Raw genomic sequence first — 1153433 nt, 5'->3', positions numbered from 1 at the left:
TGTGATGTGCTCGGCCCCATACCCTGGTCAGCTGCAGACCACGCTCCCATAATGCTCAGCCTCTCTACGGCCACTCCTCACATCCTGCTGACTCTCTTGGGGCCACGTGGGCTCTCTTCCTCAAGACCACCACTTCAGAGCAGCTCACCATTTACTTCCTCACAATGCCCAGCCAGGTGGGAATGGGCATTCCCATTGCTCAGATGGGGAAACTAAGGCTCGGAGAGGTATTGAGCTTTCCAAGCTCATGGCGCTTGGGAAGAGGCTGATTCTGGCATCCGTGCCCTTGTCCCACCCTCTCTCTTTCCTCTGTTGGCTCGTTCTCTTTGGAAGGCTGAGCATGGGGTGCTGGTGGTCCATGGTGAGGAGTGAGTTACCCTCATTTTGGTGTGTGTCATCTCCCCAGCTTCAGCTGGGAGCTTGGAGGAGGGGTCTGCGTACATGAGCTTGAGGCAAGAAGGCTGCTTTCCCCAAAGAGAAAGGAGCCTGCCATCCAAAGCACCCTGGACATCTCCTGCCCTCCGTGTCCATACAGCCACTGCACCCAACCAGTTCTACCACCAGAACACTCCTGGAATCTGTTCCCTCTTCACCTAAAGCCACCACCCTGGCCCAGGCCACCATCAGCTCTCACCTGGACTCTGGAAGCCTCCCACCCAGCCCCCCCCCTCCCCGCTTCCTCCCTCATCTCCTCCAATCCACTGTAAGAGAGAAAGGGCAGATTCCAGACGTGTTTTGAAGGTGGGATTGACAGCATTTGTGACAAATGGGAACATGAATATATTTAGTTTCTGCCATCATCAATGTGCCTCCCTTTTCTACCTAGGCCTGATTTTATTTCTTTTTAGGTAACCAGTAAGGTGGAAATACCAGGCTCTCCACAAGGCCTGGAGGCTGGGCCAAGCCCCCACCATTCCCTGCCCACTCTACCCCCCCAGCCCAGCCCTCCACTTTCTGCTGAAGGCTGTTTAAGAGGCAGCAAATCAATGCTTAGGAGCAAGGATCTCACACTCTCTGCAGCGACTAAAAGGCAAGGAAGTAAAAGAGAGAATCGTTATAGCTTACAAGGGGTTTAAGAGAAATACCAGCCAAATGCAATGTACAGACTTTGTCTCTTGATTTGAACCATTAAACACATTTAGAAAACAAACGGGGTCGGGTGGGAAGATGGGATTTGAGAGGATATTACAGAACCATGAACTTCTTGTAGGTGTGATGTGAAAGTGGTGATTAAAAGAAAATGTAGTTATTTAAGAAAGTTCACATCACAGAGATACATTCTGAAGAACTTACGAATGAAATGCTTAGATGATATGATTTGTGATAGAAGAATCCAGCGGGGAAATGGGTGGGGGCAGAGCTGCAACCAGATGATTTAGAGGAAGGTGCACCTTTCTCAAAAGATATGGAGGCTCCTTAAAAAACTAAAACTAGAGCTACCATATGATCCTGCAATGCCACTCCTGGCCGAAAGTCATAATTTGAAAAGATACATGCACCCCTATGTTCACTGCAGCACTATTCACAATAGCCAAGACATGGAAGCAACCTAAACGTCCACTGACAGATGAATGGATAAAGAAGATGTGGTACATTTATAAGATGGAATACTACTCAGCCATGAAAAAGAATGAAATATGCCATTTGCAGCAACATGGATGGACCTAGAGATTATTATACTAAGTTAAGTAAGTCAGACAGAGAAAGACAAATATATGATATTGCTTATATGTGGAATCTAAATAAATTTGATACAAATGAACTTATATACAAAACAGGAATAAACCCACAGACAAAGAAAACAAACTTGTGGTTACCAAAGGGGAAAGGGGTCGGGGGGAGAGATAAATTAAAAGTTTGGGATTAACACATACACACTACTACATATAACATAAATAAACAAGGACCTACTGTGTAGCACAGGGAACTACATTCAGCATTTTGTAATAACCTATAAGGGAAAAGAATCTGAAAAAAACAGATATATATGTATGTATAACTGAATTACTTTGCTGTACACCTGGAACTAACACAACATTGTAAATCAAATATACTTCAATTAAAAAGTAATTAGATATATACAACACTATGTATAAAATAGATAACTAATGAGAACCTACTGTATAGCACAGGGAACTCTACTCAATGATCTGGGAAGGAAATCCAAAAAAGGGGATATGTATACATATAACTGATTCAATTTACTGTACAGCAGAAACTAACACAACACTGTAAAGCAACTACATTCCAATAAAAAAATTTTTAAAAAATCATTAGAAAAAGATATACTTCACATGATTCCAGTAAAAGCACAGTGTCTAGAACTAGAGCAGCCTGTGGTTTACCGATGCTGAACATGGGGGGAGCACTCTTGGGCTGGGGACACTTATTGATTAAACTCTTATCCTGTTTACTCTTGTCTAAATCAGGGACGGATGTGAGGATATTAGAGCTAGACTGTGGAGTTCAAACCTTGCTGACACTTCTTTGCGTGTGACCTTGGCCAGGCACAGTCCCACTGTGTGCCTCAGTTTCCCCATCTGTCAAGGGGGGCGTAATAATGTCTGCCTGACAGAATGGTGGTGAGAGTCACAGGAGTTAACCAGCATGTCACCAGCACTAAAGAAACGTTAGCTCTGATTATTGCTATCAGGTAATATTTGAGTGTTCCCATGATTTTTTTTTCACATTTCATTTGTCTGAGCCGATCTGGACCCCTTGGGGAAGACACAGAATACCTCGCTTTGTTGTTCTTGTTTTAAATAGATATATTCAGCTATATAATTCACATACCATGCAATTCCCCCACTTAAAGAGTAAAGTTCAGTGGGTTTTTCTTGTGTCATCCATCACCATAATCGGTTTTAGAACGTTGCCCCCAAAGAGGCCACTTCTTCAAGGAAGGGGTGGGGTAGTGACTCTGAGCCCCCTGTGACTTCTCTTCTGGCAGAAGGGGTGGGCTGTGGGGACCACCACCTCCCCACAGCTCCTCTGGGGTGGGAGCAGCCAGCCCGTCCTGCAGTGTTCTTTAGGGACACCAGGGACCAGCCAGCCGGCCTGGGCTCCAGACCCACTGCATTTACTGCAATCATGCGAAGTACCACTTTAGAGAAAGGTGACTGCAGACCTCCGTGCGGCTCTCTCTACGTCGATGATAGCCTGCCACAATTTAATTTCCTCCTTTTTTCTCAGGAGGGAGGGAGAGAGAACCACTAGCCAGATATGCTGGGTGTTAAAGGTGCAACAAGGCCCGTCAAGGGGCATTTAATGACCGGCCCCTGGGAAAGGGGGGCAGCCAAGGGATCAGAATGGCTCTGGGGCGTCTGGCCCAGCAATTGGGGAGCTGGTGGCGACATTTACCGAATGAAGGGAGGCAGGCAGGAAAGGGGGGGAAGAATCTGGATCTCCCACCATCACGAAACTCTCGCAGGGCTTGAATAGGATTTGACAAACCTTCCAGATGAGACTGAGCTGGGCTCAAATCTTGGCTCCTGCCTTCGGGGCCACATGGCCCGGGGCAAGTCACACTGCATCCAGTCTCCTGGTCTGTAAAATGGGCTGTAAAACCTGAAGGGTCCCGTGAGGGGCCAGGTCAGAGCACACCCAGCATGAGGCATGGCTCACGGTAGGAGGTCCATGCAGAGTGGCCTTGACAATGATGGGTGTTAGTTCCCCTCCCTGGCTGCACATCTTGGGGAAATTCCAGCCCAGGGAGTACCTGTAATGGGGGTGAAGGAAGCAGAGGGGCTAGAAAGAGCTAAAATAGGGAACTACGGGTAAGGGGGTTTCCAGGCTGAGCAAGAAGGGAGATTCTGGTATGTCAGGGGCATGGAGCCCATCACCCCTGCCTGAAACCCGCCAGGCCTCCCCAGTGCCATGCTCACAAATGCCGTCCAGGCCTGGTCCACCCCTCGGTCCCCTTCTCCCACCACTTCTTTTCCTCCCAGATGCCCTGGCCTCTTTGGTCCCCCCTCAAGCCTTTGCCTTGACTGTTCTCCCCACTCCCCCGCCAAACAATGCATTTCCATGACTGTCTTCTTTGCATCCTCAGATGAGGCATCACCCTGACCCCCTCTCTCACGTAGCCCCCACCCCAACCTCCCCGAGTCTCTATCACATCACTCATTACAGCATTTCTCTGTCTCTGAAGTTATATTGCATGATGTATTTATCAATGTGTTTTCGTGCTCCTGGCCTCCCCGTCTAGACTGCCAAGCCCCTACGGGCAGGGATCTTGTCTCCTTTTTCATGCTTTGTCCCCAGAACTTGGCATGTGCATCCTGAGTGGTCTAATGGACATTCCCAGGGGTGGGGCTGGGCTGAGCCTGGGTGGGGGCTTCCTGGGAGGAGGCCTCTAGGAGCCCTTGATCCCCAAGGAAGGGAATGAGCCTCTGGCTCTCAGCCAGCAAGGCAGGCAAGGCTCCAGCCCAGAGATGGTCACTCAGCAACTCCAGGGCAGGGCGGGGCTCAAAGGAGGTAGAAGACTCTTGCCTCCTGGAATGTGTCATCCACAGAGGCAGGGGCAGCACCCCTTGTGTCCCCAGGCCCATGGCTCTGGCCAGGGGGCTCTTGGCTTGTTGGTGGCCAGTGGGTAGCCAGGGCCCTGGAGGCTCGTCAGACCCTCCTCCTGAGAACAGGCTGCTCCCAGCTGGCCCGGCCCTGCTTAGGGCAGGACACCAGGCCTCACCCTGAATCCCCCCTTTGCTCTCTCTGCAGACTCCCCACGGCTGGGCCTGTCGGCTGGCTCTTTGCTAAAAATCCTCCACACCTGACCATCCCTGCCTCAGTCCAAGTTCTTCATGGGCTGCAGGGGCCTCCTCCCTGCTCTCCCGGGCCCTCTGATCTGTTCTCCACGAGGCAGACACAGCCAGCTCTTTAAAATTTAATTTGGGTCCCACCCATCTTCCCAGGGAGGATGAAGCCCTTTAACGTCCTTGCATTGCTTTGCGGATAAAGCTCAGCCACCCTCCCCGCTACCTGACCTTTCCACCCTGACCTCGACCTCCGCGGCCAGCAGCGTCTCACACATTACTCCCCTCTGGGTGTTTCTTGACCACTGGGCCTTTGCACATGTGGTTCCCTCTGCCTGGAAAGATCTTTCTGACTCTCTGCTCAGTTAGTTGTCCTCGCTCAGCTTTCAGATCAGGCCTCAAACCTCACATCTTCCAGGAAACCTCAGGTCCCTGTCAAGGTCACATTCCTCTACACACTCTCACCGCACTGTATTTGCCCTCGGGGATTCTTCTGGGTGACTGTATAATTACGTTTAATGTCTGCCTCCCCTTAGACTGAAATGTGCTGAGACTGGGAACCTTCTCTTACCTGCCTCTCTCAGCACTGCACCTGGTGCATCAAAGTCTGGACGCAGCAGAGACACGCGTGTTCCTTCGTGTATTTGCTCTCCATAAACATTTGCTGAGAATCCACTGTCTCTGGGCTACCAAGTTGGCATAGACCTGATCCTGACCCTCAGGGGGCTCAGCCTGCTGGGGATCACACACTACAGTGAGACCCGGGCTGGGCAGTGGCCACAGAGCAGGACCTCAGGGAGGGCTTCTCAAGACTTGAACAGTGAGTGGAAATCTGAGAAAAGAGGGGGAAGGGAACCCCAGTCGTGGGAACAGCTTGTGCAAAGGTCCTGAGACAGGAGGAGACAGGAGGCATCAGGGAACTGCAGTGGCTGAGCATGGCTGCAGTGCAGGGAGGGAGGAAGGGGTGGAGGATACAAGGGCTGATGGAGATGCTCAGGACCCAGAGCTACCTTCCTGCCTCACTCCCCTGTGGTCTCCCCCCAGGACAGGTCAGGACCTGCCAGAATCACGCTCACCAGCTCCAACTCCCTCCCTCTGGGGCCAAAGCAGCAGGGACAGGGTTTGGCAGGGGCAAGGTTTGGCAGGAGCCGGGTTTGGCAGGGGCCGAGGGCAGTGTGGGAGGATTTTCCTCCATGCATTGGGAACCAGGGAGCCCCAGGAGGCACCAGCTCTGCTCAGAAATGATTCTCATTTTCTTGCACAACCCTCGCTCTCAGCCAGTTCTCACCAAGCGCTCAGCTGCCTGTGTACCATGTCCATGCTACAGATAGAGAAACTGAGGCTCGGAGACTGGGGTCTTGGAGCTGAGATGAGTCAGAGCCGGGCTTGAACCCACAGGCTCTGTGACTCAGAGCCCAGAACGTGTTCCTTGCAGAGCCTGTTCCACGTGGGGCAGTCTGGTTCCAGCACAGCGCCCATCAGGCTCAGGACTATCAAAACAGCATCAGCTCCCTGTCTGAGGGGATTGCTGGCTCTGTTCTGAGGCAGGTCCTACGGCTGCACACCGCATCAGCCCGTTCCAGAGTTACAGGGGTTCTCTGTCAGGCAGGCACACTGCCTGGAATCCCAGTCTTTGCAGAGGCCCTGAGGATGCCCTGACAGAGCTGCTGGTGCAGGACCCCCATAAACAGGAGGGAGCACCTTGCCGGGTGCAGAGGGTTCTGGGGCTCAGAGGGTGGGCTGTGGCCTTTGCCCACCTCTCACCTCACATGGGGAGGCTGGCAGGCAGTTCCATATTACTTCCTGGTACCACTTTCCCTTCCGGAAGCTTCTCCTTGACTGGAGTGAGATCCAAGGGGGCAGAGTCCTGCCTGCACCCCTGGACCCCAGGGCCCCATCCACAACCTCATCCCCAAGCACAGCCCCAGGGCCAGCCCTGAGCCTGCGGGCTCCAGGCTCAGTTTGTGCGTGAGCAACCTCTCAGCTCTTCCTGGCTTTGTTGTTTTCCCAGTATTTTCTCTCAATTATTTCTTTTCCTCTAAATATTACTGTATAGATTTTGTTATAGATATAATATATTAAATATTTTCAATAAATTACATAGCTATTTTCATTATATATTAATATAATCGGTTAATATATTATGTTAAGATATTCCTATATATTATAATGATAACGCATATTAATGTAACAATAACACCACACAGTAGAATTTTATTACTCTGTTAACTTCAACAGGAAGATCTCTCAGACCCTATCATTTGTCAGTACCGCAATCTGGGACTTAAAATTTCTCTGAAGTCAGTAGTTGTTATTATCCACCTGTTTATAAAAGCTGCCCATGAACTGAAATTCTTTTCTGGAAACAGCACCCACCTTACGAGGTTGTGGGGAGGGTCAGATGAGGTGACTGGCGCTAAGGACAGTCAGCGCTCAACAAACACCAGCTTGTCATTCTGGCTCAGCAGAACTGTGTCTTCGTATGTTTCAAATTATCCTTTAAAATCAGTAAATCAAAAAGAATAAGGCACGTCTATGTGTGATGATAAGGAGTGAATTTCAAGATATATTTTCAAGTGAGAAAAGCAAAGAATAGAACACCATGTATAGAATATTACCATCTGTGCTTTTCAAATAGGGATATATCTTTATCCATCCATATAGTCATCCATTCATCCATCCATCCACCCATCCATCTCCTGCGTTCAAACAGGATAGCTCTGGAAGGACACACAGAGAAGATGGAGCAGGCACAACTGGACCCCCACCTCCTCCCCTTTTCCTCTGGTTTTCTCCAAACGTGTATGGTATATGATGCATGATACTTCTGTATTTATTGTCCATCCCCTCCAGTAGAATGGAAGCCCCATGAGGGCAGGGATGTCCGCCTGTTGTGTTTGCTGTTGTGACTCCCACACCCAGAACTTTGCTGTCCAACGGGTCAATCACCAGCCACGTGTTGCTTGAGCCCTTGACACTGGGCTGGTCGGAACTGAGATGTGATATGTGAATCAAATCCACATTGGGTTTTGAAGACTCAGTGTGTCATGGACTGAATTGTGTCCCCCCTTACAAATTTATACGTTGAAGACCTAACCCCCATTTCCTCAGAATACGACTGCGTTTGGAGACAGGGTATTTAAAGAGGTAATTAAGGTAAAATGAGACTATTAGGGTGGGCCCTAATCCAACCTGACTGGTGTCTTTACAAGAAGAGGAGATTAGGACACTGAGAGAAACCAGGGACCACACACACAGAGAAAAGACCATGTGAGGACACAGCAAGAAGGCAGCTGTCTGCAAGCCAAGGAGAGAGGCCTTCCTCAGAAGAAACCAACCCTGCCAGCACCTTGATCTTGGACTACCAGCCTCCAGAACTGTGAGAAAATAAATTTCTGTTATTTAAGCCTCCCCACCTGTGGTATTTTGTTATTGCAGCCTGAGCTAACTAATACACCATGAAAAGATCATTAAAATTTCATTAATAATTTTTGTATTGATTCCATATACTAGGTTTGGATATACTGGGTTAAAGAAATATTATTTCAAGAAAATTAATTTCACCTGTTTCTTTTTACTTTTTAAATGTGGCTCTTGGAAAATTTTAAATTTCATGTGCAGCTCTCATTGGTGGCTGACATCATACTTTCTGATACCATAGCCTGGCACAGTGCCTGGCACATAGTATGTGCTCAATAAGTATCTGTTGAATAGATCAATTAAAATAGTTGTCTTTGGGAAGTGACTGGAAGACGGGAGGAAGAGTGACTGGCTTTGCACTGTATTCCCTTTGAGTTTACCATGAGCAAGTATCTTCTTAAAAAAAGAGAGAGTGGGCTTCCCTGGTGGCGCAGTGGTTGAGAGTCCGCCTGACGATGCAGGGGACACGGGTTCGTGCCCCGGTCCGGGAAGATCCCACATGCCGCGGAGTGGCTGGGCCCGTGAGCCATGGCCACTGAGCCTGCGCATCCGGAGACTGTGCTCCGCAAAGGGAGAGGCCACAACAGTGAGAGTCCTGCGTACCGCAAAAAAAAAAAAAGAGAGAGAGAGAACGAGAGATCTAAAATAAAATACGATCAAACACTCCTTTTGTGATGACTTAATATATTAAGACAAAATAACAGTTGCCCTCATACAATTAAAAGTGCCTCTTGGACTTCCCTGGTGGCGCAGTGGTTAAGAATCCGCCTGCCAATGCAGGGGACACGGGGTTCGATCCCTGGTCCAGGAAGATCCCACATGTCGCAGAGTAACCAAGCCCGTGTGCCACAACTACTGAGCCTGTGCTCTAGAGCCCACGAGCCACAACTACTGAGCCTTTGTGCCACAACTACTGAAGCCCATGCGCCTAGAGCCCGTGCTCCACAAGAGAAGCCACCGCAATGAGAAGCCCGTGCACTGCAACGAAGAGTAGTCCCCGCTCACCGCAACTAGAGAAAGCCTGCGCGCAGCAACAAAGACCCAGCACAGCCAAAAATAAATACATAAATAAGTAAATAAAATAAAAGATGCCTCTCGCAGTTATGCACATAATAGTCAGCCACAAGGTGCCCTCAGATGGATAAGTGTGTCAGCCACGAACTGCCGGAAAGCTGAGTCTCGGATGATGGGGGAGATTCCTCTCCACACCCCAGGCTCAGGCAGGGAAGCAGGTCCCAGAGTCTCCTGCACAAGCCCCCTCCCCAGGATGAACAAAACACAGGGCTGGGCCCAGGGACAGCCCCCCAGTGTCAACAACCTAAGGTGCCCCCCGAGTCCCTCCAATCCTCCTGCCTGGGGTTTGCTTTGTCCCTCTATACAATGGGCATATTGGGCTCACTCCATTTTTCAAACTTTTTTTTCAGCCACACCGCAGGACATGCAAGATCTTAGTTCCCCAAACAGGGATCGAACCCACACCCCCTGCAGTGGAAGCACAGCGTCCTAACCACTGGACAGCCAGGGAATTCCCATTTTTCAAACTTTTTACCACGGAAAATTTCAAACATATACAAAAACACAGAGAATAGTAAAGGGAGCCTCCAAGCACTGTCCCCTCCCCTCCCCAACCATCCACTCATCATTTTCTTTCATATTTACCCCCTCCCCACCCTGACTATTTTAAAGCAATTCCCCAACAGAGGATCACTTCATCTGTAACTAGTTCAATATGTTTCTCCAAAAGACAAAGCCTCTTTTTCAAAACATAACCACAGAACCACTATCACACCAAATAAAAGTGAACAATAACAGCTTAATATCATCCAGGATCCCCTTGGTGGTCACATCCCCTAAATATCAACTTAAAACAAAACAGTTAATATGTTCAGTCAGGATCCAAACAAGGTCTGCACATTGAAATCAGTTTATGTTTCTTTTTTTTTTTTTTCAGTTTATGTTTCTTAAACCCCTTTTATTGTAGACTTTATTTTGTTGTGGTGGTGGTTCTCCTATTTTATTTTTTTATTTTAAAATTTTTACTGGGGTAGAGTTGATTTACGATGTTGTGTTAGTTGCAGGTGTACAGCAAAATGAATCTCCGTATACATTAAAGTAGACTTTAGATTACTCCAGCATATCCTTCTATTCCCTCCCACGGCCCATCTCTCCCCCGCCTGCCAATATCCACCATATTAGTTATCTATCTGCTGCATGATGAATTTCCACAGAACGTAGCACTTAACACAACAAACATTTATTATCCCATAGTTTTTGTTGGGCAGGAATCTGGGTGTGACTTCCTCCAGTGAGAACCCTTAAGAGTTTCTCCCTGCAATCTAAGTGTCGGTAGGGCTATGGTCTCACCTGCAGGCATGACTGGGCAAGGATCCAGCTTCCAAGCTCCCTCAGTGCACGTTGGCAGCATTCAGCACCTTTCCACGTGGGCCTCTCCAACGTGGCAGCTCACAACATGGCAACCTGTGTCATCAAAGTGAGCAAAGGAGAGGGAGCAGTGGGTCTCACACTTGTGTATGCACCAGACTCTCCCAGAGGACCTGTTAAAACACAACTCACTAGGCTCCATCCCCAGAGCTCCTGATCCAGCAGGCTTGGGTGGGGCCCAAGGATGTGCATTTTTTAAAAATTAACATTTATTTATTTATTTTATTTCAGCTGTGCCAGGTCTTAGTTGTGGCACGCAGGATCTTCGTTGGGGCAAGCACAATCTTTTAGGTGCAGTATGTGGGCTTCTCAGTTGCAGCATGCGGACTCTTAGTTGCGGCATTCAAACTCTTCAGTTGCGGCATGCATATGGGCTCTAGTTCCCTGACCGGGGGTCTAACCCGGGTCTCCTGCACTGGGAGTACAGAGTCTTACCCACTGGACTATCAGGAACGTCCCAGGATGTGCATTTCTAACAAGCTCCCAGGTGATGCTGGGGACCACACGTTGAGAGCTACAGAATTATAGGTACCCCCCTCTCTAATCTTTTATTTCTTCATTGCATTTTATCTGTTGAGGGGCCACTCTTAAGAAGTCCAAGGTGAAGACAATGGTTTCAATCCTGGATGCAAATGAGAATTACTTGGTGAAAAACTAAAAATACAGTTGCCATGTGATCCAGCAATCCCACTCCTGTGTATATATCTAAACAAAAGTATAATTCAAAAAGACAAATGTACCCCTACGTTCACAGCAGCACTATTCACAATGGCCTTTTGACCTAAATATCCATTGACAGACGAATGCATAAAGAAGATGTGGTATATATACACACATGCACACCTACATATAATGGAATACTACTCAGCCAGAAAAAAGAAACAATGCCGTTTACAGCAACATGGATGGACCTAGAGATCATCACACTAAGCAAAGGAAGTCAGAAAGAGAAAGACAGATACCATATGGTATCACTTAAATGTGGAATCTAAAATGCAACACAGGGCTTCCCTGGTGGCACAGTGGTTGAGAATCTGCCTGCCAATGCAGGGGACACGGGTTCGAGCCCTGGTCTGGGAAGATCCCACATGCTGCGGAGCAACTAGGCCCGTGAGCCACAACTACTGAGCCTGTGCGTCTGGAGCCTGTGCTTCACAACAAGAGAGGCCACGACAGTGAGAAGGCCCGTGCACCGCGATGAAGAGTGGCCCCCGCTCGCCACAACTAGAGAAAGCCCTCGCACAGAAACGAAGACCCAACAACACACCCAAAAATAAATAAATAAATAAATAAATAAATTTATTAATAAATAAATAAATAAAATGCAACACAAATGAACCTATCTACAAAACAGAAACAGACTCACAGACATAGAGAACAGACTTGTGATTGCCAAGGCAGAAGGGGGTGGGGGAGGGAAGGATTGGGAGTTGGGGATTACCAGATGCAAACTATTATATATAGGATGGATAAACAACAAGGTCCTACTGTATAGCACAGGGAACTATATTCAATATCCTGTGATAAACCATAACGGAAAAGAATATAAAAAAGAACATATACATAGTTGAATCACTTTGCTATAGAGCAGAAATTAACACAACATTGTAAATCAAGTATACACCAATAAAATTGAAAAAAAATTACTTGGTGAACTTTAAAGGGTCACACCATCTCCACATCCCCAGCAGGGCCTGGGAGACAATCACTGAAAAAGCAAATGTCACAATAGCAACTCTGATGCTCAAGCCCAGCTATGGGCCACTCATGCATCTAGTTGTAGATTATTTCTAAATCTTTTAGCAAAGTGGGGCCAGTTATTCCCATTTTACAGAAAAGGAAATTGAGGTCCCAAGAAGGTAACAGGAAAGTGGCAGAGCTGGGCTCAAACACAGCCCCAAGTACTTTGTCTGTCAGTGGGTCGCAGGCCTGTAACTCATGCTGGAGTCTCCGTCCCCTCTTGATGGAAAGTCCTCTGCCCTCAGATCTAGAGAAGAAAGTTGCTTGTGGTCAGGCTCAGCTGTGGATAAAAGCGCCTAAGAGCTGGGCCTTGGGAATAATTCCTGCCTGACCCCAAAGTCACCCCAGGCCCGGGATGGCAGCTGTGAATAATGGATGACACCAGGGAGAACACTGTGGCCTGTGATTCATCTCCACTGTGATGGACAACTACCTCTGGGGCTGGGGAAGACAGATGGACTTCCCCACCAGGAGGCCCCACCTCTCCCCTCCATCCCCAGCCTCTCTCCAGCCTCAGAGTCAAAGGTAGGGCCCACCGGGGAATCAGGGGTCAACCCCACTGCCTATTACTTCCTCATTTCAACCTCTAGACCCTTCCTCCTGTAGAAGCAGGGCCCAGAGACTAGATTCTGGAGGGTGAGGGAGGGAGGGAGGGAATGGCTTTGATGTGTGGTGGTGATAGATGAGGGCTCTGTAGCCAGACTGCCAGGGTTCAAGTCCTCTGACATATGCTAGCATTGTGCTCTTGGGGGACTCACTCATCCTAGCTGAGACTCAGTTTCCTCATCTGTAAAGTGTGGAAAATACCATCAACTTCATGGAGTTGTCAGGGGTTAAGTGAGTAAATAACACATGTAAAGTGCTTGGCATCACCTGGCACATGGTAAGTACTCAATAAATGCTAGTTAGTGTTCTTATGCTGTGTACCCGGCAATGTGGGAAGCTTCCTGTGTAATTTGTCTTATGCAATCCTTATGGCAACCAAGGGCAGTATCTGCTATAATTCTCATTTTACAGATGAGAAAACCGAGGATCATGGAGATGAAGTATAAGATCGCAAAGGCAGTCCATGGGAGGAGCAGAATTTGAACTCAACATCCAGTGAACAATTCCCAGTACACTCAAGAGTCCCAGTCAAACATCCTGCCCCACTGTCCCCAAAATACACTTGTCACCTTACAAAAGCTCCTAAGATTATACGACCCATCCCTCCTTACACAAAAATCAACTCCAGATTAAGGGCTTAAATGCCAAAAACAAACAAATAAATAAAAACCACTTTAAAATTTTTAGTAGGAATTAGAGGTAAATATCCTTTGGAACTTAATGATGGAAAGGTGACAGATTATGGACTTAAATGTCAAAACCAAAGCTTCAGAACCCTTAGTAGGAAATATAGGTGAATATATTTTAGACCTGTGTTGACAAAGATGTTCAGCATCATTAGTGATCAAGAAATGCAAATCGGGCTTCCCTGTGGCGCAGTGGTTGAGAGTCCACCTCCCGATGCAGGGGACACGGGTTCGTGCCCCGGTTCGGGAAGATCCCACGTGCCGTGGAGCGGCTGGGCCCATGAGCCATGGCCGCTGAGCCTGCGCGTCCGGAGCCTGTGCTCCGCAAAGGGAGAGGCCACAACAGTGAGAGGCCCGTGTACCGCAAAAAAAAAAAGAAAAAGAAAAAGAAATGCAAATCAAGATCTCAGATGGCAACAATTTCACACTCAACTGGAAAACATTTTTAAATCTAATAATACCAAGTGTCGGAGAGGATGTGGATCATACATGCTGCTGGTGGGAGCGTAATTAGTGCAACTGCTACATAAAGTACCTTGTTATCATCTCCTAAAGTGAAACATTCACGTATTCTGAGTCCCAGTGATTCCATTTCTGGGTAAACATCCCAGAGAAACTCTTGCACGCACACCAAGAGCCACTTATGAGAATGCCCAAACAGCACTGTAAATTAGCAGACACCTGGACACTACCCAAAAGGCCACCCACAGGACAGCAGATGGGTCAGCCATGGTACACAGACCTAGTGGATATATGACACAACAGTTAAAACAAGTGAACTTCAATATGGGCCAATCTTAGCTATACATAGACTATTAAAGAAATTAAGCCCCAAAACAGTCAGACAGCTTGATACTCTTTTTTAGGTTATCTGGATTCTCTTTGTTATGGGTTGAATTGTGACCCTGAAGAGAAACACTGAAGTCCTAATCCCTGGTACCTGGAAATGTGACCTTACTTGGAAATAGGGTCTTTGCAGACATGATTAGTTAAGTTTAGATGAGGTCCTATGGGTTACAATGGGCCCTAAATCCAATGAATGGTGTCCTTATAAGAAGAAGAGGAGGTCCTAGTCGTAACAATCAGGCAAACAAAAGAAATAAAAGGCATCCATATTGGAAAGGAAGAAGTAAAATTATCTGTTCGCAGATGATATGATCTTATGTATAGAAAACCCTAAAGACTCCATCCAAAAGCTATTAGAACTAATAAATGAATTCAGTAAAGTTGCAGGACACAAAATCAACATACAAAAATCATTTGTGTTTCTATATACTAACAATGAACTATCTGAAAGAGAAATTAAGAAAGCAATCCCATTTACAATAGCATCAAAAAACGATAAAATACTTAGGAATAAATTTAACCAAGGAGGTGAAAGACCTGTACACTAAAAACGATAACACAAAACAAACAAACAAACAAAACCCTGATGAAAGAAACTGAAGAAGACACCAATAAATGGAAAGCTCTCTCGTGTTCTCGGACTGGAAGAATTAATACTGTGAAAATGTGCAAACTATCTAATGTGATCTATAGATTCAATGCAATCCCTATCAAAATTCCCATGGCATTTTTCACAGAAATTTACAAAACTACCGTAAAATTTGTATGGAACCACAAAAGATCCCAAATAGTCAAAGGAATCTTAAGAAAGAAGAACAAAGCTGAAGGCATCACACTTCCTGATTTCAAGCTATGTCACAAAGCTATAATAAAACATACTGGCATAAAACTAGGTGCAGAGACCAGTAAAAATGAATAGAGAGCCTAGACATAAATCCACACATACTGTATGTCATACAGTTGACATACAGTCAACTGGTTTTTGACAAGGTGACAAGAACATACAATGTTTGAGAAAGGACAGTCTCTTCAATAAATGGTGCTGGGAAAACTGGATATCCACATGCCAAACAATGAAACTGGACCCCAGTCTTCCACCACTCACAAAAATTAACTCAAAATGGATCAAAGACTTAAATGTAAGACTTGAAACCATAAAACTCCTAGAAGAAAATATACGGAAAAAGCTCTTTGACATTGGTCTTGGCAATGATTTCCTGGATGACACCCAAAAGCACAGGCAATAAAAACTAAAATAAACAAGTGGGATTACATCAAACTAAAGAGCTTCTGCACAGCAAAGGAAACAATCAACAAAATGAAAGGCAACCTACAGAATGGGAGAAAATATTTGCAAACCATATATCTGACAAGGCATTGATATCCAAAATATACAAAGAATTCACACAACTCAATAGCAAAAAAAAAAAAAAAAAAAAAAAGTAAATAATACGATTTTTAAAATGGGCAAAGGACCCGAATAGACATTTTTCCAAAGAAGACATTCAAATGGTCAATAGGTACGTGAAAAGGTGCTCAACATCACTAATCATCAGGGAAAAGCAAATCAAAACCTCAATGACATATCACCTCACACCTGTTAGGATGGATATCATCAAAAAGACAAGAGATAACAAATGTTGGGGAGGGTGCGGAGAACAGGGAACCCTCTTGCGCTGTTTGTGGGGATGTAAATTGGTGCAGCCACTGTGGAAAACATTACGGAGGCTCCTCAAAAAACTAAAAATAGAACTACCATATGATCCAGCAATCTCACTCCTGGGTATATATCCAAAGGAAATGAAACCAGTATCTTGAAGAGATATCTGAACTCCCATGTTTACTGCAGTATTATTCATGATAGCCAAGATATGGAAACAACCTAAATGTCCGTCAGTGGATGAATGAATAAAGAAAATGTGGCATACATATACATACACACATATATATGCATATATACATATACATACACACATATATATGCATATATACATATACATACACACATATATATGCATATATACATATACATACACACATATATATGCATATATACATATATATACACACATATATATGCATATATACATATACATACACACATATATATATGCATATATACATATACATACACACATATATATGCATATATACATATACATACACACATATATATGCATATATACATATACATACACACATATATATATACACACATACATACACACTGTAATATTATTCCACCAGATGTTACGTGAAATAAGCCAGACAGAGAAAGACAAATACTGTATGGTTATCACTTATATGTGGAGAAGAAAGAGAGAAAGAGGGAAAGAGAGATAGAAAGAAAGAGAGAAAGCTGATTTCATAGAAACAGAAAACAGAATGGTGGTTGCCAGGGGCTGGGGGAGGGGGGAAATGAGGAGATGTAGGTCAAAGGGTACAAGAATAAGTTACAAGAATAAGTTCTGAGGATCTAAGGTACAGCGTGGTGACTATAGTTAATAATTCATTATTGTATACTTGAAAGTTGCTGAGAGTGGATCTTAAACATTCTCACCACGTGCACACAGGTGTGCGTGCACACTATGTGAAGTGACGAACAGGTTAATTATATTGATCTGGGTAGTCATTCTGCAATGTGTATTATATCAAAGTATCACACTGTACACTTTAAATCATATTTGGCAATTATTCCTCAATAATGTTGGGGGAAAAAAGAAGAGGTGATGACACATAGAGGAGAAGGCATGTGAAGACAGAGGCAGAGGCTGGAGTGATGCACCTACAAGCCAAGGATTGCCATGGATTGCTGGCAACCACCAGAAGCCAGGAGAGAAGCATGGAGCAGATCCTTCCCTAAAGCCTGCAGAGGGAACATGGCTCTGCCAGCACCTTGATTTTGAACTTTTAGCCTCCAGAACTGTGAGAGAATAAATTTCTATTGTTTTAAGCCATCCAGTTTGTGGGAATTGCTTCCAGCAGCCAGGGGAAGCTAATATTATAGCCTTTTAATAAAGTTAGTAAGAAGAAACTAACATAAAAAAATATACTTTGAGGGACTTCCTTGGTGGTGCAGTGGTTAAGAATCTGCCTGCCAACGCAGGGGACACGGGTTCGAGCCCTGGTCCGGGAAGATCCCACATGCCTCAGAGCAACTAAGCCCATGTGCCACAACTACTGAGTCCTTGCGCCACAACTACTGGAGACCGCGCGCCCAGAGCCTGGGCTCCGCGACAAGAGAAGCCACTGCAATAAGCCCGTGCACCGCAACGAAGAGTAGCCCCTGTTTGCCACTGCTAGAGAAAGCCTGCGCACAGAAGCAAAGACCCAACACAGCCAAAAATAAATAAATAAATGATTTTTTTAAAACCCTATATATATACATATACACACACACACACACTTTGAGGATAAAACCATACAAGAAGGAAAGCAGGGAGTAATGAAGACAGGACCCAAGGTGATGGGGACCACGGGGTGGGGGATGGGATGGGGAAACCTCAAGACTGGACTTGGGCCATTGTTAGGGTTCTGGCTTTTGATAAATGGGTTACTTGGTGTGTATCACGTGATTAAAATAACTGTGGAAATTTTTAAGCAAAGCAGGTCATGTAAGACCAAAGAGAATACGCCATGATCTGGATTATGATCAGTCCATCGTTCTCTGCACCTGAAGTTTCATTAGAAAATTACTTAAAATCAAAATAAAAGGGATCCCTGCACAGCTCGCTGTCTGCCTGCTTCCACGTCTGTGAGTTTCTCTGGTGCCAGGACGAGGCTGCATCCTCCCAGTTCGGGGCACACCTTCTCAGAGAGCCCCTGCCACCACACCTCTCACCTTGCTGTCTTTCCCTTTTTCCCTAGCGCATACACTGTCTGATAACCCCTATAGTGTACTCAGTTCTGTGTTTATCATCTGTCTTCCCCCAGGAGACTGTGAACCCCGTGAGAGCTGAGTTTCCCATCTGATTCATGCCTGTCTCCCCGGGAACTAGCACAGTGCTTGGCACAGAGGAGGTGCTCCATAAAGATTGGCTGAATGAATGAAAAAGTGAGTGAATAAATGAATGATTTAGTGAATGGGTGATTAAGGGGCGCCAGTGCCCAGGTGTACGTGTGTGTTTCGGGGGGTGGGTACCGCACGTGGGAATGCAGGGCAGGCTCAGGGCAGGGAGCACCTCAAGACAGCCCTGCCCTCCCCCCTCCCCAAGTCTGCCCCTCATCACACTGATAACACAGACTCCAGGAATGAAGACCGGAGCCAACCCCGGCCGCCCTCAACCCATGACAACCCAGCTGGACTCTTCCGGTCAACACAGGAGCCCATGGGATATCTCCGTCCCGGCCAGGGGCTCTGTCTGGCCCTGCAGTAAGAGGACTGGGCTGCAAGCGGCTGTGGGCTTCACCTCTGGCAGGTTCCCCACTTCAGCCATCCGTCTTCCACCGAACTCACTGCTTCCATACCCCTGTACCATCTCCAGTTACTTCTACTACATTTTGCTTTAAATTAATTCACTTATTTTTTTCCCCTGAATAGACTGAATTAAAAAGGAATAGGGGGGAACTCCCTGGCAGTCCAGTGGTTAGGACTTGGTGCTGTCACTGCTGTGGTTCTGGGTTCAATCCCTAGTAGGGGAACTAAGATCCCGCAAGCCATGCGGAGCGGCCAAAAAAAAATTTTTTTTTTAATAAATAAATAAAAAGAAATGGGTATGTCACTATCAAAAATGGAAAAGCAGTATCTGTGCCCAAAATAGAAAGTAACATAAACTGCAGAAAAACAACACGTTGTTAAATTCTAGATCAAGACTGTGGATTGCCCAAGACTGTCAGCCCAAGGTCTGCTCCCTCCTGGTTATAAGGGAGCCAAGCCAGTGCTAGAGAGATGTTAAAGCCACCCACCAGCAAGGGAGGATTTCTCTCCTTGATCAGGATTGCTGTGTGATTCAGAACAAGATGGTGCCCTCTCTGTGTCCCATCTAACCTCGCCCTGCAGAACTCACCAGCGGCTCACTTCTCTCCCTTTGGGGAACTTCCCTCTGGCCAAGCAGTTTTCATTTCATTTTTAGGCCTGGAACCCTAAGAGCTGTGGGCTTGGCAAGGAGGCCCCACTGGAGTCTCCCCGGAGGCTGGCTGAGGCCTCTCTACTCCCCAGCAAACCCCTCCCTTGTCCCAGTCCCTCCAGTGCCCCAAGGGAAGCAGGCACAGGGCCAGCCTGGCACAGGGCAGGCCCGGCTGGGCCCCAGCAAGCCCCAGGGAGCCAGGGTGATCTCAGCCCTTGCCCTTAATTATCTTCCTGGCTAATGAGCATCTGAAAACCTCCATGTCATCTATAGGAGGACCCCTGGGATGCTGGGGGCAGGGAGATTCTACGGGCCAGATGTCACCAGTGGAGGGAGGTGGTAGGGGCCCCAAGAGAGGAAATGGACTTGGGGAGGAGAACTACACTTCCTGCCTCTTTGTAGGGGAGAAAGCTAGGGCTGGGGCAGGCAGTTACGGTGGCGGTTAAGCGCAGGACTCGGCAGCCTACTATGCGGGCTCAGATCCAGGCTTGTTGCGCGCCACCTGTGACCTTTAGCAAATGCATTAGCCCCTTGCTGCTCAAAGTGTGGTCCCCAAACCATCAGTACCACCTGGGAGCTTGTGAGAAATGCAGAAGCTCGGGCCCCGACCTACTAAGTATCTACATTTTAACAAGACCCCCAGGTGATTTCTGTGCACATGTGTCACTCTGTGCCTCAGTTTCCCCATCTGTAAAATGGGGATTAAAATGAATTTATGCATACGTAGTGTTTAGAACAGGGTTTGCTGCTATTATTATTCATTCATTGTTATTATTATTGAAGCAACTCACTCTGGGCAAGAGGGATGGCTGGACCCAGGTGGGCTATTCCCAGTCCCCCACCTCTCAGGGGCCCAGAGATGGGTTGTCACTGTGAAGACCAGGAGGCTGAGGCTCACAGAAATGCAGTGATTTGCCCAAGAACCAAATGGGGGAGCCCAGGTTCAACCCCATTACTGTTCAACCCTATTACTAATGTTAAGAGTGAGTGAAATTGTTTCCTCTGCACAAGCACTTGTGGTGCTCACAACCACCCTGTGAGGTCAACTTACTGTCACCCCCATTTTTCAGATGATGAAACTGAGGGACAGAGAGATTAGGGTGCTTTTCTAAAACTACCCAGCAGGAAAGGCTGCACGGCAGCCGGGCAGTCTGACGCTCATCTTCTATGCTATGCTGCATTCCCCCTCTGGTTTTTTCCTCCCAGAACCTGTTCCCCCAAAGTGTCCCTGCTTCCCCTGTCATTTCTTTGACAACCCTGGCTCTGGGGCTCTGAGCCTGCTCCTCCCAAGTGCTCACCACTAATGAGGTCTTTGGCTACTTGAGGCTGGAACCGCAGAGGCCGCTGAAACTGTCTCTGTGGGAAGAACCTGCTTCCTTTCACCCTGGGCTCCCAGGTGTGGCTAATGAGGCAGGAGCCCTTGAGGGCCGCGCTGCCCAGACTCAGGAGCAGGAATTGTTCTGGGCTGTCTGACTCTGGTCTCTGCAGACCTGGCCTGGAGCTGGAAGCTCCTCTGCCTCTCTGTCCCCTCTTACTTTCCTCTCTTACAGCTCACATCCTGGGCCTGGCCTCTTGGCTAGGGCACAGCAGGGCCAGACCTGGAGGTCTGCAGTCTGCCCATTCATTCATTTACTTGACTGGCACGCATCATACTCTTGCAAACGTACAATTCTGCAATGCACAGGCGGGAAAATAACAAAGGGACCGCGCTAGGTGGAGATAAGGGAGGGCCCTCTGAAAGACAGGAGTGGAAGAATGTTTCGGTTGAAGGAAACAGCACAGGCAAAGGCCCAGAGGTGGGAAACAGCTTGGCACATTTGAAGCAGGAAGGAGAGACCAGCGACAGCGTGGCGACGATGGCCTTGAGAGCTGGGCCCTCCATCTTCTCCCAGAGTCCTCTGCTTGAGGCTGGCAAAGACATTTCCAGACAAGACTCCCAGCTGCCAGGATGAGGGGCTCCACCTCCCCCCTCCTGCCTTCCAGGCCAGAGGTGGTGATAAAGGGAACTTGGGCCACAGAGGCCTTGAAGTACCCACCCTTGCCCCTCTTATGGGCCCCGGCTGGCCACAAGGGGGAATGTCCTCCTGCTGGACAGCCTTCTTGGGCGGACAAGTGGACTAACCGGCAGTAACTCCCAGGCAGACAGGCGTGGCCTCCAATCCTGTCTTCATTATATGCGGGCTGTGGTACTTCAGCACTTTGGAGCGTCTGGAAAATGAGTAGCTCTTCCTTTCCCCGTTGTCTCCATGAAATGTGTTGAGAGCTGAGTACAAGGCATAGCTCTTGGTGAGGGCCTAATCGCGGGGTTATTAAATTAAATAACCATGATTATAAGAGGCCAAGAGGCTGCAAATTCCCCACAGCTTCAGCCCGCAGCAAAATGAGTGCTCTGTGAGGGCAGAGTCCTTATTTGTCTTGTTCGTGGCTGTACCCGCGACCACTGGTGTACCCGGCACATGGTCGGTGTTCCATAAATGTTGAATGAATGGACAGATGGATGATGAATTAATGAACTAATAAACGAGTGAACAACCAGCTCCCTCCCCACGGAAGGACATTTAACTTAGGGGTCCTGCCTATCTTTTGCTCCTGCCCGGGATGCTGTCGCTCCCTGCTTCCGGGCAGCGTGCCACACTCTTACCTGCTGTGCGCCTCAGTTTTCCCCTTCGTAAGCTGGCGGGAGTAAGGAGAGCCTCTGATGGGGGTTGAAGGCAGGGCCCCCAGTCCGGGCCTCGCACCCACCCGCGCCCAATCGGCGCGCTAGGAGGTCGAACCCGCACCCCGCCCCCAGTTCTGCCAGCTGCGCTCAGCCCCCGCCCCGCGCGCACGTGACCCCGCCCCAGCCCGCCCCGCCCAGCCGTCCCAGCGCGGACTCCCATTGGCTGTTCTAGGAGAGCCCTGCCCCCGTCCGGAGCGGAGCCGGAGATACCCCGCCCGCCGCAGAGAGGGGCTCCTGCGTCCGGACTGTTCGCTGCGGCCGGACCGGGCTGGCTGGCTGGCTGGCGGCTGGCTGGCGGGCGGGCGGGCGGGCGGAGCCGGGCCCGCGGGGCTGCGGGACGATCGGGGAGATCGGGCCGGGCTGCGGGCGGCGCCATGGTGAGAGGGGTCGGGCGGCCGGGCGCTCGGGCCCGGCGGGGGCCTGCAGGAGGGGAAGGGGCCGCCCCGGATGGGGTGGGGGCGCGCGGTGGGGGGGGGGGGTGTCTCTGCGGCGGGGGAGGGGCAGCCCGGGCGGGGCCGCGGCTTCGGGGGGAGGGTCTGTTCCGGGGGGCCGCGCCCGCGGGCGGGGGTTCTTTGTCCGCTGCGCTGCGGCGAGATCGGGACAAAGGAGGCGGCGGGGGGCGGCGGCGGCTTTGCAGGGAGCTGGTGTCCCCCCAACCCAGTGCATACCCCTCACCGCGGCCCGCAGTTCTGCGCCCCAGGCTGGCCGCGGGTCTCCTCCGGACACTTAGGGATTTTTAAAAATAACAGGAGGCGGGGATCCTGGCAACCTCCAGAGTGGTCAGGAGAGCTGCAGAGGTTAGGGGTGGGGGTTCTGGCGACGTCTGGCGCCCATTTCGCAGGTGGGGAAACTGAGGACAGGCTGCGGCGTTTGGTGCCCGGTTCCGTCGGTGGTGACTGCGCGGCGTGGGCATGACTGAGTCTCGTAGTCCCCCGTCACCTAAGCTTCCCCCGCGCCAAGTCAAGCCGACTGGAGTTGCCTCTCCAGCTGTCGTTTCCCCTCCAGCTGTCGCCCCCTGGGCCGAGCTCCCTCCTCCCTCCAGCCTCGCTTAGCTCTTTGGTAGAGTCGGGGAGACAACGGAGTCGCCTGGCAGGGTTAAATGAGAGGGTGCGTGGAGCGCGCCTGGCACTGAGCCTGCACGTCGCCCGCGCTTGGCACGCGGGAGCTGCCAGGGCGCTTATCATCCCTGTGTCCCCAGCATAGAGCCGTCCACCCCAGTCACCCAGACTCTTCAGGTGGGGGCTGACTGGGGTTCACTTGTCCCCCTTGTCCCCTCAGGCAAGGGAGCGGGGAGGCGGGGGTCAAATAATATGACATTTTAGTGTCAGAGTTGAAGTCCCGGATTCTGGATCCAGGCTGCCTGGATTTGAATCCCTGCGCAGTTACTTTCGGGCTGTGTGACCTTGGGCAATTGGTTTAACTTCTCTGAGCCACAGATTCTTTATCTGCAAAGCGGGCATAGTAATAACTCTAGGGTTGTTTTGATGCTGAAAGGAGATTATCTGTGTGAAGTGTTCAGCCCAGTGTCTGGCACATAGTAATTATTGCCAACTTTTGCCAGGCATCTACTGTTATTACTGAAGTTGTTTGGCAAGTGAGCTGAGCCTAGGGCAGCCTGTGAGAATAGCCAGTGGCTGATTCACAGGGTGGGGGCACAGGAGACTCGCACTGACCTTGGGGCAGTCCCTGGGGTTCTGCCTGTGCCAGCTTCCTCTTCTGCACAGGGGAACCTGGGGGGTGCTGGTGCGAGTTTCCTCTCCGGGAGGACCGTGGTGTAATGGGTGGGTGGTGGAGGGTGAGGTGACACTGGCTGCAGAGCTGGGCACAGCCCAGTGATTGTCAGTCTCCTATCCGCATCCCCACTGTTCTTGCCCTGGCTTTTGGAGGGCAGGGGCCTGTGTGATGCTTCCTTGGGTTCCAGTGCCTGCTCAGGCCTGGCACAGAGCAGATATGCCACCTGCCCCCTTGTCATGGCCCGTCCTCCCCACAGTCCTATGTTTCTAATCAGAAACTGGGCAGGAAATGTTTCCGGTTTGTGAACTGGGGTCCCCCGAAGAGACAGAGCCTGGTTTGCTGGCACACCTGATGGCTTTGTTGGGGGAAGGGGCATGGCTTCACCCCTGCGGAGGTGGTGCGTCCCCTGTAAGCAGGGCAGCCCCAGAAGGTGGAGGCTGCAGGGGGGGGAGGGGTGGCAAGCTGGCATCCAGCTGGGCTGGGTGACACTCATGATGTGCCCAGTTAAGCGAGAAGAAGGTAGCAGCGTGTCCCTGAGGAAGGCGCTATTTGTGGCACTGGGCCTGGACCAGGCCCTGTACCCTCCTGGGAGCAGGTCCTTTCGGGGGGAGTGAGGGGCGACCCTGTAACACCCAGGAAGGTGTGGTACCTGGTGACACACAAACCCGGTGGCCCCATAGCCCTTCTGTTTTCACATTTCTTATCACTTCTCAGCCTCCCCACAACCTGGCTGCTGAGGTCAAGGCCTCTTTCCCATTTTGCAGGCTGAGAAACTGAGGCCATTAGGAGCAGCTTGCTTGGCTGGGTCACAACAGCTAATTATAGTGAGTGGAGGGATGGTGTGGGGCAAAGGAGGGGACTCTAATCTGCCCTGCTGCTGGCTGGGCTCCACTGGGCCTTAAGTGTGTGAAGGGACCTGTGAGTGGGGTTAAGGCTTCATTTTGGGGTCCCCTGAAGAGGCAGGGGTAACTAGAACCCAACCCAACATTGGGGAAGACCTAAGCCGTGGGCCTACGAGGGCAGCAGGACAGTGGGGGACGCCTGCGCTCAGCTTGCTGGTGGCTGATGCAGGGTCTGTCCTTTGAACCCATCGGTGGTTGGGGGTGGGGCACGGGGAGAGGTCAGAGGGGTGGTGTCCGCAGACGCTGGGCTTTAGAAAGCTTGTTGAGATCCATCTGAGGGAGGTGGGAGCGGGAGGGTGGAGGGAGGGTGGAAGGAGGGTGGAGGGTTGGCACTGTGTGTTTGGGGGATCCAGATGGCCTTGGGCTTCCAGTGCCAGCTTTCGTCCTGAGGGAGCTGGCAAGGAGATGCTACAGAGGTTGGGGGAGCATGGCCCGTCGCCCACCCCTAGAGTGCCCGGAGACTACAGTCCTCGGCTGTGCTCTGGCTCCCAGGCTGGCCTGACCCTCTGCACTTAGAAGACCCCTCCCTTTATTCTGCTGGGCCCCACTTCTGGGTACCATCCTCCTTTATTCTGTCCAAGTTCACTCTTGGACGATCCATTCAAGCTCTCCACGCCTTAGTTTCCTCACCTGTGAAACTTGGATGGTAGCAGTGAGCAGCGCTAGCCACGGGCTTGTTGGGAGGAGTAGATGATGGTATGGAATAAGTGTTAACTGCTTTGGTGATTGTTCTAAGGGTGTCCAGGTTTCCTATGTGCCATCCTGGGCGTCTACCCAGCCCAAGCTGTGGTCCTCCGCGTCCTGCCCTGTGTGCTTTCCTGGATCAGGGTGAGGGGTCAGCTGACTTGCAGGAGACATCTTAGCTCGGAGTGGGTAGGAGGGAGGCCCTGAAGAGATGAAGCAAGGGGTGGGGTCCAGCCCAGGCCAAGAGGGTTCAGAGGGAACTGGCCGGCCGCCCTCATGCTTCAGGTTCCTCTGGGATCTGTATCTCAGTGGCATCTCCCCTCCCCTCCCCTCCCCACAGCTGGTGCAGGGACAGCTGCCCCTCCATGGGCTTGGGCCAGGCCTGCCTGGAACCCACTTGCACACGTGGCTCCTACCCCCATGCTCAGCCTGCAGTCTGTCCTTCCACGCAGGCCGCCAGCTCCCTTGAGGGGACCCATGGTGGCTTCAAGATTCGGGGGCATTTGGGGTGGGGGCTGCTGACCATGATCCCCATGCAAGCAAGGTCTCCTCTGATTACTGCCTCCCCGGGCTTGGAGTGGTCGGTCAGCAGACATTTATTGAGCACCTGCTGTGTGCTGGTAGTAGGGCTGGGGATCCAGCAGTGGGCAAGATGGACAGTGCCCTCCTACAGCCTCAGAGTCCACTGCGGGAAGGAGACGGCAGCCAGGGAAACACCTTCCCTCACCCAAGAGAATTTCAGGTGGCAGAGCGCCAGGAAATAAGAGGAAGTAGTACGAGACGATGGCCAGTGGGGGTGGGCTGTGTCTGGCTCCTGGGTGATCTGGGAAGGCAGCCCCCAAGAGGCACCTTCTGAGAAAGTCCCGTCTGATGGGAAGGAACCAGTCACGGGACACTCAGGGAAGAACACTCCAGGCAGAAGGAACAGAAAGTGCAGAGGCTTTGAGGTATGAGGCAGAAGGGTATGAAGAAGCTGGGGAAATAGGGAATTTGGATTCTCTGCTGGTACCAGGGAGGGTTCTGAGCAGGGGATGACATGATCAGATTTTTTAACAGATAGGTTCTCAGGAAATACTTGCTGAGTGAAGGAAGAAACACATTCAAGGGAGGGCCAGGGACCGCAGGCAAGGCATGACTGTGGCCTGGTCACCTGGCTCTACCCCCTCCTCCTGACCTGGGGCAGGGGCAGCAGACAGGGTTTTGAGGTCACCACTCCTCTCAGAGGCTCCTTGGAGCTGGGGCTACCTCTGCCTCAGTTTGCTGGTTGGTGGTTGGTCGTTGGTCCCGGGACCGCTTCTCCCCCTCCCCCAGGACTCAGAGGCACTTCCTGGGCTCCTCAGCTGGTTTGGCCCCTGGGGTCCCCCCTCCCCAGGTCTTGCTGCCATTGTCTGATTTCCTACTTCCTGTCTCTGAACCACCCCCCTGCTCCCCAAACACACACACTTCCCCTTCTGAATTGATACTGACTTGCCTTCCTGTCCAGGAACCCAGGGGGAGGGCAGGCACCCCAGCAGGCGCTGGACACAAGGGCCAGTGGAGAGGGTGAGGCGGGGCAGCTAGGTGTGCTCCCAAGCGGGACGAGGGCACAGGGGTTGGGGCAGGTTCACCCAGCTGCAGCCAGCAGGCTCTCTGGGGGTTGGGGCATCACCTGCTCCATGCGGAGGCCCAAGAGGACAGGCTGAGCAGAGTTGTGGGAGCTGATGGTAGCCCTGATGGTGGCAGGGGAGAGGCCAGGAGGACCTGTGCACTGGGTGGGCACAGAAGTGCGCAGGGCCACTCACGGAGCACACAGCCCAACAGGGGAGGCAGGTGCCAACCCGATGGCCCTGACACAGACGCCAGGGTTGCACGTTGAGGCTGGTGCCCTGGAGGGAGGGAAGGAGGGAGTGCAGCCATAGGACGAAGAGGACTTCCTGGACCGCGGGATCAGGAAGGCTCCCCGCCTGAGCTGGAGTTAACCAGGGCAGCCTCCACACGTTGATGTTTGTCTGGGATCTTTGGGGAGCTGTCCCATGCCATGTGAGAGGTTTACCAGCATCCCTGGTCTCCATCCACTTGATACCAGTAGCACCTACACACACACCAGCTGTTATAATCAAAAATGTCTCCAGACGTTGCCACGTGTCCCCTGGGGGGCACGGTTGCCCCCACTTGAGAACCACTGCACAAGGGTAAGGGGAGCAGAGCATTTGGGCAGAGGGACCTGGCTGGGCAAAGGTCTGCAGGTAGGAAGGAGCGTGGGGTCAGCAGGGGAGGAACAGGGGTGGAGATGCTTCATCAGGTCCCGTAGGTCACTGTAGGGACTTGGGATCTTTCCTCTGAGTGACAGGGGCACTGGCTACAATGGCCCCCACAGGTGGACCAGGGAGCCTGTTGAGAGTGATGGCAGCGGCTTGACCCTGGGGGCAGTAAGAAGGGGGAAGACTCCAGGGATGTCGCCCCCTCCCCCGACTAGGACCCCTCTGCACAGGTGGGTGTGGGAGCAGGGCAGTTCTGGGGGTCTGTAGGGTTTTCTCAGGGCCTGGTCCCCATACAGACTCAGGGGCGTTGACTTAGCTGCCTTTGACCTTCAGGCGAACCTGGCCTTGGGGTGGGGGTGGAGGGCTCCCTGGTGTGGATAAGAATCATTTCTAATTAAGGCTGTCATTGCTCAAGGAGGGCAGGTTCCATCCTGTCTGGAGGGAAAACCTTCCGCTTCCAATGATGTCTACCTGCACTGATGTCTGTCTTCTCCAGAAAAACCAGATTCAGACAGCTGAGCATCGACTCTGCCCACCCTGTGCCCAGGCGTTGCAGGCATCCTCGTAACCACCTGGGTGTTAGTTACTATTATTTGCTCTGTTTACGGTCAGGCAGGAGAAATTTTAAAAGTGCAAGGTCTTGGGACCCAGGGGTGCCACCACCTCCAACCTCAGTGGGTTGTTGCTGTCTGGGCCTTGGGGCATGTACACCCCTCCCTGCCGCCACCCAAACCAGCTGATCTCCAGCTGCAGCCACTCCTCGCACTTGCCAGCAGGCCCGCCTGCCTTCAGAGCCTTAGCAGACAGTGTTCCCCTGCCGGGAAGCTCTTCAGGGTCTGGCTTTCCCGCACATCTCGGCATCAGCATCACCTCCCTGAGTTTTGCCTGCCCCGCCCAGTTTAGCATCAAGGCATCTGGTCCCCTATGTTCCCAGCATTACATTCCTGCATTTGTAGAGACAGGTGTTTGGCATATTGAGCCGTTTGCAGTCTGGCTCCTGCACCAAGACGCCGGCAGAGGCTGGTCTGTCCCACTCTCCCCTGCCCTCCTCTAAGTTTTTCCAGAGCCAGGTCAGCTACAGCTTCTTTGTGGGCAAAGGCTGTTGTGGGCTGCACTCTCTCACAGGTGCTCCTGAAGACTCGTTGAGCTATGTATGTCCCGTTCACAAGAGGGGCTGATGTCATTTCCCTGCTTTTGAATCCCTCATCTCTGGCCGTCTTGAAGCACTTTATTATTATTATTTTAATTTATTTATTTTTGGCTGCATTGGGTCTTCGTTGCTGCGCACAGGCTTTCGCTAGTTGTGGCGAGCGGGGGCTACTCTTCGGTGCGGTACGCGGGCTTCTCATCGCGGTGGCTTCTCATGTTGTGGAGCACGGGCTCTAGGCGCACGGGCTTCAGTAGTTGTGGCTCACAGGCTCTAGAGCGCAGGCTCAGTAGTTGCGGCGTACAGGCTTAGTTGCTCCACGGCATGTGGGATCTTCCCGGACCAGGGCTCGAACCTGTGTCCCCGCATGGGCAGGCGGATTCTTAACCACTGCGCCACCAGGGAAGTCCTTGAAGCACTTTCAATCTGTGAGCAGTTACTGAACACCTAGTGGTGCTGGACTTCTAGAACATTCACCTTAAACAGACCCTCTTTCAGCCTCTGCTGCAGTGGTGATGGAGGTCTCGGGTGCCCCCTCTCCTGCCTGTCAGGTTCCTGGCTGAGCGAGGATGACTGCGTGTCTGGTAGCAGAGGCACTGAAGGTTATATTAAATGGAAGTGGCTGGGTTGAGTGAGGAGAACGCTGGTGGCATCATGAACAAAAACACCCAGCAAATGCCAACCAGTCTGTTTCTCACTAGGATGCGGGCAGGACAGTCAGGCTTAAGAACTGATTAAAAATAGACCCCATGGAAGAGCAAGCCCGAGCGTGTGAGCTGTCAGGGTCCCCAGTGGAGTCCCTAGTGGAGCCTCATCTTGCTCTTTCTTTCAGGGCTCTCGTGTCCAGCCTGGGTTCCAGCCTCACTGAGCCGTCCCCACCAAGACCTTCCTGCAGAGGGGCCCCCCCCGCTCAAGCGCTAACCATGTCCATCATGGACCACAGCCCCACCACCGGTGTGGTCACGGTTATCGTCATCCTCATCGCCATCGCTGCCCTGGGGGCCTTGATCCTGGGCTGCTGGTGCTACCTGCGGCTGCAGCGCATCAGCCAGTCAGAGGATGAGGAGAGCATCGTGGGGGATGGCGAGACCAAGGAGCCCTTCCTGCTGGTGCAGTACTCGGCCAAGGGACCGTGCGTGGAGAGGAAGGCCAAGCTGACCCCCAACGGCCCTGAAGTCCACGGCTGAGCCGGGATGCAGAGGCTCCTGGACCTGTCTGCCGCCAGCCAAGAGGCGCAGTAGGGGCGAAACCACAGACGTGCTGCCATCTGAGAGGAAGGGTTGATGCTTGCTGGCATGGCCTCACCGGACTTCGTCATCGCATGCACCGACTCCTGGGGTCCTGGCGGTCCTGAGCCAGGGCTCAGTGGCACTGGGCAACCCCTCAGCCTCCTGGTAGGACTGCCCATTGCAGGCAGTGGGCAGGCCTGACCTTGCTGGGGCTCACGGCCCCACAGCGCTTTTGTTACTTGAATGTTTAGCTGAGCCTGTTTTTGATGGAGCTACTACTGTAACGCGTGAACTCACAAGCCTGTGAACTGTAAATAGGCCCCAGAAGCACGTGCTTAAGCCTCTCTTGCTGATTTTTTTAAAAATATAGAGCACATGGGACTGTCCGTACTAACGCTGAGCTGAGTCAAGGCGGTGGGGGGGGGGGTCTTAGACTTGTAAGGCCCACGTTGCACTTGGCAGGGGCCTCAGATACACGTGTGTATGTAGAGGACGTGACACGTCGACTTTAAGTCTCGCAGCTAACCTGTTGGGGTGCTTTGGCGATTTCTGCTTCGTGAGCAATGAATGGGAGCAGCAGCACGTCCCGCCCCCTCCTGCTCTAGGTAGATGAGGTTGTTAAATGCCAGTTCCTGTTGCTAGTGGAGTGACTGCAAGGAAGCTACTGCAGCTGCTTGGGAGCCGGTGAAGGACGAGTCAGGGCCCAAGGCCCGAGTCCCAAGGCTGCCAGGCGTCCTAGTGGCCGAGCAGTTTCTGGCCCCCGTGGTCTTGAGCATGCTGAGCACCCTGCCCCCCACCCAGCTTTACTGAGCACAGGCTTCGCTAGAAACACCAGAGCCGCGGTGGCTACCTGCATCCCAAACCCAGTTGGCCCAGGAAGGAGAGAACATTGTGGTTTTTGTTTGTTGTTGTATTTAATATTTTCTGCACTGGACGGGGTGGTGGTGGGGTGCTTGGTTTCTTCCCCCTGTCCTTTTCACAAATTCGCTTCCTTTCCTCCCAGATTCCCACCCACCTGCTGGGTCCTGGATTTCATTTTCCTCAATGGGCCACCTAGGAGGGTCCCCTGACCTTACTCTGAGAGCGCCAAGTGTCACTTCTTGTGTGCCTGTGCACACAGGAGCCCCCAGCAGCCTGTGCTTAGTGGGCACCCAGGGGAGGGGGCTGGGGGAAGAGGGAGTTTCAGGTTCAGGATTTGGTTTTCGAAAAGGTGAGGAGTTTGGGGGCTCTTGGTCAGGCCAGTGATTCCCACCCTGCCCCTCCGAGATGTCCCTTGTGTATACTTCAGTGAACTTGCTTAGGTTTTTAATCCCACCACTGTAAGCACACCCTAAACTATCATGATTAAAATGTGATTTGTGTCTGCATCCTCGGGAATGAACTGGAGGCCAGCTCTGGGTGAGCTGGGGAGCGCTGGCCCTCAGCACTTGAGCTGCCTTGCCAGCAGCATGGGCAGGGAGCTCCCAGGTTGCCAGGGGCTGCCCCCTATTCCCAGCTCCCCCTCAAAGCTCTGGCCTCCTGGTCGGGCAGAAGGCGGCTCCTCTGGCCTCATCCAAATCTCCTCTAAAAAGCATGTTGAACTAATCAACTTTCTAGAACCCCTAGTAGGGAGCTTAAGGAACACTCCTTTTAGCGGCGTACCCCTAAATTAACGGTCAAACATTAAGGTGTATAGCTTGGGGGGAGGGGCGGAGTAGCTAGTTAGGCCATTTGAGCTGAAGGCAGGATTGAGACAGCACAGGTGGCCTACTAAGGAATCCTTAGAAGGCAGCTGGGCTTTAGTACAGGGGAGGAAATGCCTTTGGCCCCCACCTGGGGATGGCCAAGCATGAGTCAGGCTGGAGACCAGCAGAAGGCCCTGTAAGCAGCACCCAGGGTGTGGGCGGGAGGAGGGGTCAGAAGTTCTAAAGGGGTCAACTGGAAGGTCAGGGAGAAGGTGTGTTTCCTAATGAAGGACATAAGAAAAATGGGGCAGGTGTAGGGGTGTTCAATCCATTCCCCTCACATTTCAGAACTTCAGGCTTTCTACCTCTACTTTCTGCAGCCAGCAGCCTGCACCTAAGGCTGTCTGTCCTTTACCCAAGTAACCGAGGAGCTCCCGGGACTTGCATCTTCAGTCCCTGAGCCTGACCCTGAAAATGACCATTGCTTGACTGTCAAACTTGCCCTGAGCTTCTTACCATGGCCGGTGCAGTTTCGGTTTTGAAAAGATGAGGCATCACTTTCTCCTCAGTTTCAGTCCTGGAGGTTCCTTATCCCACGACATCTGTGCCATTTGCATCAGGCCCATCAGCACGGTGTCAGTGCCAGGTGAGGGTCACGGGCATGGTGGGGCACTAGTGGGGTCTCTGGAGGCAAGTGGAAGTGCCTGCAGAACTGGTGACCAACCACATAACAGCTCTCACTGTTCTTGGTCAACAGCTACTTTTTTTTAGCATAGACACCAGAGCCACACACTCAAATGGCTTAGTTAAGTTATGACCTCTCATTGAATTCTTTCTGAATAGCCCAACTGTTGTGTCCAAGTTTTCTGACTAGTCAGTCAGGACATTAGCCTTTCATTCTGCATGTCATCGCAGAAGCAACAGCAGGGGGATGGGGAGGGAACGCCGACACTGAGCCACTAAAATATGGACTAACTTTTCAGACAAATCTTCAAGTGGACTGTGCTACTGTTTTTGTCTCAAAGCTACCAAGTTTGTGCAATAAGTGGAGGGGATGTCATCCCTGTTCAATAAAAGCTGAATGACATTCAAGCTGATTTTCTAGACCACTGAGAAAATCTTTATTTACAATAAATTTCAATAAAATTTGCATAAATATATTCGCAATGTATAGTCTTCACCTCTGATTTCTTCATGTCATTTTCAAAGTTAGTCTGTCCTGTTCTCAGTGCTCCTTTCGGAGGCCAGCGTGGAGCTGACGTTGGAAGGCGGAGGGGTGCTGGCCGGTAGCCGGGGGGCGCCCGTGGGCTTGTGGTAGTCCAATCGCACCTCATCCAGGGGAGCACGGTCTTCGGCCCCGTCCCTGCCCTCCAGTTTCTGCTCCATGGTGGCCACCAGGATCTTGAGCCACGTGTTCTCGGTGAGGAGGTTCTCCGAGGCATCGGCCAGCTCCTGGAGCTTGCGGGCCACCTCCTCAAGCTCCCGGGTTTTCTGCTCGTACAGGGCCTGCAGCTGCTCGCTGTGCAGCTGGAGCAGGCTGTGCTGCCTCTCCAGCGTGTGCTGCTGCCGCCGCAGCTGCTGCTCATCCCTACGCGCGCTCGAGAGCCGGGCCTCCACCTGCCCCTGCGCCTGCTGCAGGGCGCTGATCTCCGCCCTCAGCTTCTGGATCTCTCTCTCCAGATGGGAAATGTGCCCCTGCTGCAGGACGGCCTCTCTCTGAAGACACTCTTTGGTAGGAGGGTTAACCAAGTTCTGGGGGGCAGAAGCAGGGTCTGAGTGATGCAAAATGAACCTCAGCAGATTTGGAAGGGTGATGGGAAGGTCTTCGGGGTATTTCACACTTAGGTCCTTTCTGGAGAGAAAGGGAAAGGAGTCAAAGATAAGAGAGTCACACCAACATTCTTAGTCCAAAACCAGACTGCCACCGAAGGTCAAGCTGCTTATTTCCTACCAAAAGGAAGTCAGCATGGAAAATGTTATCTGGCAAAAAAATTTCTACAAAGCTGAGGATGTCCCATATGCTGCTTCTGTAATTAAGGTGGTTTATCTCAAAGGTGTGTCTGTTCCTGAGGACAAAGAGCTCAGTTTCTGTTCACAACCTTCCAAGAAAGATAAGAACTCAGGGCAGAGGGGCCTCCGTGTGCTCTCAGACGCCCAGTGGCGCGTCAGGAAGGGTGTCCGGGGGCAGGACTGCCACCCATGTCACTACTGTGGCCATCGACAATGCTTGGCGAGATGGGAAAAACCTCCAACACTCAGCCTGGCTCTTCAGCAAGCATTTATTACACGTTATCCAAGGCAAGAGTTCTCAACTGGGGTAACTGTACCCTCCCTTCCCCAGGGGACACTGGGCAACATCTGGAGACACATTTTATTGTCACGATGGTGGAGGTGCTATTGGAGCCCCACCCTTGACAAACAGACCAAGGGGCTCTGAGGAATTAAGGTTGCCGGGCCCTGAGAGCAGAGAATAAGGAAGGAGGGTGACATATGAAGGGGATTTTCCCCAAAGCTTTGCTGCAAGTCCTGATGTACAAATTTCCTTTTTAGAACTTGTCATCCAATTGTCTGATGACCAAAATTTCTACCACAGATACATTTACCTGTGTATACACCACCTGGCTGCAATAAATCCAAACCAGCAGCTTTAGCATGAGGGGGGCAGACACCATCCAGTATTAAAGGAGTGGAGGTGAAGGGCACGACTCTGGGGCCCACCCGCCTCCGGGGCCTCACAGGACTCCTCTGTGGCCTGCACTGCCTTGTCTGTAAAGGGGGGAATATGAGTCTCATCTACCCCAAAGGACTGCTGTAAGGACTGCATGAGTTACCTGAAGGCTCAGGGAATGTTAGCTTGAAAAAAAAAAAGAAAAAAAAAAAACCCAACCACATTGTTCCTTAGAGAAACTGACTAGAAATCCCTCATTAAGAGCTTGCACACCCTCTCCACACACAAAGCCAGTGGCCAAACACCTAAGAAAAGACAAAAGGTGTTCTATTAAAGGGTAGCCCTTTTTCTATGAAATAAAAATCACAGGGAAATTAAAATCAGATATGTCCCATTTTATATGTTTATGGAAACTTTCAGGTAAATGGAACAATTTTTAAACTTTGGGGGTAAGTATATAACCACGTCTTCCTTTAAAGCATAGTTTTCTTAACATCTAAGCTTTCTCCAAGTGGGGCCTCCCAGTCATTCAACTGACAACTAAGAACATCCTGGCCCCTGTGAAGTGTGGGTGAGGATGGACAAGCAGAGGCTGGATCCACCCCTAAGTTCTGCAACACAACCTGGTCTTCTAGGACAGAGGAAATGTAAATCATCCCCAGCAAAAAGCTTAGTGTGTGTATCTGGAGACATTTACAGGACAGAAAACGATACTGGTAAACATGCTATTTTAGAGTTTCTGGAGCAATCTCCATGAACCTACCTGATGGGTGTGCTAAAATGCTTTCAAACTTCTTAGAAGTAGCAAGGATACAGAGCGTCAACAAACTGCTTCCAAAATGGTAATCATTTTGAAAGTGTAGTGGTAAAAGGTCCCACTGTTTATTTGACTCTGGTCTAAGTTCACCAGGAGTATGTGTACGCACCTCTAGTGTGTAAAAGGCTAAATACAAAATGACCAATGGGGTATAAGTTATCTGCTCCAAAGAGGGGCTATAATACTGAGGGAGGGTGGGCTGCTCCTCTAAAGAAGGTTCTTCCCCAGGGGGCACATCAGAATGAACCCCCCACCCACTTCTGATCTCCTGGCCCAGGGCCGGGCCAGAGCACCTGCATTTTGGAACGTCACACAGAGTGGGGGAAGAAGAGTGGTTCTAAGGTGCCCCTGCACAAGAAGGCGGCCCTGCTGGGAGCAAGAGGTAGTCCAGGCTGTGCACTGTGGCAGAGGACAAGCTCCTTCCTATGGTTTCTTTCATGATCATAAAATACAAACGACGTGCACACTGAGGACAATTTGCAAAGGATATAAAAAGCATACAAGAGGCACCCCTGTGACCACTGGTAACCTTCACTCCTCCAAAATTATCGTCAACATCTTGACACCTTCCCTTCTGCACACATTTTAACCCAGTGCATGTGTAAATTTATATTTTACCAAAACGCATATATACTCTTATAGTCTTTTCACTAAAAATAAGCATGTGCCCTGTGAAGAAGGTCTTACTGCTTGTTATCAGTTTTTTGTTTCCTCTTTTGTGAGCTGTCAGCTTCTTGCCCTTTACCTTCTGAGTGAACTGAACACTCACTGTAGACCAGTTAATGAAGAGCTTGCTTCACTTCTGATTACCATTTATTTTTAGGAAATAAGAAAAATTCCATTCCAAAGCAGTAAGGCTTTGGTTTACCAAGCTCACTGCATTAGAATGGAACTGGACAGTCTACTATTCAGTATTTACTTTCTTGACTTTTCAACACAAGGGAACTAGGAAGAGGCTGTAGCAGCGACCTTCCTGCAGGGCATGGAAAATGAGCTCATCTCTATGCTGACTCCATCAGGCAACCTCAGAATGAAAGGCACTCAACCCAAACGTGAAACAATTCCAGCTGCTGAGAACCTCTTTGTGCAAAGGCATGTGCTGGGTGTTACGACGTCAATGTTTTTTCCAACTATGATTGAAATTTGAAAATTATGGTGTGTTAAACTTCATGCCCCACCTCTGTCCCACACACAATGAAATTACTTGTGTTATTGTTCACGGTTCCTGGACCGTGTGGCACCTGCCTGAGACACTTCTTAAAAAGAAAAAGGCTCGTCACAATACAGTCAGCAGTAGAACTGGGTGAGTCACACTCTGTTTTTAGTGTGTGATTTGACAAGACCCTACTACCACAGGAAGTATTCCAGCAAAAATTCTTTGAGATAAGGGGGAAAAACCAAGGAAATGATTCAGTACACATGAAGGAAGCACTCTCCTAGAGAAGCATGAAGAACATGGCAGTGGCGGCAATAAACGGTAAAAGCGAGCGCCAGAGAATAAAAGACATGTGAGTTAGGGAACGTCACTAAAATCATCCTGCAAATGCTTTTCCCCATAAAGATATTGTCAAAGCCATGTAACTGGGTCCCTGAGGACCCATCCTTTTAAAAACAAACAGGAATCTGTACCAAGAGAACATCTGGTTTATCAGGCTTTAAAAGGCCAAGAGTTAATTTCCCTTCTACCAAAACATCTGGATCCACATTCGCTAACTGCCAGGTCACATCCCCTTGCTAACGGCCCATCCCTGCTCGCTGGGCTTTCAGGGAAGCTGCCCTGATCACTCACCTTGGAGGACCACTTAGACAAATGTGAAGAGATCAAGGTGACAGCCCCGTCAGGTGACATTCACAGAAGTCTGCACACCTGGGGAGAAGGCTTCTTGAGCCCCAGTATGCGGGTGCAGTGGGTAGAAGGGCCTCTGTTTCCTCTTTGTACCAGGGGGCCGAGGTGGCCGTCCGCAGGGCTCAATGACAAATGACTCATGTGGAAGCGGGCAGGCCGGGCCTGACTCCCTGTGAGGCCCAACAGTAAGCTGTTGTTTTGCCCCACGTGAACCTGGGGCTCTTTGCTGTCAATCTCAGCACTCACTGTGTGCTCATAAGGCCAAGAAGGTGAACAAGTTCCAGTGGCCACATTCATACTTGCGTAACACACACTCTGGGAGGGGGCAAACTTAAAAAAACTACCACACCTGACATCATGACACCAAAGCCCTTTTACCCTTGGTTCCCAGTGGCACATTTTGAACAATACATTTTATTCTAAATAGTAATAAGTAATGATGTACACTTCACTTCTGTGAAGTACCTTAAACCCATTTCATGTTCAGCAAAAGAATCCCATCTGCCCAAATATTGAAAAAATTCAGCTTTACCTGTTACAGGGAAAAAATAAGACAGTAGGAAGACGGTCAACCATAAATTCCCAAGGAAGATCATTCTGAGATACATCAATCCTGGCAAAGGGAAAGAACAGAAAAAGCAAAAGATCAGCCGAAGAAACTCCAACTTGAAAGGATCTTCTCAAATAATTGAAGAACCCAGGGCACTGTCTGCGCCCACACAAGACTGGCCCCTGGCAGTGAGTGCACAACTGGGTATAAGGCAGGCATAGCTTGTGGGAGAAGCAGCGAGATTTCCAGGACGTGCAACTGTCCACCTAACTCACTGAGGGAAATGTCATGTCTTGAAAGTAAATGTAGAATCCCCCCTCAAAAAAGCCTCGCTGACACCTCAGGAGTAGTCCACGCACCTGACCAAATCTGGGCAAGTACCTTAACCGTTGGATCAGCTCTGGAAAAAGGAAATCATTGAGCAAAACACATTGAGCCTCTGAAAACGTAAGAAAATAAGATAAGGAAGATTATATTCTATATTCTGTTAAGTCTAGACAGAGGCAAAGAAAGCTGCATTTTCTTAACAGATTTTAGTATATGTGCTGCCGAAGCGAGCACTTTAACAGATTTTAGATGAATTTTCTAATACAGGAAATGACATCTGTGCTAAATGAGCCAACCTGTGCTTAATTACCACCGAACTAGGTGGGGGCCCCTCCTGCAGTCCGCACTAAGCTGGGCCTGCAGGAATGTCTCCCCACCTGCCCCCAGGGACTGCTCAGTTGAAGCAAAAAGAACATCCCAGGAGGAAGTGAAGCAGCAGGGCTGCTAGGCCAGGTGTCAATATTCACAAATAGTGCATAAAAAAGGTGGAAATGTTTTGAATCATTAACTTGACAGGAGTTTTCAGAAAAGTATAACTGGGGGCAGAGTGGGGAGGGGGGGAAATCAGTGCCTCCAGTTTGTCCAAAAGGATGAAATACACTTTAAAAAAAAACTGACATAACCATGGCTTCCCTGGTGGCACAGTGGTTGAGAGTCCGCCTGCCGATGCAGGGGACACGGGTTCATGCCCCAGTCTGGGAGGATCCCACATGCCGCGGAGCGGCTAGGCCCATGAGCCATGGCCACTAAGCCTGTGTGTCCAGAGCCTGTGCTCCGCAACGGGAGAGACCACAACAGTAAGAGGCCCGCGTACCGCAAAAAAAAAAAAACAAAAAACTGACATAACCAAATCATAATGGTTTTAAATAGCTTCATTAACAGAACAGTACTCCTGCCTCTCTGTCTGTGAAAGCCTACCTAGAACATCAGAGTTTCTATTTTATTTTATTTTATTTTTTTTGCGATATGCGGGCCTCTCACTGTTGTGGCCTCTCCCGTTGCGGAGCACAGGCTCTGGACGCGCAGGCTCAGCGGCCATGGCTCACGGGCCCAGCTGCTCTGCAGCATGTGGGATCTTCCCGGACTGGGCCACGAACCCGTGTCCCCTGCATCGGCAGGCGGACTCTCAACCACTACGCCACCAGGGACGCCCAGAGTTTCTATTTTTTAAACAAATGGTGTTGAACAGTTTATTCTATAATCAAGTGTTTCTTTCTCCTGATTTTTACTTCAAAGAAAAACCAAACTGTAAAATTAAAAGAAAAACATTTGTAAACATCCACTCAGAATCCCATTGTGCTGATTGGGACCTTCTTTCTGGGATTCTCATTCAGGATTTGGTGTATATGCCTACATACTGATAAGAGCAGAAATCATATTTCATACTCTATTCTTTTCAGTTAATTGTATAAAAAGCGTTGTCCTAACGAAGGGGTAAAAATCCCATCAAATGCCCAACCATAATTTACTTAACCATTTTTCTACTGTTGGACATAAATAATGCTGCAATGACCAGCACATGCTTCTCTGCAAGTCCTACTTCCTTAATTCCCCAAAGTGAAATTAGCTGGATCAAAAATGTATAACCATTTTTGCTAAAATGTTGTTAAAATGCTTTCCAAAAAGTTTATGCCAATTTACTTATTCTGTTAGCTACATCTGACTGTGCCAATTTTATTTTATCAACACAAGATTCTACCACTTAAGAGTATTCCTTAATTTAATAAGTATAAATGACACTTTGTTATTTCAATTTACATTTACTAGATTATAATTTCCCCACTTGTTTATTTACTCTCTTCTCTTACATGAAAAGCTGTTCATGACCTTTCTTCACATGGCAGTCCTCAGCTGTTTCCCCCTCCATCCCCCATTTTTTAAAATTGTGGTGAAATATATACATAGCATTTACCATCTTAGCCGTTTCTAAGTGTACAGTGCAGTGGTGTTAAGTACATTCATAATGCTGTGCACCCATCACCACCAGCCATCTCCAGAGCTCTTTCATCTTGCAAAACTGAAACTGACCCCATTAAACAACTCCTCCCCCTTCTCCCCTCCCCCCATCTCTTGGCAACCACCATTCTGCTGTCTCTATGAATCTGACTACTCTTGGTGCCTCATATAAGGGAAACCATACAGTGCTTGTCATTTTGTGACTCATTTCACTCAGCATTAATATCCTCAAGGTTCACTCATGTTGCAGCATGTGTCAGAATTTCCTTCCTAATTTTTAGGGTGGAATAATATTCCATTATATGTACAAACCACATTTTGCTCTCAGCAGTTTTCTTAAACCATTTTAATTTCTCACGGTCTGGAGCATGAACACCTGATTCTGAATCCTGCTCCCTTATTTACAGGTTGTATAACTCTGGGCAAGCTGCCTAATCCTTTTGAGCCTCAGTTTCCTCCTCAGTAGAAAGAGAGTGGTAATCATACCTGCCCCACTGAATGCTCTAAGGATTAAGTCAGATAATACGTATATATAAAAATCTCACAGCATAGTAACTCCTCAAGTGTGGCTCTAATCATTACTTACAGCATACACAAAAGGTAAGACATATATGCTGTAAAATACAGCTATCGTCCTTTTGTCAGTTTTATTTTCATTGCACATTTTTCTAGTGAAATCTGTTCACCTTTCTTGCATTATTTTTTCAACTGCTTCATTTTGGCAAGTTTTCACCACTCAAAGGAACTAGCAAATCCAATATTCTAGCTTCTGTTATTTTTTTCTATGATTTGATCTTTTATATTTAAATTCTATCTGAAGTTTTTTTTTTTTTTTTTTGGGTGGTGGGGAGAAGATATAGCTTAAATCTAAATAATTTTCATCTCAGACTGCCTACTACCTGATCCAAAAACTCTTTGAGCCTTGTTTTTACAAAACAATGGTTTAACATTTTTTTGTTTGCTACACATACACATACAGTACCAAGGAATCACAAAACTAGAACATGCAGGTATCAGCCAATCTTGCCTCTTACTTTTAGGAATGAGGAGGGAAAGGAGACCTGGTGGGGAGATTTGCTCCAGGTCCCAGGGCTGGTTGGCAGCACACCAGGGACTGGCCCCCTTTTGCTGGGCCAAGGCCCCAGTGCCATGTATTCCAGAAAGCTGGCCACTTGGGGGGCTATCCGAGCAACCAGGTCAGCACTAATCCCTCAGAACTGCACTCACCCTCCTATGAATTCAATCAGGACTAAATACACTCAACATCATGGAAGAAACACTTAGCATTCATCAGGAAAACTTTGGCTCCAATGAGGTTTTGCTCACAGCATTAAGCTGACAATCAACCAAATCTTACCCAAGGTCAACAGAAAATGGGCAGACCCTTGCAGGCCATAATGGCTAAGCTGTAAGGAGGAGCGAAGGCAGGCACACAGCACTGCAGCACGGGCTTCCTTACCTTGCCACAGTGAACGTATCCGCGGGCAGGAGCCGAGCTAGCTGGATAAAGATGTGATTGAGGGCTGGACAGAAGCCGCACCACTGTGCATAATAAAGCAGCAACACATCCTATGGGAAGAGGAAGACGGCTGTTACTGGGCTGCTCGGGTCCTCACTGTGCTTAGAACCGGGCAGGCATTCAATAAATGTTGCTCATGCACAAATTACAGTGAGAATTTAATCTTCAGGTATTTTCAATTATGTGGTTTTTTAAAAAATAAATTTATTTATTTATATTTTTGGATGCATTGGGTCTTCGTTGCTGCACGCGGGCTTTCTCTAGTTTCGGCGAGCAGAGGCTACTCTTCGATGCAGTGCGCGAGCTTCTCATTGCGGTGGCTTCTCTTGTTGCGGAGCGCGGACTCTAGGCGCCTGGGTTTCAGTAGTTGTGGCGTGCGGGCTCAGCTGCTCCGTGGCATGTGGGATCTTCCCAGACAAGGGCTCAAACCTGTGTCCCCTGCATTGGCAGGCAGATTCTTAACCACTGCGCCACCAGGGAAGCCCTATGTGCTTTCTTAAGGACGTTTTACAATCACAGAAACACCATGTAATTCACATGTTCTGCAGTAAGACTGTCATGTGGTCAATCTTTTGTACATCAAAACAAACCACCCCCTGGTGGCGCAGTGGTTAAGAATCCGCCTGCCAATGCAGGGAACACGGGTTTAAGCCCTGGTCTGGGAAGACCCCACATACCGCGCAGCAGGTAAGCCCACAAGCCACAGCTACTGAATGAAGCCTGCGTGCCTAAAGCCTGTGTTCCACAACAAGAGAAGCCACTGCAATGAGAAGCCCGCGCACCGCAATGAAGAGTAGCCCCTGCTCGCCACAACTAAAGAAAGCCCATGCGCAGCAACGAAGACCCAACACAGCCAAAAATAAATTAATTAATTAATTTAAAAAACAAGCAAACAAAAAAAACCCAACTGCTCACCCCGATGACTGCAGCTTTGGAAATTATTATAATAGGGACAGATGGCTTGATTTTTGCCTCGCTCATGATTCTATACCTGTTTTTGAAGGACTACTTCCCAAAAGGTATCAGTTGTCACTTCAGTGATTAAACGCTGAGATGGGAACTGTGAAGAGTCACTTCCAATAAGATGCCTTTTCAAGGGACTGTAGAGAACGCTGAAGTTTTGAATGAAAGACTCTGAAAATAAGGAGAAAATGAGATCAGTTCTTCTCTCAGTACAAGGAGAGTAGCTGGCCTACTTTAAACTCCACATCTAAAAAATTGGGCTGGCTTCGCAGGCCCACATTTTTAACACTTCACCTACAGGCAAAACCCTGAACGAAGCCACCCGGGGGGACAGGGGGTAGCTTTGGCAGTAGTAACTCAGCAGACAGCACTTTAGCTAACAAAGCACCACTCGGTGTTCCGTGTTCTACTATGCAGGGACTAGGAATTCGATGCTCCTTTTAAAAACAACACTGGTCCACAAATGGACACCTGAGACTGTATAAGTCATCAACACGCCACCATGGAGATTTCAACTATACCAAGACCTTTAAGCATAACTACCGATGCAGTAATTGCACAAGCTACTGTAATGGGGAAGGTGTTTAAATACTCATTAATTTAAGGATAAGGAGCTATGGTTTTTGTTTCCTTTATTAAAGTCCTTCAAGTTTCTTTCTTAAAAGGTTAAGAAAAATAAACTCAATTATATTTAGTGGAAAAACACATAAATAAAATCCATAAATAATCCCAAACCCTAACCTGAACCAACAGTTTTACCCTCCCCACCAACTCTACTATCTTCAGATTCCTTTGTATCATCTGAAGCAGCACTAATCTGAGTTGCACTTCTTTTTTTCTTCTTTTTTCTCTCCATTGCGAGGCCCTAGTGAACAATGATATATTCCGTGGAGGGCGGAGGACAGAAGGAAGGTCTTGTGAAGAGAATCCGTCATCAACATCTGACTGATACTTAGTTGGCTATGTTTTTGAAACATAAAACCAAGAATTATTTACTAATCTGAATGAAGCCTAAATTCTGAAACTGACCCAGAGACAGCTGACTTAAGAGTCAACTCTCCAAAACAACAATGATGCACAGTGAATGTTTTTGGACGAGGACCCTGACAAATTTTGTCACCAACCACAGCACAAAGAACAACGGAGCTAGATGTTTCAGAGGAGATATGAGAAGATGAAAAGAAATCGGAAGAAGGCTTCTTTCAGATTACCATTAAATTCAGGACGCACACATCACGAGCTAGCTCACTGAACGCTTGAGTATTAGAACAGAATGCAGGAAAATCCAATAAACACTTAAAGATACAGGCTTATTTCATTTTCAGAAAACTCAGTACAGTAAAATGTAACTAGGAAACATGAATTAGGAGCAATTTGTAGTATCAAAAGAGTACACACTTCATAAAGTGACTGGTCACAGGGTTCCTCTAAGCACTCAGGAGGCTTCGTGTTTATAACATAAAGCCTTTTATTAACATAAGCCTTTTAACGTGTCTAATGTAAGAAACGAGCTTCACCTGGACTTAAAGGATGGCAGCTAAAATGACTATCATTTAGGGGCTTTGAGTTTACTCTTGCTTTCATACTCTCCAAAACTTGAAAATAAAAGGTTTCCCTCCCCACCAAATTCCTCCTGTCTCCATTTGGCAAATGCTAACTTTCCCCCATGTTTCCAACGAGGGTGAACTAACACGGCTTTTGAATTCTCACTTCCCTGTGTGCACATCAAGGATGGCAGCAAAGCCCTGGGAAAAGGACAGCATCGGTTAGTTCACTGCTGCTGCCAAGCCTAAGGGCAAGCTCTAGGATGTACTCCCATAATGGGGACTTACCCGCCCCCCCCCCCCAAAAAGTGGCTTTTGCTGGTTTGCAACCTGACACTTATTGCACTTGACACTTGTTTGTTACAATCTAGGCACCCAAGGTCAGAGCAGTGTTTCTCAACTTGTTATAAAAGAGCAGCAGAACTAGGTCTGGTGGCCTTGATGCCTAGACAGTTAAACCTGTGAGACAAAAAGGGGGGCCAGGTGGTTCTATCATTTCACTGCTTTCTGTTTAAGTACCTTTCGAATGAAGCCGCTGTTGGGGCTCACGTTCATCAGCCCCTGGGGAGTTAGCACCCGACCCGCTCTCCACCACCCTGTCTGTCACAGAGGCCAGGTTCTCCCCCGCCGCAGCTCATGCCACCATGGAAATGCGGCAGGCGCTGCCGATCAGGAACGCTGGACTCTTAGCCCCCAAGGGCTAAGTGAAAAACTTATCCAAAATTTGGAGTTAGGAAGTTTCTGTTCCATTTAATATACAAAATTAGCTTCTTTTAAAATTATGACCAGCTACAGTCTAAAGATTTCAAATGCGCTAAGAGCCAACCGTAATGAGATCCCTAAATAAAAGTTACCTATGTTAAGTTAAGCAAAGCATTAGGTTTGGGGAAGGAAACTGCCCACAGTACCTAGGGTGAACTTCATAAGAGCTTGTTTTGGATCCAAGACATAATGAGACTCTTCTTTCACGTCAACAATTGCAGCAAATCCTTTCACCCGAGCAGTGCTCGGAGCACCCAGCCTCTCTGCATACAACCAAAATAAATTGGAATCCAAAAGGTAGATGTTCAGGGTCTTGTTGGTTCTGCAGCTCAGGCCTATGAAGCTTGTGTTATCCACGTCCAGTTCAGGAAAGAGATACCTGTTCTCCTCAATGTGAGGAACGGAGCTTGGGGTATCAACCTCACATTTCTTCTCAAGGGAAGAAAATGCAATGGTCGGGGTTTCAAAGACATCTTGTTCAGAATCAATGAAGCCTGTCACGCCCCTGTTTATGGTCCTGCAACATGCAGTGTAGTAGCTGAAAGGGCTATAGAAACTTAGAAAATTCCTGCATTCTATGCTGTCTGATGCCACATGATAAAAGGTCTGCTCCTTGAGGTAGAAAGAATCCAGAGCTGCTGCCATCTCAAAAAAGCTGCACTGGGGCATGCCGACCGAGCTTGGCCTGAGGCCGCCGGCCGTCTGGTTGACACACAGTTCACACACGTTGTGGGTCCTGGAGATGGAGTGCCACTGGGGCAGCACCACGGTGTTGCAGCAGGGGGACTCCGTTATCAGTGGCGGGTCCGGCAGCTGGGCCGGGGGCTCAGGCGCCAGAGACTTGAACACCGGGGCGTCCACTCGCCGCAGGTGCTGAAGGAGCCGCTCCACCACCTGGTCCCCGTGACAGTTGTTGTACTCCAAGGCCACTTCGGTGATCTGAAACACAGGGCGGAGCTCATGAGAGGTGTGGGGGTGACTGAGGGACAGACCCCGTGGCTCTTAGACCTGGAAAGCATCTTGTCTGATTCACAAGAAGGAACCCTGGCTGGAAACACAGCATCAAACAGGAAGCTGTCACACCAAAAGCTATTAATAAAGAGGTTTGGGTTATTTTTCAGATCCTGTCACTCTGTTAACAAATACTGAACCACCTGTTCAGAGACGGAAGGGGTCTTAGAGGGAGATGTCAGTCTACCCCGTGATGGGGTGAAGTGGCTCACGCCACGACACACATCGAAGAACCAGGAACAGAATTTAAATCTCAACGCCCAGTTGAGTGCACTTTCCTTTACATCCTTAAAACTCCTCGAGACGATGTCTTCATCTTAAGTAACAGTCTAAAAATTTCCCAAATATTTGATCCACTTGTTGATCCACCTAACAAGTGGATCAAATATTTCACAGCACGTTTCCAAATAAATTCATGCCTCACAGGAGGCTACGAATTCAGCCTCTTCCAAACCATACTCAACCATCTCGCCTTCCTCCTCCTGTACCACCCTTTCTAGAAAATGGCATCAACAAACTGGAAAAATCAGCTAACCCTCAATTTCTCCTCTGCATCACCCAAGCCTCCAATCCAGCCAGCTCTGACTTCAGCATCACGAAGCGGCCGCCCTTTGCACCCTCACAGTCACTGCCTCAACTCAGGCCCTCACGTGTCACAGAGTGCCGCCGTTTTCTCTCCCCCGCCTTAACTGAGCCTCCACACTGCCAACACTTATTTTTAAAAGTACAGCCCTAAGCAGGAGACTCCTCTGCTAAATGACATTCGACGGCTCCCTATTACCTGGAGGGTAACCCTAACATAATCTGACCTGAGTCTGCCTTTCCGGTGTCACCCCACCACCTTTAGACCAGCCAGGCCCTTCCACAATGCCTTGCCTTCAGAGGCCTGGCCGGGGCCGCCTCCATCTGACAAACCTCAACACTCTCCCCAAGACCCTGCACCAGGATGGCTGCTCCAACAAAGCTAACACCCCCACCCTCCCCCATGAAGAGTCTACATCTTCAGGGTTAGTCCCAGAAGCCCTTCCCAGACAGTCTCCCAACTGTCTGTCAAGACATCCCTCTTCCCCACAGGCTTAAGGATCCTCACGGGCAGGGACCATGTTTGATTTATCCTGCTATCCCCGCAGCCTAGCTCAGAGCCCGAAACATAACAAATGGTCGATAAACAGCTGGTGAACGAAGGGCATCTCAGGATAAGTGCATGCTCCCGCTTCTTGGGGAGATGAACCGCTTTACACTCAGACCAGTGTTAGCCATTTAGATTCACATTTCACATTTCATTCCAAGGCTCTTCCATTTCCGAACTGAGTACCTTTCACCACCCAACAGCCACCCCAGGTCAATGAAAAAGATGAGCAAGTCATTATAATCCAAAGGCATTTATACTCCCTAAAATAGAACTGTGTGCTAACTTAAATCCCACCAAGGTTAGTTAAAAGGTGTCAAGTCACTCAGGATTTTGTTTCATTAAAGAGTGTGGGGGGGGGACTTCCCTGGTGGCGCAGTGGTTGGGAGTCCGCCTGCCGATGCAGGGGACACGGGTTCGTGCCCCGGTCCGGGAAGATCCCACATGCCGTGGAGCGGCTGGGCCCGTGAGCCATGGCCACTGAGCCTGCGCATCCGGAGCCTGTGCTCCGCAACAGGAGAGGCCACAACAGTGAGAGGCCCGTGTACCGCAAAAAAAAAAAAGTGTGTGTGTTTGTGTGTGAGAAAACCATTTAATAAGTGCTTTTCCAATTTAAAAGAAAACCCAAATTTTATAACACATGATACTTATAGACAGAGTTAATTTAAGACATATGCGTTTGTACAGAAAAACAGATTGTTTGAATGGTTCTTCGGCATAAAAATGGTTACTTCAGATGATAAACCAGTGTTTTGGTTTTTTCCCCCCCGCACAAAAACATCTCAGACCTTTTTAAAGGATAAGGCTCTGACAGCACATTACACTAAAAAGGTCAAGCCCGTGTGATTCATAAATAGCCCAGCTGCCCTCATGCCCCATCCTGGTACTACTTTATATTCAAAGACATAATAGATTACCACCCCCAGTCCCCCCCACCAAAACCCACAAAAATTCAAGTACAGTCAGCCCTCCATATCCTTAGGTTCTGTATCTACAATTCCAACAACCATGGATCGAAAATATTCAGGGGGAAAAATGCCAGAAAAGAAAGCTTGAATTTGCTGCACGTAGGCAACTATTTACATACCATTTATATTACATCAGGTATCATAAGTAATCTTAGAGATGATTTAAAATATACGGAAGATGTGCATAGGTTATATACAAATACTATGCTATTTTACACATGGAACTTGAGTATGTTGGATTTTGGTATCTGCAGGGGGCCTGGAACCAACCCCAATGTGGATACCAGGGGATGTCTGTATTTACCATGGATTTTTATGAAAAGTCCAAGTAGGAGTACACTGAGGAGAGCAAAACTTACGAGGTCTTCCTTCCTCATCTCTTTCATTCTTAATGTCTCTCACAAACAAAGCAGCCGTGTAAAGGATATTCTTAAGTGAAGAAAATATTTTATACACTAATGTCCCTGAAAAGTGAGGAGTTCTTAGTTTTCTCCTATAAACTGAACCAGTTTTTACTGTTATATTCCTTTTTCATAACAGGCAGTTTTGAAAAGGCACTCCAGTTACATCCCGTATATGAATCACTTGATGTCACATTTAATTTCATGTGAACTAATAAGGAAAATTTGGCAAAAAACTTTAAATGTCTGCACTATAAATGCTTCCTTCCATTTTTGTTAATCGGAGAAATCTGTAAGTCTGGACAAGGTGCCTTTGTCCCCCAGACTCGTACGCAGTGGACGCCTCAGAGCAGCGCTGTGAAAGCTAAGAACCCGGGACTTCCCTGGCGGCTCAGTGGTTAAGAATCCACCTGCCAATGCAGGGGACACGGGTTCGAGCCCTGGTCCAGGAAGATCCCACATGCCACAGAGCAGCTAAGCCTGTGCACCACAACTACTGAGCCTGCGTGCCGCAACTATTGAAGCCCGTGCGCCCAGAGCCTGTGCTCCGCAACAAGAGAAGCCACCGCAGTAAGAAGCCCACTCGCTGCAACTTGAGAAAGCCCCCGTGCAGTAAAGAAGACCCAATGCAGCCGAAAATAAAATTAATTAATTAATAATAAAAATAATTCAAAAAAACAAGCTAAGAACCCACACAGAGTCTCTTCTGGCTGCGCTAAGAATTTCTTTTGATAAGCACACTGAGATGTCTCATGAGCTCTCCGGGACTCTCTGGAGACGCTGGGGTCAGGGGCCTGATGCCGTGCGCGGTGCACGCCGTGCTCTCCTGGGGGAAGGGTGGGGCACATGTGTGGAAGAACAGCTGCCTGGTGCTGGCCTGGGCCTCACAGGGCAGTCCCCACATGGCCGTCCCTTACTGACTGACTCCCCTGCCCCGACTCTACAATGACCACTCTCTTCTCGACAAGGCAGGCCTCCTCCATCGCCTGCCCAAAGTTGGGCCTAAAAGCATAAATGGAAAAATAAGGCTTAAGGCTTAAATTCTTTTGGGGTCAAGGAGCCTTTGAGTTTAGAACTCACCCTCATGTAAGGGAGGTGTTCACCCCTCCCACCCCGCCCAACCCCAAGGATGACTTCCTTACTTCTAGTCACTGTGTCACTCTTTCCCATCCCACCCCACTTCCCATCCCCAACACCACTGTCCAAGTTCAGCATCTTCCTACTTCTCACTTTTCTGGAACACGGCTGCTAGGAAAACTTTAATAATGGTAACACAGCTCTGCTGACAGCGCTCCATTATCAGATTTTGACGGCTACGATTAATCCTGGAGTCCTCAAAGAAACACCCAAAAGCCTCTCCTCCAGCGTTTTTTTTCTGGGTCTTCTTCAATCAGTCCCTTATGGAGACCATACAACCTGTCCTATTTCCTAATATCTAAACCCGTCGCCCCCTGCCCACCCCCGTGCCTTTGCTCAGGCTATTCCTTCCCTTAAGTTGCTCTCAGCCCATCACAATTCTAGCCACCCCTGAAGGCCTGTCTCAAAACACTCATCCCTCCCACAGCCCCCTCCTGCCTCCCTCCTGTCCAGCCCCCAGCTTCCCGGGACAGCACCCACTCTCCTCCAGTTCCTCCCGGGGCTGAGCACACTCTGCCTTGAATTACAAGCAGGTTCTTGCTCCTCTACCAGACAGGCCTCTGAGACCATGAGACCAAGGCTCTGCTTTCTCCATTTTTCTCCACCGTGGCTCCCTGGCACAGTGCTCCATAAACGTTTGCTAAAGGGGCCTGAAATGAACAGGGAAATGTACTGCACTTGGCTGAGTAATCCATAACACTAAGATGCCACCTGGTTTAACCACAGGCTGTGATTAAGGGACTCTCTTCACCTCACAGGGACACTAAGAGCCCGGAGGAAAGGAGCTGTGGGCAAAACCTTGATAAACAAAGACAGAGGAGTACAGGGAGATGCGGGAGACACTCACCCAGAAGCAAAGAGTTGGAAAGCAAGTGTCTCCCACCAGGTGTCTAAATCCAAGCACAACCCCCCAGAGGAACTGGGCTCCAGTCACAAAATACCACACAACCCAGAACCCCGACATGCCCAAGCCAGACAAGACAGAATTCTCCAGGAGGAAACTTTAAAAGTTAAAGTAAAAATCCACAACCATGGCTAATACCTTGGTTGAAAACCCCACCTTTCCTACAAAGAGCTTTAAGGGCTCTTAATACTAGAGTGTCTTAGTTCATAAAATAACTGTGTAGTGAAGATTTTCTAAAGAAATTAAGTCTTATTACTTCAAGTCCTCCCTAATCAGAGAATAAACAAAGCTATTTCATCTTCTCTTCTTTCCTCCTCTAAGCCATGGTAGCAGCATTCACTCAGAAGGCCCCCGGCAGGGATAATAACTTCAACAAAGAGGCTCCAGAGCAGCCAAGTGAGGGGTCTGGCCTGGCCTCCCGGTTCCCTCAGGAAAGAAGAATCCTGCCTCCCGGCTCCCTTTCAGGAAAGCAGGCTCCCTTTCAGGAAAGCAGGCCATCAGGCTCATGTGGAGGGCTTGGGAGAGGCAGCATCTAGGCAGCCGGGCCAGTGATTCACTGGCTGCCTGAAATTGGTTTTGGCCAATTAAGGGATCCTTGAGGGAAGGAAAAAATAAAACTCCCAGTAAATCCAATTTAGCAATCCCAGGCGTTCTCGGCTGATTGTTATTGCTCTAAGTGCCTCGAACAATCCCATGTATAAAATAAACTCACACCCAGAGACAGCGAATGCACCAGATGAAGCAGAAAAGGCAGCAGGGAGGGGCTGACTCCTGATGGCGGTTGTCTCCGAAAACTGCTCTGTGAGACATGCAAGGTTTAGAAAAACATGGGATCCCAAGGTCACCACCACTGCTGCTGCCTGCTGGGCTGAGAGTGGCCAGGGCCAACAGTCTGATCAAACCCCCGCGACAACAGAATCCCAAAGGCCACACTAAACCCTACCATCCCCTCTGCCCCTCTCCCGGGCATCCGTCACCGCAGGAAGAGAGCCATCTATCTGGTCCTTTTCCAGAGAGGCACAGTTTGCCTTCCCTGTCCCCTCCGACTCAGCAGACCTGAGCAGCTGTCAGTAATGTGGCCAGAGAGGCTGTGGTGAGTCCTACCCAAGGCACGGGCTCTCCTGCTCACTTACAGCAGAAAGAAGTAACGCCACAGAAACGCAGCAGCTGCTCCTGGCGGCTGCTCGGCGGCTAGGGGAAACTACTCTGATCGCGGAATGAGAAAAGGCTAAGTTAATGAGTTTCTCCGACTCCTCATGAGACACCTTTTACCATTATGACTCTTACCTCATCTATTAAAGGATGACTTTCGGCTAAGGGATTAAAAGGTATAAATACAAAAAGTGCTGGTCCCTTCTTCAGTTCATTGTTCAGCAGGAGACTCTTGCCGCCGTGTGGCCGCAGCCATCGAAGGAGCAGCTCTCGGTTTTCTAAGGCCCACTTATAGATGTTCTCAGCTGTGTAGTTGATGACCTCCCTGGGAAAGACCTGGGAAGGACAAACGCACAGAGGATAAAAAGCAGGGCAGGATCAAAGCACATCCTCAGCCCCGTCCTCAACCCCACACTTCACAGGTGAGGAAAATGAGGCTCAGAGCAGTGACATGACCTGTCCCTGCCTGTGCAGCTAAACCCTGGCTCTACTTCTCCAGACAGAGCGCTTCCTCACAAGCAGCTCGGAAAAGCAAAAGCAGCTGTAAGAGGTGACTTGCATATCATGTGGTTCATCTTTTTCCCTTTAGACAGACTCGTCTATCAACAAATAAGCCTCCTTGCCTGCTGCTGGCAACAATGACCTCTACCACCCTGCGCAAGGGGAGCTCTAAGGGAACAGAAATGATGGAGTCAAGGGTAATTTTTACCTTGGTAAAATCATGTTTAACTTGGTCCCTGGGGACCCTCTGTTAGGGCCGAAGTTTGGATCTGCCTTGCTCACATGTACCCCCAGTGACCAGAACACCTGGCACAGAGCGGGAACTCAACAAATATTTGCATGAATCCATGAGTGACCTAGAACTTGTACAAGGCCACGGATCACATTTTATGTGTACAGAATGAAGGAGAGATACACCTAGATTTTTTGCTTTGTTTTCCTATAATAATCAAGAGTACGTCAACACAAAATTATTTTTGAAATTCCAGTGATATAAATCACTGGGTTTCTTTCAAACAAAACTCCCCACAGAATGCTTCGGAGAGTTCCACAAAATGAGGTATTTTACACTCCCCAAAATACAGGTTTAAATTGGCTTACAACAAAGATGTCCACTGCTTTTATTTTTAAAAAATACTGGTATCCCAGTATTATTTCATTTGCTAAAAGGAATTCTGCTGCTACACCAACCGACCAACCTTAAAAAGTATGGAACTGATGCAGTAAACCCAGTATCTTTTTCAGTATCATTCTCAGTCCTACCTTCTTTTCTCCGTCTATTTTAAATTTCTTCCTCAGTACCCTTTACTATACATAAACACGATATATGTTGGTTGTATAGCATGCTATAAAGGAAGGATGAAGGAAAAGGATAGCAAAGGCAGATGAAGTCAAAAGAAGCTTAGACAGAGAAACAAGGAGAGTGGGTGGGTGGTCGGAGAAACCATCACAGCGGTGATTCCCAAAGTGGGATGGTGGGAGTCTTAAAAAACATAATCAACATTTCTATCTGGAAAACACAGAAATACATTTGACTTTGGGAATATAAACTGCGAGAAGTAAAGCCATCTGGGATATAGAGATATGCAGAAGCCAGGGTGACTGGCACTGAGGGCGCCCCCCAGGAGGGTCTAACAGCATGAGGCCTGCACACTGAGCCGAGGGGAGCGTGGGATTAAAGGGCTGGGCACACTGGGTACGGGAGATCTGGTCTTCACTCGACCTGTAAGTCACTGACACCATCAATGAAGTCAGAGAGAGAAAATACTGAAGAAAAATAAACTCAGTGCTGAGACTGAGGAAGTAGCAATAAACAGAGCAGAAGCACAGCACTAAGCAGGATACAGGTCAAAAGCTCAGAAACAGCTGAGTTGGGGCTGGTCCACCAGAAAGCAAATAAAATCAGGGAACAAAGACAACAATGGAAAACGAGGCTCTCTGGGGCGGAAAGCCAACAACTTCTCACTGTGACTTGACAAGAACTTCAAAATCCATTTCATCAGCTAAAGGAGAAAAGCATGTCACATTACTACTCTTGATAAATGGAACAAATGAAGAAAGAACATTGCCCAAAGGAAGCTTAACCTCTGAGAACATGGGCCCAGAGTAACACTTCTCCAACAGAGTAACTCTGCAATTTCATCCAAGAAGGAAAACTAACAAGGCTGTATCAAAATCTAAGAATATAAACAGAATTTCTAGATGTTAAATCCAAGAGCCCTCTAATGCATGAGTTCTGAACCAGGGGCATGGGCTCCACAGAGGGGCTGTAGGGACTCTCAGTTTGCAATATAAAATCATGTGTGCTCCCCTAGAGAGAGTATCCATAGATTTTATCCAATTCTCAAAGAAGTCTGTGATCCAAACAAGGTTAAGAACCACTGCGCTAATATAAACGTGATTTCAAAATACTTACAAGTGATGTGTTGAAATGTCTATGTAAATACACACTTCCAGAGTGTACTAAGGATACCAGTTTCGCAAGATGTTTATTTGTGATAACCCCAAATCGTACTGTTCCTAGGTAATCTGAAACAGAAAATTTTCCTTTATTAAAAAGAAAAAGCCTATGCCTTAAAACAACCACAAAACCCAGTGATCAAATCCTGACGCACAAATTCCCCAGAGCAAAGCTCTTTTTGGGCACCTAGCCTAGACAGAAAAGGAGAAGCCGAAGAAACAACCTCCTGAAACAGACCTCACGTCTACTCCTGTGCACCTGTCTCTGACAAGCACTTGCACTGTGTCCGTCCGTGTCCCCCCGAATCACTAGCCCCACCCAGGCACATGCTGTGCTGTCTGGACACTTCCACGGCCAATTCCTTCTCATCATTCAGATCTCAGCTCTGACCCCACCTTCTCTGAGAAGCCCTCCCTGACCACCCGCCTCCGGGAAAACACTCAGAGGATGGTCTGGAAGGGGAAACTGGGGCTCCCTCCTGACTCAGGTCCTCTCTCTACCATTACTCTAATTTTTTTTGTTGTTGTTGTGGTACGCGGGCCTCTCACTGTTGTGGCCTCTCCCGCTGCAGAGCACAGGCTCTGGACGCACAGGCTCAGTGGCCATGGCTCACGGGCCCAGCCACTCCGCGGCATGTGGGATCTTCCCGGACCGGGGCACGAACCCGTGTCCCCTGCATCGGCAGGTGGACTCTCAACCACTGCGCCACCAGGGAAGCCCTACTCTAATTTTTTAATAGCACTTATTAACTGGTACATAATCCTACTGATTTATTTAGATATTCTTTGGTCCAACTTCCTCTTAAGTTCTGTGAAATCAGAAACCTTGTTTATTGCTGTTACCCCAGCACCTAAAGCAGTGTCTGGGCATCTGCATATTGACCTCCTGATTAATAAATATTAGTTAAATGAATCAATCTAGCATATATAGTAACTCATAAATTAGTAAGAAAAAGAAAGCAGTTAAAAATGGTCAAATCACAGAAAAGGAAATATAAAAGGCTAAAAATACACTCAACCTCACTATTTCAGAGGAAAGCAAATGAGAACAAAATGCCACTTTTCACCTTCAAAATGCCCAAAATTTGAGACACAGGAAATATCAAATATTGATGACCAGCAGAGAAACGAGTACTCTGATGCAAAGCTGGTGGAAAGGGTAAAATGGCAGCCGCTTGGGAGAGCATCTGCTGTAGTGACCACAGTGGGACAGGGACACAGCCTGCAGCCCCACAGCTCCACTTCTTAGTGTCTACACATGTGCACCAAGAGACAAGCAAGGACAGTCACCAAGAAGTACTCTGCAGCTGTTAAAAACAGTGGGGCAGGGCTATCTATACAACATGAATAGATTTTCTAAGACACATATGAGTAAAAAAGCAAGCTGAAGAAAGATAAAGTATACCTTTTATGTGGAAAAAAGCGTCACACATAAAATGTTTTCCCCTACAGGCACGTATGTTTAGAAATGTATACAGAATCTGAAAGGATAATAAAAATTGTTTCATGTTGGGGGATGGAGATCAAAGGGGACTTTATCCTTAGGTGTGAAGCTTTCTTTTTCCCCCCCAAGGAGTATATTTAATGTAATATTTGTGTGATTAAGAACTGACTAAACTATCTAGTATTAAAGGAGGTGGATAAGACGGTGTAGGAAAAGGTGCATTCTTTCCTATCCCCTTTCTGCTTTATTAGCAAACGTTAAATAAAATATCAGTTAAACTTTAAATGCTACCAACTGATATCTAAGTAGTTAAAATATGAAGGTGCTAAACACACGAAGTTTCTAGCTTAACCACACGGCCCATCTTCCAGCAGTGGCGGCATCTTCCTCTCAGAGGAGGAGTGGCTGTTGAGGATGAGGTGAGAGTGACCGTGTCCCTAACGGCAGCTGGACAATCTAGCACAAACCTGATGAGTTTAAAATGGCACAAAACCAAAGAAACACAAGAAGAGTAAATCAGAAATGGGGCTTCCCTGGTGGCACAGTGGCTAAGACTCCACGCTCCCAATGCAGGGGGCCCGGGTTCAATCCCTGATCGGGGAACTGGATCCCGCGTGCCGCAACAAAGATCCCGTGCGTCGCAATTCTAAGACCTGGCACAGCCAAATAAAAATAAGTAAATAAATAAATATTAAAGAAAAAGAAGAATAAACCAGAAATGACGGAAATGGCTTACTTACAGGGTGGGTGGCAAAGAGGGGGTGGGTAATGGGAACTGGAGAACAGGGGTGAGGCAGCCTGACCTTCCTCTGAGTATCAGAAGCACGGCAAAGCTCACAGCCTTCACACACGCAAAAACTAAAATCATGATACCAACTAGCATGTGTGGGGATCCAGTGGGGAACAACAAGCACTAACAAACCAACCTAGCTGTACTGCAAATGCATCACACCTCAGTGAAGGGGTGGTGAGTGGGGAGAAAGAATGAACCAGAAGAGAACAGCAAACGGTATCTTGACTGAATACTGTAAAACTAAAGACGATGAGAGCCAGGCTTCTCAGGGCAGGAGAAAAGTTACATACGAAGAGGGGAAAGCTAAAATGAACTTTGCGGTGTTAGATTGGAATCAGAAAAAATTAGTATAAACTTATGACCTTTTGTATAACCTTACAACTTATGACACAGAAAACAGATATAGAACTATGGAGGCACGCATGTGTGTGGGTATAAATACGTATATGTCCTAGCTCTTTCTGCTGAAAGGGCCTAGAAGTAATGACACCTAATACTGAAGAGCATATCTCGTACCCAGGTCTGGGTTTCTAAATGTCACTCTCCAATAAAAAGAAACCAGGGCTTCTTGGAGAAGAGGCTGATCCCAGAGCTGGGGCAAAGGAAGTACAAGATGAGCCTGAAACATCTTGTCAAGTCAGAACGAAAGATGTGCTCATAAAAGGAGGGAGATATGTTCAAAGGACACAGGCGCCAACCCAAGATGCTCCTAATGGCCAAAGCCAGAACAATTTGAGCAACAAAATAAACAACCAGTATTTTTCAAAAGTGTCAATATCATGAAAGACAAGGAAAGAGTGAGGAATTGTTATAGGAGGAGACTAATTAAATGTGATGTAGGATCCCAGATCAGATCCTGGAACAGAAAACAGTCATTAGTGAAAACACTGGCAAAATTCAATAATGTCTGCAGTTTAGTTAATAATCCTGTACCAATGTTAATTTCTTAGTTTTGGCAAAAGCACCCTAACAAATGGTTAAATAATATGTGAACCATGGGGGAAGCTAAGTGAAGGCAGGACGTTAGGAAACTCCCTGTTCTATTCTTCCAACTTTTCTGCAAGCATAAAATTAGTTCAAAATTTAAATTTAAAAAAATGGCATAGGGCTTCCCTGGTGGCACAGTGGTTGAGAGTCCACCTGCCGATGCAGGGGACACGGGTTCGTGCCCCGGTCCGGGAAGATCCCACATGCCGCGGAGTGGCCGGGCCCGTGAGCCATGGCCACTGAGCCTGTGCGTCCAGAGCCCGTGCTGTGCAGCGGGAGAGGCCACAACAGTGAGAGGCCTGCGTACTGCAAAAAAAAAAAAAAAAAAAAAAAAGAATGGACAGCTGCCTGCACAGAGCAGATTCTAACATGCCCAAACATGTTATAATTTCAAAATTTTATTTTTTACAGAGAAATTTACAAAAATCACACATTTTTAAAGTTCCTGCATATACTGGAAATCTTGCTGGACGAAGCAGCTTAAGTTTGCAGTCCCATGTGTACAAGGAGTACATGAATTAGCAGAGGAAGTTTACAGTGTCAAAATGACACAAGAAAGTAACACTTCTCATCTCCATATCCAGAACATTCTGTTAAGCAGGGCTCCAGGGCTTTCTACAATAGGGGCCTTTGTCATTTATAAAATGAGTAATTTTGTCCTAAAATGAAGCTTTAATACTTTAATTAAGGTCTTTGAATGTGTTAATAATTTAAAATAAATTCAGAATCATGCTCTCCCCTCCCCCAACAATGGTCCAACACAACGGCATGATCCTATTCAGTTAATAATAATATGGGCTTCCCTGGTGGCACAGTGGTTGAGAGTCTGCCTGGCGATGCAGGGGACATGGGTTCGTGCCCTGGTCTGGGAAGATCCCACATGCCGCAGAGCAGGCTAGGCTCGTGAGCCATGGCCGCTGAGCCTGCGCGTCCGGAGCCTGTTCTCCGCAACAGGAGAGGCCACAACAGTGAGAGGCCCGCGTACCACAAAAAAAAAAAAAAAAATCAATAAAATTTCCAAACTTGCACAAGTCTCTTAGATAGCCTCATCCACCAGAGTGCAGACAGCAGAAGAACTACAATCCTGCAGCCTGTGGAACAAAAACCACATTCACAGAAAGATAGACAAGATGAAAAGGCAGAAGGCTATGTACCAGATGAAGGAACAAGATAAAACCCCAGAAAAACAACTTAATGAAGTAGAGATAGGCAACCTTCCAGAAAAATAATTCAGAATAATGATAGTAAAGATGATCCAGGACCTCGGAAAAAGAATGGAGGCAAATATCGAGAAGATGCAAGAAATGTTTAACAAAGACCTAGAAGAGTTAAAAAACAAACAAACAGAGATAAACAATACAATAACTGAAATGAAAACTACGCTAGAAGAAATCAATAGCAGAATAACAGGCAGAAGAACCGATAAGTGACCTGGAAGACAGAATGGTGGAATTCACTGCTGAACAGAATAAAGAAAAAAGAATGAAAAGAAATGAAGACAGCCTAAGAGACCTCTGGGACAACATTAAACGCAAAAACATTCGCATTATAGGGGTCCCAGAAGGAGAAGAGAGAAAGGACCCAAGAAAATATTTGAAGAGATTATAGTCGAAAACTTCCCTAACATGGGAAAGGAAATCCAGGAAGTGTAGAGAGTCCCATACAGGATAAACCCAAGGAGAAACATGCCAAGACACGCAGTAATCAAATTGGCAAAAATTAAAGACAAAGAAACATTACTGAAAGCAGCAAGGGAAAAATGGCAAATAACATACAAGGGAACTCCCATAAGGTTAACAGCTGTTTTCTCAGCAGAAACTCTACAAGCCAGAAGGGAGTGGCATGATATACTTAAAGTGATGAAAGGGAAGAACCTACAACCAATATTACTCCACCCAGCAAGGATCTCATTCAGATTCGATGGAGAAATCAAAAGCTTTACAGACAAGTGAAAGCTAAGAGTTCAGCACCACCAAAACAGCTCTACAACAAATGCTAAAGGAACCTCTCTAAGTGGGAAAGAGAAGAAAAGGACCTACAAAAACAAACCCAAAACATTTAAGAAAATGGTAATAGGAACATACATACCGATAATTACCTTAAACGTGAATGGATTAAATGCTCCAACCAAAAGACACAGGCTTGCTGAACAGTTACGAAAACAAGACCCATATATATGCTGTCTACAAGAGACGCACTTCAGACCTAGGGGCACATACAGACTGAAAGTGAGGGGATGGAAAAAGATATTCCATGCAAATGGCAATCAAAAGAAAGCTGGAGTAGCAATAGTCATATCCGATAAAATACTTTAAAATAAAGAATGTTACAAGAGACAAGGGAGGACACTACATAATGATCAAGGGATCAATCCAAGAAGAAGATATAACAATTATAAATATATATTACCCCAACATAGGTGCACCTCAATACATAAGGCAACTGCTAACAGCTATAAAAGAGGAAATCGACAGTAACACAATACTAGTGGGGGACTTTAATAACACCTCAGTTACACCAATGGACAGATCATCCAAACAGAAAATTAACAAGGAAAGACAAGATTTAAATGACACAATAGACCCGATAGATTTAATTGATATTTATAGGACATTCCATCCAAAAACAGTAGATTACACTTTCTTCTCAAGTGCACACGGAACATTCTCCAGGACAGATCACATCTTGGGTCACAAATCAAGCCTCAGTAAATTTCAGAAAACTGAAATCATATCAAGCATCTTTTCTGACCACAATGCTATGAGACTAGAAGTGAATTACAGGGAAAAAAACGTAAAAAACAAGCACATGGAGGCTAAACAATACGTTACTAAATAACCAAAAGATCACTGAAGAAATCAAAAAATACCTAGAGACAAATGACAATGGAGACACGACGACCCAAAACCTATGGGATGCAGCAAAAGCAGTTCTAAGAGGGAAGTTTATAGCAATACAAGTCTACCTCAAGAAACAAAAAAATCTCAAATAAACAATCTAACCTTGCACCTAAAGGAACTAGAGAAAGAAGAACAAACAAAACCCAAAGTTAGCAAAAGGAAAGAAATCATAAAGATCGGAGCAGAAATAAATGAAATAGAAACAAAGAAAACAATAGCAAAGATCAATAAAACTAAAAGTTGGTTCTTTGAGAAGATAAACAAAATTGATAAACCATTAGCCAGACTCATCAAGAGGGAGAAGACTCAAGTCAATAAAATTAGAAATGAAAAAGGAGAAGTTACGACACCACAGAAATACAAAGCATCCTAAGAGACTACTACAAGCAACTCTATGCCAATAAAATGGACAACCTGGAAGAAATGGACAAATTCTTAGAAAGGTAGAACCTTTCAAGACTGAACCAGGAAAAAATAGAAAATATGAACAGACCAATCATAAGTAATGAAATTGAAACTGTGATAAAAAATCTTCCAACAAACAAAAGTCCAGGACCAGATGGCTTCACAGGTGAATTCTATCAAACATTTAGAGAAGAGCTAACACCCATCCTTCTCAAACTCTTCCAAGTAACTGCAGAGGAAGGAACACTCCCAAAATCATTCTATGAGGCCACCATCACCCTGATACCAAAACCAGACAAAGATACTACAAAAAAAGAAAATTACAGACCAATATCACTGATGAATATAGATGCAAAAATCCTCAACAAAATACTAGCAAACAGAATCCAACAACATACTAAAAGATCATACACCATGATCAAGTGGGATTTATCCCAGGGATGCAAGGACTCTTCAATATATGCAAATCAATGTGATAAACCATATTAACAAACTGAAGAACAAAAACCATATGATCATCTCAATAGATGCAGAAAAAGCTTTTGACAAAATTCAACACCCATTTATGATAAAAATTCTCCAGAAAGTGGGCAAAGAGGAAACCTACCTCAACATAATAAAGAAAAAAAAAATCTCAATAAACTGTTAGCCAGGTAACTGGCCAGTTATAGTCTCTATTAACCATCCAGTGCAAGGTGTCAGAAAGACACCTGCAAGATGTAACAACAGCTTGAAAGAACATCTGGGTGAAGGCAGTAGTTACTGAGCAGTTTCTGTAGCAGGTCACACAGACACTAAGTAGGTCAAGGTGACCACAGCATGAAGACTGCTGCCTGCTACAAAAGGTGCTGAGTCCTTGGCCCTGTGTCCCTCAGCTACAAGGCAACCCACTGCACACACAGCCACCACTAGGCTCCCCATGAGACGTGGGGTGAGCAGAATGAATACTGTCATGCTGATTCGCTGTCTGTGTGCTTTGAGTAACAAACAGCCTTTCTTTGATCCATTAAACATTGTCTACTTTTAGATGTACTGTAGGTTTACCCTTTGCTATCTTTTATGAGACTAGGGTTCTTTTCTGCCACTAACAGAATGCTCTACCCCTGCTTCCCACGCCCCCACAGGTGGAGCTTCCGCTGACCTTCTTGCACCTTCCACACACCACTGTCACCATTTACCTCATGGCAACCACCAAGGATGCATCGAGAATGGAAAGATCTGAAATTCCATCTGGTTTCTATTCAGATTCATCTGGCTCACTTGTGACCTTTCTGGTGTGCATTCAGGTTTTTTGTTTTTGGCCACTGCCTAATGTTTTAATATCAGACTACTTCATTTTGCTTAAAACCACTGCTTTAAATTCAATTTTTAATATTAAAACTTCAGTTCAGTATTAAGGTAAAGCAAACACATTCTGAGGCAAGACCTCAGTGAGGCAAAATATTAAAATTCTCAAACATTCCAGAAAGAACAAGAATTCGTTTCTTTTGTTAGCAAAAGAGAATAGTTTTTTCTTTTTATTGAAGTATAGTTGATTTACAATATTGTATAAGTTTCAAGTGTACGGCAAAGTGATTCAGATATGTACATATGTATATATATATATTTATTTCAGATTATTTTCTACTAATATATTTTTAACTGTGCTTTAAAGTTAATAATAAAGCGTCCTGCCAGAAGCAAAGCTACACAATTCGCACTCAGCAACTACCAGATTACCAAGACTACCAGGAGGACACTCTGAAGCATTAACTCAAGGATGTGCCTGCAGGAAGGAGACTCAGTATCTTAGGAAATAACTGTTTTCCCCGGGATACTTGGATAATGAGGCCCAGGCCCTGAGTGCACTGTCCTATGTTGTAGCCACTAACCATATGTGGCTAATGAGCACTTGAAATATGAGCAACCGAGGGACTAAATTTTAACTTTATTTGATTTTAATTAATTTAATTTAAAAGTGATACTCAATTCAGTTATCAGAAAATGTTTAAGTATGTTTAAGACAACATGGGTATGTAACCTGAAGCTAATATAATATTGTAAATCAACTATATTTCAATAAAATAAGTAAAATGAAACAATATAAATATTTGGTATATAAATCACTTTTTCAACTGTAAATTTTATGAACTCTAAATACAGATCAAGTATGTCCAATGAACATTTAGCAGCTGAATTGAGATGGGGCTGTTAAGTATAAAAGACTTGGTTCAAAAAAAAAAAGTTAAATATCTCAATAGTTTTTATGCTGATTACATGTTGAAATGCTAATAATTTGGGTACACTGGGTTAAATAAAATATAAATCATTAAATTAATTTTACCTATTTCTTCTTAAATTTTAACACAGCCACCAGGAAATTTTTAAATACCTCCGTGGTTCATCTTATAGTTCTACTGGACTGTGCCAAGGTGGCAATGATGAAAAAGCAAGATTCATGTAACTCAGGAAGAAGATTAGGCTAAGATAATAAGCCCACTAGCCAGTAAACCTTAATAATGGACAATTATCTGGGAAGGAAACGTAAGACAAAGATTTTTTCGTGAATGATTATTTTTAAGAATCCAAGAGCAGAGAATGATTATTTTAAAGAATGTGCCCCACTCTCTCCTTCGGAAAGGAAAAGGTGGGACTCTAAACCTTGTGACTCTGGGTATAAACTGCCGAGCTTCTGAAATTAATTCTCTCTGAGGGCTAGAGTAAACAGCACTTGGTGTCCTACAAAGTAAGGTACCCAAGGATACAATGAAATAATGAGCAGAAATGCTGGAACTGAACAACATGGAAATTTTTACATCAGGACTGGCCATCTGCTCTCCAGGAGGCTTTCATGTGAGCTAATCTCTGAGGGATCATAGGACAAAATGGAATATCAGGTCAAGAAAAATACTGATAAAGGAAACTGCTAACAAATGAAATACTTCAAAACTGAATACCACTGGGTTAAGTCACATGGCTTTTAATCTACATGGCTAAGTTATTTACTCCCTGGGGAAAATTCTCTCACTTCTTTTTTTTTTTTTTTTTTTTTTGCGGTACGCGGGCCTCTCACTGTTGTGGCATCTCCCGTAGTGGAGCACAGGCTCCGGACGCGCAGGCTCAGTGGCCATGGCTCACAGGCCCAGCCGCTCCGCGGCATGTGGGATCCTCCCGGGCCGGGGCATGAACCCGTGTCCCCTGCATCGGCATGCGGACTCTCAACCACTGCACCACCAGGGAAGCCCTCTCTCACTTCTTTACTCTGGGAAGTAGTGACACTCCCAAAGGCAAACCTGTATTGTGGTACCTTCCACCCTGGCAACGATTCTCATTTTACTCTATACTCTGCCATTTTTATTAACTTCTGCTTTCCAACTCTTCTTTACAAGGTTTTGGACAAGGAGGAAAAAGGAAAACGACAGGATTATATAAAAAGGAATAACAACAGCCCCTCCAAGATTACTCAGCATTTACATGGTGATTCATCATCATTCGCTAGATGATTTCACACACTTTAAATGCATTCATTAAAATGAAAAAATCTTCAAAGAAATGCAATAGTTTATAGAAATGTTTGTTTTCAATGTATGAACTATAGCTATTGCTTGCATTTTTTTCCACAGAAATCTGACTCTGAGATTTGTATACTGTCAAAATTCTCTTTTCTTTTTTCTATTTTTGGCTGCGCCACATGCCTTGTAGGATCTCAGTTCCCCAACCAGGGATTGAACCTGGGCCACAGCAGTGAAAGCACTGAATCCTGACCACTAGACCACCAGGGAACTCCCTCAAAATTCTTAATATAAAGCACAAAGCAATTATCTAGAAAAAAACTCTGGCAATATGGGCACCAGAGATACAATATGCACATTCTGGTACATGCCAAAATACTGCTGAACTCTAAGTAAACATGTAACTCCTTAGCTGTGATTTTTCTCTTTCTTGTGAGTTAGAGAGGAGGGCAAGAAAAATATAGTTCCAAATACATCATTTTAGGGGAACATAAACTATAGAAATATGCACTGTTCTATATACTAACATGATAGTAAACTTAACACCCTCACACCACTGTTCTCATTTAACCAGAGCATAATATTAAAATGATCAATTCAAATATGTCCCTTGTGTGTATTTCAATTAAATTCCTTTAAAAAAAAAAAACCCTCAGGGAGGCAAAGACTTCACAAAAGAAACACATCTGCTTAGAAATCCCTCCTCCATCCCCTCTTACGCTGCTCTTAGGGTCTAGGATAGGTGTCACATATTCTTCTTTTTTAAATAACTCTTTACAAATATAAAAACAATTCTTAGCTCCCAGGTCTAAAAAAAAACAGGCCAAGGGCCAATGCATTTTCAAGCTGAAGTTTCCTTTAGAGGCAACTAGGGCAAAGTTCCCTTATCCTGCTGATGGGGAACCTGAAGACCAGTGAGAAGGGGTGACTGGTGAGCTGTGGTCACACAGGACAGCTGCCACTAACATGACTGATCAGGACAGTCAGTTTCCGACTACTTGTTAGGAAGATACTACTAAAGTCTAAGGGAAAATCAGAAAACAACGTTGGTTGCTAAGTGGGAGACACAGCCAACGAGTGCAACAGGAGTTCCAAGAAGGGAGCCAGTGGATGGAAATCTCCACTTGATGTCCACAGTGTGCCAGACATCATGCTGGCTGGGCAATATTTACAAATCCCAGAGGACTTCAGTTAGGCCTTGAAAAATTAGGAAGGCAGATAACAACTAGGGCAAGGCATTGCATTTTAAGTAGTATCATGGGCAAAGACCAGGAGGTAGGAATCACCATATTGTGCCACCTGTCCCACCTCCAGAGATTACAGAGGCAGATGGAGTGATGTGGTCCTGGATTCCTATCTCACTCCTCATTTACTGGTACATGACTATATCAAGTTGCTATTTCTGCTGTAACAAATTACCACTAACTTAGTAGTTTAAAAAAACATAAATTTATCTTACAGTTCTGGAGGTCGAAGTCCAAAATGGGCCTCATTGGGCTAAAATCAAGGTACAGCAGGTAATGTTCCTTCTGGAGGCTCTAGGGGAGAATGCATCTCCTTGCCTTTCCTACCATTTAGAGGCTACCTGCATTCCTTGGCTTGAGGCTACCTGTATTGGCTTGTGGCCCTTTCCGTTTCAAAACCAGTAATGGCCGGACAAGTCCTTCTCATACTGCATCACTCTGACAATATTCTTTGCCTCTCGATGCCACTTTTAAGAATCGTTCTGATTACACTGGGCCTACTCAGATAATCCAGGATAATCTCCCTTTCTCAATGTCAGCTGATTAGCAACCCAAATCCATAGGCAACCTCCATTTCCTCTTGCCATGTAATGTAACATATTCACAGGTCCTGGGGATTAGAATGTGGACATCTCTGGGGAGCCAATGTTCTGCCTCACAGTGTCCTGGATTCTGTTAACAACCTCCTCCAAGCCTCAGCTTCCTCACCTGAGACAGTAACACCGAGATAATAACAGTTTCTACTTCAAAGAGTGGCACTGAAGACTGGATCATCCAGGTAAAGCCCTCCGTCCAGTATCAGCTTATCACGCTCAATGTTACATAACAAGTGGTCAAGTGGAGACCAGAATGGGGTTTGTCTGCACTGAGTCAAGTCGTTTCACTATAAGTTTGTGACTTTATTTTAGAAGGTGATCCCTGAGAGGTTTCTAAGATTTTAGTTTTTGGTTCTTTGTCTAGGAGTCTTATTTCAGCTTAAACAAAACAAAAAAACCAAAACCCCCCAACAACCTTGAAGAAATAGGATCAAAAATCAAAACACACACATACACACTACTAAAACAGGACACCTTTAAAAAGGTAGAAAATACCACAAGACAATTAGAAAGTAAAGATGGTGTAATTTTTCAAATACACGGGTTCAAGGAATCAAAATATCTACAAATGGGCACTAAATTTAGTTCTGAGCTCTCCGCACACCTTTTGCTCTTCTCAACGCCGCCTATCTTCCACTCTCCCGTTCCTTACACACTTACCTGAAGGCTGACCCCTCATTCTCCTGGGAAATCCTCCCCACCTCCAGTCTTCCCTGAACTGATCCGGACGCCCTACCTCCGTGCTCCGACGAAGCCTGTCACAGATGTGTCACTGCACTCACATTGTGGGTAAGCCCACCTGTTGGCCACACTAGCTGGTGGCACCCCGATGGTGAGGAACAAGTTTTACTCCTCTTTACGGCTGTAGCACAAAGTGGATCCTCAAATGTTTGTTGAATTAATAAATCATGCTTCTGAAGCTAATTCAAAGTGCGGGGATGTCTGTTTTTGGCCTTAGTGCTTATCTAGCAGCACTTACAAGGCTTAAGAGATGTCATAATAGGAATAAAAGCATTTCCTATGAAATATGATTACATCCTTGCTAAAATAATAGCAACATAATTAAAAAGTCAATTTTAGGTATGGGAACAAAAGGTATGGAATTTCTAATGTGTATTAATCAGTACCCAGAGGGCCTCAGAACACAGGCAGTTAGTTAGAAAAAGATTTCCCTCTTTAAGCGAGTATAGTGACAACAAATGACATTATGTGGGAAAACCAGTGACCTAGAACCTGTTTCATTCACGGGGAATCGTTAAACCCAACGCTTGGTCCAAACTCCCAAGAGTGAGACCCAGGAACCTGAGAAAATAAAGCAATTTCAGAGTCAACCTTGCCTAAGAAGTCAATCCCTTGTCTTTCCAATGACTTTAAGAATGTCACTTTCAGGATAAGAAAATCCTACTTTTCATACCTCTTGATGTTGTACAAAGTTTCACAATCTAACAGAAAAGTGCTCCAAAAAAAGCTTTATTTGTTAATAAGGATATGGAGGAGGGAGCTTCTTGTGCCCTGACTCAATTCTACCAGCAAATCACAGCACCATCAGACGCCACCTAGTGGAGTAGAGGGACCCTACACTGGAATTACTTCTTCCTCTAAAAAATTCATTACAACTATTTTCCAAAGGTGTTCCTTAGAAAACTAATGCCTCAAGGTTCCCTGTCAACTATGTTTAGGAATTCCTAAAGGTGAATGAAGGGAGTGGAAACGACGTCTTTAGTTAACAGTTTAGTGTATTTTGAAGATCACATTTAAGTATCATGTGAATTTCAATTCAATTCATGAGAACTCTAGTGTCAGGGGATGGCGAGAAGCCAAGAAAAAAGAGTAAGGAGAATGAGCCAGGCAGGGACTCCATCCAGTCCAGTGGGAGTGAGTCCTGCACACTGGTCTATGGAACCTGAAAGGCCAGGCATGAGGAGAAGTGGTGGCGGGAGGGGATCCAAAATGACTCAACATCCCTCTGCCAAAATCACTCCAACCTGAGCAATTTCAAGGTAAAGTATCATTTAACTAGTCATTCATTCAAACTTTTAGTTAATTGTTAAGAGTTGTAGGAGAAAGACAACAAAACCTTGGCCTCAAGGCGCTCAATAAATACTGTCTGAACAAACCAGCTCAAATTTTGGTGGGACAGACGTGCAGTCAGTTCCACAGCGAGAACACCATGCAGTACTGTCATCCCTTGGTGTCCACAGGGAATTGGTTCCAGCCCCCCATTCCCCTTGGATACCAAAATCCATGGATGTTCAAGTCCCTTATATAAAATGGCATAGTGGGCTTCCCTGGTGGCACAGTGTTTGAGAGTCCACCTGCTGATGCAGGGGACACGGATTCGTGCACCGGTCCGGGAAGATCCCACATGCCGCGGAGCAGCTGGGCCCGTGAGCCATGGCTGCTGAGCTTGTGCGTCCAGAGCCTGTGCTCCGCAACGGGAGAGGCCACAACAGTGAGAGGCCCGCGTACAGCAAAAAAAAAAAGGCATAGTATTTGCATGTAACCTATACACGTCCTCTGGTATACTTTAAATCACCTCTAGATTACTTATAACAACTAATAGACTGTAAATGCTAAGTAAACAGTTCTAATTACAACATAATGCTATGGAAGTAGTTGCCGGGTACATGATACATTCAATTTTTGCTTTTTGGAGCTTTCTGGAATTTTCTTTTCCCTAATATTTTCGATCCAGGATTGGCTGGATCCAAAAGTAAAGAACCTGTGGATACGGAGGGCCAACTACACAAAAAACAGCAGGTATGGAGTGCTCCAGGAAAAGGGAAGAGGAAGACCTGTGTCTGCTAGTCGGTCAAGGTACATACTATCTGGTGTAGATGCTTTTAAGAAAACAGACACAGCACTTACTTCAGGCGCTTTCAGCCAATGGCTTTCTCATTAAACTGCTACAGATTTTCAGACTATTACTTTATTCACACACAACGTACTTCACACATGATGTGGCCTTGTAAAACAAGCATTTACCCTTACCTCCACCCTCTCCAATTTTACAGACAGAGAAACTGAAACACAGAAAAGTTAAATGTTTTGTTCAAGTTTATAACCCTGACAGGGGTAGACAAAGGCTAAGGACCAGATACTGCCAGATCCCAGGCCACTGCTTGTCCCCCAGGTGGCACTGCATTCCTTTTGAACAAAATTTGTTGCAAATTTTCTCTTTTAAAAAGGTCACTGGGGCTTCCCTGGTGGCACAGTGGTTGAGAGTCCACCTGCCGATGCAGGGGACATGGGTTCGTGCCCTGGCCCGGGAGGATCCCACATGCCGCGGAGCGGCTGGGCCCACGAGCCATGGCCGCTGAGCCTGTGCATCCAGAGCCTGTGCTCCGCAACGGGAGAGGCCACAACAGTGAGAGGCCCGCGTACCGCAAAAAAAAAAAAAAAAAGTCACTGAATCATAACAGAATATAACAACATTTTACCAGAAGAGATTTTTACAGTAAATAATGAAATAATCATAAGATGGAAGAAAATCAAGTAAGCAACTTAAAAATATCAGCCCCTCTACCAAATTTTCTTTAGGCCTGTCTGCCAAGATCAAAGGTGGAAAGGCTCCAAGAACAGGCTCTGCAGTCTGGGAAGAGTGAAGAAGTACAAGAGATGGGCTTCCCCAGGATCCTGAAACACACAGACTGCCAGCCCACAGTTAATCATTCAGCACTTTAAAAGGATTAACCATTAATGAGGGATGTGTAAGACCTTTTACAAAAAACTGAAAGGAAGATTTGAATAAATTAATATCATGCTGTGATCCTAGAAAGGGAAGCTAAGTTTTATGAACATGTCAATTACCTCTAAGTCAACCTAAACATTTAATAAAATTCCAACCCAAATTCAGCCAAATGCATAGATGGATATAAAAGAATATTCCATAAAACACCAGAACTAGAGGACACAGAGTCCAGAGTTCACCAGGTAATTCCTTACAACGTAAAAAATGAAATTATATTTACTCGTATAAAAAGAGGGATCTAGACCAAGAGAAAACACAGAAATAGACCCAATTACATATTAGAAAATATTTTGTGATAGAACAGGCATCATCAAGATGAAGGATAAAGAAAGCATTATTTTGTGAATGGTGCTAATTGATTAGCCAATAAGAAGGGAGGAAAATCAATTATGTTCTGTATTTTAAGCCAAAGTAAATCCAGGCAGCATAAAGTGCCAAATAACTTTAAAATTCAAAAAGAAGTGAACTAATTAGTGACCAGATTTTTCTAAAAAAAAAATCAAGAAAAAGAACCACAGATTTAACTACATGAAAATATAGAACTGCTAAATAAAAAATGATAAAGGTAAAATGGTTAGGAAAATAATGGACAGAAATATAACAAAAGGGTTACTGCCCACACCACCTAAGAGGAGGGCCGACATCAACTGACAAATCAGGACCAAGTTGGAGAGCAATAGGTAAAGGACACAGGTAACTGAGATGTCCCCTCTCAGCAGCCCCACAGCACCCAGGCAGGATGCTTCATATATGGTACATTCTCAAAATACCTGTAGACTGATGGCCAGCTAGCTTCAAGAAACGAATGTTAGACAGTGTCCTGGCTATTTCTAAGACAATTAAAAAAAAAAACATTTAGGCAATGGAAAGATGTGTATTTTATATATGCTTGTGGCTTGGTGAACCAGGAGATCTGCTTTCTACCACAACAGACTAAACAATTCGTCAGTTAAGCTCTCTATAACCAAATGTTAAGTGTGTCAAATGTTCCTCAGGCCTCAATTTGTGTAAACAATAGAAACACAACAATGACCTAGAATTTACATTCCAAACTGTCCCATTAAAAAAAAAATCTGCACATGTTTCTCTTACTTAACACTGGCTATTAATAATAAGTAAAATACCATTTGACTCCAGGGTAGGAGAAAGAAAAGGGGGAAAAAACCCAGATGCTCAAGGCAAGATTTATTTTAGGTAATCCTTCCAAATTTGTCTTTTTCTTCTAAAAATGGTTCATTAAGCTTAAGTGGGAGTTTACCCAAAAAAATGGGGTATAAATTATTCATTAGAATGAACTCAGTTCTTGCAAAGTTCATATGCAGCAGGATTTTATAAGACCCAACCAGAATCACAAGAGAGGGAAGAAATGTAGTACAGGTAAATTGAGCTAGATTTATTCTGAGAAGAAGTTTCATGTAATCATTTGTCAAAATTAGTGATTTGACCAAAAGGTTCATTTTGTACCTTCAAGTCGTTTTCATCCATTTATTACCTTCCTTGCTTAAAAAAAAAGAAAAAAACAAGGGTAAGTCAACTTTAAAAAAAAAAAAAGGGAGGAAAAGTATAATTTCTTATACTTAGAAAGGTTTTTCCAAAAAGAAGCAAAATTTTGGAAACCTCTGAATGAAAAAGATGAATCATAAACACACAATATAAGCCAACTGGATAACAAAACATCCTTCCAAATCTTGAAATAGCTTCTCCAACTCAAGTACTTGAATGCTGTCATCATTTTAGTGACTGACTGTAGGCTACCCTTTTATACAAAATCTTCAAAGGACTTTATTTAGTTTTCTAAGAAGATTTTTTTTTTCTAAGAAGATTTTTGAACATCTATCTGCTTAAGCTTATTTAAGTTGATAGTATTTTGTTTTCAAAATTCAAACTCTGACTCACTGAGCCTTCTTAGTCACCTGAAGCGGTGCAGCTCAAAGTCTTTCAAGTGGACAGAAGACACACCTAATGTGACAGCTTCAGTTCCTCTCCCAGAGTCCCCTGCATGAAAAGCATGAATACAGTAGATTCTCTATGTATAAAACCTTAAGACAACGGACATATTAAAATAGCCAGTACTATAATTATTTGACGTATTAATAGTATACTATTATAATACCCCCCCAAAATATTGAAGCAATGTAATATCCAGTAATAGGAGGATGACTACATATTTTTGGCTGACCTACTGAGGGCAAGATGACATGGCCATCAATCTGATCACTCATTTGGCAAATAGTGATTGAGCCCCTGCTATGTGCCAGATGCTGGAGAAAGAACACTAAACTGAAGACAGACAATCCCCACCCTCAGAAATCTCCCAGCCCAGGGAAGAAGACAGACAGTAAACAAATCATCTCATAACTATACATATATTGGGTGGGCCAAAAAGTTCATTCAGGTTTTTCCGTAAGATGTTATGGAAAAACCCGAACGAACATTTTGGCCAACACAATAAATACAAACTATGTTGAGTGCTATGAAAGAAAACAACAAATCTCTCTCCAGGGGGGTAGACTGTGGATGTGATATTTGAGCTGGAATCTGAAGGATGAATAGGGGTTTGACAGGTGGACAGCTGGGCCCTGGGGAGTGGGGAGGGAGAGGGCACATTTCAGGAAGAAGGACTAGCACAAAGGCCCTAGTGTGAGGAAGGAGGGGTGAGACTGGATACCAGTTAAGTGCCCACTGGCCTAGGGTAGAGGTGGGAAAGGGGCTTGGACCAGAGTGGGAACAAGGAGATGAGGAGCAGATCAAAGTATCTAGAAGAGAACTAACATAAGGTCATGGCTGATACAGAGAAACAACATGGAGCAACACGAAAAAATGGGCAACATGAAAAACGTTTAATTTAAAAAGTAGGACACTCAAATAATACATGATTTAGCTAAGTAAAAAAATATATATGGATTTGAGAATAGTGAACCTGGCAGTAGGCTTATCCTGTAACGTGACATGACTTTCATCCTTATAGAAATACTTCTTGAAGAAAATGTATTCCTAAATTATGATACATCCAACTGACAATACAACCACTGAAAACTTTGACCAAAATTTGTAACGCCACACAAAAAAAGAGATTATGATATAATAAAATTTGAAGTGCAAAATATATCATTGCAGACGCTGTGTGATCAAGCTACATTTTAAAAAATAATAGTCTCTAAACATTTAAGAGGCTATACTTGAAATAGCACAAAATTTTGTTTGCCAGTGCACCATAAAATAATGCAATTATTTAACACAAATACAGAGAAAAAGAATCAAGAAAACTAAAATATATAATCAGAAAGATAACATATGCAACAGAAAATATCAATATACAAACATTTCTATTCAAGTACTAATGTCTTAATATGAATCATGTTTACCTTTCTTTAATGAATGTAATGCTGAAGTGAAGAAGGTCAAATAACCAGGAGGCTGGGGTGAGCCACTGAACTCAAAGTACCCGAGTACTCCAGGCTGCAGAACAAGAGCAGAATTAGGTGCCTGGGGTATCACTGGTCACTGCGTAAAGGGAAATATTTCAAAACAAGAAAGACATGCCATTATAATTTAACAAATTCAATTTGTTGCATTTCATTTTTAAATAAGCCTTTGAAAAAAGTTGCCGGTTAGGGCTGACCTTTCCCTTCATTTAGACAACAAACAGGGCAGGGGATGGAGTGGCAGCAGCTTTTACAGAGGCAATTCAGAGCTGAAACTTCCTAAGCAGGTCTTTCCACCCTCTGTAGACAGTTCTCCTACATCCCTGGTTTGAAACCTCACTGTCAAGTTCAAGCACTCACTTGCTTTTGTTTAGCAACTCCAGGCAAACTAGGTCAATGATCTATAACCTTTCTTACATTTCTTCCTCAACCTCTTCCCCGCCTCACTCCAAACACACCTTCACACTTACTGGAAATCAGGCTACCTCTGACTGGCTCCACTGGTGCTCAAGGTCATCCTTTGAGGGGCTCCTTCTTCCCCACCACACGCGGAACCCAGCATTCCACAATGGCACCCCTCCTCTCTTGCCAGGTCAGTCTGCTGAGAGCCCTCTCGCTCCTCCACCCCAATCTCCACCTGCTCATTCCATTTCTCTAAGCTTAGCACAGAATACCCCACCATTCTGCCAAACCAATTAACTGTCCTCACCAGACACATTCTGCCTTCTTGTGCAGAATAATTTCTTCCTTCTTAGAAGGCCTTGTGGGCACTCGTTCTGTCTGGTTTTGTTCTATATGTTTTAAAAGCCCAACTGTGAGATTCTTGAGGAAAGAGTGCTGGGCTTGGAGTCAGAAGACCTAAGCTCAAGTCTGACAGTTAAATGATCTGGAGTGAATGAATGCTTCAATGTGAAGCTCAGTTTCCTCATCTGGCAAATGGGGACCATTCATCATGGGGTTACTGAGAAGAATGAGCTTGATGAACTATAAAGCACTTGGCAAATGTAAAGGGTTCTTTCTAGCCCTAAAACACACAGCACTATGTTTTTAATAAATAATTTTGGAGCTGATTTGATCATTGGGACAAAGTCAGATCCAAAAAGTACAACAGAAATTTAACCTGTTGGTAAAGTTTTAAATCGGTATGTTGTATAAAAGGGGAAATTTCTGATTGTAGTGGAACATACTATCTTTCAAATCTAAATCACCTGTTAATTCTAGTAAGATTCCATTTTAAATAGATTAACTGGTTTTCACTCTGGTAGAAACTGAGATGGTCAGAATGTTTGATCTTAACTTCTAAAAAAATCTAGCAAATAACTAATTTCTCAAACAACTGAGGAAATCAGAAAGTAGTCATTGAAACAGGATTTTCTTTTTTTTCTTTTTTTTTTTTGCAGTACGCAGGCCTCTCACTGTTGTGGCCTCTCCCGTTGTGGAGCACAGGCTCCGGATGAGCAGGCTCAGCGGCCATGGCTCATGGGCCCAGCCGCTCCGCGGCATGTGGGATCTTCCCGGACCGGGGCACGAACCCGTGTCCCCAGCATCAGCAGGTGGACTCTCAACCACTGCGCCACCAGGGAAGCCCCGAAACAGGATTTTCTTTTGCTAAACTCCTTAAAATGTTTTCAACAAGCTGATCCAGAATTGGCTCAATGTAGAATTATACAGTGTTTGGGTTCTTAAGGTTTCAAACCCAGGCTATGATGGTGTATAAGCCTTTCTACCATGAACAAAGGAAGACAAGATCTTCAGAAATTTTAGTCACTTAGTTAATACTGGATACAAGATAGAAATGAAAAGTAACAGAAAGAAAATAGACTCATTAGTTTCTTTCAATTCTGACCAATCTCCTAAACCAAAACCAAATGGAATAAATTGGTTCTAAATATTAAGAAATGTTTCATGGCTAATAATTAAATGAGGTGAGTTTCAACCTCTTCTCCCATCTTGTTATCTCAGGTGGCTTCACAGGAGGAGACATATGGCCCATAAACATGTATCTCTCTACATGCATGTATGCAACTACATATGTGTTTATGTAAATACACATTAATGGAAGTAAAAATGATGTGAATTCCGAGTCTTCATGAGAAACCCAGATTAAACCTTTAAAAATGAATAAAGGTTAGACCATTTGCAGGGGTCCTTTATGGACCTTTCTACAGTATAAGGGTTTATTCTTGTTGATGGTACCACTGCTACAGTTTTCCAAGGGGCTACATAGCTTCTATGAAAGAGCCTGTATCCTCAGAAGACCTGGTACTAAAATTTCCAAGTAGTGTGACCAAAGAAATTCCACAAACAATACAAACAACCCCATAAGTAAAATTATTATTACTTTTCATTGCCAAAGAAATGAAATGAAGATCATAAGATTAAACAACTAAATGAGAGGATTAAAAGTTGTATAAATTATAAAATACTAGCTCTTTGAAAAACAAGACGGGCTTCCCGGGTGGCGCAGTGGTTAAGAATCCGTCTGCCAATGCAGGGGACACGGGTTTGAATCCTGACCCGGGAAGATCCCACATGCCGCGGAGCAACTAAGCCCACGTGCCACAACTACTGAGCCCGTGCTCTACAGCCTGGGAGCCACAGCTACTGAAGCCTGCACGCCTAGAGCTCGTGCTCTTCAACAAGATAAACCACTGCAATGAGAAAGCCGCACACCACAACGAAGAGTAGCCCTTACTCTCCGCAACTAGAGAAAGCCCAAGCCCACGTGCAACAACGAACACCCAATGCAGCCAAAAATAAATAAATTAATTAAAAAAAAATATATATATATATAAAATAAAACACAAGAAACAGGCAAAGTATATTTTAGGTACTATTTTTCAAATATTCACAATACTGTGAGTCTATTAAATTTTGAAAAGTGGCATGTTTAAGGATATAACTTAAAATTAATATTTCAAAATAATAAAAAGAGGAAATAACGTGAAGTGATAGTTATCTGTTTATTTCTATTGCAAATTATCATTTAAAAGTTATTAAACTGGCTCTGGTTACACGTTAGGTAAAATAAATTTTGCAATCATTTCCCCAAAGTTTCAGTGTCTCTCCAGGCAAAGCTGTATTTGAGAAATGATTACACATTTCAGAGTTTCCTCCATAGTTCCTTCTTAAATCTGGAAAAAGGGAAGTTTGGGGAACAAAACATGCATATTCACACAGGTCTACACCCCTTGTTTGCTGGGTTGCAAATAAACCCAGGGGCTGGTTCAAAGCAGACACCTTGGCCCCTGCCTCTTACTTTTGAGGTTCTCTTTCAGGTGAGCGGGCCAAGCACGTGAGCCAGCCTGACCCTGGGCTGAGGTTGGAGTGGAAGGCTGCTGGCACGCAGGCTGTCCCTCTTCACTCTGATGCTCACCAACATGTAACGACGGTCCAACCGCAGGTTCCAGCTGCAGTGTTTCCATTAGTCCCTCCCAAATGCCTGGATGGCTGCCAGGTGAATAGAACAGCCACAGGAACCTAACTGCCAGCATTCCTCTTTCCTTCATTTGCCCAACTAATCAAAGGTGTAATCAGGACACACCACAGTCACAAGACACCTCCGTGCCCTCATCTCCTACCGCTCTCCTCTCTGCTCTGCCCCCCCCATCCTGTTCCTCCCTCAGGACCTTGGCACTTACTGCTCCTGCTTCCTGGAGCGCTTTCCCCAAATTTCCTCAGGGATGGATCATAGCACACAGGCTTCACTCTAAATATCTGTTCAAATGTCATTTCCTCAGAGAGGTCTTCTCTGTCTTCTAAAATAGTTATGCCCACCCTCCCTGCCCTCATATCTATCTTATGACCCATCTTTATTTCTCTTTGTAGCACTTATTACCTAATATTACCTTGTATGTTGTTTCCTAGGGCTGCCATAACAAATTATCACAAACTTGGTGGCTTAAAACAACAGAAATTTATTCTCACAGTTCTGGAGGCTAGCAGCCCCAAATCAAGGTGGCAGCAGGACTGTGCTCTCTCTGGAGGCTCTAGGGAAGAATCCTTCCTTGCCTCTTTCCTAGCTTTTGGTGGCTCCAGGCATTCCTTGGCTTAAGGCTGCATCACTCTGGTCCCTGATTTCATGTTCACAGGGCCTTCTTCCCTGTGGATTTAGGACCCATTCTAAATCCAGGATGATTTCATCTTGAGATCCTTAACTAATGACATCTGTACAGACACTATTTCCAAATAAGGCCACATTCTGAGCTTCTGGGTGGACACAAATTTTGGGGGGATACTACTCATCCCCCTACATCTTGTTTATTTATTTTCCTGTTTGTTGTCTATCTCCACATTTTTTTTTTCTTTTTTTTGGCACACTGCACAGCACGTGGGATCTTAGTTCCCCTACTGGGATCAAGCCTGCGCCCCCTGCATTGAAAGTGCGGAGTCTTAACCACTGGATTGCCAGGAAAGTCCCCTATCTCCATATTTTAATTCCATGAAACACAAGCTCTCACTTGTTCGTCACTACATTTGCAGCTCAGACAGTGCCTGGCACAAAGCAGGCACAAAATAAACATTTGTTAAAGACTGAATGGGGTAAAAAGATAAATAAGACAAAGCTCCTCCTCACCAAGTTTACAATTTAGTGAAGAACAAAACATGAGTACCAGATTATAACTTGATCCAGTCTGTGTGTTTCAACTCCATTTAATGATGTACAGTATATTCAGTACCTCCTATAATGAGGAGGCTGGAAATAGGCTATTTATAGGAGGCCAGCACATCCTCACCAGCATAAAATATTTATTTTCCTAAGTGAGCACCATTTGCAGTATGGCATAAATTTCCACAGATGGTGTACATGCCCTCTAGTGGCCAAGAGAATAGTTTACCTCAGTGTGTTTTTTTCCTCAGTGGTAACTGAAATATTTCTGCATTAATGTTAACTCACACTTAGAAAATTTAAAGCTACTTAATTCACAGTCGTATAGAACTATGAGTTAACAGAAACAGTATCAAGTTATGTGTGCAACATTCAGGGTACAAACAACCCTCTTACTAACAAACAACAGGATAACAGCAGGTACCAGGCAGTCTACTATGTTTTTCTCCGAAGGGCTCAGGTTTCTGTCACCTGGTAATTTACCCAATGCCCTGCTTCTCCCTCCAAACAATCCCCAAGCCTTCTCCTATCTCACTTAAAACAACTTGGTTTACCAAAACTGCTAAGAACAAATGAATGGATGTGTACTAAATCACTGCTCTTAAATTATAGAAATTCATGAAAAGATTTCAAAAATATTTTGGCTACAGATATAAGAGTTCTAAATAATACTGTTGGCATTTGGTGGGTAGATTATAAGGTACATATCAGATAATTCTGTCACATTCTTTAAACTATAAAAAAGAAAGCATTATTGATGTAGAAGCTACCGACATTTAAGACAAGTATGTCTAAAAAATACTGACAAATGAGCACTAAAACTGTGACCGTGAAAGTGACATTACCATATTTGGTTCTATTCCCTTTCCAATCAACTTAATGTCTATCTAAAATAAAAATGACACTGGGTTATGTTTGCCTATGTTGTCCACAAGTAATAAATTAAATTGTCCTGTCTGTATCTTAAATATGCAGGAAGAACTTTCAAGGAAGAGGAATTCTACAACTGGAGTAAATGAAGGAAGCAGAATTTCTTAACATGGTTTGCAACAAGATGACTTAAAGTTCCTGATCTCCCTCTGCAGTGTCCACCAGAAAGTCCACTTAGTTTTTAGCTACATTCATTATTTATAAGGCAGGTATGATTTTACTGCATATCTGGGAAGAAAATTCTGGACTCTACCCAGCTTCAATACTGTGATTATCATACACAGAACACTCCCAGTTCTGCAGAATAAATGCTAATGACCCAATTAATAACAGGAAATGGTAAAACTCTACTGCTTTAACAGTAAGTCAATAGCCACGGCCCATCCTTTATCACTAATTATTCTTAGAACCATTCCTAAAGATGAAGGAAAAAAGTTAGTCAAATTAAGAAGCTGACTTTCAAAATTTTTCTTTTATGAAAAAGGAAGATTCAAAAAGGACATTAAATAATTAAATATTCAAAGTTTTAACCTCTAGATACATAGTGAAGTTTCAAGTCAGAGACCTTAAACATTCCTTTGTGTACACGGAAGAATTTTGGGAGCCAGAAGACCTAGGTTACAGTCCAGTCTCCACTTAGGGTACATCACACCCAGTCTGTACCTTATCTTCTTGATCTGTTGAAAGGATCTACAATTTCCATCTGTCTCACATGGCTGTTGGGAAGATTAGAAGTAAAAGCACTTGAAAACTGAAGAGCACTTACCAATGAATAGTCTACTCATTTTTTGTTTGCTAACAATGTCTAAAGTATTTTGGAATCTACAGAATAAAGTATTTGAACCGTCACTTTTTTTTTTTTTTTTTTTTGCGGTACGCGGGCCTCTCACTGTTGTGGCCTCTCCCCTTGCGGAGCACAGGCTCCGGACGCGCAGGCCCAGCAGCCATAGCTCACGGACCCAGCCGCTCTGCAGCATGTGGGATCCTCCCGTACCAGGGCACAAACCCGTGTCCCCTGCATCGGCAAGCGGACTCTCAACCACTGCGCCACCAGGGAAGCCCATAACCATCACTCTTTTAATGTCTTTCTACAATGTTCAGTAAATTAAAGGCAAAATTGTTTTCCTAAAAATTACATCTGGGGGAACTAAGATCCCACCTGCTGTGGGGCAACTAAACCTGTGTGCCACAACTAGAGAGCCTGTGCACCAGAACTACTGAGCCCGCTCACTCTAGAGCCCCCGCGCCACAACTAGAGAGAAACCCATGCACCACAACAAAGAGCCCGTGTGCCACAATGAAAGATCCCGCATGCTGCAAGGAAGATCCCACGTGCCGCAACTAAGACCCGATGCAGCCAAATTAAAAAAAAAAAAATTGCATCTGGTTTCAGTGTCATATTTTATAAACATAAAAGTATGGAGAATGATGCACAATCTGATTTGGGTAGGTTTGAGATATCTAAGTCAAATAAAATATTTTCCATTGGTTAAAAACTTCTACTCTTCTAGGTAATTCATTATCAAATCATCTGAAACAGGCTTTTAAAAGGATTCATCTGTAGGACTTACAAAAATTCAAACCAAGCTAGAATTAGAGCATTCCTCTTTATAATAGCAATAGAAGCGTATGTGAATAGAGTTCAGTATACGTATAATAAAAGTTTATGTCAATATAAGAAGTTGTTAATTTCAGGGTATCATCACTTCCCAAGTAATAAACCCTAACTACACAATCTTATGATGATCCAAACTGTTCACAAATATCTGGATTAGAGATAAACTTATGAGTAATCAATGTGTGCTTTTAAAATGAGGGGAAAATTATCAAATGCACTCCTATAAGACGTCACAAACACATCTAGAGATAGAAGCAAAAAACAAAGCCATCCTAACAAACCTTAGAAGTGCCACAGAAACATTAAATAATTATTTCAGCCCAATTTTGGTATACCTAAATTTAAACACATTTGATATTGAAATCTATATAAAAAATATAAATTAGGAGACAAGGCTCTTGATCAAAACAAGTATCTTTCATACTAAGACTTTTTAAAATCATCAATACCCTTAACATATTTAGGATGCATACTTTTTAGGGGGGTGATTGTGGTACAGACAAACAATTTGAGTAGAAAGTTGAATATCACGGACATCTATTGATGACAACATAACTCACTCCTGGCTCTAGCTCCCCACAGGTAACACTCCAGAATTTTCTAGTTAAGGCACTGCTTAATTTTCATCTTCTTTCTACTGATACTGCTATAAGCAGATAAACTTGCAACAACTAGATTGTGGCATTCTGTGTGCTACATGAAAAAACGTGTTTATACTAGGACCTGTGGGGCATCCTTAAGGCCTTATTTGGGGAAACAATAATGGAGAGCAGTGGCTCTCAACTGAGGTGATTTTGCCCCCCTAAGGGGCATTTGACAATGCCTGGATATTTTTGGTTGTCACAAGTAAGAGGGGGGTGCTACTGGTAACTAGTAGGTGGAGGCCAAGGATGCTGCTAAACATCCTGCAAAGCACAGGACAGTACCCCAACAACACAGAATTATCTGATTCCAAATGTCAATAACGCCGAGGTTGAGAAACCTTAATTTAGAGGAATGTCTGAAAGTATATTATGCTCCAGAGTGGGGCCTCCCAAAATTCCTTTATCTTTCCTATTTATTTAACTATCAAAAACCATGACAGTGGTTTCATTTCTGGATCTGGAATTTTGTCTTTACATTATCTTACAGAGAGTAAATGAAATTGATATCATTTCTTCCTAGGCAGTATTTGGTATGTTTCACAAGATAAATGGCTTCACATCTGAAACCACGCTGGGCATGACTCCCTAGTTCTTTCACAATTAATCAAATACTGCCTCTTGCCAACCCAACAATTTCATCTCCGTGAAAAGAAGCCCAGCAAAGATGATTCTAACGTGATAAAAGCCATGTACAGCTTTCGGGAGGCACTTGAAAGGCTGACAGAAGCTATACAGCGTCCCAGCTTGGCAGCACTCTCTTGGGTCTCATCTTAAAGGCAGTCTCATCATTGCTGTACATCTTCTAATTAAGTGGGCTGCCAAAAAACAACCTTGAGTAATGTGTGGACTCAATGTCAGACTTGGAGCATAATCTCTGAAAGTGCTGCTGGAAAGCAGGTACAAAGAATGCAGAGGCTCAAGGTCAGGAATCATCCTGGCTGCTCAGTCATAACCATGCACTTGTCTCCCCTGCAGATCCAACTACAAAGACACTACAAACATCTTAGAGGCAATAAATAAAAAAGGAGTAGAAAGATCTCTGACACAGATGCTCAAAGGCATTGTGTCAAAAATACTTTCCCAACCACAAATGATGAACCTTCTTCTGTCTGCCTCTTTCCAGCCTCTAAACTTCACCAAAGCCAGCAGTCAGGAGGGATTATCTGAGCCAACTCCCTTATTTCAGAGATGAGAAATCTGCATAAAATGCAGAAATCACAGATTTCTGTCAGGGCTAAAACCCAAGCGTCCAGAGTGCTAGCTGAGTCCGTCTTATCACATGACCTCTGCTAAGAACTGTCTCAGGACTCTCTGGATACAAATCTCTGATAGAGCTGGATATAATAATAAAGCCACCTCTCTGTGCTCTTTTAAGGCTAAACAATCTCAATTTTTTCCACACTCTTTTGGTGTGGGGTAAGTACATGCTGTATGCTATTTGATGTTCCACAGCTCTTCTCCCATTTCTTTATTTTTTAGAAGATACTGACTGAAAATTTAAAGAAAAATACAGAGGGTACCAATCTGGGCATGATGTTCTATGAAAGTCCCAACAGAAGCTAAGCTGAAGGAAGAACTCTTGGCCCTTAAAGGTCATTTTTTATCACCTTAATTACAAAACAAACAAAAGGTGTTTATATCAATGTAAGTTGGGAATTCCGGCAGGTGCTGTGCACATTTCGAACTCTCTCAGTAGTGCTAAATATCCAGGATTTTTCCACAATGTCATTTTCACTGATAAAATTTCATTTATTAGGACTACATCCTAGCAGGCATTTCCTTTTTTTTTGTTTAATCTCATCCCTGTTTTACAGATGAGGAAATGGAGGCATAAAGAGGTTAAGTATAATACCAGCCGGAGGCCATACAGCTAATAAGGTGGAGATGAGTTTGGATTCAAGTCTGTCCAAGTCCTGATTCTTCACCATTTTGCTGGACCACCTCCAGTGACTGCTTGTCATCTGGTGCAAATCTATGTGAAAACCCACATCATGCAATCATTGCACCTAAAAGTTAAAAGGAATCTCAAGAAAACCCTGTTCCCGGGCCCTGACGCCTGACAGATGAGTGACCTGCCCCAAGTCACAGACCCAGTTAGCGCTGCCAAAGGGACTAGGCCCAGGCGCCCTGCCTCCTACTATAGCTCCTGCCCAAGTGCCTCCCAGGCAAAACGGGAGCAAGCCCATGAGGGGCACAGAAACCCACCCTTTATCCACATAAGAGTCAGGAAGCATTCACCCTAATGCACATCTGACAACTACAAGCAGAATAACTAGATAGTAACACTGCTGCTTAGGGAATCTGCTAATAGTTAACATAAAGTGTCCCTAACATAATTGAAAAAAGCTGTAAATGATGTTCTAGGGAAAGAAATTCACATCCTACCTACATAAAATATACATAGTGTAAAAGGTAAACTTCAACTGAGTGACAATTGTTAAATTCTGAATTACTGAGGTGTGGATTCATATGGTTTTTATCTCTGTCAGGTACTTATGGTCTTGATTTTGTTGTAGCTAAGCATCATTTTTACTTGTGCCCCAGTATGATTTTATACTTGATCCAATGAATTTTTTTGTGGAACTATTTTTATAATTTACTGAGATTGTTTTAAGCTTTATACTGGCCTCTCAATAAGCTGTCCTGAACACACACTGAGGATCCTACCAAAATAATCCATCAGGGGTTGACTGGCAATGGGAAAGCAGTAGAGAAGCCATGTTAGGAAACTTCCTGTTAATGAACCTTGAAATTGTTATGCACTTAATAAAACAGAAAGGAACATATTCCTAGTTTTGTTTTGCTTTTTTAAAGCTAAACTACAACTGACAAGAAAAACCAGGGATCTGAGTAAAATGCTGTAAGCAACAAATAAAATTTTTAGAAATCTGTAGCTGCATAAAAATTATAAGTTAATTTTTACATACTCTGACTTAATTGTGAGACAAACTGAAAGTTTGTTAAAAATTCCTGAATAAAAATTAGACAAGGTTTTGCAAGTATTTTACTCTCTAAAAACTCACTTGGCCAAACTATCCCTATAATCAAGTATCTCAAAAAGCATTTAATTGGGGCTTATCTCTAATGTGATCTTTTAATTGCTACAAATCAGGAGGTATAAAGACTCTTCTAATATAAACAATCCAATGCAACCCAGTGAAGCCTGGGGGAATGGGAGAAGATAGGAAAGATAGGTACCTCATAGTTTGAGAGAAAATCTAGTAATTCTGATTGAGATGGGATGTAGAGAAGTGGTTTCATCACACGGCGGACAAACTTCTCAATGTAAACAGCACTCATGGGGCCTTTGTATTCGATTGGTCCAAAACTAGTACCAAAAAAATAAAAATTAAAAATAATACACCACGCATTAAACCTGTAATATATACCTGAAATCATCAACATCACAAAATGAAAAAGCCTTGCTTTAGGATCCCAACTGTTTCATATGTAAGTAGCCTTCCTTGTCTCAGGAGGTAACTGGAGGGCCAATTAAGAACAAGCATTTTATGTAAGGGGGGGTACAAGGGGCCGTTACTTTTTTATATGAGCGTAATTCTGAAAACTGAATTTCAGATCAAAGAACATTCATTCTAGTCTCTGAAAAAAATTAATTCTCACAATATTTCTTTAAAAAACAAAACAAAACAAAACAAAACAAAACAGACGACCCTGGAAACTGACCAAATGCCAAAGGATTCCAGGATCTTAACTACACAATTCAATTGGGGGTGGGGGGATGTAGGGGCAGACTTTCCAAGTCACTCTAAAATAAGGAACAAGTTGAATAGTTGGTCCTTGGCCTACTAAAAAGTAGTTATTAAATATTCTTAGATGCACTTACGCGAAGGATCACTAAATGAAACTTAAACCTATTTAAAGCTTTATTACAACAACAAAAAATTATATGAAGGTATGAAATCAGAGACCTATACAAATGATCTTCCTTATTTTCCCCTCCCGTTGTGCTTGGGAATGCACAGGAATTTGATTTAGTATTGCTAAGCAATGCTTCCAACATTCAGTTATCCTAAGCTAATCAGAATCCTCACATGGCTTTCTTCAATCTTGCACAAAAGAGACATTGCTCAAATATAATTGGATGGTATGTGGTGGGGGTGAGGGAGTATGGTGAAATTCACCAATTCCATAACCATTCTTCTCTCTAAATAGAAATTGACATTAAGCTTACCTTTAATAGCAACAATAGAGCACAGTAAAGAAATGTATAAATGGTGATCACGTAACTATAATATATGGTTACAGAAATTAACACACACATATAATGTGATGAGATAAACACAATTCTTCGGTGTGCACTGCAGAATATGATACCAGACAGAGGAATATTAGCATGAAAAAAGTAAAAATAGCATTCTACATGCACAGCTGAGAGACTGGGTGAACAATTCTGTCAATCAAGACTTACTACAACTCATTTGTTAACTAATTCAAGTTTTAAAATTACTACCACCACCAACCCCATCAACCACCACCAATTTTTAATTTAAAGGAAGAAATCAAAAAAATCATCTGATAACCTATTTTGTTGAGCAAAAAGGAGGCAAGTGATCTGGAAACCTCGTTACTCAAGCAAACAGGCTCTGCTGAGGTTCCCTGGTACCGTGTTACAAGGGTCCCAGTGACTCGTAATGAGACGATCCCAGGATGCAGGATGTAGGACACGTTTTGCCAACACACTATAGCCATTGCCTTAGAACAAGCTGATCTAGGGCAGCTGAACTCTGCACAGAGTGTTTTGAGAAAACTACTCCCTGCTTCAGAGCCTTTTATAAACTGCCTTTGTAACTGGCATCAATACAAGCCAAAAAATGGAATCTACTTTCACAAAACAGAAAAGCCTGCTAATTTCTGTAAGCAGGTACTACTAGTTAAGCCATTACACAAACAGTAGCAGCAAGAACACACACAAACAGCAGTGGTCTGTCCAGTGATGAGACTCAAGGGCCATATTTGCAACCACCATTAGCCAAAAGAACCTCAAGACTACCAAATGCTCACAAGAGAGTTTAGTTGAAGGAACACATTCATTCATATGTATATGTATAAAACAGAGGACTTGAAGATTCTTAAATAGAATATGAAAAGGCTACCTTTTGGGTATCTCTGTGCCTTAGCACTTTCTTCTATTTTTGGGACATCGGGAATGGTAGATGTTGAAACAGGTATTAATGGGTCTGAACTGACTTAAACAAGTAAAAGTTTAACAGGCAAAGATGAGGGGCAAGCACTTCAAGGCAAGTACCAGCCTCAAATTCCTCATGTGTAAAATGAGACGGCTGGACTAAGTATTTCTAAAGTTCCTTTCGTGTCCTTCCAATCTTTCTATAAAACTAAGAAAACAAATAGTGCAAGACAATGTTACACACCCACATATCCCAAAATGACATTTGTATTCAATTCAAGGGAACTCTTGTTATTTTAATGTCACATCAAGTTAAGTCTACCTCTGGGCAGCTGGCTTGGTTACATAGAGTTGCACGACCTACACTCCCTGCTAGCCATCTGTGCCCTATTTCCTATTTCGAAAAAAAGAAGCGCAGGGATCTCTCCAGGGGAAGCTTATCGCCCATTACACAGCACTGACTTTGAGATCCTTCAAGTATAACACCTTATACTTACCTTCTGGAAAACAAAAAAAAGTAACCATCAGAAAGTTACGCTGAGAAACTGTTCTTATACCCAGAGGAAAATCTGAGGGTGGAGATAGGGTAGGAAAGCGTGTTTTTGCCCAAATACTATTTAATAGCTCCTGAGAAACAATACTCTGTTCCACACAAAGTTTATGTTAGAGACATGGGAGTGAGCTGCAAGATGACAGATAATCCACAAATGATAGTCTGTTGATGTTTGTAATAAATCCCCATTGATTAAGGCCCAGGAATTTTAGAGGGAGGAAATAAAGCCTAAAAAAGTAAAGCTCTTACTGGTGAACTCTTCTTAAACCATTTTACAGTAACAAACTTCAAGCCAATTACAAGCAGTAACAAACTTCATGCCAATTATACTACACAGAGTCCAGAATCCCATCTCCTGTCTCCAAAATCCTTCAAGTCAGATTTTAGACATAACTTAACACCCACAGCAAGGTCTAGGCAGTTCTCCAAAATGAAACACCAGTATTTCTGCAGCAAAATGAGTACAGTGGCACCTGATGTGGTATAAAGACGATAGGTGGCCTCTTGCTACTTCAGGCCAGATGAACGCATTTGGGGACAAGTTCACGGAAGTCTTTCAGGTTTTAAAATCTCTCTGGATTTCAGGATGATAGATTATAGGATTGCGGACTTGTAGTCTTTTTCTTCCCAATTTGAAAAGATGTTAGATACTCTCTTGACTATGCTATGCTGCCAGGTAATGGGATAAGGACTTCTGTACATTTTTATACCATAAAACACTTTTCAAACATTTGAAATGTTCAGCCACACAATGGAGTAACTGGTATAATAAAAACAATACTATCGAATATGTAATGACATGAAAAAGTATTCACAAAATAAAGAAAAAGCAGTTGAAGAGATAGTATTACTACATGATCCCATTTTTTAATTAAAAAGGGGGGGGTGGATATGTATATTCACAGGAGGATATAAATCAAAACACACAGTGATTATGTGTTTATGAATGGCTAATAAAATCACAGACCCTTTTATTTATTTTTGCTTATCTGTATTTTCTCAATTTTCTACAATGAATATAACAAAAATCACTTTGAAACTGATAAACTTAATTGGAATTAGAATCGCTACTTGAAAGTTCTTACCTCCGATGATACAGATATATTACAGGAAAATAAAAGAAGTGTTTCTGTTTTCTGCATTTCCCCTGATTCCACCAACAGTTAACTGCGACAAACAACACCTGCAAGCCAAAGAAGGTTTCAAATAACTATAAACAGCAACTGAAAAATTGCCAAGATTTAAAAGATAAAATTATAGAAATGGAACAATTCCTCTCTGAAACAGAAAGTATTAAAAAAATTGTTTTTTGAGTGTTCAAAGAAGGTCATCATTTACCACGACAAGGACAAACAAAGACACCTGTCCATAGTGTCCAGCTAGGACTCTGAATATTTTGGAGTCTGGCCCAAGAGGAGAATGATTTGCTTCAAATTCTGAAGTGAATGACACCAGCAAACTTTTTCTAAGCATGGTTACACTAAAACTCAGTAGTAGGATGTGTCTTTTCTTAGTCAAACTGAGCATCTGAGAAGGAAAAAAATCTTACCTACAGATGAAATATCACAAATTTCAAAGGACCATTTTAAAATTTTTAATAACTATATTAAAAATGAATAAAGATAATAGATGACTAGAGCTATGCTCTAAAATGTACCATTAGATAGCAAAATATGGATTAAGTATGTGTTTATAGGTAAATGCTAAAGTATTTAAGGAGGAGTGTCCCAATGTCCACAATTTACTTTGAAATGTACCCAAAATAAGATGGATTAACAGTTAGATTGTAGCAGAGTGTCTCACATTTGCTACTACTGACATTTTGGGCTTGAATTGTTACAGGGTTTTTTGTTGATGCTATGTTTGTTTTTGTTGGGGGTGGGGTGAGGGGAGGCTCTTCCACACACTGGATGCAGCATGGTGTAGGATCCCTGGCTTTTACTCCTTAGATGCCAGTAGCATCCCCCTCAAGTAGTGACAACCAAAGACCTCTCCACAGTCCCAAAGGTCCCCTGAGAGACAAAACTTTCTCTAGTTGAGAACCACTGATTAGAGGGATGGTAAGATGAACAAACACATGATAAAACAAGTGTAATAAAATAGTGATAGAATTTAAGTGGCAGGTATATATTTGCTATATATTTTAAATTTTTTATAATAAAATATTGAAAACATATGAAGACTACAAATGAAAAGTCACTTTCAGATGCCTTATATTTAGATAGCAATATTGCTCAAAACTTAGTGGAAACTCTCAAGAGCTCCTTTTATAGTCTATCTATTAGAAAGAAGAGCAACAATATCTTTACTAAGGTTGACATCTCAAAAATAGGGCACAATCTACCGTGTATGCTAATTTTATTAAGTAATGTGGTGCAAAAAATTTTTGCCTGTTTCCAAAAATAAACCCAGTCCTTTTCCCTACTGAGAACATAGAACAATAAGCTCTCAATTTAGAAGAAGCTGAAAAACTTTTTTGAAAAAAGCAGAGCCCATCAGCTGTGGACGGCACTGTAACCTCTACCATTTGTTCCGTGACTTTTAACAAACCACTCTGCCCTCTAAACCTGAGGTCCTGCTTCAGAGGAACCAGGCTACCAGCATCAGCTTGCAGGGCTGTCCTGAGGAACAGCACGGGCCTGCACACCAGTACACCATCCCTATAGTCACTCTGAAGGACATATTCCCTAAGCTGACAGTAAGATAACAAGTAATTGACACTTACCCTAAAATGAAAGATTCTCCCCTTTTCCCCCACAAGTTCTCTAAATTTAGAAAACTTGGGGAATGACTTACAAAGTGGTGATTTACTTTAAGCTTACCTCCCAGTGCTCCCTTAGAGTCCTTTCCTCCCTGCAAGTGCTGGCTTGGTTACTATCAGCCATTTTTAAGGGGGGTGAGAGAGAGGGGTAAAGGGAAGACAAGGAATAGATCAATTCCATGGGTCCAAAGCTGGAACACAAAATCACAGCCCCCTCAGAATCAATGTTATAGGGAACGAAGAGTTCTATTTAAATACTACTTGGTACTACACATTCAGGGATATAAAACAGTTAAAAAGGCTTTGGCAGGCTGGGCAGGAAGCCTAGCCACCATTTATAACATTGTTTCTAAGAAAAACCAACTGAGAATTCCAAATGAACTTCTGGAACTCAGCTGCACCACAAGTTACCCCAGATCAGTGGGTGTCAGTAGCAGCCTCTTAGAAATCTATGGGATGCTTTTCTGCTGGTCGCAATGACTGGAGGAGCTATCGGGCATGTAGTGGGCAGAGGCTGTGGTACATACCCTGCAATGTTCAAAACTGTTCTGCACAGGGGATAGTCATCCGCATCACCCAGAGCAGTTTTAAATGTCCTGCCAAATACTAATGTTGGGGGAAACCTGTTTGTTATTATTCAAGCTCAGAACCTAATTCCATTTTATATGTGAATCCAAAGCATGGCTTTTGTGTTCACTGAATTTCTTGGAAGACAACTTCTGCTTAATTGAAGGCAGAAAGTACTTTGTTTGGTTCAGAACTTTACCAAGAGCTGTTCACCATTTAGAAAAATCAAATCACTGAGAGCAATGCCCTCATGGCACCTAAGCTGTCAACACATCCTACTTTTATGGGCCTGCATTTGTAACTGTCCCATTCACAGTGGTTCTACATAAAGGTACAGCACTTACATACTGAAACAACATGTGATTTAATTATACACTTTTCTTTTTCCCCCATCTTTGTGTTACAATTAGCACATCAGATTGGCTATTTTGAAATTATATGTATAGGGAAGTTTATCATCTATGAATTCCTTTTGAGGACAGAAAAAGGGACATCATAAAATACATACATAAGGACAATGGGGATCCACTGGATTAAAAAACACTGCCAGACCGAAGGCATATATATCAATTGCCTATATATCCCTCTTATCTAACACAAAGGTGGCATTCATTAAATATCTGTTGAACATAGTTCTGGTCCCGGGATTTGAAAGGTCTGCCTAGTTACACTGTACTCATGATACATAAATTTCTCTTACATAAAATAACTAATCAGCAAATATCAAATGTATATTCAATGAGGATTTTCAGTCTTCCCACCGAAGCCAAACAGCATGGCACCCTGAGATAAACACTGGCCTGCATCACAAGGAATTGCAGAATCTCCTCCCTCTCCTGCCTCTGACCAACTATGACCATCACAGTCAGAAATTCTATTTCTTTATAGAAGGCTTTACAATTTACGAAGAAAGGCTCCTGGCCTTCACCCTGGCAAAATCAGCCATCTGGGTAAGGTGTCTCTATGGGGATAACCAGCCCTGCATAGGAACTGACGGTCATTTGATTCTCAGGCTGAATGTCAGCATTACCTGGTCTGAAAGCTGACTCGCTACTTGTTCAATTTCTGCCCTGGCGGCGATGGACTGTCCACACCACGGAGCGTAGAAGAACAGGAGCACCACCTCCGAATCCTGGCGAATGTGCTCTGCGTAGTCCAGCTGCCCCTGGAAGAGGTCAAGAACCGGAGACCTCGAGGAGAAAAAGCTGACAGGTGGCTTTGCTGGAATTATCACATCTTTTGCTCGACTAAAAAAAGAGCAAACACAAACAAGATTGTTTATCTTCTTCTAACAACAGCTCTGTGTGGAAGAAGAATGAAGCTTAAAAGAAAAGTCTTCTTTTGAAAAAGAAAATGGAGTTCCCAAACCACTGACCTGGAGTACAAAAGTAATATTTTGTGCTAAGTTAAGGCAACATTTGGCTGAGAGAATGCAAGATATGAATAACACGCTAAAACGATTCTTGGACTTCCCCAGTGGCACAGTGGTTAAGAATCCACCTGCCAATGCAGGGGACACGCATTTGATCCCTGGACCGGGAAGACACCATGCCTCGGAGCGACTAAGCCCGTGCACCACAACTACTGAGCCTGCACTCTAGAGCCTGCAAGCCACAACTACTGAGCCTGCGTGCCTAAAGTCTGTGCTCCGCAACAAGAAAAGCCACAGCAATGAGAAGCCTGCGCACCACAACGAAGAGTAGCCCCCACTTGCCACCACCAGAGAAAGCCCACACACAGCAACGGAAACCCAATGCAGCCAAAAATTAAGAAACAAATAAATAAATAACAAAAACGATTTTTAAAAAAATTATTTTATTTATTTTTGGCTGTGTTGGGTCTTCGTTGCTGTGCACGGGTTTTCTCTAGTGGTGGTGAGCGGAGCTACTCTTCTTTGTGATGCACAGGCTTCTCACTGTGGTGGCTTCTCTTGTTGCGGAGCACGGGCTCTAGGCTCGCAGGTTTCAGTAGCTGTGGCACACGGGCTCAGTAGTTGTGGCACATGGGCTTAGTTGCTCCGCGGCATGTGGGATCTTCCTGGATCAGGGCTTGAACCTGTGTCCCCTGCATTGGCAGGTGGATTCTTAACCACTGCATCACCAGGGAAGTCCACAAAAACGATTCTTAACAATGTCTGCCCAGGTATGGGGTGGGAGGGCAGTGGAGAGCAGAAGAGTAGGGTGTCTTTGAGAGAGCGCCAAATCCTAACCACTAGACCACTAGGAAGAGTTGAGAAGGGTGTCTCTGAATAATCTAGATCCTTTCCTCCCCCACCCAAAAGACTCCATCCTCATCTCTCTGCAGCCTTGCTCTCCACAAAAGCCACTGATCTCCAGGGTTTCAGAGCCACCAGGGAGTCACTCAGAATTAAGGGGAGGGAGCACACGTGGCACCACTAATAGGCATTGGAAATGCTTACAATCAACTCACGTTAAGTTTATTGGCTGGAGCTGGCCTGTAGTTACCCAGGGCACTCAGGCAAAAGTAATAATTAAATAATAATGTAGATTTCTCCAGATATATGTTATGATCCGAAGGTTAATAAAGATGAATAACAAAGCAACAGCCCATTTTACTGGAAAACAGGTTTCCTAAGTACGTATTTGAGATTCCCAGAAGGTCAGGAGGAGAAAGAAAATAAAACTAAACAAGTAGTCAGAAGTCACAGAGCTGCCACTATTTCCCCATCAAGACAAAAAGGTCTCGGCTCAAGCTGCATCCCACCAAGTTAAACAGTCCTAGTAAATGCCTTGAGCTGTCCACATATCTGCATTAAAATAGTATAAAACCATTATAGCAGCTTAGCTAAGAAACCCATAGAGGAAATAAAAATGGAACCCTAAAAAATATTCAATTAACCCAAAAGAGTTAATTCCCTGGCAGTCCAGTGGTTGGGACTCCGTGCTTTCACTGCAAAGGGCCTGGGTTCAGTCCCTGGTTGGGGGACTAAGATCCCGCAGGCCCCAAGATGCAGGGGGGGGAAAATGCAGAAAAGGACCAAGAAAGGAACAAAAACCAGAAGGTACGAATGGAAAACAAATAGCCAGAAGGTAGACATAAACCCAACCATATCAATAATTACATTAAATATGAAAGGACTAAACCACCCAATTAAGAGGAAGAGATTGCCAGGTTGGATAATGAAGCAAAACCCAACCATATGCCATCTAAAAGCAGTTTGAACATAAAGACATAAGGATGGGAAAAGATAAACCACATGAATAGTAAGCATAAAAAAGCTGTAGTAACTCACTAGGTGAAAGGATAAATAAACTGGGGTGTATTCTTACAATTAAACGTTACTCAGCAATATAAAAAAAGAACTGATACACACTATAACTGGATGAGTTTCAAAATAACTATACTGAATGAAAGAAGTCAGACACTAAAGAATACATATGAGTGCATTTATATGAAATTCCAAAACAGGCAAAACCAATCTATAATGAAATAAATCACATCAGTGGTTGTCTAGAGCTGGGAGTGGGGCAGGAAGGCTAACTGCAGAGGGGTACTGAGGAAATTTTCTGGGGACAAGGAAATGTTCTATATCTTGACTAAGAGAATGGAGGTGGTTACATTTGCCAAAAGTCATGGACCTATACATGTAAAATGTGTGAATTTTACTGAATGTAAATTATACTACAATGAAGTTGATTAGCAAAAAGCTTTGCTGGTGTGTCACCTCCTTGGTGAGGATTGCTCTGATGAGTCTACCAGAAGCAGGCGGCTCTCAAATTTTTTTATCTCAGCTTCCCGTTGAGAAGTTGCTTTCATAGCCCTCACCATAATCTGTAACTTACTTATTTTATCTGTTTATTAACTCCATGAGGGCAGGGATCCTGGCTCCCTTTTTCACTGTTACATCCTCACTGTTTGGCAGTTCCCAATACTCTGAAGTTCAGTAATTTGTGAAATGAACAAACCTACCCTACACCTTACTTGAACCTTTGTGAAAGCAAATTAAACATAAATCCATACAGACGTATATTATATTATTAAGGACAATCTGAAAGAATCAAAATGTCAGGGACTTCCCTGGTGGTGCAGTGGTTAAGAATCTGCCTGCCAATGCAAGGGACATGGGTTTGAGCCCTGGTCCGGGAAGATCCCACATGCCACGGAGCAACTAAGCCTATGAGTCACAACTACTGAGCCTGCGCTCTGGAGCCCGCCAGCCACAACTAATGAGCCCACATGCCACAGCTACTGAAGCCCACGCACCTAGAGCCCGTGCTCCACAAGAGAAGCCACCGCACCGCAAAGAGTAGCCCCCGCTCGCCACAACTAGAGAAAGCCCACACGTAGCAACACAGACCCAACACAGCCAAAAATAAGTAAATAAATAAATACAAATGTCAGAAGGTCCATTTGCCTTACTAGGGGTGATTCTAAGGAACACCTAATTGTGTTCTAATTTTACACACGTGCAAATGAACTTGATAATCTGGTTTCTCAGAATATAGCAAAGTAGAAAGGAGGAGGAACAGGAAGGAATGTGCTGCTAGCTCTGAGATACGCAGCAACCAGCCAGATATTTAGAATCAAAAGAGAAATCACACAAATACCCAAGACCTAAGCTACTCTAAGAGCCTTGAGTCCACCCCCTTCTCTACATCTAGAAGGTGTCAGCTTCCTGAGTTAAGCCGGTTTTAAATATATTGCTTCCCCATTTTAACCAAAAATTATTAACATCATAAAGTAATGCTGTTAAAGGTTGCTATTAAATGCAACTCTCCTATTTATGCACTCACACTAACATTTTAACTCTGCAATCAGGGAGGTCTATGTAAAATATCTTCATAACCTGAAAACCAGTCACTTACACAATAATTCAAAAAAAAAAGTTCAGTAAGCAAATGCTACTGTGCTTCAGGCACTGCTCTACAGGAACCAAGGCTATAGGAGGGAGCACATGTTCTCAAGGGGCTTCCTTTCTCAGGGAGGGAGACAGGCAAACAACCAAACGTGTAAACAAACATAAAACCACACAAAATGATCATGTTCTGTGGAGAATTTAACACAGTGATGAGACAGGAAACCTAGAAGCTCCTCAATGGGGTGGTGGGCAGGGTGGTATCTTTTTTTATAAATTTATTTATTTGGCTGTGTTGGGTCTTCATTTCTGCGCAAATAAATTTCTCTAGTTGCGGCGAGCAGGGGCCAGTCTTCATCGCGGTGCGCGGGCCTCTCACTGTCGTGGCCTCTCTTGTTGTGGAGCACAGGCTCCAGACGCGCAGGCTCAGTAGCTGTGGCTCACGGGCCCAGTTGCTCTGCGGCATGTCGGATCTTGCCGGACCAGGGCTCGAACACGTGTCCCCTGCACTGGCAGGCAGATTCTCAACCACTGTGCCACCAGGGAAGCCCAGGGTGGTATCTTTTAAGCTAAGACCTGAGTGACAAGACAGTCATGCAGAAGGGAGGGAGGTCTTGCAGTGAATAAGTGACACATTTCTCAGCAAGTCCAAAATGCTCCTGTTTGGAGGTTACTATTTTTGTACTATTCAAATTTCGTCTTAAAAGTCAGATACGCAATCTGAGGGAAAATGTAGGTCTGTGACAATCAAACAGAGGATAATCATCAACTTAGTACTGTTGCTCTGCATGTTCAGAGCAGCTCCTCAAGTAAATGAGCCAGATAAACCCATGGCCCGTCAAAAAGCAAACATTAACCAGGGCAGAGAAAACATATGCCTCTGCCCCAACAGAAACATTCAAGAGTTTCCATTTAACTCCTAAATTTGCTCTCGTTTTTGAGAAACTATACCTAGATCAAAGATTTCCTGCAGCTTTGAAGTGTAAATCTCAGGCACCAAAAACTCAAGAGATGGTTGCAAACAAGGAAGGACTGTTGCAACTCCCAATTTTTGTATGAGACTCATACTCTACACTTCCTCCCAAAGGATCTGAAGCGGCTTTGAGCTTACAAAACGAAATAAAGCAAAATGAATATATAAAGCAAAATACATATAGAGATAATAGAGACAAACACTCACAATTTTTTCCCCCACAAAAAAACACACACAAATCAGGGTAAAAGGAAAGTGAGGACGAAGTCATGGAGATTCAATGCGCAGAAAAGCAGGTAGCACAGAGATTTAAGTTCCCAGAAATGCACAATTATTCATAGTGTTTCAACCCCAAATCAACCTTTTCTTAATGTTATCTGATTTGAACTCAGCTAAGCAGCAAGACAGTGAAGAGGGCTGTCACCTATTTCAGGCCTGGAGCTATTAATAGAAATTAATTTTTTAAATTCTACTCTCCTTTAAGCCTCTGTCCTCATTAACACAAAGATCTTAAAAGTAAAATAGGAAAAGAGTGGCAGAAATGTTAGAGTCAGTTGTAGAGCGATAAAGTAGTATCATGACAGCATTCCATCAAAGAAGACTCTAAAAAAATCAATCTGAGTCTATTAAAAGACTGAAATTTGCCAGTGGCACACAAAGAAGCTGGACAGGCAAGCAGCCTGTTCACTGGTTCACTCTCCTTGCCTGAAGTAGGTGGGGACCCTGCTCAGTCTGCTCTAGTAATTGGGTTTACACTCTTCCATCTTCCTGAAATCTCAAAGCACTTTCATATCTGTTAAGCCCTGTTCTCTCAGAGCGAACACCGCACGTTATTAACTATAGATGGACAAAGTGATGCAAGTAAGCCCCCCAACCCTTGCAGGAGAGAAAACCTCTCCTCCTAATTTGAATCCAAATACTACCTTGCAATATTCTACCTTGTAAAATACTTTAATTTCCTTGTGCAGGACGTGATAAAGAACAAGGTAAAGAGACTAATTCCTGACAATAAAGGATTCAAATTCCAGTTCAGCCACTTATTAGGTGGATGTGATTTGGGGCAAGTTTTGCATCACGACCAAAGCTCCACTCCTTCGTGTGTAAATTGGAAGGGTAAGAGTATGTATATCCAGACTTCACTGGATTGAGACTTAAGTGATCCATATTAGGCTCTCAGATCATGTGTTAAGTGAATAAATGCATTCATGTAATCTGTAGTTCTCAAACAGGCGATTCTGTTCCCCAGAGGGCATTTGGTACTGTCTGGAGACACTTCTGGTTGTCACAGTGGGGTGGAGGAGTAGGAGCAGGTAGTAGGTACTGGCATGTAGTAGGCAGAGGCCAGGGATGCCGCTAAACATCCCATAATGTACAGGACAGCCCGCCACAACAAGGATTATCTGACCCAAGATATCAACAGTACCAAGGCTGAGAAACCCCGCTGGTAGTATAGCACCCGGCACATAGCAAATGCTCAATGATAGTTATAATTTTCTTTCCACTACAATCCCCAATCCTTTGACATCTCTTTGACAACAGGGGCCACATATCGTCTTTAACAGACTCAATAAAAATGTTCCAAGTTGAAATCTTCCTCGTGGCCAATATGCCAGTCAGTGTCACCACAGATTTATAAATTGGGAGTCCCAGGAGATACACTGTGGATTTGGGAGCCCAAAAGTACTCTTGAAATTTAAAGTAAATTTTCTATTTGTGTACTTTCCCAAAGAGAGACATTAACTTTCACTCTTCCTGCTCACTACACTCCAGCCTACTCAGGCCTTCCTTCCAGTTCCAGGAAAACACCAGCCTTGTCCAGCCTCAGGTCAAAGGACCTTTGCACTTGCTCTTTCCCCTCCCCTGGACGCTTCCCCCAGATCTCCCCAAGGCTGGCCCCTTCCCCTTCGTGGGTGCGTTTCCTACCTAGCTCCCTTAGGAAGGCCTTTCTGCCCCACGCTCTTCGCTTCTATTCCCTGCACAGCACTTACTGAAGCTCTTTAAAATTATATTAAGTTTTCTTATTTACTGTCTGTACCACCCCCTGGAATGGAGAACAGGGACTTTTTATCTTCATCGCTCACCCGGATGAGCGCTCCGCACACAAGAGGTGCGGATAAATAATCGCTATATCGATGAGCGCATGAATTGTCAACATGTGGGACGCTAAAGGTTGTCTACGCCTAGCCTAGGCATAAGGGAAACAAAATGGGTGATAAATGAGGGTCCTGCAGCCTGCGCAGAAGTGACAGGGGCACCCCCAAGAAACCCCAACAGCTGACAAGCAGCTCGGAACCTGGCCCGCCTTCCTCGGTATTAAAATGGGAGGAAGGGGCGCCGGACAGCACCCCAAAACCTCGCCTTAGGGCTCGCTGGCCGGAGAGAAGAAACGCGGCGGGCATGGCCGCATGCTGGAGGAGGGTCAAGTCCACCGCTCCAGGCAAAGTCAGGCCCGACTTCCCCGGAGGCCGCTACGACCCTCGACCCCGAGGCCCAAGACGGCTACGCGCCGCCCGCCGGGCCGAGGGGGCGCCGGGCCCGGGGGTGCGGGCCGCCTCACCTGCAAGTGAATTTGAGTGCGAGAAGCAGCGCGCAGCCGAGCGCCACGGCCCCGCAGAGCAGCTCGGGCCGCCGGCGCGCCATGAGAGAGGCGCCGCGCAGCCCGCGGCGGAGCCGGCCCTCTGAGGAAGCAGCCGGGGCCGGGCTGAGGGAGCCGGAGCCCGCGGGGCCGCCGCCACCGCCACCCTCGTCTTCGGCGTCGTCGCTGCTGCTGCCGCCGCCGCCGCGGCCTCCGCATTCCGACATTACATGCTCCCCGTCGCCGGCTTTATACCGCCGCCGCCGCCAAAGGCCCGAAGGCCCGGCCCGGCCCGTCGCTCCCCAATCCCGCAACTCGCCGAGCCAGCTAACCCGTACGGTCCACGTCAGCCTAGCCGCAGCCGCAGCGCCAGCCCCCGCGCAGGCGGCTCCGCCCCCACCCGAAAGGCTGCGTGGACACCGCCCATCAGCCCCGCCCCCATAGAGCCACGCCCCCTCGCTTACGGAGTCTGCGCAGATCCATTCCCCGCTGGCGGCGGGGCAGCCGTGGTGTAGTCCAACAGGCCCCGCCCCCGTCCCTGACGTATGCGCCGAAGCCGCCGTAGCCACTTGCTCGCTCCGGTACCCAGTCCACAGAGTCTGCGCAGGCGCCGGCGCCAAGCGTCCGGCCACTCCTATCCCTGCATACAGCCAGCGCAGACCTCGGCAGACCCGGGCTACGGGGAGTTCCCGCTTGGCTCCTTGAGTTTAAAGAGCCGTGATGGTGACAGCAGTCGTGTCTGCAAATATCACTACAGGCTCCAGAGGATGTAGGTGCCATTTACTGTCCCCGCTTAATGAAAGGAAAACACGTACAGAGGCGAGAAGGGCCCGCGGATCCAGGAGTGAGGCGGGAGAGGTTATGGCCTCCGTTTACACATCTGTAAAATGGGGGTGATATCAGTACCACCCTCACAGAGCTGCTTTGAGGATTTTTTTAAATACATATTTATTTTATTTATTTGTGGCTGTGTTGGGTCTTCGTTACTGTGCACAGGCTTTCTCTAGTTGCGGCAAGCGGAGGCTACTCTTTGTTGCAGTGCGTGGGCTTCTCATTGCAGTGGCTTCTCGTTGCGGAGTACGGGCTCTATCTAGGTGAGCGGGCTTCAGTACTTGTGGCACACGGGCTCAGTAGTTGTGGCTCGTGGGCTCTAGAGTGCAGACTCAGTAGTTGTGGTACATGGGCTCAGTTGCTCCACAGCATGAGGGAACTTCCCGCACCAGGGCTCAAACCCGTGTCCCCTGAATTGGCAGGCGAATTCATAACCACTGCGCCACCAGGGAAGCCTTGCTTTGTGAATTAAATGAGGTCATTGATGGAAACTGCCGGGCCCATAGTGAGTACTCAAATTTTAGTGACTGTCGTCTCCCAGTGTCCGTTTCCTGCACCAGTGAAGTGCTGTGCGCCTGAGCACCACGTCCCTACATCACACTCCTGGGAGGAGGGTCTGTACAGCCTGTACTCACTTCACAGATGCGAAAACCGAGGTTTGTTTTTTTTTTTTTTTTTTTGCGGTACGCGGGCCTCCCACTGTTTTGGCCTTTCCTGTCGCGGAGTACAGGCTCCGGACGCGCAGGCTCAGCGGCTGTGGCTCACGGGCCCAGCCACACCGCGGCATGCGGGATCTTCCCGGACCGGGGCACGAACCCGTGTCCCCTGCATCGGCAGGCGGACTCCCAACCACTGTGCCACCAGGGAAGCCCCAAAACCGAGGTTTGGAAAAGCCATGTGACTGCGGCCACAAAGCTAGTAGGTGAGGAATTCAGGCTCAAAGGCAAGGTTAACAAGCCCCTCCAGCGACCCACTGTCGACTCTAAATCCTCTGTGACTCTAAATGTTAGGTCCTTTCTAAGTAAGTGGTTTTTTTTTTTTTAATTTATTTTTGGCCGCGTTGAGTCTTTGTTGCTGCGCAGGCTTTCTCTAGTTCTGGCAAGTGGGGGCTACTCTTCGTTGTCGTGCGCGAGCTTCTCATTGTGGTGGTTTCTCTTGTTGCAGAGCATGGGCTTTGGGCATGCGGCTTCAGTAGTTGTGGCACATGGGCTCAGTAGTTGTGGCGCACAGGCTTAGTTGCTCTGTGGCATGTGGGATCTTCCTGGATCAGGACTTGAACCCATGTCCCCTGCAGTGGCAGGCAAAGTCTTAACCACTGCGCCACCAGGGAAGTCCCTCTAAATAAGTTTTTGTGATTAAAAACAAGTCGGAGAAGGATGAAATATGAGTTGAGAGTGACAGGAAGGGATTGTTTCCCTGGGACAAGTGTACCTGGAGCTAAGACAATGTCCATAATTACCAAATTGCTGGGGCCACAGATCTAGACTCGACTTCCGTTGTCAATAACTACAAACCAGGCAGATAAAACTCGGAGGGAACTAAGGCAGTATGATGCCACGCAAAAAAACAAAAAAAACAGGAGATGAGACCCCACCTGTGCCGCAAGCCAGCTGCATGACCCCGGTGCAGATTTTCCAAGGATGTAAAATGTGCTATGAATGGTCACCTTCGGAGGCGACCCAGAGCATTAAGTGTGTTAACCGCGGAGGTCCAACATGGTAGCTCATATTCACCTGCCATTTTGCTCTTTGGTTTCTACATCTCTTTGTTCTTTACTTCCTTCTTTTGTATTAAGTGGATCTTTTCTAAAACATTATTAATTCCTTTAATGATATAAAACTTTTTTTTTAGTTACTTCAGATTTATACTAACTTAATTTCAGTAAGATAGGGAAACTGCTCCAGTACAGCTCCGTTTCCTCCTCCCTTTTTTATGCTATTATTACTCTTTTTTTAATCTACTACAAACTGAATAATATAGTGTTACATTATTGTTTTATATAATCTTATTGGAAGAAGCTAGAAGAGAAAAAATGTATTTCTAGTTTTTAAAATAATATTAACCTTATTTACCGTTTCTAGTTCTCTTGATTTCTTTGTGTAGATTTGAGTTACATAGTATATTACTAACAAAAACAAATATGGTCCGAAGTCACCAGTACCCATTCACTGTAGGTTGCTAGAACAGAATCCACACTACTCTTCCATAAGACACCTGTCGTTTGCACAGGCCTTTATAAGGTTCAAAGTACTTTTGCTGCCTGTGGGTTATCTCATGAGACCCACAATATCTTATGGCAATGCAGGGCGGCGTCTTACAGGCCAGGAAACCACCCTGGATCAATAAAAGGATGTCTCCTTTACTATTCTCTTTCTAGACATCTTGCTGCTGCTCTGGCCTTAGGTGTTCTCCTGAAACAACGATAAATTCATTTCGGATTACACCAGGCCATCTGGGTCAGGCTGCACTGCTCTTCAAGGCTATGTCAGCCCTAACAAGTCCACATCAACCAATATCTGAGCTTTCATGGCCACCACTTTTTATACCATGATCAAGGTGGTGGCATTTGAGTAGGGGGCAGGGGGAAGATTACATATATTTCTCCCAGGTATTAATCCTTTTCTTAGAATCGGAGAGAAATAATGCTTGTTAACTTTTTTTTTCTTAATCAGAGTTCTTTTTTTTCCTTTCGTGTGCTAATAATCATTTTTCCCCTGCCCCAAATTTTGTAATTCTGTCTTTTTAACTGTCTCATTACTATTGTGTCTAAGCCAAATTTGGTTATTTTTAAAAGTGAGTTACTATGGTAACTCAGTATCACTTGCTTCAAATATTTTATTCTACTTTGTCCTTTCAGCAGTTTCCTTTTTTTAGATATATAAATTTATTTATTTATTTATTTTGGCTGCGTTGGATCTTTGTTGCCGTGTGTGGGCTTTCTCTAGTTGCGGCGAGCGGGGACTACCCTTCATTGTGGTGTGCGGGTTTCTCATTGCGGTGGCTTCTCTTCTTGTGGAGCACGGGCTCTAGAGCGCAGGCTCAGTAGTTGTGGTACACGGGCTTAGTTGCTCTGTGGCATGTGGGATCTTTGCGGACCAGGGCTCGAACCCATGTCCTCTGCATTGGCAGGTGGATTCTTAACCACTGCGCCACCAGGGAAGTCACTCACCAGTTTCCTTAAATCTGAGACTCTGGTTTGGTATTCTGTCAGTATTTCTTACACAAGAAAACCCGTATTTTACATTCTGTAGTTTCAACTAAATTTTTTAGAAGTTGAAGTACAGTTGATTTACAGTATTGTGTTAGTTTCAGGTGTACAGCATAGTGTTTTTTTGCGGATTATGTTCCATTATAGGTTATTACAAGATATTGGGTAATTCCCTGTGCTATATACAAGGTATAGTAAATCCTTGTTGCTTATCTATTTTATGTATAGTAGTTTGTATCTGTTGATCCCATTGTTCCCTCCCTCCCTCTCTCCTTTGGTAACCGTAAGTTTGTTTTCTGTGTCTGTTTCTGTTTTGTATATAGATTCATTTGTATTATATTTTTAGGTTCCACATAGAATGGATATTATATAGTATCTATCTTTCTCTGACTTAGTTCTCTAAGCATAATATCCTGTGGCCCATCCATGTTGCTGCAAATGGCAATATTTCATTTTTTTATGGCTAATATTCCATTGTACGTATATATACATATATATAGCATATATATGTATAAAACATCTAATGCTTTTTTTTTTTTTTTTTTAGTTTTATTTTTTGGTTGCGTTGGGTCTTTGTTGCTGCGTGTGGGCTTTCTCTAGTTGTGGCGAGCAGGGGCTACTCTTCCTTGTGGTGCGCGGGCTTCTTATTGCGGTGGCTTCTCTTGTGGAGCAGTGCTCTAGGCGCACGGGCTTCAGTAGTTGTGGCACGTGGGCTCATTAGTTGTGGCTCAATGCAGTTGAGCAGTTGCCTACAGCTTGAAAAGCAAGGGGAGTGGGTAGACTAGGGTGTGGGTTTGGTTTGGTTTGGTTTCAGGTAATGAAATACTCTAAAATTCATTGTGGTGATTATAGCACATTTGGAATCTACTAAAACCATGGATTTGTACTTTAAAATGGTAAAACTTTTGTTATAAAAATTGTATCTCAATTTGTTAAATGTTGAGAAAAGTCCACCCTGGAGGAGATATGGAGATAAACATGTCCAAGTAGACATGCCAGTTACTAGTTTTGTCTGCTGTTAATATTCGGGTTTTGCTCTTTCATACTTTTTTTTCTTGCCCTTCCCCCCCCCCCCACCTCGTTCTCCTCTTCGCTTCTAGGGTGGAGGTGTGACTTCACCGTGGAATAATTAGCATTGACTTCCTGATGCTGAGACCAAGGCTGTGGCCAGGGGGGTTCTTAGCCGAAATGAGGCAAAAAACTGGATGATTTAGGCAGAAATGAAATTTACTGAAAGGATAGTTCAGAGCACAGAGAACTACAAGAAAGCCCAGGCACAGAGAATCTGAGGTGGGGATGTGGGTGTGGAAAACAAACAATTCTCGTCTTGACCGGTCAAACTTTAAGTTTCTAGCCTAGATTCCAAAGGTTAAGACAACCAACTTGTTAAACTGCAAGCTAAAACAGAGCACCAGAGACAGCTTTTTAACATCTATTCTCCCTGGAAAAAAAGGATAAAAGGAGTTTGGAAGGATGGAGAAGAAAAACATCATAAAGGCTATCAGACTAGGGAGACCCAGCAGAATGATAACACTGCCAGTCTGCTCTACAGAAACAGATTACTTATTTGGCAAATAAGATACACTGCTAACGCACCTGCCAAATAAAACTGGTTCTAACTGGCTTCCATTCATGGAAGGAACCCAGTCTCCTGTGGTCTTCAAGGAGTCCCCTGGGCTTGCCTTTCACTCTGCAGCCTCTGGTTCTGCTGAAGGCACTGCTTCTCTCTCATCTCTCTACTTGCAGCCATGCTCCCCCGACCCCGGCTGGACTCGCACTGAACAAAGACCCTTTTCTGTTTGCCCCAAACCCCACTGACTCAAGGTTGTCATGAAGAAGTGACTTTCGAGTCCATCAGCCCTTCCTTCTGACTCCCACCCCCAACAGGGACTCTGCACTGGCAGTGTCCTCATGAGGTGGCGGCCCCCAAACCCTGACAGTGACTCTTCTCCCTAGCTCGCCAGGTCAGGAGTAGATCTGGGTCTCAGGACAGCTCAGCCCTTTCCTTGTCTCTGCCAGCCCGTCCTGACCACACCTTCAGTGGTCTTTCAACAACCAAAATGGCCCTATAGAAGGCGCTGTGCTAAACAGTCGTGTCTGTGGAATACCACAGCCCACGTCTTAGCTGACCGTGTGTCCCCCTGCTGGGCATTCATCTGAATGACACACAGAAGAGCCCCCAGAGGGGTTAGCATGTCAGTCAGTAAGAGAAGCCTCTTAGCAACCTGAATCGGAGGAGAGCGGGACAGAGTGAAAGTTGCGGCCATGTCTCTCTAATTTGCCTTATGTCATTAATTGCTTAAATGAAAGTGTTTTTTTAAAAAATCTAGGGAATTCCCTGGCAGTCCAGTGCGTAGGAGTCCACGCTTTCACTGCTGAGGGCCCAGGTTCGATCCCTGGTCGTCGGGGAACTGGCATCCCGCAAGCCGAGCGGTGCGGCCAAAACAAACAAACAAACAAAAAACTAACCTTGTGATTTTAGCACCCAGTTTTAACAAGTCTTTAAGGAACTGGCAAGGACCACACCAAAAAAATGAAAGACATCTATATATAAAATCTTTATTACGGGCAGTATTGGTCCATACACTACACAATACCAACAGTACAAGTTTAATCTTTCAAAATCATCATTTAAACAGCAAAAGACCAAGAAATAAAATTTGAGTCAACGGATTATTTTTCAAAATATTCTCAATGCACATTATCCTCAATTCCCTTATTATAGTGAAACATACAAATACAGAAAAATACCCCATTTAACATATACTAGTGTTAAATGGTTATTTGGCTTAAAATCTGAGTTAAGAAAATCCTTTTTAGCAACCTACATACAGATAAGTAGCAAACTTTTATATTAGACAAATTTATTCCTCTTAAAACATGTGAAGAACTTCATCCATCATGTGTTCTGATCCTAGTACAGTGTTTCTCACCATCGTGATTCTTATCTGAAGGACCAACTCAAGAAGTCATCCTCAACATAACCTTATCCTCTTCCCCAACACAATTCATCCAGAAGTCTGTTCAACAGATGGCAACCAGTAGCGGTCACTTTGCCATTTGATGCCGTGAGAGCCTGGCCAGACCTGTCAAACAGCCCGTTTTCCTACCTACTGTGGGTTGCTGCTCAGGAGGGACGAGAGACGCCAATACAAGCAGAAAATCTGCAGCTCCTCTGCTACGTGCCTTACAACACTTTCAATTTTTCTGGTCAATGCTCTGATTAGGTAACATACATAAAAGCCAACATATTAGTTTAAATCTTTAAACAAAAAACTATATTTTCCAAAGTCATTATCATTGGGGGCAATTAAGTGATCTTTTCGTGCTTTGTTGAGCTTCATCTTTAGGGCATCTCTTCTCTCTTCCCATTCATGAAGTTCAGCATTGCCATGTGCAAATTTACAGCTGCTTCCTTCCGTGCAGGTACCATTCATATACCTGTTAGGACAAGTCAGCTTGGTAAGCGTCCACCAGCTTGGTAAGCATCCACCAGTTGTTTATAAAAATCTTTAAAATGTGCTCTTCACTACCTTTATGGTTTGCATTAAACTTTTAGCTCGAAATCTTAATCCTAGAAAAATGAATATTTTATTGCCTTGACATCTACAATAATTAGTACTTTAAACTATTTAAATGTACTATTTAATGAAAAATACAGATTGCTGGGGAAAAAAGACTATGCTCCTTGATGCAGTGGAAAGAAATCAGAAGGGGCAGGAAGTAAAAAATATCTTCAATAATTCTCTGTATCACATGGATCTAAGTTTGGAAGTCAAATAGAAACAGCGACAACAAAATGAGGAGCAATTCAAAATGATCTAGCTTTTCACTGAAAAATTTTCTAAGTAAACTTAAAATACTAATATTTTCCTTTGACTTGAGAAAGTTCCAGATTTATACTTGGAATATAATTCAAAGGCAGTTTCAAAACTGATGAACATCTACTACGAGAAAGATTATTGTGAAGGGTCAGAGAATCTCCACTGCCATCTCAGAGATCGTTTGGGCAAGCCTGAATGAACTTATTTCCCTATTTGGTTATCTTTAAGACTTTCACACCAGTACCGGCAGACTAGTGAATCTTTTCATGTAATGCAGAAGAGTGAAGAAATGTTCAAGGAGCAACTAAACTTTGAGCTCAAATCCAAGCATCCAGGATTAGAAGATTTTATCACCCAGATACTCTGTCTACTCACAAGGTCAGCAGTTTTCATGTGGGAAACTGAAGAGACCCACGTACCTATCGCAAATACTAAAATATCCTGTTGGAAAGCGGTGCTGCCAGCAGTACTGGTCATCTTCAGTGTGGAAAACCTTCTCCTTGTGCTTCTCTGAGGAGATGTGGCCCTGCCACTGCTTCTCACTGTTACAGTTCTTCCCACACATCCAGCAGTGGAAGTCCACCTAGAGTGCACGGAAGACACGCATCCCGTCAGTGGCTGCTGTCTGTGTGGCCCCGACGGGTCACATGTGTTCAGGCACCAGAACAACTAGAAACGACCCCACCTAAGACCCAGACTCTACTCTTGGGGAGCCCGTCCAGTGGGGGAAGCTGGGTGAGAACATAAAACTCAAAGTCAAAAGCAGGACCAAGGAGACGGCCAGCACACAGGAAGCAGAGAGCTGGGGGCGATGGACTGGGCCAGGGGTCCAGGCAGTCTCTGGCAAGGAGCTGGTGTGCAAACAAGGGAGTCTGTCGGCAGGACAAGGGGCCAGGTTCAAACAAGGATTCCGGGGAGGATTAATACCATGAGGGAAAGCAGAGAGGATGTGAAAACCCAGGACTCGCCCACTGCAGAAGGATGAGCAACTCGATCCTTGCACGTGAACTGAGCCCCTACTATGGGCCAGGACTTGTGCCAGGGGCCAGGGAAGTACACGTGCTGGGAAGACACCACCCTGGGGGCAGAGACCCACACATTAGGAACCCTGTGCTTCCACATAAGCAAACATGCAGTGTTTGAGTAGTACTGACTATTTCCCAAATGCCCTGTAACGCTGGGTAAGGACAGGTTCGCAGAGACGGGTCAACCTCATGACCCAGCAAGTTGGGGTGACCCTGGCTCTGGAAACCCTGGTAGTACTTAAGAAAAGGTGGTGAGGGGATCAGTGCTGAGCCTTGGCAGAGAAAGCAGAGTTCACAGGGCGTATCATGCACAAAGACGTGTCCATGAGCCGCATCTGAATGACTCAGTACGGAGAGGGGACAAAAAACAAAACAAGAAACAAGGAGCCGAGTAACGCATACGCCTGTTAGTTTAAAAACAACATGGCAGGCAGAGCAATAGGTTAGGAATAAACAGTCCAAGATGTGTAAACATGGCCTGGAAAATATACACTGGATCTGGTCCCTCTGGGAAAGGGGGACAACCGGGGTTCCAACTTTATCTGTGACATTTTATTTACTTTACAGAAGCAAACACAACAAACTAACGTCGGTTCACCTGGGATGGTGGGCTCAAGACAGTCATTATACTACCCCCTTCACTGTTTTGAAACATTTAAAAGACAGACAAAACAGTAAAAGACCACAGGTGACTAAATGTCTCTGTAGAACCCAAAGGCAGAGGCCAGACTGCAGGACGGTGATAAGAGAACAAGAGGACTTGGGGGAGGGGGGATCCCACATTTCCTGAGCACTTTCCGTGGCCCAGCACTGGGATAAACCCGCAGGCTCATCACACTTCGTGGCTCCAACACAAGCAGCCCCCTCAGAGACGTTCAGTAACCTGCCCAGTGTCACAGGCTAGTAAGGAGAGGGAAGCAGGACTCAGACTCACAATTTCCTGGCTCCAGAGTTGGAAAGAAGATCCAGGAAAGCCATTTTTAGGATGAAGAGACTTAAAAACAGTGGAGAGCCAGCACGGAGAGAAGATGGAGATAAGGGGGAGGGCAGAGCGGGGGCGAGGGAGCCAGATTTTGGAGAAGGTGGGAAAGAAAAGAAAGGCCTGGAAGCAAAGGTGAGGGGCACCAACCTTGGGTACTTACAGTGACTTCCGCGTAATCGGTCGGCATGTGAATTTGTTTTCCATTTTCTTTGTTTGACTGACTGGCTACATCATCGCTTTTCTCGTTTTTTTGGCTCTTTAGCCAGAGTTCATAAAACTGCTCCATATCTTGTACTAAAGAAAAATGAACTCCTTTCAGCAGCAAATATTTAAATACGCCATTTAAATACACACAAGAACACACACTCTTTTGGTATCAGTCGGTGCAATTTTCAAAAGAAATTTGAGAGGTCTCAATGGAAACTGATCGTATTTAGACACGGAGAGACAGTCCATTTCCAGACTCTCAGGGGTAAGAACCAAGTTCAGGACTGTAAGACCACAAAAGTAGTTTTCTTTTATTTTGTTAATAGTTAGTTTTCAAGATTAACTCCCCCTTGCATTTGCAAGACACTATGGGGGTGTTTAAAATTCAGAAACCATTTCAAGGGCATTGCTGAAAAGGAAAGCCTCGGCACGGCTTCACGATGCCCCACGTTAAACACTTGCTACTGCTGCTGTAACCACACAGGCTACTTACACAGCTCCTCACTGTCTACTGAGAAACCTACTGTTAAGGACCGAGATTCTGACCCTGATGGGAGCCTGTCAGTTGAGCCACAGTCCCAGAAGACCGACATGCTGGGGTGCAACTTACAACAACACAGCCATGACCAGGTGCTGGGCAGTGGCTGCAAGCTACTGGAACAAGTGTAGCTGGCATTACCGTCAAGCGATAAAACCTCGGTTTCTCAACCTCAGCACCGCCAACGTTCTGATCCAGAAAACTCTTCGCTGTCGGTGGCAACCTTGTGCATGTAGGATGTTTAACAACACCCTTAGCCTCTACCCACTAGCTGCCAGTAGCACAGCCCTACAAGTCATGACAATGTCCAGACGTTGCCAAGTGTCCCCAAGGGGAGAGAGGTGTGTGTGTGGCAAAATCCATCCCCAGTTGAGAGCCACTGAGTTTAAAAAAAAATCTGGTAATGAGGATCTGGTCAAAACTCGGCTTTACTGCCTGCCTAAGTGTTTCTAAGATTAGAGGTAAACTAGGAAATTCTTCTTCCTTCAGACCAGTGGTAGCAGGAATCACTGCAAGAGCCCTGATTTGCAAGGACACCTTCAGTAAGGCCCAAGTCTATGTCCCCACTCCAAGCAAGAAGGAGTCCTGTCCACACAAGTCACTGCATTTTTACATGGTTGAAATACGATAGGTGACATGCTTAAATCAGATGGCTTCTTGTAATCCAGAGATCACAGATCTTAAGCAGTCGGTAAATTTCCATCAGTTTACTTAAGACTGAAGAACAATAATCCTGGTAGCAAAACCTTTTCTGGCTGGAAGTTAAAGTTTGTCTGAGGCTCCTCTCAAAGGCTCTCACAATAAACCTGACGTTTGACTAAGACAAACATTCTCTCCTCGGGCCTTTGAATCTGGGCCTGTTCTACCAGTAAGGGCTCCTTGAAGAGACCTCCAATTATAACCTGATTAATTCAGGGGTGACAGTTCACAAAAGGAGCTCACGGAAGGACTGAACTTCCCCAGACCATGAGTCACGCCTATGACATCAGAGGATGCTGACCTATGTATTTGTATCTGAATCTGACCTAAGCAAACATGATCGGAGGTCAGACTCTGCTTCACTGATAAAATGGTATAATGGTTTAGAACGCAGACTGCTTTCTGTGTGCACAGTAAGTTGGCATATTTACAGAGAGGAAAGAGACTTTCAGGCAAGCTAGATTTCACGGGTGTCGAGGCCACGGTTAATCATCAACTTACTCCCGTTCTCTTTCATGTAGGTCCACACTTCTCGTTCCTCAGGACTGTGAGCAAAGGAACAGTTTCCAACATACTGACATTTTTTCCCAGAAGCAATATGATTGCACAGCTGTATTAGAAAAACAGGAACATGCTTTAAGACAGAGTACACTTAGTAAAACTGCCTACTTTTTACATTTAAGCAAAATAAATATTATTATCCATGCTGATGCCGAGAACATAATTTTAAAAGGAGATTAATTTGCTTCTATTCAAATTGACTATAAGCCCCCAATACATGAGATGATATTAAGCTTTCTGTCTCAAAACTTTTCAAAAGAAAATTTCCAAAAGAAAGTTAAGTATGAAACTGGAATATGGAACATTTTCTTACAAGGAAGTGTCAACAAACTCACTGATTCAGAGCATCTGCTTTTAACACAGCAGAACATTTTATCTCTGCAGTGCAAGTCTCTGGCCCCCTCAGTCTGAAGGATCCTACTCTCCCCTACCTGACACCCAGGATGCCTCCCTGTCAGCGCTTGGGAAGCGATAAAGAAACTGCAGACTCCTCCAAAGGTACTAAACAGTGTCAGAAAAAATCTCTCGGACATCTACTTATCACCAATACTGGCAGCTAATCCTGGCCATCGTTCACTAGCTATGCGTTGTTCAAAGACAATTATTCCACTAACCAGGCCATCCAGTTATACAGCGTTCAAATAATACCTCTTCTGGTTATTTGCATTTTTACTTTACAGAGTAAATACAGTGTACTGGTAGGAAAATAAAGTGAGAGCAATCAGCAGAACACAGACTCCTAAGACCCGTGACTATTAAGAACTAGGAAAACCGCCGTCACCAAGAGCTCAGTCTTAGGTATCATCAATGTACTTGTCTTTATAGAGCATAAATCCTAGTACAATTAATTGTTAGCCTATTTTAATTTATCCGTGTTTCAACAGGAGTTGGCCCTATCTATTAGTTTACGTAATAGTAGATGCTTAGCATTGACTTTTACTAAAAATCAAGAAGCAGTCAACACTTAACACTGCTCCTTTCCTCCCTCGGACCAACGTCAGGGACCCCCACCCCTGCAACCCTTACAATTTTCTGCATGAAGTCAATAGTCAACAAAACATTCTTGTGATAGACTGTATTATATTCTTTTCCCAGTCAATCCCCAATAAGTACTTAGGTATTACTAGGTAGACATTTACCATCGTCTTTCAAAACTCAACGATAAGGAGCAGGGAGAAGAGAAAATAAAGGAGAAGGCCGCTCTGTGCTGGGTTTTTACACAACACCATCTCCTGTATCTTCCCTAGGATGCAATTATTCTCATTTACAGATGAGCAAACTGAGGCTGAGTAACTTGCCCTTCGGGCAGACTCTGAAGCACATGCTCTCTCCACCTCACCACACTGTCTACGCACATACAAACACAGAGTACTATTTCTTCTTTTAGAAAAAGGATCCCTTAGCAATACCTAGTATGGTAGGAAAAAGAGGAAATAAGCTCCTGTAACATTGCAAGGTAGAACACCATGTACAAGATAAGAGAATAATCAGTGGTCCTAGGCAGCTGCCTCATGAGCTAGAATTGTTCCCAGTGGTCTTAGCAAAGTTTTGAGGAATACGCCCATAATCTCCACTATCTTTTGAAGCACAAAGATATCAATGGTTCCAATAAACCTTCCTCCCCTCCCACATAACCCACGGATTAAATCACCCAAATCTGGGGCTGAAACCACTGTGGATAAACACAAACACACCACCTCCTTCAAAGACTGTCCTTATAACTTGTATAAGTTTTACAAAAAGCAAGGTACCCTGGGTGATGGGAAATTAACCCTCCTCTTCCTCAACTCTCTGGCAATTGGGAGAGGGAGCCTCATTACATGGGGATTCTGCAATCCACCTGCACCGCTTCTCTGGGCAAAAGGCTCTCTCCATACTTCCTCCGCTGCGGCAGAAAATTTCCGCCCTGTCAGCTCCAAGTGTCCCTTGCACAGTGAAATCCCTCCAGACCCTCTCTCTTGTGAAGAGGCAAGTTGGGCCAGCTCCAGGGCTCTGCCCAGACAATCATCTTTAAGACCACGTAAGGCACCAGGGGGACCAAGTTGAAACGTGCTACCTAGTGAGTGAAATGCTACCCACACATTAAGTTGGTCTGGTGTTTTCATTCTAAGGGCTTTTGAGGAACATATTGCTCTAACATGGAGCGTTTTTCCTTTGGGTTACTTCAAGAAAATCCTATAATGTTGGGCATCCTTTAGTGAGCATCCATTGCTTCAGTGAAAGAAACAGGCGTGATAAAAATAACTCATCAACAGCATCCATAATAATACGGAAGGCCCTGGGTTTGACAGCAAAGTTGAGGAATCAAATTTAAATGAAATTGTCTCCCATTTGCTCCCAAAGTAATTCATCTGGAAAATAAGCTGAGCCATGACCATCACTTTTCTCTAGTTCATTGTCTACTTACTTTTCCTCAGTAACTCATACGATTCCAATCAATCTAAAGACTGTCCCAGAACCACATAGTCAAAAGGGGAAGGAAAACGAAAGGACCACTTCGATTTCATTAACATGATGAGCATTATTTAAAGGGTACCAGTTTCCATCTGAATTACTACTACTTTCTAATGATTTGAAATGCCTAATAAAAAAAAAAGTGGCTTAAAAATTACGTATGTACATCAAACTGTAAAGGCATTTGTTTCTTTGTGGGGAGAGGACGGATGTTCATCCACTTCTTACGTTCAATAGACATCACTCTCATCGCACGACGATCTTTGGTCCACCTAAGAAAAATGGAGTTCAGAAAAAACAAAAACACACTGGCAAAGGCATAATATAAAGGGGCAGGTACAAAGTTTGTACCTAAAGGACCAGAGATTTTTTTCCTCAACCCTTCTAAAAGGAATGCCTTATGATTCTGTCATTTCATTTCCTGTCGATAATTATTAACAAACATTCCCTACGAATCCTAAACACGGAAATGATGAAATACAGGCAAAACACTTGAACTGTGTGCAGAATTCTTAGCTACTAAATTCTAAAAATCTCTTCCCTTTTGCTTTGCAATTATTCCTAAATTGTCTACTTTCCTTTGCTCTCTTCAAAGTCTTAATCTTTTTTCTTATATGCATGATTTTACACCCATGAAACAGATCATTAGGATCAGGCACTATTTCCACACACACACTACTTACGAATGCCTTGCTTTTGCACTACAATATTTTCTGTTTTTGTCTGGTTCAATGACTTGACCATTTCTCAGACACTGAGCACATACAAATTTTATCTTCATGTTAAGGGATCCAGGCATTATTTGATTGCCAAGTACCTTAAATAATTAAAAGATCAGTTTTAATTTAACAGAAAACCAGTTTTCTAAGAACACAATCACCATGCATTTTTTTTCATAATAGCATACAATTTCCGTTTTTGTCTGGTTTGATGATTTGACCACTATATATATATGATCTGATACCTAAAATCTCCAGTTCTCCACCCAAATGCAAGAGAATATGATAAAAGCAGATTACAGATGCCAAACCTCAATTTATGAAAGTCAGCTTTGGAGTTAATGACTAGGATTTTTGGCAGGGAGGGGAAGGAGGGTAGTTGGGTAAAGCAGTTTGGCTGGGCGATAAGCAAAACTACAAACACAATCCACCTTCCTTATTCCAAGGATCCCCACAGCGAGAGACCCCAACTGTTTCGCCAATTAAGCTGAATAAGAAAACTGTATCCTACGGTCTTTTATTGGCCATGCCACTCGGCCTGCAGGATCTTAGTTCCCCAACCAGGGATCGAAACCGTGCCCCCTGCAGTGGAAGCACAGAGTCCTAACCACTGGACCTCCGGGGAATTCCCTATCCTACATGCTTGGTGGGTATTATGGGATGCCTTTTTTTCTTTTATATGATCAACTAAAATTCAGAATTTTTTTTTCACATTAAGAATTACTCAACTGGGGCTTCCCTGATGGCACAGTGGTTAAGAATCCGACTGCCAATGCAGGGGACACAGGTTCGAGCCCTGGTCCAGGAAGATCCCACATGCCACGGAGCAACTAAGCCCATGCACCACAACTACTGAGCCTGTGCTCTAGAGCCCGCGAGTCACAACTACTGAGCCCACATGCCACAACTACTGAGCCCGTGCGCCTACAGCCCATGCTCTGCAACAAGAGAAGCCACTGCGATGAGAAGCCCGTGTACTGCAACGAAGAGTAGCCCCCCGCTCGCCGCAACTTGAGAAAGCCCGCGCGCAGCAACGAAGACCCAATGCAGCCAAAGATAAATAAATAAATAACTAAATTTTAAAAAAATTAATCAACTCAATAAACTTTAAGAAAGTAACTGGACTGTATGTAAGTTTTAACTGCATCTGCCGACAACTAACATCAATTAGGCCGTTCCAGAAAGGATCCCAAATGCAGAAAGTACACAGGAAAAAATACCTGAGCTCCAGGTACGTTTGCTTCCAAATTTTGCCAATATCGTTTAGATTCCTGGGCAATAGCATCATGCGAGATACCTGGGAAACGCAGAAGCCTTTTTTTAGGTCCTCTACACAATAACGGGCCACCAATCTAGGCACAGTCAGACTCGATTCTTTAACTAACCCCACCTGGCATAATCTGTTGCCAAGAATGAACATCACATTATTCCTTCAAAATGGAATATTTACAAATATAGCTCTTGGTGTCTTCCGAGGAATCTTTCTTCCTCACAATTCCGTACTTCATACATGAACTTGTATCAGCAATTACTTATACAAGACCACACTCAAAACAGGCCACTCTAAAGATGAAGTGACTACATGGTTTAAAGCTCAGGATAAAATCAACAGTGTTGCCACACCAAGTTGTTGGAGAAGGGTCTCCAATACCACTTCATAAACCCTGACGCTCTTGGGGAGACATTTCTCAATCACACACAAACCTACTTGTTTCATTTTGCAATATCCAGACTTTCAATTCTACAAGACTGTGTGCATAAAAGCACTCGTCTTCCCTTAAACAGCCATATCGAACCTCATGTCGGCATAAATCAAGCTGACATTGACCATGAAAAGAACGTATTTTGGAGTATTTTACTGTTGTCTCTCGCAAAATGTGGACAAGGCACCTAAGAGGAAAAGGGAGTGACACTTTACTATTGTTCTGCCATAGCTTTAAAAGAAATGTACATACACATATAAAATGTAAAGTTCTAGACTGAAAATACATGTTAAATCTTTATCAGAAAAAATAAATCACTGTATGCAATTGTTTTACTGGGGAGGGGAGGGGATAATTATATGTTAGGCTATAAAATACCTAAATCCATGTCATGAGAAGCTATAAATCAGTATTGCTTTTCTGTATTAAATTCCAATTAAATAATTCATTTAAAAATTCTCAGCAAAACCTATCAGCCATTTAAAAATAGTCACCATCTTTCAAAACAACAACAAAAGGAGAGGGGGAATGCCTGAGCGGATACTACTCCGGTTTTATTTAGATCTAAAAAGAGACTCTGTGTTGTCACTATAAAAATTAGAAACTACCAACATACTTATTGTCTTCAAACTCATGCTTTGTAACCGGATGAGAACAAGAAGTAGAATTATCTTTGTTTCTTTTACTTATCATTCTAGGCTTATGATCAAAACATTTCTGAAACAGAGAAGAAGAATTATCATGAAAACATAATATGAGATAGAACTTCCGTGCCATGCTTATGATGTACATACCTATACATTACAATGCTTACACCAAATAACACTCAGTAAGTACGAAGTCTTAACAGTATTCTTTTGGATAATAGCAGTGGCTACCATTGCTGAGCAGATGCTTTATCATATGGCAGGACCAGAGCTAAGTACTTGATACTTCTGGGCTTGCGGGTAGGAAGCTACCACCAATTTCACGGCAGAAAGTAAGGTATGGATAAAGTACCTCACAAAGGAATATAAATTCTCCAAGATGCTCTTGGAGCAGTTTGAACACGCTAAGGTTGATCTTTCCGTTGCCACCAAAGAAAGCCTCCCTGCTGAATGCTCCCTTTCGCTCTAGCGTCCAGACATCTATCTCTTCCTGGCAATAAGCGAATGTGCAGTGGCCCAAATATCTACATTCCTCCTCGGCAGCAACATCTAGAAAGACAGGGAATTAAAAGACATTTAAAATGCAGACCGTTGTTTTTTCAAAGCCAATGAATATTAAACACGCTTAGGGAGACTTCCCTGGTAGAGCAGTGGTTAAGAATCCGCCTGCCAGGGCTTCCCTGGTGGCGCAGTGGTTGAGAGTCCGCCTGCCGATGCAGGGGACGCGGGATCGTGCCCCGGTCCGGGAAGATCCCACATGCCACGGAGTGGCTGGGCCCGTGAGCCATGGCCGTTGAGCCTGTGCGTCCGGAGCCTGTGCTCCCCAATGGGAGAGGCCACAACAGTGAGAGGCCCGCGTACCACAAAAAAACCCCAAAAAACAAAAAGCAAGAATCCGCCTGCCAACGCAGGGGACACAGTTTCCATCCCTGGTCCGGGAAGATCCCACATGCCGCAGAGCAACTAAGCCCGTGTGCCACAACTACTAAGCCTGCGCTCTAGAGCCCACGAGCCACAACTACTGAAGCCCACGTGCCACAACTACTGAAGCCCGCGCACCTAGAGCCCGTGTTCTGCAACAAGAGGAGTTATCGCAATGAGAGAAGCCCGCGCACCTCAACAAAGAGTAGCCCCCGCTCGCCGCAACTAGAGAAGGCCCACACGCAGCAACAAAGACCCAATGCAGCCAAAAATAAATAAATAAATGAATGAATTTATAACAACAACAACAAAATATCAGAAAAGTTTTTTTTTTTTTTTTTAAAAACAACACGCTTAGGGCATCACTTGAATTTTTATAACAATTCATGGATAGCTTCAAACCATGATACGCATATTACAATGTAGGGATGGTATTAACTCTTAAAAAAGAAACCAAAAAACCAGCAACACAATTCTAAATTATTTTTATTTCAGACAGGGAAAAAAAAAAGCCTTGATACCCGGATGTACGCCACCTAAGTTTCAAAAGTCATTTAGGTACATTCAAAGCTCGTTCAGGTGAAGTGGTCTGATAAAAATGAAAATACTAAGTTCTCTCAAAAACAACTTAAAAGAGCAACATTTTCAAAGCCTTAGTTCAGTGTTCTGAACTAAGACCATGTCAGACAACCCAAAGTTTGAGACAGTTTTCTGTTTAAAACCTGGGGAAATCCCCATTTCCATAAATAACTATAAAACACCCACAAGACAGCAAGTTAAAAACAAAGGTGAAAATGATATAAAAAATACTAATGTCTCAATCCAAGGAACTTTCTGTTAACTATCTAAAACATTTTTAATTACAGTAATACTGGAACCATTATAACAAATGTAGCAAATCATTTCCCGCTTAGGCGATGTACGCCAATTAAGTAATTATAGCATATACCTTTACATATGTAATAAGGTCCTTCGTAATTTGTTTTTGTTGGTCTTGGACGTATTTTTTTCCATGATTTATCTTCAACATTCTTTATCCTACCAATTAAAATATCTTTCTTACATTTATGATCTATATTAGCATGGTAAGTGAAATCCATTAACTTAGGGCCTGAAAAAGATGTAAAAAGGATTGCTCATATGCACAAAAAGTATCATTTCATTTTACAGGCACATTTATAAGCAGATGTGAGCAGATGGATTATGATTATTAAATGCCCATTTAAAAATCCCATCTTCATAACCCCCAAATGTAAACAAGCTATGGAAGTAACTTTTGCCTTTCGTGCTGTTTGTCAGACAAAACAAAGATCAGGACAAAACACCAGTCTTCCCAAAACATAACCCTTATTTAACTATTAGCATAGGAGTTTTGATGGCTTTTAAAGGTAAAGAACCATTTAAAAAAGCAACTAAGAAAGAAAATTAACTTGGGTCGGGTTTAGAATAAATTGTGTTCGTATCACGTGACTTAGGGGTAAAGATATGAAATAATCCAACAGAAAGTACTTTAATTTTCACAAACATTATGGTCAGGTAAATATTCTACTCCATATGATTCTATACATAAAATTTTATCAAAGGAGAGCAGCGGCCTATCCTATTAGACTCCAAAGGTCCCTAATCAATAACTGCTGCTTCTTTAGAAAGAACTCAGAGATTGAAGAATCATAAGGGCTGGTGTTTCCACAGGTATCTACAAATTCCTAAGAACTCTCAGGTTACTGACTGCTTTAATCCTGTCTGCTCCTTTGTTTGGTCCTGACCTGATTTTACGAAACAGATCTGGCAAGCTTGTCTCAGTTCATGGGTTCCTTCAAGGGGATGTCTTGGGGTCACTGAAGAAGGTGGTTTAGTTACTGCACTTCCAAAAAAGTTTCCGAAGTCATTCCTAGGGTGACTTGACATTCCCAGGAAACTCTCAGAAGCAAACAAACTGCCTGGTCCATTCATCTGCAAGAAGAATTAAGAAAACAAAAAACAAAAAACAAAAAAAACAAAAAACAGCCAACAAATATTGCACTATCACTAAAGAAGGAAACAGATGCATCTGAAAAATAAGACATTCTGCACAGACTGAAGTTGGGACTATTCTGTCCTTACTGCGTTTCTATTTAAAAACCATTTCCTTCTACATTTTCCTCTCTTTTGGGTCTCTAGGCCCCTCCCCCACTTTTTTGGATGCTCCATGAGTTGTTATAAGTGACGGGTAGTTGTTCTGCTTCATCAGCCAACACGTTTTTCACGCCCTGATTTTGTATTTCCTTGTCGTTCAAGCTGTGCTAAAGCCTCTTACACTGCCTACGATTGTGATTAATTTGCTATGACAGATCCAGCCTTAAACACAAAGCATTTATTACTGGATGTTCCAGAAGAGTCTTATTTTAGCACTCTTTCCCACAGCACACACAGAACTTCAGGGAGATTGGTCACGTTCATTCAAATAACTCAGTTACTTAAGTAAAAGACCTATTTGCAATTTAAGCGACGTATTTACAAAAGAGGAAGTGGCACTTACAAGTAAAAGGGAAGAATTACTGTTGTTAAGCGGTGTTCCCTCTCTAGAAGTTGAGGTGGACAGATCTAAAATAATAAAAAAACTTCAACAGACCTTTTCATTCTAATCATGTAATAAGAACATCAGGGCTTAGTAGCTAACTGTGGCTTCCCACGTTATTTTCCCATCCCAATTCCAAGAAGGTTTCTTGCTCATGACTGACACCAAAGAGGGCTATGGAGTCTTTCCTCTCCTCTAGAAACCAAGGGCATAAATAACCCTTAGACAAACAAATTTAGATAAAAAGTGATTTTCAGAGACATAAGCTAAGGCAGGGCCTACCAAGTGGGACTGTTAAAAAGACTAAGAAAATAATTCGTATTCAAAATGGGAAAGGAGCCTCTCCTTTTGAAAATATGAAGCAGGAATTCATCATAACATTAAGAAAATCAATAAAGTTCAATTACTTTCTTTTTCTTAGTCTACCACTCAGTTACCTTCTCTCTGCCCTTCTGTGTCCCACAAATTTTAGTTTCTTCAGTTGTCAATCTTTAAATCAATTATTTTGATTTTTATCCCTTTAACCATAACAAAGCCTCACAAAAATATGAAGATTTTTTATTGTTATTGTTTAAAGTATATATTAAGCCTAGGATTACAGAAACAGGAGTCAGGCCAAAACCTCAGCAATCCCTTGCAAAACTAAGGCACCAGGCATACTTTGCTGAGCTCAATGGATGAAGCCTAAAATAAAATAGATGGACCTATTATCATTTTAAACACTGATTTTAAATTAGTCTTAACTAAGTATTGGCCTAGTTCAGAATTTAAAAGGATAACCTGTCTTCAAGACCCTTTAGATGGGGTATCCCTTTTTTAGAGAACACATTAAAAGTCATTTCCCCCCCCAAAACAATAGACACCCAGCTTAACAAACTATCCTATAAAAAAACCAGTGCCACATACATTCCTACTCTCAGGGCTTTGATTCTTGATCTCCACAATGGCACAGTTAAGTCCAGGTGAATTTAAAACAGGAGGGTTTAGATTTTAGAACTACAATGTATTTTCAGCTACAATAAAAATAATTCAAGTACCAACTATCTGGAGTTAGTTAACAGTCAAACCAAATTGTCTTTTTTAAAAAATGAACTGTAACTGTTTATATAAGTGGCTGGAGTCTTACCTCGTTTGGATTCGCTCATTGAAAATGAATTTAGAGAAGAACAGAAATCTTCTAAGGATGAAGTCAAAGGCGGATACAGCTCCGAGAAGGAGGGTGCAGGCGCGTACCTCGCACCGATGGGCAAGGCGCCCAAAAGAGACGCTGAGAAGGGGATGCTCGGAGCGACGCTGGCTGTTGGGAGGGGGCCTCTGACTAAGGCTGATGGCTGGAGAGGAAACAAGACCGGATTAAAGTCCATGAAACTCAGTTCCAAGCGGGCCAAACTGCTTTTAATATCAGCATATAAAAACAAATTACTTCACTGGGTGATTTTGTTACATAACAAAGTTGAAATCAATATCAAGACTCAGTGGCAGAATCCAAGCTACAGAGCTGATTTCTTCTCAAGCCTACTTTTTAAAAAGGATGGATATGTGATGTCTAATATTGCTGTAATCCAAATAAGACGTTCATGGTTCATTTTCAAAACTTCCATAGGATTCCCTACGTGAGAGCTGGCTTCATCAAAGAGGAACTGTGAGGATGTGTGTGGGGCTGGAGTGGAAGGAAGGGTGCTGAAGAGAAGGGAGCTGGAGCAGCCTGGAAAAGTGGGGACCATCTTTCTGGAGATGTGAATGTACACCTCACAAGAACAAATGGAACACTACCTTGCCCCTCCCCCACAGAGCGAGGATTTTTGGAGAGCTTCCATGTGCCTTATACTATGATAAATCATATACCATCTATTTAATCCTCCTAACCCTCTGAGATGTATCCTACTAGGGCTGCCACGGTACAGATGAGAAAACAGAGGGACTGAAAGGTGAAATAACCTGCCCAAGATCAAAGTGGTAGGAACCAACCCCTCATCTGTCTGCCTTTTACATCTCCTCTCTGTCAGCTCCACAGGGACATCGCTGGTTTCACCCACCCTGGAAACCAGCTCTGAGTTTCACCCCCCCATCATCATCCTACTGCTGCCACTATTTTAATATACTTCATGGCAGGAGTCAGTGAACTTTTCTATAAAGGGCTGGATATTAATATTGTAGGCTTTGTGGACTACATAGTCTCTGTTACAACTAGTCAACTCTGTTACTACAGTGTCATGAAATATTTTCAAGGGTCTTCAGATATTATTATTTTTTCTTTCAACCATGTAAAAATCTAAAAGCCATTCTTATTCCGTGGGCCATATAAAACAGGCAGCGGGCCAGATCAGGCCTGTGGACCAAAGTCTGCTGACACTTGCTTTATGATACATGGTTACAGGAGAATTATCCTTAAGGAATGAGAAGTCCTTAATCCATGAATTCATTTTGCCTTACATGTCAAATGCCTATTCTTTGTCAGAAAGTTAAATTTACCGTTTCCATAATATGTGATTCCTAGCATGCTTCCCTTTTTTATTTAAAGAAATGACCAAATTAGCCAGTTACCACTGGAAAACAACAAAAGTAATTTCCAAGAAACCCAAAGCTTACTCTATAGTCAATACTAAAAATATCTAGCAGGTTATACTACTAAGATTAAAAAAAAAAAAAAAAAGCCTGCCTTCAGAAGAAAGTAATCACACTGAAATTTACCATAACAGTTTCATTAGTTTCAGGTGCAGAATCAAGGAGGTCATCTATTTCATCTCCAAGGACCATATCTCCATCATCTAAAAACGCTTCCGGCATACTGAAGGGGATTTTTCCTCCATTTGCCAACACTGTCGATGGCAGAGAACTCTCTTCCACTTGCAGTGGCAAAACAGAAGTTAAGGGCATAATGGGAACTGAGGCCAGCTCATTTCCAACTTGGTGAGAAAAACTGGATGCAGGTATAGAAACAACAGGAACAGCTTCTTGCCTCGGAGCTAATAAATCTGTAACGTGGATGGACATGTACTCACTTATTTTCAGTGTATCTATGTAATACTAGTGTTAATAGACAACAACAGAAAAAATGAAGAGCTAGGTGAAAATACGAAAGCAATTATAAAAATAAATAGATACAACAGTGAAAGCAATTCAAATAAAAGAGTACAAGTAATCCTAAAAATAATTTGTTTTGCACAGGAATAGATATATTGACTTGTGAAAACTTCTCCTTCTTTCTCAAAACTCCTAGGCCCCTTTTGGATGGAGCTACTAGAGGGTGGTGAAGCCACAGCGGGTATCGAACGACTGCTCACTGACATCCAGTACTGTCACTCACTCACTGGCACATCCAGAGGCACAGAGGGGGTTTCTGAAGTTACTCTTGTTTTAATACTAATAACCACACAGCAATCTTATTTGACAACACTATAATGTACATAACGTCTGAGGCTGGCACTTTTCAGATGAAGAGGATGTGTGTGAAAACGTACCTGGCTCAATATCTTCCACAGAACAGTTCAAAGCCTAGAAATTAAACCAAATAATAGATCATAGTATTTTCAGGACTCTAAACCATAAAGCAAGCTATAAAACTCACTCTAGGAGAGCAATGCAGGTTCTCACATTTGACCTCCTTCCAATTAAGACAGAAATAAACAAAACATGTAAACCTTTGTAATACATGGCGTTAAGCGGTGCTGGCCTACTGGCACTTGCTTCTTGCGGCCCAGTATTTCTCAAAGGATGGTCAGGAGCCTTCTAGTTCCAGAGGGACTAGTCTAGCCACCACTCTCTCCCCAACTCACAGTGGCATCGTCACAGCTCTAAGAAGACTTACCTTTAAAGAACAACTTGTTAATTATGTTTAACCCAATGACTCCTAAAATTAGTATGTGGCCCTGACCCACTTTTTCTAATAAAACCTAACCTCTATTAAAATCCTGTAAAATGCTCCATTGGCCTTCAGGAAATGCTGATGGAGAGTAACAGATATTACTTGAGTTGTTTGTTTTCTTTTTCTAGGGCAGGAAGCTCTGGCCACTTCTGTGTTTGAGGAATAAAAAGGTCTCAAAATAGACACAAACCAAAAATATTAGAAAGAAAACTACTAATGCTTCTATCTTTTCTTCTTTTTTTTTTTTAATTACGATTCTTACAAGAGTAATAACCTTACCTTTGTAGCCCCATCCCCAGGAACTGTTTTTAGTGAGAGCTGAAAGAAAATTAAGAAGCTAATTTAAAACCAGAACTGACTCCAAGCTACAAAACAAAACAAATACCTTATGGAGAGAACTCCACCTTACCTCAGTTCTCACATATGCTTTTCTTATTTTAAATCCCAATTTCTGAGCTAGTTCTTGAGTTAGTTTTATTACATGTTCATCCTGAAAAAAGTGAGAATATACGATTAGTGGAGGGCTATATTTACTAACTGTAAAGACAAAGAGGCAAAACAGTTCTAACTTATACTCTGTCAAGACACTTGTTTTACGGGCAATTATTCCCAACTGCAGCAGGTGGGTGGCTGGCTGGAAGATGTAACTTTTTAAGGCCATTTCTCTACATAGAATCAATAAAATGGTTATGATGTAAATGAATGAACTAAAACATAAATTCCATACCTGAGGCACTGCCAAGGAGCACTTTGCCACAGCGTCATAAGCCTCTTTGTACCTTCCTAAATCACTTAGAGCCTTAGATTTCCGATAGAGAGCTTTGCAGTTACTGGCATTTAAACTGAGGACTGTATCACAGTCTTCTAATACTTTATCATGGAAACCCTGGTGAGGAAGACCAAATAAAGTTAGCAATCAAACAGTTCACGTCTTGTGATGATGTCTCCTTGCAAATGGAAACAAATTCAGACTTTTCCTTTAAATTGAAACTTAGTGGTATTATTTGTCTTTTGAAAAATTATTTTCATTACGAAATTTCAAATACACAAAAGTAGAAAGAATATCGTGGCTACCCATGTACCCACCACCCAGACATCTGGCCATAAAATACCCCAGATCTTCGAGAAATAAAACTTTCCAAGTATGGCTGAGGCCCCCACGTGTCACTCGCCTGTCCTATTTTCCTCCCAGTTGTAGCTACCGTTTTTGGAGCTCATTAAAATGTTAAATGGAAATGTAACTCCCAAGCAGCTAGTTGAGGAGGAATATACTATAGAAAACAAATCATCAATGAATGCTCGTTAGCAAAGAACTAGGTGACAACATGGATACTTTTCTTAAATTCATGGTTAAATTTTACTGAATGTCTATAGTGAAAATTATAAGCACATCAAAATATTGCTTTCTAAGTTCAGACATGTGAAGAGCTTCAGACATGTGTTAATTCTTTTGAAGGCTAACTACTGTTTTGTGTTATAAAAAAAAAGCTCCTAAGAGAATCTTGACTAAGAAGCAAACTGTCAGCAGAGATACCTGATGGGTACCCTGTACCCATCTGTAACACCTGTATCTTCCTAGGCTGATGTTTTTATGAGCAGACACCCCCCCACCAAAAGCCATACTCAAAAGGGAATCTCCAAGGACCAGTATCTAAGAAACAAATTATTTTTAAATCCCTAAGCATTTGGCCAAAGCTGATTTTTCAAAGCTTAAGGCCACTCTAAAAGCACTTAATACATCTTTCTTATAAACTGAAATTAGGAAACTGACTTTCGCTAGTATACTATGTTATTGAAAACCTTTTTTCTCTCTAGAAACATTGCTTTAAAAATCACAACTCGGGCTTCCCTGGTGGCACAGTGGTTGAGAGTCCACCTGCCGATGCAGGGGACACGGGTTCGTGCCCTAGTCCGGGAAGATCCCACAGGCCACGGAGTGGCTGGGCCCGTGAGCCATGGCCGCTGAGACTGCGCGTCCGGAGCCTGTGCTCCGCAACGGGAGAGGCCACAACAGTGAGACGCCCGCGTACCGCAAAAAAAAACCCCAAAAAAACAAAAACAACTCACCATATTAGAATAGCAAGCAATACGATTTATATATAGTTTTTCAATGATTTCTTTAGGGATTAAAATTTCTTCAGACTTTGCATAATCAGCTATACTCAAAGCTTCTGAATATTGGCTCATAGAGTTGTTCCAATCACGTTCCCGATAAACATCATTTCCTTCGTTAAAAAGATTTCTCACAAGAGCACGTAAATATACCTAAAAAAAAGAAAGTTACCGCTTGAAACCCTTAAAGGAACAAGTCAGGGTGTAAGAAAATTTTAATTTTTGTATCTAAAACTTCAGAGGAAATAATTTGACAGAACAAGAAGCACTGTTGTAAGAAATGATCAAATCCAGGCCAAGTCACTGCTATTTCAGCTAGTGTTTCGTCTTGCTTGCTTTTTCCAAGAAAAAAATTCAATGTCTCATTATTAAGAGAAGTGCTGCAAAAGCACCTTGTCAATATTTGCTGACATTGCCAACTCTGTGCCTGGGTTAAATTCCTACAAGTGGAATGAGGATTTTAAGGCTTCTGACTAGTATTTCTAAATTGTCTTCCAAAAAGGCAACAACAATGAATACTTACAGAGGCTTGCTTCAGAGCACCTCCACCAACACGTGTGCACACGTGCGTGAGCGTGCACACGTGCGTGAGCATGCACACATAAAATCTACACATTTCTAGGTGGAAAACGGTAACCTTTTTTACTTGCGTATCTGATTACCAGCGAGGTTGAACTTCTCCACAGTTTTATGGACCATTTGTGTTTCTTCTTTTGTAAATGTTCCGGTCATTTACTGATTTATGCGGAGGGGATGGCAAACCTTTTTCTTACTGTGTAAGTATACACACTCTTCTGGTAGGGGCAGATGTTCTTAAGTCTCCTTCAGGACTTCTATCATTGCTTTAAGATTTTAAAAGTCCTTTCCTATCAAAGTCCTATTCAGCTCTTTGTCTCATTTTACGAATTCACGTCTAAGCTGATAAAAGTAATAAAGAAAACTGTCCAGATCAACCTTTAACAGCTGAGGTGACTTGAGAGACAGGCCGTTTCACCTCCCTGGACCCCAACTGCACGTTTGTAAAATGAAAGGATTGCTCCATGTGATTGCTAGTCCTCATACTTTACAGTTCTACGTCTGTTTGGAGAAAAGGAAGGAAGGAAGGGAGAGACTGAAATGAACGGAGGGAGGGAGGGAGGCAGAGAGAAAGAAGTGACATTCAGTAGCACCAAAACCCACAGAGATGCAAAGCCACAGGGGAACTAACAGTCTGCAGAACTGAGGGCCTTTGGTCCAAGACCCAGTCAGCTGGGCTTTCTCTCCAACTAACTAGATTCCTCTCTAGCTCTTTCCCCTAATTATCCAGTCACCTCTTTACTTCTGTTACAACTTCTCTTCTAAGGAAGAACAGAAGATACTCTGCACTCTCCCTCTCAGCATATTCTGTCCCCCTCATTTTCGATGAAATGAAAGGCTAAATGTAATTGTCAAGGGGCTCAAAAGAAATTAATTCAAAACTACACTAATAGAGAAAAGAAAAAATAGGACAACTGTCCAAGTACGCCGGAAAAAAACAACGTTGTCTTATATACACACGGGTCAGCAAACTTTTTCTGTAAATGCCCAGATAGGGATTTGAGGCTTTGTGAGCCATAAGGTCTCTGTCTCAACCACCATGTCGTGAAAGCAGCCACAGATAACACATTGACAAATGGGCGTGGCTGTGTTCCAATAAAACTTTATTTATGAAACAGACAGGGGGCCACATGTGGGTTTGCCAACCCAGGCTACATGTGGCAGTTCACAGGCTACTTGTGGAGTTCTCAAGCAGACCTTCCCTGAGTCCTTACCGCATACTGTTCCTGTGTTCCTGGATACGACAGCGGTGACCTAAGAAGAAGAAACAAATCAATTCTGATGATCAGGTTCTTATCAGGATTTGTTCACCCAGGAGTCATCTTAAAACTGAGGTTCTCAGGCTTCCCTGGTGGCGCAGTGGTTGAGAGTCCGCCTGCCGATGCAGGGGACACGGGTTCGTGCCCCGGTCCGGGAAGATCCCACATGCCGTGGAGCGGCTGGGCCCGTGAGCCGTGGCTGCTGAGCCTGCGCGTCCAGAGACTGTGCTCCGCAACGGGAGAGGCCACAACAGTGAGAGGCCCGCGTACCACAAAACAAACAAACAAACAAACAAAAAAACTGAGGTTCTCATGAGCTCACCACTGGTTCAAAGCACATTTTAAAGACCTACTTCTCCTTTATGACCATTATTCACATATAACTGTAGTCATGAAAAAAAAAAATCTAAAACTATTCCTTTGTATTTTCTTGAGTAAGTATAACATTTTCCCTGCAAATCTACTCCTAATTAAAGACAGCCTAATTCTTCAAATGCCGAAAAAGTTTTAAAATAGCATAGAACCACTAGTACTATTTGTTTCAATTTACTATAGAACAGAGGGTAAGAATGTCCCCTTCCCAGGAGGGACAAAGAGGCCTTTCTGCCTGGACATGGCCACCCGGGCTGTGGTCCTGTCACTGACGTGCTTCATGAAGGCCAGTTAGAGACCGAGCTTCTTAACAGAAAGAGTGTGATCACAAAAGCCCTGTGTGCTGACAGATGTTGATTTTCACTCATCAGAACTGTTCTTATGAGATTAGGTTCAAATTCCTCAGTCTAACATTTTAGAGGATACTTAAGGATTTCAGCCCGAAAAATCAGCGACAGCAAGATCCAGTTCCGAACACAAAGAAATCAATGTCCAAGAGCAGAAAATACTGCTGGAACAAAAATATCTAATTTCTAACCCAAAAGAACAGGACTTCTGAAACATAACTAAAGGTTTCCTAATCCCTGCTACGTGCAGAGCCACACCAAAAGGAGTTACTCCATGACGAGAACATGAGGCACGCAATGAGCCCTTACTGTATAAACTGCAGTCCTTCCTTAATGTCCTGCTGTCTTTTTCTTCTCTCCTCGGACACACTGGACATGTTATCCCACACATCCACTTTCTAAAGGAGATATCTGGAAAGAAACAGGCAAGAAATTACACAAGGCACGGGGCTCCTGGACCCCAGTTAAAACACCCATAATCTAGGTCTTGTCACACGATTAGCTGTGGACACGTCCATCTCCACCGCCTTGACTAGGGTCCTGGACGCCGAGGACACCACCTGAGTTGTGTCTGTGGTCCCCACCATCTCATGCGCCGCGAGCAGAGGGCTTCCACACTCTGCTCTCTCCACTTAACAGCCGCGCAGACGCTGTAGGCCCCTCCTGAACAATCCCCACGCTAAAGTCATCTCTCTCTCCCCATTTCACCTTCCTTCCTTCGACGACAGGTTTTGTTCCCAGTCTGTCTCTACGTACACGGAAGCAGCCACGAGAACAGTCCTGGCCTTGTTTTGCTTCTGGAAGCTTTCCAGAAGCAAAATGGTTTCACGTCCGCTTGCCTCTGAGGGGTTTTGACTTCCTTGTGAGCACAGTCTAAACCTTATCTGTGTTTTTTGAAACAATCCTTCTTCGTACAACTGATAGAATAAGGATCTAAGTTAAGTTACTTTAATTGGAATTTTCTGGAAGGTAAGGGTTTACCTTCGATGTAACACTGGCAAATGTCAACACTGTGAGTATTTAACCTGACTAGTCGACGTTCATTAAGCAGTTCTCAGAAAGCAATGGGAGAACCACAGAGAAGAGATTTCAGATAAAACATCATCTCCCAATGTCCTAAACTAGGGTTTCTCAACCTCAGCCATTCAGGCCAAATAGTTCTCCAGTACGGAGGGCTGTCCCGTGCACTGCAGGATGCTGACAGCATCCTGGTCTCTACCCACTGGATGCCAATAGAGGAGGTAGAGCACCTCCTCCCCTCAGTTGTGACAAACTAGTGTCTCCAGACATTGTTAAATGCCCCTTGGCGGGGGTGGGGAGGGGCTGGGGGGTCCACACAGTCACCCCTGGATGAGGACTGCTGAGAGGACATCGTGTCACATAAACCATGTATTTGGACCCACGTGACAGGGAAATGGCACCCATGTTTCAAGTACGGAGCTGAAATGTTTTCGTTTCATTATTGCTTACCATTTGTAAGCAAGTTTTATTTTTAAGTCTACCTTTTTTCAAAGTGTAGAGTGGGGAGGGAGGCTGGAACACCCTGGAGGCTCATAACTGGTGCTAATACTTTTTGTCTTTTATTTTTTCTCCTTCCAGTTTTATTGAGATTATCATTGAAATATAGCACTGTATAAGCTTAAGGTGTAAAACATAATGATTTGACTTACATACATCATGAAATGATGACCATAATAGGTTTAGTGAACATCCATCATCTCATATAAATACAAAATTAAAGAAATAGAAAAAAGAATTTTTTCCCTTGTGATGAGAACTCATCTACTCTCTCAACAACTTTCATATATATCATACAGCAGTGTTAATCATATTTATCACATTGTACATGATATCCCTAGCACTTGTTTATCTGATAACTAGAAGTTTGTAGCTTTTGCTTTTTGTCTTTTAAATATTTGTCAGTTCTAAATATTTTGATCTTGTATCTAAAAGTTGGTTACTTTACTGAAGTATTACTATTTACATGTGTACCTGGTATTTGCCTTAAAATAGTATGTTTGAAATTATCCAGAATTAAAAGTTTAAAAAGCCCATTATACTGAAGTAAAACAGCATTGTTTCTGGAATTTGTTTTTAAGATAGTCTAGCTTAAAGGGGGGTAAATGGGTGAGCATGAAACAAGAGTAGCAAAAACATGGGACACTGCTCCAGCTGGATGAGGGGAGGGTATGTGGGGGTTCATTCTTCTACTTGAACATGTCTGGCCATTTCCATAATAAAAAATTGTTTAATTCATATGTATGAATATTTACAAGGTTCTTTAAAGAGGCACTATTTCTAAGAGAAAAAAGATGGGAAATTAACTCAATGCCTGTCAAAAAGGAAATGGTTGAATAAATTGTGCTGGATGGAAAAAAAGGCAAAGTGCCAAGTGTCCACAGTAAGACCCTGTTCTGTTATTTTAGAAGAGGGAAGGGGTATATGTTCATATTTGTTTGTGTATACACAAAATAGCTCCAGATGGGATCACAGAAAGCTACAGCAGTGAGAGAAACCCAGGGGTTCAGGGAAGGGGGTGGGACAGTGTCTTTTCACTGCAAACCTTTAAAACTTTTTTTTTTTAACCTTGTAAACAAATGATCTCTGGGAAAAGAAATAAAGTATTAAAAGAAGTCTACAGGGCCTCCCTGGTGGTGCAGTGATTGAGAATCTGCCTGCTAATGCAGGGGACACGGGTTCGAGCCCTGGTCTGGGAAGATCCCACATGCCGCGGAGCAACTGGGCCCATGAGCCACAACTACTGAGCCTGCACGTCTGGAGCCTGTGCTCCGCCACAACAGAGGACGCAATAGTGAGAGGCCCGCACACCGCGATGAAGAGTGGCCCCCGCTTGCCACAACTAGAGAAAGCCCTCGCACAGAAACGAAGACCCAACGCAGCCAAAAATAAATAAATAAACAAATGTGGGGTGTAAAAAAAAAAAAGAATATTAAAAAAAAAAAAAGAAGAAGTCTACATAGCTTCTGAGCCCTTCCTTAGAAAGATAACTTACCAGGTCACCCAGCCTTTTTCTTCCATTTTACTTAAAACAGAGTCAGAACCTTAGAACTCCAAGGCACCCAGAGCTGCACTTGGGGGTCCAGGGCGGTCAGGCCAGAGGGACTGGGAGAAAAGAAGTGAAGCCAAAGACAAGAAGCATTCCCTCTCCTTCCGTGAGGGACACATGTCTCCCAACCCCTGTCTGGTGGGGTGGGGAATTAGTTTGAGGTTCACTCAAAAAGTAAATCTGTTGGCTCAGAAGGAACTCCGGGGTAATAATAATCCACCAAGTTAAGAGCCTTAGAGCTATTTCCCCAGAAAGTGCACGAAAAACCTTGAACCTTGCCCTCTTAAGGACAAAGGGCAGGTGGAAGAGAGATGACAACTCAAGCAAGTGATTAAGAGAAAATAAGACGCAGATTCTTAACAGCATGAAATACCATGCCTCCTTTAAATGTTTAAAGATTTGAGGACATAACATCAGGTGATGTCTAAATATAATATGGCAGGGCATTTCATGTTCTGTAGATTTTCCCCCTAAATTTTATTATGAAGAATTTTACACACAATTTTTTTTTTTACAATGAACAACATATATCTCTATACTACCTATATCCTACAATTAATATTTTGCTATATTTATTACATCTGCCTACACTTCTGTCCATCTACCACCCCAATTTTGGTAAACTGCAAGCTGAGTAGCAGACATCAATTATAATTTACCACTAAACACTTCAGCATACATATCATTACCTGGGGCTCCACATTTATTTACAGTTTTTTAAGGTAAAATGCACACAATTTAAGGCAACTTTTAACAAACGATACACTCATGTAACCCAGACCCCGGTGGTGAGACACACCATCACTGTCACTCCAGAAAGTTCCCTCAGGCCCCTTCTCTAGCCAATCCTTGCCCTACCCCCAGCCCAGGAATCACTGTTCTGATTTTTTTTCCACCATAAATTAGTTTTACCTGTGAAATAAAGCCTCCCCACCCCCCCATCTCATTTTAAAAGAAAACGATAAAGGCTTTAGATACCATCTTATTTTCAGATCCAGTCAACAAAATCTGGCCTCAATTTTCAAGTGAGAAAGTATTTGATAAAGTTAATCCAACAATCACTTTCCTTCTTCAAACTCAGCAGCACATGACAGGTGTCCACTATCTCCTCAAAACAGGGGCTTCATCTCCAGCTGACCTCTAAACGTGAGGGCCCTGGGGCATCATCAGACCCCCTTCCCCCAGGCACCCTCTCCCCTCAGGGACCTCCTGCTCTGCCCAGATGTTAAATACACTCATCTAGGGTCCGACAACTCCCCACGTCTGTCCCCTGGCAGAGCTTGCTAGATACCCTCTACCTGGTAGTTCTACTTGGGCGTCCAGACATCACACACTGTTCGGAGAGCAGGAGTTTAAATATTATGACAGTGAAAAGGAATGTCGCCTTCCCAACCCTGTCATTCAACCACCCATTTGTCCTGTGAAGGCAATCAATCAATACCATTGTTACTGATCTGTTATGTGTCCTGACAAAGACACTGTGTGAACCAAGCTGTATCTTGATTGTAATGGTAGTTACATGAATCTATACATAGGATAAAACTGCATAGATACACACACACACACACACACACACACAGGCGCGCGCGCGCACATACACACACGAGTGAATGTAAAACTGAGTTAGGTCTGTAGTCTGGTTAACGGTATCATGTGAATGTCAGTTTCCTGACATTGCTATTGCACTACAGTTAGGTAAGATGGCGCCATTGGGGGAAGCAGATGAAGGGTTCATGGGATTCTATATACGACTTTTGCAATTTCCTGTGAGTCTATAATTATTTCAAAATAAAAAGTTAAAAATATCCTGTGCATACGTTATTTTTTATACAAACTGGGGCTCCTAACGCGTTCTGCACCTTGCTTTTCTCGACTGGTATCTCATATCTTAAAGGTCAGTCCATATCAGCACGTATCAAGCTGCATTACCTTTAACAGCCGTGCAATGTGCTCCGTGATATGGCTGCACCATAACATCCCCAGCCCCCTAGTCATGGACATTCTGGTTGTTTCCAATCTTTAAAAGTTCACCAGGTACACAGAACATTTCATATATGCATATCTTCAAAGAATTTCCGTAGGATGAAGGGTATGTACATTTCTTTATTTTGCCAGCTACTGCCAAGTTTTACCAAATGACCCTACCCACCACCAGTGCACGAGGGTTCCTATTTACCCCTTCACCAAGAAATTATCAAATGTTTCCATCACTGTCAGGGAGACGAGAAACAGTGTGACAACTGTGGTTGGGGTCCTGCTTGTTCTAGTCTATCATTAGTGAGGCCAAACACCTCTTCAGATTTAAGAGCTGTTTGCACTTCCTTTTCCATGAACTGTTTCATTTCCTTCACCCGTTTTTCTTCCAGGTTGGGCTTTTCTGACTTATGGAAGTTCTTTATGTGTTGAAGAAAGCAGTCCTTTGTGATGTTATTATTTTCTCCAATGTGATGTCAATCTTTTGACATTGGTTATGGTAATATCACTGCGGTGGCTTCTCTTGCTGCGGAGCATGGGCTCAAGGTGCGCGGGCTTCAGTAGTTGTGGCTCACGGGCTCTAGAGCGCAGGCTCAGCAGTTGTGGTGCACGGGCTTAGCTGCTCCGCAGCATGTGGGATCTTCCCCGATCAGGGATGGAACCCGTATCCCCTGCATTGGCAGGAGGATTCTTAACCACTGCGCCACCAGAGAAGTCCCAGTTTTGGTACTTTTTGATAGCAAAAGTTTTATTTTTAAGTAGCTGAGTTTATCAATCCTTATTTTTATGGCTTCTGGATTTTGACATACTCAGAAATGCCTGCACCACTCTGAGATCATAAAATAATTCTCCACGTTTTCTTCTACTATTCTCACTGTTCCATTAAAAAATTTTTTTCATAAACTGGATATGTGTGTGTGTGTGTGTGTGTGTGTGTATTTCCCTCCCAGATAGCTACCAGTTGCCCAAACACCATTTACAAAAAGGCCTTCTATCCTACACTGATATGCATAAGGCACATACAAAACTCTGGGTCAGTTTGTGACCTTTACTCAGCGTTTTTAACTAGAATGCCCCCTAATCCTACACCCTCCTCCTAAGACTAACCTTTTGCCCAAACTTACCTTCTTAGTACTAAAACCGCCTTCTGGCCAATTGCTCAAACCGGAAACCATTCTCTCACCACATCCAGTCAATCCACCAACAAAGGCTCCATCAGTGATACCGTCAAAATACATGCGGGACACCCCAAATCTGTCAGTTCTCAAACCTCCTCTGCCACCTCCGCCTGAGCCACAGGTGGATGTCGAAATACCCTCCTCTCCCACCTCTGCTCTCAGCTCCCTATCCTCGCCACTGTCCCCTCCCCCATGCAGTTCCCACACAAAACTGAAAGGAATGCTCTCTAAAAGCACAAATTGGTTATTGCAGCCCTGCTTAAAATCCTCTGCCTGCGTCCCCCGGGCCCCCAGAATCAAATCTAGACTCCTGCCTGCGCCGCCGCCCTCACCCAGCCCGTCGCACTGGCCTTCTTCCTGCGGGTTCCTGGGACGAGTCAAGGGCTCTGTGCTTCTGGGACCTCGTGCCTGCTGTTCCCTCTGGCCACGACACTCTCCCCAGATCTGCACGGGCCTTTCACCCCAGAGTCTTGGCTTCAGTGTCAGCTTTAAAGGCCGTCCCTCCCCCCAACTCTGTCGCCACACCCCACTCTCACCCCATCATTCCCTTCCAGGGGCCCCCTATCTTTCTTAATCCTGATCACCTTACACTCTCTGGGTCCAAGTCAATGAAAACTTGAATGAAGAATGAATGAAGTGGCCAAGCGTAAAGACAACGCTCCGTATAAAGTACCTGGTACAGCTGTTCACTCAAGGCAAGCGTGACAAACCAAAGGACGGGGCCAAGAGGATGTGACCAGAGGCCAGCAGGGCCGGCTGAGGTGGACCCGACCTCCTTAGGGAGCAAAGCAGGGAGTAAATCAATAGGGTGGGAATCAACCAGAGACAGTGACAGAGAAAAACCTGAAACCATAAGCAGCTCAAGGAGTGCAGTGAAGAGTTTCATTCATTGCCAACAGGGGAAAAGCAAGTCAGCCACACCTTCTTCTCCTTAAACAAAAAGGAAAAGAGATAGGGGTGGGAGCTTTGAACAGTAAAAATAACTAAATAAAATAAGCCAGAAACTCAGATAGGAATTTCATTCAATTAACTAAACTCCTGCAAGCTGGAACATACATCACCTTTCTGGAACCAGCTGATTTTAAGTTCCTTACTCACTCTGAAGCTTTACAGGAGCAAAGGTCCCCTGGTTCTCCAGTATAATTCCTTACATATTTATTCCGTACTTGTTAGGTGGAACCCATTATAGTGAAGTCCAGTACAAAGCTATCACTAAACCATGAAATGCTAAACCGTGAAATTTTGGCCTTACATGGTAACTTCATAAACTAGCTCCCCCTATCAGAAAACACCAAGGAAACGAAATGTGACTACAATATCCGGTAGAGATGGAAATAATAGCTAACACTGAAGCCTCTTAGTGGACACCGGGTATTGTTCGAAGTTCTTTACACATATTAAATCATCTAATCCTCCTAAGAACCCTGAGAGGTAGGTACTTAAGAGGAAACGGAAGCACAGAGAAGTGGCGCAAACAGTCCAGGATCACACAGCCTGGAAGTGGCCGAGCCGGCCAGGCTGGCTCCGAGCCTGAATTCCTATCCACAGAGCAATTCCGCACCGCGCGTGCCAGGAGGTTGAGCACGGCTACGCTGGCCCTGGGCTGGGCTCTGAAAAACACATGCAGCTGTGACAGACAGGTGGGCACTTCAAAGCCACTCGAGAGGAACAGGACAAACACACGTCTCTGCACACGCAGGCACACACGATGACGTGTGCAAGGGACATGATTTACAGCAACTCAGACAAGCAGAGGGTGTCCACGGTGTGGACACAGAGAGTTAGGATAGCACTCCGGGGCCAGAGCTTTGAATGGAAATATGCTCCGCCCACAACATCACGTGTTTAGATGCAAGGAATAAATATTAAACAGCCTTACTTCCGAGATACCTTCACACAGAACCAGAGAAGGTGACCCAGGGAATGTGGCACAGTGCCTGTATTTTTGCCTAAAAAGGTATTCCTAAGTTTCAAGTGAAAAATTATAATTTCCAGTCTGTATTCAATGCTACCCTCAGACTGAAGCCTGTCATGGTAATGGCATAAACAAACACGCACACAAAGTAGTTAAAGTTCCTGTCACCCCAGCTTGCAGCAGTGTTCGTGCACTCTGGTAATACTTACAAAAGCGCATGGATATATTACATCCCTCAGTGACCGCAAACCCAGGGAGGGAAACATTATTACAGATGTTCTATCACTCTTGGAACACTCAAACTCCTACTGGATACTTTATGAGACAGTTTTCCCCTTTCACTGAAAACAAAACCCCCATGATGAAGGCTGTGCTAAACAACATCAAGAAGGAAATTTCGTATTTTTGCCACACTCCCACCACCCCTGCCCCCGAGCTATCCATTTTGAACTTCCTGTCAGATATAGTAACATGTGCCAGGTGCCCATTATAGGTCCCAGCCCTCCTAAGGCCCAGGGAACATCTCACCTCATACAGGAGCCCTGTATGGGAGGAATGAACAAGAAAGATGTGAAATCTTCCAAACAGCTTGCCCAGGGGCGCCCAGACCCTGGGTCACTGACATGTCCAGGACTGCAGAGGAGGTATTCTGAAGTGCCAGATTACTCTCCTGCTCCAGACTCAGGTATTCTAATAAAATACAAAGGTTCCACTTCCTTATTTGTGAAACAGAAAAATTTCTGCCTCTCTTACTGCATCCATTACCTGGTTCCCAAAGCTTTGAAAGATATGTGAAATTAATAGTAATCAATTAACTAAAAACACATCGTTAAACTCATAATAAAATTAAAAAGCAAATTTCTTGTTGGGGCAAAACCTGGTGAGGACAAGTGGCCTTGTTTCTTTGTATCAAAGAAAATTTTCACCTCCACTTAATATGCTTCATGTGTGTATGAATTAAAACAAACGTATTGGGACTTCCCTGGTGGCACAGTCGTTAAGAATCCACCTGCCAATGCAGGGGACATGGGTTCAAGCCCTGGTCCGGGAAGATCCCACATGCCGCGGAGCAACTAAGCTTGTGCGCCACAACTACTGAGCCTGCACTCCAGAGCCCGCGAGCCACAACTACTGAGACCGCATGCCTAGAGCCCCGTGCTCTGCAACGGGAGAAGCCATCGCAAGGAGAAGCCTGCACACTGCAAGGAAGAGTAGCCCCCACTCCATGCAACTAGAGGAAGCCCGTGTGCAGCAACGAAGACCCAATACAGCCAAAAATAAATTAAAAAAATAAAATTTAAAATAATAATAAAACAGATGTATTGTCACAAGCATAAACTTTTAAATTTCTGGATTAATGTTTTACTATTTCTTCCCCCTAAAAATACTATCTAAAGTTTTCCTCTTGATTTGTAAACACATCACACTTTGGAGAAAACAAATTTCACTTCCAACCCTAAGATTTTGGAGAAAAAGTATTTTCATTTAAAAACAAAAAACAAACCAAAAAAAACACCTCAAGATATTATCTGGAAGTCGTCTCCACACATCATACTTTCTCTCGAAAGCCCTTCTAGAGTAACCAAGGCAACAGAATACAGACATATTCTGTTTCTACCTTGTCCTTTATTGGAATGCTCACAACTTTCCAAAAGTCACTCTCACCATTCCTAAAGTTGAGGATTTATAGTAATTGATTCTCTCCCACTTAACATTGATTTAACCCTCCCAAACTGGCAAGTTTTACAGTTAATCAAAATTAAGAATTAGGGGACAATATGGTTGACAACCACCGTATTTACTGGCAAAAACTGACAGCATCTGAGGGCTGGGAAGGGAAAAGAGTGTAGGTCAGGGTATGACAAGCGCCCAAGAAAAAGCCACAGTAACTTGGAGGAAGGCATTTAGGTGGCAGAGGCCCTGAAAATTAACATGCTCTTTGCATCACACACACAAATATTGAAAATATTCAGCTTTGATAGCTCATGATCTGATTGAGATGAATCTTACACAACTATTTCCAGACTACAATACACAGCATACAGACATTTTTTTCAACAAAGAATGTTCTGTCCACTAATTTAAATTATTCTGCAAATTAGAACAAGATCCTCATTAAGCAATCAGCTCGACAGTTCAGTTGAGGGTGAGAAGGAAGAAGCAGGGGGCTCCTCGAGAGGCTAAGAGAGAGGAGGCCACGTGCCATCAGAAAAGCAGTTAAAAATAAGCAGATGCCATAGGCTCCCAGCTACCCCTGCCCCCATTCCGACGCTCTGGCTGAACACTGTCCAATAGAAATATAATGCGAGTCATATCTAATTTTAAATTTTCAAGTAGCCATGTTAAAAAAAAAAGAGTAAAATAAAACCAGTGACATTAATTTTAATAATATATTTGCATTAACGCAATATGTTCAAAACATTATCACATCAACCTGTACGATTTAAGTAGAAAAAAATTACGAATGAGGTATTTTACTTTTTTTTCCATACTGTTTAAAATCAGGTGTGTCTTTTTCACTGGGAGCGCATCTCCATTGGGTCTAGCCACATTCCAAGCGCTCAAGAGTCCCTTGCTATCAGTGGCCACTTTCCTGGGCAGCTCACATCGCCTTTAGGCAGACCCTTGGTTCTTAAATACCTAACTACATATGTGGGGACGGGGAAAATACCCGACTCCAGAAAAATTCACCCAATCAGGGTGCAGGCACAACCTCTCGGGACCAGCCGGAGCTTTCCAGCTGGACCACACCCCTGCAATGACCGTCCCCAATAGGAAATTTCACGGTAATAGGATCTGACAGGTCTTCATTCTTTAAGGGTGGGGAAAAGAAACCTAAAGCCCGGACGTCTCCGTATCCACAATATAAGACAGGAAACCATTCGCCGCGCGTCCTAGACGTGCGCCCCGCGCAAAAAAAAAAAGGGGGGTGGTGGTGGGGAGTAACCCGAAATAAACGAGCCAAGAGCCCCGCGAGCATCCTTCCCGCCCCCAAACCCAAGGTACTGAATTAGGGGTCCTAGATCACCGAATCAGATACAAAAAATAGGAAAAAAAGAATCTTTTTTTTTTTTTTTTAGTTAACCAGAGAGGAGGTATTTTGCCAACGGAAACATGCTGGGACGGAGGGAGCGGCAGCTCTCTGCGCCCCACTTGGCGGAGACGCGCCCCCAGGGTGAGCCCCGCACCGCCCCCAGGGAGGGAGGGGACCGGGACCCGCCCGCCTCCGTCGACTCGCCCGCCGGGCCCCGGCGGCGGCGCGCGCTCGGACCGCCCCTCCGCCGGGGCTGCGCGCCCTTTGTGGCCGAGCCCTCCGCCCCTAGGGTCGCCGCTTCGCCGTGGGGGGCCAAGCGCGCCGCCCCTCCCCCGCCCGGCGTCCGTTACCGACCGCGCGCGAGCACGAGGCGGCGGCGGGCACGCGCCGGGCAGGGGCGCCGAGCGGGGAATCAGGGCGGCGCGCGGGCCAGGCGGGCGGCGGGGCCCAGTGGCGCCCACCTACCTGCGGGGACGGCCGCGCCGACGGGCAGGCAGTGGCGCTCGGTGAGCAGGCAACGGCGGCGGCGGCGGCCTGGGCGCTTGCTTGCAGCTTCCCTTTGCGACCGGTGGTGGCGGTGGCTCCGCTGCCCCTGCGCGGCGCCCTCTGGCGGCCGGAGGCCGCGCCCGCCGCTCGGGAGAGGTCGCCATTGGCTGCGCCCGCGAGCGTCGGCACCGGGGGCGGTGGCGGCGCCACGTCTGGCCGGGCGGCGGCGACCCTCGGCTCTGGGCTCCGGGGCCGCCCCTGAAGCAGGCGCGTGGTCCCCGCCGGGCTGGGGCCGCGGGGTGGAGCCAATAAAGGGCCAAGCGGTTCCGGGACGCACCCGTCCTGAGAACTGATTGGGGCGGACATGCAATTCAAATTGATGGGTGTTTTTTCTGGGCAGCGGCCCCGGGGCAGAAGAGCAGGGAGTTAGAACAGTGTCTAACATGGAACTGACCTAGTTTCGGGTGTCGGGAGCCCTCCCCTGAGATACTGTTTATTTAGCAAATCCTTATCCGGTACTTCCTACTTTCCTAGTTGTAACTCTGTGGAGCCTCTGGGCAACCATTGTTGTCCCCTTTCCCGCAGATGAGGAAGGGGAGCACGAAGCTCCGCGGCAGCTCTGTGATGGACCCTAGAGGGCCTGGCCCCCTGTCCTTCAGACCCGCCGCCCCCCAAATGCCACCTCATACACCTGTATTTTCAACAGCCGACTGTGTTCGGGGCTCAACAGCGGGCAAGGCAGAGTCCCTGCCCCATAAGGGGATGGGGGGTGGCAGTGGGAACCCACAAGGATGCAAAAAAAAAAAAAAAAGTTTCGGGCAGTGAAAACCAAGAAGACTAGATCAGGGTAATGAGACCATGATGGGAGGGCTCCACTTAAGGTGGGATGAGTGAGGGCGGGGTGGAGATCTGAGAAGATGACAGCCGTGCAGAGACGGGGAATGTGCTCCAGGAAGAGGGAAGGTCAAGTGCAAAGACCCTGAGGCTGGAGCTTGGTGCCTGGGGAACAGGAGGGGCCTCTTTGGTGGGTGTTTTTGAGGGGAGAAAGGTCTGAGTAACAGAGGGGCCACAATTTGGAGTTTCTTCTGTGTGGTGCTAATGAGTCTGAATTGGGAGTGACACAATGTGATCTACATTTCAGGAAGTTCTCTCTGACTACTGTGCAGAGACTGGGCGGTAGGAGGGACAAGAGGTGAAGCCGAGGCCGGGAGACTAGCTGGGTGGCTCTGACAGTCGTCTGGCTGACGTAGGTTTATAAACCAGATGTACTAGCTCAGGCCGCTATAACAAAATACCACAGACCTGGAGGCTTAAACGAGAATTCATTTTCACACCGTTCTGGAGGCTGGAAGTCCAAGATCAGGGTGTTGTGTTGGCAGGGTTGGTTTCTGATAAGAACTCTTTCCTTGGTCTGCAGGTGGCCACCTTCTCACTGTGTCCTCACATGGCCTTTCCTCTGTGCATAAGCATTTCTCTTCCTATAAGGACACCTGTCATTTTGGATTGGGGCTGCACTCTTATGACTCCATGTAACCTTAGTTACTTCCACAAAGGCCCCATCTCCAGATACAGTCACTTTAGTGCTTCGGGTTTCAACATATGAATTTGGAGAGGACACAGTTCAGTCCATAAGACCAGGTAAGCACTGTGACAGAAACATTCAAGGAGAGCTGATAGGAAGTGGCTTTAGGGGAGGCCCTCTGAGGAAGGAGTTCTGCTCATCACTCAGGTCTCAGCTCAGACATCTTCTCTTGGAGAGGCCTTCCCTGACAGCCACCTAAAATTGCCGGTTAACTCAGCACCCTGTTTGGTCATCACTCTCTGGAATGACCTTGTTTAATCATTTGGGTGCTTATTTGTGGTCTTCCTCCGCCCCTCCTAGGACAGCAGAGACCCTTCCTGCTTTGTTCTCTATTCCCAGCCCCTAGAATAGTGCCTAGAACTCTGTAAACATTTCTCAAATGGATGTCCCTGTGAAACTTGGAGCTAAGATCTGCAGGATGAACAAGAGGTAATGAGCTGCAGGGGTACGTGGAGAGAGAGGAAACATTTTAAGTCAGAAGATGCTGAAAGGCCAGATTGGCTGGATCACAGAGAGCTGGGTAGGGTCCCAGGGAGGTGAGACAGGAGATGAGCAAGGGCCAGGCCCTGAAGGCTACTGTAAAGCTACGTGAAGCTGGACATCATTCTGCCAGTACAAGGAAAAACTCTATGGGACTGTATAAGTTTCCTATGGCTGCTGTAACAAATCACTACATACTTAGTGGCTTAAGACAACACATATTTATTATCTTACCTTTCTGGAGGTCTGACATCTGAAATGGTTCTCACTGGGCTAAAGTCAAGGTATGGGCAGGGCTGGTTCCTTCTGGAAGCTCTAGGAAAGACTCTATTCTCTTGTCTTTCCCAGCTTCTAGGGGCTGCCTGCCTTCCTTGGCTCATGGTCCTTCCGTCATCTTCAAAGCCAGAAACGACTGGTCAAGCCTGTCTCAGGCTGCATCTCTCCAACTCAGCTTCTGATGTCACATCTCCTCTGACGCTCCCTCTTTCTTCTTTCCGTTATAAGTACCCTTGTGATTATACTGAGCCCATCCAAATAATCCAGGATGATCTCCATATGTATATATGGAAGAGTTCTTATGAACAGAACATATGTATTCTAAAGAAGAGAAGGCAAACAAGGCCTGTTCTTTTTAGATAGGTTTTGTTTTTGCTAAGGTACGTTGAATTAGTTTGTGATCCCATTCTTCTGACTCACCTTGGATTCTCTACTCCTCTGTAGGTTGTTCTGTCAATTCTCAACTGTTTAAGGAGTCAACATATAAGTCTGTCTTTTGTTGCCTTGGTTTTCCTTTCAGCTGGGCACCAAATTAGGAATCTTAGTTTAAGAACCTCATCTCCTAGCACTCATCTGGAAATATGGGAGTGAGTCCTTGGGCCATGGACATCTCTGGACAGCAGCTCTTGTTACTATCCAGGCAGTAACAGCAGTGGTAGTTCTGTGTCATGTATAAAGTTCCCCAAGATTCTCAGCTGAAGCTGGCATGCACACTTGACAAAAGTGGTTTTTGTTTTATACATTCACATCCTAAGTCCCCACCAAAGGAAAAACAAAGTGTTTATATCATTATAAACACCATTCTCTCTCATCCAAGCTCCTCCAAATAAACATAAAGTGAATGTTCTAGAATGAATGTTTGTGTCCCCTCTCCCAAATCCATATATTAGAAATCCTAACCCCCAATGTGATGATATTAGGAGATGGGCCTTTGGGAGGTGATTAGGTCTTGAGGGTGGAGCCCTTATAAATGAGATTAGTGCCCTTATAAAAGAGGCACAAAGGAGATGATTTCTCTCCCCATCATGTGAGGACACAAAGAGAAGACAGCCTCCTGCAAGCCAGGAAGAGGGTCTCACCAGACATCAGATCAGCTGGCACCTTGATCTTAGACTTCCCAGCTGTCATATCTGTGAGAAATAAATGTCTCTTGTTTAAGCCACCCAGTCTATGGTATTTTGTGAGAGCAGCACGTACGAACTAAGACAGTGAACATCTAAGATACAAGCATCTGGTCAGTATGGGGTAGCACAGTGGTGGAAGGAGAGGGACTTTGGAGTTTGGGAAACAAGGGCTAAATCCCAACTTGCTCCTTACCCATCTGGACGGCCCTGGGCCAGTTTCTTACATCTCTGTCTTGAGCTCATCATCTTTCTTTTCTTTTCTTTCTTTTTTTTTTGGCTGTGTTAGGTCTTTGTTGCTGCGCGCGGACTTTCTCTACTTGCGGCGAGCGGGGGCTACTCTTCCTTGTGGTGCGCGGGCTTCTCATTGCCGTGGCTTCTCTCGTTGTGGAGCACGGGCTCTAGGGCGTGTGGGCTTCAGTAGTTGTGGCACACAGGCTTAGTTGCTCCGCAGCATGTGGGATCTTCCCAGACCAGGGATTGAGCCCGTGTCCCATCCCCTGCATTGGCAGGCATATTCTTAACCACTGCTCCACCAGGGAAGTCCCTACATCATCTGGGCAGGGTGCACTTGCACCCCACCCCACGCCCAGACACTGTGAGGTATGCTCCGCAGTACCCCTGGGAACTACTGCATTTGGAGAAACTATTCTTGAGGGGCGTGACAGAAGGGTGAGAGATCTCTTAGGTATCCTGAGGTGGCAAAATGCTTGAGAGTCACTGGCTTAAAAATGGAACCTCAGAGATATACCCACAACTTGAGGCCACTATCATGGTATTATCTACGGAAATGGATTGACCACAGGGCCAACCTCAAATAAGAATGAAAATAAAAACGATCCATTTTCAAATATTACACACCTGTACCAGAAAAGGAAAACCTTCCATTTTATAGCAACTCAGAACACGAAAGGCATGTGTTAAAATATTTGCCAAATGACCCCATGATACTGTGACAAGCCACATGTACTGAATTTTTATATTATTACATCCCTTCTTGAATAAGCAAGTCAATTGATTAATCACTGCGAATCACCTGGGCTATATTTCTTCCACATTCTGCTTTGATGAAATGCTGAAGTATAAGAAAGATACAAAAAGTATTGACTGGATTCTTTTATTTGGCTTTTTAGGGGGTATATGGATTAGGCATTTGCTTCCTCTCCACTTTCTCTTGGTATTTACCTTGTGTTCTTCAGCCTTGAAGATGGCTTGCTAAAACCCCTGCCCACGGGCTGGTTGCATGGACATCAACTTACATGTGTAACTAACTGCAAGCGGGCTCCTAAACACTGTATAAGGCAGGAGAGCCCTAATTATCCAAGGGGAAAAAAAAAGGAGCATATACATAAATAATCGGGGGAATAATGAGATAGACTTTGTGTTTTACTTGTCAGCACTTTTTCCAGGAATTCTTTGGAGCTCCCCTCCCCCCCATACTAAGTTTAGTGCCACAATGTATAGCACAGTTGCTTGCTTTTATTTGAGGAGACACATTTGACATTCAGAAAAAGAGTTGATCCAACTCCTAGGAGCTTCTGGGGACAGAGGATCATGAGAAATCAGGAGTGCTGCCTTCCCAGTAGGAATTCTTTCCAATTCTTTCGCCAACTTCTTTCTGCCCCAAGTTGGGAATACAGGAGTCCCTTTTCCATGCATTCTGTCTTCCACTCCTTACCTGTTCCCAGCTGGCTTTTCCTTCCCCATCCTCTGATTAATCTTGCCCATGATTTCTACTGCCTCCAACCTCTGGGACTCAAGCCACCTGGAACTGGTCCTTCTGGAATGGTGGATGGGATCCAGGGAGCTCCGTTCATCTGTTCAACAAATATAAGTGCCAGCTACATTCAGGGCACTTTGCTGAATTCCAAAACCTACAAGTCACGCTTCCTACACTCAAGATACTGAAAATTAAATTTGCTGTTTGATCCCCCAAGTGGTGGGCTTGGGAAATAGAAAATTAGAACAGGAAAGCACAGGGACCCCTATGATGAACCAGAAACACAGGCTAAGGGAACCTGATCTGTAGGATGTAGGGTCCAAGATCTTTGTCCTTTAACATGTGAGATTCTCAGGACATGTGTAAATGAGGAGAATTAACATGAAATCAGAAGAAAACTTACCACCGACGCTGCAGTTTAAAAGGTACTTTCTGCCTCAATTAAAGGAAACTGCTGTCAGGCTCCTTTAATCCAACTAATCTACAATAGAGTGTTTTTTAAAAAACACGTTGAAGGATCAAATTTTACTCAGTCTTTTATAGCCTTTGGCAGGGTGCCAAGACTTATTAGGAAATTGCAGAAAACATAAATATAAAAAATGTACAAGTTCTCCCTTGAATAACCACACGAATGTTTCCAAAAACATGTCCAAAGCCATTTTTCCCTTCTGTGAAGTTGTTATAAAATGTACTTAGCACAGACCTACATCTGCTGCTCTAGACTGATTTATAGCAAAAATTTAAATGAATGTATTTTAAATACATTTGCAAAAAGGAATAAATGTGAATAAATTCTAAATCTGAATCATGGTCATCTGGTTGTGCTGTAAATTTTAAATATCAAAACAAAACAAGGGCTTCCCTGGTGGCGCAGTGGTTGAGAGTCTGCCTGCCGATGCAGGGGACACGGGTTCGTGCCCCGGTCTGGGAAGATCCCACATGCCGTGGAGCGGCTGGGCCCGTGAGCCATGGCCGCTGAGCCTGCGTGTCCGGAGCCTGTGCTCCGCGACGGGAGAGGCCACAACAATGAGAGGCCCGCGTACCGCCAAAAAAAAAAAAACCTGAGCCAGCTCTTCTCCCTAACATTCAGCATCCATCCTTCAGGCATGATATTTAAGGCATGTGTCTTCATTAGGAGAGATGTTTCTAGGAGCATGCGTGTGTGTGTATGTTGCAACCAAAATAATTCATATAGGGACTTCCCTGGCGGTCCAGTGGCTAAGGCTCCACGCTCCCAATGCAGGGGGCACGAGTTTGATCCCTGGTCGGGAAACTAAGATCCTGCATTGCTGCACCATGTGGCCAAATAAATAAATTAATTAATTATATTCCTATGGAAATACAAAAAAAATCTTTCATGTATTTCACACAAATTTATTATAGGATAGACTTAAATCTCTTGTTTCTTTTCTAGAATAAACATATCTAATGAGGTTGGTTTTTTTTTTTTTTTTTTGGCTGCATTGGGTCTTCGTTGCTGCACACAGGCTTCTTATTGCGGTGGCTTCTCTTGTTGTGGAGCATGGGCTCTAGGTGCACAGGCTTCAGTAGTTGTGGCACACAGGCTTAGCTGCTCCACGGCATGAGGGATCTTCCCAGACCAGGGCTTGAACCCGTAGCTTCCTAAGTTGGCAGGCGGATTCTTAACCACTGCGCCACCAGGGAAGTGCAACATATCTAACTAGGTTTTAAACATTATTGGGTTCAACGTAACTTTGTAAGAGCTTTCTTTGATTCTCAATTCAAATGTTAATTTTCTTCACCTCATCTACAGTATGCACAAAGTCTGTCTTGCTTTTCTTCAGCTTTGATCAGGGGAATTGGTTTCAAGTCTGCTAGTTTATCCCTAGTGAACATTAGAGTAGTGTGGCACCTTTCTTTTTGGGAGGACATCAAATTCTAGCAAAGAAGTCCCTCTAATCAAGGGGACCCAAAATCTTAGTGATTCAGTTACCTTTTGGGTGGCGAGTTCCTTCTCCAGCACAATATTTTACTGGTATTTTCATTCTTTCTTCCTTTCTTTCTTTCTTCCTTCCTTCCTTTCTTTCTTGCCGAGCCATGCGGCTTGCGGGATGTTAGTTCCCAGACCAGGGATTGAACCCGGGCCCCCGGCAGTGGAAGCTTGGAGTTCTAACCACTGGACCGCCGGGAAATTCCTTACTGGTGTTTTCTTTAAAGAAGTTCATGAATGGGTATGTCAAGAATTTTTTAGTAGTAATGATCTTTAACTAGTGAATCCTGCTTACCCTAGATTAAGGCAGAAAACAAATTTATAAGCACATGTAATTTAATCATCCAGGTAAAGCCAGCTTCGATGTCAAGAAAACCCAGTCTTTCTCCATCTGTCAACTCTGCTTTTCATTCTCAGGCAGGTCCTCCGCTTGTGGGGGCGTTCCAGGCTTATGGGGCATCTTCTCAGCAACCGCCACAAGTCCCGCAAATATCCAAGGCCTGACTCTCATTGGCCAGAACTGGGTCATATGACCATCTGGAATCAATCACTGAGACCAGGGGGATGTTACACAATTGTGTTGTTATACACTTACATTGTATACAATTGTGTTAGACAGTGATGACTTGGGCTTCAACTATATACTCACCCCTGGAACTGGGGATGGTGTCAACCCCACCAAGAAACGGAGAAGGATAGTTCCTCCAAGGAAGAGTGCTGATACCTAAAGAAGGTTATGAGTGGATAGTACCTATGTCCAAAACAGGGACTCTATTTCTAGTAAGATAATAAACTGATATAGGTCTTCTTCTGTTCCAATTCTCTACTCTCCTAGGCAATCTCATTCACAGCTCTGGCTTCCACTGTCATTTATGCGCTGATGGCTTTTCCATCTACATCTCTAGCCCAGATCAGTCCTCTGAACCCATACCCAAAATATAGTCCAACTGCCTACTTAGTATCTCTTCTTGGATATCTCAGAAGCATTTCCAACACAGCATCTCAGAAGCTGAACTCGTGGCCTCCTTCTCCCCATGTGACACTTTCTCAGGGACACCTTCCCTAACTTTCCCAGATAGATCAAATCTGCTGAGCAGAGGCATTCAGCGTATCATGTACCTCCCTCCGCTTGTAACTAGATACAAGTGCAAGGTTACATTTGTTTGTATATTGTCTGATTCATGTCTGTCTCCCTCACTAGACTGTAAGCCGCATAAGGGTAGGGACTGTATCTTTCTTCCTCAACATCATATCCCATAGAGACTGGAACACAGATATTCAGTAAATATTTAATTGACTACGTTAGTATTTATTGATGTATAGCTATTTACTGAGAAACATGTCCCACTGCTACATAAATACTCTCTAAAAAAGACAGTTTGCTAGTAAGAAATTAATCCAAAGTACAGCAGATCAGATGGGTGGTGGTAGATAGAAAGACATTGGTTATGAATACATGCTCCTAGACACCCACTGCTCTGAAACACAGAGATCCTAAGGGGAATTTAAAAGGCCACCTTGAGGGACTTTCCTGGTGGTCTGGTGGTTAAGACGCTGCAGTTCCACTGCAGGAGGTGCAGGTTCGATCCCTGGTCAGGGAAATAAGATCCCTCATGCCACGCGGCCAAAAAAGAATAAAAATTAATGTAAAAGGTCACCTTGAAACATTTCCATGAGCATGAAGGCTCTTGGAAGACATGCAAGTCAAAAAGGATACAGGCAACATTTTATATATATTTTTAAAAATTTCATATGTATACACTTATATATTCTAATATTTTCTATTTCTATTCAATATTAAAGTATATTTATTCAGTTCTACATTTGGGTTCCTTTATAGTTTTTATTTTCTTTTGCAGTACCCGGGCCTCTCACTGTTGTGGCCTCTTCCGTTGCAGAGCACAGGCTCTGGACGCGGAAGCTCAGCGGCCATGGCTCACGGGCCCAGCCGCTCCGCGGCATGTGGGATCTTCCCCGATCGGGGAACGAACCTGTGTCCCCTGCATCTCAACCACTGCGCCACCAGGGAAGCCCTACATTTGGGTTCCTTTAAAGTGTATATGGCATTAATATTTTTCTCTAAGGTTTTATATAGAGTTTTTGTTACAATTAAAAGGCTATAACTTTTCATTAAGTTTTCTAAGCTATTAAAAAAATTTTATTGAATGATTCTTTAAATTCTATAATGCTTTATAATTTTCAAAAGTTTCACACACATGATTTCATATAATCCCATAATAACCCTTTATCTCCCCACTCCTATATTGCCCCTCCCCACTTCCCTCTCCCCACTCGTTTTTTTTTTTTTTTTCGGTACACGGGCCTCTCACCGTTGTGGCCTCTCCCATTGCGGAGCACAGGCTCCGGACACGCAGGCTCAGCGGCCATGGCTCACGGGCCCAGCCGCTCCACGGCATGTGGGATCTTCCCAGACCGGGGGACGAACCCGTGTCCCCTTCATCGGCAGGCAGACTCTCAACCACTGCGCCACCAGGGAAACCCTCCCTGCTTGTCTGTTCTCTGTTTCTGTGAGTCTACTTCTTTTTTGTTTTATTCACTAGTTAGTTGTATTTTTTAGATTCCACATATAAGTGATATCATAAAGTATTTGTCTTTCTCTGTCTGACTTATTTCACTTAGTATAATGTCCTCCAAGTTCATCCATGCGGCTGCAAATGGCAAAATTACATTCTTTTGTACAGCTAAGTAGTATTCCATTGTATATGTATATACCACATCTTCTTTATCCATTCATCTGTTGATGGCCACTTATGTTGCTTCCATACCTTGACAATTGTAAATAACCCTACTATGAGTTAGGGTGCATATATCTTTTTGAATTAGTATTTTGTAACATTTTATACTTAGTTATGAAAATCAAGCAATTATTAAATAACATTCTATCCATCGTGACTGAGATGTCCCTGTGATAGAAGTCATCCTGCCAGGAGGAAATAAAGCACAGACTGATAAGATCAGAGAAAAGGTCAGGCAACAAAATGCAAAGACAAGGAAGGAAAAGTCAACAATAAGAAGTGATCAGCCAGGGAGCAAACTGGGAGCAAACTGTCCTTCGAAGAAGCCAATTCTGTGACAAAGTTCAACATGTTTAAGAAACAAAAGTAGCAGTTCTGGTGGAAATTTTTGTGTTATGTGCTTTTTACCAAAAAAAATTTTTTTTAAAGTAGAAGCTCTGGAAATTATTTACTTCATAAAAGCAATTAAGTAAATTCCTAAAAGGCTGTGAAGTAAAATAGCTTTTTAAAAGTGAGGAACTGGGCTTCCCTGGTGGCGCAGTGGTTGAGAGTCCGCTTGCCGATGCAGGGGACACGGGTTCGTGCCCCGGTCCGGGAGGATCCCACATGCCGCGGAGCGGCTGGGCCTGTGAGCCATGGCCGCTGAGCCTGCGTGTCCGGAGCCTGTGCTCCGCAACGGGAGGGGCCGCGGCAGTGAGAGGCCCGCGTACCGCAAAAAAAAAAAAAAAAAGTGAGGAACTGTTAATTGTATAGATAAAAGCCATTCATATACTAAAAATCCATTTTGGAAGGCAAAAGACCCCAGAGGAATACTAGAATATTATAGGTCAAATGCAAAAGTTAAGAGAAAGGATATGGGAAAAGTGAACAGCATTCACGAACTGCAGGAAGAAAATAAGGTGGATCTAAACAACCACAATATCAAGAGATTAAAAAGTAAAAGTGCTAGGGGAAAAAAAGTAAAATGTTTCCCCATTAAACCCTGAAAGCTTTACTACAGAATATTCTAAGAACATCCTGGTAACATTTGAAACTACCTGCTTTTAGGCATTTCAGCAACTCCAATCTAAAGAGAGAAGGTGACACCAGTAATCTTCTTGGAATTCAGTAATTATTAAATGATCATAGAGAGGACTTCCCTGGCGGTCCAGTGGTTAAGACTTCGCCTTCCAATGCAGGGGGTGCGGATTTGATCCCTGGTTGGGGAACTAAGATCCCACATGCCTCACAGCCAAAAAGCCAAAACATAAAACAGAAGCAATAGTGTAACAAATTCAATAAAGACTTTAAAAATGGTCCACATCAAAAAAAATCTTTAAATGATCATAGAATATATCATTTTATTTAAAAAATCAACAGGTTAGTTTAAACCATTATTGATGTTTCGGTCTAAGTTTCTAAAACGAGCTATCACTAAACTTTTTTTTGCAAGATCAGAGCAAAATTTGACATATAATAAACATGGAATATAATTTACATATTTTATGTGTATACACATATATGTGCAAACATATTTTGTGGGTATAATTAAGCATTGTGCATGAACCATCAACTTGTAATATTTAATCGAATCCAGGTTAACATTATAATTCTGATTTAGTGAGCTCCAAATTAGGACTTTTTTTGGCTGAGTTGGGTCTCCGTTGCTGCTCATGGGCTTTCTCTAGTTGCGGCAAGCAGGGGCTACTCTTCGTTGTGGTGCACAGGCTTCTCATGGCAGTGGCTTCTCTTGTTGCAGAGCATGGGCTCTAGGCACACAGGCTTCAGTAGTTGTGGCACACGAGCTCAGTAGTTGTGGCTCATGGGCCCTAGGGTGCAGGCTCAGTAGTTGTGGTGCACGGGCTTAGTTGCTCCGCGGCATGTGGAGTCTTCCTGGACCAGGGCTCAAACCCGTGTCCCCTGCATTGGCAGGCAGACTCTTAACCACTGCGCCACCAGGGAAATCCCAGGACGGTTTTATTGTATTGGCAGCAGGTGGTATTTTCCAGGCCTCCATTTATTTTCTTTGGTCCCTTCTAGATTTTTACTACCCAAAGTGTAGTCGGTGGACCAGCAACATTGACACTTTGAGCTTGTTAGGAATCTAATTCAGTACACCTGGGGTAGGGCCTGAGGTTTTTGGACATCTTACAAATTCTTAGGCCATGCCAGCACTACTGGTCCATGGACCGCACTTTTGAGAAGTGAAATTCCTCTAGAGACTGCCCCATTTGCTTTCTTTAAACTCTATTCCTTTTCTTAGGGGTTGCTGTGTTTTCACCTAAAAAAAAGAGTGGGATATTGGGATTTCCCAGTGCTCCCAGTCAGAAAAAACTATGTTTGAATATGGCAGTTTTATATTCTTTATTCTTTAAGTGGCCAGTTGGATGAAGGTGGTCAAAAGGTACAAATGTCAAGTCATTGTATAATAAGTACCAGAGACTTAATGTACAACATGATAAATATAATTAACACTGCTGTATGTTATATTGGAAAGAAAGTAAATCCTAAGATTTCTCACCACTGAGGAAAAACTTTTTTCTATGTCTTTAATTTTGTATGTATATGAGGTGATGGATGCTCACTCAACTTATTATGATAAGTGTTTAATGAGGTATGTAAGCCAAATCATTACACTGTAACATTAAAGTTATACAGTACTGTATGCCAATTATATCTCAATAAAAGGAAAAACAAAAAAAAGAAATTGTAAACTCCCCCCCCCCACACACACAAAATAAAAGCAAGTCTTTTTCTTCCTGAATAACATCTTGGATAGAGAGAGCGGGGGCGGAATTTCAGAGGGCTATGGCAGACCACTAGTGACACCCTGTGGCCAATTCTTATAATTACAGTAGCATTTCGGGAGTTTCTTTCCAATGTAAAATTAGACAACCTGAACTTGGGTTTTTAAATGTCAATAGTCTGTGTTTTAATATCACTTAATTTTTTAACTTATTACTTTGAAATAATTATAGATTCAAAGGAGGTTGCTAAGAAATGTATAGGGAAGTCCCGTGTGCTCTTCCCCAGCCTCTCCCAGGGTTAGTGTGTTATACTATCAAAACCGAGACAGACACTGACCGGATTTCACCAGTTATACATGAACTCATTTGTGACAATAGCAATTGACATGTCAAGGAAACCACAACAGGCCTATAAGATTATTTTATTTTGGTGCTTAAATAATATTAAATGCAATGACCAACTGGAAATCCTACTTTAGCATTGTAACAACATAAAAAGAATTTTGTATTCTAAAACTCACAATTTTATTGAGTCAAATATTGCAAAAAATGCGATATAGTGAAATAAGCACTGGGCTGAGAACCAGAAAGCTCAGGTTTGACTTTTTGACTGAAGAGAGCAGAAAAACCTTGGGCAGAGTGTGTAATCTCCCTGCATCTCCTATCTCAATACAAAGCTTTTACTTTGTTGGTTTCAGGACTTGTTTCTGTGAGGTTTCTTGAGAAAGAGTATATGTCAAGCCAATGTTTCTGACCTTGCATGTCTGAAAACATCTCTCGTCTAACCTCACATTTGATTGATAATTTTGCTGGGTATAGCTTTTTGAGGTAGGAATTTATTTTCTGTTGGAAATTGGAAGGCATCCCGCATTGTTTTTGTTCTTTCCTAGTTCCATTTTTTTCTTCTTGTTTGGGTGGCTCGGTCGTAGTAGGGCTTTCTTCAGATGTCTGTAATTCTTTGCTTCCTGTATTAAGAATAAAGCATCGAAGAGCCAATCAGGAGCTCTGCGAACAGCCTTGTCAACTGGTGAACTTTACAGAAGAAGCATAAAGAGGCCAACCAACTTTTCACTGAGTGAGCCTAGGTCTCTTCTTTTTAAGGTGGTAAGTTTCCTGAGAAAGGAATCTCCCAATCTCCCATGAGAAGTTAGGGGGTGGTAAGAAGGATGGACAAGAAGCCTGATGCCCAGTTGACATGGGTGACCTTGATTTTAGATCAATACGAGTCAGTTAAAGCATAATGTTTAGCTGCCTCACTACAGACACCTAAGAAATAAATTCTTATATTGACCAAGTTTCATATATTTTAGGAAACAAGTGGAGCGGGAGAGATAAGCAGAGTTGGAGGGTATTTGAAAGGGAGCGATGATGGTGGGATATGGGGTCTCAGTTAGATGAGGGGGGACATGAAGACACTAGAAGATTCATGGAAAGTGAGAAAATTGGGAGTTTTTGAGTTGGAGGTCTCATGAGAAAAGAATTTCAACAGTGGGAACAATAGTACAAAGGACCTAAGATATTGGAATGACTAAAAGTGAGAATTCAGGGCACTGTGTTATGGGTGATAAGGTCTGGACAAGCCAAAAGGTCATTGGATAGAGAGAGAGCCAAAAACCAAGCCATGGGACTTCCATGGTGGCTCAGTGGTTAAGAATCCGCCTGCCAATGCAGGGGACACGGGTTCGAGCCCTGGTCCGGGGAGATCCCACATGCCGCGGAGCAGCTGAGCCCATGGGCTACAACTACTGAAGCCTGCGCACCTAGAGCCCCAAGATTGGCAACAAGAGAAGCCACCGTAGTGAGAAACCCGCGCACCGTGAGGAAGAGTAGCCCCCGCTCACTGCAACTAGAGAAAGCCCACGTGCAGCAACGAAGGCCCAACACAGCCAATAAATAAATAAATATTTTTTAAAAAAGCAAAAAAAACAAAAGAAAAAGGTATACATATTCTTTGGAGGTGCAGTCCTTAAAAGTTTTCTCTGCATGTTTAATAACAAATTTATAATATGTTTTTCTCAGTCCATTGGAGCTGCTATAACAAAATACCACAGAAAAGGCTTATAAACAGCAGAAATATAGTGATCACAGTCTAGGGGCTGCAACACTGAGATCAGGGTGCTAACATACACTGGTGAGAACCTTCTCCTGGGTTACAGATTTTTCCTTTTATCACCACTTTGGGGAAGGGGTGAGGGAGGCCTGTGGGATTTTTTTTTTAATAAATAAATTTATTTATTTATTTATTTGTGGCTGCGTTGGGTCTTCGTTGCTGTGCACAGGCTTTCTCTAGTTGCGGTGAGCGGGGGCTACACTTCATTGCGGTGCGCAGGCTTCTCATTGCAGTGGCTCCTCTTGTTGCGGAGCACGGGCTCTAGGTGTGCGGGCTTCAGTAGTTGTGGCATGCAGCCTCAGTAGTTGTGATGCACGGGTTTAGCTGCTTTGCTGCATATGGGATCTTCCCAGACCAGGGCTGGAACCCGTGTCCCCTGCATTGGCAGGCAGATTCTTAACCACTGCGCCACCAGGGAAGTCCCTGTGGGATCTTTTCTAAGAGCATTAATCCCACTCATTAGATCTCAGTTGTTATGACCTAATCACCTACCAAAAGCCCCACCTCCTAATACTATCACCTTGGGGGGCGAGTAGGATTTCAACATATGAATTTGGGGGAGACACATTCAGACCATAGCAATGTTGTTTTGATCACATGTATACTAATCGTAATTGTAAACTAGTTCAGAAAAAGTTTTACTGTTAGAACGTCATGGTCGGGACTTCCCTGGTGGCACAGTGGTTGGGAATCCGTCTGCCAATGCAGGGGACACGGGTTCGAGCCCTGGTCCAGGAGGATCCCACATGCTGCGGAGCAACTAGGCCCGTGCGCCACAACTACTGAGCCTGCGCTCTAGAGCCCGTGAGCCACAACTACTGGGCCCACGTGCCACGGTTGCTGGGGCCCGTGTGCCTAGAGCCCGTACTCCGCAACAAAAGAGGCCACTGCAGGGAGAAGCCCACGCACCACAATGAAGAGTAGCCCCCCGCTCGCCGCAACTAGAGAAAGCCCGCATGCAGCAACAAAGACCCAACGCAGCCAAAAATAAATAAAAATTTCATAAAATACTATAAAAAATTAAAAAAAAAAAAAGAACGTCATGGTCAGAAGAATTTGCCTTAAATCCAAGTTTATCTATACGGATATACCTTTGTTGTAGGGAACAATGATATGGGTGATCAAAAAGGACTTGAAAGAATAACATTAAGATACATTTCAGGAGAGATTGAATGGCATGGAAGAACAGATTAAAGAAAAGGAAATGAAGAAAAACTTCAGACTGTTAAAGAAGAATTTGTTTATGTGTATTTCAAATGCATGATGGTGGTGAAGATTCAAATTTATATATACATTTAAAAGTAGTATTAAGGGGACTTCTCTGGTGGTCCAGTGGTTTAGAATCTGCCTTCCAATGCAGGGGACGTGGGTTTGATCCCTGGTCGGGGAACTAAGATCCCACATGCTGCACCCACGCCACAACTAGAGAGCCTGTGTGCTGCAACTACGGAGCCCATAGTTGCAGCTAGAGAGAAGCTCAAGCACCGCAACGAAAGATCCCACATGCCGTGATGAAGATCCCACGTGCTGCAACTAAGACCTGATGCAGCCAAATAAATAAGTATTTTTAAAAGGGTTAAAGTGGTAAATAAAATAAATAAATAAATAAAAAGAGTATTGAAATGGAGCAGGACCCTGTGGTCCTTCCCTCCCATATCCTCAGCCTGCCTTTTGTCTGTGGAAAACTTTAGACAAAGAATAAGTTTAATCAGAGAGGTGAGAAAATGCAGAAACAAAGGAAAATAGTCCAACAAGACTAAATAATAATAGTTTAGTCATTAAGCATAGTCAAGGAACTTTAGTTCCTCTTCGAGGGCTATAGATAATATTCTGAGCCTTATCCTGCGAGCTGTCTTATAGATACTGAAACCTCCACCAGATGGAAGAAGTTAATTACATGATGACCAGACTGTAGCCATGACATAAGCTGCCACAGTTCCAAGAACTGGCCTCAAGAAATGGGAACAAACCGACCCGGGGAACTGAAGGTTAACTGTATCTAAAACCATCAATATGGTGCTGGTCAGACCACCAATGACCAATTTCAAGATGACTGTCAGAGCTGACTGTGCTCTTTCTGCATGTAGCCCTCTCCCTCTGCCTATAAAAGCTCTTGCCCCATGACTGTTGGGGGGAGGGGGGAGCTGGCCTTTGGACAGGTTGCCCACATCCAAAATAAAGCAAGCTTTCCTTTCCACCAACCTTGCCTCTTTATTGGCTTTTAAGCAGCGAGCAGCCGGACCCGACTTTCAGTTACAGTATAACAGTTATTTTGAAGGGTCAGCATTTACAAAATTCCAGAGAGTGCATTCTTTGTGACTACTTAACGTGATGGAAACCTTTAGAAGTGCAACTTAATGTACAAGTAACTATGGAGTTGTCTCCCAAAATATTATGATGCATGAGATCAAAGAAATTGAAGGGCTCCAACACGAGGAGAATATAAGTGAAAACTGCCTTGCTTCGTAGCTTACCTTTAGAGCAAATGCTTTGGTTGCTTCACCATTTCTTACATTCTTTGCTGTTAGCAGATTCTCTGTTTTAGAATCAGCATCTCCATTCTTCTTTGAGAATTTGTCATAAGAAATTGCTAGGGAATTTTGTCAAACGCATTTTCAGCACTTGTTGGTAAATGTAACTCTCTGCTTTCCTTTATTAATATGATGAAGTTTATCAATTTTCCTCATTTAGACCTATCCTTGTGTTCTTGAAATAAATACACATGGCCGTCTTTGTTAAATGGTACAAGTAATTTTATTAATCAAGGTGGTCTTCAGTTTTTGTAGGAGAATGCCCTTCTTCACAGGAGAGGCAGGTTCAAGCATTTAGGCATGCAATTCGTAAAGTCTGCCACTGATTCTCAAGTGATTCGGCAAACCATAATAATAGCAATAATAATAATAATAATAGCAACAAATGATGTGAACATGTACCAAAGTTACAACAAAATGTTAATTTGTTGATATTAAGGAGGGTAGATGGGTGTTCATTGTGTTTTAACATTTTACACACTTGGAAATTGAGATTAAATATTTTTAAAAGGTAAGATTTTATTTGCTCACTATATTAGGAACTTTACAATGTAGGTTTTTGAGTTAGACTATGCCCCAGTTTCATCATGAAGATTTTTATGGGTGCTGGGGCTGAGGTAACATTACGTTTGGAAAAAGGTGCCTTTGGAAAACTTCTAGAGGGCAAAGCAATAGGCGCTTGGGCTCTTTAGGTGGAGGTGTGAATACATTTCTCATATCTTCTAGCGTGATTTATATGTCTGCTGCAACTTTCTGTTGCTTCTTGAATCCAACAGAATTAAACTTTTCAAGGAAACCATCCCTTTAACCTAAATTATCAGGTATTTTGATATGAAGTTGTACATTACCTTTTTTTATAATTCTTTTTACCTGACTATATTTCTTGTATTGTTCACCAAATACTTTTTTTTTTATTGTTTTGACAGAGTTGATCTATTTGTCACCATTTACAAGAGCAAGCTTTTAGTTTTACCCATCAGGCGTGGTATTGTACTTGATTTTGAATTTAATCTAGGCTTTTAAATTTCCTCCTTTATTTCCATTGATTTTATTTATTCTAGTTTCTTAGGCTGAATGCATATTTTCAGTCTTGCTAAGTAAGGAAAGCACTTATGCTTTACTCAAAAACTGAAATAGAGATGCCTTAAAAGAAAAAAAAAATCTCTTGGTGGGCATGACATCACAAAGTTATGGTAAGTGACCAATTAGGAGAACATATTTTACACACATAGAGGATAGAGTTAATATCCTTCATAGACAAAGAACATCAACAAATTAAGGAAAAAGAAAAACAGACAAAGGACATAACAGGGAACTCACATCTGAGGAACTGCAATGATCAATGAATCTAAAAACACATCCCTGACCTCATCTAGTAATGATAAAAAGAGCATCCTACAATGATTTCCAAGCACACCACACAGTTATACGCAAAAAATTGTAGGTTCCTTTACCTGGTATGAAACGCAGCTCTTGAACCACCAAAAAAGTCAAACTCCTTTCAAGATGAAACACCAAGCACAGCTCTTTGTGTTTCTTTTATAGGTGACAGCATCTTGATTGGATAATTGTAATAACACGGATTCTATGGAGAGAATCTATTCTTTTTCACCCATCTGCTTAGCTTTCTCCCAATTCATCCAATGAGGTAAGATGCTGGGGGGGCTGAGTAACTTATCTGGTAACTCAGATAAGGAGAGCCTGGTAACAAACCCTTGTTATATAGTGGTTAAGGATCATGTACTTGTGTGAAACACTAGGAAATCATAGGTTTGTTTTTCCCTGTCTGTTGATGGTGGCAGTTTCATTCGGCTTCACCTGATAATGGTTTGGTCAAGATGAGGGAAATCTCCTTCTCTTCTACCACCCACTTTATACCAGGGTTTCCCAATTGCCCTGAGCTTGAGAATCCCGGGACCCTTGTTGAAAGCACAACTCATCTGGTGCTCCATGGAGGACTCAGCAGCAGAACCAGGTGTGTGGACTTTCCACGGAACCAGGGGCTTCTTAATATCAGCAAAGGTTGGGGAAACACTGCTTAAAATCATTCACTCTATGCTTCTTTATTCACAGCTTCATGAATGTACAAATGAGGTACAAAAAGCAGCACATATTTAAAGTGTACAATTCATTGAATTTTGGCATGTATGAACCCATGAGAGCATCAGCTTAATTAAGATAAAATAAACATACCCATCACCCCGAGTTGGCTTGTGCTTCTTTGCAATTTGTACCTCCCTCCTTCCCACTCGCAGACAACCACCAATCTGCTTTCTGTCATTAGAAATGATTTTTCATTTTATATAAATATAAAATATAAACATCATCCAGCATGTACTCTTCTCTGTCTGGTTTGCTCCCTCAGAATAATTATTTTGAGGTTCATTCATGTTGTCTTGGGTATCAACAGATTGTTTTCATGTTGAGTAGTAGTCCACTATATGGATAAATCATAGTTTGTTTATCCATTCCCTCTGTAGATGGGTATTTAGGTTGTTTCCAGTTGAGACTATTAAAAGTAATTCTAGATAATTAAAGAGGTACAATGAAAGAGAAATGACTTTTCCCTTTTTCTGAAAAATTTCGCTAGGAAAAAGTTGAATATGACAGATGGTAATAAAGAAGAGAAAAGAAACACCCTATGCACGTGGAGAAAAAGACTGTCAGAAAATGCACCATCCTTATGTTTGGGAGGTGGGGACTTGAATATTAGTTTCTCACAGATTTTCAATCTCAAAAGTGTAAGACACTTCAGGGCTTCCCTGGTGGCGCAGTGGTTGAGAATCCGCCTGACAATGCAGGGGACACGGGTTCGTGCCCCGGTCCGGGAGGATCCCGCGTGCCGCGGAGCGGCTGGGCCCGTGAGCCATGGCCGCTGGGCCTGCGCGTCTGGAGCCTGTGCTCCGCTACGGGAGAGGCCACAACAGTGAGAGGCCCGCGTACCCCCAAAAAAAAAAAAAAAAAGTGTAAGACACTTCAAAAACATCTAGATAATGTATCGGTAGTTCAGTGGTGAAAAATTCAAGGAAAAAATTTATAGCTGTTTAAAAAAAAATGTAGCAAATATGAGAGATTGTCACAACAGCATCCATTACAGCCGGCTCTCCCTCCCTGCTGCTGGACAGCACAGGAATTCTCCCTTTTGGAAATGTACTTTCATGTCCTGTATCCTTTAACCAGGTCACCTGGATATTGATATATATATAATAGAAATTTTATTTTTTAACATTTTGTTTTGATTGCAGAGTCCTGGGAAATTTGGGGAAATAAAATATCCAAGTACAAAGAGGGTCATTAGTTATTCCATCTCCCAGAAACAATCACCATTAATGATGGTTCCTTTTTTGTTTCTATCTTTTTCACGTCAGTTAGGGATGGTAAGATATTTCATTGTCTAGTTCTGTTGTATCAAGATTTTGAACAATTCTCCATTGTTGGACATTGTTTTCAGTTTTCCCCCATTGTAAATGGTTGTCCTTGAATATATCTCTTTACATTTTTTTTTTTTTTTTTTTGCGGTATGCGGGCCTCTCACCGTTGTGGCCTCTCCTGTTGCGGAGCACAGGCTCCAGACGCGCAGGCTCAGCGGCCATGGCTCACGGGCCCAGCTGCTCTACGGCATGTGGGATCTTCCCGGACCAGGGCACGAACCCATGTCCCCTGCATCGGCAGGCGGACTCTCAACCACTGCACCACCAGGGAAGCCCTATCTCTTTACATTTATCATACACAACTTTTTTAGATTTTTAAGTTCTGCTCTCATTTTTTAAAGATCTTTTTTGATGTGGACCATTTTTAAAGTCTTTATTGAATTTATTACAATATTGCTTCTGTTTTTTTATGTTTTGGTTTTTTGGCCACGAGGCATGTGGGATCTTAACTCCCTGACCAGGGATCAAACCCGCACCCCCTCCATTGGAAGGCGAAGTCTTAACCACTGGACTGCCAGGGAAGTCCCTGCTCTCATTTTTAATTCAAGAGCTCCTGCTTTTTTCTTACGGATCCTTTATAGCACCCTATCGTTGTTTCTATTATGCAGTATGTTCTAAGCGTCTGAAAATGTCAATTACATAGTTGAAAGATATTTCTGTTTACTGCTCCTTGCACTCTCTGTGCCCTCTAAAGTCTTTTGAGCTTGCAAGTCATCGCAGAGGCATTCCCAAAGGGTCCTAGTTTCTGGGCTTTCCCTTCTCATTTCAGAGTGAGGACTTCAGGGCTGTTGAGTGGTGCTTGTTGAATGGCAGGATTTCCATGGTGAGTAGGTTGAGCCGCTGTTTTCATTACGGGATCCCTACATGTTAGGGGAGAAGGAACAGTTTTTCTTTGGCCAGTTAACTTAGGAAAGATTCTTCCGATCTCCCGCCTGAACTGTAGGACTGGGGACACATAAGAAAAGCAGGACAGCAGCGGTGATTCCCCTTTGGTGAATGATCATGATTGAAAGGAAGCAGTCACCTTTACTGAGTGATTACCTCCTTGGATTCATGTACATAGGGGGATAGCTTGGTTCAATTAAGTTCACATGTCACCAGGCATGTATAGTTATAAGGGGAGGAAAAGGTAATTCCAAGAGGAAGCCCAACAGAGACAAGAAGTCGAGGCACTGTGGGAGAGTAAGGAGACCTCAGTGTCAGAAGGGTGGACGACACCATCACATTGGGGAATGGTCAGGTGAGGGGTGCTAGGGAAATTGACCAAGGATGATAGGGGCTGTGTGGTGCAAGAAAGGGATGTCTGAAGGGATGTTCTGGGGACTCACAGGTAACAGTGATGAAAAGTTACAGGGCAGGACCATGGACAAGATCGGGGCATTGCAAGTGAGGAGGGCCATGAGCTGGGCACCTGTAGTCTTGGGTGGGTCAACTGTGCACATGAAAATCTGCAGGAGTTTCGTGAAAAGCCAGAGCGAGAGGCAGCAGCTGGATCTTCAGTGAGCGTTGGAAGCGAGCTGCAGAAACAGGGAAGAGAAAATTGATTCATTTATCTGGTGCAACCTTGAAAGAACAGGAGCTTCTGCAAGAAGATTTCAAAGAGACAATAGGGAACAGAAACATTCCAAAATCAAATAAGCTTTTTAAAAGCCAGAGTTTATTTTTATTTAAATCTTTAAATTGTCCCAAGTCCCAAGGATTTCCAGGTTTAAGATAATATTACAATCAGGTGATAACTGTTGGTTCCTCCATTTCTAAAGCCTCACAAGGATCCCGAGCACTTCTACTCCTTGAAAATTTTTCTTGTATGAAAGCTGATATCTTATTAGCTTCATGCAAGTACATCAGTCCAGTGAGGAAGAAAAACACAATGCCTGTAACAATCATTGTCTTTACAAGGGAGAAAGGGGTATGGCCAGAGAACAAAGTGATCAAAACACCACCGAGTAACGATATTATTGTTGCAGCATAGAACAAATAGAAGCATATCCAGAATCTATGTGAAAACTCTTCTTGCGTTATTCTCTGAAACCAGGTCCACTGACGATTAGCTTGAAAAGATGGGATCATGATGAGTTTTAGCTGCAGGGATGAGAGGAAGAAAAAAGTTAAGTTCAGATAAATCAAAAGGTTGACCGTGTGGCTTTGCTTTTATTTTAGATGGAGTTTCAAATTCCATTCATCCTAAGTTAAAGTGTCCTGGTGATATAATACAAAGGGCTAGTGATTAAGACAACCTGGGAGTTGGCTTCCAAGGAACGTTGCTAGAAAATCAGGGATGATTGGTATTTAATCCTTATTTATTTTAAATATTTCTTCCAATATCTTCACGAAGCTATTTATCACAAAATTCTGGATCCTTTTCAGAGAGACCACTAGTGAACTGGGTATATCATGTAGTCCTGAGGTTTGCTAGCAGGTATGTAAAGACTCAGAACACACATTGCATTTTATGGGAATAGCAACATTATTTGGCGGTATACCTAAGATTGTTAATCAGATACAGTTGAAATGGAGCACAAAGCAAGAGCCCCATTATTCAATTTAGACACAGATGGAATAGAATGGAATGGAATACGTGCTAAAAGCAACCTGCACTCCAGACAAAACATAACAAGGGAACTTTGACCTGCAGCACAGGGACCTGTGTTTTCCTCTCTCCTCTGCCAGTAGGAGGACCTGAGTGCAATGTTCAACCTGCAAGACTGAAGGAAGCTTCAGGTGTTTCCCACTGATGCTCTTGTCCTTGCCTGAGTGAATTGAAGAGGAGTCTTGAGTCCACCAGACTTCCAAAGGGCCACTTGGGAGGGGCAGAGTTAAGGAAAGAGTCAGTAGGTAACTCTTGTCTTGATTGGCATTTTAACAGACAGATGGGCCACTTGCTGTCTCTGGACCATGCAGGACCCACCTGATGATGGACATGATTTCTAACTAATGTGGTTAAGAGCCACAATCTCAAATGAATCAAGGGATTTACTTCTCCCCATCATTATATTATTATTACTAATCATTTTTAAAAGATTTTTTTGATGGCCATTTTTAAAGTCTTTAATGAATTTGTTACAATATTGCTTCTGTTTTATGTTTTGGTTTTTTGGCCACGAGGCATGTGGGATCTTAGCTCCCCGACCAGGGATCGAACCCCACCCCCCCTGCATTGGAAGGCAAAGTCTTAACCGCTGGACCACCTGGGAAGTCCCTTATTATTAATCTTTAGTTTCTGAGGTATATAGTCCACTTGATCAACAAATCCTGGTACTGGCACATTTTGTTACATTTCAAGAAACACTTAAGAGGCCTACCCCACCTCAAGATTATAAAGTGTTACATTTTAATAACTATGGTATTCGTTTTAATCCATGGACAATTTTTGTACTTTTGCATGTAAAGGAACTCTCTATTCCCCCCTAAATGAATAGCCAAGTAGTCCTCTACCATTTATGGAATATTTCACCCTTGCACATAATCTTGAAATCCTGCTACCCCTATCATACTAAATAACTCTATACTACAAGATGTGTTTTGACACCCTATCTTCCTTTTACATCTAGTCTTTTGCCAGTCCCAAATTGTACTGATTTAGATCCCATTTTGTGATCTCGTTGAAAGTATTCCTCAACAACCTGTCTGTTAGACTTCTCCTGGCACAGGAAGAAAAGTCAGGGCTTATAACTGAAATTGTGACAGAAACAATTTCTTAGAAAGATATTATATTGTATAAGAAGTCTTCCTTTTCAGGAAGGGCTCACTACTGAGTTCATCTTTCTAGTCCTCATTACTGTTTTATGCTCATTTCTTATTTAATATTTATGCTTCTGTGTATAACACAACTACATAATTATATCAAATGACATGATTAACTCTATATAATGATTGAGAATTTTATCCGTTCTATTTCTAACTGGCAGTTACAGCCATAAAAGAAAACTACTAAAGTTGTATACCATTGCTTATCACCAGCCATTGAAATGTGTTGCACTAATTCTAAAACTCTTCACTTGAATCCTGGATTCTCTAGGTATACAGTCATAGGAATAATTTTTCCAATCATTTTACTATTTTGTTTTCCTATTTTATTACATTGTCTAGAACAGTGGTCTTCAAATGAACCCACATGTACCCTCAAGGGACACAAAGACCATCCATTCATGTTTGGAAAGCTCCATCAAGCTCCACATTCTCAGTCCCCTGTTGTCCTTCCTACAGCTGCTCTGCCTGCAATCAGGGCATCCCTTTGGCAGGTGCCCTTCTCCCTCTTCAGAGGAGAATCATCTCTCCCATATTTATCTTGCTGTGGTGCATTGCATCAGGGTAGGTATTTAAAAAATATCCAGGGCACCAAATGTAGGCACAATTCAAAATGTGGACATCTATCTTAATAAATGACTAATAACTGGGTAACAAATAGTTTTACAAGAAGAAGTCACTTTTTTTTTTTTTTTTGCTGTTAAAAACTGGAGGAATCAATGAAGTTTTCAGCTCAGGAAAAATAACTCGATAAAAGATCATTTTGTGATTTCTGCATGTAACCTTGAAGGAGTCCAAAATATCAAGTGACATCACTATACCTTCCCATCTCTCTATATGTGTGAAGAAGTTTCTTTCGTTTGTCTGTGAAAAATAAAAGGAAGAAGTGTAATGATGCTGAAATTGGTCTCATCCTAGCAGTGAGAATTCTCTCACTGCTGTAAGAGTAAACATGAATTTTAAAAAGGGAAAAGAAAAAAAGAAAGAACATGTTAAAGAAAGAACATATTAAGGACTTCCCTGGTGGTCCAGTAGTTAAGAATCCGCCTTCCAATGCAGGGGACGCAGGTTTGATCCCTGGTCAGGGAACTAAGATCCCACATGCCACGGGGCAACTAAGCCCACACGCCACATACCGAGCACGCGGGCCACAACTAGAGAGAAGCCTGTGTGCTGCAACAGAGAATCCCACGTGCCGCAACAAAGATCTGACGCAGCCAAAAATAAACAAATAAATATTAAAAAAAAAGAAAGAACATATTATTACATCATTGAAAATGAAGCCCTTACCAAGTGTCCTTTTCATATTAATAACACGATTTGTAGTACATTGTTTTGATCACATGTATACTAATTGTATTTGTAACTTAGAAGAAACTTAACACCTAGAGTCTTACAGTCAAAAAAATTTCAAATTTAGGTTTACATACACACTCTTACTGCAGAGAACTATGATATGTTGATCAAAAAAGATTTAAGGCATAATGTATTACATTAGGATACAGCTCTAGGTGGGAGTGCATGGAATAAAAAACAAGTTGAAGAAAAAGGAATGATGTGAAGTTTCAGATTGTTGATGAAGAGCTCAGTTCATGTATATTTCAAACAGTTGCTGGAGTTAAAGATTCAAATTCAATGCATTCATTTGAAAGTGGTGTAGCAGTTACGTTGAAACATCAACATTTATAATATGTCAAAGCATCCATTGTGAATAATTTAATTTATGATGAACTTTAGAAGTCAACTTAATATATAATGAAAGACAGAATTGTCCTCCAAAAATGTTATGGTTCTTGGGATCAAAGAAATTGAAGATCTCAAACACAGTGGCGAATAAGAACACTGGAAACCATAGAACTGTGTATATTACATTTCTCGGAAACCCTCTGTTCATTTCTCATGCTCTTTGACAAATGCTGATTCTCTTTCGCACATTTAGAGAACATTTCTATTCTTCCTTGACAAACTGTGATGAAAATTTCTAGGGAATTTTTTCAAATACATTCTCAGCATTTGCTGATAAACGGGACTTTCTGCTTTTTTTTTATTAGTACAATGACATTTGATGACTTTCCCAACTTGGATTCACCTCTGTTCCTGAAATAAACCCTCATAGGCATCCTGATTATATTAAAACTATTCAATAATTGTCCTGCACGTAAGTGAGTTATTGTAGGAGAATGCTCTTATATGTAGACGATGTAAGTTCAAGTGTTTAAGGGTGAAATGTTATGAAGTCTACAACTTTCAAATCATTCAAATAATAATAATGATAATTATGTACACATGTACCACAGTTATGACCAAATGATTTGTTGCATCTAAATAAAGTGTGGGTAAGCAATCTTTTGATTATTTAAACTTTTGTGAATGAAAACTATTATGACTAAGTTTTTTTTTTTAAAGGTAGGAATTTATTTACTTGTGTTGTTAGGAATTTTTACATGTATGTTTTAAACTTAAACAAGGCCCCAGTTTTGTCGTGGGGATTTTTATGGGTGCTGAGACTAGGGTAAATCTACCTTTGTAAAATAATTGAAAAGCTTTCCAGCACCTCAAAGGAATCAGCTCCTTAGGCCATCCCTAGGTGAATGTGTGACCAACTTTTAAAATTCTTTGAAGAAAATGGGCTGTTTGGAGTTTCTGTCCTTTCTAAATTTAATTTTGGTAACGTCTGTTTTCCAGAAAATTATTCATGTAACCTAACATGTCAAGTCTATAAGTATGAAGTTGTTCATTATCTTTTTAATAATTTTTGCATACAATATTTCTTGTCTTATTCATAATAACTAAGTTTTTTATTGACTCGATAGTGTTCACCTATTTCCAAGTAGAATAATTTCCTTTTCCAAAAACCAGCTTTTAGTTGTATCCATTAACCATAGTGTTTGTTTTCCAATTGGTTAATTTTAGATTTTTCCATATTAAATTCCTCCTCCATTTCCAATGTTTAAAAAGCTTTTTTTCAATTCCTAGGTTGAATGCATGTTTTGTGTAATTTCAATCTTGCTAAATAAAGAAAAACGTTCAAGTTTTTACTGAAAAAAATTAGCACAGCTGCCATAAAGAAAAAAAAAACAAAAAACACTAGAGATGAAGTTAAAGTGACAGGATGGGATGAATCTATTTTCAACGTGGAGAAGACAAAGAGTTAAAATCCATTACATACAAAGAATACCACAAATTAAGAAAAAACTAGAAAAATTGAGAAAGGGCGTGACAGAAAACCTACATCTGAGGAATTGCAATGCTCTGTGAATCTCAAAAGATATCCCTGACCTTACCTAGTCAGAAGAAAAAGAGCATTCTTAATGACTTCCAATCACATCACTACTTCTATATAAATATTTAAAAAATTGTAGCGTGCTTTACCTGGTATTAAATGCAGCTCTTTCACAACAGAAACCAGCAAACACCCTTCAAGGTGAAATGCTAAGCACAGCTCTTTGTGTTTCTTTTCTAGGAGACAGGATCTTGATTGGATAATTGCAATAACATGGATTCTATGGAGAGCCATTTTCACCTATCAGCTTAGCTTTCTCCCAATTCATCCAATGATAGAAGATGCTGGGGGACTGAGAAACTTCTTAAAGGAGAGACTGGTGACAAACACCTGTTATACGGTGGCTAAGGATAATGTGTCATGAATAAAGCCTAGGAAACGGTCATTTGTTTTGTCCCCTGAGCTGTTAATGGTGGTGGTTTCATTTGGCTTTACCTGATGATAGTTTGGTCAAGATGAGGGAAGCCTCCTTCTCAGCTGCCATCCAGTTTGTACCAGGGTTTCCCAGCTGCCCTGAGCCTGAGAATTCCCGGGACCCTTGTTGAAAGCACAATTCACCTGGTGCTTCATGGAGGTTCCGGCAGTGGGACCAGGAGCATGGACTTTCCACGGCACCAGGGGCTTCTTCATACCAGCAAAGGTTGGGGAAACACAGCTAAAATCATTTACTCTGGGCTTCCCTGGTGGCGCAGTGGTTGGGAGTCCGCCTGCCGATGCAGGGGACACGGGTTCGTGCCCCGGTCTGGGAGGATCCTGCATGCCGCGGGGCGGCTGGGCCCATGAGCCATGGCCGCTGGGCCTACGTGTCCGGAGCCTGTGCTCTGCAATGGGCCCACAACAGTGAGAGGCCCGCGTACGGCTAAAAATAAAAAATAAAAACTGATTTACTCTGTGCTTATTTGTTCGCAGCTTCATGGAAGTATAAATGAGGTATAAAAAACAGCACAAATTTAAAGTGTAAAGTTCAATGAGTTTTGACATATGTGTATATCTATGAAAGCACCAGCACAAGTAAGATAGACATATCCATTGCCCCCCAAAGTTTCCTTATGTCCCCTTGTAATCCATGCCTCCCTCCCTCCTATATTCAAGCAACAGCTAGATCTGCTTTCTGTTTCTAAAAATCACTTTGCATTTTATGTAAACAGTATCAAGTATGTAATCTTTTCTGTTTTGTTTTTTTCACTTAGGATGATTATTTTGAGATTCATCCGTATTTTTTGAGTTTCTGTAGCTTGTTCCTTTTTGAGAAATATTGCAAGGTATGGATATATCCCTGTTGGTTTATCCATTTTCTTACTTATATCAGGTTGTTTCCGGTTTGGGGCCACTACAAATCATTTAGGAAATTAAAGAGATAGGATAAATGCCACTTTACTATGTTTTACTGAAAAGGAAATTTTATTGACAAAAACTTGAATACACATAGACTGAAAATATAGATTAAAAAATTTAAATCCTATATATTTGAGAAAAAGATGATCAGAAAACCAATCATCCTTATGTTCGGGAGTTGCCGGGCTTTGAATATATTTTCTTACAGAACTTCCATTTCAGAAGTGCAAGATATTTCAAAAATATCATGGGGATGTTTCCCCATTTCAGTGGTGGAAAAGCCAAGACAAAAAGTTTATGGTTGTGTTTAAAACAATACCAAGGAATGGTCTGTATGCGATGTCAGCAGAAAAGCTGGGTACCATCTTCTAGCTCCTTACCGCTTTTGGAGGGAGTATATTTTCATTTCCTGTAATGTTTCACTGAGCAGCTGAGATAGATAGATCAATCTATTTATATATGTATATGTATGTATGTATATATATGTACATACATATATGCAATTTTATTTTTTAAACCATTTAGGTTTTTTTTACTACCATGTAATAAAAAAGCCTTAGTGAAACTTTGGGAAAATCCAAAAAAATTCAACTAGAAACAAAGTTCATTACTTACCCCACCACTCAGAAACAATCACCTTAACGTCAGTTTCCTATTATGTTTACTTCTTTTTGACATCAGTTCAGGGATGGTAAAATGTTTCTTTATCTTATTCTATTGCATCTTTAAAAAAATTATTGGACTTGTTTCCAGTATTTTTCATTGTAAGTGATTCTTCTTCACTTTATCCCCTCACCTGTATGATACAAAAGTATTGGATTTTGAATTTTTGCCCTAATTTTTGATTTCCAAGAGCTTTTTTTAGTGATGCTTTATAATACTCTATACTTACTCCATTTATACACTGTGTTTCCTACATGTCCAAAATGTTAAATGCAAGTTGAAAGATATTTTTTCTGTGTGCTGCTCTCTGCACTGTTTCTACATCCTCCAAAATCCTTCAAGTTTGCCGATCATGCCAGAAATATTCCTCAATGGTCCTAGTTTCTGGGATCTCCCTTCGTATTCCAGAGTGAGGCACTCAGAGTTGTCAGGTAGGGCTGGTGCACTGGGGGGATTTGTAGGGTGATTGAGTAGGTGGCATAAGTCATCATTTCATTGTGGGAACCCCACACATCTGTTGAGGGAGAAAAAACTTCTCTTTGGTCAGTTATATTAACAAGATTTCACTCTCCATTAGGGCTGAAGGAGTGGGAGACACCTCAAAAAGCTGGAACAGAAGTGGGCAGTGCCCTCTGACGCAGTGATCGTGATTTTAAAAGAAGCCAGTCAACGTTTTGGCATGACTTGCTCTACGCTATAGAGTCATGTACACAGTGGGTAGCTTAAGTGGAATTCTGATGTCCCCAGGCCTGGAGGGTTAGAAGCGACAAAAAATTAGGGGTATTCCTAATGACAAAGTGTCTCTCCTTGACCAAAGGCTCCTCTGAGTCCTCTTCCCAGCCAGGACTCGAATTCTGCATTTGTGTTGGTCTTTGCATCACCCAATTTGAGTAGGAATCTTGCTAAGTCAGTTTAGTGAGAAACCGTCACCCTTGACGGCTGATCAAATTCCTCATCTCCCTACCTCCCACCCCCAGGTGATGTCTAATCACCTTGGCCTGCCTTCTGCAAGAACCCTGTTAGGTCGGTTTAGCCAGAATCACCCCCCCACCCCAAACACACACACACCTAGTGTTTCCTTAGTAAATTTCTATCCAGTGACCACCACCCCCCCACCCTTCTCCTGGGCTATAAATCCCCACTTGACCATGTCGTATTCAGAATTGAGCCCAGCTCTATGCTGAGGTCTCTTTTCTCTCCCCTGTTGCAATAGATCCTGAGTAAACACTGATCTTACTGCTTTAACTAATTCCTGGCTCTGGTTTTCTTGGACATCAAGAAGCAGCCCAGGACTTTCCTGGCGGTCCAGTGGTTAAGACTCTGGGCGTCCACCACAGGGGGACGGGTTCCATCCCTGGTCGGGGAAGATGATCCTGCATGCCGCATGGCACAGCCAAAAGAAAAAAAAAAAAAGAAGCCCAAATGGGACAAGAAGAAGGTGAAGGCACTGTGAGAGAGTGAGGAGACCTAAGCAAAGGGTTGGAGAGCTCCATCACGGTCAAGAATTGTCATGTGAGAGGAAGGAGAGAAATCAGGAATGTGTGGTGAGGTATGTGTGGTGAGGAGGGATGTGTGGTGAGGGAATGAGGTGCCTGCAGTGATGTTCTAGGGGTCTCACAAGTAGCACTTATGACAAGTTACCCACCTCCATGGTCATGTTTTGTATCTGGTGGGGGAAGAACAGGACATGGCATGTGAGGAGGGCTGTGAGCTGGGCACCTGTGGTCTTGGAGGGGTCAACTCTATTCTTGTTAAAATCTGGAGTTGACAGTGAAGACCCAGATGAGAGGCAGCGGCTGGACCTTCAGTGATAGTAGGAAGAGAACCAGAAGGTTGGGAGCTGCAGAAACAAGCAGGACAAAACTAATTCCAACAAGAATGAGAGAGAGAAGAGACTTCTGCAGGAAGAAAGACTCCATACAGGCAAGAAAGAACAAGCACGTTCCAAACTCCGATAACAAAACCTTTTAGAAGCCAGAGTTTATTTCTGCTTTAACAATACTCAAGGAACTTTCAGAAGGTTAAAAGACCCAATGATATCTGGGTTTAATACAATATCATAGCCAGGTGCTGATTGTTGCTGCCTCTGTTTCAAAATCCTCAGGATGACCCTGGGCAGTTCGATGCCTCACTGATTCTTCTGGTCGAAGAGGGGCGTATTCTGAGTTTCGGCATAATCCATACAAAACCATCCCTCCAGAAATGAGGATAAAAACAATGCCGGAAGCAATAATTGTCATTGAGAGGGAGAAAGGTAAATGATCAGCAAAAAAGGCCACCACAGCAATTTCAAGGAGCAAAATTATTAATCCAGTATAGAACAAATAGATGCGCTTATGGAATTCTTGCGTTATTCTTTGAAACCAAGTCCACTGACTACGAGCTTGAGTTGCTAGGATCATGATGGGTCTTATCTGCAGGATGAGGGGTGGGAAAAAGTTAGGGTTAGATCATTCGAAAGGTTGACAGGAACCTGTCTCCCCATTTGGCATGACAGTTCTTTCGGATCAAATTTTCAATTATATTCACTGAGTGGCCAAGTATCCTGATGGTATAAAACAAAGGGCTACCTCCCGGACAACCTGGGAATTGACTTCCAAAGAAGACTGACAGAAAATCCAGGAGGATGAGTACATATTCTTAATTTTCTTTAACTATTTCTTTCAGTAATCTTCATGAAGCCATCTATCACAAACTTCTAGATTATATCCAGAGAACACTATGGAATTGGGGCATGACCCATAGACCTGAGGTTTGCTAGAAGACTCGGGTTGCATTTTATTGAACTATCAGCCTAAGATGATAGTCATATTCGAGGATTATTATATAAATTAGATATAAATTAAATGGAACACAAAGAAAGTTTAGACACAGATGTAATGTAATACATGTTAAAAGCAACGTGCACTCCAGACAAAACTTAACAAGGGAATTTTGACCTGCAGCACAGGGACCAGTGTTTTCCTCTCCTCTGCCAGTAGGAGGAGCCGGGTGCAACGTTTGACCTGCAAGAGAGCAGAAAACTTCCAGATGTTCCCCACAGATGCTCTTGTCCTTGCCTGAGTGAACTGAAGGGAAGTCTTGAGTTCTCCAGGCTTCCAAGGGCCGCTTGGGAGGGGCAGAGTTAAGGAAAGAGTCAGTAGGTAACTCTTGTCTTGATTGGCATTTTAACAGACAGATGGGCTGCCTGCTGTCTCTGGACCATGCAGGACCCACCTGATGATGGACATGGTTTCTAACTAATGTGCTTAAGAGCCATTATCTCAACTAAGTCAAGGGAGTTTCCTCTCCCTTTTATTTATTATTATTATTTACCTTGGTTTCTTAAGCATAATACCCTTTGACAATTGAATCCTGGTGCTGGGCATGTTTTGTTACATTTTAAGAAACATTTAACTATATTCAATATCTTATAATAACCTATGATGAAAAGAACAGGAAAAAATATATATGTGTAAGTGAATCACTTTGCTATACACCAGAAACATTGTAAATCAACTATCCTTCAACTAAAAAAAAAAGAAAAACATTTAAGAGGTAATGCTCGACTTCAAGATTATGAAGTCTTATATATGTTCCTTATTCATTTTCATCCATTGGTAATTTTTGTACATTGCTTGAATGAGAATCTATATTTTCCCTCAAAGGAAGAGAAAAGTATATGTAAACCATTTGTGGAATATTTCATCCTCCCCTATTACTTAGAAATGCCACCTTAATCATATGGACTAACTATATATCCTTGGACATGGTTTGCCACATGCTGAGATTTTCTAGTCCTTTGCTACTTCCAAATTGTAGTGATTTAGATCCTGTTTTATGATCTGGTTGGAGTGTTTCCCCATCAACCAGCAGACTGACTGGGGTTTTGATTGCATTATAGCAAAATGATTTCTTAGGAAAAAGTTACATTTCCATCGTCTTCCTCCTTAAAGGGCTCTACTGATTGAATTCATCCTTATAGCCTTCATTATAATGTTATGCTTATTTCCTGCTTAACATTTTACTTCTGCTCAACTCATTTCTGTATGTATGCATGTACGTGTATAAACACACTTTTTTTTTTTTTTTTGGTACGCGGGCCACTCACTGCTGTGGCGTCTCTCGTTGCGGAGCACAGGCTCCGGACGCGCAGGCTCAGCGGCCATGGCTCACGGGCCCAGCCGCTCCGCGGTATGTGGGATCCTCCCAGACCGGGGCACGACCCCGCGTCCCCTGCATCGGCAGGCGGACTCTCAACCACTGTGCCACCAGGGAAGCCCAACACACATATTTTTTAAGTGGGATTTTTATCAATTCTCTAACTACTAATTATACCCATAAAGGAAAACTGCTGAATTTTTGTACCATTACTTTTAGCTAGCCATTTAAATTTGTGGCAAGTATTTTAAAACTCTGCATTTTAAACCTGGATGTGGGGACTTCCCTGGTGGTCCAGTGGTTAAGACTCCTCACTCCCAAGACAGGGGGCCCAGGTTCGATGTCTGGTCAGGGAACTAGATCCCACATGCCTCAGCCAAATAAATAACAAAATATTATTAAAATAAATAAATAAACCTGGATGTGCTTGCTATATGGTCATCTCCATAAAGAATCATTTTCCCGGGACTTCTCTGGTGGCACAGTGAGTTAAGACTCCGAGCTCCCAATGTAGGGGGTCCAGATTCAATCCCTGGTCAGGGAACTAGGTCCCACATGTATGCCACAACTAAGGAGCTGGCAAGCTGCAGCTAAGGAGCCCGTGAGCAGCAGCCAAGACCCAGTGCAACCAAATAAATAAATAAAATAAATATTAAAAAAAGGAATTATTTTCCCGACATATGCCATTTAATTTTCCTATTTTATTATGTTACCTAGAACACTGGTCTACAAAGTGATATACTACACATGTACCCTCAAGGGACACAAAGACCATCAACGTGGCTCATTGTCAGGGAGCTTCCTCAGACTCCACAACCTCAGCTTCCTGTGATCCTTCCTACAACTGCCCTGCCTGCAGTCAGGGCATGCCTTTGGCAAGTGCCCTTCTCCCTCTTCACAGAAGCAAAGCATCTCATTCATATTTATCTGCTACAGTGCAATGCACAGGGTATTAAAAATATCTGGGGCACCAAATATAGGCACAATGCCAAATGTAGGTGTTTATGTTAAGAAAGTGAATGCCTAATGATTGGGTAACTAACACTTTTGCAAGTAGATGTCTCTTATTTTTACCTGTTACCAAAAAAATGGAAGAATTAATGAAGTTGCCAGCTCAGTAAGAAAAGCTGGTTGGATGATTATGTGGTTTTTTTGCACGTAACCTTGACAAAATTCAAAGAATTCAGTGACACAGCTATAATCAGACTCTTTCCATTCCTATCGTTTTATGCATGCGAACAAGATTGCTTTTGCTTCTGTTTATGAAAAATAAAAGTAACAAGAGAATGGATTCCGAACCTGGTCTCATCCTAGCAGTAAGTTACATGCAAACAGATACTAAAAAATGACAAGAGAGCAAAGAAAAGAAAAAGTGTATATATTGTGTGACTAGAGATGCTGCTCTTAAGCAAATTTCCCTTTTTACATTTAATACCATAGTTTGTAATAGGTTGTTTTGATCACATATATATTATTATAGTTGTAACCCAGTTCAGGAGAAATTTTACATTAAGAACCTTATGGTCAGAAAAAATTTTAAATTAAATCTATATACATAATTTTGTCCCAGAGAACTAACTATATATTGTGATGTTTTTTAAAAGACTTTAAAGCATAACATTACATTAGGACACAATTCTGGAGGCAGTGAATGAAACGGAAGACAAGTTAAAGAAAGAAAAGAAATGAAGCAAAGTTTCAGAGTGTTAGTGAAGAGCCTGTGTATGTGTATTTCACATGGATGCTGAAGGTGAAGGTTTAGATTCAATGCATACTTTTAAAAGTGGTGTAGCGATCAGAAGTATCAGCACTTCAAAAATGCCAGATATTACATCCATCGTGACTAATTTATGCTGAATACCGGAAGAAGTCAATATATGGGAAATAAGAGTTGTTCCCCCAAAATATTATGGTCCTTGGGATCAAAGAGGTTGAAGATCTCAAACACAGTGGAGAACGCAGAAACCACGGAGTTTTGTACGTTGCCTTTAACGGAAACGTTTTAACTATTTCTTATGCTGCTTGTCATTTGCTGTTCTCTTTTGAATATTTTATTTCTATTCTTCATTAAGAAATTTTAATCAGGAATTGCTAGGGAATTTTTTCCAATACCTCTTCAGCATTTGCTGATAAATAGGGCTTTCTGCTTTCTTTTGTTACTATGATGAAGTTCATTGATTTTCCTAATACAGAACCATCCTTGTGTTCCTGAAATAAACCGTCATCAGCATTCCCTATTATAGTAAACCATACAGGTAATCTCCTTGTGCAAAGGTGGTATTGAGATTTGTAGGGGAATGCCCCTAGCTGTAGGAGATGCATGTTCAAGAACTCAGGAGTGCAGTGTCATGGTGTCTGCAACTTATTCTCAGATGATTCAGCAAATAATAAATTATATACAACTGTACCAGTTACGTCAAAATATTAAAAATGTGTTGCACCTAAGTGGAGAGTAGGGAGTGTTCATTGTGCCTTTTTAAAACTTTTCTAAGTGTTTGAAAATTATTATAATTAAAGGTTTTTAAAAGACATGATTTGCTTGCATTGCTAAGAATTTTTACATTATATTTTTAGTTTTGTCGGGAGGATTTCTATGGGTGCTGAGGTTAGGGTAACGCTGCTTTTGTAAGATGACTGGGAAGCTTTTAGAATTAAAAGCCCTTGTCCTTTCAGGCCAACTTAGGTGGATGTGTGACCACCTTCCTCATTTCTTCTAAAAAGGTTGGTTTGTTCTGATGTTTCCATCTCTCCTTGATTCAATGTTGGTAACTTTTGGTAACACTCTTTGGTAACTTTTTAAGAAAACCATACATTTTAGGGTATTAGGCTAAGTGAAATAAGTCAGACAAAGACAAACACTGCATGGTCTCACTTAAATGTGGAATCTAAAAAAATAAAACAAACAAAATGAAAACAGACTCATGGATACAGAGAACAAAGGGATTGTTGCCAGAAGGGAGGGAGGTGGGAAGTGGGTGGGTGAAACAGGTGAAGGGGATTAAAGGCACAAACCTCCAGTTATAAAATAAGCCACAGGGATGTAATATGCAGCATGAGAAATATGGTCCATAATACTCTAATAACTTTGTATTGGGACAGATGGTTCCTAGACTTATTGTGGTGTTCGTTTCATAATGTATGCAAATATCAATAGTACACCTGAAACTAACATAATAATATTGCATGTCAATTATATTTCAATTTTAAAAACGCTAAAATATGGCCAGACACAGATTTAATGTATTAGCATTTGTTTAAATAAAGGCTGAGATAAAAAATAGAAAGAAAACCATACGTTTTGCCTAAAATGCCAAGTATTACAATGATCTTTTTATCTGACTATATTTCTTGCCTCATTCATAAAATGCTAAATATCTTGGCTTGCCAGGTTTAGCAACTTGTCACCTTCCTCAAGAACTAACTTTGAAACTAACACAACATTGTAAAGCAATTATACTCCAATAAAGATGTATAAAAAAACAAAACATTTTGCTAAGTGAAAAAAGCCAGACACACACAAAGAACAAATTTTGAGTTTTATCTATCAAGCATGGTTTCAGTTTTCCAATTTATTTTGTTTCCTTGTTAAATCCCTCCTCCATTTCTATTGGTTTTACTACTTTTTTTCCCCAGAGCCTTAGGTTGAAGACATGTTTTATTTTGAGTCTCGCTAAATAAATAAACTTTCAAGCTTTTCTTGGAAAAAGTGAAAGAGATGCTTTAAAGGAAAAAAAATTCCTTGAATAGCAAGAGACATTACAGACAAGTTATGGTAAATGACCAACTGGAGGAATACATTTTACACACATAGAAAATAAAGAGTTAAGATCCTATATACAAAGAACATCAACAAATAAGGAAAAACAGACAAAAGGCAAAACAGGAAACACATCTGAGGAATTGCAATAGTCAGTGAACTTTTTTAAACGTACCTGAGTTCACCGAGTAATAAGAAAAAAGACATCTTTAGTGACTTTCAAACATTCCACAACATATATTTTTAAAAACGTAGTTTCCTTTACCTGATTAAATGAATCTCCTTAACAACACAGAGGCAAACACCCTTCAAGATGAAACGTCGATCAGAGCTACCTCACTGTGTTTCTTTTATAGGAGACAGGATCTTGATTGGATAATTGCAATAACATGGATTCTATGGAGAGCATTTTTCACCCATCAGCTTTCATCCCAATTAATCCAATGACAGAAGATGCTGAGGGGCTGAGAAACTTCTTACAGGGGAGATGGGTAGGACACGTATTATATGTAATTAAGGATCAGGCACTTATGTGAAATATTAGGAAATCATACGTTTGTTTCCCCTTGGCTGTTGATGGTGGTGGTTTCATTTGTCTTAACCCGATGATGGTTTGGTCAAGATGAGGGAAACCTCCTTCTCAGCTACCACCCAATTTGTACCAGGGTTTCCCAATTGCCCTGAGCTTGAGAATCCCGGGACCCTTGTTGAAAGCACAGTTCATCTGGTGCTCCATGGAGGACTCAGCAGCAGAACCAGGTGTGTGGACTTTCCACGGCACCAGGAGATTCTTAATACCGGCAAAGGTTGTAGAAACACTGCTTAAAATTATTCACCCTATGCTTCTCTATTCACAGCTTCATGGAGGTATAAATGAGGTATAAAAAACAGCACAAATTTAAAGAGTGCAATTCAATGAGTTTTGACATATGTTATATACAATGAAAGCATCAGCACAGATAAGATCATAAACACATCCATTGCCCCCCAAAGTTTCTTTGTGCCCTTTTGTAATTCACATCTCCTTCTCTCCCATCCCCAGGCAACCACTGATCTGCTTTTTGTTACTATAGATTACTTATCATTTTATATATATGACATCATTCAGTATGTATTCTGTCTTGTTTCTTTCACTTAGGATAATTATTTTGATATTCATCCTTTTGCTTTGTGTATCAATAGCTTCTCCCTTTTTATGTAGTATTCCACTATTGGGTATAGTATATCCCAATGAATTCACTCCCCCACTAATGGATATTGAGGTTGTTTTCATTCTGGGACCATTACAAATAATTGTAGATAATGAAAGAAGTACAGTTAAGAAGAGATAACTTTCTTTTCATTAGAAGAGAAATTTTATTAACAAAACTTGAAAAATATGAATGGTAAAAAAGAAGGAAGTGAAAAACTATGCATATGAAACAGAGACAGAAAATACACCATCATGCTTGGGAAGTGGGGCTTTGGATATTACTTTTCTTACAAATCTTCAGTCATTTCAAAAACATGTATTCCTATTTCAGGGATGGAGAGGCCAAAGCAAGGAGTTTATAGTTAATATTAAAATAATACCGAGGAATTGCCTGTATGACAGATAGGCAGAACTGCCGGGCACCCACATATTATCTCCTAGCTCCTTGCAGCTGGACGGCACAGAACCATTCTCTACTTTTGGGAATGTATTTTTATTTCCTATAACCTTTCCCAGGTCAGTGGGATACTGACATAGATAAAGGCAATTTCGTTTTGTAAAAAAAAAAATTTCTTTTTTTTTAACAAATACTTATACATTGGGGAAATTTTGAAAAATATAAAATGATTCAAGTAGAAATAAAGATTATTACTTACCCCACTACCCAGAAATGACCACTGTTAATGATTTCCTGTTGCATTTCCTTTTTTTAAATTTTATTTATTTATTTTTTGGGCTGCGTTGGGTCTTCATTGCTGCGTGCCGGCTTTCTCTAGTTGAGGCGAGCGGGGGCTACTCTTGTGATGCGCAGGCTTCTCATTGCGGTGGCTTCTCTTGCTGTGGAGCACAGGCTCTAGGCACGTGGGCTTCAGCAGTTGTGGCACACAGGCTCAGTTGCTCCGCGGCATGTGGGATCTTCCCAGACCAGGGCTCGAACCCATGTCCCCTGCATTGGCAGGCAGATTCTTAACCACTGTGCCACCAGGGAAGCCTGTGTTTACTTCTTTTTGACATCAGTTTTAGGGAGAGTAAGAGGTTTTGCCTTGTTCATATATGCATGTATTTCAGATTCTCTGTTGTTGGACATTGTTTTCAGTTTTTCCTTATTATAAATGCTTCTCATTAATATATTCCCTCATTATCATGCAAAAATTTTTGGAATTTTAATTTCTGCTCTCATGTATAATTTCTAAGAGTTCTTGCTCTCCCTGACTGATCCCTTATCACACCCTACTCTTATTTTACTTACATAATTTCTCTGCATATTGAAAGCATCAATTACAAGTTGAAAGGTTTTTTTTTTTCTGTTTCCTGCTTTTTGTCTTTGGATTCTCTGAAATCCTTTGAGCTTGTCGAACATGACAGAGGCATTGCTGAAAGTTGCTAGTTTCTGGGCTCTCCCTGCATATTTAAGAGTGAAGCACTCAGAGGCTGTGGGGTAGGGTGTGTGGAATGGGGGGTTCTGTAGAGTGAGTAGGTGACATGGCAAATCACTTTCATTGTGGGGCCCACAAATGTCAGCTGAGGGAGAAGAAGGACTCTTCTGCTAGGTATCATGACAAGGAGTCTGGCAATCCCTAGCCTGAGCTGAAGGAGTTGGGGACACATCAGAAACGTGGGACATTAAAAAAAAAAATGGTTCTGAATAACCTGGGGCAGGACAGGAATAAAGACACAGACGTAGAGAATGGACTTAAGGACACGGGGAGGGGGAAGGGTAAGCTGGGACGAAGTAAGAGAGTGGCATGGACTTATATACATTACCAAATGTAAAACAGATAGTGGGAAGCAGCCGTATAGCACAGGGAGATCAGCTCGGTGCTTTGTGACCACCTAGAGGGGTGGGATAGGGAGGGTGGGAGGGAGATGCAAGAGGGAGGAGATATGGGGATATGTGTGTATGTATGGCTGATTCACTTTGTTATAAAGCAGAAACTAACACACCATTGTAGAGCAATTATACTCCAATAAAGATGTTAAAAAAATTAACATACAAGTAAAAAAAAAAAGGAAGTTGGGACAGCAGTAGAGTGTGCTCTTGGAAGTTGGTGATCATGATTTTAAAGGAGGCCAGTCAACCTTTTTTTTTTTTTTTTTTTGCGGTACGCAGGCCTCTCACTGTTGTGGCCTCTCCCGTTGCGGAGCTCAGGCTCCAGACACGCAGGCTCAGCGGCCATGGATCATGGGCCCAGCCACTCCTCGGCATGTGGGATCTTCCCGGACTGGGGCACGAACCCGCATCCCGTGCATCGGCAGACGGACTCTCAACCACTGTGCCACCAGGAAGCCCCAGTCAACCTTTTTGAGTGAGTTGCTCCAAGATGTGTGCCTCTGTGGAAAGTTCAGTTATCCCAGGCTAGTGTGTTTACCAGGCATGTAGAGTCAGAAGGAAGCAGAAGTTGGGGGTGTTCCAGCTTTGTTCCAAAAGGGACAAGAAGAAAGTCAAGGCACTCTGAGTAGTAAGGAGACTGTGGCACCGAAGAGTTGAAGAGGGCTTCCCTCGTGGTGCAGTGGTTGAGAATCTGCCTGCTAATGCAGGGGACACGGGTTCGAGCCCTGGTCTGGGAGGATCCCACATGCCGCGGAGCAACTGGGCCCGTGAGCCACAACTACTGAGCCTGCATGTCTGGAGCCTGTGCTCCGCAACAAGACAGGCCGCGATAGTGAGAGGCCCGCGCACCGCAATGAAGAGTGGCCCCCGCTTGCCACAACTAGAGAAAGCCCTCGCAGAGAAATGAAGACGCAACACAGCAAAAATAAATAAATTAATTAATAAACTCCTACCCCCAACATCTTCTTAAAAAAAAAAAAGACAGTTGAAGAACTTCAACACATTGGAGAATTATCAAGTGAGAAGTACAAGAGAAAGTTAATGAGGACAAGAGGTAATGTGTGATGGGAGAGTGGGGTCCCTGAAATGATCTTTGAGGTATCATAGTAACAGTGATGACAAGGTACAGGAAACAACCATGAAAGTGGATAACTGATATCAGAGATAAGATGAGGAGACTGCAGACTGTGATCTGGGCACCTGGGTTCTTGGATAGGTCATTTCTGTGCACACTGAAATCTGCAGGAGCTGATGTGAAAAGCCAGAGGGAGAAGCAGCAGCTGGATCTTCAGTGATGGTTGCAAGACAGCTAAAGGTTGGTAGGTGCAGCCACCAGGAGCGAAGTGGTTGGCCAGATGACATGAACATGACACAAGGACTTCTGCAGGGGGAATTCATCTATGCTATTGGGAACAAAAACATTGCAAAAAGCAGGAAATGATTTTAAGAAGCTAGGTTTTATTTGCATATAAAAATCAATGCCCAAGAGACTTAAAATCGAAGTTTCAATGGCCTGAAGATATCAGAGTTTAGGATACAGTTTATAGCTGCCAGGTGTGGCTATGGGTCTCTCAGTCACTAGAGGCTCTGCATGGCTTCAGGTCCTTCTGCCCCTCCTTCCTGCTTCCTGTCTTGGCTTGTGGTTCTCTGCGCCTTCTGGCTCCCTGCACACAGGGCTAGCCCTCCAGTTAAGACAACAATAAAAATGTTCGTGGCGACCATCATTAATCCACCAGAGAAAGCCACGTGGTCAGAGGAGTCGCACACATTGACAACCCTTCCCAGAGTCAGGAACCCTATGCAAGCAATGATCATGTATTCAGAGCTAGACATGCACCCGAGCTTTTCCTGCCCTCTTCTTAGTAACCTGGTCCTCAGGTTATAAACTCTCACCGGCTGCAACGTCATGATTTTTTTTTTTCTGCAGTGGTTAAGGAAAGAAAAAAATATTACAGGTCAGAAATATCAAAAGGTTGAGGAGAAATGTCTTTACTGAAGACACTGTAGTGAATTGCCTCTCCCTGAATTATCCATCAGAACTATGTTGACCTTCTCAAGTGTCCTGAAGCCTTAATTCAAAAGGGCTGGTTTCTAGGAAGAGGGAACGTTCCCCTCCAAGTAGATTCTCAGAAGGTCAGCTTAGATTATAGGAAGTTCTTAATGGCTTAAAGTACATCTTTCTGTATATTTCATGAAGCTGTCTCATGACATCCAGGCAGACTACTTCCAAAAATGAGCTTCTCCAGGGGTACTTGAAAAAGCGGAATTGACGTGATATCTTCCTGAAGCATCATTATTACTCAATGCTACTTTTAGATTTTTATGCTTTAGATACAAGTGATGAAATTCTAGGTGAAAAGTTAATTTAAGAGGGAGTATGGGAAGGAAACTTTGGACAGTTGGAGAGAGAAATGTGTTTCCTCCCTTTTACCAGTAGGGGGACCCAGTGCCAAGTTTAATAAGCAAGAACCTTGGGGTGGAACCATTCGTTCCAGCCCTTGCCTTTCCTACACTACTTCTCCTGAGTTTACTAGTAGAAAGCATCACTTGTGAATTGCAGAATTAAATAGCAGTCACTAAAATAACTCAAGGCTTGACCGGTATTTTAACAGAGAAATGGGCTGCTTGGGTTCACCAGAACCCATGTGAAAAGACTTCTAATTAATGGGCTTATTCGCCAACTCACAAATCAATCATTTTTCTTAACATGTAGAGACAAAAGCCATTTACTGAGTGAAAATCTGAGCACGCCTTGCTGTGAAATCACCACTCTTCATCACTTCAGGAAAGTTAAAAAAGACCTTGTCCAACACAAAATGATCAAATCCTAGGTTTTCCAGAATTTGTACGATGCCTGAAATATGGTTCTATATTTTTCCCCAAATAAATAACCAAGAATTCCTACATTATAGTGCCGGTTTCATTTGTTCCCTTTAATTTAAAAATTACTGTTGTGATAGTAAATTCCCCAAGACACTAGGCCTATTTTGACTTACCATTCCGTTCTACTTATTTACACGTGTGTGTGTATGTGTTTCTTCCTGTACCATATAGTAGAGCTTTGTGGCATGTTTTCAGACCTGGGGGGAAACATTTCCCCTTCAACAGCCTCGTAGAGATTTCCTAGCTATTTTCACATACCTCCTTTTCCGGCAGAGGAATTGACTTCAACTTACCCACACCACCCCAACGCACCTATTCAAGCTGGGTTTTCACTGGATTTGAAGTAGAACTACTACAGGGCAAAGTCAAATCTTCTTAACGAGTCAATAGGGACCTTGGAGAGAGGAGGTTCTCTGCACTCACCGAGGTTGACTATGTCCTTCCTTAGAGCATGATACTTTCTACATAAGAGTTATTTGTCTTGCTTTATTTATTTATATGTGTTTTATAGACCTTATTGCTAGTGTAAATGGGATTTTTGTCAGTTCTAATTGTAATTGGTCTTTACTCTCATAAAGGAAATCTACTGTGTGCTTATAACCTGATCTTATTTGCTGCATCAATTCTTGTTCTGGTATATTACCTAGAACGATGATCTTCAAACTGGGGTACACAGTCCCTTTAGAGCATACAGGGACTTCCCAAGAATTACACAGGCATAAGAGTTTTAAGGAAATTGTTCTCAGGTTCTCAACTTCTGCATGTTTTCTGTTAAAGTAGCAATGCCCAAGAACCTACAGTTAAAGCGTTCCCATTTCACAACTGCCCTTCTCCATTCAAGAGAGGAAAAGCAGTATACAGGGTTTTGGTTTTTGGTTGTTTTTTAAACCTCCAGAAAATCTAGCATAAGTTCAAAATATAGACACCTGTGCTGAGAAAGTGAATGACTAGTGACTGGTAACATTGTTAAATTGGCCAGGTGTTTGCAGATTTTGGCTTTCAACGCTTCCTTGCTCTCAAATGGCAGAACTAATAGAATTTCCGTCTCAGTAAAAATAATCCAGGAATACATCACTGTAATGTGGGCATGCATTAGCAACTCTGAACAAAATCAAAGAATTGAGCCACAATTCTTACTGCTAGTATAAATGGGATTTTTGTCAGTTCTAATTGTAATTGGTCTTTACTGCTGTAAGCCCCCGCCCATCTCTATCTACCAATGTGAGCTTTCTCTGTACTTACATCTGTGAAAAAGGAGGCAAATGGAGACTGAACCATCTCATTCTAACAGGAAGGAATAGTCATTCGTGGAAACGAACCAGGGAAAGAAATCTAGCTCACTGAGAGAGGCATCTCTAATAACTGTGAACCATGAAAAATCTTAAAAGAGATAACATACACAATTTGATCAATTGTATACTGGTGATTATAATTTTGCCTTAGACAAGAGTTGATACTTAGAGACTTATAGTCATAGGAAATTAAATTTTAAATTGATATTTTTTTTTGTGGCAGAGTGATGGGATAAAATGATCAATAAAAGAGTTAAGCATAAAAAATGCTACACTAATATAAAATCCCTGGGGGAAGCAGAAAGGAAACATCTAAGGAGAAAAAGCGTTAAGAGCTGGTCTGTGTGTTTTGGGTTTTTTTTTTTTTTTTTTTTTGCGGTACGCGGGCCACTCACTGCTGTGGCATCTCTCGTTGCGGAGCACAGGCTCCGGACGCGCAGGCTCAGCGGCCATGGCTCACGGGGCCAGCCGCTCCACGGTATGTGGCATCTTCCCGGACCGGGACACGAACCCGTGTCCCCTGCATCGGCAGGCGGACTCTCAACCACTGCGCCACCAGGGAAGCCCCCGTGTGTTCTTTGAAGTGGGAGATGGTGGTCATCAAATCCCTTAGGTATATAGAATCTGAGATATACTTGAGAGTGAAATAATGGTTTTATTTTTAAAGATCACTATTTATACAACTTCCAGTAATTGTATCTTTGTAACTGTATACACTGAAAATTTTAGGTGTTAGATGACATGCTAGGTGATACAGAGTTCTTGACAACATTTTAGGGCATATAGGAACAAAAGACTGAAGATGAAAACTGCAGCAAATATTAATGGTTTTGGCTTTACAGACTCCTTCCTGCCTGTAATGGCAACATTTTATTAACTCAGCATTTCATATGATGTTTGTGGCTTTAGAAGTTTCCTTTGCTGGTTATTCCTTTAAAATTTTTAATCACAAATTGCTGGTCAGTTTGGTAGCTGCGTTTTTAACATTTGTTGCTATGGTTTTCTTCCTTTAATTTATCGACATGGAATTTAATAATTCCTTGATGTATTTTTTGTTTGTTTGTTTTGCTTTTTAAAGAGTAAGTTTTTGTTTTGTTTTAATATTTATTTATTCGGCTGCGCCTGGTCTTAGTTGTGGCACATGAGATCTTCGTTGTGGCATGCGGAGTCTTAGTTGCAGCATGTGGAATCTAGTTCCCTGACCAGGGATCAAACCCCGGCCCCTTGCATTGCAAGCACAGAGTTTTAGCCACTGGACCACCAGGGAAGTCCCAATGATTCCCTAATGTTTAACCATCCTTGTATTCCTCAGATAAGCTCTCCTAGACTATTTATTATCCTTATAAAGGAGTACATGGTGATTTACACTTATCTTAAGCCAGACCAGGTTATAGGGTTTTTTGAGGAAGGAGGCGGAGAAAATTATTAGGTCTGAGTACTAAGAACGCTACTTTAGTATAAACAAACTGGGAAGCTTTGATTTACAATGCACGATATGATGTTGATGGTGATGATGACGATGATAGATCTCACGACCTTTATTCTCCAACTTTTTAGGTTTTTGTCTCTACATTCAGTTTTGATAATTAATATGTTCCCAAAATATTCATTCCATCTAGATTTTCAAGTGTGTTGGTAGGAAGTCAACCATAATTCCCTTTGACTTTTTTTCCAGCCTATTTTTCCTGTCTTGGTTATTAAATAGTGAATGTTTATTTTGTTTGGCTGTACAGGGGTTTATTGATCTGTCACATTTTTCTAGAAAGAGCTTTCAGTTTTACCTGTTAATTTGTTATTTTTAGCTTTCTTCTTTTAAAGCCTTTCCTGCATTTTATTAGTTTCCTCCCAATTCCTTAAGTTGAATGCATACATGATTTTCAGTTTTTGTTCAAAAAATAATGGCAAGTTTACTTAGAAAAGTGAAACCCAGAACCATAAAGGGAAAAAGTATTTTAGTATGCAAGATTTCATTAATTAAAATAGGGTAACTGTTATATTTGGATCATTAACACACACACATATGTATATAACACATGTAGACAAGAGACATATAAAACATATGTAGACCCCTAAAATACAAAGAACTGCAAATCAAGGACAAAAATCCAATAGCCTAATAGAAAAGTAGTCAAGGCATAAGAATAGGAGACCCACCTCTGAAGAAATGCAAATGTAAGTTAATACACATAAAAAGATATACAGCTCAACCAACAATAATATTATAAGAGGCACCTTTAAGTGACTTTCAACACACTAAGCAAAAATCAAGCTACTAATTTTATAGAAGAAATGATCGTTTCTCACACCTGGTCCAATAGGCAACTGGTTACATTTTTTTTTGAATATAAGAGATAATTTCCCCCAAACAGCCAGTTACCTTTCAAGCGAAATGTCTTTAGATGAAAAGAGAGTCAACATGGTTCTGTGTTTCTTTTTTATGATTTAGGCTCTTGACTGGATAATTGAAATAACATGGGTTCTCATGGGGAGCAATTTTCACACATCAGATTATTTTTTTTTCTGGATTAATCCGATGACGTAAATACCTTGATTCTATAGATTTGAAGGAAATTCCCAGCAGTGAGAGACTAGGGCCAAATGCATATAGTTCATTCAAATGTCCAATGTAAAAAAATAATAATAATAAGAGAAAGTAAAAAATCGTTTACTCGGGCTTCCCTGGTGGCGCAGTGGTTGAGAGTCTGCCTGCCGATGCAGGGGACACGGGTTCGTGCCCCGGTCTGGGAAGATCCCACATGCCATGGAGCGGCTGGGCCCGTGAGCCATGGCCACTGAGCCTGAGCGTCTGGAGCCTGTGCTCCGCAACGGGAGAGGCCACAACAGTGAGAGGCCTGTGTACCTCAAAAAAAAAAAAAAAATCGTTGACTCTGTCTTTTACTTGGCTGTTTCATTTGATTTCACCTGCTGAGGATTTGGTAAAGATGTAGTGGAAGCAACTTTTAACTACCAGGTTCATTATACCAGTGTTTCCCTACCTCGCTAAGCATAGGACTCATCTGGCCTCTTGTTAAAAACACAGATTCCTGAAACTTCCCTGGTGGTCCAGTGGTTAAGACTCTGCGATTCCACAGCAGGGAGCATGGGTTTGATCCCTGATCAGGGAACTAAGATCCCGCATGCCACTCAGCACAGCCAAAACCCAAAAAAATACACAGATTCCTATGTCCCACCGTGTGTAATTCCAGCGATTAAGTAGGCCTGCAATGGAACCAGGAGTGTGCGTTTTTCAAAAGTGCCACCCCTCACCCCCAAGAATTTCCTATTTCCTCTGTGCTCTCAATGATAGACATTTAAGGGAGTAAAGTGCAGGAGTACTGGCGTTTGTCCACTGCAAAATAATTTCACTAAAGAAATGTTAGAAAATATAGTTTAGAAGAAAAATACTTATGCATAGGAAAAATATTGTAAGAAAATATATCAAAATATTAAAACATGAACTGTGCTTATGTTTGAGAGGTGAAATTATGGGTATTATTTACAGATTTTCAGACTAAAGACTGCAGAGCGCACTAAAAATAGTTCATGGCAGTATTCCCATTTCAGAGATGGAAAAACCAAGCACAAATATTTATGGTTGTTTCAAAACAGGATATACCTCAAGAGAATGAGAAGACAAGCCACAGACTGGGAGAAAATATTTGCAAAAGTCACATCTGATAAAGGACTGCTATCCTCCAATATACAAAGAATCCTTACAACTCAACAATAAGGAAATGACCTGATTTTAAAAATGAGCCAAAGCTCTTAACAGACACCTCACCAAAGAAGAAGTACAGATGGCAGATAAGGACATGAAAAGATGCTCTACATCATATGTCATCAGGGAAATGTAAATTAAAACAATGAGATACCACTACGCACCCATTACAATGGCCAAAATCCAGAACACTGACAACACCAAATGCTGATGAGGATCTCTCATTTACTGCTGATGGGAATACAAAATGGTGCAACTAATTTGGAAGAGTTTGGCAGCTCCTTACAAAACTAAACATACTCTAATGATATGATAGAGCAATCACACTCCTTGGTATTTACCTAGAGGAGTTGAAAACTTACGTCCTCAAAAATAGCTGCACTTGAATGTTGATAGCAGCGTTATTCACAATTGCCAAAAATTTGGCATACAATAATGCTAATATTCCGGGCAATGGAATATTATTCAGCACTAAAAAGAAATGTGCTATCATCAAACCATGAGAAGACACGGAGGAATCTTAAGCACCTACTACTAAGCGAAAGAAGCCAGTCTGAAAAGTCTACCGACTGTATGATTCCAACTCTATGACATTTTGGAAAAGGCAAAACTATGGAGACAATAAAAAGATCAATGGTTGCCAGGGGTTCTGGTGCAGAGAGGGGAGAAGGACGACTAGGCGGAGCACAGGTGATTTTTAGGGCAGGGAAAATACTGTGTGTGATACCATAATGGTGGATACATATTATCAACATTTATCCAAACCCATAGAATATACAACCTCAACAGTGAACCCTAAGATAAACTACGGACTTTGGGTGATAAGGACGTGTCCGTGTAGGTTCATCTGTTGTAACAAATGCACCACTCTGGTGGGGATGTTGGTGATGAGGGGAGGCTATGCATGGTGGGCATGGGGGTGGAGGTGTATGAGAAATCTCTGTACATTCTGCTCAATGTTGCTGTGAACCTAAAACTGCTCTAAAAAAATTGTCTTAAAAACAACCACCACCAACACAGAAGACTTACATGCATACACGTAAGAACTGCTGATATGTAAGATTCGTGAGGAATGACCAGGTGGTACTCTGAGATGGAAAAACTAGATGTCTTTGCTCTACTCTCTAGCTCTTTGTCATGAGGGTTGAGGGGTGTCTTTTGACAAGTTTCACTTCTTGTAGCTTTTCAGTAAGTCATGAGAATAAGGAGAGAAACTCAGTAATTTTCCTTTTATTTTTTAAACACTTTTTTCTGATTATAAAACTAATTCCTGTGCCTTTTGGAAAATTTAGAAATTATAGAAACACAGAATAAAAACAACCTATAATTCACCACCCAGAGATTACCGTTATTAGCATTTTGTGGAAATTAGCTTTTCCAAGTCTTTTGGTGCACATATTAACTTTAAGACAGAACTGGAAAGAGATTGTATATCATGTAACTTTCTCTGTGCCATTAATAATAAATAGTAAACATCCCACGTTTATTAATTTAAACATCGAATTTAAATATTTCTTAGCATACTTTTCTATAACATTTGTAATGATTGCATAGGTTTTCAATGAATTGCTCTGTGTCCAAACCATAAGGATTTAACCAAATCCTTATTGTAATACTATATTAAATTTGTTTTCTGTTATTTTTCCCATATTAAAAATCAGTACACATTACATATAGACCATGGCATGCAACTTTGATTGTTCCACTAAAATAATTATCTATTCCTAACAGTTTAATTGCTGTGTCAATGAGTATGAACACTTGAAAGCTAAAGCCATTCTAGAATGCAGGCTTAAGGCTTCATTGCAGGCTCCAAAGGGGAACGTCAGTTATACTTGTCATCAAAATAGATATGACTTATCAAGCACCTACTACATGCCACTTTTTTTCCAACTTTACTTACCTTTATTTATTTATTTACTTAATAGATATTTATTGGAATATAATTGCTTCACAATACCGTGTTAGTTTCTGTTGCACAACAAAGTGAATCAGCCATATGCATACACATGTCCCCATATCCCCTCCCTTTGAGCCTCCATCCCAGCCTCCCCATCCCACCCCCCTAGGTCATCGAAAAGCACGAAGCCGATCTCCCTGTGCTATGCTGCTGCTTCCCACCAGCCAACTATTTTACATTCGGTAGTGTATATATGTCGATGCTACTCTCACTTCGCCCGAGCTTCGCCCTCCCACCCCATGTCATCAACTCCACTCTCTATGTTTACCTCTTTATTCCTGCCCTGCAACCAAGTTCATCAGTACCTTTTTTTTTTTAAGATTCCATATATATGCATTAGCATACGGTATTTGTTTTTCTCTTTCTGACTTACTTCACTCTGTATGACAGACTCTAGGTCCATCCACCTCACTACAAATAACTCAATTTCATTTCTTTTTATGGCTGCGTAATACTCCATTGTATATATGTGCCACAATCTTCTTTATCCATTCATCTGTCGATGGACACTTAGGTTGCTTCCATGTCTTGGCTATTGTAAATAGTGCTGTAGTGAACATTGTGGTGCATGTCTCTTTTTGAATTATGGTTTTCTCAGGGTATATGCCCAGTAGTGGGATTGCTTGGTCATATGGTAGTTCTATTTTTATTTTATTTTATTTTATTTTTTTTGCTGAACACGGGCCTCTCACTGTTGTAGCCTCTCTCGTTGCAGAGCACAGGCTCCGGATGCGCAGACTCAGCGGCCATGGCTCACGGGTCCAGCCGCTCCGCGGCATGTGGGATCCTCCTGGACCAGGGCATGAACCCATGTCCCCTGCATCGGCAGGCGGACTCCCAACCACTGTGCCACCAGGGAAGCCCTGGTAGTTCTATTTTTAGTTTTTTAAGGAACCTCCATACTGTTTTCCATAGTGGTTGTATCAATTTACATTCCCACCAACAGTGTAGGAGGGTTTCCTTTTCACCACACCCTTTCCAGCATTTATTGTTTCTAGCTTTTTTGATAAGGGCCATTCCAACCGGTGGGTGATATCTCATTGTAGTTTTGATTTGCATTTCTCTAATAATTAGTGATGTTGAGCAGCTTTTCATGTTCCTTTTGGCCATCTGTATGTCTTCCTTGGTGAAGTGTCTATTTAGGTCTTCTGCCCATTTTTTTAACTGGATTGTTTGTTTTTTTGATATTGAGCTCCATGAGCTTTTTCTATATTTTGGAGATTAATCCTTTGTCTGTTGTTTCATTTGCAAATGTTTTCTCCCATTCTGAGGGTTGTCTCTTTTTTTTTGGCCACGTTGGGTCTTCGTTGCTGCACACAGGCTTTTCTCTAGTTACAGCGAGCAGGGGCTACACTTTGTTGTGGTGCACGGGCTTTTCGTCGCAGTGGTTTTCTCTTTTTGCCAAGCATGGGCTCTAGGCACATGGGCTTCAGTAGTTGTGGCACGCAGGCTCAGTAGTTGTGGCTCATGGGCTCTAGAGCACAGGCTCGGTAGTTGTGGTGCATGGGCTCAGTTGCTCCACAGCATGTAGGATCTTCCCAGACCAGGGCTTGAACCTGTGTCCCCTGCATTGGCAGACGGATTCCTGACCACTGTGCCACCAGGGAAGCCACTGTCTTTTTGTCTTGTTTATGGTTTCCTTTGCTGTGCAAAAGCTTTTAAGTTTAATTAAGTCCCATTTGTTTATTTTTATTTTTATTTCTGTTACTCTAGGAGGTGGGTCAAAAAAGATCTTGCTGTGGTTTATGTCAAAGAGTGTTTTTCCTATGTTTTCCTCTAAAAGTTTTATAGTGTCTGGTCTTGCATTTAAGCCTTTAATCCATTTTGAGTTTATTTTTGTATATGGTGTTAGGTGGTGTTCTAATTTCATTCTTTTACATGTAGCTGTCCAGTTTTCCCAGCACCACTTATTGACGAGGCTGTCCTTTCTCTGTTGTATGTTCTTGCCTCCTTTGTCATAAATTAGGTGCCCATATGTGCGTGGGTTTATCCCTGGGCATTCTATCCTGTACCATTGATCTATATTTCTGTTTTTGTGCCAGTACCATACTGTCTTAATTACTGTAGCTTTGTGGTATAGTTTGAAGTCAGGGAGCCTGATTCCTCCAACTCCATTTTTCTTTCTCAAAATTGCTTTGGCTATTCAAGGTCTTTTGTGTTTCCATACGAATTGTAAGATTTTTTTGTTCTAATTCTGTGAAGAATGCCATTGGTAGTTTGATAGGGATTGCACTTATTCTGTAGATTGCTTTGGGTAGTATAGTCATTTTCACAATATTGATTCTTCCAATCCAAGAACATGGTATATTTCTCCATCTGTTTATGTCATCTTTGATTTCTTTCATCAGTGTTTTATAGTTTTCTGAGTACAAGTCTTCACCTCCTTAGGCAGGTTTATTCCTAGGTATTTTTGTTGTTGTTGTTGTTGCAATGGTAAATGGGAGTGTTTCCTTAATTTCTCTTTCTGATTTTTCATTGTTGGTGTATGGAATATCTTTTTCCATCCCTTCACCTTCAGTATGTATGTGTCCCTAGGTCAGAAGTGGGTCTCTTGTAGACAATATATATATGGGTCTTGTTTTTGTATCCATTGAGCCAGTCTGTGTCTTTGGTTGGGGCATTTAACCCATTTACATTCAAGGTTATTATTGATATGTATGTTCCTACCATTTTCTTAATTGTTTTGGGTTTGTTTTTGTGGGTCTTTTTCTTCTCTGTGTTTCCTGCTTAGAGAAGTTTCTTTAGAATTTGTTGTAAAGGTAGGTTATTGGTGCTGAATTCTCTTAGCTTCTGTTTGTCTGAAAAGCTTTTAAGTTCTCCATCAAATCTGAATGAGATCCTTGCTGGGCAGAGTAATCTTGGTTGTGGGTTTTTCTCTTTCATCACTTTAAGTATATCCTGCCACTCCCTTCTGGCCTACAGAGTTTCCACTGAAAAATCAGCTGATAAACTTATGGGGATTCCTTTGTATGTTATTTTTTGTTTTTCCCTTGCTGCTTTTAATATTTTTTCTTTGAATTTAATTTTTGTTAGTTTGATTAATATGTGTCTTGGTGTGTTTTTCCTAGGGTTTATCCTGTATGGGAGTCTCTTTGCTTCCTGGACTTGGGTGACTATTTCCTTTCCCATGTTAGGGAAGTTTTTGAATATAATCTCTTCAGATATTTTCTCAGACCCTTTCTTTTTCTCTTCTTCTTCTGGGACTCCTATAATTCGAATGTTGGTGAGTTTAGTGTTGTCCCAGAGGTCTATGAGATTGTCTTCAATTCTTTTCATTCTTTTTTCTTTATTCTGCTCCTTGGCAGTTATTTCCACCATTTTGTCTTCCAGCTCACTCATTCGTTCTTCTGCCTCCATTATTCTGTTATTGATTCCTTCCAGTGTATTTTTCATTTCAGTTGTTGTGTTGTTCACCTCTGTTTGTTTGTTCTTTAGTTCTTCTAGATTTCTGTCAAACATTTCTTGTATTTTCTCAATCCATGCGTCCATTCTATTTCTGAGATTCTGGATCATCTTTACTATCATCACTCTGAATTCTCTTTCAGGTGGATTGACTATTTCCTCTTCCTTTATTTGGTCTTGTAGGTTTTTACCTTGCTCCTTCATTTGTGACATATTTTTGCTGCCTCTCTCTCTCTATTTTTTTTTTTAATGAGTGAGATTGTGTTCCTGTTTTACTGGTCTTTTGGCCTGAGGCTTCTAACACTGGAGTTTGTAGGCTATTGGGTGGAGCTGGGTCTTGGTGCTGAGATGAGGAACTCTGTGAGACCTCACTCCAGTGAATATTCCCTGGGGTCTGAGCTTCTCTATTAGTCCAATGGTTTGGAGCTCCCACTGCAGAAGCCTCCGCCTTACCCCGGGCTCGTGAATCAAGATCCCCCAATCTGCGTGGGGTGGCAAAAAAAAAAAAAAAAAAGAGAGAACAATAACAAAGTAAAAAATAAAATTAGACTAGGAAACTAACAGATATGTTAGAAAGAATATAAAAATAAAATATAGATGAATCAACCATCAGAAGGTACATCAGTTCCACAATAGTAAAAAAGAGGAGGGAAAAGAGAAAACAAAACAAATAAACAAAAAAAATGGGGAAAAGGCCTTGGCTGTGGGGGGCGGGGCTTAAGCAAGGCGAGGTTTGGGTGGTGGGCGGGGCCTATGCGCAGGACCCACAGGGCTGGAAAAGGCCCTGGGGGGGTGGGGGTGGGGCTTAGGCTGCAGGAACAGAAGGGGGCCAGGTGAGCCCCCCACCCCTGGTCTCAGAGGGTGGGGGACCTCACCTGGGAGCCCAGCAGGCTTCCTGGGCTCGAGTGGGTGGGGCAAACACCCTCTGCTCCTCTCCCTTTCCTCCCGGAAGGCCCCTCCCGCCTGCCACTCTTGATTTCCCTGGCCTCAGGGGTGCCGATCTTGTCTGGCCTCCACTTTTCCTCCCCCCTCAGTCCCCCTACATCCTACCGGTTCACTCTGGGGTTCCTCCTGTCTCCTTGGGGGTCAAAGTCCCCCAGCAGCGGCTGGCAGGTGTCCTAGTTGTGGGGAGACGCTAACTCCGCATCTTCCCACACCACCATCTTGACTCCTCCCCTCTACATGCCACTTTTATAACTCTAAATCTTGTGAGTACCCTCTACAGTAAGTACATTAATTCCCATTTTATAAATTAGAAATCTGAGGCTCAGAGAGGTTAGGGTTGAGTGGTGGTGCAGAAACAACAGAATTAGGATTGAAACTCAACTCCATCTGGCTCTAGAATTATTCCCTTTCTGCTAACCCAGTAGATACATAGTTTCCTCACGTTAGGGCATACTTGGAACATGTCAATATCTGTGTGGTACACAGAGAGAAACTGGAAGGGATTTAGAGGCATCCATATGAGATTTGTGGGGAAAATGCAAAACATTCTTTACATTCTAGAATTATATTAAAATAAAATATACCCTATTAGGTGATATTAAATATTGAATAAAACTCCCAAATGTGTATTTATATTTGTAAATGAGAAGTTTGAACTTGCTTCTGTGAACATAAATTTTTCTTATCAAAGCTGTATTGAGATATAATTCATGTAACATAAAATTTACCCTTTGCAAGTGTACAATTCAGTGGTTTTTAGTATTTTCACAGAACTTTACAACCATCACCTCTAATTCCAGGACATTTTCATCATCCCAGAGAGAAACGCTGTACCCATTAGTGGTCACTTACCATCCCCTCCCTGCCCCTGACCTTGGCAACCAATAATCTACTTTCTGTCTCTATGGCCTTGCCTATTCTAGACATATTATATAAATGAAATCTTATAATATATGGTTTTTGTGTCTGGTTTCTTTTACTTACCATAGTGTTTTCAAGGTCCATCCATGTTGCAGCATGTATCAGTAAGTCATTCCTTTTTGTGACTGAATAATATTCCATTGAATGGCTATGTTACATTTTCTTTATCCATTCATCAGCTGGTGGACATTGGGTTGTTTTCACTTCCTGTCTACTAAGAATAGTGCAGCTATAAACATTCAGGTGCAAGTCTTTTTGTGGACCTATGTTCTTAATGCTCTTGTGTGTATACAAAGGAATGGATACAGTAACTCTACGTATTAAACCCTTTCAGGAAATGACAGACTTTCCCAAAGCGGCCACACCATTTCATATTCCCACCTACAATGCAATAAGGATTGCAATTTCTCCACATCTATCTTGTTATTGCCTTTTGGATTACAGCCATCCTAGTGGTGTGAAGTGGTACCTCATAGTGGTTTTGATTGGTATTTTCCTGATGACTAACAATGATCATCTTTTCACGTGCTTGTTGGCCATTTGTATACCTTCTTTGGGCAAATGTCCATTCTGATCCTTTCCTCATTTTAAAAATTGGATCTTTTTATTACTGAATTATAAATTTATGTATTCTAAATACACATTCCTTCTCAAGTATGTATTTCCTTTCATTCTGTAGGTTGCCTTTTCACTTTTTTAAAAAAAATTTTTATTTATTTATTTTTGGCTGTGTTGGGTCTTCACCACTTTGCGCGGGCGTTCTCTAGTTGTGGCGAGCAGGGGCCACTCTTCATTGCGGTGCGCGGGCCTCTCATTGCGGTGGCTTCCTATTGCAGAGCACGGGCTCTAGGCACGCGGGCTCAGTAGTTGTGGCTCACGGGCTCTAGAGCACAGGCTCAGCAGTTGTGGCACACGGGCCTAGCTGCTCCACGGCATGTGGGATCCTCCCAGACCAGGGATCGAACCCATGTCCCCTGCACTGGCAGGCTGATTCTCAACCACTGCGCCACCAGGGAAGCCCCACCTTTTCACTTTTTTGATGGTGTTTTTTAAGGCACAGAAATTTTAAATTTGGATGCAGTCCAATTTTTCAACTTTTCTTTTAGCACTTGTGTCTTAGGTAGCATAGCTAAGAAACTACTGCCTTACCTAAGGTCACGAGGATCTACTCCTGTGTTTTCTTTTAAGCGTTTACATTTAGGTGTAGGATCCCATTTTATTTTCCATTAGTTGAAGACTGTCTTTTCCCACTGAATTGTCTTGGCACCCTTGTCAAAAATCAGCTGAGCTTAAACGCAAGAGATTATTTCCGGATTCTCTATTCCATTCCATTGTTCTATATGTCTGGTTCTTTTTCTAGTCCCTTCCTACGATCTCCACTAGCACTTCCTTCTAAAAGCATATTCTACATTTAAAACATTTGACAGACATCAAGAGAAGTTCCCTAGCCCCTGGGCCCACCTCCTTGCAGCCAAACTGTGCCCCTGTATCAAAATTCTGAGGATGCCACTCCACTAACCAGACTAGGGCATCTCTTGAAGGGCAAAGCTGTGTTTTGTGTATTAGTTTTTCAAATCTAGTACCTTGGCAGTTTGTAGAAACTTAATGGTTAAAGGGTATGTGGGTAAGTGGCTGGCTGAGTGAATGAAATAAAAACTTGGTAGCTCAACAGTTTTTGAGACTGTAAGGTTGAGTACACTGGAGGAATAGATTTTGAGGGAAATCTGTAATGAAAAGTTGATTGTTTGATTCACATAAGCTAACATCTTTTAGATAGCTAAGAGACATCTTTTTAGGTGAGTCAAAATCATACACATGCCCTATTTCCTGTAGCTTCTAGTATAGAAAATGCCCCGAGTTATACAAACAAGGATTAATCCTTTTAAGATAGTGTTAACTAAGATGTAGAATCTGGGATTAAATATATCCACCTAAATAATTTGCCATTTTCTCTCCATGACCATTATACAGAAATCACTATAACCAAAATTTTATTTGTGGTCTTTTATCACATGCATTCATTCCTTTAAGATCCAAGCACTGATGAGGGCTTCTCGCATTTCTTAAAATCCTAATTGGGAATCTTGGCACTGCGACTACTAACACACTAATTGCAGGCAAGGAAAACATAGCAAATTTAAGAGATAAAAATGCAGGTATGCAGAACCTTCAAATATTTAATTAAATGACAACAGACTTCTTTGCTAATTAAACCCTAAAGATCCATGAACTGAATGAAGTACATAAAGTGTTTCTGGTCTGGTGACAAGACAAAATGACTTAGCAATTTCTTTGCATTCAAATATTTCTCAAGACTATGAAATAAAATGTAACCTTTATTAAACACTTGGACAGTCTTAAATACATTCAAGGCATTTAAAATATTAAAATTTCCATGCTTATTACAGTTCCTAAAAAACAAATTAACTAAGATTCAATTATTTCTTCAGAACAAAAACGTGGCAAATTTCTCCCACCAGATCTGGTTTTGTCCATTAAATCTCTACGGCATGGAGGATGAATCCAGAAAACCCAGGGTTGACTTCCACTGAAACATAAGCCACATACTCTATCTCTTATCCCACAAAACAATGTAATTTACTGCACAGATTTCCAGTACTCCTCTTGGCCCCTGGATAGGCCATTATTGGCTCCCAGCCCTCACAGCCATGAGGTAAGGTGCCTCCCAAACTTAAGCCTTGGGAATCTAGCACCATGATGTGAACATTTTCATTACAATTCAGAATTATCTCTAACTCAACTGTGGCCTTCAATTGTCAAAAAACTATCATCCTGCTCAAGAAACTTAAGTAAATCTGCTCTTTTCAACATAGAGAGCTATGAGAATTTCCACAGAGGGAAACTAGACGCACAGTGGAACAGGAAGGTAAACATCTGCTTCGTATTCAACAGGGACTAAGCTACAGGCCAAAGAACCACTGGGTGTTGCAAAATCTTTAGCTGGCTAGAGGATGGGATTAAAAAAACATACAGCTAACCCCAAAAAACTGTCATGGAGAGCACAGACTATATGATTAGGTAGGGAAGTTTGCCCTAAGCAAAGCAGTAGACTTAAATCTTCATCTTTGAATAAGTTAAGTTTCTATGGTAAACAAATCAATTACACGAAAACCCTACATTAAATGTAGTATACTCACTTTTACAAGCCTAAAAGGACAGGGGAATGAAAAACAAATTATTTTGTATTTCAGAGGTTTTCATGATTTAAAAAGCTGTCTCAACTCCTTGACTTGCTGGAGAACCATCTGAAGCTTTGATTCCTTTAGTCGTTATGTTCATGAACCCTAATTACCTTTGAAAGCATGCCTCACTTTGGCCCTTCCTTTACTACACTGACTATGTCACTTACTATTAGAGATGTGTACCCCAATTCAAATGCAGGGAAAGGCCGAGTACCTGAAAAGTCACTTACTGTCTCAGGATATATTTGACAATGACCCAAAGTTTAAGAGTCTACTCTCCCAAGCTTCCTACCCTAGAGCTGTCACATAAAAATAAGTCTGTTTAGGGTGAGGAGGAATCTGGAGCAAGATGGAAAGGCTTATGGAAGACAAATATTTTCTTGCCTGCAGCGTTCAGGATTCGATCCAGTGCCTCTGTGAATGACTCCACGTTAATCTCCCCCAACAAATGTATGCGAACTCAGTGATCTGCAACCTTGGCTGATCACCATCTGGGTCCTGGAATCGATGATTTTAATTTCGATTCCAAGGCCTTTTCTAAGACCCATCTCAGCATGAGGGCCACGGCTGACGTGCATGCAGTGAGCCCATCAGTGGCCTGCAAACAAGCTTTGGATGTGTTTGCACAGATTACTGTGATGGAGCTGTCATGTGAACAAATGGCTTAAAGCAGATGAGGAAAGGGTCACATCATAGGCATTCAAGTGAAACCAACAAGACATGGGATGCCAATTTTACACTGAGAAACAAATGTTTACTTTAATAATAAAAGAGCACAACCACAGAGCAGCACTGTATTTTCCCTCTACTGCATTAGCAAATACAAAGAGCAATGAAATAAATGGATTTACCTCAAACTACTGGTTCTTACACCCATGAGCATGTGTAAGAATTACTTGTGGAGGTTTTAAAAACTATTTAAGTCTAGGCCTCACTCAGCGGTTCCAACAGGGGTCAGGACCCAGGTATTTTTTACAAGCTCTTCAGATAGCTCTGATGAGCAGCCTGCTGGTTGAGTCTCTGATTTTAGGTTGACTGGGGTACTTTGGGATTTTGGGGCCACTGTTTGGGGGTACGGGGAGCTTTTTTCGCAGATTTCCTAGCAGTAGTGAAGAACTTGGCCTCTGGCTTTTTAGGAGTCTGTCTTGGGTCTTTTTTCCCCAGCGAAGAGGTTCTTTCTTTCTCCAACTCTTCTTTGATTCTTGCCTTCTTCCCTGGGCCTTTACCTGGGGTCTTGGGCTCCGGAGCTGTTGGGGTCTCCAAAGCTGGGGAGGCCTTTCTCTTCTTCCCATGAGGTGTGTTGGGACCAGGACTCTTCTTTGGAGACTTCTTTCCTGCAGCATCTTTTTGTGTCTAAGAAAAAGAAAAAAGTGGGTGTGGTGTGGGACAGGGACAGACAACTGATGATGTAACTCTAAGAGTCACTGTTTTTAAAATTTAGGGAACCCCTAAGAGGGAAACTGCAGCACGATGAATGAGGAATGGCTTTTTCCTCCTGCCTCAAAATCATTTTGAAAGGCAGCTGTACTCCACTATTAATGACTGTAAAAAGGAGCCTGGCACCTCCCTGGTCTAACCATCTTTCCTTATGGCTGGGGCTAAGGACTCCTAAAAGCACTGGGAGCACAGTGGGAAGACCTGTGACCTAAATCCTGACTCTTCTTCACCTCCAGTTGTAAATTCCTCGCATGTGGGTTACGGCAGGCGGTTCCGTAACAGTGTGTGTGAAAACCAACTGGGGTGCCTGTTAGCAAAAGGGGGGACCGTGTTCCAGACTGGAAATCCTGGATTTTCCAAGCACCCCAGATGATGTGGCTGATGATCCAAGGACAACATTCCAGCAATGGACTCTGTCCCACACAGAAAGAGGTTATATAGACAAAACAACCAACAAAACTTTGTTTTTGAGTTAACATAAAGCAGATGGAAAATTTGAAAAACATTGAAAATATAAAAAACAAAACTGATAACTTTACCACACAATATTAATATTATTCACTACCTTTTCCCCGTGAGTATGTATTTAAAAGCCAAGTATTATGCTCTTTCCTCAACTATCTCATTAGTTATTTCCTAAGCACTATAAACTCGTACTAAACGTTATCTTGAAAAACTTTATAAAAACTACTGCAAGGGTACATAGCATTTTCTCACTTTTGCTTCTACAGTGAACAATGCTGAAACTTTCATACCTTTCCCCTCATCAAATTCCCTAGATGGGTTCCAAGGGCGTACACACTTCTACACTCTTTTTTAGGCCTTGCCTCGTCGCTTGTGGTATCTTAGTTCCCTGACCAGGGATCGAACCCCGGCCCCTGGCAGTGAAAGCGCTGAGTCCTAACCACTGGACTGCCAGGGAACACCCAACACTTCTACACTCTTGATGCGTATCACCCACCCAGGAAGCTATGCTTTCCACTCTTTAATTTCCAACACATGACCTGCCAGTCCCATTGTAACAAATACAGCTTACTTTTTCTAGAAACAATTATAGTGCCTACAGTTAATACACTGATCAACATTAATTTCAAGTATCTTAAAAAGAAAACCTCACTAGCAGCTTGGGGACACTGTAAAAGGAATATTTCACTAGCAGAGGAAAATTATAACTCCGTTGAAGATGTTAAGGATTACTGTGAGGAAAAAATACATAATCGGTAAAGTGCAGTAACAGCCCTGGGTTGACTCTCATGGGCTGTGCCGAGGGGCCATGAGTCTCATGCACACACGGTGAGGGCAGCCCTCTACTCTCTTAGGGACCCATTTCTCTCCTTATTTTCAAGAGGTCTCCCCCCAATATTTGGATAGATACTATGAGTATGAGCAAAAACATTATCAAAATGGGAATTCCCTGGCTGTCCAGTGGTTAGGACTCAGCGCTTCCACTGCCATGGGAACGCTGTCGATCCCTGGTTGGGGAACTAAGATCCCGCAAGCCTCGTGGTGCGGCCAAACAAACAAAACAAAAACAAAAAACATTATCAAAGCACCCCCAAACAAAAAAACTCAGTTCCTTTAAATCACCTCCTCTGAAACCCATGAAGTCAGATTTCTGTAAGAACCAGGCAGGGTGGGGTGTTTGAAAGGTTTCAGAGGCAGAATCCAGCACCCAAGTTTCCCTTGGTAAATTTTCTGAAACTAATTATGTGGTGACTGAGGACTCACCTTCAGAAACTGAACCTGCTTTTCAAAACCACAGGCAATGTTTTTTAGAATTATTAATATGGCCAGGTCTCCCTTGATTCCAAGGTACACAAAAGGCTGTGCTGACTACACATCGCTTCACTATTTAGGAGGGGGATAGAGTCAGTCAGGGGTTCTTGGGATTTACCCTAGTATTTTTCATCCATGACTTCACAATCTCTGGCAGAACAGATTTTTATAAACGATGCCTCCCAGCTGCATAGCACTTCCCGTCCCTCACCAAGTGCCTGCCTGGCACACGGAGCCCTGGAATCCGTCCATGATGGATATTAAATATTAATGAAAATACCTCTACGCTTCTTGCAGCTGGAGTTTCCTTCACTGGTACCAGCAGTGGGATTTCATCTTCAGACTCGTCTTGAGCTTTAGGGAGGGTGCTCACCCCACTGGTCTCCTTCTGGGGTCCAGGGTCCTGGGCTGGAGCACCACCAGTTTTGGGGGCTGGTGCATCTGTAGTCGGGGCTGGTGCAGCCTTTCCAGCCTGTTTCATAAGCTTCTTGTTTCCTTTCTTTTCCTGCTGTCTTTTAAGACGTTCTTTCTTCTTTTGGCTTTTCTTTGATACCTACCAAAAAAAAAAAACAAGCATAATTTTAATGGGGGACCCTTTTGTTGGTAAATATATGGCACAGACTTAGCACGTGCAGTCAGGTCATCCACAGGATCCCTGAAAGGGCCTTGACCTGTACAAGATCCAAGCACATGAGTCCCATCGCCAGCACTTGAACCCCAACTCTGCTTTGCCGCAGAGTCCCAGCCAAAGATGCATTTTATGTGGTAAATTATATTCAGAATCTGGGTATCTGAAGTGTGCAATCACCAGCTCTGTGGAAGTCAACCTCATTTACAGGCGAGTTACGAATAATCCAGAATTGTATAGTATGTGATGTGTTGAACTTCCATATATGCAGGTTCCACATCTGCAGATTCAACCAAATGTGAATCAAAAGTATTCAAGGGGGCTTCCCTGGTGGCGCAGTGGTTGAGAGTCCGCCTGCCGATGCAGGGGACACGGGTTTGTGCCCCGGTCTGGGAAGATCCCACACACTGCGGAGCGGCTAGGCCCGTGAGCCATGGCCGCTGAGCCTGCGCATCCGGAGCCTGTGCTCCGCAACGGGAGAGGCCACGACAGTGAGAGGCCCGCGTACCACAAAAAAAAAAAAAAAAAATTCAAGGGAAAAAAAAAAATTCCAAAAAGTTCCAAAAAGCGAAACTTAAATTTGCTGCACTCTGACAACTATTTACATAGCACTCACACCGTGTTAGTCATAAGTAATCTAAAGATGATTTAAAGGGCGTCCAGTGATTAAGACTCTGTGCTCCTGGGAGTGCTGGGGGCCCGGGTTCGATCCCTGGTTGGGGAACTAGATCCCAGATGCTGCAACTAAAGATCCCGCATGAGGCAGCGGAGATCCTGCGTGCTGCAATTAAGACCCGGCACAGCTAGATAGCTAGCTGGCTAAATACATAGATAGATAAATAAATATTAAGAAAAAAAATATTATTTAAAGGATGCCAGAGAATGTGGTACAGTTTATGTGCAAATACTATGCTGCCTAAGGGGCTTTAGCACCCACAAATTTTGGCATCCGTGGGGGGGATCCTGGAACTAATCCCCCCATGTATGAGACGGGTAACTGTACATCTCCGTGAAGCTGCTACAAAAACAAAAAACCCTGATATTTTTTTCCTGCCTGAGTTTGTGGTTGAGAGTTAACACAGTAGCAAGTTTACATAGCTAGAGGTCCATTATCCTTACCACAGAGTACTGTTAGATAACATCTATAACTGTGACAAAATTCCATTTTAACCAGCAATTCCAACATTGTCACCAAGCCCTCAACTGAATCTGACAAACAGCAAAAAATTCAGACTTCTTGTTTCCAGTAACAGCAGTTTATGTTATTTTGGATTATGAAAACAAGTAAAAAGTAGGGTAAAATATTAACAACTTTTTTCATAAAAGTACTGATGAGCTGATTACACTGTAAGAAATGTTTGCCCTGAGAGTATTTGCTGATCCCTAACTTTTAACAGCTGTTATGACTGGGCACAGGAGGGCAGGGGTGTGAAGTGGAGAAATCAAATCCTAATGTCCATACCAGGCAGGGATTCTAAGTAAAAACCTCATTACAATAAGCTGGGACCCCAATGAGTCGAACCCTCAGGACAGAGATGAACAGGGGGCAGAGCCGTGAGGATTTGTCACCGTGGGTGGATTTGAATCATTCAGGGAACCTCAAGCCTTGAGTGTGCTTCTAGGTGGTTCTGGGTTGAGAGTGCCCCAAGGTGCCTGGCTGCCATAAGTCTAAATCCTCTCAGGAAAGATCTTCATCCCACCCCTCAAGTTACTTCTACAAATAATTTTCCAAATGGACTATCCACGATACAGTCCACAATAACTAAGTACACAGGAACCAGCAGGTAGAGACAACCCGCTACATCACCAAGACGGCTAATGGTTTGAATTATCAGACAATAAAACAACTATGCTTAATGGGTTCTAAGAATTAAGACAAACTGGAAGACTATTTAGATAACAGGAAACCAAAAAAAGGTAACGATAATTTGAAAAAGAACAAAATACAGAACTTCTAGAAGACAAAAAATTAAAAGACTGAGTCTAAAAACTCATTGGACACATTGATGAACATGGCTGGAGAAAGACCAAATAAACTAGGAGATTGGTCCAGCCAATAGCAAAAAGTTCCATTTTCTCTCATGCGGCTTTCTGCAATATTACCAGCAGCACTGAAAACCTACAAACCAAAACCAAGAGGTATGCCAGCCTCATACGATCTTGAATTTCACCCATAAATAACCATGTATGAATACTGAATAGACTCGATTTCGGTTTTCCTCTTCCTCTCAGCTCCTCCTGACACTGCACAGGCCCCTTCTGAGCCTTTGTTCTCTCTTCCTGGGCTGCGCTTACAGCCTTGATTACGCCTGCCTGGGATGTGAACTTCTACTAACCTTCTTCTTCTGATTTTGTGTGCGTAGTCCCCTGGCTTCACCACGACTGCTGACAAATGAAGAAAAGACAGGCAGGGAAACCGATCTCTCAGTCTTCACGTACAAGAGCTTCACGCTCTCCCACTTCTGAAACAGAGAGAAGAGTAACATCGTTTGTAGGTGTTTTGTTCCTTTAAACGAACGGCCAATAGAAGAATCTGCGAGACCGTACCTCCGGCAGTTTCTGTGAAAGCCTTTCTGTGACGGCAACAACGTTTTCCACGATGTGCTGAACTTGCATCCCAGTGTGACCAATGCGGATGGTACTGAAATTTAATAAAGCATTAGACACAGAGAGCTGAAAAAATAACTTGGTTTTCAAAATACAGCATAAGCAGGTATGTGAGAAATACACAATCCTAAAAAAAATTTTTTTAATGTAAAATCACTGAAATCTTTAGGTTCTCAATTTATTTTAGAGGAAGATGATCATCCTTCATGTTCTAGAAGTGCCCTCCTCCTGAAATATGCCCTACCATCAATAGGTGATTGAGGAGCTGGCACCTGGAACCATGTGAGGCTGGGAGGGGCAGTGGGGAGGGCCAAAGGGAATCCACCTTCATTCTGGAAAACACAGGTCACTGAGTCAGCCCTCAAGCTTTCCTGAGGGCAATTACCCCCAGCAGCGGCTGTTCTGAAAAGGACCACCCCCAGGAGGACTGCTTGCTACCTTTATAGCTCCACTGCCCTGACACAGCTGCCACCTCTAAAATGAACAGTTGCTCGTGTAATAGCGTCTTCTGGCCAAGAGCAAAACCATCCCCTCAGCTGAAGCAGACGGCAGCCGCAAGCCAACGGGGAAGCCCAGAAATGCCCACTGCTCAGCCACTGGGTCCGCTGGTCCTGGCAGCCCCCACTCTCCCCACCATGGGAGCTGAAAGGCAGGCTGGCTGTCGGCAGGATGAGTGCAGAATGAGGATGAGACGCGCTGATGCTCCTACCTCCCTCCAGACAAAGACGGGGTCCTGCCCATTCTGTGTGCCCACTGTCACTGACCTGCAAGTACACCCTGAACCAGGCTTATTCTCCTGTTTTCCTAAACATCTAAAGGTGCCCTGTACAGGGACTTCCCTGGTGGTCCAGTGGTTAAGACTCCATGCTCACAATGCAGGGGGTACAGGTTCAATCCCTGGTTGGGGACCTAAGATCCCACACGCTGCATGGCACATCCAAAAAATTAAAAAAAAAAAAAAAAAAAAGGGTGCCCATCCAGTACAGTAAAAATCAGCAGACGTGCCTTTTAAAATTTAAGTTAGTTAAAATCAGGTAAAGTTAGAAGTTCAGATCCTCAGCTGTGGAAGCCATGTTTCAAGTGCTCAGCAGCTATCTGTGGCTCATTCTTCTGCATGAGACTACACAGCTATAGACCATCTCCACCACTTTGGAAAGTTCTAGGGGGCAGCACTGTTCTAGAGAACTGAATACTTCTAAAGAATGAATTTTAGTTTTAACAGAAGAGTCTGGTTTCATTAATACTATCTTATTTTAAAAAGTTTATAAAATCATTATTAAATATAAAATGAAACAGAGGCATACCTTAACGCCTTTTACCTACCTGCAAGAACCACTTTTAGAGATGTTTAAGACAGTTCCCCCTACACAGTCACTGATCTCTCTGGATAAATTCTTGGCCTGAAGGTTTACAGGTACTGGAACTCTAAAACAATACAAAGGCATTTACAGCAGCACATACACACCCGTAAATTTCACGCTACTAAAGTCCGGTCATTGCTGAGAAACTTACTTCTTTCTGTTGTAGAAATGTCTCCCGAGGTGTGAGGGTAAGAGGCGCCTGATTCTGGCGTCCGTAATGAAGAAGTCGAAACTACCCAAGAGGCGGAGCTTAGCTTCATAGGCTTTATATTCCTTTTTTAAAGTTCGGAGGGGGATAATCTAGAAAATGTAAAAACATGAATCTATATACAAAACAGAAACAGACTCACAGACACAGAAAACAAACTTATGGTTACCAAAGGGAGGGGAGGGACAAATTAGGAGTTTGGGATCAATAGATACAAACTGCTATACATAAAATAGATAAGCAACATGGATTTACTGTATAGCACAGGAAACTATACCCAATATCTTATAATAACCTATAAGAGAATATAATCTGCAAAATAAACAAAAAACCCTGAATCACTATGCTGTACACCTGAAGCTAACAATATTGTACACCAACTATACTTCGATAAAAAAGAGAGAGAGAGGAAAAAAAAGGTATAAAAACAAAAAATTAAGAACCTGAACAACAACAAGAAGAAATACTGGGGCAATTTGTATTTGGATTTTAAAATGCCCTGGGGTCACAGTTTAGCGAACATGTGAGTATCTAAAACAGCACAGGCACAGGGGCAAATGAGTCGGGACCCTCAGCTAAAGAAACCGAACCAATGACTACAAAAAGGGGGAGGGGTGCCAAGTCAGAGGCAAACCCAGGATGCTCTGGAAGGAGAGAGAAGTGACACAACGGAGCAGCGTTCTATAAAATCTTCAAGATATAATCATTACTGATGCATGTGTTGAGCTTTTAGGTCAACATACCTCAACAGCCCATCTGTCACAGGGAAGAGGGAATATGCCCTACCTAAAGCCAATGAGAATTAAATTAAAAAGAGAAAATTAAGTTAAAAATTAAATTCCTAGGAGAGAAACATGTACCAGGAATGTCACTTTAATTGAATCCAATCTTTTAGTTGTCTTGAAAATATTAACCTGCTCCCTACCTGAGAAATGTTTTTTTCCCCATAACATATTTTGTTGAACACAACAGATCTAAAATACCATATTTAACTGTAATTTATAGAAATTATTTTATATTCTTTTTCCATATTAAATCCTTAAGATCCAGTATTTGTGTTACATCTTAATTCTGACTAGCCACGTATCAAGTGCTTAATGCCATGTGTGGCTAGCTGCCAGCATGATGGACAGCTTAGCATTGGTCAGTTACAGCTATTCATTACCTGAGAAATGATTTTAACTCCATGCTTGTTCAAAAGCTTCTTATAAAAACGTTCTGTCTGTTCGGGAGTTAAATTAGGTTCATCTTTGGTAAATAAACAGATATCTGCTAAATCTGATCGAATACCATGAGGCAAGGACCTGCAAAATACATGAGAACGAACCAACGAATAAAGCATTATAACTGATAACATGTATGTTTATATCCCACAGAATACACAATAAATTCACTGTCATTTCAATAAACTTCATTCATGCTTTTAAAGCAAATACACTACTGAGAACATTTAAAAATATATCTAGGGCTTCCCTGGTGGTGCAGTGGTTGAGAGCCCACCTGCCGATGCAGGGGACATGGGTTCGTGCCCCGGTCCGGGAAGATCCCACATGCCGCGGAGCGGCTGGGCCCGTGAGCCATGGCCGCTGAGCCTGCACATCTGGAGCCTGTGCTCCGCAACGGGAGAGGCCACAACAGTGAGAGGCCTGCGTACCGCAAAATAAATAAATAAATAAATAAATAAATAATCTAGTTTTCAGTGGTACAGAGGAGAGATTTTTAACATTCAAATACTAAATCACCACAAATATCTGCAGGCCAAAACATCAACTAATATTTGGGATACAATTAAGACTTAAAATATAATCAAAGATACTCAAAATAGTGCACACGTAATTATTATTATTTTACGTGTTGCTATATAGGCATACGTACTACCATGTGCTAGAATAATCTAGTTTCATCAGGACAGTTCTGATTCAGAACTCTACCTTGCAGAAACCCCTGGGCTCCACAAACATAACTCTCAAGACCAGAAACAGAAAACGGAGCAAACCTACAGGGACCAGCAAACATGAATTATGTTGAGTCTCAAAAAGGTTTAGCTCACTTTCTAGGCCTACACGTTCTGAGGAAACATTTCCTCAGTTTAAAAAGAGAGCAATCCGCAGAAGCAGGACTTGGCAAACGAGATGGCAAGTGGCAGAAATCACCAAGAGGTGAGCAGTTGGAAAAACACCGCGGAGAAAGTGAGGGCTTTCCAGAAGCAAAAACTCGCCTGGGCAGAGGTATGGAATAAAGAATACACCCAGATACATAAAGCAATAACTAAGGCAATCTGGCTGGTGCAGTTTGTGAGGATAAGTTAAGAGAGAGTCTGAGGGTCAAAAGGGTCTTTCCAATTTGTAGTCATTCTTAACCCCTATCACCCACCTTTATGGGGAAAAGAAAAAGAAGCTATCCCACACACTGCTTTCTATAGCACAGCTGGCTTTTTAACACCCAAGAAATGAGAGACTCCACAGAGAGGCAGGGTTACCAGACAGAATATAGGACATCCAGTTAAATCTGAACCATTTTTTAAGTATAATTATGTCCCCAACATTACATGGGACCTACTTATCTAAAAAATCGCTTGTATTTTATTTGCTAAATCTGGCAACTCTGCAGAGAGGGCATCTCTCACCTACGAGTCCTAGCAATAAGAATGTGCTATCACCATGGGTTTTTTTCTCTTAGGAAATCACTGCCAAATTTTTAATTGTCTGTATAAAGGAGTGAGTTCAGGACCTCAGGAATTTTAGCTTGCAACTAGCTTGACGTGGAAAGATAACAGATCCTATGAAAATATGAAAGCTGTTTCATTTATTCTAACCTCTGTCCTCTCAAAAACCAGGTTTTCAGATTCAATAGAACAGCTTAGGTCAAACTGTCCACCAAACATCCAGAAAACTGGTGACATTTCTAGAAAACTTAAGCACATCTGAAATCTTAAAAAACTTAAGAATGTCTGAAGACCTATGGTTTTTGGGGGGCACAATTATTTCAACTCAAGTTATCCCGAGTTTGCAAAGTTTCCACCAGAAACTAAGCTGCCATTTGTTAAAGTTGCACGGAATGGCCAAGCAGATAAAAAGAGCAAAGGTAGAAAATCAGAACTTACAATCTGACCCTCAGTTCTTTACTTGGAATTTTCCATAATACCACCATTAAAAAGAAATTTTCATTCTCATTCAAAAGCAATCCATTTGCGTTTTTCCTGGATCTGGAATGTGCCAACAGAGCTTCTACTGCCTTTTTAATCTGCAAGGTGGAGATACACAAATAAATTACATCTCAATCGAATTTAAAACTTGCCCCCGCCCCAGAATTTGTCCCTGATAAATTTCTATTTTAGCAGGTAACCTCCACAACCGTATCCATTAGGATCCTGCAATTTGTAATCAGAGGAATGTAGCCACCTAAGCTAATAGCATCGTCTACAGAAACGAGCCTCTTCTAAATATAACATTGAGACAGAGAGAACGTGCTTCCCCTGCCCTGGATGATGAAGGCAGTAATACCAATAAAAGCGCAATACCCCTGCATCTAGTATTTCCTGAGCGCTTATTATGTGCCAGGCTCCCTGGCTACCGCGCTTTAGGTGCATCACCTCCTCTCAGAGCCCATTTTGCTAAGTTACTGAGGCTGGTAAAAATCAAGCGACTTGGCCAAAGTCAAAGGCAGGGAAGCACAGCCAGGTGGACCTCACCCCAGGATCCCAAGTTATACCTGCAATCCAACTCAAGATAAGAGACTTCCCTGGTGGTCCAGTGGTTAGGACTCCGCGCTTCCACCGCAGGGAACACAAGTTCGATCCCTGGTCGGGGAACTAGAATCCCGCAGGCCGCACGGAGCAGCCAAAACAAAAAAATCCAACTAAGAGAGCCAGGCCGCAGGGCTAGAGGAGGCGGGCGTCTACCCGCGAGTACAAAGCAGCGGGCGAGCCGAGGGCACCACGAACGAGCGACCCTCCCTAAAGCTCCGGAGGCGCCCACACCGGCCCGAAGCCTGCATTCCGCAACCGCGCCGCCCAAGGCCACGGCCATCCGGCTTCCGAACGCTCCTCCCCAGAGGCCACTCACCTGCTCTTCGTCCAGCTGCTCCAGGCCGGCCGGGGTCGCTGGAGTCGAAGCTGAAGTTGCGGTTGAGGTTGACGGTGGGGTAGAAGCCGAGGCCTCCATTTCGCGTTCACCTCGTGGAGACGCGCATCCGGATCCCAGGAGCTGGTTCCTGAGGCGCACGCGCGAAACCAGGCCCGTAGCCGGAAGTCGGGGGGCGGGGACTAGGCCATCGAATCACTTCCGGGAGCGCGGGGTCGAGTCTCTGGGCGTTGCGCCGACAGAGTTTGGCGGGCGAAAGAAGACTGAGGTAGGTATTCGCCCCGCCTGCGGTCTGTCACTTCCCAGAGGGATTACTTCTCTTTCTCTTCTGTTCCTGGTGTCTGTGAGGCGCGGGGAGCAGCCTGGTGACATCTCGCTCTCACTCTTCCACCGAAGAAATCGAGCGCCCGGAGGCGGGAGATGAGGCCTGTCCGGCCACCCCGTGGGGCCATTTGCTGTCAGTGGACCCCCCGCCCTCGACTTTAGGCTGGCTGCGTGGGACGTGGGGAGCGCGGGGAGTGCGACCTCATCACCCACCTGCCGGGTGACTTTGGGCGAACCTAGCCACAGTCCCCGCCATGGCCAGGGTGGCGGGCCCCTCCCCGCTGACTGGTGAAGATTCCGTGGCCTCGTGCGCGGGAAACACCAGGCGCGTCGTTAAGCGGTGTGGAGCCCGAGCGGTGAGCCGGAGCCGGTCTCCTGAGCTTCGGGGCTCACAGAGGGGGGAGGTAACAGCATGTACACGTAAAGGTGCAGGCTGGAGAACGGGAGGAAGCCTCCCTTCCTCCCCGTGGCCCCAGAGGTGACCACTGTTACCTGTTTCTCTTGGAACCTTCCAGGGATGTTCAAGGCATGTTTAGGAAATACTTAAACTTTTTTCTCTTTAGCGATGGCTGGGTTTCACTTCTCTTTTCTTTTCTTTTTTAAACACAAGTAGTAGCCTGTACGCCCGTTGTTCTGTACGTTGCCGTTTCCTCTTAATATATCTTGGAGGTTGTCCAAGTCAGTACCTAAGGCTGTGCCTCTTTTTTAACAGCCGTATGGCCTTTCACCATGTAGATAAACAAGAGGTAATTTAGGAGCTTTTTGATGGATATTCAGGATGGTTCTTTTTGCAATTAGCTACAGAAGATTTTGAGAGATCAAAGAATGGGAGTAGGATGCTTTCCGTGTCAGTTGCTTCCAAAGAAATGCTCCTTCCATATTGCCAAAGCTGGAAGAAGGGGTGTTTTGCTGCTGATCTCTAATACTGGCTTTGTCTTTTTTTTTTTTTAATTTTAATTGGGGTATAGCTGATTACCAGGGTTATGTCTGGCTTTGTCTTTTTATTTTAATTAATTAATTAATTTTTGGCTGCATTGTGTCTTCCTTGCAGTGCGCGGGCTTCTCATTGTGGTGGCTTCTCTTGCTGCAGAGCACGGGCTCTAGGCGCACGGGCTCAATAGCTGTGGCCCATGGGCTTAGTTGCTCTGCAGCATGTGGGATCTTCCCGGACCAGGGCTTGAACCCATGTCCCCTGCAATGAATGGCAGGTGGATTCTTAACCACTGTGCCACCTGGGAAGTCCTGTCTGGCTTTGTCTTTAACCAGAAACTTGTAGGAGAAGTGTTCTAAACCTTTGGCACCTACTCCCACTTGTCTGTTTTAGAACCTAGTATAAGATGGAATTCGTTTTAGCATGATATTATGAATTGTCACGTTAGGCTTCATGTATCTGTGTTTCCTAGTATTCTGAAGAGAGCATCGGGGCTGTCACATGTCGTGTCACCTGAATTCAAGTTTGAGAACCAGACTTTCGGGCCAGGGGAACAGCATGAATTCAGGTGAAAGAGGATGGTGGTGTTTGGAAGTAGTAAGTGGCTGCAGTAGGGATGGCAGAGGGAAGAAATGGGAGATGAGGCTAGAGTGGGGAGGTTAAGGAATTTATTATCAAGCTGAAGGTTTATATTTTGGAGAAATCATACAGATACAAGGTTTTTGAACTGGTATTAGGGAAGAAGAGGAGGTGATGAATTATGCTTTAGGAAAGCTAATATTGCTGTGGTATTGTAGTGGTTAAAAAAATGTCATATGCCCACAAATTCTTTGAAACTTAAGTGATGGAGTTTCGTTCCCCTCCCCTTGAGTATGGGCTGGACTGAGTAGACTTGATTCTAGCAAATAGAATAGAGCAGAAGTGATGGGATGTCACTTTGGAGATTAGATTATAAAAAGACTATAGTTTCGACCTTAAGTGTTCTTTTCCCCTCCATCTTCCCCCCCCACCTCTCCCTCCGTCTTTCCTTTGTTCAAAATTACTTTCTCTGGGTGAAGCCAGCTACCAAGTCCTGAGACTACTCAGGCAACCTGCCAGCAAGTGAGCTTGGAAGTGGATCCTCCTCCAATCGATCCTGCAAAGTTTTTTTGTTTTTTTTAAAATTTTTTATTTAATTTATTTATTTTTGGCTGCGCTGCGTTTTCATTGCTGCATGCGGGCTTTCTCTAGTTGCAGCGAGTGGGGGCTACTCTTCATTGCAGTGCATGGGCTTCTCATTGCGGTGGCTTCTCTTGTCGCAGAGCATGGGCTCTAGGCGCACGGGCTTCAGTAGTTGTGGTTTGCAGGCTCTAGAGCGCAGGCTCAGTAGTTATGGCGCACAGGCTTTGTTGCTCTGCGGCATGTGGGATCTTCCCAGACCAGAGCTCGAACCCGTGTTCCCTGCATTGGCAGGCGGATTCTTAACCACTGCGCCACCAGGGAAGCTGATCCTGCGAAGTTTTGAGAGATCCTGAGCCAGAACCATCTAAAAGCTATGCTGCTTCCAGATTCCTGACCCACACACATAAACTATGAGATAATAAATGTTTGTTATTTTAAGCCACTAAATTTGGGCTTGGTAATTTGTTATCCAAAAATAGATAACTAGTGGAAATGTGTAGCCCTCCCATCTTCAGACCCATCACCTGTGTTGATGTAAAAGTCCTGTTAGCACCTCACACCCAAAACAAGTTCCACCATGAACTCATTATCTTCCTCTCAAACCTGCTCTTCGTATGTTTTCTGTCTCAGTTCATGGCACCACAAACTCACTGCCTAGTTGCCCAAGCCAGAATATGGGAATCCTCCTTAATTCTTTTCTCCTCATCCTCCATATATGTTGTTTATTTCTTCTAAATATTTCTTGCATTCATCCAATCCTTTTTATCCCTTCCAGCTTGTGATGCAAACTATCATTACTTTTTTTCCTAGACTACTGTACCAGCCTCCTAAGTTGTCCTCCTACCTCCAGTTTTGCATATTATAGTCCATTCTTTGCCCTTCGGTGGGAGTGATCTTTGTAAAGGGCAGATGTGGTCCTATCAAACCTGATTATGCTTAACCAACTTCCTTGCAATATCATTGTCATTAGGACGAAATACAGATTCCTTAATTTGCCTTCTACATATCCAAGTGTGCATTTGTTTTCTTGTGTCCCATCTGGTTTAGAATTTGTCCTGGAAAAAAGGGTCCCAGTTTGAAAAATAAATTTTATGGTCAACCTCAACATATTAGGCACTCTTCATCTGCTGCCTCCCTTATTACCTCCCTGACTTCATACCCTGCCTCTCACCCCTTCAGTCTTTAGATCCTGGTTTCAACTCTGCAGTTCCCACTTGTCTTCATACCTTCTAACATGCTGTAACTTCTTCCTGGAGCACTACCACCTGCAAAGTCGTCCTACCATAATTGGCTGTCCCCTGCTTGAGAATAAGCTCTGAGAGGGCAGGGGAGAGCCAATTAATGGTAGGAAAACTATAAATGATATCTTCACCATTGTATCCTTAGCACCTAGCCCATATATAACATAATGAATATTCACTTGAAGAATGAGTAATGCATTGTAATGGCCTGAGACAGGGCTTAGGTTGACAAGAATAGGAAACTATTGTGGTTTTCTAGGTATTGATCTAATAGCGTGATAGCAGTGAGGACAAAGTATAAGACTTGAACAAAAATTGGATAAACAAGGGAAATTCAGATTATTCCCAAATTCTGAATAACTGGGCAAATCGGTGGTTTTGTTAATAGAGCTGGGGAAGGCAGGAGGAGTGGTAGATTTGGAAAGAAAAATATGATATTCTTTTTCAATATTGAGTTTGAAGTTCCAGGGGTACATCTATGTGGATCTGGAACGTGGAGGAGAAGGTTCCTGAACTTAAATAGGAAATGTGAAAGTCATGGAAATGATGGTTAAAATTGTGGAGAGACTTCCCTGGCGGTCCAGTGGTTAAGACTCCACACTTCCACTGCAGGGAGCACTGGTTCGATTTCTGGTCGGGGAACTAAGATCCCGCATGCCATGTGGTGCAGCAGAAAAAAAAAAAAAACAAAACTTTGGAAATAGATGAGATAGCAAAGAGAAGAAGCACAGAGTCAGAATAGGGCTATGGAGAAACCCTCAGTAGGGGACAGGAGGAAAAAGAGCCTGTAAAAGAACTAGTTGATGTAAAAGAGGGTACTTAGGAATGGGAAGGGAGGATGTGTTAATACCGTCAAATACTGAAGAACTTCTAAAAGGCCAATTTGTTGGGCAGTTAGGTCATGGCGACCTTACAGAAAGCAATTTCAGTAAAGGATTATGAGGAATGTGAGTGAGAGAGGAAAACTGGAACATTGGTATATTTTAAACTTTTACCATTAAGGCAAATGAAGTGAAAATATTTTTGTGTCCCAGGGAATTCTTTATATTGACAATTCTCTTTACTATCAACGATGACGTATATAATAGCACTTGCCCATCTCTCTATATGGCATTTATTTTTAAAAATTTATTTATTTATTTATGGCTGCGTTGGGGCTTCGTTGCTGCGCACGGGCTTTCTCTAGTTGCGGCGAGCAGGGGCTACTCTTCGTTGTGGTGCGCGGGCTTCTCATTGCGGTGGTTTCTCTTGTTGTGGGGCACGGGCTCTAGGCATGCGAGCTTCAGTAGTTGTGGCACGTGGGCTCAGTAGTTGTGGCACACGAGCTTAGTTGCTCCACGCCATGTGGGATCTTCCCGGACCAGGGCTCGAACCTGTGTCTCCTGCATTGGCAGGCGGATTCCTAACCACTGCACCACCAGGGAAGTCCCTATATGGCATTTATTGAGTTGTTAGCATTTTTAATTTCTCCAAAGTTTGAACGTCTGTGGCCTTATCCTATTCACTTTCAATCCATAGGGCCCAACTCATGTGTAGGTGCTTACCACCAGTGAGCTTACAACTTAACAGGGCAAAATAAGGCATATGAGGCAGGAAGTGATAAATGCTGTAAGTGTTATAAGATGCCACATGAACTCAGATTACTTAAAAACTGAAAGAATAGTAGTAGTAAGAAGAGTTCTTATAATTAGTGTTTCACCCTGCTTTGATAATAACTGTTGCTTAGTTTGTTTTCTCTATGTACTAGATTGAATCTTTGAGGACCAGAACTAGAGTTTAGTTATTTTGGTACACACAGGGTATACCTGGCCTGAGGTGAGCAGACACTGCGTCTGTGAATCCCTTTCTGCTGCCTTAAGGCTTTACTCTTAATTTTCCTCTTCCTGTTCCGTTTTCTTCATTTTCCCCTTCTCCAGTAGCTGTCTTTGTTTCATGTGTGTTATTAAGAGGTAGTGTCATGCTACTTCTCCTTTTTTCCCCCTACTTTTTTTTGTCCTTTTGTAGTCAAGTGGTTTCTCCTGACTCCTTGGTTTCAATCACACTATTCCTATTCCCTTTAAAGTCACCAGTGACATTTTAAGTCAAATAATTTTTAAAAATCCTTGTTCTTCTTGACCTGTTGTATTTGAAACCATTCTAATGTACACTGAAATTTCTCAAGGAATTTTATCCCTTCCTAAATATCCGTGCCTGCTGTTTATTAAGACCTGGGTTAGCCACTAGTGAGCACTAGTTTTAAATCTGAAATGTACTCAATTTTTTCTGTGTAAGTATAGTTACCGTAATATGTTATTTAACTTTGGGATTTATGTTGGAAAATATTTTACTCCACCAGTTCGTCTTTTATTTTTATTTATTTATTTTTGGCCACACCATGCGGCATGCGGGATCTTATTTCTCCCACCAGGGATTGAACCCAGGCCCTCTGCAGTGGAAGCGTGGATTCTTAACCACTGGACCACCAGGGAAATCTCCCAAATGGTCCTTTAAAACAAGCTAATCTGAAAAACTAATCCATATTATTTTATCAAATTTCACTCAATAGCCTGAGGGTAGATATTTCATTAATAAATTAAATAACTTAAAATTTTCTTAAACTGCTGTCAGTTCTACCTTTTCTTTTTAAGGCTTTTCAAACTCAAGATACTGCTGAGCACACACAAGATTAATACTATGTAAACTGTCTCTATCCAGACTCCACATATTAAATTACATTATTTATGCCTGTCTATCCTTTACCCCCTAAAAATAATGAATTTTTAAAAGAATTAAATATGGTAATTGCCAGCCAAAATGAACATAGTATTGTACTTGTAAAGGAATACTATAGGTAGTCCTAATAATGGAGATTGAGTTAAAGGAAAACTAAATGTAATTAAGTATCCTGAACCATGTATGTGAATTACTTTTTAAAAATTAATACATACATTAACATCTGAGAAGAAATGAAAGTAATTAGCATGTACATTTCTAATGGAACAATTACTAAGTTTTGTGGTATGATTTCTTTTTATAGTAAACATACATTAAGGAAGAGACATTCAATATTTTGAGTACCCAGGTCTCACTGAATACTATTAAGTTGTTTCTCTGAAGGTACTGAAAGAGGTTTCTCTTTAAACTTCTTGAAATTTTTTTTTAGTAGTTGCAAAATCTGCCTGCTTAACAAAATGGCATTAACTGTATGCAAAGTAGTATATAATCTTATAAAGGGTTTAATAAATCATAATGCAACTATCTGCAAAGAATGTATGAAGATGTTGCTAGACGGTAAACAAAGTTTAAGAAACAGCAAACTTAATAATGGATCTCAAATTCCAGTTATTTGAAAATAAATATTTGCTAGAATCAACTAGTAAATCTAAACAACCCTGCAAAATTAGAATAATTACAAATGACAGAACAACAACAAACAAGCCATATAATTATCCATGTCTGTGTTATCTAAAAGCAATTTAAAAAATCTTAGTGTCCTCAAGATACTCATCCTGGTATTGAAATCTGCTAAGAGATATTAACCTAGACGTAGTAGAATTAAGAGGTGAAACAATATTGCTCAAATACAGAATGTGACATTTTAAGGAAGGTAGGAAGAGCATGGTCTTTTTGGTCAGAAAGATCTGGGTCTGAATCCCAACTCAGCGATATACTAGTTATTTAGCTTTGGACAAGTTAGCTAATCTCCCAAGCCTCAGTTTCTTTATCTGTAAAATGAAGCTAGTTCTCCATTGGAATTGTAAGAGATTAAATGAGATATCATATATATCAACATAGTACCTGGCACATACATAATAGCACAGGGCCCTTTGCTGAAAATAGTCATTAAATGGATTAGAAAGTGAAATGTGCATCTTAGGGCCTGAAAGAGGGGAGGCCTGTACCTAAACTCAAGCAGGGAAGAAGAGGCTGGTAAGTCAAGAAATTTTTATTAGATTCTAATTAAAAAAAAAAAAATGGGGAGGGCCCTAGGGAAGGAGAAGCAAGAGAACAATGAGATCACCAGAAAGGAGAGAAGAAAATGAAAAGGTTTTCAGTAGAGAAACTTTATCAACCTGTTTGCTGTTCCTCTTTAGCTCTCTTCTTGTACCTATATAGCTGTGTGGGTACCTTGAGCACCTCTTGTTGTTCAGTCTCATGATGTACACCAACCCTTCCTTGTACACCATTTAGGTAGACAACTTTTTAATCCAGTCAGTCTCAATTTAGAGGAATTATATTCCTTGAGAAATGTTATTAAGGCTATTTTTAAAAAAAAATCTTATTTATCTGGCTGTGCCGGGTCTTAGTTGTGAGATGCGGGATCTTTAGTTGCGGCATGTGGTATCTAGTTCCCTGACCAGGTATTGACCCGGGCCCACTGCATTAGGAGCGTGGAGTCTTAGCCACTGGATCACCGGGAAGTCCCATTAAGGCTATTTTAAAAAATGACCTCTAGGCTTTAAAAAGAAAAAGCGTTTTCAGTACCACTGATCATCTTTTATCTTTGAAGATAAGCAGCTGACAACTTCTTGGAGGACTGTGTTCTTTTAACCATACCAGTATATAACTGGTGAATGTTACTGACAGTTCAAAGTGCATCTTTACTCAAATTAGGAAGGTTTTCAATAGCCACTGTAAGTATTATGCTAGGTCATCAATAAGGGATCAATAAAAGAACTTCTAAAAGTTATTCATACATGTAATTTAATAAAATAAATCTACCAAAAAAGAGAACAAGGACTTAGCCCTGAGGTTTAAAAGAGTTAATCAGTAGAGGTACAAGTCAGGTGAATTTGCCTCTAGCAACATGAAAGTGTGATAGGGACAATCCAGTTTTATAATTGACAGGGCACATCAAAGGGAACAGAATGAAGCAAGCACTCAAGACTGATAGGGAGATCAGAAGGGAGCTCACGTTTTTTCACCTTTGGGGAGGCTAAATAGTCTGTTTCTGTTTGGTAACAGCTTTACAAAAGCAGATAAAGGGAGAAGAAGTAAAGCTTTTCTCTCTGGTTTATTTACTCATTTGCATTTCTAATGATAAATTCAAACGAGGCCGTTTGTATTTGCAACCAACAGGAGAAAATAATCCTAATTGGAAAACAAAATTTTCAAGGACGGACAAAAATTTATGGGATATTCATCAAATAAAATTATTACCCAGCAAATATAAAGAGAATAAACTACTGTTAAGACATGTGGGTCAATCTCTAAAACATGCTTTAAAAAAAAGACAATTGGGTGCATAATATGATTCCATTTATGTGGAGTTCAAAAATGGGCAAAACTGGGACTTCCCCAGTGGTCCAGTGGTTAAAACTCTGCTCTTCCACTGCAGGGGGTGCTGGTTCCATCCCTGGTCTGGGAAGAACTAAGATCCCACATGCCACAAGGTGAGGCCAAAAAAAAAAAAACCAGGCAAAACTAATCTCTGGCAGAACCGTGATTGCCTTGGCAGGAGGGAAGGGATGGATTGGAAACAGGCAGAAAGAAACTTTCTGTAGTGATGAAAATGTTCTATATGTTGATGGGGGTGTTTACATAATTGTATACACTTGACAGACTTGTTGTAAACTTGAGATCTGTGCATTTCACTGTATGCAAGCTTTATCTTAATAAAAAAACACTCTTTGTGTACACCTTCTGTTTGCTGGACCTTCTTTAAAATAGTTATTACTCCTACGAACCTAATCCTTTCAAAATTGCTTTCTCACCCTAAAACTTAGTGTATTTGCCAGGGAAATAGCAAAGATGGTGGAGATTGCTTTTGTTCTAAGTAACTTGTGTAGTTTGTAAGCAAACAAAGTCCTTTAGGAGGATTGTACTACCTCAATTCAGAGGGGTGAAATCTCAACCTAAATATAATCACAAATAAGGGTGCAAAGCAAGTTCAGTATATGTGTTCTTCCATTATGCCCTCTCTAGCTAATCTATTTTGCCAGTAGACATATTATCAGTAGCCTCACTCTTCTCTAAACTCAAAGAATACAACTTATTTCATTGTAATTTGGCCATCATTTATTCTAGACTGGGAGATACAGTTCTTCACTACAAAGCTACAACATCCAGGGTACTGATGCTATTTTTCTGCTTTAAGATGCATTGATAGAGAGAACTTGTGTATCTGAAACTGGTTCCACAGACCATGAAGTATAAAATCTTGTACACACTGCAGTACTGTGCCTATGTGTGGTCTGATGCCCAAACACGACATTGAGGACTGTAGAGAAAACAGGTTCACTCAGAGTATGATACAATACCGGTGATATAAAGAGACAAATCCTTCAAAAGGGAAGATGATAATTTTTATTGTTATTACAAAAGCAAATTTTTTTTAACTTCAGTCATTTGAATAATTGCAAGAGCAGACTAAGGGCTTAATCCTCACACAGGCACCAAGTCAGGCACAGTAGGTAGCTACAAATCATAAGAAAAAGGTTTCTTTACCTTGGATTCCTGTAATTCCTACCTAGAGCACTCTGCCATGCTTTGGAATTAGTTAAAAACCCAGCAAACCTAATCAGTTCCCTTTAATTCTGCTTTTTAAAAAATGAGAGCTAGGTATTAACCTGCTGTCTAGTGAAAACTAGTCACTAAATCCTGGCCTGAGAGAGAGCCACATTTGTTTTAGAGCAAAGAGAAGAAAGTAGTTAACTAAGAGGTGTGTCAATTTCTGAGAGCCCCATGTGAGTCCTTAAGATATAGACCTTCTGGACTCAGACCTCAGTTTCACCTAATGCATGTGGATGGTCACCTGAGGAGTGCAGGAGCTCCAGCTCCAGCACAGACACTCTTTCCGGGGAAGCAGGAAAGGAGGTAGCAGGGACTTGGGCTGACATCTGAAGCACTAAGGTAATGTGCCTGGCAGAGGGTAGCCTCAGGAAGCACAAAATGTAATTCTACCTTTGCTGTCCACAAACCTGAGGTTTAAAGGGCACAGTGGCATGTGTGGCAAGGCAGAAAAGACAATTACCATTCTGAGAATTGATGAAATCCTGCCTAATTTTCTGCCTAATCAGACATGGTGCCTATCTGCTTCTCCCTTATTTTGGAGAACACTCCCAACACTCCCACACCTCCAGGCCCTTAAAACATTTCTTAGTAAACAACTCAGCTAGCATATTACTGTTTCAAGGAAGCATAGGATTAGAGGTATGTGAAGTTTATTTACTGAAAGGAAGACTCAATATGTTCTAGCATATTGAAAATTAAGAATATCCTAGAGCCAAAACCATCACAAGTTGAACCAAATTTACCCTACCTGAAATTTGGCAGTAAACTGGTTCAAATGGAATCCACTGAACTACAGGAAAATAACACTTCCTATTCCATTTACTATGAAATCTAATATAACCAACTGACTGCTAAAGTTAAACGTACTAGATTTTTGAACTCAAAGTTGTGCATGTGTAATTACATTTATATAACAAGTTGCTGCCATGGCAAGATTTCTAGAGAAAGAAACAAGATCATAAATGTATTAGATGGCATCTGCTATAATCACTGAAAAATTAGCTGGAGGAAATATAAGCCATATTATTTGGAGACAGAAAATCGTCCCCTAAATTCTGTTGATTGCTATCTACCTTACGTGTATATGTCTGTGAGAGGATTAATGGCACAGTTTATTCTGATAAGATAGGCCAACGCTGAAAATTTAGTCATCCTATAGTCAGAGCTATAGTGCTGTTACCAGAATTTTCACAAAGGGTTTTTAAAAGCTGAAAGTTGCGTGATGTTAAGAGCTACAATAAAAACTGTCCCTTGGCTACCTTAAATTCCTACCCAAAGCAGTGAAGCTGTCATCCACGAAGCAGCGGTCCACAAGGAAGTCCATGCCAATGAGGAAAGGTGCTAGAGTGCTGTCATGTGGAACAGCCATCAAAGACCACGGAGTAATTACAGTCACAACTAGTGTTTTCTGAAGATTGCCAGGGAGTTTAGTTGATTTTTTTCAAAAATTCATCATGGAAGCAGTTTTCGACCATAAGTTCACCTTTTTCTTGGGTTGCAAAACTGCGGCTGGTTGAAAGTATGACCCAGAATATCTGCAGTACTTCAGCTGAGGATGCCTGTAACTGTTCAGTTGCATCACGTTCAAAGTCCATCCCATATTGTAGAAGCAGTTCTTGTAGTTTATGTAACTAGCAGACAAGTATGAATTACCTCTTGTTAACAGTGAACAACCTGTATCCTTTTATAATTTACAAAATTTTTACATTCAATTATCACATATTTCAATTCAAAACAAATATACATGGGCTTATTTACCCAAGACCACTTTACTATTTGTCACTTAGTTTCATGGCATTATATACTCAGTCCATCTCTTTTGGTTTGATTTTACATAATTTTCATTGGATAAGTTCTGTTTGCAAATTAAAAACAAGAAGCAAATGCTGTATTTCCCCTTCTCCCACAGTAAGAAATAGGATTTAAAATGGCTATTACTTAGATGTTTATTTCAGTATCTTTCTTAAATTCATTTCATTAATTTAAAAAACTATAATTAAATAATATATCATGAAAGCTGTATAAAGAACATCATTAATGCAAAGAAAATTGTGATTCTAACATATCTATGCTAAAGAGGAAAAAAATGTTTAGGTCTGTAATATCCTAAGTCTACAGCCAATTACCCTATTTTTGCCTTGTCAACAATGTAAAACACGTTTGTACTTACAGAAGACAAAATGACAGTGTAGGAATCTGTATTGCTTTTTAAAGGTCCAGTATCTCCACACACTGCCAGTTCACTTCAGACATTATATTTGCCCATCCAAGTAACCAGGCAGTGTAATGAGTTTAAAATGCATCAAGTTTAAGTGAGCATTCTTCCCAAAGAACTTAAAAGCCCACAAAAATGTATGGTGTTGGTTCAATTAACAATGAGGTTTCTTCTAAATAATCTTATTTGCATAAATGTACAAGAATCCGTTGAAATTTTTTTTTTTTTTTAGAGGTAGGCCCTTCACAGTTGATATCCATGTCATTTTACTTGAGTCTTGGCAACATACACATAATATCCTAAAAGTGTAAATGTTTTAATAGCAAACATAACTGTTTTTTAAAAAATGTGTTCAGTTTAAAAATGGAAATCTATCTCTGGAATTAATTTCAGTGACTCTTGAGCTTTTAAAGATTCATTAAAATCCAAGCAATTGCTAGTATTTTGTTCTTAATAACTTGGAAGTAGAAAAAGAGTTACTATGCACTGATTAAAGCTCCCACATATCCCAGAAAAATAAAAGCCCAGAGATTTGCAGACATAATAAATTTTATTTAAATTTCATGCAGTTTTAATAGCCATGAGTATAGTTATAGGAAGCTGAAGGACAGTAACTATGCTCTGTCCATAAGATGTGGCCTCATTCATGAAATGAATGGGAATTTTACAGTTAAGAAAACAGGATTAGATTAATTTTTATGTTCTGTGACTGGAAATACAGTCTGACTAGGCTTTTCTTTTCTGAGGCAGATGATTACATGGAAGGGACATGTCATTAAATACACAATTACAAAGTATCTTATTTAGAGATAAACCAATCTAAAAGAGACCAAGTCTTTGATAAAGGGGGCATCCAATAAACCCAGAAAGTGTCCCCTCCATTTCCCATTTATTCTCATTAAAAAATTTCAAAGTTGTGACACAGTTTTAACAGAAAGTCAGCCTTTGATCTAAAATCCACAATGCTGCATTGTGGTTCATCCAAATCATAATTTAGCAAATTTAAAGAAAACAGTCAATTTTGAAAAATTGAGAAAAACTTACACTGTGCTTGATTCTATTTATCACTGTTAACTTTAGTCTGTGCAGATTCTGATGGTTCTAAAAATATGTTCATTTAGTTGCTGGATGAGATTTAGCTTTAATCAGCAAGAATCATCCAGCCTTTAAAATTACTAATACAAACAATAAACTGAGTAATTTGTAGAACTGGCACTTGCAGTTGATACAGTTTTCATATTAGATGCATGCAGCTCTTACAAATACTAAAGGAGGCATTTCTGCCACATCTCAACATGCTGTCTTTATTGTAAATTCCATTAATTTAACAAGTTAATGGAATTTTTTGTAGGGGTACAATTTTATTATGCTTTATACTTATAAAAACTACAGTATGCTGTTCTTGTATTTTAAAACCACTTACTGTGTTTAAGAAATCATGTTAAAATATAAATTGGCAGAAACTGGTAGACCTAATAAAGCAGTGTCACAGTTGCATAAAGATATTGTATGTATGCATTAACCATCAAAAGAATGGGGTCAAACTAATTCTTTCTTTTAATACAAACTTGAACATTGTTTGTAAATGCCTCATTTAAAGTAGTGGATAAGGAAAGTTTAGAAAAGTCCAAGTAATAAAATGTACTCAATTACTTGGTAAAGTTAAAAAGCTAATGCAACAATGTTACATCCAGATAAAAAACATTATTCAAAAGCAATTCAAATACCGAAAAGGGTTTCAAATTGAATATTTTATTAACATGGTAGTTGTCTTTGTAACATGTGCACACACACTCGCACACTCAGAATGATCTGCCTGGGGGAAAAAAAGACTAAGTATGCCTAAGGGAAATGAAAAATTAAAAAATTCCTGGTAGGTTTTCATTATTGTAGGCAATTATGTCCACATCACTTACAAAGCTATTGCCAAATCTGTCCAAGGAAGCAGAGTTTGAGAGGGGAAGAAAAGAATCTTGGGAAAAATTCAACAGTGGCATAGCAGAGCTCTCAATATGAGAAAGCTGACATAATGTGGACTTTTGCTGTGAATTTTTGTCTTTGCAAAACATGGGGAGAGGTTTGTCAATGGGCAGAAAATAAGAGTAGGCGGTGTGAAGTAGGCTTTTGCAGTCAGTTTTCCTCACAGTATTGTGCAGGGTCATCAAGAAAATGCTTAGTCTTTCTCTGGAACCAGTTTCAGAACTTTTCCAATTGCAATGGTCTTACCTAGAAATGAAATTTTTAAAAAACCTTTTCAGTAGTTAACAGCAAGGCTATGTAAGATATTAAAATTTATTATTTTAAATCATATTTTAAATCATTATTTTACAATGTAAATGACTAATTAACTGGCTTTACCATCAAAGACATGATTTCTGATTAATGGAGGGGAACTGAAGATACGATTTTCTTTCAAAAATCTATGCTTGGAGAAGTAAAATGTGGATATCTGTACAATGGAATACTATTTGGCAATAAAAAGGAATGAATTACATACATTACAAGCCACAACATGACTGAAGCTCAAAAACATGCCGAGTAAAATAAAGTAGACACTGAAGGCCACAAACCATATGATTCTATTTTCTATGTCGTGTCCCAAAAAAGGCAAACAGAGAGAAAAAGTAGATTTATGGTTGCCTAAGGCTAGGGGTGGGAATAGGTGGTGACTTTGTAAACAGGTATTAGGGTTCCTTTTTAGATGTTCTAGATGTTATAAAATTAGAATGCGGTGATGACTGTACAACTCTGTAAACATATAATTCACTGAATTGTATATTTAAAACAGGTCAATTTCATGGTATGTAAATTATCTCATTAAAAGCTGTTAAACAGGGCTCTCAGTCCTATTATAAGAGATACAAAACCCATGTAGATCTTGTGAAAAACCTAAAAGCCAACTACTCTTTAGAAAGGAAAAAAATTCTGGGGTTAAAGATTCTTGCTACATTAATTTCTTCTGCCTGATTTTATCAGGTAACTAAAATTCTCATTTTGTTATATTAATGGGACAAACCCAGTAACCAGTTTCACCAAGAAGAGTTTTAAGATAATGACTTCAAATGGATACCACCTTTATACAGATTTCTCCAAAATAAGGCTCAGGGACCATATTCATCATATTCCCAGTGCTTGGCATGGCTCCTGCCATGCAGTAGATATACAGTAAAGTTACTGCTGAATGAAACTGGAACTAATATGTGAACTATTCTATATTTCAAGTGAACCATGAAGTTTTATGTAAAGTTTTCCATAGTCTTAAAAGTTATCTAAGTTAATATAATAATCTATAGAGAAATGTCATTTTGTTTCCATAATACCAGAGTTTCATGGCTGTGAGATAAGAAAATTACAGCTGTTCCAATCCACTCAGGTAGGCAGAAATGGACACACACACAAAAGAACATGAATATTAAACTTCTGAAATATTAGGTGTTAAGACTATCAATCTATGTACCCCTTTTATCTCCCCCCATTTCGATGTGGTTAATGTTTATCATATTTGATTTTAAAATGATTTCTTCTGAGCATAAAAAAAGATGTCTACCTCAGAGGCTTGCTTAGCAAAAATTTGCTCTACAGGATAGAGTCCTTCAAGATGAGGTTTGTTTTTTTTTTTTTTTGCGGTATGCAGGCCTCTCACTGTTGTGGCCTCTCCCGTTGCGGAGCACAGGCTCCGGACGCGCAGGCTCAGCAGCCATGGCTCACGGGCCCAGCCACTCCGCGGCATGTGGGATCCTCCCGGATCAGGGCACGAACCCGTGTCCCCTGCATCGGCAGGCGGACTCTCAACCACTGCGCCACCAGGGAAGCCCCAAGATGAGTTTTAATCACACATATTACAGAGGATTTCATCATAGAAATGTCTTATTTAGTAATAAATAAAATGACTCTCAAAATCCACTGCTTGCAAAATATTAAAATTAAGATTATTCATCTAGAGCATCACTACTAAGATGTGTTGTCAAGTCTGTCTGCTGTTCAACTCATAAAACATTTATTATATGAATATATTATAAAACAAGTATCCACGTTTTCTATGAACTTGCAATGTGTGCTGCACTCAGATGAAGATTACCAAAGCTAAGCATCTTAGATATAACACTAGACATCAATTTAAAGGCTTACCCTCATCTCTTAAAGTAAAACGACCCATCTGAGGGAAGTCTTTAAAGGTCTCAAGGCAGATGGTTCCTGCTGTTCTCAAGCGGGCAATGCATACTTGATCTTGTTTCACAAAGCGGGGTCGAGTCTTACTTTTTTCTCCTGATTTTTTGTCTACCAAGCAGATTAAGGCCTATCCAAGAAAAAAGGATGAGATTGGAATAATGTCAAATAAAAGAATCTTTAAACTAATACTTGAAGTGCAAATAAGAATACATCACTGTTGCTGATCAAAAATTATCAAGATGAAATGGTCTTAAAACAAAAACCTCAGTTATCTTAAAACTCACTGTTATTTCGACTTCTTCAATACAGGTATGGATATGCAGCACCGCATTATAACCTGGGCAGATGATGGATTTGTGCTCTATAATCACTATCTGTCAAACAAAAAAAATTCACATCTTTATCCCTAGGTAAAAAAGAATTGAATGTGTAACTCACAATCTCAATAGGGGACCAACTTATTTTTGTGTTAGATCAGGCTGCCTTACCTCCAAGCATGAACTTTGATATCCTTACCTCACTGATCTTCTTGGCAAGCACACAAACTTTAAAGACACAGGCAGACTTTCTTCTCTGGGAAGGCTTTCCTCTATACTCCCCACCAAGGAATTAATCATTGCTGCTCACATGCTAGGTTTTTTCCTCCTAGATGTGAACTTGTAGTTTTATCCATTTCCCAGTATCCAAGGTCCAAAGTTAACAACCTTGTATCTGACATCAAAATCTAACTTGATTCGTCATCGTATCTTAGAACTCAAAAATTCTGCGAGCTGTACCAATCACTTACTCTCATTGTCCTGGGGAGGTCAGGTTGCTAATAACATCGAGAAATTATGTGTGTTTTTCTGTCTGGAAAGTTATTTGCTCTGAATGAACAGACAAACCATGACTTCCACGGCAACTACTCTCTACTTAAAGTGAAAAACACTTTGAGCAAAATGTAAGTATCAATATATATTATCAACAGGAAATAAATAAGGAACTTACAAAGAATACTACCTACCCAGTACTTGTACCATCTTAAAGACTTTATGTGTATGAGATATACATCACAGTTGTGATCTCTATATATGGTTTATTCTATTTTAGTTCCCCTTCTGCACACAATGGCATGTCACCAATAATCAGGACAAAGGAGATTTAAATTCTAGTTTCATTTAGACAGTGAATATCATCATCATAATTACAACAACTGGTTTACCTGGGCATCAAATGTGCGACCAGAATGACAAAGATTATTAGGATCACAAAGTATGAACCCTGGAAGAATCTCCTCCTCTTCAATTCCTTTCAGTCTGATTTTGAGGTTTTCACCTGGGGCTACAGAATCAGTTTCTACATCATCAGAAAGGATTCCAAGAACTTCCACGTTGTGCTTAAAAAGAAACCAAGATTGGGGATTTTTTGACACATTCACTGCATTATAGAACGGAAAATTATCTGTTTGCTGAAGACTTGCAAGTCACATTTTTCTGTGGTTGTTGATTAGCCAAAATAATTCTTTGAGTGTGAAACTTTATAACATTTGTATGACACGAACTTAATGAAAAAAATCATATCCTATAAGTACAAACTGCCAATTAGAAGATTTATCTGTCACATCCTAATAATTTCCAAATAGAACAAGTATAAAGTAACATTTGTCTTTTTTTACTTTTTCAAAATTACAACATTAAATCTAAAATTTGGATTTTAATTTTATGGATGTAATTTTTATTATTGTTAAATTCCAGGAGTTAACAGACATAGCTTCCATTACCTATCAATCCCCCAAACATCCAAAGAATGTACTTTTCCAAGGTTATTTGAACAGCTAAGCTTTAAAGCACATTGACTGTTTAATAGGTAGTTTCCTTTTGGGGTGATGAAAATGTTCTGGAACTAGACAGTGGTGACGGCTGCACAAAACTGTGAATGTACCTAAATGTCATTAAATGGTAAAATTTATATGTCTTTTACCACAATAATTTTTTTTAAAGAGCATATAGATGGGGAAAAAAATGTTAAAAGCAATACTCACTAGTATTCCCTCATTTTATTCCACTTCTGCCCTTAGAGGTAATTCATATTTTTAAAACACATGGCAGAAAACAAACAAAATAAAGCCTTCAAGACAAAAATGAACTTTCTCATGATGGTGGACATATAGTAGAGAATCCAGAATCACTATATTCCATACGAGAATTCTACAAACTGTCACTTGCTAAACTCTAGTAGTTTCCCCATACACACACATACACAAATAATGGCTTTCTTTCCCAAAAGGCAGCTTATACCTTACTGATACCTGTCTGTTGAAATTCATTCCAAGAACTGGTAATATAGCCATATTTGCTAGCAAATTCTTTACAGTAATGGGATAAAGGGGTAGAAACTAGCAGTTCCACCATACACAACTAAACAAGTATTGTTTAATACTTTTTGCCCAAATAATCCAGCATAATTAATTCCTCTCCCCAAATAAGGACTTTTATAGCTGAATAAAATAGAGCAAGTCTAATCTCTAATCCATACTTATGAAAAGTTAAGATTAAGACCAACAAAATTCTTAGTTTGTGAAAGGTATTAAGGATTTTACCTACTCTAAGTACCTCACATAAGTGGAGTCATACATGATTTATCTTTTTGTATCTGGTATATTTCACTTAGTAATGCCCTCCAGGTTCATCCATGTTGTAGCCTATGTTAGAATTTCCTTCCTTTTTAAGCTGAGGTAGTATTCTGTTGTACGTATACACCACATTTTGTTTGCTTATTCATCCATCAATGGACACTACAGGTTGCTTCCATGTTTTGGCTATTATGAATAATGCTGCTATGAACATCAGTTCTTTTAAAATTTATTTTTGGTTGCGTTGGATCTTTGTTGCTGTGCGCTGGCTTTCTCTAGTTGTGGCGAGTTGGGGCTACTCTTCATTGCAGTGCGCGAGCTTCTTGTTGTGGAACACGGGCTCTAGAGCGCAGGCTCAGTAGTTGTGGTGCACGGACTTAGTTGCTCCGCAGCATGTGGGATTTTCCTGGACCAGGGCTCGAACCCGTGTCCCTTGCATTGGCAGGCGGATTATTAACCACTGCGCCACCAGGGAAGTCCCTGAACATCAGTTATTCAAGGTCTGCTTCCAGTTCTTTAGGATATATACCCAGATGTGGAACTGCTGGATCATGATTATTCTATTTTTAATTTTTTTGAAGAAATGCCATTATGTTTTTCCGCAGCAGCTGCACAATTTTACATTCCTGCCAACAGTGCACAAAGGTTCCAATTTCTCCACATCCTCACCGGCATTTGTTATTTTCTGGGGTTTTTGATAGTAGCCATCCAGATGGGTGTGAGGTCTCACTGTGGCTTTGATTTGCATTTTCCTAATGATTAGTGACGTTAAGCATCTTTTCATGTGCTTTTTGGCCACTGTACATCTTTGTAGAAATGTCTATTTAAGTTCTTCGCTCATTTTTTAGTCAGCTTGTTTTTTGTTTTGCGGTACATGGGCCTCTCACTGTTGTGGCCTCTCCCTTTGCGGAGCACAGGCTCCGGACGCGCAGGCCCAGTGGCCATGGCTCACGGGCCTAGCCACTCCATGGCATGTGGGATCTTCCCGGACCGGGGCACGAACCCGTGTCCCCGGCATCGGCAGGCAGACTCTCAACCACTGCGCCACCAGGGAAGCCCAGCTTGTTTTCTTTTTGTTGTTGAGTTGTAGGAGTTCTTGATAATATTATGGATAGTAACCCCATATCAGATTTATGATACACAATTTTTTACCCACATTCTGTAGGGTGCCTACCTATTAATTTTTAAATGTAAAATAGCCTGGCATCTACATCTTTTAAAACATTTCATTCTATTCCACTGAGACTCAGGGGACTAGTGAACTCAGTGAACCGAGTTTTTAAGGCTTGATTAACAACTGTAAGATATGCTATATTGACCTGCTTAGTCATTAGTATAAAGTGACAGCTTCTACAAGAACTAGTACATTAAGGCCCTTTACCTTTAGCTATAGCCCAGCTCCAGGTTCACTTGCCCATAATAAGTACTTTTCTTTATTGTGATAAAATACTCATAAAATTTACCTTTTTAAACCATTTTACATTGTACAATTCAGTGGCATCTACGTTCACAATGGTGTACAACCATCACCAGTATCTGGCTCCAAAACACCTTCATCACCCCAAAAGAAAACTCTACACACATTAAGCAATCACTCCCCATTCTTCCTCCCCAAGCCCCTTGCTTCCATCTCCACAAGCAAACTCAACTTCTGTGACTGCTGAACAGACAAAATAGAGCAAGGATTCAAACTGACCATTATTTCCATTCATTTATCATTGACCTTCAAGTTGCAGAGAAACTTAGAAAAAAGATTCTATGATAGGATACTCTGATCTCCAAGGCATCAAGAAACCCCAAAGTAGGGCTTCCCTGGTGGCGCAGTGGTTGGGAGTCCACCTGCCGATGCGGGGGACACGGGTTCGTGCCCCGGTCTGGGAAGACCCCACATGCCATGGAGTGGCTGGGCCCGTGAGCCGTGGCCGCTGAGCCTGTGCGTCCGGAGCCTGTGCTCCGCAGTGGGAGAGGCCACAGCAGTGAGAGGCCCGCATACAGCAAAAAAAAAAAAGAAAAAAAGAAACCCCAATTATACCTAAACAGTACACTGACAATTACCTTTTGTAATTCACTGTGCCTGGAATAAGCATGGTAAAGAAATTCTCAGGGGACCTCCCTGGTGGCACAGTGGTTAAGAATCCACCTGCCAATGCAGGTTCAAGCGCTGGTCCAGGAAGATCCCACATGCCGCAGAGCAACTAAGCCCATATGCCACAACTATTCAGCCTGCGCTCTAGAGCCCACGAGCCACAAATACTGAAGCCCATGTGCCTGGAGTCCATGCTCCACAACAAAAGAAGCCACCATATGAGAAGCCTGCACACCGCAACAAAGAGTAGCCCCCGCTCGCCACAACTAGAGAAAGCCTGTGCGCAGCAGCAAAGACCCAACACAGCCAAAAATAAATAAATTTATGGAAAAAAAAAAGAAAGAAAGAAATTCTCAGTTAAATCTTAACAAAGTCTCTATTTAGAGGTTCTGATGATTCAGGCCTGTTTTCCTACATAACTAATACCTCTAGATTGTTAGAGAAGTTCTCTGGAAAACAGGTAACAGTTTCTTAGTAACACGTCATGTGCAATTATCAGCAACTGAGCAGTCAGAAATAACACAAAGGAATAGCTTGAGATTTTTGCATGTTACTTAATGAAACCCTCTCCAATAATGAAGAAATTACAATAAGGTAGAAAGAAAGAGTTAGGAAAAGACCCATTTATGATAAAGGCAAATCCTCTTCTCCCAAAATAAATTAGGAACATAGGTTAGACACATTATTTTATAGTACCCAACATAACGATGTACAAAAAATAAAAGGAAGCTAATTATATCATGATTAAAGCTGAGTTTTCATCCCTGGCTCACTTACTAATCCAGTGTGTTAACAGAAGCAAGTCAATCACTTCAGATTTCTATTTACTTCCTGTAAAATAATGGAGTTGGGCTTCCCTGGTGGCACAGTGGTTAAGAATCCACCTGCCAATGCAGGGGACACGGGTTCAAGCCCTGGTCAAGGAAGATCCCACATGCCGCGGAGCAACTAAGCCTGTGTGCCACAACTACTGAGCATGTGCTCTAGAGCCTGCGCGCCACAACTACTGAGCCCACGTGCTACAACTACTGAAGCCCGTGTGCCTAGAGCCCGTGCTCCACAACAAGAGAAGCCACTGCAATGAGAAGCCTGCTCACTGCAACTAAGAGTAGCCCCTGCGCGCAGCAACGAAGACCCAATGCATTCAAGAATAAATAAATAAAAAAACAAAAACGGAGTTGAAGCTTTCATGATGATGAACCTTTTTTTTTTTCCTTTGCGGTACGCGGGCGTCTCACTGCTGTGGCCTCTCCCGTTGCAGAGCACAGGCTCCGGACGCACAGGCTTAGCGGCCATGGCTCACGGGCCCAGCCGCTCCGCGGCATGTGGGATCTTCCCAGACTGGGGCACGAACCTGTGTCCCCTGCATCAGCAGGCGGACTCTCAACCACTGCGCCACCAGGGAAGCCAGATGGTGCACCTTTTAACTCTAACATGGAGCTAATACTGTCCCTTCTCCATTTGTCAATAAATAACATCACATATTCTTGATTAAATTTTGTACTTGACATTAATAAAACATAATCCTGGATTTAAAAAGTTGTTTCTTTTAATGAAATCCCTAAGACTGAAAAGTTCTGGCTCCTTGCTAATATTTTCAAGAGAAAATTTAAATGAGCAAGAGCATTACTAAGTCTTACCTTGTTTGGCATCATAACAAGCTGCTGACCTTTACAAATAGATCCTGATTCTAGCTTTCCCAGGACCACAGTGCCCATATCCTGTTTAAATTTAAAATGAAAAACCAAATGTCAGACTTCTATTACTACTCTACAGCAGTTCAACAACCCAAAGTGAAATCTTGCAGGGCTTACTCATAAAAGAAAATCTTTAGCTCAAGTGGTAGAATGCTTAGGATTAATCTCAAACACAGGTAAATACTCTATATCTGTGTCATAAGCATATGTATAATTATAATACTAAAAAAAGGAGGCTTAGGATTTAAAAAGAAAGCACACTGCAGGAGACAGGGCAGAATTATGTCTGAAGATCTGAATTATTTGTTCAAATTCAGGTTCTCTCAAAAATATCTGAGACTTTTCTCTCTTTTATAAAATTGGAAAAATACTTGTTCAAGAAATTTAACATGAAGCTAATCAAAGAATGAAGTGTTTGAGAAGGGCAAAATATTACATATTGATAGTGCAATACTTAAAAACCTAGTTAAAAATAGTGAAGCTTATTTCTTTAAAGATTAACATCCAGTTGGTTGGTGAGGCTATGGGAAAACTAGCACTCATATACTGCTTGCTGGTGGTCATGTAAGTTAGCATTGTATTCTGGAAGGCTGTTTGTCAGTATCCATCAACGTTAATACACAAACCCTTCCAGCAGTTTTACTTATAGGAGTCTCTCTCTAAAACTGATCATTGGCTCACTGGAAAATAGCTGAAATAAACTAAGTTTGTTGATTAAATTATGGTCTATCACTGAATAATATATAACCATTAAAAAAGAGACATCTATGTTATGTTGTTAATTATTAAAGTTATTTCATAATTTAAAACAAAACAATTTATCACTTCCCATAAAACCCAAGTTCTTGAACATTTTGGGTACCTTGTACTTATCCACAATTGGCAGCCTGATTGGTCCATCAACTGATCTACTGAAGTTTGGCAAATTATCCAGATATGGAATAAATGGTAATCCACTGAGAACATAACAATATCCATTAAAGAGAGTCAACATAAATGTTAAAGTTTTAAGAAATTACATGACTCTAACTTTACACCAAAAAAAGTGGTTATAACAATATTTCCATTCTACCCATGTAGTCTTCTCATTCAACCTTTTTATTATCCAGTTCATTCCACTTATTCCTCAGAAAAATTAAAAACAAAATAGCTCAATATAATGAAAAAGCTTCCCCATAAACTTATTTTATTAAAATTGAGAAAAGTATTTTATGGCAAATAGCCCACATGTAATAAAATGACTCCACTCTATTACTTAATTTTTATGGAGTTTTCCAGCTCTGAAATCAGGATTCTATAAAATATTAATAGTTTCCCCTTTAAAACTACAGTATATGGATTGGGAGGCTTAATATTGCCAAGATCGCAATACTCCCCGCAAACCGATCTACAAATTCAATGAAATCCTTAGTAAAATCCCAGCTGCCTTTTGGCAGAAATTGATGAGCTGATCCTAATATTCATATGGAAATTCAAGGGACCCAGAACAGCCAAAATAATTTTGGGGAAAAAAATAACAAAATTCAAAGACTCACACTTCCCAAGTTAAACACTCATATAAAGCTAAAGTAATCAAGACTTTACCTTACAAAAAATTAATCCAAAATGAAACACTCCCCTAAGAGCTTCAATAGGCTTAAATGAAAATAACAGGGCTAGGGCTAACTCTTTATGACCGGATTAGGCAACACTTCCCTAGGCATGACACCAAAAGCACAATTAAGAAAAAAAATAAACTAGACTTCATCAAAATTAAAACCTTTTGAGCTTCAAAGGACACCATCAAGAAAGTAAAAAGACAGCCCACAGAATGGGAGAAAATACTTGTAAATCGCGTATCTGATAAGGGACTTGTATCAGGTGAGTAAAGTACCCTTAACAACTCAATAACAAAAAGACAACCCAATTAAAAGACAAAGGTCATGGTATTTTTAATGCCAAGGTTACAGTCAATATTTTCTTAAATTACTTACTAAGACACAAACTTTTAAAAAGGTTACTTACATGTACCAAGGACAGAAATCTGATTGCTCTTTAAGATTTGCTCCAGTCAGTCCTGAGCAGGGCATGAAGTGAATGTCCTTTTTGGGATTGAAGCCAACTTTTTTCAAAAACGGCACTAGTTTCTCTTTACATTCTTCATATCTATTAATATTTTTAAATAACTCAATTATAATGTAAAGCAACTGAACTCTAGTTTCAACACTACACAAATTAAGGTTTAGAAAAACCCCAGGGGAAAAAAAGCATACAGTAACAAAACCATCCTTTATTCCACTAACATGTCTATTAAAAAAAAAAAACAGTAAGACATCCAAACTTACCTCTCATTGCTCCAATTTACTGTTGGATCATCCATCTTATTAATAAGCACAATTAAGTGTTTTACACCTGCTGTCTTTGCCAACATTGCATGTTCTCTCGTCTGTCCTCCTTTTTCAAATCCAGTTTCGAACTCTCCTTTCCTGGCAGAGATTACCTATTCCAAGAAATTAAACAGTTTATTCTTACACATTCAGGTACACTCTTCTAGCAATAAAACATCTTTCCTTTCAGTTTTATTAGAAGCTTCTTCCAAGAAAATATAAGTAAATTAGTTATAACATACATACTTTTGAACATCACAATGTCTAAATGCTTTAAGATTTTGGTAAATGTTTCTTGATTCCCAATTTTCCAAAATCTGGTATGCCTTTATATTTTAAAATTCTATGTATGTGATTTAGTGCTAGTACACTGACCACCCCCCGCCAAAAAAAAAAATTGCAAAATGAATGAAGACCTTAAAACGGATAATTTCTTATTCATTTTTGTACCCACAGTACATTTATTGACTACAAAATGGATTAGGCTTGGCAGTCAGTGGACACTAATTTCTGGCACAGTAAGAGGTAATAAAGGGCAGAGAAAAACTGGAACATTTTCATGAGTAAATCAAATTATGAAGATTTATTGGGCAGATTAGAGAGACAAAAGTGAAAATTGTGACTATGTATATATTATAGTTCACTGTAACCTAAATTCTAGCTTTTAGAAGGTAAATTCAAATGTTTACATTTTAGGATTTCCCTGGTGGCGCAGTGGTTAAGAATCTGCCTGCCAATGCAGGGGACACAGGTTCAAGCCCTGGTCCGGGAAGATCCCACATGCCATGGAGCAACTAAGCCTGTGTGCCACAACTACTGAGCCTGCTCTCTAGAGCCCGCGAGCCACAACTACTGAGCCCATGTACCTAGAGCCCGTGCTCCTCAACAAGAGAAGCCACCGCAGTGAGAAGCCCACGCACCGCAACTAGAGAAAGCCTGCGTGCAGCAACGAAAGCCCAACGCAGCCAAAAAAAAAAAAAAGTTTACATCTGAAGTTGGGCTGTTAACAAATACACAGATGAATTGGAAATGTCTTCCCTTACCAGTACAGCCAAATCTGCTTGAGAAGCACCACCAATCATATTTGGGACAAAACTCTTGTGGCCAGGGGCATCTAGAATTGTAAAATGCTTCTTTTCCGTTTCAAAATAGGCACGACCCACTTCTACTGTTTTACCCTTGTCTCGTTCTTCCTGATTTGTGTCTAAGGCCCAAGATAAGTACCTGAAATAATTTTAAAATAAGAATAATACTGGTAAGTACATGAAAGTTTTAAAAACATTCTTCTACCAACATTTAAATCATGAAGAAGACTGGGTAGAAATAAAAATTAAATGACTAAAACTTGTATTCTTGTGACTCAAACACTCAGTGCTTTTATATATATATCCAGTGTCAATTATATATTCTATAAGCAAACATTATATATGAGAACAAGCTGACAACAAAGAAAGATTATTTAGTACCAATGCCAATATCACCATGAGTTAAGTAATAAGTTCCTTTATATTTCATTTTAAAAATCATCTAGCACAAAGTATAATACAAATAAGGCTGTCTAAGGGTATCTTTCAAAAGTAAAGGCCACTAATCCACCATTTGGGAGCAATGGTTACTTGCTAAAAATTATTTTGATATTTCTTTGCTATATAAGAATTACTTATATAAATTTAAACCATCTCTAACAGTAGGTGTTAATTTAGATGACATCATCTGTATTTCCTAGTAAGTAATCCATTTTTTAGTGTTATACTGATTAGGATTTTTTCCCTTAACACAGAAATACGATAAAAAAAAAAGACCATCAATGTCCTATTTAGATAAAGCTCGTTAACTTAAATAAGGTTAGAAAGAAGAAAAAAAAGCTGACCCTTTCTCTCACCATGCAAAGGCAACCACTGTCAATAATTCCGTCTATTCTTTTTTCATTATTCACATAATGATCATACCCTAAAGTACTATTATGTTACCTGCTTTCTCCCCAAATTCCACTGTAACATCAGTTCTATTACTGGTTCCTATAAATTCTATAAATGAAATTTTAGTGGCCAGGTAATGACTTAATTAAATAGATATTTTATAATTTATCCCACAAGCCTCCTATTATTATCCTGGATGTTTAGATATTTCCAGATTTTCTCTGGGTAAAATTATGAAGTCATCAGGAACTGATCTACTAGGTAGTATGAGGGGAAGGGAAACTTTTCCTTTGTTATGACACCATTTTAGACCTCATGAACTTACATCTTAGACTACAAAAGCATTAAGTAGGCAGAGTTTCCTTAAAAGTAATTTATAGTGTCATAAAAGTTTACCAAGTTTCTCTGTTTTTTTCTTTAGCTTCTCTTTCATATTTCTCAAGTGTCCTCTTGTCAACCATTCCAGTCAAATACCTGAAAATGTTGAAAGAAAAGAGAAACAACATTTAGTTACTCGCAAATTATTCAGTTGTGAAGTGAGGAAGCCTTTAAACCTCTTTTGAGGGGAATTTGAACTCCACAAAAAGCTACTTTAAAGTACAAGTACCACTGGGGTAGATGCTGAATTAACGTTTCAGTGGAAAAGATATTTACAGTCTCAAATTACTTCCCCCAAGATAATGGGGAAAAAAATAACTTTCCAGTGGAGAATTCTGGCAGACAACACCTTAACTAAGTAGTCATGGCTATTATCACCAGTAATAAATAAAACATACTGAATACTGCTATTTTGTGCGCCCTGATAGGATGCTCTGTTAAGAGCACAACATACCTTCTGTGACATTCTTATCCAGAATGCATACCCTCAATCTAATTGTTAACATCAGTCAAACCCAAATTGAGGAACATCTCATAAAATAACCAAATAACACTCTTCAAATTATGAAGGTCATGAAAGACAAGACTGAGAAAATGTCACAAGTTGGAGGAGATTAAGGAGACGTAACAATTAAATGCAATGTGGAACTCCAGAACAGAAAAAAACGACACTGGTGGAAAAACTGGTAAAATTCAAGTAAGATCTGTAGTTTAGTAAACAGTATTGTGCCAGTGTTAACTCCCTAGTTGTGATGATTGTACTATGGTTATTTGATATGGTAAAATTAGTTGTATAGCAACTCTGTACTGTTTTTGCAACCTTTCTGTTAAGTCTAAAATTATTTCAGAATAAAAGTTTAAAAAAGCAAATGTAAATACTGTATATAAGAAAATAATTCCAACTGTTGTCCAAGCAATTATATCTTACTAATACATTTCAATATTTAATATTTTAAAAATATTAGTCAAAATGAGATTATAAATTTTTAAATAATTCTTTAGTAATACCTAACTGCTTCCCTTGACTCAATCCAAATCAAATCCTGTTCTTAGCTTTAGCCTCTATATGTTGTTCTCTGCAGAGTCATCTACAGTGCATACTTCTAACCATTTTGGTATAGAATCTTGGGTGAAATGCCAATGAAAATTCCAGCCCATAAGCAAAAAATATACACTCTCCTAAAACACAACATCAACTGGGCCTGTCACTTCCTTCCACAGAGCCTTAGGTAATAAGGATTCCTGTGTAAAGGCCTGCTTTAGGGTCTGTTGTGGAAATTTTCAAAAGTAATTGGCAAGATTACTGATTAAGATTACTTAACAAGGCAAGACAATGAAGATATGCCCTCTGGATCCACTGATGACACAGTTTAAAGAAATGAGTCTAATTTAGGAGAGATTAAAAAGACATTTTAATTATTTTTCAATTCTAGAACACATCACTAAAAGTCAACCATGGCATTTTCATACCTAGATACCTTCTATATGTGTGATAAAAAAAAAACTATTCAGCATGTTAGCCAGACTGTCTGATTAAATCCACATATATTCAAGGAGTTGATGAATGAGGAAACACCAGTTCCCCAGATTCATTATTCCCAAGAAAATCATATTTAAAGCAGACTAAGATTTCTTATAATCTAGGGTTCTATATTTTTATACACAAATCTAAAAGACAGCTATTAGAAATACATTTAATGTTCCATGAGAGTCTTAAGATATTTAACAAAAAATATACTTACATTATTTGTCCTCCAATGGTTGACTTGCCAGCATCTAAAAAGTAACATCATCAACAATAGGCAAACCACAGGTGTAATAAAAACAAAACAAAACACCATCACTATATAGGAGTACAACTAAAGTGGTTTAACATCATAATTACAGCTTGCAAAAGCAACTGCGATGATAGGAATTTGGGTCATAAGCTCTGGTTAGTCACCTTCTCCCTTTGAATCTAAGACCCCCTGCAGCTCTGCAGTGACTTAGCGCTACTTTACTGATAAAGAAAGAAAGACTTTAACAGATTGCTCCTTGACCTTCTGCAGCAGCAACAGAATATGAATTACCCAAGAGGAGCCTCGAAGGAGAACAAAAGTAGCCAAAGACCCATGAACTACATTTAGGTAGTCTGCTTTTTCACTTTTAGCCAGTATAGATGTTCCTTTACAAATTTCAAAGGAGTTCTTGCTACTAAAAAAAAGTAGAACGGTGGTGTATCGTCAGGGCAAGGCAGAGATAAGATAAAGGGAAGAAAAAGGGGCACATAATTCCCTTATTTTCTTCTCACTTCTCTCTGACAAGTGAGATTGGCAGAGAATATCTGAATAAATGAAATAGGGTTTTGTTTTGTGTGTTAAACCAGCAAGCTGACAACATCCAGAAGTTACTCCAAATTATTCATTTTTTGCACATACAAAATTAAACTACCTAGTAAAGTTAATACCGCAAAATCAACTGAAGTTTACACAAAAAATATAGGTACATTTTCTATATTAATTAACAGATGTCGTAATATGTTGAGCCATCATCAGTGGTCTATAGACCAGTTACTCATTACATACAAATATACTGAAGCTTATTTTCTTCCAGCTTCGATGCCATCACAACCTTCAAAAATAAAGCACTGGCAATGTCTTGCCAGCTAAAAAAAAAATCTATTGAGGGCTTCCCTGGTGGCGCAGTGGTTGAGAGTCCGCCTGCCGATGCAGGGTACACAGGTTCGTGCCCCGGTATGGGAGGATCCCACATGCCGCGGAACGGCTGGGCCCGTGAGCCATGGCCACTTAGCCTGCGCGTCTGGAGCCTGTGCTCCGTAACGGGAGAGGCCACAGCAGCGAGAGGCCCGTGTACTGCAAAAAAAATAAAATAAAAATCTATTGAGTTAAAAATCAAGACATTTTAGGGCTTCCCTTGGTGGCGTAGTGGTTGAGAGTCTACCTCCCGATGCAGGGGACTCGGGTTCATGCCCCGGTCCGGGAAGATCCCACATGCCGCGAAGCGGCTGGGCCCGTGAGCCATGGCCGCTGAGCCTCTGCATCTGGAGCCTGTGCTCCACAACGGGAGAGGCCGCGACAGTGAGAGGCCCGTGTAACACCAAAAAAAAAAAAAAAAAAAATCAGGACATTTTAGATTAATTTAGTTCAGTTTCACGAAACACTTCCAAGTAGCTAAATAAGATGTTCTATGTTTGATGTACCCAATAACTTTGGTCATTTCTTATCACTGCTATGAGTACAACTTACCTACATGCCCAATGAATACTACATTTACGTGTTCTTTCTTAGGAGCACCTGGTGGTGCAACCACAGATTTAGGTTTTGGTATTTCCTCTTCCTCCTCCATCATTTCCTGGGCACTTTCCTCTGTGGGCCTTCCATCTCCCAAAGAACCACCCCCTGGCTCTGCTTCACTTATTTCTTCTTTGTGCTCCCATGATTCTTCTGGGGACATTTCTGTCTCCCCGTTTTCTACTGAAATAAGACATTTTAGCTTAGTATTCCAAAAAACGTTTATCATCTGTACTTTAAAACACAGATGCTTTCAAATAACAAATAGAACTTAACATATTCAGTTCCATTTCCTAACCTCTAGTGACACACAAGCAAGAAAATCTCTTTCACAACAGAAACGGACAAGCTAGCCTCCTCACTGCTGACATCAGAGCTCTGACTCAGAGACTAGAAGAGACTATTTTAACGTAGCTTCATCTTCATAAGGACAAACAAGACATGAACAGCAGATCCAACATTCCTAACAGCCCGGTTTTTCCATCGTCAAGATGTCCTGACAGTAGAAGAAAGGGGAAGTTCCAAATCAGAATACAAAAAAGTGTGAAAAGATTTAGATCTTTTCTTTTTCCTCTTCAAGTAACAGAACTTTGATATCGACGTTATTAATCACCTTGGGAATATGAAACCCTTAAGGGTAAGAACATTACAAAAAAGAAGAAAATTTTCACAAAGTAAATGGATCAAGTACAACTATTCAAACTGACTTCTGCATTTCCTCCATTCGATTCTTTTATATTTGCCATCAATAAATTTATCATGGGGCTTCCCTGGTGGCGCAGTGGTTGAGAGTCCGCCTGCCAATGCAGGGGACACGGGTTCGTGTCCCGGTCCGGGAAGATCCCATATGCCCCAGTAGCGGCTGGGCCCATGAGCCATGGCCGCTGAGCCTGCGCATCCGGAGCCTGTGCTCCGCAATGGGAGAGGCCGCAACAGTGACAGGCCCGCGTACCGCAAAAAATAAATAAATAAATTAATTAATTAATTAATTTATCATGGCAGTATTAATGCCCAATTAGTTCTGTTTTCTAAATCCTAACAGCAAAGATTCAGTTTTAAATGTAGGCATTATAATAAGCATAACACTTACATTTGTACCTTAAATCTTAAGAGTGAAAGAGTTTCATATTACTGTATTAATATGGTCAGAAATTTTCTTACCAACAGCTTCTGAAAGTTCCATGCTAACAGCTGAATTTGAACCTAGACAAGAAATTGAGATATAATATATATTTACAAAATAGTATCTAGCTTTACACACCACAGACAACTTAACGTTTTCTGAGTTAGATGTTCAAAGAGTCACATCATAGAAAATTACCTTCACACAACAATGACTGTTCCTCTTGAGAAGGTTCCACAGGTGCTGTTTAATAGAAATAACTTCTATTAAAAATTGAGACCTATACATCCATTTTACTTAACCTTTTAAAATACAGGAAAAATAGAAGTTCAATAACAAAACAAAACCCTCAATAATTCAGAACAATGGCAACTAATTTAGGCTTTCAAATTAGAAGCCTCTGTTTAACTTACTAAAAAATCTACCCATCACAGCCAATTTTAAAACATTTTCAGTAACTAAAATGTATTCACAAAACCATGTTTATTCTCTGAATTTGCTTCATAAACTTTTCCTTTACAGATATTATAAAAGTAATCTGCAGCCCAGCACAGATCAAATAAGTAAGATTCTGCTCAACAAATACACATTACTTCTCTAGATTCTCCCTTGGTAGCTCTAGCCCAAGAAGGCAATGATCAGTCCTTTTTAAGATTCTATAATCATATGTATTATCAAGATCCTTGAATAAATTCTATTCAATACCAATAAAATTAAAAGGACATTCATATAGTCTCTGAAATGCATATAGGCCCTTACATCATCTCATAAAAAGTGACTACAATTATGCCAGTTTTGTCATATATTAGAATTCTAAGGTCAAGCAACAATCCAGTTTCCACAAGTGTCATACTGCAAATCTTATGACATCACTGGAAGAGATGTATGTGAAATATACTCTAATACCCCAATACATAAGTTTATTTTTTATATCTGATAAACCTAAATGATACTCCAATATCTAAGTACTCTTGCTTTAAAGAATACACAAGGGCTTCTCTGGTGGCGCAGTGGTTGAGAGTCCACCTGCCGATGCGGGGGACGCGGGTTCATGCCCCGGTCCGGGAAGATCCCACATGCCGCGGAGCGGCTGGGCCCGTGAACCATGGCCGCTGAGCCTGCGCGTCCGGAGCCTGTGCTCCGCAAAGGGAGAGGCCACAACAGTGAGAGGCCTGCGTACCGCAAAAAAAAAAAATACACAAGATGCACAAAGACATCAAAGAATTTGAAGTCACATGAATCCTGCACACCAATAAAGAATAACCTGCAAAACTCACATTTAAAATCATTGCTCAGAGGACACAGGGAGGGGGAAGGGTAACCTGGGACGAAGTGAGAGAGTGGCATGGACATATATACTCTACCAAATGTAAAACTGATAGCTAGTGGGAAGCAGCCGCATAGCACAGGGAGATCAGCTCGGTGCTTTGTGACCACCTAGAGGGGTGGGATAGGGAGGGTGGGAGGGAGATGCAAGAGGGAGGAGATATGGGGATATATGTATATGTACAGCTGATTCACTTTGTTATAAAGCAGAAACTAACAAAAAAAATTAAAAATTCTTAAAAATAAAATCAACACTAATATTATTGTATTATGGAATAGAATCTGGAATTCTACAGCTGCAATTTTATTAGATCTAAAATAACTGAAATACATTGTTGATTTGTGTGAAAAAAATAAAATCATTGCCCAGAAAGTATTAACACCCATAAATCAACAAAATTTTGGGCCCAATCTTCAATAACATGAAGTGCTGAAGAAAGTAACTCCTGGGAGTTCCCTGGTGGTCTAGTAGTTAGGATTCCAGGTTTTCACTGCCATGGCCCTGGGTTCAATCCCTGGTCAGGGAACTGGGATTTTGCAAGCCAGCACGGCATGGCCAAAAAAGAAGAAAAAAAAAAAAATGTAATTCCTATCCCTGAAAGGTAAAGGGCAACCAATTTTTTGAGGAAAGAAGTGACATACCAGCCAAGTGTTACTTAGGAGGATCATTCTATGGTAGTGCATAGATGAACCAGAGAGGTAAAGACTACAAGGCAGAAAGACCAAAAACACTACTTATAAAAAGTATGCCATCAGGACAAATAAGCAGTACAATTAGAGAAGGTATTAAGTGCAAAGATAATGGGAGCAATGCCTGACAGGAGTAGGAAGAAAGGAAGTATGAAAAGTCTAAGATGACCCCAACTTATGTGGTTAAGCAGGGTATTTTAACAGAAACTGGGGGGAAAAATCCTTTGAACTCAGTTTGGAAGGTAACAGGAATTGTACTTCAGATGTAATATACTTATTTTGTTTTCCTATTTAAAAAGTTTATAGGTAAGATAAGGAAAAACTACTCAATTTTCAGAGAAAGCCAGGCAGTGCTATAAATGAATCAAGTTCACATACCACCCTAGGGATGGAGGAGGTGGCACAGGGTAGTAGCAAGAGGGCAGAACTGAGCTGACTCCTGGCTTTAAATCCTGGCTTGTCATTTATAAATTATGAGATACAATTATTTCACTGGAATCATGGAAATGGCATGCCATCTGCCAGACAAGATTAAATGAGAGAATACATTTGTACAGTATCAATTAAATAACTTGTGGCACCTAGTAGATATTCAACAAATATGAGTCTCCACCTCCAAACATGACTATCAATTCAATTCTATCAGCTAACATGTACTGAGTGTCTATTATGGGCTAGACAAGGATAAGAAGCACTCACCAATCCATACAGTGCTGGAGATGGGGGTGAAGTTGGTGGCAAATTACCCTAACTCCAGTTAATTTTTATTGAGCCCTTATGTGCTAACTGCTATCTCATTTAATTCCCCTGAAGACCCTATGAAATAGATAACTACTATCTAACGTATCAGACTCAACTGGGCTTTTCCAAGTTATGTAAGTGCCATCTTGCCCTTCCTCAGACAGCCCCTGTTGAAAATCACTCAGAAAAAGTAAACCGAGGGCTTCCCTGGTGGTGCAGTGGTTGAGAGTCCGCCTGCTGACGCAGGGGACACGGGTTCGGGACATGGGTTCGTGCCCCGGTCCGGGAAGATCCCACATGCCACAGAGCGGCTGGGCCCGTGAGCCACGGCCCCTGAGCCAGCGCGTCCGGAGCCTGTGCTCCGCAACAGGAGAGGCCACAACAGTGAGAGGCCCGCGTACCGCAAAAAAAAAAAAAAAAGAAAAAGTAAACAGAGTAAGTGATGATGTACAAATATTTTAAGGCAGGAAAAGATTGAGATAATTGGTATGGTGGACTCTCCTGTCGCTTATTAAGATGACCCAAACTGCAAGTGAGCAATGAAGTAGTACATACACCTGATCACCTAGTTCTAGAACCAACTCTTAAATTTACAGGTATACAATACGTGCATTAGGCTGTAAGGAACTTCTCATGACAGTGACATCAGTCATGAAATCACCCCCATGGATGCATAATGCAAAATCTGTTCATGGTTTTTCAAAATATCTTAACTTTTATAGTATGTTTAAGTTTATAAAGCTTACAGAGTCAAGTACCAAAAGCAATTAAATGCTTAATATACACCTCATGATATTATTAAAGGGGCCCCAAATAAGAAGTTGACCATAGTTTTCCCATAGTGGAAAAAAGCTTTCCATGCATTCAGACCACGGATAACATTATAAACTTAATGGCAATGCTAGAGACATCTGCCAAGTGATGGATGTTTTTGGAATAATGAACCAGAAAAATCACAGATATAATAATAAGATGTTCCCTAAACTTAAGCTTCTCAGTATAGTTGTACCCAGTCTACACACACACACACACACACACACACACACACACACACACAACCCCTTCTTGTTCATTCTACTCTGGTCTTACTCAAAATGCATATCACATCCAGATTTACTGGCTACTATTGATCCTGGACTTAGAATTCTACTAGGCCCAAAGTCATTTGTTTATGGTTAGCAAACAGGTGACTATTAGTGCTTGATTTCTCAAGTCCTGCATGGTTCATATCTGTTAGTGAAAGAGAAGTAAACCTCCCAAGGAATGAAATTATGGTTTCATATTTTCCAATGGTATCTCCATGTTCAGAAACATAACCTTATCAAGTGTTCAAAGGAATAATTCTAATTAAGTAGGAAAGTTATCAGAGTGTATGAGTGAATAAAACTGCCACACCCTAAGTTAAAAAGAGAAGTAACTGGGCTTCCCTGGAGGCGCAGTGGTTGAGAGTCTGCCTGCCGATGCAGGGGACACGGGTTCGTGCCCCGGTTCGGGAAGATCCCACATGCCGCGGAGCAACTAGGCCCGTGAGCCACGGCCGCTGACCCTGCGCGTCCGGAGCCTGTGCTCCGCAATGGGAGAGGCCACAACAGGGAGAGGCCCGCATACCGCAAAAAAAAAAAAAAAAAAAAAAAGAGAAGTAACTGTGGTAAAATTATTACCAGTTTTTAAAACAAGAAAAGATTTTACCAAAAAACAGTCGGGCAACAGTACTGACTGTGGTTTAACACAGATGATAATCTGGGTCTTAAAATTGCTAGTTAAATTTGATCATGGTGAAATAAGCCAGTCACAAAAGGTCACATGTTATACCATTCCACTTACAAGAAATATTCAGAATAGGTAAATCCAGAGAGGCAGAAAGCAGATTGGTGGTTGCCAGAAGCTGGAAGGAAAGGGGAATGGGAAGTAACTTCTTAATGGGTACAGGTTTCCTTTTGGGGTGATGAAAATATTTTTAAACTAGACAGAGGTGGGGACTTCCGTGGTGGCGCAGTGGTTAAGAATCCGCCTGCCAACGCAGGGGACACAGGTTCGAGCCCTGGTCCAGGAAGATCCCACATGCCGCGGAGCAACTAAGCCCGTGCGCCAAAATTATGGAGCCTGCGCTCTAGAGCCCGTGAGCCACAACTACTGAGCCCATGTGCCACAACTACTGAAGCCCATGGGCCTAGAGCCCATGCTCCACAGCAAGAGAAGCCACCGCAATGAGAAGCCCACACACTGCAACAAAGAGTAGCCCCCGCTCGCCGCAACTAGAGAAAGCCTGCGCGAAGCAACAAAGACCCAACGCAGCCAAAAATAAATAAAATAAATATATATATTAGAGAAAAAACTAGACAGAGGTGATGGTTTTTACAACACTGAATGTACTGAATTGTTCACTTTAAAATGGTTAATTTTATGTTATACGGATTTCAGCTTGATTTTTTTTAAAGAATATAAAAAAGTTTTTAAAGATTTGATCATGGATCAAAGGACTTCAACATGGAGACTCCTATTTTGCCAGTTCACAGTACAGCACAGGTTAGTCAAGAACATACACGTGTCAGGTAATGAAAACCATGTTTTAATTCCGGCTACATGTTTTAAACACAAACCACAAACGTATGGCCAATTCTCTCTTTTTTTTTTTTTTGCAGTACGTGGGCCTCTCACTGTTGTGGCCTCTCCCATTGCGGAGATCAGGCTCCGGACGCGCAGGCTCAGCGGCCATGGCTCACGGGCCCAGCCGCTCAGCAGCATGTGGGATCTTCCCGGACCGGGGCACGAACCTGTGTCCCCTGCATCGGCAGGCAGACTCTCAACCACTGCGCCACCAGGGAAGCCCCAAACGTATGGCCAATTCTTGAAAAGTGCTTAATCCATATATTTCATAAATAAGCAATTTAAATCTGCACTGCTTTAGATATAAAACCAATCTCTAATCCTCTTTACACACTGAATACAGATATTTAAAATAGCCATTCTAACTAAAATATCTTATGCCTGTTAGCTAAATGGTGTGTTCATTAAAGAAAAAAAATAAAAACTTCAGCGTTGTCACAGAAGTCACAAGTGTCCTACACTGCATGGAAGTGAGAAACAGTGTGACAATTCTGTCCGAGTTTCTACAATGGTGGAAATGTGCTATATCTGTGCTGTGATGATAGTCACTAGCCACATGTGGCTATTAAAGCACTTGCAAGGTAGCTACTGTGACCGAGAAACTGAATTTTAGATTTTATTTAATTTTAAAATTAAATAGCCACATGTATACAGTTCTAGTTCCTCTGAAGGAGTAGTCTCCTCAATTGCGGTAGGAACTTGCCTTATCTGGTTTTCCACTTCTATCCCATTCCCGGTCCACCCCACCACCCCGAAGGGCTAATGAGCTCTCTTCTGAACTCCTCTAGGATATGACCCTTCTTTCAATTATAGATCCACCTACACACATAGCTTAGTTCTTGTTCCCTAGGAGATTATGGACTGCCAGAATGACTGGTTTTCTGGAATATGGAGGCTTTTTTGTCTCTACTCTTGTAATCTCCACAGGTTGGCACAGTGTACTGTATAGAATAAATATACAGTTAATTTTTACTGAATTAATTCAAGCAGTTTCCGTTAGGGTTCAGTAGAGTAAAAACAATTTTATATGTGCCAATTTTCTAAGAAAGGAGCTAGAGAAACAATATCCAAGAGATGTTAAAGTACAGCTTGAATAAAAAACTAAAATTCTCTAGCACACAGGTGACCATATAGTCTTACCAAAACTGCACGTTGAGGCATTTTTCTCCCACAGACAACACTGTTAAATAGTAAAGGCAGACATCAGAAAGAAAAGCCCACAGAACACATACAAGTGTCCCTGGTTTTGCCTTAACTACCTAACACTCTAAAAATAAAAACACACAATGTTACAGACAGTGGTGAACAGAGCTGTTTAAAGTATTCTACATGATTTCCTAAAATGTATGAAGAAGTAATTTCAAACTATTACTTTAAATTAGAGCATTGCCTACTTATGACAATGTCACCCAGCTACTACTGAGAAAGAACATAGAGACGGTGCCATAGTGCACAAACTCATAGGCCCAGTTTCTGAAAAAGTGTCTCAGCCAAAAAGGTCTTTTAATATCCAATCACAAGGAAACTAGTGGAGTTACTATTACTAGGAATAAGCTTTGAAATCAGACCTAGATTCTAATCCTAACTCCTCCATTTATTCATGGATGTCACCTCACCTGTTTATTTAGCTTCTCTGAACCTTAATTTTCTAATCTGTAAACATGGGTCAACAGTACCTATACCTCAAGAGGTTGTTGTGAAGATAAGGGCATATTAACCACATGGTAACTGCTCAATAAGTTTATTATTACGAGGGCTTCCCTGGTGGCGCAGTGGTTGAGAGTCCGCCTGCCGATGCAGAGGACACGGGTTCGTGCCCCGGTCCAGGAAGATCCCACATGCCGCAGAGCGGCTGGGCCCGTGAACCATGGCCGCTGAGCCTGCGCGTCCGGAGCCTGTGCTCCACAAGGGGAGAGGCCACAACAGTGAGAGGCCGGCGTACCGCAAAAAAAAAATAAATAAAATATTATTACAAGCATTTCAAAGCCCCATAATAATTACAAAAACTTTTAAGAATGAAATAAAGAAAAGCAAATTCCAGGGCCACTCTCTCAGAATATCCATGCAGGCTGTAGTAATTAGCTCTAGGCATGCCCTTTTTCCCCATTATTAAACAGCATGGTGTGGCAGTGAGAGCACTAAATTAGCGCTGGCAAATTTGGATTCTAGACTCAACTGTGTCCTTAAATCTGTGAGTGACCTTAGGCATTCACTCAGCTTCTGTAGGGTTCAGTTTCTTCATCTGAAAATGAGGCTGTATTACTGCCAGGTCATTTCTAGCCCTAACATTCTAAGAACCTATTTTCTAAGAACCTATTTACTCAGTCACTAAGGCAATGCCACATATCAACCTGATTAGGCTTTTCTGTAGAGTAACTAAAATTCCCCTCTTTTAAAACAAACCTAAAAGATAGTCTTATTTATGATTTATATCCTATCTACTGCAAAAACAATGAGATATTTAATTTCAGATACCACAAAAAAGTACAAAGAAAACAGAAAAACACCCATGTACAACCAAACTCTGCAAAGAAGATGGACACAGACTACTCAGCAGTACAGTAACCCACTGGAGTTCTATAGAACTAGTCAACTGGAAATTTCCCCAGTGACATCCTAAGGTACGCACTTTTTTTTAAATTGAGGTACAGTTGATACACAATATTACATAAGTTTCAGGTGTACAACACAGTGATTCACAATTTTTAAAGGTTATACTCCATTTATAGTTGTTATAAAATACTGGCTATATTCCCTTGTGCTGTACAATATATCCTTGTAGTTTATTTATTTTATACATAGTAGTTTGCTAAGGTATGCTTTTTTTGTTTCAAGTGAAGTGACATACAATTACTTTTTCAGAATGTGGTCTGGAATTTGGTGTGACCACTCTCAAGCTAGGCTAGTGAAAGATGCTCAAAAAATCCTTGCTAAGTGTTTCTCTCACCTAGGAAGTAGAGTATAATGGGCACTGGTTTAACTTAGAGTACTGTAACGACTAGGTTTCCTTAGAACAAAGTCATTTATGGAAAAAACCAACTACACATCTGTAGTCCAGCCACGCTTTGTTAAAATCTACTGAAAACAAGGACACACCTTTTAAGAAGCTTTGGTATGAATCAGCAACTGACAGCTAAAAAAGGAGTCTGAGGACGGCAGAAAGATCAAGGACCTTCAACTAGTAGCCAAATTCTTGCTTCCCCAACATTTCTAAGAACTGTGAATAGAGTGATGAAATTCTAAATTAACATGCCCAATAGACAGCCAGAATCACAGTAACTCACTGCTGTTTGATATGAAATAAACAAGCCTCTACTTACAAGTAGTGTAAAGATGACTGATGCTCTACTTTAGCAAATTTCTAACAAACTTAAAGGATGAATTTTATATGTTAATTATAGCTCAAAAAACCCACCCCCAATCTTATGGTATTCACAAAGAACACTTAGTAGAAAACAGATCTTTGGTTTTAAGATTTCACGACTGAATTTATACAAGGGTACCTGTGAACAATTCTTCTCAGCTTTGAAAGCCCTCTACACCCTGTACCTGGCCCTCTTACCAAGAAGTGTCTTCCATTAGAGTAAACTGGGTATCTGATCCCTTTTTAGACTCCTTGAGAAACAGTTCTCCATTTTGGTGGTACCATTTCAAGCGCCTAGCACAGCATCCTGCCTTCTGTAGGCAGGCAAATGTCTGTTCACTAATTGCTATACATATATCTGAGCAAAACCAGAGATTCATATCTCAAAAAATTTCATTCTGGGCTTCCCTGGTGGCACAGTGGCTGAGAATCTGCCTGCCAATGCAGGAGACACGGGTTCGAGCCCTGGTCTGGGAAGATCCCACATGCCGCGGAGCAACTAGGCCCATGAGCCACAACTACTGAGCCTGTGCGTCTGGAGCCTGTGCTCCGCAACAAGAGAGGCTGCGATAGTGAGAGGCCCGCGCACCGCGATGAAGAGTGGCCCCTGCTCGCCACAGCTAGAGAAAGCCCTCGCACAGAAACGAAGACCCAACACACCCAAAAATAAATAAATAAAGATTAAAAACAAAAAAATCAGCAAAAATATTAAAAAAAAAAAAAAAAAAATTTCATTCTAATACTGCTAACTCACCCCAAAAGTTTATCAAGTCTCTTCTTCCTTCCTTTCTCTCCAATCAGAAAGACAACGCTATTTTAACTTTCCTCCCCAGCAAAAAAACCAAGGCTAAAATCTGTTCTCTACAATATTTCCCTAACTCGCTGTGATATGTTTTAATTGTTATCTTTTCATGCAGTACAATTCCAGAAAAGGTGAAAAATAAACAAAGGACACACACACACACACAGAAGCAAAAAGCACTGAATAAAACCTGCTCTAAAGAAGGTTTATTCACATGGGATTTCCCTGGCGGTCCAGTGGTTATGACTCTGCTCTTCCACTGCAGGGGGCACGGGTTCCATCCCTGGTCAGGGAACTAAGATCCCACATGCAGTGACATGGCCAAAAAAATAAATAAATAAAAAATAAAGAAGGTTTATTCCCAATCAAAATTTCTAACAGTTTAAACAGCTGCTCAACATGGCATAGCACTAGCGGATGCCCTCACTTGTTCCCTATATCCTCACACCTGAGCCGTTCCAACATGTAAAATCATGAAACAAGCCAAAACCGAATGATCTCTAATAATCAGTAAGTCAAGGTAGGAAAAGAAATAATACTCCAGGAACAATACTTTCTCTAATCTCCTCAACCCACTTATCCCATTCACTGTCCCATCTGAAAAGTCCTTTCTATTAGAATTGTTATTGCAGGCATTTCGGTCACATAGGGAAAGAAAAACAAGTGTCAAGTGGAGAACCATATCTATCATCTATGTAAACTTAACTATCAGTCAGCTGGTGTTCTTTAACATAAAGTGTAAGAGCCCTTCAGGACAAAACAACCATTACTTTGACTCTGGATCTTCTCTACTCAGTGGCCCTGAGGAAGTCACCTTTGGGAAAATCCAGTGATTAACAAGCATCCACCAAGTGGGGACGGTAGCACAACTTTGTGAATATACTAAAAAACCACTGAACTTTTAAAAGGTGAATTTTATGGTATGTGAATCATAACAATCATCAAAAAAAAGTCCCTTCTCCACAAGGCATTCAGCCAAACCAAACACTACAAAACAGAACATTGCTCTTTAAAATTCCATATAATTCGTTACATTTGGGAGATAAGCCCCCTCTAAGGGCTCACTGGGGACTGCTACTTTTATTCTATACCCATTTGACAACCGCAGAGTTTTGAGAGGCATTGAGGGTGGGATGACAGAAACAACTCTACGAACTCTACACCATTACTTTAGAAGCTCTGGCAGTGTCTAAAAGTCCAGATTCTATGGCCTGAATGTTTTGCGTTCCTCCCAAAATTCGTATGTTGAAATCCTAATGCCCAAAGTGATGGTATTAGGTGGGGCCTTTGGGAGGCCTTAGGTCATGAGGGCAGAGCCCTCATGAATGGGATTAGTGCCTTTCTAAAAGAAGCCCCAGAGAGCTCCTTTGCCTCTTCAGCCCTGTGAGGACACAGAAAGAAGTCAGTATGCATTGTTATCCAGAAGAGGAAAGAGGGCCCTCACCCATCCAGGCTGGCACCCTGATCTCAGACTTCCAGGCTTCAGAACTGTGAGCAATAGATTTCTGTTGCTGACAAGCTACCAAGTCTACAGTATTTTGTTATAGCAGCCCAATCAGACCAAGCCACCAAGTAACCCTGATTAACATTGCTGAACCTGTTTCTCATTTCACACTAAAAAAGACAGAGCAAGACTGAACTTGGTGCAAATTGAAACTGAAATTAAGTACATTCGATCACAGAAAATGTTTGTTCTAGCACACACAACCCTTGTCTACATTTTCATTCATTTCAGGGACTCTAAACGACCATCACTTAGCCATTTTACTTGCATCTGTAGAGAACTGCTCTTAAGTGAATTATACTTAATTACACGTACATGAGTTCTACTTAATCATTAATCTGGAAACCTATATTAAAAATTTTCAAAGGGATCCAAGGTCAACACTGAATCCCAAGTTCTGACTCAAGATAGCTGGATATAAGCATTAACCAGCAGCCTGCCAGTGAAAGTGAATGACGCTTTGTGCCAAAGCATCTTCCTCTACCTGCTGCTCAAAGCACCACTGAAATTATTTCAAAAAAAAAAAAGAAAGAAAGAAGAAAAAAGAAAAGAAGAGAAAAAGAGAAAACTAGCCCTCTTTCCAGAGAATGACAGATATTCATACTAGACACATACATTTTAAAAGTCGTTCATTCATTTTAAAAGTCATTCATTCTAGTGCTCTACCTCTAGACTTCTTCAAGAGCTCCCCTGGTATCTAGTTTAAAAACACACCCACCACCAATTTCAGCTATGGGTTAACAACAGAAGAAAACATGCTAGCCCTACAGTCCTTTCCTCAGTATAAAAAACCTGCAAACTTTATGGTTTCCCCTTTGTAAATTTCAACCTAAGTGCTATTTCCAATTTTTTCCCTGCTTCTTCCATAGTTCTCTGCTCTGATGCTGGTAATTTATGGACCTGAATGAGCTGGAACATGCAATCCAACGGTGCCACATTAACTCTGGACCTCAATTTAGAAAATCCATTCTTTTCCAAACAGACATCCTACAGAGGATGGGTTGTTGTTGTTGCTGTTGTTTTAACATTAACTGGCATTTTGCAGAAGCAGCTGATAGAGTCAGTAACACCAAGATAAGTTTCTGATTAAAAAAAGAAAAAACCGACCACAATGTAGGGACCATAAGGTAGGGACAACCACTTTCCTATACATTCTTACATCTCCAATTTCTAGCAGTGTCACAGAGCAAAGGATTAAAACTGCAAATTGGCAAATACCGGGAAAAGAAAAGACAGTCCTTCTACATAAGAGGTAATGCCTACTTACTCAAGAATGACCACCATTCCAGACCACTGCTCTAAGGACGATGGTCCCTTGATGACTGGCAACTCCAGAGTTAGGAGGGAGGGCCAAAAACTAAAATGGCTGGATAAAAGCAAACTTCATGATAAGGTTTGGGGAAAGAGGCACTTTTAGGAGTTAGTAAGCGAACTAGTTTATGTGGCCCAAAGGACTTGGTCTAAGCAAAGCTAAGCTTCCTTATTCAAAGGGCAAACTTCAACGGCTTCACACAGTAAAAGAAATACCAGTCAATAAAACAAGCAAATCCGAACTGTGTGCTCACAGACATACTTCCCAAAAACATTTCCCCAAACACGCTTTTTGCCTCTAGAGAGAAAACTGTAGCCAAAGTCTCTGAAGAAACTAAACTCCTAGAGCACTTTTACAATGTCTACTTATCCAAGAAATGCTACAATATAGAACTTCAAAGAGAAATCAAGTTCACTCATTTGACATTCCTACAAAATCAGTACCTGAAAGCATGCCATCACTTAAGCAGCCCCTAAATACTCAAAGAGTTTTGAAGACAACTTAACTCGAAACCACAGAAAGCCTGTCTACTCGCTATGGTCAAAATGACGCGTGACACCTAATAAGTTTGAACAGACTAATTCCTGACACAGGAGCACAGAGAGAGAGTTACACCAAGCAACCTTAATAAGGCAAACGATTTTAACGCAATAAAAATTCTAAACGTGTCACCAACTAAGGAAAAGAGTCCAAATCCCACTTATAAAAAGGGCACACAAACCAGCGTAGTCTCCTACACACTTTAATGTTAAGTGAGGAACTCTAACTTTGGGACACTGTGAACTTCACAAGCTTACAAAATGCTAAAGGTGAAAAAGATCTATAGATAGCCAACAGTTTCTGCCCCATCGCAAGACTGCAATGCATCCTGGGATTCCTTCAGGACGGTTCGGTGCCGTAGATCTGTTAAATGTAATTACAGTTTCAGTAATAGAAATTGCAGCGAGAGACGCTCTCTCGCCTAGGCCCAAAGTGAAGGGGAAAACTCGACCAGTCGTCCTCCCCAACTCCTCATCTCTCTCAACGCCCATCCGGCCGACTCCTCCTGGCTCCATCTGTCGTCGCTTCTAGGCCTCGTGGCACTGACCCACGGCCGTCCCCGTCTCCGTCCCATACTGTTCCCACTTCCAGCGGGGAACTGCGGCCCCGGGGGGGAGGAGCGGACACCAGGCCCCTCCGGTGTGCCCGGCACCCTGCTCCCGCCCCGACCGGCCCTCCGCCGCGGTCAGCCTACGCAGTCCGCCTCCCCGGACCGGGGCCGCCCCACCCAGTACAGCGGGCGCCGCTGTCAGCGCCCCACGTGCCGCCCGGCCCCACGGCCACGCGTCCCCGGCCCGGCTAGGCGCGCCCTCGACCCCATCCCGGGCCCCATCCCAGGTGAGCTCCGGCCCCCAGGCCGGCTGCTCCCGCCCTCGCAGCCCGGCTGCTCCCGCCCTCGCAGCCCGGCTACCTCCCGCGTCCCGGGGCTGCCGCGCGTCCCGGCCCCTTACCCGAAGGGCCTCCCGCGCCGCTGCCGGCTCCGTGGTTGTTGGCGGCGACGCCAGGTGAGGGTGCCGGCGACTGGGCCGGGCCCCGCAGGAAGGACGGCACGAACTCGGCGGCGTGGACGTTGGGCACGAAGGGCTTGGCGTTGACGTTGAGTTGCCGGCTGAAGGCCGCGCTGAGGTGCTCACGCTGGGCCTCGGCCGCCGCCGCCAAGGGACCGCCGGCGCCGCCGCACGAGCCTGGCCCGGGGGCTTCCATGTCTGCCTGGTCCCAGCAGTCCGGTGCTGAGTCGCTGCTGCTGCTGCTCCCACCGCCGCCGCCGCCACCGCCACCACCGCCGCCACCACTGCCAGGATCCATGATCGGGGGGGCCGTGTGTGTGGTAAAGTGAGGGCGGGAAATGGAGGCGGGGGCTATGGGCCGGGGAGGAGCAGGCAGCGCTGACCCAGGGAAGCGGCGAGGCAGAAAGCCCGGGGGCTAGCGGCACAATTCCCGGCGTCGTCGCGGCAGCAGCTCCAGTCCCGACTCCGCACTCGCGACGACAACGGCAGCAGCGGCTCAACCCTCCTCGTGTGTGCGAGCGGATCTCCTCCCACCCAACCCCAACCACCTCCGACCGTCTCAGCGCCAACCCCACGCCCGGAGCAGATTGACCCCTCGCCGCTACCCGTACCTTCGCCTCGGTAGTTCTCGGCCCCGGTCAACCCCGTTTCCACCTATGAAGCGCGGCAGAAGGCGGAACTACGAGTTCCGACAGGACCCGCGCGACGCCTCTGCGGTTTTCCCGGGGGCCGACGGGAGTCGGAGTTCGGGGCCGGGAGCAACCGGAAGCGGCGCCGGCTCCCGGCATGCAGCGCGAGGAGGCGGAGGTCTGGTCGAAGCTCGGCGGCCCCACCTGTCACCGGGTGGGGGCAGGGGTGAGAGCGAGCCCTGGTGCGATTCGGCGCAGGGCGGCGGACCGTGAGTCTCTCAGCTCGCGGGGGTGGCCCGCTCCGTCCTGTTCTACACAGGACGCGGGAAAACGAACAGCAGTTCTAAGGTGGAGAAAAAAGCTTTCAACTCCTGAAAATTCCTTCTTTCTCTTTTCACCAGCCCTCTGCGTTTCCTGCCTTATAGTCTCCGTACAGTGTTCTCTTTCTTTCCACCTTCCTCCTCCCCGCCCCCAGCCAGAGTTTGCCCTACATTTCAAAGGCGACGCAGGGCGTCCTTCATTTTCTGTATTCATTTGGTGGAAGAGACAATAAAGCCGTGACCCATTACCACTAAAACTGCAAAGTGGCTTATAAAGCGCTCCAGCCCAGGTTCTACCCCGGCAGAGGGGATTATTAACTGGAAACTTACAATGACTCACTGTCTGTATAACTAGTCATTTAAAGCCTTCACTCAAACTTTTCCGTCCCTTCCTCCTCCCGGCCAAGGGCTTTGCAAACTAAACAGAAGTTTGCCATATTCCATGATGTAGCCAGCTGGACCCAACTGACAGGGTTATTTTTGTGCGTCCAGCGTCGTTATACACCTTCAGGTGAAGTGGTTTTCTTTTGAATGGTCGGATTTGCTCAGGTTTTCCCGAAATACTTGATTGACTGCATCTCACCCTGCCAGGTTGCGGTTCCGTAAACATGGGAAAAGAAAAAAAGCGAAAGATAAATACGTAGACCCAACTGCTCGAAGTAGGAAAGTACCTGTTAAGTTTTCTTTTAATTCACCCTTGTGGATCCCAAGACAGAGAAAAACATATTGTTGATATTTTTCTGCAAGAAGTCTAGACAGAGTGCAACTAACCTGTTAGCTAGAAATAACAGAGTACAGGGGGGAACACAGAAAGAATGTTTCTTAACAACCTTATGTTAAGGTCCAAAATCTAGATCTAGGTATTAATTTTAAACATCTATTTTAAAGGTAAAAGAGGACTCAGCCTAATGAGACAAATCAAAAACAAAGCTGTCAGTTACCTTTGAAAACCAGTCCTAAGTGGTTTGAAATTGTGTTTAATATTGAATTAGCAAATTTGATGGATGCTTTGTTTCTTTAACACATAACACTTGGGAAATTGAGCCCTGTAAATGTAAAGAAACCAGTGACCTCAATTATCACAAGGCTGGCTTTAAGTTTCTCGACAGGTCTGTGGTTCATGCTCCCTGAAATCTTCTGGACATTGATATTTTTTTCCTCCCCACAACAGAGGATTTATTCCTTTGATTAATACAAAAATCTGCTTACAGCCTATTAATATAGTTCTCTGAAGACCCCACTGGATCTTTCTTATTTGACCTGCTTTAAAGTTGGTATTAAGTGATTGCCCTCAGGTTTACAGAGAATTTACCAATGATTGATATAAAAATCAGACCTTCTTTCATATATAGGAGACCTGCCTTGCTATTGACTCAGAGTCACAAGAAGAAGAAAACACAATGTGTCAGAAATAAAGTGCCTAAAGTGACTTCTGACTCAAGATTTGCTCTCCCCAACCTGCTCCTAAGAAAGTGTCAACACAAGCAACTGACTCAGATGGTGAACCACACTGTCCTTCTTCAACTCTTGTCATCAGATACCATACTTCAAGAGGAATCACCCGGAGGGCACTGGGTGATCACTCTGATAGGTTAGTTCTTCACATCTAATTAAATTAGCAGAGTTTCTTTTGGTGCTTTTTGTAGGGACAAAGAAACTGCTAAGACTGCAGCTTAGAAAAGTTGATGTCATTAACTGTCCCTGAATAGGATAATTATTCAGGAAAGAATCCACTCTGTTTGTTTTCAAAAGCTTTGACCTGCCTGAGTAGAGACACTGTTCCAAGCAGAAAAGGGAGAAGCTCTTTTTTTTTTTTAAATTGAAGTATAGTTGATTTACAATGTCTTGATAATTACTGTTGTGTTAAGACTGGGCAACTTGAGGTCAGAATCTTTTATTCATCTTCTTTATATTTGTAATGCCCAGTATAATGCCTGGCATAAAAAACATTCTTAATAAATTTTGAATGCAGGAATCAGTAGGGAGTCTGGGATGATACTGCCCTTTTACACTCATCTGGGGCTGTTGAGACACAGGATTGTCAACTTTAAGAGAGAGTTTTCCAAGGACGTCCTGCTATTCCCTGTGATACACACACAAGGTTAGCTTGACAACAGCTTAACTTTGCAAAGCTATGCTTGTTCAAGTCTGAGCCATTTTACCCTAGATATTCCCATCTTCCAATGCAAATCCCCCCTGCTGGCATTCCTAGTCTCAGTCTCTCTCTCTCTCTCTCTCTCTCTCATTCTCTGTGGTCATCCAAGCCCCCCGCTTAGTTATTCTGCCTTTAAATCAGGGTCACAGCATTAGCACCTTTAATCAAATACACAGTAGTTTGTTTTGTTTTTTTAACCTAAGAGTTTATCTTTTATACCTCTGAACATGAGACTGATATGAAAAGTCAAAGCTGTCCCGGGCTTTTAGTGGGTGAAAATGTGCACACACAAATGGACACTGATATAGCAGTCCCACTCCTCGAGATGTTTTCTACAGAAATATGAACACAAGTGTGAAAAGCTGTTCTTTCCAGCATTTTTTGCAGTAGCTCCAAACTGGAAACAACCTGAATGTCCATCAACAGGGAAATGGTTAAGTGATGGTGTATCAATATTATGGAATAACATGCAGCTATTAAAAAGAGTGAGAGGCCAACATGGAAATACATGTATAATATATGGCAAAGTAGGGGAAAAGCAAGATATCTAATATGTGTACATTGTACCTAGTGGATCAATGTACCTAGTGCACTCCTGTTTCTGTAAAGATATCTAGCTTTTTTTCCTCTCCCTTGAATGCTCTTTCCCTAGATCTTCACTTCTCTAGCTTGTTGTCATTCAACTCACATGTTGTGTCCTCAGCTCAGAGACCTCTCCTAGCCACCCTGGCCCTCCGCCAACCCACATCACTCTCTACCATCTTATCTACTTTTAGTTTTTCACATTTTTTCACAATCTGAAATTCATATTCATTCCCATGCTTACTGCCCACCTCTTACTAGAAAATTAATTCCATCAGTCTGTCTTCTTCACCATGGAGTTTCCCATCAGGTACAACATTGCCTGCCTGACATGGATAAAGTGCTCAGTAAACATTCAGGAGAGAAGGAAACATATGTATCTCTCTGTATGTTACAAAGCTTTTTAAAACATGGGCTGTTACCTATTAAGCAGTTAAGGGAAGGTGTATTTGTGCGGTGGGATTGGATGTGGAGAGGCGAGCAACTGGGAGAAGAAAAAATTGTCAATTTTTGCTTATACTTTTATGTTTGGACTTCCCTACAACAAGCAAATTGCTTTTAAAATGTTTTTATTGAGATGAAATTCAAATAACATAAAACTGACCATTTCAAAGTGAACAATCCAGTGATATTTAGTGCATTTACAGTGTTGGGCAACTACCACCTCTATATAGTTCCAAAACATTTTCATCATGGCATAAGGAAACCCATAACTGTTGTGGTAACGGTTCCCATTCCCATGGGAACATGCTCCCCATCTCCTCTCCCCAATGCCGCTGAAAACCACCAATCTCCTTTCTATCTCTAGGATTTACCTAATCTGGTCATTTCATATAAGTGGAATCATACAATATATAACCTTTAGTATCTGGTTTCTTTCACTTAGCAAAATGTTTTCAAAATGTTGTAGTATGTAGTATACTTCATTCCTTTTTATGGTGGAGAAATATTCCCTTGTATGGATGTACCACTTCTTGTTTATCCATTAATTCATTGATGAGCAAATTGTTTTCATAACTTAAAGACATTAAAGGGAGTTCCCTGGTGGTCTAATGGTTAGGATTCCGCGCTTTCAGCTTTTACTGCTGTGGCCCAGGTTCAACCCTGGTTGGGGAATTGAGATCCTGCAGGCTGTGCAGTGCAACCAAACAGGTGAAGTCCCAGTAAGGTATAGAATCTACTTAATTGTATTGTGGCAATGTCGATTTCCTTGTTTTGATAGTGTACTACAGTTATGTAAGATGTTACCATGGGGAAAGCTGGGTAGTGGGGACATAGGACCTTTTGTAATATTTTTGCAAATTCTTATGAGCCTCTAATTACCTCAAAATAAAAAGTTAAAAGGTTAAAAACTCTCATACTAACAAAAAGCCATGTTTTCTGAACTCTTAGAGCCCACTTGTAATTATACAGACGTTAGCCTCAGTTCCCAAGTCTTTACCAAAAGAATGTTTTTTTTCTGCCTTTCTTAATTAAATTTGTTTGGGCCAGGGGTAGCATTGGGGGAGGGAGATTTTTTTTCACGTTTGAGGATTTTATAAATATAGAATGTGCAAAGAATCACAAATACTCACATAGCTACATACAATCGCAGGATTGTCAATTTTTTTTTCACTTTTTATTTTGTGTTGGAGTATAGTTGATTAACAATGTTCTGTTAGTTTCAGGTGTACAGCAGAATAATTCAGTTATACATATACATGTATCCTTTTTCAAATTCTTTTCCCATTTAGGTTGTTACATAATACTGAGCAGAGTTCCCAGTGCTAAAAGTAGGTCGATGTTAGTTATCCATTTTAAATATAGCAGCGTGTGCATGTCAGGATTGTCAATTTTTTTTAAATCCTTCTTCCTTCCTTCCTTCCCTCCTCCCTCCCACCCCCCTCCCTCCCTCTGTCCCTCCCTTCCTGTGTTGGGTCTTTGTTGCAGCGCACAGGCTTTTCTCTAATTGCGTTGAGCAGGGGCTACTCTTCATTGTGGTGTGCAGGCTTCTCATTGTGGTGGCTTCTCTTGTTGTGGAGCACGGGCTCAAGGCGTGCGGGCTTCAGTAGTTGTGGCATGCGGATTCCAGTAGTTGTGGCTCGCAGACTCTAGAGCACTGGTTCAGTAGTTGTGGCACATGGGCTTTGTCGCTCCGCGGCATGTGGGATCTTCCTGGACCAGGGCTCGAAACCGTGTCCCTTGCATTGGCAGGCGGATTCTTAACTGCTGCACCACCAGGGAAGTCCAGGATTGTCAATTTTTAACATTATCTTGATTCATGTTTTAAGATCAGAAATAGAACAATTCCAGTGCACAGGCCACCTCTTTACACCCAACCCTGTCCTATTCTACCCCCTCAAAAAAGGCAACCACTCATATATTTAATGTGATCCACTGAATCCATTTAAAGACATATTTATATACATATAACATACAAATCAGTGAAAGATACACTATGTTGTTTTAAGATTTACATATAGTATACAAAATCTCTTTCATGTGTTTATCTTTTAACTGCTATACAATAACTCCATCTATTTATACTTTTTTTTTTTACCCATTTCCCTATTGATAGACTTTTAGGTTATTGCCAGTTTTTTGTTACACTGACAGTACTTGTACACGTGTCAGGATCCTTGCAGAAGCAAGTTACAGAAATTTCAATTCAAACTAGATTTAACCATGAGCAATGTATTATCTTACATAACTATAAACCCTAAGATAGGACTGACTTCTTAGTCCATTTGTTTGGGAGCTTAATGACATCACCAATGACCTACATCTTTCCATCTGTCTGCTGCTCTGGGTGTTGGCTTCATCCTCAGGCTGGTCCCAAGATGGCTGCAGGACTCCAGATAAGAGTTCCAGATGCCACGTCCAGAGAAGCAAGAGAGAGCATATCATCCTGCAGCCCTCTTCTAGGAATGAGGAAACTTTTCCCAGAAGGCCTCTATGAGGTATCTCCTCTCATGTCATTGGCCAGAATTCGATCACCTTCCCATTCTTTTTTTAAAAAATAAATTTATTTATTTATTTATTTTTAGCTCCATTGGGCCTTCGTTGCTGCGCGTGGGCTTTCTCTAGTTGCGGCGAGCGGGGGCTACTCTTCGTTGCGGTGCGCAGGCTTCTCAATGCGGTGGCTTCTCTTGTTGCGGAGCACGGGCTGTAGGCGCACAGGCTCAGTAGTTGTGGTGTGTGGGCTCAGGAGTTGTGGTGCACGGGCTTAGTTGCTCCGCAGCATGTGGGATCTTCCTGGACCAGGGCTCGAACCCGTGTCCCCTGCATTGGCAGGCAGATTCTTAACCACTGTGCCACCAGGGAAGTCCCCACTTTACCATTCTTGAAAAGAATATATATATATTCTTTTTCAGTTTCTTTTCCATTATGGGTTATTACAAAATATTGAGTATAGTTCCCAGTGCTATACAGTAGGTCCTTATTGGTTATCTATTTTACATATAGTAGTGTGTATATGTTAACGCTAAACTCCTAATTTATCCCTCCCTGCCCTGCCAGAGTTTTTGTTCTTGCTAAATGTAGCCAACTCTGAATTATTCATAGAAATTTGGAACCAGAGGGGCATGCCAGCCCAGATAGCAATAATGAATAGAAAATACACTGCTTGCTGCTTGATTTCCTCACCCAGCAAACATTTTGTTGAAATTGGCAACAAATACTGTGGTAAATTGACTGGTTCTGCATTTTGGCTAGACTTTCTCATTTTGTGTGGTTTGTTTGTTTGTAACAGCTTATTGAGATTTAATTTGCATGCCATACAATTTGCCTATTTAAAGGGTACAACTCAGGACTTCTCTGGTTGCACAGTGGTTAAGACTCCATGCTCCCAGTGCAGGGGGCCTGGATTCGATCCCTAGTGAGGGAACGAGATCCCACATGCATGCTGCAACTAAGAGTTTGCATGCCACAACTAAGGAGCCAGCAAGCTGCAACTAAGGAGACCGCGAGCTGCAACTAAGATCCAGCGCAACCAAATAAATAAATTAAATAAATATTTAAAAATCAACAATAAAGCGTACAACTCATTGGTTTTTAGTATATTCACAGGTGTGACACCATCACCAAACTTCGTGGTATTTGTTTGGTTTTTATTTATTTATTTTTAAATATTTATTTATTTGGCTGTGTCGGGTCTTCGTTGTGGCGTGGAGGCTTCTCTCTAGTTGTGGCGTGTGGGTTTTCTCTCTGTAGTTGTGGCGCGGGCTGCAGAGCACGTAGGGTCTGTAGTTTGCGGCACATGGGCTCTCTAGTTGAGGCACACGAGTTCAATAGTTGTGGCACACAGGCTTAATTGCCGCATGGCACATGGGGTCCTAGTTCCCTGACAAGGGATCGAACCCACGTTGGCAGGCGGATTCTTTACCACTAGACCACCAGGGAAGTCCCTGTTTGTTTTTTAAGTCTAGATTAATGGAAATGCAGTTTGAAATGAAATGACCTAAGAGGTGACATCAAAAGGGGTCTCAATGAGTCACAAATACATAAACAATTCTTCACAAAGAAGATTGCATTGTAAAAGATTTAAAAGGAAAGGGAAAAGGGCTTTCCTGGTGGCACAGTGGTTAAGAATCTGCCTGCCAATAGAGGGGACACGGGTTCGAGCCCTGGTCCGGGAAGATCCCACATGGTGTAGAGCAGCTAAGCCTGTGTGCCACAACTACTGAGCCTGCGCTCTAGAGCCGCAAGCCACAACTACTGAGCCTGCATGCTGCAACTACTGAAACCCACGCTCCTAGAGCCGGTGCTCCGCAACAAGCCACTGCAATGAGAAGCCCGTGCACCACAAGGAAGAGTAGCCCCTGCTCGCTGCAACTAGAGAAAAGCCCGCGTGCAGCAGCAAAGACCCAACACAGCCAAAAATAAAATAAATAAAATAAATAAAATTTTTTAAAAAGAGGTAAGGGAAGACTGAATTGATAGCAGATGACGATGATGATGATGACAGTGATATTGTTACCTGAAAAACTCGATTCACCTCTGGGTGGGTGTCCAGCCAAAAGACACAACCAAGCCAAAGAGCAGGGAAAGGAAGGATTTATCATCTGCAGCAAGTATAGAAAACACCGGGGATCTTTCCCAAAGCAGTGTCTCCCTGAACAGCAAAATTGGGGAGGTTTTAAGCTAAGGGTACATGCATATTCATGAAGGAGCTTGCGAAGAGGAGAAGTCAGCATAGAATTGGGGCCAAGGTCAACAGACTCCAATCTTCAGTTGATTGAAGTCACGAGGGTCAACATCATTCTGTCCTCCACCTGAGTTCCTGCAGAACTCAAAGACTGTATTAGATTGTGATGTGTATCCCTTGAGAAGGAACTAGGACTCTGTTTTATCGCTGAACTATTGTTTCTTGACTGTTTTTCCTTTGTTCCTGCATTCCCTCACTTCCCTTAAGATCACTAATTACTGAGACCTGTTCAAGGGCAAGCTTTGCGGCCAGGCTTAGATCACAAAATGGCTTAGACCCAAAATGCCTTCTTTTATGTCAAGAAAGCCATGCCTGTTTCTGTTTCTCTGGGGACCCTACCCTATCTGCTTACAATGTTGTTAAAACTTGGTGATGCCAACAAGATCACAATGACTTTGAGCTTGAGAACTCCGTCTTGGTTAATCAACTGGTTCTTGTCCTGAAATTGGCCTCCTCACCGGCTCCTGTGTGTTAACCACCTTCCCAATGAACTGCTAGGAAAACTCGTTGTTCTGGTTTCCCCAGGAATCAGAGATGCTTCTGTGAGTAAATCTTTTATGTCACTTTGCCCATTCATCTGAAGGAAATGCTCGTATTCAGAGATCTTAGTCAAGGTAATCCCAGTGCCCTCCGTGGCCAAAATCCAAGAAGTTTAATGATCGCGGACCTCCTGGGGTTCCCTGTAAATGGGTTTGGCCCCCTGAAGCAGAATGAAACTACCAGGACCACCCTAAGAGCTGTCTGTTTCCTCAGCCAGCATGGCCCAACTCTCTCCCTGGGTTAGCAGAGGTTGGCCATTAAAAGGTGTCTAGGGCTTCCCTGGTGGCGCAGTGGTTGAGAGTCCGCCTGCCGATGCAGGGGTCACGGGTTCGTGCCCCGGTTCGGGAAGATCCCATATGCCACGGAGCGGCTGGGCCCGTGAGCCATGGCCACTGAGCCTGCGTGTCTGGAGCCTGTGCTCCGCAACGGGAGAGACCACAGCAGTGAGAGGCCCGCGTACCGCAAAAAAAAAAAAAAAAAAAAAGGTGTCTAAATAGCAGCAGTCCCCAGGTTCCACGGGCTTATTGATTTACATTTGAGATAGCTGTCTGAGGGCTAATGATTATCTCATTACATTCCCTTTGTGAATGTAAAAGACCCATAACAGAGAGCACAGAAAGTCTGATAGTAATCAGCTGACTCAGATGAAAAGTTGATTCATTCTGCAGAAATCAGCGTTCATTATTCCTGAGGTATTACCATAGTGCTTGTGATGTTTTACACCTAAGAGCCTGCACCTTTCTTTCCAGGGTCCCCGCACGTTTCTACAGACCCCTTGCTGAGAAAGGTCTGGTACAGGTAAGACGAGGAAAACTCCGACTAGGTTCAGTAGTCTTAAGGTGCACAGCTAGCCTACTAAATCATGTATATATTATACAAATATGTAATGACAGCAATTATAATTTATTAACAAAAATAACTATCTTTATTATCTTTAATTTTTTATTAAGAATTGGGGTAAAATATATCTAACAAAAATTTACCGTTTTAATCACTTTTAGTTCAGTGGCATTAAGTACATCCATACCGTTCTGCAACCCTCACCACCATCCATCTCCAGAACTTTTTCATCATCCCTAACAGAAACTTTGTAAACCATAACTCCCTTCCCCCAGCCCCCGATAACCTCTATTTTATTTTCTGTCTCTATTAATTTGCCTATGCTAGGCACCTCATATGTAGAATCATACAGTATTTGTCCCTTTGTGTCTGGTGAATTTCACTTAGCATGTTTTCAAGGTTCAACCATGTTGTATCAGAATCCGATTCCTTTGTGAGGCTGAATAATATTCCATTGTAGGTTTATACCACATTTTGTTTATCCATTTGTTGCAGGAAGGGGGACCCCTTCCAGGGCCCCAGAGTGGGTTCTTGTCTAACACTTGGAAATGAATTGTCCGAGGAGACACACGTGCTGATAAAGCAAGAGACTTTATTGGGAAGGGGCGCCCGGGAGGAGAGCAGCAGGGTAAGGGAACCCAGGAGAACTGCTCTGCCACGTGACTTGCAGTCTCAGGTTTTATGGTGATGGGGTTAGTTTCCAGGTTGTCTCTGGCCAATCATTCTGACTCAGGGTCCTTCCTGGTGGCGCACACATCGCTCAGCCAAGACGGATTCCAGTGAGAAGGATTCTGGGAGGTTGGTAGGACATATGGACTAGAGTCTCTCCTTTTGACCTTTCCCGAATTCTTGGTGGTAGCTTGTTAGTTCCGCTTTCCTTACCAGGACCTGCTGTTGTAAGATAACTCATGCAAGTGGCTACTATCTTGCCTGGCCAGGGTTTCAGTTAGTGTTTCCCCTAACACTTTCACCTGTTGATGGACACTTGGTGGTTTCCACCTTTTGGCTATTGTGAATAATGCTGCTGTGAACATTGGTATACAAGTATCTTTGAGTCCTGGCTCTCGATTCTTTTGGGTATATACCCAGAAGTGGAATTGCTGGCTCTTACGGTTATTATCTTTACTGTAACTTCAAAATTTATTTATCTTTAGTGTCACAACAGCCCTGAAGGGTCATATCTCCGTTGTCAAAGGGAGAAAATTCAACTTCAGAGAAATTGAATGACTTGAACCCGGATCTGTCAGACTGCAAAGCTGGGGCTCATCCTCCACACATCTTCACACATAATGCTAACATCACTCGTGTGTCTTGCATAGGGACTCAATCAGAAACTGCACAAACTAGCTCCTGTAAAGAATCTTTTAAAGCTTTGCTTTAACAAATAAGCTGTTTTCTGATCAGTTGGATTAAAAACAAATCTGTGGTTTTAAAACCTTCACTGATTCCAACAGGATGGCCGCACATTCTAAAAATGTCACTGATGCGAAACCCTATCAATTTCCAAAGAAGTTTGGAAGCATTTTACAATAAAACAGTAGGGACAATAATGCCAAAAAGCATGAAACAAGAGAAAAGTCAGAAACCAAGATATAAAAAGGGGAGAAGGGAGAAAGGATATCAAGATTTGTTGATTGAGGAAGGCTGCATGGACTTCTCACAATATTTAGGTCCAATTACTCAGCACAGAGAAATGATCCTCCATATAAACTCTGCATAATATGCATAATTCATAGAGACCTTGGGGAAGTGTATGGTCCAATAATTCTATAGCAGAATAAGTTTTATTTATTGAAAATGACCTAATTATTGAAGGGTAGCAGAATGTCCACCCAACGTGGACACAGCGTGACAAATGCCAGGGCATGGCTACTGCCTGACAAATGCCACGTCATTTGTCCCCTCAGCCAAACTAGCGGAATGTGATCCTTCCTGGTTTGTCATTCATTTAACAAATGTTATTTCACATCTACTATTTTCAGGATTTAAATAATGTTAATATGCCGTTGGTTATACACTGAACCGACTCTTGCTGATTACAAACTTTGCAAATAAGAATAAGCCGTAGAGACTGACTCTGTTTATTTATTTATATTGGAATATGGTTGATTTACAATGTTGTGTTAGTTTCAGGTGTACAGCAAAGTGATTTAGTTATACATATATATATATATATATTTTATATTCTCTTATAGGTTATTACAAGATATTGAGTATAGTTCCCTGTGCTATACAGTAGGTCCTTGTTGGTTATCTATTTTTTGTATAGTAGTGTGTATAGAGACTGACTCTTGATTCAACCTGTACAGGGCAAGGTCTGGGGAACAAGAAAAGCCACCTAGTTGTTTATATATAGATAAATCAGGTTATTGTGACCATCCATAAAGAGAAGTGTTGAGAGTCTGTACGTTTGAGAAGAGCCAGGGGAGGGAAGTAGAACATAACAGAAAGAGTTCAGCTTGGAGTTAGATATAACTGGGTCTGAATCTTCCTGCAGCATTTAGCTGTGTGACTTTTGACAAGTTACTTAACCTCTCTGAGCCTTTTCCCTTAAAGCTCTTAGCATATTGCTTGTGCTCAGAAAGTGCTAATTGTAATATGTTAAGGAATTGTAATATATTAAGGATGGTGATGGTAACTCTCCTATAGTGTTACTTAAGACAACAGAAAATGGATTTGAATTGTTGCAACACTGATTTAGGTTATACATAAGAAAGAACTTCCTACTTGTTAGCATGCCCAAGGTAGAGAGAGAGCAGGGTCTGGGCTGCCAGGGGGAGCCAGCCAGGGCTACTTGGGAGGGTCCATCAGAGGTAGGAGCTGAGGGTAGGACCATGGGGATGGCCAGAAAGGAGCCCCTTGTCTAGAGGAAGATCTGAGTTTTATATAGGTGATGGGCCAGGATCTATGTGGGCTTGAGGACCAACCCACCCCAACCTCACTTCTGCAACTTCATCTCCTGCCTCTCTCCCCATCACGGGCTACTCTCTACACTTCAGCTGCTCCTTTCTGATTCCCCGACTCGCCAAGCTTGTTTCTTTCTCCCATCCTGTACTCTTGCTGCTCCTTCTGCCTGGCACACTGTGTCCCCTGAACCTCACATGACTGGCTTCATCTCATCATTCAAGTTTCAGCTGAGATGTTACCTCTTCCTCAGAGAGATTCCCCATTGAAAATTGAAACCTCCTCCCCCTCACTCTCTATCACATCACACTCATTTACAGTCAGTCCTCATTATTTGCAGATTTGATATTGTGAATACGTCTGCTCACTAGAATTTATTTGTAACCCCCAAATCAATACTCGAAACACTTTCTTGGTCATTCTTGGACACGTGTAGAGTGACAAAAAATTTCTGTCATCTGACATGCACATTCCCCGCTGAGCTGGGGAAAAGCTGTCTTCTGCCTTCTTGTTTCTGCTCTCACATTGTAAGCAAGTGTCCTTTTCAGGAGGAGATCAGGGCACAAACTATCTGAAAGTGCTCCATGTCTGTGTCTTCTTGTTGATTACTGCTCATCTGCATTCATCCACAGTGGAGGTGCTCTGAGAGCTGCGGCTCGGCTTCCACGGTCAGTGCTGTCTCCCCTGTGCCTGACAGGCGCTTAATAAGTACGTGTCCCATTAATGAAGAAATGAATGAAAAGATCGGGCTGTCTGCACTCAGGAGGGAAGGTCAGGAGCTGGGAGAGTCCACTGATGGATGACCACGGAAGAGATGAAGGCAGAGAGCATCCAGGTGTGCCAGTGTGGGGCTCATCCAGAAGCAGCCTTTTCTGTGTTGCTTATGTGGCCAGGGATGGATCCTTGTGGGGGCAGACTCCTCAGTCTGGAAAGCAAACACAGCTTGTGGTCCAGAGTTAGGCGGGGCAATAGTCATACCAAAAGTATCCATTGAATGGGCTGCTTTTATGAGTCACATACCTTGCTCGGTGATGCGCTTACATATTTAATCCATGCAGCTACTCCATAGGGAATGGATTATCCCCTCAAACAAGTGAAATAACTGGCCCAGGATCCCAGAGCTACCAAGTGGCACAGCCAAAATTCAAACCTAGGCCATTCTTTTTTGTTTTTTTTTTTTTTACATCTTTATTGGAGTATAATTGCTTTACAATGGTGTGTTAGTTTCTGCTGTATAACAAAGTAAATCAGCTATACGTATACATATATCCCCATATCCCCTCCCTCTTGCATCTCCCTCCCACCCTCCCTATCCCATCCCTCTAGGGGGACACAAAGCACTGAGTTGATCTCCCTGTGCTATTGCATCTGACCCCAAACCAGGACCCCAGCTTCAGTCTTCACATTTTTGCCATCTGTGCTTACCATCTGTACTATTATTTACTTAATGCTTTTTTCTTTAAATAGACACCCTTTCTTCACCAAGTTTATTTTAAAAGGAAACTTTATTTACTATAGTAAATAGAAAACAAGCCTCCCGTACCATGAAAAAAAGATAATTTAAAAACTACATACAGGGCTTCCCTGGTGGCGCAGTGGTTGAGAGTCCGCCTGCCGATGCAGGGGACACGGGTTCGAGCCCTGGTCTGGGAGGATCCCACATGCCGCGGAGCGGCTAGGCCCGTGAGCCACAGCTGCTGAGCCTGCGCGTCTGGAGCCTGTGCTCCGCAACAAGAGAGGCCGCGATAGTGAGAGGCCCGCGCACCGCGATGAAGAGTGGCCCCCGCTCGCCGCAACTGGAGAAAGCCCTCGCGCAGAAACGAAGACCCAACGTAGCCAAAGATAAATAAATAAATAAAATTTAAAAAAAAAAAAAAAAAAAAACTACATACAAATGAAACAAAATATTATTACATTTTGGCCAGATACTGTTACCTGCTTGAGATCCACTTTATCTGTGTTCAAGGTGGAGGTTAGCAGGCCTTGGAGATGCATTAAAAACAGGGTAGAATTCACCAGGGACTGTCTTCTAGAACTAATCAAAGGGTAATTGAGTGGAGAATAATTGTCGCACTGTGTGACTTAATGTTATTTAATAGCATGCCTCTTTATCATACACAGTCTTCTCATATTCCTCCTAAATCATTTCATGTACCATGCCAGGCTTCTGGAAATAGCAACTGACCTTTGTGGCCTGAGACCCTGATGATCTTTCACTCCTGAACAGTGTGAGTAGGCAAAGTTTATGTTATGGAAAGTTGTAGAGGGAATTTAAGGAGGTAGAAATGCAACTCCTTGAGCTGACATCTGATTCAGCCCCAGAGAACAGTCCAAGGGATCAGTAGCCCCAGACAACGAGTACTCTGCTGTGTTTGCTTTCTAGGGATGCATCCAGGTCATGATGTATGGTTTGAGAATGTTGATAAGGGTCATCAGAGGACATCAAAATTCATACTAAGGGCGCAGCAGGGGACTGGTAATTGTGGAGTGGCACACAGTCAGTCTGTAATAGGTGGAGAGTCAGTTTAGAAGATCTACAAAATATCTCTGTTTCCCACTCTGAGTCTTCCTCTGCATACCTGGAAAACAAGTCAGTTATTTGATGTGCAAAGAGGAAGTGGAGTCACACCCAAATGAACAAAAGCAGAGAGGAGGGGGCGTCATGTGAAGCTGGAAAGGCTACAGGATTCCTCATGGAGTCTTTTTTTTTTTTTTTAATAATTTATTTTTGGCTACATTGGGTCTTTGTTGCTGTGCCTGGGCTTCCTCTAGTTGCAGCGAGCAGGGGCTACTCTTCGTTGAGGTGCGTGGTTTCTCATTGCGGTGGCTTCTCCTGTTGCAGAGCACGGGCTCTAGGCGCATGGGCTTCAGTAGTTGTAGCATGTGGGCTCAGTAGTTGTGGCTTGCGGGCTCTAGAGCACAGGCTCAGTAGTTGTGGCGCATGGGCTTAGTTGCTCCGTGGCATGTGGGATCTTCCTGGACCAGGGATCGAATCTGTGTCCCCTGCATTGGCAGGTGGATTCTTATCCATTGTGCCACCAGGGAAGTACCCCCTAGTGGAGTCTTAAGTTACAGAGCCTGATGTGAGATGTGTTATCAGAGAATAAGATGCTTTTGTGGTAATTCATATGAGACTGGGGTTTAAGTCAAGGGTGATCTTGCAACATCTCAGTACTGGGAGATAGCTTGGATGGTTGAGGGGAGAGGTTGCTAGAAAGGCTTTGCAGAGAGAAGAAGGGGTGTGTTTGTCTTCTACTCCTCTCTCTCATATTCCTCACCCTTAGTCATTTTATAATGACCGCGCCATCAGTTAAAATGTGAGATATGGAGATCCGAGGCATCTCTATCTGTGTTCCATTATAATTTAATTATTCAGCACATAATATCATTCAGAGGTTATTAGACTCAAAGACTGACTCATAATTACGAAAATCTTAAGAACCTGATATAGAAAGAAAAATGTCAGTTCATTACTGTACCTAGAAAAATGTCACTGCTGAGGCGATTGGAATCCTGTGCTGGTTTGATCAGTAGATCTCTGCTCTACAGAAAAGGGTATATGGGAGTCATAAAGTATTTACCTTTTTTGTGTTTGGCTTATTTCACTTAGCAGAATGTCCTCTAGGTTCATGCATGTTGTAGCGAGTCCGTGCTTTCAATTCTTTTGCGTATATACCCAGAAGTGGAAATGCGGAATCATATAGTACTTCTAAGTTAAAATTTTGGAGGAATCACCGTACCGTTTCCCACAGTGGCTGCACCCTGTTATATACCCACCAATAGCGCATAAGTGTTCCGACTTCTCCACATCCTCATCAACACTTGTTTTCTGTTTTGGTTTTCCTTTTTTTTTTAATAGTAGCCATCCTAGTGGGTGTGAAATGGTGTCTCATTGCAGTTTTGATTGGCATTTCTGTAATGATTAGTGATGTTAAACATTTTTAAAGTGTTTGTTGCCATTTGCAGATCTTCTTTGAAAAAAAGTCTCTTCTTTATGCGTCAGGGTGTCTAGTTCTGTAGCATCTTTTTTTCACAGCTACATAGTACTCCATTGTATAGATGCTCTATACAGTTGATTAAACCAATTTCTCACAGTTTTAAACAACATGATGATGAACATTCTTGTAACCAAATCTTTGACGGCTTCCTTAATTCTATAAAATAAATTCCTGGATGTGAACTTCTGGGTCAAAGAATATATATATTTTCAGACCCTTTCAACCCACATTCCCTAATGCCTCGTGGAGCAGTTGCACTGCTTACACTGCTGCCCACAGTGTAAATTATAATTATGTCCTGTTTCTTTGGGGTTTCAATTGCCTTTGTCAGATTAGCCCAGCTGGCGGGTGCTAATCCTCGAGGCTCTTACTAAACACTATTAATGTCACCAAGCTAATAACAGCAGTAGGGACTTACCTGGTGGCACAGTGGATAAGAATCCACCTTCCAGTGCAGGGGACACGGGTTGAATTCCTGGTCCGAGAAGATCCCACATGCCGTGGAGCAGCTAAGCCCGTGCGCCACAACTACTGAGCCCGTGTGCCACCACTACTGAAGCCTGTGCACCTAGAGCCCATGCTCCGCAACAAGAGAAACCACCACAATGAGAAGCCCGCGCACCACAACAAAGAGTGGCCCCCACTCGCCGCAACTAGAGAAAGCCCGCATGCAGCAACAAAGACCCAACACAGCCAAAATAAGTAAATAAATACATAAAATTAAAAATCTTAAAAAGAAAAGAATAGCAGCAGCAGCATTCGACTCAGCAAGCTTGCACCTCACTTCCCGACAGGCGATTAGAGTCTGCGTATAATTACTTGGTGGAAAGACTGGCTGATTTCCAGTTAGCAAACCAAACTTCATTTGAAAGGAAACTGAGTGTTTCCAGTTTCTAATTAAACATAAAATCAGAGAATGATAATTTGCCTGATATTTTCTGATACTTCCTGGATAAATATTTGTACCCTTGTTATTGAATATTTTTTTCTGAAGATGCATTTGGTTTTTGTCTCCACTTGCCCATAGTTTTTCGGCCTTGAAGTGTTAGATGTAGCAGGGATACAGAAGACTTGTGCAGATCTGGGCAGTGATATTCAAATGAAAATGGCTTTGTCTTTGTGACAGTGAACCGGCTTCCCACTTTTCTTGTATCTACGTGACATTTATTTTATTCTCTTGCATCAGCTGTCATGAATGGATGGTCCAGTTTTAGGAAGATAGCATAAAAAATAGGGGTCTACAGTCAATTAAGATTCTGGTTGAATTCTGAGGTTGAACCCAAACTTCAGTGTGTGCCTAATATTTAGTTGTTTATTTTGTAACATGTCCTATGGCACTAATATATTATGTACATTATAAAACATACACAAAAATTTTAAATTAGGGACTTCCCTGGCAGTCCAGTGGTTAAGACTCCATGCTTCCAACTCAGGGGGCATGGGTTCGATCCCTGGTTGGAGAACTAAGATCCTGCATGCCAGCAAGGCGTGGCCTAAATAAATAAATGAATAAATAAATGAAAGGATTTAAAAAAAAAAAAAGCTCCAATCTGATCCTGTCACTCCCCTACTAAAAAAAATTTTTTTAAACTAAAGCATAAGATAGAGGAAAAAAAAATAATGGTCTAAAGCCCTAGACTAAGAGAGATTTTGTTTCACCATGTACCAGCCTGAATAAGTAATCAGATCTCTGTGTGCATCAGGTTCATCTATAAAGAGACACGATAATAATCATAGCCTCCCTTTAATGAGAAAACGAATGTAAAAATGCCTAGTGGGCATCAGGAATATAAGACTAATCCCTCTGTAAATATTAGCTATTATTATTGTTGCCATTATTATCATCATTGTTGTCAGTGCCTTCGGGATCTTCCTGCAGAAATTTGCAGAAGAACATTTGAGAAGGAAGTAGTATAACAAGAACTGTATTCATGGTGATAAAGTTTGCTTCAGGTCTGTTAATGCTTTCTTGGGTGCTAGCGTCCCTGGGCCAGAGACATTTGAACTTGTTTTGAACACAATCAAGGCTCTCAGTTCCTGTGAGGGATGTACCTTATCAACTCATAGTCTTTATGTGGGTTAAGTAGAATAGCTGAACCATTGGCACTGAGTTTAAACTCTGGTGCATTCACAGAGTAGGTGCTCAATAAAAACCTGTTGAATGTTGTCCAGGGATTTAGTCATTGGCGCTTTGGGGCACACCATCATCATTATCTCTCTCTTCCTCCCTGTTTTGGGTGACTCTCTTCTTCTTTAATGTTTTGACCGTGCCCCACGGCATGGCATGCGGGAACTTAGTTCTCCGACCAGGGATCAAACCCACGCCCCCTGCAGTGGAAGTGCAAAGTCTTAACCACTGGACCACCAGGGAAGTCCCGACTTCCTCCTCCTTTGGAAGTACCCACAATATGCTTTCAAAAGAGGTGACCCTAGATGGTTGTGTTTGTACTAGTTATTCCACCTACTTACCACGGATGGTTGGACTAAGGATGGTTGGACTTGGCTCAGAAGCTGCCATTCTTCTAAGGAAGAATCCTTCCTTGCCTCTGCTAGCTTCTGGGGATAGCTGGCAACTCTTGGCCTTCCTTGGCTTGTAGAAGCATTTCTCCAATCTCTGCCTCTGTTTCCACAGGGCCTGCTCTCTGTGTGACTATGTCCAAATTTCCCTCTTCTTATAAGGACACCAGTATTGGATTAGGGGCCCCCTAATGACCTTATGTTAACCTGATTATATCAGCAAAGACCCCACTTCCAAATAAGGTCACATCACAGGTACTGGGAATTAGGGCTTCAATGTATCTTATTCTAGGGGGACACAATTCAACACATAACGAGGGGGGTGCATACTGCTCTTTTGGGTTGGGTGCTCTGTGGGGGGACAATTGACAGAGACCAGGGAAGGAGGGCTCCAAGAACAGATTGTGTATAGGACAGGGCCTCTGTCCTTTGTTGGAAAGGAGCGGGGTATGTCTGAGCAAAAGTCTAAAGGACAATGTGGCTGGAACAGAGTTCAAGAAGGAACTGAGTTCAAACAGGTTGAGGGGTGAGGGACCCAGAGGGTGGGGCTCAGGCCTCCGCTAATGGTGCAGACCCTTCCCCCTGCCATGGGGCAGTCCTGGCCCAGGACTACCAAAGTGCGTACATTTTTAAGAGAGGCTAGAAATCTAGATATTTAAAGTGTGCAACCTCTCAATTTTTGGGTTAATAACAAAATTCGTTGGAGGCTGTCAGTTTGCAGGATGGAATTGGAGGAGGGGAGGGAGTCAGGAAAGGCATCTCAGAGAAGGTTTGGGATGGTGAATAGGAATGAAAAATAAAGGACAAGTCAAAATGTGGAATGGGTTGGCTCTCTCCTCCATCCCCTCCCCGACCAGTGGCCTTTTCCCTTTTCCTTTCTCCTTTGAAAGTCTGGCGTCATCTTTTCAAGTATCCCCACTTGCCAGCTCTGTGATCATGGTTAAGTCATCTAACCTTCCTGTACCTCAGTTTCCTCATCTGTGAAATGGGGCAAGTCCTTTAACTTCTTTGGGCTTCAGTTTCTGCTCCAAGAAATGAACTAGAGTGAGAGGAGGAGTGGAGGGCAGGGCAGCAGTTGTGAGGATTTAGTAAGATTCGGGTGGTTAATAAAAGCCAGTTCTTGTGGTCTTCCGCCCCTTCCTCTTTACACCACCCCTCACCGGCCCAGCTGTGGAAGGTTCATCAGCCTCCCAGGCCCCTGAATGGAGGGCAGCTGTCTTCCAGCTCTGCCCTCCCCCAGAGGCATTTAGGTACAACCATGGAGACCTGGCAGAGGCTGGTGGAGAGATTTCTTGTCTGTTTCCAGCCATTTGCCGTGTTTTCCTAGAGAACTGGCAGTGGTCCCAGCATCTCTGCCTAGTGAGCAAATGCATAACCAACCAACCGTTCCTGGTTGGGGAGGAAGGTGGGATTGAAGATTGGATGCCCAGGTACTCCTGTTGCTCTGCCTGGATGACTCTCCGGCCATCAGGTACTCTTGGCTCTAATGCTTTTGAAAGCTTTATCTCCGTGATGGTTAATTTTATGTATCAACTCAAGTGGGCACAGGGTGCCCAGATATTTGGTTCAAGCTTATTCTGAATGTGTCTGTGAGAGTATTTCTTTTTCTTTTTTAAAAATTTTATTTACTTATTTATTTATTTATTTTTGGCTGCGTTGGGTCTTCGTTGCTGTGTGCAGGCTTTCTCTAGTTTCCATGAGCGGGGGCTACCCTTCATTGCAGTGCGCAGGCTTCTCATTGTGGTGGCTTCTCTTGTTGCGGAGCATGGGCTCTAGGTGTGCGGGCTTCAGTAGTTGTGGCACGCAGGCTCAGTAGTTGTGGTGCACAAGCTTAGTTGCTCCATGGCATGTGGGATCTTCCCGGACCGGGGCTTGAACCCGTGTCCCCTGCATTGGCAGGCAGATTCTTAACCACTGTGCCACCAGGGAAGCCCTGTGAGAGTATTTCTGAATGAGATTCACATTTGAATCCATAGACTGAGTAAATTGGATTGCCCTTCCCAGTGTGAGGGGCCTCATTCAATTCTTTGGAGAACTACTCAGTTCTCCAGACTGAGAACTGGATAAGTAAGGGAGAATTCATGCTCTCTGCCTGGCTGTTTTCAAGCCAGGACATCTGTCTCTTCCTGCCTTGGGACTCAGGACTCATGCTGGAACTTACAACTATTGGCTGTCCTGGGTTTCCAACCCACCAGACATTGGGACTTCTCAACCTCCGAGATCATGTGAGCCAATTCCTTAAAATAAACCTATGTGTGTGGGGGGGGCATTTTTATTATTATTTCAGGCATACCTTGTTTTATTGCATTTCACAGATACTGCGTTTGGTGGGAGCGGGTTGTTTTTTGATAAGCCTTTTTTTTTTTTTTAAATATATGTCTCCTATTGGTTCTCTTTTTCTGGAGAACCCTGACTAATGCAACCACTTTCACTTACTTCACAACCACTTACTTGAGGCTTTTTTCCTTTCTCCCTGTCATGATCCATAGAGAAATCTTCCAAATGAAATGAGTCTGTGGCTGGTTTGGTTTGGGGACTGGAGCTCATTCTTTCATCCATTTATTTGACAGATCTGTATTGATTGAGTGCCTGCTGCTAGAGTTCCCTGTGTTGTGCACTTCTTGGGGGATGGGGTGCAATTCACAGAGGATACAAAGTACATGGTGCCCCTGGGTTGTACAGCTTGGCAGCCTCATGCCGTGTGCTGGGTTCTGAGGACATAGCAGTGAGCAAAACCGCTTCCTGCCCTCCCAAGCTCACCTTGACCTGTGGAAAATTGCTGGAAACCAGGCCAGTTCACCGGCCCCAGATGCTTCTGGCCTAAACATAAGGAAAATTACTAGTTTTGATCACAAGCAGAAGGCTTGCAATTTCAGGAGCCTGTAGGTAAACATTTTCTGACCCTCTTTATTCCCCCAGTCTGAGTTGGATGCCCCCTCTCTTTGCTCCCATCTCAGTCTCTGCTTCCCTGATCACAGCACTTACCTTCCTGTTTGAATTTGCAGACAGAGAGACCAGTTAACAGAACCCAGAAAAAAGAGCTATAGATGTACAACAGGGCTGCCTGGCAAGAGCTGTGGCTTTTGGTAGAGGAATGCAGCCAACATGCTGTGTCTTGGCAGGGAAGGAGCTAAGGATATTAATACCCCAGCCTCTTTCCTCCTGTGGGCTATTCTCCTGCCAATGTCTTCAACTGGCTGAACCCAACTCTGAGCAAGAGAGCAAGGATTAACTACTGTTGATGTGGTCCACACTTCTCAGCATCCTGGGGCAGAAAGCAGGGTAAAGGAGGTAGAGGGTGAATCTGGATGGGTAAGTGGAAACCATTCAGCACAGGAAGCAGCTCCAAATGTCCTCAGCAACAAGGTAGAACTTTCCAATGGTCCAAAAGATGGAACAGGCCACCTGATGGAAGAGAATGGTGTTATAGACAACCTAGTAGGATCAAACATCAGCTGGGAGATTGGGCTACATGACAAAGTCCTTATCAAGGACTTCATGAGATTAAATGATTCTGTGAAAGCTATTGCCACCAGCTGCCCTCCCGCTTTATCCTTAGATGGGACAACAGTAATAGTAATAACAACAACAACAACAACTGCTAGCATGTAATTAACATGTAATGGATGCATAGTATGTGAGACACTGTGCTAAGCCATTTGCCTGCATCACCATATTTATTCCTCATGACAACCCTATTAGGTAGCTGTAAACTGAAGCTTAGGAAGAAGATCAGTAACTTGCTGGAGGTCACACAGCTAGTAACTGTCAGAGCTGGGATTTGAACCCAGGTTTCCACGATGGATAGAGATAGCCTGAAAGCCAGCAAACAGTAGTGGTCTTGCAGCGAGAGTGGGGAAGATGTATGGAGTTCCTCTGAATAGAATGAACCCCACAGGCATAGGCATCTCTAAGAGTGGGACCCAGAGTTTGCTGTGGTCTCTCTCCAGCGTATGGATGCAGGGGCTTCACTGGCTTCATCTAGTCCAGATATGTGTGTGTCACTCAGACACCAGCTGGGGACCTTCCTGCCACAGTAGAGCTAGATGAAATAAGAAATTGTCTTAGAAACACCTTCCATCCTACACCCAGGGCATGTGGAAACCCAAAGTCCTCCTCTTGATCTCTGCTTCTTCCCAGGAGGTTTACATTTTCCTTGTGTCCGCTGCCTCTTGGGGTTCTGGTTTGTTTATGTGCTGTCTCTTTCCCGCACCATGTCAAACCCAATGTGAATTCAACTTCTTCAGTTTCCACAACATCCAATCAAGCAGAGATTTTAGGGGAAATTGTAGAGAGTGGCCCCATCATATAGTGCATAGCTTCCTACCATCTTACTGGCTTTGTATATCCTCTCCTCTTCCTGTCTCTGCCCCCCATCCTCTCCCTCTAGGAATCCCCTGGGGAGTCCAGCTTCTTCTCTTTCTCTTCTTTTGGGTAGTTTCTACTTCCTCTGAAGCCTTGGTACCTAAGGCCTGAGAAAAAAGAGGAGACTCACTTTCTAACCCAAGCACTTTTCTAGTCATCTTTACCAACCAAGACAGTTCCCTCCCTAGAAGGGATTCTTAATTTGCTGTTAAAGTCATATAATTTTCTCCATCTTATTTTATCTATGCAACTATTGGGTATTAATTATCCAACATCTAACCAATATTGGGGCTTTTGGGACTTTATTAAGATGAGAAAAGGATAAATAGAGAATGACCGAACCCATACTATGGAATGAAAACTGTATAACTTAAATAGAAAGGCATGCAGTGGATTATGTGTTCTATACAATGGGATTCATTCTGATATTTCTTGTATTTTCTCACGAAGGACCTTTACACGTTTCTTAGCTTGGGCTAAAATAATATTCTGGTTGTGGTTCAGTTTAGTGCTCTTTTCTTCAGCTTCCCACCTTTAGCTCATTCTCTTCTCTTACCTTCCTTTATTCTTATTCCTTGATCTCTCTGCTAGAGGCAGTTGCTTCCCTATATCAAGTCCTTTGTGCTATTTGCATTGAATCCTTTGTCCTCACCTCAGCACACATGCAAAGTTCACTCCAAATGCTTGGTCTTTGCTTCAGAATTGATAAGGAAATGTGCCTTTCTCTACTCTACTCAATAAAATGCAAGTTGAAGAAAATCCATCTCAAGCTGGCTCAAACAATACGAAGGATTTCTTGGCTCCTGTGACTGAAGGAGTCTGGAGGTTGGATGGACTTTGAGTACTGTTTCATCAGTGCTCTGAAACTGTTCCTCTGAGTCACTTGGTCCTAGAATAATGGGAAGGTCACGGACCTCACATCTGTTTAGAAGAAACAAGACTGCTCTTTCTTCATGCCTTGCTCTTAAGAGTGAGGATGTGCTTTATGAAAAGATTGCTAAACAACATTCAGCCTTACAGAAATGCAAATTAAAACCACGAGATACCACCACATATCTACCAGGATGGCTATAATCAAAAAGACGGAATTAACAGATGGTGAGGGTGTGGAGAAACAGGAACGCTCATACGTTTCTGGTAGGAATGTAGAATGGTGCAGCCCCTTTAGAACACAGTTTGGCAGTCTATTAAAAACGTCAACATAAATGTACCGTATGATCAATCAATTTCCTAGGTATTTATAATTGAGAGAAATAAAAACATATGTCCCCATAAAGACTTGTACAGAATGTTCACAGCAGCATTACTCATAATAGCCAGAAAATCAAAACAACCCATCAACTGATGAATGGATAAACAAAATGTGGTACATCCTTATGATGAAATATTATTTGGTCATCAAAAGGAGTGAAGTACTGATACCTGCTACAATGTGGAGAAACTTCAAAAATATGCTAAGTAAAAGAAGTCAGTCACAAAAGACCGTGCGCTGTATGATTCTTTGTATGAAATGTTCAGGAGAGGCAAATCCGTAGAGACAGAACACAGATTAGTGGTTGCCTGGGGCTTGGAGTGGGACTAGAGTTGACTATAAATGAGCATGAGGGGTCTTATTGGGGTGATGAAAATGTTCTAAAACTGTATTGTGGTGTTTGTTGCACAGCTAAGTAAATTTACTAAATATCATTCAATTGTGTGCTTGAAATGGTTCATAGTATGTCAGGAAAAAAAAGAGAGAGAATGTTTTCCCAATGCCCCTAGCAAACCACTTCTTGGGATTCACTGGCCCAAGCTGTGGCTTGGGGAATGGCATGTACTTACTGGTCTGGGCCTTGGTTCTGGAAAGGGAAAGCCCATCCCTGGAGCCGGGGCTGTGGTCAGCTCTTCTGAAGCACTGGGGATGTGAGTAGAGATCACTACCTAGACAAAAATCAGGGTATCGCAAGGAAGGTAGAAATGAAAGCTGAGTGGGCAGCCACTAAGGTGTCAACCACACCCAAGACTGGCTGCTTAACACAGTGGCCCTACCCCTGCATTCTCTGTCCTGTTACCCACATTTGGTCTCTGAGTTCTCTGCCCAGTATGGCAAAGGGAAGGAGGGGTCATGGGAAGAATCACTTCTTGAGAACATGGAACCTCAGCTAGGGTGATCAACTGACCTGGTTTCCTTGGAACAGAGTGGTTTCCTGGGATGCAGGACTCAAGGTAATAACACTGGGAAAGTCCCAGGCAAACCAGGAGAAGCTGGTCACCCGATGACCTCACCAAATAGAAATATAGAAGCAGTCCTAATGAATTGGTGGATCTTGGCATCAGTGGCTTCTAACACCACAGAAAGACAGTCATTGTGTGCCTGTGATGAACACACACTCAGCACCATTTTTGAAATAATTTTTTGGCAAAAAACTTGAACCTAAATATAAAGAAGGCTGTAGATCTAACTCTCAGTTAATAGGAAATACAGAGGACCATGGGGGATATGAAATGACTCCACGTTGGCACACTATAGGACAAATGACAGATGACCTAATTCTTCAACAAGTAAATTGGAAGGGGCAAAAAAAAAAGAGACAGAGGGAGGACCTGTAGATTAAAAGACACTTAAGAAGCATATCAACCAGTGGCAATGTGCGGATCTTATTTGGATCCTGATTTGAAGAGACTAAGAGAAAGAGAGAGGGAATGTGTGTGTCAGGAATGTCTAATAAGATATTTGATGATATTAAGAAATTATTGGTATATATAATAGATAAACAACAAGGATTTACTGTATAGCACAGTGAACTATATTCAACATCTTGTAATAACCTATAATGGAAAAGAATTGTGAAAAAATTTATATGTATAACTGAATCAGTTTGTACACCTGAAACTAACACAATATTGTAAATCAAATATACTTCAATTTTAAAATTTATTGGTATAATACTATATTTTGGCTAGGTTTTCTCAAAAAGAGTCCTTACCTTTTAGACATACATTCTGAAATATTTACAGTCGAAATGATATGATATCTGGGCACTGCTTCAAAATAATCCAGGAGGAAGTAGGTGGGGGTAAAAATAAAGCCAGCTTGGCCCGTAGTTGATAATTTTTGAAGCCAGGTGATGGTTTATGAGGGTTTGTTACACTGTCCTCTTTACTTTTTGAAGGGTAGACGTGCTCCTTCCTCAGGACAATTAAAGCAGCAGCGCGGTGCTCTTATCCTGCCTGTGTAACCCTCCCTCCTTGGGGGCTGCTCGTAGTCACAAGTAGGTCAGGGTCTCCCCAGAATTTAGAATTTCACAGATCCGTGAATTTTCCAAAAACTTGGGTAAAGGACAAAGTCAACTTTTCCTTTTGCCAAATTAAAACAAAAGAAAACCAAACAAAATTTTAAAACTCCCATCTACTCCGTCATCATTTCATATAAAGGAAGATCATATAAACATCAATAACATCTTTTCAGAAAAGTCCAGCCTTTCGACTGGGCACAATTAGCCTTATGGAAAAACTTGTTCCATGTCCCGCTTTTGTCAGTTCACCCTGAATCTGGCTACACAAACACCCTGGGGAGAGGAAGGAAGACTTGAGGGCTGGCTGCTCTCACTTCCCTTCCTGCTAATGAGGGAAGGACTTGTATGCTGCTGTCATTACAATGTGCAGGGCTCTCAAACCATCAGCCTCTCAAAGAGTGCAGGTGAAGATCCCCCTAAACCAGGAACTCATGGATGCACTTCCCTTTCATCTAATCCTAGTGATGTGTCCCCAGTGGGGGAAGGGAGCTGCAGACTCAGGGAGGGCTTTCCTGCTGGATGAAATGCTTTGTACTTGAATGGAAAATAACAGCTGGGCCCAAGGCAGCAAGGGCCCTCTGTCTGTGCTCAGCTGGTGGTGAGGGCCCCTTTGAGACCTCAGGAGAGCAGAGCCAGCCTTGCGGGTGGCATCAGTTGGCTGCATGGCTGTGCTCCTGAGACTCAAGCTACCACCTGATACACTGTGACTTGCTCCTCTTTCCTTCGCTTCCTCCTCTCTCTTGCACCCCACCTACCAAGGGGTTCTGGTTTATTTCTTAAGGCAATAAATTTCAGGATCAGATATGAGCGTCCTTTTCCTTGAAAATCAGGCACATGGAAGACAGATTTTTGGGGGTGAAGAAATGTTCTGGAGGTAGATAGTGGTGATAGTTGCACGCACAATGTTATAAATGTACGAAATGCCACTAATGGTAAATTATATGTTATGTGTATTTTACCACAATTTAAAAAATAAACAGACCGTCCCCCGGGTTCTCTTTGGGGCAGAGTCTTAAGGAAGGTCAAATATTAGAATAGCAGAGATGGAAGAGATCTTAGAGGACATCTGGTCTACCCCATCATTTCATAGATTAAGGGTCCTGAGGTCCATCATGGGGAAGTGATGTGCTCAAGACCACACAGCAATTTAGACAGAAGAAATTTGCCGTCTACCATCAGTTCTTGCTTCTGATGGGGGGGAGGCACTGGTCTTGTGTCTTTTCTTAGTAGTAGGCTCTTGGACCTGGCCGTCCTCAGATTATATGCAACCAGCAGACATGTTTTGTTTGGCTGCTTTGTGTTTAATATTCTAAAATTAATTGCCAGCATTTAAAATCAGGCAAATTCACATAAAACCTCAGATTTCCAGCATATTTTAACAGAAAGCTCTGACAGCGTTGGGTTCATATTCCCTCATGGCAGTGATGGGAGCGGATAGGGACCGTGTTCTCTCCAGTTCTCCACAGTCCCCACTGCTCCCCACTGTCTCCCACTTATCCTCAGGCCTGTGTTGGTTTTCTAATGCTCAGTCTGCTTTTGTCATTTCTACTGCTTGTCTGCCCTGGGGAGACAGGAGGATTGGCAGCCCTGCCTTAGCCTGGGATGCAGGACTGTGGGTATTTGAACATTTTTCCTAGGTGCGTTTTGGCTGCTGGGTGGAGTACAGTTGACCCTTTGTATACACAGTTTCCGAATCTGTGGATTCAATCAAACATGGATCAAAACTACTTGGGGAAAAAAAAAAATCCGGATAATTCCAAAAAGCAAAACTTGAATTTGCCACGTGCTCTGGCAACTGTTTACATAGCATTCACATTGTATTAGGTATTATAAGTAATCAAGAGATGATTTAAAGTATATGGGAGGGTGCGTGTAGGTTACATGCAAATACTACACCATTTTACATAAGGATTTGAGCATCCACAGGTTTTGGTATCTGAGGGGATCCTGGAACCAATCCCCCATGGATACTGAGGGGTGACTGTACAGATGGTGGAGTACACACACCTGGAGCTCTGTGTATCTCATCCATTTCTGCTCCATCTACAGTGTGGCCCCAAGATATTGTGGACTAGCTTTGGCTGAAGAATTTCCTTCTCTGTGGTGCCTTGCCTTTAAGAAATGTTCCCAGTTTACAGATGGTGAAACTATAAGAGAAACAAACATAGAGATGTGTCCAAAGAAGAAACTCACTCGAAGTCCTAGCACTATATTTGGATGGATGCAGGCTTAGAGTGGCATCTCCATATGATGGAATATTATTCAGCCATAAAAATGAATAAAGTTCTGATACATGCCACAACACGGATGCACCTTGAAAACACTATGCTAACAAAAGGACACATTTCGTATGACTTGACTTATATGAGGTACTTAGAAGAGGCAAATTCATAGACAGAAAGAATAGAGGTTACCAGGGGCTGGGGGAGGCAGGGAATGAGGAGGTATTGTTTAATGAGTGTAGAGTTTCTGTTGGAGGTGATGAAAAATTTTGGAAAGAGATAGTGATGATGATGGTTGTATGACATGCTGAATGTAATTAATGCCACTGCATGGTTCACTTTAAAATCGTTAAAATGGCACATTTCATGTTACATATGTTTTATCACAATAACCACAATAAAGAAATAATAGAAAAAAATGTTATCATCAGCAGGAAGTTCCATGTGGTATTGCTGCATCTCTCTCTTCCAGCAGTGGTACTAAATATGGAGAAAGAGAACCAAAAATTTTAAAATGTTCTGTTATCATCTAGGACACCACTGAGGAGTAGGTGTCTGTTCCCTTCCAACTCTTAATACTTAGTAACTCCTACTCATTCCCCACACATCAGCTCACCGGTTGCTCCCCTGTCCTTTGCACTCCTCGAATTTTGCATTAACAGCATTTAGTACAGTTGCAGTGTATTGTCTTTCAGGGTGATGATCTGATTAATGTGTTTCCTCACTTGGCTGTAAGCATCACAGCAGCATGAGAGTAGGAATCGTGCCAGGTTTTTGGTTCAACATTATATCCCCGGTGCTTAGCCTAGGGCCTGGCACATAGTAAGATCTCAACAAATACTTCATGAATGAAAGGCAAGAAGTTCATAAAGAAGGTGTAGCGGAGGGCAAAGTGTCACTAGGGAAGACACATGTTCAGCGGCTGCCATGTTGCCCAGATCGTACTTCCTCCATGTTTCATACTACTTGGGGTCATTCTCCCTTTCTGCTAGCCAGAGTCTCTTTCTGCTGTTTGCAACCAAAAAAACAAAAACAAAAGCAAAACCTTCCATTATGTAATCTCCCTGAGCCTCAGTTTCTTCACCTGTAAGATAGGGGTAATAATAGTACCTTCCATTTATTCATTTTAACAAAGATTACATCAGTAAACTCAATCAGTGTTCACCAAGATAATGATGAACAAGAGGAGGAAGATGGTACCATGTGTATTTCCTGTTGCTGCTGTAACAAATCACCATAAACGTAATGGCTTAAAACAACCAAATTTATTCTCTTATAGCTCTGGAGATCAGAAGTCCAAGTTGGGTCAGCAGGGCTGCCTTCCTTCTGGAAGCTCTAGAGGAGAATCCATTTCCTCACCTTCTCTAGCTTCTAAAGGCTGCCCGCATTCCTTGTCTCGTGGTCCTCCATCACTCCAACCTCTGCTCCAGCTGTCACCTCTCCTTCTCTGACTCTGACCCTCATGGCTTTCTCTTATAAGGACCCTTGTGACGGCATTGAGCCCATAGTCCATGATAACCTCCCTATCACAAGATCTGTAACTCAATCTGCAAACTCATTTGCCAAGTGCCTTTTACCATGTAAGGTAACACTCACAGGTTCTGGGGTTAGGATGTGGATTTCTTTGGGGGGCTGTTATTCAGCCTACCACTCCATGTGTCCAAAGTTTTGATTTATAACTATTTATGTGGTTATGTGGAAGATTCCAAGGAAAATAAGTTATCTTCCCTGCCTTCAATGCTTAGAATACTGTTGGGGAAACAAAATATTTACCAAGTCCACAGAGCCCCAGGCAGTGTGGTCGATGCTACTTTGGGAGGTGAAGTGATGTCTTGAGGATATGAAGATGAGTGCAGGGATCCTTTGTTTCCGCTCTGAGGAAAGGTATCTCCTCTCTTTAGAGCTGTGTAGGCTGTGCCTGCTCAAATCGGGGCGCCACTTTTCCAGGAACAATGATCTGAATGTTGTCTCCTGGAGGTGTGTGACATAGCATTCCTGCCTTCTCCTCACAGGAAGTGGGAGCCTTTGGACAGGCAAGGCGGAATCTCTTCACTAGATCAGCAGACATCTTTGCTTTCTACTTTTATAGATTCCTATGGTCTGAGTGTTTGTGTTTCTCCCAAATTCATATGTTGAAATCCTAACCCTAAATAAGATGGTATCAGGAGGTGGGGTGTTTGGGAGGTGCTTAAGTCATGAGGGCCAAGCCCTTGTGAATGGGATTAGTGCCCTTTTAAAAGAGGCTCCAGGGAGCTCCTTTGTGCCCTTTTGTCTTGTGGGGACACAGGGAGAACTCTGTACCACCTTACCTGATCATGCTGGTCCCATGATCTCGGACTTCCAGCCTCCAGAACTGTGAGCAATACATTTCTGTTGTTTATAAAGCAGCCAGTCTATGGTATTTTGTTATAGCAGCCCAAACAGACTAAGACACTGATGATTTGCTAAATTTCATTTAGAACCTAGGGAGGGTTAATTTTAATGTTAGCCTTAATTTTGGCTTAGGGTCTGACAGGTAAGTTGATGGTGAAAAGGGATGAGGGGCAAGGGAGAAGGCATGTCCCCCTCCTCCAGCTTTCCAGAGTCCTGGAGAAATTGTATTGGTTAGAAACAGGACGGGATGGTCCAAAGAATAAGAAATCAGCTGCTAGATCATCTGCCGTGATACAGTTGCTGGAAAGCATGAACCGTGCCCATCTTCCATCAACAGAGTAAAGCACCACTGAACAGCAATAAAGACAGTCTGTAAGCAATTTAATTGAGGTGTCCAGAAGGGAGATGCACCACTACGTGTCCAAATAGGCTTTGCCCAGCCCCCAGCCCTCAGGTAACTGACTCTGGGTCTGCCATGTGACTAGAATGAGTTGGGTCATTCGCTGGTGAGTTCTTAGTTTTTCAACTGGTGTCTGTCCTGGGACCTGGCCCATGAACTCTGCTTTCCCAGAGTAAAAATTGTGACGTGTCTCAGTAAGGATTACTTGATGTGTGTGAGGTATGTGACAAATACAAAGGTCTTAAAATTTACTTATACATTGAAACTTTTTTTGAAAAGAGATTTATTCATGTCATACAATTCGCACATTTAAAGTGAACAATTATTTTGTGTATTCAGAGTTGGGCAACCATCACTACAACCAATTTGAGAACATTTTCTTCATCTTCTTAATAATTAGCAGTCACTCTCCATTTCCGCCCAACATCTACTCCTCAGTCCCTGGCAACTGCTAATCTACTTTGTCTCTATGAGTTTGCCTGTTCTGGACATTTTGTATAAATGGAATCATAAAATGTGTGGTCCTTTGTGACTGACTTCTTTCACTGAACATAATGTTTTCATAGTCCATCCATGTTATAGTATGTATCAGTATTTCATTCCTTTTTATGGCTGAATAATATTCCATTGTGTTGATATACATATATACTATATACATGTATACATATATACATATACTATTTTGTTTATCCATTCATCAATGGATGGATATTTGGATTATTTCACTTTTGGGCTATGAACAGAGAGTAAGGGCAGTATATTCATGTACAAGTCTTTGTGTGGACATATGTTTTCAATTCTCTTGAGTATATACCTGGTATACTGGGTCATATGTAACTCTATGTCAATTCTCTTGAGTATACACCTGGAAGTGCTGGGTCATAGAGTAACTCTGTGTTTAACCTTTTGAGTAACTACCAGCTTGTCTTGCAAGCTGGCTGTACCATTTGACATTCCCATCAGCAAGGTATGGGGGTTCAAATTTTTCCAAATCCTCACCAACACTTGTTATTTTCCATGTTTGTTGTTGTCCGTGTTGTCTGTTTGTTTTTATGGTCATCTTAGTGGATCTGAAGTGGTATATCATTGTTTTGATTTGCAGTTCCCCAATGGCTAATGATGTTGGGCGGTTGGCCGTCCTTTCATGTGCTTACTGACTATTTTATCTTCCTTGGAGAAATGTCTATTCAGATCCTTTGCCTCTTTTTTTTGGCCTGCACAGCATGAGGGATCTTAGTTCCCGACCAGGGATGGAACCAGTGGAAGTGTGGAGTCTTAACCACTGGGCCACTAGGGAAGTCCCTGGGTACATTTAATCTTGAATGGCCTCCTAAACAATTTCATACAGGAGCCACTATAGGATAGTGATTCACTATGGGAGCTCTCAGGTTGATAGCCTGGATTTGAATCCTAACTTGGCTGTATATTAGTACAAAACCATGACCATTCCCTACAGACCTCAGTTCTCCCCAGCTACACAATGAGGATAGAAATATTAGCGACTTCATAGGGTTGTTGTGAGGATTTTAAAAGGCAGCACATGTCAAAGGCTTAGTAAAGACTCAGTAAGTGTTACCCATAATAGTAACAACATCAACACTTACCAAGCCTTTTCTATTTTATGTGCACATAGGAATCTCATTTAATCTACACAGCAATCTTGCAAAATAGGTATCATCATCTCCATTTTACAAGTGAGAAAAGTGAAGCTCAGGGAGATGAAGGAATGTGTCCCGGGCTACCCAGATGTTAAGAGACAGAGTAGAGATTCCTACCTGCATCTGGATGACTGCAGGGCCCTCCGCAAATGTGTCTCAGGAGAGTTTTTAGGCTTCTGCTGTTCAAATGCAACTGTAATTAAGCAAATGCTATAAGAAAGGAATCAGAGAAGAACCCAGTAATGAAATCGTCACCCGCTTATTCAGGCAGAGAGAAGCCATAGCACCCCCGCCCCCTCCACCAAGGATGTGTTCATTTCGCTTTGAGTGGGTTTTTGAGTCGGAGGGTCTTTTCACACAGCCCTGGCAAGCTCTCCCTGTTTAGCACGGCCTCCCTGAGAACCTCATGGAGTTAACTGAAAAACGAAGAAAGGCAAGCATCCAGTAAGGCTCCCTCTTCTGGAACCATCGTTTAGGATTTCTTTGTAGTTCCCCATAGCGACATTGGGTGTCACCTTCGAGTTGACTGAAGCCAGTCTCCCAGAAATTGTCAAAATGCGTCGTTTTGTTCCAAGAGTTTCTGCCTCTCTAAGATCCAGTTTGGAGGCATTCATTAGCAGCACTCCTGGCCCCAAGCCAGGCTGGATAATCTGGTTCTCATTGACAGAGCCAAGCGGTGTTCTTAAAGAGAGGGCGCCCAGCAGCTGGATAAGCTCTGAGTTTGAAAATGAGCTCCATGGCCATGACTTTTGCAACTGACTTCTCTTCTGTTGAAAGGGAGGTGATGACACAAGGATGAGAGACAGTTTATGCAAAGATCTACTAGCTCGGAGTCCTTTTCTCCCAGAGTTCTTTGCGCTGCCCTGTCTCATCTGCTCACACCTGTATCTACACTATGCTGTGAGCAACTGTGGGTGATGAGTGGGCTGGGACTCTCCCTCCCTCTCTCCCTCCCTCCTTTCCTTTCCTTCCTTCCTTCCTTCTTTCCTTCCTTCCTTCCTTCCTCCCTCCCTCCCTCCCTCCCTCCCTTCCTTCCTTCCTTCCTCCCTCCCTTCCTTTCTTCCTTTCTTCCTTCCTTCCATGCCACACATATTAATTGAGTATATATTATGTGCCAGACACTGGAGCTAAAATAGAAACAAGACAGCAAATTCCTCTTCCTTCATGGAATTGACATTCTAATTCCTTATTTATCTGTATGTTCTCGGCACCTAGCACATAGTAGGCACTTAATAACTGCTTTAATGGATTGGTGTATACTCTTCTCTTCCAATTTTTTCCTATGCATATACTAACACAATACATGATATTTAAATTTTAGATAGAAATGAGAGCACGAATTAATACTATTCTGTAACCTTTCCCCCAACTTAATAGTGTCTCACGGCCGTCTTTCCATGTTAGAACATAAAAGTCGACTTCAGGGTTTACATGTCCCCAAGTGTTATCTGGAATCACTCTGCCCCTTGGAGTCTAGAAAAGACTGGCTTGAGCCCAAATCCATTCCCTGTGAATTCTCAGGGTCAGGTTAGGATTGTGAATGGACCAGGGTGCTCACGTTCTCATGGTCACTTCTGGTCACTGTTTATGCTTCTGCTGAATTAATTTCATCCCAGTTTATTTAACCAGTCTCCTATTGTTGGACATTTAGGTTGTTTCCAGTTTTCCTATCACAAACAGTGCTGTAGTGAAAAAGCTTGTTCATCCTCTGTTTTATGCAAATTGAATAAATTGCTAGAAGTGGTATTGCTGGGTAAATTTAGCAATAAGTATTGCTATAGACACAGATATTGCAATATCTGTGGATACTGCTAAATTTTCTCCACAGAGTTTGTACTAATTCTCATTCCCAATAAGATGTGTTACCAAATTGTGATCTTTGCTTATCTGTACAAATACACATAACACACACATTTCCTTTTCATAGTCTTTGCCTTTTTTTTTTTTTTTTTTTTTTTTTTTTTGCGGGCCCAGCCGCTCCGCGGCATGTGGGATCCTCCCAGACTGGGGCACAAACCCGTGTCCCCTGCATCGGCAGGCGGACTCCCAACCACTGCCCCACCAGGGAATCCCTGCCTTTTTTTTTTGGTGAATTGTTGATCTGCAGGAGCTTTTTCATATGTTAGGGAAATTATCCCTTTGTAACTTAAAATACAAATATGTTTTCTTAATTTTTATTTGTTTCTCATCATCTTTTTCTTTAAACAGCTGCCTAGTATTCCATAAGTATTCTTTAAACAGTTTCTTGTTGCTAGACATCTTGGTTGTTTTCAGTTTTTTGCTGTTATAAACTACACAGCTCTTTCCACTAATCTGCACTGCATCTCTTTATGCTAAATTCCTAAAAGTGGAATTTCTTGTTTAAAGGATATTGACTTTAAAAAGCCTTTTCATACATGTTGGGTATTGAATATTATATTTAAAAAGCCTTTTTTTATTTAAAAAGAAACATTTAGTAATTTAAAGAAATGCCCCCCACATCCAATCGTGCATCCACTCAGACTGACTAGTCTAATCTATCCTTCCACCCCCTTCCACTTGCTCTGTATTACTTTGAAGCAAATAATCTCATCTATAAAGATTTAAGGATGTAGAGAGATGCTGTCTTTGGATGGGAGATTCACCATCTCTCCCCCTCGTTCTTCTAGGTAGCGGCAATGGAAAGTTACCCAACGATGCTGTTTAGCAGCCTTCCTCTTGGAGGCTGCTGGGGGGCAAACGTTTAATCACATTCGTGTGCCCCTTCTCTGGAGCTCTGCTCTTGTTTTGCAGACAGGACAAAACGTTCACCCACGTGGATGACTCAGCCAGCCCCAGGCCTCTTTGGTCCACGGCAGAATCTCCACAGACCGAAAAGCTTTGCTTCAACCGTAAGTTTTCACTTATTTTCTATTCATCCCAAGAGGCAGGCAGGAAATTGCCCTTGGTCCATGAATCACACAGGAATCTTTCCTCTGCCCTTTCCCATTTGGATGTTGCTTCCTTGAACAATACCCAGGTGGATGGGCACTTTCTCCATGCGAACTTATCTTGATGCGCACTGACATCTGGCTGGTGGGGGGCTCTGTCTTTCACGCTGAGCCCCTGCGACTCAAGAGTGTTGCCTATGGCCTACCCAGGACTCTCCCAGGATCCTCCAGGCCGTATTCTGAGAACTCCCCTTGCTCCTGACAGGCTCCCAGTTTCCACCCTTAGTTGGCTTCACCCTGGGGGTATTGGGCACTGAGGGGGTCAGGGTGGGCACTGCCAGCCAGGCCCTGCTTCCTCATTTATGCAGTACCAGTTATTGCCAAAATGCCCTTGGGATTTGGGAAGCAGAGAACCCATAGGGGTGCAGCAATATCTAGAGTGGCTGCTGGCAGCCTGGCTCTCTCCACACAAATGACTTGACCCTGTGCTGGCCTCCATGGTGCTGGGGCCTTACCCGCCTAGCTCACTGAACCCTCCAGCGCCCTGCAGATGGGGATTTCATTATTCTTATTTTACCCAAGAGGAATAGGAGGCTCTCAGAGAGACTAAGGGACTCAAGGAAAGTTACATAACTTGAGCAAGTCCCAGTACTGAGATTTTGAATCCAGGTCCTCGAGGTGGAGTTTTGACCCTAAGGCCATCGTTCTTACCTTTTGATACATTTTTAAGAACAAATATATCAGGTAGAGGTCATAGCAGAAAGGCTGCCCAATCAAATGCCCTTCTGAGGCCCATGTTGGGAAATCCAAGGGAAGTAAGATCACATTGCGGTTGGCATGAATACTGCCTAATCACACTTTTCCAGGTATAAAGAAGATTCCAGGTGATGGAGGCTTCTACAGGGAAAGTCTGCTTGTCAGTAACAGCTTCTGGCCTCTTTGGGCTGCTATCTATGTTACCGAGTCCAAGCTCGTACTGTTTGCCACACGACAGGCCAATAAAATAGAGGATGAATTGTTGGGGCAAGGAATAGCAACTTTATTCAGAAAACCAGCAAACTGAGAAGATGGTGGACTAGTGTCCCAAAGAACCATCTTCCCTGAGTTAGAATTCAGGTTTCTTTCATACTAAAAGGGGAGAGGGTAAAGTCCTGGTTCCAGTCAGACTCCAGAGGGGATGTGCTAATTTCATTCCTGCAGCCATTCACAGGTGGGCCTGGTCAGGAGGTTTCCTATGAGCTAAATAAAGGTACTTTAGCTTAACGCTCTTTATGTGGGAGGCAGGTTTCCCAGAGATGGGCCATTATGTATGATTTAAGCTTATAGGCATCATCCCTTTCGAGATCAACTTGTAGCAAAAGCAATAGAATACAAAGGTTAAAGTAAAAGAAATAGATCCAATATGGAGTCAGATTTGTTCTTCCCTATTGGATCTAGAAATGAGAAGGGGATTTCCTAGTTCAGTGATGGGCAGCACTGGTGGCTTTGGAATGTTCTCCCATCCCACCGAATGCACAACCCTGTACATCCACGCAGAGTCGAGTACTTTGCCCAAGTGGGGGCGCTGGGGCTGTGGTCTTCTCTGCCACCAGGACTCTGTGCCACCAGGGGAACTATGGAATGTCAATGTGGTAGAAAGAAATTTGCCCTCCTGAGTATTAAATGCTGGATAATGACCAGAGACTGGATTTCATTGTTCCTGCTCAGACACATTAAATAGAGGCACCTGATGGACAGATTTCCAAATGGAAGCTTCCACGTGTGTCAGGGCTCAGTCATCATTCTGCATTGAAGCCCTCCTTCCCCAACCCCAGGCCCTTTGGTGAATTTGATTTCACCCTTCATCCGGGCTCTCAAATGACAAACTCACACCGCTAACCTTCACCACCTCCCCTGTACCAAGCACTCACCACTGACCTCTCCATTCTCTCTCTACATTGTTTCAAAACTTTCAGGAAATCCTATTGGTGTTTCCTCGAAAACACACCTTACATCTTTTGACTCTTCTGCATGTCTACCTTACACCACCCTGGAGGCTCTTGCTCAGGGTCAGGGGCAACAGTCCCTGCGTAACTGTAGGCAGCTTCCCCCTTTTTCCCCACTGCAGTCTGTTCTCACAACACAGGCAGAATGAGCTCTTCTCAGTCTTCTGCTTAAAATTCTTCAATGGCTGTCTTCCCACTGCATGTAAGAAAAATCCAAACTCCTTCCCTTGGCCTCTAAGACCTTGCCTGGAACTGGTCCCTGCCTGCCCACCAGGACTTTGTTGCAGACATGCTGGCTTTCTTTTAATTCCCACCTGTTAGCACAGTTTATCCAGCCCCAGGACATTTGCACTTGCAGCTTCCTCTGCCTGGTCTGCTATGAGTTTGGCCCTTCCTATTTATTTATTTACTATTTAAAACTTTAATTGAAGTATAGCTGATTTATGATGTTATATTAGTTTCAGGTATACCATATAGTGATTCAATATTTTTATAGATTGTACTCCATTTAAAGTTATTACAAAACAACGGCTATATTTCCCTGTGCTGTACAATATATCCTTGTTGTTTATCTATTTTATACATGCAGTTTGTACCTCTTAATCCCCTACCCCTAACCTGCCCCTCCCACTTCCCTCTCCCCGTTGGTAACCACTAGCTTGTTGTTTATATCTGTGTCTGTTTCTGTTTAGTTATATACATTTATTTTATTTTTTAGATTCTGCATATAAGTGATAACAGAGTACTTGTCTTTGACTCATTTCACTAAGCATAATACTCTCTAGGTCCACACATATTGTTGCAAATGGCAGAATTTTATTCTTTTTGCTGAGTAATATTCCATTATATATTATATACACCACATCTTCTTCATCCATTTATCTGGACACTTAGGTTGCTTCCATATTTTGGAAAATTTATATGGAACCGCAAAAGACCCTGAAATGCCAAAGCAATCTTGAGAAAAAAGAACAAAGCTGGAGTTATCATGCTCCTCGACTTCAGGCTATTCTACAAAGCTACAGTACAGTAAGTCCTCTACATATGAACCTTCAAGTTGCAAACTTACAAAGATGTGAACGTGTGTTCGCATGTCCAGTCACGTAAGTTAGTTCATATGTCTGGTGTACGTTGTTATGTGTGTGCTTTGTGTCACATGGTTGTGCTTTTGTGTACTTTACTCTACAGTACTGTATAGAGTACAATAGTACAGTATCTTTATAGATAGAATTGAATCCAGCAGGGAGCCAGAACCTGTGCCATCAGCACCAGGCGTGAGTGAAACTGCAGCTTGCCCTCCGCCTCCTATTGCTGACCATCCTTCAGCTCTACCATCTCCCACCTCCTCTCCCTCCTGCAGTCAGTAACTCTTCTTGCCTGTTCACTCGATGATGCCAACCCCCGTGTGCCAGCCGTACTACTGTACTTTTCAAGGTGCTGTACTGGAAGATTAAAAATGCTTTCTTCATTTTTTTGTGTGTGTTTATTTTTTTATGTATTATTTATGTAAAAGTAGTATAAACCTATTACAGTACAGTACTATATAGCCGATTGTGTTAGTTGGGTACCTAGGCTAACTTTGTTGGACTGACAAACAAATTGGACTTACAAACGTGCTCTTGGAATGGAATTTGTTTGTATGTAGGGGGCTTACTATAATCAAAACGTATGGTACTGGCACAAAAACAGACACATAGATAAATGGAACAGAATAGAGAGCCCAGAAATAAACCCACACACCTGTGGTCAATTAATCTATGAGGGAGGGGGCAAGAATATGTTGGGTTGGCCAAAAAGTTCGTTCGGGTTTTTCTGTAAGATGTTATGGAAAAATCTGAATGAACTTCTTAGCCAACCCAATATAATAGCAAAAAGACAGTCTCTTCAATAAGTAGCCCTTCTTATCTTTTGGTTCTGCATAAGTGTTAGTCCCTCAGAGAAGCCTTCCCTGATTATCTAAGCAGGTCTCCCTCCTTTTAAAGTAATAGCATCCCTTTCATTTCCTCCCCATAATTTATCACTGGGTTAAATTATGTGCTCTAAAAAGATATGTCCACGTCCTAACCCCCAGTACCTGTGAATGTGGCCTTATTTGGATATAGGCTCTTTGCAGATGTAATCAAGTTAAGATGAGGTCATACTGGAACAGGGTGGGCACTAATCCAATGACCAGGGGCCTTATAAGAAGAGGGAAATTTGCACATGGAAGAATACCTCTGAAAACAGAGGCAGAGATTGGACCCAAGGAATGCCAAGGGTTGCTGGCAGCCCCCAGAAGGTGGAAGGAGTGAGGAAGGATTCTCTCCAGAGTCTCCAGAAGAGCCAACCCTGCCAACACCTTGTTTTCAGACTTCTGGCTTCCAGAACTGTGAGAAAAGAAATTTCTGTTGATTAAGCCACCCAGCTGTGGAAGTTGTTACCTAGGAAACAAATACAGTTGGTTAATTACTTTGTTTGCTTATTTTTGTTTATTTTTTATTTTTGTTTATTATTTGTTTATTTTTTTGATTTTTCTTCCACTTGACAAGACTTTTATTTCTTTATTCTCTCTTGTATCCCTAGTGCCCAGCTGTGGGTCTAACACAGAAAGAACTCACCAAATATTTCTGGATGAATCAATTCCCCCACATAATCAGCCATAACATCAACTGTAGCTTGTCTTGTGTTCATTGCTCTGTATCATGTCCATCGCTCCCACTTTTGGTCGTCATCTCCCTCTGAATTTTTGCAAGAGCCTCTTCCATCTGCTCTATGCGCTGCTTAACTTTTCCTCCCCTTTTTAACAGAAATCCGATCTTCTCACTTTTCCACTTTAAACCCTTTATTCTTTCCCCATTGTCCTATACTAGCTATTGGACCTTGGGCATTTGCCATAAACTCTCAGCCTCAGCCTCAGTCTCCTCATCTGTGGAATGGGAGTAATAGTTGCACCTACCTCACCAGGTTGATGTGAAGATGAGCTGAGAATCAATGCAAAGCACAAAGCACAATGCCTAGTGCATCACAGGAGCCCTGTGAATGCTGGTTTTCACTATTATAGTTAGCATTTCTGTTGGATTGAGGCTAGAGACCCGAGGCTTTATAAAATGAATCCTTTGTTAAGATGGAGAAAAGCATTTTTTCCATCTTGTTTAGTGATTGGATCCTTAAACTAGCAGCATGCATAACTTAGAATTTTTTCTAAGTTATCTAAAAATCACGCATTCAAAGTTGGCTTGCCCAACAAAGTGATTAAAAAGCAGAGTTTGCCTAGCCTTTTGGCCTGTTGAAGTCTGGAAAAGACATCTATTTTGAAAGTGTGAGTTTGCATATCATTAAACACACAATGAAAATACACTAAGTGAAAAACTTAATGTAGGCTCACATTTATATTAAAATTATATCATTTGTACCATAGACATAATCTTAAATGTAGAAATAAAGGAATTCATTTTAATCATGGCTCAGAACTGATGACCTCCATTTCTGAAAACCTCTTAATCAGGAAATTTCCAAAAGAAAAAAATTGTTTAAAATACATGGTAACACATTTCAGAGCAATTCCAAAATTTAATGTGTGCAAATTATTCATATATTCATAATTTCATTATAACACATCAGATTTGGGGAGTCAAGCACAGGGTGAAGGGAATATCCATTAACTGCTAAAAAAGGCCCATAAGTGAAATGAATTTAAATATTACAGCTACCTTCTTATCGACCCAGAGATCTCACTAAAGCACCAGCTGTTTAATAAGATAGGAAGGTCTCGTTGATTTGAAAGGCTAAATTGATGAGAACCTATCTTTTTAAAAAAGCTTTCTTTCAAAAAGTCAGGCTTTCTGTAGAAATGAACAGTACTGTGATGTTGTCCACTGCTCTTCTGAAGCTGCTTTCGTTTGATATGGCAAGGTTTAAAAATAGTGCCAGCAGGGAAGGTAGTAAATGATTGAAAATGGAAATATGAACATGGCTTGATAGTATTATTATTTACTATTTATTTATTTATTTTTGTTTTTTATTTTTTTGCTGTACGCAGGCCTCTCACTGCTGTGGCCTCTCCCGCTGCGGAGCACAGGCTTCGGATGCACAGGCTCAGCGGCCATGGCCCACGGGCCCAGCCGCTCCGTGGCATGTGGGATCCTCCCGGACCGGGGCACGAACCCGTGTCCCCTGCATTGGCAGGCGGACTCTCAACCACTGTGCCACCAGGGAAGCCCTACTATTTATTAAAATTAGAAATTCTCTTAAAAGTTAATAGGAGAGACAGAGAGGCTTTTGGCCAAAGGACAGCAGCCTGGGAGGGCACCCTCGTGTGTGTGTGTGTGTGTGTGTGTGTGTGTGTGTGTGTGTGTGTGTGTGTGTGTAATGACCTTTCTGCCTTGTGATGTATCTATTTCTGGACCCATCCCAGCAGTCATTGTGGGTCCTTGGGTTCCTAGAATCACTGAGAGGAGGTAGAGACTGTTTGACAGGAAGACTAGAGATTTTACTAACACTTGGGAACGTACCAGGCCACGCCAATGAGAATTGAACCATGACCTGGGCCACGCCCAGTAGGAAAGGAGAACTCTCTCCACTGTCTTACTTTATTAAAAAGTAAAATCTTCTAAAATGGTCTTTGGTTGCACAAATATACCTTCACTTTGTATACGATGAAAATAATACGGATAAAATGAGTGTTCCTTGACCCTCTTACTCTCCCCTCGCCCTCTCAACTTGGGACCCTAGTTCCTCTCATTCCAAGTTCAACAGGCTTCAGTGTTACCACTTCCATGCATCTCCTCCCAGATATTTTCTATACATTTGTAAACATACATATGCATAGAGAAACAGACGGTTTGTGCACTATTTCTAATTTACATTAAAAAAAAATTCTAAGCTATGCATGCTGCTAGTTTAAGGATCCAATCACTAAACAAATTCTGCAGGAAGAACAGCAGGCCCCGCCCCATTCCTAGCTCCCTGTTCACACTGCCCTAAGGTAAACACTTTCAACTTGTTCCTGAACCCTCTCTAATTCTCAATAACGTGCTTAGACTTCTACTTCAGATTTTTTCATCTTCAGGCATTGTCTTTTGACTTCCCAGGATGGAAGACCAGGCTTTAGACTTCAGTTTTATGCCACCGCCAGCATCCCCTCTACTTTTGTCCTCCTGTCATCATGGTACCAAAATCTTGGTTAGGTCAATATTTGCATTGTTATAAATATGGATGTGCCTTTCACAGCTGAGCCATGTTGAATACCATGGAGTTTTGGGGCCCATTTTTAAATTTACTTTCTTGACATTAGTAATTGTTAAGTTTTCCCATGTGTGTCATGTTCTGTATTCTTACCACTAATTAAGCTGTAAGCTCCCTCTCCCAGCTGTCCCCACCGCCTCTCCCCACCTCCATGTGCATTAGGTTTTCCATAGCCTCATCTTGGAGTGACTCTCCAGGAGCCTTTTGACCTGCTCCACTTGGGACTGTCTTCTCTCTAAGCCCAGTGCACAGACGTTATCGTGGGAACTTTCTTCTCATCACCCCGAGATTCCTTCCTCTTTCTCTTGAGTTCGGTTTCCTGTTGCCTGGATCCCATATCTTCCTCTTTTTTGGTTTGTTTATTTATTACCCCCTCCAGTAGATTTCTGAGGAAGGATACACGGGTAGGGTGTGTGCTTTTTCTGTAAGTGGGATCTTATTAGACAATTGTTCTGTATTCTTCCTTTTTTCCCTTAACCTCGTGTTTTGACAATCTTTCCCCATTGGTGTGAAAAATTTCCCTCTTATTTTAATGGTTGAGTAGATCATAGAAACCCTGTTAACTGAAACAATTGGCAGTCTCCATTGAATACTTAATTGAAAGTTAGGATCGTAAGAAAGACACACTATGGCAAAGAGTAGCTCAAAGCTCACCAATTCCATCTCCTCACAAGAAGACTGTGGGTCCCAGGCTCCCTTGCAATCAGGTTAGGGGCCAGGTACCAGGGAGTGACCAAAGATATGTGAAATATGTAGATGCGTGTATTAGGGTTCTAATAGGATATATATAGAGAGATTTATTGTAAGGAATTGATCATGCGATTATGGAGGCTGAGAAGTCCCAAGATCTGTTGTCAGCCAGCTGGACACCCAGGAAAGCCAATGGTTTAGTTCTAGTCCAGGTATGAAGACTGATATCCCAGCTCCAAGACAGTCAGGCACAGGGCGGGTGGGATGAATTGGGAGATGGCGATTGACATATATACATTATTGATACTATGTATAAAATAGATAACTAATAAGAACCTACTGTATAGCACAGGGAACTCTACTCAGTGTTCTGTGGTGACCTAAATGGGAAGGAAATACAAAAAAGAGGGGATGTATGTATACGTATAGCTGATTCACTTTGCTCTACAGTAGAAATTAACACAACACTGTAAAGTAACTATACTCCAATAAAAATTAAAAAAAAAAAGACAGGCACAGAGAGAAAATTCTCCCTTCCAGGTTTTCAGTGGATTGGATGAGGCCAACCCACATTGGGGAGGGCAATCTGCTTTACTCGGTCTACCAACTCAAATGCTCATCCCATTCAGAAACACCCTCACAGACACATTCAGAAAAATGTTTGGCCAATATCTGGGCACCCGGTGGCCCAGTCAAGCTGACACATAAAATTTATCATCACAATGTGACAGGTCACTTGCAGACCTAGCCCTAATGTCCCCTGTGTACTCTTCTGTGTAGTCTTTCTTTCCTCTCTGTGGTGCCTTTGGAGGCCACATGTTAGAGGTGGTGGAGTCAGATGGAAGGTGCCTGGAGCCTTGGTTCACCATTTGTCCATAATGATATTAACAAATAAATGAATGAATAACTGGGTAAGCAGGGAAAGCTCTTCCTTACAGAACAATGCCAACTTATACATGTGCAAGGAACGATGGAATTAGAAAGTCACCATCTGGCAGCCACCACAGTGATGAGTGTTTCAGGCAAAAATCTTCAGTGGGTGCTAAAATTAGTAGGTGAAAGATTGACGAGAAACTGGATATTTGCATAGTTTCAAAGTAAATCCGAGCAAGATATTTATAAATCGGGAAGGTTAAAAAGTAGTAACTTTAGAGTGGAGAAACCTGGCTGAGACCATCTTAACCAATAATCCAAATTAACATCACCAGCAATGTGCCAAATATACATTCTGTGCCTTTGATATAATGCACTGAGAAGCACCAATATCAGATGTGTGGTATTCTGACCATATGTGCTTAACCTGAATCTAATCAAGGGAAAAAACATTGGACGAACTCCAAGCAAGGGACATTCTAAAAAATAATGGGCCTGGGCTCCTTGATTATTTATTTATTTATTTATTTATTTATTTATAGGCCATGCAGTTTGTGGGATCTTAGTTCCCCATCAGGGATTGAACCCGGGCCCTCAGCAGTGAGAGCATGGAGTCCTAACCACTGGACCACCAGAGAATTCCCAGGAAGAAATTTTACGTTATTGTTTTTAAATAGATCTTTATTGGAGTATAATTGCTTCACAGTACTGTGTTAGTTTCTGTTGTACACCAAAGTGAATCAGCCATATGCATATACATGTCCCCATATCCCCTCCCTCTTGAGACTCCCTCCTATCCTCCCTATTCCACCCCTCTAGGTGGTCACAAAGCACCGAGCTGGTCTTCCTGTACTATGCTGCTGCTTCCACTGGCTAATTATTTTACATTTGGTAGTGTAATCATGTCGATGTTACTCTCACTTCACCCCAGCTTCCCCCTCCCACCCCATGTCCTCACGTCCATTCTCTATGTCTACATCTTTATTCCTGCCCTGCAACTAGGTTCATCAGGTACCATTTTTGGGTTTTTTTTTTAGATTCCATATATATGTGTTAGAATACGGTATTTTATTTTCTCTTTCTGACTTACTTCACTCTGTATGACAGACTCTAGGTCCATCCACTTCACTGCATATAACTCAATTTCGTTTCTTTTTTTTTTTTTTAACATCTTTCTTGGAGTATAATTGCTTTACATTGTTGTGTTAGTTTCTGCTGTATAACAAAGTGAATCAGCTATACGTATACATATATCCCCATATCCCCTCCCTCTTGCGTCTCCCTCCCACCCTCCCTACCCACCCCTCTAGGTAGTTACAGAGCACCAAGCTGATCTCCCTGTGCTATGCGGCTGCATCCCACTAGCTATCTGTTTTACATTTGATAGGGTATATATGTCAGTGTTACTCTCTCAGTTTGTCCCAGCTTACCCTTCCCCCTCCCCGTGTTCTCAAGTCCATTCTCTACATCTGCATCTTTATTCCTGTCCAGCCCCTAGGTTCTTCAGGACCTTTTTTTTTTTCTTAGATTCCACATATATGTGTTAGCATACGGTACTTATTATTCTCTTTCTGACTTACTTCACTCTGTATGACAGACTCTAGGCCCATCCACCTCACTACAAATAACTCAATTTCATTTCTTTTTATGGCTAATATTCCATTGTATATATGTGCCACATCTTCTTTATCCATTCATCTGTCGATGGACATTTAGGTGGGTTCCATGTCCTGGCTATTGTGAATAGTGCTGCAATGAACATTGTGGTACATGTCTCTATTTGAATTATGGTTTTCTCAGGGTATATGCCCAGTAGGGGGATTGCTGGGTCATATGGTAGTCCTATGTTTAGTTTTTTTTTTTTTTTTTTTTTTTTTTTTTTGCGGTACGTGGGCCTCTCACTGCTGTGGCCTCTCCCATTGCAGAGCACAGGCTCCGGACACGCAGGCTCAGCGGCCATGGCTCACGGGCCCAGCCGCTCTGCAGCATGTGGGATCTTCCTGGACCGGGGCGCGAACCTGCATCCCCTGCATCGGCAGGCGGACTCTCAACCACTGCGCCACCAGGGAAGCCCTATGTTTAGTTTCTTTAAGGAACCTCCATATTGTTTTCCATAGTGGTTGTATCAATTTACATTCCCACCAACAGTGCAGGAGGGTTCCCTTTTCACCACACCCTTTCCAGCATTTATTGTTTCTAGATTTTTTTGATAATAGCCATTCTGACCTGTGTGAGGTGATACCTCATGGTAGTTTTGATTTGCATTTCTCTAATGATTAGTGATATTGAGCATCTTTTCATGTGCCTCTTGGCCATCTGTATGTCTTCCTTGGTAAAATGTCTATTTAGGTCTTCTGCCCATTTTTTAATTGGATTGTTTGTTTTTTTGATGTTGAGCTCCATGAGCTGTTTGTATATTTTGGAGATTAATCCTTTGTCTGTTGTTGCATTTGCAAATATTTTCTCCCATTCTGAGGGTTGCCTTTTTGTCTTGTTTATGGTTTCCTTGCTGTGCAAAAGCTTTTGTTTAATTAAGTCCCATTTGTTTGTTTTTATTTCACTAGGAGAAACTCTAGGAGGTGGGCCAAAAAAGATCTTGCTGTGGTTTATGTCAAAGAGTGTTTTTTCTATGTTTTCCTCTGAGAGTTTTATAGTGTCTGATCTTACATTTAGGTCTTTAATCCATTTTGAGTTTATTTTTGTATATGGTGTTAGGTGGTGTTCTAATTTCATTCTTTTACATGTAGCTGTCCAGTTTTCCCAGCACCACTTATTGAAGAGGCTGTCCTTTCTCCGTTGTATGTTCTTGCCTCCTTTGTCATAAATTAGGTGCCCATATGTGCGTGGGTTTATCCCTGGGCATTCTATCCTGTACCATTGATCTATATTTCTGTTTTTGTGCCAGTACCATACTGTCTTGATTACTGTAGCTTTGTGGTATAGTTTGACATCGGGAGCCTGATTCCTCCAATGCTGTTTTTCTTTCCCAAGATTGCTTTGGCTATTTGGGGTCTTTTATGTTTCTATATGGGTTGTAAAATTTTTTGTTCTAATTCTGTGAAGAATGCCATTGGTAGTTTGATAGGGATTGCATTGAATCTGTAGACTGCTTTGGGTAATATAGTCACTTTCACAATACTGATTCTTCCAATCCAAGAACATGGTATACTTCTCCATCTGGTTATGTCATCTTTGATTTCTTTCATCAGTGTTTTATAGTTTTCTGAGTCAAGTCTTTCACATCCTTAGGCAGGTTTATTCCTAGGTTTTTTATTCTTTTTGTTGTGATGGTAAATGAGATTGTTTCTTTAATTTCTCTTTCTGATTTTCCATTGTTGGTGTATAGGAATGCCAGAGATTTCTGTGCATTAATTTTGTATCCTGCAACCTTACCAAATTCATTGATTAGTTCTAGTAGTTTTCTGGTGGCATATTTAGGATTTTCTATGTATAGTATCATGTCATCTGCAAACAGTGACAGTTTTACTTCTTCTTTTCCAATTTGTATTTCTTTTATTTCTTTTTCTTCTCTGATTGCCATGGCTAGGACTTCCAAAACTATGTTGAATAAGAGTGGTGAGATTGGATATCCTTGTCTTGTTCCTGATCTTAGTGGAAATGCTTTCAGTTTTTCACCATTGAGTATGATACTTACTGTGGGTTTGTCATATATGGCCTTTATTATGTTGAGGTAGGTTCCCTCCATGCCCATTTTCTGGAGAGTTTTTATCATAAATGGGTGTTGAATTTTGTCAAAAGCTTTTTCTGCATCTATTGAGATGATCATATGGTTTTTACTCCTTAATTTGTTAATTTGGTGTATCACATTGATTGATTTGCGTGTATTGAAGAACCATTGCATACCTGGGATAAATTCCACTTGATCATGGTGTATGATCCTTTTAATGTGTTGTTGGATTCTGTTTGCTAGTATTTTGTTCAGGATTTTTGCATCTATGTTCATCAGTTATATTGGTCTATAATTTTCTTTTTTTGTGTGATATCTTTTTCTGGTTTGGTATCAGTGTGGTGGTGGCTTTGTAGAATGAATTTGGGAGTGTTTCTCCCTCTACAATTTTTTGGAAGAGTTTGAGAAGAACTGGTGTTAGCTCTTCTCTAAATGTTTGATAGAATTCACCTGTGAAGCCATCTGGTCCTGGACTTTTGTTTGTTGGAAGGTTTTTAATTATGATTTCAATTTCATTAGTTGTGATAGGTCTGTTTATTTTTTCTAATTCTTCCTGGTTCAGTCTTGGAAAATTGTACCTTTCCAAGAATTTGTCCATTTCTTTGTGGTTGTCTATTTTATTGGCATATAGTTGTTCGTAGTAGTCTCTTATAATCCTTTGCATTTCTGCGGTGTCAGTTGTGATTTCTCTTTTTTCATTTCTAATTTATTGACTTGCGTCCTCTCCCTTTTTTTCTTGATGAGTCTTGCTAAGGGTTTATCAGTTTTGTTTATCTTCTCAAAGAACCAGCTTTTAGTTTTATTGATCTTTGCTTTTGTTTTCTTCATTTCTATTTCATTTATTTCTGCTCTGATTTTTATGATTTCTTTCCTTCCACTGACTTTGGGTTTTCTTTGTTCTTCTTTCTGTAGTTGTTTTAAGTGTAGGGTTAGGTTTATTTGAGATTTTTCTTGTTTCTTGAGGTGAGATTGAATTGCTATAAACTTCCCTCTCAGAACTGCTTTTGCTGCGTCCCATAGGCTTTGGGTCATTGTGTATTTGCTGTCATTTGTTTCTATGTATTTTTTAATTTCTTCTTTGATTTGTTCAGTGATCTCTTGGTTATTTAGTAGTGGACTGTTTAGCCTCCGTGCATTTGTGTTTTTTATAGTTTTTTTTCCTGTAATTGATTTCCAATCTCATAGCGTTGTGGTCAGAAAAAATGCTTGATACGATTTCAATTTTCTTAAATTTTCCAAGGCTTGCTTTGTGACCCAAGATGTGATCTATCCTGGAGAATGTTCCATGTGCACTTGAGAAGGAACTGTGTTCTGCCACTTTTGGGTGGAATGTTCTATAAATATCAATTAAATCTATCTAGTCTATTGTGTCATTTAAAACTTGTGTTTCCTTATTTATTTTCTGTTTGGATGATCTGTCCATTGGTGTAAGTGGCGTGTTAATTCCCCTACTATTATTGTGTTACTGTCGATTTCTCCTTTCATGGTTGTTAGCATTTGCCTTTTGTATTGAGGTGCTCCTATGCTGGGTGCGTAAATGTTTATAATTGTTATATCTTCTTCTTGGATTGATCCTTTGATCATTATGTAGTGTCTCTTGTAATAGTCTTTATTTTAACGTCTATTTTATCGGATATGAGTATTGCTACTCCAGCTTTCTTTTGATTTCCATCTGCATGGAATATCTTTTTCCATCCCTTCACCTTCAGTATGTATGTGTCCCTAGGTCTGAAGTGGGTCTCTTGTAGACAGCATGTATATGGGTCTTGGTTTTGTAACCATTGAGCCAGTCTGTGTCTTTTGGTTGGGGCATTTAACCCATTTACATTCAAGGTTATTATTGATATATATGTTCCTATTACCATTTTCTTAATTGTTTTGAGTTTGTTTTTGTGGGTCTTTTTCTTCTCTTGTGTTTCCTGCCTAGAGAAGTTTCTTTAGCATTTGTTGTAAAGCTGGTTTGGTGGTGCTGAATTCTCTTAGCTTTTGCTTGTCTGAAAAGCTTTTGATTTCTCCATCGAATCTCAATGAGATCCTTGCTGGGTAGAGTAATCTTGGTTGTAGGTTTTTCTCTTTCATCCCTTTAAGTATATCCTGCCACTCCCTTCTGGCCTGCAAAGTGTCCACTGAAAAATCAGCTGATAACCTTATGGGGATTCCTCTATATGTTATTTTTTCTTTTTCCCTTGCTGCTTTTAATATTTTTTCTTTGAATTTAATTTTGTTAGTTTGATTAATATGTGTCTTGATGTGTTTTTCCTAGGGTTTATCCTGTATGGGAGTCTCTTTGCTTCCTGGACTTGGGTGACTATTTCCTTTCCCATGTTAGGGAAGTTTTTGAGTATAATCTCTTCAGATATTTTCTCAGAGCCTTTCTTTTTCTCTTCTTCTTCTGGGACCCCTATAATTTGAATGTTGGTGAGTTTAGTGTTGTCCCAGAGGTCTATGAGATTGTCTTCAATTCTTTTCACTCTTTTTTCTTATTCTGCTCCTTGGCAGTTATTTCCACCATTTTGTCTTCCAGCTCACTTATTCATTCTGCCTCAGTTATTCTGTTAATGATTCCTTATAGTGTATTTTTCATTTCAGTTATTGTGTTGTTCATCTCTGTTTGTTTGTTCTCTAGTTCTTCTAGATTTTTGTTAAACATTTCTTGTGTTTTCTCAACCCATGCCTCCATTCTATTTCTGAGATTCTGGATCATCTTTGCTATCATTACTCTGAATTCTTTTTTGGGTAGATTGCCTATTTCCTCTTCATTTATTTGGTCTTATATGTTTTTACCTTCCTCCTTTATCTGTGACATATTTTTTTGCCATCTCATTTTTTTTTTTTTTTTAATGAGTGGGATTGTGTTCCTGTCTTACTTGTTTGGCCTGAGGCTTCCAACACTGGAGTTTGTAGGCTGTTGGGCAGAGATAGGTCTTGGTGCTGAGATGAGGACCTCTGTGATACTTCACCGCAGTGAATATTTCCTGGGGTCTGAGGCTCTCTGTTAGTTCAGTGGTTCTGACATGCAGCTCCCACTGCAGGAGCTTCGGCCTGATCCCCGACTCCTGAACCAAGATCCCACAAGCCATGTGGGGTAGCAAAAAAAAAGAACAATAACAAAGTAAAAAATAAAATTAGACTAGGAAACTAAGAGATATATTAGAAAGAATATAAAAATAAAAATATAGATGAATCAACGACTAGAAGGTACAACAGTACCACAATAGTAAAAAAGAGGAGGAGGGAAAAGAGAAAACAAAACAAACAAACAGAAAAAAACGGGGAAAAGGCCTTGGCTGTGGAGGACGGGGCTAAGCAAGGGCGAGTGGTGGGCGGGGCCTATGCTCAGGACCCACAGGGCTGGAAAAGGCCCTAGGGGTGTGGGGTGTGGGGCTTAGGCTCCAGGAACAGAAGGGGCCCAGGCGAGCCCCCAACCCCTGGTCTCAGAGGGCGGGGGACCTCATCTGGGAGCCCAGCAGGCTTCCTGGGCTCGAGTGGGTGGAGCAAACACCCTCCTCTCCTCTCTTCCTCCTCTGGTCTGGGGTCTGGGAGGGCCCCTCCCACCTGCCTATCCTGTTCTCCCCTCTGCCTTCTTCTTATGCTCCCAGGACAAATGTGGCCAGGGGGCGTGCTGACCTTGGAGGGCAGGGAACCGGCCTGGGTGTTCAGCAGGCTCCCCGGGCCTGAGTGGGCAGAGCAATCACCCTCCGCTCCTCTCTTGCTCCTCCCAGAGGACCCCTCCCACCTGCCTCTCCCTGATCTCCCTCCTATGACCCCCAAGGACCTACAAGGCCTGGAGGGGGCTTTGGAGGGCAGGGGACCCGCCTGAGAGCTCAGCAGGCTCCACGGCTCAAGTGGGCCAGGCGATCGCCCTCTGCTCCTTTCCCTCACCTCCTGGAGGGACTTTCCTGCCTGCCTCTCCTGATCTCCCCTTGGCCTCCTTCCTATGCCCCCAGGACAAATGTGGCGGGCAGAGGCAGGGGGGCCTTGGAGGGCAGGGGATCGTCCTGGGGGCTCAGCAGGCTCCCTGGGCCGAGTGCACCGAGTGGGCTGGTCGATCACCCTCCACTCCTCTCCCCTCCTCCTGGAGGGCCCCTCCTGCCTACGTCTCCTGATCTCCCCCGTCTCAGGGGCACTGATCCTGTCTGGCCTCCACTTCTCCTTCTCCCTCTGTCCCCCCACGTCCTACCGGTTCACTTGGGGGTTCCTCCTTTCTCCTTGGGCATCAGGGTCCCCCACCAGCGGCCGGCAGGTGCCCTAGTTGTGGGGAGATGCTAACTTGGTGTCTTCCCACACTGCCATCTTGACTCCACCCCTATGTTATTTAAAAAACTTTTTTTTTCCTGTTTTTTGGCCTCACAGCACGGCATACTGGATCTTAGTTCCCCAGCCAGGGATGGAACCCGTGCCCCTGCAGTGGAAGTGCGGTGTCTTAAACACTGGACTGCCAGGGAAGTCCCAAGGGCCTGGGCTCTTTGAGAAATGCCCAGATTGTGAAAGACAAAGACAGAGGCAGAGTTCCAGATTCAAGGAGACCAGTTCCAGGATAGGATTCTGGACCAGGAAAAATTCTTTTTCCTTTTGCTGTAGACATTAGTGGGAAATTAGTAAAATCTGAATAAGGTCTTAGATGATAGTATCAGTATTAATTATTATCAATATTAATTTCTTGATTTTGACAACCATACTGTACCTATGTGATAGAACACCTGTTTGTAGGGAAGACACACTGAAGTATTTAAGGGTGAAGGAGTATCATGTCTGAAAGTTGCTTCCTAAATCGTTGACTAAAATGACAATAATTATGCATATAAATAGGGCATGCTCTAGCGAGAGGAAGATTACAGAGCAAGTGTAAAATGTTAACATTTCTATAAGTATGAAATTTTGTCAAAACATAAAGTTAAGGGAATGCCCTGGTAGTCCAGTAGTTAGGACTCAGCGCTTTCACTGCCAAGGGCCTGGTTTCAATCCCTGTTCGGGGAAACTAAGATCCCACAAGCTGTGTGGCGCGGCCAAAAAAAAAAAACCCCAAAACAAAAAACAAAACAAAAACATAACAAGAAAAACGCACATAAAGTTAAAAACAAAACAGCATAGATAGGGAAAAGTCTGCCATCATAAATTCAACGTTGATTTCACTACAGTGAGTTTTCTGAAAAGTATTTTTCAGGTAAGATGTACTTTTTATCACATAATGACAATTATCATTGTATTTGCTTTATTCTGTGAAGGGATGCATTAGTTAAACATTTCTGCTTACGTTAACTGTGTCAAAGAAAATATATAGCAAGTTGCTTTTTTCAAATGCCTAATGCATTTAGGCATTTTTGTGCATATTTTGGATGGTACACTTGTTTCCACTCAGCCTGAGAGGTTTGGGTTTATGGGGCTTACAAAATATCCCACGATACTGATAGAAACAAGAAATTGATGAAACTAGGAAAACTCAAGAATTGGTTTCTACCAAGAGAGAATATTTAACTAAATAAAAATTGATGTGCTTTTATCAAGTCTTTCCAAAGCAATCAATTTAGTTTTCATATACACACTAACTCTTTTTATTTTTCACATTTTCACTGGTTTATGTGATATTTACACAAACAATTATAAGAACAAGTACAAATGTAAATAGGTTTGGAAACACAGACAGTTAACTTTTGGGATAAGCATAGAGCTCAACTAATAGGAACAAACGTTCACCTACATGTGATAGCTCAGTATCTCCTCCCATTCTTGCTGTGGGCATCACACTGACTGGTGAGAGCTGATTAATCCAGCTAGTCAGGTAATTGTAGATCATTAAAGAAAATTCATGTTTTATTAAATAGTATGCATTTACTGTACTTTGATTAATCATTCTCCTACTGATGGGCATTTCACCAATATATTCTAGGCCCTGATAGCACAGTGTGTTGTAGTTATGACCCATCTCTATGGCAAAACAGCTAACAAGAGGGGAAAGGGAAGTGGTCCCTGATGCTATCTCATTCAGGGGTTTTCAATGTTCCAAGGTTGGCAAATTCAGCACGATTATTTAAAGAGCCTGTTGGTAACATTTTCAGTTGATGGGATTGATTGTCTATCAGAGAAAGCCAGAAATAGCTCAATTGTATTGGTAGGACTCTTCAAGGTGCAAGAGACAGAAAAGAAACTCACATGTATTTAAAGGGGAAGGAATTTATTGGCATATATATCTGAAAAATCTGTGACTTTAGGCACTGCCACCTTCAGGAGTTCAAATTGGTAAACATTTCCATTAAATGTATCTCTTCCCCCCAAATACTGAGATTCATTAAAGGGAGTGAATGATTTACTGGCTGGAGAAATAACACTGATGAGTCACAAATGCCTGTACATTTTAGCCTATGGTGTGTACATCTCTAACAGCATTCCCCAAAATGGGTTCCTTAGGACATCAGTTCTGTTAAGGGATGTTCTGTGAAAATGGGTCCATGATCACATATGTTTGGGAAACACTGAGCTCCACAGTATTCTCTATGCAGAATATTCACAGAATATTTAATATATTGTCGATGAAAAATTAATCATCCAATATAAGAAAGAAGTGAAAAATCTTATTTGAGCCAAATTTGAGGATTATAACCCAGGAAAAACATCTCAGAAAACTCTGAGAACTGTTCCACCTGTTAGAAGTGAAAGCACAGTTATGTAAGTTTTTTGAGACAGGGGGCTGTACATCAAATCACATATTATTGACAGTTTACATAATCCAGATCTAAGCATCATTGTGATGGGTCATGTGACCCCTCACAAGCTTAAGAGGAATGTCATCTTTTAAGTTGCCTTGGTGATGCTGGGAGCATGTTGCTCTTTATGGTTGAGCAGGTATTGCTGCTGATGGGGAGGTTTGGTCAATGCATAATGCAGAGACACAGTGCACAGTAGAAGGGAGAGAGGTGGCCAAAGGGCAGACAAGAATTTTTTATGTTTAAATTTTTCTTGTCTTGGCATAAAATATGAATTTTATTTCACAATGTAAATTTGCATTATAAGTCTACAATATGTGGCATACGTCGTTTTCTTACACTTTTTTGAATGTGAGATCTATTTCTCATGGAACATCTTTTGGGACTTAGTGTTCCTTAAAAGCCATTTCAGCAAACACTGGTCTCTGGCTATGGATAAGATACCCTTGGAGGTGAGGTAGTTGTGGAAACAAGGAATTGTTGACTAAGATGAAAACCGTGGTGAATAATTAAATAAAAGGATGGCAGTTCAAAAAGTTAAGCATAGGGACTTCCCTGGCAGTCCAGCGTTAAGACTCTGCACTTCCAATGCAAGGGGTGCGGGTTTGATACCTGGTTGGAGAACTAAGATCCCACATGCCAAAAAAAAAAAAAAGTTGTATGTAGAGTTACCATTTAGCCCAGAATTCTACTCCTATGTATACACCCATGAGAACTGAAAATATATGTCCACATAAAGACTGGCACATGAATGCTCATAAGCATTATTCATAATAGCTAAGAAGTGGAAACAACCCAAATGTCCATGAACTGATGAATGGAGAAAGAAAATTGGTCTTGGGTGGATCAACAGAGCATTATTCAGCCATCAAGAGGGAAGACATACTAACACCTGCTACAACACACATGAACCTTGAAAGCATTATGCTAAGTGAAAGAAGCCAGACGCAAAAGGCCATATGTTGTATGATTCCATTTGTATGAAATGTCCAGAATAAGCAAGTCCATAGAGACAGAAAGCAAATTAGTGGTTGCCAGAGAATGGAGAGTGACTGCTAATGGGTAGGAGGTTTTTTAGAGGGTGATGCAAATGTTCTGGAATAAGATAATGGTGATTGATGTATAACTCTGTGAATATACTAAAAACCACCAAACAGCACACTTTAAGAGAATGGACTTTATGGTCTGTGAACTCTATCTCCATAGAACTGTTATTAAAATAAAGTAAGGTAAAACAATGACATGAACTGAAATTAAATTGAAATTTGTTTTCTTTTTTGGCCGTGCCACATGTCTTGAGGGATCTTAGTTCCACGACCAGGGATTGAACCTGGGCCCCGGCAGTGAAAGTGCCAAGTCCTAACCACTGGACTGCCAGGGAATTCCCTAAATTGAACTTCTAAATGACTGCCATCTATTGAGTCCATACTGAGTGCCAGGTACTGAGTTTCAGTGGTGTCCCAAGACAATTCTAAACAATATCAGTGATTGAATACTTTCCCTCTGGGTGGACCATTCCCACATCACAGTCGCATCCCTGGTGTCCTAAGTATTTTCTCATTTAATCTTCACGACGACTCATGTGTCAGGTGATTTCATTATTGTTTCTCTTTTACAGAATGTGAAACAAAATTCATATTTTATGGCAAGACAAGAAAAATTTAAACTTTTTTGGGGACCCATGTGTGCCTCCTCCCTCTCCGTTAGTGTATATTGTAAATCTGCATTAACCAGACCTCCTTAGGAGACAACCTTCCTTCTTAATCTTGTAAGGGGCCCTGATGACCCATGACCTACCACTCAGTGCTTCATATGTGAGGTCTGGATTGTGTAAACTGTCAATAAGACGTTATTTGACTCTAACCCTTTGTCTCAACAACTTATATAATTGTGCTTTGACCTCTAACAGGCAGAAGAGTCCTCAGAGCTTTCTGAAAGACTGTCTCTCTGATTATAATTCTTAGGTTGGCTCAAATAAAATTTTCTATTTCTTTCTTATTTGGACTATTGATTAATTTTTTTCGTTGACACAGAGTGAGTAGCCAAATCTCCAAAGCTCCAACAAGTTAAAGAAATTTGACAAAGCCACGTGACGAGTAACAGATGCTTTGCCAGGATCCTAAATCAGGATGTCTGACTCCATGATGTGGTAATTCTATGCAGGAACGTTCCCTGTGGTTTGAAGTCGCTCTTGCATCTAAATGAGAGCAAAGGTCAGGAAAAGAAAGTACTATGTATTAAAAAGGTGAATCAAAAGAAGATGCATGACAGGCACCTTTGCAGTCTGTGTCCTAGAGAGAGGGACAGTCACCTTGAGTCATGGTCATGGCAGGGATTCACTCTTCTCCCTCCCTCCCTCCCTCCCTCCCTCCCTTCCTTCCTTCCTCTATTTATACATACTTTTTGCCGGCCAGGGATTGAACCCACGGCCCCTGCGGTGGAAGCGTGGAGTTTTAACCGCTGGATCACCAGGGAAGTCCCCACTCTACATTTAATCAGAGACATCTGTTCTGGGGCTTTCTACACCCCTGAGAGGAAACATTACGGAAGATGATTGTGATAAAATGGCAGTGCATATGTATCACAGAACACAACCACTGCTTGGGGCTTGGGATTCCTTCTCAAAGTCAATTTCCTCAGTGCATTTTTTTGGTTTTTTTTTTGGCTGTGTTGGGTCTTTGTTGCGGTCCGCGGGCTTATCGTCGTGGCTTCTCTTGTTGCAGAGCGTGGGCTCTAGGCGCCCAGGCTTCAGCAGTTGTGGCACATGGGCTCAGCAATTGGGGCCCGAGGGCTCTAGAGCGGGCTCTAGAGCACAGGCTCAGTAGTTGTGGCGCACAGGCTTAGTTGCTCCACAGCATGTGGGATCTTCCCGAACCAGGGCTTGAACCCATGTCCCCTGCATCAGCAGGCGGATTCTTAACCACTGCGCCACCAGGGAAGCCCCCTCAGTGCGTTTTGTACCCAAATCTCCTTCATGAAGAAACTGAAGTGGAGCAGTTGTGAAACACACACTTTTGCTTTAGATGTTTGAATGACTTCACAACAGGAATGGAGGAAAGCCCAGTCTCACTCTGCTAATTAATTCATCGAATCACAAATGTGTAGGTTTTAAAATTATTTATAGCTTAAGAAAGAGTATTTTCCCAAAAGTACAGGAGAGAACGTAAAAGTTCTTGAACTTGACGGGAGAGAGAAACAACCATAAAATAATTATGCCATCTCTTTTTCTAAGCCATAGGATATTTATAAATAATTTTCTTGGCATGTTAACTGATACTCTTAATCTTTTTGAGGTACAATATGTCTAGGTTATTAGACTCCATGTAATACCATTAAATATTTGTAGGTGATCATTGATTGGTGACGAGGTACAAATTGTATTAACAATGATCCTGATATTCACCCAGATGATGTGGAAGTTGTAGATTATGGAACTACTCAAACTTCAAAAATATTTATCAAACAACATGTATGACAAGCCACTTAGAGATTATTTCTATGTTCTAGGCCCTGTAATAATTGTATTATATAGATTGCTTTGCAATAGTCTTACAACAGCCTTATGGGGTAGATGTTGGCCCCTTTGCAGAGGCGAAGAAATTTGCTCAGGTCAGACATCTAAAAGGTGACAACAGCTGGAATGTAACCAGGCCTGCCCGATTCTAAATACTATGATCTTCACCTGTATACCACACTGACTTTATTTTATATGTCATTGGTTAAGATTTTAAATAAGGGACTTCCCTGGTGGTGCAGTGGATAAGACTCCGTGCTCCCAATGCAGGGGGCTGGGGTTCAATCCCTGGTGAGGGAACCAGATCCCACATGCATGCCACAACCAAGAGTTCGCATGCCACAACTGGGGAGCCTGAGAGCCGCAACTAAGGAGCCCGCCTGCTGCAACTAAGACCTGCTGCAACCAAATAAATAAATATTTAAAAAGATATTAAATAATTTTTATTTGAAATAACATGGTGCATAGATGGATTTTGTTGGATTTAAACCTAAGGTATCTCAAATTGTGTGCTACTAATAAATACTATTACTGTTCCAAGTACTTTACACTTAAAAAAAATCACTTGAAAATGCCTATATAAAATTTTATAATTAAAATAACTTTTTTATTATTGTAAAAGTAATATATATTTATTGGGAAAAATTAATTAATACAGACAAAAATAAGAATCACCCATAAAAGGATACTCAGAGATATGCTTTCTTAATACCTTGGAATAAAGTCTTTCATATACTTTTTTTTTTTTTTAAATACATGGACTCCCGTATTTTTGTTTTTAATTTATTTTTATTTATTTATTTTTGTTTGTGTTGGGTCTTCATTTCTGTGCGAGGGCTTTCTCTAGTTGCGGCAAGCAGGGGCACTCTTCATCGCGGCATATACTTTTTTTTTTTTTGCGGTACACGGGCCTCTCACTGTTGTGGCCTCTCCCGTTGCGGAGCACAGGCTCCGGACGCGCAGGCTCAGCGGCCATGGCGCACGGGCCCAGCCGCTCCGCGGCATGTGGGATCCTCCCGAACCGGGGCACGAACCCGTGTCCCCTGCATCGGCAGGCGGACTCTCAACCACTGCGCCACCAGGGAAACCCCGGCATATACTTTTAAACTAAAATTTTAAATTTCATAGTATAAAACTTTCATAACATATGCAAAATAGAAAAGATATTATAATGAACCCTAGATACCCATTATCCAATTCAAAAAGCAGTTTCCCCTCATAAGAAAGGCCCTTGGAAATCATGCAGGGCTGCTCCCCAAACAATCCTGTAGGCTGATGGCCGTGTCGGTGACCCCTGGGAGATGCTGCAGGGAGCCCGCCTGCCTGACTATTCCAGCTGCTACTGCTCACCACTGCTTTCCCACTGAGACTTGGCTTCCCCGGGCTGCCCCAAGCCAGGCCCGAGCACGGCCAGGGGACTAGTGCATTGGGCCCATTCCTGTGAGACCCAGGACTCCTCCACGAGCAACTTTGGCTCAAGAACTGCCCCCCCACCCCGCCCCAAATCAGCGTGACCTTGCCCTGCAGCCTGAGACACTTGCTACCCAAGTCCCTTCCTTGCCCTTCTCCTTCAGTGGTGTTAGACCTGCATTATGGTCTGAAGGTTCTTCCCCCTTCTCTGGCTCCCTCCCTGTGTTCTTCACAAGTGTTTTCCCCCCTCAAAACCTGTTGCAATCTAATTCCATCTTGGTGACTGCTTCTCAGAGGGCCCCCGACTAACAGAGGAGTTTCTTTCCCCTGTACCCTCCACCCTCACTCACCTCCTTTCAGGCTCTCTCAGCGCCGTGCTTTTTCCTTAATAGCACTTTCACAATTGTAGGTACTTTATTTATTAGTTTCTTTTTTTTTTTCTGTGTCCCCCATCAGACTGTAAACCCTGTTAGGGCAGGAACCACATCTAAAATGAACTCACTGGTGTACCTCGGTGCCTGGCATAGTGCCTAGTACGTAGTGGGCACACAATCAATATTTATGGAATGGGAGGATTTGTTTCTGCTTCTCAAGTCATCTAACGATGCAGGCAGCACTGTCAGCAAGCTGCGTCCTGTGGTTTTTGGTATTTACAGTGGAGACAAAAAGTGTCACGAGGAGAAGTCAGTGGTTGAAAAACAAGAAATCAAACTTCCCTGATATGATGAGTCTTAGAATTGCAAACAGTCAGGACGCCCTGGAAATCAGTGAACCCACTTTGAAAAGTTCTAAAGAGCTGTCATTTCTGATAGGGCTGAGGGATGGCAGGAGTTCAGAGGAGCAGGTCTTCAAAGGGAATCTTCTTGGAAAACTAACAGACGGCCTTGAGACTTGGCCCCATATCAAATTAGCCTTTTCATGTCCATGAGCAGACAGGCTTCTGAGGGATGTGCAGAGATCTGAGTATGAGGGAGAGATGGGAGGAGAAGGTCTTTGCATTGGAATCTGCCATCGCAGGATTCGCCCAGCAGGAATGCTTCCTTAGAACCTGGCTCTGAGCTGTTTCATCTCCTCCACCTCCCCTTAGCACAAGCCCAGACTCCCCCAGGCTCTGTTTCAAGTTGAATAAGAAACCAAATCATTGGCAGTTTATGAGTACACCAGAGGGCCAATGTTTCTTGCCTTAATGTTTGCTGTTACTTTGTGTCCTTGTTAGTTTTGTGTTCTTTTGAGGTTTCTTTCATTTTGGACTGCAGTACACTAGCAGAAGTTTGTTTGGAAATATTTAGTGCTCATAAAGAAGTTTTCAGTGGTAGTGAAGAGGCAATGCTGCACAATGGTTAGTACCATGGCTCTGGACTCTGTTTCAGTCAGGATAGATGAGATTGTGTTGCAGTAACAAACATCACCCAGATCTCATTCATGCAACGTGTCTCAGGAGGCATGGGTTGCTATCACAAAATATCATAGGCTGGGTGGATTAAACAACAGAAATTTATTTCTCACCGTTCTGGAGTCTGGAAAGTCCAAGATCAGGGTGTCAGCAGATTTGGTGTCTGATGAGAGCTCCCTTCCTGGGTTGCAGTTGGCTGCCTTCTCCCTGTGTCCACCTATGACACTCAAGTGCTCGAGAAAGTTCTCTGGTGTCTATAAGGCATTGATTTCATCATAAGGGCCTCCTCTCTCATGACCTCATCTAAACTTAATCATCTCCTAAAGGCCTCACCTCCAAATACCATCATTCTGGGAGTTAGGGCTTCACCAAATGAATTTGGGGGCACAAACATTCAGCCCATAACTGGGTCAGCTGGGGCTGTGCTTCTATCATCCTCCCATTGGAACCCAGGCCCACGGAGCTGTCACCAGCTGGGCATTGCTCTTCAACATGGCAGAGAGAAAGAGAATGTGGTTGAATTAAGCACTGGCCTCTGTCTTCAAGTGACACATGTCCCTTCTGCTCACATTCAAAAACAAGTTACTCATCTATGTGTAACTTCAAAGAGGGGCATGGAAAGTACAATCCTGCCTTGTGCTCAGGAGAGAACTGTATTCTTAGGAACAGCTCCCATTATCACCAGAGTTACACAGTCTAGGTGTTGTTGTGAAGATATTTTCTAGACATGACTCACATTCAAACCAGTGGACTTTGAATAAAGCAGATTACCCTCCATAAAGTGGGTGGGCCTCATCCAATCAGTTGAAGGCCTTAAGAGCAAAGACTGAAGTTTACTCTCCCTCCAAAAAGTTTTGGCCTCAAGCCTGCAACATAGAAACCCTAGAATTTCCAGCTTGCTGCCTGGATTTTGGACTCAATACTGTAACATCAACGCTTCCCTGCATTTTTAGCCTTCTGGGCTCTGCCCTGTGATTTTTGGACTTGCCAGTTCCCACAACTGCATGAGCCAATTCCTTGAAATTTCTCTCTCTCTCTCTCCCTCTCATCTCTTTATCTATCTTCCTTTCTGTCTCCTATGGGTTCTGCTTCTCTGGAAAACCTTGACTAATACATAGTTATACCCCAATTATAGAGTTAACCCCACAACCTGTCAACATCCAGTCCAGAGCTAAGCCTGTTTTGTTGCACCGGCTCCCAAATCACCTAATCCAAATCCAAATCCTGTAATAAGAACTGTCTAACCTTCTCTAATTAAAGAAAGCACTAAATAATGATTCTCAAAATAATGTGTCATAATAAATAGCATGTACATCCACCAGAGTAAATGACATTAAAACATCTAGATGTTGATGCAGTATTGCAATGATATTTGAATTTCTGGAAGCTGTTTTTCTACTTTGGGAAAAGGTAAGGGTTTTGGACTGAACTTGTAGATTTCCTATAGGCCACTATGCCTGCTCTGTGCTACACATCAGACATCCTATAAAAAGAGAATGCTCACTTTTGCCTGCTACTCATTACCTTAGTACTAACCCCTTGCCTTAACCCATCTCTCAAACTTAAACATTCTGCCTTCCACCCTTGCAGTGCCCCTTTGCTTCATCATCCCTTGAAATTCTAGCATTTTATTAATTTATTTGAAATTCCAGCAATTAATGCATAATATTGGTTTCCTGACTTTGGTTTGGGGATGATCCCATTTATGTGGGGTCTCCCCCCCGGTTATACTGCTCTAACCAAACTTGGGCAAACAACCTTCCCAGAGGTTGAATGGCTCTGAGCTTCCTGTTAATGATAACAAAATCACTAAAGTTTGCTGAGTACTTCCTCTGGTCCAGGAACTGTGCTCATAAATTATTTGCACATAAGTTTATTATTTTTTAAAATAAATAAATTTATTTATTTATTTTTGGCTGTGTTGGATCTTCGTTGCTGCACGCAGGCTTTCTCTAGTTACAGCAAGTGGGGGCTATGCTTTGTTGGGGTGTGCGGACTTCTCATGGTGGTGGCTTCTCTTGTTGCAGAGCACAGGCTCTAGGCGCATGGGCTTCAGTAGTTGTGGCACATGGGCTCAGTAGTTGTGGCTTGCAGGCTCTAGAGCACAGGCTCAGTAGTTGTGGTGCACGGGCTTAGTTGCTCCGCAGCATGTGGGATCTTCCCAGACCATGGCTTGAACCCATGTCCCCTGCATCAGCAGGCGGATTCTTAACCACTGCACCACCAGGGAAGTCCTGCACATAAATTTATGAGTTCTAGAGATTATCTTAATCCTGGCAACAATCCCAGGAAGTTGATATATTGTCAAGGACATTGTTACAGATAAGGAAACTGAGGCTCAGAGAGGTTAGACCACTTGCCCAAGGCCACACAGGATCCACTGTGCTGAAGCTGGGCTTCAGATTTTTCTGGCTCCAAAACCTGTGCCTTAATCATAATGCTGTGCCACTCTGCGGGCAGGATCTGGACAGTTCTTAGTGAATCATTTCAACTGTAGGTTCAAAACAACAAGATTAAAGAGGTGTATCAGACAAGGATGGTCAGGGGAGCTAAGCCACCATGAGTGGTGCAGCGTAAGGACATATTGTAGGAATCAGACCTTCCACAATTGTGAGAGTTGCTGGGGAGGTGAGGACCCGAGGAATCACCGACCAGTTGATCTGAGAAGTCAGGAACATCCAGTTGCTAACAGAGGGCCGTGAGGGAGAGCTTGTACAGTTGTGTGTGGCCTCTATGAATCAGCAGGTAAGCTGATGGCAAGATGGTGGGGCTGGGGCTGCTGTTGTTCAGCAGGGCCAGCAGGTGGGAAGAAGAGCTGGATGTAGAGCAAAGGAGAATGAGGATGTACCTGAACCCATTAGGCATCTTTGTGACCATCCGTCACTGCATGTGACTGTGATGTCCTTTGGAGAACAGTGGCTGCTGCTTCCCATCAGCTTTCCCAGTCTCATTCATGTTCCTCTGTTGGCCAGCTCTATCCTGGAGCCGTGCAAGGATGGGGATTCTGGGAGACACAGCTCCCACAGTAACCAGGTAGCACAGCGTAACACAGAGGTTATTCAAGGAGGTCAACAGAAGGCAAGGATTGGATGTGTAGTCAAGGGCCTTGTGATGGTTAATTTTATGTGTCAGTTTGACGGGGCCCAGATATTTGGGCAAAGATTATTCTGGGTGTGTCTGTGTGGGTGTTTTTGGATGTGATTAGCATTTGAATGAGTACACTGAGTAAAAGTAGACTGCCCTCATCCAGGGAGTTGAAGATCTGCCTGACTATTGAGCTGGGACACCAGCCTTTTCCTGTCTTCAGACATTGAAACATCAGCTCTTTTTGTGTCTCGAGTTTGCTGGCTCTTGGACTGGAACTCACACCATTGGCTCTTGAGCTGGAACTTCAGACTTGGACTGAAACTACACCATCGCTGTTGACTTTCCTGGGTCTCCAGCTTGCCAACTGCACATTTTAGGACTTCTCAGCCTCCATAATTGTGTGAACCAGTTTCTTAGAGGAAATCTCTTTCTCTATATATGTACATTCTGTTGGTTCTGTTTCTCTGGAGAACCCGGACTAATGCAGGTCTAGATTTCCCTCTCCACGTGAAAAAACTACTAAAGTCCTGGGAAGAACTTGTGTACTGTTGGTTTAGAGTTAAGAGCTGAAAAGTCCAAGTGTTCTGGTGTGAAAGCTTGCTGGTAGTTTAGTAATTTGGATAAAGGATCTTTTAAATGGATGGAATTTTCCTTGCAGAACACGCTAATGGCTTTGGAAGTTTGAGGCAGCGTCTCTTCGCTTCTTTAGAGCGTTGAGTGACCGCTGAAGCTTGATGCTGACTTGGGGATTGGTTTTCCTCCCTGTTCTTTCTGTGTAGAGCGAGGTCAGACCCAGCACTCTTTTGGTGATGTTATCACATCAACAAACTTTATCACGAAACTTAAAAAAAAAAATCCTTGCTTTAAAACCATGCTACTTCTGTTTTACTGTCACTCTGCTAAATCCCCAAATCACAGCCTTTGAGAACTGGAGGAAATTGTGGAGATAATCTGGCCTGATTTTTCCCAAATTATGTTCCATAAAACATATATTCCTAGATGTTCATAGGTGGCCCTTGAAAAAAGGAATTCAATGACCAATTAGGTTTGAAAAGACTGCATACATTCTTTCCCTTTTGGAGAATCCAAATGCACTTTAATAAAATTTGAGATGCCTCTTAGACTTGAAATGGATGTACCAAGTAGGCAGTTGGTAGATAGGTTTGGATTTCAGGGCCAGGGTTGGAGTTGGATATATAGATTTGGAAGGTAACATGTTTCAAACCATGGGAGCAGGGAATTCCCTGGTGGCCCAGCTCTGCGCTTCCACTGCAGGGGGCATGGGTTTAATCCCTGGTTGGGGAACTAAGATCCTGCAAGCCACATGGCATGGCCAAAAGAACAAAAACGAAAACAAAGCAAAAATCAAGCAAACAATAAAACATGGGAGCAGATGAGATGATGAGGGAGAGTTTAGAAGGAATTAGTGGGTGAGGGCTGCAAGTGCCGCAGCTCTCTTGTGACCATGAGGAAAATACCTGGGAATGGAGCCGAGACCCAGAAGATGGCATTGCTGAGGCAAGTGACAGAGAGAAACTTGGTCAAAAGTCGAGGTACTAAAGCTGATTTTACTGTTGGACTTTTCAGCAATAATACCAGTAAATTCTTTTTGAACTTCAGTGTTTATGTCAGTTCTTATGGAAAGAGTCCTGACTAGTATGACATCTCCCAAATCCTTTTGCACACTTATCTCTATCTGTCTGTGTTTCCCCACCTCCTTCCCTGTCATGGAGGAGAAGCAGCTGACCCTAAGATGCCAGAATTCACCAGTCACCCCTAACGTGAGGAGCAAAGGGGAAGGCCCTCAATCAGTGTCTGTTGTCGACACTTCAGGCAAGAGTGGAGGACTTAGTTAAGAATGGGATAAAACAGTTAAGGATTTTATTTTTATTTTTGGATTGTTAGCAACCAACCCAAACTGACTCTGGCTAACTTAAGCCAAAATGGGATTTTATTGGAAGGATCACAGGTTTTCCTCACAGAATCAAAGAGAGAGCTGAACAAGCTGAACAGCAAACCTGGGGAAGGGGAGGGACCAGAGCTACCCTGGGGAGTCTCAGCAGGATGGCATCACCATCCTCTCTGGGCCGCCCATCTATTGATGTGGTACAGCTCCAAGGCCTGCGCTCTCTGGTTCAAGCTTGAAACAACTTGGGGAGAGGAGATGCTTGTGGGGAGAGAGCCTGAGGCAAGATGAAGCCTCCCGGCCTGATCCCTGGAAGCCCACTCAGCACATCTGAGAGGCGTGGCAACATGCCAGGAGATGTCTCAGGTGACCTCTCTGAGGATGGAGCCATTCCTGGGCTTCTCCAAGATGCCCGAGGCCTACAAGGGATTAAGAGCAACCTCGGCAGGCCTTCACTGCAGGCCTTCACTGCTCGTAAGGCTCAGTGAGGGTGCTGGGGAAGGGCTTCCTTGGTGCTTTGGCTTTCAGGCCTCACACTGTCTCAGACTTTGCCCATCACTGGTTTCTCTGACTTCTTTAATCTTTACTCTTCCCCCCTTAGCCTATGCTCTTCATCTTTGGGAAACTTTTCTTTCACTCTGCTCTTTTCCCTCCTCCAAGCTCCCCAGTTGCTGTAGACTGAATGTTTGTGCCCCCCCACCCCAAATTCTTACGTTGAAACCTAATCCCCAGTGTGATGGCATTTGGAGGTCTTTGGGAGATTATTAGGTTATGAGGGTGGAGCCCTCATGAATGGGATTAGTGTCCTTATAAAAGAGACTCCAGGGAGATCTCCTGCCCCCTCCACCATGAGAGTTTATAGTGAAAAGACAGCTAGCTCTCTGTGGGCTCTCACCAGACATCAAATCTGCTGACACCTTGATCTTGGATTTCCCAGCCTCCAGAACTGTGAGAAATATATTTTTATTCTTTGTAAGCCACCCAGTCTATGGTATTTTGTATAGCAGCCTGAATGGACTAAGACACCACCCTTTAAAAAAAATGATTCTTATTAAAAAATAATCATTATTATTAAAAAAGTTATTCAAGCAGTACCAAAGATTTTTCAGTGAAAAGTAAGTTTTTAAAATTTTCTTCCACCCTGGACTTTATGTCTCTTGCCAGAGGCAGTGATTATTATCAGTCTCCTGAGTATCTTTCCAGATGTAGCATATGTTTATATCTCTATATATAGACCCTACATATTTTATTTTGTAAACACAGGAGAGAAGATTATAAACACACTGTTCAGTACCTTGAATCTTCCACTTGGTGATGTATTGTTCATATCAGAGCACATTGGTCTCATTCTTTTTGATGGCTGTGTCATATTCTACAGTGGATTCCCCACTGATGGACAGGATCTTGTGAATACAAATGATGTTGCAGTGAAGGTCCTTCTACATGGGACTTCAGGCACCTGAGCCAGTACATCTGTCAGAAACAGTAGTGCTTTCTTTTCCAAGAGATATCGAAGCTCAGTTCTGGTTTCCACCAGACTTCCCAGGCGTGGCCCGTGGCCCACCTTGGCTACCGCCTCTTTCTCTCCACTCCTTAAATACCTACAATATGCCCACTGACATACTCAAAGGCCACCAATGACCCCCTTCCTTAGTGCACCACCTCTGACTTTTCTGCAGAATTTGACCCTACTTCCTATCCTTTCCTGAAGCTCTCCTTGCTTAGTGGATAGGAGGGGTAATCTTTGTCCTCGCCTATCTCTCATCATGCTTTTCCTGTGTCCTTTCCTGTCTCCCAAAGGTCACCATTTGGCAGGAGCGTGAGGGCGTGGGACCTGCTGGGCCAGCCCTTTCAGCTCCTGGTTGTCCCACCCAGGGTGTCACACCCACCCGTTGACCTCACTGCCTGGACCCTAGAGGAATGTAAGATTTTGATTTATTTCTCAGTATGGTTAGAAACAAACGCATGTGATTCCATTTATGTAAAAAGGAAAATGCACCTCCCTATATATCTATCTACTTATCTGTCTATCTATCCCTCCATCCACCTACAGAAATCCTCCCAGGAGTTGGCCAAATAGAACACATTGGCAATAGCACAGAGAACGCTATCAATACTCTGTAATAACCTTTATGGGAAGAGAATCTGAAAAAGAATAGATACAAGTATATGTATAACTAAATCACTTTGCTGTACACCTGAAACCAACACAACATTGTAAATCAACTATACTGTAATATAAAATAAAATAAAAATTAAAAAAAATAACACATTGGCAGGCCTGTTTGCAAACTCTGTGTGATATACCAAAATACTAACAGCGATTATTTCTGGATGCTATGATTGTGGATAATTTTTCTACATGCTCAACTGTTTTTTTTTCTAAAATTTCAACAATGGAACATAGATATTAATAATATATTAATATTCATATATTATTATTGTGTCCCAAACCTATCTTCCCCCCAACCCTCTTGCCAATTTAACTTTTACCCTAGAAATTCCTATTTGTCGGAATTCTGGGACTCTTCCTAGGTTTAAAACCTGGTAGGCATGCTTCGTATTCCTTCCCTCTCATATTCTATCTTCCTACTACACTTTGTGGTTATTTGAGTGAATTTCTATCTCCTCTGTTAGATTTTTAGTTCTTAAGGGACACAGACCTTGTCTTATCTCTCTCCCTGGGGCCCATCACACAGCACAGCTCACAAACAGATGCTCCCAAAATGGTTACTGAACCTTCTGCTTGATGCCTCAGGCTTGTCGACATCCTGCAACTGTCACCTGCCTGAGAAATTTCCTCTATAAATAAGCAGTTTCTGTTTCAGGTCTAAACCATAGCCCTTGCTACATATGCCCCATCTCTTACCCCACCCAGGCCTCAAACTTAGAAACTGGAATTAGTGTTGGTATTCAAATCCTTAGCCATGGTACAAAGAGTCAGCCCCCATAAGAACCAAGTCATTGATGTGAAGTTCTTTTTTTCCCTCGACATTCTAGCAGCTGTCATTACATTTGCTGGGGAATTCTCGACGAGATTTTACTTGTCCTCCCATGCTGTTCTTTCTGTGGTTTCCTTGTTTCTTTTTGCGATCCGGTTCCAGATGGCTCAACAGTGCTTCCAAAATGAATATTTTGACAGATTGCTGAATGCTTGCAAACCGTGTCACCTTCGATGCCCTAATACCCCTCCTCTAATATGTCAGCGTTATTGTAATACAAGTAAGTAATACTGCTCAAACAATTCCTCATTGGTGTGAAGTCTTCTCTCTGTATTGACTTTATTCAAAGAAGAAATATTACGGGGAAGGTGGTGATATTTCCTGGATCAAAAATAGGAAGAAAATTAGGCAATCATTTAAATGCCAACAGGAACGAACAATTATTCAGAACTGAACTCAATTTTATTCTGCAATGTTAACAACAGAGATTTTTTATCAGCTCTCCTAATTAAGTATGGTTTAGAATTTAAAAGTCAATGCTGAGGAATGAGGGGAATTGGACGGCAAATAATCTTTACTTGATGTGGTTATGATGTTATCAGTTCATTATTTCTCTGACATTCTTTTAATTCAGTGAAAGGAACAAATGCAATTCTCTGGACCTGTTTGGGCCTCAGCTTGATCGTTTCTTTGACAGTTTTCGTGTTGATGTTCTTGCTCAGGAAGATGAGCTCCGAGCCATTAAAGGACGAATTTAAAAACACAGGTTGGTTTGATGGTTGATCTTTGAAATCTGTTTCCAAGAGGTGGCTATGGTGAATTTCAGTTCCTTTTCTTTTTTCATGTTGAGTATCTCATCCGGTAAGGGCCCTTTTGAGTATGTTAGGTGACAGGTTAAATGAACTCTTGGAAGAAGCGAGCTTTCTTTTAGATTTTTACACCTTCTTTGCTGATGTCCTACAATGTCAGCCTTCCCCAACATTTTTTCTAATTACTCTTTTGAAGTACTGAGGCTTCCTTGGGAAACATCCATCTCTTTGACAAAGTTAGCACATTGATTAAACGTCATGCTATCAGAAACAGCTAGCCAGGTTTGGTATTATTGGGAAAAGTATATTTGGCAAGATCTGTGGCCATATTTTCATACAAATATAAGTATTGTTTGCTTGAGTGAACATTTTACTGCGAAAAATGCTAGAAATGAATCCCAGTTGCTCCTGGATTATTTAAACAATCATCTCAAAGATTTTTATCTTTATTAAGCAGTAGAGAACCAGTCCCAGAGAAGTGGATGTTCTACTTAAAGGCTTTGTAAGATAAAAATATTTCAGCACCTTTGCCCATGATCTAATTCCCGAACACTTTGCAGCCATTGCCCTATTTCTTTATGCATGTATTTTCCATGCATAATCTGTAAAGCATCCACCTCATTTGCTTTCTAGTGCAGTAAAGGGAGGGAGATGGCTGTTCCATATGATTGACTCATTTCTCGTTTTCTGCCTGGGGTCTGAGAGACAGGTGGGGAGTGACTTTAGTGTGACGTTTTGGAAGATGGAGTTACACTGCAGAAGGTTGAGGAAGTAGTAAACGTGCCTTCATAGACATATATGGGGATGTAGTGGAGACTCCTTCCTTCTGTGATCATGACAGATTCATTTTAAAAAAAAAGTAATCTGCCACAAAATGCTCTGTAAGAGAAGCATCTTTACTGTGAATTCTAAAGTGTCACCCAAGACTGATTTTGGTGTGCTGTAACATATGGTAATTTGTCATTTCACATGTGTAAAAAGGCTCAGTACCTTAATGCATCCAAGGGCCAAGTGCGTGAGAAATGAACGTAGTGGGCTGCTTGAGGCTTCGGCGATAGGGGAGCCCATGCCCTGCTTGAAGGAGACAGGTGCTATCGACTCCCAATTGTTTCCATGTAGGAATGTTGGCTCCTAGTGGCCACATTTTGTTTTCTTAAAAAAAAAAAAAAAAAAGAGGCCAGTTGTCTAGATTTGTATGTAAAGTCTCTTGCTTTTCAAATGTGGGCCAATGTAAAACAGACAAGCAAACACTTAAAAACACTGTACGCCCTAAACCAAGCATGTCTTTGAACCCAATGTGGCCCATGGTCTGTCAGTTCATGACTTCTAGTGTAGGACCCACTTATTTGTTCTGTGGGAAGAGACACATCTCACGTTGCTTTGATCCTGGATGTGTGCTGTTAAGTCTGGCACAACCATGCGCCCTGAAAAGTTTAGGTTAACAGTTCTGTTTCTGCATAATCAGGACCGGCTCTCCAGAAGGATGCGAATGCAGACCTGTATGAGAGCGACGATGGCGGGACTGGTGCGGAAACTCTTCTTTCGAGAGGCCTCGGGTACACAGTGGAAGAATGTACGTGTGAAGACTGTGTCAGGAGCAAACCAAAGGTCGATTCTGACCATTTCTTTCCACTCCCAGCCATGGAGGAAGGTGCAACCATTCTTGTCACCACGAAAACAAACGACTACTGCAACAGCCTGCTAGCTGCCTCGAGTGTCACGGGGATGGAGAAATCAGTTTTCCCAGCTAATTAACCATTTCGATGGTATAGAGCTACTTGGAAAATCTTTTGTCAGAAGAAAAGGATGATGTATCGGATCTTTTTAGGATGATTGTACTTATCAGTGGATGATATGGCTTTTTGTTCTCTAATTCTGGAAAATCTTTGTTAGATATATTTTTCTACTTTACTGTTGGGAGCTTAGCTGTGGAAACTTCCTTGGTTTCATGATTAAATTGACTCACTGAAAAGAAAAAGCACTGCAATGTGTAGATTCCATAGTCACACATTTCTGTGGCTAGACCACTTCTCTCCTATACATGTACACATACATTTCATGACAGACTGGATTTCTTTTTATCGTTAAAGGAAAGCAAGGTTATCCTATGTACTTTCTAACTACAGGAGAAGCCTAGAGCCAGCCACACTAATTCAGTGTGCAGTGCATGGCCAGTTCCTGACCTTGTGAGCTTTCAGCTTCATGGAGGCATCAGGCATTATTACAATCATATAAATAAACGTGTAGTTGCAAACTGTGATAAATGGGTACTAGGTATCGTTTTTGCATCTACACGCAGGTAATAATAATGATAGCTAGCACTTATTTACCCTTATTAATGTGCTAGGGGTTGTTCCAAGTGTTTTACCTGTACTAACTCATTTAATATATACAACAAACCACAAGGTAGGTGGATCATTATTATCTGCATGTTACAGATGATGACAGAAACTGAATCAGAGCAAGATCACATAGCCGGTAAATGGCAGGGCCAGATTTAAACCCAGACATTCTGATCTATTCCCTTTTTTCTCTTCACATCAATTTAATTCCATTTCTGAGTTTCCTCATCTCTTTGGGCTACAATCTTAGCCATTATTGGGAGAGGGCTGCCTTCCTTGGGTTGTGCAAAGGTCCTGAGCTGCTATGGAAAGGGCTGTGCAATAGGCAGTGCCCTCTGGTAATCTGTTGACTTTGATCATTGTTAAGATGCCCACTGGCACCACAGCAGAGACCCTCAAGGTCTTGGGGCTTTGTGGCTTTTGTGTCAGGTTTGGGGTATGGAGAAACTTGGTGGGAACTTTTTACCCACTCAGGGCCCATTATGGCTCCATTCCAGGCCTTTGAGGGCCATAGAAGACAACGCAGTATAGTGGTGAAGGCACTGGCTCTTGGAGTTTGACTCCAGACTCTATTACTAGGAAGTTATAGACATTGGGTAACTGTGAGAGTTACTTAACCACTCTATGCCTCAGTTTCCCCATCTGTAAAATGGGGATAATTATAGTATCTATTTATAACGTTGTTTTAAGGATTAAATGAAAATATACACACACATACATTTATTATTTATTTATTCCCATGAAAATTTCTGGTTCATGTTAAGTGCTTTGTGTTAGTTACGTTGCCATCATGGTTTTTATTAGTGCTTTGAGGTCTAGTCTCTTTGAGGGCAGGCACACACTCCTTTTCTGTTATATGGCCTGGGAATATTCCTCCTAGTTTCTCACAAGCCTTCTTCCTTCTCCCCTCACCCCCCTCAATGAGTTTAGATTTTTTCAAAAGCCCAGAAGAGCTGCTGACCTTAGGGTTTTGATTCTTGGTCCTCCAGTACCAGGCTAAATCTCGGGAGGAAGGAATTACAATACTTAAAGGAGGGTGGCTGGTGGTGGAAAATGTAAAGCACCCTCTACAAGTTCAATAACCTATCCCATCTCAAGTGCCATGAAGAAAGGGTACAGGGCGCTAGGAGAAGGTATAACACGTATCCTCATGACAATTCCATGAAGCAAGTATGTGATGTCTCACCAAAAGTTACAGAGGCAGACAGACCTAAACTAGGCTTTCTGCGGGGGAGAGGAGGGATTCAGACACACTGACTCTTTAACTAGAATAACAAATTAGCAAAAACTACAAAGTACAATTTTGAAAATGGGGAAAACAACCCCCCAACCAAACACACAAGTATTTTCATTTTTACATTCTATCATAGTCCCTGCACATGGCTGTATTTTGACTTTGACAAAATTGTAATCATGGTGTACAGACCATTTTGCATGGGGCTTTGTTTTTTTTTGTTTTTGCCAAACCGTGTGGCATGTGAGATCTTACCAGTTCCCTGACCAGGGATCAAACCCATGCTCTCTGCAGTGGAAGCATGTAGGCTTAACCACTGGACACAGGGAAGTTCCCTGCATGGGGCTTTTTTAAACTTATTCTGTTATCACTGGCCTTTCCTTGCATTTCCATAACCTTTATAATTAGCACTTTAAACTACGAGATTCTTTGTGAGGTGGGCCATGATTTGCTTATTCTTCTGTAACCTGGCTTTGGTGCTTTTCATTTTTTCTCTATTATAAATAATGCTGCAGAGTATCCTTCTCCAAAGATCTCTTGATTTCTGCTGAATCCAAAAGGTAAATTTCCAGGGGCCAGAGAGTATGTGTTGAGAGGCAATGTAGTAGGAAGACCATGGGGATGTGGGTCATGCAGAACTCGGCTGGAATTCTGGCTCCATTTCCCCGTGGGGGCCTCAATTCAGTGTTTTGTGGATCAAGACTTAGGAGTGGATCAATCGTCTCAGTCAGCATTGAAAAAAAGAAAAGGCGAAGAGAATACATTACCTACAGAATTGTTTTGTTAAACAGCTTCTTAAATGTATGTATTTGTGTACTGGGTTGTGGTGTAAAATGCATTTTCTTTTACTCTGGGTTGTGGGCAAAACAAGTTGGGAAAACACTCCTTTAACCTTTCTGAGTCCCCTTTCCCTTATCTGTAAAACGGGGCAGTAACTTGACCTTCTTTCAAACACGACCCATCTACGTTCACACCACTGCCACCACCCTAGCCCCAGGCACTAGTATCTCTCGCCAGACAATTGCAGTGGCCGCCTAACCAGCTGACCCTTCTCCACCCTGCCCCACTACAATTCATTCTCAACCCAGGAAGAGGAATCACCTTAAAATTCACATTGCATCACTCCCCTACTTAAATTCTGTAAAGATTTCGCATTCCCTTATCTCCTTAGAGTTAGGCAGGAAGTCCAACCCATTCACCGTGGCCTGCAGGGCCCTCCACCCACCTCTTCAATCTCCTCTCTCACACCATTTTCTCGCTCACCCTTTCACTCCAGTCAACCCCTCCTTCTGGAACACCCTTCCCGTCGATCTTCCCGGGCCGTCTCCCTTTTACCATCCAGGTCTCTGGTCTCTAAAGTCGTCTCCAGAGAGTGGCTCCCCGGGACTGCCCACTTCCCCTGTCCCCACGCTTTGGCTCATTCCTCTCTTAAAATTTCCCCGTTCCGCTTCTAGCGCTCTCTGGAACCGCGTTGTTGTCTCATTTCTCGTGGCCACCGTCCCGTCTGGCTCCCCGACAGAGGTGTGAGCCCAGGATGGCAGGGAGGCGTCCCGTCCGGTCCCCGCCTTGCGGATCGCGAGGCGTCGCTGCGGGGGTCTCCGGTCTGCCTCGGGCGCCCAGCAGCCTCGGCTTGTGTAGCATCGCCCCAACTCTGCCGCCCGGCACGGGTGTTTACGTTCCGGGTCGGGGGGCGGGGCCGCGCCGGCTGGGCTGTACTTCCGGGGCGGGGCGGCAGGCAGGGCGGGGCGCGCCGTCTCCTGGCCTGTCTGGAGGGCGGCAGCGGCAGTGGCGGCAGTGGCGGCGGCACGGCAGGCACCGGCCCGGGGAGCGGCACCATGAGCGGTGAGTGGAGGCCTGGCCGCTGTCACCCGCCCAAGCCGCCCCGGCTCCCGCCGCACCAGCTGCACACTCCGGCCCCCGAGTCCCCGCGTCCTGCTCGCTCGCGGACCCCGTCCCATCGCTCCCAGTTTCCTGACCCCCATGTACGCCCAGTTCCTGGCTTCTGGTCACCTGCACTTTTCTGGCGTCCCCGGTCCAGGCACTCCTAGTCCCTTGACTCCTGTCCATCACTTACAACCAGCTCCTGGACACCTGTCCCCCAGATCCCCCAGTCCCTCCCAATCCTCCGACCCCCCAGTCCAGTTACCGACCCCCAGTTCTCAGACCTCCTGTGTCTCAGTCCCTCCTAACTCCTAGACTCCCTGAGTCCCAGTTCCAGTTACTGATCCCCCTGCTCCCCAGTCATTCCCACTACCCAGGCCCCTGGTCCCAGTCACGCCGATCTACACACAGGCAAAGAGTGTCTCATTCTTAGTTTGCTGCCCCCTGAGCCTTGTGTCCCCCGCTAGCTCTCGGTTTCAGAGGACGCTTGGTTCTCCTCATTTTCCCTCTCTGGTTCTGCTTCTTGTATTTTGGTTATTTTTTCATACTCCAGCTCCTTCCATTTCTTTTCCTAGCTCATTTGAGGTCTCCCTAGTCCTGCCCGGCAGCCCTTCCCCTCTTGTCCAATGCTGAGCTCATTTGGGGACCTCTGCCCTTCCCAGTCCGACCCTGTCCCTCCCACTGTGGAGTGGGGTGGTTTTGGTGGGAGGCTTGAGTTATGTGTGGACAGCTTGCCTTCAGTGTTTCTGAAGTTTAGTCCCTAGACTTGGACGCGTGTTCTCAGCCCTTTCCACTCATGAGGTCCGTTGGTGTTTTGGTGCTAAGTCATTCCTGGCTGTAGTATGTAGAGATGGGAGTGACTCAGGGAAGCCTCGCAGCTGCCCTGACTAGGATCTGGATTTACTTAGGAAGACCCGCCTACCCTCCTTCTGCCTGTTTTCCCCTCACTGTGGAATAGCCTCTACAGAATCCTTGCAACCAGCCCAGCTGGCCCTGGCCTTGGACTCAGGCATTTCTGGAGGTTGAGGCAGGGTAAGGTGAAGGCCATGTGTCTCTCTTCATCTTTAACTTCTAAGTTAACTCTGTGGATCATTTTCCATAACTTAGGTGCCTTTTGTTTTGCTATTCATGAGCAAGATTTGTGAAATTGATGGTCCTGATGCGGGAGCTGGGGAGGGGGGTTTTCCTGGGAGATAGTCCAGCTTCTGTTGTCAGATGATTTTTGGCCTCGCTAGAGTTTCTGGTCCTTGAACATTAGTGATACCACGACAAAGATGCAATGAACTCGTTTCCACCCAGGAGGTAATACAGCCTGGAATAAGTGCAGACCTTGGGGGCAGACAGTTTGGGTTCAAATACTTGCTCTTCCACATAAACCTGTGTGATCTAGAGCAAGTTGTCTGCCGTTGTGAAGTCTCAGCAAAATGAGGATAAATAATAGTACCTGTATCCTAGGCTTGTTGCAATGACTAACGTTACTCACGTAAAGCGATTGGTACTGTGCCCCTTACGTGGTATGTAGTCAGGAACTTGAGAGCTGCTATTGTTGTTTCTGTAAGGACCCCTGTGGGGCTCAGGTGGGGTTGTTTTCTGGCCCAGCTCTGGGAGAAGGGCTGGGGTAAGAACGCCCTGAGAAACTCTTCTTTTTAATGTGGCTATGGAGTCTGCCTTGAGCTCACAGTTCTGGACCATTCTCTCTACTGTCTTCATTGGGAGCAAGTGAAATTGACAAGCCAAGGGAAACCGACCAATGTATACTTTAAGGAGCAACTTAATATCAAAACTAAGGAAGTTTTAAAATTCAGTTAAAAAACCCATTAGGTTTAAGGTTAAACAAATTACAGAAGGAAACCAACACATGGCTCTTTTAGGAAAAACCATGAAGGATGAAAGACTTCTTTTGGAAAGATTGTAATTGAGGCAGAAAAAGTGGTTGCTGAGGATTGGAAGGGGAAGTCCAAGGTATTTTCCATCTATGGGATTAATAATTGGCACATAAAATAATGTGGCATGGAAATATTTACTCTCTTTTGCTTTTTTTTTTAAAGAGAATTTCAAGCAAAAAAGAAAAGTGGAGAGAATAGTTTAATGAACAATTACCAACTCATGACACTTCACCCATATACCTGTCTACTTCCTACCTCTCTCCCCAGTTTATTTTGAAGCAAATCCTAGACACCCAGCAAATCCTATCATTTCTTCTTCTTCTTTGTTTTTCGCTGCGTTGGGTCTTCGTTGCTGTGCGCGGGCTTTAGTTGCGGTGAGTGGGGGCTACTTTTCGTTGCGGTGCGCGGGCTTCTCGTTGCGGTGGCTTCTCTTGTGGAGCACAGGCTCTAGGCCTGCAGGCTTCAGTAGTTGCAGCACATGGGCTCAGTAGTTGCAGCACACAGACTTCAGTAGTTGTGGTGCGTGGGGTCAGTAGTTGTGGTGAACAGGTTCTAGGGCACATGGGCTTCAGTAGTTGTGGCGCACGGGCTCAGTAGTTGTGGCTTGCGGGTCCTAGAGCTCAGGCTCAGTACTTGTGGTGCACGGGCTTAGTTGCTCTGCAGCATGTGGGATCTCCCCAGACCAGGGATTGAACCCATGTCCCCTGCATTGGCAGGTGGATTCTTAACCACTGCGCCACCAGGGAAGCCCTGTAAAGTTTTTAAAAAATATTTCTCTCTAAGATATAGGGACTCCTTTTTAAAAAAGCATAACTCAATTCCATTATCATACCTATAGGAAATGAGCAGTAATTCATTAATATCAGATATTCAATGTTAAATTTCCATGATTGCCTTATAATTTTATTTTATAGTGTATTTTTTTTTTGGCCACGGTGCGTAGCTTGCAGGATCTTAGTTCCCTGACCAAGGATTGGACCCAGGCCCTGGCAGTGAAAGTGCTGAGTCCTAACAACTGGACTGCCAGGGAATTCCCTATAGTGTATTTTTAAAAGTCAGGGTCTAAATATGGTTTAAACAATGCAAATTGGTTTGTCTTTTAATCTTTTTAGGTCTCTTTCTCTCTTTTTAAGTTTTTTTTTAATGTTTAACATATTTACAGAATTGTACAAATATCACCATAATAAATTTTAGAACATTTTCATTACTCCAAAAAAAGAAACTTCATACCCATTAATAGCTGTTCTTCATTTTCTGTTCCTTCAGCCCCAGGCAACGACTAATCTACTTTCTCTCTCTATGGATTTGCCTATTCCGGATATTTCATATAAATCAAATCATACAATATGTGACCTTTTGTGTCTCTTTTCACTAAGTATCATGTTTTTAAGATTCATCATGTTGTAACATATATCTGTACTTCATTCCTTTTTGTGACTGAATAATATTCTGTTGTATGGACATTCCACATTTTGTTTATCCATTCATCATTTGACAGACATTGACTTGCTTCCACTTTTTGGCTATCATGAATAATGCTGCTGTGAACATTCATGTACAAGTTTTTGTGTGGATAATATGTTTTCATCTCTCTTGGATAGATATCTAAGAGCAGAATTGCTGAGTGTGTTTGAAGAACTGTCAGACTGTTTTCCAAAGCAGCTGCATCATTTTCCATTCCTGCATCATTTACAGTACTGTAAAAAGGTTCTGGTTTCTTCCCGTCCTCACCAATAGTCTTTTTGATAATAACCATTCTAGTGAGTGTAGAGTGGTATCTCTTTGTGGCTTTGCTTTGCATTTCCCTAATGAGTAATAATATTGAGCATTTTTTCATGTGCTTGTTGGCCATCTGTATATTTTATCTGGAGAAATGTCTGTTCAGTTTCTTTGTCCATTTTTTTTTTATTGGGTTTTTATTGTTGAGCTGTAAGAATGCTATATAATTTCTGGCTACAAGTCCCTTATCAGATATCTTTACAAAAAATATTCTCCTGTTCTGTGGGTTGTTTTTCACTTTCTTGATGGTATCCTTTGAAGCACAAAGTCTTTTTTTAAACTATGGGTTCCCCTTTCATCTCCCTCGTTTTTTTAACCCCCTTGCCATTTTTTTTGAAGGAAACAGTTTATCCTGTTAGGTTTCTTTGTGGGATTTTGCTGATGGAATCCTTTTGGTGTAGTTTGACATGTTTCTCAGTTTCTCACGTAGCCTATAATTGGCAATTAGAGTCTGTTGTGTCTTGCAGCTGAAAATATTGGAGTGGAGGCAGAGGTCAGATGGGTGCAAGGCCAAATACATTAAGTGCAAATAACCAGGAAGTGGAATGGTTAGGTAATGCATGCACAAGATAAATGGGCATCATGGGGCCAGGAACAACTAAGATGACTGTTAATAGGGGAGTGGACAAATATATGTGGTATGGTCACATGATGGAAAACCTCAAAGATGTTAAAAGGAATAAATTAGATTTATACACATCACTATGGCTATATCTCAACATTAATGTTCTCTAAAAATAAGCAAGGTACAGAATTATATTTAAAATACATACCTTGATGCACATCAAAACATGCACATAAAACAATGTTTATGGATTCATGTATGTGTGTAGAAGTAAACAAATTGCTAGGAGGATGGATACCTGCCGGATGCGGGTGGTTGTTTCAGTGTGATAGTGTGATGGTTTACTTGTTTCTCTTTAAAGAATCCAGTAGGTGGGAATACTTGATTATCAGCCTCTACTAGCTAAGGAATTCTGATTTTCAGATAATGCTTTTGCTCTTACTGGGGAAAATAGGACTTGTAGAGTCAGAAAGTCATTATGATTCTCAGGCACTGTCTTTGGTAAGACTTTATAGTTGAAGCTACTTGATGCTCATTTCCATCAATAATTACTCTGTCACGAATCCTTCTTAAGTTAGAAAGATCCTGAAACCCCCATTTCAAGGCCTGGGGAAAGCCAGACCCAGAGAGGTCAAATAATGAGTGAAGCAGACAAGCTCTAAGGGCCTGAAACACCAGAGTTGGGGGCTTAGTGGGTAATTTACTGCTGTGTCTTGTCTGATGTTTAGGTTCATTTTGGCAGCTTTTTTCTTATTCTTGTGGAATGTTGAAGGTCATGATTTTCTCTATGGCATTGACTGCGTCATCTCCAGCAGTGGCTTGTATTTGGAGTAAAGGATCAGCTGATGGTGGAGGGGGAGATAAATTAGGAGTTTGGGAATAACATATACACTACTATATATAAAACAGGTAAACAACAAGGACCTACTGCATAGCACAGAGAAATATATTCAATATCTTATAATAACCTATAATGGAAAAGTATCTGAAAAAGAATATATATATATATATATATATGCCAAATCACTTTGCTGTACACCTGAAACACAACGCCGTAAATTAACTATACTTCAATTTAGAAAATGGTTAAAAAAAGAATCAGCTGAAATGAGTGAATGGAAAAAAGAATAGCTGTGGTCATTCAAAGCAGAAAAAGTGATGATATCACCATTTTTCCCCCCAATGAAGGCACTGGGCTGATCTGTTATGGCAGATTGTAAGAAGAAACTGTTCCACTGTCAGCAAACATTTGACTGCCCGCCTCTCTTGTGAGCCAGTGGCAGCGGACTCAGTCCCACTGATCTCCACTCTCCCACTTCCCGGTTGCATGGCTCTGCCTGGGTGACCAACAGGAAGTCAAATGCTCAGAGGTCTTAAATTTTGGAACTAAATTCTCTAAATTCTGGCAATGTGGACATAATCCCAAATAAAGCACCTCCCGTCCTGCTACCGTCTTGCCTGCACACAGGCCATGCATTCTCAACGGGGTGATATCACCCCTGTGGGGGAGAAACATCTATTCTTGTGTCTGAAGCACAGATATGCATGATGTACGATATATCTGTGGTATTAAAATTTCATGGCGGGGGTGATTAAGGAAAAAATGTCTAAAAAGCATCCTGACGGAGAATGAGAAAAAGCTTGAGAAATGTTGACATAGGCTGAAGTAATTTCATCACTATCATGTAAATTCACATTTTGCTTTTACCCTTAACATTTCTGGATAAAACTTTATCATATTGCTACATGGTCTTCACATTGATCACTTTTATGGACTTCATAATTCATCAGTAATCCATCATTACACATATGGCATAACTTTTAAATTACTGACTTGACTTGTGGAAATTCATCCCCCCCTTTTTTCCTTTTTGTTCCTATTATACATAATGATGCAGTGAACATTTTTGTTCAAGGTAGCCTTTCTTCCTTTTGATGATGTCTTTAGGATGATTTCCCTGAAGTAGTGCTGACATGAAAGTGTTGATGGCTCTTGATTGCTCTTTCCGCCAAAGCAATTGCACCTGTTTAAAACGCTACCAGTGAGGGGCTTCCCTGGTGGCACAGTCGTTAAGAACCCACCTGCCAATACAGGGGACACGGGTTCGATCCCTGGTCCGGGAAGATCCCACATGCCGCGGAGCAACTAAGCCCGTGCACCGCAGGTACTGAGCCTGCATGCCACAGCTACTGAAGCCCGCGTGCCTAGAGCCCGTGCTCCGCAACAAGAGAAGCCACTGCATTGAGAAGCCTGCGCGCTGCAGTGAAGAGTAGCCCCCGCTTGCCGCAACTAGAGAAAGCCCTCACGCGTGAAGCAACGGAGACCCAACACAAAAAATGCTGCCAGTGAGAGTGAGGCACTGGTAGCAGCAGAGCCCGGCCAGAAATTCAGGGTTCAACCTTCAGCAGTCATTTATTGGATGACAGTTGGGTGCATCTTCTTAGCAGAGGGCTGTACTGTCAGTGTTTGTTGAAGGGAATTGAACGAATGTACCCAAAATGTTAGAGTAATGGGTACGTTAACCAGGACTCTTCCTCCCACACACCCGGCTGTGCCACGCAGCTTGTGGGACCTTAGTTTCCCGACCAGGGATCAAACCCGGGCCCCAGCAGTGAAAGCACCGAGTCCTAACGACTGGATTGCCAGGGAATTCCCCAGGACTCTTTTTTCAATTGCATGTGGCGGAAGCTGATTCCAGCACACTAGGAGTTTAAAGCATCTTGTGCTGGAAAGGTCTAGGGATAGCCTGGCTTCAGCCCCAGCTGGTGCTTAGAGTGTCATCAGGACCACCTTTCTGTCCGGCTTGCAACTCTCAATACTTTCTGTTGGCTTCACCCTCAGGCAGCCTCCCCTCCATGGAGGCAAGACGGCCACTAGCAGCTCTTGGGTCACATCCTACAATGTAGCAACACCCAAGCGGGCAGGCCTTTTCCAGTTGCTCCGGCAGAAGTCCTGGGGCTGACTCATAGTGGTCTGGCTGGCCTCACGGCCATCCTGGAACCAACCCATCACCGTGGCTCTGGCTGCCCATGCCTGGATCATATGCCCAGTCCAGAGCCCAAGGGTGGCATCTGTCCCACTTGTTGTCTGGATGGAGGATGAACTGAAGGGGGAGGGTGGCGTCTGTCTCACTTGTTGTCTGGGTGGAGGATGAACTGAAGCGGGAGGGTGGCGTCTGTCTCACTTGTTGTCTGGATGGAGGATGAACTGAAGGGGGGAGGGAGGGCTCTTGTCATTTGGTGGGGGCGTGGTCAAGGAAGACCTTGCAGGGAAGGTGATGTCTCAGCAGAGACCCGAGGGAGGCGAGGGTGACTCCTGAGCAGCTGGACAGGTGAGGATACCTTTTGCTGAGATGCGAAAGGCTGTGGGAGGAGCAGCCTGAGGCCTCCAGGGGGAGTGAGGACCCTTTCCCAGCCTTGACTTATGCTCACCCATCCAGAAGCCCTCAGAGGCCTGTGCTCCCCGGCTTCCCACGAGGGGGGAAACTTGCCCACTGGCACCCCGTTTCTCCTTGCCTGTGACTGCATAGTTTGGAATCTGCTCTTTCCTCCTTCACCTTAAAAAAAAAAAAAGCAAAACCCCCAAATGACATTAAAGACTATTGTGAAAACAATATACCTATAAATATACCTTTCTAACATATTAAATATTTAGATTTTTAGGTATTCCACTTCTGTCTATGTTCAAAGCATACGCATTTTACCTAATTGCATTGAGTCTACATTTGAATTAGTGTTTTCACTTATTATAGCATTTACCCATGTTCCTTCTCTTCACGATTATTTAAAAATGCTGCGTAACGTTCCACTAAATTGACATGCTGCAGTTATTTAACCTTTCTCCCGTTGTAGGAAAAGAAAGTAAATTCCGTTTATGATGTTCTAGGATGGAGTTGGCAAGCGTTTTCTGTAAAGGGCCAGATAGTAAATATTTTCTGCTTTGTGGGCCACGTAGCCTCCATCCCAACTACTCATCCCTGTTGTATAAAAGCAGCACGGGCAATACGCAAGTGAAAGCGTGTGGCTGTGTTCCAATAAAACTTTATTTAGAATACCTGCAGTTTGGGGGCTGTAGTTTGCTGACCCCTGTTCTAGAACACTGTGGGAAAAATCTGCACCCCTGAAACCGTGTTTAGGCAGGCACCATGTTGCAGTGGAAAAACACTTTGCCCTCAGGCAGTCCTGGATTTAACTCCCATTTGAAGAACCTGAGCGAGTTGTTGAACTTCTCCGACTCTTAATTCCCTCATCAGAAAATGGAAGTGGAAGTGAGTGATGATGGTACAATGCCTTACTCAGCACCTGGAAGACAGAGAGACTGGTAAAGAAGATACTTATTACTTTTCTCATAATCCCCACCCCCGCACCCCGGCGCATTCCTCCTTAGCTTAGTTTTCTAGGAGCCAGGAAGGTGCTTTGATGTTCTTGTAGTTTTTGGTATTCCCTGCTCATTGGTTTCCAGGACTCTGCACTGGTACTCATTATCCCTGGAGCTTTACGAGCAATGGGGAATTTCATTTTTTTAAAAAATTGAGGTATAGTTGATTTACAATGTTATGTTAGTTTCAGATGTACAGCAAAATTATTCTGTTATACATATATATGTATTCTTTTTAAGATTCTTTTTCATCATAGGTTATTATAAGATATTGAATATAGTTCCCTGTGCTATACAGTGGGTCCTTGTTATCTACTTTATATGTAGTAGTGTATATCTGTTAATTCCAAGCTTCTAATTTATCCCTCCCCCTCTTTCCCCTTTGGTAACCATAAGTTTGTTTCCTATGTCTGTGAGTCTGGTTCTGTTTTGTAAATAAGTTCATTTGTATAATTTTGTTTTTAGATTCCACATATAAGTGCTAACATGATATTTGTCTTTCTCTGTCTGATTTATTTCACTTAGTATGATAATCTCTAAATGTATCCATGTTGCTGCAAATGCCAATATTTCGTTCTTCTTTATGGCTGAGTTGTATTCCATTGTGTACATGTACCACATCTTCTTTATCCATTCCTCAGTCGATAGACATTTAGGCTGCTTGCATGTCTTGGCTATTGTAAATACTGCTACTGTGAACATAGGGGTGCATGTATCTTTTCGGATTAGAGTTTTCTCCAAATATGTGCCTAGGAGTGGGCTTGCTGGATCATATGGCAACTCCATTTTTAGTTTTTTAGGGACCCTCCATACTGTTCTCCATAGTGGCTGTATCAATTTACATTCCCACTGACAGTGCAAGAGGGTTCCTTTTTCTTCACACCCTCTCCAGCATTTGTTATTTGTAGACTTTTTGATGATGGCCGTTCTGACCGTTGTGTTTCCCCGGAGCTTTGCCAGCAATGAGGAATTTCAGTTTAAATGTTTCTTGGTGAACTTAGTAGTTATACAGTGGTAACATGTGGTGGTTGATTTGGTAAGCTTATAATTTGCATTTCTCCAACCATGAGGGAAGATACACTTTCTCTTCAAAGTCTTTGCACACTGCAGTTTTTCTTTTTATTTTCTGCAGCAAGGATTGGCAAACTGGGCTGGCCACCTGTTTTGTAAATAAAGCTTTATTGGAACCCAGCCACACCCATTCTTGCTGTTGTCTCTGGCTGCTTTTGCACTCTGATTGAGTAGCTGTGACAGGGACCATCTGGCTTGAAAAGCCAAAAATATTTACCATTTTGCTCTTTACAGAAAATATTTGCTGACCTCTGCTCTAGAGGGAATTCTTTGCCCATTTATGAGTCCACCGTTGACCCAGTCTTTGTTTTTAGGCATCACAAGTCCACTTGGATGGTCCGAGCCCATCTGCCTCCAAGCAGAGTCTGCCTCTTTCCATTATGTGGTGAAGGAAAGTCTGTCCTTTTGTCCTCCTCCAGCTGTGCCACTTTACCCCCCAATGCTGGGACCCAGTGCCCTGACTTTGGGGGTGAATGATTGTCCATTTTATCTGTTCATGTGCTAATGCAGACAAAACTAGTGCTTCACTCATGCAATATGCATTGCATGCACGAGGGCATTCTGGTCCTCTCCATTTGAAGCAGCCGCTTGAGGGACTACAGAACCGAACCCCGGAGTCTTGATCCAACAGTTGTTGAGTTCCTTCTGTGAGGAGGGGAACCAGAAACACAAATCATCTGAGACAATGCTCCACGTGCTTACAGGGCTCCATAAAAATGCCACGTTAATTGCAGTTTTGCAGGGTGCATTGAACAAATCATATAATATCATTGAATGTATCATGTGTTTGTTATATAATGTCAGTAAGTCATTTGTTGTGTTCCAGATGTTTTGGCCCCTGTGTAGATAATTCGGTGCAGGAGGAGATGGGAACAAAAGGGCCTTTGGCCAGAGCTGGGAACAGCCATTGTGGAAGGGGTGGCCCTCACAGAGGGCCTGGCCGCTCTCATGAAGGAAGAGCTGTGCTGGACAGGGCAGCAGAGAAATGAACTGGAGGCTGGAGCGGCACGTGGGAGCAAGGCATGGCTTTTATTAAACTGGGGGGAGGTATTACGACATCCCAGTATGCTGTAGGGATTGCATAGATGATAAGAAAGAATTGACGATGTGGGAAAAAGAGGGACCATTGCTGGAGTATGTCCTTGAGCAGGTGAGAGGAGATGGGGTTCAGAGCACAAGTAGAGGTTTAAGTTTTTTAACTTCTCGGAACCTCAGTTTCATCATCTGTGAAATGGGACAATCAAACTTAAGTTAGGGCAGAATTTCCCAATTGTGGCACTATTGACATTCGGGCTGGATGATTGTCATGGGGGGCTGTCCTGTACACTGTAGTAGATGCCGGGAACAGCCCCCTAGTTGTGCCAAAAATGTCTCTAGACATTGCCAAATGCCCTTTTTTTGCGGGGGGGGGGCATGAAATCCTGGTTGAGAATAGCTTCTCGCCACCACTTCTCTGTAGGGCCCCTTTTAAGTAAACCTCCTTGAAGTCTCCTTATTTGAGAGTGCCTGCTGTTTCCTGTTAGGAGCCTGACTGATGCAGAAGTTAAGGACTTACTAGCCTCAAACAGACACTCCCCTCAGTGTAATCAGAAACATGAGAGAGAAGTGAGCTTGGCTTTTCTTCCCTGTGTTTCAGTGAGGATCTGGGCACTATCTGAAGTCTTGTCCCACCCCTAGGGGACTCTGCTGTGGTGGCTTCTTTGGCTTAGAATGTGCTCTAATCTACCTGTTGCAGTCCTTTCCATAAAGTATTTTCTTATGGAGGTGAATTTCAGATAATGTGAAACCATGTATGCTTTTAATACAATTAGAACAATTAACAACTGTTAAGTTAGAAATTTAACAGTTATAAAAACAATTAACCATTTAAAAGTGAACAGTTCAGTGGCAATTTAGTACATTTGTAATGTGCCACCACCATGTCTATCTGGTTACAAAGCACTCTCATCAGCCCCAGAGGACACCCTGTACCTATTAAGTAGTAGCGTTCTATCTTTATGGCTTTACCTGTTCTGTATTCTAGTTCTTCCTGTTTTTTTAAGCGCAGTTCAAGTTCCCGCTTTTTCAGTCAGGCTTCCCCGGCCCCCAGCAGGCCAGCAGTGTGCTGTGGAAGAGGTCAGGCAGATCAGGGTCTCAGCACTGCTTTGCTGCCTGACCTCGGGCAGAATTCCTGGCCTGCAGTGGGCACCCAAAGAACCGTACCATCTTCTTCTTTTCTCCATTATGCCAGCTGAGTGCACTGCAAGGATTGGCCTTCGAGCAGAGAAATGACTTTCCCTCTGCCACTGCATAGAGAGGCAGGGAAATACCGTTGTGTGTGTGTGTGTGCAGCCTTGCCCAAGTGACCTAACTCCCTCTGTGGATGGGCACCATGATTACCTTGACCTCCTGGGTTGTGACAGGGATTGGAGAAGGGAGTGCCTTGGGGGCATCTTGCTGGTTTTCCCCTCCCCACGTGGCAGAGAAGCTTTTTCACCTTTATACTCCCCCAGGGCAGTGAACACAGAGGCCAGGATTGGACTGCTTTGCCTGTGCTCTGGAGAGAAGGAAGCCTGATGAAAGGACTTGTTAGAGCCAGAGGTATAGGATTGCCCACAGCAACAGCAATAATAGTTAATATGTATAAAGTGTTTGGTGTATACCAGGCACTGTTCTAGGTGCATGGTATCCATTCACTCATTAATAGCTGTAGGAGGGGACTTCCCTGGTGGTGCAGTGGTTAAGAATCCATCTGCCAATGCAGGGGACATGGGTTTGAAGCCACATTGTGTGCCACAACTACTGAGCCTGCACTCTAGGGCCCACGAGCCACAACTACTGAATCCTATGTGCCGGGAGCCCATGCTCCGCAACAAGAGAAGCTGCTGCAATGAGAAGCCTGCGCGCCGCAACTAGAGAAAGCCCACGCACAGCAACAAATACCCAATGCAGCAAAAAAAAAAAAAAAAAAAAAAAAAAAAAGCTGTAGGAGGTGCAGAGGGGTTAAGTAACTTGTCCTTGGTCACATAGCTGATGATGTAGGATTCAAACCTGCCCTGTCCTACTCTGAATCCCAGCTCTCTCTCCCCAGGAGGTCACTGAAGGCTGGAGATTTGTGGGAAAAAATAGTGTAGGATCTTAAGGATTCTAAACGTGAAAGACAACAGCGATGCACCTGAACCAGGTGACTGACTTTCAAACGCAGGTGATTTCTAAGTTAGAGCCTCAGGAGATCACTGCATTTCTCTGACAGGTTTGTGGACCCTGGGTGTATTCCCTGGGGTGCCTTTCTGTTTTCATTTTGATGGTGCTCTATTTTCATTTTGATGGAGCCTGTTCTGTGAATCACTTTGCTGTATACCTGAAACTAACACAATATTGTAAATCAACTATACTTCAATTAAAAAAAAAAAAAGAAGCCTATTCTGGCTCATCTGGTTGATAGTGTTGACTCAGCGCTATCCTTACAGAAGGAAGGAAGCAGAAAGGCTGGGATTTCATAGAGAAATCATTCCTGAACTGGCAGTGGGGCTGTCACTGCAGGTTTGTTACACGGGTTGAGGGTGAGCAGGATTTCACAGATGGCCGAGCCAGTGGACTCGAAATTGAATCCTTCCTTAAGCACTTCCATGGGTGAAGGTCTTTTCCTCTCAGCCCCAGTGCTCTGTTGAGTGGAGCCACCTTTCCTTCTTTGTCAAGGATTAGATGCCAGTCAGTTAATGGCTTAGCCCACAGTTGAGGCTCAGTAGGTGGGCACTGGCTCCCTACTCCTCTTGAGTGGTTGCAGCCATTGAGGCTGGAAGATTCTTCTTGCCCTGGGAGGGGTCCTGTATTCTCCTCTTGGTCCCTGGGAGAAGGTAGGAAAGAGCCCGCTAGCATCGATTGCTCTGCCTGCCTGTCTCCACAGACACCCCACACTCGCAGACTGCAGAGCTAGGAGGGTGTGATCTCATGCAGAAACCAGTGCCCCGAGAAGGGAAGTGACTGTCCGTGTCACGTGTCCAGCAAGCAGCCTGGCCGGGATGAGAACTCCTGATGCCTTGTGACTTCCCACTGTTCCTCAGGGCCATGGGCCTCCTGGGCACCTCCTGCCGTCGGTGAATGCTCTCAAGGCCACCTGTACTCCCTCTGCCCTACAAGAGCCCCTTCTCTTCATCCTCATTCAGGCCTGGGATGGCCACAGGTGCCTTTTCAGGGGTCAGGACTGTCTTTTTCAAGTGCACTTCTTTTTTTTTTTTTTAACAGTTTCCCCAAAGGAATGTGTCTTGCTTATTACTGACATTTTGTATGTTTCATTCATTGGAATATTTCTTTTTTTTTTTAATTTTATTTATTTATTTTTGGCTGTGTTGGGTCTTCGTTGCTGCATGCGGGCTTTCTCTAGTTGTGTCGACGGGCTTCTCATTGCGGTGGCTTCTCTTGTTGTGGAGCATGGGCTCTAGGCGTGCAGGCTTAAGTAGTTGTGGTGCATGGGCTCAGTAGCTGTGGCTTGCGGGCCCTAGAGAGCAGGCTCAGTAGTTGTAGCGCCCGGGCCTAGCTGCTCTGCAGCGTGTGGGATCTTCCCGGACCAGGGCTGGAACCCGTGTCCCCTGCATTGGCAGACGGATTCTTAACCGCTGCGCCACCAGGGAAGCCCCAAGTGCACTTCTTGTCTGGGGAGAGATCGCGTCAGCGAGGGTGGGTGTGTGGTGGGCTGAGACCTGTACAACCTCAGGCTGTTTCTCTCTAGAAAACAGGCTTTCTTCCCACGGTGGAGAGGCTTTGCAGGGTGAGGCAGAGGAGGCTGCTGACCTTTCTAGAAAAAGCAGTGGAACAATTCTATCACAGAGATCTGGGTTCATCATGCATATCACTAGGGGTAGATGCTGTATCCTTGCTCTTCACGGTGGGTCAGGCACCAGCAGCATCAGCATCATCTGGGACCTTGTGAGAGATACAGAATCCCAGGCCCCACCCAGCCCTTCTGAATTAGAACCTGCTTGGAGATTCGTGTGCATGTGAAAGCTTGAGAATCACTGCGCTAACAATTATCAGTAGTGAGATGATGGAGATTTTTATTTTCTTTATTTCCCCCTGACTTGTTATTATTGTATTTTTTCACATGAATTACTCTTTTTTTTTAAATTGTGGTAAAATACACATAACATAAAGTTTGCCATCTTAACCATTTTTAAGTGTACAGTTTGGTGGTATTAAATACCTTCACACTGCTGTGCGGCATCCCCACCATCCATCCCCATGACTCTTTTCATCTTGTTAAACTGCTAACCCCCATTCTCTCCCCTCCCCTCCCCCTGACAGCCACCATTACACTTTCTTTCTCTATGATTTTGATTGCTCTTAGTACCTCATATAAGTGGAATCATGTGGTATTTATCTCTTTGTGTCTGGTGTGTTTCACTTAGCATAAGGTCCTTAAGGCTCATCTGTGTTGTAGCATATTGCAGAGTTTCCTTCCTTCTTAAGGCTGAATCATATCTATTGTATGTATATGCATACATATTTTGCTTATCCATTCATCTGTCGGTGTACACTTGGGTTGCTTCCATATTTTAGCTACTGAGAATAATGCTGCTGTGAACATAAGCATACAAATATCTCTTCAAGACCCTGTTTTCAATTCTTCTGTGTATATACCCAGAAATGCTGGGTTATATGATAGTTCTATCACATGAATTACTTTTATGATCAGAAAGAATAGCAAAAGCACTTCAGGGGGGAAAACCTTTTCGAGTTTCCAGCTGGCGTTGCCCAAGGGCAAGTAGAGTTGTTGGGTGCAGTACTTGGAAAAAGGAAGAAAGCAAGCCTGACTTCCCAATTCCGGTGGTAGAGAAGAGCTGAAACTAGACCTTCTGCTAAACGAAGAGCAGGGTGTTTTGATAGACACAGGTGTCAAGAGCAATGTTTGAGGGCCTAGGGTCGGTGGGGTCTCTAGCCATCCTGAATGACGCTTCAAGATGGCCTCTGGTCTGGTGGGAAGGATGCGTGAGCTATCCTTTCTCAAGACCTCTTCCAGAAAAAATAGCAGTGGCAGAGTTTGGGAAGTCAGCTGTATTACTGTGTGTCCTTGGAGAGTCTACTGCCTGGTTTGATCTCCAGGCCTGGGGTGAGGCAGGAGCCCGTGTGGTAGTCCTAACAACCCTTGAGGGGCACGACCTCCAGTCGGGGTCACCATTCCACCTATTTTTTTTTATGTGTTTTTAAAAAAAATTAATTAATTAACTAATTAATTTTTGGCTGCATTGGGTCTTCATTGCTGTGCTCAGGCTTTCTCTAGTTGCGGTGAGCGGGGGCTACTCTTCATTGCGGTGCATTGGCTTCTCATTGCGGTGGCTTCTCTTGTTGCAGAGCATGGGCTCTAGGCTCGCAGGCTTCAGTAGTTGCAGCACGTGGGCTCAATAGTTGTGGCTTGCAGATCTAGAGCGCAGGCTCAGTAGTTGTGACACACGGGCTTAGTTGCTCCGCAGTGTGGGATCTTCCCGGACCAGGGCTTGAACCCGTGTCCCCTGCATGGGCAGGTGGATTCTTAACCACTGTACCACCAGGGATGTCCAACGGTTCCAACTATTAGTATTCAAATACAGAACAAAACCTAAACCCATTATCATGGTCCACAAGACCTTTGTTACTGGCCCCTGCCTGTCTGTCTTTGCTTCCCCTTTTCTTTTCTTTTTCCCCTTTTCTGCTTTTTACTCAAGTCATAAGAGGCTTCCTTTGGGTCCTGGAAGACCAGAAGCCAAGCTGTTCTTTCCTCTCTTCCCTGGCCGTTTGCTCTGCCTGGAATGCTGGTCTTCCATATCTTTCCATAGCTGCTCCTTCTTGTTATAAAGGGCTCAGCTCAGATACTATGTGTGCAGAGAGGCCTTCCCTGACTGCCCTGGCTGACGTGGCCCTCTTGCTTCCTCCCTCTCTCATCACCCCATTTTGTTTTTCTTTCTAGTATGACTCTCTAACATCATCTTTATTAGTTTACTTAGGAGCTATTTGTTTCTTCCTAAGAGAATTTTCGCTCCATGAGAAGATCGTTCTTTTATACCATTTAACTCCTGTGTCCCCAGCACATAGAACATTGCCTGGCACACAGTAGAAGTTAAATAATTACCGAGTGGGTCAATGCATGTAATTGCTTGTCTTCTCTGAGCTTCAGTTTCCCCATCTGCGACTCAGGGATCCTACTACCTGGCTGGTAGGGTGGTCGTGAACATTACAGGGCACAATGCATTCAGAGGACTCAGTTTTGTGCGTGGCATGCAGGAAGTGCTCACCACACGGTTACAGTTGTTAGCAACCGGGTGGCCCTGGCATGACTTACATGAGTCACTGACCATCTCTAAGGTGATGCCCTGCTGGTACTCCCTGGTGAAGCCCAGGCTGAGTTGCCCAAGAGAGAAGCAGCTCAGTGGCAATTCAAGGCCTGCAGTGTGGAGCATCTGCCCTTGTACAAACTCTAAATTTGGGTCTCCCTTGAAACAGTTGTGTTCTGTGTCTGCTGCATCACAATATGTAGCTGTGTCTGTTGATGGGAGTCACTGGGTCTCTTGTGGAGCATCATATGTGGTTCTGACAGTGGTCTGCCTGGGGCTTTGAAGTGTCCTTGCCCCACACCCTCTTAAATGGGAGTTTGGTGTATGCCATGTGTATCAGTTGAGAATGCTTTTGGCTGTAAGTAACAGCCTGATCAATGTACAATGCTTGAACAAATGGAACTGTTTGTTGTGTGAGAGGTATGAGATTTCTAGTACTGGTTTAGCAGCAGAATGACATCGGGGCTGGTGTCTCTGTGATTCTCTTGGCCTTTGCTGCGGGCTTGTTGCCTCAGGGTAGCAAGATGCTGCTCTGGCTGCACCCGCTGTGTTTATGATTAAGGCATGAAGGATGGAAGAAGGGATGAAGCCCTTAACCTCTGTTCTTTTATAAGGATGGCATAATTTCCCCAGATCCCTCCCAGTGCTCTCTGCTTACGTGTCATTAGCTAGAACTTCTTACGGGCAGCCTTACAAGAGAGGCTGAGAACAGGAGTAATTAGGTTTTTCATGGAAAAATAATGTTGGAGATGATGGTGAGGTCAGCCAACAAGCAGTGCCTGCAGTACTAGGAAACTTACATTTTAAGTTAGACTATTGGTTCTCAACTGAGGGCAATTGTGTTCCCCAGAGGACATTTGGCAGTATCTGGAGACATTTTTGTTGCCACAGCTAGGGGGTGTGTGTGTGTCTGTGTCTGTGTCTGTGTCTGTGTCTGTGTGTGCACACGTTAATGGTGTCTAGTGGGTAGAGGCCAGGGATGCTGACAGACATCTTAACAATTCACAGGGCGGCCACAGAGAATTATCTGGTCCAAATGTCAGTGACACCAAGGTCGAGAAACCCTGAGTTAGACAATTCCAGTAACATCATCCAAATTTGGGGAACACAGTTTAGCTGCTTTCCTGGGTTGCAGTAACAGGAAAGTGGTCCAACTTCATTGTAATGATTGATACCTGGTCTTGTTATTGATTTTACTAAAGAGAAGGCTGATGCTACTTGGGCACAGCCATATACTACGTGTCAGAGAGTCTTAACAGAAAGCGAATGTCAAACAAAACTAATTAAGCCTCATTGCATTTTAGGATCACAGAACAATGACATGAAAAGACAATTTCTGCTGGAGCGACTGCTGGATGCAGTGAAACAGGTAAGAAGAAAGCTCATGTTTGACTTTGTGGTCAGGTCATAGTGTCAGATGATCAATGAGGAAGTCATTTCTGCCCTTCTATCTACACAGACTTCCTCTGGCTTTGTATCTGGGAACGGTGAGGCTAATCATTTTCCCCAGCAAATGATAGTGATCAGTGGTAGGGACAAAGGAGCTCCTGTGTCCTGACTTCCTGGAGACCCCTGGAGCACCCGGCCGCATCCTTCACATCCTCCTTGAGAAGGGCATTGAGTGGGTTTCAAAGCCTCATTTCCAAGCAGTTGTGTTTTAGGGCAACTCCTAAGGGTGCTGCAGCCGTGGTTGGAGTTAGGACCCCGTGAGCACAGGAACAGAAGTGAGGCCGTGCTCAGGACTGTGTGAATCCCGCGGGTGGGCTCTGCTTGGATCGGCTGACGCTGTTTTCGATGCCTGGCTCTTGGCTGGGCGTGGAAGCGAGCTTTGACATGAGGCTGGCGTCACTTTGCTTGCTTGCAGCTACCAGACAGGCATCATTTCTTGCACATTCATCGCATGCGTGATTCTCTGCTAAGTGCTTTACATCTAATCCTTCCAGCCACCCCGTGAGATAGTTCTTGCAAATATTGCCATTTTACAGATGAAGAAACTGAAAAACTGAAGCTCAGGTCTGATAACGTGCTGCTGACGTCATAGTTAATAAGCAGCAGAGCTAGGATCTAGCCCTAGGAATTCACATTTTGGAAGGGGCGACTGGCGATTATCTGTGTGTAATCACGATATAGGGAGATAAATATGTACTTTAATGGAAGTGTCTGTTAAGTGTGAGTCCAGAGAATTTAGCATCTGCCCAAGCCTCGAGGCATCCAGGTATGGTGGGAAGGACACAGATTCAGGTGTAGCTGAGGTTGAAGGCCAGCTTAATCTCTTCACAGCTGTGTGTGCTGGGGCAACTCATCCAGCCTCTCTGAGCATCCTTCTCTTTAATTGGGTTACCGATCTCTATAGGGCTGTTGATGGAATTGCATTTGTTAAAGTGGGTAAAGGGCCATGGCCAGCGCCTGTTCCACAATAAATGCACAACCCACATTATTAGTTTCTTCTTTCTTTGCTCCAGAAATGGAAAGTAAAATAAGAAGATGAAGAGTTAAGTCAAGCCACGTCAAATGTAGCAGTTAAACAGAAATAGGGCTTCCCTGGTGGCGCAGTGGTTGAGAGTCCGCCTGCCGATGCAGGGGACACGGGTTCGTGCCCCGGTCCGGGAGGATCCCACGTGCCGCGGAGCGGCTGGGCCCGTGAGCCATGGCCGCTGAGCCTGCGCGTCCGGAGCCTGTGCCCCGCAACGGGAGAGGCCACAACAGTGAGAGGCCCGCGTACCGCCAAAAAAAAAAAAAAAAAAAAAAAAAAAAAAAAAAAAACAGAAATAACTTGGATCTTCTGCCTAGAGCTGCTATTATTATTTTGGGGGTGAAAGTGTTGTATATATGCCTTTTAAAAATCAACTTTATTGTGGTGTAATTTGCATACAATAAAATATACCAATTTTAAGTGTGCAGTTCCATGAGTTTTGACAAAAGTATCATTTAACTGTCTATACACACACACACACACACACACACTATAATAAGGAATCTTGCAAACGTGCTACCCACAGTGGAGATTCTACACTTTTGAAAGGGTAGTGGAGAGGGGTGATGCTTGCACAATATTGAGAAGTGAATTGAATTGCATAACTAAAAATTGTTAAAACGGTAAATTTTATGTTGTCTATATTTCAGCACAGTTAAAAAAAGAAAAAAGAACAGTTTGCTTTTGTTTCCACCCTCCCTGGGTGAATTGTGGTTCAGCACAACCAGATGACTTGTTTGAAGCTTGAGTTATGCCGTCATAACTTTATAGCCAGCCATAACAACTTTGGGCCCTGTCAGAAGGGACCCATCATCACAGATTTGTGGAAGTTTTGATTACTGCCTGTTAAGGGTTCTGTGTTATTGACAGTCAGCTGCTGACAGATAGAAGAAGCTTCCTAGATAAGCTGCAGGAAGCCGTGTGCTTCTGTTTTCCTCTCAGCGTTGTCTTTGCACAAGGCTCACTTCTCTACAAGTTGGAGATAAGGGCTTCCTTCAAGTGGTGGCTGGAAGGCTGGGGTGCCCGCTGTCTTAGGTCTTGGGCTGACACCCAGGGTGTGGGGACACCCTGACTTGGCACCCAGAGTTCCTGACCTTGTGTCCCGCCGTGACCCTGAAGGCCTGTGGGGGAGGTTTTGTGTGTCCCATCCCAACAGCTGATCTCAGCAGCTTCTTTTTCCGTGCAGTGCCAGATCCGCTTTGGAGGGAGAAAGGAGATCGCCTCAGATTCCGACAGCAGGTAAATATGTAGCTTCTGAAACCCTTTACCATCAAAGACCAAAAAGGTGGCCAGAGATTGACCAGCTTCTATATTCTGCCGCTGCAGCCAGGTGGGGCAGTGATTGCATTTGGGGGATCTGTAGATCATCTCTGCAGTGACTACTTGTCTAAAGTATTTCCAGCTTCCTGTCATCCTCCTTCTAGGAACCTACTCTGAGTGAATTCCTTGAAATGACTTTCCACATGAAGTTATTTTCACGGTAATTTAATGATGAAAACTCAGAAATCTGAATGCTCAACAATTGGGAAATGGTGAATAAACTACAGTGCATCGGTAGAATGGAGTGTTATATAGCCATTACGTTGATGTCCATACAGAATTTGTTTTAAGCAGAAAAATGCAAATGTAGTGATTTAAAAATAATGTATTTAGTAAAAATAAAAAGAGCAGGATACAGAGTAATATGGATTCAGAGTGATCCTTGCTATGTTAAACAACAACTCTGGCAAAAAACATACCAAAATGTGAGTAGAGGTCATGTTGAGGTGAAGACTTGGGAATCTTTATACTTTCTGATATTTTTTCATATTTTATACTGTGATCGTGTGTCCCTTCTATAATTAAAAAAAAAAAAGTCCTAAAAATGGCCACTGACCTTCATGACCTGACATGACTGCATAAGCTTATAACACCGCCTAGGAGGAGAAGCAAATGTTTTGGCAAAGGTAAGAGACACAGGCATTTGCTGGAAATGCCCAGTGAAGTCCTTCAGGGCTAATTCATGCTCTGCAGCCTTGGAGGGGCAGGAGGAACATTCCCGCAAAGGAAGGGGAGGGAAGGGAACTCACTTGCTCAGCATTCATCTCATCCTGGAGACTGCAGGTGTTCCCCACTCTGTGACCCTGACCCACCCAGCCCAGCCAGTTCCCTTCTCTGTCCTTCCAGAACCTTTCTCTTTGTGACACTTTACCAGCCACGAGCAGTGTGTGTAGTGCTACATTTTAATCGAGCTATGGGGACTATTTGAAACTGGTGCAGATTTACAGTTCTACTCCCCACCCTTACACTCTCTGCTTCTTCTTTCTCAGTTTTTCTCCATAACACCAACTAACAACTGTCCATTATGCTTTTTAATTTTGTTTCTTTTTGTCGCCCATACCATAACAGCGGGATGTTTGGCTGTCTTGTTCGCGGGTGTATCCCCAGTGCCTAGAAGCATCTAGAAGGTGCTCAGGGAGATTCGTTGTCTGGTTGAGTGTGTGCGTGGCTTTGTACCACACATGGTCAAGTGTTTTTTAATTTTTAAATATTTATTTATTTATTTATTTGGCTGCCTCGGGTCTTAGTTGCAGCATGTGGGATCTTCGTTGCGGCATGTGGGATCTTCGTTGCAGTATGTGGGAGCTTTCATGATGGTGCGTGAGCTCTTTGTTGTGGTGTGTGGGCTCCAGGGTGCATGGGTTCAGTAGTTGTGGCACACAGGCTACCTAGTTGTGGCGCACAGGCTCTAGGGTGCGCGGGCTCAGTAATTGCAGCACGTGGGCTTAGTTGCCCCGTGGCATGTGGGATCTTATTTACCCGACCAGGGATTGAACCTGAGTCCCCTGCATTGGAAGGCAGATTCTTAACCACTGCACCACCAGGGAAGCCCCGTGGCATGTAGGATCTTATTTCCCCGACCAGGGATCGAACCCGAGTCCCCTGCATTGGAAGGCAGATTCGTAACTACTGCACCACCAGGGAAGTCCCTGGTCAAGTGTTTAAAGAGGTTGTGAGCTTGGAAGGCAGAGGGTCAGCTTCTCTATTTTTTTCTTTCTCAGTGTTTTGCACAGACATTCTGTGCCCATCACACATTAGGTTCTCTGTATGTTTGTGGCATTAGATCATTAAACTGAATTTTTGCTTCAGTTCTTCCTGAGAGCCTACTATGGGGCCTGGCCTCCGTCAGCACAGGGGTTCTCATTTTGGAACCCAAGGTCCACCTGCATGAGAATGAGAGGCTTATTAATTAATCATGCAATTCTGTAGCTCATCCTAGATCTCCTGAACCAGGAGGTGTGTATGTGCGAGTGTGTGCATGCGTGTGTGTGTATGGGTGTGTGCGTGTGTGGGTGTATGTAGTCAGGAGTTCTTTATCGCTTTTCTTCATAATTATTCTTTTCATTTCCTGAGAGAGAGAACCCATTTCTGAATGTTAGGTTAACATGTTGTTATATAATAGAGCTTACTATTACAACTTTTATTATGTAAACTGTTGTGTTTTATAGTAGAATTAACAAAGTTAATTCCTTCCATGGTAACTGGTTTCCGGCTAAAAGGAATATCCTGCTTAATAATGATAATGATAGTTACTGTCTCTTACTGTTCCAGCTGCCCTTTGTTCGTGTCGACTCTTAGTCTCAGTGCAGCCTCAGGAGAAGCAGCGGTGTAATTCTTTAAAGATAAGAAAACAGAGGCTCAGAGAGGGCAAGTCAGACAGCCTAGGTGAGTCATCTCGGGAATGTTAGAGTTGGAGGTTGGACCCTAGTTTCTTGGGCTCCAAAGTCTATTCTTCCAATGTTATATCACCTTTAGCGATTATATCGGTTTTGAAGCTGGGTTTCAAATTTTTTTTTGTTTTCTCCCGCCTAGAGGGTTCCTTCTCAATATCAGAGTCTTGGTCTCATCTTGCAACGTGTTTGGCTAAAGGCGGCACCACCTTCACATAGGAAAGGCCACATCATCCTTATTCTGTGAGAAAGTTTAACCTCAAGAGGGAAAGTCACTGAATATTTTAAAACAACTGTTGTGAAGTCTGAAAAGAAAGATAAGTCACCTCTCTCCTCACCCCTGACAAACGGCCTGGCACCAGAATGGATCTCAAATCCATTCGCTTCTCTCCAGCTCTCCAGCCATTGCCCTGTCCCAGTCACCACATGGCTCACAGGACAGTTGCCGTAGACCCACCACCGTCTTCCTTCTTGTCCTGCCTCCTGTGCATTGAGAGGGTTCTGCAGAACGCAGATACCCACCTGTCACTCCCCCATGGTAAACCTTCCACTGGCTTCTCTTTGCTTTGGGAAAAAGACCCACATCCTTAGCAGCCTGGAGGGCCCCATACCTCTCCCCTGGCGCTTTGCTCCTGCCACCCTGCCCTGGCCTTTCTGTTTTTTTTGGTTTTTGTTCTTAAAGCCTTTCAGTAATTTTTCAGGGAAACCTTCCAGACCCCTGATACGAATCCTCCATATTCCTCTCCAGCCCTGGCCATCTGGACCTGTTTTCCTTGCTCTGTACCACGGACTGGCAAACTCTTTCTGTTAAGGCCTGGATTTGGCCTCAGGCTGTATTTTGCTGACCCCTGCTCTGTACTGTTAGATTCTATAAACCTCTGTTTCTCATTACTACACGTCTGTGTGATGAATCAACTGGATGACCAGCTGGAGAGAAGCCTGTTTTGCTCACACTACGTCCACAGCGCCTGACACATAGTAAGTGCTTAGTAAGTACTTATTGGATTACTCATTTGTTTAACAGTTAGTCACTGAACGCCTACTTGGTGTCACAGACACTGGGGCTTTCCAAATATTTCAGACAGATATCTACCCCTCAGGTGGCTTCATGTCCACCTGGGAAGATAGTCCAGTGAGGCAGTGATCACAGCATGCGATGCCGAGGGCCATATCCAGGGGGCTGTCAGATGCCCTGGGCAGGCTGGTGTGAAGATTCATGGGCTCTCAAGGCCTGAATCTGGCGCTTCCCCTTTCCAGCTGCATCACTAACTTTTCTAAGCCCAAGAATTAGGTCTACTGTGATACTGTGACTTATAATAAGAAATACACATGATTGTTCTTTGCTCCATTCCTGGTACGGACCTCCTAAAACCCCTGGAATTTCCGAAGTGGTATCACCTTTCTGGTGATAGCCAGAAAGGTGTCTTTTGTTATGTTAATGTAGTGATTTCTGGAAATCACCCGAAGTTGGAGGCTGGTTGCCAGGAGAACCAACCACGTGATTAGAGGGTTGGAACTTTCAGTCCCATCTCACCACCACTAGGGAGGGGAGAGGGGCTGGAGATGGAGTTCAGTTGCTGATGGTCAATGATTTAATCAAGCCTATATAATGAAGCCTCCATAAAAACCCAGGAGGATGGGGTTCAGAGAGCATCTGGGTTGGTGAATACTTGGAAGTGGGAGGAGAGTGGTGTGCTGGGAGAGGGCCTGGAAGCTCTGTGCTCTTTTCCCATACCTTTCTTCCATCTGGCTGCTCCTGAGTTATATCCTTTTTCTTTCTTTTTTTTTTTAACATCTTTATTGCAGTATAATTCCTTTACAATGGTGTGTTAGTTTCTGCTTTATAACAAAGTGAATCAGCTATATATATACATATCCCATATCTCCTCCCTCTTGCGTCTCCGTCCCACCCTCCCTATCCCACAACTCTAGGTGATCACAAAGAACGGAGCTGATCTCCCTGTGCTATGCAGCTGCTTCCCACTAGGTATTTGTTTTACATTTGGTAGTGTATATAAGTCCATGCCACTCTCTCACTTCATCCCAGCTTAACCTTCCCCCTCCCCGTGTCCTCAAGTCCATTCTCTACATCTGTGTCTTTATTCCTGTCCAGCCTCTAGGTTCTTCAGAACCTTTTTTTTTTTTTAGATTCCATATATATGTGTTAGCATACGGTATTTGTTTTTCTCTTTCTGATTTACTTCATGCTGTGTGACAGCCTCTAGGTCCATCCGCCTCACTACAAATAACTCAATTTCATTTCTTTTTGTGGCTGAGTAATATTCCATTGCATATATGTGCCACATCTTCTTTATCCATTCATCTGTCGATGGACACTTAGGTTGCTTCCATGTCCTGGCTGTTGGAAATAGAGCTGCAATGAACATGGTGGTACATGACTCTTTTTGAATTATGGTTTTCTCAGGGTATATGCCCAGTAGTGGGATTGCTGGGTCGTATGGTAGTTTTATGTTTAGTTTTTTAAGGAGCCTCCATACTGTTCTCCATAGTGGCTGTATCAATTTACATTCCCACCAACAGTGCAAGAGGGTTCCCTTTTCTCCACACCCTCTCCAGCATTTATTGTTTCTAGATTTTTTCATGATGCCCATTCTAACTGGTGTGAGGTGATACCTCATTGTAGTTTTGACTTGCATTTCTCTAATGATTAGTGATGTTGAGCATCCTTTCATGTGTTTGTTGGCAATCTGTATATCTTCTTTGGAGAAATGTCTATTTAGGTCTTCCGCCCATTTTTGGATTGGGTTGTTTGTTTTTTTGTTATTGAGCTGCATGAGCTGCTTGTATATTTTGGAGATTAATCCTTTGTCAGTTGCTTCATTTGCAAATCTTTTCTCCCATTCTGAGGGTTGTCTTTTGGTCTTGTTTATGGTTTCCTTTGCTGTGCAAAAGCTTTTAAGTTTCATTAGTTCTCATTTGTTTATTTTTATTTCCATTTCTGTAGGAGTTGGGTCAAAAAGGATCTTGCTGTGATTTATGTCATAAAGTGTTCTGCCTATGTTTTCCTCTAAGAGTTTTATAGTGTCTGGCTTAGCGGCCATGGCTCACGGGCCCAGCTGCTCCGCGGCATGTGGGATCTTCCTGGACTGGGGCACGAACCTGTGTCTCCTGCATCGGCAGGCGGACTCTCAACCACTGCGCCACCAGGGAAGCCCATTTTGAGTTTATTTTTGTGTATGGTGTTAGGGAATGTTCTAATTTCATTCTTTTACATGTAGCTGTCCAGTTTTCCCAGCACCACTTATTGAAGAGGCTGTCTTTTCTCCAATGTATATTCTTGCCTCCTTTATCAAAAATAAGGTGACCGTATGTGCGTGGGTTTATCCCTGGGTTTTCTATCCTGTTCCATTGATCTATATTTCTGTTTTTGTGCCAGTACCATACTGTCTTTTTTTTTTTTTTTAAACATCTTTATTGGGGTATAATTGCTTTACAATGGTGTGTTAGTTTCTGCTTTATAACAAAGTGAATCAGCTATACATATACATATGTTCCCATATATCTTCCCTCTTGCGTCTCCCTCCCTCCCACTCTCCCCATCCCACCCCTCCAGGCTGTCACAAAGCACCGAGCTAATATCCCTGTGCCTTTCGGCTGCTTCCCCCTAGCTATCTACCTTACTACGTTTGTTAGTGTGTATATGTCCATGACTCTCTCTCGCCCTGTCAAAACTCACCCTTCCCCCTCCCCATATCATACTGTCTTGATTACTGTAGCTTTGTAGTATAGTCTGAAGTCAGGGAGCCTGATTCCTCTAGCTCCATTTTTGTTTCTCAAGGTTGCTTTGGCTATTCGGGGTCTTTTGTGTTTCCATACAAATTGTGAAGTTTTTTGTTCTAGTTCTGTGAAAAATGCCATTTGTAGTTTGATAGGGATTGCATTGAATCTGTAGATTGCTTTGTCTAGTATAGTCATTTTCACAATGTTGATTCTTCCAATCCAAGAACATGGTATGTCTCTCCATCTGTTTGTATCATCTCTAATTTCTTTCATCAGTGTCTCATAGTTTTCTGCATACAGGTCTTTTGTCTCCTTAGGTAGGTTTATTTCTAGGTATTTTATTCTTTTTGTTGCAGTGGTAAATGGGAGTGTTTCCTTAATTTTTCTTTCAGATTTTTCATCATTAGTGTATAGGAATGCAAGAGATTTGTGTGCATTAATTTTGTATCCTGCTACTTTACCAAATTCATTGATTAGCTCTAGTAGTTTTCTGGTAGCATCTTTAGGATTCTCTGTGTATAGTATCATGTCATCTGCAAACAATGACAGCTTTACTTCTTTTCTGATTTGGATTCCTTTTATTTCTTTTTCTTCTCTGATTGCTGTGGCTAAAACTTCCAAAACTATGTTGAATAGTAGTGGTGAGAGTGGACAACCTTGTCTTGTTCCTGATCTTAGAGGAAATGGTTTCAGTTTTTCACCATTGAGAACAATGTTGGCTGGGGGTCTGTCATATATGGTCTTTATTATGTTGAGGTAAGTTCCCTCTCTGCTTACTTTCTATGCCTACCCATCATAAATGGGTGTTGAATTTTGTCAAAAGCCTTTTCTGCATCTATTGAGATGATCATATGGTTTTTCTCCTTCAATTTGTTAATATGGTATATCACATTGGTTGATTTGCATATGTTGAAGAATCGTGCATTCCTAGGATAAACCCCACTTGATCATGGTGTATGATCCTTTTAATGTGCTGTTGGATTCTGTTTGCTAGTATTTTGTTGAAGATTTTTTTTTTTTGCGGTACGCGGGCCTCTCACCGTTGTGGCCTCTCCCGTTGTGGAGCACAGGCTCCAGACGCGCAGGCTCAGCAGCCATGGCTCACGGGCCCAGCCGCTCCGCAGCATGTGGGATCTTCCCAGACCGGGGCATGAACCTGTGTCCCCTGCATCGGCAGGTGGACTCCCAACCACTGTGCCACCAGGGAAGCCCTGTTGAAGATTTTTGCATCTATGTTCATCAGTGATATTGGCCTGTAGTTTTCTTTCTTTGTGATATCCTTGTGTGGTTTTGGTATCAGGGTGATGGTGGCCTCATAGAATGAGTTTGGGAGTGTTCTTCCCTCTGCTGTATTTGAGAAGGATAGATGTTAGCTCTTCTCTAAATGTTTGATAGAATTCGCTGGTGAAGCCATCTGGTCCCGGGCTTTTGTTTGTTGGAAGATTTTTAATCACAGTCTCAATTTCAGTGCTTGTGATGGGTCTGTTTATATTTTCTATTTCTTCCTGGTTTGGTCTCGGAAGGTTGTGCTTTTCTAAGAATTTGTCCATTTCTTCCAGGTTGTCCATTTTATTGGCATAGAGTGGCCTGTAGTAATTTCTCATGATCCTTTGTATTTCTGCAGTATCAGTTGTTACTTCTCCTTTTTCATTTCTAATCTGGATGCCATTTTAAATTTACCATCTTAGGAAAAGTTCTAGGCAGGACTGTGAGGGGTTGGCTTCTGGTTGCAGCTGGTGAGTCTAGCTGGTTGGATGAGTATCAGTAGGAGCCTTGGAAAGGACGGTGCGCTGGTGTATCTGCCAGGGCTCTTTGGTAAGAGGCCACAGAAACTTACTCCAGTTGAGGATATTGTGAGCTCATGGAATTGATGACAGGTTGGGTTTGGAAACAGGAAGGAGTCAAAGCAGCTTTGGAAGTCTCCTAACCTGGAAGCAGGGTCCACTAAATGGTCTCCTAGCAGGAATGGTCCAGTTAAGGCCCTGCTGCAGGAGTGGACACCAGCTGTTTTCTGACTCGCTCTAATTCTGCCCAAGGTTGGCATTCCAGGGAGGAGGCACCTGAGTGACCAGTCTCAGGCCTCCTGGCCACCAGCAGAAGGATTGGCTGATGGAGCTTCCTGGGACCCTGTTGACTTACATAGTGCGAAGTTGTCTACTTGGGTTCATCATCATCCCCCCGAGACAGTATCCAGTAAGGAAGAAATAACCCTCCAAAATGAAATCTGGGTGCTGTTATGAAGGTGGAGTGAATATAGGGTGGCAAAATGCACAGCAGTTGTCCCTGTCACTGCCATATTATAATCTTTCCCATGACAGTTCTGTGTGGTTTGAAAATACCTTTAGGCAGTGGAATGGGGCTGGAGCACAGACTGCATATTTTCCCAACTTGGTTCTCCCTCTCTACCACATCCCTTCTTGTTTTCCCAGCACAGAGTTTCCCCAAATGAGAGATTTGTGTCATTGCAGGCACTTAACATTATTTTAAGTGTTAAATATCACAGCATTGCATTCCTTTCAATTGCCCAGTGGCTCAGTTATTCTCCTTTCAGTTCCTTTTAAATTGCAGTGATAGTGGAGGAAAGACTTGGTTTGGTATTAATATTAAGCTGAATTAAATTAAATTGCCAATATTTGATCATTTTTTGACATACCAGAATAGTAGTATCATACAGTTGAAAACAGTATCTCAAACACCCCCTGCCTCTCTGTAAACAGAGCTTACAGGTTTCAAGCACAGTCCTCCCCTGACAGCAGCAGAGACAGGATTTTATACTTTATTTGGATGGTATTTACTTTTAGGGCTACTCTGTTGAGGGCCCACAATGTTGGCTTTACATTTGCAACTGCGATAGAGTTTTTCTTTTTAAAACAGGTTTATACAAGTCGAAAAAGTGAGTCGGACTCAAGACAAGTAAATAATAGAAATATCCTCACAAGTGACAAAAGTGGCCGAGGTGTCTGTGGACAGCAGACGCTGAGCAAAGAAAAAGCGGGCTGGACCACAGCTGTTGGGTATGGGGGCCTACGTGGTATACAGTATTATTCTGTGAAAACCCCAAATGTGAGTATGCTCGTGTGTGAGCATGCCTGCCCGAGTGTGTGAGTGCTTGCGTGCCTGAGAGATTTGTTTGGTCTTGCGAGATTACCTGGCAAGATGCAACAGTCCCCATGTGAAGTATAAAACAACATTGAACAACAACAACAAAAAAACAACAAAAAAACAACATTGACGGGAAGGGAAGTGACAGACAGCACTTGTTTTTTCCCATCAGATTTTGTCCTCAGAAACTGGCGGAAGTGGTGGCAGTCATAACGCACGGGCTCCTTGTCCCATTCTTTTGGCCTTGTTCTCCTGCTTTGTTTTCCCCTAAGGACGACCCGTTCTTGTGCTTCGTTAAAATTATTCCTCGTTCTATCAGTTAGACTGGCCTGTGGGGAGGCTGTCGTGTATCTTTTGAATAGTTTGCCTTCTAGAAAGAATGGCCAAAGAGCTCAGCCGGCACTGGAAGTTACCTCTAGATATGCTGGTGCTCCACGGATGCTGCTTCTTCCCATGTGGAATTACAGAACATGCTGAGTTTTCCCATTGAATTAGAAAGAGCAACCCAAACTGTGGGGCAGCAGAGTGAGCGTGGGATTTGGAGCTCAGAGTTTGAATCCTGGTGTTGCCAGTTCTCGGTCGTGTTGGACTGCGGGCAAGTTTCTGACTTGCTTGTGCCTCAGTGTCCTTGTATGTAAATGGGGAGAGTAGTGATAATATTCACTTCATAGAGTTGTGAGTTCATGTGCAGCCCTTAGAACAGTGCCTGGCAGCTAGTAAGTTTCTAGAAATTGTTAGCTGTTGTTACTGCCATTATAATTTTGTGTGAAGTGTCTTGACATTTGTGTTACTGCCATTATAATTTTGTGTGAAGTGTCTTGACACTCTGCCATTATGGGTGGCAGTGAGTTGGCTTTGGGTATTTGCCTCATTTAGAAATTGTAAATTTTTGTTACTCGTTCAGGTGACTATGTCAGAAGACATCAGAGAGGAGAATTTCTTCTCCTTCCAAAACATGCCAGGGAAGAGAGCTTTGTTTTGGTGATTTTTCTTTACCTGTTAAGGAATTCAAAACAGTTTTGAACTTTTTAGGAAGCTAAACAACAAACAGCTGCTCTTTGCTGTTCCCTAATGTTGTTTCTTAGCACAGTTGAAGACTGTCCTGTGTATTCCTCTGGACGCTTATGAAACTGAATGGCTTTTTCAGACACTCCTTTTCCTCTTTTAAATGTCTCTGGATTTCATCATGTGATTTTTTAATCTTCAGTTTGTCACAGGTTTCTCACCAGCCTCTTAGTGGTTTGAGCTGTTGACTGGATGTTCTAATTCTTCTCATCCTGGCAAAAAACCCTGGGGTTCATTAATTGGATTTCTTATCTCCCCAGCCCTGTGCACTTGATTTCCACTTTGAGGCTCTGTGGTAGATAATTCCACATTGCATATTCTTTCATTTTACTTTATTGATCAAATGAATTGATTTCTTTTTGAAAAAGATAATTTCTAGCAAATGGGGAGCCCTAGGGCATTTAGCAAATCTGAGCACATTTCCATGTGAATTTTAATATTTATATTGTTTATATTGATAGCTGCCAAGAGCAGTGCTTGGCCCATAGGAAATCATATGTAAGCACGGTCATCATCAGCATCACCCCTATCCTGGTGTGGAGAGAGGCCTTGAGCATGAAGTATGAGCTTTGGAGTCAGGCGTACTTATCTTCATGCCCACTCGGTCCACAAATCACCAGTTACCAGCTGTGTAATTTAGGACTTGCTCAGCTTCTCTAGGCCTCTCTTGCACGATCTGTAAAATTAGATGATGATCGTGGTACCCACTTCCTAGGGTTGAAGTGAGGATTAGATGTAATATTATTTGCTTGATACACCCAATGAGAACTTAGTAAGCGCAATACATTTTCTTCCTATGACTAGACATACCAGTGTTTTGGCTAATTTGGAAACTAAAGGCTGGAATGATTGCTCATTAATTCCTTCATTTAGCAGATACTTGTTTATAGGTCACTGGGTTGGCACTGGGGCTGCAAACTGGATGAGATGATTGCTGTTCTCAAGGAACTCAGAATTGAGCCTGGGCAATGGACATGTGAATTGCAGACAGTCATGGTGGCCTGTGGTAATAATTACATAGTATAGACGTGAGAGGCGAGTACAGGGTCTTTAGTGGTCAAATGGGCAGGATGGGACTTCCAGGCAGCAGGAGTAGCAAATGTGAAGATGCAGGGATGTGTGAGAAAGTAGTGGAATCATGGATGATGTGTTGTATGTGTTGGGAGATGGGCTGGAAGGTCAGTAGATTCTTGGCTTGCTGTCATGGGGAAGTGTTTGAACTTTATCCACTAGGGTATTATTTCTTAAACTATGGCTATTTGTATACTCTTTTCACAATTTTTGCCATTTCCATATACCATCTGAGCCAGAGATTGGCTTGAGGTGGAATTCAAGGCCTTGTCTACTCTGGTCTTGTCATAAGCCGTCAGTGAAATCAAAGATTGATGGCTACTTCTATTTTTTTCTTTTTTTTTGGTACACGGGCCTCTCGCTGTTGTGGCCTCTCCTGTTGCGGAGCACAGGCTCCGGACGCGCAGGCTCAGCGGCCGTGGCTCACGGGCCCAGCCGCTCCGCGGCATGTGGGATCTTCCCAGACTGGGGCACGAACTCGTGTCCCCTGCATCGGCAGGCGGACTCTCAACCACTGCGCCACCAGGGAGGCCCTCTATTTTTTTCTTGACATAGTAAAATGATTAACCTAAAAATGTGCATTTATGGTCCCCCTAAAATTATGTCATGTACCATATACCCATAGTAGACTGTGGTAAGAAAGATAATGACGTTGTCAGATTTGCATTTCAGGAGGGTAGCTGCTGATCAGCATGCCAGGGGGATGGGCAGGTGAGATGGGACCTGGGGTTGGAGCCAGAGGCCGTGACTCTGTGCAGTAGGCAAGGAAGCTGAGTGGAGGTGGTGGTATTGGGAGAAGGGGTGGAAGGCTTAGGACTGAGGCTTGGTAAGATTGCCTGACATGGGGGATGAGACATAAATGCTCTGGCTCTAAGAGATGACCAGAAATCAGAACAAATGTATATTGTTTTAAATTTTGTTTGTTTTATTTATTTTTATATTTTTGGCTCTAGTAACAGGCTGTAAATTTTATTACGAGTGGCCTTTGCTTTTTCAAAGGTCCATCTGTGCTTCAGAGTTGCCTGCATCTTATTTGTTTTTGTTTTTTTTAACTGGAGTGTGGATGATTTACAATGTTGTGTTAGTCTTTGCTGTGCTGCAAAGTGAATCAGTTACGCATATGGATACATCCACTGTTTTTACATTCTTTTCCCATATACGTCATTACAGAGTATGCTATACAGTAGGTCCTTATTAGTTATCTGTTTTACATATGGTAGTGTGTATGTCAATCCCAATCTCCCAATTTATCCCTCCCCACCACCCGTAACCATACGTTTGTTTTCTACATCTGTGACTCTATTGTTTGTTTAAAGGAAGCTTTTGGTGTGGAGTTTTCTTTCTCCTGGGCTATGGACTCTGACCAAACTTGAAGATCCCTTGGCCACTGACTTTGGTTTTTTTTTTTTTTTTTTTTTCACCACACTGCACAGCATGCGGGATCTTAGTTCCCCAACCAGGGATCGAACCTGTGCCCCTGCAGTGGAAGCGCAGAGTCTTAACCACTGGACCACCTTGGCCACTGACTTGATACACATTAACCGTTTCCTCACCGCTTCTGCATTGAGGGGCTCTTACTTTTCTCCATCTCTTTTTCCCTTTTGATTTACCAGCTTCTTCAGCTGATTCCTTCTCAGCTGCCATCTCCTGTTCCTGACTTTGAAGCTCCTCATCTGCCAAAAGAATCCCAAGCGGTGTTTGTGTCTAGACCAGAGCTGGAGGGTCTGTCCACCCCAGAGAAGACAGTTACTGTGTTTATATTAGTAACTTTAAAAAATGGTCAGAAATGATGATTTAACCCGTTTAAAAGTTGGTTATTTTTCTAATTTCTGGTTCCTCTGGTAGAACATTCATTTGACTTCATTTTACATGCCTGCCTGCCATCCTCAGGCCTTCACACGAACAGTATCTTTTTTTTTTAATCAATTTTTATTGGAGTATAGTTGCTTTACACACACTGATAGTATCTTGAAAACTACTGCCTTGTGAGTTTTCACTGTTACCAAGCTTGCATTTTTTCTGGTTCTTTGTCAACTGTTTTTTCCCCCTCTTTTTTCTCTACCATATCCTCTTCTCCCTCCCTCTGGGTAACTTATGTTAATGATCAAGAATCGTTTGTTCTGTGTATTTCTCCACATTCATTTAATCTTTTACAATTAAAATACACGTGTATACATACACACACACGCAGGTTTTATTGCCATTGTCTTACAAAAATTGAATTATATATAATGTTCTGCATCTGTATTTTCTCTCTTGGCACTACCCTAACAAAACCTTTCCAAGCTAGAGTTCTAAAAATTCTTTTTAAAAGCCTGCATTATGTTGCATGATGCAGATATACCAATAATTGCCTATGAAGTAATACTGACTTTGTTTCCAATTTTTACTACTATGGACAGTGAAACAACAGACATCCTTGAGCATGTTTTCTTATGTACTAAGGATTTTGTTTGGCAGAGATTTCCGGGTTGGGTTGTTGGGCCAAAGAGAATGTGTTTATTTTTAATAGTTGTGGTCAGGTATCTTTCTAAAAATTTCTACTGGCAGTGCATGAAACTACCCTTTTCTTCCTTCCTAATAATAGTTTTGAGTGTTGTTTTGAAGTTTTGTCAGTCTGATTGTTGAAAAGTGGTGGCTCCCTGTCATTTTAATTTGCATGTTGATTGCTAGTGAATTTCAGTTGTTTTTTTTCCTAATATTTGTGAGCTATTTGGCTTTGCTCTCTTGTGCAAAGCTGCTTCATATTGTTTGTCCAATTTCTTTTTGGATTATTTGTCCCCTTGTCAATTTGTGAGAGCTCTTTGTATATTACAGTAATTAATTAACCTTTCATCTGTTCTCTGCGTTGCAAATATTTTTTTTCAAATCTGTCCATTATCTTTGTAGGCACAGGTAATAGTATCGATTGCAATATTACATTTAAAAAGTTTTACATGGTTAAATGTCTTTTTACTGATTCCATATACCAACCTACCAGTTTCTGTGTTTTCAGTGTTTTAAGATCTTCCTCAATGTTAGAGTATGCATGTGGTCTTTTACATTTACTTACAAGATTTTTAATATGTACAGTTAAGCCTTTGATCCATCTGGAATTTATCTTTGTAGGGTTCCTGAGATAAAACTAAAACCAATTTTGGTTTCTTCTAGGTGGATGCCACCTTTCCCAGAGATCTTTTTGGCTCATTATCTCTGGGCTGCAATTTACTTTCGTTCCATTTACTTAGCACAGAGAGAGGGTGCTCTAGGCCAAAGCACGGAGGACTGATTGAGAGCCCTGCGCTGATCTGATGCACTGGTCCCAGCACCCCTGGCACAGCAAGGAGCGGGAGAGAGCCTTGTACTCTGGTGCCGTCACACTGAGGAGGAGGAGCCCAGCCTTAACCCCAGCCCTCATTATCCTTGCTTTAGATGAGTTTGCCTGAATTTTCAAGGATGCTTAAGTCTACCCACCTGATGGTAGATGATGCAAATAATTGAGAGGACAGGCTTATGGAAGCCCAGTCCTCTTCCTCTTTCTCTCCCTCCTCCTTCAAATGGGAATCATACCATTTATATTACACTGTAACTTGCTTTTTTTTTTTTTATAAAATAACTTGGCCATGTATTATGGACATTGTTTCAGGTCCCTAGGTAACATAATGGTGCAGCCTACCATCCATGGCTTCTTTATGTGTAATTAAGAAAGAAAAACTAGTGCCAGTTTTAATTGGTTAATTTCATCAATTATGAGGCACACTTGGATTTCCGAGACCTTAAAATGTGGGGAAGGAAGGTGCTTCTAGGTTGTTTAGGTTTGGCATCTCATTCTTTTAAAATTTCTACATAATATTTTGTAGTGTGGAGGTGCTGTAACTTATTTACTGTTTTCCTGTTAATGGACGTTCAGGTTGTGTCTAGTTTTGTTTCTGCTTTTACTATTATAACAATGCCGCAATAAAAATATTTGTGTATATGTATGTCTTTGCCTACTAATGCTTTTATATCTAATTGTTTATTTCAACTTTTTAAAAAAATAAATTTATTTTATTTATTTTTGGCTGCATTGGGTCTTTGTTGCAGTGTGTGGGCTTCTCATTGTGGTGGCTTCTCTTGCTGTGGAGCATGGGCTCTAGGTGCGCAGGCTTCAGTAGTTGTAACACGTGGGTGGGCTCAGTAGTTGTGGCTCGCAGGCTGTAGAGCGCAGGCTCAGTAGTTGTGGCACACGGGCTTAGTTGCTCTGTGGCATGTGGGATCTTCCTGGCCCAGGGCTCGAACCCATGTCCCCTGCATTAGCAGGTGGATTCTTAACCACTGTGCCACCAGGGAAGCCCTATTTCAACTTTTAATTTTGAGATAATTATAGATTCACATGCAGTTGTAAGAAATAATGTAGAAAGATCCCATTTACCCTTTACCCAGTTTTCCCCAGTGGTCACATCTTGTAAAATTCTAGGCCAGCATTTCAAATTTCGCTAGTTTTACTTATACTTATTTGTGTGTGTGTGTGTTCAGTTCTGTGCAGTTTTATCACTCTGTAGGTTCATGTGTCCCCCACCACAGTCAAGATACAGAATGGTTTCGTCACCACAGGGTTCCTCCTGTTGCTTTTTTATAACTATGCCCACCTCCCTCCTGTTCCCTCCCTCCCCATCCCTAACTCCTGGCAACTACCAGTCTGTTCTCCATTTCTATAATTTCGTCATTCCAAGAATGTTATGTAAATGGAATCATACAGTGTGTAAGTTTTGGCTTTTTTTTTTTTCACTCAGGGTAATTTCCTTGAGAGTCATCCAGATTGTTGTATGTATCCGTAGCGTGTTTCTTTTTGTTGCTGAGTAGTATTCCGTGGTCTGGATGTACCACAATCTGTTTATTCATTGAAGGACATCTGTGTTGTTTTCAGTTTTGGGCTACTGGAAATAATGCTGCTATAAACATTTATGTACAGGTTGTTTGTGTGAACATAAGTTTTCATTTCTCTGAGATAAATACTCAAGAGTACAATTGCTGGGTTGTATGATATTTGCATATTTAGTTTTGTAAGAAACTGCCAACTGTTTTCCAGACTGGCTGTACCATTTACATTCCCACCAGCAATGTGTGAGTGATCCAGTTTTCTCTGCATTCTTGTCAGCATTTAGTACTCTCATGATTTTCTATTTTGGCCATCCCTATAGGTGTGTAGACATATCTCACTGTAGTGTTAATGTGCATTTCCCCAATGGCTAATGATGTTGAATGTATTTTCCTGTTCTTATACGTGTGTATCCTCTGGTGAAATATCTGTTCATGGTTTTTGCTCATTTTCTAATTAGTAGTGCTTTTATTTTTATAGGATAAATTCCTAGACGTAGGATTGCTGGGTCAAAGGGTACAGGCGTTTAAAAAAATTGTACTGCCTGGTCTCTTTGCAGAAGGATGTAGGAATTCACGTTTATATTCCAATCAGCAGTACCCATTTACGTGCACTCTTGCTAGGTCTGTGACTGGTTTGAAATTGATAGTCCTAAGTTGATATCTTAGTATCTGTGACACTTTCCTGGTCACTAGTGAGACTGAATATCTTTTCCTATGTTTATTGGCCAACTGTATTTCCTCCCCTCATGGTTTGTTGGTTCACCTTCTTTAATAATAGTCTTTTAATTTTTTGAGTTGCATGGCTTTTTTTTGGTCCATTTGTGGAAGCTCTTCATGTACTATGGCCCTTAATTTTTTTAGTTGTGTGCTGTAAATATTTTCTCCAGTCTATCATTTATTGTTTTACCATATTTATATCTTTTGCCGTGTTGAAATTTAAACATTTTATGTGGTTAATTCTATGAATCTTTAAAATTTTGCTTTGAGAGTATACTGTCCTGAGGTTCTTCTGTATTTTTCTCTATCATTTTTTTCTCCACTTATATATATTTTTGATCTTAACCCATCTGGAATTTAGCTCTGTGATGGTTTGAGACAGAAGTTTATTTTTATTTTCTTTCAGCCCTATAACCACTTGGGTCAGTGCCACTGGTTAAATAGCCCATTCTTGCCCATCTGAGTTGAAGTGCTACCATTATTATATATAAAATATTTCCATATTCATTTGGACTTTTGGAGGGCGATTCTCTATACTGCTTCATCAATTTGTTTATCTCTGTACCCAAAACCACACTAGGCCAAGTCCTTCCTGTGATTAGTATTGGAATTGTATTAAATATATACATTAATTTGGGAAGAATTAGCATTTTTATTTTAATAAATCTTCCCATTTAGGAAAACAATATTTCTATTTATTTTGAGCTTTACACCTTTTAAGAATATTATGTTTTTCTTCATATAGGACGTGTCTTTCTTATTAAAAATATGATTTATTTTACTGTTGTTGCTGTTGTGAATGTAGTTTGCCTCCACCATTTTGTTGACTTAAAAAAAATCAACTTTTGATGTTACAGTTTCTTTTATTGCAATATTTTAAATTTGTGGGTTAGAAACTTTTTTATATCTTTTTGTAGATAACTTTTTTTTCACTTAACATTATAATCCAAGCTTTTAAAAAAAAAGCCATTTCAAGTTTCCAGTAAGCATTTTAATAGTTGCATGTTATTTTTCCCTCACCATAACTTTTTCTTTCCCTTTTTTTTTTTTTTTTTTTTGTGGTACGCAGGCCTCTCACTCTTGTGGCCTCTGCCGCTGTGGAGCACAGGCTCCAGACGCGCAGGCTCAGTGGCCATGGCTCATGGGCCCAGCCGCTCCGTGGCATGTGGGATCTTCCTGGACCAGGGCACGAACCCGTGTCCCCTGCATTGGCAGGCGGACTCTCAACCACTGCACCACCAGGGAAGCCCTCTCCCCATAACTTTGATGCCATATTTTTTCATTCTTTTTAGCTCAAGGTAGCAATATATCTGGTTCTTGAGACATGAATACTTTTTAAATGCTTGTTTTAGAAAAAAAAGCTAAGTAAGAAAAGCATAGAGGCAAGAAAGACATCAACAGTAATTATTTTACCAAGTTGCTCTTAATTTTTCACATAATCTCCTTCAGATTTTTTTGTGTTTTTTTTAGCATAGTTGAAAACATACTTAATATAGTTTTGTACCCTGCTTATTTTTCATTTTATGTAATAAACCTGTTGGCTTATCATTATAAGCTCTTGGTAAATAAGGGCTAAATGGCATTCGATTTTGTGTTGTATTATCATTTAACCAATTCCCCAAGTGTCAAATCTTTGTGTTTTTAACTTTCCACAGTTGTAAATAATGTTTTGAATATTTTCATTCTTAAATCTTTATCTGACTTGTAGATTACAACTGAGGATTGATTTCTGCCAGTAGAATTCAGTGGTTAAAGGATGTGAACCTTTCTGAAATTTATAACACATAAATGTAGGGCATGGCCCATTTCAAATGACTGTCATGTGATGGCCTTGCTGTAGTTGATGATTGTACTGTCTGCCTTAAATCTGAGGTATGGCTAATGCTGTTAATGGCCCGTTTTTATGGGTACAGTCGACTCCGTTCTAGGTGACATTGAAGCTTTCCACACGAGGATGATCCAATCCATTTTCATGATTGTACTTTTCACCATCAGGTTCTAGTAAAGCTGTAATGTTGTGAAAGGATCAATTTGAAATTATGCTGTTAGGAGGTTAATTTGATGCAGCTCTTAAAATGCAGCTTTCATTGCTGATCCTTTCTGTCTAACATTTGCCATAAAAAAGTACAGGATTCTTAGGATTCTTGTTATAGATTAATGTGGCAGGTTAAGCGGTCTTGAAATTTAGGACGCAGCTGAGATAAACCAGTGCTTGCAGAATTTTAGCAGCAAACCAGTTAAGCTCAGGCAATATCCAGCTGTGCCGGCCGCAGTGAGACAGTTTTAAAGTCAGCAGGAGGAGGTTATTTCATTTTCCACTCGTTAACTCCTTCAGCAAGCTTTTACCGGGCACCTTGAGGGCAGGTTTTTTTAAAACAGCTTAACTGAAGACTAATTTACTTACCATAAAAATCTACTCCTTGTACGTGTACAATGCAGTGATTTTTTTAAAAGTAAATTTATATAGTTATGTAACCATCACCACAGTTCAGGTTCAGAACATTTTCATTGCCCCAAAGAGTTCCCCTGTGCCAATTTACAGTTAAGTCCTGATTTCAGCCTTAGGCGACACTAATCTACTTGTAGTTTCTATGTATTTACCTTTTCTCAACATTTCATGGAATCATACAACATATGGCTTTTGGGTGTGACGTCTTTCCCTTAGCATGATATTTTCAAGGCTCATCCTTGTGTCAGTACTTTATTCCTTTTTATTGCTGAATAGTAGTCCATTGTATCGATATACCACATTTTATTTATCCATTCATCTGGTAAACAGCTATATGCATAAAAACTTGAAGTGATTTTCTTGGCTGGTGCTTTTGAAAAAAATGAAAACATTCACTGTTAAGTGCCCTGCTTAAATTAAGAACATGGCCAATTCATTAACTGATAGTAGAAGTTAGATGTGAGAAAATGCCGTGGAGGCAGCCAATCCTCCCACTGCCTCCCCTCCCCTGCTGCGTGTCAGAGAGCACTCAGCAGAGAGCATTCTGGGAAACAGGAGAGACTGAGCTGAGAAAATAATGAGCTCCATGAAAGCAGGTGCCCCTTTCATTTCTGCAGAAAGTATCATATGCCTGAGTCAAGGTGAGAAGAAATGGAAAATCTTCAGGTGACGTGATTATAAATCAGTGCCCAGAGCATGCCCACTGCAAGCTGAAGGGCTTAGATTCATGTAGTTGGACCAGTGTGTTCTCCTTGGTTCCCTAGTCTTTTTAAAAAAAAATTTATTTATTATTAATTAATTAATTAATTTTGGCAGCACCAGGTCTTAGTTGCAGCATGCAGGATCTTTTAGTTGCAGCATGTGGACTTCTTAGTTGCAGCATGTGGACTCCTAGTTGTGGCATGCATGTGGGATCTAGTTCCCTGACCAGGGATTGAACCTGGGCCCCCTGCATTGGGAGCACAGAGTCCTACCCACTGGACCACCAGGGAAGTCCCTTGGTTCCCTAGTCTTAACTGACCTGGATTTGGATTCCAGATTATACAAGATCTCCTGAGATGCATCTCTCACCTAAGTATACATAAAGTCCATGTTCTGAGTTCTTCGAGGGGAGGGACCATATTGGTCACGTATACCACAGATGGCAGGCATTGTGCTAGGTGCTGTCGCCACTAAGATGAATGAGGCGTGATCCTTGCTCTCTGGAAACTCAAGTTAGCAAGAGGAGACAGCTGTGGAAAGCAGATTATTAACAGAGGTTGACCAAGTGCTGCAGCAGAAGGAAGCTCAGCATGAGGAAGCACTCAGGAAGGCTTCCTGGAGGAGGGGACCCTTGAGCTAAGTCTTGAATGACCTGTAAATATAAGCTCAGGTCAAATGGGGAGGTGAAAAGGGGACGTGGAGAGGGTGTTAAGTAGAATGGCCTTCAGCAAGGCAGGCATCATAATAAACTAATTATAGGACTAACGCCCACCTGGGTTTTCTGCTGTGTTGGGTTGATTGTGATATGTGTGCATCTGGAAGGTAATGCTGCTGATGTAAGCAAACCTTGGGGACTGGGTTTGTGTTGTTCACCCATTCCCCTTAGGGGCCAGATGTTATTATAGAGTTGGTGGGGCAGTTACTGACTTGTGCACTGGAGCCAAACAAACCGACGGGGATTGTTGGGTTAATCATTGTATTTGCAGATGATTCGTTTAAAGATGTGGTTTATTATGGAGAACTCTAAACACAGACCAAGGTTTTTGCCCTCCTCCCCACCCCACCCTGAAACAGGGCCCTGGTCAGGCTCGGTTTTGCTATGCCTTGCTTTTGGTTCCTGTGGGATTTAGATAGTTTTGGCGGGTGTCCCAGCTTTCAGGGAGCCCTCAGGTGTGTGCCTGTGTGGATATGCAGAGAGACTAGCATATGCATATCTAATATTTAAGAGTGACATCTGCCACAGCAAAAAGGGTTGTATCAATGTGAGGGAGTATTCTGGGACCCAGGGTTCAAGGTTAATCACCTTTTTACCTATCCACTGAAAAAGTATTTACGGAGCACACACTGTGTTCCAGGCACTGAGTGAGCTAGGTGCAGGGGAGCCAGGAGGACAAGGTAGGAGTTGGAAACCAAATAGTGTAGTTGAGGACAAGTTCAGTTTGGGATGCCAGGTAGGGCTCCTTCCTGTGGAGGACGAACTTTTTTTAAAAAAGTTTTTATTTTATATTGGGGTATAACCGATTAACAATGTGATAGTTTCAGGTGCACAGCAAAGTGACTCAGCCATACATATACATGTATCCATTCTCCCCCAAACTCCTGGAGGGCTAACTTTGATCATTGGCAGTAGTAGCCTAGAATTCTGGGATGGATTAGTGATGTCTGTGATGGGCACAGACTAGAGGATAAATATTCGTGTGCTGTGTATTTGCTGATGCTGGGTTAGCGTTTTCTGGTGTAGACAGAAGACTTGAGTAAAGGTGGCATATGGGAGGGAGTTGACTTTTGTCTTAGAATAAAGCATGTTTGTCTTGGTGGCATGGGGTGTGGTGGAAACTACCTTGGATCAGCATGGGGGTGGGTAGGGCTGGAGTACCCATGTTGCTGCTAATTATGTACTTACTAGGTACTGTCTCTTAAATGTCTCTAAGCCTCAGTTTCTTGACGTGTAAAATGGAGATAATAATACCTGCCTCAACCATATCATAATGTTGATGGGAGGAGCTAGTGAGATCATGGATGTGAAGATGTTTTACCACCCACAGAATGATAGACACTTGTAGTATTATAACTACAGGTGTGGGGCTGGGTGGAGCAGGAAATGCCTGCAGTTACGCAAGGATGAGCCAGATGGTGGTGGCCGCAGGGTCTTTGCACTGGGTCTGTCTGCCCAGCCTGCTGCCTCTTGTCATATCCAGGTCATAAGGTTACCTCCATTCGGGCCACAGAATCTAAGCCTGTTCTTGCCCTGGCTCCACCTACCACCTCATCCTGTTTTATTTTCTTCAAAGGTCTCATCAGCTGATAATGGTCTGGTTAGCTTATTTGTTTGTGTATCTTCCCCTGCTAGAACCACGGAAATGTGGTGAGGCAGAGACCTTTTCTGTCTCACTCCCACCTTCATATCCTCAGAGCCTAGAACAATGCCTGGCACATAGGAGAAGTTCAGGATTTCTTAACATTTGTTGCATGAATGATTGGAAGGGTCTCTGAAGTCCACAGACCCAGTTGGGCTGGGGGCCCAGGATCCCTGTGAGGATTGTTAAGAATTGAGTGTAGTTGCTGTGACCTCATCTCTCTGTGAACATGTTCCTGAATCTCCCATTTCTTTGGTTACTGATAAATCAATTCAGTTAAATGCACAGTAATTGTAACTTAATTGACAATTCCATCAACTCTGGATCTGACTTCACAATGTAATCTCTTACAACAAAATAAAGGACAGGAATCAGAATTCATATTATTTTTTAGGGTATGTAACAGGCCATGAAATTACACAGTGTTTCCAATTTGGCAGGCTGGTGAATTCAATCTCTTAAGAGATAATCTTGTTTCATAAAGGACATGATATGAATGAGAGTTGAAACTTGTGAATTGGATACAATTAACACCCAACCCCTCCCCACACAGAACTGATTTGTTTTTAAATTGGCTTTTTTTTTTTTCTTTTCCCCTGCTGGCTGGCACCAGTTCCATTTCCCCTTGCTTCTTGTGAATTGTTACTGTGCTTTCACCAGTCTGATGAACTTGGCTAGACTGTGCGGGGCTTCCCTAAGTTATGTGAAATGAACATGAATGGAGATTGGTGTGGAGTCAGTTACACGTCAGTTACCTGTCTGTAAATCCAGGTGTCTAGTGTGTACCCTCACTAGCTCCCTGGAGATGCCAGGGCCGCCCTGTTGTTTCTCTGCCTTCACAGGGTGGATTGATGAATCATTGGTTCTCTCGCAGGGTAACCTGTCTGTGTGCCCAGTTTGAGGCCGTCCTGCAGCATGGCTTGAAGAGGAGTCGAGGATTAGCGCTAACAGCAGCCGCGATCAAGCAGGCAGCAGGCTTCTCCAGCAAAACAGAAACAGGTACTGCTCGGCCTGACGCATCCCGGAGGATGTTCCTTTCTCTTGTTCTTTTAATTTTTGTTTATCTTTTAATAGCGGGCAAGGCGATCATCGTGCGGGACTGGTGGGGGCCAGTGGCACGTGGTGGTGCAGAAATCCGTGGTAAGGATGTCTTACTTGCAGTCAGTTAGGGTGTTGTCTGGTTTCTTAATTTAAATGAAGGCAGCCTTTGTGCAGAATTCTCAGAGCCATGTGTTGTGGTCTCCGAGGGCTTGGGGGACCTGCAGCTAAGGTGCTTATCTCACCGACATGGTGTGGCGATTGCTGTGAAACTAATAATCTGTCCTAACTTTGTGCACAAGGATAGCACGGCATTTCATACTTAAGTCTGTCTTCAATAACAGCAGCAGAAACCAGGCAGGTCTCCGAGCTTATCGTTCTGCTGCCATCCATTTTAAAATCGTCACAGCATTTCCCTCGTCCTGTGCTGCTGTGTCTCTGATGACAGGGCTAATGGTACTACTACTAATTCAACACTCATGGGTACTTAGTGCTAGCCTAGCACTTCGTTAGTCTTTTATATAAATTAACTCGCTCAGTTCGCACAGTAGCCCTGTGAGTGGTGGGGACCTTCATCTCTCTTCTCTATGGTACAGATGTGATTTGTTGGAAGCGGTTTGATTTGGATCTGAACTTTGAAGTGTGTCATGTCATATAAACAACATCCTGTGTTCCACCCCACTCGCACAGACCCTGCTGTGGCTGCCGCCCTGAATTCCCAAATCCTTCTTGTTACCGTGATATCAGTGTCACTGCTGAGTAAAACGTGTCACCTTTTGCTAGTTCACCTCCTTTCACAGCAGAAAATCAGTGCTCACCGTGTTTGGTAGAGGTGTTTGTGGAAATTCTCTGCCCACTGAAGCGAACCCTTTGCCTTTCCCTCTCATGTTGGCGTGTCTCCTTTCCCTTTTCTCTCACCCCTTCAGCAGATCTTTCATCCCTGTTCATCTCACTGGTTGCTCATTTTCAGAAATGAATGTGGGTCCTGTTGGGGTCAGGGGATGGCTGCAAGAGGGATTCCTGTCATCGTTGATTTCTCTTCTGTGTTCCCGAGTCCCTTCCTTAAAACTCAGGGACATAGGGGGCCAGTTCAGAGAAGAGCCGGTGTCAAGGGCCTCACTCCTCGTAGAAACCACAGCCAGCTGCCTTGGCCACCTCGGATGTCAGCCTCAGTCGTCTCGGTGGCATTTTATGTACAGGATGCTTCCCTGAGCCTCTGTGTGGGGATGCCGTAGGGCTGGTTGATGGCTGTTTGAGGACATGGCTTTTCCGAGAGTCCTCCTTGGCTTGCTGGGCCCTTGTGTTTCTTCTCATTTCCTTCTTACCTGTCTGTGGGGCAGCTACCTCAGAGGAACTGGTGTGGAATAGACCACCAGGCTCTGGGCAGCTCCTGGGCATGGCAGAGGCAACCCTGGCTTTGGAGTCAGACTCTGAGGGTAAGTCTGGCATGACCCTGGGAAAACGCCCCTCTGTGCCTTCATTGTTTGCACCTGTAAAGGCAGAGCATCTGGTCTCCCTGCCAGGCTGTCAGGAGGCTTCAGTGAGACTCTCATGTGAAGCACACGTGCTTCAGTTCATAGACCCGCCCCCCCAATAAATGTTTAACCAGCTACCCTCTTCTCCCAAACACCCTTTAAACTTTTAATCTCTTTCTCCACCTCACCCCCTCTTGAGGCTCTGACCTTTTTTTTTTTTTTTGCAGTACGTGGGCCTCTCACTGTTGTGGCCTCTTCCGTTGCGGAGCACAGGCTCCGGACGCACAGGCCCAGCAGCCATGGCTCACGGGCCCAGCTGCTCCATGGCATGTGGGATCTTTCCGGACCGGGGCACGAACCCGTGTCCCCTGTATCGGCAGGCGGACTCTCAACCACTGCGCCACCAGGGAAGCCCCAGGCTCTGACCTTTTAACCATGAAGAATGGCTCTACCTATTCCCACCCGACTAGAATTCTTATCTTTTTGTTACTTGGCCCTGATAATCACAGAAGCACCTACACGTTCGCAAGACATCGCCAGCCTTCACCTTCTTGCTGTCTCCCTGCATCTTAGCATGATTTCTACACTTGCATCCTGAAGAGACTGATGAGCAGTCTCTGGCTTTGTTTTTGTCGAGGAGGGTGTGCTGGGAAGCCTCCTGGCCAATTAGAAGCAAAGGAAAGACCAAACTAGCTTAGCTCTGGAGTAGTTGCCAAGGGCTTGTGTCATCATTGTTGGCAGCGTTAATTAACCATTCACGGGTGTAGGATGGTCCTTGGCTGATTAAAACCTCTTTCCTGCCCTTGAATGTTTGATTAAAAACCTCACGAGAGAGGGGGCAGGTGTTTCTTCAGCTGCTCAGAGTTGGAAAAGATAAGATCAATGACTTCTTACGGTTGTTCTTAAAGCCATTGGAATGACCTTGCCATGCAGAATGGATAAAATGAAGTCTGAAGAGAAGGATCCGACGGGAACGAGCATTGCTCTGCTCCCTTGTCTCTGCTGGCTGCTGGGCTGGGCCCTCGATGTAGCTTAGTGATCGGACGGCAGGGTTGAAATCCCCGCTCAGCGACTTGTCACACATGAGCTCTCTGGGACACCTCCTCTCTGAGCTTCTGTTTCCTCGTGTGTAAACTAAGGGTGATAACGGGATCCGCCTCGCAGGGTTGTGGTGGGGGCTTGAGGCCTTGGTACTGGGCTGCCCGAGCTGGTGCGTGATGTTAACATGCCAATAACATTCCAGCATAGGTGATGGTGTCTTTACTTTTCAGATGACGACACTGAGCCTCAAGTAAGTTAATACGTGGCCCAAGTTCCCATGGCTGGTAAATGGGCAGAGCTGAGGATTCCAACCTAGGTCAGACTGATGTCAAGAAGTTCCTGGCCCTTCCCCGCTCCCCACCTCCCCTGGCAGCAGGCCTGATGCCCATTATTGCCCCTCTGTAGACCACTCTAACTCAGTGAACTGAATTGAAAGTGACAGGAGAGAATGAATAACGGTGAATTAATCCACAAGCCTGTTTCATTAGCTCTGTTTCTAGATGAAGAGAGAAAAGCTGAACTTCAGAGTAATGACTGAAAAAAATGACATTGTTGAAAATCACAATACAGTAGATAATACTGAGAGTCTGCCAGGGGCGTGACTGCATTTGGTTGTCTGCGGTTAGGGAGCCTGTAGGACTGAGTTTGGAAACTGGTGCCCTTGCACAGCGTATTAAAAAAACTTTTTTTTAAAGTTACCAACATTTAAAAATTATGAGATTTTATGTTGAAATATAGATTTCTAGATTTTCTTAAACTTGAGGATCTGTGACTCTGGGCCTACATTTACTGTTGACTTTGTTTGGAGCCCAGCACCCCTGCCCTTTGTAGATGGGGCAAAAGTACTCCAGGTCACCACAGTCTCCACCCCTCCCTATCGCCCCTGACACTTGAGACAGAATGTCGGTTGCCATTTATTGTTGTACTGTCATTATTGTTCCCACTGTTCTAATGGGAAATTCAGCAGTTTTCAAGGGTAAACACCTCTCAAGTTGTAAGCCTTTGAAGCCAGTTTCTAGAGTGCTAAAACCGTTGTTTTTGTCAATTTTGTTCAGTTTTATAGTTGCTTTTTGGGGAGAGGATTTGTTAACCTTCTCACTGGCCTGTAGCCAAAAGTCCCTTATTTCTTGTTTTTGTCTTGATTTTGAATACATTCTTGTCTTCGCATGTATCTGGTATTTTCGACTGAATGCCAGATGTTGTGTATGAAGAATCGTAGAGCTAATTTGAAGTTTGGAATGATGGTATCTTTTTTCAGAGAGGATTTACTGTTGCTTCCAGACAGTTAGGGTAGAGGGAGATCAGTTTAATCCAGTCAAGGGATCAAGCCAGTTCACACCTGGCCTTTAGCATTTGTGATGCCTGATGTATTTCTAGGATGTAGTTCTTCGGGGTTTCCAGCTTATATCAGTTTCCTGGAGTTGCCATAGCAAATTTGCACACCCCGGGTGGCTTAAAACAACAGAGAGAAATTTACTTTTTCACAGTCTGGAGGCCAGGAGTCCAAAATCTAGGTGTCGGCAGAGTTGGTTCCTTCTGGAAGGCTCTGAGGGGAGGGTGTGTTCCTAGCGTCTGGTGCTTGTTAGCAGTCCCTTCCATTCCTTGGCTTGTAGCTTTATCCCTCTAGTCTTGGCCCCTCTCTTCACATGGCCTTCTTTCCTCTGTGTCCATGTCTCTCTGTGTCCCCTCCTCTCCTTAGAAGGACACCAGTCGTGTTAGATTAGGTCCAGTATGACCTCATCTCAATAAATTACACCTGCAAAGAGGCTTTCCCCAAATAAAGTCCCATTCTGGGGTTCCAGGTGGACACGAATTTTGGGGGGCACTATTCAGTCCAGTACACAGCTGAATCCCTGAGGTGTTTTCCAGGGCCCTTCTTCATCTGCAGGTCCCGAACTCTAATTTTTTTTTTTTAAAGACCCTGTGGGAATTCTGAAAGCTCCACTTAACTTCTCATCAGAGAAGCTCTGTAGTTGGGAAAAGCCTTAGGGCAAAATAAGGCCCTATAGACAGGAGTCATGTCTGTCGACTTCCCTTCTCTTTGGGATCTGAGTTCCTCCTGTCTTTCTTGCCTTTGCAGAGCTCCTAGTCCTTCAGTTTTGCTTTAATTAAAAAAAAAAAAAAAAGGCTGGCATTTTCAGTTGCTGTTCTTTTCGTGGGGGAGTTGGTCTGGTTCAAGCTAATCTTTCACAGCCGACAGTGGACCCTTGGAGTGATGCTTTCAGCTTGTGCCTTTTCCGGTGGCCCGATGTGCCCCCTCTGTGTGTGACCATCTTCTGTTACTTTTCTATAAATCAGGTACCAGCTTTTCCTTCTGAGGTCAACTGTAGCCTGGGAAGGGAGTTTGCAGGCAGTTTTCCTTCAGTTTTGTGATGATTTTAATCAGTACCCACATACATCCCCCATTCCCTAGTTTGCTGTCTATTAGGTGGTTTTGTATTGTTTGTTTTTGATTTTAGCTTGGTATTCAGGTTTCTTTTTTTGTGTGTGTGTTACGCGGCCTCTCACTGTTGTGGCCTCTTCCGTTGCGGAGCACAGGCTCCGGACGCACAGGCTCAGCGGCCATGGCTCACGGGCCCAGCTGCTCCATGGCATGTGGGATCTTCCCGGACCAGGGCACGAACCCGTGTCCCCTGCATCGGCAGGCGGACTCTCAACCACTGTGCCACCAGGGAAGCCCCTCTTTTTGTTTTTGACTTGGGAGGTTTTTACCCAAACATCCCTGGCCTGTGAAATATTGGTAAGGTAGAACATCATTCTAAGCAGTTATGCTGCCAGCTCAGCAGTTATGCCGTCTTGGCGGGCATGGGAAGCAGTGTCCATCCCAAACTGCAATCCCTTTGAATAGATCGTCCAGTTAGTTGAGTTACGCAGGACCCAGAGAAGTTTAGAAAAAGGTCACCTGGTGTGTCTTCTTTAGAATTCAGACCCCAGAAGTGGGAGCCTACTGTGCCCGGTAGAGCCATTTCCTCTGACTTTTGACAAGTGACTGGATTTATCTGCACAGACAGTTGATTTGCCGGTGGTGAGGTGGGAGCCTGCATTTTCCGAGCCTGTCCTGCAGTTTGTTTAACCTTTCTATTCCAGTTATGCAAGGTAGCGTGAATCATTACAGCCGACACTGGTTATTCCCCACCCAGCAGTTCTGTCCCTTCTTTCTTGCTAATAGAACTCTGGTTTTGTTCTGATGCTGGGTGGCCATGAGCTTCAGGCCTGAGGCTAGCCACAGGAGGAGTAAATCTGGATCAGATCAGGCCAGCCATAATAATTTCCAGCCTGCCAGTAGTTGGTTTAGGAATAGACATGTGATGCAATTCTGACCAAAAGGAAAGGTCTGCTGAGGGGCTTCTGAGAAAGCTTCTTGCTGTTTAAACAGAGACACAAGAAGGCTTATATTATGGCCTTCGGTTGTTTTGTGAGACTGTGATATTTGGAGCTATGGCAGTGATGTTGTGACCATGAGGAGGGACCAAGTCTGAAGATGAAAGCCGGTACATTCAGGATGGCAGCTCAGAAAGATGGAAAGTACTTGGACCCTGATAATGTCACTGAGATACTGAATTAACCAACTCTGGAACTGCCCTACCTCTGGACTTAATGTTATGTGAGATAATTAGTTCCCTAATATTTTAAGGCATTTTGAGTTGGATTTCTTTTTACTTGCATCCAAAATCATCCTAACTTAAACAATAGAGAAAAGCAAGACAACTTAAAAAAAAAAGAGAGACCTACGCTCCAGAAACGGGAGGAACAATGTGATTAGTACATTCATCTTGGAAATGGCACTTGGGTGTTTTCTGCTCTTTTCAGTGAACCACAGGTTTGGCTTTCTTAGTGTTTGCTAGTGACTCATATTGAGCAGCTCTTGTGACCCAGGGGATTCGTTAGACCATTCACGCCCGTTGTTCCACTTTACTGCTAAAGTGATTATGCATAGTCAGTAACAGTGTTCCCATTTTACAGGTGAAGAAAATGAGGCTCAAAGAAACGAAATAATTTCCTTAATGTTCCAGAGTTAAAAAGTGGCAGAGCTGGGATTTCTACTCAGGCAGGCCTACATGATTGTGATTCTGAAGCTCCTACTTTTATTTATAATGGCGTATTGTTTCCAGAAAGAGGGCTCTCTGAAAGATCGTGACCCCCTTCCTCCATTTGAACTCATGAGTGAATTAAGCAGCATTTTATTATTTATTTATTTTGGCTGTGCCAGGTCTTAGTTGCTTCATGTGGACTCTTAGTTGTGGCATACGGACTTCTTAGTTGTGGCATGTGGGATCTTTAGTCGTGGCATGAAGACTCTTAGTTGAGACATGCATGCGGGATCTAGTTCCCCAACCAAGGATCGAACCCGGGCCCCCTGCATTGGGAGCACGGAGTCTTACCCACTGGACCACCAGGGAAGTCCAAGCCGCAAGTATTGAGTAAGTTAGGAGCACTCAGAGCAGAGCTCAGCAAACTATGTCCTACCACCTGTTTTGTAAATAAAGTTTTATTGGAACACAGCCTCAAACATTCATCTACTTAGTGTCTAGGGCTGCTTTTAGGCAGAGTTGTGACTGAGACTGTCTGGCCTCCTGACTTTCTAGCTCCTAGCATAGTGTCTAGAAGTATATGGGTTCTTCAGTAAAAATACGTTCAATAAATACCTTTTGGTTGGAAGGAAGGGCATCATCCAATGTGCATAGTACTATATTTCATGATTCCCGAGGTACCTGAAACCAGGATCACTCCAGAGTACTTCCTTTTCCTGGTTCATAGCCTGTGCCTTCTTGCTGTGTCTTCACATGGTGGAAGGAGCCTCTTTTATCAGGGTGCTAATCCCGTTCATGAGGGCTCCACCCTCATCACCTAAGGGTCCACCCAAAGGCCCCATCTACTAATGCTATCATCTTTGTGGGTTAGAATTTCAAGAGATGAATTTTGAGGGGACACATTCCGATTATAGAAGTGGCATTTCAATGGCATAACCTTGGAGTTTGATGTTCTTGTTAATCACTGAAATATCATCATCAGGTTATGTGTCGGCAGTCTATTACAAGGTGATAGGCATGATTCAGAACATACCAGAGGCACATTTATTATTGAGGTGCCTGTCTTGTAAAATTTAACTGTAACTTTCCTTATCTGTTCAGCAGCCTTTTGGCACCTCTGACCTTGACACTTTGTCTCCCCCTCTCTTCTGTAATGCCACAACCTCTGGGCATACTTTCTACTTCTTTGCAGATCCTTCCTGGCATATCCCTTCTACACCCTCAAACATTAAATATTATTTTTCCTCAGATTCTGTTGTTGACTCCTGTTTCTACACATACTGTCTGAATTCCTCGGTGAAAATTGCTATCTGTGAGTCGATTACTCTTAGTTACACCTCCCGCAGATCACTCCTGGTCTTCCTCTTGAGTGTTGCTGTTTGGATGCACCACGGGCTTGTCAAGGTCTGCATGACTGAATTCTCATCCCTGTCGCACCCCCATGTTTGCTCCTGTGTTCCTTGCTTAGTGAATGGCTCTGCCCTTCACCCAGGTCCCCTGACCAGCCTAGGGCTTCCTCTCAGCCTCCTCCTCCTCCTTCCCCCACAACTGCTCAAACTTCTATTTTTTTCTCCCTCTCTTTTAAAAATTGTCATAAAGTATACATAACATAAAAAGGACCATTTTAAAATGTACAGTTTAAAGGCATAAAAGTACATTCACATTGTACAACCATCACACCATCCATCTCCAGAACCTTTTCATCTTCCCAAATAGAAACCCTGCCCCCATTAAATAATAACGCCCCATTTTCTCCTCCCACTAGCCCCTGACAACCACCACTCTGCTTTATGTCTCTATGAATTTGATTACTTTAGGTACTTCATATAAGTAGAATCATACAATATTTGTCCTCTTGTATTTGGCTTATTTCATTTAGCATAATTTCTTCCAAGTTTCATGCATCCTTTTTAAGGTTGGATACTATTCCATTGTATGGATAGACCACCTTTGTTTATCCACTCATCTGTCGATGGACACCTGGGTTGCTTCCACTTATTGGCTATCGTGAAAAGTGTGGCTACGAACATGGGTGTACAAATAACTGTTCGAGTTCCTGCTTTCAATTCTTCTGGTTACATACTCAGAAGTGGAATTTTTGGATCATACAGTAATTCTATGTTTAATTCTTTGAAGAGCCACCGTATAGTTTTCTGTACTGGGTGCTCCATTTTATTTTATTTTTAATTTTTTAAAAATTTATTTATTTATTTTCGGCTGTGTTGGGTCTTTGTTGCTGTGCGCAGGCTTCCTCTGGTTGTGGTGAGTGGGGGCTACTCGTCGTTGCTGTGCTCAGGCTTCTCATTGCGGTGGCTTCTCTTGTTGCCGAGCATAGGCTCTAGGCACGCGGGGTTCAGTAGTCGTGGCTTGCAGGCTCTAGAGCGCAGGCTCAGCAGTTGTGGCGCCCGGACTTAGTTGCTCCGCGACATGTGGGATCTTCCCGGACCGGGGCTCGAACCCGCGTCCCCTGCATCGGCAGGCGGACTCTCAACCACTGCGCCACCAGGGAAGCCCTCATCCTGGTTTTGATCTGTTGTCTCTTGAAGTTTCAGATTCCTCTCTAAAGTCATTTCATGAGCTCCCTACCAGTTCAGCTGGATGGTGCCCCTCCGATCGGTGATGACCCTACCCCACCCTGCAATGGTCCTGAGTCCTCTTCTCACCAGACCTCTGTGTGGCACCACCGTTTTCTTGTCTCCCTCTCTCGGTGGTCAGGGACTGGGTCCATCCTTGCTCACATTTGTAGCTCCAGTGTATTGCAAGGAGCCTGCAACTACATTCAGAATAATGACTCGAGGACCCAGATGTCAGTCATGCTGCTCGTTCTCCTGGGATGCCAAACCCCGCCCCCTTCCGTCTGTACATCCTCACAGTTGAAAGCAGGTGGTATTAGTATTAATATAGCCCCAACTGTAAAACTAGAGAAACCTACTTCCTCGATCCTCAGGGGGGATTTTTGAAAGTGGTTGATTGCATTTAACTGAAATTGGAATTTATATTTTGCTTCACCGGGGTACCTTGGGTAACAGTTTCATTTCTGTAGGAAATTGATTGCAGAGGAAGCTGCATGTGCCAGGAGAACCCCAGGCCCATCCTTTTGATCGTGAGGGGAAGTCCGCTCCCTCACCCTCCCATCCCTATCATGTTTTCAGTTCCCTCTTCGTGTTTCTCTGTTGAATTCGCTAACTTGAAAATCAGCTAGTTCTGGTGAAAGAGAGTTGGGAGGATGCCTGCCAAAGGGGCGGAGAAGATGTCCAGGGTGGCGATAAAAATGTTCAGCAGCTGGTGGGGAAGTGCTGGTCTTAGGGAGGGAGCCAGGGCCAGAGCACTGTCCCCCACGGGCGAGGTGTTAACCCGTGAGTCACTGGATTTGGGCAATGTCCATAGGGTGCTGGGAGGTTCTTGACTGCTTGAGTGGCTGAGGGCTTGGGCCAGTGGCCATTTATTAAGGGGGATGAAACTGTCCCAGCATATTAGGATTTGTTGTAGCCAGACTGATGCCTCTTGGCCGAAGGGGACCTCTGGCTGTTTCAGAGGTATTTAATCTTTTACTTTTTTTAAAATGAATGAATGAATTTATTTTTGGCTGCGTTGGTTTTTTTGTTGTTGTTGCTGTGTATGGGCTTTCTCTAGCTGCGGTGAGCGGGAGCTACTCTTTGTTCGGTGCAAGTGTTTCTCATTGCGGTGGCTTGTCTTTGTTGCAGAGCAGAGGCTCTAGGTGCGCGGGCTTCAGTAGTAGTTGTGGCGCACAGACTCTAGAGCGCAGGCTCAGTAGTTGTGACACACGGGCTTAGTTGCTCCACGGCATGTGGGATCTTCCCGGACCAGGGCTTGGCTTGAACCCATGTCCCCTGCATTGGCAGACGGATTCTTAACCACTGCGCCACCAGGAAAGTCCCGGGTATTTAATCTTGACGTCCTGTAAATTAAGACTCAGACCTGGCTTCGGAGTTGTCAGTGTTGCGTTATTATCCAGCCTGTTGGTGTCATGGATACTTTGCTTCGCTTCTGTCAGCATGAAAATGGCTCTTGCGCAGAGGATGGAGTACACCCCTAGAAGGAAACGGCACACGTTTTAGAAGTGTTGGAGAAAGTTTCCACTTGTTCATAAAGGGGGTACCATAGGCCCCTGTGTCACGTGGGTGAAGGCCAGGTGTGCTCTGTTGAGGTGTTAGAGCTGGGAACTCAGCCTTCAGATGATCACAGGGGCCAGACAGCTGACAGAGATGAGTGAATCGTGCTGGTGAAGGATGCCAGGGAGTAGTGGCACCTGAGAGTCACCTGGCCCCTGCAGAGCAGGCTGGGATGTGTAGTCCGTCTGCAGATTCAGGTGGAAGAGAGGATAGATTTGGATGAGCAGCTAGCAGTCTACCACGGTGGAGCTTTTCCTCTTCTCTGTAGAGTGGTCAGAGACACCTCTTCATGGGGACATTTGAATAGAGACCTAAGGAAGCGAAGGAATTAGCCATCCTGTTATTGGGGGAAGGAATCCCAGGCGGTTCAGCAGGTTCAAAAGCGTGTAGCAGTCAGTCTCTTGTTTGCTCTCAAGTTGACTCCCTGCCCTTGCCCTGCAAACTCTATTTCCCGGGTCCCCTTGCCCATCATTTCAGTGGGAGGTGGTGATACGGTCAGCAGGTGAGAGGAAGAAGGGAGCTGGAATATTTCTTCCTCTCAGCCCTGCTTCAGGGGGCATCTCTAGCCATGGCTGTGCTTCCTTCATGGTCCTTGGAGGTCCCCCGTGGCTGCCGGTCAGGCCTTCCTTGTTCCCCCACTTTCCTCCTAGGTGCCTCTGCCACAGTCCAGCTGTTGCCCGCAACCCTGGTTACACTGCCTGGGAAGACCTTTTGTTCCTCTGGCTTTAGGGATGGATTAGCTTTCTGACGTCAGTTATCTCTGGGTGCCCTCATTATCTCCTGTTTGGCTTTCTGGCTCTTCCAAAAGCTCTGTAACAGATGTCCTGTTTGAAATTCCTTCAGTGGCCTAGCTGGTGTGGTTTCTGTTCTCATGGCTGGGTGGGCCCTCCAACCAGTAGACTTGGCTGGTTGGAGGAGCGGCCAGGAGACCAGTGAGGCTGTTGCAGGGTGAGTGGCAGGGAGAGTGGGACGAGGTGAAATGGAGAGGTAGTGGGGAGCCCAGTCACGTCCGGGCAGTAAGTGGTAATATATCCTCCTTTTCTTGCTTTATTTTTGTGATCTCCTTTCACCTCTACCCAGATAATTGGCACTTGTTCTGTAGAGTCAGTAGGGGTGTTTAAGTTTAAATCTACTGAAGTCTTCCAAAGCAATCCAGCATCTCAGATCATGGTACATTTATTCATTCTTTTTTTAAAAAATTTTTATTGGGGTATAGTTGATTTACAATGCTGCTTTAGTTTCAGGTGTACAGCAAAATGGATCTATATTCATTCTTTAAAAATGTATCACGTTCCGGGACTTCCCTGGTGGTCCAGTGGCTAAGACTCCACGCTCCCAATGCAGGGGGCACAGGTTCGATCCCTAGTTGGGGAACTACATCCCACATGCCACAACTAAAAGATCCTGCATGCTGCAACTAAACATCCTGCAAGCGGCAACGAAGATCCTGTGTGCCACAACTAAGACCCAATGCAGCTAAATAAATAAATATTTAAAAAAATGTATCAAGTTCTGAATTGTACACTTTAAAATGGTGAATTTTATATTAAGTGAATTTTACTACAATTAAAAAAAAACTGGAAGTGGCTAAGTTACCTTTAACTGGCAAGTTTTAGTTTTTTTCTGAGAGAAGGGAGTTTAAAAACTAACTGGAAGGAAATTTAATAGCAGAATTAATTTCAGTTGCAGAGAAATAAAGGCAATTCCATCTTTACTAAAAAAAAAAGTAAAATGATACAGCTGCTGTGGAAAATAATTTGATGTTTTTTCAAAAAGTTAAACATGGAATTACCAAATGATCTAGCAATTCCACTCCTAGATGCATACCTAAAAAAATTGAAAGCAGGGACTCAGATACTTGCACACAAATATTCATAGCAGCATTATTCACAAGAACCAGAAGGTAGAAACAACTCAAATGTCTATCAGCAGATGAATGGATAACAAAGTGTGGTATATACTATATATCATGGAATATTATTCAGCCATAAAGAGAAATGAAGTACTTTTACCTACTATAACATGGATGAACCTTAAAAACATGCTAAGTGAAATTAGCCAGTCACAAAAGGTCATGTGTTGTGTGATTCCTCTTATACGTAGAATCTAGAAGAGTCAAATTTGTAGAGGCAGAACATATGTGGAACAGAGGTTACCAGGGGGTGTGGGAGGGGAGGATGGGGGAGATTAGTGTTTAATGGGTATGAACTTTCTGTTTGGGATGATGAAAAATTTCTGGAAATGGATAGTGGTGATAGTTGCACGACCTTGTGAATGTACTTCATGTCGCTGAATTAGACACTGAAAAATGGTTAAAGTGGTAAATTTTATTATGTATGTTTTACTGCAATTGAAGAAAGCGAAAAAAAAAAAAGTCCTAAGTTTACATACTTCGTACAAGTCTTAATTATGTGTTCTTCACGGTTAAAGCACAGCCCCTGTGTTCTAGTTCCAGGAGGCGTCTTGTAGTTGGTTGGGAGATGGCCACGTGACAGAGCCACAGCCCCCTCATTGGAAACTCTGCTTTGCCACTGCGTTTGTTTCTTGTAGTCGGGCTCATGCAGATTGGGGTGTGACTGGGATTTGGGGACACCTCTGCTCGCCCAGGTCTCAGGCTGGAATATGGAAGCACTTGGTTTTGCCTTTTGTTCCTGGAATGGTTGATACGACGTATGGCTGATTCTGTTAGCTTCCTGCCTAGAATCCTTTCCCCTTTTCTTCTTTGGTTTAAGAGAACCCTGATTTTGCTTGCGGCTGTGGGATGTCCTTCTCTAGGTCATGGCTCATGAGTGATTTAGCCAGTCTTGACATGTTCTCCACTCCCTTGTGCTTTTCTGGGGTAACTTATCCTTACCTGAAAAAAGGGAGTGATAGAGCTGGCTTTATTTTTTTTTTTTAATTATTTATTTATTTTTGACTGCACTGTAGCATGCGGGATCTTAGTTCCCCGACCAGGGATCGAACCTGTGTACCCTGCAGTGGAAGTGCACAGTCCTAACCGCTGGACAACCATGGAATTCCCAAGAACTGACTTGTATCTTAACCTCTTTCTTCTGCTCCAATTGTGAATGTGAGACCCAGAGTGTTGACAGTCCTCAGAGACAGCGAGGGTAGAGGGTAGAGATTCTGCCCATGATAGAGCCTTTGAACCAGCTATCTACCTCCAGACTAAGTAATTAAGAAAAATAAGCCTTTCTTTGTTTACAAGGAGCCTAGCTCCTTGTAGTTGGGTTTTCTGTTTATTGTTGAGCAGTGCTTTTGTATGTGTGTTTATTTTTGAGAGATGCCATCACCCGTTGAATGTGTGCATGCATTGCTCAGGGCCTGCCATGTTCTTGGCCCCCAAAATGATTGTCAGTTGGTTGAAGAACCTGCCCTAGCTCCCTGCATTAGGCTTCTTCTGGTTGCAGGTGACAGCCAAAGGGCACTTACTGACTGAAGTACCCAAGAAAACTAGGGGTTGAGCTGGGTCCAATGGAGTAGCATCCCCTACATCTGTCCCTTGGTCTTTCCCAGTTCTGCTTCTCTGTGGGTTGGCATCTTTCCCAGGTGGCCACTCTACCTGATAGGGGAAATGGACCCAGGAAGTGCCAGATTTACACGACAGTTATAGTTCCTACTTCTAGAACGGCAGTTGGCAAACTTCCTTAAGGGATCAGATAGTAAGTATTTTAGGCTTTGTGGGCCATAAGTTTCTGTAGCAACATCCCAGCTCTGCCTTTGTAGCAGGAAAGCAGCCACAGGTGACTTGTAAACAAATGGACGTGACTGTGTTCCAGTAAAACTTTATTTACAGGGCTTCCCTGGTGGCACAGTGGTTAAGAATCTGCCTGGCAATGCAGGGGACACGGGTTCTAGCCCTGGTCCGGGAAGATCCCACATGCCATGGAGCAACTAAGCCCGTGCGCCACAACGACTGAGCCTGCGCTCTAGAGCCTGCGAGCCACAACTGCTGAGCCTGCGTGCCACACAGCTGAAGCCCGCGTGCCTAGAGCCCGTGCTCCACAACAAGAGAAGCCACCGCCATGAGAAGCCCCCACTCGCCCCAACTAGAGAAAGGCCGTGCAGCAACGAAGACCCAACACAGCCAAAAATAAATTTAAAAAAACACAAAAACTTTATTTACAAAAAGAGGGGTGGGGTTGCTGAATTTGGCCCTTGGGCCTTTGTTTGCTGACTTCAGTTCTGGAGGGAGACAAGGCTTCTCTTCTAGCATTTCAGGCAGAAGTTGTGGGGAGGGCCTCATGGTCCAGGGTGAGGCCAGTGAAGCACTCACTTCAGCCACAGAATTTAAGGGAACACCAAAAGCTCAGCGATCAAGATAAATAATATTTTCATGCAATATTTAAAAAAAATCAAAGTTAATACAGAAAAAAATCCATCACGCAAAGGTCACGCAAAAGTCCCACAAAATATCAAACAGGACCAGGATGAGGGGGTGCTGAGTGAGGCAAGTTGAGGCGCCCGCCCTGCTGTGGCCACGTGGTTGACCAGCTTGGGTTACCTGCCCACCCCTGTGGGAGGGAGAGTTTGGTAGTGCTAAAAGCAACTTCACAGGGAACCAAATGGAACACGGTTCCCCTAGGAAAGAGGGGTGCAGCTGCCAGAAAAAGGGAAAGGGATGCCGTTTGCCTGCCTTGGTTCTAAGCACTTCATATCATGCTTTATTGTCTCATTTTTTTTCCCTCTTAGCAAACCTCAAAGGCAGGTAGTTCTCCGCATTTTACAGATGAGGAAAATGAAGGACAAACTATGTTGCCGAAGGTCACGCAATGCTTGAAGTAGAATTCGTGCCAGGGATTTTGCCCTCAAAGTATGCATTCTTGAATTCTTGGCATCGATTAAAGTTGAGGCCTGTTAGAAGCTTTGCCAAAGGCCCCGTGCTTTCATCATCCTCTGTCAGCAGGTGCCCCTAGGTAGCTCACCTCAGTGCCCCTTTCTTAGCTCTTGTTCTTGTCGGCAGATGGCTTTAAGGAGTTGGGGGAACCAGAAGCCCTCACCCACTTTTGGAATCAGCCTCCGGTTTAAAGCAACAAGAGATAAGTGTATATTCCCAAATTAAATTATGGACACTGCAAGTTTTAAGTGGCAGGTGAGCTGTGCTTTAAGTAGACCACATTAATTCTGGCAGTGGAAGCGGAGCCCTGCTGGGGTAATAATGATTGTCAGCAGCATCACCCAGGCAGGCTCTAGAAGGATTCTGTATCGGTAAGCAATTTGCGAAATTGAAAGGTGAAAACACACTTTGAGGTGTTTCATGCGTACTCAGGGTCAGAGGGAGGTGACTGCAGTTTTCAGGAAAGACAATGCAGGTGAGAGTCACTTGATTGGAATCGTGATGGATGTACTGATGGTTGTCTGGTGGGTTACAAAACAAGTTTTTGGCTGGTCAGCTGGCTGGCCCAGAGTGGTACTCTTACCAAATTCTAAGAGAGGCTTCCAGTAGAAAGAAGCCTGTTTGCACTTGTGCGGTTTGGGCTGATCTAATGGGTTTCGGAAGGGGATTAGTTTGGCTTTTAGGGATTGAGACAGAAGGTATTCTGAGTAAACTGCCCTGCTGGTGGTTTTACCAGTCGTTCCTGAGATGTTTATTCTAAATGATCTCAGAGGTTGACTTGATACGCAGATGCATGCACACACTCATAAGTACACACACATTTGGATGCTGTTAGCAGAAAAAGGAAAAGAGGAAGCAACATGAATGCTCTTGGGTAAAAAGATAATTTAGCAAACAGTGGTTGGTCATCATGGGCTGGACGTCATGCTCAGTGTTCTACCCCCCTTTTCTCCAGTTACCCCAGTAACCCTAGGTGATTGTGCACTTTGGGGCTTACTTTAAGGGAGAGGAGTCTGAAGCTTAGCATGGTTGAGGGGACCTGCCCAGGGTCCTTCCGCTGAAGACCTCCTCACCTGTTGTCCTGCCTGCTAGACTGGAAGCTTGTTAAGAACGAGTCCTTCTTGTCTACCTGGCGGCCCATAGCCTCGCCCAGCTTGTGGCTACTGGGAAGAATACAGTCTGTGCTACTTGAGCCGAACTGCAATCTTAGAGTGAGCTTATTAACTTGCTGTCCAGTTTATGGAGATGTGTGTATTCACATCCTTCTGGAAGGAAGCTTCAAAGCTCTTGTCACCTTCTCAGAGGGGTCTGAGCCTATTTAGCTCCTGGATTAGAATCCCCGTCTAGCAGCAGAGACTCAGCAGTTTCCCCCTCGGAATATCGAGCAGTTGTGAACGTGATCCTTTTCAAGGAGGCAGAGCACCCCTCACTTTGCAAGGCAGTGTGATGAAGTGGTTTGCAGGGAGACAGCTCTGAGGTCCCTTTCTGCTGTACCACTTATAACTGTGTGTCACTGGGCCAGTTACTTCACTTGTCTGGGCCTCAGCCTTGTCTTTGACATGGAGATGGCCTTGGTGGATGTGAGGACTGAGGTCGGATGGAAAGTGTTGGGTGCAATGGCTGGCACGTAGTTAATGCTCAATAAGTAGTAGCGGCCATCGCTATTGTTGCCGTTATTATTGGCAGCATTGAAAAGTGTTGATGACTGTCCTTAAGTAAAGAAGGTTGGTTACAAAATTAGGTATACACTAGAATTACACCTATGAAAAACATCTGTGTGCACGTAGACAAGAAAAGCAGGATGTGAGGTGACACGATGACTATTTTATGGATAAAAGCAAACTTCTTAGCTTTCCGTAAAGCCTTAAATCTGCTCAGACCTATGGAAATCTCCCCTAAGGAACTAGAAACAAGAACAGTGAGTTATGTACAGGGATGTTCAAAGCATTATACAGGGAAAATTGGCATTATATTATGTTCCCAATAGTCCTGAAATAAATTGTATTTAACTGGGGAGCTATCAAAAATCACATTCTCAGAGATCTTTACATGTTACAGGAAAATATTCATGATCTAGACAAGAAAAGAAACAAGTCAGGATACAAAGCTACGTGTGTGTGTATTTATATATACACACATACATACATATACATATACAACACACAATGTGATGGTGTATTAATTTCTTATGGCTGCTCTAACAAATTACCACAAAGTTTGTGGCTTAAAACAGCACAAACTAATTTTCTTATAGTTATAGAGGGTAGAAGTCCAAAGTCAGTTTCACTGGGCTAAAGTCAAGGTGATGGCAGGGCTGGTTCCTTCTGGAGGCTCCAGGGCAGGGTCCGTTCCTTCCCTCTTCCGGCTTCTGGTGGCTTCTGGCATTCCTTGGCTGTGGCCGCATCACTCAGGCTGTGCTTCCCTGGTCATGGCACTGCCTTCTCTTCTGCATCAGCTCTCCTTCCCCCTTACTCTTTTAAAGCCACTTGTGATTACGTCAGGCCCCCAGAGACTACCCAGGATAATCTCCCCATTTCAAGATCCTTACAGGGGTCATTCTGCTGTAAGGACACACCTGCACACCTGTAATGACGTGACCTGTCACACCTGCAAAGTCTCTTTTGGCGTAAAAGGTAACATGCACAGGTTCCAGGGACTAGGATATGGCTATCTTTGGGGGTCATAATTCAGCTCTCACAGATGTCAATTTTGTATAAAAAAGCAAAGTGCAGGCAAAAAGACTGACTCGAAAATGTTAATGTTGGTTGTCACTTCTGGATGGTGGATGGGGGGTTCATTTTTATTTTCAATATACTCTCGGGTATCTTCCTTTTTGGTGCTAAGAAGTAACTCTTTTACAACCCTCAAAACTGCCCATGGACATATATGCAATTCTTTCTTTCTTAATATTCTTCTCCATTATGGTAAATCAACTATACTCCAATAAAAAAAACAAAACCAAAAACTGCCCAAGGGTGTTCCTCTTCAAACGATGCACGTCCCACAGCGCGGTCCCACTGTCTCCACAGAGCCCGTGTTCTGGTTCTATGTGAAGGAGGTCCTCAGCAAGCATGAGCTGCAGCGCTTCTACGCCTTGCGCCACATCGCGTCGGACGTGGGCCGCGGCCGCGCCTGGCTACGCTGTGCCCTCAACGAACACTCCCTGGAGCGCTACCTACACATGCTCCTGGCCGACCACAGCAGGCTCAGGTACCTCAGAGGGGCTCGGGGAGGGAGTGCGCCAGGGGGTGACCATCATACTATCTGCCCGCCTGCATCTGGGGCAGCTGGGTTCCCCTCTTCCAGCCCCAGCTTGTCCAGCTGTGCTGTGGGGACAGTCGACCAGAGACTAAATGAGGATGCCTGTAAAGGGCTCCCTCCGCATGACAGCTGCATGCAGCAAGCACTCAATAGATGCTTGTTATTATTAAGGCCTGGGGTGTGGAGAGAGCTGTTGTCTTAGGACACAGCCTGCGCCCCACTTGCTGGAATTTTAATCTGGGTTTCTTTCGGATGCAGAATTTCTTTCTCTTTAGTTGTTGGGTGTTCAGTGCCCAGTTTCATGTTGTGTCTCACCTTGCGTGCTGTGTACTGTACAGCTCCTTTTGGTTTTTTTGAGGTTAATAAACCCCAAACTGATGGAAAGAAATAGGGAAGTTTTAAGTTGGGGAGAGAAGTCATTTGTTATTATTAAACAACGTCTCATTTTATTTTGTTTTCTTTTTTTCTTGATCATAAAGTTCACTCTGTCAGTTAGTATAGGCCAGGTTATGCTATCATAACAGGCATCGTATAAAACTCATTAGCTTGAGACAGCCGAGTTCATTTCTTCCCCCTGCTGCATGTCTGTCATGGGTGGGAGGTCTCATCTCAGGGACCCAGGCTGACAGAGGCTCCGTCTCTACATACACTTTCTTGATTGCCAAGGCAGGACAAGGGGCTGTGGCTGAGCGAAGCTCTGGCTCTTAAAGCCTCTGCCCGCTGTGATGCTCACTCCCACTCATATTTCATTGGCCAGCAAGTTACATGGCCACAGGCAAGCTCAGCAGGGTGGGTGAGGTGTGGTTATCCCACAGCCATGGGGAGATGGCACTGAATGTGCATCAGCGATAGTGCAGTCAGCCGTATTCCCTTCAGGAACATTTGGCGATGCTGTAGAACCCTCTGGGCAAAACTTAAATCACTCATAAATTGCACAGACATAACTCTGCTAACGTGTTGGTATTTCTTCTGTCATTTTCTTGTATGCTGGTGTTTGTGACCTTTTTCTCCTCTCCCTGTCTTCCTCTCCCTGTCCCTTTCTCTCTCGCTGTTATTTTCCCTCTGAGAAGGGTGGACTAGACATGTTGTTTTGTGTCACCTGATGATGCAAAGGGACAGTGGTCAATTCTGCCCTGGACCCTTGAATAACTTCCACATCAGCCCAGATCCTCAACATTAGCATGTCAGTTAATTCATTAAGCTGGCGTTTCCTTAGTGCCGTGATGCATTTCTGTGATTTCATATTGCTGTGCATTCCCTGGCTCAAGTCTCCTCTTCTGTTTCTTCTGTTGCTTGTGGTCACCTCTCTACCAGTAGTTTGTTAGGTGTTCTGGGATTGTGCACTAAGGCTGTTAAAGATACCCTTGAAGTTCTCCTATTGATGTTGCTTGTGGTACCTTGTCCGGTGTGTTCAGACCCTGTGGATGTGAAATGGTAGGGATGGGGGCCAGAACAACTGGCATCAGCTGTACCTGTGCGCTGCTTAGGGTCTTGAGTTGGGAGGCTGCGAATGTCTGTGTGTACATCTGAGCATTAACCAGCTTTCATTAAGGAAAACATACTCATGTTTCTTATAATAGTTTGTGTGTGTGTGTGTGTGTGTGTGTGTGTGTGTGTGAAGCTCTTTCCAGCAGATCATTTACAAGTGCAGTCTGCCCTCTCTATCCCCAGGTTCTGCATCTGTGGTCTCAGCCAACCATAGATTGAGTACCGTGTTTAAGATCTGTGGTTGGTGGAATCCGTGGATGCAGAATCTGCAGATTTGGAGAGCCAATTGTACTACACTATTTTATATAAGCATCTGCAAATCTTGGTATCCGAAGTGGGTCCTGGAACCAATCCCCCATGGATACCAAGGGACAGCTGTAGTTCAGAGTTGTGCTCTCATTGTCAAGGTTGAATGTAATAGTGAGCAGTTGAAATGAATCAGCTGTTAAGAATCAAAGTTGAACTTACCTGAATCACTAGCCACTCTAACTTGATGTGGGAAAACCAAATTCATTTACATGCATGAAAACTGGCTCCAATTTGTAAAGAATCACAAATTTGGGAATCAGAGGTCTAGTTGCAGTGCCACCTTGAACATGTAGTCTGTGCTTCCATTGACATTTTTGCCAGGTTGAGTATGTTGAAAATGATGTGTTTCTTTTCTCTTTCTGTTAGTTGTATCCAGTCTCTTGCTGAACTCCAGGTCACCCGTCACTGACTGTGCTTCAGTGAAACTGGGTTTTGACTCCGTTAGTTTAGGGTTCTCTGACCTGGCGGGGAAGTCTGAGGGGTGAGGGTATTTGCTTGTTACTGCTTAACGGGCGATCAGATAAAGAGCTGGGGAATGAGGCTGGGAGACCTGCTTTGGAGCCCTGTCTGTACCATTTATTGCTGAATGACCTCGAACAATGGACTGACCTGTAGGCCTTTCTGTCCCCCTCCTCCCCCACTGCTGTTTAGATCTGTGGGCCTTTTTAGCTTCCCAGCCCTTTCCAGGGGTAACTTGGGCTTTTGGGCTGCAGCCCAAGCTGGTGTTATATACAAATGCCCTGGTTGATGGAGCCATGGAACTATAATTTCTTACTGAAATTGTCTCTTCTTGTATTAACCCAATCAGGGGGGCCCTGTGGGCCGGCTTGGATTTCCTCTCTGTCTCTTAGAGACATAGCTTGAGTGGAAGTCACCCCTGTTTGTCCCCTTCTCCTTTTCTGCTTCAGAAATACCACGTGTACATCTCATGCCTATCTCAGTACTTTCAAGCTCAGGGGACTCTAAAGATCTCAGGGGACCAGTGAGGAAGTTGTAGGATATATGCGCTCAATCCTTTGTTTATAACCAGAAGCCGCAGCCCAGCAGAGACCTCGTATATCCACTCTGGGATAACCAGGCATGGATTTTCCAGGGAACCATATGTGGGAATTGTTTGGCTGACAGATGCTGAGAACCACTGTTCAGAGTTTTTTCCCTCTGTTTTCCAATTTGCAGCACTTTTTATGAAGACTGGGCTTTTGTGATGGATGAAGAAAGGTCTAGCATGCTTCCTACCATGGCAGCTGGTAAGCCTGGCCAGGGCCAAGGGCGGGGGCTCCTGTGAAGGTTGGTGAGCAGAAGAGGCTGCCTGGGAGTGAATTTATAACTCCAAGGGATGCTCTGGTTTTCCCTCTCCTCACCGAATTAATAATGAGTCACTTGCCGCTGTCCTTCCTTTAGTGGTGATGAGCAATTGAGTCCATTTATCTAGAATTTGATGCCCTGGCTGGGAAAGCATGGGGTTGAGGGTTTTTGGCCATGGCTTTGCAAGTGTAATATAAAGATCCAGGGAACTGGAGGAGGAGACCTGCCTTTGAAGCCTAGCTCTGCCCCTGTCTGGCAGGTGGCCTGGGGCAGATCCTATGAGCTTTTTTACCTTTACTTTTCTCTTCTGTGACGTGGGAATCCTGATAGCACGGCAGTCACCTGTATAGGGCTGTGAGAGAATGAGATGTGAGAAAGAGTCAAGTACATGATTTGTTACTATGAAAGCCCTGCATTGATGCTAGTTGATGAATCGTTAAATTGTTTAACATTTGACTGTCACTCAAAGGGTAAAGTGGGTAACTTGCTTCTTTCTTCCACATCCTTTGTTGCCTCCTTTTTCTCTCTTCCCTCAAAGTTTGCACTGAGTCCCACCTACTGAGAGTTATGTTAGGCTTGTCCATTGATGAGGAAAAGTCAGGTGACCATGATGTCCTGTGTGGGCCGTAGGAGACCAGGGCAAGTTTTTGCCTAAAGTGATAATGGTAATGATATTGGTACACATGTTTTGATTGCTTACTGAGCTGTTTTCGATGGGTGATGGTCTTTAATACTCTGTAAGGGATGCTGCTGTCCCCCTATTATAGATAAGGAAACTGAAGCTCAGAGGTCATGAATGGCTTGACCCAAGGTCTCAGAGCATGTAAGTGGCAGTGCTAGGATTCAACCCAGGCAGTCCGACCTCAGAACTTATTCCTTAACCTCCCCACGGTTGACTTCTTATTTGCATTTGTCTTCCTGACGGATAGGGAGAGAATTTGGAAAGACTCAACTCCAGTGATAGCGGGTATCTCCTGACCCGTTTTGTGGGTGGTTTTTATCACCATTTGAGACGAGTGTGTACCCTCTTGTGTACTATAACGTCTGCAGCTTGTTTATTGTGTTGGAGTGTGACTATTGAACAGCAGACACACCAGGCTTTTCCCTTTTTGGGGGCAGGTCTGAACTCCATACTCTTCGCGATTAACATCGACAACAAGGATTTAAACGGGCAGAGTAAGTTTGCTCCCACCGTCTCGGACCTCTTGAAGGAATCCACGCAGAATGTGACCTCCTTGCTGAAGGAATCCACGCAAGGAGTGAGCAGCCTTTTCAGGGAGATCACGGCATCCTCGGCCGTCTCCATCCTCATCAGGCCTGAGCAGGAGACCGACCACCTGCCCGTCGTGTCCAAGCACATCAGTGCCGGTGAGCGAGAACGAGGCGGGGACAGAGGGTCGGGTGAGGATGACAGATTGTGTCATCTGAAAGCGCTAAGGGGAGTGAAATCTGATGCACTCCTATTTTCAGTTCATGTTTGTGTTTATCGTTTTAATTTTTTTTTGGCTGCACTGTGTGGCATGCAGGGTCTTAGTTCCCTAACCAGGGATTGAACCTGTGCCCCCTGCAGTGAAAGCACGGAGTCGTAACCACTGGACTGCCAGGGAAGTCCCCATGTGTTTATCTTTCTTACCCTTATTCACTTGGAAAGGGATCTGAGAGCCTTCCTGAGATGTGAAGATGATAGGGTAACCAAGCCAACAGCTCAGTCAGAGCAAACTGAAAGGGAGGGTGTGATGGTCACGTGAAGCCAGGGGAAGTTGATCTTCATTCCTTTATCCATTCATTTCTTTAATTATCCTTCTGATAAGTGGGGTGAAAGCCCAGCTCAGGGTGCTATGGAGAATGTATACCGTTGCGGGGATGACATTTAAGTGGAGGCCGGGGGAAGGGAGGAGTTGGTCAGCTTTGACTCTAGGCTGTGAGGAGGCAAAGGAAAGTTGATTCAGTTCTGATCAATTTTGTGAGAAGTTTACAATACCCTTTGAACTTTCTGGGACATCCAGAATATTGCAACAGCAAAATTGGAAATTTTGGGTATAAGAGCTTAATCCTGGTATTCTCAAATCCCTTAAACAAAGCAGTAATCATGGTCATCCCTTTGGAATTATTAATGATGGTGAAGACTCAGAATTCCATGGAGTCTTAGGTGCACACTGGCTTTATCTGTCTTGCCCTCTCTTTCTCGAGCAGACCCCACGCAAATGACATAGAAACAGGACTGTTGATAACTTTGTGTACCAGAGATGCTGGAATTTGCATACCCAAAGGAGTATCTTGGGACTTCCCTGGCAGTCCAGTAGTTAAGACTCCATGCTTCCACTGCAGGGGGTGCGGGTTTGATCCCTGGTCGGGGAACTAGGATCCAGCATGCCATGCAGCATGGACAAAACAAACAAACAAACAAACAAACAAACAAAAACTGGCCAAAGGAGTGTCTTTTCTGTCCATTTTGGGAACCTGCTTTTGACACTGTCTCAGAGTTGGGACACACTGGTGAAGCATCACCACGTCACACCTTGGTTTAGATGGATTTTACTTTTTGGAATCAGCTCCAAAGTGCCTCACACCCAAGGTTGATGATTAAGATGGGTGAACAAACCGGCTCGTCTAAGTGCTGGTCACCAAGGCAGTCTTGACTTCTGTTTCAGTTAGCCTTTGCTGTGTAACAAACGCTCCAAAATGTAGTGGCTTAAAACAAACAACCACAACTTATTATTTTTTTTATGATTCTGTGGGTTGGCAGGATGGTTCTTCTGGTGGTTTCACCTGGGCTCCCTCATGGGGGTTCATTCAGCTGGTGACTGAGCTGGAAGACTCAAGATGGCCCCACTCATGCACCTGGAGTTGGTGCTGACTCTTGGCTGGGGCATCTCAGTTTCCCCCAACATGGTCTCCCATCCTCCAGTAAGCTAGACTGGCTTCTTTCATGGTCATTTCAGGGCAGCATTCCATGAGGGTAATGCCTAGGCTCTAGAACTCACACACTGTTATTTCTGCCACATTCTGTTCTTAAAAGCAGAGCACTAAGTCAGCCTGGATTCCAGAGAGTGGAGAAATAGACAGCACCCTTGATGGGGGCCAGCAGAGCCCCACTGCAAAGGGGCATTGTGCTGGGCTGGGAGGAATTGTGGCTGTTAGACAGTCGACTACAATCCCTAAACTGATTTTCTTGGTCTTCATGGCTTGGTCCCAGCCATGAGAATATCTTCCAAAGATACTTCCATTTGATACAATACGATTCATTTCAATAATGATTCACCCTTTGAATCAAAGTGCTTGGAAGGATTGCTTAGAAGGAATGATTGTAATATATACTCTGGGGCGTATATGTTCACATCAGAGGTAGAGGCGCACATCCATTTTGCTTGGTCTCCCGTAGACAAACTTTTTTTCCAAGGGTTAAAAGAAATCTGAGTTTATCTCAGATTTAGTTTTTAGTAGAATAGTAGAGATTTTCCACAGTCTAGAAGCAGGATGGCTCCATCATCGCTTTATCTTGCCTGCTTTTTCTTATCTCATATCTTTTGCCAGATGCCAAGTGTAAAAGGGAGAGGAAGAAGAAAAAGAAGGTGACTAACATCATCTCGTTTGATGACGAGGAAGACGAGCAGAGCTCCGGGGATATTTTTAAGAAGATCCCTGGGGCAGGGGAAAGCTCAGAGGAGAACTCCGACCGCTCCTCGGTCAATATCATGACGGCCTTTGAAAGCCCCTTTGGGCCAAATTCCAACGGAAGTCAGAGCAGCAACTCATGGAAAATCGATTCTCTGTCTTTGAACGGGGAGTTTGGGTACCAGAAGCTCGATGTGAAAAGCATCGATGATGAAGATGTGGATGAGAATGAGGACGACGTTTATGGGAGCACACCTGGAAAGAAGTGCCCGGGCCACTCGGAGTCGCCGGAGAAGTAAGTTCTGCTTGAGCTTCTGAGGAAGGGTGGCTGGCTCTTTCTATAGTATTGGGTGAAATTAGACTGCAAGTTTTCTGTTTGTTTGGGGCATCATTCCTTTTTCAGATCTCGATTTCAGAAGAAGGAGCATGAGTTTGCTCCACTCCTGAGAACTAAGGAGAAGGGAGCATATATACTATAAGGTACTTACTGCAAAGTTGGTGTCAAGATGTAGGCCTTGAAATTCTTGCTTTATGTCTGTGTCTTTCATTTTTGTTGCTTGGATTTTGCTTGCATCCCTTACTTGCCACTAGCCCAGGACGCTCAGGAGAGAGGCAGGGTATTCTAGACAATAGTCTCCAGCTGGTAATTTCTGTGTTTATTTGCAGGGGTGTGAACGGCAGTAACTGGCCTGCACTCGCCACCTTAACACTGGAGCTGCGGTGCATTTATACCCTCAGGAGGGGCTTGGTGCAAGTGAAGGCGTAAAACAGAAAAGCATAGTTAGGAGCTTGGATCTTAGAATCAAGACAACCTGGGTTCTCATTTACTAGCTGCGTGGCTTAGGTTAGACTAGGTTGGACGAGTTTCTTCACCTCCCAGAGCTTCAGGCCTCGCGTGAGACCTAGAGAAAAACAGCATCTGCTTTGTAGCGTTGTTGTCCAGTTAATGGGACCCTGCGTGTTGGGCCTTGGCCATGGGCGCTGGCACTTCAAGAAAGAATGCAGGCAGCTGTGGCCGCTGTCATACTGTAACTCGTAATAATTCCTGTGCTTGGTCTTACTCTTAATGCCGAATAAACTAGGGGCCTCTTCACCTGAGCTCTGTAGTGTGCAGTGCAACCCTAGTCACGGCTGGCTTCAAAACCAGCCTGTGAAAGTATAAAATGAAGACCCCGAGCCCCCCTGGTGCAGTGGAGGGGCACGGTGTGCCTCTCGCCCGAAGCTTTGCATGTCCATTTGTTGAACTGGCGTTTTTTTTCTTTCTCATGAGACTTTCCCTGTTTTTGTCTTTGATTTTTACTCTCATCCTCATTCACATGCATATCCATGTTAGTAGCATTACCTTGTCGATCATCTGGGACAGGTCAGATGAGGCAAACTGCAGATTCACGGTATCCTAATACTTAGAGCTGCCCTGGGGGGTTTGTGGGTGTCAACCCCACCTGATGGATGAAAGGCCAGTTTCTTTAGTTAAGATTTGTCAAACCAGTGGGAAGAACTGGAATTAAGGTTAGGTTGTGCTGTGTTCCAACGCTTATAATACTGTCAGATGTTTTCCATGTTTCTACACAGCCATGAATCTCGATTGGTTGATATTCGGTCAGATCAATGTCATGATTTGCTAACGGTTCCCCTGTTGTTGAGTATTTAGGTTGTTGGCATTGTTTTTGTTTTTTGTTATCAGCCATTCTGAAATGAACATTTTCGTGCACAAGGCTTTTTTCTCCTACTAAAGTATGTTAGGGTAGCGTCCCTCCAGCATTGTTCTTGCGTACTGTGTACAAATGATTTTGTACCTGCATCCAGCCTTGTGACCTGCTATATTAGGGTTCTCCAGAAAAACAGAACCAATAGTGTGTGTGTGTGTGTGTGTGTGTGTGTGTTTCTCGTATGTATGTATGTATGTATTTATCTAGAGAGATTTATCTTAAGGAATTGGCTCATGTGATTGTGGAACTTGACAAGTCCAAAATCTGCAAGGTAGGCTGGCAGGCTGGAGACCCAGGGAAGAATTGCAATTTGAGTCTGAAGACAGTGTGCTGGCAGAATTTCTTCTTCCTTGGGGGAACCTCAGTCTTTTTCTGTCAAGGCCTTCAACTGATTGGATGAGGCCCATCCAAATTATGGAGGGTGATCTGCTTTATTCGAAGTCTCCTGTCTTAAATTTTAATCTCATCAAGACAAATACCTGCACAGAAACATCAAGAATAGTGTTTGATCAAATATCTGGGTACCACGGCCTAGCCAAGTTGACACATAAAGTTAACCATCACACTTGCCTACAGTTCTTCCTCTGGGCCTTTTAGGAAATGCCATTTGCATTCTCTGTCTCTGTAGGTGAGTGCACCTCTGAGTTGATTCACTCCACGAATCAGTTTTTTGGCCTCAAACACAGTCATTTCTCTTCCTACTGGACTGGTGACATTGAGGGGAGGCTGGAGCTGGGAGGCCAGCTTGCGAGCCAGGATAGCTGCCAGCATTGTGATGTGTGAAACACAAAACAGTGCAGGGTGACCTTTACAGGGCCTCGGCCCTTTGAGGCCATTGGGCCCCCTATGGATTATGGACAGCCACTCCCTGGCATAAAGAGGGGATCTTGAGTGAGTATTCTGCAGAGCGTCTTGGGGAAAGAGAGAGAAATGATGAGATGGCCTACTGAGTAACACTTTCATTTTGCTTCTAAGCTAATATTCACGTGAAAGGTCTAGGATCCTGGAGGGGCCAGAACTTTAAAAGTTTAATAGCACAGCCAGGTTTGTGGGAGGAAAGGGGCCAGGCTGGGAGAAGCACATGGTGGGTTGCAGTGGCCTTTGGCAAAGTCGAATGCTCTGATGGTTTTAGATGCTCTGTTGGCCAAAGGTTTACACCTCTACTTGCTGGCAGTTAAACCCCTTCTTTGATGACTGAGGAAAAATGTCTGATGACTGAGGAAAAACCTTGTCCCTCCTACCTCAGTATTTTATTTTATTTTATTTAACATTGCTTTACAATGGTGTGTTAGTTTCTGCTTTATAACAAAGTGAATCAGCTATACATATACATATATCCCCATATCTCCTCCCTCTTGCGTCTCCCTCCCACCCTCCCTACCCACCCCTCTAGGTGGTCACAAAGCACCAAGTTGATCTCCCTGCGCTATGTGGCTGCTTCCCACTAGCTATCTCTTTTACATTTGGTAGTGTATACATGTCCATGCCACTCTCTCACTTCGTCCCAGGTTACCCTTCGCCCTCCCCGTGTCCTCAAGTCCATTCTCTACGTCTGTGTGTTTATTCCTGTCCAGCCCCTAGGTTCTTCAGAACCATTTTTTTTGACTCCATATATATGTATTAGCATACAGTATTTATTTTTCCCTTTCTGACTGACTTCACTCTGTATGACAGACTCTAGGTCCATCCACCTCAGTATAAATAGCTCAAGTCCGTTTCTTTTTATGGCTGAGTAATATTCCATTGTATATATGTGCCACATCTTCTTTATGCATTCATCTGTTGATGGACACTTAGGTTGCTTCCATGTCCTGGCTGTTGTAAATAGAGCTGCAGTGAACATTGTGGTACATGACTCTTGTTGAATTATGGTTTTCTCAGGGTATATGCCCAGTAGTGGGATTGCTGGGTCGTATGGTAGTTCTGTTTTTAGTTTTTTAACTACCTCAGTATTTATAAGTGTTGACCTTGCTTTTGTTTTTTTCTTAAAGTATTTATTTATTTATTTATTGGCCACATCAGGTGGCATGCGGGTTCTTAGTTCCCCAACCAGGGATCGAACCCGCGCCCCCTGCAGTGGAAGCACAGAGTCTTAACCACCGGACCGCCAGGGAAGTCCCTGTTTTTTCTTAAAAGAGGATATAATATCTTTATTATAGAAAGGGGATTTCCTGTCACTTTATGTATGCTCCATGACATCAACAGGGAAGTGGGGTGAAAATATAATTCACCAAGAATTACAAACATGAAAAACTTTGCACTTCACCAGCAATTAAGCAAACACAAAGTGAAACCAAACACTGTGTTTTGCCCATCATCTTCGTCAAGATTTAAAAAGAGAACTGGGTGGGCTTCCCTGGTGGCGCAGTGGTTGAGAGTCCGCCCGCCGATGCAGGGGACACAGGTTCGTGCCCCGGTCCGGGAAGATCCCACATGCCGCGGAGCGGCTAGGCCCGTGACCCGTGGCCACTGAGCCTGCGTGTCCGGAGCCTGTGCTCCGCAACGGGAGAGGCCACAACAGTGAGAGGCCTGCATACAGCAAAAAAAAAAAAAAGAACTGGGTGAAAGGCAGCTTTGGGTGAGCACCCTGCCTGGAAGGCTTGCTCTCAATGTGTCCTCAATGGTTGGAATATTCCAGACACATAGCAGACGTTAACTGTGGAATAATGATGAGGTATGGCTGGTGCTAGGGTCATCCTGATAGAGCGCTGGTCATGTCCCCAGCCCTTGGGGAAGACAGTTTGACACCATGTCAGGAGCCTTAAAAATGTTTATCCCCCTTGATTTAGTAATTCCACTGCTGGGAAGCTACCCTGAGGACCAGCCTCAGGAAAAAGCTTGCTGCATCTAGATAGCAACACGCTAATTTAGGAAAGCTAAGCAATGACCCTGACGAAAATGTGCAACCACAGAGGAGCAGTTAACCGTGGAATATCTTGTAGTCTAAATCTTAATGTTCCGGGTCTTAAACATCTTAAATGACATCTAAGAGTATCTAAGTAGTATGAAGATGAAATTATGAATTAATATCGAATGAAAAAAGCAAAATATAAAAACCTACATCTAGCTTCATTACAACCTCGTAAAGGAAAGCATGTGAGGAAAGAAAGAAAAAAAAGACACTGTGGAAAGCGTGTCTACCTCAGTTGTTTTGGGTAATGGGGCTTTGGGTGTATTTTTCCCCCTCCTCTTTATGGCATTTTGTAGGTTTTAAAGTAAGTGTCTTACTTTTCTAATGAAAAGCAACACCAGTTCTGTTTCTAAGCCCAACTCTGACCCCGTATTCTGAATTGGTCTCTGCTTTAGGAATCACTTCAGTGTAACTCCTTTTCTAGGTGGAGGCCTTTGGCCACTTTTACTCGGGTCCGAACCTTAGTTGGTGGGACCTGACTTCACTTTGTGCTCTGCATGTGTTGCTGGAAAGTGGCAAGAGGTCTCCTTAGAAACAACAGAAAATCCCACCTGCCTGGAGCTGGTGCAGCGGCCGGGAAAGGCCTGTGGTTTTGCTGCCGTGTCCTGAGGGGTGCCCCTGGCCACCTCTGGGTGTCTGGGAGTCCCCTTGGTTGCCAGCTGCTGGATCAGAGCCCCGGGCGGGCGGTTCTTTACAGATTGTAGAGGCAGAGCCAAGTTCACCCCAGAACATGGCTCTGCGGCTGGGCACACAGGTCGGGGGCGCTTCCTCTTCTGTGCTGCGTCCTGTGTGTTACCTGCAAGACTAAATGACACAGCTGGCAAAAGTCTGTTAGGATTATTACTTGATGTGTGTCCTGCTCCGTGTCAAACATGTGACCAAAAGCTCGAGAGTCCTCAAAGAAGAATGTCTACAGACAGGCCTTAAAAGAGGAGTTGACAGGGCTCCCCTGGTGGTGCAGTGGTTGAGAGTCCGCCTGCCGATGCAGGGGATGCGGGTTCGTGCCCCAGTCTGGGAAGGTCCCACATGCCATGGAGCGGCTGGGCCCGTGAGCCATGGCCGCTGAGCCTGTGCGTCCGGAGCCTGTGCTCCGCAACGGGAGAGGGCACAACAGTGAGAGGCCCGCGTACCGCAAAAGCCCCCAGACGAGAATGGCTGTTACATTTTTTAAAGCGTTGTAAAAAGCAAAAACCAACCAAACAAAAAACCAACAAGGAAGTATACTTATGGCCACAAAGCCTAAAACTGACTATCTGGTCCTTTCCAGAAAAATTTTGTTAATCCCTGCTCTAAACGAAAGAAGAATTATATACATCATGTCAGTGATGGGGCAGTGGCCAGGAGACCTCATTGTAATTGGATCTGGAAGACCTGGGCTGAAGCCTTGGTTCTGGCCAAGTGATGAACTTGGACAAGTCGCATGATCTCTTTGAGTTGTTTTCCTACCCCCTCCCTCCCCTCCCTCCCCTTCCCCCTCTCCCTCTCCCTCCTCTTCCTCTTCATCCCTCCCTCCCTCCCTCCCTCCATTAAGTAGGTATGATTATGATCTGCTTTGGTCTTCTTTACAACTGATTTACGACGTGATTTTATAAACTTTCGAGTACTGCACAGATGCTTCCCGGTATTTGTCAGTGGTGCCTGATTGCCCAGAGGCAGATGCTGCAGTGGGCAAATACTTTCTCAGATTTAACTGGCCCAGCCTGGCGTCACAAAGATGGCTCAGGTTAGTTTGGTACTTGGCGGATAAGGTGGCAGTATAACAGATCATATGAGCCTGGCTAATATTTGAGCTGACCCCCTTTCTTGGAAGGGACCCAGACACCCTCCGGTCTGGTTCTGTCCTTTTACTTGTGAGGGTTTGAGAACCAGCGAGGCGTAGGGACCTTAGCCCAAGGTCATTTCAGAGCCTGGAGCCCACGGGGCCTCCTCCTGCTTCAGCACCAGCACACGCTGCCCCCACCTCCCGCCCCCGTGACACTGGTTCTTCCCTCCGTCCTCACCTCAAACCTCCCTTCTTCAAGGAAGCCTTCCACCACCTTCCCGACCAGCTCCACAGACCTGAGCTGCTATTTCACACCTTCCGGTGGGATTACATGCCTCATGTCTGCTTCCCCCAGTAGACTGTAAGCTCCATGAGGGCAGGATGGACACTGTTGGCTGGTCCTTTGCCAGCACAGAGTGTGTGCGCACTGCCGGGCAGGTAGGAGGTGCTCAGTAAACATGGGCTGAAAGAGTGAGCACCAGAGGGCTGGCTCCCGACTCCCACCCAGGCCTGCTTCTGTTCTCATCCCCCTCATGGCTTGGTTGGTTCCCAAGAGGGGGCTTGTGGAGGCCCATCAGGTGCTGTACTACTCGGGGCCCTTGGGGCTTTCGGCCCTGATGTGCAGCTGTGTTCTCCCCCCGCAGGCCGCTAGACGGGGCTGCCTGCCTCTCCCAGATGCACAGCTGGGCTCCACTGCACGTGCTGCATGGCGACGCCGATGTGCTCTTCCCGGTCAGTGGCGTGGGCTCCTACGGCCCTGCAGGTAGGTGTCTCCCGATTCCTCCTTTCCTCCTGTCACAGCTCTGGCTCGAGAAGCAGCAGGAGTGGCTGGGTTACGTCTGCAGGTGGCAGGGGTGGGAGAGCGGGAGAGAGAGCACGGAGGCCAGGGCTCAGGGCAGTCGGGGCCTGTTGAGCTCGGGAGCGACAGAGGCTGCTCTCCTTGCTGAGCCTGGGTATTTTGAGGTGCTCTCACCTGAGTGAGTGTTGACAAATCACCAGGGAGCCCCTGGGGCCTGTTTTTCTTCTTGGCAGTGATTTGTTGAACTTGGTCACATGCAAGCTGATCACAAATGGTGACCATTATTTTTGCCTCTTAGGAGAAGGGGGAAGGTCACAGAACCCGTAGCTCTAAAGGTCCTCGTGCTCTTTGTAGCCAAGTGCTTGGGGGTCAGGGAGTAGCTTGCTTAAAAGTGGCTAAGCATTTCTGACCTGTTCCTTATGGTCGAGCAGGCTTGCCTATGGTTTGTGATTGTTTTCTTTAGCTAGAGCAGGTCATGGTGGGGGTATTGGGGGGGTGGGCGGTGAGGCTGGGAGCATGGATGAGCCCGGCTCTCCTGGTGGGGTAGGTGTTTGCAGCGCCTGGCGCAGTGAAATGCTTGGTCACTGTCACTGCCTCACAGCACCAGCGTGTCACGGAGGCCTCGGCTCCCTTGTGTAGGTGCCCTTCTCACCCTCCTAGGCCCAGGTTTAGGGAACCGTGGGCCGGGGCCCACCGACTGCCCAGGAAGCTGTTGACATTCTGAACCGGATGATAGACTGTTGTTGTGTCACTGTGTCAGGAACAGAAACCCACTCAAACTAGCTGTGGCACGAGGCAGGGCGGGCACGCTGACTGGCGCAGTCTTGGGGTGGGTGGTCAGCTCAGGCCCAGCTCTAGAAGTCGCTGAGGGAGGCACGTGCCCGCCCCGTGAGGCAGTGTTCCCGGTGTAAGTTGAGGCTAAGGAGAGTGCAGCTAAGGGACTTACGTCCGCCAGGCTCTTCTCTTCTGGAAAGTATGGATGGCGGAGATGACAGTCCTTGAAGTGAGTCCAGGACTGTAAGGTGATTGATCCGGGTTAGCTCATCCACTCTTGACCACAGCCCGCGAGGGAAGGGCTGGTTATTGTTATACCTCCTCCTTCTGAGACTTGTGGCAAAGGTTCCCTGAGTTAATCTGGAACAAGGTGCCGGGCACATGTGAAGTCCTCAGGCAGGCTTCCTGCAGGCATTGCACTAGTGAGGTCGCCTTGCGGGCGCCCGTGGGCTGGAAGCTGGGACTTTGGGATGGAGGGATTCTGGGCCCAGCGAGGTCCTGCTGTCATTCTGGTTCTGTGCCCCACGCTTCCTTGTGGGGATCTGCCCCCACCTCCTCTCCCTCCGGGTCTGTCTCTGCTCCCTCATCATTCTCCACCCTCTTGTTTGGCCTCTATTTGGCTGAGGTGCCAACACTACTGCCTCGGCTGTGTGTCCTTCCATACCAACTAGAGCTTCTGTCCAGGTGTTGATTGAAACCCCAGAGAGGGACGGTCCGGTGGGCCTAGCTGGTGTCTGCAGGCCAGGCTGGCCCCTGCAGCTCCTTCCGTTCGGGTGACCAGCCTTGGTCTGAGCCACTGCGGGTTGGAGGTCTGGTCACCTCGCCCTTGCCCATTCAGCAGCAGTGCAGACACGAGCAGAATGTCTGAGAAGGCGGGGGGTGGGGTGGTGGCTGTCAGAGAGTAGGTGGTCCTCACGTTTGTCTGTGGGACCGCTGGAGGATTTCCAGTGCTTGTTCAGGCATCTGAGTCGGGGTCCAGTTCCCCATTCCCCTTGCCCTGCTCCCCACGGGCGGGCCTTTTGTTTGGGTCATGAACTGTCGCTGGGTTGCCATGTCAGGCTGCTTCTGGGGCTTGGCTGTGTGCCATTCGCATCGGGGGTTTAGTCACGGAATGCGGCACTCTGGCCGGCCTCCAGGATCCTCTCCAGGAGTCACCCCTCCCCCCGCAGATTTCCCACCGTCCGTCCTCGGGCTGTCAGCCTCGCAGACCCAGAGGCTCCACCTAGCCACTGTTGATGGGACCCCAGCTCCAGCTGGTCTCGGCTGTCCTCACCAGAGGTGCTGCATGTGAGCTGGTCTGCCAGCCTTTAAACTTACTGTTAACAAAGCTGCCAGGAGTCATGGAAGCTTGTGACCGCTTGTGATGAGGGGCAAACTCATCATGGTGAGAACACTGCATGGGAAGGCGCGTTATGCTAGGGTTGCCCGAAGATACTGGAAGCAGCTGGGGGAAGCCGTGTCCTGGCTGGAGTGCCGACGCGCGTCAAGTCCCTCCTGGCCTGACGCCCCCTGTCCGTGGAGGTGTGCGGGCTGGTGGTGCTGAGGCCGGCCTGGCTGCCGGCCCGGCCCCTCCATGGGCAACCCTGGGTGTGCACGGCCAGATTTCTCCCCAAGATTCCTTCTCTTTCACTCCACTTGACTAGTGTCCCTTCTGGTTGACACTTGCCTACTTTAGTGACGTTCAGATCTCCTTTCTCTTTCTGGCCTGGGAGTCATTTCATGTCTTTAACTTGGGGGTTATTTAGAGAAAGAGGGAGGGGATACAAAAAAGGGAGAGAGGCCTGTGGCGGGGCAGTTTGGATGTTTTAGTAGCTAAGTCTGGGGAGGGAGGAGGCGGCAGAGAAGGGGACCCTGAACACAGGATTATTATCCTTCTGAACCTTGGGAGAGGCACCTCTGTGGTTTGGGGGGCCATGCCTTGGGCTGCATTTTTGGGGTTAGGGAGGGGCTCAGAGAAGGGAGACACCAGCCCAGGGTCACCCGAGACCCTGACAAGCAGATGGAGGATTAGATCCAATCATTCCTCCGGGCATGTCATTACCTAGAGCAGAGCAGAGCACATTTACCAACATCTGTTTGAAGCTGCCAGGGAGAAAAAGTCCCCAAAGTTTCTTTCAACTGAGAATCATAAATCGAGGGGGACAGAACACCCATTCCTGCTGACTATGTACCTGGAAGTGTTACTGCTCCTCGCTGAAGGCCTGTTGTTGGAGTTGGGTTTTGGCAAATGCGGAGCTGGTTCACTGGACAGCTTGGGTCCTCGGCCCCTTCCTCTCCCCATCAGGTCCAACGTTCCCCGACTTCTCCCAGTCCTGCCATTGGGTCTGGGGTTGGGTCGCTGCCAGGCTTTGGGGGATCTAAAGGCGAGTCCCCTGGGAGTGCCACAGGCAGGGAGGGGACAGCGACATCATTTTAATCCTCCGACGTAGAGGAGGAGGAACGAATGGTCGAAGTGTCCTCTGAATGCTTCCACCACCCTCTTCTAACTCATCCTTCTCTCGCTGGGCTCGTACAGAATAGCCTCTCAACAGCTCTCTATCCCTGTCTGCCATCCATCCACCCTTCTTTCAGCAGCCAGAGTGATTTTTTAGAATGTACATCAGATTGCCTCGTTCTCCTGCTTCAAATCCGGAACCCTCACTGTGCCCACCCGGCCCCCACTCACCCCGCAGCCTCACCTCCTCCCGTTTCCCCTCTGCCTGCTGCCCTGGCCAGACCAGCCAGCTTTCATTCCTCCTCCCCTCGAGCTCCTCCTGCCTTTAGGCTGTGGCCCAAGGGCTGCTGCGTTAGAGAACACCGTGGCCCTGCCGCCCACTACACCGCACGCGGCGCGGGCCTTGGTTTCACTCTATTGTAAACCTAGGTGTCTCCACTTCTCCGACCTCGGTGTACCACCTGAAATCGTGTATTTGTGTAATTACCTGATAACGCCTGTCCCCGAACCCCTACCCGCACTAGCCTTTGAGGTACGTGAGGGCAGGACCATGTCTGTTTTGGTTCCAGTGTGACCCTGACCCTAGTCAGAGCCAGGCCCACAGCTGGGGTTCAGGGGAGCACATCAGTGCTGGGGTGGGGTGTGGGCATGCTGAAGGGAGTGGACGTCTGGCAGTTGGAAAAATGACGTCTGGCTGGGGGCAGAGGAAGAGGGGCCTTGACAGTGTCTGCGATCGCTCTGTGGCCCCAGTGCATCAGGCCCGCTACAGCTGGCACGGGATCAGGGTCGTGTATTATGACGGGAAATCCACTTGGGCCGGGTAGGCGTGGTGTCCGGAATCCTGGTGGGTGATGCTGGTCTTTACTCCACCCGTGGATTTGCGTTGTGTAGTTGGAATCCTGTCTTTGCTTCAGGGAGTGGAATCTGACGGCTGTGTGTGAGCTAGATTGGAGGCTGAAGCAGAGCTGAGGGGACCTGCTGCAGAAGACCCCAGGGAGGGCCTGGAGCCCTCGAACTGGGGGGCGGGGGAAGTGGCTGGAGAGCAAGGAGTGGGAGGTGACTGGGTGGGATTGACTGGTCTTGGACACCAACCAGCTCTGGGATGGGAGGGAGGCTGGTGCCACCATCTTCTGAGGTGGGAACGGTTTTGAAGGTCATGATCAGTTGGGAGGCCAGTACGGTATCCCAGTAGAGCTTTCTGGTGGGCGGTTATAAACGTGGGTTTAGTTATTGAAGATTGAGGGCCTAGCCAGAGGTGAGGGCTCGAGAGCTGTCACCTTCAGGGAGCCGAGAGCTGGAGCCAGGACCTTTGCTGGGTTTGCCAAGGGCGTCAGAGGCCACGGAGCCGTGATCCAGCGACACCTTCACGCAGGAATCAGAGAAAGAGACAGTGAGGGGAGGAGGACCACTGTGTTCTGAAGGCTGAGAGCAGAGAGCTCCTAGGAGGACGAGGAGAGGGGCCTTGGTTTCAGGGCGAGCTGACACCAGCCCCCGCTCACTGCACACTCTCACCGAAATGTATGTGTAATAAAATGTGAAATGAAATTATGTGGCGGGCGTTATTAAAATGTTGTACGAAACGGGGGCATATATGTCTACGTAGAGCTGACTCACTTTGCTGTGCAGTATAAGCTAACACAACACTGTAAAGCAGCTGTGCTCCAGTAAAAAAAATGTGTGGTTGGCACTGGTGTCAGCCCATTTCAGAGAGGAGGCAGCCGAGTCACAAAGAGGCTGGGTAACGTGCTGGATTGAAGTTGGGGAGCAGGGACTTGAACCCAGGCCAGTGGGCGGAGCCTGTACCCTGACCTCACCACCATGCTGGGGAGCGAGAAATAGGAGGCAGAGCGGTGGACACTTTCTCTTCCCTCTGTGAACTTCTTAAAAGAGGTAGCAGTGAGTGGAATAGTTTGGTGGGGACAGCAGGGTAGAAGGAAAGGTGAGAAAACCCCTTAAGGTTCCCTTAGGTCAACCTCTTAAGAGCTGGGGAATCTTGAGCAGGACCAGACCGGGTGTAAGAAGAGGAGGAGGTCACACGACAGATGACTTAGGGCAACGAGACGTGCGTCCTTCCGTGACTTGAACAGCAGCTAATGCACCTATGAAAGTCTTTAGTGCCTCTTGCCTGTTGTTTCTAGAGATGACTTACGGCCTCACTTCTTCCAAGTGCCTTTCCCACTTGATGCAGGGCAAGTGGCGCTGTAGAAAGCAGCAGTCACTGGGCTGTGCTGCCCTCGTGTGTCCATCTTCAGACACTGCAGGTGGGGGCGGATCTAACTGCTGATTTATTATTCCCTGGTTCTGAGGTTGGCTCTGGATGTGGACTTCATGCATAATTCCAGGTGGCTCCAGATCAAAGAGGTTAATAAATAAGTCATGGGATGTAACGTACAGCATAGGGAATATAGTCCATGATATTGTAATAACTTTGTCGGTGACAGATAATACTACATTTATCCTGGTGATTAATTTGTAGTGTATATAAATGTTGAATCACTATGCTATATACACCTGAAACTGATATTATTGTATGTCAGCTATACTCAGTGAAAAAAAAAAAAGGTTAAGTGGGAAAATAGGGCCTCCGGTCAGTGACTGATACCAAGTCTGAGATTACGGCCCAAAGAGATGAAACAGGGAGCGGATGAAAATCCAGTGTGCCAGATGGGTAAACCTGATTTAGCAGGTGAGCCAGTGTCTGCACTGTGTCCTTGTCTCATGGGGAAAATGAAACGAGAACAGAACCCTGACTTTCTCTCTGTGGTTGCTGTGTGTGCGCAGATACCCCCCTCGGGAGCCTGGAGAACGGGACAGGACCCGATGACCACGTCCTTCCAGAGCCTGGACCTCGGTACAGGTGAGTATTCAGACCCCAAGCTGCCTCTGGGGTTGAACTGTCCTCTTTACAACTCTGCCTTTTATTCTTTTTTAAAGATGGGTGGGCGCCTGCTGGGACTGAAGGGCAAGGCCTCACTTCCCGTTAATTTAGTTCAGGTTTAGTCTAACATCCCAGAGTACGAAGTGCCCAGGGGTCTCAGGCCCGAGACTTGGTATGTGTCAAGTTTCACTTGCATACCACGTTTACTTTTTGCACTTTGGGAACCATATCTGGGTACCTCCACCATCACAATTTGCTTGATTTTACTATTTGATAATGATAACAATATTACAATTTATAATTGTAATATTACATAATATTTAAACCACTTTGATATTATATATCTGTGAAGTGCTTAGTCTGCCATTCAGTAGCAAGCACCACATTGGTTTTCTTTTTTTCCACATGAAAGTATCTCAAGGGAAAGCTGAGTTGTCCAGAGTCACTGGACATTTGGTGGCAGAGCTGAGATGGACACTGAGGGCTCCCTGACGCCACCGCGATCCTTGTTGCTCTTACAGCTTTTTCCTTCTTCTCTCCATGGATTTAAATTGGTGTCCCCAGGGCATCGCATCTGCATTTTCAACCTTGGCTCCAGAGTGGGGTCATTGTTTACCTCCACCCGAGCTTGCTGTTCCGGTCTTGCCCTGCGCTCTGAGAATGGCACTCCCTGTAGGAGGCTCGTGCGGATTAGTACGATACCAGGAAGGGTTGGTGTCGCCAGATCCATCCAGGACGCTGAGTCCTTTCTGCTGTTTATTTTAGAAAATTTGGGAAATGCAGCAGTACAGGAAACTACATCACTCTTAACCCCAACTCCATTTCATCGATGATGTTTTTGGTCCTTTTCCTCCTGGTGCGTGGGTGTGGCTGTGGTAACCGGATTATGGTCTTGCCATTTTCATGACAGATGTGAAGTGCTGTTTTTCCACGTTGCAAATTCTTTGTAACTACACAGTCAACTCTCGTTATTTGTGGTGGTTGTGTTCTGTCAAGGTGGAACCATTGCTCCTAGGTTCCTGGGAGTGTCTGGTCACAACATTTTTGTCAACAGATCAACAGATCTGTCACCAGATCAGTACGTAACCTATGTTTTATGCCAGTTCCTGTTTAAAGACACCTTATTTAACATATGTTGTTGATGCACTTAACGGTGAACTCGAGGCCAACAGCCCCTATCATTAGGCCTGAACAAGGGCCACCTCACACGTGTATTTTCTCCGTCAGGCACTTCACAGTCTTGCCTTCAGGAACACCAGACAGCACTTCAGCACTAGCTTGGGGCCATTTTAGATGCAAAATCAGCAACAAAAAGCACAAGAATGTGAACAATGTGGTGCTGAAGAGCTCGCCAGAAGGACAGAATGATAGTTGAAAGAAGGCAGAGCTTGCCTTGTTTGGCATGAGGTGGGAGCATGCATGTCCATGACTCAGCCTTTTGACCGCTCTGTGCGTGTTCACGGGTGACCATGTTATACCTGAGAGCTGGGAGTTTTGGGGTTACAAATAAACTGCAGGGAGTAGGCGAATTTGCAGCTATGGAACCCACAAATGAGGACCGACTATAATTTCAAAGGGCATCCTTCCCTTCCTTCTAGTTCGTAAACCTGAACAAGCGTAATGCCTGCTGGTTTTTGAATGGTGAGGAGGTGTGTTTTAAGTGGCCAACTATAACTTCCCTCTGCCTGCCTTTCCCAGTGTGGAAGCCAGTCCTCCAGGCCAAGGAAGTCCTCTGAGCAGCCTGTTACCTTCTGCCTCGGTGCCAGAGTCCATGACAATTAGTAAGTACTTTCTGAGCAGCTTCTGCCGATGCCAGGATGACTCTTAGGCCTGCACATCGAGGCAGTGCCTTTGTGCTTGCTCCTGTGTGACCGTGGACTTTACAGAGTGTGGGATGAAGTCAGGTGTGTGTGTGCCTGGTCGTGGACTTGGAGTGTGGTGCGTGGTCGCAAGCTCCCTGAGCTGTAAAACTTGATACTTGGGTGTGTGAATGCTCTAAAGGACGTGCTTCAGAGGTGGAGCAGGATTGAGGCAGAGGGAAACTTCTGTCGTTCACGGTTTCCGGGTTTGTCTCCTGCAAGGCCGTCAGCTACAGAGGAACTTTCTAGTTGGGTTTCCTTTGTAGCTCTGGAGGAATCACTTTTGTAGGTAAGGGAGAGAGTGTCTCTCAAATATGAATGAAGGTTGCTAATGATCAGGTTCAAACTGTTTGCAACCTCACCACTCAGTAAAAGTATTAGCGATACAGCAATTACGGTTAGGTTTGAGTGGCTTTATGTAATAAAGAATAAACCAGCAAACTGTGGCTTAATGTGATAGGAATTCATCGCTCTGTCCAGAGGTAGGAAGGCTGGACCGGTATGTAGCTCCATGGTCATTGGAGACCAGGGCTCCTTCTATCTTGCCTCACAGTCCAAAATGGCTGTTTTAGCTCCAGCCATCCCATTCTCATCCCAGGTACCAGGAAGGAGGAGGGGGCAAAGGAGAGACTTCTTCCATTTCCACAGGTAGGATTCAGGGGTCTGAACTTGCACAGGGGAAGAAATGATGACTTTTTTCTCTAACCTCTGACTGAAATTTAGTATTTATTTTTTATTGTTTTACTTGATTTTTCAATTGAAGTGTAGTTGTTTACAATATTATTAGTTTCAGGTGTACAACATAGTGATTCAAAATTTTCATAGATTATACTTCATATAAGTTATTGTAATACATTGGCGATAGTCTCTGTGCTGTACAATATGTCCTTGTAGTTTATTTTATCCATAGAAGTTTGTACCGCTTACCCCTCCCCCATCTTGCCCCTCCCCCTTTCCTCTCCCCACTGGTAACCACTAGTTTGTTCTCTGTATTTATGTCTCTTTCTGTTTTGTTATATTAATTTGTTTGTTTTATTTTTAAGATTCCACATATAAGTGATATCATACAGTATTTGTCTTTTTCTGTCTGATTTATTTCACTAAGCATAGTACCCTCCAGGTCCACCTGTGTTGCTGTGATGGCACAATTTCATTCTTTTTTATGGCTGAGTAATATTCCATTGTGTGTGTGTGTGTGTGTGTGTGTGTGTGTGTGTGTGTACCACATCTTCTTTATCCACTTATCTGTCCATGAACAGTTAGGTTGCATTTTCTTTAATTATGAAAGTAGCAGCAAACCATAGGAACCTTAGTAGCCTTAGCAAAATGGGTGACTTGGTCACTGATAGAAGTCACAGGCACCTGTAACAACAGCGATATGGAAAAATCTCACAATGTCATTTCTGCTTGAAAATGCAGTAGTTTTTTAATGTGATAAAAAATCCCGTATATTAGTGTGTCACTTTTCCTTTTTACATTTTAATAATTCTGTTTCAATTTAATCAGTTTCCTTTGTAATCTTGGGTGTTTTATTTTATGTATTTTAAAACATTTTTCTGAGAAGAGGCCCATGGGCTTCATCACCAGACTGCGGAATGGGTCTGTGACACAAAAAAGGTAAACTTCTCCCCTCCCCCAAGCTGTAAGGACCCTTCCTAGAAGGTGCACACAGGTTCCCACTTGTGTGGCCAACAGCCATCCCGAGGCCTCCCCTGGCTGCTAAGGAGGCAGTGTGTCCTATCCGTCCACCTGCCCACCCCCCGCCAAAAAAAAAAACCACCCATGGCTAAGGAAGGAAGAGGGGTTCGGGGGCAACCAGCATTCTGATTCAAGGATGAGGAAGGAAATGAGTAGGCGCTGTGAGGTTGGGGTGTGGGGATTGGGTGGTCTCACTGCGTAACCAAGGCATGTGGTTTACGCTGGCACCTCTCAGCCTCGGGTTCAGCTGAGCAGATATTTCTATATCTGCCAGTGTGTGGGACACATGGGCCAGAAGAGCACTAAGGTCACTGGTTTTCAAATTTCAGTTATTTATTTACCTCTGTACTATTACCTACCCTGCCATTTTTTAAGAATGGGTGCCCCTAAAAAACCTGAATGCCTTTATTTAAAAATGGACTTTTATATGCTTACTGTGAACGGAGAGCCACTCTTAGTTGACTTAAATAGCAGGTAACTGTGAAAGTAAAGACAAGAAAAGGAGCCAGTGTTAGTAAGTCGGCCTGGATGTTGTTGCCTGTCTAAGCATGAGAAGATATCTCAGTGCTAATCCACTCAGGTATTTTTCCTGACATCATCGGAAGGAGTGGAAAAGGGAAGAGGAATTCTCTCTGTGGCTCACGGTTATTTGATGCCTTGTCTTTCTAGCGCCTGCAGTGCTCCCTCTTCACGTGGGTCACACCTTGACCTAGAGGGGTGAGACTTTACCCTGGCCCTGAATTGCATCTACTCTAAAGACCCTGAAATTGAGGATGTGGAGGCCAGGCTTCGTAGGCGCCTCATCCTAGGCACCATTTGTAGGGATACAGGCATCTCCACACCGCCACTTCCCCCCACCCTGTGGTACCTAGCACTGTGCTTCCGCATAGGTCTCCTGCACCCTGGCATGAGGTCCCGCCATCTCAGACACAATTCTCTTTGTCAGCTGCTCTTGGGGTCGACAGAGATCGTGGTCTGTAGGTCTCCCTCAGCCATCTTCTGACCTTGAGGAGGGTGCTGGCCCTGCTTGTGTGTTTTCACTAAGGACATGCCTCTGAGCGCACTGGAGTGATGTTGATGGCAGGGATTTAGACTGTTTTTCTTGTTTTTAGTCGTACACTTTTCTAAAAATGTAAATCCGGTGTTCTTATTTGGTATCTTTGGCAAATAGAGGCATACCCAGACTTTACAACCTGCATCTCTGAAGAAAAACGTCACTACATCCATATTTTGACCCTCGACACCCTGTAGTGGTGTGGTTTGTGGGTGATAAGTGGGTATGGCGGGAGGGGGTTCTGTTTTCTGCAGTGGCTGTAAATTTCAGGGAACCTTCAGGGGACAGCACTGTTGTCTGTCCTGTGGGTGTTCCAGACGAGAGATCAGAATCCTGAGAAATTTTGAGCGGTGGGTGGTTTTGACTTGTACCCTCCCCATCCTGCCCCTGCCTCCTGTTTCATCGCAAAAAAATAAGAAGAGCGAGTCTGTCTGGGTATCCAGGGTGTGCTCCTTTGCTAGGGTTGTTGTAACAAAATACCAGAGACTGGTGGCTTAGACAACAGGAATTTATTTCTCATAGTTCCGGAGGCTGGAAGTCCCCCAAGGTCAAGGCGCCGGCAGTCTTGGTTTCTGGCGAGGCCTCTCTCCCTGGCTTGATGACCTTCTCTCTGTGAGCAAGCATCCCTGGTGTCTCTTCCTCTTATAAGGATGCTTTAATTATCTCTTTAAAGGTCCTACCTCCAAATACAGTCAAAACATATGAATTTGGGAGGGATGCAATTCAGTCCATAACAGCAGGTGTCCCAGGAGTGGTGTCTCAAGAGATCTCCAAGTTCAGGATGAGAATTGCATCCCAGCATGTGAAGCATGTAGGATTGCACTCCAGAGGAGATGCCCGACTCTCACAAACCCCAGAAGAGCTTGTTAGAGGAACCCCAACTCTGTTCCCTGGAGCGGAGAGTGTTTCCCTCATGTCCCACCAAGTGGCTCCCGGCCTGCACTGAATAATCGGGCCAGGTGGCTGTCTCGGCCCTGTCATCGAGCTGGAGCTTGTGTGCTTAACCCTTGGTGCTGCGGGTAATTGACAAGTCCTCTGCCAAGCAGCCTCCCCCCTTGCATGTCTCTGAAACGGCAAAGGGGTTTTGTCCCAGGCTTTTGGGGCATATATTATTGTTACTTAGTGCCCAAGAGAAGATGTGTGATCCCACCCCCATTACTGCTCTCTCTTCAGGCTCTTTGGTACTTAAGAAAACACAAAAGCCTGTTATGAAAAACTAGTTATTGAGGGGAGTAGTAAAGACCATTACGAGTAAACCCAGACACCCGTAATTCTGCCTCAGGGGTCCTTTCCATTCCTGCAGGTGAATTTGCGATCCTGGATTTGGGGCGTGCAGAGTTGTAGCTGGTTGGAATACAGCGTGCCTGTTGCTTTAGGAGGACATGCTCTGAAACCAGGCTGCCCAGGTTCAAGTTCTTAAACCTCCCAGGCTCTTGTTTCCTTGTCTAGACATAAGGATTCGATGAATACTTGTCTCGTGTGGTCTGGTCGTTGTGAAGATTAACCGTGCTGTGCTTAGAGAAGTACTTAGATCACAGAGTTAAGAGCCATGAATGTTAGCTGTTGTGGATGTCCTTATTTTGTATTCAGCTCTTAACATATATCACAGTTGCCCTTTTTTCCCTCATCTCCCCATTGTCCTGTTGAATGTGTTGACTGAAGAAAAACGCACAACCTAAAAGTTGTGAGTTGTTTTATTCGGATATCTTACTGAGGACTCTAGCCCAGGACACAGCCTCTCAGGTCGCTCTGAGAAACTGCTCAGAAGGGGTAAGGGAGGAGTTAGGACATATAGGAGTTTTTTGCTGGAAAAAAAAGCATGTAGTTGAACATCAGGAGACTACTGTTAATCGCAAGAACCAAACATCTCAAGTTAATGATTCTAGTGCTTTTCTATGCATGGGAAGATGCAAGCGTCTGGGCTGCTCGAAATGATCCCTTAGATATGCATCTTATCTAGGGCCAGTATCCAAAGCACAGAATTCTTCCTGTTTTTCTCCATCCTGGATTGTCCTCAGGGTAGCATCCCACTGCAGGGTCGGCTGCAGTTGCCAATGGCTTGATCCTTGTAGAACTAGAGTGGCGGGCAACGTTCTCTGTTCACAGATGGCTGCATAATATTCCATCACTTGATTTATTACAATTTGCTAGGTTATTTTTTGGGAGGATCACCAGCCAGGGTTTTTTCTCCCCAGTGAGTTTCTTCATTCATTGTAAGGAAGAATTGAAGAGTGCTATTAGTAAGTGCACTCTAAGAATATTGGCTATTATGTTTTTCTGGTTAAGCATTCCTTTGTGGTAAATTTGTGGGATAGGAGGGCAAGGTTGGGCCATATTTATGGGCTAGTTCTCAATAGCCACTTGTGTTCTGAGTTAGTGTGTTGCCAGGAGTATGACAGCTGCATTTCTTTACCCTCTGCCAACACCAGGTGCTAACGTGGTAATGCATTTTTTCTACTTGGAAAATTATCCTTTGTGGTTGGGTGGCTTTGCATTCCCTCCAGGGCAGCCTCTCTTCCCGCTTTTGTTTAACATTTGTATCCCCGGTGTGAGTTGTTGGCTTGGGGCGTGGTCCCCCATTGGGTGTTCTGCCTGACTTGGGAGGGCGAAGGAGAAAAGGGCGGATGTGACTCCAACAGTCGATCCTGGCTGCTCTTGGAGCTGGTGGCTCGGGGAGGAGGTCGAAAGGAGGGGCCAACAGTCATATTGTGTAAGAATGTGACCTAGTTAAATAATAACATGCTTTAGTAGATGTTACGGTGTGCCAAGCATTGTGCCTAAGCGTTTAAAATGCTGTTTTCTCATTTAATCCCCCAGCAGCCTCCTGCAGAGGCTGAGTGAGGTTAAATAACTTGTCCGAGGCCTTACAGCTAGGATATCATTCAATTTATTGAGCATCTACTGTGTGCAGGGTGTGGTTGCTAGGACGAGTAAGTGGTGAAGCTGGCGATGGACCCAGGCTTCCTGACTCGCAAGTCCAGATGACCTAAAAAGTGTCCTACCATCGCCCAGCCAGGGCATGCAGTGCTGCCAGTAATGGGGTGGGCATCTAGGTCTGAGAGCCTTAAATTATTTTCATCATTATTTTTTTAATAGAGCAAGAGATTCCTGGGTGAAGACACTAGGTTTTTAGGATGAGCATACCAAACTTGTTTATTTTCAGGGGCACTTTTTGCTCTGAGTGCTAGAGTCTGAATGTGTCCCCTCCCCAAGTTTATATTTTGAAATCCTAATGTCCAATGTGATGATATTAAGAGATGGGGGCCTTTGAGCTGTGATTAGGTCCCGAGGGCAGAACCCCCACAAAAGAAGTGCCAGAGAGCTCCCTTGTCCCCTTCTGCCGTGTGAGGACACAGCAAGGAGTCTGCAGCCCTCACCTGACCACGCTGGTGCTCTGACCTCGGTCTTCCGGCCTCCAGAAACTGTGAGCAACACATTTCTGTTGTTTATAAGCCACCCGGTCTGCTGTGTTTTCTTACTGCAGCCCGAGTGGACTGAGACACTGAGGGTTAGTGGGGCCGTGACGCTGGGACTGCTGACCTCTCATCCATTACCAGCCACTCTTTGGAAGTTGCTGCTTCTCCGCCTTTCAGTTCACCCCTTTCCACTAACACCCCAGATGACGACCAAGTTGTCCAGGTTATTGTGCCACCTAGTGGATGGTCCAGGAACTAGCCCTGTAGTTTCTCTTCCCCATCACCACCTTTTCCTCCTCAGAACACTTGACCTGTGCAACTCTTGGTGTGCTTCTCGTTGTAGATGGTTTAGGGAATTTCACCAGAGGTTATCATTTTCACATCTACCTGAAATAATGAATGGTGATGATTGTTATTCAAACCCTTTTAACTCTCTTTCCCTTTCTTTTTTCTCCACCTTTATCTCAAAAATCTTTGTCTCTCTTTTATGGGATCAAAAATATGACCTTATTATTATTATTTTAAAGAAGATGTTGGGGGTAGGAGTTAATTATTAATTAATTTATTTTTTATTATTTTATTTTGGCTGTGTTGGGTCTTTGTTTCTGTGCGAGGGCTTTGTCTAGTTGCGGCGAGCAGGTGCCACTCTTCATCGCGGTGTGCGGGCCTCTCACTATCACGGCCTCTCTTGTTGCGGAGCACAGGCTCCAGACGCGCAGGCTCAGTAGCTGTGGCTCACGGGCCTAGTTGCTCCGTGGCATGTGGGATCCTCCCAGACCAGGGTTTGAACCCGTGTCCCCTGCATTAGCAGGCAGATTCTCAACCACTGCGTCACCAGGGAAGCCCAATATGACCTTATTTTTAATGGGTACATAGAAAAGCAGTTTGCCTAATATACTGAAATGGAAGCAAAAGAAAGTCGTGTACTTTTAAAGTGAAATTAGACACAAGAAATCCGTGTTGTCAACCTCTAATGCCTTTAAAAATACCCAGCAGGCCTTCTCATACCATCTTGGAATTGGCACAGAATAGCTTTCCACCTTGTCATCATTTGCTGTTTAAGATGACTTACTCCAGACACCAAATTTTGTCATGAATAAAATTCCATTTTCTATTTTGCAGTTCCATTTAACTTTTGGCATTCTTTTAAACTCAATTTGTGGCAACAATGTTTCAACAGAGTTTTGGATTAAATAGTCTTAGGGTCCTAATCTGGGGTCCAAGCGAGTGCAGATGGGGGTCGTGGGCAAGAGAGAAGCTTGGTGAGCTGTCGTGATGGAGACTGACCCAGACCCAGAGCCGTGAGTCTTTTGGAATAACAGGTGTCTCTGATTTTGGCCGGGAGTGCTTTAGTCTGTGTGATAACAAGCAGAATAGCTAATACTGAGGACTCATAGGCAAATGTGGTTCATGGGGATGGCATAGCAGGGGCTCTTGGTGGTCAGTAATAATTATGATAATGATTAATACTCATTACATGATATCACCACAATCTATGCCATAAACATATTCATCACCTCCCAAAGATTCCTCCCACTCTGTTGATCAATTGATTGAATGATTAAGAACACTTAACACCTGATCTGCCCTGTTAGCAAATTTTTGGGGAGTGCTTGTCCTGACGAAGAAAAAGGTGCGCTTTCTTTCTTTTTATCCTTTTTTTCTCTTTCTTTCTTTCCCTTTCTTTCCTTCCTTCTCTCTCTCTTTCTTTCTCTGTTAGATTTTTTTTGCGGTACGCGGGCCTCTCACTGCTGTGGCCTCTCCCGTTGCGGAGCACAGGCTCCGGACGCGCAGGCTCAGCGGCCATGGCTCACGGGCCCAGCCGCGCTGCGGCATGTGGGATCCTCCCGGACCGGGGCACGAACCCGCGTCCCCTGCATCGGCAGGCGGGCTCTCAACCACCGCGCCACCAGGGAAGCCCTGTTAGATGTTTTCTCATCCATCCCTAAACTCTTTGTGCCCGTGCTGACCAGATGACAGACACTGTGCCGCTCCTGGCCTGTGAACTGCTGAGCAAGGGGCCAGAGTCCTGCCCTGGGGACTCGCCACACCAGTGGGGGGACAGACACATGTTGGGGGCTGTTTTAAGGTGGGTTACCAGGGAAGCTCTCTCTTGGGAGACAGTGGGACTGAGGCTGTGGGCTGAGGGGACTGGGCCAGGTTTGGGGGCTTCTGGGCAGAGGTGAGGGGGGAGAGCCGAGCAGGAGGATGCTGGATTTTATTCCAGGTGCAGCAGGCAGCCGGCAGAGGGCCTGAAGCAGGCGTGACGTGACTCTCCCCACCTGGTCTTGCAAAGGGCAGGCTGTTCACTTGTGTGCCTTCCTTCCCCCTTTCTGATGGCCCTTCCTCGCCTGAGTGGTTGTTGCAGGGCCTCCCTTGTGCCTCACAGGGTGGGGACTCCTGGGTTGACTTGGGTGTCCTAACTCTCTCAAGCTGCTGACAGTCCCTAGTGGGTGCCCCAAGTATGGTGTGCTGACACCCATAATTCAGAGAGACGTGCTAAGGGCTGCAGGGGAGCAGAGTGGGGGAGGTTTGGGGGGTGTGACCTGGAGCCACCACACTGGGGTCAAGCCCCAGCTGCAGTACTTACCAGCTAGGTTGCTCTTTCTTTATTCCCAGATGCTCTGGGCCCTGTTTCCTCATTTGTAAAATGAAGACACTTAACTCTGGCTTTTCAGGGCCGTTTGGAGGGTTAAATGCACTAATGCTGGAAGGCACAAAACCTGAGCCCCCAACCAGGTGTTGTACGGTAGGTCTTGTATCGAGAAGCTTCCACAGGTGGTGAGCATTGCCATTCTAGTTATTCAGAGTCAGGTCATTGCCTGGGGAGGCCAAGGACCCAGGTCAGCGCCGTGTCCAGCGTCATCTCGCCATGTGTGGGTGTCAGCCGGTGGCATCCCTCCAGGGAGGCCAGCTCTTCCTGAAAGCTTTTTTGGAGACCAGTTCTGAACCTGTTCAGTAGCCCCAAGGGTCCACGCTGTAAACCCTAGTCAGAGCCAAACCCCCAGGATTCTGGAGTCTTCACGTTTCCATGCTGGTTCTTTCCAGATGACATCTGGCAGGCTTCAGATATCAGATCCAGCTGCAAGTTCATACCTATTTCTGGGGCAATTCCAGATCTTCTTTCAGGGAGTGCCTGGAAAATATTAATAATATGGATAGCTCCTCATTTATTTTCCTACTGTGAATCAGACTATACCTCTACTATCACTCAGTTTTCACAGCATCCCTGCAAAGTGGGAGTGTTGGCTTCATTTTATAATTGGAGAAGCAGAAGCCGAGAGAGGCTGCAGTGAAGGTCCCACTGTGAGCATGTAGGGGAGCTGGGGTTCACCCCCCACCCCCCCTGCTGTTCCTGGACACCCTCAGCTTCTGGAATTCTCTGCCCTCGGAGGGAAGCATTCAGGTCTGTTGGAATGACCCTGTTGGAGAGGCTTCCCTTCCCTGACTGCCCATCTGCTTCCATCACCCACGCCTTATCACCCACTTTGCCAGGCTTCCGAAGCCCCTGTGGCCTGAGTGTACTGTTTGTTTCTTTTCCCACCCCTGGAAGGTAAGCTCCTCCAGGGCAGGTGCCTGGCCAGCTTGTTCACTGTGAGGCCCCGGTGCCTGAAACCCTGCCTGCCATGGACTTGCTGCTCAAGATACTTTAGTTGAAGGCGCGAGGAAGGAAGGAATGAATGTTTATTCTAGTTCTAACACACAGGAAAAATTTACAAAGGCTTCCGTAGGAATGAATTGAAAGTGAGTTCCCCGAGGGTGCGCCCACGTCTGTCTTCATCACCTTTGCATCTCTAGCTTGGTCCGCGGTAAAAACCTAGATCTGTGAGCTGCCCGCGGAGTGAAGGAGTGAGTGAATGTTCCGCCTGTCCCCCTGGGCAGCTGGGGTGGAAGGAGCACCAGCCTGGGTTTCGGGAGCACGTGGCTCTGATTCTGGCCCTTATAGTAGTGGGTCCCTGCACCTCCCTGGGCCTCAGTTTCCCCAACTGTAAAGTGGAGGAGGCCGCCCTCCAGGATTCCTTGTGCTTCTAGCCATCTGTTCTGAGAAAAGAGTGATGATACTCACATCCTCCTTCTGCAGCCATTCCAGGACCAGGTTGTGGAAGTCTGGATATTTCTAGGGTCATGCCTGGTCTTGTTGGCTGTCCCAGTAGCAAGGCAGGCGTCTTCATTTCCCCCTTGCTGACTGTCTCCTTTGCAAATGTGTTGACTGTTGCCTTGACTTTGAGTGACCTTCGGCAGTGGGAGCGGGTATCCATAAACATACTGGCTCTGACATTTGGCCTGTAACTTCTACTCTGGGTCAGGTGTTGTTCGATGTAGGAAGCATGACGGGTTGGAGAGACAGGATGGTATCTGTGTGAGGGTCCAGGCTCCTGGGGACTGCTTTGAAACGACATTGTCTTCCAGAACGTGTAAAGGAGAATAGTCTTTGCGAAAGGCAAATGTCACCTTCAGGTTTTCATTCTGCGAGGCCAGCAGCCCTTATATCGTCACTGCCAAATTTCTGTCATCAGTGCTGCTAGATCAGACGTGTAAATCCTTTCTGTCCTTTGCGCATCCTTCATTTTTGTAGTGCCCTGGTGTGGGGTCGTGGACGAATTGAGTTGTGAAGGCAGCCTTTTGGGGAGGAAGGAATGCTGGAGTCAGGCAGACCACAGTGCTGCTGTTCCAGAGCTGTGTGACCTTGGGCAAAGGCCTTAACTTCTCTGAGCTCAGTTTCCCAATCCATGAAATGGAGGTCATATTACCTGCTTGCAGGATTCTTCTGAAGTCTATGTTGTGTCTAGCACAGAGCCTAGAATATATTGTCTGGGTGCTTCCCGGGAGGCCCATAGATAGTTTGGGAGACTTCAGAAGCCTCTTGCAGTTGTGTGCAAAATTATGTTTGTGTGTTTGTGCTCATATGTGGATTTTCCTGGGGAGAAGGTCCTTTGCTTTCATCACTCTCCTTCAAAGGATTGCAGACTTTAGAAAAAAAAAAAAAGAAACACTTTGTGATAATTGCACCTAGTGTCTGCCGCAGCCCTGATAATTGCGATATCATTATTCTCGCTGTTGCCATTCTGCTCTCTGACGATCCTTCCAGCTAGACTGGCTGTGTTTTTAGCCACCTCCATCCACAGATTAGCAGTGGGAAGTTATTTAACCTGTCCATGCCTCAGTGTTCTCCTCTATGTAAAATGAATCTGCTACTAGTACACATCTGACAGGGTTGTGAGGATTAAATGAATGAATGCATGAAGAATGCTGAAGATAGTTTATATAAATTATGCCTCGATAGGAAAAATGGAAAAGAACATGAAGTGTGCCTGGCATAGTAAATGCTCACTGACTGGTAGGTGCTATTTCATTGTTAACGTCCTCAAAGGGTACATTGCTGGCTAGTCATCCCGAAAACAGTATCTGGGCCTTCTTGTTGAACTGCAGGTGGATAGATCCGATTTCCTGTTTTAGTGACACCATCCCTCCTGCAGAGGCCCCTCAAGGTGCCTTCCCGTGGCATCTCCTCCTTAACTTCCCTCTCCTCTAGAGGAGATGAAGCTGTACACTCTTTCTGTGAGGCCGGTGGTCTCAAGAATGGACGTGTGATCAGATAGGACAGTGATTCTCAGCCAGGGGCAATTTCAACCCCCAGGGGGCATTTGGCAGTGTCTGGGGACATTTTTGGTTGTCACAACTGGGGTAGGGATGCTACGGCATCTAATGGGCGATCCCAGGGATGCTGCCATACATCCTACAGCACACGGGACAGGCCCCACACTGGAAAATTATCCAGCCCCAAATGTCAGTGCCAAGGATGAGAAACCCTGAATAGGCAATGGGGCTATTTTCCAGGAATCATAGTTTATTTTATACATTTTTTTTTTAACCACTTGCCTCCTGCATGGTTCAGGGAATGAAACAGGATAAAAACGAACCTGAATGAAATGACAGATCCCAGTGTGTTCAGTGTGTACTTGGGAGCTGTTTAGTTCCATCACCCCTGCATTGAAGGTGATTTTGGGGGGCTGAAGGGCACATAGGATAAACACCTGTAGAAGCTACTGGAATAAATGATCCCAGCCTGATAGCTGTAGTCACACTCAGCGTGTACAGCTCATTGGTGCTATTTTATTGGAACTGATTGAAAATGCCTTCAGTTGATATTTATTGGCGTTCCTGTCAGCCTTACATTCCTTCACTTCCTCTTTAGAAAATGAGTTTCTACTCTCAAATTAATTTCTTTGAATATATCAATATGATGACCTGGGAGCTGGAAGTTGCAAGAAAGTGGCTCAGTGTGCATCTCTGCCTGTTGCAGGAAGAGCAGCACTGGAGCCACCAGGGGGCGCCCTGACCCTTTCTCTGCCTCCCCCTCCCTGCTTTCCTTCTGGGGGTTGTTGCTGGCTCAATTTTTGATGTCCAGCGCTGGTGCCCTGTTTTAACGGTGAGGGGGTGGGGGTGGGGGGGACGATGGTCTTTTCTAGATGAAAACATCACCCACACACTGACCATCCTACTCGCCATTAGCATAGCTATCGGCATACATTGCCAGTGGCTTTCTGAAGGGGAGGTTTAGGTGTCTGGTCCTGTTTGGAAATGGAATATACAGTTAATTAGAAGATAGTTCTCCTTTGTAATTGCTTTTCATGAGATATAATTGATTATCCAGGGATATTTATTCAGCACTTGAATCCTAACCATTGCCTTCTTTTTCCGATTGGGGGGGCGTGCAGTGATAGGTAGTGGAGATAGTTAAGCCCAGATAATCAGTCTGATTTTGTTTTTTTTTTGGTTTGTTTTTTATTTATTTTATTTTTGGCTGCGTTGGGTCTTCATTGCTGCGCGTGGGCTTTTCTCTAGTTGTGGCGAGCGGGGGCTACTCTTCCTTGCGATGCGCGGGCTTCTTATTGCGGTGGCTTCTCTTGTTGTGGAGCACGGGCTCTAGGTGCGCGGGCTTTAGTAGTTGTGGCACATGGGCTCAGTAGTTGTGGCTCGTGGGCTGTAGAGCGCAGGCTCAGTAGTTGTGGTGCACGGGTTCAGTTGCTCCGTGGCATGTGGGATCTTCCCGGAACAGGCGCTGAGCCCGTGTCCCCTGCATTGGCAGGCAGATTCTTAACCGCTGCGCCACCAGGGAAGCTCGTGATTGTTCCCTTTTGATTTCTCCCCACTTTTGATCTTGAGCCAGGGCAGAGGGGGCAAGAAAAACATCCTCAGTTGTCAGTAGGCCTTGTTCTTCTCCCGGCTGTTGTTGGAAGGGATTCTCAATACTAGTAAGGAGGTCCGGCTTGTCGCCTGGCAACGCAGTTCCAAACACTCGGCAGCTTGGAGAGTGCTGTAGTAAGTGTTCCCAGGGAGATGGCAAGGTCCCCAGCTGCCGCCTGCCTGGCTGAGGGTTTCATGATGCAGGTTAGGAGGAGGTGGTGGGGCAGCAGCCGTCACATTGGTTGTGCTTGAGCCCTCTGGCCCTGAACCACAAGGAGGGAAGCTAGTTGGTGCAACCAACCCGAAGCCTCGTGTTGGGCAAGTTTCTTGAAAGGGGAAACGTCCCACTGAATTTTACCTACTAGATCTTCAGCGACTGATTTGGTAATTGGAACGTTCCAGCTGGAATTTAGACATGTCTCAATTCTTTATTGATCTATTATTCAGCCCACAAACATTTACTGAGTCTCTGTCACATGCCACACCCTGGGGAGTCAAGGTGAAGGTGATCCAGCTCTGCACTCACAAGCTCTGTGCCTGAGTTTCACCATCATTCAGATGCAGATTGTAAGAGAGTCAGCATCAGAGTTCTGAGGACCAGATGAGTTAATACAGATAAAGCGCTTATGTCAGTGCGCTCGCTACCTAGTTGATAGGAGCTCTTACTGCGCAGACCCTGCCCACAAGGAGTTTAAAATCTAGGGGAAATAACAGTGGTCATAAAATACAGAAACCAAGAGCCATTGGATGGGGGAAAAGGAAGGCAGTTGGGGCCCTCGGGGGTGATGGATTGTTACCTGTGGGCACTGCGTGACCTCCCCGGTGACCTTCCCCCACCCTCACCCTGAATGAGTCCCCCAGAAGTGGGAAATCCTAATCTGAGTTTCAGATCAGTAGTGCAGCTTCGGCCCCTTACCTGGAACCCCAGAGGCCTCGAACCTACTGCCGGGGCCGATTGTAAGCAACACAGGCTTTGTTTCCTCGCTCCCCAAGCAGCAAGGGGGAAACCGGCGACAGTCAAGAGGGTGAGGGTACTAAGGATGTGGGCTGGCTGAGGAGAGGGTGATGGAGGAGGAAAGGGCTCGGGTGGCTGCCGGGCAGTGAAGGAAGCTTGACAAGGAGGGGAGGGTGCTCCCCAGGGAGGGGCAGACTGTTCAGACGCCCCACGACAGAGTAACTCTGCAGGACGCCCAGCCGGTCTGGAGGGGCTTTTCCCGTCTCCAGAAGAGATGGGGATGCTGCTGCTTGGTCCCTTGCCATGTTCACTTGCCCTCCACAGTGATCCCAGGGGAGGGGCTGCTGGTACCCATGTTACAGAGGGGTGAAGGGGCTTGTCCGGGAAGGCCGTGTAGCCTTGCCTGGAGCCCCTGCCCAGCCTGCTTCCTTGGGCGTTTCCATGAGCTTCTCTTGCAGGACGACTACCTGCTTTAGTGGGTGTCACTGCCCTTGCGAAACTCTCCCCCGACTGCAGTTAAGCAGGCTGTGAGCTCCCCTCATCTCAGCATCGTGTCTGTGCTCGTGGTTCTTTTTTGAGCCAAACATGATTTTTTATTTTTTCCTTTTGAATTTCATCCTTCCAGTCGGGGTCTCTTGCATTCCTGCTGACCCCCTTAGCAACTCAGACTCCTAATTTGTTTGCACACGTTGCAGTGAGGGCGCTCGTGACCCCTAAGCCAGGATGACTTTGGACTTGAGCCCTCCCATTCTCTGTCTCTCTCAGCTGGGCTGGTAGCAGCTTATGTAATGGCTTGATGCAGTTCAGAGCGGATCCAAAACAGGCTTCTTGCTCAGCGGATGAGTTATTAGTCACACTTGTTTGAAGTGTCAGCTTTGTTTGAGACATGCCACCAGAAGAACCAGGGCAGCTCGCTTTGTAGAGTTGCAAGAGGAGGGCAGTTACGAGGCTTGACTTTGGGGTGGGAGTCTCCTGGCTGGGTATCGGTGGAACTGGTGACACCGGCCTGTGTTATGAAAGTGGGGGGCAGTGAGAACGCCCCAGCTCCCACAGCCCTGGCCCTGCTGTCTGCTGTGCTCATTCCTTACCCTCCCTGGACCCCCTTTTCCTTATTTCTAAAAGGAGGTAGTAACACCCACCCGTGAAGAGCGGCAGCTCGGCTCAGGGGGCCTGATCTCAGCAATGGAAGGGGGCGCTTGTGTGTCACTCCGGCCCAATTCTTCCCCCTCCCCCTCCTTCAGCCCCCCTTCCTCCGCCTCCCCCTCCTCCCCTGGATCTTAAATATTAACTTTAAAAATTACTATTAACATTTTTGTAGGGTATATTAATACATTTACGTGGGGAAAAAGCCTCAACAGATACTGCTGGGCACAGTGAAGTTTCCCTTTCTGCCTCGTCTCAACCCCAGCTCCCCCTGCAGGGCTCTGACCTTTGCGGTTCAACATCTGGAAGAGCACAGCTGCCAGACCGAATAGGTGGCCAGACGGACAGAGCTGGCACTTGCCTCGGGCCATCCCCATGCGCTTTGCTGGGAAGCCACGATGTCTCAGCAGGTCTAAGCTGCTCCAGGTCTCTGCAGCTATCAGACTCATGTGCTCCCGACTCTGTCCGTGCTAGTCTGTATGCCCGGGGCACGCTTCCCACTCTCCCTTTTGTGTCGTGCTTCTTCATCCTTTAAGACTCAGCTTAGATGTCACCTCTTCTAGACAGACAGAAAGATGCAGATCAAAATGGTATTAATTAAGCAGACTGGGAAACAGAGCTTTAAGCCTGTGGGCAGGCAGACATGCAGAAACGCCATCCCTGAGTTCACTGGTCAGGTGGGAACCCCCCAGGGGCAGCTCCTGAGCACACACCATGGTGGGTGGACAGCGGCTGGGCCCTGAGAGAGAGAGAACCCACAGGGGGCTGAGCTGAGCCCGCCCAGTTCCTCCTCCCAGGCTCCTGATTGGGACCAGTGAGTGAGGGGCAGAGAGATGGGGTGGGGAAGGGCGGGGGGCACTTGTTCCATGTGGAAATGGAAAGTCAGGGACTTGGCATTTCCCCTCCAAGCTCCTTGCTTGGGAAGACACATTGAGATTTCAAGGCTGTTTTTTTTTTTTGCGGTGGCCTGTCCCGCTGCGGGCCTGTCCCACCTCTCACCGCGGTGGCCTGTCCCGCTGCGGAGCACAGGCTCCAGACGCACAGGCTCAGGGGCCGTGGCTCACGGGCCCGGCCGCCCCGCGGCATGTGGGATCTTCCTGGACCGGGGCACGAACCCGTGTCCCCTGCATCGGCAGGCGGACTCAACCACTGCGCCACCAGGGAAGCCCTCAAGGCTGTTTTTTAGGTAGGTGATCGAGGGTCAGTGACTTTCCTGAGGCTCTGTTTTCTATTCTGCAAAATGGAATCGCTAACCCATCCCTCCCAGATTTGCTGGGAACGTTTGGTAAAATAAAGCACGTAAAGCATGGTGCCTGAATCTGCGAGGTGGGCGGCCGCGCGTTCAGTCCTTGTCGTCGAGAGCTTGGCTCCATGTTCTCATGCCACCCTTCTCCGTGACCTTTCTTGAAACCCAAGTCTCGTCCTCTCCCTGGAAGCGCAGCTGCTGCCCGGGGTGCGTATCTAGTAGGGAGCAGGGTTCAGTTGAGGAAGGGCCAGCGAGCTGGTGCCGCGTGCCCGGGGCACTAGGTGGCAGCCTGTGGCTCAGCGTGTGGCGGCCCTGACGTGGTCCTCCTGGGTGCGGGTGTTTGGGGAGGCCACGGCCAGGGCAGGTTTTGACCTCTTCCCATCCCCACACGTCCACACTCCCCAGCTGAGTTTCCTGACTTTATTTAGCCAAGAATTCAGAACTTAGTGGGAACAAGGAGGCCGCAGGGAACGGGAACAGGTGCAACCTGTCCGAGGGCGGCTTTCCCTGGCCCCGGGGTTCCCTCCACAGCGCTCTGCTGGCCTTGATTCCCAGTGCGGGGACATCCTGCCAGCTTGAGAAGGCAGCCGGTCTGGCCTGAGCCATGGCCCTCTTGTCCAGACTTCCATTGGATTTCGGAAGAAGCTGCACCAGCCTTCTGGGCACTTTTGATTCAGGGGAGGCTCCTCAGTGGGGCTTTCCTGGGGGAGAAAGCCGAGTGCCCAGGTGTGCCTGTGTCCCCAGGAAGCTGGCCTGCCCGCCCCCTGCCGGCCACCCCCTCTCTGTGATTTAGTACCCTGGCACCTGGCTGATTCAGATGCAGGCTTTGATCTGAGGCCCCCCGACACACACCCATTCCTCCGGGCGGCATTACGAACAGTAAATGCCAGGTGTAAGGGACTCGTAATAAGTGATAGTAGGTACTTGATGTGCACTGTGGGCCAGGTACCATTCTGAGGCCGTTATGTTCATTCCCTTATCTAACCTCACACCAGCTCCATGAGGTGGCTCTGTTGTCATCCCCGTCTTATTGATGAGTAGAAGCTGAGGCTCGGTGATGAAGGGGCTTGCCCAGCATCACATGGGGAGTCCTTGACGGGAGCATGTGGGACCTCATCGCCCAGGCTCCCAAACCTGGTGCCCTGCTGCTCCGGCTCGTCAGTGTTCACGCAGGCATCCGAGCAGCAAATATTTACTGAGGACCTCCCGTGTGCCAGGCACCGAGTGGGTCTCTAGGGCAGGAATCTCAGCCTTGGCACTGTTGCCTTTGGGTTGGGTTATTCTCTGTCATGGGGCTGTCGTGCACTGTAGGATGTTTACCAGCATCCCTGGTCTCTTCCCACTTGATGCCAGTACCCTCCTACCCCCAAGCGGTGACACCTGAAACTGTCTCCAGCATTGCCAAATGTTCCTTGGGGGGCAAATCGCCACTCAGGTGAAAACCATCATTCTAGCAGGTAACATGGAGCTTATGTTCCAGTGGGGGAGCATGGAGACCACAAACATGTATCAAGTGAGGGTCTGTCTGAAGCAAAATGAAGCTGAACAAGAGCATAGATGGAGAGTGGCCAGAGGGGCTGCTGGGTCCTGCTGTCTGTGAAGGCCCATCTGAGAAGGTGACTTCCAAGTAGAGGCCCAGAGGAGTGAGGAAGGGTGTTCCCAGCAGAGGGGACAGCCAGTGCAAAGGCCCGGGGGTAGGAGGGTGCTGGGCGTGGCTTAAGCAGAATAAGCCTCGGACAGTAGGAGGTAAGGGTAGGGCAGGTGGGGTGGCTTCAGGTTTTACTCTGAATGAGATGGGAACCTATTGGGGACTTCAGAGCAGAGGAGGGACTCCATCTGACCTGTGTCCACTGAGTGGAGAGTTGACTGGGGGGAGTGGCTGGAGGGCCAGGGAGATGGCAGGGGGAACAGCTGGTCCAAGCAGCAGACGCTGGCCACTTGGAGGCGGGTCTAGGACTCTCTGTGTAAGAGGATGACCTATGGGGCTTTTTCCAAATTCAGATAATCAGTGCAGTACAAGACCATGGTTGAAGGACCTGGCCCACTTCTTCTCTATCCTAGCCCTGTTCCTCCCAGGATTAAGAGAACCTCTTCATCTTTTAGTTGTTACTTCTGCAGGTCAACAGTCTTCTTGAACCACCATTTCTTGAGCGAGCACTTTTTAGCTTTATATCACTTAACTTCCCACTAGGATGGAGAGGGGTCGTGCTTCCTGATTTGAGCCCTTTCTGGGCTGAAGGAGGCAGCCTCTTTTGTTCTCCTTGCTCAAGGCTCTGCTGTTTTTTCCTCATCTAAATTGAGGCATCCTAAGGTAGCTTTTCGCCCGACTTTGCCTTTCAGAACCTTTAGTTTCTCTCTCATTGTATTCCTCCCTCTAATGAACAGTTGACCCCTAATTAATTTTAATCATTTTACATTGGCAACTTTAGTTAGTCACAGCTGTCCCTTGATGTCTTTTTAATGCATCCTTGTTTCCATTTGTCATCTCTCCACGATGTTCTTGTAATCATTAATTTATTCATTCATTCCTAGAGACCTAACTGTGTAATTACGGCCCTTCTAACGTTTACTGGTAAAAAGATGAAATATACTTGAAAAAAATGACTTCTCCTCACTTCAGCTTCCTGGAATTGGAAACCCGTGCCTGGAGACTAAGGCTCTCACTCCAGAGGAGGCAACCCCAGATCAGAATGTTTCCTTGAAACTGTGGCTACTCCTTGATCCCAGACCATCTGACAGTTAGGAGCCTCGTTTGAAAATCAAGGTGTCCTTTGATGCTTGTGGGCACTTAGGTGCCAGGAGAATCTTCTCAACGGACACCGGACACAAACATCACCCTTGCCGGAGGTCTCTGAGGCCAGCGCTTTTGGAAAAGTTCTTGCCATCTGAGTTGCCTGGCCGCGTGGCTTCATCCAGGATTACTCCGGGGTTAGCTTTGGGTTTGGGCATCATTTTCATGCACTGTATTTGGGAACGTTCTTTGTAGCAGACGGAATAGGTGACACACCGATCACCGTGAAAATCGGTTACCTTTTCTGTGAAAATCATTGATAAAAATAGTTGGTGACCCTTAGCTTTATTGCTGTATATCATAGAACCTTCTTTGCCTTGCAGAGGTAGGTCCCAAAGACAGATTATAACGAGGAGAGGGACTTGGAAAGGATGCTAAAGGCTTGCGCCACATCCAGTGTCTGCTGGGAACGTGGGGTTGGTCTGACTCCTGCAGGCATGTCTGGTTGGCTCCAAACTCGGACCTGCTTGCATTTTATCAACGTTTCTTTTTGCCTGTTCCTGGCCATTCAACCCAGGGAGAAGATGGAGGCTTACACTGAGTTTCTGGGAAGTCAGCCTCCATCCTCAGAATGTGAGAAACACAGCAAACAATTGTCTTCACAATTAGAGCCACAGTTAACCCAAGTATGAAGCCAGACTGTACTAAGAATCCAATTTTAAAAGAGTATTTTGGAAAAAAATCCACCAACAAATTTTTGATGAAGTTTGACCCTTGAGTGTAAGTTAGATTTTTCTTTCCTCTTCTGAGTAGCACTGATCACTTAACACAGCAGGTGTCTTTTTTCAGGTAATAAGTTAGCAATAGAAAACTCAAAAAATGGCGACAAGTGCCGTCTGTGTTTCCAGGGATTCCTGTTCCCCTCCCTTCCCCAGATTCATCATCTGGTCCTGTCTCGTTCCTTGAAGTGGAGCGATCAGTCTGCAGAGGCGAGTTGGCAGAGTCCTCTTTGTGTGGATAGTTTTTGTTCGTTCGTTTGTTTATAAATTTATTTATTTATTTATGTTTTGGCTGAGTTGGGTCTTCGTTGCTGTGCGCGGGCTTTCTCTAGTTGCGGCAAGTGGGGGCTACTCTTTGTTGCGGTGCGTGGGCTTCTCATTGCGGTGGCTTCTCTTTGTTGCGGAGCACGGGCTCTAGGCACGCAGGCTGCAGTAGTGGCTCGCAGGCTCTAGAGCATAGGCTCAGTAGTTGTGGCGCACGGGCTTAGTTGCTCCGCAGCATGTGGGATCTTCCTGGGCCAGGGCTCGAACCCGTGTCCCCTGCATCGGCAGGCGGATTCTTAACCACTGCGCCACCAGGAAAGTCCTCTCTTTGTGTGGATATTAAGTTGAGGCGACTGAGCTGAGAAGTTGGGACCGAGGGACCCCGACCGTACGTATTTAATGCTTTTTGGTCTGTGTGGGAGGAGACAGAGTGACTGCTTTCCGGAGGGGAGCCTCCATCATCCACCTTCACTGAGACGGCCCCTCCACGGGGACAGAGCGCGCATCTCCATCTAAATCACACGGGGCAGGCGGCAGAGGCACTGAGACGAGATCACAGCTTAATACAAGATGCTTCCACCCGGGACCCGAGAGGCTTGGCCTCTGTAAATTTCCCCTGCTCTTCCTGGCTCGCGTGGACTGAGGGATGGGACTGGACAGTCACTCTGCTAACACATCGGTCACTTCTTCAGGAGATGCATATGTTAGCATATCGGTCAGGAGGTCGCTCTGTGACAAGGACCTGGCGTAACACTGGTTTAAACGGGACAGAATTTTATTTCTTCTCACAGAGCCGCTTGGGACCCGGTGTCCTTTCATGTGGTTGCTCTGTCGTTTATCTCATGTTGCCCTTGTCCTTGTTGACATTTCCGCCGGAGAGGAGGCCTGGCCCCTTCTCCTGAGGGCACAACACCAGGCTTCCAGCATCGCTGCCACCCACCTCACTTCACCTGGTGGTAGTTAGAGGGTCACATCCAGCTGCAAGAGAAGGTGGGAGATGTTTTTATTCCAAATGGTCGTGCGGCCACCGGTGCAAGAGAAGCATGGCCCCTGCTCCAGATGGAGGACAACACGGTCAATCTGACCAGCACACTTTTTTTGGGTATATGTATATATGTATGTGTGTATACATACACGTAAATGTACGTACACCTGTATATATCCGCCCAAATTGTGTGTATACATACACACACACACATATATATAAAACTTTCTGTTTTGAAAGACTTTAAGCCTCACAAGAATTTATAAATTGTAGTAGAGAATGTCCATGTGCCATTTCCCAGGTTACCCCCGATAACATCTTACAGAACCATAGCACATTGGTAAAACCAGGGAACTGACACTGCTACAGACCTTATCTGGATTCTGCCAGTTCTTATGTGAGCTGTTGCACATGTGTGCACACATGTGTAGCAGTGAGAGATGTTATCACTGATGTAGATCCACGTGGCCAGCACCATAGGTGGCACTTTTGAAAATCCCTTCAGAGGCAGCCCATCCTCGGGGATCGAGCCTGGGACCTTCCGTGAGCAGCCCCTGCCTCGTCTTCCACCATTCCGTGTTCTTGGCCCTCATGTAAACAGCCGACCGTTCTCTGGCGCTTACTGTGTGGTCCCCTCACTTTCCGCATTCCCTTATGCCCACAGGGGCCAAACTGGTGGTCTGCAGAGGGGTTTCGTCTGGGCTGCATGGTGTTGAAAACGTTTTTAGAAATTTAGTTGCCAACACTGAATCATTGGGAGATTTTCATGTTAAAAACAACATCAATAAACCAGTACATCTGACCTCAGTGGAAAAATCAGAACCTCTGTGGTCCCCGGGCATGTTTGCATAGCACCGTCGCGGTCGCCGGAGAGTGGCTGCCCCCTGTAGCAGGCCGTTGCCGGTTCCTCGCAGCCCCACCCGCTGGCCCCAGGGAGTTGAGTGTGCACTTCCTGACAGAAGCAGTTTTCTCTGTTATGGGGGTCTTACCCAATTTGGGGGTAACTGCTGCTCACCCTCCAGGCCTTTGTGCGGCATCTTTCCTCTGAGGAAGGATTTCTTGGCCCTCCCCAGCGCACAGAATTTTGGTGGCCTCTGCCGTCATCCATCACTCCACTCCACGCTTACTGTTTGCCTGGCAGCCGCCTCGGCAAGTCTGCAAGCTCTTTAAGGGCGGGGGGCGGGGCTCAGAGGTTGAGTCTCATCTCTCTTCTCTCATCCACTGTGGGTGGGCAACGTTGTGCCTGGTGCCCCTCGCGAGTGATGCATCATTGTTGGTCTAGTGAACAGAACAGAATCAAGGTGATTAATAGGCAATCAGTAGGTGTCAGTGTGTTGACTGCCCACCTGTGGCCAGACTCTGCCTTCGCATCCTTGCTTATCCTCCCCATGATCCTGTGGGAAGGTGTTCTATTGTCCATCTTGTGTGTGAAAAAGTGCAGCCTGGAGAGATTACAGAGCTTGTTTTCAGTGGTAGAATGAGGTACTGGTGAAGCTATGACATGACTTTGGCCATGGGCTTTTCTTTTTTTAAAGGCCAAGGATTGACTGACAGCCCTGGAATGAGACATAGAAATAGAAATGTATTAGGAATTGCTAGAAAAGCATAGGAAATAGGGAAAGGTCAGTGTTAAGCCACAGAGATTTCCTGTTGATGCATCAAGTGCTGTTTGCAGTCCCAGAGAGGATAATGATGTCACTCCAGCTGAGATGGCAGACAGGCTTGGCATGGAAGGTCAGGCTCTTTCTGGACAATCCTCAGGGCACGAGAAGCCCTCCTGGTGGCACAGGAAGTTGACTTTTCCTGACCTTCCCTGACACTCTTTGAGAAGCACTGATGGAAATGAGGAAGGGGCTGGGGTGAGGCTGGGGAGAACGCCACCTGGCTGTTATGGCTAGCGTGCTGGTCCAGGTGCCTGTTTAGGGTAAGTGCCAGGCCAGGCCCTGGGAAGACTCGGTCGGTGACTTCTGTAAAGCAGGATGACCTGACCACGGAGACCACGGCAGCAGGTGCGCTGGGAGCACCTGGATGCTGGTTCTGGCTCCGCCCCTTAACCCTTTGGGTCTTGGAGGTGTTGTGTCCTCTCATCTTTAAGGAGGGGGTTAGAGGTGTCCAGGCTTGTGGGGCACCTGCTGTGGGGCAGAAGCTTTTGTAGCCTGTAACTTAACTCAATCCCCTCGGCAACCCCGTGAGTTGGGTGATCGTATCCCTGTGCCCAGATGACACCACTGGGGACCAGGGAGGTCGGTTCGCTACTCAGAGTTACACAGCTGGTACTTGCTGGAGCAAGGATTGAACCCAGGCTCAACCCTGAAGCCTCCGCTCCGTTCACCACCTGCTTCATGGTCCTAACCGCGTACACGGGGCCTTGTGCACACGCTGTGGAGCTGCACTGCCTGGAACACGGAGAGGACATGGAGGCAGGAAGCTGTCCAGCTGAGAAGTCCGGCCCTGGCTCCAGGAAGTTCTCACGAGAAAGACGTTGGACATCCTTACAGACCCCAGGGTTAGCCTCTTTAGCTTCCAATTTCCTCACCTTTAAAATGGAGTGATCTCATCTGCCTGCTCTCCGCACAGGGCAGAGTGAGTGCGGGGTTTGCAGGTGTGCTGGAAACCTGGAAGGGGCTGTGGGCCATGAGCCGGAGCTGGTGGGGACTTCTCAGCCACGGCTTGTTGGTCTCAAGCTAAAGACGGTCTCAGGTGACTCTCTTCCCATGTCCCTGCTCGGGGACATGCCCCCCACACAAGGTTCCCAAGGCAGGATAGAGGTGGAAATATTATTTGTTTACTTCTGCTCAGCCAGTCCCGGCCCTAATGGGGTCCACCCTCCCCAGTTTAATATCTCTTGCCGCCCATCACGGTGCCTGTGTATTCGTCTGATTAAAGACTAATTTTCTAGCTTTCAAGGTAGAACTTGGCCCAGATTTTCTTCTCTCCAGATGAGTGGGTTTTACACAGATGCCTCAGACCATAGGCTGTGAGGAAGCCAGAAGCAAGCCTCCAGGGCCCCCTCCTGGCCCGTTGAGCCCCACCACGGGGACCATGGGGACCACGAGGACCCCGAGGACGGGAGGGCGTCGCCCTGAGGGGGGCAGATGTGAGGGGTTGGCTGCTTAACCCCCTGGTCTCCAGAAGGCTTTTGAAGACACACAGTCCACCGTCACTTCCCACCAGGCCTGTGCCTAAAGCCAACTCTGGGGTCTGTAGGCCCCGGGCCCCTGAAAGACGGGCTGGCGGCCTGGGGGAGCAAACCTGATTATTAACGGAAAAGGGGATTTTTCCCTCAGGTACCAGGGTTTTAATAAATGGAACGTGTACAAGGACACTTGGAAAGAGGCACTGGAGACTTGTCTGTTGCACGCCTGTCCTCGGCGGGAGGGCGGTTTACCAGGGCAGATGGGACGTGGGCACATGAACTCCCGCCACCCCCCACCCCGCCCTTCCCTGCTCTGATCCCTGCAGTGGCCTTTTTCTGCACGTGGGGCAAAATCTCAATTCCTGCCACGGACTTTAAAACCTGTCTGCCCTTTCTCATCCCTGTTCCCGTGCTTGTCACTCACTGTCCTACCACACTGGCCTCTGGGCGGTTCTCAGACTCGCCAGGCCCTTCCCTCTGCTTGGATGCTCTCCTCCCCCCACCCCCTCTGCCCACCTGAGGACTCTTACTTCATCACCTCCAATTTTCACTTTCATTTTCCTCAGCCTGGCCCGGCTACGCCCCTCACGTGGTTCTCGCCCCCTCACGTGGTTCACGCCCCCTCACGTGGTTCTCGCTCCCTAGGCTTTCCCTTCCCGGCAGCAGTTTGTGACAGTTTCTTTCTGTGTTTAAAGCCTGGTTCCCCTGCTGGTCTGAAGCTCAGAGAGGGCCTGGTTTCTGCTCCTGCCTCTCCTCTCCTCTCCCCTCCCGTGGTTTTAGGAGCAGCCTGGGCAGATGGACTGTGGCCGGAGTGAGGAGGGTGCCTGCTCTGGGCTCAGGCCTAGCACACTTCTCTTTGTGGCCTTGGGGGACCCCTACCTTGAGGGGTGCCGTGCAGGTGGGATCAGGGGGTGCCCGCCTCCTGCCTGCGGCTCCTTCCAGCGCCTGGGCCCTTCCTTGTGTGTTCTCATTGGGAGGCCTGCCAGCTGGCAGTCTGTGGCCTCCACATTGCACCCTCCTCCCTCCTTCGGGTTTCATTGGGGGTTTGGCGTCTCACTGTGAGGAATCGATGCAGCCCAGGAACACGAAGAGCACCCAAAGAACACCATCATTCCTCATGCCGCCTCCAGGCTGGCCTCCAGGTATGAGTCCCAGGCCTGCTGCACCATCCGAAAGCAGGATGGCCTGTCTCTGTGGCCTTTTTTTTTCTTTTTGCGGTACGTGGGCCTCTCACTGTTGTGGCCTCTCCCGTTGCGGAGCACAGGCTCCGGGCGCGCAGGCTCAGCGGCCATGGCTCACAGGCCCAGCCGCTCTGCGGCATGTGGGATCTTCCCGGACCGGGGCACGAACCCGTGTACCCTGCATCTGCAGGCGGACTCTCAACCACTGCACCACCAGGGAAGCCCTCTGCGGCCTTTTAAGTCTTGGGGACAGGGACTCAGCATGAAAGAAGGGAGCTCATTCTCTAGGGCTGCTTTCTGTTAGGTGCAAATCCCCAGCTGAGTCGAGGGTGACCATTTCCGCCAGGAGGAGGTTTTCAGCCTGTTCACCTAGGGCAATGCTTTTCCTTCCTGACCTTGTCCAATGTTGGGGAAAGGGAGCTGGAAGGAACTTAGGGGCACAAACTTGGCTGCTCTGAGGCGAGGATTTGCTGTTGTTACTGAACCAAACTTGGGTCCGCTTGTGCACATGCAGTAAAGCTAATCTACTGACACTGGGTTGTGCTGAAGGAAAGTGCAGGGTTTATTGTAGGCACCAAGCAGGGAGTCCAAGCAGCTAGTGCTCGAAAGGCCTGAACTCTGGATGGCTTTCAGGGTGGGAGGGGAGGTTGTGGGGTACGTGATCAGCTCCTGGACATTCTTCTGACTGGTAGGTGGTGGGGTTCAATTAGGTTCAACATCATCAACTTCTGGTTGCAACCTGGCAGGAGTCTAGGAGCTGACGGTCAGCATGCAGTTAACTTCTTCCACCTGGTGAGAGTTTCAGTCTGCAAAACAGCTCAAAGGATTTGGCTCAGAATATTATCTGTAGCCCTTGAGGAGGAACTAAAGGTCTTTGACTTTGTTTAATGGCTAAACCATTATTATTTTGTCCTGCTTGGCTGTTTTCCATTTTTTCATTTCTCTGATTAAGTTTATTCTTTGGAACCTGGGGAAGGCCTAGGAGGCTAAAGTTTTTCTGCAAGCAAGAGACAGGCAGAGGACATGGTGGTGGTGGAGGTCTGTCTGGGAAGGCCCCACAGGGTCCTGCTTGGTTATACTGTGAGGTGATTCTGCCCTGGAGTGGGGGGGTGTGAATAGGATGGAGGGAGGGGATGGGCCTTCCGGCTCCTACTGGTGCCAGATGCCTTCTACTTATTCTCCTCTAATTCCCACAGTAGCCAAAGGAGGTGAATTTGATCTCCCCATTTTACAGGTAAGGAAATGGCTTCAGAGAGGTTAATTCATCTGCCTGAGGTAGAACAGCAGGTACTGACAGAGCCAGGTGCTTCAAACCTAAGCCCATCTGAGCACCAAGCTGGAGTGTGTTTTGGCTGTGCTGTCTCCCAGGGAAGTCAGGGAATATTGAGGCCCTGCTGTGTGGATTGTCACACCCCATCAAGTATTTTATCTCGTTTACTCCCCAGGGCCAATCCGTGGCATAGGGAGTGTGACCCCATTGTAACAGGGGACACTGAGGCTCAGGGAGGACAGGTAGCTCAGCTCCCAGTGGGATCTGGGCTCCGTGTGCGGCTGGTCCCAGAGAGGCCTTCAGAGGCAAAGAGGTAGACCCAAGAGGGGTGCTGTGTGGAGGCTGTTAGGTCAGTGAGGAATGCTTTCAGCTGCAAGTAGTTGAAAATCCACTAATGGTGGCTGAAGCAGGCATTTATCTTCCTCCTAGAATGGGAAGTGTGGGCGCCGGAGGTTGCTGGCCTGCTTCAGCAGCTCAGTGCTGCCAGGGAAGCAGGTTCTTTCTGCCCGAACCCCTCTGGTTGTTAGTTTTCATCCTAATGTTGGTCGCCTCACGTTTGCAAGATGGTTGCTGCTCTTCTGGCAGCCATACCCATTTTTGAGCAGGAAGCAAGGGAGAAGGGGTAGCCCTGGTTATTTCTTCCCTTTATCAGCAAAATAGAAGCCTTCCCACAAGCCCACTTGGCAGACTTCTCTTTACGTCTCTGCAAGCAGAACCGAGCCACACGGCCCCTCCACTTTTGAGAACTGTCAGGCAAAGCAGCAGGCCGGGCGTGGAGGGAGTCAGAGGTGACAGGCTTACTCCTCCTCCCACAGAATTTGCGATGTAGCAGGGGAGGTGGTGAAAGGTCAAGCTGAGGCCCTGGGCCGCCCCAGCAGCTGAGTTGGGTTTTCAAGGTGCAATAGGCGTGAAGTGTTACATCCGTGAATGTGAAAGGCCACTGTTGGGTCGGTTTCCAGTGATGCTCTTCCTCCAGCGGGGTGGCTCTGAACACCCTCCTGATCTGAGCTCGGGAGTCTCTGTTACCTGTGCTGAGGGCAGCTTGACCTGTGACTCCCGTACCCTGCCCGGTGTTAGAGGTCGCCTCTGCTCCTGAGTCACTGGGACGCTCGGGGGAGTGTGCGTGGCGTTGGGCAGTGGCGAAGGAAAACAGGACGCCCAGGGACAGCGTGGTGGACTCGGCCTCGGGAGAGCCCAGCTGTTTGCATGGTTTTTCGGCCACTTGTGTCCTGGGTGTGTCTCGGGTGTCACGCCACCTTTCTGGGCCTCACTTGCCTCAACTGTAAGGCGCGGGAGCATCGTTCTGCCTCGCTTCCCTGTGTTCATGGCTTGAGGGGTGACAGCTCGGCCAGACATCAGCTCACCTTTGGCTGACTGAGCTCCGCGTGCCTCCTCTCCCTCTGTAACCTTGGAGGAGGATGAGGTGCCATCATGCCCACTTCAGAGGAGGGGAAGCAGGTTCAGAGAGGGCAGGTGACACACCCATGGCTGCACAGGACGTAAGTGGCAGAGCTGAGCCGAGCCTGGTACCCGGTCCATCTTGGCGACAGGGAGCTTGTGTTCTGTGTAGCAGACATCAAAGCGTCCAAGTGTGGAGCAGGACGGTGTAGCGTTGGTGTGACTCCGCCTAGCGTGAGGTCTGCCTGTGCCCTCTCAGTAGTCATGTGCTTCTAATTAATTGCAGATTACGTGTGTGAGTCTGTTTGACAGTTGCCTACACATATGATACCACAGCCTGAGGGTGGAGGGAAGCTGTGCAGCTGATGTCCTGATTATTTATGGGTATTTCACATGCAATTAGTCTTCCTTGCTGTCAGTTAACCCCACCACCCTGCTGTGCGTGAGGCCAGTCTCAGCAGGTGCTGGTGTTGCTGCCCCCTGGGCAGACCCGGGGCTTTAGCCAGGTCTGCTGGTTGCACTTGACAGTCCAGCCAAGTGCAGGCAGCCAGCGGGTAGAGCAGATGAGGGGGTTGCCAGGTGCTTCCCGTTTGCTTATTGGAGCCAGAAGCTAGGGAGGCTCGTCTGCTACCCATGATGATCACAGCCTCCCAGAGCCAGGAGGGTTCCAGAGGGTCAGCTTGTCTAATCTCCTCATCTTATAGATTGAACATCTCAGACCCAAAGTGGGTGTGACATACTTAAAGCACAGCTGGACCAACTGTGGACCTGGCATCCTCACCTGTTCTCGTGGTCACATTGCACATCTTTTCCTGTCCTCTATGTCTCTCAGCTTGCTGGCCACACTGACTCCAGTGCCACCTCATGTAGGTTCCAAGGTGCAGCATGTGAGGGATGATTCATTTGGTCACAGGTGCCAGAAACCAGCTTGAACCAGCTTAAATAAAGTAAGGGAATGTGATTGCCCTCAGACCTCCAGCATCCAGGGGGCGTCTTGCGTTTAGGCAGCACTGGATCCCCAGGCTCAGTTGGTCTCCAGGGCTCCTCCTGAGGGCTGTTAATGGAGTGATGAGGAGAAGCTGGGGCAAGCACGTCCATGACCTCTGGCCAAGCTGAGTCTGCCCAGAATCTGCCGAGGCTTGGTTCTTCTCAAGATGAAAATCTTGAGAATGTTGATTTTGGGGGTAGAATACAGGGCTGGCATGGAGCCCTGGCCTCCTGCTTCTGAGATCCCCCGGTGGGGTTGGGAGGAGAGTATCACATGGTAGTTATGGTTGTGGGTCCCAGTGTGTCTGTTTCCTTATGTATTTATTTTAATAAATTTATTTATTATTTGTTTTTGGCTGCGTTGGGTCTTCGTTGCTGCGCGCAGGCTTTCTCTAGTTGCGGCGAGCGGCGGCTACCCTTCGTTGCAGTGCGTGGGCTCCTCCTTGTGGTGGCTTCTCTTGTTGCGGAGCGCGGGCTCTAGGCGCGTGGGCTTCAGTAGTTGTGGCACATGGGCTCAGTAGTTGTGGTGCACGGGCTTTGTTGCTCCACGGCACGTGGGATCTTCTGGACCAGGGCTCGAACCCGTGTCCCCTGCATTGGCAGGCAGATTCTTAACCACTGTGCCACCAGGGAAGTCCCTGTTTCCTTATTTATAAAATGGATTTGATTTGAGCACCTACTTTGTGGGGCTGTTTGGAGGGTTTAATGAGACAATTTACGCACAGAGTTTCACCCAGTGTCTGGCACGTGGCATGTGCCCTGCTAGCAGCTGCTATTAGGAAAGTCATTTAATGTCTTGGTTTTTCCACCTGTAAAACAGGGGCTTGGACACCACCCGTTTCTATAAAATAAGGAACTTGGCTCCTTTAATACAGCCAAGCCCAGACCTATGCTTCAAGGTTGGTAGTGGATGAAAAATTGCCATGTGCAAAGGGGCAGCTAGACCCTGAGGCCCTGTCTCTCCTCTCCATCGACTTTTCCCTTTTGGGTGCTCCTGTCACGCTGAAACCCCATGCCTTCTCTTGGGGGGCACTCTGTCCCCTTTAACACTCCCGCGGTGTCTTGGACGGAGGCCAGGCTGGAATAGTTAATAGGGCTTGTCTGAATGTTGGGGTATAGGTATCAGCCCCCTTTCTGCAAACAGTTCCCCGGAGAAACCACTGTGATTGCTCAGGACCAAGGACAGAGGCCTCTGTAGCTGGCTCTGCAGCCTAGTGGTGAGGAACAGGCGCTAGGCCTAGCAGGTGCCCTAGCTTCCCAGCTGTGTGTCCCTGAGAAGATTGTTTGAGCTCTCTGAACCTTGGTTTGCGCATCTGAAAAACAGGAACTGAGACAGCATGTGCTTGTTCGGAGTACTGATTGAAGTAATGTCTGTAAAGTTCTCTGGATGTCGCCTGGCCCACAGTAGGCAATTTTGAACGTTACCTGCTGCCACTGCTGCCATGCTGAGTCATCTTCAGCTTGGGGTCTCCTGCAGCCCTGCTTCCCAGCCGTGGCTGCACACTGGAGTCAGTGAGGAGCTTTGCACAAAAGCACTGCTGCCTGGGTCCCACCCCAATTCTGGATTAGCTGGTCTGTGGTACAATCTGAGGTTTGGTTTTTGGTGGTTGTTGTTGTTTATTAGCTTCCTAAGTGGTTCTAACATGCAGCCCAGCGTGGCTGGAGAACCATTCCACTAATGTCTGCCATCTGCTCCGTCCCGACGTGGCCAAGGCCACCTCTCCCCCCTCCCCCACCGCCCCACGTGGGTGCTCCGTTACCCGCTCTAGGCTCTGCCAGGTCCAGACCCTGGAGAGAGAGATCTGGGGGAGAGAGAGGCTTTCCTTTTCCCAGAGCCTGAAGGCTGGAAAGTCACCTCTTTCAATGGAGACTTCATTCTCTGTACCTGTAATCCAGCACCCTGGACAAAGCTTCTGCACCCATGAAGGAGCTGCACTAGGCAGAATGGGGTGGGTTGCCCTCTTGTCTCGTGATTAAGGTGGTCCATGGACGTCAGGGATGCTGACAGGATCTCGTCAGCCTTGAGAGACAGTTCTCTGGGGAGGAACTACTTCTGATTGACTAATACATACCTGAAGTGGTGGGGCCAGAGGATTCTGCCGGTGGACTCTTTGAACTAGTGGGGAAGGGCAGTGCTACCAGCATTGTTTTCCTCTTGGTTGGGAATCCTGTCCTATGATAGGGATTGGCGTCTCCTCCACACCCCAAAGGAAGAAGGCGGCTCCCCGGTTTACCCAGGGGTTATAGATCTGCCTGGCTTCAGGAGCGGGTGGAGGAGACCGGCACGGGTGGGACCCAGCTGGATAGGACATGCTCTGTCCAAAGAGATGAGTTTTTGCTGGCCCCTACTGCACGGCACAGGTCGTGTGTGTGTGTGTGTGTGTGTGTGTGTGTGTGTGTGTGTGTGTGTGTGTGGGCGGGGGATGTTACTGAGTGGAATCGTGCTGTTACAGCAATAGGATGGCCTGAGTTCTTCAGTAGTGCCCACTTGAACACCTGTGTAGGATGTACCGTCTCTCTCTGGGTGCCTGCTGATTGAGCCCCTTTGCAGTACAGAGCAGGTAAGCTTTTCATGGCTTCATATTTATCTAATACTATCTAGTTAACACCGGTATTCCACTTGTCACCTTAACCCAGACACTTCACTGGTTCTGCTGCGTGTTTCTCACTGGGTCTTTCTCATAAAATACTTCTGCACATAACTAGCATCTCCTTGCATGCTGGTGAAGGAGAAGAGGACGGCCTTGGTGTATGACGGCTGAGTGCGCACCCTGCCGCCCCTGCAGTAGCACCCCCGCCGGGTGAGCAGCTGGCTTCTACCCCTTTCCTCCCAACCCCTCCATAATTTATTTTTCAACTATATCTGTAATGTCTTGTTAAAAAATATTTGAAGAGAATATGGCAAAATAATAAGAACTGGCCATGCTGGGTGGTGAGGACGAAGACATTCACCATACAGATTTCTGAACTGTTCCGTGAGACGTAGTGATTTTAAGCCACGATGCCTGCTCACTGTGGAAAAGTCTGGCAGTTCTTCAGAAAGTGAGATAGAGTCACCACTTGTCCCCAGAATTTCACCCGCAAGCAGAGACCCAAAAGAATTGAAAATGGGGACTCCAGTACGTGTACACAGATGTTCACGGGAGCGCTATTCACAACAGCCCAAAGGTAGGAACAGCCCAGATGTCCATCAGTGGTTGAGTGGACGGACAAAATGTGGTCTCGCCATACGACGGAATATTATTCAGCCATTGAAAGGAATAAAGTGCTGACACCTGCTACGTGGATGAACCTTGAAAACGATGCTCAGTGAAAGGAGCCAGACACAAGATGTTACGTGTTGTAGGATGCAGTTTATGTGAAGTAGCTGGGATAGGAAATTCCACAGAGCCGGGAAGTAGATTAGTGGCTGTCCAGGTTTGGGGAGGGGGGCACATGTGGGAGAAGCCGCTTCGTGGGGGAGGGGTTTTACTTTGGGGTGCTGGAGGTGTGTCAGGACTAGACAGAAGTGGCGATTGCACAAAACTCTGAGTGTACTAAAATGCCACCGAATTGTTCACTTTCAAATGGTTAATTTTATGTTATGTGACTTTTACCTCAGTACGTTATTTAAAAAAACCGCAATTATCCCCCCACCTCCACCCCACCCGCTACTTACTGCCCACAAAACTCACTCGGTTCCATTTCTTCTCCTTGAAGCAACTTCACCTTAACTATTGTTTCTGATTTTAGTTCTTCTGGTGGATACCTCTTTAAAGCTGAATGATGTACTGATCCTTTTTTTTTCTTGTTAATTTTTAGAGAATGAATGTAGGCTCTTGACTCCTTGATATGCGGAAGAGCATGAAATTAAGACCCCCCCCATTTACCCCTTCTAACCTTTTGATGATTTCGTGTGTTCTCAGGTGCTTTCTTTTCTAGGCCTTTCTGAGTGGGCCAGGGCAGGGGTGCTCAGACCCTTTTTGGTCCCTGAGTTAATCGCTTTGGGGTTCTTGGGCGGCGGCCCTGGAGGGTCCAGCCCCTGTCCGTTCTCTGCATCTCCTGGGGGTCTCTGCCTCCATTAGAGTCGCATTCAGGCCCCTTCCAGCTCTACACTTTTGACATTCTCTGACGTGGAACAGAAAGCTGATTTTTCAGAAATGGCTCTGTGTTGTTGTGTGCCACTTACCTTGACGTTTTCAAAATAATTGGCCATCAGGAACTCAAACTTCAGGGCAGAGGATCTCAGATGGGGGCCTGGAGCCGTGATGTGTTGGGCCAGCCTGGTAAAAACCTTTGTTAACAGCCTTTAAAATCAGATTTGTGTAGAAACGTGGGTGTTGGCTTCTCAGAGCAGGGCTGCGTCCCTGTGTGGGACAGTGGACTGGAGGCAGGAGTGCTGCCTTTGCTGGGCGCATCTGCCCCTCTTCCCACTGTCCCCACGTCCCTTGGAGCACATTACTGCATTCACTAGCATTACTTTTTGGTCCTGTCTGCATTTGCTTTGGGGACACCTGCCTTAACATTTGTATTACAAGTCATTATAAACAAACACTATACATGTGTGCACGTGCACCTATGTGTGTGAGAGAGTGCACACACACCAATGAGCAAGAAAACCCACAATTACACACATGGAAAAGTTCACAAAGATTTAGAACTTTATCAAGATATTGAAAGAGATGTTTCTTATCCCTTGTGATTTTCTCGTTTCTCATTCTGTTTCCATGGGTTCCTCAAACCTTTCCTCTCCTTTCCAGATTATGTAGAAACAATTGTTTTACAATGGGGGTGGGGTTGGGTGTCGGAGGGGCAGAATTTAATCAGATTCCTGATTTTCCTGGAGGGCAGAGAAAGGTTGGGAAAGTTGTTGGAGGCCATGCACCAAGAGCTGGTTGAGTCTCTAGGGCATGTGCTGCATTCCAGGGGACTGCTAGGCATGGTGCCACAGCTCGGGGACAGGCTTCCGAGGGAACCTGAGCAGGCTGGGTCCTTGCCCTGCCACCTCCTGGTTGTGTGGCACGGGGCAAGTCCCTTCCCTTCTCTGAGCCTCTTTCCTGATTCATATAATGGGTGTAGTAAACTTTGCTTCTTGGGGATGTTGTGAGAATCCAGTGAGATTGTGTATTTCAAGTGCTTTTCGCCTTGCTGGGCTTACAGAAAACAATGCATAACAGCCACTGGCCATCTGAACACTGGGAATGTGTCCTGGGGTATTTTAATTTTTTCATTATAACAAATTGCAAGACAGAAACTCTGGGTGGGCAGGGGAAAAGGGGAGGCAGGAAAGAGAAACAGGACAAAAAGCTAGACTGGGCCCCAGAGCGATTTAAAAAGTTATGTTTTGGGCTCAATATGGTTCATCCTTTCTTTTAGAGATAAAAGGAAAGGGAGTGGGTAGGCAGAAAAAGATATAAAAAGCAGTATAAGTTTGGAAAACAGTGGTGTAGGTTAAGTATATATCCACAGAAGAACGCTGTTTATTTCTGTGCATGTGCCCTCGTGAGCCCTCTCTTTAAATATAACTGAGTACGGGCCCCAAGGGAGTGTTTGTAAAGGCTCTCTGAGGTCTTTGCAAAAAGATGCTATATAAAGCCAAAGAATTATTACACAGATCTATGTATATGGGAGAGAGCGTGTGCGTATGCTCGCACATGCCCAGATATCTAGTTACAGTTGTGGAGTTTTCTCCCTTTAATCTTGAAAAGGGAGTTGAAGATCAATTGATCTCAAGATAATTTCCCTCCTGGAGGGCCTTTGATGGCTGGAGATGGGAAGGCTCCTACCTCCACCCTCGATGTCACTGTTTCAGTACTTTATGTAGCAACCTCTGACGCCCATTCTCATTGTGAGAATAGAGCATTCTCTGTAGTGTGTGTCTTTGTTTCCATTTGGGTCCTTGGCCAGTGGAGGTTGGCTGCTGCTTCTCTGCTGATCTTGGGACTCATGTGGTTGGATTCATGTGCCAAGGGGGAGGGAATGGTTTTGCAGGCTTGCCCCGTTTTAGGTCATGGTCGTGAAATATAAGAATTCGTCCCTTCCCTCCCATGTGTATCCATTCATGAGACACATATTGGAAAAAGCTCAATCTGAGCCTGAATCCCTGTCACTGGGGCAGGAACTTACAGCTGTGAACTGGTAGTTAGCTCCTCTGGCGATGCCTTGAATTTATTATTAAACGCACTAGACATTTCTGCCCGGCCCATCCCATGCTCAGTTCCTGGAAGTGAGGGGCAGATTTTAGCAGCGGGTGTCAGTCATTCACTCGTTTATTAATCCATTTATTCATCCGCCCCTTGACTCATTCTGCTGGTCTTGTGGGTACTGTGCCCAGGGACTGTGCCGGTCCCCGGGGTCCCCGCTGTCAGGGGCTCACAGGCTTGGGGGTGGGGCTTTGGTAGCCACAACTGCAGAAGAACAAGTCCACCCCAAGGGACAGAGCTTTCATGGGGCTCAGGGAAGGAGGGGTCCATTGAGCTCTCCTTGGCTTGATGGGCTGGAACTCAGAATCTTCTCAGGTTAGCACAGCAGGGTGGAGGATGTGAGGGCTCACAGGGGCCTGGGTTCTGGGTCTTGGCGTGCCTGCCTCATTCCTAGGGCCGCTCTGTCTCTGCTCTCAGAGAGCTGTCTTGGCGATACTAGTACAGCAAGAGACCAAGCCAGCCAGTGGCGAGTTTACTGAATCAACAGGGATCCTTTTCAGAGTCTGGGATCCCCTGTGGCTTTGCCCCATTATCAGGCCGAGGGCTCTGTGGCTCATGCCTGACATTTCAGATGCCAGCCACTTAGCTAAACTCAGCCTTCTCTCTGCATTGAGTGGACTTGTCTTCCCGGAGGGGCTTTATTGGCTTTTCTCTTGGGTGGGCTTCCTCCTGGTGCCTGCATCTCATGTTTCCCTGGCCAGGCCTCTGCACCTGGCAACAGAAGCTCAGCAAACCGTCCTTGGCTAAGCTCTCAGCAGGTGGATCTTGGTGGAGCGACTTAGAACTGCTTGCTCTTGGGCCAGACGCCTCTGCTCCCATCCTCCTTTGTCGGACACTGTGGCCCATCCCAAACTTCTGGAAGTCTCTATCAGGGTCAGCCAACCACCCTCAGTCTCAGCACCACCTCACCCTACAGACGCCTGAAGCTCCAGCCCCTGTGCAGTGCAGGCCCTCGGCTGGCTCGCCTCTGGGGAACCAGTGAGGGTAGAAGAAAATGATCTAGGGCGGGAGGCTGAGCAGGGACAGCTGGAGGGACAGAGGCAAAACTGAGGGGACCTCTGAAGAGGCAGGAGGGATCTACAGTGTCTGAGGCAGCAGCTGCTCCAGTGCTGTGTCGCCTTTATTAAAGCTGGGCCTGCAGCCCCTGCTTGGGTTGCAGCCATGGGGCCCTACCGTCGGCACCGGTGTCTGGCAGGCCGCACACCTAACCGCAGAGGGCCCGCAGTGGAGAAGGCTGGCATGGGGAGCGGGGGCAAGAGCTTCTGCATGTTCCCCTAACTTTTGCTTAAAGGGCCAGCTGGTAAATGTTTTGGGCCGTGCGGCCCCTCGGTCTCTGTCACAGTAGCTCAGATCTGCCTCAGTACCATGATAGCAGCGTAGACAATATGTAAACAGACAGTGGGGCTGTGTTCCAGTAAAACTGGCGCCGAGCCCTGCCCTGTCCGGGGAGGTCAGTGATATTAGCACCATTTTTCCAGCTGAGGGGACGAGAGGCGAGGAAGGACCCAGAGCTGAGACCTGTGGGATCTGGGATTTGATTAGAAGACCTGTGTTCTTTCCACTCTGCCTGTTCGCTGCCCCGAAGAGCTTAGGAGCTTGGTTTCCACAGTGGACCAGTGTTTTGTTAGATTGGCCCTCAGTGTGCAAAAGTTTTTTTTTAAAAAAGCAACACTATCATTTCCTTAATGGACTTGTTCTTTGCTTGCATGTTAAGATGGGCTTGTGCTGCTACATATGGCATAAATGTTTGTTCCCATATTTATATTGTTTTTATTGCTGCATTTCACATATTTAAATTTTTCTGTCTGAACTTTATTTCCATATGTAGTAGCTGCAGAGATTTAAGTCTTGTTTCTTGCTCCCCAAATGGTACCCTGCCTTGGCAACATTTATGGACAAATCCACCCTTTCTGCAGTGATTCAAAATGTTCTGTATCCCAGACTGATTTCCTCCGGTTAACATTCTCCTGTGTTCTTGACTGGATTTGCTGTTCAGTTCTCTGAAGCCAGGCAACGAACTGATTTCGAGATGGATCATTCTTTGCCTTTCAGCCTTAGGAGAAGGAGACCCCGATTCAGCCGGGCTCTGCAGAGGCTGCAGTACAGAAAGGCTGCCCTGTTTCCCTCGAACTGTGTGCTGAGGCAGGTAATAAAGAGGAAAGAAATCACAATGATAGAGACTAACAAATAATGGGGTGTGCGGTGCTGGGGAGAGAAGAGAAAATTACAAGTTAGGGAGCGCCTCTGCCAGTGTGTGTCACTGGAGCTTGGAGGAGTAGAATGTTTATGTGATGTATGGAAATCAATCCCAGCATTACCTATGCAAGGAAAGTCAGCAAAGTGACTGCATAGAAAGTTAAAGCCTGTCAAAAGGGTGATTTTTTTTTTTTTTACGGCGATGCGTGGATACCAGCTCTCGGGCCGTTGCCTTTTTCACCATTAACCATGAATATTCTGTGATGGTAACTTGGGGAAGGCGGAGAGGACAGTCTGACAGCGATGGATTTTTTTTTTTTTTTTTTTTAAGATTTGAGGTATCAGAGTACTGCTTTACCTGTATTTGTGTCCTCAGTCATTTTGATGTTGATGGAGATACAGGGCATTGTCCAAGAGGCTGGAGATGCACAGCGTGTGGGACGGGGGAAGGAAGGGTTATGACAGGATGATGGTGTGCATCGGTCAGCGATGGCCATCCCCCTGCTTCTGTGGCTTCTGTGCAGTGTGATCGTGGCCCCTTCAAGGTGAACTTGTGGCCAAGACGTCTCATTGCAGCTACTCGTGGCTGTTCTTTGCCCAAAGAGCATTCATACCTTTTCTGGGTCCTCCTGGGAAACACTTCCTCCTCCAAGTTTTCTTTCCCCTATGGACTGTACTCTTTTCAGCTGCAAAAGCCTGGGTGGTGATGTTTGGGATCCCTGCGTGCTGTGCTTAAAAGTCCAGAACCTGACCTGACACTTTTGCAGTCTCCTCCAGTTGGCACCTCACTCTTTGGGTCTGATTTCCCACATTGCCCATGCGGAGCTGGTTTGATGGTTCATAAAATTCGATTGTCTAGTCTGCTGCTCTAGGGCATAGACCACTTAAAAACATTCCTTTCTATTTCCCAAGGTTGAGGCACACAGGAGCGCAGTAAATTCTGTAACTCCTGAAAATGTGACCAGTGGAACCCACTTGTGCTTGGATGGTCACTGCTGCCTTGGCGGGCCCCTACCATTGAAGGGAAAGGCACTAATTATGGTGATCAGTAACATTTGTTGAATGCTTTCTATGTGCTGGGTGTTGAATCCTTAACAGTGTTTCCCTGAAAAACAAAAATGCTTCTGTGAGATAGAGACTGTAAAGATCCCATTTATAGATAAGGGAGTCAGGTGCTCAGAGAGGATGGGTAACTTGCCCAAGGTTACCCAGCTGCAGAGGCAGGATTCGAACCCGAGTCCTGACTCTAGCGATCATGCTCTGAAATACAGGACCCTGAAACCTGCATTCGCTGCAGTGTGAATACCGCCGGGAACTTCAGTTTACTCTTTCAGCATCCCACAGGAAATGTGGCTTTGTCCCCTTTTGTATTTTGCTGAGGCAGAAACCTGCGCGAGGTTACCAGGCAGTAGGTGGCTGAGCTGGGGCTTGAACACAGATCTCCCCAGCCCTGGAACCTGTTGGTAGCAACCTTCCATGGGTCCTGCTCCTGTCTTTGGAATGGAAGCTACTGGAACCCACACCTGACCTTCTTCTTGCCCCTGGCAGGTCCCCGCTGAAGCACTTTATTTTTCTCCAGCTCTTGGACCTGCTCAGGGCAATTTCCACAATTTTTGGCCTTAGAGAGGGTTTGGAAGGCGACTTGGGGCCCCGCGGGCAGCTTGGCTTGTCCCAGTGTGGGTTCCTGCGCTTTGTTTTTGAGTGTCCTCATTAGGTGGTTGTGAGAATTGAAACGAGGCTTTGGTGCTGACATGTTACTAGACACGGAAGCACCCACCACGTGACAGCTGGTACCTTTGCCCTCCATTTTAGTTGTGTTGTACTCAGATAGGAATCGTCTCTCTGCATCACTTATTTTCCGTAGACCTTGACCAAGCTCCTGGCGTGTGGGAGCTCTGGGGACCCAGATGCATGGCATGCTGTGCGCCTTAAGGAGTTGTGAGGTGATTGCAGGAGACAGAGGCAGTTAGCTACTGCATACTCTGTAGCTTGCTGAGGGGTAGGAGAATCATGGAGGGCTTCCCAGAAGAGGTGCCTTTTCATCTGGGCCTGAGTAGATGGGTTTTATCCTATTGGGTTGGAGGGGATTGGTGAACACAAGGAAATCCATGAAACAACAGTGTGTTGGAATATCATTCAGCCTTAAAAAGGAAGGAATTTCTGCCATAGGTGACAACATGGATGAACCCGGAGGACATTATGTTAAGTAAAATAAGCTGGACCCAGAAGGACAAACACCGCCTAATTCCACTTATATGAGGAACCTAAAATAGTCGAACTCTGAGTTGCAGAGAGTGGAAGGGGGGTTGCCAGGGGCTGGGGCAGGAGGGAATGGGAGATGCTGTTCACCAGGTGTAAAGCTTCAGGCAAGCAAGACGGGTCAGCTCTAGAGACCTGCTGTATAGCATCGTGCCCGGGCATAGCCATTAACATATATGAAGAGGAGAGAGCTCGTGTGAAATGTTTGCACCATAATGAAAAACTCTGTTGGGTTTATTCAGGGAGAGGCGCTCACATTTGTGGGGAGGGACCAAATAGTACAGTCACATCACTCAGGGAAAGTCCCTCGAGAAGGCTCTGTCACAGGCTCCTGGCCCAGGTGGATTGCTGTCTGCAGTAGAGGCCAGGTAAAGGGGTTGGTGACGTCTGGTGACGCCAGGAGAGGGCATGACACCAACATCTCAGCATAAGGATCGTGTTCGTGGGCAGTGAGCTGCTCCCTCCAGGACAGGCTCGGCACAGCCACGGGACTGAGGGCCCTGGAGCACGACCCTCCTGTCCTGTCGGGTCCAGGGTACCCGGTGCCAAGCGCCCTGGTGGTGGCTGTGCATGTGCTGGGCACATGTGCTCTGCCGAGCTCTCATCCCACTTACATCCAGTGCACGTGGCTCATTAGTGTAAATCAGGCACGCGTGTGCCATGCGCTGCAGAACAGAAGGCTGGCATGATTCCTTTGATTAAGAGGAGATTTCACCAGGGGTTAATGGTGAGGGAGGACGAGCAGGCAGAGCACAGAGGATTTTTAGGGCAGCGAAACTATTCTGTATGATACTGTCATGGGGGATACATGTTGTCACATAGTTTTCCAAACTCGTGGAGTATGCAACACCAAGAGCGAAGCCTCATGTAACTGTGGGTGATTATGATGGGTCAGCATGGGTTCATCAGTTGCAGCAAATGTCCCACTCTGGTGGGGGGTTATTGATAATGAGGGAGGCTATGCGTGCGTAGGGGCTGCTGGTAGACGAAAAAAACCTCTGTACCTTCCTCCTGATTTTGCTGGGAACCTAAAACCGCTTTACAAAGTAGTCTATGTAAAAAAAAAAAAAAATCACTTCTTCTAGCCTCGTGTTGCAGTGATGACTATCCAGTCCTTTGCTCCCATAAGAAGTTTGGGCCAGTTGAGAACTCCAGAAGAAGTCCTCGTTAGAAGATTCAGATTTCAAACAGGCCTTGGAGTAAAGGAGCAGTTTCCTGAGGCTGCATCTCCAGTACCTGGCTGCAGCCTTGCCACCTGCTCTGGGTTTCTTGGAGATAAGAACCAAAGAGACACTACCTGGCCTGTCTTCAATGATACATTGTCTTGAATTTTTGTTTTTTTCCCCCATGGCTGTGGTGTCATGGGATTAAATTACTGGCTGTTTTCTGTTTTCACGGATTTATCAGTGTTTTTAGTTAGAAATGTGAAATCTAGCCTTACGTTGAGTTCTTCTAGATTATCAGTGCTCCCCACTGCCGTCCACGACAGGCAGTGCCCTGACTTACTTAGTACTGTCCTGTCTGGTCTCTCCTCTGAACCTTACAGCATCCCAGGGAGGTGGGAAGGTGGGTGCTGTTCACCCCTTGTGCCGGACAGGAAGGCTCAGAGAGAGGCTGAGAGCCAGGGCCCTCATTACCTGGTCACGTTCAGAATGCAAAGTCAGACTCTGTCTCTTCGTAGGCACACGTGAATGTGTGTGGTTTTCCTCCATTAAGAAATCCTCTGTTAAGGACTCCTTCCTTAGGTAAGTCGGGAGCCTGGCTCTCCCCTTGGGAAGGTGCCTTGTAGCCAGTAGTTAGGTGCTCAGTAGATGTTTACTAATGAATGAATGTGTGAGCTGGGGGGGCCGTTGTAAACCCCAGGCAGCCCGTGGCCGGGCAGGTAGCACATGGGGACTTTATCTGTGTCTCTGTCAGCTCCCTTCCCCCCTGGACTGAAGGGCAGCGGCTCGGCCTCTTTCCTATCTCTTTAGGCTGATTAACTCTGCTGAGGATAAAATAGATGACTAGTAAGGGCCTACTGTAGAGAACAGGGAACTCTTCTCAGTACTCTGTAATGACCTATATGGGAAAAGAACCTAAAAAAGAGTAGATATACGTATATGTATAACTGATTCACTTTGCTCTACATCTGAAACTAACACAACGTTGTAAATCAACTCTACTCCAATAAAAATAAAAAACAAAACAAAACAAAAATCTCTGCTGAGGGCCTAACCCTCCTTCCCTCTGTTCTTTCCAGTCTCGCCCTCTCTCTGCTCTTTCTAACCTTTAGTAGTATCTTGTCCGGAAATGCTTTTTCTGCCCATTGTTTCCCTTTTGCAAATTTTCAGACCTTGCGAAAAGTGCAGAGGATCCTTTGTGGCTCTGGTCCTACAACCTGTGCCAGGAACTGAGCCCCAGGGGTCCTGGTTGCAGCCTTGTTACCTGGACTCGTGCCACTCAGCGGCCTCGGTTCTGGACACAGCACACACGTCCCACGGGCCAGGGTCTTCTCCCCAGCCAGTTGGAGGCCTCGGTTTCCCTCCTGGCTCTGACATGTAAAGGTGTGTGGTTGTGTAGCTTATTTAATTACCTCTCAGGTGCGTTCTTCTGACTTAATGTCACTGTGCGCTGTCGATGAATTAGTAGCTCTTACATCCCTGCATGTGAGTGGTGGTAATTATCGCTGTTTCCTGGGGTCGAGTGCAGAGGTTGGAATTGGACAGATTTGGACTCAGATTCCAGTTGTGTCTTTACACTTCCTCCCCCTGAGCCTGTTAGTAGACCTGTAAAAGGGACTCAGAGATAGCTTCCACAGAGTTGCCCTGCGGCACCAAGGAGACAGTGTACCTGGAGCTTAGCTGGTGGGCGTTAGAATTATCATCGAGTCCTCGAGCTTCCAAGCTCCCTGAGGGCAGGGCCACGTGGGCCTCCCACCTTCCTCGGGTCACCCTGCCACCCTCATGTGACCAAGCTCACTCCTGTCCATGCGCCTTTGCACGTGCCTTGTGGAGTGTTTCCCTCCACAGAGCAGCACGCTGGCTCCCTCCCTTCCTCCCTTCCTCGGGCCTCTGCTGTCATGTCTTCCCCCAGAGAGGCCTTCCCGGAGCACCCCAGGAAGCGGCACCCTCCCACCACCCATCTGTGTACCACACCGGGCTTTCCTCCTGGCATGTCTTGTCGCCACGACTGCTCCATGCTGCTTTGTTTGTCCCCCTTCAGGGCAGGAGGCCTGCCTGCTGCAGGTAGAGACTTTGGTCTCCTCTGTTCACCCTCTGCCCACAGTGCCGAGAGCAGGGCTTGGACTTTGTAGGTGCTCAGTAAGTTCGCATCGACCCAATGAATTTTGAATCTTCCTTGGTAACACCAGGAGAGGGACACCTCAGACACGCCCTCTCATCAGCACCTTAGGAGGCCCAGTTTCTCACTGTGTGACCTGCAGGTTTCATGCTGTCACAGGTGCGATGGGGAAGCCAGGGCCTGGACCTCCTAGTCGTGTCCTTGTGATGCCCACGTGGCTGCTCTGGGTCAGAAAAGACAGGGAGGGTCTATTTTTTGTCCCATCTCTTCTGAACAGTGGCTTCTGGTGTCTGACCCAGAAGCTGAGGAGGAGCCCCCATGATTCCCCTCCTTCTCTTTCTTCCCCTGGGACCTGGGCTGTGGGCTTTTATCTCCTCTGTAGCAGCCTGAGGGCAGCATGGGTCCTGGGACCGATTTCTTGCCTCAGGGTCTTTGGTGGACCTCTTTGTGCCTGCGCCTCCTGAGTGTAAGGGGACCGAGGGACCTGCCTATTTATCTGTGTCCTCTTCCTCCCCCATTTCCCCCTTCTTTCCAATTTATTTGTACCCCAACAGTGTGGGGTAGTGTTTCTTAGGTGTGTGTAAAGGACTAAACAAGATAGCGCCAGTATGGGCTTTGAACAGAGCTTGGCAAGTAGAAGCGTTCAAATTTCAGCTAAAAAAAAAGAAACCAAAAACCATACTTCTTCCCAAAAGAGGACTTGAAGCAGCATATTAAAACAGATTGAAAAAAATAGAGTGAGATGGGTTATATGTAAATTGGCACCAGGTGGAAATACAGGTTGGCATCAGAGGGAGGGTTGGGACATGTTGTGGTGGCCACAGGGCCACGTGCACTCCCTGGACTTGTAACTTTGGCTGTGAGCTTCCTCACAGCCAGTCCCAAGAGGGACATAAAGTTCACCAGGGTTCGTTAGGGAAAAAATGAAACAAAACTGGCTCTCCAGGAGAAATTCACAAGTTCCTGGTCTTGAGATCTGAGTGTTATGGTAAAGAGTCCACCGTGGCTGGACAGTGACAAGTTTTTGATGTAGATGGGAAACGTGGGCACTTACTGATTTTAAAGGGGTGATTTTCTATCAGTGAATGCTTTCCAACGTTGAAGATGTCAGGAGAGTCACTCCTGTAGGTAATTATGGACTGTGCATTGGAGAGGCCCCCACCCCCCTTCAGAGTCTATGGGAGCGCAGGAAAACCAGATCTCTTAGTGAACTTGAGAATTTCTGCGTCGGTCTGGAGTCAGTTGTCATGTGATCTGCTGTCTGATCTGCGGTTGATAAACAGCTGTAACTGGGAACATACTCGTGTCCTAAAACAGTTGCTGTCCGGTAGTAGAGACTTGGAAAAGCGCTTAGAAATTACCAGCCTGTTTCTTCTGTGGCGGCTGATTATATTCACTAAGGAAACGCCTCCACAGTTATTCTCATCCTGCTTTGCCTTTGGGTTTTGTGTGGCTAATGAGAGTGATTGACTGAGCTCACTGGATCTCTTAGACTGTATAGGAATTATTTTTGAAAGGGAAAAGGGAACTTGTCTAGACAAGTGGCCCTAAATAGCACATAATGCAGACCGGTGTGGGGCGGTGTAGCAGGCGGGATCTGCCGGTTAATTTGGACTTGGCTTTCTTCCTTAGGTGAACTGCGACAGGCCATCGTGGCCATGATGACCAGGAAGGATGAGCTGGAAGAAGAGAACAGGTATCGAGAGCTCTGTGCTTGAGGGGCAGTCTACCGTGGACATTCTACATCTGGGGCAGAGAGAATATCACCGTGAAGGAAGTTTTGCTTTATTGGCAGAGTTGTGACCAGTGATTTCTTATTTTTTGGTCAGATGTACCACTTTAGCATATATATTGTGGCTTGAGTGTTAGCAAGGAATGAAAACCGTATGATCCTCGCACTATCTTAGAACAAACTGAGAATTTGTAAAGCCATCTTTTTTATTTTTTAATTCTTTTTTTAAAAAACAGCCTTTGAGATAGAATTCACATATCATTCACCTATTTAAAGTACTCAATTCAATGGGTTTTAGTATATTCACAGATATGTGCGACCATCACCAGAATTTTAGAACGTTTTCACTACCTCAAAAAGAAGCCCCATCCCCATAGCTGTCACCGTGCGCCCCTCCTTAAGTAGTGGGTAACCTTTAATTCAGGGTCTACCCGTCATGTTCCAAGCACTAGAATGCTTAAAATTTTCTCAAGTCAGGGACACATAGGGCAAAATGGCATTTGGAGTCTTTTGACTTCCCCAAAAGCCTAGTTGCAGGCACCGAGAGGCCAAAGGGTCTTATTCATTTTGATTCCCTGTTGAAACCAGGGCTAGATACCAGCCAGGTATTAGCCATGCTGCTACTGCTTGGCTGCCCAGACGTGAGCTGCTCCACTGCCAGAACCTTGTCTTGGCTACAGGGTGCTCAGTAGAGGGGTTTGCATGCAGTTATCTGCCGAGGCTCTGCGAGCATGACGGGCTGCCTCCCTGCGGGCCAGGGGACGGGTGTGTGTGTGAGTGTGTGTGTGTACGCTCATGTCACCCTCTTATTCTTGTACTCAGAGCAGGAATTGTGTCCCTAGTGACATGCAGTCGTGATTTCTCCTTTTGAAGCCTCGATTTGGGCCCTGCTTGACAAGCTTCTCCCTCATCCTTTATGGAAACATATGAAAGCAAATGAGCGTGATTTGGAAAACAAAAGAGTTTTTTAAAAAAGGAATCTTCAGACAGTGCTATTTTGCAACGAAAATAAATTCCAGTGACAGGCTGTAGACAAGGTAGGATGCTTTTTCCTTGATCCACCTGGGGCCATTATCTTGGAAAAAGCCATAGGTTTTGTCTTACCTTGTAAAGAACAGTCATCACTGGTAATTTCTTCTCCTTCCCAGCGAGAGAAAAAAATCACACTGTGTTTGTGTTGGGGGGTTTCCAGGCCCCAAGAGGGGAATTTTCTCAAAACTTTCCAGGAACACACGTCTTGGGGTGGGGGTGGGGTTCAGTGAGCAGTGAGGGTGGGCAGGTTCAGACACTTTTGCTTATGTTCTGATGTCACGTGGCAACTGTCCTCTAGATTTAGGATGTAGCTGCACCAAAGTTAGTAAATGTTCTATAGAAATAGCCATTTGAGGTCCAGCGACGTAGATGGTCAGAAGAACCCTGCTTGGCTCATTTCTAGGTGGTAACTTGTGATTATTTCTGGAAGAGCTTCTGTCTTCTCTGCCGTTTAAGACCAAGGATGACAGATACGCAAGTGAATGTGTTCTGGAGGTTAACACACTCCAAATATAACATAAAACACGTTCTATGCAATGTCAGATTGTATAGCTCCATGAGATACTCTATATGCTTGTTTAACCTGGAGGTGGCGATGGAGCAGGGGTAAGGTGCGCTTTGTGGCAGGAGAAATGAGACTCCCGTTGTCTGTCAGGTAACCGGAGCCTGTCTTCTGCTGTGGTTTAGGTGGTTCTTTTGGTCTGTCCTGGCACCCTTTCCTTTGTTGAATCTCCGGTGCAGTGTGGCTGTGACAGGATGTCTCGGTTGAATGTGCTGTACCTCTGCGTGGGATGTCTTGAAGGGGGCTTGCCTGGGATTGGCTCAGCTCATTGTTTTCCCTTGATTTAAGCTGCCCACAGGCTCTCAGGGCCACAGAGCCAGGCCACAGATGGTTCCCGGGGACTCATCCTAATTGTGCTTCAGAGGCTCTTGAGCAGAGTTTGGTATCTCCTCAAATCAGTTTATATGAGATGGACTTGAACTGCAGTTTATGCAGAGCCTTGTGGAAGATGAATGAACTAAGATTTGACTCCATGGACTCTGGGTTGACAGCAGGTGGGCCTCCTCTCCCCAGGTCACTGCGGAACCTGCTTGACGGTGAGATGGAGCACTCGGCCGTGCTCCGCCAAGAGGTCGACACCTTGAAACGGAAGGTGGCCGAACAGGAGGAGCGGCACGTCACAAAGATCCAGGCGTTGGCAAGGTAGGGGAGGGCAGAGGGACTGGGGGGGGAGGCTTTGTTCAAACCCCAAGCACACCTTTCATCAATACTTTTTAACTAAAAAAAAAAAGTGACCAATGGAAATAAAATTTATGCATCTGAAATTTAACTTACTACATTAAATGTTGAATAGTATGTATGCACATGGTTCAATATCCAAAAGGTACAAATGGTTAAACTCCGCCACCCCCAGCCACCTGGTTCACCCCTGGAGGTGGGCAGTGTTGCCGTCCCAGAGATGCTCTGTGCATTCCGTGAGCAGATGCGTACATTCGGACGCACAAACTTTTTCTTCCTTTCACTTCCCTCCCCTCCTTCCTTTCTGCCTTGGTACAAGTGGTCACGTATCCTACACCCCACTCCCTCCACAGCTTAGAGATTGTTCTGCGCTGGGTACACGGAGCTGCCATCTTTCTAACAGCCCCCGATACCTCATTGCCCGCCTGCACCAGGATTCATTTGGCTGGCACGCCAACAGCCAGGCACCCCGGTTGTTTCTAGCCGTTCGCCTCTTCTAATAATAATAACCTTCGCATTTGTTATTTTGTCCCAATATGACTCTGCTTGCCAGAGAAATTCCTGGAAGTAGAATTGCTGGGTCAAAGCGCAGTGCCTTTCTGAGTTGGATAGAGGTCGTCAAGCTGCCCTCCAGGGAGGCTGGGCCTCACCCAGCACAGCCCTGCCCCCCGGGGCGGATCCGACTTTGGGGTCTTTGATAAAATCACAGGTGAAAGCAGCGCTGGCAGAATATTTTTCACTTGCATTCCCCTAATTCAGAGTACGGTTGAACCTCTTTTTATTTGAGCCATCTTATTGTATTTCCTTTTCTGTGACTTTGTTTATATCTTATTAATAATGAGAACTGTAAAGCAGCCGCCCCCTGCCAAGCTCCAACTCCCATAATAACATGCATTTGTACTGAATTTGTTCACACGCAAACGTATTTTTCTGTACTGTACTTAAAATCTGCAGCCTGTCACTTCTTAGGCCACCTCCCTCCACCACTGAAGCTTCATGGTCACCATTTCTATATGCCTGGATGTGGCATTTCATTGAGTTAATGCACCATTTTAAAGTCAGCATTTCTGATTGCTGGACACTTGAGTTCCAGTTTTTTCCCCATTTTAGGTAAAATAAGCAGTTTATCAGGTCATTCTTTAAAACTACTTTAAAATTAGACCAGGAGATAAACCTGACTTGTGGATGTGCAGGGGAGCCCAGGGTTAAGTAAACCGACAGAAGCAGCATTTACCATCCTCGTGCTGTCAGCAGATGTGAGTGGCAGTAATGTAATTGCTATATACATGTAACTGAAAGTTGGCACCGTGATCCCATATTTAATTTTAATTTGAACTTTTCTTCTTTGTTCACATTTGAAAATGACATCTCAAGAGCATCACAGACCGTTAAATGACTATGATAAATACAGTCCCAGGTGCCTAACTTCGCATTTTCTCAACCGGACCCGCATTTTACTTGGCCATGCTAGGGTTCTGTGGTGTAATTGCGTTTTATGTTGTCATAAAGACTGAAGTCTGTGGAGTCTTGGGTTCTGAATCATCGAAGAAAGACAGACTTCTGTCGCCTGTCATTTTTATTGTGTTAGGAGCCAGCTCAGCCTTGAGTCCCTGCTCCATTGCTTGCAAATTGTGCGTTCTGGGTGAACTGCTTCACTGCCACAAGCATGTGCTTCCTCGTTTATGAAACGGAGAGGATGATCTTATCCCCCTGCGCGGGCCCAATGAGGAGGAGTGTGTGTGAAAGTACATAAGGCGCTGGGCAGCGATGTGCTATTGGAGTGTGTTTTACAGTAAATGTATTTTGAGTATATGATAATTTTTGGGTAAATTTTATTTAGCCCATGAATGGAATAGAAAAAAATAACTTCTTAACTGAGCAGGTTTGTAATCTGAAGCCTCCCCATTTAAGCAGTGGGTAGCTGAGCTTTTAAGGTGCCTGAAAGTTTGCAGTTTGCAGGTAGAAGGAACATGTATAAAGCAGGCAGACACTTCAGAAGGAGAAAACAGGAAGAAAGCAAATGGAGCAGTGGGATGTGTAAGTTTTGAAAAACTCAACTGCTGACGTGTTGCAGACAGACTTGACCTCTGCCAACTGTCAGAACTTTCTCCGGGCTTCTGGCTGCGGGAGGAGCAGCTGTCAGTGTTGTCAGGTGGTGGACCCACTTGGTCAGTTGTGGCTTGGGGGCTGGGGAGTGCTGTCACCGAAGGGACACAGGCAGGATGTGCAGGGTCACAGGCTGGAGGCGAGGCCCACATGCGTGCACCAGGGCTGCTCTGTTCTAGGTCCCCATGTGTCCAAGTGGCAGGTTTCATAATGCGGGTGGTTTAGCCTAGTGGTTGGTGGCATGGGTTCTGACGTTGGATCCTGCGGGTCCGATCATGGCTCTGCTGCTTAGTAGCTGTGGGACCTCGAGCAGGTTACTTAACTTCTCTGTCTCTGTTTCCTTGGCTATGAAATGAGGATAAGAGAAGTCTCCACCTCGTAGAGTGGTTAAATGATAAAAGGACGGACCATATGTCGGCTCCATGAATGTGCTTCATAAATGCTCAAAAATGTTAACTATCATTTTTCTCTAGTATAATAATTATATTACTAAGAAACCTTGCCTAATCAATAGTTGTATTTTAACGTCAGTGGTGCAGAAAGAGTTAAGAATTAGGCTATTTCCGACTCAAGAAAGTGAAATTATTTCTGCCGTGAGTATGCTAATGCTGAGAAGCGTGTTTGGGTGTATGTGGGGCTTACTGGCTCTGAGTGTAGAATTGTAAAAATGGGAACATCCCTGAGCAAACCTAGCGTTTTAGTACACGTTCATTTTGCTCAAAATTAATGGCTTTCCTTTTGTGCTATCATGGCTCAACAAAGAGCAAGGTCATATAACCAGCCCAGTGCCTTTGTGGCGCCAAGCAGCTGCTCCTTGCTGGGCGGAGGCATTGTAATCAGTTGCTGTTCAGGGTCGGTAAGTCTCATTCCCTGAATAATTGATTGCTTTATTTCCTGTGGAATTAAGAATACTCAAGCTAAACAGCAAGGTCCTATGGTATAAGCACAGGGAACTATATTCAATATCCTGTGATAAACAGGCTATGAAATGGAAAAGAATATGAAAAAGAATATATATATATATGTATGTATAACTGAATCACTTTGCGGTTTAGCAGAAACTAACACAACATTGTAAGTCAACTATATATACTTCAATTAAAAAAAAAAAAAAAAAAGCTCAAGCTATGAGACAGGTGTTAGCAGAAAGAAAACACACATTTACCTGACCAGAAGTACCTTTGAGGGAAGCAAGTGGACAGGGTTGTGGGCTTATTGCAGGGACATTTTCTGCTTCTGCTCTTTGTATTATTTACCCCTGGCTGTGTAACAAATTATCTCCAAACTTGACATCTTAAAACAGTGAACATTGAGGATCCTCTACAGTTTCTGTGAGTGAAGAATGTGTGAATAGTGCAGAGTTTCTCATAAGGTTGCAGTCAAGCTGTTGGCCAGAGCTGCGGTCATCTGAAGGCTTGAGTGGGGCTGGAGGGTCCACTTTCCGGCTCCCTCACATGGCTGTTGGCAGGAGGCCTCAGTTTCCTGCCGTGTGGGCCGCTCTACAGGGCTGCTCACAGCCTAGCGGCTGGCTTTCCAGAGTGAGTAACCCAAGAGCAAGGGAACACACCCAACATGGAAGCCACCACAGTGGCTTTTGTATCCAATCTCAGAAATGACACATGATCACATCTGCTATATTCTGTTGCCACACAGCTCAACCTGGTTCAATGTGGGAGGGGACTACACATGGATGGAATACCAAGAAGCAGGGGTCATTGGGGGCCACCTTGGAGACTGCCTATCACACCCACCCTGGGACAAACACTACCCCAGTCTTCCTTGGCTGGCTTATCCTTCTCCCCATTCTGTCCCTGTGGTTTGGCAGGAATGACCCCACCACTGCCCGACCTGAGCTCCAGAGCAGGATGGATGATGCCGGCCTGGTCAGTCAGCTTGTTCCATCCCTTGGCCACCATGATTGCGTCACAGGATGGCGTGTGGCCAAGCTGATCTGGTAAGAGCCAATTCTAGCATTCTTGGGAGGATATGATGGAAGCCAGGGGTTGCTGGCAGCTGTCCTTGCTGCCGTGCGGGAAGATCCTGACCCCACATGGTGACAACACACTGGTGGAGGGAGGGAGGAACCAACAGGTCCTAATGATACTGTTTGAGCTCCTGGATCCCGTCCTCCCTGAGTCTGCTTTTCCTCTGGACTTGTCAGTTATGTGAGCCAATAAATTCCTTTTGTTACTTGAGCCAGGTTGTGACTGGTCTTCTCTCTGTTGCAGTCCTGAGTCCCGACTACCCAGGCTGCCTTGTGTGGTTATTAGGGGATCAGAGCGAGTTGTTCTCTCTGTGCATGAGTAAAGCCGCTCCCTCAGTTACCAACTCGCCAGGGCCGCGATGCAGCCTCCTCGTTGTGATTACCGAGGAGGTGAGGAAGGTGTCTCGAGGAGAACCCGCTGGATCATTCCACAGAGCACTGCTCAGGGCCTCTCCTGCCTGTGTCTCATGTCGGAACCAGCCTTCCGAGCGCCCTTTTGTCACGGCTTTTCTCCTCCTGAGGCGTTCTACTAGGTGTCTGACTGGGGTCATTCCCTCCCCCTTCTGAGACTCTGGTTCTTACTCTTTAAAAGTTTGAGGGGGTAGTGGGTGTGGGGCCCTGTCCACACCTCGTGTGCAGAGACGTTAAGCAAGATGCTGTGCGTGTGTCTTGGTCACTGCTGGTGTGGAAGGGCCATGTCTCATCCCCAGCAGGGGGAGCAGCACAGACTCCTGGCTCTGCCACTCACTAATTTCTCAAATCTCCGGTTACAACCGGGGCATAATAATCTTAACTAATATTCATGCTTTTGATGGCAGAAACCCAAACCAAATTAGCTCGGGTCCGCAGGGGAATTTTGTGTTGCTGGAACTGGTCCCTGGACCTGGGTGCTCCCGTGAGGTCCGTGCTCTTCCCCCCTGCTCTTGGCTCCGTGTTAATGTCGGTCTTAGTGCCTCTGCACTCAGCAGCAAAGATGACCTGTGTGACACCAAGCCCCCTGCAGGATCCAGAGAGAAGAGACTCTTTCTCCAATGTCCATATGTAACATTTCAGGAAGACTCTTCCTTGGGCGTGTCGTGGCCAGGAGTGAGCAGAGGCCATGACTGACAGCCTTGCCAGGTCCCCAGGGCAGGTGGCGGGCAGATGAATCCTGTCTGTTATGCTTCCTCATAGGATCGTGGGGAAGATGACACGAGCTCATGCTCCTAAAGCACTCAGCACAGCTCGAAAATTATCATAAGTGCTCAGTGGGCGTTCCCTGATTTCTTCTTCCTAGCTGCTGCCTTGGCCAGGCATGGCGAGGGATGCTGAGGCTTGGCCAGAATCTCGTGGGTCCTTCACTTGACCCATTTCCCCCTGCAACGAGCATCTTGGAGCCTTTGACTACTGGACTTCATTTACCTTCAGGCCCTCCTGGTGTTATTTTTCCAGCCCTGCCGGCCCAGCATGTGTCCCTTTGTTTATTTGTCCCTGTTGGGCTGCCGAGCAGTGATCTGATGTGACAGCGTTCTGCATGTGAGACAGAACTGGTCTGCACGATCTGTAAGTGAGGCTGGACCAAGGACCTTGGGAGCCCTGCTCATACCACTCCATCCAGCCCCCTGGGAGGCCTTTATTGGCTTTCTATGAAGGTTTTAAATCTCTGTTTCTGCCCTAAGGCTCAGTCTCTTGTCTTTTTTTTTTTTAATTATTGGAGAAAGATGAAGACTGCTTTTTGTGAAAAAGAACAATAAACATCTTGTGTCCATCTAAAGACATTGATTATGTTTTTAATCACAAGAGGCAAATGATCAAAGTTGAGAAAGTCAAACATGGAGGATACTGGCTTGAATTCTGAGCCTGTCATGGGTTAGGGATGGCATTTGGAAGCAAGAGTTGGTTCTTTTCATCGCCAACTCCCAGTTGGAATACATTCTGTGACAGGGAAAGCCAATAGTAGGTTTCATCCTGTTGCCAACTCTGGGAGTGGCTGACTGGGGTTTTGGGTTGAGAAGGATTCTGGGGTCTCATCTGGGCTCAACAGGAGGGAGTGCTGAATTGGTGACGTCTGTCATGGACAAGAATTTGCCATCCCTACACTAGTGCTGGTGGAGCAGTGGCAACTGCTGGGATAAAGTCCCAAAGCCAAGAGGGCAGAGTCATACATGAGACTGAAAAAGGAAGAATTTGTCATTCTTTTATGATGTCCCATTGTTCAATTCTGTCTCATGAAAGAAACATGCTCTGGAGGACTGTTTCAAACCCATTACGTAAAACAAAGCAAAACTGCAGCCAGGGTGAGTAGAGATCAGAAATAAGGTCCAATTTTTGTCTATATGTATTTCAAAAAATTAGCACTTGGTTTGTTGTCTGATTCTAAAAGCCCATGGTTGAGAACTGAGAGTTGGGAAGGCGACTGAGAGTGGGGTTCTTTCACGAGAAGAAGGGTTGCTATAGTGGACATTGTATTGTTTCCTGAAAAGCCCTCCCCTACATTTTTCCCACACTGGGGAATCATCCATGGCTTGGTTTTTCAATTTTTTTCCTCTTGGTTGGTGGTAGGGGTTGAACTCTCCCAAACACCAAGGGTCAGCCCTGATTTGTCTAATCTGGTCAAGATAATTCCATCTCCTTTCTGAAATGATTGGTTCAGGTAACCATGGCTTGACCCAGCTAGGTGTGGTGATTGGACTTGGTTCAGGAAATGGGCACGTTATCTAATTCTGGAGATGTGGTTGAGGTTTGCTAGGGCTTTGGAAGAAGGTGGTCCCTTGGTTGTTGGATGGCTGGAGTGGCTCCCTTTAGAACATGTGCTGTGAGGGTGTAGAGGCTGGAACTGCTGTAGCCATTTTACCAACACGAGGGAGACAGCCTGAGGGTGAAGCTTATGCTACAGCTTGGAATGGAGAGGAGGGGTGAGAGAACTGGTTCTTCCTTATAGTACCAAAGGGCTGTTAGATCAACCTCCCCTGGAAGCCAGATTTTCCCCTTGTGTTGGCCAGTAAATCCCCTTTGCTAGTTAAGCCATTTTGATTCAGGTTTTCTGCTTCTTGCTTCATCAGGAACACTCACCGACACAGAAGGCTTTGTCCACCATCTCCTGCCCCACCACTGGCTAGGTCACATCCCTCTGTGGCTGTCCTTCCATGGGAACCAGTGTCCTGCTATAGTTGTATTAGTGTCAGTTGTGTGTCTGTATTGTGTTTGCTTTTAGGCTGTAAGCTCCACGAGGTCAAGGACCATATGCCTCTGTGCTTTACCTTGTTTGTCTTCCTTGTCTCTGGCATCACACCTGGCACACAGTAGGTGCTCTGTAATAGTGGTTAAATGAGGGAGGGCAGGGACCATGGGACCAGTGACAGCGCCACTTGGTCCGAGTCTCACTGAGGAACGTCAGCTCTTTGGTCACCTGACGACTCTCCTCCTGTTAGTGCCTTCCCTCAGCACAGAACTGTCACACTGAGCTTAGCTTCAGATCTGTCGATGGTTGTCATTTGCCCCACGGTGATGTTCTGGTCAAGCTTGGTGACTTGTGGCTTTCTGGAAACCCCTCAGCCGTCTACTTAAATTTTTTCGATTAAGATAGGTAGGTAGTGTGAGATCTCTCAGTATGAAGTGATGGAAACCCGCTGAAAACTGGTGCTGTTGATCGGCTTGTATAACTGAAAATTTCGGAGAAGAGCTAGCTCTCCGCCCAGCTGGACCCAGGGGCTTGGGGGGGCGGTGCCTGCGGGACCTGCTTCCTTCCGTGTCTCCCCTTTCTTTCCTTCGCTCACAGCTTCATTCTCAGGCCTGCTCTTCTCTCGTGGTGACAAGAGGGCCCCCCGGCAGCACTAGGCATAAATCCCGTCGGCTTGGCACCCAGTGGAAGGAGAGCATGTCTTCCCGAAAGCTGGGGAGAAAGTCCCGGGATTCACTCTCAGTTCCCCAGCGGGATGTGTTGCTTTTGCTGCCGGGCCTGGGTCACGTGCCCACTGGAGCCAGGAGGCGGCTCGCTTTTCCTCACCTAGCCACGCGGAGCAAGAACAAGAGACAGAGGCGTTTCCTCAAGAGGACAGTCGGGGAGCGTGTCCCATCAGGTGGGGGTGGGTGGTGGGGAGGCAGAGCGTGGGCAACCCCTGCGGTGGGCGCAGCTCCTCGTCACATTTGCAGACTGTAGGTTTCCTGAAGTAGAGGTATTGTCGTTCTTGAGCCAGCCCTCCCGTGAGTGATGGTGAAATCTGGGCTTCAGGTCATCCCAGCGTCTCTGCGTGTCTTTCCTTGGTGGGATGTTTACGTCTGATATAATTTGGCCTCGTTAGCAAGCGCCTAGTCCAGCCACTTTGGCATGGTTAGACATATAGTTCTCAATTTTAGCCCAGTATCCCTTAAAAAAAAAACCAACCCCTTTACTATCCTGAAATGAAGTTCATAGCTAACATACCCTACCTGCGCAAATAATGTAAAAAATCAGTATAACACGCTAACTCTAATATGAAGGAGAAATAATAGGAAAGTAATTTATAATATTAATACAAAGTAGATTACAATATATATTGGCTGGGCATGAGCTTTGCTAGAAAATCATGATGCAGTTAAGTGCTCATACCTACTTAAAATGCATAAGTTTGGATTTAAAGGCAGCAAGATCAGAAGTCACTCTTTATTTTTATTTTTTTTTGTATTTTTATTTTTTTATTTTTATTTTTTTTAAACATCTTTATTGGGGTATAATTGCTTTACAATGGTGTGTTAGTTTCTGCTTTATAACAAAGTGAATCAGCTATACATATACATATGTTCCCATATGTCTTCCCTCTTGCGTCTCCCTCCCTCCCACTCTCCCCATCCCACCCCTCCAGGCTGTCACAAAGCACCGAGCTAATATCCCTGTGCCTTGCGGCTGCTTCCCCCCAGCTATCTACCTTACTACGTTTGTTAGTGTGTATATGTCCATGACTCTCTCTCGCCCTGTCAAAACTCACCCTTCCCCCTCCCCATATCCTCAAGTTCGTTCTCCAGTAGGTCTGCGTCTTTATTCCTGTCTTACCCCTAGGTTAGAAGTCACTCTTTAGAAGAAGTACAGAAAATGAAAGAGCAGAGCATGGTGGACCCCAGGGTAAAAACTGGTTTATTCAGTGCATAGTTAATGAATTCAAGGACAGGCACAGATTACAAACAAGCTTTTCACCCACGTAATGGGCCATCAGGACCATTGAAAGCATGGCAGGATGTAGTTTGCTCTTGGTTGTGTGCAACTGTCTTGTCTTTCAGGACAGTTCGTAGCCTTAGTTCTCCCAGTGCTGGTAGCACCTTATCATTGTGGTGACCGAAAGCATCTCGACACTCTGGCCTCGCTTAGGCTTCGCTATGCTTTATAGTCAGCCGGGGAGCTTTACAACTGTGTCCACTCCCAGTGAGAATCACCGCTTTAGCCCTTGCTGCAGCGTTCTCATCTTCAAGTTTGTAAACGTACCTTCAGAATTGTGTGTTCAAGAGCCTTGTGGTCCATGTTCACGTGGCCACTCTTTTAGAATCCTTGTCCGGGGACCGAACCGTGACCACACGGAATTATCCGTTGAGCTCCTGGTGTCCTGGCCCTCCCTGCCCCTCCTGGCCTTCACTTTTCCTTGGGTACGAAGCGGCCTTCCCCAAGCTTGCTGGCGCTCTCGCTCCGCTGAGTCTCACTAGCTGAGTGAGTTGTGCTCTCCGTCATTCTCCCGCACGTCCTTGTCAGCAGCTGACAGGTCCTTGGTGACTCACACCAGAGCAGCCAAGGAGAGCGGAGTGCGTGGGGGCGGGACTGGCGTGTGGGGACAGGGGTGAGGGCAAGACGCGCCTGTTAGGGCAGGAGACACCATGGCACAGGAGGAGGAGCTGGTTTCCTGAGGTTTAATGCTGCCCGGATCCAGGGAAAGATGGTTGGTTAGTTGATACTCATTTGTTCATTGGTTGATTCACTCATCAAACACCTATTCTGTGTGAAGCTGGATCAGTCAGAGAAACCAGAGACAGCTGACTAACCTCTAGGTGCTGAAAATCAGGGGAGGACTATATAAACACAGACTTTAACCTTTTGGCCAGTAATTCCCTGTGCTCCAGTTGAGGTGGCCATTCTTGGAAGGAAGTACGGGGCAAGCCTGGACTTGAGTCCAGCTTCTGAAGGCCGGGACTAGAGTAAGGTGGGTGAGGCCCCTAGGGTGCAAAAAAAGGGAGGCGCTCGCTCTGAGGGCCCTGCGAGTGCTCCTTCCACTTCCAAATGTGTGATCTCAGCTGGTCATTTCACCCCTGATGCTTCTCATCTAGAAAACTGCGACATAGTAGTCTCTCCCTTCCAGGTACTATCAATACACAAAAGATAACGCACGAGAAGAGCTACGCACAGCGAGCACCCTTCATAAGTACTTAGTAAAAGGCAGCTGTGACTGTTATTACCGGTTTTGCACAAGTAAATTATCCCTCCATTCAAGGCTGCAAAGAGCCACTTTCGGGAGTTAATCTAGCCCGCCGTTGCTCGGATGTAACTAACTAATAAAGAATTCTCTGAGGAGCTAAATGCCTTATTTAGACTTGGCTGTAGATACATTGCAGTCACCAGGGGAGCTTTTTTTTTTTTTTTTTTGCGTTACGCGGGCCTCTCACTGCTGTGGCCTCTCCCGTTGCGGAGCACAGGCTCCCGACGCGCAGGCTCAGCGGCCATGGCTCACGGGCCCAGCCGCTCTGCAGCATGTGGGATCTTCCCGGACTGGGGCACGAACCCGTGTCCCCTGCATCGGCAGGCGGACTCTCAATCACTGCACCACCAGGGAAGCCCACCAGGGGAGCTTTTTAAAAAATTTTTTTTATTATTTATTTTTGGCTGTGTTGGGTCTTTGTTGCTGCGCAGGGGCTTTCTCTAGTTGTGGCGAGTGGGGGCTCCTCTTTGTTGCGGTGCGCGGGCTTCTCATTGCAGTGGCTTCTCTTGTTGCGGAGCACGGGCTCTAGGCACGTGGGATTCAGTAGTTGTGGCACGTGGACTCAGTAGTTGTGGCTTGCGGGCTCTAGAGTGCAGGCTCAGTAGTTGTGGCGCACGGGCTTAGTTGCTCCGCGGCATGTGAGATCCTCCCAGACCAGGGCTCGAAGCATGTCCCCTGCATTGGCAGGCAGATTCTTAATCAGTGCGCCACCAGGGAAGTCCCAGGGGAGCTTTTAAAACTGCTATGACCAGGCCGCTGTCCAGACCAATTACATCAGAATCTCTGGAGGCAAGACCCAGACTGCTCAGGTGCAGCCAAAGTTGACAGCCCGTGGCTCAGAGCAGTGCGTCTCAAACCATAACGCGTCCACCAGGCACCTGTGGGTCATGGTGGACCTCGGACTCCTATTCCGCAGGCCTGGGCGGGGCCTGAGAGCGAGTATTTGTAACAAGCTCCCGGGTGGTGCTGATGCTGCCCGAGGCCTCACGCCGCTATGAGTGTCCAGGGCTCACACAGATGCTGGTGATGATCTGAAAGGGGAATTTCAGTGGTTCGAAACCCCTGGGCTCTTAGAACGATGTGAAGGCACTTGTGATTTTTTAAAAATCTCAGAACCAAGTTTGGAGTTAGTTTTTGTTTGTTGGCTTGTTTGAAGAAGGCAAAGCATGCTATGGTCCACTATAAGAATTAGCACTATTAACATTTGTCATTTTTGCTTTTCATTTTATTTTTAACTGAACTATAAACAGCATGCAGGCTTGCTTTTTGTGGGTTTTGGAGGATCTGCATGTGGGCTTTTAACACGAGCCCATCATTCTGCAGCTTGCCTTGCTTGCCCACCATCAGGTTGAATGCTTTTTGGTTAAGATGCCCACAAGGGGGATTCTGGGATGGAATTCAGTCATGACTGGCCAGTGTGAGATTTCTTGAGAACGCTCTTGTTTCTGTGCTTAGAAAAATTACTTTTGGGACTTCCCTGGTGGTGCAGTGGTTAAGAACCCACCTGCCAATGCAGGGGACACGGGTTTGATCCCTGGTCCGGGAAGATCCCACCTGCTGTGGAGCAACTAAGCCCGTGCGCCACAACTACTGAGCCTGCGCTCTAGAGCCCGCGAGCCACAGCTACTGAAGCCCACGTGCCTAGAGCCCGTGGTCGGAAACAAGAGAAGCCACCGCAATGAGAAGCCCGTGCATGGCAACAGAGACCCAACGCAGCCAAAAATAAATACATTAATTAATTTAAAAAATGTTGGAAAAGATAACTTTAAAAAAAGTTACTTTTAAGTTGTAAAAGCAACATAACAACTTGAAATGAAAAAAGAGAGTCCCAAATCTCACGACCCTAGCATGACAGTTCTTAGTTCATTTAAGTACAATTTTTACATAGTTATACCACCATTAGTGTGTCCATGCAATTTTTTTTTTATGGAAGTATAGTTGATTTACAGTGTTGTGTTAGTTTCTGGTGTACAGTAAAGTGATAAATTTTATGTATGCACATATATATATATACACACACACGTATATATATATTCTTTTTCAGATTCTTTTCCATTATACCTTATAACAAGATATTGAATGTAGTAGGACCTTGTTATTTATCTATTTTATATGTAGTGGTGTGTATCTGTTAATCCCAAGCTCCTAGTTTATCACCCCCCCCCACAGCTTCCACTTTCCCCTTTGGTAGCCATAAGTTTGTTTTCTATGTCTGTGAGTCTGTTTCTGTTTCATAAATAAGTTCATTCACGCCTTATTTAATTTAATTAATTTATTTTTGGGCACATCGTGCAGCATGCGGGATCTTAGTTCTCCGACCAGGGATTGAACCTGTGCCCCCTGCAGTGGAAGCGTGGAGTCTTAACCACTGGACCGCCAGGGAAGTCCCTCTGTCATATTTCAGATTCCACATAGAAGTGATATCATATGATATTTGTCTTTCTCTGTCTGACTCACTTCACTTAGTATGATAATCTCTAGGTCCATCCATGTTGCTGCAAATGGCATTATTTCCTTCTTTTCTTATGACTGAGTAATATTCCACTGTGTATATACCACATCGTTATCCATTCATCTGTCGATGGACACTTAGGTTGCTTCCATGTCTTGACTGTTGTAAATAGTGCTGCAGTGAACATTAGGATGCATGTATCTTTTCAAATTAGAGTTTTCTTCAGATATATGCCCAGGAGTGGGATTACTGGATCATATGCTATCTCTATTTTTAGTTTTTTAAGGAACCTCCATACTGTTTTCCATAGTGGCTACACCAGTTTACATCCACACCAACAGTGTAGGAGGGTTTATACAGGCAATTTTTATTTTGTTTATAATATTTTCTTGTGTTTCCCTGTAGACTTCAAACTATGTTTAAGTAGAGATTTTTACCCCTAGAATATAAAAGAAATGCACAAATTACGATCCTTAAGTCTGGGAAGAACAGAAGAGTTTAAAGAAGAAAACCACTTGGACACAATTACTGTTAATGTGTTTTATTCCAGTTTATTTTATGTGTACATTCACTTTACATAATTCAGATCATTCTGAATCCATAAGTTGATGGTCTACTTTGAAAACCAGTAAAATATAAGTAAATGTAAGTAGAATATCCTCATGCTGTTCGCTTATGTGGACGTTACTGTTGATGGCCGTGTAGAATTACATGTTGGGTTATGTCCTTGTTTCTCACACCATTTCCTTTTCTAACCATTTCCCCCCTTCCCCTCTTTTTAGAGTTAGTATTTTCATGAACATAATTTTTTTGTCCAGTCCTTCTTTTATTTAAAAAAAAAATCTTGAGCTGGATTTCTAGAAGTGGAATTCTCATTTTAGAAAGTATGAGTATCTGTAAAGACTCTTATTTTTTTTTTATAGTAATCTTTTATTTATTTATTTATTTTTATATTTTTATCTTTGGCTGTGTTGGGTCTTCGTTTCTGTGCGAGGGCTTTCTCTAGTTGCTGCAAGCGCGGGCCATTCTTCATCGCGGTGTGCGGGCCTCTTCACTATCGCGGCCTCTCTCGTTGCGGAGCACAGGCTCCAGATGCGCAGACTCAGCAGTCGTGGCTCACGGGCCCAGTTGCTCTGCGGCACGTGGGATCTTCCCAGACCAGGGCTGCATTAGCAGGCAGATTCTCAACCACTGCGCCACCAGGGAAGCCCTGTAAAGACTCTTGATTCCTATTGCCAAAATCCTTTCCAAGAAGAGGCGACTTGATCCCCCCTCCCCCATCAGCCTGTGGAGGGCCTGCTTCCTTGGCATTTTTAATGGCTGTGTAGCACACCACAGTTTACTTCACAGTGTTCACGTGGGTTAGTGTTTAGGCTGCTTCTAGTTTTCTGAGATTGTAGATAAAGGCTAGGATGATATCCCTTTGTCTGTAGCTCATTCTGCCTCTGTCAGTTTCTTTCCTCAGGCTGTATTCCAGGACTGAGGTCATGGGGCAAAGGATAGGAAGGCTTTAATGGCACAAGTCATGTGGTTCTGGCTCCAGGGTGAGGCAGGAGGACCCACCCACTAGAGCTTTAGCTGGTTCCATCATCATTCATCACCACTTGGCTTCTGCTTTTGTGGCTGTGGAAGGTGCAGGTATCCTTGGCATGAGTGATTTCCCAGCTGATTTTTCTTTTGGGAGCAGAGCTGCGGGAATCCCTCACAGGCCAGAGAATGGAAATGCCAAATGCATTCATGTCTGAACTTAGAACCATGAACGCTGGAGAGCCGTATACATTCCTTCGTGACCCTTTCAAAAGTTTGTGACCTGTGTCAGTTTCCTAGATACTTTTTCCAAATGAAAATGATGGGCAGGAACAGACAGAGGAATAGGAGCCCTGTACCATCTCTTAAAGCAATCGCGCACAAGGGAGAAAGCCACGTGCTTGTTTATTTTCTCTAATGCTTCTTGAATCCAATCAAAGACTCAGGTTTTGTTGACGAACTAAAATTTTTAGGGAGTAAGCAGCAAGGTATATTTGCACGCACATCTGCATTTTGAAGCACGTGCCACCGTGGAATGGTTCAGCGTCAGAGCCGTTAGTAGTCGGTGCCAGATGTTCCCCACAAAATGTGCACCAGACACGGAATTGGGTGGTTCATCAAGATGCGAAAAACAGGCAGCTGTTAAGGGAAAAGGGAGGTGGTTGTGTCTGAAATGTTTCTTTAGCCCATCACTTTTCCCCATCAAAGCACAGAAGCAGGAGGAGATAAAAAATTACCCAAACCAATCAATGTGATAGAACTCTCATTAAAAGGTTATGATAATTGTCTGCTGGGGAGGGAAACGTGTTTGCCATTCATCAATGCTCCATTTGCTGTCTTTTTTTTTTTTTTCAATATGTGGGCCTCTCATTGCTGTGGCCTCTCCCGTTGCGGAGCACAGGCTCCGGACGCGCAGGCTCAGCGGCCATGGCTCACGGGCCTAGCCGCTCCGCGGCACGTGGGATCCTCCCGGACCGGGGCACAAACCTGCGTCCCATGCATTGGCAGGTGGACTCTCAACCACTGTGCCACCAGGGAAGCCCCTATTTGCTGTCTTTTCTAATGAGAGGTAGGTAGAAAAGTCTAGAGGAGTAAACACAAATAACAGAATGGCTTTGAGGGATAACAGAAGAGCCCAGGAAAGGAGACCAATGGCGGGAGAGATGATACTAACAAGCAGACGTCGGTGTTCGTGTTACTTGAGAGAAATAGTTGAAATTAAACAGCTGGACCTCACTCATCCCAGGAGCTGGGGCCCTTTGCTCAGTTTAACGCCCTGGCTTCTTCCTCTTTGCCTTGGAAGAGGCAGAGTTGGTAAGCTGGTTCTCCGTAGAAAATAATTTTTCAAACCTTGCCTTTCCGGTACGATTCACAAGGTGGCAATTTCCGTGTCACTGAACATGAAGTCTGGGTCTTAAATATAGCCAGCATGTGAATGCCCTGCAGGCGGTGACAGTGGCAATGACATCACTGCTAAGCAACTTCTTGTTATTTTGGAGCCGGGGAGGGGAGCAGCGGGAGGCTCAGTGGAGGGGAGATATTCTTGGCAGCAGCAGTAATGCACTTTAAAGAGAGACAACTGTCAAGTCTAGTGGCTTTGGAAGTTTGCAAAGTTTATTTGTTCCGCGAGCAAACAAAAGTTCACCGAGTTCGTCCCGGGTGCCAGACGCAGACAAGGCACAGACACAGACATGTGAGATGCTCACCTACCATCACGCGGCTCACGCCAAACAGCCATCACAAAGATGTTTTATTTTAAGCAGAACTGTTTCTTCAAATGCAGTCTTTCTTGGGAGCTCCAAATGTAACCTTGCTGAGAGCTGAGCTGCAGGGTTGGAGCGGAGGGCGGGGGTCCTGGAACACCACCTGCTGAACTACTAAACCCCCATGTGAGCCACACCGAAAAGGCAATTTACAAACGATCAGCTAGTGTGGAACAGGTTTTCCTTTGAGTTCATTTCTCTCGTTTCTGGTAACGTGGAATAAGGGCTGAACTAAACCCGCAGATGGTCCCTGCAGCTCTTCTCCATCTTGTGAGGCTGTTTCGTTTCTCAAGGTGGTTTCGCTAGGAGTGGAGTTAACTGTGTCTTATGAAATACTCTTGTTTTCCTCCTCATTCAGTCATTGGTCTGTCAAATCTCATAGTGCAATCTCTCCCCTTCCCCTCATTCTTTTTTCTTTCTTTTGTTTTTTTTTTTGTAGCATTTATCATCTTCTGATACGTTACTTATTACAGTCAGGTGTTACTGCATTTTTCTCTTACTCTGTAGGCCTTGTGGGGGCAGGGAGCTTTGTCCCATCTGTTCACAGATTCACAGATGGATCTATCTTGGGGGCCTGTGCAATGCCTGGCACATAATACAGCTCAGAAATTTGTCAGATGAACAAATGAGTATTTGTCAATTACTTCTCTGTTGTTGCTCTGCTATGTTTCTGGCTTAAGTTTCCACGGTTCTTTATGGTCTAAGATGGCTGCTAGAGCACTAGCCATTACATCTACATTCTCAGCAGCAGGAAGGGTGAAGCAGGGGAAGGGTGAAAAGAGTGTGTGCCAACTGCTTTTAAGGAGGTTACACGCAAGTCACTCAATATAGTTTCTCCTACATTTCAGTGGCCTGTACTTATTCTGTTAGGGATGCTGAGAAACGTGTTTTTGTTTTTGAATAGGATACATTGTCACCCTAAACAAAACAGAAGAAGGGAAGAACAGGTATTTTGGAAGGTGCATAGCGGTCTGTGTTCAGTGCCTTGCACACTATAAGCTCTCACAGAACTAAACTAAACATAGAAAACCCCACTTCTGTTGTTACATAGAGTGACGAGGTAGCTTAAGTTCTGTTCTGTGGTCATCAGTATATCAGATTGACCCCGTGGTGATTAACAAAACAGCTTTTGAGTCAGAAGGACCTTGGCTCAAATCCCTGTATGAGGTGTGTGACCTTTGACAAGTTACTTTAGCTCTCTGAGCCTCAATTTAAAAAAACCTATAAGATGGGGATAATATAGAACTTCCTCAAGGGTGACAGAGAGGATTAAGTGATATAATGCAGGTAAAGAAACGTGGCCTAGTGTCTGAAGCCTGGAAAGTTAATAAATGGAGGTTGTTATATGTCAATCCCAAGACTTTTATCACTGTCCTCAGTCAAGTGTGTTTTCTAGATGTCATCCACAGATGACAAAGACATGATCTCTGTGTTCCAGAAGCTCACAGAAGGGCATTCCAGGAAGAGAGAACCGTTTGTGCAAAGGGAGAGAAGCAGGAAGCAGGAGGACATACTGAGAAAGCTTCAGGTAGCTGCAGCGCAGCATCCTGGAGTCTGGGGTACATGTGGGGAATGACTAAGGAAGCGTCTTGAAAGGCAACCTGGGGACAGAGTCCAAAGGTCCCAGTGAAGCGTTTGGTCAGTGGGGAACTAAGGAAGGCCTTTAAGGAGGAGGGTAATGCATCAGATCTGTTCTGTGGACAGTTCCCCCTCCTGGGCTCCACAGAGAAGTGGATGGAAGAAGGCCAGCCTTGGAGGGGAGAGTCTGGGCTCCAGGTGCTTTGAGCCATTCAAGCAAGAGACGATGCTGGTCACATCTAAGCAGGGCCAGCAATTCCAGAGAGAAGATGTGGCGGGTGAGACAGAGGGTAGAATCAGCACTGGCTAGTGTGATGCTAGTTGTCCCTTTCTTGGGTTAGAGTCTGTTTTCCCAGTCGACTTTGTTACGTGGAGGTGAAGGGAGGATAAACAGGATGTAAATGAAGTACTTCACATGCCCAGCGTAGCTTCTCGAGGTAGAAGACTAGATCCAAGCCAGGTCCTTGCTGGCACCAATATTTTTACTGCAGACATTTACTTCATTCCTGAACCTGTACATCTTTGTTAACCTGAAGCCATTAAGTGGCAAGTCTTTTGAAGAGTGAGTCAGCATTGCAACTTTAAAAACCTGCATCCGGTGCCCAGGAACGACCGCTAATGTGCTAATTATTGCCCATCAATCACGTCTTGAGATCGTGTGTGCAAACCTGCATCCCTTTGTGATTACCACGGTCACAGGGTCAGCTGGCCCCAAGCTTTCGAGAAGGAGGTTGTCCCTGGGCCACCAGTTGGGGTCAGACTGTGATTTTGGTTCATTTGTGCAGATTGGGGCTAATTTGTTTTGGCTGCTTTATCTGAAATAGAAATTGCTCAGCAGAGACAAGAGATGTGGTCATTTAACAAACAGATGTGCTGGGATGGGGAGCATGAGGTGGGATGTGACCTGGGTTTTCCTCCAGGTTCATTGCTGAGGGGAATATGACCTTGGCTTTGAGAGGACCTTAACCAGGCCAAGATGCCTTTTACCCCTCTGCCACATGGCCATAGAGTGAAACTTTTAATAACGGATTGCTTATGTTGCTTATTTAACATTTTTTAAGGCATCTTTCACATACATACTAAAGTAGACGGAAGAGTATAACAAACCCCCATGCACCCATCACCCAGCCTTTGCACTTATCCACATTTTGTCACTTTTGTTTCCACCCCATCCCACTGTCTGCTTTGTTTTTTGCTAGAGTACTTCAAAGCAAATCCTAGATATTATGTCACCAGTAAATGATTCATTACATAGGAGTCTCTAACAGATACGGATTTAAAAGCATAACCACATAGAACGCTATTATCACACTTACTAAAATGAGCACCAATCCCTTGGTATCATCTAGTTTGTAAGTTCAGAGGTCCTCGGGTTGTCTCAAAGTTTTACAGCAGCTTCGTCTGAATTAATTCTGAATTCACTTTCTAAAGTGTAAATCAGCTCCTGTCATTCCCATGCTTAAGACCCTCTGTTGCACACAGAAGAAAAAATCCACACTCCTTCCCGTGGCTGAAGCCCTGCGCCGTCTGACCTGCACCTCCTGCTTCCTGCCGAGGAGCTCCACTGTTCCTCCTGGAGCACCATCCCCCCCAGGTCTTTGTGTGGCTGCCCCTGCCCCTCATCTCTGAAGAGAGGGCCTCCCCCTTCCTCCCCCAGGCATCTTCTCTTACCCTGTTCCTCACACTAACTGTTGTTGTCCGTTTCTCTGTGTTTTTGTTGGGTACAGACCTTCTGCTCATGGGTGCCGGTTCTCCGAGGGCCAGGGCCAGCCCTGCCTGGCCACCGCTGTTCCCCCAGTGCCTGGCACCCAGGAGCTGCCCAGCCAGGGTTAGTGAAGTGAGTGGACGATGTACAGCACAGCCCCCTCTGCAGTGTGTGACCTGGAAGCCTGCATCACTCACCTCTTGGGGAAAAGTATTAAAAAGGGAGTTTCTCCTCCTTTCCTGTTCCTCTTCTTTTCTTTCTGTTCTGTAATGGCAGTGTTGGCAAGGGCGGTTCAGGCTCTCAGAAGCTGTGCCCGTGGTGGTGGTGGTTCACACGAATAAGACACTCTAGACACCGCGTCATAGAATCCTTGGTTTCAAGAACTCTTTCCTTTTAAGAGGAGGTCCCAAACCCGCCTTTGAATCCTCACTTCCCACATCCTGGACAGGAAAGTTCTTTACAGATTGGGAAGCCAGCGTACCTCCAGGTGGTCATTTCAAGGTTCTGCCTCAGGTGGCTTCTGGAGAGGAGTCACTTGCCTTCCCTGAGCCTCCTGTTGCTTGTGCACAAGTGGGGCGAGCCATCACCCCCAAGCCAGCAGGCGGCCAGGCCTTCCTCGGGCTCCTTCCGTGCATCCTGCACAGAGAGACCGGTGTGTTTTAATTGGTGACCGTGTCAGGCCAAGAGATGAAAGCAGCACATGCCCCACAGGTCCCTGGAACAGATGCTACCCATTAATTATGGGCAAAATGTATTTAAAAATTTTTTATACAGTTTTTTAAAGATAACTTTCCATTTACAGTTGTTATGAAATATTGGCTTTATTCCCCACGTTGTACAATATGTCCTTGAGCCTGTCTTACACCCAAGAATTTGTACCTCCCACTCCCCCACCCCTATACCGCCCCTCCCCACTATCCCCACTGGTAACCACTAGTTCTCTATATCCACGCGTCTGCTGCTTTTATGGCAAAACATATTGTGATAGCTAGCTTTTCAGTGTTTTCTGTGCATCAGGGATTGTTCTGTCTCATATACATCTGCTCAGTTAATCCGCACAGCAGTCAAAGCTGAGTACTGGGGTTTTCTCAGGACCGATGGAGCAGCTTGCCTGAGGTCACACGCACCGTGGCAGGGCTGGGGCTTGAACCTCTGTCTGCCTCCAGACCCTGTTGTCAGGCCCCCTTGACATCCACTCTTCCTGGTCATCAGATGGTTTTTGTCCTGTGCAACTGTCACTTGTGACAAGTGTCTCTTGTCATGTCTCTTTCTGTAGGGTTTCTTGGTCCCAGCCTTGGCTGTTTTTAGTCAGTGAGAATGATGGTTTAAAAGAGGCCACGTCCTTCATTTTCAGCTGCAGGGAGGGACATTTTATCTTCCAAAATTGTCTGATTCTGAACCTTCTATCTTGTTCCCCTTTCTAAACTTCTCAGCCAGACTCATGCCAGCTTACAACGTGGGCCAAAAACTTGCCCACATTTTGCCTTTCCCTGAATCTTTATGGCGAATGCATGTTCTTCAGAAAGTTTTATGTAGCGAGACATTGTGATAGGAAGACCAATTGTTGAGCTTTAAATCGAAGAAAAACAGAAGGCAATTTGTCCGATGTGTTCCAGTTCTGTTCTTCTGCCTTCTTCGAGTTTGAATGATGATTTCCTTTCACTTTGAAGGTTAAGCTGCTGGGAGGTGGTTTCTCGGGGGAATGTTCTATTAAAGCATTAAGAACAATTACATGTAAAGTCCTTTTTTAATTTCTACGCATTTTGACATGTAAATAATTGGAAGTGTGGTTCTCTTTTGCTCTTCCTTAAAAGACTTCTAAAAGCACTGGAATGAAATGTGTTTTAGGGGGCACTGGGCGCAGGCTTACCGTAGTTGCCCAGAGAGAGAAAAAACATACTTATTTTTCGAGGTTGAAGCTGATGGCCTAGGCCCGAGTGGTCTTGATATAGGAACTTTCTCTGGTTTATCCTGCTCGAGTGGCCACACCAGCCACCAGGCACGATGCGATATGTGCTTCACAGTCAGGCTGACCGGGGTGGAGTCCTGACCCCTCACTTCCAGCTGTGTGACCCTGGGCACCTTTGAGCCTGGTCCTTCGTGTATAAAATGGGGGTGTGAGGATGAAACGAAATGGAGCCCGTAGCCCTGTGCTCAGACCTGGTTATTGGCCCTGAAATGTAGACCCTGCCCCACTTTCCCCAGTTTGTGCTTAGTGAATTGTTAACTTCATCCCAACTCAAAGCGAACTCTTTTTGTTCTGTGGGGTTAAGTTGTTTCCCTCATCATGGTAGGTGGATTCAGAATGGGATGTGTTCAGTCCTCCTGTCAGGAAAACTCTGGAATTTATATGGCGTGGGTGTTGGTAGAGAGCACATCTTGTTCATTATCTTAGCAATTAGCCCAAACAGAGGTTCCAGGTGACCCCTGATGAGGACACCAGTCCAACAAAGGGCTTTTTTGGTTCCAGCAATGGCTGGCTTCTCTACAAGGGCGTGATGATTCCCTGCCAAGTTAATCCGCAGCTCTGCCTAATCCCCAGTTGCAGGCAGAGGCTGCAGAGTATTATGGGAGTTGGCTGCGTTCCCCACCCCTCCATTCTTTCAGAGCTGGTGACTCAGAGCGCTGTGTGTTTGGCTGCTTCTCTGAACAGAGGCAAGGCCTGAGCTCTAGTAATCAGAGAGGCCAGCACTGAGCAGATGCAGGAGGATCTGGAGAATTCTCACCATTTCACTTGCTAGGCTTTGGCTTCAGATGCCTTGGACTAAACTTTTCCCTCCGAAGATGGAGAAATTTCACCAAATGTGTTGATGAACACATCATCACGTTTGTGATGTAGGCCCCCTGGATCACATCTCCTTGGAGACACGGTGGTGTATTAATTAAAGGAGTTTATCTCACCAGTAGGAGAATAGAAATCTCCACTGACTGGGAGAACTCACGCCTTGTGGGTATGGGACTCCTTGCCCCTGGTGAACACCTGGAGGAGGGATGGAAATACAAGGTCATTTGCTGCTACTGCTGCATCCCATGCCCGTGGCAGACACTGTTAATCAATCTCTGCTCTCTGCCATAGCCCCAGAATCCAGTATCCCTAGTATCTAGTATCCCCAGAATCTAGTATCCCTGGCATCTAAGTGCTCCAGTAACTAGGTAGTCACTTCTGATCAGAGTTGGTTCTTCAGTGAAAATCTATTCTTTGTCTTTCCTATCTCTGTGAACCCTTAGAAGGGCCCTCTCTGGAAAGGGCAGAATAGACAAACATCTCAAACAAATGGTTCTGAGACCGTGTGGGGATGACGAGGCTCACCACAGCTAGGGGCGCCGAGATCGTGATGATGGGCGGGTGTGGTCATGATGCCAGTGAGACTGCGTGTCCCCAGTTGGTTCTGTTCCCAGTTCTGCGGGCCCCCAAGAACTGCCTCCATGCCACTTCCTCTCCGTATTTGCACTGCAGGTGGCCATCACAGGAATAAGTGTCAAGTTTACAGTGAAGAATCTCTTGTCTGGGTGGAGAATGCTGGGCCTCCATTTGGTTTGGGTCCATCCTCTCAGTCCTCTAAGCCGGCCTCCTGGGTTACATAGTGTATGTGCTCTGCTGACCAGCCCACCAGCTTTGAAAGGTCACAGCCAGAAAGATGGTCGGAATGAAGCAGTTAAGAATCACGTGATGGCCAGAACAGGCAGATTTACTGGGATGGAAGGATGACTGGTTGTCAGGCGCTGGGAGTGGGGTGGGGCAGCTGGGAATGACTGCTGACAGATACGAGTTTCTTCAGGGGTGATGAAAATGCTCTGGAATTAGCGGTGATGGTTGTAGAGCCTTGGGAATATACTAAAGACGACTGAATTGTGCTTTTTAAGAGTGAATTGTATATATCTCCATAAAAGTAGAAAAAAGTCCATGGGGATTTTAAGCTAAACAAACTCAAATGTTCATAACAGCTACCATTAGTCAAACTCTTAAAAAATAACTTTGCAGAAGGGTTAGTGCCATTCCCTGTTTCTTGATGACATTAGAACATCAACATGGGCATGGTGGCTTTCTCTTTTGGGTCCGAAGCAGTAGAGATTGCTTTCATCTCTGGCCCTGAGCTGGGAACAGTTAATGCGTGTGTGATTTTAAGATACGCAGTCATCCTTTTCTTGCTTTCCTAATTCCACTCGGGAATGCTGGCGTGTTATAAGTGATCAAAGCACACGCCAATTATATTTTTGACAGAGATGCAGTAATAACAATGTCATCTTTCATTTACTTAATACTTCTCCTCCGAAGAGTGTGTCTGTCTGGTACATCACAGCAATCTTGGGGTTGATATGATTAACCCCGCTGACGGCCCTTGAAGTGACGCCGACCTTTTTTCTGACCTTCTGATGTACAAAGGGTGCCATACAGACAGTGTTTTCCCCTCTCAATTTACTGTCCACTCTTTACCTTGTTCTGAGCCCCAGGAAGTACACCTTGATGGGCTGGGTCCCTGGACTCCCTTGCCCCCAGCTTCCGGTGGCGCTCGGGTGCTTTCGGTCCAGTGGGAGGCGCTGGCAGGAGGAAGGCAAGGTTGGGGCATTTGTGCTTCCTCCTGCCCCTTCAGGCCTGGCAGAGTATGGGGGAGGGGTTTCCACCATCGCCGGCCCCTGAGTCCCTCCCCATCCCCTGCTGGTTTCCCTTCCCCTTGCTTCTTGGTAAAGAGTCTCTTCATTAAGTCCCATGACCTCCCCCTTTGTGCCATCCGTTTTCTGCTGGGCTGTGACTGAAACGCCAGGCCTGGTCTAACTTCATGACTTTGCACTTGGTTGTTCCCCTCCAGGAACACTCTTTTCCCAGATCTTGGCATGGTTGGGTCCTTCTCAGGGTCCCCAGGCTCAGTGCAGCTGTCACCGCCTCAGAGGGGCCTTGTCTGTCTGCCCTCCCAGTCCCTCTGTCCTAGTCCCAAGACTTACTTTCTTTACAGTACTTTGACCTTGAAATCATCTTTGACTTGTTGGGCTGGCTGGCCTCATCCAGGGCGTCCTCCTAAGTTGACCAGGGGTCAGCAGACATTTTCTGTAAAAGGCCAGAGAATAAATATTTTCAGCTTTGCGGGAACACCGTCTCTCTTGCAGTCACTGAAGTCTGCCTTAATAGTAAGAAAGTGGCCGCAGACAAGATATGAGCGAATGGGTGTATCTGTGTTCCAGTAAAACTATATTTACAAAAACAGGCAGAGCAGAAATTTGTGGTAGGTAAATTTCATCTCAGTAAGGCTATTAGAGAACAGCAACAAAATCAGCAGTGCATTTGGCCTGTGGGTCATAGTCTGAGAAGCCTGAACTAGACTGAGAACTCTGTGAGCATTGAGACCTTATTGTTTTACTCACTTTGGGCCCCGGACTATGAATGGGGCCTGTCCCATGGCAGGTGTGTAATAAATGGTCCCTGAATGCACACACTTACGGAATGCCTCTGTGTAGGTCATTGTGCTGGGCCGTGGCAGCAATGGAAAAATCAGACCAAACCCCTTGACCTTGCAGCCCTGGAAGACACCCAAGTGTGTGTTTATCGCACAGCACAGCTGTTGGTTCTGATGACAGAAGTGCCGTGTGGGAGCTCACAGCTGGATTGACTCATCTGCTGGGAAATCAGGGACCGGTCTTCAAAGGGAGGATCCTTGAGCTGCATCTTGAAGGATGATCGGGGGTTTGGCAGGTGGACGGCGGGGGAGGGCGGGAGGAAGGCTTTTCGAGAAGGGTGGGAGGGTGTGGTATGTTCAAGGAACTGGACTCTGCAACCCAGCGTGACCAAGAGGAACACACCGGACAGAGGCCAGGTTGTGAAGAGTCCTGTGTACGGTGCTTCGGGGTTCGGTGGTCGTTGTCCTGTGGGCAGTGGAGGGCACTGAAGGAGGCTGGGCTGAAGTACCATGAAGTTCCCTGCCTTGAACTTAGTGTGGGAGAGGATGGACCGGAGGCTGATGCAGATTCCATTTCTGCCTTGAGGGATGGCAGTACTCTTGGTGCAGAAGGGTGAGCAGGTGTGGGTGAGGAGTGTTCAGGTCTGGACTTTCTAGTGGGGTGGGGAGGGGAGGAGAGACAGTCACAAGTACTGTTGACCCTTGAACAATGCGTGTTTGAACCGCATGGGTCCACTTACACGCAGATCGTTTTCAGTAGTAAATACTACAGTACTACATGGTCCATGGTTGGTTGACTCCACAGATGCAGAGGGACTGTGGATACAGAGGACCGACTATAAATTGTATGCAGATTAACCCGTGCGTTGGTCAAGGGTCAGCTGTACCTGAAAAATTGCAGAGTGCAATTGTGAGTACTGAGAAGACAGTAAGAGATGGTTGATGGGAAACTGATGGGGTCGTATGGGAGCAGCTGCTTTCTAGTTAGGGAAAGGCTTTTTGCGGGGTGGCGGGGTTCAGGCACAGGGGAGCTGGGACTGGGAAGGTGAGAAGGAGCCAGCTCTCCCAAGATTGGGGGCAGACTGGTCCAGGTGGAGGGAAGGGCACACGCAAAGGCCCTCAGGTAAGAGTGAGCGTGAGGTGTGTAAGGAATGTAAAGAAGGCCAGTGTGACCAGAGCAGAACCCTTGAAGGGGAGTGAGGTACAGAATTAGGCTGGTGACGCTCCAGGAGCCCCATCCTGGAGGCCGCCATAAGAAGTCTGGGAGAGAGAATTTCCAGTTACTTGCGATTTCTAGTGAATAGGATGCTTGTTACGCCAGTTTAAGAAAACCGGTACAATAGAGAATTGTTGCATAATGGGGATTTATAAGATGTACTTGGAAATCCTTGATTGTGTAGGTTGGAGGCTTTCAGAATCGAGCCGCGGGACTTCCCTGGTGGTGCAGTGGTTACGAATCCGCCTGCCAATGCAGGGGGCACAGCTTCGAGCCCTGGTCTGGGAAGATCCCACGTGCCGTGGAGCAAATAAGCCTGTGCACCGCAACTACTGAGCCTGTGCTGTAGAGCCCACGAACCACAAGTACTGAAGCCCACGCGCCTAGAGCCTGTGCTCCGCAACGAGAGAAGCCACCGCAACGAGAAGCCTGAGCACCACAACGAAGAGTAGCCCCCTCTCGCCGCAACTAGAGAAAGCTCATGGGCAGCAACGAAGACCCAGTGCAGCCAAAAATAAATGAAGGAAGGAAGAAAGGAAGGACGGAAGAAAGAAAAGAAAGGGAGGGAAGGGAAGGGAGGAGAGGAAGGAAAGGAAGGAAAGAAAGAAGACGTTGAGCTACTGCGTTTTTCCTTCTGGCCTAGCGTTACAACTTAGAGAAGATCTAGTACTGTTTACAAGTGTGTTCCTTTTTGGTTGTTAATATTTTTTTAAACTTCTCACTTTGAAATGGGCTGGCAGTCGAAAGCTCTGTGAGCAGTCTGAGCATTTGGCTTGTTTTTAATCCTGGAATTTTCTTATTTTGGGCAGTGAAATTCACATGGAGTGTGTTTATTCATGCTTTCTTGACTCACTTCTCCCACGGCTGTTCTTGAATTTGCATTGCCACCATATGAATGAATCAAGAATCCATCAGGTTCAGTCTTTTGAGGATCAGATAAGGAGCATTTGTCAGAACTTTTGGAGAGGCATTGACTTATTAAGTGGAAAATACATGGCTTCACACGGGAGTGAGTGTAAATAGAGTAGGCCTGTGTTTCTGCTTTGGAGTCATCATCACTCAGTCTGCCTTGCAAAACATGCTTTTTCTGGGTAATTGTCCTAAAGCATAGAGTAGCTTGAGTGACACCCCATCTGCAAACACCTTTTTCCTATCGCACTGCACTTTCTAGTTATGAGGTGGCACATATATGGCTTGTCAAGCCGTTCATCCTTTTAATGGCACGAAAAGGTAACTTGCTGGCATTTTTTGTCTCAGGTCAACTCACTTATGCCTAAGGAAAGGGGAAGAATGATCTATGAGTCAAAATTGTCTGTCCGTTAGTTCCTGAATGCTTATTCAGCTAAACATTTTTTTGTAGGCCTATTTTTATCATTCAAATATTAAAAGTAAACGTTGATTCCCTGAGCACTTCTGGAGGGCCTGTGTGTCATTTAGGGCTCATGACGGTGTCAAAAAATCCAATGCAAATCGACAGAAGCAGAAAGGGGATTCATGGGCTCCCATGACCCAGTTAGATTTGGCTTCAGGCACAGATGGATCCAGGGTCCACCTCTCTTCTCTGTCTGGGCCTCGTTTCTAGAGAGAGTTTCCACTCTCCATGTCTTCCAGGCATGAGATGGCCGCAGGAGCTCCAGACCTCCCTTTTTCTCAGTGTTACGTCCAATGGGCAAGACAGAGCTTCTGGACTCACTCTGAGCATCATCAAAAGTCTCAGGCTTGACTCCCATTGGCTCATATTAGGGCCAAATGTAGGCCCATCCCTGAGTTGGTCCCTATTGCTGGGGAGAGTAGAGGCCTGATGAGCCAGCTCCGAATTCTACACCCACCCCTGGAGGTGAGGCGGGTGGAGGGGTCAGCTCCCAGGTGAGCATCCTGGGGGAAAACCGGGCATAGAGGTAATGTTCCTGATGAGAGCAGAACAGGAGCTGCCCCCTAAGATGTATCCTGTTCACGTGTGTATCCCTCCTTGCGCCCCACAAGTGCCCAGTGCAGTGCCTCACCTGTACTGGTTAGATTCAGTAAATGTCCTCAGAATCTGATTACACGCCCCATGAGAAGCTGCAAGTGAGGCTGTGCTGGCCAGAGGGGGCGCTGCGGTGCTGGGCTGTGTTCCTGAGTTTGCAAACTAGGATGGTTTCTCTTGCTATACGGATGAATATTTAAGTTTTAGAAAATAGAATATAACCCGTCAAATCTGTGACTTTTCAGATTCCATTGCTTAGGGCAAGGTGATGTCAAAAAGTGGGTCAATTGGAAAAATATTAAGGAAATGTTAGTGTGGTTTCCATAGGATATGGTAAAAAGCTTGAGAGTGACTGATGTGTATTCAAGCCAGGCTCACTGGCAGGTAAGGGGTGGGTCTTGAGCCAGACTGCCCAGAGTCCCCCAGCTCTGCGCACACGGGCTGTGTGACCTTGGACTCCTTGCCTCACCTCTCTGGGCCGTTCCGCCTGTGAAGTGGGGCTTCCATGGAGGGTGGTTGGGAGAATTGTATGACGTGCTTACGATGGTTCTGATCACATGGTACATGTTTAGTTAGTATCGGGTATCAGTAATAGTGGTAGTACTCGTAGTACTAGTACTAGTAGTAGTAGTATAGATGTGGCTCAAGGTTAAAAATGCGGTTTGGAGGGTCAGTGAAGTACATACGTTAGTTCATGAATGAAACAAGTGTTCACCAAGCCTCTGCCATGTGCCAGGCACTGAGCAAGGCACTGGGGATGTGGAGGTGAGCGGGCAGGGCTCCTGTTCCTGGAGGGCAGCCGTCCAGTGGGAGAGACAATGCAGAGGCCATGATAGGAGTGCAGGGCGGCGAGTCTTGGAGGGTGTTGAGAGGGAGCTGTGGGAGCAAGAGGAAGAAGCCTCCCGAGATGAGCCTCGACGCCGGAGGAGCCGGCGGGTGCAAAGGCACGGGGCACCCACCGCTAAGTCTCCTGGGTGCGGGCGGGATTCAAGCGCCTGGAGCCGAGGAGTGGGGCACTCATTTTGGTTTGAGATGATTATGTCATTTGGGTCATTTCATCGTCACATCCTTTCCCCACCTACTTCCCAGGTGACTGCTCTGTGCCGTGAGGGAGCAAGGATGGGGGGCGAATTGCAAATCCACAACTCATGGAAAGTGTGAAAACCCTGGGTGTCTTTCCTCCCTCTGAGGCTCTCTTTTTGTTTGAGAACTGCCACCAATAGCTTCAAACATCTGTGTGTGTGTGTGTGTGTGTGTGTGTGTGTGTGTGTGTTTAAAATCAGGAGGACATGTTATACTTTTATTAAATGATTCCAGAGACTCTCTGGTCTAACTTAATGCTGTGAATTTCGTAACTGTAACTCATTATTGGTCTGTTTGGACCTTTTATTTATGTTTATTTTGAAAAACGAAATTAACTTTGGACTGCTGCATGGACCTCCCCTTTGGAGGGGTCTGCCAGTGGTCAGTGATGGCGGTCAACCGGGGACATTCTGTTATGACTCCCCACGTGGTTCATTAGCTTGATGCCTGTCTCTTTTGCATCCAAAGGAATGTTTGACTTTACGGGGAACCCTGTAATGAAGTCTTAGCTTTGCTGGCTGAACCAGGAAGACTGACTTCCTGGCTAACTCTCAGCAGGTGAGGCCCTTGTCCTCATTTGGAAATTGAAGTGCCATGTCATTTCTCCTGGTCTCCCTGCCTCTTGAGAAATCCGATTTCAGTGACCTATGACTGTACCAGCTGGTTGGGTGGCCCAGAGCTGGAGTCACCCGATGGTCCTTGTCTGAGCTTTGCCAGGGAAGCAGGTGGGTCAGCTGAGAGAGGTGACTGGAGGGCCACCTGTCTGGCCATGTATCAGATGTCATAGAGCCTCTGTGCGCCCCAGAAGAGTTCTTGAAATCTCTCATTCCTCCCCTGGGCTCGCCTGCTTGCCTCCTCTTTGTCAGGGTTGGCTTCATCCTCCTCTGCTTCATCAGTGTGGTCACTGTTACGGCAGCCACCACTGACTAAGTGCCTGGGGCTGGGAGGTACAGTCATTGATTCTCTTATCCCACCATCATTAATTAAGACTTTAATGATTGTGGCAGCTCACATTTATTGAGTGCTTACTGTGTTCCAGCCATTGTTTACTCCTCCCAAAGCCCAGTCTGATTTGACAGATGAGACTGAGGCACAAAGACCTTAAGCCACTTGTCCAAGGTATTGATACCATTGCTGGGCTGCAGCTTAGCCAGGACTCGAACTCACATACCGTGACTCTAGAGCAGGAGGTGTCACGCTGTGGCCTGTGGGGCCACCATCTGTTTTTATAAATAAAGTGTTACTGTAACTCAGCCATGCCCACCCGTTTACGAATTGTCTCTGGTGGCTTTTGCTTTACAGCAGCAGAATTGAGTGGTTGTAAGAGAGACCTCTGGCTCTTTTCTGAAAATGTTTGCCAACCCCTGCTCGGAGCCCAAGCTCTCGGCCACCATGCTATGCTGACTCTCAATGAAAAATAAAAGCACAGAGTTCCTACAGCGTGCCCAGCACTGTGCCAGGCCCTGGGAGCCAGTGATGAACTGGTGACTACGTGTCACATTCTGGTGGGGGGGCAGATGGTAGTCAGGTACTCACCCTAGTAAATATATGTTTATAAACAGAAGTGCTCTGAAAGGAGAGTGCAGGCTGTATGAAAGCAGAAAAGAGACTCTTAATGCTGGAACATACATGGTGGAGGGTGGGAGTCAAGGAAGGTTCTCTCGTGGAAGTGACATTTGAGCAGATAAAGTTTGAGGGAGGAACCCTCAGGGAGAAGCAACAGGATGTGCAAAGGCCTGGGGGTGAGCAACAGGGAATAGGAGAGGGCAGCTCTCCTTCCAGAGGAGGAAAGTGAGGCTCAGAAGCTGAAGAAACCCTCGTCCCAGGTCACATGGCAAAGGTCATGCAGAGAACTGAACCCAGGTTTGATTCTCGACCCCATATTTTTCCTCCTGTTCTGTTCCTCCACTCATAGTGTCCACCTCCTTACATACAGTGTCCCAGCTGGAACCATCTCCTCATAATGGGCAGGCCCATGTCCTTGGGACACAGCCTGGACCCTGGGTGGGCAGTAGCACAGGTGAACCAGGGCCTTGAGAGCCAGGTGTGCCTTTTGGAACCGGACCCACTTTGTGTTCCTTGTTTCTTCCTTGAGAGCGACTTCTTTTCATCCCTCATCACAAGGAGGCAATTCAAACTCAGGAAGTCATTCCTGAGTTCACCTTTGCTGCTAGAATTTTTTAATGATAACATCTTGAGTTATCATTAGATGGTTACATAAATTCCTGTTCATGCACTTTGGTAGCTTGCCCTCTGAAGTGATCCCTTAGAGGGTAAAAGAAATTCATAGGAGAGTGATGTGAGAGAGTTAAAGTTGCTTGTGTGTTGGTTTCCTCTTGCGCGGAAGCATCTCGAGAAAGGGCTGAGCAGTTGGCACCTGGGGGTCGGGTGGGGAGGGGGCTGCCCTACTTCTGAACAGTACCCACTGGGGAGAACAGGCACAGGAAAGGGTTTCCCCTCCTGAAGATCGTGGCTGTAACTGAGGGATGACTTTGGAGGTGACCTCAAAACTTCAGCTCACTGCTAAGGGCTACGGGTTTTAGAGGGATGAAATGTTCTAAAATGGATCGTGGTGCTGTTTGCATTAGGACTGACATAAATACACTACCATGTGTAAAATAGGTAGCTAGTGGGAACCTGCAGTATAGCACAGGGAGCTCAACTCGGTGCTCTGTGATGACCTAGATGGGTGGGATGGCAGGTGGGTGGGAGGGAGGTCCAAGAGGGAGGGGATATATGTATACATACAGCTGATTCACTTCATTGTACAACGGAAACTGACACACATTGTAAAGCAATTATACACCAAGAAAAAAAATCATTAAATTATACACTTGAAATGGGTGCACTGTATGGTATGTGAATTATATCTTCATAAAACTGTTACTTTAACAAGAGACTAGAGGGGAGGGAGAACCACTTCAGCTCATTCAGGCTTGATAAACTAGAGGGTGTATGAGGGGCAGGCTGGGGATTTGTTAGTTTAACAGGTTTCCAGGACGCTAGTTGTGTAGGTAGTGGGAATCAGGCCCTAGTTTTAGAGAGGGCACCTCTGATGCTCTCTGGAAGCAGGGCAGCACCCCGCAGGCTCAAAGCACAAGCAAGGCCAGCTGTGCACGGGCCTCCAGAGCCATGCTCTGACATCGAATAAGCCAGAATGCGCCTATGGTGTGCGGAGCTGTCGCGGGATTTCTTCCCAGAAACAATCCCATGAGGTTCTGTAGGGCTTGTCGATGGAGCAGGCTGGGGGGGGTCTGGGCCTGGCTGGGGTCTGCCTCTGTGGCCCTCACCTGAGGGACCTTGGTGAAGTGGCTTCACCTTTGGGTGGGACACATGTGGACGTGCTTTGTGAAGGGGAGAGCTTGGTGGGCATTTAGAGGAATTTGTTCATTTAAAAAATATGCGAACGCCCACTGCACAGGGGCGCTGGAAGAAACGAGAGAGGAGATAAATGGGACCTCTCCCCCGGGGCTCACGGTCTAGAGCAGGGTTTCCCAGCCACAGCCCTCCTGACTTCTGGGGTTGTGATTCTGTGTCATAGGCTGTCCTGTGCACTGTAGGAGTTGGGCAGCATCTCTGGCCTCCACCCGCTGGATGCCAGTAGCACCCCCAACCCCATTCATGACAGTCAGATGTCTTCAGACATGGCCCAGCGTCCTTTGGGCTTGAAATTGTCCCCGATTGAGCCACAGCGCTCTCGATGGCAGAGCAGCGACATCACGTGGCGGAGGAGCCCTGGTGAGCACGTGGGTGTGAGAGGGGCCGTGAGGGTGACGGCAGGTGGGCGCAGAGGACCCGGGCAGGTGTGTGGCAGTGGAGAGCTGCGGCATGAAATCACGGGCAGAGCCTGGTCCGCTTGTCCTCGTGACCCTGGGTGGGGGTCACTTCCCTCTGTGGAACCCCTCACGAGAATGTGGGCTTAGAAAGTGCCACCGAGCTCTGTGAGGTGAAAGGCCAGGTACCGAGGGTGACACTCAGTGGCCTCTGCCCCACACCTATCACTTCCACCACGTCCACGCCGAGACTGTTGCGTGGGGTGTGGGGCAGCACGTACTGTGCCCAGGGCTTGGGGAGGTCTCAGGAGGATGTGACGTCTGTTTGGTTGGAGCACCAGGGGGTGACGGGAGTCATGGGGAGAAGGTGGCTGGTGGGAGGGCGTGGTGGGCACTTGTGTGCCCGTGTGTGGGCCTGTGCCCCTGGGCCTTGGGTAGTCGTGTGTGGGTATGTACTGGTGTGTGAGTATGCCCTTGCGTGCAGGTGTGTGCGTGTACACACGCCTGCTCGGTAGCAGCGAGGGACATCTTCTCAGGCACTCCGGTTGTATGAGGAGTGCCTGGAGACCAGAGAGCTGGTGGCACGTTCCAGCAGCTGCTTACGGTTCAGTCCAGCGTGTACGAGGGGGGCCTTTGTCCGTGGAGACGACAGCAGTGCTGTGTGGGAGAACGGCCGCGGTGGCCCCGGGGTGGGGCGGGGAGGCTAGTGAGGAGAGGTGGCCGTGATCCAGGAGGTCAGGTGGGCTGTCCCTGAGGGGTGCTGGGGGGTGGAGAAGGGCACCCAGAGGGGAGCTTGGGAGACAGGCTCCGTGATGTGGACTGGTTACGAAGAGGGAGCTGTGGAGGGTGATGGCTGGGCTTCTCTGGAAGGTGAGTATGCACGCGGGTGTGTGTGTGCATGTGTGTTTTGATGGTGACACCAGCTGAGGACTCGACTGTTTGTGGTGCCCCTGAGACGTCCAGGAGCACTGATGTCCAGGTAGACAATAGTAGGATTTATTTATGGCTCTGGAGCCCAGGATAAAAATCATGGCTGGTGCTGTTTGGGTCTTGGGGAAGTGATGTGATTTTATATCTTAGGTTACTCTGGCAGCTTGGAGGAGAGCTGGGGAGACCTTTCACGAGGGCCGTGGGTGTCTGCTGGTGGCCTGAAGTTCCTTCTCCAGCCCCTGATGGACCCCAGAGGAGGGCTCTGACCCTCCTCCCGGTTGGCAGAGGCTCTTGGACGAGCTGAGGGGGTTCCTGCAGAATTGCATCACTCCTGCGGTTAATGGGGGGTTTCACACAGCTGCCCGCGTCATCTGCACGTGAAAACTGAGGGCACCAGCTTGAACCCGGCTCTGGGACCTGCTGTTGCATAAGCCTTTCCAAAAGGCTGACGTTTATAAAAAGCGGGGGCAGTCACTCCCAGTCATTTCCATCCTGTGATGAGCCCGAGTCAGGTAGCAGTCACGGTCTGGTCTGGGTGCGTCTTTCTCAGAGCGTGGGTTTGATAGGTGGAATCGGTGGCCTTTCTCATCTTGAGTCTGTGCCGTTGCAGAGAGACTGCGAGAGAGGGTGGGAGCCCCCGGCTCTGGCTGTAGCGTGTTCCAGAGTCCATGTGGTGGTGGTTCTTTGCTGAGGAGGCTGTAGTTCAGGGCTGTAGCCCTCCTCTGTTGTCTGTGGGTGTTCATTCTCTCGAGGAACGGTGACTGTAGGGGAAACAACACGTGTGAGGATTCCGGGTTTTAAATCAAATTAGTTTATATAAAACACACAGAACCAAAAACCAAGGAACGTGCCAGGTTAATATAACTGGGAACATCCAAAGGGATGGTGTAGGCGTCCCAGAGATCTGGATCCAGAGCAGTGCTGACATCACCGGCCTCTGAGTCTTTCCCCTCCGCTTGTTTTCTGGGTTGACGTCATGCTCAGGTGGGCTTTCTCCAGAGGTGGCAAATGTAGCCTTTGGCAGAGCCAGGCTTCCATTCTTCTTGTTAGGTCAGGGTCTCAGCAAGGCGAGCACATGTGTCCCTCCCCAGAAGGACTCCGGCTACCTCTGTATGGGTCATAGGGCCCTCCCCAGCTTGGCTCAGTCTTCAATTCCAGAGGGGTGGGCCAGCCAGGGTCAGATGGTAGGGAAGGTGGGGCTGTGTGATTGACAGGCCCACTAGAGTCTCATGAGGGGCAGTTTCCAGAAGGAAGAGGAATGGGATGACCCCAAAGTAGAAGAGTTCCCTCCACCTTGGCAAGTGCCAACAGCCACAGGATCCCAGATTGCAGGTTTATGAAGTAAACAATAGAGGAATATCGTCTGGCTAAAATGGTAGGGAGCCTTGTTTTTAGGCATAATGCAGTGTTTGGATCAAATTCATATTTCTCCAATGGTTGTTATAAGTACACTTTCGAGATGTCTCCTGTGTTCACAACTCAGGGCATGGTGGGTGGCCCAGCTGTTAAATTTGGTCGAGGACTTAATTTTATTTAATTTAATTTATTTTTAATTAATTTTTGGCTGTGTTGGGCCTTTGTTGCTGCGCACGGGCTCTCTCTAGTTGCGGCGAACGGGGGCTACTCTTTGTTGCGGTGTGTGGGCTTCTCTTGTTGCAGAGGAAGGGCTCTAGGTGCGCGGGCTTTAGTAGTTGTGGCTCACGGGCTCTAGAGCGCAGGTTCAGTAGTTGTGGTGCACGGGCTTAGTTGCTTCGTGGCATCTGGGATCTTCCCGGACGAGGGCTTGAACCTGTGTCCCCTGCGTTGACAAAAGGATTCTTAACTGCTGTGCCACCAGGGAAGTCACCGAGGACTTACTTTTAATCCTCAGCTCTGCTCCTTGCTGGCTCTGTGCCTTCAGGCAAGTCTCTTGACCTCTCTGGGCCTTGTTTCCAATGAACACCAAGCCTGCCAACCTCTCACAGTGCTTTTGTGAGGATCACATGAGAATCCTGACTTTGTAAACTGTGCAGTTTGTAGCAGACATCCCTGCTGCTACTTACTGGTGTAATCATTCTGGGACACGTGTGCTTTTTCTTTTTTTGAAATTGCATCAGAAACTTTGAATCTTTATTCCGGAAGTGTTCCTCGCTCTGATTTTAAAATGTTTTGTTTTTTGTTTTTTACCTACTTCACAGTGTGAAGTGTTGCATACGGATGAAATGCAGATCAGCACCTGAGGCTTTGCTCACCAGCTGAGGACACAAGATGGCAAACTCTTCCTGGCAACTTAAATGGGGAGGCAGTAGAAGGAAGGAGAGGGACAGGGCTGGAGGGAAAGCGTGGAGGCAGGCCAGGGGGTACCATGTGGGGCTAAGATCTGTCACTTCAGTGCTCTGGTGGTCAACAGCTCCAGCTCCCGAGTCCCCAGGACCTGAAGGAGCAGGGGGTGGTGGATTGGTTAGGAGCTGGGATTGAACCCCAGCTCCACTGTTGACTAGAGGTGTCATCTCTGTGTCCTCATCTATAAAATGGATTCATAATATTACCTTCCTCAAAGTGTTATAAGGATTAAATAAAATAATCCAGGCAAAGGGCTCAGAATCTTGTCTGGCAGATATCATGGGCTCAAAGACTTGTCATCATCATTAGTGTGATGTTTTAATGAATGAATTTGATTTTTATAACCCTTTGAGATACACAGGACGGATGGTTATGCACTTCTTATTTTAAGGATGATGGACACAGATTCAAAGATATAAAATAACTTATGTGAGGTGTCACGTGGCACATGGGTCCACAGACTTTGTCTGTAAAGGGCCAGATAGTAAATATTTTCAGGTTTGTGGGCCATCTGGTCTCTGTTGCAGTGACTCAACTCTGCCGTTGTAGCAGCAGCCACAGATGACATATCAACTAATGGTCGTGACTCTGTACCAATAAAACTTTATTTACAAGAACAGGTGGTAGCTGGATTTGGTCTGTGGGCCGCAGTTTGCCGACCCCTGATGGAGCTGGTAAGTGGACAGGTGCTGAGTTAGGTCTCGAGTCTGGGTTTTCTGGCTTGGAATTCTAGCCCTGTCCCCTGTGACGTACAGCTTCCTCCACATGTGGGTCAGGAGAGGTTTGTCCTCCAACTAGGAGCCAAACTCCTGCTTCTGGAGCCAGTTAGATAGAGCCTTTGGGAGAAGGGAAGCCTTCATCTTCCAGCCTGTGAGATGCCTGCAGAGACATTTCCTGTCTTATGACTTAATGTGTTGTGAGTTCCTCGGTGCTCGGGTGCGTGTTGCTGCACTTCTGCTGCTTGTTGACGGTTCAACAAAAGTGAACCCTAGGAGCTCGAAATCTTAACCTGGGCCAGCAGGCCCATCTCAGACTGCAGGCCAGGTCAGCGGCCTCCCTGCCCACTGCTACTGTGCAGCCACCAGTGATGGCATCTCCTGGGAGGCAGCTGGGCATCTCTGTGCTCCTGAGCTGCTGGGTTAACCGCATGGGAGGGGTGGTGGAGTGAAACGCATCAAAGAGAGCAAGCGACCCACAGCTATCCTGTGGCCACTCTGACTGATGAAAGTAAGGGCAAGGAGAAGAAGTCCCATCTTGGCAAGAGGAGTCATTGGAGACTTTCAGCCTTGACCTCTGTTCAAAGGAAAGGGCGGACCCACTCGGTTGTTGCTGCGGGCAGATAGGAGGCAGAGAGGTTTGTCGTTGGATTTTAGCCAACCCCGCAGCAGCCTTAGCGCCGGTTGACCTCGGCTGGGAGAGGACTTAACGGTGACAGACCAGCTTGCGTGGCAGTCACCAACTTTCAAGGTGGCATTTGAACCAGCACAAAAGAATTCGCAAAGCTCATTTAAAAACTGGAGGAACTCTGTTGGTGCTTTATACATAACAATAAAAAGATTAGGAGGCTGTAGAATAATATGAAAATGGAATCTGTGCTGGGTGGCTTGTTTGAAAGTTGCTGTGTTCTCCCTCCTCTTAGTAGTAAACAGTATGTTTAAGGAGATTTTGTGTTTGGTGGTTTTGCTGTTTGGATTTTGTGGGGGAGGAAAATGGTTCTGTAAATTGAAAGTATTGCTAATATTTCAAAAATCTCAATCCTTTTGTCCCTGAGGTGGGAGGGTTAGTACATGGCTTAGTGTCCTCTCTTGAGAAGCCTAATAAAAAGCGTTAATTATATTTCATTTACTGCTTAGGTAGTTTCTAAAGGGAGATTGGCTTGGGAATAGTTATTTGGGGATTATTCTGTTTTTAAGGTTGTTGTGGAAGGGTTACCTAAATTGTTCCTAATCTATTTCTAGACTGCGTTTTACTCACTGCCTCAGTTATACATTTGCAGCAGGCTTTGGCCCTCTATTGGAAGTGGGTCACTATTTGCTATGGACTGCATTATATGCTCCCAGAATTCATATGGTCAAGCTCTAACCCCCAATGTGACTGTATTTGGAGATAGGGTGTTTAAGGAGGTGATTAAAGTAAAATGAGGTCATGAGGGTGGCACCCTACTCCAACATGACGGGTGTTTTTATTAGAGGAAGAGCTGCCAGGAATGTGCACACACAGGAACGACTGCGTGAAGACACTGAGAGGAGGCGGCCGTCTGCAAGCCTGGGGGAGAGACCTCAGGAGAATCCAAACCTCCCATACCGTGGTCTTGGACTTCGGGTGTGCAGAGCTGTGAGAAATAAATATCTATTGTTGAGCCACTCAGTCTGTGGCGTTTCGTTATGGCAACCCTAGGAGATGAACACACTCTTTTTAACTGCTGTGGCCTCTCCGTTGTGGAGCACAGGCTCAGGACACGCAGGCTCAGCGGCCATGGCTCACGGGCCCAGCCGCTCCGCGGCATGTGGGATCTTCCCGGACCGGGGCACGAACCCGTGTCCCCTGCATCGGCAGGCGGACTCTCAACCACTGCGCCACCAGGGAAGCCCACTAGCATTCTTGTATACGATATAAACTCAGATTTTATGACCCCATTTTAATAACCCAGACATGACTAGGCCCTTCATAACTGTCCTTGTGGTTTTTCTTCCCTCATGTAGGTATTAGTCTGTATAGGGTCTTAAGTGAAAGCCATATCGATCTTCTCAAGAGGCAGACCTTGTTGGTTATATTCTCTCACATCCCTGTGCTTGTCTCAGTGTCTGGTATATAGCAGATGCTCAATTACATTTTTGTTTTTAAACAGCTTTATTGAGATACAGTTTGTACATTATACAATTTATCCACCTAAAGAATGCAGTTCAGTGATTTTTTAGTATACATACAGTGCTCAATTATTTTCTTTTCTCAGTTGTTTTTTAAAATGAATGAATGCTTCATCTATTGCTTCATATGTAGTGTTCATTCTTTCATTCATTCATTCAGTGTTTGCTGGGTGCCTGCTGAATGTAAGGTAAGGTGCTAGTTGCAACACCGGGGATGCAGCAGTCTCCCAATCAGATGCAATTCCTTGCCTTCATGGGGCTCACGTGCTTGTCAGGAGGACACTGTGAGCCAAGAGTTGGTAGCATTGACTTTGCTTCTCTCACTAGAGTAGCTTCTCTCTAGCTATTGAGCAGACCTGCCTAGCAGTAACCCACAGTCTCTACACTGTCTTAGACTTCCTTGTCCCTGCCGTTCCCCAGCTTGCCAGTATAGGCTCTATGTCATTGTATTAATAGTTTTCATCTGATCGGTATTCACTGGAGATGGGGAGGGGCCCAAGGGCAGCAATATGCGGCTGGAGGTTACATGATTCTCTGAGCTCCAGAGGGTGAGACGTGCCGGGACCTCTCAGGAGGAGCATCTTTTGGTGATAGGGCGTGGCTGCGCTGGGGGGGTCAACTCCTCTAGTCTTTTCTGAACCTGTCCCCTTCCCTTTGCCGTGATCTGTGGATGGTTCTTGTGCTGGAAGGGGGCTGGTGTAAGCTGTTACTACTGTGGGCAGAGGTGGGAGGTCGAGTTGTGCTCATTAGAGACAGGCATTGCTTTGGTCCCATGGAGCACGGCCCTCAATCCGGACGTCAACCAGATCTCAGGGTTCCACAAACCAGCCTGGCTTTCATCCTCTTTTAAGTCAACCTGGGATCACAAAGGGCCAGACCTACTTCAGAAAAAGGCATTGTGGTCCTGGAAACAATATGGAACCTGGAATAATCAGGAAGCTCGTTTAATAGGCCTTTTTGTCTTTATTTTGGAGAGGAGAATGGTAGGTGATTGGATTCACCAAAGATGAAACAAAACATAATTTTCCAGTGTATACCATGGGGTCCTCTCCTTTTTACCTTCTCCTTTGCTTTGCAACAGTGACCATCTGTCTTTGTGGACCCTGAGATAATGTCCAAGTCATCACCATTTGTACAGTTCAGACTAACTTGGATGGTGTTTGGTTTTCTTTGTACAATTGTGTAATTGCATAGACATGTGTAACTTGGATGTAGCGTATTTGGCTAAATGGACACATAGACTTCTTGAGTCTCTACGCTGGTAAGTATTGTTATTCTGAGACTGTTGTGTATCTATAGTGGTATAAAGCATACAAGTTATGACGGTATATCCTAATTCTATTACCCTGTGCATCCTTGGTGTACATACTTTGTATGAAGAGAAAAAGATATACAATTGTAATATAAAAGAGGTTAAGTAAAAAACTCATCAAATTAGAATTGGAAATAGTATGAATAATGAGGTATTTTATCTTAAAATAAATAGGTTTGTGTATCTATGTATATATTCCTATGTATAGCTCATCTGTAAAGTCTCAGAATATAACACAATATAATTGCTGAGAACAGATAAAAAATTTTGCATATGCTTTCTCCATTCTCCTCCATTCTTAAAAAATATTCATTCTATATCTACATTATCTGAGTGCATAGCCAACACATACTTTACTCTTTCCCTTTCATCCTTGTTTAGTCTTAGTTCTGTAAGTTTTCCCACCAGTTCTGTTGCTACCCTGCTAATGGTTTTGTCTATCTTAAGCTCATCCTCTGATAGATTCTGAGGGGAGGGCTTACCGGACCAGTATTCCCAGAGTTCTTACATGTTGTTACTTGTTTGTACTTGAAAATCAATTTGGTGGCTCTAAAATCCTCAGGGTGCATCTTCTTGAGACTCTTAAATATGTTACTACATTTGGGGAAGCATTGTTGTCGAAGTTGGATGATAATCTAATTTTTCTTTCCCTTAGAAGTCAGTTGCCCAAAGGAGTTCTTCCCTTTGTTTAAAGTTCAGTAGTTTTACTAGGATGCCTCTTTGTATTAGTCACTCGGAATTAGCACTCTCAGGTACCTGGTGGGCTCTTCCCATATATGATTTCAAATCTGTTTATTTCAACAAAGTTGGCTTGAATCATAGTTTACTCTCTGTTCCTTCCCTTTGCTTTTCCTCCCTTTTGGTTTTCTGTATGTTGGATCCTGTCTTTAATGTTTGTCACTTTCTCTCCAGTCTTTATTCTTTTCTTCACTTCCTTTTAGTTTTTTCTTTTCACCTTCTAGGTGTTCCTTCTAGGTTGGTCTTCATTTCTGAAAAATTTCCTTTAACTTCCTGAGTTTTGTCACCTCATGATTGAGTTTTTCTAATTCTGGTTCGTGTTGTTCTTTCATGTCTTACTGTTTCCGCGTTGTCTTTTAGCTTGGATTGAAATAGAAGGCTGCAGTTACGTGGATATTTCTGGCATGCCTTCATTGTCTGTAGAATTGTTCTACTTCTTCCTCTCTTTTTTCTTACAGCTTCTGAATGGGATTTTCTCTGGCCACTTCTTTGTTGCTCTTCTTTTTTTGTAGTCAAGAAACTAAACGTTTAGAGGGGAGTGAGGTTGAGGGCAGCTTTTCCTACCTTCCCTTGTGTTCATGGAGGAGCCGGGTGTGTCACAGCTCTGAGACCTCCTGGTTCTTTTCTCCCTGACTTTTATCTAGATCTTGTCTTCCCTTTGCCTCCAGCATCTCTGTATTGCCCAATTATGATTCCACTCGAGTAGTTTTTCTCTTTTTCCCCCTCATTGTGTGGCCCTGTCCTGGAACCGAATCCATGGGGGCCGGTTTGGAGAACGAGTAGAGGCCTGCCTGAGGTATCCCCTTGGACTTCACCTTATGTCCCTTGCACTCACCTGCTATTGGGAGAAGGGAAATCTCTTCCAGTTTTATTGTAGTTCTCAACTTGATCCAGCATGCTTTCCTTTCCAGAAATACAAGTTGGTAATTTTGGGGTTCTTTTCTCAGGGTGTCTCCTCAGATGCCCTGTTGCTGCTTCCCTCTGCATCCTCCTACACAGATGCTGACGCCCTGCAGGCTTTGTGGCTGTGGGTTTGTCCTTATCTGCTTATATTTTGGGGTTTCAGGGCTTCCTTGTCACCTAGCTCTTTTTGTATTACCCATAGGCTTTTGATTTTGCTATATATATTTAGAGAGATTAAAAATTAGGCTGCCATCATGCCTGTCTTCCCAGAATCCCATTCTAAATAGACTTTTAAAATAATACAAATAAACACTCCCTTGATATTGATCCCACCAGACAGGGCATGAAAAAAGGAAGCTGCCCTGAGGGTGGAATTGAAGGTGAACAGTCAGCTGGTAATGGGCTGATTGATTACAGGGTATCAGAACTGATTTTGCTTCACAAAAGTGGTTACCCTTCTGGCTCCTAACAACCTTGGTTCATTCAGAGCAGAGCTTCCCAGCCAGGGTGCTGCAAAGGCTGATGGGGCCGAGATCACCATGCCTTCGGCCCCCAGTACTGTCAGAGGGACCCAGGCAGCAGGACCCCTGCCAGTTCCTCCAGCCTGAGTGGCTTCATCTGTTCATCCTCAGTGGGATACAGAAATATCATTCCGAGCCTTGCTTATGGATATATTTATTCATCACATATTTCTTATTTTTTTTTAATTCCCTTAATGTTTAATTTTGAAAAATTTCAAACCTACAGAAAAGGTGCAAGACTGGCGCAATGAACTTGGGTACAGACACCCTTTACCTAGATTTACCAGTTGTTAATATTTTGCACATTCATCTTTATTTTCACTTTTTCTTAATAAACAAATGAATAAATGTGTGTATACCTATATATTTATACATATGTATTTTTTCTGTACTGTTGAAAATAAAAGTTGTTTCAGACATTGTGATTCTTTACTCCTCAATCCTTCTACATTTCTCTCCCAAGAACAAGGATGGTCTACTATATTATCATAATATCATTATCCTACCCAAGGAAATTGACAATAACTCCATAATATCTAGTATGCTGTCCATATTCACAATTCCCTAATTGTTCCTAAAGTGTATTTTCTAGCTATGTCCCCCCTAGATTCAGGATCCAAAAAGGTTTATGCATCACCTTTGGTTGTCACGTCGTCAGACCGCAGCCCGAATCCTGTGCCATGTTCTATGCCGGATGTTGGGGATACAGGGGTTAGGTAGACTGCAGTGCCTGCTTTTAAGGAGCTCGTGGTCTGGAAGCAGCCAGGTTAAAGTAAGAGCAGGACAGATTTGGACTTCCTAGGATCTTTGTGCTGGTAGCTATAATCCTAAGAGTTTCAATTCACCTTTGTCACCAATGGCATCCGGTTCCCACCTGGTCTTCAAGCCCGCTGTGCCTGGTCAGCTTCCTGGAATCCTTGGGAATGCATTCATGTTTGACACTGACATGTATAAAGCCAGCTTAAGAGCCTTTCGGTCACATTGTCTTGACCCTCTTGAATATTCTGCCGGGAGCCTGGAGGCCAGAGAACAGACCCTCCTTACTTACATTTAGTAGTGTCTTCTATAACTTTTCAATAATTTATCACCAAGGTGTGCAGTGGAATTGAACACACTGAAATGTTTTAATCAAGTGAAGGCAAGCAGCAGTGACAGGTTGAAGGAGCCGCATTTTCTTTTTTGCTTTGTCAACTTGCAGTCACTAGCTGTTGACAGGGAAATGATTGTGTTTTCTCAGAAACACGCTTTAGTTGGCTAGATCTTTTGGGACTTGTTTTGCATCAAGGCAGAAGTGCCCGTTTGAGCAGACCAAAGGCACTTTCGCCGTAGTCGCCGAACCATAAGCTACCACACTGGGAAGGCTATTTGTGTGAACCTGGACTTAGAACATGGTGGTGGCCTAACTTATCTATCATGTTCATGTTTTGACCCTGCAATCCCCATCCCACAGCTGCCTCTGGAATTTGTCGAAGTGCAGTGTTCATGTGCACTGCGGGGCGGGAGCGGGGGCGTGTCTCAAACAGGAATTCCTACAAAGGGCCAGGTGGGTAATGGCAGTGGATAGGAATGGAAGCAGGCCACATGTGAAATGATGAGGCATGGAGCCCTGGAAAGCACTTGTCCTGTCTGAAGAAGCAGCAGTGCCAGCCACAAGTGGCCTCAAGGGCATGTGGGTTTATGTGGTCAGACACTTGGATTTTTCAAGATAAGGTGGAAACATAGATCTTTTTTTTTTTTAGAAGATATTGGGGGTAGGAGTTTATTAATTAATTAATTTATTTTTGCTGTGTTGGGTCTTCGTTTCTGTGCGAGGGCTTTCTCTAGTTGTGGCAAGCAGGGGCCACTCTTGCGGTGCGTGGGCCTCTCACTATCGCGGCCTCTCACGCTGCGGAGCACAGGCTCCAGATGCGCAGGCTCAGTAGTTGTGGCTCACGGGCCCAGCCGCTCCGCGGCATGCAGGATCCTCCCAGACCAGGGCCCGAACCCGTGTCCCCTGCAGTAGCAGGCAGACTCTTAACCACTGTGCCACCAGGAAAGCCCGGAAACATAGATCTTTAAGGGAAATATCTTGATTTTTAATTATTTACACCTAATTAAAAAACCACATCAGATGCATACACACACACACACTCGCATATGCTCTGAGGGGCAACAGAGCATGTCTACAAGGCAGATGGTCCTTGGGGCTGGGATGAGCAGTAATACCCACCCTCCTTAGGTAACCTGGGTCTTTCTCTCTTGCTCTGCTGCTCGGCCTCCATTGCTTTTTATTTTTGCTTCATTCACAGTCCCTGTTTGCTGCCTGTGGTCTCGAGAGGCTGGGATTTGATGAGACTATTGTGACTTGTTCAAGAGCCAGTTGAGTTTTTCACTTGGTAGTCCGATGCCGGACGTCTGTCTGTCCAAATGCTGTGTCAGTAACAACAGCTCCTCTGTGGCTGATCAGAATCTCCAGACCCCATGCTGCCTCGTGGAAAGAAAGAGCCCCGTTCTTGGCCTTTACCCCCCTTTCCTGATATGCGGGTTGTGAGATAATAATGGTGATTGAACACCCCTATTCCCGAACGCGGCACAAAGTGTCTTCTAGGTTCTAAGTGGTCCTGCCAGCATTGCCACAAAGGAGGTGGGTGGATTTCGTGAGCTGCCCCCGTCTGAGCCACAATATTTATCAAAGTAATAATAGTGGCTGGGCCTTGTTATTCCCACATGCTCTTTAATATGCTGTATTTATATTTACCAAGCAAATTTTCTTGGCTTTTCAGTGCCAGTTACAAGCTATTCACTTAACCCTTGCAACCCTACTGCGTGGGCTGTTAGGATAAGCCCACGTTTTATTGGTCGGGAGTCTTTCTTTTTCAAGAGTTTCTTTTTAAAAAACGTATTATTTTCAAATAATCTTAAATTTGCTGAAGAATTGCAAGAATTGTAGAAGAATTCCCATGTATCCTTTACCTAAATTAACTAGTTAATATGTTGCCATACCTGAGATAGATTTATCTATCATCTGTATCTGCATTTACCCCTGTAAGCTTTTTTCCTGACCCATTTAAGCGTTAGTTGTGAACATGATGACCTTTTACCTTTAAGTACTTGTATTTCCTAAGAACAAGGGCAGTTTCTTACATCACTAGAGTGTGATGACAAAAATTCAGGAAATTTAACATTGATGCAGTATTATTATGTAAAGTACAAGCCATATTTGTTTTTCTCCAGTTGGGCCAGTTAAGCCTTTTTATGGCCATTTTCTTTGCCTGATCCAGGCACTGGTCCAGAACCAGCCATTGCTTTGAATTGTCCCTTCTCTTTAATCTCCTTTAATCTGGAACACTTCCACAGCTTCTTCGTTTTTCATGGCCTTGACATTTTTTCATTCCTCTTCTGGCCAGTTGCTTTGTAGGACATCCCTCAATTTGGGTTTGTCAGCTGTTTCCTCATGTTTAGATTTGGGTTATGCACTTTTGATAGGATCTCAAGAGTTTTAAATCCATTTCCTCTTGGCCTAAGAAAGGGACACAAGCTAGGAGTAGACTTCTGGTCTTAGAGTTGGCAAAGCTTGATACCAGGAGGTGAAAGTCAAGGGCAGAGGTAGCACGTGGTGGCCCCAGGTGGAATTTAGCTCACAGATGTGCTTTCCTTGGCATATGAGATTTTTTTAAAAATGTGAATTAGTGTTTTAAGACTACTAAACTTCACAGAGAAATCCAGATTTCCAGCTATTCTTGAAGAGTTTGACGACCTGGCAACATTGGGGGCCACCCTCCCATGTGCCTGGTGTTGAGCTGTGGATGTGCCCTTCATACAGGCATGTGCTCTTTACTGTGACCTTCACCCCTTACACGATGCCTGCCATGCATTGCTCTCAGCCTGATTCACTCCTTTATGTTACTTGCCTGCCTCCTGTAGGTCCATAACTCGGAAACTTTTGAGATAGTTGTGTGCTCTCTGTATTCTGCTCTTATATGCCATATACATTCTTCTTGGGGCCCATTAGCCAAACAATTTGCCGTTTCATATCTACTCCTCTTACCTGTTCTTCCCTCTTTTGGGGAGATTGGTTTTTTTGAGGATCCATTCTTATGCAGTGACACTGTTTGCATTCACTCTTCCCCAAGGGAGATTGTCACATGGAGGACCTTTGGGTACTCCAAACTGGCTCCCATAGAAGCCTAATGCAGTGAGAGGCTCCTTTAGCTCCCAGTTAATGTGGGAAATGTCACATCCCTAGAGGAACCTACACCAGTCTGGGAAATCAGACAAGTATTTTTGAGGAAGTGAGGTTGAATTGGTAATGCATTGAGTCAGCCGGGCGGCAGGCTGGGGGAAGAGGACTCAGTATTGATGCCTGACCTGGAAATCCTTCCAGGGACAACTTGAACATCACTCTAGGTCTTCCCTAGCCCTTAGCTTCCATGGGGAAAACAGACCTCTTTGGATTAGAATATAGTGATAGTGGAGCACTAGTTTACAATTTATGACTAATGATAATAATAACAGTAATAATAAAAATAACAGCTGACATTTATTTAGTACTTATTATGTGCCAGATACTTCTGTTAACTTTAATAAAGCCAGTTATTTTACCATCAGAAGGAAGTTTATTTGGGAGTAGCCAGAGGAATTGGAATTTGGGATATGTAAACTATGGTGGACCATAGGCAGATCTGAAGAGCTTGCTTATGTGGGGAAAAGGGGGGAGTTGGGAGGGCCTCTAATAATCAAAGAGCCCATTGAAGGAATTTAGGAGTCCAAAGTATGGAGGCTTCTCATTGGTTGGGCTACTGCAGTCTCTGATTGGCTGGACTGTCATTGGGTGGAAAGAAGTTTTCTTCCTGCTGGATAGTAAAATAGGCAACACCTTTCTGTTTGGAGTAATTGATGATGCATGGTGGATGTGAGAGCTTCTCCTACAGGCCTGTCCTGACTCTAATTTTAGCTGAGGTTTCTTTAATTCCACATTTCCCCCTTTTGATCAAGATCTTTTTTCAAAAGCATTGCTGATGAAGAGTCAGGGTCTCCACATGTAGTGGTTTGTCCCTCGGTGCCAGGAGGGGCCTTCTCTGGTTGTCATGTCCCATATTGGAGGGAAAGTACAGAAACCAGAACCCTCGTGAGGCCCCATTTGAGTAACAAGGAAAGGTGGTAGGGAGAACTTTCATATTTGGAGTCTGCTTCATCGGTGCTGTAAGCACTAGAAATTATCTTGAAATGCTGAGCTAGCATTACCTCATTAGGCATGTCATTTTTACAAAAGTTCAACAAACAATATGTGCAGAACTTAACAATAAGTATACGTAGCAAAATTAAAAACAACATTCCAGGGACTTCCTGGTGGTGCAATGGTTAAGAATCCGCCTGCCAATGCAGGGGGCACAGGTTTGGACCCTGGTTCAGGAAGATCCCACATGCTGTGGAGCACCTAAGCCCATGCGCCACAGCTACTGAGCCTGTGCTCCAGAGCCTGTGAGCCACAACTACTGAGCCCACATGCTACAGCTACTGAAGCCTGCATGCCTAGAGCCCTGCTCTGCAACAAGAGAAGCCACTGCAATGAGAAGCCTGTGCACCGCAATGAAGAGTAGCCCCTGGTCGCCACAACTAGAGAAAGCCCACGCGCAGCGATGAAGACCCAACGCAGCCAAAAATAAATAAATAAGTTTATTAAAAAACAAAACAAACCCATTCCAAACCTAGTTAGCAAGATGGTTCCAAACCAGGAGCCCAGATCTTAAGGAAGCCAGCTGAATAAATCAAAAGATGGTGGATTGTCAGGTGAAATTTGCTGCAACCAATGTGCTTATTCTTTAATTTTATGTAACTGTGTCTCTACTTGCCAAAAGGCATTTTTCTACATCCAAGAAGTGTTTGCTATTACACAGACACTTCCTTGCTCAGCAAGTAGATAATCAAGGGGTTTGCCATTATCCAATGAGTTGAGTGGCCATTGCTGAGCTGAAACTGTGTTGGCTATGGAGACAGTTAACTCTCCTAATGTCAGAGAGAGATTTCTGCTTATTTGTTGGTGCTCACTTCTATTTGTGGGAAGAAAGCTCTCCCTGCAGAGGCAAAGCCAGTATCACATATGCCTCCTGAAAGCTCTCACTTAAGGTAGTTATAGAGGTTTAATGGGATGAACCAATCTGAGGCTTCTGTTTGGTTGTGTAGGGAGAACAGGACAGTGAATACAGCAAGGGCACACTGTCCTTGTATTCTCCAGCTGTCAAGGCAATGAGTGGCTTAAGCATAAAGGCCATTCCCCAAACTTCTACACATGAAGTTGTGACCAGGGGGTGCACATAAAGCCCTTGCATAAAGTGGTAGTATCTGATGGACTCATTCATTGGCGTAGAGGCGTTAGCATTATTTAACCAAGCCTCAGACATTATGTTGTTATACCCTGAGCAGTTATCTAGATATGTAGATATGTCAGCCAGTTTATGAATGACCTCACTTGCACTGCCAACTCCACAGAAATTTTCATACCAGTATTCACCCAGGGCTGGGTAAAACTGAAGTAAAGAATAATTTCAGGCAGGCTCAGCACCCTGACACTATAAAGTGGGCCTGTGGAACAATTTGGAGAGAAAAGAATATCTTGAACCTCAGTGAAATTACCTGTAGGATGAACCAAAGGGTCACTGCTGTCTTGCACAGACTGAGCTTTCTGATGGCAAATCCAGTGATCAGAGAGATTTCCCCCTTTTGTAAGGGATTGGGAAATATGGATGAGGGCCTTTCTCATGGAAAAGTGGCAGAAAGCAAGGTAAGAGACAGTATTGCAAGAAAGGTATACAGGCCTGGTCCGGACATCTTGGGAAAGCTGTCAGCTTAAGGTTACTGGGTGGTGTGCAGGTCCAGTAGGGTTCGGTGCTTTCTTTAGGTGTGTGACATATGGATCTAGGAGTCTACTCCCTGGAGTTTGGCAGCACAAGGGTTAGTCAACAGGACCTGATAGGGGCCCTTCTAGTAAGGCTGGAGAGAGAGTCCTTTTGGAGGTGCTTTTTCAGTATACAAAATCTCTAGGTTGTAGGGTATGACATCTGGGATCTTTGTCTCCCAGGAACACGCTGCAAAAAGAGTGCTCTACCAGAGCATGGTTATGTTTAATAGAAGCAGTTAGGCCTTTACAATGTAGAATACATGCTTTCCTTTGTTAGTTGTGGATCAAAAGAATCAGGAGCTAAATACATTGGGCATCCTGTGATTATTTCAAAGGGTGAGAGTTTACGATTCCTGAAGCGGGCTAGGCCTAAGAGTCAGAATGACTAGTGGCAGTGCTTTTGGCCAGGGTATCTGGAGAGTCTCTGCAGACTTTACCAGTTTATTCTTTTTTTTTTTATTTTATTTTTTAATATTTTATTTATTTATTTTTGGCCGTGTTGAGTCTTCATTGCTGCATGCAGGCTTCAGTAGTTGTGGCACACAGCTCCGTAGTTGTGGCTCACGGGCTCTAGAGCACAGGCTCCAGTAGTTGTGGCGCATGGACTTAGTTGCTCCACGGCATGTGGGATCTTCCCGGACCAGGGCTCGAACCCATGTCCCCTGCATTGGCAGGCAGATTCTTAACCTCTGTGCCACCAGGGAAGTCCCTTCACCGGTTTATTCTTAATGATGCCATTAGTATGTGTGACTAGCCCAGAGGATTGAGGATGATAAGCACAGTGAAAGTGGTGCAGAACTGGCCAAACAGCACAGACCTGCTATAGTATTTGGCCGGTGTACTGAGTTCCCTGATTACTGAAGTTCAGAAGGGGTTCCCCCGGTGAGAATGAGCTTTTCCAGCAGGACTTTAGCTGCAGCAAAGACAGTAGCTTGTCTGCAAGGGAAGGCTTCAGTCCAGTGAGTAAACATACATCCCATGGCCAGAACGTATTTATATCCATAAGATGGGGGAAGCTGGATAAAAGCCAGTTACCAAAACTTGAATGGTCCGTTGGGTAATTTAAAATGTCCAGGAACAGGAATGACAGGTTTCCCCGAATTGTGTATTGGACAGGTAGGGCAAGCAAAATAAATGCTTTCTACAGCTTTCTTGATATTTCCCCACCATCACTGATGCATAAGAGTTAGACTTTATTGGTGGACCAGTGATTTCAGGGCATGTACAGTGGGCAGAAATGGGAACTTGAAAGTCTCTGGTAGGACCGAGTGGTTATTTGCTCTGAACCAGAGCTGCTTTTTTGGTCAAACTGGCAGTTTTTGAATTTTTTATCTTGTTTTTCTTTTTCTGAAGCAAATTGTTGGGTTTACATAGTCAGTTTTTCTAAGCTTTCATTCAGAAAAACTTCCCTTTGGACCATGACAGAGGTTTGGCTGCAGTTGGCTCCTTTTTTGCTGAACTGTCAATAGGTGGTTTCCCTTAGTCTCCAGGGAGTCAAGTTTAGAATGTTCTGGAATCTGAATAATAGCCAAAGTAGCAGGTAAGATTATGACGTCCAGTAGCTCCTGAACGTAAGAACTGTTCTTGACTTTATCTCCACTGGAAGTGAGGAAACCGCTTTGCTTCCAGAGCATCCCAGAGTCACGGGCTTCTCTGAAAGCATACCTGCTGTTGATATAAATGTTGGCAGCCTCACCCCCTGGCTAGTGTACAGGCTTGAGTAAGCGCATATAATTGGCCTCTTGGGCCTAAGTAGCCAAGGGCAAGGGTGTCACTTCAGTTATATCAAAAAGTGTTACTGCATATCCAGCACAATATTTGCCATTGTCACATTTTAAATAAGAACCAACAGAACACCATGAGATGCCGGCATTACTCAGGAGTTTCTTGTAGGTCCTGGTAGGGGATGGTGGTAGTGTTCAGAAGGTGATTCATCCAGGTTAAGCAGTTGTGAGTGATTTCGTTGGTGATGGGAGAAGAGTAGCAGGGTTAAGGTTATTACAGTGGGAGTTATATGAGGAGTGGTTAATAAGAGAATCTCAGAAGAGGTGAGATGGCTAGCAGAAAGATGCTGTGTGCGGTGAGAATTTAGAAGGGTTTCTATTACATGCGTACAAAAATGGTCAAAGGAGATCCTACAACTATTTCCTCAGTGGCCTTAACCAGAAGGGCAGTGCGGGGATGGCTCTAAGGCAGGGAGGGTATCCTTGTGCTACAGGGTGTAGTTGTTGGCTGTAGTACCTTCTGGGCCAGTGGTGTTCTCTGTGCTTTTGAGTGGGTATCCCAAGAGCATCCCCTTCTTTCTCACACATGAAAACGAAAGGTGGAAGCTGATATTTGGGATGCCCAAATATCAGGAGTGCTCATTAAACTTTCTTTTAAGGCTATAAAGGCTGTGTCGTCCCGTTCTCCCCATAGAATCGAGTTGGGATGGTCATTTTTTTAGTAAAAGAGTACAGGGATTTTGCTGTAAGAGAAAAATTTGGAATCCAATTCGGACAACAGCCAGCCAGCCCAAGAAAACCTCTTAACGGGCATTTAGTTTTGGGTTTTGAGAAGCTCAGGACGCTATGAACCTGGTCTGGATCTAGGTGTAGCCTTTGTTCTGGTATCAGGTGACTCAAACACCAAACCTGGGTTTGGACAAACTGCAATTTCTTTTGGTGACCTTGTGTCCTTTTAGGACTAAAAGTCTTGGTAAATGGATGCTGTCTTCCTGTGAGGGGGCCTGGGAGGGAGAACAAAGAAGTAAGTTGTCTAAATATTGCGACAGAGTAGAGCCTCTAGGAAACCTTACATCATCCAGGTCAGTCTTCAGGACTTGTGAAAAGTAAGAAGGACTTTCAGTAAAGCCCTGAGGCTTTGCTGTCCAGGTGAATTGTTTTCCCTCCCAAGTGAAAACCAAAAGGTACTACTGGAAGCCTTCATCAACCAGAATACAAAAGAAGGCACTGCGTAAATGAAATATTGTGAAGAATTTGCTTCCAGCTGGATGGATCCCAGTAATGTACAAGGGTTAGGAACAACTAGGATGGTCATGATATTTATCACTTGGAGGTCCTGGACAAATCTCCATCTTCGGCCATTGGATTTCTTTACGGGTAAAATAGGGATGTTGTAGGGACTAGTGCAGGGTACAGTAAGGCCTTGGGCTTTCCAGTTCTCCGTTGTCAGCTTAATGCTCTAGAGGGCCTCTTCATTTATAGGGTACTGGTTAATTTTGGGGAGAGGCTTTCCGGGATCTCTTTGGATTTTGATAGGAGGTGCGCTGTGGAGTCTGCCAGTATCTGTTGCAGACTTTGCCTACGAGGAGGGCGGCAAATGATCTAACAGGGATGAATGACTAGTGTTCGAGTTACTTTTGCTAACAGAACAGATAAAAGATGTTTTAGGATCATTTAATTTACCCAAGTGACTATTTTGGTTGTTGCTGTCACTGCTGTTATCAGACTCCGGGATTATTTCCCCCTTTTGGGAGAAAGTAGTACCAGCATGGTATTTTTCTAGGAAATCTCAGCCCAACGAGTGAACAGGAGCAGAGGGACTAAGAAGAAAAGGGTGGGTATCTCTCAAAGGGCCCAAACAAAAAGGAATGGGTGTAGAAACAAGGATTGTTGAGGTTTGTTTGAGACTCACCTGTCTGAACTGTTTAGTGCTCCAAGGCAGGGCTGTTGAGTGGCAGTGGGGTTGAGCACCGGTACCTCCATGGACAGGTAAAAAGGTTCAAAGATTAATTCTCAGTCTGGAGAGTGGTTTCCCTGAGCTGATTAAGGGGAAGGATTGGGACAAGCTTTGGTTCCTGGGAGCCTCGTCATTGGGGGTTAGGTTGGTTAGAGGGCTGAAGGCATAGTCCTTAAGCTTGTAACAGTGCTTTTTTCCAGTGTGCTGGCATCTTGTAATAATGGCAGAGACCAGGAAGGTTTTGTTTTTGTTTAGGGGTCTCCATTTGGTGTAGTCGAAAATTTGTGTATATTGCCATTTGCATATGCACTTATTTTCATTCTTTCTAGTTTCTTTTTTAATTAGTTTTTATCAGGGTACAGTTAATTTACAATGTTGTGTTAGTTTCTGCTGTACAGCAAAGTGAATCAGTTATACATATACATATATCCACTCTTTGTTAGATTCTTTTCCCGTATAGTTCATTACAGAGTACTGAATGGAGTTCCCTGTGCTATACAGTAGGTTCTTATTAGTTATCTGTTCTATATAGAGTAGTGTGTGTATGTCAATCCCATTTCCCAATTTATCCCTCCCCCTTGGTAACCGTAAGTTTGTTTTCTACATCTGTGACTCTCTTTTTGTTTTGTATATAAGTTCATTTGTACCATTTTTTTAGATTCCACATACAAGCAATATCATATGGTATGTGTCTTTCTGTGTCTGTCTGACTTCATTCAGTATGATAATCTCTAGGTCCATCCATGTTGCTGCAAATGGCATTATTTCATTCTTTTTTATGGGCTAGTTTCTGAAGTAGGTACTTTCTTTTTTTTTTTTTTTTTTTTTTTTTTTGCGGTACGTGGGCCTCTCACTGTTGTGGCCTCTCCCGTTGCGGAGCACAGGCTCCGGACGCGCAGGCTCAGCAGCCATGGCTCACAGGCCCAGCTGCTCCGCGGCATGTGGGATCTTCCCAGACCGGGGCACGAACTCGTGTCCCCTGCATCGGCAGGCGGACTCTCAACCACTGCGCCACCAGGGAAGCCCTGAAGTAGGTACTTTCTGATCACCCCATTTTGTAGTTGCTAAAACCAGGATGAGAGAGGTCAGATGACTTACCCAAGGTCACACAGAGGCAGAGCCAGCATTCACATTTAGGCCTGTCTGACCTCAAAGCAAACACTTTTTTTTGCATTATGTGGGCCTCTCACTGTTGTGGCCTCTCCCATGGCAGAGCACGGGCTCTGGACGCGCAGGCTAAGCAGCCATGGCTCACGGGCCCAGCTGCTCTGCGGCATGTGGGATCCTCCCAGACTGGGGCACGAACACCCATGTCCCCTGCATCGGCAGGCGGACTCTCAACCACTGCGCCATCAGGGAAGCCCAAAGCAAACACTTTTAATGGCACAGAGGACTGAAGTGAGCAGTGAGCTGCCTGCTTGATATATAAATGCACCAAGAAGTAACTTTGGAAACAGTTTTGAGTGAAATGACAGTCAAGTATGATTCCGGCTGTTAAGTTTGGAACCCTGTGATTTTCCCGTTGTACTCAGGATATTTTGGGTGTGTGTCATCTGCAATTAGTTACCTTCATGAGTTGCTGGAGTTGTTTGGACTCTTTCCCTGGCTCTGGATATGAAATGTGGGGGCCATTGTGCCATTCTGAGGGGAATTTACCAGGTGGCTAATGAGATGGGGCTTATCAAAGAAATAGTGAAATGATGGGAACAGGGGAGCGAGCACTAAAAAACAAGCAAGCTTTTTACGGCTCCCCAACTCTCTCCAGCTGGCAGATGAGATGCCGCACAGCCCAAGTGAGAGAACAGTCAAGGAGAAATGCAGACTTCCTGGAATTCGAGTTCCCTGGCAGCCCTGGCCCTTGTCCTTTTACTGAATACAGTTGTAAAGAAAGGAGAAGTAGCCAGATATCTTGTGAGTGAGAGGAGACCACTGTTTTCTGCAGACTGTTAGAGGCAGGATCATTGTTCTTGTCTGGGTTCTTATTCTGATCAGGATGCGGCAGGAGAGCACAGGGCAGCATGTGGTTCTTGGGCTCAAGCGTGGCCCAGAAGTGTCCTGGAGGCTGGTTAAAATGCAGATTCCAGGCCCACCCCAGAGCATGTGACTGCTGACAGCAGAACCTGGAAGTCTGCTTTCTACTTTTCACTTTTTTTAAACCACAGAATATTAGGGTGCGTTTCCTACAAACAAAATGTTCTCCTTCATAATTGCACACACCAATCAAAACCAGGAAATCCACAGCGATATGTTTTTACCATTGATTCCTCCCCTCCCATTCAGCTCTCACCAGTTGTCCCAATAACGCCTGTTCTGGCAAAATGATTGAGTCCAGACTGACCTGTGGCCTGTAATTGTCAGGTTTCTTCTGTCTGGAACAGTTTTTCTCCTTCCCTGCCTTTCGTGACCTTGACATCTTTGACGATTACAGGCCAGTTTATTTTGCAGACTGTTCCTCAGTTTGCTTTGTTCGTTGTTTCCTCAGGATGAGATCTGGTTTCTGCATCTGTGGTATTAATATCACAGAGGTGATGCGTGTTCTTCATAGAGCATCCTGGCGGGTGGTGCATGGCTTCAGTTTGTTCCTACGATCATGCTAACTTTGATCCCCTGATTAAGGTCGTGTCTGCCCCCTTTCTCCACTGTGAAGTTACTCTTTTCCCCTTTGCAATATTAGTATTTTGTGCGGCGGTAGTTGGAGCCTGTGTAAACATCTCATTATACATTAAATGCTGCATTTATTCATTTTTGGATTCCTGGATTCCTGTTTCATTCAGTAGGTCATAATCTATTACCATCACTGTTTGGCTGTTCAAATTGCCCCAGATTTGTCCAGTGGGAACACTTCTGAACTGGCTTCCAGGTGCTTCTGAAATGATTCCATGAGTTTACTCCAACACCTTGAATTCCAATCCAGCACCACGGTGTTGACTTCTGGTTTTCTCCCTGTACGTGTTTGTTACTCCCTCCTCTGACAGCATTGTCTGCAGTGTATTGAGGTGTTTGCCCACTCTTCTCATATCTGCAGCAGCCTTCACTGAACAGTTCAGGAAGGGACCAGCAGGCCTTGCAGAGACCTGCTTTCTGAATAAGCTTCTCTAGCTGATTCCACTGTAGGAGAACCTCCTTCCTCTGACCCCACTGCAAGAACCCTGGCTGAGTGCTTGAGGGTGTGGACTTTGAAGTTGCCCAGATGCCAGTTCCAGCTCCTCTCCTGAGTGACCTTAGCCTGTCACCAACCCCCCTGAGCCTCTGTTTCCTGTTTGGTCAAGTGTGGACAATGGTGATACCTACTCCATGGTTTCAGAGGCTAAAACGAGTAGATAAGGTCCAGCTTCTCTCCTCCAGGTCTCACAGCCTAGCTGAGGGAGATGAGCACAGGCCAGGGCTATTAAAGTCTTAGACTTGAGCGTGGAGCTTGTCTGGGGTGAGGTGGGGGCAGAAGAGGGAGTGGTCGCAACCCCGGATGGTGGACCTAGAGTTAGCTGGAAGGGCTTCGGAGAGAAGACGGCCTCCGAAAAGACTCTTGCAAAAGTCGTAGGTGTTCACCAGGGAGCTGGGGCAGATAGGAGAGTTGTGTCAGCCTTGGCGAGAGCCCAGCTGGTGTGGGCGCTGGTGAGGAGCTGATGGCCACGTCCCAGGGTCGGGGTAGCTTCTGTGTTAGCCCATTACCTGACCTGCCGAGCTACTTCCGGAGCCCTGGGAGCTACGAGAGGAGGGGTCCAGCCTGAAGAGCACTGTGTGATGGGGTGGGGAGCAGTAGCCTGTGGGAAAGCCTGGGCCAGGCTCCCCACTGCGGCCTGGGCGTGGCGCTCTGAGGGGCATCCTTTGCTTCCTACCCTGACCCTCACTGCCTGGATGCTGGCTGGCGGCCTGGGTTTTATTGCTCCAGACCTCTTGTGATGGGTACCTGTTTCACAAAGGCAGTCGAGAGGAGTGGTCAGCTTCTGACTCTGGAGTCACACTGCCCGGCTTAGAATCCTAGCTCTGCCTCTTGCCTGCTTGTCACTGCCCAGAGGATTACCGAGTCTCCCTGGAGGTGTCTGTGTCTGTAGGTGGCTGAGAGCCTGCCTGACCCGCTTCCGCCTCTCCTCCGCAGTCAGTGCTGGACAAGTGTTAGCTTCCAGTCACTTGTGGGGAAGACAGGGTGTGAATGCAGAAGTGTCCTGTGAAAGACGTTGCAGAAATACATGTGCTTATTTTAGCAACAGGTGTGAGAGGTTATATGCTCCACAAAAGGAGGTGGGGCTGGAGTTGGGGGTCTGAAGACACTAATGGGAACGCACACAGTTTTGGGAAAATGGCTTTTCCACTTTGACTGTGTTGTTTTGCAGTGAACTTGGTGGTGACTGTAAACACCTCAGAGCCAGGGGATTTATGCCTCCCTTTCTGTCTTTTGTTGGTGGCAGCTTGGGACAGTCATTTTTTTGGATCACTTGCTCACCTAGCCACATTCTTCTAGTAATCAGGTGTGGTTATGGTTAGTGCCTACTTGGTACCCACCAGACCGTTGATTTGAGTGAGGTACCCTCGTGCCAGTGTCTGGCGGGGGAAGGCAGAATACCTGTAGGTGTGTTTCACTGCAATGTTTTGATGCCTGCAAATTACCAAAGGCACTTCACAGGTTCCTCGGTTCTGTTTTGAGTAATTATCCTTTGAGCAGTGCTGTCTGGGGTTGCCGGTTGTTTGTTCTGACAGTGGGGCAGGCATAACTGCTTTGACTTACAAACATTAATTATTGCAGTCACTGGAAGCGGTTTGAGAGGTACTTGCCACCTCCCAATGATTTGCTTCCTTTCCTGATGCTTTTAAAGAAAACTGCAGGGTGGCCAACAGGCGTATTTGAGGCTGGGGGTGGGAGCTGGCAAGGCTTTCTGGAATCCTCGAGTCGAGATCTGAATAGCCTCTCTGTCTCCACTGCCACGACCCCAGTCCTCCCGGTCCTGGCCGTCATCATTTCTTGCCTGGCTGGACGGTCACAGTAGCTTCCTTCTGGTCTGACACTTGTCCTGTTTCCAGCCCACTCTTTGTTTTCCCACACAGCCTGCCATTCCCCTGCTTAACACCTTTTATTGGCTGCCCTTTAAGCTTAGACTAAAGTTCACACTTTGGGGTCCCACATGATTCCTCCCTGTTCCAGCCTCCTTGGCCTCCCTGAGTTCCAGGAACAGGCCTGGCACTGTTGGGGCTTTTCCCTGACTTGTTCCTTATGGTCCAGGGTCCGGTGATATTGGCATCCCCAGAGGGCCTGGTAGAAATGCAGTCTCAGGCTCCACCCAGACAAGCTGAGTCAGAATCCGCATTTTTGCAAGGTCTCCGGTTGCCCCCTTCCCCACTGTCACACAGTCCGCTTCCTTTAGGTCTTGCCTCTTTGTCATCTTTCAGAAAGACCTTCTCAGATGACCCTACCTAAAATACTCTTTACTCTGCATCTTTTTCTCTTGCTTCATTTATTTATTTATTTTTAAAATAAATTTATTTATTTTTGACCGTGTTAGGTCTTCGTTGCTGAGCGCGGGCTTTTCTCTACTTGTGGTGAGCAGGGGCTACTCTTCGTTGTGGTGCACGGGCTTCTCATTGCAGTGGCTTCTCTCGTTGCGGAGCACGGGCTCTAGGCGTGTGGGCTTTAGTCGTTGCGGCACGCGGGCTTCAGTAGTTGTGGCTCGTGGGCTCTAGAGCCAGGCTCAGTAGTTGTGGTGCACGGGCTTAGTTGCTCCGCGGCATGTGGGATCTTCCCGGAACAGGGCTCGACCCCATACCCCCTGCATTGGCAGGCAGATTCTTAACCACTGTGCCACCAGGGAAGTCCCCATTTATTTATTTTGAAATTAATAGACTTTTGGGGGAGCAGCTTTAAACGTGAACAGAAAGTCCAGAGTTGCCATGTACATCACTCCCATCCTCCCCAGTTTCCCCTGTATTAACATCTTGCGTTGGTGTGCTACATTTGCTGCAATTGATGAACAACGTGGATCCATTATTATTAACCAAAGTCCATGTTTACATTAGGGTTCACTCTTGGTGGTGGACATTCTGTGGGTTTGGACAGATGGGTGACATGTGTCTACCATTACAGTATCATACAGACTAATTTCCTTGCCCTGACAGTCCTCTGTGCTCCACCTATTCACCCCTGTCTCCTAACCCCTGGCAACCCCTGATCTTTTTACCGTCTCCATAGTTTTGCCTTTCCCAGAATGCATATAGTTGGAATCATAAAGTCAGTAACCTTTCAGATGGGCTTCTTTCACTTAGTATGCATTTCCTCCATGTCTTTTCATAACTTGGTAGCTCACTTCTTTGCATCGCTGAATAATATTCCATTGTCCGGATGGACCACAGTTGGTTTATCCATTCACCTATCAGAGGACATCTTGATTGCCTCCAAGTTTTGGCAATTAGAACAAAACTGCTGAATACTGTGTGCAGGGTTTTGTGGGGTTATGTGTTCTCAGCTCCTGTGGTAAGCACCACGTGATACGGGTATTTTAGTTTTGTAAGAAGCTGCCAGACTGTCTTCCAAAGCGGCGGCCCCATTTCGCATTCCCACCAGCAGTGAATGAGGGTTCCTTTTGCTGCATGGCTTCGCCAGCATTTGGAGTTCAGTGTTCTGGGATTTAGCTGTTCTTACATGTGTGGCTTTGGCTTTTATCGTCCTCACTGTTAACTGAAGCCTGTTCCTTGACTGGTTTGACCACCTCCCCCTTGTGAGTGTCACTTCGTGAGTGTAGAGACTTAGTCTTTCTTGTTCCCCCCCTCCATTTCTGTGTTCTAAACAATACCTGGTACATGGTGGGTTTAGGAAGGCCTTTGTTGAATAAATTACATACTTTCTGCAACAATCCTGTGAGGCCTCAGTGTTCTTCCATTGTTTGGGGGAGTAGCCGGAGCTGCAGAGAAGGACATCCACCTTGTGCACGGTTGGCTAGATGTGAAATCACTCAGACTGCAGGACTTTGACAGATGAGGGAGTCGAGGGTCAGGAATGAGTTGCCTTCGGCATGTTATTTGTCCTCTTTGTCATTCTTACCTCTCTGTTCCTTGGCCCCAAATTGAGGATCAAAGTACCTCACAGAATAGTTGTAAGGATTAAATGAATTAAGGTATGTAGAAGTATATTAGTTATCAACTGTGTAACAAATTACCCCCAAATTCAGCAGATTAAAAGAACATATTTATTATCTCAGAGTTTCTGTATGTCAAGAATCTGGACACGGCTTAGCTTGTGCCTCTGGCTCAGGGTCTCTCATGAGGTTGTAGTCAGGACATTGGGTGGAGCTGTGGTCATTTCGGGGCTCTGCTGGGCTTGGAGAATTTGCTTCTAAGTTCACTCAAGTGGCTGCTGGCAGACCTCATCCCTCACTGTGTGGGCCTCTTTCAGCCTGCCCAGGTGTCCTCAAGACAGGGCAGCTGGTGACCAGAGAAAGGAGGGAGAGGGATGAGCCTGAGAGCATCCCAAGTAGATGTCATAGTCTTTTTATAACTGATCTCAAAAGTGACAGCTCATCCCTGCTGTTAGAAACAAATAGTGAGACCAGTCTGAACTCAAGTCAAGGGGCGGGCATTTGAGTTGTTTCCAGTTTTTGGTGATTATGAATAATGCTGCTGTAAACATTCATGTAGAGATTTTTGTGTGAACAATAAAATTCATTTCTCCAGGAAAAATAGAAGTGAGTTTCTGGGTCATATGACAGGTGTCTGTTTAAGTTTATAAAAAGCTGCTCTGCTGTTTTCCAGGGTCACCGAACTGCTGTGCATTCCTGCCAGCAGCGTTAAGAGGGTTAAACTTGCTCCAGATTCCCCCGGCACTTGATATTGTCATTAAAAGTTTTTAAAGCTATTTTACTAGGTTTGTAGTGCTGTTTCACCGATTTTGATTTGTATTTACCTAATGACTAATGATGATTATTAGCATCTTTTCATGTGCTTATTTACTGTCTATCTTCTTTGGTGAATTGTCTGTTCAAATCTTTTGCTCTTCCCCCCCTTTTATTGGGTAGTTATGTTTTGTTTGTTTGTTTTGAGAGTTATTTCAGATACAAGTCCTTTATTGTTTGTCCGATTTGTTAGTATCTCCTCCCCATCTGTAGCTTGTCTGCTGCTCTTAACAGTGTCTTTCACAGAGCAAATCCAGTTTAACTTTTTTTTCTATTCTGGCTCATGCTTTTGGTGTTAAATCTAAGAACGCTTTGCCTAACCCCAGGTTAGGCATGAAGACTTCCTCAGGTTTTATAGTTTTATATGTCTTCCAGTTTGAGTTAATATTTGTATAAGATGTGAAGTATTACTTGAAGTTTACTTTTTGGCGTATGCGTGTCCAGCTGTTCCCAAACTGTCTGTTGAAAAGACCATCCTTTTTCCTGAATCGCCTTTGTACCTTGGTTAAAAATTATTTGGCCATATTTGTATGAGTTTGTTTCTGGACTCTTCTTTCTGTTGGTTCTACAGCTATCATTTGCCTCTACTACATTCCTTGATTGCTGTAGCTTTATAGAAAGTCTTATAATTGGGTAGTGTGCACGATGACTTTAGCTACTGTACTTTTTTTTTTGGCCTTTCCATATGAATTTTAGAATCAGGTAGTGTATATGTATAAAATACCCTGCTGGGATTTTTACTGGACTTGCATTCAACCTATAGATCAGTGTGCTGACATCTTACCTATTTTGAGTCTTACAGTCTGTGAACCTGGCATTTACATCGACGTACTTCTGTTTTGATTTCTTGCATCAGTGTTTTACAGTTTTCAGCGTACAGATCCTGCACGTGTTTTGTTGGATTTACACCTGTGTATTTCATCTTTTGGAACTATGATGAATGATTCTTTTTATAATATTGCTTTCTAATTGTCCATTGTTAATATATAGAAATACAATTAATTTCCAGATTTGACCTGGAAAAAGTCACTTATTCTAGGATTTTTGTTTTGTAGATTCTTGGAATTTTCTCTGAAGAAATCAGGTCATCTGCCAGTGGGGACAGTTTTAGTTTTCCCTTCATTCTGCATGCCCTTTGAGAAGAAACCTCATTTCACTGGTTAGAACCTCCAGTAGTGTGCTGAATAGGAGAGAGAGGCAAGAGAGACTTCCTAGCTTGCTCTCAGTCCCATGGGGAAACATTCGGTCTTTCACCACTAAGTATATGTTAAGCTGTAGGGTTGCTTTTGTTCTCTGTAAGTCTGACCTTACTCTTCATACCTTGTTTTTTCTAGTGTGCTAGTAAAGTGTGTTGACGGCATATTAAATATTTTTCTCCTAATTTCATCGTTCAGAAATAAGCCCTGTTAACATTGTGGTATATATACATTTCTAACGCAAACATATACCAATAAATATACGTGAGGGATTACAGTAAATATACTTTCTTTGTACTCTGCCGCATTCATGTAATGGTGTATTGTAAATGTTCACCTGTGTTAATTAACATGCATATTCATCACAACTTCAGCAGCTTCATAGTGTCCTGTTACTGGTGGATACACCATAATTTATCTCTTCACTCCCCCCGTGTCAGACATTTAATTTGTAACCAGTTTCTTTCTGATAACATTCACAACATCCTCATGTGTATTTTTTTTTTTTTTTTTTTTTTTTTTTTTTTTTGCCGTACGCGGGCCTCTCACTGCTGTGGCCTCTCCCGTTGCGGAGCACAGGCTCCGGACGTGCAGGCTCAGCGGCCATGGCTCATGGGCCCAGCCGCTCCGCGGCATGTGGGATCTTCCCGGACCGGGGCACGAACCCGTGTCCTCTTCATCGGCAGGCAGACTCTCAACCACTGCGCCACCAGGGAAGCCCTCATGTTTATGTTTTGAGCCTTTTGCTCCTTCTTATTTCCTGGGCATAGTTTTCTCGAAGTGGAGTTGTTGGGTCAAAAGGTATACAGTTCTTGAGGCTGTTGATTCATATTTGGAAAAAGCTCACCTCGGACCAACTGCTTACATTTGTGAGATGTCTGCTGATGGGCAGCAGAGGCTGTGTAACCCTAGGACAGTTCCTTAACCTCTGAACAAAGCTTGCTGATCAGGAGAATCCCGCTCACATTTGCACAGCAGTCTGACCAGCCGAGAGATTCTGCAGACCCGTGCTTATCCGCCCTCATTTCCCAATGGACTCTTTCAAGGCTTTAAGTTTTCAACTTTATCCAGTTCATTTAATTCCCTAAATTTATATGAACCCAGCAGAGCCTTTGGAGTTACAGGACATGGGTTGGAATCCCAGGTGTGTGTGTATGTTGTTTCACTCTGTGGGCCTCAGCTTTCCTATCTGCAAAATGAGCCCAGTTAAAACCAACCTTGTGAGGCGCTGTTGATGATCCACTGAGACCAAGTATGTGGCAGGGAGGAGGAAGGAGGGCGTGGACTTGGAGATGCTTCAGCGCAAATTGTGGCCGTGCCTTGTACAGCTGCGTGAATTTTTTGGTCGACTGCTGAGCCTCTCTGAGCATCAGTTCCTTCCTCTGTATAATGAGAGTAATAACTCTCGCAGAGTTGCCATGCAGGTTGAACGAGAGCACGTTGTGTCTGCAACATCTTGAACATTCAGAGCCCCACTCGGAGGCAGATACTCTCGTGTTGTGGGTAGAAAAGCGTATTTCCTATTACACATGTAGGGAGGTTTTGAATGAGGCCCCAGTTTTACCCGTAGGAGGTCTTGGCAGTGAACTGCTTCTCACTTCTTAACTCACACAGAGGGATTTCAAGGAGGTATAAACATCTCAAATGCCCACCTCTGCCACAGTCCACGTGGGCAGTGTTTTTCTAACATAGACGTGGTTCTTTTCCACCGAGATTTCTCTCCCGCTCATAGAGGGCTTTGCCCAAGGTGAAAATGCAGCATTTCACAAACTGTGAGGTTTGAGGAGTTAGTAGGTGGTCAGTGTACATAAATATATTAAAGGCTTGAGGAGACCTGGGGAGGAGGGGGAGGGAGAGGGAACTTTCCTAATGTTGATTAGCGCCATCGTTTCCTAAACATACTTAACTCTACTCTCCTGTCCCTGCCTGAGAACCGTTTGTCATCCCCGGGAATACAGTGTGGGAAGTACACTGTAAGAAAATATCTTCTCCTTATAACCTTATTTTATGTAAAGCAAAGATTCTCTTCCTCAGGTCTGTCGCTGTGCAATGCCTTCACGTGTACCGTCTTCGTGTGTACCGCCCATGTTACTCATTCCTTAATATTTGTCTTTCAGTCCACTCACTTTTGAAAGCCTTCACATTTCTTTCCAAAGGATTCTTTTTTTTGGGGGGGGCGCGGTACACGGGCCTTTCACTGTTGTGGCCTCTCCCGTTGCGGAGCACAGGCTCCGGACGCGCAGGCTCAGTGGCCATGGCTCACGGGCCCAGCCGCTCCGCGGCATGTGGGATCTTCCTGGACCGGGGCACGAACCCATGTCCCCTGCATCGGCGGGCGGACTCTCAACCACTGCGCCACCAGGGAAGCCCCTCCAAAGGTTTCTTTATATCACTGCCATTAATGGAAAATAGGTTTTTAAAAAACATACCGGAAGAAATGCTTAAGTGTTAAAATAGAAAAAGTTTTGTGAACCCCTTAAATGATCTCGGGCATGTACCACGTTTGGGAGATTCTGTTTTAGTTCATTCTCTTGGCGTTTTTTCTCCTTTCATTGAACTGCGAGGAAGTTGGATCCCACTGCCCTTCAGAGTTGAAAGAACTGGATGATTACTAAAGAGGCGGCGGGGAGGGGTGTTTCTGCAGGGTTATCTTCCCTAGTGGGGTTGGATTTCCACGCAGTTGCCTGGGCCACGAAATAAAGACTGGACCTCATCCCCATCCCCCCTCGCCCCATGGCTTTCTCATCTTCAGCCTTGTAAAGCAGTCGCTGAGGGCATCCCCCATCCACGTCCTCCTTTGAGGCAGATGTGGAAATTGCAGCTGAAAGGCTAAATCCTTGGGGAGAGCCCAGCTGTTCTGAGCACTGACAGTTCCTTTTCAACAAAGCACCCCTTCCCCCAGCTTTTCTAGATGGTTTTTCAGATGGAGTGTTAGGATTTGATTAAAAGACTCCATTGGTTGCAGAAAGAGCCAGGTGTCATGGGTGATCACCTGGGCTGTGTACTCCCGAGAGCCGGGGAGGAGGACACCGCGTGAAGTGGAGAAGAGAGAGTTGCCCTAAGATCTGGCTCACGGGGCTGCAGCCATCTGTGCTGCCTCCCGCAGAGGTCTCATCCTCCCAGGCTCGTGGAGGTGGGCGGTGCCTCCCCCCAGAGGGGAGCAGGCGGAGGGGGGCCCTGCCCCATAGCAACCTCATCGTCCCTCTTAGCATTTTCTTTAAGTGTACAATTTTAAGAGACTAGGCAATGAAAGTGTTCTTTTGTTTTCAAACATTATTTTGTTATGGACAATTAGAGGACATAGCTGAACAACAGCAAGCAAAAAAGTTAAAAGTCAGAGCCCTGTGACTGCACTCAGAGATGAGTCTGGTCAGTCCCACCTGCGTGCGTAGCCCGGGATGGACACACACACACACACACACACACAGACACACACACGATAGGCACCCAGGACACACACACACACACACACACGATAGGCACCCAGGACACACACACACACAGACACACACACACACACACACACGATAGGCACCCAGGACACACACACACACACACACACACACACACACACGATAGGCACCCAGGACACACACACACACACACACACACACACGATAGGCACCCAGGGCACACACACACACACACACACACACACGTTAGGCACCCAGGACACACACACACACACACACACACACACGATAGGCACCCAGGACACACACACACACACACACACACACACACACACACACACACGATAGGCACCCAGGGCACACACACACACACACACACACACGTTAGGCACCCAGGACACACACACACACACACACACACACGATAGGCACCCAGGCTCTGAAGCCGGACTGCCTGGGCCTGTGGTGGGTGCTGATGCCTCGGGACCCTGGGCAGGGTTTGATCCGCTCTGCTCACCTTGCCTCTCGCCTGTTCAGACCAACGGGCACCCGTGATGTGACTTGTGCTGGGTTGAAGACCCCTGTTGGGATGAGCCTCAGCCACAATCCTGATCTCGTTCACACACTCGGAGGGTTTCTGAGGCCTTTCACAGTTAGGATGCTCTTAACTATTGACCCATCCTGTTGAATCATGAGGTGGCAAATAAAATGGCATTCTTACTTGATCACCAGGAATGGTACATTCTATATGGTCCTCCGTCTACAAATTAAAGTCCTGTTGCTGGTTGCAAATTAGTCGTTCAGAGCCTGGGAATTATTTTCTTGGGCCATTAACATGTTACGTTTTTAAAAAATACCTTTTGGTGGGACCACAACTCTCTGGTTGGCCACAGCTCCCACCCCTTAGACCCTCTTGTCTTATGGCTGGTTTGCGTTACTCATGGTCCTCATCTGTCTGCCTGCTCTGGTCATCTGAGTCTGTATCCCATCGCAGATTGTTATGACCATCAGTTAAAATACCAGGCTGGATAGAACTACACACACGATGTGACCGTGTCAGAGTCCTGGATTTGCCATCGGACCCTAGTTACGGAAGATGTAACCATTGGGGGAGGCTGGGCCGAGGGTATACAGGATCTCTCAGTAATATCTTTACAACTTTCTGAATCTATAATTACTTCAAAATAAAAATTAAAACGTAAAAGGCCTCATCTTGCCTGGGGTCAGGAGGTAGTTGCCTCTTTGGGGTGGTCAGTGTACCCTCCAGGTGTTTGAGGCAGGAGTAGTTCTACTGACCTGAAAGTTCATTTCCCATAAAAGGCAAACAAGTTCATTGGCACAAAGTTGGCTGGGATGAATTTATGTTCCTAAAGATGTCCGTCCATGGTATATTCTCCATGACATCTCATCATTTTGTTGGAAGTTGGATTTGTATTAAAGTTTTTGGCCTTTATCTGTTAGGTCTGATATTTAGATAGTCGTAAGATGCTATTAAAAGATGGCTCCAAACCAGAAGAAAAGCAGCCACTTGAATACCTTAGTGCTGGCTACAGAGTTGAAGGTGAACTAGGCAGCTGAGGGTGGGCCTGGATGGTGTGAGCAAACGAGCTGCGACCTGGCAGCCAGACACGGACACGACCCACCTGTCAGTCTGCCTGAATGATCCTGCCTCTTCTGCCTCTCGGACAACATTCTGCATGAACCGTTGTTAAATTAGGCCATACAGAAATGCACATGAGTTGCTTTCTCTCCCTTGTTTTAAGGTACTATGTGCCTGGAACTCACATGTGGGGATTAGCAGCAGGTTGGGATGAATGACAAGATCTGGCTTAGGGGATCCAAGAAAACCAGCTGTACCAGCATGTCCGTCAGGGAGTGTTTTCCCTCCCACAAACCTTCTCAAGACTTGTTAGTTGTTTAGCTTCAGACGTTCACTCTTCGTATCACAGAGAAAGTGCGGCCATGGATAGAAACACCTGTGACAGGCTATCTAGGAGGAGGGCGATAATTAAGGGACTCCATGTTTTACTTTCTCTCAAGCTTCTGAGATGAATGCACAGATCTCAGGCGACACCTAAGTATATGGTAGTGTCTGCAGTTGGTACCTATGTTCTTTCTGACAAAGACAGGGCAGAAAAGCAAAACACAAAGTGCTGTCTCTGTGGGCTGAGGGATAGTCAGGTGCATCGAAGACAGACAGAACCTGTGATGGGCAGTCTGCAGTTTTTCCACTGAGCAAATGTGTGGCATATTTGTACCAAGGAATGGCATCTCCATCCATAAATAGACGGAGTCAGAAGCTTACCGTGGTGAATTGTTAAATGAGATAAGCCAGTAGCAGAAAAATTTATAATAGGGTCTGGTTTCATAAAGTAAACTCTGTTTAAGTGTACCAGGTTTGTAGTGACTATGTGAGCATGGAGGAGGCGTGAAATGTGTGTACCAGGTTTTTAACCTTGGTTACCATGGGGAAGGATGAGTGTGACAGTAAACAAAGGAAAAAAGACTTCAAACAAAAAAGTTTAGAAGAGTGTGAAAGGTGTTTCATCTGTGAATAATTATATACAGTGTGTGTGTGTATGTGTGTGCATGCCTAGAGAGGGAGCTGATAGGACAGATAGAAAAATGATAGTGGGGTTTATTTCAAGGTGTTGAATTTTTAGTGGATTTTTTACATTTCTTCTTAAATGTGTTCTGATGGTCTGAGTATTTTGCAATGAGCATTTTATTTTTTATAATCATAAAAGACATCCAATCTTAAAGCTCTTTTCTTTGTGAGGAAATATTCCAGCATGTGTAAGAGCACACAGGCTCAAGACCTTGTTGAGGGAGGAGCAGGAAGAAAAGATGTGGAAGAGGCACCTGTCTCTGGAGTAGCCAGTGAGAAACCAGTTCTGAATCCCAAAAGAGACAAGAGAAGGCAGAGAGACCTGGGCTTGTGTCCGGGCCGTGTGCCTTACGTATGACCTTGGCATTAGCCATGTGACCTTTTCCATGCCCCAGTTCTTCTGCAAAATGAGGAGAATTCTACAGGGTCATTGTGCCTAACATATCGTTAGGTACTTAACATTATTCAGTGTTACCATCGAATGAAGAATGGGTGAATGAATACACGTGTGCTTGATTCAGTGAGGTCACATGTGTAAAGTCTGAGCTATGTGGGTAAATACTCAACAAATGGTAGTTTTCTCTCTGACCCTCATGTCTTGTTCCACAGCTGGGGTACCTGGGGAGTGAATTTAGTAGAGTGGGGTCTTGTCATCACCTGAGTTCCACGTTTCATTCTGCAGTCTTACATGGGGTGCCGCTGGAGTTGGTCAGCCACTTCTCCTCATTATACCTCACTTTCCTCATCTGTAAAGTGGGTGTTGTGATAATATATATCTTGGAAGGATTAAATGAGATACTTAAAGATGTCACGTGATGCCTGGCAAATAGGAAGTTTTCAATACATGTAGTAGTTAATAAAAATACTGAGTGTTCCCCAAGTAAACAGTACCTATTATGTGCTTCTGTAAATGGAGAGGATACTACAGAGTGCCTGGCACAGAATAGGCATCTAACAGATTGATTCAAATAGCCTGAGGGCAACACATGTCAGCATCCTGAATCTGTGGGCACCGCAACCAATTAATGCTTATTTCCATCACGAATGAACAGTTCTCGAAGGCATTCTGCAAACGTGCCTTTGCTAACATAGTCTTTTCCAGCGATGATCTCTAAAACAGAGAATATATTAATATTTATAAGATGCACGTTGTGTATTTTTCTTTACACAGATTCTCCTCCTTCCTTGGGTCTAAGTTGCCAATTTTTAAATATATTTTTCTAACATTCTTGTACCTGCAGAGAAAACGAGGTGCTCAAAGTCCAACTGAAGAAATACGTGGGAGCTGTCCAGATGCTGAAAAGAGAAGGTCAAACAGCTGAAGGTGAGGGGCAGAGGGAGCCTGGGTGGGGAGGGGGCTACACCTTTTCATCTTCATCGCCCCTGTGCCTGGCATAGCAGACACTCAGCATGGGATGAGTGCACGTGCAGATGAATTAGAAGAACGGGGCTGCCTAGGGTTCCAGAAGATCAATTAAATGGAAAACCCTGCTCTGTATTCTTGCTAAATGCATAATATTATAAGACTTACTTGCCAGATTATTAGCAATACTGTATCAGTTTGTGTACTTAGGGAGTTTTATGTCTAGAGTCTTGAAACATTTGCAAGGTAGTGAACCTTCAGCTCGATTGAGTCACATCAGGCCAGGGGTGAAAGCAACAGAACGTCAGAGTGGCAGAGAATCAGAGCTATGGAGTTAGGCTGATCAGGGGCCAACCCCAGCTCTGGTTAAATTTCTTAATCTCTGTGTACCTCAGTTTTCTCATCTGTAGAATGAGGTTAGTTGACAGTGCCTACCTCATGAGGCAGTCCATGTAGACATCTTAGCATAATGCCTACATAGAGTGAGTACTGAGTAGATTTTAGCTATTATTATTAATACTCTTAATCAGAAATACAGGTAGGTAGAAAAATGATCGCTTGACCAAGATCTCACTAAATAAAGTAGTGCTATATGCTTCCTCCCTGTGCAGTTTGCCTGCACTTTAACTGTCATTCCTCTACTAAAATGTTTCTCAGGTCAGCCTGAAGAAGGGATAGTTAATTAACTTTGGCTCAAGGGTCTTGCAAACTTCAACCAACTGACCATTACAAGACTTTCTTAAAAATGAGCTCTCAGAGTGTGGACATTTTAACAGAGAGGTGGATGCTCCACGCTCACAGGTCTTGGGAGTCAACCAGACCTGGATTTGACTTCAGGTGCACCCTCCATGACTTGACCTCTTGGAGTTACTTTGCCATCTGGAAGAGGAAACGCCACACCAGTGTAAGAGGAAATCACACCAATGTCACGAGGGCTGTTGTGGGGATTTTCCAAAACAACGACTGCAAAGCTTCTAGTATGGCACCCGGTGTATAGTTGGTGCTCAGTCAATGGTAGTTATTTTCCTGTGTCAGAGAGAGAGAGATAAGATTGGAGTCTGGATTTGGCTTGCTTAGCAATATCATAAAGACTTGAATTTTCTTTGGAGCTTTTGTACTCGATCAGGTTCAACATGTTGATTTTTTTTTTTTGGATAACATGCCTTGCCTCATTCCTGCTAGGTCTGTAACAGTTACCAGTCTGGGGGTTACCATTGCAGAGTTAATCGTGTCTTGATGTGAGGGCTCATCACCCTTTTCATACAGATATTACTCGTGTCTCCCGGAACCCATCTCATTACGTGGAGTTATGTCTGCCCTGGCCTTCTGCCTTTTCACTTCTTCTCAGCTTTGTTCCCCCAGCACCTGGCTTTTACAGTCATTCATTCCATTCACTATATGTTTCAAATGAATAGTATATGTTTAGCCCTTTACCCTTTCCAAGCAAGTTCAAGTATATTCACATTTGATTCAGTAACGCTGTGATGAGTAGGTATTTTCCCTCTATTTAAAAAAATTCATTATTGGAGGCTCAGGAGAGCTTAAGGGGGCTTGTCCATGGATCTGGGGTGGAAATGAATTTGGGTTATTTTCTTCCAAATCCCTCTTCTTTGCCTTATGAAGTTCTTAAACTAGTGTGCAGAGGCTTTTCCTGGGGCGCCTATTAAATACGCTTCTCAGGAGATCTGGGTTGAGGCTCTAGATTCGCACGTCTAGATACGTGACTCTCCTGCAGCTGATCCGTGGACCACGCCATCACCTTTTGAGAAATCTACACTCTACCCACACAGAGCTTTGATTTGATGCAGTAAGAAAATTAAACCAGAGGGTGTGGGAAGCACCACTGGGCTTGCATTTGGTTTAAAAACCACAATACTATAAAGTACATTTCTGAGTAGGAGCATTTTTGGAGTGAGTCCCCCCAAAACGGGTACACGGAACCTACAGCATACAGAATGGTTTCTCACGGCAGCCAGAGTCCCTTTTCCTAAGACCCAGCCTGAATGCTCTGAGCCAAAGCTAGGTATGAGATAGCCCTTAAATGGAACAGAGCAGAGATAATGAAGCACATTTTGCTATTTGCTGTCCCTTACCCCTCCGTTTCTTACTGGGTCGTTTAAGACCATTTACCTTATCTGTGAGTCATCCTTAGTGGGAGGTCTTTATGAAAGCCCTCAGATGCAGGCACATACTGACCGATGCCCTGCGTTTGCTTGTTTAAGTCTTGCAGTTTATTCCTTCTTCCGCTTAAGTAATATTCGTGAACACCAGCTGTATGCCAGACACTAGGAAGCAGCCTCATTAAAAGGCATGCTTTCAAAAATTGCACTCTGGCCTTTCCAGAGCTTTCACCTAATTTTTAAGTGTGTCATCTACTACTCAAAGGAATTGGGACTCATTCCTCAACCCCAGCCAGATGCTGACTCAGTTTGTTGAAAACTATTGAGTATGTGCCCTGGCCAGGTTGGGGTGCCTTGGGGTGCCCTTGTCAGGCTTTGGTAGCTTGGGGTGTCCTGGCCAGGCTAGGGGGGGCTTGGGGTTTCTGGGGAGTTGGAGGAGCAGGGGCAGGGAGAGGTTGGAGAGGGAGAGGCCTTTCTTTCTGATCCAGGATTTCCTTGGCTCCTGACGTTAGGTGGACATAGAGATGTGTACTAGCTTCCCAAATTCAGGTGGGAATTCAGAATGCATTTTCCACGAAAGAAACCTTTTAGTTTGAGGATAAAGATTTTTCTGTCTTTTGGATGACAGATGGTTTACGAAACTGAGCTCATCAGGGGAAAGAGTGAAAAGTCATTTAAGCCCCAAATGCCTTCAGGGCTGAATAGATGGCTGAGGGCTATATTGGGATCATTATATTCATAGTTGTGGGAAGTGCCTTCAGGATTAAGAAAAAAAAATCAACTTAAAATGAACCTTTAGAATAGACTGTTGACAAACTTTAAGAGGTTAGTAGGTAACTTTGTTTCAGTTCTGAGGTTATGATTAATCATGGCTATTCTTTCCCCCCAAATTCTCTATGAAACACCGATCTAGGAATCAGACAAAAAGTGATCAAAATAACATTTTTAAAAAAAAAATTGTATTTATTTATTTTTGGCTGTGTTGGGTCTTCATTTCTGTCCGAGGGCTTTCTCTAGTTGCAGTGAGCGGGGGCCACTCTTCATCGCGGTGTGCGGGCCTCTCACTATCGCGGCCTCTCTTGTTGTGGAGCACAAGCTCCAGACGCGCAGGCTCAGTAGTTGTGGCTCACGGGCCTAGTTGCTCCGCGGCATGTGGGATCTTCCCAGACCAGGGCTTGAACCCACGTCCCCCGCATCGGCAGGCAGACGCTCAACCCCTGCGCCACCGGGGAAGCCCCCAAAATAACATTTTTATTACTGTCAGTTGATTGGAAACTCCAGCTTGACCTGAAGCCAGAATCACAATCCCCAATACATTGCCTCCCAGGTGTAGACCCAGGGACCCGCACTGTGAGGCATTGTTGGATCTGCATAATTACACTCACCCAGTGGGGACCAAGAGGGAAGACAGTCCGTGGAGCTGTTTCCCTTTTTAATACATCATCTCCATTTGATGCAGGATCTCACCAGTCGGGTAGGAGGTGGGGAGTGAGGCCCAGAGCATAGTATGATGGAGTCTCCCCATGGAAACATGGCCCAAGGTGGGGGCCCTTCGCTAAGAGCTGTGATGACCGCAGCTGCTGGTGCCTCCTGAGGGAGAGGCCAGGGCAGTGGGGCTGGGGCAGGAGTGTGGGTCAGTGAGTGGACACCTCCTTCATTACACCTGTCCATCTGGAGAAAGGCTCTGTCAATGGAAGGAAGGCTTATTTCACCTGTAGCTGCGACCGTTCTCCAAGGGGGTCACTTCATCCTAGTCCCTGTACGTGTCCCCATGAAAAAGGTAGTCACGGCCAAAACGTTTGGGAAACACTGTGCATTCTACACTCTTCTTGCACGTCATGATGGATGTGAGTGAATGAATGACCTCTGTGCCAAAGACACTGAGCACTGCCCGGGGCTACTGACTTAGAGGCCATGTAACTTTCTGTGCCCCAGTTTCTTCCTCTGTAAAAGGGGAATTGTAATAGTACCTTCCTTATAGGGTTTCGGGGGAAGATGAGATAGATGAGTACATGGAAAGCCTTTAGAATAATGTCTGATATGTAGTAGCCACTCAATAAATGTTATAATTATTACTATTACTATTTTTACTATCTCACTTTACCTCTCCTGGCCCCTTTGAACAATTGTAAAATTAGGATTTATTAAAATAGTATATACTTTATAGGTTGTTGTTGTGGGGATTAGCTGTTAAGAGGTGTAATTCAGATAACATGCTGGGATCTAGAAAATGCTGTGGTGGACAGAATGTTGGTCTTCCAAAGTTGTCCATGTCATGATCCCCAGAATCTGTGAATATACCCCCTTACATGGCAAAAGGGACTTTTCGGATGTGATTAAGAATCTTGACATGGAGAGATTATCCTGGTTTATCCACATGGCCCCAGTGTAATCACAAGGGACCTTCTAAGAGAAAGGCAGGAGGGTTGGAGAGGGAGAAGGAGTGACAACAGGAGCAGAGGTAGGAGTGATGCACTTTGAAGATAAAGGAGGGGCCACAAGCCAGGGAATGCGGGCATCCTCCAGGAACTGGAAAACACAAGGAAACAGGTTCTCCCCTAGAGCCTCTAGAAGGAATACAGTCCTGCTGACACCTTGAGTCTAGCTTATAGGACCCATTTGAGCCTTCTGACTCCCTGAACTTCAAGATAGTAAATCTGTGTTATTTTAAGCCACTAAGTTTATGGTAACTTGTTACAGCAGCCATAGGGAGCTCATATAAACATTCAGTTAAGTTGAGGTATTGCCTGGATGGACGTGGGGATCATCTAATCATCTTATGGAGCTTGTGGTGGGAGGTTGATGTCTTAAAGGTTGGTTTTCTTGGTCAGAGGTCACCTGGTGGACAAACTTGGGACCTCAAGGGAGAGCTGTGGTCTCTGATTTGCAGCCACATCTGGGACAGGAAAGCACACCACCCCTCTGCCACACCCCTTTGTGCAAGATGTGTTTGGCCAAGACAGGGAAGTCCTTGTCCCAGGTCACACTCACCCCACCCCGGGGGTCACTTGTGTCAGCCCTGGTGGATGATTCCTGTCACCAGCCAGCTCTGGACATTGGAGACGAAGCCTCCAGAGCTGTATGGTTGTGGCCTTACTGTCCGGTGGACCCTTGGCGTTACTGTCTGGGTGTGGTCATTGTTGCGTGTGCAGCTGGGGAGTCTGGGTTCTCTGAGTGTCCCGCGGCGGAGGTGGGGCTATTCTCACGAGTGCTTTGCTGCATGTTGGGCTTCTCCCAGGCTCTCCCAAGGAGCATTTGCCTGTGAGTTGGAGCTTGCTCTCTGTATTAAGGAAGAGGTTCTCCTACCAGGGGCAGCCAAACGTGGGATTCCGGAAATGCATGAGTCTGCCCTTGTCACACGGCTCCGGTTGCCTCTCCCGTCTGCCTGTGCACGGTGGACATCTGCGGCCTCGCGGTGTCAGGTCCCACGTGCTCCAGTTTTCATCAGACCAGCGTCCTCGCTCAGGGTCAGCCCAGTGAGGTAGGTGAGACTCCACCCTCCGTTCTGCACTTGACCTCAGCTGACTGGCTCCAGCCGGGTCTCGGGACTCTACTAGGCTGTCAAGAGTTCTTTCTTTCCTGTTGGGCCTGGAAGGCTGGGGCCAGTGTGGTTACCTTGTCTCCAGGTGGAGCCTGGGCATGAGGCCGTCACCCAGAGAGAGAAGCTGGGCCGAGAGGCAGAGAGGAATCAGGGGCTGATCCTGTCCTTCGAGCCCCTGAATCCAGCAGTGCCTGGCGCGACTGTTCAGCCCTGAACGTACTATTAACAGGAGCAGTAATTCACCAACCTCCCCTGCCCCTGTTTTTGAGCTTCAGTTGGGTTAACAAAGCTCGTATGCTCCACGGCAAAAAATTAGCTCTTTACTGGGTGCAGAGTCCATTCTGTCTTGGTGAAGCACTGTTATTTCTCTGGAGTCTTTCCCAATCCACAGTGTCTGTGTCTGTGGTGTGAGGCCCTTCCTCCCGGCCGCCCTCCGTCTCATTAGGTCCACTCCACTAGCATCACCTGTCCCGGCCACCGCAGTCCTGTTCTGTGGTGATGGATTTTAACACTGCAAGTGCTTGTCGGCATCGCCATTTAATTCATCTGCCCTAGGCTTAGGGGCAGAGGGAGAAGAAATGGCCCGTTGCTGGTGGCAATCAGAGTAATTGGCAGTGAGGGTAGGAGATGCAGTGGGAGGAACTTGACAGATGAGGGAGGCTTGGGAACAGTTTTAAAAATTTACTCTAAGAAAAAAAAGAAACAAAAAAAGGAAGTCATCAACCTGTCTCCCGTGTCATGTCTCTGCCTGCGTGTGGCATGCCCACAGATGCCCACTCCACTGCTGCCTGTGCTTCATGCCCTCCCCGGGGTCTCAGTTTCCCTGGGCTCCCAGAAAGTGGGGAGGGACAGTTGAGAAGCCTAATTCTGTGGAGATGGACGGTCATGGGCGAGAGGATTCCTGGAGCTGGCATGTTTCAAGGGCGCGTGCGGTGCTGTGTACCCTTTGATCCTTCAGTCTCAGTCACCGCAGGTGTTGGCGCCTCCCCTTGGGTGGCCGCATGTTCTTGCCCCCTGTGTGCACAGAGGTAGAGATGTCTTTGTTTGAGGCAGGCTGCTTTGGTTGCAAGGAAAGCAAGGTCATGAGTCTTGTGTGTATGTGTCTGTGTCTGGTTCTACTGGGATAAGCGTGGGACCTCGTGGAAACACTGATGAGATCTCATCACTCTCCTGTTTAAAACTCAGTCCAGACTTTCTGACCATGGCTTGCGGTACTTGGTGTGATCTGGCTCTTCCCTACTTTCCAGCCCCACCTCCCCTCACCCTCTTGTTCCCTCTCTCGGCCCCGGCCACACCGGGCTTGACTAAGTAATACATCAGGGCCTTTGCACTTGCTGTCCTTCTGCTGGAAAGCTTCTCCCTCAATCTCTGAATGACTGATTCTGCCTTGTGAGGCAGTTTCCGTTCAGATGTCAACTCCTCTGACCTCCCTGCCTCCTTCTTTCTTTGTTCCATTACTTCCTTTATGTTCATCACAGCACCTTTATCAGTACCCCTCAGTATCTGGTTGTTTATTCCCTTCCTTGTTCACTGTTTGTGTTCCACCCTGCAGTGTACAGTCCACAGGAGCAGGGACCTTGCCTGTTGTTCTTCCCAGCTGTGTTCACAGTGCCTTGCACAGTGCTTGACCCAAGGGATGTGCTCCATAAACATTTATAACATGAATGAACAGAAATCCGAGAGGAGCTATTGTAGGACCTGGCCTCTTGGCATTTAGGTGATTGAAAACCCACGGCAGCCAGGGAGAGCTCAGCAGTGGGCGAGGTCACGGGTCTTCATTCTAGGGCTGCAGATAACGTGCTATACCCTGTGTAACCACTTCTTTCAGTTGTGCCTCCAACCAGATTCTTCTGATCACATACAGTTTTGGCTCCTTGTGACTACAGTTAGCATATGACTTTGACTCTTCAGGGTTTCATCATTCAGAGATCTTTTGATTACAAGAGTCATAAAGTCCAATTCAATCTGTTTTAAATGAAAACAGTGGAAGTCCAGGAGTGTCTGTCTTCAGGAATGGCTTGATCCAGGGGCTCAAACAATATCATTAGGAGGTTTTTTTGTTTTTGATTTTTTTCATTTCTCAACTCTGTCTCCCTTCCCCCTCGCCCACAAATATTGGCAGTGTGGTGCTGGTGAATGTTTAACAGTTAGCTCTCTAAGGGAGGAAGGCTCTGATTTAAAGTGCTTGCTGATGTCCATGGTGGCGGTGCTGTCAACACGATGTCACTGAATGCAGAGTTGGGAAGAGGTACGTGCACTGGGCTTCTGTGAGCTGGTGTGCCCCAGCTTTACAACCACCCCCATGTGTTGGCTCCATTTTCAGGCAGGTGTTCTTATGCTGGCAGAAAGCTGCCAGCAGCTTTTGGTTTAATCTTCCCAGCAACCCAACTGAAGAGAGAGCTCTTCCCCACTAGTTTCCTTATAAACCACTCTCCCATCTTCCCCCACAAGGAGCAGTGCTTCTCAATCTTGGCTCCATATTCAGTCACCTGGGGAGTTCTAAAAAAATCCCAGTGCTGGGCCACTTGGAACCACTGCCTTCAAATTGATGAAGTGATGTGTGCTAATGTGCTTCAAACGTGTCGGTACTCCTTGATTCTTGGCCTGTGGTAGATACCTTGAATCTCATTGACGCAAGAAAGTAATCGTTACAGTCATCCACCTCTAAAGTGGCTGAGCCAAAATTCCTACCCAGATGTAAGCCAAGTCCATGCTTCCCCCAGTGCCCTAAGTTGATTCTCCCGGAACTGTTCTAGGTGATAAGATACGCTGCATCACTCTGGGCCTCAGAGGTGGTGTATGACAGGTGGCCGAGAGGTGCTTTGTAGGGGCAGCCTCTGCCTAGGATGCCTGGCTTGATTGGTTAGCCTCTACCCTTTAACTTTATCCTGTGAAAAACCCACTCTATGCCCCTGTCTTTGGTGGGTGACCGAAACCCAGTCATGGACCACATGGGGAGCCGGGTCAGAGCATGAGGTGCTTGGAACTGGACATCAGCTGGGGACAAACAGAAGCGCTGGCTCACCGCTTCTCGGTAGCAGTGGTGTGTGTGGACCAGGCGTGCTGTAGACATTTTCTTCTTCCTCAATGAAGGCTCCTCCTTCCACGGTAAAGAGAAGCCTTTGCCTTGAGAAGGAGCATGGAGAAGGCGATAGCAGGGCTTGGAGGCAAAAGGCAGGCACACGTTTTCCAGTCGGGGGGAATCTGGGTTGAACCTCAGCCCTATCATCTACCAGCTCCGAAGTCTTGGAATGAGTTTTAATCTCAGAGCTTCAGTGGTTTTATTTGAACAGAGAGATAATAATATTGACTTCCTAGGATTTTATGAAGTATAAAAGAGATGACATGTGAAATACCAGGCAATTGTTGACATTATTTTGAGTTGGAGATGCAGTTTGAAGGGCATCCAGGCTGTGGAAGGTCAGGGACCATTAGCAGAACACCTGTACATTAATTTCTGAAAGTGGGTGAATAATTATGGTGATAATTGTAGAGTAAACCTCTTTGAAAGCTTTGTAGTCCGTTATGCTGGTAGAACAATATTTGTGTGATTAGCCAGTTTCCTGACCTTTAAATAAAAATCCGAACAGGTAGCCCCAGTACCTGGCCCTTGCTAAGCACTCGGTACTGCCAGCACCAGGAAGATGCTCCAGGGACAGGGGCCAAAGCTTTGATATTTTAAAATCAGGACTTGCTGGAGAGGTCCAGGAAGTAATGTACCCATCACCCAATGTACTCACCACCCAGGTATAACAGATAAATTTCCATATTGATTGCATATTAATGAAAAGACTTAAAAGTCGCAAATGCATTTGAGGGTGTCCTTACTGACTGCACGCACAGATGTTTCCAGATTAATTCTGATGGCCCAGCTTGGGTGGCAGGCCTCACTTAAACGAATTCTGGGGACTTGGGTGGCATGGGCGGGGGGTAGTTAGAACTCTGATAGGCCTAGCCATGGTCACATGCCCTTTCCTGGAAGGGAGGGCATAAGGTGGGAGCAGCCCCATCCAAACATTCTGAATTGAGAATGCAGAGGGGCAGGCCCCCAGAAATAAGAGATGAATTCTGACAAGAGGGGATTTGGGGAGCAAAAACAGATGATCTTGCATCTGGAGTGATGTGGGAAATGGAGGTAACACCAAAATTTTTATGTAGGAGGGGTTTGGTGGTTTTGTTGGAAAGGGGGTTTGGAGGCATTGTCTTGCTCTGTTTTTATGGAATTTGTAGGTTTCCTTGGGATGGTGTCTCAGGTAGAACTAGATTTGGCTGCATAAAGAAGAGAAACCTAGACAAGACTGACTTCCATAAAGTTTTTCTCTTATCCCACACAAGTCTAGAAGTAAGTAGTCTAGTCCAAGGCTAGTGTGATGACTCCATAGCAGTTGGGAACTCAGGCTGCTGTTTTCTTTTTGCTCTGCCGTCCTCAGTACATGGCTTTTTGTCTTCATGATTGCCTCATGGTATCTATCAATGTATCGCGGCTAGTGCTCCAGCCATCACATCTGTATTTCAGGCAGATAGATGCGGAAGGGGGAAGGGAAGAGAGTGCAATTCACAGCTGAATTCTTTAAGGATTTAAAACTTTAAGGATCATAAGTTTTCTTTAAGCAGCTTTCGCCCCAAATGACTTCTGCTTAATGCTGTTGGGCCTCCCCTAATTGTGGGGAAAGCTGGGAAACATGGTTGCTTAACTGGCACATAGGGAAGGAGGGACAGCGGATATCGGGTAGGCAGCCCGCAGTCCTTGCCCCAGGTGGCTTTGAGGAAGGTGAGGCTGATGACAATTTTGCCGGGGTGGGTGGAGGAGGATGTTTCTACAGTCCCCCCAAGCCACCCCTTAGTGCCATCACTACTGGGAAAAGCTTCATCAACGATACAGGGTCATAGCTGCAAGAGAATCCATTCCCTGGTTCTAAAAGTGGCCCATGTCTCTCTGGAGACCTCCATACGAGATAATGTTTTATTTGCTCCACCTGATTTTATCCCCTGCAGGATGCTCTCCTCTCATAAGTCATTGCAAAGACAATTGCCTGAAAACGCCAAGTATCGATTCATGATTTTTGTTCATTTCCTTTTTATTGTTCGGTAGGAAACAAAGGCCCAGAAATAGAACAGGAGGACTTGGAGTGCTTCAGCTCCCTCCTTAGAGGACTAGGCCAGACATAACACTTATCCTTGTCATTGTCACTTTTTAGGGCTGTCTCGGCGTTGTGATTCTCGTCCTGCAGTTTTTCAATCAGTGTCTCCGTTGGTGTTCAGCTCCTCCCCTTCCTGGAAGCTGACAGGTGGCTTGTTTTGTTAAATGCCACTTTGGTTCTGAAAACTGCTCTGTTTTAAGTTTCTAATTACAGTTTTCATCAGGCAACTGGTCATTTTGCTTTGCTTGAGTGGGTAATGATGCTTCTACCTCGGGCGGAGAGTGACTTGTCTAAATGTTTTCTTTTTTCTTGGACTGAATAGAAAAATAGACATCCTAGAAAGAGATAAAGCCCACCTCTTGGTCTGGGGTTATTTCACTGGTTTATGGCCTCAATTTCATTCTTTGCATTTCAGGAGAAATACACTCCTTCCTCACCCCTCTCTGCGGAATGGCTTCTCACCCTTGTACCTTCTGTTCATTCAGTATAGAATCTTCCTTCTGCCCAGTATACCTCCTAGTCACAGATATCATTGCTCCAGGAAGCCTAAATGATGTCCCCACCATCATTTCCCCTAGTTGGTCACTCCCAGATCTATAGTATTGCTGTGTAATTTGTGCTTTAAAATTTTAATTTCTTCCTTTCTTTAGTGACATATTCCATAAACATTTACCAGGATATAAGCTCTGTGACAGTGGGGACTGACTTGGTTTTGATACTATTGTACACTTAGCTCCTGAAACAGATTCCGTACACCTGGCAAGTGATCAGTAGCTGTTTGATGAGTGATGGACTGACTGACTTACTGAGTTTAAATACTAATAATAGCTAACGTGGGTTAAGCACCACATGCCAGGTCCTGTGCTAACTGCTTCAGAGGCCACCTTCCTGTGAGGTGGGTTCTCTTTATCATCCGCACTTTACAGGTGGGGAAACTGAGGTCAAGAAAGGTCAGAGAGAGAGTATAGGGGAGTCAAACTGTCTACATTAAAGTCCTTTCCATGTACTGTGTTAGATTGTTGTTATTACCACCGTCATGGTCAAGTGCTCTGCCCAAGGCACACAGCTGGTGGGTGGGGGGCGGGATGGTTGAGGCCCCGAAACAGAAGTGAATGACACACAGTGTCTGCCCCTCTGGAGGTCACAGATGGGGGTGAGTGGGTGGGTCCAGTAACCTGGGCTCCAGGAGAGGGGGGTGCCTGGTCTTTCCAGTCCCAGTTTTCTCCCAGGCAGCCAAGCCGGTGGGCAGAGCAGGCGACGATGTGGTTGCTGAGCCGTGTGATGTGCTGCGTGGATGCCCTTGACCCGAGTTCCTGGGAGGCATTCTGGGTCAGTGCTGCACTCCCCATTACCTTTCCATTTCTGACTTAGAGTCTGTTTCTGAGGCCCAGTCCCTCCAAAACAAAACAAACCGCCCTTCTCTACCAGGTGGAGCCAATTAGGCCAAGCTCAGCTCTTCCTTTAATTACTTTTGCCCTCATTTGCATCTGGTTTGTCTCATTATAATGCCATTAGCAGGGTGGCAACCAGCAATGGTGCGCACACAGTTTTGAGGCCTTGCTTCTGTGGTCTTGGCTTCCTTCTGAGTAAAATGAAGGATTTGGAATAGACACAAGCACACATATACCCCTGGGCCAGAATCAGCCTGCGGAACTCACCTGGCTTGCCTGAAAATTGTCTTTAGCAACTTGATTGTGGAATAACAATTTGTGTTTTCTTTCCTTGTTAAAAAATGAAGCCATATTCATTGTAGAGAATTTAAAAAGAGAGACAAGCAAAGAAGGAGAAAATAAAAATCACAAACCCTCAAGCGTTGTTAATATTTTGGAGTATATCCTTCCAGACGAGTATAGCACTATGCTGTGAACACTCTTGGGATAAACACATCTTGCCTGAAAAGTTTGGGCATCTCTCACTCCCCTAATTGACACATGGACTTCATGGGCTAAGAAGAAAACTGATGACATTAAAAAAAAAACACCAATAACAAATAATTGATAGGGATTTTAACAGTAAAATCAGGCAGTGATATAAAATGACTGTAAATTATGCCAAGGTCCTGTCAGTAACCAGTCACATGTGTGCCAAGATGACAAGAAGTGGGGTTTGATGGGCATGCAAGCTGGTTACTGCTGTCTTGCCTCCTTCCTTACCCCTTTTCCAGAGGAAAGCAGGACAGCATTCATGAAGGCTGCCCATCCTGTGTTAGAGCATGAAGGTGTAGTCCATGGGTTTGGCCTGGAAGGTTCTAGCTCTGCCCCTTGCCAGCGGTGTTACCTTGGGCAGATAACCTGGCCTTTATTGTGTGTTTTATCTTTTTCCTTTCTGTATGTTTTTTGTTTTTTGTTTTTTGTGGTACGCGGGCCTCTCACTGTTGTGGCCTCTCCCGTTGCAGAGCACAGGCTCCTGCGTGCAGGCTCAGCGGCCATGGCTCACGGGCCCAGCTGCTCCGTGGCATGTGGGATCTTCCCAGACCGGGGCACGAACCTGTGTCCCCTGCATCAGCAGGCGGACTCTCAACCACTTGTGCCACCAGGGAAGCCCCTGTATGTTTATTTTTTGGATAGTTTCTGTTGCTAAGCCTTGAAGTACACTAATCTTTCTTCTGCATTTAGCTCATGACACTTTACGGTGGCCGTACCTGGCTGCAAGGGATGCTGGGAAACATAGTCTCTTAGTTTTGTGCCCAGATGTCCAAGTGCCCAGCAAAAATTGGTGTTTTTCTTACTACATAAGAAACACTGGCTATTAGGGGATACTTGCCATTTTTGCCACACATGTGAATTAATTGCTACTCTGCTTTTGATGAGCAAGTGGGCACAAAGTGCTAGCTTTCTGGGCAATGGCAGTAATGGGGTCAGTTTCAGTGGAGAAATGGGGAGAGGTAAAATGTGAAAGATGGTCTCCGCTCAGCACTTGGAAACTCTCCCCCTGTTTGGGTGAAACAGGAGTCATCCTCCTCTTCATGTTTAAGAAGTAAGGTAGCCAGTTGCTTTGTGTCCCATGCCTGTTTCCCCTGTGAATCTCGGGTGCCCTTGTGGCATGAAGGATTAGATTTACCATGGTCCTACTGATCAGCTGGGTCAGTGCCAAGAGAATTTGATTAAACTAGAATTGAGACCCAGGTCCAAATCTTGGCTTAATGCTCTTAATGCTCATGTTATTTTCAGATGGCATAAACTCACTTGTGCCGTCTGTAAGGCACGGATAGTAACTACCTGGCTCAGTTAACAGTGGATCCCAGGTTTACGAGATCAAGTTTTAAACTGCTCTTTCTATATCGTTTAGTCTCCCATAGGGAGAGGAAAATAAACTTTACAGTATTTTCTTGGTTTCCCATGACTTGTTATCATACTTTCTACCTTCCTTGGGTAATTTCTATCTGGAGAGTATGACAGTTGGCATTCAGTTAAATATGAATTACAGAAGGTCTCTTCTGTTATTTGCAGTGATAAAAAATATTGGTTTAATATATTAGAGTTGATGTCAGTGAAAGCAATCACTTCATAGCTTGTTTTTCATAATTGAGTATTTTATTGGAATTTAAAAAATGAGTTATATGTATTTTTTTATAACAATCCCAATAATACAGAGACGTTTAAAGGAGTTAATCTCCCTTAATGCTCCCCACGTGAGAAAACCAGGGTAAATTGATGTATGTGAACTTAGGCAAATCTATACTCTGCAAACGTAAGTATACCTGTTCTACCTATTCCAGTTTTTTCCCCTCAAAAATGGGATTACAGTCTCTATCAGGGGTTGGCAAACTATGGCCCATGGGCATGCCATCTGTTTTTGTAAATAAAGTTTTATTGGAACACAGTCACATCCATTTGTTATGTATTGTCTGTGTGCTTTGTCTATACAATGGAGGAGTTGAGTGGTTCCAACAGAGACACATGGCCTGAAAAACTGAAAACCACCTAGCCCTTTACAGAAAGTTTCCTGACCCCCGATCTGACCTACTTTGGCTTTCTCAGGTAACAGCATATCACTGAACAGTCATGAATCTTCCTCCAGATCAATAGATACAGATCTAAGTCATTCTTTTTAATATCTGCATATCAGAGTTGATCATGTGACTGTCCTGTGATTGTTAAAATCATTCCCCCATAGATGGTATTTAGCTTGATTCCAGGTTTTTGCCATCACAAACAGTGCTTCATAAACCCCTGTATACATGTATTTTTTATTTTATTTTATTTTATTATTTATTTATTTTTGGCTGTGTTGGGTCTTCGTTTCTGTCCGAGGGCTTTCTCTAGTTGCAGCGAGCGGGGGCCACTCTTCATCGCGGTGCACGGGCCTCTCACTGTCGCGGCCTCTCTTGTTGCGGAGCACAGGCTCCAGAGGCTCAGGCTCAGTAGTTGTGGTTCACGGGCCTAGTTGCTCTGCGGCATGTTGGACCTTCCCAGACCAGGGCTCGAATCCGTGTCCCCTGCATTGGCAGGCAGATTCTCAACCACTGTGCCACCAGGGAAGCCCTACATGTATTCTTATATCCTGGGCTGCTTCTTTTATGTGGGAGAGATTTACAGAAGTACGGTCGCTGAGGGAAAGCATGGGTTCTGTGCCCATCAGTTGCCTTTTGGTTTGAAACCAACATGTCATGTCATCAAATGTTCTCCCTGATCTGACACCATTTTTTTTGGATCTGACATCTTTTTTTGGGATCTGACATTTTTTTAAAAAGTGATTTTCAATCTCTTTTGACTCTGGCTCACAGTAAGAAATAGGCTTTTGAAGTACACACTTTCAAGTATGTATATAATTGAGACACAACCTTCCTGGAATAATACTTAACCTTCACTACGGGCAAAACATTCTCATGTTTTGTATCCTGTTCTATTCCATGTTGACAAACATCAATTGTGACTCACTGAATTATTTTCACCACCCTACGAAAGGGACACAACCTGTGGTTTGAGAAACACCATTTTCTAGAAAGGGGTAATATTCTGGAATCTTGTAATCTAGTTAAGTTTGATATTTTATCTGTTGGTCAAGGCCATTCCTCCTCCTTCCCTTATTTAAGGTAAAAACATTATTCTTCTTAATGAAAATTCATATATATTTTAATGCATAATGTCTTTATAGTGCAAGGTGGGATACAGACCAGTTTCCTTTGGAAATGGGAGTTGTGCTTTGGTTTTCGTGTGTTTCCCGGGAGAGACTGAATACTGGGGCTTTGCCACCATGCAGTGTGGACATACCTGTTAGCCAAGCCACCTCACAGGTGATTTGTCCTCTCTCGGGTCTAGCCCAGTTGCTCATACGTTGATCCTGACCACCCCCTGACCCCAGTGTTCACACACGTCACCACCCCCCACTCAGCCTTAACTCCCACTCTGTCCTCTGCTGAGTGCTCTGCAGACTTCGGCCTTGACCAGCCATGAAAACTGTGATTCTGCTATTCCCTCTGGGTCTGTTGAGGCCTGCAGCCTTATTTTAGTAATAGAACTTTTCCCCCCTTTGGCAAACAATGAAGCCAACTGAAGCCAACAAGAAAGGGTATTATCTCAGAGAACTTCTTCGGGTGCAGGTCTGGCTGGATCCAGGTGCACAGGCAGTTTACCAGGAAGATTTATGTCTCTTCCCCTTTGTCCTGCTTCAGGTTCTGGTAGGTTTGTTTCATTTTCAGACAGCTTATCTTTCCTGGAGAGAGGAAGAGGTAAGATAGAAGCTGGAGAGACAGGGAAGGGTCAGAGCAAGGATCATTCCATGTGACCTGCAGAGAGGCTTGGGTTTTATCCGCAGGCTTGGGAAGCTGGTGAAAAATTTAAAGTTGGAAGTGACATGAGTCAATTTGCATGTTTCCTCCCCTCACACGAAGATCTGCCCCATGTGTCGTATTGTTCTGTGAACGTCAGAAGCTGGATTCTGCCTTTAGAGGGATGGTTACTTTCAGACGCCTAAAATATTTTTTTCCTTTTTTTCTCCTTTTTTTGAAATTTCTGACATTGTTTGAATTTAATGATTCATATTACAAATTATTCATGAAAATGATCTTTTAAGCTTCTTATAATAGCTGAAATTATCCTTCATTAGATACTGACAGTTCCTGTGATGGGTGTAATTATAAAAAAAAATATTCTTAGGCTAGTTATATTCTGCAGTGTTAAAATTACGCAAATGAGCAAGGGATAAGAATAGAAGCTGAGTAGGATGGTCAGATTTTATGGGGGGGTGGCAGCATTGCAGATTTTCTCAAAATGAATAAATATGTGCTGTACACATTAAATACGTTTTTATTACAGTCTGCCTTGATGTTCACCCTTTCCTCATTGGCAGGGGAGCGCATTAATTTTAGCGCCCTGAATTGTTTGTAGCTCTTGCCCATGTATGAATCGCATAAAGGAGAAATTTTCTTTTTTTTTTCTTTCCTCCTTCGTTCCACTCAGCATTTTCTGCAAGGCAGGCTGTAGTAATCTCTGATAGCTCTGCAGAATTTCAGGCTTGTTGCTAATACAGAGAAAGCTGAGCAGGGAGTGGGGAGGCTCGAGGGTGGGGGCAGTGAGCCGGGGTGGGTCTCTGGGTAATTAGCCTGAGAAATCAGGACCGCATCTTGTTCACGTCCCAAGGATGGCCAAGTGGGATGTTCATGGCTAATAGGGGCCAACCTACTTCTTGGGATTAACCTTGGCAACTTTGTGGGGAAGCACTGGGACGAGAAGAATTGAGGAGCCTTACAAACCACAGTGGGCAGGGCCCCACGTGACCTGCCCCTGCCTGCCTCTCCAGGGTCTGTTAATAATGCCCCTTTCTGCCTCTTCCTCACGTGGTCCCATCCCTTCTTGGGGGCTCTACAGAACCCCCAAGAGAGCAGTTGGTGAATAGAGCACCATCACTGGCTCTACAATCTAAGATCAACTCACAAGTAGAGCAGATGGAGTGAATTCTCCCATCTCCCTGTCTTTGAACTGGACCAGTTAGCAAAATGTAAGGTAGAGGGTGATTTAAAAAAGGAAGAAAAAGGCTAACATTTAAGTAGTGTTTTGCATTTGAAGAACTGTCCATGTACTCATTTAATCCTCATATCAATCTGATATGCTAGATGCTTTATGATCTTCAGTCTGCAAGTGAGAAAGCATAAACAGAGAGCTTAAGTCACTCGCTCAAGATCACACAGCAAATTAGGAAGGTGAAACAATGCTGGTAAATTTCCAGTGATTGGTGACAGCACGAGGTGGGGGTCCGATCTGCCCACCCAAGAGGTTTTCAAACAAGCTTGGGTTTATTCAAGCAGACATGTCTTCCAGAACTCTCCTTTCACTTTTACCTCTTGGGACCTCTACCCATTTCCCGTCAGGTTCTGGGCGCCCCCCGAGCTGCCTGCTTCTGTGCCCAATTTGGCATGTACTGCCACCCCTCGTGTAGTATTATATGTCACTGCACGGTGGGGATGGTTCGGTGTCTTCCTCTCTTGCATCTGGGCAGCCCTCTGCCTTGGTGTTTGGTTTTCTTCCAAAATGTGCACAAACCTCATTATGCCTTCAGATGACAAGAAGTAGATACTTACTTTCCATTATATCTTAGAGACCAGAGGTTGGCAAATATTTATTTTTTGGTAAAGGCCCAGAAGTAAGTATTTTAGGCATTGTAGTTGGTCTGTCTCCTCGTCCTCTTCTTCTCCTCTTCCTCTCCCTTTTTTCATCCCCTCCCCTCCCCCCTCCCCCTCCCCCCTCCCCTAAAATGTACAGTTTTTACAGTAAAATAGACCACAGGCTGGATTTCACCCAGGGGATATAGTTTGCCAACCCCTCTTGCAGTCATTTGTTGGTATTAAACTGCCTCTCAAAAAATTGAACTGTCCTTGTTCTTGTGGGTCTGATTTTTGGTTCAGGTGGTTCTTCTTGCACTTGTTATGTCTGCTTGTTTCTGAAGTGCCCTGGACCCACTTGTATACTTTCTTCCATTCCCTGTTAATCTCTTGCCACTCTTGCCTGCTCTGGTTTTGCTCCAGCCACCCTGGTGCCCTGGAACTTTCTCAGAGATGCAGAGCTAGTGGAGGTAAGGGTGATGGTTATTTGCTTCTTCAGACTTTTCTTTCCACAGTTTCCACGGAAAAATGCTCACTTGATAAAAGGTAACCACCAGCCTGTGTGTTTGCACCTGAGTGTTCCTTTGGAGCGGCTTCCCCCTGAGCGTCTGATGTTGCAGGAGGGGGCATGGGGAGGAAGCTTTGTGGTTTGCAGACGCCATCCTCTTAGCCATCCTTTGCCAGCCTTCTGAGGTCACTAGTGTAGATCCTTCTTCTCACTTTTTAAGTGAGAAAACTGAGGCTCAGTGTGGGGTTCTGCACGCAGCATGTGGCAGAGCTGGAGAGTCAGTTTAGGTCTGTAAAGTCCAAATTTGGGACTCTCGCTGGTACCTCCTTTGGACGTGAGTAATTCTGGAATGCTTCTCCTCCGTGTGCTCGTGGTTCAGAGCGGGGTTTCTGGAGCCAGACCATGTGGGGGTGAGCCCCGTTCTACCCTTCAGCAGCTGTGTGACCTTGGGCAAGTTACCTACCCTCTCTGGACCCCAGCTTTCTTACGTGTAAAACTGAGATAGGGGTATCGCCCTCATGGGTTGTAATGACTGTAGAATGAAACCAATGACATCATGCTCGGGAAACATTAACTATCATTGCTTTTTCTTTTTTAATCAACTTTATTTTTAATCGTAGTAAAATACACATAGCAAAATTTATCGCCTTAACCGTTTGTAAGTGTGCGCTTCGATGCTGTGAGGTACATTCACATGGTTATGTAGCTGATCCCTGGAACTCTTGTCGTCTGGAGATCTGAAGCTCTGTCCCCAGCTCCTTGCTTTGCTTTTTAAACAATCAGGCGAGAGCAGCAGGCACTTGACTGAATTGAAAACAGCACCCGCAGTCTGCCGACAGCTGTTGTGCTCTGCCCTGTGGGTGGCCCGGCTCCTGGGCCACGGTGAGGCATTTAGACTTGGGGTCTGTCTCCCTCCCCAGCCATGACACCTACCGTTTATTGCCTGCTTTCTCCTCATGGGCTCTTGGCTGAGCACTTCACAGTCAGCATCTCTCGGAATGCCTGCCACAGTACTTTCCGGCATGTTCTCGTGGTTCCCCTATTTTACGTAAGAAGAAACTGAGTCTCAGAGAGGCTTAGCAGCTTATGTCCGCCCACGTGGCTCAGAGAGGGCAGAGCCAGGCTCTTACCCTCATCCAGGGGCTGGCTCTGCATCTGCTAGCCTTGCCTCCCTACCCAGTCTCTTGCTATTGGACGGCTGTGGTGACATTTTTTTTCTCAATGTTTTCCTCAGCACGTGAAATACTAATCCTTTTGAGTAGTAGGTTATCTGAGCACCTGCTTCTGACTTCAAGAATGGAATAGATGTGGCAAATTATACATCTCCTCCCCTACTGCCCCTTTCTCCTTTCTTTTCCTTTCTTTTCCTTTCTTTCCCTTCCTTTTCTTTCCTGCCTCCCTCCCTCCCTCCCTCCCTCCCTCCCTCCCTCCCTCCCTCCTTTCCTTCCTTCCTTCCTTCCTCCCTCCCTCCCTCCCTCCCTCCCTCTCTCCCTCCCTCCCTCTCCTGGCTTCACTGCTTTCTCTGACACATCTTTATAGAGGGCCTGCCATGGACCAGGCCCAGTACCTGATGCCCAGAATGCAGACACGAGACAAAGTCACTGCCCTCAGAGCTCGTGGATGAGAAGGACAGAGAGATGAGTAGGAAGAAGTTACAAGCCAGCGTGATAGGCTCCCTAACATGGCACTGAGGGGAGTCTGGGTGCGACAAGAGTATGGCAGAGAGCCTGGCCTGCCCTGGGTCTGGGGAGAGCATCAGGTTCTTAGAGAAAGTGCCATCTGATTTGAGGGTTGAAAGTTGAGTGGGAATTCTCCGGGTCAAAAAAGGGAGGATGAGATGGTCAAAGCTTTCTGAAGAATTCTAAAGAAACCATCTGTGCAAAAGAGGGTAGGTCATTGAATTTGATCTTTGTCTAGTCAAAAAAATTTTTTTTAATAGCAAGCAAGCACAAAACCAGGTGACCCACTGAGACAAGCTTGCTGGGGTCCCAGCTCTGTGTCCTTTTGGATGCTTCCATAGCATCTCATGGAAGAGCCCAAGGCAGATGTGACAGTATCCCAGGGCAGGATTGGTTAAGGTTAACTGGGATTCCGATTGGTGGCTGCACGCAAGACCAGGTTAGAATCCAGCCTGGGCACCTCCCAAGGGGGGAAGGCTGTTGGGCATCCTGGATGTTATACTTTATCCAAGCAAGGACAGAGCTTGGATAGACATTTCTAGGTAATCTGTAAATCTCGACCTCCCTTTACTTCACTGAAAAATCATTTCTAACACCCATTATTCTACTGAACAAAGCCTTTGGTGGTGATCAGAGACAAAGATGGCTGAAGTCTTAATATAACCTATTGTATCTTTAAAAGGCATCTTACATACTTGGGCCTGGGTATGTTGTAAAGTTTGCAGTAGGCATCTGGGTCAGCCGAGGTCCAGGGTGCAGGGTTAGAAGCAGCACGGAAAGTTTAAGGTCCTTTCCTGAATTGTTTGAAGAGTCGAGGAGCTGAGGGGGAGGGGGTCTGACCAGATCTCAGCAAAGCCTAAACAGCCATAGCTGTGAACTCAGCAAGCCTTCCTCTCTTTGTTAAAAAATTCATTGACTTTCCAGCCTGCAGCCCCATGTTTACTTTGCCATCCTCATTGTAGTTAACTCTACGGTAATACACTGGAGTTAATGAAGAGGCCTGCTTGCCTTTACACTAACCCCAGTTAGGCAGATGAAGCAATTGAACTGTTTTACCAGGCAGCGTTCAGCCCTCATCTGCCGGCATTCCAGCAAGAAGCGAATTCATCCGAGGTATGAAATCCCTCACGTACAAATGACTTCTTTGCTGTCCCACTCCTTCCTCACAATTAATCCTGGTGATGATTAATCTTTTTGCTCTTACTTTATCTAAAGAACAGTCTTGTTCAACATTCTGGAGACCTGAAAAGCGCTGTGTGTGTTCAATATTAATATGCAACCACTCAGAAAGGTGCAGAATGAATTGGATTAATATAGTCTGGGAGTTTGGGATGCTGTAACCAGCAGAGGCCTGAAATTGAGGTGTATGCTAGTAGAAAGCATGAATCGAGAGAGGGGGAAGATGGCGGAAGAGTAAGAGGCGGAGATCACCTTCCTCCCCACAGATATATCAGAAATACATCTACACGTGGAACATCTCCTACAGAACACCTTCTGAACGCTGTCAGAAGACCTCAGACCTCCCAAAAGGCAGGAAACTCCCCACGTACCTGGGTAGGGCAAAAGAGAAAAGAATAAACAGAGACAAAAGGATAGGGACGGCACCTGCACGAGTGGGAGGGAGCTGTGAAGGAGGAAAGGTTTCCACACACTAGGAAGCCCCTTCGTGGGCGGAGACTGCGGGTGGCGGAGGGGGAAGCTTCAGAGCCGCAGAGGAGAGCGCAGCCACAGGGGTGTGGAGGGCAAAGAGGAGAGATTCCCGCACAAAGGATCGGTGCCGACCGGCACTCACCAGCCCGAGAGGCTTGTTTCCTCACCCGCTGGGGCGGGCAGGAGTGGGAGCTGAGGCTCAGGCTTCGGTCGGAGCGCAGGGAGAGGACTGGCAGCGTGGACACAGCCAGAAGGGGTTAGTGCACCACGACTAGGCGGGAGGGAGTCCGGGGAAAAGTCTGGACCTGCCGAAGAGGCAAGAGGCTTTTTCTTCCCTCTTTGTTTCCTGGTGCGCGAGGGGAGGGGATTAAGAGCGCTGCTTAAAGGAGCTCCAGACACGGGCGCGAGCCGCGGCTAACAGCGCGGACCCCAGAGACGGGCATGAGACGCTAAGGCAGCTGCTGCCGCCACCAAGAAGCCTGTGTGCGAGCACAGGTCACTCTCCACACCTCCCCTCCGGGGAGCCTGTGTGACCCGCCACTGCCAAGGTCCCGGCATCCAGGGACAACTTCCCCAGGAGAACGCACGGTGCGCCTCAGGCTGGTGCAACGTCACGCCGGCCTTTGCCGCCGCAGGCCCGCCCTGCACTGTGTGCCCCTCCCTCCCCGCAGCCTGAGTGAGCCAGAGCCCCCGAATCAGCGGTTCCTTTAACTCAGTCCTGTTTGAGTGAAGAACAGACGCCCTCCGGCGACCTACACACAGAGGCAGGGCCAAATCCAAAGCTGAGCCCCAGGAGCTGTGCGAACAAAGAAGAGAAAGGGAAATCTCTCCCAGCAGCCTCAGAAGCAGCGGATTAAAGCTCCACAATCAACTTGATGTACCCTGCATGTGTGGAATACCTGAATAGACAACGAATCATCCCAAATTGAGGAGGTGGACTTTGAGAGCAAGATTTATGATTTTTTCCCCTTTTTCTCTTTTTGTGAGTGTGTATGTGTATGCTTCTGTGTGAGGTTTTTGTCTGTATAGCTTTGCTTTCACCATTTGTCCTAGGGTACTATGCGTCCGTTTTTGGTTTTTTTTTTACTTAAAAAAATTTTGTTTTGTAATAATTATTTTTTTATTTTAATAACTTTATTTTATTTTACCTTTATTTTATCCTCTTTCTTTCTTTCCATCCTTCCCTTCCTTCCTTCCTTCCTTTCTTCCTTTCTTTCTTCCTTTCTTCCTTTCTTCCTTTCTTCCTTTCTTCCTTTCTTTCTTTTCTTTCTTTTCTTTCTTTCTTTCTTTCCCTTTTATTCTGAGCTGTGTGGATGAAGGGCTCTTGGTGCTGCAGCCAGGAGTCTGTGCCTCTGAGGTGGGAGAGCCAACTTCAGGACACTGGTCCACAAGAGACCTCCCAGCTCCACATAATATCAAATGGCAAGAATCTCCCAGAGATCTCCATGTCAACACCAGCATCCAGCTTCACTCAACGACCAGTAAGCTACAGTGCTGGACACCCTATGCCAAACAACTAGCAAGCCAGGAACACAACACCACCCATTAGCAGAGAGGCTGCCTAAAATCATAATAAGGCCACAGACACCCCAAAACACACCACCAGACGTGGACCTGCCCACCAGAAAGACAAGATCCAGCCTCATCCACCAGAACACAGGCGCTAGTCCCCTCCACCAGGAAGCCTACACAACCCACTGAACCAACTTTAGCCACTGGGGACAGACACCAAAAACAACGGGAACTACGAACCTGCAGGCTGCAAAAAGGAGACCCCAAACACAGTAAGATAAGCAAAATGAGAAGACAGGAAAACACACAGCAGATGAAGGAGCAAAATAAAAACCCACCAGACCTAACAAATGAAGAGGAAATAGGCAGTCTACCTGAAAAAGAATTCAGAATAATGATCGTAAAGATGATCCAAAATCTTGGAAACAGAATAGACAAAATGCAAGAAACATTTAACAAGGACCTAGAAGAACTAAAGATGAAACAAGCAACGATGAACAACACAATAAATGAAATTAAAAATACTCTGGCTCCCCTGGTGGCGCAGTGGTTGAGAGTCAGCCTGCCGATGCAGGGGATATGGGGTCGTGCCCCGGTCCGGAAAGATCCCACATGCCGCGGAGTGGCTGGGCCTGTGAGCCATGGCTACTGAGCCTGTGCGTCCGGAGCCTGTGCTCCGCAACGGGAGAGGCCACAACAGTGAGAGGCCTACACACTGCAAAAAAAAAAAAAAAAAAATTAGAAGGGATCAATAGCAGAATAACTGAGGCAGAAGAACGGATAAGTGACCTGGAAGATAAAATAGTGGAAATAACTACTGCAGAGCAGAATAAGAATGAAAAGAACTGAGGACAGTCTCAGAGACCTCTGGGACAACATTAAACGCACCAACATTCGAATTATAGGGGTTCCAGAAGAAGAAGAGAAAAACAAAGGGACTGAGAAAATATTTGAAGAGATTATAGTTGAAAACTTCCCTAATATGGGAAAGGAAATAGTTAATCAAGTCCAGGAAGCACAGAGAGTCCCATACAGGAAAAATGCAAGGAGAAACACGCCAAGACACATATTAATCAAACTGTCAAAAATTAAATACAAAGAAAGCATATTAAAAGCAGCAGGGGAAAAATAACACACAAGGGAATCCCCATAAGGTTAACAGCTGATCTTTCAGCAGAAACTCTGCAAGCCAGAAGGGAGTGGCAGGACATACTGAAAGTGATGAAGGAGAAAAACCTGCAACCAAGATTACTCTACCCAGCAAGGATCTCATTCAGATTTGATGGAGAAATTAAAACCTTTACAGACAAGCAAAAGCTGAGAAAGTTCAGCACCACCAAACCAGCTTTACAACAAATGTTAAAGGAACTTCTCTAGGCAAGAAACATGAGAGAAGGAAAAGACCTATAATAACAAACCCAAAACAATTAAGAAAATGGGAATGGGAACATACATATCGATAATTACCTTAAATGAAAATGGATTAAATGCTCCCACCAAAGGACACAGACTGGCTGAATGTATATATATGCTGTCTACAGGAGACCCACTTCAGACCTAGAGACACATACAGACAGAAAGTGAGGGGATGGAAAAAGATATTCCATGCAAATGGAAACCAAAAGAAAGCTGGAGTAGCAATTCTCATATCAGACAAAATAGACTTTAAAATAAAGACTATTAGAAGAGACAAAGAAGGACACTACATAATGATCAAGGGATTGATCCAAGAAGAAGATATAACAAGTGTAAATATTTATGCACCTAACATAGGAGTACCTCAATACATAAGGCAAATACTAACAGCCATAAAAGGGGAAATCGACAGTAACACATTCATAGTAGGGGACTTTAACACCCCACTTTCACCAATGGACAGATCATCCAAAATGAAAATAAATAAGGAAACACAAGCTTTAAATGATACATTAAACAAGATGGACTTAATTGATATTTATAGGACATTCCATCCAAAAACAACAGAATACACATTTTTCTCAAGTGCTCATGGAACATTCTCCAGGGTAGATCATATCTTGGGTCACAAATCAAGCCTTGGTAAATTTTTTTTTTTTTTTTTTTTTGCAGTAGGTGGGCCTCTCACTGTTGTGGCTTCTCCCGTTGCAGAGCTCAGGCTCTGGATGCGCAGGCTCAGTGGCCATGGCTCACGGGCCCAGCCGCTCTGCGGCATGTGGGATCTTCCCGGACCAGGGCACGAACCCATGTCCCCTGCATTGGCAGGCGAACTCTCAACCACTGTGCCACCAGGGAAGCCCAAGCCTTGGTAAATTTAAGAAAATTGTATCAAGTATCTTTTCCGACCACAATGCTATGAGACTAGATATCAATTACAGGAAAAGATCTGCAAAAAATACAAACACATGGAGGCTAAACAATACACTACTTAATAACGAAGTGATCACTGAAGAAATAAAAAAATACCTAGAAACAAATGACAATGGAGACACGATGACCCAAAACCTATGGGATGCAGCAAAAGCAGTTCCAAGAGGGAAGTTTATAGCAGTACAATCCTACCTTAAGAAACAGGAAACATCTCGAACAAACAACCTAACCTTGCACCTAAAGCAATTAGAGAAAGAAGAATAAAAAACCCCAAAGTTAGCAGAAGGAAAGAAATCATAAAGATTAGATCAGAAATAAATGAAAAAGAAATGAAGGAAATGATAGCAAAGATCAATAAAACTAAAAGCTGTTTCTTTGAGAAGGTAAACAAAATTGATAAACCATTAGCCAGACTCATCAAGAAAAAAAGGGAGAAGACTCAATAGAATTAGAAATGAAAAAGGAGAAGTAACAACTGACACTGCAGAAATACAAAAGATCATGAGAGATTACTGCAAGCAACTCTATGCCAATAATATGGACAACCTGGAAGAAATGGACTAATTCTTAGAAATGCACAACCTGCCAAGACTGATCAGGAAGAAATAGAAAATATGAACAAACCAATCACAATCACTGAAATTGAAATTGTGATTAAAAATCTTCCAACAAACAAAAGCCCAGGACTAGATGGCTTCACAGGTGAATTCTATCAAACATTTAGAGAAGAGCTAACACCTATCCTTCTCAAACTCTTTCAAAATATAGCAGAGGGAGGAACACTCCCCAACTCATTCTACGAGGCCACCATCACCCTGATACCAAAACCAGACAAGGATGTCACAAAGAAAGAAAACTACAGGCCAATATCACTGATGAACATAGACGCAAAAATCCTCAACAAAATACTAGCAAACAGAATCCAACAGCACATTAAAAGGATCATACACCATGATCAAGTGGGGTTTATTCCAGGAATGCAAGGATTCTTCAGTATGTGCAAATCAATCAATGTGATACACCATAATAACAAATTGAAGGAGAAAAACCATATGGTCATCTCAGTAGATGCAGAGAAAGCTTTCGACAAAATTCAACACCCACTTATGATAAAAACCCTCCAGAAAGTAGGCATAGAGGGAACTTTCCTCAATATAATAAAGGCCATATATGACAAACCCACAACCAACATCATCCTCAATGGTGAAAAAGTGAAAGCATTTCCACTAAGATCAGGAACAAGACAAGGTTGCCCACTCTCACCACTGTTATTCAACATAGTTTTGGAAGTGTTAGACACAGCAATCAGAGAAGAAAAGGAAATAAAAGGAATCCAAATCGGAGAAGAAGTGAAGCTGTCACTGTTTGCAGATGACATGATACTATACATAGAGAATCCTAAAGATGCTACCAGAAAACTACTAGAGCTAATCAATGCATTTGGTAAAGTAGCAGGATACAAAATTAATGCACAGAAATCTCTTGCATTCCTATACACTAATGATGAAAAATCTGAAAGTGAAATCAAGAAAACTCTCCCATTTACCATTGCAACAAAAAGAATAAAATATCTAGGAATAAACCTACCTAAGGAGACAAAAGACCTGTATGCAGAAAATTATAAGACACTGGTGAAATAAATTAAGGTTGATACAAATAGACGGAGAGATATACCATGTTCTTGGATTGGAAGAATCAACATTGTGAAAATGACTCTACTGCCCAAAGCAATCTACAGATTCAATGCAATCCCTATCAAACTACCACTGGCATTTTTCACAGAACTAGAACAAAAAATTTCACAATTTGTATGGAAACACAAAAGACCCCAAATAGCCAAAGCAATCTTGAGAACAAAAAACGGAGCTGGAGGAATCAGGCCCCCCGACTTCAGACTATACTACAAAGCTACAGTAATCAAGACAGTATGGTATTGGCACAAAAACAGAAATATAGATCAATGGAACAGGATAGAAAGCCCAGAGATAAACCCACGCACATATGGTCACCTTATCTTTGATAAAGGAGGCAGGAATGTACAGTGGAGAAAGGACAGCCTCTTCAATAAGTGGTGCTGGGAAAACTGGACAGGTACATGTAAAAGTATGAGATTAGATCACTCCCTAACACCATACACAAAAATAAGCTCAAAATGTATTAAAGACCTAAATGTAAGGCCAGAAACTATCAAACTCTTAGAGGAAAACATAGGCAGAACACTCTATGGTATGAATCACAGCAAGATCCTTTTTGACCCACCTCCTAGAGAAATGGAAATAAAAACAAAAATAAACAAATGGGACCTAATGAAACTGCAAAGCTTTTGCACAGCAAAGGGAACCATAAACAAGACCAAAAGACAACCCTCAGAATGGGAGAAAATATTTGCAAATGAAGCAACTGACAAAGGATTAATCTGCAAAATTTACAAGCAGCTCATGCAGCTCAATAACAAAAAAACAAACAACCCAATCCAAAAAATGGGAAGAAGACCTAAATAGACATTTCTCCAAAGAAGATATACAGACTGCCAATAAACACAGGAAAGAATGCTCAACATCACTAATCATTAGAGAAATGCAAATCAAAACTACAATGAGATATTATCTCACACCAGTCAGAATGGCCATCATCAAAAAATCTAGAAACAATAAATGCTGGAGAGGGTGTGGAGAAAAGGGAACACTCTTGCACTGCTGGTGGGAATGTGAATTGGTACAGCCACTGTGGAGAACAGTATGGAGGTTCCTTAAAAAAGTACAAATAGAACTACCATATGACCCAGCAATCCCACTACTGGGCATATACCCTGAGAAAATCATAATTCAAAAAGAGTCATGTACCACCATGTTCATTGCAGCTCTATTTACAATAGCCTGGAGATGGAAACAACCTAAGTGTCCATCATCGGATGAATGGATAAAGAAGATGTGGCACATATATACAATGGAATATTACTCAGCCATAAAAAGAAATGAAATTGAGCTATTTGTCATGAGGTGGATGGACCTAGAGTCTGTCATACAGAGTGAAGTAAGTCAGAAAGAGAAAGACAAATACCGTATGCTAACACATATATATGGAATTTAAGAAAAAAAATGTCATGAAGAACCTAGGGGTAAGAAGGGAATAAAGACACAGACCTAGTAGAGAATGGACTTGAGGATATGGGGAGAGGGAAGGGTAACCTGTGACAAAGTGAGAGAGTGGCTTGGGCATATATACACTACCAAAAGTAAAATAGAGAGCTAGTGGGAAGCAGCCGCATAGCACAGGGAGATCAGCTCGGTGCTTTGTGACCACCTAGACGGGTGGGATAGGGAGGGTGGGAGGGAGATGCAAGAGGGAAGAGATATGGGAACATATGGATATGTATAACTGATTCACTTTGTTATAAAGCAGAAACTAACACACCATTGTAAAGCAATTATACTCCAATAAAGATGTAAAAAAAAAAAGAAGCATGAATCACCTCCTTGCAACAGGAGAATGTTCTCATGATTTTTTAATGGCCCCCTGAAAATGAATGTGTGCTATTAAGGTAAACTCTTTAAAAATTAAGGCTTTTGTAATTCTGTGAGTTTAAAAGAGAGAGAGAGAGACAAGAATATATAGACTGTGTAATTCAATGGAGGCAGCTCCTGGGACTGACTGGGCTGCCTGGAGCTGTTGGGCCTCTGTTCATTGTAAAAACGAGACTTTGGTTTCCAGGGCAGCTGAATGCCTTGAAGTGAACCTTCAGGTTTGGGGAACATTTATTTAATACCCAGTCCACTGGCCAGCTGATCCCATCTGCAGACAGCAGGGTCTGGCTACAATCCTTGATTTAGAGCTGATTTGCATCTGACTTTGGGAGGGAAATTTGGACTTGGCCAATTCTCATATTATCAATAGTTGTAGTTGGGATTATGGACCAGGAGTGTGGTGGAGTCCAGACACAGGATGCAAACTCCCTTTTGGGGCTTTTTGTTAAGAGCCAGCCTTGTTGTCATCATGCAGCGCCGCTGGGGGTCCAGCAGGGGGCACGGTGCTGCTCTTCTGGGGACCCAGCTGCAGCTCTTTCTTTCCTTACCGTATTTCCCAATCATTCCACAGAGCTTAGAGTTCAAATAATAACCCCGTGGTTAGAATCAGCCCTGTTAAGCAGATTTCTAGCTTTTGCATTTTCATCTCTTCTTACCCTTACCCTCACCCAAATGATCTTCAGCTCAATAAGGATGAGGTACAGGTCCACAAGCGATGTGTAATACATATGCGTGATGTTATTGGTGATATTCTAGGGTGATGCTTTTTATGGCTAACTACCTGGAATTTTTCAGTTCTTTTTATTTCAGTTGAGGGCTGGAAGTCACACACGTGCAAAACAAAACAAAACAAAACCCCCAAAACCAAAACAAAACAAAACAAAAAGACCGCCAACTTGGCCCAGTCAGCATTTGTTGAGAGTCCTTTTGTGATGAGCCCTGGGAGCTGGTGTTCATCCTGTGCAAATCTGTGGGGGGAAGAAAAGAGTATAAGCTCCACACCTGTGCTATGCAAACTGACCTCTCTGGGCCAGCAGTATTGGCATCATCACCCTGAAATATGATTGAAATGCAGAATCTCAGGCCCCACCCTGGCCCCACTGTTTCAGAATCTGTAGTTTAAAGATCTGCAGGTGAGTTGTCACACATTATAGTGTGAGTAGCACTGCTTGAAGTTTCTGTAGACGGAGGATATATATTGATATCTGTTGCTGTTATTCCCTCTCCTGCACCTGTGGCAGTCATCACTAGCCAGATACTTTTTTCCCACTGAACCCTGTCTAAGCTTCATAATCCTTCTCAACGCAGTGGTCCCGGTAGCCACTTTCAGTTGTTCAGAGCAGGTGCTCAAGATCAAGTTCAGTCGCTGTACCCCACCTCCGTCGAGTCCATGATTATCTCTTACCTGGAAAACAGTGACATTCTGCCTCACCTTCCTTTCTTACCCCACTGTTTTCCTGTTCTCTATAACACAGTCATCTTTTAAAAGTGAAAAACTTCCCTGCTTCAAACCCTTTAGTGACTTTCCATCGCAATTTAAATAAATCCGAATTCCTTACCATGACTTGGGAGTCCCTGCCTGACTGGTCCCTACTCACCCTCCCGCCCTGTCATGTGCCTCCCTCCCCCTTTACCTGCTGTTCTCTGCCCCTCTGGCCTTGTACCAGGTCCTGGAGCATGCCATGCCCTTCCCGCTTCAAGAGTGGGACACACCTAAGTCACCATCTCCCCGTTGTCCCTGTGCAGAAGCGGAGGAGCATGGAAGTTTGGTCTGTCTGAAGCCTTATGAACAGTCAGAACTGGAGCAAGTTCATTTCAGAGCCCAAGATGCTGGTGTAGCTTACCTCCCCCTCCCCCACCCAGCGCTCTGTCTCTGGAGAAGACAGTAACCTCCATGGTGACAGGATTCCTTTCTGAGTTACTGGCCCCACACCCAAAGCACCAACAGTGTGCCTGGCACATAGAAATAGGTGTTCGGTAAATACAGTCTGAACATATGCACGAATGAGTGATGAAAGTGCAGGACAGTCTTCAATTTTTCGGCCGGATTTGGACCCAAGAGCACATCTAACCAGCCTGTACTTTGTACATAGGGTGACATGGAGAAACAGAGAGGTTTGACCTGCCCGAGGCCAAGCAGCCAATCAGATCCATAGGGATTTTGTTTAACTGCACGGATGCTTTTTAAAGTTACTGCATCAGATAGCCCCAAATATTCTTTATACCATTTTTATCTTTTCTTATTCCCTTTGAAGAATGGTGTTTTTTAAGACTATCAAGTGACCTTTTCCTCAGTCAAGTAAGATCCTTTCTGCGTTCTGCAGAGATCTTCCATCAACAGGATTTACCTAGAATTTGAATTGGGGACTTGCTTTTCTTGGGTGAATAGTCTCCACGGGATAGTGTCCGTGAGCTGAATCAGAAGGGATGAACTGTGCTGGCTTGGAGTCCCATCTGTGGTCCTGTGTCTTGTGCCAAGATCTCTACAAGTAGCTCAGTTCCCGCCGTCTCATGCATGTCTGCTTGGACCCATGAGGTGACTTGAATTGCCTTCATTTTTTCCAGGACAGAGGTCAGCAAACTTTTTCTCTAAAGGGCCAGATAGTAAATATTTCTGGCTTTGTTGGCCAGAGGAGTCTTTGTCACAGCTACTCAACTCTGCTGTTGTAGTACAGAAGCAGCCCTAGACGTTATGTAAATGTGTAGGCATTGTTGAGTACCAATAAAACTTTATTTACAAAAACTGATGTTAGCCCAGATTTGGCCTGAGGGCCATAGCTTGAGGCCTTTGTTCTAAGATGTCCAAATTAAAAACCAAAACCAAAACACTTTAAATGTTAGATAGCTTTCATTTCTTGTCAAATTTGTTTGCAAAGTGCCTTGGAAGACAGATTTGAAGCTGTTCTTTGGACTCAGAAACTGGTTCTTAAACTTGAGAAGCATCATTGTTTTTGGCTTCCCATTTGGGCAGAGTCAAGCAGCGATTTCTCAGTTGCAAAAAATACTTTTCACTTTCCAAATAAACAATCATATTCTCTTCATTAGTCACCCTTCTTTCTGCGGTACTGAGGAAAGATTCCTTTGTAAACAGCAGGATCTGATTGTCCAAACTAACCCTGTTTCTTTAGTGATAGATCTTTTGTGGAAACTGGGCTCTTCTGCCCGTGGGTGCATCATCCTTGCCCAGATGCTGGGAGGGCCCATTCAGCATTAGTGGAAATGCCAATATACTTCCAGATCAATCAAACAAAACTGCACGTGGACAAGTTTCAGCATTTGTTTTTTGACCAACAGTTGATGGACCTTGAATGTCCCAAACGTTTATCTTTGAGTTAGGTTGGAAAATGCAAAACCAAATCCGAAGTGAGAATTAATGCTACTCTACCACCTAGAAATGATTTGGGCTGCAAGTAACAGTTGTGGCTTTCAAGAATAAGAGTTTGTTTTCCTTTGTAACGAGTCACTTAAAGGTAGGCTAATGAAGAAATTGAGTCTCTGGTTGGTTAAGTAGGGTGCACAGTTCACTCTCCTGGGCTCTGAAGCTTGGTCTCTTTCCACCACACTGAGCCCCTTCACTAGAGAAAATTAGGAAAACAGGACTTCCTTCAAAAGACTTTTCTTCTCTTCAGACACCTTTGAAAAATATTACTGAACTCACGCCGTACATCCAATTTTGTATCTTGCTTCTTCCCCTGAATTGTCTGTCTCAAGGGTTTTTCTGTCGATATATAGACTGCATAACTCCAGTCTGTAACAACTGTTTAATGGTCCATTTAGAGGATGGCCAGAGTTTATTTAGTCCCTTTCCTATACTTGGGGTTTTTTTCTTTTAAACTGTTATTTTACTGAACATTGTTGCAGGGAATGTCTTTTGTATACAAAAATTGCCCATGTTTCCAGTTAATTTGGGGGATGTGGTACCATAAACCAAATGGATGGATGAAATGCTGTGTTTTTTTCTGAATTTTGTTATGGATTTCCGTGTTGCTCCCCAGAAGGACTGTGTCCATTTGAATGCGTCACCTGACCACAGGGCCTTGTGGCCACTCTCTCCAGCATTAATGGATGGTTACCATTTGAATTCTAGTAGGCAAAAATATAGCTGGTTGTATTTGTACTTCCTGAGTTGCTATGGAGATGGAATACTTTTTTTCTGTATTTATAAATTGAATTTCCTTTTGGTGAATTATCAGCTCATTTCCTTGGTGTTTATGTCTTAAGGATTTTTTCTGTGGGTTATATGAGGGCTTGGCCTCCATAAAGATGCTGGCTCTTTGCTCTAATGGGTTCACAGTTCTAAGGTCTAGAAATAGTCAGAAATCGTCCTCTCCTTTTAGTGTCCCCCAGTTTAGGTTTTCAGCAGATGGCTTGGTTAAGGCACCTCAACAGGCTGTATTTCGAGAATGAAACCTTCAAGCCTTTGTTTGAAGGTATTTATAGGGGCTTATGGTCATCAAGGGGGAGAAAGCATCAGGCAGATGCATTGAAATCCCCCGCCATCTTTCCCATGGTATAATTACTTCGGTAGTGGATGTGTCTAAAAGCTTGAATCCTGGGCTTACTTTTCCTTTGGGAAACAAAAGAACAGCTCTGGTTTATAATCTCCCTCGGAGCCTCACGGTGGGGTAGCTGAAACTTGAGGAAATCTGGCTACTCACAAGAGTGTAATTTCCCCCAAAGCTTCAAGGACTTAGATACCAAGTACTGCGTGCAGCCCGTTGCTGTCAGAACCAGGCAGGGCTTTGGAGACAGCTGGTGTAGAAGGAGTGCTGATGGCTGGCCGTGTTTGAGCCCTTGCTCTGTGCTGAGCCCTGGAGGCGTGGCAGAGAGAGGCTGGCTGCAGGGTGGGTCCTGGCCAGACCCTTTTTTGAGCTGCATGCCTTGACAGGCTGCTTCTCTGAGCTTTATATTCCTTATCTGCAAAATGGATGTGGTAACAGTTTCCTGGCTACTGTCCTGAGATGGAGCCAGTCCAAGCCCGGTCCAAGCCTCTGGTGCAGGAAGGACTCTGATGAACAGTTTTCTTCCATCTCACATTGGTGTGCCAGGAGTTAATAACGTGCTTTCATATCTGTTACCTCTATTTTTATCTTGAAAATAACTTCATGGGTTCTGGTCTTTGAAACATGCGAATTGAATTAGACCATCGTGTCACTGCTAAAGAGCCTTCCTTGGTCCCTCGTTGCTCTTGGAGGTCAGCTCTCGTCAGCATTTCCTGGCCTGAGGTCTCCCTACGTCATCCCCTCGTCCCCAGCCCCCCACCCCATGCATGTACCTCTTTCCCCTTAGCTCTCTGCGCTAGCGACACAGGTCTCTATATTCCTCTAGTTTCCAGGAGGTGTGTTCTTTTTCCTCTTAAGACCTTTGCACTGACCATTTTCTTCTTTGCTTGAATCCCCTCCAGGAAAAAAAAATAGCCACTCCTTCCCCTTTCTGACAGGCCAACGCCTGCATCCATTAGGCCTTGGCCAAAGGTGTGAGGCCTACGGAGTTCAGGGGCTGGGCAGTCGGGAGGTGCAGGGACGGGCAGCTCCAGCACTGGGGTTGCCTGCTGGTTCCCCTTAGTCCAGCGGCACTTATGTCATCATCTGTGTACTTCCGCGCTCCAGTTCTGGCTGCCCCACTGGAAGCAGCTGCTCCCGACCCTCCTCCCTCCAGTCCCTGGCAACCACTCATCTACTCTCTGTCTCTAGAGATTTCCCTATTCTGGACATTTTAGATAGACAGAATGATGTAATATGTGACCTTGTGTGTCTAGCTTCTTTCATTCAGCACAGTGCTTTCAAGATTCGTCGACATGGTAGCAAGTATCAGTACTTCATGCCTTTTTATGACTGAATTATGTTCCATTATAAACTCCACATCTTAGTTTGCCCATTCATCAGTTCATGGACATTTGGGCTCTTCCCACTTTATGGCTCTTGTGAATAACATTGCTATGGATGTTCACGTACAGGCTGTCGTAGGGATGTGTTCTTTCATTTGTCTTGGGTACATACTTAGGAGTGGCCTTGCTGGTCAGATGGTGACTGTGTTTAACTTTCGGAGGAACTGCCACACTGTTTTCCAAAGTGACTGTACCTCTCACCAGCAGTGAATGAGGGTTCCAGTGATTCCACATCCTTGCCAACATTGGTTACCATCTGTCTTTTTATTACTGGCATCCTAGTAGGTGTGAAATGGTATCTCATTGTGGTTTTGATTTGCATTTCCCTGATGGCGAGGGATGCTGAGCATCTTCTCCTGTGCTTACTGGCCATCTGCGTATCTTCTTTAGGGAGATGTCTCTTCAGATCCTTTACCCATTGTTCGATTCAGCTGTCTTTTTACTGTTGAGTTGTGAAAGTTATTTGTATATTCTGGACACAAGACCCTTATCAGATATATTATGTGCAAATGTTTTCTCCCATTTTGTGGGTTGTCTTTTCATTTTCTTGATGGTGTCCTTGAAGCATACATGTTTTTAATTTTGATGAAGTTCATCTGTTTTTTTCTTGTTATTGGTATTTTTGGTGTCATACCAAATTTAGTTTGTTTTTAAATCATTGTTTCTGTCAATTGATTTTATGTCTCAAGATGATTTGATATTTAGAGAGTTAAGTACCCTTTAACTCTGGCCCAGTGGTTTTGGGGTATCTTGAATGGAGAGTTGTCCGTTCCCTCTTTGGACTCACCATCATGCTGCATTTACACACCTCTGTTACCGTCACCAAGCACCCAGGACTGGAGTTATTGAGAGTATAGCTGTTTTCCTGCTGAGCATTGTGGTAGGTGCTCAGAAAATATCTGCTGAGTGGATGGTGGAACAACGGACTTCCCATTCGGGCAGGTATCACCCATGCTTTCTTTGTTTCTCTGATGCTGTTTTTCTTCTCCATTATCCCTCTGTGTCTTCGAGTGTGTGTGTGTGCGTATGTGTATGTGTGTGTGTGTATGCATGTATGTGTGTGTGTATGCATGTATGTGTGTATGCATGTATGTGTGTGTGCGCGTGTATGTGTGTGTGTGTGTGTGTATGTCCCTCTCTGTCAGCACTCCCTGTCCTCCTCCTCCCACCCCCTCCTTTTGGTTCTCTCTCTTCTCTTTCTCTCACTCTTTCTGTCTCTCGCTCTCTCCGTCTCTCTTTAGGTCCCTCTGGCTTGGTCTTTGTTTCCTCAGAATCTCTCTGTCTCCTGCTCTCTGTCTTTTTTCATTCTTCTTTCACTTTTTCTTCTAGGCAGTTTACCCCGTCAGATGATCTTTGCAAGTGATTGGAAGCAGACCTGCTCTTCCTCCCCCCATTTCTTTCCTTTCCTGTCTCTTTGATTATCTTTGGTGTTTAATGAGTTTAGAGATGTTGTACACAAACTGTTGATCCCTCTTCGCTCATCGACCCAGGTTGGCAGAAGTCACTCGGGAACCAGCGGTCCCTGGGCTGCAGCGCTCAGGTTTCCAGCCTGCTGTCTGCGAGTCTGTCCCCCCAGGCCTGCAGTACTTAATTTGAAATTTGGTTTGAAAGCCGCAATGATACATTTTCACATTCTGAGGCACATTTTTGGTCTGTCGGATGGGAGCAGTGCAGGCATATTTTTCCCTGTGTGTTACTGCTGGTGTTTGTCAGGAGCTCTATTATGGAAATCAACATTTCTGCCTTTCCATTTTCCCGGGTTACTCTCCTATACTGATATATTTTCACCTGTGCAATGTTGGGCTGTACTTCAGGGTTCTTGCTTTCTGATTCAGTGGCAAGATCCAAAATAACACAGAGGAAAGAAATGGAAAAACCTTTGGGTAAAAAAGATTTGCACGCCATACTTCTTTTATTGAAAGGAAAATTAATCAGTGTTTTGAACAGAAAACATAAATGCAATAAAAGGTGGATGAAAACATAGGTTGTAAATTTGATCTGTGTGTCCTTGTGTGTTTGGAGCACAGATTCTGATTTATAATCACAGTTCTTTTTGGCAGTATACAGAAACCTGAGGGAACTGAATAGTAACAGGTAAGGATTCAGGAATAAATAACAATTTAGGGGTTATTGGGAAAGTACAATATTCTGTTCCCATAGGACTAGTTTCTGCCTGGGGTGGGGGTGGGGAATATGTGTGACTTAAAATTTGATCTCTCTCTTTTTAATATATGCTGCCTCTGCTTGCACAGATAACCCAGAACTGATTTACATATTTATTTCCCAATACTATAGGTTTGGATTTTGTATCTCTGGTTTCTTCATATCTATCTGACACAAATCTCATTAAATAAGTGTTCATCAGCTCTGTTGCAACAGTTAATACATCGTGTTGGTTGACCCAAAAGACGGGATTGGAGAAAGGAAGGCGGTCACTTTCAGGTTTTGAGTATTTGGTTTTAAAACTCTTCACTTGAACGCATGTCTGCGGGAGAAAGCAGAAGACAGAAAGGGCTCACGGCTGCCGTCCGTCCATCGGTGAAGGAGCTTCCTCGGGAGTCCTATCTGACAACTTCCGTTTCTGTCTTACTGGCCAGACCTAGTGGCACCACCTGGATATAAGGGAGGTGTGAAGTGTGGTCTCTCGGCTTAGTGCATGGCCTTCTTGAATAACACTGGGCTTCTGCCAGGAAGGAAGAAGGAGGGGAGGGATGCCAGGCAGGCTACCCTGCCCTGCTTGTAGAGGTAGTGCCGTCAGCAGCCAATGTTCATTGAGCGATTACTGTGTGCCAAGAAGTACACTAAACACGGTACATGTATTAGAGATGGCGTGAGGGTAAGCAGATGGTGCCTACACCTGCCCTAGCATCTAGCATTTGGTTGTCCAGGAGATTTTAAAATTGTCAACACCATTTCCTCGGTTGTATCTAGCTCACTGGACTGCAGACCCCTTGAGAACAGGGAGTACTTGCTTTTGTCCCTCAAAGTACCTATCTCAGTGCTCTGTACCTAGGAAATGTCCACCACATCATGACTTACTAAACCAAGGCTATTTCTACTGAAGTGTGTGTATACTTGTGTGTTTTCTGATTACAAAGAGCTGTACATTTATTAGAGAAAAATTTTAAAACAGGGACGAGGACTAAGAAAGGAAAAAGGAATCACTTTTAATCCCATCGCCCAGAAGTAGCCATGGTTAAGATCTTTCAAGTACCTATTTTTGATCTTTTTTCTTTGTTTTTATATGTGTCCGTGTAACACAAACTTGGGTCATTCTACATATATCATTTTGTGTCCTCACATTTCACTTGGGATTATATCATGAGCATTTTTACCGGTGATTAATTTTTTTTTTTTTAACAGTCTTAATGGTCGCATAGTGTCTCATACTCCCTTTGGCTGGGTGTTGTTTTTATTGTTCTTACTGCTCTTGTGACTATTCTTAAGCACACATTTTAGTTTATGGTTCCTCTAGGGTCAGCTCCTATGAAGAGAATCATTAGGTCATTTAAGGCTCTTGACAAGGATTGCCAACATGCTTTCCAGAAAGAGGATCTGATGCCAGCTATGTGTGTGTGTGTGTGTGTGTGTGTGTGTGCGTGCGTGTGCACGCGCCTGGTTGCTTCTCACTGGTATTCTTAGTATTTTAACTCTTTCCTAATTTGATGGTGAATTTTGTTTTATCTTATATTTCTCCAGTGGTTGGGTTTTTCCAAGTGGGTTGACCATTAGTTGTTTGTTTTTTTGCTATGAAGAGTCAATTTACTGTCAGTCTTTCTTTTTTCCGCATCTGATTTTTAGGTTCTCTGTTTTTGATTTGGGCGTCCTTCTTGTTTATATGAATAAACGTTGGCCTTTTGTGGCAAATGCTTGTTTTCTGTGCAATGTTTTTTGACATATAACGGTTTTTAATATTTACCAAATCAAATCTGTTGACTTTTCTTTGTGATTTCTTTAATTGATTTAGAAACTTCTTACAGGTACTAAGAATTAGTGTTTTCCTTATTTGACTTACTTTAAACTTTTAAATCTCTTTACTACATGTGGAATTTATTTTAGTGAAAGGTGTAGGGAGAGGGTCTGACTTGTTCCTGCCCTCACCCCCTAATTAAACAGTTATTTTGTTCTGCATCATTTAGTAATGATACTTCTCCTTCAGTAATTTGTGATACTGCCTTTCTGTCTTTGTTATAACACTAAAAAAAAAAAAAAAGAACATTCTAGGGCCTGTGTCTGGTTATCTTTTCCGTTGCAGTGAATCTATTGGTGGATACCTGTACTTTATTATGTTAATTATTATTACTTTGTAGGATGTGTAAGTGTTGGGCAAATCTCAATTTACTGTTCTGGAAAAAGTAACTGTTTACTTGATTATTTTCTAGATGAGCTTTAAAATTTAGTAGATTAAAAAAATTAATTAGGATTCCAATATTAATCTCATAAAAGTGCCTAGGTGGCTTTTAAGAGGATTAATGATTATTGGGTAAAACTCTTCCTGTCTAGCTTGGCCTGGTGGTCCCTTAGAAGTCATTGCTGTAAACACAGGAAGATAGTTGACTTAGTATTGAGGCAAGGAAACCCTGAAAATGACTAATCCTGTTTTATATTAAAAGGGAGTTTATTGATTTACATAACAAAAGTTTTCTGGCTTCAGGCAATGCTTGTTCGAGGACTTGGTGTTACCAGGACCTAGTCTGTCTCTAGGTCTGTCTGTCTCTGCTTGTGTGCTTGTGCTTGTCTGTTAGTATCTCTCTTTGTCTCTGTTTCCTTCCTTGTCTGTCTTTCTCTTGCTCTCTCTCTCTCTCAGTTTTGCTCTAGCCCAGGTTGGCTCCGTCATCAGACAGGTCAGTCTCCCCGCCTGACTGTAAGATGATTAAAGCAGCTCCAGGACTTGGATCCTTTGGTCGATAATAATTTCTTGTGAGTGGCAGATTATTCACAAGAAATGCACCTTGGGAGAGCGAGGGGCAGGAAGGGGACTGTTGGAGGAAGCTACCCAGTGCCCTGACTTTTTCAGGAGGGGGAGTTACATTCAGTCCTGATCTCGAATCCTGCGAGTGTTGATGTTTCTAGCCCTCTTCCTTTTTGTCTTTTCTTTTTTAAATTTTTTAAAAAATTTATTTATTGATTGATTTTTGGCTGTGTTGGGTCTTCGTTGCTGTGTGCGGGCTTTCTCTAGTTGCGGCAGTCAGGGGCTACTCTTCGTTCCAGTGCGCGGGTTTCTCATTACGGTGGCTTCTCTTGTTGCGGAGCACGGGCTCTGGGCGTACAGGCTTCAGTAGCTGCAGCACGCAGGCTCCGTAGTTGTGGCTCGCGGACTCTAGATCGCAGGCTCAGTAGTTGTGGCACACAGGCTTAGTTGCTCCGTGGCATGTGGGATCTTCCCAGACCAGGGATTGAACCGGTGTCCCCTGCATTGGCAGGCGGATTCTTAACCACTGCGCCACCGGTCCCTTTTTTATCTTGAAAGCAGCCAACTTTCAAGGAGTGCTAGGCTACTAAATTTCAGGGGCAAGGGTGCCAATCCCAGGAGTTCAGTTTTGTCTGCTGTGGCTGGCTTTCATTACTACCAGAGAATCTAAATCATACGTCATCCACCAGAAAACGAAGACACTCTTGCCAGTTTTTTACCTCTTACAGCTGACTTCTTGTAGGATGAAGCAGAGCAGACAGTAATGGTGTGAACGTTGCTGCGAAGCAAGTTGGTGGTAGTGGTCCACCATGAAGTCACGCTGGGGCTCTGTGGGTTAGGGATGGATGCAAGGGGAGGAAGATGGGTGCTTTGAAGAAGGCAGTACGTACAGGTTAAAGCAACAGGTTTAAGGAAAGTATGTTCCACTGTCAAAAAGCACAATTAATCTCCAAGTTTTTTCTCGTCATTTGTGTTTCTCCAACACATTGTTGTGTGGCCTTGGGTGGCATTTCAGTGTTCCTGTGAGAGGTGTGCCAAGCTTCAAAGTAAGTGGCCTTTTGATTGAGTCATTAGTGGCCTCCAGAGACGCCTCTAGTCTATCCAGGAAGGCTGATAGCTTATTTAGGCCTTCATCCTGGCCCAGAAACTTGTGGGGCATTTAATTGGGTTGAACAGTTGTTTGGTTGGGTTTCAGATCCATCCACTTAGAAGACTCCGAAGGCTTCGACTGCAGGCCTGGTTCTGACCTCATGGGATCTTGGTGACTGTCAGCATCCCTGAGTACCACGTTGTTAACAGGAGGCTCACTGGTTAATGTTCAAATGCAGGTGTGCATCGCCCCCAGAGTCACGTTTCTCACCATTTGTTACTGTTACTTAATTTGAAATGACAGTTTTGTGTTCTCAAAAGAACAGTCACGTTTCTCCTTCCAGATTTGCTGTGGCAACTTATTAGTGGATCTGATTATAATGTTTGTTCCCTGAGGCCTCAGGTAGGCCCCATCTAAGTGGTTATAGCACTGCTTTAAAAACAAGTCCGAAAGGGCATGTTTTCCTTATAATGATAGAGAACATTGATTTTATTTTTCTTCCCCCTACAAAAATTACTAAGCGGTAAACTTAAACTGAGAAATGATGTCTCCCTTTTTTGTTGGATTCCGTATGTGGTGGTTGAGAGCTTGGGCTCTGGAATTGGTCAGTCTCCTGGCAGAATCCTGGCATGGCTCCTTATTAGCTGCATGACTATGGCCGAGTTGTGTGATGTGGCCCAGCCTCAGTTTCACCTTTGACAAATGGGGTCATGACAGTATGCCCTCATGAGGTTGATGGGATACATACAGGTCTATGATGTGCTGTGACAGTGCGTGTCAAGCACTTAGTGGGATGACTCCCTCTCTAGAAACAGCCCAATACACGTGACTGCTGTTATGATTACTTTTAATTGTTATCATCTGCTCGGGTTTTGATTTATAGTGACAGCTTCTTAAGTTTCCTCTAGCATGGGAGATGCTGACTCTTCCTATTTACGTTTGAGGGGAAAGTTCTCTTAAACGTGTTCAAACGTATAGTGCTTAAAGACATTTAATTTTGTTCCTTTTCTCCCCTGTGGTTGCCACTTATTGTATCACTGCCCACCCCTGACCCCCAGCTTACGGCAGTGCTCACAGGCCTCGGTCAGTGAGTTCTGAGACAGGAGTGGTTTGCTACTGAAGCATCATCTGTTTCTTCGGCTGGAAACACACTTGTGTTGGCTGCTCTGGGCTTAGGCTGGTTTTGTGGTTGATAGTGTGTTGCGGAGAGGTGAGTTGGGTGGGGGAAGTCTTGAAGTGCAAGGGTTACATGTTTGGACTTACCAGCCCTTTGACCTTGGGTTAATACAGTAGGTCCCCTATATACGAAACTTGCGGTTGCGAACTTTCAAAGATGCGAACGAGTGTTCACGTGTCCAGTCACATAAGTGAGATCACGTGTCTGGTGTACGTTGTCACGTGCGTGCATCCCCTACAAGTGGTTGTGCTTTTGTGTATTGTACTGTATACAGTACAGTAGCACAGTGTCTTTATCTCTCAAGCCCAGGATGTGCAGAAGCAAGCTTTTGTAAAAGCAGCGGTGGTGTAGCGGGTACTACTGTACTTTTCAAGGTACTGTACCGTAAGATTAAAAGTGTTTTCTTTATTTTTTTGTGTGTGTTTTTTATGTATTATTTGTGTGAAAAGTATTGTAAACCTATTACACTGCAGTACCATATAGCTGATTGTGTTAGTTGGGTACCTAGGCTAACTTTGTTGGACTTGTGAACAAACTGTACTTAATGAACATGCTCTCGAAATGGAAGTCATTCATATGTAGGGGACTTACTGTAATTTCCTTAAGCCTTATTTTTCTCACCTGTGGAATAGGGGTATTAACAATGGTTACTTTGTAGAGTTTTTGTATAGATTAGAAGAGTCCATGAAAGGTAACTAACACAGTGCCTGGCATGTAGTAAGCACACCATAAATGTTAGCTGTTGGGTTTTTATTTTGTTATTACTTTCCTCGTAAAGCACTAATGATGACCCAGAGGGTGTCTACATACGTGGACCCTCTCCTTGGAGTCTGTAATTTGGACTGATATATATTAATACTGAAATAAGTTCAGTTATTGGTGAGATAAGGTGATACCCTTATTTCAGAGATGGGCATATCTCTTGATGGCTCTAAGAACATGTAGCTTGCAGAAGTTTTGACATAGAACTTTGGATGGTCTGAGGAAGGGAGAGGAAGCTGGCGGGGAGGCAGAAGTAATAGTAATTAGTTACAGCTAATAATCCCTCCTTTTTGGGTGGGTCACAGCTGGGGTAAGTCTTTGGATCAAAAACAGCGCTAAGCTTGATCCTTAAGAATTGTGTCCTAGAGTCAAAGAGTAGCCTTTATGTATGACCAGCACAGAAGGGGCAATTTGTGGTGTGCTGAGAACAATGACCCCAGGCCCAGCGGTCACTGTCCAAAGCAGCAGCTTCAGGGGATCTGCTCAGGTCTGGGGGTTGGGGGTTTGTATGGGTCAGAGACAGCTTCTTGGAGGAAGAGATGGGGGAGCTCAGATCTGAAAGGAGAGGGTGTTCGCCTTTCCTCACCAGGTTTAAGGCCTGAAGAAGGAGGGGAGCAAGGTGTCAGAGGAGCTGAGGAGAGGCTGGTATGTTGGAGCTCGGAGCTCAAGGGGAATGGTGTGGGGCCCAGAGCACCACAGACCCCATAGGTCCCAGGAAAGGGTTTGATGTTTATTCTAAGGAAAATGAAAAGCCTTTGAAGAGTCATGAATAGAAGACTGACAGGGTCAGATCTGCATGTTAAATTATCACATTCCCCGCACTGTGGAGAGAGAATTGAAGAAGTGGAGGCCAGTGGGTGGGGTGACCAGTGGGCCGCTCAGCAGTCATCCAGCCAGATGTGGTGGTTGACACTTGGGGTGGAGATGATGGGAATTAAAAGAAGATCAAAGGATCCAGGAGAGATGTGGGAAATAAAATGTATAGGACCAGGAGTCCGTGTCTTGTGTTTTTTGATAGAACTCTTTCTTATCAGACTATATACTTTCGTTAGTCTTTCTTCCTGTACTTAATTTTCCTATGGCCTGCACAGTCTGTTTCCTTTTGCTTTTCCCTGAAAATGATTCTATGGTTAAAAATAAATATCTTCCAACTTAGAGCAGCTCCTCTTCCACATGAAGCAAATAAATGAGTGCCTGAAATGAACAGTGATTTGTAATGAGAAAGGAGCCAGTGGTCTGTGATTGACACAGGTGCAGTGTTTCCTCCCAGAGAGCCGTTGGGTCCACGTTCCATTTACAAAACGCACAGCAGGGCCTGCATTTGGTAGTGGTGTTATCCAGCAGGGCATTATAATATTGTGTAGTTTATTTTCAGCCTCAGTTAAGGTTGAAAAGTCCCATTTCCAAGCAGTCTTCAGACTAGGGTTGCTTTTTCTTCTGGTTGATTTCTTTACATGGCATGCTCAGGAGGTGCTGTTGGAGCGAGTCTTAAAAAAAGAAAACCAGCTGTGTGGCGGCCACATGTGTTTCCTGTTCCAACCCTGAAGTTGTATAAGAATGGCAATCAAGCGCATTTTTATCCCAGAGAAGGGCAGGTCAGCCCCTGGGTGTTGCTGACCAGCGTGGGGTTACCATGGGAACAAGGATAAGGGGAGCATCTCTCAGCCCTCCCACCTCCTAGCCCAGGTCATCATCATAGGCCTCCTTGCTGGTCTCTCTGCTTCCTCTGCGGCCAGGCCTGCCCCTTCTCCGCTGCCAGGGTGATGATTTGAGAGGAGACATCAAGTCTGTCACTCCCTAGCCTCTGTCTCTCAGGCTTCCCTTCATCCTGAGGACGCAGTCAGGCCCTGAGCACAGCCCTCCGAGCCCCACGCAGCCTGGCCCTGCCCTCCTTTTCCTCTTTGCCTCCTACCACCATCCTGCCCTAGACGCCTCCCCCTCCTTCCTCTCCGGCGTGGCTCAGTCTCAGGGCCCTTGCTCTTGCTGTCCCTGTGGCCTGGAATGTTTTCCTGCCAGATCTTTGTATGGCCTGCCCTCTTCCTTCAGGTCTCCACTTAAGTATCACATGATCAAGAGGCCGTCCTATCTAGAATAGCACCCCTGACATGGCTCCGTTTTTCTCTGGAGCTCTTGGCACACTGCTTGGCATAAAAATGAATTTATCTGTGGGCTCGTCTGACTCCTTACGAGAATGGAGGCTCTTCGAGGGCAGGGGCTTTGTCTCTTCTGTTCTCTGCTGAATCCTGGGCCCAGGCGGTGACGAGTGCACGGTGCGCTCTGTGAATGTTTGTTGAATGAGTGAGTATGTGCTTGAGAAGCTCCCTACTGGGTCAGCCTGATCCTGCCTGTGAAAGTTATCACAGAAAGCACTGCTATTTTTTGCTTCACAAAAAATATTGCTTCACAAATCAGCTCAAAACTCAGTTACTTAAAACCACGACCGTAGCATTTGCTCACTTTTCTGTGAGGCAGGAACCCATCCAGGCTGCCCCCCGGCTCAGCTAAGGCCTCTGTGTCAGGGCCTCCGTTCTGGCTGTTGGCGGAGGCCGCCCAGTTCTCCTTCCCGTGTTCTCCACGAGCCTGGTCCACACCCCAGTGGTCTCAGAGTTCTGGGGGCGCGTTTCCAAAGGACAAGGCCACGTGCAAGGCTTGTCAAGCCTCTGCTTGTCCCACACTTGCTAATGTCCCATTGGCTGGAGCACGTCTCCAGGCCGTGTTAGGGCCGGTGTGGGAAGTGACTGCACAGAGGCGGGGATACTAGGAGGGGTGGTTCATTTGGGGCCACTGGTATAACTGGCTGCCATTGGCAGGATAATATGTAGTTGAAGGGATGGATTTTAGAACCAGCCTGCTGGGTTTGAATCTTTACTCAACCACCCTCCAGTGGTATGACTTTAGGTGAGTTTTCTGATTTTCCTGTGCGTCTATTTTTTCTCATCTGAAGAATGGGGCAGAGGCTACATCATAGGGTTCTTACTGAGTTTGGTGAGAAATACATGTAACAGTTCTTAGACTGCTTGCTGGTGCACAGTGATCACTGTATAAACTGCAGGGTGACCATTAACTACCTGTGTTCTGGGCTGTCCTGTCACCCATTTCCCCATTCATTTCTTTGCTCACTGTTCATTCATTTCATTTCTCAAATATTTATTTGTTTATTATAAATTTATTTATTTATTTTTGGCTGCGTTGGGTCTTTGTTGCTGCACATGGGCTTTCTCTAGCTGCGGCGAGCGGGGGCTACTCTTCCTTGTGGTGCGCAGGCTTCTCATTGCGGTGGCTTCTCTTGTTGCGGAGCACGGGCTCTGGGCACGTGGGCTTCAGTAGTTGTGGCTCGCGGGCTCTAGAGCTCAGGCTCAGTAGTTGTGGTGCACGGGCTTAGTTGCACCGCGGCACGTGGGATCTTCCTGGACCAGGGCTCAAACCCGTGTCCCCTGCATTGGCAGGTGGATTCTTAACCGCTGAGCCACCAGGGAAGTCTCTCAAATACTTATTAACCACCTGCTGGGCACGTGCCCTGTGCTGGGCTCTGGGATACAGGAGGGTCCCCCCATGGAGCTGGCGGGGGTTGGGGAAGGCAGACCAAGCAGTCAGGATGCAGTCTCAATGGAGTGTGAGGTGAACGGGCTTGGGGAGCCCCAGTGGGAGCCCTCTCTTGGGGCTGTGGCAGGAGTGGGCCAGAAAGTCTTCCTGCAGGGAAATACAGCCCTGGAAGAACACGATGGACTCAAGGGGGCAGAAGGTTCCAGGTAAGTGGAAGAGCGTGTGCAAAGGCCCAGAAACGAGAGAAAGCCTGGTTGATGGAGGACCCGAAAGAGTTAATGGGGGGACGGCCCATGCCCTGCTCCCGCGGAGAGACGGACTAGTGGTTTGCTTACTTCTCAGTCTGGCGAGGCGAGGTGCCTGAGGAAGAGCCCCAGGACGGAGGGCCACAGGTGGGAGCTGGGCAGGTGGCCAGTTGGTCGTCAAGCGGAAGAGCCTGGCAGAGAGAAGAGGGTTTCCAGAAGGAATGAAAGTAGACGTCAGTTGGCCAAGAGCCGGCCTGAAGTGCACATGGGTCGGATTGGGTGGGTGGGGTGCCTGTCCTGCAGGCTAGGTCCCCCGGGAGTGCTGTGTATGCACTCTCTGCTCACCTGCTTCCCTGGGTGCAGGCTGTTGAAGGAAAAACGCAGGGCCTGACACACGTCCTTGGGTAGTGTTTTGGGAAGATTATTATTTCTGTCCATTCTTTACGCACTCACTTTTGTGCCAGAGATGGAAAGCAGACGGCTCTGTGCACAGATGGGTGAAGCACTGGGAGGTAATTGACCCAGTTGCAGCACGTGTGAGATGGGGAGGGCATACAGAGCTGGGCTGTAAGGGTGGCCCAGGGCAGGCTTCTGGGAGGAGGTGACATCTGAGCTCAGTGCAGAAAGACAAACAGGGATTTTCTGAAAGAGCCCTGTGGGCATCCAGGGATACTGCCAGTGGTTTGGTTCTCTTCCAAGAGGAGTCAGGGTCGCTCACAGCCAGCGTGGGGCTGGAGTGCAGACCACTGACCCAGGAGACTGCCGTTACTTACGGAGACTGTGGGGTGCTGGGAAAATGGCACAGTGAAGGGCTGCCCGCTGCTCCTTCTCAGAGCTCCCTGAGAGTCCCTTTCTGGCCTCCAGGGCCCTGCCTTTCGGGCCACAGGCTATCGTTATGGTTATGCGTGGCCAGGAGCACAGTCAGAAGTCAGACTGCCTGGGGTGGAGTCTTGGCTTTGCCACTACTAGCTTCCTGACCTCAAGTAAACTACCTTTGCCTCAGTTTGCCCATCTGTGAAGTGGGGGCAATATTAGTTCCCGTTTCATAGAGCTTTTCTCAGGTTTAAATGAGATGATGTCTCCTCAACATCGCTAATTAATAGAGAAATGCAAATCAAAACTACAATGAGGTACTACCTCACACCAGTCAGAATGGCCATCATCAAAGAGTCTACAAATAATAAATGCTGGAGAGGGCGTGGTGAAAGGGAACCCTTCTGCATTGTTGGTGAGAATGTAAATTGGTGCAGCCACTCTGGAGAACAGTATGGAGGTTCCTTAAAAAACTAAAAATAGAACTACTGTATGACCCAGCAATCCCACTCCTGAGCATATATCCTGAAAAGACGAAAACTGTAATTCGAAAAGATACATGAACCCCAATGTTCATAGCAACGCTGTTTACAATAGCCAAGACATGGAAGCAACCTAAGTGTCCACCACAGGTGAATGGATAAAGATGTAGTACGTATATACAATGGAATATTACTCAGCCATAAAAAAGAAAAATAATACCATTTGCAGCAACATGGATGGACCTAAAGATTATCATACTAAGTGAAGTAAGTCAGACAGAGAAAGACAAATATCATGTGATATCACTTATATGTGGAATCTAAAAAAAAATACTAATGAACTTATTTACAAAACAGACTCACAGACATAGAAAACAAACTTATGGTAACCAAAGGGGAAAGGGGGGAGCGATGAATTGGGAATTTGGGATTAACAGATACACACTACTATATACAAAATAGATAAACAACAAGGTCCTCCTGTATAGCACAGGGAACTATATTTAATGTCTTGTAATAACCTATAATGGAAAAGAATCTGGAAAAGAATATACATATACATCATATATTTGTATGTGTGTATATATAACTGAATCAGTTTGCTGTAACCCGAGACACTGTAAATCAACTATACTTCAGTAAAAAAATAAATAAATGAGATAATGTGTGGCAGACACTTAGAACTGAGGTAAGAACTCAATAAATATAGTTATTTTGGCTCTTACTATTATCGATCCTCAATGGATGCTATTTAGGGTTTTTAATGACCTAAACTTTATGATGCAGAAGCCATTAATCTGAAAGAAAATTGCAGCCCAGGCCCTACTCATTGTGACAAATAATCTCTCCTCCTGCCCTTACCAGGTTTCCCCCAGTCCATACAGATTTTGGGAAGCAAAGTAAATGACAAGACTGTTCACAAACCCACATCTTCAAACCTCAAAGTGACAGATTGAAAGGAAACCTTACTCCTCTCCCCGGTACAAAAGCATGTGAACTCCCTCCCCAGCTTATGGCTGGAAAACCCGAAGCTGCCAGGCTCCCCACCTGGCTACCAACTGGCTTCTTGACCTCGTGGGAATTCAGTTCTTGTAGCTCCAAAATGGGGGAATACATGTGCTTCACAGCACTGATGAGATAATTCAGTGAGGTTGTGCGCAGGGCTCAGATCATGGTACGTGCTCACTCAGTGCTGGCTGAAACAACAGTAATCTGACCATCAGCCCATTATTTCTGACCATTAACTCTCTGTGGACAGGTGCTCATTTCTTGGTCCCCTGGGTGCCTTTGTGTCTCACTCCTTCTGTGAAGGGTGCCCTCCCCACACCTGCCTCCTGCTGTTGCTGGCAGCTCGCCTCAGCCCTGAGGCATCACAGGGAAGCTCTCTTCCTCGGGTCATACCCCTAAGAGGCAGCAGCCCCTCGAGGGGCTCTGGGCGCCCAGCCACGCGGAGCCTCAGTGGGCCGCCAGCTGCCTCTCCAAGTGGCGCGGCGCCCACGGTGAGGGAGCAGCTGTCTCTTCCAGCTGTCTAATTGCTCAGCAGATCCACTTGAGCACCAGTTTAACAAATCTTACTCCTCACCCCAAGACATCTTTTCCGTGATCTGCCTGCCAGCTCAGGATCGGAGTCGGGGAGGAGTGTTCCGTTGGGTGGGAGGAGTGTTCAGGCCCAGATGGAGAAGCTGGTGGTGTTTGGGTCTCTGGGTCATCTCTGGGGGCCCGGCGATCCCAAAGGACTGGTTACTTTTGCTCACTCAGCAGAAGTCCTCTAACCCCCTACTACGTGCCAGGCAGATCTCGAGATGAGAGAGAAAAAGATGGAGAGACACAGTCATCTGGGCCATAACCCCCTGGTAACTGGGCACTCGCCAGCATGTAGTCATTCATTCGTCGTCCATTCATTCATTCGTTATTTTAATAAATATTAAGTGCCTGTCGTGGGCTGGACACACTTCTGGGCATCTGGGCAAACAGAGCAGATAAAGATTCCTGCCCTTGTGGAGTTATGTTCCAGCTAGGGGAAGGTGGATGACAGTCACCAAGTGTGATATGTAATGTGTGGCCGGTTGGAAGGTGACGGTAGCTGTGGAAGAAGGGTAAGAACAGAGCAGGCTGAGAGGCTCAGGAGCGTGGGAGGTGATGACTTCCCACGCGTGAGGGTGGGCTTCACTGAGAAGGTGATGTGTGAGCACAGACTTGAAGGAGGGGAGGAGTGGCCATCAGGCAGGAGAATGTTCCAGGCAGAGGGGATGGCCCTGTGACAGCCTGGGGAGGGAGTGTGCCCGGCGTGTCTCAGGACCATCAAGCAGGCGGTGAGGGGGAGAGTAGGAGCAGGTGAAGTCACAGAAGCTTCCAGCAGGTCAGATCCTGAAGGGCCCTGTGGACTGCTGTGAGGAGGTTATGTTTTCTCTGTGTGAAATGAGAAGCCCCTGCAGGATTTTGAGAGAGACTGACTTAACGTTTTCAAGCACTGCTTTGGCTGCTGTCTGGAAACTATAGTGTAGGGGGCAGGGGTGGAAGCTGTGGGCTAGGTTGAGTTTGGCTTTGGGCAGAGCAGGCTTTTTCGGGGCGGGGGTGGGGGGGGCGGTGATCAGGATTTCCGGTGTGGATGTGCTGGGCCTGAAATATGTGGACATCTGGAGGGAGACAGGCAGAGTTTAGAGGAGGTGCCGGGGCTACTACAGACTTGGAAGGTGTGGACATATCAAGGTATTTAAAGCCCTAAGACAGGAAGAGCTCCCCGAGAGGGCACGTGTAGATGGACCAGGACTGAGCCCCAGAACCTCCCACAGGAGGAGGAGGCACCAGCAAAGGAGATGGAGAGGGAGTGCCTGGGGAGGAAGCGGGGCAGCCAAGGGAGCGTGGGGGCCCGGAAGCCAGACGGAGAGCCTGCTTGAAGGAGAGGTGAGCAGCTGCACCAGGTGCTGCTGGTGGCCAAACAACACGGGGGCAGGTGACCTTTGGGACCATCTAGTGGTGAGCATTTAGGGTGACAGTTACAAGAGCAGGTTGGTAGACTGGTGGGGTGATTGGAGAGCGCTGAAGACAGAGTAGGAGAAGAGGAGTTGGGAACAGCAGGTTGTAGACAGCTCTTTCCAGGAGGCTGGCTGCAAATGAGAGCGAGGAAACGTGGAAGTGAATGGCAGGGATGTACAGGGAGACTCTTTTTTTAAAGAGAGGACCATCAACATTCATTCAACAGTTGTTTATGAAGCACCTGCTGTGTGCCGGGTACTGTGCTCCTGTCTGACTTACCTAGGTCCCGAGTACGTGGGACTTAAAGTCTGCCAGGGATCATGGTGGGAGAGGCAGGTGTGACCGCTGACCTCCCCACTTAGCTCCAGATGTGCATCTTTTTGGTGACAGGCCCCCATCCAGGAGCCCTCCCCACAAGCATCGCCTCCTTAGAACAGAAGACACTTCTCTCACCCGGGAAATTCCAGGGGATTTAGGAGCTTTGTGTCAGGAAGCAGGTCAAAGACCTATATATATTTCTTATTATTTAACAAGTTTTGTCTCTACCTTATTAGCTTAGAGGAAGAAATACTTTACACCTGCACGTGTCTCGCGGGACTAGTAAAGGTGTGGGAGTTGGTTCCCGAATTTGATGTCTCCTCAGTCAGAGGTGCCAAGTGTGGAAAGAGTGGTTATTTTTTATCTAATATACAATCAGACACCCTCAAGGACTTCTAGCCTCCCTTGGGAAATTTCCTGGAATCTCAGTAGGAGGAGGACCTCTGTCTTGTGTCATTAGCTGACTGTAATAGTCAAGTGCAAAGAGACATTCTACCAGCAGACAAAAGACATCCCATCAGCACAGAGGCAGAGAGGTGGATTCAGCCCTCCGGCTTGGAATGTTCCAGTTCCTTCCCCAGGTTCCTCCTCCCCTCTCTCTTCTGTCCTCTGCTTCCTCCAGACTCTTTCTTGCTTTGGGTTCTTAGACATAATTAAGGTTTTCTGGGAAGTTGTCAGAGCTGCAGAACATCTCTGTGAGCTTTTCGAAATGGCCTCTGGTTTGTTGTTGATTACCATGTTGTTCCATATGCGTCAAGGTCTCTTTCTCACGTGGGAAAGACACACACTCAGCTTCCAGGTGTCAGATCGCAGAGTGCTCAGTGGACCAGGCCGCTGTGTCCTTCTGCCCCATCTTTGGCAGGAGGCAGCGTGGTCTCGCTGGCTGGTGTGGGACCCTCCCTCTTTCTGCCCACCCCCGCAGCTCTGTCAAGCCCTAATTATGCTGGGTATGGGGAGTGCTGAGGGTGTGTCTGCCTTCCCTCCCCCCCGCAGGGGAGCATTGAGGAGTGGGATTGGGGCCAGCCCTGGAAGAGAAGAAACCTTGGATGTGATTGTTCTCCCATCTCCTAGTCTCTGTCTGTAAGACATTTTCTCATTGCCTTAATGCTCTGGTTCTCACACTTAGTGTGTGCCTTGAAATCACCCTGGAATTTATTAAAAATGCAGATTCCTGGCCCTTCCCTCAGACCCATTGAATTAATTTCTGGGAGTGAGGGCCCAGGAACCTGCCTTTGAACAACTTCCTACTCGCATCCCATCCCTCTCCAAGCGATTCTGATGAGGGTGGCCTACAGTTCACCCTTAGAGCCACGCCAGCCTAGTGGACCCCTCTGCCGGGGTCCCCAGCACGCCCGCGAGCCCCCTGCCCTGAGTCCCCACATCAGCAGCCTCCTCCCCCGGCCCCGCGCATGAGGCCCTCCGACCTTTGCTCCTCTCCACGAGTCTCCGCTTCTCGTCGTCTTCTCTTCGGTCCCCTTAGGAGGCAGCTGCCATGTCGGGACTTCTCCTGTGCTTCTCTGTGACCCCCTTTTTCCTTTGCATTGTGACCTGAATTCATGAGGTGTGAGCTTTCAGCATGATTTCTTTCTAAACCAATCTCTTTTCACCCCTCGAAACATCAGACTTCCCTGTGACCTTGAGTGTCAGGTATGATGATTTTTCTTTTCCTGCCTGTGTTCTGGGCGTCCCTTGACACTGTTCTCTTGCGGGTCCCTGGAGCAGGAACAGTTTTAGAATTTTCAGCATTAATTGTGTGAGCTTCTTTTTTTCTTAACCCCTCCTCCTGATGAAATCCTCTTCCTTGCCTTCTGCAGTGAGGCTTTCCTTGGCTGGCTTTGTCAGTCGGGCTTCCGATGGGTGAGCGTCCTCAAGGTACTTGCTGGTGTTCCCTATGGGCAGAGTAAACTGCCCCACGGAGCCCCAGGCCTGTGGCCCCCACGGTGCGGGCTGTCCATGCCCTGCAGCCTGCCAGGCCCCGGGGGACCTGAGATCCTACCCTGGTGCATTTCAGCCTCATGCTGTCTGTCTGCACACTTTCTCCAACCCCACGTGATTTTGTCACGCTGCCCCTGGGTCTTAAGGTTTAAGCAATGACTATTCGAACCAAAATTGACCAGAAAGTCTTCTGCTTGATTCCATCAGTGAGGGTGTTGAGGCCCGTGGAAGTGAGGTCATTGTGCAGGGTCACAGGACACTCTGTGGGAATCTGGGGGTTGGGGAGAATTCGTCAGCTCTCAAAATGTAAAGTGCACACCCCTCGACCCAGCAGCTCCATTTTGAGGAATTCATTGCGAAGAAAGCTTTACACGCGTGAGCAAGAAGATGGGTATGAGACTGCGGATGTGGCATTATTTGAATCGGGATCAATAAAAGATGGGTGAAATATAGATCATGGCTCCTTCAGACATGCAGCGGCGGTAAAGAATGAGGCTGGTCTGTCTGTGCCATGGGGTGCAGTTGTCAGCGCTGGTTGTGGAGGGAAAGGTAGCTATGCCACGTGTGCCACTTATGGTTTACGAAGATCAAAACCTGCACGAGTACACCAGTATGTGTATCTGTATATATAAATACACAGGAAACTATACAGCCTGGAAGAATAATCGTGTGACAATAATGGGAGCAGTGGGATTTTGGGGGAAGGAGGGTGAGCCTTGGTAAAGGATGCCCTGGACCTTCTATGCTCTGTACTTAGGTATTTCAGTTTTTTGTTGAGATATTATTTGTGTATCATACGATTCGCCTGTTTTAAGTGCACAGTTCAGTGTTTTTTAAAGTGCGTTCACCAAGCTGTGCAGCCATCACGGCTTTATCGCTCCGTTTTCATCGCACTGAAAAGAAACCCTGTACCTGTTAGCAGTCAGTCCCCAGCCCCTTTTCCCCAGCCTACGGCAACTAAGAAATTACTTTCTGTTTCTATTGATTTCCCGCTTCCGGCATTTCATATAAATGGGTAACGTTTTCTTAGCTTGGCTATCACGTGTCCCCTGATTTTAAATAATACTACATGTGGCCTTTTGCATCTGGGTTCTTTTACTTAGTATAACGTTTTCAAGATTCATCCATGTGTGGCATTTGTCAGCACTTCGTTCTTTAAAAAAGATTAAAACATTTTTTAATTGTGGTAAAACATATAATTGACCATCTGTTTTGAAATGTACAGTTTGGTGGTATTAAGCACATTCATACTGCTGTGTAACCATCACCACCATCCATCTCCAGAGCTCTTTCCGTCTTACAAAACTGAAACTCTTCCGTTAAACAGTAACTCCCCATTCCTCCCTCCCCTCAGCCCCTGGCAACCACCATTCTCCTTCTGTCTCTATGAATTTGACTAATCTAGGTACTTCATATAAGTGGATTCATACGGTGTTTTGCCCTTTTGTGATGGGCTTACTTCACATAGCATAATGTCCTCAAGGCTCCTCCATGTTGTAGCATGGGTCAGAATTTCCTGGCCTTTGAAGGCCAAATGACTATTCTCTGTATGTACAGACCACATTGCGTTTATTCATTCAGCCCTGGACACTAGGGCTGCTTCCTTCCACCTTTTGAACATTTGGAGACAAGTTTTTTTGTATGTTTTCAGTTCTCTTGGGTTGAATTTTTTTAAACTACAAACTTGTGCTCATGTATTGCTTTTGAATTTTAATGAAATGGGGAAGAGAAAATAAGTAGTCACATCCACGATATCAAGGTTTCCTGCGTTTTTTTTTTTTTCTGGGACGTGGCACCACATGGGGGAAAAAAACCCAACATCCTGGAGAAGAACAAACCCAAGTTGTCTGAGGCTGGCTCAGGCTCTGCCTCTGGAATCCTCACTCCTGTGTGTCTGTGCCAGGCCAGAGCTCCCACGCTGGAGCTCCTGGGCAGAGGTTGTAGCATCGTGGCTCAGATAGCAGCCTCAGAATGCGAAGGCGGATGCCACGTGCCAGTGCACGTGAGGTGCTTACTGTAGTGCCAGTGCCTGGGAAGCATCCAGTAAGTATTAACTGTCATTATTATTGTCTTTTCCTTTTGGCCAGTTGCCCAATTCCTGAAGAGTTACACAGGCCAAGTGAGAGAGTGAGTGGGTACACACCTTGGCGAGAGTGCAAACTGTCTAGAAACATAATGGATTATCTATGACTTGTCGGCTGGGTTGGATTTATACCCTGTTAATGGCCCAGTGGTATGGTGTATGTACAACAGGGGCATGAAAATATTAAAATGGATTACTTTTCCTGCAGTGAACATGTGTTACTTTTATAATTTGAGAAAATAAACTTGTGAGAGGAACAAAGAGAAAACATAACCACAAGTTCCGAGAACCATGCTAAACGAGCCTCGTCAGCTGGACGGCACCTCCAATAAGAGTGGCAGATCTCTGCTGACTGATTTTCTTGGTACGTTGATACATTCAGACTCAAAGAGGTGTCTGTCCGCCTGGAATTATCGAGAATCTGATTTATGCCTCATTGGATTCTGGATGTTTTGTGGGTTCAGAGAAACAGGATGGAGCCTTTGCCTTTTAGGAGCTTCTAGTCTGGGTAGACGGTCAAGGTCACCATCTCACATTCTGTTAATTACCTCACAGCTCCCACCACCATCGCCATGTATGCAGCATGTTTTCTGCACCAGGCCTCCGCTAGCCGCTTCATCTCTTTTCTCTGGGAATCCTCCATTGTTGCCCTGCAGGATGGGTGTGATTATCCCCTCTACCAAGCAGGAGACTGGGCTCAGGGCAGCTGAGGACCTTGCAGAAAGGGGCCCAGCTGGCATTCGAACCCAGGTCAAGCTCTATGCCTTTTGCACTGTTGTGTCCTCCTCATTCTGTTGACACATTTCCTTTTTTTTAAAACTGCACCACATTTGCCTGTGGGAGGGTGCAGAGTCCTAGGGACTGAGGCAGTTCAGAGAAATCTTCCATGTGGGCTTTTGAAATTCCAAGAGCCTCTTCTTAAGGGCAGGTTGTACAGTGATTTCCTAAGGAAGGTTTGATGCCCGTAAACCCAGGGCTTACAGATGAACAACTCCTGCCTCTGATTGATAAATGTGGCATTGCTGCTGTAAGAATGAATTGCAGAAGTCACACGTGCTTGTTGTTCCGAATAAAATGATTCAGAGCTTTAGAATGAAAACACTGATTGTTATCTACTGCTCTCCACACCCAGGTGACCGGGGTTAATAGTTCGGGTTGGCCCTGTGTCCTTGCTCAGACGACCAGGTAGACGTCTAGCTCGTGCCTTTCCTCCTACCTCCCTCCCCTCTCCCTCCCGCCCAAATGGAACCACGTTACACACATTTCTGCTACTAGTGGAATTCTTGAACCTAGATATATCTGTTTTGGAATGAACAGTTTTGTAAACAACATTTGAAGCCCTCTGTGTCATCTTGTCCCATTGCTGACAAGCTGACCCTCGTGGGTCTGTAGAGTGTGGTCAGGTCCAGAGTTCTGTTCAGCAAACACTTTTGCACCACTTAGATCACGGCAAGAAATCGCTCCGTCTGGCATGCCCAGCTGCTTGTTTTATTCCAGCAACAGAGTGGTTTTCACTCTCAAACTGCTTTTCACTTAGGGGGAGAAAGACATCTCTCAAGTTTCCATCAGAGCCTCTGCTAGGCTGCATCACATGAGCAGGTGAAAATGTGGTTGGCGAAGGGTGTGATGACAGTTCTGGTTTTATGCACCAGCCATTCCCAGCTGTCCCTGTGCATGTGTTATATATTTAGATGATCCTTTGGAAGAGAGATGTGGCATCTACACAGGCGAGCAGATTTCTCTGGAAAGGCCTAGAGGAGAAACTTCTAATGAAAAGACTTTCTGATTTGAAAAAGAAGGCAGGCTCTCACTTTATATTTGCCTTAAAAAAATTGTCATATCTTTAGTGCTTGGAGCGAGAATATAAAGTAGCTTGTATTCTTTTGTTTAATCCTCACGAGAGGTATTATTATCCCCTTTTACAGATGAGGAAACTGAGGCTCAGAGACTTGAAGTCATGTGCCTACGATCTCACTCTGCTCAGTGACAGAGCTAAGATTTGAATCCAGGGATGCACTTGTGTCTCTGTCCATACTTCTGTACTTCTGATCATGTATGTAATTCTTTGTCTGTTAGAAAAACAGTATCCCTCTCGATCCCATGGTTCCTGGTCCTGTTCTTGAGGGATACAGACGAGCGTGCACCCCTTGGATAGATGTTGTTGGTGTGGATGTCACGTGTTAAGACATTGTTGGGTAACGTTTTCTTAGCTTGGCTATCACGTGTCCCCTGATTTTAACCAGAGAATCATCTATCTGTGAGGTGACTGGGTGTATATCAAGTTTTTGGAGAATCAGGTTTCAGCTTTCTGGAGCGTTTGAAGTTTATAGTTACCTGTGAGCAGGCAACCAAAAATGTGAGCATGTGTATGTGTGTGTGTGTGTGTGTGTGTGTGTGTGTGTGTGTGTTTGATGCATGTGGGGAAGTAGGTTTCCTCTGAGGTTTCAGCATGTGGCCTGGGAAGTCTGTCACAGGTGGAAATTGGTGACACAGTGGCCAGTAGGCTCAAGAGGTAGGGAGGCAGTGTGGTGAGTTGGGGAGAGCACGGGGCTTTGAAATCAGGTGGACTGGGGTTTGTAGTACAGTGTTGTAAAAGAACCCACACCTCCGTTTCCTCATCATTGCAGTGGAGATACCACACAGTGGTATTTCGAGCCGGATATGAAATGATATAAATCATCGACTCATCGGGCCCCGTAAACAGTAGCTTTTCCCCTTTATTGCTGCCTGTAGATGTTCTGTCTGTGCTGCAGCCTGAGACCATGGCAGGGAGGTGGAAACTTTTCCGGCTCCAGCTGGGAGTGGCCATTCCTTTTCCGTGCCACGATCTCTTGTCTGTTTCACCACCTTCTTCCCCAAGCACTATCGCCTGGCTTCTCATGGGAAACTCTAGGTTGAATCAAGATTTCTCAGTTTGGGGGGACTCCCTTCCCCAAGGTCGAAATTAGCTGACTAGCAGCCAAAGTTCATTGGTTGCCCCATCCCTAAAAAGCCTGAACATGTTCAGCGATAACTCAGAAAGCCCTGCCAGAAGCTCTTCTGAGAGATGCCGGAAACTTGCTGCCCTGGTGACACCTGGTCTGTGACGCTGGAGCCGTGCGGGGGCTGGTGGCATTGTTGGGTTCCCTCTGTCTGCTATGTAACCTTGGGGCGGGGAGAGAAACCCCTCAACCTCTCCTTAGCTTTTGGGCCTCATGAATGCCTGCTGGACGAAGGTCTGAACCAGAGAGTGAACGAGTCTCCCTTAGTTACTCAGCTGCTGACGGGGCTGGGGCGGGAGCGTGCTGTGGGGGAAGGAACACGGGCTTGGGTTTCGTCCTGAACCTCCCCTTTGGTACCTATCTGACCTTGGGCTAGCCCCTTAACACCTTGGACACTCATTTTCCTGGGTTAATAACATCTACCGTGCAGGTTTATTGTGAGAACAATACGTAATACAACAATGTGCCCAGCAGCGTGCCTGGCGAGGCAGAAGCCCGGTAGAAGGATGACCCCAGCAGTAACAACATCTGTACTCCTGGCTGCACACGGTGCTGAGTGCTTCGCCTGCATTGTGGTGTTTCATCCTGTGGTTCTTTGCGGTTGGGGCTGTTACTGTGACTATTTTGCAACAGGAGGAAACTCAGCTTTCAAAGGTGGGGTGGTCTCACCTAATTCTACGGTTCTTATCCGGATGCTCTTGTCTCCTAATTTTGTGTCTCCAACCCTGACCTCTCCCCTAAACTCTAGACTCACGTGCTACTGCATTTTTGATATTACCTCTTAGACATGGTTGTATCAAACCTAGCTTGTCTGAAAACCAAACTCCTGGCGGTCACCCGCCCTGCTCTTTCCCCAGTCTCCCCGGCTCTGTCAGATGATGGTTCCATTCTGCAGGTTCCAGAGGCCAGAAATCTTGGTGTTACATTGACTCCTGTCTTCACCCAACCCCACATCAAATCTGACTTTTCTTTCTCGACCTCTTCTACTCCTTGTCACACCCGTCGCTGTCACCGTGGTCCAGGCCAGCATCATCGCCCCCTGCCTGGACCACTGCCGTAGCACCCTAACCAGCTCTGTGCCGTGGATTCTCTCGGAAGAAGATGCTGCTACAAAGTTAGGAGCACAGGAGGTGCCCTGGGGGATAATGCCTATGAAATATAAAGGGGACAGGCAGCATCGGGCCGGGACAGCCTCAGATTTGGATGCAGATTTAACAAAGTTTTGCCCACCCACCTTGTTGGGGAGCTCTGTGCACAGATTGCTCATTAGAGGGGTCCCACATTGCCCCGAGGTACCTCTCTGTGCTCAGCCACTAGCTAGGGCTGCCCTGAAGGAGTAGCGCATCTGGAAGGGGCTGCAGCTGGTGGTTGTCAGCTAACTTCACTCCTTGCTACTGGTAGAGCAGTGAGTTCTCCCTTGAAGGGAGACCTGAGCTGGGTACATCCCCAGCCACTACACCTCCTCTCCCAGCTACCACAGTTGCCCCTTCATAGAGCCAGTAGAATGATCTTAAAAAAAAATAAGTCTGATCATACCACCTTTTGTTCAGTCTTCCAGGGGCTTCCTGTTTTGCTCAGAATGAAATACCATAGCCTGCAAACCCCTGCCATCTCCTCTGTGGTCTCATTTCCTGTCGATCTCTTCCTCATGCATTATCCTTAAGCCACACTGGCCTTCCTACTGTTCCTGGAACACATTAGGCCTGTGCCTACCTCAGGGCCTTTGCACTTGCCATTCTCAGGAATGCTCTCCCCCCCAGGGCTTTGCATGGCTCACTCTCCCACTTTATTCTGGTCTGTGCTCAGATGGTACCTCCATGGTGAGGCCTTTCCTTATACTTTATATAATTAGTATTTCTTCACCACCATGCTTTAACCCTCCCAAAGCACGTCTTACAGCCTGACATATTAAAGAGTTATTTTCTGACTCCTCCCACTAGAGTGTAAGCTTCATACTGGCAATCCCCACTGCCCCCCTCCCCGCCCCCATACATCCCTGTATTAAGTATCTAGTGTCTAGTGCCTGGCGTGTAATGAATCTTAAGTAGCCAGTTGTTGAGTGAAAGGATGAAACACTTGCCCAAGGTCACTCACTGGTGAGTGGTGGGGCCAGACTTTGCACCTGGTGTCTGTCTGATTGCAGAGCTCAGGCTGCCTCATTCGCTGTGCTCTCCCCCTGCCTCAGTGAGTGCTTGGAGGACGGTAGATGCTGTTATTATGAAGACTGTTTCCTTTGCTGGAACAAGTGTGGGTACCTGCTGTTTTGTAAGGATCACTGTCACCTTACACAAGAGGAACTGTTCTCCTTTGGAACCTGCACGTGTCCCAGATTCCCATCACACCACACCCAGCCCCCTGTTATAGGACCCGGCACACCTCCTTCTGTGCATTAGAATGTTCAAGGGAACCATCTCTGAGTTTTAAATTGTTCTTTATCCTCTTTCACCACCAGCATCGCATACTGTTTGCATCCGGGTCAGGCTAAGCTTGTTCAAATTGAAAGCAGAACAGTAACCTTATCATACTGTTTGCCATGCTGCTTTCCATGGTATCTGAAGTTTTGCTTAAAATAATTTAGGCAAAACCCTCCATGTGTTCTCTGGTGCTTTGACTGCCAGTGAGACCAGCATAGCGTCTGCTTATTTCAGGTGACTTAATCACAGACACCTCGGCAGGCAGCAAGGAGGTGAAAAACTGTGTCATGTTCCGTAAGTTTAAATGACCTGCTAGTGGTGCTAACAAACCCACAGCTTTTCTGGAACATGAAAAATAGTTCTGATTTAAAGTCAGTGTCTTTGTGCTTCTATCAAACACAGTTTCAGTGTCTATTTGGATTTAAAGAGAGAAGGCTTATGATTTTTGCCAAATTTTTTCCATTTGGAGTCTAACTCCGATAATTATGCCATCAAGGAAATAGCAGAGAAAACTGCTGACTACTCAGAGTATGTGCAAGTGAATAAAGGGTAGATGTTCCTGTGAATAATGTGGATATTCACAAGGTTGCTTGGGTTATGGGGCACTCTGTGCTAGACAGATTATGTAGATAGCTTCACCTTTGGCACAAACCTCAGCTGGCCAGACTGAGTTCTATATGGAGGCTCCAAAGTGCTGTGTAAGATGAAGCAATATCATTGTTTTATTTATATGAGAACCCATTGTGTATGGATGTAGCTTTCAAATTTCGTTTAGCAAATTAAATACAGCCCTTACCCTGTTTTGCTTTTGGACCTGTGTTTATGTTTTGGTCTTTTCAACACAGTCCCCTCCCCGCCCATCCTCCCGGGATAGGTTCCAAGAGCCCAGGGGATGCCTGAAACTGCCCATAGTACCACATCCCATATATGCTGTTTTTTTCCTGTACTAATGGGCAGGTCATATATACAGCATTGGATACTCTGTCCAAAGAGGTGAGTCACGTCCTGGACAGGACAGAGCAGGGTAGTGCAAGGTCTCACCATGCTACTGAGAATGGTGCATGATTTGAAACTTACAAATTATTTATTTCTGGAATTTTCCATTTAATATTTTTTGGACCACGGTTGACCACAGGTAACTGAAACCGGGGGGAAGTAAAATTGTAGATAAGGTGGGGGGTGACTACTATACAGCTTAAGTTTCTTATCCACAGTTGAAATACCTAACCATGTGGGTGAAAGTTTCTTTCTGTCCTGTTGGGGGCCAGCAGCTGCCCTCTTCGTGCAGTGCTTGAGCAGGGCAGAAGGTCAAGTTCTGAACACTGTCAAAGTAACTCAAAACATGGACCGAGATTGTTAATGAAAAAATTTTAGGTTTACGATGGCATAGTCTTGTACTCTGGAATTCAGAGTGAGCTATTTTGGAAACGAATAGAGTTTCCTCCTGGGCTGTTAAATTGTCTGGCTCTCTGTTCCAAGACTAATAGATCACTCTCAGGAAATAGGTGTCTTAAAAGAACAACAACAGACTTGAAGTGTGATCAGTCACAAATGTTTGTATCAGTTGTTCAGATTTGACTTGCAGAATTCAATCACAGTTGATCCTCTCCAAGTTGATTGGTTTACTGGAGGATGTGCAGAGTGTGTGAAATGGTGCTGTAAGCTGCCATTTTTGGCTCTCATGACTTGGCGTTACTCACACTTTTATTATGCTGTCTTCCTTGAACGCCTGAATGTTCTCTTGCTCCCGAAGCAGATGAAATCTTCTTGACTTGAAAATACTCATATCAGATGGTGGTGCTTGTACAAACTTCAGCTAAAGGGACAACTAACTTCTGGTGCCTCGCCACAGCTCACCTTGCCAGTAGAGAGGCGGGGAGTGTCTAACCGATGAGATGGCTCCCGTCACTTTCCTAATATTAATCTATAAGCTATAGAGATACATCTTTATCCATTCATCTGTTGATGGACACTTAGGTTGCTTCCATATCTTGGCAGTTGTAAATAATGCTCCTATGAACACTGGGGTGTTTGTATCTTTTCAAATCAGTGTTTTCATTTTCTTCAGATATATACCCAGTAATGGAATTGCTGGATCATATGGTAGTTCTATTTTTAGTTTTCTTGAGGAACCTCCATACTGTTTTTCACAGAGGCTGCAGCAATATATATTCTTGCCGACACTTGTTATTTGTGGTCTCCTGATGATAGCCATTTTGATAGGTGTGAGGTGATGCTGCATTGTGGTTTTGATTTGCATTTCAGTGATGATTAGGAACGTTGAACATCTTTTTGTGTGCCTGTTTGCCATCTGTATATCTCTTTTTGAAAAATGTCTATTCAGGTCTTCTGACCATTTTAAAGTTGGGTTGTTGTTGTTGTTTGGTATTGAGTTGTATGAGCTGTTTATATATTTTGGATATTAGCCCCCTGTTGGTTATATTATTTGCAAATATTTTCTCCTATTCAGTAGGTTGTCTTTTTTGCTGTTGTTTATGGTTTCCTTTGCTGTGCAAAAGCTTTTAAGTTTAATTAGGTCCCATTTGCTTAGTTTTGCTTTTGTTTCCTTTGCCTTAGGAGACGGATCCAAAAAAAATACCACTACAATTTATGTCAAACAGTGTTCTGCCTATGTTTTCTTTTAGGAGTTTTATAGTTTCTGGTCTTACATTTAGTTCTTTAACTCATTTTGAATTTATTTTTGTATATTGTGTGAGAAATGTTCTGATTTCATTCTTTTACGTGTATCTGTCCAGTTTTCCCAGTACCAGTAATTGAAAAGACTTTTTCCCCATTATATATTCTTGCCTCCTTTGTTGTAGATTAATTGACCAAAAGTGCGTGGGTTTATTTCTGGGCTCTCTCTTCTCCTCCATTGATCTATGTGCCTGTTTTTATGCCAGTACTATACTGTTTTGATTGCTGTAGCTTTGTAGTCTTGTCCGAAATCAAGGAGTGTGATGCCTCCAGCTCTGTTCTTTCTCCAGATTGTTTTGGTTAAATGGGGTCTTTTGTATTTCCATACAAATTTTAGAAGTACTCAAGTTCTGTGAAAAATGCCATTGGTATTTTGATAGGGATTGCATTGAATCTGTAGATTGCCTTGGGTATTATGGTCATTTTAACAATACTAATTTTTTCAATCCATGAACACAGTGTATCTTTCTGTCTGTCTGTGTTGTCTTCAGTTTCTTTCATCAGTGTCTTAAAGTTTTCTGAGTACAGGTCTTTTACCTCCTTGGTTAGATTTATTCCTAGGCATTTTATTCTTTTTGATGTGATGGTAAATGGGATTGTTTTTTAAATTTGTCTTTCTTTATAGTTCATTATTAATGTAGAGAAATGCAACAGATTTCTGAATATTATTTTTATATCCTGTAACTTTACTGAGTTCATTAATACGCTCTACTCGTGTTTTTGGTGGTATCTTCAGGATTTTCTATGTATAGTATCATGTCATCAGCAAACAGTGCCGGTTTTACTTCTTCCTTTCCAATTTAGACTCCTTTTATTTCTTGTCTGATTGCCGTGGCTAGGACTTCCAACACTGTGCTGAATAAAAGTGGCGAGAGTGGGCATCTTTATCTTATTCCTGATCTTAGAGGAAATGCTTTCAGCCTTTCAGCTTTTTATTTAAAAATTTTAAAAAATTTATTTGACCAAATGAAATTGAGTTTAGTTTTTTAAAAAATTGAGCTTTTGTACATAGCCTTGTGGTAAAAGACCTGATACTTCTAGCCACCGTCTTTCCCCATTTCCCACTCCTCACAAGCAGCGGCTTCAGACTTTTTAACTGATTGTTTTAGTAGTTACCTTCATATCTCTGAATAATGTGTGTCTATTGCCATTTGTTGATTTTTTAGTTGTAGGTGTTGTTTATTGATTTCTCATTGTGGAAGATGAAGGGTAGCAGTCTCTGATCCTCCACACCCTTGAACTGTGTACACACACAGACAGACATATACACGCACACACCCTCTGGCTGTCATATAATCTAGCACAGTCATGTACTCATTTTGGTTAGATCCATGATCCACGATTACATTACTATGACTCTGAAAATGCTCTCCACAGTTGAGCCATGAGATATATGATTAGTATTTTTGGACAACTTGTAAATTTCTTTGAAATTAATACTTACCTGTTTTTGTTTTTTAAATTTTGTTGGTATTCTGCATACTTATCACTAATTCAACTTCAAAATTTCCCTCAGTTATTTAAATCTCAGTGTTTTCAAACACTTGAGTCATCAGTGTCATCCTGAGGCAGTCTCTCCTGGGGTCCTCTGACCTGTACCTGGAAGAAGCCTGACTACTCTGTGGGCCTGTACTCTCCAATTCACTCCTCCTTTATTGAGATATAATTCATATACTGTACAGTTCACCCCTTTAAAGTGCACAGTTCAGTGGTTTTGGTATATTCACAAGGTTGTGCAACCATCATTTTCTGTTTCCAGAACATTTTTTATCACCCCAGAAAGAAACCTGATACTCATTAGCAATCACTCCCCATCACTCCTTCCTCTCAGCCCTTGGAAATCAATACCACTCTGGACATTTCATGGAATCATGCAGTATGAGGCCTTTCACTTAACATCACATGTGGCTTTTTTCACTTAACATCATGTTTTCAAGGTTCATCCATGTTGTGGCATGTGTCAGTACTTCATTCCTTTTTAAAGCTGAATACTAACCCGTTGTATGGGCATACCACACTTTGTTTATCCGTTTATCCATGATGGCCTGCAGGTTCTTCCCACTTTGGTTATCATTAAGAATTTTCTCAAACACTTTTGTGTTGGATCTCCTATATCTTGGCATCTCTGTCTTCCTCTTCCTGGATTTCTTCTCTTCTTTGGGTGGGAGGTAAAATTTTTGAGAGGTTGCATGTCTGTAAATGCCTTTACCCGCTTCTCACATGGTTTGGCTTTGTAGATCATTCCAGGTTGGAAATAATTCCACTCAGGACATTGAAGATTCATTGTTTTCTAGCTTACAGTGATGCTGTTCAGAAACCCTATGCCATTTCTGATTTTTTTTTATCCTTTGTAAAACTTCTGCTTCCACTCCAGGAGTTTGTACGCTCTCCTCTTTGTCTCCCGTGTTGTGGAATTTCACTGTGAGCACGTGAGCATCGCTTATCATCAAGCTTGTCCTCAGTAGAGCTCTTCAGCTTCAACACTCATGTCTGGTGGTTCTGGGACATTTCTTGAATTGTATCTTTGACTTCCTCCTCTCTGTGTTATTTTTTCTTTCTTGAGCTCTTCTCATTTGGTAATTCTTGATTTCCTTTTTTGTTCTCCATTTTGTCATCCTCTGGCTCTATTCTCTAGAAATTTCTTTACCGTCTATCCCTTATACATGGTATTCCATTTTTGTTGTCATAGTTTTGCTTTCCAAAGGGCTTTTATACATTCTGTGTGTTCTTTTCAAGTGTCTCCCTCTTCCCATTTCTCAGCTGTACCTTCTCCTCTCTCTCTGGGAGTATTACCAGTAGATTGCTTTTGAAACGTTCTTCTCACTTAATAATTTTTCTTTCCTACATGTTGATTTCTCTATTTGTTTACTCTGGTCCCTGTCTTTCATCTTAGGTGCTTGCCTCAAATATAAGGTGATTTCTGGCTGTCTTCTCAGATGTAGGAGTGGGGTACTAAAACACTGTTTGAGGGGCTGTGCCATTTTCCCGGAAAACCTCCCACATTGAGCCCTTTCCTCTTTGGCTGGTAGATTCCTAGGAAATTACTTTTTGTTCCCTTGCTTAGAGGTATATGCCTGATGCCTGCTGCTCTGGGAGTGGGGAGGGAAGAAGAATGGCAAAACTTCAAAAGTTCAGTGTGTATTATTTTGACCTCTGTTTTTAGTAAGATACCCCTACCTTCAACTCAGGTGCAGCTACTGGGTTTTTTTGGGGTTTTTTTTTAACCTTTTCTGGAGAATAAACCCCTAGTCTTCTGCTAGTTGCTTCTTAAGGCAGACTTTTATCCCTTCTTTGGACCTTTAGCTGGTGTTCACTTCCGCTTCTAGAAGTGTCTCGTGTTAGCAGTCTATGCAGGTTGTTCACTTTAATCAGATTGTGTTTTGCAGTTGCCCACTTGTAGCTGAGAATGAAATTTTCTCAGGTCTGTCAGGTTCCTCACCAGTTACCTACCTTCTTCTCAGCTTCTAAAATTTTGTTGTGTTGTTTTCTCTCTCATTCTCTTTTTCTTTAAGGGTGGTGCCTTTAGAAGGAATTATTTTTAATTGGTATTTTAATGAGATTTTGAGAGGTTGTGAATGTAAATTAACATGTTCAATCTGTCAACTTAAACAGGTTGTTACTGGGTCACTCCTTGCAGTAGTGGCTGCAGCTATAGTCACTGCTGGGATGGAAACCACTTAGGGTTTTATTCCAGTACGTTCTGTGTCATCACTCAGGGGCCTTGCTACCTCCGGGGCCATGATCAGCTGTGGCCTGATGGAGGCTCCGTGAAGGGCTGAAGGTGGAGCCACTGGTCAGTTCAGGCCCAGCAGTGAGTCCCATTTTTGCTCAGCTTTTCCCTGTGTTGACTTCTCCCTCAGTGCCTGACCAGAGCCCGTGTCTCTCGAATCCCAGTCGCTGGGGGGCTCACCTTAGCTTCCTGTTCTGCCTCATTGCCGTCTCATCACACTTGATGGGGCGTCCAGGAATCTCATCTCAGGACACACAGGATCTACATCTGCATCCCTGATGCTTGTTTTCAGACATGGGGCGAATCCATAGTCACACTGCTGGGTCTTCTTAGCTGCTCGTGCAGGAGTTCTCCACTGCTCTCCTTCTGCTTATCTCGGAATTATCTGGCTCTTTCCCAGTTTTTATCTTTTTACTCTTCTCTACAAAGTGAGCACATGTGGGTATATACCTGATAGTAGAAACAATGCCATGGGCATCTACTGTGCTCTTTTTTTTTTTTGAAGTATAGTTGACTTACAATGTTGTGTTAGCTTCAAGTGTACAGCAAAGTGATTCAGTTATACATATATATATATATATTTTTTCAGATTCTTTTCTATGGAATAGGTTATTACAGTTCCTTGTGCTATCCAGTAGGTCCTTGTTGTTTACCTATTTTATATAAAGTAGTGTGTGTCTGTTAAACCCAAATTCCCAATTTATCCTTCCCCTCCTTTCCCCCTTGGTAACCATAAATTGGTTTTCTTTGTCTGTGAGTCTATTTCTATTTTGTAAATAAGTTCATTTGTATCACTTTTTAAGATTCCATACGTAAGTGATATCATATGGTATTTGTCTTTCTCTGTCTGATTTACTTTACTTAGTATGATAATGTCTAGGTCCATCCATGTTGCTGCAAATGGCATTATTTCATTCTTTTTTATGGCTGAGTAGTATTCCATTATGTATATGTACCACATCTTCTTTACCCATTCATCTGTCAATGCACATTTAGGTTGCTTCCATGTTTTGGCTATTGTAAATCATGCTGCTATGAACATGGGGGTGCATGTATCTCTTCAAATTAAAGTTTTCTCCGGATATATGTAACACTGTTTTTAGCTCATACAGCTTAATATAAAAAAACCAAACCAAACAACCCAATCAAAAAATGGGCAGAAGACCTAAATAGACATTTCTCTGAAGAAGACATATAGATGGTCAACAGGCATGTGAAAAGATGCTCAATATCACTAATTATTAGAGAAATGCAAATCAAAACTACAATGAGGTATCATCTCACACCAGTCAAAATGGCCATCATTAAAAAGTCTACAAACAGTAAATGCTAGAGAGGGTGTGGAGAAAAGGGAACCCTCCTCCACTGTTGGTGGGAATGTAAATTGGTGCAGCCACTATGGAAAAGGGTATGGAGGTTCCTTAAAATACTGTGCTAATTCTTGCGCTGACCTGAGAGTCAGTATCTCATGAAGATGTCTTTGCATTGTCATTGTGCATTGGTTTTAGAGTTTTTCCAGAAGATTCCTTGGTTCTAAATGTAATCTGAGCCCCGTTATCATTTCACTTCAGGCTCTAGGCAGGTGCTATCTCCTGGAAAACTTTTTTGTTGGAGAAAAAGAAATTTGACCAGTATAAAAGATGTAAGTGTAGGCTCTTATATTTGCCAAAACATTGTCTGTTTTCCCCTGAAATGGAAAGTAGCTATAGGATCGTTCCCCAGACTCCTGTGCATCTGTCTCTAGGACAGTTATTGCTGTTCTTAAATACAGCTTATCGTTTGATTTATTGTACTTCTGTGAAAATGATGCAGTGCGGAAGTAATTAGTAATTGTGATCTTCTTTTTCTCCTTTAACAAGAGCTTTCTCTCTGGAGAAGCCATTTGGAAAAGAAGAATTTTTTTTTTTTTTTTCAACTGGGAGAATTATTTTTGATTACTGTTAAAATACTTATGGAATGTCTTTCTTTTCCTAAAGTTGTACCAAATCTTTGGAATGTTGATGGAGAAGTTACAGTTACTGACCAGAAGCCGGGAGAAGTTGCCGAGGAACTAGCAAGCTCCTATGAAAGAAAGCTCATTGAGGTAAGGGTGGCAGAGTCTGCGTTTATTCCCGACATTGGCTGCTTTGGAGGTTTTTCAGACAGAGGCCCAGCCTGTTAAACAGATGTCAGCAAAACAAGCAGTCACACACTCCGCCTCCCACAAACAAAACACAAAATGATAAAACCATTGTAATTGATAGAGAAAAGTAAGAAAGACGTGGTTCTTTGAAAAATATCATTTAATTAGAAACCTGTGGCAAGGAGATAAGAGAGAAAACGTGAAAAATAAGAAAACAGTTGTACCCTTGGATTTGGAGAATGTTCAAAACAGAAGAGAATATCACATACAACTTTGTGCTGAGAAATGGGGAAATAGGGATGAGATGGACTGTTTTCTAGGATCGCATTCAGTATCAAAATTCATTGGAGATGAGGCAGGCTACCTGAAGGGACCAAAAAAATCTGTGGAAGAAAGTTATAAAAGTTAAGAAAGAACTGTATCCCAAGAAGGTAGCAAGCCTGGATGGTTTTATGGTGATTTTCAGGGCACCCTTCAAGGTGTATACAAAAAGTCCTTCACTATTTATATTTTCTTAGAGCATTTTTTATCTATATCTGTACCTTGGTTCAAGTGTGTATCACTCCAGTATAAAAAATCTGACAAAGATAGCAGAAACAAGAAAAGTATAGACTGGTAGCATTTGTGCATGGATACATAACAATTCAAGAAAGGTATCGCTCTGTCAAATTCAGTCATATATTAAAGGAACAACATATATAAAAAGTTAAAATGTATTTAGGATTTCTAGGATGGTTTAACATTAGGAAATTCATCCATTAAGTCCACCCATTAATAAATCAAAGGAGAAAAACCAGATATTTATCTTGATAGGTACCAAAATGTCCATTTGGTAACACTCATCATCGATATCTGATAAAATATTCTCGGTAAATGAAGAATAAAGGTCCTTTTTTGGTATGATCAAATGTTTTTGTCAGAAACCATTAATTATCACCATACTCAATGGTAAAGCTGGAGAGTAAGTTTTTGATTAGGTAACTAATATATATACAGGTGTGTGTATGTGTCCTGGTGATCCAGTGGTGGTAGTATTTATTACAAGTCATGTATGTTTGTGTACATACACACATTAAAGTATACACCTATACTTAGTACTTTCTAAATCTTCGGTGAGTAAGTTTTATTTTTGGAATCAGAAAAACACCCACAGTTGCCGTGGAGACATGCCTGACCTGGGGTGGGCTTCAGGGGTAGGGCCTTTGAGGAGCAGCCCCTGAGCTCATTCTGGTTCAGACTGCCATCCTTGTGGTCTGTTTCCTCTGTCTCTAAATGACCTCGAACGAAGGGAGCTGACTTTAGAAGCAACTTGAGTTCTAACTCAGGTGAGCTCAAGGGAGAGCAAGCCAAGGTCTCAGCCAAACAGGCAACTGGGTGAAGAGTTAAAAACCGGGATGGGTGGGCCTGGGCACGGGGGAGGTGGTCCCTGCAGCGTCTCTGCCCACCACTCTGCCCATCCGTGGACCTTCATTCAGAGGGATCATGAGACCAGAGTTGGCTGTGGCAGAAAGCCTGGGTGGAGAGGGGAGCGGGCCCCTTACCCTCAGAACTGTGACAATCCTAGTGGACTCTGGGTCTCTAGGTGGCAGAGACTCTTTGATCACTGTATTCTCAGTGACTGTTGACAGGCGGTGAATTTAGCTAAATAGCCCTTGAGTGAAAGTATTTGAAATTCTCCTGGGACAGGGATGGCTCTGGTTTGCTGAATGAAGGAAGGGCTGCTGAGCTAGGAAGGGTGAAGGCTTCTTACCAGAGTGAAAGGGGGTTGGGAGCCTCTGTCCCTTCAGGGGAACCAGGGCGAGGTGTCCACTTGTAAGGATGTGGTCAGACCCGCACAGCTTAGAGACCAGTGCTCGTGTCCCTGGATTCCTTTGGGTGCTGGGCCTGGGGCAGCTATCTGGGGGATTGACATGCTCATCAGAAACTCGGAGGGGCTTGGGAGGAAGGGACTGGCTGCTTGACCCGCTGAGGAAACACTGTAGTTCATTCTTGGGCCGGCTGCTTGGTTGGTTGGTTGGTTGATTCAGTGTTGGTTGGGTGCCCTGTCACCACCCACTTTTTTTTGTTTTTTTTGTGGTACACGGGCCTCTCACTGTTGTGGCCTCTCCCATTGTGGAGCACAGGCTCCAGACGCGCAGGCTCAGCGGCCATGGCTCACGGGCCCAGCCGCTCTGTGGCATGTGGGATCTTCCCGGACCAGGGCACGAACCCGTGTCCCCTGCATCGGCAGGCGGACTCTCAACCACTGCGCCACCAGGGAAGCCCCCACCACCCACTTTGACCATGAGAAAGCCTCACCACCTCACTGCACTCCAGCTGTGATGTGTGGGGAAGATCCAGGTGTGATGTGAAGTTACTGTCGGATCCCCTTGCATCGTTGCTCTTGTTGCCTGCAAGAGAGGTAGGTGTTGAACTCCCACATCAGGGTAAAAGACTTCTCTTGCCAGCCTTAAGCCTTCTTTCACGTCCTTCTGTGATCCTCTTACCCTGGGAGCAGTGGAGTCGATGGCTGTAGTCAGCAAGCTGGGAGAGAGGTGAGGTTGAAGCAGAGATGGTCCTCCAGTGGCATTTACTACGCCGCACTGATTTTTCCTTCTGTTTTTGTTTGCAAAGTGAGATCCTGTCAGTGATCTCTCATCTCTGAATAACATTAGTGTTTCATTTCACCACGACTTTTGCCGAACCCTCTTTGTTGGCATTAATCAAACCCATTCTTCGTGATGCTCGGCTGTCATTTTATTAATGGGTTGGTTTTTACCAAGAAAGAGTTGTAAACGTGTGTTGGAGTGGAGTAGTAAAAGGATGAGGGGGAAGAGTTGAGGCATTGCTCTTCCCATTTCGAAAGGGCAAAGGAAGAAAAAATATATCATTTAAAATAATATGACTATTTAAAATACCCCAACAATTGAATGACTCTTCTGTGATTCATCCCAATGAAAAGGGAGTTCCTGAACCTTCTTTCTCCAGGTGTCTTTCAAAGCATTAAAACCATTCCACCTCCCTGCACACATCCACGGCACTCTGCATGAACAGCCCAGAACCCAAAGCGACACCGTGTGTAGTAGCTGGTGAGAATCGGGCCCAGGACAGGAGAGATTGTGCAAAGATTGTTCCTGACACCCTGTGGTGGTCCACTTTCGAAAACAAGAGGGAAAAGAGAATTCTGGCAGGTGTAGGTTAATCTGGCAGGGAAAGAACACTGCTATGAAAACACTCGTTATGTAAGAGCCGCTGTAATACTAGCAGCTAGCCGTCGGCGCATACTTTCAATTCTGGTTACTGTGCTAAGTCTTTACGTCGATGAACTCTTGCAGTCCTCAGCAGGGTTCCTTGAGGGAAGGTACTGTTCACAGATGGGGTTTTGAGAAGTGAAGTAGCTTGTCTAAGATTTCTCAACTGGTAAGAAGCAGAGCTGGGTCCGAATCCCTCAGGCCATCTAGCACCAGAGCCCAAACCCATCGTCCTGCTGTGTTCTGGAAGGCCAGACTCAGTGAGAAAAAGAGACACCTAAGAGAAGGGCCAGTCACTCGTCCTATTTGAGAGAATACGTGGAGGGAGGTGAGGGTTGCCAGCAGTAGCTGATAGAAACATGGCACATCGGCCGTTTGGCATGGTGCTGGCGGGGCCTCGTCCCACACCCTCAGTTACTGCAGGAGGGACCGCCTCCCATCCATGCTCGGACCGACTCGATTCTGAAGCCACTTGCAGTAGAATGCCAGGCTAGGACGTTATCTTTTTTTTTTACTGTATGTTCATTGCCTCATTCGGCTCCAGCATATAGTAGGAGCTCTGTAAGTATCGAATGGGATGACAGTCCGTCAAGTGGATTCGGCTGTTTGGGGTCATGTTTAAAGAGTGATGGATGGACTTCTCTCCGCTCTCAGGTCGCAAGTGGGTTGTACAAGGCACCCCTGTAACTCAGAGCATCCTGGCAGAAAGGATTCCATATCTAATAAGAGGAAGCATGGCTCTTTGGAGGAGGCACACGTTTTCCTGGCGGTCAGTTTTAGAGGGAATTTGAGCTTGGAGAGTCTGGAGGGGATCTTGAGAGAAAGATGGGCGCTACCAGCTCATGTAGCACATATTTACTGACTACCTCCTAAGGGTCCAGCCTTCAACTTCCTTTCTCTACCCTCAGTGGCCTCCCCTACCCTGGGAGCAGTAAAGTTGATGATTCTAGGAGATGAGCCACGAGAGATGTGAGTCTGAAGCTGAGACGTTCCTGAAGTGGCGTTTTCTTCCCTAGACTGAGTTTGTCTTCTTTTTTTGATTGTAAAGTTATTGATGCTTCATCCGTGGGTAGCATCTGTGTAACCAAGGCTTGTCGTAGGTTACAAAGATGAACAAGACACGTAACCTGCCTCTGGGGAAGCTCCTGGCCTGGGGGGTGAGGCAGACACGTCCGTTATGATAATTAGGAAACAGGGTTGACATGCCAGAAGTGCAGACATAGAGTGATGCCTGCCTCATGGGCTCCTAGAGCTGTGTCTTTAACAGCAGTCTTGCAGAGCTTGGGCACCTAACTGGAGCTTCTAGAACATTCCTCCCCTTTTCTTTGGGGTTGTTAGTTATGACACTTGGAAATTTCTTTTGTCCACTTCCCATCCCTCCTGAAGAGCTACACATTAGAGGAAATGGATTTGTTCTCACCAAGGTTTTTGAGGATAAAAGATACTGGACACGTCCAAGATAGATCTGCTCTAAGATTCCTCTTTACCTCCTGCAAGTGCAATCCTTTTGGTTTGGATTCGTCTCCAGAGATTTTTCCATTCCTTTCTAGCAGTTGCCATCAGAAAAATGTAGAATTGTTGGTGGCATTTGGACTTCGGTCCTACGTCGCCTCCTGCAGCCTGGTGGCTTGGAGAGCACAGGTGTCCCATGTCAGACTCAGTTCAGATTGGTCCCTCACCGCCATGCATTCCTTCCTGGGCAGGCCACCTGACCTCTCTAAGCCTCAGTTTCTCTGTCAGTAAAGTTGAGCTGGTAATACCTACTGGTAGGGTTACTTTGAGGATTAAATATAAAGAATCAGGTTCAGTACCCGTAGTGGACAGGAGTGCTTTCTTTTCTTCCTTCTGTCCTGATTTCCTTTGGAGGAATGATGGCCCCACCATGTCTTGCCGTCTTGGTAGGAGAGTAGATCTTAGGTACTTTGCCCTACTTTGGCCCCAGGGCAGGCATGTGACCTGAGCCAGGGCAGTTGGGGCTTTAACTCCTAAATTAAACAAGAATGGTGAGAATGCTTGAGAGGCCACTTATTCAATAACTGGGTCCTGATGACTCTCCATTTGTTGCTGTGTGAACTGGCCAGAGCTGTGCTGGTTTCAGGTCCTTCTCTGGGCCAGCTTCTCCTAATTTCCTGACTGTTTACAGTAATTCCTTTGTAGCTCAGGTTAGAATCTGTCTCTGTTACTTACCTCCAAAATACCTTAGTTCATATGAAGTTTTGTAAATGTCTACAATCCATAGATGCTGTTTCCTCTTCCTCTCCTTTGGGGCTCCTTTGTTCTGCCTTTTTCATACTGTACTAAGTCTTGATCACAGTCCTGCTTCCCCATTGTTTGCTCGCCTCTGTGCTGTGTACAATACTGCCAGTCCATCCTCAGCAAATGGATCTTTACTTCCTCCTGTGTGGAGGGACTCAGCTAGCTGTTGACTGATTTTTCAAATTATAGGATACTTGTCATTTACTGTGTGACTGTAGTTAGCCCCTGAATTTTTGTTCACGGGTGAAATAAATGTGTATTAGCGGCATTTGTTCTCATTATAATGGCGGAGTTACTATTAATGGAAAAGTTAGCTTAAGCATCAAGCTGGTGAAAAATACATTCATAATCACACGCTGTGGACAACTCTGAATATGACCATCATTTGAATAAAATGGAAAAGTTCCTGAAGCAGCCAGGACCTTGGGGGCAGTTATACCACCAGCACTGGCTTCATAAATTGGCACCAATGGGTTCCAACACTCTTGATATATCTGGGAGTCATTTTTATGCAAAAGAAAACAGGCTTTTAAATAAAAGACTGGATTCTGTGTAAGTACTCAGGATACAGAACTCTGAGCTGACGTCTCCATTAAACTGCTGCTCAAAATGAAGAGTTTGATGTGAATTTGTTTTTGTTTTTTAATATCTCATGATACTGAGCAGATTGAGACCGGGCTCTCACCTCGTCAGGGGAAAAAAGTTTGCTCACCATGCAAAACTGGGTGTTGAAGCAAAATTGTTATGTATGAATGAAAATTGGTAAGGAGTTCTCCCTTCTGGAGGGATGGGGTAATTCCCACTAAAGTGTGAATGACTAACAAGGCCAAATCTCCAAGGAATTCTTAAAATCTTTTTATTATGGAAAAGATACAAAAATGGAAAATTTAGAGGTTTAATCATGCTTCAACCATTAATAACTCCTAGTCAATTTTGCATCATCTCTGTCCCATCCTACTCCCAGTCTCTTGTGGTATTTTGAAGCAAACCTGAGTTTTCATATCATTCCACTCCTGTTTGAAGGCTGTATCTGTAAAATATAAGAGCTGTTTACAAAACAAAACAAAACCACAATACCATTAAAAAATCTTCTAAAGGAGGCCCATGCCAGTCCTAGCAAATCTCAGATTGGAATATCAGAGAGAAAGAGAGAGAGAGACTGGCTGACTTCTTTTAACAGAGCACCTTTTAGGGGGCCTGAAAAATGGTTCCTCACCCAATTCCAGCGTGTGTGTGTGTGTGTGTGTGTGTGTGTGTGTGTGTGTGTGTGTATGTAGGCTTTCCCACACCAGTGGAGTGTCTGAGAATTCAACTGAATTCTGACACTATCTACCCAGAGATAGCATCAGATTCTACAGGTAAGAGGCCAGTCCCACAAGATCACCCTCCACTTCAGATACCAGTTAGTTGTGAGCCCAGATTGTTACCTGTGCTTCTGACCGACTGGCTATAAATCAGAGGTTCCCAAGACGATGAATTTGCTAGAGTGTCTCACAGAACTCAAAATTTTACTCACTAGATTACTGGTATATTGTAGAAGGATATAAGTCAGGAAGAGCCAGATGGAAGAGATACATAGGACCAGGTATGGGGAAAGGGCACCGGGCGTCCATGCCCTCTCTAGCCACGCCACTCTCCCCAGATCCCCATGTGTTCACCACCCTGGAAGCTTTTGGAACCCTGTCCTATCCATAAAAATAGAAGCTTCATTACAGAGGCAGGAATGATGAAATCACTGACCATTGGTGATTTTTTTAAAAACATCTTTATTGGAGTATAATTGCTTTACAAAGGTGTGTTAGTTTCTGCTATATAACAAACTGAATCAGCTATACATATAAATATATCCCCATATCTCCTCCCTCTTGTGTCTCCCTCTCACCCTCCCTATCCCACCCCTCTAGGTGGACACAAAGCACCGAGCTGATCTCCCTGCGCTATGCGGCTGCTTCCCACTAGGTATCTATTTTACATTTGGTAGTGTATATATATCCATGCCACTCTCTCACTTTGTCACAGCTTACCCTTCCCCCTCCCCACATCCTCAAGTCCATTCTCTAGTAGGTCTGTGTCTTTATTCCTGTCTTAGCCCTAGGTTCTTCATGACATTTTTTTTTTCTTACATTCCATATATATGTGTTAGCATACGGTATTTGTCTTTCTCTTTCTGACTTACTTCACTCTGTATGACAGACTTTAGGTCCATCCATCTCACTACAAATAACTCAATTTCATTTCTTTTTATGGCTGAGTAATATTCCATTGTATATATGTGCCACATCTTCTTTATCCATTCATCTGATGATGGACACTTAGGTTGCTTCCATCTCCTGGCTATTGTAAATAGAGCTGCAATGAACATGGTGGTACATGACTCTTCTTGAATTATGGTTTTCTCAGGGTATATGCCCAGGAGTGGGATTGCTGGGTCTTAGACCATTGGTGATTGGCTCAATCTCCAGCGCCTCTCCCCTCCCTGGAGGCCAGGGGGTAGGACCAAAAGTTCTAACCTTCTAATCAGAGGATTGGTTCTCCTGGTACCCAGCCCCCATCCTTAGGTGCTTCTAAAAGTCATCTTATTAACATAACAAAGGACACCTTCATCATTCTCAACACTTAGGAAATTCCAAGGGTTTGGGGAGCTGTGAGCTGAGAACTGCGGCCCACAGTAAATCACAGTATCGCAGGACCCCTTGCTTCCTGTTCCTCCCCCTCAGTTTGCTGAGGAAGGAATCTTAGCACCTAATTCCTGTGAGATGGCCAAGCCGAGGTCTTCCTCCCCTTTGCTTGGCTTTCTGTGTTAATTCCGGTTAATATCAGCCATAGCCCTGTCACCAGCATGGCTGCCCTGACTCTTGGAAATGGAACGGGTTGAAGACAAGGAGGTGTTGATTTTGGATACAGGCATCAGTAAGCGGCAGCGAGCAGTAGCTGGAGGCAAGATCTTAGTGTCCGGACTGGGAGCCGTAACCACTGGACCACAGGGGCCGGCAGCTAGGGCCTGGGTCCCTAGTTCTCGCCTGTCTTGTCAAGAATGAATTCAGGTGAGGAGGCAGAAGGTGAAGAGAAAAGGAAAAAGTTTATTGGAAAGACAAAGCACATGCAGAAAGATGCAGGGGTGAACTCAGAGAGAGAGTTGCGCCTCTGGGGAGTTTAAACCCTTTATAAGGGCACAGTTTTCTGGGTCTTTGTCTTACTTCCAGCCAGTCATCTTGTTTTGTCCCCCCTGGCTAATTTGTCTCAGGACCCTCCCCTTAGGGGTGCAGGCACCTCTCAGCCAAGATGGGTCACGACATGAAGGCATCTGGGAGAAGCAGGAGTCACCATGGCCTGGAGTTGTCCCCTGACTTTTGACCCCCAAGAAGCCTTTCTGCGCATGTGTGGTGTCTCCCTTGCCCCAAGGAGCGGGGAAGCGGAGATCCCTTGATCCGTTACTCAAACAAGGTTTTGCCCCTGTTCCTGCCATGACTGTTATCTTAGGACATCCACTAGAGACAAAGCTTGGCTATTTACCGTGTCTCTGTCATTGCTTCCATTTTGGAGAACAAACAGGAGGCTGATTTTAAATGTCTAACCTCAAGCCCACCTATCTCCTGTCTCAGGAAATGCAAACAGGAGGCTAGTTGAAAGTGTCCAGCCTGAAACCCACTTTTTCCTGCCCTATGAAGTGTAAACAGGACGCTAGTTGTAAATGTCTAACTTGGGGCCCGTCTATCTCCTGCTTCAGTGTCACCACGGCTTGCAGGTTTCCCAGTGCTTGGGTTTCCGAATGCTGGGGCACACAGGCCTCTGCTGTGCCCTTGTGCATGAATGAACTAGTTCCCTAATGAAGATCACAGGCAGTCCAGTACTTTATTCAAAATAGTTTTTGTGTGTTTTCTTATTTTTAATATTCTATTTTTAAAATTAGAAGTATAGTTGATTTACAATATTGTGTTAGTTTGAGGTGTACAACATAGCGATTCAGTTATACATGTGTGTATGTGTATGTATATATATACACATATGTTCTTCACATTCTCTTCCCTTATTCAAAATATATTTTTATTATGGAAAGTTTGAATGTAAGAATAGCCCGAAGAATACAACGAGCTTTCGCATACCCATCACCCAACGGCAGTGGTGGCCAAGTCATGGTCAATCTCGCTCTGTCCATACATCTTCCTACTTCCCCAGCTTCTCATAGATACGCTGAAGCAAGTGCAAAGCACAGCGTTGTTTCCTCCTAAAGCATTTTGAAATATATCTCTAATACAGCATAAGGGTCCTCCTATTTTTTAAAAGAAAAAAAATCCTGTAATATCACACCTAAATAAAAATTAGCAGTCATTTAACATCATCAAATATCTGGTGAGTGTTCAAATTTTCATTTCAAACAAATGTTTGAATAAGTTTCCAAATGGGGTCCATCCACACATTGTAATCGGTTAATAGACCTCTTAAATCTCTCTGAATCTGTAGGTTTCCCATCTGTATCTTCTCTCCCTTTCTTCTTTACTTGAAATTTATTAGTTAAAGAAATTAGATTGTTGATCCTAGAGGATGTCTCCCACCAGTGTTTTTTGAGAGTCTGTCATGTGCTTGGCACTCTGTGATCTCTTAGGCTTTTGGTGACATTTACTTAGAGAAAAGCAACCCCCAAACATCGATGACAACCATGGTAGTAGCAGTTAGCATAAGTTGAGGGCTTATTCTACTTTTAGTCCCTTTGCTAATAGCATCACATTGGATTGTCTAATGTTTGCTACATCCTTACAGATGAGGAATCTAAGGCTTGGAGATGACAAGTCACCGGCCCAAGGTCACAGGGCTTCACGTGTAGACCTAGGATGGAACCCTGGCTGGCTGACTCCAGAGTTAGTCCTCTTCCCCTCACGCTTAGCTAGAAACACGAACTGTTGCCAAATCTTGGCTCCCTGTGCACCCATGCCGAATAAAAGTACCGAGACAGAGATTTGGAAGGTAAGAAATACAGAGACTTTTTATTTTCTTTGCCAGGCAAAGGGGAGGCACGGTAGGCTAGCGCCTCAAGAACTGTGCGCCCACTCTGCTGAATTACAGGGATTCTTACAGGGGAGTTCACAGTCCAAAGTCAGTGATAAAGATCAAAACAGTGAATGTCTTGCATTCTTCTTCTTCTTGCATTGTTTCAAAATAGTCACTGCTGGCAGTCAGGAAACCCAGTAATGGGGTCCATTAGTCTCTGGGTTATCAGTGTGGGAGCTCCCTTCTGGAAAGCAGACAGCTACAAGGGGTGATTTGCTACAGGAGATCACAGAGGGAGCAAATACCAGGTGCAGAATGTAAATTACACAGGACTGGGGTGACAGGTTAGCTTTGTGAAGGACAAATCTAACAACAGACACTATAGATTAGCAACAGTTAAAATGAAACTAGGATTGATTAACTCTTTCAGGCCAGGTTATGTTTCTTCTCTAGCCTGGCACCATTCCCTTTATTTTCCTTGTTCTCAGGAGAGGGAAAACATTTCTATTTCTGCTGCAACAGAACCAGGCCTTGCTGGCTGGCTGGCTCTAACTTTTAACTCTAAGGGGAGCCACGGTGAGCCACGGTGATGAAAGCAGTGGCATCTGCTAGCTCTGAGCTTATCACACCCAAGGGAATTATTGAAGGATGAGGAGGGATGATGGGAAGAAATTCTGGCTGACAGACACAATCCCTGCTGTAAGCTGTATTCACACACACAAGCCCAAGCACTTGCTCAGATGGCAGGGCTCTTCTGACGCCTCTTTTATGTAAATTTATTGGACTATAGTTGATTTACAGCGTTGTGTTAGTTTCTGCTGCCGATGCCTCTTGTGCCCATCACGTGTCCCCAGTCTGTTCCTGTGTGCTCAGGTGACCTGCCCAGTGTAGCAAAGGGAAAGGTTCCACTTTGGGCAGTGTGCCCTTCTCGCTGGACGGGCCTTCTTTCTTTCCTGCGCGTCCCCAGGCCTTTCATCACTCTTTGCACTTGGCAGGGTGTGTGGAGTGGCAGGTGACAGCCCGGCTCCTGTGGCAGACACGCCCACACTCCAGACTCGTTAGTGCTCGCTCGTCCCTGCCCATCTCCTGGTTTCTCTCATAGACCTTTGGGCGTCTCTTCTCCCATCTCATGGTGGGGTCACCACCCTCCATCGACGATGATACCACAGGCCTGCCGTTTGCTCGGTGTCTCCACCCTGGGTGTTCTCTTCGGCTGCCATTCCTGTTACAGCCTCATTTCTGTTTGCGTTTCTGGAGTCTGGAGCACGTGAGATTGAACAGATGAACTTCCTTAGAGAGACACTTGGAAAATGATCCGCTACTCCTTTTTGGGTGATGGATAAAAATACTTGTAATTGTGGTGGCTGGTTTTCAGCTTTTCAGACCCACACTATTTTGGGCCTGTTTTATATTTGCTTTCCTTCTTGAGGCGGGAAGTGGCTCCTTGAAGCTGCTTCTTGGGTTCCCAGAGGAGTTGTGTGGTCTCAGTTGGGGAGGGGGGGGGATAGGTGGCACTGTCCCATCGAGGTCAGTGTTGAGGATGCGCCAGGTGAAGGGATATGGCTGTCACGTGTGGTGAGCCCAGCCCACCGGGAACATCTAGGGATTGTCCCCAACAATGTCGAACCATAGCAGTTGGAGGTGTGGGGGGCAGATGCAGAGACAGGGAGGAAGGAGGTGGTGAGTTTAATGCACGTGGACGGAATAATGAAAAACTACCCCAGGACCAGTTGGCTTGGGCCGTTTTCCTGCTTAAGACTCCAGCGGCTCCTCTTTGCCCATGGAGTCATTAAAATGTAACCCCTTTTTTATGTGTTACCGTAAGACCCTGTGTGCCGTGGCTCTCATCTTCCCCTGCGGCCATGTTGCTCACCTCACCGTGAGCTTGTGTCACCTTTGTACCCATTGGTTTCTTACCTGGAACCCTATCCCTTCTCTGTGTCCCCTTACCTCCCCATTTTCCTGGGCTGACTTCTGAGCTTTCAGATCTTGCCCTAGAGCCCTTCCCCTACCAGCCCTCTGCACTCCCGAAAGCTAAATTCCGTTACCCCAGGTGTCTTGTTGCTACCCACCTCTCCCACATCCCCACTCCTCGTCCTGACGGTGCCATATGTGTGTTTGCCTGTCTTGTGGGTTCTTGTTTCCCTCATTCTTTGCCCTACCTCTCACTGTGCTGTGGGTTCCATGATGACAGTTCTCATGTCCTGTTCACTGTTGTGGTCCCGGCATATATCATTTTGGAGTCTTTTGGTTGCAGGTGATAGAAAGTGTGGCTGATTCTGTTGTGGCAGAGACTGTGCTGTGTGTTCATCAGGCCTGTCTCACTTGTCTCTCCCTGGACAAGCAGGACTGGTGCATTTACCAGTCTCCCTTAGGTTAGACTGGGACCATGTGACTCATTCTGGCCAGTGGGCTATAAGTAGAAGTGGTGAGCGTCCTCCAGGGCTGAAGCGTGGAAGAGCTGGTGTGAATTTTCTTTGATCTCGTTGTGCTTGCCGTGATGACCCTGGGAGCCATGTGTTCCGTGTGGCATAGCTACAGGGTGATGCTAGCCTGGATCCCTGAGTCACCGCCTGGAAGGATTGGCCCTGTTGTGCTGCTGGGCCCACTGCAGACTTTGTGAGAGCAGGAATAGACCATATCTGTTCAGCCAGTGAGATATTAGGGTTTGCTTGTTATTACAGCCAGAGCATAGCTTACCCTGATTATGCCTAGAAAGAGAATTTGTTGATTGAAGGGAGAATTGGGCTTTAGGTGTGGCTGAATCTTGGGGTATGAGCTCTCTTACCAGGCTCCTGTCTCTCTCTCTCTCTCTCTCTCTCTCTCTCTCTCTCTCTCTCTGGCCCTTACTTCTGCCATGTCTGGGTTGACATCATTTTGGTGGGTTTAATCCCTCCTGATCACAGCTGGCTGTGATAACCCCTGGGCAGATAGTTTTTCTTCCAGGTTCACATTCAGGGGAAGAAGCAAGAGTCTCTTTCTTGATTCCTGGGAAGAGCCTTGAGTTCCCTCTGATAGAGCCAGCTTAGGTCCCTTCTCCCTCTTCACCCAATCGCAGGATCCCTCTCATGTGCCGAGGCCGAGGGAAGAACCCCATTCAGACGTGGAGAATGAGGGCTGGGGAGAGGGGTGGATCCCCCAATGAACACGGAGACTGTTGCTGGACAGGAAACGGGTGCCATAGGGACAGGTGACCAAGGTCCACTTCAGTGCTCAGTGAATGTTTGAGTGAATGTATGCATGAACGGATGGATGAATGAATGAGTGCCAGATTAGTGGATACATTGGTGAATCAACCTCTCTCTTGCCCCAGGAGGCTCGCAACCTGGTAGGGGAGTTGGCGTCATAAAGCAGTAGCCAGTAGCAGCAAGTAATCAGTAAACCAAAAGAAGTAACACAGGGAAGAGGGGAATTGGCCAGATCTGGTAGTGGAGGGGCATGGTTTGGGGTGTCTCAGAGAAGATATTGCAGAACTGTTCATTTCTAAGTTGGGTTTTGAGGGTAGAATAGGAATTTGCCAGAGAGACGGGGAAGGGCAGGGTAATCCAGGTTGCAGAATCAGCATGAGCAAAGGCTCGACCAAGTTCCCAGGAGGCGACTGACTGATACATAATAGGGTGAGACAGAGGCAGCCGCCTTCAGATTTTCTTTTTATTAGCACTATCTGTTTATCATTCCTATTAGAGTTTTCTGTTTCAGGTCCTACAATTAATGGTTATTTTTTGGCACACGGTAGAATTGGAAAGTTTTCTCTTTCCTTTGCCTTTTCCTGTCTGTCTGATTCACCCTGACACAGGCACACACGAACTGCCACACCTGCCACCCCCTCTCCGCTCTCGGCCTTTGGAAAGAAATACCCTTCCAAAGCCCAAGTAGCCATTTCTGACCTTTTCAAGAAGGTGTAGTTTTGTGGGTCAAGCCGGTGGTGCTGAGAGACTTCTGTTTCTTAAAAGGCTCTGCAGTTTGGTCCTCAGGGAGGGAACCTGAAGGCTTCCAGCTTGAAGATTTGTAGCAGTTTTGCTTGGGTATGGTTGGGGCACATCTTGTGAAAAGTGTTGCCTGAGGGTGCCTGTCATTTTAGAAGTGGCCCTTCATTAGACTTGGAACTTTGCCTCCAATAGCTTGATGCTCTTGTTTGTTATATTTAAAGGATCTAAAACTTTCCGTCACCTGCCTGTTCTCTTGCACCAAGAGGCTGACACACAGCACGGTGGCTCTGGTAATAGGTTTGCAAAAGCCAAGGTTCCTCTAACTCTGTCCAAGCTCGTATGTAAACATTGCTGCTACCATCTATTATGTGGAATAAGTCGAAATTTTCCCCAAAGTGACTCACTCACCTGGAAATGAATGAATAATTGTTAAGTACAAATTAATACAATTGATATCATTTAATAAGTGCCTACTATGTGTCAAAAACTAAACAGGGGCATCACCTGCATCCTCTCATTTAATTTTTACACCAAGAGGTCAGGAAACAGGTTCAGAAAGGGTGAGTATAATATCCTGAGTCACACAGCAAAGAAGTGGTAGAGCCGTGTTTTTTTTGTTTTGTTTTGATTTTTGTTTTTTTAGATTGAAGTATAGTTAATTTACAGTGTTGTGTTAATTTCTGGTATACAGCAAAGTGATTGTTTTTTATATATGTGTTTAAAAAAGTGCTGTTGTTGTTTGTAGTAATGTGTATATATTGACCCCAAGCTCCTAGTTTATCTCTCCCTGCCACCCCCTGCGGAACAGATTTTTTTTTTTGAACCAGTTCTGGTGGCTGCAGGGGCTGAGATCCTGCCACCTTGCTGTTTAGACTGTGCCTTTGTTTACAGAGGTGTCACTGTGAGATGGGATGGCCCTCCTTGGAGGTTAAGCGCACCATTTCTATTTCCTGACACATTTTATGACTGTCTTCTAGCAGAATACTCTTCCAGGTCTCGAAATGGACTCAAAGTTGGACTTGCAGTGACTTTGGGGTTTTGCCGCTTCTGCTGGCTCACTGCGTACAAATTAATCAAATGAATTATGTAGCTCAGGTAATAACTTGCCTTGATGCAGTAGCTCTGTAGGAAAGAATGAGTTGAACGTTTTTTATTTAATCCACTTTGGGGGCATGTTTGAGTGGATTAAAAAAATAAAAAGCACGAAGAATCCTTTTTACCAATTAATTGTGAGCCATTCTGTTCTTTTGGGGGCAGGTGTCTTTCTCAGAAATGGTCCAGATCCTTGTCAGGCTGCCTGCCTTACATCTGTTCCGTGCTTATTGCGTGCCAGGCATTTTTCTGAGCACTTTATCTCACTTTATCCTTAGAATCACTCGATGTGATGAGGCGTGGTGAGATGACTGATGTTTCAGGTCACACAGATGGCAGAGCTGGGAGTGAAATTCCAGGCCCGAAGCTCATAACTACTCCTTGTTGAAAAGAACCTTAAATCTGAACTACAGGAGCTTGTAGAGGTGGTTTGTCCCCGTGTTGGCCAGAGTGTGAGAGTCCCAGTGATGGCCTTGGGTGTGTTCCCTGGCCCTGTTACCCAGCCTCTGTGAGCCTCAGTTGTCCTCAACTGTAGCCTGGAAGTATTGATTTCTGATGTGCACTGCTGACAGATCAGTCAGGGAATCGCCCGCATTGCTTCCTGGCACCCCTCTTCTCCTTGGGTGGCTTGTGTGCTGTGGGGAAGGACTCTCTTGTCTTATTTACCTGCTGTGGGACAGACAGTGACACTCCTGAGTTGAATGACCCCTGAGCTCCACCAGTCACAGAGCAGCCCCATGTCTCGTCGTAGCTTGGGCCTCCCTCCCCTGGTGGGCCGAGAATGGCCTGGCGAGGGCACTCAGGGAGATGCCTCCTCAGGGAGAGTGAGTCAGTCCCAGTTTCCGAGGACACGCCCCTTCGACCCAAGGTCAGGCAAGTCCATGGTCGTCACCCCTCTGCCGTCTACATAGGAACTTAGGCAGCTTCGGGCTGCTGCTGCCACTGCTACAGCAGAAGGCGTTGTCGGTGCTGCATGGTAGCTGGGCCTGTCTGCCTGCACGACCCTCTTCTTGGGCATGAGCACACGCTTCCTCTCTGGGGTACGTTCAGGCCCTTCCACAGCCTGGCTCCCCAGGCTGGCTCCCCACCTCTCCCTGGCTTGCTGTCACATGGCTGAGGATGGCTTGTTTCACCACTGGAGCTGCTCTGGACCACTATGGGGCTGAACCACTCTGGGTCTGGACCACTGCTCCCAGTGTAGTTGGAGCCCCAGGGAGAGGATGTCTCTCTATCCCCCGTCCTTGGTTCTCCACTCTGCCTGTCCAGGGATTGACTTGACCAGGATGAGGAACAGTGGCTTCATCGGTTCTCTTTAGGGAACCCCACACCCCACTACAGGGCAGTGAGGCCTGCCTCCCGCCTTCCTCGGAACCCGCTGTTACACTTTCTGAGTGTCATCACCAGTCTTGTTTGGAAAGGCTGCTGGGATCCCTGGCCCTTCCTCCCGCTCCTGCCAGCCACAGAGCTTTCACTTGCCAACCTGCCCACAGCTCTCTTAGTTTTGTTTTTCAGAAAACAACTCTGTCTCACAACATCCTTCGTGGCTGATTTCTCCCCATCAGCATCCTGCTTTCCTGCCGCTTCTGTTAATGTGGGTGAATTTTACCTCTGTACCTGGTGAAGCACAGACCTGAATACACTGTTTCCTCAGGCCTCCTCGATGTGACTCACAGGCTCCATTTCAGTACCGAAAACTCAGCTTCGCCAGGGCAAGCTGTTAGCCTCTTTTATACAGTGACAAGTACTTCTTAAAAATTTCTTTCCCCTTCACAGAACCTTTAAAATGCCCCAGTTCATTTACTTCTCTGGGTCATGCAGGCAACTCTGTGGCCTGCTTTGGGCAAAGAATGATACTTCTTTTTTAGCAAAGGAGATTGAAATTGGGTTCTCTTGATTTTTTTTTTTCTTCCACGCCCTCCAGGTGGTTTTTAAAAAAGATCCATTTTTAACAGTGTAGAGATAGAGAAGGGAGACCAGTCTTACAAAAACTTGGAAATTTTTCTCCTACAAAGACCAGCTTCTGTGCCCCAGCTCTTTCATTTCCAGGTACCTGAGATTAATGCTTCTGAAAATGAGTCTTTTAAATTCCGTTCCTCCCCTCTAAATGAAATGTGTTCTGGGGTTAACGACCCAATTCCTACTACGCAGAAATTATTTTCCTCTTGTGAAGAAAACTGGATTTAAATGCAAAAATATTGCCTTTCTGTCTTCCTGAAAAATCTTTTCTGCTTTGTAGTTAAAAGCTTTTAAAATTAATGGAAAAATTCCTCCATCCCTTCGCTGTAGCTCAGGAGGAGAGCAAGATGGTCGGTTTCTCTGTAAATAACATAACAACTGCCTTCCTGACGTTTGAGCTTGATGGCGTATATTTTAAAGCAAAGTGGTGGTCAATTTGGATGTAAAGTGATAAAATTGAGTGGATTAAATTGGCCGTCAGCAGTTAAAATACCATTTTGCATCCAAAACTTTGTGCCAACAGCTTTTACGTATGTGGGAAAAGAAAAGTAAGTTTCCTACAATTCTTTTTTGACACATCAAAATTATAACTTTCTTTTGGTAGAGCACTTTGCGGTTTTTAGATCATGCGTCAGCAAACTTTTTTTCTATCAAGTGGTAAGTATTTTAGACATTGCAGGCCACCTAGTATCTGTTGCAGCTACTTACCCCTGCCACCGTAGCGCGAAAGCAGCCTCAGATGATGTGTAAACAAATGGACGTGGTTGTGTTCCAATAAAACTTTACTTATCAAATCAGACAGCGGGCGGGATTTGGCCAGCAGGTGGTAGTGTGGCAGCTCCTGATCTAGAGGATTCTCCTACTTGATGATGGTGATGGGGTGGTAGTGATGGGAGATCATCACGCGCTCAGAGTCAGTGCCTGTCACGGGCCAGGCAGGATACATATTTAGTGCTCATAACACTTGAGTGAAGGGTAAGTATGATTATTGCCACTTCACAGAGGAATTGAGGCTCAGTTTTGTGCTCCTAAAACTTTATTTATGAAAACTTAATTTCCAAAAAATAAAAGCAACTTACACAGTTAAAAGGAGACCTACTTCTCTCTCTCTCTCTCTATATATATATATATATTTTTGCACTGATACTATAATTTTCTGTTTATCGTTGTTGATTGTATTATCTGCTCTTCTGTCATTTTGAAAGATTTCTGCTAAGTAGTACCTTTTACAAAGCACAGTGGACTATCTTGGGGCCACATTTTAGGGTGAATACCTTTTGAAAGAAATCTCACTATTTTCTCAAAGATTTTCTGATTCATGAGGGTCCACGCTGGGCTCTTTAGGAGCACGGCCATTGCAAATCAAGGTAATTTGATTAGTCACATTCCCGTGTCACTAGGAATAAAAGTAGCATAGGATCATTGAAAAAATTACAGATAAGTAAAACTTAAAAAAAAATTCACTTGCAAGTCATCTCAGAGATGATCACGCTCGACACTTTGGGGTCTGTTATGACATTTTTTTCCCCATAATTACCATATAAATATAGGTGTTATCTGTCACATACTGTATACTTAGTTTTGACTGGAATGTATTGAATTTTTCAAACTTGACATCATACTCTCTGCAGAGTTTTGTAACTTGTATCATTGAAGTCAAATTCCCACTCTGGACGCATTGTCAGTAGTGGGTGGTTTAGTAGTGCCATTTCTAGTGCACAGTGTGACCTACTAACAGGTGGTCAGATTTCCAACCCAACAGCCCTTGGAAGGGTAGGGATCGGCCCTTGGTCAGTAGCATGTATGTCTTCCCTCTGGGTTTGTGTGAGTATAAGGTCACACTTTGTTCCTTCCAAAAGCCTCCAAAAGCTTATTTTTAAGAAATGATATTCACAAACACTTGCCTGAAGGTCAGATGGTCTGTCCATGTAAGGCCCTTTTGACCTTGAATGAAGCTAGTTAGTGGCAGGAGCACATGTAGCATGAGTTGTCTTCCTCCTTAGAGAATTATTCTTTTGCAATTTACCATGAAGCTGTCAGCCTGTGTTGAAGGCTGCAGACCAGCAGCTGACAGACAGCATCTAGCCCACGGGTGCGTTTTCCTTGCACGTGTACAGTCGATCCAAATGTTCTTTTTAGTTGAAGTTAGTTTGGCCAATATTAAAGTCTAGATTTGAGCCCCACCCTAGAGAAATACTTGCCCACGGGCACCAGGAGAGACACAGACAGCCTTGTCCATAGCATTGCTCATAATGACAGAACATTCAGTGCAACTCTAACATCCATCAGCGAGAGAGGAGATTTTAAAAAATAGTGGCGTGGCATAGTGATCAGTATAGCAGTGACACTGGACGAACCTCAGCTGTGCACATCTACGTGGGTGGGTCTCAGGAATATGATGTGGCAAATTACAGAACACATTTACATAAAGATGAGAAGAATGTAGAATGGAACTGGAGGTAGGTGAGGAAGTCACCCATGTGGTAAACCATCTAGAAAACCAAAGGGATTACAAATATAAAAATCAGGGTAGTGCTAACAGGGGAGAGGTTCTCAAAAGTTCTGGAAGGTTCTGTATCATAAGTGATACAAGCAGTGAGTGGGTACACAGCTATTTATTACTGTTGTTATTTATTTCCTCCGTGTATGTATGATATTTCTTCTTTCGTATGGTAGAAATATTTCACAATTTACAAAATTGGATTGTCTGGAAGCATTGGACCCATATTCCTGCATAGCAGCAGTTGGGTGGAGCTGAGTTCCAGTTGCCTCCTTCAGATGCTTTGCAAACTTTCCAGCTTATTACAGTCCTTAACTACCTATTGTTCCCTAGTGTTCCCCCAGCCCAGCCTATCTTGCGTGTTTTCAGTGGCATTTGAGTTTTTGTCCTCCATCCTTGGGGTGTTCGGAGATACGGCCTGCAGAAAATCATTGTTGTATTTTCTGCAAGCATGTAGGTAAGGATGTTGGTGATTACTCATGTTGTGTGTAACGTGAGTAATTTCTATGTTAGAGAAACTTCTCATAGTTATAAGGCCCAGGAATGATTCTCTTGAGTAAGTAGGCAAGTCTTTTGGATGCTGTGAATGTTGTCACTGATCGTGTTTTCTTCTTCGCCTTGCCTACTCAGAAGCTCAGAGGCAAGTGTGGGCTCGTCATTAGCTAAAGTGAAGACATTGTAGCCTGTGTGTTCTATTCTAACCTTGCTGTTGGCTTCATCTGTTCTCCTGCCTCTCCTCCCTCCTTTATTTCCTCATTTAATTTTAAAATACTATTCCATGATATGCCTGTTTATAAGTGGCCATATTATTTTTGGAAAAAGAGGATGTAAATTATCAATTCTCATTTACCTAGAATGATGGCAGAATATGGGTTTGTGAGAACGTTCTGGAAATCTTTATCCAGAATGTTTTATTCACAAAGCTGCCTTGGTCATGTATTTCAGCCATGTGGGTTACTAATTTCCCAAGAATGAGAATATAATTAAAATACACTTAACGCTAAAATGCAACTGAACGTAATTTGATCTTCGATAATTTAGAAGGCAGTTAAGGAGCTTGCCTTTCCTCAAGGCCATAATTACGAACATCAGTTATCATAGTGTGACACTATAAAAAATCTGGTTATTTCAGCTTTCTGATTATTTGAAATCTGTAGGAACTAGAATTTAGAGTCAATGCGTGCAGTGTATATAATGGTCTTTCAACCCACCCCCCTCCCCATACGAATAGTTCATACATGATTTCACAGCTGATGAGTGTCAGAAAAGGACAGGCATGTAGTAGGAAGAGTTCAGTTCTCCAAACGTTTGCCAGATAGTTCCTGCCACGTGCTGAGTGCTGGAAAAGTCTTTGCTTTTTGGTTCGATGCAGAATTCAGGAATGTAAGTAGATATATATTTTTTTAAGTGTTGAATGCCGTGGCAACACAGATTGGTCTCTTACCTGGACATGAAGTGGGTAGTGAAGGAGTCACTGTGCCAGGAAGTAGCACATCCATTGGGAAGCAGAGGGTAAGTGGATTGGGGCGTGGAAAGATCCAAGAAGGCCCAGAACAGCCTGGTTTGTTTAAGGGGCTTATCTCTTTTTTCATCCTTACCCTCATTGTGATAGGGGAGGTGATGGAGAAGGTGGTATTGTTGGAGGAGGAGGTGGTGGTGGTGGAGGAGAAGGAGAAGGTGTTATTGATAGAGGTGGTCTTGGTGGAGAAGGTGGTGTCAGGATGTGATGGTGGTGGGGGTGTTATCGATGGAGGTAGAGGTGGTGGTGATGGACATATTATTGATGGAGGAGGAGGTGGTGATGGAGGTGTTATTGATGGAGAAGGTGGTGGGAAGGGTGATGTTATTGATGGAAGATGGTGATGGTGATGGGGGTAGAGGTGGTGGTGGAGACGTTACTGATGGAGGAGGTGGTGGAAAGGGTGATCTTATTGATGGAAGATGTTGATGGTGATGGAGGTAGAGGTGGTGGTGGAGGCATTATTGATGGAGGAGGTGGCGGTGGAGGCGTTACTGACAGAGGAGGTGGTGGTGATGGAGGCGTTATTGATGGAGGAGGTGGTGGTGATGGAGGCGTTATTGATGGAGGTAGAGAGGGTGGTGGATGTGATGGTGTCGGAGATGGGGATGCTGGTTTCAGCACTTATTGAGCATTTCCGTGCCAGGCACTGTGCTATACACCCTTTACACACACTATTTCATTCATCCTCATAGCAACCCTCTGAGCGTAGGTATTTTTTGCATTTTCCATTTTCTAGTTGAGGAAGCTGAGGCACGAGGAAGTTAAGTACATTCCTCAAGAGATGGGAGTGAGAAGGGGTGCTGCAGACCTGGATATGGGCTCACCCCCTCACCTCCATCAGGTCTTTACTCAGATACCCACTTCTTAGAGGCCCCTCCCTGACCACCCTGTTTTCCCCCAGCTTAACTGAGAGATTACTGACACAAAATCTATGTAAGTTTAAGAGGCGTACAATGTGGTAATTCAATACACATCTATATTGTGAAACGATTACCACAGTAAGGTTAGTTAACATCTCCATCCCCTCACAAAATTTCCTTGTTGTGTGTGTGTGGTTCAGAACATCTAGGATCTACTCTCTTAACAGCTTTCAAGAATACAATACAGTGGTTTTTTTTTTTTAAGATTTATTATTTATTTAATTTATTTTTGGCTGTGTCGGGTCTTAGTTGTGGCACGCAATACCTTTGTTGCGGCCTGTGGGCTTCTCTCTAGTTGTGGCGTGCGGGTTTTTCTCTTCTCTAGTTGTGGCGCGCAGGCTTCAGGGCGCATGGGCTCTGTAGTTTGCGCCACGCAGGCTCTCTAGTTGAGGCGCGCGAGCTCAGTAGTTGTGGTGTGTGGGCTTAGTTGCCCCGCAGCATGTGGGATCTTAGTTCCCTGACCAGGGATCAAACCTGCGTCTCCTGCATTGGAAGGCGGATTCTTTACCACTAGACCACCAGGGAAGTCCCCAATACAGTGTTATTAACTGCAGTCACCATGCGGTACATTAGACCCTCAGAACTTACTCATCTTGTAACTGCAAGGTTGTGCCCTTTGAACAGCATCTCCCCATTTCCCCCAGCCCTCGGCAACCATCGCTCTACTCTCTGCTCTGATGAGTTCAGCTCTTTTCGATTCCACGTATAAGTGAGACCATGTGGTATTTGTTTTTCTTTGACTCCTTTCACTTAGCACAATGCCCCCTGAGGTCCATCCGTGTTGTCACAAATGGCAGATTTCCTTCTTTTTCTGACCACCCTGTTTAAAACTGCTCCCCTCTCCCCTACAGGTAACTATTTGGATCTCCTCTACCAGCTTTTGCTTTTTTTTCATCTTAATTATCTTTTGATTTACTTTATTTCACCTATTCTGTCCATCATGTGTCCCATCGGAATGTAAACTCCATGAGAGCAGGTATTTTGGTCACTTTTGTCCACTGCTGTGTCCCCAGTACCTTGAACATCGCCCAGCACATGGTGGGGCTGGTGCTGGCTGGAGAGCTTGTGCTTTCTCCAGCCCCTCATGGGAAAGTGGGCCCAGTGTTGCCAAAACATTTCTCTGTTAAGAGAAGTCACACATCTCCTTTTTTTCTAAAATCTTAATTTCAAAATGCTCGCAACTGATTTTAACCATAAACACCCGGGGAGTCCAGTGAAATACATTGCGTGCTGAATTCAACTTGCTGGTTGCCACCAGCCTCCCCTCTCTGGATGTGGGAGGAGCACCTGACCACAACCAGAGAGCTGTGCCCACCCACGTTAGATGTACACTTGGTTAAGATCACCTGGCAGCAGTGACATCCAGACTGGAGTGCGGGGGGGGGTGGTGGCGGGGAGGACGGTGCAGTGACCCCACCCAAGGTGGCAGGGATCTCGAGAGCACAGAGCAGAGGGGGCCTCGAGACCTGGACGTTTTAGTTCCCAGTGACATTGTGACAATGGCAAGTCATTTTGCTTTTGTGGGCATGTTTAATCATCTTCAGAAAGAGCAGCAGTGCGGAGCCCGGTCACATCACAGCCTGAGGCTAGAGGAGAAATCAGTACTACTCATCCCGTCTTTATGGGAAGTTTTGCTGTTTTGTTCATTATAGGTTTTTTACATTATTTTGATTTTTCAAAATATTGCACAAAAACGTGATGCCTGATTTTTTTGGTACCCTCTTAAATTTTGCACATGGCCCCTAGTCACCCCAGTCCCACCCTGAAAAGCAGATTGCTGTTGACATTGGGGCCCATCCGGGCTCTGAAAACCTCAGACACAGCAATTACAGTTTCCTAATTATGCTTCTCTGGGCTTTGAATCGGAAAAGACAGTGTTCCCATTTAGAATTTGGTCAAATTATTTGCCAGTTTTACATGGCAAGGTGGAGTACCAACAAGCTATAACCTGTCCAGATTTACAACAGGCCTTTAAATACATCTTGTGATTTCTTGAATCTTCCAGCAGAATCTTTGGCTGGAGAATTCAAATATTACAGAGCTTTTGAAGTCTCCGTCCTGTTCTGGCCAAGGCTAGCGTGTAAATGTCTTTGAACGCATGTTTCGCCCTCTCTACAACCACACTCCCCTTAGTCGAAATTGAAGGGAACTTGTGTTTAGTGGTGATGGCTCGAATGAGTGCACCGCTGATGGCAGAGCTGCCGCTGCAGTGGCCTGGCCTTCGGGGATAATGGCAAGATGTTTGATCCCGCTTCCCCAGCACTTTGGAGTAACTCTTCAAGAGTTATTAGGGGTCTGACAGCAAAGGCCAGACTTGTCCGCTGAGCTGTCCCATTGAGCTCACTGGGAGCACCCGCGTCCAGAGGAGGCCGAGTGTTGGTCTTGGTGGGGGTGGGGAGAATTGCTGCTCTTCAAAACTTTGTCTTAAGACGCAGAGCACTGGGATCGTGGGAGCGTGGCCCCCTGAGTGCCTGCGCCCCTCTGCACCTCAGTTTCCTTGTCTTTAAATAGCCGATGAAGCGTGGATATCAGAAGAGAGCTCCAGAAACCGTGATGGCTTTGATAACAGGAAGATACAGGTTCAGATTCGGGGTGCTCAGAGCTGTCGCAAGTCTAAATTTTCTCCTCCGTCAAATGGGGTCGTGATGCCAACTGCATGTTGTCATGAGGATGAATGATTATACATGTCAGGTGCCTGGCAGACCGAGGGTGTGGGATTAGTGGGGTGCAGTGGCAGTAAGGGGACGGAGAGAACTGTCTGCTCTCGCTGCAGTGAGAATGCTGTGATGTCATGAACGCAAGGAGTGGTGTCAGTGCACGTGGAAATGTCACCACACACGTGCCTCATGAACAGGGGAGCCAGATGCGTGAGGTCCCTGACTCACGAGGGCTGGTTGGGGTCCCTTTTCCTCACCATTTTATCCCATGTGTCTGGCACAGCATCGGACAGCCTAGCATCTGTAGGCATTTGCTGGATGCACGTCTAGGCCAGGAAGCGGCAGGAAGCCATCAACGTAGCATCTGTGGGGGCCACTCGGGCTCCTGAGCGGTCTGGCATGTGTCACAGCCCAAGTGGCTCTGGGAATGCGGGAGGCCTGTCCGCCCAGAGGGCAGTGCCTGGCCGCCTTCTGTCAGGGCTTGGATTTAGCACCAAGGCGGCCGGGCTGGTCATTAAAATGGTCAAATACGTCCCCACCTCTCGCCAAAGTGCTACCACTGACTCCCCGTGTCGTCCTTCACCTCCGTGGTGACCCTGACCCTCCAGACTCAGACCACCAGCCACCACTGCTCTGAGTGTGTTTTACAACCAGCAGCAGAGGTGATACCTTGCTGGACCGTGGCAGGCAAATACCTGCGGTTCGTTTTCCCCCACCAGCTGGCGCTCCACCTGGTCCCCTCTCCTGGTGGCTTCTGGGACCTGCAACCTCTGCTCCGTCTATACTGACTGTTCGGTACTGTGACCATTTACCCGCAGGGCCTGGGGTGGTCCCGGACTTGATTTGGGCCTCAGGTTCACTCGGTGAGTGCTGGGCCACGGCACCACATGGGCCCGACAGGTACTGTTCTCGAGCCTCAGCACGCCTGCTCGGTGGTACTGTCATCATCTCTCCCTTATGTGTGTTGACTTATTCTCCAGATATGTACTGAGTACCTACTACGTGCCAGTCACTGTTCTGGGTGCCAGGAGTAAACCGTGAACAAAACAAAAAAGTCCGTGACTTCCCCTCTGGGGGATGTACAGAGGTGCAGTAGGTACAGAGCCGATGGCTGCAATGCATGTGTGATATTCACTATTGCTAGTTACACATAAATGATCCTAGACGGGTACAAATTAAAGACAGTTCATCAGTTAGTTTCTCAGCTGGAGAGTCTTGACAACACGTTAGGATTTATTTATCTAGCGAGCCAAAGGGACATGGTACGGCGATTATAAGTGTGATTATGTAAGCTGTCAGTTATGTCCACACCCATTAGAAGACCATTAACCTGCTGTGTGTAGAAAAGAGAAGAGTGAGTCGGGGAAATGCAGGTCACGGCTGGCTGGGGATAAGGGGACAAACACGAGTGGTTACGGCAGAGACCGTGTGAAAGGCAGCCTCGCTAGGATGGAAAGGTTGTCTCTCTTTGGGGCATTAGTGTCAACAGAAACTGCTCCAAGGTAAGGTTTCCTACCAGGTGTGCTTGGGAATGATTTTGGTTTTCACGGCCCCGCTCTGGTTTCTGTGTACCCTGAGAAAGGGGAGGGGAGTGGTGGGTTCCCCTGAGAGTTCTGGATCCGCTGGAGTTGTGCTCAGCTCATAAGACCTTTGGTATAGACAGTGCTTGTTAGCCACTGAGCAGATATCCTCGTCCTGTCCCCGAGGTGGTCGAGTGGAGAGATGTACAGGTACGCCTCCAACGAGCCGTCCCCACACCCCTGCCTGTGCCTGTAGCTGATAATATAACAATAGCCGACAGCCTGCTAGCGTTCACTGCCCTGAAGGTTACATGGTCTCTGCTCAGAGATCTGCCCCTCAGGAAGTCCTTCCTTTCTGATCCTCGGCTCCAAAGTACCCTGCCTCCTCCCACGGTGCTCTGTGCTTCCCCCCACCCCCCGGCTTTATTTTCTTCCCAGCACCTGCACATAGGCTGATGTCTGTCCCATCTGACTTGGTAAGCTTGCTCATCCGCTGCATGAGAGCAGAGACTGCTTTGTGCACTGTGGTATCCCAGAGCCTCCATGGTTCCTGGCATGTAGCAGGTCCTTTGTAGGACGTGTGTTGAATGAAGGACCACTCACGAGGACTTGGGAGGAGGGCACCATCGTCCTCACTCTGCAGCTTCCGCCCTGGGAACGACGATGAGGCCGGGCACACTCACAGCTTTAAATCACCCGTGTCAGTGACTCCCAGGCTGGAGGTGTGGTGTGGTTTGGAGAAACTGGAAGAGTTTCCTTTAGAAAAGGCAGTGGAGTTGAAGGCTCCAACGTGGGTGTCACGTTGCCTTTGATCATCCCTCGCCCTTGGCCTGAAATCCACGTGCATCCCTTTCAACTGCACAGCTTACGTCCCAGCTCAATGCTGGGTCATATTTTGTCTTCATATCTCTAAAGTATGCAGCAGTTCGAGTTCCATAAAGGAAGCAGAACCACCAAGAGATCTGTACACACGTGTGTTAAAGAATTTGGTCTGCGAACTTGGCCTTACACAAGTGCAGGAGCAGGTTGAGCCTCTGTAGGGCTGTTGTTTTCACGTCTGATGCTGGAGCCTGAAGTCCTCAGGGCGGCCACCAGGAAGTGGGGGACAGATGTGAAGAGCAGGCTGGCCCCACGCTCAAGCCAAAGCCACATGCGTTCTTGCTCCTTCACTGGGGTGCTGTGGGTGCCCCGAAGCAGCTGGGCCCTTCATCGCGGAGATAAGCCCACAGCCCCGCCCAGGAGAGGGTGACCCTGAGGAGGACCGGGGAGGATGGAGGAGTTTCAGGCCCAGCTGTTGCTTCACCGAGAGACACGAATCAGCGGGTGAGCAAGAAGGTGCGTGAGCTACGAAAGGGCTGCTTGCTTCATTTCTGTCCCCCAAGATCTCTCACGGGAATCTCTTCATGGACCACCCTAACCGGAAGCTTGCAGGAAAGGAAATTCTGGAAAATGTAGTTCAGGCTAGCCAAGTCGACAAGTGACAAAGCACCGCAAAATGCCCGCTATTAAAATACATTGAAGCACTCTGAGGCAGGTTAGCATACTGGTTAAGAATGTGGACTCAGGAGCCGCACTGCCTGGGTTAGGATCCCGCCTCCACGTGGACCTGCTGGGTTGGTCCTCCGGGGCAGGTTACCTCTGCAGCCTCGCCCTTGGTTGTCTTGTCTGCAAAGTGGGGATGAAAATAACCCTCGCTTCATAAGGCTTTGGGAGGATTCATTTAGTTACTAACTGGAAAGTGTTTATCACAGCCTGGGATGTATATTAAGTGCTCAAAATGTTAATAGTAATAATACAATAACAGTGTTTACCTCGACACCACTTCTAGTTCTCTCATATCAGAGATCATCCATGCATCTGGAGAGACTCATCTCAACACTGATCCCAATATTTGAACCTGAAAAGAGAGAAACACCAAACAGAGAATACTCCACCTTCAGAGGCAAGGTTGTCATTCCACTCCTAGGCTTTTAGCAGGAGAAGGAAATGCCCGTCCACACAAAGATCTCTGCGTGAATGTTCGGAGCAGCTTTATTTATAATAGCCCTAAACTGGAAAAACCCAAATGGCTACCAACAGTGAAGAGATATACAAATTGTAGAATGTCCATCCATTAAACAGGAATGAACCACTGGTACACGCAACAGCATGGATGAATCTCACAGTAATTATGCTGAGTCAATGAAGTCAGACCAAAAATGAATATTATGCCGTATAATTCCATTTACAGAAACTTCTAGAAAGTACAAACTCCCCTACAGAGACAGAAAGCAGATCAGTGGTCTCTTGGGGATGGGGGGTGGGGAGGGCAAGAAGGAGGGGAGTTACCAGAGGGCCTGAGGAGACTTTGGAGGTGATGGAGGTGTTCAGTGTTGATTGTGGTGATGGTTTCACACAGGTAAACGTACATCAGAACTTTTGCCAAATTACATACCTTAAGTATGTGCAGTTTATTGTGTGTCAATTAAACCTCAGTAAAGTTGCTAAAAAAAAAAGAGCACGACCAGAACTGCCTAGGACATCTGGTACGCTCAGGAGCAGCGCCCCACCACAGGAGAGACTCACTCAAAATCTACCGGTTCGGAGAAGGATAATTGTGAGCAAGCAGCGCCATCCCCCAGAGGGAGGTTTGTTGTTTCTTCAGTAACCACCATGGAAGGAGGGAAGGAGGCATATAGTGAGATGAGGCTTCCCTGAGAGGACCATCACCTAGTTATAAATTGTGGTGAAAATAGAGTAAGTAAGGCTTCCTTTAAGAGGAAAGTTATAAGTTAGGGCTGGTCACCTGTAATCAGCTCCACAGAGCAAGGGTGCATCACTAGAAAATCAAGCTCTTCGTTTGAAACTCTGCCAGGGGCTCAGAGGAGTCGCTTTCTGGTTTTCTGAAATCCCCCTGAGCTAGCAACTTCTCTTTCCAACCCTTCAGTGCTTCCCCTTCCAGAGGTTGCTGGACATGTGTCCAGGGGTCTTCCAGCAGGTTCCATCACAAAGGGGACAGACGGGAACTGAAGGCTCGAGGGGCAGCCTCCTGAGCTCCTTCTGTTGTACGGTTCCCTCTGGTGGAAGCACACCCTGCCTACGTGGATATCATTTGAGTCCTGCCCAGATCGTGTTTCCTCCAGGCAGAGCTCCTGGACTTCCCTCGCTAGGTTAGGTGCCTTCCTCCGTCCTCGTTTCTGGTTTCATTCTCCTCTCTCCTCACTGGACAGCCCCGCACTGGCCTCCTTTCATGTCTCCCCAAAGCCTACGGGCTGCTGTACTTGCAGTTCCCTCTGCCTGGAATATTCTCCCCAAGGCCAGCGGCTCTTCAGCATTCAGGTCTGAGCTCTCACTTCCTAGAGAGGGTGTTTCTGAACGTGCATGCTCGTATAGATTAATCTCAGACCCTTCATCTTCCATCCTTCGGAGCAACACAGTGTATTGTTTCTTGTCTGCCTGCAGTTAGGATGTGAGCCCTGTAGAGCAGAGACTTGGGCTGTCACTGCTGTGTCTCTGGCACCTAGAACAGGTGGGCAGCATAGGTGGGGCTTGTTATAATGAGCTTAACACAGATTATCATTGCATTAAACAAAATGAAGAATTACTTCTCCCTTACATGAAAGTCTGAGCTGGTAGGTGGCTGTGCAGGTAGGCAGCTCTTCTCCAGGAGATGATTTAGGGATGCAGGACGTAGGTTCCTTCTATCTCATTGCTTTCCTGGCCCTCGGGAAGGAGAACAGGGAAGGGAGAGCCAGCACCTTGGCTGTGGGACCCAGAAGTTGCCCACATCACTTCTTCACATTCCACTGGGCAGAACTTAGTCCCGTGGCCACGCTGAGCTGCAAGGGATGCCGGGAAATGTAGTCCTTCTCTGGCAGCCATGTGTCCAGCAGAATTTCCTGGCTTTTATTACCATAAAGCAAAAAGGATATTGAGGGATAGTTAGCAGTCTCTCTTACAGTGCTTGATCAGTGTTTGTTGAATAAATGAATGAAGGGATGAGTGAATGAGTGAATGCTCCCCCCATCCCAGCCCTTTGAGCTTCCTTCTAGCCCAGCACTTACCGCACTGTAATTTACTTATGCCTTATCCATCTCAATCCCCAGAGTTTGGCCAGGGTCTGGTGCAGAATAGATGCCTAGCACAAGTTGAATGGAAAGCCAGCACCTGGGTTGTAAAGGTTTTTCCTTAGCTCTGTGCCATTTGGTGGGAGTTAGGGTCTGTGTATGAGAAAGCTCTGTCTATGAGCCCGAAGAGCTTTTCTTGTAAACGCAGCTGAAAATGAAGTGCCCCACTGAGGCAGGTTTTGCCAGAAAAAAAGCTCTAGGAGCCAGAGGCAGGGGTGAGGTGTGCAGGGCAGGGGAGCCCAGGGTCTCATGTTTCTTCAGAGCCTAGGATCTGGTGCCTCATCTGCTCCCCTTCCTCAGGAACCCCTTTGCTGCTTGGCTTGAGCACCGGGGGGTGGGGGATGCTTTCATATGGTTCTATTGTTTAAAAAATTTATAGACCAAATAACTTCCACGTTACGGGTGAAAACGTTTTTCTAAATATTATCCACTCTTAGAAGATGGAGACAGAAGAGCTTTTATAGTTTCCTCTGAGACATTCTTATGGGTATCCAAAGAAAAAGAAAACCGGTTATGCCTGATACGTGTATTGGCTTTGAAAGCCTTTCACAGACAGAAGGATATATTGCCCATTAGGGACAGGATGGCCTTCGAAATCAGGAAGATCTGGCTTTTGGGATTCCGGCTTTGTAATGTAGGAGCTTTGGGACCCTGAGTCTTAATCTTTCAGAAGCTCGGTTGATGCCTCTGTGAAATAAGGGTAATTACACCTCCCTCATGGTCTCTGCCAGGGTAAATGGTGGTGCCCAACCACAGGCTGAGCTCAGGACCTTTGCACATGCCCTTCTCTCTTCTGGGGAAAGCCCCTGCCACCATGACCTGGTAAATTCCCACCAGATGAGAAGGGCCCTTCCGTGACCCACCAGCATAAACTAGGACAGTTCCCATCATACTTCTTGTGGTATCCTGTTTTTTTCCCTTGCCACGTTGTCTCTGGTCTTAATCTGTGGTTATTTGTGTGAGCATTTGTTTTATGTCTGTTTCACCACTTGACTGCAAGGCCCTTGAAGGCAGGGTGGTGTCGGTTTTGATCACCATTGTATCCCTTGCAACTCACCCAGTGCTGGGTATGGACTAACTGCCTCATTGATACTGGTTCAGAGAATGACTCCATAAGTAATAGATTCTCAGTAAATTGAATCCTGCAACTATGGCTTCCTATAATGTAGACAGTGTTTATGATCTTAGCTCTTTGGTATCTCAGCTAATCATTCGTTCTTTCAGACTTCACTGCTATATATATTCCTAGAACTATATGGAATATTATAGCATTTGTGGATGACTGGACCACAGACGTGACCTATCCACATTGCTCACACCTGAAAGGGAAGAGATACGGAGTGATGGTTGGGGGCAGACTGGAGCGGGACAGCATGGGTTGCAGTCTTGGCCCTGTGGCTTCCTGGCCGCGTGACCTTGGTTGAGCTGCTTAGTTTTTCTGAGTCTCTGTTTCCTCATCCGTACAGTGAGGACCATAACACTCCCCCAACACACACCCCATCAGTTTGTCATAAGGACTAAATCAGTTAAATGAGATGAAAAAGTTAGAGCAGTGTCTGGGACATGGGAAGCAGTAGTTAAGATTTGTTGCAAAACAACTAAAATTGGGTCCTCAGCATCTTCTTCCCTGTGAGCTTTTGAAACTGAGGTTCTTTGACTGTAATTGAAATTGTGGTTGAACAGAAAGGAGGAACAGAAGAAGCCAGGCATGTCTGGGGCCCTTGATAGCTCTTGGTGGATAAAAAGTGACACCTCTGGCATCACTCTCATCGCAGAAGGCCTGAACACCAAATTCCTCTCTCCTCTGAACAGTCCTTGAGTGGTTTCTGAATTATGAGGGAGGTGCTGTTAGCAAACTGTGTATCCTACAGATTGCTGTGGGGCTGGCATTTGACAGGTAATTCTCTTCCCTCATTTCCTGGATGTATCTTAATTATGGCTTTTGGGCTTGGGCTTTTAATCTCTGGTTTAATACTCTGCAATCACGGGTGCCTCAGGAGCTGACCCAGGGGAGTGACAAAACTACTGGTAATTGTGAAGCAAAAGAAAATGTCCCGGTGCTTTGCGCTGGGCTTCTCTGGGGTCTTCTAATGGTAAACGCAGCGGGAGCCTTGCTCTAGACCAGGAGTCAGCAAACTTCTGTGAAGGGCTAGATAGGAAATGTTTCCGGCTGTGCAGAGCTGCTGGTCTGGGTCACAACTACTCAGCTCTGCCGCTGGAGCATGGAAGCAGCCAGAGGCCACATGTCAACCATGGGTGTGGCTGTGTTCTGTTATGTACTGAATTGTGTCCCTGTGCCCACCCCAAATTCCTGTGTTGAAGCCCTAACGCCCCGGTGCAACTGTAGTAGACATGGGGCCTGTAAGGAGGTAATTAAGGTTAAATGAGGTCATAAGAGTGGGGCCCCAAGCTGCCAATAGGACTGATGTCCTCATAAGAAGAGGAAATTTGGACACATAAAGAGACACCAGGGCTGTGCACTCACAGAGGAAAGGCCATATGAGGTCACAGCGAGAAGGTGCTCATCTGCAGGCCAACGAAGAGGCCTCAGACGAAACAAACCCGCTGACACCTTGATCTTGGACTTCCAGCCTCCAGAGCTGTGAGCAGTAAATTTCTGTTCCTTAAGCCACCCAGTCTGTAGTATGCTGTTATGGCAGCCCTACGAAATGGATACGGTGCCAATAAAACTTCATTGACAAAAGCAGACAGTGAAGGGCCATCCATGCGAAAGAAATCAGTAGAAGTTTTTGATCACGTACTCTGGACCAGGCGCCGGGGATCTAAGGGGCACGTGAGACACAAGTTCTCTGCTGGAATGGAGGTGACATTCTTGTGGGGGAGACAGTCAACAAAGGCACGAATACAGAGCCACGCTGATTTCAGGTAGAGCCACCTATTCCGCAGAGAATGGGGTGATGCGATTGGGGGACTGCTGGGTGGCGGCTGGGGAGAATGGTCAGGGGGTCCTCTGAGGAGGTGATGCTTGAGGTACAAGGTGTAGGAGTGCAGTGTCCTGGGCAGACAGAGTCAAAGGCCAGAGGCAGGGGAAAGCTTGGTAGGGTGGAGGGCCTGGCGGTAGCCTCAGGGGTGGAAGAATTCGGGGCACATGCCCCAGGGATGCGGCTGACTTGTATCTCGACTAGTGTCACCTGTGAAAGTCCCCTTGAGTGGAATCAGGGTCTTATTCTCTGTTGCCTCAGGGACCAGTGCTGAGGTACTCCCTCCATTCCCACTGCTGTCCCCACCTCGCCCCCACGGGCTCAGAGCAGGCGCATCCCCTTCTCTAACTTCTGCTCCTTCCTTCTCCCGGTTTCTCTGCAATGCTTCTCCTCCTTGGCATTTCCTGCAGCCTCCGTGTGGATAGAATGATAAGGACGGGGCTGCTGCCTGGTGAGCTCGGAAGACGGCAGGAAGCGAGAGCTTCCAAGGCCACTTGGAAAGTCATTGGAGGGTTCTGAGCAGAAGCAGGGTTTAAAAGGCTCCTTCTGGCTGTTGGGTTGAAAATAGACCATGGAGTGGTGGCTAGGGCAGAAGCCCCATGTCCCCAGGGCTTAGACACATCACATTTGATTGTTTTATTAAATGAGATTTGACTTGTATTCTTCTTGCCCAGCTTGCTTCCTGCCTGCTCTGCTTGGAGGAGATCTAATCACAGCCGTATTTTGTTTTTCTTTTTCCCCAGTCGTTTCTCTTTCCACCTTGACGTTCTGTAGGAGCCCAGGGTTTCTCCAGGGAAACAACTGGTGGGCGCTCTTCTGGTCACAGGGCACAGAGACGGCCGCTCCCAGGGCTCCACTCACAGGCCGTAGGCAGGCAGGGGCCACACTTGGCCACAGGCCCAGACACGTGACGCTCCCCGCTTCCTCATCTCGGGTCCTGCCCCCTGAGCGGGTGGTTCCCTTTCTCCATCACCTCCTCATCCCTTCCCCTGCTTTCTGTCGTGGCTGTTTCCCACAGTCCTCACAAACAACCTGTCCTTTCTTTTCCCGTCCCTTTCTTTTATGATGGGGCTTAGTGCCTCATCTAGAGGTGCTGGGGAGTTTGGGCAGCTGGGGCCCAGACCGTTGAACCACTCGAGAACCTGCTGGCCTTTCCTAGGTTCTGTCTGGAGACCCACAGTAACAGCCACCCTTCCACCCCCCAGAGATGGGAGGCACTGCTTGTAAAGCCACAGAGAACAGCTCACATGGTTTAACTTTCCATGTCCCGCGCTTTGACAGTCTCACTTCCTTTCGTTGTGAGCAAGTCAGTGTACATTTGTTTAATACCTGACACCGTCTGTGAAGGCAGGGACTAAGTGTATTATGCACCATTGTATACATGGTGGCTTGCATACAGTGGACACTTAATAAATGAGGAATGAATGTGAAATGAATCAAACAAGCATTGTTATGGATGACCCTGAACGTGTTTCTTAAACTCTCTAAGCCTCAGCTGCTTCATCTGCAAAATGGTGATGATTATCCATCGCTCTGTGTTCTGGGAAGTCGAAGTGAGCTAACGCACGTGAAGCGTGCAGCGTCATTCAGGACCTGCCAGCATTTATCATTTCCTAGTATTTATAGCTGCTTGGGGATGGGGGGCGGGGACCTGGCTTGGGTCAGGTGATAGCAGTGGCCGGGTCAGCAGTGGAAATCACAGTGCCATCATCCTGTGTATGGAGGAGTTCCGACCTGCATTGGGCTCTGTGCTGGCCGTTTGCACTCCTGGCTTGCAGTGATTCTGTGATTGGGGCATTGCTGGCCCATTTTATGGATGAGTCCGTGGGGCTCGGAGAGGGTGTGCACTAAGTGTGGCCGGAAGCCAGTCCCATGTGGCAGAGCTGGGATTGAAATTCACGTCTCTCTCAGAGCACGCACATACTTGGGAACCTTCGCGTTCTGCCCAGAATCAGCAGTTAGGAGGTGCTTATTGGACCATGAGCAGCAGCCTTGGACCCGGCTGTGTTTTCTGCCCTGAGGTTCCTTGGACGTTGTTACCCTTGGCTTTCTCTGGATGACAGGAGGCCCCGTGAGCACCGTATTTTGTGTCATCTGCTCGGGATGGATGGGAACAGCAGGTAGAGAGTGAGGCTTTCTGCCTCAGGTGGGAGGTGCACGTGTGTCTTGGATACAGACTCTGCCTGGAGGGAGGAGATGTGCAGAGAGAGGATTGAGTTGGGAGGGCAGAACCATGCAGCTTTCAGCTTTGTTCATGTTATTTCTTAGGGAGAGGAGAGTGTGGGACCCAGCAGTTAGAACCTCATTTCTAAGGATGTGTAGTCTCTCCTAGGGCAGCAGTCATGGAAGTTTAAAAATTTCAAGCTCCCATCCCACCGCTTCAGAGAGATCCTCATAAAAGTCAAGACAACATTTCCAGCTGCCAGTTGATGAGGGCTGTTGTCTTGAGAGCATGAGCGACAGATTATCTGTGATGCTGCGTTCACTCATCCCAGGAACTGAGCAAGGTAGTGATCATTAGTACCCATTTTACAGATGAGAAGACTGATACCCCGGGAGGAGAGGAAATAGTATTGGCAGCAACCACAGGAAGTATCTGCTGTGCACTCGACATGTGTTGGCTCACCTTAACCGCCCTGGGAGGGAGGGTTCCTGCTTGCTTTGTGACTGTGGAGGCATTTAATCAGGAAGAAGGAAGGAATAAACATTCTTTCTCTTAGAAATTTCCTGGATGGCAAGGACTGCTTGGGCTCAGCCATAATGAGTTTGTTGGTGGCAGGTTTCTTTAACCTCCCACAGGAGGAAATCAGGGTATAGTGTTGAAATGCCCCTCCTGCCAGCTCCAGGCTTCCCTCTTCACTATCTTCTCCTGCTCTCCAGGAGCAGCTGCCTTTCCGTAGCTGAGTCCAATGCACTAGACATGGCCACGTCCAACAGTTAGGAAAACCAGTGGCTCCAGGCTGACCTATTGGTGGTAAAACCATTCCTTTATTCAATGAAATATTGAGAGATTGATTAGTGAGTAAGCAGATGGGGCAGACACAGAGGACAAGTGTTTGTCCCAGTGTTCCCAGCAGAGGACCTGAGGAGGAGCCCGTAGGCCCTGACTACGCTGATGGTGGCAGTGGGGAGGGTTCCCCAACCGGCTAACATATGTTCCACCCTGGAGCCAGGAGAGGAGCCTCTTGTCCAGAATTACATGGGGTCCCCAGTGGAAATCAGAGGCCAGCACAGGAAGGGCAGGGAATGGATGCTGGGGGCCTGGGGGTGCGCCTAGTGATCACTGCGGCTCTTGTGGGATTCTGCCCCATGGGAAAGTGCAAGGAGTCTAGTCCTGGGTAGACAAGCTTCTTTGATCGAATATGCCAGTCGATAAAAAGAATCTGCAGTGTACATCTTTGTTTGCAATATACATAGTTAGATTATTTGTAACATACAAAGCAAAAACCTGAGACCTTTAAAGATGACAGGTAAAAATGGATCTAAATCGGAGCAGTTCTTTTGTTGTCCCAGTGGATTGACTCGATCGCCCTGCTCTGACGGCCCCCGTTGTGATGCAGTTACCTGAGGCTGAGTCATCCCCGTCGCCTTGTCCTAATGCCATTACCTTGAGTTGAGTCCTTCCTATTCTACTGTCATGATTTTTGCCATATCTGCCCACCAGTACTGATTTAATATTTTCTTTAAATTGGCTCTCATTTTTTGCTAAAGTAAATTTATTTATAAAGAAAACCAGGGTCCTTTGCCATCAGGAGAAAATAACTGCGAAAGTACCATGATGAATACGAAACAACTGTTAGTTTCTGGCCAGAAACTGTGGCCTGCCCAGAGGTAAAAAGGGAGATGAGCACCAAACTGAATCTTCAGACAGACTGAGAATGTGTTAAGGGAAGAACTTTGTCTTTGGGGTGTCAGCGTTGCTCTCTCTGGTGTCCAGGCACTGCAGAAAACGATCCTGGGTTCCGAGTTCCCTGCCTGGGGAAACACCAGTGGGGTGGTTAAGAGTTTGGCCTCTCACGAGGGATGGACGTGAGTTTGAGTACTGACTTTATCACTTCACTCCTGTGCCTCAGTTTCTCCATCTGTAATATGAGCCTACCTCACAGGGTTTCTGGGATTAGATGGAATCATATTTTCAAGTCTCTTCACATAACATGCAGTTGCTAGATGCAAGCTTTTATTATTAGTGGTTGGTTATTTGAGCTGTCCCATGTTTTTTCATGACCCAGTCCCCTTTCTCAGCATTCCCTGGGCTCTTAGGGGACCCTTTAGTTTTGAGGATCATATCCCTGGAGCCTCAGAAATCAGAGCAGCTCATCACCAACTGGTCCCTGGGTGCTGTGAAGGCAGGCCTCACCAGCAGAGACGCCAGCGAGGTCCAGGCTGGGGGCATTGGTGAGGGATGGAGGCCACGGGAGGACTGTGAAGAACACAGGAGTGTCCAAAGAGGATGGCCTTCGGTCAGTGCCAGCTGATTCTTGCCCCAGGGGAATGCTTTTGGCATTTAAATGTTGGCACCTGGCTAATGTTTTCCTTCTGTAGGTTATACAGGGTGAGCAAAACCTATTTGTAATCCCTGGCCCGAGTGCATCTGTTTAACTAATTCCATCCACTGCTTTTGCCCCCACATAGTTGACCTTGAAGTTTAATAAGTCTAGGTTCTTTGGTCATCTCATAGCCCCTTTGATGGTAACCAGTGCCGTGAACAAAACTCAGAGCTGACAAACGGTCCTCCTGACCCAGCAATCCATTTCTCTGGGAAATTCCTGAAACCTCCCAAGCTGCCTAGGCATCCTTTTTGTTTTGTTTTGTTTTTTAACATCTTTATTGGAGTATAACTGCTTTACAATGGTGTGTTAGTTTCTGCTTAGACATCCGTTTTTAAAGCCCCAATAACTCCATCAGGTAATGAGAGATATCGAGGGAAATTAGAGCAGCAGAGAAAATTACAGCAAACTTTCACCCAGGACACAAGCTCTGAGGGACTTCACCCAGAAGGCTGTTCCTCTCCCTCTGGCCCTTTATATAATCCTCTGTAACGGTAGGTATGTTACAGCAGTATTGCAAAGCGACTGCCTTGTGAAAGGCACAGAAAACACATGACGATGCCCAACTTTTAACTGATTTTCCTTTGCAAACTTTTGCCCTCACCAGCACTTTATCCTGTTTCTGCAGTTCTGAGGCCCCTTCCTAATGGGAAAAGCGAATCAGAATCTAAAAATGCCTACATTTTGACTGTTGCCCTTCCAGTCGGCCCCTATGAAAGGCATTTGTAAGAACGGCAGCATTGTTAGAATGTCACAGGCATTTATTTGCATGGTATCGGAGCAGATTTTAATTTGCCAAGGAGGAATCTGCCGAAAGAGGAAGGAATGGAAAGCCAGCACGAGGTGACTTGGAAAAGGTTTGCTTTGTAAAAATTAGTTAAATGCATCCCGGTAGCTCTTCTTTTAAGGTTAATTGTGATACTGACTGTTAGGAAAAACCTAATTAATAATAACAGAAAAAAAAAACTACATTTAAGTAATATTAAGGTTGTGACAAGCACTTTATAAAACCAAGAATTCAGCATTAAGGTTTAGACTTGATCTTCCAACCTGTGGCCCATTGTTCCTAGGTGGCGAAGCAGATAAAATGCATTAATTAAATATTGGGAAGCGCTTTGCTGGTTCTTCTTATTTATTATCTTGTGCGAGGCTGACATCTTGGCAATTTCTGAGAACAAAAGAATCTGCAGAGAATTTGGTTTGCTCTTTATTTTATCAGGAGGATTATATTTAAATACAATTTTTTTCTCTCTCCTTTTTTCTTTTTCTTCTCTCAGGGTATGAGGGGCAGTCAGAGTTTCGGAGAGTCCTAGAAGGGTCGAATGGGGTGGGTGTGGTGTGCCAACGCTTGGTGTGCCAAGTGTTTACAGCAAGGTTGGCAAACCTTCTGTAAAGGACCAGATAATAAGTTCAGCTTTATGGCCATGTGGTCACTGCTGCATCTACTGTACCGTGTGGACAACACAGAAAGGAATGGGCAGGGCTGTGTTCCAATAAGACTTGATGTACAGCAGGGCTGGGCTTGGCCCACAGGCCGTAGTTTGCCAACCCCAGCTGGAGTCTGGCGTCAGAGGGCCTGGGTTTGAATCCAGGGGTCACTTCCAAGTCTGCAACCCTGGACACATGCGTTAGGTTTCTTGGAGTAAAATGGGGGTAATAATAGTACCCAGTCTCAGAGGTGACAGTGAAGGGGGGCCCAGGGGCCGGAAACAGTGTGTGTATGGGGGTGCAGCGATTGTGCCTGGTGGCCGGGGTCAGTGGCGGTGGCCGCATTTGGCTGGAGCAGGTGCCGTTTACTACTGTGGGCCGTTGTCCATTTGGGAAACAATGGACCGGGGGTGGAGGCAGCTGCTAAGAAGGGAGAGAAATACTTGAGGCTTCCTGTTAGGCAGATGGAGTTCTGGGCTGTTCTGTTAGAAAGCTGGAGGGGTGATCCTGTAAGGCTCAGGATTTCATGTCTTCTGTGTGGGTCATGTGGGTGGTCAGTGTTGGTGCTGTAACAACCCCTGGACAGCTTTATTTGTAGATGATTGGGGTCTTACTAAGCTTCTGAGCCTTCAGCCTTTGCAGCAGGTGGGGAACTCCTCTAATTTGAGGATATTGGATGGAATATCAGTTGGCTCAGGCCGCCATGACAAAGTACCACAGACTGGGTGGCTTAAATGATAGGTGTTTGTTTTCCACCAGTCCTGGAGGCTGGGAAGGCTGAGAGCAGGGTCTCAGCAGAGTCGGTTTCCTCTGAGGCCTCCCTCCTTGGCTTGCAGGCAGGCACCTTCCCCACAGGGGCTTCCCTCTGTGCACGTCTGTGTCCTGATCGCCTCTTCTAAGAACATCAGTCGTATTGGCCTAGGGCCCATCCTCATTTTACCTTAATTACTGCTTTAAAGATGCTGTCTCCAAATACAGTCACATTCTGATATCCTGGGGGTTAGGATTTCAGTATGTGAATTTGGTGGGAACACAATTCAGCCCCTAACAAATGGAGTCTCTAGGCATATAAAAATGGAGTAAGTGAGAGAAGGTGTGCACAAGTGAGAGAATGTGGGGCACTGGTGTGTGCGGGGAGGAAGCGGAGGTGGGCGCTACATTGGGCCACGTGCTGGGCTTGCTCCAGTGAGGTGGCCATTTTGGATGAGGTCCCAGCACCATGTTACAGAGTGCCAGGCGGGCGGGGCCCTTTGTGCCACCGGCCTGGGTCATGATCCTCTCGATTTCCGCAAGACCTTTCCCTTGGAGCTCAAACCCACTCAGGGGCCATAGTCAGACGGTGTCACGGGGGCAAGAGCAGACCGGCCTGGCTATCTGAAGTCGTCTCGGCTGCTGTGCGCCCCCGGGGCAGATCCCTACTTTCCTGAGCCCCAGTCTGCTCACCTGGAAACAGAGGTACACATACCTATCTTAGAGTATCGGGAAGATACTGTGAGAACGTGCATGTCAAGTGTGTAGCTCAAGCCTTCCATACAGTATGCGTCCGTGAACTTTAGCTGTCCTTTTATTACAGTTACAGTCATACCTGGCTTTACTGCGTTTTGCCGATACTGTGTTTTTACAAACTGAATATTGGTGGCAACCCTGCATGGAACAACTCTGCAAACAACTCTTGGCGCCATTCTCCAACAGCGTTTGCTCACTTCCCATCTCTGGGTCACATTTTGGTAATTCTCACAATATTTCAAACTCGCATTATTATTATATTTGTTACGGTGATCTGTGATCACTTATCTTTGATGTTACTGTTGCAAAAAACATATGACTCACTTAAGGCTCAGATGATTAGCATTTTTTAGCAATCAAGTATTTTTAAATTAAGATATGCACGTTGTCTTTTTTTTTTTTTTTTTTTAGACACAATGCTATTGCGTTCTTGATAGATCACAGTACAGTGTGAGCGTAACTTTTATAGGCACTGGGAAACCAAAAGCCTTGTGTGCCTCACTTTATTGTAATATTCGCTTTATCGTGGTGTTTTGGCACCAAACCTGCAATATGCGAGGTCTGCCTGTGTTGCTTTTGCTGTGTTACTGTTGCTTTTGCTAACAGTTGTTAGTACCCTCAGCCAAAGATGTTTCAAGCTTGTTGGTATCCCTTGGTCTTCGGATAAAGATTGTTTCTTCAAGCAGCTAATTCTCAAACAGACTCAGTGGTGGTTTCAGGAATCTTAGAGCTAAATGTAAAGAAAATTCTTCCACAAGCTCAACAGCAAGGCCTGGGCTGCCTCACACCCCCCAGTGATGGTATTTTTCGTGCTGGCAACAACTCTTAGGAAACAGAAGAACGGGCTGTGGCCCTGGCCTCGAAGCAGCGACTCTTGGCCAGGGTGAGGCTGCAGATGGCAAGGCTTCCTGGAGCATGCCCGATTCCTGGGTGCCCGGGATCTGTGGGTCTCTGTCTCCAGAGGACCCACCTCTCTGATCCGTCAGCTTCCTTTATTTCACCACGGTCAAGCCTTTTCTTGAAGAGGAATCATCCATCCCTTCCCCCACGCATCCTGTAATCGGAGTACATTTCTATCACAGCTCTGCCGACTGGTCTGGTGTCTTATACTTTACGTGTGTGTCTCACTTGTTAAGCTTCCTTTCGTTATGATTGCCAGAAACCCAGCTTAAAACGATTCAAGCATCGTTAAGCAGAGTTTACTGGCTCATGTAACAGACTATTCTAAGAGCGGTGGTGGCTTCAGGTCTGGCTGGGTTGGGGTGCTGACGTGGTGCCGTCAGGCCGAGCTCTCCCTGCTGTCTCAGCTGCCTTTCCTCGCTTGGCTGCATCCTCAGGGCACTCGTCACACGTAGGGGCAGAATAAGCACCGCAGCTCCAGGCTTCCATCCTAGCAGCCCAGCAACCCCAGCTGAAGACCTGGGATGGAGTCTCGGTGGCCACTTGGAAGGGGACTCAGTTGACTGGCCAGACCCGGACACTTGCACCAACCCCTGGTGCCATGCGCCCTGGAGATGGGCAAGTCAGGATTTCCCAAAACAAAATGTGGTGCTGTCACCAGTAGATGGGAGGAGATGCCGGACTGCCACAAACAGCAGACGTCCCTTAAGCCCCTTAGGGCAGGGAACTCTGGCTTCCTGGGGTTTGTTGTCTCAGGCCCTTGCAGAACGCGTGGCGAATAAATTCCAGGCGTTGAACCAAGTTGTCCCATGAAGGTAATTTGGATCCTCACTTGGACTCTCCTATGGGCTTTGGCGATTGTGTCTTTCAATGGCGTAAATGATCTGAGAGTGACTGGTACCCTGCACAGCCCTGTTCGGTAAACAGGAGACAGGCCCCACAGCAACGAATTATCTGGCCCCAAATGTCAACAGTGCCGAGGCTGGGGACCCTGGGCTAGTCTTATCCCTGTGGCATATGCGAAGAAGCTGAGTGCAGAACGGTTACTAGGGTCTCCGCAGGTCACACAGTGAGGGTGGCAGAACCCCAGCTGGAACCAAGGCTGGCCTGGTGGCCAAGTTTCTGCTCTTCCTCTCTGTGCTGTCCTGTGTGTAATGGTAACGATGATGGAGGTGATGATAATGGCCACCACCTATGGAGCCTTGTCTTCCAACCGTTATTCTAAGCCAGAGGTTGACAAACTTTATAATGAGCCAAAGAATAAGTATTTTAGGCTTTGTGGACTTACAGTCTGTCATCGTACGGTAAAAGCAGCCACAAACAGTGTGTAAACACAGGGTCATGGCTGTGTTCCAGTAAAACTTTGTTTAGAAAACAGGCCGTGGGCTGGCTTTGGACAGCAGGCTGTGGTTTGCCAACCCTGGTTCTATGTGGTTTACATGGCGTTTCTCATTTTGGGGTTGTTCGTTAGTCAGAGAGCATGTGATAGAATCAAAAGAATGTAGGTTCTGTTTTTTCGAAGATCCAGATGTGAATTTTGTTCTGTCACTTACTGTCTTGTGACCGTGCCACGAAACCTCTCAGGCCCTGGTCTTCGTCTGTAAAAGGGGGACAGCGGCGCTGACCTCACGGTGCTGGTGGGAGACTTGGGAAGCGTGTGGCACAGAGATGTTGCTCAGGGAACAGTGGCCCCCTCGTGGCATGGAGCAAGTGACGTAACCTCTCTGAGCCTCAGTTGCCTCACCTCTGAGATGGGCTTGATGCTTATGTAATAGCTAACACTTGTGTGGTCCATCTTTGAGCCAGGCTTTCTGGGAAAGCGAGCCATTCAGTCCTTCCAGCAGCTCTATGAGGGAAGCAGGCACTGCTGTCACTGTTTTACAGAATGTGGAAACTGAGTTCTGGAGAGTTTAAATAGTAGCCCGAGGTGACATCCTGGCAGGTGGTTGAGTGGGCAGCTGAGTCCCAGAGGCTGGTTCTTACCCAGTGCAGGACCCGGGCCTCAGTGCCTCCACCTGTGCAAGTTCCAGAGCTGATATTGACATCCTGGATCAGGAAGTCACAGCAAATATTTTTAGCCGTGGAGTCTAATTTCTCCCTCAGCCCATTGTGATCCACTGCCGATTAAGCTTGGAGCAGTTCCATGTTTCCTGTCTTCCCTGCATTTGCTTCTTGAGCTCCTGGGGTAGAGCCCTGGATACAGGACACATTGTCCACTCCATTCCTGATTCCTTTCCTCACTTACATGTGACTAGAGGATTCCTCAACCCCCCTCCACATACTGGGAACAGTTCAGTGTCTCATGTTCGTTTCCTCCTTGCTCCACAGCCTGTACCTGTGTCTGGCAGGCGGCTGTGGCTTCACCCCACAGGCTCCCACTCTGGATCCTGGGCTGGTGTGAGTTGGGCAGGGGCCAGGCCCAGATGCCCAGGCCTGCCTGGTCTTTCTCCAGAAAGAGCATCTTGGCCTCTGCTCTGACCCAACTTCCAGGCTGCCGGACTTGGCCACACTTCATTCCCAGAACCTCCTGCCTGGAGATTCTGAGATTACAGGACAGAGGAAAGAGTAACACCTTCTCTGTGTGCTCCAGGTGGGTCCCCTTAGCATGAATTTCCGGGGCCTAGCTGTACCAAAAAATGGTTGCAGAAGCTGCCTCAAACTTGACTTTTAAAATTTATTTGTACCCTGTCTTGTTCCAAAAAGCATTTGAAACAGCATATCTTCCATATAGGTGCTGGGACCGTGGGCTGTGGCATCAGGTACACTGTATGATCATGGATGTGTTCCTTAATCTCGCTGAGCCTCAGTTTCCCCCATCTGTGAAATGGGGACAACAGAAGACCTATCACACCGTGTTGTTTGGAGAATTAAATAATTTACAGCATAAGCATTAGTTACTTTTGTTGTCGTTAACTGCTGCTGTTACTATTATACTCACCTTAGAAAGGAATTGGGGATCAGGGGAGATGGGCTTTTAGTCCGGCTCAGAACCAGGGGTGTTTGTGCACTTGTGTGTAATGTGTGTCCTGACCTCATTGCCAAAGGATTGCATCTGGTTTTCCTCTGCATGCAATGCCATCGTTTTCCATGGATTCTGAGCAAATTAACATTTGCTTCTCGCCGAGATGGCTCATTAGTGTCATGCCTGTTAGGAATGTCTTGTTAAAGCAGTTTTATTGGTGATATTTTAAAAATGGGTTACTCTCTGTGTATCCGTTTTGCCTGTTGGATGATGCCTTCCAATCCTCCCCCATCCTGATCTTACTTAAGGCCATGATCAAAAAGCTTGAGAAGGACCTGGTGCTTGGTGGGGTGGCCGTAGGCTCCCCTGGGTCCTTTGGCAGATGCTTCTGGCTCGTGAGAACTCCATCTTTAGGCCCACCTGCCGGGTTTGCCTGCATCTCCAGCTCCTGGATGGACACTCGTCTCTGCATTTTCCTCCCAGGCTGATCTGTGTCGCTTCCCTGCTCCAACCGTTGATTCTGCAGACTCTGCTCTCCTCCTCTGTCCTCACAGCCCTGTCTGCTTTTCTGCTCTTTCCTCTTGGCTTCGTCTGCCCTCCTTCCTCCTCATCTTCCACATCTGCCCTATCCTTCAAGCCTCAACTCCAAGCCAGCTCCTCCCCTGGACCAACTTCCAGGCCCCCGTGTTGGCCCTGCTCATGTTGTTGGCATTGTGCTCATACGAGTCAGGAGGAGATGGAAGCACAGAGGAAGGGAGGGTGGAGAGTGAATATTAACACCTGTGCTGTGCTGGGCGCCATGTTTTATGGTCACTGGACAGTGATGATGGTTTTCCTGTTTGAGAGATAAGAAACCTGAAGGTCAGAGACATTCAATAATTTGACCAATGACTTGTGATGATGAAGTGTTGAATTCAGACTTTGTTGATTTATTCATTCATTCAGAAGTTTTTCATCAAGCACCTGTGAGGAACCTGGCGCCTTTGCAGATGCTGGGCTGGTAGCCGTGAACAAGAGGTTCTCACCTTTTGGGGTTCACATTCCAGGCTCAAATCCACTTCTGTCTGACTCCAGGGTCTCTGTTCTTTTTATGGCACCACATCATCCATAATGGTTTCTTCCCAAGCAGGTGATCAGGTCCTCCTTGGACCACCATCTCCATCCCCCACAGAGCCTGCATTTGGGGGCCTGGGTGGGAAGGGAGAGCTCCCATAGTGTTGAGTGACTCATTTAGAAAAGAGTACGTTTGGCCAAGTCCAGTCTGCTGTCCTCAGAGGCCCGATCAAGAGTGGCAGGGGCAGCTGCCGACCCCAACGCATGCAGCCTTTCTGCGTCCCGTGTTTATCCCTGTCATTTCACTACACTGGGTGCAACCTCACTGAATGCTTACTGTTTTCTTCTGAAGCTGATGGGTCTCTTTGTTAAATATCTGGGTTGTTTAATTTTTGGATAGCCTTTTAGGGGGAAAAAATGCTGGATCATCCCTTTCAGCTAAAAGGAAACAAGCAGGAAACCACACTCCAGGGTCCCTTCTGAAGCATCCCCTCCAGATTTTCAAGTTTTGACTGAGGACAAGTGCAGTGAAATGATGAATGTTGATTCAAACCCATAGGCAGTCTGGAGAGTCTTTGGATGGGATGTTTTAAAAGGAAGCACAAGGGCTTCCCTGGTGGCGCAGTGGTTGAGAGTCCGCCTGCCGATGCAGGGGACATGGGTTCGTGCCCCGGTCTGGGAAGATCCCACATGCCGCAGAGCGGCTGGGCCCGTGAGCCATGGCCGCTGAGTCTGTGCTCCGCAATGGGAGAGGCCACAACAGTGAGAGGCCCGCGTACCGCAAAAAAAAAAAAAAAAAAAAAAAAAAAGCACAACACAGATGAACCCTTTTAGATTGGAGCAGCTTCCACCACAACTGCTTGTTGATGGGCCTTTTGATGGAGAAACTCTAGAGACAGAGGTCTGGGGCTCGGCTTTTGTGAGGCTCCCCCTTCCCCTGTAGGTGGTCCCGCTTTAGGGAAAAATAATACTGAGCCGCACTTGAACATTACCATATGCGAGGCACTGCGTAAAGCACTTGACCTGATTATCTCATTTAACCTTGGTTTGTAAAGCAGGTGGCTGAAGTGGACAGGGTTCTGATGACAAAGGATTCTTCCCCTCAAAGGTGAACTCATTTGCGGGACTCCTTTAAACCAGAGATCCTTCAATCCACGTCAGGCCCAAAGATCTGTTTCATTTGGCTAATGACATTTTAAAAATTGAACTTATTGACAATGTTGAACAAGCCATTGTTGAATTTCCCATAAAATCTTCAATTTCCAATTTTCTTGAAAACATGCAACGATCCAACAGCAGTGGGTCTGTGCTCGCTCGGGGCCGAGCAGGTGCTGCCCTGTATCCAAGAGGCAGTCCTGGCTACATCCCTAGCCCACCCAGCCTGATTTTGCCTGCCTGGTCCCTCGAGGCATTCGCATTGGCCCCCTCTGCTTTACAATGTCAGCCTTCTTAGTCTTTTTTTTAAAGCTTTAAAGCAATAGTTTCTCCAATTTGATTTCATATACAAACTTTCAGACGTGTCATTCATTCAGCATATCTGTGCCAGAAGATGAAATCTGCCAAGATGCCTAAGAGGTTGGTTGACTATCGCTTCTCGACTTTTTCTGTGGGAAGTGACTTCAGTTGCAACAGGGGAGAGGCAGCTGGGTCTGTCAGCAGCACTTGCCACAGGGGTGCCCGTGAAGGCCTGGCTTCTTTGGAGATCCGCGTGGTCAGTCATGTCTTAGATGGCCAGGTTATAGATATGCGAGGACTTGGGAATCCAGGTATGTGTGTGTGGCAGGGGCGGGGGTGTTCTTCCCGACGTGGAAAACAGTCTCTAATTGTACGTGAAACTGTGGCTACGGCGTGGAGTATAAGAATTCAGTTCATCCATCAGAAAAGGCTCCAAGCAGTGCTGTCCAATAGTAATCATAATAGCAGCTAATGCTGGTTGCATTCTCATTGTGTGCTAGACGGTGTGCCGGGCGCCTCACCCAGATTATTTCAGTTATTTCTTACAGCAGCCCCGTAAGATGGGCACCACGATCATGCCTGTTTTACTGATGAAGAAATTAAGGCCCAGCAAGGGTTAGTTCGAGCTCATATAGCTCTCAGCTGGCAGGATCAGGATTGAACCCAGGCAGTCGAGCCCACCACCTCCACCCTCTCCGGCCTCCTGTAGGTTGAGACACAGCCACGAAGACAGTCTGTCTGGGTCTGAGTGTGTAACAGTGGCCAGGGCACTTTCTGTCTTTATTAAGCCGTCATCATATTTGAAGAAGAAACGGGTTGGCCTCGAGGGAGGTAGAAAAACGTGATATTTACATTTTAAATCAAATTAAATTAAACCATCGCCAGAGACCCAGAGGCACTGACTGCTCCCAGAGTAGCTAACAGAAGGTTGAAATGACTTAATAGTATGGTCTTTCAGCTTTTACGGAGAAAGTTTTGGTTTGGAACTCAGTGCAGCACAGGTAGAGCCACGGTGTTCAAAATAGAGTCTCTGCTTAGCATCTCAAGATGGCATGGGAGCCATAAATAAACTTGACTGCAGAGAAGTTCTTGGCAGGAATTTTAAAAAAAAACCTTTAAGCAGGTGGCAGTGTGACATGACATGAAGAAACTCTGTCTACACTGCCCTGTGTGTGTCACGGCGCTGCTTGGCTTGGCCCAGGCATGCTGCCACTTTTCGCCGACTGCTCTTTGTGTTGTGGTGACTCCAATCCCTTAAAGTGCTGTCCTCTTAGAGGAAAGATATCGGGAGACTGTGTTTTTCTTTATCCTGGGTTTGCATTTTAACTGGTGACATTTGTCCTGCTTTGTGTATTCCAAAGGGACACATCACCTGTTGCCCCATTGTCGACGTGGACCATCAAGGTACGGGGAAGCTGAGTCTTCCTGCAGCCGTCCCCTGAGGCTGGTACTGGAGGAGGCCGTAGAAGGCAAAGGGGCTGGGTATTCATTTAGTACCAGCCTTGGCCAGGCCCTGGAGAATCTTTTTTTCGATTTTATCTTCTTAACCAGCCTAGGCAGCAGATAGCAGTAGACCCTTTTACAGACAAAGACACAGAGTACAGTACACTGGGCTTAAGATATGTCACCTGTTCAAGGCCACCCAGCTAGTGGGTGATGGAGCTGGGATACAGATCTTTTTTTTTTTTTAATTTTTTTAAGCTACTTTGTTTTTTTTTAGTTTTTTATATTGGAGTACAGTCAATTAACAATGCTGTGTTAGTTTCAGATGTACAGCAAAGTGATTCAGTTATACATATACAAGTATCTATCTTTTTTCAAATTCTTTTCCCATTTAGGTTGTTACAGAGTACTGAGCACAGTTCCCTGTGCTCTACAGTAGGTAGGTCCTTATTGGTTATCTATTTTAAATATAGCAGTGTGTACGTGTCAATCTCAAACTCCCGGTCTATGGGATGCAAATCTAGATTTGTCTTCTCTCCCGTTCATGTCACAGTGCCGCATCGCTCCCAAAGCTGTGAGATGTGGATCATTTATTTATTTATTTATTTATGGCTGTGTTGGGTCTTCGTTTCTGTGCGCGGGCTTTCTCTAGTTGCGGCAAGCGGGGGCCACTCTTCATCGCGGTGCGCGGGCCTCTCTTGTTGCAGAGCACAGACTCCAGACGCGCAGGCTCAGTAGTCGTGGCTCACGGGCCTAGTTGCTCCGCGGCATGTGGGATCTTCCCAGACCAGGGCTGGAACCCGTGTCCCCTGCATTGGCACGCAGATTCTCAACCACTGCGCCGCCAGGGAAGCCCGAGATGTGGATCTTTTAAAGCACCCGCCAAGGCTTCACTTTCCAGCAGGGCCCCAGTTTGACTATTGGCCTTGATCCCCGAGCTGCCTTTCCAAAATATCCTGAAGAAGGCAGCGGCAGGTGCGGCATGGTCCAGCAAGATGGAAGCAGTCACGAAGGACTAAAGTCCTCCCCCCGCCCCTGCTTCCGAGGCGTGCACCTCTGTCTCCCCACACACCTCCTGACTGTCTCCAGAGCCCCCAGCCCCTGGTCACAGCACCCAGAGGAGGCAGCCAACTTCTCCTTCCAGAAGCTTCCACAAACATCTCCCTTCTCCTAGACTCCTGATGGTGCCATCCCTGAGCCAGTCCCTCGGGATGGGGGTGAGATCGATCCTCCCGAAAGCCTGTGGTGGAGAAAGGGTGGGGGTCCTCCGACTCGGTCATTTGTGAGAGCTCTTTGTCATCCGTATTCTAGAAATATTTTCCTTAGATCTGTCATTTGTCTAGTGTGGGACTGGCTGCATAATTTGCAGGGCCCAGTGCAAAATGAAAATACTGGTCTTTGTTCAAAAATTAGGGTAAAAACGTCTTCCTTCCTTCTGTAGTCTCTCTCTTGACCTGTCGGGGTATTTTTTAAAAATTTTATTTGCTATTTAATGTCACCCTTCCTTGGACGTGGGGGTACTTGCAGGGCAAGTGCAGACCCTCCCAGGCACCTGGGGCCCTGCCTGGGACCTGACACATGGGGGCACGTGTCCACAGCAGGCCCGTGTTAGGGTGGGGATGGAGCGTGGCAGCGCTTGCTCTGTGAGGGTGGGGAAGCAGACGGCCAAGAACCCATGTCCTCTGCTAATACACACGCTCCATGGTCCCATCAGACTTCACGTACAAATCGGCAATTCAGAGATCAAATGACTAAGAGTTTCAAGATGGTGAACACAGAGCATTAAGCCCCAAGTGCAGGCTCCTCCCCCTCTTTGAAGCTCAGACCCCGTGTGAGTGCGCTGGCCACAGGCCCAGGAGGCTGGTCCTAGCCTATGGCCTTTATGCCATACCAAAGTGTTAACTTTTCATCTAGTTAAACATCTCTCTGTGTTTTTTTTTTTGTTTTTTGTGTTTTTTTTTGCGGTACGCAGGCCTCTCACTGTTGTGGCCTCTCCCGTTGCGGAGCACAGGCTCCGGACGCACAGGCTCAGCGGCCGTGGCTCATGGGCCCAGCCGCTCCGCGGCATGTGAGATCCTCCCGGACCGCGGCACAAACCCGCGTCCCCTGCATCGGCAGGCGAACTCTCAATCTCTGCGCCCTCTCTGTGTTATTTTAGCTCAGGTTTTGCAAAGGCAAGTCCAGGTTCTATTGCAAGAAAGAGGAGTAAGAGCTGGGCAGTAAACAGCAGACGCCCATTGCAAGGAGCTGCTGATGGAAGGCTGGAGGCTGCATGTGTGTGTGTGTGTGTGTGTGTGTGTGTTGGTTGGTGTTGTCAAGGACTGGATGAGACATAGGGATAAGGGGGGCAGCTGTCCCCCCTTGCCCATCATTTCTGAGTGTCCTCTCCCATGTGTGCAGCCCCACGGAAGAGCTTCCCAGGAGGCTCTCCCTGGAAGGCAAGTTATTTTTCAGTGTAGTAAACCTGTTGCCACCATATGAGCTCAGACATGCCTGTCAGTTGAACAGCATCCCCTCGAGGGCTCTGTCCTTGGTACAGGCAGGGTTTTCTTTGACTACAGGCGGCTCCTTCCAGCTGCCATCCTGTCCATTGGGAGCTGCTCATACCTTCCTTGGCAGCTGAGGAAATGGATGCTAACGTGGCACCACACGTTCCCTGACGAGCAAAACACCTTCCCTGCAGGGAGGGGCCGCATTGGAAAGTGGAGAACAGCGTTCCATCCCCCCTCCCTCACCCACCCAGCCCGTGCAGCCCCCAGAGTGTGGGGTGGAGGTGGGAGCCTCTGAAGTGACATCCCCCCACCCGCCCCGCCCAGGTCTTTTCTTTGGATGAAGCCTTTTCTCAAAACAGCAAGTTGTTTTTGAAAGGCCTGTTCATTTCTGGCTAAATTTACAAAGCAACTTGTGTCGATATTACTCTGTTGGTACCAAAATCACATGTCAGTTCCTTCCCCGGAGTAAACTGCTCACAGAGGGGGCATCTGCAGAGTCGCTGCGACTCTCCCAGCCTCCCTTTGCCGGTGCAGTGATTTGAGGTTCGGTGTTGTGAAGTGAGTAGCTCCCCACTTTGGGAATCAGACAGACCAGGCTTCGAACCTGACTAGCAGGGTGGCTTGGGCCAGTTCCTTCGGCTCTGCGGGTCTCATTTTCCTCATCTTAAAGAGGGCGGTTGATGTGAAAGGTTGAGGTGAGGCAGCTCATGTAAAGGGCTTGGCACATGTGGGCAGATGGCAGCTGTCCCCCCTTGCCCATCATTTCTGAGTGTCCTCTCCCATGTGTGCAGCCCCACGGAAGAGCTTCCCAGGAGGCTCTCCCTGGAAGGCATTTCCAAGTGTGGCTGAGGTCACAGAATCCTAAAACCAAAGACCTTCTGACCTCACCTGCTGACTCCCATGGAAATTGTGTCGATGCCACTTTTGCATGTCACAAATATTTATCGAGAGCCTTCGTCAAGCACTGGGGTGTCTGTGTGTGTGTGTGTGTGTGTGTGTGTATGCGTGCGCGTGCATGCACACACAAAACAGACTTGGTCTTGCCTTTATGGAGTTTATATTCTAGCAAATCAAATAGAGTGCAAACAAGTCATCAACAAGTAAGTTAATCTATTTCTATGTAACATTTACTCTCAGACTTAGTAGTTTAAAAGAACATGTTACTTATTGTTGACTTGTGGCTAGATTTGCTATCCAGCACATGCATGTACCAGTCCGTCAGTACCAGATCACGGGCCCCTTCCCTTTTGGGCCTCAGGTCCTGATGCTCAGGACAACTGACGTAGCTGAGCATCCCATCGTAGGGAGCGGTGACGAGCAGCTGTGCGGGTGACGTCAGGAGGGAAGTCAGCCTTTGTAACCTCATCTTAGCAGTAGCATCTCAATGCTGTTCCGTCTTCTGTTCTTTGAGAAGCAAGTCACTGGGTCCAGCCACCCTCACGGGAAGGGGATTCCGTGCAGGCGTGAGGTGAGCAGAACCCATGCTGAGAAGAGCCACTGCACACAGCGTGGCCTCTCTGCAGAGGCGACCTTTGAACTGAGTCCCGAGTGATGAGAAAGAGAGAAAGGAAGAGTAGAAAGCAGAAGAAACAGCAGATGGAGTCTCTGGAATGGGGAAGGGCTCCTTGGAGAGCTGGGAGACCACCGTGTTGGGCCATAGCGAGTTAACAAACAAAAAAAAAAAAGTGTGGAATTGTGCTGGGAAGGTTGGCGGGGACCAGCCTTCGCTCAGGATCCCGTGGTGGCAGGGAGCTCACCTCCTGTCCCGCTGAGGGTTAACAGTCATTGTTGGGAATTTTCTGTTGAGCTGGAACTGTCCTCTCGCACTGGCTACAGGGCCCCCGGGCATGGTTTTCTGCACTTGGAGTCGTGAAACTTACTGAGCACATGGGCCTCCAGTGTGCCACGTGCTGGGCTGAGCATCACAGGGTTTGTGCTCTGGGGACGCAGCAGCATTCCTGACCTCAGGGAGCTCACAGGGCTGAAGAGAAGGGCACAGCACAGAATGGAGGGTCCGTGACACACGGCAGACTGATGACATCCAGCTGGGCGAGGTACATGGACGTTTCTGGAGGAGAGAACGTGGAAGGATCTGGCGCATGGGGCTGCCTGGTGAGAGGAACAGAACGTGTGACCTCAGAGGAGCCGGGCACTGGCCGCTGTGAAGAGGGCGATGGAGGTGGTCCAGGTGGGGGTCCTGGGATGACCGGGGGGAGATTTCTCAGCGGTGGGGAGTGGCTCAGAGATGATGTCATATGTGGAAATTCACTGTTGCCTCTGTTGCAAAGGCCCCAGGGCATTCTCTAACTTCAGAGCTAGCCTTCCTCCCTGCGGTGGACGTTCCGGAGGCCTGGAGCCAGGGTGTCCAGGGATGTGCGTCATCTGTGTGTTTTCTTCCCCTCTCTTCCTCACTCCCCTCCATTGCACGCTTGCTGTGTTCTCGGCACTGTCCCTGGAGCTTTATGTACACGGTGTATTGGATTGATTCTTCGCACCCACTCCCCCAGTGAGGTAGGCACCGTCACCCTGTTTTAGTGTGGGAACTGAGGCCCCCCTCTCATGGGGGGATGATGGAGGCTGTCCTCCCTGAGGCCCCCTTGCCTCTGAAGCCTGTCCCTATCCAGCGCCCACACGCTTTCTTGTCTCTTCCATTTCAAACCTCTTGGGTCAGAACATCATTGGTGTTTGTTTAAAAATCCCTCAAAGAAATTTCCAGAAACCCCTAGGGCAGGAGTTGAGAGGGGTCTTGTATTTATGTGGAAGAACATCCTTCAAGTAGATGGGAGTGGGGGTAGGCATTGCCGTCCCTTCTTCTCGGTGTCAGAGCCCCTGGGCTACCTGCAGGGACCGACAGGCCATTCATCGGTGGGCTTTGAGGGCAGATCGCTATGTTTTGACCCAGAGACAGAGCAGTGAGCCCAAGTGCAGCCCCTGCCTGGACGGCAACACCTCCAGTCAGGGGGCGGGAGATGCCGATGTGCAAAAAGCAAGTTAAAGTCGTTTGCTAAGTACTGTGCTCAGTTGGGAGAGGCGGCCACCTTCTGCTTTCCTGCTGGCGATGCGATGACCTGAGCTGGGCCGACAAGGTTGTGCAAGCAGGACCTGGGAGTCCCAGCACATGGCCTGGGCCTGTGGCAGCCTGGTCAACAAGACAGGCCCTGCTCGCCTGCAGGGAAGCACCACCAGGCCTTGACCCTGACCTGAGGCTTGTGGTCCCCACCTTGCCGGATCCTCCCGCGTCACCTTTCTCTTCTTTCCGCAAGCAGAGGAGAGCCGCTGAGTGAGGCGTCTTAGTCCGTTCAAGGTGCAGGAACACACTGCCACGGGGCGCCTTACAAACAACAGGCATTGATTTCTCACAGCTTGGGGGCTGGAAGTCCGAGATCAGGGCACCAGCATGTCCGGTTCTTGGGAGAGCGTCAGCTTCCTGGTTTGCAGATGAGCATCTTCTTGTGTCCTCACGTGGTGGAGATCAAGCTTTCTTGTCTCTTCTTAAAGGGCACTGCTGTGGTGTGAATGTTCGTGGTCCCCCTGCCCCAATCCATACGATGAAAACCTAACGCCCAAGGTGATGGTACTAGGAGGTGGGGCTCATGGGAGGTGCTGAGGTCATGAGGACAGAGCCCTCAGGAGTGAGCTTATGGAAGAGGCCTGGGGAGAGCCGCCTTGCTCCTTCTACTACGTGAGGACACAGTGAGGAGTCGGCCGTCTGCACCCTAGGAGAGGGCCTTCACCCCACAAAGCTGGCACCCCAATCTTGGACTTCAGCCTCCAGAACTATAAGAAATAAGTGTCTGTTCATCATCTGCCCAGTCTGTGGCATTTTGTTATAGCAGCCCGAATGGGCTACGACTGGCACTAACCCCATTCACGAGGGCTCCACCCTCATGACCTAATCACCTCCCAGAGGTCTCGTCTCCTCACACCGTCATATTGGGGGTTAGACTTCGACACATGAATTGTGGTCGGGGGACACAAATGTTCATTCTATAGCACTAACTTCATCGCAGGCAGAGGTCATTCACTGTGGATATAAGCCCTGGAGTTCTAACGTGATTGAATGTTTTTTAACATTTAAAAACACTCGTGGGTAATTTCTGTTCCTCTCTGCCCATATGCTACACACACTTATTGCACGCTTACTGTGTGTCAGGCACTGTTCCAGGCCCTGGGGGACAGCAGTACACACATGCCCAGAGATCGCTGCCTTCCTTTGCTTCTCCCTTGTGAGGATCAAGTGAGTTTGAAGAAATAGTAGCCAGATGGGAGTGAGGGCCGCATAAAAATCAGAACAAACGCAGGGAGTGATGGGGCTGGGAGGACTAGTTTATACAGGGTGGACTTGGAAAGCCATGCTGGCCAGGTAGTCTTGGAGTAAAGGCCCAAAGGTGGAGGAGTGAATGTGCCTGGTGGTTCGTTACCTGGGAGAGGGAAGTCCTCTGCAAAGGCAACAGCAGGTGCAAAGGCCCTGGTGTTTCAGAAACAGACATGAGGCTGGTGAAGAAGGGAGGGGCTGTAGGAGCCGAGGTCAGAGATGTACGGGCTGGATGGACCGGCTTTGACCTGAGTGACATGGGGAGCCACTGGTGAGTTTCTTTTTTTTTTTTTTCGCTGCATTGGGTCTTTGTTGTGGCATGCGGGATCCTCGTTGAGGCTTTCAGGATCTTTCGTTGTAGCATGACAGCTTCTCTCTAGTTGTGGCTTGCGGGTTTTTCCCTTCTCTAGTTGTGGCACGTGGGCTCCAGAGCACTTGGGCTCTGTAGTTTGCGGCACGTAGGCTCTCTAATTGAGGCGCACAAGCTCAGTAGTTGTGACACACGGGCTTAGTTGCCCTGCGGCATCTTAGTTCCCAGACCAGGGATCGAACCCATGTCCCCTGCATGGGAAGGCAGATTCTTTACCACTGGACCACCAGGGAGTGAGTTTTTGAGCAGAGCGACAGTGGCCAGTCTGTTGAAAGCAGATGGATGGTAGCCAGGGGCCTCTTGCCGGGGTCCAGGTGAGACGGCCTGGTGGCTGGGCCCGGTGTGCTGACAGAGGAAGTAGTAAGAGGTGGCTGGATTCTAGATCTGCTTTGAAAGGAAAGCCATCAGAACTTGCTGTGGACTGCATGTGGGCTATGAGAGAAAGAAGAGTCCGGGGTGGCTCCAAAGTTTCTGGCCTGAGAAGACGGAAGGAAGCTGGGAATTGTCAAGTGGGAGGAGGCTTGAGGGGGGAAATCAAGAGTAGGCTTTTCAGGCCGTTTCCTTTGAAGTATGGGATGCCGATTACATATGCAAGTGAAGGGAATTCCCTTCACTTGGTCCAGCGCTAAGCGGTCCAGTGCTTAGGACCCTGTGCTTCAACTGCAGGGGGCACAGGTTTGATCCCTGGTCGAGGAACTAAGATTCCGCAAGCTGCACGGCCAGAAAAATAAAAGATAAAATGGTAAATTAAACAAATATTCCAAGTGGGGCTGCTGAATGTGTTGAACGTATGAGTCTGGGGGTCCCAGGGGGAGATGTGTATTTAGCGGTCATCAGGGTGCAGGTGCTATCTAAAACCGTGGGACTGGCTGAGGTCATCTAAGGAGGTTTTTAAAAATCTCGCTTTGAAGAAGAAAGCTTGTGACCATTTCCCAGATGGTCACATCCAGATGCTTAGTTGGAGATGAGAAGGATTGTCCTACTGTGCAGTGAGGGTGGTCTGCCCCGCAGTGCAAGGGCGACAGCCTTCTGGAAGAACCTGTGAACGGCAGTCCTGACCCAGCAGCTGCCACTCATCCCAGGTCTGGGACAATCCAGCTCAGGTTCTAGGAATACAAGCATCAAGGAAGCAGACATCTTGCCACGAAACTGGTGCAAAGTCAAAGTTTCCGGGGCTGAGTCACCGTGGCGTGACACCTCCAGGGCCCTTCCTCGGCTGCTTCAACCTGATGTGCTGCATCCTTGAGCCAAACTCGTGTTCTCTCTGCAGCAGCTTCCAGCGGAGCCCCTGAGGCCTCTGCAGGTGGAGCGTATTCAGTGTGTGGTGCAATTGGGTACAGTATGATGCATTTTCTTTCTTGGCATAAATAGATTTCTACCTGAATGTCTCATCGGTGTTTTGGGGGCTGAGTCATTATGAAAGTGGGAGGCCAATCAATTTTTTAGGCCAGGCATGGCCTGTTTAGCTCGCCAAAGGCAAGACCTTTGTTTCTTTGGCAAGGAACGTGTTGGAGAGCAGTCCACGTCCTTCACCATATGGAGGTGCTCCAAGTTCATCCTCCAGTACCCGCCCACACTGCACACTTGTACTTCAGTAGCACTGTCCTTCTGTCCAGGTGTCTGTGTCCACAGTTCACTGCTCAGCATGACTGTGTCCACCCTGGAGAAGCAAGGTGGTCGTTACCTGAAGGGGGCTCCTCTCAGCTTTAAGCCAGTGCTGTTTGGTATGAGAAAGAGACCATCCAGGGAGAGAAACATTTTTCGATGCTCATAAAATGTAATGTTTTTCATTTGCTGTCTTTCTTTCGAAACGTGGGCATAATTTATCGAGCCGTGTTTAAAATATTCAGGAGGGCTCTGTGTATTCCTTCCGAAGGAATATGATTAAAAATGCACCGGCCTCCCCTGATTCCTGGAAGACATTAGAATGTGACAAAGAGCCACATAATTTCAGGATTTACATCTTTATATGAAATCCTGTGCTTTCCAGCACCCTGCACAATAAACTTAAAAACGGCACTTCAGGGTGATATATTTTCTGGAGAAACCTCTGAATTGGGGAGCGACTGGTAGATCTGTGATATTATGTAACTTCCTAGGTGTGGCATCCAGTTCTCAAGAATGAGAAGAAGCTGTCCCGGGGTGAGCCCCTCCTGTGTGCCAGCCTGGGGCTCTGAGGTCAGCTCTTGTCCCATTTGGGTCTCCCGCCAGCCCTGCCCACTCAGCATTATGGGTCCCCACTTTATAGCACAGGAGGCTGGGGGGCACAGGAGTGCTGCGACTCGGACGCGGCTGGGCCTGGGTGTGACCTGGTTCTCATGCCTCCTGCTGGCTAACCTCCTCCCGCCCCGCAAGCCTCCCCTTGTGTACAGTCTCCTGGACCCCTCCCCCGGCCCCCGGGACCCCACTGTGTTCTGGCTGGGACACTGGCTGTGCTGTGTGGGGACTGTCAGTGTCTGAATCCCTCAGGGGCAGGGAGCTCCCCGAGGTCACCACTGATGCCAGAACCTGGAAAGAAGGTGGCATATCCACCAGCTCCACTACTGGTGAGGGTGAGCTCCCAGTGAGAACCCAGGACAGCACCTGGCACACCAGCGAATGACTGCATAGGCAAACGAAGTCATTCCAGAAGTGGCTGCAGACAGGAGGAACTTTATAAATGAACCACCCCAGGGCCAAGAGATGGTCCCTCGTGGTGGTGGTGAGCGTGGGCTCCAAGTTCAGAGCCCAAGGCCTCAGCTCGTTAGTCTTGATGAGGACTGAACCTCCGTGCACCTCCGTCTCCTCGTCGGGGTAGGGCAGTGTCGCTGCTAGAATGGAGAAACCACCAAGGCAGGGATTTTTCTCTCTGATTTGCCACTGTCTGTAGTACTTGATAGATGTACAGGGCTTGGTAGATGCAAATAGAAATTTGTTGAATGAATGAATCTCTGAGAATTTTTGGATACTGAAGATGAATTTCTAAAGAAGAGATAGTGCCGTGGCTGGGCCTCAAAAGGTTGTCTGTGGATGAGCTCACAGAGGGACGATGCTGGGAGCTGGGGCCGGCCCAGGGTGTGCGCTCAGCAGATGTTTGCTCTTGATGATCATGGCCTCTCCCCTTCCTCCTTCCACCTCCCCACCTTGCCACCAGCAGGCTGGAGAAAGCTTTCTGTGCTGGGGAGGCAGATGAGGCCAGCATGGAGCTGCCTTCCAAGCCCAGGATCCCTGGGAATCGATAGCTGTCCTCTGTGAACAAGCCTATAACAGCAGTTGATAGTTGAAAGGAGAGGGCAGCAAAGCCATTTTTTAAGACTTAAAAAAAAATAATAAATTGATTGATTGATTGATTGCTGCGTTGGGTCTTCGTTGCTGCATGCGGGCTTTCTCTAGTTACGGAGAGCCAGGGCTACTCTTCGTTGCGGTGCACGGGCTTCTCGTTGCGGTGCGCGGGCTTCTCATTGCGGTGGCTTCTCTTGTTGCGGAGCATGGGCTCTAGGCGCACGGGCTTCAGTTGTTGTGGCTTGCGGGCTCTAGAGCGCAGGCTCAGTAGTTGTGGTGCACGGGCTTAGTTGCTCCGCGGCATGTGGGATCTTCTTGGACCAGGGCTTGAACCCGTGTTCCCTGCATCGGCAGGCTGATTCCTAACCACTGTGCCACCAGGGACACCTAGCAAAGCCTTTTAAAGTAATTCTTGGGCTTCACTGGTGGCGCAGTGGTTGAGAGTCCGCCTGCCAATGCAGGGGACACGGGTTCGTGCCCCGGTCCAGGAAGATCCCATATGCCGCGGAGCGGCTATGCCCATGAGCCATGGCCGCTGAGCCTGCGCGTCCAGAGCCTGTGCTCCGCAACGGGAGAGGCCACAACAGTGAGAGGCCCGCATACCACAAAAAAAAAAAAAAAAAAAAAAGAAAGAAGAAAGTAATTCTTGACCCATTTTCACAAGCCCGGCTGAGCACAGTGTTTTGTACCTGTAATGGGTTATAATTACAACCATTGTTTGATGGCAGGTAAATGACATTATCTGCTGTGTTAACAGAAAGGAGCCTTCACCGTCTTCTCCTCTGTTGCCCCCCACCCTTCACTGATCCAGCAGAAATAAGCTCTGGAAGTGTCTGGTGGTGTCCGTGGCTTTGGCCGCCATCCCTAGGAAGACATGTGGAGTCGGGTGAGGTCTCGCGTCCCATGACAGGCCTGGGAGGCGGCACTGTGTGCTGGGGTGTGTGGAGGCTGGCCACGCAGGGCCACACCTCCTCCTGTGGGCGCCTTGTGTAAGAAAAGGAGCGTGGGTCTGGCGTCACCTAGCGCCCTCATCTCTGTGTGACCATGGGCGAATATTCTAGCTGCTTTGGGCCTCAGTTTCCTCCCCTGTAAGATGGGAGAAGCAGGGCACCTAGCGAAGCGTCTAAGGCCTCTGTGTGTCATTGTGCAGGTTGTACACTGCGCGAGGGCATGCGGCTGTCAGGACCAGTGGGAGCTGTGTCAGCCCATGCGCCACTCACTGAGCCCCTGCAGGGCTGTGGCCGCTCAGAGACACACCTTTTCTTACAAAAGAGCCTTTTTCTGTGGCCCTGAAAGTGCTTGACGTGTAGTAAGTGCTCAGAAAAACAGTAACTGCTCTTACACTCTCGAGGAATCATTTATGGAGAACATGGATAAACGTGTCAAAGGATCTGGGGAGTAAGGTAAATTGAGATATGAATTCATCTTTGAAGGGTGGATAGCATTCTAGGACATGTGCACAGAGGGAAGTGTAGGGGCAGGATGAAATCTCATATGATCAGTGTCGGTTTTTCCCTTGAAATATTTCTTTCTCTCCCCTTCCCACCTCTTCCCTCCCTTCCCCACCTTGCCCCTCCTCCCATCGCTTGTACGCCATGTCAGGGAAATTCGTGGAAAGCCATTGAAAGATATTTTTAAACTTTGGATTATGGAGAAATTTAATGTAAGCAGAATAGTGTATCGTAGCCCCCGTACCCATCACACAGTCTCATCCGGCTCCAGCTGCCAAGGCTAGTCCTACTCCATGCCTGACCCTCCATTGCCTTCACCTCCGTATTCTTTTGAAGCAAATTGCAGACCTCTTGTCATTTCTTCATCAACATCAGTGAAATGTTTTAAGCAGAGAAGGGATGTGATAGGGTTTGGGTCACAGGGAGGCCATTTGAGCGCCACCTTGGGTGTGGGGCGGAGGACAAGAGGGCAGCGGGGTGGCAGCTGGACACTGTTGTGTTTGTCCAGGTGGGAGATAGGGGGCTTCTCAACCAAGGCTTGGGTGACAGAGATGGAAGAGTGGGGACAGATCTGAAGGTGGTTAAGGCTGTAGATTCTGTGGGACCAGTGACACCGGGTGTTTTTCTTGGGACCGGTTTAATGGCATAATAATGGCCAACAGTTATGGAGCGCTCAGTGCCTGTGGGCTCCTAGCTGAGCACCTCTTGCGTGTGTATCACCTTGCTCAGATCTCACAAAAACCCTGTGAAATCTGCACTGTTAACCTCATTTTATGAATGAGAAACTGAGACCCAGGTTGGTGAAAGCTTCTTCCCGGAAGTCAAGCTAGAAGGGGGGGAATCCCAGGTCGCTGGGTTCTGGAGTTGATGCCTTGAACACCAGGCTGTGTGACCCCTCTGGTAATGCCACCAGGATGGGTGACCAGGTTTTGTTTTTCAGCCGTGCTGCGCGGCACGCTGGATCTTAGTTCCCTGACCAGGGATCAAACCCGTGCCCCCCGCAGTGGAAGCACGGATTCTTAACCACTGGACCACCAGGGAAGTCCCAGGATGGGTGACGGCTGATGGAACCTATTTAAAAACCTCCACAGATGCATGATGCCTCTTGTGTTATTCTTCTGATAGGAGCGTGTCTTTCAGCAGAGCTGGGGCTCAGGGTTTTGTTTTTGCTTTTCTTCCCCTGTCCTTGCTCATTTGTCTCAAACGACCACCAGGAAGCTGTTGGCTGCTCTTTTATTATTGCCATTTCTGTATATTCTGCCTGTGCTCTTTAAGGGCCATTAGTGGAAAGCAGGAGAGAAAAGGTGTTATCTGGGTGGGTGGCAGCTGCTGCCGTGTGTGACCTTTCTCAACAGCTTGCCCGGTGTATTCTCTGAATGGTTGGGTGTCGGGAGAAATGAGGGCAAATGTCGGGGACAGGGACCCGGCAGCTCTGTGGCTGGGCTTTAACAGTTACATAACACCTGTTTCTCAGAGGCGTCCTGTAATTAAGTAGTTCTGGGTGTTTCCTCCTCCGCCATTAAACCATAATACCAGCCAAATGTTTTTAAGCATCCCTTCTCTCAAGCCCGGCGTGCTGAGCACAGAGCGGCTCGTTGCAGAGGAGATGAAGGAAGTCTCTCTTCCACAGGAACTTAGCCCTCGGCCTCCTTGCAGGCTTCTGCTTATCTCAGTGGCGCTGCGGATGGAGCCCGAGTGGGGCTGTCTCAGTGGACTTGAGGATGGAGCTGCTCCCTGGGCTCCTGGTGAACCTGTCACTTGGCAGCTTGACAGTGATCCAGGAGGATCAGTCCTGAGATCCCAGAGCTCTGCCTCGTCAGGGCAAGCCTGCACGCCTTCCCGGGGTCAGCCCCATACAGCACAATCAGAGCGCAAGGTGGGCTGGAAGGCACAAGGAAACAAGAGACTCGGGAGATGCAGGGCCCCGAGCCCCGCAGTCACACCGGCCCCCTCTTGCAGACTGGTTTTGGGCAATGCTTTACCTTGCTGAGGCTTGCTTTCCTTATCTGTAAAATGGGCATAAAGCTCGACCTCCCAGGCCGTGGTGCCTGCTCCTGTAAGGCACCTGGAGCACTGCCGGACCTGAGGAGGCGCTCCCTTACGATGAGTTAAGGATCACTCACTGTGGCAGGCACTGGGCGCTCCCCAAACTCTGTCATCCCTTTGTTCCTCATGACAAATCTGGACAATAGGGAACGATACCCCCATTTTATAAAGAAGGTACCAAGAGTCAGAGGTGTGAAGTAATTTACTCCAGGTCACACGGCAGTGAATAGACAGGACCTGGGTTTGACCTTCACGCCCCTCGTTTTTCTACACCTGATTCGAGGCCCTGCTTAGAGGGCTCGTTGATACCGAACATCTGCAAGTATTCCTGACGGTGCCCTGGAATGTCTTCACGTTGGAATTTTCGTTTACACACTTGTTTGCACAGTGCCTTCATATGAAGCAATGACCACTTTGAAGAAGGCCCATCTTGGCTGCCGGCCAAGTTTCTGGGTTTCTCCTGGACCCTGAGTTTCACAGTAGCTCCTGCCTTTGCTAAGGTTCTTGTTTACTCTGGGCGCTCCTTCCCTTGCTGTCAGGGTCCCCCCGAGGGGGCTGGTTGCAGACTGGTCTGTGATAAGCTAGACTTGGCCTCGGGAGCAGCCAGAGACACGGTGCCTTTTCCCGGAGTGTGTGCGTGTGTGCGCGTGCTTGTGTGTGATGGTGCCCCTTATCTGGGTAATGCTCTCTGTACTTGATCCCAGGTTTATCACCTCCTCCAGGTCCTCTGGTATCTTGAGATGCCAGCTCAGCATCCTGGTCACGGTATATGCAGAGAAGCAGGGTGGAAAGTCCAAAACGTGGACTCAGAAATTTGAACACCAGTTCTGCTGCTTACTTCCTGTGTGGCCTCGGACGAGGTGTCTACCTTCTTTGTGCCTCTGTTTTGGTTTGCTGCTCAGTTCCTGAGCCTCTCCTTCCTCCTCTGGGAGATGGGCATGATCAGGCAGCTGCGGGCAAGGCCCACCATCAGTCTCAAAGAGAGCGATGGCAGCTGTAATTTTTTTTTGAAGACGTCTGTGACCTTGGCTAGGTCTGGACATGTGTTGTTTCAGCTAACGTTCCTGATTTTCTTAGTCTTCAAGCCTAAATTGACTCTGTACAAGGAAACAGGGTATATACATCTAAAAGACCAACAGATGTTGATAACATTGGTTCTTATTTTTCTTTTCAATTCTCTTCACAAATTTTATCCAAAAATGGTCGTATTTTGGCTTTTTTCATTGTTATTATTAGTCATTGTTTCTAATAATTATTAATGCAAAACGTTTCAAGTATAGCATCTGTGTTGTCGATAGGTGCTTCTCAAACTTTCTGTGCTGAAGAGCCAGTTTTTTTGGGTTTTTTTGGTTTTGGTTTTGTTTGTTTGGTTTTTGTTTTGCGGTACGCGGGCCTCTCACTGCTGTGGCCTCTCCTGTTGCAGAGCGCAGGCTCTGGACGCGCAGGCTCAGCGGCCATGGCTCACAGGCCCAGCCACTCCGCGGCATGTGGGATCCTCCCGGACCGGGGCACGAACCCGTGTCCCCTGCATCGGCAGGTGGACTCCCAACCACTGCGCCACCAGGGAAGCCCTGGTTTTGTTTGTTTTTAAGTATTTCCAATTCATTGCAAACCGGTACTTGTGTAAAATACAAAAACAAAAAAAAACCAACTAGAAAAATTCCGGAATTCCTGGATTTCATACCAATATGAAATTGCTTCAGATGTTTCGAAATGCTTATTGTGAATTTCTGTGCTTGCCTCAGGTGGGTAGCAGACAGCTCACATCCCTGCCCCAGTTCACGGCCCCCTCGGTTGCAGACTTAACTCTGCCATCGCAGGAGTAGCAGCGCTGCGCGTGGTGGTTGCTGCCATCTGGTGTTGGCCGGCAGGCTTGATGCGGTTTTCCTCTGGCTGTGCCTTTGTTCACCTCCTTGAGAATCTGGAAGTTGAGAGCTGACAAGTAGAGGAGCTTCCGTGACATCCTAGTTTTACAAATGATGAACTGAAAAACCTAGGTTTCTAAAACTAGGGAGTGGCCCCACTGCAATTCACACCTGAGTGTGTGACATCCTTCCCCTTTGTCTTTGACAGTGGTTCCCAAGTCTGATTTATCATCACAGTCCCTGGGGTCTTTAAAAAGTATTGCTCTGGGACTTCCCTGGTGGCACAGTGGTTGAGAGTCCACCTGTCGATGCAGGGGACACGGGTTCATGCCCCGGTCTGGGAGGACCCCACATGCCACGGAGCGGCTGGGCCCGTGAGCCATGGCCACTGAGCCTGCGCATTCGGAGCCTGTGCTCTGCAACGGGAGAGGCCACAACAGTGAGAAGCCCACGTACAGCTAAAAAAAAGTATTGATCTGGACTCCCGCACATTGAATCAGCATTTCTGGGAGTGAAGCCCAGAAATCTGCATTTCTCAGAAGCCCTCCGAGCAGCTAATGATCAACTTGCTTTGAGAGCCGCTGGTCCACACTGTGCTGCTTCCCTCTGCTCTGCAGGACTGACTCATCTCCTTAACCCCTGAAGGGCTCCTGTGCCCCAGGGTGGAGGGCAGGGAACACAGACAGTGACTCTGACTCTGATGCCTTCGACTCACAGCCTGACCTCTCTGAGCCTCGAGGCCCCATCCATAGGAGACCCTGCCCACCTTACAGGAGGGTGACGAGGGTCACGTGAGCTGATGGATATAATAGTTGGTGTTCAAAAGTATGTTAAGGCAAGTGGGCACTGGGGCTAGGGCTTTGTCTTTACCTAGGCGGGTGCAGTGTCTTCACCACAGAGGGAGGTTCTAGATCCCTGCCCACGGCCAGTGTCACTGGGACCTACAAACAGTTTGTGTGTTTTATAAAACTGAGGTAGATTCTGAGGCATCAAGTGAACATTCTCAGAGAGTTTGAGTATGTGACCAAAAGAGTCTCAGTTGCTGTTAAAATTTGGGGGTGTCTTGGTCTAATAAATCAGGAAGTGTCTAATTTGGTATGGTAGCCAAAGGAGGGGTAAAGCAAAACTTACTTGAATGTGATTAGATAGAACATTCTGATATAAAAGGAAGTGCCAGAGGCTTTTTTTTAAAATTTATAATCTTTTCATGATTTGGCAGGTAATTATGATAATTCCTGGGATTTTCACAGACTTAAAAGCTTTTTCACAGACACATTATTTTTGGAGATCATCTTCCCTGATGCTTCAGCTGGAAGGGATTGCTCAGTCTCTTGAAGCTCCAAAGGCATCATCTTACAATCCCCAACTCAAATGTCACCTTGATGACGCCTTTCTCCGTCAATGATGACCCTTTATGCCAGGGATACTAAATAGGTGTCATCGCGTAGGCCAACACACTGATCAGTTGGTTAGGGCTGACTGGGTATCTTCTTGAGGAAGGTAGCGGTGATTGACTAGTGATGTCTGCCAAGTGGCAGGCAGTGGGAGAGAGCAGTGGAACCTGACAGATTGCACCAGTTCCCTGTGGTTGGGCATTTAGGTGGGTTCCAGCCATTTGGAGCTAAACTTCTGCTTGAGCACATGTGCAAATAGAGGCACAGGCTACTCCACAGCAGGGGTTTGCTAAGCCACAGGTGAGTGATTTCAGAAGTTTGACAGATGTTGCCAAACAGCCTAGTGACTTAAACTTCTTTAGTCTTTCTACCGTCTTCTTTCCAGCCTAAACGACAAAACCCAAATGTTGACTGACAAGCATTCACACCTTATTAGCTCATGAGCTGTGCACCTGCCAGATATAACTTGGGAACCGTACCTGCTGCCATCCACGTGTTCCCTTGGGCCTTTCAGAGAATCGGGGCTCGGTTCCCAGTGCTTTGGCCCATGTTGGGCTCTTTTGGAAGCTACATCAGCTGTGGTCAGTGTATCTCCACCTGGCATTTCCCTCTGACTTTGTCACCGTCATTAGTGTTGTCAAATGGCACCTCCTTAACCGCCTTCAGATTAGTTTTCGAGGAAATACAACTGCTGAGAGTAGTAAGAAACACGACAGACTTCTAAAGTGGCCCTGAGTGTTGATGGTGCCAGAACACAGTGAGTGCCCGGCTGTGATTTAGGGCATGGATCGGCCACAGGAGGCTGCCTGGCACGTGTCAAGGCCGATTCGAGAAGTGACTCCTGAGTCTTGTCTCTGGGCGAGGCCTTTCCCGATCCCCCATCTTCCAAGTCCTCCTCTCTCTCTGAGCTCTAGTCCAGTTTGTCTGACCTCTAGGATGTGAACCCCATGACTTTCCTGCACCCCAGCACCGAGAACAGTGCCTGGCGGACGGTTAGCAATTCTCTTGGTGACATTCCTGCTTTGGAGACGGTGAGCTGTCTGAGCCACTTGTTATGGAACATGTGGCCCTTTTCCATGTGGCTTCCGGAGACCTGCCTCTCCTCCTCCTCCTCTTTCATGTCCCTTTCACGTGATCACCCACCGTGTAAAATGAGCTTTCATTCACTGAGCATTTACCACGTGCAGACATGGTGCCAAGCCTGCTAAGGGCGGCAGCTCATTTCATCCACACGGCGGCCCCGTGAAGTGAGCACTTTTGTTTGTTTTTTGTTTTGTTTTGTTTTTAACATCTTTATTGGAGTATAATTGTTTACAATGTTGTGTTAGTTTCTGCTGTATAACAAAGTGAATCAGCTATACGTATACATATATCCCCATATCCCCTCCCTCTTGCGTCTCCCTCCCACCCTCCCTATCCCACCCCTCTAGGTGGTCACAAAGCACCCAGCTGATCTCCCTGTGCTATGCGGCTGCTTCCCACTAGTTCTCTATTTTACATTTGGTAGTGTATATAAGTCCATGCCACTCTCTCACTTCATCCCAGCTTCCCCCTCCCACCCCATGTCCTCAAGTCCATTCTCTATGTCTGTGTCTTTATTCCTATCCTGCCCCTAGGTTCATCAGAACCTTTTTTTTTTTTTTTAGATTCCATATATATGTGTTAACATACGGTATTTGTTTTTCTCTTTCTGACTTACTTCACTCTGTATGACAGACTCTAGGTCCGTCCACCTCACTACAGATAACTCAATTTTGTTCCTTTTTATGGCTGAGTAATACTCCATTGTGTATACGTGCTACATCTTCTTTATCCATTCATCTGTCGATGGACACTTAGGTTGCTGCCATGTCCTGGTGAGTGTGGTTTTTAATCCCCATTTTGTAGGTGACAGGCCTCAGGCTCGCAGAGGTTAAGTGACTCGTACAGGAGCACACTGTTAGGTAATCCAGCCAAGACCAGTCTTGCACTGGAGTCTGAGCCCTTAACTGTCTCTCTCAGCTACCTCCCTGCCAACCTCTGGGCCTTTGCACCTGCTGTTTTCTCTGCTGGTTGTGTCCTTCTCCCCTTTGTCCACAGGATGACCTCCTAGAGCTCAGCATGTTTATGGAACGTAGAAGACCCGTGGGGCTGAATGACATTATGGAGAGTTGTTGGGAGGAGAGGGGCAGGAGATGGTGTTAGGGAAAGAGGCCGGGCGGGCGGACCTGGGAGGGTGGATTTTTATCCTTAGGGCAGTTAGAAGCATTGAAGGTTTTTAAACAGCAGGTGACAACATCAGCTGTTGCTTTGGGAAGATCACTCTTGCTGCTTGGTGGAGAAAGGATTGGAGGGCCCCTGTCTCTATCTTATTCCCTGCAGCTATTGAGAATAACGAAGGACGGTCAGGTGAAACCTGTAAATGCCCTCAGAGCCTCATAGAAATTCTGGTAGGCAGTGGTTGTGCCTTTTATTTTGATGATAATGGGAACCATTTGTGATCTCACATTTCTCTTCTGAGGCTCTCTCTGAGTCTCGAATTCATTGCTAGTTATACTAGAGTTTGGAAAGAGTTGTTTGAGGAATAGTAAGCTCAGTATGGTTTATGTAAGATGAAAGCTGTTTATATCAGTAAGTGTTTGTGGGGATATGTAATGGAGAAATTCAGGGTTTCAGAGCTTTGCCTAGTAACAATGAGCATTGCCATTTTAATGACTGCAGGAAATTATTTCATCAAATTTTGTCTCCTCAGTTCCATAAGATCCCCCCTCCCCCCCCACCCCAGCCATTCCCTAGTGAAATCAAAGCTTTGTCTGATGTGGTCAAGTTACTCTCTGGCTGCAAAAGAGAACCAGCGTTTTGACAGCTCATGATAAACACCGCTTGAAGCGGGGATGTGTCAGTGTTTTATGCACTTATGGAAAATTGTTTTAACACTCTGGTTTCCACTGCCAAACAAAACAAAACAAAACAAAACAAAAACAAAGCAACACCCTGCCTTGCTTTAGAAATGACAGTGGCCCTTATTTAAAGCTTGCATTCTGTGGGGGCATATTAGCAGGTATTTAGCAGTGATATTGGCAGTTGTGTATGTTTCCTGCTTGCTGTGTGGTAAATGGATTCTCAGCCCTGAGGAAGCTCGTGGAGAGTTTATGTGATTTCTGTGCGGAGGAGTCGAACAGTCATTATTAGTGATGTATTTGTTTGTGAAAGGCCAGAAGATCATCTTAAGCTTTTTTTATACAAAAGGAATAAGGCAACTGGGGAATATTAATTTCAGGTCTGTATGACAAAAAAAGTCGTTAAAAGACTCAGTGACTTATTCTCCGTTTGTTAATTGCATGGCTATTGCAGTGTCTTTTATGCCATTTTCACTTTGCATTTCACACTGGTTTGAAAAAGGTGAGCATCTGAGGGACAGAGAGGGGATGACATCTGAGTGGAGATGCACAGAGCAAATTAATGGGTGCATCAGAATTATGGTTGGGAACCTGATAAATTTCACATTGATTACACCTGGCTCCCCTTTCAGGTGAAAAATTTTAATTCTTTTAAAGAGGCTAAGTGGTTGTTCTCTCTGATAAATTATTAGGAAACTAAAAAGTAAAGAAAAGTAGAAAGAATGGAAAGAAAAATACCCCTTGACTAATGTTCGTATCTTCATTTATTTCCTCCTATGCCTTTTACCCTTTATATAACATATCCAAAAAATAAAAATAAAAAGGAGGGCTTCCCTTTATTCCTCCTGAAGCATCAAGATTCAGGTTACTCTTTTTTTTCCCACAGAGCTTCTCCTTACATCCTTTCTTTATTCTGACAGTATGTTTTATATTTCACATAGAATACTTATTATAAACGGTCTGATACTATTTATGTGTTATATAGAATGTAGTAAGTACCTGGCTGAAGTCTGGGGTATAGGAGGGATGATCTTCTGAGAAGGGCAGAGGGACAGGGGCTAGTGGGGGTCTGCCTGACCTCTGCATTCTGGGGGGCTTCTCTGTAAGATGCTTGCCAGATCCTTCCTTCAGGGTTCCTGATGAGCATGGCAAGATTACATTCTCACATTTCTCTAAAACATTTAAATAAATTACAGTTGAATTTGATTTTAAGCCCCAGTAAGATCACTCTTGTAATCAGAGAAATTACTGTATGTTTTGACCATATGGGATATCTTTGTTCTGTTTGTAAGTTACAGCTTGAAAGATCTGTTATTGATTCTGTACATCAGTCATGGGCTATCTTATCGCACCCTTCATTTTTATTTATTTGGGATCAGCCAAGTGTATTGAAACGTGGATAAATTTGCAGGCTCTTGGCAGGCCTGAATGGGCTAAACGGTGGAGCGGCAGGATTGTGGAGTGTGGCCCAGTGGTCAAGAGCCAGGGCTGCCGGGTCAGCCCTTTATTAGCTATGTGACTGTGGCCCGGCTCCTTAAACACCTCTGACATTTTTCCTCTTTCTGTGAGGTAGGAGCAATAATATCTTCCTCAAGTATTTTCCTGGCATAGAACGAGCAGTGACCATAGGGCAGCTGTGCTGCTGCAGGTGTGTCTGTCACCCTCACCGTCACCATCCTCAACAAGGCTCCGGTTCTGTTTTCTTGGTTTTCAGAACCAAGGCCCTGATGAACAGAAATGGTCGGTCATTCTACTTGTACCATTAGCGGGGAAATTCTTAACAGGCACAACTCGAATGAGAAAGAAAGCCTTTGCCAGAAAATTATTCATTTATTAAGAACAAAAGCCTAAGGTCCAAAAATGACATGATACAATCATATTGTGACCATAAACTGGGGACCGTTGAGTCCATAATGTTAAAATCAACCAAGTCAGAAACGTATTCAGCTTCTGAGTGGATTGCGTAGCTAATCCGTAAGTATAAGCAGTGTTACTGTTTCCAGCCTGACAACCTCCTGATGCCTTGCTGACAAGTGATGGACTTGGAATCGTGGGGAGGGTCTGCCCTCCGAGCCTCACTACATGGTGCTTGTGTGTTGCAGGTGGCAGAGATGCACGGGGAGCTGATCGAGTTCAATGAGCGCCTGCACCGGGCCCTGGTGGCCAAGGAAGCCCTCGTGTCCCAGATGAGGCAGGAGCTCATCGACCTTCGGGGGCCGGTGAGTGTTCCCACCCGGCAAGGCCCTGGCCTTGCCATTCTGCCCACACCGTCTGTCGGTCCACCCAGCCTCTGCTGCTCACAGCCGTGCTGTTACGTTTGTCCAATGTCAAGGGTATGGAAAAATACAGAGACTAAAAGAGGGAGCATCCAGGTACCCACCATCTAGATTTTACGTGCATTAGCCTTTACCACATTTGCTTTCCTTTGGGTGGGAGGGGGTAAAGTAATTTAAATGCTACAAAATCTGTCAAAGTCCCCTTGGCACCATTTCATGCCCTGTAACCATAATCGATATTCTGAAATTGGCATATAGCCTTCTCCTCCCTGTTTTTATAGTTACTACATGGATAAATTTCCATAGAAATAAATAGTTTCGGTTTTGTGTAACTTTTACCTACACGGTATACTTGTACATATCTGTTTGCCTTGTGTGTATGTGTGTTTATGTTTATTTAGTATTATGGTTTGAGGACCATCCCACATAGATCTAATAGAGGATTTTAAACTGCAGCACTCTTGATACTCTGAGCCATTTAATTCTTTGTGGGGTGGCTGTCCTGCGCGTTGTAGGCTGTTTAACAGCATCCCTGATTCCTACTCACTAGAGGCCAGTAGCACCCCACCCAGTCATGGCAACCAAAGATGTCTCCAGACATTGTCAAAATATCCCCTGGGGGACAGAATCACCCCTGGTTGAGAGCTGCTGACCTAGTTTGTTCACTTTCTTGATTCTTTAATTCTCTGTTGAATGAAATACTACAATATTTTAAATCTGGTTGTGTTCATAAACATTTAGGTTGTTTCCAGTATTTTGCTACTGCAAATCATATTGCTGAGAGCATCTTGTCCTTTTGTCACATTTATAATAGCTTCTTCTTTGCTTTAAAACTTTCTTATGATGTCAAATGTTAAACACCTGAAGGTCGGCGGATGTGTGATGCACTCACGTAACCATTGTTCAAATGAGCTGTCGTCAGTCATGGTCAATCTTATTTCAAGTTACCAGTGCCTGCTTTTCCCCTCCAGATTGGTTTGAATCAAATACCAGGCAGTTTCATCTGTAGACTTTTCAGTGTGTAGCTGTAAAAATGAAGAAAACAAATAGAATATCATGGTCAGGCCTCCATTATCAATAATTCGTCTATACCAATGAATATCGGTGTTCAAATTTCTTCTTGTCTCATAATTTTTTTAATGGTTTTTTTGAGTCATGGTGAGGAGTGACAGATCTAGATCTGTCTGCTGTGAAAGACTGAATTTTTTTTTTTAAACGATTGAAAATTGTCAAAATTTGGGCTCTTGACAAACCTTGTTACAGCCATCCATGCTAAACAGCCAAGAAGTATAAAAGGGTATGTTCAGTGAAAAATAAATCTCCTTCCTATCCCGGGCCCTTTATTGTCCTGCCCAGAGGCGATAACAGTGATCCGTCCTGGGTTTCTCTTTACAGAGTTGAGCACTGCTTGAGTAAGCTGTGCGCACACACCTACACGTTTAACGACCAGTAGCGGCTCTATCCCCTGTTCTCTATATTACTTTCCTCTCACCTATCTATGTACTTTAGACATCATTTTATTGTACTTCACGTGTAGGCCTGCATCCTTCTTTTAAAGAGCTGCATTGTATTCCTTTGAACTGATAATACCAAGGTTTATCTAACCAGGCCCCCATTGATGGATATTGAGTTGTTTCCCATGTTTATTTTTACACCAGAGCTGTCAATAACATCCTTGTGAAATCCACATTTAGAATAGAAGGTTGTCTGGCAGCTCATGGGGCTACACTTGGCTGGGTGTAGACCCAGAGATCTCGTCTTGCAAGCTTTCGGGACGCTGGGAGGACTAGCATCTTCTTCCATCCTCCTCCATCTGTTGCAGGAAAACCCTTCCTGAGCGCCAGCGTCCGTCAGGAACTCCCGGTTGTCAGAGTTCCGACGGTTTGTCAGACACACACAGGTCTTCACCTTCATTCTCTCATTTGATTTTGAAGACAAGCCTGTGAGTCGAGTGGGATTAGCATCCTCTTTAATAAACATGGCAGTTGAGATGCAGAAGGGTTCAGGGCCCCGCTGGGCTTCTCATTATATTCCACCGCGGTGCTGGGCCCCCAGCCCATCGGCTTTCTTCTGCTGTCCCCTCTGCCTGGAATAAGGCTTCCTCCTGCTGTCCCCTCTGCCTGGAATAAGGCTCTGGCCTCAGGTAACTCACCCCTCAGTATCTACTCATCGTCTCCTCAGGAAACCTGACCAGGTCAGATTTTCCATGTTGAATGTGGTGTTTATATGTATCTCTCCCTTCTTCTCTTGCTGTGATTTTACATTTATCTCTCACTAATCAGTCTCTCCATGAGGTGCCCCTCCTTGAGGGCAAGTTTCATGTCTCTTTCTGCTCCCTTTGAATCCCATTGATTCACATAGTAGGTGCTCAATAAATATAAGTTGACTTATTGAGTGAATGAATGAGTGAATGAGGGAATGTCACAGGTAGTAAGTGGTGGAGTCCAGATTTTCCCTGGGCCCCTCTGACATGAAAGCCCATCTTCTCTCCTCCTGCCAGGCTCCCTCTTGCTTCCAGTCTGATTGCCCTTCAAGGCAGTGACATCCCTTTACCCAGAGGCAGCTCGAACCATCATCAGATCCTTTCCTGCGGGCAGGTTGTGATGGCCAGAAGTGAGGAGGGAGTAAAGCGGTCCTGAAGGCTGTTGGGAAGAGCTGGCTACTTGGGCATTGGCCCCAGGGGGACATCTTGACCTTGTTGTTACTGCCTCAGGCCCACTCCAGTCATCTGCCCAGAGCCAGACAGATGGGGCAGAGGAGGGAGGCAGCCGCAAACTCAGCTTCAATTCTGGAGCCCGTGAGAGGCCTCTCTTGTGGGAGGCTGCCCTATCCCTTCGTTCCCACTCTCTGCTGACCCCGGACTAGACTTCCTCCCAGGCCGCCAGAGTATTTGAGGGCCTCACGGTCAGGACCGGGTCTGCCTTATTCGGAAACCCCGGTTTCCTCTTCCATCAAGTGGAGAGTAACGTGGCACTAGCCGCTTGGGCGGCTCCACGAGATGCTGCCGGTAAAGGTGCTTGGTGTTGGGCACGTGGTAGGGGCCCCGTTTTCATCTCTGAGTCCCCAGTGCCCAGCACCCTGCCTGGCACATCGTAGGTGCTCCGTAAATGTTTGCTAAGTGAGAACTTCATTTTCATAGAGCAGAGGATGACTCCATGCACCAAATAATAAATTTTTTAAAAGATAGGTGCAGGGACACGGTTTCTTCTCAGTGTTATCTTTTCATGACATTATAGACTTGTAAGAAGTCACTTATTTTAAGGAGAAGGGTTAAATTCTTATTTTAAGGATTAAGGGTTGAATTTTTTCCTTTTCTTTTTTTGAATGTAAGTATTTTTAGGACTCTCTCCTCATTATACACCCCCTGCCCCCAGTATAACATGTGAATGAATGCTGTAGTTTTTTGTTTTTGTTTTTGTTTTTACCTTTTAGCAGGATTTGATTACAGCCCTGAAAGTTCTCTGGGAGAACAGCTCCTATTTTGAATAATAAATGGAGACAGAGAAATAGAACCTTGTAAGATGAGGGGATGTAGAGGTCAATTACAGTCACAGCACAGGGAAAGCTGAAGGCAAAACAACTCATTAAGTGCAAGTTTGTTCCCACAGGGGAAGCAAACTTGGTCTCACTTTATGTAATTGAAGTTGGATTCCTCTCTTTCCTGCCCCTTCTGTGGGTCTCTATTTCTTTGTCTTAAGTACTGTTTAAGTGGGTCACCTCCACTTAAGCAGAAAAGATGCCCTGCCTGGTGTGGCTTGAGGTCTGTAGAATCGCTTCCCTGATTCAAAGCACCAGCCCTGTTGGTTTGTCCTCCTGTCACCAGTCTCTCACCTGTCCCCTCCCTTGTCTGTTTGGTGAGGGCCATGTACTATGTGCTTGGCATTGGTGTGCATTTTTATCCTTTCCCCTCAGAACAACCCTGTATAGTATATAATGGACCTAATAAGGTCCATTTTTCAGCTTAGCAGACCGAGGCACAGAGAGGTCTCAGGACTCACCGTGAGGCACACAGCTCCGCAGTTGCACCAGATTGCAGATCCAGGACCATCTCATTCTTCAACACCATGCTGTTTACTCTTCTGTGTTCTTTCCTTTTTCATTTCAAGCAAAATTTAGTGTCTGTTGTGCTCCAAGCACAACCCTCCCGGGGATTTTAAAGATTCAGATCCCTCTTTGGAGAAGCTCTCGTGCATTCCACTCCCTGACTGCATCTCCCCCTTCCTTGTCTCCCCCTCTCGCTTTGTACATCAAAGTTGGTTGGGTTTTTTTTTTTTTCTTACTGATCACTTAATCTTGATATCAGACGGGCTCTTTGGAAATTTGGAATCTGGAGAAAGCAGAGTTTCGGAAGAGTAGAATAATAATTCAAAGGGTGCGGGCAGGTGGTGCATATAAAGAAGGAGGGGGTGCTGTGATAAATCATCTTGAAAAAGGATGGTCAGTAGGCTTCTTTGCTGTAGCACTTTCTGCCAGGTTGCCTCATGGCCGTCCATGAAGGGGAGTTCCGGCATGCTTTGTAGGCATTATTTCCCCAGGGACCATCTTTTCTAAGATATTTTTCAAGGGATGCATTTAGGAAAGTTAGGGCCAAGTTATGTATCATGTTCGTTACCCCACACGCCAGCTGCAGGGAGGTCCCGGCAGCGCGGGTTGTCCCGTGAACCCGCCCTGGCCTGGGCTTCACAGGGCCCGGAGGGGAGGAGGTGGCGTTGCCTGGCTGTGGGGCGCACTGGGCCTGCACCCGCTCTACCCGGGGTGAGTGGCCGGCCAGGCGTTCAGTCTTGGGTCCCACTGGCCTTCTGCTGACTCCCCAGCTGGCCAGGGTCTCAGTCATCTGAACCCCAGGCACTTTGGGCCTCCTCCACACTGGCTCCCAGACAGCGGACTGTGCGGTTCTCTTGGATTCTCTGTGCTCTCTTTTGCTGTCTGTTTTTTAATCTCTTTGTTTCTTCTCCTGTCTCTTTGTGTCTCTCTCTCCCTGCTCCTCTTTGTTTCTCACTCTCTGCTCCTTTCTTTCCCTGCCTCTGCCTGTCTTTCCCTGTCTCTCTCTTTCACCTCCTGTGTGCGTGTTGGTTTCTCTGCCTCTGTCTCTCCCCAGTTCTGAGTCTCTCTCTGCCACTGTCTCAGGCTCTGTCTCTCCCCTCCCCCTTCCCTTCCCATTGTCTCTAGTTTCATAGACATTTACATTGCTCTGTGGCATGATGACGATGCTGTTTGTTGCAATTGCCTTGAAAAACTGCAAATCCTTTCCGTTTCGGGCTCCCTGAAGTGGCTTACAGTAGAATCAGCTTCCACGAAAGTCTTTGCAGGCTCTCCCTTCTTGCTTGCATCCCTCCTGAGCTCCTGCCTGGCCCTTAATCTGTTTCAGTGGCACTTCGTGCCCCAGCATCTGTCACTCTGTATTACCACTTTGTGTTGAATTTTCTTTTTTTAATCTGTGGCTAGATAGCCACCCTGTGACAGGGGCTGTGTTTATTTTCCTCTTCTCGGAGGCTGGCACACAGTCACTCAGGGAGCAGTTGCTGTCTGAGTCGGGCCACGCACCTGCAGTATCTATGGAAACACTGTTAACCACAGTATCTGATCATCCAGAAAGGTGCTGTCCTGGAGACTGCTGGATGCCAGAGACTTCCCGTTAATCCCGTTAATCGCTGCAAGCTGCATGGTGTTTCCATGGGCCACCTTCCCTCCGTTATTGAAATGACTGAGCTGGTGGGAGAGAAAGACGAGGAATTTAAATCTCAGGGGTGAGACAGATGGACAAAGCTCGTCTCAAGTTTTGTAATAAGGTCTACTTTGAAATAAAATGCTTCCTGGGACTTTCTTGGTATCTTTAAAACCTTCCGAGGGAGGGATCTCATTTGAGGGCTGATGCTATTTAAGTCCAGAGCTTAAAAGAAATATATTTTTCAGCTGGTGGCACTTGCCGAATGTCTAATGATCAAGCACCAAATTGTCTGCGGTCCCACAGCAGCTCTCAACAGCACATTCCAAATTATAAGAGGCTTTTTAATTCGGCACTTGGACATCCGTGTTCTAATCGTCTACCGTCTTGAAGGAGATTATTTTTAAAAGTGCCATTTAAGAGAGGCTGCTAAAAATATGTCTCACATAGAGGCTTAAGTCAGAAATATTAGTTTTTGTTACGAAATCATCCAGAAAGATGCTTGCAGAACCCACTTTAAACAGCTCAGTGCCAGAGAATTAAAGCCCCTCTTTGAGTCCAGTCACCCTTTTCTGTCAATGGGCAAATTGCCCACCTGATCACACACCCCTTGGCATTAATGCTGGACTCACAGCTCTGTCTGCCTCCATGTGCCCAGGTCTTGCCCCTGGTTTATGCCTGGTTCACTCATGGCTGTGGGTAGTTGGGTTCCTTTGGGGAGCCCTGAGGGGCTACAGTTTAGCATTTGGGTAGACAGAGCCTGGCTACCCAAGGCTTACGGGTGTGGAACTTTGAAATTACATTTCCAGTAAGATCAGAGTTTTGTGTCAATTGACAAATGCGGCGCGTGCAAGCTTTGCCACAAGGCTGATCCCTTACTGATGCAAGTAGGAAGCACTGGAAAGGTACAGAGTCATCAAGACGTGTGCACATTGGGCACCCTAATGACTTCAGCTGTGGGTTCAGGGAGGCATTTGCTGCCTGTCCGTCACTCGTGTTTTGTGAGGCTGTTTTTACACAGAGTGTGGGGCATGCTGCAGGGTTGTGGAGGACATGGGCTCCGCCCCTGAGAAGGTCAAGAGCAGAATATGTTTTGCCTGACTTGGCGTCTCTCTGGTTTGACTGCATTGTGACTTGGCGCGGAGACAGGTAACTCAGAGACCTTTCCTGCCACCGACCCTGAAGAGATAGAAGCCAGGTTTACAAAGCAACTCTTGCCCCCCTTTTTGCCTGCTTGCTCACGTGGCCATGTGATCACTCGGCTTAAGTTCGCTGCTCACGGCCCCACCAGCAGGAAAAATGACAGGCAGCGACAGTCAGGGAGCTCTCGGGGCTCCCAGGCCCTGTGCTCCCCTTCTTTAACCACCGCGTCCTTCCTGACAGCAGCTCGCTCTTTCTTCTTTTGTTTTCACCTGACCCAGGAACTCGGAGTCGGATGAATTGAAATCCTGAGCTCATGACCCACACCCACCTATTATAGGGGCAAACAAGGCGTACTCTTCTTTATTTAATATGGTAGCCCTGATCTCACTCTCTGCCTTCTATGGAAGCTGCTCCCAGACTCTACCCTCACCGCTGCTGCGGGTTCAACCTCAAGACTTCGGGTTGCTTGGCTCCTAACCTCTGTGTATTTTATTGGCATGTAGGTGTCTCAATCTTATGTTGTTGGCCTGGAAAAGCTGTTCTTGAGGGTCAAGCAGCCATGTGGCCTGGGCTTGGACCTCTGTCCCGTGCTGTCAGACTGTGGTGCTGTCCTTGACTCATGTCATTTTTGTCATCCTCAAAATGTAGACTCTCCAGCCTCTTCCATCCTGTCTCCACTGTGCCTTGTCAATCCTACTGACTAAGACATGTCCATCTAAATCCTAATTTAATTGATTCTATTTCTGCTAAATTAACACACACTGTATTTCCAAGGATACGTAATAGCCACGTGATTATACTTGTATAAACCCTCTAAATATATTCTATGTGCTTATTTCTTAATAAATATCTTTCTCCAGGATAACAGAGTTCCCATCTGATTAGTCCTCCTCCCCCACCAATTGCATGTGACTCACATATTTTTTTTAAAGATTTCTTCCTATTTTTTATAATATTTTTTTTAAAAAAAGGCCCATCTCTTCTTTTTTCTCTCCTGGTCCATCATTAACTTGGGGCTGCCAAAGTGGAGAGTGGCATCTGGGCATCAGAGGGATCTTACAGTTTGTTCTGGAAGCGTTCCCAATCTCCTTGAAGTGGATTTATGTAATCTTCCCGTGGAAATAAATGCTGTTTTTACTGTATGTGTCATGGAGGTTGATTCCCTGGTCAGCTGGTTTGTGGGATCCAGAGCCGATTGTGCCTAGAACTGTTGTTGTCGTCTTTTCTGGGAAACCAAGCCAAACCCCTGGCTGCCTGTTCTTTTGAAAATGACCTCTTCCTGAGGGACGGGTACCATCTTAGAATTGCCTGTGGGGTCTGCAGAGCTTCTGCTCTTGTTTCTGAGGAAAAGGATTTTGCTGACCAGGGTTCAAGCTGTGTTCTCCCAGATACACAAAACCTCTGGGCCTTATCCACACCGAAGTGGATGGCCGTGTTTTGAGATGTGATGGATGTTGCCAGCCACGCGTTTGAGATCTGACTTTGACAAGGCTTTTGATAAAGTCAGAAAAACCTTGTGTCCACTCAGATTTTTTTTTTTTCTGTCCCAGGGTGTCATGGCCTTTGCCAGCATGAGAGCATGTGTCTCCAATGAGAATCACCTCCTTCCCCTGTTACAGTGAGACTCACAGCCAGCTGTGGCTCCCAGTGCCTCCGTACATGCAGATCTTTTTTTGGCCTTTTTTTTTCTATTGAAGTAGAGTTGATTTACAGTGTTGTGTTAGTTTCAGGTGTACAGCAGTGTGATTCAGTTGTATATATTCTTTTTCAGGTTCTTTTCCATTGTAGGTTATTACAGGGTATTGAGTAGAGTTCCCTGTGCTGTGTAGTAGGTCCTTGTTGTTTATCTATTTTATATATAGTATTAGCCTTGTTGTAGAAAGAATCTGGCAGTTGCTACAGCAGGACCTGACTCTGGCCTTGTCCTTGCCTCTCGCTCTTGGGCCACGGAGTCCTGCCCCTCACCTTTGCCTATGCCCTTCTACTTGCATTGCCTTGCTTCTCTGCCTTCTGTCTTTCAGAAGACATGCTTTAAATTTTTTTTTATTAAATTACACAAATAATATAAGAATCTATTTTTGAAAGAAATTAAGTACTATACAACTGAAGAGAATATAAAATACAAGTGTCCCTCTCCCAGAGATCCTTACTCTAAGAGTTTGGGTATGTGTTACCTTCTCCTTTCTTCCCACCCTTACAGATCTTCCCCACCCTTCAAAATCTAGCTCATTCTAAATCCCTCAGTGGCCTGGTCAGTACTGAGTTGTTTTTATTTTTAACTTCTTCTGAATTCCTGTAATCCTTTCCCCCACTCTGGACCACCCATTTTGTCTACTTTTCTTATGTTGTCCTTTGTTTACTTATTAATGAATTTGTTCTGTTGACTTAGACACAGTTGATTTTTTTCTGCCACTGGACAGAAGTTTGTTATCCAGTGGAGGACACACAGAGACATGTTACCACGTAATTGCAGTGGAGTATGAGGAGGGTCTGGCAGAGGGCAGGCTCTTGATACGTATTTGTAACTGAAGTAACAAACAAATAAGAGAATTATGTACAATCAGGTGTAATGGTGGCACAGTGTTGGGTGAATTAACTGCTGGGATTGTCCTGGAAGGCTTCAGAGAGGAAAGGTTTGACTTGGGTTTTGAAGGATGAGTAGAACTTGGTTGGGAAGATGGGCCTATCAGGGGGACTGGTGCTGTAAATCAATATGGTGCGTTCATGGATATTGTCATCCACTAGTTTCATGGGTGTATCCTTTGGCTTCTCCATCAGATAATGAAGTCCTTAAAAGTGGGAGTGACATTTACACTCCTACCTTCAACAGGAAGCTGCTCCCAGACGTTTTATATACCAAATCTTTTGAGCACCTTTTATATACCAAATCTTTCCCCAAGTGTTTTACATGTAGTAGCAAGCCCATGAGGTAGATATTACTGATTCCATTTTAGAGATAAGGAAACTAAGGCACAAGTAAGATAGATAATGTCCCCAAGTCCTTAGGACTAGTAAGCGTGGAGCTGGTAGGTCTTAACTTTTTGAGTCTTCATGTCCCCATCCCTAAATGCAGTGATGCCCACAAGAGAGACTTGTATGAGGTTTGAATTAAATGAGATAATACCTCTAAATCACCCAAAGTAGGGGCCAAATATCAGCTTATCATAACCTTGAATAAAATAGCACCTCCAGCCCCTGCTTTATTTTTCTTCATGGCATTTATCACTGCTTCGCATAGAGCTGTTGATTTGCTGTCTCCCTTTGTCTGTTGTATACTTGACTGTGTCCCCAGTACCTGGTAAAGAGTATTAAATATTTGTGGCATGAATGAATGAATATTAGTTCTCACTTCCCACCATAGCATCCTGACTATGGATGCTCAGAAAATACTTGATGGGGCTTCCCTGGTGGTGCAGTGGTTAAGAATCCGCCTGCTAGTGCAGGGGACACGGGTTCGAGCCCTGGTCTGGGAAGGTCCCACATGCCACGGAGCAACTAAGCCCGTGCGCCACAACTACTGAGCCTGTGCTCTAGAGCCCGCGAGCCACAACTACTGAGCCTGCGTGCCAAAGCTACTGAAGCCCACACGTCTAGAGCCCGTGCTCCACAACAAGAGAAGCCACCACAATGAGATGCCCGTGTACCGCAACAAAGAGTAGCCCCCGCTCACCACAACTAGAGAAAGCCTGCGTGCAGCAATGAAGGCCCAACACAGCCAAAAATAAATAAATTTATTAAAAAAAAATACTTGATGAATTTGACTGAAGCAAAACATTCTATGCCAGTTCCCTACACCTACAAGGGACCATGGATTTATATGTCATGAGATGATCAACATTGCTGTTTTCATTTTTTATATGCTGTCATGTTCAGGGAACTATCATATGTCTCCCACCCCGATTTTCGTGATGTCTCAGTTTAAGCATTTCCAATTTGAGTATGAAATTATCCATCAGTCACAGAGAGAATTTGTGTTGTCCTAACTGGGGAAACTGTTGATGGAAGAGCGAGGGCTGGCTGGAGGAGGCTTGCCCCTTCTGACCCGGGCTCCCATCAGGAATATCACTTCTACCCCTGGACAGCGGTCCGATCTTGCCCATCCTCAGGATCCAGGATGATACCTCATTTATTTATTCACTGCATACACAGTAGCATCCTCCATGTGTCGGGGGCTGACCTGGGCACCAGTGATGCAGAGAATGGACTGTTCCCTGGGCCCTCCTGGTCAGCATTGTGGTGGAGGAGACACTCAGGTGAGCTGAGCTGAGATGATGGCATCCAGGCCCTCACCAGAGCCCATAAGCTACGAGTATCTATTCTCGGGTATCTAGACCCCAGCTCAGCAGAAGGAGAATCTCTACAGTGGGGTCGGCGCACCCCCCTCGTTGCCTTGGGTGATTCTAACGCAGATGGTATTGAGAACCACTGGCACCTAGAATTTAATAGAGTTTTGGTTTCATTGGATTCAGTTTGCCTTCTCTATATAGCAAGTGTAGTTGGTTTTCTATTTGCTAGAGTGATTTCCTTTTGAGTAAATTTTATAACTAAAAAAGGTGAGTTGATTTAAAAAATATCATTAATAAACAGTAGTGCAGGTAGTACACAAATGTGGCAAACATCACGACGGTGCCTTGTGACGGGCTGATGTGTGGGAAGTACTTCTCTCTTTTATCACAGGATCAAAGTTTTAGGTCCCCTTATTTTGGTTCCCGTAGCATCACTGGGACAGATTGGGCAGTATGCCACCGATTCATGAAGGGGTAACACAGAAACAGTGAACAAAACTCATCATTATACTTGTTTAGGGACTGTGCTAGTTGTCTGTTTTTGCATAACAAATTGTCCCAAAACGTAGAGGCAGAAACAACATTTTGAAATAGCGACATTTACGATCTTATGGTTTCAGGAATCCATGTGGTTTAGTTGGTTCTTTCTCTGAGTCCGGGCCACAGACATCTCAGGCCTGATGGGGGAAGGGTCTGTTTCCATACTCGCCCGTGTGCTTGTTGGCAGGACTCAGTTTCTCAGGGGCTCTAAGACTGAGGGCCTTAGTTCCTCCCGGGCTGTTGCCTGGAGGCCGTCTCTCACCACCCTGGTTCATCATAGCCACTTGCTTCACTGCAGTGAGCGAGCCAGGAAAACATAAGAGAGACCAGCAAGATGGAAGTCACGGTCTTTTATAACCTCGGAACTGGTTTCCCATCGCTTCTGCCTTCATCTGTTGGTTAGAAGTGAGTCAGTAGGGCCCACCCACCCTCAGGGAAAGGGATGACACAGGGCACGAATGCCAGGACGGGGGCCACCGGCCCGTATGTTAGAAGGCTGCCTAGCATGGGACTACACTGAAGACACCCACTAATTCACATCCCTGTCACCTTGAGGGGCACCCATGGGAGGGCGTTCTCGCAGGTCCTAACGCCAGGAGAAGCTGTACTTCCTCTCAGCATTCACTGTTTGTTGTTTGTTTTGTGGACACAGTGAATCTTGTAACTAGTTTTGTTTCACTCTTTGGTCAAGAGGCATTTGAGTCAAAATTACTGCTACTTTTTGATTATAGAGAAATGATTATATAGAAATTTATGATCTGGAAATTCTGTGGCAGGACTTTCTGCATACTGACATTCTCTGGTCTGGTCTTCCATAGTGGTTCTATTTTATTTCTTTCATCGCTCTCCTCCATGCTTTTTGTATTATTATACTGAATTGTATATATTCTTACATGTCTCTACTTTCACATGTCTTGGGCTTTGGGGAACTTGGTATTTGTCAGTTTTGCTGTTTCAGGGTGGACTCTTGGTTTCTGAGGTACAGAGGGATCAACACCTCTGTTTTCCTAGTGCCCGGGTTTCCAACCAAGAGTGTGTGGGCAAGGCTGGCAGTGAAAGCCCTAAGTCACCTGGTTGCGGAGTGGGGGTGGATCACAACTCCTCAGAACTTGACCAGCAATGGCCAAGTATGTGTTCTCCAGGCCTACACGTGCCTCTCTGCTTCAGTAACAGCATGGTTTGGCACAAGGCCCTTCACCTCTCTGAGCCTCAGTTTTCCCGTCTGTAAAATGAGGTGTGGTATATTAGGGTGGGCTGGGTTATGCTGCAGTAACAAAGAACTCCAAAATGCCATTATAGAAAACAATGGTTTCTGTCTCATCCATGTTGCATGTCCTTCACCGGTTTGCTGGCCCTCTGCCGCATCTTGTCATCATTCTCACACCCAGACCCAGGCTGTGGTAGGGGGACAGAACAGCGTGGCCGAGCACACACTCTATCTTCCACCTGGATATGAGACACATCACTTTTCTCTTATTTCATTGGCAAAGCAAGTCCCCTGGACACAGGTCACTGCAGGTGAGTGAGGACGTGCAGTCCTACCAGGCACCTAGAAGGAGCAGAGTTATTTGTGGCTGGCCCTGGTGACTTTCAGAGGTGGCAGCTTACTTGCCTCCTAGGGTGGTGATGGGACCTCAGTCAGATAATTTCTGCAGAGCTTTTGGTGCCTGGCACCTGGGTAGCACTCACTGAACCATGATACTGGTGGTAGTTATGGTGGCTCTGATGGCGATGCTCATTAGAGAAGTAGAGCTTATCTAGGGGCCCACAGTTTGCAGACCTCCGTCTGATTGATGTATCCATTCAGTCCACGTGTGTTGAATTTCTCAGTTTCCCGAGTTCCATGTACTATGCTTTGAACTGGAGATCAAAAACAAGATTGACATGGTCTGTGTCCTGAAGTAGCTCCAGTCTCTCCTTGGCAGCAGGGATTGAAGGCTTTCCTTTGGGTTTTTCTTTTGAGGGCTTGACCTTCCTAGGAAAACATGGAATAAAATAAAATGAATGCCAGACCTGGAAGGGATGATCGTTTCTGTATCAGTTAGGATGCTTTCAGTGGCAGAAACAGAGGACCCAAGCCAAAGTGGCATCAGCAGAACAAGGAATCTGTTACATTAGGCAACTGAAAAGTTCAGAGCCGGATGAGCCGTAGTCCCATCTTCTCAGTAATCATCAAGAGAAAGAACGAGGCTGTCCACCATAGCCAGCAAAATCCCCAGGCTTCACTCTGATTGAACCAGCTTGAACCAGTCACTGTGGCCACAAGGACGGGATATGCTGACTGATGTGTGTTATTTGGTGCTCACCCTTGGATCAAGGCTGGGTAGGGTTTGTTCCGCACAAATCTCATGGTGGGGTGATTTCCCAGGAGGGGAGTGGATGCCGGGCAGCAAAGAGCCACAGTCCACCCCTTTATCCTGCCTTTTCCTTTCCTTGGGGAGGAAATGGAAGCTCGGAGCAGGGAAATGGCTTGCCTGCTGCCCCTCAGCATGTTAGAAACAGAGCAGGGACCAGGCTGTGGGTCTAGGACTGTATTCTTGCTGCTTTGACTCAGTTCCAAAAACATCTTCTTGGGAAGTCATCAATTTCAAAGGGGACTGGGGACACATCGCACTTTGGGAGATGTAATTATAAAACAGATGTTAAATTGCACCGGCCCTGGCATCTTTGATGAGCAGAACTTCATTATTTATTGCTTGTTGATAAAAGACAGATCGAAAATTAGACAGATTTCTCCGTGGCAGGACTGCTTGTCGTGTCTGATCTCTGCGGGGAGAGGTCTGGGGCTCTAACTGAGGGTGTTGGTGACCCGCTTCCTCAGTGAGCAGCGGCAGCAAGTGGTGACCGCCCGGCCACGATGAGGCCATTGTTTAACTGGTTGGGGGGCACTGGTGTGTGTGTGTGGCAGGGCTGCTAACTTTGACATGTGAGTATTTCTGGAAGGTGCTGTTTTGGAGTTACTGCTGGTGTTCATCGCTGAACATCACACAGCAACTTGTCTGGGCGCTGGTTCAGGAATGGGCCTTTTTAGTGTTCGAGGACAGGAGCTCAGCTTTAAGAATTCTTTCTCCCTCTCTGCCATCAATGCCATCACCTTTTACTCTCGCACAGCGGAACCCCTAAGGCTGACCAACTGCCCGAGCTGTTCTGTGGAATAGATGGACTCATCCATCCATCCTCCCACCCATCTGGTGTTTCAGAGAGCCGATAGCATAGTGGATTGGGTTGGGTGAGTGAATGTGGGAAATAGTTTGCACCTGTAGTCAGCACGTTCCTCATGGAAGATCATGTCTTCCAGCCGTTTCCTACCCCCGGCCTCTGACATGACCGTCCCTGCCCGTGAATAGCACCCTGACCCGACCTTATTCATGGCTTCAGGAGATGCTAGCTGAGTGCCTTCTCTGTGCCCTGGGATACAGTACAGCAGACTCTGTTGGCATTATTTCACTTAATGCATAATAAGCCTAGCAGGGGAGTATTACTTGCCTGCTTTATACCTTAGGAGAGTGAGGCTGGAAGAGGTCGGGGGCCTCGGTTGGGATGGCACAGTAAGCGTGCAAGCCTAGACCTGTCGAATCCCAAAGCTGTGTTCTTTCACTGCGTGTTACAGCCCAGAGTGGACTCTCGACGCCACACCTGAGTCCACTCCTGGCTCTGGCACTTACAGCCCTGTGCCCTTGAGCAGGTTAAGTCAACTCTCTGAGTGTCTGTTTCCTCATCTAGAAAATGAGGATGATAATAGTATCAACCCGTCGGGGTAATGACGCATTTAAAATGTATAACCCAGGGCCTGGCACCGAGCACGAGATCAATAAATGTAACAAGTCACCACAAGTTTGGGGGCTTAAAACAACACACATTTATTCTCTCATGGTTGTGGAGGCCAGAAGTCTGAAATCAGAGTGTGAACACTGGCAGGGCCAGGTGTTATCTGGAGATTCCAGGGGAAGAGCCTTCCTGCCTCTTCTAGCTTCTCGCGGGCCTGAGCATTCCTTGGCTTGTGGCCACCTCATTCCAATCTCTGCCTCTGTCTTCACATGGCCTTCTCCTGCTTCTCTCTGTGTGTCTCTTCTGAGGACACTTGTCTTTGGGTTTTAGGGCCCACCCAGATAATCCAGGGTGATCTCATCTCGAGATCTTTAACCTAGTTACATCTGCAAAATTGCTTTTCCAAATAAAGTCACATTTACTGGTCCTGGGCCTTAAGGCATGGACATACCACTTGCAGGGGGGCCACCATTCAAGTCATTACAGCTGCTATTATTTTTTTATTATTATTTTTATTTTTTGCGGTACGCGGGCCTCTCACTGTTGCGGCCTCTCCCGTTGTGGAGCACAGGCTCCGGACGCGCAGGCTCAGCGGCCATGGCTCGCGGGCCCAGCTGCTCCGCAGCATGTGGGATCTTCCTGGACCGGGACACGAACCCGTGTCCCCTGCATCGGCAGGCGGACTCTCAACCACTGCGCCACCTGGGAAGCCCCTACAGCTGCTATTATTTTAAAAAAATGTTTTGGAAGGCACATGTATTACATGAATATATTCTGAATGTAAATATTCAGACATTATGTTAAAATCTCTTTGTCAATCACCCTCAGTTCCATTCCCGTCCCCAGAGACCACCATCCTGATGAGTTTGGTGCTTATCCTTCCAGACCTTTCTGTTAGGATAGAAAGATAGATGTCATCACGGATTATTACCCTGTTGCCAGGCCCCATGATAGGTCCTGGGTGTCTGAGGTGGGTGAAAGCACAGCCTGCCCGGTCAGCTTGCAGGTGTCTAGGGAAGTAGGGAGTAAACCAGTGATCTCCATGCACGTGGGAGGGGCCGTAACAGCCGCACGTACAAAGTGCCGTGAGGACACCACGGGGCAGCCTTCAGCTCTTTTTGTAAAAGAGGAACGTCAGGTTCTGAAGGCTTTGCTGAGTGGAGGCACCTCAGCCTTGTAGGGTTTGAAAGATGCCAACCTTGAAAGGCACAAGTCGGGAATTGGGTGAGGAAGGAACCTGGAGTGGACATGGCCGGTGGCAGGAGTGAATCCAGAGCTCCTGGAGGTTGTGCTTGGGGATTGTCCTCCTCAGGGAACTGGAGGTTTTCTCCAGGGTGATGGGTTTCAAGCTGTGTCCCACGGGGCTCCAGGCCTCTGAGAAGAGGACACAGGGGCTGGGGTGGGTGGGAGGAGGGCAGAGCCCTGGGCTCTCACCCAGCTTGGCCCCAGCAACCCCTCTCCCTGCTGAGTGACATGCACGGGAGCTGTGCCCAGTGGCCTGTGGTCCCCTCCCAGCATGGTCTCCAGCTGCCCCAAACTTCAGGAGCAAACATGCAAACGAAGGAAAAGCCATGTGCTTTGGCTGACTGCCGTGTTGACAAATGGTGATAATAGGTCTACATGGACAAAAAAGACAAGATGAGATGCCTCTGGGTGACTTTTCAAAGTCACCTTTCTGGGTTTTCTCATGTAGAGGACACAGATGGTATCCATTGTGCTGGGAAGTGAGGCAGCCAGATGGACCGTGTTCTCCAGGACTGACGGGAGACCCAGCAGCCCAGACCCAAGCCTTGCCAGGCCCTGAGCCGCTGTGGGTGTGCTGAGTGAGAGGCGCTCAGACCTTCTAGAAGCGTAAGATCCGCCTCCACGCCCAGCCCAGTGTACTTGGCCTTGCGAGGACTCCCGCTGGGCCTTCGTGTGCTGGGCTGCTCTGGGTGATGCAGCCATGGCTGCACTTGGAGCCCCGGCTCCCGGACACTCTTGCCTGCACTTGACATAAACTGTCTCACTCCTTTGTCAGGACAACCCTGCGAGGGAGGTGGAATTGCTGTATTTATTCTACAGAGAAGGAAATAGAGGCAGAGAGGTCGAGCCACTTGCCAGGCTCACAGCACTGGAAAGAGGGCCCCCAGGCGCTGGGCTCTGGCGTCCGTGCCCTGCGCTCTCTCTGCTCTGCTCTCCACCGCGTCCCCCAACCCGCGGCCTCCAGGGTGATGCCCTGCAGAGCAGCCAGGGCACTGCCGCTAACGCTGGGCCTCTTGGCAAAACGTCAGTCAAAAAAAGTGGTTTGCTTACCAAAAGAATCAAAATCTTGAAAGTACAGGGAAGGGAGAACTCACAGGTGCGGTTTCAGCCTGGGCCATATTCACAGACATGTGGAAATACAAGCTCAGTCTTAATAAGAGGGGAGTTGAAGGGTCAGAAATAAAACAGGAAGCTTTCGGTTCCAGCAGAGTGGACAGATCCAATAAAAGAGTAGCATCTAGGTTTCTGTTGCTGACGTGAAGAAACCAAGTTGGCCGTTCAGTTTTCAGTGCCTTAGCACCGACTGGGAGGGACACTGGACTACATCAGTTCTCTTTGCTCCTTGTGGCACAGCTGGATGGGGCTAGAAATGCTGGGCTGAGGAGGACGCGGACAGCCTGCTCGAGTGCACGCTCTTGCTGCTGGGGCCGGTGCTGCTCTGCTCGGCGCAGGTGGTGGGAGGCCCTGTACTGCCCCGGAGACAGATCAGGAGACATGGTGAATTCTCAGTAGTGGGAAATGGGCTCTGATTTTAAAAAAAAACCACCCGAGCTGAAGGCAAGATTGCTAAAGTCTGGAGCTGGCCCGAGTTCCCCTTCTTGTTTTGTCCTCTTCCCGCAGGGAGGTGACAGGGAAGGTAAGAAATGGCAGCTGAGGACAATGTACTGTAACCGCACAGGCAGCCTGCTGGGCAGCTTATAAACAGGACGCTGCAGAGGTTGGGGTGGGTGAGTGCTGGCCCTGCCTTACAGAAGAGGAAACTGGGGCATAGGTTTCACGGTTAGTAACTGGCAAAGCCCAGGTCTTCCTGACCTTTAGACACCAGACCCTCCCTGAGTGTTTCCCGAGGACCTGGGCAGCCAAAGGGATTCACTAAAGAACTTCCTGAGAAACTCACCACTCCAACCCACCTCACGCACCTGAAGCAGCCTCTAGGGTGTGCCTCTCTTATTTGGAAGGGGTAGAAATTAAATCACCAGAAAGAACCCTAGGAGGAAACATTCCAGAGTCATTTTGCTTTTATCTGCAAGTCAGCAGTGCCTGCTCATCTGCTTATGTAATCATCACACTTGTAATGGCAGAAATACAGTCCAGACGTGTCAGTAGCCGCAGGGAGCCCAGGTGTATACATGCTCTGGCTGCCCGAGTGTCTTCATTTCCCGTTACAAGGAACGGGTTCCTTCCTTCAGGGATTAGCCTGGATTCTCGTTTTGCACCCTTGTTTCTTTGCGGGGAGGCGGCAGGTGTAGTAAAAAGAGCACAACTCCGATTTCAGTCACACGTGGGTTTGAATTCTTGCTGTGTGCATGGGCACATCGCAGAGCCTCTCTGAGCCTCTTGTAGAACATGGGACACGAAATCCTCATGTTAAAAGGTTGCTGTGAGGATGATGTAAATGAATGTAAATAAGGGCCTGGATCCTTAAATGTCATTTCTTATCCCTCTCCCTCCATCCAGATCTGGGGCCTCTCTTTACTCTCAAGTACTGAAAGTCATTTCACGAAGCTGTGGAGCTCAAACATTTGTTCCTCCCCACTGAGAAGAAGGAAGTGTTTCCTTGAAATTACTGCTGATTTTTCTACATCTGTTCAGCCATCAACGACAGCAGAAGTTGGCCAACTTTTTCCGTAAATGCCCAGAGAGTAAATATTTTAGGTGCTGTGGGTTGTACTATCTCTGTCACACAGACTGAACTTTGGGGATAGAGTGTGACAGCAGCCATAGGTGATACACACGTCATACCAGCGTCACTGTGTTCCAATGAAAATTTATTTACAAACGCAGGCTGGCCTGTGGGCCATAGTTTGCCAACTGTTGATTTTGATTCTGGGGAGGTACTGGGTTTGGGGACCAGAAATGTAAAAATGGACAAGTCCCCCCTCTGCCCTGGAGGGTTTCCCCCAGCAGCACACCTGCCTGTGCAAGCTCATGAGGGCTGTTCTGTTTGCAGGAAGACAGCATCTGGGGTAACAGGCCTGGAGGGGGCCTTCTGTTGTCCTTGCAGCCTAGTGTCTCCATCGCATCACCAGATAGACTCAGATCCGCTCCTGTCTGCAGTAATGAGCTCCGCAGACCTGCCGCTTAAACCTCCTTGATACATCTTAATGCTGTTAAGTGCTGCTTGGTGGTCCCTGGCTAATTTCTAAGTGACAGTTTCAGTTGTGTTTGCTGTGTATATAAGGAAATCCTACATTCACTCTCCACTTACACTGCAATCCTAGTGAGAGCAGTTTTGGATTCTAGTGTTTGCACAACTCTGCTTCTCCTTGGCATCTTCTGGTTGCTCTGTGCCTCCATTTCTCTGGCTGTTCAATGGGAGTTAAAGGTGAAATGATGCAGTTTGTTGAGTGTTTTCTAAACTTCTTTCTTCTTAAGTAAATCATGCTTGTGTACCCTTTTCTTTAAAAGGAGCTCTGCCTTGGAAACTCGATATGGGAAATGGGTCAAAGTATAATAGAAGCTGCTCTTTTTTGTTTTTTGGCTGCATGGCGTGCAGGATCTTAGTTCCCCAGCCAGGGATCGAGCCTGCGCCCCCAGCAGTGGAAGTGCAGAGTCTTAACCACTGGGCAGCCGGGGAAGTCCCTAGAAGCTGCTCTTGCTGAAGAAGGGCATTGGGGGAGGGGAGGCTCTGGCCACTAAGCCCTTGCAGCACCTACTAGAAACTTTGGAGATCTGTCAGAAGCAGGCATGACCCCCGCTGTGGTGCGGGGCCAGAAAAACCTGTAGGGGGTGGGCACCCAGCCACTCCTCAGCCCTGGGTGTCCTCATGTGTAGCAGGAGAGGGTTTAGATGAGTCGAATGCTCTCAGCTCCTTCTTAAGAAGCCTAAATCTTTCGCTAGAGATTGGCTGAGAATTCATAACTGAAGAATAGCTTTCTATTAGTAATTAAGCCTAGAGAAACTGGAGACATTTGTGGATTTGTACTTTCTTTACAGGTGAGGCTTAAAAAAATCTGATGCTGAAAAGGCAATGGGCAGACGTTGGCAAATTATCTGGTGTGCCAAGTTGAGATGGCATCTGCATGGGTGTGTGCGTGTATGGGGGTGTGTGTGCACGTGCGTGTGGATGTGTGTTTGTGCGTAAGAGTGTGTGTGTGTGTCTGGGTGTGCACGTTCGCTCAGCAGCCTCCTGGCTGTTCCCTCTTGCCTGCTGCCCAGAGTGACTTTTCAAACGGGGACTTGCCCAGTCTCTCCCTTGCTTAAATCCTTTTGGAGGCTTCCCTCTAGCTGAGCAAAGACCAGAGCCACGCCGTCCTCCCTCAGGCCTCAGCTCCAGCGCCGGTCCCTCCAAACCTCTTGCCCCAATCGCCTTCCCAGACACCTTAGTTATCTTGATTCTTCTCCATGGACTTTTCACACTGTAATTGTGCTATCAGTTATTTCTAGACTGTCTCCCTGGATGGATTGTGTGCTCCATGGGCCCCCAGCCTTCATCTCCCCTGCTCCCTGCTGCCTCTCTGGTACCCAGAGTGTCTGGCCCATAAGAGGAACCTAGTACGGATTTGCAGACTAAGTGTGAGTAACGGTGTGTGCATCTGTGGTGGAGCAGCTGGCCCTTCACTCGTGCGTGGGGACTGCTGGGCCCCAAACGCCTGTTCTGTTCTGTCCAACATCCTTGAACTCTTTCCCTGAAAAATGAGAGTAACTGCCAGTTAGCAAGCCCTTTGTACGTATGTTGTCCATGCATCTTAATTGCTTGGAAAGAAACTAGATGTCCATTCTTAGTAAATTAGATAATTTTCTCACGCCCCCTCCCTTCTCATCCCTGCCCTCCTCCAACCATCCCGTCCCCCATCTGTCTGTCTGTTCATCTGTACATCTATCCATCCATGGGGAACATGCTCTGAGCAATCAGTATGTGCCTGAGACCATCTGGGGCTCTGAGAATATTGTTCCCGAGACCCTCAGAGTCTTTTTTGGAAAAACAGACACATCAAAAACTAATTCACAGGAAGTGTGCTAACCTGCCTTCATGCAAGCTTCCAGGGCTACTCAGAGGATTGGATGAAATACTCTTTAAAGCTCTTACTTGCCAGTTCTTTACTCCCAGTAGAGAGTCTCGGGCCTCAGCTGATGCCTCTAATTGTATATTTGTAAAACAAAGAACAAATTAACAGATAACGCACAGCCCTGAAAGTGGTCCAGACCTGGCAGCAGCCTCCCTGAGAGGAGGAAAGCCCAGGCCTGCTTTGTGTTCAAAGCAGCAGCCCTGAGCCTGTTTGTCCTCTGGCCCAGCGACCAAGCTGGAGAGAGAGCCGTGCATTTCACATGTTGTTCCTTCTTAAAAAGTGAGAAGAGAAAGCAAGGTGTTGATGGGATGGGAAGTAGTTGTCGTTTCTGGCAGTGCAAAGTGAGAGCTAATTGCTGAAGGGAAGGCTATGTGAAAAGAGGGATGTGTGAGAAAGTGACTGGAAAACATAAATTATGGGTGTTTTTTTCATGATTGGGACAAAGATTTGCTGTCCTGTATTGTCTGCCTTTTTGCCTTGTCCTTTGAGCAGTGAATCCGAGAGCCCTGTAATTAGAAGACAAGGAATATGGTTCTCTTCCTTTGGTTCCACTTATCTCCAAACTAACTCATCCTTCTCATGCATGATGATTTCGAATTTGCTCCAGAGCAGTTTAAAACTTGATTGACACTTGCGTGGAAATGGAGCTTCCCTCATCATTCACTTGTTTGCTCAGTCACAAGTGCTCAGTCAGTGCCCACAACATGCCAGGGCCTGTGTGAATGACCTTTCGTGCAAGCTGCTGTCCCCAGGCTCGCAGGGAGGGACCAATACAGGGTGTGGAGTAATTGCAGCCTGAGCACCGGGAATGGTAGAGGGTGGCAGTGTGGAATCTGCATATTTCTGGTGATCAAGGAAGGTATCTCATAGGACGTCATCTTTTAGCTGAATCTGAAAAGATGTGAAAAGAGCCAGCCATGCAAAGAGGCTGGGGGAAGAAGGGAGGGAAGCATGACCTGCGATAATACATCCTTCACAGTGTTTATTTGAGGATCAATAATGTGCGAATACATTGGCGTGCATAGTAGATGTTCAACGCACATTGACCCCCTCTGCCCTCCATCTTTGTTGCTTTCTAGCAGGACCTTCAGAGAGCCATGTGACTTCTTTCATGATCAGTGGAGGCTGACTTGTGTACCCAGAGATGGAAAAGGATTCTGATTGTGGGTCTCGCCTGTCCCTCCACATCCTTGTGTATGCAGCGCCTGGGGTGTTTGCTACAGAAAGACCCAGAAATCCTGGCTGCTCTGTTTCTCCAGCCATGGGCTCTGCCTTTCTCTGCACTCACATACTGACCCCCGAACCCCCAGACTGCAGGCCAGATGACGAGCCTCCTTCTCTGCAGGGCCAGGGAGAAGCAAATGAGGACAACCACACTTACTTGTGCTCCATGTTGGAGGGAATCAGAAAGAAGGCTCCATTGCAGAGATGTGTCCTCCAGGGCTCCCCAGGGCTTCAGGAAGGCACGAGAGATGTTTGTGGCCAGTTGATTTTTCTTAAAATCTCTACCCCACAAGTCTTTCACTGCCAGAATATGAAGTCAAATCAGCTTTCTGGATGCTTACTGTAAACCCCAGATGCTATCTAGCTCCAGTCTGGGTAGACAGAATGAAAAGAGAGCATGTTAAGATGTTTAATAAGTTTGGCCATCAATTATCATACTGCAGTTGCTGTAGAGCCTGGCCTGATTTTTAAGATCTATTGCACCGAGGTCAGAAAGTTCATGGACTCTTTTTCCAGCCAGCCTCCCTGAACTCAGGTGGACACATAAATGTCTCCTGGCTTGCTGATGCCAATAATGCCAGTAATCAGAAGAAAAACTCCTGGGGGCTTCCCGGGTGGCACAGTGGTTAAGAATCTGCCTACCAGGGCAAGGGAAACGGGTTTGAGCCCTCGTCCAGAAAGATACCACATGCCGCAGAGCAGTTAAGCCCGTGAGCCACAACTACTGAGCCTGCGCTCTAGAGCCTGTGAGCCACAACTGCTGAGCCCACGTGCCACAACTACTGAAGCCCATGTACCTAGAACCTGTGCTCTGCAACAAGAGAAGCCACTGCAATGAGAAGCCTGTGCACCACAACGAAGAGTAGCCCCTGCTCGCTGCAACTAGAGAAAAGCCCGCACACAGCACCAAAGACCCAATGCAGCCAAAAATAAAAATAAATAAAAATTAAATTTTAAAAAGAAAAAAATTTTTTTAAAAAGGAAAAATTTTTTGAAAAAAGAAGAAAAACTCCTGAGTTGGGAGGATTTAACAACTCCCAGATATTTAACATCCATTGTCCAAGAGGGTCCCCCTACAAATAAGCATCCCTGAAGGGAAATTTATCTGTCAGGAAGAAACTTTCTTTTAAAAATGGATTGTTTTCAGAAGCTCTTTGTTCATATCATTGTAGAGTGACATCTGTCCTTAAAAACCTCACCTTTTGCTTCTGGTCACCCTTCCCCTCAGCCTGGTGGGGCAGACAGTCAGAACCTTGCTTCTCGGGAATGAGGTTCCCCGGGTCCAAGCTCTGTTCACATCCCGTTTGAGAAGAGCCTGCGTTTAAAAGCAGTGTAATGATGCCGCTCGTGCCTTCACAGTCTGTGGGTCCTTCCTCCGATCTGCTTACCTGATCCTCACGTTGTGCCAGAGAACCCTCCCCAGGCTCAGGTGCTGAGGGAAAGCTCAGAGAAGAGAGGTGGAGAGCCACCCTGCAGCCCCGCCAGAGAAGGCCCTGGGTTCCACGTGGAAGCGCTGAGGGGAGACTGGTGTTTGGAAGGGGGCGCTTCAGAGCGAGCCTTAGCCCTCGTTCATCCCCCATGAATAGAGGACCTGAGGGCACAGCCTCTCCCATCCTGCGGGGGAGGATTGGAAAGACTGTCTTATTCACTTTACGCAGTAATGCGATACACACTGAATATATTATGTATATAATTAATGTAGGGATATATTATGTATGTGTATGTATACAGTATAATATGTATCTGTTAGTATTTACACGATTAATGCATCTTAATTGTAGAAAGTACAGGGAAGTTCAGATCCATGCTACAAATCCGTCTGACTGCCCTCTCTCGTATCTGATGCCCCACTGTCTTTCGGATCTCTTTCATGCTAATATTGATCCACAGTCATTATGAGTTGTATTCAGGACTCGCACTAGGCATTTGCAGTCTGTAGCAGCTTTTTTTTTCTTTTTAAATTTTTTTTTGGTCGTGCCCTGTGGCTTGCAGGATCCTAGTTTCCCAACCAGGGATTGAACCCAGGCCCTCGGCAGTGAAAGCGCTGAGCCCTAACCACTGGACCACCGGGGAATTCCCCATAGCGGCTTTTTATTAAACAGAGACCAGGAGCTTTTTTTTCTATGCCATTAGAAATTTATCAGAAGCACTCTTTTGGTGGGATAATGCATTCTAGTTTACATTTTTAATTGTTAGTATTAGATTATTTCGAAACTCGAGCTATACAAAAGAGTGTTGACTAAATAGCCTCCTCCCACCCCAGCTGCCTGGGCCCCACCCCCGCCCCTGGCGCCCGCAGGCTGGTGCCCCTTTGATCGGTGCCTTGAACTTCACTTCTCTACCTTCTTGATGCAAAAACAAACAAATACAACCTGATATTTTTCATTCTCTGTTTTCTCACCCAAGGTGGTGTATTAGACCCACTGTCCGTACCCTACTTTTGCTTTCACGTGGTGATCCATCTTGGAGGTGTTTTCATAACTGCACGTGGAATGCTATCTCATTCTTCGAAAGCACATTTAAATTCTTTTAAAGCAATTCACTCAAAAGATAAATTTTTTTAATCTTCCAGAAAGATAGCAAATGAAAAATAAGTATCATTTCTCTCCCCAGTCCCACTCATTATCTATTATCAACGATAGCCACTGTTATTTTCTTAGATCCTTTTCCAGAATTATTTTTGTGCTCATACCTTCATGAGTGTGTGTGTAACTCGTTTCTTTTTAAACCAGGCATCTCATACGGACATGTCATAATTTCTTGAATCATTCCTCTCTAGTTGGACCTTTAGATCCTTTTGGTTGGCGTCTTTGTTTCCTCTGGATAGCAGAGGACTGTGATTTCTGGGTCAAAGGATGTAGGTGTCTTTAGGGATCTCAGTACACACAGCCTCGTGGCTTCCCCTGATAGGTTGTACCAGCTCTCACCACAGCCGCCCAGAGGAAAATAACAGTCCCTCTAACAGCAGGGCCACCCCGACCCCCAGCCCAGGGAGTTCCTGATCTTTTGAAACTGATGTTCTCTCAAGCGGTTAGGCGGGTTTCTCCTTGTTGGGCTTGAAAGAATCTCTCAACAGCAGCTCCTTAACAAAGCCTGCAGCCCGGAGCCCAATTGAATTTCTTAGTTCCAGGGACCTGGAAAGGGCTCAGCTTGGGCCATTCTCCCTCAGGGCTGCCATGTATGGGGTGAGACAACCCCAGGTGGTGGGCAGATTCTTGTATGGTGTCAAGGATAACAGACAGCTTCTCAATAGTTGTCATATTATTATAGCGCACAGGTCACTCAAGGAGACCCTTCTACCTGCCTGGCACTGTTCCACATGCTCTACACGTATCAACTCCTCTTGTTCTCAGAACAACCCTGTGCGTATTAGTATTATACATACCCATTTTACAGACAAGGACAGTGTGATGCAGAGAAGTCAAGTGACTTGCTCGCGGCCATGCAGGAGCTCGGGATTGGATCCTGAGCCGTGTGGTCCCAGAGCCCAGGCTGCATAACCACTGTGTCCTCCTGCCTCCAAAAGGAGCCTGCTGTTTCTCTAAGGACTACCTTCTAGTGTCTTCTTATCCTCTGTTCAGGCAAGACTTTGCCAACTCTCACCTTCTCCTATCATCTTTGAGCCGGCTTTTCCTCTGTTTGCTAACGGTTTGTTGCAGAAAAGCCTGGACAGACGTGGATTCGTATCCCTTTCCTGCATGTGTGGCCTTGGACAAGTTCAGCCTCTGTGATCCTCAGTTCCCTCATCTGGGGGGCAGGAAGCATTACCCACCCCCGGATCCTTATCACGATTGATGAAGATTGAGGATAAGGAGAATGCCCCGACAGGTGCACAGTGTGAAACTTTCCCTCGTCACCCCGCACCCTTCTCTATCCCTCTTGGTTCTTCTTAGTTTTGATCCACAGTCTTAAGTTCTCTCCAGTTCAAATTCGATCCTATTACAAAAGGAAGCTCATTCCCAGGGTCCGATAACATCACGATTTATTGAGCATCTACAAGTGCTGGCCATTCGCTGTCTGCTCTGGATGAGAATTGCCATCCCACCAGGCGTTATAGTTTCTTGCACCCAATCCTCTTCTCATGGGGCCCTTCTGAGTCAGAAGAGGAAGTCATGTTCGGCTGCCTTAAATTGCTCACACATGTGAGGGGAAAGGATAGAGCCATTTGGGGGACAGACATTTCCCTTTGTGTTTACACACCACGTGTGTCTGTGCGTGATGTTGCATATTTTTGCCTTTGCACATTTGATACCTTGCCTCTCAGCTCCTAATTAGGCCTCTGTAGCTCCAAAATTACATACTTTTACACACCCATGATGATCTCAGCAGGATTAACAGTGCTTTTTTTCTGTGAAAGTAATTGAGGTCTTTCATGGTGGCATATTTTTATTACTGTAACTCCGTCTTTAACCATCCTTCCATAAAATCTCTTATTGTTTTCCAGTAACTGCTTCTTCACCTCATTCTGCACAGGAAATGCTCAGGGGTCATTGAGAAGCAGAATTTCCTGTGCTTATGCAAACCATGGTAACCATGATGCATTTCCTCTCTCCCCTTCCCCCTCTCCCTATGGCAGGTGCCTGGAGATTTGAGTCAAACATCCGAAGACCAGAGTTTGTCGGATTTTGAAACGTAAGTCCACAGCATCTGCTCATGAGGGGCCCTTTAGAAGCAAGACTCTGTTACTTGGCTTGCATCCCAGGAGACCCTAGAGGGACCCAGCAACCGCTGTTGAAATCTGCACGACGGATTTGGTTATTGTAGAGGTGGGGAGTTGTTTGCCCGCAGCCTGGGTCTGGCCTTCAGATGTGTTTTTAGCTCCCTCTTTGGGTATTGAAAAACAATTTTTTTTTTTGGCTGACATTTAAGAGTTGGAAGGTATCTCATGAAAATTTAAATTTCTCCATTTTCTTTAAAAGAAGAAATCCCAGCAAGGCCACCATCCGCTAGAGCTGAGCAGCAGCTGCTTCTTCCATCCAGGGCACGTGCTTGCCAGCTTGCCACAGTCCCCACTTCTCCCTTTTGTCTGACTGTGGCCCACTCCACTCATTCCACTGTCTGGGTGTCTCCCGTTCCAATTTTGAGTTTGCAACTCCTGGGCTATTGGAAACGACAGTAGTTCAGTACATTGGTCTGATTTTTGATTGGATTTAATTCTGTCTGGCGCCTCTGCTGATAACCCCTAAGGAATTTAGTTGGTCTTCAGACTGACTCTTTCTGATCAAGTTGCCTCACTTTTTGGACCAGTAATCCCCTGGGGCTGGGGAAGAGAGGAGTGAGTCCTGAGTTAAGGACAAGCAGAACCTCCCTTCTCTCTCATTTAGTTGTGCTGAGTAGAGGAAGGTTCAGCTTCCCCAGGAGAGAGAGCGGGGCATCGGAAGAGCATTTTGTTAGAGCCAGGCTGAGCCAAGTTAAAATCTTAACTGCAGGACTCAATGCTGGTGTGACCTTGGGTGAGCCACTTAACCTCTCTGAGCCTGAGTTTCCTCATTCATAAGGCGCAGATCACAAAAGTGGGGTTATGAAAAGCACGGAGGGGATCAAGAGGCCCCGCAGTGCTTGGCAGCGGCAGTAGAGGTAGAGGTGCCTGTTAGATTGGTGAGGGGGGTCATGGAAGTTAAGAGGTGAAGGATGAAAATCAAAGACGAGTTTGCTTCTCATGGGCCTTTGGGGGGCGGGGTGGAGGGGAGTACATAGTGAAGAGGATCATGGGATGGTGGCCTGGTGGAGGGAAAGGGGGGACCAGCTGGGGAGAGAGGTGAAAGCCGCAGAGGGGACCCCTGAGACGAGCCACTCGTGAGGCGCAAGGGACTCATTCATAAAGCAAGAATTTATCTCGTGCCTGCTGCAGGGAGGGGTCGTGCCAGGTCCTCGGTGGAGGGGATGAATCAGCCATGGTCCCTGCTCTCAGGCAACCTCTGCTGGGTCCAGCCACCTCATATCTTCTCCTCCTCCCCCTCAGGTTGATCACCTCCACTAAAGCCAGAGGGAAGCGCCATTTCCCTCTCCCTCTTCTCTTGCAGAGAAGGCCCTGGCTGACCTCAGCTCCATCCCCAGCCTCCCCCGGCCCTCCCTTCATACCAACTGCCCTGGTAGATGTGACTCCTCCAACTTATTTGGTCTTCCATACTCCGGATCATTATTTTATTCCCTTAACTCACACTTCTGAGTCTAGGAGAGAGAGGACAATCAATTCTAATACAGCGAGCTATGTGCTCTGAAAAGGAGAGCATATTCGGGGGGACCTGGGGGACCTCCTGGAGCCCTGGGAGGTGGTCCAGCCCTCACCAATCCTGGGAGGTTAATGAAAACCAGAGTGTCAGTTACACTTCTACACCCCTCCCGCTCCCGACAGAAATGAAAGGGGAACACTCTAGTCACTAGCACAGTTTTGGGGACCTTTCCAGGAGGGGTGTCACTAGGTATCCAAATCAGTTTGGTGCCTCAGAATGGCAGCTTGTACTTGGAGCCCTGGGGAGGTGATCAATAGGGTGTATTTTGCCCCATGAAGGCGGTCAGCACCTGGGCTCAGAGCTTAGAAGAAATGCTGCTTCAGGAGAGAAGCATTCCTTTGTGAAAATGAAATGCTCTTTACTGTGGAGATTGTGAGGCTGTTGAGTCATGGACTCTTCCATCATCAGTGTCTCAAACTGTGTTCTAAGCACAGGAGGCTGGCGAATTTTTAAGAGCTGCTCTTTAGAGATAAGGAGAGCTCCAGGAAAAGCACTTAGCCCTGGAGCAACTCCTAGCAGAAACAAGGGCTAGGACCTCCCAGCCCTTCCAGAATTGCACAGCACTGCTGTGAGAGCTGTTAATGATTGATCTGGAAGTTTCAGTGACACTTAACTTATCAGCTTCACATGATGTAGATCCAGCTGGTGGAAGAGTGGTGGTGGTGGGTGTACGCGCCCAGTGACTCAGAGTTAGGTTCAAGTCATCTCGCAAGGCGGAACTGTCACATAACTGAAAGAACCCTTGAAGTTCTCTCAGATAGCCGGCGAGGATCAACCGAGATAATCTAGGTGACAGCACGGAGCCGTGCAGTGTGTGTACTCAGTAAGTGATTTTGCTCTATTCAAGCCACACACAGTGTTTCTGGAAAAGTTGCAAGAGCGGTTATTGGTGCCTGGCTTCCTGGAATCCCCTCTCCCCACCCAAAAGAGCTGTCTCTTGCATAGCCTAAGTGTTGGTCTCCTGAGCTCTTCCGTGGAGCCTGACCTTAAAGTGGGGCTCAGGGTCTAAAGTGGGCGCGGTGAGGAGGCAGCGTGACTCCTCCAAACGCTCCAGAAGCCCTGTGGGCGTGCTCTTGACCCTCCCCCGCCTCGTGGGGGCTTCCGGTGATCGTCCCCCTCTTCAGATGAGCAAACTGAGGTTCAGATAAACTATGGGCCACCGTCACTCAGTTAGTAAGGACTGAAGGGGCAGCTCTTTCTCATTCCAGAATACAAACTGCATGTATAAATTTAATATATATATATATATATATATATATATATATATATATATATATATATATGTTTTAAACTAAGTCCCTGAAAAATAATCTTGGGGGACCAAGTAATGAGATGGAAACTGATGCTTTAGCTTACAGTTGAGTGTAATAGATGTTGCCGTACATCGTGTGCCTCTTAGGGGAGAAAATAGCTTCCTCCCTGTTTTTGGCAAATTGAAATGACCACTCTGCATCTTTCTTTTGTTCAGATCAAACCGAGCGCTGATCAACGTCTGGATCCCGTCAGTGTTTCTCCGGGGCAAAGCCACCAATGCATTCCACGTGTATCAGGTAATCACCTGGTTTTCAGTTAGATGTCACCGCTGGGGTGGGGACCACACTTGTTTGTTACTCTCTGGTGCTTTTGCCTCTTGGCGATGGAGTGCCATACGTAGAGGCCACAGCCTCCAGATGACAGCATCCACCTGCCCAGCCTCCCCGAGGAAATGATCCTTCTGTCAGACAGAAGGAGGCAGGGTGGAGCTTTCTCGTGCTGTCGGGCCTCCTAGCGTGGCCATGACCGCTCAGCTCGGACAGCTTGAGCAGGAATGGGATTTGTTGGCTCGTGTTGCAACTGAAACGTCCAGGCGTTGGTCTGGCCTCAGACCTGCCTGGACCTGTGGTCAGACATCTGCTCCCATTTCCCCTGGTTTCCTGTGCTTGGGCGTCCTTTTCAGGCTGGCGCCCTCTGTGGGTGGACCAGGCAGCTCCCAGCAGCACCAGACTCTCAGCCTGTCTGGGCATCTCTCAGGAGTCTGTCTTGGATCCCAAGCCCATCCCTAAACCCCAGTGTTGGGAGATGGACTCCTGTGACGGGCCAGCTTCGAATCATGTGACCCCCACTGGCACTGGGGTTGGAGTTTCCCTCATCTGACCATGTGACTGAGAGAGGGGTGAGGGGGCTCCCCAGATGAAAACCAGGCCACTCTTTGCCAAAGAAGGGGCAACAGCCACTTGGCAAGTGGACACTGCAGATGTGCCCTCTGCTTGCTTGAGGTAGAGCTGATCACCCCCTCCCCGGCTGAGGATTGAGTGTCTGAAACCCAGGGGACCTTTGTTTTGGAGGTGATTTTGCCCCAACAGTTGGGACCCCAGTTGTCCATCTTTTCTCTGATTTTCTGATGCCTCTTCCAGCCCTGCCTACCTACCCTCTTCTTGGCTTTCTTGTTTCTCTTTCTTTTTCTTACCTGATCTGCAGCTGTTGGCGTCCCCTTGTCCTGGGACTGTTTTGTCTTCAGCTTTGACTCTTAGCCAGTTCTGGTTCTGCTGTTCAATTATCACAACAACTTTCACTACACTTTGTTCTGATTCCCCATGAGCTCCATGAAGAGCCTTGAGTTCTGTTGCCATTTTTCTCAGTGGGGAATTGACCATTGAAGAAGTCTTCTCAGCTATTAGGATAGTTTCCCCAGAGATTGGGGTGGTGCAAAAAGGACCCTTGAACTTGAGGATAGAAGCCCTGGTTTCAGTTTTGTGGCCTTAGGTAAATCTCAGTTTCCTTATCTGTAAAACAGAAATAATAATAATGCTTACTTTGCAAAGCTGTTGTTATTGGGATTAGAAGTACATGGTGTCCAGTAGGCACTAGGTATTCGTTTCTCATCTTCCAAAATGATCGCCGTGTTTAGTCTTTGATGGCAGGACTGGCAGTGGGCCTGGGTTATATGATGGGCTTAAGCATGATACACGCCTCTTACCTGAAATCTTACGGACAAATGAGCTAGAGTTTGGCAGGGAAGTTTGCACTGGAAAGTTATTCTAGTTTACTTGTTCAGCTGGGCGACAGTAGCACTTTAAGAAGAGAATCTGATTCCTGATGCTCTCAGCTCTGGCTTGAAAAGAGAATTAGATATGACAGATTTCCGAATATCCTTTTCTCCAAAACCAAACCCCCTCCCCCCAAATCTCTTATTTGAGCATCCTTCAAGTTCTGCTTTGCGGTCATCAGAAAGCTGGGAGGTGTTGCCTGGAGAATGAAAAAAGTGAAGCAGACAGCTTTATTTTAGAGCAAAATTAAAATGCGAGATCGCTTGAGAGGTTTTCTTGACCTTTCATTTTTCACTCCTCTCCCTCCCCTCACCCCAGGAAGCAAGGGCCATTTTTAGCTCCTGAAAGCCAGTTAAGGAATGAGATGGACACAGCAAATATGCAGTTGCCTGGGAGATTGTTTCCACAGTGGCCACCATGGGATTCGAGCCACACTCTCCCCATCCTTGACCATTTCCAGAGCTTTCCTGGGTGTGGTCCAGCCAGTGCGTGGAGGATAAGGCCTGGATTTCATGGAGCCATGAGGCTGACAGCTCCCACATCACGTAGAGCAGCTGCGTCCCACACTGTGGGCTGTCTGAAATCTCTCCTGATCTTGGAGTGTGTTGAATGCAACTGTTTTTCTCCTTTTAGCTAACAGCGCTTCTGGTTGGTACCTAACAGCAAACTCTGAGCATGTGTTTGGAAGTATTTTAGAAAGTCTTCATTACAGTGTGATTTTTTGGGTTTTTGTTGTTTTTTAAATGATAAATGATATTGGAGAGTGACTCCTGTAAAATACTGGTACTGTTGGACATTATTTTTATTAGTTAAAAAAATGCACTTTATATAATTCCACAAAAGATTTGAGATAATTTCTAGAGAAACTCAGAAAAGAGTGATAAAATAGAAGTAAGAAATAAAATATCAAGAGTCAGAGAAGATGTAAACTAAGAGTGTTTCCATTAAGGGAACAGTGGAAATCATATATATACATACATACATATATATGAGATCCTATGTGGTTGCTCTCATTGGTTTGTAAGTTTCCTTTGAGCTTCCTGGCAACCAGTGTGGAAATGTGGCTATTTTGGGTAATTCCATTGCTAATGAGAAGAAAATATGTCAGTTCCTCAAAGGGAGTTCTGAAAGAAATGTCCTCACAGAGCTTTAGATGAAGCAATAATAAAGAATATGGTAGATGATGCCCTGTTACATCCCTAGGACAAATCACTGTCAGGTTTCCTTAAGCTCTCCCTCCAAGGAAGCCAAGGGCATAACCTCAAAATGAACCATAGTTCCTTTTAAGAGCCCAGACAAAAGGGTCAGCACATGTAGCTTTCTCAGTAGATCTGCACTGTCCAGTCCGACAGCCACTAGCCACTAGCCACGTGTGGTCATTTAAATTTTTTTTTTTTTTTTTGGCTGTGTTGGGTCTTCGCTGCTGCACGTGGGCTTTCTCTAGTTGCTGCAAGCAGGAGATACTCTTTGTTGCGGAACATGGGCTCTAGGTGCACGGGCTTCTGTAGTTGTGGCGCACGGGCTTAGTTGCTCCGCGGCATGTGGGATCTTCCTGGACCAGGGCTCAAACCTGTGTCCCCTGCGTTGGCAGGAGGATTCTTAACCACTGTGCCACAATTGGTGGCATCGTTTAAATTTGACTTAATCAAAAGGGGAAGAAATTAAACTCTAGTTCCTCAAGCACACCAGCCACATTTCAAGTACTTCTTAGCCACATGTGGCTGGTGGCTGCCGTATTGGACAACGCGGATACAGCACATTTCCATCACCTCAGGAAGCTCTGTTGGATGGTGATGATCTAGAACAGTCTCTCCCAGAGTGGCAGAAAGCAAGATGATCTTCTGTGTGATCTGTGTGCTTAGTGAGGTTTTAGAGAGACAGAGACTGGACATCCAATAAATAGTTCTGCAGGGAGCAGGCCACTCGCCTTTCAGCTCTTCCATCACTGACAATGACCTGAAAGGGAAAGTCTCCACGTGGCCATTAGGCCCTTAACGCCCTCTAACCATGCATCTTAGCAAAGACAGAGGAAGGCCCAGGATCAACGCCTTTGGCAGGCAACAGACACCAGCTCAATTAACCACATTGTTTTCTTCCATTGTATTTGTTTTTATATCTGCCTTCTGCTATTTTTCCATTTACCACAGCGATGTACAGTTTCCTTTTAAAATAAATTTAAGCAGAAAGAAAGTGAGTCAGCTTAAAGAAAAATACTAAATGTATGATAATGAAAACAGCGAGAAGTTTAGGACAGTGCTGTGGGAATGAATAATATTTGGGAAACGCCACCTCTCCGTGATCTGTGTATGTTACATAAAATAGCTCATTCAGTCCTCACAACAACCCTGTGAGGTAACAAATGCTTATTATCCCCATTTTATAGATGAGAAAACAAAGACACAGAGAAGCAGCTCATTCAGTAACATGACTCTCAGCCCCCAAAGCATCTTCTGACAAGATGCCTGTTTGCACAGATTCTGTGAATGTGGGCAGAGTCCAGATTTAAAAATCCGAGAAGCAGATGGGGCAGTTGCCTTGGAAGGGCCCAGCCTGACCAAGAACTTGCCTGTGTGGATGGCCCCCTGCATCCCTGAGGCCATGGGCCAAGGGCCCCCCTGCCGCCAAGCCAGGGTTTTTCTGTCCATCTGTTCCAGACCCCCTGCAGTACACACATCAGAGCCCTGCAAAACCCAGAGCCAAGCTGTGCGCAAGTTTGCTTTGGAAAGTTGTTAAAGCAGGGCCTCTTGACCATGACTGCTCTGGCCACAGAAGAGTTTCAGGGATGCTTCCTCAGAACCTCTTGTTTGAGCAGTGGCAGGGTCCCCAGAGCCTGCCCTGGGACGCTTGGGAACTGTGGCACTTCTGACTGCAGAGGAACTCAGCTAGGTCACCTGCTGTCCGGTGTTACTGGGCTCTCACCACTTGTCTTGTGGGAGAGGTCTGGGTGTATATTTTGCACAAAGGATCCTGGCCAGAAGTGCTGTCCCTTGACTGGATTGAATGCAAGTTATTAAAAAAAGTTTGTATCTCCAAACACCATGGTTTCCACACTCTACTCCCAGGTCCCAAGGTGGGTGCTGAGGTGTGTTCTGGCATAAAAGTAAGAAAAGGCAGCCTTTGACCAGTTTTCAGAGCAAAAGTAAAATTGATGTCCAGAACTTTCCCAATTTCAATTTTTCTTCCACAAGTGTTTCTCACTTCTGGCCTCTGCCAACTAATGCTTGGCTGCCAGCAGACACTAGCCAGAGACGCAATGACTAAATAGCAACAAACAGAATGGAAGAAACCAAAGCAAAACCCTGTTTACTAACTGGTCTTGCTCAGTTCTCTCTCTCTCTCTCTCTCTCTCTCTCTCTCTCTCTCTCTCTCTCTCTCTCTCTCTCTCTCTCTGTGTTAATACACAGTTGTCCCTTCCACATGACATAGTGACATTTGTTGTTAATCAGTTCGTTCCTAGTTTATACCTTTGCAAATGTTTTCTCTTATTTCCCAAATACCCCAACTTCCAAACCAGTTTGACATCCACTGTCTTAATATCCTACTGTAGTGTTTATAAAGGCATGTTAGGCCTTAAAACATCTGCTTATTTTTTTTCCTTATGCAAATATTACAGCCGCTAAATCGGCATGAAATAATACATCAATACACTTACTCTCTGAACCCTTAGGTCTTTCCCTTTGAAAAGCACTGTTAGTGTAAGTACAGCTGGAATCAGTCCTCTACGTGGGAGTTTATTTCAGCCTTTGAGTTTCGCCACCAGAAACACTGGCTACAGTGCAATATTCCATTTGCCCAGCACAACTAATTAGGTCTCCTTTGTAAAGAAAGTTGCTTTGTTTCAGCAAAGCTTTTTCCTTCTAGAATAAGTCCCCTTTCCTTGGGACCACAGGAGGCTGTCTTGACTTAGAGAAAAGGTGGTACCCCAGGAAGACTCCTTCAGTGTTGGAGGTTCCCGCACCCCCAAAAGGTTATTGTGTAGCCTGGGCAGGTGTTTTCAAGGTTTATTCTAGGGGAGCATATTTATATATGCAGTGCAGGGAAAGCCCATGATTTTTCGTATTAATAATGGATCACAGGGTCTGGCAGGCTGCATGGGGCCGCACGTGGTTTAGAGGATGGTCATGTTTTTGTACCTCAGGCTTCGGGTACTTCAGCCCTTTTCATCTCTGTCCTAGGATGGTTTACTCTTCAGGCCCTCAAGTTTGCTATTACCTACGGTTCCATCTATGCTTACTTAGTGTATAGCTATGCGAGAGGGAGGGATTCATTAAGTAGAGACGGATGAGATGTTTGAGCCACGCACAGAAATGGGAATGGCAGCTGCAGTAACATGGGCTGATCAGAAGCCTCCGCCCGAGCGGTTACCATTCCAGGTGTGGGGACAGAGGGACCAGTTCTGAGGCCGAAGGGATTCCCTCTCGTTCACGTCAGGTCCTTCCCACCACACCTGCCGTGAACCAGGCAGGCGGGAAAGACAGCTGTGGATCGTTTGATTTCTGGGTTTCGTTCCAGCCAGGTTGGCTTCTGTGCTGCATGATAAGTGAAACTGGGGGAGGCTTTGCCTTTGTTCTCGCTCTCTCCTTCCTTGAGGACTTTCCATCCCACAAAGTCAAGCTCCTCCGCACCTCTGAGGATTACAGCACATTAACCTCCAGGTGTTCTTGGGACGCTCAAGACTCCTGGGAAAGCCTGATACAGGTGAAAACAAAAAGCCAAACGGAAAAAGCCTGTTTGCCTCCCCTTGGACATACGTGTCACTATTATTCTGTTACTGCCTTTATCTTTTCAAACAGGAGGAACTTTTTTTCCCCTTTCATAGTATAATTCCTTTATTTATCCCAAAGCTGTGGATTGAGGGCTGACCAGATGCCAGACACGTGCTAAACACTGCAGAGCCTGGGGTGAGCAAGACGTGACATTGCACTTACCCTCCCAACCTCACAGTCTAGAGGGGGACAGTTGCTCTCGAGTAAACAGGACAGTCTCGCGAGATAAGGGCTGCAGAGAGAGGTACGGGTGGGAGGGACGGAACACCACTCACCTTGCAAAGTGACAACAGACGATGGATGGATAACGTGGTTGGCACAGCGCCTGGCAAACAGCTGCCGTGCAGACACTACCTTTAGTGACCTAAGGACCACTTGACTTGTGATAAGCAATTAGACCTGAAAGTAAACATAAAAGAGTTACCCCCTGTTGAACTGAATGTCTCTGGGAACGTTTGCGTATTCAAAAAAGCCTTTAGCATCTACTTGATCAAGGGTTCCACATCAGCCTCCTTAGGGGCGGCAAGGAGCAGGATACCTTTGTCCTCAAGGTGTCTGGGTCTGGTGAGGGGACGGAGCCCCATCAAGCAGCTGAAATGCAAGGGTCATGTCGAGCGGCTCCATGGAGGCTTAGCAGAGGGGTGAGCTCTGCTGGAGGGAGAGACCTGGGCTCACAGGTGAAACCTAGGATCATAGTTCACTTTCCCAATGGGACTCCCTGGAAGCCTGAAAGCATTAATGCCCAGGCCCCAGTACATTATAGTTTCACCAGCCCAGGGCTGCCCAGTTGGTGCTAGGTTTAGTCTTGTTTTGAATTCAAGTATAGTCCTTACTTATTGAGTACTGGGTTGCACCAGTGACATTATTCACCAGCATCTCCAAGGTGCCTGTACATGATCCTCTTGGCCTCCTCCAAGGAGGTTTCCCAAGATGGTACCCCAGTTTAATGCTGCCTCTTTGTGTGGAGCCATAGGCACAGCTGGCGTGTAAATCTGGATGAGCTAAACACATATATGTTCTCGGTTTCTGTTGCTGGAATACGGTTAGGGTGGCCTCAAGGAGGTACCACCCCCAGTTCTGATGTACTACTGGCTGTCTTCTTCACAGGGCACTGCAGCTGGCTTTGGTTATTGTTGATCATTGTCAAGGACGTCTTCTCCTTTGAGATCTGCTTTGTAACATCTCTAATCTTTGCTAATTAAGGCAATCTGAATTGGCCATAATTCTTATATTGGACTTTCAGGACATCTCCATTTCTGATTTGGTGTAGAAATGGACTCTACTAAAATTATTGAGTATTAAACATTATATTAGGAACGCTTTTTGCTGCAAGTAACGTATTATCTCACTCAAAGTGACTTAACCAATAGGAGTTGATACACGTAACAGAAAGTTGGGGACTCAGGTATTCAATAGCTTAATCACATCAGTGGCTTCCAGAGCTGTTAGCACTTCCTCTTTACAAGACAGTGTCCAAGTGGGAAGAAGAGAGGTTTCTACTCACAGATTATTTTTTTAATCAAAAAGAAAAATCTTTGCCTAAAGCCCTCCTGTGGACTTCCCTTAGGTCCCATTGACCCCAGATGAGGTCACATAGCCATGGTTTTGCTGAAAGCAAAGCTGGGAAAATGAGCATCTCCCTGTCTCAGTCCCTGAGCAGGTGGAGAGCTCTGCCAGTAGGTGAGACAGGCAGGGAGCTGGCCATTGGGTAGGCAGCTGGGCTTCTGCCACAGGCACTGTAATGTACATTGTGTTGACAGAAATTAATCAGTCGAGGGACTTCCCTGGTGGCTCAGTGGTTAAGAATCTGCCTGCCAATGCAGGGGAACACAGGTTCGAGCCCTGGTCTGGGACGATACCACATGCCGTGGAGCAACTAAGCCCGTGCGCCACAGCTACTGAGCCTGCGTGCCACAACTACTGAGCCTGCGTGCTGCAACTACTGAGCCCTGTGCTGCAACTACTGAAGCCCGTGTGCCTAGAGCCCGTGCTCCTCAACAAGAGAAGCCACTGCAATGAGAAGCCCATGCACTGCGACAAAGAGTAGCCCCCACCCGCCGCAACTAGAGAAAGCCTGCCCGCAGCAGCGAAGACCCAATGCAGCCAAAAATTAATTAATTAATTAATTAATTAAAAAGAAATCACTCAATCTAAGAAAGAAATGGAAAATTTTATTCGAGTCAAATTGAGGATTATAACCTGGAAACAGCATCTCAGAAAGCTCTGAGAACCATTCCACCCATTAGAAGTCAAAGCACGGTTATGTAAGTTTTTTCGAGACAGAGGGCTGTACCTGAAATGATGCATTACTGACAGTTGACACAATCCAGATGTGCAAGTACAAAGTGGTGGGTCATCATGACCCCTTAAGAGATGAAGAAGGGGAGAGGAGCTTCAACATGGCGGAAGAGTAAGACGTGGAGATCACCTTCCTCCCCACAAATACATCAGAAATACATCTACATGTGGAACAACTCCTACAGAACACCTACTGAATGCTGGCAGACGACCTCAGACCTCCCAAAAGGCAAGAAACCCCCCACGTACCTGGGTAGGGCAAAAGAGAAAAGAAAAAACAGAGACAAAAGAATAGGGACGGAACCTGCACCAGTGGGAGGGATCCGTGAAGGAGGAAGGGTTTCCACACCCTAGGAAGCCACTTTGCTGGTGGGGACTGCGGGTGGCGGAGGGGGGAAGCTTCGGAGCCACAGAGGAGAGCACAGCAACGGTGCGGAGGGCAAAGCGGAGAGGTTCCCGCACAGAGGAGCCGTGCTGACCAGCACTTACCAGCCCGAGAGGTTTGTCTGCTCACCCAGTGGGGCGGGCGGGGGCTGGGAGCTGAGGCTCAGGCTTCAGTAGGATCACAGGGAGAGGACTGGGGTTGGCGGCGTGAACACAGCCTGAAGGGGGCTAGTGCGCCACGGCTAGCCGGGAGGGAGTCTGGGAAAAGGTCTAGAGCTGCAGAAGAGGCAAGAGACGTTTTCTTCCCTCTGTGTTTCCTGGTGTGCGAGTAGAGGGGGTTAAGAGCGCCGCTTAAAGGAGCTCCAGAGACGGGCGTGAGCCGTGGCTGTCAGCGTGGACCCCAGAGACGGGCATGGGACACTAAGGCTGTTGCCGCCGCCACCAAGAAGGCTGTGTGCGAGCACAGGTCACTCTCCACCCCGCCCCTCCTGGGAGCCTGTGTGGCCCGCCACTGCCAGGGTCCCGGCATCCAGGGACAACTTCCCCAGGAGAACACACGGCGCGCCTCAGGCGGTGCAATGTCACGCTGGCCTCTGCCACCGCAGGCTCACCCCGCATCCGTACCCCTTCCTCCCCCTGGCCTGAGTGAGCCAGAGCCCCCAAATCAGCTGCTCCTTTAACCCCGTCCTGTCAGGGCAGGGAACAGATGCCTTCAGGAAACCTACATGCAGAGGCAGGGCCAAATCCAAAGCTGAACCCCAGGAGCTGTGCGAACAAAGAAAAGAAAGGGAAATCTCTCCCATCAGCCTCAGGAGCAGCGAATTAAATCTCCACAGTCAACTTGATGTACGCTGTATCTGTGGAATACCTGAATAGACAACGAATCATCCTCAATTGAGGAGGTGGACTTTGGGAGCAATGATATGTATTTTTTTTCCCCTTTTTTTCTTTTTGTGAGTGTGTGTGTATATGTATGCTTCTGTGTGTGATTTTGCCTGTATAGCTTTGCTTTTACCATTTGTCCTAGGGTTCTGTCTGTCCGTTTTTTTTTTTTTCTTTTCTTTTTTTTTTTAGTATAGTTTTTAGCGCTTCTTATCATTGGTGGATTTGTTTTTTGTTTTGGTTGCTCTCTCTTTTTTTATTTTTATTTTAAAAATTTTTTTAATAATTATTTTTTATTTTAGTAACTTTTTATTTTATTTTATCTTCTTCTTTCTTTCTTTCGTTCTTTTCTCCCTTTTATTCTGAGCCACGTGGATGACAGGCTCTTGGTGCTCCAGCCAAGCGTCAGGGCTGTGCCTCTGAAGTGGGAGAGCCAAATTCAGGACATTCGTCCACAAGAGACCTCCCAGCTCCGCGTAATATCGAACGGCGAATATCTCCTAGAGATCTCCATCTCAGTGCCAAGACCCAGCTCCACTCAACGACCAGCAAACTACAGTGCAGGACACCCTATGCCAAACAACTAGCGAGACAGGAACACAACCCCACCCATTAGCAGAGAGGCTGCCTAAAAACATAATAAGGCCACAGACACCTCAAAACACATCACCAGACTCTGGTGGACCTGCCCACCAGAAAGACAAGATCCAGCCTCATTCACCAGAACACTGGCACTAGTCCCCTCCACCAGGAAGCCTACAGAACCCACTGAACCAACCTTAGCCACTGGGGGCAGACACCAAAAACAAAGGGAACTGAGAACTTGCAGCCTGCGAAAAGGAGACCCCAAACACACTAAGTTAAGCAAAATGAGAAGACAGACAAACACACAGCAGATGAAGGAGCAAGGTAAAAACCCACCAGACCTAACAAATGAAGAGGAAATAGGCAGTCTACCTGAAAAAGCATTCAGAGTAATGATAGTAAAGATGATCCAAAATCTTGGAAATAGAATGGAGAAAATACAAGAAACGTTTAACAAGGACCTGAAAGAACTAAAGAGCAAACAAACAGTGATGAACAACATAATAAATGAAATTAAAAATTCTCTAGAAGGGATCAATAGCAGAATAACTGAGGCAGAAGAACGGATAAGTGACCTGGAAGATAAAATAGTGGAAATAACTACTGCAGAGCAGAATAAAGAAAAAAGAATGAAAAGAACTGAGGACAGTCTCAGAGATGTCTGGGACAACATTAAATGCACCAACATTCGAATTATAGAGGGTCCCAGAAGAAGAAGGGAAAAAGAAAGGGACTGAGAAAATATTTGAAGAGATTGTAGTTGAAAACTTCCCTAATATGGGAAAGAAAATAGTTAATCAAGTCCAGGAAGCACAGAGAGTCCCATACAGGATAAATCCAAGGAGAAACACACCAAGACACATATTAATCAAACTATCAAAAATTAAATGCAAAGATAAAATATTAAAAGCAGCAAGGGGAAAACAACAAATAACACACAAGGGAATCCCCATAAGGTTAACAGCTGATCTTTCAGCAGAAGCTCTGCAAGCCAGAAGGGAGTGGCAGGACATATTTAAAGTAATGAAAGGAAAAAACCTACAACCAAGGTTACTCTACCCAGCAAGGATCTCGTTCAGATTTGACGGAGAAATTAAAACCTTTACAGACAAGCAAAAGCAGAGAGAATTCAGCACCACCAAACCAGCTTTACAACAAATGCTAAAGGAACTTCTCTAGGCAGGAAACAGAAAAGAAGGAAAAGACCTACAATAACAAACCCAAAACAATTAAGAAAATGGTAATAGAAATGTACATATCGATAATCACCTTAAATGTAAATGGATTAATCGCTCCAGCCAAAAGACATAGACTGGCTGAATGGATACAAAAACAAGACCCATATATATGCTGTCTACAAGAGACCCACTTCAGACCTAGGGACACATACAGACTGAAAATGAGGGGATGGAAAAAGATATTCCATGCAAATGGAAATCAAAAGAAAGCTGGAGTAGCAATTCTCGTATCAGACAAAATAGACTTTAAAATAAAGACTATTAGAAGAGACAAAGAAGGACACTACATTAATGATCAAGGGATCAATCCAAGAAGAAGATACAACAATTGTAAATATTTATGCACCCAACATAGGAACACCTCAATACATAAGGTATATACTAACAGCCATAAAAGGGGAAATCGACAGTAACACGATCATAATAGGGGACTTTAACACCCCACTTTCACCAATGGGCAGATCAAACAACATGAAAATAAATGAGGAAACACAAGCTTTAAATGATATATTAAACAAGATGGACTTGATTGATATTTATAGGACATTCCATCCAAAAACAACAGAATACACTTTCTTCTCAAGTGCTCATGGAACATTCTCCAGGATAGATCACATCTTGGGTCACAAATAACGCCTTGGTAAATTTAAGAAAATTGAAATCATATCAAGTATCTTTTCTGACCATAATTCTATGAGACTAGATATCAATTACAGGAAAAAATCTGTAAAAAAATACGAACACATGTAGGTTAAACAATACACTACTTAATAACCAAGAGATCACTGAAAAATTCAAAGAGGAAATCAAAAATTACCTGGAAACAAACGACAATGAAAACACAATGACCCAAAACGTATGGGATGCAGCAAAAGCAGTTCTAAGAGGGAAGTTTATAGCAAGACAGTCCTACCTCAAGAAACAAGAGACATCTCAAATAAAAAACCTAACCTTACACCTAAAGCAGTTAGAGAAAGAAGAAGAAAAAAACCCAAAGTTAGCAGAAGGAAAGAAATCATAAAGATCAGATCACAAATAAATGAAAAAGAAATGAAGGAAACAATAGCAAAGATAAATAAAACTAAAAGCTGGTTCTTTGAGAAGATAAACAAAATTGATAAACCATTAGCTAGATTCATCAAGAAAAAAAGAGACTCAAATCAATAGAATTACAAATGAAAAAGGAGAAGTAACAACTGACGCTGCAGAAATACAAAGGATCATGACAGGTTACTACAAGCAACTATATGCCAATAAAAGAGACAATCTGGAAGAAATGGACAAATTCTTAGAAATGCACAACCTTCCTAGACTGAACCAGGAAGAAATAGAAAATATGAACAGATCAATCACAAGCACTGAAATTGAGACTGTGATGAAAACTCTTCCAACAAACAAAAGCCCAGGACCAGATAGCTTCACAGACGAATTCTATCAAACATTTAGAGAAGAGCTAACATCTCTCCTTCTCAAACTCTTCCAAAATCTAGCAGGGGGAGGAACACTCCGAAACTCATTCTACGAGGCCACCATCACCCTGATGCTAAAACCAGACAAAGATGTCACAAAGAAAGAAAACTACAGACCAATGTCACTGATGAACATAGATGCAAAAATCCTCAACAAAATACTAGCAAACAGAATCCAACAGCACATTAAAAGGATCATACATCATGATCAAGTGGGGTTTATCCCAGGAATGCAAGGATTCTTCAGTATGTGCAAATCAATCAATGTGATACACCATATTAACAAATTGAAGGAGAAAAACCATATGATCATCTCAATAGATGCAGAGAAATCTTTTGACAAAATTGAACACCCATTTATGATAAAAACCCTCCAGAAAGTAGGCATAGAGGAAACTTACCTCAACATAATAAAGGCCATATATGACATACCCACAGCCAACATCATCCTCAATGGTGAAAAACTGAAACCATTTCCACTAAGATCAGGGAAAAGACAAGGTTGCCCACTCTCACCACTATTATTCAACGTAGTTTTGGAAGTTTTAGCCACAGCAATCAGAGAAGAAAAAGAAATAAAAGGAATCCAAATCAGAAAAGAAGTAAAGCTCTCACTGTTTGCAGATGACATGATACTATACATAGAGAATCCTAAAAATGCTACCAGAAAACTACTAGAGCTAATCAATGAATTCGGTAAAGTAGCAGGATACACAATTAATGCACAGAATGCTCTTACATTCCTATACACTAATGATGAAAAATCTGAAAGTGAAATTAAGAAAACACTCCCATTTACCATTGCAACAAAAAGAATAAAATATCTAGGAATAAACCTACCTAAGGAGACAAAAGACCTGTGTGCAAAAAATGATAAGACACTGATGAAAGTAATTAAAGATGATACAAATAGATGGAGAGATATACCATGTTCTTGGATTGGAAGAATCAACATTGTGAAAATGACTCTACTACCCAAAGCAGTCTACAGATTCAGTGCAATCCCTATCAAACTACCACTGGCATTTTTCACAGACCTAGAACAAAAAATTTCACAATTTGTATGGAAACACAAAAGACCCCGAATAGCCAAAGCAATCTTGAGAAAGAAAAACGGAGCTGGAGGAATCAGGCCCCCCGACTTCAGACTATACTACAAAGCTACAGTAATCAAGACAGTATGGTACTGGCACAAAAACAGAAATATCGATCAGTGGAACAGGATAGAAAGTTCAGAGATAAACCCACGCACATATGGTCACCTTATCTTTCATAAAGGCGGCAAGAATATACAGTGGAGAAAAGGCAGCCTCTTCAATAAGTGGTGCTGGGAAAACTGGACAGCTACATGGAAAAGACTGAAATTAGAACACTCCCTAACACCATTCACAAAAATAAACTCAAAATGGATTAAAGACCTAAATGTAAGGCCAGACACTATAAAACTCTTAGAGGAAAACATAGGCAGAACACTCTATGACATAAATCACAGCAAGGTCCTTCTTGACCCACCTCCTAGAGAAATGGAAATAAAAACAAAAAGAAACAAATGGGACCTAATGAAACTTAAAATCTTTTGCACAACAAGGGAAACCATAAACAAGATGAAAAGCCAACTCTCACAATGGGAGAAAATATTTGCAAATGAAGCCAACTGACAAAGGATTAATCTCCAAAATTTCCAAGCAGCTCATGCAGCTCAATATCAAAAAGACAAACAACCCATTCCAAAACTGGGCAGAAGACCTAAATAGACGTTTCTCCAAAGAAGACACACAGATTGCCAACAAACACATGAAAAGATGCTCAACATCATTAATCATTAGAGAAATGCAAATCAAAACTACAGTGAGATATCACCTCACACCAGTCAGAATGGCCATCATCAAAAAATCTACAAAAAATAAATGCTGGAGAGGGTGTGGCGAAAAGGGAACCCTCTTGCACCGTTGGTGGGAATGTAAATTGATACAGCCATTATAGAGAACAGTATGGAGTTTCCTTAAAAAACTAAAAATAGAACTACCATACGACCCAGGAATCCCACTACTGGGCATATACCCTGAGAAAAACATAATTCAAAAAGAGTCATGTGTCACAGTGTTCATTGCAGCTCTATTTATGATAGCCAGGACATGGAAGCAACCTAAGTGTCCGTCGACAGATGAATGGATAAAGAAGATGTGGCACATATATACAATGGAATATTACTCAGCCATAAAAAGAAACGAAATTGAGTTATTTGTAGTGAGGTGGATGGACCTAGAGTCTGTCATGCAGAGTGAAGTAAGTCAGAAAGAGAAAAACAAATACCGTATGCTACCACATATATATGGAGTCCAAAAAAAAAAAATAATGGTCATGAAGAACCTAGGGGCAAGATGGGGAAAAAAAGACGCAGACCTACTAGAGAATGGACTTGAGGATACAGGGAGCGGGAGGGGTAAGCTGGGACAAAGTGAGAGAGTGGCATGGACGTATATACACTGCCAAATGTAAAATAGGTAGCTAGTGGGAAGCAGCCGCATAGCACAGGGAGATCAGCTCGGTGCTTTGTGAACACCTAGAGAGGTGGGATAGGGAGGGTGGGAGGGAGGGAGACGCAAGAGGGAAGAGATATGGGGATATATGTATATGTATAGCTGATTCACTTTGTTATAAAGCAGAAACTAACACACCATTGTAAAGCAATTATACTCCAATAAAGATGTTAAAAAAAAAAAGAGATCAAGAAGGAAGGTTATCTTCTAAGAAGTTGTCTTGTTGATGCTGGGAGAATGTCACTCTTTATGGTTGAGCAGGCATTTCTGCTGATGGGGGCGGTTTGGTCGATGCCTAATGCAGATACACAACGCATAGTAAAGGGAAGAGAGGAGGCCGAAGGGCAGAGAAATTTTTTTATGTTTAAAGTTTTCTCGTCTTGCTGTAAAACATGAATTTCACTTTACAATTGTCATTTAATCCTTTTGGCCACCTTCTCTTATAGGCACTAGTATCATCTCCCCTGTTTTTATAGATGAGGAAGCTGTGACTCCATGGGTTAAGTAACTTCCTCTGGGTCACACACAAGATCCTGCCTGTTCCTCTTGTTATCCCCGCCATGTGGCCCACTGTCTGCCCCATAGGCACGTGCCCTAAGTGTATGTTTCAGTGAAACGAACCCATTTCCATCACCCGTTTCCTCCAAGGAATTCTCCCCACAGTTTCATTGACCCATCACTCATTGTCATAACTGCCACAGGCAGCTGATATTGGTGACAAGGTAATATTCTCACAGGGTGGAGAGAACAGCGAAGACCAGTGTGTGGAATTTATGGGTCCCTCGGAATTTGAGAAATTCGTTAAGGCAGAGATTTTCAGCCTAAATGTATAAAGTCATAGAATATTCGGGTTTGAATAAAATAGAGAGCTCACTTTTGTGTGTGCACGTGTGTGTGTACATGCATTTTGAAATATGTATTCAGTACTATAATTTAATATTTGAAAAGCTGGGGGAAAAAAGACAGACATGGGCTTTGTGAATCAGGTGAGGTGGATATGCCATCTTGGCGGGTGGGATGTCCGGTTTTGACCCACCCTCTTTTATATTTCTTTCTTTCTTTTTTTTTTTTTGCGGTACGCGGGCCTCTCACTGTTGTGGCCTCTCCCATTGCGGAGCACAGGCTCCGGACGCACAGGCTCAACGGCCATGGCTCACGGGCCCAGCCACTCCGCGTCATGTGGGATCTTCCCGGACCGGGGCACGAACCCGTGTCCCCTGCATCGGCAGGTGGACTTCCAACCACTGAGCCACCAGGGAAGCCCTATATTTCTTTCTTATATGAGGAAACCAAAAGCAGTGACTTGTAGAAGAACATGCTGCCAGAAGCACAGAGAAGAGCACAGATGTGTTGCCTGGAGCCCTTTGTCTTCCTGTTGTGTCTCAAGACCCCTTCCTAGCTACTGTGCCCCCAAACAGCCCCAGTTTTATCTAGAGCTGCTCGGGGCATTTATCAGGTGGTGACTTGGAAGGTTAGTCGTGGGGCTGATAACTTTGATCATCATGGAGATCTGCAGCTTTTGCTTCTTCTCTGTTCTGCGGTCACTGTCGTCACCTACTGAAAACAGGTTTCCCCCTCTATCAGAAAGCAGAGCGTTCCTGTGAGCTCTTTTGTAAGTTGAGATGGCGTCAAGTGAAGAAGCAGTCAGCGTTTTTTGTAAGAGCGAGAATCCTTTTCGGATTTCTTTCAGTTATCGAAAACACGTGCTAATGTAGGTCTTTTGTGAAAGCGAAGTGGCATAAAGTGAACTTTCAAAAAGCTAGGGATGCCGGTGTCTGGTTTTAGTTGGGAAGGGAGGATGGGCTGGGCGAGGGACACTTGTGATTGAAACAGCCAAGTTCTAATGGGGAAGGTGGATGTTAATCATTATAAACGTGGAGAATGTTTCAGAAGGGGAGGTACAAAAGCAAAGCATGTGGCCACGCCACTCTTGCTGACGTGGTGATGGTGCTTCCTAAGGGCAGGCAGACGACCCAAGTGATATTAACTGTCATCCCTGGAAACGAAGGGGCGGGGGCAGGGCAGGGGTGGTGTCCAGGGAGGGCCCTGGGAGTGGAGAGCAGAGAGCCTGACTTAATCTTGGGGACCAGAGCTCAGCGATGTCTGCGGGGACACCTGAGGCTGGGGAGGCGGCAGGAAGAGCATCTCAGGAGAGTGCAGTGGGATGCAAGGAGCCAGCAGAGCCAGCAGAGAGGCTCTGTGGAAGAGAGAAGGGAGGGAGGAGTGAAGGAGAACCCAGCCGAGGCCTGGCAGCAGGGCCAGGGTTTCAGATGTCCCCTGAATGTTTAGCCTCCTGATCTCAGGAAGGCGCACTGCGTAGGGAATCTGGAGCCCTGGCTTCCAGGCCTGCCCCACCTCTGTGTGTCTTGGCCAACTCCTCCCCCTGCCCCCCACTGGCCTCCTCCAGTCTGATGAGATGGCCTCTGAGGCCCCTGAGCTCAAAGCCGTGGATCCCTTGCCCCAGCTGGAGCCGAGACTCCCCAGGCCCCCAGGAAGCCCGCCTGGCCTCCCCGCTCCCCCAGTCTTCTAGCTCCTCCTTCGATGAAGAACCAGGGCAGGAAGGGACTGTGGCACCTCTGAGGCAGAGAAGGATGTTCAGTTTTGCTCCTCAAGGCAGCAGAAACAGCCTCGTGGCTCCTAATTGAGGACCCCCGGCCCTCGCTTCCTGCATCGGCCCAGGGCCCTCAGAGCTGCCTGGCCCAGAGTCACCTCCTTCACGTACTGTTTTTAGGTGGTGGTGTCACCTTTTCTAAGCCCACCTTAAAGCTTTTTTCCAAATGAGGCAGGATGTAAGTAATTACATAAAAAAGGAAGAGAGGTGTTCGGAAGTCCTTTCCTTTTCCTGTAGTGCATTGGCACAGCTGAATGGACCTGTGTCAGCTTGGTCCCTGTATCCCACCTTCACGCCCACCACTGGAGAAACAAAACCTAAGAAGAAATAACTTGGCTAAGATGTGAATCTGTTTCCCTCCAGTAATTCCCTTTTCCAGGTTCCTCAGTCACACCCAGCTGGTCCTTTTCTGCTCCCTTGTCTGAAGGGAGATTTCTGGTGAAAATCGAAGTCCCAACAAAGCTGCTTTCCTTCCTGGCTGTTGTTTTCAAAAGCCTGAAGTTTGTTTCTTTTTACAGAGAGACTCCTTTGCATTTTTGTTGGCCTCCTGAGGAGGCAGGTAAGGGTTCATGGGGAATGCGCTGAAGCTCCCAGTGGCCGGGCCCCCGGACAGGTGAGACCTCCAAGAGAGGGTGGGGTCCCAGCGTGGGCAAAAACTCTCCCCTGCCTTGAGTGGTGCGGGAGCAGAAACCAGGACCCCGCAGGCTGGCAGCAAGCATGCCAGTCCCTGCAGGCCCCCTCTGCGTGGTCTGGGCACCACACAAGTGCCCACGGTGTCCGGTAGGTGGGGGATGGGAGCAGGACCCCCGGAATGGCTGAGATGGCCTTCCCTGCCGACTCAGCAGGACTGTCTCAGAGTCTTGATTGAAGTGCAATCAGCAGTTACTTCTGGAAACCTTGATTTTTCATACCCACTCCAAGCACCATGAAGTCTTGTAATTACACAGGAAGAACAGGTTGTTTCTTCTCCCTACCCGCCGTTGCCTGAACAAAAACTAAAAATATAAAAATTCCACCGTGAGTTATTTCAGCCACGTAGGTCTCCTTGCAGGAGGGTTGATACGTGTGTCTCAGGATGCCGTGCAGTCCAGGGCCCGGAGTCGGCATCCATCAGACGTTCCATCCACCTGACACAGGGCTGGTGGGTCGTCATGTACAGCGGGGGGAATGAGGTGCCCCACTTCCCAGGATGGGATCTCGCTCAGTCAGGGCGTGAAGTCAGGCCGGCAGAGTGAGCTGGTCCAGGGTGACAGGTAGAAAGAGCCTTCTCACCCAGGCCGCGTGCCCCGTGCTCCCTAACCTGGGCCAGGAACGCCTACTCTTCCATTTAATACACCTGGAAGGTTTTGATTTTGATTTTTTTTTTTTTTTTAAATGAGGTGGTGAAAAGCGATGGCCATTAAATTCACATCTCCCCTGCAGAGGAGCTCTTGGGCTAGAGGACGAGGGAGAAAACCGTCCCAGTAAAGCTTCTCTGCGAGCCTGGGTGGTGGGGTGAGCAGCATCTTCCCAGACTGTGGCCAGAGCCCACCCCCCTCTCTCTCCTGTCCCCTGTCTTGGCAGGTGGGCTCAGGGGACACAGAGAGATGTGGCTTCGTCCTCAGCTCTGTGAGACTCAAGCAGCCCCTTCACGTTAGCCTGGGGGAGATGAGAAATCCAGAACTGGCCGTGTTCTGCTCAGATTCTGAACCAGTAAGGCCACTGATGGTCCCCATCTCCTTCAGCTCTTCTTAAACTTTCCCCTCCAGTCCACTCAGTGCAGAGGCAGGGAAAGCCCAGGAGTTTAGGGTCACAGCGCAGTATGTATTCATTCAACGAACATTTGCTGAGCCCCTCCTGGGGTGGCAGGAGGGACAGAACAGTCTTCCCTCCCAGCCTCCATCCAGCGGGAACTGCAGCCTCCCGGTCCACATGAGGCAGTTGTGGGCACTGCTCGTGCTACGCCACATCCATCCAGGTTTTGTCATTTAGACAGTTTTGTGTTTCCCCCAGTTCATCCACGGTGAAAATGCTCCAGGTTTCGTGTGTTTAACCCAGACTTCGTTGCCCCCGTGGCATACGCCTTATACTCAGCATCTAGAGGGCCCTGGTTCCAGAAGGAGCTTCCATGGGAGTCACCTCTTGCCAGGTGTACTTGCTGCTTTGGGGCTGTCTGGCTCTCCTGTCTCCAGGCATGTGTCATGAGGGCCGGGCAATGGTGGCCTCCCTGCGGGACGTGGAACAGAAAAAGTGCTAAAGTGTCAGCATGGGGGTCTTCGAGCTTCTGTCCTTTCTCTCCACTCAGCCCCATGATTTCTCTCCCTTTCTCCCCCTCCTCCCCCTCTTGTCCCTCCTTTTCTACTTTACTCTTTCTTATTCTGCTTCTCTCTTCTCCCCCTCCCCCCCATCTCCCTCCTTCCTCCTCCTCTCCTCTCTCCCTCTTTCTTTGGGGCTCCTCTCTCTCTCTCTCTTTTCCCCCCACTTCTTGGCTTCCCAGCCTTCTGTCTTCTTGCCCGTTCTTAGTCCTTGACCCAGAGAGCAAACTCCTAACTCCCTGTATCCACCCATCTTTCTTCTGCCCTGGGAAGAAAAGTTCTGCAAACCACGGATCCGTGAGTGTTTTCTACCTTCAGTCTTTGGATGGCTTCTTGTGCACCCCAGTCTCTCTATTTGGCTGCAGCCTTTCTTCTCTAAGCTTTTGGAAAGAGGGAAGGGAAGGAATCAGGATAAAGTGCAGGGGGCACTTTTTCTCCTGGAAGCCCGGATCGCATGCAGATGTGACAGCCCCAGGCCGCCTGCCTGTGGCAGTTGTTGGAAATCAGAGGATCCCTGCCTGCTGGGAAAATGTTTTCTGGCACGATTACCTCGTCACTCCTAATACTGTCCACCTGTAGCTTTTTAAAGACCAGTGATTGTTCTGTTACAGGGTTAAAATGGTACAGAGTTGATTGGTTGGTGACATGTTTATTCATAAAAACTTTACTGCTTTTCATCAATATCTGTAAAACCATATGCCGGTGCCCCCTAAATTAACCCGATCAGGAAAGAAAACATCCCCGTTCACCATACAAATCACATATAGAGTGTTCGTGTTGACAGTGAGGATTTTTTTTTTTTTTTTGCCAGAAAGTTGTTTTCCAAGTGGAGTGAGTAAGAAAGGGAAAGGGCACCTGTTTCGTCTGGTTGTGGTCTCGGATTTCTGGACATGGTTTGGTCCTCTGCACCAGTTTCTGTCCTGCTGTGTTTCTGGGGTTTTTTCCACATGCCACATGCCTGATAACAACTCTGGTCCCAAGCCCTGGGGACTGTCCTACTCAGAATCAGCTCAGATGTCTCTTCTTTCTTCCCGCCCCCAGGAGCACTTGTCTTATGTTTCTCTTGCCAGACCACGCGGGGGCAGGGTGTTTGGGAACCTGCTACACCACAGCCCATTGTCGAGGCGGGGACAGCCCCCATGACAGTGATCTGACCCCGAGTATCAACAGTGTCACAGCTGGAAACCCCTGGTCTCTGTAGTTCTGGTGCTTCTGTTTGCTGGTCCCTGTGCTTGGTCCCTTGTGGGCAGGTTTCCGTGGGGAGTCATGTCTTGGTACACGGGCTGGAGGTGGAGGGTGAATCTGAGTAGTCCCTGATAACCTGGATGACAGGGCATCTGATGCAGCCACCTCCTCGGCAGGACCCAGCCTGATCCTGCGATGTGATCCCCCTTCACATCCAGGCCAGGGATCCTCCAGTTGGGACAGCGTGGACTACTAGCTGATCAGCTGATTCTTCTGTTTAGGGCGCTAATTCCCTATCTATACCTGCACTGTCTTCCTTGTAGGAGAAGGAAACCCAGCTCAATCCAGTGTAAGAAATGGAGGACATTCATTGACTGCCTAATGGAAAAGACCAAGGGCATGCGTAGCTTGAATTTCAGGAGCTCAAGGTTATGAGGACTCCGTCTCCAGTCTTTGGAGAGGGTTGTTTTGCTCTCTGGGCTGGCTCCGTTCACGGCCAGGCTGTGGTGGCAGGATGTCTGTGGGCACCTCCAGGCTTGTATCCCCTCAGCTCAGCTGCCCCCACTGGAAAGGCCTCTGTTTCTCCCAGTGCTGACAAGGGCCCTGGATCTGAGCCTTGCTTCCTCTTGGTGGTGGGGGTCATGCCCCTTGTCTGCTAATCTGTGTTCACCAGGGTGCTGTACTTGCATACCTGCTCATAAAGCTACAGACCAGTGGGAGCAGGGTGCTTCCCCAAAGGAAAATCAGGATGCTCTTGCCAGCAGAAGGGGGAGGGGGTTCAGACTGGCCAAAAGAGCATACGGCCCCCAAAGCCTGCAGGCTGCTCGTAGCCTGGGGTTGTCTCGGGAGCCAGTTTGGTGACATTTAAGTATCTCTACACCAGGGTTTCTCAACTGTAGCACAGTTGACATTTGGGGCCAGATAATTCTTTGTTATGGGGCCTCACCTGTGCATTGTAGGACGTTGAGCAGCATCCCTGGCTTTACCTGGTCCCACCTCTCCCTTCTCCCCAGTTGTGATGACACGAGATGTCTGCAGACATTGCCAGTGTCCCCGGGACATGGAACTTCTGCTCTACGTGGAGCCGTTGAATGCTGTTGTGGTTTTATCAAACATTTATTGGCCTTCCTCTTCTTGGACATAAATGGGATACGATACATGCCCTCCTCCTCTTTAAATAGACCTCTCTTCTCCTTACTCTTTTTAAGCTTCTGCATAGTATTTTCTAATATGAAGGACTTGCTCCTAACCCAGGGTGACCCAGAGCGAGGAGTGTGCCCCCGCCTCTTGTTCCATGTCACGGTGGTTCAGCAAAAGCCACTTAGGTTGATGCCACGGTTCTCATGTAGTCAGCATGGCCATGGCTACCACATTTATACCTCTAGCCTGGGCCTGGCTCCTGAGGTCTAGACCTGGCCCATGGTGTGCCACCATATACAGGCTGTGACCTGCTGCTCACCCAGTAGGTCAGGTCCACAGAGGCACAGCTGAGTATCAGTTCTGTTCACTGCAGTATCCCCAGTCTCTAGAACAGGGGAGGCAAGCTCATTGTATATTAGACAAATGGATGGATGGGTGGGTGGATGGATGGGTGGGTGGGTGGATGGGTGGATGGATGGGTGGGTGGGTGGATGGATGGATGGATGGATGAACAAACCAATACATGAATCGACAGATGAACGTTTCTAGTGGGAGGGCTGTGGTCTGCCATCTTGACTCCATTTCTCCAGCTGCAGTGTATCCTGATAGGCCCCTCTCATCAGAGTTCTCATGTTGCATTTCTTATCAAACTGCTCCCTAAACGACCAGTTCCTCCTGGGTCATTCCCCTTGTCATTGAGGTTCAGCCTCTGCCTCAATTTTCTCACTGATTCAAACGGTTTTCCTCACTGCTTATAACTGGCCCAGCCTTGGTTCAGAAAGTTTTACCTGCCCAGGTATTATGCTGTCTTGGGTTTAGTAGTAGTTTAGTTTCTCTAGAGTTCAATGGTCAAGGGTAGCCCATGCCTTCATCTGTAATCCCCAAACTTTCCCGTGATCCCCTTTACACACTCAAGGACCAGTCCCAGCACCTGCCCCAACACCTTAGGTACTGGGAGTAAGAGTTCAGGAGGGGCTTTTTATGAAGGTCAGACAGTGAGGGTTCATTGAGCCACTCATGTGAGTCAGGCACTGTGCTGGGTCCTGAGGATACATCAGTTAGTGTTGTCGACATGATCCCCCTGCCCCAATGGAGCTTGCAGTCTTATCAGAGAAGAGACTTTAAACATATTAATGTGAAAATTATATATGAAGGGATAAATAATTACAAACTGTACGTGCTGTGAAGGAATCATACACAGGGTTCCAGAGATTACAGAGAGGGGCCCATGTAACTGGGGGCAAGGAAGCGATCCTCAGAGGACATCTGCTCATTCCTGAAAGGTGATTTAGAGTTAACTAAGTAAGCAGAAGAGGAATATTCTAAGAAGAAGGAACAATACATACATAGCCCTTGAGACAGGAAGGGGCTTGGTTCACGAGAGGAACTGGGAGGCTGGTATGGCTGGGGCAGAGGGAAGTGGGGCTCAGGGCACTGCAGCCAGCTGGGTCTGTCTGTCCATCTGGCTGCCCACCCACACAGAGCGGCCATGGAGAGGAGAGCGGGTGATGTGCCAGAGGTACACATCCATCAGGATTCCTGGGCAGCTGAGATGGTGGTCCAGATGTGGACACTGCAGTCAGCCCAGGTGTGAACCCAGATCTGCCACTTGGTTCATAGTTGGGTGACCTTTTAGAACAGAATCTCTATTATCCTGTCCAAGTCACAAATTTCTCGCCTTTAAAAACAGGGCTGCTGCTTCCTTCATGGGGCTGTCGTGAGTTGGAAGATGTGTGTGGCGTGGGTCTTGACACCCACACGTTTGCACTCGTAGGCACACGGCGGCCCCCAGTCCTAGAAATAGCTTCCTCTCTAGCAGGGGGTCCAGAACCCAGGTTACGCCATCCTCCATTCCAGTTGATGGAGTATTTGTGCACAAGTGTCTGCCTGTCCCTCCTGGGCTTTAAGGTTTAGTTGTGGCCAGAAGACCCAGACCACGGTCTGGCGCCTCTGAACTGCATGACACTGAGCTGCAGCTTGCTCACCTGAAGATCCCGCTCCGGCCCGATGCTCACTCGAGGTGAAGGGAGACAGATGTAGAAACAGTTTGTCAGCCATTAGGCAGCTGTTCAGATGTCAGCTGTCGTGGTTTATGTTTATGTGATGGATGTTTTCCCAAGGCCTGCGGCACAGGAATAATTATTTCATTCCTGTGTTTAAGAAACAGCCCTGTGCATTGGTGCGTGGATGCCTCTCCTCGCCTGGGTGAGTCCTCGCGTGATCTCTAGAACTTGAACTGTACTGGCATTAGGAGGGCTTTTGCATCACCTTGGTAAGCATTCATCTGAACCGATGAACTTCAGCCGTGAAGGCTGTTGTGTTTTTGTTTTGGTTTTGTTTTTGCCTCCCTGGTCTGGGCTTGGCGAAGCCTCAGTCTCCTAAGGAAGTCAGTTGCGCGGGGGAAGAGGGGCTGTTGCTTTGTTTGGGATCTTTTTTCTACCCCTTCCAGATACAGAAAAGCATTCTGAGTCCAACCTTTAAAGGTTATCTCCTTGTGCCGCCGGCAAACTCATCCTGAGAGACTGTGAATTCCAGCGCCGTGCCAGACTTCCCCACCGAGTGACGTTCTGCCAGACTGCTCCGGCTGCCTAGAGCTGGAGGAGGCAGCTCAAGGTGGCGGCCACGTGGGGGGCCGCTTTTTTCCGGGGCCAACGGAGGGCGGAATGTGAGAAAGGTGCCGGGTGCTTGACTGGGGCCCTCGGGAGGTCCCGAAGGACAGTGTGATGGCTGTCACACAGGGCGGTGCATGTGGGGAAGAGGAATCTCACCTCTGCGGTTGTGATGCTGCTAGCCTGCTATAGCCCGGACAACAGGACACAGCCTGGAGCCGGGGAAGACTGAGAGGGAAACGAGCTTTGAACACTTCAATTATTGGAAGACGCAGAAAGGAAAACAAAGTGCATTTTGCAGCACGTGATTTAAAGGAAGCTTCATGCTGGACTGTGGAAGTAAATAACCGAGTCATGTTACCAAGTCTGCCCTGACCCTGCCCATTTTTATGTGAAAAAGGGACGTGGGAAAGAGAGACACAGGCCACTGTTAATTGTAAGCACTTACATTTTTTGAGCCTTTGATTCCATAATTCTGATTCCCTGACACCACCCCGTGAGGGGAAGTATTTTCCTCTCTGTTTACAGGTGGATAAACGGAGGTCAGAGAAGTATAGTAACCTGCCCAAGGTAACACAGCTGGTGAGTAGCAGGGATGACCTGTAAACCTAGGTCTAAATGACCTTGCAGCTCTATGTTCTTTAAGAGAAAACTGCTGCCTCTTTTTTAACTGAGTTTCCCTAAGAAAGGAAGGAGAGAGATGTGGAATACAGATGAGGAGGGGTAGGATGGTAGATGAGGAGGAGGAGGACGATAGTTGACGGTGATGATTGATGAGGATGTAGATGGTGGTGGTGGTGGTGGTAGTGGGGGGGATGAGGATGGTTGATGATGATTGACGAGGATGTAGATGATGGTGGTGGTGGTAGTGGGGGGGATGAGGATGGCTGATGATGATTGACGAGGATGTAGATGATGGTGGTGGTGGTGGTAGTGGGGGGGATGAGGATGGTTGATGATGACTGACGAGGATGTAGATGATGGTGGTGGTGGTAGTGGGGGGGATGAGGATGGCTGATGATGATTGACGAGGATGTAGATGATGGTGGTGGTGGTGGTAGTGGGGGGGATGAGGATGGTTGATGATGATTGCCGAGGATGTAGATGATGGTGGTGGTGGTGGTAGTGGGGGGATGAGGATGGTTGATGAGGAGGAGGAGGATGAAGGTGAGGATGGTGGTGGTGGTTGATGACGATAACTGAGGATGGTGATGGTTGCTGGTGGGAGCACCTGTGTTTCCTGAGCACTTCTCATGTACCAGACATTGTGCCAAGTTCTCACCACGTTTAATCTCCTTAAACTCACACAACAGTCCAATGGGAAAGTTCTAATTACAGCTGCAGGAATAAGAAGAGGCCCATGTTCCCTTTGAATACCCCATCATATCAGGAAAGATTTGGGAATCTGTTCACTGTTAAGAGAAGGTTTTCTGCACGTCACAGCTGGTTTTCAGGCATTCACAGTTAAGGACCCAGCAGAGCCTGGGGAATGGAAAGCCCTGTTTAGTCCTCATACCTCCCTTGGGACCCTAGCGAGTACTCTCTACCTGACTAGATCTTTGCCTAGACTTGCTAAAAGCACAAACTAGCTGCTTTTCATTTCCGCCACCCTGGCCCTGGCTTTTAGGAGTGGTGCCCATCACTTTGTACCTCTGGCTCTTTTCATGAAAAATAAAGAAGTTGTGGCCAGCTTGGCTTCTGCTAGTTGGGGTTTTTTTTCTTTTAACACCTTGGGCTTGGGATCAGGAAGCAAAGCCAACCTCGGTTTTTTACCAGCTGTGTGTATTTACCAGATGTGTCCCTCATCTGTAAAATGTAGCCGCCAGCCACCTCACATGTGGGAGGGATGCAAGAATTAAGTGAGATATAGAAGAAAAGTGCCAAGCACGGCACCGGGCACAGAGTAGACACTTAATAGACCCGTGTCTCCTCCGTGCGCCCATCTTGCCGTCACACTGCAGCACTTAGCTTTCATTTATTTACGGGCTTGCTGGCTTATCGTCTCTCTCTCTCACTTTCTCCACGAGTGCTGTCTTATTTTTCTGCTGTATCTTGCTGCCTAACCCAATGGCTGTCGATAGATATTTATTAAACGAATTCTTAACAAGAATTTGCACGAAGAGTCAAGGCATGTGGGCTGAAGGATGAAGCTAGTGAGGTGGGCAAGGGCCTCGTGTCCAGGCTATTCGACCTTTTCACCACAGAGCATGAGCTCCATGGAGTGAAGTTGTAAGTTCGTCTTCTGAACTGGTTGGTCAGAGGGGATCAGGACCACAGGTGACCTCACCTGTGCCTGTGTCTGAGTTACAGCCTCACAGGTAGGATTGAAAAGACTCAGTTTTAAAAGGATGATGTGTACTATACAAATCCCAGAAGCCAGTTTCTGTTCCCACGTGACATGCTGTGACTTCCCCTTGTCAACCTCATTGCAGGTAAAAGGAAGAGCCCGTCCAGAGTGGAGGGTGGGGTCCCTTTAGGGTGTGGCTGCTGACCTGTGAGCCCTGCCTAGGAGGCCCCCTTATCACTTTCTGTTCTCCACCTTGTGCAGGACTTCTGTGTTTGCTTTTTTTTTTTTTCCTACCAGTGCATGTTTTACAAAGATAATTGAATTGTGAGTGGTTTTCTCTCTTGAATGTGCTGACAACATGAAGATGATAATATTCTGTCTTAGGGCCCCTCCCCAGGCAACTGGAATCTTGGTAAGGAGCTTTTTTTGGGGAGCCAGAGACTTCTGGTAGCTACAAATGTTTACTAATAACACTGAAATATCTTTATTGGCAATAAGAGTCAGGAATCCCATAAGAGCCTAGGGGCTTAATTTAATGTGAAATATGCAAGGAGGGAAGGAGTTTACAGCAAGCAGGAATTAGGAAATTGTTTAACTGGATTGTTGAAACAGACCTTGTATCAGGGGGTGATCCTGTCTTTGGACATACTGGTAACATGTGTTCCCTTCCTGTCTACTTGCCTCCTTCCCCCTCTCCCTTCTTTCCTGCCTTCCCTCCTGTTATGGACCAGGGGCTGTATTTAGGATTGGATTACAGTAATGAGAAAGTATAAAGCAGGTTCTTCTCATCATGGAGTTACAGTCTAGCGAGGGGAAAACAACTATTAATCAACCACATAAATAAAAGCAAAATAACAACTGTGACGTGCCCAGCCACAGAAAACGGATAAATAATCTGTGACACATTCACACATTAGAGCACCAGACAGCCAGGAGAATGAAGATCTATAACGGCATCCAACAATATGAATGAGTCTTACAAACAATGTTGAATGGAAAGGTGGAAAAATACACACCAGATGATCGCATCTGTCTAAATACAAAAGCAGGCAAGACTAATCCACGTTGTTTGAGGTGCCCATTGTGGTTAACAGGAGAAACAAGTTTGACCACTACACCATCATCGAGTTCCCTCTGACCGCCCAGTCAGCTGTGAAGAAAGTGGAAGATACCAGCACACTTGTGTTCACTATGGAGGTCAAGGCCAACAAGCACCAGGTCAGACAGGCTGTGACGAAGCTCCATGATATTGACATGGCCAAGGTCAATGTCCTGATCAGGCCTGATGGAGACAAGAAGCATATGTTCAACTGGTTTCTGTCTATGGTGCTTTGGATGTTGCCAACAAAATTGGGATCATCTAAACTTGAGTCCCAGCCAGCTTATTCTAGATATACATTTTTTCACCATAAAAAAATTCCCCCCTAAACCAAGCCCTCTGGGAGCCTGGGGATGAGGTGTGGCTGATGTGGGTTGCTTAGGCTAGCGGGGCTTAGGGTGACAGTGGAGGGGCCGGAAGAGAGGAGAAAACTAGGTCACCAAGCACATGTTGAGAAACTAGGATCAAAACCCAGGCATGGTTGATCTCAGAGAGTTCTTACTCAGAGAGCATGTGTCCCTGAGTGCACACGAGCCACATGGGTGTCGGGGCTCTGCTCCTCCCTTGGTCACTCTTCATTTCTAAGTTCCTTTCGTATCGTGAGCATCTTGCTGCTTAAAGCTACCTGGTTTTTGTACTGCTTTCTTCTACTTTTGGATGCCACTGACGCAAATAACCACCTCTGTCTCAGCCATGAAAGTTGGTGTGTTTCAATGTGGACCCTCCTGTCCTGGATCCAGCAGGTGCACAGGGTGCACCTGGATCCAGCAGGTGCACGGGGTGCACAGGTGACCTTCATGGCCAGGCTTGGGCACTGGCCAGAGACCTTTTAAGATGGTTTTATTCAGTTTTTTAGTTATTTCATTTCTAAAAAGTTTTAATGCTTTAGTATATTGATCAGCTGAGGCTAAATTATGCTGTTGTAACAAACACTCCCCAAATCTCGGCAGTGGGCAACGTTAAGTTTATTATGTGTCTGTTTCCAACTCATGCTACACGTCCATCCCGGGTCAGCTGTGTTTATGCGCCATGTCGTCTGCATGCCAGGATCTAAAGCAAAGAAGCAGCCCTAAGCTGGGGCATCCTGCTCTCATGGCAGAAGAGAAGATGGCAGATCACGCTTGCTTCTGAAAGCTTGTGCTCAGAAGTAACACGTATCACTTCCACAAGACACGTGGTCAAGCCTGATGGTTACAGACCAGGAAGCATAATCCTCTTACAGGGAGGATTGCGAGAGGGGGCCCTGCAGAGAGGGGAACTGGACTATCTGGTGGAGTAATAATATGATATACCTCAAATAAAAGTAATGCTTATTCTTGGAAAAATCAGCCAAGATAGATAAGTATTCTATAGCCGTTAAACATGATGATGTAGCTCTTACATCAGCTTGTTGCTGGGAGGGGGGACTCCTTCCAGGGCCTAGAGCGGGCTCGTGTCTAACACTCGGAAATGAAGTGTCCAAGGAGACACACCTACTGACAAAGTATATAAAAGACTTTGTTGAAAAGGGCACTCGAGCGGAGAGCAGTAGGGTAAGAGAACAGGACAGCTCTGCCTCGTGGCTCGCAGTCTCAGGGTTTATGGAAGTGGGGTCAGTTTCCAGCTTGTCTCTGGCCAGTCATCTTGCTTGACCCATATTTGGCCCGACTCAGGGCCCTTCCTGGTCGTGTGCACCTCCCTCAGTCAAGACAGATTCCAGCACAGGTGTTTCTGGCAGGTTGGCAGGACATACTGTGAGCTGGCACGTCCTCCCTCTTTTTGGCCCCTCCCGAATTCTTCTGGTTGGTTTTGGTGGCAGCTTGTCAGTTCTGTGTTCCTTGTTGGGACCTCCTGTTTTGAGACAACTTATACAAGTGCCCAAGGTGAGCAGTTTCAGTCCACAGTTCCCTAACAAGCTTGGAAGGTTCTTCCTTCCTCGCTCCCTCCCTCCCTCCCTCCCTCCCTCCCTCCCTTCCTCCCTTCCTTTTTTTTTTAAAATTAATTAATTTATTAGTTTTATTTTTGGCTGCTTTGAGTCTTCGTTGCTGCACGCCGGCATCCTCTACTTGTGGCGAGTGGGGCTACTCTTTGTTGTGGTGCGTGGGCTTCTCATCGCAGTGGCTTCTCATGTTGCGGAGCACGGGCTCTAGGCACGCAGGCTTCAGTCGTCGTGGCTCGCGGGCTCTAGAGCGCAGGCTCAGTAGTTGTGGCGCATGGGCTTAGTTGCTCCGTGGCATGTGGGATCTTCCCGGACCAGGGCTCGAACCCATGTCCCCTGCATTGGCAGGTGGATTCTTAACCACTGTGCCACCAGGGAAGCCCTGGGAGGTTATTTCTTATATATGACAAAACAGGGGAAAATAGGTAACCTAAATAGAATATATCATTTAATCCCATTTAAAAAAATAACCTAAACATTTTTAAATGTGTACATTAGCATAAGGAAAATGAAATGGAAAGTTTTAGACCAGCTGTGGTAAACCTCGATGTCCACAGAGCCCAGGCAAGAAATGACTCAGGTCAGCTACTTCTCAGTGCCAGCCGATTGTCACCATGCAGGAATTTGGGCTCTGTGTCCTCTGATCTTTCAGGCCTTTTATTTTAAATGGAAATCTGGATTTAAACACTAAAATCTCTTATTTTTAACTGTTGGCAAGTAATTAAAAGTTTTAACCTGCACGGGCTGCCAGGTTTGTGGTCTTTGATATGAACCAAAGATGATTTTCTCTGGGCAGTGAGATTTTGTATGTTTTCTTCCTTTTTCCTTATCTTTTTTCTAACTTTATCTCAAAAATGGCCATTTCTTTGTGACAAATAATGGGGAAAGCAAACAAGAATAGCACTCATAAAAGGAAAAATGTGTTTTAGCTGCAGGAATCACTCTTGACTTTGTAACTTCTATTCAGTTGACAATTGGTAGTTAATCAAAAACCTAGCGACCTAAAGAATGAGCCATATTTGGAGCTGCTTGATGTTAATAAAACTGCCGAACACCCAGGTCTGTGATCAGGAAAGGCCAGACCCCTGGGGGAGATTGCGGGGAAGAGAGCCCAGGGGTCCTTTTCAGTGTCTTGGTGGCTTCAAGCAGCGGGATTCTCTTGTGCTGAAAATGATGCCGAGACAAGAAGAAGCCAGCTCTCTTAGGCAGGAGAAAGGAGAACCATTCTGAGGGCAAGCTCCCAGGGCAGTTTGCTTAAAGAAAATCAGATGAAACACGTGGACCCCAGCTGCATTTACCAAATGCACCTTTCGCTTTTGAGGACGTGGGAGATTGTGTGGAGGGGAAAGAAACTGTGTTGGGTTTGAATGTGGATGCAGGAGTAGGCTTTACATTAAAGACATGCTGTTGAATATTCAGGGTTTCTTTTTCCATTTCTTTTTATCCCCAACTGTAATTCCCTGCCTCATCACCCATCATGCAAATGTGATTCTTACACATTTTCTGATGTTACTCTTTCCCTAAACAAGTAATCAAAACAAGGTTTTGAGCTGTATTTGAGCTGCAAATAAGTTTAGTATAAAATGCAATTATTCGCCTCCCAAAATCAACAGAGACAATTTGGATATTTCAAAGGCTTGAATTACCCTTAATCAGAACTCAGAATGGCGTCCATTTCAAGGATTAAAATAAGCTAGGACTCAGCCCTAGTACATAATAGCCATTTGCTTAAAAAAAAAAAAAAAAAAAAAACTTAAAAAAATGCTAAAAGTAGCATATGCTCATTATAGAAAATTTGGAAAATAAAAGAAAGTTAGAACAAAGGAAAACAAATGACTCAGTCCCACTACATAGGTACAATTACAATTAATATCTCCTTTGACCTTTCTCTATGTGTTTTTTCTCTGTGTGTTTTTTCTCTAGATGGAATCATCCCATGGATGAACTTTTGTGTCCTCCTTTTAATTTCACGTAATTGTTGCCATGTCACTCTGTACTTTATGTCAGAATCATCTTTCACAGCTGTCTAATGTTCTAACATAGCAGTTTAATTTCTTTGGTCATTCTGATAAAAAATAAACTGACTCATGTTAAATTTTTCAAGAGTTTATTTGAACAAGCATCGATTCCAATCAAGCAGCACCAAACTGGAAGTGGTTCTCAGCATTCCACCAACAGGAGCTGGGCGAGGTTTTCATAGAGAGGATGTGGCAGTGAAGCAAGGAAATTGTTTGATTGGCTATAGCTTGAGTGGTTGCATTATTTGGGACAGGCTTGCTGGCTATTTGTGATGGGTTGTTCTCAGCCTTGAGGCCATTACAGGGACTGACGGTGGCTTAGGTGTTGCTTTGCTTACGTAGGCTGCCAAAGCACTAAAGCCACCACAGTCTCTGCTTTCCCTGTTTGATTAATTTAACAATTTCTGTTGTTCAACATTTAGGTTTTTTCCAGTTTCTCACCATCCTGAATAATAACAGAGAACCACAATATCCTTCAGGCCTATGCTGTATTTTAGATTCTTTTTCTAAATACGTCTGTGGTTGGAGAAGGGGGCGGCAGTGTGATATAGTAGGAAAGGCCTGGATTTCTGGAGTAGATGAATACAAGTTCAAGTCAGACCCTCCTGTTTTCTTGCTCTGTGACCACAGGCACCTTATTAAATTGCCCGTGCCTTGCTTTCTTCATCTACACTTTGGGGGCAGTATCACCCAACTTTCAGGTGGTGGTGAAGTTTAGAATAATGACTGTGAAGTCCCCAGCCTCCAGGGGACACATAGATAACTTGGCATGCTGTTGGCTGCAGGGAACAGAGGACCAGATCAGCAATGACCTTGACATCAGACACACCACTTTGGAATCAGGTCATTCCTGGGATGACATCACACCTCTGCCCTGAGAGAGCTGTAACCTTGGGCGAGTTTTATAACACCCCCAAGGCTCAGTTCATTCATTTATAACGTGGGAACGGTGGTACAAAGCTCAAAAAGGGGTTATGAGGATTAAATGAAATTACTGAAATGAGATTACATGTACAGCACTTGGTGATAGTGCCTGGGCTACGTATAGTTCATATCTGGTACATGATGGTCGTTACTGTATCACTCCTGTCGTCCTCATTAGTGTCAGTGCCGTAAGTGAGCTCTGCAGAAGCTGCTGTGGGAGAATAAGGAGAGACCCTCACTCTCTTTGCCAGTGGTGGTGAGAGGTCATGGAAGCTTCCAGGAGGCAGTGGTGCCTGAACCAGCCTTTAACGCTGAGCCGGGATGAGCCAGGCAGGCAAGAGAGGCAGAGGGTCCTGTGGGCTCCCAAGGCCCCAGAGATGAGAGGGAGGAATGGCCACACCCCCTGCAGGTGTCGCATGGGTGCAGACCCGGATGGTGTCACCCTGTTAACTGAGCCATGGGGGTCTGGGAGGAGGAGAATATGAAAGTCCTCCTTGCTGTCTCATTCTCAGGGGCTGGCGCCTTCCTTTTGTTCTTACACTGCTGTGATCGATCCGCGGTGCGAGAGTGATGCTCTCTGGCTCGGCGCTGGAATGAAAAACCCAACTCTGACAGAACACGTCAGACAGTGAAACATTCATTCCTCCTTAAAAAAAAAAAAATCTGACCTTTTGCAGAGTTTCAGAAAATGAGTCCTTCTGTGTTATGTAAAATGCTTTCATTTTCTCCCTGAGTCAAACAAAGTCAAGAAATAACGAAGTAGACGTTTTCTGCTTCAGAGTGTTAAGAATTCAGTGATGCTGCTCTTGTGGCCAGTGTCTTCTGAGCTGTTACCCATGCCCTTAGCTGGCACTGTTCGCTCGGGTAACGCTCACAGTGCAGGGATGGGTGGCTCACAAGCTTCTTTCTGGTAGTTTATTTTTTCATTCGTTCATTCATTCATTCTTTGAACCAACCAAACAAGGACCCCACCAACAAATGTTTATTGAGTACCTTCTGTGCCAGACTTTCTTCTGTGCCCTGGGGATGTACTCGTGACCACAAATGGATACAATCCCTCTTCCCACGGAGCATACATTCTAGTGCAGAGGCTCCATAAACAAGCACTGTGGTTTTATTCAAGTTAGTGCTGGGAAGCAAATAAAATGAGTGATGTGGTGGAGGGCACTGGGGTGTGTTCATGTAGAGCTGCTTCCAGCGGGGTCATCGGGGAAGACCTTTCTTCACTGGTCAGCCTGGGAGTAAGTCCTGGGGCTTATTGGCAACCCGGACTGGGTGAATCATCTTCCCCATTCACACGTTCAACAGGCTGGTATTGTTGCCTAACAGCTCTTTGTACTTCTTTGTATTCTAAGACTTGACCCTTGTCCTCAGGGAACGTTATGGTCCGGTGGAGGTAATGGATGCTTTTGGGGGGTAAATGCTGTCATTGTAATACCTCGTGGTCAGCGTAGAAGGACAGGGTTTGGGCACTTAGCTCAGGCCCGGGTAGGGGGGTGTTCAATCAAGACTCCTTCTGGAGAAGAGATGCTTGGGCTGATGGAAGGGTGATCAGGCAAAGATCACCCTGATCTTTGGGCAGGGCATCCCCGAGTGGAGGGAAGGCCCCAAATAGGAGCCCCGAAACAAGACACGAGGCACGAAACAGCATCACCGCGCTCGCAGCTGCAGCTCACACGATATAGGCCCTGAGTCAGGCCCTCTATTTAACCCATAAAGTCCAAGTACAGGGCCATCTTAGTCTGGATCATTCACGTATCAATGACAAGAGCTTGGTTAGCGTAAACGTTTAAAAAAAAAGTGGGTGAGAGAGCTATCACTTTACACAGAAGAATACCGTGGAAACTCAGAACACAGAGCGGCCGCAGGCGTCTGATCCCTGAGGCCAGGAAGCTGGACTCATCACCTCCATCTCCACGTGTCACTGTGAGCCTCCCCGTGCTTGCTGCGTGATCTGCGTTCTTCCAGGGGAGCAAGGCCGGTGGGCGGAGAACTCTCTCCAGTGTTGTGGCGGTGTATTACTCTTAGGGAAGAGCTTTGGCGGGTCTCCCCTCGGCGGACTTTGGCCAGCTGTGGGCACGGGGCATGGGGTGCTGGCGTCGGCCAGGCGTCATGGGGGCGGGTTCCGGGGCCGCCAGCCTGGAACGGGGCTGGTTGGCTCCCAGAGGAGGGCGCACTGCGCAGCCGCTCCGGCCACACTCTTCTGAAAAGCGGGCTCGCCCGATGCCTTAGGGCCTTTGCTGGGGCCTGCTCCCCCCTCCCCCGGCCCCCCGCCGTGGGTAATTACCACTGTCACTGTGTGGTGCGCCAAAGTTCCCGGCAGCTTTTTTCAGTTAAAAAAAAAAAAATGTGGGATAAGGGAATGTCTTGAGAGAAAATAATAGTCAACATGATGAGCCTCCTTCCTCTGCTGTAATGTCCACTAATTGGAATACTCTCTTTAGTAAGTCTCCTAACAGGAAAATAATGAGAACTGTAGGATCAAAGGCTCCAGTTTAGCTTTCAGGTGTTTGCATGAAAATGCTTCCAGATCCCAGAACTGTTACAGAAGCCGGAAATCAGCAACTCTGCCCACCGCCCTCTGTCATTCCAGCCGAGCTGCCTTGGTGTCTGAAGTTCGGCCCCTCTGCTTGACTCCGCCTGCCAGAGGGTGTGTCCTCTGCCCCCAGTGCTGAGGCCCTCAAGCGGGGTGTCCCTTTTAATTCCTCCCAGACTCCTTCCCTAGATCAAGGGGGTTAGGGGATAGGTGAGTTTACCAGATGCCGTCGATTTCCGGGCCTTTGAGGCGCTGGGGCAGCAGGAGTGCGGGCTCGAGTCAAGCCCCATCCCACCCACTCCTTTGCGGCCTCTCCAGGCCTCTGCATACTGGGGATGATAACAGGAACAGCTTGGAAGATGATGTGGAGGGTTGAGCAGAGTGCCTGCAATGTAGGAAGCGCTCAGTGACTGCTCTTGCTTCTCTGTTTGCCCCGAATAGGGAGTGGCTGGTCAGTGAGCCCCAAGAATGGAGACCTGGGCCCCGGGGGCAGCCCTGCACCCCGAGAATGGCGGGGCAGTGTGTCTGGTGGCGAGAGGGGAGGGGTGCTGCCCTTCGTTCATCCTTCCCTCTGTGCCCCATCTCAGAGCTACAGCTGGGTGCCCAGAAGTGCCCCCCGGCCCCAAGGTCTTGTGATGACCCCACAAAGCCAGCCCCTTCAAGTGCTCGGGCCGGGCTGGTCTCCGGGCTTCAGGTCGGCCTCGCTCGTGGGACCGCTGCTAGGATCGGGCAAGAGAGGGGCCCATGGCTCGGTCAGGGCCATGCTCGATCCCAGAGCTTTGTATTGAGACGCAGCATCTGTCAAGGTTGATTTCCCAGGGGCTAAAGCCATTTTCTAGGGATGCCCTACAGCCCTGAGTGCTCCCCCGCAGGCCCGCGAGGGCCACGTCTCCTGCCTGGGCCGGGCACCACGCAGGCGACAGAAGGCGGTGAGTTCAGGAGCTCACAGACAGCCGTTTCTATTTGGAGAGAAGGGAAGGAATGAAGGCAGGAACATGGCACCGTTTTTAGCACGAGGAGACGCAACAGCTTGGCGTTAGCACGAGGCGTGACACCTCCGCGTGTAAGGTGTGTGCTGCCTGGTGGGGTGGGGAGCCGGCACCTGACTGCTTGCCTTCTGCCAGATGCCTTTCCAGGAAGACGCCTGCAGTGCTCAGACAGGCATTCGCGGCCCCGACTGCTCAGGCGCCAGCCGTGCTCAGGGTGTGGGGCGGCTGAACAGACTCTCTGAGCCCCAGTTGTGCCTGGAAGGGCGATGCTGGGTCCCTGGCCCCCAGCCGGCGGTGACATGCCCATCCCTCCAGGGCACTGTCTGCCTGGGTGGTGGGTGAACTTGGCTGTGCCCTTTCACTTCTGGGAGCCATGCTTCCCTCGTCTGTGAACTTGAGGGTTAGGGTTAGAGCAGGCTGACGTCTCCTGGTGTATGAAAGGAGGGTATCAGACCAGAGATTCTGGAAGACCTTTTGTGTTCCAGCTGAGAGTGAGACACAGGCAGACAGCATGGCCGCAAAGAGCTGTTATTTTTTGGTAAAATGTTACTGAACTCCTATATTGTTTCACCATAACCAAAATGAATCTGATGTATTTCTTTCTCCCTCCTTCCCTGCCTATTCTTTCTTTCTCTTTTTCTCTTCTTCCTTTCCTCCTTTCTCTCCATTTATTCACTCACGCACTCATTCATTCTCTTTAACCTCCACGTACTGTGCACAGTGCTAGGGATGGAACGGAGAGGACCAAGGCCCTGCTGCACTATTTTCCTGGTCTCACTGGGAAAAGAGTCACGTGTTTCAAGCCACCATGATGCCAGAGATCAGGTGTGGAGAGAGAAGGGTCCCTGGGGTGGTGGGTGTGCAGAGGCCTTCTTGGAGGTCAGGTGTCACCTGAGCGGAGTCTTGGGTCACATGTCTGAAAGAGTTTGATACAGAAAATGAGGGGAAGGGTGGGGCTAGCAGTTAGGACACCACGTCTTCTCATACTTAACCCCTGGGAACCAGACATCTCCTTTCTTTCTCTGTGGGTTTCTGTATAACTTGCCTTTTTATGACATTTCACATAAATGAAATCATACAGATCTTACAGTATGTGGCTTCTTGTGTCTGACTTCTTTCACTTATCATAGTGCTTTCAAGGCTCACCTATCTTGTAGCAGGTGTCAAAGCTTCATTCCCTTTTATGGGTGAATAATATTCCACTGTATAGATGGATCACATTTTGTGTCCCCTTTCATCCAATGATGGACATTTGGGTTGTTTCTACTTTTTGCCTGTTATGAATAATGCTGCTGTGAGTATCATGTACCAGTTTTATGTGGGCATTTGCTTTCAGTTCCCTTTGCTATACACCTAAGAGTGGAACTGCTGGGTCCTACATCAGTTTTATTGATTATAGCCTTCCTGTTGGTATGAAGTAGTATCTCATTGTGGTTTTAATTTTCATTTCCCTAATGGCTAATGATGTTGGGCATCCTCTCATGTGCTTACTAGCTTTTTGTATATCTTCTTTGAGGAATGTCTGTTCAAATCCTTTGCCCATTTTTAAATTGGGTTATTATTTTATTTTATTTTTGAGTTTTAAGAGTTGTATATTCTGGGCACAAGTCCCTTATCAGATTTGTAGGTATTTTCTCCCGTCCTGTGGTTGTCTTTTCATTTTGTTGATGGTGTCCTTTGATGCATGAAAGTTTTTAGTTTTGATGACTTCCAATGTATCTGTTTCTTTTGTTCCTCATGCTTTTGGTATGATATCTGAGAATCCTTTACCTAACCCAAGGGCATGAAAGTTTAGTCTTGTTTTGCTTCTAGGAGTTTTATAGTTTTAGCTCTTACGTTTAGGTCTTGATCCATTTTGACTTAATTTTTGTACATGGTGTAAAGAAGGGATCTGACTTCATTCTTTTGCCGGTGGATCCACTTGTCCTGACACTGTTTGTTGAAAAGACTGTTCTTTCTCCATTGAAAGGTCCTGGCACTCCTGTCAAAAACCAGTGTAACATAGATGAATAGGTTTATTTTCAGACTCTCAGTTCTGTTCCGTAGATCTATATGCCTGTGCTTAGGACAGCATCACACTGTCTTGATGCCTGTGGCTTTTCATAAGTTTTGAAACCAGGAAGTATACCCCATCCCTCCCATTTCTTGTCCTTGTCTCTGTTCTTCCTTCCTCTCCTTTATGTTTTTGTGTATTCTTTAGAGCAAGTGCTCACAAATGTTTTCAGTAAAAGGCCAGACAGTAAATATTTCAGGCTTTGCAGGCGATGTAGTCTCTGTCTCAAGGACTCAACTCTGTTCCTGTCATCAAGGACTCAAAGCACTCATAGTCTGTATATATAATGAATGGGCGTGGCTGTGTTCTAATAAAAGTTTATATTTTGTTTTCACTGAAATTTGAATTGCACATACTTTTTACATGACAAGGAATATCATTCTTCTTTTGATTTTTTTTTTCCCCAGCCATTTAAAAATTCAAAAACCATTTTTAGTTTGTGGGTCACACAAAAACAAGCAGCAGGCCAGACTGAGCCTGCAGGCCCAGGGTTGCCAATCCCCATTTGAGAAGAATGAACCTGGAGGGAGGTTTCAGAGGAAGGCTGAGTATTCCCCTTAATCATGTGTGGCCCCAGGCCAGGCTGGGTTTTCTCTGCTAGCCCTCCTCCTCACAGAACCCACTCTTTCTTGTAGAAGAGCTCAGGGGATCTTGTGGGGACATGGCAATACAGATCTTCCTCAGCTTATGGTGGGGATGCATCCCAGTAAACCCCTTGTAAGTCGAAAATAATGTAAGTCAAAAGTGCTTTTAATACACCTGACCTACTGACCATCATAGCTGAGCCTAGCCTACCTGGAACACTTAACATTAGTCTACAGTTGAGCAAAAACATCTCACACAACGCCTATTCTGTTATAAAGTGTTGAACATCTCACATAATTTACTGAAGACTGTGCTGAAAGTGACAAGCAGGTTGGTTGTCTGGGTCCAGAGTGGTTGGAAGTGTACTGGTTGTCTCCCCTCGTGATGGCGGGGCTGACGGGGAGCTGAGGTTGCTGCTGCTACCCAGCGTCACAAGAGAGGATCACACTGCATGTCGCTAGCCTGGGAAATGATCAAAGTTCAAAATTTGAAGTATGGTTTCTGCTAAACCTGTATCCCTTTCACGCCATCATAATGTCAGAGTCCTAAGTTGAACCATCGTAAGTCAGGGAACGTCTGTGCTGCCCTGAGATGTCAGGGCACTGTGTTCTGTGCAGCCAGGGGGAGCTGCACTGCTGGATGGCTCTGTGAGGAAGGAAAAGAACTTTCTTCTGCCCTTGCAGGTTCTTCTGGCCGGTCTAAGAATTAAATTGACATGAGACAGGGTTAGCAGGAGAAAAACAGAAGTTTAATGACATGTATACATGAGAGAGACCCAGGAAGAGTGAGTAACCCACCAAAATGGCCTAAGCCCTCACCTTAAATACCACCTTCAGCTAAAGACAAAAGAGGATGTCGGGGGACTGGGGGTTTGGGACTTCAGAAGGGAGGAAGGCAATTCACATGGAGATGGAAAAATAAATGTTTGGTAAGCAAATGTTTGCTGAGCCGGGCAGAGACAGTGGGACACAGAGTGGACTCTGATCTCTAGGCCCTGCCGAGTTCCCTCCACTCACCTTGCCCATATTCTTTGCAGACATCTCTAGTGATTAGTTCTCATCCTGAACCAGGCTCTTTATCCAAATTCCTTTAGGCTGCTAAGGAAGAGGTAAAAAGAAAGACTTCCTGAGTCTTCTGTTTCTTAACAATAATCAGCCTAAAATAATCCTCATGCCTAAGAGACACGTTTGGGGGTGGCAAATTTTGCTTTCCTGCAGTCTCACCTTTGAAATGTCTCCAAAGAAGTTTCACAGTCCAGAAGTTGAGTTTGTAGGTTGTTCCATCTCTCTGAACCAGTCTCTTAGTCCTGACAATAGGTCAGTCCAGTTAAACTCATTTCAGGAGGCAGTGATGCAGGTGGGCTCCCTAAGTTATGCCTTTGGTGCAAGCAACCAGGTTGTCTAATAAGAGGCACTTCTATGGAAGCAAAAGAAAATCAGTGATGGATGGGAGCAAACCATAATCCCAGTTTCTCAGTTTTGAAGGCAGCCAGTCGAGAAGATTTTTAGCTGTCCTCCTGGAAGCAGCTTCAGATGGAGTGAGGGCAGCTAGTGACAGGCGGACAGATCTTCCTAGTTTGCTGTACAGATGTCTCTGGTGATCTTGCCTGAGTGGCCCAGTACAGCAATAGGACAAAGGTTGTCTGTATATGAGCTGTTGTGGTGATTTCTCTGAAGTTTATATCAAGTTGTCTAGCTTCAGTTTATAGGGCTTCAGGAAAAAGGGCAGTTTTAGCTCTTAATGATTCCAAGTCAAAAGGATGGGAGAAGTTAGAAATGTTAGTTTGGAGAGTTGTAGCCAGATATAAAGAAACTATAAGAATTCAGGATCTAGTCCAGTTTATAGGTAGATAACAAACCTCAAAGACAAAAGATAGTATTAGAATCTAATAACCACAAAGGTATATTACTGAAACAATTTTTCTCTCTAAAATGACCCTCATTTCTACCAAAGTAGCTAACTGAAGACTAATTTGTTTGCAAAATAAGTTTAGTTTCATTAAACTCTGTCCAGTTATTGATGTTTACATAAGTGCAGCAAGAATAGGGATTGATCGTATAGGCTCTTTTAAATAGGCTTTGCTAGAACTTTTCATAAGGAGTCTCCAGACTGAACTTCTAAATGTCTCTCAAGGTCTGAAAGCCAAGCCAAAGACTTGCTATTAGACTGACCTGTAATACCTATAGATTTGGGTGAATTCTTCTCTTCTCGAGGTCCCCAAAATATCCTGAGGTTCCTGCACCTGCCAGGAAGTGACCTTCCTCACTTACCTGATGAAGCTGCTGGGAACCCTGTAGTCAAAGTACCAGGCTTTTTTTTTCCCCAAAGGACTTTATTGGCTCCATAAAGTCAACCTTAGTTCTTTAAAGCTGTCTGGTCATATCTGAATCTATGCATGTCTCTCTCAAATATGGCATTCCAGTCAAAGTCCAGTTTCAGAATTGTGTCCTGGTATGATGAGAACAGATTCTTATTGAACTTATGTAAATATAACTATATTGCCAAGAGAAAAAGGGTATTCACTAGGAGTTTCCAAATTCTGGAGGGATCATGTAGAGGGAAAAAGGTAAGTGTTTCAATTCTGCTTACAAAGATATAATTTACCAAATTGCTTTAGTCATAGCGTAAGAGGAAAGATTTCCTTATATCTGGAAAACAAAGATTAAAAAAGCCAGTAATATTTCAGACAAAAAGTCATAAAATTATAATCATATTCCTCAGTTTATTCAGTCCTGTGTAACTAATTCTTGTTGATCTTGATCTTTTGTTAGTGGTTTTATAAAGTCATCCATTTTTCCATCAGAGTTCTGTAATTTCTTACCCAGTTCAGCAGTATGACTTGAAAGGTATCAGAAACTTGTTTAGAAAGCAGAAACTAGCACACCATTGTAAAGCAATTATACTCCAATAGAGATGTTAAAAAAACAAGAAACTTGTATTTTAGAGTACTTGTTAGATTCCTATACATGAATTTTTCTGAAGATAAAATACATTTGCAGGAAGCTTTTGTAAAAGCATCTGAGTAGAACAATTAACTCTCTGTAAATGAGGAAAAAAAGACTTTAAAAATGGCCATTCCATTGTTGGAGTTCATTTGATAAGGAAGTATAGTTATTTTTGTGACGTACAATGTTTTAAGATAACAGTTGAAATTGTGATGACAACATTATATCGGGGTATATCAGAATTTTAGGGATTTCATAAGATTTCTGGAACATTTATAATATATACCTATACAGAGACAGAATAAAGAAAGCTTAGTATTACTTATTTAACATTGCTTCCCATGTAATTTAACATGTCAAATAAGCCTAATTAGTTTAATATCTCCCTTTTATAAGGAGAGAGAACAAATCCTTTGAAATGTTCCAGGGGCCCTCTAAAAACCTCAAAATTGGTTTCAGGTTGGGAAAAAAAAAGATTTCATATAGGATTTGATTTGGAGGTAGTTTGTGAAAAATATTAGAAGACTTTAAACACTTGATTAAATAGGATCATAGGTCATTGTGAAACAATATTTAGTTGCTCATTTAACCATGGTGACAAAGACTTTGCAGGCAAATATAGAAACTTAAATAGTTGTAAAAAGCCTTAGCTCTTTTAATATTGAAAAGACTCAGTTTTTTTCTTCTAATTAGAGACCTGATAAAGACAAAACATAAAATCTTTGTTTTTTCTAGACAGATTACATTAAAGGTAAAGAAGAACCTTTGTTTACAGTTTCTTATTAAGAACAGACCAATAATAAGACTTTGTCTCTCTAAAGGAGAAAAAACGGATTCTAATTTTGCATCAGTGTACCTTTGATAATGAAATTCATTCACTTGATTAAATTTATTCCTATCTTAGCCAGTGTGATCACATGTAAAATTCATTTTCCAAGATTACTTTTTCCCAAACCTTCTACAACTTTCTGTGTCCATTTTTTTTGTCCCTTGTTCTCTTTCTCATTTAGAAATAATCAGCTGTAGGGCAAAAATCACTTTCATTCCCTCAATAAAAATGCATCTCCATATCTCATACCTTTTCTTAGCCCAAAATACCTTTCACTTTACTTGCATACAGAATTGTTTTCCTTATTATTTCTAGTAACATTAATCACATATATTAACTAGAAACCTTAATTTCTTGTGAAAATAAAGAAGCAAGTAATTGTGAACTATTATTAACATTTTTTGGCTTGGCATATTTATAAATACCTTTTATAATTTCTGTAAACACGTACCCATTTAAATAGTGTAATCTTTCAATGTGACATGAGACATGGTTACTAACAGACCCTAACTTTTCTTTAGTTTCTCTATAATAGGAAGCCAGTAGTAGACAGACTTATGTTCAGTAACTAATGTTTTATTTTTTGTCTTCTTTGGAAATGATCTAGATATTCAGTGAATTTAACTTAACTCATCATTTAACTCAGCTTAGCAAAACTTTGAGGATTCTGGTAACCAAAAAGATTTTGAAAGCTGTTTTTAAGTATACATATACCATAACACATAATTACTGTTAAAAGATTTACCTAAAAACTTTTTATCCTGCTTACATCTATTTAATTTTACTTGTTACTAACAAATATGTTCAGATTACCTGTGAAAACTTTCATGAGATATTAGACAAAGTCAGTTATCATCTCAAGCTATATATTTATTTTTCTGAAAAAATTTAGAACAGAGATAACATGAACTTATTTGATTGATTACGCAGGTAGAATAAAAGCTGCATGTCTGTATTATAGCCAGTGCTGATAACTCTGAAGACATGCTTGTTTTAATTAAGCCACAAACTTAAATAAGCTTTTGTTTACCAAGGATTCTTTTATATCATGTTAACTTGAAAAAAAATTTTGGGTTAGTTTCTATTATATTTTTGAGAATTTTTATGTAAGTACTTGCTTGTTTAAGCCGTTTAAATGGACCTCTTTTACAAACTAATTTTGTCAGTACCATCGGGGAGGGGGAATGACACATCTATGCACATATAGACACACACGTGAGCAGGCAGACAAAGATCTTAAAGCTTTCATTAAAAAATTTTTTTAATCATGCGACGGGTACAATGGTACAAAACTTACTCGTTTGTAAAAGAATAGTTGGATCCACATTTTGTTCTGGCAGCTTGAGAAAGTTAATCTGTTCAGATGGCTAAAGCCTTTTTACTATTTGTGGAGAGAACTTTTAAGACTTGTATTTGACAGGTAATCTCAAGGAGGCTGTGGTCTAGAGTTTGGGCAAAAGAGCTTTTCTTGTAGGTTGTAGTTTTTAAAAAGGATTCTTTCCCTCTTTATACCTCCCCCACTTTGGTTTCATGTTCTCTGCTGTTTGAATTAACCCAGCTCAGTCTCAGGAAATTGTGGGTTATGTAGAGATTTGCGAGAGAAAGACAGTTGTTTCTGTTAGCCCTTGGACATTGGCTTCCTGCTTATACCTCACCCTGTGTGGGCTCAGGCAACCCTACTGGCTCCCTTTAGCACTTTTGTTTAAAGTTGCCCCGAGGGTGGATTTATATGCCCTGTTTTACAATACCAGGCAGGGGAGACCTTCCCCAGTGAGACACAGTGCCCATCCCCACTCTACAATCAGGCAAAAGAGACGCAACCCTTCTACATAAAGCCCACCAGTGTGCCTACAAACTTTCACCTCAGTTCTGTTAACTCTTTTTTTTAAATTAAAGTATAGTTGATTTACAATGTTGTGTTAGTTTCTGCTGTGCAGAAAAGTAATTCTTTGATGAATGGATAAGAAGAAGTGGTGTATATATGTACAGTGGAATATTACTCAGCCATAAAAAAGCATGAAATAATGCCATTTGCAGCAACGTGGATGGACCTAGAGATGATCATACTAAATGAAGTCAGACAGAGAAAAGACAAATAGCATATGATATTGCTTATATGTGGAATCTAAAATATGACACAAATGAACTTACCTATGAAACAGACTCACAGACACAGCGAACAAACTTATGGTTTCCATGAACTCTTATACCTCTAAACAGGTACATTTCACTAGGACCCTATCAACCAGTCTCTGCCTTACAATTTTGGGTAAAGGAAGCATTCCTGGCCTGACCCAACATCCATTCCTATAAAACACTCAGGCAGTGCTGACACACCCTCTGCAATAACACCCACTCAGACATTCCAACCTTTATGATCAATCCTTGCATTTTTACATTTTCTCACTCTAACTATAGCCCAAGTTGGGGCCCCTACAGTGGGTTTTGGTGTCACACCTTAGGGGCTCCCACATCAAGGAGTCCTGGAAACTTTGCTCTACCCGATGGCCACTTTACCCATTTCTGTGCAAAAGGCCTTGGCTCCCAAGTGAGGGGTCCAGCCAAGGGTCCTGGGCCCTTCTGCCAGTCTTAATCTTGATTAATCAGCCCAATCTGTTGCCCAGAAAGATTGCTGGTCAGGTTTCTCAGTGTAATTTTTGCCTTCCAGCCTTTTAAATTTCTCCAAACTGATATAAATAGAGCAGACTTCTTTGGGGCCTTTTTAATGTTGGGGGAATGGATAGGAGGTCCCTTTGACCCACGCTACCTTAGGTAGTGCTGCATTAAAACCTTTGTTTTAACCTCATCAATGTCTGTTTTATTTACCCCATTTCTTTCTTTTTTTTGAATTTTATGTATTTATTTTATACAGCAGGTTCTTATTACTTATCTATTTTATGCATATTAGTGTATACATGTCAATCCCAATCGCCCAATTCATCCCACCCCCACCCCCATCCCCGCTTTCCCCCCTTGGTGTTCATACGTTTGTCCTCTACATCTGTGTTTCTATTTCTGCCTTGTAAACCAGTTCACCTGTAACATTTTTCTAGGTTCCACATACATGCATTAATATACGATATTTGTTTTTCTCTTTCTGACTTACTTCACTCTGTATGTCAGTCTCTAGGTCCATCCACATCTCTACAAATGACCCAATTTCATTCCTTTTTATGGCTGAGTAATATTCCATTGTATATATGTACCACATCTTCTTTATCCATTCGTCTGTCGATGGGCATTTAGGTTGCTTCCATGACCTGGCTATTGTAAATAGAGCTGCAATGAATATTGGGGCGCATGTGTCTTCTTGAATTATGGTTTTCTCTGGGTATATGCCCACTAGTGGGATTGCTGGGTCATACGGTAATTCTATTTTTAGTTTTTTAAGGAACCTCCATACTGTTCTCCATAGTGGCTGTATCAATTCACATTCCCACCAACAGTGCAAGAGGGTTCCCTTTTCTCCACACCCTCTCCAGCATTGTTTGTAGATGTTCTGATGATGCCCATTCTAACTGGTGTGAGGTGATACCTCATTGTAGTTTTGATTTGCATTTCTCTAATAATTAGTGATGTTGAGCAGCTTTTCATGTGCCTCTTGGCCATCTGTATGTCTTCTTTGGAGAAATGTCTATTTAGGTTTTCTGCCCATTTTTTAATTAGGTTATTGGTTTTTTTAATATTGAGCTGCATGAGCTGTTTATATATTTTAGAGATCAATCCTTTGTCCATTGATTCGTCTGCAAATATTTTCTTCCATTCTGAGGGTTGTCTTTTCATCTTGTTTATAGTTTCGTTTGCTGTGCAAAAGCTTTTGTTTCATTAGGTCACATCTGTTCGTATTTGTTTTTATTTCCATTACTCTAGAAGGTGGGTCAAAAAAGATTGTGCTGTAATTTATGTCAAAGAGAATTCTTCCTGTGTTTTCCTCTAAAAGTTTTATAGTGTCCAGTCTTACATTTCGGTCTTTAATCCATTTTGAGTTTATTTTTGTGTATGGTGTTAGGGAGTGTTCTAATTTCATTCTTTTACATGTAGCTGTCCAGTTTTCGCAGCACCATTGATTGAAGAGACTGTATTTTCTCTATTGTATATCCTTAGGTGTGTAGGTTTATCTCTGGGATTTCTATCCTGTTCCATTGATCTATATTTCTGTTTTTGTGCCAGTACCATATTGTCTTGATTACTGTAGCTTTGTAGTATAGTCTGAAGTCAGGGAGTCTGATTCCTCCAGCTCCGTTTTTTCCCCTCAAGGCTGCTTTGGCTATTCAGGGTCTTTTGTGTCTTCACACAAATTTTAAGATTTTTGTTTTTGTTCTAGTCTTATAAAAAATGTCATTGGTAATTTGATATGGATTGCAATGAATCTGTAGATTGCTTTGGGTAGTATAGTCATTTTCACAATATTGATTCTTCTAATCCAAGAACATGGTCTATCTCTCCATCTGTTTGTGTCATCTTTGATTTCTTTCATCAGTGTCTTATAGTTTTCTGAGTACAGGTCTTGTCTCCTTAGGTAGGTTTATTCCTAGGTATTTTTTTCTTTTTGTTGCAATGGTAAATGGGATTGTTTCCTTAATTTCTCTTTCTGATCTTTCATTGTTAGTGTATAGGAATGCAGGAGATTTCTGTGCATTAATTTTGTATCCTGCAACTTTACCAAATTCATCGATCAGCTCTAGTAGTTTTCCGTAGGCATCTTTAGGATTCTCTATGTATAGTATCATGTCATCTGCAAACAGTGACAGTCTTACTTCTTTTCCAAGTTGGATTCCTTTTATTTCTTTTTCTTCTCTGATTGCCGTGGCTAAAACTTCCTAAACTATGTTGAATAATAGTGGTGAGAGTGGGCACCCTTGTCTTGTTCCTGATCTTAGTGGAAATGGTTTTAGTTTTTCACCATTGAGAATGATATTTGCTGTGGGTTTGTTGTATATGGCCTTTATTATGTTGAGGTAGGTTCCCTCTATGCCCACTTTCTGGAGAGTTTTTTTTTTTAACCATAGATGGGTGTTGAATTTTGTCAAAAGCTTTTTCTGCATCTATTGAGATGATTATATGATTTTTATTCTTCAGTTTGTTAATATGGTGTATCACGTTGATTGATTTGCATATATTGAAGAATCCTTGCATCCCTGGGGTAAATCCCACTTGATCATGGTGTATGATCCTTTTAATGTGTTGTTGGATTCTGTTTGCTAGTATTTTGTTGAGGATTTTTGCATCTATATTCACAGTGATATTGGTCTGTAATTTTCTTTTTTTATAGTGTCTCTGTCTGGTTTTGGTTTCAGGGTGATGGTGGCCTCATAGAATGAGTTTGGGAGTGTTCCTTCCTCTGCAATTTTTTGGAAGAGTTTGAGAAGGATGGGTGTTAGCTGTTCTCTAAATGTTTGATAGAATTCACCTGTTAAGTCCATCTGTCCCTGGACTTTTGTTTGTTGGAAGATTTTTAATCACAGTTACCATTTCATTACTTGTGATTGGTCTGTTCATATTTTCTGTTTCTTCCTGGGTGGGTCTTGGAAGGTTATACCTTTCTGAGAATTTGTCCCTTTCTTCTAGGTTGTCCATTTTACTGGCATAGAGTTGTTTGTAGTAGTCTCTTATGATGCTTGATACTTCTGCCATGTCCATTGTAACTTCTCCTTTTTCATTTCTAATTTTATTGATTTGCGTCCTCTCCCTCTTTTTCTTGGTGAGTCTGGCTAAATGTTTATCAATTTTGTTTATCTTCTCAAAGAACCAGCTTTTAGTTTTATTGATCTTTGCTATTGTTTTCATTGTTTCTGTTTCATTTATTTCTGCTCTGATCTTTATGATTTCTTTCCTTCTGCTAACTTTGGGTTTTGTTTTTTCTTCTTTCCCCAGTTCCTTTAAGTGTAAGGTTAGATTGTTTATTTGAGATTTTTCTTGTTTCTTGAGGTAGGCTTGTATTGCTATAAACTTCCCTCTTAGAACTTCTTTTGCTGCATCCCATAGGTTTTAGATCATCATGTTTTCGTTGTCATTTGTCTCTAGGTATTTTTTGATTTCCTCTTTGATTTCTTCAGTGATCTCTTGGTTATTTAGTACCATATTGTTTAGCCTCCATGTGTTTGTGTTTTTTTACATTTTTTTCCCTGTAATTTGTTTCTAATCTCATAGCACTGTGTTCGGAAAAGATGCTTGATATGATTTCAGTGTACTTAAATTTACCAAGGCTTGATTTGTGACCCAAGATGTGATCTGTCCTAGAGAATGTTCCATGTGCACTGAGAAGGAAGTGTAATCTGCTGTTTTGGAATGGAATGTCCTGTAAATGTCAATTAAATCTATCTGTTCTATTGTGTCATTTAAAGCTTGTGTTTCCTTATTCATTTTCTGTCTGGATGATCTGTCCATTGGTGTAAGTGAGGTGTCAAAGTCCCCCAGTATTATTGTGTTACTGTCGATTTCCTCTTTTATAGCTGTTAGCATTTGCCTTATATATTGGTGTGCTTCTATGTTGGGTGCATATATATTTATAATTGTTATATCTTCTTCTTGGATTGATCCCTTAATCATTATGTAGTGTCCTTCCTTGTCTCTTGTAACATTCTTTATTTTAAAGTCTATTTTATCTGATATGAGAATTGCTACTCCAGCTTTCTTTTCATTTCCATTTGCATGGAATATCTTTTTCCATCCCCTCACTTACAGTCTGTATGTGCCCCTATGTCTGAAGTGCGTCTCTTGTAGACAGCATATATATGGGTCTTGTTTATGTATCCATTCAGCAAGCCTGTGTCTTTTAGTTGGAGCATTTAATCCATTTATGTTTAAGGTAATTATCGATATGGATGCCCCATGACCATTTTCTTAATTGTTTTGGGTTTGTTTTTGTAGGTCCTTTACTTCTCTTGTGTTTCCCACTTAGAGAAGTTCCTTTAGCATTTGTTGTAGAGCTGGTTTGGTGGTGCTGAATTCTCTTCGCTTTTGCTTGTCTGTAAAGCTTTTGATTTTTCCATTGAATCTGAATAAGATCCTTGCCAGGTAGAGTAATCTTGTTTGTAGGTTCTTCCCTTTCATCACTTTAAATATATTGTGCCACTCCCTTCTGGCTTGTAGAGTTTCTGCTGAGAAATCAGCTGTTAACCTTATGGGAGTTCCCTTGTATGTTATTTGTCGTTTTTCACTTGTTGCCTTTAATACTTTTTTTTTGTCTTTAACTTTTGTCCATTTGATTACTATGTGTCTTGGCGTGTTTCTCCGTGGGTTTATCCTGCCTGAGACTCTCTGCGCTTCCTGGACTTGGGTGGCTATTTCCTTTCCCACGTTAGGGAAGTTTTCAACTCTAATCTCTTCAGATATTTTCTCAGGTCCTTTCTCTCTGTCTTCTCCTTCTGGGACCCCTATAATGCGAATGTTGGTGTGCTTAATGTTGTCTCAGAGGTCTCTTAGGCTGTCTTCATTTCTTTTCATTCTTTTTTCTTTATTCTGTTCTGTGGCAGTGAATTCCACCATTCTGTCTTCCAGGTCACTTATCTGTTTTTCTGCCTCAGTTATTCTGCTATTGATTCCTTCTAGTGTATTTTTCATTTCAGTTATTGTATTGTTCATCTCTGTTTGTTTGTTCTTTAATTCTTCTAGGTCTTTGTTAAACATTTCTTGCATCTTCTCGATCTTTGCCTCCATTCTTTTTCCAAGGTCCTGTATCATTTTCACTATCGTTACTCTGAATTCTTTTTCTGGAAGGTTGCCTATCTCCACTTCATTTAGTTGTTTTTCTGGGGTTTTATCTTGTTCCTTCATCTGGTGCAAAGTCCTCTGCCTTTTCATTTTGTCTGTCTTTCTGTGAATGTGGTTTTCGTTCCACAGGCTACAGGATTGTAGTTCTTCTTGTTTCTGCTGTCTGCCCCCTGGTGGATGAGGCTATCTAAGAGGCTTATGCAAGCTTCCTGATGGGAGGGACTGGTGGTTGATAGAGTTGCTCTGGTGGGCAGAGCTCAGTAAAACTTTAATGTGCTTGTCTGCTGATGTGGGTGGGGCTGAGTTCCCTCCCTGTTGGTTGTTTGGCCTGAGGTGACCCAGCACTGGAGCCTAGAGGCTCTTTGGTGGGGCTAATGGTGGACTCCTGGAGGGATCATGCCAAGTACTCTACGTTGTCACTTTTACGTACAATCTTAAAACAAACTAGTGAATATAACACAAAAGAAACAAACTCACAGATACAGAGAACAAATGAGTGGTTACCAGTGGGGAGAGGGAAGAGTAAGGGGCAAGATAGGGGTAGGGGATTAAGAGGTACATACTATATAATAAGCTATGAGGATGTATTGAACAGCACAGGGAATATGGGCAATATTTTATAATACTATAAATGAAGTATAGGGGCTTCCCTGGTGGCACAGTGGTTGAGAGTCCGCCTGCCGATGCAGGGGACACGGGTTCGTGCCCTGGTCCGGGAAGATCCCACATGCCGCAGAGCGGCTGGGCCCGTGAGCCATGGCCCCTGAGCCTGCGTGTCCAGAGCCTGTGCTCCGCAGCGGGAGAGGCCACAACAGTTAGAGACCCACGTACCGCAAAAAAAAAAAAAAAAAGATGCAGCTCTCGTAAGATCCATAAAGTTCACTCCTCAAAATAGTCTAAGAAAGCAGAGACCTTGGTTGCACAGGTGTTAAGGATGGTATAGTGCCAGCACTAACAAAACAATGAAGGTTGAAATGCCATAGGCCCTTTGGGACTGGGACCCCTGATGACGAATTCCCCTGAGAGCTGGCTCCGCTGGACAAAGAGGTGTTACCGGTGCTTCTGACCAACTGGCTATAGCTGCTGAGAATCCCAGTCTGTTTGACTGACTGCCAGATGCACACCAGTACATGCACCTTCCAGGTGGTGGAGACCAGAGAGAATGTTCTCACTGGTCATAAAACTAAGCTCTACGGACATAGAACAAGACCAAAGGAAAAGCCTCATCTGGTTTTTCTTATGTACACACTAACAGCTAAGCCTTGCATCTCTTGGAACCAAACTAATACCTTGGAGGGATGTGCCTTGGGATTGAGGATTGTGTGTTGCTTTACAGTGTACCTCGATGCATGGAGATTTTCTTGAGGTTGACAGGTGACCTAGGGTCTATCTAACCCATTCCGTGACCAACTTATCCTATCACGGGTGCCTCCTTGAGGTGGTGAGCGCCCTAATGGCGCATTATGAGCACATAATGCTCAGCTTATGCCCACCAAGTTTTGCAACTTTGACTTCTGAGATTTCCCTCAGCAGTAGCTTTTACCTCATGTATGTGTTAACCTACAGCAAAATTTGTCAAAACAGACACCATTCTGGTGAAGCCTGCAAACTCACCAGCCTGTCGGGCTGGTCTGGGCAGCAGGCTTATAGGGCCTAAGCTTGTATCCTATACTATGGAATTTCCTTCTTATGACAACACATTAGACAAGTCAAAGAAAAACAGTGAAATGAAGGAGGAAATAAAGCCTAGAATACTCTAAAAAGTTTATCAGAATCGTTAAGCCCACAGAACTTGTTCCACAAATTTTTTCTCCTACTAATCTAAATTTAGAAAAGAGAAAAAGGGCTCTTGCCACTCTCGCTTCCAGTAGACCTTGTAGGCAGAGATCTGGGAGACTGACACGGTAAGAATTCTTTAATTTTTATTTTTTAATTTATTTAATTTTTTTGGACTGCATTAGGTCTTTGTTGCTGCATGTGGGCTTTCTCTAGTTGCGGCGAGCGGGGGCTACTCTTCATTGTGGTGCGCAGGCTTCTCGTTGCGGTGGCTTCTCTTGTTGCAGAGCATGGGCTCTAGGGTGCACGGGCTTCAGTAGCTGTGGCGTGCAGGCTCTAGGGTGCACAGGCTTCAGTAGTTGTGGCACGTGGGCTCAGTAGTTGTGGCTCGCGGGCTCTAGAGTGCAGACTCAGTAGTTGTGGCACACAGGCTTAGTTGCTGCGCGGCATGTGGGATCTTCCCAGACCAGGGCTCGAACCCATGTCCCCTGCATTGGCAGGCAGGTTCTTAACCACTGCGCCACCAGGGAAGTCCCATGGTAAGAATTCTTTCCTTCTGCCAGTGCTTGTCAGATGTCCTGGGATCTCTCAGCTTCAGCAGCCTCGGAGGGAGCAGAGTCCAGCCAGGGACTTTTAGCCTGTCAAGTATGCCAACTGTGGGGAAAGAGAAAAAGACTTTCCTCTGCCCTTCCAGGTTCTTCTGGCTGGTCTAAGAATTAAATTGACATGAGACAGGTTAACAGGAGAAAAACAAACAAAAGTTTAATAACGTGTATACCTTGGAGGGACCCAGGAAAACTGAGTAACTTGCCCAAATGGCCAAAACCCTCACCTTAAATACCATCTTCAGCTAAAGATGAAAGAGGACATTGGGGTAGGGGTTTGGGACTTTAAACAGGAGGAAGGCTGTCCGCATGGAGATGGAAAAGCAAATGTTTGGTAAACAAATGTTTGCTGGGCCAGGCAGAGGCAGTGGGATGCAGGTGGACTCTGATCTCCAGGCCCTACTGAGGACCCCCTCACCTAGCCCATATCTTTGCAGGCATCTCTACTGACAGTTCTCTCCCTGAACCAGACCCTTTATCCACATTCTTTAGGTAGCCAAGGAAGAAGTGAAAAGAAAGACTTCCTGAGTCTTCTGTTTCTTAAAAATGATCAGCCTGAAATAATCCTCATGCCAGAAAGACACGTTTGGGGCTGGCACACTTGCTTCCTGCAGCTTCCTTCCTCCCTGACTACTTCATGAAGCCCTGACCCAGGGAAAAGAGAGCCTCCCTGCAGAGACTTGGACAAACCAAGCAGGAATGAATACGGGAACAGCTTGTCCCTTTTCATCTGGAAAAACCCTACTGCCCATTGCATCCCAATTGATGAGCTCTACATCTCGCTCAGGAGGGCATGAATTTCCGAGCCAGTGCAGACCCGGCTGGATGCCATCCTGTGTGACTCTGGTTGGGTCGGTGAGCCTGCGGGAGCCCCAGTTTCCTCACTTGTATAAAGGGGGTGATGATAGTACCTCCTCACTGGGTAGTTGTGAGCTTTCAGTTCTTAACACAGCACCTAGTACACAGCAGGCACTTAATAAAGCTAGTTGCCCCTTTGCTGTTGTTTGTTACCACTGTATCCCCCATTGTGATGGGTGGCAAAGCGGGTAAAGGTGGCTGAGTCCAGCACGTGGCAGATCCCTGAGCCCGTTTCCTCATCTGTGACATGTGAGTAGACCCAGATATCAAGCACTAGCCATGGATCCTGGGATGGAGCAGGTGTTGGCTTCTCCTCTTTGGTCTGAGCTGGATCAGGTGGTCTGGGGGAGTTATCATCCACACCCGAGTTACTATTCAAGGCCCACCCTGGCACGGGTATTGGAACAGTTCTCCTGGACCTGTTGAGTGAGAGGGAACATTTTTTCCCCCCCTGCCTCCAAACCTGACTCCCCAGGTCACAGGCCTTCTCTTGTCTCTCTCTCTTCCCCGCAGCCCTAGCCCCATGCTGCAGGTCTTGCGCATCATATCTAGGTTACTCTAGATCAAGGGTCAGCAGACTATGGCCTGTGACTACATTGGCCCCATGACAGTTTTTGCAAATAAAGCTTTATTGGAACACGGTCATACCCATTCACCTGCGTATCATCTATGGCTACTTTTATGCTACAATGGCTGAGTTGAGTCTTTGCAACAGAGCCCATATATTCCACAAAGCCTAAAATGTTTCCTGGCTGGCCCTTTACGGAAAGTCTTTGCCCCCCCCTGCTCTAGATGTCCCCCTTCAGGGCTCTCTCTCATCCATGGGGGCGTCCTCCGTTTTGCACCGTTTGTGCTGTGCGGTGATGGGCTGTTCCTGCCGTTGTCTCTGCATCAGATGGGAGCTCCTGGAGGGCAGTGGCTCTTTATCCTGGACCCTCGTCCCTCTCACAGCACAGACACATAGTAGGTGCTTAGTACTTGTGAGATGGAGAGACAGCTGATTGGCTGGCTGGCTGAATGAATGAAGCAAGCATACTAAATACTCGGCTACGATAGAGTCCTTCCTGGGTGAACCTACGCTAAGCTTCTTCACCTGCAGAAACGTGGCCTCAGTGTCGAGTTGGTCCGGAAATTCTGTCTGCAGTCCCTCAGGTCCCTCCCCAGTCCTCACAGTGAGGAGGTGTCACTGTGAATGTGGCTGATACTCAACATGGCACCTGCTGTGTGCCAGCCTCTTGCACTAAGTACTTTAGGCATATTAGCCAGTTCCAGCCTCAGGACCACCCTAGGAGGGAGGTACCATTACTACTTCCATTCTCCAGATGAGAAAATGGAATATTGGCGGGGGCTCGGTGCTTTTCCCGGGACACCCAGCTGGTAAGCGTGCGTGTGTATGGGTGGTGGGGTGGGGCTCGTTCACACCTGTGCAGCTGATCTCAGAGTAACGCCCCCCCGGGCACACCCTGCTTCGCCGCAGCCCCGGTCGTTCGGTGCAATTACAGCAGCAGCTTCCTGTTCCATTTGCTTTAAGACAAGGAAACTCCTTTTAGCTTCTCTGCTTCAAATCCTAAAAGCACGGCACAGTCAGTAATTGTGCTTTATCATCTGGTGGCATATTTAATGCATTAACCTCCTTGAACTGAAGGGGTAATTTAGGATTGATCTTGCGCTCCAAGAGGCACCCATTGCGTACTCGATGAGCAGAGAAGAGAGTCGAAAGAGCTTGTCAAGAATGTCTCAGAATAGGAGGCAGCAGTAAATGTTTTCGTTCAGAAGAGCTGGCCCTGTGGAGGGGTCGCCTCACGAGGAATCATGGCCATGGAGCTCTTGAAGACTTCTCACGGAGCTCTGGTTTCTCCTGCTGGAGGTGGAGCAGGTCGGCTTAACGCAGGACCCTTAGGGGAAAGTCAGGATGCTGGGCCCATAGAACAGGGTGTGGACATACTGGGAAGAAAAAGAAAAATACCAAAGCAAACAAGAAAAATGGCTCTTGCTGTTACTGGCACAGGTACGATTAGATTATGGTGTTTAAAGTGGGTAATGAGATTTGTTTCTGGCGCCTTCACTGGGCAGTGGCGGAAAAGTCAACCCAAACCAGCCTAAATGAAACGGGGCTTCGTTATTCGTCATAACTGACTGGTCCTGGGGGTAGCGCTGGCTTCAGGAACAGGTGGATCAGGGGCTCACACGAGGTCCACCTGCTCTCAGCACCTCCATCCTCTGTTCTCTGTGGACACGTTCTCAGACAGGCTTTCTTATGGGTCAAGTCACCTGTGGCAGCTCTGAATATGATCAACTGTAAGTCAGTGGGGAAAGAGTAAGAATCGCTTTCCCAGTAATCCCAGCAAAAGCCCCACCACATCACAGGAGGTCACGTGCCTATTCTTGAACCATTGTCTGTGGCCAAGGGAGTGAGGGAATGAGCTGATTGGCTTAGGCCTGGGTCACAGATGGCATCCAGAGCAGCCACAGGAAACAGAGGGCATCATTTTACCAGGTGGCCCAAAGCAGCCCACGTTCAGTACAGACTGGTGAAGCGGACTTTGCTGTGCCGGGAGCTTGGGCATTGCCCGGAACGTGAGGGGTGGTCTGGGCCAGTCATTGTGGTAGTGAGGAAGGTGAGGTTGGTTGGGTGGCCCTTGGGGGTCCTGGCAAGAGCTGATGAAGGACTGAGCTTGGAAGTGAAGAAGAGGGAACAAACCCAGGACACACGAGGAGGCAGATGCGGCCGGACTCGATGGTTCCTTTGCCCAGTGAGGGCCGTGATTTGCACTGTGCAGAGCGTTCAAGTCAGGGACCTAGTCCTGGGGAGTAACTGGGCTTTCACCCATGATTTTTTTTTTTTTTTTTTAACCCATGATTTTAAACTGAATGCTTACCTTCCACAAGCAAGGGGGAAAGTCCATTTATTACCAGAACAGTAGCCACTTTTACCCTTGAAGAGGGCTCCAGGAGTACTTACTGCTATTTTTATTTATTCAACAACCCACTTACTACCCAGTGGCCCCGGACTCTTGAGATGTATGTCCTCATTCCTCCTCACCACATTCCCCTAAGTACACATTAGCTACATAAACACAATTTCAGGGCTGTGAGGAACTGGAGATGCTCCGTAATAGAAAATGAGCTTCCCTGCCAGCCGCACCAGGTTCAGGTTTCCTTTCCTTTGACGGTGGTATTCTTGGTGTGGGGGGAGAGGAGCCCTCGGGCTGGGAGTCCTAGTGACTAGCCGCCGAGTGGTAGCTGCCTCCTGTCACCTGTCATGCAGCCATCTGGTGGTGGCCTAGTGTGTAGGATGACCTGTGACCCCCTCTGTTTTCTTTACCAGCAAAACATACCCCATGTAGCAGCCTTTTGGCACTAAAATAAATATGAAAGGCCACCATGCTGTGATTGCATTGCTTCAAGAAACAGATGCTTTAAAACCAACTGGCCTTACTGGGCACCTCCCACTCTTCCTGTCCTAGAATAAGCGGGGGACCGTACACCAGCAGCTTTAGCCATATGGGCCTCTGGATTCAGTTCTAGGAAAGGGCAGTTCCCAGCTGTTTGACTTTCGGAAAGTTATTGAGTCTCTCTGAACCTCTGTTTTGTTATCTGTAGGACAGGGGTAGCTGTACCCACTCCATTGGACTACAGTGGGGCTGAGATGAGATATGAGAACAGCTGGAAGGTGCTTAATTAGCACAGGAATCAGCTGTGTGGCCCTGGGCAAGGTGCTGGGCTTCTCAGAGATGTTGTCCTTCAGCGGTTCTCAACCAGGAGTGACTTTGCCCCTAAAAGGGGACCTTTGGCAATGCCTGGGGGCACTTTTGGTTGTCACAACTGGGGGGCGGGGGCTGCTGCTGGCATCTAGTAAGTAGAGGCCGTGGTTGCTGCTAAGTATCCTACAGTGCACAGGGCAGCCCCACAGCAGAGAGTTATCTGGCCCAGAATGTCAGTGGGGCTGAGGTTGAGAAGCTCTGCTGTACAGAAAATACATAGTACAAGCGTGGCTCTGAGTGTGCTCTCATAGAGGGTAGCCACCAATGGTAGGTGCCGTGTGCCAGGGACTGGGCTCAGTTTAGAGCCAGAGATCAAGACAGACGTGCACGGGGTGCTGGTGGTAAACGTACTGGAGCTCAGAGGAAAGTCACCTAACCAAGCCTGGGAGGTAGGATGGGTCCCTTCTTGGAGGACGGGGCTCCTGAGCTGAGTTTGACCGGGTTGATGTGAGAGGAGGGGCACCAGCCCTGGGGACCTGTGGTGTGGAGAAAGGAGGCCTGCCCGTGTGACTCCTGAACCCCTCTGAGTGTCGGTCGCATGGGCCTGTGGGAGGGAGAGGAGGAGCCAGGCGGCCAGGGTGTTGGCAGGGACAGTGCTTCAGGACAGGACCTGTCACCTCTGCTCCAGTCCGAGATTGTGGCTCTGTCCTTTTAAAGTTGGGTTTTAAAATAAAATTGTACCTTGTTCTGACTATAGCTGTCACTTCTTTTGTTACTTTTGAGGCCATTTGTTAGTAAAAGGAATAATTTGAGGCTTAGAGGTGGCCTTCATCTTAGAAAGTTGCTAAGCTCCCACTTTGTGAAAGCATGGGAGCCAGAAAGGGTTCTTAGTAGCACACCTGGGGCTGTCTCACCTAATGGCAGCGTGTGCCTCCCCTCCCACCCTCTGTGCAGACGTAGACGTCAGAGTGCAAATGCAGCATTTCCATAGACAAAATGACCACCGGAAGTCTTGAATGCAGGACTGTGAAATACATGGCACTCGTGCCACAGCTCCCCATTACCATGTCCCTGGCAGACATAGCGAATCAATCACCACCTTTCTCAGTGACCTCAGACCCATCCTCAGAATCCTCCTCCACACAGCCACCACCTTCCCTAGGCAGCCACCACTAATGGACTAGAGCAGGCAGGCAACTCTAGCCTTGGCAGATCTGCCATCCTTGTTCTAAATCCTCACTGGCTATGGGGCCCTGGGCACATCAAACATAACCCTTCCCAGTTGCTTTCTTCTGCAAAACGGGGATAATAACACCTCCTTTGAATGGTTGTTATGAACACTAAGAGGTAAAAACACAGTATACAGTAAGTGCTCAATAATTAATTGCCTTCTTATTTGCATAGAACTTACCCTGCCAAGGGTGCGCCTGCACCATGACCTGTGGTCCATTTTATTCCTGCCTGATATTGTCATTTATCTCTTCAGTTGCATTTGTCTTAGTCTTCAATCAGATTGTGGGCACTCAGAGAACAGGGATGGTGTCTTTGGATTCTTTCTGTCTGCTGGCCTTCCATCAAAATGTAGTTCTTGGGTATATAGGAATGTGGCAGAATCTGCTAGTTGCTTGCCCAAAATATCTATTTTTCACTTATCTTTTAGTGACAGAGCAATGTGCCCAAGGGAAAAACACTAAATTTCTCAGCTTCCCTTGCACCTACATATGGCTGTGTGACTAAAATCTGGCCAATGAGATATAGGTGGACATGTGGGCATGGCCTCTCAGGGGGGCTGCTAAAGGAGGATACTTCATCTGGGTGGTACATGCTTTGCCCTTCTCGTTTTTCTCCTTCCTGTTGCCTAGAATTTAGACATGATAGCTGGAGCTCCAGCAGCCGTCTTGGCCCTTGAGGCTGGCAGCCAAAGACTAAGGATGACAGAGCAGAAAGATGGACAGTTCTTGGTCCCTGATGATTTTGTGGAGTAGCTGTACTAATCCTGGATTGCCTCCTTCCAGAGTCTAATACAGGAGAAAAGAAACCCCAAATGATTAGGTCCCTGCTGTTTCGGAGCCACACGCAGTTCTTAACTGCTACAATACAACAAGTTCTTTGAAAAAGAGTTAAGAGAATTGCTTTCCCAGAACCCTAGAGGTGATACAGCACATAGCATTTAAGGATCTTGGAGTTCGGTTCATTTTTTCGCCAGCTCTTTATGAGTTCCCACACAGGTCAGGTGCTGCTAGGCGGTACGGCTCATTGCTGGGTTCTTAAATAGCCCAGAGCAAATAGCCAGACAAGAATCCGAGGAGAGAGATGGGCAAGGGAGGATTCTGCTGTGCCCTTTAAGCCATGTCCAGATTAAGATTAGACTTGAGCTCCACGGAGCGCCATTAAAGGGCTTTGATTCGTGCTTCGGAACCGTCGCTCTGTCTGTGGCATGCAGAAGGGGTGGGAAGGGAGAGAACTGCCTTCATCTATCCTGCCCAGGGTTCTTCTTCCTCCTACAATATCTGAGCCTGTCAGCCAGCTCTAAGACTGCCTTTTCCACAGCAGAGCCCCAAGTCTAACTTGGGCGGCCAGTCAGACCTTGGTATATGTCTGGCGTTTTCTAAAGCACCCACAGCTGTTGACATTCTGGGCTGGGCCTTCTAGACCCTTGGTCTGCTCCTATCAAAAGCCGTTTAATTGAGAACTTCTATTCCTGGTCAGCCACATGCCAAGCAAACAGTGGAAGAGTTTGGCCAGCATCCGCTGTGTCTGTAACTGACCTCTAGGTGGCGGTGGCTGCCCACTGCCGCTCTGGCGCTTGGCGCCGTGGCAATTGGAAGTCTTTCCTCCACAGGAGCCGGTGTTCCTTGTCTCTTTCCTCCCTGCAGTTTGGACCCAGGTACCCACCTCTTTCTCTCTCTTTTATGCTACCCCTCTGACTTCCAAGTTTTCACTGCTGTGGATATCATGGGTCATCGTTACAAAATCTTTATTTGCACAGAAGGCTAGACGGGGTATCATGCATAGAAGTCTACGTGTGTACACCTTGGTCATACATGACATACACACACTGTCAAAGACATCAGTCCATTGCTCACTGTTAGGTAGTCACCAGTGAGTCACTTTTTACCTGGAGGTAGAATTGCAGAGGGGTAACAGGCATTGAATGAGTTGAGTCTTGGGAAATGTGTGGGTTTCTGCTTGGCAGACTGAAGGTAGAAAGGCCTTGCAGGCAGAGGGCCTGGTGTGAACAAAGGCCACATGGGCCGGACCATCTGAATGGAGGAGGGAAGATTCGGGGGTCTCTGGACAGCTCAGTATGTGTGTGGTCCAGGACACCAGATGGAATGAGAGGGGGTGGGGCTGCCGAGGCAGGCAGGGAGGAGATCGGGAGGGGCCTCAAGTGCTTTATCAAGGAGTGTGGACTTGATCTTCCAATCTGGGGTCTTCCAGACTTGGGATTGTGATGACCTAACACTCCACTGAGGTGCCTCAGATCCACCCTAGCTAGCAAGGGACAGGTGGGGCCCTAACCTCCTCCTTGCTTTTACCAGCGCTGCTCTAGGTCTCACATCTAGGATTTGGTTTGAAGAAGGGGTTTGGCTGCTAAAAGGGATGCTTGAAAACTTAGAGTGAGAGTGGGGAGAGTGGGGAGAGATTTTTTGTTGAGCATATTTATTAGCCCGGTGGGCTTTTGTTGTCAGATCTGGCTCTTGGGGGCTCAGTTTATTCATCTGTAAGGTAGGGATAAACAATAGCACCTGCCTCTTGGGGTTTTTGTGAGGATTGAACATGGTGTAGAGTAAGATGCTTAGCACCAGTGCTCGTTACACAGTCGGTGCTCAGTAAACGGTGGCGGTTGTTACAATTAGTACTAGTTCTCATGTCTTTTGTTTTTCCTACTTCTTCTCCACTGCGTAGCATAGTTCATTTCTTCTCCTTCCAGCCCAGATCCGGATACACAGTCAGCACTCACCAAATTAATATTAGTTGTCATTTCTTCTCCTTCCAGCCCAGATCCCGTGGCAATAGAACTCGGCCCCTGGTTCCTCTTTCACAACCAACAAAATGGAAGCTGGAGGAAAGACAGTGTGACACAGTAGCTAAAAAGCTCAGGCTCTGAAGGGTCAGACAGGCCGAGGTAGAATCTTTGCTCTGCAGCTTTCTACTGTTTGCGTTTGAGCAAGTCATGTAACTCTTCTGAGCCTTAGTTTCCTAATCTGTAAAATGCTTAGGATAATTACATAAGATGTGTAGAAAACAGTTAGGACAATGGAAAGCAGTGACCACATCGTAAGTGCTCAGCGGAGTAGCTTCATCTTATCCAGTTTCACCTGTTCCAAGCAAGTGTATCAGTCAGCTACTGCCACGGTAATATGGTGTAACAAACAGCCCCCAAACTCAGTGGCTTAAAATAATTCTTGCTCACATGTCTGTGGATTATTTGGGGGTTGGCTAATCTAGGCTGGGCTTGGCTCCAAGCTGCAGTTGGTCCACTCTCCTCATGTCTCTCATCGTTCTCAAACTGGCAGACTGACTAGGGTGTGCTCTCCTGGTGGAGGCAGAGGTGCAAAAACCAGCCAAACCATGCATGTGCAGAAGCCTCTGCCTGAGTTACATGTGCTGATTTTCTGTTGGCCAAAGCAAGTAACACAGCCAAGCCCAAAGTCAACGGAAGTACAACCTGCCTCTAGTAGAACGACCTGCAAAGTCACATGCAAATGACTTGGAATATGTGTGTGGGGCGGGGAGGGGATGAATTCAGTGGCCCCACAGTAGGCAAAAAAAAAAAAGGAGAAAAAATTTCAATCATGTAACCAGCCTACTTTTCTCTCATTAAGTATCCTCAAAGAAGCATAATAGAGGAGACAATCTGCTGGCCCTTTTCTTGGTCTTCAATGCAAAGTTGCTCCCAGAGTGTAGTGTTTAAAGAGCTGCCTCTTTATATAAATCAAAAATCTTATAAAATTACATTTTGTGCATAGCCTTTACTTAGTATATAATACTCTGCAATTATATGGTTATATAGCCAAATTACCGCTCAGGGTTGTACACCAAACCGAGTTCACTGTACTTTATGGGCAATTTAAGACATCTCCAGGTGGTAATTTTAAACAAGCTCACTTTTTACCTCTGGGCTGACTTTAAAACATGAAGTTCAACTTCCTTTAAATGGACTCTTCTATTAAAGGTCCATAACCCATTATTCAAAACTCTTTTGAGATCAACACAATTCAAGATACAGGTTTTCATTTTTCTTTTCTTTTTGAATTTTAGAAAGGAATAAGGAGGGCATAATAAGTGGGTCTGGGGCAGCACCTGTAATAAGACATTTCAGTGTTTCTACAGTGAAACAGTTACATTCATACTAAGTGGGATGGGCTGAGTTTATAAACACCCTCATTTCAGTTCAGTCAAGTTTCACTGCCAAATGAGTTTGCACTAAACTTAGTAAGCGCCTTGTGGTTTTCAGAGCTTTTCGGCTTTGGGAGTTGAGGATGGGGGTTGTGGCTGAGGGGTTGGGCCCCTGTTAACGTTGCTGTTGTTGACATGCCCCCCAGTGACACACAGGCCAGTTGGTCCTGGGCTCTAGGAACAGCCCACCGCTCCAGGGCCACTTGAGGGCATGTTTTTGCCCAAGTCCATTGACTTGGGTCAGCAGGTACCAGATGTGTGGTTTTCACAGTTCCTTTCTGTAGAGAAAGCTGAGCTGCCAGCTGCTGTGGGCTCAGACACATCTCAGGAGGACCGGGAGACGAAGTCTTTGGTGCTCAGCCACTAGATCGCACCCGGCTGTCAGGCCATCCTCTGGGGTTAGGGCACAGGCCTTCCCTCCCCGCTCCCCCTCCGTGCAGAGAGGGAGGGCTTGGGTGGGCAGCTAGGACCTGGAGCGTGAGGATTTCCTAGAAGCAGGGCTGTAGGTGTCCTCGGGCAGCTGTAGGGCCTTATTTGGACGCTTTTGGAGCCAGAAGTGCCCATGCATCTCTCGGAGGTTGTGTGTCCCCCTTTCTAAAGCAGAGATGTGCCATGGCCTGCAGGGTTGCTGCAGGGAGTAAATGAGTGAATGTGTGAATGCTCCTGGGCTGGCCCACAGGAGCGGGATGGAGAATGCTCGGGAATTCAAGTTCTTAGATCTGACCGGTGGTGACTTCCTCACTGTGGTGTCTGCATGGGCCCCAGCTTTGTTGAATGGTCTGAGATGATTTGTAAAAGTGTATGTACCTGATGGGGCTGTGTGTGTGTGTGTGTGTGTGTGTATGTATGTACCTGATGGGGCTGTGTGTGTGTGTATGTATGTACCTGGTAGGGCTGTGTGTGTGCTTGTGTGTGTGTGTGTGTATGCACGTGTGCACCTAGTGGAAAGTGTATATGATTGTCTTTTTTCAGGAAAGAATCCCCAGGCTTTATGAGTTATTTCAGGGAGTATGTGACCCAGGAAAGGGGGAAGGAGTCCGAATCCTAGCTGCAGGGAGACGTGGCTGAGTAGATAAGAACTGCTTGAGGCTTCCCTGCATATACACTCCTAGAAGGCAGGGGACCTTCATCGTCTTTCCACCAAAGACCTCTAGAGAAAATGCTTTGTGCATCTTGGTGCCAAAGGGATGTTTGAATCAAATTACCAGAGTTGATTGTGACAGCTCCTCTGCCATCGTGCCACCCTCTTTAGTGGGCAGGATGCTGAGCTGTCGGGCAAGGCCTTTCCCCTCTTTTCTTTCCCTTACCAAGTAGCAGCACATCCTGGTACTCCCAAATGTTCATCCCAGCCCCATCTTGAACATCAGAAACTTTTTTAAAAATGCTATCTTGTTGACATCATTATGAGGAAGAAATGAGTACATGGACCAAATTAACTGTATTACCGTATTTGTGGCCTGCAAGCAGGCAAAATTTGCTTGTGTAGGGAGATAAAAGAGGGTTCTTCCTAATGACTAATATGCCTCTTTAAGCGAACATTAGACAGAGGTGCACAGCGTTCTCATCTGAAATGTTCTATTGTTCCGTTTGTTTTTTCATTACTCTGAAATGATTAGTGCAAAAATTCTTAAATTGGATGCTTTTCAAAGAGGAAGATTAAAGACCGTAAGCACAGGCTCACAGCTGTGTAAAAAAGAACATGCATCTGGGTTGCTGTGGGGAGGGCTGCAGCGGCTTCACCTTGGGCTCTGGATAGCATGTGAAGGAACTTTCAGGCCTGTCGGGGGTACATCTGCCACGCTCCCTCCGTGAGTCTGTGTGGAGCTGAGTTGGCAGCTGGTAGCGTTTCTGCCCGAGCTCGCCGCCATCTTTTTCACGTTATTTAACTAAAGCCTCCTAAATGCATTTCAGTGAGGGATCGGTTTCCATAACACCAAGACAAGGATGCTGAGGCATTCTGAAGAAACCCAGACAGAGACCTTGAATGAATGCACAGGAGGAAGAGAAATCTGGTCTTGACATGCTCACCAAAATACTTTGCAGTGACTGCCTGGGTATTCGTAGCTATGTGATTAAGGATCATTTCTAGTTGGAGAGTCCTATATGTATTATCCACATTTTTTTTGTTAGGCAGTCACCACTTTCCTGTTTCTAGACTGAGGGAGTAAGTATTTGTACTCTTGCCTTGGCTCCAAGGTTATCCCAGCCAATACTTGCCTGAGTCACTGCAAAGGGCACCAGAAGAAGCTTTGTGTTGTGTGAATAAACTAAAGGCCTCCAAGGAGGAGGGATCCTTGGAGGCGCTTTCCCAATCTTCTTCTACTTCTCTGGGAATTGCCCCCCTCCTCCCACATACACACTGCACAGATACACAGAGGCAGGCACTTGCCAAGGCTACTTGGCCCAGAGTGGACACCCACCCAGGGGAAAACTATACAGATACTGGTAATCACATTCTCTTTTGTTGATTGCAAATAGCAAAAAATGTTGTCTTAAAACAGAATTTATTGGCTTAAGTGACTAACGAGTTCAGGTGTGGCTTGATCCAGGGGCTCAGTCACTCTCCCTCCCTTAACTTTTCTCCATCCTCCTCCTCCTTACCCCCCCGCCCTCCCTTTCTCTTATGGCTTTATTTTCTGGTAGATTCCCTTTCTTGTGGTGTCTCCAGCAGCTCTGAGCCTACATCCTCATAGGCCAAATATAACTAAAACACCCCTCACCTCTTTCCCGGTCATGCAAGCTCCCAATTGGCTTGGCTTAGGTGACATGCCCTTCCTGTGGTGCCCCCAGGACTCTGATTGGCCACACCTTGATCTCATGCCTGCCTCTAGGGTCAGAGCCAGAGCGGGGTCCACAGGAAGCTCAGGGACTGAGGTTGCGTAGAAGAGAATGGGTCCCTAGAGGAGAGCTGAGGTGCTGCTGCCAGAAGGAGGGGACATGGGTGCTCAGCAGACAGAAACGCCCAGTGTTCTCTGGCGGAACTGGGGAGGCTCTCTCCTGGAACAGTTGGGATTGGGCAAGCCATGAATGGGTCAGTCTGAACGTATATGGGCCTGGGTTTGAGGGGTGTCGTGTTTGGACCATGCGCTCAAAAACTAGAGAAAGTAAGCATGCAGAGAGAATGAGCAGAGTGTGGGACGCACAGCGCCCTGCCCTGGTTCTGGACGGCTTTCTGGCTCCTGGTCCAGCCCCTCGGAGGGCCCAGTAGCACATCTAGCTCTTGGTTGTCTGAGATACCCTTATATCTTTCCAGTAAGTCCCCATTTCCCTGAAGCCGTCGTGCATTGGCTTTTTCTTTCTGGCAGTCAAATGGTCCATGACTGGGAAGAGAAAAATCAGGGACAGCGCTAGACTAGCGCACAGGGTTTGCCTCCAGGAGAGACGTGCCCATCTCCTGCGGGGGATCGATGTGCCCGGAGCAGAAGCAGCATGCGATGGAGCCGCGCCTGGTATGGATGGAATTGTGCACATCAAGAGCCGATTCCAGTCCCTTAAAGGACAATTAGCAGGAGGAGGATCATTTAATCACGTTAGGAAGTGACACTCATGGCTATCCTTGCTGAATTACTGCCTCCCTAGCCCATTCGTTTACACGAGAACGGCTTGCTCGAAAAATGCTTGATCACACAGCCCAAGTCTTTGGAGGCCAGATGTGGCTGAATAGTCCTGATGTGTCTGAAACTCTTCATTCGGAAGGGGAAACCCTAAAGCCATCTTTTGGGGGCGGCCATTTCTTTGGTATCTTCAGAGTTGAGTGTAGCGCTTGTTCAGATACCAAATTCTTTTATAACGATTTCATTTTCACTATTTCTCTATTCTCAGGAACATTTGATTTGGAAAGGTCTCTGTGTAATCAAACAAAGTAGAAAACTCTGGCAGCTTTGACCTGGATTGTCCTCTTCCCTCCTTCCCCTCACCCTTCAAGGCTTTGCTTAGACGTCACCTCCTCCAGGAAGCTTTCCTTGATGGACTCCACACTGCATTGCATGCTGCTTCTCCTTGTCTCCCGGCCTTCTGTGCTTCCCTCTGTTGTAGCACTGATTCCACTAGACTATAGTTTTTGTCTATTTATTTGTCTGTCGGCCTCACTAATGTGTGACCTTTAGAGCAGGCCAGAGCTTTGGGGAGTTAAGAGCCAACCTTTATTAAATACTTACATGCCAAGCAAAGTAGTCGATCTTAAACACAGTCCTAGAAGGTGGGTGCTAAAATTGCCCTCATTTTTACATTAAGAAATTAAGGCACGTGGAGAGGTTTAGCAAATTACTGAAGTTCACAGCTAATAAAGACGGTGAAATCAAGATTGGAACCCAGGCAGCACTAGTTCCAAACTGTTGGTCCACCTGTGTCTCCTTGCAGCCAGCACAGGTCCCGGCACTTAGTAGGTGCTCAGTATACGTTGGGTGAGCTGGAGTAGATTGAATACCTGCGTACGTGCAGTTCAGCTTAGAAGGATGTTGTCAGGTGGTTTTGCTTCTTTTATCGCTGAGACGACAGTTAGAGGCAGGATTGGTTTCCTACCGAAGCAGAGTTTTGCAGCCGGAGAGCGAGTTCTCACCAGGACCCTTATCTCTGAGGCAAAGGGACTTACTCTATTTTTAAAACCTATTTCCCTCACCAGCAGCCTTCTCCAAGCCTTTAGCTCTGGGAATACAGAGTGACAAATAACTTCCCATCTGTCACAGCAATATCACAGCTGTTTGGGGCTGGGAAGCAATTGGGAACATCAGATCTTCCAAGAGCGTTTTCCTTTCAATTTCGTCATATTGACAGAATGCAGGAGTATATGGAGATCAGTATTGCAGATATCCTGGGCCCCGGTTCTGCCTTCACACCCATGCCCAGCTTGGTCTCTTGCCATGGGCAGGGCTGCCTGATCCTCGGGTCCAGGTGACCTCTCACACCCTGGCCCTGGAGCCCAGGCCTGGACCCTGCTTCCCCACCCCGTTCACTCGTGCAGGTTTCTTCCTAAATGACAGAGATGATTGTTTTGTTTTTGCATCTGTGGCCATGCGTTTCAAAACAACTCACATTTATCCAATGGCATTTGGAGAGAAGAGGGAGGATGAACTCGTCACTGTCTTCTCAGAGCCCACCAGAAGTCCCACTTACTTGAAATATATCATTTAATTTTTCTATCATGAAAGTCAGTATTCAATAGAAACAAGAAGTTTGAGAAACTGGGGAAACCATAATGACAATAAAAATTGACCAACATTCCAAAATAACCACTGTTAATGTTTTGATTCGAACCCTGCTGGTTATTTTCAGTGATGTAATTGCACACATACACACATGTGATTGGGATCATATCATAAGTGGTCTCTAAATTAAATTATTTCAGAGTAAACAGATGTCCAGCTTCTGCTTCCCCCTTTCCCCTACACCCCAGAAGACTTGGCTGTATTTATATCCGTGAAAAGAGAAGCAGAAGACTTCACTGCTTTTTCAGTGAGTCTAAAACCCCGTTTGTAATTTCAGTGCTACAGAGTAGCCAGCTTTTAGAAATAAATGTCTGTTGCCGTGCACGTGGCCCAGGGGGTATGAGGTGCATGACTCAGATATCCAGACCGCGGTGTGTGACTGCAAGATGAAGTCATATTTCCTTTAAAAATTTCCCAAACGTGATCATTGGAGCCCCCGGCAGCTTGATTGCTGAAAATGAGCTCCCATCACAATGGCTCCAGCTATTTCTGAGTTTCCTGGGAACTGTCTCACGTGCACGCGGGGAACTGTCCCTTGTGGTTTTCTCTGTGGCCCCTGGTGTTACTACCCGTGCTGAAGATGACCCTCATAGATGGCTGGGCTCCTGGGCACCTGGCCCACCTGTGGTCACCTTTGCTCTAGCTTGGGGTGCGGGAGGGTGGTACGGTGCTTTCTCTAACTTTGCTATTGAAACCCCAAAAGACAGCTGGCCCTGCTCCCTGTGTCCCCTCCGCACAACTGAGACCAGGCTAGAACTTTTAATAAAATTGGGCCAACAGTGTAGGGATCATGGCAGAGAAATACAGCACAGGGGAGAACTCACAGTTGCGGCTGTTGGATGCAGCTGCCCTCAAGTCCAGGGGTCTCGGAAGGGTGACTGTGCCTTCCTTCTGCTCTCCAACTCCCTTGAAAGGGCAGGTGACGGCCCCAGGCGGGGAGGGTTCTGCCCCAGCATGGGGTCAGAGCTATGAAGCCCAGAGCACAGGCAGTTTCATGCTTGTCTTCTCCTCTGGCCGAGGCTGGTGTTAGCAGTGATTGGGGCCGAGGGGGCCGCGGTGGGCGTCCGGCAGAGCAGAGGGTCCTAGGTGGGCCTCGGTGGGCCCTAGGCAGTTGGAAGATCCATTAACATAGCAGACGTGACATAACGTGGAGACTGTCCTCATGGGTCCTCTGTGAGAATCCGTCTGTATCTGACCTTCACTGGAAGTGGTCCCGCCCATGACTTATCTAGTCAGAGACTTTATTTTAGAGGCAGAGGGTAGGCTCCAGGGTCAGGAACTCAGCGAGTCAAAGGGACCAGAGTCCCCACTTTTGTCACCAGCTTAGTGGGTGGGAACGGGAAGACACAGGCCCCGGAGTCAGGCAGACCTGAGTGCCATTGTTTACTCCCCTTCTGACTAGCTCGTGTTGGACCAGTGGCTCAGCCTCCTTAAGATAAGATGGCAAATGAAAGTGCAGTTGAACAGGCCAGCCATGGTTCATGGGCTGTAGTGTTTAAAAAAAAAAGTTTCCTCTCCTCTTAGAGACTTACGTCTGCGTTCTCCCTCCAATAATCTAAAAGTAGTATAAGAGCCCTCGCTTTTATGTAAATTGCCGTTGTTCACTACAGTGGAGGTCTGTGCTCTCATTATCCCCCCTCCAGATCTGTTAGATCAAGATGACAGTCCTGTGCTCTGAGCAGCCCCTGCTTCGTGCACTGGACGCAGAGCCATCAAGGACACACATGGACACAGGAGGGGACAGACATCCTGCTTTTGTGGGCCTGAGCTTGGCAGTGCTCTCACCGACATCTGAGCACAGCACCTGCGTCGAGTCGGACCTGTCCTTCCATCCATCCACCCATTCCATTCTTTTTAAAAATTTATTTCTGTCAGTGGATGTATACTGAGGGCCTCCTTGGCCTGGGGCAGTGGGTACAACAGTGGATAAAATCAATCCCTGCCCTCATGGAGCGTCCCCTCTGGCTTAGAGAGCCAAACAACAAACAGATGAAGAGGTGGATGCCTAGTGTGCCGGTGCTGGTTGGTGCTGGGGGGCAGCAGGGACAGCTGATGCAGAAGCCTCCGGGAGTGAGGGAGCAGGCACTCCAGGCAGAGGGAGCAGCAAAAGCAAAGGCCCTGAGGCTCTAGCCGCTTTGCTAATCCATGACATCTGAAACCCAGCTCTACCCACCTCCAGCATCTCCCCCCCCACCCCCCACCCCCCGGTATGCGGGCCTCTCACCGCTGTAGCCTCTCCCATTGCAGAGCACAGGCTCCGGACGCGCAGGCTCAGCAGCCACGGCTCACGGGCCCAGCCGCTCCGCGGCATGTGGGGTCTTCCCGGACCGGGGCACGAACCCGTGTCCCCTGCATCGGCAGGTGGACTCTCAACCACTGCACCACCAGGGAAGCCCAGCCAGCATCTTTTCACATCCATCTTGTTCTCCTGCCCGGCTGCCTTGGTCTCCTTTTACTTCTCCTTCTGCCAGATGTTGGCATCTGAACGTGCCCCGCCCTTTGCCCCAGAGCTGTTTCCCTTCCATGACTGGTCCATTCTGACTCGTTGCTTTTTGTCCCAGGTCAAAACCTCCCCACCTGACTAACCTAACCCCATAAGATAAGATGGCAAATGAAAGTGCAGTTGAACAGGGAAGAAGACAACTGCCCTGAGCAGGGTCTGGAAGAAAAAGTCGATGCCCTGATCCCAGTGTCTAGCTCTCATCACTTCCAAAACCAAGCCAGGTGCCATCTGCTGCAAAGAGTGGCCTTTGGGTCCTCCTGGCCATGCGTGAGACTGGGGACATGTCCAGAGACAGTAGAGCTCAGGCTGAAACATGGCCTGTACACCGTGATGCAGTCCCTGAAACGAAGCGTCTGCCCCTCAGCCAGCGTCAGTCATCACTGTAGTGTCACCGTTCCAGGTGGAGTAGAGACTGGGCGGGGTCTATTGCACTTCTAAGCTGCTAATTCTCTATCCTTCTTTAAAAGGAATGTGGGGTGATGTTGGGGATTCTTAGTAAATAATGCATTTTCGCCTTTACAAGTCTGCCTCATCTACATAACCCAGTGAACCAAAAAGTCGGTATTTTTCTGGCTAAGTTATTCATCTTATTCTTGGCATTTGGCTGCAATAATATCACTCCATCAGCGTGGTCATACGGTAATTCAGGCATTTTGTTCTAGCAACAAGGGCACTTAATAACACATGAAGCCATTTCACTAAGAGGAAAGTTTTGTTCGGATCCATTAACACAGACCGCCAACCAAAACACAAATCATTTCCTTCCTTGGATATTAAGGAAGCAAAATGAATCAGGAACGTAAAGCCATTTTTAAAAGAGTCTTTCTTATCCTCATGTCGTCTGACTCTTGGCATTTAACAATCCTCCTAAAGGGCATCTGAGTTTAGAGTTTATAGTGCTTGCTTTTCTCTGGGCCGGAGACGATGCGACATAGGCTTGGGTGTAGCGGCAATGTAAGACCCAGTTCTGGTTCTTCTCCTTGCTTCCTGGCTCGTTTGGGGCACGTTGCTTAGTTACTCCAAGACTCCATTTTTTTAGGCATATAAAATTTCAGGACTTTGGTGAAAATTGTAAGTAAAATGTCTGGCACATGATTGGCACTACTAAATGGTACATCATCTTCTCTAAGTCTGAGGACGCTCACATAATTTAGCTTTCACTCTTGAATATCACAATACACGTAAAAAAAGCATTTGGTTCTAAGGTGGAGGAGTGTGGATAACAAGAAGTCACCTGAAGCTGGAAACGGAGAGGCGGGCATTGGATCTATGACGAAGGAAGTTTCCAAACAAGCAGTGTGTAAATGAACATTTATTTCAGGGTTCTTGCTGCGTTCACATCAGCGGGTTTTTCTGCAGAGGTTAGTAGCATCCATCAAGTATCTCCTATGAGGTCCATGTCCTAAAATAGCATCTTGTCTGGGAACCTTGGTGCTTGTGTGACAGGGGCTGTATAGGTGCCTGTGCACCGAGCTCGTCTTGAGTCAGAAGCCCCAGCAGCACTTCCTAGGTTTTGTTTGCATACTTGAAAACCCGCCCCAGAAAGTCATTTACTGAACTCCACTGTTTCTGTTGACAGTTTTTTGGAAGCAGAGGGGATGCTTAACTGCCCAGCCCACAGACCGTGCGTTATGTTTGTTTCCTCGCCTGCCCACCATTTGACAATTCATTAGGCATGGTAATTACCTGCTTTAATTTCATGATTGCACACCCTATAATGACCCCTAACTCTGTAATAGCGAAGTTCATGTACACAAGGGCAGATGATGATGAAGGTGATGGGGTTACCATATTAACAGCTGCCATTGCTGCCTGCCTACCAGGCACAGCATCTCACAACCTCCCGGCATGATTGGTCTTGGCCCCATTTTACAGATTGAGAAGCTGAGGCTTGAGGTGGAATATTTGAATCCAAGCCTCGCTCCTTGTATAGCCCATGCCCTTTCTCTGTGCTCTTCTGCCTTGCAGGGCAGGCCTCAGATGTGCCTAACATCCAGTATGCTGCTGGCTAAAGAGCCTGTGCTCGGCAGACCCTTGAAGCAGATCTGGGATTTCAGCCCACTGAGAACAAGCTCTTAAATCTTCATTCTCCCTCTCCCCTTCTTCCTTCTCTGCCTGCTCCCTCCCTTCTTCATATATATATATATATATATATATATATATATATATAGAGAGAGAGAGAGAGAGAGAGAGAGAGAGAGAGAGAGAGAGAAAGAGAAAGAGAATCGAGGCTTGAAGAGGTGAATTAACTTACCCGGGATGGCTTGGCTAACAAGAGGTGGAACTGGGATTCAGACTCGGGTCTCCCTGAGGCCAGAGTCCCATCCCTGGACCCCCCTCAGCACCGACATCTGACTGTATGTCAGGTCTACATGGATGCTCACAGACTAGCTTAGATGTCCTACCATCATAAGTTAGGGTAAGACTCACTGTCCTGAGGATAGTGTAGGCATGGCTTTTTTTGACTTTCGCTTTTACATCCAGGTTTAATATAAATACCATCAGATGCATAATTTTTTTTACTGAAGTCTAGTTGATTTACAATGTTGTGCCCCTCTCTGCTGTACAGCACAGTGACTCAGTTATACACATAGAGACATTCTTTTATATTCTTTTCCATTGTGGTTTATCACAGGGTATTGAATATAGTTCCCTGTGCTGTACATTAGGACCTTGTTGTTTATCCATAGATGCATAAATCTTAAATTTATAGTTCAATTAACTTTTACCTCTGTGTATATCCATGTAACCACTGCCCAGAGATATAGGACATTTCCAGCACCCAGAATTGTGCCTTTCTGAGCTGTGAGCAGGAATCCTTACCCATCCCCAAGGTCATGAAGATATCCTTCGAGGTTGTTATCCTGGTAGCTTTCTGATTTTACCTTTCACATTTAGATCTATGATCCCAAAAGAAATGAGTGCAAAAGCCAAGCGCATCAATGCCCAGAGCTGCCTTACCCATAACAGCCCCAATTGGAAACAACCCAAATGCCCATCCCAGCACAGCGGGTGTATAAGCTATGGGGTATCCATACCATGGATGGGCGGGGAGCAGGAACACGTGAGTGCTATCCACACCACATAGAAACATCCCATAAACACAGTATGGAGTGAAAGGAACCAGACACCAAGGAGCACACTCTGTGGGAGTCCATTTAGATGAAGTTCAAAAGCAAGTGAAAGAAGCTGGGGAGAGCGCCCCGCAGAGCGGATGGGTGGTGCTGATGGGTGAGGGGCACGGGGGCTGATGGGAATGCCCCAGCCTGGCAGACGGTCTTCATCTTCTCAGTGAGTGTTTCCCAGAGGGACTGTCTACACAAGAGTTTGTTCTGGATTCAGCTCATCCAGGCTGAGGTTTTTGCCTCCTCCCCCACTTAACCTCTCTTCCCCCCTAGGATTATTACAGGCATCCTTGGGGTCATTTGCCCCGATTCCTGATTACAGATATCACCCTCCTGTTTCATTTTTCTTTTGCTGAGTCGAGGAGATTGGACTTGAAGTGTCTCTTTATTGCTTATTTTAAAAGGGAATTTGGTTTTGCTAGAAGAGGTCAACTCTTTTTATTCCTCCAAGGATTTAGTATCCTTACGGCTCAAACAGCAGGAATTGGTGCCTATCGAACTTAATTTAGAGGGGGTGAGTCCTTTAAAAAAACAAAGCAAAGCAAGAACAAAAACCTGGTAATTTTGGACATAAGCCCTGTGAATTCTTCAGTGAAATAAGTGCACAGTTTGGTTAAGTATAATTCAAGGACAACTTAACTTGCAGAGAAAGTTTCCCCTTTTCAGATGCTTAAAAGCATGGCTGCTGAGGGTGGATAGTTCAGGTAGTTCTGAGCGATTTTAACGGCATTAGATTCCTGGAGGGAGAGGCATGAGTGAGGAAGCACAATTGAAGCATCTGGTACCCAGGAGACTCTTGTGAGGACACGTGATCTGCCCAGGCGAGGGGCATTTGGGCCTCAGACCTGTTGAGCAGGGACCTTCCTTGCCAGTTGCCAGCATTGATGGCTTGGAGTCCCTGGGGTCCTCAGGAGCCTGGGTTCTGCAGCAATGTGCTGTAATAGAAAGCGCCGGGCCTTAGACATCAGGCAGACCTGGGTTCAGTCCTCCATTTCCCCACCTCCCCTGCACAAGTGATACACCCCCTCTGAGCCCACGTCTTCATCTGGAGAAGGGGCAAGTTCACACCGTGCCTTGCAGACTCATGTGAGGATAAGAGGTGAGGCGTGCAGAGTGCCCAGCACATAGTAGTTGCTTCATAAATGGCAAGTGTTAGCGTTGAAGGTATTTATCTTATTGGAATTCTGAAAAACACTGTTTTACTCTCTTGGGTCTGTCAGTGTACTTGACTCTTGCTGGGTTTCTCACTGAGCTTCATAACTTTGACTGCTAACCGGAGAGATCAGGATTTGATTGACATCCAGACAACAGCAGAAGCTGAGAACAGGGGGTGCTTGACTGGAAGGGCGTTGCTGGTCTCCACGGGCTCCGTGACTAGCTCCCCTCCCCTCGCTATCAAATGGCCTCCAGCTGGAACAGAGGCAGGTGCCAGAAATGCCCACTGGCCACTTTTCACCTCTGAGAGGCACTCAGTCTAATGATGCTAGCAGAGGCGGGACAGTCTAAACTTGACGGAAGCACCTGGAACCCTCTCTGCCCCTGGTTCCCCCTTGGGCATCAGTTCTCCCCACCCAGTGTTCCCAGGAGGCTGCTCTTCTGCTTGGCAGGGAGACCCAGACAGCTGAGCTTTCAAGAAAGAGGCTCCGGGGGTGGTACTGCTGTTGCCTTTCCCGTTGATTATGAATCCTCCTAAATCAAGCCTGAGGTCAGACCTCCTGCCTGATACCATGAACACCTTGGTCTCCGCAATGAAATGGGAGTGGAATGTGGGTGGAAGAGGCCCAGTGAAGTCCATGGGGTTTATGAATCACCTGAGGACTCAGAGGACCAGAACTGGGGGCATGTGAAGGGACCTAAGGCCATCTAGTTCAACCCCTGCATTTTATGCAGGAGGAAGCGAGGCCCCGGAGAAGCAGGTGTCCTCCCAGGAGCACACATGGTGGCTAGAGGGGCCATGCCATCCAGTCTCAGGGCCAGAGCGGCTTTCATGTACTCCTGAGAAATGTGTTTGGGGATTTACGTTTGTGGAGCTTTTTAGGGGTGGGGCATGATAATTTGTATTTTTATTTAAAGTTTTTAATGACCCACAGCATAATTTGTTCAAAGCTCTTGGTCTAAGGCTCAGCAGTAATCTGCATACTTGTCCTTTATTAAGCAGAGCTCCTATGGTGGAGATCGTAAAGCTTAGACAGGTGTGACTTCAGTGGCAGTGCTTCCTCCACTTTGCAGAACTTCATGCTTTTGATGATGGTGGTGGTAACAATAAGAGTAATAATGATAGTAGCAACAGCAGTTAAGCCTTATGACATTTTGATGAATGCTTTCAGGCATGGCTTTTTCTTGGATGATAGTAGCAACAGCAGTTAAGCCTTATGACATTTTGATGAATGCTTTCAGGCATGGCTTTTTCTTGGATTATATCCATTTCTCAGATGAGTAAACTGAGACTCAGAAGCAATTTGCCTGACATCACATAACTGGTAGGTGGTGGAGATGGTGAGTTTCTGGGATCCCCCTACAGTTCATGAGCCAGCCAGTTCCCATCAGTCAAACCATTGGAGGGGATGAATGTTAAAGCTGATCACCAAGATCAGAGACTTACGAAATCCAAATATTTGTCAATTCCCAGTGTCAATCTAACCAATAGGTTACATTTTAAATTATTTATCAAACACTTACATGGCATCTTCTATGTACCAGGCCCTGTCCTAAGCCCATTTTATGTGTGAATCCATTTAATCCTCCCAAGACCCAACGAGGGAGGGAATATCCTCATTTCTCAGAGGAGGAAGTGGAGGCACAGGGAAGTGAAGTGACTTCCTCAGGGCACACAGTTAGTGCACCAGCAGAGCCAGGGTTTGAATTCGGGAGTTTGGCTGCAGAGTCTGTGCTCTTAGCCACCTCCGTGCATCGTGTCTCCTTACTGATCACACTCTTATGACGTCAGATCCCCTCCTGTCCACCACCAGGATCTTGCTCCCCTCCCTGCCCTGGTCATCATGCCTGTGACCTTCCCTGTCTCCGGAGTGTTTATTCAAATCCTCAGTCCAGGTGGCTTTCCCCAAGCCATTGGCCCTCTGGAGCCAGACATCAAGGAGGATATGGGATGAGGAGAGAGTATTTGTCACAGCAGTCCTATGACTTGTGAAAGGAAGGGTTGGACTAATGGTTTCTGAGGTCCTTTCTAATCCTGGCGTTCTGAAATTCTGAGTTCTTGAATGCCTGCCGTCCCCCAGAGCAGGGGGTACAATTCGGAGAGAGTTGGAAGACAAGGGATGATGCTATTTCTAGGACAGGATATTTGCTCTGATCTGAACATTTTTAAGGATGTTTTAAAGAATGCAAGCAAATTGGCACCATCCTGGTTGTAAAGAAACTTTTAAGGATTTAAGAAATTAAAGGATTTTTAAAAAATTTTAAGAATTAAAGAATTTTAAGAAAATGCAGGCAAGTTGGCATGATCCTGGTTTGCCAGAGTGAAGGGTGGGGCCTGAAGTAAGATGACTGTAATGACACAAGAGCCTTCCAAGCCCACTGTACCCACCCCCGAACCCAGTCTCTGGCACGAGTGTTGTTCACGGACAGTCACTGAAGGAGTTTGAACAGGGAGGTGAAAATGAATTGAATGGGAAAACAAGGGAGGCCAGAAGAGCAACTGGAAGCCTGCAGTAGTGGTCCAGGCAGGGGTGGGGCTAACTCTGGAGGTGGGCTTGGCAGGCCCTGCTGTTCAGTACTTGGCCGTGGAGGTGAAGAGCAGCGCTGGTCAATGCTAATGCCCACATTTCTGAGGCAACTCGGTGGTCCGTTCGCCGAGGGAGCAAGGTGCAGGTCCCGAGTGCAGATGTAGACACGAAGAGCTTTATCAAGTCTGAGTCTGGAGTTTACATCAGAGGGCCAGACTAGAGACAAAAATTTGAGCGTCATTGAGCTAAGAGTGAAATGTACAGGCGTGGGAGTGGACCTCTTGTGGAGGGGAGAGGAGGGTCTTGGGAAAATCTCCACGTTTAAGGCATAGGCAGAAGAGGTGCCCACATGGAAAGCCAGGAATGGGCCGTCAGAGAAGCAGGAAGGACTCAACGCTTTCACAGAGTGAAGCATTTGGCTCTTGAATGTGTTATAAAAAATGTAGAATCATAATTTATAACCCACAGTAGAGTTGCCAATTTTTATCGTTATGTGAGAGGTTTTTAAGATGTGTATCGACATTCACTGATGGCAGATTATAAGAGCTATTTATCACTATTTTACTCTCTAGGCTGTGCTTAACTCATGTAATTTTTAAAATGCATTGATCTCTCTCCCACTGTTTTCCCTTGCGATGTAGTTGCTGGGTGTCCCTAGAAGGTGCGAGGGCCTGGAAAAAGCTGATGAAACAGCCCTCATATGTTGTACCCCCAGAGTGTTCTCTTGATTAAAGTAAAGACATTTTATGCCCCAGTTATGCTTATCCCATCTGGATGTGACTTTCCATCCAGTTGGGCTGATCTCAACTCTGGCCTCTCCCCGCTAGCCCCAAATCAATTTGCTGGTCTTTGTGATGCCTTGCATAGCTGTATGTCCTATATACCTGAAGATTCTCCATACTGCCTTGCAAGCAGGCACTGTTAATCAGCTCCATTTTATAGACATGGAAGCACATAGAGAGGAGTGGTCTGTGCTTTACCTCAGGGGCTCCCCAAATTGCCCATTGTCTAGTCCACTTGGGCTGCTGTAACAACTATAGACCATAGTTCTGGAGGCTGGGAAGTCCAAGATCAAGGCACCAGCAGATATAGTGTCTGCTGAAAACCTGCCTCCTAGTTCATAGACAGCTGTCTTCTCACTGTCCTCACATGGCAGAAGAGGCAAGGGATCGCTCTGGGGCCTGTTTTATAAGGGCGCTAATCTTATTCATGAGGACTCCACGCTCATGACCTAATCACCTCCCGATGCCCCACCACACTGGGGGTGAGGATTTCAACATGTACAGGTGGGGCACAAACATTCAGACTGTAACACCCACTCATCAGAATCACCAGGAAAGCTTTGGAACACTATTCTTGGTTCCCAGATGGTTAATGTGGCCCACCCAAGGGCTGGTAATATTTGGAAAGCACTGCCCCTCTCCACACTAGATTTGGATATGTTGGTAGAAAAATAACAATAATGAGGACTTTCTGAGTATCTAAATCAGGGATCAGAAGAGTTACTTTGTAAAGGGCTGGAAAGTAAATATTTTCGGCTTTGCAGGCCACATGGTCTTTGTTGCAGCTGCTCCACTCTGCCATTGTATTGCGAAAGCAGCTGTAAACAATAGCTAAACAAGTAGATGTGGCTGGATTGGAACCACAGGGCCATAGTTTACCTCCTCTGATCTAGATCATCAGTTTTGTGCATGATGATCAGATAAGCAGTTGAATTCGCCACTCTCCAGGGCATATTTGAACTTGTGTAAGAATATACTACAGGCAGATACAGTCCATTCAAGATGTATCAGAGCAGAGTTGTATCCAGCCACTTGTACAAAGACCTCTAAGACATTAGCTTGAACAAATTAGAGGTGAATATTTCTCTTTTGTTTAAAAAAAAAAAAAAGGTTTTGAATCAATAGTCTAGTATTTGGTGTGGTGACTCCATAATGTCATCAGAGACCCATGGTCCTTCTAGCGTTCTACTTCCATTCTCAAGATCGCCTCATGATCAAAAAATGACTGCTGGAGCTCCCGTCTTCACATCTGTGTTTGAGAAAGAAAGAAAAAGACAGAGAGAAGACTAAAAAGACACTTGTCAGCTGAGTCAGCTCTCTCCTAAGAGCTTTCTTACATCTCATTAGCCACTCTTATCTGCAAGGGACACAGGAAAATGCAGTTAAATTTTTTTTTGCTTTCTGAACACATTGCTATCCCCAGAAATATTGGGGGGAAATGGATACTGAGTGGGCAACTAGCACTTGCTGTGACATGGGAGGACCCAAAGAATGCCCCAAATGAGCTGCATTAAAGTCCCGTGAGCTCTGCTGCGTTTATTTGCTAACTGATCCATCATGTCTCAGTCTCTGGAGGTTGAATGCCTGAAGTTCCTCTTCTCCACAACTAGCCAGGCCTTTCCAGATGCTTCTGAGGTCTAATGTATCCTTCACTGTTATCAAGCAAATCCTTGCATAATTGTGTTAGCAGTCCTATTAGTCGTCATACTACTGCTTGAACACCTAGTGCCAAGAAACCTTTTGAGACATACCTTTTCCTCTCTGGGCAGCTTTGGCTGCTATAAAGTTCCTTCCTAATGAAATCTGTCTTTCTCTAGTTTCTGTCTGCTGGAAGTTTGTCTCCTGGAATCATCCAGGACACATCATCTTGGTCTTTCCTCTTCCTCATTATAGCCTTCCCAGGAATGCAGAGATCCCTACTTTCTCCATCTTGACACTCAGGGTATCATTCTCCAATGTCTTCCATCTTCCTTCTGATCATCTGTTTGCAAATCAGCTCCTAGGACCTGTGCTTCTAAACTTTAAAGTGTGTATGAGCCACTGGGGGTTCTGCTTAAAATGCAGATTCTGAATCAGTGCACCTGGGTGGAGCCTGAGGCGTTGCATTTCTGCCATCTGACCACGTGATGCCAGTGCTTCTGGTCTGTGGACCACACTGAGTAGCAAGTGATCTGGGCCTTTCTGAACCTACTTCAGTTCATCTTTTAACAGGGGGCAACCAAAACCTAACTAAGTTGGTGTGGTCGATTTAGAATAGAGCAAGACTTGTCAACCTCTTTATTCTAGAAATTAAACTGTACCTTTTAATGAGGTCTAAACAGTACATAGGCTTTTTTGGTGGCCCTTTCACATTATTCACTTAACTTGAATTTACTAAAATCCATAAGTCTTTGTCCCACAGGCCATTGCTGTGCCGTATCTCCCCCACCTTATACTTACAGTGTTGGCTTTTTGGATTATATTGTAAAATCTGACACTGATCTTTTAAAATTTCATCATGTTGCATTAAACTCGTTCCTTAGGCCAGTTGAGATCACTTGATGTCTGTCATTCAGTGTATTTACTGTCTCTTTGTTAGAAGCTTACGGGCTTCTAACAAACTTGACAGGCCTCTCTTTCTCCATCTAATTCCACTGGCAACTTCCATCCATTGATTGGAATTCTTTGGTTTAAATTATCCTTCCTTCATCATGTTCACAAGAATATTGTGAGAGACGTTGATGGTTGCCTTACCAAAGTTCAAATGCATGATGTCTGCATTTGGGGATACAGGGTGGTTTTTATGTAGAGGCAGAATTTATCATTCATATTAGAGATGCCTACTTTTATGGTTAAAGAGATTTTAAGATGTGTATTGACATTCGCTGATTGCAGATTACAATAGCTATTTATCATCAGAGACTTCACTCTCTGGGTTATTCTTTTTTTTTTTTTTTTTTTTTGAGGTACGTGGGCCTCTCACTGTTGCGGCCTCTCCCGTTGCGGAGCACAGGCTCCAGACGCACAGGCCCAGCGGCCATGGCTCACGGGCCCAGCCGCTCCTCAGCATGTGGGATCTTCCCGGACTGGGGCACGAACCTGTGTCCCCTGCATCGGCAGGCGGACTCTCAACCACTGTGCCACCAGGGAAGCCCTCTCTGGGTTATTCTTAACTCACGTAATTTTTAAAAAATGCATTGATCTCTCTCTCAGTTCTCTGTTTTGCCTTGAGACGTAGCTGCTCTGTGTCCCTGGAAGGTGTGAGGGCCTGTAAAAAAAAGCAGGTGAAATAGCCCTTACATTTTATATCCCTAGAATGTTCTCTTGAGAGTCACATCTTGATTATAATAAAGAAGTTTCATGCCCCAAGTATGTTCATCCATCTTGATGTGACCTTCCATCCAGTTGGACTGATCTCAGTTCTGGCTCCCTCCCTCCCTCCCTCCCTCCTTCCTTCCTTCCTTCCCTCCTTCCCTCCCTCCCTCCCTCCCTCTTTTCTTCCTTCCTTCCCTCCTTCCTTCCCTCCCGAGATTGATCCCGCCCCCTCTGAGTGCTAGTCTGTGTGATCCCCAGCACAGTTGCATGGCTTCTATGTCTGACTGTTCTCTGCACCACCTTGGGAGGAGGTGCTGTTAGCTCCATTTTACAGAAGAGGAAACACATGGCCAGCGAGGATGAATGGTCTCTCCCCCGCAATCCGTCACCATTACAATATGCATGTGACAAAAGTATGAAAAATGTGTCTCTAAGATTCATTGGGCTGCTGATTTCTGCTGATACTGGGAAACTGATGTTCATGAATATGCAGCCTGCCTGATGGAGTCATTCTCTCGTGTACCCATTGGTACACTCAGTACACTGAGTCCCTCCTCCGTGCCGGCGCTGGGCCTCCAGTGACACGGGAGGTGGGGTGTGGCCCTGCTCTTGCAGAGCTGGTTTTCCTGGGGGGAGCGTTGCCAGAATCCCACCCCTTTGTAATGAGAGCTTTAAGAGACATTTACATTTTCTTGCTCTTTCCTTTTCTCGAAAGGTCTACATCCGGATAAAAGACAATGAGTGGAACGTCTATCGGCGGTACACGGAGTTCAGGAGTTTGCACCACAAGTTACAGAACAAGTACCCTCAAGTGAGGGCCTACAACTTCCCACCCAAAAAGGCCATTGGAAACAAGGTAGGTACCATCACTGCCCGGGGCCAGGCAACTCTCCATCTGGTGCCTCTGTCTTCTTCTTCCATTGGTGATTTAAACGTATGTGCTCCTTTATTTAACTCAAAAAGTTGGCTAATATGAGAAAAAATAGGAATGAAGAAAAGAGTCACCCATCATTCCGCCCACCTAAAGACAATCACATTATGTTTCGTCTATGTCCGTCCTCTCATTTCTCTAAGGCAGGGGCTGTTCTGTTAAAAGGCCAGAGAGTAGATATTTTGGCCTTACGCACCGTACCATTTCAGCCAAAAATACCCAGCTCTGCCATCGTGGCAGCGGCTGCAGACAGCATGGATGCACAGGGGCGCGTCTGTGTGCCAGTAAAACTTTACTTTTAAGAAGAGGTGGCAGCTGGACCTGGCCTGTGGGGCATAGTTTGCCACCTCCTATTCTGGACCAAAAAAAAAAAATGTTTTCTAGTTTTTATCCATGGTTGTCATGATATTTATTTGGACTTAAGAATATGGAGTTATTTCCCAGCGGGGCTTTCTCAGAGGAGCTCCTTTTATTATTACTGCCTCATGAAGTTTAGTCATTGATAATGACCTAATTTGTTTCTATGTATTCTCCAAGTACCCTGGAGAAAGGAGGCGCTTGCCCCGCGCATGCTTGCTGGTCGATTAGCGTTCATTCATTCATCCATCCAGCCGGCATTTATTGAGCGCACCAGTTAAGTGTCACAGTGCAAGGGGCACCGAAGATGACAGCCGAGCCGGGCGTCAGGCCTCATTGTGTTGTTTGCCTCAGCCGGTCAGCATCGTTCTGTCCTCCATCACGTCTGCAGCCGTTCTCCATCATGGCTGTGCTTTGGATCACTAGGGAAGCTTTAAAAACTCTGAGACCTGGCCACCCCCCAGCCCCATCCTGAGTTCATTGGTCTGGAGTGAGGCCTGGGCACTGAGGGATTTAAAAGCTCTCCAGGTGGCTCCTGGAGGCAGCCAAGCTGGAGAACCCCTGGCTTCCTGTCGAGTAGGGAGTAGAGACATTTCATCAATTGCAGTGTATTAACTAGCTTGGCAGGGGCAGTCGAATCAGATGAGGTAACGTGGACCCTTCTCAGGGCCTCGGAGGAAACGGGCCTTGGATAGGAGGCATTCCTCTCCTCCTGTGGTTCTCAGAGTGTGGCTCCTGGTCAGCAGCGTGGGCCTCACCTGGAGCTTGTTAGCAATACAGATTCTCAGGCTCCATCCTGCACCTGCTGGAATACAGGCTCTGGGGCTGGGGCCCAGCAGGGTGGGTTAACAAGCTCTCTGGGTGGTGCTGAAGCACAGGAAGTGTGGGGACCAAGTGCCATCACATTGACAAAGCTTGTGCAGATTCCATTAGCCATGAATTTCCTAGTTTGTCTCTGGAGGAGGCGCCTTGCCTAGGATTTCCTACAGTCTTTATCATAGAAAACCCAGAGCAAGAGTTTCCATAACCCACTCCCCACACTTGGGAATTCCAGAGAGAAAACTGTTATTGACCGTTACGTTTATATCTTCAGAGATTTCTGTGTTTAAACCAGATTAGAAACCTGATCACATCAGGGTGTGCTGGAACATAATTTAAACAGTTATAAAGCAGGTTTATCTCAGGCCCAGAATAAACCTGTTGTTCTTTTTTTTTTTCCTCTGTTGAAGAAAAGTAGAGTTGAGCCCATAAAAACGGAAGACTTAGAAATTCTATACTTGTTCATAGCAAGGAGTACAATAATTCTTAATGAAAAGAGGTGGGGGGACTATATACTGATTTAATCTAATGACTTGCAGGCTCATACAAATCTTGGGACCCATCCAGAATGTCTTAGAATGTCACAGAACAAAATTCTACATAACCAGCATATTATCCCTGTAAGATGTTCTCATTTGCAGAGAGCATTACACACGGAAGCAGCCCTTCCACGATACCTGCAGGGAATGCGGTATTGCTGAGGGAATTATACAAGGCTGAACTTGGGACATGTCTGTCTTTCACTGTGTTTTCACTTCCTATGGCTGCTGTAACAAATTCCCACACATTTAGTGGTCTAAAACAGTTCAGGTTTATTATCTAAAACTAGTCTCTCTGGGCTCCGATTAAGGCGCGGGCAGGGCTGCGCTCCTTCTGGAGGCTCCAGAGGAGTCTTGCCTTTTACAACTTCTAGAGGCCCTTGGCTTGTGGCCCCCTTTGTCTTCAAAGCCACAATCACATCACTCTGGTCTCTGCTTCTGTCTAGATAGTAGTCACATCTCCTCTGACTCCTCTTCCTCTAATAAGGACCTTTGTGACCACAGTGCCCTCCCAGCCCCCTGCCCCCGATAATCTATGATCATCTCCTACCTCAAGTTCTGCAAAGTCCCTTTTGCCATGTAAGGTAAGATGCTCTCAGGCTCTGGGATTAGGATGTGGACACCTTTGGGACCCACACTTGCTGAATGATTTCTCTGCAGCCCAAAGGGATGCCCTCCCCATTCCATCTCTCCTCAAGCCTTATAGTTAGGCAACACTTACTAAGACAAGGCAAAGTTGCCAAGAACAACACCAGTCTTAAGTATGTTGGTGTTCGAGGCTCAGGTTTAGTGAGATGAAGCGTAGGCCTGAGGGATAGGAGGGGCTTTCCGGAGTTCCGTGACTTAGAAAGAGTGTGAAGCAGTCCTGTCTCTGCTGTGCCAGGAGCAGGGACCGCGAGGGAGTTTCCCCTCTGAGGTGGGTCACCTGCAGCCCTGCCCCCCGTCCTCCCGTCCCTGTCAATCCGGAACTGACCTACAGCAGCAGTGAAATCTGTATCAATGGGGCACCCGGGACAACCCTATCTGCAAATAAATGAGCTTGGCATTAAGGTACCATCTTGGTGGGTCTGGCGCAGTGATGACCGGCTCGTACACATGCACTGGCTGGTTCTTAACTAGGTCTTTGGTCCTGCCCCGCATGGTCAGGGGTGGATCTGACAGTTTCCTCTCTTACTCAGGAATCTGACAGCTCAGAGCTGTCCTGGGGTCTCAGCCTCTTTTCTCGTCTGTGCTACCCTTTAGCTTTTAATTGGCTGGTCAGGGTCCGACTGTAGTTTGATTCCCTCCACTCGCCCACACCCCGTCCCCCACCAGAGTACACTTTGGCTGATGCCAGGACAGATCTCAGGATCTGTCTGATTTCCAAGGGCAGAATGAGTCAGGATTCAGGACTTGAGTGCCCAAGAGAGGCCAACGACGAACTCTTCTTTAGAGACCAAGCTTGAGCGGCCACAGCTGGGTCTGATTGCTCAGTGTACCTGCTTTGATACCCTGAGGGCAAACTTTCTAGAGAGCTTTGATTCTAAATTGACCCAGAAAGATGTACTACATCAAAATCTTTTCTTTGATTGGATCACTTCACCAGTGAAGCGCTTGCCCACTTGAACCATTAAGACACGTTGACACAGCATCCTTGGGTGGATTGAGTTCCATGTACCTTGTTGCTCTAAGTCTTGGACCCGTTAAATGATTGACTTTAGAATCCACAGTCTTGGACGGTATTCAAGGACATATTAAACATAGTGTAGCCTTTTAAAATTCACCAGATGAGTATCTTTCTAGCCTGAATTTCTAGATATTTCCCCAGCTTTAGAAGTAAAATGTGATCTTAACCCCAGTTTGAACTTTTAAAAAATGGATTAAATTTACACATTTTATAGTTTCTGGATGCGAAATTTGTCTTCGCCAAATCATTTCTTTTACCTCCATATGCCACGTATGTGTTTAGTTATAAATGGGCAGGGTGCCCAGAGCACTTGCTAAAGATATTTCCATTCTTGCCCTGCCTACAGTCCCTTTCCCTCACTGTAGCCAGAGTGAGGTTTGTATAACGTCAGTCAGATTGTATCACTGTTGATTAAAACCCACCAGCGGCACCAGTTAAATTCAGGACTCTTTGCTGTGGCCTGTGAGGTGTCCCCCAATAGGTGCCCCACTTCCTCCCCTACCTTATCTCGTGCCCCCCTCCTCTCCCTCTACAGACCCAGCCACTCTGACCTCCTAAGACTTCCATGGGATTCTCTGGCCTTTGCACCTGCTGTTCCCTCTGCCTGGAACAGCTTTTCCCCATCTCTGCATGGACAGCTCCTCCAACTTGTGAGGTCTCAGCTTAATTCCACTCCTCAGCACCTTTGTCAATGCCACTCTCTAGCCCATTACTCTGTTTTCATTTTCTCCCAGCCTCTCCTGGCACGTACCATGAGTGGAAATGATTTCTTTGTGTACTTGAGTAGCGTCCATCTCTCTGCCCTGGAATGGAACCTCAGGAAACAGGGCCTGGGTCTGTTTCTGTTCACTGCTCTCTCCAGCTCCTAGTATAGAATCTGACACACCAGAGACACTCGTGGCCTGAATGATTGAATAAATGAACAGAAATTAAATGGAAGTTTCCCTTTTATTTTCTTCTTTACTTCACTGGGTCTTGGCACAAATTTTTTAAAAATCTGAATTCCAAAAGTGAGTGGAATAACTTTCAGGGTATCTTTGGAGGTTGTTCCCACTCCACTTTTGGCTGAATATTTCTTGCAGAATGAGCAAGAGCCTGGCAAGCCTTTGCAGACAGGAGAGCAGGCTGCCTAGCAACCTGAGGATGTGGACTGGAGCTCGCTGTCCAGAAGGATTTCGCTGGCATGAGGGCTTAGGTGGAGGATGTGTTTTTGATGTTGCTACTAAAAGTCTACATTATTGCTCAGTGAGCAAATGAGAATTGAGGGACTGTCGTTCCTTCCTAGGACAATGGAGTCGGTCTCTGGAAGTTCATTTGGCACTAAGGCAAGGCAGATCGCTTTCCCCTGGGCCGCAGATAATTCAACTTGTTGGAGAAATTATGCATTAAAATTCTCATTAAAAACACATACGCCAGTGTGCGGTGGAGGAACCGAGGGGCACTCGCAGAGCTGTGGAAAGCGCCTTTGCAGCTCCCGAGAGGCATAGATTGCAATGCAGCCCCAGGGATGATGGCAGGACCCCAGCCAGCAATGGCAATGAGCAGGCATCTGGAGGAATGCGGGGGCAGATGAATTCTTCCACTTGGCAAACATGTTACAAGTGCAGGGGTGTTCTGCTAGGTGTGGGGAGTCGAAGATGCTTTAAAGTATGGTCTCTGCCTTCACAAACTTCAGGTTCTTGTAGGGAGAAAAACTAGTGAATCCTGTGGGCTGGCGGAGGGTTCCAGTGGAGAAGAGCAAGGAGGGGGAAGCAGAGCTGCTTGCTGCAGGAGGGAAAATGCTTGAAGGGCCAGCAGGAGTCCCGGTGCTGAATCTCACATGAGGGAGCAGGTGGGGACGCAGGCAGTTCAGGGGACGTCCTTCCCGTCCTTGTGCCCATTTCCTCCGTGCATCTGCATTAGGCTCCTATGGCTGCCTTAACGAATACCACAGACCTGGTGGCTTAGAGCAACACACATGTACTGTCTTGTAGTTCAGTGAGACCTAGTCTGACACAGGTCTCACTGGGCTAAAGTCAAGGTGTTGGCCAGGTCCTTCCTTCTGGGGGCTCCAGGAAGAATCTGTTTCCTGGCCTTTTTGCAGGTTCTAGAGGCTTCCTGCATTCCTTGGCTTGTGGCCCCTTCTGCCGTCTTCCACGCTGCATCTCTCTGACCATTCTTCCGTAGTCACATCTTCCACATCTTCAACCTTTCCTGACCACAGCAGGGAAAGGTTCTCCACTTTTGAGATTAGATGTGGTCCAGCCAGATAACCCAGGATCATCTCCCCATCTCAAGGTCCCTAGTCACACCTTGCAAAGTCTCTTTTGCCATGTAAGATAATGTAGTCACAGGTCCTGGAGATTAGGGTGAGAACATCTCTGGGGGAGGCATTATTTTGCCTACGTCGTGCCTCTTTCCTTGCCTGGAGTAAAAGAACATTACTAGTACCTCACTTTACAACTGGGGAAATGGAGACACAGAGAGGTAAAGTGACTTGTCCAAGGTCATCTCGCTCGGCAGTGTCAAGGCTGATGTGTGTGCCCAGGCAGACAGTCTGCAGAGCCCTAAGCCTTCACCCTCTCACCACAGATCTGCTGCAGAGGACCCTGGAGGGTGGGTGAGTAGGTTATTTAGCCATTGCCCGGTTGGTAGATATTTACGTTGATTCCATAATTCAGTTTCTTAACCTCGTTGGTGTAGAAATCCGGGAGCAGGTGACACCGGGGCCCCCGGTTGCCTCTCCCTTCTGCTGAACCATCCAGGCCTCACTTAGGGACCATTTTTAGAACCACCTACCCTCACTTAGGGACTATTTTTAGAGCCAGGAGCTGCTGCCTTCATAGTTGACCCTAAGTGTATGGAGAGTCAGTCATTCATTCCTTTGTGTATGTATTCATTCTGCAGGACTTTGCCAACCCTGAGAGTTAAAAAAAAAAAGATTCTTGCTGGTTCACTAGCTGTGTGGCCTTGGGCAAGTTATCTGACCTCTCTGTGCCACACTTTCCCTTCTGTGTAACAGGGATGGTCATGGCACTTCCCTCCTAGTGATGTTATGAGGATTTAAGGTGGTAACGTTTCTAAAGTGCTCACAACTGTGCTTGCGTGTGATAAGTACTACGTATGGGTTTGTTAAAGGGGCATATGGTCTGGTTGTGAGATGGAGCAAGCAGACACATAAGTGCGTCCATACCATAGAGGATGCTGGGACTCTGAGCCTGAGCAGTGGACGAGCCTGACATAGGTGGTCCGTCCAGAACCTCCACACCGTGTGTTTCTGTGTACAGTAATGCCAGCCATCCTGTGCCCGGCTTGTCATATATACTGGAGGCTCTGTATTCATTTTCTCATCATGCAGTTGTTGCTAAGCCCTGTAGAAAAATGTCTTCTAGGTGAGGAAACCGGGCTTGGATGCTGTAAACACACCGCCCAAGGTCCTGTGGCTCCTATTAGGGATTGAGTCAGACTCATTCTAATGGCACTGTGCCTCCTGGTCCGGAAGCCTCTAAACCCACACCCAAATCCAGGAGCTGGTACTGCAGGAAGTCACTGTTACCAGAGGTTTCTCTGTGGAGATACAACATCTCACGGGATTCTGCCAGAAGCAGCCTCATGTGGAAGAAGATCCGGAAGACAGTGCAGGTACCGGCACCCAACTGGAATGGAGACACAAGGAGCTCAGACACCATCCCCTGAAGCTGAAGTTTTTCCAAGAGAAGTTTAGGAGAGAAAAGAAACTCCAGCCGAATGAAGCCGTAAACGCAAGGTTGTTTCTTATTTGACACTCTGCCAACCACTGTGTAAATAGTCCCAGTACTTAATGTATTAAACAAGAAGAAAAAAGAAATTGGGCTCATTATACATCACACATTTGTGTTTCTCTTTAATACAGTAAAGGCCTCTTAAGATATGTTCCAGGAGAGCAGTTGCCGAAGTCATCTTGCCAGAAAAATTGTCTCAGGAGAGAGACAGGGCTGAGCCCTAGACCTGGACTATGTATAAGTGTACATATGCAGATATGGATATATATTTAATGAGTGGGGAGTTCTTGGGAGGGCTTTTCTATAACATCAAATTAAAATCCAATTTTAAAAATCAAGGTCAGGGCTTCCCTAGCAGCGCAGTGGTTAAGAATCTGCCTGCCAATGCACGGGACACGGGTTCGAACCCTGGTCTGGGAAGATCCCACATGCCGCGGAGCAACTAATCCCCTGCGCCACAACTACTGAGCCTGCACTCTAGAGCCCGCGAGCCACAACTACTGAGCCCACATGACACAACTACTGAAGCCCACACGCCTAGAGCCCATGCTCTGCAACAAAGACAAGACACCGCAATGAGACGCCCGCACAACTGCAACAAAGAGTAGCCCCCACTCGCCACAACTAGAGAAAGCCTGCGCGCAACAACAAAGACCCAATGCAGCCAAAAATAAATAAATAAAATTAATGTATTTTAAACAAAATCAAGGTCATTTTATAAACGAATAATCCAGAGCCAGAAGTTAGAGGTGTATTTGCTGCTCTGGTCCCATCCCCTGTGTTTTCTGCATGTAGCATATGGAGAGTTTGATTCCAAGAGAATCATCTTGGCAGTCTCAGGTCACAGACCTTGCAGGTCCCACCTCCTCCAGGAAGCCTTACCTGAACTCAGAGTGTTAGCTGTCCTTCCTCTGGGTTCCTTTCCCATGCTGCCTCTGGGCTGCCTGATGCACAGCCCTCTCCCCCACCCCCCACCCCCATTAGCCATGGAATTAGGGAGCAGAAACCAGGCCTGGTGAGTCTTTGTCTTCTCAACATCTCTACCTGAGAACTCTAAGGGTTCTTGTCAGAAAGGCCCTTAAAATAAAACAAATAAATGGAAGCTTTGTTAATTTCCAGATAAACATTCTTTCACTCTTTCATTTCACAAGTCTTTATTGCGTATCTATGGTACACCAAGTCTTATGGCTCCTGAGATGAATGAGATGTGTTTCTTGCCCTCAGGGAGCTCACAGTTTCGTAGGGCAATTGGTAGAACACCCCATCCCCAGTAAGTGCTATGGGGAAGGTTAAATCCAGGGTTTTGTGGGCGCCAAGGGGAGAGTATATCATCTAGGATGCTTTTCCCTGCAAGTGATAAAAACCAAAATCAAACTATTTTTAGTTTAAAAAGAGGTATCATTGGCTTCTGTAACTGAGAAGTTGAGGTCTGACTTCAGGAATGGCTGGATTCGGGAGCTCAGTGACATCATCAGAGGTCAGTATTTTGGCCAGTCATTTTCTCTTTTGCTGTCTTGCTTCTTATCTGTCTGCCTATCTGTTTCTCCTGCTTCTTATCTGTCTGCCTATCTGTTTCTCTCTCCATCTGCTTTTTTTCTGAGTTGGCTGCATTTTCAGGCAGGCTCCCCTCTCATGGCAAAGATAGTCACACACCTCTAGGCTTTCTCTCTATCACCTTAGCAGCTCAGGCAGAAAGAGTAAATCTCTTTTCAGTGTTCTGGTCTCAGCACTGATGCTCATTGGCCCAGTGAGTGCCACTGGGGACTCACTGAGTCCTGTGCCTATTCCAGGGTCAATAATAATGACTGTGATTGGCCAGGTCATGTGCTCAGCCTTGAGTCAAGGGGTGGAATCAATCCCATCCCAACCCCATGATCTGAGAGTGGGAAAAGGTTGATCTCCCAGGGGAAGATTATAGCACTGCCACCAGGAGAAAAGGGCATGGGTAGTGTGTGTAGGCAAAACAGCAAGGGGGGGACCAGCCTGGGGGAGAAGGGAAAGAGGGAGATCAGAGACGTTGCAGAACAGAGCCTTGAAGGATGAGCCTTGAAGGATGAGCAGGATCCAGCTGTTGAGTGAGATGGGGAATTCCAGGCAAAGGAAACGGCACTTTGGAAGGTGGAGTTCGCGGAGCAGCTTGACTTCTCAGGCTTCTTGGGAAGCAGTGTGGAGGATGAATAGCAGGAGACACTGGCCCAGAGAACTGCACAGAGGTCTACAGACTTATTGAGAGGAGCATCATGCATTCACTCATTCATTCAACAGCTCTTTCTTGAGCACCTACTATGTGCCAGCCACTGAGGCCAAACAGTTAAGAGCCCTGCTTGCATAGGGCTTAACAATTTGGGAGGTGGGGAGAAGGGGATGAAGAGGGAAGACAGATGATGTACACTTAAACAAACATACAGATAATTTCTGATGATCTCTGAATAACGTACTCAGTAGAAGAGATTTAACACTAGAACTGTCCTGGAACGGTTACCCAGGTCATAGGAGATATTAAGTTATGAACTGAACAGTATGGAATTTCTTTGGCCTGCAACTAAAAAACAAACAAAGAAATAAAATTTTTTGCCCACTGCTGCCAACCACAGTAAAATTACTCAGCTCCCTTTAAAAGACAAGGGTAAAAATAGAGAGCTAGTACGTTTTCGGCTAGCAATGGACTATCATTTGGGCTTGACCTTCTGCTGCTTGATGTTCAAAGCAGCTCAGTGCACTGGGTAATGGATCCATAGTTTGTTTTAGACAGGTGCATACATCTTTGGGGGAAGCTAGAAAAATGAGCCAGCCAGGCGGCCCTGGCATTCTGCTTAATCCTCATTTCCGCCTTTTATCCTCTCCCCTCGTCCTCTGTTTATTCCGCCCTCTTACAGTGGGGAATCCCCGCGGAAAGTGCAGACTGGAGTTTCACACAGGCATTCTTCAAACTAGAGCATCAAATAAGGAATGGTTTTGCTGTCTGGGGCCTTTCCCTCAGTAATACCATTAGTGTTCAGGCAGGTCTGGAGAGCTGTAAATCATGTCTTTCACCATTGCTTCGGGGACTGTTGCAGATGCCTCAAATGCATTGATTTTGGAAATAATTGGGCATAACTGTTTTCCCGTTTCCCTTAGATTAGGCGTCACTGCTGTGCACCAGATGACCAATGGTGTGCCAGTAAAGCCGGTAACCAAGCAGGGCAAAAGATGGCTACATCTTTTCAGATTCTCAAACAAAGTGGGAAATTATTGCCTCCCAGCGATCCCCCAAATCTGTGTTTAGTCCGTGGCACTGGTCAGCACCATGGAGAGTTCCACCGTGGTTGTCATTTGTCTGATGATTTCCCTCTCTGGATGGGTATGTGAATCATTGGGTTTAAACAGATTCAGATGCTCAGATCACACTTCAGACCTACTGAATTAGAATCTCTACGGGTGAAGCCCTAGAATCTGTATTTTTGAAAAATCCTTGGAAAGTGCTGACACAGCTGGTCTGCAGATCAGTGATGGGGGTGCCACTGGCCAGAGGCCCAGGAATAGGAAATAAGTTGCTCGAGGTAACATGATGACGTATTCAGAGAGCCATTTCCCCTCTGTGGCTTCAGCAGGCTCACTTATTCTCAACCTTGTGTTTCTGTGCCAGGGTTTCCAGCCAATATCTGGCTTGAGATTAACGATATCAAATAGGACCTCAAAGGATGGTTTCAAATTCTGTGTCATATCTACTGTTTCTAAATATCTTGCCACTCAAAGTGTGTTTTTTGCACCATCGACATCACCTCACCTGGGAGCCTGTTAAAAATGTGGAAACCCATCCCCCCCTCCCAGGTCCAGTTGACTCAGAATCTACATGTTTAACAGGCTTGCCAGGTGAACTGATACAAACCAAAGTTCGAGAAGCAGTGTTCCGGGGATTTTGCTGTTCACTGTATGACCTGGATGCTTCCAGCAGGGCTCTTCACCACTCCTTCCTTTTCCCCTCCAGGGGGAAGATTTCTGCTCATGCTGTCAGGTGGGCAGGCTCTGAGCCACACCTGTCAGCGGGCAGAGTCACCGTGTGTTAAGCTGGTGCATCAGGTTGTACCTGTGTCCAGCCCCAGCCTCCCAGGTTGAAACAGGAAGCTCCCTAGAAGCAGGCCGGCTCAGTCCCTTGCTGCTTTTCCTTCTTCTTATGTGATATTCATTCGTATGCATTAGGTAGTTGTGTTTAAGTCAGTAGGGAAAGACGTGGTCCCTGCCCTTGTGAAACTTTTAGTTTAGCAGAGGCAGACATTAACAAACAAACCTATAAAGAGAGATACTTTCAAGTGCTTTTAATGAGCTTTTATGTAGGAACAGTGCAGAGAGCTATAACAGAGAAGATCTGATTTAGTCAAGGGGTCCGGGTAGGAACATTTAAAGTGAAATAAAGGGGGCCGTGTAGCAGTTAGCTAGGAAATAACCCAGAAAGCCCACTCCAGGCAGAGGCAGCGGCAAACGCAGGCCTGCAGGCAGCTCTGTCCTGGGGACTGGGTCAGAGTCTCTTCTCTTCTAAGCTCATTTGGCTTTTTCCTCTCTTTGGGTTGGACAGATTTTAGTTCTTGGTGAAAACTTAGGGTCTCTGTTGTCTCCAGGCTCAGGACTGCTTGACCCGGGGTGAAAACGTGTTCCATATAGACATGCAAGGTTTGCAACCAAGGCCTCAAGCTCGAAATCAAGTCCGACTCAGCCTTTGGGCCTTTATCTCCCTTGGGGTGGTGGGAGTGAGAGGAACTTGGGTCTCTGGGGTGATGGAGGAGAGCATGGGTCTGGGGTCCCCTGAGTTTGGACTTGAGTCTGAACCCTGATATACTGGCGTAAACCAGCACGTCACCTCGCTGTGCCTTGGTGTCCTCAAGTACTTCCCTTCTGAGGTTGCTGCCAGGGTTAAGGGAGGTAACGGGACAGGCTTAGAACACGCCTGGCCCACAGTGAGCTCAGAAACTGCTGGTGGTGGTTGGTACTAGGCCGTCTCCTGGGTCCCCTGGCCACACTGCCCTCTTAATGCCATTCCCCTATACCCACCCCCCACAGTGGGCAGGGCACCGTTCCCAGCCCCATTTTACAGAGGGGAAACCGGCTCAGAGTGGCCTGCTCGAGGGCTCAGCCTGATTTAGCCCAGGAGTTCCTATCCTAGTGTCTGAGGATACAATCCAGGTGGTCAGTGAACAAGGATCACACTCCATTTTCACCACTGTCTCACTGACATGTGAACTTAGGCCACAAGCTGTACCGGTGGTTGTGGCATCTGTGACTCTGTCCCCAGTAGAAATCAGTTACGTGGATTTCCCTGTCATGTGCTGCAGATGGCTCACCGTCCTAAAGCTCGTTAGCACTTCGCAGGCAGTGATTAGACCTGCCATTAGATCTTGTTATCAATGCCCCAGCTGAGAAACACTTGCACTGGTTTTTCGCAGTTGTGATAGCTGTGCTTAAAATATAAAAGCCGAGCTTTTCTGTCTAATCCTATGTATCTTGTTTCGGGAATTTAAAAACACATTTCTGACAAAGGGACGGTGGGCTTCACCAAGGCCATAGAGAGAGCCCTGCCAGCGCCCCTCCCTCGCGTCCCCAGGGCCCTGGCGGAGGGCTACCACCCACCTCTGCTGTTTCCAGCTGCCTTGCTCTTTCCAGGCTCTTCTCCCTATTCCTTCCCCTCCAAGTTCCTTTTTTGTACAAGCAGGTGCTGGATAAATAATTAATAGGGTGGGAAAACTTGTTGGAAATAGTACAGCTCATGTTTATTTTTAAGCAGCTGAGATATAGAGCTCTGGTCTAGGTGGGGAAAACATCTTTGGCTAAAAAGAGGTGCTGTGAGGTTGATGAGGGCTGCTGTGAGCAGAAGGCAGAGGATTTTTGGATAAGCCTGGGCGCTGGGAGGCTTGAGGGATTGGGTGGGAAGCCCAGGGAAGGAGAGTTCTGTGACCTGAACAGTGAGTGGAGGATGTCAGGGGAGAGCCACAGTTTCAATGAGGACCTGAGCAAAAACCCTCCCAGACTGGCAAAGGCGTGAGAGGAATTTGATTTACGTGATTGAAGAGAGCAGGAATGGATTGCAGCTTCAGACATAGCTGGTCCAGGGCTCATAGGATCCCATCAGAACCTTGTCTCTCCCTCCCCCTTTCCCTCCTTCCCTCCCTCCTGTGCTTTCTCTGTGCTGGCTTCGTTCTCAGACAAGCTTTCTCCAAGATGGACTCTCTGGCAGTTCTAGGCTTATATCACCCCAACAGCAACCCCAGAAGAAAGAGTTTCTTTTCTGGTAGTTCCAGCAGAAATCCTGGAATTAGGCTTCATTTATCTGCCTGGATGTTGTGCTCTTTCTTTTTTTTTTTTTTTAACAGCTTTAATCTACTTTTTTATCTACAGATTTGCCTATTCTGGAAATGTTATATAAATGGAGTCATATACGATGTGGTCTTTTGTGACTTCACAGAAGCATGTTTTCAGGGTTCATCTGTGTTGTGATATGTATCAGCACTTCATTCCTTTTATTGCCAAGTACTGTTCCATTGTATGGATACAGCACATTGTGTTTATCCATGCATCAGTTCATAGGCATTTGGGTTTCCACTTTTGGGCTATGATGAATAATTCTGCTATGGACCGTCGCGTCTAAGTGTTTGTGTGGGCATATGTTTTCCTTTCTCTTTCGTTTCATTCTTTTGTTTCATTTCATTCCACCTAGGAGTGGAATTGCTGGGTCATATGGTGCGTCTTTGTTACACATTTTGAAGAACTGTCTGTTTTCCAGAATGGCTGCACCATTTTATATTCCCATCAGCAACATATGAGGGTTCTAATTCCTCCACATTCTTACCAGCACTTATTATTATCTTTTTTTTTTTTTTTTTTTAGCACCACCCTAGTGGGTGTGAAGTAGTGTCACCTTGTGGTTTCAATTTGTGTTTCCCTAATGACTAATGATATTGATCATCTTTTCATGTCCTTATATATATCTTCTTTGGAGAAATATCTCTTCACATCCTTTGCATTTTAAAATTAGGTTACTTGTCTTTTTATTGTTGAGTTGCAATAGTTCTTTGTGTTTTAGATACAAGTCCCTTATCAGATAGATGATTTACAAATATTTTCTTTCATCCTGAGTTGTCTTTTCACTTTCTTGATGATATCCTTTGCAACACAGAAGTTCTTAATATTGATGAAATCCAATGTACTTATTCTTTCTTTTGTTCCTTATGCTTTTTGTTGTCATATGTAAGAAAGCTTTGCCTAACCCCACAAAAATGTATTCCTGATTTCTTCTAACAGTTTTATAGTTTTAGTGCTTTCATTTAGTTTTGTGATTTGTTTGGAGGTAATTCCTGTGTCTGGTGTAAAGAAGAGAGGTCTAACTTCTTTCTTTTGCATGTGGATATCCAGTTGTCCCAGCACCATTTGTTGAAAATATAGTTCTTTCCCCCATTAAGTTGTCTTGTCATCCTTGTGGAAAATCAGCTGACTCTAAATGTGAGAGCTTATTTCTGGACTTTCAGTTCTTTTCCATTGATCTAAATATCTGTCCTCATGGGAGTACCACACTGTCTTGATTACTGAAGTTTTTGTAGTAAGTTTTGGAATTGGGAAATGAGTCCTCCAGCTTTGTTCTTTTTTTCAAGACAGTTTGACTCTTCTGGGTCCCTTAAATTTCCATATGAATTTTAGGATAAGCTTGTCAGTTCTGTAAAAAAGGCACCTGGGATTTTGATAAGGGATTATGTTGAACCTGTAGATAAATGTGAGGACTATTGTCATCTTTATAATATTACGTCTTCCTTTTTATGAACATGAGATGTTTTTTATTTATTTAGGTCTTCTTTGATTTCATTCAACAATGTTTTGTAGTTGTTGGAATACAAGTTTTGTACTTCTTTCGTTTCTGTGCCCATCCTTGAGCCAATCTCTGTGTCCAGAGGGAATATTGCAGTAGCTGGACCTGTCTCATGTGCCTGCTTCTGCAGCTGGAGTGGGGAGGGCAGCCCTTCCCCAACTACGTGAACTGAAAGTGAGAAACAGGAGATCTTTGAAAGGGTTATTATAGTCCTCTAAACAGAGGCGTGGAGGGGATGATTGCTGGGCAGGCAAAAATAAGAAAGAAGAAAAATTGGCTGTTATAAATTCTTACAATCACAGCCTCAGTGAAGGCATCTAAAGGGATACAGAGGCAATGGAGCCAGGATTTCAAAGGCCATTGTCCACTAGATTACCCCTGAAAAGAAGAGATGAAAGGAAATCACTGACACCTCTAGCATCTTAGGGTACAGAAGGGATTGTTTTTGGAATCTGACGTTCAGCAAAGACCTAAGACATCAAGGCTTCATCAAGGGCTTAAGACAAGGCCAGTTTAAGAGGATAGTAACAAAGAATTAGCTGGGGAGGTGGGATCTCCTGCCTGGAAAACTTATACTAACCACACCTCCCTCCCAACCAACCCACCAAATCTAGTTGAAACCTGCTCATTCTTTGATCCCTTTCCTGGGGCTTGTCAACACAACACACTATCTTCCTTCTAATTATCACTCAATTTTGCATTCATTTCTCTGACTAGAGCGTGAAGACCATGTCTTTTGTGCTTATCAGTCACTGGGGATAATTATCATACTGAACCCATAGGTTATTGTGAAAAGTAAATGGTCCAACAAAGAACATAGTAATGATGGTAACAGGTCGCCCCGACTGAGTGCTTGCTTTGTGCCAGGCACTGCAACTACTACTCTTATCCCTCTTTCAGAGATTATAAAACGGAAGTAACTTTTCCAAGGCCACAGATCTAGGGAGCAGTAGAGCTGGGCTTCAAACCCAGGTGGTCAGACCCCCCATCTCAGGTTCTTCACCACCAATTCGAAGCACTAACACAGGGCCTGGCACAGAGCTAGCCCTCAATACGGGTCGGCTGCTGTGTGTAGTCAGAGAAGGAGAATCTTTACTACTGTGCAGAGTTCCTGATATTTGTGCCCTGGCCCCATTGTCCCAGGGCTGGACCCTCAGTGACCAGGGTAGCAAGGAGCCCTCTACCTCATCCCTTTCTCCACATGTATTAGTTGGGGCAGAGCCAGCTGCTGTGGCAAATTTAAACCCCAGACTCAGTTTGTTCCTTGTTGACGTTATTGTCCCACGTTTGTGGTCAGAAATGGCTTGTGCCTGGGCCCAAGTTCTTTCCATCCTGAGCCTTCATTATGCCCTGGGGCAGGACTCAGCAAACTTCTGCTGTAAAGAGCTTTGACAGTAAATATTTTCGCCTTTGTAGGCCCGATGGTCTGAGCAGCAACTACTCAGTCCTGTTGTTGTAGCATGAAAGCAGCTACAGACAGTGCAGAAACAAACCGGTGGACTGTGTTCCAATAAACTTTATCCACAGAAACAGGCAGTGGGCCCGATTTGGCCCGTGAGCTCTACTTTGCCGACCCTTAGGGCCTTGGAACACTTCACCAGGGGTAGAGAAGGGAGGAGAGAGTGTGAAAAAGACACAACCACTTGTGCCTCGGCCCAAGAGTGGAGCATTGCTTCTCCTTACATTTGATTGGCAGGAGCTGGTCCCTCGGCCTCACGTAGATGCAAAAGGGGCTGGGGAGCGGAGCCTCTGTCTGGGTCACTGCTTTCCAGAAACAAGTCTCCCTCTCGGAGGAGGAGCATGCATTTGGGGGTCAGCCAGCTGGAGCCTCTACCCCAGGGGGAGGCACCTCCCCATGCTGCAGCGAGTAAACCGGGAATGTCATGGGCCCCCAGTTTGAGATACATTTGCCTCTTTATTAAGTCGACAGGCCAGGGTTGGACTTCTGGTTCCCATTGTTCAGTGGATGTTTGACCTTGGACAGGTTCTTCACCTCAGTGCCTCCATTTCCCCATCTGTCAAACGGGTCTAATAATAGTGCCCACCACCCAGGATGTGAGGATTAAACAAGGTAATATATGAAAACTGTTTACCTTTGAGCCTGGCACAGAGCTGTCAGTCCATGGCAGCTGTCGTTTTCACCGCCATCACCATCTGCAATTCTCTAAGCAGACACCAGGGGAGCTGCCACCCAAGACACTTCCAGGAACCCTTCAGGAACCTCCTTTGAAGACTCCTGAACTCCATGAGATCAGAAGGCCCTTTGATTCTCGGGGACTCTGAGTCTAGGAGTCTGGGTTAAATCTTGGCTGCCAGGCAGGTCTGTGCTTCAGTGGCCCCATCTGTGCAGTGGGGTTGGCAACAGCTCTTCTGCCGTCAGCACGTCAGCTGAGGCTGGAGGGGAGAAGGGCGGAGCACGTTTTGAAGGAGCGTTGAAGAGAAAGAGGAGGAGGGCAAAGTAATGGCCCCCAGGTCACTGCAGCACCCCCTGCAGAGAGAGGTGGGAGAGACACCAGCCCTGAGCCGCCACCTCCCAGTACCGGTAGGGACCACTTCTGTTCACCGCCCGTTGGCCAGAACTGGTCCTGGGACCCCGCCTCACTGCAGAGGTTACTGAGAAATGGAACAGAGCATATAGATTTTTTGTGAGCACCAACTTCCTATGTTGTAGTCTTAGTCACCACTGGATCTCAGCCCCTGGCACAGTGCCTGGCACGTCGTGTTGGTTGAATAAATGCATGATGACAGCACCCACTCTCATTTTACAGCTAAAGATGCTAAGACCTCGAGTTGGGACATGTCTTGACATGTGGCTCCTTATTTGACTCTGACTTTATTTTTACTTTGCTTCGGAGAGGAAAACTCCAGAGGCCTTGTCCAGGGTAAATCAAGTTCCCAAGTAAAACTTTAAAATAATCCCTTTATCCTCCCAACTTCATCTTATCCATTTGGTTTTATGATATTGTGATATAATAAGAAACACACATTTGCTGTTTGTCCCTGGTTCCTGGCAGAGAGCTCATAAAACCCTTGCAATCTCCTGAGTGATAGGGGTGAAAGGAGCATCTTTTGGTACAATATTTGGTCTGACACAAGAGCTTCTAAGACCCTTAGAAATCCCGGAGTGATAAGAGTGGGTTTTTTGTATGCTAATGAAATGACTAGTGGCTGGAGCCCCAGATAGCTTCAGGATGGGGTCTGGTCCCCGGAAGGACGGCATGATTAGAAGGTTGGAACCTTTAGCCTCTGGGTAGGGAGAAGAGCTGGAGTTTGAGTTATCACCAGTGGCCAATCATTTAATCAGTCACTGCTGTGTAATGGAATCTCCATAAAAATCCTAATTTCTGACGTTTGGAGAGCTTCTGAGTTGGTGAACACATGGAGGTGCTGGGTGGGAGGTACACCCAGAGAGGGCATGGAAGCCCCATTTCCCCCCCGCCCAGTACCTTGCCCTATGCATCTGATCCATTTGGCTGTTCTTGAGTTGTATCCTTCATAATAAACCAGTAATAGTATGTAAGCTGTTTTCCTGAGTTCTCTGATCCATTCTAGCAAATTATCGAACCTGACAAGGGGGTCGTGGGAACCACTGATTTATAACCAGTTGGTTAGATGTCCCAGTGGCTCAGGCTTGCACTTGGCCTCCGAAGTGAGGTCAGTCTCATGGGGCTGAGCCCTTAGCTTGTGAGATCTGATGCTAATTTCAGGTAGTTAGTGTCAGAATTAAGTCGAATCGTTGGATACCCAGTTGGTATCCAGAAAGTTTGAGAATTGGTTGTTGGTGTGAAAAAAAACCTCCACATGTGTGGTGTCAGAAGCACTGATGCCAGTAGATAAGTAGATAAAACAGTGGAGGTTTGTGTTCAACTCAGATGGCCTGAGCAGTAGGGCCCTGCCTTCTACCTCCTCATACCTCCAGCGTCCACCGTGGCACCAGGCACACAGTAGAGGCTCAGTAAAAGTTTTGGAAATGGATGGATTTTTTTTTTTTTAGATTTTTTTTGATGTGGACCATTTTTAAAGTCTTTATTGAATTTGTGACAATACTGCTTCTGTTTTATGTTTTGGTTTTTTTGGCCGTGAGGCATGTAGGATCTTAGCTCCCCGACCAGGGATGGAACCCGCGCCCCCTGCATTGGAAGGTGAAGTCTCAACCACTGCACCACCAGGGAAGTCCCTGGATGGATTTTTTGTAAACTTCCCCTGTGTAAACAAAGGAACAGCGTGGAACAGCAGAGTCGCTGGGCCTGGAAGTTGTCTGGACCTGGGTTAAAATTCTAGCTCTGACCATTCTAGCGTGACCATGGACAAGTTAATTCATCTCTGTGAGTCTCAGTGCCCTTACCTGTAAAATGGAGAGACCACCACCTCCCTGAGAAATGTGTTTGGAGAGTTAAGAAAGATTCTGTATTCTGAATGTCTAGCCCCAGGTGGGTGTGCTGGGTGTTCAGTCTCTAGGAGTACAAGAGCAAGGGTAGAAGTCCCGAGGAGCGGGCCGTCGTGTATAGTCCCAGCCCTGCTCTGGAGGGTGGGCTGGGCCTCACCCTTTCCCAGGTGTCTGGGTTGTTTCTGTAGAAAGATGCTGGGCCCTTGGAAGCATGGAACCATCCCCACCCCGCCTCAGTAGCACAGCTTGGCGGGACTGAGTTTGCAGAGATCTGTTTTTGAAGACCTAATGATTTTATTCTCTTGCTTCTGATGGCCTGTGGATGTATGTTATTTCGTCTGCACCATCATATTCAAGCATGTGAAGTAGCTGCCAACTGATTTGAGAATCGAGAGATTTCACCTCACAGTCCAGATTTGCCGCTTCCCTTAAAAAGCGGGGAGTGGCTCTGCAGGCCCCCGTCCCCCCGTCGCAGTGGTCTGCGGGAGCCTTCTTCGCCAGCATTGCTGTCGCTCTTGTGTCTCACGCATCAGGCCTTGGCCCTGGCCCTGCTTGTGCCCCTGGCCGCTGAAGTGTGGGTGTGGCGGGCGGGTGTTGGCCTCTGTCCGCTTGCTCTCAGGAGGGACACAGCTGCCTCACCGCCTTCTCTTCCTTGGCTTTGAAGCCTGCCTGTCCCTCCCAGCCGTGTCCCACCTGAAGGGCCTCCCCAGAGGGCGTGATGGCTGAGCAGAGCTGAGGAAGATGGGCTCTCGAGTCAGTTCCTGTCCTGGCACTGCTGCTCCTCAGCTGTGTGGTCCTGGCCACAGTACTTAACTTCTGTGAGCCTCATCTATGAAACGCAGTTGGAGTCAGCAATGATATTCATAAGCGTCTCCACTCAAGTCCTGGCATTCGACACGCACCGGCTGGTATTAACGTTTTGGCTCCATTTATGCCTCTCTTTGCCCAAACAGCCATATCGGCCTGTGGCATCAGCAGTTAAGGATTTATACTGATCGTAGAGGCTACACTTAAGACAGAAATGGCCCCACGTAATGCCGCTGCTGCTGCCGCTAAAACCTTCTCTAAACCAGACCCTGTATGACCATCACACTTTCAACAGGCTGTGAAAGGGACCCGGGCATTGTGGGGGGACTCTCTCGGCGATAACGAGGAAGTGGCTATGTGGGTGCCATCTGTCTGCCCGGCGATCACCGTGTGGTCGGGAGCCAGCACAGGCAAAACAATTGCATGGAGGAGGGAGGGGGGCCCCATGGAGGCCGCAGGAAAGACGGGACATAAAATTTTATATATGCGAGCACTCTGAATTTCTGGTTGGGCTTTTACAGCTCAGTCTCAGCCTCTGGAATTGTTGGACTTGGAGATTTTCAGAGCAGGGCACATCTGAACCCAGGATCCCGCTGGGGTCTTTGGGTCCAATGGAGGGAGGTCCTGGCAGTAAACAGGTACAGACAGGAAAATACCACATCTCTCCTTTTTGATTTTCCTCTTTGGACCTCACGTACAAAACAGCAAGTTCATGCTATCGCCCAGCTCCTGATACGTGGATCTCACTGTTCACTCTGAAACCTTAAGCCTCAAGTTCATCATCTCTTATCCCGTCAGCCTCCTGCTCTTCTCGCTGCCACAAGTAGCTGCTCCGGTGTGTTTGGCTCAAGCTATAAATTTGTGTGTTTCCTTCTAGAATATGTTGCATTATTCACGTTCTTAATTGATTTACGTGGCATTGTGCTGGTGTCTTCATTCTTTCACTGTTTTCACCCAGCATCCTGTTTACGCTCTGCTCGTGTGGCCGTGTATGCCTGTGCTTTGCTTCCGTAACTGTTCAGTATGTTTGGGGGAGTGTATCCACCACAGTCTGCTTGCCTTTTACTCCAGAGATGCCGCCAAGTGGCTCCTGATTCCTCCCCACTCAGACCCAGCGCGGCAGCCAGTCTCCTTGTATGTGACCTTACGGTCCCTGTGAGAGTTTCTCTGGGATAGATGCGCAGGCTGGAACAGCTGGGCCGCGTAGTGTACCATTTTTTTTAATTTTATTGAAGTACTGTTGATTTACAGTGGGTCATGTAGAGTACTATATTTAATTTGACCAAATACTGCCAGACTAAAGAATATGGTAGTTTTAAAGGCAGAGGAACCTGAATTGTGTCTGCTTCTAAAAAGGAAATCACGTGTGTTGAGTGTCTACTGTGTCCTGGGAACACATTATCTCATTTGATCACACAGTAATCCTCTGGGACAGGCACTCTTAACATGTGTGTTGCACAGGTGGAGAAGTTGAGGTCCAGAGAGGTGGAGTGACTTGCTCGGGGTCACCCAGCTAGACAGTCGCTGGGGCTGAGCCTGGCTCCGAGTGATTCTTGTGGACATACCATGCTGCTTTCCTTAAGAATCCCAGGTCCTAGGCCTGGCTTCCGTAACTTTGTAGAAAGCATTCTAAGTTAAGGAGCATCTAATTAGATCAGACGTCTGGAATTGGTGGCTTTGTGTGGCCTGCACTCTTGTGTTGTTTGATCCACCTGGTCTTTAAATCTTTTATAATTTTCAGTATTTAAAAATCTGGGATTTCACAGAAAAATCGAGGTGACCTGGCAACAGTGGGCCCACTTTCCCATGAAGCAGCAGTTGCTGGGCTTAAAGTCGTGGCTGCATCTTTCCAGCTGACCCTGTCGCCACCGGCCCCTCCTGGCCCTGGAGCTCGCAGCTCTGGGAAGAGGCATTTTTGCACGAGGGCAAGGACTTTATTTTCCGCTCTTGAGTTCTTCCCAGTAAGTGCATGAACCAGCCTTTCGCCCGTCCCCGACTCAGCTGTCCAGCCTGCAGCTTCCCTTGGCTGCAAAGTCAATAACAGAGAAAAAGGCTTTAGCTGTGACAGAGCCAGCTGCTCTCCTGCCGGGAGATCATTTGTTGTGTCCTGTCTGGGACCCAGCCTGTGCCAGGCACCGCGGAGGGTGGAAAAGACGTTGCAGATGGGCTCCCACCTGTGGCGGACAGGCCACCGTATCCAGCCCATCTTGAGCAACAGAGGCTGCTATGAAGCTTCTGTCCGTAACCCCCCCTCCCACAGAAGGTGGGGTTCTGATGGTAGGAAGACGAGACTTCATCCAGACACAAATACGTAGCTCTATGCTAAGAGGAGAGTTTTTAGAGCCATGGTATTTGGTTCACCCCATGTGAACTAAAGGACTACTTTGTTTTTTTAATTCCTGTTTTTAACAAAGCTGTAGGGCTCCTGCTGTTGTGAACACACTGACCCTAAGAGCCAGGACAGCATCCTGGTTACGACCTGAACTCAAGACAGACATGGCTCTAAATCCCAGCTCTATTCCTCCCTAGCTGGGTCACCTTATTTCTTGGAGCCTCAGTTTCTTCATCTGCAAAATGGGAATGTTAGTATCTACTACACAGAGCTGTAACGGGGTACATTGAAATAATTCAGGTAGACACTCCACATAGTGCTCAGCACATAGTAAGCTTGCAGTAAAGGGTATTACTATTATTATTATCGTCACTTTGAGAAGCACATGGGCGGAGAATGTCAATGTACCTTGAGCCCTGGAGGTGGGGATGGGGGCGTGGGGGCGTGTTCCTTTTCTGAAATAGAGACTTGCTTTCTTTCCTGTGTTTGCAGTCAAGGTGTGGAATGGGCATGCCTTCACTGCAGGTGGGGGTCAGGATCTATCTTCTGTTCTGACATTTAGCGTAGTTCACTGACATCATGCAAGTGCTGTTTTATAGTCTCGAAGCTCTGTCACACATTGTATTCCCTCCTTGAGCTGCCCAGCCCTGAGGTCTGATCTGTTTCCCCCATTTTAGAGTAAGGTATCGTGAGCAATGGGGCTTGTCCGTAGCCTCACTCAGGGCTTTTTGAGCAGAGGAGGAGGGTCTCTTGGATCAGCGGGAAGCACAAGCTTGGATTTGGTGTGGCACTAAGCCCCTGGCCTTTCTCGTGAAGCAAGTGTGGAGAGGACTTTGGGGTCCGTGGTGTCCCCTTGAGTCTGCCCTTTCTCTTCCTGTCACAGGCAGCGTCTCACCCAGAGGCCATCAGAGCCTTGGGCCTGCCGACAGGGTCGTACAGCTTCCTGTGTGTCGTATGCAAAGTCCTGTTTCAGATATGATGGGGGAGGTAGAGGCAGTTAGGTCTTCAGTAGCCCCTTGCCCTTCCCACGGGAGCATTAGCATATGCCATTGATGGAGCCAGAGGACCTGGCTCCCTAATTTTCCAGATCCATGGGCTTGGGCAAGACTCTTCCTTTCTCTGCACCTCTGATTCCTCATCTATGACAAGGGGGTGATAGTAGAACCTACCTTGGAAAGTCGTTTTTGGATAGGTGCAAAGGACTTAGTAGGCGCTCAAAAGTCAGCCGCTGCTGCTGCCGCCGTTATTGTTGTTCTTGCTGTCGTTCTTTATGCATCTATTGTGAGGATGTGTTTAGCTTCTTGGGAGTTCCTGTTACCCGTTAGAAAGCGGGGGGGGGGTGGGCGGTGTTCATGGCTTTCTTTGCCTTCCCCACACACAGTGTTCCGCACAAAATAGGTGGTGGCGATTTAACAATTCAGTGCAAAAACAGGAGTAGGGTTTGGATCAGAAAGTCCACAGTTTGAATTCTGGCCCTTCCCCTTTCTGTATGGCCTTGCAGAGGGTGAGTAGCCTCTTCGACTGTCTGTCACCACCTCCCTCCCCCACCCCGTCCCTGTGCAGCAGGGATGAGCCTGCCTGGGGTGCTCAGTGGTTTAGGGGGTTATACGCACTCCCAGCTGTAAATGTGCCTCCTGGCTGTAAAAAGGTCACTGCCTTTAAGAAATGTTGATCTTCTCTTTTAAGTAAATATTATTGAAAATGTTACCAGGTGAATAGGAGCAAGGGCTCTGATGTTGAACCACCTCAGCTCAAATCCCAGCCCCATCACGTTCTCCTTGTTGGCTTTGGGCTTTGATGGCATGTAACATCTCTGAGCCTCAGTTTTCCCAGCTGCGAAATGGGGATAATAATTCCAGCCTCACTGGAGGCCACAGGAGTAAATAGCTAAACTCATGTAAAGCACATAGAGGGATCCATGTTACATGGCAGGCATCAAATCGTCAACTCCTTTCTATTCCTGCCCTGAGTCTTCATCTCCGGGCCTCCTGAACCCCCAGCGTGTGCACCTGGTCTCTCTCCCAGACCCTCTGCACTGACTTCATGACTTACCACCTGCCTCTTTCCAAAGCCTGGCTGCTTCAGTCCGTACGCCGCCCCCCACCCACTGAGAAGATTTCACCCCACACCCTGAGCCCAGGCTCTCCTCACTCCCTTCAGTCACTCGGTCTGGATGCCTTTCCTCCCGTCACCATCTGCTGAAATCCCACCCACCCCTCCAGACCCAGGCCGGAAGTGCCTGCTGATTCCCAGCAGCCCAGCTCAGAGGGAGCACCCCCCCTCCCCGGCCCCAGGAGCTCTCTTACTGTCTGCCACAGTTTTGTCACTGGCCTCCCGGCCTGTTGTCCACCACTGGCCCATGAGCTGACACCAGGACTTGTCATCTCATCTCGGGGCCCCCAGCACAGGGCCTGGCCTGTCACTGTTGGAAGAAGGAAGGGGCTCTCGATTGCGACCTCCGTGAGGGCATCTATCCTGATCACCTTCTCTCGCACCTGCTCATCACAGGCCCTGGCGTGAGGTGGGCGCCCAGGGCAGGCGTGGATGGGCAAGTGGAACCTTCTCTACTCTGGTGTCTGGTAGATGCTGGAACATATGAATGAGTGAGGTGCCATTCATGCCTTTAGGGCAAGAATTGGGTGTTTTTTCATCCCAACTAACTGGGCCTGGCAGGAGAGGTATCAAATAAATGTTTGCTTGGATGGATAACTGTGTAATATCTCCGGGACTCAGTAAATGTTCCAAGCAGGAGACACTGCGCTCCCCAGGGCTAGGCCTGTTTCCTGTCTTTCTCTGTCCATCCCAGCCCGTTAACAAGCTACTTGCTTGGTAAATGGTGGCCCAGCTGAGTCACCGGGGGTAAAGTAATTCAATTAACAGGACTTTGCTTCCCTGTCCCTGCATGAGGGGCAGTGACTCTGGCCTCTAAATTAGTGGGTATCTCTTGAGGTTTAGGGCCTGAATTTCTCACCAAGGGTGCCTTAGAGACACATGGGCCTTCCTTTCCCCTCCTCTGCCATCCCCTCCCCGAAACCGCTCCAAAAAAGGCCTCCTCCTTCCCCTCTCATTCACACCTGGTGCCATCCAGCTGCTGATTACTTGGGGAAAAACTTGTTAAACAAAACTTGTTTAAAGCAGCCAGGCTGCTCCCCATCTGTTTGACCCAGACGAGAACATCAGGACCTCCGTCCTGACCCCTTGGAGCCCACTCTCAGCTTAAAGATTAGGAGGAGACTTCCCTTTCTTAAGTTCACGATTTTATTATTTCTGAGTTAAGCAAGTGAAGATATTTGGTGTAGTTTTGCTAAAATCACCCAATCAGACGCTTATCAGAGGGGCCCAGTGATATTTGGGAAGCTGCTACGAGGGTCCTTCATGCCCGGCCATTCATTGCTCTCAGAGGTCTCCGTCCAGAGTGTTTAGAGTGGCAACAGCAGTCATTGTCTCTTTTCAGGTTCCCATTAACAAGTGCATGACGGTCACCCTAGAAACAACCTTCAGGTGTCAGTGTTGGGAACCCAGGCATCACCCTTGTAACAAAGCCGAGTTCATGGGTTGCAGCATTTGCCCCAGGATGACAGGATTGGGCCTGCAGTTCAGATGAGCTGCATCCACACCTCACAGCCGACCCACACTTGAAAGAGGAAGGGCAGATTTCAGCATTCCAGGGACAGAATAGAGTGACCGGGACAAAAGAGGGCTTTTTAAAACTGAAGCATCTTCTTTCCATTCTCATGGAAGGAAGAGCTGATTGTCACTCTCTTGCTTAAAATACCCGTGGCTCTGAGGGTAGGGTCCAGATTCTCTAAAGTGACTTCCCAGGTCTGCCCCTGCCCTCCCGCAGCTCCCCCTCTCTTGGTGCCTGCTCCAGTCCTCAGTCGCATGGTTCCTTCTGGCTGTGGTCTTTGGAATCTCCGGGCGGTTCTCTCCCTCTGTCTTAGAGCAGAGCACAGGCTTACTGGGGCTGAGTCATGTCTGCACCCCTCAGTCGTTAGTGTCTGGGCACTGGCCCTTACCCGCTCTGAGTCTCATCTTCTCTCTCTGACATGGGAATACTAAAAAGTACCTATCTCAGTGGACCTCTGAAAATTCAATAAAATAACGTATAAGTGTGATCAGCCCAGTGCCCGGCAGAGAAAATGCTTGGTAAAAGTTAATAGTAACACTTTCTCCCGCTGCTGCTATTATGATAACTATTACATCACACGATCCCTGGGGAGGGCCCACGTGCCCGTGTGCTCCCCACACATCCCCCCAGCAGACCTTGTGCGCACATTTATCCTGTGTCCCTGGCTTTATCGCGCTGTTTTGTAATGATCTGTCTGTCTTACATCGACTGTAAGCTCTGTGAAGGCAGGATCCGAGTTGCATTTATTCCTTCACTCACAGCACCTGGCTCACAGGGGGCCCCCGAGGAGTATCTGTCACATGAATGAGTGCATTGAATAAACGAATGCAGGATTCCAACCCATCAGCACGTTCCACCTGGGTCGTTGACTCTAAACTAGAACTCGAAGTCATTCGCTAATGCTGGGCTCCTTGGGAAGCTAGTCGTTGTTCTGGAATTCTCGCGCCATTGAGGTGCCCTGAGATCCGCTGATTCTGCAGCAGCCTTTCTCGACAGGGCCCTGAGCTGCCTGCTGTTCCTGATGGACAGGACCTTCCGTTTATTTTATAAAATACCATGATAGGGCTTCCCTGGTGGCACAGTGGTTGAGAGTCCGCCTGCCGATGCAGGGGACACGGGTTCGTGCCCCGGTCTGGGAAGATCCCACATGCCGCGGAGCAGCTGGGCCCGTGAGCCATGGCTGCTGAGCCTGCGCGTCCGCAGCCTGTGCTCCGCAACGGGAGAGGCCACAACTGAGAGGCCCGCGTACCGCAAAAAACAAAAGACACCATGATATCCTTAGATGAAAATAAAAAGGAACTCTGGAAGTGCAGAATCGTGGGGGAGGTCCCCTTCAAGAGGCGGAATGTGGTCTAGAAAGCACTGTTGTCAGGAACGGCCCAGGAAAGAAAATGTCACAAAGCACAGGGGGCAGGGGGTCTGAGCATCAGTTCCAGGAACTGTAGCTCGTCATCTTGTTCACAACATTCCATCATTTTTAAAATAGCTCTTATTCATTTGATGACGTCTTTATCTTGTTGAAGCTCAAAATAAAACTAACCTTTTCTGGAGGGAAAAAAAAAAAACACTCCCATGAAAATAGTCCCGAATGTTCTTTTTTCTTTTTTCTTTTTTATTTTTTTTTTGCGGTACGCGGGCCTCTCACTGTTGTGGCCTCTCCCGTTGCAGAGCACAGGCTCCGGACGCGCAGGCTTAGCGGCCACGGCTCACGGGCCCAGCCGCTCCACGGCATGTGCGATCCTCCCAGACCAGGGCACGAACCCGTGTTCCCTGCATCGGCAGACGGACTCTCAACCACTGCGCCACCAAGGAAGGCCCTGAATGTTCTTTTTTAAAGCGAGGACAAACTCCCAGTTCTATTATTAGTCCTCAACCATAACTGACAATACTATTATGATAGGAGTGCCGCACAAAACGACAGCAGGGCCACGGGCAGCGAGGACTCATTAAGCGGCCACCAGAGGCGTCTGGCAGATTCCACGAGCTGGGCTTCGGTCCAGCCCATCGCTTCTAATGCTGCGTTTTGGCTGCCGCCTTAGGAGCGCAACCAAAAAACTCACAAACGTTCCTTGGCCCTTTAAGTGCTGGCCCCTACCCAGCGGGGCAGGCCCTATGTGGATGCTTATGTCCTCCCAGGGGTCCTGGGTGACAGATGGGGTCCCTGCAGGACCAGCTCCCTGTCTTTGCTCACTCATTACCTGTCGTCTGCCCTTTACTCCCTGCCCACGGGGAGCTGGGAGCCAGGGGGCGCGCTTGCAGCTGCTTCTGTCCATCCTCCTCCCGGGTCAGGGGGCTTTGTCGTCTCTGTCCTGGCCTTGCTCTCCCCGGCGGCCTGCCTTGCTGCTCCTCAGTCCACCTCCCACATTTCTAAGTTCCTGCAACAAATGCTGATGGGGCTGCTGTGATCTCCAGGACGCGGGGCGTGTTGATGGGGTGGGGGGGGGGCGGCTGTGAAGGGAAGTGGTCGGCAGGGCACGCTGGGGCCACGTGGAGAAGGTTCCTGCGAGCCACGCTAAGGGTTTAGATGTGCGTGTTGGGAGGGGGCAGAGTTCATGGGACGCCACTGAAGAATTCCAAGCAGGGGAGTGGCGTGAAAGCTCTCTGCCTCAGGCTGCTATGGCTCATTCCCCACCGACAGTCTTTCCAAATGCACCTCCTGGGTCCCAGCCCGTTGGCTTCTTTCTTGGTCCACAGGCTGTGCGTGATCCTGCTGCTCCAGCTCCAGCTCTGGGGAACCGCTAAGCCTAGCCACGCGGGCCTGCTTTCTGCTGCTCCCGTAAGCTACACTCCTTCTGCCTTCGGCCTTTGCGTTTGCTGTTCCCTCCGCCTGGCGTGCCCTTCCCCCACTGAGGGCACCCACCTAGACCCCTGACAGGTGTCTGTCCTCCAAGAGCTGCTGGAGCAGCACCTTCAGGAGGCCTCCCCTGAGTGAAACGCTCTCTCCGTTCCTCGTGCAAACCTCCAGCGCGCTTCCCTGATCACATACGGATGGCGACGTCCCAGCACTTGCCCCTGCCTGGCTCCCCACTGTCTGTCTGCCTGCCTGTCTCCACCCCGTCGTACACATAGAAACTCTCTGAGGAGAGCTTCCTGGCTGAACGTCCAGAATCATCAGCTTCTGTCGCAGAGCCTGGCAGGCGATGCTGGCTACCGGGCGCTTAGCCTCGGCTGCCATGAATGACGTAGGCACCATCCTAATCCCCAGTTTACAGGTGAGAAACCCCAGCTCTGCGTGGTTTAGCTGCCGGACAGCAGAGCTGGCCAGTGGCAGTGCATCCCGTTCTTCTGCCTGAGGGAACGTCACCTGGAACGTGGTCACCTGGAACGTGATTGTCTCACAGGGTGGCTCTTGGATGGCTCTGTAGGGCCTCAGGCAATCCAGGTGGTACAAATTCGGGGTCCCACAGAGGCCAGGCCGGGGACGGGACTGAGGGGAGGAGGCTGGGTGGGATGGTAGCCCTGTGCTTCCAGTAATGAGGGCCATTTCTCAAGGGAGGCCAGAAACCTGGATCTGAGGCAGATACACATTGGTTTTTAATGTTTTTAGGCCATTCAAGCTGTTAGCAGCTTGTGGTGAAAAAGGCACCACCATCTTCACCTTCTGGTCAGAGCCCACCTGATCCCCGAGGGGGAATCTGATCTGAACGAGGCTGCGTTCACCCTGCTGGAGAATTGCCAGCTTCATCCTGGGATGGAGTCCGCCCCTTTTTAAGAAATCCCAGAAGCAGTAGGCACATTTGAAAATTCAAACGTTCAAACACCGACTAGGTATGAGGTAACACCAACAAATTATCGTTCATTTTGTTAGAGGTGATCATGGTATTGCGGTTCAATCGGAAAATGTTCTTAGTAGTTTAGAAATACACCTTGAAGTGTTGAGGGGTAAAATGTCATGATGACTATAATTTACTTTAAAACACCTTCGCAAAAAGGTAAAAATGATGTAATGTGGAAAAGAGTTAAGACTTTATTAGATAAAGGGTCATGGGGGTTCATTATACCATTTGCTCTGCTTTTTGCCCTAATTTGAAATTCTCAAAGTAAAAAATGAAATGACAGTAATGGGAAAGAATATAGGCTTCCTTGAGTTGTTCTGAGATCTTCCCAGCCCCACTGCGTCCTGCCAAGTTGTGTGCGGCCACTCGAGGTGTCCATACCTCCAGGATCATATTGAGCCCCAAAGGCAGGACATCTAGGCAGAGGCTGGCCGTCAGCACCCCCATCCCCTCAGTGACTCGCTTCCTTCTGCTACAGCTGACGGGCAGGTGCAAGTTCTGTGAACTGCATCTTGGCTGGGAGACACCTGCAGTTTAGAGGACCTGTAGATTTTTCTTATGTAAATTGGAGAGTGTCTTCTGGATTGAGGGCAGCTCTCACTGCTCACCCACTGATGACCTGGGACCCTGCTCAGCCGCCTGCAGGTCTTGAGCCCTGGGGCAAGTGTCTTACCCTCCCTGAGCCTCCGCTGTGCTGTAAAGATGCAGTGCTAGGAAAGTGCTGAGCGCAGATCGTGAATAAAGACTCCACAAACACCATCACTTGTTCTGAACAGCTCAGGTAGAAATTGCTCGGCTGTCAAACTCAGATCACTGCCATGTTGGGTTTTCTCAGGAGCTGGCTGGGGTTTCCAGGGACTGCCTAGCTTGAGGAATCAGTAGGATTTGTGATTCCTCCAGGGTGATAACCTTTCTGCCAAGTCCCTGTTGGCCCTGGGACCTGGGCGAGAAGAGGCCCAGGTGAAAATGGGCAGATTCGACTCCTGGGTGGGATCCTCTGACCTTCACTTTGGGGGATCCTCACCTTCCTAGGACCCCATAGCCCAGCCCAGCCCCACAAGCAGCACAGGGAGCCATCCCCAACCTTCCCTTGGTGCTGAGAGAGTTTTGAGCATCCTCCCCCCGAAAAAGGAGAAATCTCCACGAGTTCTTCCAGGGATGATTAGCCCCTTTCTTGCCTTCCTGCGGCAAAGCCTCTCAAGCCATCCTTGAGGGTATCTTGTGCAGATTGAAAGCCAGGCCTGATTAGCTCCTTTGGGCACTAACCTAGCATATTGACCACCTTCCCAAGGAGGAGCGTCTAATTGCTTAACAATGGGTTGAAACTTGGAGACCGTGGAGCGGGAGCGGACTCTGGTATCAGATGGGTGAGCGGAGCCGGAGTGGCTGAGCTCCAGCTGCAGACCCACGGCTCTCCTAACCTGGTGCCTTCACTCCCCGCACTCAGCGCCCCTCCAACCAAGCTGCAGGAGATTTCAGCCCCAGACGGGGACTGCGCTGGCGGTCAAGTTGGAGCGGCCAGCAGCAGTGTTTGAGCGCTGTCCCCCCTCTGGAGAAACGTCTGGCTGAGGCAGTGCATCAGGGGGTGGTTTCGGGTGAGAGGACCTTGATGTGACCTTGAAGTGGCCCCCAGGGATCAGCAGCTGCTCTGTGTTCCTTCCTCCCCCCCGGTACTCGGAGGAGGATTGCCAGATGAAAGACAGGATACCCAGTGAAATCTGAATTTCAGATAAACAATGGATAATTTCTTAGTATGAGTGTATCCCAAATATTACATGGAAAGGTTTTATTGTATAGGCCATACTTGAACCCTGAAAAATTATTGAGTCATGAATTATTGAATATGGAGTCATGAATAGTGAAAAATTCATTGTTTATCTGAAATTCAGATTTCACGGGGCATCCTGGCTTTTTATTTGCTAAATCTGACAACACTTAAGAGGGAATCTCCCTGCTGTGCTCCGGCCCTTGGCAGGGCCTTGTGGGCAGGGCATGTCCTCGGATGTCTCTGAGCTCATGGGCTCATTCTGCACACTGTTCCCGAGCCCCAGGCTGGCGGGAGGTGGAGAGGGGGGATGATTGTACTGCTCCGTCTCTGGGGCCTCGTGGGCGAGCGGCCCAGCCCCGCTCTGGGCCACAGTTTCCTCGTGTGTCATGTGAGGCTTCTCGTGTCCCTGTGAAGCTGAGTGACCCTGTTCCTTCTGCCGCCCTGGCTCTGCTCTCCCCTATTCACCCCACTCAGCCTTCAGTCTGGAAGGAGCGTCACTTCCTCAGAGAAAGCCTTTCCTGCCCCACACCGGTCCTGCTTTCCTGGGTCTAAGCCAGGCCCCCAGTGCAGCTGTACATGAGCAGGACAGGCTCCAGGCTCTGTGGGTCCCAGGGCAGCAGGCAGAGGTGAGGTCCCTCGTGCCAAAATTATTGAGTTTCAACATGAGGACGGCAGATCACCACACAGGTCGACTTCTGACCCTGAGGGACTGACCAGAGCACACGCCTAGGAGCTGGCCCTGCCTACGAGGGCCAGGCAGACACGGGGGTGGGTGGCAGTGTGAGTCAGGAGGGTCCTGAGCGCGGATCTGGGGCCCTGTGCCAGCCTCGGGGCGCACCGAGCAGCCCCGGCCCGGAGTAGCCCTGGGGGTGGGACTGCGCTGCTACCTCTCCTAGTTTTTCAGAGAAAATGGAATTTGTTTATTAATGAAATCTTTCTTAAATAGTGGCAACTGATCCATATTTCAGAAAATTCCCATGAAGGCAAAATTAAGCATCCTCTCTGGAGGGTGGCATTGAGTGTGATGAATAGTTATATGCTGACCTGTGTGGTCACTGGCTTTATTGGTGTCTCCCCCACGGGCCCCGTGACCTCCACCAGGGCCACAGCCGTGACCCTGTGTGTTTATGGTCTGTCCCGGGTCCCAGCACCATACTCGGCATGTTGCAGGTGCCAAGATTTCATTCATTCCTGGGAACACACTGTAGGAAGTTTCGTGGACCTGCCTTCCCCCACTTAACAATAATACCATCACGAGCATCTCCCATTATTAAACGTGATCACACGTGTAAAGCCTGAGGCACCACTTGCACTCGCTCTGGGTGGTGATGATTGATGGTTACGTGTTCTCCGGGTCGTCCGTCTCCGGGTGGGTGAGGAAAGCATAGCTGAGCACACCTGTCTGTCCGTCTTCCCAGGACGCCAAGTTTGTGGAGGAACGCAGGAAGCAGCTCCAGAACTACCTGCGCAGCGTCATGAACAAAGTCATCCAGGTGGTCCCCGAGTTTGCCGCCAGCCCCCAGAAAGAGACCCTGGTCCAGCTGATGCCCTTCTTTATGTGAGTACCGGCCGCGTTCACGTGCTCCTCCCCACACCTCCTTCCTTCTCTCTCCGGCGGTTGCATGTGTCTGCGTCCTGGACGCCCCAGGACCTGGCTGTGCCCCAGAGCCTGCGAGGTGCTGATGTGGAGACTTAGGTCAAGGCATCTGGGAGTTTAAAGGGCTCACGAGAGAATGAGCCCACAAGTGAGCGTTGTTGATTTGAGGCTCGCGAAAAACGCAGGACTCTGTGGTTTTATACTTTGGTACATTTTGATCAAAGGAAAGCTTGCAGCTCACAGGTGTTCCAGAGCTAAAGTGGTCTCTGTCAGGCTTTCTTCAGCATGTGGGCAGTGAACCCAAGGAAACTTCTCGCAGGCTCCCACTGGTGCCGACTTAGGTTACTTTCATGTTAATATTACCTAAGTATGAACCAACTTAAAACTAGGTATAAATTCCTTTTTCTTATATGTCTTATAAAAGTAAAAAAAAAGAAAAGAAAATTAAAGAAGTTTACATGTTAAGCACTTACAAAGTCATTGCAATTCAGAATCAGCAGTTAACAGAGCGAATGCTGCTTTTTCTGAAACCAAACCTTTGCTCACGACGGCGTGCAGCAGCTTCTCCTGAGCTCGCCACGTGCCGTGTACCGCGCCGGTGGTCCGCATGCTGACCACACCTCCCCCGCCATGACTTTCCTTGGGTCACGTCGCTGGGAAACATGTGTTTGGGCCTCACCTTGGGGGCGGGTGGGCCTCACTGGTGTCACTACGTTATCACTGATCAGTTCCCTCTGTTCTCATAAGTCTCTCATCACACTGCGACATTTATACCCTTGGATTCGGGGAACCCAAATGATGAGGCATCCTTAGTTTTTATAAAGTCTTCAGATGCCAAAGAATATAATTACACTCGACCCTTGAGCAATACAGGGGTTAGAGGTGCCAACCCCCCCTGTGGTTGAAAATCTGTGTATAACTCTTGACTCCCTCAAAACTTAAATACTTATAGCCTACTGCTGACCTTACCAATGACATAAGTAGTCACTTAACATATAGTTTGTATATTATTTGTATCTCTACATTGTATTTTATGCATTCGTGACATACCTAGCTTTTGCTTAATTTTTTTCAATATTTCTAGGCTATGCAGTTTATCTGCGAGTTTTTTTCAAATTGTTGCAAATCTCCAAAAATTTTTCCAATATACTTATTGAAAAATATCTGTGTGTAAGTGGACCTGTGTAACTCATACCCATGTTGTCCAAGGGTCAACTGTATATTATTTCTAAAACGTTACCATCATAGTGGAAATGATCGATATAAGAATCCATATCGCTAACCCGTGGGCCTCTGAAAGTGGGTTGGGACTTGTCACTTGAAAAACACTGATTTGCTGGGACGAAGCAAGAGTTTCCTTTCCCCAGAGCTCTTTTAAATGGTGTGCTGAGGGTTTGGGGATCTGTTTTGTCCTAACGGTGATGCTGTGACTCAAGCCGGGGCTTATTTCTGCGTCTGTCTGTGGGGGGAACGGTGTGCCTTTGGCATCACACTTTCCAGAATTTCCAAGTTGAACTTCCAACCAGACAGACATCGGCAGGGCTGCCCCTCTTACCTGCTTAGGGCTTTGAAGTGGCAGCCAAGCCACTTGCTTATGTCTTTCTAATTGTTTCAGGACCTTTATGAGAAGGTATAATTGTACTGTGCTATCTGTGATAAAAAGATGCCTTTCTCTGCGCACCCCCCCACACAGAATATACCATATGGAAAGCTGAATTTTTCTTTTACTCAGTTATTTGTGATGCTAGGGCCTTGATCTTGCTGTTTTGAAAATGCCACTATAGTTCATGAGAGGAGGTCCCCTTCATCTTTTAAAGGCAGCCCCCTGGCCTGTGATGAGTGTTGGAAATCAACCTCTCACTGGGTCAGGTGTGTTTTGGCCAAATTTCCTGATGAAAATTGAATCCGAGAGGTAGTCCTGAGACCCCAGTGCTAAGAAAGGTTGCCCACCTCACGTGTGAGAAGAAGAGGCTGCCTCGTACGGGATAGCTGGTGCCCCTACTGCCAGGGCAGGTGGTCCAGGCAGCTCTGGTGGAGAGTGCACCAAACATTAGCCTGCCGACTTGTGACAACTGCACTTGAACTCAAGTGTCTCGGCGTGTTGTGCAGTCCCAGCCACTCTGGTTGTCGTTGATGAGAGCTGAGAGAGAAGGCGTTGTGCCTAATTAGCAGAGAGAATGTGAGGTTCAATTTCATGGGCTTAAAAAGCACAAAGCATTTTGGTAGGAGATTGTGGCAAGGGGCGCAACATTGACACGAGACTCTGGACTCAACATTGGTCTCGACCCCAGGTGAAGTTAAACAGCTTGGCCTTCGGCTTTCCTTGCAGTTCCACAGTTGGCTGCCCTCTCCTCCTTTGTCTTTTTTGAGTGAGATGGGATTACAGGTTGGAGCTTGCAGATCGTTTCATTTGGGGGTGACGGAAGGTGAGCTGCAGCCCAGTTTGTCCATGCTGGCGAACCTCCACGTGATAACTTCCTTTCTGTGCAGCCCCAGAAAACAGCAGGTCTGGTGTCTCAGCTCAGCATCTCACCCTGAGAGATTCCTACTTAAAAAAACATCTCTCTCAACTAAGGAAATAAACTCCCCAAAGTGTGATTATTATAATCTTGACAGATTTCCTCAGGTCTTTCAAATGCTGATTCAGGGCCCTAAGGATCCCATTCAGCTGCTGAACATGAGTGGACTTGTTGACTAAGGATGGCCTTGCCTGGCTTCCTCCCCTCGCTTATTGAGCATTTACTATAAGCTCTGGCTGTAGGTTTCACCTCATCCAGTCTTCCTGAGAGCCTGTTAATTAGGTGGACACCATATCTTCATTTTATTACATGGAGCCTTACAAAGTTGCCAATGAAAGGGCAATTTCATAAGGTTCCACCTAATACTGACAAGGAAAATGAGGCCAGAGAGGTTACCTTGTGACCCCATGGTTACCTACCAGCACATAGGGGGCCCGGGCTGTTTGGTGCCAGAGCCCATGGCTTGAGGACATGGGTGACAAACCCGCAGCCTGTGGATGGAGCCCGACCCTCCCACCTCTTTTATTTGACTCTTCCGGTGGGGTTTTGTTATTTGTTGCTGTTGTTTTTCTTTTTTTTTTTTTTTTTTGCGGTATGCGGGCCCCTCACTGCTGTGGCCTCTCCCGTTGCGGAGCGCAGGCTCAGCGGCCATGGCCCACGGGCCCATGCGCTCCGCGGCATGTGGGATCTCCCCGGACCGGGGCAGGAACCGGTGTCCCCTGCATTGGCAGGCGGACCCTCAACCACTGCGCCACCAGGGAAGCCCTGTTTTTCTTTTTTTAATATCTATTTTATATATAGTAGTGTGTGTCTGTTAATCATGGACTCCTGACTTATCCCCCACTTCACCTTTCCCCTTTGGTAACCATAAGTTTGTTTTCTATGTCTGTGAGTCTGTTTCTGTTTTGTAAATAAGTTCATTTGTATCATTTTTTAAGATTCTGCATGCAAGTGATATCATATGATATTTGTCTTTTGCTGTCTGACTTACTTCACTTTGTAGGGTAATCTCTAGGTCCATGTTATTACTTTTTCTTAATTAAAGTGTTGCCAACATCAAAAAATTAGAAGGTATCATATTTTTTAAAAAATCATATATCAGGCTTCTCTGGAAAACTCAGAATTGGTCACACCCTATTATGGACTGAATGTCTGTGCCCCCCCAAATTTATATGCTGAAGTCCTAATCCCCAACGTGGTGGCATTTGGAGATGGGGCCTTTGGGAGGTGATCAGGGTTAGATGAGGTTATAAGGGCGGTCCCCATGATGGGATTAGTGTCCTTAGAAGAAGAGGAAGAGACACCAGAGTTCTCTCCTCTGACACATGAGGTCACAGTGAAAAAGCAGCCATCTGCAAGCCAAGAGGAGAGCCTTCACCCAGGACTGAATCTGCTGGCACCTTGATCATGGACTTCCCAGCCTCCAGAACTGTGAGAAATAACTGTCTGCTGCTGAAGCCACCCGGTCCATGGTATTTTGTTATGGCGGCCAGAGCAGACACATACCCACCTGCATTCCCGCTGGACCACACTTGGCTACAGTCCCCGCCACTCTGCTGCCTCCTGCACGCTGAGCCGAGCCTTTCCTGCCATGCGCTCTTAGCGCTTGGCTGTTTCTCTCCCATAGTCACTCGCACTACCTGCCTGGCCCCCCGAGACGCCTGAGTTTGTGGTGCTGGCTCTTACCTGCTGCTCAGCAATACCGGCTTTGACTGGGAGGCACCCATGATGCACTGCTCACACTCTGTGCTCCAAAGTGTGTTCAACAAGCTCATCCACTGCTGACCGTCACTCAAGGTGGTGCCTTTCCCATACGGGGCGGGAGACGGAAGGTGTACGGGGGATTAAACCTAGTGGGTAGAATTTGCTCGTTTTTCTTCACCAAAACCCTTAAAACCTTCAGGCTCATGCAGCCTGGAATCCAGTATTCCATGGCACCTGCTTTTACACACACTTTTCCATTTCGTCTTTCCTTTTTACTGTGTCAGTATCTCACTGTGTTCTGCAAGGGGCAGCATGACTTCCAAGGATTCTGCCATCTGCACAGATCTGAGAGTTGAAGAGTCAGCAGGTTCAGTTTTCTTCTCCAGATCTCTCTGCCGCCCATTGCCTTCCTTGCTAATGCCAGCAGCAGTCTGAATTAGAAAGTAGGACAGTAGGAAGTGGGCCATTTCTTTCCCATTTTGAACCCTGTGTATGTCTGGCCCACGTGGGGACCAGAACCTGCCTCCAAACTAGTGAGCAGACAACACCCCCTAATGCCCTCTTCCTTTGGGGGCCCCGTGTTGTTTTCATCCTCCTGGCGTGTTGGAGGGAAAGGCGAGAACCCCAAGATGTGACACATGGCAGATGTAAGCAGTTACTTAGGGAAATGTCAGGTGCTCCTTTGAAGGTGTGTTATCGAAGGGAGACCAGGATTCCAAGAATTCACTCTGCGGAACTGGACTGCAGATCGGTGAAGACTTAAGTGATTTGTGGTGCTGTCATTTAGCACGTTATTAAAACGGATTTCTGCAGAGTCACTCATCCTTGGGAAATGCACCGTGTTCTGCCGTTCCGTGAGGGGAGAGGAAAAGTTCCGGGGGTGGAAGCCAGAGTCATGTGGGTCACAGCACAAATTCTCCACCGGATTCTCAGCAGAAAACGCAGTCGATGTTTTCCCCACTCCCCACCCCCATCTGCTGCCATATTTACTCTCAAAGCTGTTAAATATATTTTTGCTGAAATAGGAGCTGCCATGTTCTCCCAGCAAGTGGGGCTTTGGCGTGGGGTTGAGACGCTTCAGCCTGGGTAACACCAGGGTCACGTGGACCCCGGCGGACATGCTGCTTTGCCAGGGGCGCTCACAGGAGTCACGTGGTTCCTTCCTAGGACCCTAGACTCACGTTGCTTTTGTGGCTGATCCACACCTTCAGGTTCCAAAATGGTCTACGGCAGCCAGAAAGGGGTGCAGATCCTGTTCAGAAAATCTCAGTTGTGTGGCCAGACTGGCAGACTGGTTAGGTGTGGGCTGTGTGTTTTTTTTTTTTTTTTTTTTTTTTTGGGCTGTGTTTTAAAATAAAACAGCAATGTGAGTGACTGTTGATGGGAGGAGTGTGCCCCAGCTGGCGCCTCACCCGCCGCCGCTCCCTCTCATGTCATCCCTGGACCTGCTTCGCTGACGTACCTCAGCTTCCTGGCCCTCAAAGGCAAATGAGCCTGAGACCCCTGGTGTCCAAATGGAATGCGTGGGGATTTGGGAGTCAGCGCTGTTCCACACTACCTCTGCCATGAAGGAGGAGGGTGATCTCGGGCAAGGATCCAGCCTTTCTGGGTCTTAGTTTCCTTATGTGTAAAATGGGAAGATAAGTATTTGACATCACTGTTCTGCTGGGATGTTAGGTGAGGATTCTGTGTGAGAGCGGGACACAGCAGCTTCTCCGTGTCAGTGGCCATTGATAACGAGACTCGTGAGAAAGACCAGGAGAGAAGCCCCACAAAAACCCTACAGACATTTCTCCATCTGTCTCTTCATCCATCCATCCATCCATCCATCCATCCATCCATCCATCTATCCATCCATCTATTCATCCATCCATCCAGCTATCCATCTATCTATCCATCCATCCATCCATCCGTGTCTACAGGTGAAAAACTGGAGTGCCAGGAAATTTAAGTGGGTTGCCTAAGGTCCTTGTGAGAGTAAGTGGCAGGCCAGGGCAAGAGCCCGCTGTGCTTCCCTGAGATACAGGGCACATAGTAGGTGCTCATGAAATGCTGACTTATAACATGAATTATTCTGAAAGTCAGTCTTTCCCTTCCTCCTTCCCCTGTGGGGATCTCTCATCTAGATGGAGTGACTCAGGGCCTGCCCCAGGGAAACTGGGTGCGACAGCTAGGCTCTGGCTTTTCTGGGAGCCCAAGAGCTCAGCCGGGCCTAGATGGCAGTGCTCCCCACTAGGGGCCAGGCCTCCCCTGCAGGAGGATGCCCACTCCTCAGAAGCTCGTTACCCGGAGGCCCCTCCCCAGGGAGACCTGCCACCTTGTCGCCTGGAGAGGTGATATGTAAAATGACACTTAATCACCTCCATCTGCCAGCCTGGCTATTCCAGGGGCCGTGTTAAGGGATGCAGAGAAAGTGCAGTCCCCAGGGTACTGGTCTTCCACGCCCTCAAGGCTCCCACCCACAGAGATCAGAATGAATCACCCTTTCTGAAAATGACCAGGGCGACAGCTACTCTTCTCTGATACTGAGATGGCCTCCCTACCCCCTATGCATCCCACTGGTCACAGTAATTATGTTCTACTCCTGCTATTTCTTTTCTGTTTGGTGGTGAAGTGGGGAGAGATCAGCTCTACAAAGAGGAGGGAGAAGAGGACGATCGTGCAGCTTTTACAAGTCCCAGAAAAAGTGGGCGAGCCTGGAACGTCTCCAGGGCAGAAACGCTGCTGAGCGGATACATGGAAAGCCTCTGTCAAAGGGGCTTGTGTTCAGCAAACACCTTTTTCATCCAGTCAGTGTTTACTGAGCACCTACTAAGGACTCAACAAGCACTGGGGATATAACAGAGAACAAAACAGAAAAAAGAGGATAAACCACCTTTATGGAGTCGGGGAAATGGAAAATAAACATATAATACACTGCTAAACAAGAAGGTCTTTGAAGAAAAATAATGCATAGTTAGAGGCCTTAGAGAGTCACAGCCGCATGGGCAGTGTTTCCACCAAATGGTCAGGAAAGACGTCTCTGAGGGAAGACCTTGTGAATTTCTGGGGGAAGGGTGTTCAGATAGAGGGAACAGTAAGTGCAAAGGCCCTGAAGCAGGAGCAAGCTTGGTGTGTCAGGTAAGGCCAGTTTGGCCAGAACAGAGAGAACAGGGGAAACGTCCCCAGGGCTGTATCACACAGGGCCTCGGAGGCTGTAACAATGACTTTGGGATTTACTCCAAACTGAAGGGTTTGGAGCAGAAATGTGGCATAACCTGGTTTGTGTTTTTAAAACTTCACTCTGGATGTGGGGTAGAGAATGGAATCAGCGGGGGCCGGGTGGGAAGGCTTTTGTAGGGCCCAGCAGGAGGAGGGTGGTGGCTTGGCCAGGGTGATTGGACCCTGGACATATTTGAGGACTGGTTGTCGGGAGTGAGAGAAGAGAGTTATGACACACCTGGGGTCCTGACAGACCAGGCAGATATAGAGATGCACCAAGTTATTCCATACAGACGGCCCTGTATTCAAGTCAACACTCCTAAGTGTTCAGATGGAGCGATGGTGAAATAAATTATGGAACAGCCACTGCAATGAGTACTCTGTAGCTTTCAAAGGGAATGAGCCAGCTTTATTAAATTAAAAAGGCAAACTACAGAGGGCTGGGTAGTACTGAGCAGCTACTCCATGGAGGCCCCTGGGGTAGTGGGGGAGGTTGGTGGGGGTATTATTACACATATGACTAAGACAGCGCCCCAGCCCTCAGGGTCAGCAGGTGTGTGGGTCATGTTATCATTCCATGGCAGCATTTCTTTCCCTCATTCCTGTTTTCATTCACTAGGAATTTGCAGAGTGCCTAGACAGGTGTCATACTGCCCTGTTTGTAGCCCAGCTCTGCTATGCCCTAGCTGTGTGGCCTCAAGCAACTAACTTAAGCCCTCCCGTGCCTCAGAGTCTTCCTCTGTACAGTGGAGATGTTGCCAGCATCCCTTCCTGGGGCTGCCGAGAGGGTTCCACGCGCGCATGCATGTCAAGCTCGTAGAACAGCGCCTCGCATATAGTAAGCTCTGTATGTGCGTAACTATTTTCTACCAGCAGAAAGGGAGCACGGGAAAAGGAGAGTCTGGGGAGCAGACGTTTTGGAGGAAGTGATAAAATCATGGTATTAAAAAAAAAAACCTGAAACGCAACAGAAAGATATAAGAAGGAGAAGTAAACATCACACCCCACTCTGCTATGCATCGTGCCCCCCACCCCTGTGATCGCTGTCAAGTTTCTTATGTAACTTTGCAGAAATCGTCAATACTTATGTAAGCCAAAGCCAGGCTCTACCCAGCCCTCTGTAGTTTGCCTTTTTAATTTAATAAAGCTGGCTCATTCCCTTTGAAAGCTACAGAGTACTCACTGCAGTGGCTGTTCCATAATTTATTTCACCATCGCTCCATCTGAACACTTAGGAGGTTTCCAGATTTTTCTCCCTCAAACAGTATTGCCAGGGATGTTTCAAATAGATGTACTAGATGTACAGTTTGGCAGGTAGGTCTGTAGAGTTTCTTTTTAGAAGCGGTTCTGGCTCAGGGGGCAGGTGCGTGTTTAAATTTTGACAGATATCACTAACCCCCTACCCTCTCATATCAATTTGATACTCACCATTTTGTTAGGCATAAAGGGGGAGATGTTCTGTCCAGATATGCAGAACAGCTGCAAAGCTCGGGGGGCCCTCTGTCCTCCACTGGCGGAGAGCAGGCGCCGCCCTTGTGGCCAGGACGCCCTGGAAAGCAGGGCTGGGAGCTGGGGGTGGAAGGTCTTGGAAACCAATACCATCTTGGTCTCCGGGAAGGGAGCCCTCGCAGGTCTCTGAGCTCAGGTCCATGCCTTAGGAGGATCCCACTGGCAGCTGGGAGGGGGGAGTAAGAGTGGTGGGGAGATGGGGCAGGGTGCTTTCGTAAGAGTCGAGAGAAAGCATGGGAGGGCCTGAGCCAGACGATGCCAAGATTTTGAGGCTAAATATCTGGGCAAAGGGTACGGAGGGGAAACCGGTTTGGGAGCAGCGAGGTGAGCATGAGACGCGGGATTTAGAAACCACTCTCTGGGGGGTCCTCAAGGCAGGAGAGAGAGCTGAGTGTCTCCTAGCATTGCAGCCTGTGGCTTGGCATCAGGCGTGAATTCCTGACTGTGTTTCTCAGGAAACATAAGTTTTTCCAGGTCTCAAGAAAGATCAGTCAGGAAATCAGGAAAAACTATTGTCATTCTCCTGTGAAAATTAAAGTGTAACAACCCCTGGTTTGAAGGAATCCACGCCGATGAGGTAAAAGCAAGAGCAGGAAGTGCCACGCATGGAGTTGAAGGCAAAGGTCGATGGTTCCTGGAACCAGGACTGGAGCTCTTAGGAGAGGAACGGTCATGATCTACTTACTTAGTCTTGCCTTTAGCTGATGCCATGTCATAAAGTAGTGTGTTCATGGCTCTGTCTGCTGCAAACAATGAATCATTCTTGCAAATAAAATAAATACTAATAAGTTTATGTATATAGTATACTGCTGTGAGTGGCATTCCAATAACTACGTTTTGGAAGCACAAAAAGTCCTTAAATTGGCAATTTCGACACAGGAGATTCGCGTGTTGCATTATTATCCGAACATGACCCAATAGTGTTCGCTAGCATTTCCCAGCATTTGAATATTTGCTGTGGGCTACGATTCTTTGTGAAATACCACTGAACTTAATACTTCTTATTTATTAAGCAGATCATGTTAGAGTTCCACAATAATGAATAAATAGTATGAAGAATGTTGGGACTATTTTTAAGAATAACGTATGAGTTGGGGAATTTCCGAGAAAACACCCAGGAATTCTGACTTTTGCTCTCCAATCCCAAAGAGTCACGTCCTTCAGGATTTTGGAAACACTCCTTGGGAGACAGTTCCCTAATATGAACTGGGGACCGGGTGTCACAGGTGGGGAAGGGCGCTCAGAGAAACAGGAGGAGGTGACAGGGTGGAAGCTGGGACAGAGTAGGCCAGGAGCCAGCACAGCAGAGGGGAGGGGAGGCGGAAACTTGGAGAAAGCTGGGTCAGGGTTGCGAGGGGAGAGAGCGTTTCCCAAAGAAGGCTTCCTCTGTGTGAAAGAGCTGCCAAATTAACGCCTAGTCCCAGAGCAGTAAGAATAGCAACCTGCCACCGAGAACAAGTCACCGAGGGCGGCAGGGGGAAGCGCCTGCTAGAGCCCCAGCTGCCTGTCGGGCCTCCTGGTGGGGGGCGGGTCAGCTCCACAGCCCTGCTTAGAAATGTGTGCCTTCCACCGGCAGGCCTCGCTCTGCAGGGACCCATTTGGGACCTGGCAGCTGTCCGAGGTCCTGAAGGACCGCTGGCCTTGTCTTGCAGGATGGGGCAGTTTACTCTGGTGTGGAGCACTTTGCACAGGTCAAAGCTTCCTCCTGGGGAGTCCGCTCTGGTGACTTCGGGGCTGGTACCTGGCCCCCCTTTCAGGAACCATGACACTTTAGGGGTCCTGGAATAACTCACATCAGATAGAGGTCAGCTGGGATTACAGACTCTTTGACTCCTTTTCTGATGTGTTGGTGCTTTGTTTACGTTCTATGGGGGCAAAGCACTGATGTCTCGCCCCCAGCTCAGAGGGGGACCATGAACAGACTTGGATAAATTGTACAAGTCTTTTTTTCCATTTCAGCCTTGTCATTGTCTCTTAGCTTCCACCTCTTACCTGCATGATTAGTCAGGTGATTATTGGGAAAGGAGGCACCTCACCACCAGGACTGGCACCCTAAATGGGACAGATATGCCCCGGTGGGAGGCTGCCTTCTGACTTATTTCTGTGATCTTCCAGCATCTTGCTTATCTGGGTTTGGCACCTTCCCAGCATCCAGGGTCAACAGAGCAGACAAGTACCCCAAATGTATCCCTCTTGACTGGAGGACCATGGCAAACTCAGATGGCTGTAGGGTCCAGGCAGGTCATATAAGTGAATAAAGCCAGTGAGCTGGGACAATAGAGAGGGGTGTGGAGTGGAGCTCAGAGACCACGTCTAAGAGTTGACCACTACTCAGCCTAGTTGATTATCATCACGTGAGACTGCAGGTTGCCGATCTGTGAATTTTCCAAGAGATGGCAGAAGCCCATACCTTGATATAAAATCTGACTTTTAAAATAGTTGGCAACTAGTTTGTCTGTGGGCCAAACACAACAGCTGTGGGCTGCATGTGGTCCACTGGATATCACACGCCTTCTAGGGCCCAAAGGGCCTGCACTAGATGAATCTGTCTAACACCTGAAGAAACTCAGGGCAGAAGCAGGCAGTGATCCACTCAGTTCCAGAGGACAGTGATGACAAGATATCTGCCAGGGTAGCTCTGACCCCAGGCACTCAGGACTGAGGTTCTGACCGAGGCCTGAGGAGTGACGGGTCCACCAGAACAGGCCACGGGCAGTAGACGTCAGCTCAGCATCCAAGTGCATGCAGCCCATCAGTCCTGCCCTCTCCCTCTGTATGGAAGGTACCGTGTTCCCAGAGAGAGGCCCTTGGCCAGCCAGATGTTCAGCTCCTCCAGGCAAAGCGCCCGCCTGAGTCTCCCACGTCTTCTCTAGGGTGGTTCTTTTGTTTCTTGTCATCTTCGTGTAACCATAGGCCGTGCTTATTTACCTGTAAAAAGAACGCAGCCAGTAATTATGTGGTTTTCGTCTTAGTAAGAGGAACGTGGGTCCTTGGAGGACAGTTGTGTCTCTTCCAGGGAATTGGTCACAGGTTGTCAGGGTTGAAAAGGAAGTCTGGTAATCTCACCTGCTAAGTTCAAGGAACAAATTCTGTTCTCGAGTGCAATTTACCTGAAGGGGTTTTGTGCAGAGCAGCTGTTGTGGGACATTTTCTTACGAGTTTGTTCGTGTTGCTCATTTTTCTCACTCACTGCTCCTGCCCTTCTAACCCCTGTTGGGTCTCCTTGTGCCTCTGACTTTATGGGAGCATTATTACCTTCTTCCCCAACCCCAGGGACAGTTGGCAATGAATGGAGACATTTTTGGTTATCACAACTGTGGGTGGAGGCCAGGGATGCCGCTCAACATCCTACAGTGCACCGGACAGCCTCCCACCACAGAAAGCCACCTGACCCAAATGTCAGTCGTGCCAAGGTTGAGAAACCCTGATCCAGCCCAAGAAGCTGGTATATCATTGGATCTTGTAGAACCAGCTGCAAACCCTTGTGGTTCCATTGCCAAGAAAAAGATAAGAAGGATACACCAAGAAATGGGCAAGGAGCTGTTCTTTCATTAAGTCCCCACATCTACCCTCTGAGGTTGGTGTTATTATTGGTTGAGGTTGGTCCCTTTTATTCAGAGGAGGAGACTTGAGCCTCTGACAGTGACGTGGCCTGCCATAGTCTCACAGCTGGAGGCGGTGCATTGGGGAGCGTAAGCTGCGTTTGTATGGTTTGGCAGCCTCCACTCTGTGTCACCATTACGTCAAAATGAAGCACATGGTACAGCATTCCTAAGTATCTTCTGATGGGCTGTTTCCAAGTTCAGGATTCTAATTGTGGGTCCTCCACGCCCCTAGGAAAGCAAGCCTGGCTTTGTCACACTTGTCTTTGGCCACCTGCCTCTCCTCTGGAGGGTCTCTGGCATGGGCTACGGCCACTGGTTTAAACCTATCCCCACCGTGGCCTCTTACTGTGCACAGCTGTTGTAGGGCCGCTGCTTGGTGTGTCTAAGGTCCTACCCTTCTCCGCCTCTTTGGGATTAACTCCCAAAGTAAATGTTGCAGAAAGAAAGGGAAATGGGGCTGAGGCGGGTTCAGGAACTCATGAGGGCTTTGACCCAGTTGAGAAAAGCCGCCTTAGATACCTGTTCCTCATACACTTTCCACCCCCCTCCCCATTCTGAACCGGTTTGCTCACGAGCCTCGGTCCCTTCTTGTTCTTCATTAATCTAATAGTGGCTGTTTTTACTGGACCAGAAAGGAGAACCGAAGTCCTGCTTGGGCCCTGGGAACACTCTCCTTTGAACACGTCATCTGCTGGCTTAGCAAGCATCACTCAGAAGATAAAGCAGGTCACGGGCTGACTGTGATCCCTTGTTTTTATTTTTCTTTTTCACACATGAGAACTTGATGTGACAGAGTTGTGGATGTTTTCCTCACTAGCTTGTTCTGGGAAGGCAGGTTGAGAAATCACTAATGTGACAGGAAGCAAGCCATTCTGTCAGGGTTTGGGATGCGGCGTGTTTTATGACTTCCACATTAAAGGTACAAGCTAACGGCGTCATCATTAAGAGAAAGAGATGCAGTCATGCAGGCCTGGGTTCCACTCGAGGCCATGCTATTTACTAGCTCAGTAATCTCAGGTCAGACCCTTTAAGGGCTTTGTGCCTTGACTTCCCCATCTGTAAAATGGGACTGAGAATAGGCCCTCCCTCAGAAGGCTGATTCAGAGCTTTGACAGGACAGTGCTGAAGCACTTACACCAGGCACGTAGTAAGCACTTAATGGGTTAGCTGCGGCTGTGGGAGTAAAATGATCGCTTTTGCTGTTAGCAGGATACACAGCTCATTTCTGGCTCCTTAGAATCAGGGCAGACCTTGGAGCTACGGCATGATGGCCAGAGGAACACACAGCAAGCACACTCGTTGAGGATGTGTGGGACACAGTATAGATTTCTCTGTGACTCTCCCAGCCATGGTCCCTTTCTCCCCAAATATCAGTCAAGTTGATCTGGGAGGCTGAGGCTCTGTGACCGTGTTACTGTAAAGGTGGCAGCCCCGTGGCCAAGCCCTAAATTGCCAAGCCCAGTGACCAGGCGGCAAAGTGCCAGGTTCCTCTCAAGTAGCAGACCTTCTGTTCACCCCAGTAACTGTTCAGTATGATGGGTAGATAGCATGGTAACAGATGAGCCAGAGCTCTGTTATTAATTTCTTACAGAATTTAAGCAGCAGCTTGGTATCTACTGAAAGAGCAGTATTTTTTTATTTAAATTGAAGTATAGTTGATTTACAGTGTGTGTCAATTCCTGCTGTACAGCAAAGTGATTCAGTTATACACAGATATACGTTTTTTATATTTAAAAAGAGCAAGACTTGGAGTCAGACAGATCTGGGCTCAATGTCAACTGCACTACCTAGTGGCCTGTGCCCTTGGCCTCTCTGTGCCTCAGTGTCCCCATCTGTAAAACAGGACCAGTAGCACAGAACTTGCTGCCTTGCTAAGAGGATTACATGAAGTATCGCCTACTAGGAGCTTCTCCAAGGGGAGCTGTTTTCGCTGCAGTCACGTTCCACTTACTTCTTTGTTCAGGCTCTCACTTCAGTCTCAAAATGATTTGAGTTGGCAGCTTCGAGATTATTCCAATCGCTTGCCCTACTTCAGCAAGGGAAGCCGATTAAGTTATTTTTGGCACCATAACCTCCATCCAATTTGGTGTTAGTAAAAAATAATAATAATAAAAGTTTTCTAATATCAGGGGGTGAGACCACGACACGCGAGAAGTTGATTGCTCACTCGTTGTAGACAGAATTACTCTATTCATTATAATCAACCTTGGTAACAGCTTTCTTCTCAGTGGGTCAAACAATTTCACAGCTTTCTGCATTTCCCCTTGCACTTTTCAAATGATATCTCTGAGTGGTAACTGAGAATGGTTACTTAATTGGGTGATGTATCAGTTACCTACTGCCACATTAATACTGTGTAATAAACAACCTTGACACCTTGGTGGCGTACCATAATAATAACGTATCGCTCATGTATTAGGTGATGGGCTAGGAGGCTCAGCTGATCTTGGCTACATTTGCTTCCATGTCTGGGGGGATCAGCTGGTCCAGGATGGCCTTGACTGGGAATAATGGGGCAGCTGGGACCAGCGGCCCAGCCTGAGAATGTATGGCAGACAGTGAGAACAGGGAAAACCCAAACACTGCAGCACCTTCCAAGCTCTGACTGTGTCACGTTGGCTAACATCCCATGTCGGGCAAGACACGTCCACAGCAGAGACCAGAGTCAGAGCAGGAGAGCTCTGCAGAGTCATGGGCAAAGGACAAGGCACAGGAGGGTAAATAATGGGGGCCATTTGTTCAACTACCACAGATGAATAACTTGTTCTAGGTAGAAGGTGAAAGGGTGTGGGGGAAACACAGCTGTAAAGTTCTACAACAAATAATATTTCAGCTAGTAAGAAGATGGAAGGGAGACCAGTGATTAGAGCCCCAAGAGCCCATAAATCAACAATGGGGCTCAGAGGGGGGTCATTCCACTGCATTCTGGGCAAGGGCCAAGTTAGTATCTTTCATATATTGACCAGAGTCCGGCTGGCCTTGACTTTCTAAAAAAACTTCTTTTTAAAATCAGCATACAGGGATTTCCCTGGTGGTCCAGTGGTTAGGACTTGGCGCTTTCACTGCCGGGACCCGGGTTCAGTCCCTGGTCAGGGAACTAAAATTCTGCAAGCTGCATGGCACAGCCAAAAAAAAAAAAAAAAAAAAAAATCTGCATATAGTAAAATTGAATTTTTTTTTGTATTCAGTTCTATGAATTTTAACACATATATAGATTTGAGTAGCCACCATCACAATCAGGATAAAGAACAGTTCCATCACCCCCCAAAAGCTGTCTTCTGCTGTCCCTTTATGGTCACACACTCCCCCATCCCTAAGCCCTGGCCACCACTGCTCTGTTCTTATCACTAGTTTTGTCTTTCCGAGAATGTCATCTAAATGGAATCACATAGTACCTAAGCTCTTGAGACTGGATTCTCTCGCTTGGCACAGCTCCTTTGAGATTCACCCGGGTTGGCAGGTATATCAGTTGTCTGACCCTTCTTACTGCTGAGTAGTGTTCCATCATATGGATATTCCATAGTTTATCTGTTCACAAAAGACACTTGTGTTGTTTCCAGCTGTCAACAACTTTGAATGGAGCAAATATAAACATTCGTGTGTAGCCTTTTATGTGAACTTAAGTTTTCATTTCTCTAGGGTAATACCTAAGAGTGGGGTGCCTGTGTTATACGGTAAATGTAAAAACTGCCAAACTGTGTCTCCGAGTAGCTGTGCCATTGTGCATTCACAGTCAGTGTGAGAGTGTCAGATGCTCTGCACCCTCGTCAGTGTTTGGTGTTGTCACAGCTTTTATTTTAGCCACTTGAAAGGATCCATTGTGGTATCTTGTCATGGTCTTCATTGGCATTTCCCTAGTGACTAATGATACGGAGTATCTCTTCATGTGCATATGTTTCTTTGCTGTGTCCTCTTTGGGGACGTATCTATTCAAGTCTTGTGCCCATTTTTAAAAATTGGGTTGTTTTACTGTTGAGTTTTTCTTAAGTATATTTGATTTATATAATTTACATGCTGTAATGTTTTATTAGTTTCAGGCGTACAACAGTGATTTGCTATTTTTATAGATTATGCTCCAGTTAAAGTTGTTATAAAATATTGGTTATATTCCCTGCATTGTACATTGCATCCTTATATCTTATTTATTTTATATTTATTTATTTATTTGGTTGCGCCAGGTCTTAGTTGCGGCAGGCGGTCTCCTTAGTTGCGGCACGTGGGCTCCTTAATTGTGGCATGCATGTGGGATCTAGTTCCCTGACCAGGAATCGAACCTGGGCCCCCTGCATTGGGAGCGCAGAGTCTTAACCACTGCACCACCAAGGAAATCCCTATCTTATTTATTTTAGACCTAGTCGTTTGTACCTCTCAATCCCCTTCCTGTATCTGGCCCCTCCCCCCACCCCTCTCCCCACTGGTAACCACTAGTTCTCTATATCTGTGAATTGGTTTCTGTTTTGTTATGTTCATTTGTTTGCTTTATTTTTTACATTCCACATGTAAGTGAAAACATATAGTATTTGTCTTTGTCTGACTTATTTCACTTAGTATATCCTCCAGGTTCATACATGTTGTTACAAATGGCAAAATTTCATTCTTTTTTATGGCTGAGTAGTATTCCATTGTATGTATATACCACAACTTCCTTATCCATTCATCTGTTGATGGACACTTAGGTTGCTTCCATATCTTGGCTATTGTAAATAAAGCTGCTGTGAACACTGAGGTGCATATATCTTTTCGAATTAGTGTTTTTGTCATCTTGATATACACCGAGAAGTAGAATTGCTGGATCACATGGTAGTTCTATTTTTAATTTTTTGAGGAACCTCCATACTATTTTCCACAATGGCTGTACTGATTTACATTCCCACCAACAGTGAACGAGGGTTCCCTTTTTCCACATCCTCACCAACATTTGTTATTTGTGGGGTTTTTTGACAATAGCCATTCTGACAGTTGTGAGGTGATGTCTCATTGTGGTTCTGATTTGCATTTCCCTAATGAGTAGTGATGTTGAGCATCTTTCCATGTGCCTCTTGGCCATCTGTATGTCTTCCTTGGAAAAATGTCTATTCAGGTCTTCTGCCCGTTTTTTAATAAGGTTTTTTTTTTTGATATTGAGTTGTATGAGCTCTTTATATATTTTGGATATGTTGCATTTTGATGGTTCTTTATATATTCTGTATGCAAGTTCTTTGTCAGTAGGTAATTTGCAAACATTTTCTCCCCGTCCGTAGCTTGTCTTCTCATTTTCAAAAGTGGTTTTTGCTTTACAAAGCTTCTAAATTTTGCTGAAATTGCTTCTTAATTTTTTCTATTGCAAGTTATGCTTTTGGTGTCACGTCTAAGAACTCTTTGCCTAAACCAAGGTCACAAAGGTTTTCTCCTAGGCTTTCTGCTAAAAGTTTTATAATTTTATATTTAGATCTATGATTCATTTAGAGTTAACTTTTGGATAAGGTGTGACGATTGGGTTAAGGTTCACATACCTCCCATGACAGTATCCGTGTCCAGGACCAAGTGTAGGGGGACAGAGAGATAAAAAGCACTGAGGGTTTGTCCTGCCCTTGTGGGACCACAACTCTTTCATTTGAAGAATATTTCCCCCATATTAGTTTCCTATGTCCACTGTAACAAACCTACCGCAAACTTAGTGACTTAAGACAGCTCAAGTGTATTGCCTTCGAGTTCTAGAGGTCACACAGGACTGAAGTCAAGACGTCAGCAGGGCTGGTTTCTTCTGGAGGTTCTAGGGCAGAATCTGTTTGCTTGCATTTTCCAGCTTTTAGAAGCTGCCCGTGCTGTGGCACCTTCCTTGCATCACTCAGCCTCTGCTGCCATCAGCTGCTCTGTGACTCTGACCTCCAGTCTCCTTATGAGAACCTTGTAATCACACTGGGCCCACCCAGATAATCCAGGATCATCTCCTCATCTCAAAGCCTAAAACTGCAAAGACCCTTTCATCATATAAAGTAACAGGGATTAATACAGGACATCTTTAGGGAACTGTTATTCATCTTATCTCACCCTCCCTCAGAGTTCTAGGTGCTTCAGGCCCAGACTGAGGCATGAGAGCATAGAGGAAGGAGAGAAAAGAAACACAGGGGACTTCCCTGGTGGCACAGTGGTTAAGAATCCACCTGCCAGTGCAAGGGACACGGGTTCGATCCCTAGTCTTGGAAGATCCCACATGCTGTGGAGCAGCTAAGCCTGTGTGCCACAACTATTGAGCCTGCGCTCTAGAGCCTGCAAGCCACAACTACTGAGCCCGAGCACCGCAACTACTGAAGCCTGCGCGCCTAGAGCCCGTGCTCCGCAACAAGAGTTGCTTCTCACCGCAGTGAGAAGCCCGCACACCACAATGAAGAGTAGCCCCTGCTCGCTGCAACTAGAGAAAGCCCGCGTGCAGCAACCAAGACCCAACACGGTCAAAAATAAAAATAAGAAAAGAAACACGGGTGTCCCCTACCCTTTCTGACCATTAGGAACCCCCTTTCCTGCCTCTTGAGTAGAACCAGAGGGCTCGCCCAGAGCGCTCTCTGTCCACACCCTCCCCACTCTCAGGTGTCCGGCTCCCTTGAGTCCAGGCTGAAGGATTCCAGAGGTTAACAATGGTGAACTCACTTGAGGTTTAATGGTTCATCAAATTCTGGTCAACTTCCTCAGTCCACCTGCTACTATGACTTTGCAGGCTCCTTGAATAGCTGCCTCGTGCATTCTCTCCAGGTTTTATAGCCACATTTGGTGGGAGGCCCAGGATGGGGTGAGATTACTCTATCTTCCCCAGATCTGGACGCCTTCTTTTGCATTTTCTGCACCAAAGTATCATGGAATAGTTGTTCATGCAAAGAAGAGTATGCTATGTAAACATGTATTATGTCAGGGAGTGAATGCTCAGTGCTGGGGAATGTTACTAGGAATTATGATAGTCAGCATTTATCGAGCACTTTCTGTCTGCCAGAATTCTCTGTCTGCTTGAATTATCTTAATTTTTGTAATACTCCCTCTGAGGGCAGTTACCATGTTTAGGCCCATTTTACAGATGAATAAACTGAGGCTCAGAGAGGCTAATGAACTTGCCAAAGGATCCGTCCATAGTAATGGGGACAGCATCTCAGACTCAGATGTGTGTGACTCCAGGGTCCCAGGTCGTAACCACTCCATCGTGTGGTTTTTAACCACCCTGCCCTAGCAGGGACTGCCAAACCTCTCTCCACAGCCCGGTCTCTCTCCCGAGTTCATACCTTGGCCACATCTCCATCTGGCCCTGTCAAGTCTTCCTTTAGCTGTCCTGATACCCTGTTACTACCACCATCAGGCAGGGGTGGCGGAGCCCTCTCCTGATTCCCATCACCTCGTGTGCTTCCCTCCATCGAGGCCACTAGCGCCTCGTGCTGACCTGCCATGTGGATGTGTGTCTCTCACCCGCTCCAGTGTAACCATCCAGAGGGCAGGAACCCCCCTCGCCTTTTATCTCTGCTGTGGAGCACAGGGCTGGGCAATGGCCAGTGCTCAGTGAATGTTTATTGTAATGAACCAAAAGCTACTTTCCATTGATTCCCCACAGTGGGGACCTCCCCAGACGAGAGGTCCATTTAAGGAGACTTATCTGATAAATCCAGAAGGGTTCCTGTTTGGGATACTGCCTCTCTCTGTTTTCTTTTTCTTTCTTTTTTTTTTTTTTCAAATTAGTATAGCAGAGATAGACCTAATCACCAGTTAGCTCAAATTCTGCAATATTGTCTCTTCCCAGGCCGATTGATCCCTGAAAGGAGCCACCATTTCAGATTCAGCCACGTCACCCCGGTGCTCCTTCCATGTGTCAGGCCTTGTGTTACGCATTTTACAGGCAGGACCTCATTTCATCTGCAGTTCTAAGAGAGGTGGGACCCATCCTTATTCCCAGTCTGTAGATGAGGAAGTTGAGTGCTAGAGTGATTGAAGGACTTGCCCAAGATCACACAGCTGGCAGGTTTCAGAGCTGGCATTGAACTTGGGTCTAACTCCTCAGCTTGTGCTGTTCGGAGGCAAAGTATTAGGAGCATGGACTTTGGTCCGAGGCAGGTTTTGATCCCTGGCCTCTGACTCGAAGGTCATTCATGCATGGAAACACTATATTCTCACTGCTTTTTACAAAAATAAATTATTAGCTAAGTGGAAAAATGAGGTAAAGGCATCTCGTCAGGTTATCTGGACCCATGATAGGCATTCAAAATGCTAAATATCGGAGTCTCTAAAGGCCCCAGAATCATGATATATGTCATGAGGGACTCTGGTTTGTAAAATTTAAGAAAGCTACTTTGAATTATCCTCAGCAGAAAAGAAGTATTTTTTAGTTCACGTAACTATAAAGCCCAGGGATAGTGGTGGCTTCAAAGGCTGGATCCAAAGTTTCATATAATGTCAACAGGACACTGTGTTGGCTCCATTTTCAAGCAGGTTTTCTCTATCAGATGGAAGATGGCCCCTGGCAGCTATAGGCTCTTATGGACCCTACAGATGCAGGTCCTGAAGAGTAAGTATCCTATTCACTGGCTTCTGCTGAAGTCCTAGGGAAGATTCTGATTGGCCAAGCTTTGGGTCATTGGCTCGTCTCCAAGCCAGTCACTGTGGCCCAGGGAATGGAGTGCCTTGATTAGCTGAATCCAGGCCAAAGGGGAGGGGCATTCAGCCACCTTGACTCATGGACTGAGCATAATGGTTATAGAAGGAGGGAGGGTGGTTTCCTGAAGGAAGAGAAACATATGTGGACAAACATATGTTCGTTCGGTAGGTCTATTGTAAAGCCACAGCCAACTACTGTGGTAAATTTTTGTGTGAGAAGCTTGTGACACCTCTGGGCCAGCCTTCCACGCCCACTGAGCCACGAGATCAGACTTCTGTGCAGGAATCTTCTGCATGGCCCCAGCTTATCACTCCTCGTGGAGTGGCAAGTGTGCCTTACCGCTACCAGCAGGCGTCATCTCTCTTTAGACACGCTTCCAGCTGTGTTGGTAGGGTATTCTGAGTGTAACATGTTCACCAGGATGGATTAGTGGATTTGGGGGTTGCATGGGTTTGATTGGGATTGTAGAGTAGATTTCCCAGGTCATTTCCTCCCAGCCCCTGGGGTGGAGGTGTGAGGGAATCTCTCTGTGTTTGGAGGAGGGCAGTCTAGGCTGAAAGGTCTCTTACCACGCTACAGGAACCCTCGTGTCCCTTTGCGCTGGGTCACAGAGGTAGGATCCGGTGCCATCTTGTTGCAGATGAGGAACAGAGATGGTGAGAGAGGTGGGGGACGGGAGGGAAGGGGCTCAGCCAAGGTCACACCACAACTCAGCTGCAGAGGCCCTGGACTTGTCACATCCCGAAGCCACAGGAATTCCTGTTGCTCACGTCAGCAGGGGCAAAGGTCTTTCAGCAGGTTTGGGTGCTGAAGGCTGTTGTGAAAAATAAGTCCACAGTCCTAGATTTTAAAATAAGGTTTCGTCGTTTAGAACACACAGCAGGAGGGAGGGGGAGGCGTGTGCATCAACAGGGAACTAGACACCTGGTTCCTTAACCCCCAGGGCACAGCTCAGGGTGTTAGACTTTCCCTGAGAACTGCCTCAGGGCTCCCAGGGACAGGTGTCCCCTGACACTCAGGCAAGGTCGGGGAGGCAGACCCTGTAGTCTCGGGGCAGCAAACGTCAAGAGTGTTGGGAAAGGGGAGCTGATGTTGGAAGGGGTCCTGGGGCTTGTCTGCTGAAACTCAAAGTCTCTGTCATCTGTGGAGACTCTAAACTTCCTTTCTAGCCTTTGTCTTCTGAAGAGGCGGGTCCCTTATTGAGGCCTGGATGGAACGCTTATGTGCGCACTGCGTGGACCAGGGCCGTTCTCCCAGGATACTCCATTAAGTGGTTCATTTGTCCTGCAGGTGTTTATTAATCAGCGCCATTCCTTATTCTCTGTCAGACCCTGGGATTGGTGGGTTCGTGGGAGATCCCATTTATTTCTCCCTGCAGCCCTTGAGAGAGCTACTGCTCGAATTATCTTCACTTACCATCCTTTCCATAGGGGCAGGAAAATTAAGCCCAGAGATGTGGTCACTTGCTGTGGGTCAAACTGCTGGTGAACAGCAGAGCCGAGATTCCGAAGCTCAAGCTCTTAACCCTTCCAGGGCCTCGTGCCAGGGAATTCAGCAAGATGTCCTCGGTGGGATGCCCAGAGCTTCCGAGGGAAGGGTGATAAACTAACTCATTTATATTCAAGTTGAAGAATTTCGGAGCTGCACGAATCCCAAAGGGTGGGTGTAGCAAGGGATGTAGATCAGGCTCAGAAATCCAGGAAGTGGGGAAGGTCACTAACAGCTAGTTCCTCAGAGAAGAACCCTGACGCATCAAGGCGATAACACACCACCTGTGTGTGGACTGCCCCTTGCCCGTGGTGGGTGGACCAGTAATCAGCAGCTGTTAGATATTATCATCACCATTCTCTGTGCGCATTATTTCCAGATGAGGAAGCTGAGGCTCACAGAAGTTAAGCAACTTGCCCAAGCTCACACAGCCAAGAAGCGGCAGGACTGGGCTTTCATAGCCATTCTGTGAGGCTCCACAGCCCAGGCATGCTCTTACCACTCTACTAGCACAGTTACCAAGTGCACACACTGCTAGTCCCCAGAGAAATAGCAATGATTAGGAAAAAGGGTGGGGGGGGCAGGGAGAAAGCCCCTGGTCCCAAATAGCTCCACAGAGTTTTGATGAGTAGCTGGCTTGCCATGTGGACCTATTTAAACATGGAGGCCCTGCAGCCCCAAGGAGGGGGCGACATTGCCTCCCAGTACACACGGTGGCACCTCGCTGCCACGTACCAGATACACAGTCACCTTCCCAGCCCGCCCCCGCCTGGCTCCACCCCCTGGGACTATTTCTGTCTGGCTCATGGGCTGATATAATACCACTTCGCTGGCTCTAGGGCCTGCAGCCTCGAGCAGGACTTTGCCCTCCTGTAGACGGTGTGTCTTGAGAGACCAGCGTTCGGCTCCCAGTGGGAACTAGTGATGAGGGCCTCTACCAGCAGGGGGTTTTTGGAAAGAGCTACTTGGAAACAGACCGAGGAGCCTGTTTCCTCCAGAATCTGTACATACCGAAAACAAAGGTCTGGCTGTTTTCTTCTGTTCTCTGAGCCCAGACTGTGGCCCTTCTCTGGCCTGTGGCCTCCAAATAAAGGAGAGTGGATGGTTCAAAATTGGCCGCATTATTGCTTAAACTAGGGGTCCACAGACAAAACCCCAGGGCCAGGTCCACCTTGCTGCTTGTTTTCATAGATGAAGTTTTATTGGAACGCAGCCACGCCCATCTGTTATGTACAGTCTGTGGCTGCTTTCACACTGCGGTGGCAGACGTGAGTGGTTCAGAGACTGTGTGACTCTTACAGCCTAAAATGTTTACTATCTGGCCCTTCACAAAAGCTTGACGACCTCTGCGCTACACAGTTCCCAGCAGTGATCCCGGGTGTGGTTAATCCTGGGAAGGATGACCTTATAATTCAGAGTGCAAGTTAAAGAGGGAGGTTGGTTCCCACCTCAGCAGACAGTATAGGACAGTGACCAAGAGCATGGGCCTGGGAGCCAGGTCTGGGTTCCAGCCTGGACCCTGCCCCCAACTAGCCATCAGACCTTGATCAAGTTACTTCACCTCTCCGGGTCTCAGGTTCCTTGTCTGTAAAATGGAGTTAACAGTAGCACCGGCTTGCTGGCTTGTAGTGAGGATTGCACCTAGAACAGGGCCTGGCCCGTGGTAAACGTGATATATGCTTTTGCCATGTCCACTGCTGCTGCTGCTATGATTGTTATTATCAGGAGCATGGACATGATGTCAAAGCATGGACCAAGTCTTCCGTTGTTTAATAGCTGTGTGAATCTGGGTGAGTCACCTAACCTCACTGGGCCTCAGTCATCACCTTTATAGAATGGGCACAATTGTAGTTCCTCCCTCTTGGGGTTGCTAAGAGGACTGAGTGAGACTAACGCATTTAAAGTCCTTGCTGCACAGTCAGGCCCAGGGTTGTGCTCCAGAAGTCAAGGGTGCAAGGGTGTTTTTATTGTGAAAGAGTGTCGAATTTTGTCAAGTACTTTTTCTGCATCAATTGAGATGATCTTTTTTTATCCTTCATACCGTTAGTGTGGTGTGTTACATTGATCAATTTTTGTATGTTGAGCTATCCTTGCATTCCAAGAATAAATCTTACTTGGTCATGGTATGTAATCCTTTTACTATGCTGCTGAATTTGGTTTGCTAGTCTTTTGTTGAAGGTTTTTGCATCAATATTCTTCAGGGATTTGAGTCTGTAGTGTCTTTGTCTGGCTTTGTGCCAGGGCAATGCTGGCCTCATAGATGAGTTAGGAAGTGTTCCCTCCTCTCCCATTTTTGGGAAAAGTTTGAAAAGTATTGGCATTAGTTCTTTAAATGTTTGACAGAATTCACCAGTGAGGCTATCAGGTCCAGGCCTTTCCTTTGTCAGGAAATGTTTAATTACTGATTTATTCTCGTTACTAGTCATACATCTATTTGGATTTCCTATTTCTTTCATGCATTCAGTCTTGGTAGGTTTTTTGTTTCTAAGGATTTGTCCTTGGTTGTCCAATTTGTTGGCATACAGTATGTCATAGCACTCTTATAATCCTTTTTGTTTCTGTAGAATCAGTAATAATGTCCATATTTTCATCTCTGATTTCAGTAATTTGAGTCTTTTTTTCTTTTCGTAGTCCATCTAGCTAAAGGTTTGTCAATTTTGTTGATCTTTACAAAGAACCAACTTTTGGTTTCATTAATTTTCTCTACTGCTTTTCTGTTCTCTATTTTGTTTTTCTCTGCTCTCATCCTTATTTTCTTCCTCCTGCTAACTTTGAGTTTAGTTTGCTCTGTTTCCAGTTCCTGAAGTCATAAAATTAGAGTTCTGATTTTACATCTTTTTAATATAAGCATTTATAGCTATAAATTTCCCCCTTAGCACTGTTTTCACTGCATCCCCTAGGTTTTTGGTATATTGGGATTTTGTTTTCACTCCTCTTGAATTATTTTCTAATTTTCCTTGTGATTTCTTCTTTGATCCAATTGTTGTTTAAGAGTGTGTTTAATTTCCACAACAATTTGTGAATTTTCCAGTTTTCCTTCTGTTATTGATTTCTAACTTCATCCTCTTGTGGTCGAAGAAGATACTTTGTACGAAATCCATCTTTTAAAAATCTGTTGAGACTTGGTTTGGGGCTTAACATACGGTTTATCCTGGGTAATGTCCCTCGTGGCCTTGAGAAGCATGTGCGTGTGGTGGTTGGGTGAGTGTTCTGTGTGCGTCTGTTATCTCCAGTTGGCTTCTCATATCATGTCTTCTGTTTCCTTACTTATCTTCCCTCTGGTGGTTCTGGTCCACTGTTGGGAGGCGGGGTATTGAAGTCTCCACCTGTAACCTTTTTGTTTCTGTAGAATCAGTAATAATGTCCATATTTTCATCTCTGATTTCAGTAATTTGAGTCTTTTTTTCTTTTCGTAGTCCATCTAGCTAAAGGATGTTGGTCTGTTATTAGGGGGGGAAATGTCTATAATTTGTTTTTTCTTTATAATTATTTCTTCTTGCTGTATTGAGCCTTTTGTTAATCTATAATGTCCTTCTCTTTGTAACCTTTGATTTAAAGTCTATTTTGTCAGATATCAGTGTGGCCATATCAAGGGTGCAGGGGTGAAAAGGAGACTTGCAGTCCCCCCGCTTTGAGATTAATTCCTTTATTTAAAGCTACATGTTGAGCCCCCTTTGCCTCTCCCAGGGCCCAGGCACCATGCTGGGCTTAAGGAAGACACACAGTCTGTGGTCAGGGAGCTTTGGGTCAGCTTGGAGGCTCAGTTGGGGGCCAGGAGGCACAGTCGGTGGAGGGGTCTGTCTGACTTGTGCTTTACACCACTGGGGATGGGTGTTATGAGGGTGGCCCCTTGGCACTGGCGCCCTTAGAGCAAGGCATGACCCCCTTACCCAGGGAAGGGTTAAAGGGGTCAGTTACACCTGTAGGTGCCGCACAGGACCCACATGCGGTGCCCTAAGACATGACATGGGAGCCTCGGCTGGTCCGGGGTCAGGGAGGTGTTTGCTGAATGGGGAGGATGACGGGAGTCAGGCAGCCAAAGAGGGCGGAGGGAGAGAGGAGTGAGGAGTGAGGCTGGAGGGTGAGGACCGTGAGCCAGGGCCGGCAGGTGGAGGAGATGAGGGCAGTGTCCAGGCCAGGGCTTCAGGGCTCACGGTGCGGCCTTTCGATTCCAGCCTGAGACCCAGGGGCAGCCTTTAAAAACCAGCTGTCTCTCCTTCGCTGGGCATGTGGGCGCTCTGGGTGGCTTCCTCATCAGGCCCTGAGCGCCCACTCTACAGGCTGCCGGGGGCGGGGAGGGGCCACCCTCAGCCGAGCCCGTGAGGTCTTGCAGGCACCAGGTCTGGGCTCCTCCTGCTGTGGCCGGCTGCCTCCAGCAGTTTTCCAGATCTGTACTTCGCGGCCTTCCAGCCTCAGCGGGACACAGGGCAGCATCAGCGTGCTGCTGAGCGAGGCCGGCCCCCCTCATCACAGGGGCCCTGTGGTCTGGCTCTCGAGAGGTCCCCACCCCTCCCCCACAGGGCTGCCTGGGGGCGGAGGGAGGGGATGTGGGAAACCCTTCTGAGAGAAGAAATTCGGGCACACCTCATTTTATTGAGCTTCACAAGTATTGCTTTTTTTTTTTTTAACCAACTGAAGGTTTGTGGCAACCCTACATTAAGCAAGTCTGTTGGCCCCATTTTCCAACAGCATTTGCTCACTTCACGTCTCTGTCACATTTTGGTAGTTCTCACAATATTTCAGACTTGTTCATGATTGTAACTGTTATGCTGATCTGTGATCTTTCATGTTACTGTTGCAAAAAGATTACAGCTCACTGAAGGCTCAGATGATGGTTGGCATTTTTTAGCGATGAAGTATTTTTTAATTAAGGTATGTACATTTTTTAAAGACATAATGCTATGGCACACTTTATAGACTACAGTATAGTGTAAACCTAACTTTTTTTTTTTTTTTTTTTTTTTGCGGTACGTGGGCCTCTCACTGTTGTGGCCTCTCCCGTCGTGGAGCACAGGCTCTAGACGTGCAGGCTCAGCGGCCAGGGCTCACGGGCCCAGCCGCTCCACGGCATGTGGGATCTTCCCAGACCGGGGCACGAACCCGCGTCCCCTGCATCGGCAGGCGGACTCTCAACCGCTGCGCCACCAGGGAAGCCCTAAACCTAACTTTTATATGCACTGGGAAACCAAAAAATTTGTGTGATTTGCTTTACTGCAGTATTCACTTTATTGCGGTGGTCTGGACCACTGCACCCACGGTATCTCCAAGGCGTGCCTCTATCAGGAAGGGATGAATCTCGGAGGGGAGCCTGAGCAACCCAGATGTCTGGGGATATTTACTTATTTATTCTTTACTTCGGTGGGGACTGTAGTTTGAATATCTGAATATCAGTAAAATACAACTGGAAAGAGTGGGGCAGTCCTGGGTTCAGGTCCCCAGCCTGTCACTTAGTTACGTGACCTTTAGGCAATTTATTCTCTTCTATGCACCTCATATTTCTTCACCCATAAAATGGAGCCAATAACAGACCTCACAGCATGGCGGTGGGTGCCGATTCAGTGAATATGAAGTGTCCAGGCATGTAGCAGGTGCTGTCTGCCATAAAGTATCAATAAAACGTAATTTCCCTTCTCCACCCTTTGTTCAACCCAAGAAGGATGATACGAGTTGAGTATAAATACTAACTTGACCTATTGATAATTAAATGATATAGAACAAAGGGGGGAAAACATTATTTCCTAATACATATAGAACCACTGTGATTAAAGCTGTTGTTTTCACTGGAAAACTAAGAAAACATGATGAGAAAATTACAGAGACATTTGAGCAGCTACCTTCTACACAGGTACATTTATTACAGGAGATTTTAAATATAAACAATTAGGACTGCTTTCAAAATACGTAAAAATAAAGAGATTAAAGTTAGTCTAAACACTAAAAGGTACGCTCAGGCTACCTTGGTTCTCCCCAGGATCTGTCAGAGTTCCAGGGAGGAAGAATCACAGCTACTTCAGCCTCGGCTGGGACAGGACGGGGACTGAAGTCACGGTGGGATTGGAGCAGGGATGATGGGGAGGAAAATCCCTCAGTCTGTCCATCTGTCCATCTGTCCCACCCAGGAAATATTTATTGTGCACCTACTATGTGCACCATTTCAGATACTGATAGTTCAACAGTGACTAAAACAAAGTCACTGCCCTCATGGACCTTAAATGAACATGTAAACATATGTATGTCAGATGGTAATTACTCTGGAGAAGAATAAAACAGGAAAGGGCACCCTAGGGGGTGTGTAAGGGAAGAGGCCTACTGGGGGTGTGTCCCGCATGGTTGGAGGAAGGCCACAAGGATAGTTTGACAACGTGGAGACCTGAGGGACTGATTCAGGTGGCAGAAACAGCAAGTGCAAAGGCCCTGAGGCAGAGCCTGTTCAGCCTGCTTGAAAAACAGCAGGGAAGCCAATATAGCAGGAGCAGAGTGAATGAGGGGGGAGAGTGTCAGAGGCGAGGTCAGGGAGGCGATGAGGACAGTCGAGGGAGCACTCTGGCTGCCATCTGGGGTGAAATGGGAGCCATCAGAGGGGACCAGAGGAGAAGCAGGCAGGCCAAGCAGGGGATGATGTGGTCACCGAGGAGAGGAGGTGGTGGCTGGGTCCAGCCGGGAGGGGCCGTGGTACGAGCAGCAGTTAGATTCTGGATGTGTCCTGAAAGTAGAGCAGACAGGATTTGCCTGTGGGTCAATGTGGGCTTCAGGGAAAGAGAGCAGTCAGGCTGGCCCCAAGGCTGTTGGTGTGAGGAACTGGAAGAAGAGAGTTGCCATTTACAAAGTGGAGATGGCCAAGGGTAGCGGGGGAGTCAAGAGGTGGCCTTGGACTTGTTAGGTTTGCCATACTTGTCAGACATCTGGGTGGCGACTGAGTCTAAGAGCCTGGAGTTCAGGAAGAAGGGCTGGACTGGGGATGGAATCTTAGGAGTCATCTCACACAGGTGGCACCTAAGGCCACCAGCCATGGGGAGGTTGCCTAGGGAGGGAGGATGGAGCCCTGCCGGCCCACCTTGTAGAGGTTGGTACCTGAGAGGGACCAGCCGAGAAGATGGAGAAGCCTGGGAGTTCTGAGCGGGATCCAACTGGAGACCAAAGGAGAATGAGCAGAGGCAGGGGGGCAGACACAACGAGGGCCGGGCTCTTTCCTCCGGGAACACCCTCTGACCTTTGTCCAGGAGGCTGCCATGTAGTAGGAGGAGCCGCCTTTGGGAGTCAGGCAGCCCTGAGCCTGAGATGCAGTCGCACGCTCGCCAGCCACGTGGGTGCTGCGGCAGCGACCCTCTCTGGAGCCTCGTCTGTAACAGGACGCTAACGTCCATTTCTGTATTAGTTTCTTGACCCTCTTGGTCCACACCCCAGAGCTGCCGTTCCCCGTTACACCGTTCAGGTGACCAGTCTTTGACCCTCGAGAGTAACCAGCAGCCTCCAGACGCTGCTCGGAGCATTTGGAGAGAAGCTTGGTGGGATGGGCGAGGTTGGCGAAGCCCTCGGCCAAGCCGGGCAGGGCTCTTCCCACAAAGCTGCAAGCATCTTCTCTCCGTCACCTATGTGAGGAGCTTTCTCTGCTTCAGCCTGGGGTCTGCCCCATCATCTTTTTTTTTTTTATTGAGGTGTAGTTGATTTACAGTGTTGTGTTCATTACTGCTGTACAGCAGTGATTCCGTTGTACATATATATACTCTCTTTTTTTCATATTCTTTTCTATTATGGTTTATCATAGGATACTGCATACAGTTCTCTGTGCTATACAGTAGGACCTTGTGGTCTCTCCATCCTTTATATAAAAGCACCTGCTAACCCCAACCTCCCACTCCATCCCTCTCCCACCCCACCCCCACCCTTGGCAACCCTCAGTCTGTTCTCTCTGTCTGTGATTCTGTTTCTGTTTCATAGATAGGTTCATTTGTGTCATATTTTAGATTCCACATATAAGTGATATATGGTATTTGTCTTTCTCTTTCTGACTTACTTCACTCTGTATGACAGACTCTAGGTCCATCCACCTCACTACAAATAACTCAATTTTGTTCCTTTTTATGGCTAATATTCCATTGTATATATGTACACATCTTCTTTATCCATTCATCTGTCGATGGTAGGTTGTTTCCACGTGTTGCCTATTGTGAATAGTGCTGCTGTGAACATAGGGGTGCCAGGTGCCTTTTTGAATTGGAGTTTTGTCTAGATATATGCCCTGCTCCATCACCGTCATTCTCTTCCAAACAGTACCCTTGACTTGTGAAAGAAGCAGTGACATCAACAAGAGTATGCTCTCCTGGGGCCACGTTCTACCTCTTCAGCTTCCAAATTAGTAAAGATCCCTTCTTAAGCCAGGAGATGGCCAAGGGCGTCTGATGTCAGGCAAGGAGCCCAGGCAGGGGCAGGAGGAAGGTCCACTGGGCAGAGGAGGTGCTGGACGTGTCCTTAAACAGCTGGAGGGAACCCTCTGATGCCTCACATCCCTCCCCTCTCTGAGCCTCAGCTCCTGGCTTCTAAAATGGGTATATTGCACTGAGGGCATTAAGACCCTCCCTCTCCCGTGCCCTACCTGGAGCTGGTTTTGCAGAGGATGAGAATTAGCAGGGTCTTCCTTGACTCAGAGCAAATACAGCCACGTACAGGCTGAGTTATCAGAGCCCAGCAGGCTCCTTGGAGGAGGTGGCTTCAATCCCAAAGCGGCTTTACCTCGGCCGTGTTGAGTTGGCACCCAGAATGCTCATCCATTTGGGTCCAACTGTGGACCACTGTCCCAAGCACGCTGGTATGTGCCATCCCAGGCTGACACCGCTGGTGACTCACAGCCTCTCTCTGGCTGAGCCCAGAGGTGGCATCAGCATGCTTGTCAAGACCATGCTCAGGGCAGCCGGTGCTAGTGGAACAGGGCTGGGTCCAGAGATGAAACTGATGAGTGGTTTTTATACAATGATAGCAGGAGTCATAATAGTAATGGTAGCTGTCATTCATGGAGAGCCCCTTGTCTCTGAGACTGTGAGAGACACCGGATAGGCCTTTTCTATTCTCATCCTCAACCCTGTAACGTAGCTACCATTGTTGCCATTTTACAGGTGAGCAAGCTGAGGCTTCACAGACTGAGTGACTGGCCTGAGATTCCAAAGCAGACCCTGCTGACTCCAGAGTCCAGGCCTTCCCATTCCCTGCCGCAGCCCCTCTTCAGAGGGTCACCCCCAAAAGTACACGAGGGCTGTGTGTTGCATCGCAGCTAAAAGTAGCATCGGGGCTGTTATGCCTGCTGTATATATAGGAAGAGGGTGGCAGAGAAATCCTAACAGAGAGAAGTCGCTCCTCGCATGCCTGACCTAGAAAGTTCACTGCTATTAGGGCTCCAGTGCAGAAAGCGTGGGAGCTGCACCTTGGTTTGCCCTTTTCCAGCTGCGATCGGCTGTCAGCTGCTGCTGTGCCCTTACTGTGGGCTGGTCATGGGCCAGTTGCTCTAGTTACTTTGTCTCAGTTCTGCTTCACGAGACGCTCGCTACTTCTCGCCGTGGGTCTTCTCTGACACTGAGTGTCCTCATCTATAAGATGGGCTTCTTACTACCCTCCCTCAAAGGGAAGCAGCAGTGGTAACAACTCATCTGAGCTTCCCTGCACCAGAGCCTGCACTGAGCACCTTACGTGTACTCACTCATTTGACCCTTTCGACTTCAGGGCCATCGTGGTCCCAGCCTCACCTCGCAGAGGACAGCACGACAGCGAGGTGAGGAGCCCACCCCAGGCCCTCAGCGCCTCTGTGAGAGCAGGGATGTGAAGCCAGGCCATTTGCTTCAGACCCTCTCACTCAGTTAGACATGATGCTCCAAAGCCTGGCATGTTACTAGGCAAACAGTAGGTGCTCAATGTACGTTCGTTTTCTTTTCTTTAGTGAGCGCTCTAAAGAAATTCCTAAAGGCTACCACGGGAGGGCTGGGCAGCCTGTCCACTGCCCAGGTTGATCTTGAAGAGAATTTGTTCCCCTGGCACTTCTGTCCCTCTGAGTCTGTCCAGAGCTTCTCCACGGCCTTGGGCCGGACCAGCCGGGCTGAAAGCCGCTTGAGTGGCACAGTGAGTGGGGGCCAGGCCGTGGGCAGCCACCCAGCTAACGCATCAGGCCTGCGTTCTCTGCAGAACCTTATTTTCCTGGCTTCCTCCCCACAACCACGGCCTCAGCCCAGCATCCCACACCCCGTGGGGCTCAGCGGGCAGCCTCCCCAGGCCAGGCGGGTCAGAGCACTGACGGGCTCCCCACAGGCAGGGCCTGCAGCCATGAGGTATGGGGTCTCTCCTGCAGCTCCCGTCTTCTGGTCAAGGGGACTGACATGCCGCCCCATTGGTGGAGGCCCCCCTTACACCGTGCTGGGCTCACGCCTGCAGGCGTCTGAGAAGTGGGTACATTGGTTTCCCAGAGGGCTGAGCTCTTACTCTCTGCAGAGGAGCCAGACCAAGTCGGGCTGGATCCCAGGCGGGATGTCATCAGCCTGAAGCAAGTCCCTGAGCTGGACGCTCTCAGCCGCTGCTCGCTGAGGCCCCTTCTCCCTCAGAGGAGAAGGTTCTCGCTTTTGTTTTTCCTACTCCTAGCACCTCTGGGAGGCTGGGCTCCCCCTGAAGGAGGAGAGAGGGTGGGGAAGGGGTGTGCAGAGTGCCCCCATTTGACACAGGCTGGGTTCGGGAGAACATGAAATCAAGGACCCACCTGGGAACTGGGGCACCCACGTCCTAACCTTGACTTCATGCTTCACTCTCCTCGTGTATGAGGCCAAAGGCTGGACTTAGAGCCGGGCTGTCCTGACAAGCAGCCTCCTCGTGCAGCGGCCAGTGAGCCCCTTCCTTGTGCCAGAGATGGAGCAATAATCCTGGCACCCTTGGTCCCCACTCTCCCAGAACTCATAAGTGCAGTGAACGGATGGGGTATCCGGAGTCCAGAGGCCACCCCCAGGTCCAGTGATTCACTAGGAGAACTCAAAGACCCAGCATAGACTTGCACTCATGGCTCTGATTCATTCTGCTGAACAGAAGGTGAGCAAACAGGAAAGGCGCAGGGGCTGGAGTCCAAGGAGGACCAGGTGCAAGCTTGCAAGGTCCTCACCCAGGGGGCTCACACTGGATGCACCTAATTTCCCCAGCATCAGATTGTGACAACACACATGAACTCTAGCCAACGAGGAAAGCTCTTCAGAGACTCTGCAGCCAGGGCGTTTACTGGGGGCTGGTCATTCACATGCTGGGCAGACCCAGAGATGGCTTAGGCCAGAGCTGGAGGGTGCAGAGTCAGTGGTCAAACTGCCTTTAGTCCACTGACAGCATCACCGGCTACTAACTCTGGGACCAGAACAAGATCTCCCCCCAAGCCTTCACTGACTCATCTATAAAATGGAGATAATGTTATCAGCCTCATGGGACTGTTGTGGGGGTTAAATATGGGACTGTGGGTAAAGTGTCGAGCACATAGTAGGTGGTGAATGAATGGTGGTTGCTGTTAAACTGAATTACCCACCTGTGGTGAGTGGAAGAGCATCCCTCTACAGATGTCCCTGTCTTACTCCCCAGAACCTGTGAATATGTTACGTGGTAAAGGAGAACCGAGGTTGCTAGTCAGCTGACCTTAACATGAAGAGATGATCCTGAGGTTCCTGGGTGGGCCCAGCGTAATCACAAAGGTCCTGGAAAGTGGAAGAGAGAGGCAGAAGCGCAGCCAGTGTGAGAGTGATGCGATGTGGCAGGGACCTGTCCTGCCCTTTCTGGCTTTGGAGGTGGAAGAGGCCACGAGCCAAGGAATAGCAAGCAGCCCCTAGAAGCTGGAAAAGGCAAGATAACAGATTCTCCCCCCAGAAGTTCCAGAAGGAACACAGCCCTGCCAACACTGTTACAGAACCTGGGGTCCACACACCTGCACACAATAAAGCCAGTCTACTGGCTTTATGGATTGTGGTGAAGGGGAAAGTGATGTGGTGAGGGAAAGCACAGCGTTTATTGCAGGGCACCAAGCAAGGAGAATGGGCAGCTCGTGCCCAAGAGACCCGCACTCCCCAGTGGCTTTCCAGGAAGGGGTTTTATCGGCAGTGTGAGGGAGGGAGCTGCAGTTGCATAGTCAGCTTATGCACAGCTCTCTGACTGGTTGGCATCAAGGTGAAGTTTCAAGCATCATCAATCTTCTGGCTTCAACCGGCCTGGGATCTAGCTGCTTGCAGTCAACATTTTCCATCTGGTGAGGGTCTGCTTCTTGGAAAAACAACTTAGGACTGTGTGTCAGGCCTTTATATCCTTCAGGGAACTGGGACTTCAGTGATTCTATACAGATAGTTTAGTCTAAATTGCTACTAGTTTCCTGGCCCTACAGCTATTCTTTGTTTCTACACCTTCACATTCCTTAATCATTACCTCTTGAGCCAGCAGCCCTTTGAGACGCAGGGGAGGTCCAGGAGACTAAAGCAAAAGCCTTTTACTTCAAAGGACAGGGACACTGGGGTTTATATGTGGTTTTAATCCCCCCTTTTCTTTGATACTCCTCAACCTTCACAGGAATAGGTTTGGGTCAAGAAAGGGAATAAAATTTTGGATAGAGAAGTTAATCATAAACTCAGCAGAGGAACTCAGTATCACCACCTGGGTTTTAGCCCAGTGAGACCCATCTGGAACTTTGGATCCCCAGAATTCTAAGAGAATAAATACATCTGTGTTGTTGGAAGGAAGTATGTGTTAGGGTCGTATGGCTGCTGTAACGAGCTACCTAATACACCACTGTTTCCCCTCTGTCCTAGATCCTGCTGTCTCCCCTGCCTGATCCTCTTTTGCAATCCCCTACCTTCCGAGGCCCAGTTCAGATGTCACCTCCTATGTGACTGGCCCCACCTGCCCTTCCTGCTGAATTTCTGTGGCAGGTGAGGCACTTTTCTCCGACAGCACTGTCATCGTCTGGCTCATACTGGAACGTAGGGACAGTTTGTGTCTCCTCTGACCCGTGTGCCTTGAGGGTGAGGCCCTCTGGGAATTACCTCTGTCTGGTGCCTTCTGTCGGCTCTCGATAAAGTTGGCCTGAATCAGTCTCTTCCCTTTAAGCCCCATGAACTGGCCAGGCCAGTGTGCTCTGCCCAGGCCCCCATCTGGTCCCAGCACAGCAGGGTGTCGGTGTGAGTCCTGCTCTCCAGCTAGACCTTCGGGAGCTTGGAGTCAGAGGATGGCCCTGGCCAGCTCTCTCTCAGTTCCTTGAGTCTCCAGCCAGGGTCCTGGGTGTGTGTCCCGCAGATGCCTGCATTCATTCTAGCAGCTGATGTTTTCCAGGGACCTGCGATGGGCCAGGTGACCGGGAAACCACAGAAAATATGATAGCCGAGTGCCCGCTCTCCTGGTGTTTTGGGTCTGCTGAGGGCAGCAAAAAAAAAAAAATTGAACAGGGGATTGTAACTGCAGGCCAAGGGGTCAGAGCAGAGATGTCCAAAGAAGGGACAGCTGGTCACATCAGGACATCTGGGCAGGCATTCCAACATGAAGCAAAGAGCGGGGGGCAAAAGTGAACAGGTCCTGGAACGTCCTGAAACTTAACGGCCACACTTGTAGCTGGCTGTTCATTGTAGCATCTGGGTTTGTGTTAAATGATGTCGTTTCTTGGGGAAATGGTAGATGGAAAATCCTGGGGTCGAATTTCGGCCTTTTTTTTTTTTGACCTTTTATTCAACAACTTTCTTCCTCATCCTCATATTGCTGTCTATTGAGCATCTACAGGCCAGGGCCCCTCAAGATGCTTTTTGCGTTAGTCTCATTTTTGATTCTCCCACATGGCTGGGAAGGGTTGGAATGGGGCTCAGACCTTGCCCCAGGACCCAGTCCTAAAGCCCAGGCCTCTCCTACCCCAGGCCTTCCGCAGTCTCAGTGCTTTCGACCTCTGCACGCTTCTCTGAAAAGAAAACAGAGCTGCTTAAACCAACTCAAGACAGTCCCTGTGCCTGGCATTTTGGCGTCCTGGATACTGTTCAGGGGGCCAGCGGAGTCTCCAGGCAAAATCTTTTCCACATTTAGCTTGAAGCATGTTGGGTGATAAACAGATGGCCGATTTCTGTTTGCAGTCAAGCGCTCGTAGAACAGAGAAAGGCCCATTCCTGGTCCTGCCCCCTCGATGGATCCAGCTGTGATCAGACAGCCACAGAGAGTTTAGAACAGGGGTCAGTAAACTGTGGCCCATGAGCCAACTCCCACCCACTGCCTGTTTTTGCAAATAAAGATTTGCTGGAACACATTCCCTCCCATTTATTCACAGACTGTCTGTGGTGCTTTTGTGCTACAAGGGCAGAGCTGGGTAGGTACAACAGAGACCAGAGGGCCCGCGAAGCCTGAGATGTCTACTATCAGACCCTTTAGAGAAGAAGTTGGCCCACCCCTGAACTAGAACGTTGGGGCTGATGTATATGTAGTGATATGGAAAATCTCCAGGATACATCTTTAAGAGGAAAAAGCAAGATGGAGCATAGTGCACGCATTTCCATTTTTAGAAATAGCAAACAAGAAATGTATGTATACGTAGTGTGTGTGTGTTTGTGTGTGTGTGTGTGTATACACACGCACACCTGTGTACATGCTCTGTATGTGATGGGTAGCTCTAGAAAGATGCATTAAAAAGTCACCATGGGGCTCCCCTGGTGGCGCAGTGGTTGAGAGTCCGCCTGCTGATGCAGGGGACACGGGTTCGTGCCCCGGTCTGCGAAGATCCCACATGCCGTGGAGCGGCTGGGCCCATGAGCCATGGCCGCTGAGCCTGCGCGTCCGGAGCCTGTGACCTGCAACGGGAGAGGCCACAACAGTGAGAGGCCCGCATACCGGAAAAAAAAAAAAAAAATCACCATGGTTGCCTGGCGGATGGGGTGGGGAGACTCAATTTTTATACATTTCCTCTGCATGCTTTTTCATTTTACACCACTTTATATGTTCCTTATTCAAAAAAAATGAAATAATTTTGTTCCAAAGTACACTGAGGCCAAAGAGTTGAGATAAGGAAGGTGCAGGAAGGAATATCTTTTGCCTTACTTTCTTTAACTTTTTTGGGAAGATGGAGCTACTACTTGTTTTGGTTTTTTTTGGTTTTTTTTAACGGGACTTTTTTTTATTTGAATGGTATTTTCATAACAGACTCCTTCTGGGACGAAGCCGGCAAGAGAAACTCAGAATCGTCAGTTATATTGAAATAGAAATAAATCTCCAGTTGACCCATAGAAGTAGACAGCGTTTCTCCATCTCATGCAAACTGATCTGTGCTCCTAAGCGGGTGCATCCTGGTACAAGGAGCAGAGCATCTTCATCTTCTAGTGACGAGGCCTGAATTGGTGTGGAGTGATGAAACCAGGGCCCACAGCTGCTGGGAAAATATTGGAAAGCCCTCGGTACTGTCCATGAGCCGCTCCCACCGGCAAAGGTCCATGCACCGTGCTCAGACCTGCCCTCTTCCAAGGATGGTTCAAATTGTTTCTCCAGAGAGTTTTGACACTGTCAAATGTTCTACCAGTTTGCCAACCCACCAGAAACCCACCTTTGACTTCAGAGATAAAGGGGATCATTCTCTTTTTAGCTGGTCTTTACATTTGCGGCTCTCAGCCCTGGCCTGCACAGCGGATGGCCTGGCACACTTCCGGATAATACAGAGGCCCTGTCCAGTGCTGTGCAGCCCTGGTGGGGGGAGTGTGGCCTTGGCAGCAGGCTATAAAGAGTGTGGGGTTTATTCAGAGCACAGCAGGCAGCCTCTGAAGGGCTATCATCAGGGGAGTATGCTGTGATCAGCCTTCTGTCTTAAGTTATCTAAGGGACTTCCCTGGTGGTGCAGTGGTAAAGATTCCGCCTGCCAACGCAGGGGACACGGGTTCGAGCCCTGGTCCGGGAAGATCCTGCATGCCGAGGGGCAACTAAGCCCATACGCCTAGAGCCTGTGCTCCACAGCAAGAGAAGCCACCGCTATGAGAAGCCCGTGCACCACAATGAAGAGTAGCCCCCGCTCGCCGCAGCTAGAGAAAGCCCGCGCGCAGCAACGAAGACCCAGCACAGCCAAAAAAAAAAAAAAAGCCTAGTTAGAGGTGATCATTCTGATGCCATTAGCCGACTCTCATCAGAACTGCCCCCTTGTGTGGGTTGTGCCTTGGGGTGCAAGCTCGGGCAGTCGCAGGCATCTGGCTCTGGGGTTCTTTGAATCCTTAGTCAGTGCCCAGCTGCACTTCTTTCTAGGGGCAATGCTAGAGGATGGGGACTCAGGAAAATGGAGGGAGACTCTTCGAGATCACCGTTGCCTGGAGGTACCCAGGCTGTGCAGAAAGGCAAAATCGAGAGAGTGGGTCAAACATGGATGGAAACACAACACGGCTGGAAACTCAGCAACAAGGGAAGCAGAGAAGACACAGTCTTCCCAGAGCTTGCTGGGGACGGTGGTATATTGAACTGAAAAACAGCTCAGACACAGAGACACTCCTGCTGGTTGAGGCCACCCCAGGCCCCCTCAGGCTCTGGATGGCTTCAGCCTGGCGCAGCTGCCTGTGCTCGCCATCCCCATACAGAAAAATGGAACCCAGTGAAGCTGGGGATCTCCAGGCAGCAGCTCAGATGCTCTTCCATGCAATGTTTTGGGTTTTATTGTGTTATTTATTTACTAACTTACTGTTTTTTTGTTTTTTGTTTTTATTTCGCTACGCGGGCCTCTTACTGTTGTGGCCTACTCCCGTTGCGGAGCACAGGCTCCGGACGCGCAGAGCTCAGCGGCCATGGCTCACGGGCCCAGCCGCTGCGCGGCATGTGGGACCTTCCCAGACCGGAGCACGAACCTGTGTCCCCTGCATCGGCGGGCGGACTCTCAACCACTGCGCCACCAGGGAAGCCCCTAACTTACTGGGTTTTTTTGGCCACGTTGGGTCTTCATTGCTGCGTGCAGGCTTTCTCTAGCTGCAGCGAGCAGGGGCTATTCTTTGTTGTGGCGTGCAGGCTTCAGTAGTTGTGGCATATGGGCTCAGTAGTTGTGGCTCGCGGGCTCCAGAGCGCAGGCTCACTAGTCGTGGCACACGGGCTTAGGTGCTTTGTGGCATGTGGGATCTTCCCAGATCAGGGTTTGAACCCGTGCCCCCTCATTGGCAGTAGGATTCTTAACCACTGCACCACCAGGGAAGTCCCCTATTATGTTTTTATTAAATGAGTAATGTATTCTAGTTGGAAAAGTTTAAACAAAGTGAATATACAGGAAAAACACAAGTATGGCCTTTCACCCCCATCCTTCTGGTCTCTGCATTTAGACGCATGTTTATGTGCACGTGCATTTTGAGGTTTTTTTAAAATAAAAATAGGATCCTATCCTACACTGTCTTGTTCTGAGACCTGTTTTCACGTAATTGTACCTTGAAGGTGTTTTCTTGTCCGTGCGCGTTGGTGTGTTGCGTCCTCTGTGATGGCAGCGTTGCTGTTTACCCATGTGCCGTCGTGCATTTACTGCGTCTCCTGCCTCCAGGCAGGCAGGTTATTTCCACGCTTCCTCGTTAGAAACCACGCTGTCTTGAACACCCTTGCACACAAGGAGAGACGCCGAGTAGTGTTCCTTAGAGGGTTTGCACATGTATATCTGTGTGTGTAAACACGCACACGCATGCACACACAGCTCCCTCAGCTTTCCTAAAAGCTTTCACCAGTTTGTACGTTTGCAACTGCATGACCACCCGCTTCTCAGCATCCCCAGCAAGGCTTGGTCACGGCTCTCTCCCCTTTGGCCGGTTCGCATTCTCCTGATGACTAACGAGCGGGACTCTCTCTGGGTGTGTTGGGTCCTTCTCTAGGACTCATTCATTCCACAAATCGTCCTTGAGCACTACTGTGTCATTGTCTCTACATGCTGGGTTACAGCCACGAACCAGACCCACATCAACATAACACGCCAAGTGACAGAGCAGAGTAGCGGGGGAGAGGTGGGAGGTGGGCGGTGGCAAGGAAGGCAGCACCGAGCGAGCGCGTCCCAGAAGAGGGAAGACCTGGAGGAGATCCCTGCAGGCTTTGGGGCGGAGAGACGGTAACTGCAAAGGCCCCGGGACAGGCGTTCACCCAGCCCCCGCTGCGGAGCCCCAGGCAGGGAATGCAGTGAGGAAGGGGACGCCCAGTCGGGCGTGGCCCGGGAGACCACTAACCATTTTACTCGGCGGTCGGTGAGAGACAGGAGATTTTGGAGCAAAAGGGTGCCGCAGTCGGGCTTGTCTTGTTAGCTGGATTGCTCAGCGCTGGAGGACAGTAGCAGCAGGCTGGACACGGGAGGGCAGGTAGGGGGGTTCAGGCGAGAGAAGACGGTGCCTGGGGTCACGAGGCCACCTCCCCAAGAGCAGGGGCTCTGTCTGCTACGTGGCACGTAGTGTGGCTTGAACAGATAGCAGAATTACTGAAAAACCTAAAACCTGTTTCTTTGTCTTCTGTCACGTGCTCACTGTATCCCTTCCCTGTGTGCTGTTGGGCCGTAGCCTCTTCCTCGTGCGTTTGTAGGAGCCCTGCACACATGCTGGACATTTCATCCCCCGCCCCTCGCAGTCTGTCTGTCACGTAAGGGAGTCACGTTTCGCAGTCTTTTCCTTTACGTATTTCTGCAGATGGTATTAGGTCTGTTCCCTCCACGCCGAATTTTATGCCACTTTAATGTTCTCTTTGCACCCCTACTGTCATAACCACTGTAGCTTTTGCCTGATGGGACAAGCCTGGGTGATGCTTTGGACGCAGTTATTTTTCTTATTACCAATGTCATAAAAGTACTACTGCCTCCACTTTCTATGAGAGAAGGGAATATGGATTATTACTCGTTTTCCGAATTGAATCACAGAGGCATTCAGCGGCTTTCTCACGGCCACATGCTGGTACTTTACAGAGTCAGGTATCAACCTGGGGCTTTCTGATTCTGAGGCCTCCTCCTCTGAGTTGGGTGAGGACAAGGTCTGGCGGGGATGAGCTTGGCGTTTGCAGGCCACTTTGACCTCACCCAAAAGGTTAAGCAGACCAGGCACAATTCTAGGCACTGGGGTTAGGTTGGTAAAGATGATACTTCAGAGAGTGACGGGTACTGTAAAGAAGCTAAAACAGTGGCGCATGACTGGCGGTGACTTGAGTGAGACTTGAAGGAGGACTTCCGAGCAATCCAGGCGGTCTCAGTACAGCTGGAGGTGGTGAGGGTGAGGTGTAGCCCTGGTAAGGATTTGACTGAATGCAGAGGGGAGCTATGGAGGTGGGGAAATAACGGGATAACTTTGACGAGTTGCAGAGGAGTCAAGTGGAAGCAGGGAGAACACATGGGAATATGTCGCGAGAGTCCAGGCAAGAGGTGATGGTGGCCAGACCTAGGACGGTCACAGTGGAGTGGAGAGAAGTGGAGTATCGAGCGTGTGTCTACAGGTAGAACCCAAAGGGTACGTGGATGGATTAGGTGTGGAATGTAAGGGAAAGGGAGAAACCAGGGTGATGTGTTCGGTCCTGGTTTGAGCAGTGGGGTAGGGAATTGCACCATTTACAAAAGTGAAGACCAGAGAAGGAACAGAAGTTGGACGGGGAAATCAGAATTCCCATTTTGGCCACATTCAAGGTAGGAATGCCTGTCAAACATCCAAGTGGAGATGCCAAAAAGTCCAAGGGGCCCATTGACTCTGGAGCTTGAGGGCAGTCGGAGCTGAAGCGTAAATATGGGAATCCTTGGCATTCAGACGTACGTGATGCCGTGGGTCTGGACGAGATCCCACCTAGGCACTGTAGACAGAGACGAGGAGAGAAGCGAGGCCTTGGGACCCTCCACAGTTTAGTGGCCAAGCAGCAGAGTCTGGAGGAGCATCAGAAGTGGATGGAGATGCTGCTGGGGGGTCAGGGTGACCACTGGCTTTGACAACGTGGAGATAGCCAGAGGGGCTCGAGGCCAAGGAGGGCTTTAAGCTGAGAGATACCAGGACATGGTGACATTTGAAGGGACGGTGCAGGAGGGGGCAGGACAGGGCAGGGCCAAGTCCTTGAGAAAGTCCTGAGGGAACTGCCCCTGGGCCCCATGGAGGGCTTGGCCTCAAGTAGGAGCAGGGATAGGTGATCCTGTGTCACAGGGAGGAGAGGAGCCCCCCGGCTGCTTTCTGGGTGACCTGCCAGGCAGAGCGTCCAGGACGGAGATGGTCTGAGAAGAGGGAAGGAATAAAATAGTCACTTCAGCGAGAGAGGGAGGGGCCAGGTGGGGAACTGGGGCAGGATCGTTGGGGCCTGTAGGGTTAGCCGTGAACCGAAAACGCAGCCAGCCAGCCAGCCAGCCCCGTCTTGGGCTTTTTCCTCTCTGGTCTGCTGCTCGCCTTAACCAGGGTAGAGTTTGGCCAGGCTTTATGATCGGGGAGAGCACCGCAAGGGGGCGGGCAGTGATAAGCATGGAGATGCGATGAGGGCTGACCTGTGCCAAGGGGATTGAGAAGGGGTCAGTGGCAGGATTCAGAGAGGGGGTGTTGAGGAGGGTCTGGCAGAGGAGGTACTAGGGGGAGCAAGCAGGACAATGATCCAGCCCCTTTGCGGAAGAGCCTTTCAGGTAGTGGTCCCCAACCTAGGACATGATGTACAGACCTCCTGAAATGTCAGCCGAGTCAGCTCAGGAGCCCCGGAAGCCCCACGCCAGGTAACAAGGAGCTGTAACTGAAGAGGCTCCCAGCCAGGCACCCGGTGCAGCCCCGCTAGCATCACGGCCATTTGTAACGATCAGAATCTCATCTATCATGGTTTGTAGCCATGAAGTAATGAAAGCTGATGTGTCTGGGCTCACAGGTAGGCAGCGCGGTGTTTGTATGGACTTGTGCGATCTTCCTGGCAAAAGGGTAAAACGTATCTTTACTTTTTTAAATAGCATAATTTCTCCCAGAGATACACATGCCCCCATCCACCTGTCACTTTCTGTCCCTTCCCCCCCAAGCTCGGCCACTCCCTGTAATCCAGTTTCCAAGCATAAACAAAACCTGCTCTCACTTCCCCCATCTGATCGGTCTTGAAGCCCTAGGGATGCTCTCCTTCAACACCTTTGGATCATCATCCCCACCCCCGCTGCACTGCCACTGCCCCGTCTCGGGTCTGTCCTCAGGATCTTTCTCCCAGGGGGGCTACACCAGCCCCACAAGGCTCCCTGTCTCTGGGGCTCATCTCTGTCCTATGGCTCCCGGGCCCCGTCAGGAGATCTTTAGAAGCTGTACCTTCAAATGCAGCCCGCAGTGAACGGACCTGTTATAATTACACATCGTCACTGTCACGACTGTTTTCCAGGCCACATCACCAACATCTGTGGCATTCCATGAACAGAATGCCTTGATTTAAAAGAACATCAGATTTCAAAGCAGGTTTATTTAGGAAGTAACCATTTTCATATTGAAAGATCCACCATAAGAAACGCACATAGAAAATGACCTGAAAAATCTACACTCCTGCACTAACAGTGGTCGTCCACGGAGGGCAGGATTACAGGCTATTTCTGTTCCCTTCTTCACACCTGCATGTATTGGTTCCATTTCCTCCCCTACCATGAGCCTGTGTCGCTACTCTTTAACGTCTGTTAATGATGAGAGGGTTCTCTACATCCTCTGCTTCCCTGTTTACCATCATTTAACTCGTGCGTATTCAACTACCAGGCCAGAGCTTGGAGTAGAAAAATTTTAAGCTAAAATATTAAAAATCCGTCAGCAGAGAGCAGCAGTTACATCAGAGCACTACTGAAAGCACGTGCGAAAGATCTTGAGAATATAATACGGGATTTACTGAAATGGGGTTTGTGGTCACCTGGTGACAGATGCGCGCTCCGCAGTTCCAATTGTTTCCAAAGGTCAGACGGTCTGTACTGAAGGGACAGCCTCTTAGACGAGTACCAGCGGCCCCAGCCTGACTGCGTGGTCTCCTGTGTCATCTAGTTGTGGGCGCTGGGGCCAGACTGCATGTTCAAGACCAGCCTCTGCTCCTCACTTGCTCAGGGGACCCCGGACAAGTGGCTTCTGCGCTTTGATGTCCCCAGCTGTGAACCACTCCTCCTTCACAAGGCTGGCGTGCAGATTACATGAGAATTGGTGTAATTTTTAGCCCAGGACCTGACAAGCAGTGGTCCCCCTTTAATCTATCCTAAAGGGTTAAATCACCAAGTGCTTTATTGGGGTCAGGAACTGTGAGGACCCAAAGAAGAACCAGACCAAGTCCTGCCTTCAGGGAACCCTTGGTACTGCCACGGCCATTTCTGGGTCACATCCACCAGATGGTGACACTCTTTAGACCCAGGTCAAACTGAGGGACAGGAAACAGAGAGGAAATGCCACATAGGCCTCCTTCCTCAAATCCACAGGGTACAGCGCACAGAGAGAAATCTTCACGGATGTTAGCAGAGTGACGGAGTGCGTGGGTAGAGGTGGGTCCCCATCGTGTGGTCCTGAGCCTGAAGGTGTGCCTACGAGCCAAGTCAAAGGCTGACTAGCCTGGCGCACCTTGACTGATGGGGGGGGCGGGGGAAGGGCAAGGCCTCCCCTCCCATCCCACAGACCGGAGGGCACGAGATGCAGGGTGTGCACATCCTGGAGGCAGTTCTCCCAACTCCTGCAAACACAGGCTTTGTCAGGGAGCCGGGTACAGGAGGACGGCAGCCACATCTTCTACAGAAGGCCGCTCAGTCCCAGCTGTGTTCCAGGGTCCAGCCCAGCAGCAGGCGTGGCCCCTGCAAAGCCACCCTCCCAGCTGCAGAAGGCAGCTCCCAGCAAATGGAATATTGACCGGCCCTTGAAAGCCACTTTACAAGTGAAATGAACAGCAAATCTCTCCTCATGGTCATTTTCACTGAGGAGTGGTTGAGACCGACGGATCAATGTCACCGGTGTGCTGGGGACGGAGACGCCACGGCAGTGTGCCCCAGAGGCTTATTAAAAGGAACTGTCCCCCCTGAGGCTCCTGGCAGAGGCCACCTCCACAGACACGGACTCCCTTGGCACCTTGATGGTAGCCAGCAGTGGGGAGAGAGTGTTGCTGAATGCGTCTGAGGGACGGAAGACCTGACAGGAGGAGGGCGCTCCAAACATCCCTGCCAAATACCCATCTCTCTTCCATCTCTATAGATTTTTAGGGCACCTGTTCCAGAAAGCCTAGTATGGTCTCTTCAGAGAAGGTTCCTTCCTCTGCCTTCCAGCCTCCTGCCCCCAGGTCAGACAGATGGAAGACCTGAGTTATGCTGCAGAAAGGAACGGGAGGTTTTGAGGTATATTTCTGTAGTTTTTAAAATCTTTGTAAAAGCCTCTGTCCACTTCCCTTGATATATTGATGCCTCAGTCATCAAAGTTCTTAAGATTTTGGTGGCCAGACTTTGCCTGTGCCTCTTTTATTTCAGTGATCTAGGGGCCCTGAAAGAGCCAACTCTATTCCTATTTGTAACAGACTCAATAAATATGTGTTGAATGATACATGAGCAGTAGAAAGGACCAATATTGTGCCCATTTCACAGATCAGAAAACTGAGTCTTGGGGAGGTTATAGATCTTCCTCAAAGGTCCTAAGGTGTCTAACTGAAGGCACACAGGTTTTCTGACTTTGAATATGGAGCTTCTATTACTCCACACGGCCTTTGGAAGTCTATTTTTATGGTGGAAGTGGGGCCTTTCTTGCTCTCCACACTTCCCTTTTCTTGTCTGCAAAACTGGGGTAGACATACCTCCTGCATTAAAACAGAATCGGGTGGATCAGGAACGTAATTTTACCTTGCTCAGTGGTTCTGCTCCTGCCCAGATCCAGAGCCACCAGCCTGCTTTATTATAAACACACAGGCCGGAGGAAAGAAGAGCTTCTCCGTGGCCTGATTCCTATCGATGGGGCTGGGTAAGAAACGGCACTATTCTCCGTTAAATCTCACTAGTGCACGAGGCCAACAAAGGCTGTGAGCAATGAGAATTTCAGCCTGAGGACACAGAAATGTGATGGCATGCACGGTGGCAGCTTCAGTGAGCTTTGGTGTAAGAAAAAATCAGTGGTCCTTATTTAAGGCTCTCCTTGCAACCGTGAGACCTTCCTGCTTCCCTGGAGCTGCATGTGCACAGCCCTGGGCTCTGCTGATGGACCTCAGTCCTGGGGTGCATGTGGCCTTGGCCCTGGCTCTCTCCTAGAGGGAAGGGACCGGGGAGAATCCCAGCTCTCTTTCCCATTCAGAGCAGGCTGCCATCCTTTTCTCCATCCACCCCGGACCCGTCACCTCCCAGTTTATACTTACCAACAATCCCATGCCTTCAGATACTACTGTCAGACCATGTGAAATTGCCGATACTAGACTTATTTTTTGTTGTTGTTTTTGTGGCAAGAGGATTTAACCTGAGACCTTCCGCCTTCACAAATTTTAAGTGTACAATACAGGACTGTTGACTGTAGGTAGTGTTGTACGGCAGGTCTCTAGAGCTTATTCCTCTCTTTCTTAAATTTAAATTTTATATTGGAGTACAGTTGACTTACAATGTTATGTTAGTTTCAGTTATACATATACATATAGCCATTCTTTTTCAGATTCTTTTCCCTTATTACAAAATATCAAGGATAGTTCCCTGTGCTATACAGTAGGTCCTTGATTGATTATTTTATATATATTGGGTTGGCCAAAAAGTACCTTGGGTTTTTTATTAAAAATAAGACATTTTTCATTTTCACCAAGAACTTTATTGAGCAACGTATTTACCCTTTTGTTCTACTACTATCTGCCGTTTTTCGGGCAACTTCGTAATTCCATCTTCCCAAAACTTTGTATCTTTCTGAGCAAAGAACTGTGCCAGGTACCTTTTACAGTCTTCCAGGAAATTGAATTTTTTTCCATTAAGAGAATTTTGGAAAGATGAAAATAAATGGAAATTCGAATGTGCAATGTCTGGTGAATACGGCGGATGAATCAATCAGAACTTCCCCGCCAAGCTGTAACATTTTTTGCCTGGTCATCAAAGAAACATGCGGTCTTGCGTTATCCTGATGGAAGATCATGCGTTTTCTGTTGACTAATTCCGGATGCCTTTCGTCGAGTGCTGCTTTCAGTTGGTCTAATTGGGAGCAGTACTTGTTGGAATTAATCGTTTGGTTTTCTGGAGGGAGCTCACAATAGAGGACTCCCTTCTAATCCTACCATATACATAGCATCACCTTCTTTGGATGAAGGTCGGCCTTTGGTGTGGTTGGTGGTGGTTCATTTCACTTGCCCCACGATCTCTTCCATTCCACATTATTGTACAGTATCCACTTTTCATCGCCTGTCACAATTTGTTTTAAAAATGGACCGTCTTTACGTTTCAGTAGAGAATTGCTTGTGGAAATACGTCAAGAAGGTTTTTTTTCACTGAACTTACGTGGAACCCAAACATCAAAGCGATGAACATAACCAAGCTGGTGCAAATGATTTTCAGCGCTTGATTTGGGTATTCTGAGTATGTTGGCCATCTCTTGCGTGGTATAACGTTGATTGTTCTCAATTAACGTCTTGATTTGATCGCTCTCAACTTCAACTGGTCTACCCAACCGTGGAGCATCATCCAGTGAGAAATCTCCAGCACAAAACTTCGCAACCCACTTTTGACACGTTTCATCAGTCACAGCACCTTCTCCATACACTGCACAAATCTGTTTTTGCATTTCAGTTGCGTTTTAACCTTTGAGATAATAAAGCACGATATGCTGAAAATGTTGTTTTCTTCCACCTTCAATATTAAAATGGCTACACAAAAATTCACCGATTTTGATAAGTCTCCTTTTTTTAAGTGCACGCTGATATGACAGCTGTCACATACAATCTAACGAAATTGTTTCGAATGAAGTTAAAGACAACTAAGTGCTACTAGAGCCAGCTTACGGAAAAAAACCGAAGGAACCTTTTGGCCAATCCAATAGTAGTGTGTATCTGTTAATCCCAACCTCCTAATTTATCCCTCCCCCTCAACATTTCCCCTTTGGTAACCAAAGTTTGTTTTCCAAGTCTGTGAGTCTGTTTCTGTTGTAAATAAGTTCATTTGTATCATTTCTTTTACGTTCCACATATAAGTGATATCACATGATATTTGTCTTTCTGTCTGACCTACTTCACTTAGTATGATAATCTCTGGGTCCATCCATGTTGCTGCAAATGGCATTATTTCGTTCTTTTTTATGGCTACTATTCCATTGTGTATATATACCACATCTTCTTTAAACATTCCTCTGTCGCTGGACATTTAGGTTGCTTCCATGTCTTGGCTATTGTAAATAGTGCTGCAGTGAACATTGGGGTGCATGTGTCTTTTTGAATTACGGCTTTCTCTGGATATATGCCCAGGGGTGGGATTGCTAGATCATATGGTAGTTCTGTTTTTAGTTTTCTAAGGAACATCCATAGTGTCCTCCATCGTGGTTGTACCAGTTTACATTCCCACCAACAGTGTAGGAGGGTCTCCAGCATTTATCGTTTGTAGGCTTTTTGGTGATGGCCGTTCTGACCAGTGTGCGGTGGTACCTCATTGTAGTTTTGAATTGCATTTCTCTAATAATTAGCACCGTTGAGCCTCTTTTCATGTGCTTTTTGGCCATCTGTATGTCTTCTTTGGAGAAATGTCTGTTTAGGTCTTCTGCCCATTTTTGGATTGGGTTTTTGTTTTTTGACAGAGTTGCATGAGCTAGCTGTTCGTAAATGTTGGAGATTAATCCTTTGTTGGTTGCTTCATTTGTAGATATTTTCTCCCATTCTGTGAGTTGTCTTTTCATTTTGTTTATGGTTTCCTTTGCTGTGCAAAAGCTTTGAAGTTTAATTAGGTCCCAGTTGTTTGTTTTTATTTTGATTATTCTAGGAGGTGGATCCCAAAAGATATTGCTGCGATTTATGTCAAAGACTGTTCTGCCTGTTTTCCTCTAGGAGTTTTATAGTATCTAGTCTTACATTTAGGTCCTTAATCCATTTTGAGTTTAGAACTTATTCATCTTATTCAACTGCAACATTATGCCTGTCAGTTAGGAACTCCCTCCTTGCCCCTCCCCCTGCCTCTACTAACCACCATTCCAGGCTTTGGTTCTCCAAGTTTGACTATTTCAGATGCCTCATATAAGTGGAATCATACAGTAGCTGCCCTTGTAACTGGCTTATTTCACCTAGCATAGTGTCCTCAGCATTCATCCATGTTTTCACATGTCAGAATTTCCTCTTTTTTTTAAAGGCTTGAATATTCCATTGTATGGATGGACCACATTTTTTATCCATTCACGGAGATTAGGTTATTTGCACATCTTCCTTGTTGTGAAGAGTGCTGCGGTGAACATGGGGGTGCAGAGAGATTTCTTCCAGATCCTGATGTCTGTTCTTTTGGATAAATACTTATTCTACCCTAGAAGCCTTGGCTCAAAGCCAGCAAGACACTTGCCTAAGGAAACGCAGCTGGTTAGTGTCTCACGTGGGGTGAACTCTCCTGCCGTTGCCACAGCGCTGTGAGGGCCGAGCGATCATCATCCCCATGTGGCAGGCAGCCCAGGGCACGAGGCTCAAGGGCAGCGAGCAGAGCCCGTTGGCGGGGGACCCGAGGGTGTCCTGGCTCAGAGGCCCCGCCCTCACCCGCTGCGCTACTACCCACACAGGTGCCTTTGGTGAAACGAAATAAAATACCAGAGTCCTGGCCCCGCTGTCTCGTAACTGTCCCCTCGCGCCAGCCAGCCTCCCGCCTCTCCCGGGCCCTCCCAGGAGCCAGCTCTGGGGACCACGGGCTCTGGTCACTGTGGGCAGAGGTCCTCCTGGCCTCACACATCGTGCCCAGTGATGACAGCAGCCACAGGCACAGGGGCAACTGGCTGGACCCCTGACCCCGGACAGTGTGAGGGGAGGCCAGTGGTTTACAATGACCTTTACACCTGAGCCCACCTGCACACTTGTAATCAACAGCCCCTCCCAGGGGGGCAAAGATTCCTTCCAGCATCGTCTGCCCATCCTCTAAGCGGCGTTCGGGGATAGAGAGGCTTTTGGTAATGTGTTTGGGAAGAAGAGAGGGCCGTGGCGGCTTTGGGCCCGTGGCCAGTGTCATTCTGAAGGATGTACCCAGAGGATTTAGAGCAGCTCCAGCTTTGTTCAAGGTCAGATGCTTCTCTTCCCTCCATGTACAGAAGATAACCACACCCTGGCTCCCATGGGAGAAGGTGGTAATTAGAAGGATTTTTCACTTTATTACCTTACTGAGATGTCGTCCCAAATGGGAAATGAGGGACATCTCACTGAGCACAGTGTCTGGGTCCCTGAAAAGGCGTGAGGTGGCCATTTCAGGGACCCCTGCGGGGACCATTCCTCTTTGGATATGATCCATTCCTTTGCCTATCTGGACTGCGCCTGGAGACAGCTGGTGGTGATCCTGGATCTGCCACTTACTCGCTGGTGGCTGTGTCCTCCCTGAGCCTCGGGGCTCAGCTCTAGCTGGGCTCTGTCTTCCCTTGCAGAGTCCTCTAGGACTTGCGCCCGGAAAGCCCTTGGCCCAGAGCCTGATGCCACAGAGACAGTCGGGATGTGCGAACAACCTTTAATCTTTGTTTTTTAAAAGCGTTTTGTATCAGTGAGATATTTATTATCAACGTTTTCTCTTATTTCTCTATTTTCTGTCAGCTGTGATCTCACCATTTAGAGGCAGTTATTATTCCATTACCAAGTCGTGTTGATTCTACTTTCTATTCAAATTTCAGTCTGTGGTAGACAAAATGACACCCCCCCCAAATTCTGCATCCTAACCCCTGGAACCTATAAATGTGTCCCCTTACATGGCAAAGGGGACTCAGTAGATTTAAGGATTGGGGCAGAGGGGAGATATCCAGGTGGGTCCAATGTGATCACAAAGGTCTTTATAAGAAGGAGGCAGGAGGGTCAGAGGGAAAGAGAGTGGAAGATGCTGCCCTGTTGGCTTTGAAGATGGAGGCAGGGGCCACGAGCCGAGGCAAGCAGGTGGCCTGCAGGGGCTGGGAAGGGCCAGGAAGGATTCTCCCTTAGAGCTTCCAGGAGGTACACCTTGAATGTAGCCTCATAAGACCCATTTGGGACTTCTGGCCTCCAGAACTGTAAGACAGCACAGCATGTTGTTTTAAGCCACCAAGTGTGTGGTAATGTGTTACAGCAGCCGTGGGAAATAAGACAGAGTCCGCCACCTCTGCATTCACAGCCCCAGCCCAGGCTTCTGCACGTGCCTGGAGCAGCGGCCTTGGCATCGGGCACTTACAAGTGCAATCAGATCATGGAGCCCCCGCCACCGAGGGCCCTCCAGCAGATGCCCTTCACCCTCCAGCTGCTCCCTCTCTGCCTCCCCCCGTGCTCCAGGTGCCCAGAGCCTCCTGGCCCCAAGCTTCACCCAGGCTGGCCCCCTACACCCACTCTCGGGCACTTCCTGCCATGCCCCAGGCTCCCTGCTCAGGGAGGCGCTGGTGGCATTTGTAACCTAAGTCTTTGAACGTGTGATGTTTTTAACCCTCCTTCTGACTATGAGCTCCACGGGTCCTGAGAGAATCCGTTTTGTTCACCATTTATCCCCAGTACCTTGCGCAGTGCTCGGCCCACATGGACGCGCCAGGATTCACGGAGTAAACAAATGTATCCTTCAGGTGTTTTCTGTACACGGCGGGGTTACAGCCTCCCTACTGTGCTTTAACCTGTGTTGGAATCATACGCCCTTATGGGCTCATAAACGCACTCCCGTGCCCCTGTGCGTACCGGCTGCTGCTGTCTTGCGGTTATAGGTGTTTTTTCACCAGTATATCCAGTATCAGTGATGCTTGCATTGGACGCACAAGTTGTTCCGTATTTTTGACTCTTTTACATACTGCTGTCGTAAACGCCCTTACAATTGGACCTTGGCAGACATAATTCCCTCTCCTGTGTTTGTGCATCTTTTATGACTTTAAATGCAGTGTTCTCCCAAGCATTTTCTTTCTTGGACTTTGAAATGTGCCTTTGCTGGAAGATCAATGAAGACAGTGAGAAGACAGCCGGGGCCAGAACCATCTTTCGTTGACTTAAAAGCGGGTCCAGAGCTGCGGCCCCAGAGCTGTGCTGGGCGCTGTTGACGGACAGGAAGTTCACACGACAACGTGGACGCCCCTCCCCATTTCTCCACGCCGCTTTTGCCACCCAGCCAGGCAGCAGCCATGCCCCGGAGGCCACTCGCACCGTCCACCCCACCCCCAGCCCCTGCTGCCCTGCCTGTAGCTATTTGCACTTGGAACCCTGACTTAACCCGATTCTCCCCGCTCTGTCTTACAGTGACGTCACCCCTCCCGGAGAACCGCTGACCAAGAACAGCCGGCCCAAAGTGGCTTCCCGCTTCCCCAAGCTGTCCCGAGGTCACCCCAGGGAGACGCGCAACGTGGAGCCCCAGAGCGGCGACCTCTGACCTCAATGGCCACCCAGACTCGGGCCCTACGTGCTGCGCCAGCTGCCTCCACCCAGGCCACGGCAGCTGGCCCCTTCCACCTCGGAGGGACAACCCTGTCCCCCCGGTGAACCCCAGAGAGCACACCTTCCCCGCTGGTCCCGTGACACCCTGATTAAACTGGGCCGTGTGAGAGCAGGGCAGCTCCTCGCAGGACAGACGCAGACATGTGGGCCCTGCTCTCCCCGGGCCCTGCCCTGGGCCATGAGGGCCAGCCGTTCCCCTCCCTCCAGCTCAGGGGCCAGCAGGAGGGTGGGCGCTGGATCGGGCTCGGAGCCCCCTGGTTGAGATGCACGAGTCTGATGTCTCAGTTGGTCAGAAGGTTCATTGAGAAACCCCCTCTTAACTCTTGCCCCTGTGGGAATTTGAATGACTGGTTTGGGGTTTTTTCCCCGTTTAATGTAATTGCCTGTTACAACCTATGGACGTGAAGGGTTTGGGTGGAGGCTAGTTCCTTCCCATGCACTCCCCACCAGTGGTCAGCAGACACCCTAGTTCTTGCCACCGTGCTCCAGGGAGACAGTCCCGTGGCCTTTGTGTGAAGGAGCCATTAGAGGGATGTGGAACTGTGGTTCTTGGAGAACTTCCCTACCTCCTTATGGTTGGTTCTGGAAGGACCAGCCCCTTTAGGAAACCTGAGGCCCCCTAGGCCCATGTGCACCTGGTCAGGCCAGCCAGCAGCAGCAACCCAGTGACCTGTATTGGAGAGCTCTGGGCTATCCAGGAGTCGGTGGCCTTGGCCTCGAAAGCCTAGAGGAGAGCCCTCAGGCTGTTAGAGACTCAGCTCCGGGAAGCATTCCAGAAGGTTCTGTGGACCTCGGGCTTTCAGACCTGGCCCCGGGGCTCCCAGGCGCTCAGCGTGCCTGTGAACTTGGACACAAGTGTCCACCCTGCACAGATCATGATCATCCCCTAAAGACGAGGGTGTGCAACACAGCCTCTGTCAGCCAGCATGTTCTCAGCGGGAGCGGGGCCCTGTGTGCCCGAGACCAATCCCTCTGCTCCTCCCATGCAGAGCGGGGGCCCCCCTGGCAGCTCGCCCCATGGGACCAGAGCCATTTAGCCAGCTTTAACATCCAGAATCATGGAACTTTCTCCCACCCTGGGCAAGAGCCATCCTTAGCTGCTGATACAAAGAGAGGCATTTTCTGGGGACAATAGCCGGCATAAATGTGTGTGAAAGATGGTCGGTAGAAGGCTAGGGTGAGCGGTGTGGGTAATCATTGAGCATTTCCTCGATAGCGGAAAACTCAGGAAGGAATGGCCTGGAAGGTTTGTGTTGCGTGTTCCTCCCATCAGCCAAAAGGAAACTCATCAGAGCCGTTAAGCAGAGCTGAGATCATCTACGCACAGCCCTCCAGAGACTCGGAGGAGGCCCGAGTGACTTCTGAGGGAACATTCTGCCAGGTGAGCCAGGTCCAGGTGAGCGAAACAAGCCGGCTGTTCTCCACAGATGGAGTGGGGAGTGTCTGGGGGCCCTGCTGTCAGCTCGTGGGGGTCAGAGGACCCGAGGGACCCTGTGTCCTAGAAAGGCAACGTGGTTTCTCTCTTCCGCGTGTGTGCCGACGGAGCCACTGCACGTGCACTTTGTTGGAATCCCGAGTCCCACAGCGCTGCCTTCAACACAGAGCCCTCCTCGACCAGATCCTCCAGGCCTGTCTGGAAGCTCCAGCTGCCCCAGATCCCAGCCCCCCGCATTTGGGTCCCTCCACAGCAGTCAGTTTGACGCCAGCTGACAGGCTGCACAGCCGGATCTGTTCCCAAGGTGTCTCCTCTCCGGTTGTACTAGACCCAGAATGGAACCACTGCCCCGACACCCCCCAGGGCCAAGGGTTCCAATCAGCCAGCCTTTTCTGGCGCCTGACCCAAAACACATCTGAGTGCAACTCTGGTCTCGCCTTCTCCAGCCACCCCACCAGGAGCCAGCTTTGACATTCTGTGCACGGAGTTAAAAAAAAGAGCCAAAAAAAAAAAAAAGGCATCCATAGCTACGGCGGACAGATGCTGAGCTGGGAGATACAAATGCACTCGCAGCCCATATTTAAAAAGGAGAAACTCTGCCTCCCCATTTTTTTTTTTTTTCCTGTACGCGGGCCTCTCACTGTTGTAGCCTCTCCCACTGCAGAGCACAGGCTCCGGACACACAGGCTCAGCGGCCATGGCTCACGGGCCCAGCCGCTCCACGGCATGTGGGATCTTCCCAGACCGGGGCACGAACCCGTGTCCCCTGCACCGGCAGGCAGACTCTCAACCACTGCGCCACTAGGGAAGCCCTGCCTCCCCATTTTTTAAAGCTTAATTATTCATGGAAAACTTGCCCTGTTCTCCCAAAATGTGGATTGTAAAAAGCATGTTCCTGGGGGCCCCACGGGGACCCTCCAGGCTGCTTGCTCTCTGTACCTCCGTTTTCGTGATCCTGCAGAAACCCTGATCTTCAATTGCTTTGATTTCAGCTCAGACATGCATGTGACATGCACATTACAGCACCTCCTCAAAGCCTTAACTTCGGAATCACATGGAATGTTCTGCAGTGATTAGTCCATCCAGCTGCTCAAAATACTCCTGGCCTGCTCTCCAGGGTGGCGGGATGGACTTAGAAGGGGCAGACCCCCCAGCTCCTAGAGAAAGAATAAAACGCCGAGGTCCAGGCCGAGATCCAGGACAAATGCCAGCCCCTGAGGATGTGTCATCATCTGCCCATCAATCCACCTCCAATTCAGAGGGTGGGAAATCCCCTGGGACCCATCGCGGGGGAAAGACAGCCCTTCAGAAAGGAGCAGTTGGCATTGCTTCTCTCTCCTTGATCAAATTAGAAGATTGTTTGGAGCCTCCAAAGTCGGCGTCTGAGAGAGGAAGCCACCCCCCATTCTGAAAGGAACTGAAGGGCCCGTCTCTCAAGACGGCCTTGACCCTCTGGTACCCCACCTGTACGGGGAGGGAGAGGCCCCTCCAGGTCCCCTCTGCAAAGCCAGGCTGTCTGCTCAGGGGCGGCTTCAGCCAGAATGGGCCGCAGCATCAGCCGGGTCCATCTCTGCCATCATCTTGTTTGCTCCCTCCTTTTCCCCCAGATAAAGGAGACCCAGGAAAAGCAGGGCTGGGTAGAGACATCTCTCCTTAATAGAGAAAACCAAAGCTCCCAGAAGGGCGGTCCGAGGCTGGTGTAAACCTCGCCCAGAAGCAAGCTTTCCCAGCTCCTACTGCAGCTGGTCTGGAATCCTGGCTTGAAACAACCCAGCCTCTCTCCACAGTCAGGCCCTGGGGGAGGCGGCGGCTTTCCTGGAAAAGGCTGTTAAACCCCACGCTGGTCGCCTTTAACACCGTCACCAGGCCCATCCAAGGGCTTCCTGGCTACAAAAGGCATCACCTGATTGAGCTGTAGAGACAATACCATCTTGTGAGACCTGGCAAGGGCGTGAAGGGTGAGGCGGAGGGACGCGGACCAGTGTTTGTGGACAAGGTCTGGTCACACAGCATGGGGCCTACTGAGATGCGTTCTTTGATAACCGCTGGATTTTACAGGCTGTGCTGTGCCTTTAAAACAACAGAGGCAATCAGAGCTGTTTAAGTCTGTCCCTGGGATTGATAACAGATGCAGCTAATGCCCAGAGGCAGCAGGCACTGGAGGCCCAAGAATTAATCCCCAGGTTTTGGGCTCAGAATCAGGAAACAGGAGTGAAGACCCACCCGCCAGCCCAGTTGATCCGAAGCACTCCTAACATCCTGAACTAGGGCTCTGCGGCCCGGGCGAGCCGGTGGCCTTCCCTCCTCTTTTTCTCCTATTCCCTCAGGACACAGTTTGCCCACTGGGGGACCAGGTCACAGGGTTTCAGGCCTTGGTCCCCCACACCATCTGCTCACCCTCACAGGGGGTGCCACCAGCTGGCCCCTCACCTGGAGGCCAGGCCCTGACCTCGGGCCCCGGCAGACCTCCCCTAACCAGTCACGTCCGGCATCCTTCCTTCATCCCTCAGCCTGGCAAGTTGGTACCAGCGCCCATTCATGGGAGGCGCTCTCCCCCAAAGGGGCACCTCGCCTGGGCATGTCACTGACAGTAAAGAACAGGCTGGAGTCTCAGCCTCAAGCTGCGTGGGCATCCCCCAGGACCTGCAGAGAAGGACCCTGCCTGGGAGCATCAGATCGGCTAAGAGGCATCCTAGAAGAAGCACGCCCTGCTCAAGCTTCAACCCCAAAGGCAATAACTACCTTGACCCTGTCTCGGTGTTTCCCTCGGGACACTGCCACCCGCACTGGACCTTCCCCCAGGCTGGGCGCTTCTGGCACGCAGGCATCTGCTCACGAGCAAGGCCTTTTGCAACGATCATTTTTCACAATATTGTGTATTGTTTCATTAAAGCTAACATTAAATGTTTGCCGTTCAGAGTGGCTTCTGTGCTAATTTTGCACAATTGTAGCACTGTATATTTTATCTAACATTCCCATGCCAAAACATTCATTTTTCATGTTTCCCTAACACGTGGTCTTGATTACGTTTCCAAAATAAAACTTCGGCTACTGGATCGATAGAAGTGAGGGTGGAGCCTTGCCGATCTCCGTGCTCTGAGCAGAGCAGCTGTCGGCTCATCCCACAGGGACTGAAACGCCCCTGCCCAGTTCGTGGCGGGATTTCTGACCTTCCCTTCCGCCATGCCCGTTGCCTGGATGGGTAGTTCTCAAGTCTGTTAAGGAGCCCGCCCTTTCATCTCTGAATCCTAATAACTGCATTAAATGGGTTTCCTTATCTACCCAATCAGTTTAGGAAGAGAAGTGGAAAAAGAAATCTGGTTTCTCTAAAAGATGGTTGAGGCTATAGCAAGGATGAGCAACCCCACTCTGAGGACAAGCTGGATCCATGAGTGTTTCGAGGTCCAGGGATTCAGTTCTTACTGGCACATAAATGTTTTGCTATCATCACTGAAAACCACTAGCTGACCCGCCCAGGCTCCCCGCCTGCCCTCGAATCCCATCAGGTCTGCCTCCTGCCTTCATGAACTGCAAGGGAAGAAGCCATGCACCTCCGACGATTCTTTCCACCATCACCTGAGACCATACAAGGGGACGCCCTTGCAAAAACTGGGACTGAGGACATGGAAGGTTACAAAATGGGGGATCACACGTTTGCACCCAGAGTTGCTAGCCCCTCCAGAGATGAGCTGGAGAACAGGCATAGCCAGGAGTGAGGGGGTGGTGGATTTTTTATTATCTAGGATTCATCCTAGAAAGAATGTCTTTGCCTCTGCAGCCTTAGTGGCACCATCCCTGGCATCGCCATTTGGTAGAACACTTTGCTTAACTCATCAGATGCTGACTTCTTGGAGGAGGGAGTCTTTTGACTACACGTGCCACGGTGACCCAGCCGGAGTCACCCACGATCGGGTCCCAGTGAGCCGTCTGTCGCAGGGAACAAGGCGACAAAGCTAGAGTCTAGTGTCTGGATGTGAGGCCTAGAAGCCCGCGGATTCGCTCTGAAACACATAGTATTATCTTAACTACCCTGTTCTGTTAAGGTTTACACAATAGAATTTTTAAACAAATGTGTTTAATTTTCTAAAATCTCTTGTATTAAAATTTTCTTTTGGAATAAGCTGTGGTAATTTTGTTACAATCTGGTTAAGACACACCTCTTTACAACTGACAACATTAAAACAGTGACATTTTCTAAATTAGATACTCGGTTTATGGTCTCTCTGATTCTTTGTGTCCATTCTTTTTTCAGCAGCTGGGGATTAGGTGAACTTTCAATATACATGTTATAAAAACGTCCAGAAAGGTCCTTCACCATTGCACACGTTATCCTGAACAACAGGATTTGATTGGACGAACATCGCTTGTATTTGAAGTGGAGCAAAATCCTATTTTGAGTTATTAGGCAGGTCTGTATTAATTGGAGATGTAGAATCAAAATTCTATACAGAAGAAAAAAAGCCCCTCCTATTCACTCAGAAACAGATAGTTATTGGGCACCTACTATATACCATCACGCGAGGCACTGGGCATGCAGCAGTGACCAAGACAGAAAAGACCCCTGCCATTTTGGACTCACATTCCAAGTAGGGCAGATGGACAATTATATGTATATTTCTTCCTATCTATCTCTCCATCCATCTGTCTGTCTATACACATACACACTTCTTAAACTCAGCCATCCAGATAATTACAGACCACAGTAAGTGCCATGAAGGAATAAGCAGGGCTTGGAGAAAGGATCTCCTGTAAATAGTCCAGGCCGGGCTTTCTCACCCTCGGCACTGCTGACATTTGGGGCTGGACAATTCTGTGTCAAGGGAACTGTCCTGTCGCTGTAAGATGGTCAGCAGCCCTGGCCTCTAAGCACTAAATGCCCCTAGAACCCTTTCCGTACTGACAACCAGAAATGTCTCCAGATGTGACCGCACGTCCCCGGAGTGAGGAATGGTCCCCCCTTGAGAACCATGAGGCTAGACCAAGGGGTTCTCTTGGCAGATGTGACATGTAAGCTGTGACCTAAAGGATGAGAAGGAAATACTACACTCTCCCCTGCTCCCTACCCCAAATTTACATTGGCTTAAAAATCCATACCCTATACCAAGGTACTTAACCTTTTTAACCAGGATGGTAAGAGCCTAGGCATAAGGTCAGTACATAAAAGGCATACCCGCAGATCCTGGGGAGGTTCTGCTCAGGGCCCCACGAAGGGTGCACTGCAGACTGCTGCGCCCAGCTGTGGAAGGGCACTCCAGGGCTGATGAAGCAGAAGAAGGGGTGGGACCAGCTCTGGATGTTGAGGGCACACTCATGGATCGCACTGCGTCCTGTGCTCTACAGCCTCCAGGTTACTTAACCCTACGCCAAACCAGTGTATCCTGTACTTGAACATATGAGAAAACTACACGCAGGTTGAGTGCTGGCCCGAGGTCCCCCAGCCTCAAGGTAGAAAAGAAACAGAGGACCCCAATAAAGATATTTTTAAAAAAAAGAAAGAAAAGAAACAGAGGACTGTTTCCACCGTGCCCACAGCCTGGACTGTCCTGGCCACACTCTAATCTGTTCTGGTCTCCTCTCCCTCCCTCCCAGTACGGAACAAACTCCCCGATAATCCTCAACCTCTCCTCCCAGCTTCCCAGCCATCTCCAAGCATGGCTATCTCCCAAGGGCCCTATTCACTCGAGCTCCCCCAAGGAAAGGCTGTCTTTTTTATTCTCCCTCAATCCATATTCCCAATTCTCAATTTCCCCGCTTCAAACCACTTTGCCTCCTTAAAAACATCAATTCCTTTGACGCTCATGCCATTCACCTGTAACACTCTCTATGCCTACGCTTGGACTTGTATATTGACCTCGGAGCTGCTTCTCACTCACTGATGATTAACGCCTCACTCATCAGGGGCCCCTCCATCCCCTCCAGCCACACCCCGCATCTCGCTTCTCTGAGCTTCTTCCTCTCCAGAGGCTATTCCTCTGGGCCACTTGCAGCTCTTCTAGACCAACGCTGCGGCCATCACTGCACCACCTCTGTAATCTTGACGTCAGATTCTCTGCTCTGATCCACTCTGTCCCCCCAGCACTTTGCTCTAGTGCCCTCACAGCAACAACTGTTCAAATTTTTCAGGCCTGCAATCTGTCATTTTTAAAAACCTGTCCTCCTCACATACTCTTGCCAAGCACCCCATCCCAGTGCTGGTTCTGTGGGCTATGACGATCATCGCTCCCTTCGGGGACATCCCCGAAGGGAGTCCCCTGCCCCTCTTTCACACTTGCTTGGCAAAAACCCAGCCCTAGTCAAGCCCAACTGACAAGCTAGTCTAAAAGCCGGTATTACTTGTAACTTTGGTTTGTAACTCCACATTTTGTTTTCTTCATAATTTAAGAGACTAATGCATTTAAAAAAATTATTTATGTTTGGGAGCACACAACGTACAAAGATGTATAAAGGGGTGGGGATGGAGCTGTAAAGGAGCAGGGATATTTTTGTTACTAAAGTTAAGCTGATGTAAATTCAAATCATTATTCAAAGTAACTTCAGGTTGTTAAATGTAATCCTCGTGGTAATCACAAAGAAAACAGCTATAGAATATACACAGAAGGAGATGGAAAGGAACAGTTCATGCGAAAAACTAAACACCAAAGACAGCAATGCATGGAATAAGGGACAAAAAAGCTAGAAGGCATATAGAAAATGAATAGCAATGACAGAATAAGTCCCTCCTTATCAGTAATTAAATTTAAGTGGATTAAACTTTCCAACCAAGACGAAGATTGGCAGAATGAATAAAAACACATGATCCAACTATATTTTGTCTAAAAGAGATTCACTTTAGATCTAAAACCACAAATAGATTTAAAGTGAAAGTATGGAAAAAGATATTCCATGCAAGTAGTAACCAAAAGAGGAGTGGCTATACGATATCAGACAAAATAGATTTTAATGAAAGTTTCGATACAGGAAGAAGATATAACAGTTATAAACATTTATGCACCTAATAATAATTATCAAAAAATAGAAAGCAAAAACTTACAGAATTGAACAGAGAAACAGACAGTCCTACAATTATAGCTGGTGACCTCAATAACCCACTCTCAATAATGGACAGAACGACCAGACAGAAGATAAGTAAGGAAACAGAAGATTTAACACAATAAACCAACTAAATCTAACAGACATACACAGAGCACTCTACCCAATAGTAGCAGCATATACATGCTTCTGAAGTGCACATGGGACATTTTCCAGGACAGACCATATGTTAGGCCACAAGTCTCAACAGATTCTAAAAGATAGATTTCATACAAAGTGTCCTCTCCAACCTGATGCGATAAAGTTAGAAATCAATAACAGAAGGAAAATGGAAAAATCACAGATTTGTGAAAAACAGTACAAACAACCAATGGATCAAAGAAATCACAAGGGAAATCAGAAAATACTTCAAGACAAATGAAAATGAAAACACGACATACCAAAACCTATGGGATGCAGCAAAAGCAATGCCAAAGGAGAAATTTATAGCTATAAATGCCTATATTAAAAAACTGGAAAGACCTAAATCAGCACTCTAATCTTACAACTTCAGGAACTAGAAAAAGAACAAACTAAACTCAAAGTTAACGGAAGGAAGGAAATAATAAAAATTAGAGCAGAAATAAAACAGAGTGGAAAAGCAACAGAGAAGATTAATGAAAGTTGTTGAAATGTATCAACAAAATTGAAAAACTTTAGCTAGATGGACCAACGAAAAAAGAAGTTTTGATTTACTAAAATCAGAAATGAAAATGGGGACATTACTACTGAGTCTACAGAAATAAAAGGATTATGAGTACCATGAACAATTTTATGCCAACAAGTTGGATAACCTAGATGAAATGGACAAATTTCTAGAAACACAAAACCTACCAAGACTGGATCAAAGAAATAGAAAATCTGAATAAACTTATGTATAACTAGTAAGAAGGTTGAATTAGTAATCAATCTCCGCAGAAAGGAAAGTTCTGGACCTGATGACTTCACTGGTGAATTCTGCCAAACATTTAAAGAACTAATGCCAATCCTCAAACTTTTCCAAAAAACTGAAGAAGAGGGACTTCTCACTCATTCTATGAGGGCAGTATTACCCTGATACAAAGGCAGACAAAACAACTACAAAATAAAACTACAAACAATATCCCTGGTGAACGCTGTTGCAAAAATCCTCAACAAAACACTAACAAAGAATTCAGCAGCATATTAAAAATATTATACACCATGACCAAGTGGGATTTATTCCTGGAATGCAAAGATGGTTCAGCATGTGAAAATTGATTAATATGCCACATGAACAGAATGAAAGGGGAAAAAACCCACTTGATCATCTCAATAGATGCAAAAAAGGCATTTGACAAAATTCAACACCCTTACATAATAAAAACACTCAACAAACTAGGAATAGAAGGAACATACCTCAACATAATAAAAACCATATATTAAAAAAAACACACAGCAAACACCACATATATTCAGCAGTGAAAGACTGAAAACATTTCCTCTAAGAACAGGAACAAGATGAGGGTGTCCACTTTTGCCACTTCTATTCAAACATAGTACTGGAAGTTCTAACCAGAGCAATTAGGCAAGAAAAAGAAATAAAAAGCATGCAAATTGAAAAGGAAGAAGTAAAATCCTCTCTATTCATAGATGATAGGATCTTATATATATAAAACCTTAACGATTCTGTAAAACAAAACAAACAAACAAAAAACCCCACAACTGTTAGAGATAATAAACAATTTCAGCAAAGTAGCAGGGTACAAAGTCAGCACACAAAAATCAGTTGCATTTCTGTACATTAGCAATGAATAATCTGAAAGGAAAATTATGAAAACAGTTCAACTCACAATAGCATCAAAAAGAATACTTAGGTATTAACCAAAGAGGTAAAAGACTTGTACAATAAACTATAAAACATTGCTGAAAGAAATTAGATAAGACATAAATAAATGGAAACACATACCATGTGTAATCTTCATGGATTAGAAGATTTAATATTGTTAAGATGTCACTACCCAAAGTGATTGACTGATGAATGCAATCCCTATCAAAATCCCAATCATCTTTTTTTTTTTTTTTTGCAGAAATAGAAAAAATCCATTGTAAAATTCATATGGAAGCTCAGGGGACCCAAAATAGCTAAAACAATCTTGAAAAGGAAGAACAAGTCTGGAAGACTCACATTTCTTGATTTCAAAACTTTTAACAAAGCTACGGTCATCAAAACAGTGTGGCAGTTGGACTTTCCTGGTGATCCAGTGGTTAAGACTTTGCCTTCCAACGTGGGGGGTGCAGGTTCAACCCTTGGTTGGGGAGCTAGGGTCTCACATGTTCACAGCCAAAGGGCCAAAACATAAAACAGAAGCAATATTGTAACAAATTCAATAAAGACTTTAAAAATGATCCACATCAAAAAAAAGTCTTAAAAAAAAAAGTGTGGTAGTGGCATGAAGAAAGACATACAGACAAATAGAATAGAATAGAGAACCCATAAATAAGCCCTTGCATATATGGCCAAATGATTCATTGATAAGGGTATCAAGACCATTTGATGGGGAAAGGACAGTCTTTTAACAAATAGGAAAACTGGTTATCCATGTAGAAAAGGAAGTTGGGGCCTTACATAACACCATATACTAAAATTATCTCAAAAGGGATCAAAGACCTAAATAAATGTATAAAACTCTTAGAAGAAAACACAGGGGGAAGGCTTCACAACACTGGATTTGACAGTGATTTCTTGAATATGACACCAAAGGCACAAGCAACAAAAGAAAAAATAGATTCAACTTATCAAAAATTTTAAAAATTTGGACATCATAAGACAATATCAACAGAGTAAAAAAGCAGCTCAGAGGATGGAAGAAAATACTGGCAAATCAAATTTGTGATAAGGGATTAATACCCAGAATATGTAGAGAACTCAAAACTCAACAACAACAACAAAAAAACCCAATTCAAAAATGGTCAAAGGACTTGAATAGACAGTTCTCCTAAGATATACAAAGAGCATGTGACCAAAAGCACAAGAAAAGATGCTCAACACCGGTAATCATTACAGAAATGCAAATCAAAACTGTAATGAGATAACACCTCATACGCATTTAGATGGCTACCATTTTATTTTATGTTTTTATTTTTTTTTTAATTTTTACATTTTATTTATTTTTGGTTGCATTGGGTCTTCATTGCTGCATGCAGGCTTTCTCTAGTTGCAGCAAGCGGGGGCTACTCTTCGTTGTGGTGTGCAGGCTTCTCATTGCAGTGGCTTTTCTTGTTGCGGAGCTCAGGCTCTAGGTGCATGGGCTTCAGTAGTTGTAGCACGCGGGCTCAGTAGTTGTGGCTTGCAGGCTCTAGAGCACAGGCTCAGTAGTTGTGGCGCATGGGCTTAGTTGCTCCGTGGCATGTGGGATCTTCCTGGACCAGGGTTCAAACCTGTGTCCCCTGCATTGGCAGGCAGATTCTTAATTTATTTATTTTATTTATTTATTTTTGGCTGTGTTGGGTCTTCGTTGCTGCGTGCAGGCTTTCTCCAGTTGCAGCAAGCGGGGGCTACTCTTTGTTGAGGTGCGTAGGCTTCTCAATGCAGTGGCTTCTCTTGTTGCAGAGCATGGGCTCTAGGTGTGTGAGCTTCAGTAGTTGTGGCACATGGGTTCACTAGTTGTGGTTCACAGGCTATAGAGCGTAGGCTCAGTAGTAGTTGTGGCTCACGGGCTTAGTTGCTCCGCGGCTTGTGGGATCTTCCTGGACCAGGGCTCGAACCCGTGTCTCCTGCATTGGCAGGCGGATTCTTAACCACTGCGCCACCAGGGAAGCCCCTGGATGGCTACCATTTTTACAAAAGCGAACAGAAAATAACAAGTGTTAGGATGTGGAGAAACTGGAAACTTTGCGCATTGTTGGTGGGAATGTAAAATGGTGCAGCTGCTATAAAAACAGTGTGGTGGTTCCTTAAAAAATTAAACATAGAATTACCATGTGATTCAACAATTCCACTTCTGGATATATATCCAAAAGGATTAAAAGCAGGGTCTTGAAGAGATATTTGTACACAGCAGCATTACTCAGAGTAGCTGAAACATAGAAGCAACCCAAGCGTCCACTGACAGAATGGTTAAGCAAAATGTAGTATATACATACGATGGATAGTACTCAGCCTTAAAAAGGAAGGAAATTCTGACAACCTACAACGTGGATGAACCATGAAGTCATTATGCTAAGTGAAATAAGCCAGACACAAGAGGACAAATACTGTCTAATTCCACTTACACGTGGTACTTACTATAGTGAAACTCACAGGGACAGAATACAATGGTGGTTGCCAGGGGATGGGAAGAGGGGTTGAGGACTATTGTTTAATGGGTACAGAGTTTTAGTTTTGCAGAATGGAGAAGTTCTGGAGACAGATAGGGCTGATGGTTGTACAACCATATGAATGTACTTAATGCCACCAAACTGTATACTTAAAAATGGTTAAGATAGTAAATGTTATGTTATGTGTACTTTTTCACAATTAAAATAATTATCCTGATTTCATAGAAGAGATTATTAAAGCCCAGAGGAGTGATTAGCTTGCCCAAATGTATACAGCTGGGGATTCAAGTCTGCCCACACCCAAGCGTTAGCTCTTTTCACTAAAGGGCATTAAAAGAATAATGAAAGAAAAGTTGAATGAAAGTTCACTAATGTGTGGTGTTTTCTATCCTATGCTACCGTGGGTCTCTCTGTCACTAATTTGGACTTCGAAGTTTGAAGACTTTAAGTCAATATAATGGAAAAACTTATAACAGAAACAATTTTCATGGACTGTATAAAGACTCCTTGAAAGAGGTAAACTTTGTGATCAAATAGAAGTGAGTGGATCACTCTCAAGCGGCTGCTAGAGAATTACTACTCAAGCTGTGGGCTGCAACAGATGACTTCTAAAATCCAGGCATACTTTGTTTTAGTGCACCTCACAGATACTACTTTTAAAAAAAAAAAAAAAAAAATTGAAGGTTTGTGATATCCCTGCATTGTCAGATGACAGCATTTTTTAGCAATAAAGTATTTTTAAATTAAGGCATGTACATTGTTTTTTAGACATAATGGTACTGCACACAATAAACTACACTATAGTGTACACAGAACTTTTATATGCACCGGGAAACCAAAACATATGTGCGACTTGAGTTATCGCTATGTTGGCTTGATTGCAGTGGCTGCCTCTATCCTAACAGTCCGCAGGGAAGGGAGATGGGCACGAACCAGGGCCGAAAGCATTGAGGAAAGGAGAGAGAGGCAGGGCCGGCTCCTCTGAGAAGCCCGCCTGCCATAAAGGGCCCCTGGGATTTCCCTCTTGGATGACACGGCCGGCACTTATTGGTTCCTCAGACTTACTCACGTAAACGTGATGCTCAGACCCAGAAACGCTAGGTGAGTGAAGAAAGCCCTTGAGCACCTCTGATGCAAAAGCCTTGACCCCTGCAAGGCAGTGACCTGCATGCCAGCTCTGCCACCTCCTGTGTGACCGTGGGTGCCTCTCTTGCCCTCTCTGGGCCTCAGTGTCCCCGTCTGTGAAATGAGGGTAACAGCACACCTTCCTTATGGGTCATTGTATTAAGTGTGTAAAACACACAAAGCCCTTAGAGCAGCAGCCCCGCTCAGACGTCCCCAGCATCCGCCGACACAGATGCTGTTCAGCGTCTCGCGTTCATTTATCGTTACCTGTTGATCGTGTATCTTCCCCAGGGCTGCGCATGCCGGGTGCACACATTTTTTTTTGGCCGCGTCGGGTCTTCGTTGCTGTGTGCGGGCTTCTCATTGCAGTGGCTTCTCTTGTTGCGGAGCATGGGCTCTAGGCACGTGGGCTTCAGTAGTTGTGGCATATGGGCTCAGTAGTTGTGGGTCATAGCCTCGAGAGCACAGGCTCAGTAGTTGTGGCGCACGGGCTTAGTTGCTCCGCAGCACGTGGGATCTTCCTGGACCAGGGCTCGAACCCGTGTCCCCTGCATTGGCAGGCGGGTTCTTAACCACTGCGCCACAAGGGAAGTCCTGCCGGGTGTACACTTGTTCCTCACTTTCTCTGCTCTGACCCCACTGCTCTGCCAAGACGCCCCTGGCACGTTTCAGGAGCAAGAACGTTTTGTAAAGCAAGTGCACTACCACATCTCCACGTCCGCCACCTTAACTTATTTAAAATCCTCACAATCCCACGAGGTGGAGATAACAGATCATCCCCATTCTACCCCGTGGGGAAGGGAAGCGCCTTGCAAACCCAAACACTCTGAAGAAGCTCCACAAAGATCCTGGAAGGACAGGGATTGAGACTCAGGCAGATACTCACCCCTCTGCAGCCTCAGTCTACCTGTCAGGTGGGAACAATCTTGTTCACCTCACAGGGTGAACGGGGGAACCCAGAGAGAGGACAGTTACAGAGCATGAGCGTACAGCAGGTGCTCAATAAATGGTCCTCACCCCCCCTTGCTGTGGAGACTGGGCAGCCCCATTACAGCGTCCCATGGAGGAAACAGGCCCAAAGAGGTATGGCAACGTGCCCAAGGCCGCACAGCACTGAGGGCCAACTTAAACAGAAGCACAGCCTGCTTGTGGGGGAGGGGCTGCTGTGTCCAAGCCTCTCCTTTGCCTGGACTCCCTCCCCGAGGATTGTGGGCGTGCGGAAATGAGCAGATCCACCTCGATGTGTCCTTTCCAGAAATAATAATAATAATAATAATTTCCTCTCACTTCACACCACTATTCTGTGACCGTTCTGGCTTCTGCATCATCTGTCCCCCTGCCGTGTCCCCTGCTCTGTTTCCTTTCTCTTGCTGTTTCCTAGGCACAGTATTTATCATGTCGTGTTCCTTGTCTTTATGTAATCAGAGTTTTCCGGGAAACAGCTAAGAGATGGATCCAGTAGAGGTCCTGTGTGCGCAGGTTTTTTAATTTGCACACCCCCCGAGGTGGCCTGACAAGCTGTCACCTGGGACACTGGCTGGGGCTGAGGCCCAGGCCCAGGTGGCCCAGAGAGGCCACCTTCTGCCTCAGGGACGTCCACATCGTCCCCATCACTCTGGGGGACGGGGCACCTTTCGTGATGAGAACAGGGCCACCCGAGGCCGACAGCCCCGGGGGGCCGGATCCTGGCCCCTCCAGTCCACGACGGGCTTCTTCCACTAAGCATGACGCTTTCAAGGTTCCTCTCTATCGTGGCGCGTGTCAGTGCTTCATTCCCTTTTATGTCTGAATAGTATTTCATTGTATGGATAAACCACATTTTATTTACCTACTGTTCCTTTTTGTGGCTTTGTGGGCTCTTCAGTGCTGCCGGTGTCTGGCCCTCAGCTCCTGGTTCCCTGTGAGTGATGCTCCGACACCCCCCGCCCTCAGTATCCTAGTGGGTCTCACATTTGATGGTACATTGCCATCACACAGATGTTAAAACCCAGTCGCTGGTCCACCCCCAGAACTGCCGCTGCGGGACGGCTGGCTGAGGCTCGAGAACGTGCATTTCTAACGGGCTCCCAGGCAACGCCCCTTCCCCCCGTCTGGGGACCACCCTGGAGGACCTGGGCAGCAGAGGTCACAGCAGCGGTGACAGGAAAAGAAGTATTAGGCACAAACAGCTACTGAATGACTGCGAGATTCTGGGCCCTGAATGGAGTCCTTCACATAAATATCTCATCACTCCTCACCCCAACCTTATAAGGCAGGCGCTGTTACTACCCCCATCTCACAGGTGAGCAAACCGAGGCCCAGGGAGATTAAATGGCCTTGCTGCCGAGTCTAGGAGTATTTGTACTAGGGACTTCACAGCCTTCCCAAACCAGTGGGGAGGCAGGCATCTGGGTAGAAGGGCACTCATGGCTCCTCCCTCAAGGGCAAATGTTCCAAGACAATGGGCCGCAGATCACCCCACTGGTGACAGCCGAGGGCAGGACTGAAACCCAGGCCTGGAGTCTCCGAAGGTTGTGTTTGCATCTGGAGACGTAAGGATAGTCCCACGAATCCTCTCTGTGCCTGTCTCCCCACCTCCCCTCATCCCTTCTACTCCTGTCCACCCACCTTCTTGATTGTCCCATGGCTCAAGCGTGCTAAGCCCTTACCTACCCCAGTCCCTTTGCACAGGCTGGTCCCCCCCGCCTGGATTGCTCTTCCTGCCTTTTCTGCCTGGCTCACTCATTCTTTGGGTCCAACTTGAACATCACTTCCCCAGAGAAGCCTTTCCTGACCTCCTGGTCTACCATTATTTCCAGTCTCTCATAAACTTTATATATCAATACTTAAACATTTATTTGTAAGTTTGCTTACTTATGATGGCAGCTGCCCCTGCTCTAGAGGGAATGGACCATGTTGGTTTTATGCACCATTGCACCCCCATTGCTGGAACGTAGTAGACACTCAGTAGATATTTGTTCAGTGAATGAATAGTGAATGATCACTCACTTTTAGGACTCTTCTCCGTATCTCCTGGTTACAAGGAACAATTATCTACCTTCATCTATGAGACTTCTCTGAAAAGCTGGCCAAGATGCTGATTGGACCTTGGCCCTAACTGTAATAGCCCAGAGAGTAAAGGCTCGGACTTAAGCCTTATTGATCACTGCATCCCAGCTCATGCCCGGCCCCCAAGCAGATGCTCTGCGAATGGGGGTGATGTGTTGGTCTTCTCAGGTTCACCCATCTTTAAACACCCCACCCAGGTGGCTATGAAGCCTGAACTAGGGACGGGGTGCATATGGGCCCCAAACACATCACTGGGACCATGAGACATCAGTTTACCCTCATCCCCGAGGGGCACTCCATAGACTTTCTCCAAGGATGGGGCTCCCTGTATTCTGTGCTGGGGGATCCTGTGTCTGCCAGAGAGCAGGTCTCTTGAAAACTTTTTTGTGGTTCCCTAACCCTGACTAGGAAGAGGAATGCAAAACCTGGATCCCCCAGAGGCCGACGATTTTCTGCTGCTGAATATTGTAAGAGCTTTTTCATTCTTTACAAAACAGAAGTGTTTCCCTGTCCCACTTGAAATGAATTAGGTGAATTTGAGTGGGTTGTTTTGTCAAGTTACATGAACACGTGGACAATAATTCTGACTTATCTCTGCAGTACAACTACAATGTCTTAAAGCCCACCTTTTTATTGGTATTACAGTAACTTGCATTTCGGTGTCTGTGTGTTTGAAGAGTCACAAATGCTGCCGGGACTTCCGTCTCTACATTTTGAAAACTCTCAGCATTAAGACTCAAGAATGGGTACTGGCTTCTTCTTTTCTGAGGATGTTACCCATTGCTTACTGTCTATACACTCACGATACCCCAGTTTACATTCAGGTCCCACGGGAACGTCTAATGGGCATCTCCAACTAAATATGCCCCAAATGGAACTCCTGAGGCCTCCCCCAAACTGGCCCCTCCTCCTTTCCCCTGTGTAGGTGAAGGGCGCCTCTCCCCGGGCTGTTCAACCTGCAACTTGAATCACACGACTCCTCTTCCGTCACCCTCTTCCCACTACATTCAATCCATCAGCAAGTCCCTTCTACTCTGCCTTCAAATTCTATTCATACTGGTTGTTTCATGTCCGCCCGAAATTCATGTCTACCTGAATCTCAGAATGTGGCCTTATTTGGAAATGGGCTCTTCACAGATGTAATTAGTTCTTAAGATGAGGTTACTGAAGTCGGGTATCCTAACTCCAATGACTAGTGTCCTTATAAAAAGAAGACACACAGAGACAAAGCCTGTGTGAAGATGGATGAAGAGATTGGAGCGATGCAGCTACAGGCCAGGGAACACCAAGGATGGTTGGCCACCACCAGAAGCTGGAGGACGCAGGAAAGGACCCTTCCCTAGAGCCTTCAGCTGGGACGTGGCCCTGCCAGAACCTTGATTTGGGACTTGTAGCCTCTAGGATTATTGGAAAATAAGTTTCTGTTATTTTAAGCCATAAAGTTTGTAGTAATTTGTTACAGCAGTCACAGGGAAGTAACACACTATCCAATCTATCTGCTTCTGCCATCACTCCCTCCAGGTTACCATCACCCTCACCTGGAGACCCAGCAGTCTGCCAGCTGGTCTCTGTTCTATTCCCACATGCATATGTACATATGTATACACACACATATATGCATATATATACACACAATACATACAAATTATATATAAGCAGGTATGTAAATGTATATGCCATGTGTGTAATATACACTAGTGTATCACATGTATATTACACCTAATAAGATAGAGTATTTCCTTCTTCCCAGAAAGTTCTCTCCTATGGATGCAACTAGAGATTACCATACTAAGTGAAATAAGTCAGAAAGAGAAAGACAAATACCATATGATATCACTTACATGTGGAATCTAAAACATGGCACAAATGAACCTATCTAGGAAACGGAAACAGACTCACTGACAGAGAACAGACTTGTGGTTGTCAAGGGGCAGGGGGGAGAGGAAGGGATGGACTGGGAGTTTGGGGTCGGTAGCTGCAAACTATTATATATACAACGGATAAACAACAAGGTCCTACTGTACAGCACAAGGAACTATATCCAATCTCCTGGGATAAACCATAATGGAAAAGAATATAAAAAAGAATGTACATATGTGCATAACTGAGTCACTTGGCTGTACTGCAGAAATTAACACAACATTGTAAATCAACTATACATTAATTTTTTTTTTAAGTCTAAAAAAAAAAAAAGGAAGTTCTCTCCCGCCCCTTTCCAGTTAATTCCCGCCCTACCCCGCCAAGCACCCACTTTCTGATTTCTATCACCGTAGATGAGTTTGCCTGTTACTTGGCATCATATAAATGAAATCGTATCGTATATACTCATTGTATCCGGCTTCTTTTACTTGGCATAATCTTTGGGGGGCTCATCCATGGTTTTGTGGATATCAATAATTTAGTCTCTTATTGCTGAGTTATTCCACTGGATCAAATAATGTTTTAAAAATACAATCAGATCATGTCATCCCTGTGTTTAAAACTCACTCACAGCTCTCCGTGGGCTTAGGTTGAAATGCAATTCCTGACTGTGGCCCTGAGTCCTGCTGACCACGCTGATCCTATGACTTGGCATGACCTGCCCTGTGGCCTCCTTCCTCTACCTCAGATATGTCCACCTCACCCTGGACTCTTAGTCTGATGCTCACATCTCTGAATCTTTCTCATTCTCTGTTCTCAAGTCATGTGTCTTCTTCTCAGAGCAGCCATCCCTGGCCATCCTGTTGTAAAACAGCATCACACATACCCTCCACCATGTTCTATTTTATTCTGAATTATCTTACCATTTGCTTGTCCATGACTGGTCCACCCCTACTCCACAAGCTCAGCCTTGCTCACCATTACAATCTCAGCTCCTAGAGTAACTCCCCAGCATAGTGGGATATTATTCAATATTTGTTGAATAAATGAAGTGATTTGCAAGAAAGTTTACATAGAGGTTATGTTTTCTGTTATTTATTAGAGCTCTTCATTGATATCGCTGGTTCCCTCCTTCTGGACACTCTTTGATGTTAGGCATAGCCATGTGACTTGCTTTGGCCTGTGAAATTTGAAAGGAAGTGATACATGTCGATTCCAGGTAGAAGCTTGCATGGTTGGCACATGATTCCCCTCCCTTCCCTCTGTGATAGTGCAAATTTGTGCTGAGAGAGACCCTCTACTGGCCTGGGCAACAGGGCAGCTCCAAGGACCAGCACCCTCTTGCTGACCTCTACTGAACACATATTACGAACAAGAAATAAACTTGTATGAAGACAATGACATTGGGGGATGTTTGTTACTGCAGTATAACCTAACCTGTCGTATCCTGACTTGCTCTCTTCTCCAATGCGTTCTCCATATTCCTCTCCTCCCACTCACTCTATTTTTTTTTAGACACAGGTTTTGGTTTTTTTTTAAACAAGTTATTTATTTATTTTCAGCTGCATTGGGTCTTCGTTGCTGTGTGCAGTCTTTCTCTAGTTGCAGCAAGCAGGGGCTACTCTTCGTTGTGGTACGTGGGCTTCTCATTGCGGAGCACGGGCTCTAGGCACACAGGCTTCAGTAGTTGTGGCATGCGGGCTCAGTAGTTGTGGCTCACGGGCTCTAGAGCACAGGCTCAGTAGTTGTGGCGCACGGGCTTAGTTGCTCTGCGGCATGTGGGATCTTCCCGGACCAGGGATTGAACCTGTGTCCCCTGCATTGGCAGGTGGATTCTTAACCACTGCACCACCAGGGAAGCCCCCACTCACTCTTGAGCCCCTCTGATCTAGCATTTCTCGGCCTCTGACCTCAAATGACTCTGTTAAGATTACCAATGACCTCCCCATGGTGAACCCTGATGGTCAAATCTTGGTTCTCATGTGACTTGACCATTACAGCATCTGATCATTCTCTCCTTGTAACCTTTCCTTCACTTGGGAGACAGGATGCCACACCTTCCTGGCTTCCACCCTACTTCTCTGGATACTCTCATCCGTTCTCTCTTGCTGGTTCCTCCTCATCCCCCCCAACCTCTTCCTACAGAGCACCCCAGGGCTTGGTCCCAGACCTCTCCCCGCCACTTATGAGTGACTGCATCAGTCTCCTGGCTGCCCCACGCTGATGACCCCCAGATGTATGTCTGTCATCCATGCTGCTCCCTGATCCCCAGCCTGTATTTTCACCTGCTCACTTGACAGCTCCATGTGACATCTCATCAACATCTCAAACTTAACACGTCCGAACAGAGCTCCTGATCATCCCCGCGAGCCTGCTGCATCCCTAACTGTTCCTCAGGGTCCCTGAGTAACTACAATGAGCAGGCCAGAAACTCTGGACTAATCTTTCAGTCCCTTTTTTCCCCCCACGGCTCACACATCCTGTTTATTAGCAATTCCTGTCAAAATATATCCAGGGTCCTACCTCTTCCCACCACCTCCTTGGCTACCACCTTGCTTCAAGCCACCTGCCCCCTCTCACCTGGATTATTGCATTAGCCTCATAACTGCCCCGGCTCTCACCCCTGCCCCCATACTGATGATTCTCAACCCAACAGCCTAAAAAAATCCATCAGAAAATGTCACTTTTTCTTAAATCCTTCCAGTTTCTCCCCATTTCTCTCACAATAAAACCTACCCTGTTCTAGAATCACAGATGTAGAAAACAAACTTAGGTTACCAGGGAGAAAGGGGGAGTAGAGGGATAAATTGGGAGCTTGGGATGGACATATACACACTACTACATCTAAAATAGATAACTAATAAGGACCTACTGTATAGCCCAGGGAACTCTACTCAATACTCTGTAATGACCTATACGGGAAAAGAATCTAAAAAAAGAGTGGATATATGTATACATATAACTGATTCACTGATTCACACCTGAAACTAATACAACATTGTAAATCAACTATACTCCAATAAAAATTAATTCTAAAAAAACCCTACCATGTTTAACAATGGCCTATAAGGCACTAACCATACAGCCCCGAACACCCTCCTCCCTGGCCCCAGCCTTGCCTCCCAAGACCCTCCCTCAGTTTCTCCAGCCACCATGCCCTCCTGGGGTATCACGCTCCCCCTTCAGAGCTTTGCAGTTGGTATACCTTCTGCTCAGGACACGTTGTCCCTAGATCCTTGCTCAAACGTCACCTTCTCAGTAAGGCCCTCTCTGATCAGTCTATTTAAATACTTGGTGGGCAGGATTCTAAGCCCCCAGTGACCATCTAGAGGGGCTGAAACCTATGAAATGATGGGATGTCAGTCCAGTGATTACATTGTCTACACAGGGACAAAAGCAGTTTTGAAGATATAATTAAGGTTACTAATCAGTTGACTTTGAGTTAATTGAAAGGGAGAGCATCTTGTGGGCCTGACCTAATCACAAGGGCCCTTTAAATCTGGCTCTAGAGATGAGAGAGAGGAGGCCAGAAGTCCAAAGCATGAGAAAAATCTGACACCTGTTGCTGCCTTTGCAGATGGAGAGGACCACATGGGAGCAGCTCCCAGCTGACAGCCAGCAAGGAAACGGGGACCTCAGTCCTACAGACGGAAGGGACTGAATTGGCCAATAACAAGGATGAGCTGGGAAGTGGATTTTCCCCATATCTTCTAGATGAAAACTCAGCCCTGCTGATACCCTGATTTAGCTTGTGATGCCCTGAGCAGAAAACCTAGCCAAACTCTGCTAGACTTCCAATCTACGGATGTGAACTGATACATGTGTGCTGTGTATCAGCAGCTATGTTTGAGGTAATTTTCTACGCAGCAATAGAAAACTAAAACAAATAACCTTCAAACCCCTAGACTGGAAGAATATATTCGCAATCAACATAACCCACAAACAGCTCAGATCCAGGAGATAAAGAACTCCTACTGAACAATAAGAAAGAGACAGGCAACGCAATAGAAAAATGAGCAAAACACCTGCTCAGATGTTTCATGAAAGAGGGTACTCAAGTGGCTGATAAAACATATGAAAAAGTATTAAATGTCATCAGTCATCAAGGAAACATAAATTAAAACTGCATATGTCACACTTCCCTGGTGGTCAGTGGTTGAGAGTCCGCCTGCCGATGCAGGTGACATGGGTTCGTGCCCCGGTCCGGGAAGATCCCACATGCCGCAGAGCGGCTGGGCCCGTGAGCCATGGCCACTGAGCCTGCACGTCCGGAGCCTGTGCTCCGCAACGGGAGAGGTCACAGCGGTGAGAGGCCTGCGTACCGCAGAAAAAACAAAAAAACAAAACTGCACGTGTCTGGAGAAAACCATGCTTCAAATAGATACATGCGCCCCAGTGTTCATAGCAGCACTATTTACAATAGCCAAGACATGGAAGCAACCTAAATGTCCACTGACAGGTGAATGGATAAAGAAGATGTGGTACATATATACATTGGAATATTACTCAGCCATAAAAAAGAATGAAATAATGCCACTTGCAGCAACAGGGATGGATCTAGAAATTATCATACTAAGTGAAGTAAGTCAAAGACAAATATCATATGATATCACTTATATGTAGAATCTAAAAAAATGATACAGATGAACTTATTTACAAAACAGACTCACAGACATAGAAAACAAACTTATAGTTACCAAAGGGAAAAGGTTCGGGGGAGGGATAAATTAGGAGTTTGGGATTAACATATACACACTACTATATATAAAACAGATAAACAAGAAGGACCTACTGTATAGCACAGGGAATTATACGCAATACTCTGTAGTAACTTATATGGGAAAAGAATCTGAAAAAGAACACATACAAATATGTATAAGTGAATCACTTTGCTGTACACCTGAAACACAACACTGCAAATCAACTATACTCCAATATAAAATAATAAATTTTTAAAAAACTGAAATGAGACAGCATTCCACAACTACCAAAATCTTAAAATGGAAAAAGACAGGAAATACCAAGTGTTGGCCAGGATGTGGTACAGAATTTTCATCCTGTTGGTGGGAGGACGCATCACTAGAAACACTTTGGAAGACTGACATATCTACTGAGGTTGAACATACGCATCCCCAAGACCCAGTAATTCTGCTCCTGGGTATATACCCAGCAGAGATTAGTACACATGTCCAATACAAGTCAGGCGTAAGAAAAGTCATACATGCATTATTCATACTGACTTACAATGGCCAGGCTCTCCAAGGCCTCTCTGACCTCACCTCCCCCTCTACTCTCCCCCTTGCTCTCTCTGCTCCATCCTTGTTGGCTTCCTCGCTATTTCTAGAACACAGCAGGAACTCTCCTCCCTGAGCCCTTTGCACTTGCTGTTCTGTCTGCATGGGAATCTCTTGCCTTGGAGCAGTAGTCTGCAATTGGGGTGTGATTTGGCCCCCAGGGGACATTTGGGATGTCTGGAGATGGCTTTGATGAGCACACCTGGGGGATGGCTACTGGTATCTGGTGGGTAGAGGCTAGGGATGCTAAACATCCTACAGTGCACAGGACGGCCTCCACAACGGAGAATTCCCCAGTTTAGAATGCCCAAGGTGCTGAGGTGGAGAAAGTCCCCAACTTCCTTCAAGTCTTTGCTGGAATGAATGTCACTCCCCCCGTGAGGCCTTCCCAAACCGCCCTGCTGAAAATTGTAAATGACCCTTGAACAGGACACTCCTTCCACACAGCCCTGTCTTTGCTTCTCCATAATAGTCATCACACCATATATTTTATCTATGAATTTATTAATGTCTCTCTCCACTCATGGAAGGTATGCTTTTACAAGGCAGTGATTCTGCTTTGCTCTCTGCATTCCTAGCCCCTAGAAGAGGTGCTCCATAAACATTTGTTGGATGGATACCACACTAAACGAGAGGAAAAATAACCAAACTTTACTACTGTGCCCAGCAATTTTATTTACTCTCCTACACTGACAGCAAAGATTGCATTGAAAGGTAGGAGACTATGGTTGAGAAAGCACCAATAAGCAACAATGAAAAGGAAGGCTTCTCATCTGCCTGTGTGTTACTTGTTACAGTTTGCCTTCAAGGTCTAGTGTTTTGCTATTGAAATTGGACTTCGTTCAAGGCAGCTGGCCATCATTGTCAATAAAACAAACTCGGTGGGGGGAAAGGGAAAAGCAGAGGCAAGGATCACTCGTGTTCAGAGATCAGATCATGACACTATCTGGATATAAAACCTCTGACGGCCAGAGGATACTCTGTGCCGGATGGTGTGACTCCACTAGACAAATGCTTTCCTTTCTAATGCCATTCATCTCACTCCCTGAGCAGAAGGAGTTGAATTAGCACCACTTGAACTTTACTGGGGAAGATAAACACCGCCCCCCGCCCCCACCCCCCACCCCCGCCGCCCATGGTTCTGATGCGAGAGTTTTAGGTACAGGGACTCAGAACCTGGGCTGGTTCTGACGGACAGGAGGAGCAGAAGGAGGGGCCTGTGAGGGGCCCTACAATGACGTCTGCTTCTCTTTGGTGTGTGCTTCCAAAACCCTTGATCATGTGACCTTGTCTGCAAATTTCTGAGCATGAACTCACAACAGTTTCTTTAATTTAGAAATTATAAAATGTGTTCAAATACGCTGTTTATAATACATACAACCTCCAAAGGAAAGTTTTCAAAGAGTGAGATTTTCGAAAGTGAAACTTTTAGGTTTATACTACTCCCCAGTGAACTGTCTTAACAGTCCTCTGGGGCATGTGTACTCTGTCTTGGCAACAACTATGTTAAGTGCAGTTTCTAAGATTCTTCTCAACTGGCTCCATCACAGCAATTACAGCAAATGAATTGGAGGCCCAGCAGCAGAAAGTTTTGTCCCAAGAGGGCCATTAACCTCACAGCTGTCAGCAGCCACATTCATCATGATAAGAGGCTTTGGAACTAAGAACAAGAGAACAGGGCTAAAGACATCTGAGACCATTTCCAGCCTTTCTTTTCTTCTATACATCCTTCACCTTTTCTTCCACCCCCTTCTAGAGCTTCCTATGTAAGACTACTGAATGTGGCTGGGCCAAATTCAAGTTCATCCAAAATGGATGGGCTGAGGAAACATGATGGGCCACCTGCACATAGAGGTCAAGGACCCCTCCCCAATGGCCAGCCAGTGTGTTTCTGGAGGCTACTGTGGCAGAGACTTGAAATGCCTCAATATCCATTCTTCCCTCCTTCTATAATGACAGAACACCCAATTTTTATGGGACACCTGCCCACCCACCCAGGATATAAACTGTATTTCTTAGACTCTTTGAAGTTAATTGAGGCCATGTGGCCAAGTTCTGGCCAAGAGAATGTAAGCAGAAGTGAAATGTGTAATTTCTTTAAAAAGAAAGATGTTTGTCCTCCCTCTCTTCCTTCCTGCTGGCTAAAGTGTGGCCATGAAGGGGGGCCATCATCTTGGGCCACGTGGACAAGGGCAACGTCTTAGGGGTGGCAGAGCAACAAGATGGAAGGAGCCTGGGCCCTTGATGACTTTGCAGAGCAGAACCATCTCTGTCTTGTTCAGGCTGCAGGTATTCTGAGTCTCTTGTTTGCAGCTGAGACTATGTAGCACAGATGATGACGAACTAGATAAAATCCAGGAAAAGTTCACCATATAATGAGGGGTCTGGGTCTTATGTCTTAAAAATCAACGTTTGAAGGCCTAAAAGCTGTTTTAGCCCAGAAAGAGAAGGTTGAATCGAAACATGGCAACTGTCCTCAAACACCTGAAAGGCTGTCCCCAGCAACAGAAAAGGGTGGCCCCCTCTGTGTAACTCTAAAATATTTGTTGAATTGGTTAATGAATGATTGAGATTTGATGTGTGGCTGTTTCAGTGGGGCATATGTTGGTTCCAAAAGAAAAAATCCCTTTTAAACAATTATGATTAATAGAGAAGAAAGGGAAGAAAAGTCACGTTTGAGGACATGCTGTATTCCAGGTAAGGTGTTAAGTGCTCAGCATCCTTCATACGATGTCACTGCATTCTGACCTGCCCTCCGGTGTGAATTTCCAAAGCACAAATTCATTTATGGTGTACACTTTAACCCAAAGTCCTTCTCAGTTTCTCCAAAGTTGACAAATGGCCAATAAGCACATGAAAAATACTCAACATCATTAATCTCTAGGGAAATGCAAACTGAAACCACAATGAGATACCACTCTACACTTACTAGGATGGTCATAATTTAAAAGGCAGACAACAACAAGTGCTGACAAGGATTTGGGGAGGTAGGAATGCTCAAGCATTGCTGGTGGGAATGTTAAAGGTGCAGCTGCCTGGAAAACAGCCTGGCAGTTCCTCAAAAGCTTAAACATGGTTACTATACAACCCGGTACTTGTTCTCCTAGGTATATATCCAAGAGAACTGAAACGTGTTCACACAAAAGTCTGTACACAAACATAGTAGCATAATCATAATGGCCAAAAAGTTAGAAACAATTAACATTAAACAAAAGTTAGAAACAACCTAACTGTCCATCAGCTGATGAATGTATAAAAGAACGTGGTCTGGGCTTCCCTGGTGGCGAAGTGGTTAAGAATCCGCCTGCAAATGCAGGGGACATGGGTTTAAACCCTGGTCCGGGAAGATCCCACGTGCCGCGGAGCAACTAAGTCTGTGCACCACAACCACTGAGCCTGCACTCTAGAGCCCGCGAGTCACAACTGCTGAGCCCACATGCCACAACTACTGAAACCTGTGCACCTAGAGCCCATGCTCCACAACAAGAGAAGTCACGACAATGAGAAGCCTGCACGCTGCAACGAAGAGTGGCCCCTGCTCACGGCAACTAAAGAAAGCCCGCCTGCAGCAACGAAGCCCCAACACAGCCACAAATAAATAATAAAATAAAAATTAAAAAAAAAAGAATGTGGTCTATCCATACAATGGAATAACAGTCGGCTATAATAGGGAATAAAGTACCAATATCCATTACAACATGGATATGCCTTGAAAACATTATGTGACAAAAACCAGACAGGACAGGACAAATATTGTCTGAGTCCATTGATATGAAATGTCCATAATAGGCAAATTCAGAGAGACAGAAAACAGACTGCTGGTTGCTAGGGGCTGCGGGGAGGAAGGGAATGGGGATTGATGATCAATGGGTGTATCAGCTTTCTTTTTGGGGTGATGAAAATATTGTAAAATTAAATAGTGATGACGGTTGCAGCATCCCTGTGAATATACTAAGACTGGCCTGCTTTAAAGGAGTAAACTGTGTGTCATGTGAGCTCTCTCTCAATAACGCTGTTTCTAAAAACTCCTTTGGCAGCTCTCTGTTGCCTTATGCTATATCCACATGCACCATTATTTACTTAATATTTTCCTTTAAAGCCACTCATTTTTTTTTTTACTGAATATTTCTTTTAAAAAGAAAAGTGTTTATTACTCTCTTAAATGAAAGGCTAATATCACTTGAGAGAAATAAGGGAACTATTGACAAGCTCAATCTGTTCCGACTGGTCAGCGTCCATGCCACCCCTGTTACTAAATATTTTGAATTTAAGTAAATAAAACCCACGACTAACTTCTAAGGTGCGTTGTCTGAAGCCTGCTCTCAATTTGTTAAAGAAAAGAAAAAGGTGCGGGGTTGGGGGGTGGATTAGTATTAGGTGTTGAAGACAAATTAGCACCTACGAGAGAGTTTCTCCTTGGTGTGATCAGGCTAGAAAGGGACAGGAAAAAGGAATAATTTCCCCTTTATGTGATCTGATAATTTAATGTGGCCGCCGTGATGTCTACCTGAAGGATATACCAACCCTTTTGGAGACACTGACCTTGATGAGAAAGGCTAGCGTCCAGCCCTAAATACATTTAAACTCCTTGGGTGTTGTGACAGTGTCTCATTCATCCCTGGATCCCCCCTGTGCCTAGAATCCTTTAGAAAACACGCTTAGCACTAACATACTCTAGTTGCTGCTGTCAGTCCTCCCAGGGGTCTCCTATGGATTTGTGTTACTCTAGAGGCTGTGGGTTCAAATTAGTAGTTACCAAACTCTACTCAGTGTCTCGTAACAACACACAGTGGAAATGAGTCTGAAAAAGAATGTGTGTGTGTGTGTGTGTAACTGAGTTACTTTGCTGTACGCCTGAAACTAACACAACACTGTAAATTAACTACGCTTCGATTTAAAAACAGGTCTTGAAGAAAGATAAAGGCTGTGGTTTCTCTCAATCAGGGCTGAGTTTTCCATGAAGGAACTCTTTTCATGTAGAGGTGAGACATCATCTGTCAGAAATATGCAATGGACTCCTGGTACAGGAGCGCCTGTGATCTTGGACAAGCCCAAAGACTCTTCCAAGACTAAGAAGAATGAATATACATGAAACCACCCGCGTCTGCTTTCTGCGAGGAAAGAGCAGAAAGCAGCGGAAAGAGCACAGCCTCTGCAGGCAAGGAGCTGTGCTGAGTGCTGTGAGCTTAGCCATCTCCCCCAAACTCAGTTGTTCCATCTGTGAAATGGGGACACCATGCCTAGCTTTCAGGGCCATTTTAAGGATTAGCTATACAACTGAAAGGTGGAGAATTCAGGGGGAAAAAGGACAATAGAAAGGCTCTGAATTGTGGCCAAACCAGTTTTCAAGCATCACCCTGGTCCTGAGGACAAGAAGGGAAAACAGAAAAAGCAGACCCAGGAGCCTAGTGTCCTCACTGTGTTTCTTCGAGATAGAGGTGAGCTAAGGTTTTGGCTCCATCTTCACTTCTCTTATCAACAAGTACTTCACCTCATCCTGTCCAGAAGTGGAAATACTGCCCTGTCTTCCACCTCCAGCCGTGATGGGATAACTGGGACCCAAATAACCCTCCTCCGTAAACAACTATAATACTGGCAAAATATATGAAATAACTGTGCCCAGACTTCACGCAGCTGACTGTGCTGGACTGTGATCCCTGAGACACAGGGAACAAGGGAGTGCCCAGCTCTCTGCCTGAGATCCCTTCTGTTCACAGCAAAGGAAGGCAGAGTCCAAACAGAGCAAGGAGAGAGATTGGAGATTGGAGGAGCTGAACTGGCTGGAATCTGTGGGGAAGGGTCCTGGAGAGAACGGGCTGCAGAGGTCAGCAACAGGTCCCTTGAGTATCTGACTGAGGCTGTGAACGCAAAGGCCAGCCCTCCAGGACGATGGCAGTGAGCACCTGCTGGGGAAAGAACTACCCAGGAAATAAATGTACCGGGGAGCTGTGAGCTGAACAAATAGCAGAGCTCAGAGGTCTGGGAAGCATGCGTGTTCCAGCCATCCAGAGTGAAGAGGCCCCACTGAAGACATGGAGCTTTCAGGAGAGACCCCAGGGAGGCTGCACTTAGGAGTAGGGCTAATCCAGGCTGAAAGCAAAGGCTAGTCGAGATGCACACTAACTAATTTCTAAGGGATCGAGCTCATTCGCGAGTAACTGCCTGCTGAAAGGCCAGAGAATCCAGACACTCAGCAACACAGCATCCATCGTGCCCAACATACAATGAAACACGCACTACATACGAAAAAGCAGGAAAAGGTAGCCATAACCCAGAGGGTCATCAGTCAATAGAAACACATCCAGAAGTAAGACGGGATGGAATTAGCAGACAGGCACTTTAAAACACCTGTGATCAATATATTCCAGGATTTAAAGGGAAATAAGAGCACGAAGAGGGAACAAATAGGGAATCTCGATACAGAAATGAAAATATTACAAATAATAAATGCTGGAGAGGGTGTGGAGAAAAGGAACCCTCTCACACTGTTGGTGGGAATGAAAATTGGTGCAGCCCCTGTGGAAAACAGTAGGGAGGGTCCTTAACAAACTAAAAATAGTGTTGCCATATGATCCTGCAATCCCATTCCTGGGCATATATCAGGAGAAAACTCTAATTCAAAAGCATACGTGCACCCCAGCGTTCACAGTGGCACTATTCACAATAGCCAAGACATGGAAACAACCTAAGCGTCCATCAAAAGATGAATGGATAAAGAAGATGTGCTACATATATACAACGGAATATTACTCAGCCATAAAAAAGAACAAAATAAAGCCATCTGCAGCCCCATGGATGGACCTAGAGATTATCATACTAAGTGAAATAAGTCAGACAGAGAAAGACAAATACCATATCACTTATACATGTAATCTAAACAAATGATATGAGCAAACTTATTTACAAAACAAAGTAGACTCACAGACATAGAAAACAAACTATGGTTACCAGAGGAGAGAGTGGGGGGGAGGAAGGGAGATAACTTAGGAGTTTGGGATTAACATATACACAAATATACATATACATATATATATGTCTATCTGAATCACTTTGCTGTATACCTGAGCCTAACACAACATTGTAAATTAACTATATTTCAATTTTAAAAATGGTTAGAAAAAAGAAATGAAAAAAATGTTTTTAAATTAGAAATTTTAGAAATGAAAACTACGATATCTGGGCTTCCCTGGTGGCGCAGTGGTTGAGAGTCCGCCTGTCGATGCGGGGGACGCGGGTTCGTGCCCCGGTCTGGGAAGATCCCACATGCCGCGGAGCGGCTAGGCCCGTGAGCCGTGGCCGCTGGGCCTGCGTGTCCGGAGCCTGTGCTCCGCGACGGGAGAGGCCACAGCAGGGAGAGGCCCGCGTACGGCAAAAAAAAAAAAAAAAAAAAAAAAAAAGAAAGAAAACTACGATATCTAAAGTAGAGATTTTTCCCGAGATAGAATTAAAAAATGATCAGACATTGCGTGGAAAGAAAGATTAATGAACTTGAAAATAGAGCAATAGAAATTATCCAAACTGAAGCAGAGAAGGGAATAAAAGAAACCAGAGCCTTGGGGACCTGTGGGAGAAAAATCAAGGAGTCTAACTTGTGTCAGAGGAGAAGAAAGATTGGGGCAGGGTTTCGATTGTTACAGCAGTGCTTAGATGGAATGTATAGCTCTAAAAGGAGAAGTCTGTGAAACCAGTGATTCAGGTCTCTATCTTAAGACGTTAGAAAAAAGAAGCATAAATTAAACCCAGAGCTAGCAGAAGGAAGGAAGCGATAGAGAATGAGAATCAATGAAAGAGAAAACATAAAATAGAAACTGCAATTAAAAAAAAGAGACATGGGGAGGGGGAACTGTAATCTGGGACAAAGTGAGAGAGTGGCATGGACATATATACACTACCAAATGTAGAATAGATAGCTAGTGGGAAGCAGCTGCATAGCACAGGGAGATCAGCTCGGTGCTTTGTGACCACCTAGAGGGGTGGGTTAGGGAGGGTGGGAGGGAGATGCAAGAGGGAGGGGACATGGGGATATATGTATATGTATAGCTGATTCACTTTGTTATAAAGCAAAAACTAACATAACATCGTAAAGCAATTATACTCCAGTAAAGATGTTAAAAAAAAAAAAAAAGAGTCGAGGAGGTATCTGATTGCGGTTTTGATTTACATTTCCCTGATGATCAGTGACGTTGAGTATCTTTTCATAAGTTACAAGGATGTAATGTATAGTAAAGGGAATAGAGTCAACCTTTTATAGATTTGGATGGAGTATAATCTATAAAAATATTGAATTACTATTTGAACCCCTGAAACTAATATTGTAGGTCAACTATACTTTTTTTTTTTAAAAAGCTGGAAAAAGAGTTGATTCTTGGAAAACAATGATATAACTGATAAGCCACTAGGCTAGACTGATTAAGATATAAAAAGAATAAAATTAATTAATCAACATTAGAAAAAAAAGATGGACATTGCTACAATCTTAGAGATGTTAAAAGGACAGCAAGAGAATTTTATGAACAATTATTTCAATAAATTTGACAACTTAAATTAAAAAACCAATCAATTCCCTGAATGAAACAAATTACCGGAACTGACCAGGAATAGAAAATCTAAATAGCTCTATTAAACTATTCAAATTCGTAATTAAAATGCATCCCACAAAGAAAACTTCAGGCCCAGAGGGCTTCAGTGGTGAATGTTATCAAACATTTAAGGAATTTTGTCAAACCATATGAATGCTATAGAGACCTTTATCTCTCTAGACGCACGGGCTTCAGTAGTTGTGGCACGTGGGCTCAGTAGTTGTGGCTCACAGGCTTAGTTGCTCGGCAGCATGTGGGATTTTCCCGGACCAGGGCTTGCACCCACATCCCCTGCATTGGCAGGTGGATTCTTAACCACTGTGCCACCAGGGAAGCCCGGAAATGCAATTTTAAATCAATAAGATACCACTGCACATGCATCAGAATGGCTAAAATTGAAGATCATCAACCTCATGTTGGCAAGAATGTAGAGCCACTCAACTCCCACACACAGTGGAGGTGTGTAAAATGGTACAACCAGAATGAGCGTTTCTCATAGCATCAAACATAAACCTTCTCCATGATCCAGAAATTTCACTCATAAAATAAATGAAAATACAAATCCAAAAGAAGCCTTGTACAAGAATGGTCACAGCAACTTTCTTCATTGTAGCCAAAACCCAAGAATTGCCCAAATGCTCAACAACAGGTGAATAGATAAATGATGCTACATTCATACCGTGGAACACTGTTTAGCAAGAAAAGAGAATGGACTGCTGATAAAACTCACACCATGGAAGGACCCAAAAACAGGCTGCATGAAAAAGGCTGGACTCAAAAACAGGACACACTGTACGATTCTGTTACATGAAGTCCTAGAAGAGGCAAAACTAGTCCACAGCAAAAGAAATCGGAACAATGGTAGCCACTCAGCTGGGGGTTGACTGGGAAAGGACATGAACCATCTTCTTGGGGATGAAAACAGTCTATATCTTGGTAAGTGTGTGGGTTACACAGATGTGTGAATCTGTCATTGAATTGTACGCTTAAGATCTGTGCATTTTCCTGTAACTCAATCTTAAAAAGATTTAAAACTTAAAAACAAAAAACACTTCTGCCAGTCCTGAAGTTTCTAGTTCCCTTGAGCCAAAGTTCCAGTGCAGAGAAAGCCATATTGTAGATTTCTCGTTTCCATCACCATCATAGCAGCCCCCGTTTATTGAGCACTTACTATGTACCGGGCACTCTTCTAAGTGCGTTATGCAGATTAACTTCCCAATATTCACAAACGGTCTTCGTGATATTTATCATTTTCAGTTTATAGATGGGAAAGAAGACCTACACATTCCCACTGGCAGCCTCACCTGGGAGACCTTTACAGATTTCAGTTAACGATGGTGGCGGCACCACATCCTGGGGTGACCTGGCTTTGCCATTGGCAAGGTGATGTCACACTTTGTGTTTAATTAAATCAAGTTCATGGGTGAAGGTTGTAGTCCTAAGAAACAAAGCTAATCAAGACAAGACTGAAATACAGGTTTTCTGGAACACATGATGCACTGGTCCCCTGAGGAAAAGGACTATTTGGGAGGCTGAGGCTGGTGAGGAAGGGTACTTACTGCCCGGGGGCCCCGGGGGCCATGTACGAGTCATGCTAGGTCCTCCCATCCAATCTTTTACATCCTACATGCAACCCCACCCAGACCATGAGGGACAAACCCAACAGGGCAGGCTGTCATGGAGGGACTTCAGGAGAACCCCAAAGTCCCATGATGTCAATTTGTAAATTTACCATTTACCTTGGGAAACAGCCGAGTTATAAATGGAGCCCTTTATTTTTAAGCACACCAGTAACTGTGTCCATTGCTACATGTGGCCAAAAAGTAAGAAAAGTGCTTTAGGGTCCCTGCTTGCTTTCCAGGCATCTGTTGGACATTGAGGGAAAACTTGCCCCTCACTACCCCAAATACATTAAGAGAGCTCTGGTTGCCTGTAACATGCACTTGTGCAAATGAAAAAGACGTGTGTCTCCCCCTGGGCAGATGCAGCCCCACGCTCAAGCGCACACACTTGGCAAGTGGGTAATGGGTTGGGTTTCATCTCCCATTTGCCCCACCACGGGACATCCTGGGGTTATGTACGACCTGCCCAGTTACACCCAGCAGCCCTTAACAGAGGTCTAGGATATTTCCATCCAAGGGTAGGTAGAAAAAGGGATCAGAACCCCAAACGGTTGCTGTCTCTTACCCACACAGCTTACCTACGGTAAGTGAACCTCTTTGTAACCACACCTCAAACAAGAGCCCTGCTTAGACAGTGAAGAATCCACCTTTGGCTGATGGCAAAGGGCTGGCTGCTGTGTGGATAATTATGAGTGTTACTGGTCAGTCTCCTGATACCACAAAACTTTCTCCCTTCACAATGAGAAGAATCAAGGCAAAACCAAGCCTACAGAGACAGGCTGGCTGGTGTTTTATTGGGTTCCCAGATCCTGGATTCCTTTGCTCGGGGAACGTCTGTCTTCTTCTCATTCTCACCCAACAGATCCCAACTTGATCCTGTTCATCTTACCTGGTTTAAGTAAAAGTCACTGGTTTTTGTTTTGTTTTTTAATTAATTTAAAAACCACTCTGTAAGGTGAGAAATGAGACCCAAAGAGTAAAGGTGTGTCCGCAGTCACACAGCTGATAGAGTCACAGCCAAATTTAGGCTCAGGGCTAAACTCCAAATTCAGTGGTCTTCCCATGTGTCCATCTCACTTGGGGTCAAGACCAGGAAGGCACCCCCAAATATCAATATTAATGACACTTAAGAAAACGGTGTTGATGCCTCTAAACCCAAAATATGCATCAAGTGAATCCAAATTAAAACCATAATGATCCATCATTCTACACATGCCAGGTTAGCAAAAATTAAAGTCTAATAAGTTGTGGCAGGCGGAAAAATGGCCCCAGAGACGTCCATGTCCCAATCCCTGGAATATACGAGTATGTTCTGTTACGTGGCAAGGGCGAGTTAAAGGTGCAGATGGAAAGAAGGATGCTTGTCAGTTGATCTGAGATGGGGAGATTATCCGGGTGGGCCCAGCATCGTCACGGGGTCCTTCAGAATGGAAGAGAGAGACAGAAAAGGGAAGAGAGAGACAGAAAAGGGCAGAGAGATGTGATGTGAGAGGATTCTACCTGCTGTCACTGGCATTGAAGGAGGCGGGAGGGGCCACAAGCCAAGGAGTGCAGGTGGCCTCTAGAAGCAGGAAAGGGCAAGGAAACGCATCTCCCAGAGAGCCAGAAGGAATGAGGCCTTGCTGACACCTTGATTTTTAGCCCAGTAAGACCCATTTCAGACTCCTGACCTACAGAACTGTAAGATGATAACTTTGTGTTGTTAAGCCACTAACTTAGTAATAATTTGTTACAGCAGCAACGGGACGCCAAACACCCAGCATCTTTCCCGGCACATAGTAGATGCTGGGTGCTATGGGAACATAAGATCACCAAACCCAGTCTTGGGGGAGAAGAAAGGGGTAGAATCAAGGGGAATTTCTAGAGGAGGCAATGTCTGAGCTAAAGCTTGAGGTTCAAGCCACAGAAGGAAGGGGCTGTGGTTTTCACAGAGATCTCTGTGGAAAGGCGAGCTAGGAGGAGGTGCCCAGGGCATTACAAGCCGTTGGTTCTCTGCACGGGAGGATGGAGCGGACACTGAACATGGATGTGGATGGTGGGCACGTTCAGGGTCATGGACTTTATTCCCAATGCAGCAGGGAGCCTGCAGGGGATTTTAGTTGGGTCGTGCTTGGCCTCATCAAATTTGCCTTTTACACAGCCCACCCTGGCTGTGTAGAGTAGATGGGAAAGTGGGACTGGAGGCAGGCCGACCACACGAAAGGCCACTACAGCATCCAAGCAGACGGCGACAAAGGCCCGGACCAGGTGCTGGTCCAGATTCATGCGTTCATGGCGGCGGCTCACCTGGACCTGGGAGGGGTGGAGGAGCTATGTGGAAGTTTTGTTTGAGGTTCTTGGAACGCCCCTTCCACATCCTTTCCACCACAGCCTACCTTGAGTCTCCAAAAGCCGCCCTGTGCTCCCTGAAGCCACCGCAAGCTCCTTCCCTGTCCCCAGAGAAACGTTTGACGCGGAACATGGGTTGTCATTTACCATCTGCTGAGAGAGGCCCCAGCGGAGGACGAGCATGTTAATTAGGAGGGGGGTAGAGGAGAGTGAACGAAAATGACCGCCATCTGCTCTGGTGCTTCGGGGGAAGGGGCAGGACTAGGACGGGGAGACGGAATTGGTGACCCCAATTTAGTTAAAAGTACAGCGGTCTCGAGGTCTGAGCTAGAGGGACCCAGATGTCCTTGGCAGTGCCCTTAGCAGACAGACAGAGTTTCCCACCTAGAAAGTGGCTCTGGGCCTTCTCAAACAGAGCAGGGTAACCGGGTAGGGTCTGTCCACACAGTGAGGTCGGGGGGCGGGGGGGGGTGGTCCATGGAAGGGCACCTGGACAGGAGCCACAACCAGGTAAATGTATGGTGGTGGGATGATGAGTCTGTTGGCGACAGAAGATGCTATGTACAGGGAAGAGGAGGAAGGAAGGGTGGGAAGCTGGCTCCAGGACAAACAGATTCAGGGTCATTCTAAGAAGGATGGACACCATTTTCCAGGCAAAGTTGGGAAAAGGGTAAGAGATTATTTTATCCTAAATACAGTGTGAGTTAAGAATTAAAAAAAAAAAAAATAACTCATTTAGTCTTTACGACAATCATACGGAGGGAAGGGATGAGTTCTATTATTATGACCATTTGATAGATGGGCAAACTGAGGCCCAGACAGATTAAAATGTCAAAGCTAGTCAGTGCACAAGACTGAAGTTCTGGTCTGCGGCTCGCACGTACTTTATCTGCAAAGTGGACCGTAAGCTTCCTGAGAGCAGGGCCATGTGTGTTGATCCTGTGACCCCCTCTCCAAACACTGGGCCCATAGCAATTATCCTTACTGGCTGACTTGGCCCATCGAATGAACCTTTGCTAGCTCTGATTACACAAGCTGATAACAGTGTAAATCCCAGCTCAGGAAGAGTTTGTTGCTCTAAGCCAGGGGTTGGCAAACATTTTCCTTAAAGGGCGAGTTAGTATTTTAGGCATTGCAGGATGTTAAACCTTCATTTCAACTACTCAACTTGGATGCCTGGGCATGGCCATGTTCAAATAAAAGTCTATAAAATGGGAGGACTGGCTGGATTTGGCCCACAGGCCCACACACTATAAGCGATTTACTAAAAAGCCAGCTGTGGGGATGGGGGCAGATATTAGATCTCAAATAATGAGGCTCGTGTTCTTTCTTCGTCCCTTCTGTAAGAAAATGAGCAAAATCTGCACTGAAGACAGGAGAACAATGACATTTACCCATAATTTGGTGTCTACTGCCTGTCTGGTGCCTTATAGGCATTTGTTGTAATCCTCAAAATCATTCTGAGGAAGAAGGGTTTAGCTCCATTTTCCAGATAAATGAAGATGCTCGGAAAAGTTAAGGAAGTTGCCAAAGATCATTCAGCCAGGAAGGGGTAGAGTCAGGATTCCAACACAAAAGCCTCCTCTCTTCCCACTATACCCTGCTGGCTCTCATCCGGTCCTGGCCTCAGTCCCCCTACATGTGGAGTGGCTTCGTGATAGCCACTGATGACCCTGAAAGGTCACTGCTGGGCGTTCAGGGCACAGCAGACACAAAAGCTACAGGAGGCGAAAAAATAAGAACCACAGTGCTTTCGTGTCTGCTGTGCCCTGATCGCCCAGCAGGCTGTGCTGACCACTTCAACCCAGATAAGAACTTGATGCAAGCATCAAATCAAAGAGGTCGTAATGAGGTCATAAGAAACCTCTAGAGATCTGGGGAAATTTCGGAGGGTACTTTTTTTGTTTTTTGTTTTTTTAGTATGTATTTGGCTGTGCCGGGTCTTCAGTTGCGGTGCATAGGTGCTTTAGTTGCAGTGTGCGGGCTCTTAGTTGCAGCGTGCAGGATCTAGTTCCCTGACCAGGGCTTAAACCCAGGCCCCCTGCATTGGGAGTACAGAGTCTTAACTGCTGGACCACCAGGGAAGTCCCTTGGAGGGTGCTTTGAATTTCCCCAAATCCATGGAATAGGGGGTTTAAATCAGTCTTACCTAGATCTTAAGGGGCTAGGAGACTCCCCAGCTGACTTTGGGGCTTCATACCAAAATATGTATAAAATTAATGAAGGGGGCTGTTCTGGTTGAAATAGGAGATGACAGACTCGGGAAGCTGTTTGCCGCATTTCCCCCTTCTCCCCTGCACAGACCAGGAGATGACCATCACTTGTTAGCCAGAAAACACTTGGGTTTTTCTGCCGTTGAACTCGCGGACTGTGAGATGGATTCTTGCTCATTTCCTTTCCACACCCTGCACCACCCCATTGGCTCACAAGCAACCTTCCAACGGCCACAGGGTCTGGGGTAAGCTATCCAAGAAGAGACTTAAAAAAAAATAGTGCCTTCATGAAAAGACGCTCACCATCACTAATCGTTAGAGAAATGCAAATCAAAAGCGAGGTACCACTTCACACCAGTCAGAATGGCCAGCATCAAAGTCTACAAATAAGAAATGCTGGAGAGGGTGTGGAGAAAAGGGAACCCTCTCACACTGTTGGTGGGAACGTAAATTGGTGCAGCCACTATGGAGAACAGTATGGAGGTTCCTCAGAAAACTAAAAATAGAGTTACCATATGATCCAGCAATCCCACTCCTGGGCATATAACCAGACAAATCTATAATTCAAAAAGATACATGCACGTCTATGTTCACAGCAGCACTATTCACAATAGCTAAGACATGGAAACAACCTAAATGTCCATCAACAGATGAATGGATAAGGAAGATATGGTGTGTATGCACATACACATACACACACACACACACACACAGGAATATTACTCAGCCATTAAAAATAATGAAATAATGCCATTTACAGCAACATGGATGGACCTAGAGATTGTCATACTGAGTGAAGTAAGTCAGAAAGACAAATACCATATGATATCACTTATATGTGAATTCTAAAATATGACATTGGGAATTCCCTGGCGGTCCAATGGTTAGGACTTAGTGCTTTCACTGTCGGGGCCTGGGTTCAATCCTAAGGTCCCACAAACCACAAGGCATGGCCAAAAAAAAAAAAGTGACATAAATGAACATATCTACGAAACAGAAACAGACTCACAGACATAGAAAACAGATCTGTGGTTGCCAAGAGGGAGGGGGTCAGGGGAAGGAAGGATTGGGAACTTGGGATTAGCAGATGCTAACTCTTATATATAGGAAGGATAAACAACAAGGTCCTAGCGTTTAGCACAGGGAACTATATTCAGTATCCTGTCATAAACCATAATGGAAAAGAATATCTATATCTATCTACATATATATATATCTGAGTCACTTGGCTGTACAACAGAACTTAACACAGTATTATAAATCAACTATACTTCAACAAAATTTTTTTTTAAATGGTGCCTCAGGATGAAAGCCGCAGTCATGCGTCCTTGCTTTTCTTTTCGGGTGCACGTGCTAGCTTTTGACAACGTTGTGCAACGTCAGTCTGTCACCTGAAACCAGCAAGAACCCCGATTCTGAAATGTAATGAGTGCTTAACTGCATGCACTAATCTCTTGATATGTGAGCCCCCGATTTCTCATAGACACAGTTCATATTTCACGGCCAGCCAACTTTGTTTACCTCAGGGCAAAAAAACTATAGATGACCATGGTGTTAGTTTAGCAACGTCTATGTTATCTAAGAAAACAAGAGTAACTTTACACATCTATGTGGAGATGACTCAACAGGAAATACTCAACGAAGAGGAAGGAAAGAGCTGGCAAAAGAGGTAAAGGGTCTAATGGAAGCAACCTAAGTGTCCGTCGACAGATGAATGGATAAAGAAGATGTGGCACATATATACAGTGGAATATTACTCAGCCATAAAAAGAAATGAAATTGAGTTACTTGTAGTGAGGTGGATGGACCTAGAGTCTGTCATACCGAGTGAAGTAAGTCAGAAAGAGAAAAACAAATACCATATGCTAACACAGATATATGGAATCTAAAAAAAAAAAAAAAAAAAGGTTCTGCAGAACCTAGGGACAGGACAGAAATAAAGATACAGATACAGACGTAGAGAATGGACTTGAGGACACAGGGAGGGGGAAGGGTAAGCTGGGACGAAGTGAGAGAGTGGTATGGACATATATACACTACCAAATGTAAAATAGCTAGCTAGTGGGAAGCAGCTGCATAGCACAGGGAGATCAGCTCGGTGCTTTGCGTCCACCTAGAGGGGTGGGTTAGGGAGGGTGGGAGGGAGACGCAAGAGAGAGGCGGTATGGGGATATATGTATATGTATAGCCGATTCACTTTGTTATAAAGCAGAAACTAACACACCATTGTAAAGCAATTATGCTCCAATAAAGATGTTAAAAAAAAAAAGAGGTAAAGGGTCTACATGTGATTTGTCTATTTCCATCCTAAAAGATTATGGAACACTAAGGATGATAGCTATGATAATAATACCAACTAGAAAAAGCCAAAATGTATTGAGCACTTTCAGTGTGCTAGGGATTGTGATTTATGAGGTGTCTGCTGGGGACACCATAACAAAGTACCTCAGGCAGAGTGGCTTAAACAACAGAAATTTGTTCTCTCACAGTTCTGGAGGCTGGAAGTCCAAGGTCAAGGTGTCTGTAGGGTTGGTTTCTTCTGAGGCCTCTGTTCTTGCCTTGTAGACAGCCTCCTTCTCCCCATGTCCTCGTGTGGCCCTTCCTTTGTGTGCACACAGTTTTGGTGTCTCTTCCTCTTCTATTGGATGAGAGCTCCACCCTCACGACCTCATTTGACCTTAATTGCCTCCTTAAATGTCCCATCTCCATATATTCTTTTTTTTCTCTTTTTTTGGCCATGCCATGCAACCTGTGGGATCTCAGCTGCCCGACCAGGGATGGAACCCACGCCCCCTGCAGTGGAAGCACTACCACTGGACCACCAGGGAAGTCCCTCCAAATACAGTCACATTGGCAGTTAGGGCTTCCATATATGAATGGGGGGTGGAGGTGGGGAGAGACACAACTCAACTCATAACACATGGATTACCTTAATGCTCACCACTATCCCACAGGTAGGTACTATTACTGTCCATTTGACATTTCACAGCTATAGTAACTGAGCCTTTATGTACACAGTGGGCAATCTGAGATTTAAACTACACACTATGAGTCTACAGCCTATACTCCTGACCACTGGGCGGTCCTGCCTTTCACAGGCCCTAGCGTGCACCTCCTATCTGTCAAGAATACTTTTAGGAAGGTACCTGGGCAATTCAATGATCAGCTAATTTGAGGACCAGGAGTTAAGAAACGCAGGCTCTGCCTTCACCAGTGGGTTGTGACGTGAGTAGCTACAGAACAGCCTTAGGTCACGTCATCTGCACATATGGGGTACTGATCCCTCCAGTGCATGACTGTGGCAATCAAATCAGATGGGGTGTATCAGAGCACTCAATCAGAAGAGATATGCAAAGGATTCCATTGTTATTCTCAGTCTTCGTGTAAGAGTTCTTAGTAATGAAAAAGACCTTAAGAAATCATTTGTGTCTAAATAGAGCCGTGCCCAAAGAGTCCCTTTTTATAGAAGAGATGAAGAAGTTGAACCAATGACTCAACAGCATTGGAGGTAACGAGCAGAACTGACCCATCAGACAATTCATTCGCCCCACAAAGCAGAAGAAAGGCCAGAAAGCAAAGGAGAAGATAATGATTAGGGAGGAGGAAAAAAAGAAGAGTGACCTTTAAAACTGTTGGTTTTCCCAAGAAATTAAAACAGAAAGAATAAACAAAGACATAGTTGAGGAAACTATTTGGCCCTGAAGAACATTCTTAAGGTTTTTATTATGAGGAAATAAATTCTGAAAATATCCAGGAAGATAAAGGTTAACCCACAATAGGCCAGAAATTTTTCTGAAAAAAAAATCAGAATACAATAGAAAGAAATCTAAAGGATTTTGAGAGGAAAAGCCATGATGTAGCAATTTAATGCCCAACCAAGCTGTTGTTTGTTCTTAAAGCTGAGAAAAAGACATTATCAGAAGAATAAAAAGGCAACATTAAAGAAAAAATGGATAATAATTGGTGGTGACTAAGCCATCCATATATTAAAACAATATAAAGCTGCAATAAATAGAGCAGTGTCATACTAGTTTAAGAATTAATCCTCCCATCAATGGAACTGAATCAATAACCTTAAAATGGATCCCAGTATAATTCTGTAAAAGTTAGAGACAATGCAAAGATTCATGCTATCTTTCTGCTACATTTCAAAACTGTACTGGAAGTTGTAGTCTATGTAAGAGGAATAAGAACTTTTAACATAGGAAGGGAGATACAAAGCTAATTATTTACAAAAGATATAATAGAAAATATTCCCTAGAAAATTCTAAGGGAACAAGTAGACAAACCCTTTATAAGTAAGAGAGCAAACTGGTCAGATATTAGACAAACATAAAAACAAATAGAAGATTAAAAAAATGGAAAGCTAAAATCTAAAAAACAAAGAAGATGCAATAGGAAATTTTAAAAAAATTGAATAATAACAAAACTTTAAACTTTAAGAAATAAGATCTTTAGAGACAATGCTAGATCTTTACTGAAAAAGAGAATTCTAAGTGGGGTGATATACCGTGTTCATGAATAAGAAGACACATAAAAATGTTAGTCAATTCTTCCCAAATTATTTTACAATTTTAATGCATTCCCAAAGTCCCAATAAGACTTTTCATAGAATTTGACAAGCTTATTCTGAAATTCAAAAGAACAGCCAAGAGAATTTGGGGGAGAAAAGACCAAAGAGAACCTTCTCCTACCAGATATCAAAAATATATGTATTATAAAGCTATGTGATACAAGCAACTGTGATACACAAACCAATGAAGAGAATACAAACCCAAGTAGAAATGAAGGTTTAATATGTTAAAAGGAGGTATTTCTCATGAGCAGAGAAAGACGCTTCAATAATCTGTGTTGAGACAATTGGCTGGGCATTTAGAAAAAATATAAGCTGGATCCCTATCTCATACGACACATGAAAATAAATTTTAGTAAAAACCAAAGCTATTAAAATATTACAGTAAAATATGAGCAAATGTTTGACTTTGGGGTTTTAAAGGCCTGTAGAGATAAGATGTTTTAAAAGCCATAAAAAACCAATAAATTTGACCATACTAAAATGTTAAGGTTATACGTAACAAAATATAAACAAAGTGAAAAGGCAAGCAACACTGAAGATATCTGTAACAATAATTATTACCTAGAGAATATACATACATATATATATAAATAAAATTTGGAGGGGAGAAAGCCCTTTTACACTGGTTCAAATTAATCAAAAGGGAAAATCTGAGCAGTGGTTATGAATGGCCAATTTGCAGAAGATGATCGTATGAAAAGACATCCAACCTCATTAGCAATCAGAGAAATAAAAATTCAAACAATGAGATAACCTATTAAGTTGCCCAAAACTTAAATATGATGATTACTTTCATACATTGCTGGTGGTAAATTGCTATAACCCTTTGAGAATATTTTGGCAGTAAAATAAGTGCATACCCTAGGTAGGTTTAACTACCTCCCCCTGGAAAAGCATTTGCCCACGTTAACAAGAAAGCCTTAACAAGGGTGTCCATCCATCGTGTGTAACAGCAAAATCAGAAGACCATCTAAATGCCCAGCACTGGGTGAATGACTAGACAGACTGATGTATCTGTACCATAATACACTGTGCAGCAGTTAGAAAGAAAGGAGTCTAAGTATATTGATATCAGTTTGAGATATAAATGGTGAACAAAGCAAGTTGAAGAGCAATACATACATCATATATGCATACCGTTGACACCAAACAAGAAGAGATCCTAAGGGTATGGATATTAACGCGTAGGACACGGTCTGGAAAGGCACACTCTAAACCAATGACAGAGATCACACCAGAGGAGGGAAAGGAGGGGAGACCTTGGATCATGGCTAGTGGTCCGAGATGACTTTAGTCTTTTAAGCCACCCTTTAAAACATCCAGGTTGTGATGAATGTAATTCTCTGAAAGGACTGAGAATACCTCACAAGTGGTCAATACGTTTAAAGTCTTGAAAAGGATCTTGAGAAATAGCTGCTTGAATCCTAAGAAAACAGGCAATGGATGTGAGTGTGGGACCAGGCTCAGGTGTGTGAGGGCGGGTCTACTTAACGCGAGGAAACAAATTTTAGGAGGAAGATGTTCTGCTTAAGTTCCTGGAGAATCAACCCAATGACCTAAGAAAGTAGTATTTCTTCTGGTCCCCAGTGACCAGGCACAAATCCGGTTACAAAAATCAGAATTCCCGTATTCAAGTGCCAACTCCATCACTTCTAAACTGGCAATCTTTGGGCAAGTCTATGATTTCTATATGCATAGAATGGGATAACGTGGCATGCCCCATCTACCTTCCTGGGTTATTTTGAATCTCACATGAGATAATACAAGCAAAAGTGTTACGGAAGGTGATAAAACTATAAAGACATAAAATATGACCCCCCCAAAAAACCCCCCAAATACAACAAGATAAAGTATGCACATACTGAGTAATTAAAAATATTTTAAAATAGCTGTTTTTCCTTCAGAATTTCTCATCAGTTCAATATCTCACACCATATTCTTCTAAAAAGGCCTGGATGAAATAATCAAATAGTAAAAATGAAACCATAAAAAAACCCCAACAATATGGTTTTTGAACACACAGGAAATATTTGACCACGCAAGAACTTTAAACTCCTTTACATCAAATTATATAAGCAAAAAATAAACAGCAGACAACAAACTTTGAAAGCAATAGATACCACATTTACAATCGCTCACGATCCAGTGAAAAACACAAATTCTCTAATAGCAAAGTGGACATAAACAATTTCCAGAATTATAAGCTTATAAACACAAGAGAACATCTCACCTCAGGAAAGAAAAATTGAAAACAAATGAGATACTATTTTTTGGCTACGAAACTGTTCAAAATTTAAAATACCATTAATACTTAATGTTGCCAAAAATAAAGTCAGATGGGCCTTCTACAGAAGTGCCGTCCAAGGAAATATATGTAAACCATATACATAATTTAATACTTTCCAGGATCCAGGTTAAAAATAAAAATAGGTAAAATTAATTTTAATAATATATTTAACCCAATATATTGAAAATGTTATTTTAACTTGCTATAATATTAACGAGATATCTACATTCTTTTTTGGAGGGGTACTAATTCTTTGATAGTATGAATTTTATACTTTCAGCATCTTAATCCAGATGTTAATTATTATTGGAAATATATTTTAAATTTTGTAACATTTTCGATTGAAAATGGAGATTCACGTACCCAAGTTGCTCCAAACACACTTAAAAATTTTTTCCAGTAACTGAATGGAGTATCAGGTTTTTAAATTTATTCTAAATTAAAATTAAACCTCAGTTTCTCAGTCCCACTAGCCTGAAAGCCACATGTGCTGCTTTCTGACCAATATTCATGAATATTTTGAGACCTACCCTCCTCCTCGATGGATGGGTCCATCCAGACATTGTCTTCCATTCCTGCTGTGACTCTTCCCATGAGGCCCACAGCCCAGGCCATCACCGGCACACCTTGAGTTCTCAGGTTCTAAATGGTAAAGAACAATGCGAATTAAGAATAAGAATAATAATAAAGCACAATGGGTTCTACCTGTTGAGCAGACCATGGTGTCAAACGCTTTCCATTCTTTATCAATAACCCATACCCCTCCCGTTAACAGACAGGAAACTGAGGCTTAGAAAAGGAACGTGTTAGGGTCAGGCTATCAGTAAGTGGCAGAGCCACTCACTGCTGGAACCAGAGCTGATTGTCCCTAGCCCCTGCCCTCCCCTTCCCCACATTGTTCTGTTTGCGTGTTAAGGCTCCCTCCCCCACCCCGATGAAGTCACCCACAGGGGCCCCCAACCCTCCTTGGGGGATCCGGGGCATTGGGATCCCATCCACGGCATTGCTTCTTCTGAGTGTCATTAGGCCAAGTTGAAGGAGCCACCATGTGAGATCCTTACAGGGTGGCAGGCCCTTTGCAATAGGAACCATCACTTCTCCCACTTTACAGAGAACGACCGACTTGCCTAAGAGCAAACAGCTAGGAAGTGGGGTGGGGGTGGACTGAGATTTCATCGTCGAATCTGTGTTCCATGTGACTGGTGATGCAGGGTGTTTCCCCCCTGCCTCAGTCTCCACCTCTGAGTTTATATAACCCGCTCTGGGGATCTGTGGTCATAACTAAGTATCATAACCCATAACGTGTCAGGCAAAGGTATTCTTAATTATTGCTGTGTGTCTACATACGAGGAACCGTTTCAAAGGTGTGTCGGGGTGCATCACTGAGCACCTACTGTGCCCTTCCCCTGCACTAAGCACACACATGCATTTTCACACCTAAGTCTCATTAACAGCCCTGTAGGCTGGGTGCCATCCACTCCATTTCACAGATTAGAAAACTAAGGCTACAAACACTGGGGTGCATCTAAGATCACAAAGCAAGTGTGCAAATTGCAGAGTCAGGGTACAAAGCCCCATCCTGAAGCATGAGTTCACCTTTAAGGCTCGTTCCTTCAGGCAAACATCACTTTTTGGCACCTACTATGGGTCTGGCTCTGACTAGGCAGGCAGGATACTGGAATAGGACAGATATGATCCCCAGTCGCAGGAGCTCAGTCCCTAACAGGTGGCTGTGCTGACAACATGTACCGACACCAGGTCTCCGTGTGCTGCCTCCCTCACCTGCCAGGCCCTGGCTCCACTGCAGCTCGGTGGGTGGGACCCTGTGATTGGGTCCAGCCTACAAGCTCTAAGTGGCAGTGAGGGGAGGCTGTCAGCTCCAGGTTGACCCACTTAGGAGTTGAGGTAGGACCCTCAGCTCTCCTCACAGGCCAAGTACTGAGCAGGTGGAGCCAGCCTGGAGCCTGAGTCACCACGTGGAGCACAGCTGAGTGTCTTCACATGAGAGCAAGGCCTCGGTGTGTGAAGCCAGTAAGATGAAGGGCTTGCTTGTTACAGCAGCAGAGCTTAACACATCTGGATAAGCACAGCGAAACAGACATTCAAATAGTTCACAAATAATTATAACTTACATAAGAAGGGCACAAGGAGAGATTTTTTACAAGGAGACTGATTTGGTCTTGCAGGGAAGACAAGGATTTGGAATGGGAGGATGGAGCTGAGACTTGCAGGCAATAATGATGGCAGGTGACAGTCACTGAACATATGTGCCAGGCACTGTGCTGAGTCCTTCACAAACATCCAAGCAAAAGCCATTCCCGGGAAGAGTCTAAAGCCTGGAGGCCTTGCAAGTCAGCCCTCCGAGTGTGGGTTCTCTCCCCTTTATCTGTCAGGTACTGAGCAGCTATTATGTGCCAGGGAAAGCAAAGCCTCTGCTTTCACATCTCTCACACCCTGGAAGGTGTGAAGGGGGAAAACAAGGATGACACGTCAGGAGGTAATAAGTGCTACAAGGGAAGAGAGCAAGGTAAGGGGCCCATAATGACCCAGGCTAGTTGAGACGGAACATACAGGAAAGCCTCTCTGCAGAGGTGACAATGGAGCTGAGGGTTGGAGGGGAACCGTGAGCCCTGGGCACGGGCATCTGGAGAAGGACATCCTCAAGGGAACTGTAGGTGCAAACTGTAGGTGCCTGGTGGGTTTGAGTACCAGCAAGGGGGCGATGGCGGCTGGAAGAGTGAAGCGGGGGAACATGACGTCAGACACAGGGCTCTGGATGCAGCTGCAAGTGATACAGGAAGCTCTGGAGGGTTCTGAGCCGACGAGGAACATTATGTACTTCATGCCTCAGGAGGACCCCTCTAGGCGCAGTGGTTCTCAACCAGGGGACATTTGACCATTTCTGGAGACTTGTCACAAACAAGGGGTTGCTACCAGACTCTAGTGGGTCAAGGCAGGGATGCTAAATGTCCCCAGTGCACAGGACACCCCGCCCCCCCAGCAAAGGATGATCCAGCCTCACATGTCAATAGAGTCAAGGTTGAGAAATCCTACTGTCAGGGCTTGATAGCAAAGAGACCGTCGCGGGGGAAGTGGATGCCAGGAACCCATTTAGGCTACTGAATAGTCCAGACAAGAAGCAGTGGTGATGGATGGACCTAGAGACTATCATACTAAATGAAGTCAGACAGAGAAAGACAGATACCATATGATATCATTTATATGTGGAATCTAAGAAAAACGATAAAAGTAAACTTATTTACGGAACAGAAACAGACTCACAGACATAGAAAACAAACTTATGGTTACCAAAGGGGAAAGTGGAGTGGGGTGTGGGGGAGGGAGATTAGATTGGGATTAACACATGCACCCTACTGTATGTAAAACAGGCAACCAACCAGGACCTGCTGTAGAGCACAGGGAACTCTGCTCAGTATCTCATAATAACGGAAAAGAATCTGAAAAATATACACGACTTAGTCACTTTGCTGTACACTTGAAACTAACACAACATTGTAAATTAACTATATCTCAATAATGATAATAAAAAAAGAAACAGTGGTGGTTTGGACCAGGGTGGCCGGAAGTTATCAGACTGGGAATGCACTTTGAAGGAACAGCTCTGGACGCTACTCAGAGTTTACTGAAGCCATGGCACTAAAATATGGGAGAAAGGGGGGATTCCAGGGCAATGTCAATGTCTACAACCAGAGCAAGGAGAGAAGAGAGGCACTTACATGCCAACAGCGTAGCTGAGGACCTCCTATGAACCGGACACCATTAGGTGCCAAGGACACGGGAAGAAGAAAACAAAATCACTGCCCTCCTTGGCACTTACACTTGAAGGGGGAAGGAAACTGACAGATAAGCCAACAGATTAGTAAGTCATTTCGGATCACAAGAAGCCCCCTGAAGAAAATAAAAAAGGTTGATGCGATAGAGAGGGGGTTACTTGGTACAGGGTAGTCGGGAGTTCTCTGAAAAGCTGACATCTGAAGGACTAAAGGTCTGGGGTGAAGGCACACCAGGCAGAGGGCACTGGAGGCAGAATGTGCATGGCATGTTTGCACAGGGCATGTTTACAGAACTGCAGGCAGACCAGTGCGGCTGGAGCAACAGGGCGCTGGACAGGCAGGTTGGGGCGCAAACTCGGAAGGTCCTCTGGCCACACAAGAGTTCAGATTTCACGTCCAGGGTAGTTGGCTGCCATTCGTGGTTTTAGGCAAAGAACAGTATCAGCTGATCTTTGGACATCTTCCAAGGATGTCTCTTGGCTGCCACGGGGGAAGGGACTGTGGGGGCATCAGGGAAAGCGGGGAGACCCCCAGGGAGGCTGTGCAGGTATCAGGAGAGGAGATTCCCTCTCAGGACCTGGGAGTCAGATGGGCTTGCATGATATAAAGAAGAAAATGCCACCAGCCAGGCTGGGGCCTCCTCCGCGCCCTTGCTGGGGTCACGTGGGTGTGTTCAGGCAGTGACCAGGCCCCGCTACAAGGCGTCTCGCTCCAGGCGGGCTCACTGGGAGCAGTGGCTCAGAAGCCCATGGCCTGGGGGTCGGCCCTGCCCTGCCCACCAGACCCCGGTCAGTTCTGTGAGTTGCAACAGCCATGGTGCAGTGGTGGGGTATCCCCAGAGCTGTGATCAGGCAGGCTCAGATTAGGGTCCTGATCCCGCCAGCCACACGCTCTAGCTCCCTCCCCTGTAATAATGGAAATAGGACCTGCCTCAGGGAGCCCAGCGTCTGCAAAGTACTCAGCCCAGAGCAAGTACCCAGGAAATCACAGCGATGATCATCTGTGTGGGTGCTGAGATTCGGCCTTATGATTTATGTGTGCTGCCCACCCTCTTTCAGTTAAGAAACATGAGGCCGGCAGAAGAAGGGGGCAGACGGGAAGGATAGACGATGGGTCTGTGTCCCTAGAGCTAGGATGCCTGGGTTGGGACCTGACTGAGGGCTCTTACGCAGCTCATTTGAAATTGATGAACCTCAGTTTTCTCATCTGCAAAGTGGGAATAACGCGGCAATACAGTCATACCTCATCTTACTGCACTTCATAGATATTACGTTTGCTGAGACAAATTGAAGATTAGTGGCAGCTCTGCATTTAGCAAGTCTATCGGTGCCATGTTTAGCAACATCATTTGATCACTTCGTGTCTGTGTCAGTTTGGTAATTCTCGCAATATTTCAAACTTTCATTGTTATTATTATCATTGTTATTTCATTATTATTGCTTGCCGTGGTGACACGTGGTCAGCGATCTTTGATGTTACTATTGCAAAAAGACTACAGCTTGCCGAAGGCGCAGGTGATGGTTAGCATTCGGTAACAAATAAAGTCCTTTTAAATTAAGGTATGCACACTGTCTTTTCAGACACACTGCTGCACACGTACTAGACTACAGTATAGGGTAAACATAACTTTTATATGTGCTGGGAAACCACAAAATTCGTGTGACTCGCTTTATTATGACATTTGCTTTATTGCAGTGGTCTGGAACCAAACCCGCAATATCTGAGGTCTGCCTGTACTTCCAGGGTTGATGAGAGCCCTTCGTGACGGGAAGCACAAAAGATGCTTAGTACCGCACCTGGCCATTAATACAAAAATTATGAGGATGAAAGGCAATGATACTCTGTAAACTGTAGAGTCCTAATCCACATATTGGAATAGACTGGAATATGCTATTTCCATTTCCAGAAATACTGTTCTTATTTTTCTTATTCTGGACACTAAGACAGTACTCTAAGGGCAAGCCCCAAACTGACAGCGTCAGCATCACCTGGGAGGCAGCGCCGGCTTCATAGACGTGCTTATGCAGTCATCCAGGCCCTACGCTCCGAAGGGCCCCCTGCTTGGTTTCATGTCCTGCTGTCACCATCTTGAGACTCTTAAACAAGGCACCATGTAAACTATGTAGCTGGGCCTTCCTGGAAGCTAGAGACGCAAACTCTCGGTTCCCACTCCAGACCTACTGAATCAAACCCTGGGCAGGGGCCCCGCCAGCTGTGTTTAATAAGCGTCATGTGCCTCACCATCTGTGGTAAGCAAGCAACAAGGCATCTTCCCGACCGTCTACGTAAGCCACGCAGAATTTCTCCACTGGGGCAAAACCACGGGCCAACTGGTGGGTTGAAGGGTCCTGTGCTTTCTGCTTCCAGCACCTACCTTCCCTCTGCCGACATTGAGAGCTGTCCATCCAGAGACAAACTTAACACGAGGCTAAGGATGTTTCAGCTTCCCTCACTGGCAAGGGCCCCTTCTGAAACCCAGTAACTGATTTTACATCTGTGATTCCGCCATCTTTTCTTAAAGAGGCCCACCAAATCGTACAAGCTTCAGGCCCTGGAGCACCCAGACCTGCTGTGGTCTAGACAGGCGGGTGGAATTATCTGAGCTGTGACATTTCAGTTGCTAAGTAACTAGGTGACACTGCTTCTCAGACGTCCTATGCATCAGCATCACCTGGGGGGTTTGTTAAAATCCAGACGGCTGGGCCCCACCCTCAGTTTGTCAGGAGGCCTGGGTGGGGCTCGAGAATGTGCATTTCTAACAATCTCCGGGGCGATGCTGCGACTGCTGATCCGGGGACCACACTTTGAGAATCAGCATCTTTGAGGATTCTTCCCATCTCCACCTTGATTTCTGCCTCTGAGGGGCCAACCCCTGCTTGTCTACCCCCCTCCAGGAAACCCTCCCTCTCCTCCCAGGCTGGGCTTGGGGTGCCGTCTTTGGGCAGCTCTAGCCCTTTTCTCTCAAGCTATCTTGGGATGGTCAGTTGCCACCACCAGACCATGAAAATCTGTCCTTTAACTGGATTCTCTGTGCCCACCTCCACGCCTGCAGATGAACGGGAAGGCGCCACTCTTGGACTTATGGTACCCACTTCCTGCCCAGGGCCCTGCTCCATCCCCAGCTAGGCTGCCGCGTGAAGCCTCAGCCTCCTCCTGGGAGGACCTCCCAGTCAAGGAGAGAGAGGGGAGCCAGGTGGAGACACAGGTGCTGCAGGAGCTAGGGACGTAGAAACTGTGTCCCCCAGGCTGAGTTATTACCTGGGAGGGGGCAGCTGCTCCCAGCACAGCAATCTCAGCTGCTTCCTAATTAGGTCGCAGCCAGTGCAGGGGACAAAGGGACAGGGCTGCTGCTCTCTTTTCCGCGCACCCCTCCTCTCTCTCCAACAACAGGGCCCAGAGTGCGGAGCTTACGGTTTAAAAAGCCTTCATATCCAGCATGGGGCCTCCGGTCCCTCCTCCCTCTCCCAGCAATTCTGTCCCTGCCTGTCCCTGCAGTGTCACAGGTGCCAGGGGTTCTCCTCTGCTTGCCCGTCACCGGCACAGGCTAGCCTTTCTCCCCTCAGCCACCCCACCACACCCGTCTTCCCCTCTCCTCCCTACCCTCCAGCAGTGAGTTGCGTCCGGAAGTTGAGTGAAAGCTCAGAGGCCTGGCCCAAGGCCGGGTCTCCGGGGTCACAGACACACGTCTTAGGTCCACGGAGCTGCCCCAGCCCCACCCGTGTCCCCCTGTGGATGGAGGGGTGGGGGGCTACTCACCTCTCTGGCTTCCAGGGACATCCTCCAGGGCCTGCGGGAGATCCGGAAGGCCCAGCCACAACCGGCTCGGGTCACGTGGGCTTTAAGCCTAGCCGGGTAATATGGCCCACACCTGGCGGAGCCCCGGGCCGACCCTCGGGCCAACTCGCGGCTGGCTTCTCAAGCCCCAGGGCCCGATCTCCATCACCTGGGTCAGATTCACCCGATTCCCGGCCACGCCCCTGCCCCCACCCCAGACCCACCGAGTCACGGCCGCTGCTGGTGGGGACTGGGGGCCCGCATTGTCACAAGCAACCCGACACACTCAGGGAACTCAGGACCACTGTTCTGAGATCTCCAGCATTAGGTGCCTGTTTTCAGGCTCTTTACTACCAGGCCATCTGAGGGGCCTCGGCTGTGAGGGGTGGGGGGTGGGGGGGTTTCTTCTTTCTTCAGGTTTTATTTATTTGCATTGTCTTAATGAGCAAAGGTGGGGAATGGCATCAGCTCTTACCAGGAGCCAGAGGCTTCACAGACAAAGAAGCAAAGCTTTATTATTACAAACCACCCCTTTTAAAAATAGTGGTTCCCTCTGTTTATTCAAGTCTTGTACATCTTGCAAATTACATCAAATTATAAAAATAAAATGATAGTCACCTGTAATCCCACTAGCTACAGATACCAACATCATTTTGATATATTTCCATCCAGTATTTTTCCTAATGCCTGTATTTTAACATGATGGAGAGTTTACCAAATAACATTTTTCTTTAAAAAAAAAGAAGCTCGATCAAGGTAAATTAACATATAATAAACCGCACATATTTAATGCGTATAATTTAAAATGTTTTCACATGTGTATACACTCATGGAACCACCACCACAAAGAAGATAATGAACAGATCCATCACTCCCAATTTTTTAAATGGAGTTTTTATTTTGGAATTCTTTTAGATTTACAGAAAAGTTGCTAAGATAGTATAGAGAGTTCCGGTATAGCCCAGGCCCAGTTCCCCCTAATATTAATATCCTACATACCATGATACATTTATTAAAACCAAGAATGTAATATTGGTACACCGTTATTAACTCATCTACAGACTTTATCTGAATTTCACCAGCTCTTCCACTGACATCATTTTTCTGTTCTAGGATCCAAGTTAGGATACCAAATTGCATTTAGCCAAATGTAGTTTGATAACTTAGCTTTCATTACTTAGCATTCGGTGGTGAATATCTCTTGAAAAACTTGCTTTAAATGAATGCCTCATATTTCTTGATATCAATTTACTATAGTGCTTGACTTTCCAATTTTGCTCTTATTAACAATGTTGCCATGAAAATCTTTGTACCCAAATCTTTGTTCACATCTTATATTGCTTCCTTGAGATATTTTCCCTTTTTCTCCCCCAGCTTTATTGAGATATAATTGACATACAACACGATTTTCCTTGAAATATAACTAGTAGGTCAAGGACTTCCCTGGTGGCACAGTGGTTAAGAATCAGCCTGCCAATGCAGGGGATACTGGTTTGAGCTCTGGTCCGGGAAGATCCCACAAGCCGCGGAGCAACTAAGCCCGTATGCCACAACTACTGAAGCCTGCGCTCTAGAGCCCTCAAGCCACAACTACTGAGCCCGCACGCCAAAACAACTGAAGCCCCTGTGCCCTAAGGCCCGCGTGCCACAATTACTGCACCTGTGTGCTGCAACTACGGAAGCCTGCGCCACCTAGAGCCCATGCTCCGCAGCAAGAGAAGCCACCGCAACGAGAGGCCCACGCACTGCAACGAAGAGTAGGCCCTGCTCACTGCAACTAGAGAAAGCCCACACGCAGCTACAAAGACCCAATGCAGTCAAAATAAATAAATAAATTTGTTAAAGAAAATAACTAGTAGGTCAAGTCCTTTGATATATACCTGCTTTTAATCCTTTCAACAATGAGGTAAGATTTGGCAACCATCATAATACTTGTTTCAGTGGAGAACTGTCAGTGGAAGCTAAAATGAAAGAGCGAAAGTTTGATAAGGAAAAGGATAGTCATATGGTCTCAAAATAACTCCCCACAGATTCCTGGTTGGTTACAAAGGCAGGAGTAGCCCACTCAACAGTGGAGAAAACCAGCAGGCACCACCTAAATTGGGCGATCAAAGTTAAGGACATCAGGATGAGACGAACCACACCGTGAGTCTCCTCCTCTGACCTGCAAAGAAAAACACAAGATCAGGTTGGGGCATTCCTGCCAAAGCTGCATTACCTGAATCTAACAATGAGAAAACGTCAGGCAAACCCAAATCGAGGAACATTCTACACGATAATTGGCTTGTACTCTGCAAAATGTCAGGGTCCTGAAAAGCAAAGAAAGGCTGAGGAACATTCTAGATGAAAGGCGATTAAAGAGACATGACCACCAAATGCAATATATAATCCTGGGTTGGATCCTGAATGAGAAAATACGATTTAAAAATTTGTATGTAGGGCTTCCCTGGTGGCGCAGTGGTTGAGAGTCCGCCTGCTGATGCAGGAGACGTGGGTTCGTGCCCCGGTCCGGGAAGATCCCACATGCTGTGGAGCGGCTGGGCCCGTGAGCCATGGCCGCTGAGCCTGTGCGTCCGGAGCCTGTGCTCCGCAACGGGAGAGGCCACAGCAGTGAGAGGCCCGCGTACCGCAAAAAAAAAAAAAAAAAAAAAAAAAATTTGTATGTAAAAGACATTATTGGGAAAATTGATCCATGGATTGAATAATGGTACCACATCAATGTTAATTTCCTGACTTTGATAAATATTTTTTATGGCGGAAGATTCATGGACTTCCATCAATAAGGTATTCCAGAAAGACCCAATATTAGACTTTTTTTTTTAAGTATGGAGGCATATTATGATGCTTTAGAATTCAAGCTACAGAAAAGCTTTATTATCTCACCAAGGTGATGGTGAGATGCTTCCATAAAGTCTTGGAGTTTTCAACTTACATAAAAGTTGCACAATTATAACAAAGAACTCCCATACGCCTCTCACCCTTTGTGCACATCTTGATAATTGCCCCGATGATGTTCTTTATGGCAAACCCATCCAATCCAGGATCAGGTATTATAACCAAGTTTCATACCCTTCTAGGCTTTTTCAATCTAGGATGAATCAGGAAGGAAGGAAAGAGTGGAGGGAGGGAGAAATGGTGGGTACAGATTTTTAGAGCATCCTTTTATCTTCTGAACATCACAGTTTCTGAGTTGGAAAATTTGGAAAACACAGCAAAGCACCGAGAAGAAACTAGCTCAGACTCATTCCACCCAGAGATAAGCATTGTTCAGTCTTTGATGAACCCCATTTTTTGTTCTTTGATCATATTTGAGATTATAGTGGATATATAACTTCTTAAGAATGTACAGCATCTCTTGGTGAGCTTGTTAAAAATACAGATTTTTGGCCCTGGCCCTATCCCAAGTCTACTGAGTCAGGACCTGAAGGGCTGGGGTCCTGATGTCTGTATTTTTAACTAGATCCCAGGGATGCTGATACAGGCCCGAGTTTAAGAATCACTCTTGGCATTCTATATTTGCTATTTACTATTATGTTGTAAACATGTCCCTTCACTGGTAGGAGGTCTTTTCAATCACTTATATGAGCATGCATTATTTATATTATCCAAATGATATTTTAAAAAAATCTTTTAAAGGCCAGCCTGCCTCATAATCCTGGTTAATAACTTGTGTTAGAGGATCTAGGTAGAGGTGGACACCTAGCAGGGGCTGAGGGAACGTTTGTGGAATCTCAAAGAGACAAGTTGGACCCACATATTAGGAAATGGAGTGAAGTGGATCCTGCCCCAGAGACTCTCACACATTTTGGGGAAAGAGTGAGTTGGTGCCATTGCATTGGGTGGTGATATCTACTGAAATTAAAAATACACTTAGCCATTGACCCAGCATTTCCACGACTAGGAATTGGTTTCCTATGGATATTCTGACATCAATCAAAGACAGATGATCTAAAGAGCTCATTGAAGCATCACTTGTAATAACAAATGATCGGGCAAAACATAAATATCATCAGATGACCTGGAAATCAAGAAGTCATGGGGTGCTGGGCAGCCATGAAAAGAATGTAACAGTTCGTCATGTGGTGTTATTCGGAGATGTCCAAGATGCCTTATGAACTGGGAAAAATTGTGTGTATGTGGTTTTTTTTTTTTTTTTCGCTACACCAGGTCTTAGTTGCAGCACTCGGGCTCCTGTGTATATGTTTTTAAAAATTGGAGACAATAACATTTGCACATTTGTGTATGCATAAGACATTTCTGGAAGGACACACAAGAAACTTAAAACAGCCATGGCTTGGGAGGAGGTGGCCTCAGAGGTCTGGCGTGAAAGGGGGATCTACTTTTTGTCATATATCTTCTTGTGCTGTTTGACAATTTTACCATGTGGCTGTATTATCTGCTTGATTCAAAAAAATTACAGGGAACTATATTCAATATCTTGTAATAACTTATAATGGAAATGAATCTGAAAAAGAATATATATATAACTGAGTCACTTTGCTGTACACCTGAAGCTAACATAACATTGTAAATCAACTACACTTCAATAAAAAAATAAAAATGATTAATACTTAAAAAAATACTAGCAATAAAGGAATGAATGCATGAATGAATAAATGTTGATGAAACACTAGCTGGGGTGGGAAGGCAGAGTTTTGGAGCGTGCACAGGTGCTGGTCCCAGCATGGAATTCCCAGGTGATCCTAATGGGTCTTGACACCTCCTCCTAATTAAAGTGGGTGAGCAAGGGGTGTCTGCTGGGTCCCGATACATCTGTCACCAGCCTCCATTGCAGGGGGTGGTTTGCGTGATGAGCATGTAGAAGGCAGAGCCCCTGCCCTGCCAACTCGGAAGCGCAGGTCCAATCCGGAAGTTTCCAGATCAGCTCCCAGATCACTTGGCTTCTTCCCGCCACCTCCATGTAGCCCACTTGTCCTTTCAAACTCTTGACTCCTCCTCCTGGTTTGGGAAGTCACTCCCGTGCCTTGAAGCCGACCCCGTGTCCAGTCTAATGTGGTGGTTATAGGTATAAGCACAGAGGGCAGAGACAGCAGGGTTTAAGGCCTGCTTCCACCACTTACTGTATGACTTTGGGAAAGTGACCCAGCTTCTCTGAGCCTTCCTTTCCTCATCTGTAAGATGGCATTAATACTAATATCTATCCGAGTTCCCTGGTGGCCTAGTGGTTAAGATTCGGCACTTTCACTGCCGTGGCCCAGGTTCAATCCCTGATCGGGGAACTGAGATCCTGCTAGCCACTAGGCGTGGCCAAAAAAAAAAAAAAAAAATTATAATATCTATCTGTCTTAAGGGGCTGTAAGTATTAAATGAGATAATCTCTAATAAGAGCTCACCAAATATCAACTATTTATTTCATTAACAAACATTTATCAAGCACCCTAGCCTGTGCCAAATCCTTTGCTAAGAACTGGGGATTAAAACAATTTTTAAGGTGAAATGCTCTTTGCTCACAGTTTAACAGGAAGAGGGCCATACATAATTTTTAATAGCTTTTTTTTTTCAAAATGCTTCCAGATTTATCTTCTTTAATTTTGATTACAATCCTATGAGGTAGCTCTGATTATTCATATTTTATGGATGAGGAAATGAAGGCTCAGAGAGGACCCGAGCAGTGGGCTGGGATGAAGAGGAGGCTTCTGGAAAAAGCACCACTGCGTTTCTCCCCTGCTCCCTCACTGCTACCACATTTTGCTTCTAACACCAGATGTGTGGGTTTTTCACGTATCAGGCAATTCTCTGCAACACCGGCTAGGTATGCTACAATCCACTTCTGACACTACTCAGAGTTAGTGCAGACCCTACAGATTGAAGGATCCATCCCACACGACTGTCCCCAACAACTTCAGACAACAATCAAAAGTAGTACGTCCCCAGGTTACCCACAAAGTCTGTCCGACTTGGCTGCAAATAGGAGGTTCCCATAACCCCTTCCTTGGGTTCCATCATTTGCTAGAATAGTTCACAAAACTCAAACAACAGATCACAGGTGGCATCACAGGAACACAGCTCGTTTGCAGGCTAAGAGATGCTGCAGTGTGTAGGGGCCAGGTACACGTGACCCTATGATCTCGCAAAGCTTCCTCTCTGCCTGGACCAAGTTCTGAGTCATGGGCTTTTCTGAGTGGGAGGGCTGCTGAGGGCATTGGCTTGGTAGTCAGGCACCCAGCTGTTTGTTTCCCCTTGGCCAGTCCTCCAATTCTCTTCTGAAAAAACGGTGCAATACTTTTGGGCTGCAAGTAACAGAATGCCTGGCTAAAAGTGGCCCAAACAACAAAGACATTTATTCTGTCCTTGAATGACCAGCCTGGGGGTAGGTGGTTCCAAAGTGCTTCATTCAGCCCTTTGACGATATCCACACGGACTCTGCGGTAGTTTCCCTGCAATTTTTGTTTTCTTTTGTTTTACCTCCCTCCGAGGATTGCACAAACGCCACAGCCTCATGAGGCCCAAAAGCAGGCAGGGAGGGAGGGGTTCCCTTGGAACACATCCTTCCTTTTAACCAAGGAGGAAACTCTTTCCCCAGAGCCCCTGCAGAATTCACCTTACATCTCATTGGCCAGAACTGGGTCACATGCCCCAGGCCTCAAAATTTCACCCTAAGCTTCTTTGCCGTAGACATCTTTGCCTCAACCATTTTTGCTGCAAACATTTCACCACATAACTAAATGGCCATCAGGCAATTTTGCCACCAAAGATAAAATAACTGGTTGACAGTGTGTTTTGACAGTTTGGTTTTCAACTGGTTGAAATGTTTTAGCACTTCTTCCATCAGTGACGTTATTGATGGCATTACTGAGCTGACTGATGATGAGGATTTGCCCAAGAGTTGGTTTCTTATTTTGAAATACACACATCAAAGGAGAAAGAGACTGAGGGCCTTTGAAGGACCAGAGTTGAACCCGCATGTCCCACAGAACTATGGAATGTCTATCGATGAATATATGACCAAACGCCAAGAACACAAACAGTGTAGAAGGTTTTTGTGTTGCATTACAAATATGCATCCTAGTATTGGGAAACTGATACTTCTCAATGAAGGAAGAAATTTTAGCAAAAATGCATGATGCTGCATAAGGAAACAAATCAACAAACAAACAAACAAAAAAAAGCATAATATTACGAACAAAAGACTTGGAAGACAGCTGCTTTGGTACAACCCACAAAATAAAATCGGTTTTTTTGCACATTTGCCATGAATCCACGCACATTTTAAATGTATTCAAATATTTTGTAGTTCATGATAAAGTCTTTTTAATTTTGTTAATCATTTCTCATGTTTCATCATGTCCTCTTTAATGTCCCTCTTTTATTTTTCATTATTTTATCTTTTACAGCAAAATTGCCTTACAGTCAATTGGTTACTCGGCAAAAATGTTTATGGAAAAATTGCTGCAGCAAAGGTGTCTATGGCAAAGATTCTTACGGCCAAAGTACCTAGAACCCACATGCCCATGCCTGGACCAATCACTGGGTGCTGCCCGCCTCATCAAATGCCACTATCCCCACGGTGTTCCTTGCATGACATGGTTCCCTCCTGCTATAGGACCTCCACAATCCCTGTGTTTGGAGTGGTCTCCCCTGTTAATACCAATGCACCCTTCATATCACAATTAAGTTTTTCAAGGAATTTACTGAACCTCTCTATGCCTCACTTTCCTCCTCAGTAAAATGCATTCCCATTATTTGCTTATCTGTGGGGAGGCTGTGCTCAGCTGGGTGGTTCTTCAGCTGCTCTCACCTGGTCTCATGCAGTTGCAGTGCAATGGCGGCTATGGTGGTTCTGACAAGATGACCTCACTCGCGCGTGTGGTGCCTTGGAGGGGACAGCTGGAGGGCTGGCACTTTTCTCTCTCTCCTCATGTGGTCCTTTTCATATGACTTGGGCTTCTTGGATCCAGAACTGGCATGCTGTTACTTCTGCCATATTTCACGTGGTTAAAATGAGTCACAGGACCACCCCTGGTAGGAGTAAATGTCTGGCACGGGTGTGAGAGGGGAGATGATGGAAAGAGTGCCCCTTACTGGCCATTGGTAAACTAGATTTTCTTACAGGGTCTTCCTCGCTCTAACATTCCAGAATTATACATTCTTCCCTAAACCTTCAGCAGAACTTAGTGCCCACTTAATGATCTAACTCACGACACAATGGAAATATTTGTCTCTGTGTTCCTTTTAAAACCTTGTACCGTCTACTTCTTTCCTGATAAATGTAGAGACTATTGACTAGAGGGATTAACTTTAAAGCATTTACCCACATCTACGTGCATTTGTCCCGAAACGAATGATTTCAGGCTTGTGAGATGTGAGTCACCTTCTCTTCTTCTCCGGAAAGACACCGAAAAGCCACCTCTTGAGAGGCAGGGGGTCATTACCAACGGGAAAGGGAAGAACCCCTTCTGTTTAATGTGTGGATAAAAGTGGGATGCTGGAAATAGCTTTTTAATATGTGACTGCAGAGGTGGGACAGGCTGTCACAGGCTTCAGCTGTCTTGGAGAGGAAGCCAAAGGTGCCACTGTGGGGAAGGGAAGCAGGGTGTGGAGCAGCATCCTCCCCAGAGCACCAGGAAGGCTGACAGCTCTCCCCCAGCTCTCCCCCAGTGTCCCTGCCGGGAATGGAGGGACGGGTCATGGGGCTGACCCCGGCTGCCATTTCTGACAGCTTTATAATTACACCATCTGTTCGTTAAATTACTGGTAACCTTTTGATCCTCTCACTGGGGAGCCTGTGTGTTTTTGATGTGTCTTTTATCTTAGTCTGATAGTCTAATCCTTGTTTTCTTTTTTTTTTTTCCCTCTCTTATCTTCTTTATCATGTGGACCACAACCCTGGATTCTCAGGGCCCACTTGGCTTCTCTTTCCTTCTGCTTTTTCCTATTGTTGAATTACCTTGAATAAGCCTCATCACCTCTCTGAAGTCAGTTTCCCATTAATGAAATAAAATATTTTGATTGGATCATAAGAATTGGTGATATAGAACATCTGACTCGGCCTGCCATGTCTCTGTCCAAGTCCTCATCCTCTGTCATAGGTGGGACCATTGTCCGAACATCCCCAGATGGCATCCCCATGGGCATTTGAGCTCTGCCCCGCCCCCCCGAATCCAGTCTCCACCTGAGCCAGAGTGATCTTTTCAAACTGCAAATTGGATCATTTCACTCTCCCACACCATCCTCATACTTTCCAAGACCAACCTCCCTAACGTGTTCTCGGAGGCCCCACGTGGTCCAGCATCTGCCCACCTCTCCTACCTATTCCATGTCACTTCCTCTCTGTCCTCCAGCCATCCCAGCCTTTCAGGTCCCCTATCCTAGAACAGGGGTTCTCAAACGTGGCTGCACATTACAATCAATATGGAAAGTTAAAAAAAAAATCCCGATGCCCAGGCTTCACTTCCAAAGACCTTTTAGAGTCTTTGGAGGTACATTCTTGTCATCACTACTTTTAACATCTCCTCAGATGACTCCAGTGAGCAGCCAAGATGGAGAATGAATGGTCTGGGGCACCTTGTTTCCTTTCTCCATTTCTCTTACTAATCATCTCCTGCCATCCCAGAGGCCGTTGTCAAAGTGCCACCCCTGACCCCCACCTAAGTCTGAGTTAGACCTCATGTTATTCCTTTCACAAAACCAGGGTCTGTACTTTCAGAGCACACACCTCAGTTTTCAACTGTATATTCATCAGTGTGATATTTGATTACTGTCACCACGACTGTGGTGGCCAGCCTCCAAGACAGCCTCCAATACTCTCAACTTCCTGGTATTCACACCTTGTGGGGTCTATTCCCACAAGGTACCAGGATTGGATTCTGTGACCAATAGCATATGGCAGAAGTGATGGTAGGCCACCTTCAAGATTAGGTTTTAAAAGACTAAGGCTTCCCTCTTGGGGAGTCTCTTTCTCTTGGGCCACTTACTTTGGGGGGTGCCAGCCACCCTGTCAAAAGGACCCTCCAGACAGCCTATGGAGAGACCCATGTGTTGAGGACTAGAGCCTCTGACCAACAGCCAGCAAAAAGTTGAGGCCTGGTGCTTCCCTGGTGGTGCAGTGGTTAAGAATCCGCCTGCCAATGCAGGGGACATAGGTTCGAGCCCTCGTCCGGGAAGATCCCACATGCTACGGAGTAGCTAAGCCCATGCACCACAGCTACTGAGCCTGCACTCTAGAGCTGGCGAGCCACAGCTACTGAAGCCCGCGTGCCACAGCTACTGAAGCCCACATGCCTAGAGCCCGGGCTCCGCAACAAGAGAAGCCACTGCGATGAGAAGCCCACGCACCACAACCAAGAGTAGCTCCCGCTCGCCGCAACTAGAGAAAGCCCATGCATAGCAACGAAGATCCAGCGCAGCCAAAAATTTAAAAATAAATAAATAAATTTGTAAAAAAAAGTTGAGGCCTGCCAAGAGCCACATGAGTGAGCTTGGAAGCAGATTCCGCAGCATTCAGATAACTGCTGTCCCAGACAACAGCTTGACAACAACCTCATGACAGACTGAGCCAGAACCACTCAGCAGGGGACTTCCCTGGTGGTCCAGTGGTTAAGAATCCACCTTCCAATGCAGGGGACAAGCTTTCAATCCCTGGACAGGGAACTAAGGCCATGAACCCATTAGTCTTGTGTGTAAAATGATGTGCAGATGTGCCTTGGAAGATGGAGGGATTCTACATGGCATCAAATTCTCGAAAGGAAGGCTAAGGACAACTGGCCTAGATGAATGTTACAGGTGAGTGCTGTGGACTGAATGTTTGTGTCTCCCCTACCCTTGCAAATCCCTATGTTGAAGTCCTAACTCCCAAGGTGATGGTATTTGATGATGGGGCCGTTGGGAGGTGATTAGATCGCTAGGGTGGAGCCCTCACGATTGGGATGAGTGCCCTTATAAAGAGATAGGAGAGAGCCTGCTTCCTCTCTCTGCTCTCTGCCATGTGAGGACACAACGAAAAGGTAGCCATCCACAAACTAGCAAGCGGTCCCTCATCAGACACCAGATCTGCCAGCACCTTGATCTTAGACTTTCCAGACTCCAGAACTATGAGAACTAAATGTCTGTTGTTTAAGCCACCCAGTCAGTGGTAATTGGTTACAGCAGCCAAAACTAAGACAGTGAGGCAGGTGGTGACCTTCCAGTGCAGCCAGTTCCTATTCTTGTTGTGGGCAGAAGAACAGAATGGGGAGAAAACTGGACTTTAAATATTTGCTCTGACATCCACCATCTGCAGACTCTGGACAAGTTATCATCTAAAGCCTCGGTTTCTGCACCTGTAAGCTGAGTGTAAGAGCAATGGCTTCATAAGGTTCTTATGAAAATGAAATAGGATGTGTATGTAAAGTCAGAGCCCAGAGCCTGCTGTCTAGCAAATGCTTTCTGACAGCTGTTAAGTTCCTTAATGGGGTGAAAGAGATTTGGGTTCTGATACCGTTTTTCTCAATATTTTTAAATGAAAAAATTTTCAAATATATCTTCTTTATCCATTCATCTGTCGATGGACATTTAGGTTGTTTCCATGTCCTGGCTATTGTAAATACTGCTGCAATGAATATTAATCAGCCATAAAAAGAAATGAAATTGGGTCATTTGTAGAGACGTGGATGGACCTAGAGTCTGTCATACAGGGTGAAGTAAGTCAGAAAGAGAAAAACAAATACCGTATATTAATGCATATATGTGGAATCTAGAAAAATGGTACAGATGAACCTATCTGCAGGGTAGGAATACAAAGGCAGACATAGAGAATGGACGTGTGGACCCGGGGGGTAGAGGAGGGTGGGATGAACTGGGAGATTAGGATGGACATAAATACACTACCATGTGTAAAATAGATAGCTAGTGGGAACCTGCTGTATAGCACAGGGAACTCAGCTCAGTGCTCTGTGATGACCTAGATGTGGGGGATGGGGGGTGAGGTCCAAGAAGGAGGGCACGTGGGTATGTGTATGGCTGATTCACTTCGCTGTGCGGCAGAAACTAACACAACATTGTAAAGCAATTATACTCCAATAAAAAAAATTTTCAAATATAATGAAATGTTGTAAAGGTTTTGCAGTGAACATGAACATACCCACCACCTAGGTTCTGCCATTAAAGTTTTGCTGTATTTGCTTTATTCCATATCTATCCGCTGCTGTCTAGCAGACAGTGCTATTGCCAGACTGATGTTCTCAGACTGTAGTTAACTTTGATAAAAATCCTTACTCCTTCAAAACGCAGTGGAACCCTGCCACAGGGGAATTCAAATGAGTCCCCTGCTCTTTTTCAAAGAAAAGCACATTGTGAAATTTATCAGTATCAATTACTATTTGTACATGCTCTAATCCTTTAGGTGTTGGACGGGTTTCCTTTCTGCTGGGTTCAATTTCATGACGATAAATGGTACCCAGGGGCACGATGATTGCATTGGTGGTTTGATCCGAATTTCTGATGCTTGGCAAAATTCACCCCAAAGCAGACAATTGGTGTTAGAGCCCATGAAGGACCCAACCTGAGCCAAGATCGGTGAGGTGTCCAGGACAGAGAAGCAGAGATGAGCTCCTAATTTCTAGTTCTCCAGGATCTGGTGTTATCACCTTCAGAAAAACACATCATGCACTGAAAGGGTGTTACAATTACCAGCCCTGTTGGGGAGATGGTGCTGAACGGTCTACACAACATCAAAAAGCTTGTTTTCTTCAATGATAATTAGAGCATCTCCATAGGAGAGCTAGTTCATAAAGACGCTCCCTATGACATTGCTCCCTGCACACAAACAAGCCAGATGGGAAACTGCGACCAGGAGGGCAGAGGCCGCCACTAAGTAGTTGTGGCATCAGCATTTAGACTTTGCTGGCCAATTACGTCGGGAGAAGTGAATAAAGCTAATGAAACTTTCATCTGCGCCAGGAGCTGCAGTGTCTCCATAGGTGAGTGGGGTTGGCCCAGAAACCCCTCTGCTGGAGATCTTTGGGGGAATGTGTGACCTTATTGCTAGAATTTGTTGGAGAGAGGAAGAAAATACCTAAATAAATCAAACAGTTAAATGGATAAACTTGGTTCCATGTGTCAGAGGAGACATAACTTTAGCATGGAAAGAATTTGCTTTCCAAGCTGACTCCAAGATAAGCCAGAAGGACTTGCACGTCCGAGGACAGGCTGGGGTCCTGTTTGGTAACACGGTCCTCCTTCCACTGCAGGGGGCTGGATGCTTGCCCCCCTGCCAGCCCCCGGAGGACCACTTTGAGACCTGGGACAGTGTAGGGGTCATGGGTTCCGGAAACACACGGCTGGGTTTTGGTTCCCAGCTCCGCCACTTATGAGCTGTGTGATCCTGGGCAAGTTCCTTAACGTTTCTGTGCTTTCACTTCCTTTTCTGTAAAATGGGGATAATAAAAGTACTTACTTTAGTAGGGTTGTTTCCAGCATTCAGTGAGCTCGGGCACATGAAGCGATTAGAAGAGTGTTAGAAGAGTGACGGGCCACTTAGCTGGCGTCCCCCTGCCTCGGCTCTCCCCTCCCCTACCGACCAGAGGGCACTTTCTTTTTTCCTTTCGAGGCTGAATTGTAAAAACACCGACTGCTGCTCTGCTAGTCATTGCACTTGCCTTCCCTCTGCCCTTCCCCAGTGCCATGTCCATCCTCACTGCCTGTTGTAATGATCAACAACGATGTTATCCTGGGAATTCAGGAATATAAATCTATTTTTATTTTATTTATTATTACTTTTAAAATTATTTATTTTATTGGTTTATTTTTGGCTGCGTTGGGTCTTTGTTGCTGTGCGTGGGCCGTCTCTAGTTGCAGTGAGAGGGGGCTACTGTTCGTTGCTGTGCGCAGGCTTCTCATTGCGGTGGCTTCTCTTGTTGCAGAGCACGGGCTCTAGGCGTGTGGGCTTCAGTAGTTGTGGCTCAAGTGCTCTACAGCACAGCTCAGTAGTTGTGGCACGTGGGCTTAGCTGCTCCACAGCATGTGGGATCTTCCCGGACCAGGGATTGGACCCGTGTCCCCTGCACTGGCAGGCGGATTCTTAACCACTGCGCCACCAGGGAAGCCCCTATAAATCTATTTTTAAGCAGTCACTCTAGGAGGCTCAGCACAGGAGGGGTTGGGGTGGTGTGGGCCCTTCGTGATGCACTACTGGGCTGTATGCTGGGGTCGGGGTGGGGAGTCAAACTGTGAAGTCTGATGTTGATTAGCATCGTTACTCTCTACAGGCGCACATTCTGCATCTCATAGGCTAACACATTGAAGAATAAGCTCATTTCATCTTTATGGGGAAGGTACTATATTGTACCCATTTTAAAGATAAAGGAACTAAGTTCCCCAAACAGGACCTTACCTGTCCAAGGCCACAGAGAGTGAGTGGCAGAGCCAGGACTCAAGCCCAGATGCGCTGACTCTGTCCCATTAACACGTTTTCCTCCCTGGCCTGGGAAGACATACTGGAGGCAGGGAGATGGGCTGGGAGGCTGCGGCCATGGTTCAGTGACCTGGATGGAAGCCGTGGCTGTGGGGACGCCATTCACTGAATGCCCACTCTGTGCCTGCCACGAGCTTGACATGCATTGTTTCACTTAATCCTCACCCACATACCAGTATTATCCTACAGATAAGGATGTGAAGGTTTGCAGGGACTTAAAACACCCAAAGTTGGGCAACCACTAGTGGCCCAGATGAGATTTGGATTCAGTCTGCCTTCAGGGCTGTCAACCACTGCACCGAGGATCTGGGGGGGGCACTGGGGTGTTGGGAGTCGTGAGAGATTGGACACAGGGCAGATGGAGAGGGAGAAGCTGGGTTCCTGATTCACGGCAGAGGGTGGGGGTGTTGGCGCCTGTCAAAACAGGGAACAACAGAAGAGAAAGTGGTTTCAGAAAGGAGATGGATTCAGTTCTGGAGATGGCGTGCCTGAGCCCTCTCTGGGTCTCTGTTATGCTGTCCGCTTGGCATTTGGAGGATGTGACTCATGGGCTTAGAAGTCGTCTCATCTTAGAAATGGCTTATGTGGGAATTGTCACAAAAGAGGCAACTGATGCTATTGGCGCTTATGCTTCCCAAGGACAGAAGGGAGCAGAGAGGGCTGCCCGGGATGCAGGAAACATCAATATTTAAACTGTCTCACTGCTCTCCATTCAGCGGCCAACAAGAGGCCGTCCTGTCCCCAGGGGCTCATGATCTTTTCTGACAAACAGCAAGGTGCAGGTCTGCATGGTAAGTACCGTACAGTATCATTTACATGGCTTTTCAGGTAATCTGTGACAGGGAAAATAGGTGGTTTAGGGATACAATGCTCCAGTTTGGTAGTTTCCACAAAAAGCAAATCCAGTCTTTCGAAGACATTCTATAAGAGATGAAATGGATGAATTTCTCCATGAAATCTTGAAAGAACATCTTCAGAGCCCAAGGGGGAGACTTTGATAGGCCCGGGAGTAAGCCGCACCCTGAATGTGCTCTCCTTCAATGTCTAAGACACATCCCATAGGGTCTACCCAGGGCAGAGATTCTGTGAAAGCCAGATGGTCACCAGTCTATGCAGACGGTGGTCTTTTCCTGACAAGACAGAGAGGTGAACTGAGCATAAATCCAGAAAGTCTCACCTCTTCACAATGAAGCACAAGCACAGAGCACCTCTGAGAAACGCATTCTCGGGGCTCGGAATATGCCTGTCAATCAAGCAACCAACCAGTCCATCAACCAACCAACCCCAAGGCTCCTCCACTCTTAGGGTCACCACCCTCTCCATCCTCCTCCCTGCTGTCTCACGGCCAAGGCTGTGCTCCTCTTCCAATGAATATCCCCGTTCCATCAGTAATTTCCTTTCCCATGTCCGTTTTCACCCTCCTTCTCTTGATGGCTGCTTCCTCTGTTAACATGCTCAACTCACACCTTCTCCACTTTGCTCTCAGTCTACTCCCCTCCCGAGGTCCCTGGAATAACTGGTCTTTGTGGATTCCCTTTTCTTTCTCACTATTCATTTTTTCAGCAACTTGTGGTGTGGCATCCATGTACTCAGTGAGGCGAGCGTTCATAGTCACCAACGGTCCTTATCCTCCCCGTATTTTTTGTGATCAGCGACGGCTGTTGGGTTGTATTGTTGGCATTTCTGGTTCTGGCCAAGGGGACCTATGGAGACTTTGTTGGGGTCTCCAGGAGATACTTTCCTCTCAGATAGAAAAAAGCAACTCTGTAGGTAAAGACCCACCTCACCAGCCCTGTCTTCCTGTCTTTGAACACAGTTCTATAGGGATGTGATGCTTGGAGCTGGGCAGCCACCTTGTCAATAGGCGTCATGACGGCATCCTCGACATACAGACCTGACAGGTTGAGCTGATGGAACATCTCAAAACCACCGACTTCAGTTCCCTTTTAATGCTGAATAGTATCCCATCGTAGGAATGTACCACATTTTACTCATTCATTCAGTTATTGATGGACATTTGGGTTGTTTCTAGTTTGGGGTTATTATTACAAATAAGCTGCTATGGACAAATTTTTGGTGGAAATAGCCTACATTCTTCCTGGGTCAATACCTAGGAGTGGAACTGCTGGGTCATATGGTGGACTTTCATTTTTAAGAAATTGTCAAACTCTTTTCTAATGTTGTTGTACCATTTAATATTCTTGCCAAGAATGTATATGAGTTAGTGGACAGGAAAAAGGCTGGTTTTTCTTTACTCACCATTCACAGAATACTTCACTTCTGGTATTTAGGCTCACCATACGTGTGGGTTTCTTTTCCCCACACCAAGCAATTCTGCAACACGGGCTGGGTGTACTACAAGGTACCTCAACTCTGAGATTATCTACCTAGAGATCACATCAGATCCCAAAGGTTAAGGGTTCAGTCCCACAAGACTGCCCCATGCCCCACTTTAGATGCAAGTCCAGGTTGTCATGTGTGCTTCTGACTCCTCAGCTCTAAAGTGGAGGTTCCCACAATGCCCTTGTAGGGTTAAATGAATTTGGTAGAGAGCTCACAGAACTCAGGGAAACATTTTAGTTACTAGATCATCGGTTTATTACAAAAGGATATAACTCAGGAACAGCCAGACGAACAGATGCATAGGGCAATCTACAGCTATACTACCCTGAACCCGCCTAATCTCATCTGATCTTGGAATTTACAAGAGGTCAGGCTGGTTAGTACTTGGATGAGAGAGGCACAGGGCATGGTGTGTGGGAAGGGGCAGAGCGTCCATGCTCTCTCCAGATGTGCCACTTCCAGCACCATCACCCTGGAAGCTCCAGGAATCCCATCCTTTGGGTTTTTATGGAAACTTTGTTACGTGGCATGATTGCTTAAATCATCATTTGCTGGTGATTAATTCAATTTCCAGCCTCTTGGCCCTTCCCTGAGGATGGGCAATGGGCCTGAAAGTTCCAACCCTCTAATCTGGTTCCATTAACATAAATTCAGGTGTGGTAGAAAGGGGTTTCTTAGGAATAACAAAAGGCATCCTCATCTCTCTTCCCGTTTAGGAAATTCTAAGGGTTTTAAGAACTCTGCCAGGGACAGGGATGAGACCAAATACATATTTCTTATTATGAATCGCAATATCACAGAGTTGTACCAAATTCTCACTAACATTTGGTATTACTCTTTTCCATTTTAGCCATTTGGGTGAGTGACAGATGGCATCTCATTGTAGTTTTAATTTGCACTTGCATGTTGGCTGTGATGATGAGCATTTTTCATGTGTTTGTTGGCCATATATTTTCTTTTGCTAAGTGTCTGTTCAAATATTTTCCCCATCTTTTTCATTAGCCTTTTAAAAATTGAGTTGTAAGAGTTCTTTACATACTCTGGACACAAGCCTTTTATGTGATAAATGTGTTGTCAATATATCCTTCCCCCCTGTGGCTTAGCCTACCATTTTCTTAGCGATGTCTTTTGAAGAGCAGAAGCTTTTATAAAGTCCAATTTGGCAATATTTTATGGCTCATGTTTTCTGTGTTTGCTGAGCAGCTGGAATTTGTAAACTTTTGTCTTTTACCAAATATGGGAAGTGGTTGGCTTTAGTTTCTCCACATAATTTTCTGCTCCATGATTCCTTTCTTTTGGGGGACTCATACTGGCTGTATATTAGACATTTTGACATTGTCCCAAAGGCCCCTGAGGCTTAATTTTTTTCCAACCCTTTTTCTCTTTCTCTTTAAACTGGTTGGTGTCTATTCCTCTATCTTCATGTTCACCCATCCCCATTGTGATATTAAACCTATCCAGGGAATATTTCAAGTTCAGCTATTGTATTTTTCAGTTCTGAAATTTCCATTTGATTGTTATTATTATTGTGTTGTGTTTTTTTGCGGTACGCGGGCCTCTCACTGCTGTGGCCTCTCCCGTTGCGGAGCACAGGCTCCAGACGCGCAGGCTCAGCGGCCATGGCTCACGGGCCCAGCCGCTCCGCGGCATGTGGGATCCTCCCGGACCGGGGCACGAACCCGTGTCCCCTGCATCGGCAGGCGGACTCTCAACCACTGCGCCACCAGGGAAGCCCATCCATTTGATTATTTTTATACATTCTATTTCTCATGTGAGAGATCCTTTATATTCATTCATTTAAAGCATGCTTTTTAACTTTATCTCATTGAGCATTGTTATCATAGCTGCTTTACTACCCTAGTGTGATAATTCCAACATCTGGGGTATCTTGAGGTTGACTGTCTTTTCCTTTGTGAGTGAATCAAATTTTCTTGTTTTGTTTTTTTTGTACATCAAGTGATTTGGATTGTATCCTGGGAATCGTGCACGTCATATTGTGGAGAATTGGAATTCTGTTATACTCCCCTGAATGTTGAGGTTTTTGCTTTAGCAGGAAGTTAACTTGATTACTTAAGTTGTAAGTTCTCTGTTGCTTGCCTTAAGCAGTAGTTCAAATCTCAGTTCAATTCTTTAAGCTTTTGCTGCTCTATCCTGCTCATGTACACTTAGAGGTAAGCCAGAGATTTGTGTGAAGTTCACATAGAAAATCAGGGGATTTCCATTCCCACCTCTCTGGGATTCCTCACTCTCCAGTGACCTGGGCTTCTTCCCTGGCTTCTCTGGGCAAAGAGATGGTGGGTTTTGGGGAAACACTTTATCCATCCCAGTTGTGTTGCTCTACAACTGTGGTTTGCTCTCAGGACAAAGTGGAACAGAGAGAGGGGAAGTTTCGAGCTCCTGGTTTTTGTTCACTCTCCAAATCACCAAGTAGGCTTTTTGAGTCTATAGTTATCTGCAGCAGTGCTGGTCTGCAGGGGAAAAGCACTCAGCTCCGAGTGGAGCCCATTCCTTTTTCTGTTTACTCAGTGTGCGCCAGTCTCAACTTTCCAGAAAGATTCCCCTTCACTCCTTCCGTGGCTTCCATCTTTCTCTTCTCGTGCTGAAACGAATATGTTCCCTAAAGGTCTATTTCAAGGTTCTGTCCTTAGGTCTCTTCCAGTGCTGCTAAATTTTCTCAGGAATCTCATTCATTCACGTAGTCTCTCTGGGTACCACTTCCAAGGTGTATTTTTCACTTCTGAGTCCCACACTTGTATTTCCAGCCATCTCCTTTATATATTCCCATATAACCTTTAGTCTAAAATCAGTCCCTTCTCTGGGCTCACCTGCTTTGGTTACTGGCACAGCATTCATTCAGTGAGCAGGGCTTAGAATTACTAAGAGTCAAGAACACTTCTCTCTTTATCCCCAATTTCTTCACTGTGAGTGGAGAACCAAAGATAACACTGATGCTGTTATTTACTGACCTGTTGACAATACCTAACTTTGAGGACGATTCCCAAAGAACTACCACAAGGCTTAGGAATGTGGCCTCTTTCCCCTCCTTGTATTGTGTTAATGTTGATAATTAGTATTGCTATCTATCTTTATTTATTCCACATTCATGGTATAAGTATTCATTGAGCAGCTCCTCTGTCCCAGGCAGGGTTCTAGGCATTGGGAAGAATGGCCGATGAGACAGACAAGGTCCCTGCTGTTCCGAAGCTTGCATTCGGGGGTGGGCGTGGGGGGGGATATAAAGATCAAGAAAAACAAGTAAATTTCTTAGTGACATGCTATGAAGAAAGTAAACAAGGGAGTGGGGAGGTGATGCCTGGGGCTGAGGAACATAACCACAGACAGGTGGGGAAGGATACTCTGAGGAATTCTGAGCTGAGGTCAAAATGATAGGAAGCCAATTCCCATCAGAGGAAACAGGAAGTGCACAGGGCAGTGGGACGGTCAGCAAGGGCAGGGTGGCAGAGCCGATGCTGAGAGATACGGGCGGGGCTGGGGCAGAGTGGGCGGGGCCTGGGAGGTCGTAGGAAGGAGTCTGGACTTTGTTGTAAGTGAGATGCAAAGCCCCATTAATGAAGAAAATTACTTTTTAAAGACAAATATCAGAACAGAATAATAAAAGGTAACTTGTGAATATTCACATTCAATACAATTTATTTACATAGGTTTTTTACTTACATTGTTGTTTTAGGTGTTATCTAAAGAAAAAAACCAATCTGTATATATTTGTGTGTGTATGTGTATAGTCACTAACGTTAAAATAAAAAAAAGGAAATAAAATACATTGAAGGCAAAAGATAATTTAGTCAGTAAAATGTTTTCTAGAAAGATGCTGGAAATCATTTATTATTCCAAGAAAAAAATCCTCCACTGTGCCTATATATAAATATACCTAAGAGCTCTCCAATGGTGTAAGACAGTATTTTATGAAATTATTAAAAAGATCAGTATTACCTGTCAAGTACTATCTCTTGCACGTGCAACCAAAACTGCTAAGGTTATCTGAACAAGAAATCCCTGGTGTCTATTACAGAGAGCTTTTAATAGAACTTGCCTTGACAATTTATTCCTAAATCTTCTTTTTTCCCCTTAGCTCAATACTATATTGCTACTTAATTTCATGACTGCACAAAACTGTTTTAGACACTACTTGGGGAATAAGTATTAAGAGTTCAAGTAAATGCAAATGATGTTTTTGCTACCTTTTCTCAAAAGATTTCACATTAGAAGACAGGCTATAATATTAAACTGTATTGTGTGTATGTAGATTCTACAGTTATATGTAACTCAGTATCTTTTGCAGGTACATAAGGTAAATGGTCCTAGTGTTTTTTTTATTTTTTATAGTGCTGCTATGAACATAGGGGTGCATGTACCTTTTCTGTTTTTAATAGATCTTTACTGGAGTATAATTGCTTCACTATACTGTGTTAGTTTCTGTTGCACGAGGCTTATCAGCCATATGCACACACGTGTTCCCATACCCCCTCTCTTTTGAGCCTCCCTCCCACCCTCCCTATCCCACCTCCCTAGGTCATCACAAAGCACCGAGCCAATCTCCCTGTGCTATGCTGCTGCTTCCCACCAGCCAACTATTTTACATTGGGTAGTGCATATATGTCGATGCTACTCTCACTTCACCCCAGCTTTGCCCTCCCACCCCATGTCCTCAAGTTCATTTTCTATGTCTACCTCCTTATTCCTGCCCTGCAACTACATTCATCAGTACCTTTTTTTTTTAGATTCCATATAAATAAATAAATAAATAAATAAATAAATATATATATATATATATACTTTTAATAGAACTGTTAGCATACAGTATTTGTTTTTCTCTTTCTGACTTACTTCACTCGGTATGACAGACTCTAGGTCCATCCACCTCACTACAAGTAACTCAATTTCGTTTCTTTTTATGGCTGAGTAATATTCCATTGTATATATGTGCCACATTTTCTTTATCCATTCATCCAATGATGGACATTTAGGTTGCTTCCATGTCCTGGCTATTGTAAATAGTGCTTCAATGAACATTGTGGTACATGTCTCTATTTGAATTACGGTTTTCTCAGGGTATATGCCCAGTAGTGGGATTTCTGGGTCATATGGTAGCTCTATTTTTAGTTTTTTAAGGAACCTCCATACTGTAATTTTTATTGGAGTCTAGTTGATTTGCAGTGTTGTGTTAGTTTCTGCTGTCCAGCAAAGTGAATCCGTTATATATATACATATATCCACTCTTTTTTAGATTATCTTCCCAGTCCTAGTGTCATCAGTCAGGCTTAAAACTAGTGTTTGCCCCATAACCCTTTATTAGGGACTGACTAACTAGCAATGCTGAAAAATCAAAATATTAGGAAATGTTCTGTTTGTTAGTGCCATGAAGTTTACCACATTTTTCCCCCCGTTCTCCAACTTGAGGGGAAACATGACTGAAGACTTCAGATAAACTTACTCATTGTAAAAACCAAATGCAGTTAGATGATCATCTCCCCACCTGCTATCCACAAACCCACCCTTGAGTCCTCACAGTCCAGTTCTAGATCACTTTAAATAAGCTTCCTCCATTAGCAGCCCCTTATTTTTTTCCCAATTAAAATGATTAATTGGAGGGGGGGAGCATTAGGTGGCCCTCTCTGCCCTGAGAGAGATGCTGGCTTCCTACCTGCTGGGGTGAAAACTATAAACAAGGAAGGAAGCTTCATCTGATGAAGTGTTTACTGTTGTGGCCAGAGCTGTGTCCTGCGGCCCATTACGGTTCAATTCAGCTTTTCAATCTCCTCCAGTGAAAATTCTCTGCCTGGAACGACCTGCTCCTTGGACAGGCTTTTGCCACCCTGAACCTGGTGTCAGAGAAGGGGCTTCTGGGCCTTGCCTAGGCTTTACAAACGCTGGGATGAAGTCCCAGGGCCTCCAGCTAACTGGGTGCCATGTTGGCAAGAGCGGGTACGAACCTCTCACCTGTGAAAAACGTTTTCCGGGAAAGAGGATAACGTCAGGGAGCGTAGGCTCAACAGCTGGACTGTTTGTATCTCAATCCTTCGCTCCTCACTGATGAGGTGAGTGACCTTGGCCAAGCGGCCCCACCTCTCTGAGCCAAAGGACTTAAAACAGTACTTAGCACCTAACAAACATTCGAAACCATAGCACTTATGATCATGGTGTGTTTTATTGTTTATCTCAGTATAAGGCACTTTAAAAAAAAATACGTCTTTTTTTTTTTTTTTTTTTAAAGAAAAAGGACTCATAAGTGAACGCATTGGTAATTATTATCAGAATGATACACTATCATTTCCTAACTGCTTTCTGAACCTATCACCATTGGGGAATACTGCTGTTTGGTTACTTTAAAAATGGTGAGAATTTCATAGGATTCCCTATTCGTAGCATATTCTTGCTGTGTTTTGAATCAATTATCTTCCTTATTAGGTTTTTGGAGAAGGAGATTTAGAAGTTTCATTTCAATTACTTTTAATTATTCCCATATCCTTCCCCAAACCCAAGTGCCACAGTCTAGAGCATTTTGCACAGGTGACGTGACAAAGAGAGCTCCAGTCCGCGGTGATTAAACTCTCCCCGTTTCCCCCAGGAGACCCACATCCACACTGATGGTCCTGGTTCACACTGCTCACGTCCGATTCTGAAGTTACCACATCCCAGGCCTCAAACGCATGGCTTATTCGTTACGCCTCTTACTGAATTCCCCTTCTTGATCTCTTCTATCCCCGTCTGTTGCAAAGAAAAACGAATGTGAAGCAAGAATCCAGCAGAACTCTAAAACAGGAGCATTCTGATTTTGAAAATTTTTAATTTCTTGCCACATTAACAATGAGCTATGGTGTGTCACCGATCTGTAGTAAAATTAACTTCTTGTCTTTTGTTCCTTCTGAATTTATATATCCAGTTATCTTTCTATTTAATTTCACATGGTTTTGCTACACTGACTGAAGCTTTTTAACATGAAAGTCTTTTAATTTAATGGACTTTGCAGTTCATTTGCAACCAGTTTTTTGTGTTTTTGTTTTGTTTTGTTAGAATGACTGAATGCTACTGCATAACGCTGTGAAGTTTTCCTGGCAGGATGGCGAGTACCCAGGCTCCCTGTCCACCAGGATGACTGCTGGAAAAGGCGACATGGATAAAATTACGCAGTGGTCAGGAGCCGCAGAGAAGCTGCAGCGAGGTAGATTCAACAAAGACAATGCTGATTTTAACCCATCCACGCTCCTTGGTCAAGGGATCCTGCACCAGCGCATCTAATCAAAATTGGTGCCAATTTAGATAACGTGGCTGAAAGCACTGTTTTTGCCCCACAGGAATTTCTGCTTGGTTTCTGAAGAACTCTGCATCAATTCCCATGTTTTCTGTCAAAGTAGACAGAGCTAAGAGTCTCATAAACGGAGGATGATTCCGATCACACGAGAACATCCACCTGCGGAGGGAGTTACTGCAGCAGCGAATGCGAACGTGAGTGAATCAGACGTGCTTGCCTATGACTGCAGAGGCGGTCTTTTAGGGCTTCGGTTCTAGTCTCCGGGATGAGGTTTTTGAATATGGACGATTTATGTGCAAAGGTGACTTTTCTAGCCGCCATGAAGGTAAACTCGAGCTTTGACTTGTATCCGCTTCATCATCGGCCATAACAGATGTCCCAGACTTTAATAGTAAATGTCGGCTACTCAGCTCCTCAGCCAGATGAGTTTCTGGCTCTGGTAACGGAACACAATTATTTGTTTTGTTAGGAAGGAAAGGAGATGATCTTCGTTTTGCCTAGCATTTGGGGAGTTGTGACCACGGTTTACTATAATCAGATGAATTTTGTTCAAAGAATCATCAGAGATCACACTTGGATATCAGGGTGTGACTGAGATCGACAGGTTGACATTTACCATACGATGCCAGAAAACCATCTGATTCAGAGCAGAGTTGAGAGACACATCATTAGGAGAACTTATTCAATCACCCATGCAGAGAGATTCTAATAATATCATTTATTCTTTCATTCCCAGGCTCCTCCCCTCTCTTTTGCATAGGGAGGGCAGTTCTATTTTAAGTATCATTTACGACAGGGCCTAGCTCTCTGACTGAAGCGCAAGGACATAAACTCACAAATCTGCCTGGTACACTTTTTTATTTCAATATGGGGTTGTGTGCAGCTACTGTTCTTCCAAAATGAAAAAACAGTAGAAGTGAAAAGTGAATAAATCATAATAGGCAATCATTTTTTCTTCAACAAATCCATCAGATCGTCTTCTATTCCCTTCTCACTCAGCTCATCTAAACTGTAGTATCGATGGACGATCTTCTCAGCGGTGACCACCACGACTCGGAGCCCGTGGGTGTCTTTGCCCAGCTGGCACCCGATGGCAGATGATACCACCATGTCGAGGTCCTGGTAGGTGCCCCCGGCATTTCTGTGGTAGTGGCCTGAGAACACAGCTTTGATACCTGCAGGGAAGGGAAAAAACATTAGGGGGCCAAGGATTTCCATTTAGGTAACTTGGGGGTTCCAGTGGTTTCTTCTGTGAAGAACACATATTATTATAGTAAAAGCATAATATTATTCAGCATATGATAAATAAGGAGGCAGCATACATGACATCCACAATCTTTTCGAGGATAACTCATATATATATAATACATTATTAACCTGTTTCTTGTAACTCATACAGGAAAGTACTAGGGGACAAGGAGAGAAGGGAGAAAAGGTGAATGACCTTGGGAGAGATGAAGGAAATATTTTGAGGCCTATATAACAGCCATAGAGTAGAAGGTACATGTCTATGAAAAATAATGTTTATCAGAAATATAGATCAATGGAACAGGATAGAAAGCCCAGAGATAAACCCACACACATATGGTCACCTTATCTTTCATAAAGGCAGCAAGAATATACAATGGAGAAAAGGCAGCCTCTTCAGTAAGTGCTGCTGGGAAAACTGGACAGCTACGTGTAAAAGAATGAAATTAGAACACTCCCTAACACCACACACAAAAATAGACTCAAAATGGATTAAAGACCTAAATGTAAGGCCAGACATTATCAAACTCTTAGAGGAACACGTAGGAAGAACACTCTATGACATAAATCACAGCAAGATCCTTTTTGACCCACCTCCTAGAGAAATGGAAATAAAGACAAAAATAAACAAATGGGACCTAATGAAACTTAAAAGCTTTTTGCACAGCAAAGGAAACCATAAACAAGACCAAAAGACAATCCTGAGAATGGGAGAAAATATTTGCAAACGAAGCAACTGACAAAGGATTAATCTCAAAAATATAAAAGCAGCTCAACAGCAAAACAACAAACAACCCAATGCAAAAATGGGCAGAAGACCTTAATAGACATTTCTCCAAAGAAGACATACAGATGGCCAACAAACACATGAAAGGATGCTCAACATCACTAATCATCAGCGAAATGCAAATCAAAACTACAATGAGGTATCACCTCACACCAGTCAGAATGGCCATAATCAAAAATCTAGAAACAATAAATGCTGGAGAGGGTGTGGAGAAAAGGGAACCCTCTTGCACTGTTGGTGGGGATGTAAACTGATACAACCACTATGGAGAACAGTATGGAGGTTCCTTAAAAGACTAAAAATAGAACTACCATATGATCCAGCAATCTCACTGCTGGGCACATACCTGGAGAAAACCATAATTCAAAAAGAGTCATGTACCACAATGTTCATTGCAGCTCTATTTACAATAGTCAGGGCATGGAAGCAACCTAAGTGTCCATCATCAGATGAATGGATAAAAGAAGATGTGGCACATACATACAATGGAATATTACTCAGCCATAAAAAGAAATGAAATTGAGTTATTTGTAGTGAGGCGGATGGACCTAGAGTCTGTCATACAGAGGGAAGTAAGTCAGAAAGAGAAAAACAAATACCGTATGCTAATAAATATATATGGAATCTAAAAAAAAGAAGGTTCTGAAGAACCTAGGGGCAGGACAGCAATAAAGACGCAGACACAGAGAATGGACTTGAGGACACGGGGAGGGGGAAGGGTAAGCTGGGATGAAGTGAGAGAGTGGCATGGACTTATATACACTACCAAATGTAAAATAGATAGCTAGTGGGAAGCAGCCGCATAGCACAGGGAGATCAGCTCGGTGCTTTGTGTCCACCTAGAGGGGTGGGATAGAGAGGGTGGGAGGGAGACGCAAGAGGGAGGAGATATGGGAACGTATGTATACGTATAGCTGATTCACATTGTGATACAGCAGAAATTAACACACCATTGTGAAGCAATTATACTCCAGTAAAGATGTTAAAAAAATAAATAAAGGAATAGCTGGATGGAAGGAGAAAAAGGTTTGAAATAGGAGAAGGGATAAGGAGGTGGACTTGTCCCTCTCTTTTAAACAGATACTTTTTACTCATTAATTCCTTCATATTTCTCAGGAATCCCTGAGTCCAGGAGCCAAAGATAGGGCCAGTGAAATAAGAAAACGTGAAGACATGTATGCAGCAAGGAGAAGGTACACGTTCCACACCACGAGAGAACAAGCTATTTACAAGCACTCCTCCAAATCTCTATAATTGACACCCAATTCAAATTCCCACTGTTATTCACTGTTCATAGGGTACAGCTTTATTTTGGAAGCTGCCGTGTTCTCATTGTGAAAACGGAGATGGGATTTAATAGGCAACATCTTCTCTGTTTTAAATGTCCTTCTGGTATTTTGCATGTGTAAAGCTGTTCTTACCCCCATCCAGGAGTCCTGACTCTAGGAGAAGCTGTTTTAACTTATCATTGGTTGCTTAGTGTCGCAGAGATCAGCCACCCAGGACTGGACTTGCTGGTTAGCCAACAGGCATCTAAAGGACTTTTGGTGTATCTTATTCATCTTAGGACGTGGAAAGTACACCTCAAAGAATTTTTAAAAGTGTAAATCATATACTATGGTATATGTAATCATTTGTTGTCTAGCATCAAGATTACTGACAGCTGTATTAAAATCTTTTTGAAAAAAAATGTTCATGGAGTTCTAGTCAAGATAGCACAGCATGGTCAACATTTAATGTACCTCCTCCTCTCCAAACGTAGATCTATGATGGATAAAATATTTTTAAAAAACCCAAAGGACAGAGATAGCTTCAATACCAAAATAAATAGCTCTATGGACCAGAAAAAAAGCAGGAAGGCAGAGTAATGAGTGGGAGTTGAGCTATTACAAGATAATCAAGATTGAAAGCACTTTCTCTGAGATGAGGCAATAAAGGCTGGCTCCCGGCTGGAAACAGGGGTGGTGTTAATAATACCTCCGTTTATGGAAGGAGACTGAAGAAAACCACCACTGCCCTGTTCCAGGGTGGTGGTGGGCTGGTACACCCTGGTACAAGCGCTCCAGAAAAAAAAAAAAAGGACCTGATTTGTAATGTTTACTCATTTCCATGGAGTTAACATTCTCACGATGGCCGATTTCAAATGACCAACGTGATGTCACTGAACCAGAGTGGTCAAGAGATGCCCAGGAGCACACCCACCACCACGGAGTGTTCCCAACACACATACAAGAGCTGTACGCAGCCAAAGAGCAGGGGTGAGAATAATACGGAGCAAGATAATTAGAAAATGGTTAAGTGTCGAGTATGAGTATTTATTACCTTTGCGTCTCAATATAATTTACTTAATGAGTTTGTATAATTAAATTCTAACAATGGCTGTTTAACAACCAACTCACACAATTCTCTAACACTTAATCATTGGTTTTCATGTGTTGGTAGGAGCTGTCTCCAGCACAGCACTGGGTGAAGGCTTATAGCAACCCACGGGTCTAGGGAGGAAGGACAGACACAGGTTCAAGTCACGAAACTGAAACACGGTTTCGCAGGATGACTGGAGGGCCAGGACTCTAAAGCACTATCCTGAGGCCTGGTCCGCGATGGGGGCCGAAACCCCTGCACAGGGAGAAGTCGGTCAAGAGGAAAAGTGAGGGAAAAACCACCGCCTCCCCCGCTGCAAATACTCCTTACCCAAACTGAACCTGAAATAAAAAAGTCCACCATCCGTGAAAATTTCATGCTAAGTAAGACAGTCTTCAAACTCTTCAATCAGGAATATGAATTCACTTCAGGGGAAATCAACGATATAAACTGTCTGAGAAATACTTAAAATAAATGTTTAGGATATCAAACGTACTCAATAAAGGACAAATATCCATTAAAAAGAACAAGATGTTGTGAAACGAAACGGGCATGAATTGAATGAGAAGGGTTGGTAATGGAAATTTAGAAATGGTGGACATAAAACCTATGAATTAAAATTTTAAAACAAAACCCTCAATAAATGGGATAAATTCTAGACTAGACACGAATCAGACAGGGAATTAGTGAATGAAAAGGTAGAAATGTGGAGCTGAATCAGAAAACAACACAGACACCCAGACATAAGCAATAAGAATGAGTTCAAAGAACCCAAAGGATGGGTTATTTGGAATTTTCCAGAAAGGAGGAACATATGGGTCTTCAAATGAAAAGTACTAATAGGATAAATAAAAATCAATTTATACTGACATATGCCATGGTAAAATTATGGAGCATCAGAAAGAAAAGTCTTAAAAAGGTATCATGGTGGGACTTCCCTGGTGGTGCAGTGGTTAAGAATCTGCCTGCCAATGCAGGGGACACGGGTTCGAGCCCTGGTCTGGGAAGATCCCACATGCCGCGGAGCAGCTGGGCCCGTGAGCCACAGCTGCTGAGCCTGCGTTCCAGAGCCCACGAGCCACAGCTGCTGAGCACGTGTGCCACAACTGCTGAGGCCCGTGCACCTAGAACCCATGCTCCACAGCAGGAGAAGCCACAGCAATGAGAAGCCCGCGCACTGCAACGAAGACCCAACACAGCCAAAAAAAAAAAAAAGATATCATGGCAAAAGTACTATAAAGGGATGACAATTAGACAGGTAGCAGGCATCTCAGCCATAAAAGAATCAGGGAGTAATACTTTCAAAATGCTGAAGGCAAGTACTTGTGAACCTCAAATTTTGTACCTAGCTAAACCATCATTCAAGTTTAAGGGCAAAACAGATACATGTTTGGACATATAAAGACTAAGAGTTTACCACTTCTCGAAACATTATGCCGAGTTAAAGAAGTCAGATGCAGAAGGCCACATATTGTATGGTTCCATTTGTAAGAAATGTCCCGAATGGGCAAATCCATAGCGAAAGAACGTATATTAGTGGCTGCTGGGTGAAGAGGGGAAAGAGTGAGTGGGAATGACTGTTAATGAGCACAGGGTTTCTTTGCAGAATGGTAAAAATGGTCTGGAATTAGACAGTGGCAATGGTTGCACAGTCCTGTGAATATATTAAAGCCACTGAATTTTGGAGTAAATTGTACGGTATGTGAATTATACAGCTCAATAAAAAAAGGTTGTTTTTTTTTTTTAAACCCGTATGGGAAGGGGAGGAAGCTAGAATGATCCATGTGGTAATGGATTAGAGTTGGAGACATCAGTATGAACTTGTGTTTACCTTAACGTGTAAACCCTGCTGACATCTGGAAATATATATAGATGTGTATGTACACAGGTTAGTAGAGAGACACACATTTCTTGCTCTGTCAGGTGCAAGTGCCTAGGAGCAAGGACACATGCTAGCAGGGAGCACACGTAGCAGCCACATCTTGGTTTCTACTTCTATTCTCCAACAAAAGGAACTATGGATCCTTGGAGAAATGGGTGCCTGTAAGACTGGGGCAGGAAATGTATTTAAAAAGCCACGAGTCTATACTAATACAAATAACTGACTAAATATATGTGGGGTAAAGAGACAAACATCCCATACAGAAGACTAACAGATAATTTATGTGGAAATTCCTCCTTTAAGGAGGTGGAGTATAACTCCCTACCCCTTAGGTATGGGTTGTGCATAGCGACTTCCTTCAAAGAGTGAAGAATAAAGAGGGGTTTGTTGTTTTTTTTTTTTAAAAATAACTTTACAGGGGAGAAACTGACGAACATCAACAGTGATGATATGTCAGGTTGATGGTATGTACCTTGATATGACTGGGATTAAAACAGTAATTGACCTGTGTGGTCTTCCTCCCTTAAACCCATAATTCTGGCATGAAAAAGACATCAGACAGATCCCAATAGACATTCTATAAAATACCTGACCAGTACTTCTCAAAACTGTAAAGGTCGTCAAAAATAAGCAAAGTCTAAGAAATGGTCACAGTCAAGAGGCACCCACACCAATGCAATACTGCTCAGCAGTAAAAAGGCATCAACTAGTGACACATGCCGCGTCTTGAGTGGGCATCAAGGAGGTTACGCTGATTTTAAAAAGCCAACTCAAAAGGTTCCATACAGTATGATGCCACTTACATAACATTCTTTTTTTTTTTTTTTTTTTTTTTTTTTTTTTATGCGTTACGCGGGCCTCTCACTGTTGTGGCCTCTCCCGTTGCGGAGGACAGGCTCCGGACGCGCAGGCTCAGCGGCCATGGCTCACGGGCCCAGCCGCTCCGCGGCATGTGGGATCTTCCCAGACCGGGGCACGAACCCGTGTCCCCTGCATCGGCAGGCGGACTCTCAACCACTGCGCCACCAGGGAAGCCCCATAACATTCTTAAAGTGACAAAAATTATATAGTGGCTAGGAGTTAGGGACAGGAATGAAGGGGGCTGGGAGTGGGTGTGGCTACAGGAGGGACCCTCATGGTGAGAGAACTGTTCTACATTTGACAATGATTCAAAAAAGGTATGAAGGAAATACGATCAAATTGTTTAACCCTTCTTGGTAGTAGGGTTCTGGGAGACTTTGAACGGAGCTCTGGAGACTACAGCCACTCTCCAGCAGCAAGAACTGAGACCCACCTGCGGGCAGGTGTGGGTCTGCCAGCCCTGGACCATGGCTAGGGATGGAAAGGAAGGTGACCCAGGTTTCCCTACTTAAAACAGCCAAGGGTGGAGAGAAACAGCTATTTCCGTCGACTGTTATTAGGATGCAAACAGATACAACTCATTTCATAGGGTAATTAGGTGCTATTAGGTTCTGACATTTTGCTGTGCGTTCCCCTTGACCCAACACCACCATTTTCATATAAATTTATCCTTCCGAGATACCCAGAGAAGAGCCCACAGATGTAGGTGTGTTTGTGGGGACAAATAAACAGTGCTCACAGAGGCACTGTTTGTAATATTCGTTTATGGGAGACTGGATAAATTATAGTATGCGTATTAAAAAAAAAAAAAAAGAGGTTGATTTACATGTACCGGCACTGAAAGGCACCCAATATATTATTAAGTATGAACAGCAAGATGTAAAAAGAAGTGTTGTGTGATCCTGCCTTTGTAAAATTAAGATAACGCCCATATAAGAGGGTGTGTGCTTGAGTTTGTACCCCCAGCTGAATGGGGGAGAAACAGACACTAAACTCACACAGGTGATTTCACCACCAGGGTGGTGGGGTGGGATTAGCAAGGACGGGCATCACTTTCTATGTTTTTATTACTATAATGTTTGCAGTGATCATGACCTGCATTGATTTGGCGATCACAAACAAACATCAAGGTGACGTGGACTGGGAAAGAATGATGACAGGAGGGATGGAGGTGCTGCCACACCAGGGCCGGAGCTGTGTGGCTAAAAGCTGCAGCTGGAACCGCTGGGTTGGGTGTATCGCCGTTAAGTTGGGGAAGTGAACAGCTCCTGATCACTCAGGCTGCAGGGCCGTGAAAATGACTGCTTCCTCCACTGCCTTCCTGGGGTTTCCGAGCCTTACGGCCTGTGCCGTCAGACGCCCAAATGGGAGAGTGTGCGACTAGACCCACCTCGGGGAGCTGCTAACGGCCGGTCGGAAAGCACTTAGTATTATTATTTGGTTGTATGCTAAATTATGTTTATGAAATTTGGCTCTTTAGGCCTAATTCATAGTTGCAAAATGTACTATTCTGGAAGGAATGTTTGGCAATTTTGAAAGTTGCTCGCATTAGCCGTAATTAGCTGTGAAAACTCATTTATGTTTAGACTTCACGCCGTTATTTGTTGGCATTCGCAGAGACAGGAGTGTTAACGGGGACTGTGCAAGTGACTGGCAGACCTTTCAGAAGGGGTCTCAGTGGACTGTGGAGAGCTGGGCTTCTCTGCCATCAGCGTGTCCCATCCATTTCCCGTCCCAGGTCCCCGGGGGCTCATCATTTACTGATAATGTCCCAAGTCACAGAAATGTGACCAAATGAGGATTTTTAGATGAGCAAAGAAGCCTAAAGAGGACTAGAAATAAAGATGAAAGAGCTGTCGGCAAGCAGAGCTGTTGTGTTGAGAATCTTCTTGCTTCTGGTAAAAGAGATCCCCACCTCCCCCCTGCCCAGTACAATGAGGAACTTGACATTTCGGAGTCCTGAACAGGAAATCAGGCAATGACCATGTGATAAACTTACAACGGGATGGTCAGGCAGGAGGCTAAAGTCTGTCTCAAAGCAGGGACGTATGAAAGACTCTCCACTCTCCTGGGTTCTGGTGCAGAGTTCAAGGCTCTGAGATATTCCCAGTTGGCACAGGGAAAAGCAAAACACAGGGATGAGACTCAGGTGGGAAGTGAGGGAGCCTCTTCTTGGGTTGGAACCGGACCCAGGAGCCTGGTATTTGGTAGTGGGAGTTTCTACTTCCCACCTCCTGGGAAGTCCAGGAGTTCTGAACCCCAAAAATGTCTCCTGATTCTGTCCCAAAGAAGGGCAAACACTGAGGCAGAGTGAGTCGAGGGCAGCAGCAGCAGCAGGACCCTAAGAATTTTTTATTTATTTATTTTTGCAGTACGCGGGCCTCTCACTGTTGTGGCCTCTCCTGTTGCGGAGCACGGGCTCCGGACGCGCAGGCTCAGCGGCCATGGCTCACGGGCCCAGCCACTCCGCGGCATGTGGGATCCTCCCGGACTGGGGCACGAACCCGTGTCCCCTGCATCGGCAGGCGGACTCTCAACCACTGTGCCACCAGGGAAGCCCCCTGAGGACTTTTTAATCCACCATCTCCTGAATCCTCCCAATAGAACTTTGTCCTAAGGACACAGGAGTCATCTCCATTTTACAGATGAGAAGACTAGGCACGGAGAAGTTAAGGAACCAAGGCAAAGTTACTCAGTTAGAAATCAGGGCAGCCAGGATCAGAACCATGGTACTCGGATGTAAGAGCTCAGGTTCTTGCAGACTCAGGTTCTGTCCTTTGGGACCTTGGGCAGGTTACTGACCTTTGTGAACCTCGACTTCCTCATTTGTAAGACAATAATAATACCTGTCTCACGGGTGGCAGAGAGGTTTGGATGACAGCTCGGATGCTGGCAACGTGTGCCCAGTAAACAGCAGGTGCTCATCATGCCCCGAGGCTCCCCTGCTGGAGTGGGACGCAGACATGACCAGCTGGCCTTGCAACGTTCAGGCCCTGCCACCAGGACTTGCAAGAAGTTTTACTTATGTTGGTTTTCTACTAGCTTTTTAAAAAATAATTAATTTCATTTTTGGCTCTGTTGGGTCTTCGTTGCTGCGCGTGGGTTTTCTCTAGTTGCGGCGCGCGGGGGCTACTCTTCGTTGCGGTGCGCGGGCTCCTCACTGCGGTGGCTTCTCTTGTTGTGGAGCACGGGCTCTAGGCACACGGGCTTCAGTAGTTGTGACACGTGGACTCAGTAGTTGTGGCTTGCCGACTCGGTAGTTGTGGCTCACAGCCTCTAGAGCACAGGCTCAGTAGCTGTGGCGCACAGGCTTAGTTGCTCCGCGGCACGTGGGATCTTCCCGGACCAGGGCTCGAACCCGTGTCCCCTGCATTGGCAGGCGGATTCTTAACCACTGCGCCACAAGGGAAGTCCTCTACTTGGGGACGCATTGATTCACAACTCGATAGCGGTAGAGAATATATTAATAAATCATGGTTTTCCTGACGGGGGATTGATTTTAGTGGTGTTTAGTGGTGTTTTTAAGAGTTGTGCAGAATTTCCATTCGGACTGTTCATCAGTCATCTGTGGCCGACATGCCTCTATGGTGCCTTAATTGAGTATCACGTATAGATTGTTTTTAAATTATGAACTGCTGTAAGGAGGTGACAAGCATCTCCTTAAATTACCACCAGGAAAATCCGCAGCAGAGACAGCCCCTGCATCAAGAGGACGCCCTCCGTGGCATTAGCTTCATATTTATTTCTCCATGGTATCAAGTCATAAAGATGCTATAAAAGCAATTTTTAAGCTGCCCTGATTCAAATTCATTTCAAATCAATCAGAGGATTGGGATACAATCTCCATATAACTTAATACTCTAATATCAGAAATGTGCCTCAAATCAACCAGGAAATCGGGATGCACGCCGGTACAATTTGGGGCTTAAAAACTAATGTCCTTAATGTCTTTAGTGTTACTTAGGCTTGGAAAGTGTGAGCAGATTCTAATTGGGCAGTTTTTTCTTTTATCCTGCCTGAGTATACACTTATGAAAATGCTTGGCATCTTTACATTGCCAGCTGTAACAGTGAAACTTGTGTCACAAATCATTAGTCACACTCAATTTATTCTGTCTCAGTGGTAAGGAAAAATATGGGACTCATAAAAGAGAAAAAGAAAAGGAAAATTTTAAAAAGGAAAAGGTTGGTGTGAACACACAGAAAGCAGGCATAAATAATCTCTCCTGCAGGTAAGGAATTTCCTCAGCAGGCAGCCAAGAGGCAGGCCTGGAGACGGTGATCCCTGCTGGCGGCCAGTGGCCTGGGATGGCTGTGAGGCAAAGGGGGAGAAGCAGATGTTTCTTAGGCAGGGCTGGAACGTCAGCTGCCGATCCAACATCGGGGTTAAGGCCCACCTGACTCATTCAGTATGACATTCTTCATATTAAATTACGATTTTGAGTTGCCAATTTGGGAGTTATAGATTCCAGTATAATCACGCTCAGAATTTTACTGGCAGGTATCTTTCCAGATGCCTAAGTGTCCACGGCCCGTGGCTGCCAGGGACTGTGGAGAAAGGCAACGGCCTGCTCCCCGTTCTTCGGCTGAGGCAGGATGCTGTTTCTTCAGCCAATTCGAGGCAATAAACATTTGCAGAGCTCCCTCCCGATGCCAGGTGTTGGTGGAGCCTAGCAGGGCACCCAGATCAACCATTCCTAGCAATCAAGAGCTTAAAGTCTACAGCTGGGTAGTACTGTAAAGTGCTTTCATAATAAAATGCAGAAAGTAAAAATAACACGGTTTAGCGGTGTTTTATTTACAGAATATCTGCTCTGAGCTGTGCACGTGCATCCTCTCAGGTCAGCCTCATAAGGACCCCCACGAGGAAGATACTGTCCCCTTTTACAGATGATGGGATCAGGCACAGAGAGGTTAAGTAACTTGTCCAGGGTCACACAGCTAGGATTTGTTACCTAGATCAGACTGACTCAGAAGTAGATGCTCTGTCTACCACCCTGGAGGTCCAAAGTGCCACGGATCACAGATGATGCTGGGGCCCAGTAAGAAGGCTTCCTGGAGAGGGTGGCTTCGACCTAAACACACCCTCAGCTTCTTCCAGTTCTTTGCTTGTGCCTGACCTGGGACTTGAAGGGAGGTCATGATTAGGGTAGTAATAATAACAAGCAGCAGCAGCAGCAGCAGCAGCAGCAGCAGCAGCAGCATTACTTATATGGAGTGTGCACTATCTGCCGGACATTGTTCTGAGCTACTTTACATGTTTTTTTTTTTTTTTTTTTTTTGCGGTACACGGGCCTCTCTCACTATTGTGGCCTCTCCCGGAGGCCACAGGCTCCGGACGTGCAGGTTCAGCGGCCATGGTTCACGGGCCCAGCCGCTCCGTGGCATGTGGGATCTTCCCGGACCGGGACACGAACCTGTGTCCCCTGCATCGGCAGGCGGACTCTCAACCACTGCGCCACCAGGGAAGCCCCATGGACCTCCTTTTGAGGATCACCTGTAACTTAATTGACCCGGGGTCTGCCAACCTTTTCCTTAAAGGGCCAGATAGTAAATATTTTAGGCTCTTCAGTCTCTGTCGCAACTACTCAACTCTGCCTTCCTTTGTGACATGGAAGCAGCCGTAGAAAGTGTGTGAACACGTGTGTAATCCAATAAAACTTTATTTACAAAACTAGAAGGAGGGCCGCCCCCAGTAATGGGGGAAAAGTATACCAACTCAAAAAATACATTTGGGTGATCAAAGGTCAGTCACGATTTCTTGATTCTTCAAAAACTGGAAGCTTCTGTGCTTCTCCCAGATAAAGTAAACAACAAAGGACAAAGTAATTTGTAGTTTAGTTTATAAAAATATGGATGCCATTCCAACCAGAAGACACCAGCATATTTGCCCAAAAGAGAACACTGATTTAAAGAACACAAAACTGGTCAATTATTCTATAAACAGGAGCACTTGTCCTGACGGTCAGAGACTTCTGTATCTACCTTAAACTAAGAGTGTTCACATCCTTCCATCTAAAAAAGTAATCCAGACCTGAAATATGGAAAAAATTGTTTGCTGACAATTTTTGCTTGAAATTAAGCAGCTAATGGATTTACAGAGTAAACAAATGTACCAATAAGGGAAACTATAAAATTTAACCAGCATACATTTTATACTCAATAAATATAAATATATGCTGTTGAATTAACCTCCTAGTTGTCTCTCACATAGACAACATGATGTGGAAAGAGCTCTGAGGTGGCACTGGTCAAAAAGAAGTGTAATGTGAGCCTCACCTGTAATTTTTGAATTTCCTAGCAACTCCATTAAAAAAAGTAAAAAAATAACAGGTGAAATTAATTTTAGTTATGTATTTTATTTAACCCAATGTATCTAAAATATTATCATTTCAACATCTATTCAGTATATAAAATATTACTAATTTTACATCCTTACTTCCACATTAAGTTCTTGAAAATTCAGTGTGTGTTTTACACTTAGAGCCCATCTCAAGTTCTTGAAAATTCACTGTGCATTTTACACTTAGAGCCTATATTGAACAGTGTGGGGCAGATGTGGAAATCCAATTCCAGCATTGGTACTTTTTAACTGAATGGCCTTAGTTTCATCATCTATAAAATGGGGATAATAACAGCTACTCTGCAAAGCTGCTATTGTGAGAAACAGCTCTGCTGTGCCTGGCACACAGTAGGCACCAAATGAATGAAAGCCATTTTTATATTAATTAATTAAAGCACTGAATATTTCTTTAATAGAAGTTCTTAATTATGAATATCATACAACAAGGCACAAATCCGACAAGGCACTTTTGCAGAGCAAAAATGATAACTACACCACATATACAAGTAGACAGAAAAGGCTGGCTCCAGGGTCATCAGTTTCCAAAGTTTACAAGGAGGTTGAACTGCTGGGTCAAAACACACCTCCCCCTTTTGGGTACAGCTTAAGGTATAACTGAAGAACCATAAACTGTGCATATTGGATCAGTTTTAACATATGTACACTCCTGGAAACCATCACCAAGATCAAGGTCATGAATGCACCCATCACTGCCAGTTTCCTGATGCTCCTCTGGAGTCACTCCCTCCCTCCATCCCTGTCCCAGGCAACCACCAACTTGATTTTTGTTCCTATAGATTAATTTGGATTTTATATAAATGTAATCGCACAGTATGCACCTTTTGGGGGGGGGTGGTTCTGGTGTCTTTCATCCAGCATACTTTTTAAAGATTTCATGAAAGAATCATGGAAGCATTAATTTTGAAAGATTCATCCATGTATCAACAGTTCATTTTTTCATTGCTGAGAACTATTCCATTGTATAGATATCCCATAATTTGTTTACCCATTCAACTGTTGATGGACACTGGAAGTTGTTTCCAGAACTGCCGCAGCACTTTTGATGAAAACTGATTAACCATATAAATTTGGGTCTATTTCTGAACTCTCTTTTCTGTTGCACTGATCCATTTATCTTTTAATACCAAATGCCTAACAGTCTTGAGCACTGTAGGTTCATAGTTAATCTTGAAATCAGATAGGATAGGTCTTTCAACTTTGTTCTTCTTTTTCAAAACTGTTCTTCTATTATAGGTACTTTGCATTTCCATAGAAATTTTAGAATCAGCTTGTGGATTTCTACCCAAAATAAAACTGCAGGAATTCTGATTGGTATTATGTTGACTCTATAGATCAACTTGGGGAAAATGCCGTATTAACAAGTCTTCTGATCCATGAACGTGGTCCATCTTTTCATTTACTTAGGTCTTTAATTACTCTCTGTAATGTTTTATAATTTTTAGGGTAGAGAACTTAAGATATTTTTTGTTATTCCTAGGCATTTTATGGTTTTTGGTGCTACTGTAAATTGAATTATTTTTACAATTTCACTTGACAATTGTTTGCTGCTAGTATATATTGTACATAATTGTATTAAGAATACAACTGATTTTTGTCTATTAAGTTTATATCTGGGGACCTTGTTAAATTCATTTTTTAGTTCTAGAGATTGTTTTGTAGATTCCTACGATATTCTAAGTAAACAATCATATCATCTGCAATGATATGATATGACAGCTTTACTTCTTCTTTTGAACCTTATGCTTTTTCTTGCTTTTTGTAATGGCTGGAACCTCCAATAAGATGTAAAACAGGAGTCCTGATCTTAGGGGAATCATTTAGTCTTTCATATTCCCATAGTTTCGGCTTTTGAAATAACTGTCAAATGATCCTTCAGAAAATGAACCGATTAAAATTCCCACCAAGGGTGTGAGAGTTTGGTCACCGAGATTCCATTCCCTGCTTGATCTTTCGAGGAAGAGCCTTGAAGAGGCTAAAAAGGGACCCTGCCCAGGACAACATACGTTTCTGTTTACCCAGAACTTCTGAGTAACTGCTGCTGTTATTCTATTATGCTGGGTAATCCCTTTCATTTCACTCTTAACGAAGCCCATTCACACGATTTACTCTGCGGGACTCTAATGGCATCCCCACTAGGCTCCTTCACAGGCTGGTGTGTCCGTCCGCCAGTTGCTGGGCAGGTTGGCTGCTAATGGCTCACAGCTGCCCTTCTCTGGAGACCCGAATGACTGAACCAAAGCCACGGCACGCAAGTGGTGACCTCCCCTTGAGGGCTGAGGGTGGGGGAGCGGCACAGCCCACGATGGAACAACAGGAGCGTGCAAAGGGCCAGCCCCCAAACCATACATCGTATGACTCCATTTACACGACATGTCCAGAACCGGCACATCTACAGAGGCAGAAAGCAGATTTCTAGGGCAGGGAGGGAGGAAGGGGTTGGGGAGGAAATGGGGCAGTGACCGCTAATGGGATAGGATTTCTTTATAGGGTCATGAAAACGTTTTAAGATTGACTCTGGTGGTGGATGCACAGCTTTGTGGATATACTGAAGACCACTGACTGGACATCTTAAATAAGTGAATTGTATGTTAATGGTATGGTATGTCAATAGAGCTGTCATGAAAAAATAAAAGGAAAAAAGGGAAGAATGACTATAACAGTATTAGCTATCATTTGCTGAAGATCTACTACAGGCCAAGCACCAGGAACAAGACCCATTATATGCATTAATTTGAACTCTTTGACATTCTCAAAGTACATTACCGTATGTGGGGGATGGGGGAGTCCCCACCACCACCACTCAAGGTGGGACCACCTCTGGTGAGATCCCTGCTCTGGAGCTCCCGCTGGATCAGGCTGAAGTCTGACTCCAGCTGAGCACATATCCTTCTTAGCTCTGTCGCCTGCCCTGTCCCGTTGTTACTTCCTTGTTCCCTCACATGTCCTCCAATCCCAGTCTCAGGCTCTGCCTCCAGAGACCCCGACCTAAGAGAGTTACTTCGTGTGGACCCCTTGCCATCACTATGGCTCTATTTGTGAGGCTCAAGGGCTCACCAGCCACCTGGCTTCTCCCATGGTCCCACCCACTTTAAAAATGACAGGCTTTCTATTAGAGCCTCAGCTTGCTCTCTTCAGTGGTTTTAAATTTTCCATTTCACTAGTTATCTTTGTTTTTCTGCTTTCAAAAGTAATGCATGCCTGGGCTTCCCTGGTGGCGCAGTGGTTGAGAATCTGCCTGCTAATGCAGGGGACACGGGTTCGAGCCCTGGTCTGGGAGGATCCCACATGCCGCAGAACAACTAGGCCCGTGAGCCACAACTACTGAGCCTGCGCATCTGGAGCCTGTGCTCCACAACAAGAGAGGCCGCGATAGTGAGAGGCCCGCACACTGCGATGAAGAGTGGCCCCAGCTTGCCACAACTAGAGAAAGCCCTCGTACAGAAACGAAGACCCAACATAGCAAAAATAAATTAATTAATTAAAAGTAATGCATGCCTTAGGAGAGCAGTTGAATAAACTGTGGTACACTCACAGTTGTAAACAAACAAACAGAGGAAGATATCCATAAACTGATACTGAATGATTGCAAAGAAAAATGTGAATAATGTACAGGAAAGCATATATAGGAGCCTACCTTTTGTGTAAGGAAGGGAAAATAAAACACACATTGATGCATGCAACGTACCCTCAAATAGATCAGAAAAATATACTTGCAATATCTATTGCAAACAATAAAAAAATCAAGCAATTGGGGTAAAATGCCAGATAAATCCGGGTAAAGGGTATATAGGTGTTCTTTTTACTTGCAACTTCTCTGTAAGTTTGAAAATATTTCTGGACAAAAAGGTTTTTTCTCAAAAAACAAGGCATGCTTGCTAAAAATAAAATCAAATATTATAAAAATACAAGGCACTTTAAAAAAGGAGGAGGGAAATCTCTTGAAATCTCTCTTTCCATTTTAGGAGTTCCGTGTGTCTTGTCCAGATAATTTGAATGGCTGTACTAACAAAAAACAGATGTAAGATATAGGTCTATAGAAATACACACATACACAAATACATATAATTTCACAAAAATGGGAGATGCTATCTGTGAATTTGATCCTTGCTTTTATTCACTCAACAATCTGTCTTTTAATTGTTCCCCTCAGGACATACGGCTCTATCTCAGAGCTGCCGTATGAAACCCTGAAAACTGTATCTGCAGTGTGTACAATCTAGGCTGTCAGATGATCATTCTATACTTTAAACTGGGAGGTCGGGACATTCAGAGCCTTCCGGCCCTCCAGGGACTGTTCAGGTACTTGGGGACACTCAGTGCAGCTTCTCAGAGAGCCTCGGGGGCCCTGGGTCAGTGACCCCGCAGGGAGGAAGGTGCCCATTTGCCCAGCCCCAATGGCCAGCTCTCCAGGGAGGGGCCCATCCATTCCTGTTTGCTGCAGGATCAAGAGCGCAAGGAAAGACTCTCTCAGGTTAAAAAGCACCCAAGCCAGGCAGCCCTGCCTCTGTACCACTCGACCTGGGGTAGGGGTTTGGGGGGCTAGCTGCTGTGGGAGTTGAACCCCAATCTTCTGAAGGGCATGAGCAGCCACAGAAGGCTGGAGATGACTTCACTGCCAGGGGCTCAGGTGCTCCCGGGCTGGGCCTCCACTGGAAGCCTGCGTGGGGTTCATGCCACCCTTTCTTTTGTGGGTGCTATGCAACACACAAACATCTGGCCACCTCAGGCATTTGCTCAGATGTCTGGTCCACATGCTGCGTGAAGCATCTGGCTTGTCCTGAGGATTCATAGCCTCCTCTTGGGATTTCTCCTCTCTCTCTTTTTTTGTTTTGCTTGGGTTGAAAGTAATGGCCCAGCTATTGAAATGACCCTTCACCCGAGGCCAAGAGATTTCTTTTCTCTATAGAGTAGGAGCTGGTGTTAGGCGAAGAGATTTCTTTTGTTTTAAATTTTCTCCCCAGTTTCGTCTCCTAAAAAAATAGCCATGTAAATTCCACTTTTACCTCCCCTAGATAATCATCAACAAAATGATACTCTTCCCTTCCCAAGGCTCCTACAAGAAGGTGGGAGGGTGGGGGGATGAAACCACAATTCTCAGTGGCAGAGAAGTAACTCAGAGAACACCGAGGGGCTGTGCATTTCCAGCTCAATCAGGAAGGGAGTGGTTTTGCTGAAAAAGTTCCCAAGAAGAGAGGGTGGAGAGAGATCCACTGATCCGTCATCATGCCCACACGGGAGGCGGTGGGGAGGGCCCCGCTCCTGTTTGTCACACGCATCTCCACCTTCACCACCACACCCCCTCACGGATGTCAAGGCCTGCACTCCCGCCTTGGGAGAACGTGAGCTCCCAGTCCCGGGCACAGAGCGGTGCTGCTGGGACATAATTCCGCTCGGGGGCTGGAGATGCCTGGCTGCCCTCATGCGTGCAAAGCCTCCAGAGTCTGCAGTGAAGCATCGCTTCTCCACCTGGAGTTGAGGATTAATTATGCTCCTACCACCTTCAGACTCACTCCCCTTTATTCTTCTTCTACATGGGAAGTATGAACAACTTTTTTAATTTTCCCCTTTCCTGATGACCTGGAAATTCAAAACCTGTGTGTAGTATGCAAGAGGAGAGCTGTATTTTCTTAATATTAATATTTGGTGGCTAGAAAAGCAGTGGCAGCTTGGGGCAGGGGCTCAGGAGATGAAGGCTTGAACCCCAGCCTGCCACTGCCAAGCTGTGAGCTTGGCATGTGCGTCCACCTCTCTGAGCCTCGGTTTCCCCCACTTGGAAGGTAGGACTAATGCCAACCACCCCCAGGTTCAGAGCTGTGCCCAAGGTCACACGGCAGGAAGCTGCATGTGACGTACTCAGGCGACGCTCAATAATTATACCTTCCTCTCATCCTTCTCTAAGATTCTGATCAGAAGATCTTTTTTTTCATTTGCACAAATTACATCTTTTTCGCTATTCACAATTTCCTCTTTATTTTTAAAAGAAGATGGCAGGCTTGTGTGTGAGCTGGAGCGTGGGGCACACAGTAAGGTTTCAATCCAGAATGGACAATTTTCTAGATTTCCATTACCCAGTTTCCATGCCCTATCTTAAACACAGCTGTCAGGACAAGAGGCTCATTAAAAAAGATTGTTTTGACTGACGGCATGCTCATGTATCAAATTGGAAATCCGTCCAAAAATACTGGAGGGAGGTAGACAGAGGTGGCAGCAAGCCACGGAAGGGAGATGTTGAGCAGCGTGGCTGAAGATGAAACTTACTCGGGAAAAGGGGCTCTAGCTCGGACCAGGTAGGTCCATGAGGGGAGCTCTGCACCATCGAAATATCAGGACCTTGGGAGAGTCAGCTTCTGTTTTAATAACCGGGGAAAGAAAGATTCCAATCAGGCAGAGATGCCTTAAAGAACACAGCATTTGCCTAATTAGCGTGCTTTTCCATGAGCCCTTTAGATAGCAGCCTTCCCTGGGCTCTGCCCATGCCCTTCTCTGCTCACTGGATGACCACAGCCTGTCGTGACCTCAGTCACCCCACCTGCTGACGACCCCGAATCATTTCCCGGCCCAGACTTAGTTCTCCCACTGCTCGGAGGACCTCTCTTCCTGATGTCCCTGCAAGTACTGCAAACTCACTCTTTCCGCCCCATGCCTGCTCCTCCTTGTGGGCTTCCCTGGGCCAGCCCACAGCCACCTGCTCCAGGGATGCAGGCTGTGCATCCCATTGGTTTTTCTGCCTGAACATGCTCACAGCCCTTTCTGGTCTCCATCCTCAGGGCGGTCTTTGCGGCCACCTGCTCTTCCCTCCTTTCTGCCCCCAGGTGTGTCAGGATGACATTCAGCTGTCAGCGGCTTAAACAAGCAAAGGGTGTGCTTGTATTTACCTCTGATCTGTCCATCAGACAGGAGGTGGGCAGTCAGGGTGGGTGCAGCTGCTCAACAATTTCACTAAGAATCCAGGACCCTTCTGTCCTGCTCTGCCATCCCCCGCTTGTGGCTTTGTCCTCAAGACTGCAAGATGGCTGCAGGGCTTCCAGGCATTATGTCCAAGTTCCAAGCAGGAAGAAGAGGGAAGGGCCAACGAACGCTTTCCAGGAAGCCCCACTTGCTAAATTCCAGGACTGGGACATGTAGCCACACTAGGTGTAAGGGGGGCTATAGGTGTTTCCAGCCTGTCATACGGTGCCCTGAATAAAACTAGGGAAAGAAGGAAGAAAAATGCATCCTGGACAGACCAGGCAAGGTTGTCTTTCTCAAACGCAAAACCCGATTGTGCCACTTCTCCACCTAAAACCTTTCCATGCTTCTCCATCACCTTGGGGCCGGATCCGGCTCCTGTTCCATGTCATCCAACACCTGAGCCACACTCTGGTCACCAAGCAGCTCCAGTGCCAGGCCCAGTTCATGCCCGGCTGTTCTGTGGCTCCGGCCTCAGCTCATGCTCTGCCCTGTGTCTTGAGTGCCCACTTCCTGCCCACATCTGCCTGCTGAACTCTCACTCGTCCTTTACGACCCTGCCTGCTCCTCTCCGCGGGGAAAACATCCCTGGCCAAGGTGGACTGGGCTGATTCTCCTTCCTCCCGTGCTTTGCACATTCCTCTACTTTTGTCCTGAGGTTTCTTGCTCCCATCCTGGTGTCCCCTGCTGGCCTGTGAGGACAGAGACCAAGGCTATCTAACTAAATATCCATCCCTAGAATGAAGATAACAGGGCTGCTGCTCTATAAATGACTGTTGAAGGATGGATGGATGGATAGAGAACGAATATATCAAATTTGTGGCAACTCATAAGCTGCATTTTAGTAGGTGTCCTGGAGGAGAAACTCAAATCTCCCCTCTGCTAATATTATCTAAGGAAAAGCAGAGTACCAGTATTTACTGATATTAAAAAAGAATTGCCATGTTCCTTATAAACGTCTGCTTCCCCAATTTTAAAAAGGGAGTGTTAACAGATCCCTCACAGAGTTGCTGTGAGTTTCAGAGATGATGTGTTTGAGCCCCAGCGCGGGCTCACTAACGCGCCCTGTGGACACAACACTTTTCGGTCCTGTTTCTGAAATAAAGTGTAAATGTGGGTCCGTCCTTCCTCGCTGTGGGAAGCAGTGCTGGTTGCCTCCCGATATCCATGCCTTTCCTTTTCCTCTTTGCTAAGAGGATCCTGATTCTGCTCTGGCAGGTCATGGGCTGCATCTGCAGAACCAGGATGGAGGCAGTTCTCTTCCTACGACCACCCACGGGGCTAGGAAAGGGTGTGTGGCCGGGTCTCGGTATGCCGCTGTGGAAGGATACCTGCTGAGGGTCCATCCTGGGAAAGGTGTTGCTTCTTTTTTTTTTAAAGCCCACTTTTCTGCCTCTTGGGGGTTGTTAAGTCTGAACGTTATGCCCAGAACTACAGCAGCCATCTGAGAAGGTCCAAACTAAAGAAAGGGCCACACTGGGTGTGTGTGTGCAAGGGGGGCGGTGGCGGGGACAGGACAGCAGAATCACAGTAAGGTCCTGGTCCCTAAGTTAGACTTGTCTGAGAGCCTGAACCACACGAGATAATAAACTTCCTTACTCTCTGAGCTGGGCAGGTTGGAGTTTCCGATTACATACAGCCAAAAGGAGCGAATACTATCCTATCCTTTTTAGAACAGTAACTCGTCTTTTGGAGTGACCAGTAATCTGCTTTTAGACACGACGTAAGTTGGCCTTTGGAAGCTCTTACAAGATAATACAAAACATCCCAGGATGTTTCCTTCATAGGGTGGGGTTCAACAGGACTCCAGCAGAGTGTTGTCTTGTCAGGGATCTTCTTTTTTTTTAATTAATTAATTTATTTATTTATGGCTGCATTGGGTCTTCATTGCTACTTGTGGGCTTTCTCTGGTTGCAGCGAGCGGGGGCTACTCTTCGTTGTGGTACACGGTCTTCTCATTGCAGTGGCTTCTCTTGTTGTGGAGCACGGGCTCTAGGCACGCAGGCTTCAGTAGTTGTGGCACGTGGGCTCAGAAGTTGTGGCTCGCAGGCTCTAGAGTGCAGGCTCAGTAGTTGCGGCACACAGGCTTAGCTGCTCCGCGGCACGTGGGATCTTCCCGGACCAGGGCTCGAACACTTGTCCCCTGCATTAGCAGGCGGATTCTTAACCACTGCGCCACCAGGGAAGCCCCTGTCAGGGATCTGCTTGACATGCTTTCTAAGCCTTGTGAAACTGCTTTCTCAAGCATCAAGCACTCAACAGGACCCAAGGCACAGACCCAAGGCAGTGCCTGGCACAGAGGAAGGGGCAGGGCTCTGGGTAACCTTCAGCCATGTCTATATGACAACTTGGAGGCAATTTGGAAGTGAGAACCAGACAACACACCACAGAGTCAGAGTGTGCTATTATTAAAAGACCCAAAACATAGTCAGCTATAAAGAAAATCTCCTCCTCCCTTAGATTTTAGTCTTTCACTTGTGCGTAGAAGATACGAAGTGTGGAAAATGCTAAGTGGCATAATCTTTTGAAAATAATTGATGGCTCTGTAACTATTATCCTTAAATACAAGTGTCAGTGGAGATTGATCTTAAGTTTCCAGACCAGGGGCTGGGAAACCACAGCTCATTGTCTATTAGCTTTTAAGGGGTGCGAACTAAGAACGCTTCCCATATTTTTAAATGGCTCCATTTAGGTTTATATAAGCCCCTCTGTATTCTCTTCAGTTTTGCCTCTTGGCCCACAGGGCCTAAGATATTTACTATCTGGCCCTTTACAGAAACAGTCTGCCAACCCCTGACCCTGACTTCATTGCAGGGATTCTTTTATTATTCTTTTTTCATTTTTTGAGAAACTTAGAAGATTCAGATGAGGAAAAAAAATAATGTAACATTTATATTCTCACCACCCACAAATAATAAATATTAACATCTTGTAAGATCTCCTTTTACAGTTTTTAAGAAAAAAAATTATAATTATATAGCTTGTATAAAATTATAACCCATGTCCCCTTTGACCAGCCCCTGCTGTCCCAGAGGCACCTGGCTTCACCTCTAAGGAATGGGCACCTTTGGCCAGAGGGTCAGTAGCTTCAACAAGGTTGAGAGCAGCTGTCCTATAACCTTGATCAGAAGATAGGAAACAGGGACACTAATCACAATGCTTCTGGACGTTGACGTATCGATCACACAGAAAGGTTTCTTTTCCTTGACAGCACTCTTTGCCATGATACGTGGGCTCAGCACAGGGTAGGCAAACTCCAATCTACTGGATTAACTGAATGAGTGCCCCCAAAGCAAACATTTCATGGAGCAACTTCATGAAGACACAGCCGTGAAGTAAAGGTTGTTATGAATTAAAGTAAAGGAAGGAAGCGGGGCGGGGGCAGGCAATGAAGGAAGAAGGAGAAAGGAAATGCAATGCAACTCACACAATCTTAAGGGAAACCACGCCCCTATCAAATAGGTAGCAAGCAAAGTACATACATATCTTTAAATGTGACTTATGGAGAGAGGAATTTAAATATTAAAAACAAATCTCTCATGTGTCAGGAAGTACCCACTCTAAGGCTTCCACATTGGTTGTAATTCTCTGGTTCCCTCCCAACTTTGCCCCTAGGATTGAGCTTAAGCTTAAGCTAGGATTGATCTTCTTGAGGGTAAGACCAAAGCTTACTCATCTTTGTTCCCCTAGTTTCCAAATGCAGAGAACATGTGCAATGTGTTCAAAAGGCAAAGATGAATGTGACCATAAGCAGTACGCAATGCCAGGGTCAAGAGCTCCATAACTCTTCCAGTCAGAGTGTCGAACCTCTTCAGCAAAACGTGACTCCAGGTCACGCCTGGCCTTACCATGACCAATTTCAGGCATTCGTTTCATAAATAAAAAACATGTAAGCGTACTTATTTTAAGATTTGGGCCTGTTTCTGCACAAAGAACTTCATAACAGTAGTATTTATCACAGAGAAAAATCAAACACAACTTAAGTGTCCAATAGTGGCAAAAGAGTTCAATGAACATGGTATGTCTACATGGTATAAAGCATCTGTGGTCTGGAGAATATTTTTAATGACACGAGATAATGCTCTGTATGACATAATCTTATGCTTCTAAAATGCTATGATCTTAGCTGTATGAAAAGAGAACTTCTTAGTAACAAGAAAACATTAATGAATGGATTACTTATAAACCAAGCCCCTACTAAACCCCACCCCCCAACCTGTACAGCCAGGCAGAGGAAGCTTTCTGTTAAACCACAAAGACACAGGACTTTATATAAAGCCAGTGAAAAGTGGCACCAGGGAACTGCTTGAATCACAGGGGAAGTCATTAACAAACAAGGCTCTGGCAGAACACACACACACATACACACTCAAGCGCAAACACGTTCCAGAGAAGGGCAACGACTGGACTACTGATAGATTCAGAAAAAGACCCTTGAGAAAACTGACGAAACCTGAAAATATTTTTTTCTCTTATAAAAATGACCCTCAATTATGCTATTGCCAATGTCAAATGCAGGATGCTGTCAAACAATTATTTCAGACAATTTAGGCCAAGGAAGCCAAATCCCCACTTGATTCATTCTTTGTTCATCCTAAGAGTTGGTGCATATTTGCAATAACAACTAACATTTTATCAAATACAAGTTGAAATAAACTGATTGCCATAATTTGTCTCTTTTCTCAAGATAGTATCTCAAACCAACCTTTATTTTTATTTTATCACTATTTTCTATGAGCTACAGCTGCCATTTTTAAAATAAGCTTTTTCTGGTGCCCATAATCCTCTGATAGGAGCCCACTTGCACTTGTATCCCAGGGGAGCCAGTCAGAGTCTGCGAGGGGTGGGGGGGGGTAGGGCGGGGTGTACAGATCCCTTCCTGTTTCAAGCAGCATCTCTGTCTGCAGAAGGCACAGTCCACCCACTCTAGATGAGAGGATGAGGTGAGGGGCTTACTCTGAAAAAAGATTGCTGCTTGCTGAGGCCAGAGGGATTCCACACCCTGAGTGGACTCCCTGGACCCTCACCCAGCAGGACCCCTTCAGATGTCGTGATTCTACGCCTCCATGGCTGGCTGGACCAGCTCCTTCCCCGGGGCAGCCCATGAAGGAGCGCAGGTAGAGAGAGGAAGTGGTTTGCAAGCAGGTGGAAATCGTCCCAACACAAGCTGGCCTGGCTCTTCTCACCTTGCCCAAAGTGCATTCTACTCATTACCCTGAAAGCATGATTAACAGGCCAGGGGTCAGAGCCAGAGCCCTGGGACTGGAGCCAAGCTGTGTGAAGCTGGGTAAGCTGAGGTGTCTCTCTGTGCCTCAGTTTCCTTATCTATAAAATCAGAGCAATAGTACCTGTAGCATAGTAGTTAATAAGTGGGAAATATTATTAGTATGTGAATGTAAGGTTAATTGTGTTTTAAATGGCTTATAAAGTAAAACTGATAGTCAAGGAAGTTGGTTACCCTGGGGTCTTTAGCACCCACAAGGAGCACATGGTGGGGCTGACTCAGGGACGTGGGATCCTGGTGTGGTGGGCAGAGAAGTAGAAGGAACGGTGTCAGAAAGACTTGGGTTCCAACTTCAGCAACTCTCTAGCCACCAGCAGTGGGTGAGAGGTGTGAACTTGTGCAAGGGAGAAAACAGGTTCCTTACACATCAACTTCTCTGATGTTAAGTCACCTAAAATATTTTTATGATAATAATGAAAACGATGGTAGTAAGATGGATAATACTAAGAGCACCATCATCATTGAACACTTAACAGGAACCAGATACTGTGCCAAGGTACTGGATTATCTTATCTGATGCGCACAAAAAACAGAGATATTCTATCCCTGCTTCCTAGCTTTGTGACCTGAAGAAGTGATTCAGCCTCCAGGACTTTGCTTGTCAGTAAAATGGCAAGAACGCCAACACCTTGAGGGGCGCTGTGTAGCCTACGGTGACAACGTGAGCAGCCTCTGACAATAATGTGAGGAATAAAAAAACTGAATATTGGGCTTCCCTGGTGGTACGGTGGATAAGAATCCGCCTGCCAATGTGGGGGACACGGATTCGAGCCCTGGTCCGGGAAGATCCCACATGCTGCGGAGCAACTAAGCCCGTGTGCCACAACTACTGAGCCTGTGCTCTAGAGCCCACGAGCCACAACGACTGAAGTCCGTGCGCCTAGAGCCCGTGCTCTGAAACAAGATAAACCACTGCAATGAGAAGCCCGTGCACTGCAATGAGGAGTAGCCCCCACTCACCGCAACTAGAGAAGGCCCGCGCACAGCAACGAAGACCCAACACAGCCAAAAATAAATAAATTAATTAATAAAACAAAACAAAACAAAAAACTGAACATTAGCCATGGCTCTCAATAAGCTTGTTCATCTTCTGCCTTTTTCAGGAGAAAAAACTGCTCTATTAGGCGCCTTCAGTGGCATCCCGGAGGAAGTGAGGTTAGGAAGTGAGGTTACAGTCCCCCAAGGCAGAGGGACCACAAGGCCCCACCCAGCAGGTGGCCCGGCAAGAGGCTGGTGGCTGAGGCAGCATCACACCGGTCAGGACTCGGCCCCTTCCACCTAGGCAGCGGGGCTGCAGGGACTCCTCACCTGCACTTCTACCAGTGCGTAGGGGAGGGCCTTGCGTATAGGAGACATATAAGAGAAGTTCTTTTCCTTCCTCTGGTGTGTCTGTAATTTAAATCTGAAATGGACTCAGGTTTCTCACTGCTGTGTGCTCAGGTTCCTCACCTGGACTGCAGACACCTGTACTCACAGGACCCTGGGTTGTGACAACAGGGCACATAGGAGGCTTTACCCAAATGGGTGCCGTTCTTTTACTTCCAAATGAGTCATCAATATGCAAACATTTCTGTTAAGTAAAATTGTAAAACAAAACTAAAGCAATTTCCAGCTTATTTTACGTAGCAATATTCTAAATTTTCATGTACAGTGTTAACCATCGTCTGGGCAAGTGCCTTTTAAGTGACGGCAAGTCCAGTAAATAAAAGAATACTTGAACTAGTATAGGAAGTAAGAGTGTTTAGCACCAGAGGGCAGACAGCAGAAGAAAGAAGAACTACGATCCTGCAGCCTGTGGAACAAAAACCACATTCACAGAAAGAGAGACAAGATGAAAAGGCAGAGGGCTATATACCAGATGAAGGAACAAGATAAAATCCCAGAAAAACAACTAAATGAAGTGGAGATAGGCAACCTTCCAGAAAAAGAATTCAGAATAATGATAGTGAAGATGATCCAGGACCTTGGAAAAAGAATGGAGGCAAAGGTCGAGACGATGCAAGAAATGTTTAACAAAGACCTAGGAGAATTAAAGAACAAACAAACAGAGATGAACAATACAATAACTGAAATGAAAAATACACTAGAAGGCATCAATAGCAGAGTAACTGAGGCAGAAGAACGGATAAGTGACCTGGAAGACAGAATGGTGGAACTCACTGCTGCGGAACAGACTAAAGCAAAAAGGATGAAAAGAAATGAAGACAGCCTAAGAGACCTCTGGGATAACATTAAACCCAACAACATTCGCATTATAGGGGTCCCAGAAGGAGAAGACAGAAAGGACAAGAGAAAATATCTGAAGAGATTATAGTCGAAAACTTCCCTAACATGGGAAAGGAAATAGCCACCCAAGTCCAGGAAGCGCAGAGAGTCCCATACAGCATAAATCCAAGGAGAAACATGCCAAGACACATAGTAATCAAATTGGCAAAAATTAAAGACAAAGGAAAATTATTGAAAGCAGCAAGGGAAAAATGACAAATAACATACAAGGGAACTCCCATAAGGTTAACAGCTGATTTCTCAGCAGAAACTCTACAAGCCAGAAGGGAGTGGCATGATATACTTAAAGTGAAGAAAGGGAAGAACCTACAACCAACATTACTCTACCCAGCAAGGATCTCATTCAGATTCAATGGAGAAATCAAAAGCCTTACAGACAAGCAAAAGCTAAGAGAATTCAGCACCACCAAACCAGCTCTACAACAAATGCTAAGGGAACTTCTCTTAAACAATTACCTTAAACATAAATGGATTAAATGCTCCAACCAAAAGACACAGGCTTGCTGAATGGATACAAAAACAAGACCCATATATATGCTGTCTACAAGAGACCCATTTCAGACCTAGGGACACATACAGACTGAAAGTGAGGGGGTGGAAAAAGATATTGCATGCAAATGGAAATCAAAAGAAAGCTGGAGTAGCTATACTCATATCAGATAAAATAGACTTTAAAGTAAAGAATGTTACAAGAGACAAGGAAGGGCACTACATAATGATAAAGGGATCAATCCAAGAAGAAGATATAACAATTATAAATACATGTGCACCCAACATAGGAGCACCTCAATACATAAGGCAACTGCTAACAGCTATAAAAGAGGATATCGACAGTAACACAATAATAGTGGGGGACATTAACACCTCATTTACACCAATGGACAGATCATCCAAAATGAAAATAAATAAACAGAAGCTTTAAATGACACAATAGACCAGATAGATTTAATTGATATTTATAGGACATTCCATCCAAAAACAGCAGATTACACTTTCTTCTCAAGTGCACACGGAACATTCTCCAGGGTAGATCACATCTTGGGTCACATATCAAGCCTCAGAAAATTTAAGAAAACTGAAATCATATCAAGCATCTCTTCTGACCACAACACTGAGATTAGAAATGAATTACAGGGGAAAAAATGTAAAAAACACAAACACATGGAGGCTAAAGAATACGTGACTAAATAACCAAGAGATCACTGAAGAAATCAAAGAGGAAATCAAAAAATACCTAGAGACAAATGATAATGAAAACACGACGATCCAAAACCTATGGGATGCAGCAAAAGCAGTTCTAAGAGGGAAGTTTATAGCTATACAAGCCTACCTCAAGAAACAAGAAAAAACTCAAGTAAACAATCTAACCTTACAACTAAAGGAACTAGAGAAAGAAGAACGAACAAAACCCAAAGTTAGTAGAAGGAAAGAAATCATAAAGATCAGAGCAGAAATAAATGAAATAGAAACAAAGAAAACAATAGCAAAGATCAATAAAACTAAAAGCTGGTTCTTTGAGAAGATAAAAAAAACTGATACACCATTAGCCAGACTCATCAAGAAAAAGAGGGAGAGGACTCAAACCAATAAAATTAGAAATGAAAAAGAAGTTACAACAGACACCGTAGAAATACAACGTATCCTAAGAGACTACTACAAGCAACTCTATGCCAATAAAATAGACAACCTGGAAGAAATGGACAAATTCTTAGAAAGGTATAACCTTCCAAGGCTGAACCAGGAAGAAACAGAATATATGAACAGACCAAGCAAAAGTAATGAAATTGAAACTGTGATTAAAAATCTTCCAACAAACAAAAATCCAGGTCCAGATGGCTTCACAGGTGAATTCTATCAAACATTTAGAGAAGAGATAACATCCATCCTTCTCAAACTCTTCCCAAAAATTGCAGAGGAAGGAACACTCCCAAACTCATTCTATGAGGCCACCATCACCCTGACACCAAAACCAGACAAAGATACTATAAAAAAACAAAATTACAGACCAATGTCACTGATGAACATAGGTGCAATAATCCTCAACAAAATACTAGCAAACAGAATCCAACAGCACATTAAAAGGATCATACACCATGATCAAGTGGGATTTATCCCAGGGATGTAAGGATTCTTCAATATATGCATATCAACCAATGTGATACACCATATTAACAAACTGAAGGATAAGAACCATATGATGATCTCAACAGATGCAGAAAAAGCTTTTGACAAAATTCAACACCCATTTATGATAAAAACTCTCCAGAAAGTGGGCACAGAGGGAACCTACCTCAACATAATAAAGGCCATATACAACAAACCCACAGCAAACATCATTCTCAATGTTGAAAAACTGAAAGCATTTCCTCAAAGATCAGAAACGAGACAAGGATGTCCACTCTCACCACTATTATTCAACATAGTTTTGGAAGTCCTAGCCACGGCAATCAGAGAAGAAAAAGAAATAAAAGGAATACAAGTTGGAAAAGAAGAAGTAAAACTGTCACTGTTTGCAGATGACATGATACTATACATAGAGAATCCTAAAAATGTCACCAGAAAACTCCTAGAGGTAATCAATGAATTTCGTAAAGTAGCAGGATACAAAATTAATGCATGGAAATCTCTTGCATTCCTATTCACTAATGATGAAAAATCTGAAAGGGAAATTATGGAAACACTCCCATTTACCATTGCAACAAAAAGAATAAAATACCTAGGAATAAACCTACCTAGGGAAACAGAAGACCTGTATGCAGAAAACTATAAGCCACTGATGAAAGAAATTGAAGATGATACCAACAGCTGGAGAGATATACCTTGTTCTTGGATTGGAAGAAACAATATTGTGAAAATGACTATACTACCCAGAGCATACAGATTCAATGCAATCCCTATCAAATTACCAATGGCATTTTTACGGAACTAGAACAAATCATCTTAAAATCTGTATGGAGACACAAAAGACCCCGAATAGCCAAAGCAATCTTGAGGGGAAAAAATGGAGCTGAAGGAATCAGACTCCCTGACCTCAGACTATACTACAAAGCTACAGTAATCAAGACAATATGGTACTGGCACAAAAACAGAAACATAGATCAATGGAACAAGATAGAAAGCCCAGAGATAAACCCACGCACTTATGGCCAACTAATCTATGACAAAGGACGCAAAGATATACAATGGAGAAAAGACAGTCTCTTCAATAAGTGGTGCTGGGAAAACTGGACAGCTACATGTAAAAGAATGAAATCAGAACATTCCCTAACACCATACACAAAAGTAAACTCAAAATGGATTCGAGACCTAAATGTAAGACCGGACACTATAAAACTCTTAGAGGAAAATATAGGAAGAACACTCTGACATAAATCATAGCAAGATCTTTTTTGATCCACCTCCTAGAGTAATGGAAATGAAAACAAAAATAAACCAATGGGACCTAATGAAACTTCAAAGCTTTTGCACAGCAAAGGAAACCATAAACAAGACGAAAAGACAACCCTCAGATGGGAGAAAATACTTGCAAATGAATCAACGGACAAAGGATTAATCTCCAAAATATATAAACAGCTCATGCAGCTCAATATTAAAGAAGCAAACAACCCAATCCAAAAATGGGCAGAAGACCTAAATAGACATTTCTCCAAAGAAGATATACAGATTGCCAACAAACACATGAAAGGATGCTCAACATCACTAATCATTAGAGAAATGCAAATCAAAACTACAATGAGGTATCACCTCACACCAGTTAGAATGGGCATCATTAGAAAATCTACAAACAACAAATGCTGGAGAGGGTGTGGAGAAAAGGGAACCCTCTTGCACTGTTAGTGGGAATGTAAATTGATACAGCCACTATGGAGAACAGTATGGAGGTTCCTTAAAAAACTAAAAATAGAACTACCATACGACCCAGCAATCCCACTACTGGGCATATACCCAGAGAAAACCATACTTCAAAAAGACACATGCACCCCAATGTTCATTGCAGCACTATTTACAATAGCCAGGTCATGGAAGCAACCTAAATGCCCATCGACAGACGAATGGATAAAGAAGTTGTGGTACATATATACAATGGAATATTACTCAGCCATAAAAAGGAATGAAATTGAGTTATTTGTTGAGACGTGGATGGATCTAGAGACTGTCGTACAGAGTGAAGTAAGTCAGAAAGAGAAAAACAAATATCATATATTAATGCATGTATGTGGAGCCTAGAAAAATGGTACAGATGAACCGGTTTGCAGGGCAGAAGCTGAGACACAGATGTAGAGAACAAACGTATAGACACCAAGGCGGGAAAGCGGCAGGGGGGGTGGGGATGGTGGTGTGATGAATTGGGCGATTGGGATTGACATGTATACACTGATGTGTATAAAACTGATGACTAATAAGAACATGCAGTATAAAAAAAGACAAAAAAAAAGAGAAAAAAACAAACACACACAAAAAAAGAGTGTTTAGCTGAGCGAGGGATATTTCAATTTTACAAAGGAATCCCACCGCTCATTTGAAAATGACACTAATTGTTATTTTTAAAACGTGACCTAGAAAGAAAAGATATAATATTTTGACTTCACACACTTAAGCAGACATTGCTGTTTCCCATGTACTTGTGGCTCCTTTTTGAAATGCTGCAGTGGGATTTTTCAACAAGATTTTGAGTTTTTAGTTTGAGGGTGACCTACAATACTCTGTTTTGTGCGTTGCTGCCCTGGGTGCCCAGCACAGGGCCCAGGCTATTTGTTGAATGGATAAAGGCTGACTTAACTTTGGGAACAGGCAGCACACAGATACACACGCCAGATTCCCAATTTATAAATAGTTACTATCAGGACTTGATTTTAACTTTAATTAGCCCAACTGTTAAGGATACGTCCAAAGTTAGAAATGTAATCCATCACTTCGCACCAGATGTAGCTTCCATAGTTGGTCTTTTATCTTGGTTTACAGTGAATGAAACACAGACATAAAATGACTAAAGCATGATGTTTTATGGTGAACTGATTGAAACATACAGCAGACCAAACCTGGAAGGTGAATTCAAGACCAAATGTAAATTAAAGAGGGTAAAATTCCTCAAGCTGACATGCCCCCAGAAACTCTGAATTCTACAGATGCTCAAAAAAAGGACTGTTTGTTGAGTCCTCACTTGGAAGTCAGTTAAAAAAAGAACCAATGAGATAGATTTTTTAGTGTGCTTTAAACAGAGAGCATTGGGACTTCCCTGGCAGTCCCTATGCGCTTCCACTGCAGGGGGCGCGGGTTCCATCCCTGGTCAGGGAACTAGGATTCCCACATTGCCTGTGGCCAAAAACAAACAAAGAAACAAACAAAGGGTGTTGTCTGATGACAGCCACTGCCTTGTGGACCCACTTGCTGGATTCAGAAAAATCTGACTATGAGATTACGCATTCCAAAGTGTGTTTATTAGCACATTAATTGGTGAGGTGTGTGCTTTAAAAAAATAAATGCAGAGTCAAATCCTCTAAGTTCCATAGGAATTTTCCATCTAGTTCAATGTTTCCCAACCTTTTAAACTAATACCCCTTTCGGCAAAACTGAAAATAGTGTACATTCCTCATTCACCCCGAAAAACCTCAGACTCTGAGGCACAGTCTATCTTCCTGCGTAGCCCAGAAGCCAAGAGGTTTCTTGTCTAGCTTCACTTCCTTAGTTTGTATTCTAAAAAGAATTGCTAATTCCTCTCCCTTTTTCAATATATAAAGTTATGTTAGCAAACTGCAGGCACGTCCCCAGACTCGACGTGCCTCTCCGTGCTTTGTGCCCCCTCACGTACACCCTCCCAAGAAGATGCTGCCTGCTCCGGGCAGCACCAGGAGTGAGAAGCGCTGCTCTCATGAAAGGAAGAAGCCAGATCCCGGGTAAAGCTAACTTGCCAGCTGTGGGCCCGCACCACGGTCCAGGGCCAGGTGACGACAAACCACCCTTCATCAAGCACGTGCCACATCCCAGGCATGGGGCTAAGTGCTCTTATACACGCCTCCCTTTACTTGATTCTCACACCAACACTATGAGGTTGGGACGAGTACCCTCCTTTAACAAGTGAGTAAACTAAGGCAGAAAGATGTTCAGCATATTACAGGAAGCCACTTCACCGGGGAGTAGCACCAAAGGATTTGAATCCAGGTCTGTCTGAAGCCAAGCCCACCCGCTGACCTGTGACCGTAAACGGTCTTATAGCCCACCCTCATGAGCATGGCACCCCTTGTACCGCCATCACAAGTTCGGCCTTACCCGCACACCACCCATGCTACCTGTCATTTATTATTTTTCTTTCACTTGATGAGCTAGTTATAGCTTTTTTTCTAACACATGTTAAACACCCAAGCGTTTGATCTTCAGTGCCCCAGGAGCCCTCCCACCTTCACCACATCATGGGCCTCCAGCGGGATGGGCTGCACCCAGGCATGCTCTCCACTGAGGAACCCGGGGCCCCTTCTGGGCAGACCTTCGGTGAGTCGGCAGTTGTGACGGGGGGTCATCAGAAGCAGCCTGGAATTAGACGTGTGCATGTTGTCTCACGGGAGAGAAAGAGCCTCCCGCTGTATCAGGAACGTCTCTTTGAGCCAAGGATGGGAAAACTATGGCCTGAAGGCCCACCACCTGTTAGTGTAAAGTTTTACCAGAACCCAGTCACACCCACTTGCTGACGTATCGTTTGTGGCTATTTTCATGCTACAGAGGCCAAGTTGAGCAGTCGCTACAGAGACCACAGCCCAAAACGTTCACTGTCTGACCCTTTGCAGGGAAAGTTTGCTGACCCCTGCTCTAGGTGATGCATTTCCCATCCAAAAGTCAGCTGGTAAATACCAATCCAGAGGTAACATGGACATTACCTGTGATTCTGCTGATTAGTAGATATGAATCAAGTTTAACTCAATTCCATATTTATTTATTAAGAGGCTACTATATGATAGTCTAGGCTAGGGGCTGGGTTTACAGAGGTGAACAAAGCTGGGAATCCATTTCCTGGAGGAATCAGGATGGAAACAAATAATTTCAATACAACTCAATATTAGATGTCAGAGTAGGATTTGATGTTTCATTCTTCCTGTGAAGTAGACCCTGGAAACCTGGCCTTTTTGTTCTTTAAAACTTTGAAATTCTAAAACCATAACGGTACATGGGCTAAGATCTCTTTCTAGTTTTTTTTTAAAAAGCATAAATAGAGGTGAAACTATAATTCTGTGAAATTACTCATTAGCTTTTACAGGAAAGATCAACTTACTGGAATTTTTCATAATTGCCAAATTCACTCTGGGCTTTCTACTACACAGTTCTAATCTCTATGTTGAGAATGGAAAAAAGAAAAGGTATCGAGACATCAAGGGAAACAGGGTCAGTTAAAGAGCTAGACTTTTGTTTTTTAAGTTGAGTTTTTAAATTGAAATCTGTATTAACTGGGTCACATATTAACCTTCTGCTGAAAAAGGCATGAGGGATACAGACAATGGCCAGGAGGTTCGACCAAGATTTCATTATCTACTGTCTTTGTAACTCCAACTAGGTATCAGGTGAATTAAGGGGAAAACCAATTTCTACATCCCGTGGATGTGATGAAATTGATTATCCTCAGGCAGAGCAAAGAAGACGGAAAATAACTGTGCCGCTTCACATCTGTGCATCTGTCCTGCCCCGATAACTGTTTATTTGTACTGGCTATTGACAACATTTTCGCATCATACAGAGAAGGTTTTTTCATTGAGCTTCAAAAGGAGAAACAGAATGCATCTGTTTCTAGGGAAACCTGAGCTCGGAGGCTGGAGGCTTTGATTCAAAGAACGCATCCCTACACACATGGTGGCCCACTGTATAGTAACAGCCCTCCTCCTCACTTACCTCATCCCGTTTAGAAAATTAATGCCACAATGTGAGATGATTGTTGATGCTCATTATTAAATCATTTATTCATCCCACACAATGATTCAGAATTATTCATTAAGCTTGCTGGAAGGAAGCTGGGTGTTACCTCCATGGTGGTTTGAGGAGGGATGTGCTCTTTAAAAGGATATTTTATAACAACACAATTATCATAATTAAAAGCTACCCTGATATTCTGATAAGTTTTTGACATATTTTTGAGTACTGGCATTTTAGCACAAGGAGATAAATGAGACTAAAATAGTATTAGGGAATAATATTGCTGTGGGGAAAAAAAGCTGGAGGCAGTATTAAATACCATCTGCCATCATCACCCCCAATTTGATCATGGTCTTTAAGTTAATGAATTTCACAGAATGTCACCTGAACTTCTGGCTTTCCAAAATGAGTTCAAGAACTACATGGCTGTGACCTGAGCGATCTCTGGCATTACTGAGTCATGGGGGCCTGCATTCCCCATGAGAGCCCACCAACCTGTGCTCCCAAACCAAGCTGGCCCCTCAGGCTGCCACGGAGCTGTGACTGCATCTGATCCCGATATCTTCCCAACGCTGCCGATGCTTTGTTCTGAGTTTGAAAGGCCATTAAGCAAAGGGCCTGGTTTGGGAAGCCACTCAAACTGACAGGTGACTGCAGGAAGGGCACTCTTCTCTCTGCTTTTGCCTGGTCAATCAGGTCTAAGGGAAGATCCTAAAGCCAGTGACCAAGAAGAGAACACCTGCCTATAAGTGAAGGTGGTACCTGATGGGAACAGCAGGGGGCCACTTGGGAAGAGAGCAACTGACTGCTGGGTGAGCCTGGAAAGTCAGCATGTGGGTCAGAGCAGAGTCACACGCATGGCCTGACCCAAAACCGAAGGACCAGGAGGCTGCATGATGTGTGCCCGACACTGGGAACACACCACGCAGAGGCTGTGCCCAGGAGTTCCACCGAGTGGGACCTGGTCTGCTCTGTGCCAGGTGCACAGTGGGTGCTAAACAGAGAAATGAGCTGGGCTGGTTGGCCACCGAGGGAAGGAGCCTGCATCAGAGGTTCATCCTTCACTCATTCCACAAACACTGATGAAGCATTTATTATAGGCTAAGACCCGAGCCAGGCCTCCCCTGCACTCAAGGAGCTGAGAGTCTAGGGCGGCTTCAGACAGGTTGACACTTACAAATGCACTGGGAGCAAGGGAAGCTGAGGAAGAATCTGGCGGGGCGGGGCTGGGGGCACCTCATACAGAAAGTTGAGGCGGCGTTGGCCAGATGAAATGGAAGAGGCAGAGACAGTGACAAAGGGTGAGGACAGCCTTATCCTATGTATGAAGGGGCCTCAGAAGGGTAGATGCTGTTGGGCTACATACACCTCTGGATGTAGTGGAGAATGGACCAGAATGGGGCAAGAGTGGGGCAGGGGGACCAAGTCAAAGCTGTTGCTACCACCCAGCTGAGAGGCAATGGTGGCCTAAAGAAGTGGACAGGCTGGAGAGCTATTAAAGAGGTAGAATTAAAGGCTCATGAAGTATCAATCTTCCTGGGCAAGCCCTACTGGAGAAGAATCCATCAGAGTTCCAGAACCAGAGGCCATTAAGAGCTGATAAGATTATTTACAGTAGCCAAGACATGGAAGCAACTCAAGTGCCCATCAATAGACAACTGGATTAAGAAGATGTGATTGATACACACACACACACACACACACACACACAAGAATATTACCCAGCCATAAAAAAGAAGGAATACTGCCATCTGCAGCAACACGTATGGACCTAAAGACTATTATGCCCAGTGACATAAGTCAGACAGAGAAAGACAAATACTATATGATATCACTTATATGTGGAATCTAAAAAATAATGCCAATGAATGTATATGCAAAACAGAAACAGACTTACAGACACAGAAAACAAACTTGTGGTTATCAAAGGGGAGAGGGAAGGGAGAAGGGACAAATTAGGGGTATGGAATTAACAGATACCAACCACTATATATAAAATGCATAAGTAACAAGGATATACTGTACAACACAGGGCATTATACCCAATATCTTGTAATAATTTATAATGGAGCATAATCTGCAAAAATACTCAATCACTATGTTGTATACTTGAAACTAACACAATATTGTAAATCAAGTATACTTCTGTTGAAAAATAAAGAGCAGATAAGAAAACTAGTCCCTCTGCTCTGTCTCATGCTCGGCAAGCAACCTCCTGATTATAACTGGGCCTCCCACGCTGTTTTGCCTACGGGAAAAGACTGCACTGCTAGGGTTAAGGGGAGGATTTCAGCCTTGCTCTAAATTAATAAAATGTAAAATAGATAGCCAATGGGAAGCAGCCGCACAGCAGAGCGAGATCAGCCTGGTGCTTGGTGACTACCTAGAGGGGTGGGATAGGGAGGGTGGGAGGGAGATGCGAGAGGGAGGAGATATGGGGATATACGTATATGCATAGCTGATTCACTTTGTTATAAAGCAGAAACTAACTCACCAATGTAAAGCAATTATACTCCAATAAAGATGTTTTTAAAAATTTTTTTTTAAATTAATAAAATACCATTCTGGTGGTAGATATCAGTCTCTGTGAGCTGGGGCAATTGGAGCCCACCTCCGAGACACAGACCAGCTCTGGGGGTGCCGACAAATCCTCCCTGAGCTTACAGGGCTGCAGGCCTGACGGGGGAGGTGGCTGGTGCATCCCAGATGCGATGTCATCCTCTGGGGTTCCTGGTGGGTGGGCAGCAGGATTCCCCCGAGGATGCGCTGTTAGAGCGGGGATCGCCCTCCTTATAAACATCTCCAGGTCTCAGTATCTGGGGCTGCTCCTGGACTGCATGTGCTCCGTCCTACAGTGGGAAACCCAGAACCCCATGCCCCTCAAGGATGTGGCTGACAACAAAGAGCAGCCACGGGGATGGCACTTGCATCATTTAACAACTGATATAAAAGGAATCATTTCAGTGGCACTAAGTGTTCTCTCCAGCATTATTCTCTGTTACAAAATAGTCTCTGTGGTGGTGCTGATGCCATCTTGACACTTCATTTCCTTGTCAACAAAAACAAAAAAAGTTGGTTTTCTGCACCAACTCAAGCATGGCATAAAATTTCAAAGGCTTTGATAAAAGTTTTCCAACTTCATCTCCATGGAACAGTTGGAAAACGTCTCCAATTATGCAAGCTTTTTGTAAAATGTCTCGAAAATACAGAAGGGCCTATTGTACTTTTCACAAGTAAATGTGAACACATTTAATGATCAAAGGTGAAAAGAGTGCCAGGATTTTTTTTAATGAATGCTTGCTACTTATTGGGTCAGTCCCTCTCCCTCTCCCTACCCCCTAACAAATAAAAGAATGCATTTATATTTTAGAGGCGTCTGATGAAGTACACTCTGGAAAGATTTGAAAGGAGGCATTAGGACCAAAACAAGAGACACAGCAGCCGTCAAAACTGGAATCCTGCCAAGGCAGTGGTAACGCAGGGAACCGGCTGAGAACGCACCATTTCTCGTGAGAGGAAAGCTGCAGGTGCTCCCAGGAGGAGAAATGAGGTGTGTGGGCTGGCGGTGCACACAGCGCCACCAGAATTGAGATCTCTAGAAATTGAGTGTCCTCATTGTGTGTGTGTGTGTGTGTGTGTGTGCTCACGTATGTGTCATATGTATGATTAGCTTAAAATTCACAGCAGGGTTAAGGTCAGACTAAACAGATTTCTCCTCTTACTTCTGGAGGAGGACTCAGTCCACCTCACTAAAGGAACACTGATGAGGCTCCAGGACCTGCCCTATAGCCACGTTCCAGGATTTCCCGGGTTACATCTAATACTGGTAGGGTTTGGCTCTTAAATATCATCTGCCCTTGGGCAAGTTCCTGCTTCCCAGAGGAAAGCAGGGGCACATACAGCCACACTCAGACCAGACCCGCCCGGCCCCCCCACCCCCCAATAACCCCCAGCCTGCAGGGTCCCCATCCTCAGCTGTGAGCAGCTATGACTTCAGTACTCAGCTTGGGGCTGTTCTAATCCTGTCCAGGCCCCTTCTCACTGAATCCTCACAGCCACCCCACGAGAGAGCTGCTTCTGCTACTCCTACTTCACAGACGAGGAAGCTGAGGCTCAGAGGGCAAGGCAGCTCATCTAAGGCCACACAGCCATGAGTGCCAGAGCTGGGATTAGAATCCAGTCCCGCCCAAAGCCCCATCCTCTCTCCCCTTTGCCAGGCCGCAGAGGGGCAGGAGAAGGATCTGGACACCTCCTCTCCAGATCACCCAGACACCTGGGGTCCCAGGCCTACCTGCTCGGGAGAACTTGTCTGCCATCTCCTTCCGCACCAACTTGGTGAGGTTGAAGTAGTTGTCGTCCTCGTCGATGCTCTGCAGGAAGAGCGGGATGTGCTGGAAGACGATGGCGTGCTGGCACTTCCGCTGCCCTGCGATGCTCAGCTGCTGGTCCAGCCACTGGTCCTGGGCCTGCTTCAAGGCAGGGCACATGGAGGCATCGTATAAGAACTGGGAGTTGAGGACGAGGAACAGGACGCCCCCAACCCAGAAGCTGAAATAGTCATCTCCCCAAGTCCGCTGGAACTCCGCGATGGTCTCGGGGGTGGGGACATTGCCCACGTCATGGTTGCCGCTGACAAGGACCAGTGGGATCTCGCTGTCCACGGTCCTGAGCACCCGCTGCAGGTCCTCCGTCTGCTCCTTCCGCCAGGGCGTCCCTGGAAGAGTGAGGGTCATGTCCTGAAACGGCTGAGGCTGTTTGTGCCTTTATAATATCGAATTAGAGAATAATCTAGAAATCCACTCAACTGGACACATGGAAACTGCAAAAAGCAGTCATATGTTAAAAACAAATCAACAAGTGAGATGGGAACTTCTGTCCTCCTTCCCCTGGAAATTCAGTGTCTAACTGGCCATCTGACCCAAAACTGCTGATTGAGCGATGGTGTAGAGTCATTCTAATTGTAAATATTAGTGAAGCTGAATTTCTATCTTTTATTTAGAAAATAAATATAAATAGTTGTGACTTTTCTGCCCTGTTTCAAGGGGTCATCAAATGCACCCCTGAGGTGTATGGACCCAGCTCTGAATGCTAACCTCAAACGACAGCTATTTAAGATTTTCTTGCCATACACACGACTGTGCAGACTGTGTGACCACTTTTATGGGAAAAATTCTTAGAGTCCAAACGGCTACATCAACTGGCACGTGTATCTTGCCAAACCTTCCCCATACAGCGGAAGAGGCATTTTATATTCTACTAGCAGTGTGTTAGAGAGCAGGGGCTCAATGCCTTAATATGAAGCACATTCCCCCTGGCACTCAGGAGTCAGTGTGGAGATGATTATTTGGACAAACAGTGGGTTCCCTCCTCCCTCAGATTCCTGGCTTAAACGCTTCCTGTAATAATGTATTAAAACCTTAATAAATGGGCTTTGAGATGACCAATTTAATTCCAGATCTGGTTTTTTTTTTTTTGGTGCTAATTTATTCAACAAATATTTATCGAGTACTGACTACGTATAAGGTACTGATTTAGCTACCAGGGTCAGCTGTGAGTCAAAGAGACACAAACCGTTCCTTTCAAACTAGTGAGTCAGACAATCTGTCAAGTAAATTATAGAAGCACACCCATCTGTATCAGATGTTATTAAGCATGATTGAGAAAAGCAAAGCGGGGAAAGGACATGATTCCTGATAGTCCTGCGGAATAAGCTCAGCATCCTGCAAAGACAGCATATGAAAAATGATGAAAGAGAGAAGCCCACCGTCACGAGGGATGATAAAATTTCACCTGAAAAATGCTGCCATGAGCAGACGAAAATTAGACCCCACATTTCATTTCCATCATGAATTAAAAAGAAAGCAGCCAAGTCTTTACAAAGCAATTACAGCTAAGAAAGAAGAACATAAAGCAGAAATAAAGGAATTCAGTTTAGATGGTCAGAAAATAGGCAGATGTGAAATAGGAACTGGTAGAACTAACTCAGGAAAGACAGAGAGGGAAATGACAAAGCCACTTCAGAAATTACAACCACAAGATTAGCAGTGAGATTTCCTTTACAGCAAGTATATGCCTGCTTTTCTAAACATCCCATGAGACTGTGTACAGAATGTGCACTCTGTTGAATACAGAGTCCCTCATATTTCCACTCAATCCAACTCGTTAATGGGGTGATTCAAACCTCCTATGTCATTATTCTTTGCTTTTGGCCTATTGACCTGCATCAGTTTCTGAAAGACCTGGTTAGGTCATCACTCTAATTATGGATCGATTGATTTCTCTTGGTAATTCTGCCAAGTTTGGTGTTCACTTACTTTTAGCTTTGTTGTTAGACACTTAAGAGTTCAGAACACCCATATCTCACTGATATATTTTTATATTTAATCCTAATAAAATAAATAAATGAAGAGAAAATAAAGAGGTAGATCTGCACGGATGTTCTGGAAAGATCTGTAATATATATTAAATTAAAAAGGTAAGACATGGAGGAGTAAAAATCACACATAAATTTTAAGAAGGCTTACACATATTCATATATTATGGATAGAAATTCTCCAAAGATACAAAGGAAACTATCAACTCTGCTTAAATCTGGGAAACAGAAGCGGGGAGTGAAGGAGACTTTCACATTTGGTTTAAAACCTTTTATACTATATTTTTAAAGTTCCTTCCCTTCTTCCTCACTTTTTCCAAGCTTATGTATCAGTTTCATTTTAAAAAAGAATTAAATTTTAAAAAGCTTATGTATTATTTTCAGTTTTTAAAAAAGAATTAAAAAAAAAATCCTTAGCCTCAGGATCCTAAGGATTAAAGAAAATGTAGGGGAGGCCAGTCAGGTGGCTACATTTCCAGTAGACCCCAATCTCGGGGGTGAGTGGAATTTACTGGGGAAAGGCTGGCTGATCCCCACAGAAAGAGCTCAGGCGAGGGGAGAAGCAGGTTCTGCCTAGCACTGGGGACCAGGAAGCCTCTCCCTCGGTGGTGCTGGGGATTTGCCTACAGACAGCATCTGCTTCCTCACTGGTCTGGGCTGGCCCTGGGGCTCCTGGTTTGAAGAGGCCATTGACTGATGTTGCCTCCTTAGCTGAACTTGGACTGTGGGTATCTGTGTTGACTCTAAACCCCTCTAAGACCCCACTGGTCTGTTCTTTTCCCATTGGAGAACTTGAACTTGGTGCTCCAGTTCAGAGTGCTGCCTCTCATTACAGTGTCCTGGTCACAGTGTATTATGAAGTCCTGATCCACAGGACAAGGACTTTATAACACACTGGGGTGCAGAGTGTCTCCCATTCTTGATTTTCAAAAGACACTTCATCACAATGCTTCATACACTGACTGAGGAAGACACAAAGAATGTTCAAGTAGCTAATGACCATACACAGAAAAGTTAAAAATGAGCACCTCAAAAGACAGACTCAGGGGCTTCCCTGGTGGTGCAGGGGTTGAGAGTCCACCTGTCGATGCAGGGGACACAGGTTCGTGCCCCGGTCCAGGAAGACCCCACATGCCGCGGAGCGGCTGGGCCCGTAAGCCATGGCCGCTGAGCCTGCGCGTCCGGAGCCTGTGCTCTGCGACGGGAGAGGCCACGACAGTGAGAGGCCCGCGTACCGCAAAAAAAAAAAAAAAAAAAAAAAAAAAAAGACAGACTTATTCAAATCTTGGAAAGGAGACCTTGTCTACAAAGCAATCTACAGTGAAGAGCTGTGAATTATACACAACAGGATGTTTGTTTGTTTCCAAACTTCAGAGGGATGCTGCTCTTGGAGAAATCACGAATAATCCCCAATAACCTGTTAAAAACCATGAAGCCCATCTTCCCTGGATCCCTTCAATCAAAGATAAGCCTCTCTTGTGCAGCTTTTCCAGGACTTTCTGTACCCCCCCATCTGGCAAGGTGTGGATGGGGAGTCTGTGACACATGGGTTTGGACCTTGGCTCTTGCCCTTCACAAGCTGTGTGGCTTTGAATGAGTCACCTGGGTCCTCTGAGCCTTGGCCTCAGTATGTGTGAAATGGGAATGATAACCCCACAATTCAGAGGGCAGCGGTAAGGATTCATACCAAGATAATTTCCAGAATTTGGTACAAACAGGTATAGAAAAGGTGATCTGTCTTCCCTCCACCCCACACCTGAACGTAGTAATTCTTCCCTCTTTATCAGTAACCCAACCATGTACACAGAGCAATCAGTGTATCATTTCTGGGGACTTCCCTGGCAGTCCAGTGGTTAGGACTCCGCATTTCCACTGCAGGGGCATGGGTTTGATCCCTGGTCAGGGAGCTAAGATCCTGCAAGCCGTGAGGTGCAGCCAAAAAAAAAAAAATCATTTCTAAAGGAATGAAAACATTCTCCAGGGATATAAATAATTTTTAGGTAAGCATTTCAAAGTGAAGGAGTAAATTCTAGATGGTAAAAAGCCAAGTTTAATGAAAACATCTGCATTACATTCAACACACTCATTTGTGTATATCAGAATTTTGGGGGGGGGCTTCCCTGGTGGTGCAGTGGTTGAGAGTCCGCCTGCCGATGCAGGGGACACGGGTTCGTGCCCCGGTCCGGGAAGATTCCACATGCCACGGAGCGGCTGGGCCCATGAGCCATGGCCGCTGAGCCTGCGCGTCCGGAGCCTGTGCTCCGCAACGGGAGAGGCCACAACAGTGAGAGGCCCGCATACCGCAAAAAAATAAATAAATAAATAAAAAATAAACACATATAACTAACTGCATGTATATTAATTACACATACATCACACTGCGTGTACGCACACACACACGTTTATGTTTCTAATCAGAAAGTCATTAGAACTGAACAAAACTGGATGACTTTACATAGATGCTGGACAGGCCCAGACGTCTTTGCAAGGCTCATCATCTTCAAGGGATGTGCAGTAGGTTTGGTGAGTACCTGGCATCATTTTTCTCCCCAAGGGATGGCACCCCAGAGAGACTGATCAGAGCAGTGTGGGACCAGGCTTTTCTTATCTGTGGCTTTTTCCACTGTGGAGAAGGAAGCCTGTGCCCTTAAAAAACAAATATTGGATTCTCTTCCGTATTCTTCTTAACTGTCCCTGATATCAGACACCTATGTGTGGCTTGGCTTCAGTTGCTAGCAAGCCTTTCTCAAAGAGCTTTTCAGGGTCTGTGTTCTCAGCGTTCTCTCCCAGGGATTTGTGTTGCAGCTAAAGAACCTTCTTCTTCTCGGAACTTCTGACATTAACTTGGGTTTTCAATTTTATACAGGTCTATCAAAGCTTAGTTTACAGTTCAACATGATTAAACAAAATTGTATGTTGTTACTAGGATAAAACTCCCATGCCCGGTTCATTTATTCCACAATTAAACTCTTGCGGGCATGACACATTAAAAGTAAATATCAGAATGTACCTGGGATGGCTATTCGTGGAATATTGCCATAATATTTCAGAAGCAATGGTAAAACCCTTGGAAGGATGAGATGAACTCTTGGCCATGTAGCTTTTCTTAGGATTGTAACGCATTGCAATTTATTGTTTATTGAGAACCCAAGTGGTTACTTCATCTCCAAGAACAGAGGTGTCCATGTTATTGCCATTTTCCACCCCCAGACTAGGGCTCCAACTCCTGAAGGGAAAATAACCACCACGCGTCCCTTAAAGTATATCTCAACCAGAAGCGCAGGCAGCTACTGCAGAAATTTTTGTGCGTACCTGCCAAGCACAAAACATCATGATAATACACATTTGTTTCCCCCTTTGGGGGTAAAGGAAAACAGAAGCTGCTGCAAAGCACCGGAGAATATAGCCTGGTTACAGAAAAGATAGAACAAGAGACAAGCATTGAACTCACGTGCTTCCATTTCCCTTGAACCACCCACCCCAGCCAGCAACACGTAGTGATGCAAAATCTCACCAGCAGATTACTTACAAGAACCATCCACCTCTGAGACCTTCACAGCGTTTTCTCTCCCCTGTGGAGGTCGTCTAAAGAAGAGATACTGCGAAATGATTTCAACAGGGTTATGAATCTATTCGCTGTCTTAGTAAGAAGTTTTTCTTCCTTTTTTAAATACAAACAAGGAAACCAACGTTCTCTGCAGCAAAGCGACAGGAAAGGATGTTGCTTAGTTAATGAAAATAAGACCTCTATATTCCCCAATCCCTGAAGGCACAAGAACTCAAACGAGAACTGATGATAACACACTCAACCACTGGCAGGAAAAGTTGAATGAAATAGTGGAAGAGTAGAGAAACAGTCAGGTGAGGTAATGGGCTACTCATTCAGGGGGATCTAGAGTGGACTTCCCAGTTCAATACCAGCAGCAGCGAAAAGAACAACAAAATCAATGCGGCCCTCGAGTAAGCCCATGCTGAGCAGTTACTTGCAAACCAAACGACTTCTCCAGCTGAGGCAGGCGCAGGGGAGGCAGGTGACTCAGCCTGTGATGGGGAAGGATTTCCTGGCAGAGAGACCCTGCTGCTGCACTCTGTCAAATCCTTTCACACCCACAGAGCCTCCTGCCTGCCCCAGCTCCTAGGTGTACCCTCCCACCTGGGACCTCACACAGACCCTGGCTTCCCCACAGCACCCTCAGGCTGGGCTGTTAAGTGATGGGTGGTCTCCAGCAGCATTTTCTTTGCACAGTGAAGATGCTTGGTAGATATGTGTATGGATTTGGTCTAATTTGACTGAATACAGAAATTAATAGGAGGGACTTCCCTAGAGGTCCAGTGGTTAAGACTTAGCCTTCCAACGCAGGGGGTGCGGCTTCGATCCCTGGTGGGGGAGCTAAGATCCCACATGCCTCAGGGCCGAAGAATCAAAACATAAAACAGAAGGAATATTGTAACAAATTCAGTAAAGACTTAAAAAAGAAATGGTGTACATCAAAAAATCTTTAAAAAAAAAGAAATTAATAGGAAGATACTGGGATATGCACGGAACACCCATTTCTCATCCCTCCTCTTCCTAATTTCAGCAGCAGGTTATTGGCGGGGCAGCCTTAGAACCCTTGCTCCTCAGTCCAGGCCTTCTGACAAGAACAGAAGTCCAGCAGCTTCTCTACCCAGTTGCAAACCAACTTCTACACACACACACTGTTCCTCTGGTCTTCTAAAGTCTCTTTTCCTAACGGAGTTGTGGCCAATCTTTAGGCAATTGAAGGCATGACGTATGGCTTCCTGCAATCTGCGAAGCTGTAAACAGGTAGCGGCATCTGCCCCCTATGGACCGAATTGCTCCCACACCCCCCAAATTCATACACTGAAATCCTAACCCCCTGTCCAGGAAAGCTAACCCTTTCTCCTCTACTTACATTCCTCTCTACCCATCCTTTCCGCATCCTAGAACCGGCAAGACCATGTTTCCTCTCCCCTGGTTATAGCTCACTGCCCAGAGGACTGCAATACCCTCCTGACCGGCCCATCTGCCACGAGCACTCCTGGACAAGCTGTTCTCACACGGCCATCGGCATGAGTTTTTTTTTTTTTTCAGCCAGGCCACCAGCATGTTGAATCATTCACCTCTCCCGATCACAAACTATTCAAAGTTTCATAAACTTAATCTCATCTTCTTATACTTTATCCCATCTGATCCTCACATTGTCCCTTTGGTGGCCCAATGGATGGCCTTGTGGCACCTTACGCAAGAGACATCTTCTGAAAACCTTGCCCAGTTCACAACTTGCATATTTCCAGACTACGCCTGAAACAGAATGGTCCTTCTTACCAGCTGAAGTGTCCCTGCCACTTTGCAAAAGCAACCAAGAGTTTTGTACTTACAGTAAGTCCCCTACATGTGAACCTTCAAGTTGTGAACTTTCAAACATGCTAACATGTGTTCGCATGTCCAATCACATAAGTTAGCTCACGTGTCTGGCGCACATTGTCACGAGCGTGTATCCTCTACGAGTGGTTGTGCTTTTGTGTACTTTACTGTATAGCAGTGTATAGAGTATAGTAGTATAGTATCCTTATTTCAAGTCCAAGATGTCCAGAAGCAAGCATAAAAGCAGTGGTGATGTAGCTGGTAGTGCTAAGAAGTGCCAAGCAATAACGATGGAAACAAAAGTGAAAATAATTCAGGGAGTGGAGTGACAAGAGGAAAAAGAAGTAACTGCAGCACTGAAGAGATTCATGACGCAGGAAATGGCAAGGGGACTTTCTTTATTTGAGGAGGCACTGTTAGTTCTTGAGGCACAGGACCCGAACACAGAACGGTACATGAAGGTGGCAGCAGCCGTTCAGAACGCAATCCAGTGCTACCGTGTCATCTGTGACGAGAAAAAAAGAGCTACGACCCAGACGTCACTGGATCATTTCTTCAAGAGAGTCAACAGAACTGAATCCACCAAGGGACCAGACCTGTGCCATCAACGTCAGGTGTGAGTGGAACTGCAGCTTGCCCTCCGTCTCCTACTGCTGAGGATCCTTCAGCTCTACCATCTCCCACCTCCTCTCCCTCCTGCAGTCAGTAGCTCTTCTTGCCTGTTCACTCGATGCCAGCCCCCGTGTGCCAGCTGTTGTACTGTACTTTTCAAGGTGCTGTACTGGAAGATTAAAAATGTCTTCTTTATTTTTTGTGTGTGTTTGCTTTTGATGTATTATTTGTGCGAAAAGTTTTATAAACTTATTACAGTACAGCACTATAGAGCCGATTGTGTTAGGCTAACTTTGTTCGACTCACGAACAAACTGGACTTAACGGACGCGCTCTTGGAATGGAACTCGTTCATACACAGGGGACTTCCTGTAATCATCAACAGCTTCACCAGCTCTAAAATGGCACAGTTCTTGACAAAGGTTTGATTTGAAGGGATTTGTATTACTTCAAAGCTAAAGCATAAAGAGAGGCTTTTTTTTTTTTTTGGTATCACACTATTTGGGGTTCACATAGCATCCATCCCATTGTTCTGTTACCACTGTTTACAGGCAAGCAAAACCAAGGCTTACTGCAGTCACAGGGGGAGGGGACGGGGCGTGAGGACTCAGAGCTGAGCTACATGGAGCCAGGGCTCAGCCATGGAGGACTGGCCTGGGAATGGGACCATCAGTGGGGCTCACTGCTGGGGACTCAGGGAGTGGGGAGACTCAGTTCTAAATCTCACTCTGTGACCAACTGGCTGTGCTCTTTTGGCAACAATCAATCATAAACATGGCCCTTGCTATCATCAGTGAGGGTTTCTATCTGCCAGGGCACCAAGGAAAGCACTTCACACATAATATTTCATCATGACAACAGTCCTGTCACCATGACACCACTTCTTACTTAACTGTGTGCTGCCCTCATTTCTCCAGGTATAAAGTAGCAACAGGAAACCTGCTGTATCTACTCTCAATGAATGGGAAAAAACAAAAAACAATGACATGGGACTTCCCTGGCAATCCAGTGGTTAAGACTTCGCACTTCCACTGCAAGGGGCACGGGTGCGATCCTTGGTTGGGGAACAAGATCCTGTATGACGAGCAGTGTGGCCAAAAAACGCACACAAGATAACCGATGACATAATGTGTACACAGCTAGGTGGCCTGGATAGTGTGAGGAATGAGATGGACACAGTCCCTTTCCTCATGAAGCTCAGCGTGTGTACACAAGGTTATGCTGGAGCCATCAGGAGGAGGACACTTCTTCCACTTGGTGCTGAGAACCATCCTCGTAGCACCGATCAAGGAACCATCGATTCAGTAACAATAAAGAACAAATAGCTTTCAGGCTTTCAGCCATAAACAACTTGACCCCTGGGTTTATGAGGTATGGTTAGTACATCCAAATGTGTGCCAAATATAGGGGGATTCTAGACATTCTTGAAATATATCCATTTAATCTGTTTAATCATTCAGACAGGCACTGCAGGTCGTGGTAATAGGGAATATAGAGTAGCAAATCCTTTGACCAAAGCATCTGCCAAAGGGAGGTCGCTGGAATTGTAGGGGAGATTCTGGGTATCAAAACCAATCTTTTTAAGCATTCCATTCTGATGGAGTAATGTCATTTCTCCAAATAAAGATGAGGCTCTACAGTTTCTGAATTCATCATAATTCTGTACTTATGAACATTATAGTATGCATTTACTAACTTGCAAAGTTTATACATTATCTCCTTTGTAGCATCCAGCAGTATTAAAAGAAAAGGGGAAGACACTAGAATTATAAAACTTTTTTTTTTTTTTTGCGGTACGCAGGCCTCTCACTGTCATGACCTCTCCCGTTGCGGAGCACAGGCTCCAGACGCGCAGGCTCAGCGGCCACGGCTCACGGGCCCAGCCACTCCGCGGCATGTGGGATCCTCCCGGACCGGGGCACGAACCCGTGTTCCCTGCATCAGCAGGCGGACTCTCAACCACTGCGCCACCAGGGAAGCCCTATAAAACTTTTTTTAACCTCTTAGAGTGGTCTTCATTTTAAAAATGTACTGTGGGGGGACTTACCTGGTGGCACAGTGGTTAAGACTCTGCACTCCCAATGCAGGGGGCCCAGGTTTGTTCCCTGGTCAGGGAACTAGATCCTACATGCACACCGCAACTAAGAGTTTGCATGCCACAACTAAAGAGCCCACATGCCGCAACTAAGGAGGCTGCCTGCCACAACTAAGACCCAGCACAACCAAATAAATAAATTAAATAAATAAATATATATTTTTAAAATGTACTTTGGGGACTTCCCTGGTGGCGCGGTGGTTAAGACTCTGCAGTCCCAATGCAGGGGCCCAGGTTCGATCCCTGGTCCGGGAACTAGATCCCACAGGCATGCCACAACTAAGAGTTCGCATGCCACAACTAAGGAGCCCGCCAGCCACAACTAAGACTGGGAGCAAGCAAATAAATAAATAAAATAAACAAAATAAATATTAAAGAAAAATGTATTGTATGCAGAAGTTCGTTCATAAACTGGCTGTTTGAAATGTAACTAGGGTTTGTCACAGAAATAACACTGTAATTGGTGATTAGATCTCAGGCCAAATCACAAAAACCTATTTTCATCACAACACGGATGAATGTATTAATTCAACTACATAAGAGTTATAATCAAGCTTTTCTCCCTAGCCACTCTGTTTACTTTCTAGTAAAACATTTGAGATTTCTGTTTTTGTTGCCAGATTCTGTGTCTTTTCTGCCCTTCAAAATTCTCTTACCAGCTAGCATAGGAAACTAACCACTATTTATACCCATAGGTAACAATGATCATAAGAGAATTTAATATACTAGATGAGAGAAATGTATTATGTAAGGTAGTAAGTATATTAAATGCATCTGATTAGAGGGTCGATAAAGGTATAATCGTGGTTGTTTATACTTCGACATATTGTTACATTAGAAGTAAGCTGTATGAAATCAGTGGTTTTGGGATAACATATCTCTGATATATGATGAAGCAGGGAAGATAAAGATAAAGGGTCTGCAGGCTGATTATATTCTTGAGACTCTGAAGAAAGAGTCAGGTAAGCCAAGGTCACTATTTGAGTTTGACCAAGTGAAGCATATAACTCTCCTGGTTACTCAAAAGCTCACTCTATAAGAAGCACTAACAAACATCATATCAGCTCTCATTCATGGAATTCTAACCATGTGCTAATTAGCACCTGCATGACTGCACCCCGACAGGCCTGTTACTTTACTACAACACGCGACACATCTGGTTGACCAGCTGACTGGGGCCCCTCCTCATGCTAATACTATTCTAATGAGTAAAACCATATCAGATGAAGTGAACTGTAACCAGGGGATAAGAAACATGGTCGTGCCAGTTCTGTGATGCAGGAGGGATGGATAAAGAGGAACTTAAGCACAGGACAAAGGGTTAGCTCTCCTGAGGAAGAGCCTGAGTGGTAAATGGATGGGGACATCCAGAGTCTGGGAGCTTGGGAGCACCTCAGGCACTGAGGGTGCCTGTCACCTTGTCTGCCTCATGGTCACCACCACTGTCAGCAAAGATGTCTGGGACTCCTTGCTGCCATCCTGCCCTGCCAGTTGCCATCTCTGCATAGGAAGGAGGCCCCACAGGGGGCCCAGAGGGTCAGTGGGGGTCAACATACACCACTGGTTCTTTGGGATAACATGATCTGACTCCCAATTCACGGCTCTAGGAGTTCCACTGTGCCTCCTGGTCCTGGTGTACAAACAAAAATGGTGAAGAAGTTTCAAGGGCAATGGGAACACCTGGGACACACGCTTGGGATATTACAAGATTAAATGTTGGGATGCTACAAGGTTAAATGTTGGGATGCTGCAAGGTTAAATGCTGTGATACTACAAGGTTAATGTTCGGATACCACAAAGTTAAATGTTGGGATGTTACAAGGTTAAATGTTGGGTTATTGCAAGGTTAAATACTGGGATACTGCAAGGTTAAATGTTAGGATGCTACAAGGTTAAATTCTGGGATGCTACAGGTTAAATGTTGGGATATTACGAGATTAAATATTGGGATATTACAAGGTTGAATGTTATAGTATTTGGATTTGCCTGGACATGGACATTATCTGATCAGCTTAAAAATCCTAAATACAATAGTATACTCAGAGTTTTACAAACTGAAGAAAAAAATTTAAGGGAAAGAATCCTAACAGACTATACCTTCAGTTTGTGTTCGTTATTAATCACTATATATGATAAAGACATGGAATCATAATGATCTTATTATTGTGTTCACAATGCAGAACGCAGAAAATAATGTCTACAGTAGCTGTGAAAGGCTGAGAGTCACAAAACCACGTTTTTATAAAACCATTAAGCAGAAATGACTCAGAAAAAACACAGGGATAATTATGCTTGGTGAGACTGAGAGAGCTAAAAGCCATCTTAAAATCACAACAGAGGGGCTTCCCTCGTGGCACAGTGGTTAAGAATCTGCCTGCCAATGCAGGGGACATGGGTTCGATCCCTGGTCCGGGAAGATCCCACACGCCGAGGAGCAGATAAGCCCGTGCACCAAAACTACTGAGCCTAAGCTCTAGAGCCCACGAGCCACAACCACTGAAGCCCACGTGCCTAGAGCCTGTGCTCCGCAACAAGAGAAGCCACCGCAATGAGAAGCCCGTGCACCACAAGGAAGAGTAACGCCTGCTCACCACAACTAGACAAAGCCCAGGCGCAGTAACGAAGACCCAACGCAGCCAAAAATAAATAAAATGAATTTTTAAAAATTAAAAAAAAAAATCACAACAGAGGCTTCCAGTTAAAGATGGTGGATTGAAAACACACACGTAGCTCTGTTCCTTCCACAAACCCTACTGCAAAGACAGTAAATTTCCCAGGACAGAGATAACAGGGGAAGAGAAAACAGCCACAGATATTTGGAAACCAGAAAGCAGATGGACAAGTGGTAATGGGCTTAGCCGATTTATAAAGTTAAATATTCATCTGGCAGTGGGAAAGGTCAAGAAGCAAATGGCTTGGTACAACCACTTTGGAAAACACTTTGGTGGTATTTACCAAAGCTAAACCTACATCTTCCTGATGGCCCAGCAATTCCACTCCCATGAATACACTCAAAGAAAATGAGTGCACAGGTCTATTAAAAGACATGAACAAGAATGTTTATGGCAGCTTTATTCATAGGAGTCCCAAAAGAGAAATGACCCAGATAACCGTATCAACAGTGGAATGAGTAAATAAGCTATGATATAATAACTAGATGGATACTATATAGCAATAACAAAGAACTAATTGCTGCTACATGCAATAACATGGATGAATCTTCGACATTATGTACAGTAGAAGCCAGAAGAGTACATACTGTATGGTTCTGTTTTTATTAAGTTCAAGAACAGGCAAAACCAATTGATAGTGACAGAAAGGTTATTGATAGAGAAGAGACACGAGGGAGGATTCTGGCATGTGGCAAATGTTCTCCATCTCTGAGTGGTGGCTAAGGGTGGACTCACATTTTCAAGCTCTTCACTTCGCATTGATTGCATTTCACTTTATTTATACTAAATCTCAAATTTTTAAAAAAAGTAAAGAAAATGAATGAAAAGAAAAAACTTTGCTTTGGGATGTCCCTGGTGGCACAGTGGTTAAGAATCCTCCTGCCAATGCAGGGGACACGGGTTCGAACCCTGGTCCGGGAAGATCCCACATGCCGCCAAGCAACTAAGCCCGTGTGCCACAACTATTGAGCCTGCATTCTAGAGCCTGCAAGCCATAACTACTGAAGCCCGTGCACCCTAGAGCCCACACACCTCAACTACTGAGCCTACACACCACAACTACTGAAGCTCACACGCTCTAGGGCCCGCGAGCCACAACTATTGAGCCTGCGTGCTGCAACTACTGAAGCCCACACGCCTAGAGCCCATGCTCCAAATAAGAGAAGCCACTGCAATGAGAAGCCCGCGCACCGCAACGAAGAGTAACCCCCCGCTCACTGCAACCAGAAAAAGCCCGCATGCAGCAATGAAGACCCAATGCAGCCAAAAAAATAATAAATTAAAAGAAAAAAAGGCAATAAAGTTAATCAGCCCCTAATACCTTGGTGCACTGATGAGGAGGACACAGGTAATTATAAAAACAAAACAAGGAAAAACAAACAAAAGAACTCTGCTTTACATTACAGAAACCTCACAGGCCCAGGAATTTGTGGTGACAGGTATCCTTGGAAATGGGAGTAAAAGAGCCAAAAAAGAAAGACCTACAGACACCGATACTGGGGACAGGGGGAGCCTTCACTATGGTGAAGATCATGGAATACAAGCCCTCCTACAAAAAGGGTCCAATCAGCTTTCTAGTGCTGCACTGGTTTTGTGTGTGTGCTACACCCTTAAACTAGCAGGCAGCCAGGTCAACAAGACACCTAAGGAAAGTGTACAACAAACAACCAAAATGGGAGGAAACAGACTATTTGGAGAAAAAATAAAACTATCATTAATATTCTCAGAGAGGGAAAAGAAGATATTGCCTCCACTAAACAATGTGGTAGGATGCATTTTTTTTTTTTTTGCTGTACGCAGGCCTCTCACTGTTGTGGCCTCTCCCCTTGCGGAGCACAGGCTCCGGACGCGCAGGCTCAGCAGCCATGGCTCACGGGCCCAGCCGATCCGCTGCATGTGGGATCTTCCCGGACCGGGGCACGAACCCCTGTCCCCTGCATCGGCAGGCAGACTCTCAACCACTGCGCCACCAGGGAAGCCCCATAGGATGCTATTTTTTAAAGGCATTTAATGACCAAAAAAGCTCTTGGAAATAAAAACTATGGTAGCAGAAATGAAAATCTCAGTAGAAAGCTTAAAAGATAAAGTTGAGGAAATATCTCAGAAAGTACAATATGCAAGGAAATGGAAAAACAGGAAAGAATATTTGAGGACAAGTATAGGAAGTGCAACATCCGAAGAATTCAAGTACCAGAGACTATAGAAAAAAATCACAGAGGGAAAATCATCAATGAAATAATTCAAAAAGATTTCAGAACCAAAGGCATGACTTTAAACAGAATAAGCAGATTCACACAAGGTACATCACAGCGTTATTTTAGAATCCTGGATACAAAGAGAAGATTCTACATGTTGCCAATGCCACATAAAGGATCAAGAATCAGAACAGAATCAAACATCTTAATATCCACACTGAGCGAGCAAAGGCAAGGAAGCAAAGCTTTTGAAATTCTGAGAGAATGATGACTCCTTACCTAACATTCTATACCCAGCCTAACTACCAAACTACCAATTTAATGTGAGGGTAGACTGAAGATATTTTCAGATATAATTTCTTCTCCAGAAGCTGCAAGAGGATATAATCCATCTACAAAGGAAAGAAAAGAGGATCCAACATGAGAGAGAGGTAGTCAGTCCCTCGAACAGGAATGGAAATCCTAAGATGACAGCTGTTAGAGAATAACCGGTGAGGAAACAGAGGGCTTTAGGAGAAATTTCTTCAAGAAGCTGAATCTGATAGAATGCCTAATATTTTTTTAATGTATTGACATATCTTCCAAAGGTATGTGCACTTAAACCTTTTGAAGGAGAGATTGAGGTTGATCCAGTACATTTAAAAAACTAAGAAATTTTATTTTAAAAATGCAAATAAAATTTGCAGGAGAAATAATCATGGCTTATTAAATGGCTCAGCTGTGAGTAGTGTTTAAAATACTGTACATATAGATGAACTATTAGAAACACTAAATACCAGTATAACCAAAATTAGGATTTAGCAAAGATGCAAATTCAATAAACAACAATAAGGAGATCCAGAAATAGCAGCATAAACATGTTATTTAGAATTATGTATGTGATTGTAAACAAAATTAGCTAAAATCATTGATAGTGGTGGCCTCTGGGAAGTGACCAATGGGCAGGTGAGAAGTCGTAAGCTATGCTTCTCACCACATCCTGTGTACGATTTGACTCATTAATCTGTGTGCATATATAACACTGACAAAGATGAAAAACTAAATCAATAAAAGCAAAACTTTCTATTATAACACTATTTTTGTTTTCTATAAAATAGCAAGTCTATAACCTATATAAACTACTACACAATAATTTTTATAATTAAAAAAATCACTTTCCTGTCCCGGAAGGCATGTAAATGTCTGGCTCCACAAGGTAGTTCAACTCCCCGAAGTGTCTGTAGGGTCCCATGACCCCTCATCAGAGCAGATGAGGAAAGCGGCGGAAGCTGAACACAGGGGGTCACAAATCACAGTGGGCACCCCATGAAGACCACAAAGCAAGTGAGCCTCTGGGCAAACAGAGATCAGCCAGGGCCTGAGATGAAAGGGCTCCTCTGTCTTACCTGTGCTCAACCACTCCCGCACCCCGCACCAGACTTCAGAGAGCAGTCAAGGCAGGGAAATGCAGGATGTGGGGTGAGCCCTGCCAACAGGCAGAGAAGTGGAGTCTTCTGAATGTCTGAAGACTAGAGTCACTGCCATCACAGGTATACAGATGTCCGGGAGACCCTGGGTACAACTCCTTTTCATGGGCCTGAAAATCTGCTTCTCTGACGCACTCCATGGAACGATGATTATTTTTCCCTTTTCATCTCTTGGGAAAAGAGAGGGGATGAGCAGCCTATGACCACAAAGCAATTTGCACCAAGATCCAGGTGCCCCTTCCCCAAAGATAAATTACACGCAGTGTAGCAGTATGTCTAATTATACTGCCTGCTTCATAGGACTGTTACAAAGATGAAGTGAGTTCATCCTGGCAAAGCACTTAGAACAATGCCTGGCACCTAGCAAGCTGTATAAATGTTAGTTATATAAATAAAATAAAATGAGGGAAGAGAATATGGCGTGTTTGCAAAGGTGTTATGAGAAGTCTCCATCCACAGGCTGATGAAGTGTTTCTATAAGAGTTTAAACAGGGCCTGCCCCCTCAGGGCCCCAGTGAGCAGAGAAAGTTATACTTGGATTAAACCAAATGGTGGAAGAGAGGTAGGCCTGGATAACATTATGGGCCACCGTTTCAGCCCTAGGGGGAGGTATAAGTACAGCAGACCACTTCCCAGCTTCGAAACAAGAGCCCCTGGGCCCCTGGTGCCTGACTGAAGACTTCTGTGTTCTAACTTTGTTGCACTGAGGTAGGCATGGGAGAGTGGGGGCTGGGAGGGGGCCCCTACGTCCAGGGTGGCTTTGACCTTCAGAGAACCATCTTCCCAATCGGTGGGCTACATATCCCAGTATTGCTTAGCACTGTCCACAGATGAGGGGAAGCCTTAAATACCTTTGGATTCTGGCTCTTGTGGTCTAGAAACTTCCAGTGTTTAAAAGAATCAAAGTAAATACCCAGAGAGAAGACTACATACAAAGAAAATGGAGGAGTGACTTAGATTTAATACTCCCCCATCAGCTTAATAAAAATTTACTAAACGACTACTCTGGACCCAGCACTATGCTAGGCCCAAAAACAGAGATGAAAACAGAACAAAGGAAAATTCTTGCCCTCTTGGAACTTACACAATAGTGGAGAGAGAGCGAGACTATCAGTACAGTTAATAGGGACTGCCCTGGTGGCACAGTGGTTAAGAATCCGCCTACCAACGCAGGGGTCCGGGAAGATCCCACATGCCGTGGAGCAACTAAGCCCGTGCGCCTGCACTCTAGAGCCCGCGTGCCACAACTACTGAAGCCCGTGCTTCGCAACAAAAGAAGCAACTGCAATGAGAAGCCCGCGCACCACAACGAAGAGTAGCCCCCGGCCCCGCTCGCTGCAACCAGAAAACCCACATGCAGCAATAAAGACCCAATGCTGCCAAAAAAAAATAATAATAATTAATTAATCTTTAAAAAAGTATGCTTTAATAAGTAAAAAAATGTAGGATGTTAGATGGTACTAACTGTTATGGAAAAAAATCAGGCAGGGTAGGTGTTAAGGAGAGCCGGTGGGGATGGGAAGAATTATAATTTTAAAATCAGAGACAATCTCAACGAAAAGGTGACATGAGAATAAAGACTTGAGGGTAAGACAACAAATAACCGGAGGATCAGCAGGAGTTCAGGTACCGGAGGAAGGGAAAGGAGGAAGATGGAACAGTTTTCAGGAAGAGGGAACAGTATGTGTGAGAACAGAATGTCAAAGGAACGCGGCCCAGTGAGGAAGTGAAAAGCAGTTGGTATGGCTGGAGGCCAGAGTGCTCAGGGGAGAGGGACAGGAGGTGCAGCAGGCAGGGCCAGATCAGGCAGAGCCTCGTGGCCCACCTTAGGGACCTGGCTGGATTCCAAGAGCAATGGGCAGCCCCCGAAGGATTTTAAGCAGGGATGGGCATGTTCAGGACTGAAGTTTCAAATAAAAAAGAACTAAATAATGCCATCTGTAGCACCAGGGATGGACCTAGAAATGATCACACTAAGTGAACTAAATCAGACAGAGAAAGACAAATACGTGGTATCATACATATGTGGAATCTAATTTTAAAAATGATACAAATGAAACTGCTGTGGCCTCTCCCGTTGCGGAGCACAGGCTCCAGACACGCAGGCTCAGCGGCCACGCTCACAGGGGCAGCCGCTCCGCGGCATGTGGGATCCTCCCGGACCGGGGCACGAACCCGTGTCCCCTGCAACAGCAGGCGAACTCTCAACCACTGCACCACCAGAGAAGCCCCAGACTCACAGATTTTGAAAACAAACTTATGGTTATGAAAGGAGAAAGGGTGGGGGAGGGATAAATTAGGAGCTTGGGATTAACATACACACACTACTACATATAAAATAGATAATCAACAAGGACCTACTGTAGAGCACAGGGAACTCTACTCAACATTCTGTAATAACCTATATGGGTAAAAATCTGAAAAACAATGAACATATGTATATGTATAACTGAATCACTTTGCTGTACACCTGAAACTAACACAACATTGTAAATCAACTCTACTCCAATAAAATTAAAAACAAACAAAACTCTCCAGCTGCAATGCTCTTACAGCCCACAACTTTTCAGAAGAATGAAAAGTTAACAGAGGGTCTAAGTTTACCGTTGCCTTACCAAAGGATTCTATTAACCACGTGAAGCTGCAGGGACCAGAGGGGCCGGCTGAGCCACAAGAAGAAAAGGGACACTGGAGATGGGTGGCAATGGAGCTCGAAGCCACCAGATGGAGACCAGATAGGAAATGGCGGAAGGGAACAGCTGGAGGAAACACGTGAGGAATTTTCTGACTCCTTGGTATTCATCCTCTTGGTGTCAGGGGACACCTGCCTGCAAGACTGAAGGATCTGGCTGGTTTTTTAAATATAAAAATTACCAAGGAAAAGTTATCATGACAATAAGAATGACTGATGCTCATCTGTGATACATTGTTAACATGGTATTTGATGCAGTAGAGGACCTGTTAGCAGATGTGTCAGGATGTAGGTTATTCTTCCTTTGGAAAACGTTAGCAATTCAAGGCTCACATCACAACATCCATGAGATAATCCAAACATGTATCAATAAAGGAGGGTATGTTTGGGGAGTGGAGGGTGAAGAGGAGTTCCTTAAGCTATGGATATGGAATGGCACCCTTCCGTTATAAATAATTTTCTATAAAGAGCCAGATGCGGTGCCAAAGGCAGGAATAAAGGAATGCACAATTCAAAGGCTGTGCTCACTTTCGGTAAAGACAGCCTCAGACCACTCTATGCTCACCATCGAGCCACCCTGTGTAGCACCCGAGCCTGCAAATCTACAACTTCATCCCCACGATGAGAGAGGAAAGCATGGCTGGTTTGTAGTCACACTATTCTCTAAGAGACCAGCCGCCTGGAAAAGCCCAGGCATGCCCACACTACAGAGCAAAACAGGGAGGGATCTTGAAGTTCTTGTCAATGCCTGGTTAGTAACAGGCCCGGGAACTGGACTCCCATGTACAAAGCCACTGGAAGACTGGCAGGCTTTCTGCTAATGAACATGTGAGTTACCTGCAGAGAAATCATCAGACTCAAGTCTCTATAAGGCAGCAGTTATTTCTGTGTTGGAAACAACCACTTGCAAACTCCAGAAGCACTTTAGGCTATCTGATAATAGTGATGCAATCATATGCAGGTTCATCTAGGCAGAGAGAAAGAAAATGAAAGGTCACAGGCAAGAGCTCGGAACTGGAAGAAAAACACAAGGTACCAGTTCTTAATTCTTCTTCATAACACAGGGCTGGGATACACCCTGCAGATTTGTTGCTAAAAAAAAAAATCACTCCTCAAATTACACATTCCACATAGGAGGAAATGATGTCTTTTGAAGGAAATAGATGACATTTTTTTCTAAAAATTAAAAAAATCTCTCATCCGATGGGTTCTCATAGTTGTAGCACCCGTCATATCACAGAGTAGAATACATTACTTGCCAGGGCTTGAACTGCAAAACCAAAACAAACATAACCCAAAATATTTTCTCCATACTAACTTTAGCATCAGCCCCGGCCACGGAAATTACAGTATCCCTCCCCAGACACGCGCTGCACTTACTCAGAATTCTAGTAGCTGTCAGTTTGGTACTCTGCAGCTCTGAGGGCCCTGGTTCAGGTGTTTGTGAGTCACTCTATTTGGAGGTAATTTGAACAGAAATGTTGGGAAGAGGAAAGGAGGAATGAGGATGGCCAAGCAGAGGATGCATTTTCCCACTGCTGTCTTGGTAAATTTGGACTTGAGGTCAGTACCCTAGTGCCTGCTGGGCAGGAGGAAATCAAGACATATAAAACGGGCCAAGAAGACAGGAAGCAATCACAGTGAACCATAAAATGAGGAAGACACCGAACATTCAGAAAGAGAACAAACATTGCTGGAGTAAAGGGGACACTGGCAAAGAGAGGACGATACCTACCTTAGTATGAACCACCACAGAACACACTTTTACCAAACCTTCTTAAAATGAAAAGGCAGATCCTGAAGCATATCTAATCAAGAAAATGTTTCTATTTTGAAGTATAAAAAATAATATTGAAAATATTTTTACTTAAGGGGATCTACCATTGTTAGTGAGCATTTAAATAAAAATTATGAATGATGGTGTGTCCTTAATGAAGAAACATTATGCAGCCATTCACAATGATGCTTATAATAACAAGGAGGTTTGTTTATGTTCCATGAAAAATCGCAGCACGTAAAACTGCAAATAATGTATGAACTCAGCTGTGCCAAAAAGATTTAAGAAAATATTAGGAAGGACATATGCCAAAAATGTTAATAGTTACTGTCTCTGGGTAGTATAGAATTATGAGTGATTTTTCTCATTATTCTTCTTCCCAAATTTCTTTCAACTGAGCATCTATTACTTTTATAATCACAAAAACCACACACATTAAAAAACATGTTGCAGGGATGAAATGTCTCTACATATTTTAGTTCACAAATGCATAACTGTAAACTGTGAACATGAATATAGATGATCCCTGTTTCATTTATCCTGAAATAAGAATGCTGGGGTTTTCCAGAATAATAAAGGGCAGAAGCTCCTGGCAAAGTGCCTTACCTACTTAACAGGAAAAGATTATGCAAATTACTTAGTCTTAAAAGAGTATGGACTAACCATGGGGTAAATGCTTATTAACTAGCCTACCATACAAGGCCCTGTACTAAAAATTATAACCCTGCTCATAGAATGAATGTCACCTCATTAGACCCCAAATATCAAATTACAGCTGCAATATTATTAGTGACCTGTTTTTGCCAAAACATGTTTAATGTAGAAGCTTAACTCTGTCAGGCTAACAATCATTGCGCCCTGGTAGAAAAAAAATCAAATGCAGGAGTCTTCATGGGATCAGCTGTAATCATCCCAGAGGCAGTGCACCATCGTGGAAGGTGAGACCCGGAGGGATGGAGGGAGGGAGGGAGGGAGGTTCGGGTTTGAGCCTTGGTTCTGCCACTTACAGAGCTTCATAACCTTAGGCCAGTCATTTATTCTTCTTGAGATTCCATTTCTAATTGCAAAATAAGTGTAATAATGTCTACCTTGCCAGAACTGCCATGAGAATAAGAAAAATGTATCTGAGAGTGGCTAACGGCTGGCTCACACTGAACAGTGGATGAGTGAACAAAAGAACAAATAACCAAAGCAGGTGGGTTCTTCCTACTCATCCACTAACACCAAAGTACTTGTTCTGGTAAATACTGGGGCAACCGGGGTGGGGCAGACCACTCCTTGTGGGCTAGCCTAACTCCCATTTCTTCCCTTTTTCTCCCTGTTCACTTCCAGTAGAGAGGCTGGAAAAGCTACACACGTGGTTTCCAGACTCCTTTCTAGCTAGAAATGGCCAAGTAACAAGGTGACATAAACAGAGAGTAGCTGTCTCCCTACCTTCTCTCTTCTCTTATATATGGAGGAGATGGCTGGGCTACAGCAGCCATCTTGCAACCAGGAAGAAAGTAACAAGAACATGGCAGAGACCCCATCATGACAGTGTTAAGCAACTTCATCAATGCCAGGAGCTGCCTATCTTTAGGCTTGTTATTATGTAAGAAAAATAAGCCCTACCTTATTTAAGCTACTTAAAAAAAGAAAGAAAAAAACAACAACCCTGCAACCAAAGCATTCTTAAATATAGAAATCATGAGTATAATGGTGCTTGCTCTCATGGAGCTTACTGTCTACTGAGGATAAGGAAAATAAAAAGGGCTCACAAATAACTATAAAATTAGAATGTACAGTCAGCCCTCCGAATCTACAGGTTCTAAATGTATGGATTCAATAGATGGAAAATATTTGGGAAAAAAAATTCTAGAATGTTCCAAAAAGGAAAACTTGAATTTGCTGTGCTGGCAACTATTTACATAGCATTTACATTGTATTTACAACTATTTTGATAGCATTTACATCATATTAGGTATTATAAGTAATCTAGAGATGACTGAAAGTATACTGGAGGACGTTAGCAGGTTATATGCAAATACTACATCATTTTACAGAAGGAAATTGAGAATCCACAGATTTGAGCATCTGAAGTGGGGAGGGGTCCTGGACCAAATCCCCCGTGGATAACGAGGGCTGACTATATTATTAGTGTTTGAAGAAGGCGGGGTGCTTGAAACTCTCTCCTTGATATATGAGGGCATTTGAACCTGCTGAGGTGATCAGGAGCAACTTCCTTGACTGGGTCATGATGATGTTGAGGAAGGAGGGGGTAAAGGACAGGATTCTCAGCAGAGTGAAGAGCAGGTGCAAGGCCCTGTGGCAGGAAGGAGAGTACAAAGTATGAGGATCTTAAAAAAGGACTGTGGGCTGGTGCACAGAGAGCATGGAGAAGTACAGTACAAGATCAGACCGTGGAGACGGGCAGGGTCAGACCTCTTTGGACCTTGTATTTATTTTAAGTATTTAGTGTTTTGGGCTTTTTGTTTTTCTGTATTTTGTTATTCCCTAAAAGCAAGGGAAGCTATGTGAGTCTCGCAGAGGGGTGACGTGTTCAGATTTGATTCTAGTGGTTGTATGATATCTATCTGCGGGTGTGGTGTGGTGTATGAGAGAAAGAGAGAGATTGAGAATACATATCTGTGGCCAACACTAACACCTGTGTACCCAGTAGCCATCCCCCGTCCTCCCTTGCCAACAGAAACCCAATTTTGTTGAGGGCAACCATGTGCTGGGCCCAGCTAAAGAGCAGTGATGGGTCCACACCAATAGGCACATTCCTCTTTCCAGCTTTCCAAGACTCCATGGTGGGGGGGGGGTCCATGAATGGCCACGTGACCCAGATCTGCCTGGTGAGACCTCAGCAGAAGTCTGCCAAGCACTGGGGGTGAGGTGAGGGTAGAGGTGTGTGCAAAGGGCATAGTTCTAGGGAAGCTATAAAAGGGGACCCATATGTGGCCAATACAGCCAACTTGAGACAAGGTAAGAAGCAGGAATTTGAAAGCCAGCATGCTAAGGATGATGGCGCTTAAAGTTAGAAATGCTCTGGGTCCCTGAGGGCACTGCTTGGGCTGCTGAACTGCAGACCCCTATTTGTTTAGGCAGCCAATACTTGGGTGGTCTATTAATTGTAGCCAAACACTTTCCTAAGTGGTATACCAGCTTTCCTCACCTAACTGAAGGAGAAAAGGCTAAGGGTCCACACTTATTCAACATGCTTGAAAGTAATTTGCTTAATAGCTCTAAGGAGCCAGCACGGCACTAGGTAACATTCCCATTTTGAAACCAGGAAAACTGCCTGACACAGCAATATAACAAGACCCAATTGCGACAAAATACAACAGTAACTTCAGGTCAACTAGCTGGATGATAATTATAATACAGAACAGAAGAGTAAGTCATCAGAAAGAACTATCCTGTCTCATAAATGGCACCAGAGATGCTCAGAATGGTTTTATATCAGACTTTTTAAAAATGGGCAGAAAAAATAAATCCTCCTTTGGATGTTTTTCTGTAGGATAAGTGAATTGAGACAGACCTGTTTCTAGAAACCTGCAGAGAATCACATGTGATCAGAGAGACATGGCAGTCGTTCAGAGTGATAAAGAGACTCCGTTCGCTGTTGGTGTGATTTAAGGCATTAAGCTCAATTCAGAGCAGTTTCTGAAATGGGCATGATTATTTGCTTCCCCTCATTAGAGGAAGAAATTAGTTGGGCACTAGTGATCTCTTCATACAAGCCACCAGGGAGAATCACTATCAAAAAGCAGGTTGGGCGTGTGAATTCCTATGAGACAAAATACACTGAATGGACAAATAAGACATCTCTCGGAATTTTATAAGAGGGTTCACAGTTAACCGTGCTGCAACTTACAATTTCTAGTATGTAATGCCAATCACTGTACATGTGTTTACCTCACATTTATGGTCAAACAAAGTCAACAGTATTTAAAACATGACAGAATAGAGATGTTCTTATAGACACACGAAGAGAAACATGTAGAGATGACCATAATACTTGTAGAAAACATATTTTAAATAACTGTAGACATGTCTTTCAAAACACGTTAATGAAATCGCTTAACTAATAATGAACTACTACCTACAGAAACATTACATGAATAAAAGCAGCTGGTTGGATGAACAGCTGGCTTGCTATGTTAGCAACATAGAGACAAGTCTTAGTTCAGCTGCTATAACAAAGTGCCACAGACTGGGTGGCTCATAAACAACAGAAATTTATTTCTCACAGTTCTGGAAGCTGGAAGTCTAAGATCAGGATGCCAGCCTGGCCGGGTTCTGGTGAGAAACCTCTTGCGGGTTGCTAACTTCTGGCAATGTCCTCACATGGCGGAAAGAGGAGTAAGAGAGCTCTCTGGGGTCTCTTTTATAAGAACGCTAAGCCCAATTATGAGGGCTCCATGCTCATGACCCCCCTCCTAATATTATCACATTGGGGGTTAGGAATTCAACCTGTGAATTTGGGGGGGACACACACATTCAGTCCATAGCTGTACACAAAGGCAGAAATGTGAAGCATGTTGAATAATAGGATTTTAAATTCTCAGACAAGGTTAAGAAGATAGAAAATTCCTAACTTGGGATATTACAGGAACTATAAATGTTCCAAGATGATAAAAAAAAATTATGATTGCTAACCTTAAATAGATATGGGAAAATTTATTTCACTAATTGCAAAAACATAAAATATGCCCATCTGAAAGATTTACAGCTGAATATTTAACCTTTCTCAAACTACCACAGCACTTCACCTATTCCTTTCTTACGGTTATTAATGATCATTTATTGAGTGATAAACACCTGAAAGCGAAGGGGGGCTTAGATGTTTAGATAAAGAAACGAATGTTTAACAGTAGTTAAGAACACTGCCCAATATCTGCTTCTCAGGATTATTTTAACATCAGCAGGGAAAGGACAGTGTGTTGGGGGTCCTCAGGACCACCCCCGGGTTTGATGACTCGGGAGGAGGACTTACAGGACTCAGCACCTAGTACTCACGGTGTGATTCATCCCAGCAAAAGCATACAGAGCAAGAGCAGCAAAGGGATCAGGTGCGTGGGGTGATGTGTGCAGGAAACTAGGTGCCAGCTCCCAAGACCCCTCTCCCAATGGACTCACAGAGGATGTGCTCACCTCCTCCAGCAATGAGCTGTGACAGCACATGTGACATGTTTGTATCAAGGAAGCTCATTAGAGACCCTGCGCCCAGGCTTCTCACTGGGGGCTGGTCACGTAGGAGCCTCTGCCTGGCACAGACCAACATTCCAGACTCGCAGAAGGAAAGGGGGTGTTCAGCGTAAACCACATTGTTCGTGCAATCCAGGCACAGTGAGGCCCTCTTATCAGGTCTGGGAATGGTGGGAACCCGCCCAAAATCCAGGTTCCCAGACGCCAGCCAAGGGCCTAACTTGTGAACAGGTCTTTCATATGGGAAGTCTCAGGCCTGCCGGGCTAAGTCTTTTCTGCACAGATAGACTATTCATTAAACAATGATGGAGCAACTGGTAATCCCAACTGGAAAAAAATAGAATAAATTGGGTCTCTATCCCTATCACACACAAAAATCAGTTCCAAATGAATTAAAGACGTAAATACACAAAAACTTTCAAGCTTTCAGAAGAAAATATTAGTAGAATATCTGAATAACTTCAGGGTTAAGCATTTCGTAAATAAAATAAAACAAAATGTACTGACCTTATTAAAGGAAACTGACAAACTGGACTATATTAAAACTTTAAACTTCTGTTCATCAAAAAACAATATAATTTTTAAAATGAAAAGATAATTAAATCTAAGAAAAGTTAGCAACAACCAATTTAAGCTGACAAAAGATTAATCTGTAAAATATATAAAGAACTATTCCAAGTTACTAGAAAAAGACATATGTATTTCAATGGAAAAAAACAGGCTGAGATGAACATGTGGTCAGAAAACATGTGAAAAGATGCTTAATCTCTCCAGTAATTACAAAAAGGAAATTAAAACCACAATGAGGACTCACTTCTGCTTCCATCCAAGGAGGAGGAACAGACACCAGGTTTACCTTTCTGCCTGGAACTATTAAAACAATGGACAAACTATACGACCTGATGGCACTCAAGACAGTGAACTGGGCCATGGCCCTCAGGGACCATAAGAGACAGGAAGCAAGTGAGGTGAGCCCTACAACTGCCCAGATACTGCATGGACAGTTTCCAGGCCATGCTGCAGGGAAGGGAGACTCAAGTAGACCCAGTCTCCCTAAGTTAAGAAAACGGAGCTGGGAGTCCAGGCGTCAAGAGTTGCAGGGCAGAGAACAAGCAAGGAGAGTCTCACTGACAAAGAACCCCAGATATCTGCTGAGTGTCCCCACTTGAGCCTTCGGTGAGAACTGATCAAGGCAGGTGAGGAAACTATCCCAGGCCAAGGAAAGAAACACTTGAAAGGACTAGTGGGAACAATCCCCAGTGCTCACACAGGGCCAGAAACAATTCCCGTTCCCACCCGTCAGAGGGGAAAACCTCATAATTCATGGGCAATCGGGCAGAAGACCTGAAGAGGTTTGCTTTAGTAGTGGGGGCAAAATTAGTCCCAAACCAAACTCTGCGCTGGTCCTGCATAACAAACTTAAAAGCAAGACTGAAAGGATTAGCTGTTTCCAAATAACTTAACTGTGTCCTAGAACTCCTCAAAAATATTTATAGGGACTTCCCTGGTGGTGCAGTGGTTAAGAATCTGCCTGCCAATGCAGGGGACACGGGTTCGAGCTCTGGTCCGGAAAGATCCCACATGCCGCGGAGCCACTATGCCTGTACACCACAACTACTGACCCTGCGCTCTAGAGCCCATGAGCCACAACTACTGAGCCCATGTGCCACAACTACTGAAGCCAGTGCGCCTAAGAGCCCATGCTCTGCAACGAGAAGCCACCGCAATGAGAAGCCTGCGCACCTTAATGAAGAGTAGCCCCCGCTCACCGCAACTAGGAAAGCCCGAACGCAGCAACGAAGACCCAATGCAGCCAAAATAAATAAATAAATTTATTTATTTATTTTAAAAAATTTATAGGAAGATAAAAATATCTAGCATCCAACCAGGTAAAATTCACTATGTCTGGAATCCAACTAAAAATTACCAGAATTGCAAAGAAGTATGAAAACAACACCCGTAGCAAGAAGACAAATCAATCAACTAATTGATTAATAGAATAGAAGAGAATAAATATAGTAGCAAAAAGCTGAAAACATCTTACATGTCCAACAACAACATAATGGATAATGGTAAATTATGGTACAGTCATATACTGGAATACTCTACAGCAGTAAAAAGTAAATGAACCAGAATGATCATGTGAATGTGGATGACTTTAACATACAGCTGAATGAGGGAAAAAAGCAAGCTGTGGAAGAACATATACAGGATGCAATACCATTTACATGAAGTTTAAAAACATGTAAAATAAGCCTACATATTTCTGAGGGATACATACACATACAGCAAAAATATAAAGAGACAATTTTTTAAAAACCTCTTAATTTAGGATAGTGTTTACCTCTCAAGGAGAAGCTGCCAGTTGCCTACCTAATCACCCTTTTCTTACCAGCAGAACCTACACTTTGATGACAGTGAAAATGATCTCTCCTGATAATTACTGTTTCCAGTACAATTCTGGTCTCTGGGATGAAAGTCATTGGATGGGCCTTCCTGAAAAGCCCTTTTGCCAGCAGTGTTTCCTCCTTCATGGAACTCGAATGTGATGGCTGCAGCTCCAGCAGCCATTCTATTAAGCATGGAAACAAGGGCCACAGCCTGAAGATGAAGGAGCACAAAGCTAGAACAGCCTGGGTCCCAGGAATGCCTGCCCCAAAACTTATTACCCGAGAGGAAAATATATACTTGCCACTTTTATTTGGATTTTCTGTCACATGCCCTTTATCTCTTAACTGAAACTGGCACACAGGGGGCTTCAACAGTGTTGTTAATGTTTTATTTTGTAAGCTGGCTGGTAGATACATGCGTATGCATTATATTAATCTCTAGGCTATTTTTGGTGTTCTTTATGCTTTTTCGTTTTTCAGTCTTTCTAAAATGCTCAAATTTTTAAATGCTCATTTAAAACTCTTAGCCCAATACTTAATCCTCAGTAAGATTTTGAAGACTCGATGATAAAATATATGAGAAATGCCTACAGTAGGCAACTCAATGAATAAACTGAATCGGAAATAAAAAGAAAGCTTCCTAGAGTCACCAAGCTAGTAGACAGTGGTGCCAGAATTCAAACCCAGTTTTATCTGACCTCCAGTTCCAAGCAATTCCCAATACACCCTAAATTAATGAGTAAACACACTTTGCCTTGAAGATAAAAGTGTCTCATAATAAACTAGTTCTGGTTTATAAAAATCAACAGGAATAGAGCAGAGGTTAAAGTGCTATTTTAAAATGAAAAGGCTCATTCTTTCTTTAAGAAAATCTATTCAAAGAACATCACGGGCTGTAACTGGATTTTGGCAAAAAACATTCTTTGGATCTTAAAAAGCCTACTTGATGTTAGTTTATAACATAAACGTGGCACCTGAATTGCTGTTCGGGTTTTTTTTTTTTTTTTTTTTTTTTTTTTTTGCGGTACACGGGCCTCTCACCGCTGTGGCCTCTCCCGCTGAGCGGAGCACAGGCTCCGGATGCGCAGGCCCAGCGGCCATGGCTCAGGGGCCCAGCCGCTCCGCGGCACGTGGGACCCCCCCAGACCGGGGCGCGAACCCACATCCCCCGCATCGGCAGGCGGACCCCCAACCACTGCGCCACCAGGGAAGCCCCTGCTGTTCGGGTTTTAATGAGCTGGCATGCAGGATAAGAAACTCTCATGTTGTGTATTACTCGACCACACAAATAGGGAAGCTTTGTTTAATCTTGACAGCTCCCACTTAATTCTCCCTAACTGCCTTCTGTTCAACCACCTTTGTCTTCTGATTGGTGGGAATAAATCAATTTGCATCAGCTTGAGTAGATCAAATTTATTAAACTCTGAAAACCAGTTACTTGAGGGCTACCCTGGCAGGTAAACAAATGAATAAACAGAGAGAGACTGTTTGGAATGGTATGAAAAATTATCTATATATTTTATTCTGCCTGGGTGGCAAAACCAACTTCAAACTCTCTTGCCTTTCAGATTTACAAGCTGAAGACAGCAAAATGAAGCTTTCCAAGCAAATCTGAACTGTCTGAACTATCATAAATTCAGTACTGTGTGAGTTTATCTTTAATCTTTTTTTCTTATTTTCCTATTTCTTTATCAAACACCAAAAATATTTCTCTGAAAAATTACTGGATTTCTTAGCATGCTGTTATGGACTGAATGTTTATGTCCCCCGCCAAATTCCTATGTTGAAATTCTAACCCCCAATGTGATGGAATTAGGAGACTGGGGGTGGGGAGGGGGCTTTGGGAGATAATTAGATCATAAGGGTAGAGGTCTCATGAATGGGATTAGTGCCCTGATAAGAACTGACCCAAGAGAGAGCGTGTTTCCTCTCTGCTCTCCACATGTGGGGATTTAACGAGAAGGCGGCTGTCTGCAAACCAGGAGAAGGGCCCTCACCAGACCCCAGATCAGAACAATGCATAAGCAGAGGCACCTGGACAGCAGTGCCGTGGAGAGAGCTTCCATTAAGCTCTGCTTCCCAGCTCCCCTGAGCTGGTCAGCTCCTTCTGCTTTCCAGATGCCTATTTTTCAGCTTTTCCTTCAATCCTGTGAACCACCTCTTATTCTTTCCATTAATTGCTTTTATTTTTTTCTTCTTAAATTGGCCACCGGGTTTCTGGTGCTTTGCAGCCAAAGAACCTTGAGCAATAAACTGAAATGCCCTCCTCCCTCCTCTAAGCAGATTCCTGGGATACCTTCTGGTAGATGACACCAGCCCACTCCCGCCTTCCCGCCTCCACCTGCACACATTTATGGGGAAAAGTGCCCGTCGCCCATGTCTATACAGCATGAACTTAAGCACCTGGCAGTGGCTGGGTGGTGTCGGGAGACATCTGACCCCAGCTGAGCCAATCACACGTTCTCTTCTGGGAGTCTGAAATTGGACCTTTTGATATCGATGCATCTCAATGAAGAGCTGAGATGTGAAATAACGTGAAGGCAGACGGGGATCATCCTGTACGTGCACCCAAGCCGAGAAAGCTGTCTTCCACAAAGCAGAGGCCAGGTAGACCCAGGGATGCACAAGTCACTGACGGATGCCCTTCCTGTCTCTGTCCCCACACTTCCTTGCCTTCCACGGTCTCAATGCACTCCTGCCCTTGGATTCCATGAAATCCTCCTGAGATCCAACCCCCTGCCACCCCTACCCTCAGTGCTTATTTTTTTCTCAAGCTAGTCTGAGTGGGCTTCTCTTTCTTATAATAGAATCACTTTTCTTCCACAACCTCATAAACTCCCTCTTTCTCCAAAATCCCCCACGCCCACCCCACCATCCTGTCCCCACTACATAGGCTGATTTGAACACAGGCCCTATTTTCTACATGGAGCCTGTGCTTGCTTTGCCTGGATCACACGCCCTGTGGGAGCCCCTCACCCCCGTATGGTTAGAGTCTAGCCTTTGGGAAATCGAACCCTATTTAGTGACTGATCCAGGAAAACAGGAAATGCGGATGTTCCTCCAGTGTGGAACAGGTTCTCATGGAGAACCTGGACAAGAATGAACCAAAACAGCCAAGAATGAGGCTCTGCGTCACTGGAAAGTTTAATCGTGGTCATTTCTTTTATAATGCATGCAACCTCCCTGGGGTTCTTGACCCCTTTCCTCTCTGGCTGTAGGTTCTTTAAGGCTCTGATTCTTTCTTTCTTTGTGTGGCACTCTTTGTCAGATAGAAGAAAACAGAGAGATATTTGGTCCTCAAATTGCATCTCAATAACGGAGAGCCACTCCCAGGTACACTGTGCCCCTTGAACTCAGTCATTTGAGGTTTCATAGTCTCAGTGTGACGACAAATGAAATAGTAAATATAGGTCTGAAAACCTGCTTTGTCTCTAGATCATTTTGACAGGATGCTTTCAAGCCAAACCAAAACCAGATTGAAGCCCTCTTAGTTCAAGGCAGCTTTCACAAGCAACTGCTTGTTGGTTTCGGGGGGAGGGGGATGGGTTCCTCCTCCTATGAGAAGCCTCCCCCCACACCGACTGACAGCAGTCATATTCAATACACTGTTGGGGGGAGCACAATTTCTAAATCTGATTAAACAAACTGAGGGGATGGGTGCACAGTACAAGTGCGTTCTTGGCCTTACAGAAGGATAAAGTGCAGAGACCCTCTGAGATCCTCTGTTGCACTCTGTTTATATTATAAACAGAATTTTCACAGGCACTTCTCTACTGCCTGTGAGAAAGAGGCCAAGAGGCAGAATACCAGCTCTTCTGTGACCTTACAGTAGATCAAATTAAAGAAAGTATTAAAGTACAGCAGGAAAAGGTGGGGTCAGACTCGCTGTAAAACTTCTGCAAGCTGGAAGTGGTGGGGCAGGAGCCATATTCCAGACTAAGATGAACAGTTTTCTCTCTCTTTCTTTCTCTCTCTCTCTCTCTCAGGCATGAGGCAGCAAAAATGGGGTCAAACTGTCTCCAGTGGGTGTCTTTTGGCATTGAAGTTGCATCATTTTTATGACTACTATCACAGTGACCCTCATGGATTAACCTCTGAAATTCTCTCAGGGTGACCCTCTTACGAGTATTTCAATACACATCTTTATATATCTACCAGCTATGCAGTTAGATCACTTTGGGAATGGGTACAAATACTTTTGAGAAGGTTCATATCCATACAGTAAAATTAATTCCCTCTCTGTTGCTTTATCATATGAAAATGGCTAGACACATTCAGCAAATTTGGAAGATATGTTTCAGACAGTATGACGTAATACCCAGGTTAAGTGGCATATTTGAAATTTGCACTAGGGGCTCTGCCAGGTGCCTTGAAGAAGCAGAAGTGGGTTCAGATGCAGACCCTCTGAAGTAGGTACAATGATACGTCTGTAGAACAGGCGATTGGGAAGGCATGCTGTCCATACTGAGAAGCTGTGGACGCAGGCAGCTGTGGTTTTAAATAAGAGCCCCAAACGGAAAGTCACAAGGGCAAAGGCGGCAAATGAGAGGATCGATTTGCAACAGAGCTGCGTCTGTGCAAACTGCTCCGGGTGAAGCAGCAGCAGAGACGTATTTATTTAACCACAGCTAGTGATCCTCCCGAGAAATGCCAGGAAAGCCAGCCATCGACAAAATAAATCAGACAAAAGTAAGCAATTAAAGGGTATTATGGGAAGCTTAGGGTACAACTTTAACCCTTGAGATGGAAGTTATAGACCTCAACTACGCTGCTCTCCCAAAATACATCCCCGATGGGTTCTTTTCCCTATAGAGTGGTGAATATTTATATTAAATGCATGGATCAACCATTTTCCAGGTCTCACTTCTGAAGTTTTTAGTTACAATGCCCTGAAAAATGTTTTTCTTCACAAACTACCATCTAGGTCTGGGAGAACCCTACTGTCACACATCGAGGATGACCACCCATCTCAGGTTGCCCAGAACTGAGGGGTTTCTCAGGATGGGAGACTTTTCGGTACTATTACTGGGATAGTCCTCATCAAACCAGGCTGGCTGGCTGGCTGGCTGCCCTAAATTGGAGCAATACAGAACTCTAAAGTACAACTACACACATCACCACGGATGCTAAAAGAGCATCATATTTTGCAGTCTGCCTATAGGGTTTGCCTACCTGAATGGTACAGAAGGACCTTAACACGCTTGAAAACAAAAACTCGTAAATAAGTCTCGGGAATGTAATGTACAGCATGGTGATTATAGTTAATAATGCTGCACTGCATATTTGAAAGTTGTTAAAAGAGTCGATCTTAAAAGTTCTCACCACAAGAAAAAAAACTGTGTGACTATGTGTGGGGACAGATGTTAACTAGACGTATCGTGGGGATCACTTCACGATACATGCAAGTATCAAATCATTATGTTGTATGCCTAAAACGAATATAACATTACATGCAAGTATACCTCAATTTAAAAAAAAATATTCAAATTCAAAAATGAAAACAAACAAGAAAATAAAGGCCCACATGACTTAATGCCTTGGGTTATTTTATAGATAGAGCCTCAGACCCCAGGCACTAATATTCCACATGGGGGTCTTAGCAGCAGAGATGTCGTGAAGGAATAACAGTTTACACTGGTGACGAGCTGCATTCCATCCAGATCAAACCAGTCCTAGTGATCAACCAAACCAGTCCTAATGGCAACCTTTTAAAAAGTCCTCCTAGCATGCTGTCAGATGACGCCAGATGAAAACACTGTGGCATCATTTACAGGAGATGGTGGTGTGTCAGAGCATTTGGCTGAAAAGACCATGTTTCCAGATAAATTTGGTAGCTTGCTAGGGCTGCTTCAAAGCACAGCAAAATCTATGGCAAGGAAAGGCAGAAGAGGAACTAGTCATTTGGGCGAATCATGTGATCAAATACCCAGTTTTCGTCACAGGGCTCTCTTGGCTGTTGTTTTTCCATGTAAGCGTTCAGAATATTCTGAATAACAGCTGGAAGGTCAAAGAAAGAGAAAACAAAGCCCCTTTCTATTTCTCACATTTCCACTTCCTGCAGGAAAAAGGATGGGGTACTACTGCATGGTCCAGCATGGCATCAAGTGAGGATAAAGGAAAACAAGCCAGGACATCACTCTCTTACTGCTGCCACCAAGGTCTGTCACAGACTCTGTAATTAACAATCTTGTTTGATCCTCCAAACAACCCAGAAACATAGATACCATCTCCTCTGGCTTCCAGATAAGGAAGCAGACGCTCAGTGAAGTCTATGACCTTGCCCACAGCCAAATAGCTCTTAAATGACACCTAGTCTTTTTTTTTTTTAATTGGAGTATAATTGCTTTACAATGTTGTGTTAGTTTCTGCTGTACAATGAAGTGAATCAGCTCTATGTACGCCTATATCCCCTCCCTCTTGGACCTCCCTCCCAACCCCCACATCCCATCCATCTAGGTCGTCACAAAGCACCAAGCTGAGGTTCCTGTGCTTTACAGCAGGTTCCCACTAGCTATCTATTTTACGCATGGTAGTGTACATATGTCAATCCTAATCTCCCAATTCATCCCAGCCTCCCCTTCCCCCACCCCCCATCATGTCCACATGTCCGTTCTCTATGTAAATGACACTTAGTTTTTTGGTTTTGTTTTTTTTGCGGTACGCAGGCCTCTCACTGTTGCGGCCTCTCCCGTTGCGGAGCACAGGCTCCGGATGCGCAGGCTCAGCGGCCATGGCTCATGGGCCCAGCCGCTCCGCGGCATGTGGGATCTTCCTGGACCAGGGCACGAACCTGTGTCCCCTGCATCGGCAGGCGGACTCTCAACCACTGCGCCACCAGGGAAGCCCAATGATACTTAGTTTCAAACCCAGGTCTCCCTCCTTCCAAAAAGCTTATATGCTTTGAGCACCTGCCATGTGTCAGATACTGTGGTAGGTTCTGGGATACAAATGGATAAATGGCAGAGAACCTGTCTTCAAGAGGTTCACAAGCTGGGAGAAAATACAAGAAGCACCATAACAGTCATTACAATGATGGAGTGCTTATAAGGTGCCAGATACTGTGCAAAATGTTTCCCAGTCAGTATTTCAGTTAATCCTCCCACCTGTTCATGGATACAGCTATCACTTTGCATGTTTTACAGAGTCTGAGGCTTAGACAGTTGAGTAACTAACCCAAAGTCACAGCGTGAATTAGTCACATCTTCTGACTCCAAAACCCAGACTCTTCATGGGACGGCACATCAGACAGATGCAGAGGATGGTCTGAGCTTAAAACCACATCAGTGAAGCAGACCACCGAGTTTAAGGCAGAAAGAATCACTAAAAAACTGGTACTTCTAAGACAGGAAGTGGAGCTGAATCTCAAAAGAAGGTGTGATGATGAGGATGGCAATGACGGCAGCATAATGAAGACCGAGGGTGATGGGGGGGGGTTCAGCCACTGTTTATTCAATGCCTGTGTTGTGCCAGCCCTTGTATCAATACGTCCAACAACTCGCCTCATCTCCACAACTAGCCTCTAAAGTGGGTGCCGCTGTCAGTCTCATTTAACAGAGGAGGAGGCCAAGGTCACATGGCCTGTGCTCTTGACCAGCACCTCTGCGGACACAAGGCGAAAGGAACAAGGGAAACACACTCCACCTCTGCACGGGAGAGCTGCGAAGGCATGCTGCAGGGTGAGCTGCAGGGCTGAGGCCATTTTGTGATAAGAACACTACAAGGGTGATGAGGCTGAGTATGTGACACAGAGGAGGTGGAACAGGTGGGCAATGAATGGGACTGTTTGATGAGGGGCCACCCTGTAGAAAGCGCACAAGGAGGCAGCTGCACGAGTCCTGGCGTGAGTGTCTGGGGCTGACAGGACAGAGGGGGAGCAGGGCTATAGGGGCATTGGGCAGGACTGGGCAGGAGTTGGGTGCGGAGGGAAAGATGGCTCAAGACGGCTCAAGGGACTTCCCTAGTGGTCCAGGGGTTAAGACTCTGCACTCCCAATGCAGGGGGCCCAGGTTCGATCCCTGGTCAGAGAACTAGATCCCACACGCCATAACTAAAAGAGCCCACATGCCACAACTAAAGATCCCACATGCTGCAACAAAGACCAGGAACAGCCAAGTAAGTAAACAAATAAATAAAATTTTTTTTTAAAAAGAATGAATTCAAAAGGGTCACATCCTTATGACTGAGGGAACAATGAGAAGGAAGCTCTAAGAAGAGAGTAGGTTCGGTTTTCACATGATGACACTGAGGTGGAATGGAACACCTGGGGAGAAGCACAGAGCAGAATCTGCCCCAGGGTGGTAACTGGGCAGCACTAGAAGAAGGCGCCGTGGAAGCTTCCATCAGTCAGGTTCTTTGTTGCACACAACTGACTCTGGCTAGTCTGAATAGAGAAGCAATTTATAAAGGATATCAGGTAGCTGGGAGTCTTACAGAGAGCTGGAAAACCAGGTCTCGAGGCTAAGAAGGCAGCACCTCCAATCACATTCAAAAATGCTTCCAGGGAGAAGCGCTGGCCTGGGCACAGACGCTCCCAGGCTGCCCGCTGACACAGCTGATGGTGATGCTGGATGCGAATAATGCTGGGACCCCGGCCACTGCTGCCCCCTGAAGGTAGATGCAGCTGCCAACCCCTTCACCGGGACAGATCCTGCCCCCTCTGTGTCAACAGCTGAAGATTCAAAATCTGCTTCAGGGGGGTCTGGGTGGTTGGGACGGGGTCACAAGCCTGAGTCCTAGCTGCACGGGAGGCTGGAAAGAGCAACAGGGCACCTGGCTTCAGTCACAGCAGGTGGTTTCTGCCTCCCTCCAAGACACACACCGGAGGGAAAGTGCAGTTCAAAGTAGTGGAAGGTCAAGACGAAGGACAAATGTCCATTGCAAGTGCCTTGTTCTGTCTTTTCTAAATAACTGATGGTTAAATTTGCCTTTCACAGGTAGAAACATTTTCTATGTTTCGGAATGAACAAAGAGTTTAAGATGGCAATGCTAAGATTTGGGACCTGATGGCAACGTTCATCTTCAGAGGAGTCTGGGGGTTGCTGTAATGATATGGTCTGTTTTTCTGCTGTTGGGGGCCCAGTGGCCCCGGGGCGGCAGGCCTGGTCACTGAGAATAACAAAGCTGTCTTCTGCTCAGAAGTGTTGCGAAGCTCCCACAGCATGTGCCAGTGTTTGGAGATCCCTGGATTAGGGACTCTGGGGACTACTTTTAATTTACCGACAAGGAGAATTTTTAAATGTGCCATCTTTGAGTACCGCTGCCCTGGTCTATTAAACAAAGAGAAGCAATTCTCATGGCAGTATCGTCCTAGTAACCTAAAGCTGAAATGCTGCGGTGGCCCAGGGCTGGCAGGATGGCCTCGACGGCGACTAAGCAGCACTTGTTTCCACTCACAGAAACATGGCTTCACCCTTACTACAGGGCTGCATCTGGAATATGGAGACAGACCATCTTAGATTTTGTAGTTTTAGCTCCAAAAGCACAGCTAGGGCCGTCATCAGATTCCCCCAAGGAGGGAACACTTGTCCTCCCCCTCCAGCACCTCTCTCCCTAGTTTCATGCGGCCTTGGCCTGTTGGTGGGCAGCAGATAAGGAATTCACCCTAGGACGGCTGTAACTCCTTGAGGGTCCAGTAAAGGGTGTCTGGGCTCAGAGTTACTGAATGGACCTCAGCGCCAGCATCACCTCCCCAGCAGGCGGAGCTGGGCAAGCTGTCTGATCTGACACTTTGCTCATCTGGAAAAAGAGATAAAAGCACTATTCTTTCATCATAATACAGCTACCTTAGTGGCTCTGCACTACCACAAGCCCTACTCTTTAGAGTACACGCTCTTCCCAATTGCTGGTGGCCACTGAGTTGACCTAACGATAAGGAAGGAATCAAGGAAGACTGTTTTTTGAAGTGATTACATAAGAAATAATAGGCGGCTACAGATACTCAACTAAACTTAGTAAACTTGCTCTTTATTTCCCAAAAGTTTGGGTTTTATTTTCAGACAAAAATATTCTTAATAAAAACTGTGGGGCTTCCCTGGTGGCGCAGTGGTTGAGAGTCCGCCTGCCAATGCAGGGGACACAGGTTCGTGTCCCGGTCCAGGAAGATCCCACATGCCGCGGAGCAGCTGGGCCCGTGAGCCATGGCTGCTGAGCCTGCGCGTCCGGAGCCTGGGCTCCGCAACGGGAGAGGCCACAACAGTGAGAGGCCTGCGTACCGCAACAACAAAAAAAAAACCTGAAAAAATGAAGAGTTAAGAATCTTATAAAAAAAATAGGCTCTCAGCTATTTGAGATGGCAAACTGGGGTTTGCCTGAAGGTAGGGAGACGGCCCACTCCCCATCGCCTCCCTTCTACCTAGTGACCAGGGTAGGGATATTATTTAGTAATGGAATAAAAATATTAAAATATAGGGACTTCCCTGGCGGTCCAGTAAGATCCCACAAGCCACGGGTCACAGCCAAAAAATAAATAATAAAAATTAAAATATATTAGTTGAGGACTTCCCTGGAGGTGCAGTGGTTAAGAATCGCCTGCCAATGCAGGGGACACGGGCTGGAGCCCTGGTCCAGGAAGATTCCACATGCCACGGAGCAACTAAGCCCGTGTGCCACAACTACTGAGCCTGCACTCTAGAGCCCGCGAGCCACAACTACTGAGCCCACGTGCCACAACTACTAAAGCCCGCGCACCTAGAGCCCATGCTCCACAACAAGAGAAGCCACCGTAATGAGAAGTCGGTGCACCACAACGAAGAGTAGCCCCCGCTCGCCGCAGCTAGGGAAAGCCCGTGCGCGGCAACGAAAACCCAATGCAGCCAAAAATAAATAAATAAATAAAATATATTAGTTGACCATATATTAGGACAAAGGCCTAATTTCCACTTTCCTTAATATTAACATTTGGTTCAACAGTCTATTTCTAAGAATTCATCTCACAGAATAACAACAAAAAGTAAAAGTAGGTAAATGAAATGCAGTCTATCCCTACAATTATTCAGACATAAAAGAGGAATGAAGTACTGACACCTGCTACAACACAGATGAACCCTGAAAACATCATGCTCAATGAAAGAAGCCAGTCACAAAGGATCACATATTACATGATTCCACTTACACAAAATGTCTAGAACAGGCAAATCCATAAACACACAACGTAGATTAGTGGTTGCTAGGGCTGGGGATGAGGATGGGGTGGAGGGATATGGAGAGGAGTGGTTAATAGTATGAAACAAGGCTTCTTTTGGGGTTGATGAAAATGTTCTGAAATTGATGGTGGTGCTGTCCGCACAATGCTGCCACTGAATTACACATCTTAAATGGGTGAATTACATGATATGGGAATTAGATCTCAATAAAGCTTTTATTAAAAACAAAAACAAAACCTAACTAGTGGAAGTAATTGTAGTTACTGGACGGTATTAAACGCCAGACAGTGTTCTGAGCACTTTAAGCTTTATGAGAAGCCTACCAAGTAGTATCATCATTATCTGCATTTTACAGATAAGGAAACTCAGCTACTGAGAGATAAGGTAAATTGCCCAAGGTCACCCAGTTAGTAAACAAGGGACCCAGGATGTGAATCTGAGCGAGCTGACTTCAGAGCCACATCCTTAACAGCTGCTCGTGCACACAGAGGTGCACTGGTCACCGCAGAACACAGGGCACAACATAAATTGCCCCCAGTCGGGGGCAGTTCAAACACAGGCTGGTATCTTGTCCACTGAAAAGAGTGACGCACGTCTACACCTCCTGCTATAGAAAGACAACAGAAATGACACAAACAGATGCTGTGTCTTTTTTTCTTCCATTTGTACTTTTTACAAAACACTCTACATGCAAGTGTACATAAGCTTGACAATTTTCTGCCATTTTTCATGAAAAATTAATAACCATGGGTTTCCTCTAAGAAGTACGTCAGTGGTGGCTGGAACGCTTTTATTTTCCTGAATACCTTTTAGTACTGTTTGATTTGATTTGATTTTTTGAACGATGAGCAGGGCAGAGGCTACGTAATATTACTCCGGTTTCAAGGCAGCCTTCGCTAACCCACCGATCAGGGCTGCATCCTGCATCTGCTCACAGCACCACGCACCACGCCTGGAATCACTCACTAAGGCTACTGCTTTATTTCATTTATAGAGATTCTTGCTTCCCTCCTCTCTCCCTAACTGGAAGCTTCCTGAGGACAGGCACTGGGCTTGTTTCTTGCTAAGCAGTGTCAGGCACATAAGCAGACCCTCCACATTTATTTGCTATTATTGATCAGACAAACAAATGAGTAAATGAATTAGGGTCGAATTACCTAACTCCAACTGCCAATAGTCAAGGGCACGAGCAATGATGGAACAGGTGGACATCTGGCTGGAAAACACTAGGGCTAGGGACACAGTGGCACAGCAGCCTTGAGTGGAACTTAAGAAAATGATTTACTCCTTCAATTAAAAACATTTACTTTCATCTAGTCCCACAGAATTTATGGAGCCATATCCTTTCCATCTCAAATCCTTTCCATTATCTTTTCCTAATTAATTGAGGTATGTAAATTCATTTGATCTAAATCTTTGCAAGCATAAATGTTACTCACGTGGTGATTCGGCAGCACATAGCTAGCAGATCAAGTTTAATCTGGTTCTACTGGTTTTAAAATTATACATGATATTAAACAAGATTCATTTAACTTTGCATCTAACAGCTACAACTGATTACACTGGCTGCTCCCAGACATTTATAGCAAATCACTGTTGAATCTGTACCGTGAACCAACTTAGGATACAATTAATAAAATAAACTGTTTGACATTATAGGAGCTTTTGGTATGATATAAAATTTACTTTAATATTTTTTGGGAAAAAAAAAGATTAAGGAAAGTATATTATCCAAGTGAAATTTCTAAAGCTGCCACCTTACAGATCAATACAAAACCTCTTCACAACAGTATTTATGGATTATGACAGCAGTATTTCACCCAAATAATACATAAAGAAAGGAATGGTACATTTTTTATACAACCCAAATAACATATATTGAAAAGAATCTACCATGGTTTTCCAATAAAGTATTTAGGAACTGAAGGGAGTGATACAGAATTCCAGACATGCAGGTGAGTGTCTAAATTATGGACGTTACAAAATAGGCATCCTCAGCAGTTTTGGCCCGAAATGTGCTCCCTTTTCTAACCTCTCATTATTTTTTTCATTTCACATTCTGATCACTTGACCAATTAACTGGTAATTGAACTCCTTTGGGATCCTGCTTCTTTTTCCTATTTCATTTAGTTGCAGATAATAGGCCCATTAAGGAAGTGAAATGTCCCAATTCCAGAAAATGAGTATTCAGAGCAAAAACAATGAAAGGAAAGATGTAACTATTCCAATCAGCTAAGCACAAGCTAGAAAGACGTTGGTTTTGTCTACACTGTATTGGTTTGCCAGGGACTCTGCAAGCTTCTGTAGCATCCCTCTGCCGCCTCCAGGAAACCCCCCAGGATGTGGGGGAGGGTGGAAGTGAGCTCCCTAGCTGTTCTGCTCAGTGGCCTGTGCCACTCAGAGGGCTGGCCGGGGTCGCGGAGCAGACTGCCACAGGTTCTTTGCCTAATGGCCTCTACAATCATGGTCTGCTACAAAGCGAAGAAACGGAGATCCAACCTGAGAGAGGTAGTCAGTCCCTAGAAGAGGGATGGAAATGCCAATATGACAGCTGTTAGGCTTAGAGAATAATGAGCCAGGAAACAGAGGGCTCTAGGAGAAATTTCTTCAAGACGCTGAAACTGATAGAATGCCTAATAGTTTTAAATGTACTGACATGAGGGACTTCTCTGGTGGCGCAGTGGTTAACAATCCGCCTACCAATGCAGGGGGCAGGCGTTCGAGCCCTGGTCTGGGAAGATCGCACATGCCGTGGAGCAGCTAAGCCTGTGCACCACAACTACTGAGCCTGGCTCTAGAGCCCATGAGCCACAACTACTGAGCCCATGTGCCTAGAGCCCATGCTCCCCAACAATAGAAGCTACCGCAATGAGAAGCCCGCGCACCGCAACGAAGAGTAGCCCCGGCTCGCCACTAGAGAAAGCCCGCGCGCAGCAATGAAGACCCAACACAGCCAAAAATGAATAAAGTAAATAAATTTACAAAAGACAACTGTTAACTAGCTCCTGTTACTCAGCTCATTTCTTTTCAGGGAATAATCAGAGGTCCACATTTTCCTAGCTACAATTAAGAAGCGTTTTAGCCTTTAATTCAAGGTAGAGTTTCTGCCATTGAGTTTATACTGTGGGCAATTATAATATCCATACACTAACTATGAAGAGAAAGCTCTGACTAGTCAAACAAGAGTATATCCACATGTGCACATGGATAAGGGCTCTTAACCTGGAGTCCACGGGGATCTGTGAACCTAGATGGGGAAAAAGCCTACATTTTCACTGACCTATAACTGACATTTAGCATTTCCCTCTACTATGAAGTTAGGCAGAAAGCCACACAGGTATTCACGCTCCTGTGATTCTGTCCACCAACAGAAATCATGAGGATTTTTCGTATTCCATTACAGTTGTTGCAATACCTCACAACGTTGCTTAAGCTCAAGCACCACTTTGAAAATACACTAGTTATTAGCCTTGCTGTTAGACTGTATTAGATAACAACAGATCAACAAAGAGGCATGCATTTTACTCTATCAAATAAATTTTAAAATATTTTGATGACTATATTTCAATATAATTGGTTTCTGAGAAACCCCATGCATTTTATCTTATGCATTTAGAAACATTATTATGAGAGGTGGTCCAGAGGCTTCAGCAAGCTGCCACAGGGGTCTGGGCACAGAACAGGCTGAGATGCCCAGCAGCGGGCACAGGGCCTCTGCCATGAGGCCACGTGGCAGATGCTGGCGGGGGCAGGAGGGCGATCACCGCTCCCAGCAGTGCTGCTTCAGACCACACACATCAGAAACAGTGGCATGGACATATATACACTACCAAATGTAAAACAGATAGCTAGTGGGAAGCAGCCACATAGCACAGGGAGATCAGTTCGGTGCTTTGTGACCACCTAGAGGGGTGGGATAGGGAGGGTGGGAGGGACGGAGACGCAAGAGGGAAGAGATATGGGGATATATGTATATGTATAACTGATTCACTTTGTTATAAAGCAGAAACTAACACACCATTGTAAAGCAAGTATACTCCAATAAAGATGTTAAAAAAAAAAGTCACAAGAAAAATTTGTAACTATGTATTGTGACAGATGGTAACTAGACTTACTGTGATCCTTTCACAGTATATACAAATATTGAATCACTATGTTATACACCTGAAACTAATATAATGTTGTATGTCAACTGTATCTCAATAAAAAATCCTCTCTCCATGAACAAGAACAAAAAAGAAATAACTCTGCAAGTAATGCTCAGAGTTCCCTAATTAGTAATATCAGGTAAATTAGTTCAAACCACTTTCAATCAGCCCCAGCAGAAGGGAGGCATTGATTGTTCCTGATCGCCTGGATGCTTCAACAGCACTTATAATGCATGCGAAGGAGCCCGGGAGCCCGGGGCTGGCTGATTGCTCCGGGTCACCACGGCTCAACATTCAGCCCGCACACAACCGGCTGGAAGAGCTGAAGACAGCAGCCCGGCCCAGTCCAGGGCCTGGTGATATTTCAACCAAGGCGGGTCACTTTCTTGCACCCACAGAACCCCCCTTTAATGTTTCTGTATGTTAAGCTGTGTGGTAAATTGCCTTTAAATCATGGCATTTCTTGGAGCCTGGAATATGCACTTAAAAATAACAATGCAAGGCTAATTATACAGCCAAGGAATTGAACATGAGTTAACTGAGCTTCTTTTAAAAACAACAACAACAACAGGAACAAATCCTGTTAATAGGGACAAAAGGGTTTCCGTTCAGTGGAAACTTTCTGAGTACCTAGGGTGTGGTGGGCAGTGCAGGCAGAGATGCTGCTGCACAGAAGAGATGGTACAGAAGGAAAGTGCAGCCAGTTCCTGAGAGGGGTCCTCCTGGGAACTGCAGAGCGAACTGCCTGGTGTTCACTCCCTCCAAGTGCTAGAGCAGGTCCCGAACCAGCCAACCCATTTTGACTTCAAGCCTAAAGAAAAGCTGACCTGAGTACACAAGAAGAACCTCTGCTAGCGGCACTGTTTAGATTATCACTCCTAGTGATGGTGAGGAGAGAGGACTAATCAATTAGGAGATTCCAACCCACGGAACTCACCGCAGTTATTAAAAGCCTGACATAAACCTCCGTGTATCAGCGTAAAAGCGTTTTCCAGATGGATGCAAGGGGAAAAAGCGAGGCACAGAACAGTGTGCACAGAATGATGACATTTATGTAAGACCCGGCTGCTCACCAACACACATACTTTTAACTATGGTGACCCCAAGGGATGGACCTGGTTGGGGGTTACAGTTTATTCTAGATACAGATTTAAAATCTTTACAAAGAGAACGTATTCACATATTACTCGTATAATTTAAAAATCTAATAACAAAACAGATCCATAGCTACACGAGTTTGAATCCTACAAAAGATAAGAATGAGAAAAAATAATACTTTCATGTTTCCATGCGTCCCTATTCCTTATTTACAGGTCAAGCACAGGTTTTGATCTGTTCTATTCACTTACGCAGCACGGGCATCTGGAACAGTGCCTGGCTCAGAGTAAGCACTCCACAGAGATTTGTTAAATAAATGAATTGATTACTCATCTAATCCAGAAATTTGTACTGGGGGCCCACCACGTGCCAGCTACTTGCTAAGGACCCCGGGAAACACACAGTGATTCACTTGACCTGCATTCATTCACACCGTTCACATGCCCACAGTGTCGGGCGCTGGATGTAAATACACACCAACACAGGTACACACACTCGCTGCCCTTTAGGAACTTAGAATTCAGCTTGGGGGAAGGTGAATCATAGAGGCTGGAGGGCAGACATAAGGCCTTTTCCTGGCCACAGCCTTAATCCTGGCTTTGGTTTTCAAAAGTGTGCCTCTGAGGCTTTGCTTATCATAGTCTGTCTTGTACCAGAATTACATTCACATGTTTGTGCCTGCCCAGCTGGGGAAAAATAAACACCAACCTTCCTGGATTGTGTGAACACAGAAGGACAAATGGCTTATTCTCTGCCTGAAGCCCACCGTACCAAAGCATTCCACCTTGCTTTATTTCCCAATTCTACCCACTCATCATAGAATTAGAAATCTAAGTGGGGAAGGAGCCTTGATGGCCATTTAGCCAGGGCTACTCTTATCTGGACCTTGGCCTAGCCCTTCACATCTAATTTAAGGTGAGGGGCTACCAAACTAGATGAAATAGAACCTTTCAGGTCTCGCTTGGGTCTTGCAGGAAAACCACAATTCAGCCATTCTGCTTTACATTCCCAGAGCGTCCCCCATCCTAAACACCATGCCACTAACCCCCTTAATCTCCAGCCTTTTGCGGCCATATCTGCAGAAGCCCAGTCCTTCTCTACCCTGAAGTGAAGATTTTTCCACCTAAGTGGATTGCTACTTATCTGTAGCAAACATCACCTTTGTGTACATACCCTCTCTTTCAATTTGTCAGAATGATTTCTGAACGCAACTCCATTTTCATATTCAGTCACTTTGGTCCCAACAGGAATGGTCCCCAAAATTCAAATATAAGATGCCTGGGAACATTTTTAACTTTGAAACTAAAATGTGGCCACTGTGCAATGGGCGTACACAAGTGAGCTTGGGGGTGTGACATTAAGTGGGAAGGAAGGAAGAGCCTTCTGCTTCTAGTGATGAAAGGTTTCTTCATCTATAAATTCCAAATCATCAACACTGCAGATTCATGTGTTCTTATCCAAAATGCTTTGGGCCAGATCTGGTTTGAAATCTGGAGTTTCTCAAACTTAAAAATAGCAATACCAGGGGGCTTCCCTGGTGGCGCAGTGGTTGAGAGTCTGCCTGCCAATGCAGGGGACACGGGTTCGAGCCCTGGTCTGGGAGGATCCCACATGCCGCGGAGCAACTGGGCCCGTGAGCCACAATTACTGAGCCTGCGCGTCTGGAGCCTACGCTCAGCAACAAGAGAGGCCGTGATAGTGAGAGGCCCGCGCACTGCGATGAAGAGTGGCCCCCACTTGCCACAACTAGAGAAAGCCCTCACACAGAAACGAAGACCCAACACAGCAACATGTAAAAATAAATAAAAAAACACTATTAAAAAAAAATAGCAATACCAGGCAGAGGGCACATATTAAATAATGCCTCCAGCTGGGTCTCAGGCACCACCCCATCATGGAACACAGTAATATTTCACTAGCAAAATATATGAATGTCCTAAGTAGGATAAATAGAGACTATAAATAGCTTCACGTCAGTTCAGGTCAGTTTTGCTGCCAACTGAGTTAGTTCCAAACTTAAGCAAAAAACGCTTAGTGTTCAGAGCTTTGTGAACTTTGGAATGGCAGATAAGGGATCATGCACACAGACAGGACCCGAAGAACCAGTGCTAGCCCTCCTGACCTTTCTGCATAAAGATACTTTTAAAGCATATAGGTGTGGCTGCTTTCCTGAATATTTCTGTCAGGTTCTGTTTGGGAAGCCCTGCATAGCAGAGGTCATTCGGCTTTAGTTATTCAAACTGTTGTTTAGAAAGCAAAATAAAAACCTACAAACTTAAGGCATTTCCCTTTGAAGCTGAGCACCATTATCTTTAAGAGCTAAAGTGAATTTTCACAAACGACTCGCACACACACAAAATGGTACATAGTACACAGAGAAGCCAAACACCCAGGCACTGTGCAAATCAGTCTATTAAGTGCTTCTCAGACTTAATTGTCCATAAGATTCACCTTCGGATCTTGTTGAGATGCTGATTATGTCTCATTAGGTCTGGGTGGGGCAGAAATCCTACATTTCAAACAAGCTCCTGGATACAGCTCTGAGGACCAGCCTTTGAGTAGCAAGGCTGCAGCAGAAGTGCATTAAGTTTGGAAACAGACGGACCTGAGTAAGATCCTGACTCCACCACTTTACAAGCTAAGTGACCCTGGGAAAATGGAAATAACACTTTTTCAAGCCCATAATGAGTGAGCTAGCAGCACAGTTCCTGGCACATAACAGACCCCGAATTCATCCTTTGCCAATCTGTGGTTGGCTGAATAATGGTCCCCCAAAGATGTCCACATCCCAGTCCCCCAAATCTATGAATATGTTACCTTACAAGGCAAAAGGGAATTTGCAGATGCGATAAAGTTAAGGATTTTGAGATGAAGAGATTATCCTGGGCTATCTGAACAGGCCAACATGATCACAAGGGTGTTGATAAGAGGGAAGCAGGAGGATAGGAGTAGGAGAATATGAGAGGGTGAATCAAAGGTCAGTGAGGCGAGAAGATGCTGTGTTGCTGGCTTTGAAGACAGAGGAAGGGGCCTTGACCCAGGACATGTGTGCAGCCTCTAGAAGCTGGAACCTCCCAGAAAAGATGCAGCCCTGCACACCCATTTTATACTCTGTCCTCCAGAACTATAAGAGAATAAATGTGTTGTTTTAGACCACTAAGTCTACAGTAATTGTTTACAGCAGCCACAGGAAACTAATACACCACCTACTGAAATAATGCTAACGCAGGCTTGCCTCACTTTACATAACAGAGGACTTCCTGGGGCATTGAATCAACTGAAACATCATGTAACAGCTGCCCCAGTGGAGGTCAGTAAACAAAGAACTCTTCAAGGAGACTTTGTATCAAGGGAAGAATTCCTCCCGCTTTATCTGTTTTGTTTGGTTATAGCCCTTGCTACCAAACAGGGACAGACACACCAACCCATTCCAAAGGCTAAAGGGACTCTCCTGCTCTCTAACTGTATCATCACATTCCAGCTTCTCATGTAATTGTCGAAACCTAATAAGGCTCCTGGGGACAGCATCAGTGGGTCGATGCCTCAACATCAGGAGGACTGAAGAAAGTCATCCTGGGCTCAAGAGTGAAGGATTGAAAATCAATGGTCTCAATATTTGTACAAGTCTTCATTTGCTACTTATAATGTGGTTTATCCCACAGAGACGCTTTATAAAATAAGAAAATACCAAGATAACCCAAAAGACGCCTGCAGAATGAAAACTGCATATGTTTCAAAACTAAATGGGCCTTGTCCTGCATTTCTTAGGCTTTTTCCTGCAGGCCTTGGCACCAATGGCACCCCTTAACCATCCTGGGTTTTACACTTCCCTTACCAGACTCTAAGCTCCGTGGAAGGGCTGGTCACTCATTTCTAACTATCGTATCCACAGCGTCTGTAACTGACACTTAGTTTGCACACAATAAATGTTTGTAGATGAACGAATATTATGATGGATATTTATACTAGAAAAGCATATTCAGACTTTCATTAACAAAAGCATTACTTGTAAAGTTCTTTTTCTCCAATTTGAACTTAAAACTGCTTGGCCCAAGATATTATTTATTTATGGTGGAATTAAAAGTATGCTCTCCGATTTTATCTGCCTATTAATATATGCATTTGATAGTTAACAATGTGCTAAGAAGTCAAAGCAAACAATTACTTTTCTAATGTCTGCCCTGCGTGTGAGCTACATGAGGGGGCAGCCACCAACTGCATATTAAAAAATGCAATTAAGTGCAAAAAAAAGGTAACTAGATTCAAAATGTTTTGTTTAAACCTCAGACCACAATATTCAAAACAGTTACAATCCTTTCACTGGGTCAGTGAGAATCCCACAAAACAGTCCAAATCTTCAGAATTCTGTTCGGGTCACAATGAATATAAAACAAGTTCTCAAAAGTTTGTTAGTTCACATTTTCGAGGTCTTCTGACCAACTGGTAGGGTTGATCATAAAAACTCTATCTTTTAATTGACTTATGTTCAGTACACTTTATTTAAGAAGCAGTGTAATCACACGGAATGCTTTTATTTTAAACCTTATTTTGAAATATGACTGAATACATTAACATAATCCAGAACAAGTCAGTAAACATCTACAAGAACATGTTATATAATTCTAGTGAGTCTCATAATATTCTATTTTCAAAGGAAAAAAAAAAAAAAAAAAAACACTTGACAGAAAAGCAGTAAATTTGGAATCTGAGGGTTCTCCCTGCTGGCCATACTCCCTAGACTTCAAGGAGAGCCATTCTGAGCAGCCCCTTCTCCATCCTCACACGTTCACTCTGGGATTGTTCTAGATAGGTAGGTTACCAGACAAGTGAGTCCTGGAGGGGAGGAATTAATGTACCCAGGCTTCCTGCAGAGTGCCTTGGCTTCTAAAGACATTAGAAATCATAGCAGGACTCAAGAGTCTTGGTTTACAAGGTAACGTTAGCCAAAAACAAACACCCATAGCAACTAGAGTGTTTTCTGCAATGGTCTTTGGGTCATCTCTGTCCACTAAGCAGAGACTAAGACACAGACAAGAGTGGTCTTGGGTGCCTGCTCTGCCTCCCAGATGGGCAGGGGCGGTTTCCACTTTCTTATACTTGCTCACTGGGCTTTATCTTTGCCTGGGAGAGAAGGATATCAAAGGAAAGGGGAATAAATAAAGGAAGCGAGTTCTAAAAAGGACCTGTTATGTTCCCGTTCCTACTATCTCACTTTTCTTCAGGGGAACCATCCTGTTCTTCTGACCACTTGGCTGCAGGGGAGCTGACCCCACACCCCGGCTTCATGGGGCTATGTGAGCTGGATGGGTGCTGGTCTGTAACTCTGATTGGACCACTAAGAATAAGGCACTTTCAGGGGCTTCCCTGGTGGCGCAGTGGTTAAGAATCCGCCTGCCAATGCAGGAGACACGGGTTCGAGCCCTGGTCTGGGAAGATCCCACATGCCACGGAACAACTAAGCCCGTGGGCCACAGCTACTGAGCCTACACTCTAGAGCCCGCGAGCCACTACTACTGAGCCTGTGTGCCACAACTACTGAAGCCCGCGTGCCTGGAGCCCATGCTGCGCAACAAGAGAAGCCACCACAATGAGAAGCCTGCACACCGCAATGAAGAGTAGCCCCCACTTGCCACAACTAGAGAAAGCCCGTGCACTGCAACAAAGACCCAATGCAGCCAAAAATTAATTAATTATTTTTTTTAAAAAAAGAATAAGGCACTTTATTTCTGTTGTGGTTTCAGTAAGAAGGACATAAACCTAAAGCTCCCAGGAGCCACTACCTGGAAAGAGCCTGCATGAGAATAAATTCAACCCAGAGGAAAGCAAGGCTGAGCAAGGAAGAGACCAAGCCCTGGCAGCAACCTCTGAGCCCCTGGATCCGGCCATACCCAAAGCCCAAATCTGCCCTTGGACTTTACAGTCCCATAGGGTAACACAAACTTTAAAAAAAAAATTAATCTAGTTCAAGTTAGATTGTCATTTGAAACTGAAAAAGCACTAACAAATACAGGAGAAATAAAAGCACAAGAAGAAGGGAAACGAAAGGAGAAGATTACGTTTATGGATATGGGATCTGACAGTAGTTCAAGTTTGCCCCCTGGAAATGAAGAAAGGTGACACATAGGAAACTGTTCCATTTTTCATAGTAAGCTCAGACCATAAGAACTGTAGCTCTGCCTAATTACTGTGATTAATCTTGCCAAATTCTAAAAATAAAATGAGCGTGTATTTTCTGATGTTTGATGATACTGCAACCGTCGTGAAGAGAAAGAATGAGCCGTTACTGAATAGAGTCGTCTTTTAAGACAAATGATTTTTTTCTGGCTGTGGGGAGAAGACAAGGTCACAGTGACGACCCCAGTCTTACCGGGCATGGCATGGACGAGGTCCCCGCACAGAACAAAGAACTTGGGCTTGGGGCTCAGCTTGCTGATAGCCTGGACGGCCTGCTCAGTCAGACGGATCTCCTGCTTCCACTCGTCGCCACCGCTGTCACAGTCCCCAGTGGACCAGGCCTTCATCAGTCCGAACTGTGGGTCTGCACCTTGGATGAAGTAGAACGGGCCTTTCCATTCTCTTTCCTTTTCTTTAATTAAAAAAAAAAAAAAAATGAATGAAAGGAAGGAAGGAAGAAATATTATAAAATCTGTCAGGGAAAGCACCCAGGTTACCCTGCGAGTGGATACAATATTTTTCTTAAATTAAGTAGGTCATTTTAATAAGCTGCTGTTCAAACACCATTTTCCTGTCATCAGCCAGAGGATTTTGATTTATACTAATTATGCCTGGACCTGGTGATTCCCAAAGGCCAGGGAAAAACCACATGGGCCGTTAACAGCTATGCAACCAAGCTGTCTGTTTAAAAGTCAGATGGCCAAAATGGAGCACAGAGGCACCACGGCACGCTATATAGAGGATATTAATGTTCAATAGTTTTTTAATTAGAATTAAAAATACCCCAAATTGAAAGCTGCCAGAAGTATTATGTTTAAACGACGAGGTGAAGTGCTTTCAAATCGTTTACGCCAGGCTTAATGGCACAATTTACACTGTTTCAGGGGATGTGACAGAAAAACTTGGAGCTCAGAAGCTCCGGCTATCTGGTGGGAAAGGCGGGGCCAGAAAGGAAATCTTAATATGGAAAAAAAAAATGATGCTAACATTTCCAAGGCAGCATGATGTGGGCATAGGTGAGGTGTGAGGCTGCAGGGCAGGGCTGGGGGGACGAGATTCTTTAATTCTTTATGTCCCTGGAAAGCACTTAGGTCACCTGAAGGTAAACTATCAGGCTGCTCTTCCTATTGGTTCTGCCAAAGCTTCAAGGGCCGCGGGTCTCCACCCTGATCTGCCCAAAAAACTGCCACCAGTGTCTGCATTTACAGAGCTGGAATGCCCATCAGTGGGTGCGTGGGTTTCAAACTTTGCTTTGGCCACAGAATCCTTTCTTCAAACAAAACCACAAGTGGCTGACCAGTGTTGAAAACACGTAGCCTCCTCTGCCTGAGTGGGTTCTGGGGACAGAGCAGTCTGAACACACCCACTCATCAGCCCAGATTTTATCCTCAGCCCAGAGAGGTGACGTGACTTGCCTCATGGACACCGGCCATCAGCTGCAGGGACAAAAGTACCCCACAACCTTGAGACTGTTTTCTTCTCTTTAACAAATGAACGTATTTTGCAGGTGAGCTGAATAAATGGCATTTCCTTTGGAAGTCATGAAGATACTAGAATTTCCCAAAAGCTCCTTGAAGTCATTTCTCATCTTTGTGTTCACTTCACTCATTTATTCAGTATTTACCGAAAGTCTACTGTTTGCCGGGCCCTGTGCGAGGTGCTGATGACACACAAGTGGACCAAGACAGGTGAGGTCTTGGCTCTCGGGGGCTTAGTTCTCACAGAGGGAGAGAGAGCAAACAAGGAAATTCGCAGAGAATAGAGCCGAGGTTGCTAGGGGCTCTGCGAGGATTACGACGAAAGCAATGGTTAATTTAAATTGGATGCACAGGGAAGGCCTCTCTGAGGTGGGGTCATTTAAGCTGAGATCTAGATGTAGCATATAAGCTTTTAAAATTCCACAACCACCCTCCCACCCACCATGCCTAGCTTACTATCATCTCAGAATGGATCTCAGGCTTTAGGCCTCCTTTCCTTAATTCCTCTTCCAGAACTTAAGAAGACAAGCATGGAAACAAACAAAATTACCTATCCGTACTTTCCAGAACAAATTATGTATGTGTGTTAACCTGCCAGTTCTTGAACTACAGCTTAAAATGCTAGCTGTTCAGTCAAATCACAACCTACCTAAACTCACCCTGAACAAGGACTGCAATGGAACCCTGTTGTGTGCATCTCAGTGCCAAGGACAGCGACCCAGCACTGCAACGGATCTGACTCATACTCATTGAGCCCTTACTACATGTGGCAGAAAGACTTCAAAACGCACCCCTCCCAAGACCCCTGAGTCCTGATACTCACATCCTGTGTGATCCCCTCCCCTCGAGTGTGGGCTGGACTGCTTCTAATAAGCAGAATACAGTTATGGGATGTGCCTTCAGAGACTGGCTAGACCAAGATATGGAAACAACCTAAATGTTCCTCAGTGGATGAATGGATAAAGAAAAAGTGGTATATACATACAACAGATTTAAAAAAAGGAAATCCTGCCATTTGGGACAAAATGGATGAACCTGGAGACGCTAAGCTACCTGCAATAAGCCAGTCACAGAAAGACAAATACTGCCTGATCCTCAGCTTGTATGCAGAATCCAAACAGTCAAACTCAAAGAAGCAGACAGTAGAACGATGGCTTCCAGGGGCTGGGGGGTAGGTAGGGGAAATGGGGAGGGGAAGATCAAAGTTTCAATTATGCAAGATAAGTGCTGGAGATCTACTATACAGGATGGTGCCTATAGCTAACAATACTGTATTGGACACGTAAAATTTGCTAAGAAGGTAGATCTTAAGTGTTCCTATCACACACACACACAAACAACAACAACAACAATAAAGGGGGCGGGAAGAAACTTTAGGAGGAGATGGATGTTTATGATAGATGTTGATGGTAGTGATGGTTTCACAGGTCTGTACTTATCCCCAAACTCACTGAGTTGTACACATTATATATGTACAGCATTTCATGTCATCATATCTCAATACAGTGGTTTTGAAAAAAGAGAGAGAGAGAAGGCTAAAAAAAAGACCCTGACTTTCACCTTGCTCACTCTCCCTCACTCTCTCTCGGAGCCCTTCTCCTGGAGGGAACAGGCTGTCATGATGAGTAGCCTCCTGGAAAGGCCAACATGGCAAGGAACTGAGGGAGAGCTCTGGCCAACAGCCTGTGAAGAACAGAGCCCCCCGCCCCCCCCATGCAACAACCTGAAAGAAACCAAATCCTGCCAACAAGGATGGGAGTAAACTTGGAAGAGGATTCGCCCTAGGTGAGCTTTTGGATGAGACCACACCCCAGGTGACACCTTGACGGAACCCTCATGAGACCCTGCAGCAGAAGGACCCAGCTAGGTTGCACCCAGATTCCTGATGGAACTGGGAGATAGATAATGCACATTAGTTTTCTCAAGCTGCCAAGTTTCTGGGTAATTTGTTACACAGATCCGACTTAAAGATAAAGGGCCAGGAAGGAGTCAGCAAAACTTCTTCGAGAGCTCAAGGTTGGTGTCATGAAAAAAAACTGAGATTCTGATTTGAGTTTTAAAGTTAATTGTTGGCACTGTTCATTTATTTTACTTTAATAATAACCATTTTGCACTGATGAATGCTTTTAGCTATGTTCCTGTTTCTGAGGCAGTTTGCAAAGCTGTTTAAACTGGATAAATTAATCAGGGAGATGACTGTCACCCCAAAGTTGGGGCACAAATCAATCTGCTACAACAACCAGAATTTAGAAAGTTTTCTACAGTGAACCTTTTAACAGTTATAGTTGCCTATCACAAATAGTCACAGTCTCGAAAAGTCGTCTTTGGAGGTATTAAATCTTTCATTTTTACTGGTTTACTAAGTAAAATCTTAGAAAGAATCTCAATTTTATGATGACAAGGCACAAAATAAACAGATTTGACCTAAAATGAATGACAGCTCCATGTCACTGTTCCATCTACCTTATCTATCTAATAAAGGCAACCTGCTGACTCGGGGTTCTGCGTTCTCAAAAGCACCTGGAGCCTCTTAAAGTTCCTGCTACAGAAGTTTGTGGTGTTTGGCCTCATCTTAATTTTAATCAAGGCTGAATTTAAGATATTTGAGGCTTAGACTCAAATATGTAAGACTTAGTGCTAGATGGAGGGATCTTTTGTAAACTTATACCTCCCCCACCCCTCAGAAGGGCAGACTTTTATATTAGGAAAGCGAATTCTTAAAAAAATTTGCATTAAATTATTTCACCGAAGTCCAGAACTACCCCAAGGACAAGGCATAGGTATTAGCTGACTGACACCTACAAGGGCCTGAGAATGCTTACGTGATGCCTCCCTTCCGGGGCAGAGCAATTGTCTGGCGCCAGCTTCTCTCTTTAGACTCCGGAAAGCACTGTTCTGGCAGCTTTAACTGTGGAAGTCTAGATATGGTAAGGACCATCCCTAAAGCAACCTGATACACAATCAGGGCATTTAAAAACCACTTAAGGGTCTGGTGGTTTATTGCTTGTTGTTTTGTTTTGTTTTTAATTTTCCTAGTCAAAGAGCCTAAAGGTGAGACAGCCTGGTAAATGACTGACAACCCAAATTAAGGAGCAGAAGTACCTGGAAATGGAGGCTGAGGGAGAAGGTGAGGATGACGAGAGAGCAGCATTATGCAGGCCGTACTTGGGCACAGGGGCCTGGGCTGGGCCTCCACATCAGTCCTCAAGGTGTGGCAACAGACCAGCAACATCACCATCACCTGCGAGCTTAGGAAGCCTGCCCCAGACCTACTGAGTCAGAATCTGCACTTTAACAAATTCCCAGGTGATTTTATGCAAATCCAAGTGTGAGACGTACTGGCACGCAACTAATCAAGGACCTGTTTAAATGTGTTTTATATCAAACAGATGTAAAGTGATTGTTTCCCTAAATTGAAACAATGTCTGGGAGGGGTTTTGCTGTTGTTAGTGGCTGTGTTTTTTGTTTCATTTTGTTTTTGTTTTGCATATTTTGCTATTCATTCTGACATCCTGCCTATGTCCAGCTCAGGTATTTGGTCCTAAACATCTCTTGGTCTTATCCATTACTGTCTAATCAACTCCCTTTAAATCACCTTTCAAAATCAATTCAATTTTCTTGGTAAGAATTCCAAGATTCCAGGTAAGAACTTACTCAGGGAATTCAATACTAATTAGTGAGTTCTAACACTAGATTTTCACATGACATCATGACATACAGTGAAAGCACCTGCTAGCAACTGTGTGTGTGCAACATACACAAATGTGTGTTTTCAAAAGCACAACAGAGAGGTAATTTTCTTTTGTCCAAATTTGATACCAGAATGCAGTCAGGGACTCTAACTGACAACTATGAGAAGACCAAGGTCAAATTTTTGAGATAAACTAAGTATTTTGAATGAATGGATTAAAGAATAAAGTGAGTTGATTAAATTAAGATCTCTTTTCTGACCCTGATGGTGCTAAAACCAGACTGTAATCTTTTGAAACATTTGACACAAACCTCTGGATAATGCCTATATGGTTCTTAGTGTTAAGACACAACAATGCATATATTCATTTAACTAGAACACTTCAATCTGCTATGAATAAGAATGTCTACAGTGAATATAATTTTTTCAATGTTAATTTTTTAAACAAATTCAAAGAGATGGTGTATTAGCCATCTACTATGTGACAAATCACCACGAATGCAGCACCTTGAAACAAGACACATGATTTATCTCAGTTTCTGTGGGTCAGGAATCTGGGCACAGCTAAGCTGGATCTTCTGCTCAACATCTCTCAAAAGCTGCAACCAAAGTGTTGGCTGGGGCTGGAGTCTCATCTGAAGACTCAGGTCAGGCAGGATGTGCTTTCCCGCTCACTTAGGTGGCTGTGGACTGAGGGACTGAGGGCACCTGTTCCTTCCTGGCTGTCAACCAGAGGCCGCCTGTTCCTTGACACGTGGGCCTCTCCAACATGGCAGCTCATAACGTGGAAACTTGTTCATCAGAGGCGGCAAGAAAGAGGGTGTGCTAGGAAACGGAAGTTACAATCTTACGTAACATGATAATAGAAGTGACTGCCCATCACTTTTACCAGGTTCAATTCATTACAACCAAGTCGCTAGGCCAGCCCACGCTCAAAAGCAGGGGCTCATGCAGGGAGGCGGGTCCTGTCTGCCACAGATGATAATATTAACTAACATAATTAACTAATCTCAGGTAACCGCAAGTTTAACGTGACCCTCCTGTACTGAGCCGAGTGAGCTCATTTGTTGCAGCCCATCCTATGAAGGCTGAAGGCCCACCTTATACAAGCCCACCTTTTCCCCCAAAGAACTGGAAATTGTGCCGGAGGGATTCTCATGGTTACTTTACCCAACACTCTCATTTAACCAAGGAGGGAATACTGAGGCCTGGCTAGGGATCTTAGTCATGGCTCAAGTTCAAGGTTACAGTTTGTGAGCAGCAGCCTCTATTGTTCAGCATCTCAGTGCTGCCGGGCTGGCCTGGAGAGGAGAGAGCCACGAAGAAGACAGAATGTTCCCTAGGCTGCCTGCAAGTTGCCCACCTCCATAAAGACATTTTTTGTCTCCAAAAAGCATTTCCTTTAAATGGCACATCTTGATGAGTACGAAGATAGTACACAAAGATAATGCTGACAAGGCTCAGAGCCTTTCCCCAGGAAGCTGTGATGCTCACAGACCCTGCCAACAGCAAAGGGCCCAGGACATCTATTTTCTGTGGGATGCTAACTGGTGATCTCCTCAAGACATTACAAACTTTAGGTCTCTTGATGCGATCTGACTAGCAGGTGTATTCTGTTTGGCACACACAGTGTTTATAAAATTTTGAATTTGTTGCCAACAATTTAAATGCATGAGTTTCATCTATACAACTGGCTTTCTGGATTCTCATGGAAAATCTGGCCACACCAGGCCCAAATGGAGTGTGCCAACGATTGGCTGGGACTGAGCAGTAACTGTCCCTTTACTGGCATGAAGGCTCTGGAATTCACTGCGGTCCACACCTGGCCCCATTCACCACCTGGCCCCTGAAGACATCTGGGATGAGAAGCCCTTATCCACGGTAACCCTTCCATTTTGCTTAGAGGTACAGAAGAGGAGACTCACAAGGTCAAGGGTAAATAACTTAATCAAGACTAACAAGATGTGGGGGGCAGAACCAGGCCAATTACACCACAGAGCCCTGACTTCAGGGCAGGTGATCACACAAGTGAGATGAAAGAAAAGACTCATCCGGCTAGGAGTGCCAAGGTCTGCACAAATGACAAGCTGGAAGAAAACAAGCCCCAAGCTACCAAAATAAATTGCCATAATTTAGTATGTTACCATAGCCTGAATCAAATTTTAAGATTAATTGAAAAATACTTTTTAAAGAAAAAATGGGCCTTAGAAAGAAATCTGACTCATCCGTCATATACAGAGTAACAAGATTTGGCCACTTCCAACTTTCAGCTAATGGATAGAGACTGTCATAGAAACAATCTTTCAAAATCGAGGGATAAAAAGGACATTGGATTTTGGGTGGTATTAAATCATGGTCAGGAAAGGCCTGTGAGTCTCCTTTAAGCATTACTGAGTACAAAGCAACTGTATACAGAAAAGAATCTTAAAAACCTTTTAAAATTCACATGATTCTTTACCATTAAGCCTTCCTATGAGATTCTGTTTATGTGCCAATATCTTGCCTGAAAAACAGACATTCCAATTGCAATTGTTCTTTACAGTTTGCACCTTTAATATCACGAACTAAATGTTTTCTTGAATTTGTCTCTGACAATATATTTCCTCTCACTCATTTTTATCATGCCTTTTGGGCACATTTGTCAATTGTTAATGAAAGTTGACTTTTCAATATACATCAAGAATTAGAAATCACATTGATCCTTTCATTCTTACCAGTTAATCAATAACTAACTATAATGAACGCACCCCCACCCCACACAAAAGCAAATGAATCACTACTTCCATCACCCAACTAGGAAAAGGCCTACGGGAGTCAGCCATGTCACTAATTAATACCTAATACTCTAATAATTTATATTTTCATGATGTGCTAAACCTGCCACTTTATAGGCAACCTCAAATAATTCAAGGTGGAATACAATGACAAACAGCTTTCTGAATTTACTTTTTATAAATAAGAGTCTCATTTTCTAAATCTAGTTTGACTTTCGGAAGACAGAATTAAAATCACAAGATAGTGGTTAAGAAGTGTGAGAGCTACAACACATCACTACATTGTAAGAATATTGAAGAATTCAATGTTCTGACTCCTGTTAACGAATCTGACTCAAAATAATACATAAATTGGGACTATAGAGGCCACATTTCTCCACTGGACTACAAAGTTAGAGAATTAACTCAGCATTAACTGAGAGCGTCACTGCCTTGGGTCAGCCGTCCACCATCCCCACCTGGAGCTACCAAGACAGCTCCATGCAGGACTCCCTGCTCGGATCCATCTCAGTCAATCACTGCCATCGTGACTCTATAAAATGCTTACCCTGGTCATCAAACTCCCTCGCTGAAGGGCCACTACCTTCTAATCTCCATAAGGAAAGGCCCACACTTGCTTTCCCTTTCCAGTATCCTGTCAGCATGTTATCATTTGGTCCCTGGCAGGTGGGAGGCATTCAGTAAACATCTGGTGAAGGGATAAATGAAGATGTCAGTGGATCCTCGCTCATTCCGGCACCTGGTGCTAAAACACAGCCCGAAATTTTTCCATCTGTACCGATTACTGTTCCCACTAGACCAGTGGCTCTAAACCGGGGATGATTTTGATCCCCAGGGCACATCTGATATCTGGAGACATTTTTGGATATCACACTGGGAGGGGGATGGTGCTTCTGGCGTCCAGTGGACAAAAGCTGGGATGGTGCTAAACATCCCTCATTACACAGGGCAGCCCCACAAAAGAATCCAGCCCATGTCAACAGCGAGACTGAAGAACCCTGCACAAGACATACCACAGGATCCCACCACGTGGACCCTTCTCTGCTCCTCAAACACGCCCCATGCTTTCCCGCCCCTTCCTCCAGGGGGTGCTCTCCATTGTAACAGCTCCTCCTGCTGAGGTGCTGTCTATCCTTCTGGGCCCAGCTCACATGCCACTTCCCCAGCCCCGGCAAGCGGATGCAGCTCTGCCTCTTCCCCTCATTCAGAAAGTTTGCTCTGAGGACGGGTGTCATGTTAGTCACCAGACATTCAACTGGTGGGCAAGGCCATAGGTCCCATTCCTTAAGACCTTACAAGGACTTCCCTGGTGGCGCAGTGGTTAAGAATCCGCCTGCCAATGCAGCGGACAAGGGTTCGATCCCTGGTGCTGCGGAGCAACTAAGCCCGTGCGCCACAACTACTGAGCCTGCGCTCTAGAGCCCACGAGCCACAACTACTGAGCCCACGTGCCACAGCTACTGAAGCCCGCGCACCTAGAGCCCGTGCTCCGCCGCAACAAGAGAAGCCACCTCAACGAGAAGCCCGCACACCGCAACGAAGAGCAGCCCCCACTCGCCGCAACTAGAGAAAGCCTGCGCGCAGCAACGAAGACCCAATGCAGCCAAATAATAAATAAAAATAAATTAATTAATTTAAAAGAAAAGACCTTCAGAATGGTGGTGAGACAGAAAACGAACAGGTCAACAACTAAGCTCATTACACACTGTGCTCCTTGGTACCGCAGAAGTAATCAGGGTGATCACGGACGGAGCAACTGGTGGGTGGGAGAGCTCTGTGGTAGATGGAGGAGTGAGGCAACACAGGAGATGAGATCTGAGGACGAGATAAAGCCAGGCGGGGGGCTGGGGAGATGCACCCCAGACAGAGGGCACAGCAAGGACCAGACTCTGAGACCAGGGGTAAATATGAATATTGGGGATAAAACAGATCATACCCGGACATGTGGGCTTGGGGAAGGGCTTCAAGCCCCTGTACCACTTTGGGCCTCCATCTCCCAAAGCCCTAACCTTGTCCCAGGACAGCCCAGACTCTGAGGCTTGAGTGCCAGGATCAAATCCCATTTCCACCCTTTACCAACTCTGTGACATGATGCAAGTTCCTTAACCTCTCAAGGCCTCAGTTTCCTTATCTGTAAAGTAAGAATAACTCACCTACCTCAAAAGGGTTGTTGTGAAGAATTAACTGAGTTAATACATGTGAAGCATTTGGACTTGGCACATAGTAAGCAGTCAAGTGTGCGCTTCTATTACCATGACTGTTATCCACGGTAACTCCTACCCCTGTCTTAGCAGACAGCGTTCTCAAAATCTTACCCATTTCTTTGTTTCCCATAGCACATAGTGGGGCTCAGAAAATATCTGATGGTATATATGTGTATATGTATGTATGTATGTATGTATGTATGTATGTATGTATGTGTGTGTGTGTGTGTGTGTGTGTATGCTTTGGTCTTAACATCTTTTCCTTTATATACTGTGGATATTGCTTTGGTTATAAGATGGCAAAGATGGGCTGCTTTACAGCTGCCCAGAAGCTTTCTAGCTAAAGAGCAAACGCCAACGAAATGCAATTTTTGCAGTTTCTCACAGCAGCGATCTGCACAGTGAATCACAGTCTAAATGTCTTCAGCAATGCCCCTCATCTTCTCTGGGGACTAATCTTATTTCAGTGGTTAAAAAACAAAAACACACAACAGTAGCAAAACAATCTTCACCGCTTTGGGACTCTTTCTGGTTTAACAATCCAAATGTCCCAAAGGTAAGACTGCCAGAACTTAATGCAGCAGCTAACAGTGTCTTTCACTGGTGGTTGCCTAGGGCTGAGGGGATGGGGGTGGGTTGGGGGTGACAACTGAGGGGTGTGGGGTTTCTTTTTGGGGTGGTGAACATGTTCCAAAATCTGTGGCAATGGTGGTACAGCTCTGTGAATAGACTAAAAGCCACCGAATCGTTCACTTTGAAAGGGTGAATTGCGTGGTATGTGAAGCTGTTTAAAAAAGTAGTGTCCTTCAGGGACCCTCCGCCCCCAAAATAATTCAGTGCGACAGCAAAATACTCAGAGTCTCCAAATTACGTTTCCTAAGTACCAAAGTGAATTTACCCAACCTCTTTTCTCGGCCCACACGCATCCAAACGGTAGCTTTTTGAGATACGCAAAAGCTTCTGAGTCATAGCTTGGCTGCCACGCTTGCTGTCTGGGGATGAGGGGCCTGCCAGCATCTTTATCTGCAACCCTTCAGAGAAGTAAGAAGGCAGATGCGCCAGGACTACTTGGCCAGGCGGCTTTCAGCATTCCTGGCTTCGGCCAGCGCTGTTCTGGACAACGTCTAAGCGGGGAAAAAGACATTTTCCATACCTCTCTCACTTTTCAAAAGCAGAACTCCATGGAGGGTCTGCATGTTTTGGGTGGAGGTTTGCTATGACTTTTGCGCCATTCCCCGTGTTTCACTGCCAAGAGAGCCTGCGGCTGCTGGCCCACGGGGTGGTGCTTCGGGGAGAACTGGAAGAAGGTGCTCGCTCTGGACAGAGGCAGCCCTGCAGGCACAGGCTGAGCAAACGGAGGCCCTGGATGGGAGGAGAAGGCCACCCTTACTTGGGGCAGATGCAGCTCCGAGAGGGGGCAAGGAGAGGAGGGACCCGCCTGGGAACAAGCACCGGCCCCAGCGGGTGCCTCTGAGTAAGGCACCAACTGCCCAGTGGTGCATGGTTTGCAAGGGTCCTGTTGATTGGCTCAATACCTTGGTTTCTGTTGGTTTTGTCCAGAGAAAACATGATGTGTGTAAGCTGTGGGTTAGGTGGATACACACACATGATCCCGTGGGCATTGTACTCATTTTCATTCATTTATTCACATAATGAAAGGCCACTGAAGGTCCACTACTACCAGACACCGTCCTAGGCCTGGGCTTCCTGCTCCACCCCCAAGGAATTTATCACCTACAGGCAGGAAAGGACATCAAAGTCAGAGGAGTAAAGACACAACTCTAAGTTGTAACGAGTATCATAAAAGAAAAGAACGGGTGAAGGTGAATGGCAGTGGACCTAACTTAGAATAGGAGAAGCAGCACAGGCCTGAAGAATGAGGAAGAGAGGGAAGAGGAGGGGGACAGAGAAAAGCCACGGCAAGGGCTGACAGACCCAGTTTTTGTTTCAAAGACATGACTCTGGATGCTGTCCAGGGAAGAGACTGGAGGGACAAGAGGGACTCAGAGGCTGCTGGGACTGTCCGGGTGAGAGGCAGGGTAGGTGGGGTGGCCGGGCTCACGGTGGTGGGAGCCAGGAAGCAGAGAAGTAGATGAAGCCCAGGTGTGCCCTGGGGGTGCGTGGATGGGACTGTGGGCGGCTGGGACACGGAGAGGAGGGCGAAGCAGAGGTCAGGAGCGACTCCCAGACTACTGGTCGGACAGAGCTAGGGGAGACTGGGAAGGGGCAGACTGGGGGGAAGACGAGGTGCTCCGTTCTGCTCCAGTGTATTCTGGGGGCGGGGCCAGAGGGCAGGAAGCCTGAAGAGCTGCGTCCTCCTCTGGATCCTCCCACTTACTAGTTTGGAGCCTGAAATCACCAAAGTGCCCCCACATAGATGAAATCAATGCACTCGTCATCCTGGCTGCTCCTTAAGACAGATCTGGCCAATACTCGGCCTCCTTCTTACAAATGAGGACCTGTGCCATTAGCTTGACAAAGATTTTTCTTCTTTTCCTTTAAACAAGGCTATGTGGGGGAGTCTGGACATTCTTTCGCTCAACAAATATTTCCTGGGTGTCTGACTCCACATTCTCTTGGTCCTGAGAGTGGCTGGCGGCAGTTCTGGGCCTTCTGGAGTCTCCAGGTGCCCTGGCCCCGTGTTACTGCCCCTTGCTCGTTGGAGGGTTTGACAAAGTTAAAAATCACACACTGCACAAATATAAAAAGTTGTCAGTTAGTCCTCTCTGTGAAGAAGATACTCTCTTAACAGACGTCCACTAGACCAATGTGAAGGAGTCATCAACACTCTCCATGCCTCCACGAAGGCTCTGACCATGGCCTAGGGCAAGCTGATGGCCTTCCCATGCTCTATGCACCTCTGCCCCGCCCCTCATGGAGTGTCTGTCAGGAGGTGCCCCCAAATCTGTTCATGCTAGCACTTAGTTTTAAATCACCTAATTTAATCAACCATGTAAGCCAGAGAAATACAAATGTAAAAACGGTTGTTTCTAATAAAGCAACGATGGATGCTTTGGGAAGACTCAATAAAAGCAAGCTGGTAAAAATAAAATACTATTGAATTAGGTGTCGGTGAGGCAAGTGTGAAAGATCTGATGAAAAAATATAAAGCTAGAAGAATCCTTCGCTCAGACTGCTCTCTAGGTGATTTTTAACTGACTGCTCCACTGCAAAAAAACCCAAACTGGAAAAGATTCGTTATGGGTGCTGTTTATGCAAGAAAGGCTCCCGGGCAGGCCCATCTGTAAACCCATGCTCCAAGACATGACCTTGGCCTGACCTCAAAAGATCAGTAACTGAATTTACATTTATAGTTTACATTAAAATGAAATGTCAAAAATGTGTAATTTTTTTAACGATTCCCCTCTATAGCTAATTTTTTCTATTCATTGACAAACTACCAGGCTTCTATTGTAGTTAAAAAAAAAAAAAAAGGAAAACTTCTAATAAGACGCTTACTCCACATCATACGTAAAAATTTATTCAATATGGACCCAGACCTAAATGTAACAGCTCCAACTATAACACTCTTAAAAGAAAACACAGGAGTAAATATTCACAATTTGGGTTTAGGTAAAGATTTCTTAGATATGGCATCGAAAGTACAAGTAATAAAAGAAAAAGTTGATAACTGGGACTTCATCAGAATTAAAAACTTGGGTCCTGCAAATGATATCATCAAGAAAGTGAAAAGACAAGCCACAGAATGGGAGAAAATATTTTCAAATCATATATTTGACAAGGGACTTGTAACTAGAACATATAAAGAACTCTTACAACTCAATAATAAAAACAGAAATAACTCAGGCAAAGGATCTGAACAGACATTTCTTCAAAGATTACAAATAGCCAGTAAGCACATGAAAAGGTGTTCAACATCATTAGGCATTAGGAAAATGCAAATCAAAACCACAATGAGAACTTTCCCTGGTGGTGCAGTGGTTAAGAATCTGCCTGCCAATGCAGGGGACAGGGGTTTGATCCCTTGGTCTGGGAAGACCCCACATGCCGTGGAGCAACTAAGCCCGTGCATGCACCACAACTACTGAGCCTGAGCTCTAGAGCCCGTGAGCCACAACTACTGAGCCCACGAGCCACAACTACTGAGCCCGTGCGCCTAGAGCCCGTGCTCCGCAACAAGAGAAGCCACTGCAGTGAGAAGCCCACGAACCACAACGAGGAGTAGCCCCCACTCACCGCAACTAGAGAAAGCCTGCGTGCAGCAATAAAGACCCAACGCAGCCAAAAATAAAATAAATTAAATACATTTATTTTTTAAAAAAAACCACAGTGAGATTCCACTTCACACGCATTTGCTTGGTTATAATCAAAAAGACAGACAATATCAAGTGTGAATGGGCATATGGAGAAATTTGAACCTGTATGCACTGCTGCTGGGAATGTAAATGGTGCAGCTGCTTTGGAAAACAGTTTGGTGGTTCCTTAAAATGTTAAACACAGTTACTTATACGACCCAGCAATTCCAATCCTAGGTATCTACCCAAGAGAAATGAAACATATGTCCATACAAAAAGACCTCTAGGGCTTCCCTGGGGGCGCAGTGGTTGAGAGTCCACCTGCCAATACAGGGGACACAGGTTTGTGCCCTGGTCTGGGAAAATCCCACATGCCGTGGAGCGGCTGGGTCCGTGAGCCAAGGCCACTGAGACTGCGCGTCCGGAGCCTGTGCTCCACAACGGGAGAGGCCACAACAGTGAGAGGCCCGTGTACCGCAAAAAAAAAAAAAAAAAAAAGGACCTATAATGTGGATGTTCATAACAGCTTTATTCATGATAGCCAGTGTCCCAATGGGGGAATGTCCGTCAATGTCCAAAAAATATTGAAATGTTCACCAACAGGTAAACGGATAACAAAATGTAGTAATCCATACACTGGAATACTGTTCGGTAACAAGGAACAAAGTGCTGATACACACTGCAACATGGCTGAATCTTAAAAAGATTATGTTAAGGGAAAGAAGCCAGTCACAAAAAACCACAGATTATATGATTCCATTTATATGAAACGTCCAGAAAAGGCAAAGCAGGGAGGTAAATTAGTAGCTGACTGTGCTGGGATTGGAAACATAAAGAGACTGAAAATGGACACAAAGTATCCTTTTTTGGGGAGACTGAGCGGTTCTAAAATTCTGATGTTGTACCACTCTGTAAATTTATTAAAAACCAGTGAAACTTGAAATGAGTGAATCCACATACTGCGGAGCAACTAAGCCCGTGCGCCACAACTACTGAGCCTGCGCTCTAGAGCCCGCAAGCCACAACTACTGAAGCCCATGCGCCTAGGGCCCATGCTCCGCAACAAGAGAAGCCACCACAATGAGAAGCCCGCGCACCGCAACAAAGAGTAGCCCCTGCTCGCCGCAACTAGAGGAAGCCTGTGCGCAGCAACGAAGACCCAATGCAGCCAAAAATAAATTAGTTAATTAATTTAAAAAATTAATTAAAAGCATTCATTTCATTTCCTTCATTGATAAGTTTGAATTTTTTACGCGACAATATGTTCAACCCTCTTCAGACTTGAACAAACATTTCCAGGCCTACTGTTTCTAGAGAGGTTCTTAGGTGAGACCTGGAAGGGATGAAGTACATTATTCTTTAGAGATTTCACTTATTCTCTGCGAGAGGGTTTCCAGAAGGGACCAAGAAACATTGAGAATCAGTGAATAGAGTTGGCTCCTCTGAAACAGCTGTGGAGGTTTAAAATGTCCAAGGAAATCATCATTTTAGGTAAACCACTGAAGATCCCTGTTCTCTAAGGGGGGAAATATTCCAGTGGTAAAATGAACTGGAAAAACTGATTAGGACCTGAAAACAATTAAAGATAGGTAATTCTGATACATATTTTATCTTGATATTTCTCCCTTTGAGAATTTCTTCAAAACAGATGTTGTAAACTTTTCAGAAAGACAATTATTTGTTAGGAGAAAGTAGTCTTAATTAGGATACATGTCAAGGAAATATAATTATTAATTTGCCTAATTAAAATGAATATTTGAACATGCCTGAGGATTGTGAGCCTTCTCAGGTGAGACACGTACAACTTACTTTCTATAAACATCTGTTGACAGAGCCTAGCAGGTTGTGTTAACAGGAAATGGATGACTGAAGCCAGGCCTCACATACAACACTCCCGGAAGAAGTGCGTGGGAATACTGTTACTCAAAAACTATCGGGGAAATGGTGTTAAAGTGCTTGCCATGGACTGTTTGTGTCCCCCCAAAATTCTTACATTGAAATCTAACCCCAAATGTGATGATATTTGCAGATGGGGACTTTGGAGGTGATTAAATCCTGAGGGCTTAGTACTGGGATTACTGCCCTTATGAAAGAGACCCTAGAGCACTCACTCTCGCTTTCCTCCACGGGAGGACACAGCAAGAAGACAGCCATCTACTATAATGATGGTTACATGTTATCATACAGTACATGTACATTGTACCTAAAACGTACAACTCTAAGAGCGCACTGTAAGGTGAACTGTGGACTTTGGGTGATTAAGTTGTGTCACTGTACGTTCAGCTGTAACAAACATACCACTCTGGCGGGGGATACTGACGATGGGCAGGCTGTGCACGTGTGTGCACAGGGCATGTAGGGGAACTCTCTGTACCTTCCGCTCAATTTTGCTATGAACCTAACACAGCTCTAAAAAATAAAGTCTTAAAAAAAAGAGAGAGAAAAAAAAAAGACAGCCATCTATGAACCAGGAAGAGGGTTCGCACCAGGCACTGAATCTGCAGGTTCCTTGACCTTGGACTTCCAGCCTCCAGAGTGTGAGCAATGTATTTCTGTTGTTTTAAGCCATCCAGCCTATGGTGTTCTGTTAGAGCAGCCTGAGCTGGGTAAGACAGCACTCTTTCATTTACTTGACAAGCTTCACTTGAGAAACAAACTGTTTAATTCTGGAGGGGGCTTCCAGGAGGGAGTGTGAGGGTTATCAGGGTTGTGATTTGAGGCACAGTTGCTTGAGTTCAACAAAACCTCTTTGAGAGGCAATGTGTATTTTGGCAAGAGACAGAAAAAGCCAGTTCCTTTCCTTTCTCTTCCAAACCTGCTCTTGGGGCAGCTCTACCAGCTTACTACCTGCCCACAGAGCCTGAACTGGCAATGGACCCTCCAAGAGGATCGCTCAAAGTCACCAGCAACACTAATAGGGAACTAGGACCCAGGTAAGTCAGTGACAGCAGTAGAGGCAGCTCAGGGGCAGACTAGGTGCTCAACTTCTAGTGAAGGGTTCTGAGCCTGACCCTCCAAGGCCGGGCCTCTAGAAGCCCTGAGCTGTATGATGCATACTGGGCATGCCCACTGGGGCTGCTCAACCCACAGAGGAGACCAAGTGCAGGCCCCACTTCTAGAAGTCCTGGATCATTTTCCCTCCTCCTATCTCAATTTATCTTCTCAGTCTCTCTCCACCCCCTCCGCACCCCACTCTTTTCCAGGTGAGCACCTCTCTTGCTCTCTGGTCCCACGGCAGCCCTGGGGCAGCTCCAGTGGGCTAGGAAGCTTCACACCTCAGCGCCCCCATCACCTCCACCAGAAGCCCCCCCCCACCACCACACGCCCCTCCAGCTGCTGGAAGTCAACAAATTCAAAGTGAACAATGTGTGCCTTGGAAATGCTGCTTCAAGACGAGTCGCTGAGCTCCAGCTTCCAATCAGATTGCACCCCAAGTTCCTCGCAAGCAGAGACTCTTCTGTTGTTACTGCTGCAGCCAGACCATTCTTTCCAAGATGGAAATCAGATCACGTGTCCTTGTGTCCTCACACGTGCAGCTTAAAGACAAAACCTCCCCAATGACCCCTCCCCCATGCTCCCGTCTCATCCTGCAGCACCCAGCTCCAGACTCAGGGGCTTCTTTCTCCCCTCACCCTTCCCTTTCCTGCCCCACCATGTCACACTTGCTCCACCTGTGGTCTACAACGGTCCTCCCCCTCCCTTCAGAGCCCAGGAACCTCCTACTCATCCTTCAGCAATCAGATGACACACCCCTTCCCCAGGGGAGCCCTCCCTGCAGGGCCTTATTAAGATGCCCCTCACTTCCTGACAAGTGAATCTCCTCACTTCCCTGACACTTGCCACAGCTGGGATTTATGAAGGTTTGTGTGATTGGCAGGTTAATGGTAGGCTCTCCAAGTAGCTACATGCCAGAGGTGAGGAATCATATCTGGTTTTCACTCATCACTGCACTCTGGGATCTAGCACAATGCCTGGGACAAGGGAGGTGCTTAGTACATTTGATGAGTGGGCAAATGGATGAACCAATAGACAAATGGATGGACAGACAGATGAAAAGATGGACAAATGATGGACAGACTGGTGGATGGACTGTCTGGTAGATAGATGGATAGACAGAAAAACAGTTAGATAGAAGGAGGGAGAGATGGTCGAAGAAGAAATTTGTTCCCAGGGCCAACCCCTCTTCTGAGCCCTCAATGCCAGCTTTTCCCATCTCCTCAGATATTGCTCTCCAACAATTATCCTGCCTTTTGCATTTTTCAACCCCAGATCCATCTCAGACCAATCATGTGACCTTGGGCAAGTTGCCTAGCCTCCCTGAGATTGATTTTCTCCCACTGTAAAAAGAGGGTAACCCTAATAGCTAGCTCAACAGGACTACTTTGAAGATTACATGAGATAATCCACATACAGCACAGAGTATAGTGCCTGGCACACCGTAAACACCTGATAAACGTTAGATGCTCCTGCTGTTCTTATCACCATTAGTACTACCGCAAACCCTTCAGTCCTCCTTCAGCATTGCTCCTCCTTCAAACTGCTACTACCCTATGTCTACCCTGGATCACCAAACGGCTCCAAACAGAATCCTGCCTTCGCTGACTGCACATCCTCAATCTCCACCATTCCTCAAAAGCCATGCACCAGGCTTCCTCCTACAACTGTACTGAAACTGTCCTGAAGGTGACATAACAAACCTGCCATCCTCTGCTCAGCTAACACTCACCTAGATGTCTGCAGCATCTGAGCCTGTGGACCACCCTGCCTTAAGCCCTCCTCCCCAACTTTGGTACCTTTGGTACCAAGGCTGGCTCCTGGATTTATCTTCCAAAATTTCTGGTTGTTTCCTGCTCTGAGCCCTTCAGTGTGTCTTTTCCTTCTTCTGACCCCCTAAACGATGGCACATCCTAAGGTTACACACACACACACCCCGTCCACTATTCCACACCTTGCCCCTCAGGAATGCCACCGACTCCTACAGCGATATCATCTACTTGCCTCTCTGTGGATGGCACCCACACCTCCATCCCCAGCTGTGCGCCGCACCCTGCAAGTTGCCTCAGATTTCCTGACTGCACCTCAAAGCCACCACTTCCCAAATTAATCCCATCAAACCTGGCCCGACTCCTTACTCCCTGATTTCAATTAACAGTCTCACCATCACCCAGGACCAATGCTTAAAATCCCGATTCCCAGGCTTCCCTGGTGGTGCAGTGGTTAAGAATCTGCCTGCCAATGCAGGGCACACGGGTTCGAGCCCTGGTCCAGGAAGATCCCACATGCCGCGGAGCAACTAAGCCCGTGCGCCACAGCTACTGAACCTGCGCTCTAGAGCCCGTGAGCCACAACTACTGAAGCCCACGTGCCTAGAGCCCGTGCTCTGCAACAAGAGAAGCCACCGCAATGAGAAGCCTACGCACGGCAACAAAGAGTAGCCCCTGCTCGCCCAACTGGAGAAAGCCCACGCACAGCAACGAAGACCCAACACAGCCAAAAATAAATAAAATAAATTAATTAAGAAAAATAAAGCTTAAAGAAAAATCCCGATTCCCACTGCAGCGGCCTACAGAGCCTACCAGTTGCCGAGAATTATTTTTTGTGCCACAGCTCTGTGCTTAGATTATGAGCCCTTGCCTTCCCCTTGACTTTTTTTTACTCATCACAAGATACTACAGAGTGCAATAGGAACACAGTAAATACCTCCTGAACTGAAAAGAGACAGTGCAGAGTCACAAGGAACTCTCATACCCTGCTAGTGGGAGCATAAGTTGGTGCAAACATTCTGGAAGGCGATTTGACAAGACCTAGCAAAGCTGGAAAAGATCATACCCTACAACTCAGAATTTCGCTCCTCTGGGCACATGCCCTGGAGAGATGTTTCCCGGTATCCACAAGAAGGCTTGTACCAGAATGTTCATAACAGCACCGTTACCAAGACTGAAAAACAGAAATAACTGAATGTCCATCATACCAGGATCCTAGCAGGAAATAGCTGGCATACTCAAATCAGGATAATTAAAGGAGCGTTCAGTAGTCCAACACAGAAAAGCAGAACTACATCTGAAAGGAGGGAGAAAGTGGTTACCCAAATCTGAAAAGAGAGTTCCAGCAGAAAGCCTACCTTGAAAGAAGCAGTGAATTTCAGGTAAGGAATACAGTCAGATTGAGGCAACCCCACAGGGACTAAACCAGGGGAATAAACACCCTGACAACTGTTTTCCCCACCCTCTAATCTCCAGTCAGGACGCCCCACCGGCTGAACCCAGCAGCAGGCCAGAGGGCAAGGAGCCCCCGGATGAAGCCCAACGATGTCAACCTCCTGGGGCGTGGCGGAGCAGGGAGAGAGTGGATATGGAGAGGCAAGAAGATCCTCCGCATATCCAGCAACAGAATGTATCAATATATGCTGATACAATGGCTACTGCCCAGCAGGAAAATGAGCAGACTAGAGCTACTTAGACCAATATGGATAAATCCCCAAAACCTCACATTGGTTTGAAACTGAGTGGGACCCTGTGGCGCCCGCCAGGGCACAAAAGCCCTTCCACCTCTCCCATTTCTTGTTTGCAGATAAAGGCTTTAGTATCCTAGACCTTCCCTGAGCTCCAAGGGCAGATTCAAGGAGTTACTAATTAGGGAAGTGAGGAAATGCAGAAACAAAGGAAAAGCAGTCAAGAAACAATAGTTCAGCGATAAAAGAGTCTCAGTTCCTAACTGGACAGATACATGTAAAAGAATGAAGTTAGAACACTCCCTAACACCACACAAAATAAACTCAAAATGGATTAAAGACCTAAATGTAAGGCCAGACACTATCAAACTCTTAGAGGAAAATATAGGCAGAACACTCTTATGACATAAATCACAGCAATATCCTTTCTGATCCACCTCCTAGAGAAACAGAAATTAAAACAAAGATAAACAAATGGGACCTAATGAAACTTAAAAGCTTTGCACAGCAAAGGAAACCATAAACAAGACAAAAATACAGCCCTCAGAATGGGAGAAAATATTTGCAAATGAAGCAACTGACAAAGGATTAATCTCCAAAATTTACAAGCGGCTCATGCAGCTCAATATCAAAAAAACAAACAACCCCATCCAAAAATGGGCAGAAGACCTAAATAGACACTTCTCCAAAGAAGATATACAGACTGCCAACAAACACATGAAAGGATGCTTAACGTCACTAATCATTAGAGAAATGCAAATCAAAACTGCAATGAGGTATCACCTCACAACAGTCAGAATGGCCATCGCCAAAAAATCTACAAATGATAAATGCTGGAGAGGGTGTGGAGAAAAGGGAACCCACATGCACTGTTGGTGGGAATGTAAACTGATACAGCCACTATGGAGAATACTATGGAGGTTCCTTAAAAAACTAAAAATAGAACTACCATACAACCCAGCAATCCCACTATTGGGCATATACCCTGAGAAAACCATAATTCAAAAAGAGTCATGTACCACAATGTTCATTGCAGCTCTATTTACAATAGCCAGGACATGGAACCAACCTAAGTGTCCATCAACACATGAATGGATAAAGAAGATGTGGCACATACATACAATGGAATATTACTCAGCCATAAAAAGAAACGAAATTGAGCTATTTGTAGTGAGGTGGATGGACCGAGAGATTGTCATACAGAGTGAAGTCAGTCAGAAAGAGAAAAACAAATACCGTATGCTAACACATATATATATGGAATCTTAAAAAAAAAATTGGTTCTGAAGAACCTAGGGGCAGGACAGGAATAAAGACGCAGACGTAGAGAATGGATGTGAGGACATGGGGAGGGGGAAGGGTAAGCTGGGATGAAGTGAGAGAGTGGCATGGACATACATACACTACCAAATGTAAAATAGATAGCTAGTGGGAAGCAGCCGCATAGCACAGGGAGATCAGCTCGGTGCTTTGTGACCACCTAGAGGGGTGGGATAGGGAGGGTGGGAGGGAGATGCAATAGGCAGGAGATATGGGGATATATGTATATGTATAGCTGACTCACTTTGTTATAAAGCAGAAACTAACACACCACTGTAAAGCAATTATACTCCAATAAAGATTTTTTTAAAAAAAAAGAGTCTTAATTCCTTAGTCTTATAGTTCCCTCAAGAGATGTGCCTAACAATCTGATACAGTCTTCACGTTCTGCAGGCCCCCACCCAGGTGAGGGATGGTAAGTACCTGCCGAGACCCCAGACTGGTCAGAACCAGAAGGCTGATGCTTGAGATTCCTGGACCACCATCCTGTTACCTCACCAGCAACCAATCAGAAGAAAGTCATTCACCCTGCAGCTGGCACCCCAAATGTTGCCTTTTAAAACTCTTCCCTGCTTCTCCATTGGGGATTTCCCTGGCGGTCCAGTGGTTAGGACCCTGTGCTTTCACTGTCAGGGCCCGGGTTCAATCCCCGGTTTGGGAACTAAGATCCCACGGGCCACGTAGCGTGGCAAAAACAGAAACAAACCTCTTCCCTGAAAACTACAGGGAGAGGTCGGGTCTTCTGAGTACAAGTTACCTGTTCTCCTAGCTTGGCCCTGCAGTAAACCTTTCTCTGCTCCAAACTCTGATATTTTGTTTGTTTGGCCTCACTATGCATGGGGCGCACAGGCTTGGGTTTGAAAACAGGTTGAAAAAGGCATATTAAAATATTTAGAGAATGGTCACCACAACAGACTGTATTTTCTAAAATCCACCTCAGCTAGATTTCTGGCCTTACATGCTCTTCCAGAACCTTGCCACCCCCCACCAACAGCTGCAAAGAAAGAAAAGAATAAGGCTTTTGGACAGGAGTTACAGGAGAAACCCACTTTAGTGGGTTTCTCTGTCTGAGAAAGTGACTGAACTTTAAATAAAGTGTGAAGGTTGAGAAAGTGCTATTAGCTAGGCGAGCAAAGAGCAAGCACAAAAGCCCTACGGAAATAAAGGACTTGGACTTTTAAAATTGGAATTAAGAAAACCAGTGAAGCAGGAGAACTGGGCAAGGGGAAGAATGGCGAGCATGAAGCAAGAAAGGTGAGTACAAGTCAGATCACGCAGCGTGTCTGGGGAGTGACTGCCCTGGGGTGACAAAAACTGGAATTTGACCACGCAACAAAAGACGCAGGGAGGACCAATAAAACGGGCAGCAATGGTCCCTTTTATAGCTCTAGGGCTAACATTCACTTAGCCCCTAGCCTATCAGGCACTTGGATACAGAAATCCTTTTAATCTGCTAACCCTCCCCTATGCGGTAAGTATTAACAAACCCATTTTCACAGCGAGGCAGATTATCTAAATCCAAAATCCAAGCACTTAACCCCACACGGCTCTTCTGCCTCCCCTCTCCAGTTCTGATGGGCACTGCTAACATTTTGGTGGATGACTCCTATTATAGAAGGTAACCATGATTATGGAGTATAAACTACATCGTGGTGAATGACCATAATAAAAATAACCGCATCTCACGTGCACCCAGCGCTTATCCTGTGCCACACACAACCTCGCTGCGATTACTCCCCTTTTACAGATGAGGAAAGTGAGACCAATACTCGCTGAGCAACGTGTCCAAGGCAGGGCTTTGAAACCAAGTCCAACTGCAGAGCCCACGCTATTAACTATGCTTTGCTGCCTCACTCTATCTTCTCTCAGGGAACCTTGGTCAAGGCCAGCGAGGCTCCACGACCGTACCCCTTGCCCAGACACTCTTCTTTCAAAAGCGCCCCTGGAAGCCCCAAGTGCGGGCGGTGCGGCCTCTATTGCGGTCCCCAGCCCCCGGGTGCAGCCCCCGCTGGGGTCCGGCTGGAGGCGCACATCCCGACCGAACGTTCCTGCCAAAGGTTCCGCAGCCCTGAAACCATCCCCTTCCCAGGCGAAGGGCAGGCAGTACCTGAGGAAAACGCGTCCAGGGTCCTGCCCCGAGCTCTGCGGAAAACACCTCCCGCCTCCGCAGCAGACATGGCAAGTTTTCCGCCTCGAAGGTGTCCACTGCGTAGGAGGGAACGGCGCGACTCCTTACCGCTCAACTGCCGCTTGGTGCCTGCCCGGCTGGGGGCTGCGCCCTCTGCTTGGGGCGGGGCGGGGCCGGCGGGCGCGCGGGGCTCGGTCGCTCGGGGCGCCACTAGTGATGCCTGAACGGGGCGGAAGCGTGAGGGGCCCCTCTGGGATCGACTGGGGCTCCTGGCGAGGGAGCCAACTTGCCTGGCGCCTGCGTGAGCAGAGTGAGTGCCTTTGGACTCAAGGTTTGGGGGGGCAGCCATTCCCTAAAAGTGGGGTCTTCAGGTTTAACAAGAATACAGGACGCCTAGTTAAATTGGAATTTCAGATAAGCAATAAATGATAAGTATGTGCTATGCAATTTGGGAGATGCTTGTGCTAAATTTTTTGTGGTTTATCTGAAATAATTTAAGTGGGGACCTGTATTTTATCTGGGAATCGTACCTTACGGTCCAAAGGACCCGGCCTTGTCCTTGGAGGACTCGACAGGACAGTCCTCCGAGCCACCAGGTGTGATCTCTGTCACAGTTCTGAGGCATATTCAGTTTCCTAGTCATCATCACCATCATTCCATTTCAAACCAAGTCCCCCTAAAACTGAGCTCCCTTACTGAATTATGATTAATCTCACTATGCCAAATTTTATTCTCTTTCTTGTCTGGCCCCTGTTCCCCTCAGGATTGAGGACTGTCAAAGAAAAGGGGAGATTGAAACCAAGCAAGACACTGTAGGGCCTTACTGGGTACAAAAGCCCCACTGTGTCCCCTGTTGCTTTTTTTTTTTTAACATTTTTAAAAATTTTATTATTTCTTTATTTATTTGGCTGCGTTGGGCTTCTCATTGCAGTGGCTTCTCTTGTTGCAGAGCACGGGCTCTAGGCGTGCGGGCTTCAGTAGTTGTGGCTCGCGAGCTCTAGAGCGCAGGCTTACTCAGTAGTTGTGGCATACGAGCTTAGTTGCTCCGCGGCATGTGGGATCTTCCTGGACCAGGCCTTGAACCTGTGTCCCCTGCATTGGCAGGCGGATTCTTAACCACTGTGCCACCAGGGAAACCCTCCCCTGTTTCTTGTTTGTAGAAAAAAAGGCTTTAGACTCCTATGCCTTTCCTGAGTTCCAAAGAGCAGGCTCAAGCAGTTGATGAGTAAGACAGTAGAGTCACAGAACTCCTAGTTCCTTCTGAAAGGATATAGATAACAATCTGATGGATATCAAGACCCCCACCCAGGTGGAGGGTGGTAACTACAAGCTGACCACAAGCCTCGACTCCAAACTGGTTGGAACCAGAAGGTTGAAATTCCAGAGACATCACCCTGTTACCTTCCCACCAACCAATCAGAAGAAAGTCCAAGAGCTGATCACACATCCTATGACCGACCCTCTCCCCTAATACTGTCTTTAAAATCCCTTGCCTGAAAACCATTGGCTAGTTTAGGTCTTCTGGGTATGAGTTCCTTGGTTGGCGCCCTGCAAATAAACCCTGACTTTGCTGCAAACACCTGATGTCAGAGTGTGGCTTTCTGTGCCAAGGGCACAGGAGCCCTTGCTTGGTGCCACGTTACTGTGATCATTGCTCCCTAAGCATCAGGCATTGCTCTGAGCACTTTGCACCAGCTCACTTAATCCACTTAACAGCCTTAGAAGACGGTAATATCATTAGCTTCATTTATCAGAAGGGGAAACTGATGCCCAGACGGGTGAAATTGTGTGCACAAGGTGACACACATCCAGGAAAGTAGTGAAGCAGCCACCCACCCAAACTGGAATCTGTCCAGCAAAAAGCCATTGAACTGAACTACTAAGCCAGCGTTTGTCAAACTTGCTAAAAATACAAAATCCAGGGTGGACCTACTGAGTCTAAATCTCCAGGAGAAGCTTCTGTTTCTAACTCCTCCAAGAGTTCTTATGACATGCCAAGTTTGGGAAATTCTCTTAACTAGCTGCCTGCATCTGAAGCATTGTTTGGGTGGCTAACATGACTAGGAGAACTGACCTCTAATCTTAGATAAGAGGCAGTAAATCATAGCGGTTAAGAATATAAGTGCCAAAAAAAAAAAAAAAAAGAATATAAGTGCCTGGGAGTTCTGGAGTCAGACTGCTACCACTTGCTTGTTGTATGATCTTGAAAATTACTTAGTTTCTCCATGCCTCAATTTCCCTATCTGTCAAACAAAAACAATAGTAGTATCTTGGTCATAGAGTTGCTGGGAGGCTTAAATGAGTTGGTGCATCAAAGTGCTTAAAACAAAAATGGTACAGATGAACTTATTTGCATAGCAGAAATAGAGTCACACATGTAGAACACCAACTTATGTTTTCCCCCAAAGCGGGGGGGGGGGGGGGCGGGTGAGATGAATTGGGAGATTGGGATTGACATATATACACTACTATATAGAAAATAGACAACTAATGAGAGCCTACTGTATAGCACAGGGAAATACTCAATGCTCTGTGGTGACCTAAATGGGAAGGAAATCTAAAAAAGAGTGGATATATGTATATGTATAACTGATTCACTTTGCTGTACAGCAGAAACTAACACAACATTGTAAAGCAACTCTACTCCAATAAATTAAAAAAAAATAATCAAGTGTACTGGAATGAAAAAGTGCTTAAAACAATAGTTCTAATAGCAAATGGTAAGTACTCAATGAATATTGGCCATTATTATTATCATCATTATTAATCACTGCATCCCTACTCACTGCCCATGGCCTGGTCCAGCAGGAAATTCTCAGGAGATGTTCAAGGAAGGAATGAGTAAATGAGGATCAAAAGTCCTAATGTTGGCCTCTAGGCCCTGCGAGATCCAGCCTGCTTCTCACCCACTAACTTTGCAGTCACTGTCTTCCTTAAACATGTTCCTTAAACATGAAAATCCATTTCCCTCTTTGCCTTTTTGGTTCCTTCTGTTGACAGTGTATCTGCTCATTTGAATATCAAGGCCGCTGCTTAACTCATAGGTCCACGGAGAGACCTTACCCTACACACTTGCACACATTCTTCAGAGCTAAACCAGGTCTTCCTCATTCTTGTTGTAGCACTCGGCCCATGATCATCGTAGCCCTTTGCACAGTTGGTTATCATGTGTTTACAGATGTAACGATTGGTTTCATGTTGTCTCTCCCAGTTCAAATGTAAGGTTTGTGAGGGCAGTTACTTTGACTGTCTTGCCCATCAAGCAGGGGGCTTAACGCATAGACACAAATGGCTGTTGCATGAGAAATAAATGGATGATGACTATCTTGGCAAGATAACCCTGTTTTGAACCTGGGCAGTGATGGTGAGTAACGTCAGAGCTGCATGGGTGCCACTTCCTGGTAGTTATGGCCGCCAGGTACACTTTGTCCACCACTGGGACCAGCAAACTCTGAGCCTCATTGCCTGCCACATCCTCCCCTGATCACTGTGTAGCTCAGTGTCTCCACTCTCCCTCCCTGTGCTCTCTCAGCCCATACACTCTTACTTTCAGCTGTCTGCCTGGAAGGTAAGAGGGGGCAGACAAGCACCATAAGAACAGCATATTCCTGAGCAGCAGGCTGACCTGTTCAGTCCACTTCTCAGCTGTGTGACCTTCGGCATGTCACTTAATCTTTCTGAGCTTCTGATTCTTCATCTAAAAGGAGTTTCCTGGCGGTCCAGTGGTTAGGACTCGGCAATTTCACCATGGATGTGGCCCGGGTTCAACCCCTGGCTGTGGAACTAAGATCCCGCAAGCCATTGCTGTGGCCAAATAAAATAAAATAAAATAATATAAATAAATACATAGAGATAATCACAGCACCAACCTCATATGGTTTTGGGGGGTTTTCTTTAACATCGTTATTGGAGTATAATTGCTTTACACTGGTGTGTTAGTTTCTGCTTTATAACAAAGTGAGTCAGCTATACATATACATATATCCCCATATATCCTCCCTCTTGCGTCTCCCTCCCGCCCTCCCTATCCCACCCCTCTAGGTGGTCACAAAGCACTGAGCTGACCTCCCTGTGCTATGCGGCTGCTTCCCACTAGCTAGCTATTTTACATTTGGTAGTGTATATGTCTATGCCACTCTCTCACTTCGTCCCAGCTTACCTCATATGGGTTTTGTGAGGAGTAAATGATCCTCTAGGCAGTTTCTGGAGCATACTAAGTGCTTGATACATTTTTGCTGTCATTGATACTGTTAATATCGTTGTTGGAATACACTTCAACTCATTTTTCTCTAGTCAAAATTCTACTCTTTCAAGATTCTTTTAGGGAATTCCCTAGTGGTCCAGTGGTTAGGGCTCAGCACCCTCACTGCCAGGGCCCCGGGTTCGGTCCCTGGTCGGGGAACTAAGATCCTGCAAGCCGTATAGCACAGCCAAAAAAAAAAAAAATTCTTTTAATCAACTATACTTCAATAAAAAATTTAGGGACTTCCCTCGTGGTGCAGTGGTTAATAATCCGTCTGGCAATGCAGGGGACACGGGTTCAAGCCCTGGTCCGGGAAGATCCCACATGCCACGGAGCAACCAAGCCTGTGCGCCACAACTACTGAAGCCCACGTGCCTAGAGCCTATGCTCCGCAACAAGAGAAGCCACCGCAATGAGAAGCCTGCGCACCGCAATGAAGAGTAGCCCCTGCTCGCCGCAACTAGAGAAAGCCCATGCGCAGCAACGAAGACCCAACGCAGCCAAAGATAAATAAATAAAATAAATAATTTTTTTTTAAAAAAGATTCTATTCAGGTGTCACCTCTTACATCAGCCAGGTATCATTTCACTGCAAATAACAAAATCAGTTCAAATTGGTTTGATCAGAAAAAGGAATTCATTGGCATACATAAATGAAAACTCTGCTATGTGTGGCCAACACAGTGGAGCAGGAAGACCGAGCTCACCTCCTCCCACAGGTACACCAAAATTACAACTATTTACACAGCAACTACTGATGAGAATGACCGGAAGACTCAAAGAAAAAGATCCTCTACGACTAAAGATGTAAAGACGGAACCACAACGAGATGGGTAGGAGGGGTGGAGATGTGCTATAGTCCAGACCTTCCACCCTCGAGTAGGCAAACCACAAGTGGGAGGATAATCACAATTGCAGAGATTCTCCCCAAGGAGCGAGGAGTCTTAGCTCCACATCAGGTTCCTCAGCCTGGGGGTCTTACACCGGGAAAATCAGCCCCCAGGATGGCTGGCTTTAAAGGCCAGTGGGGCTTGCATACAGGAGAGCTAAAAGTTTGTAGGAAACAGGAACTCCACTCTTAAAAGAGTACACACAAAATCTCATGTGCTTTGAGTCCCAACCCAGACTAATTTGAAAGGAGTCAGACCTACTTGCTGATTTTGGAGAGCCTCCCAGAGAGGCAGGAGGCAAATGGGACTCCCCCTGGGGACATAGACACAGGTGGCAGCCGTTTGGGGGGAGCTCGTTCTACCACAAGGACACTGGTGCTGGCTAGAGCCATTTTGGAATCCTCCCTCTATAGCCTATGGGGGCTTACCCACCCATCAGTGCTCCAGCATTAGTCCAAGGACACCGTGGACCCCACAGCCAGCCAACCCAGAACCCAGCCACTTCCACCAGCCCCAGGACTCCCTGGGCTGTGCAGCTAGTCATGCTAGGGCTCAGCCCTGCCCACTAGCAGACTGGCAGCTTCCATACAAGGCATGGCCTGGCAGACACCTGGGCCAAGGGCCAGCCTTGCCTACCAGCATGCCCACAGTAACTGGCTCTGCCACAACAGAAGGGCCCGTGCAACCCACGTAGGGGGTACCCCTAGAGCATAAGGCTCTGGTGACCAGAGGGCAGTGTGCTGCTGGGCATCATATCAGCTAGTGACTATTATGCCCCCTTCCCCACCCTTTAAAAACTGTCCCTTTTCTTCCATCCTCCCCCTTGTAACAGCTAATCCAAAAGTGCTGTAATTTAGAGACTTAGGTATATTACTAAGAACATCAGTTGCTGTGCTGGCCTGTATTACAGCCTCACTCCAGGAAGCAAGCAGAACCGTTTGTCCTAACGCTCAGAGGCCCTATAGGCAGATGAGCTTTTTTTTTTTTTAACATCTTTATTGGAGTATAATTGCTTTACAATGGTGTGTTAGTTTCTGCTTCATAACAAAGTGAATCAGTTATACATATACGTATGTTCCCATATCTCTTCCCTCTTGCGTCTCCCTCCCTCCCACCCTCCCTATCCCACAGCCAGGACATGGAAGCAACCTAAGTGTCCATCAACAGATGAATGGATAAAGAAGTTGTGGCACATATATACAATGGAATATTACTCAGCCATAAAATGAAACGAAATTGAGTTATTTGTAGTGAGGTGGATGGACCTAGAGTCTGTCATACAGAGTGAAGTAAGTCAGAAAGAGAAAGACAAATACCGTATGCTAACACGTATATGTGGAATCTTAAAAAAAAAAATGTCATGAAGAACCTAGGGGTAAGATGGGAATAAAGACACAGACCTACTAGAGCATGGACTTGAGGATGTGGGGAGGGGGAAGGGTAAGCTGGGACAGATGAGCTTTCATAGATCTTCTCTGTCCTCCTCACTGTCAGGCCATGAGCTGTCCCTTCTCACTGCTCTGGCATCTGCCTCCAGCGGGTCCTCACACTTTACATTCTTCCCTCGTTTCTCACCTGCCCAGGTTTGTAAAACCAGACAATAATGCTTGTTAGGATTCTGAGCCAGGTTGGTTTATGGATTTCAGCCAGTAGGCTTGGCCTAAGAGCCTGAAGCCTCATTTAGAGAAGAATGCCTGGGCTTTACTTTAATGAGCATGGTCATTCCTGGTTAGACTGCGTGATAGTTAATTTTATGTGACAACCTGGCTGCTTCCCCACCCCCTCCTTGGACCCAGATATTTGTGCAAACATTATTCTGCATGTTTCTGGTTCTTTTTTTTTTTTTGGCCACGCAGCGTGGCATGCAGGATCTTAATTCCCCGACCAGGGATTGAACCCTTGCCTCCTGCAGTGGAAGCCTGGAGTCTTAACCACTGGACCGCCAAGGAAGTACCCAATGGAATTTATTCACATGAATATTTTTCCATGTTTATACATATATATTGACCTTATTACTCTTAACAGTTGCCTATTATTCTATTGTATGGATGGACCACACTTTATTTAACCATACTTCTTTTTTTTTAAACCATACTTCTATATATGAATATTTAGGTTATCCCAGTTTGTCTCTTGAAAAACAAAACTGGAGTAAGTATCAACATACACGTATTTTGAGTCCTGAGTATCACAGGTACACTTGCGGATACACCCTAGTTTACTTAATTGGACACATGAGCCAATATGTGTCCTACATTTGGACACATTTTCCTACAATTGGACACATGAGCCATTTCCAATTTTTTTTGTATTTTCCATGCAGTGGTTTTATTGTTAACAACTATTTGTTTGAAACTTTTGGGCTATGTGGGGGTTATTTATTTAAGATAGACACTCCAACATGGTATTAATGGATCAAAGGGTTTGGGCATCTTCAAGGCTGTTGATGCATGTTGGCATGATTCTATATTATAGACTCCTTTTTCAGCAGGAATTCTCCTGGAGTCTGTGGTTGTTTTACACAGAGAGTGACAGGGATCTGAATTGCCCATCATCAACTATTCTTCCTCAAGGCTATCTAAGGAACCAATCAATCTAGTCATGAAAAAGCTCAGTTAATACTGATAGACTAATTTTTTTTTTAGCAGTTAGCATTTTGCTTATTTTCTTTAGTTTTATTTTCTAGGCATTGATGTATTTGTTTGTTTTTAAACAAAGTTGTTACACTGGACACTTTACACATAAGATTTCACACCTGAATTGGCCTTGAGCCCAGTAGGGCACACCTACTGGGTTTCCCTGATGAGTTCTCTTTCTTACTCTCCAAGACAATAGTCCCTATCTTCTCCCCTCATCTTCCCACTGCCATACCTATCACCTTCCTGCATCCGTACCACTTTCCCTCTATCACCTCCCTGCATCTGTACCACTTTCCCCCTTCCCTCCCTCCAATGATAATGATGGGACAGACTGTGATACCCACAAAAGGAACCCCTTACCTTGTGCACTGCATCCTCTTCCCTCTTCCCTGTTCAGCAGGTAGTAGTTCTCCTTCTTGCTACTCTGTCTTTCACTTCAGCATGCAATGCTGGAGAGATTTTTGTTGTAGCAGAAGTTAAGCTACAAAAGTGCCTGGTCTTCCTCTCTGGAAAGGGAATAAAAAAAGAATGCAAAGGGCAACATCTTGTCAGGTTTTCTAACCGAATCAGGACTCCTCTGAAACAATGTGGGCTGCAGCTGTCCTCTCCTGGAGAGTTTGCCTGTGGGACAAACCAGCTGCTGCCTGCATTGCAGGATGCCCCACACAAGCTGTGGATTTCTAACTGCCCATGGTTACTCTATTCCCAGCCCACAGAGTTGCTGGTATAACATTCAGAATCCCTAGTTTTCATGAGATCTGCAGAGCAGATGAACTGGAAAAATGAAATCCTATTGTCTCACTCTTCACACAGTACTGTTATAGGCTTTCTCAGTTAAATAAATATGCAGAATTCCAAGATAGGTTGATGGGCATTTAGAGTGTTTCTTCTTTGGGACATTCATTCATTTGTTCTGCAAATATCTATTGCATGTCTACTTTGTTCCAGGCATTGCTTTGGGGGACTTGGGATACATGAGTGAATAAAACAAATACATCTGTCCTCATGGAGCTTACATTCTGTCAGGGGAATTCAGACAATACATATAATAGATGGATGATATAGTGTGATTGAAGATGATATTGATGCTATGGAAAAAGACAAAGTAGAACAAGGCAACGGGGACTGAGCACACTACAGCTGGGGAGAAGGAAGGTTGCATTATTAAATAGGGCGGTCAGGGTGGCCCTCATTGAGAAGGTAAAATTTCAGCAAAGATCTGGAGGAGGTGAGAGAATTAGCCAAGTAGATATTTGTGGGGGAAGAGTGTCCCAATAGAGAGAAAAGCTAGAGCAAAGGCTCCAAGGAGGTGGAAAGGAATGCTTGGAACATGCAAGAGCAGCAAGGAGACCCATGTTCCAGGAGCAGATGAATAAGTGGAGAGTAGTAAAAGAAGCAGTCATAGAGGTGATAGGAGTACGTCACATGAAGTCCTTTTATGCCATCATAAGACCTTTGGTTTTACTTTGAGTGAAACAGGGTGCCACTGCAAAATTTGGAGCAGAGGCATGACATGATACGACATATTTTTAAAGGCTCACTCTGTCTGCTGTGTTGAGAGTTGACTAGAGAAAAGGAAAGAAGCTGGGAAGCCTGTTAAGAGGCTATTGCTGGGATCCAGGCAAGAGTTAACGATGTCTCAGAACAGGATGTTAAAGGTGGAGGCAGAGTCAAGTGGTTGGGTCCTGAATGTATTCTGAGAACAAAGTCAGCACGATTTTATGAGAGCTTGGATGCCAAGAGAAGACAAGGATGCTTCTGAGATTTTGTCCTGAGCCACTCGAAGGATGGAGTTGTCAGGACGTGAGATGGAGACAATGGTGCAGTTTTTTGGGGGGAAGATCAGACGTTCAGTCTGGGGCATGTTGAGTTTGAGATACCTGCTAGAAACCCAAGTAGAGATGCTCATAGACAGTTGGATAAATGCATCTGGGATACAGGGGAAAGGTCTGGGTTGAAGTCTACAAAGCGCACAATTTTTTTCTATTTCTATGAGTCGAAGTTTCTGTTATTCAAAAGCATATTAACCACCTTTTTTGGTTTGTTTGTCTTCCAAGTGTCTCTCATCAGTAATAATTAATGTGCAGAACACTGAACACAAGACCTGTAAAACCCTCAAATACCTTCTGATTCATTGGTGAAATAAAATCAAGTTACGGGGCTTCCCTGGTGGCGCAGTGGTTGAGAGTCCGCCTGCCCATGCAGGGGACACGGGTTCGTGCCCCGGTCCAGGAGGATCCCACATGCCGCGGAGCGGCTGGGCCCGTGAGCCATGGCCGCTGAGCCTGTGCGTCCGGAGCCTGTGCTCCGCAATGGGCGAGGCCACAACAGTGAGAGGCCCGCGTACCGCAAAAAAAAAAAAAAAAAAAAATTCTGAATCCCCAAATCTTCACTGTAAAAGGGGATATCTTGGAGGGATATCAAGGAAAATGCCACACTTGATACTTTATAATCATTGTTTTTGTGAGTTACACCTTTCCCATAAGGTGGGTGTCCAATAAACCATCTTATTCCAGCTCTTCCTCTTCCCAGCACCCACAGAATGCCTAGCATATAGTAAGTGTTCAATAAATGCTTATGATTCATGACTCAGATGACCCCCACCCCGTCAGAGGAATCCTCATTTCTCTCTCCATTCTTCTGCTGTATATTTATTACCCTGCCACCATGTGGCCTGACATGACACATTTACCTGTTTACTCTCTGCCTCACCCATGACATGTAAGCTCCAAGAGGGTAAGAAATTGTATTTATTCAATCCCTATATATCTAGTGCCTAGGACTGTGTCTGGTACATTGTTGGGGTTCAACAAAAGTTTATGGAATAAATTAGGAGATGAATGAATGATTTCACCAACAAACCAACTCTACCATTTCCTAGACAAAGTGAAACTTCAAGGACCATCAACCAAATCAGCTTGAAAAATCCTCTGCCCAGAAAAGGACAGACTGGACATTGTTTCCAGCAGTAAGGGTTTACAAGTTAATTGATTTTTCTGACTCAGTGTGGGTTTCAACCATTTATCTGAAAGTGCTGTAATATATTCTTTGAATTACTCTAACAATAAGAGACACGAAAGCTGAAATCATGAGTTAAACACTTAGTTGAGCCATCTCTATTAGCCCCTCATGTTTATTGCCTGTCAGTATCACCTCTGCAGTGCCAGCTTCAATGCACATTTGGTTCTTCTGGGGACAGATGCGTTGAGTTTTCTCCCCATTTCCCTCCCAGCTCGTTTGAGAAAACTGCAGACCTGCCCCTTGGTGACATCACCTGCTCTCAGATCAAGAGCCTTTGGTGGAGGCCTGCCAGCCCTTCTGAAGAAGGCTGCTGCCTTGTCCTAGCCCTGGTGTGCCACCCACTCCTGCAGCAGCAATATTTAATAACACGAAGAATACCAAGCCCAGCTGGTGAGTCACTGTTGTGAGTGACCCGCCAAACTGAAATCTCCTTTAATAAAATGGCCTTAAAAGGCAGGAAGAAAAAAAAAACACTCCTTTAAGTTCCGCTTTTAATGGGGATGCTATGCATTTCCAGGGACAATGCCTGCGCTTTCTTCTTCCTGGTTGATGTCATAAAATGCCTCCGAATCCGCGTTAGGTTCAGAGTTCTTTCTTAACCCACTGTTCTGCAAACTTCAGGCATGTGCAAACTGTCTTCTGTCACTTTCTTTGCCCTGTCTGCATACCACCTGCACGACTATTTACTTCCTAGTTTTCTTTACTTAACTCACTTTGGTTACTTAAACATCTTCTTTCAAAAGACAAAAATTTCATCTCACTCCTCCTGATTCTGGTAAACCAGTATTTCCTACCAGAAACAGACAGTAAAATTAGAGGGGAAACCAAAATACTATCAATTCTTATTAAGCAGTTTCTGTGGTCTGCTGGGGACTCTGAGGCTGGGATTTGGGATGTCTCTGATAAAGAGGGAGAGTGGAAAGCATTAGGTGTTAAAGATACGGTGACTGCAGATGCGAACTGCAGTTCATGAAGCGAACTGAGGAGGGAATACAGACGAGGGGAGCCTTTGTGGTAATCCGCTCTGAATCAAGATTGTGGTGGTGGTTACACAAAGCTATGCATGGAATAAAACTGCACAGAGCTGTGCACGCACACACACATATACGTGTCAAAAAACTGGTGAAATCTGAATAGGGTCTATAGTCGGGTTAACAATATTGTACCAATGTCAATTTCCTGGCTTTGATATAGCACTTAACATGTCACCATTTGAGGGCTTCCCTGGTGGCACAGTGGTTAAGAATCCACCTGCCAATGCAGGGGACACGGGTTCGAGCCCTGGTCTGAGAAGATCCCACATGCTGCGGAGCAACTAAGCCCGTGTGCCACAACTACTGAGCCTGAGCTCTAGAGCCTGTGAGCCACAACTACTGAGCCCGTGTGCCACAAGTACTGAAGCCCACGCACCTAAAGCCTGTGCTCCACAATAAAAGAAGCCACCACAATGAGAAGCCCACGCATGGCAACGAAGAGCAGCCCCTGCTCGCCGCAACTAGAGAAAGCCCACGCGCAGCAACAAAGACCCAACACACCCATAAATAAATAAATAAATTTAGTTTTTAAAAAAAGATGCCACCATTTGAGGCAGCCAGGTGAAGAGTTTGTGGGATTCCATGTATGGCTTTTGCAGCAACTTCCTGTGACCCCACAATTTTTTTTTAAGTTGCATATTTTAGAAAAGAGTACTGTCCCCCCATGTAGCTTGATTCTGTGTATCACCTAAAATCTACAAGTGTACTACCAGTGGTATATGTCCCCCTTTGGGAAAAAATTGCTTTATTATTCTTTGGAGGGAAAAATCTAAGAAGAAGATACATTTATCAGACTTTGAAACCCTGAAGTGTAGGATGTGGTACTGTGAGAAGCAAGAGAGCATTGTGGTTTAGAAGCTTGGGCTGGGGGGTCCCATCAGAACTAGGGTGAATTACAGATTCACTCTACCAGTAGTGAGACCTCAGGCCACACTCTTAGCCTCTCAGAGCCTACGTTTCTTTGGTTGAAAATGAGAATAAGAACGTGGTACCTTTATCATACGTTTTCTAAGGGGATTGTATGAAATCATTCAGATAAAGCACTTAGGATACTGCATGGCACTTAATAAGGCTCAATAATTATTTGTCTTGTCCTAACTTCTTTATCGTCTTCTTTCTTGTATTCTCCTCCTTCCCATCACCACCACCACCACCATCATCTTCACCACCACCATAATCATCACCATCACCATACTCATTATGTACCAAGAGGAACTAGCATTTGGGAAATACTAACTTCATCTCATTTCACAATTAAGAAGGCTAAGAACCAGTGAGAGTAGTTGACTTGTTCTAAGTCATAGCGTGAAACTAATGTCATACCTGGAATTAGAACTCAGTTCTCTCTGATACTCTGTCTTAACAGCAACAAAATAATAATCGTTGAGCCATGGAATTTTAACTGTCAGGGCCTCAGAGCTCATCTAGTCCAAATTCTTCCTGAGGAAACTGAGGCCCAAAGAGAAGTGATTTCCCAAAGTCACAAAGTTAGCTACTGTGGTTTTCTCACACCCACAAAATATACATCCAAATTACCCAGCAATCAAAGAAAAATCATAGTTGATGCTGCCCCTAGTGGCCAAGCTCTGCAATACAAACCATCACAGCACAGATATTTTTAAAGGTAGATTTTTTTAACAAAAATAATAAACCACAGACCACACAGCACATCAGGGGGAAAGTAAGGTTAATTCCTTAATATATTAGATTTAAATTTATGATTACTCTACCTTTGCTATGGAACTTTAATCACTGATGCCCAAATATTTCTTTTAGCTGATTTTATATCTTTTTTTTCTAGGTTAGTACAATATTATTGCACATCCAGAGCTAATAATTTTCTATTAGATTTTAACACACAGTTAAATGTACTTAAATCAACCAAAAACTAGTGTGTTACTCCCAACAGAACTACTTTAAAATCACTTTCAATACATGTTATACATGTAATGCAGAATTGGGATGTAATTTATATCCCTGCATGGCCTATGTGCCAACAAAAATGGTAGTAACACAGAACAACTGTTTTTAAAAAAATATATATCTCAGTGGGGAATCTTTTGTTTTTTTCTTTAAAATCATCCTGGCTTTAACTTCCTAATCAATACTTATATGAATTTCAGCAAAAAAGTAATTGGCAAACAGGGTACTTAACACACTCCCCCACCCCAACTCCGACGAGCAATTAATCCAGACATACAGACATGTGATCTACTTTTTGAGGACCACAGGAATAGAATGGGTCTGAGGAGTTGCTTTTCTGGAAAAAATCAGAAAGTCCTCATTATCTCTGGTTCATGTACTTGGCAAATAGCTTTAGAAATTAGCAAGCCCTGGGGACTTCCCTGGCGGTCCAGTGGTTAAGACTCCCTGCTCCCACTGCAGGGGGTGCAGTTCCATCCCTGGTCTGGGAACTAAGATCCCCCATGCTGCGGGTGGTGGGGAAAGGAAATGAGCACAACCCTAACTCTGGTTCTGTCCTCTCAAAAATAGAATTATGATGCTATTAGGTTAAAGGGGAAAAAAGAAGAGTTCATATTGATGCTGCCTTGAATATCTTTCACTAAGAATAGGAAGGCTAAAGGAAACCAGTTGTTGTGCTGGGTAAGCACTGTAAGTACTTTATCTTTTAAAATTCTAAGAGTATATGTGTGAAAGATGCCAATCTCATTTTCATTTTTATTTATTTATTTTTATATCTTTGTTGGATAATTGTTTTACAATGTTGTGTTAGTTTCTGCTGTACAACAAAGTGAATCAGCTATATGTATGCATATATCCCCATATCTCCTCCCTCTTGTGTCTCCCTCCCACCCTCCCTATCCCACCCCTCTAGGTGGTCACAAAGCACTGAGCTGATCTCCCTGTGCTATGCAGCAGCTTCCCACTAGACATCCCTTTTAAATTTGGTAGTGTATGTATATCAATGCTACTTTCTCACTTCATCCCAGCTTCCCCTCCCCACCCCCACCCGAGTCCTCAAGTCTGTTCTACATCTGCATCTTTATTCCTGCCCTGCCACTAGGTTCATCAGTACCATTTTTTTTAGATTCCATATATGTGTGTTAGCACACAGTATTTGTTTTTCTCTTTCTGACTTACTTCACTCTGTATGACAGACTCTAGGTCCATCCACCTTATAACAAATAACTTCATTCATTTTTATGGCTGAGTAATACTCCATTGTATATATGTGCCACATCTTCTTTATCCATTTATCTGTCAATGGACATTTAGGTTGCTTCCATGTCCTGGCTATTATAAATAGTGCTGCAATGAACATTGTGGTATGTGCATTTTTTAAAATTAATTAATTTATTTTTGGCTGCATTTGGTCTTTATTGCTGCGTGCAGGCTTTCTCTAGTTGCGGTGAGCAGGGGCTACGTTTTGTCATGGTGCGCAGGCTTCTCATCGTGGTACCCTTTCTTGCTGCAGAGCACGAGCTCTATGCGCGCAGGCTTCAGTAGTTGTGACTCGTGGGCTTCAATAGTTGTCACTTGTGCACTCTAGAGCGCAGGCTCAGTAGTTGTGGCGCACGGGCTTAGTTGCTCCACAGCATGTGGGATCTTCCCGGACCAGGGATTGAACCCTGTTCCCTTGCATGGGCAGGTGGATTCTCAACCACTGCACCACCAGGGAAGCCCAGTACATGTATCTTTTTGAATTATGCTTTTCTCAGGATATATGCCAGTAGTGGGATTGCTGGGTCATACGGTGGTTCTATTTTTAGTTTTTTAAGGAACCTCCATACTGTTCTCCATAGTGGCTGTATCAATTTATATTCCCACCAACAGGACAGAATGGTTCCCTTTTCTCCACACCATCTCCAGCATTTACTGTTTGTAGATTTATTGATGATGGCCATTCTGACCAGTGTGAGGTAATACCTCATTGTGGTTTTGATTTGCATTTCTCTAATGATTAGTGATGTTGAGCATCATTTCATGTGTTTGTTGGCAACCTGCATATCTTCTTTGGAGAAATGTCTATTTAGGTCTTCCACCCATTTTTGGATTGGGTTGTTTGTGTTTTTGATATTGAGCTGCATGAGCTGCTTGTATATTTTGAAGATTAATCTTTTGTCAGTTGCTTTGTTTGCAAATTTTTTCTCCCATTCTGAGGGTTATCTTTTCGTCTTGTTTATGGTTTCCTTTGCTGTACAAAAGCTTTGAAGTTTCATTAGGTCCCATTTGTTTATTTTTGCTTTTATTTCCAATACTTTAACAGGTGGATCAAAAAGGATCTTGCTGTGATTTTTTTTTTTTTTTTTTGGCAGCATTTGGTCTTCGTTACTGCATGCAGGCTTTCTCTAGTTGTGGTGCGTGGGGCTACTCTTCGTTGTAGTGCACGGGCTTCTCGTTACGGTAGCTTCTCTTGTTGCAGAGCATGGGCCCTAGGTGCGCGGGCTTCTGTAGTTGTGGCACGCAGGCTCTGGAGCTCAGGCTCAGTAGTTGTGGTGCACAGACTTAGTTGCTCTGCAGCATGTGAGATCTTCCCAGACCAGGGCTCGAACCTGTGTCCCCTGTGTTGGCAGGTGGATTCTTAACCCCTGTGCCACCAGGGAAGCCCTTGTTGTAATTTATGTCAGAGTGTTCTGCCTATGTTTTCCTCTAAGAGTTTTATAGTGTCTGGCCTTACATTTAGGTCTTTAATCCATTTTGAGTTTATTTTAGTGTACAGTGTTAGGAAGTGTTCTAATTTCATTCTTTTACATGTAGCTGTCTGGTTTTCCCAGCATCACTTATTAAAGAGGCTGTCTTTTCTCCATTGTATATTCTTGCCTCCTTTGTAAAATATAAGGTGACCATATGTGTGTGGGTTTATCTCTGGGCTTTCTATCCTGTTCCATTGATCTACAGTTCTGTTTTTGTGCCAGTACCGTACTGTCTTGATTATTGTAGCTTTGCAGTATAGTGTGAAGTCAGGGAGTCTGATTCCTCCAGCTCCGTTTTTTTCCCTCAAATTACTTTGGCTATTCTGGGTCTTTTGTGTCTCCATACAAATTTTAAGATTTTTTGTTCTAGTTCTGTAAAAAAATGTCACTGGTAATTTGATAGGGATTACATTGAATCAGTACATTGCTTTGGGTAGTAGAGTCATTTTCACAGTGTTGATTCCAAACAATCCAAACACATGATATATCCAAACACATGATATATCCCTCCATCTGTTTGTGTCATCTTTGATTTCTTTCATCAGCGTCTTATAGTTTTCTGAGTACAGGTCTTTTACCTTGTTAGGTAGGTGTATTCCTAGGTATTTTATTCTTTTTGCTGCAATGGTAAATGAGAGTGTTTCCTTAATTTCTATATACTTCCCTCTTAGAACTGCTTTTGCTGCATCCCATAGGTTTTGGATCGTCGTGTTTTTGTTGTCCTTTGTCTCTAGGTATTTTTTGATTTCCTCTTTGATTTCTTCAGTGATCTCTTGGTTATTTAGTAACGTATTGTTTGGCCTCCATATGTTTGTGTTTTTTACTTTTTTTCCCCTTAATTTGTTTCTAATCTCATAGCATTGTGGTCGAAAAAGATGCTTGATATGATTTAAATTTTCTTAAATTTACTGAGGCTTGATTTGTGACCCAAGCTGTGATCTCTCCTGGAGAATGTTCCATGTGCACTTGAGAAGAAAGTGTATTCTGTTGTTTTTGGATGGAATGTCCTGTAAATATCAATTATGTCCATCTGGTCTAATGTGTCACTTAAAGCTTGTGCTTCCTCATTTATTTTTTGTTTGGATGATCTGTCCATTGGTGTAAATTGGGTACTAAAGTCACCTACTATTATTGTGTTACTGTTGATTTCCCCTTTTATAGCTGTTAGCATTTGCCTTATGTATTGAGGTGCTCCTATGTTGGGTGCATATATATTTATAATTGCTATATCTTCTTGGATTGATCCCTTGATCATTATGTAGTGTCCTTCCTTGTCTCTTGTAACATTCTTTATTTTAAAGTCTATTTTATCTGATATGAGGACTGCTACTCCAGCTTTCTTTTGATTTCCATTTGCATGGAATATCTTTTTCTATCCCCTCACTTTCAGTCTGTATGTGTCCCTAGGTCTGAAGTGGGTGTCTTGTAGACAGCATATAGATGGGTCTTGTTTTTGTATCCATTCAGCAAGCCTGTGTCTTTTGGTTGGAGCATGTAATCCATTCATGTTTAAGGTAATTATCTATATGTATGTTCCTATTATCAATTGTTATGGGTTTGTTTCTGTAGGTCTTTTCCTTCTCTTGTGTTCCTGCCTAGAGAAGTTCCTTTAGCATTTGTTGTAGAGCTGGTTTGGTGGTGCTGAATTCTCTTAACTTTTGTTTGTCTGTAAAGCTTTTGATCTCTCCGTCAAATCTGAATGAGATCCTTGCTGGGTAGAGTAATCTTGGTTGGAGGTTTTCCCTTTTCATCACTTTAAATATATCTTGCCACTCCCATTCTGGCCTGTAGGGTTTCTGCCAAAAGATCAGCTGTTAACCTTATGGAGATTCCCTTGTATGTTATTTGTTGCTTTTCCCTTGCTGCTTTTAATACTTTTTCTTTGTGTTTAATTTTTGTTCATTTGATTAATATGTGTCTTGGCATGTTTCTCCTTGGGTTTATCCTGTATGGAATTCTCTGCACTTCCTGGACTTGATTGACTATTTCCTTTCGCATGTTGGGGAAGTTTTCGACTATAATCTCCTCAAATATTTTCTCAGACCCTTTCTTTCTTTCTTCTTCTTCTGGCATGCATATAATTAAAATGCTGGTGCACTGAATGTTGTCCCAGAGATCTCTGGGTCTGTCCTCCTTTCTTTTCATTCTTCTTTCTGCTCTGCAGCAGTTATTTCCACCATTCTATCTTCCAGCTCACTTATCCATTCTTCTGCCTCAGTTATTCTGCTATTGATTCCTTCTAGAGTATTTTCAGTTTCAGTTATTGTGTTGTTCATTACTGTTTGTTTGCTCTGTAGTTCTCCTAGTTCCTTGTTAGACGTTTCTTGTATTTTCTGTATTCTATTTCTGAGATTTCGGATCATCTTTACTATCATTACTCTGAATTCTTTTTCAGGTAGTTTGCCTATTTCCTCTTCATTTATTTGGTCTTGTGGGTTTTTATCTTGCTCTTTCGCCTCTAAGATATTTCTCTGTCTTCTCATTTTGTCTAATTTACAGTATTTGAGGTCTCCTTTCCCCAGGCTGCAGAGTCATAGTTCCTCTTGCTTCTGTTCTCTGCCCCTGGTGGTGAGGTTTGTCCAGTGGCTTGCATAGGCTTCCTGATGGGAGGGAGTTGTGCCTGCGTTCTGGTGGGTGGAGCTGAGTCTTTTCCCTCTGATGAGCAGGGCCAAATCAGGTGGTGTGTTTTGGGGTGTCTGTGAGCTTCGTATCTTTAGGTAGTCTGTGTGCTGATGGGTGGGTTTGTGTTCCTGTCTTGTCTGTTGGTTGGTGTGAGGTGTCCAGTGCTGGGAATTGCTGGTAGTTGGGTGGAGCTGGGTCTTGGATTCAGATAGAGGCCTCTGTGAGAGCTCTCGGCAATTAATCTTCCCTGGGGCCAGGAATTCTCTAATGGTCCAGCGTCCTGGACTTGGTGCTCCCACTCTGGAGCCTCAGGCCTGACTCCTGGTCGAGGAACCAAGACCCTGCAAGTGGCTTCTCCTGGCAATAAAGGGGATTAAAAAAAAAAGACTAACAAAACCCCAGACAAATGGTAAAAAGTAAAATCAAACAAACAAAAAGAGAAACAAGGAAACACACACACGTAAAAGAAACAAAAATAGAACCAAATAAACAAAAAAGCAAGAGAAAAACCAGACAAATGGAAGAACTCAAAATCAACCAATTAGGATTAAAACTAACAAAAACACACAACCCATAAACAAAAGCAAAGCAGTGTGCCAACTGAAGAATAAAGCAAGGAAACAGAATTAACTGATAAAAATGATTAAAAACATAATAATAAAATAAAACAAAATTGGAAAAAACACAGGACAACAGAAAAGCAAAGTAGAAATGGAAATATTAAAAATATATATGTTAAAGAAAAAGAAGAAGAAAATAAGGGAAAAGAACACAGAATAACAAAAAAAAAAACAAAGTAAAAATAGAAATAAGTTTTTAAAATAAAAATTAAAAATATACTATAAAAGATGGAGATCACAGGGCTTCCCTGGTGGCGCAGTGGTTGAGAGTCCACCTGCCGATGCAGGCAACACAGGTTTGTGCTCCGGTCCAGGAGGATCCCACGTGCCGTAGAGCGGCTGGGCCCGTGAGCCATGGCCGCTGAGCCTGTGTGTCCAGAGCCTGTGATCCACAACAGGAGAGACCACAACAGTGAGAGGCCTGTGTACCGCAAAAAAAAAAAAAAAAAAAAAAAAAGATGGAGATCCCAAAAGACTAAATAAGAAAAATACTAAAACCACAAAAACAAACAAACCAAAAAAAAATAAGAAGCTCCCTCCCAAAAAAGCCAGAACCAACAACAGAATGAATCAAAACATAATAGAATTAGTAATAATAATTATGTCTCCCTCAAGTCTCCACTGTAAGTGTCCTTGCACATGCCATGAGCCTCAGCCCACCTCTGCCTCCCCACGAGGCTCTCCTGCCTCTGGGCTGCTCTCTGGACCTGCTGTGGGCCCTGTGGGGACCTCTCAGACTCTGATGTGACCCAGTTCCTGCATGTGCTGCCCCCAAAGTCCACAGCTGTCAGAGCTAGACCGTTTTAATTTGTGGGAACACTCATTGTCTACTCAGATATTCCATAGATGTGGTCTACCTATATGATTGTGGGGATTTAATCTGCAGCTTGTACAGCTGTTGGAAAGATTTTTGATCTTCTTCCTTAGTCACCCCATCCCTGGGGTTCAGCTTTGTTTTTTTTTTGTTTTATTTGTTTTTTTGAATTTTATTTAATTTATTTTTTTATACAGCATGTTCTTATTAGTTATTTTATACATATTAGTGTATATATGTCAATCCCAATCTCCCAATTCATCACACCACCACCATCAGCTTTGGTTTTATCCCCACCTCTGTGTGTGGTCCACCCACAGGAGTCTGGTCCTGAGGCCACCTTGGAGCTCTTGGGTCTGCCCCAGTGAGGACAGGGCACAGAGGTGGTATGACTGCTTGGATCATGGGAGCCCTGGCAGCACCAAATGTGCAGGGAAGCCTGTGGCCATGGGCACAGGAGATATGGCCCTAGTGAGGGCCTTTTCTGGTGCCCAGTGTAAGGCGCGTGAGGGCCAGCCCTGAGGGGGCTTCTCTTATTATCATCAGCAAGCACCCGCGTGTGCAGAGAGAGAGGTTACAATAGTAGCTCCTCCCCCTGCATGTGACTCAGCAGTAGCGCCTGCTTCCACGGCAGCCTGGCCTTCCTCTGTAGGCATTCCCTGCTGTGGATTTCCTCCCTCCCATCCCCTCAGTCTGTCTCCCCACAGCCAACGGCAGTTCTCGCTCCAAGCCTGTTCTCCAGTCCCCATGCTCCAGCTCCCAGCCCCCTTGCACACCTGTGAACATACGTCCCAGTCCGGGCCACACAGGGCTGTGGTATGGACCATCTGTGTATTTCTCACTCTGTACTATCTGCTACAGATCGGCCACTTCACCCTCTTCCGACAGCCTCAAATGTTTCCCTCCTGTCCCAATCGATTTCCCCGTTGGAGAGGGGGTTTCCCCAAATTCGGGACTCTCTCCTCTGCCTCAGCTCCCCGACCCTGGGATGCAGGTCCCATCCTGCTTCTCTTCCTTCTCCCTTCTTTTCCCATCCTACCCAGTTATGCAGGGATAATTTTTTTTTTTTTTTTTTTTTTGCGGTACGCGGGCCTCTCACTGTTGCGACCTCTCCAGTTGTGGAGCACAGGCTCCGGACGCGCAGGCTCAGCGGCCATGGCTCACGGGCCCAGCCGCTCCGCGGCATGTGGGATCTTCCCAGACCGGGGCACGAACCCGCGTCCCCTGCGTTGGCAGGCGGACTCTCAACCACTGTGCCACCAGGGAAGCCCATGCAGGGATTTTTATAGTCCTTTCCAGTGTCCACGGTCTTCTACTAGTTTTCAGCCAGTGTTCTGTGAGAATTATTGCATCTATAGATGTATTCCTGATGCATCCGTGGAGACAGATGAACTCCACGTCCTCCTATTCCTCTGCCATCTTAAATCCCCACCCACCCCCAATCTCATTTTTAAAATGAGGAAACTGAAGCTGAAAGAGGCTCATCTGTCCTTGGTGTAATGTTGCCAACCAGCATTTATTGAGTCCTCGCTATGTGCCAGGATCAGTACAATTCTTTTACGTGTATTATTCCCTTTCATCTTCAAAATCTGTGTGGCATCATCCATATTTCTCAGAGGAGGAAATTGAGACTAGAAAATATTCAAACTTTTACAGTCTTAAGGGAGAAATAGATAAGTTTCCCTGGGACAAATTGCAATTCGGGGGACAGGGGTTAGAAACATAGAGATCAAAACATCAAGTGAAAAACCAGAGGCTAAGTGGATGGAGGTCCCCTCCCAACACATCACATGGCCAAGGTCACACAGCTTGTAAGCAGAGAATGTAGAATTCGAACTCTGATCTGCATGCCTCAGAGCCCAGACTGTTATCTACCACTCTGTCCTGTCCTTATTCTTTTTCTTTTTCAGAAAAATATGGGATAAGAAAGACATCCTACAAAGACCAGTTTCACCCATGCAAATCTTGGCTACCTACAGGGGATTCTAACTACTGTCATTAACTGATTAACTAAGGGTTAATGAATACTTTATTTTTTTAAATAGTCCTTGGAAAAGAAAAATCTACTGAAAAATGGTCCTCTACCCAAATTAGCAAATATAATCAGGATGCTTAACTGCCAGTAGTAGGAGCACAACTTCAACAAACGTAAACTAAAGGGTATGTTTATTAAAAAGGCACTTGAGGGCTTCCCTGGTGGCGCAGTGATTGAGCGTCCGCCTGCCGAGGCAGGGGACATGGGTTCGTGCCCCGGTCCAGGAAGATCCCACATGCTTGTGTACCGCAAAAAAAAAAAAAAAAAAAAAGGCACTTGAGAGTCAGACAAAGAAAGAAAATGTTCTCAAACTGGGAGAAAGCAGAGATGCTTCTGAAGTTCCATTTGACAGTAACAAGAAGAAAGATCTTCTAGAAAGATTGGCTTCTCCAGCAGCAAGGCTTGTATTAGTGTCCTACTGCTGCTGTCACAAGTGACCACAAACTTAGTGGCTTAATACCACACAAATCTAATATCTTATAGTTCTGGAGGTCAGAAGTCTGACATAGGTCTCATTAGGCTGAAATGAAGACATGAATAGGGCTGTGTTCCTTTCTGGAAGCTCTGGGGGAGGGTGTATTTTCTCACCTTTCTCAGTTTCTAGACACCACCTGCTTTCCTTGGCTCATGGCCCCCTCCCTCCATATTCAAAGGCAAGCAAAGCTGCATCTCTCCCTGAATGCTTTTCTGTTTCTCCCATCTCCCCAACTCTCCTCTTCTTCCTCGCTCTTCCATTCTTAAGCACCCTTATGATTACACCGACCCCCACCCGTTTTATCCAGGATACTCTCCCTATTTTAAGGTTGGCTGATTAGCAACCTTAATTCCTCCTGAAACTTTAATTCCCCTTTGCCATATACTGTAATATACTCATGGATTGAGAGCATTAGGGTATGGATACGTTTGAGGGCCACCATTACTCTGCCTACCATAAGAGGTGTTGGGCTGCTCCCCGCAGATCTACAAGGCCCACACTTGCCCAGCTTTAAGACCGAAGAAAGAGCCCAGAATCAGTAATAGAGACATCAAAGGTTTAATGGATGGGAGAGCTTACACATCTGAAGCAAGGTCCTGGTGCAACATCCCACCATGGGCAGCAGACAGCAGGCAGGACATGGTGGCAGTCTTTGCTCGGAGTGTGGCGGAGGGATAGGATAGGGAGATTACCAGCTATAGGGGAATTGATGTCAGGTGGGCTCATTAGTTACCAGGGAAACCAGTGGAGGGGCAGGCTGCACCCATCCCCGTTTTTTAAACATCTTTATTGGAGTATAATTGCTTTACAATGGTGCGTTAGTTTCTGCTGTATAACAAAGTGAATCAGCTATATGTATACATATATCCCCATATCCCATCCCTCTTGTGTCTCCCTCCCACCCTCCCTATCCTACCCCTCTAGGTGGTCACAAAGCACTGAGCTGATCTCCCCATGAGATGCAGCTGCTTCGATAAGAACCATTACTAGCTGGGGCCTGGGGCAACTACGTAGGAAAGTCAGTCACCTGTGTAGGGTGTAGGTGAAGCAGGCCCTGGCTGGGCAGGGGATGTACGGAGAGCAAGAGAACAGCTATCTTGGGACTTCCGTGGCGGTCCAGTGGTTAGGACTCTGTTCTTCCACTGCAGGGAGCGTGGGTTCAATCCCTGGTTGGGAAACTAAGATCCTGCATGCCACGAGGCACGGTGAAAAAAAAAAGAACAGCCATCTTGAGTGGCCTGACCATAGAAGAGGGTAGACACCTGGATTTACCAATCAGGGATTCTGAACACAAAGGGTGAGGGGTAAACTTCCAGAAGGAAGTTGGAGTGTTGGAAGAGGGGGAATAATTTATAAGTGGCCAAAAGTGACAAAAGTCCTCAATGAATGGGGAGTCATTTCAGAAGATGGAAGGGCTGCTGAGTGAACATAACTGTAGCTACCTGCTATGGAGCAACATCACCGTACTACAGAGCGAAATCTCTCTTTGACAATTTGTTCTCTCTCAATGTCTCAAGACCAGGCTTATGACTACCACCAACTGTATGTAGTGCTCAACAGGAAATACCAGGGAAGGGGTTCTGTATTGGCTTGTAAAATACCCTGACTTAAAAAAAATTCCAGCATAAGTTGTTTTCTTGTTGTTTGTCCTTGTCTTAGAAAAGTGGACTGTAGAATTCATAAAAATGATTATGTGAGGGCACCAGTGCATTGACATTTTTTTCTGCTGTGTTTAAGACAATACAACTTCTTTAAAATAAATGGTAGTAAGACCTTTCTCTCAATTTAAGGCATAAACATTCTTATCTTTATTCACTCAAACTTGGTGAATTTTCTTGGCCAGATAAAACAATTTGTTTACATTCTGGGCTGCTGGAATCCCCTTACCTCACTCTATTGCCAATAGGTAACTAGATGATTTACAGTTTGGTGTGTGTATTGTTCTAGATCTTTTTCTATTGGATTCATATGTAGAAACATGCAATAAAAAAGTTTGACTAGAATTTTTCTCATGTAACAATGCTCTTTAGAGAACATTGTAGGTCAGGCCAGATAGCTCTACCTTGTTTTTTGAAATAGACCACTGCAAGATCTTCTGAATGTCCTGAGAGGAGCTCTAGATTCAGATATTTATGGGAAAAGTTCTGATTTTTTATATGTTGGCAACTAATTAAAAAATGTATAGAAGGGTGTGAAAGCATAACAGAATATGCCTGTGGCATTGATTCATCCCATCAATGGCCAGTCTGAGACCTCAGAATGGACATGCTCTTCAATGTAGCCACACATGCGTGGTGTTGGTAGAATCTGCTGAGGTCTGGGCGTAAGAGGATGAAGGAGGACAGTACTCTGATGGTTCTAGTTGAGATGATGATCATTCACCAGTGAAGGGAGATTGAACTTCTCAGCCTCCTTGACCTTAGTCAAAGTCATATGACTAGTTCTGGTGAATAGGTTGTGGGCAGAAGGGACATGTGTGATTGCCAGGCTGTGGTGAAAACCCTTTGCCTGCTCTTCTCCCAGCAATTATAGAAGCACATACTAAAAAGGAGCCTCCAACATACTGGATCCCTGAGTGACTATTCTGAGAGAAGCCCTTTTAATAAAACACATCAGACATTTGTGTGAGTGAGAGGTAAACCTTGGTTGTTTTATGATTCTGAAATTCTGTGTTTTTTAAAAATAATTTAAAAATTGTAATATTACTGAGTTTATCCTGACTAATTTGGGGTATATTCATTTTCTATTGCTGTTTGACAAATTACCATAAACTTAGCAGCTTGAAATAATACCCTTTTATTTGCTCAGAGTTCTGTAGGTCAGGAGCTGCATTCTAATCTGATGGTTCAACCAGGTAAAGTTTCCCTTCCAAGCTCCCTTGGGTCATTGGCAGAATTCATGTCCTTGTGGTTGTAGTACTGAGGTTCCCACTGTCTTTCTAGTTGTTGATCTGGGACCATTCTCAGCTTCTAGAGGCTCATCTCAGGTTCTTGCTATGTAGCCCCCTCCTTTGACAACCAAGAATCTTCCTGAAATTGAATCCTTTTCATTCTTTGCAGTTCCCTGACTTCCCTTTCTATAACCAGCAAGAGGAAATTCTCTGCTTTTTAAAGCCTCATGTGATTAGATTACTGTGATTGGGATTATGTCTTTATTCAAGGTCAACTGTACCAAGTAATATAACCTAATCATGGGAATAAAATCCATCATGTTTATAGTCCTGGGAATTAGGCAGGGCAATTTACACCAAAGGGGCAGAAAAGCTTGGGATCCATATTAAGAGTCTGTCTTACACATGGGGAGAAAGTAAGAATGAGAGCAAGTGAGTGAGAAAGAGTATTTGTTGGTCTATTTCTGCCTGGGGAAGAATCTATACACTTATCTCTTTTTTAATGACTCTAATTCATTCCTGAAAATTCTGATGCTAAGTAAAAAGTCATTAAATGGGAAAATTTTTTTCCATTACTTTTAATGGGAAAATTATGATGCATTCCATCTCAATCTAAAATACCCTCATGATTTTCAAAGATAGAAAATATATCAATTGAACAATGGAAACAAGTTTACATAAGTAATAATTTTTAAATAGAGAGTAAATATAGTTGTTCACAAGATATAATGCAAAGAAGCTTCATTGTACTTGCCAAAAGAGGAAGGTAAAACTTAATTGAAAAATTGGCAAAAGACCTAAATAGACATTTCTCCAAAGAAGATATACAGATTGCCAACAAACACATGAAAGGATGCTCAACATCACTAATCATTAGAGAAATGCAAATCAAAACTATAATGAGGTATCACCTCACACCAGTCAGAATGGCCATCATCAACAAATCTACAAACAATAAATGCTGGAGAGGGTGTGGAGAAAAGGGAACCCTCTTGCACTGTTGGTGGGAATGTAAATTGTTACAGTCACTATGGAGAACAGCATGGAGGTTCCTTAAAAAACTAAAAATAGAACTACCATACAACCCAGCAATCCCACTACTGGGCATATACCCTGAGAAAACCATAATTCAGAAAGAGTCATGTACCACAATGTTCATTGCAGCTCTATTTACAATAGCCAGGACATGGAACCAACCTAAGTGTCCATCAACACATGAATAGATAAAGAAGATGTGGCACATATATACAATGGAATATTACTCAGCCACAAAAAGAAACAAAATTGAGTTATTTGTAGTGAGGTGGATGGACCTAGAGTCTGTCATACAGAGTGAAGTAAGTCAGAAAGAGAAAAACAAGTATCATATGCTAACACATATATATGGAATCTAAAAAAAAAAAAAAGGTTCTGAAGAACCTAGGGGCAGGACAGGAATAAAGACGCAGATGTAGAGAATAGACTTGAGGACATGGGGAAGGAGAAGGGTAAGCTAGGACGAAGTGAGAGAGTGGCATGGACATATATACACTACCAAATGTAAAATAGCTAGTGAGAAGCAGCCGCATAGCACAGGGAGATCAGCTCAGTGCTTTGTGTCCACCTAGAGGGGTGAGATAGGGAGGGTGGGAGGGAGATGCAAGAGGGAGGAGATATGGGGATATATGTATATGTATAGCTGATTCACTTTGTTATAAAGCAGAAACTAACACACCATCGTAAAGCGATTATATTCCAATAAAGATGTTAAAAAAAAACTTAACTGAGAAGGAAATACACAAGGGAATGGTGCGTTTTTCTTTCTGCACCATGTTCTTCAGTAATTTCTGAACGATCTGGGGGCTGATGGGTTGGTTATCTTGTATTCAGATTGTACCAAAAAATTACAGTAGAGCTCAGATAAACACCTTTAGGACAAAACAACACTGAACATGAGAGTGATCATGGAAATAGTACATGTGCCAAGTACACTGGAGAGCTATAGAAGATGCTGCCTTTTTATCCCTCACTCTTGGTGTATATATGCAGGGAAAATCTTCAGAGTTCGTTCCAAACATGGCTTGCAATTCAAATTTGTTCCACTTAGTATTTTCTGACTTGAAACTGTTGTGTTGGGTAAATTGGAAAGTGTGTCTTTGCCAGAAACCGTAGTGTCAAACTATCACTTCTTATAGTATATTTATTTAATGTGTTTTGGGGAAAAAACATTGGTATTAAAAAATAAATAAAAAGAGTGGTTGTCCAAAAAGTAGCATAAATTTTCAAGAGCCATTATGACAAAAATTGATTGAACAGCTATAATGTGATCTAGTAATTAAATCTAGTCCTAGGGTACATAGTTTAGGGACCTTCTGAAATACATAGGCCCATAGTTGGTTTATATTTGTTAGCTGTCATTGAAAAATCCCTCTTCTTTTTCATAGTTACATTGAAAATTAACAACTATCATAAAGAAAAAAATTAGATTAAATCAAGTCAAAATGACCCATTTGGGGGTTCTCACTAATTAGAAATTGCTGGAAGAACCATGCTTCAGAAATAAATGTAGAGCTTAAGGTAGATAGTTATTGGCTTTTATAAATCTTTTAATATTTTAAAAAGAAATTTCAAAGTTAAATGTCAATTTCATATTTCAGGGTGCTATTTACTGTAGCACAAAAACATGATAATGAAAATACAGTTTTTAAAAAGTCAACACAAAAGCAATAATAATGAAATTCTGTATCTTCCTTTAAAATATTTTAGTAGGAACTGTCCATTTATGTTATAGTATTATACCTCTGTTTTCTAAATGCTAGGTAGGGTAGTTTTTTTTGGATTTTGAATGAGATAGAAAAAGGCTGTAAACCTCAGCATTTCTCTTGCTGTTTTTCCAGGTTAGCCTTACTTTAAAAATTCTCAGATATAAGTTTATGTTTACCTAAAATGGACAAAAGAATATTTTTAGTAAAGTCCCTTGACTTTCTCAAGGAGAGAAAATAGAGGTTTTTGTTTTTTGTTTTTATAAATTTATTTATTTATTTTTGGCTGCGTTGGGTCTTCGTTGCTACATGCGGGCTTTCTCTAGTTGCGGTGAGCGGGGGGCTGCTCTTCATTGCCGTGCGCGGGCTTCTCATTGCAGTGGCTCCTTTGTTGCGGAGCATGGGCTCTAGGCGCGCCGGCTTCAGTAGCTGTGGCACGTGGGCTCAGTAGTTGTGGCGCACGGGCCTTAGTTGCTCCGCAGCATGTGGGATCCTCCCTGACCAGGGCTGGAACCCGTGTCCCCTGCATTGGCAGGCGGATTCTTAACCACTGTGCCACCAGGGAAGCCAGAAAATACAGTTTTAAATAAATACTACAGAAATGTAGTACATTTAAAATAATGTTTATAAAAGACGTTTTGTGCATGCCCTCAATACATTTATAATCCCAAACTATTTACTTTGCTTCAATTCTGATCTTTTTTAATAGCCTTATTGAGAACTAGCCCAAGCACTGTACTTATGGAGAAGCAGGTAAAGCACTTTCTCTTGACCTCTCTTCCCCACATTCCATCTTAGTTTATTGCTTTGAGGATGAATGCTGAGGCAAAGCAAAGGGGAAGTCAATATTTGACTTTGGTGTGCACTGAATCTCAGTGTTTAGTGAAACCAGAGATCGACACCAATTGTTTCAGGAAGAATTCCATTATGCATTCCCTTTGAATGAGCTATGTATTTATGTGTATTGCCTTATGCAATCTGATTCCTCCAAGGTTTTCTGAGGTAGTTTTAGGACTTCTTCCTCAAGTGATGACAGATTTGAAGGCATCTTGTTATAGTAATATAATAGAATGAAGTTCAGCTGCAATAAAACCCTAATGATGGTGACTTGAACGATAGAAATGTATTTCTTTTTCCTATAAATGAAGCCTAGAGGCAGGTAGCCTGATGCTGGTATGGCAGCTCCATAGTTCTCAGGGACTCATGCTCATTCTATACAGAACACATGACTTTTACCTCATTGCCCAAGATAGTTGCTGGTGCTCCAGCCAGCAGGAAGAAGAAAGGGAGGAAGAAGAGGCAAAATATACATGGAAGCTATCTTTTAGGAAGCTTTCGTAGAAGCCACTATAGATTACTATATATTACTATAGATTACTTCCTCTCACACCTAGGATTTAGTTTCATGGCCATACCTAATTACAGGGGAGGCTGGGATGGGTAATCTTTGTTCTTGGTGACTATATATTAATAAAATGTGCCTAAGTAAAAATCTGGGATTTTATTCCCACAAGAAAAGGGGAGAAGGCATCTTGTTCTCTGCCACTAGCAGAAAGAACATGGTCTTTGAAGTCAGACACATCTAGATTCACATCTAGCACTGATTAAGTCTGTGACCTTGTGAAAGTGACACAGTTAAGCCTCCATTTTAATACAAGGATGATATCATCTAGCTCTTATGGTTATTATGGTCTTTCTGCCTAACTTCCATCAAGTATTTCTGTACAATAATAAAACTCTGGATCCTGATATGTGCACCTTACATCATAAGTTCTGAAACATTCAAACATCTTTGGAAACAACTCTTTAGGGAATTCCCTGGCAGTCCAGTGGTTAGGACTCAGCACTTTCACTGCTGTGGCCTGGCTTCATTCCCTGGTCCAGGAACTAAGATCCTTCATGCTGCAGGGCATGGCCAAGAAAAAAAATTTTTAATAAATAAATAAATAACTTCAAAGTCACAAGAATCTCATTAAATTAGAATCCAATGCTTAACACAGAGTGTTTTTTTTATAGTAAATGTGGACTGAAAGAATAGATATATTTGAAGAATTCTCCCATGAACCCTGTTATACAAACTGTATGATAGATATTGACTGGATGAAAATTAAAGAAAAAATAACTACTCAGATTCTTATTCGGTCAGTAGTTTTGAGAAAATTTATGCGGGCTCTGGCTCAGCCCTTCCTTGATTCCATCCTTATTGTGAAGGGAGGGATTTTTTTTTTAATTAATTTTTTATTACAAAAGTCAGGGTTCAGAAACAGAACCAATAAGAGATATTTAGATAGATATAGACCTCTCTCGTCTCTCTCGCTCTCTCTCTCTCTATATATATATATATATAAATATATATATAAATCTGTATCTATATCTATATCACCTATATCTATTTCTATATCTGTGTCTGTATCTGTGTCTATATGTATATGTATTGTCCTATTATCTAGAACAAGATTTAGGATAAGGAATTAGCTCATGCAATTATAGAGGCTGAGAATTCTCATGATCTGTCACCTGAAAGCTGGAGACCCAGGAAAGCCAGTGGTTTCATTCAGAGGCCTGAGAGCTAGGAAGTCGGTGGTGTAGAATCCATACCGAGTCTGAAGGCCTGAGAACCAGGAATCCCGAGAGCAGGAGTAGATGGATGTCCCATCTCAGACAGACAGTGAATCCTCACTTCCCCTCTGCCATTTTGCTCTATGGGACCTTCAACAGATGGGGTGATGCTCACCCACATCCACTTCACTCAGTCCCCCAAGTTAAATGTTAACCTCCGCACAGCCACTCCTGGAAATACCTCACAGACACACCTGGAAATGATGTTTAAGCATGTATCTGGATACCCCATGTCCCAGTCAAACTGACACATAAAATTAACCATCTCATAAAGTAACAAAAAAAATTGGTTGCAAACAATTTGGAGTACAGAAATGTTTAAAATAAACTATTGACGCTCATCACTGTCTTCATCCTTTAGCTTCATTCTCCAAAGATAATTGCTGTTTGTAGTGTGGGCTTTTTCCTTTCTGACATTTTTTGCTACACATATTCAAAAATAAAAATACAGTGATAATACCAAACACTATTCTGCAACATACTTTTTTTCCTTACAATACATCTTGGACCACTGAGCAACATCTGTGTGTAAAAGCTGCCCTCATTGTTTTTTACCGCTGCATACTACTCCATTGTATGGATTTCCCCCTAAATTTCTTAAGTAGTGCCTGAATGTGGATGTTTAGACTCTGTCCAGTTTTCCTCTAGCACAAACAATGTTGCCAGGAATATCCTGTACAAATATTTTTGCTTGCATCTATGGCTAAAATTCCTAGAAACTGAGATCACTTGCCTAAGGATGTGTTCAGCTGGCACTGAAACATAGAATGACAAAATGCCAGAAGACATTTAGACATCTTTTGATTGCCATTATCTGAGTGGTATCTGGGCTGACAAGAAATTTCCCACTGGACAGAGATATATAGAGTCTTTCGTATTTCTAATGCTCACTTCTCCTTGCCACCTCTTTGCCCCAACAGCCCAGCGGGTTAACCACTTCTTGACCACTATCATGTTGGCAAGAGAAAAACAAGCCTGTTCACTGTGTCCCTAAAGTACTGCTAGCATTTTTTTAAATATATAATTCAAAAAGATACATGCATACCAGTGTTTATTGCAGCACTATTTACAATAGCCAAGACATGGAAGCAACCTAAGTGTCCAGCGACAGATGAATGGATAAAGATGTGGTATATATTATATACGGTGGAATATTTCTCAGCCATAAAAAAGAAGGAAATAATGCCATTTGCAGCAACATGGATGGACCTAGAGATTATCATACTAAGTGAAGTAGGTCAGACAGAGAAAGATAAATATCATATGATATCACTTATATGTGGAATCTAAAATATGACACAAACAAACCTATCTACAAAACAGAAACAGACTCACAGACTTTGAAAACAAACTTTTGGTTACCAAAGGGGAAACGGTGGGGGACGGATAAATTAAGAGTTTGTGATTTACACATATATACCACTATATATAAAATAGGTAAACAACAAGAACCTACTGTATAGCACAGGGAACTACATTCAGTATCTTGTAATGATCTATAAGGGAAAAGAATCTGAAAAAGAACAGACCTATATATGTATAACTGAATCACTTTGCTGTACCCCTGAAACTAACACAATATTTTAAACCAATTATACTTCAATTAAAACATAACTGGGGCTTCCCTGGTGGTGCAGTGGTTGAGAGTCCGCCTGCCAGGGGACACGGGTTCATGCCCCGGTCCGGGAAGATCCCACATGCCGCAGAGCGGCTGGGCCCGTGAGCCATAGCCGCTGAGCCTGCGCGTCCGGAGCCTGTGCTCCGCAATGGGAGAGACCACAACAGTAAGAGGCCCGCGTACCGCAAAAAAAAACCCCAAACAAACAAAAATAAAAACCATAACTGACAGCATTTTTTAAAATTTTATTTATTTGTTTGGCTGAGTTGGGTCTTCATTGCTGTCGCGAGCTTTCTCTAGTTGTGGAGAGTGGGGACTACTCTTCATTGCAGTGCACGGGCTTCTCATTGTGGTGGCTTCTCTTGTTGCGGAGCACGGGCTCTAGGCACACAGGCTTCAGAATTTGTGGCACGTGGGCTCAGTAGTTGTGGCTCGTGGGCTCTAGAGTGCAGGCGCTCAGTAGTTGTGGCGCATGGGCTTCGTTGCTCTGCGGCATGTGGGATCTTCCCCAACCTGGGCTCGAACCCGTGTGGCCTGTATTGGCAGGTGGATTCTTAACCACTGTGCCACCAGGGAAGTCCCTGATAACATTTTTGAAAGCAGAGATGATGCTTCAATTAAACTGTTTACTTTAGGTCAGGGGTGAGCAAACCAAAACCTGTGCGCCAAATCCAGCTACCATTTCTTTTTATACAGTCCATGAGTTAAAAATGGTTTTTACATTTATAAGTAGTTGGGAAAAAAATTAAAAGATAAATAATATTAGTGATGGGTAAAAATTACATGAAATTCAAATTTCACATCCACATGTGAAGTTTTGTTGGAGCACAGTCATACACACTCATTCACATATTGTCTGTGGCTGCTTTCACAGAACAAGGATGGAGTCCGGTGGTTGCAACAGAAACTCTATGGCCCACAAAGCTGAAAATATTTACTATCTGGCCTTTTACAGAAAATATTTTCCAACTGTTCCTTTAGGTCTATAGTGTTATATTTTCTTGCGTATCTGTCTCATTTTTTTCCTCTAAGTTTTTCTCTATAATTCTGTTACTTCTTTTTTTCTTCAACTCTTCTGCAAAGATTATACTGCAAGTTAGCAAAGCCCATTTTAATAGTGAATTGTACTTTCCTACTTGCCAGGTTTCTGAAGGTAAAATATATTTTAGGGAAAATAAAGAGTAATGGCTTTGACTTTGGTCTAAAATTAATTTTGGTCACAATATTAACACAAAGCTAATGAATTTCAGAAGGAAGGGTTTTTTTGGTTTTGTTTTGTTTTTAGTGAATGAAACAATGTAGCTCTGAATCCTTCTAGTTTTATGTTTCTCTAGAGAGAAAGATTTGAGGGTAGGAGCCAGAGGAACCCCTTCACATTTGGGGTCCACTGAAACAAAAACAAATAATTAACTCTTTCTGAACCAGAGCTGGTCAGAGGCGGAACAGCTGCTAAAGTATCTCTGAAATACCTCTCAACTCAGGGATGCAGAGAAGGGCTTGGTCTTTTTAGATTAATTCCTTGGCTATCTGGTGATTGTAAGGTGACAGGGTCGCCTTTAGCATCAAAGGAGAGGATGTGAGAAGGCATTCTGGTGGTCTCTTTCCAGGGGGGCTCCCACATTGAGAGGACTGTATGGGGCAGTGAGAATGGACCATGGTTGATGGCTGGCTAATGGGGCCAGAGCTTGGAAATGAGATGGCTCCCTGAGAATCAGACTATTAAACAGATGGTTCAAAGTGTGTTCCCAGGGACTTCCCCGGCCGTCCAGTGGTTAGGACTCCGCGCTTCCACTGCAGGGGGCTCGGGTTGGATCCCTGGTCAGGGAACTAGGATCCCCTGTGCCAGCTGCATGGCCAAAAAAAGAAAAAACAACAGTGTGTTCCCAGACCCACAGCACAAGCTTCTCCTGGGACTCCATACAAATGCAAGTCATCAGACCTATACCCTAGACCAACTGACTCAGAAACCCTGAGGGCAAGGCCCACCACTCTGTTTTAACAAGCCTCCAGGTGATGGTGATGCTTGCTTCAACTTAAGAACAGCTGCATCCAATCCACGCCTAATGGTTCAGAGTGGAGGCGGCTCTCAAGGGACTGCAGCTCCTACACTGTTGGTGGGAATGTAAATTGGTGCAGTCGCTGTGGAAGATAGTACAGAGGTTCCTTAAAAAACAAGTAGAATTACCACATGATCCTGAAATCCCACTTTTAGCATATATCTGGAGAAAATGCTATTTCGAAAAGAAACGTGTACCCCAGTGTTCATTGCAGCACTATTTACAATAGTCAGGACATGGAAGCAAACTAAATTTTCATTGACAGATGAATGGATAGAGAAGATATGATATATATCTTATATATATCATTATATATGATATATATCTTGTATATCATATATATGATATATATCATATATAATGATATATATCTTATATATATCATTATATATGATATATATCTTATATATCATTTATAATATGATATATATGTAAAATGTAATATTACTCAACCATAAAGAAGAATGAAATAATGCCATTTGCAGCAAGATGGATAGAGCTAGAGATTATCATACTAAGTGAGGTAAGCCAGACAATTACAAATATCATATAATATCACTTATATGTGGAGTCCTAAAAAAAAAAGATACAAATAAACTTATTTAAAAACAGAAATAAACCTATAGACATAGAAAACAAACTTATGGTTATCAAAGAGGAAGGGGGGAGGGATAAATTAGGAGTTTGACATTAACACATACACACTACCAAATATAAGGTAAACAACAAGGACCCAAATGTTCATTGCAGCTCTATTTACAATAGCCCAGAGATGGAAACAACCTAAGCGCCCATCATCGGATGAATGGATAAAGAAGATGTGGCACATATACACAATGGAATATTACTCAGCCTTAAAAAGAAATGAAATTGAGCTATTTGTAATGAGATGGATAGACCTAGAGTCTGTCATACAGAGTGAAGTAAGTCAGAAAGAAAAGGACAAATACCGTATGCTAACACATATATATGGAATTTAAGGGAAAAAAATGTCATGAAGAACCAAGGGGTAAGACAGGAATAAAGACGCAGACCTACTGGAGAACGGACTTGAGGATATGGGGAGGGGGAAGGGTGAGTTTTGACAGGGCGAGAGAGAGTCATGGACATATACACACTAACAAACGTAGTAAGGTAGATAGCTGGGGGGAAGCAGCCGCAAGGCACAGGGATATTAGCTCGGTGCTTTGTGACAGCCTGGAAGGGTGGGATGGGGAGAGTGGGAGGGAGGGAGACGCAAGAGGGAAGACATATGGGAACATATGTATATGTATAGCTGATTCACTTTGTTATAAAGCAGAAACTAACACACCATTGTAAAGCAATTATACCCCAATAAAGATGTTTAAAAAAAAAACAAACAACAAGGACCCATTGTATGGCACAGGGAACTATACTCAATATTTTGTAATAACCTATAAGGGAAAAGAGTCTGAAGAAGAATATAGATATATATATGTATGACTGAATCACTTTGCTGTGCACCTGAAACAAACACAAAATTGTAAATCAACTATACTTCAATTAAAAAAGAAAAAAGAAGAGAGAGAGAGAGACTGTATGTCTCCCAGGGCTGTTAAGTTTGAAGTTTTCTGTTTGTTGGTTGGTTGTTTCTACTAATGACAATGGCAACAATCTAGCTAGAGCTTAGTAAGTCTCAGGTACTCTGGTACATTAAAATAATAATAGCTACCACTTACTGAGTGCTTAATGTGTTCCAAAGTGCTTTATTCTACCATCTCACTTGATTTCGAGAATAATTTCATGAGGTAGGTGTTGTCATTACCTCCATAATACAAATGAGAAAACTGGGGTACAGAGAAGTTATGCTCTTTGGTGAAAGGTAATAAAGGATGTGACCCAGGATGTGAGCCAGATGGTCAGGCTCCAGAGCCCTCACCTGTGACCACTATGTATTGTCAATGGTGTTCTGAGATGCATTAATGAATTCATTTTATCCTCTCCATATTACTTAGAATGTGAAATTCATTAAACAAATTTTATTTTATTTTAATTGAAGTATAGTTCATTTACAATGTTTCAGGTGTATAGCAAAGCGATTCAGTTAAACACAACTGTTTGTGTATAGATATATATATTCTTTTTCAGATTCTCTTCCATTATAGGTTATTACAAGATATTGAATATAGTTCCCTGTGCTACACAGTAGGTCTCTGTTGTCATTAAACAAATTTTATAGTGGAAGAGTCAGAGGAGGTTTAGGAGGAGCTACATTTCCTCATTAAAGGCTCAGCCGGATGGAGAAGCTGTCCTGCCTCCTGTGCTCAGTTGTCTGGGCTATCCCACATGCTTTCTCCTCACGCTTGCCATTGTGTTGGCACACAGCGGGTCATCGTCGCTGAGTGCTGCCAGCTGTTGATTCAGAGACCGTGTCCCAACCCTGTTTGTGGGCAGCCTGACCTGTTCCTTAGGTCATATAAAGAACAGGTCCTACAATTACCCCCAAACTGAGTACTACCAGAAAGAAGATTCCCCAGGAGCCTCCTTGAAGCTTGCTGTAACCCAGCAAAGACAAGTCCTGATTCAAGCATGATTCATTTGTACGGTTTTCATTAGTAAATAAATTGGGTGGGGGGAAAGACATCAATTAGAATATGTGGTTAAATAATCAGAAAGATGCAGAAAGTCCTTGGCCTGGAGGAAATCAGTGTGTTCCATTAACACTAATTAAGAAACACAGAATATCCTTCCAGGCTGCGTGAGGCTCAGGATTCAGGAACACTGCAGTGGTACAGAAAGTCTGGTGGCTTTCAAGTTTGAGAAATCTGGTCATTTCAGGGTATCAGGCTCAGATTCTGACCACCCATGTGAGCTGGAGGGTGCGGGGTGGGTGGGGAGTGGGGCATGAATCACTTTTCAGAGTTCACCGGGGGCTATCTTGGAGGCTGGCTATTGAAACCGAGCAGGATCTGGTGGGGCTCCTGGGCACAAATCCTTTCTTCCTCCCCCTTTCTTGTTTATAGGAAATGGGCTTCATTCAGCCTCCTAGACCTTCCCTGAGTTCCAAAGGGCAGATTCCAACAGTTGTTAATCAGGGAAGGGATGCAGAAATACGGGAGGAGCAGTCAAGAAACAGTAGTGCAGGGCTTCCCTGGTGGCGCAGTGGCTGAGAGTCCGCCTGCCGATGCGGGGAACATGGGTTCGTGCCCTGGTTAGGGAGGATCCCACATGCCGCGGAGCGGCTGGGCCCGTGAGCCATGGCTGCTGAGCCTGCGCGTCCGGAGCCTGTGCTCCGCAGCGGGAGAGGCCACAACAGTGAGAGGCCTGCATACCGCAAAAAAGACCAATAGTGCAGCCTTGGGGCAAGGTCCTGTTTCCTCCTCAAGGAACATACAGGGACTTCCCTGGCAGTCCAGTGGTTAGGACTGCACTCTCACTGCCAAAGGCCTGGGTTCAATCCCTGGTTGGGGAACTAAGATCCCACAAGCCGTGTGCGGCACAGCCAAAAACAACAACAACAACAAAGGAATATGCATAACAATATCTTTGAGTTCTTCTGCAGAAATAAGGCCTCCACCCATGTGGAGGAGGGTAACTTCAGGCTGAGCACAAGATCCTGGAGCACCGCCATTTACCTCCCCACCAACCAATCAGAAGAAAGTCACACACCCTGTAGTCCTCACCCCAGTTGTTGCCTATAAAAATTTCTCCCCCACCAAGCCAACAGAGAGTTCAGGGTTTTTGAGCACGAGCTACCTGTTCTCCTACCTGGGCCCTGCAGTAAACCTTTCTCTGCTCCAAACTCCCGACATTTCGGTTTATTTGACATCACTGTGCATCAGGCACGTGAACTTGAGTTCAGTAACATTACTACAATGAGCAACTTCTCTGATTCTGACTCCTGGCAACTCACTCTACTCTCATTACACTGACCATCCTTCTGTTTTTCTAACATGCTACACTGGTTTCAAACCTGGGCCCTTTGCCAGCTCTTCCTTCCACTTGGATACCCTTTCCTCTGATCTTTGCTTCCTCCTAACATTCAGGTTTTGGCTCAAAACATCCTTAGAGAAGTGTTTCCTAATCATTCTAATACTGCTCTTCCTCATGGCCTCCACTCCAGGCCAATCCACCACAATCAACCTATGTATTCTCTTCACTCTCTGAAATCACCTCAATTACTCATTGGTTCGCTTAGCCTCTGTCTCCCTGCGCTGGACCTCAGCATCCTGGGAGCAGGGCTTCACCATTGGGCACACTCACCACATCATCCTCAGCACCTGCAAAGCGCCTGGTACATAGTAACTGAACTACTTGTATTAGCCTGGAGCTCCCCTGGGGGAAAAATTCCAGATTCCTCACATTTCCTCACTCCCTCCTGCCATCATGGACCTGATCTGAAATCTGATCCTGTGTTGGTACTAAGCATTATTCACTGTGCCGACCCACAAGTCTGCACAGCCCTGCTGTCCCCCTGGGGAGGGGAGGGGAGGGGAAGAAGAGCCTGGGTTACTGGCTGAGGAGCTGCCTTGCTTCAGGCTTGCCTGAAACTGGCAGCCTGAGCTCACCCTCCCAGCCCAGAAGGCTTTTTTTTTTCTGATGGTGATTATTTGAATGAGGCACTTTTAACTGCACATCCCCAGCAAGGGCTTCTTGGCAGGGTACCCATTAACACTGGCCTAAATGGGAATCATCTGGAGGGAGTGAAGCCCCAGGGACCACTCAGAAAGCTTTAGCGAGCTGCGGCCTCCTCCTTCACTGCAGTTTCCCCAGGCAATTAAATGGGCAGCAACGAGATTGCTCCCTTAGCATCTCCAGCCTCTGGGGCTCAGAGGCTGCTGGAGATGGTTGGTCCCTGCTGCCTGCAAATCAACCATCTGCCTATCAGACTCCCTTCCACCCTCTCTGCATCCTTCCCTATCCCCTTCCTCCCTTGCTCCCTCCCTCCCTCTCTTCCTTCTTTCCTTTCCTCCCTTCCCAGTCTAAGAAAGTTACAAAAAGTCTGAATTCTCCAGCTCTCCACCTCTTAGCCCTAGCTGTTGGCTCTACCCACTCCATCCTTTTCTCCTGTATCTCACCTGCCTCTAAAATCTGAAATATCGAGGTGACCTACTTTCGCTTTATAAGTGGAGGCCGTGGAGCTGTGGGCCAGGTGAATGGGAGAAGTGGGCAGAGGCGTGCAGAGGCGTCCAGCTAGCAAGAAAGTGGGGCCCCAAGGGTTATCCAGCCAGGCTGCTGGTGGCTGCTGGCAGGTGTAGATTTTCAAAGCTTGGCATCTTGGGCAGCATTCATGCACCTGGAGTTCTTGACCTGCAGCATTTTAGGGGCAGCTCTTTTGGTAGCAAATTGAACAGACACTGGGATTTCTATAGCCAGAGTGCTATGTTGGACCTGGCATTTACTGAGTGTTGCCACCACAGTGCTAAGCAAGGTGATCCAATTAAGAATACTTGTGAGCACTTTATAAGGCAAGAACTTTGCACACACCATCTGGTTTGAATTCTCCCCAAAGCTCCGTGAGATGGGAATGATTTGTGCCCATCTTTCACATGAGGAAACTGAGGTGCCAAGAGGTTAATTTGTACTGTTTCTCAAGTTACCAGAACTCTGGGAGATGAAAATCATAATCTCCATTTTATGCATGAAAATCCTGAGTCTTGAGGATAAAGGTCACAGGCAGGGCCAGTAAGTGGGAAATCTAGCACTCATCAGCAGTCTCCTAGGCACGTTATCCTGAACTGCAGTGCTCAGATAAATTGCTACCATTTGCAAAATTTTATTTTATTTTTTATTGATTTTTTAATTGGCGTATAACTGTATTACAATGTTGTGTTAGTTTCTGCTGTACAATGAAGTGAATCAGCTACATGTATACCTATATCCCCTCCCTCCCATGCCCAACCCTCAATCCCACCCATCTAGGTCGTCACAGAGCACTGAGCTGAGCTCCCTGTGCCATACTGCACGTTCTTACTAGCTATCTATTTTACACATGGTAGTGTATATACGTCAAACCTAATCTCCCAGTTCACCCCACCCTCCCCTTCCCCTGCTGTGTCCACACATCCATTCTCTACATCTGCGTCTCTATTCCTGCCATGCAAATAGGTTCTTCTGTACCATTTTTGTAGATTCCACATATATGTGTTAATATATGATATTTGTTTTTCTTTCTGACTTACTTCACTCTGTATGACAAACTCTAGGTCCATCCACATCTCTACAGATGACCCAATTTCTTTCCTTTTTATGGCTGAGTAATATTCCATTGTATATATGTATCACATCTTCTTTATCCATTCATGTAAAATTTTAAAGCTCAGTTGCTAGGAGAATTATTTACTCATTCAGTGAGTATTTTCTGCACACCAATTAGACGTTAAGACCCAGTGGTGGTGAAGTAGATTGCAAACCTGGCTTCTCATGCATCTTTCCTCTTCAGCCACACCCCTTTGCAACATGACAGAGTGCCAGTCTAGACCTCAGGAGGCCTTGCAGCTCTGCTCTCTCTTGGAACACTATGAGCTCCATGGGAACAGTCCTGGGCTCAGCAGCCAAGGCATGAGAGACAAATGGCCCAGTCACACATGTCACCTTAGCTGGCAGCCAGCAAACCACTCCCAAGAAACAGAGCTGCATGGTTAACCAGCAGCTGATCATAGATGCATAAGTGAGCACAGCCCAGACCAGAACTGCCCTGCTGAGTCCAGCCCAAAGTGCCAACCCACACAATCATGAGCTCAGCGATTCTCAGAGCGTATCCTCCAGCCCAGCAGCAACAGCATCACCTGGGAGCCTGTTAGAAATGCAAATTTTCAGACTCATCTAAAACTACTGAATCATAAACTCTAGGAGTGGGCCCAAGTAACCTTTTTAAACAAGCCGTCTGGGTGACTGTGATGCATGCTAAAGTTGAAGAACCACTAAATACGTGGTGTTATTTATTTATTTATTTTGCGGTACACGGGCCTCTCACTGTTGTGGCCTCTCCCGTTGTGGAGCACAGGCTCCTGACATGCAAGCTCATCGGCCATGGCTCACGGGCCCAGCTGCTCCGCGGCATGTGGGATCTTCCTGGACCGGGGCACGAACCCGCGTCCCCTGCATCGGCAGGCGGACTCTCAACCACTGCGCCACCAGGGAAGCCCTACGTGGTGTTATTTTAAGCCACTAAGTTTTGGGGTGGTTTGTTACCCAGCAGAAGCTAACTAATACGGGTGAGGCAGTGAAGCTCACCAATGCCCTTGAGATGCTCAAAGTTCATCAGGGGAGACAACATATTCTTAAACATAAAAATTCTGGGACTTCCCTGCTGGCGCAGTGGTTAAGAATCCGCCTGCCAGGGCAGGGGATACAGGCTCAAGCCCTGGTATGGGAAGATCCCACATGCCGTGGAGCAACTAAGCCTGTGCACCACAACTACTGAGCCTGTGCTCTAGAACCCATGAGCCACAACTACTGAGCCTGTGTGCCATAACTACTGAAACCCACGTGCCTAGAGCCCGTGCTCTGCAGCAAGAGAAGCCACTGAAATGAGAAGGCTGTGCACCACAACGAAGAGTAGCTCCTGCTCGCCACAACTAGAGAAAGCCCGAGTGCAGCAACGAAGACCTAATGCAGCCAAAAGTAAATAATATAAATAAAAATAAATTTTAAAAAATTCTGTAATGTATAAGGCCAGATATTAAAATTATGAACCACTCTCAAATTGCATAATAATAATAATTAATACTTAAATAAGCACTTACTATGTGCTTGGTTGTAAAGTACTTTGCATTCATTATTTCATGTAGTCCTCATAGGAACTTTTTGAGGTCAGTGCTCTTCTTTTTTTTTTAATTTTTAAATTTTATTTATTTATTTTTGGCTACATTGGATCTTCATTGATGCACGCAGGTTCTCTCTAGCTGTGGTGAGCGGGGGCTACTCTTTGTTGCGGTGCGCGGGCTTCTCATTGTGGTGGCTTCTCTTGTTGTGAAGCATGGGCTCTAGGCATGCAGGCTTCAGTAGCTGCAGCACGTGGGCTCAGTAGTCGTGGCTCCTGGGCTCTAGAGTGTAGGCTCAGTAGTTGTGGCTCACGGGCTTAGTTGCTCTGCGGCATGTGGGATCTTCCTGAACCAGGGATCTAACCCATGTCCCCTGCATTGGCAGGCAGATTCCTAACCACTGTGCTACCAGGGAAGTCCCAGTGCTCTTTTTAATGCCCATTTTATAGATGAAGAAATTGAGGCCTAAAGAAGATAAGAGCTTTGCCAGAGGTCACTTAACCAGCCAGTGGCAGAGCCAGGATTCTGCCCCAGGTGCCTGCCAGACCCTGAAGCCCACACTCTTGTGTGGTGCGGGATCTGCACTCTAACTGTGGTGCAGAAAATGTGGCCATACAGAGGGAAAACCTCACCATTCCACAGGCGAGTCAGGAGAGTTTTTATGGAAGGGGAAGTCCCTGGGTTGACCTCAAAGGCCAGGCAGTATCGGGACACGTGGCAGCAGAAGAGAAGAAGAATTTCAGGTGGAGGAAACAACTTGAGCAAAGGTGAGGGAGCAAGCAAACCTCAGGAAGAGCAAGTAGCTTCACTGACAGAAGAGAGTGTTCCAAGGAAGGACTGGAGTGGAATTTTAAATTCAGAGCATTACAAAGATCCAGCATTAATCATGTTGTTGGACACGAGGTGTGGAAAGGTTATTTGAAATATTAAATTATTCAACCCAGCATTAACAGAATGTCTCCTGAATTTTGGGTAGTGTGGTCTCTGAATTGATTTCCCTCCACCATTTGACTAGAAATAGTTTGAAGATGTTTGACTTGAAAGGGTAGCGGAAATATTTTGTTGTTGTTTTAGTTTAATCTCTCATCTGAATTTTTTATTTAGATTTTTTTTTCTTGAACCGTATGGAGCAGGTAAGACCTTCTTCCTTCCGCTTTCCTCTCTTTATACATTAACAATCAAGAGAGGGACCACTTTGGGACTTCCCTGGTGGTCCAGTGGGTAAGACTCCATGCTCCCAATGCAGGGGGCCCGGATTCAATCCCTGGTTGAGGAACTAGACCCCGCATGCATGCCGCAACTAAAGAGTTTGCATGCAGCAACTAAGAAGACTGCATGCCACAACTAAAGATCCCGTGTGCCACAACGAAGATCCTGCATAGCACAACTAACACCTGGAGCAGCCAAAATAAATAAATACATAAATAAATTAATTAATTTAAAAAGGAGGGACTAATTCAGTGAGCCTTGAAGAATGGTGAATGTGTGCAGGATTCTGCCATGTTTACCATAAGTTAAGATGCTTCTCCTGCTCCCAAGGAACTTAGAAATTTAACTGGACCCTAAACTGTCTGGCACAAATTCTAAAGATAATTAACAGTGAGAGAAGAGAAAAACCAGCATAGATTGGAGAAACCAGGAAGACCTTCAGGGAGAAGTTAGTACCAGTGGAGTAGAAAAACATTCAGCTTCACACTGACATTCAGTATGTTAGTGCCATCCTTAGAATCAAGTAGAATATATCCTTATCTAATTTAGAAAAACAAAGAGATGACCCTTTGCCTAAACATTTCTTGGAATCTTTTCAATCTGAAATAGTAAATGTGTTTTACCTGTTGGGTAAATTCTGCTTGGAGTGCTATCTTGGAAAGGATTTTGAGTCTCTGACACTCTCAGGGGAAATGAGTGCTGGAATCAATTAGTGATGTCTGCCACAGGTATGGGAGGAGCAAGGAAGACTATTTTACATGTATGACTTCTCTCTTCCATACTTTTCTCGGCAAATTATAATAACATTTTTGTTTTCATATACTCAACTAGCTGAAATCTTTAACTGGATATCACATCTTGCTTTTGACTTTTAGGACAGAGACACGTAAGAAAAATTAAACAATTATTCAAAAGGAGAATCTTCCAGTACACTTCTGTTCAGCTAGTTAAATTTTAAACTGATATCCTGCACTTTATTTAGAGGATTGTAAGTTGATTCCTTTATATTCTGAAAGATGACTCGAGGTACAACAAATCCTGGATAATGTAAGGATAAACTATATATCTGTATAAATACCAAGTTGTGTTCTGTTGAAAATATATGTTCTTGGCTGAGAATCTACTTGTATTAAGAAGGGAACATTCATTTAAGGATATAGTTACTTGCCAGAGTGGTATTAGGTGATTCTAAAGTGTTTGATTCTAATTAACTTAAGATAGCAACTCTATGTGCTGGAGGATAGAAATCAGGAAGAGAAGTGGGTCACACGGAGGAAATTTTTTCTTGATTAGATAACAACAATAGCAAGAGGCATGGGGGGAGGTTAGCAGGGTTGCACACTGCACAACTCTAGGACAGGTTATCTGTGACACAGTCATTTGAGACATACTGAATGGGACTCCCTAGCATTGCACTGTCCAGGGAATTGCCTGGCAGTCCAGAGATTAGAACTCAGTGCTTTCACTGAGGTGGGCTTGGGTTCGATCCCTGGTCAGGGAACTAAGATCCCACAAGCCTCACGGTGAGGCCAAAAAACAAAACAAATCAAAGCAACCCCCCCCCAAAACAAACAAGAAACAAACCAAAAAACCCCCCTCCCCCCCAAAACCAAAACCAAAACCAAAACCAAACCAAACAAACAAGCAAACAAAAGAACATATTCTGTAATAAAAAAGGTAGAGAAAGTAGGAAAAGAAATTTTGGATAACCAACAAGGACCTAGCACAGAGAACTATACTCAATATTCTGTAATAACCAATAAGGGAATAGAATGTGAACAAAAATAGATATATATGTGTATACAACTGAATCACTTTGCTGTATACCTGAAACTAATACAACATTATAAATCAATGATACTTCAATTAAAGAAAAAAAGTTTTGATCACATTAGATAAAATAAAGTAGTAATGGGGAAAAGGTTAGGGGAGGGAAATTTGGCAATATGCCAGGGCATTTTCCCCCCAGTTTCATTGAGAGAAAATAGACATACATCACTGTATAAGTTTAGGGTATACAGCATGATGGTATGATTTACATGCCAAAGCACTGCTCAAAAATTTGTATCACATTTGTTTATAATGTATCACAGTGATTTATTTTGCTGTCACACTTTCTTCCTCAAAATTTGTTTCACACACACACACACACACACACACACACACACAGAACTGTGGCCTCCATAATGTGACTTAAGTCTAGGTGTGTAGCAATCTCAACTCTTTAAACTATGCAGAGAAATCTAGACACAACCTGGGGATCGGGGGCAGGCAGCTCCATGAATTCCAAGGCATGGTGCCTAAAACCCTCTCAAAGATTGGTCCTGCAAATTCGAACTTCCAAAGTGATGATAGATTCAGTGCTATAAAAGGAAAACATGTTTACGTTTGCCTAATGTCCCTTGGAAGAGAGGGCAAAATCATCCCCACTTGGGAACCACTGCTCTAGAATAGCTCTGTTCAACAGAAATATTATGTGAGCCACATATGTAATTTTAAGCTTTCTAGTAGCTACACTAAAAAAGTAAAAAGAAGCAGGTGAGATTACTTTTAATAACATATTTTACTTGACCCAATAGCATCAAAATATCATCATTCTGCTATGTAATCAATAGGAAAAACTGACATACCTTATACTCTCTTTTTTCTTTAATACTAAGTCTTAGAAATCCTGTATTCTACATACACAGCACATCTCAGTTGGGACTAACTCCTTTCCAAGTTCTCAACAGCCCATGTGGCTTGTGGCTGCCATACTTGACAGTATAGTTCTAGAACATAAGATCCATGAGGGTCTGTTTTTTTACATGGCTGTATCTTTAGTGCCTAATACCATGTATGCATAAACCATAGCAGACCCTTAATAGATATTTTAAAGTAAATGATGAAGTGCATATCCAATTCTATTTGTAAGGGAGAGGAAGGGCACTCTTGTCTAAAGTAGGGCACTTTATTTATTTTATTTTATTTTATTTTTTGGCCGTGCAGCGCTGCATGCCGGATCCTAGTTTCCCGACCAGGGATTGAACCCGCGCCCCCAGCAGTGGAAGCGCGGAGTCTTAACCACCGGACTGCCAGGGAAGTCCCTAAAGTAGGGCACTTTAAAAGCAGCAGTGAGGGCAAACCGAAGCAAGTCAGAGTAATGATCCCATCTGGTGAGGGTTTAAATCCTGCACAAGATGAAGTTCATAAAACTACTATTAAGGAGGCCAGTTGGCTGTTAGGTGCATGAAGTGTGAGGGTGGAGCATGTACACACACACACACACACACACACACACACACGCACACACACACACACCCTGATTTCCTGCTATCTCCCACACTGCCCAATAAGATGCTGAGTCGTTCTCTTCTAAGCATCCTCCTGTCACAACCCTCCCCAAAATGTGGTTTTGATATCCAAATCATTGTCTCTGCCTCAGATACTGTGTTAAGAACTACAGCTTTCTTCTAGCTGTCTGGTCTAAAAAATATTGGCTTGCTGTACCTGCCTTTGAGATTAATTTTTTTAAAATTGGCTAACACCACGGTCTCCTGTGTATGTGTAGGCAGTTAAGCGTGTTATTAAAATGAGATGGTGTTTTGCTCTTTACATATGACATGCTGATGCAAGCAAATTGACCACAAGAAGATACAACCAGGACCTTCTCTCAGCAACATTTCTACATCTTCTCCCAACGTCTTGATGTACTTTTCAAATTAGACTCTCAAGTCCTTTTGGGGCTTGCCTCAATTTTTTTTTTCTTCAGGAATAGGAGCACCGCAATTCTGGGCAAGCCAGTTGCAGAAGATGACACTGGATTTATTTCATGGACTTTTCTTTTTCTGCCCTCCCTGGCATTGATAAACAAGCATATACAAATGGACTAGATTTTTTTTTTTTCAATCGAAGACAAAGATTCTCCTCTGTTGACAAATAGCAAGGGAGAAATCTAATTGCACTAACTGAGGTACTACACTTTTGCATCAAGAAATCCTCTATATTATATTGGATTTTCCCTTTTCAACAATCTGCCATTTGGCCCTTATTCCTGTCAGCACATCTGGCTGGTAGATGTTACACTAACCTGTTGTCTCCCTGGAGGATGAGGAGACACATTTTTCTAAAGCTGCTTCTAATGCCAACCTTTTTGCTCTCTGTAAAATAGTGACAGTCCAGGCTTGCATTCTCCAGCTAACATGGTTTACAGAAAATTAACCCACAGCTGAACCGGAGAACTCTCCAGTGAGGACAGATCAATGGTTTTGAGATTTTCTGAGTCAATTTAAGGAAAATGCATCCCTGAGGTTTACCACAACTACCCTTGTTCATTTCAGGGGGGAAGAAAAGGCTACTACCTTAAAACCAGATACTCACACAGACACATATACACAAGTTTAGCTATATTAGCACTGAAAAGACATACGTGACATTCCCTCACTATTGGTAAGAGGCACTTTCCTGCTGACTCATGAGAGCAGCCAGACTCTGGTCCCCAAATGCGGGTGATCAGTACAATCATTTGGAGGGCTTTTAATGAAGATAGATTCTACTGCTAGTGAACATGAGATCTATTTGTGCCAACAGTCCTCCCCCCTTCTTCTGGCAACAGGACACTTATTTCTCGGGGGAAACCCATTTACGTGACTTAGGTGGAGTCAACACTGACATCTCTGCCACAGGAATGGACATGTGACTCAAGCTTCACCTATCAGAGCACTATATCCTTCTGGCTACTGATTGGTTAAAAGATGGGCATGTGACCCAAGCTAGACCAATCAGATAGCTCCCAGAGACTTTTGCTGAAACCACCAGAAAAGATATACACTCCTATCTTTATGGATCACTAGCATAAAGACAAGGTGAGACAGAGCTGCTGGTGGCTATCATTTCATCATACGGGGAGCCCATGAATGAAGCCAAATGATAAGATAAAGAGCCAGGAGATAGAGCAGGGGTCCCCAACCCCCAGTCTGTAGACCAATGCTGGTCCACGGCCTATTAGGAACCAGGCTGCACAGCTGGAGGCGAGCAGCAGGCAAACAAGCGAAGCTTCTTCTGCTGCTCCCCATTGCTCCCCATCGCTCGCATTACCACCTGAACCGTCCCCCCCCCGCCCCCCACCCCAGTCAATGGAAAAATTGTCTTCCACGAAACCGGTCCCTGGTGCCAGAAAGGTTGGGGACCGCTGAGATAGAGGAAAGAGAGAATCTTGAAGGCAGCATTTGAGTCCTTGGCTCTAGCCCGGCCTAAACCTAACCTTAGACTTTTTAGTTTTGTGAATAAATCTTCCCAATTCTTTTTTTTCCTTTAGGTTAAGTTAGTTTTACTTGAGTTTCTGTCATTTTCAAAGTCATTCTGATTAACACACTGTGTTCTCATGATCACTCTAGTTGGAAGCCACTGAATGAGAGATAGCGATTTCTAAACTTTAGAATGCATGCAATTGAGACAGAGGGCTTTACAAAATGCTATTTCTGAGTCTTTCCCAGAGATTCTGATTCAGAAGGGTGAAGCCCAGAAATCTGCATTGGCTAAGGACTCCAGGTGATTCTCACATGGGACCACACTTTGGGAATCACAGAACTAGAATAACCTCATAGGCTATAGCTTCAGAATGTAGGAAGGTGACTAACTGATTGGGTGCTTACCATGAGCCATAACTCTGGACCAGGTTCTGTACTTAACCTCATTTAATCCCTAGAACAACCTAGTGAGGTCCCCACAAAGAGAAATAAGATCTCTCCCCTTAAGACATGCAAAATGATTTTGGATTGAAGTAGAACAGCAATTCTACTCTTTAAACAAGGGCAGATAGATGCAAGAAATAAACGAACCCACTAAATTTTCATTGACTTTCCAGGTGGTGATAATCCCAAGGATACATGTAATTAGGAGAACTTAATTGATTACTTCAATGGAACCTACTGGTCTTATGCACATCGGACAAGAGAAGAAAATGCATCTTTCAATAGACAGAATCATTAGCAGGTTAGAGTCTAAGTAGTAGAAAGAAGAGTTGAAGCTGTGAGAAGCTGTCCTTATATCAGCCATGATTTGAATCATCCCGTTTTGTGAAAACCTAGAACTGGGTCTTTCTTTCTTTTTTTTTCCTTTACAATGGTGTGTTAGTTTCTGCTTTATAACAAAGTGAATCAGCTATACATACACATATAACCCCAATATCTCCTCCCTCGTGCATCTCCCTCCCACCCTCCTTTTCCCACCCCTTTAGGTGGTCACAAAGCAGCGAGCTGATCTCCCTGTGCTATGCAGCTGCTTCTCACTAGCTATCTATTTTACATTTGGTAGTGTATATACGTCCATGCCACTCTCTCACTTCGTCCCATCTTACCCTTCCCCCTCCCCGTGTCCTCAAGTCCATTCTGTACGTCTGCGTCTTTATTCCTGTCCTGCCCCTAGGTTCTTCAGAACCAATTTTTTTTTAAGATTCCATATATATATGTGTTAGCATACAGTATTTGTTTTTCTCTTTCTGACTTACTTCACTCTGTATGACAGTCTCTTGGTCCATCCACCTCACTACAAATAACTCAATTTCGTTTCTTTTTATGGCTGAGTAATATTCCATTGTATATATGTGCCACATCTTCTTTAACCATTCATCTGTCGATGGACACTTAGGTTGCTTCCATGTCCTGGCTATTGTAAACAGAGCTGCAGCGAACATTGTGGTACATGACTCTTTTTTGAATTATGGTTTTCTCAGGGTATATGCCCAGTAGTGGGATTGCTGGGTCGTATGGTAGTGGAACTGAGTCTTTCTGAAGCTGGTCTTGGATCAATGGTTTTTGTGCTTTTGGTTTCTGATTTTGAGTTTAAAATTATATGAATGATCGCCTGAGGCTGAATTCTACAGAAGAAGACCCTGAGGTGAGAATTCATATGTAGTTGTTTTATTAAGGAAGCACTTCCCATAAAGTAAGGACAAGAAGCCAAGCAAAAGTGTGATTGTGGGCAAAGTTCCACAGAGGGTAACTCCAGCCTGATTCTGCAGGGGACTCTGGAGTGTAAGGTATACCTGAGTTTGTTCTGACCCAAGGCAAGAGAGCTGGCATTTCATACTCCTGCACTCGTAAGTCCTTGACCAAAGGGAGGTAACCTCTGAGTACTTCTGGTTTGGAACATCCAAGAAAATCCGTTCCAGTAGCCTGAGATAGTTTTCCTCCTCTAAAGACTTCCTTGTGCATGGCACCAGGAGCAAAAGCACATCAATGCAGGCAAGGGTCACAAGATATGGTCAAAGGGATCCAAGGGGATTTGGGTGGAGCACCAACAGTGCCTGGTCCAATAACACTGATTCTGTTGCTGACTTGACAAATCTAGTAATTTTTATGCATTTTATGAATTCACCAAGGGACAACTAGTAGATGACAGACACTGGGTTTTTTTTAACATGGCCCTGATCTAATTTAAGAATGAAAGATTAGGAACTATCCTTCAGGTGGCTATCTCTAAAACATGCTCAGCTTTTAATATTTTTGTGCCCCAAATGTGCATAAGATAAGCATAGACTTTGTTTTTTTTCCATTAATATTGTTCCATTCAATAAAGTGAGTAATCTAAGTTGAAGAATACACATATTTTCCGTGGGACTCAATAAAGCCATGTTTGATTAAAGAAAACTTGTGGATTTATTAAAGTTACAAAAGTAAGGCATGCCACAAGAAATCAAGTAAGAAATGAAAATATTAAATGGAAAAATCTCCCTCTTAAGTAGCACTGCCTAGAGGTAACCAAATTCTAGTAGTCTATCCTATTTATTCTTCTATTTATTTAGCGAGTTTCCTATTTATGGACATTTGGGTGGTTTCCAATTTTTCACTAATACAACGTTACAATAAACTTTTCTGTCTATAGTCTTGTATACAAGGATAGAAGCATCTTTTGCGCAAAGATAGATTCTTAAAGGAGAATTGTTGATCAAAAAGATACATGTACCCCAATGTTCATAGCTGCACTATTTACAATAGCCAAGATATGGAAGCAACCTAAATAAAGGTCCATCCACAGATGAATGGATAAAGAAGATGAATGGAATATTACCATAAAAAACATAAATCACAGCAAGATCCTTTCTGACCCACCTCCTAGAGTAATGGAAATAAAAACAAAAATAAACAAATGGGACCTAATGAAACTTCAAAGCTTTTGCAGCAAAGGAAACCATAATCAAGACCAAAAGACAACCCTCAGAATGGGAGAAAACATTTGCAAATGAAGCAACTGACAAAGGATTAATCTCCAAAATTTACAAGCAGCTCATGCAGCTCAATAACAAAAAAACAAACAACCCCATCCAAAAATGGTCAGAAGACCTAAACAGACATTTCTCCAAAGAAGATATAAAGAATGCCAACAAACACATGAAAGAATGCTCAACATCATTAATCATTAGAGAAATGCAAATCAAAACTACAATGAGATATCATCTCACACCAGTCAGAATGGCCATCATCAAAAAATCTAGAAACAATAAATGCTGGAGAGGGTGTGGAGAAAAGGGGACACTCTTGCACTGCTGGTGGGAATGTGAATTGGTTCAGCCACTATGGAGAACAGTATGGAGGTTCCTTAAAAAACTACAAATAGAATTACCATATGACCCAGCAATCCCACTACTGGGCATATACCCTGAGAAAACCAAAATTCAAAAAGAGTCATGTACCAAAATGTTCATTGCAGCTCTATTTACAATAGCCCGGAGACGGAAAGAACCTAAGCGCCCATCATCGGACGAATGGATAAAGAAGATGTGGCACATATACACAATGGAATATTACTCAGCCTTAAAAAGAAATGAAATTGAGTTATTTGTAATGAGATGGATAGACCTAGAGTCTCATACAGAGTGAAGTAAGTCAGAAAGAAAAAGACAAATACCGTATGCTAACACATATATATGGAATTTAAGGGAAAAAAATGTCATGAAGAACCTAGGGGTAAGACAGGAATAAAGACGCAGACCTACTGGAGAACGGACTTGAGGATATGGGGAGGGGGAAGGGTGAGTTTTGACAGGGCGAGAGAGAGTCATGGACATATACACACTAACAAACGTAGTAAGGTAGATAGCTGGGGGGAAGCAGCCGCAAGGCACAGGGATATTAGCTCGGTGCTTTGTGACAGCCTGGAAGGGTGGGATGGGGAGAGTGGGAGGGAGGGAGACGCAAGAGGGAAGACATATGGGAACATATGTATATGTATAGCTGATTCACTTTGTTATAGAGCAGAAACTAACACACCATTGTAAAGCAATTATACCCCAATAAAGATGTTAAAAAAAAAAAAAATGAAATAATGCCATTTGCAGCAACATGGATGGACCTAGAGATTATCATACTAAGTGAAGGAAGTCAGACAGAGACAAATATCATATGATATCACTTATGTGTGGAATTTAAAAAATGATACAAATGAACTTATTTACAAAACAGAAATAGACTCACAGTCATAGAAAACAAATTTATGGTTACCAAAGGGGAAGGGGGGGAGGGATAAATTAGGAGTTTGTGATTAACAGATACACACTACTGTATATAAAATAGATAAACAAGGACCTGCTGTATAGCACAGGGAACTATTCAGTATATTGTAATAACCTATAATGGAAAAGAATCTGAAAAAGTGTATTCATATCTGTATCTCATTTTGCTGTATACCTGAAACATTGTAAACCAACTATACTTCAATTTAAAAACTTTATTATTTTTAGTTTTTTATTTTTGGCTGCACCATGTGGCTTGTGGGGTCTTAGTTCCCTGACCAGGGATCGAACCTGGGCCCTTGGCACTGAAAGCGCAAAGTCCTAACCACTGGACTGCCAGAGAATACCCACTACCCGCCCGCAAAAAAAAAAAAAAAAAAAAAATTACTTTTTTTTTTTGGAAGGAGAATCCTTGATACCAAAATTCATGCAGTAAATATTTTGGAAGATGGAGTCAAATGTTCAGCACTACCACCTCCCCACTCAGCACACACCCTGCAAATGACGGTGCTCTCATATACTTTCACCAACAGGGATTGAATGCCCATTTCCTCAGTTATTTTACTCTTAAATGAAGAAAAGTTTTAAAAGGTTGTCCATATATATCATTGTATTTATTGAATTGGCCCTGTGTATAAACCAGCTGTCAGGCATCAAGCCTCAGCCCTGTCAGTATCATCTGTCTTAGAATCCCCCCTCGTTTAAGCTCAAGCTTGAGTCCTTTTTTTCCCAGCTATTTTAAAATGCATAATTCATTGACTTTTCGTACCTTCACAGTGTTGTACAACAATCACAGCTCTCTAGTTCCAGAACATTTTCATCACTCCAAAGAGAATCATTGTTAACCAATTTTATGTGGTGCTGAGTGAGCATCTCCTGCTTATTGGATGTTTGGGGGAAGGAACAATGCACATTTTGAGCAGAAAAAGTGACCATTATTGAGATTAGAGCTCTGATGATCTTTCTCCTTCTGTGTTATGGAGTTTCTAAGACTTCATGTGCTCCTTTCAGCACTTGGAGACTTGCCAAATGTGCTACTCTTCTTAAAGAATCCCTATTGGCCTGAATAATTTAAAACCCTGGACTGGGATCTTTCTAAAAAAACACGGTTCACTCTCATAGTTTCCTCTTACCCTTCTAGCCTAGTCTTCCACTTCATTCTACCATGTAGCCCCACTAAGTACCAGTGTTCCTTCGCTCCCTGTCTTTATTTGAAGTGTTCTCTCTGCCCAGAATACACTTTCCCTGGGACATCCTACTCATTTTTCAAAGCCCATCTTCAGGGTCACCTCCTCTGTGAAGTCTTCCTTGATATTGATTCCTTTCTCCCATTTACACCCATAGGGCATTGTTTAAACCTCCTCTTTCAGATGATCTGCTGTTAGAATGGCTTAACTGTGTGTCTTTCTCCATCTCAATGTGAGCTTCCTGATGGTAGGGACATTGCCCTACTCATCTTTCAGTTGTCCTGTACTTCCTAGCTTAATATGTGTTTTCTGAAATGAATTTGAACCATGAACATGCTATGAATTTTTTTTTCTTTTTAAAATTAATTAATTTATTTTTGGCTCCATTGGGTCTTCATTGCTGCAGGTGGGCTTTTCTCTAGTTGCGGTGAGTGGGGGCTTCTCTTCGTTGCAGTGCGCGGGCTTCTCATTGCAGTGGCTTCTCTTGTTGCGGAGCATGGGTTCTAGGCGTGTGAGCTTCAGTAGCTGTGGCACGCAGGCTCAGTAGTGTGGCCTGTGGGCTCTAGAGCGTGGGCTCAGTACTTGTGGCTCACTGGCTTAGTTGCTCCATGGCATGTGGAATCTTCCCCGTCCAGGGCTCAAACCCGTGTCCCCTGCATTGGCAGGTGGATTCTTAACCATTGTGCTACCAGGGAAGTCCTACTATGAATTTTGGTAACATTTAATTTTAAAAACTTATCTCAGGAAAAAAAAAATACTGATTCATATAACTGGGGAAAAAAATACTTGCCTTAGGGTTTTTCTGGGTGAAAGAAACCAAAATCTGTTTAGATTAGCTTAGGGGTAAGTGGGTTTTTAAAGAAAGATAAAAATCCCATAAAATTCCAAGAAAAGCTGGAAATCTAGTTCTCAAAAGGAAACGAGCTAGGGTGGTACCAGTGATCTGGAGCAATAAGAATTTATGGACCTTTTGGCTAGTGATTATTTTTTTCTTTTGACTAATATTTACTGAGCACCTACTGTATGCCAGAATGGCGGCAGACCCCAGGCATGTAGCAGTAAATGACACTGTCACGATCTCTGCCCTCATGCTACTTTCAATCTGGTTGCTAAGCATTCACGTAATGGGCCTCTTCACCTGCATCCTCCCCCAATCTATGTTTCTTAGTTCGAGCTCTTGAGGGGGAATCTAATTGGCTTTGGGCAGTGTTATAACTGACTGGATCCTTCTGGGTCAGGCATCTGGGGCCATCTCTGACCAGGTTACAGGGGGCAGGAAAGCAGAGACTTCTCTGAAGAGGGTCAAGGGCTGGTCAGGCACTCAAAGGTGCCTCTTGTAAAAAAAAAAAAAATCATCCTTATTCTACAGGATTTGCAAATATATTATTTATGATTCATTTTCTACCTTTCAAGGCTCCAGATTCCAAAGATGACTGTAATAAAGAAAAGGCCATTTCATATTATGATGGCTCCATCATAGGTGGCTGTGGGAAGCCAGCACAATTACTGCTTTAATTTGAAAGTTCTGCCAGAGCAATTAGCTCTGCTGGTGAATTTTTGGAGTTGGAACCTTAGAGAGCATCAAATTCTGCTGACCTATTTTCCAGAGATAAAAACCGAGGCCCAAAGAAGGGAAATGATTTGGTCAAGGTCAAGGATCTGTGGTCAGAGAGGCATTAGGAACGGAACTCAGGTGGTTGCTGCTGTTGAGATGTTTAATGCTCTTTTTTTTTTCTTTGCGGTATGTGGGCCTCTCACTGTTGTGGCCTCTCCTGTTGCGGAGCACAGGCTCCGGACACACAGGCTCAGCGGCCATGGCTCACGGGCCCAGCCGCTCCGCGGCATGTGGGATCTTCCCAGACCGGGGCATGAACCTGTGTCCCCTGCATCAGCAGGCGGACTCTCAGCCACTGCGCCACCAGGGAAGCCCGATGCTCTTTCTTTTTTCATCTCTCCTCATCCATTCCTCCTCTTTCTTTCCTTTTAACACACTTTGATTACTTTTCTTGAATAGGTAAAGCATACAGATGGTTTAAAACACAGTACACAAAAAGTATAAGGAGGAAAGTATAATAATTGTTCCTCCCTTCCAGTTCCTATCCCTAGAGGCCACCACTGTGTCTAGTATATCTTTCCAGAAATGGTCCATATATTCTAACAGTAAGTATGCTTTTATTTTTGCCTTTTTTTTTTTTTACTATATCTTGAAAAGTGTGTGTGTGTGTGTGTGTGTGTGTGTAAATATATATATTTAACATCCTGGGGATCAGTAAGGCAAAACTGTACAAGCAGAAGCAGGAAATCAAAATCAGAAGAGATTAGGAGAAATATCAATCCCTATTTATCATGGGGCGGGGTGGAGGTGGGGATTAATGCTGGATTTCCCATTGTATGGAGATGGTATTTGAACTATTTTACTCAAATTACAAAGGGCATGGTGGACCTGGTAAGCAACAGGATTTGGGGGAGGACATCCAAGGGTTAGTACCTGGGTTTCCTAGGAACTTTCCCTGTTCCTTCAGTCCTCCCTGTTTCATCTGTGTCCTGAATAGGTGGCTAAGCTGGTTAGGGTCTCTGAAGATAATATTGGTCATCAGAGTTGGTACAACTGATACTGATGGAGGAGATGTCCCTTTTGCCCTTGGTCAACAGTTGGAGCCCAGGAAGTCCATCACCAACTCCTACTGAGTCCACCTACATATTCAGTTAGTCCTCTGTCATGACCCTGGATTACTGCCTTTCTACTTTTCTTCTGGAATAAAGCAAATGACTGACTTCCATCTCCAGCATTGATTCCCCTGGTCTGTGCTCCAAGGAGCAGGCAGAGTCATCCTTCAAAAATGTAAATTTTGGTCAGGTCACACCTGCTTCTAGGCCACCCCAGTGCCCTTAAAATTCAACCCTCCTACCAAATCCTATTAGATCTGGACCTTGGCTACCTCTCGGTCTTAACCTCCACCCCCTCCCTGCCTTCCCGTCTTTTTGCCTAACTCATTAATGAGTGATACCTATCTGGAACCCAGTGTTGGCATGACTGCCTGTATTAGTTTCCTCTTACTGTTGTAGCAAATTACCACAAATTTAATGTTTTAAAACAGGAAAAATGTATTCTCTTACTTTTCTGAAGGCCAGAAGTCCAAACTGAGTCTGAATGAGCTAGAATAAAGGTATCAGCCGGGCTGATTTGTTCTGGAGGCTCCAGGGGAGAATCTATTCCATGCCTTTTCAGCTTCAAGTGTCCTTTCTCAGCTTCCCGGGCTTGTGGACCCTTCTTCATCTTCAAAGAGCATCACCCCAATCGCTGTATCAGTCATCACATTTCCTTTTCCTCTTCTGTAGTCAAATCTTCCTCTGTCTCCCTTTTATAAGAACACTGGTGATTACATTTAGGGCCCACTTGGATAATCCAGGGTAATTTCTCCATCTCAAGATCCTTAACTTAATCACATCTACAAAGTCCCTTTTGCTAAGTACTGGGTTTCAGCTTCCAGAGATTAGGACTTGGATATCTTTGGGGGCCATTATTCAGTCCACCACCATACCTTCTTGAATCCCAGGATATATTAAATGTATTAAACCCTCCCCTGGCTCCCACAGGATGCTATACTTTTCCAACCACATAACATCTATTACACGTATTACAATGATCTGTTGAGGCAAGGACTGGTTATATACTGAGCAATTCTCTTTCTTTCTCTGAGCGCATAGGAAGACTACATTTCCCAGCTTCCTTTGCGCTTAAGTTGGGACCATGTGATCAAGTTCAGCTAATGAGATATGGTGGGAATGATGTATGCCCCATTCAGCCATGGCCATAAATTGCCTCACTCAATCTTTCTGCTCTTTCATCCACATTCATGGCGCCACATGGTATCCACATGGCTAAAAGTAAATGATTTCAGAATGGTGGCGCTACATCATGGGAGGGACTTGGATTCCTAAGTCGTCATTTACTATGTTAAAGCCCCTGAGATCTTGGGTTTGTGTGTTATAGCAGATGACCTAATCTAATAAATTTGTTTTCTTGCTTCTTTTGTTTACCAAACTATAGGGTCTCTCTTATTTCTTCTTGTACCCACCTGTTCCTAGCACAGTGCTTGGCACAAAGTGATCATTCAATAAAGGGTTGTTAAGTGAATGAAAGGCAGTTGGATTCAGGACGAAGACATAGGGGGTTAGGTGAAACTAGGGGAAAGTGTAATTGTCACTGTGAGAAATGATGAGGGCTGAACTGAAGCCGTGACAATGGGGATGAAAGGAGAGGAAGGATCTAATATTTATTTAGGAGGGAGAATTGACAGAACTTGGTGATTAATAGGACATGGAAGTTGAAATAAAAGATGGTATCAAAGACCTTCCAGTTTACTGGTTTGGACACATGACTGGGCATTGATGCACTGAACTTTCAAATGTCCAAGGGAACATGTAGGTGAAAACACAGCTCTATGTGACTGTTGCTCATTTGGTTGCAGCACAATTCATGTATATGTTTCTCCTTGAATATTGTTGGCTGGGCAATCTTGGTGATATGGAGATTTTTAAGTCTACTGTGGTTAGTAGTAATGGGATTTGAGATATGTGGTAGGTTGATGCTGTGGTCTGAACGTTCGTGTCCCTAACACATTCGTATGTTGAGATCCAGCTACCCAATGTGATGTATTAGAAAGTGGGGCCTGTGGGAGGTGCTTAGGTCATGAGCATGAAGCCCTCATAATGGGATTGTTGTTCATACAAATGAGATCCCCCCGCCTCTTCCACCATGTGAGAATACGATGAGAAGGTGCTGGCTATGAACCGGGAAGAGGGCTCTCACCAGAATGTGACCATGCTCCTGCCTTGATCTTAGAGTCCCCAGCCTCCAGACTGGGAGAAATAACTTTCTGTTGTCTAAAAACCATCTAGTCTAAGGTATTTTGTTATAGCAGCCCAAACAGACTGAGACAGTTGATATAAAAATAGCTGCCGTCATTCACACATCCTTGTATGCAGGCCCCTTTTCAATGTGACTTTTTGCAGCTTTTCCCATCAAGAGAAGAAGTCTATTTCTCTACACCTGAATAGGGACTGTTTTGTTTTTTTTTTTTTTTGCGGTACGCGGGCCTCTCACTGTTGCGGCCTCTCCCGTGGCGGAGCACAGGCTCCGGACGCGCAGGCTCAGCGGCCATGGCTCACCGGCCTAGTCGCTCCGCGGCATGTGGGATCTTCCCAGATTGGGGCACGAACCCGTGTCCCCTGCATCAGCAGGCGGACTCTCAACCACTGCGCCACCAGGGAAGCCCTAGGGACTGGTTTTATGATTTGCTTTGAGCCAACAGAATGTGGCAGAAGTGATGGTGTGATTGTTCCGACCTGGGTCTCAGTAGGGCTTTCATGCCTTCTCTCAAAAGGAAACCTGCCCAGGCACCGTGTGAAATATCCTGGGCTAGCCTGAGGGCATATGAGAAACCTCATGGGATGAAGAGGAACTTTCCCAGCTGAAGGCTGTCCCAGACCAACCAGCACCCTGGTGACCTGGCAGCTAATAACAAATCCATTAGTGAGTCCAGCCAAGACCAGAAGAACCATTGAGTTGAAGCCAATTTAAAAGTTTCCAATTCACAGAACTATTAGTTAAATAACTAGCAGTTGTTTTAAGCCACTAAGTTTCAGGATGATTTGTTACATGTTAAAAACTAACTAATACAATCTGTATTTATAGGTATTTGAGCAGAGAGACAGGGTCTGGGGAGTAAACAGCTGTGGGTTTTTCAGCTAGTCTCAGTTGATTCCTAGGGGTAAAGCTAGTTGTTTTAACCAATGTAACTAGCTGGAAAATTCATGACCCCAAAACCTATTTTGATTTCACAAGTATAGTTGGATGGACTTAAATTATTCAGATAATTGCTTCAACCTACCACTTTACTTGTAAACAGAAGCTACTGTGATGTTTTTAAATTAGTTGTCCCAGACTCTGGGATTTCATCTATAGTAAAATGACCAAAATTGGGAAGGATAGGTTTCCAATTCTTCGCTGGTAAGAAATATTTTAAAAATCACACACACACACACACACACACACACACACACACTATATATATAAATATGAAACTAACATGGAGTAACTCCAACAACATTACCTTAGAAAGAAAATTTTAATACAAATAGAATATATAACAATTAAAAGAGGTGTTTTTGAACACATTTCATCAGCCTTACTTTTTCTCAATTTTCTATGGCTTAGTGAAAACCTCGACACATATTGGTATTGTTCTGTGGACTAGCTTTTGAGAACTACTTTTAAAAAGGGTCTACCAAAATTCTGCCTGCTATGTTTCTGAGAATGCTTACACACATTTAACTTAACTTAACGTTAACTCAAATGTCACCACCTCTGGGAAGTCCTCCTCTCCTGGGTTGGTGGAGCTAAACATCCTCCTCTAAGTTTCCATAAGCTTGACCTCTGTTTCTGCTGGAGTTGCATTACCTATACACAGGACCGGTTACATAATTGGTGGGACCACGTGTTCAAAAATCATTTGGAATTTCAAGAAGACAACTGTAGAGCATTAAACCAAGCATGGAGCCTTCCGGAGCATGGGTCTCTGTAAGGCTGCACAGATAGCATGCCCAGGAAAATTCTGCCCTGCCTCTGTATTCTATCTCAACCTGGAGATGTTGTGATCCTGGAAAGCAAGATCTTGTCTCAGTCATCTGTCTCCTCAGTGTCCAGTGCAGTGCCTGACACATTGTAGACTCTTCAGGTTTACTGTAGTAAGAGTGAGTGTTTCACTGCTAAGTGTGAAACTGAATAATGGAAACCTCATTTAAAATGGAGTCTGGGGCTTCCCTGGTGGCGCAGTGGTTGAGAGTTCGCCTGCCGATGCAGGGGACACGGTTGCCCTGGTCCGGGAAGATCCCACACGCCGCGGAGTGGCTGGGCCCGTGAGCCATGGCCGCTGAGCCTGCGCGTCCGGAGCCTGTGCTCCGCAACGGGAGAGGCCACAGCAGTGAGGGGCCCGCGTACCGCAAAACAAAAACAAAAACAAATAAAATGGAGTCTGGAGGCCAGAAGGGGGAACTCTCAGGCACTACCACTCCATTCAGTTACAGACCGCAACGGAAAGAAACATACCTTGCATTCCCAGCCTGAAGGTGTCACTTCTTTCCTACCCCAGCAGGCGGAAGGAAGATTTCTTCCCCCAACCCCAGCAACAAGCCCAACCAATGGGAACTGTCCAAACTCAGACAGTGGGAAGCCACCACCACCCTGAATTCTCGCGATCCTTCGAGGGGACCTTTGTTCAAAGCACCGACTCCTAACTTCCTCCTTTTCGCTATAAAATAACTCTCCTCTCCTTTGTTTGGTGGACTTGCGTAGAGCTTTCGCTTGTATCGAATTGGAATTCTCTGATATTCCCAAATTAACGCATTTTGATGGTAAAATAACTGGCTGCTTTACTTTTAAGGTCAACGTGAGGTTACTTTCACTGTGCTGATCTCTCCACACAAGGTATGGAATGTCTGTAATATGCCTGGGGAGAGGCACCGTTCTTATCCCCATCTTATAGATGAGGAAACTGAGGCTTAGAGAGCTTAAGTGACTTATTTGAGGTCATAAACCTCATTTGAGAAAGAGCCGGGATTTAAACATAGGTAAGACTCAGTGGTTCTAGATCAGTTTTGCCCCCTGGGGATGTTTTGTCAACAGTTTTTCGTTGCCAAAACTAGGAGGTGCTGCTGGCATCCAGTGGGTAGAGTCCAGGGATGCTGCTAAACATCCTACAGTGCACAGGACAGCCCCCCAATGGAGAATTAATTAACCGCTCCAAAGTATCAGCAGTGCTGAAGTTGAGAAATCCCTTCCTGTTACTAAAGCCGAAGCTTCCTAAACTTTGGTTTTCAGTACCAGCCATTTTATATTCTTTATTCGTATTTCACTTCATTAATAAATACTATATTATTCTTAAAAAATTGACTTTAAATTGTACTTGAAAGAATTAACTATACCTTAAACATTTAAGCCATGTGTTTGATGGGTCATTTTTTTCTGATACACATTGAAATAAATATGTCAGTAAAAAAATGTTGCCTGCCATGTCAGTAAACAAAGGACGTTGCAGCCATCAAGCCACTTCCTGGACAACGAGCCCTGAAGGAACTCAGGATGGAGTCAAATGGGGTGCCCACTGCCAAGCCCTTAGCCACTGCAGTCAACTCAAACGGTGTACCTTGAGGGGATTCAGAATGGAGAAAAGCAGGATTCCGGCCCCATATAGCTGAGGAGCATATCAAAAGAATGATTTCAGTGAGCCCAGACTCTTCCATCTTCCCAGACATAGAAAAGCGCTAAATTCATTAACTTGAGATATCTGGTTTTCTTTAATTAACAGTAATTTGTTTTTAATTAATTAATTTTTTGGCTGCGTTGGGTTTTCATTGCTGCATGCGGGCTTTTTCTAGTTGTGGTGAGCTGGGGCTACTCCTCGTTGCGGTGCGGGGGCTTCTCACTGATGAGCACGGGCTCTAGGCACGTGGGCTTCAGTAGTTGTGGTGCACGGGCTCTAGAGCGCAGGCTCAGTAGTTGTGGTGCATGGGCTTAATTGCTCTGTGGCATGTAGGATCTTCCCGGACCAGGGCTCGAACCTGTGTCCCCTGCATTGACAGGTGGATTCTTAACCACTGCGCCACCAGGAAAGTCCCCAATTAACAGTAATCTTTTGATGTTCCGACTGCCTGGTCTTTGTTGCAAAAACTCCTGTATATTCTGGCTCCTCCCTTACCTCTTTGGAGCAGTCCCTCAGAGCGGTCTGAGAGTCCTGTCTCCCTGGCTTGAAGTCCTCAGATTGTCCAACCAAATAAAACATAATTCTCAGCTTTTAGGTTGTGCATTTTTTTCCTCAACAAATATAAAAATGTTTAAAAAATCTTTGTTGGGGTACCACCAAAAATCATCTCACACACCACCTCGTAGTCTTAGAGAACCTTACTGCAGACCCACTTCACTTCTTTTATAAGGCTTCTCTTATCTTTTCAGAACAAGAGACTAAAATACATCAAATCAGTGTGTTGCTTGAAGCTGGCAAGGTACTAGCTACATTTTGGCTTCTGTTGGGAAAAGTCTTCAAGAGGATGTGACCACCCATTAACCAGGGAGCTGGACCTGGGCAATCTGAGGCTCCTCTCTCCCTCCTCTGTCCTTGAAATGTACATTCCACCCACTGTTCCCTCACTAGAAGCTGTTCCAAGGAGGCAAAAGCCTGAATAAACTGTTAAGATTCTGGCAGATGGGTGCAGAGATCTACTCCTCTTGCAGCCGCCCAAGACAAACTCTACTATAAGTTCCCTTGTTTATTAATTCTGCCAATCTGTAGTGGCTGCTTCTTTCTTCCCTCTCTCTCCTGAGATGGGCCAGTTTTGAATTTCACCCGGGAAGCTCCCTGAGGTTATAAACTAAAGCTTCTGTTTCAACTCTTTTATTTTTTCTCAAGGCTGACAGTTGCTTAGAAACTGCTTTGAAGCCCTAAGGACCACCTGATGGGACAATTAACAAACAGCTCCTTGGAGTGAGGGCCACAGCCGCAAACAATCTAATTTGTTGAGCTGCTTTTGGACATTGATTGCAAGTCCTGGTAAGCGAACATCCTTCGTTGCATTGCTGTCTCCCCTAATTGTTGGGGAGTACAATTGCATTCTCGCTGTTACATGCACTGCAGTCTGACATAATTAAGGCTAGAGCCAATGAGATTCTTCTTTAGATATTAAAAGCCCCTGTGTTGTAAATAATAATGTTATCATCTCTTTCATAGAAAGCACTTTCATTAAGAGCTACATTTTAATTTCAACACGTGTGCACGAATTCATTTGGGTAGTGGTAGGTAGGGGGTGGCATTTACTAATGATTTTTCATCTTCCATTAACTTGCCAGGTGTTTCAAATGCCCCCCAGCCTCCAAAGCCCTGAAAGAAATATATTCTCAATCGCATGTTCCAAATGGGGGCATGTTCCCAATAATCACACATCTAGTATGAAGTAATGAATCTATTTACTGACTTGACATACCCAGAGGAAATCAACTTTTTTCCTTTGAGGAGTAAAAGGAACCAAGATGATTCCTCTCTCTTCTAAATATTTTTCAAATTCTTGGGAAATAGGCTCGGGCAGTATTCCAGGGTGCAGTGACAGCCACGGCCAGCGTGAGCAGGAAGGGGATTTGGTTTGGGCAAAGCTCATGGGGCTTCAGGTATGGAATGTGGTAAATAAGCCACGCCAGAGTGGATTAGGTCCGCTTCTTTCCAAAGCAAGATCCCTGCACTCTCCCTGTGACAAACAGGGGGCAGTCTCTGTTAATTAAAGCTGGGAGCAGCCGCCAGAGCCAGTCTCCTCTGAGGACCAGACTCAAATGTCCTGGTGACAGGCAATATTTTACAGAGATTGGAGGCAGATTCTGAAATGGACTTTTCTGTCTAGATTTTGTCTCTTTTCGCTAAGATTGTTCTTTTTAAAAAAAATCAAATTTAGAAGGGCCTTCAAACCCCCAACTCTTGGGGGAAGGTGTCTGTGACCTAGCCCTCAGTGGGTCGTTGCCCTCAGCTCTCAGCCGTGATGCTTGCTGGGAAGAGTCACGTGGGGTGCAGTGGGGTAGGATGGCAGGAGACCTGGGATTAGGAGCCCGGCACTCTGCATCCAGCTGTGCATTTCCCATTTGCTGGCCATATGACCTTGGACAAAGCCCTTATTTGAGCCTCAGCTTCCTGGACTGTTGCAAACATGCTGGAGCAGAGCTTCCTAATTCTGAATTAGTATGTGGAAATATCCCAACCCTCTGCATATCTGTCTCAGCCCTAGGTGTTCCTTTCCTCTCTCAGTTTAAGACAGGGTCTTGCATAAAAGGTCTTAGTTCATTAAAACAGCCTGTACATATTTTTCAAGTGTTTCCTGTATCCACATTGTTCTAGATGCTGGGGGACCCTGTGAGAGTCAAGGCCCTTTCTGCCGTGGACTTTACATTTCAATGTGGGAAGACAGAAAAAAAAAAAACCCATAATGTCAGGTGGATGGAGAGTCTGGAGGCCTATTTTAGGAAGGCGCTACCTGCGGTGGTTAGAACATAGGCTCCTGAGTGAAATTTCTTGGGTCAAATGCCAACGGCAGCACTTCCTTGCTGTGCTTCCTTGGGCACCTGGTTTAATTGCTTTGGGCCTCAGTCTCTCCCTCTGTTGTGTGAGCTTGGTAAGATTACCTAAAAGGTAGAGTTAAATGAAGTCAGTCATTCAGTGGTTCAGCAAATATTCCCAGACTGTCTGCTAGATGCTAGGCACCGCTTTAAGCATCCTGGAGGAGGTGATTTTAGAACAAGCAAGCTTAGTGGGTATGTTACAAGCATTGAATAAACGTCAGCTGTGGTCAGCTCTCCCACACCAATGCCTGTGTTTGTAGAGACTTACACAGTGCTGGTGTGTGTGGGTGGACAGACAGTCCACACTGTCCTGTTTTGGGGATCCCATTATGATGAATCCGATGAGTTCAGACTACACAATCTCATGCCTTGTGCTGATGGCTTTAGTACATAATACAGCCCATAATTCAGTGAGTCTTCCAGGGCTGGTACACCCCTGGATACATTCTATCAGTATTGCCCTGGTGTGTTTTTGTTGGAATAGGGTCATTTCTGCAAGTCTTTGGGGGAGACAGTAGGTGACCGTTTCTTCAAAGAGAAGGCACAATTAGCTGAACTGCGTCTCATTCTGAGAAAACTTGCAACGGAGTCCCAATAAAACCCCATGCTTTTTCAATTAAGGGGACACCCCCACCCCTGCCGTATGTCATTTTATATGTGGCCCAAGCTCTTGGTTCTTTGAAAATGCCCTGAGAAGCCCTTGACTGCAGCCAAATGGAGAGAAGGGTGGTGGAAACATTTCCCTGCAAATCGCCTAGCCTACTGCTAAGTGTATACTTAGTTAATGCAATTAAAAAACAAAACGCAGGGGCGTGTGGGGATCTAAATTTGGTGTAGCAGCTTTGGTACAAATCCTGTTTTAGGGGCTACTGGAGTCAAATTCAAGCCGAGGAGAGGAAGAAGTGGGAGAAATGGGAGAGGGCCGACGGATGGCTGGAATCGGCTGATTTGAGAGAGGGCAGGTTTGGAAACACTGACTGGCGACGGGAGACTGAAAGCCGAGGAAGCAAGGCCCGGCTCGGCAGCTCCCGGTGAGGATATCAAGGGAGGTGGAGGGTCGGTGGGGACAGGGACCAGCCGGTTCCAGGAGACCGATGCGCGCGGGCTCCAGGTACCGGAGGGCAGCTGAGGCCGGGCGCCAAGGCCTTGCGCTGCACCAGATCTGGGCGCGCAGAGGCGGCGCCGCGGTGTGCCCTCCTGTGGAGCGCAGGGAAGGCGGCTACAGCGAAGAGGGACAGAGTGGCAGGTCTTGGGGCCTGGGAGAGTCCCAGGGAAAGACGTTCTGGGACAGGCCATTGCGTCGGCCTTGGCCGCTTCCTCACCTTACCCCTGCGTTTCTTTGACTTTAGTTCATCCCGAGCCCCTCTCCCGGGGGTGCTTACCCCGGGCCCAGGCGCTTGCCATCGGCCTTCCCAGCTCAACCTTGGTCCTCGCCTGGGCCCCGGGAGTTGAGCCAAAAGGGTGGCGCCTCTGGCTGGAGGGCACAGTCGGGGAAAGGGCAGGGCGGCCCCGCGCCACCTGGGAGGGGTGATCCTGATCAGACTGCGCCCCAGTCTGTCTTGGAGTGGAAGCTACCTGGTCTGTCCCTCAACCCTTCGAGTCACCCCTTCCCTGGTGGGCCGACTCCAGCCGCAGCTGCTGCGCACGCTCCCGGGAAAAAGCCCCGGGCGGAGCCGCCTCTGCGCCCGGAACAGGTCTGAGCCGCGGCTCCCCTCCAGAGAGGGCGCGGGAGGTCCCGCAGCCGTTTCCACCTGCCGGGAAATCCGAGCTGTGCTTCAGCCTCTGCGGCTGCCGGAGCTCGCTCCTCTCCACCCGCCAGCCAGGCTCAGCTCTGCACGCCCCCCAATTGGCGCCCGCCAGCCCGAGTCACCTCTCCCGCGCCCCCGCCCCTCTCCAGCTCGCTCCCGCCCCCTCGCCCCCCCCGCGCCTCCTCTGCCCGCCTTCCTCCCCCTCCCCCTTCCCTCCTGCCCTCCCTTCATTCCACAAGTGTTGCTTAGCTCTCTCCGGCGCACTTGGCCAGCTGGAGAGGTGAGAGGGATCCTGCGAGCGGGCGCGGGGCGGCGAGTCCAGAGCCGCCGGCCGAGGGGAGGCGCGGACAGACCGACTCGCCCTTGCTCTCCGGCCCCCGCCTCCCCCTGTGGCCATCCGGACCTGCACCCCGTGCTTGCCCCCGCTCCTCCTCCCCCCGCCCGGCCGGCGCGCTCCTCCCCGACCGGCCCCTCGGCGCGCTGCGCGCTGGAGGCGAACGCGGGCTGAGCCGAGCGCAGTGGCCGCCGACCACCGAGCGCCCCGCGCCGCTCCCTGCATGTGCGGCCCGCGGCGGCTCGCAGCCCCCGGCAGCAGCCTCGGCAGCTTCGGCCGCGCCTCGAGAGGCGGCTGCAGCGGCTCCAGCGGCGGCCGAGCGGCCGAGCCCGGGCTGGGAAACACGATGCGCCGCGTCCTCCGGCTGCTTCTCGGCTGCTTCCTCACCGAGCTGTGCGCCCGCGTGTGCCGGGCGCAGGAGCGAGCGGGGCACGGGCAGCTGGCGCAGCTGGGCGGCGTGGTGGTGCTGGCGGGGGGCAACCGCTCGGGGGCCGCCTCCGGAGAGGTCGGTGAGGGCGTGGGGGTCTCGGACGCACCCCCGACACGGGCGCCCACGCCGGACTTCTGCCGGGGCTACTTCGATGTCATGGGCCAGTGGGACCCGCCGTTCAACTGCAGCTCGGGCGACTTCATCTTCTGCTGCGGGACTTGTGGCTTCCGGTTCTGCTGCACGTTTAAGAAGCGGCGACTGAACCAGAGCACCTGCACCAACTACGACACTCCACTCTGGCTCAACACCGGCAAGCCCCCAGCGCGCAAGGACGACCCCCTGCACGACCCCACCAAGGACAAGACCAACCTGATCGTTTACATCATCTGCGGGGTGGTGGCCGTCATGGTGCTCGTGGGCATCTTCACCAAGCTGGGGCTGGAGAAAGCGCACCGGCCCCAAAGGGAGCACATGTCCAGGTGGGCTGCCTCCCCCCCCCCCCCCGCCTCCGGGCTCTCCCTACTCTCTCCTCTCTACCTTCCTGGAGGCAATGGCGCTCCCCCCGACCCTCGCTTCTCCGCGGGGGTATGTCACCCGGGCAGCCAACTTGGGCTGAGAGCGCAGAGAGGGGACGCTGCGCTCAGCACAGGTGCGGACATGAGCGTGTGTGGGGGTTAGGGGGTGTCTTCTCCTCCCCCGCCCTCTTGCCGCCCCCTCCCGCCGAGGCTTGCAGCGGGCTTGAGACACACAGTCCCTGGGAACCCGTGGCTCCGAAGTCTTGGGCTTTGGGGAGGGGGTCCAGCCTTCGGATTCCAGATACTAGCCTCTAGGTAAACAGGGGCCAGCGAGCCCGAAAGGGAAGGGGGGCGTGTGTGAGCTCGCGCGCGCGCGTGTGTGCGGGAGGGAGGGAGGGAGGCAAGGAGTGTGTGCCGCCTGCAACTCGTACGACTCGCGAAAATGTGGCGAGGGAGGTGGAGAGTGCGGGGAGGGCGAGAACAAAAGCTGTGCTTGGAGCGGCCGCCTCGCTTTCTCCGAGCTGCCAGGTCCCTGGAATTGGGACCTCGCCACCCCTCCCCTTAACCCCCTCGTCCCCCTCTCCAGTCGCCACCTCTCCCTGCCTGGGGCAGCGACCTCATCTGCGCGCTCCCCCCCCTTGCCCAGGCTGGCGTGGCCTCCAAAGACCGGAGCCTTCTCCCCGCGCGCCTTCACCCCACAGATACTCTGATTGGTCAACTTCCCCTTTTGCCTTGTTCATTATGCAAGTCCCAGCACGAGCAGGTCTCAGCAGATGGGAGAAGGCATTTGGGATTAATGGAGCTATTTGCCTTTTGCTTTTTTTTTTTTTTTAAGTATCTAAATCGATTCGCACAACCTAGTAACTTTGAGGCGGAACACGCAGACGCGAGGACGCAGCCCCCGGCCGGGGTGAGGCCTGGGGTTGGTGTGAGGTCCGGGCGGGCGGGGTTGAAGAGCGCCGGGTGGCCTGCGAACAGCTGGATGACTGGGGCTCCAGGTTTATTCTTTTTCCGAATATGGGCAACAGAGTCGCCTTGTGTTCCCCCCACGCCCCACCCAACACACACATACACACCCCACACCTCCGGGTGCCAGTGCGCCCGCCTAAAAAAATCTCAACAAAGAGACCCACCAAAAATAGGCGAAGGAACATCACCACCTCACTAGTAATTATTTTCTACTTATACTCAGATTATCCGATTTTTTTTTTTTTTCCAGATGGGAAGAATTTGGGGGAAGAGGTGAGGAAGTTCTTCTTGGTTTGGGTCAGTAGGGAGGTGTGGATGGATGTTGAGGTCCGGAGGCACAGAAGTAAGCTCCCAGGGCATTCAAGAAAGCCTGACCTACTAAAAAGAGTCAAGAGCAGGCCTCGCCCACCTCCCCGTAACCCCAAGGTGCCCGATCGCCAACCGCATGGGCCGGGTGGTTTCACTTCCCCCACTGTCCTCGCCAAGGGTCTGTATTAAGGTGAGAGTGAGACACGGAAGCAGGGCTGCGGCAGCGACTGTTGCCTTGGTAGGGAGATTCACCCAGGGATATAGGTAGGCTGCCTTGCAGATTTCGGCTTAATTCCTCTGCTGAAATCTCCTTGGAGCCTTTGCCTTGCAAACCAGCTCTTACAGGAGCCCTCCTCCTTGTTTGGTTGGGATGGGGGTGGAGAGGCATGAAGAGGGAGGTGAGAAGGTGGAGAGGGGAGCTAACCTTTGGGCATCTGTGGGAGAAAGATGCTAGCTTCAGGCCAGCAGGGACTCAACTTCCTGGTCCTGCCCCCTTGCAGCTCTGTTTACTTCAGCCCAGCAGGCTGCAGCCACATCCCTCTGCAGGTATCGGAAGAGGTCTGCTTGGAGGTGAAATCTAGGCGTACCCAGTCCTGGGGTAGCAGAGCCTCAACACAGGCTCTCCTTGCATACATTTTGGGAATTCCAGAATGGAGTGAAAGTATGTACTCCTGAAGAGAAAGGATGGTTGATTTTTACTTGCAACTCCTAAAGTATAGTTTTCAACCTCAGCTGATGTTTAGGGTCACCTGGAGTGCTTTTAAAAGAGTCCTCTTGCTGGGAGCCCCACCCTAGATGGTTCAAATCAGAACCTCTAGGGTGGGGCCTGAGCATCCATACTTCTGTATATCTCTCCAGGCTTTACAGTGTTCAGCCAATCACTGTCCAGGAAAAGGAAGTAACATTTGCTGAGCACAGTTCTGGGTGCCAGGCGCTATACTAGGGGTGTGTGTGTGTGTGTAAACATTCTCTCGTTTAGTTTGCACAGCGATGAGACAGGTGCTAATTTAATTCCCACTTACATAGGAGCAAATCATAGCTGAGGTTGGTGGATTGCTCAAGGTCACACAGAAAGTTGTGCGATCCCTAGTCCCCTGGTTTCAGCTGTGTCTGGGGCAGATGTTTTCAGTTTGAGTGAGCGTCAGAATTTGGGGAGCTTCCTAAAATGCACAGTCTTGAGTTCGATCCAGAGAGATACTAAATCCATCCATCTGGGCCTCGGAAATCTGCATTTCACCACCTCCCTGAATGGCTCACGTAAAGTGGTCCACACTTGGAGAAACACTGGTCTTGATTCGGGAATATTTTACAGGATTGAGGATGGATGAATTCATCCAGTGTGACTCTTACTTATTTACATTCTATTGCTGGTTTTCCCCGTGTGTGTAGCCTTTATGTGTATTTCTGTGGTGCTGGGGGCCGCCCCAAGTTCTCACCAAACGCATCCTGCTCTGTTGATCATTTCAAGTCCCAGCCATGGCAGTGGCCTCATCCACTTTTGCCTGCACGGGGCCATGGGATGCTTGGGTGGGGCCAGCACACCACGCTCGGCATCAGAGAGACTATACGGTGGCTTCTAGGTGAAATTAACCTGCTGTCTGCAGCCTCTTCATTTACTTTGTCTGCAGCTGCTAGGTCACTGGGATGTTCTTACCTCATCCGAAAGTATCTTCTCCTCAAAGACTTAACAGCACGTGCTGCTCCCACGTCACACCCTGACTGGTATTGATGACCAGTGTGCTTGTGTTTGAGGAGGTCAGTTTCTAGGCTCAGAGTCCTGGGCACATCCCATGCTTCCCTTTGGGCTGATTAGGACTGAAAAAGGGGAAAGGCAGCAGTTCCAGGAGCGTGCATGGACCTTGCTTGTGATGTTGGGAGAACTGTACAGATGCTCATTCAGCAGCTGTAACAGCTGCCACATTCAAGCACAATTTATTGGAAGAAGTGACTGCAAATGGTGGCCAGCTATGGGTACCAAACCATGCAGACCTGTTTTGTTTGGCCTGCAAGGTATTTCTATTTATGTATTCTTATTTTTAAGTTTTCCTCAATTTGTTATTGTGAAACATTTTAAACATACAAAAAACTTGCAAAAAGAATAAACACAAAGTCCAGTATATCTTTCATCTAGAGCAGGGTTTCTTCCCCTTGACACTGTTGACATTCGGAGCTGGATAATTCTTTGCTATGGGCGCTGTCCTGAGCATTGCAGCAGCCCTGGACTCTACCCACTAGGTGCAGGTAGCACCCACCCCACGCTTCATTCGGGACAATTAAAAACATCCTCAGGTGTTGCCAAAAGTCATCCAGGGGCAAAATCACTCCCAGTTAAGAGCTACCAATTTAGATTGAACAATTATGAGTATTTTGTCCTGTTTGCTATCTCTCTCTTCCTTCTTTCCTCCCTTCCTTTTTTCCTTCTTTTCTCCTTCCCTCCCTTCCTCTCTTTTTTTCCTTTGTTTTTTGGCTGAAGCAGTTGAAAATGAGTTGCATACATGACGCTTCATCTTTGAATACTTCAGTGTGGATCTCCTAAGAACAAGGACATTCTCCCACATAACACAATTCCAGTATCACACCCAAGAAAAAGAACAAAAATTCTGTAACATCATCAAATAGCCAACTGTATTACTGTTTTCCCAGTCATGTACCAGAAATGTCTTTTAGAGCTTGGTTTCTCAAACCAGGATCCAGTCGAAGCTCACTGCCTTTGGCTGTGAAATCTCTTTAGTCTCTATTAAGTATGGTGTTTTAAAACCAGCTTAGAACCAATTGCCAACATTTAAAAACTGAGAGATTTCACACAGAAATCCAGATTTCTGATTTCTCTTGAGAAATCGATAGGTCTGGTAATATTGGACCTGCATATTCAAACAGCAACTGTTCCCTTTAGGACCCTCTTAGGTTTAATCTCCAGCCACCGCCCCCCCCAACCCCCCCCCAGCCCCATTCACTCAGTTATGTTACCTGCAGTCCCCAGAGAGGTCATCAGGCTGATCTTAACAGAAATGGGCTCAAGTCAGATGGCTCCAGATTCAGTCCCAGCTCAGCCACTTAATAGCTGTGTGACTCTGGGAAATTTACATCACTTCTCTGATTCCCAGGTTCTTGCCTACAAAATGGGATGATGAGGGTCCCTATAGCATAGGCTTGTGTGAGGATTCACTGAGACTGGGCTTAGAAAGCTCTTAGAGCAGGACCTGCCATATGGTCACTGCTCAGTGACTATTACCCTTTATCATCATCCTTATTACTGGAATTTTCTAACCCTTATCTACCGAAGTGGGTGAAGTTGTAGTCTGGAACTCTGTGTCTAGCCCTTGCTCTGCTATGACTGTTTAGCTGTGTGACATTGGCCAAGTCTTATAACCTCTCTGGGCTTGCATTTAATTTTAGCAGAAGGAGTGGCAGGTTCACAATAGGAGAGACGATCCATGTATGACAACATTAGATGCATTGCAAAGAGTTGGCCTGGGTGATATTGAAGAACACTTGCTGGTTTTACTATTTTGCCATAAGCTTGTGTGTAAATTCTCATTTAATTTCATGTCCCACCACAAGGAGGTCTGACTTATGACAGTCTGCCTTTCACAGAGGCACAGATTGCTTTCCAAGAGGATACACAAGCCCCTAGTGAGTGGAGGAGTTGGACTTCAGGCCCAGACAGTCTGAGGCTGTAGCACGGATCCTTGACTACTAGGCTGTACTGCCTTGGATCACTGAGATGCAGGACTTCAGTCTTTGCAGATCACAGAGAGGTGCTCGATGCCCTGCAAATAACAGTGCACACATCAGGGCCAGTTCACGGAGCCACTGTCAGATCAAGACTAGGCATGTTTTCTGCATCTGCCCCTGGCAGGGCCAGCCCCTTGGCAAAGGCATCGGTAAGAAATGACCTTGGGGCAGGAAGCTCTCTACACTCGAAGCCAGTAGGGAACACATGTCATTATTTTGTCCACCTTCAAACAGAATCTGAAATCCAAGTGGCAAATTATGTAGCACAATGTCCTGTGTGTTTTTCAAACATGCTTCGCAAGTGTTGGAGTCTCTTGCAAAGAAATGGCATCAAGTGATATATGTCCCTTCTTCCCTTGCCTTTTCTCTCTTATTCCAGCTTCCCTTCCACCTCCCCTTTTTCTTACACATTTATGGTTATCTTGTGGCTTCCACCAGCTCCTCAGGCTGGAGAAGCCCATGAATGCATATACTGTTGGCCATGGAAAAGTCTAAATTATTTTTCTTTGCAGAATATGTTTGCTTCTCTTTGGGTACTGAGTCCTTACATTTGAAAAATCAACTTTAACAACATTGCAAAGCAGTTATACTCCAATAAAGATGTTAAAAAAATCCACTTTATTGGGGTCTAATTTACACAATAAAATGCACACACATTATCTGTACAGTTTGATGAGCTTGGACAAATGTCTACACCTGTATAACCACTACTCCAGAAAGGTACCTAGTGCCCATTGCCCTTAGATCCTTGAAAAATAAATGATGCTTCTGGTAAAAGAGGAAATTCTCAGGAATCCCATTCAAGTGTTTAAAAGTCAGGACATAGTTTAGACCTTGGAACCCCTGGAGGCTATGAAGGAAGATGCTGGAACTCTGAGCTCTGTTCGGTAATGCTGGGGTCTTTTATTTGCTCTCTGTAATTGGAAAGAAAAGGGATGCAGCCTTTTCTTTTTGTTCCTCAGCTATGCCACGCTCATTGCTGCTTTGGAGTTGTGTTGTTTTGCCTCAAATTCTCTGGCTGGCCCCTCCTCTGCATTCAAGTCTCAGCTCAATGTCACCTGTCTGAGATGCTGTCCCTGACCCCACAGGCTTACTTACTAACGCCCCCTTCCTCGCCCCCTCCAACCCATCACTCAATGTTATTTGCTTCATTTCACATTACAGTCTAAAATGAACTTAATAATGTACTAGTTTACTAGTTTATTATCTGTCTCCTTCTGTTATCTTTCACATTAAGGAGTGCAGGGATGCTAACAGTCTCTTCCCCATCTGTCACCTGCGTCCTAGTACGGTACCTGGCACATAGGAGTTCTGATTCCTGACATCCTGGTTTATATGACATAAGGTATCTCCTCATTCAGTCATTCATTTGCTCATTGATATATTCATTCAATAGGTTTTTATTGAGTACCTATGGTATACCCAGCCCTGTGCAGAGAGCTCTGAGAATGCAGCAGAGTGCAGGCACAGAGCTCATGGTCAAATGGCAGGAGACAGGTAATGTACAAATAAATATACAAGTGAAGTGATACTAAGTTGAACCTTATGAAATTGCCAATATTCCATCATCTTCAACCTCAAAAACGGCAATGTTTTAACATAACAATTTGGAGCTGGGTTAAGGGATATCAAGGAAAAGTGTAGTTTCTTCAATAAGGTGCCTGTGTTAGTTAGGGTACTCCAGAGAAACAGAACCTCTAGGAGATCTATCTATTTATCTAGCATCTATCTATCTATGTGTCATCTATCTATCTATGAAGAGCTTTATGCAGAATTGCCACACATGTTAATTGAAGCTGGGAGGTCCAAAATCTGCAGAGTCAAGGTCCCAGTTTGAGTCTGAAAGCCTGTAGGTCACCGTAGAAACATGAAGAGCTGATGTCCCAGTTTGAAGGCCATCAGGCAGGGAAATTCTCTCTTACTTGGGGGAGGGTCAGCCTTTTGTTCTATTCCAGCCTTCAACTGATCAGATGAGGCCCACCCCATGGAGGGCAATCTGCTTTCCTCAGTCTATCAATCTAAATGTTAATCTCATCCAAAAACACCCTCTCAGATGCATCCAGAATAATGTTTGACAAAATCTTTGTTCTCTTCAGCCAAGTTGACACATAAAATTTACCATGACATTACCTTTAGGATCTTGCTATTCAGATTGTGGCCTGTGGACCAGCAGCATCTCCATCACCTGGGAGCTTGAGCAGAATCTCAGGCCCTGCCTCAGACACCTTGAATCAGAATCTGCATCTTAACAAGACCGCGAAGGTAATCTGAATGCACGTTCGAGTTTGAGAAGCACCCGAAGTATGTGCCACACATAAATACCAATTCCTTGGGCATTTGTTTGGCTTGTAGTACATAGTTGGTTCTTTCCACTAATTCACTAATTTTTTAAAACACATCCCTAATTGTAACATTTTTTTTAGCATACACCCCAATATGTGCACATAGCAACAAAAATTATTATGTACACTGTAGCATTTATTATTTTTTAAAGCTTTATTGAAGGATAGTTGATTTACAATGTGTTAATTTCTGCTGTACAGCAAAGTGATTCAGTTTTATATATATATACTTTTTCATATTCTTTTCCATTATGGCTTATCACAGGATATTGAATATAGTTCCCTGTGCTATACAATAGGGCCTTGTTGTTTAGATACACTATAAAGCATACATAAGAACAGAAATATTAAAGTGAGCTGAAGGTGAAATAAATATTTACAATTTGTTGCCAATGGTGCTGACTTCGTGCAATCATTAGCTCATCTCTCAAAGCCTAATGTGTGTTGAGGATGAAGCTCATCATTCATAAATAAATCCATAGTTTGAATAGTTTTCCTGAGAGCTTTGATTATTTTTGGCTGACTTCATTTTGATCTGAATAGGCCATCATTGTTTTAACCTTGTGAGAAGCTGTTGAAGAGGAGGGGAGAGTCCAATCTGTCCTTTTCCTGTGCTTGTGTCATCAGTATTATCTCCAAGCTGTGGTTTTGTTATGGGGGACATTTTTAAGCCCCATGTCCACGTAGTGATGGTTAGCCTAGTAAAACTAGATACTTTGCCTGCACATCCGCTTTAGGGGTGCACATAACTGCAATACAGGTGATGCAGCCTAATGATGGTGCCACTGCTAGCCACCCTCCTTGGTCCAAGACTCCAGATTCTCACCATCTGACATGGATATTCCAAATGAGGGCTCCGGCATCAATTCACATACTAAATTTATTTCTTATTCTTAGTGACTAAAGACCATACACAGAAGTTCTCATGTTTCCTTCCCCCATGCTAAATTATTTTAGGCAGTCCCTGAGTGAGTGGACCACATCTTGAAGACTCCTTGTCCAGGATGTGCAGGCTCTAAGAATCCCTGTCTTCACTGCATGCTCTGGGAAGGGCTGCCTTGGAAAAAGTATGGCTTGGCTTTTAGGTGAATTTCATGAATTTTGGCACTCAGAAGAAGCCCAGGGAATCTGCCGATGGCAGTGCTGACCGAGTTCATGGATAGACATCCTGAATATTTACTTTGCTGTCCTCTTGAAAGTCTGAATATTCTGGAATTTTGGAGAGACTCCTTAGAGAATCTGTTGAGATCTATGGCTTCTTCTTCAAGAAAAACGCACAAATAAAATTTCCATTCAATTCCAGAGGAGTTCAGAGATCCCCTGAAGTTCATATAAAGAGCCTGTTTAAAAGTGAAAAAAGGCAAATTAGGTTTGGGAGGCATCTATTCTACGTTTCAAACATTCCTTCCCTGCAGCCCCTTTGAGTTTCAGGCCTTGCTTACTGCACAGAGTAGGAAGGAGCCTGGACTCTGATTTCAAAGACACTCAGATTTGTATCTTAGTCCCTCCACTGATTAGCTGAGTTAACTTGGGCATTTTTTTGTTTTGGAGAATGGATAATCCACACCTTGTAACATTATCCCCCCTTGTTTGCCATAATCCAGCTTTATTGGCCTTCTTGCTTGTCCCTCAGATACCTGAACTCTTTCCTGCCTCAGGACCTTTGCACTTGCTGCCCCTCTGCCCAGAATGTTCTTTCATCATCTTTATGTGACCAACTCCTTCTACTGCTCAGGGCTGTACCCAAATATCACCTCCTCAGAAAGGCTTTTCCAGACCACTCCATCTCAGTATATTTAGGATTAAAAAAAAAAGTGTACAGGGACTTCCCTGGTTGTCCAGTGGTTAAGACTTCACTCTCCCAATGTAGAGGGCCTGGGTTTGATACCTAGTCAGGGAACTAGATCCCGCATGCCGCAATGAAGATCCCTCGTGCCGCCACTAAAACCTGGCGCAGCCAAATAAATAAATATTAAAAAATATTAAAAAGTGTACAATTCAGTGTTTTTTAGTATATTCAGAAAGTTGAGCAACCAACACCACTGTCTAATTCTAGAACATTTTCATCATCCTAAAAAAAAACCCTTCACTCATTAGCAGTCACTTCCTATTTCCCCTCCCACACCCCCAGCCCCTGGCAACCACTAATCTGCTTTGTCTCTGGATTTGCCTATTCTGAACATTTCATGTAAATGGAATCAATTCACCTCTCTGAGTCTTTGTTTACTCATCTGCAAACATAGAGTAATAATCCTCATAAGATGTTTACATGCTGCTTAGTTGAATTAAAGTATGTAACGTGACTAGTATAGTGCCTGGCTTACGGTAAGTACTCAGTAAATGTTACTTATTGTTAGGAATAGTGGGCCATTGCTGTACGTGAAGTGTTGGTATCTAGGGTTAGTCATAAAGGGGAACTAAACTTGTGGGGTGCAGACATATTACATATATTCATCATTTAATCCTCTCAACACCTCTATAAAGTAGGTAACACTGCTATTACATCACTATTGTGAGAGGCATGTGAACCGTTCTGCGTGAGGTCCTTATGTAATCTCTAATTGCAGTGATCTTACTAATGTCTTTTTTTCCCCTCTGCCCCTCAGTAGAATGGCAGCTCCATGGAGGAAGGGGTCTTTTCTTTTGTTCATAGGCCCAAGTATGTGCCAATCATTGTTTTGAATGAACAGATTTAAATTTTCTCTTCTTTCAGGGCCCTTGCAGATGTCATGAGGCCACAGGGCCACTGCAACACTGACCACATGGAGAGAGATCTCAACATCGTGGTCCATGTCCAGCATTATGAGAACATGGATACCAGAACCCCCATAAATAATCTTCGTAAGTACAGCTGTGCGATCCATTCCAGTCCTGTGTGGTGACCCAAGTGGTGGTCACACCACCCCAGATTTCATGGTGTATGTTTGGGTCCATGAAGAGCTTCTATTTGTTGAATAAGAAGTTTTATTTTATCTCTTCTGGATCAAACTGTGTTTGGCATCCTCAGATTTCACTTGGTTTGTTTCTCTGTTAAAGAGTGGCCCACTTGGTGAATTTCTCATGTTTGGTTCTTCTATTAGCAGAACCACTTGGGTGGTTCATCTTGGTTGATCTGTTAACTAATGGCCCTCTTGGTGGGTTCATCATGGTTGGGTACCTAGTTAACCAATGAATTACTTGGTTGGTTCATCTTAGATAGTAAATCTGTTAGCCAATAACCCATTTTGTTGGTTCATCTTGATTGGGTAATCTGTTAACCAATGGTTCATTTGCTTATCTGTCACCCTCCTGAGGTAGACCAGTTGTGTCTTTTAGGTTTCATGCTGCTTTCAGTTAACAGATACTGGTTCAGAAGAACTAGATTTATTTTTCATAAAACTAGAGTTTCGTAAATATAATCCACAAACTCTTTGTGTGTGTATGTGTGTGCGTGTGTGCATGTGTATGGAGTTTTGAGTTGTGGTTATGTTGGTTTGGGGTGGGTGTGTATGTGTGATTCAAGAGTAGCAAATTGTTCCATTGTTCTTCCAGGAAAAAAAAAGCTGCATTTGCTATTGTGTTTCAATAGGTATTCTTTAGCTGATGGAGCATAGTTGGGGATCTTAGTATGGTCCCAAAGATTTTCTTTCCTTTCAAAGATCTGTATATACAACATACATTATGGAGCTGGTGCACTGAGAACAGGGAGTGGGGAAAACAAAATGGTTTTGTTTTTGACGGTAGTGTACTACCGTGGTTACTCCTAGCAATTATGTTTCAAGTAACCACCACATTAAAGTAATGTGGAGGGGTTGGTTTACAATAACAAAAGCCAGACAATTTAAAGGATGCATTCAGTTGTGGCTGGAGGTTCTTAAAAACAGAAACATTTCTGGCAGTGCACATTTTTCTAGTCTGGGTCGCCTTTGCTAAAGCTGCACGAGGAGCGGCATTGGTGTTTTATTTGCTGAATCATACTTTTGGACTGGTTGCAAATTTTCATGCTCAACGGGTAGAGGAATAAGCCTGTGGAATTTGACATAGGTGATGAAAATTCTCTGATTCTGCATGGTGACAGTTGTTCATGGCCTTGGAAATGTCTCTGTGTGTTGGCAAAGTCAATCTGTACATGGTTTGAAAATGGGTTACTAAGTAGGTCTTAGGTTTCATTATATTAAATAATCTGACATTATTTATTTGTGAACTGGACCATAAAATGATATGAGAAATAGCCACATTTTAGAGCAAAATACACCAGCCATTGGAAGTTTTATGACCAAATCGCGCAGCCCTGAAAGATATGGTAAATTGCGCCAACTCTGATATGGCAGTCATATCCAATTCTGGTTTTGATGGAAATGAGCACATTCTCCTTCGGAATGCACTGGGAAATAAGTTGAACCTAGGTGTATGTGAGTCCCAAACATCATAAGTGAGTGATTGTGACCATGAAGTAGAGAAAGCGGAAATAGTGTTGAGTCCCTGGCTATAAAAGGCAGCCGTTGAAAGTTTCTCATTTGAAGTTTCAATTTTTAGGATGATTTTGAATCAGCACTTGAGTGGAATAACAAAATCATTGAAGGCACTCAAATTTCACCATTCCATCAGGCAAAAAGGGCAGGCGACATTAATGAATCTTGCTTTAGTAAGGAATTAAAAAAATATATATTTATCTTTTTGGTTGTGTTGGGTCTTAGCTGCAGCAGGTGGTCTCCTTAGTTGTGGCATGCGAACTCTTAGTTGGGGCATGCATGTGGGATCTAGTTCCCCAACCAGGGATCAAACCCAGGCCACCTGCATTGGGAGCGTGTAGTCTTAACCACTGTGCCACCAGGGAAGTCCCTTTAGTGAGGGATTTTTGTTTAAAGTTGTACTGAGAATAAATTACTGTTCAGAGATGGGTGTCTAGGTACTGAGCAATTCAATAGTCTCCTGTGACAGGCTAACTTGGTTTATTTATGATTCTTGCTTTTAGTCTATATTTGTGTTTCAGTAATCAATGGTCTTTTTATACTAAGAAAAAAAATGTGTCTTGTAATATTTTACTGGGTAGAATTACACCAGAGCATTCCTGGCAAACTACAGGGGAGAATTCCAGGTGTTATGTCACAAACACTGCATTCTCATAAGAATTACCACAAATATTAATTTCATATAATTTTGCTAGGTTGGTTCAATCCTTATTTCCAAGTGTTTTTGGGACTATCTGAAAATAGGAAGCATATAGCCTTTCCACAGATTTACATTAATAAGTTTAATTGATATAACAAGTTAATTCAGTAGTTGGTAGTGATTGTGTTTCCTTGTAATTACATGTTTGTCTTTTGTTGACTTACAGGAGCTCTTTATATATTGTAGACATGTGGGAAAAATTTGCATGTTCAGAACAAAGAATGATTTGGGAAGTTCATTGAGAAGATAGGACTAGATAACTGATATTTATCAGTTATTAAATGTTCAAGAAGCCAAACTGTCACCAGAGCCCACTCTGACCAGTAGAGAACTAGGAGAGAAGGAATTCTGTCTAATAACCAGAAAGTAGGACCAGATCTTGGTACCAGAATTAGCCTGCACCTATTGAATATAAAACCCTTTTCTGGACATTGTGGGAGCTACAAAGATTTACCATTACAAAAAACGGAATGAAAGATGCATCTACTTGTGATACAAAAAGAAGGGACACATCGTGCCATTTTTAGGGTGTTCTTCACTAAACATTCAAGTTGCCAGATTTGACTGGAAATTCGATAGGCCCAACTTAAATGTTATTTTCATCTCTGTTCAATTACTCACTTGACATTGCTTTAAGAGAATAATCATCTCCATATATTTATCTCTCCTCCTCTTGATACTAAAGCTAGATCACTTTATGATCGTTCCCTTATGCTTTGTTAAAATGCTAAGAGAATCAACAGTCAGTCTGGAAATCTGGATATTTGGAAGGAGGGGAGTGGAGAAGGACTAGGGTGAAGGCAAATAGGGGGCAGAGGGCTTCCATATGGGGAAATTTTTTGCCAACCTTTATCAGTTTTGTGAAGCTGATTTTTCCGGTGATATGCAGGACTTGGCTTTTTTATTTGAAGATGGATTTTTCTTCAGCAGATGCTGAAGGGTCTTTCCAGGCATTCAGTGATACTGCCTAAAAATATTTAGTCTGATAATCAAAAGGTCTTGGACCTCTTTGATTAACAGGATGTAGATTCAGATGAGATAGTGGTTTTCTGCAAAGGCTCCTAGGCTTCTGTGTAATTACAGTTTGCTTTTGAAGGCACATTTTGTTCTCAAGTGCTGTGAATGTGCTGTCTCCCCGACCCCAGCCTCCCTGCCTGCCAATGACACCTCCCACCCCTTTTGAGAGTCCAGGGTAAATGTAGGCTCCCTTTGGTGTTAAGAACGGGATGAACCTTTTTTTTTCTTCTTTTCTTTTCATTTTTGGCTGCGCCGGCGGCTTGTAGGATCTTAGTTCCCTGACCAGGGATCGAACCTACGCCCCCCACAGTGGAAGTGCAGAGTCCTAACCGCTGGACCGCCAGGGAAGTCCCTAGTGTTAAGAATGGGAGACGTGAATGAGGGGCTGTGGGGACACCATATCACCTGGATCACTGTTTCTCAACTTGTTTGTGTTAAAAGCACACTTTTTTTTTGAAATAAAATTTTAATTTGGGAATAATTGTATATTTATAGAAAAGTGGCAAAGATAGCACACAGAGTTCTGTATATTCCTCAGCCACTTTGATTTTAACATCTTACTTGACTATAGTATGGTCAAAACTAAGAAATCAACATCAGTATGTTATTTTTAGCTAAACGGTAGATATTGTTTGAATTTCACTAGTTTCTTCCCTAATGTCCCTTTTCTGTTCCAGGATCCAATCCAGGACACTACATTATAGTAGTATAGCCAACTTGATAGTAGAATTTTGGTTGTGCAATATTGGTTAATGATGTGGTGAAGGCTGGAATCAACACTGAATAAGTCAGCGGCAATTACAAAACCTTTATTGCCACCATATAAAAAGTGTCTCCCAGTGTCTATGAAAACATCCATGTTAAATTATTCACCTGCTCACTGTTCGAATGGAACCAGTTGCTGTCCTGACTGTGCTCTCACATATACTCATGGGACAAAGGACCCTCACATTCCATACAAACATGCAACCCCACTTTGGAATGGGGTTAGTGTTACAGTATTTATTTCACGGCATAATCTGAGCAAGTGAGATCTCACCCCAAACTCCAGAGAAATGCTAACTTGATATTTCAGGACACAGAGTCCATCAGAAAGACCAGATTCTTATTCCAGCTTCTACTCACACCCTCTCCTCCCCCAGGACCATTCCCAAGTGGCTTTACAAGTAATCAGATGAAAAGCAAACCCACGATTTAGTTTCTGAAGAGGTTGTACAGCTCATACCTAGGGCCAAATGGATTTCCATTCATTTGTCCATATTTACCAAGGCACCCGGGATGTCCCATACTCGACTTTTGGAGATACTGGAAGGAATATTCCCAAATACTTTTTAAAAACTGGAGGAATTACCAACAAGGACCTACTGTATAGCACAGGGAAGTTTCCTCAATATTTTGTGGTAACGTATAAGGGAAAAGGTCTGAATTACTGTGCTGTACACCTGAAACTAACATTGACACTGTAAATCAACTATAGTTCAATAAAAAATAAGTAAAATAAAAAATAAATAAACAAATAAGTAAAAAATAAATTTGGGGGTAATTTCCTAAGCAGGGCAGGCAAAAAGATAAATACAGATACAAAAGAAATATGTGAGATAGTGTAATAGTAACAGTAGACTGAGCAGACAGCATTCTAAACCCCTACCACATTGAATCCTACAGAACTTATTGGGTTGGTACTATTATTTTCCCCATCATAAGGACGGATAAACTGAAGTCAGAGAGGTTAAGTGGCTTGTCCAAAGTCTGTAGAGTTACTAAGTAGTAGAGCTGGGATTTAAATGGGGCCAGTCACTTCGCAAGGTCTGTGTTTTTAACCACCACACTACATTACCTCTCCTTGTGGTACAGATGTTTGCTGAAGGGGGAAGAAAGGATATGTTAAGTGAACCTAAAGAGCAGTTGGCATTCCAGGTAAGAGCTGTTTCCAAAATGCTCTCCAATGTACTGTCTTGTGATGAGTCCTCCCTTAGGGATAATAACAAATATTTATTGAGCCCTTCCTAACTGGAGGCATTGTGCTAAATGCTTTGAATATATTAGCTCCTTTCATATGCAAAGCAACCCTCAAACTGCCTAGGCTCATTCTTGCCTCAGGGCCTTTGCACATGCTGTGCTTCCTGCCTAGAGCAAGGGCTCCCAGGCCTTTTCCATCTCATCTCTTACCCCTATTGCCACTTCATTAGAGAGGACTTCCTTGTCTACCTTTTTGGCCCCCAAATCACCTACTGTTCCCCATTTTCCCATTATTCTCTTCATAAGTTTTGTATTCTCCGAAGTTGTAAACTCCACGAGAGCAAATGCTTTGTATTGTCACAACTGTACTCCCCACAGCAGGAACTGGGCTGGCTCATGGCAGCAGCTCCATAAATTTTTGTCTAATAAATGAAAAAGCCTATGGAAGAGGTTTCATTTTGTGGGGGTTGATAGATGAAACAAAATGGGAAAAGTATTGTTATTATAGCT

The 1153433-nt window shown here is 45.4% G+C and overlaps 9 protein-coding genes and 1 non-coding gene across 13 annotated transcripts in view; 4 read left to right on the top strand and 6 right to left on the bottom strand.

Annotated features, from left to right (window-relative positions):
* Positions 1 to 29906: 29906 nt before the first annotated feature.
* Positions 29907 to 30170, top strand: SNN (stannin). The gene has a single exon (XM_065893587.1). It carries the CDS (start codon positions 29907 to 29909, stop codon positions 30168 to 30170), a length of 264 nt encoding a protein of 87 aa, XP_065749659.1.
* Positions 30171 to 32973: 2803 nt separating this feature from the next.
* Positions 32974 to 98452, bottom strand: TXNDC11 (thioredoxin domain containing 11). 2 transcript variants are annotated; one of them, XM_065892369.1, is made up of 13 exons: positions 98201 to 98445; positions 90885 to 91101; positions 87612 to 87709; positions 84026 to 84155; positions 72967 to 73060; positions 56769 to 56819; positions 53947 to 54077; positions 51666 to 51866; positions 44975 to 45767; positions 42551 to 42693; positions 41500 to 41609; positions 37740 to 37820; positions 33086 to 33728 (listed from the first exon to the last, which is right to left on the bottom strand). In XM_065892369.1, exons 1-13 carry the CDS (start codon positions 98443 to 98445, stop codon positions 33086 to 33088), a joined length of 2937 nt encoding a protein of 978 aa, XP_065748441.1. The 2 variants fall into 2 exon arrangements, with proteins under 2 accessions (XP_065748442.1, XP_065748441.1); XM_065892370.1 differs by lacking the exon at positions 56769 to 56819 and having other exon boundaries at positions 32974 to 33728; positions 53947 to 54059; positions 98201 to 98452.
* A 6344-nt stretch (positions 98453 to 104796) lies between these two features.
* ZC3H7A (zinc finger CCCH-type containing 7A) lies at positions 104797 to 139357 on the bottom strand. The gene is made up of 23 exons (XM_065892383.1): positions 139259 to 139357; positions 127935 to 128036; positions 126862 to 126901; positions 125027 to 125224; positions 123687 to 123845; positions 123369 to 123449; positions 123239 to 123277; positions 122556 to 122589; positions 121786 to 122069; positions 120221 to 120425; positions 119056 to 119120; positions 118304 to 118490; positions 117487 to 117648; positions 115969 to 116165; positions 115586 to 115686; positions 114975 to 115156; positions 114487 to 114563; positions 113231 to 113364; positions 112714 to 112819; positions 110034 to 110142; positions 108249 to 108382; positions 106501 to 106664; positions 104797 to 105698 (listed from the first exon to the last, which is right to left on the bottom strand). The coding sequence occupies exons 2-23, from the start codon at positions 128000 to 128002 to the stop codon at positions 105509 to 105511; spliced, it is 2916 nt and encodes a 971-aa protein (XP_065748455.1). The 5' UTR covers positions 128003 to 128036; positions 139259 to 139357; the 3' UTR covers positions 104797 to 105508.
* Positions 139358 to 199025: 59668 nt separating this feature from the next.
* Positions 199026 to 210426, bottom strand: RSL1D1 (ribosomal L1 domain containing 1). The gene is made up of 9 exons (XM_065892281.1): positions 210317 to 210426; positions 209356 to 209495; positions 207418 to 207556; positions 206196 to 206344; positions 206007 to 206108; positions 204624 to 204717; positions 204413 to 204538; positions 201729 to 202001; positions 199026 to 199588 (listed from the first exon to the last, which is right to left on the bottom strand). Exons 1-9 carry the CDS (start codon positions 210413 to 210415, stop codon positions 199262 to 199264), a joined length of 1449 nt encoding a protein of 482 aa, XP_065748353.1. The 5' UTR covers positions 210416 to 210426; the 3' UTR covers positions 199026 to 199261.
* A 13555-nt stretch (positions 210427 to 223981) lies between these two features.
* Positions 223982 to 256787, bottom strand: GSPT1 (G1 to S phase transition 1). Of its 2 annotated transcripts, none has more exons than XM_065891851.1 (15): positions 256175 to 256748; positions 242537 to 242581; positions 242377 to 242418; positions 241171 to 241395; positions 239668 to 239701; positions 237944 to 238021; positions 236672 to 236852; positions 235587 to 235741; positions 235267 to 235407; positions 234125 to 234218; positions 233206 to 233286; positions 228070 to 228243; positions 227153 to 227242; positions 226827 to 226995; positions 223982 to 224924 (listed from the first exon to the last, which is right to left on the bottom strand). In XM_065891851.1, the coding sequence occupies exons 1-15, from the start codon at positions 256527 to 256529 to the stop codon at positions 224872 to 224874; spliced, it is 1917 nt and encodes a 638-aa protein (XP_065747923.1). In that variant the 5' UTR covers positions 256530 to 256748; the 3' UTR covers positions 223982 to 224871. The 2 variants fall into 2 exon arrangements, with proteins under 2 accessions (XP_065747923.1, XP_065747922.1); XM_065891850.1 differs by having other exon boundaries at positions 224435 to 224924; positions 241171 to 241398; positions 256175 to 256787.
* Positions 256788 to 326500: 69713 nt separating this feature from the next.
* On the top strand, positions 326501 to 329079 carry TNFRSF17 (TNF receptor superfamily member 17). Its single transcript, XM_065893206.1, is given in 3 exon segments — positions 326501 to 326799; positions 327118 to 327281; positions 328790 to 329079. Coding segments are annotated over 3 exon segments (753 nt in total).
* Positions 329080 to 351046: 21967 nt separating this feature from the next.
* SNX29 (sorting nexin 29) lies at positions 351047 to 875697 on the top strand. The gene is made up of 20 exons (XM_065892522.1): positions 351047 to 351112; positions 353403 to 353455; positions 376844 to 376968; positions 395554 to 395734; positions 398759 to 398829; positions 400007 to 400255; positions 402422 to 402797; positions 409529 to 409647; positions 415673 to 415748; positions 417468 to 417550; positions 462611 to 462674; positions 464818 to 464946; positions 534422 to 534504; positions 604126 to 604232; positions 675357 to 675473; positions 702987 to 703042; positions 706112 to 706193; positions 789219 to 789359; positions 822500 to 822639; positions 875568 to 875697. Exons 1-20 carry the CDS (start codon positions 351065 to 351067, stop codon positions 875695 to 875697), a joined length of 2430 nt encoding a protein of 809 aa, XP_065748594.1. The 5' UTR covers positions 351047 to 351064.
* Positions 373830 to 373902, bottom strand: TRNAG-CCC (transfer RNA glycine (anticodon CCC)). The gene has a single exon. It is a non-coding gene; the product is annotated as a tRNA-Gly (tRNA).
* A 78068-nt stretch (positions 875698 to 953765) lies between the features above and the next one.
* Positions 953766 to 1068798, bottom strand: CPPED1 (calcineurin like phosphoesterase domain containing 1). Of its 2 annotated transcripts, XM_065892652.1 has the most exons (4): positions 1068654 to 1068798; positions 1044566 to 1044784; positions 993271 to 993693; positions 953766 to 954241 (listed from the first exon to the last, which is right to left on the bottom strand). In XM_065892652.1, exons 1-4 carry the CDS (start codon positions 1068721 to 1068723, stop codon positions 954012 to 954014), a joined length of 942 nt encoding a protein of 313 aa, XP_065748724.1. In that variant the 5' UTR covers positions 1068724 to 1068798; the 3' UTR covers positions 953766 to 954011. The 2 variants fall into 2 exon arrangements, with proteins under 2 accessions (XP_065748724.1, XP_065748725.1); XM_065892653.1 differs by lacking the exon at positions 993271 to 993693 and having other exon boundaries at positions 953910 to 954241; positions 1068654 to 1068723.
* A 67868-nt stretch (positions 1068799 to 1136666) lies between these two features.
* Positions 1136667 to 1153433, top strand: part of SHISA9 (shisa family member 9) — a 291458-nt gene continuing 274691 nt past the window's right edge. Inside the window, exons 1-2 of the mRNA XM_065893341.1 lie at positions 1136667 to 1137405; positions 1147510 to 1147637. Coding sequence (XP_065749413.1) covers positions 1136720 to 1137405; positions 1147510 to 1147637 — 814 coding nt within the window. The 5' untranslated portion in view covers positions 1136667 to 1136719. The remainder of the gene's footprint in view (positions 1137406 to 1147509; positions 1147638 to 1153433) is intronic.

The sequence above is a fragment of the Phocoena phocoena genome, chromosome 15 (assembly GCF_963924675.1).
Source record: "Phocoena phocoena chromosome 15, mPhoPho1.1, whole genome shotgun sequence".
In the NCBI taxonomy this organism is placed as follows: domain Eukaryota; kingdom Metazoa; phylum Chordata; class Mammalia; order Artiodactyla; family Phocoenidae; genus Phocoena; species Phocoena phocoena.
The sequence above is the reverse complement of the archived record's forward strand: the minus strand, read 5'-3'. Positions and strand labels throughout refer to the sequence as shown.

Bases quoted from the DNA above. Each gene is read 5' to 3' on its own strand.
- TXNDC11 (XM_065892369.1), bottom strand. From the start codon at position 98,445: ATGTCGGAATGCGGAGGCCGCGGCGGCGGCGGCAGCAGCAGCGACGAC. The intron at 42,694-44,974 runs GTACTGTGGGCA...CCTTATTTTCAG, and splicing joins TCTTATGAAGTTCACCCTAG to AGTCTTTCATTCAAAACTTC. The intron at 41,610-42,550 runs GTATAGAATCAT...CTCTTCCCATAG, and splicing joins AAGTAGTCCTTCAAAAACAG to GATGTGTTGCTGCTTTATTA.
- SNX29 (XM_065892522.1), top strand. From the start codon at position 351,065: ATGAAAAGACAATTTCTGCTGGAGCGACTGCTGGATGCAGTGAAACAG. The intron at 395,735-398,758 runs GTACCTCAGAGG...TCCAATTTGCAG, and splicing joins GCCGACCACAGCAGGCTCAG to CACTTTTTATGAAGACTGGG. The intron at 409,648-415,672 runs GTAGGTGTCTCC...GTGTGTGCGCAG, and splicing joins GGGCTCCTACGGCCCTGCAG to ATACCCCCCTCGGGAGCCTG.
- GSPT1 (XM_065891850.1), bottom strand. From the start codon at position 256,529: ATGGATCCTGGCAGTGGTGGCGGCGGTGGTGGCGGTGGCGGCGGCGGC. The intron at 236,853-237,943 runs GTAAACTTTTAT...AAATTATTTCAG, and splicing joins GAAAAAAACAGAGAAACTTG to GTACTTATCTTGGGCCTTAG. The intron at 234,219-235,266 runs GTAAGTAACCTT...TTATGTTCTCAG, and splicing joins GATTTCTGTCCTTGGTACAT to TGGATTACCATTTATTCCAT.
- ZC3H7A (XM_065892383.1), bottom strand. From the start codon at position 128,002: ATGTCCAGTGTGTCCGAGGAGAGAAGAAAAAGACAGCAGGACATTAAG. The intron at 123,450-123,686 runs GTATGGAATTTA...CACTTTTTTCAG, and splicing joins GCTCCTTGGCAGTGCCTCAG to GATGAACATGTAATAAAACT. The intron at 112,820-113,230 runs GTAAGTAGTGTG...CATTTTTCTTAG, and splicing joins AGTGCAAAAGCAAGGCATTC to GTGGACCAAAGATCGTCGTG.
- RSL1D1 (XM_065892281.1), bottom strand. From the start codon at position 210,415: ATGGAGGCCTCGGCTTCTACCCCACCGTCAACCTCAACCGCAACTTCA. The intron at 207,557-209,355 runs GTAAGTTCTGAT...TGTATTTTGCAG, and splicing joins AAAGAACTGAGGGTCAGATT to GTCCTTGCCTCATGGTATTC. The intron at 206,109-206,195 runs GTAAGTTTCTCA...GTATTGTTTTAG, and splicing joins CATTTCTACAACAGAAAGAA to AGTTCCAGTACCTGTAAACC.
- CPPED1 (XM_065892652.1), bottom strand. From the start codon at position 1,068,723: ATGTCTGCTGCGGAGGCGGGAGGTGTTTTCCGCAGAGCTCGGGGCAGG. The intron at 993,694-1,044,565 runs GTAAGACTGGGG...TCACTCTTCCAG, and splicing joins CCTCGTCCATGCCATGCCCG to GGACGCCCTGGCGGAAGGAG. The intron at 954,242-993,270 runs GTAGGCCTGGGA...CCTTCCCTGCAG, and splicing joins AGACAAGTTCTCCCGAGCAG to GTATCAAAGCTGTGTTCTCA.
- SNN (XM_065893587.1), top strand. From the start codon at position 29,907: ATGTCCATCATGGACCACAGCCCCACCACCGGTGTGGTCACGGTTATC.